The sequence below is a fragment of the Drosophila kikkawai genome, chromosome X (genome assembly GCF_030179895.1).
Source record: "Drosophila kikkawai strain 14028-0561.14 chromosome X, DkikHiC1v2, whole genome shotgun sequence".
NCBI lineage: Eukaryota > Metazoa > Arthropoda > Insecta > Diptera > Drosophilidae > Drosophila > Drosophila kikkawai.
In genome coordinates, this window is record NC_091733.1 from 28,757,763 (window position 1) to 29,619,686 (window position 861,924).

Below are 861,924 nucleotides of genomic sequence, written 5' to 3' on the forward strand. Positions count from 1 at the left end.
ACGGATAGCGGGCGGCCGGATAACGGCGCCAGATGGGAACACTCCCGGAGTCCGGAATCCGGAGCCACCCGAGGCCGCGGCCGAGCGCCGAAACGAAGGGCCGCCACGGCCACTGAAACTGCCGAAATATCCGCCAACATTCAGAGGCAGAGGTAACTTTTTCGAATAAAACCAAAGAAATTTGTTTGTTTTGATTCAGTCGTTGCGGGTTTTTTAAGGCGAACACACAGCCCTGGAAGAGAGAGAAGCCGAAAATCGAGAGTTCAAATTCGTGAAACCAAATTCCGGCAAAGCTGAAAGACGTTTTTCTTTTTTTTGAAAATGAAAAATAAATATTTCAAGAAAAAAATACTGCAAAAATAAATAAAGAATAACACGAGCCAAACACCCAAATGTGCTAAAAAAAACTTTTCTGAACTAAAAACAATACACAAAAAATTCGAAAAAAATAAAACCAAACATTTTTTTCAACATTTTTGTTTCTGTGCTGTGTGACCGATAATTAAAAAAAAAAACAAATTGCCGGAACGCCAAGAATTTATTCAGGTAAATAAAGTCTTTGTTTTACGCATTTTTAGCTTAAAAAAATATTTAAGAAAATGAAAAGAAAAGCAGGGGTAGGAAAACTTGGGAAATTGTTGCCGGAATCCAAACTGACAGCCAAACAATGGCAAATATTTATCGCTGGGCCCTCGGCGGCATAAACAAAAGCAAGTTTCCCCGAAAATTCCTTATGTGAAAATGAAATCAAACACAATGTTTTCCCTTTTTATATTTTCTGGCCGGCAAATAAATCTCCAGCCATTTATCACGAGTGTCCTGCAGGTCCTGCAAATCAGATGGAATTAATGCCATAGATTATGATAAAATCTCTGCACACAATAGTTTTAGTTTTAGCGCTTTTTCTACAACTTTTTGGCCCAACAAATTGATTTTCAAATTGTTTGTCTTAAAATATTGAAATATTTTTAGCAGTTTCATAGTTTCAGTGAGTTTTATCCATCATTCCAGGGTCAAAGTTTTTGCAAAAACAGCTTAAAGTTGTATAAAATGGGGAAAAAAAAGAAACTATAAAAGTGAAAAACACAAAAATTGATATGAAAAAAGCATAAAGACTAGAAAACTTTGACTTGGAAACTTGTCAGGCAGTAAACTTGCTCTCTGCCTTGACTTTACTTAGAGTTTTGAGTCTTGAGTCCTTCGGCAACAGGAAGTCTTCTCATAAGACAAGAAAAGACTCGGCAAAGATAAGAAGCAGACAGGACACAGTGAAGGCACAGAAAATATTTTATAAAATAAAATAAACAAACAAGGTCTCAATATTTCAAATAAAAAACGAAATTGCAAAGTCAAATATTTATGTTTTTTTCAAGTGGAAAAAGAAGTGTTTAAGAAAAACTATTAAACTATTAAATTTATAAAGAAACTTTCAATTTAAAATGTGTTTTTAATTATTCAATATATATTTTTTAATGATTCTTTATCCAAATATTTAAATAAATAAAAAAATTCTTAATTTAAATAATTTAATAAATTAGTTTAAATCCAAGTGCTGCTAGTGCCCCCAACATTTATTGCTTATGACACTCTCAAGACTTCTTTGTTGCTTTGGCAACTGTCGAAATTGCTTGGCTAGCCTGACCAGCGCTTTTCCGAATTTTCCTCAGCCATTTTCCCCACTTTTCCGTCGGACAACTGGCAATTATCAGAGACGCAGCAGACTCCTCGCTGGAGTCAGAAACCTATTAAAATTATATTTAATGCACTTAGCCGGGGAAATGCGATTAGTCAGGGGGTTCAGGAAAAGCTAGGGGGTGGAGGGGAAACTTGGAAAATTGGCAAATTGCTCTGCACTGACAATGAATTCATTTGACTTGCCAGCTAAATTCTGCTGGCACAGCTTTCGATTGCCATTACCAATTCGCACTTTGGTGCATCCACTCATTGGTTTAAATGAAAAGAGCTGGCTTTTAGTTGAAAAATAAAATAAATTAAATATTAATAAATTAAACTTAATTAAGCATCAGAGAACGTTTTTGGGAAATTTGTATTTATAAATTAAATTAATTAATGCCTATAAACTGCAATGAAAATAATAAAATATGTGAAATTATGGATTTAAATTAGTAAACATTTTTTGTTTGGTTTCATAACTAGTGTTTTTGATTGCTTAAAAATTTGTAAAAAACCCTAAATTTAAAATTAAATTTTAAACGAGACATTATATTAGAGTTTAAAGGTAACTTTCATTAAATTTATTAAATTAAATTAAATTAAATTTATTTAAGAAAAACACTCTTTGAATATGAACATATTTAAATATATTAAAAACAGATTTTTTCTAGAAATTTCAAAGATTTATTTAAGAATTAATAAAAATTATTTTAATGGAAATATGTTATGAAAAAAATTGGCCTACTTTAGTTTAGATATTTTTTAAAATATTAGTATTATTTATAGTTTTTGTCTTTAAAAAATATCTAAAATAAAGTTGGCCAATTTTATTTATTAAAATAATTTTTCTTTATTATTTAATAAATTATGAATATTTTAAAGAATATATGAATTAATTATAATAAATTTGTATAATATTTAATATTATAATATAAATTTAATAAATTTAAAAATTATTTCTAATGTTTTTTAAAGCATAAATAATGTTTAAAGTTTAATTTAAATAATTTATAAATAAAAATCGACTCACTTACCAAAAGAAATTACAAAAAATCGCTTATTAGAAATTTTTAAAAATACATCATCACTTTAAATATTTTACAAAAGAATTTTTTGTAATAACATAACCAATTTAGTAATAACATAAGTAAATACAAACAATTTTACATTGAATTTAAATTTAAATCAATTTTTTTAATCACAAAAATTGCACTCCAACTGCCTCTGAACACACAACCAATAATATTCACAATTTGAAACCCTAAAGCCCTGGGCTTAAAATTAATTTAAAAAAATATTTTAATGGCGTATTTGTCCAAGGCAAATGCTGTCATCGGGCAGGGTCCCTGTCCCTGTCCCTGTCTCCTTTGTTAATTATATATTTAAGAAGCATGAGCATTTTTTCCACATAATTAAGCCGACATAAAATCGATTTCCACTGATGCTGCAACCGAAAAGCGGGGCTTATCAGCCGCTGACACACCGCATACGGTGTGGCCTCTCTCTGGATAAATATATAAATATAAAAATATATATGTATATATACTGTATATGACATGGAAAACCTTTTGAGTCTTGACCTGCGGACAAAACAAAGTCCAAGTGCGGTTTGTTACAAAGGAAACAACACAAAAAAACACAAAAAGGAGAGAACAAATCGGGCCAAAGTGCAATGTCGGGAAACCCTTTTTCTGGCCCGGACACCGGACACCGGCTTCATGCGAAAATTATTGAAAGAAAAACATTAAGAGACCTCTGTGCGGTCGGTCAGTTGGCTTATTTGCCATTTGCCGTTGGCCACTTTCTTTTTTTTCTGGATTTTTTTTTGTATGGTATTTTTTTTTGCTACCAAAATTTGTACCCAGTCGAGCGGCAAACAAACAAAGCTCCCTGTGATCCCTTGGCTTTTGCCTGGCTTTTCCCGCCGACTTCTCCCTCCACTTAATGGCACCTGTGGCTCCCTGCTAATCATGATTTTAATGACTCCTTGCTCCGGTTGTTTATGAATGCCGGTGAAAGGTTTATCAAGCATCGCTGACCCTGAAAAAATAACAAAAAAAAAAAAAAAAATTACAAGAAAAAAAAAGGTTACAATTAATTTTTTAAATGCTTTACAGCCTAAAGTTTGTCTTTGCCTTGGCCTTTCCTTGGTTTTCCTTGACTTTTCACAGATTGAGTGTTTTGGGAAGAGTTTTTTGTAGGGGAGGATTTTCAGGGGGATTTCCCTTAAGAGTTATTTCACTATTATCTGGAAGTTAATCTCTCTCTGTGAGGTTTTTTTTAAAAGCCTTGAGGAATTTATTAGTGCTTAAGTAATTAGTTTAAATGAGTTTTGCGATTTAACAAGAATATAAATTAGTTGATTTAATATATGGCTTATTTTTTAAACATTTAACCAAGTTGCAAAAAGAAGTCCTTGAAGTTTGATTTAAACTTTTAAGTAAACAAGATTCCTGTTTGCACAACAGATGGACAGCTGAAAGTATTTAAAAATTTCCCTTTTTTATGTCAACTACTACTAATTTATTCAATTTAAAAAAGACAAACCCACAACAAAAACTCAATCAAAATCAAGTTTGTGATCTCATTACCAATCAATGTCCCTGGTAACACTAGACCCTTTGGCCGGGGCCTGGCCTTTGGGTAATATAATCGCCCAAATTTAATTCCTCAACAAACACCGAACCGAAAGGCAATATGTAATTTCAATAATTTATTTTGCCATGGGTATAGTTTCCTTTCTTCTTTTTTTTTTTTCGGGGGTAGTATGCCTGTGCCTGTGCCTGTGCCATGGTATTTTTATGGGCAGGAAGAAGAGAGCCTGTGGGCCCAGTCAATATTGGCACAACACGTTGTTTGCCTACACACAACCACACACACAGGCACACGCAGGACTATGCAAACGAGGCCTGGCCAAAGATGAAATATGTTAAACCGACAACATATTGAATTTGGATTTAGTGTCGCCAAAAAACTGAGCAGAGCGCGTGCTGAAATTCTGGGTAAACACACAACAACTACAAGGATGCTGTCATAGAAAGGCTCTAGGTTCTGGGATTCTGGATTCCAGAAACCTTCCAGGTTCATTGACATCTTCAAGTTGTGAGGGTGAGTAGATGTGCTTCTTAAAAAAATAAATACCAGGAAATAAGGCAAGCTAATTATAACGCTTAGGAGCCCATGAAAGGCTCTAGGAGTACTTTTTTGATAGATTTCTATAGGAATTTAAATTATAAAACAATTTATTTTGTTAATATTCATTTAATTTCTTAGTAAATCATTAAATATTTGAAACATTTTCTTCTTGAAAGCTTGAAAACCTTAAACATATTATCCTTAAAGATATCCCAGTGTAACAATTATTGCACGGCTCACCAAAGGCCAATGAAAAGAAAACATCTCAGCCCAAGTGAAAAACTGGCTCGCTTTCACCGCATTTCCTTTTGATGAAACAATGCCCAGGAAAGCGCGGCAAAAGGAGAAGGGATTCCGGTACAGGAAGCCCCGAGATCCCAGGGTCCTTTGGGTCCAAAGCATCCTGCATCCTGTGCCGTGTGGTTACGCTGCTGGCTTCGGTGGCAACAGGTTGGAACTCTGATGGAAAAGCATTGCGGTTTTTTCCTATAAGGAAAACAAAAGAAAATTCAGGCAAAAAAAAAGAAGTATAAACTGAGTTGAGAATTTAACATAACAAAAGGTTTATTTCAAGTTAAAAGCTATTTTTATATTAAAAAAGAATTGTAAATATTTTTAAAAAGCTTTTAAATTTCTCAAATATTTTTAAAAAGCTTTTAAATATCTCAAAAAATGAAATTTAAATGAATTTCTTTTCAATTTCATGCAATTTCTTGCTAATTTTCTTATTTGTATACAATTTCAGGCCAATTTAAATCACCAAAAGCCAACAAAAACCTACAAAAACCAAGTCTTAAGGTAAGTAAACACAGATTTACATATGAATTTTACAAAAGTAAATTAAATTTGGTATTCATTAGAGCATTTCAATGTTCATCTTTGAGATTTGCTGCCAGTTACACAGGTTTGCCAATTATAAAACTGATGCCTGTCAGGAAATTGAATTTGAATTAATTTAATGAGTGCAGACATGTGGAAAATGCAATGACATAGCTGAGCAAATGCACTCGTAAGTAACTCCTAGGCTCACAATAATTATTAAAAGATTTAACATTGAACATTGAAACATTGAATATACATTTTCTTCATTTATGGACTCCCTGGCGTATACTTGATTTATGGTTATAAACATGGGGGTGGGGGCGTTGTTTATATGCACTTTGGGGGGACTATATTTCATATTTTGTTGGAGGCATCTAATTAGCACATCATTAGGAGCTGAAATTTTCACATTTAAAAGGTACTTTTAGGCGAATCTTTTGCATCTTTTGGCACTGAATAACCGCATTACGCATACGCACGGTGTGCCCATGACGAGGAGAAATTAATTGAATCAGCAATCGAATTAATCAATGTGCACAGAAAAGATAAAACAAGAAGCGAACAGAGAAGAGAAATTAATGGGGAATTTTTTCGTGTGTTCACCGCAAAAAATCAGAAAAATCCGAAAAAAAGGTGTTTGTGGCTTGGCCAGTGTAGTGCCAATCCATCACTTTTATTTAATCATTTACTTAATCAAATTACTGATTATGCGTGGTCGGGCAAAGGCCACGCACAACGGTATAATAAAGTGATTTTTGCTAGGTTTTCACTAGGGTTTTTTTCCAACATTTTCCAAACAAAAATTTGTTTATTTTTAGTTTATTTTTCTTTTAAGTTTAGTAATAATGATAATGCTAATTCAGGTTTAATTCACATAACCCTACACACAGACTCTTGAATATATATAAATATGGCCTTGGGTTACAAACGATTTGTAACTTTCAAGGATATTTTGTAAGCTGACCCTTTTCTTTGGCAGCTTCCTTTATTTTCTTGTTATTTTTTTGAACCCATTTCCAGTTTGATTATGATGTTTTGCAGCTTGTAATCGTTTATATAAAATAATCATAATAATAATAATAAAAAGGGACACATGTGTGTAAAAGCGAACGCAATCAATCGCATTTCCCCGATTACTTTGTTGTTGCTGCCAATAAATTTCTGTCAGCGTAAAATGCGTATTAATTGCCATAGTTTATGGTTACCCATAACCCATGTCGCATTTAACTCCCTCTGAATTCCACAATTTTGACATGAATGCAGTTGGCTGCTAACCTAACCCTTCCAAGTGTTATTACTCCCCTCCATGTTTTGATGGCGAACGTCAACAGTCTGTGATTTATTGATGTTTTGTCTGATTTATGCGGTGGCTATATGCCCAGTCCCCCCCGCTCGGTCGTGGTGTTTACCCATAAATTTCATAGCGCTGCTGCTTCTTCTCTCCCGGGGAGTTTATCAGCCCTGTACTAAGGTCCTGTTGACACTGAGTAGTCCTTGTTCGGAGGCGACATTAATTGAATGTGCCAGGGGATTTGTGGCAAGTCGAGCTATTTAGACATTACTGTCCACAGGGAGCACTACTTTCGAGCTAGAGATGGGTTTTGTTTATCGAAAATTAACTGAATATATCAAAATTAATTTATTTTGAGCTGGGAAAGTGATTTTAAATATGTTTACAATGCTATAAAGACACTATAAGCATAGTTATTCTAAATTTAAAGGGTTCATATATTTCCGATGAGCATTATTTTTAATAATATTGGTCTTTGTCTATCGAATTTATCGAAAATAAACCCCATTTATCAAACTTAATTCATTTTGAGTTGTTAAACTGCTAGGAAAGTGAATTTAACCAGGTTTACAATACCATAAAAATACTTTAAGCATAGTTATTATACACATACAGGGGTTTATTTTTAATAAATTTACATATTGCCTATCGAATTAATCGATTTAATTCATTTAATGTTATTAAACCGCCCGAGAACTTAATTAAAATCTTCAAATGCATATTTTCTAGTTACCAAAACATCCTTGGCCCACAGGCAAAAACCATTATTTATGCAATGTTTTTTGTTGTCGATATTTTCGATAACACTTGCTTTTTCCAATAAACATACCTCCCTAACCCCCAGATGGGGGATAAAAAGGCAGCTCTAAAGCTGTTAACATAAACAATATCCAGTGGAGATTGCTGACTGGGCCACAAAAACCGCCAGCTACCAAACTACCAACTGATGGCGTCTCGCTAGGTTTTCCTCTGGCACACATGGCGTATGTGTAACATTTTGGCTTGGCTTGCTTGTTTTTTACCCCCCCCCCCTTTTTTTTTGATTCAGTAACTCGAATTGGGGATGCCCTTTGCCCAGTTTTAGTTTTATTTTTATATACAGAGATGCCTTGAAGGCTTGTTGGGAGTTTCTAAATTTCTACATTCCAGTTTTTTTGGGGTTTCATTTTCCCTTAAAGTATATTTTCCCTGCCACATATGCCCCCACTTGGCTTCCTCTATCCTTTTGGCAGCTGGCTCGTAATGAATGCTCATTAAAAACTGTCACGCCGCGGGGAAAAAAAGGACTAAATGGGAGGCAAGGCGTCAAAATGAGAACACCTCGGTGACCTTGGGTGTGGGCGTGGGTGTGGTGTGTCCCAGCAACATTGATTTTCCCCAGCAGCAGCAGCATCAGCATCAGGCAGGTATTAATGCTGGACCGAATCTGTTGCGTTCCCTTGCACCAATTTTGAATTTCCTTGAATAAAAGTTGCAGCCGCTTTATCAGACTTATTAATTTGGCCATAAAGCTGGTTGCTGGTTGCTGGTTGTAACTAAAATGCACGCATAAAAACTTTGAGCGGCCAAATAGACGGATGGGCAGTAGTAGTAACTTTGCCCTTTTGCTAAAACTTTGAGGCGAGTCTGGACCGAGTTTGATTAAGACTTAGTTGCTCTACTACATCATCATCATCATCATGATGATGATGCCCCCAGTTATGGCATGAAGCTGACGGAGATGTAGCCATTAAATTGTAAGATTCAGCAAGGCTTTCCGAAGGAGTTGCAGCTGAGTAAGAAGTTGGGAAGCCACCACCAAGTGGAGTTTGCCAAAGTTTAAGATACTTTGATATTGATATATTCAGGTGTTTTGGTTAGGATTTTCTAGGAATTTTAGGGAGGACACACCAGTCTTTCCCAGAACAGCGACTTAATTTCCCTTGATATTTATTTTCTTGTTTTTCTTGATTTCTTTTTTTACGCGGAATGTCATTAAAAAAAGCAACCGCAAGGCATTACGATAGTGAAATGCTGATGCGCTCGTATAGATACAGATACAGATTCCTATATAGATATAGGAACGGGCCAATAACCATTACCCGGCAAGCATAAACTGAGCATAAAGTGTAACTTAAGTAAACACAGTACAAAATACAGTACAAAATACAGAAAAAATACATACAGAAGCAGCAACCGCAACCGCCACTCCAGACAATGTATTAATTTCGGGGTAGAAGCTGGGGGAAAAGTGGCAAGTTTTATGAGGGGAAAGCCTCAATTATTTGCTTGAGGTTTTTGGGGTGGGGGAAAAACCAAGGAAACTGCCACGAAAAACAGGCAACTTCAACTGGCGGCACACACACACCCTCTGACAATTATGTGCGCCAATTAGTTGCCACCAAAAAAAAAAGAAAAAAGAAAAAAATTGTTTTTTATATGTGTTTGTACACTTGCCACAATTATTTGGCTCACACACAGCACAGGGCAAAATAATAAAAGCTTTGGGGAAATAAATGAAGTATAAGAAAGTCTTCAGAAATAGATTTATATTTAGTTTTCATACAAAATAAAATTTTTAAAATTATTTTTTGGGTGAAAAGATGCTGTTTGTATCTAATGTTCTTTCTGAAAATGTAGTTTTTTAGTTTATATAATTTTGAAAAATATTTAAATAAATTAAATAAAGATTTTTAAGTATTTAAAAGCTGTAGAATCCTATTTATCATAAAAAATTAACTGATAAAAATTATTTTTTGAAGTTTTATAAGCTTTTCGTATCTGTAAAATAACATTTTTCTTTAAAAACTTACAGTTTTTATATTTAAAATTATTTATTAAAACATTTAAATAAATTTAATCTTAATTCTTAAATATTTAAAAGCTGCAGAAACCTATTTCTGCTGTCACAGAATATTGAAATTTATCTTTACTCTTCATAGAAAAATTATGTTTTCGGTGGATAGATGCTTTTTGTATGTAGTGTACTTTCTAACCATATATTTTTTATATTTTATATAATTTTTAAAAATATTTAAATAAGTTTTTAAAGCTGTAGAACCCTATTTCTGATGTCACAAAGTAAAGCGATAAGAAAAACATTAAATTGAGGAAAATTGAGGCTGGAAATTGATGGGGGGCCCGTTTGTTGTTCTCCATTTTCTCCTCTCTTTCCTCCCCCTTCTCTCTTACCCCTCTCCCCCCCTGTTGGCTGGATGTTACGACCTCTTCATTGGCATATGCAGGCATTATAAAAAGTTGATGTGCGGGTTTTATGAAAGGCAAAACTGAATTTGCATATGAGCTTGGCAAACACTGGGCTAAAATGGAAGCCGTATGATATAACGCCGCCATTGTCACAGAATGTTCCCCCCCACTATATATAGATATATACACATGGTACATATATATATATATGTAACCCAGTGTAATATGGCTGGGCTGTGATTTGGCCTTGTTAACGCTGCTGCCAGCTCCAATTTGGCCCTCGGTTCGCTGTTTATTATTGTTGCCAGCAATGTGTAATTGGGCAAGAGGAGTGCTAGTACCTGTGACAGGTGGCGGAAGCTGATGCCCAAAAAAATGTCAGGTGTAATTGGAGCTGCAGAGCTGCGCTCGAGACGTAAATACGTCTCCAGTGTCCACTCTGAAGACGTAAATAACTTATTTAGTTTATTTTGTGTGTACGAACAATTAAATCTTAATTAAATAATTAAAATTTCTAGGTAAATGTGAACTTAAATTTATAGTATTCGGTAAAGTTTTAAGGGTTTGTTTTTTATAGAAACTGGGGAAAGAAGTGCTTTTGCTTGGGGTTTTTCGAGAATATTTGAAAAATCTTTTAAAAAAAATATGAAAATATATAAAAAAATATATATAAAATGAGAAAATTAAACAAAAAATTAAGTACAATATAAAAAACATAGATTTTTTATTTGTTTTTTATATAAAATATAGAAAAAGTTGCTTTTGTTTTGGTAAATTTCTGGAATAAATCAAAAATCTTTTTAAAAAAATATTTAAAGTGTCTAAAATGTATAATAAAATTAAACAAAAAATAAACTACAAAATACGTAACATAAATTAATTCAAATCAATAAGAAACTCTGGAGTTTTTAAAAGTATCTTCAGTTTCCCTTAAGAAAATTTGATAATTCCAGAAAGATATAACTCATTTTCGCTGCAAATGCTTCAACTTACTTTTGATAGGTGTTGCCTTTTCGCCTCAAGTTAATGTCTGAGCCTTGTTAAAGTTTATTTGTTCCCGTATTTGACCGTCTGCGTGCGACTTTCTTACTTTTTGCCACCTTTTTAGGGGCTCCCCCCTCCAAATATCACTCATACGCAGCGTGGTCGCGCTGTCAGCCCTCGTGCTGGGATAATATATTTTTTGAGAATTTATTGCGCTCTCTCTGGTCTCTGCAACAGTTTGCCATTTCAGCTGGCATTATGTATATATATTATATATATATATATATTTCGACTGCAACAACATTTACTTGAAGTGGCAACACGCGCCGCAGGATTTTGCTTAGTGGAAAAGCGAGTGGAAAAGGCCATTGGCCATACTCGTAAATATGAAAATTTTCTGGCGAATTATACGTTTTTATTATCGCTCAACAAAAGCGACCTGAGATTTGCATTCAAGTGAGCTACTTCGGTATCCTCCAAGTTGTGGCATAAAAATTAATGAACTTCAAAAGATTGCCAACATAGAGGGGTGCCTTTTTACTTATTTTTTTACTTTTACTTCCACCAGAAGGGACAGCAATCACAGTTCGCCGCCAGATGAGCTCTCTGGAATTACGTTAATACAAGTCGGAATAAAACATTTACTGGGGGCGGAGAGAGTGACTAGCTTTTGGGGGTTAAAACAATTGAGAGGAAAACGGTACTTGTTTCGGGGAGAAACAGTTGCAGTTTCCCAGGGCAAAGCAGCTGGAAAAGCGTTGCTAAATGAGCGTGTTGCCCGCGGAAAATCTTGCAACTTGCAACAACGCACGAGAGCAATTCCGGCTGATTGCCAGCAAAGATACGAGAGTCCTAGTTGCTTCACGTCCTTGAGGGCGGCGCTGAAAGGTATGCAGCACACACAGTTTTCCCCAGATTGTTGCAGAGTTTTTCCCAGGCGCCAGGGAAATGTCTGCTTTATGTGCATTTCCCGTTTAACACAGAAGCCAAGTGGAATTGTTAGCAGTATAGAGTCTTAAGGATGCCCAAAAAATCTATGAAACTGACACTAAAAAGGTTACAAATTGATGGGGAATATTTAGAGGATCTGTCAGGCTTATAGTTTGTCTTGTTGCATTTTTATTTGACTTGGCAAAGCTGCTGTTTATTTTTAAGAGAGGATTTTTACAGAAAAATAACAAAGTGTATTTTTTATATATTTTTAGATATTAAATTTGGCTAAGAAAGAGTTTTTTGCTAAATGAAATATTATTTAAATATTTTATTAAATAATTTAAATTAATATCTAGAGTCTTACTTTATTTTTTGATATTTTAAAACCCTAGATCTCTTTAGCCGTAAGATGTATGAAATAATTTCAAAAATAAGCCTTAAAGAACAACCTAAGCTGCTTTTCACCGAATTTAAAGGTTATTTTCTTATGAAAAATATGAAATAAATGTAAGCAATGTAAATAATCCGATTGCTTTTAAAGTCAAATACTAATATCTTTATATATATTTCATTTCTGCCACAAATTTAGCTTTGGCCAAAAAAAATTATGCAAAAATGCGAAACGATAGAAGGTTGTCTGAAGTGAATAATAAAATAAAATCGAAGGGCTCTTTTCGTTAATTTCCCTTATTTTGCCATTAGATTCTCATCTCGGCGTAGCAGGCTAAGCAGATTGCACTTGAAATCAATTTCATTTAGACGGCAAGATAGTAGCACACACTATAGGTACAGGTCCTTAATGTCCTCCAAGCGAATCGAACGAAATAAATATGTAAATTCGAGAGTGTGTCTCTCCGGCAACCGATATCGAATCGGATATATACACATATATATATATATTGATATGAGTATGTGGGAGAGAGGTATGAAACAAGTGGTGCGTAAAACTGATGACTAGACACGTTGACAATCGAGTATATGGCAACGACAACGTCGACGACGACAAGTTGGGCCATTAAAATGCCCAAAATAGGGAGGAGACTACAGAGGCTAGAGGCTAGAGGCTAGGGAATAAGGTAAGGGTACTTGGGTGGAGGTTCTGGGGAAAATGCAAAAAACAAAGGCAACTCTGCCATTGAATGCTTAATAATATTGAAAAGCAGACAGGGAGAGGCATTTGGCTTTAGTTAAAAAGTTCTTCCACCAAAGATTATATATTATGATATATTTTCTTAGATATTTTCTTAGATATTTTCTTAGATATTTTCTTAGATATTTTATTAGATATTTTCTTAGATATTTTATTAGATATTTTATTAGATATTTTCTTAGATATTTTCTTAGATATTTTCTTAGATATTTTATTAGATATTTTATTAGATATTTTATTAGATATTTTCTTAGATATTTTCTTAGATATTTTATTGTCCCATTGTCACCCTAAAAATAATGCCCCGCCAAAGGCAAAAACTATATATAATAATGTATATATATATTCTCATACATAAATTTATGTGCCCAATGTAGTTTAGGGTGGCGAAGGCGTGGCCACGCCCTTGCACTGACCAAAACAGCTGCTGGCACGCCCAGCAACTTAATCAAAGGCCAAAAAAACCAACAAACTGCAAGGGAAAAAGGGAAAGGAAAAGGGGGGAAAAGAGGGAAAAGGGGGAAAAGTGGGAAAAGGGGATAAAGAAAACTTGCTAAAGAAAACGGGGCAAGTTAACACCTTAAAGACCGCCGCACCGCCGCACCCCCTGAAGACCCACTTGGCCCTCTCATTTATCAAGTGGCGAACAAACAGACACGCGCCCATTGTTATTATTGGCATTATTGCGGGACAAGCGGACAAGCGGACAAGCGGACGGACCGCATCCACCAGATACAAATTGCTCAATTCAAAAATGTGTGTAATTTCTTGTGCCCCGCCCCGCCATTAGTGTGGCACCTACGATTGCGTGACCAAAAAATTAAGGCAAATAAATAATGTAATCAGCAATGAAAGCGAAATGAAAAGAATCAAACAGGACAATATTGCACACGATCTGAGGGAACTAACTATGCACCTGGAAAAATGAGAAGGAATTATATGGTTATGACACTGCATTTTTGCTTTAAATTTATTTATTTATTAACTTTTTTTATTATATTTTTTATCTTTAAGTCTAAATATTTTGTAAACTATAATTTTATAGAGAATTCAATAATATTTGCAAAATAATTATATTTAAAAAATATGAAGTATAATAATAAGTAAGTAATTTTGAAAATAAATGTAATATTTTAAATAATTAAATATAATAATAAATAAAAAAATTAAATTTTGAACATATATTTAATAATATAATTAATTTAATTTAATTTATTATTCATTAAATTTAATAAAAAAAAAGTATATAATTATTAAATTAATTTCAATTTTAATTAAATTAGTTAAAAATTTTTTAAATTTATTATTAACTTAAATTAATTAAAAAATTAAATTTATTTATTTTGAAAATTATTTACTTTAATTAAAAAATAAATTATATTTAAATAATATTAATTAAAAAATAGTTTACTTAAAAAATGTACAGAAATCAAAATAATTATAATGATATATAAAACCATTCATAAATAAAAGCAAAATTGTAGTGTCATACAACCAAAATAATATAATTTTCTTATTGATTTTTATTGCTTAATATATCAAATTTTATTTAAGCATTAAATAATAAATATGTAAAAATAATTTATTTGATCTACAGAAAAGTATTCTATTCTTAAAATAATATTCTTAATAATAATAAAACCTTTTTCAAATTGAAATCTTTAATAAACCAAAGAGTGTAGTGTCATACAACCATAATTATCATACAATCTAATTACTTTAAATATTTTTTAAAAATTAAATATTATTTAAAAATTACCTCACATTGAAATATATTTGTACTTTGGCCTTTGCCTCCACCTTTTTCTAGCCGTGCATATGGCTGGCTGGCTGGAAATTTGAAAGAGATTCGGGCATCATTTATAACGCCTGAGACGGGGCCAAGTGGACATCGGGGGCTCGTCTTTATATGAATAAATTAAATGTATTATTTGTGGAGCTGCTCTGTGCGTTTCCTTGGCTGCCCTGCATAAAACATTAAGCACATTAAGCATCAAACGGGAGCCTCTCCTCTGACCACCAGCTCCGCTCCTGCGCCAATTGAGACATTTAACAAAAAGGTCCGTTTACCTTTTTTTGTGTTGTTGTTTTTTGTTTTTTTTTTTGTATGTGCGGGTGTGCGAGTGTGTGTAATGAATGTATAACACGCTCTGCTCTGCATCTCCATTTAAAGTCCGAACCAAAGACAGTGGCAGCCAAACTAAAAGTCTATTTAATTTGTAAATAGAAAAATATAAAGAAATCTAAAAAAATTTAGAAATTTATTAAAACATGATATATTTCTTAAAAATTTTTATATTATGTATAGCTCTTACTTTTCAATAGTTTTCTAACCACTGTTCCAATATTGTTATATTTTCTTGTGTATTTTTTATGTGGGTTTTTGTTGGTTGCGAAAAGGTTGTTGTGTGCGTTTTAGTGCTCAATTTTCGTCTACGCTGGTCAGCAGGCAGAATGCAGATGGGTGTTTGTGTGCATGTGTGTGTTAAGAGGGATATACTCCCCAGGATATCGGGGGCCAGGATATCCGCAGGCAGCTGCAGAGTTTTGCTTTATTTTATTTATTTTGTATTTTACTCAACGTTTATTTTTTTGCGTACGCTCGTTCGGAGCTCGTTTAGACATCGTTTTGTCATTTCAGAAACGGGGGGGTTAAGGGTGTGGCAGGGTGCCTTAAATGTCAAACCCTTTTCAAAAATAGTCTGGCAAAAAGGCCACAGAATTTCGCTCGTTGTCCAGGACATTGAGGCCTCACAACACGCACCGTAAATTTTCCGCTCGTTTTTCCCTCGTCCCTTTTTCAATGCCAATGCCTCACTCTCTCCCCATTATTTCCTTGCCTCCCCCTTATTGTGCGCCAGCAGACAAATAAAATTGTATTATTAACACATTTGAGACGCCAAAATAATGCTTGGTCAAACGTTGCTAATATGCCAAAGGACTGGACTGGCTGGCCGCTCATGCAAATTGTTTACCGGATTCCCAGACTGACCGATCGAATCGCAGTGCTGCCTGCCCGCCTGTCCATTAGTCCCGAAGACACGCACAGATTTCCTTTTTCGGGCATTTCCCAGCATCTCCCTTTTTTAGCCGGGATTTTCCATGGCTTTTTCTTCGCTTTTCCTCCGCTTTTCTATTTCCTTTTTGGGTCTGTGGAGAAATAGGTATATGTTTGGTTTGTTTTTATTTTTGGCTTTAAATGTTGATTTAAAGTTTATATCAATTTCGATTAGTAAATCAGAATTTGTAATTTTTAAGATTTTAAAAGTAATAGTTGTAAGTTCATTAAAATATTAATATATATTATAATATATTATATATATATATATATATATATATTAATATTTTGTTTTTATAATTTAATATTTTTAACAACTCAGTTAAGCAGTAAATAAATAAATACCTAAAAAATAAAATATAAATAAATAATTAAAAAAATAATAATTAAAAAAAATTAATTAAAAAACATTAATAATTAAAAAAAATTAAAAAAATAATCATTTCAAAAATAATAATAAAAAGCATTAAATAATAAAAAATAATAATTAAAAATATTATAACAAAAAAACAAATTATAATTAAAAAAATAATAATTAAAAACATAATAATTAAAAAATAGTAATTTAAGAAAAGTAAAAATTAAAAATAAATAATAATTTAAAAAATAATAATTAAAAAATTCCAATTTAAAACTAATTATTAAACAATAATAATTAAAAAATAATAATTTTAAAAAATTAATTAAGAACATAATAAATAAATATTTAAAACCAAAAATCACTTGCTTGTCACTATAATTCCCAACTAGTTTTAGCATTTTCCTATTGGTAACCCAGCTGAATGTAGAGGATTTTCTTCGAAAAGTATCCTGAGTTTCTATAACTTTACATGGTTAAATACGAAATCTATTAATGTCTAATTTAATTTATATTTTTTAATTGTTGATTTATATTTATTTAATAGCTAATTTACATATAAAAAAAACTATAGATATTTTTGATAACTCAAATGAGTTAAGCACTCTACGCTTAATCTTTAGATTTCGCATGGTGAATATTAAATAGATAAATGTCGAGCTGAATTCCCAGCAGTGCAACTGGCATCTGGCATCTGGCAACTGACAGTTGTCTTGGCTTGGCTTGGCATGGCTTTCCTTCCCATCTGTCTGTCCATCCGTCTATCCGTCTATGTGTCCCTCCGTCCGGCTGCCAGTTTCAATTTGAAACAATGTCTTACCCCGGGGCCAAGAAAGTGCAATTACTTTCGTGTTGGGGAATCGCTTAGCGAAATCAAACAACGACGACGACGACAACAACGACGGACATTTGGGTCTCGTGCCTCCGATTTCTGGGACAGCAATTAAATGCGGGCCAAAAGGAATAGTTTTCCAAATGAAAAGTCCTGCCGGGGCAACAAAAGGAATGCATTTTCAAGGAGTCGCAGTCACAGTCACTGTCATTGTGAAAAACTCTACTTAAATGTAGTAAAGAGCGCTTAATGCCGGTTATTAGAATGACAATAAAAGGATACTTTGTGGGTCAACATTTCCCCCCGAACTTGACTTGCCCATTGATTGAGTCTCTCTTTGGGGGAAAATTGTGTGTTTGCCAGGAAAATGCAATCAATCTGTCCGCACCACATGGCGTATGAGAGATCTCTGTGTAGCTTTAAAGTTTTATGGAAACTAAACTTTGGGCAAAGTTTTTCTGCCAGCTCTTTTGTTGTTTTTTTTTTTTATTTATTTATTATTTTCTGTTGTATTTTTTGATTAACACTTTTGGGTGCTTGATGGACGGGCGACATGACAGGCAGAGAATAACTATGGGTGGCTGCAAGGTAGCGGAATTTTCCCAGGACCCCAGCTGTCCCCTTTACTCCTTTGTGTTGTTTCTTTTTTGCATGTTCACACATTGACCCTTATTCGGCGAAAAAAGCATAGCAAAGCTCGGACAGGATTTATGGCCATTTGAGCGTTTGAGTGCGGGCCCTGAAAAGGAAAGGCAAGAAAAGCGAGGCTTGTAGCAATTAGCAGGAGAACCCGAAAAATATTTTGTTGACCTTATTTAAAATGTAATGACTGGGTCTCGGGTCAGGGAGCGAGAGTGAGGTTGCCACGATTTATTTGCTCTTAGAGCGCGCCCCAAAATAAATTACAAATCAACCCCAAGGAGCAGGACATTAGTCATCGACCCCAATTCATTGTTCAGGAGGATCCTATGGCTCTGAGGAAAGAGGGGCTTTCAAAATTATGCACAAATTATAGGGACTGATGGGCAGGGGATTCCTGGGATTCTAGGCAGCTTTCAAAGGTCTCAATTCTTTACCAGAGACCCACTGGGCGTATGAGTGATATATTTATGTAGAGGAGGAAATCCAGTTAATAGCAATTGCCAAATAATTTTGTAACTTTTTTCATTGCAGCTACTTGAAGACCAAGAAGTAAGGTAAGTTCTGTCTTTTTTTCTTTTTTTAATAAATTTAATTAAATTGCAACTAGCTGTGACTTTGCTGGACATTATTCAATTGAGATTTGCCATAAAAGATTGATTGCCTTTCGGCTTTGAAATGGAATGGAATTTTCGCGCATATTAAAGTCCAGCCTCGTTATTTATTCATTACATTGCTGTAAATTCAATCGAAAAGCATAAAATGGCAACATTTGTTGGGAGCGTAAAAAAAAAGACTGGAAATTTGATTAAATATTTGAAGATAAAAGGAATGGAAGCGGGTTTTCTAGCAGTATCTGTGGGTTGTGATGAAAATGTTATGTTTAATGTAATACAAAAATAGTAAGAATACTAGAAAATATTATAAAATAAATATTTGATTCTTAATTAATTTTTTAGAATTATTTTCCTACTTATGAAAGTCTTAAAAAATATTTTTAACTAATTTTTTACAATTTATCTGCACACTTTTAGTACATTTAATATAGTAAATGAATTATTTTTAATTTCTACTTGGACTTTTCCTTTAAAAAATAATCTTAAATAATTATTTAATATTTATTTTCATTTTTTTAGTATTATTTAAAATTTTTACTTAGACTTTTTTCTCAAAAAGTAATCTTAATTAATTATTCAATATTTATTTTCATTTGTTTTTAACTTTATTTAAGATGTATAATCCTCTTAATTAATTATTTAATATTTATTTATATTTTTTAAATTTTTTTAAAGATTTATTCTTTCACTTTTTCCTCAAAAAATAATCTTAATGAATTATTCAATATTTATTTTTATTTTTTTTACGTATTATTTTAAATTTCTACTTACTTTTTTCCCTCCAAAAATAATCTTAATTAATTATTCAACATTTTTTCCCATTCTTTAAACTATTTTCCCTCATTTTTCCATCTCTCCAGTCTCATTTTTAGCTCTCTTTAACAATAACAACTCTGAAATAAAATTATAAATATAAAAAATTTATGCTTTAGACATTTCCAACACACTTTTGGATATGCAGATATATACAAATTTCTATATCGCTCCAAAGCGATAATAATAAAACGCGATGATTAAGGCATCTGCTGGTGCGATGACTTTTGGTCAATCGTAAATCCTGCCTTTTGCTGGTCTTTTTAAAAGGCCAAGCCAGTGTGGGTGCGGTGCGGTGGGTGTTGTTTAGTGGGTGCTTACTGTGGTAATGATGGCAACAATGTTGGACAATGAACGAATCGAGACAGCCATCGCATCGTGACCTCTGCTGCTGCTGACGAGTTTTGTTGCCTCTTTTTTTTCGATTTTAAAATGTTGAGCAAACAAGTGGCCAAAAACAAAAGAGGGCCAAAAGCCCAAAAACGCCGAATTTATTTGCAACACGCGCCAGTCTGGCCAAGATCTGTCGCCGCAGATTATCCCGCAAAAAAGCATTTAGTCGAGAAATATATATATATATTTGGGAATATCTGGCAAATATCTAGTGAATATCTGGCGAATATCTGCATATATACACACGTATTTATATGCTATTCGTCACCCAGCTTTGTTGACAGCCATTAAAGAAGCTGTAAAGTGCTAAGAAGCGGCGACAACGAAGGCAGCTCTTGTATGCAATTAGCAAAGGGGGATTATGGGGGATTCCCCCACATTCCAGCCTGGGTTTTCGGTGGTAAGAAGTAGGGTTTGGAGAGAGCGCAAGAAAGTTCTTTTAGCAACAGCAAAAAGTTACTTTGTCAAGGGGATTGATTACGTGGCTTCTTGAGGATGTTGAAGAACCAGGAACTAGTGAGGCCTTCAGGGCTATAAAGGGTTAAGGAAATACCCCACATGTTCTCCATCTTACGATATATATATTCAACTATTATTTACCAGCTTAAAAGTAAGTCTAGGGACTTGTTATGGCACGGTTTCTTCGAAGTAGCCATAGCAATTGCAGCCTCTACTTGGCACTTATGAATTTATTAGGCCATTTTTGGCCAACTGGAAAGCCAGAATCCCTTCTCCCGCGGCAAGTTTGCCATAATTATCAGAGTTTTGCCACAATGAAGCCATAAAGCATAAGCCGGAACATTGTTTCAGAGAGGCCAGGCTTTTGGGGAGAGGCGTGTTAATGTTGCTCGATGATGAATTCCCAGCACGTTTTCTGGTCAGAGGTCAGAGGGGTGGCTAACTAACAACTATTAAGTGAACTTTTTAATGCCCAACTTTTGTGTGTGCTGTAAAATTTAGGCCACGAACTGTGCAGGCATCCATCCATCCGGATGATTGGGCAACTGAACAATGGAACTGCACTAATTGGGGGCCAAAGGAATTTTTGAGTGAAAAGCTGAGAGAAAATGCACTGAAAAGTAAAACACTAGAGATGTTTGTTTGCTAGGTATTATGGGAGATTTTTAACAGATTTATTTCTTGTGTAAAAATCAGACATATCTCTAAATTATCGCTACCTACTTTTCACGTGCCTGGCCAGCATCCCCCCCATATATGCCTGCGATTAATGTTCTGAGGGGGAGAAGGAGGGGGTTAGATAACGGGAAATGGGAAATGGGAAGTGGAGCATCCCCCAAACTACCCTCTCTCTATGATTTATAGCCGTAATTAAAATCTGTAGTTGCCCCCCAAAGTAAGCCCGCTAAGACTTTTGTCAAAAGACATAAAGGCAAGGCCCAGGCCGAAATCCTTTTATGGCGGAATTTAATTAAGGCAAATCTCCCTAAACACACACACACACACACACGCATATCCTTTTGGCCCACATGGATTCCACGGGGGCCAGTGAAAAAAAAAAAAAGCCAAAGAGGAAAAGCGCTGCTAGGCTTTCCATCCAATATTGCCTTATTGTTCCAGCCAGGCAACATGCAACTCGAGGGCTCTGTCCTGGTATCTTTGCCATACAGCCTGCATATTTGTTGAGTGCTCACAGGATACAGCAGGACAGCAGGACAGAAAAAAAGGGAGCGAAAAATCGACCAACAATAACAAATAGGCTGATGACTAGGGACAGGACACCCAAGGCACTGCAAGAAAGAAGTTAAAAGTAAACTGAAAAAATTATAAATAAACCCAAGACTCTTCTAAAAAAACAAAATTTTCCATTAGAAATATACATAATATTTACTTATACCCCAAAAGTACCCCTAAAATTTCCTCTCAGTGCCCAAATATTTTGTGCATTTTTTGCTCGTACAAACGAAAAGCCACTACCAACAATGGCCCTCAAAGAGTTTTCCAGTTAAAACATCTCGAATCCCGACAACAAGTAGGACTCAATGGAGATATCCATCCTGTGCCCCATCATCGTCAATAAATTGCTTGAAACTGAGTGCTGCTTTACTGCACACACTGCGTATGCGTGATATTTACAGTTTGGGTCTCGCCTTGAGGCTCCTTCGTCAAGGTGTAAATCAAATTGCTGAAAATTCATATCAAACTCACACACTTCCGCCATGAAATGCCAGGATGTGTCGTTGTCGTTGTCGTCGTCAGAGACTTGGTATATTTTTAGCACCGTCAGCTAACTAGTTTTGATGTGTTTTTGTGACAGGAAATTTACGTGGGCGGATTGCATGACATTTACACTAACACACACACATATCCCCAGATTGGTTAGGCTATTGTCCAGATTCTGGTTTATGTTTTCGAGATGAACTGCAGTTGAGTTTGAGCTTTCAAGGGAATCAGAAGTGCAATCTAAGAGCTGCCTTGGGAATTGTGTGAAAATTATACATAAATTACACCTGAAAAAGAGGAGAAAGAAAGGGAAAACAAATATTTAAAAGTGAAATGTAAGCATAATATAAATTATTTCGACTGTAAATAATATATATTTTTTATATAGAATTTATTTAATAATAATTAAACTTGAGGAAAAAAGAAAACAAGAAAATAAAATAGTTACTGGTGAAAAGAAATTATTTCAAAATAATATACTTGACTTGAAGAAGCTTTAAAATATTTAATTAAATTTATTTTGGGTATAATTTATATATATTTAAATTAATAAAAATATATTTAATATATAAAATTCAAATATTCGGTGTAAAAAATATAAATTAATTAGTTTCGATGGTTAAGAAATAAAATAATATTAATAAAATATATAAAGGTAAGATATGGTAAGAAGAAATTAATATTTGAGCTTAAAAATTGTTATTAAAATTTATTTGAACCATATTTAATATATTTAAATTAACAAACGCAAATCATAAGCTAACTAGAAACGCGCAAAAAATATACATATATATTATTTACACTTGAAGGATGAAGAAGGAAAGATAAATAAAATTAGTTAAAAATATTATGCTCAACTTAAAGAAGCTTTGAAATATTTTTTAAAATTTAGATTTGCTCGTAAGAAATTAAAACTTTAGCTTAAAAATATTTATTATAATTTATTTAGACTTTATTTAATATCTATAATTTATATAAGCAAAATATATACTTGAAAGGTGAGGAAAAAAAGGAAAATAAAATAGTTATAGGTGAGGAAATATTTCTAAAATATAAAACTCAGCTTAAAGAAGCTTTAAAGTATTTTTTAAAATTTATTTCAACTTTATTTAACTTTAGTTTATATAAATTATCACTTGTCTCATGGCCCGAGCGTGTTTACTAACTTATTTCCACATAAATATGTCCAGAAATAGTGTGTTTATATTTAGCTAGCAGAGATTTATGTCTGCCTGTTGATGTAAATAACCAGCAGCAGTTTCAGATTAATTATGGCCTTAAATTGCCTCAATTGGTCAGAGACTTTCAGCGGAACTTGGCATTTAAGTTCCATTTACTTGGACTTGGTTATTAATAAATTGCATTTAATTGCTGGCAAAGCCAACTAAAAAATAACCAAAGTTAGGGGGCTGACTAACAGGAGGGTTGAAAGAAGGACGAAGGTATCCAGGGGGCACATCTAATTCAATTACCGTTGGCTCGTTCGTCTGCCAAGCGTCTCAATATAAAAACTCAATTTAATGGGTGCCAAGTTTGTTGTGCGTGTGTATAGAGGTGTATATATATATAGCTATACCCTAGAAGGTCAAGGTATATTAGGTTTAGAGAGGCAAGGATTTAATTATCTCAGAATTATTAAAGCTGAAACTTATTTAAAATAAAAATAAAAATGTTTTAAAATTCAGAAAAATCCTAAACCCTCTTGAAATAAGCTTTAATTTACCAGGTATTTCTAGGTCTTAACCTTTATATATATTGTGTCCTTGTGTGTATGTTTCTGTGTGAGAGAGTGTTGGGGTCTTGAGGTCTCTGGGTCTCTTGAAAGCCTGTCAACAACAGCCAACGATGCGAGGCGAACACCACCAACAGCAGCAGCAGCAACAACAATATTTTCTTCTCCTGGAAAAACTCGGAGAATATTGGCTGTGGGAAAAAAAAGAAAGAAAAGTAAGAGGAAAAGCAAGGAAAACCACGAGAGCAGAATCAGCTTAGCCTAAGAGCAGCAGCTGCAACAACATTAGATGCAAGTCACACAGAGAGAAATATACATTAAATTTCTAGCTAACAAATAAGGCAAATTAAGTTGAGAGACAAACAAAGTATTTTATTTTCTTTGAAAATTATATGTATATTTTCCTCAAAAGAGTATATATATATTTATAACAGTGCACAAGGTGCAAGGCAGCAAAAAAATAAAACCACAAAAGGCCAAGAAAGCCTGCAACCGCAGCACAAAAATAGAAGCACTGCAACATCAGGCGCAAAAGGAAAAACAGTCACAATAACAAGGACCAAAACTAGAGAGAGAGAGAGAGAGTGAAAGAGTCCTGCAAAGGAATCACAACCCAAAATAAAATTAAAAATAAAGAAATATTTAAACCAAAGATGTAAAGTAAAATTCTCCACAAAAACTAAATCTAATCTCAAGCTTCTGTGTTGGTTACACCCGGGAAATGTCCAAGGATCTCTAGATTTTTTGGCCTAAACTCACTCTAAATTGGTTAAGTGAACCCGCGGCCAAAAGTCAAATGAGCAAAAGTCCCGAGACGAAGACGAGACTGTGACTTTCAGCTGAGACAAAGACAAAGGCAGCTGGACCAAACGACATTTCCATAGAAATTAACAGTTCATGGACCCACCAGGCTCTTGTATATACACACATACCATATATATACTATATATATTTCTATATATATACTATATATATCTGTATTTGTATAATTATGCCCACTTGGCATCGATGACTGCGATGGCTTCGAGTTGCTTTTGATGGCCTCGATGCCGGCGCTTCAATGAAGTGGAAGTGGCAGTGGCATCATTCGGCGGAATTTGTCACGATTACCAAACTCGATATATGTACTTGACTTCGGGCAGGATTCGGATCAGGACAGTAGCAGGACGAAGGACAAAGGACGAGGGACGAGGAACGAGGGACGAGACTGAGTGAGATTCAGGCGGCGTAATTGATTCACTTGGATTGATTTTGGTCAGCAGCTGGACTGCCGGCTGGTTACTGACTTTTCTCGCTTTTTCTCCACACACACAGACAGCATGTTCGCCCCCCGCTTTTTCCTCGTTTTTCCCCCATTTTTCCCCTGCTTTTCATCGCCTCAGCAACTCATTTCAAATGTCGCCACGTACTTATGCGGCCTGCAACAAATGCTCATTACGGGGCATCAATCGGGTTATATAGATGTGGAAAAATATTCTATATTTTAATTTCTTTTATTAAATATTTAAACAAGAAATTTATTTCCATTTTTAAAGCTTGAAATTTTTAAAATTCCCCTCGAGAAACACTAATTACTTCTAATTACATATTTAAAATTCAGAATATTACCTCGATTCAAATTGTTTAATGCCTTGGATATTAATTATTTTGATGTAATGGCTACTTAGTTTGGCGCCAGGCTCTGTGCCTGTGCATATTATTTTTATTATCTGGCCGTAAACACTCCCCGAGGAGAACTAACTTAAGATTGTGAACCAAATAATTGTCCTCCGGGCTGTGTGTCCTTTTCGCAGGAGGAAAAGTTTCTTAAATTTGGGAAATATTCAAGAATTTGGAAAATATTAAAGGAAAATATTTTTGTGGAAAATAATAAGAAAAATGTAATAATGTAAATATTTAAAAAATTTATACTTTATATTTTAAATATTTGTATTTAATTTTTTTTCGCTATATTTTAACTTTTTTGTATTTTTCTATTATTATTTAAGATAAATTCACTCATTATATCACACAAAGTTATTTTTCTTTAATGTATAAATATTTTTTAATATTTAAAAATATTAATATAATATTATTACAATATATAATATATAATATATATTTTTATTATATATGTTTTACATTTTTTTATATTTAAAAATATTATTATATATTATTATTTAGAACTTATTTAGTTAGTGACCTCTTTTTTAATTTTTGTTTATTTCTAAATATTTTAATAATTGATTTATAATTTTTTTTCAATTTAAATTTGATCAACTTATTATTCCCGAAAGTGTGTTCACAATTCGTCTGCCTTTTGGCCTCCTCCTTCAATTATTATTTCAGGCCTATTCCCGGCCTGTCTTTGGTTTTCGGCTCATATTTATGTGGCCACTGGGAGCTGTTCGGCCGGGTCTTAAGTGATTTTGCTTTCCCGTTACGAGAAGCAGAGGAAACTGTTGCCTTGGTCAGACTTTTGGCCAGCCTTTTCCTTTTTTTTTTGCTGCTCTTTTCGATTATTGTTATTATTATTCTCGTCAGTCTCAGTTGATACTCCCTGCCAGGTACTGTATTTATTATATTTGTGAACGAATACAGTTGAAAACGATGACCAGGACGGGGCTACACGGTGAAAAGGGGAAAAATATATTTACAGAATTTGTATAAATATAATCAATCCCTTAATATGCCTTACAAATGAGTTGGAAAAGGCCTTAAAAATTGAGATTTATTTATATTTTTCACTGAATATTGAAAGCTTTAATATGTAAAGATATTCTAAACAAAATATTAGGTAAAAAATAATTTTTCTAAATTTATTTAATTTTTTTTTATTTTTAAAATTGTTTAAAATATATTTTAATTTTTTTTTTAACTTTTAAATTTTTTTTAAAATTTTTGTTAATATTTTTACATTTTTAAAATATTTTTTTAATTTTTAAAACAATTTTTTTAATATTTTTAATTTTTTTTTTAATTTTATACATTTTTTTTATCAAAAAAAAAAAATTATTTTATTGTTTTTATTTCTTTTTATATATTTTTTAATTTTTCTACTTTTTTTTAAAGTTTTTTGTTTTTAATTTGTTTTTAGCTTTTAAAAGTTGTTATATGAAAATTGTCCTAATAAGGTGCCTGTTTTGAACAGCTGACAATCACAATGACTTTTAAATGGTTCTTCAAGAAATTCATAATATTTTCCCAATGAACATAGAGTCTTGGAAAAATCCTGTATGCCCCAAAGATATAACTTCTCCTGATCCCTGATCCCCTGTGCAGAGCAACATTTAGTTCATTGGACACTCCCCCGACTATCGGCCTGCCATTTTGATTCGTTTCTACTTGGCTGACATCTTTTTCATGTTTACTTTTGACTTAATTAGGGAACCCCCCTGCCTTTCGGTCTGACTCGACACGTGCCCCGGGACTGTGTAGTTCATTTCTCGCCCACAATATTCGTGACAATATTCGAAGGTCTTCCATCGTGCTCTTTGTTCCGCCAAGGATTCTGGGCTCTGGTTTTTCTGCGACTTATGAACTGAACAAGAATAATAAATGAAGCGGGCGACGCGAGTGTTCGACTGTGAAATACGCTTTGGAAAATCCACGCGAACCGGCGGATGTCTGCACTTTTTCGGAAATGGAATTGGAAATGGAAATGGGTGTGTAGATGGAAGTGGAAATGGTGTTCGCCCTTGAACAAAAGCATGTCCATTGAATGGGAGCCCTTGGTATCTGTATCTGCACTGTAATTATGAGGCTCTCGGCTGTGTTTCGGTTTTAATTAAGGATACAGTTTTGGGGAAAATAAGTTCCGGAGGCATGGGTAGTTTTCTTAAGACATATGGACGGAGATCTTAAGGTTGAGCGATTCATTTGTACAAATATAGGCTTGGTTTTAGGTTCAAGTGTATTTTTAGAGGTTGAGTGGTTTTTTTAATATTTCTTTAAATATATTTTCTGAATTGTATAGAGAATATTTTGCGATATTTCATATATTGAAATTTTAGAATTGATCTTATTACCTAAAAAGATTCGATACACCTTTAAAAATATCGATATTATTGAAACAAGCATTCCTTAAATATTATTTCATTTTATTAAATATAAATAAATTATTATAATACTCCATAAATCCAATATAATTCCCTTAAAACTATATAAAACACCGCTTCCCTATTTTTAAAAATTTTAAATGCCAAATTCCCCCCAACAAAAGAGACTCCATCTAACATTTAGTTTGCTCACATAAATCCACAATTTATTTGAATAATATTCAGAGTTAGAATCTGGCATTTTGCATTGACGGAGGGCCACCATATTTAGTCCGTTTATCTCCCCAATGGAATCTTTTTGTTTTGTAAACTTTCTTTCCTTTCGGGGCGACTGCTGTACTCCAATTTGTAAGGGCAATTTATAGTAAAAGTTTCTCCTGCATATCCAACAGCTTGCACTGGATTTAGATGTTTTGTGTCTTTAAGTTGGGCTCTGCCTCTGCCTCTGCCTTCGGGGGGTTTTTCCAGCCCCCACCTCAAACATTTGCCTCCCATAACAATAACAAGGAGACACAGCCTGGAGGAGAGAGCGGGCTAGATAAATATCTTTGCATAATTAAATCCAATTGGGCGCACAACTCGCAGCTTTTGTTTGGGCCAAGTCAATCAAAAGTTGGCCCACAGCTCAGCTGGCCAAGGGGCATCTACACCGAAATAGAGAGAAACAAAAAAAAGCAGCAAAAAAGCATAACAAAAATGGAGTAGATATAGAATAGGAATAGGGAGCTGAGGAGCTGAGGAGGCGCCAACGAAGCAAGACTAATTGGCAGCCTGCTAGAGCGGTTCCTGAGCTAATTAAATCAAATTATATAGATATAGATATATATAGATATAGACTTGCTAGGGACCATATATCTCCACCGAGATCGTAAATCGCTTGGCACTTTGACCGCCCGCAAGGCCCTCAGATATAGTATACACTCACCTCTTTTGAGATACAGATACATATGTATCTTTTGTATCTTTTGTTTATCCCAACTGCGCGTCTCCCAAAATTGATTTACCAATTGGCCATTGACGCAATTCAATTGGTTTAAAATATTTAGGGAAAAGGTAAGACAAGAAAGAGCTAAGTTTAGGGACATTTCTTTATTTTAAAACCAAGAAATAATATTAGAATATTATTTAAATATTATTAAAATATTTTTAAAATATTATGAAAATATTATAAAAATATTCTTAAAATATTATTACAATATTATTACAATATAATTAAAATATTAATAAAATATTAATAAAATATTACTAAAATATTATTAAAATATTATGAAAATATTATGAAAATATTATGAAAATATTATGAAAATATTATGAAAATATTATGAAAATATTATGAAAGTATTATGAAAATATTATGAAAATATTATGAAAATATTATGAAAATATTATGAAAATATTATGAAAATATTATGAAAATATAATGAAAATATTATGAAAATATAATGAAAATATTATGAAAATATTATGAAAATATTATGAAAATATTATGAAAATATTATGAAAATATTATTAACACATTATGAAAATATTATGAAAATATCATTAAAATATTATGAAAATATTATTACAATATTATTACAATATAATTAAAATATTAATAAAATATTACTAAAATATTATTAAAATATTATGAAAATATTATGAAAATATTATGAAAATATTATGAAAATATTATGAAAATATTATGAAAATATTATGAAAATATAATGAAAATATTATGAAAATATTATGAAAATATTATGAAAATATTATGAAAGTATTATGAAAATATTATGAAAATATTATGAAAATATTATGAAAATATTATTAAAATATTATGAAAATATTATGAAAATATTATGAAAATATTATGAAAATATTATGAAAATATAATGAAAATATTATGAAAATATAATGAAAATATAATGAAAATATTATGAAAATATTATGAAAATATTATGCATATTTTTTGAAAATATTATTATAATTGTTCTTAAAATTATTATTAAAATATTATAAAATAGAATCTAAATAGCTGAGAAAATCCAAATGAATTTAATTTAATTTATTTTTTAATGCCATGCAATTGTTTTCGGTGTACTGAACTGAAATTTGCCTTAAAGCGAGCTCAGGGATTTGCTTGTTAAAGAAAATTCTTCACAAAAATGTATGAAAAAATTCCAAAAAATATAAAAAAGAGGTTAAGCCATGCCAGAGGTAAAGCAACTTAAATAATTTCAATTTTAATATATTTCTCATATTTTTCACACACTTTATAAATCATACAAAACACATATATAAATCACTTTGTCATGCATTTCCACATATTTACATTTCATGAAATTTTTTGTTTGCCCCCCCCAACAAATGTCACAATTTTAAACTTTTGTTTCAGTTTAGTTTCTCTATTATTTAACCTAAAAAAATAAAAACTATTTCCATCCAGGGTTTTCAATTACACTTTATGGTAAATATTTGTGGCCTCACAACCAAATTTCACATATTTTACCCCATTCGGTTTTTAGTTATTTATTGATTTTTGACTGCGGTTTTGGGTTTCTTGAGGGAATTATAATTGCTAGGGCTAAAATCGGTTTAATTGAGATGGGAATATAATATATATACTTGCACTGGATATATATATAGATGGCAGATAAAAACGAAATGAATGCCAAACATTCTGCTCGTATCATCATCATCATCTGCTATCAAATGCTTGTCAAATGTGACTGACAGACCGAATGAATGCTTTTTGTTTCGTGGGTTTTTTTCTTTTTTTGTTTTGTTGTTTAGCTTTTTTGTTGGCCGATAATCTTGGCTGCTGTCTGTTGGCTTGATGGACACTATTTGTTATTAAATTTTGTGGCCAGACCCAGCAGAGTGATGTCATTGGGTTTAATTAGGCCAAAAAAGAGAAGGTCAAAAAGGCAAAGGAAGGCTTTCTATTTATTTATTATTAATTTCTAAAAATCTCTGCCTTAGTTTGCGGCTGCCTAATTTTGCGTATAATCAGCCAAGTGGCCCTGCAACTATTTCCAGGACATTAAGTCCTTTCCAGAGGCAGCTCACCGCGCTTTCTCCTTTTATTTAAACTCTCACTCTAACCAGTTGCCAGACATTAGCGGGTTTTTCTCTACATTTTTTGCTATTTTTTCCCATTTTTTTTAGGCAACTGAATTGGTTATAGAACTGGCAAAGTTGTCAGCAGGCTTAGCGGCCACGTTTCATAACAAAAAAAAGTATAGGAAAGCCAGAAAGTTACTGAAACAAGTTTGATGGGGATTATTTCGAGTTTCGGGGTTTTTCCAAAGGCTTTGCCAACTTTCCACTTGTTAGGTATAGATTATGTTAGATTAATTGCTATATTCCAGTCTTATTCTAAAGGATTTCCTCATCATAATATAATTTAAGGGACTTTAACTTTAATTTTTAAAAACATTTTTTTCGGTGAGGCTTTAAATTTTGATGCTTAAACTTGGTGGCACACATGTTTTGTGGCTTGTGCCAGCACAGCACAGCTTGTCTATGCTATTTTCCTAGCCTGTTTTTTCACTGTCTCTCTCTCTGGGTGTGTGTGTGTGTGTGTTTTTCCTGCAACACTTTAGCCACTTTTCAATGGAGGCGGCCCAAAAGATTTAGCCCCGCCTTCGCTCCCTCCCTCTCTCTGTGTCTCTCCAGAGGAAAACTCGTACATTTTCCACAAACATTTGGCAAATTGTTATAGAAAAAGCACCACACACACACTGGGGAATACACACACACTGCCATGTGTGTGTGTGTGAGGATAAATTTGGTTGCGAAACTCGACTACAACATATGTTAACGACGCATTTGCCTGTGGATGTCTAGAGGATGTGCTATACTCCTAGGTCCTACAGCTGGTTTTAGAAAAAAGCAGGGTATAGAAAAGGGGCATTTCAACTACCTAATAAAATATAATATTTAAATATAATTTATATAAATTTGTACATAATTTTTGTAAGACAATCTAATGTTTTTTTCAAGTTCCAAGGCAATGTTTCCCCCTTTTAAAGGGTATTTCTTATTCGATCTTTATTGTTGTTTTACTTATGCATAGCCAGCACGTGCCAGTTGACACACACACACTCTCTCACTACTTAGACTCACTGTAAACTCTTATTACATAAAGAGGAAGCCATGCGAACTTGGCCAAAATTGAAAGGATCTCGAAGGGCTAAACGACTTGATTTTGTGTGAAGTTTCTCGCTCTCGTCTCTCGTTCTCCCTTTCTCTTTCTCTGACCAGCCAATGACAATGGCAATTACTTGCTAAATTACTTTGGGCCTGGCTTAATAAATTTCCAGAGAGATTCTTCGCTGAGTGCATTCCAAGCACAGCTTGAAGGGAGGCTCTTGGGAGGGAGGGCTCATTATGTATTTGCCAGGAATAAACCGCGAAATCTTGGCCAGCACCCGCTGCGATTTTTTCACATTTATATTCTTACACTTTTAGAAAAGTAGAGTAAGAAAAAGAGAAAAAATAACTGGAAGAAGTGGTATTAATGGTGGGTTTAATTCCTGAAAACAATTTTTTTAATTGTAGAAAAATGTATTTTAGGTTTTTTTAAGGAAAATTTTCTTGAATTATAGAAAATTATTTTTAAGTTTATTAGTTGGTTGTATTTATGGTGGCTTAAATTCCTTAAAACAATTTTTTTAATTGTAGAAAAATGTATTTTGGGTTTTTTTTAAGGAAAAAATTATTTTTAAGAGTGTAGTTGGTTGCTTTAATTTGTAAAAACAATTTCTTAATTTTAGAAAAGGTTATTTTAGGTTATTTTTTTTTAGAAGATTTTTCTAAAATATAGAAAATTATTTTTAACAGTGTACTCTTGGTTATAAAGAAGTATAAATCTAGCCAGGAATAAACCTTATTCCCTAAGGCTTTTTTTTTTAAGCATTAAATATTTAAATTTTAGAGCTGAGCTTGGCCCCAAATAAAGATGATTTAAAGTATATAAAAAAAATATTTTAAAATTATAAACTAAATATTTTTTGATATAAATTATAAATTATAAATCTTTTAAATCTTTCATATATATTTTGTGGGAATTTCTTTAGGAGAAATATTAAATATATAAATATTAATATTAAATATTTAATATTATATAGAACTCCTTCCAGCCTCAAATAATCTCTCCAAAAAAACCTATATTTATTATTTATATCCCAATATCCATATACCAAGTTAATGCTCTCTGAGTGGCTACCGATCGATCGATCGATCTGGCCCTCAGTGCGTATACTTGTTTTCTTCACCATTATTTCACACACACACACTCTCACACACAAACGGTGTCATGGTCGCCAGGCATTTGCATATTTTGCTAAGGTAATGGCGGAGCCGAAGGACAACTTTAACTGTAAGCATAATGCCAGCCAAGAGCTTTGCCATGTAAATGCGTGCCATTTGGAATAACGAACTGCATTCCACACGCAATATATTGTATTTATTTTAAATGTAGGAAAAAAAAAAGGAAAATTCACCTGTCGAGGTCGCTGAACCTGCGCCATGGCGTGGTTTTTATTTGAATCAGCATTTTCCACTTCATTTCCGGCGCCAGGAGAAACGGAAGCGGGATGGCAGCCATTTTATGGCTAAGCTGGTGGACTTCCAAATTGAATTTGCTAATAAAAAAAGTGACAGAAGAGGTGGAAGAGGAGGTGGTAGAAGCTGCAGCAGCTGCTTAAATAATACAATTTTATTTAAATGTTTCAACTGCAATGCAGAAAGTAAGCTTTATTTTTCAAGATATATCTCTATGAGATTTTCCCAGCCAGAACTATCTCACTTAGGCCGCCTTTTCTGGCCATATATTACCCATTTCCCTCTCCCGAAATGGCAGTATCTAGTTTCCAAAACATGTAGACACTCTCCGAAATTAATCAGTTAATGCCATATAATCTGCTACATGGCCACTGAAGAATATTTTACACACACACACAGCCAGAGAAAACGTGTCCTTAGGCAGCGAAACCCCGAGGAGGTGGAAATTCCTAGAGAATTTCTGCTGTGAAGTGTGGCGGCGGATGTCATCGTCCCTATAGAGCTGCCACCTCGGAATCGCATGAATTCTCGATTCAGATTGAGATTCCGGCTGTGGCTTTGCTTTCGCCTGTCATGTCGAGGCAGACATCTAATCCTTTTTATGTGCCCCAGACACGCAAGGTACCTCCTTCCCTTTTTCTAGGCCCGAAGTGCTGCTGCTGCCAATTTGTGTGTGGCGGCTTATCACTTATCTAGGCGGCTTTTCCGCGAGAGCACACAGTTTTCCGGGGGGCAGAAAAGGAAAGCGGCGATGCGTGCAGAGTGGCCAGGCTAAAAGTTAGCTTTTTTTTTGGTGGAAAATCCTCCTTAGCCAGAGGCCATTGTTAAGGATGAGATGCCTTTTTATTTTAATTCCCAAATCGAAAAAGTTTTCGCTTTGGGAAAACTCTAAACGCTTTAAGCGACGACGACGACTGGGCACAGGGAAAAGCGTATGTGAACTACTAATTCAACATGTCTGGGAAGTTTCCTATCTCGGAAAAGCCAAGTCTTATCCCCTAAACGATGGCAAATGATTAAGTCTACAAGTTTGGCGTGAAAGGAACTCTCGGGCGAAAGTGACATTATGTGTTTTTTTTTGGTACATTCCTCTACATTTTCATTTATTATTATTTCGGTGAATTAATTATGTGACTTTTTCTTCTCTAGCTTCGGGCTCTGAAATTTATTCATTGCAATGAAAAGCAAAAAAAGAAAAAGAAGAAAAGTTAAAGAGCAGCCGAAGCCAAGGAAAACAAACATTAAAAAAAAAGAAAAGAAAATGAAAGCCAAAAGACAAAAATTCCAGCAGAGGGGAAGAGGGGGAAGCGTAGCCTAAATGGAAAATGGAAAATTACTTAAGCCATTCGAAGGCACACACACACACACACACACACGCACCCTGAGGCCCAGTCCCGCCCCCATTTTCCCACGCTCAAGGGGCATTTCCCATTTCCCATTTCAGTTTTTTTTTTGCTCTTGGTAAAAAGTACAATTAAGTTCATCTACAAAAGCCACCATTGGTGCCCCCTGCTCTTGGCTAGCTTTTCCGCCGACATCGTTCTATTTGATCGACTTTTCTTCTTGTTTTTTTCTAGTTTTTCTGGCTGATGTTTTCCTTTTTTTTTCTGTGTCATTGCTGTGGGCCTTGGGAAAACACTGTAAGTTCTGTAAAACGGCCAAGTGGGCGTGGCCAGAGGGGGGCCATGTGGAAAATGGTGCGAAAATGGCATCCACAAAATGCCTGGCCTGGTGCAGCTCCTCAATGGTGACCTTGCAGCAACCGATTTTTGGAAAAACAAAAGGAAAATCGTAGAAGAAAATGTTTGAAGGGAAAATGGGTTCATTAATTACTTGAAAGCCTCAACACTTTGGGTGTTTTTTGGGAGGAGAACCACTTGAAATGATAGTTTAAGGGGGTTTTCCTACAAAAAAATCTAAGAACTATGAATTTGTAAGGATTTATTGTGGAATTTCCCAGGATTCCCCTCTCTAAAAACCATAGACTCTTCCATCAATTACTCTGTCTTTCGGTGGGAACTCAGGTTTACCCACACTTTATTATTGGAAATTCATTTAGGTTGCCCGCCCGGGGATGTCCTTGGAGCCTGGCCAAAGAAAAAGCAAGACAGGGTGTGGGGTGTGTGTGGGGGTGAGGCGGAAGCCGAGGCATTTTAATGGCAGTTTTAGTTCCACTAATCGCTTTATGATGATGACTTGACTATGCATAAGTGTGGGCGCGTGCAAGAGAGTGTACGTGTGTGCACAGAGAGAAAAGTGGGTGAGCTTAGGAATTTTTAAAGGAATTTCAAGTTAAAAGCCTAACTTGAAATCAATAATTTAGAATATATTTCGACTGCAATATTTTTAAATATTTTTAGAAATATATTTTATGTATTTAAGCAGTTTCTCTCAGTGCTGTGCAGGCCTCTGTTACGTGTGGGTGTTGTGTTCTGCAAAGTGAGATTCGCATCTGCCTTGTCCTAGTTAAAGTTTTCCATCATCGTGGCGAAGGAGAAGCTCACGTAGTAATGGATCAAAGATGGCGGCTAATGTCTCTGCGGGAAAAGTGAGGCAGAAATGGAAAACAGATCAGAAACAGAGACAGAGACAGAAACAGAGAGAGAATCAGAATCAAAGCAAGAGCCTGTGTCAAAAGAAAAGCCTCTTTAATTAGAGTAAGTGAGAGACGAAACACCTAACTTAATTAAAAGGAAAGCCATGGCCAGCTGCCTTCTGTGGAAAGTGGAAAGCCTAATCGCTGTTGGAAATTGAGTTTTTCCCAAACGAGTAGCTACTACTCACCCTAAGACAGAGTCCTGGCAGAGTTTTGGGTTCATTTCAAGGGGATTACACAGACTAGAAAGAGGCAAGGATTGCACCACATTAGCTTGATGAGTGCCTAAAACTAAATTATTATTAAGAGCAGAACATTCTAAAATATGAAGTAGAAATTGCGGTTACCTTGCTCTCGAAATTCAATTGCGGAAATTGCTTTTCCTCTGCGCTTTTCCCCCTCTTTCCCTCTCCCCTCAAAAAAAAAGGTTTATGGTAATTCGCATATATGGATTGCCCTCAAAAATGCAAAACTTGTGAATGCAATTGGCATTTTCCACAAAACAAGCAAGCAAATAAAGTTGGAAATGTACACGGAGAGAAAATTATGACTAGAAAGTGTTCGTTTTTCGATTTAGAATAAAGAAAAAGCTTAGTCTTTAAGGTTTTTTGAGCACTTTAAATTAATGTAGAGTTGGAAAATAATTTTAACAAATAGAAACCTCTAAGGAGTAGTAATTTTTCTCTCTGGAAAAGCTTGGAAAATTATGGCTTGACTCTTATTGATAATTTAAGGCTAATATATATAACGAGAAAATGTTATTTTTCAATTTAGAAAGAAGAAATGGGAAGGAAAATTATGGTTAAAAAATATTTACTATTATTTCAATTTAGAAAAAAGAAAGAGATTAATTTTTTAAGCCCTTAAAATTAATGTAGATTTTTAAAAGAATAGAAAAAAGCCCTTAAAATTAATGTAGATTTTTAAAAGAATAAAAAAAAAGTAAAAAACTCCTAGGAGTACTAATTTTTCTCTCTGGAAAAGCGTGGAAAACGATGGCTTGGCTCTCACTGACAGACAACGTGCGCGGCATGGAGTCGAGTCAAGTGAAATTTCCCAACGGATTTCCCATCGACGAGCGGTAAGAGCTTCAACGAAGGCTAATTAAAAAGAGAGAAGGAGCCAAAGGAGCGCAAGGAGCAGAGCTAACGAGTTATTTCCGCTTTGCTTTCAGCCATTGCAGCTGATGCGCGTTTCCTCTTCCGTTTCATTCCATTTCGCCTGGTTCCATTTCGTTCCGTTCTGTTCCGCTACTGCACTTTGCATGTTTTTCAAAAAAGAAAAACCCCCCGCGACATTCGATTTCGCGTTGATTGACAGCCAACAATCAATGGCAACTTGATTATTCCGTTTGGTTATTTTCTCACCCTCCCGTCGCTTTTCCTGGTACCATTTTCCCCAAACACTTTTAATCCGCTGCAAAATAGCTGGAACTAATTTAATAATTCATTCAATTGTGTTTGAATTGCATTATTGATGAGGTGGGGGAGGTGCTGGAGGGATTTGTAAACTAAAACAAATAAATTTGCAGCGACAGCAATGAACATAAATTAAGTCATTGGAAAACTGCAAATATATATTAAAACTTTACACATTTAAATGATATTTAATTCAAATTCACCTGTAAATACCAGGTGAGAGATAAAAAATAGCAGCTTAATGGGATTTATGTTGGTTTCAAATGCATTTTAATTGCTTTGCCGCCGCCTCAATTGAGCACATTTTGGCACATATTTTGTGATTATTGGTTTACATTTGAGCTGCTAATCCGATTTAGTAACTCTCCCCCCCTCCTCCTGGTTTTACCCGCATTTTCCAGTCACATTTTCTAACTTGGATAACCCACTTAGGGGGCATTAGGCATGTAGAACATGCTGCCAGCGGCGAGAAATATGCCAATGAATGGGTTTTCTTTGCCTTTCAGAGACACACATCCCCTGACCCCTGACCCCTGGACCCATACTTCTTCTTGGGCTTATGTGGGTCACAATGTGACCATGAGGGAAAAAAGTGGAAAATAGGAAAATGGGGAAAATGGCAAGAAAAAAAATATATATGGCAAAAGTTCGAGCGAGTTTTACGAATTGGAAATATGCGCAAAAATAAAACCATTAAAAAGGGGGGCCAGCATAAACATGGCATAAACAGGCTCCTCTGAGATCATTGATGGCCATGGGAGCTTAGCAGAGATAGGATCTTTGGAGAACTCGTCATGGAAGTGATTATAAAGCGGGCCAGCAGTCGTTACAACTTCCCAAAAATATGAGGGCGTCTCGGGGTTAATTCCAAAAACTATAACAATTTTCATCCCCTATCTGTGAGCCATGAAGATGCTTTTTTTAGCTAAAGGAAAATTATATTAAAGGGTTTGGCTATTAGGGAAATTTATGTTAGATATTTATGAGTGTTTTTATATTTTTAAAATGAAAAGTTTTGCTTTTAAAGTAATTAATTAAATAAAATAAAAAATCTATAAAATCTATAAAATCTAGAAAATCTAGAAAATCTAGAAAATCTAAAAAATCTAGAAAATCTAAAAAAAATCTAAAAAAAACCTGGAAAATCTATAAAATATACAAATTATAAAGTACTTTTAACCCTTTTTTTATATAAAAATCTCCCCTAAAAAATATTCAAAATGCTTTTCTTCTCCCCCGAGATTTCCCCCCCACAAAAAAACCGGACAATTAAATTAGCTGAATCATGTATTTTATCAATAATTCAGGCAATCAAGAGAAATACACACAATCTCTTTTTGGAAATCCCCAGGAAACACAAATCAAACAAGGAACGCTCTCGGAATAACTAAAGGGAATCCATAACCGATTTGAATATTGGGAGGCTGGCTGCTGGCTGACAAATAAACAAAACAGTTGTTTGCCTGGGCAAACCTTTTAGCAAATCGAAAATCGAAATCAGAATGGAAAACCGAATGGAAATCGCTCAGAAGGAATATAAAAGTTTGCCCCCTTTTGTTTGATTCCCAAAGCGGAAGCAAAGTTTGGCCATTAGGCAGAGGGAAACTGTTTCCAAATCCAGACTGGTCTTTTACCAATTTACTTTCTGGAAAAAGAACTCAACAATTGCAGTTTAATTTGTGGGAAAACAGGAAAAGAAAATGGAGAAGAGTTTGTATTTTTTTGTAGATTTCTTTCTAAAGAGATAACAGCTTTCTGGAAGTACTTAAAAGTTTGATTTAAATGATTAAAAATTATAAAGAAAAGGGAAATAATAATATTTTCTTTAATTTTCTACTCTTTCCAGCAACTCAGAACCAGCAATGCCGGACTGGCCAGCCTCTCCTGCTAACTGAGGGGCCAGGCAACTCCTGGGGAAAGCTCGCGGAAAACTTGTGCCCTCGCTCTCAACGATGGACAACCTTTCGGTTTCGAGTGGCTTCGCCTCCGATTCGGGAGATTCCAGCTCCCACTCTGGCTATCCCTCTGACATATCCGCCACGGAGGTGCTGTACCAGTGGAGTGCCAATGCCGTGTCCGCCTCTGCAGCGTCTGCAGCCTCTGCAGCCTCGGCTGCTGCCTCCCGCCTCGCCTCGCCCTCAGCCAGCCTGCCGCCGGATCGCAATCCCCCGGGTATACTCCATCTGCTGCATCCCGCCGCTGAAGTGCTGGCCACCAATGAGTCCAGCCGTTTCAGCCTGCTCGACTATGGCATGGGCATGGGCATGACCCTGAACACCAGCGAGGGCTACGATGACTACAGCAACTACCAGCAGTCATCGTCCCCAGGCGGCGGGGGCTGCCGGCAATTGGAGGGAAATATGAGCTATTGGAATCTCACCTGCGACTCCCCGCTGGATTATGCTTTGCCGCTGTACGGCTATTGCATGCCCTTCCTCATGATCATCACCATTATATCGAACACGCTGATTGTGCTGGTGCTGAGCAAGAAGAGCATGGCCACGCCCACCAACTTTGTGCTGATGGGTGAGTTGTTTTCTACCTGTGATTCCATAAATAGAAGCCTTGCAGGTGGCTTACGTGACACATGCAACTTGTATCATTGCCAAATAATCCAAAATAATTCAAGGACAGCCAAGAATACAGACATTTCCTTGACATTCACTGGTGTGGCGGTACTTTCCCCCTTTAATGTTTATTATTTATTTTTATTTGCCGCCACACAAACAATGTTAAATCAGGCAGAACTTTTGCGAGATTTCAGGAAAAACATGTATATATTTTTGAGTATATAGTATCTCACAATCCGCGTAATGCTGAGATATTCTAATAGCCTGTGGGAGGAAGCGAAATTTCCAGCTGATTTATAAAAAAAAAATCCACTGGACGGCTTGGGGTAAATCCCTGGAAAACATTCAATATAAATCCCTTGCAAGCTTCTACTTTAAAATTATTTCACTGTCAATGGGTTAAGTGTGACACACACACACACACCCCTGAGGACAACCTCAGAAATCCTGCCCAGCAACCGGGTGTCAAGCGCAGGCCAAGGCTAATCGCAAATCGGAACGAATGACACAGGACACGGGGTCCTGCAGCAGGCAAACCGCAACAGGGGCAAAGGCAGTGGCAGAAAATGGCTCCAAACCGCTTGAGAGCAGAGGGAATTAGGCACTGCAAGAAAATGGGGGTTAAAATAAGGAAAACTAGAGGGAAAAGTGGGGAATTAATGAGATAATAAATGTATTTTTTAGGGTTTTTAATAAAGGGAAATCTCTTATTTTCTAAGGTTATAATTCCCTATTTTCCCTTCCAACTTTTATTCTTCACTTGTCCTTATTTTTCCCAGTGTAAGCCCCTAACAAAATGTGCAGACAGCAGGACTGTTGGTCCAATGAGTGCACAAAGGTCAGGCCATTGGGGTGCATAGTCAGTCACTTAAACACATTCGCTTGGTTCAAATGTCACTGGGCCACAGGCAGAAGCTGAGGCAGTAAAGGACACCACAGGAACCCGAAAACAAAAGTCGATTAAGGGATAAAACCAAAGGGAAAGTGAGCGAATTAGAGACTTTTCGAGGCCTTAAAAGACAAATGAAAATATATAGAAATTTTGAAATATTTGAGGTTTAATATTTATTAATAGCTTTCCATCACAAATAGACCCCAACCAAAGGTCACCCCAGTTGACCTTATTTCTCTTTCAACAAAAACCCTGAATAATTGATCAGCGGAATCGATTATAAGACCCCGGGAATTGGATTACAAACAGACAGTGGCATCATCGGTGGCAGTGTCCAATCACACAATCAATTTGCATTGGAAAATCGCTGAAAATACCATCATTTGCATTAAACATTACCATAATTTCCAATTTAAACCATATCTATCTCTCTCTCTCTCTATATATATCTCTCTCTTTCTCTCTCTTTCTGTTTGCAGGCATGGCCATATGCGATATGCTGACGGTTATATTTCCGGCCCCTGGCCTCTGGTATATGTACACATTCGGCAATCACTATAAGCCCCTGCATCCGGTCTCCATGTGTCTGGCCTACAGTATTTTCAATGAGGTAAGTCAGCATTACAAAGGATGTTTATACACTGGACAAAATGAGTAGATGGTTTTTGATAAATCTTAAAAAGTGAGCAAAGGTCATAGAAAGCATAAAAGAAAGGTTAGGAGATTTGTATATTTTTATTAATATTTTTATTGTGAAAAAAACTTAAAGTTACTTGGAAAGTTTAAAATTTTATACAAGATATTTCATATAAAAAATATATATATAATATTTAAACTATTTTTTAGAAAGCTAAATTATTAAAAAATATATTTAAATATTTTAAATATTTCTTGGATAGCTTACTTATTATATAAAATATTTAATAAAAAATATCTAATATAAAATAAAAATATTTTAAATGTTTCTTGGATTTTTTTATAATATATCTAATATAAAAAATATATATAAAATATTTCAACTATTATTTAGAAAGCTAAATTATTATATAAAATATTTAAAATATTTTTTTGGTAGCTAAATAATAATTTAAAATATTTCATATAAAATATCTAATTAAATTAGTATATAAAATATTTAGTATAATAAAATCGATATAAAATATTTAAAATATTTTTAAGGAAGCTAAATTATTATATAAAATATCTATATTAAAATATTTAAAATATTTCTTGGATCTAGCTATCCTATATAAAATATCTAATATAAAAAATATATATATAATATTTGAAATGTTTGCAAGGAAGCTAAATTATATTTAAATTATATTAAATAATTTAAAATATTTTTGGTTATATTAAAATTATTATATAAAATATTTAATATAAAAAATCTTTATAAAATATTTAAGAATATTTTTTATGAAGCTAAATTATTATTTAAAATATTCAAATATTTCAATTAAAGATTTCCTTAAGTTTTAAATTGAAACAAGAAAGGAAGCTAACTTCGGCACGCCGAAGTTTGTATACCCTTGCAGATTGGTTTTTATGTTTATATTATAGATTTAAATGCTGAAAACACTTACATTACATTACATCATTACATTTTACCTATACTTATTATGTTTACAGTTTGACAGTTACAGTTTTACATTCCCAGCTTTACATTTTCTCTACATTTACAGATCGTTTATATGGATTTTTATGAAATTTATACCAAAATTCTAGAATAATAAAAAAAGCTTATATCTCAGAGTAGATAAACATACGATGAAAAACAACGAAGCTATAATTTTTTTTCCTATTTATTTCTCGATCGTTCCTATGGCAGCTATATGATGTAGTCGGCCGATTTGCATACATTTTTTACCAAAATTCAGAAATAATATAAAATGGCCATATCTAAAAAATGGAGCAAAAATTTTGAAAAACAGCAAAGTTATAAATTTTTTTCTAGAAATGTATCGTACATTTGTATGGCAGCTATATGATATAGTCGTCCGATCCGGCCCGTTCCGACATATATAGCAGTGAGAGTATATAGAAGACTATATGCAAAGTTTCATTCAGATAGCTTTAAAACTGAGGGACTAGTTTGCGTAGAAACAGACAGACAGACAGACGGACAGACGGACAGACGGACAGACGGACAGACGGACAGACGGACATGGCTAGATCGACTCGGCTGTTGATGCTGATCAAGAATATATATACTTTATAGGGTCGGAAACGTCTCCTTCACTGCGTTGCAAACTTCTGACTGAAATTATAATACCCTGCAAGGGTATAAAAACAGGGCTTCCGTAGCTAATACCTTGAAGACTTTTCCCAATTAAAACTTTGTTTTTTTCCAAGACAACTTCAAATACTTTCAAGAATTCTCAATTATTATTTTAAAAAAATCTCCTTTTCAAGTTAAATTTTTACCAAATTATTTACAAAATTCAACAAAATTTCTTTTGGTTAAATTTTCATTTATATTGCCAACATTGAGGGCTCTTCCTTCGCAGTGTGTGTATGTTTTCTTGCCACAAACTAATTGCCAAGGCTGGCCAAGGCAGTGGGTGGGCCGGCAAACTGTTTATTTTGGCTGCTGGCCACGTTTCCAACCAGCCAAGCAGCTTCCTTTTTGCCCCTCGAAAAAGACACACAACGCTCATTGACCTAAATAAAATGATAAAATGGGAGACGGGGGAAACTGGGAAAAGCAGGAGGAAACTCCGGCCCCCATCTTTCCCCCCATCTTCCCCCCATCTTTCTCTTCCTTTGTCTCCCATGTCTGATGTATGATTCTTTGTTTTGGCTCCCGTCGCGTTATCGTTATCGTTATCGTTATCGCATTTGATGCCACGTTACACTCGCGCTCTCTCAGCACTCTCAGGCTGAGCCCATTTTCCCAGATTTTCCCTTTGTGAGTGTCATTTCTGTCAGCATAATGAAAGAATGGCACTTGCCACTTGCCACCTGCCATCCCATTCGCAGCACTTATTCATTCGAGAGCGTTTTTCCACCATTACCATGCAGAACTCCTACCCGCTTTTCCCCACCCCGCTTTCCCCCTCAACACGTTTGCCTTGATTAATCAACATTTTCAATTTATGGCACTCGAAGGGCGCAGATTTTCTGGGGGTGTTGGAAAAAGCAAAACTGTTTACTCACTTCAACGGGAGCGGGGAGGCATAGTGGGTTTACTCGAGCCATTTTCCCCATGATTTTCCATTAGGAATTGGTTTTTTTTTTAAGCCTAAGGGAAAATGAGCATTCAGAGAAAGGCAATTCCTTGATTTTCCTTTTAAAGTTATAATTAAAAGGAAAATGTATCTAAATTTTCCTACATTTTCCCAGCTAGTTTGCCCCACTGCCTTGGCTGCCATTGCTACGTGCTGTTAGTGGACTCTCTGGGGATTTGTACCAGCTAAATTCCATGCTGGGCCCAGGGTCTTGGGGTTAAGGATTGACTGGGGGGGGGTAGCTGGTTTTGTGATGTGAGGTCCTTTCTGACTATCTCTCTGCGTATGACTGCCATAAAATTCAACTCACATCCTTTTTTGGGCGAAGCGGCGTTTCGGTAATAACCGCCAGGCGGCCATTGCAGCAGCCCCCGCCCCCACGAAACTTGAAGAAGATTTCCTACGTTTCATTTTCGTTTGGAGCTGGAAATTTATATACACTCTCGGCTCTGGCAGCAGCACGTTCCTGGCCTGAGTTGGCAGCGCATAATGGCCATGTTAATGTAACAGGGAGTTGGAGGGGAGTGTGTGAACGGGGGTCTTAACCATTTCATTGTAAAGTATACCAGCATGCAGTGGCCATGTAATTGCAGCAGCCAGCACAGACACATAAACCGGATTAGGCCACAGATTGTGCACACATCCTATACCCATTTCAGGCTCCATTCTGTACGGAGGAGTGCCTCTGCCTGTCTGCCACAGAAGCCGCACTCATTACGGTTCATAAATGGAGCCGACACCTGGCCGGAGGAGCCGGCAAATGGCCAAGTCAAAGGAGGAAAAAGAAAATATGGGTACTTGTTTTTTTTTATTTGGGGAAATTAAATTCAAATTTAATACATTAAAAAATTTTAAAAATATTTTCTAACTTTTATTTAAAAGTTTACAATATATTTTATCAAGTTTGTTACTTTTGCTTTTGTTTAAGCCTTTTTTTTTTGAGTGTGTAAGGCCTGAACTGCCAGGCTAATGCAGTTGAAGACCGCAAATTTGATTTGGCAGACAGGCCAAGGAATGTCGTCTCGGGTTCCTTTGGAGATGGGTTAAAAAATACAGATATATTTTTAATTATTATTTGTTATTTAATATTTATTTAAACATTAAATTCCCTATTGATTCTTTGCAAAATACGTAAACAAAAATATGAGTAGATTATATAAAACCCTAAAATGGTAAAAATATATAAAAACTACCTTGGAACCACAAAAATAAATTCAAATAAAAATGTAAAATATATTCCAAAGACCTTAATGCTTGTCTTTGATACCGAAATATATATATTTTATATTTTAGATGTATATTGTTAACTCAAGCAATGTGTCTCTTAGCTTTTTCACTTACTTTACAACCCCAAAAGTATGCCAAAAGTCACACACAGAATGGCTATCAGCAGCTATGTACATACATACCTCCCAATAATCCCAAAGACAAACCCCCGCTCCAACCACATTCCCCTGAATATATGTAGTATATATATTTGACTAACGATTTGGTTCTCTCTTTTTTTTTTTGCTTGCAGATTATGCCAGCCATGTGCCACACCATCTCCGTTTGGCTAACTCTGGCCCTCGCCGTGCAAAGGTAAATATGCAATTAGGCCAATAAAAGTGAGCCAGGCTCACACGCCTTTACCAGGTATAGCCTTGGTTGCCTGGGTTACCTGGGCTAAGAGGGAGAGAGGTAACTGCCTGACTGACTGACTGACTGACAAAGTGACTTTGCCGACTGACTCGTCGTTGACTTGTCAATGGCGGCAATAAATCAGTTTTTGTGGTAAAAATAAAATGTCAATGCCTTTGGGCTAAGGAGATCTTGGTAGGAGAAAGGGAGAGACAGAGAGAGAGGGAGAGAGAGCAGGCTACAAACAAATGTGCTCACCTTGAAGCAGTCAACGCTGCGTATGAGTGATGCGTATGAGCGATGTGTAGTCACTTCTTCGATCGATTGATAAGACATTCCCAGACCCAGACTCCCAGCCTCCTTAAAACCAAATTGGCCTCGCCACTAAAGCCATAAATAAGAACCACTAATGCACCGAGACAGCCTGTAAATATTTTATGGAACCAAAAAAGGGAAAAACAATAAACTAATTTCAAATAGGCAACATAAATTTCAGGCCAAGCTGAAATTTCTATATATATATATAGACTGAAAGCCACTTGAAAATCGGTTTGGCCAACGCATTGTTCTATTAACTCATGTGTGGGATCATAAATTTTACAGCTTTGCAAATAAATTTCACAAAAAAAAAAAAATACAAGAAATTTTCCATGAGAATAGTCATAAATATTTGCGCCATTATGCGACTTTGGGGTCTCTGGCTTTCAAGTGGTCGGAGGCTGCACCACCAAAATAGCTAAATAATAGGAGAAAAGGGGGTACAGGGTATTCCCCTGGACAAAACCAGGACTCTACCCCCCCCTCTTTCTCTAAAATGCGTTGAAAATTGCCCGAGGACAAATAGCGCGATAAAAACATTCAGCGTTTATTGTTATTATTTTGTTGTTGCTGCTGCCGCCGCCGCTGCTGCTGTTGTCAACTTATTGTATTTCAAGTGTTTTTATGGCCCTTCGTGATGGCGGCAGAGGGGTAGGTGGTGGGTGGTGGGTGTTGGGGGGTCGCATAATGCCTTGAATGAACTGCCTGAGTGAGTGACTGACGACGACGACAACGATGCCTCTCCATAAAAATTTAATAATACAAAAAGTATTATAAACCAACTCAGCATGAATATATATAATATAAAATATATATATAGTATCTGCGTAGGTAAAACTGTTTTTTCCCGGGAGCATTGGCACACTTTTAAAGTGGCTCTGAGGCCCATTCGAGAGGCCACTATAAATATTTAATGGCTTCCTTATTAGTTGTGTGATTGAAATCAGTTTAGGGTTTGGATCCTTTTTGAGAATGGTTAATATTAATAAGGCCGGATATAGTGGGGTTAACCCGAAAAGGGGAGTTGGTTTCACATACAAGTTATATGGAAATTATTTATAAATAAGCTTTAAAAGCAAATATTTGAAAGGGAACTGTATTTTTTTAACTGGGAAATAATTTAATAATTTTATCAAATATAGAAATAAATAAGCTTTAATTTGAATATTTTACAGCGAAACTAACTGAGAAATAATTAATATTAATATTTATTGTCTTTTTATATTATGAAAGGAAATAAATAAGGCTAAAGGGAAATATTTTAGAGAAAAATGTAATTTTTTAAATAATGAAATAATTCATAATTATTTTTTTACGGGGTTGTATTTAAATACAAATAAATTAGGCAAATATCTTAGAAGAAAATGTAATTTTTTAAACAGAGAAATTATTCATAATTAATTTTTCTTTTATTTTTATATTATTTAAAGAAATAAATTAGGCTAAATGCAAATATTTTAGAGGGAAAAAGATTTTTTTTTAAGCTGTAAAATAATTTCAAAATACTTTTCCTTGAAGATTATTCAAATACATTATAAATTATATACAGAAATATATATTTTAAGCTAAAAAAGAATTTATAAATTATGTAACTTAAGGATATACTTGAATAATTTTTTATTATAGTTAAAAAACAATATTTTACAAGCTGAAAATAATTGTTTTTAGCTAAGGAATTCCTCAGTTAGCAGAATAATTCCCTTAAAATTATGGCAAGGGATTAAAACTAAGGTTAAACATAATTTTTAAATAATTTATCATAAAGATATATTCTTATACTTTATTTATTATAGTTAAAGAATATATTTTACAAGCTGAAAATAAGTTTCTCTTGGCTAAAAAATACCTAAAACCATTTTAGAAATTCCTCAGTTAGCAAATTAAACTTCAAGGGATAAATTCTAAAATGAAAAATAATTGTTAACTATAATTTATTAAATATTATACTTCATTTAGTACAGTTTACAAATATATTTTATAAGATTATAATATATTTTATAGCTAAGAAGTGCCTTAAACTTTTTAAAAAGTCCCTCAGTGAGCTAAGTAATTCCCTTAAAAGGATTTCAAGAGACGTTATCTAGTTGAAAAATAGTTTTAATAATTTATCATTAAGATATATTCTAATCCTTGATTTATTATAGTTAAAAACATATTTTACAAGTTGAAAATAATTATTCTTAGCTCAAGTAAAAGTTCCTTGAACCCTTTAAAAAAACCCCCCAAAGTAATTCGCTTAAAATAACTTCTCAAGGGTTGATATTCAACATATTTCTCAGTCCTTGAGAGGGGGATTCCCATCATTAACACAAGTTGACCAACTTTATATCACCCCCAGAAGATGGTAAACCTCTCGAGAGGAATCTCTGCTGATTGATTTATTGTCTCGTTTATTTTCTTTGCTTAAAAGGATAGCAGGGGTTTCCTTTTTCTTTTTGTTTTTTTTTTTTTTTGGTAGAGTATATCCTTTTAGGACAAATTAACTTAATTGTTAAAATGACAATGAAAATGAGAGGCTAAAAAGGGGCGAAATGTTATTCATTTATTAGTATTAATTCCATTTAAGGCCTAAACGCGACTGCTGTTTCTTTCAGCTTTAATGAAAAATCCCCGCTTGACAAAGGTTCAATGAAAGATTGATTGAAAAACATTTTCAAGTGCCAGAATGGCGGTGGGCGTGGCCATAATTATGCGCATAAATTAGGCCATCAGGCGGCGGCGGCGTCAGCATCAAAGGTCGTCGTTCTGATATACTTTTTCTGTTTTTTTTCTGGCCAACTATAAGTCGCCGTCAAAGTTTTGCCTCCTGCCAACCCCCTCCTCGCTTAGGACAGGAAACGAAAGGAATTATTATTATGATTTCGAGAGGGGAAAAAGGAGGTTGAAGGAGGTCGAAGGAGAAGTCGGAGAACCCCTGACAAATTACACAAATTATGAAATTATAAAGCGCCAACTTGATTAGCTTTTTGGCCTTTGATTGCCTGGGCTACGTTCAAGGAATTGGAAATCCTTGAAGAGAGACAAGAGGGGATTTCAAATTAGGATTTAACAAATTCGTTGTCACCACATTTTGCGATCGTAAATTCCCACCTGGGGGGGAAATTGGTTTATCTTCCAGCCATAAAATAAAATTATATTGGGCCAAAGAGAGCTAAGGGAGGCTTAGGGAGGCTGAAAGTCCTGTGACAGGAGGAAAACCCATTACAGATAAAGTCCATTTTGGGGTTTTAATGTGACTTACCTCGAACAGGAAATAAAATAAAATTTAAAATGTGTATATTTGCAGGTACATCTACGTTTGCCATGCCCCCATGGCCAGGACCTGGTGCACAATGCCGCGTGTCAAGCGCTGCACCGCCTACATTGCCCTGCTGGCCTTCCTCCACCAGCTGCCACGCTTCTTCGACAGGACATACATGCCCATGGAGATCGAGTGGAATGGCCAGGAGACGGAGGTCTGCCACCTGGAGACCTCCCTGTGGGTGCACGAATACATTGGCGTGGATCTGTACTACACCAGCTACTATCTGTTCCGCGTTTTGTTTGTTCACCTGCTGCCCTGCATCATCCTGGTGACCCTGAACATCCTGCTGTTTGCAGCCATGCGGCAGGCCCAGGAGCGGCGCAAGCTGCTCTTCCGGGAGAATCGTAAAAAGGAGTGCAAGAAGCTGAGGGAATCCAACTGCACCACCTTGATGCTGATTGTGGTGGTGTCGGTGTTCCTGCTGGCCGAGATACCCATTGCCGTGGTGACTGTAATGCACATTGTGAGCTCGCTGATCATTGAGTTCCTCGACTATGGTTTGGCCAACATTTGCATTTTGCTGACAAACTTCTTTCTGGTGGTCAGCTATCCCATAAACTTTGGTATCTACTGCGGCATGTCGCGCCAGTTTCGCGAGACCTTCAAGGAGATCTTTTTGGGGCGACTGGTGGCCAAGAAGGACAGCTCTACCAAGTATTCGATTGTGAATGGAGCCCGCACCTGCACCAACACCAATGAGACGGTCCTCTAGTAATTGGTGCTGTTGGTGCCGCGGCGTGGCAGCAGTGACCACAGGCGCACCACCTGCACCACCACCACCACCACCACTACTACTATGATGGCTTCTGGTTGTGGCGGGCCGCAGCACCAGCAGCAGCAGCAGCAGCAGCGACGTGTCAGCACCATGGACATAATCGCCGAGGAGAGGAATGTCTAAGGAGGAGACTCTGAAACTCGGGCTGAGCCTTAAGGTTTCAGGAGGTTTTAAGGAGAAGATAATAATATGAAAACTGTCTGAGAAAGGATACTACCCCTAAGGATCTATACGTACACGAAACACAAGTTCTAGCTAGGTGTCTGAGTGTGTTTTTGTTGTGTGTTGATGTCTTCGTCTAACCAAAAACCCGCTATAGACTAAGAGAGATGTTTCGGCAAAGTGATGGGTAAGCGCGTAATTTCAAAACAATAAAAACTAGGCTAGGTACCCCCAAAAATACTTACAGGAATCTTAAGAGTTACGGCTACTTACCCAAAGTAGTCTTTAAGAGTTTAACTAACTAATCGACTTGTAAAATATTTTTGGAGTTTTGTTTAAGTGTAGCTAGCACCTAGGAGAGCCCAGCATTTAAATTCGTAAACCTCTTGAGCCCCAGCGTTTACCGATTTAAATGTGTGAATAAAATCTATATAGAGAGTATATATAAAATATGTCATAAAACGAATTTCAAGTTGATGTCAAGAGTTGTCTATAGTTTTTTTGTTTTTTTTTTTAACTAGTATTAATTGGGATTCAGTGTCTACGAATTAAGATTACCCTTTGCCGTGTTTCCAGTTTAAATGTTTAAGTGTAAAGCAAACTATTTACTATAACTAAGAGCTGTCTCTGTCTGAATGGAATGTGTCAACTATTTATATATATATTACATATATATAATATTATATATATGCATAAACGTAGTGACGACAGCCTCTGCGTTCGGTTTCCGTTTTTGATTTTGTACATATACTTTCGACGGTGCATCCCCCAGTTACGAGCAAATAAATAAACTAATTAAATGTCACATGGCCTGGCTGGCCTCAATTGCGTTTTCTATTTTCTATTTTTGATTTTTTTCTATTTTTTTTCAGATAGTAAAATCAATAATCAGCTAAGCTAAAGGGTAATGTCTGCTCGCAGTAAGTAAGTGAAAAAGGGGGAATCCCACGCAAGCTACTCTTGTAAATACTCTCTCGTTCGCTACAAAGTTAAGAGAAAGGGAGATGAGAGCTACTCTCGTAAGTACTCTCTCATTCGCTACAAAGTTAAGAAAGAGAAAGAGAGAGAGAGAGAGAGAGAGAGCGAGAATAAGAGAGAGATAGAGAGAAGCTATGAGCTCTACATATTCCAGCAAAAACCTTTCTTTTATTATTTTTAAACATCCTCCTTATTTAAACCACTATTCATTCACTAATTATTTGTTTATTATTTATCATTATTATTTTATTATTATTATAATTATTTTTTAGCTTCGATCCCTACGTCTAATACAGGCGACACTGCCTCATCTTCTGCTTCTTCCCTCCAAACACCCCTTCGTGGCATTTGAAGGCCTGCTGAAAGGGCTCAAAATTGGCCACCGCCTCGTTGACCCTGCTGCTATCCGACCCATGATCGTCATTATCCTGCGAGCTGTCCTCGTCCGAGCAGAAGAACTGGGCAAAGTTCAGGAAGAACTGCTGCTGCTGTCTTCGTAAGTCCAACTTCAAACCCGGTTCAATGGAGTTCTCCGAATCCCAGCGGCGATCCCCCTCGGCAGCATCAAAGTAGGCCGAGTAAGCCAGCTCCAAACCATTGGCATCCGCGAATCTCTCCTCCAGCTGCTCAGAGCCAAAGCGAAACCTCAGGCAGGTGGTCTCACTGCGAAAGCGCCTGTTGCCCAGCAGCTTCCTTGCCATGCTCAAGTGCAGCCTGCCCCGACTGTCAACGCTGGCCGCCTCGGGGGTGAAGCCATGCGAGAGCTCGTGGCCCAGGATAAAGCCCAGCGAGCTGTAGGTGAGCAGCTCCGACTGGCCGGGCAGGTAGAGCGGCGGCCCCAACAAGGACAAAGGCACCACCAAAGTGTTGGAGTGCTGCATGTAGAAGGGCGAGCCGAAGCTGCCAAAGCCATGCACCTCTACGGGCAGCGGCTGGCCTCGCTTGCTGATCTTTGGCAGCTGGATATTGGTCAGCCAGGGCAGGATCGTGCCCAGGATACTGTTTGGCTGCTTCTGGCTTGTGGAGTGGCTTAGGGCGGCCAGGAGGTTGCCATAATAATCGGTGGCATTGAGGTTTAGCTGGCTGTAGTGGCGATCGATCCGACGCTCCAGGGAATGGTCCGATTTCTGACGCGGCAGGACACTCAGGCGGAGGGTCATGTGCTCCAGCTTCGAGAGCAGGAACTTGAGGCTGCTATGGCCAAAGTCGTTCCGGTTGGCCCTCAGTTTCTGGCCGAAGCGATGCTTCAGGGTCTGGAAGACGCCCTGCAGCACAGGCTCCTCCGGCAGGCGGGGCTGATCCTTCTCCAGCAGCCACACCGAGGGATGGCTCAGCAGCTGGCGGCTCTGCTCGGCGCACTCGCTGCGGCTCACCTGCCAGGTCTTGGCGCCGGCAAGTCCTCCTCCGGCCAGCCTCAGTCTGATCAGGATGTAGGGTATGAGGAAGACTGGCGTCTCCATTGTTAGCAAAGCTACCATCCGCCGGATGTAGCCGGGACTGGGCGGGGTTTTCCGCCAGGGCAGCATCCAAAAAGAGGGCAGATGCTGCTTGTCAAGGAAGGGGTCGTCATCGTTGTCGTCTTCGTCGTTGTCCTCCAGCATCATGATCATTTCCATTCTGCTCACTTTCCGCCAGAAGGGCTCCTTGGTGGGCCAGGCTCTTGACGGAAGCCACAGCACCTCAAACTGATGCCTTTCCAGGGGCTTCGTGCTGGTCTCATTGCTCTGCCACTCGGAGCTGGAGCGGAGGAGCAACTGCAGCCAGATGTTGTGCATCTTGCCCGGGCCCATCTCCACCAGGACCTTGAGGCGAAAGGCGGCAATCAGGGCCACCGTAAGCTCTTCGTAGCCTAGCGGATGGCGCGTGACCAGCTCCTGGAGGAAGGCCACCACCTGGGGCATGTCCAGGTGACGGCGACAGGAGGCGTAAAAATCACGGGGCAGCTGCAGGAAGCGAGCCTCCTTGCCCGAGCTGCAAAGAGAAAGAAAAGTGTCTTTGAGAAAAAGAAAACCCTGCAATCCTGCACTCACTGAGAGTCTGCTGCCTCCAGCAAACCGGCCAGCCGCTCCTGGTAGTCGTAGTCCAGCTGCTCCAGCTGACTCCTGTAGGGATCCGTCTCGTGGACAGCCGACCAGTTGCCGCAGGCATGGCTATAAAAGTCAAGGCAGGGACTGATGTCCGGGTCCAGGTTCCGCGTGATATGATCGGGCAGTTCAGTCCCCGCCGAGAGTCTGGCGAGGATCAGGAGGATCAGCGGGGGCCAAAGCAGCGAGAAACGCATCACGAGAGTAGCGGCGCTAAACTGAAACTGGCATCGTGTGGGTAATATATAGCTATAGGCCGGGGTTATCTCTACCAAATCGAAGCTGGGAATCGGGTGACGAATCTGATCGGGCCAGAGATTGCAGCGACCTCTCTCTCTACACTACGGAAATAAGGTTTGTGGAACAGTAATTAATATAGAATGGAATTTATTTTCCCAACTCTTAAACTAATATATGCCCCTGGAGTTTCTCTCTATTTTCCATTTTATGTGATTTCACAAAAGTTGTGTTGAGCTGCACACAAAAAACACTTTGCATTTTGCATTTGGAAAACTGCAAAGTTCTTGCACATGGAAAATGAAACTTTTCCGGAGCGGGTGGCACTAGCAAATATGGTTGCGACACTTTTTCCCCCATTCATATTTAATGCACTTTTGGCCAAAAGCGTCAGAACAGCCCACTTTCGGGCCGGTTAAGTGCTCAAATATTTGGTGGAAAATGTGCCTCAGCCTCAGCCACTGCACTTGAGAGTTTTCCTCATCAAAGTCATGGGATTTTCGGTTACCTTGATGAGATGGCAGCCATTTATAACAGTTGAAATAATGCGTGTGTGTGAGGAATTTACAATTTTAAGCCTTTGGCCGGGCACAAGGCTCATTTATTTCACTCAAAATTGATTGACGCCTTTCACAGAAACAGAAAAGAAAGGAAAAACAACATATAAAGAGCCACTAAAGCTAAAGGGGTATATCCTTAAAAAGGATATCATAGTTTTGGCAGGAAAAACATGCTTCAAATTAAAACTGAAGCTTGAAAAAGTATTACCTAATTTATTAAAATAAATAATAATTAATATAATAATAATTTATAATTAATAAATAATGAGTAATAATCTAGTTTTAAATTTTAATGAAAAAATAGAAGAGAAAACCAGTTATATACTACCTTATATTTTATTAATTTACAAAGATTTCTTATTTATTTAAAATATTTCCAGCTCTTCTTATAGCCAGGTTCCACTGTACCATCTACGTGTGTGTATTGGACCGTATACATCAGCAGGGAGACAATGAGAGGGCAGCAGATAATCAATCAGAGAGCTGCTTATTGGCTTTTCAAAATGCGTCTAACAAAATAAATAAAAGTCAAAGCGACAATGTGGCATGTTAGGCCCCACATCAACCTCTGTTTTTGGCCTGAAAATACAACAACAACAAACAACAACAACTACAGAAACAACAACAAGTCAAGTTCAATCTCATTCGAGCCCGAAAAACATCCGAGGCCTGCTCTCTGCTGGTCCACTGGCCTGACCTAATGCCAATTTAATGCTGCGTGTGGCTTATGTCTGTCTATAGTCCTGGTCCTGGTCCTGGCTCCTACCCCCTCCAAGGATATCCCCCTCCTCTACCACATGGCCTGTGCCTTCGTGCGTGTGTGTGTGTTTGTGTGATTGAGTAAGCTCTGGCATCGTATCGATAGACATATACATATATATAATCAAAGGCAATTAGGTTTTTCAGCCAGGATGTTGTTGCCTCAGCTCGCTAATTAATTTTCAATCGAATTTATGCACAGCAGCCAAAGGAGCGGCCATAAACCAGCAACAGCAGCAGCCGCAATAACACACATTGATTAGTGGGCTCAACGGAAGCGGAAATAGAGGGGAAACTCAGCAATTGAAAGAGGGATTATCATGAAAATAAGCAGAAAATGGTAAGAATTGCATACTTTTGGGCATCTGGCAAAATAATGGAGCATCTTTTCGGCATAATTTTAAAATGTAGCACGCAATTGCAATTGGTAAGAATTGCATACTTTTGGGCATCTGGCAAAATAATGGAGCATCTTTTCGGCATAATTTTAAAATGTAGCACGCAATTGCAATTGGTAAGAATTGCATACTTTTGGGCATCTGGCAAAATAATGGAGCATCTTTTCGGCATAATTTCAAAATGTAGCATGCAATTGCAATTGCAATTGTAATTTTTAACCAATCATAGTTAAATGAGCATCACTGGAGCAATGAAGCATCCTATCCTACGATCTTCGGGGAATTAAAGAGTAAAGATGAGTGCAAGCTCCCAACTACCAATTGCAAATACCAACCAAGTTATGCTAGTGGTTTTCTTGGCCAACTTTTCCAAGCAAATTTCTGCAATAATCTTTCTCTTAAATACCCATAGCTTGGTGCTAAATCCAGGAATATTCTTTGTCAAAACCAAACCCGAAACGAGGCCAGGCTTTTAATTTAAATAAATGCGGCTTGTTAATGTTGCTGCTGCTGCTGCTGCCGCTGCTGCCATTTTTACTGAGGCAACAGAGCCACGTTCATTTGTCAGCGGTTTGTCTGAGCATTTTTGGGTTTTCGGGTTTTATGTTTAATTGCGGACAAAATTTGCCATTTGCCATTTGCCATTCGCTTCCAGGCAGTTCGTGTTAGTTTATGTTTATGTTGCCTGCCGCTCATTTTGTAATTTCCTAATTTCGTCATTTCGTTATTTCCCCCGAAGGCCAAGCAAAATTTGGCAAATGACCAGTTTTGTGTTAGTTTTTCCAAGCTTAACAAAGCTGCTTACACAGTTTTATTGAAATACTTACCTGTAATTTTTGAATAATTTTTTAAACAAAACTGAGCAAAAAACTCATTTTCAAAGGTTAATAATTCAGCCAAAAATGCATGAAATTCATTTTGGAAAGCTGTTTTGAGTTGCTTTTTCTAAGCTTAACAAAACTGCATACTACGTTTTCAATGTCATTTTTTCTCAATTTTTAAGAATTTTAATGATGGTACCCCTTACATATTTTTGCAAAATTGGATCGATTTATTTTTACATTTTGACTAATTTTCAAATGTTTATAATTCATCCAAAAATGCATGAAATTCAATTCGGAAAGCGGTTCGTTTTTCTACGCTTAACAAAGCTGCGTACTCAGTTTTACTAAAATGTTTACCTGCAATTTTTAAAGAATTTTTTAAACAATAAGAAGCAAAAAACTAATATTCAAATGTTCATAACTCAGCCAGAAAAGGACCTCATTTTCAAATGGTCATAATTCATCCAAAAACGCATGAAATTCATTTTGAAGAGCTGTTCTAAATTAGTTTTTATAAGCTTAACAAAACTGCGTACTTAATTTAATTTAAATACCTATCAATAATTTTATATAATTTTAGGATCGGCAGAGATGAAGCTGTAGGAGCGAGCAGCTGGCAGGACAGACCTCAACCGGATGGCAGTGGAGGACGGTGATCGGATCTTAGCTCCGGGCTATATGAGACCCTGCAGCAGGCGTAAATAATTAAAATATTTATAAATACAATTTAAATATGTATATGTAATTTAAGGAACACACAAATATTAATAAATATGGAAAGGTTTGTTGAAGTCGGCATTTATTTGGGGGCCTTGGGATTGTTTTGGGGAAAAATCTAACTGTTTTGAAAGCAAAATCAAAATTCTTAAGATTTTATTCTGATTTTTTAACATTTTTTCCAGATTTTTTATAATTTTTCTGAAATTTTAATTTTTTTTTCTAAATTTTTAAAATTTTTCAGAATTTTTAACATTTTTTCCAGATTTTTAAAATTATTTTCAGATTTTTTAGTATTTTTTAGAATTTTTTTAGAATTTTTTAAATTTTTTTAAATATTTTAACTGCCAAATTTGAATTTGAATTTAACTGCCAAATTTGAATTTGAATTCAACGACGATCACTTTCAGTGTGACCAGGTGCAGTTGTAAAATAACACCTAAATTTGAATTCAAAAGGTTTGAGTCTCCGCTTTCTTGCGCCGGCTCCTAAATGGTTTGAAACTTGGACAAAATTTACAATATGGTCACACTGGCACGTTTTTCGTGGCCCAAAGTTTTTATAACAGTTTATACCAGTTTTCAGTTGCTTGCTGCTGGTTTCTGTTCGCCTGTTACCCCAGTTTGGGAAACGGGCAATTTGTATGGAAATTTTTGGAAATTTGGATGGGCTGTTGTAGGGATGTTGTTGTAAAGGGGTTGTTGTTGCAATCAAGTGTTTGTTGCCGGCAGAAAAAAGGTATAAATGCATAAAATGGAATATAACAGTTTATACCAATTATTATTTTTGCCCAAAAGTTTTTATAACAGTTTATACCAGTTTTCAGTTGCTTGCTGCTGGTTTCTGTTCGCCTGTTACCCCAGTTTGGGAAGCGGCCAAATTTTAGGAATTGCATCAGTGATGCTCATCTGCATCAGTGATGCTCATCTGGCTATATATTGCCTTCCAATATTGCAATATATTGCCTCCCAATATTGCAATATATAGCCAGATGAGCATCACTGATGCACATGAGCATCACTGATGTCTTCCAATATGGCAATATATTACCTTCCAATATTGCAATATATAGCCAGATGAGCATCACTGATGCACATGAGCATCACTGATGCCTTCCAATATTGCAATATATTGCCTTCCAATATTGCAATATATAGCCAGATGAGCATCACTGATGCACATGAGCATCACTGATGCCTTCCAATATTGCAATATATTGCCTTCCAATATTGCAATATATAGCCAGATGAGCATCACTGATGCACATGAGCATCACTGATGCCTTCCAATATTGCAATATATTGCCTCCCAATATTGCAATATATAGCCAGATGAGCATCACTGATGCACATGAGCATCACTGATGCATCAGTGATGCTCGATTTTATTGCCTCCCAATATTGCAATATATAGCCAGATGAGCATCACTGATGCACATGAGCATCACTGATGCATCAGTGATGCTCGATTTTATTGCCTCCCAATATTGCAATATATAGCCAGATGAGCATCACTGATGCACATGAGCATCACTGATCGTCGTTGAATTCAAATTCAAATTTGGCAGTTAAATTCAAATTCAAATTTGGCAGTTAAAATATTTAAAAAAATTTAAAAAATTCTAAAAAAAATTCTAAAAAATACTAAAAAATCTGAAAAAAATTTTAAAAATCTGGAAAAAATGTTAAAAATTCAGGAAAAAATCTTAAGAATTTTGATTTTGCTTTCAAAACAGTTAGATTTTTCCCCAAAACAATCCCAAGGCCCCCAAATAAATGCCGACTTCAACAAACCTTTCCATATTGATTCATATTTGTGTGTTCCTTCAATTAAATTTACATATTTAAATTGTATTTATAAATATTTTAATTATTTACGACTGCTGCAGGGTAACTAGACCGGAGCCAAGATCCGATCACCGTCCTCCACTGCCATCGGGTTGAGGTCTGTCATCCCAGCCGTCCTGCTCCGCCGCCGAAATCCCTGTTAAAAAGGATAACCTGACCCTGACCCCCTCTCTGTATTGTATTTGTACTATATAAACGCGCGAATTGTTGTTGTCGTTGTTGATTTCAAACGTTTTTTACATTTTAAAGTGCTCGCTCTTAAGTTATCGATGTTTTTGTACATTAGCTTAAGGTTAACCTAATAAAAAACTAACATAATTCCGCTTTCCGAATGAAAACCAGAGTTTTCCATGCAAATATTCTAGTATCCTTAAAACCTGGCAGGGTATTTTATTTCCAGTCCGAAGCTCATTACGCATTGAAGGAGTCATTTCCGACCCCATAAACCGTATATATTCTTGATCAGCATTAACAGGCGCATCTTTCTGGCCACGTCCGGAAGAAAAAAATTGTTGATCAATTTTTTAAAAATTTTATAAGGGGTACCATCATTAAAATTCTCAAAATTTGATAAAATTTTCAATTTCTAACTAGGTATGCAGATTTGTTAACCTTATAAAAACTAACATAACACCGCTTTCCAAATGCAAATTAAGGCATTTTTGACAGAGTTATGCCTTTTTTAGTTTTTAATTTGCTATTTTTCTCATTTCTATTACAGACTTTCCATCGTCATTGCCATCGCCATCGCTCCTAGGTCATCAGTATCAGTAGACCTGACACCCACCCCGGACAAGAACCAGGGGAAAGGAAGGGATGGGAATGGAGGAACAGGGATCAGGAATCAGGGATAAGGAGAGAGCACCGCCAGTCAGGTCTGCCGGCTACTTTTACAACAGCAACGAACACAACAAGCAACATTTAAAATAAAATACTTTATTTTATACCAACCAAATACTTTATTTTATATCAATAAAAACAATGAAATACATTATAAAAATTGCATACTTTTAGGCATTTTAAATATTATTTGGTAATGTTTGCGGCATCTTTTGGGCTGAATTTAGAAGTCTTTGATACAAAAAATATTAAGTAAGGTATACTTTTGGGCGGGGATGTATAAAAATTGCCCACTTTTAGGCATTTTAAAATATAAGTTGGTCATTTTTGTGGCATCTTTTGCGCTGAATTTTTAAGTCTTTGATAAAAAGTATCATGGCAGTTTCGATCCGGAATGTTAATCTGTTATAAATAGGACTTCCAGTCAGGTCTGCCGGCTACTTTTACAACAACAGCAACAACATCCCTGCAATCCCTGCATTGCTGCAGCCGCCCTGCTCCGCCGTATCCCTGCACTGCATAAAACTAGTTTTCAAAAATACCCTTCTTATTTTAATTGAATCATTTTCAAAAGTATATTCCTTTAAGGCCACTCTCCCCCTTAGTCCATTCCGTAATCAATTTTCCGCTTTTCTAATTTCGCAGCTGTTGATCGCGGCTTTATAAGCCCGATAACTGCCGGTCATCTGTCAGCCTTAAATAGTCTCCGGCCATGACAATCGAGTATTCCGTGTCAGGTAATGACTCTGCACAAGTCAGCTCCCTGCTCCCTGCTCCCTATTGGCCAGGTTCATGTATGGCAGGCCAAGTGGCAAATTATGGGTCACACTTTTCGTAGGGGGTTCATAAATTAAGGACTCCATTCAGGGGGCACACACAGAGAAAGAAAATAATGGGATTTTAATGAATATAAAACAAATAATTAAATGGGGAAAAATAAATGTAAAGCTGAAAAAGAAGCTTACTTTTCTGCCAGTGCTTCTTCTTGCCATTGGGGTGGAATGTCTCCCAATATTGTGGCCAGGACCTGCCTGGTCATTAGCCGGGGCCCAGGACATTCCCAACCATTCACAAAATATATGCATATATGGCATTCCTCACGCAAGCACGAACCCACACAACACCACAAAAGGTGTTTCTAATTTATGAATCAACGCAATTAGCTTTAATAACCCCGCCCCGGACATGTGTGGGGCGTTGACTGGACATTCAGACATTCAGCCATTCAGGCAGTTGGCACTCATTCGCATTCATTAGTTTGAATCGGAATGACAAACGCTTTTAGGCTCAACAGATGCAGATGATTGTCATAAATTTCGGGGCCCAAAAGTATATTATTTACCCAGAACCCAGAAAGCACTTGGACAACAATTAATTAGAGTCTTAGTTCAAGCTGAAAACCAACTTGAAATAATATCCAAATAATTAAATATCGAACAACGAACTCGTTGTGCTCGTTAGCTCTTTTTGGGCCGCAAAAAGTTTTCATTAACCCGGAAGATCTGCTGTGTCTCTCTGTCTGTGTAATCGAAGCCACAGCAAAGCCAGGGCCACAGGCCTCTGGCACAACCATTGACAGAGGAGGCTCTCGACCGCAGCTGGATTTGTTTGATTTGAATTTGGTTTGATTAAGGGCGTCGAGGCGTTTTAATTAAAGCGCCGAGAGGCTGGCTGCCTTTTGCCAAGGCCAAAACACAAACACAAACAAACAACAGCAGCAGCAGCAGCAGCAGCACAACGCAAGCCGGAAAGTTTTGGCCAAGAAAAGGAAAAGTTACGAGCAAAAGCCGGCTTCTCTAGCGACAAGTGCGAGTTGATGGAGATGACTGGGACTGTACTGTTGTTCTTCTTAACAGTAATTTGCCCAGAAAGTTTTCGGTGGCACTGTGGGCCAAGCAACAGAGGTGTTCTTTGGGTTTCTTGCTTTATTATTTATTTTTATTAATTAAAAGGTAAATGTTATAGATTAATTAACAACTAGTAAACATTGTTGAATAATATTTAATAATTAAATAAATTTAATAATATTTCTTGTTAATTTTAAGACCATTTTAGCGACTGCTAGCAGACTTTCCAGCGTTGCGTATGCGTAATATCCGTAATAAAAAAGGTTTTTGCTTTTTTAATAAATTAAAAACAAGAAAACATTATTGAATAATATTTAATAATTAATTTATGTCATTAATTAAATTAAATAATATTTTCTTGTTAATTTTAAGACCACTTTAGCGACTGCTAGCAGACTTTCCAACGTTGCGTATGCGTAATATCATTTTTTTTTTAACTAAATTCTCCGAAAACTTTAAACAGAAAAACATACTTACTTATAAGGAATAAAACACACAATTAACTAATAGAAAATACTTTATTTTCTTTATAATTTTCAACCAAATTCAAACCCCTTTTCCACCCACTGTCCCACGCTGCGTATGCGTAATGTGTGTAATTCAATGAACTTTCTGCTCGAAATGAAAACTAAAACCATATAAAAGACACACGAATATGTGTCTGCCGGGCAACTTGAATATGCAATTTGAGTCAATTTGGGCCTCCATCTATCAATTAATTAGTGCTCTCTCCCTTTGGAAAAGTTAGAACGGCTCGAGGAAAAGTGTATTTCCAAATAATAATGAACTCTCGGCAATTGTAATTTGAGTTGTTATTACTTTGTTGTCGTCGCTGTCGACCTTGTCCTTCTCGTTGTTTGGGCAATGCATGTAAAAAACAAACTGCTAAATTACAGTGGTCATTAGCGGGGATTTTCCTTTTCCCCCGAAAAAAGGACATTGAACACTTAATGATTCCTGGGAATCTAGAATGAAATGGAAGACGGGAGAATGAAGCTCTGCGACTGGCAAAAGTTCAACTCTAAAGTTGAAGGATATCCTTAAATTATTAATAACTCCTTGAGGCTCAATATATTTTTTATGAATTTTTTATTTTTAGATTTCATTTCAAGTTGATTGCACAAATTAGTTTACAAAAAAAAAAAAAGGAGAGCAAGCTGCATTCAGGGCTCTTGATTCTCAGGTTTGTTAGGCCGACCTGGCAGTGGTGGTAGTCCTGCGGGTGGTGGTCCTGCGGGTGGTGGTCCTGCGGGTTCCAGTGTGTGGCAGCTTCTGGCATTCCTCAGGCTTGTCGCCCAACTGGCGTTCACCGCAGCGCCGCTTGTCAGTGCGTCGCCAGTCTGAAAAAGCATTGAAAAAAGAGATTAAAAACCAAGTTAAAAAGTGGCTTAAAAGTAGCAGGAAAAAAGTCTTAAAAGGGGGCTAAAGGGTAGCTTAAATGGTCTTAAAATACTCACTATTCCTGGGTCGGCTGTGGCAGTTCTGGTTGCGCAGCTGACAGTTGTTGGACAGCACCTTGCACTGCTTCTTGTCCCGGCTCCTCACGCAAATGTGCTGCGCCGGCGGCGAACGCTTGCAGACCACCGGCCGGCGAGGACACTGCTGGTAGCAGGGACGCCTATTGGCTGCCCCCACGCCGCGCACATCCTTGCAATCCAAGTCGCGGGTATGCCGCACTCCGGCGGGCTCTTTGCGCCTGTTGGCCAGCATCAAATCGCAAATGTTGTTGAAGCGCTGGCAATCGCCGGCTGGGGTTCGTCCGCAGACCCGTGGACTGTTGCGGGCACAGATCGCCGGCAGGGGACAGATCCTGGGGGCCAGGGTAATAATCGAGCGTTTGGTGGTCGTGGGTCGCGGCGGGGTGGTGGCCGTTACCAGGATGAAGGCCATCAAGAGGGTGGAGAGGCCTTAAAGGGGGGTAAAAAGTTACTACATTTTGTTCTTGAAGGATATTTTCCAATTTTTCTCACCGAAAATCATTTGCAAGCTGCGCATTCTGCTGGTTTTCTGTGGGTTCTTTGGTCTTGGAAGTTGAGGAAGCTTCTGATGATTATTCCGGCCAAGAACTTAACTATTTATACCGGCCATCACCACTGCTGGGACAATTACCTGGAAGCGGAATGCAGATCAAAATATGGTCTGGCACGCTTTCTCAGCGGTTTTTGTTTCATTTCGAAGGCATTGACCTCGGGCTGTAAGAAAACATGAATTAATAATTAATTTTTAGTTAATATTTATTTTGTTTTTATACAAAAATTGGTCATGGGTTTACTGGGAAATCAAAAATAGGCGGTATTGCACGGCGTATGAGTGATTTTTTGGGCAACTAAAATAAATATAATAAATAAATAAATATAATAAATAAGTATAAATAATTAAATAATTAATAATTAAATAATTAAATAAAAGTAAAAGAATAGTTTCCTTAAAAGTATCTATAAGTCTCACAGATAATGTATATTAAAAATTGTATCTCAGCGGTACCACCCTGCGTATGAGTGATTTTCTTAACGAAAACATATATATTTAGATATTTGTTATTTGTTTATAATAAATAAATAAAAATCAATGAAAATTAGTTAATAAATTAAAGTAAAAGTATACTTTCCTTGAAGGTATCTCTATATCTCACAGATAATGTATATTAAAAATTGTATTTCATATAAAAGTAATACTATAAATTATTGAATATATAAAAAATATTTTAAAACATATATCCATAAACTTATCCCCTTAATTAAAGCCTTAATATAAATTTTCAACTAAAACTTGAACACCTTTTGCTTTGAAAAATCATCAAAAGCCTTCATTCATTCACTCATTCACTTCACATTCACTTCCATTCACCTGCCCCCAACAGGTGTTCACCTCAACGAACAAAAAACAGAGAAAATCTAGAAAAGCCAGGAAAAGAAATCTGGGCCAACCCCTCCCGAATCACCTATAAATACCCAACTGGCCGCTCCAAATGGCATCAATCAATCCTCGCCAGAAAATCGAGAAACATGTCCAAGCTCAGCCTGATCCTTCTGCTCGTCGCCGTCCTGGCCATAGCCTCCACCCAAGCCGATGGCGACCGTCGTCCCTGCCCCGGCCGCTGCCAATCGCTGTCCTCCGGCGGCAAGAGCGTGTGCATCCGCAACAAGGCCACCAATACCTGCACCAAGCTGCGTGCCTGCCGCCTCCGCGAGAAGAACTGCCGCCGACGGGACAGTGGCCTGGAGCCGATCCGCGAGACCTGTGTGACCCGTTGCCGCAATATCCTGGGCTCCAGCGGCGTGGGCCAGTGTGCTCCCCGCCTGCGTAAGGGTGTGCTCAATGCTGCCGGCAGCAAGAGGCTGCGCAACTGCCGTAAGCCCTGCCAGGACAGCAAGATAGCCACCTGCTGGAGGAACAAGCAAAATGGCTGCATTCTGCAGACCCGCTGCCAGGCCGAGCAGAGGAACTGCGAGCGTCCCAACAACCAGTGGATGAGGGCCAGCCAGTGGAGCTGCAAGGGCAATGTTGTGGGTGGGGGAGTGCGTCATTGCAACGGGCGCAGCATCATCAAAGACTAAGGAGGAAACAAGGAAGACCACTAAGAACTAGGAAACCTCTTGAGAACTGAGGAAACCTCTTGAGTTCTGGGAAGACCTGGGAATTGAGAAACTGTTTTAAAGACCCTAAGCAACGCCTTTAATATTTTTTTTTTTAACAAAAACTATTTTCTATTGCTTTTTATATTTTCCTGAAAAATAAAGTTAATTTCATACAAATTAAGGCTTTTTTTCAAATTATTTTTATATTTATATATTTATCATTTTTAATTTATATTTTTTTAAAGACCTTAGAGCTTCTAACTTCAGTCTAAAGGAGTTTCTCTTGGAAATTTCGGGGTTTTCTGAGACTTGGAAACTCTTTTAACAACTTTCTATTGATTTTTTATATTTTTCTGAACTAATTTCATTAAAATCAAATCATTTTATAAATTATTTGTATATTTATATATTTATTTTATACTTTTTAACATAGAAATTAGAGGTTTCCCTTTTGAGATCTAGGAATTCCTGTGAATTGTAAACTTTTTCATTTAATTTTTTTTAAGAAAAGTAGTTTCTATTGCTTATTTAATTTTTTCTGAATTAACTTTTTAATTATTTATATATTTAAATATTTATTTTATATTTTTTAGCATAGAAATTAGAGGTATCCTGAGATCTAGAAATTCCTGAGACGTGGAATCCCTTTCAAAAACCCCAAGAAACATATTTTCTTTTTTATTTTTTGTAACAAAACTATTTGCCAAGCCTTGTTTTTTATATTTTCCTTAATAATTAAACTCAATTTCATTTTTATATATTTTTAAAATATTTTCCCCTAGACCTTAGAGCTCTCAACTCTACTCTAAAAAGAGTTTTCCATGGCATTTCCATGACAAACCCTTTAGAAATTACTTATTTGCCTGGGCATTGCGGTAAGTCCCCCTATTTGTGGCCCATATATACACGGAAAATGTATTTTTCCAACCTTTTTCTTTTTATTTTTGTATTTTTAAAAGCAATTTAAACTGACGCTGTCACTAGTAAACACTTCAAATGGAATTAGATATTTGCCCCTGGCCATTATTTAATTTCACGCTCCAAGGGCTTAGCCTAACCCCTTATGTGGCACCGGTAATTCAGTTAAAGGTCCAGCTAGTTGGGCTAATGTTTTCTAATTTCATTATCCTGCGTGACACACGGTGTGTGTGTGTGTGTAAGTGTAAGTATGTGTTGTGCCAGGACAGAATTTGCATTCGGGCACAAAGTGGCGGGTGTAATTTTCATATTTGCACTTTGCCGGGCCGCCATGCTAATAGAACGCCTGGGAGAACCGACAGCTGACGGCCCACGGGTTGGTTACCAAAGGATTCCCCGAGCAGCAGCAGCAGCAGCGCCAACAATTGCAGCAACAGCACAGCAGGCAACATCAGGTGACGGCGGCAACAAAGTAAACTCCCAGAGCAACTCTCAGCTCTTGGCTAAAAGTGCACAGGGAGAAATTACAGAACTTGGCAGGAAGAAAATGTAAAAAAAATACAAAAAACTGGGTCTAAGTTGAAAGTTTGAGTTGCTTTCGAGGCTGAGTTTCAATTTAAACTCTAAGTTTGTTTACTTTTAAACCCTTTTAAAACCTCAAAATAAAATCTTTTAAAATTCTTTATATATAAATTAAATATTTTATTACATTCCCATTATAAAACCCTAAATTTCAGTGCTTAAAAAATAGCATTTTGTGTGGGAAACGCACTGCACTGACACTGCCCTGCCAGGGCATGTCCTTAAGCCTGGCTAGGAAGGGCGGTGGCCTGGCGAGCACAACTTCTCGTGTTTCACTTAACGTAAGCCATGGAAAAGCGAGGAAAAACTCGGTGATACCAGCCAGCTGCTGACACACAATCAGGACTTTTTGGTGCAAGGGTTGAGGTAGAAAGGAGCGCAGGATAAAGCCAGTCAAGTGGCTGACTTTGCATTGGGTTTCCCCCCCAAGGTAAACAATATGGATGATAGGTGCTATTAAATACAGACTTCTTGGCTTATTTTTTGCTTTACTTTAAACTATAATTTAAATCAATTAAAAATGCCAGCAAAAGGCAAACTAATCCTGTTTCGGAAAATACCTGGAATAACTCTGACATTTTCCGCTGGCAAATAATTGATTCGCGCGGCTTTCACTCAATTAAAAGGCTTTTTATTTTCCATTTTCCAAGCGGCAAACTGAGCCGTGAACTTTGCTTAATGCTGCCACTTTTGGTGGCCAGAACAGGGTTATGCTGTCACATGGCCTTATACACATGGTTTACACTGTTAACCCAAAAGCAAAAGGGAGACAGGACACAGGCTTTGCACTGGCAAAAAATACTACTTTAGAGATTTATTTTAAATAATTTGGAATAAGCTGAGTAGTTTACTTATTTTGCTAGGAGTTTGCCTAGAGTTTTCTCTGGAATTTCCTTAGATTTTCCCTAGAATTTCCCTAGATTTTCCCTAGAATTTCCCTAGATTTTCCCAGTGCCCACACATAATTATAAACTGCTCTGTTCAAACGGAAATTGAGGCACTACAAAGCCCACGCCAGGCAGTCCCAAAAAATGTATAAAATAATGTTAGGCCTGGTTATGGCCAGGACCTGCCGGGTCACCTCCGGCTGTTTGGGTCTCTCCGGGTCTCCCTAGTCCTCTCTGAGTGCCGGATAGTGCTCACAATTTAATTTCCTAGCCCAACAAACTGCAGGATGCTGGAAAACTACGTCCGCTTATTGCGCCACGGAAATGAAATTAGATGAGAGTGAAGCTGGGGCTGGGGAAATGCCTCCACGTAATGAGCTGCTGCTTCGTGGAAAAACTGAAAACTGAATTTAATTACTAGCCCAGATCATTAGGCTAATTATTGGTATTTTTTTTAGAGGAACCAAACAACATATTGTTATTTTCCGCAAAATAATAAATACAATTTTAATTTTTTATAATCAAATTGAAGGGCTTGTATTTATTATTTTGACAGCCACTGTTACTGATAGTTCCGCTTAATTGGTTTGGATTTATGGTTGGCATGAAAAATGAATGAAAGAAATTATAAACAATGCCAGAAATTGTATAAACAAAACTCATTTTCATATGCAAAGAGTGTGTCTCCCTTGCCCCCTTTTTTTTTTCAAGGCGTGTGCGTGCATCTGCATAAATTTTAAAAAACTTTTTTACACAATTCCCTGCTTATTTATTTAGTTGTGCTCGTGTTTGTCTTCTCTGTTCCCGTTTCGCAAAACAAAAAAACAAAAAACAAAAAACAAAAAACAAAAACAAAAGCATAGCCGGAGAGGCGAAAACAAAAACATCAAGCCAGCGAACGAGCCGAAAGTAAAACATTTTTGCATAATTTTTTAATTTACTCTTTTTGGCTAAAAATAGAGTGTTAACAAAGGCCGCCACCCCCCGATTGTCTTGGGGCTTTTGAAATCGATGCCAGGCATCGCTTTGTGGTCCCCTCGAATTATCCCAGCTTTTCCCTGCTTTCCCCTGGTCCCTTATCCTGGGGCCTTTTGGTAAGCAAGACAAATGGTTGGCACACGTCCTTTTGGCTGCATTTGCAAGTGGCCGAAAAATGGGAAGTGCAGCCTGAGTTCCGGCAGGATAACAGATGCGGGCTGCTCCTTAGTGGCAAGTCATAAATGTCAGGGGGGCCCCAGACCCGAAAATACTCAAGCGAGTGGCTACGGAAGGCACTGAGAGAAATCTTTGGGAGCTTGGTAAGACCAAGAAATTTGGAAAATTATTTAAACAAATTGAGCTTTACCTTGAAATAGTTTATATAATTTTAAAAATTTTTTATAATTATTTTCAAGTGCATTTCGAAGAATAAAAAGAATTAATAAATGAAAAAAAAATAAATAATAAAAAAATAAACAAAATAAATATTAAAAAAAAAAATTATAAAATAAATAAATAATAAAAACATCTATATATATTTTCTATACCATTAATAAACAATTAATTAATAATAAAAATCATTAACAAATAAAATAAACATTAAATAAAAAAATAAATAATAAAAATATTTATAAAAAGATTCTTTTAATAAACAATTAATTAATAATAAAAGGAATTAATAAATAAAATAAAATAAATAATAAATATAATAAAAAAGCAATAAATATAATAAAAAAAAGAATAAATAAAATAAGTAATAAATAAAATAAATAATAAAAATAGTTATAAAAATATTCTGTACAATTAATAAATATTTATAATAAATAAATTAGGAGTGCAATAAATATGCATTAAGTAAATATTTCTTTTTCAAAGCTGCAAATCACAAATTAATTCAAAAAAAATCATAATAAAAATATTTTTAAGCTTTAATATGTATTTTTATATAATTTAAATATCAATAAATCAGCTTTACTAACATTTTTCATATAATTTACATGACAAAATATTTTTATATATATTATAAATCTAACTTTTCTGCTTTATTTTTTAGAAAATTACTGCTACTGCTACTTATAAAATATATTAAATAATAATAAATATCATTTTAAGTACTTGCAATATTTAATACATTTAATAACATATTTCGCATATTTTTCTCAGTGTCCTTATTCAACTGACAAATAACTCAAAATGTGATTGATGACGGCCCTGACACGCTGACACATATAAATGCCTGCAAATGGAGCACGAGACTCTGCCGCTGACGTGTCACACACACACACATGTCCTGAGTCCGTCCTTATATGTGTACTTAAGAAACCCGGATCCTTAGAGAACCCTCACCCCATCCCCCATCCCCCCCCACAAGCTTTGTTTTTGCAATATTAGGGAGTGCGTGATTTTTGTGGCCGCATCATTACTCAACGTTCTAAGTGCTCTGCCGCCGGGTTTAACCTACGATTATTGCCATTCATTGCCGAGACTAAAGTATGTCAACAAACTTCCCCCCCCCCACACACCAACATTTTCCTCTTGGAAAAAAAAAAATGGAAAAAGACAACTTTGTCAGTTGACGGCGCGGCGGCGGCGGCTACCAAATGAATGCAATTTGTAGTCTAAGAGCATTGGGCCCCGTGTCTCGGGGCTTTCATTTACATTAAGTAATTACCTGGAAAACCCTGGGAAACTGTAGTGAAACGGGGAAAAGTGAGCCTGCGGAGGCAGCTAAATGTTTAGATTTCATTTTTGCCCTGTCCCCGCCTCAGGCTTGCTTAGTCTCTGCGGAATGAGAGTCCCAATCAAGTGAACCTTGGACTTTAAGTGCTGGCATATTACATAAATTTACCTGCAATTGCGGCAAACTTTAATGAAACAAAAACTTGGAGATGTTTGAGAGTTAAAACATATTTTTTGGGAATTTTAAAAAGAAGTTAGAGGTACGAAAAACATGATAAGGTCAAGCAGTCTAAGTTTTCTATTTAAATCCCTAGAATCTTGACTTATTTTATATAAATAATATTCTTAAAATTGTATTTTAACAGTTTAAATATTTAAAATATCACTAATACTATTTTTTATAAATTTATCCAAGAAAAGTTTACTTAAAAAGCTTAAATAAAGCTGCAATTTGTTGGCTCTTAGTTTTTCTGTATTTTATTTATATTTTTACTTAAAATTAATGCCTTGACAAGCTCACAAATGTGAGTGCTGGCCATTAGGTTTCGTTGACTTATGTCTTACCTCTGGATTACGGAATACCCCCTGCCACTGCCACGCCCCCTTCAACTCCCCCTTCAACTCCCACTCCAACTTCCACTCCCTCCTCTTCCATTTCGAGGGCATCTCATCTTCATTCAGCTCAAGTTGTACCCGGTATCCGTTGGCCCAAAACTGTGTGTGTACAAATTGCTGGCAATTTTGAAACATGACCGTAACGCACACACACACACACATGCACACACTTGAACACTACACTGGAAAAACCACCCCAGCAAGTTGTCCCCGAAGCAGTGGCAACACTTCAAAACTGATGACACTGTCAATTTAGATGGCCCAGTTGTCCATGTGTGTGTGTGTGTGTGGGGGTGTGTGTCCCCTCCCCCCTTTTTCGACCAAATGATGAACCTCTCTCTTACCCACCCCCACTGACCCCCCCCCCAGCCAGGGGGCTGTGATGCATTGCAATGACATTTTCATGCTTTATCTGCGGCTGATGGCAGAGGCAGGGGCGTGGTAAATTGGGGTTTTAAAGGGGGGTGAATAAGGGAAAATAAATGTACTATTTAAAATAAAAAATAAGTAATAAAATAAAATACAAAAAAAAAAAATAAATAAATAAAAAATAAGAGAAATAGATAAAATTATTCAAATTAATAAAATTAATAAAATTATTCAAATAATTAAAATAAATATAATAAAGTAAAAAAAAATAAATAAAAATTAAATCTTAAAAAATCCATAACTTATACAAAAATGCATTAATTTTAATTTGGAAAGCTGCTCTTAATTATTTTTTTTAAGCTTAAAAAATCTGCATACTGGAAATTAATTTTAAAAATATTCAAATTTAAGCCAATTTTTCACAATTTTACAAAATTTTCAAAAATTGGCCAAAATTTTATTTTCCTAATTTTTCAAGATTTTAATTTTAATAAATTAAGATTTTAATGGTGAATTGAAATATGTCTCACATTTGGCAATCGCTTCTTTTTTGGCGAATTTAGGCCCTGCAGAAAACCACGAATATTTGCTTTCCAGGACTTGAAATCGATATTTATCGATACAAAAATCAATACATGTAACTCTTGGAATTTAAGGTTATTTTTAAAGGTTTTCCCTTGATTTGTTCTGAATTATTTAGCTTAATATTTATTATTTATCACACATTTACAGGCTCCTTGGCACCCCCTTTGTTCTGCACGTCCCTGTTTCAATACCTACTCCCCCGCCCTCACCACCCACTTCCCTTCCCACCACTCCTGTTGTTGTTCGACATAAAAATGCAGTCAATTCTCTTGACAAATTTTACTTTTATTACACGCTTTGTTTATGTGAATTTGTGTACATGGCATTTGCACATCATCGACGGGACTCGGCGACATTTCCAAATAAAAGTAAAAATACGATTGGCAAGGACATGTTGCTGCTGCTGCAGGATGTTTGCTTCCATCAGCGACATGGAAACTTTGCACATGACTTGGCAATGCTCTAAAGAAGTGCCCTTTATTCGTTGAACTTCCGGCGAGAAGCTTGAGCAAGGAACTCTCTCGCTTAAAGTCAACAACTGCAGCAGAAATTATTACTTGGCCATAAAGTCAATGAAACTTAGTTTTTACTGGGGATCTATCATTGTAGGGACTTGGTTTTCCATTGGAACCAAGGGTAGGGAACTCTCGGATTCACATTTTAAGCTATATATCCGCCTCGAATCAAATCGCATATGATGTTTACAGGGATTGCCTTGTGTCTTTTTGTGGCGCTTACACTTTTTCATGGCATACTTTTATGCGCTGCAGCAAATTGTTTTAGACGCGACGCCGTTTCGTGTCCTTGTAAATCCTTCTGGGTGGGTGTCCTTCGTGTCCCTGTGTGTGTGTGTGAATTAAATTCATTTTGCTAGCAAACTGAAAAGCAATCGATTACGCGCCTTAGACTCTCAGTCGTCACCTGATTAGCATAATTTGATGTGTGAGAGAGAGGACATTTCGGTATTTTCCAGCATTTTCAATCTAGCAAGAAAATTGCTCGATTTTCGGTGGTTGGGGGGACAGAAAATATTTTTGAATCAGCGCGCCGCAGCGCTTTCCTCCTCGCTTTTCATTTTCTTTGTCGCTTTCGTCGTCGGCGACATGTCATCATCAGCGAACGCGACACGCGACAACTTCATTTTGTATTTTTCACCCTCCTCGACACCCCCACCACCCACTCCTCCCCCTCCCCCCCCCTGGCAAGTGACAGTTGAACGGCTGAAATAACTTTAAAAATTGGAAAGGTAAGCCAATGAACTCGAGGCAAACAATGGCTAAAATCCAGGCATTTCGAGGCTGTTAAAAAGACGATTTATTTAGGGGAAATATTTTGATGAAAGATATAAAAAGAGACTCTTTCTGTATTGAAAAACTGTTTATTTTGTTAAAAAAAAAGCAAATATATTGCTATAAAGTATATCAAAATGTTTAAAAGATTCTGGGAAAATTTGTATTACCTTTTATTATTCAAAAGAAATGTTTTAGTTTTTAATATAAACAAAAGTTCAAGGTTTTAGTATAACTTTCTTCATAAAATGAGCTTTTTTGTTTAATAAAAAGTAAGAATAAATGTAAGAACTTTATAGAGAATTACTCAGTAAAGTCAATTTCATAATCTCAACTTTATTTCTACAATTAAAATTATATTTCTTGGGTGTTTAGCTCTTTAGCACACCTTATTTAATCAAAGTATTTAAAATAATTAAACTAATCACAAAGGCCTTCATTAAGACTTCTAAGAAATAACTAAAAACAAACCACCTGCTCTTCTTGAAACTCAACTTTCAAACTTATTTTCTTGTGTTCTTTAGTTTTGTTTATTTTAAAAACAAGAAAACAAACTGCAAAGTAAGCAATGCAATGTTTTGTTTGTATAAATTATATGTTTTTCCAAGCGAATTTAATTGTATTTAAATAAGCTTAAAACAAGAAGGAACAAACCTTGGAGTTTGCAATTGCATTTAGAATTATTTATAAATTAATTTTGCTTAAATGAAAAGGTAAACTAACAGAGATATATGTAAAAAAATATTTAACAAATTAAATTAAAGAAAAAATATAAATATAATAAATATAAGATATATATAATATATATAAAAAATATATATAAAATATATATACAAAAATATAAATATAAAAAATACAATATATATAATCTGTGCTAGTTTTTACAAGGTTAAAAAAACTAAATATTAATTTTAAACCTTTAAGAAATCAAAATTTTAGCATATTTTTTTAAATTTTAACGATTTAATCACTTAAAAAATTATTTTAAAAATTGCTAACATATATTGTCTATTCCAAAATGGCTAAAAAGTCTAGAAAAAAATATGAAAATTCATTTTTTAAAAGGTTACATCATTAAAATTCTTTCAAATAGGCAATAATTTTAATCAAAAATATATTTTTAAGATCAGAAAAGACTCCTTCAAAGCTTCACTAGCTTCTAACTGATAACTAATACCCTGGAAGGGTATTAAGAGGGTATACTATATTTTCACACACACACACCTCCACTCCAATGAACTCCACCTAATATCCAAAGAAAATCAGCTGGCTAGAGTCGGCGGTCGTCGTGGCTCAATTTAAATGTTGATTGATGAACAGGTGACGCCAGGGACAACCCCGAATATTTTAGCTGAACTCCAACATATGGGCGCTGTCTCCAGCTTTTGTCAACACAAAATGCCAACGACCATCTCATCTCTCTCTCTCTCTCAGAAACTGGGAAAACCATTGGGGGAGACTCAGTCGTGACCCTTTAAAACCCATTTAGGACATGCGAACGCCATTAAAGCCGCTCAGGAAGTCGTCGGCGAGCAGGACCATTAAATTTGATATACGACAATAAGCGTGGATAATGCGTTAGAGGAAGAGCTCCGGCCAGGACCATAAATTAATGGCAAGACAGACGCGTAGCCAAAGTTGTCTAAGCCCGAAAGTGAAGCGAAGTGCAGGTAAAGTGCATCCCTTCGAACGTCATGAATAAAAAGCAAAGTCACGCTGAAAGCTACTTGCCATTAAAAAGTGAAACCCCCAGAAGAAGGGGATCAATTTTAAGATTTAAAGATAAATTTTAAGATGAATTTAAAGATTTAAAGATAAATTTTAAGATACATTTTAAGATTTAAAGATAAATTTAATGATAAATTTAAAGATAAATTTAAGGATAGATTTGAAGATAAATGTAAAGATAAATTTAAAGATAAATATTAAAATAAATTTAAAGATACTTTTAGAGATAATTTTTAAGATGAATTTAAAGATAATTTAAGGATACATTTTAAGATAAATTTAAAGATAAATTTAAGATAAATTTTAAAATAATTTTTAAGATAAATTCCAAGATAAATTTTAAGATAAATTTTAAGATAAATTCCAAGATAAATTTTAAGATAAATTTTAAGATAAATTCTAAAATAAATTTTAAGATAAATTTTAAGATAAATTTTAAGATAAATTCCAAGATACATTTTAAGATAAATTTTAAGATAAATTCCAAGATAAATTTTAAGATAAATTCTAAAATAAATGTAGGAATATTTTAAAAACATTTATAAGGCATTTATCAACTAAATATATAAACTTCTTACTCACCTGATTGAAACTCCAACTGCAGATAGACAATACCTTCATTGTCTCTGAATTTTCATTGGACTTTAAGCCGGGCAAAGCCCAGCGATATCTGGCCGGGCCGGCTCAATAATAGAAATAGTCCTGGGCTTAAGCCTTTAAGTTGCCAATTACAATGAAAATTGATTTTATTTCGCCGGCTTCGGTACTTTTCTTCTGCCAGACTTTCCGCAGATTCCTGCTTTCTCATCTCGGTGGATTTCCTTTTATTTTTGGGCATTGTTTTGGTTTTTCGTCTGGAGCTCCTCTCTCTGGGATGGGGGGGGGGGGTTTGGCTTTTATGAAAGACACACACACAGCTGGGCAGTCCGTCCAGTCGCCTTGGCTGGCTTTATTTTATTCCCTCTTCTCGGTTGTCTGCTGGCAAAGTGCCGAATGTACATAATGCCAGTGGATTAGGGCTTAGTTTATCAGCGTTTCCACTGCCAATGTCAAGGTCAAGCTCATAAGCGCGTATGACAACAGCATGGGTTGTGAGTGTGGGTGGGTGGGTGTTGGATGTTGTGCACTGTTGGAAAAATCAGAAAAATATATTTAAATTAAAGTCAAACCTTCCAGTATACTTTTTTAGCTACAAAGCTAAGTTGAAGTCTAGAAAATATATCTAAAAAATTGTTATTACTTAAATGTATTTTATAAAAAATATATTGAAATATATTTAATATATATCAAAATATATATTCCTCATTTTCTTTCAGTGTTTGAAAACATTGGAAATAAATTCAGCATTTGGCCAGCTGTTGAGCCACTTGGTCATCGCCTAGCTGCGGCTATTAACATACAATTATGCCGAACTGCCAATCAAAAGCAGACAGGAGCGGAACGTAGCCGAGTCCTGGTCCCCCTATCTCCTGTATCCTGTTGTCCTTGGGCCATTTATCATGGTAATAGGCCAGAGAGCGCGTGCAGGAATCGCTGTTTTGATTTAACGGCCCCGTTTTGCCGCAATCAAAGTATCGCAGACACACGCACTCCCTCGGACAGTCAGTCGTCTGAGCCGGCAATAAAAAATAAAGAACCCGTCGGGACGGACGCAAAAAAAAAAAAAAAAGAAATCCAAAAAGAACAGCAGGACTCAAGTGTCTGCATCAGCAAACCGAAGGCTGCATATGCTTTAAGGGGCCAATCATTGGGCAATTGAGGCTTTAATTTAAATTAAATTTTAAGTGTTAAATTTATTTTATTTTGTTAAGATATTTTATTTTAGTTTAAGGGGGGAGACTTTTAATTTAAATTTATTAAATAATAAATTAACAAAGGCAATACAATAATACATATTTAAGACAAAAGTACAAAGGACACTGAGTTTGAGGAGAGGAGATGAGAGTTTCTTATCTTTTTGGTTTTTAAAAGCTACTTTGCTTGAATATAAAAATATAAATATATTTTATTGGCTTTAAGAAGATACTTTCTTTGAGAAATATATAAAATATTATCTAAAATGTATAGCATTTAATTTTTAACATTTAAATATTCATTTTCTGGGGGTTAGTATACAAAATATTTGTACTTTGGCTTAGTATTCTTTTAGACAGTTTATAATATTTATATTTTCCTAAAAATATACTCTTAAACCTGCCTTAGTATATATTATAATATTCTCTAATTCATTTTCTAAAAGAAAAATATTTTTAGAGAATTCTCGGCAACTTCTAAATTAATAATAAATAATATTAAACCAATAAACCCCTCTAAATTATAACATATATATTTTCTATATATAAAATATACTCTCAAGGCTGGTTAAATATATATTATAAAATTTATAATAAACAAAAAATATTTCTAGGGAATTTTAGACAAATTCCAAAAAAAATAAGGAATAATATTAAACCACTAAATCCCTTAAAATTATAAATTATATATATTTTCCTTTAAAATATGCTTTTAAAACTGGCTTAATATATATTATAATATTTTCTAAACTTTTTTCTAAAAGAAAAATATTTCTAGGAAATTCCTGACAACTTCCAAACAAATAAAAAACAATATCAAACCAAAAACCCCTAAAAAATGCTCTTAAAAACACCTCAAACTACCTTTCAACCGTCTTACATATTAATTAAAAATTATCTTTAATAATTCATAGTCAAAATGAAAGATATAGAATCTATATTACAGATACCTTGGTGTCTCCCAGGCCACGCCTAGTTCGCTATTCCCCCTGAAATCGTACCATTTACCCCACGGACAAGTGGCGATAAAAGCCCCTGACACGCCGCCTACGTGTCCCTCCTCCACTCAGTCTCTGGCAGATCCGCACAATAAAGTGCTAAGCAGTTTTTTATGATTATGACGAAAGGCTTTTTGTGGTTGCAAAACAAGGAGCGTGTCCTTCGAGCTGTATCTTGGTCTAATACCGCTTCTTCTGAGTAGGTGTTAAGTGTATCTTGTATCTTGTATCTTGTATCTCTGAAATGCAGTTCCTCGGCTATACATTGTATCCGGTTGCCAGCTGCATTTTATGGCTAACACAGGTGTTGGCAACAAGGTAGCCAATGCCAAAAGTGCATCTTGGCATAACAATCGCTTAGTTAACAGTTGAGTGCGTTTTGTGCGGGGAAAACCATTCGAAGGAATGCATATTTTGTTGGAAAATTGATTTCTGGCAACAAAGAAGAATTCCTTAAAGCTTATAGATTTTTTTTAGAATTTTTTAATAATTCTTATAAATTATTATCTCATAGGGGCAATTTTCCTTATAGCTCGTTTTTACTTTCTTCGAAAAGCGCGGGGGAAAATCTCTCCGTTTTTGCGCTCTATTAGCTTCAATTTCCCCCCAGCATTCTCCGCATTTTCCGGCTCGTGTTTGTGTGCGTGTGTGTGCCGTGGCAAATTGAAAACTCTTAATGTAATTTGTGATTTGATCTCGACGGCACATCGTTAGTGAGCGGGGTGGAAGCTGCAAGTTGCCATAACTGATAATTTGATTATTATATGCAGCGGAATGTGCACACATCCTCTTTGCTGTGAGTGTGTGGGTGGGTGTGTGTGGGTGGATTCCAATCATCAGCTTGGATTTCCATTTTTGCTGCTGCCATAGATATCCTTACAGCAATTTCCTTTGCAAGTCGTAGCAGAATTTGTTGGTAAAGTCACTTTCGCTATAGTAATTTCATAAATTGCGTAATTGCATTGCCAGCAGGATAAGAAAATGAGTCGTAGGATGCACTGGGAGTTGAGTAAATATATTATTAACTAGGCATAAAATAATATGGAAATTTAAAAATATTATTAGTATTGTAATTAAATATTTAGGGATTTTTTTTTAATTTTTATAATGATTTTCTTTATAATTTTTGTCCAGATTTCAAGTCAAAGAAGTCGGAAAAGTCTTTGGAAATTAAGAAAAATTATATTTAAAATTATTTTAAACAAGAAAAACAATAAAATATTTTTAATATTTAAGATTTTTTAAGAATTTTTATTCGGATTTTCTTAATTATTTTGTCCTGATTTCAAGTCAAAGGAGTCGCAAAAGTCCTTATAAATTAAGAAAAATAATATTTAAAATTTATATAAAACAAGAAAATCAATAAAATACTTTTAATAAATATATTTGAAGATTTTCAAAGTATTTTTAAACCATTTCCCCCACAATTTCCCTCTCAAAATCATATTTTTCACGTATTTTATTTCTCTCCCTGCAGGTAACTCGATGACTTCCTTCACGTATGTACTTGCCGGCTCTTGTTGCATTTTTCACAAAGCTGGGTCCTTGTATCTCCTCCACAGCCACCTCCACCTCCTCCTCTACAGCCACCTCCTCCTGCAAAATCACAGCCACGCAAAATCAAATCAAACGAATGACTCTGATGAAGTGCCTTTGGCTGAGTTGCATTCGCATTTACAATCGCAATTGCACTCGCATTCGATTACCGCCAGTTCAACTTTTCAGTGTTCGATTGCCCAAAAATAGTAAAAATGGCCAAAACACACACCCACCAACGTATCACACCTGCCGCGGGAAAATCGGGGGGAAAAATGGAAACTCACGTACGCGATTATCATTACAAATGGCTGGTCATGTCCCTGCGAACCTCTGAAGCTCGCTTTCCATAAATGTTGACTCATCAGAAAACTATCCAAGGGGGAGGGGAGGAGAGTGAAAATGAAAATCATAAATTTCCAAATTCGAATTTTCACAAAAGCGGAGACAAAAAAAAGCAGAACGAAATTTATCGCAGAGCAGAGATGGCATCTTGAATCTATTTCTTAGATTATCTCGCTTCTAAAATCTAGTTTTATATTCATTTTAGATATATTTTGAGTGCTTGTATTAATTTTAATTTATGGTTTATGATTTATGATATATATACTAAATAAATTCAACACTTTTTAGGGACTCTTTTGAAGGGTATTATTTTAGTTAGGCATTGAAGCAGGCATTTCCGACCCTATAAATCATATATATTCATGATCAGCATCAACAGACGAGTCTTTCTAGACATTTTGGAAGAAAAAAAAAATTTACAACATTTTTCAAAATTTTATAAGGGGTTACATCATTAAAATTCTTGAAATTTCAACAAAATTTTTAACTTTTTTTAAGGTTAAATTAAGTATGCATGTTTGTTAAGCTAGTAAAAAGTAACCTAAAACCGTTTTCCAAATTAAAATTAAAGCTTTTTTGCCAGAGCTATGATTTATTTTTAGAATTTTATATGTTAATTTTAAATGCTATTTTTTTACAAAATATTTAAAATTTACAAAAACATGTAAAAAAAATTAAATTGAATGAAAACCCAAATTAAATACTTTTTAAAAATTTATTTAATTAATTATTTTTAATTAGCATTTATTTAATTAATTTTGAATAATTTTTCCTTTTATTGTATTTTTAAAATTATCATCCAAATTATGTGTATATATGTTTAAAAAAATATTTAAAATAAAATTCAGTATTTATTTTGCTTTTTGAATTCAAAATAACGAAAAAATTATTATTTAAAATTAATAATAATATTACCAAGTTTTTTTTTTTTTGATTCCCAGCAAATTTCTAAAGCTTTCAAGTCTATTTTAATTGTTCACTTTTTCTCTAAAAGAAAACTAATAATTTCCCCAGGAAAAAACAAAACTTCTGAGAAGCTCCGGTTGCCAGTAGCCACTTGTGGAGCGGTATTACCCAGAACTGGCTTCCAATTAGACTCCTTGAAACGGGAACCTTCCTACCAGATGGGACACAAACTTGTAAAGTGGAGCATAGATGCTGCATTCCGTATGCAGACATGCATTTTCCAGTGTTTTTTTTTTCCTTTAACTACGTGCCACTGAGAATCGAATTTTCCCCGGCACATTGACTGCGCTGTGGCTTTTCTTATCCATTTTCCTTTTGGCATTGACTCGCAGCACGCTTTCGATTCAAATTGAAAAAAAAAGAAAAGGAAAGGAAAGCACACACACACATTTTGTGGGGGGAAAAACAATGGGGTTGCACAGGTGCTTGGCCAGGTGCAGTGGAAAATTGGCAGCGGAAAGCGGAAAATCGAGGTACTCGGACGCAAGTTTATCGCTCAGCCAGCCGCAAAATAAATTGATCAAAAATCACGACAAGAAAAATTGCTAAAAAAGAGAAGAAAAACGTGCCAACGCAGGCGATTTTCACCCCTCAAGGAAAAACCTGAGCTCCTCAGGGGTGTGTGTGTGTGTGTGTGTGTGTGTGTGTGTGGACAGAGCCAATAAAATGCCAATTAAATTGATTTGAAATTCAACAATTTTTAGATTGATTGAGGAAAAGAAGAAGAAGCTAGAGCCGGGATGGGGCCATTAATGAGCTCGAAACACTCGAGAGGCTGCAGTGGATTGATTGATTGACGGATTGATTGCCTGGGCAGACGGCAGGGAGAGCCATTCATTAGCATAAATTACCCGCAGAAACCAATACTGCAGGCTTTAAATGCTCTTTGATTAGGAATTTTCCGGATTTGGAATTAAGGTGACTCTATTTATTATTTTATAATATTTTATTCTGCATTTAAGCTGCCTCTTTATATTATTTTTAATATTTTATACCACAAGTTTCTCATATCCTGGCTTACAACTGGCGGCAAACAAAGCTGGCAATGAGCTTACTGCAAATACAAAGTGATTCTGAATGATTCTGGCAAAAGGAAGACCCCACTATTTAGATTCCTTGTTAGCCAGAATCCTGTTAGCCTGCTTTTCTGCTATCCTGTTGCACTTGGACCACTTTGATTGATGGCACCGGCACTCGAGTGCACACGATAATCATTTATAAGGCGCATAACTGGGCTCGTGCCTGGGTGCTTTGGCCCGTCTGATACAACTAGCATAAAGCAACCACCGCCCGCGGCAGATGGCGTCGTCGCGTCCTGGGTAAAAGGACCAAGCAGGACCAGGCCAAAGACCAGAGAGAGAGACGAATATCAGATTCAGATTCAAATTCAACTTCACTTGGCAGATACGCCGAGGTCGTTGGTATTATGGTTGGACTCCTTGGGGGGAATGGAGCCTTCGGTTTTCGGTCTCCGGTCTCGTCATGTCAGCTGCAGGAGTCTAAGATACACTCGGAGAAATTTTTAGCCACAAATATAACATAACCAGAAAATACTTGAAATATAAACCCATTAAACCTTAACAAATTCTTAGCTATATTTCCCAAAAAACCTGCATTTTCCGTTTGTATCTCAAAGATACTCCTTTTTTATTCCAAGTGCCTTGCATGAAATTTGCATTCAAATCGAGCCCTGGCAAGTGCGTGTATCTGACAGATTCCCAGCTGGCTGACAAGTATTTTGCACACTTCTTTGTCGCTTCGCTTTTTCCCTACCTCTTGACTCCCTCCCTTTGGATGAGAAATGAGACTTTCCCAGCTGCTCTCGCCTGACTTTCCCCCTCAGACTCTCCTCAAAGTGTGCGATTAATTATCTCCCTGCTCCTCAAACGGTTACTCCAACTTCCGACTAATTGGCCAAGTCAGTAGCAAGTTTGTCATCATTTGGGGGGGGAGGGGAATCTCAGGGGAATCTCAGGGGAAGACAGCCGGGAGCACCAACATATGGCCCTGTTCCGGATTTTTCAATTGTTTGATTTACTTAAGACTTGTTAGGTTTTTATTAACAATTTAATTCTGATTTTTAAGCTTTTTCTTGTTTAATTAATTAGTTTAAAAATGTAAGAATTCATTTAAAAATTTAAGAATTACAAATTTAAGAATTCATTTTAAAACAAATAAATTAATTTAAAAATTAAAGATATCAATTTTTGACAGTTTTTACCTCTTAAAAATTTTGAAAAAAATGAATAAGATTTTTTTGGAAAAATAAGATTATAAAAAAAATCATAGCTCTGTCAAAAAATCTTTAATTTTAATTCGGAAAACGGTTTTAGGTTACTTTTTAATAGCTTAACAAACCTGCATACTTAATTTAACCTTTAAAAAAATTTCAAATTTTGTTGAAATTTCAAGAATTTTAATGATGTAACCCCTTATAAAATTTTAAAAAAATTTTGTAAATTTTTTTTTCCCTCCAAAATGTCTAGAAAGAGTCGTTTGTTGATGCTGATCAAGAATATATATGATTTATAGGGTCGGAAATGCCTGCTTCAATGCCTAACTAAAATAATACCCTTCAAAAGAGTCCCTAAAAAGTGTTGAATTTATTTACTATACATCATAAATCATAAACCATAAATTACAATAAATACAAGCACTCAATATATATATAAAATGAATATTAATAATTATTTCATAACACTTTAATTGCTGTTGGAGGCCTGGTCCCCCCATTATCCTGGCTAAACAAAACTTCCAATAAAAATCACGCTGATGCTGCAGCTGCCAATTACGGCGACTGCTTTTCTAATTAGATGCACACAGCACACACACACACTCATAACCAGGGGAAAAGCGGGGAAAACGAGGCATAAACTCAGTCCTAAGCCTGAGGTCTATGGAAAAATCTACATTCAATATCAGAAGAAACCCCTCGAAACTACACTTTAAAATTAAAGTTTTTCCAAAAATTATATGTTTCAGTTTTCAACTTGATTTCCTCTCTATTTTCCTTTGTTAATTACTGCCAATCAGTGGAAAAAATCCATACATAATCAACAAGAAATTATTTGCCAGCAGCAGCAGCTCCCTTGAGTGCAAAAATCGCTCATTGCGAGTTTTCTTTGGCTTTTCTCCGCCTCGATTGCGTTGCGTTGCGATTCGCTGTTTATCGATGAGGTCAAATCTCGTGGCAATATGAGAATGTTTATTTTTAGAAATCGTGTAAACAGCTCTTGCCCTGGAAGTGCCTCCGCACATTGTTTGCCCGACTGATTGCTACCCTCGATGACTTCTTCTTTGTTCCGGCTTATCGAGCAGAGCGTATTTCCCCGAGTGCAATAGAAGGTCTAGGGCTGTGGATTAGCTCTTACACTTGTCATTTCCGGTCCATAGATGATGCTGCTTCGCCTTGTGTGTCCATTTCCGCCGCATGGAAAATCTCTATCGCAGTCCGGAAAAATCTCTATCGCAGTCCGGAAAATCTCTGAATCGCCTGCCTTAAAAATCTTGCATATGCCATTCCATAAGCGAATGGAATCTGTATCTGTTACTATGAATCTGCAACTGAGTCTCAGTGTCAGTGGGGGGTGATTGTGTAAGTGACCTTGGTTGTGGGAGGTGGGAGGGGTTTGGGGTCCACCCAGAGCTCCATTCGGCAAATGAACCATCTTGCCTGAATATGAGTCAATTAATATAACTCAATTTGACGTCGTGTCGGAATGTTTTGTCTTTTGCTCTAAGCGAGCAGAGGGGTAGTTGCGAATTGACAAGGGGGTTGGTTTTAAATATATAATATTTTTCGGTGATTAATAGAAATATAATAGTAAATATATAAAAAAAATAAATGTATAATAATAATAAATATATAATAACTCTAATAATATAAAAACTCTAATAAATAAAAAATATAAATATATAATAAAAATAAGTTTACATACCATCAAATATTGATATTTTCCTCCTTAAGAAATTTATTTTAATATTTTTCTGAAATGAAATAAAACTAAATACCATTTAAAAATGTATTTTAATATATTTTAGAGATACTTTCTGAAAAGAAATAATATCAAATACCATTTAAAAAATGTCTTTTAATATTTTTCTGCTATGAAATGATATCAAATACCCTTTAAAATATTATTAAATATTTTTAAAAAATACTTTCCAATATAATTTGATATCAAATCCAATCCAATTCAATATCCAAAACCCCTTTAAAGTTCCTAAAAAAAAAACTACTTAAAGAAGGGCATTCAAAGTTCACCTTTTGCCCCTCCAAATCCCAAATTGTTTGCGACTGTTTGTGAGTTAGTTTGTTTGTCAGTTTGGCCTGACGTGCGATGTGCCATGTGAATCACGCTGAAATTGCATTTGATTTGGAGGCTCGCATTTGCATTTCGAATTCAGTTTCGGTTTCGGGCGACGATTTATGTGCTTACTTACTCACAGCATTAGCCCCGATGCGATAACAATAGAGATAAACGGCGTTGATAACGGTTCAGTTCCGAAATCGAGTGGCCTGCGGTGGACTAGATTTATCAGTTGAAACCGGGAATTGAAAAGAGTGCAACATAACAATGCCACCAGCATTATGGAGCATTAATACTACAAAGATGGAAACATGAAGGCACCGTGGTTAAAGACACACTGGAGATGATGGTATTTCTGCACCTTTGCTCACCTTTCATAATAGATATATATATATTGTATCTCCAAGGGCCTCTGAGTCATATTGCATGTCACAACCCCCAAACGAGAGTTAGAGCAAGAAAAAAAGGTAACAAGGAAAAGTCACTCTCGCACCAACACGAGCCACATTCAAATTAACTTAATTAAGGCAACAGACAGGTGATGTCTGCAGGTATTTGACGTAAAACTAGGGGTTGTTTTAAATATGTTTAAGATTATAATATAAAAATATAGAATAATATATATAAAAATATATTAAAAATATATTAAAATGTATAAAAATATATTAAAAAATATTAAAAATAAATAAAAATATATTAAAAATATATAGGTATGTACATATATACCTTAGAATTTATTTAATAAATTTAGAATATATTTCTAAATCTAGCAATTATGGCATTTATTTATTATACATTATAAAATATTTAATAAAATTAACATAATTATTCCGTTTAAAAATATGCTTTTAAATAACCATATTTAGTTTTCAATTCAAAAGTGAAAAATCTGATAACAAATGACCCATGACTGGCCCCAATTTTGTGGCTGGCGTAATTTAACTCATTTCACATCCACATATGGCCCCACTGTGCCATGTGTTAAGGCGCTCTCTCTCTCTCGTTCTCTCGCCAGCACCCGCTCTCTGCCGCGCTCTCTCCCAAGGGGGCGGCCTGGGGCTAAGCACAGTGGGGTAAGGCAGGTCAAAAAGTGGAACTAATTTTACGCTAAATAAATTTAAAAAAAAATTAAGAAAATTTCTAAGATTTGGAATTATGGATGATAAAATATAATAGAATTTTTTTAAACAAACAAAAGCTAATAAATTACTATATATATATATATATATCAGTGTTTTTAAAACGAAAAACTAATTCACTTTTATGTTACTAATATTTTTGAATAATTTTTTTAATTAATATTAATCATCATTAAAAAGTTTAATAATAAACCAATTTATTTCTCACTTCTTAATAAAAAAAAATCCCCTCTAAAACTGAGTTCCCTCCCACTGTGCGGCCATAGTTGTTGCTGGCCATCGAGTGTGACGCAGCGATGATGATGGGAGCGTTCTGAGTGGCCGCCAGTTTTTTGCCTCAGTGTCGTTCTGTGCGTGCTGGCGAGCGAGCGCAATGTGAGATTGGGTCAGCGGCTGTCCGTTTTTGCCTGGTTACCTTCTTACCGCCGGACACCCCCCCGAACCCAAACAGTCAGCTGTTTGCACCTGTAGAGCTGCGGCCACACCTGAGCAAGCCAAGATGTCGGGCACCCAGGACCTCGATCGCAAGTATCTGCGCAGCATGCCGGGCCTCTGCAAGCTGGCCTGCCTGGTGAGTGTCTTTCTGATTATTCTTGCTTTGCATTTTCACATTTTCTATATTTTTTACCGGCCACAGCTCTGCAGCTTCATTGGATTCCTGTGCATTGTATGCGGGCCGGTGCGCGTGAGCAACTTCCGCGGCAGCTTCTACTTGGCGGTGGTGTCTCTGGGATTCGTGGCCACCGCCGGCCTGCTGCTGGCCCGGCTCCTGCGTCTCTGGCAGCGCCAGTTTTGCCGCTGCGATCCGACGCTCTGGTCGCTGGCAGTGCATGCCTCACTGGCATTGGCCTACTTCACGGCCTCCGGCCTCGTCCTGTCCCTGGACATTGGAGCCTACACGGCCGCGGCGGTGAGTCATGGGTGGCCTTTGCTAGGGAATGGGTTCTAGGCCTTAGGCATTCCACGTAGTCGGGATTTATGGTATTACCTTCTTGGGGGGATCAATTGTTGAGCAGGGAGATTTATATTGACATTTGAGGCATTTGTTTGGTGAGGTATTTGTTTGGCAAACTCTATTTAGATATATTCTAGAATATTTTTCGGAATTATTGGTTACCAAAAGGGTTTCCTCTTTATTTATTATATATTTTTTTTATTTTTTAAAAGCAAAAAGCCTTTTTTAGATATTTTATATAGTCATATTTAAGACCTTTATTCGCTGCTTATTGCTTACAAAATTAATAAACTTAAGAAAATCCATAAATTAGGGTTTAAACACTAAAATTTATATTGGGAACAAGCACTGCAGGGCTTATTTTATAACTTTGTGTTTTAATAAGTATAAAATATATTTTTAAATATATATATATATATATATTTTCTGATTTAAATTTAAATGATTTATTAAATAGATATAAAAAAATATCATAATATATAATTAATAACTACAAAATACTTTTTTACACTCCCATAATAATTTAAATATTTTCAATTACTTATTTACTTAATAAGTAAAAAATATTTTAAAAAAATATCCAATTAAATATTTTATAAATACCAAACATTTCTCTGTGCACTCCTCATAATAATTAAAATATTTTCAACAAATGTCATCTCTATGCTAAAATATTTATTACTCATTTAAACCATTGCAAAATGATTTTATCTTAACAAATATTTTTGTAGCTGACACACTAAACTTTGAACAGAAGCGACATTTATTATTAATCAAATACATTCCCGCCTGTATTTGTCACATTAAAAGTTGCCAAAATTGAACAAATTTCACACATAAAATGTGCCAAAAAAGGGAGCTCATAAATCTATAGATGCATTTATGAATAAATATACTATATTCAGTGAGGTTTATTATTAAAAGGGGCTTGTAGACTTCAAACGTTTGATAAATATTTAGCTTAGATTGTTTAATTTCGATGGAGAACAACAATTTGAGACTTGTGCTGATGTTTATTGAGCTCAAGTTACGAATTTGCTGCTTACCAGGCTCTGGGGAGTAGGATTCTAGCTAATTCTTTCCGCTCTGAACCTCTTAGATTCCCTCAAATTCCCTCAAATTCCCTCAAATCCCCTCTAATTCTCATTTCTCTTCTCTCTTCTTGGCAGTTCTTTGGGCTGACTGCCTTCAGCATCAATGGCCTGGAGGCCTATGGTAACTACAGACGCAGCCGCCAGCGGGATGTGGCCACCCAGACGATATAGATGCCGATTTTGGCTGCCAGATTTAACCACAGATCGCAGCTTTAAAGCAAAACTAAGTGACTACAAGCAGCTCTCTCAGTATACCAGAGAGAGCGAGAGTAGCTGAGAGAATGCTGGTATCTGAGAGAACGCTGGTATCTGCCAGAACGAGTATCTAAGTATCTGGGAGTTCAATTAACTGAGAGAGAGAGAGAGAGAGTGCTGTTCGTTGGCGTAAATATCAAAGTCTGAAAATGGGAAAATGCATAAATGTGGAAAAGCCTTTCGTTGCTGGACAGTTATGGGATGTATTATCTAATAGTCGCTAGATATAGGTCAAGAAGTGAAGGAGCTACACAGCTGGCAGAGAGCACTGAGAGCAGAGAGAGCAGAGAGAGAGAGAGTAAATGCCAAAGAGATAATTCCCATTGTATTCGGCCTCCATCTCCTCTCCCCCCCGATAACTGGTTAACAAAGCGTGAACACAAACATATATATAGTATAGATATACATCTTTTTTTTTTACTTTGGTTAAGTAACTTTGTAGCTTTAGCTATTTGTCACAAGAAAACTGCGTATTTTCGGCAAGATTTAATTTATCTAATAATTTAGTTTGTACATTGTTAAGTTTATAAATAAAAACACACAAGGTAGTTTTTTTTATATATTTCAAATAAATCGAAAAGATATACAAATGTATGTTTTATGCTTTGTTGGTGGGGGAAGTTTCAGAGACACAAATAAGCTTAATTAATTCGGAACCCTATAAAAATATCTCTAACGCTTTCATTATTTAACTTAAAATCCTGATAGTTTTTATCCTCAAGAAAAATATAACCAGAAAACCCCTTTTGTTTATTATTATTATCAAACAATTTGGCTTAAGCTCTGGGCAATAGTTGCAAACACAAATCTGGCCTGGCATCAACCTCGGAGAGACAGAGCTAACCCTTCCGGCTTCCCTGGGAGATATGGGCACTTTATACTATCCCCTCCTCACCCACCCTTCTCTCACCTTTGTCCGCCTTAAAATTGTGTATAAACAGGCATCCTGGGGAGCATAGGAAAGGCTCCCTTATCTGGTCTCTGTGCTCCCCTGTGTGTTTGTGTTACTGTTTTGGTTTGTAAGCTGTGTTGCCATTGTTGGCTTTTCAAATCTTTTCAACCCACCACCACCCACCACCCACTCACCTTGGGGTTTTTCTCTCACCTTCGACACGGACGGCCTTTTGTTGGTATTTTCTGTGCCAGGCGCCTCATTATTATTACTTTTGTTGCCAGTTTTGATGAAGTTTTCGCCCCGATTCTTGTCTATTTCTGGCACGATTTATTCATACTTTGTTGTCTGTGTGTGTGTGTGTATGTGTTTCCAGGTGTGTGTAAGCAAATTTTCAGCTTTTCCGCCAAGTACATTAAGCGGTGTAATGAAGGGCGCAATATATTCATGGATTTTATGCCCAGGAAACCTGCAAAAGAGAACATAAAAAAAATATTATATTAAAAAATATGAAGATAATGTTGAAAAAATATTATTACAAATTTTAGAAAATTATAGAAACTTAATATTTTATATTTCTAATATTATTTTTATATATTTCCTTCGAATAACTTAATTTAGAGAAGTTTTTCCAGGGAAAAGCAATTATTACCAACGACTTTACGTAGGAGAGTGTACTTGTTACATTATTATTTTTTTCTTTTTTGTACTCGTCCCTTTTGCTAAATGGCCGTTTAATTATTTCTGTGCTGGCAGGCTCTTAGCACTTTTACCCATACATAATGTGCCATAATTGTGCCCCCCTTTCGGCCAAGGTCCTTGGCCAGGCAGGTCACGTAAAGTGAAATTAATTAGTCTTGTTTGCCAGTTAGTCCCCAGCTCGGCGCTCTCCTTCGATCCTTGAGTGATTGAAATGCAATCGTGTGGACCAGGTCCTTATTGAATTTTTCTAAACATTTTCTGGACATTTTCTCAACATTTTTCCTGAACATTTTCCTTTTCGCTCAACTGGACTTCCTGCCAGCAAATGATTTATGTCAGCCGCGGCAGCTGTTGGAAAATGCCAAAAAAAAAAACATGACAAATTTTAAAGAAAACTCCCTAATAAGCTGCTTCACAGTTCAAGGGGGAAAATGGGAATATGGCAAATGGAAAATGTGAAATGAAAATGAAAAAATGCAAAGCCTAAAGAAATAAGAAATTTCCATGGCAAACCAATCATAACTTTTTCCCCGGGCCTCTCTAATTAGCTGTCGACAGATCTGCGATAAAACATCAATGAATAAAGTCCTCAAAGGCCATAATAGCCAACGGGGGCACCCGGTTCTGTGTCCGATTCGGCGGGGGCCAGATGATAGCTTTTAGCCCGAATATAATTTGCAATTAAGTGGGGGAGTGCCTGTGCCAGTGACTGTGCCTGGCTTTCCTGGAGCGGAGGGTATGCGCCGAGCGAAAAGGTGGCCCATCCTTAATTAATGAAATCATTTTCAAATCAAACGCGCATTTAATCAAAGTCAGGCCGCAGTTAGTCGTGCAATTTATCTGGCTTGCTGCAGGCACTGAGAGAAAAATTTCAAAAATAAACGGGTAACATTGTTTTTTGGGACAAATAAAATTCTAAAAAAATAAAATCTAATTTAAAAAAAAAATCTGCATTATTTTATTGAACGTCAAAGATCACTTAAAATATGAGAACATTTTTAAAATTTAAAAAAAGGGAAAAATTTTTTTTTTTTTGGACAAACTAAATTCTAAAAAAATCATTACTCTGCCCAACAGAATGTTTTTTTAATTTTAAATATTTAAAAACAAATCTGGATACTTAATTTAATACCAAAAATCAATTGCAATTTGAGAAACATTTTCCAAAAATAAAACAAAAATGGGTATCATTTTTTTTTTTGGGACAAATAAAATTCTAAAAAAATCATAACTCGGCCAAAAAAAAAAGAATTTAAAATATATAGAAAATAATTATGGATAAATCTAATGAAATATCACGGAAAAGGTCTTTGGGAAATACATTTTTATACCCTTGCAGGGTATTATAATTTCAGTCAGAAGTTTGCAACGCAGTGAAAAAAATCAGATTTTATAATACAAAATAATATTTTTTTAAGTGAAGGAGTCATTTCCGACCCCATAAACCATATATATTCTTGATCAGCATTAAAATGCGAATCGTTTAAGCCATGTTTGAGGGAAATCAAATTTTGAGCCATTTTTGCGGAATGTGATAAGGGGTTACATCATTAAAATTTGCAAAAATGGCGAAAAATTTTGATTTCTTAAAATTTTAAATTTGGTATGCAGTTTTTTTAAATTAATAAAAACTAACACAAAACTGCTTTCCGAATCGAAATTAATGCATTTTTGGCATAGTTATGATATATTTTAATTGTTACTTTGGCTGGCCAAAGTTAGCTTTCTTTCTTGTTTAATCTATTTTTAAATATATTTTTAAAAAGCTAAATTTTTGTAGTTTTAGCGGCTTTTGATTTTATTAAAACATAATATTTTAAATATAAATATTTTAAATATAAATTTTAAATATTAATATAACAACTGATCTTCCTTTGAATAACTTTTTATATACCAGAAAAAACTCCTCTATCTCTATATTATTTTTTTAAATTAAAAAATAAAATCACACACATTATTCGCACCAATTAAATCTACTTTTCTCTCAGTGCCTTTGTTGGCATTCCCATCCAATCCACTTCCACTTCATTCCAATCCATTCAGCCAGCGGTGGCAGTGGTTCCCGGCTCGGTCCCGGTTCCGGACGCGGTTCCCAAAACGTTGCGGTGGCCAAATGACGCGTTGAAATGCGGGCCTACGCCCGCTCCTTAACCCCCTGCTGCCCACTTAACCCACCCTGGGCCCGGACCGCAGCTATGCAAACGTTTCGGGATGCTAATGCGGCCAAAATAAATGATGGCATGAAGGCATCTTTGGCCATTTACTCGGCCGCCTTCATCTTTCATCGGTTGTTGCTGTTATTTTTTTGGGTGTTTTCCCCCTGTTTTTCCCCTTGTTGCTGCTGCCTGGCTTTTACTTTTAATTTTCGGCATCCGCATTTTATCTTCGGAGCCTGTAATTGTCGCACATCCTTTGTCCTTCCCCTTTCCCCCTTGGCGGCTAATTTGGAGCGGAATGGAAAACAATGGGGATGCCAGTTCGCATTTTCTCCATTTTTGTTGCCATTTAAAAATCGAAATTAATTTATTAAGAAAAAGTCTCTAGGCGTCGCAAGTCCTTTCAGCCGTTAAAAAGGAAATAACTGAGGAATTTTCTTTAATAATTCAATAAGTGGTGAGAAATCGAAGAGGGATTTTCTTCAGTTGGGACTTAAATCTTAGGGATTACTGGTTTTATTTAAATATATATTTTTAAATATTTAATTATTTATTAAATATTATAGATCATTTATGGTATTATTTTAATATATATTTTGGATTCCTTTTTATCAGTTGATTTAACTTTGAACAGATGCAACACGCTTGTGTGCACAGATGTTTGAATGTACATTCACACCCATTTATAACAATTAAAATTAAATAAACAAGCTGATTAAAGCCAAATAATGGCTTTTATATTAGATTCGTGGAATAATAAAAAGAGTTTAAAAGCTTAAAAATATTATAACCAAGTGAAAAATAATTAATTTCAATTTTGCTAATAGTATATAAAATCCAGAAATTGCCTTATATATTTTTGGGCAAAAAACTAATTTTTAAAAATTTATAACTACGAGAAAAAAAGCTTTAAATTCAATTCTAATTCCCCGAAGACCGTAACTGGCGAACGAAGATTATATAAAATTTAATATATTTAAAACATCATTTTAAATATATTATATTTTGTTTTATTTAAAATAAGCGCTTACTTTTAGATCCATGCTCCTAAAAATTTAGAAAGTTTTCCTAAATAATGTAGAATATTCATATAAAAATAAAAGAATATAATATATAAATATTAAAAATAAAATTATAATATATATAAATATTTACTAAAAATAAAGAGAAATATTAAAAATGCATAAAAATTACATTACAAGTTACATTTATTTGCTAAAATAAATTCTAATTATTTGAATTTGTTGCCTTGGTTCAATATTAAAATTAATAATTATTAATAATAATTAAAAAAAATCAAAAATATTGATTGAAAATGTCTCTCATCAATTGGCACTGAAGGTCTAGAAATCAAATTCGACGACCAATCAGCTTCCTTCAGAGATTTAATCTTTCCTTTCGTAGTTTTTAGCACACTTATTGCCAAAGAAATGAGACAAAAGCGCGTGGCGAACGGAAATTGAATAATGAAATTTATGTAGAAATATTATTTTAAAGAATTTTTAGGGGGATTCGAACTCGCGTTGCAAAACTCTGTGCCTGACAGACAACTTAACCCACTGAACCACACCCGCCCTCTGTGCGAACTGCTTGTATTCGAGTGTATACACTACCTTATCGACATTAAACGGTTATGGATGCACTGCTTGTACAGTTTTCACAAGAGAACTGCTTTGCCTGCTTGCTATAAATAGTAAATAGCGCCTCCTATATCACGGATTTTGGTTTTGTATAACAATTTTGTATAACAATTTCTGCAAAAAAGAAAGTAAAGAAAAGAAAGTAAATTATTAATGTATAACAATTTCTGTAAAAAAGAAAGTAAAGAAAAGAAAGTACTGTTATATTCATGGCAAAATCCTAACAGGTGGCGTCACGCTCAAGTAAAAATCTGTAAAATCTAAATTCTGTAAAATATAAAATCCTTTAAGGTTTAAAATTTTATAAAAATTACAAAAATAAGCTGAAACATTAAATAAAATATATTAAAAATAAATGTAATAATTAAGGTTTAAAATTCTATACAAATTACAAAAATAAGTTTAAAAAAAATAAATAAAAAATATTAAATTACAAAAATAAGATTAAAACATTAAATAACAAATATTTAATTACAAAAATAAGCTTAAAACCTTACATAAAATATATTAAAAATATTAAATATATATTTTGAAGTGAGTATATTTATTAAAAATATTACGTTTCAGTTTTTTATACAGCTAAAATAAACTTAGGCGTATATATATCTTTAAAATATTCGATTACAGACAATGCACTGGGCTTAGGGCTAGTAAAAAAAAGGTTGTGGCTTTTTTGGTTTGGTTTTTGGGGTGTTTTCCAACTCAGATTTCCTCGCACTTCTTCAGGGCTCCTACTCCTCCTACTCCTCCTCCTCCTCCGCTGCTGCTGCCTCCACCTCCTCCCCCTGTGAGCTCCATCTTGATGTTGAGGTGGGGATTGGGTAGGGTGTGCGGTATCTGGCTGTTGTTGTTGTTGTTGTGCTCCTCATGGAGCTTGAGCATATCACTGGGCATCACATGGGCCTGGGACTGGGCCTGCATTTGAACCTGCACCTGAGCCTGGGCCTGAGCCTGGGCCTGAGCCTGGGCCTGAGCCTGGGCAAAGCTTCGCACCTGCAAAAAGAGACCGCCGTTGTTCAGAAGGCGAGCCTGATGCTCCTGCGCCTTGGCCCTCAAGCAGGCAATGGAGTTGTTCCTGTGACAAATTATATTTTATATTTTATATTTTTACATTTTATTATTTCTCCAACTAAAAACCCACCTAAAAGCATCCGGATCGTGCTCCATGAGTGCAGCAGCCAGGTGATGTGTCACCTGTTGTTGCTGCTGCTGCGTTTGCTGGTGCTGCTGCTGCTGCTGTTGCTGTTGCTGCTGATGTTGCTGTTGGGCGGCTGCAGCTGCTGCCGCTGCCACTGCCGTGTTCATAATCAAATGAAAATCCTTGCTAGAGGCCGCTGCCCCAGCACCCGCTGCATTGGCCGCATCAAGCAGGGGATGATAGCTGGGCGGGGGCGGGCCTCCTCCTCCATAGAGATGCTGCTGCTGCTGCAGTTGCAGTGACTGCTGCTGCTGCGGCGAGGGGGAGCTTAGCTCAATGTGGGGACTACCCGAGCTGCCCGAATTGGTGGTCACGCCAGTGGGCGTTGTGGTGGCTGTGGGCGGGGCCGAGGTCGAGGCCGAGGCGGAGGCGGAGGTGGTGCAGCTGCTGGGCGCTGGACTCACCACGTTCAGGGATTCGGTGGAGGAGCTCAGGGCACGTGAATGGTTTAGAGATCGCGATAGATCCTCGGAATGGGCAGACTTGGAGCCAGCCGAGTCCTCATGGTCGCTAACACCCGAATCGTCCTTGAGCGCCGACTGGGCCTCAATCGATTTGCGGTGCATGCCTGCGGGGGGGTAGGAAAATGTATAATTTAAGGGGAAATTAGTAAAGTTTTTAAGGAAATTTTTAATATTTTAGGGTAAAGAGTTTGCTTGGGAAAATCCTTGAAATCCTCACAATTATAAACGAAAAATCAGGTCAATTATTAACTGTCCAGGGAAGATTATTCCCCCTTCCTCTCTGGTGTTAATCATATCCCACTGCCCCATCAATTGCCAACTAATTTGACATATCGACTTAATTAAAAACTGCCAGGATTAACTATGGCCAAGTCCTTACCCCTCCCCCCCACAGCTAAGGCTACTTGGGAATTTTAAACCAGCAAGGAATTCCGCCAAGCAGAAGCACCCCCTTCAAGGCCACCGCACAATGGGAATAGATAAGCGATAAATGTCAAATAAAACGGGAATTCATTGGGAACTCGACTGCTCAACACCCCAGTCGTGTGCATTTTGCATTTATTAAGCGATTATTAACAAATAAAAGGAAGCCACCACCACGGCACTTGTTCCGTTAATCCGCAAAGTCATTCCCGGGAAATGTGCGCAACATATGACAGGACAGCCCTGGAAAAGCGTCGTTCGACATGCCCGCCAAATATGCTCACAATTTTCCCTTTCCATCCCCCACTTTTCCTATAGAGAATATATCCCTATATCGTTTTATAATCCCCGAACTGGTGTCCTTTGTGTGGCTCGAAATTTAATTATACGCTCCTTCGAAGTTTGCAGATATTTCACACAGAACGGGAAATGGGATAGGAAGATCCTGGCTAGCCTTTGTTGAGTTTTAAATATATACTCTTTAAAATATAATTAAAATTATAATTTAAAATGGAAGAATTCTAGTATTAAAAGATCTCTCGAGAGCTAGTTCTGAATTTTTGTAAACAATTTTAAATTAGAAGTCAAACCTATTTTGAACCTTGCTTATTTCTCTCTAGAGATTTTTCTATTTAATTTTTTAATATTTAATATTTTAATATATTTTGTTCTACCTCATATCTAGAGTATGGATGGTTATAATGGGTTCATAGTTTCGATAGAGTTTCGATATGATTGTTGCATTTACATTTCTGCTCCATACCTAGTAGCCAGGGTGCCACCGCGTCATTGTCCTTGGCCGACTTGAGGATCGTGTCTGGCAGGGGGAGGGAGTGCCGCACCATGGCCCCATAGAGACCATATTCGGCCATTATGGTGCTGCCGCCCCAGACCTTTTCCGTTTTGCGCCACTTGGCCCGGCGATTCTGAAACCAGACCTGAGAGAGAAAATTATTTAAAATTTATTTAGAGATTTAAATAAATATATTATATATTTAAATAAATATATTATATATTTAAATAAATATATTAATTATATTAATGTCTTTGTTCTCATTGTTTCCCTTCAAAATGCTCTGCCATATGGAAGCTGGCCTCCTTGCTGGCCATTGGCCATCAAGTGGAAGCCCTAACCCGTGGAAAATGCTATGCAAATTGCAAATTATTAAATAAAAAACTCATTCAAATTGAAAAAATGTAAATGAAATGTTTTTTAAATGCTAATACTTCGACCCCATAAACCTTTCAAGTGGTCCAGAGACATGGACATGGGACACACACACTCTCGGGCTCAAAAGGGGAGCAAACAGGGGCTTAGAAAAGGGGTTTTAAGAGGGGTTTTAAAATTGGAATTAATTTAAACAAGGAAGAACCTAGCTTTGGGAAGTTGAAGTTTCGAGTTTGCAATCTAAAAATTATAAATAAATAAATAATTAAAAAAAATTAAATAAATAAATTTTAAAAAATAAATTAAATAAATAAAAAAAATAAATAAAATTTTTTTGAAATTTAAATCTTAAAAAAATCATAACTCCGCCAAAAAGGCCTTAATTTCAATTTGGAAAACTGCTCAAAGTTAGTTTTTAGAAGATTAACAAATCTGCATACTTCATTAAAATTCTTAAAAAATTAATTTATTTTTGAAAAATTTAACGATGTAACCCCTTATAAAATTTTCAAAAAATTGAAAAAAAAAATTTTCTTGCTGACATGGCTAGATCGATTCGTCTGTCGATGCTGATAAAGAATATATATGATTTATAGGGTCGGAAATGACTCCATCATTGCTTTGCAGGCTTCTGACTGAAATTATAGGGTATAAAAATATAGATTTGAGAAGGAAAATGGGTGAAAAAGAGGTGATAACAACTGGAAATATAAAAATTTAAAAGAAAAAATAAAATTTAAATAAAAAATAATAAACACAGTTATTTTTATTGATAAGAAATTAATTTAAAAATGTTTCTAATATAAGTAAACATTAAATATAATAAACAGAAATAATAAAAATGTTATAAAAATATATATTTAAAACTGAAATTGAGATCTAATGCTCTATAATTGAAATCCTCAGCAATACCTAAAATATTCCCTCATAAGAAAATACCTAAAATAAATAACAAAATAATATAAAATATGACAAATATTTAATATTTATATTTATAAATATATGAATTATAATTAATATAAACCTTAATACAGAGATGTGACGCCCATGGCTGCCTCCTCCGCACACACACACACACACATAATGGCAAATGATATACATATTCGCATATAAGTGACCAAATTAGATTATCTTCCGAGACATTAAACCGATTCTCCGGCGGCAACGAGGATGATAATATGAAAACATTAAATGTTGATCACAAAAGGCAGCAGCCTGCACGGACGACAACAACAACTGTCACAATAAAAGGATTTGCCACACACACACACGCACACGCACGGCCAAAAAGGATTTACCAAGAGCCACCCCCTCGAAACTCGAAATCAGAAGCCTCAACACCCCCTCGTGCACTGAGAAAGAAGTCATCATTTTTCTGGTCCATCAAATCGTTTAGTTCTGCTATTAGTCATGTGCGCACACAAGGGGGACGAACACGGACACGGGTCCTTTGGCCAGGACACCAGCAAAAGCAACTGAAGTGGCTGCTTTCTCCGGCAGCTTTAGAATGCGAATTCTATAATAAAAAAAAAAAAACCGAAATATGCAAAGCGGCTAAAAGTTGAAAAATCAGAGGGTTAAAAGGGGTGGCGACATTTCTCCTTAAATTCCTCTAAGGATATTGAATTTAAAAGGAGTAAGGCCTTAAATCGCAACAAATCGTGGGCAACTGGGCGTGGCAAGGCAAAAATTATACAAAGACAAAGTGAGTTGTCAGCCGTTCGTGGATGCCCCACCAGGAGAGCCAAGTCATAAATCTGGAAATGCTGCTCTCGCATGAGAAATTGGCAGAGGTAGGTATATATATATGTATATATCACTATATATACATATATTATTTAATATATTTTTGGCAAAAGTCAGCAGGCAGGAAGAGCCACTCAGAGGGCTATGCCTCGTTGCAGCCCAGGAAATTTACAACTTGCTGGGAAAATTTTGGGTTTCTTTTTGTTGGCAAAGTGCCGCCAGTCTGGGTACAGTGCGTGTCGGCAATGACATGTATAGATTATATATATTTTTTTTTAAATATAATATTATTAAAAATATAAAAAAATTTTTAATGAAAATCAGCTTATAATAATCCCTAGCTTAAATATTTTCTAAAAATTTAAATATTTTCTATAAATATTGTATACCTTTTGTCCCGCACTGTCTTAGGTGTGACTCAGCGATTGCTCAGGCGTGGAAAACAAAATCCTGGCCAAGATAAGGTCCTGCCGAGCTGAAATTACCCGCCAATGCCAACTGATGTCAAATTAATTTGCATTTGCCGCCAGGATCCTTGGAAGATGTAAGATGTAAGGTCCTGGCAAAGAGCAACCAGGCAAACACAACCTAGACTACAACCTGGGCTACAACCTGCTCTCATCCTGGCTACAAAATCAAATTAATCCGGTTTGTTATTTCATCATGCAACGTCAACGTCACCATCATCAGCTGCAACAACAGACAAAAGGTAGCAACACACCGGCAACGGCAACAGCAACATTTTGCAATAATAAATAGCAGCACCAGCCGTGGCACACACACACACACACACACAGGGAGATGAGAGAGTTGCCGGGAGCCTCTGCCAAAGGAGCGGAAAATTTCATTAACAAGGCACACAGGCAACAGCAACATTGCAACAACAGTGAGAGAAATTAGGGGTTTAAAGCGAACCTTTGTGGGGAAATTAAAATTAAAAAAATTGTTAAATATTTTTTAAGATTACTTTTAATTACTAATTTAATTTTTTTATGTTTTTGTAATAATAAAAATTAATATAATCAAAGGTTTAGGTATTTTCTTAGCTTTTGATGATTAACATATCAATAAGAATAAATTTTTAAAATTAAGAAGGAGATCTATATGTTGGAAATTAAATTTACAAAATTTTAAAAAATTTTTAAGATAATTTTTAATTATTTATTTAATTTTTTCACATTTTTAAAAATAATATAAAACCAAAATATAATATATTAATAAATTATATAATAATATAAACATTAATTATATGAAAATGTCCCCCACTTTTTCTCCCAGTGCATAGCAGCAACATCAACAGCAACGTCCGCTCAGCCAGCACCGAAAGCTACCTACAGAAAGAGGGGCTTTAGGCTGGGCTCTGATGCTGCCTCTGATAATTTAATCAACTCTCATTGAATTATATCATTTTGCAATTTGGAGACCCCCTCCCTCCCCTTGGCAGAAGCAACATCCACATCCCATCATCCAGAGATTGAATCGTCATTATGATACCAGGAGAACACACAGAAAATTGGTAACCGGAAAAGCGGGACTCTGGGCTTGGGTCTGGGAAATTCGGTAGGGCCTCGCGTCTCGTCCACTTTGAGTGCGGAAATCAAGGTGGGAAATGGCATAAATTGCCAAAACGGAAATTCGCTCCTAACCGAGTTCCGATATGGATCGGAAAATCCACTTTTCCCCCAATTTCCCTGACCTGGGCTATGGTTCCTACAAATATTTCCAATGACTGGGCTTATTTTGGGACGACAAAAGGAAAACAGAAATTGTGGGGTTTTCTGGGGACTTGAGTATATTTTTGGTTAGTTTTTTTTAAGGTTTTCAGGGTTTTATTTTTACTATATTTTATTATTATTTTATATTTTTTATATTTTACTTTTTAAATTTAGGAAGTTCTAGTAAATTCGTTGTTAACTTTCCTTTTTCCCAACAACTTTAATATTCTCTAAAAGTTTTTAAGCTTTTCTTTACCAAATCTAAAACAAAAAAAGTCTTGAATAAATCTAAAGTTAAAATATATAAAATATATCCTTAAATGTGATTTAATTTTCAGCCCAAAATGTGAGTTTAACTTGATCATCCCTCTTTTAGCTGCGGATAATGCCAACTACTTTAATATAGATAACAGCTTGGACAATCTGCCGCTAAATGATTACTTGACCATTCCCATTCCCCCCCATGATTTTCCCATTTCCCCCCCCCCCCACTAGCCCGATTTTCCCATTTCAACTTCGATTCCAATACGCTGCGAATCACGACATCAATTTGCTGATTGAAAATTTATTATTATCCTGGATGCAGGCTGCAGGACAGGATGCCCGGCAAGGGGTGAGTCCAAGGATATTTATGGGCCGAGACCGAAGATGCCAGCAAAGCAGAGGGAGTGGCCAGGCCACGCCCACTTGTCCAGTTGGTGGGAAACGCATTTGATTTATCGAACTATCAACTTGTTGGCCAAACGAAATTGAGCGATGATGAGGTCAAGTCAAGGGATTAGGGGGAAGGGAGGGTACTATTACCTACCAGAAGGTATTATCTATAATTAAATTTTGGGTAAATTAAGCTGTTTTCTTAATAGATTTTAATGTAAAATAAATGTTTTACATTTATTTACTTTTTAGATAATATTTTAAATATATTAAATCCTTTTTTATCTAAAAAAAAATACAAAATACGAAAACAATCTCTTGTAAAGAGTCTGAAAAATTAACAGCTAAAGTTAGTTTATTTTATAAAAATTAAAAAGATATTTTCTTAATAGATTGTAATATTAAATACACTTATTTATATATTTTAAATACCTACAAGAAGGTATTATCTATAAATACTATTTTCTTAATAGCTTTTAATTTTAAAATATTAATAATTAATTTCAGATATTTTTTAGATTATATTTTCAATATTTAAAATCTTTTTTTAACTACAATAATGCTAAATATAACAAAAGTCCCTTTTAACTTTAATAAAAGTATTTAAAAATTTAATTATTATTTATTTAATTTATAAAAGAAGTACAAAACAGAATAAAAAGCTCTTGTAACTTTTAAAAAGTGTTTAAAAGAAATTCCTAAAATTCCTAACAGCTAAAATTTGTGAATTGAATAACAATTAAGAACCTATTTCCTTAATATATTTCAATCTATAATAAATTAAAAAAATATATTATCTAGAAAATATTTTAAATATCAAAAAATCTATATTTAAATTCCAAAAATATAATAAATAAAAATCTCATTTTACAGCTAAAATTTTGTAAATTCAAGCACCCACTTTTCCCACATTTTCTTGACATTTCCCCACTATAAACCCTTTGAATGAGCATTAGCTTCTTCTATTTGCCACACTCACACTCGCCCACTTTCGGGATTGTCAAACCAATTTCCCGGCAGCAGGACCTGGCTGGCCGCATAATTAAAATATTGGTAACCAATCAAAGGTTCTCAATGGACAAGGATTTTGCCATGGGGCAAGGATTTTGGGCTTGGGGGGTTCTCCAGAGTCCGGGACATTGCCGATATCTGTTCACTGGGGCTGCAAAATTGCGCAAATTGCATATGTGGCGGGTCCTTTTCAGGTGACATGTGTGCTCTCCCCACCTGCATTCGATTGCAAGAGGGATTGCAGGTATTGAGGGAGTGAGGAAGTGAGGTATTGAGGGATTTGCTGGCCGGCTTTCCGGCGGCGGCATGCGGCCTTTATTGGTTTACTTCATCAACTCGAACGACTGGGTGGGTGGCCTTTGGGTGTCCTTTGACTGGAGGAAGTCCTGTGGAGTGAAGTCGAGGCGTGTGGAAATTTCATAACGACAGTCCCCGTCCCCCTTCACCCCCGCCCCCGCCCCCGCCCCCGCTCACTTTATATGCAATACTCAATTGACATTCGCGGAATGCGTTTTTTACCAACTTCCCTGAGAGGAGTATTACACTTGCCGAAACAACTTGGCAAAAAAATATATATTTTATATAAAAAAAGGTTTTTTTTTAATATTTTTAAAGGGTTTTTAAAATTTTAGAATTTTATTTTAAATAGTTTTAATTTAAAAAAACCCAAAGCAAATGAAAATATATATTTTATATTATAAAAAATTGTTTTCAAAAATCTTTAAGGGTTTTTTAAATTATAGACTTTAATTTTAAATTTAAATTCGATTTTTAATATATAAAAACCCCCTAAAAGGGTATTTTAAGTCTAGTCTAATTTTTCCGCAATTTTTCCACCAATATCTTCACCCTTTTCAGGCATTTTTCTTTTCATTTTCCGCGCTGGAACTTCAATAACCAACTTTCATATGAGTTTAACGGTCGCCAACATTCTCCTTTTTGTTCCTTTCACAACCCCCCCCCCCCCCCCCCCCCCAAAAAAAAAGGGGGGTGGCGGTGGGGGTTTCATGAAGCTTTTCAGCTTTTTACGGATTAAAAAATGTAAATACAAAATGTTGTTTTGTATGTGTTTCTTCTTTTTTCGAGTATTAATTTACACAAACGGAACTAAAGGCTTGACTTTGGGGGTTGGAATCCGACGAGTCATATTAATGACCTTTACTTGACATTGAGTCTCTGCAGTGCAATTGCCATTTTGCCGTTGAACTATTAATTACGCCCAAACGATGTTTTAAATGCCTCATGATTAATGAGCCGATTTTCTAATTACGTTCGTTCGAACCTCGGAGATCTCAAGGGAGGTGGGCGGTTCTGTGACTCTAAAAACAATTACAAAACATTTAGTGGGTGCATTAAGTAATCCGGGCAGATATTTTTCTATTTCTGTTGATAAAAGCAACATAATTGCCGTAAATTGAGCTGGGGAAGACCCTTAATTACAATCGAATATGCAAGCTTTATGTTTGTTTTCATCAGGATATATTTAATTTTAAAAAATTACAACAAATTATATATAAAAAAGGTATTGCTGGTATAAATAAGGATTTAAAAAAGATAAAGCAAAGCTTTTCCAATATTTTTTCAATATTTAAAAAATGACAAGACTCTTCTGAAAAAAATTCTTATAAATGATTAACCAATACCCTAAATAATCTGAATTTTGGGATACATATTTAAAAACATTTTATACTTTTTATACAATTCTTTCATTTGAAATAAATAAATAACACTTTTCAAAAAATCCCAAAGAAACAACCTTGTAAAAACCCCCCCAAAAGAACCCAAAATCTCAACAAATTTTTGGTTGCAAATTCAAAAAACATGATGTACACCTTTTACCTTGAAATAAAAAAATAATACAAATAAATCCATAGATTTAACCTCGTAAATCACTTTCAAAACAACCCAAAAAATCTCACCCAAGAACTTTGCCATAAAAACGTGCCGCAGCCGCAAGCGAACGTCGTTTCGGGTGGTTTCCCAGTTGAGTAGTTACCCTGATGATCATCGTCGTCATCAGCAAATTGGCAAGTGGCAAGAGCGCGTGTCGTCGCAGCAGGTTGTCTGTGAGAACTGTTGCAATTTGTTTGTTTTCATTTCCACTCTCACACAAAGGGTTTTCCTTCCTTCCTCCACCTCCACCCCCTAAAAAGGGGGGTGGAAAAACCCGCTTCGCTCGTTTGTTTATGATTAACGCGCGCTAATTTCATTCATTTTGCACTCAATGCCTCGGTCTCTGGACTCTCGGGATCTCTGGGGATTACTCTGGGGATTGGATTTACCCCGAGAGCGTTGCCCTGGAGATCGGGCCATCGTATGATGGTCACACGACCGCAAAACCATTAGCAGGACTAACCAATATCCTGCGGCCTGCGCCTAACGGCAGTCGAAGGTGTCGGAATACAAATCCCCTAACCACGGCCAAAGGCCCGAAAAATGATTCGATCATCGTCGCCTCTGTCAAGTCTGCCTGGTGGGGGGGGCGGGGGAACTAATAATCTTATTAGAATTAACGATGGAATTTCCAATTTGCGGCGACAGGCGGCTCCCAGTTCCCAGTTGCCAGCGATTTAATGTTAATAAGGCCCGCGTTCTTCGAGTTCCCGGGTCTCTCGGCTACGCAAAATAGAAATTCCTTGCCGGACGTGCTCGAATGCCAGGCTGCCCTGACACAGATTACGAGTGGGTTAGTTTTGCCCGGGCTTTTCCCATGGAGAGTAGTAGGGGTGGGAGTGCGACTCAGTGGGGGGAGTGGAGCCTTTAAGCGATTTGTTTGACTGTGAAAACGGGGCTCCGAAATGCCAAAACAATGAAGCCAAGGGTTCACAAATCAGGAATGTATTTTGCGTTAAGAAAGAACACTGCTAAAATTCGACAGTTATTGGGGGTTTTTTCATCGATATTTATCGATAATTAGGTGCTTATTATTTTTTAAAAATTGTTTGAAGAAGAGAGAACATTTGTGAAGAGACTAACTTCTATTTATCCAATTCCATTTCTTCAAATTCCTTTAAACAATTACTTAGCAAAGCTATTGGGGTTTTTCCATCGATATTTATCGATAATTACCTGTTTATTGATTTTTAAAAATATTTTTAATAAGAGAAAACATTTGTGAAGAGACTAACTTCTATTTATCCAATTCCGTTTCTTCAAATTTCTTTAAACAATTACTTAGCAAAGCTATTGGGGTTTTTCCATCGATATTTATCTATAATTAGGTGCTTATTATTTTTTAAAAATTGTTTTAAGAAGAGAGAACATTTGTGATGAGACTAACTTCTATTTACCTGATTCTGTTTCTTCAAATTTCCTTAAATTAAATTACTTAGCAAAGCTATTAGGGGTTTTCCATCGATATTTATCGATAATTAGGTGCTTATTAATTTTTTAAAAATTGTTTTAATAAAAGAGAACATTTCCGCAATTTTCCTTAATAAACCCAAACACCGTTCTTCAAATTCCCTGCAAAAATTACCCTTCTAATATCCTGTAAAATCTTTCATCTTTTTTTGTATCGATATATCCCAATTGGACTGGTCAATAAACTCCTTTTATAATGCAAAACAATTTCCGAATGGCTCTCTATTCACATTGGATTAAAATTTGTGTACAATTTGTTGGCAGTCAACAAGTGACAATGGGACGATGGATGCTCAATCATCGCTATGATTGTCGTGATTGTCATTATCGTTGAGCATTTATCGAGGCGCTGAGCTGCGTTCGATGGCCGATTGACCCAAACAATCGAAGACGCAACTGCAGGTGCCTCTGTCGCTGACAGCAGTCGGCGGCGTACCTTGTTGTTGTTGCCGTTGTCATCATCATTTTCATTAATGGTAAACCAATCATTTTTCAATTATATTCGCCGCTGGATACAAATTGTCTGATTTGCGTGTGCCAAACCCAAACTGAGCCAAGCCGAGGAGAGCCAAGAGCAGCCGAGAGCCGAGGCGAAGAGGCCCGAGTTCAGGCCAGGCCAGGCGCCATGTCACGCCTACCTGACACCGCCACAGCCACACACCGCACACTCACTGTGGCAGTAACCACCACAAAAGGTGGTGCAAAGGCATCTCATCAGCTCGTCCTTTAACGACTGGTTTCTCTTTATTAAAGATTACTTATATGTTTACATATTTCTTTAATATTTAAATATATTTATATTTAAATTCCCAAAGCCTTCATAAAGCCTGATTTATTTAATTTAATATATATTTTTTTATAGTGAAAAGTATAGTTTTGTGCAGGGCACATTCCTATTCGACTATGCCCCATCTTTCTACTATATATATATATATATATATTTTTTACATTTATTTTGCATTGCTGCCTCTGCCTGTTTGGGTTTTGCGAGGCGACACAAACCAATTGAAGTGTCAGCCGCAGAAGAAGGCGCCGCGTGGCGCCATGCCACGCCTCCTCCTCGCCCCCCCCAAACAACTGCAACAGTTCAGTTCGTTTGATAAAGTGCACAACTTTTGCGGGTTAAGTCGGTACAAATTGTCTGGATCATGCTGAGCGAGGCCCCCAAACCGGAGAGACCCATTATGCGACCATAATTCGCTGACAATTCCTCAATTACGGCAGGTGGGAAAACAGAGAGAGCGAGATAGTCCACCCCTCGAGGGGCTTTCCAAATCCAACCACTCAACAATGAATGTTTCTAAATCTATAAAATTAATTTTCTCGAAATCTTTGTTGCAGGAAAATCCCTCGAGGGAAAACAGGCGGAAGCTGGGAATTGTAAAATTGTTTCTGAGGGCGGCGGGCACACTTGTTGTTGCAAATTAGCGTGAAACGCGATTTATAATGTCAATTGTTCAGGTTTGGTTTTCATTTATACAAAAAATTCTGTAAAATCCAAGAGATGAAAGTGTGGATTAGTGGGTAGGAAATTGGAAATGGGATGGCCTCAACATCAATCAATGGCAGTCAGGAGGAGGAGGAGGAGCAGAGGAGTGACCATCAATCAAGGAGTCCAAGTCCAGTCGCCCTGAAAACTATTTGCCATTTGCCCTAATTGCTTGAGGCCCGCGCCTAATTTTCCTTGGCCAGGTAACAGCAACCCTTTTTTTGTGTTTTTCCTTTAACCCTTTACACATTTACACATTTACCCGTTGACTCGTTTACCCCTTTTGTTGTCTCTTTTTGGGATAAACAATGAAAGCGTTAAAACTTTTCTTTGCTTTTTTAACAAATGGCAGGAAGGAAGGAAATTAGTTGGCCTGCAACCCAATTTCAGGGTTTGTCTCTGACTTTAATCGCATGAAACGGCAGAAAAATATAGTTAATATATATATATTGCTATATATTGCCCTTGAAAATGTATGTATATTTAAAAATAGTTATTTTTTAGGGTTTTTTTTGGAAAGTAAATTCAACAATACAAGCTTTTTTATAGCTTGTTTTAATTTTAGCTTATTAAAAAATATTTTTTATTAGCTAAACTCTTGAAAAAACATTTCTTAGACACCTTTTATAATATATATTAATTATTAAAATTGTTTTTAAGCCTAATTTTAAGTTTAGCTTATTTTAAAAATATTTTTTATAAGCTTAAATATTAAAAAACATTTCTCAGAACCCTTTTATAATATCTATTAAATTAAAAAAAATTTTAGGCCTAATTATAGTTTTAGCTTATTTATAAAATATTTTTCATCAGCTTAACTATTAAAAAAAACATTTCTTAGACCCTATTTATAATATTTATAATATTTTATAAGCCTTATTTTAATTTTGTCTTATTTATAAAGTTCTTTTTATTAGATAAACTATTAAAAAAACATTTCATAGACACCTTTTATAATATTTATTAATTATTAACATTTTCTTAAAAGCCTAATTTTAGTTTTAGCTTATTTATAAAGTACTTATTATCAGATAAACTATTAAAAAACATTTCTAAGACACCTTTTATATTATTAAATAATTATTAAACATTTTTTTATAAGCCTAAACCCTTACAAAATAATTCCCAGACTCCTTTTATTATAAGCATACCCTTGACTTGTTCAGGTTTTCGGTCTCTCTCAAGTGGCTCATCGGGTAGAAAATTAAGTATAACTCATTATCGCAATCAAGAAATCCTTTTTCAACAGCAGCAACAACATTATTGTTTGCTTTTCCAGATGAAATCGGATTTGTTGTTGCATGCAGCAGTCGCAGCAGCAGCAGCAGCAGCAGCAGCCTGTTGCACACCAATTTTCTACTCAAAACTTATGACAGCCAATTCGAGAGAACGAACGAAAATTATACAGACACTCGATGGCAGGGCCATGTCGGGGGTGCATGACTGTTCAGTTTCTCGATATTAAGTATATATATATATATATATATGGATATATATAGAAGTATACAGCTTGGACTATGTGCAGCAACATCGTCTTCATCCTCGTGCTGTGGCGGGGCTCGTTGAAATCAACATCAAACCTTTAATTTGATGATTCTGCAAATAATTCGGACTCGAAGTTGGAGTTGAATTTGGACTCAGAGTCGTTGACGTTTTTTTTTAACTCTGTCTGTTGACTTTTCCGCGCAGCCGAGGCGTGAAAATATAATAACACCTTTTTAATTATATTTCCCAGAGCCCCCTAGCTCACCATTGTTCGCAGGCAGAGTATAAAAAAAAAGATAAATAATAGTACTAACTGTAGAAGAATAAAAGCGTACAAAAAGTGAAAGGCTTTTGTTGCAAAATTAACCGATATTTTGGCATAGTTTGCGGAATTAGACTGATCACATCTGCCATTAGTGTGACCAGGCCTCGTGACTCACTTTACGCCGTTCCGCCTGAGCTCTCCCACCGCCAACGCCTTTCGGGTTGAATGCACTGCCGAGTGGCCAGAGTTGGCTTATGGATCTGCCAACGTCTATAGCTATTTAGGTATTTATAGAGCGGTTGCGTGTAATTGCGATACGTACGCCTCCGCTGGTATTTATTTATATTTTTTTTATCTTTTTTTCTAGAGTAATGACATTGCGAATTTGGGCAGGCTTTCGCCTAATTTGTATATGATGAGACTTGATTCAATTTATTGTTGTTTAAATTAATTTATAAGGCTTGAATTGGATTATTATATTGTTTTGTTTATTTATTTTAATATTTTTTATATTTAATTGTATTAAATTTAGTTTATAAAGGCTTTATAATGATTAATTTATGTTTATTTAAATATTTTTTATATTTATTTACATTAAATTTAATGTATAAAGTCTTTTTAATAATAAATTTATTTTATTTAAACTTTACTTATGTAAATTTATATATTTTTTATATTATATTTAATTTATAAAGACTCTATACTGCGTGCATTATTTTATTAAGGTATTTCTTATTTATTTAGAATTTAACTTGTCTTGTATTATGTTTAATTTAATTTAGAAAGCCTCTTTAGTGCTCGTTAAATTTTATTTAAATATTTAAAAAAACTTAATTTAAATTCATAAAGCCTAATTTATTTTATTTAATATTTTTCTTATACATTTCTCGTCTCCTCAAAATATTGAAAATTAATTTCCCAAAGATCCTTTCAATCCAATTTCCTTGGCACTGACTCAACCTTCTGAAACACCTTTTACTCACACCTTTTTGAGTCACAAAAAATATTTAATTGAAACCCAATTTGATGTGAAATACATACAAAAATAAACCCGTTTGGGTTTTTGGGATAATTGAAACACTTTTCCACATTAAAACCAAATCAAAACTTGTCTGGCAATTATCCCCAAGCTGTTAGTCCCGATCCAAAAAAAAAAAAGCCAAGGAAAAGGGCAATCTGCTGGGGCTCTCTCAAGCCCCGATCGCTCCGATTGAATGAGGCCTATTATAGCGCTTCGAAAGGCGTAATTATCGCATGACAATCCAAACGGAATGTGTTATACTCGCATTTGTATTTACTCAATAAACATTATCGCCGATCGGCCAGTTGGTCTCAGTCCAATCTTTTTCAGCTCCCACACACCGAACTTGTTATAATGCACAGCGAGAAATATTATATAAATATGGGAAAATATATTTAAAGAGTTTCAGAGCTATACAATATTTTTTAGATATTTTTTTAGATATTTTAAACTTTAAAAAACTTAATTGACAAATATATAATAAATATATTTGAATTAAATTTAATATTTTTCCTCTCTGTGTAACCCAATTGGACTCATTGAAAAATAGAGAGAAAGATTGTGAGAAACACAGTGTTTGTACATTGGAAAATTAGTCATTCTTTGGATTTCCTGTTTGGATATAGAGTTATAGGTGGGAACACATCAACACAGGCCACTTTCACATTCATTCAGCTGGCTTTAAGCTGGCTTCAAAATTATTTCAATTAAACAGCCGTTAATTTGTCAATCATTTTCTTAATTTCGAAAGAAAAATTAACGATTTAAAAAGGCTTGAGTCCAAAAGGTAGTAATATAAATTAAAGGAAAGCTTAAAAACGAATAAAAATAAAAATTTAAGAAATAACAAAGGTTTCTTGAAAGTAAATGTAAGTTGTAAATATAAATTAAAGGATTATATAAAATAAAATAAAAAAATAATTTTAATAGAAAATTATATATTACAAAATATAATGAATAGAAATTTAAGGCCTTAAAAATAGTAGCATTATTTAAATTTAATTTTTAAGGAATAAAGTTATATGAAAATAATTCAAAGGCACAAATACTAATATAAGCTATTTTTTTAATTTTATTTTAAAAACATAAAGAATAATAAATTTAAAATATATTTATATTCATATTGGATTGCCCAATATGTTATTTTTAAATTAAGGAATTTATTAAGACAAGCCTTAATATTTTAAATTTTATTTTATATATTTAATATATTTAAAACACTTTTATATTTGATTATTAAATTCCTAGTGGTAATTATTTGTGAACCAATTCATATTATAATTGGCATTTCCCAATTTTCCTCTGCCTCTATTTTTTTGTTGTTGGAATCGTCGAGTGCCTAACAAGCTACTTTCCCACTTGAAGACACGTACAGCAAAAAGTGGGAGACACTGGTAAAAAAATAAGCCCGAAATCAAGGCCTCCGGATGAGCACTAATAAGTTCGATGATACAAGTATTTTCTAATGGCTGAACTGGCGACTGGTGGAGTGCGACGTGCAGGATGAATCATTACCAGGGGAGGGGAAAAGCCAAAAGACCGGGAAAAAGCGGCCGAGGTCACGTTTTCGCACTGTGGGTGGTGGGCGGCACTGGGAGTTCCACTCGAAATAAACAGCAAACAAAACGCGGCAAATTAATAACAGTAAAGGACGAAGGCCAGGATCCAGAAGCAGCTACAGTTACCCCTCACAGAAAAAAAAAACAAAGTGTAATTGCGACAATGTGGCTGCACTTACACGTGTCATCACAGCAGATCCTGACCATCCTTCCTGTCTGCCAGCAAATTCTTCCCCGAAAACTTGTTACGCACTTGCTGTGTCCTTCCTTCATCCCCCGGAAATGCTGTTGCCTTTCCCAACCCTCCCAAGGGGATTTCCCTGCGGATGATGGGAACTGGTACAGGGACTAAAGGACTCTCTCGGACAAACCACAGCGGCACATTGTTGCCATTGACTTTGGGTTATATCTCTCTCTCCCTTGAACACAATTTATATACATCATGTACACTTATCGGGGCTGGAAATTGTATATTCTACCGGGGATTATGCGGTGCACAAGGTCTTTCTTTTGAAATGTTTGTTGTGGAAATTAGTAATAATTGATTGTTATCTGCCACAAAGATCTGTTAAATAGTTTTTTAATTATAAAGTTGATTTAAACAAAGCGAAAAATGTTGTGGGGGTTGATTAAGCCTATAATTATTAAGTTATTTCTAATTTATTTTGGATAATAATATATTAAAAATTATGTGCGGCAAGGATTTAAAATATTTTAATAATATTTAAGAAATACAATTGTTTTTTATTAATATTTACTTTAATATTTTAATTTAATGTTTAATTTAATATTTATTTTAATATTTTAATTTAATTTAAAAATTTAACGTAATAATTTAATTTTGTAATTTAATTTAATAATTTAATTTAATATTTTAATACTTTTTCACTGAGGAAAAATTTATATAAAGCTATGTTTATTAAAAATTTATAAATTGTTAAGCTTTTATTTTATTTTTTATATTTTTTTTTTTTTTTCAAATTTTCTTAAATTAAATATTAAGTTTTTTGGCCTTTTAAATATTTTTAAGAGCCTCAGGAAACTTTTTTAGTACTATAAAAAATATTCAAATTGGCTCAAATATGTGTGGTAATTATTTATATTTACTTTTTATCGGATAATGTCAAAAATATATAATTTATATATATTTTAAAATATTTATTTTTAATTTATTTTAAAATATATCATTTATAAAACTATATAAAGTACATAATTTATATACATGTTTTTATATTTAAAGCAATTTATTCATAAAAACCTGATTGTTCTTCATTAAAAATAATTAAATACATCTTCATTTTATTTATAAATATTTTTTTAATAATAAATATCATCAATTTCACTTTCTTTTTGGCTTTCCCTAAACTCCCTAATCGCCGAGGCCCCCTCCCCTCGATTGGTAGCTCGCCACCCACTTGCTGGTTCGCGTTTCCGTTGCATTTTCCTGGAAACCTCAAGTGTGGAAAATTAAAAACCACTCATCCAGGGCCCCCCGTCAGCCCCAAGAAAGTAGAAAAAAAACAAGAAACCAAGAAACCAGCGGGCAGAAGAAATACCAGACGATGTCAGGGTTGACATGAGCCCGAAGGTAACACAATACTCCAGGCAGGCAACTACTTAAAATGCAATTATATGCATTATTATTCGGCTGCTGGGCGAGTATTCAGTGTATTCTTATTTTTGTACATGAATACGCGGAACCAGTGGAAAATAAATGGAGGACGACGACGACGACGAGTATTTAAATGCCCACCTCAGCTACTAATTATTACCAGGAAAAACTCTTGAAATTGACGTTTCATTTTGGTTGCGGGGCAACGTCAACACCCCTGGGCTGGGGTTAAGGTCTGTTTTCACTCAAGAAATCCAGAAAAAAAGAGAAGAGAACTCGCGCATCGTGATTATGCACATCGAACCTGAAAAAAAGTCTTCGGCAACAGATTAAGGCACTCCAGAAATTATGAAAAAATAATATTTTTCTTAGAACTGATACCATTTTAAACGAATTGGTACTTGGCCGCAGAGTCAACAAAATGAAGAAGTTTCACGATCAGCGCATGAGAAAAAAAGTAAGGCGAGAATCCCTGCTGAAAGACTGTGAACTGTAGACTCTGTAGACTGGGGCTGTAGAATGAAGAATGAAGAATGAAGAATGAAGAATGGGGTATAAAGACTGGAGAGTGAGTGGGGCAAGGCAGGGGTTAAATGCGAGCTGAGGTAGGTGGCTGTCAGTGCTGTCAAGCCAAGATTCTACATTTTTTAAGACTTTAAAAATATGTAAATAAAATTGGAGTAAATTTTACAAATTTATATATTAAAGTTTATATTTTTTAATTAAAGTTTTTAAAGAAATAATTAATTTAAAAGACAAATAAAGGACTGCTCAAAAGCCCTTCATGTTCAGTTATTAAAAAAATATATATTAAAATAAATAAATTTAAAAAAAATTCTAAAAAAAATATTTTTAAATTTATATTAAGATTTATATTTTTTAGTTTTAAGTTTTTAATATTTAAAATTTATTTTAAAATTTATATTTTTTATTTTTAAGTTTTTAATGAAATATTTAATTAAAAGTACAAATAAAAGAGAAGAATAAATAACTAAAATTCATTTACAAGTCTTCTGGATTTAAAAAATATATATTAAAATAAATAAATTCTAAAAAAAAATATTTTAAAATTTAAATTAAGGTTTACATTTTTTAATTTAAGTTTTTAAAGAAATATTTAATTAAAAGTACCAATAAAAATTAAGTATAAATAACTAAAACTAATTTTAAAGTCTTCTTTCAAAGCCCCTTATGTTCAGTTATTTAAAAAAAATATATAAAAATATATAAATCCTAAAAAAATATATATTTAAAACATGTAAATTAATTCCTGACTATTTTTAGATTTATTTTTTATAACCATCACTGACACACACGATCATCGCCGGCGTTGCAGACGGCATTGCGTCAAGTGGCAGCATCGGCCCGTCGACCTGTCTACGGCAAGTCTGCCGTTGTTGGCCGCCTTTTCTTCTGGCCGTGGCTGGGTTCCCAGGCCCAGCCAACTGCCAATCGGACTGCAGCTACTCCAAGCAACAACACAAGCTGCCCCAATGACGCGGCCACATTCTCTCTCTCGATCCAAACCGAACCGATCGAGCCCCGGCAAGCCAGCTATTTCCATCGAGACATTGTTCACTTGGACGCGTCGACACTCGAGTAAATTAGTTTCGTAGAACTTCCAAAGACGGCCCACACCGAGCCGAACACTGAGAGAAAATTTTGGGGGACTCAAATGGATATTTAAATTATATAAAAAATAGATAGAAAAGTATTATCTTGAAAATTATTGTATTAGCTTATATCTCTGAAGGTAAATTTATTTTTTAGCTAAAATTTTAAATAAAATATTAAATATATATATTTATATTTATTAAATATATTTTAAAAATACTATAAATAATATATTTAATACATAATTTATATTTATTTAATATTTTAATTATAATTTATAATAAAATATTAAATATATATATTTATATTTATTAAATATATTTTAAAAATACTATACAAAATATATTCAATATATATTTACTTTTATGTAAGATATTTAAAATATACTCTTTATAATTTAAGTAAATAAATTTATTTCTCAGTAAAATTTATAGTAAATTTACTGTATTTTACAGTAAAGATACTAAGAATAGGCTTAGTCCTTGATTTCTTTCTTGAATCCTTGCCTCTCTTAGTTTCTTTATCGGAATCTCTATAAATCTATATGTATGTAACCTCCCCCCTCCCCACCAAAAGCAACTCAAGGACCTCTTCGAAGTCAACTCGAAAAAAGCGAATGAATAATTTTCGTCCTGAAATTTTTGTGAGGGGGTTGCAAATTTATTCACACAAACTCACACAGAAAAGGTGTAATTACCCGGGCACAAAACACACTCATACACACACACACACACAGGCACACTAACTAATACCCAGGCAAACACTCATTCACACACACAAGCGAGTGTATATATGCGAAAATTGGCAGCACAAAAAGTTCACCTCAAGTTCTCTCGTCTCTCGAAAAGTTGGGCGGTGGGCGGTTGGCAAAAGGGGTTACAGAGGTGAGGTGTGGGGGCGTGGCAGAGACTGCTACTGGCATGGAAAATTAACAATTTTTCAATTAAAATCAATACGGAGTGTGTACTTGTGTGTAGTCGGTAGTTGCCTTTGCCACACACCAAAAAAAACAAGTTTTTAAGGGGGGTTTTTTGGGTATTTGGTTGCTTTCTTTAGGGGGTTTTTTGGAGGAAATTTCTAGGGGAGATGCTAAAAGGGAAACTGGAAAAGTATGTGTGTGTGTGTCAGGGTAATCTGCATATGTGTGCGAGTGTTTCTCTTGCAGGAAAAATAGCTTAAGTGCCTGAAAATATGCAATGCATTCGACGAACGAACTTTGATAGTGTATGTGTGTGTGTGTCTGTGAGCATTTCACAGTGTTTGTTTATTTGTTTATGTGTGCGTGACTGTGTCTGTGTGTGCGTGTGTTGTTAGTTTTTCGGGCGCCTTTGCTGTCAGCCCAAAAAAAAAAAACACAAAAATCCGAAAATTTCTAAAGCTGGCAAATAGTGCCGTTATTTTCAGTGACACTGGGCACACTGAAAGAAAATTTGGTTTAATATGTTTAGAGTGAAAATAAGCAATTTTTAAAATTTTTTTTATAATATTAAATATTATAAATATTATCTTATTAAATATCTAAGAATTTATTCCAAAATAAACAGTTAATACAAATTTTCTTCTTTTTGGTTTTCGCTTAAAAAATGTCATTATTTGTAAGCCAAAAATTATTTATAATATAACTAAATAAATGTATAATAAAATATTAATAAATATTACTTTAAAAATATCTTTCTAAATCATTATATAACGTATTTAAGTAAGCTAAAAAATAAAGTATTAATTGTTACTTGCTTTTTGCCTTAAAAAATTTAACTTTTCTACCTATTTTTCTTTTCTAAATCATTATATAACGTATTTAAGTAAGCTAAAAAATAAAGTATTAATTGTTACTTGCTTTTTGCCTTAAAAAATAAAACTTTTCTACCTATTTTTCTTTTCTAAATTATTAAATATTAGTTCTTAACCTGTTAAAGTTGTCTTTGTATTTTCAATTTAATTTTTTATAATTTTTAAAAATATATTTTTGTTAATATTCCCTTGGCAGTGCATTGATTGCATTGAGTATTGGTTGGGTCGTGGCTTCTCTTGTACTTGTGCATCGTTTTGCGGTTGTTGTCGGTCTTTCCGAGTATTTTGTGGCCGTCTAACTGTTGAGTCCTTGCCGCACACTAACACACACTAACACTAACACTAACCCACACGCACACCACGCAGGAGAGTGCTGGCAAGGATAGACTCCATTTGTGGGCACCGCAAACAACGTTAAATGCAAATTTACGCTGCTGCCAGGACTCTCTCCCACTCTCCCACTCTCTTGCTCTCTCAGCAGCCTTTGCCCCAAAGGATTTTCCTCCCCCAAACCCCCATTTGGTTTTCCCCAAACTGAGCACACAAAATGGCCGTACTTTGGCGCCATTGCTTCACTTCAGTTGTCCTTCGCCGGGGCTCTACTCCTTGTTGTCCTTGTTGCTGTTGCTGTTGCTGCTGCTGCTGTTGTCCTTGTTGACTATTGCCGTTATTGCCCGAGTTGGACAGAGACGGCAAACGCAGTAGTGGCCAGAATTGAAGTGTTAGTAGTAATGCTACTAATTGGACTCGCTTTTAGCAACCCAATGCAACAGCAACGGCTCCATGTGCCCCCCAAGCAATCCCACAAAGCTCCTTCGAAAGTGGTGCTCTTTCTGTATATATTCATATATATATGTTTATATATATCTATGTGTATGTGTGTATGTGCATATCCTGTAATTGAAAAATTTTACACACTCGAAATTCAATTTCAACTACAGAATGCTGAATGCTGAATGCTGAATGCCGAATGGCAGTTGAATCGTAAGTGGGTGTATGCATGCAGCAGTGGTGGGTTAAGGCCCAGCTTAGTGGGTTAATTGCTAGACTGCCAATATATATATATATATATATATATTTTAATTAGCACAGATTATGGCTAGATATTTTAGAGTTTAAGGTGAAAAAGGATGACTTTGAAGCCTGAGATATTAGGTTTATTTATTAAATATATAAAATATATAGAATATATATATAGATTATAGGGTCTAAAATGACTTCTTCATTGCAAAAGCAGATTTTTACTGAAATTGAAATACCCGGGCAAGGGCATAGAAATGTGTTGGCTTCTCTAGGAAGTCCCTTTCCTGCGGCTTACAAACATATATACACATGTGAACGATTAAGTGCCCGGATCCTTGAAGAGAGCCTGCCATTAGCATACGATTTCGACGACCCACAGCCACAAAGAGAGAGTGAGTACCAAAAAAAAAAAGGCAAATTTGCGAAGAAATCGCGCCATAATTATACAGTTTTCCCCCTTTTTTTGTTTTTGGTGCTAATCAAACACAGACACACACGGGGGCTTTGCCTTTTAAGGGTGGCAATTTGGCTGAAGTTCACTCAACACACACACACACACACATACACACAGCGATTGAGAATGCTGCATCTCGCTCTGCCTCCCTTGGAGGACGAACTTAGAACAATAACGGCCATTAAAATGCTTAATTATAAATTCGCAAACGTTGCTGAAAATTTCTACGTTTTTTTCTCGCACCCCTCTAGCTTTCTCCCTCTCTCTCTCTCTCTCTCTCTCTCTATCTCTCATTTCCTTGCTATAGCCATCTCCCTTGCCCAACAGGAATGTTAAACGTTAAATGATTTTCGCATTTTTGCGTTCGTTTGCAGTCCTTGGATTATACCTATGCCTATATGACACTCTTTTCTCACTTTAATTAAGTAATTAATATAAAAAAATAATTATATATAAAATAATAATAAATTTATAATAAATAAAAATTCAAATTTAGTTTAAAAAGAAAGGTAAAACTTGAAGAAAGCCTGAAGTTTTGTAGAGCAAGGCAAAGCACAATCAGAAATTGTAGTCTTGTTCTCTTGAAGTAAGTTGAGCATTTTTTATTATACCATATATATTTCTGTTTCTAAATTTATTCCACTTTTTCCCCTATTTTTAGAGCTCCTTAAACTCGTTTTTATCAGTGTGACAAGACAACTACCTATAAGCGATTTCCCTTCCAAGTAGAAGGCTGCACTTCACAGAGATTCTCCTCACGAACCGATTGCTTATTATTAAAAAATGCTTTTTGCTGTAGGAGGTGTGAAAAATCAGAGCAGAGACATCCAAACAAAAGGATATCTCCTTATGTTCCTTATTTCTTCTTCTTGAAAGGAAATGCAAATTCCCCTGGCCGAGTTTTTGTTTTGCCAACAGCAAACACCTCCTTCAACGCCGGCGGATGTAATTAGTTTGTTAATTCGTTAAGGAAATAAGGCAAAGCCACACAGACAAAAGATATCCTTTGACAATGGACAATGGACCTGTATTAAATTACCTGGCATATGAAATGGTATGTTATGGTGGTGACTCACCTGTATGCGATCCTCGGGCAGCTCTGTTTTCAGCGAGAGCATCTCGCGGGCATAGACATCGGGATAGTGGGCCTCCTTGAAGGCCTCCTCTAGCTTCTCCAGCTGGTAGCTGGTGAAGATAGTGCGGCTGTGCCGACGCTTCTTCTTTTTCTTTTTGCTATTTGGTCCCACACCGAAGCCGTTCAGTCCCTCCATGCCAAAGTCCTTGGGCGCCAGAGAGCCTTTAAAAGGATATTTCATTATTTTACAACTATTTTTAATTGTATATATTCTGTTTCCTTGAGAATCTATATGTATATTTAGTCTTGTCAAATTAGTTGGCGAGTGTATCCCACGATCGCTGCCGGAAAACCCGCTGCTGAAGTTTCCCCTCTCAGCATGGAAAAACACATGTCGTTGGAGCGCGACTTGAAGTGGTTTTAGCGGCTTGTTATTTTAAATATTTAATAAATGTATCTAGTTTCCCACTTGTCGGGGGCCTCGTCTCCTCGTCTCCTTGTTTCTCTTTTTATTTTTTTCGTTTTTTTTTTGGGGTTGTCACACCGCACATCATCTTTTGTTCCAAGGAAAACCCCACTTGAGAAGGCCGTGAAAAGGCGGGGAAAAGTGAAAGCGTTGAAGGAGTATGGGCAGGGAAACAGAGAAGAAGAGGGAGCTGGGAATGAAGATGAGCATGGAGCAGGAGATGGAGGACTGAGGACTGAGGACTGAGGAGAAGCGAGGATCGAAGGAAGGAGCTGACAGGCGGCGGTAGCAGCGTTGACAGACGCGATTTGAGTTGGAGTTTTTCGACGAGTGGCAGAGGAGTTAATGCACAGGGAAAAATAATATTTATTATTATGAAAAATATATATATTTAAATTAAATAAATTTAAAACTCTTTGAGAAATCTCTCAAGTTACTTTTTAAGTCACCAGACACCCTTCCTTTCCATACACCCTTTCCTTTTCCTTATCTTTATTTATTGTATTTTTTTTTTTTTCTCTACAAATATTTTCTCGCAGTGCAGTCTACACACTTACTAAACGGTCTGATGATGAGGATGAGGCCCCTGATGAGTCTGGAGATGTGTCGAAGTAGGAGTTGGAGTCAAGAGTTGGAATCAAAGCCGGAGAGTAGTTGTAGGATCGAAGCCACTTCTAAGGCCAAATCGCCACTTAGCGGATTGAAGGACCTCAGGACTTTGAGACTTTTTGCCAAACAGCCGTGTGTTTTGGCCAAATCGATGTTGTGGCCTGAAGCACCCGGAAAACAGCAAAACACAAATCGATGATGATGATGATGATGATCGAGTGGTCTGGACCACTCGTTGGGAAAGTGAGGAAAACAAAAACCGAAATAAAACCAAACAAAATACACACATTCAAAACAACAACAATTTGCACTGAAATCCGATATGAAAAATAAAGTAGAAGCCTTGACTCACTGCTCCCCCTTATTTTCCGGCGAAATGTGCGTGAAAAATGCTGTGGAAATGCGTGTAATGAAGGCTGAAAAACTGCATCTTAAATTACCCACCACCACCAACCAGAGGCATGTGAAATGCAGTCGAAGCCAATTCGTCAGCAAATTCAGGAAAATATTTAAGGAAAAATTTAATTGTTCGTTAAATAAGAAAAGGAAATAAGGTTCTTTCAATTAACGTTTTGTGGTGTATATTTCACAAATTGAAAATTGATATTTTAACCATTACCTAATAATGATTTATTGCCCAATTAGGTTGAGTTTCTGGAGTTTACATATTTTGCAGCATAGTTTTAGGCATGGAAATAGGAGATTTCAAATCTCTTTGGGAGATTTAATTTTTAAATTTTTCCAAGAGAAATATTTCAGCTTGCATTCGTCCAAAATCTAATTAACAATTATGTTAATATAAAACAAAGACCGGAATTAGTTAATTCCATGGCGCACAAAAGTAGGCAACGTGGGATCTCTAGCTGGCTTTTAATGAGCTCACACCAACACACACCAACATACACCAACACAGACACACCTATGGCAGCGTGCCAACATGCATACTAACACACACGCACATGCATCACAACATATTAGCAATTAAAATTTTCTTAGTTAATTACTTTAAGCAGACGACGACGAAAGGATGAAGGACGAAAGGATGACGACTACGACGCCGTCAGCTGTGAAAAATGCCAGAGCAAAAAAAAAAAAAAAATGTCGCCAACAAAATGAAAGGCGACAGCACATTCCTCCGTCTCTTTTGCACACATTTCCTTTTGCTTTCTCTACTGCTTTCTCTCTCTCTCTCTCTATCCTTTTCTTTCTCTCATTCCTGGCTCTTTGCACAAAGAAAGTCGCTTCCCGGCAAGTGAATTTTATGAAATTTATGCGCATTTCACTAGAAAATTTAATTAGGAAATCTAATTTGCTCAAAAGCGCATAAAAAATGTTGTCGCTTCTTGGGGAGAGAGAGAGATGGGGAGCTTTTCCCCCCTATCCACTCGCTCCTCTTCATTTTCCACCATCCCATTTTTTCGTATCCGTTCCATTCCCTGACGTTCCTGCAACGCCATTTTTGTTAGCCTGGCCACACTTACACCCGGGGAAAAATATATTTAAAAGCTTTTTCTATTACATTTCAAAGATCAAATCGGAAAATGCTATAAGTTTATTATTTTTTATATAAACTAGAATACTATTAAACAATTATTTATAATTAGTGTATATTTAATCAAGCTCTAATTTTAAATAATCGATTTTTTTTTATAGTTTCTTTTTCTTTTCTTTTCAAATGCATATTTTCCTAATTTTCTATTTTAATAATATTTATTTTATATTTTTAAGAGACCTTTTCTGTTATAGATTTCTTATTTATGTTGCCTTTAATTTAGAGATTAAAAAAAAATATTTTTAAAGTTGTGATATTAAATAAAAGGGTAAAAATAAATAAAAAATAATATAAATTAATAAATAAAATATAATATTTATATTTTATTTAATTTATTAATTTATATCAAATAAATAAAAAATAATATAAATTAATAAATTAAATTTTACATTTTTACCCTTTTATTTAATATCACAATCTTAAAAATAACTTCTAAAATCTCTACAAAAATGAGGACCTTTTCCTCTGTGTGCAACTTTTACTGTTGCCCCGTTTCTACTGCGTTTTCCTCCCGAAAATTCCCCAACTCCCACCACCCCTTCCTTTTTCCCTCCCATCCACATATTTTTCCGGACATTCCCGGCACCCGCTTTTCCCCGCTTTTCACGCCATGCATCAAGTAACCAACAAAATGACTAATTCCTCGCCTCAGTGTGGGTGTGGGTGTGGGTTGGTGTGTGCCTGTGTGCATGTATGTACGCATGTGTGTGTGTCGCATAAACAGTTGCATGGCAAAATACGCTAATAAAGTGGCTGAGTTGCCAGCGCCAAGAGCAGCGCGGCGCAACGTCGACGCTGGCAGAGGCAGAGGCAGAGACAGAGCCGCCGCCACTGAAGGGGATTCACAGTTCCGCAAATTCGCAATTTGCATTTTTGCATTAGCACCAAAGTGGCTGCGTTTTTGTGCGAGTATGTGTGACAGAGTGTGTGTGTGTGCCAGAGTGTGTGTGCCTGGGTGTGGGCGTCTCACCACCCCTCACCTCCTCCCTACCATTGGGGTTTTCTGCTCATTTTTCGCTCGCCTTTTTCGTACTAATTAGAAACGAAATTGAATTATTTGCTTGAGGAATCAAACAGAAACCACAAACGCAAGAAATCGGCAAAGGGGGAAGAGGATATATAAATATATATATATAGCTATATAGCGAGGGGTCCAGTAAATGCTCCAATTAGCAACTTTGCCAGCCATTGAGCTCACTTTCTCGTCGGTTAAAGCCAACAAGGTTAACTTAAAGAGGTCGTTGGGATTATATTTGAAAGGTGGTTTATGGAGTTATTTTGGGGGGTAATTGAGATATATGGGGTTATTGAAAGTTTAGAATATATTTAAGAATAAGATAATACAAATAACAGGTGTTTTAGATAACAGATTATTTTAAAAGATATCTTTCATTTTTGGAATTAATATATTTTAAAAATCTATTTTGTTGATAGAGTTTAGGGTTTTGAGGGAAATATAGATTTTATAGGATATATAGAATAGATTATAATATAAACCAATAGAATATTAAAATATAATATAATAAAATCGCATATTAAAGTAAAGCAGAAATCCTTATCAAGACATTAGGCTTTAGTTTTGAGAAAACTTCTATATAGGAATTTTCCCTAAAGTTTAACTCCAAATAATTTATATTAAAATATATTATATATTTAAATTGATACCTTTACTACCTTCCTTCTTCCCTATTAAATCTCAAAACTGGTTTAACTCTTGGCCAATGCAAATTTTTTGGTGGATCGAGGCGGGTTGTCTGGAATTTATGCAGGAAATTCACTTTGACATTGTCCAGCATTCATCGCCGTCTAATTGCTGCTGTCTGTCTCTTTCTTCAGTGTCTATCTCTCCCTCTCTCTCTCACTATCTCTATCTCTGTCGGTGGAGGATAACCCCTTCGAACGGATGGATCCTTGGCGCGCTCCTTCTTCGTTCCTGTTCCTCGTAATTTGCGCACTCAATGGAAAATTGTTAATTAGATTCCTAGCTTGTCGTGCGACTGACTGCCTTTGCCTTTGCAGCAAAAGCTCCATTGTTGCGGAGGCAGGTGTTTGGTGGGAGGGGGAGGGAGGTAGTCTAACACCTTGAAGTGGCCACCCACCTGGGGTACAACAGCGTTTTAGCCAGCTTTGTGTCAAAGTTGTTTAGCGTGATTGCTGTTGTCACTTTTTTCACAAGGGCTGGGCAACAACTAACTACTAAAAATAGCTAAATTCTGGCTACACTTGTTAATTTAAAATAGTAAAATAAATAAATAAAATAACATAAGTAAATTAAATAGGAAACTAGTGTTAAATTTTAGGAAAATTAATTTCTGGATTAGAAAAATCTTAGAAAAACGAGTTGGCTTTTGATTCGATTTTAACTTGGCATTGCTTATAATTCCCAAGTCCAAAATCTGAACCCTGATATTTAGTATAACTTCTTGTGTTTCGATTAAGCCTTAGACTTAAAATATTTTTCAAAAAACCAAACCAACTAATAACCTGTTTATTTTTATTTAATTTATTTATCTATTTTTTATTTATTTTTTATCAATTTTTTAATTATTTTTTCACACTTTTATTTAATATCATTGCTAAAATTTTGTTTAAACCTTATAAAATATCAGTTTTGTCTAGAAAATAGCCAAGTTAATGACACTGGTTCTTCCCTCCGTTCGCTTTTTGGCCCCACTTCAGGCCACCTTTCCGCTTCACTGGCGCAAGGCGAACTTAGCGAACTTTACTTTAAGTGCAAAGCAGCAGCAACAAACACAACAACAACAAATACAACAACAACACATAAAACAACAATAATGAATAGCAAACAAAAAAAAAAACTAAGAATAGCACAATTTTAGCAATTAACTTTTTGCTCTTTCACTTTTTGTTGCCAGCACATGAAAATTTACAGATTTTTAAAAGAAATTAAAGAAAAAATTAGGAAAAAATATTTAATTGATAGAAATTAATACAAAAAAGAAAGAAATACAAGTGGAAAATAGAGGTAGCTATGAAAATTGAGGCTAGAATTCTCAACTGCAGGGTCAGAGGAGGTCAAGCTAATTTAAATATTAAAATTATAGACTATATTATATATAAATTAAAATAATAATATTATATTAAAAATAATGTAATATAATATTCTATTTTTATTTTATATAAGAAACTACTTTATTATATAATTAAAAATTGATACATTTTAAATTTAAATATTATTTAATTTGTAAATATAGAAAGGAAATTTAAAAATACTTTTCTTTTTTCATAAATATATTGTTTAAATTTAAAGATATTTATTTAAATTCCAATATAAACCTGATATCTCTATTCTGAAGAGACAAACTAATGTTTCCGTGGACAGGTGGCCAGGCTTTAACCCTTTGTTGTCACCCCCGTGCTGTGTGTTAACCCATCTTCGGTTAACATGTTTACGCATTCAGGAAACTGGTGCGACATGAAATGCGATTGGTTTCGCTACACACACACCACATGTGTGTGTGATGATGTGTGGTGTGTACAACTCTTTTTTTATACATCGTTTTCTTTTTTATTATTATTTTGTTTGTCTTTCGTGTTTCAATTAAGGGTTTGAACTGGGGAAAAGGAAAGGGAAGCCTGCCATTCGACATGGCCAGCAAATAAAACTTAGACACGCTCGGAAAGAAAGGATTCTGGTGGCGGGGGGCAGTCGACAACGGAGGGAAAAAAATGCCAATTAAAATCTTGGCCATGACAAGTGCAACACGATGCAGTCCGCCACCCACTTGGCCACCTCCCCCCTTTCAAGGCAAATTGCCCTACTTGTCAGTCTTAGTCTCAGCCAGTCTCTCTCTCTCTCTCTCTCTCTCTTCCATTTGGCTTTTGTGTAATCTTGTCTTGCAATCTGCTCGCAGCAAATGGCTCAAAAGTGGCTCTCCTTCGTACTCTGCTGCTGCTCCTTCATTTTTCCCGGCTTTTCCCGAGACTTTTCCCCAGCGCACTGCAAGAATGCAGGCGCGTCGAGTGGAGGAGGACTCAAGCAGGGCACTTCGCTCATAAAAACAGAATGGAAAGAATGCGCGGCCAAGTGGCCAAGTGGCCAAGTTCGTGTTGCCGGGCCCAGTCGGAGATTAGAGTCTTAGTAGAGGAGCCACTCACAGCACACCAGGAGGAGCAACATCATCAGCAGCAGCAACAGCAACAGCAACAGCAACAGCAACAGCAACAGCAACAGCAACAACAACAACAAGAGTAACAAAAGGGCAATTAAGTAGGCCCAAGATCTCGACAAAAAAAAAGTAAATGAAAGAGTTAAGAGCACTCATTAGATATGCAGGCCACAAGGATGCAACAGCCTTAAGCGAGTTATTTAATATGTTAATATGGGAATATTATATTTTTTAGGGTAATTAAATTAAACAATTTATAATTTTAATCAAATTTATTAAGTATTAAAATTATAAATTGTATAATTTAAATGAAATTATGTGATTATGAAGATATGAAAGGTAAATTAGCTTTAATTACTAATAACTTAAGCATAGTTTGGGAGGGAGAAAGCTCTAGAAATGAAGATAGAAAAATCATTCTGCCTCTTGAAAATATTTGCAAAAATACTTAAACATATAAATTAATAAATACAATTCTTAATAACAAATTTTTATTATAAAAAAATTACGTAAGCTAATAGCAAAGGGCTTTTTCTGATGGGATAAGTTTGTAAGTGTTCAGAAAAGGATATTTATGCATAAAAAAATAAGTATTTATAAATGTATAAATTACCAAATAAATAAATTAATTTATTAATAAATTAATATATGTATAAATGTATAAATATTTCCTTAATAAAGAAGTAAATTAATAAATAAATAAATAAATAACCCATATCATAGATCTATTATAATAAAAGTTAGTAATAATCAGTTTCCACTGCTCAAAAACTAAAATAAGTCTATATTTCGTTACCTCTTAAATTTAATATTTAAGTTCCAAAATAAAATATAGAAACTATAGAAAAAAATAACATAAATATTTAAGAAATTCTTACTTTTCTTCGATTTCCTTTGTTCTTTGGGTTCATCCTCTCAGGTATTCCATCATTTCTGGCTGATGTGCTGACATATGTCGAGGCCTTTATAGCTCGTTCCACTGGCAGACATTTCAATTTATTGGCGCACTCATTGCGACCCCTGCCCTTTGACGTCTTAAACCCTTACCGGGGAACCCCCTTCTCAAAAAACACCTCCTCTGTAGAACTCAAACCAGTTTTTCAGAGCGTTTCTTATTAGACAAGTTTATGTGTGTGTGAGCTTTGCACTTCTTTTGCCTTTTGTTTCTCCTTTTCGTTTTCCTTCATATATATGTGTGTGTGTGTGTGTGAAAAAGGGTTGAGCCACACACACACACACACACATACAAAGGCAGAGACGGCAGGACACGCAGGACATGTGAGGATGTGTGAGGAGAGATGTATGCGCGTGCAAATTGCGTATAAAAGCGTATGTTGAAAATATTTATTGCCCGTTACGAATGCAACAAAATGAAAATGAAAATTTCATTATTTGACTTTTGTCTGTGTTTTTGTGTGTGTTCTTCTTTTTTCTGTCTCTCTCTTTTCCGTTAGCTAAATTGTTTATTGTATTAGCAATTTGGAGAATTTATGTGCGCGACATGTGAAATTTACGCTGGCGAAAACCCTTCTCCGGGCCACGCCCCCTCCGGGACCCTCAGGACTCTGGAAATGAAGCGCTGGAATGCCCATTAATTAGGCCGCAGCGACCTCTGGCGGCCAAAAGGATATTCGCCAGGTTTGGCAAAGGGTTCGCAGGATTTGCATATGTTTAAATATATATTATATATATATATGGCCTACCTTTGGGCTTTGGGAATTAATTGGTTCAAGGTTCAAGTGAACTTACCGGGCAAACAAGTTCCGGCTCCGGCAGCAAAGTTCTTTAGCTGCGGAAATCCTGAAAAAAATAGGAAATAATTAAATTAGGATTTAATAAATGGAGAGAAAATATTAAAAATATAATATATAATATTAAAAATATAATAATTTGAAGCTTAATTAAAGCATTAGTGAATTTTTACAGAGAAATATATTTTATATATTTATTTTTTTATTAAAATTATTGATTATATTTTCTTAAAGTTTGATTTTAAATTTTATTTAATAGAAATTTTTAAGTTTATTTAATTTTAGGTAGATTTTTAAATTTTAGTTAATGTTTTAAATATATTTCAAACATTTTATACAATTTTAAAATATTATTCTTATTTTTATATATTTATATAAAATTTATATATTTAATACCCTTGCCGGGTTGAATTATTTTTTAAGCCATAAACTTGAAAATCAGTGAAGGAGTCATTTCCGACCCTATAAATCATATATATTCTTGATCAGCATAAACAGCTGAGTCGATTAAGCCTTGTCTGAGGAAAAATAAATTTTTTAAATTTTTTTTCAAAATTTTATCGTTAAAAATGTAAGAAAAAAAATCGAAAAAATTAAAATTTTTAGATTTTTAAATTTAATAATCTGATTTTTTAACCTAATAAAAACTAGCACAGAACAGCTTTCCGAATGGAAATTAATGCATTTTTGGCTTAATTATTAAATTTTTAAGATTTAGTATTTCCAAAAAAATGATTCCAAATTTTAAAGTAAAATTAAATCTTAAAAACTGTCAAAAATGTAATATTTCTAAACTTTTAAGCTCGATAAATGTAATAAATAATATAATAAATTTTTTAAACATATTAAGACTATCATATTTGACAACTTAAGACTTGCCAAAAAAATTATCATTTAATAATATTAATTTAAAGTGTTTAAAAAAAATTATAAAAAATATATAACGATTAAAAATATATATTTTAACTGCTGAGGATCCACTGTGCCCCTTGGCATGGATCTTGCTTGGCATTTATTAGCCAGACAAGGGCCTCTGAATTAACCCCACAACGCAATAAATTGAGAAGAAGACGAAGGACGATGCATGCACATGGCTGACACTGAGAGAAAAACATAACAAATAAATTAAAAAAACAAAAATAAATCCTACAAAAAGTCTAAAGAATAATTTTTCGTGAAAATAATTTAAAAAAAAATCAAAACATATTTAAATTAAATTTATAAATATATAAAAATAGCTTATAGATGTTTCCTTAATTTTTAAATATTCATCAATTATGTTTTAACTATATTCTGGGCAAATTTTTCCCTCTTAGTGTACAGCCGACACTCAGAAATGCAAATCGACGACCTCGATGTCAAAATCGAGACTCTCCTTCTCCGGCGAAGCTCTCCTTGCAGTTTCCCCCTAGAGCCCCGCCTTAGCCCCCTGGCCCCCCTCCAACCCCTTGAGCAACGAAAAAAAAAAATAAGAACAACAACAATAAAGGGGAGTGACATATCAAAGCAAAATCAAATTTGACAGACAACCGCGCTAATTTCTGGTCGATGTTTCATTGTTTCAAGGCGTTCGTCTCGTTTGAGCTCGCTTTGTTTTTATTATTATTTTTATTTTATTCTTTTTTTTTTCTTTTGGTTTTTGGGATCGGCAGAGGGTTTTTGGGTTTCGGGGACTGAAACTGCGACTGGCGTTACCCTCAATTGTTTCTCGGTGACGCATTTCGAGAATCGAAGAAACAATAGGGACTCCGACATAATAATAATAATAATATCAATAAAAGTAATGTGAGAGAAGGTCAGCTCAATTAAGACAATGTTGTGATACCCTGGGCTAAGGTTTAATTAATTAATTAATTTATTTATTTCATAGAATTTATTTATAAATTTTTTTCTAATAATTTTTGGAACAGTTAAGGTATAAAGTCAGTTGAAAAATTACCATTTTTTAAGGTCTATATAAATTATAAATTATATAATATAATATTTTAGATAAAATACATTTTTAAAATTATAAAAATCATCTACTATAATATTATTTAGGAAATTTTAACACCAGTTTTAATTATTTATTATATTTTAATGAAATAATAATGAACTAAAAATAATAATAATACATTTAAAATATATTATAAATTCTATCTTGAATAATAGTTAAATAAATATAATAATCCATGTATAGTATACCCTCTCTACCCTCCCCTTAGGGTATTCTACTAACGACCCCCGATAATAATGATGATGATTTCGTACAATCAAACCGCATTTATTAGCTCTCTACCAGGAATTCCGTTCGCTGGCGAAACTTGATATCCAATATATTGCGCAAAAATTTCTCTAAAGAATATGAACAAATAAAAAACAAATCTAAAGAAAAAACACAACAAAACGCAAACAGAAGGGGGAAAAACTGCAAGTGACGAAGTATTTATAAACTGATTAACGCCCGACAATAGCTGATATGGGTCTCGTTTTTTTTCTCCATTTTTTGAACGGAAGGGTTGGGGACTTACGACGAACTTAAAGCGGGAAAAATCCAGCAAATACTTATGGGGTAAGAGGAGGGGAAAACTATTACTGCGGGGGGGACCGGGACCGCACAAGGCGATCGTGAGCAACCGCCGGCGGCCGGCGGTCATGCCAAGTAGCCGCTCCTCCAGTCCCCCTTCGACAACGAGGTACATGAGTACACGTATCTCTGGCGTCGTGAGAGAAAATCAAGTGAATTAATTAATAAAAGAGAGACTTTTGAGCAGTGTAATTTGAGAATTTAATGGGGCCTTACAAAATATATATAATTATTATTTATTTTATTAAAAACCCATTGCAAAAACGGCGCCCAAAGGCAATAAATATATATAATATATATAAAAATAATATAAAAAATAAAAAAATGAATAAAAAAATTAAAAAAAATAAATATATAAACAAAAATATGAAAATTAATAAATATTAAAAAAATAAATACATAAAAAAATAAAACAAAATATAAAACTATAAAAAATAAATAAAAAAAAATTAAAATAAATAAAACAAAAATTAAAATAAATGAAAAAAATAAAAATATAAAAAATAATAAATAAANAAAAAAAAAAAAAAAAAAAAAAAAAAATAAAAAAAAAAAATAAATAAATAAATCAATAAAATATATAAAAATTATAAATAAATGAATAAAAAATATAAAAAAATAAATAAATCAACAAAAAATAATAAATAAATAAATAAAAAATAATAAATCAAGAAAGGCTCTTTCAAAAAACATAAATAAAAACAAATTAAAGTGCTTGATATAAAAGAGAAAGCAAATGAATTTAATAATTATTTAATAATTTTTAAAATTAATAATTTCATTTCTCCATAAATGCAAAATCCTTGCCTTTTCTTGTCCCAAAGTTAAAATCAATGCAAAACTATCAACTTTTTTAGTGTATTCACCGAGTGTCTTCCCCGTTTATGTGTTTTATCGTTTTATACCAAAGTGAATACACTCACTTCTGGACCAGGTGAATCACAATTGTGGCCAGCAATTGAAACAATTTCCAGTCAAAAAAAAAAACTGCTGAGTAGCCGCCACTCCAAATAGCCAGATAGATGGCCGTTCATGAATAATTAGCAGTCGTAGTTTTGTTGATTGTTGCTGTGTGTTGCTGCCGGTGAAAGCCACTGAAAATGTCAGTTTCAAAAATTAAAAATAAAAAAAAATGTATATATATATACAAGTCCAAGCCAAATCCGCTCCAAAATCCCACTTTCGAGCCGCTGAAGAAGCAAAAGCAGCCGCCGAGGTAACTCAAGTGCTAAATCGTGTTTATTTGCGTTATAAAATTAGCGCAGCACAGGGGCGTGCCCTTAAAAGGGGTCTTACTATGGCATATAAGCCCCTTTTTGGAATTTACTTGTGATTTTGTTGGGTTATTTTTATTGTTTTTAGAGCACGAATTGCCCGGCTCTGATTGCCCTGTGACGAGGCACAAAAATCTGGCTTATGAATACATGAATACAAATGGTTGTATATAAACACATATACAGTTTTGCTTGGCTATATGGAATCAATAAAAAATATAAAATATAAAAATATAGAGTAATACGTTTAATTGTGATATTTTATGGTTTAGAAAGTGTTTTTAAATTTTTGGAATTTTAAATGAAAAAAATATTTCGGAAAAAGACTAGAAATTCATCTAGAATTTGGAATTTTTAACTAAAAACCTTTTAAATCATAAAAAAAAGTATTTAAAATATTGGTTTCTCATTTTTACTACACAGATAAATATATAAAATAAATATTTTTAAATTTGAAATAAATATAAACTTGACTTGAAAACAAAAACAAAATTCAAAATAAAGCCTTATTGTTTTTATTATTATATCATAATTTATGTTTGTTATTTCAGTCATTTTTTCATATTTTTTAAAATGAAAATTATTAAATTAATTCATAATTTATTTCTTTACACATTTTTTGTGAATAAATTTCATTTGATTTTCAAAATAATCGCAGCTAATTCCCTTTAAATGCGAAATATTGCTGCTGTGAACCAAAAGCTGCACACTTACACTAAAAAAATGCAGAAAAAAAACAAGAGAAACACTCACACCCCTACACACACACACACACACACACAGCGACACGGACAAATTAACCCCTTGAGTGGCACTCGGCACTTCGTTCGTCAAGTTGCTTTAATTGACTTTTAAATTCGCAAAAAATCAAAGCGAAAAAGTGTGACAAAGTGCCCAAAAAAAACGAACAAAAATTATGCAAAAAAAAAAAAAGCAACAACAACAACAACATAAAAAAGAATGAGGAAAAGTGTGCAGCAGCAACAACCAAGTGAAACAATAACTGCACTCGTTGAACGCCGACGAGAAACATTTTTCACACCTCAGACAATGCCGCGTGGAAAGCGTGAGGTCAAAGGGGTTAAAAGTGGAGAGGCGGCGGCAGGAAGGGGTTTCCACTCAACGATTCCCTCGTATTTCTCACATTTTTTAGTTGCTTCTTTTTTTTTTAAGTCGTTTTTCTAATTTACGTCAAAGCAAAATCAAAGCAAAGTCAAAAGACAGCCGACCCACCGACCGCACACATTGTTGTGTCCGAGGCGAAAACTACAATTAAGAATATTTTTATCAGCCAAGGAGAGAAGATCTCTCTGGGAGACACAAACATATATAATAACCGAGGGGGCCAGGCTATTAGCAAAGTGGCTCAAATATCAAAGGGCGGTTTATAGTTTGAGATACTCTTGGAGGTTTTGGGGAGGGGAGAGAGCTGACAGGCAGCAATTAGCAGTTCCGGCGACACTCGATTGCAACACAGCGGCCATAAAATCGATATTCTAAGCATTAATTGAAGGAGATGTAAGCTAAATAATTGTATAATTAATAAATTAAACAACTTACTAAAAATTTTTGGGGTAGCAATGCTTAAAACTGAAGAGATTTAAAGATGTAAAATATACTAAATAAATATATAATATTAGATAATATTAAATAATATTAAATAACTTGTATTTGTTTACATATTAATTTATAATTAAGGCTTGCTGGTTAATTTATATTTTAATAAATACCTTGGGATATTAATTTTTGTGTGAAATAATATTAGGTAAATGTTAAAAAATATCCATTTGATAAAACTACCAAATAAAATAAATATTTGAGGGTTTAGTTAAAAATAAAAGCTTAAAAAAAAAATACATTTCATGTAAATTTTTTACTAAATTTTGCAAAAATTTGTAACATTTTTTTGGAACAAATTAAAGCCAAAAAAGCTTTAATTTTAATTTGAAAAGCGGTGTTTTGTTAGTTTTTTCTAGATTAACAAATCTACATACTTAATTTCACGTCTAAAAAAATTCAAATTTTGTTTAAATTTGAAAAATTTTAATGATGTAACCCCTTATAAATTTTTGAAACAATTTTTTTTTCCTCCAAAATGTCTAGAAAGACTCGCCTGTTGATGCTGATCAAGAATATATATGATTTATAGGGTCGGAAATGAGTGCTTCAATGGGTTGCAAGATTCTGACTAAAATTAAAAATTATTTAAATTATAAATTATTAAAATGATGCATTTAAAATAACTATTTTACAAAGAAAACTATTTTATTTATAGACTTACAGGGTACAAAGGTATAAAGTAAATATTTCACTTTGGAAAATAAATATAAAATGGTAAATAAAACTGAATTTAAAAGAGACTACTTCAAAATCTCTGGCATAACTAAGCAATATATTGATTTAAAAGATGTAAAATAATTTTAAAAGAATTTTTAAAGGCAGGTATGTATATTTTAATAAATAGATATAGTACAGTATATATATGTATATATCTATATAGTATATATATATTAATATTGGCGCCTTGGCAGAACCTAAATCCTAAATGGTTAATTTTGGTTCTCGATTTATTTGGCAAAATGCGAAATATGCAGAGCCTTTGTTCGCAGCTCGACAAGTGCACAAATACCAAGGCAAAACGGGGTGTGTGTGTGTATCTGGGTGTGCGTGTGTGTGCAAACACATCAAAACGACTGTCACAACAAAGCGACAACGATGCGCAGAGCCAAAGTGAAAATTGTCAATTAAATGTTTTGAGGGAAAACGAAGAAAAAATTGCTTTTCGCTTGTTGTACGATTTTTTTTTTCTCAGCTTTATGTTGGTTTTTCTTTAATTTTTTTTTCGTTTTCTTCATTGTTGTTGGGTAACCAATTTTCCGATTTAGTTTTCCTTTTCATCAGCCAGCGTCTGGTAAAAGATCAAAGGCACTTAATGGCGGCAGCTCCTCTTCGGACTGACTTTTCGGGTGTAAAATTCAGTTTTAGACGGACAGGAAATCCGGCTAAATTGGCGAACCCCCAAGCCACGCAAATTGGTAGAAAATCAACAACTGTAGCCACCCGAAAAAAAACCATGAATATATGTATAAAAAATATTGTATAAAGAGCAGAACGAGTCAACAATATGCAAAATTAAATACGATGACGCGAATGAAAAGCAGAAAGCAAACAGCAACCAAAATAATAATAACAAAAAAAAAACCATAACATAAGCACTAAGAATGTTTTGAGTAGGTAGTTATACATTCGAAGAGAGAGTACCTCTCATGGATTTTATTAAATTAATTAATTTATAAATAATTTGCAGCTAGCTTTATGATTTTTTAATAAGTGATATAATTATTTCTATTTCAAAAGAGTTAGATATATGAACTTTATATTGTTCTCATCTCAAGGAACTCGGCTGCCCGTGGGGCAATTGTCCTGAAATTTGGGACTAAGCTTTGAGAGTCCTTGCCAAGGCCACAGGGAAGAGTTTTTGGGAAATTCAAAGCTTAGAAATCGGTGATACAAACACATTTTGTACGATTTTATATAATTAAATCCTAAAAAATATTATTATTATTATTATACATTAGAATACTTAAAAAAGTAATATAAATATTTCTATTTTAAATTATTAAACTTAATATCTAATGAATATACTCTTTGCATTTAAGGGTAGCATTCTTTCTCACATTTATTAAACACAAATTGCGGTGGAAATGTGCGATAAACGACAAAAAAAAAATATTATAATTAAAGTAAAGGCGAACAAAGTGGAATGAGTGAACCAGCGGAAAAGAAAGCTGTAAAGACTGCAAAAAGAATTCATAAAAAATAATTTACAAAAAAAAATTTTACAAAAAAAGGGTCCGGAAGTGGCGGCATAAACAAATCGAAAAATCAAATGCGGTGAAATTGGCACAGTGAATCAGAGTAGAGGTTTACGCCGATGGTTAAAGGCATCGGCGGCGGCGTAGAGGTCAAAATGACTCGGCGGCGGCGGGGTCGTAGTCAGAAAGAACCGGCGGCGGCGGCGCGTCAAATAAGGCAAAAAGGCCATTTTAATGAGTTATTTATTTTTTTTTAAGTTTTATAAAGAACAATGACACTGAAGGCCGCGCTGAAGCTGCGCCGATGCCGCACCAGCGNCGCGCCGCGGCGCGCCGTTATTTTCATAATTTGGCGGCGGCGCGTCAAATAAGGCAAAAATCGGCGGCGGGGGCGGCGTGGCGCGGCGGCGTATATGTCTAAATCAGAGCAATTGGGGATCGGGGATTTCGAGACTCGACGATACGAGATGACGATGACATTTCAACGCTAATTAAAATAATAATAACAATAATAACAGCTGCCACTTGAATCTGCAAGATTATCAACCGTTCACTGAACTGGGAGAAAAAAAAGAGGTTTAAAAATAAATAATAATATTAAAAATTGTAAAGAAAGCTAAAAATATGAAATAAATTCAAGAACTTTTATTATAAGAAAACAAATTTGTAGGTTTCTGTTGTTTAAATATTATAAAATAAATTATAGTGGAATAAATAAAACCTTATTTCGTTTTTTAATGATTTATTTAGTACATAAAAAGATTTTATAGTTCTTTTTTACATTTTATTTATATTTTCTGCAAATTTTTACATTTTCTATTAATAAATAAACCCTATAATCATTTTGTTTTCATGGTAAGGCTTCAGTTTTTAATACTTTTTATATGATTTATTTTTAGAAAATATAGTTAAAATATTTTCTAGCTGTGTAGCACTCCCCTCTGCATATTATTTAGTGTCCATGCCTTTCTGTTTGCCTGCCTTGGCTGTCATCGCCACAACTTGGGATGATATTGCCACTTGCCCCTGCTCAGCAGCTTTAAAACGAGCGACTCAAGCAACTGCTGAGACTGTGTGGGTTTTTTCTCTGAGTGTGAGTGTATATGTCATTGCCTTGAGCCGATCGCCAGACAAAGCTCCAACACAGTGCTTCGAAACAAGCGGAAAAAATGTACAAAATGTAAACTTTTAGAGCTTGAAAGAGGGTTTTTAAACAAAAGATCACAAGTAGATGTGATCTAGGAACTATGAAATATTAATATTAAATCATTTATAAAGAGAAAGAGGGTTCTTAAACAAAAAATCACAGTATATATGATCTAGAAATATTAAAAAATTAAAATTAAATCATTTATCAAGAGAAGGAGACTTCTTAAACAAAAGCTCACAAGTAGAAATAATCTAGAACTATGAAATATAAATATTAAATTATTTTTCAAGGAGAAAAAGTAAATTAACATATTTAAAAAACATTATTTTTACCCCAAATAGATTTAGAAAAGACTAATAAATCGATTTCATTTACAACAACTGAAATCGAAGTGCAACACTTTGCACATACTCTCTCACACCAACACACACGCCCAGTCAATTGCCATTGCAATTAGCAGCTCAACTTGAGTGGCGAGTGGTGAGCTGGGGAGTTTGGAGAGTTGAAGGAGAGCTGAGGAAATGGGTGTGTGTGTGTGTGTGGCAGTACCGATGCCTTCGAGTGAAGTGCTTTTGGAGGCTGTGGCGGGGCTTTGAGGCCAAAGCTGATTTGCCTGGACGATGGCCCGTTGATTAATTCCTTTTTTATGCTAACTAAGCGGCACTCCAGACACCGCATCGCATTTAATGTCTGTGTATTATGTGTATATATATATATATATCTGTGTAGTTGTATTTGTAAACGCTTTACGTCTGGCAGGTGACAAAACCAGTTGCGATTGCTAATTGCGCTTAAACTTTGATTGTCATTGTGTACAGGGGAAAAAAAGAGAGGAAGTTTTGCATTTAGAATATAATGGCCAATAGATTATTGATTAATAGCAAGAATTTAGATCTTGGGATTACGATTTTAAAGGTACTATTTATTGAAATATATATGCCTTAACAAGGTTCTCTTATTTATTTATCTGCTCAAGTTTTCTTGTTTTTAAATCTAAAGGTATAAATATTATCTAGAAATAAAATAAAATACCAGTTAAGTAAGGAATAATTCTTAAACCCTTTAAAAATATATCGTTTTTAAAGTAGTTTTCGCTAATAAAACATTAATAAAACTATAATTAATACAAACATTTTAAAAACGAATTTTAAATACATTTCTTTTCAGTGATTTTCGAAGTTTTAGTCAATAAAAATCAACCAAAACTTAAGGTTTTTTTGTAATAAATTCTGGTTTTAGGTAATGTTCTAATCAAATAAACAATAATTTATAATTTAACATTTAGCTTAAGCATTTTAATAGTGTTTTTTTTTATGTATTTTATATATTTTGTGGTAATTTGTGGCGACACTTACCCTGAGCATGCAGCAGCGAATGGTGCGGATGATGCGGATGATGATGCTGCAGGGTCGGCGGTGGCGGCACTCCACCTCCTCCAACTCCAGCGACTGGGTGATGCGGATGCGGATGTGGATGCGGATGATGTGGATGCGGATGTGGATGAGGATGCTGGTGATGATGATGGTGGTGCACAGCAGCGGCCAGTTGGTGGGGCATAAAGGCTGCTGCCACTGCTGCATGGGCATTGAAATAGGCCATACGGGAGGCGGCCGCCATGGTCATTTGATGGTGATCCCTGTAGTGGTGTTGTTGTTGTTGTTGATGTTGTTGTTGTTGTTGTTGTTGTTGAAGGTGCTGTTGTGGCTCCATAACAGCTGTTGTTGTACCCGCTATTGTTGCTTCTGTTGCCGGAGTTGCTGATGCTGCTGCTGCTGTTGTTATCTTTGGCGGCGTTGGCGTTTGCCGCTCTTTCACCGTTATTGCTGTTGTTGCTGCTGCTGCTGCTGCTGTTGTTGTTGTAGTTGTTGTTAAATCTGTTGGTGTTTCTGTTGGTGTAACCGTTGGCGCTGTTGTTGCTGTTGTGGTAGCTGCCGCCACAGCCAGGCCAAGCAGCTCCTGAATGGCAAACGGCGAACGTTGCGGCATTTTGTAATTTATTTTTAATTTGTTATTTAATAATTTTTTAAGATTTAATAAGACGACATTTTCCCGCCCCGTATTAACAACAGAACAAAAAAATTAAAGCACTGCCCGGCTCTGTTTTTTTAAAGAGCCTTTTCTTTATTTATATATTTTTTTTTCCTTTTTTTTTGTCAAGCTTGTGGCACGCGCAAAAACACACAACAAATTCGCAATAATTTCCACGTTAAACTGTTGCCTGACTTAATGTGCACCAGGAGTTTTGTCGTCGCAGCAACGAGAAAGCGACGTGATGTTGCTGCTGTTGCTGTTGCTGTTGCTGGTGGTTGGCTTTGGCTTTGGCCCAGGAAAAGCATTCGCAGTACGCAATTCGCATTCGCATTCAGTTAACAAAACGTTGAAACGGTAAAAGCGGCAAGCGGCAAAGCGGCTAAGGCGAGAGCCGCGTTTTTGCGAGGACCTCAAATCATGGCAAACGCAGTAGCAGCAGCAGCAGTAGCAGCAATCGCAGCAAGCATCTGCAGCAGCAGCAGCAGCAGCGCTCGCGACAGTCGCAGTCAGTCCAACGCTGACTGCGCCGTCAACGTCGACTGCTCTGCCCGGCAACGGTAAATATTCAGGGGCGGTCTCGGTCGCACAGCTATCTGGACTGCTCTGGCATCTGTTAGTGCGAGCAGTACGGCTATAGCAGGCACTTCCCCTCGGCAACATGGCGCATGAGCGACGTGAGTCGGTGCCTTGGAGTGAGCAGAGCGACAATAGCTTTCCAGTTGTTAGCTGGTCGCACTGCTTGCACTCCCTTAACGACTTCCAGCGCTTCCAAAGCGCTTCCAGTGGCAAGGCTGGCTATCGTTGTGTGCGTGCCGCAATGCGAGAGTGTGTGCGGCACCCATTTTGTGTGAGTGAGCGAGTGAGAGAGTGTATGGATGGGCAGGGTTGTTTGGTGGCAGGGAGAGAGAGTGAGAGGGAGAGGGAGAGGGAGAGAAAGGCCGGCAGGATCGAAGGATTCGGGGGATTCTCTTTCGTTTCAATGAAGGACGCCAATTTATGGCCCAAAAAACGAGTGCCGCCGATTCGGGTTTTTCGGTTGTAAAAACTACATGCAGTTGTTGCAATTGTTTTTGTTGCTCCTGCTTTTCTGGTCCTGGTCTTGCTCCTGCTGCTGTGACACTTGTCGCCCGCCTAACAATGGCTTCCACACACACAAACACAAACACACACACTCTCAACAAAAAAAGCAGTCTAATTAAAATTTTCGCCAAAAACTTTTACTATTAAAATGCGTAAATTAGCATTTTGCAGGGCGTAGTGTGTGTGTTGTGTAAGTATGTGTGTGTGTGTTTGGAATTTTTGGAAAGCATCATCCTTCCATTCCCTTTGCTGCGCAGTTGGTAAATTTATCGAGCCCTTGGGATTGCTGTGGAGAAGCAAAGGCAGCGGCAAGAGACTTAGATATATGAACTTTATATTGTCCTCATCTCAAGGAACTCGGCTTCCCGTGGGGCAATTGTCCTGAAATTTGGGACTAAGCTTTGAGAGTCCTTGCCGAGGCCACAGGCAAGGGTTTTCGGGGAATTCAAAGCTTAGAAATCGCTGATATGAGGGCATTTTGTAAGACTAATAATAGATTTTATATTACATTATGTAAACTTTCAATTAAAAAGGAGAGGAAGATATATATAATGTAAATTATGTAAGTTAGGACGTGAAAGGCTCAAGGAATATGATATTATAATTGCACCAAGATCAACTTCAATTGTTATGAAATTTGGTATAGGCATTTCAAGGCCTAAACGGATAAAGGATATGAAATATTAGACAAATACACAGAAAATTTAATGTAATTTTTGAAAATCTATATAATAAGGTTGCTTAAAGTTCGTATAAAGAAGAAATAATAATCAGAAACGTTTTCTATATTGTTTTTTAGTAAGTTAAAAGTAATTATAATAACTGTAAAAACTCTAAATTTAAGCACCCTATATAGGTTCATTAATAATTATAACTTAATAGATCCAAAATGCAAAGCTTTCTTTTCTTCTCTTGTGGCTTTTCTCACGCCCCCACCACAGTGAGCTCTCCCTCAAGCGGAGAACCCACGCGGCAATTAAGCAATTTGAGAAGCCACCACTCAAACACACATGGAGGAGAATCGAAGCGAATCGCATTAAAACGGATCGAATTCTTCTGGCTCGGATCCACGCAGTCTGCCAGCGAAGAAAGAGACGACAATAGCAATTTATGAAAGAGACGGGGCGTGCGTAGTTGAGGAATTTCGCGGGGTAATTTGATATTTTATTTCTTTCTTTGAAATACATACAACCTGCTCTCGTTTGAGAAGACAAGATGATTCATTCAGCCTGTTTTTAAAGCGAATTTAGGATTATTACAGGAATTTAGGATTCCTTTTTGATTGTTAATTAACTTGCAATTACAATTACCGAAGAGGGGAAACCTGCTGTCAAAATAAATATTGAATTTCCTCAACAGTTTGATTCGAATGAAATCGGATATCGTTGCTGTTTTCAAGATATTTATTTATTTATTATATATATATTTTTTCGAGAAGAACTAGATTCCACCTGGCAGCCATTGGCTACAGTTCAGTCTTAGTCTCTGTGTTTTTTTTCCCCCCCATTTATTTATTGTGTTCATGTCCTGCGAGTTCCAAGAAGCTTGGACCTTTAAGCTTTTGTTTTGCAAATATTTTGACGTGCAATTCTCACACAGCCCGACCGACCGACTACCTGGGAACATAATACAGGTATATAGTAGTACCCTGTGTATATATATATTCACATTCAGATACCGGGTGCCCCGGCTTGAGTTGCTCTCCACACTTCTGGTAGTTGAATGATTCAATTACCGACTCAAGTGCGAAAGTTGACCAAAAATCGCCTGTCAATTATGTGTCGAGATTTATTTACTTAACTATTATTGTCTTGGGAGAGGGGACAGACAATGCTACAATACACAATCGCCATCACAATTAGACAAACTTAATTATGAACAATTAAAGTTCAGTTACTTTTTGTGTGGGCTTCCCTCACCGATTATTATTATTATTATTATTATTATTTATATTATTTTTGGGCAATACTTGGCTTAAGAGATGAATGATGAGTGACGGGCAAGGCTTGCTTTTGGCTTGCCAAACGAAGATCGCACGAGAAAATCAGTAATAAATAATAATAAATCAAATGGCATAAATAACAACAAAACAGGCAGGCAGCCCGGTTATTGTTGTGTAATTAAGTTGTTTCGCTGTCGGCCCCAAGTGCCCAAGCGGGCACTGAACAAATCTTGTTAAAAATATTATTGTCACACAATTGTTGCCGTGTGATTAGTTGAAACTTTAATTGCGACACAATGGCATAATGGCAGGCGGGCGATAATGGGCTCAAAAAAAATATTAATAAAATAAAGAAACGCAAAGAATGACAAATACTCTAGGTTTTTGGGGGGAAACTAAACTAAACTTCAATGTTTAATAATAAATTTATTATTATTATTATTAATTATGAATTATAAATTAATAGTTTAATTTTACTTAAAGCCAGAGAAAAGAAAACTGAAGAAAAAATCCCTAAAAATCCTTGATCAAGAGACTTGTCTAGATTGACTCGCCTGGTGATAATAATTAATATATATTTTAAAAAGTAAAACACTAAAAACTGCTGATATAACCCACCTTTTAACCTTAAAACTTCATTTAATTATTATTAATTTTATAATATAAAAGGCTAAATTGACTCGCCTGTTGATAATAATTAAAATATATACTTTGGTAAGCATTAAATAAATTAAAAAAAAAAGTAAAACCCTAAAAACCGCTGATGTAACCCATTTTGTAACCTTAAAAGGTAATTTTATTATTATTAATTTTTAATATTACAACAAATTATTAATATAAATCCTAAAAACTAGCAAATATACCTGAAAAATCCACCATTTCCAATTTGAAAGAGTAGCCTAAATTGCATTTACCGTACACAAGTGGCAAAGAAGGGGGGGAATTTTGTATTAGCCGCGAATTATAATCGTCATTATCATATTACTATTACTTACTAATGTTGGTGTTATTGTTATTGTTATTATTATTGTTGTTGCCGCTGCTGGCATTGTCCATTGTCCATTGTTGAGTTTAGTTTTCAATTATTTAATTGTTTATTTCGGCTTGGGTAACGTGAGAAAATTAATTTCTGGCACAGAATTTAATTTCTGTCTTTTGGGGGGAAAACAAAAAAATAAAAAAAATAAAAAAAAAAATACAAACGAAAGCCCACAGATGGCGGCAGTGTGTGGCGCAGCACATTTTATGGCTAATTTCGGTAGAGGCAATCAACACGGAAGGAACGAGTCCTGCGTCCTGCCAATGGTTTGTGTCTCAGCTAAGGCAGGAGCAGAAACAAAGTTAATTAGGGAAAGTTTTTGGCGGAATTTAATTGCCAGGAAAAAGCAGGATATAAAGCAAATTAATAGCTTCTTGTTTTGTTTGTACTTTGTTTTAATTTATTTTATTATTTATTATTATAATTTAGTTTCTTTATCTCTACAAAATTTTAACCCATAAGAACTACTAAAATATTTATTTTATTTTTATTATTTGGGTTATTGTATATTGATTTTTAATTATTTATTTGTTAGTTTTTGAATATTCATGTTTTAGGTTTTTGTATTATTTATTTTGATTTTATTTAAGTTTACCAAATTTTAAATTATTTCATAAAAATAAATATTTTAATATTCTCTCTATTTATTTATTTTTGTTTAACAAATTTTTAATTATTATATTAAAATAAATATTTAAATATTCTCCCAATATTTTCTTGAATTTGTTACGATTTTTTTGTAATAATTATAACCCTTTTTAAATTTAATATAACAATTTTTTTATTATATTATGAAAATAAATATTTTAATATTCTCCCCATTTATCCTTTATTTTGTCACAATTTTTAGATTTTGAAAAAAATATTAGAAGTTCACTTTTAATTTATTTTAAATTGTATTATTACCTTTTATTTAATTTGAATTTATTTATTAATTTAATTTAAAATTTAAATATATGTATTTTTCTCTAATTTATAATATTTTAATTTCTGCTTTTTGAGTTAAAATCCATTGAAAACACCGCTGCTAATCGCATCCTATATACACAGACGATACCCCAGATTAAAGGTTATATATAGGCGTATACCTTTTAATGGGATTATCTGCACTAATTTTCACAAAAGAGAGAAAAAAAAAGGTGCTGCTGCTGGGGCAGCCGTTGAAACAACTCGATCATGGCTTGTATGAGAGCGACGGCAAAAATGATTTATCATTGGAGAACACTCGACAACGAGGATGCTCGCTGACAGGCACTGAGTTGGGTTTTTCAAACTAAAATATACACTGAGTAAAATGGGGGGTTACTATAATATAAAATATATATCAAAAAAATTAAAGGGAACTTTGGTACCTTTTCCAAATTTCAAATATATATTTAAAATAAATTTTTTAAATCATTTAAAACTTGTTTAACTGTTACCCACAAAATTGTTAATTTTATTTCATTTTTTTCCTCAGTGCACACACACTATATCTACCATATCTAGAGATGTGTGAGCTACCGAAGTGGCCAAAGTGTGTGCTCGACAATGACGACGAACCAATTTATGGGACAGGCCTTCGAGTTCGAGGCACTCGACTAAACCGAAAGGCAAACACTATGCCAGCACACACACACACACACACACATCATACACACACTAAACACACACTGTACACACACACACACACAGAACAAGCCCAGAGGGTGGAGAGTGTGATTAGGGGTGGTTGCTGCTGAGCAGCCTCGAAATTAGAAAATAAGCAACAAAAAGATGCAAAGCCAAAACAAATTAGTGGCAACAAAAAAGAAAGAAGGGAAAAAAACTGTTATAATAATAACGAATAAGGACGAGGGGTGCAAATTCCAAAATGGCCGCAACTACAACGAACGGCGAACTCTTGAATTTCCATTGAAGTGTAACAGAAGAAGTGGCCAGCCGCCGAGTTTACAGTGGCGGGGCTCATAAGCACAAGCACAGCTGCAAGCCACCGATGGCCGATGCACTAAAAAAAAATATTAGGGATTTTTTTTAAAGCTAAATAAAAGCTGGAAAATGTTCCTTAAAAATTATTAAAAAGGAAAAAACAAAGGCTAATTAAGGAGCATTTAATTTGTAATTTATGGAGTAAAGTTTTGTGTAATTTAACTATTTATTAATAATTATTATTAACTATTAATTAACAATAACTAATTTAATCGTTTTAAGAATTTATATATTTAATTAAAGTATAAGTAGAATTTATTTAAAATATGAAAAAAGAAATTATAATAAATACATTTATTTAATCAATTATAAAATTGAATTAATTTATTACTTACTTTATTAATTTATTACGATTTTTTCTAACATTTCTTATTATTTTTGTATGACATTTAATACTATAAGCCATAAATTAAAATATTTTAAGAAAGGGAAAAATTATAAAAATTATTTAAAATACTATAAAGTAAATATAAGTGGAAATAAATAAATAAAAATCATTAGAAAACCTTTTAGTTTCAGAATAAACTTTAAAAAAACACAACATATTTTTTTTTTTGTAGTAAATAAAAATTCCAGATTTCAGAGAAAAAATACCATTTCAGCTTAATATAATTCTAAAAATTAATAATTAAATAAATTAATCAATTAATTAATTAATTTAAAATAAATAACTAAATAATTAATAATATTAATGTAAATAAATAAATAAAAATTGTTTAAAAAAAACCATTAAGTTTCACAATGAATTATAAGATAACATAAAATCATTTTCCTCAGTAAATAAAATTCTTAAAATTTTATAAGCTACAAAACTACGTTATTTATAAATTTAAAAAATATTAAAAATAAGAAAAAAGTAAGTTAAATAGTTACATTTTTTTTAAAACCACAAAAAAGGTCTCCAAATTAAAACTTAAACTTATAAAAACACAAAAAATGCTGCATAAAATAAATATAACAAACTTTTAGAGCTACAAAAATCTCCAAAACACCAATTAAAACCTCTATGAAATTCCCTTAAAACAACTCTAAAAACTCCCAATTAAAATTCCCTAAAATTCCCCCGAAAATTCCCCCTAAATTCCCCTTAATTCCCTAATTAACCCTAAATTCCGCTCAGTGTTTATCGCCCTGTTGACGTCTCGCTAATGATGATGGAAGGTCCCGCGCCTCGTTTATGGGTTAATCAAATTGTATGAGCGGGATTTCGGTTATGCAAAGCAGCCAGCCCAGGGGCAAGGGCAAGAGAGTGTTAAATGGGAGAGGGGGAACTGCTGGTAAACTGGTAAATGGGATTTTGGAATGGGAACTGGGAATGACTTCAATTAGACGCCCGAGTTTTTGATGTTTTCAATGGTGGCGGGTACTTGGCAGCCAACCAAAAGGGGCGCAAAAAAAATGGGAGTACCAACACAACCAACACACACAGTGTACTATAATCAAAAATGAAAAAAAAAAAACCAAAAAAAGAAAAACAAAAAAAAAAAAAAAAAGTGAAGCAAAAACATGGCAGCTACAAAAAGGGGGAAGGCAGCCACTTTCAATTGTGGCAAATTGCAGGCGTTTCCGCCGCTGCCATCATTACTTATTATTCGAGTTCGCCCACCTCCCACTCTTCTCCCACCTCTCTCCTCCCTCTCCTCAAACATTTTATTTGTTAATTTTCAAATCAGAGTCGCGTGCAGAAAATATAATAAAAAAAAAGCCAGGAGTCCCGTGACGCAAATTTGATTATTTCGCCTTCAAGCTGTGACCCATGGCGTTCGCAAGAGTTGCCAACGAGAGGTCCTGCCTTTATATATATATATATATTCATATATTTTTTAACATTTTTTGCTGCCTGAGAAATGTCCTTTGTTAGGAGGTTTTTGCTGCTAATGAGCCATTCAAGGGGCCACAGCTCTCTAGGATTTGCATATGAAAAATTATAAAATATTCTGGAAATTGAAGTATTGTGAAGAGATGGTGATGATGGTGATGTTCTGGGTCCAGTAATTGGTTTTTAGGTTCCCTAAACAACATTTTAAATATATTTAAGGCTCTAACAATGTAAAATATAACAAAAATATTTAGAGAAAGTATTTAAAAAACTTCTAAGTTCTTAAAAAGATTAAGAGAAGAAAACTGCTGGTTAGGCAAAAAAAAAACCTACTTTTTCAAAGTAAAATAAGGCTTAAATAAAGTGTTACAGCTCTAAATTGATTTTATTTATTTTAAAAAATGTTTAGAGGACATATATTTTATTAATTAAATAATAAAGAAATTTAATAATAATAAAAAGTATTTTTTTAAATAAATAGATTTTCCAAAATTTAGTTTACAATATTACAAATTAAATTTAAGCCATAAATAAACCAAAATAACTTAACTATATATTTTAGCTATGATTTCTTTACTAGAATTTCCAACAAAAACCTCTATAAAAACTTTAGGCAAAGCTAAATTGTTGTGCCTTCTTAATTAATTTCAACTTTGACCTTTGTTTTGACATCTGCTGAAAAAAAATATAAATAAAAACAAGGCTTTTCTTCAAATAAAAACCTCCTGAAAAAGGAAACCAACTGCATTCTTTGTGCCTGAAAGTGCATGTGGCCAGGCCAGGATTAAAAACCACCCACAAGAAGGCGTTTCAATCAACCTGCCTACACGATTCCTCCTCTTAAAAAAAAAATTCCACAATTTTCGACACGAATTTTGATTAATTTCCTGTTTTTGTGATGCTTTTTTCTGCGTTTTCTCCGTTCTGTGTATTTTTTTTTTTTTTGTTCTCCGTTTGTCGGGAAATATTCATTCACGCAATTCGCAATCAAAGCAAAATCCCCGCCGAACGGAGAGTGAGGGATTACCACTTCGACCCGAATCGGATTTTGTGGCAGAATTCAATGGCAAAAAGGACCTCCTCCTCATAAATTCCAGATTTATGACCATTTTTTCTGGGAATAATCTGAAGGACAATGCAAAACAAGCTGTTGAAAATTGCAAAGTTTGCTGTTTATCATTAAATTATATTAAATTAAAGAATATTACAATTTAAGTGGTTTATTTTTGAGTATTCCTAGTATATTTATTATGCCTTTTAATTTCCTGTAAAATAATTAACATTTTTTCTATTAATTATATTGTTTTGTTTAGAGTAAACATCATTTTTTTTATGGCAAAGACAGTAAAAAGCTGCTCAGTTTCCACTTGCCTGATAATAATCGTGATAATGATGAGGCTGATTTGGCCACAAGTTCGCTGGGTGTGAATTTTCATTACAATTATGGAAAAAAAGTAAAGGAGAGGAAAAGAGAGAACCTAACTTTGGGTAGTCGAAGGTTGTATACCCTTGGTTCGGGTTTCCAAAATGAAATCTATCATAACCAAGCCAAAAAAACATAAATTTCAAATCGTAAAACAGTTCTGTGCTAGTTTTCATTAGGTTAAAAAATCTGCTTACTAAATTAAATACTTTAAAAAATTACAATTTTTACCACTATTTTTTTTAATTTTTGAGAATTTAAACGATATGAAATAATGAAAAATTTTTGAAACAATTTTTTTTCTTTGTAACATGGCTAGATCGACTCGGCTTTTGATGCTGATCAAGAATATATGTGATTTATAGGCTTGGAAATGACTCCTTTACTGATTTTTTTGGGTTCAGACTGAAATTATAATACTATTTAAGGTGTATAAAATTTTAAATATTTCTTCATAATTTTATATGATCATTTTTGGGCTTAAAAATTCAATAACTAAGCCAAAAATGCATTAAATTCAATTTGGAAAGCTGTTCTGAGTTAGTTTTTTTAAGGTTAATAAATCTGCATATAAAGATTACAAATTTGACAAATTTAAAATTTTTTCGATTTTTCTTTACCTCCTTAAACAATAAAATTAAACATAAAATTTAAAAAAAAAAAAATAAAAATTTTAATTTTCTTGCAAACATGTCTAGATCGATTCTGTTTTTAATGCTGATCACGAATATATATGATTTATAGGGTCGGAAATGAGTCCTTCACTGATTTTTTGGGTTCAGACTGAAATTATAATACTATTTAAGGTGTATAAAATTTTAAATATTTATTCATCATTTTATATGATCATTTTTGGGTTTAAAAATTCAATAACTGAGCCAAAAATGCATTAAATTCAATTCGGAAAGCTGTTCTGAGTTAGTTTTTTTATGGTTAATAAATCTGCATATAACATTTACAAATTTAACAAATTTAAAATTTTTCGATTTTTCTTTACCTCCTTAAACAATAAAATTAAACATAAAATTAAAATAAAAATTAAAAATTTTAATTTTCTTGCAAACATGTCTAGATCGATTCTGTTTTTAATGCTGATCAAGAATATATATGATTTATAGGGTCGGAAATGAGTCCTTCACAGATTTTTGGGCTTCGGACTGAAATTATTATACTCCTTGAGGTGTATTAATTTTTAAATATTTATTCATAATTTTATTTGATCATTTTTGGGCTTAAAAATTCAATAACTAAGCCAAAAATGCATTAAATTCAATTTGGAAAGCTGTTCTGAGTTAGTTTTTTTATGGTTAATAAATCTGCATATAAAGATTACAAATTTAACAAATTTAAAATTTTTCGATTTTTCTTTACCTCCTTAAACAATAAAATTAAACATAAAATTAAAATAAAAATTAAAAATTTTAATTTTCTTGCAAACATGTCTAGATCGATTCTGTTTTTAATGCTGATCAAGAATATATATGATTTATAGGGTCGGAAATGAGTCCTTCACAGATTTTTGGGCTTCGGACTGAAATTATTATACTCCTTGAGGTGTATTAATTTTTAAATATTTATTCATAATTTTATTTGATCATTTTTGGGCTTAAAAATTCAATAACTAAGCCAAAAATGCATTAAATTCAATTTGGAAAGCTGTTCTGAGTTAGATCGATTGCAAACATGTCTAGATCGATTCTGTTTTTAATGCTGATCACGAATATATATGATTTATAGGGTCGGAAATGACTTCTTCACGTTTTTTTAAGCTTCTTGACTGAAAGTATAAGACCCTGTAAAATACCCTATAAAAATACAACAAAAGGCAACCTAAGCCGCAGTTGGGCCATGTTTTTCCTCCTCTTCTCCATGGCCTAAACCACGCCATTTTGTGAAACAATGGAAAATGCAGCCAGAAACCGCAGCAATTTGTGGCCTGAACCAAAGCCAACGATATGGGGGATTTGCTACACTGGCCAAAAATGGGGGTACCCAAAATTAATTACAAATTCGTGTTTTAGTGGAAATTAAAATCAAAAACAATAAATTCTAACTTATACACAAAAGAGACTTTAAATCTTAAATAATAATATTTTATGGGAATATAGTTGTATCTTTTTTCGATTATTTTCATAACAATATATAAACGAAATATTAATTTTTAAAATTAACTTTTCCTCAATCAAGAATGTGCCCCTTTGGGTATTGTTTTTTTTTTTTTATAAAAAACCTTGTTTTTTTTCTTAATTTTAATTATCATAAAAAATACCCAATACCCCAATTACCCACACACATTTGTAATATGTGGGAATTTAAGCCTCCACTTTCCCCATGGGAATAATAATAATAATAAAAATGTGTTTAAATTCCTGGTACTTTTTGCTTAGTGTTCAACATACTCCTTTTTCTGCTGCTCCTACTTAGGCCCAAGCGAAATTTTGCAATTTGCGCATAATAATCATGATAATAATAATCGCGGCACATGAAGTATGTGATATATATATACTATATATATTTTTTTCCTACCTCGGGCCAGGGCGTTGGCGCTTGTTGGAGAAATTTCACAGAAAAAAAAAACAAGGAAAAAGAAATATATACGGCGAAAAAAACCGAGTAAATCCGGGAGAGAAATAATTCTAATGGGGGCGTGGCATGTGTGTGGGTTAATTGTGGTGGAAATGCCGGGAAAGGGGAACGGGGAATGGGGTTTTCTCTGCTCTGTTTCCCACTTGTGAGAATTGCGCAATTTTCAATTATTTCTTGGGGCAAAAAAATAATGTGAAGAGGTGGGCGTGTCGTCGTCACTGCAGACTTTTTCGCATAATTATAAGCTGCGATTCTCACTCACAGGCTGCAAATTATAATTAATGTAAGGCATAGTGTGGGGGGAGCTGCATCTGCATCCTTCGTCCTGCCTAGAGTGTGTGTGTGTGGTGTGTGGGTCTAAAATTATGCAATGGTCTGATTATGCAACTGTGAAAAAAAGGAGGAAAAGGGAGGAGCTCAAAGCCCCTGACAGGATGGGGGCTGTGGCCAAGGATAAAACCAGTGAGAGAGAGAGAGAGAGAGACAGATTTTTGCATGACACAGGAATATGCAAGAAGAAGGATATTTTTTTGGTTTTGTCATCAAAAATTCTGCTTGAATTCCACAAAACTAGTTAGTTTTTAGCCTAAGGCTTGGCTTTTGTCTTTGATTTTTTATTAAAAATCTTTGTTATCTCATGTAAAATTAATTAATTTAATGAAATTTACCATTTTTATAATTAAAAGAGTTTTTATTGTATACATTTAAGGCTTAAATAAATATATTTCACCATCAATTAAGATTTAATTATAGATTTTAAGCTTTTATTACAATTTTATAAAATCATAAAATAATATAGTACATTTTTTTAGTCACTAAATAAATATTAAAGCCACTAATATAGTATTAAAATAAGGTTTTTGTATTTGTTGTCATTAAAAATGATTTATTATTACTTATTCTATGTTTTTTTTTTCTAATATTATATCTATAAGTATTTAAGTTTAGCAATAAAAGGCTTCAGAATGTTAATAATATCCCTGAAATCCTTTTTTCTTACTTTTATAATTTTATTATGAATTTATTTATTATTATTTCATTATTTATTAGTTTATTAAAGCACCTTTCAAGCCTTTGTTAAATAAATAAACAACAAATAAATCCTTTTCTCATGCCTAAAAATAAATACTTCCCATAAATCCCACACACAACCTTTTCATGTAAAACTCTTTTATTGTCCAAAGGACGACCTGTTCCCCCCGCATCGAGTGCTCCAATCTCTGCTCACTTTACAGCCTCCATTTATCGGGGGAAATAAATACGAATGCGAATAATAATAATTGCTGGGCTGAGCTGAAGCTGAGCTGCAAACAAAAAGGCGCTAGAAAATTAATTTCCATGCGAAAGATCAAAGAAAGTTTTCAATTGTTGCCATTTGCCCAGCAGCGGAAGTGGGGTGGATTTTTCTATGGGTGAAAAAGATGGGGGGGGGGGGGGGGGGAAGATGGGGAAAATGCAAACTGCTTAATGCGAAATGTAGCAATTATATTCTTGCAGTGCCCCCTCCCTTTCCTCTCTCTTCCCTCCCTCTATCATGCATATTTATTCATTTTAGCTTTCTCCATTTCTCCTCGGCATTATGGCTCAACTCATTTCCTGTGACAATGGCGGACGAGCGAGTGAGTGAGTGAGTGAGCTGCCACGCCCCCACCTAGGGACCCAACGCCCACGGCCCACTTATATGGTACCGTGTACTTAGCATTTCCTCGGTGGGATTTTCTTCTTTTTTTTCCTTGTTGTTTTTCATATGGAAATCAACACACACTTGGACGAGGCGGCGTTGTTGTTGATTTTTAATGAAGTACTTTTTCATTATGTACACTCGCACACACACACAAAACACACACATAGGGACAGGTGTACAGAAAGAAACTAAGGGAAAACTATATAAAATGTTTAAATATTTCACTAAGTATTTTAAATAGATTTTTATAAATAGTTTTTGTATATATTTCCTTAATTTACCTTATAATTCCCAACTGCTTCTAGGCCTTATCTTATTTAGAAATACAGTTAACAACCCTGGCTTTGTGGGAAATATAGGTTTTCAAAATCCTGAGACTCGTTTTTTAAGAAGACCTTTTTAAGACTTTAATAATATAAATATATATAAAGTATATAAAATATTTTCCTAAATTCTATTACAAATTTTAAACTATATGAGAGCCTTTTTTTTAAAGCTTTTTAGTATTTTTAATAGAAATTTGTGTTGTTTTATTTATTGATTTTTATCTAGCTTAACCCTATTTTATTCTCAGTGTATTCATACTTATGTATATGCAAATTTCTTTTCATTTCCGCCATCTGAGTTGCACTTTGTGTTTATGTTTTTATTTTATTTATTTTTTTTTCTTTTCCATCCTTGCCTGCATTTCTCTTAATTTCTATTTTGCTTTTTATTTTTCTATTTTAGTTTGCTGTTTATAACGTCTTTTCATGCAAATGTTTTGCTAGTGTGTGTAGGTGTGGACACTTGGCAAATGTGTGTGGATATGTGTGTGTGTGTTCCAATTGTTGTTAAGTGAAAGAGTGCTATATCTATGTGTCTATATATACATTTAAGATTTCTTATGACCACAGGCAAGTGAGTTTTAAGGAGATTTTTTAAAACATCTTGAAGATTTTTTGATAGAAAATATATAGTTTTCAAAAAACAAAACATTAACCAGTTTAGAAAATATTTTAAATATTTGTAAACCAATTTTTAGCTTGTAATTTTCTTAATAAAATCAAGCCTTAACAGTTTGAAGTTGAATTTTCTTGAATTAATTAATTAAAAATTAAAAAAAAAAATTTCATCAGTGCCTTCAAACTTTTGGGCATTATCCTGTCTGCATATTTGCAGGCTGACTCATCAGCAGTGCGATTCCTGTGATCCTGGCGATCCTTCTGTTTCTTCTTCTGCTCTTTCTTCTTCCTGCGGCTCTTCCTGCTTTGTGCAAAAAAAAAAGGAGAATAAGCAAAAGGAACTCTCTTCGTTTTTGGCATTCTTCTGTCAAAATATTGACACAACAGTTGTCAGGCTGTCAGGTTGCCTTCATCCTTTTAGCAGGACATTCCAGTTTTCGTTGTTCGTTGTCCTGCCTCCAATTACTTGTAATTATATTATTTAGAGAACAAATACGGCCAGGATATGCTGGATATATAAATATATATAATAATAATCGTAATCCTGGCCAAAAACCAAAAACCAGAAAAAGTGGCAAATGTAAATAAGCCGATAGGTGCGAAGGATTAGGGATTAGGCATTGACCTTTTACCCTAAAGCGAAGGTGTGACGGAGGTCCTCAAGTGGCAGAAGAATAACACAAAATCCTGGCTGGCTTAGCAACAGTTGGTCCAGGACAAACAAAGGCCATGACCCTTGAGTTTTTGGGCCAGCTGAACGAGGAGATTTCCCCCGTGGAAATAAAGAAAACTCTTTGGAAAAAAATGTCAGAAAATTATCTCTCATTTATGGTGACTTTCTAGTTGATTTTCCCTAACAGACTTCTTTGGCTGACTAAATTATAGCCCAATTAATTGCATGATTAACGCCAATCGGCCACGAATTACCCTCCTGCAAAAGGGGATCCTCGCCAGCGTTTTCATCCAAGCACTTGAGTTTCTCTGCCCCTTTTTTTTTCCTTCTTAAAACAGGTGGAATATGGCCCGGTGAATGGCTCAGCAACTTTTGCCAACGTTTTCCGGCTCTATATACAATTTTTTCCAACGATTTTCCCAACAAACTGCCAGCGTTTACCCAACTCCGGGCCCAAAACCCAGTCCATTTTCTTGGCTCTCAGGCGTGACTGAAGCGTTTCTTCAGCGGAATGCTAACGAGCGGAGTTCTTAGAGATAGCAAAGGTTTTTTTTTAGGTGTAAAACTTTAATTTTGAAATTTAAAAATCAAGCAATATATTTAAGAAATTTATCAAAAGCTTTTTTAAGGTTTAAACTAAGGGAAAACTATATAAAATATATAAATATATATATATTTTTTTTTGTATAAGTTTCCTTACAATTCCCAACTGCTTCTAGGTTACATTTTGTTTTAAGTTTCCTTACAATTCCCAACTTGTTCTAGGTTACATCTTGCTTAGAGATGTGGTTGTTCTATTTTTACAGCTTTTAATTTCCTATTATATTTTATGATTTTTGTTATTTCATAAAATCAATCAATATGTTTTGCTTTTAACCTGGCCAGCACACGACTATCGCTATCGAGGAGCTCCTCTCTAGGCCAGGTGGCAGGCAGCACCACACATGGGCACTCTCATGGCTCTCCAGGTCTCGGGTTTAATTGGTAAATGGTTCATTTAGCAGTCAGAACCAATTACACACACTCTCGAGAACGGCTCTTTGGCAGCGCTTCTGCTTCGGCTTCGGCTTCTGCTTTTTGCTTCTGCTTTTTGCTGGCTGTAAAAACAATTACAACAGTTTTTCACCTTTTTTAACGAGGTAGCCGACGGCGCGAAAATGCTTTGCCTTCCAAGGGCCTGCCACTTTTTTTTCGTTGGAACCAATTAAATTCTTTTTCTTTGCTCCCATAGAAGTCGGTGGATATGTATAGTAGATCCGCCCTCGCACCTAAAGGTGTGAATTCAAATCGAATTAATTCGGTTTTCCCTGGGTTTTTATTTTCTTTTTTCCATTTTTAAGAGAGAGACAGAGCAATTCGCATACGCCTCTTTGATTGGATAATTGGCGGGGACAGAGCTCTCGGGGAATGAATAATGAATAATGGATAATGAATAACTAGCGGAGGGCAGGTCGGTGTCTAAACTGATCGATTGGGCTTTATTGCTGGCCAATTGCTGCGAGTTAAAATGGAGAAAGGTGGCAATCAGCAAAGGGGGTTTTATAGATTTTTTTAATGATATATTTAAATAATTTATAAAGAGTTTAAATGACTTGAAATAAATTGAATTACAATTAATTTAAATTGGTTAAATATCTTTTAAATGCTGGCTTTAAAATCCAAGTAAAAATCTAAGGAAAACCGGCTTAAAAATAGTTTAAAAATATAGTTTAAATAGTGTAGAAAATACCTAAAAAATATAGTAAAAAAAGAGCAGAAAATAAGATTATTCTCTCAAAGGAAATCAACATATTTTAACATTAATTTGGCTGAGGTTTGCCTTCTTAGTTTTTTTTTTAACATTTTTTGCAGCGCCAGAAGAAGACAAAGACAGAGACAGAGAGACTGAGAGAGATGGGCATTATAAACGGATAAAGTGAAGAAGGATCGTATGTGTGCAGCGAAATATAATAATGAGGACACCCACCAAGACATCAGGACATCCACATCCTCACCTCGTTAGCTAACGATGACGCCGACGCACCTGCATCTACACTAACACCTGCACCTCACCAGCACCTACACCTGCAGCCAGCGAAATGGAGTATTAAAAAATTATGCAAATGAATTCGTGTGTTTGTATTCGCTGTGGAAATTGCGACCGTGTCCGCAGTCCGCAGTCCTCAGTTTTGAGTCCTGAGTCCTGAGTCCTTCAGCGCCACTCCCACCAAATGCGCGAAAATTAAGCGCAGGCAGTGCATTATGAATGTTGTAAATTAATTTCTGACAGAAGAGAGGGTATATGGCAGCAGGGAATATATGAGGTATAATATAGAATATATAGAAATCTAATAAAATATATAGAATTTAAAAAAATCTAATAAAGTCGTCAAAAAGTAGATAAATACAAGGGTTTTTAAAAGGTTTTATTAATGCTTAATAAGGAAAATAAGCAGGACAAACGGAGGATAAGATAGGAACTAAATTATCTCAAGAATTATATAACGAAAAACAAAAATATAGATAAAAAAAATATATAGAAAGAAATATATAGAAAAAAATATAGAAAAAAAATATAGAAAAAAATAGAGAAAAAAAATATATAGAAAAAAATATATAGAAAAATATATATAGAAAAAATATACAGAAAAAAATATATAGAAAAAATATATAGAAAAAAATATATAGAAAAAAATATATTGAAAAATATATATAGAAAAAATATATAGAAAAAAATATATATAAAAAAATATATAGAAAAATATATATAGAAAGAAATATAAAAAAAAAAATATAGAAAAAAAATATATAAAAAAAATATATAAAAAAAATATATAGAAAAAAATATATAGAAAAAAATAGTTAGAATCAAAAAACATAGAAAAAAAATATCCAGTCATAATAACAACTATTTTCTAGCTACTAAAAATAATTAGCACTCAATTAAAAGAAATAAGAAATATTAAAATAATACTTATTTTTAAACTAATAATATTAAAATATCTTAAATATATTTTTAAAGATTTTCTAAAGAATTCTTTAACATAAGAAAACTTCAAATTGTAGAATTAGATTAATTAGATTATCATAAAATTTTAAAATTCATAAAGCTTCTAGGAAAATTTTCTTTAATTAGGTTATGTTTAAATATTTAACTAATAATTATAAACTATATTAAACATATTTTTAAAAGAATTTTAAAGTATTTTTTCATATAGGAAAACCTTAAATTGTAGAATCAGATTATTTAGATGTTATGAAAAACCTTTTAAAATTAATAAAGCTCCCCGGGAAAATTTTCTTTAATTAGTTTATGATTAAATATTTAAACAAGTTTATATTATTGCCTTATAAAGACATTTAAACAGTACAAAATTCATCAAAAAAAACCCAATTAAAATTAATAAATTCAAGAAATTCAAGAATATTTTAAAGGTGACAGGACCCAAGGTATACATAGAGCCTTTCGACGACGGCGACTGCAGTTGGCAATTTTAATCTCGCTTAACGAATTATTAAATCCTCATGAGGACGACGAGTGTGTGTGGTTGGAAATCATATATTCACATTCATGCTTGAATGAGTTTTTTTTTTTTTTGTTTTTTTTTTTTCAGGCACTTGCTTGATCAAAGGACGACACTCTTGAGAAATTATCATAAAAGGATTTGCGGCAACGGCGACTGTGCTCTCTCCATTCCAATTCATACCTCCGCCTTGTGTTTTTTTTTCTCCTCTTTTCTTTTCTCTTTTTTTTTCTTTCTTTTTTTGAATACAGCCCAGCCAGGGCTTTTGTTTTTCATTTGAAAATTGCAAAATTTGAATAATGCGCAAGTGGCGTGAACAGCAGGAAAATCGTATTCAGTTTGAGATTTGGATTCAGGCCTTTGGATTCAGGGATTCAGGGATTCAGAATTCATCCTTGATTGCATAATAGGCATTTGCAGATTGCAATTAGACAATTGTCGAAGGAAGGTGCGCTTGCTTGCTAATGGGTGCCAAAGTCTTAAATGCCAAATGCTAAATGCTAAATAAGTAATCAAGCGATGATGTTGATGATGATTCGGTGCCCTCAAGTGCATTTGGCATTTGCACTTTGAAGTGGTTGAGCACTCGACAAAAACGCTACCCACTCCCTAACCATTTCGGGTATCTAAAAATAAAGGAGAAATAAATAATACAGAAAATCTGGATTAAACGGGACAATCAAGGTAATCCTTCTCCGCCTGATTGTCTCAAAAGAGGCCCCTTTACAGCAGGAATAACTCCAATTTAGGCTTTAAAATTAGACTTAGAAATTCTAAAAAAAATGTATTAGACTTTTTGAGCTTAAAGACTTCTTAAAATAATAGATTTTCATTAAAAGTTTGCTTATAAAATAATTCAATAATAATTTGTACAACATATTGAGTATTCTTCCAATAGAAACTAATATATTTTTCTTTTAAAAAAAGGTTTTTGGTGAATTCTTTGAATTCTTAGTAAGAAATTATGAAATGTTGTTTTTCTAATTTTTGGTAGTTTTTTAATTTAAAATCTTACAAATTTGTTTAAATAAATTGTTGTAGTTCTTTAATAAGAACTTTTTGTATTGTGTTTGAATAAATTTCTTTTATAAATCGTATATAGTTTCAAAAATTTAAAATCATCAATGAATTTTCTGTATTTTTTTATAGATTCCTTTGTTCATAATTCCTTTATTCTTTCATTCATATTATATAATTATATTAAATTCTTTGAATTTAGAACCAATTCTTGACTAATTTTTCTATAAACCCTTATTTTCTTTTAAGAAATATAGCAATTTATATTACCGAAAATATAGTCAAGTTTTTAGTTTGTAAATATAGGACTATAATATTTATTAACATTTTTAGGAAGGCTTAAATTTTATCTTTAGATACTAAAATAAATATTAAATATTTATTAAATCATGAAAATATATTAAACATATGGAATTTGTTAAAGAAAGTCTGCATATTTATATTATTTAAATATATAAATATACATTTTTTTATTTAAAACTATACTATACCTTTTTTTTATAAAATATAGCTTATCTTAACGAAACCAAATAATCTTGAGGAAAAGTAAAATAAAAGAAGCCTTTAAATAACAATAAGTTCTTAATAATTCAGGCCAAAATGATAATTTTTATACATTTTTTAATATAATTATAATTAAATTTTTAGTAAATATAAAAGATTCAAAGATTTTTAAAGGAAAACAAATGAAAATGCAAAGGATAACCACGTGTGCTAATTTATATTTTCTTATAATTTTATATTATATATTATACTTATATTTTATATTATATATTATACTTATATTTTATATGTATTATAAAGATATTTTTTAAGTATACAGTCTTAAATAAACCAACAAACTTTATTAAGTAATCATTTAACTAAAGGTTAAGCCATAATTAAGACTCCTTCCCTAAATAAATCTTTAAAATTCAGGCTACCTTCTGTATCCCCCCTCTAAAGGATAAATCAAAGACCCAAGATTTTATTGCTCAGTTGCAGCAAGGATTTCCAAGGATGCTGGTAGCTAGCATTGGGTTTGGGTATTGGCTAACAGGACGATTGCTGATTGCGAGCCCTGAAAAGTTTGCAAACAAACGCAGCTTTCGAGTGTCAACAGGACAAACAGGAGCTGGGGGTAGGGGGAGCTTTCGGTGCAGGACTCAAAGGGTTGTTGCTTGTTTTACTTCTTCTTTTTTTATACTTTTACTGTGTGAGTTAATGAGTGAATGTGTGTGTGTCTGTGAGTGTGGCCATTGCGCCTGCCCTTTGCCCTGGGCCCACGCTGCGTATGCGTAACCCAGAGGACCATTTCATTTAATTTTCTTTTGCCATTTTATAAAACTCTCCCTTCCAAGATGCCCAGTGATTTGTGGGCAATTTCGTTAAGTTGCATTTAATTTCTGTTCAATTTCCAATCCACTTTGGCACAATCAAAACGATAAATTAAATTAAACGAGAGACGAGCCAAATATGTCAATGGCAGTGGCAGCAGTGACGGCCGGCAGCAACCCTCCTCCGCCAAGTAAGTAGTTGGCCCAAAGTGTGTTTAAGCTAAAAGCTTCACAGTCCCCTTGACAATGGGCCAAGTTGTTTAGCAAAAGGTCTCTGTGTGTGTGTGTTATTCTAGTGCTGGGACCACCACACTGGGAGGAATATTCAAGGGCAATTGGTAAGGAAATAAAGTAGTATATAATACTATATATAATATTATATATAGATATATATGAAATTTATAAAATAAAACATATAGAAACTTTAATAAACCTATGAAAAAACATTACATATTAATTTTAACATATTATTTTCCTCAATTAAAACCTAAAATTCAGCAAATAAATACTAAAAGATATTTTTTAATATTTTGTTTCGGCTTTTAAATTTTACAAAAAATATATATCTTATTCTTTTGATTAAATTCTTAAGTAATTCCTTTTTTTGTTTAATTAAAAAAATCGTATTCCTTTATTAAATTGAATTTATGAATTAAAAAAAATTGCAAACTTAAATCAACTTATGAAAAAACATATAATTATTAATTTTAATATATTATTTTCCTCATTTAAAACCTAAAATCCAACAAATAAATTCTAAAATATATTTTAAAATATTTTTTTAGGCCTTGAAATATTAAAAATAAATATATTAAATTCTTAAGAAAATTCTATTCTTAAAATTCCAGTGTAATTTTCTTGCCAAACCGTTTTCCCTTCGATTTATTTACACTCGTTGCGGTCCAGTCAAACACACAGTCAACAAGTCTGGCCAGAATGTATATCCTTTAGGGAAAAAGGAGGGGAGCTAAAGGCTCAGACTTGTAGAAGATACATTTTTGGGAGATTTCTCTCTAAGAAAGAACGTTTGTGATCAAAGTTTTAGCCATTTGAGTGGTAAACTGTGTGGAATTGAGTACAAAAAACTTATCAATTATAATTGATTCCCAGTTTAGGAGTGTTTAAAGCAAAGAAAAGTATATATTAAAATATATATATAGATATATATAGTATGTATAATTAAAAATACAATTATTCATGAATATATTGTAAATGAAATTTAAAAAATAATTTTAAAATATTTTTAAAATATTTATACTTATTTTCAATCCTGTTTTGGCATTAATTTAATTTAAAATATATTTTTTAATTTAATTCGAAACTATTAAAAATATATTTAAATTAAAAAAATACATTTTAATACTTTTAAATTTAATTAAAAATTTTAAAAACAAATTTTCTTTAATATTTCTTAATTATTTTACAAAAAAAAAAAAATAAAATAAACCCTAAAATATTTTTTTTATTTCCTTTGCACTGTAATTATCCCCCATAAATCTTGACCAAGTACCGCCCCACCCCACAAAAAAAAGGCAAAAGAAAATTGTGTTTTTAGCATATGAAAGGAAAAGAAATTAAAGAAATTGCTTAACGGCAATTTTCAACCTTCGCTGCACAAATGGAAATTTGTAAATGAATTAATTCTGGATTTAAGCCATCCCCCCCTTCTACATACAGGAAATGCCAAGAAATATTTCTTTTCAAAGCAGATTTCTCTTTATGTTTCTTTAGATTTCTTCAATTTCTTAGCTAGAGAAGTTTTCTCAACCCACGCTTTTTTTTTCATTATTAATTTTTTCTTGAATATTTCTTGCTGATGGGGCAGCTGAAACTGTTTTATAATCGAGAATAAATAATGAAATGAAGAAATTAAGCAATTTGCAAGACGATTTCCCAGAAACCGGGGGGCTCAGGGAAATTGTGAATGCAACATCTGTCGGCGTGAGCAAATAAATAGATATAAATGGAAATATATAAATGGAAATAGAAATAAAGAAGCGGCAGCGACAGCGACAGCGGATACTCGAGCGTATCTGATGGATACAGATACAGATATACAGATACAGATGCCGCTCACAATGGTCCGCTTCTTTTATTTTATTTCATTTTTTTTTTTTTATCATCGCACACACATCGGCTGACAAAAGGATGAAGTGCAAACAGTTCACGTCACAAACATGTCAACCAATTCTGACACGTCGCCCCTGAAGTGCCACCGGTCGGGGGGTAGGGGGAGGAGGAGGAAGGTTGCAAGGCCGGGGAAAAACCGCCGGAAAAACTGCCGGGTATACCGGGGGTAACTGCGGCCTGTTATTGGTTTTCTCGCCCTTAAAATTGGGTTTCAGGTGGCGGAAAATTTGGTAACAAGTTGGGTTGATTATTTTATATAATTTTAATTTAATTATTTTGTTTAATTTTAATTTAATTTATTTAATGCTCACTTAAATACTTTGGTAATTAAATAATTGCAGTATTTGTTTTTAATTCAAAAGATTTATAGTAAATTAATGTTTTTAAATAAATAAGAAGTATAAAAAAAATAAGAAGTATAAAAAAATTTTTTTAAAAATATATAAATAAATTTCTTAATTTACCTGTATATTTATACATTTGTTTATTTATTTTTTAAAATATTTATTTAACTAATAAACCATGATTAATCTTATTTTTCTAAGATATTTTACAAATTTAAGCCTCAAAAAATCCCAAATAATATTTTTTATTAGCTCAATATTTCTATTAAAATAATATTTCTAAAATACATTTAATTAAATTAATTTTTTAACCATTTTCCACTCCTTCGAATCCCTACTGTACTTGGTCTTTTAGCCGGAAAATGAAGCCAGAAAAGTAATTCTCGGTGGCAAGTGCAGTGCCAACAGTTGAAGAGTCAACAAAAATGCCAAATGGAAATAGTAATAGAAAATCCGTTTAGTTGCAATTCTTGACGGATTTTTATTTCCCCCGACGACTGTCAGTGGCAGTCGAAGGACTCGGAAAATGCTGCTAGAATTTTCCAGACTCCCGGACTCCTGTAGGAAATTTATTGTTAAGATGATTGCACACAGCACCTGCAACTTGATTCGATTTAATAACTTCTGTCACTCGAAACGTTTTGCCGTTTGCTGAAATTGACATCTTGTGTGTCCCCCTTCAGCCCATTTGGGCCAACTTTTTACCCCTTTTTAGCCAACTGTGTTCACCCCTTTGAAGCTGCCAATATTTGCCATGCAGCAACTTATTTATGTCGTCAAAGATCGAAAGGAAATAGCTTTGCGTCAACTGCAAGTGGAAAATTGCAAATGTCAAGGCGGAAAAATCTGGATTTTTCACAGGGAAAACTATATTATGAAGGTTTGCAAGATAAAAATGGTAAGGTATTTTAAATTTAAAAATATTTTAGTAATTAGTTTACCAATTCATTTATTTAAATATAATTTTACAGTAGAAAAACTCGACTCGAAAAATAAAATAATATGTATTTAAATATTTAAAAAAATATATTAATATATAAAAATACATAAATACTGCATTTCGAATTTAAAAAAAAATCAAAAATAGTACAAAAATCATCTAGAACTTCCCATTTCTTCTTCAAGCTCTCTCTCTTTCTCTCTTTTTGGCTTTATAATTGGTTCCCTCCTTCTTTCCCCGACTTTTCCGGCAATCCATTAACTTTGACCGGGCACAAATTGCGAAATTCCAAATTCGATATCATTCAATTTGGCGAAAAGAAAGCCCAGGAGGAGGAGGAGGAGGCAGAGCCCAGAGGACAACAGTCAATATAATTCCCCATTGCAGTTGTGCGCCATAATGACTTCCTGTGCGCAATGCAATGCAGCAGCAGCAACAAAAAAAAAAGTATATATATATATATATATATATATATAAAGAGTCCTGGCAGCCATTAGCGAAATATGAGAGCACCAACAACAAGGACAAAATTATAGAAAAAAAAGGAGAAGCAGCACCCAAAGCGAATCGCAACGAGTCAAAGGGAAATATGAAGGATACGCCCGCCCGAAGGGTGGTTCCCCGGGTGGTTTGCCATTCCGAATCCGAGTCCGAATTAAGCTGAATAATTTACACAACCCCTTGAAAGTGCACTTAAGAGCAACAATATAATAATAAATAGAAGCGCTGAAAAAAAAATGCTGAAATAATATTTTCCTCTTCGATTCCCCCCACCTTCACGACCATTATATCACAGCGGCATCCTGGGAGTCCTGAAATCCCGGTTTCCTTCTGCCGTTGACTGCCAATAGAAAATTGCGTTCCCCAAATTGACTGACTGACTGATTGACAAATCGACTGACTGTCAAGCGGAGAGATTTTTCTGCACTGAGAAAAGTAGAAACTGAAATATATTTTGGAATAATTAAGTAAAATCTTAAAGAAATCTTGTATTTAAAATTCCTAAAAATTTCTAATCATTTTAAACTTTATATCTTTGATTTCCCAGAAATTTGTTGATTGGTTAGAACTCAATTTTTTGTAACAGTGCTGGTGCAATTGTCTGAATGAGCACTGAATGGATCCTAGTGGGGGGAGGGTATGGCGCCCATTCTGGCCCAGGATTCAGTCAAGTGTATTATCAATTGAAAACTCAACGAACTTGCCAGGTAGCCGGGAATTGGATTGGATTGAAAATGGATTGATTTGGCGAGGTCGGTTAGGGTCCCCAGCATCCAGCTTTAGCTGTATAAGGCGCTATATCCTTTGAAATTGAAGCCTATTTCTCTAAACTAAATGTTTGGTTCATAAAAAATAATTGGAAAAATAATAGTAATATAAATATTATAAATAATATAAATAATATAAATAATATAAATAATATAAATAATATAAATAATATAAATAATATAAATAATATAAATAATATAAATAATATAAATAATATAAATAATATAAATAATATAAATAATATAAATAATATAAATAATATAAATAATATAAATAATATAAATATTAATAATATAAATTATATTATTATTGTTATTATTTTTTATTACATCATAACTCTTAAATAAATAAAAAAAAATATATATCTGAAACTTGAACATTTTTATAATTTAATATATTTATGTCTTAAAAAAAAAATAATAAAAAATAAAATAATATAATCCTTAGAACCCCTGGCTTAATTTTTAAAAATCCATGTTTTATATATAAAAATCATAAAAATTTAATTTATTTAAAAGTCTTTGAGTTAAGGGATATATAAAAAATAAAATATATCGCAGTTATTCCCTGTAAAACATTAATTTTAATATTTACCCATCAAAAACATGCATAATTTTTGACTTGATAATAATCCCCTATATACCTAAATTTTTAAAAATATTTTTTTATCTCTGATAATATCGTTAGGGCATCACATATTTCCCCTTGGCCCGCATCAATTTTCCCATTTTTAGTGCAATTTTTTTCCTTTCCTTCCGCTGCTCTTCGCTAATGACGCTGATGAGTTGACGAGGTAGGTTTTCCAGGATATTAACGACAACGACGATGAGAGGATGGGGGGACAAGGATGGGCACAGGGATAAGGACGACGGTGAGGACGAGCGTTAATGAGGACGATTATAATGTCGCTGATTTTGCGTTCGAAACTAACAGGCAACTGAGGAGGAGGCACAAGACCCCCCTTTTTTTTACCTTTTTCTGAATGGTAATGGCACCCCTTTTTCCACTCTTTGCCCTCTCTGAAGTTTGCTCTATTATTCCGAGTGCTGTTGGCATATTTCTGCTCCAAATGAGGTTGAGTTTTGAGCAAACAATGCCGCACCACCGTGCACCACCTTAACCCCCGGATACCCAATCCCACCAGAAAAAAAAAAAATAATCATAAAAAACAAGATGAACCCAAGGCTTTTCTATTGAATTCAAAAATTTGCTGCGTTGCTATCATCATGACGTTGGATGTTCGTCGATGTTAATGCCGATAACTGATGACTACTTCACTTAATGCAAATTTTCATCCACCCGGAGGCAAAAAAAATGTTAGATTTGATGATCCGCACGGAGAAAAATTATAAAATAAAATAAATAAATAAATAGATAAATAAATAATATATGTAAACTATATAAATAAATAATATATATAAATATAAAATCTAAAAAAATAAGTACTACTATAAAATATATAAAAATGGTCAAATTTTATTGCTTAGCTTAAGTTTTTAAATGGGAAATAATTTTTAAAATTTTCTAAGCTTAGAAAAAAATTATTTTCAATTCAGAAAGTTTTATTATATATTTAATTTAATAATTATTCACATCTTAAATGCTAATTTTACTTTAAAGATCATCTATAAATCCATGTTTATTATTTTTAAGCCTTTTTTTTAAAGGAAGTCATGTAAAAAAATAGTTTAATAAATAATTATTATTTCCCGGTATCTTATTGAAATTTTCTCTAGAATTAATTAATTATTTCTAGCATTTATAAAAATCCCAGATAATTTTTATTTATTTCCTAAATTTTCATCTCAGTGCGAAATAAAAGAAAACCCCCAAAGGGATGGGGTTAGGCTGCAAACGAGGCCATAATACTGCAAATCGTCGTATAATGAATGAGATGCTGCAACTCGTTAGGCCATAAAACATAAAGGTGGCGGTGTGTAGGGGCCGCTGAAGGACTCTCGGCGATATGGCTTACAGGACTCTTGGCTGACGATGATGATTTCACATCTGAAATCTGAGATTAATATGCCATTGTGGGGGGCACAAAAAAAAAAAGTTGCAAAATTCAATTTCCCCCATTTTCGCTAACGATTTGCTATTCGGAAATAAGGATGGGACTGCGACTCCACTAACGAGATTTGCATATGGATTCCAACTTCTCCTGCTCCTCCTGATCCTTCTCACATATTTCACGCATCATAATTCCCCAAACTCAATTCCCCAAACGCCATAATCAACCAACGACAACGACGACAACGACGACGACGACGATGAAGACGAACTCGGGAATTCTTTCCCAAATTAAGAGCGAAAATTTTATAGAAATATATGTGTGGGGGGAAAAACTTTGAAATCAGCAGACCAAATGAAGTGACTGGGGACTCAATATTGGATAAGTTTCGATTCCTCATTACAGGCATTACTCGATAGGTTTGTTGTCGAAATTGAACAGATATTCGTGGAATGAAATTTTATATGTAGGTAATTTTGCTAGAAATTAGTAGTTTTTCTGGTATTTATTACATTAATTTAAGATTTTTAATCATAATTTAATAATTATTTTTAAAGTATAGAAGAAAGTGTTATCGATTTATCGATTTAAATACGAAATAAGTGATCCTCTTAATTAATTTTATTCCAAAAACCACTTTTTATATTGTAAACCTTGTAGTTTAAAAACTCTGATCTTAAATAAAATATATAAATATGGTCTATAGATTATCGATTATATCGATAAGTCACTCTCTTAATATAATTAAATATTAAGAGTTTTATTCCTTGATGTATTTAATTCCTAAAAATACTTTTTATATTGTAAACCTTGTACTTAAAAAGCTCTAATCCTAAATAAAGTGTATAAATATGGTCTATGGGTTATCGATTTTATCGATATTAACGCAAAGTAAGCAATATTTGACGATAAATTTAAATTCCAATTTTTGGTAAATATTTTATAAGCTTCTTCTTCTCTTAAAACCTGAATTCTAAATGATTTCTCATCGGCCAAGACACGAGGCAACCTCTTGCAAGCGATGCATTAAGCCTCCTCCTCCGATTAATTGACTGCACTTAACCGCAATCAGTCTAATTGCAGGCAGTCGTCGCAGGGAAGAATCCTCTCATTAAAAGTCGGCCTGCGATATGCCTCATTAGGACTGTGGGGGGAGGGAAGGGATGTTCGAGTGTCCTGGATGTCCTGTGCTGCATTGCAAATTGAATCGAACGAGTGTTTACCGGTCGAATGGGGATTGGTAGTGGAAACCCTGGATCCTCATAACCGCAATCATCGATGTTAATATCGAAACGGAAAACTGGACAGACCAACAGCCAACCAGGACCCTAACTGGCGCCAAGGTCCAGGTCCTGCTGCTGGACACACTGGTCTGCTATCTCTGTTTAACCAAAGGTGGCGACCTTCTGGTGGTTGTTTCCCACCTGCTGCCACCCCCTCCGTTCCGGGTGTGTGTGTGTGTGGGGTGGGTTTTTCAAGGGGGGAAAAGCATATATAGAGTGGCTGACGAGCAACAACCCCTGGCACTTCTTGCTCTGCTGATGATTTTTGCAATCATCCTTGACAGGAGGTTTCTTTTCGCTTATTTTTTTTTTTTTGCTCCTGCTCGCCCCTCCCAGTTAATTTTGCTCGTTGCCTCTCTTTCGCTCTGGGCAGTGGCCTCTCGCTTGCACTTGCTGTGGTGGCTTGGCTTCATTCATTTTCATTTTATGAATTGCATTTGCGCTCCCGCCCTCGCGCCCTCTCACTCGCACTCGCTGCGACCTGCGCACTCACTCGCCCCTGTCGGTATCACGCTCTCTCTCTCTCACTCTCTCTCCTGTCTTCTCTTTCGGTCTCCTTCTGTCTCTTACTGGTTGAGCAGCTACTTCTCGCTCTTTCTCTTTCTGGAAGCCATTATAAATTTTCATTTCGGTCGAGAGGGGTTGGGAAATTGTTAACGAAGAACGGTTAGCGGTTAACGGTTAACAGTTAGCGTTAAATTTGGCTAAAAATGCTAATTACTTTATTTGCTTAATTTTTAATTAATTAATAATATAATACTAGGCACTACAAAGCTTCTATTATTTTTATCTTTTTTTAATTTTGTTTTTTAAAAAATAGTCTGTATAAAAATAAATAGCTGAGGTTCGGTTTTACCATGTTCTTTTAGAGCTAACGTTGACTTTAAATTAATATAATTTCTTTTATGGCTTGGAATTAATTCCTACTTTGAAATAATTTTGAAAACAAACTAGTAAAAAATATTAAAAATATTTTATTTAATTATTAATATCACCAACATGTCCTTAAGTGTACTAAGGTATAAATATGTATAGAAAATGAATTTAAAATTTCTGGAAACACATAAAGAATTAAGCTTTTAGCATATTAAAAAGTTTTCCTTGTAGATAAATATTTAAATTATTTATTTAAAATTATATTTTGATAAGTAGAACATTTTAAAACATTTCTAGAACACATAAATCTTACTATAAGTTAAAAATAATAAATAACATATAGAGAAATGAAAACAAAGATTAAAAAAAAAATGTAAAAAACACACTAGCAGCCATTAATATTGCATTTTTATATAATTTATTACCTTAAATCATTAATAAATACAATGCATACACATTTCTTTGAAATTTTTTTTAACATTTAAATCTTAAATCTAAAAATTTTGTGATAAAAAAATCAGTTTCTAGCAAAATATACAGCTTCCTTTTCCCCTTAATAACTTCAAAAAATATTACTTGATCCTTGGAAAACTGCAATAATCTGCTGCTGTGGCTGGTTATTATTATGAATACGAGTATCCTTTTGCAACTTAGTCAGTGGAATCGCTTAACGAGGACCATTAAAAGGACACCTCCTTCTGCTCCCCACTCCAGCCTAGTGAAAGCCACCGATTTCTGCCGCCTCATCATTCTGATGCTTGGGGATCTTCTTCTGCTTCTTGCAGCGATTCCACACAAGTGCACAAAAGCCAAAGGACCAAAAGCAGTTATTCATACTCAAGGATATGCCCGGATAAGGATATGCGAATACGGATACGGGACACTTGAAGCATATTAATGCATATGCAAATTACTGAGGCACAAAGGGAGAAACATAAAAAAAAACTGCAGCCTGCAGGTGGTAAATGTGGTGCACGTTCTCCTGTATTTGGGGGGGGGGGCTTCTAGGAGGGGATTTCTAGGGGGGATGGGGACTTATGGATGGGATTTCTGGCTGGTTGGGTGGTTCTTGGTGGCCTGGGGGGCACAACGGCCGCGCTTGGTTGGTTCGTTATTCGGTTACATTGCATTACATTTCATTATGGCAGCAATGGAAACACTATACAGAACGAAAATCTAGCTTTGTTTTAGTAATTTTGAGAATTATTCTTAAAGAATATTTTTAAATAAAAAATATATACATATTTTTACAAACAAGAATATAAAAAGGATAAGGCTAAGGCTTTAGCATTAATATTTTAATGTCACTCAATGAATAAAAAGAAAAGAGCATTTAAACAGTTAAAATAATAAAAACAAATATATAAAAAAAATATAAAAAAATATAAAAAAATATTAAAAAATCTAAAAAAATATAAAAAAATATAAGAAAAAAATAAAATAATATAAAAAAATTTAACAAAATATAAAAAAAAAAAATATAAAAAATTATTAAAAAATATATTAAAAAAATATATAAAAAAAATATATAAAAATATATAAAAACATATAAAAATATATAAAAATATATAAAAATATATAAAAATATATAAAAATATATAAAAATATATAAAAAATATATAAAAATATATAAAAATATATAAAAAAATATAAAAAATATATAAAATAATTTAATAAATTAATTATATTAGTAAATTAATTAATTAAGAATTTTTTATGACACATATTTAAAGGCTGTTCAAACTTTTTACCTCAAATTGAGAATTAAATTGAATTCTTTAGCTACCTCATGACTCTACAGATTTAATAATATCGAAAACAAAATTGTAATCAGTATTTATACACAAATCCCCTACTTATTTTCCTCAGTGCACCCTGTTGGTAAGTCTGAAATTTAATTCCTTCCAGTTTTATGCATATTCACAAGATGACGACGACGGGCGGCAACGCACACTTTTATAAATTAAGGATAACGACGTCGTCCTCGAGTGCGGATTTGTAGTGCGTGTGTGTGTGTGTGGGTGGGTATACATGCTCGTATCATCCTGTAATGAGACGCATTTTTCCATATCCCCGCGGATATTCTTGGCTGCCTTGCACACACACATAATTGTTATATATGCTTGCATTTCTCCTCCAATGGGAATTGAGGATTAAGAAGGACTCGCGTGCAAATTGTTAAAACACCATAAACAATTATTTTGCATAAGGCTTTGAGGTGCAATATGCCTTTGACGAACGGACGGACGGGCGGACGTCCTTCGGGGATAAATGCAAAAGTATATTTTATGGCACGTGTGTTTATGACAAAACTGAAAAGGAGTGCATCTTATTGCACTTTTTGCGACGTTCTTTGCTTGTTTTAATAATTCATTTCATCTGCCCGAAAGGCTTTTGAGGTGAGTTGGAGGGAGGAGTGGAGGACTTGAAAAGGACTCGGGATAAATTATATTAAGCTCAGAAGAGCAAATGCACAAAATAAATATTATATTTGCCATTAAGCATGAGGATATTATATTTTTATAATTATGTTTATTGTCTTTAAATTTGAATTTTGGTTTTATTGCTAAAATTAGTGTTATTTGGCACCCAAATGGAAATGTCTAACTTAAACTTAAAGCTCAGATTAACAACTTCTTTAAGCTACAAATAAAAATAATATTTTGTGCTCATATTTATATAGGTTTCTTCTCTGATTGATCAATAATGATGCTAGAACTAGTTGGGAATTATAGTGTCAAGCTAGTGGAATTTTTTAAAATTATTTATTTATGTATTATTTTTAAAATTATTTATTATTGTATTATTTTTTAAATTATTTTTTCTGAAATATTTTCAAAAATTTGCATTTTTGTATTATTTTCTCTAAATACTTGAAGTAAAAAGTCTTTTACATATTTTTAAAATAAGAAATATTTAATATTTTGCCAGATTTTATTTACTAACAATATAAATACATAAGACAACACTTAAAATATAAAAAAAAATCTTTAACCAGATTGCTAAATATTTCTAAAATAAGTTTAAAATAGACTTTAAACCAGCTTCAAACTCGCTCTCATTGCTTTTTTGAACTTCAAAGTGTGTTGGCCATTTTTTAAAATGGCCTTTTGATATAGCCCTTAGCTCCAAAAGTCAGTCTTCCGCCGAAGGCAGGGGTAAAGTTTCATTTGTCCATCGCATCAGAGCGTGAAGCCTTTCAGACATCTTGATGTCTTTATTTCAACTTTATTTGCATTTTCTTTTCATATTTTTTTGGGGGGCGGCTGCAAGGCGAGCTGCACAATCACAAAGGAGGCAAAGCTTTCCACATTTTGACATTTCACATGGGAGAAGCTCCACTTTGATCTCCACGAATTGGGCGGATACCCAAGCAAAAATCAAAAAAAAAACACAAAGCGAAAAAAAAGAAGAAAAGAAAAGGTAACGAAAGCCATGATGGCCGCCGACGATGGCGAACCGTTTTGCCCGCTCTTGATTTTAATTTGAATCTCAATTTGAATTTCAAAGGGCGAGCAAATGCACAAAAGAGCGAAATCAAACAATAAACTGCACTCGAGCACGAGGCAGGTGGAAGGCGGAAGGTGGCATAAGGTGGCTGGGAAAGTGGGTGGTTTTTTTTTTTTTGCGCACCCAAGTTGGCCATATTTGGACGCCATGCTGGGCGCCTTAATTCGATCAAAAGGAGCTCTCTGGCCTCCTTGCATGCTGCACTTAAGAGTCTACCGTAGATATTCATATATATATAGATATATATATGGATTTTTTGCAAGCAACCCCCCTTCGACTGGCGCTCTTTGGTTCACGCCCCCCGTCGTGTTACCCTTAAGGAGTCCTGTTGAAATTATATTCGCCTTTGCGCTGATAAAGGGTTTCCTAAATGATTTTTAATGAGAGCCAGGGTTGCCGGCACTGTCGCATCTCAAGTGGCACCGCCTCCCGGGTGGCAACCCTGGCACTCCACTTTGTCTCAGTTGCAATTCGAGTGGCTAAAATCGTTATAATCAACTTGGAGGTAGGGTTTTAAGCGGATAGGAATATGTATTAAGCTTCACTAGTCAAAGTTCAATGCAGTTAATCTCTAAAAATTATGTTTTTAAAATTAATTTTATATATAAATATATATAGTTTTGGTCCTAAAAGTTAATAATAATAATAATAAGATAAAATAAGCTTTCAATAAAATATCAAAAAGAACAAAATTACTGAAAAATAAAAAAATAATAATAGTTAAACAAATTTCCACTGGCTTGACACTATAATTCCCAACTAGTTCTAGCATCTTCTGAGTTTTTCAGGTATTTTTCATTGCATAAATTGAATATATTTAGTAACCACTCGAAGTCTTTAATTAAAATATTTAACAATAGGCTAATTTCAATAGATTTTCACCAAAAAGGATCTATGATTGCATTGTAAACTGCAGGGGAATACTAACTACGAAGTCAAAGTTAGCTTTTTTTCTTGTTTCGGTTAGAATGGGTAACCTTTTCGCTGGGAGGCCATTCGATATGCTCCCTTTACCAATTTTCTTTATCATTTTCTCTCTCCGACCCAATCAAACAATCGAAATCAATCATAATTTTCGCTGTTTTCCTTCCACATTGATTACATTTATTCTTCGTTGTACGGATTTTCTCTCGTTTTCTTGTCACTTTCTTGTTTTCCAAGGCCTGGCATGGCACTAATGTCCTTAATCCTTGTCAACGGCAGCTAACAATGGCCCCGAGTCCTGCCTCGTCCTGGGCCGATTGCTCCTTTGGCTGTCTTCGCCTGTCGACTGTCGCCTGTCGGATTTTCATGTTCATTTGTGGTGGGAAAATTGTCATAATCTTTTGACGTGACCCCCACGCCGGCCCAGGTTCGAGAGATTTTCCGGCAGGGGTTTTTCTTTCTCCTTTTTTTTTCTGCCTCAGCGGGTTTTCCACTGGCATTTTCCACTCGCCTTTGATACTCAATAAGAAAGTGTCGTCCTTCGCAGGATTAGTGAGAGAGAAACTCGCTTAATTTACATCCCCGGACCCAAGCAGCCTTCACAAGGCGTATCAACTTACGAATCATTAAAATTTCACGGCTGACTTTTCCGCTTTTCCGCGAGAAAGGCGGGGGGCGGGCGCCAAAGAGCAGGCAGCAATTAGTCAGCAATTCAATGCGAGTGTCGGCGAGGTGCAAGAATAAGGATAATGATAATGATAACGATATCCGACCCATCCTTTGCATTTCCCAGCTGCGGCCAGCACTCCAATTGTCCTGTCATGTGAACTGCAATTGAGTTTTCCCAAAGGACACGGCGAAAAATGGGATTTTTATTGAGCAATTATGGTTTTCTTTGGAATAAATAACTAAGGATTTTTTTATGAAGATTTTTTTGAAGCATTAAATGTTTCTGGTTTTAGTTTTAATTTCAGCTTAAACATAAAGAAAAATGCTTTATAAATTAGTTTTGATTATAAAATTAGTTTGTAGATTCTAGATTTAAGGTTTTAAATCTTTAAACAATTTTTAAATTTAAGAAAAATTCTTTATAAATTTTTTTTGATTCATTAAATTAGTTTTTAAACGTTCTAAATATTTTTATATTAACATAAATGCAAAATAAATTAAAATTTACTTATATTAAAGTCTTTTTACATAATTCAAAAGTACTTAATTTTTAAATTCGATATTTTGTTATATATATGTATATTCTTTGTGCGCATCCTGTATCCTGTGTGTCCAACTCAATTTGTCCTTTGGCAATGTGTGAAAATGGCAAGCCAAGTGTATGGAAATAAATGAGCAAATTGAGACACAAAATTGAGCAACAAAAGGGGAAAGAGGATGCGGAAACGGAAGCGGACAAGAAGGTGCCTCGCCTCGCCTCGTCACCAGCTGGTGTGTGAAAATCCGGAAAAGTGAGTCTTTACGGCTAAGTGAGTGCCAACTCGATTTGCCGCCCAGATGATCATTTATTTGCCCATTTCTCGGACACTTATTGTCAAATTCAAGGGATGTGTGATTGGTTTTGTCTATTCAATTGGTTGAACCACTTCAAAAAAAAAGTAAGTAAAGTGCCAGCAAAAAAGGATCAGTTCTTGGAATCCCAAAGGAAATGAGCAAAAATGCTATTGTAATCGTATTGTAATCGGGTTTTAGAAAATTTAATTCTATTTAAATTAGATAACAGGTTTTTAAAAGTATTAATCTAGGAAAAAAGAGCATAAATTTGATTTGTAAATATTTCTTTAAAAAAAATTAAGGCTATATACCATTATAGAAATTATAAAGAAATTATATAGATCAAGAATATATGATTTATAAGGTCGGAAATGACTCCTTTACTGCATTACTAGATTCTGACTGAAATTATATAACCCCGCAAGGGTATACAAATTCCTTATTATCATAAATTCACTTATTTATATATTCCCTTTCCGTTTTTCTCTTCCCCTTCCAATTGAGTAAACAATAATCGAATTCATTCAGGAGTAATCGTGGTCATAATCGTAATGGTAATCGCAATCATCGCTGCACACTCCGCTGATCAAATCACCTGCGCAATATTTATGCAAATTTCTTTAGATTTATTTATTTGTTAATAGGCATGAAAATATAATGATTGCATAAACGTGGGGAGGCAAAGCTACCCACACGGCCTGGCGGCTTAATTCGAGTGGAAAACGAGGCTGTCCTTTGTGTTTTTTCGGCGTGGTTAGCGGGGGTGTTAAGTTCACTGAGAAGAAACTATTGGGAGTTGACAAATATTTAAGAATTCTAATGCTTGGAAAAATATATGCATAATGATTTTTTAACGGTTTTATTTCTAGGAAAGGTTCTGGTTTTATAAAGAAATATTTTATTGCATACTTTTAGACTTGGTTTTTAGAGGATTTTATTTCTCTGATGATTTTCATTGTTTATTTTAATGTAGAAAAGAACAAATTAGTACCGGTAAATATTTAGGGACTTAAATTCTTTAAAAAATAATAATAAATATCAAGAGTTTAACATTAAAATATTAAATACTTCAATTTAAACCTTTTTGCCAGTGGTCTAGGATTTATTTTCATTACAAGTTATTATTTTGTATAATAAAGCGCCATTTTGCCCTGGTGTTCCCATAGAAGTTCCCCCTTTTTTTAAGGCTAGCTCCATGGGAAATGGTTTAGGGTTGGATTTTTTGAATTGGGAATCGAAATCAGAATGCTGTCAAAACACGCGATAAATGTCACTTGAGATGCGGATGTGCAAGATGGCGGGCATTTGATTTCCATTTTGCTTATTGCGAATCACTTGGCGTAATTAAAACCAACCAGCCAGGACCCTGGACCCTTTGTTCTGGCCCTGGGACGAATGACATTTGCGCCAGCGGAAGCGGCAATTGAATTGGAGCCGAGGCCACAACAAAAAAAAAAAATAAAATAAAGTACATTTCCTTTTTGTGTAATCGAAACCCGATCATGTCATGACACGGGCAATCCTTAATCCTTTCTGCCATTATCCTGGCTGTTTGTCGTTTAGCTCTTCACGCAATTTAATCAACTTGCCGCGGTTTCCTTCCACTTATTTTGTTTTGTGTGGGTATTTATTTATTTTTTTTTTGTGACTGGGGTATTGTGTCCTAGTTGGGCATCACTCCATCCTCCTGGCATCCTGGCTGGTTGCCTGGTATCCATTACCAAATGTTTTGACAGCAATTGTCTAAATAGGCAGCTTTTTCGGTCATCAGTACTCCGGCTTCAGCTTCCTTCTCCTTCTGGGAACTCTTTTTAAAAATCTTAAAAAATAATTCAAAGGTACACCAAGAGTTCTCTAAACCTAATAAATGTATCTATTTAAGGATACTTGTATTTTTCCCCATCAACTTGATACAATTTCCTCCCCCAAATAAACATAATTTCCCAAACTTAATCCCAAATAAATAACAAGAACCAGATTGAATAATTTTTCCAATCAATCAAGTGACAAAGTTCGCAGTTCGTAGAAAATGTAGGAAAATACCCAGGAAAAATACGCAGAGAGAGAAGAAAAACTGATGAAGCAATCAATATCGTTGAGGGGACAGGAAATCCGCTGCCGGCACATCGTTATTATTATTATTATTATTATCATTATTATATGGCCGTTATTGTTGGTAAGTGAAAATGAAAACAATTTGAGGCTCGTTAAAGTTGACACTTTCATTAAGTTGGCGAAATTGGAATCATGTTTTTTTTCTGGCCTTCGAAGGCGTTAATGAAGCACAAAATGAAATTCGACGAGACGTGGAAAATTAGTGACAAATTAAAAGTCCAAAAAGGGGGAGGTTTGTTGTTGCCTCCGGAGCCATCCAAATTGTGTCAAATGTCAAAATAGAAACCCATCCCCCGCCCCCGCCCCCGCTTTGCTCGTCCTTCGTCCTTGCTGTTGTTGGTCCCCTTTTCCCACCTGCTGCGCCTGCCACGGCCAACATCCAATTAAATGGCAAAAGACAGCGGATCAAAGGGGCCACGACGACGGGTAAATAGATGTCAATGATGTCGTCATGCCACCAATTAAACTAATGATAAGCAAAACGAGCATCGGATCGGCATGGAACGCGTCGAAAGTCAAAACATGGGAGGCCCAGAGTCGAAAGCGAAGCTGCACTGGGAGAAAAATAGGGGAAATAGCAAGAGAAACTATATTGAAAATAAAGAGTTTCACAAAAAATGGTGACTTACAATATTACAATTTTTTTAAAACCTTAAAATTTAAATATTTTAATATACAAAATTTAAAATTTACATTTTTTTTTAATTTAAGAAAATGTTACCAAGCTTTTTTAATAATTTGTAATTTTATAAAATTACAATTATAAATATTAAAAAATTCAAGAATATTTTGTCAAGTTTTTAAATAATTTTTAATAATTTTTAATGTTATAAAATTACAATTATAAATATTAAAAAATTTAAGAACATTTTTCAAACTTATTTAATAATTTTAAATAATTTCTAATGCCACACTTTCTAGTAAAATACCTATTTTTTTGCGTGCAGTGTAATTATTCCAACTTTTGTTGGCTCCTGCATATGTGATTGTTAGTCGGAAATGGCAACCAGGGCGATTGAAGGCAACACGGAGGCGACCGAAAATGGCAACTGCCACGCTCGAGAGACGTGAGAAATTGCTTGTTATCAAGTTTATTTCGGTTGGCACGTTGCACATGCCAAAAAGTATGCTACAGATTCGGCTGCGGCTCTATGTGTGCGTGTGTGTGTATGTGTCGCATGCAAAACTGTAACTGTGAGAGATAGAGAGGGAGAGATAGAGTCCTTAAGTGGCATCATTTCGAAATAAAGTTGATTCAATTCAGTTACAGACGAGCTTGCTTGGCAATGTGTGTGCTGTGTGTGTGTAGTGCTGTGTCATCTGTCACGCATCCATCCAATGTTGGCAGTCCTTCGTCAGGCATCAGGATATCAGGTTCACACGCCCCCATACACCCCCCCTTACAAGCAAGTCTCTGAAATTAACCAATTTAAATTCAGCCATGGAATAGATTTACTGTATTAAGTTTAAGTGTGCTTCGGAGGCTACCAAAAGTCCCAAGGGGATTTCAATTCGCACGAAAGTAAACCCAAAAGTAGGCAATGATAACTATAAGTTGGCTTATTGCATCAATTTAGACTTTGCTTCGGACATACATGATATATAAGTAAAATTTCAGCCCCCATTCGGTTTTATGGCCTTCAAATATAAGGAATTGCAAGCGAAAACGTTTTGAAGGATCTCAGGGCCACCAGAGCCACTAAAATATATTAATATTAATTTTTGTATTTAATAATTAATTTATTTATTTATTTATTATATTTATTTATTATGTTTATTTATTATATTTATTTATTATATTTAATTTTTATATTTATTTATTATATTTATTTTTTATATTTATTTATTATATTTATAATATTTATTTATTAATTTTTAATGATAATTTCTTTATTTATTTCTTTAATTTGATTTAAATTTTAAATAGTTGTATTTATTACTTTAATTTAATTTAATTTTTAATATTCTTTTTTGTATTTATTACTTTAATTTGAATTTTCAAATTTATTGTTTTAATATTTAGAAAAAAGCTTTTTTAGAAGAAGCTTTTATATCTCCAAAAAAAAGACCCTTTTAAAAAATATTGCTAATAATAATTAATAACATATATTAACTAATAAATAAATAAATAAACTAATTAGCATAATTTAAAAATCACCAACTTTTCCTCAAGCTTAGCCAAGCTTTTCTTTTTAGCTTTTGGGTGGCCTTCAGTCGGCACACGCACCCCCACAGAATAACCATAAGCTTGCAAGGACTCGTGTCCTTTGCCAGGTGGCGCCATCTATTGCAAGCCAGCTACTTTTGCCATAAAAAAACGTGGGGATGCTATAAACAATATTCGAGGATGTGAGAGGAAGCCTGATGAACTCTCAACTATTTTTTTCTAGCTTTTGATTACAGTTTTATCTTCTTAAAAAAAAAACCTAAAAAACAAAACAAGTTTTGAATAAAATATATATTTTTTTCCAGAACACCATCTGCTAAAAAAGCTAAGGAAAAGTTGTAAACAAAAGCCAACACAAGTGACACAAGCGTCCACTGACATTTCTCTTTCAATGTGTTTTTTATATATATTTTTTTTTTAATTGAAAAATTCTGAAATCACATAATTTGCAGACGCGATGGGGGTTTTTTTTGCGTTAATTAAGAAAATAAACCCAAGCCCAAACCCCTCACAAGCAATTTAAATAGACAGAAGCTGCGTTTACTTTTAATTTGTGTGCCATATTATATGGCTCCTAAATCCCTTAAATGGTCAAAGGGAAAAAGCCACGTCAACAGAAACAGAAAGCAGGCGGCTGGCGGCAGAACTCCCCACGTTTCTGCGCCTTTTTGAAGTTGATGATTCTGTGTCTGATTCAGATTCAGATTCAGATCCTGATTCTGATTCATTTGAATCGCTGATGAAGAGAGAGAAAGAGAGAGAGAGAGAGAGCAGTGCTCATTTAGGCGCAATGTCCACAAAGGACCAAAAGGACGCGGGACCCCTGCCGCTGGCGCGTCTTCCTTTCATTTGGCCACCAACTCGGGGATTAATTTTGAATTATGAACGTTTTTGAATTCCATTTAAATGTTGTTTCTGCTGATATAATTGAAAGAATAAAAACGTAGAAGCCAGCAAAAAAGAAGCGGAATTCGCTTAATACGCCTAAAGCTTAATGAGCTCTCCGGTGAAGGTCTTCCATGTCCACCATTGAAGGATATATATATACATATACATGCTGATTAGGCCGGTGGAGTGGGTGAACAAGTGAGAGGGGGCATAAACACAGCATTAATGCCTTTAAGCCAGCAAGGATTATCTCATCAAAGGAAACAACAACAAACAAAAGCAGACTAAATAATTTAAATTTAATATAAAAAAAGGCAGGAGGGAAAAATATAAATAGAATATGCACAAAATAAGTTTAAATATTCAAATTATATAATTTAAAATTTTTATTAACAAAGCAAGGCTGAAATATTTACTAAGAATTAAAAGATAAAACTAAAACGATGTATACAAAAATAAAAATATATGTATAAACTAAAAAATATATTTAAAAAATATATTGCAAAGGGTTTAGCTTTGTAAAAAATAAAAAAGCAGCATTTTTTAATTTAAACTTTGAAATAAAAAGCTATAAATTGACATATACATTTTTGCTTTTTATTTATTATTATTTTTATTATATTTAAAATTATTTATTTTAATATATATATATATTTTTTTTTATATTATATATATAAATATTTTAAAAATTCTCAAAAAAACAGAACAAGTCAAGTGGCCAACCAGAAAACCAAAAAAACGTGCCAAGAAGTTGACCAATTATATAAACCAATTATTCACTGTTACATATGCACACACCCTCATGCACACAAACACACACACACACACACACACCCCTGCAGAGCACAAAAAAATATAAAAAAATAAAATGAGAAAAAAAATTTAAGAAAAAAAAGTGTAAACGAAAACACGTCAATGCGATAATTATTAATAATTATCCACTCGTCCTTCTTTTGCTTTTTCTACCTTCCCTCCTGTTTCTTAATACACTGAAAAAAAAATTAAGTAAGACATATAAGATATTTAAAATATATAAAATGTAAAAATTTTAGTTAATTATAAATAATTTGATAGAAGTAAAAGCACTTAAAAGATTTTAAGAGGGTTTAGAGGAGATTTAAATTTCCTAAAAATAAATATAAATATAAATTAAACTATATATCAAATTTAAAAATATATTAATTATAAAATTAATTTATTTATTTTAATATTTATATGACTTAATTTAATTTAATTTAAGATTTTAAAATTATTTTAAACCCCAGAAAACCCCCATAACTTTCTTCATGTGTGTGTGCCCTGCCTTGTGTTGTTGTGGCTCCTTCGAGGCCACTTCGTCCTCGTCCATGTCCTCCCTCCTGCTCCTCTCGTCCCCCCCTGGGTGCTGATTTCCCGCTGAGTGGCATTGCAACAAAGGCAAAACCCCCCCCCCCCATGCCTCGCCATCATGTGGCCTGAACTGCTAATGGACGGGCAAAACTAAATTATGGCCAAAATGGTGTTGGCTTTCTGGCTGGCTGCCACTTATGTGCCACTCACACACGCCCCGAAATATACGAATATATATATAAGATACAAACATATATATATATACATATATACCCCATTTTGGAGTCTCGAGTCCCAAAGTCCGGAGTGCGGAGTGCGGAGTACGGAGCGTGTGCATGAAACATGTAATTATGAAATTAACGATTTCCAAGTGGCTCAAAGCGACGTCGACCATTTGGGAGCGTGTCAGAGGAGCGCAGGATAACGGCAGGGGGGCAGGAACACCGAAGGAACAATGGCCATGTGGCAATGGTAAATGGTGGGAGGTTTTTGGTTTGCATTTGGTTGGGTTTTTCGTTGTGGGTACAGTCCAGGCATAACGAACTTGTCCAAGGATCAAGCGTTGATTAGCTGAATTTAGGTGTTATTTAATTTAAAAAAAATATATTTTAAAATCTTAGTTGAGTTTATAAATATAAATTAATTTATATAATTTATAATTAGGGTTTTCAGAAAGTATCTTTTGGTAATTGAAAATCTTTAAAATATTTTATTCAATATATTTTGTTGAAAAATCTTTTCATTTCAAGTTTTAAATTTTTTAAATATTAAAATCTTTTACAAAAATATTGTTAATAAAAAACAAATATTTCCTTATTTTTTTAAATATTTATTTACTGAAATGTAAGTTAACTAATTAATTTAATTTACATAATTTATAAAAGTTTAAACTGATATTTCAATAATTTTTTATAATTTTCTTGGATGAACCTTCTTTTAAAAAACAGAAAAAAAATAAATACAAAATCCTAATGTAGAAATACAATAAATTCTAAATAAATTTAATAAACCTTTATTTAGTGCAAAATTCCACATTCAATCAATTTTTAGGGTCTAATACTTTGTGTTTTTATCTTAAAAATGTTTACAAACTTTGTTGAAAAATGTACTTAAAAATATATACCTGCCTCTTGGTTTACTATAAATTTTCCAATTAGTCAAATGGCAATGCACACCGGCACGGCACCTCCTCCTTGCCGAATCCTTGCTGGCTAAGCAACAACAATGGCAAAATTCCGGCAACGGCTAATATGCGGCCGAAAAGGACAATAAGCTCGTGCAATTCCCCAAGGGAGAAAGCCAAGTGAGCAAAGACAAAAACAAAAATAAAAAGAAACGAAACGAAAATAAAAATGAGAGAAAACCTCGTGCAATCGATGGCAGATGCCATCTGGCGTTTGGGTTAATTAGTTAAGGCCACAATAATAGGCTTTTAGCCTAATGAGTATACGGTATATACTCGAATATATATATCAGGGATCAAAGGATCAATCAACCAATAATCGAAATAAATTCAAAGGAAAGCTCACACCTCAGGAGAACCCCAGGAGAAGCTGAAGTTCCACCAAAATGCATCTCAAGTGGCCGTTGAACATCAAACAAAAAAGGCAGAGCCAGAAATGAATTTTAAAAAATATGTATATATATATATAATATATATATTCATATATATATAAGTAAAAACTCCAAGTATTACAAAGGCTTTTAAGTCCAAGAAGTAGTCTCAGCTTAGAAATACGAATCCAAATAGTAAACCTCCTTCACCATTCGCATATATTCGTGATTTATGCGACGTCTCTTTGAGGCTCAAGTGCAGATTACATTATAAATATGAAATGGGAAATGGGAAATGGGATATAATGTGCGATGCCAGGCTCCTTGAGGACAATGCGAGACGGAAATTCCTTTTGTCGAACATTTTTTTGTGTCCTGACCACTTTGCCCTGGCATCCTGTGTGTGTGTGTGTGTGTGAGTATGGCAGGACCAATTAACTAGGGAGAGTGGGACCAAAAAAAAAATATAAGAAAAAACACCTGGAAAGGTTCATTGGTTTGGTAAGATTTTTGTGTTTTAGGAAATATATAAAAGAAAACACCAGAAAAATTGCAAATTTCAAGTAAAACATGTTCTGGCAATTTTAAAAGGAAATTAATATATTTTTTAACTTATTAAAATAATTATAAAAAATACAGAAAACACTGGAAAATTTTGGAAGGAAGGATTTTCAACTCTTTGTTTAATTTTATATTTTTAAAACGATTTTATTTATTCATTTTTAAATTGTTTAAGCTTTAAATACATATTTTTTAATATATTTTATCTTATATTTCAATTTTTACAGCCTTATATATTTAGTGACTGCATCCCGACAATCACTCAATTAGATTTATTTCATTTTGGATCCCACTCTTAAGACAAATAAAGAGAAAAGCCACTCGAGACGGCGATTGTGGAGATTAAAGCGGATTCTCAAGTCATGCAGATGGGGGGACACACCGACGACACACTCTTTCAAAATTGTCAGTTTTAATGTGTTTCAATAATGTTCTTGTGAAGATGAAAGAGAAGATTTTTTAAAATAAAATAAGAGTTGAAGTATTGAAATATAAAATTTATATAAAACAAAAGGCAGGTACCAAAAAGGGTTTTTTAGAAAGAAGGTGGAAGCAATCACAAAGCCTAATATAGACATTTATAAATATTTATTATACAATCTAAATGAATAAATTGTTAAAATATATATTTATCTCAGATTTTTTAGTATTTCTATAAGCAACAAATTATTAATAATTAAATTTCCAACAAATTCTTTGATTTTAATATTTAAAAAAGGCTCTTAAAAGCCTAATGAAAATTCTACAATACAGTTTAACAAGTTTAAACTAATTTAACAAAATCATAAATTAAGTAATTATATTAAAAATCAATTTTCTTAATTTTTCCTGTGTAGTTTTAGTCAGTTTAAATGCTAATTACTTAAAAATAAAGCCAAAAGTGTGGCTAAGACAACAAAAAATAGTATGCAATTGTGGAAAGCCTAATAAGTAGGTGGCTTGATGGGTGGCTTAATGGGTGGCTTAATGGGTGGCTTGATGGGTGCCCCAATGGGTGGCTCAATGGGTGGCTCAATGGATAGTTTTTGGTTTGATTTCGAGAGGGGCTTTTGGGTGCTTCTTTGGATTGACTAATTGCTAACCAGGCAGTTAATTGAAATGGCATATTGATTATGCAATTGTTATGCAATGCGACTAATTAATGTTTGCAAGTGCAGCTCAGAGAGAGAGTGTGAGAAGGCAACAAGGACACACAGAGGGACAGTGGGGTAGAGCGAGCTAATCGATAAGAGTGAGACGGGCATAGAGCCGAGGGAAAGAGAGAGGGCGAGAGCGAGGCTTAATTAACATGACCAACTTTGCCCTGAACAATGCTCGCAATTTGGGGCCAAACGTGGAAAGCGGCAAGCGGAAATGGCGGAAAAGTGGGGGGGAGAGTGCCTGGAAAAACTTAACTTTCAGAGAGAAAAGAAAGGCCCCAAGAGAGCTAGGGATAGAGGGAGAGCAAAGGACAGAGAGAGTGACTTCCATTTCCAACCTGTGCGTTCCATCTTTTAAAAGTTTAATTAGTTAAGAACAATTTGCGGTGTTTCTGGTAAGTTAAGTTTTTCAACTTTATTTTTGAGTCTTTAATTTTGGGAGAAGAATTTAAAATATATTAGAAATCTAAAAAATCTAATTTACTTGGAACTTTTTCAATTAAAGTTTAAATTTATAAAAATTTATAGTAAGAATTTATTTAACAAAAGCTATAATTAGTTAAAATATAACAAAAAAATAGAACAGTATTTTTTGGCAACTAAATTATTATTAAAAATTAATTTATTATTATTCCACATTCTAAATAAATAGGTATATTTAATTAATAATAAAATAAAAACTTAAAAACATTTTAAATATATTTTTTTTGATCTTATTGAAAACATTTTGGCGGGAAATCTTTCAGTTTCCAAAGGATTTCTTTTGTGTGAAACTTTCAAACTCCTTTCCCCAGCCTAAATTTTTTTATTCACCCACTAAATAAACATTAAAAACCAAAAAAAATATATATAAATTAACTTAATCACACAAAAAAAACAAAAAAAAAAAAAACAGCCCGCAAACACACACACTCATACACACACACACACACATATGGGACATGGAGCAGCTTGGAGTTGCAAAACAAACTGAAATCGAAAAACCGAAAATCTCGATGCGAAATGCAAACGGCGTTTAATTAACACACACACACACGCACAACCAGCCAGCTCTCACGCATAGTGTTTACACTGTCCGTGAGCCGACTTCCAGTGCAAAAAGAGAAAGTGCTATGGGCCGGCAGTGAGAGCAAGTGAAATGGCCTGAACGTTACCCCTCTCCATTGGAAGTTCGAACAGTGCGAGCAAGACAACTGCATGGGCCTTCTACGCCTTGCCATCCCCCTTGCGCTCACAAAGATGGCGCTGCGGCCGCTGCTACAGCGACGCGGGCAGAATTTTTGTTGCTACAACAGCGTGTGTGGGAGCTAACTGCGACGCCGGCAGCGACGCAACTGTCAACGCCAACGCCAACGCCGACGCTGACGCGACGCTTTTGCTGGCGTGCAGTTCGCTTTTCAATTTCAGTTAGTTTTCGAACGCCGCAGCGTTCGGTTAAAAAATTGGTTAAAAAATTGCTAGAACCCAGAGAAACTCACGCACGAAACCATATTTAATAACAATAGTAGTAACAAGTAGTAACAACAACAACAAAAACACGCATCAAAATCAAAGAGCCAAAATAGCTAAAAGCCCACTCCCCCCCACAAAAAGTGCGTGAAGAAGTGAACACGTTTTTTTCCAGTGTGCCGTTCGCGAGTATCTATGCGTATATATATGGGTGTGTGTGTGTGTACTATAGCTGCTGCCAGTGCACTGCCGCTGCCATTTGCTGCCTTGCAATGAAAGTGCAATAAGTTAACTTTTGGAAGTTGGAAAGAAAAGCGGCCACGAACACTGGAAGAACCACATTATCGACCTTTACAGTGACCGAAGAAAGCCGTCGGCAAAAAATAAAAAGGAAATGCAGGCCACCAAAATGCGAACGCCCTTCGCCATCCAGGAAATCCTTGGCCTGGGCGCCTACCAGCAGCAAAGTGGGGCCAGTGGCAATGCCACGCCCTCGGAGGCGCCACCCTCACCGGCAGCCACCCCACCACCGCCGGCGAGTACGCCCCTCCAGCTAAATTCCACGATCGCCGCCGCTGCAGCCGTTGCCGCCGGACAGCAACAGCAGAGGGAGCAGCGGGAACGGGAACGTGAGCAATTGGAAGGCCTGCGGGATTCGCGATCCTTGTCGCCCGATGTGACCAGACTATCGGCCGCAGCAGCTGCTGCGGCTGCAGCAGCCGCCCACTGCCAGCTGCCCGTTTTCAATCCGGCCAACTTTTATGCCGCCGCCGGCTATGCGGCCGCCGCGGATCCGGGCAATGCTGCTGCCGCCCATCATCATCACATGACCACCCTGGCGGCGGCGGCCTATCTGAGGGGCTTCCTGCCGCCCGGCTTTAGCACGCCGCACGAGTTCCGGGGACACTTTCAGCAGCACTTTGGCGCCCAGTTTGCAGGTGAGTCCATAAAGAGTCTTAGATTAAAACGTTTTTCAAAAAAAGGGAATCACTTTTGGGAAAGGATTGGTTTAAAAATCAGTTGCTAAACCTTAAATCTGTTGGAATTGTTTTCAAAATATGAGTTTTGAGGTATTTACTAAAAAAAAAAAACGGATAAAAACTCCATCGCTAGCTCTTGATTTCAATTGTTGGTTTTTAAATAAATAAATAAAAAATATGTATATATTTCCAAAGGGGATAATTAGCTTTTCTGAAATTTTAATGCAAGTTATTTTTCAGAATTGTTTAAATATAGATTTTTAAAGAACTTTAAAACTAATTTTGAAATATAAATAAAGTAAAAAATATGTTTTATAAAATATTTAACTTTACTAAGTATGAAAAAATTTAAAAACAACAAGATTAACAAGATTTTAAAATCAAAATATGTAAAAAAAATTTCAAACTAATTTATAAAGAATTTTTAAAACTAATTTTTAAAGAATTTTAAAAACTTATTTAACAATATAAATAAACTAAAAATATATTATATAATATTTAACTTTACTAAAAGTATGTAAATAATTTAAAACCAAGTCTGTGCAATTTTTAAGAGATATTTTAAAAGCCTGAAAATATTGTTTTCGGGATACCTTATAAATATATATTTTAATAGATTTATCAAATGACATTTATATATTAAAAAATATAGATAATAATGGTTAAATTATATTAAATTTGTATTTTAAATATATCTTATATATCTTATATCATAAATCTTATATAAAACCTTAAGAGATAAAAAATATATAAGGAAATATTGAACTTTTCAATGAGCTTTCCAATGAATTATTCCAATTCTAATTCCCATTTTAAATTTAACTAGATTGTTCTACATTGTTTTTTAGAATCCTTTACTTATTCCTTCATATAAACCTAGAATTCAGTCCTTAGTTCCCTCAACTGTCATTGTCTTTTATACAAAATCGGTGGCTTTTTGAAAGCACATTCCTTGTGCACCTTGCAAGTGAGTTGCTTCGAATGAGGCATCACAAAGGAAAAATATAAAAACAGGAGGCTAATTACCACCGAGAGGGGGAAGAACGGTCTACAGGACCAGGACCCTCTCTCTCTCTCTGTGGCATCTGCATATGAACGGGTGCAGCCAAGTGGCAACCGCATCTGTCTCCGTATTCTCCGCATAAATTCATATACCGTATTCTATACTATATACAGTGATGCCTTAGCAGCCAGCTTCCCTGTGTCCTGTGTCCTGTGTCCTGTGCCTGGTCCTGTGCCCACCCGTAGGCGCTGCTAATAAGCTCAAAGGGGTTGAGTTGAGCAATTGAGTTGCGTCCTCTCATCGGAGTTAAAACAATGAAACGACACGATTAAGCACACGGCTTAAGGGAGGGTTGGCGGGTCCGAGCTTATTAATAAAACCAGTACACAGGCAGAAATTAAGTCTCAAAAAACTAATATTTATTTGGTAAAGAATTTTCTTACTAGAACTTCTAGTTTTTCAATTTTAAAGCCTTAAAAAATATATTCTCTAAGATTTTTTAGTATACATTTCTTTAAAAATCCAAAAATATATAATACCACTTGATTTTATTCGCTCAGTGAGCTTTCAGACAAAAGCAGGAGGATGAGCAGGAATCGGGAGGCGGCGGCAGCCATCCTGTCAGCAAAGTGTGAAATCTCACACACACTTCACTCGGGACACGATTTCAGAGTCGATGTGTGTGTGTGTGTGTGTATCGCTAATTAAGCGAATAATTTTCAGTGAAATTAGCAAACTCCACTTAGCACGAGCATCCATTATAACAACAAAAAAAATATGATAGCCAGTGGAGCTTCAGGGAAAGATATTAAAAGCTACAGAAAAGATGTTTCATTAAAACCTATATTAACCTTATTTATTTATAATAAAATTATATGTTAAGAAATTTAAATTAAAGAAAATAGCTGAAAATTTTAAAAATTAAAATATTTAATAATTTTAAGAAATGTAATTAGAGAAAATTTCGAACAATTTTCTTTAATTTACATTTCTTAAAACTATTCAATTATATTAAATATAAAATTTCCTAAATTTCCCGAAATTAACAAAAAAATATTATAGTAATAATAGACTCTTTCCCCTTCATTTTTCTTTATTTCCACTAAAATATATCTTCAAAAAATCCTATTAATTTGTCAAAAGCATGAGCCCCCTTTTTAGCCACATTTCCTAAGCCACATCTTAAGTTGTTTACTTTGTGGCAATATTATTCTAAAAGTGTTATTCTCACACATGTCGTCGTCGTCGTTGTCGTTGTCTCCTTCACCTTCCTTAGATCTCAATTTCCCAGTTAAAATAGCCACGCCCCCACACACAGCATATTTTCACCTGAATTGCCCATCTCTTTTCCGCACATTTTCTCCACACACAAAGATACAATTGTATCCGAGAGTTACACGCACTTAATTTGTTAAATTTTCACACTTTACATCTGTTTATTTGTCGTCATTCCCGTTGTGTGGTTTTGGTTCTTCGTTTCGTTTCGGTTCGGTTTCTTGGTTTGTCATTCAGTCATTCCGCCATTGTCATTGTCACTGTTGACCTTTCCGGGAGCTGTTGCCAGCCACTTGGTCTTTATCTAGTCTGTACACAGCGAGAAATGTGGTGAAAAGGCATGGAAATTTTAAACAAAAAATAAATAAAAAATATTTTAGATATTTATAAAATATTTTACATTAAATATTATAAATTTTATGGGTTACAATTCTTAATCTCCAGACTTTTAAATATATTTTCCTTGATTTTTTTGGATTTTTAGGACTTTATCAGCTAGAAATGTGGGGAAAGTCATGGAACTTTTATACAAAAAATAAATAAAAAATACTTTATATATTTTATAAAATATTTTACATTAAATATTATACATTTTATGGTATAAAATTCTGCATCTCTAAACTTTTAAATATATTTTCCTAGATTTTTCTCAGGACTTTTCTCTCCCTGCACACTTGTGCATCTTTTGCTACTCTTATTCCAAAGAGCGTGTTCTTGTTAGTCATGCCCATGACCAGGTCCAGGTCCAGGACCAGGACCCTGCTTATCCGTGGTCTATTTGCCGAAGGTCCGTTCGCACTTTGTTTGCACAACAACAGCAGGAGTAGCAAGGAGTAGCAAGGAGCAGCAGCCCGGGGCTCTTAGGGGCAGCTCCTGTGAGCTGTAAAAAAGGCAACAAATGGCGCAGCGTGTCCTTTTTTTTTTTTTTTTTTTGTGCTCCTTGGATGATCCTGGGATCTCAGGGACACGGGGCGTTAGTTTTCGTGGCAAATTGTGTACAAAATAAATCGACTCGAGTGGTTAACCGCAGCTGGGACAGGAGCAGCAGCATCCTTTCAATTTTCCTTTCCTTTTCTCCAGGAAAATTGCTACTTTCCTGCTGCTGCTGTTGCTGCTGCTGCACGTTGTTAGCCTTAATTTGAGTGGCCATTGAGGAGAGCGTCATCCTTGTTGCCTCCTTTCACCTCGGCTCTAATAAATATTTACCCGAGACTCTCTTCAGATCCTTGGCGTATGTTGTGTCCTTTTGTCCCGTATCGCTGTCTTCGGTGTAAAATGCCCGCCAAACTATTTTGCTTTCTTTTCTTTTCTTTCTTTTTTTATACTCTCTATTTTTTTGTTATTATTTTTCTTTACACATCTGGGACCTCTGGATGAGTCGTGTTCTTGTGAGCCATTTCGTTGTCAGCGCCTCTTTTTTTTTTCTTGGCCATTGTGTTAGTCATGGTTAGAGTCCCCGTCCCCTGTGCTCTGCCAAGTGGATTTTGTCTTAATGGCAAATAATTGCAGACAAATTGGTTTCCCTAATTGGGTTTCCCTTCAGAAAAAAGTAGGAGATGATTACCGCGGATGAGCCATGAATGTGTGAAAAAGTATTTAGTCTCTTTTAGAATTGATTCAGAATTTTTTGGAATTAAAGTAAATCGTTTAGGGTATTTAAAATCGAATTATTCGGGTTTTTTTTTAGATACTTGGAAAAGACATTTAATTTGTAGAAATTTGTTCATAGAAAAATAAATATATTTATTTATTTATTTTTAAATTTTTGTAAAAAAAAAAAAAAAAAAAATATTATAAAATATCCGTATAAATTCTTTAAAAAATATGACAAATTAGGTTTAAGCTCATTTAAATAATTGGAAAAGACATTTAATTTGTAAATCTTTTCAAAATTTATTTTTTTATTTTATTATTATTATCTTCTATAAAAATTCCTGCATTAATTCTTTAAAATATAAATATATAATAAAAAATGTTTCAAATTAGGTTTAAGCTCATTTAAATTATAAATAAATAAACTAGGATATTTTTAAGTATAAAAATTAATTATTTCCCTTACAAATCTTTCTCTCTAAAATTTTCCCTTGTCGCGCGTGTCCTTTTTCAATTGAAAATCAATCGCACCAATTTCAACAAGCCCTCCTCCAATAATTACCACAAAAAAGGGAATAAAACGGAATAAAGAAAACCTCAAAAAATAGCAACCAAGGCGATAATAATCTCAAGAGTTCCTCCTAAGAAGAAAAAAATGAAGCAAGGACCCGAGATATTTTTGCGATATTATTGTGTGGCAGCCAGGACGCACTTCCGATACAAATCCTTGCACATTTCCTGCCCACCAAAAAAACCGCCATGAAATTCGATAGTTCTTTGCACATTTTTCAACCAAACAAAAAGAAAAAAAGAGAAAAACTGGAGGGAAAAGACCGAAAAAACCGAAAAAACTGGTAATTGCTATATCAAGTGTTAATTATGTGACAATGAGTCGGTCAAAAGTACATTAAAAAAAAAAGAAAAGAGATGAAAATGAAAATGAAACGGAGAAGGAAGCTATTATTTTCCATATAATTTTTTAATTAGAAAACTACAAGTTTGGGTTTCAACGAAATGAAATAAAAAGAAGACTAAAAACGAAACGAAAACAAATATAGACGAATGGGATAGATGATGATGATGATGATACTTGTGGTGGTTTTTCCCAAAATATAAGCAACTTCCAGCGAAGTGCAACCGAACTGCAAGTGGCCCCGCTGGATAAACACAGAGAGAGCCCCGAAAAAAAAAAAAAAAAAAACAAAAAATTGATGACAACAAGTGGCAGGCATTGAAAGGAGTCCGGAGTAGGAGTTTTGGACCTCCATCTCCTTGCCAGCTGCATGATCAGCCAAATGCATCTCAACCTCATCTCTTCTCAACCACTTCAGGCAGCTCTGGGCTCTGCAGCAGTTGCAATCGTCGGTCGTCATTTTCCTAGGAAGCACTCGAAGGCGGCGTGTAAACACAACACAACTTGCGCACAGATTTTTCCAGCCAGAGAGTTCGAGTCCGAATCCGAGTTCGAGTTCGAGGCGGCGGACTAGTCACTGTCCTCTCCTCCAGATGATGATGGAGCTGGGAAGGAAGATTGGAGCTAAGCCATAAAACCTACAAGGCTAGTCAGCGCATCAGGCGCAGCCCTTGGCCCGTTAAGTGGCTTTGTTCGCCAGTTTAACTTTAAAAATCCTCCTTAGCCCCCACCGGTGTCCCCTTCCTAGTTTCGAGCATTTTCTGCATGATTTTGCAGTTAAGCCCCCTCTCTCTCTCTCTGAGGGCAAACAGCATTCAGCATTTGGGGCCAAGTGGCATTCGGGAAAAATTGCATTCGGACTGCAGACGAAAACATGATGGACAACTTTTTATACTTGGCAGTCAGAGGAAATCCAAAAATCCATACAGAAAATGAAAGAGTAGGGCCAATAATAAGGATGGTCCTGAGAATGGGAAACTGATTCATTAGAATGTTTGCCATGGGAAAGTATTTGATGAATGCGAGGGGAAAATAAAGAAATCGAATAGGTTGTACTTATCTTTATCGGATATTTACAAAAAATCCGGCTCGAAGTACCAAACTTCGTATTCCCATCTACTCAGCGTTTAAAAATTACTAAATTTCGCTTTGATACCCCCCATCTTTAATTGCCAATTACCCTCAGCTAACAGTTTAGACCATTTAAAGTCACAAAAAAAATATATAGAGTCCTGGGTCTCTAGGACTAGGCACTCAAAATACGCAAATACGCACTTGCGGCATTTTTACAGGACGTTGTGTGTGCAACGCAAATTGAATATTAAACGTGTTAATCCATTTTATTACCCAGCCAGGCATAGCCGGGAAGGTCCTTGGTGCTTGGTCCTTGTTTTATTTGCCGATCTTAACCAAAGCGAGGGTGTTCGTTCCGTTGCGTTGCGTGTGTGTGTGTTTTGTTGCCTTTAAAAGGCGTTTGACTTTTTATTAATTTCCCTGTTGACAGCAATTTGCAACGCTACACGAATTTGTTACCACCAAAAACATACTACATATATATACATACATGTGTGTGTTTGAGGGGGATGGGATTGGTTGTTTCGGTTCGGTTTGGTTTCCTTCTGGATGGGGTGGGTGTCTGTCCTGTTCCTTCCAAAGTTTTCGGCCCGAAAAACTTCCGCATGTGTTGATGGGTTAATAAATATTTGAGCACACCCTTTAACACCCTTTTACTGTGTGTGTGTGTGTATTTTTATATTTACCGCTATTTCCGCACAGCATTTACAGTGTTGTAAAACGTTGCCAGCTGCCGAAATGGACAGACCACAAAAGGGTTGGTTTCCTCGGTCGTTTGGCTCGTTTTTCGACTGTTTTCCTGTGTTCCCTTTTGCCGGTTACGAGTTTAGTTGCCCATTTAAATGGGAACAACGTTCCAGCCATCTCCTAAAGGCTAACGGCGCCCCCCCACCTAGCGCCCCGGTCTTGTCCTGTTTTATGGCCAAATGAATTTTACAAAAGTGAAACATACAATTTGGCTTGGCTTTCTGATTCTGCAAACTTGTTTTCTCTATAGTAACTTTTTCAAAAAAACAAAACAAACATGGGGAAAATGGCCTGGGAGTTACGTTTATTGGTATTGATTACTTTGATACCAAATTCCTACTTCTTTTTATTAATTTTCTATTACAAATTTCCATTGAAAATATAATTTAAATTAAGTTTATCTTAAACACAAAATCTATAGAGTTAAATAGCTTAATTTCCGCAACCATCAACTAGTTAGTCTGCTGTTATGTTCCTCAGACTATATGCTATATGCTGCCTGAATTTCATTAGCTAATAGCCAGCATCTCTAGTCTAGAGCCACGCCCACTTTGTCGACAACAACAGAGGCCAACTGAACGCGAAATAATGTCTAATTATAAAGGAAAGCCAGGAGGAGAAGGAGGCCCGAGGAAAAGCGTTTTTGTGCGCAGCAGCGTTGGCAGAGGAGGAAATCACTAGGAAAAGCGGGGGAAAAGCACCTGCCTCAAGTGTCGGGCGTATAAATAAATTAAAAGCGGAAGAATGCAAAGCGAGACGACGACGACGAAGACGAGGAGAAGCTCTTTTCGAGAGGGAAAAACTGCAAAAGGAAAGGAAAAATCGCACTAACTACCCAATTATTTCATTCAGGCTTCACTGCGCTCTCCGGCAAGCTTTCAAACACACACACACACAGCTAAGAAACAACAACAAAACGGTATTTAGGGGGGAGAGGGGAAAAAGGCAGAAGAAAATCAGCTTGAAAATCGAAATACAATACACAACAACAATGCGTCAAGTGGTTGAATGGTGTGGGGGTAAAATGTAGGGAAATTCGTTGTTGTCGTCGTCGTCGCCGTCGTTGTCGGGGGTTTTCAAGGCGAGTAAGCAAATTTAAGCACAGTACAGAAAATCAATGGCTGCAAAGCAAAAAAAAAAAAAAAAAGAGAGGAAAAACAAAAAAGAAGCAACGGCGAAATTGGAAAATAAGCGTAACACAAAACCGTAACCGGGGAAAAGCCCGCGGCTCCACAACACCCATCCAAAGACCCCCCTTTTTTTCCACCAGTCGCAGCAGCGCTTTTCCTTTTCAATTGTCATCGCTTGATTGTTGCTTTTGAAAAGTCTGCCTGAGTTGTATGTTAATTTTTGGGATAAGCTAGGATAATATCTATATTATAATAAATTGGGGTTTATTTTTAAAAGAAATTTGAAAGTTGAAACATAGAAAGATAGATTGTAACTAAATATACATCAACTTTAAGCCTATTCTAATTTAAATATTAATTTATAATGAAAGAATACCTGGCCTTTTCAAGATTGTACCTTAAAATATTTGTTTTGGCAAATAAAAAAAAAATTTTTTAAATAAAATAAATCATTTTAGAAACTTACTTAACTGAGAAACAAAGATACAGCTGGTAAAAACCTATTTAATTTAATTTTTTTGTAAAAATATAATTAAAAAATTTAAAAGGGAAAAGTCTTCATTTTTGGAAACTAAATATAAACAAAATTTTATCAAAATGCAGATAGAAAAATATTTATAAAGCAAAAATAAATTATAAAAAATACATTTAATTGCAAATAGCCAAAGTAAAACATTTAAAATTCTCAATTCTGCTTATTTTGCACGATGATAAATTAATTTAAATATACAATTTATATATTTAATAATTTTTTAAAATAAAAACAAATATTTACAGTTTGTAAATAAACGTATTATAGCATTTTTTTGTAGTTTAAATATTAACTATAAAATTTATTAATAAAAATCTCCTATAATAATTGATTTATTCTTAAAATTCTTTTTTGGTTTTTGAATTGAAAACTTTCATTTGTCTGTCTGTCCCACTCCCAAACCCGCACACACACACACACACACGCACCATCCGCCATCTTGGAAAAACAACGCCTTTTCGTATTTATTACAAGGGAAACGGGGGAAAACGGGGAAAGGCAATAGCAATAGCAATACCAACGGAGCGCAAATCGAGTTAACGAGCTAACTGCGGGACGTCCACTCGCCCGCACTTAACACCACCCACCCATCCACCTCCTAGCCACCCACTGGTGGAAACCCCACCGTAAAATTTTTGGTGTCTTTCAACCACCCAGGAAAATTGGGAGACACACAAGACCGAAAAAGCAACCCCAAAAACAAAAGGCAACAACGTGCGCGCTCCGTTGTGTAACAACTAACAAGTTGGGCCAAAAAGGGGCGCCCCATCAGAAAACCACCCACTGAACCACCCACTGAGAACAGACTTGCCTTGCCCTGCCTTGCCTCCCCTCTCTTTGCCTTGCCATTTTTCTTTCGCCACTTTGCTTCTTCAACTTATTTACGTCTCCATTACAAATAATTGCGCGTCATATTGGCTCAGCTCTATACTTAGCTCTCGTCTTTCTGCGCCGAGCCAACCCCCAAGAAGCCCCATATAACCACCCCTTCTTTGGCGCGAATAAATACGCTTTTCATTTCGGGACCACCCAAAAAAAAAGGAGAAAAAAAACAGACAAAACGAGGGGAAAAAAATCGAGAAAAACCCACCCAACGGTTGTCCCCATTTTCCGCCTAGACAACCAGTCCAACCCCACCACCCCCTCTCCGACCCCGTAAGCATCGCCCTGTGTAAGTGTAAGTAGTAAATACGCTTGAGTATTATTAACGTAAATGCAAAATTGCCAATTTCGAGTGTATTTCCTGTCAACAGAAATTTTCTTCTTTTTCCCTCTCGGCGGTGAAAATAAAATTAAAAGCAAGGAGAAGAAAAAAAAAAATGCAAAAAGGGAAGCCAAGAGGAGGGAAATATAAATCGTAGATAAGAGGTGGAAAGGGGGTTGAGGGGTGGCGAATGGTTGCCTAAGGGGGCGTCAGTTTCCGTTTGCTTCATCTGCTCCTTGGTGGCACCCGCGTGGCCCATCTACTAAATCGTTCGACTACGCAATGGATTGCACTCGAAAAAAAAATAAATAGAAAAAAAAATAAGGATAAATATAGGAAAAATTAAGGAAAAAAGCCTTTGAACTATGCTGGAAATATATAACTCTTATGCCACTAAATGTGTTGCATACCTAAAAGGGCAAGGACTTGTCAACAAATAAAAAATAAGAAAGGAAATTCATTAAGAAGAATAAATTTTAAAAAAGAAGTAGCTGAAAAATGATTTAGAAAACTAAAAAAAAGGAGTAGCAGGAATTATATTTAAAAAATTAAAAAAAGGAGCAGAAAATTTATTTGGAAAATTAATTTTAAAAAAGGAGTAGAAGGAAATGTATCTAGAAAAATTATTTAACAAAAAAAATAATTAGCAGGGAATTATTTAGGAAATTAGAAAAATAAAAAAAAACGGAGTAGAAGAAAATGTATTTAGGCAAATAAAATAAAAAAAAAATTAGTAGAAGGAAATTTATATAGAAAAAAAATTAGAAAAAAAGTAGTGGCAGGAAATGTATTTAGAAAAATAAATAAAAAAGGAGTATCAGAAAATTTGTTTAAAAAAAATAATACATTAAAAAAGGGGCAGGAAATTTATTTAGAATAAAAAAAAATAAAAAAAGGAGCTGCAAATTTATTCAGAAAAATAAATAAAAAAAATGGAAGTTGAAGGAAATTTATTTAGAAAAAAAAAAAATATAAAAAAGGAGTAACAGGAAATGTATTTAGAAAAATAATTTATAAAAAAATGAGTGGCAGAAAATTTATTTAGAAATATAAATAAAAATATGGGAAATTGATTTAGAAAAATAATCAAAAATATTAAGTTTACTTATTTATATTGTAAACAGTTAAATTTCTAAATTTCCAACAGTGTAATCGCAATGGGAAGGAGGCCCAAGACGAGGCATAGATCCAGCTCCTGTGCCCGTGGAGTACTTTACTCCTGTTGCCAAATGCCCAAATGGTGGTGGTGCCTGGCAATGGCGGTGGTTGGTTGGTTGGCTTTTATTAATATGTCTGGCAATTTCAATTTGACTTTATTGGTAATTTTACATTTCGTCTGTGGACGTTGGCGGGGGGTCCTAGTCATTGGTCCTTGGTCCCTTTTTTTTATGGGTTGGGTTAAGAGTTCCAAGTCCTGCTACTTGGATGGCTGCCATTTATCCAGGACGAGTTGTGTGCAGGAAGTTGGAATCATAAATTTAACTCACTCAATGGGAATATATATGTATGTAACTAGGAAAATTCAAAGGAGTGGCAGGCAAAAATTAAAACAATAAATAGTATATGGAGTAATGTGGCCAAGTTTTAGGGAGTATCCTGAGAAAGGGGAATACTTAAAGTCAATAAATAGGATGTACTATGTTTTAATTTATTAACAATCTTAGTTTTTTAACCAAATCCCATTGGTTTTCGTTCCCTCCAATTATTGGCAATTAAATTCTCCTGACAGGTTACAAATGGCAATAATCTAACCCACAACAAATTGGCATATTATCGTGACCGCTTCGTTGGGCAGTTAATGAAATTCATGGAACAAAAGCCATTCGATCAAAATATTGCTTAATTGAACAATTAATCGAGCCACAATGGCAGGCAGGCCAATGTCCAAGGATCTCCCTCCCAGGACCATTACACACAAAGGACTCTGGGCCCAAGGCTCGTATACATTTCACCCCGCAAAAACCCTCCCCCCCCCGACAGAAAGAAAGAACTCTACTCTACACCGGAGTGTACATATCAAATTAATTTAGGCGGAAAACGAGAGGAAAACTCAGCGAAATGGGAATGAAAATGGATGAGGATGAAAATGATGGCAAAATGCGGCCCGAGAGGAGAGAGGTGGAGGCTTCTCTCCTCTGCACAAAATATCGCATGACGGAAAATCAAGCAACTCATGCCCCGATAGACTTACCCGAGCAGCAAATTAAATTAGTTGACGAACCGAACAGAACTCAGAACTGAACTCAACTCGAGGCTGGACTCAGACACGAGAGCAAAACACTGAGAGAAATTCTTTTAAGTCATTAAATGATGTTTCAAATGAAAGATTTTTCTATTTAGAGGCTGTTTATCCATCTTATTTTTTAATATATAGTACAAAATATATATCTCTTTAATATAATATAATATATTACTAATAATATATATTTATATGTTTTTTTATTTATTTTTAAATTTATTTCTCGGTTAAACACAACTTTCTCCTTTATAATTTCAAAGTTTCAAGTATTAAGGCTTTAATTTGCTCTTTGAAAAAATACTCTTAGGTTTTTTTGTAAGTGTAGACGACATCGATAGCTGGCCAAAGTGGCTGACCACTCAACCAGTCCCCCGCTTCAATCACCGTTCTCCGATATACATTTATATATATAAATATATATATACCCTATGTGGCAATATAATGGCTATTTATAAGTGTGCGAATGCTTTTAAAGCAGTTTTGCGAGGCTCTGACTCTGGTTGAGTCAATCTATACATGTCTATATGTATATATATATATAGTCTGGTATAGCCAGGGTCGGGGGTAGTGGTCAGCTGTCGTTCGCTGACCAGCTAATTGTTAATTGATGTGTGTCTAATTATGCCGCCAAAGTAGCCAGGCAATAAAAGCAACGCTCAAACGAGCACTGCTCGAGCTATTTACATCTACATACATATATATATATTTTCTATATATAAAGAACTGAATAGGATGCGTAGGGCCAAATTAGTTTGCTATGGCATGTGCCTAATTTATTGGAAAGTTGACCAGAGTTTCATTTGATGATGATGATGGTGGGTGAGGGAGTGAATGACTCTAAGTGGTCAGTCATCTAATAATGAGGCTTTAAAAAATATTTCAAAAATCTAAAGCTATTATATTTTGTTTAAAATTGGTAGTTTTATAAATTTTACAACCTATAAAACAATTTTAGTTAGATTTTAACTAATATAATCATAAGCATCCTAAAGCAATTGGCTGCTGAATTCGTACTTGGGAATTTTAAGGGTTTATTTTGAGTTCTTTTATCAAGACAATAAGGAGGCTTTAAAAAATATTTAAAAATGTATAAAATATTATTTTTTGATTTAAATTTGTAGTGGGAATATTAATATAACAACCTATAAAACAATTTTAGTTAGATTTTAACTAATATAATCATTAGCATCCTAAAGCAATTGTCTGCTGAATTCGTACTTGGGAATTTTAAGGGTTTATTTTGAGTTCTTTTCTTATTAAGACAATGATGGGGCTTAAAAAAAATATTAAGAATTTCATAAGCTAATATATTTTGTTTTAAATTTGTAGTTATACATATAAATATTAAAAGTAATCAATTTTAGTTAGTTTTTGCTTAATATAATCATTAGCATCTTAAAGTAGAGTTGTCTGCTGAATTCCTACTTGGGAATTTTAAGGGTTTATTTAGAGTTCTCCTAAAACCCTATTATATTCTTTTAACTAAGACAATGTAATCGGATCTTGGACTAATAGATACATATTGGTCAAATTAGGTGGGCGGAAACCAGCCACAAATCGAACGAGGGGAATTATCGTTATTATCCTTAAGGATCGGCACTCACAATAGAACGCCCTTTGCCAACACGCCTAAACCGATTCCCGTTTAATTTGAGACCGAAAAAAGGGCTAAACCACTTAACACCCTAACACCCTAATTGTCAAAACAAAGCCTGCACACGAAACTCCGACATTCGTCCTTTTTGCCTTCTTTCTACAAGGAGCTCCTGGGTCCAAAAGGAAAACATTTGTTTGTTGACTGAGCGTGTATGTGTGTGCTTGTGTGTGTTGCTATTTTCTCAATTTTCTGGGAAGGTGCAAGCATGGAAACATGAAAACATGGGTTAACCCTTCGCTGACATTTGAATAAGAATCCCGGCAACTTGTCAAAATCTGCGCGACATTCAATTGAATGGGCTCGAAGGATGGAACATGGTACATGGAACAATTTTCCAGCTGCCGGCTTTATCGTGTGCGAAAAATCAACTTTTTATGCTGATGCCTGATGGTGGTGGCAGGAGCTCGAATATCTCCTCTGTCCGGGCCATTGTCTGGCATTTAAAGGAAATAGGATTGAGACAGGGATTAGGTTCAGGATTTGAGAAAGGATCTTGGGGGGGGGGGTACAACACACATCCTACGACATGTGTTCAGCGAGCGCCAGAAATTCTAAAAGAAAGAGGCGCCCACAAAAAAAGGGTCAAAAATGTTTTTTAAAATGGTCTAATTTTTAAGGCTAATATTGATATATTTATGTTAGTAATAAATATATTTTAAAGTAACTTTTAAGTAGTTTAATTATTTTAAAACCTTGCCAAATATTTAGTAAACAACCAGAAGTTTCTAATAAAAACTTAAAACCCCTCTAAAATACTCCCTACTACGTCTCTGCCCAGCCACGCATCCATTCTAATTTGATTCCCCTTTTTTTCCCCCCCGCAGAACAAGCGGCCGCACGTGGTCAGGAGTACGCCAGCAGCCTGGCCAATGCCAGTGGCGATGAGCAATCACCCAGCAAGAATAGCAACTCATCAGGCAATGGCTCCGGATCGGGCACTGGAGGATCGGGAGGATCTGGAGCCAACCAGGTGGCTAGCAATGGCTTGAGTCACCTGGGCTCACCTACGACGAGTAATGGCGGTGGCGCTGGCAGTTCTGGAGCTGCTGGTTCCGGCTCTGGTTCGGGGCCAGCTAACAGTGCCTCGGTTTCGGGTGGCAGCAGCTCCTCCACCTCGGGTGCTGGCAGCGGCAGCGGCAGCTCGGCCAATCGCTCTTCGCCCGCCGGTCCTCATCATTCGGCCGCTTTGGCCGCCCATCAACATGCAGCAGCTGCCGCGGCCGCTGCCCATCATCATGCCGCTGCTGCGGCTGCCGCCCACCATGCCCATCATGCCCATGCCCAGGCTCATGCCCATGCACATGCTCATGTGCATGCCCATGCCGCCCATGCTGCCCATGCCCATGTCCATCATGCTGAGGCGGCAGCTTTCCTTGGCGCCGCCGGCGGTGCTGGTGGCAATCCCAGTGGCCTGCTGGGTGCCCATGCAGGCGATGTCCTTGTGGGTCCCGGAGGAACGGGTCCCGGGGGCAAGAAGAAGAATAAGCGGAGGCATGGAAGGACGATCTTCACCAGCAGTCAGCTGGAGGAGCTGGAGAAGGCCTTCAAGGAGGCCCACTATCCGGATGTGAGCGCCAGGGAGCTGTTGTCGATGAAGACGGGACTGGCCGAGGATCGAATTCAGGTAATTATAAAAAAGCAAATATAAACAGACATTTAAAGGTGAAGGATTCAAGCTAGAAAATATCCTTAAAGATGGTTTTTAGGGAGCTGCATCACTGATTGTTTTAGAATTTCCAAACCCCAAAGAGCTCCTTTTAGTCCTTGATCTAGACATCTGTGTAAATCAAGTTCTCCATTTTGGAATGCGACTTTGGGGTTCATTTTATTTATGGAGGAAACTGGGGGGTTTCCATCACGTAGCAATGCAGAATCGGAGCAAAAGGATGCGCAGGTCTCCTTTTAGACTTTCTGCCATTTTATGGCTTTATTTTTTATGGCCGCACTCTCGTAAAGATTGCAATCAAAGGCAAAGTCGTCTTCGATTCGAGGGGAGTCTGCGACTTTCCTTCTTTTTCTTCTTCCGAGTCCTTATAAAGGCATCCCCCCCGCCCCCCATGGGGAGTAAAAATGGCTTTGCTGTTGTTTAAGCCCTGGCAAGTGTTGCCACACGTAATGAGGCCTCCGCTGATTACATAATTACGAGTGCACACAATCGCAGTTGCAACGTCCAAGTAGCGAAACAAAAACGGAAACAGAAGTAAGAAAACGTGGCAAGCGGCACTCGCCGACACTCCAAAAAATACAAAAACAAAAAAAAAATACTCAAAAAACAAAAAAAAACGAGGGCATAAGACGAGAGTCAGACGAGGTGTGGAGCCACAAAATTGCAAATTAAACTTTTCAAACAGCTCGTTGCGATGAAAGCCATCGCTTCTGAAGGCGTTAATAAGGGTCATAGTGAAGTCTTAACATAATATCATCTACTTCAGGGACTTTTTTATAAGCTTTAATATGGGATGGTATGAGAAAAATAGAATATAAGAATATAGTAATATTATATTACTCATAAAAAGACAATGTTTTGAGTTGATATCAAAAGTGCTATAAATTAGAACAATTTAAAAACAATAAATAGTTTTTAGACCTATCGATAACATGCAGAAATCGATTAAAGAATATTCAAAATATCAGTATTCAATTAATAAACATTTTTATGAGGAACTTATTTATTTTTCAAAAATTAAATAAATATATTCGAAATGTATAACAAATTATAACAATTTTTGAAAAACACATATAATCTATGTCCACTCTAATCTTATTTATTTATTTCTTACCAATATATTTAACCATTTTTTAGATTAGAGTATTAAAAATATCTACTGATAATAATTTTTATGAATAATTTACCATTTTTTTAAATTATATAAGTATATTCGAAATGTATAACAAATTATAACGATTTGGGAAAAAAATATATAATCGACCTAACAAAATTTTGTTTACCCATTTCCTTGATAAGAATTTATAAAAATTCATAGAAACAAAATATTTCAAGACAAATTTTAATCAGTTTTTGGAATTTTAGACATAAAAATACTAAAATCCTTTTGAAATCGAACTTTTTTAAGGTTTAAGGAAAATAAAGTCATTGTACTTACATTATTTGCTTCAAAATGATTATCTGTAAATATAAATATAATCAATGGTATAATTCATAAATAATATAGTATTTAATTTCAATAAACAATTATAATAACTATAATTATCATTAAGAGACAGTTAATTTTATAATTGTCATGATAAAGGCAATTATAGGGCTTGAAATCGACCATTTTGCAGGTGGTTTCCCCCCCTTTTCTTATTTATTTTCAATTTGTGACTCCCGTTATTCCATTAACCACTTGAAAAGCCACAAGATGCCGCCATGTTAAAGGCACGTGAGTGTGTGTGTGTGTGTGTGAGTGCATATGAATCATTTTCTGAGTGCATCCTGGCTATTTGTGTGTGTCTCTGCCTGCATCCCTGTGTGTGCTTGTGTGTGTGTGTGTGCGAAAATCAAATTAACAAGCACAATTGGCTGAAACAACAACAACAAAAGCAACAAGAAGAGAGGAAAAAGAGGAGAGAGCTGCAAGTAAATATAAAACGCACGCAAATAACTCAAAACACGCACACTCACACACATGCAAATACACTTCAATTAAGTGCAAATATGGCGCACAGCTTGAAAAAAGCCGCTCGGGAATCGGAACAGAGAGAGAGAGGAGGTGGGACAGGAGGAGGCGAGAAAGAGCCAAAGAGGGGAGGTGAAGAAGAGGGGTAGAGGCAATCATTAGCAGGCACTACAAGGATGGGAAGCCGAAAAAGGAAACGGGAAGTGGGCTGAGCAGCAGCAGCCATGCAAATGCAAAAACAACGGCAAATCGAAGCCACCATTAAAAGTTCTCTCGCTCTCTCCCCCTCCTTGCAGTCTTCTTGGGTTTTTATGTTTTTTTGCCTGTCGTTTTTAATTGCATTCCATTTTGCGTGCCTTTTCCATATTGTGTGTGTGTGTGTGTGCTTTTTTTTTTGCATTTCTTCCCTTTTATTCTTTTTAATTTTTTGTCTTTTTTTTTGCACGTTGAAAAAAAGAAAAAGAAACATGGCCAAACATGTTTCGCTTTCTCTCTCGCACACTTGCCACTGGAAAAAAGCTTTGCTTTCGTTCCTTCTCCCTTGCACTTGCTGACTTTTTGGAGCGGCTTTTTGGATATTGGAAGTTGCCAAAAATGTAGCCACTGTCAAAAGTCAACGACCAGGCGACAAAAGCGTCACAATCGAAACAAGCTAAATATAAACTAATTATTATTATTATTACATTTTACTTGGAATACATTTTTAACTTCTTCTTAATTTTTTTAAAATTTAAATTGTATTTCTGGTAATGCAATTTTCCCTTACTTCTACTTGATTTGAAATTTTTGTCGCCTTAGCTTAAAGGTGTGACAAGGACGAAACTAGGAGCTGCATTTATTTTTTGGTCTTTCCCCCCATTTTTGCAATTGGGTTGCCCCTTCTTTCTCCTTTCTATACTTCGGCTTCCTCTTTTGTGTGTTTTTTTTTTTTTTTACCTCACGCTGCTAATTTACCCACGAAAAAAGGGAAAAACAAAGTGAATACCATTTGATACAATCGCGTAGCGAAAAACAATGAAAAGTGTGCTTTTCGTAAAATGCATAAAATGCAAAAGAGCAAAGAAATTGCACTCCACCGCATGTTCAAATTGTGTGAATTTACCTAAAAATTGCAGGGAAATTGCCACTTTCAACCAAAGTTCTCAACTTTCAAAGCACAAAAGAAACTGTCAAAGGAAATCGCTGCACTTGCACCACACATCAAAGGACGAGGAAGAGAGAGAGCGAAGCAGAGTTGCATTTGTATTTTTTGTGTTTTTTTACATATTCTCGAGAGACTTGAGTATCCTTGAACAGAAATCTCGAGATTTTAAAACTCCCAATTAAAAGGAAACAAAGGAGGATCAATTATTTCTAGCAAATCCATTCGATAGATTCCGGTTATCCTTGAGTTTTCAAATTAAAAACCCGTTAAAATAAATAGCAAAATGCATATTGATTTAGTTATTTTCAAAAGCATTAAAATAAAATGTAATAGCTAAATGTAACACTAAAAAAATTGCAACTGAAATTGCAAATTACAAATTGCTTGCGCCATTCTGCATGTAATTTTTTTGTATTTTTTTTTCTATTTTTGCATAATTTTGTTGCTCCTTGTTTGTAACGCTTGCATTAATTATACACTTCTGCTGTTTCTTTTCTCCTGCGCTTTTAATGAGCTGTTAATATCAACGCACACACATACACACACACACACACAAAGAGCGAGGGAAAAATGAAATTAAAAATGATTATGCATAATTATGTAATTAACATTTAAACAAAAGAGGTTATGGCTGGCAACAAAAGCGTTTAACAAATTGCTATTTGCATTTTTATCCCTCTGGCTTTCCTTTTCCGCGTTATTATTTATATTTTTTTCTTTGTTTTAAAGCTTAAAAATATAAGCAAGTTTTTTTACATAGAACTTCGGTCTTTGTAATATAAAATTTTATTAGAATTTCTTTTTTTTTTTTAAATAATAACTTTTAAATTTAATAAATATTTTGAAAATTGATAAATAAATAATTTATTATTTTTCTAACAAATAAATAGCCTATATACAGCCTTAATTTATTTTAAAATTAAATTTAGGCTCTTCGTAAATTAAAAAAAAAAAAGAAAGAAAGAAATTAACCCTCAAAATCAGCATTCAAAAGGAAGACATTTAAATAATTTATAACATTTTTTTTTTAATTGAAGGCAAAAGCCAAGAAATTAATAATTAATTTTTCTAACAAATATTTATTATATATAGACCCTTAATTTTTTTTTAAATTAAATGTAAGCTCTTTATAAATAAAAACAAAATAATAATAATAAAGAAATTCTCCGTCAAAAGCAGCATTTAAAAAACAGAAATTAATGTAATATACAAATACTTTATATACTTTACAAATTAGGTTGCTAATTCTTTTAACTAAACTCAAAAGAAATATTTTTTAAAATATAATATATAAAAATGCATCAACATTCACTTAACCCCACACAAAGTATGTTACAAAAAAAAAAATATTTAAATAATGTGCCAATTTCATAAATAGCAGCACACGGTCGCCAGGCTAGGCGCATTTTAAAAAGTCATTAATCAGCGCATTAGCAACACTGATTGAGTTTGTCCGCCCAAAACACACCCCACCCCATACACTGTACACCACCCACCCACCCCCTTTCGCTGAGCATTAGAGGTATATATTTGTGGAAGGAAGCGGCGGGCAGGAGGGGTGTTAAGTGTTGTCAACTCAAGCAGATTTAATTTGCCATGTTTTCACTTTGCTTTTTTCGTGCTCGCCTCGGCCGCCGCCGCCGCCGCCGCTCAAGTGCAACAATAAACAAGGCAAACAACTGTAAATGCAAATGTTGACATCACACCAAGGAATAAAATTTAAGAATACTACAAAATAAAAAAAATACAAAAAAATATAGACAGCAGAGGCCGGGGCCGCGTGGCAAAAAAGGGACTCTTTCTCTTGCTGGTGATGGTCCTTGGAGAATTGCGGCACATGCAGCAGCAGCAGCAGCAGCAACCCTGGGAAAAGTTGAACTTTTCACAACAGAAGATTAAGTTGTCCCCGGGGAAAAACAGGGCGGCCCACAAAACTTGTCTGCGAAAATTGAAAATTGACCGTTTAATGTCGGAGCGTCGAGCGTCGGCTGGCAGCATTTTTCCCTTAATGTTAATGTTAATGTTGTTACTAATAAGTACTTGAGTTTGAATTGCAATTTTTATCCAGGGGATGCGTGACAAGTGTTGTCTGTCTGTCTGTCTGTTGTGAGAATTGAAAAGCGGAAAAAGGGGGAAACCCCCCGTTAATTTAATTAGTTTTGGGTGCTGTGTGCCTTGGTAATCGTTATTGTCCTGGAACAATCACGCTTAATCCCTGAAAAATATATACATCAATGGGTCTTGCCACTTAATTTCTTAATTAATTTCTGTTTAAGTTGTAGGAAAACCAATTTATCAGCATCATGAGCTTGATTTCATAACATGAACTTTATAACTCGGTTTCTACGATCGATTTGTAATAGGGAAAATGACTTAAAGACTTTGTTATTTGTAAGCGAAATTATGTAATATAATTACTTTATAATTAATTTTGATATTTAACAAGAAATAAGATAGGAGGGAAGTCATAGGTCAACCAAAAATATTAACAAGTCCCCCTCACTTTAGTTGAACAAACTTTTAGCCCAAGGACTTTTCCCCAGGTCCTGCAACCCTTCCCTAAAATCCATTTTGGATGCCCTTTTAATTGCATATTGAGTTGCACAGCAAAGATAATTAGAACCAAAATAATTAATTAATAACTTAAGAACAATATTTTGTAGAAATATTTATAAACCCAACTAATTGTGGCTCTTTCTGTTGTGACCTTTGCAGGTTTGGTACCAAAACCGACGGGCCAAGTGGCGCAAGACGGAAAAGTGCTGGGGCCACAGCACCAAGATGGCCGAATATGGCCTGTATGGGGCCATGGTGAGGCACTCGCTGCCACTGCCAGAGACCATCATAAAGTCGGCCAAGGAGGATGAATCGGTGGCACCCTGGCTGCTGGGTATGCACAAAAAGTCCCTGGAGGCGGCCGAGCTGCTCAAGAGCGACGAGAGCGATAGGGAGACGCCTACGTCAGATGATACCAATACCAGCTACTCGGCGGGCAGCACCCACAACTCGCCCATCTCCAGCTTCTCGATCTCGCGTCTCCTCTTCGATGCCCCGCCGCCGGCCTCGGGGAAGGGGCCCCATCACCACCATCATCATCATCACCATCACAAGCACAGCCATGCTCATGCCCATGCCCAGGCCCAGGCTCAGGCTCATGCCCACATAGCCGCCGCCGCAGCAGCCGCCCATCATCACCAGCAGCAGCAGCACTTGCATCAGGCCGGAGGAGGAGCTGATGGCTCCGCCTTGCAGCATCTTGGCCAGCAGGGACAGGGTCAGGGTCAGCAACAGCAGCAGCAGCAGCAAGGATCTGGATCCGCGGGACCGCAGCCACACCATCCGTACAACCAGCAGCAGCATCTGCATCATCTGCAGCAACTGCAGCAGGCCCAGCAGCAGCAGGCGGCGGCGGCAGCGGCGCAGCAAGCGGCGCAACAGCAGGCTCAGCAACAGGCTCAGCAACAGGCACAGCAGCAGCAACAGCAGCAGCAACACCATCATCACCATCATCACCATGCGGCTGCACTGCAGCATATGCATCATCATGGTGCTGCCGCTGGGTATGCCGAGGCAGCAGTGGCTGCTGCTGCAGCAGCTGCTGCAGTGGCGGCCGCAGCAAATGCACGCAACGCGGCAGCCGCAGCAGCAGCAGCGGCTGCTGTATCGGTGACCATAGCCGAATCGGAGCCAGATGAGGAGCAGGATGACCTAGAGGATATGGAGCTGGACAAGGATGGTGATGGGGACCTAGAGGAAGTCGATGGGAACAACGAGGCCGATCCCGATCCGGATGCGGATGGCGAGGGGGATATAGATATATGCGATGATCACGACGATGAGGTGCGGCTCCAGGAGCAGCTGCTGCTCAAGGTGAAGCAGGAGCAGGCCAACAACAGTGGGCCCAGATGAAATATGTACATCGATGTGTTGTTCTAAGGACAACGAAGCAACTAGAAAACAAATATATAAAACAACACGGCGATGGGAACTTTGAGGGGAGGTAGGGAAGAGTCAGGCTTGGGAGATTTCAAAACTCCTTTGAAATTATTTAGAAGATTTGTCCTACAATTGATTTTAAATAGTTTTTGAGTACAATCTTTGTTCAAGCAATTTTGTAAACTCTGTAATATTTTTTATATTTTTTTCAGTTTTGATTTCGTCTTGGGAGATTTTAAATCTTCTTTTTTAAGGACTTTTAGATCCGTAGATATGTTTAAAGCTTTAAAGAAAGATTTTAAATATTTACTGAGCTGGTTTCTCTTTTTTTTAACCTCTTTTAATCCCTGTAATATTATTTTAAACCTGAATCAATCTGGATTTCGTGTAAATTTTGTGTTTGTAAAGGCAAATCTTCAATCTCCAAGCGGACTCTCCCCTGAATCAATAGGTTTAGTCTCCCGAATAGCTACTCGTTCCTCGTCTTACAATGCAATGAACATTTTCTAAGCATAAAATTAATTAAAATAAATTAATTAATAACAGCAAATTCATAAAAAAAGAAAAAGGAAGGAAAACCAAGCAAACGAAACAATTTTTTTCATACACCTAAGGCGCACACACACCCACACATATAATTAATTAAAATAATTACATTAATCTATATATTATATTCTATAGTATATTCTAAATATTGTCTCATATATAATTTTTTTTTTGTCGTCAACGTAATGTAAATATTTAATTATTTATAAATAGCACAACACAGACACGAAATAATAGAGTTTAAGCAAGAAAAATTTTTTAAATATATATGCTAAATGTGATTTAATTTAAATGTCATTTCTCTGAACGAAGGCTTTTTATCATTTAAGGCTCCAATTTTTTTTTTGCCTAAATTAATTAAGATTTTTTTTTTTTTTTTTTGCTGTAAAAATGTACATACCAAAAAGCAAAAAAAAACCCTGTTTAATCGCAATCAATCAATCAACGCAATCAAATATTGAAAGTAAAAGAAAATATATATTTAAATCCTGAAAAAAACACAAAAGGAAATCCCTCAACTCCACTGCCCTCTGCTGCTACTTTTTCCTCTATTTTTCCTTTTCTTTTTTTGTCAAGCATAATTCACAGATTTATAAATAAAAAGTAACTGCAAATTGTGTAATTAAACAAAATACAAAACGAAAAACAAAACAAAACAAAACAAATCCACATACAATACAAAACATACTTATATATGAAAGTTAGATGAAATAAAATGGATGATATTAAAAAAAAAAATTAAATGGTTTTTCTTACTATTTTTGTATTTGTGTTCATTTTCTGTATAAATCATTTTCCAGAAATCAAAACAAACAACGCCTGAAATTTGCAATCCACAAATGTGGATTGTATCCAGGATCTGCACCACGTGAGAGAGCAGTTCCAATTAGAGAGAGCAAAGCAAATGACAATTAGAATAGCGGTGCAGAAAACAACAAAAAAAAGAACAAAAACATAATAAAATAAACTAAATACTATGCAAAAGCAATGGATTATTATTACTCACCTGTTGTTTGTAGCGTTTAAACGTAAATATTCTACTCCTTTTTATTTTTCACACAAAAAAAAATACAAAAAACAAAAAAGAATAATTACAAATAATAAAAAACACTGGCACTTTATCTTTTTGCCCGTTTTCTTCTTCTTCTTCTTCTCTTTTCTCCGCTTCGCTCTAACCGATCGAAGCAAGAAGAAGGGGCACCAAAGCAAGGCGAAAACTAACGGGACTTGCTGAAAGGACTGCCAACAAAAAAACAACTAAAAAACGCTACGCGACGCAGCCCGGGCGTAGATTTCTCAGATTTTCACTCACATTTTCATTTCTTAACACGGGGACGATGATTTTCCACGATTTTCTGCTCTTTCACGAGCGTTTTTTGCCCTCGTTTTTTCGGCTTTGCTTTTGCCGATCAAAGCAAGAAGAAGACGAAAGCAAGGCGAAAACTAACGCATGCATGCTTTCAGCAAGTCATGCATGTCCTGCTTCATTCGCACTTGCATTTGCACAGCAAAAAAAACTAGAAAAAAACACAGCCCGGGCGTAGTTTTTTCAAGTTTTCATTTAGATTTTCATTTCTCAACACGGGACGAATGTTTTTCCACTTTTTGCCGCACTTTTCCGAGCGTTTTTCCACGTTTTTAAACCGTTTTCATTGGAGCACGCGTTTTTTCAACCGAACAATTTTTTACCGAAAAAGAATGTGAAAGGGAATGGCAAGGACGACGGAAAGCTGGAGGCTGAAAGAGAGCGATCCTCTCTTCCACTCTCTCACTCTCTGAACTTACGATCCGCTTTGTTTACATTTTTTGTTAACGCTTAGTTCGAATTGGAATAGACCCAAAATTAAATTCATGCTTTAATAATAAATATAGATTTATGTACATATATATTTATAAATTATATAATTAAATTTAGATTACTTTAGATATTTCGAATCTAATAATTTTTTTTAATGGTTAACAGCTGGAAAAGTCGGTAAAGGACTCATTTCCGACCCTATAAATCATAAATATTTAAAATTCAATACACCTTAAGGAGTATTATAATTTCAGTCCGAAGCCTAAAAATCAGTGAATGACTCATTTTCGACCCTATAAATCATATATATTCTTGATCAGCATTAAAATTCGAGTCGATTTAGCCAGGTTTGCAAGAAAATTAAAAAATTTTAATTTTTTGTTTAATTTTGTGTTTAATTTTGTTGTTTAAGGAGGTAAAAAAAATTGCAAAAATTTAAATTTGTTAAATTAGTAAACTTTATATGCAGATTTATTAAACTTATAAAAACTAAGTTAGAACAGGTTTCGAAATTGAAATTAATGATTTTTTGGCTTAGTTATGATATTTGGAAATCCTCGTTTAGAAAAAAATAATAAATAAAAATGCAAATTAAGGTTTTTATAATGTCTAAATTATTTGTAGGTCTTTTTGTTAGAGTATGAAGCCCAAAAAAAATGATTGGCTTATATAAAATAGGCTTCAAATTGTTTTAAAAATCATAAAAAACTTTAAAATAAAATATTTGAAAAACATAAAATCCAAAATAAACTTTTTACTTAATATTTTACAATTCCAAATGGCTCCATCTTTCGGTAAAACAACTTTACATAAACATGTAAATGTTTGTAAATACGTTTCTACTGTAAATTTTACACACACAAATATAACAGATTTTCTACCTTTAAAGTTTTTTATTCCAAAAAAAGAAGGCGCTAGCGGGTAAAAACTATTTATAGAAACTCCACGGGTTGCCAAAGCAGTTTCTGGCTGGACAAAGCAGTTCTGCCGGCAGGGTGACCAAGGAAAAAAATATCAAAAAATATCGCGATTTTGATTTGGGCGCAAATTTCAAATTTCAATTCCAATTTAAGAATTATATTTATATATCCGGGATATTGACATTCTCCACCTCCGGGAGCGACGACTGCAGGCCGGTGTACAGGTCGTAGCTGCCATCCGGATTCCGGATGAACATGGTCAGTCCGTAGGCCGGCACCACCAACAAGACCTCCTGGAGCACCGGGCTCACCTGAGCACTTTCCCAGGTATTCACCACCTCAGGTTCCGATTCTATCTCAATCTCGAGCCCCGGATACTGGCCCGGCGGCGTAACTACAGCCTCCACGAACAGCGGCTGACCCATGGGATCTTCCAAGGGATCCCAAATCGGAGATCCCGGCATGGGGATCTGATCGTAAAATTCATTAAGTAATGCAGATCCAGGTAGTTGGATCTCCGGGCTGTGGAGTTCGCGGTTCAATTGTCTGAAATTCAATTAAAGAAATTTAAAAAATAATTCATTAAAAGTAATACATTAAAAATTTGAAAATTAAGTAATTGAAAATTAAGTCATTGAAAAACTATAAATTGATAAATAATAAATGAAAAATGAAAAATTAATTAATTGAAAATTATTAAATTGAAAATAAATAATTTGAAAACTTAATAATTTGAAAAATTAATAATTTAAAAAATTAATAATTTGAAAAATTAATAATTTGAAAAATTAATAATTTGAAATATTAATAATTTGAAAAATTAATAATTTGAAAAATAATAAATTGATAAATAAATGAAAAATTATAAAATTAAAAATTAATAAATTGATAAATTATTAAATGAAAAATTATTAAATTGAAAATTAATAAATTGATAAATAATAAATTAAAAATTATTAAATGAAAAATTATTAAATTGAAAATTAATAAATTGATAAATAATAAATTAAAAATTATTTAAATAAAATAAATTGAAAATTAATAAATTGATAAATAATAAATTAAAAATTATTAAATTAAAAATTAATAAATTGAAAAATAATAAATTGAAAAATAACTCACATGTCAGAAAAACAACCAATAGAAAGTTGTGGGTGGGTGGGTTCATCCCACCTAGCCGGAGAAGGGTGCCGTCCAGCTGGTGCAGGGTGCTGGTGCTTAGCCGGCGAAGTTGGCTTGGCTGGCGAGGAAGCCCTGCCTGGGGACGAAGCCTTGCCCGGCGAAGAAGGCTTGCCCGGCGAGGTCTGCTGCACTGGGGCCGTCTTTTTGGTCATGGTTGTTCCATCCACCGGCTTGAGCAGAGTGCTCATGTTGCCGATCATGTCGTCAAAGTGCGGCTTGTGTTCCTTCACCTCCTTGAGCTTCCGATCAATCGGTTTCGCGGCCTTGGGGCGTGCTGGCCGCATCTTGGTGACCAGGCCAGACGACGATGCCACCGATTTCTGCTCTTTCTTCTGTTTCTTGTTGTCCTTGTTATTAACCATTGTAGGAAAAACCAAAAATTCAAAACGAAACAACAAGAAAATGAATATAGAAACTGCACACAGCAACTTGACTTTTGCTCGGCTCCGTTTTCACACCGCAAATGTGGCCAAAACCTAAAAGGGTTTTCCTATGTCAATTCTGTCGTCGCCTACTTGTTACTACGTAATTTTATATCTAAAAACACATCGTATGTCTCATTTTAACTAAAATTATTTAAATTAAACAAAAATGTCTTGATATTCATGGAAATTCCTTAATTAAAAAAAATATATAAACTTTTTTAAACATAAATTTCCTTAATATCCTTAAAATCTTAAAATTATTTAGAATTCTCTACCAAAAACTTGAACAAAATTGAAATAATTTATAAATAAATAAATTTATAAATAAATTAAGAAGAAATAAATTTATAAATAAATAAATTTAAAAATAAATAAATTTAAAAATAAATAAATTTATAAATAATTAAATAAATTTATAAATAAATAAATTTAAAAAAAAAAATAAATAAATGTATATTTAAGTAGATTAAAAAAAAAATTATAAATAAATAAGTAAATTTAAAAATAAGTAAATACAATTATAAAATAAATAAATTTATTAATAAATAAAATTATTAATAAATAAATTTATATTTAACTATTTAAATTAAAGAAAAATTAATTAATTTCCATAGAAAATTTCTTAATTAAAAAAAAAATATTTTTTTTTAAAACAGAGATTTAGAGATTTCAATAAAATTGCATATTTATACAAAATTTCTTCATTATTTCTAAAAAAAAAAAACACTTGATTCATAATTTATAAATAAAATAAATATATTTATTGTGATACATATGTAAAATACTTGTTCTAAAAATGTTTCGAGATTCGTTAAATTCGTAAATTACAACATTGAATGTGTATTTTTGCTTGGTTTTTTCTCATGTTTCTTTTTGGAACTCCTAAAAAAAGACGCTATAAAATCGTTTACTTTGATCTTAGGCTAAATTTTTGGTGGAATCATCGGGTTAAGAGTAAAATATATATATGTATGCATGCTTGGCAAAGTGTAATTAAGGTTCCTATGCCTTTAAGGACATCCGAAATGGACAGAGATGGAGACTAGCGAGCTGAGGCTAGCGGCTCCGCTCTGTTCGGTGCTTGGACCGCTCGATCGCTTTCAGTTTCTGGCAAAGATCGTCTTGCAGTGGGCAATGAGGGAGGAGAGCATGAAGATCTCCTCGGTTAGGTTGGTCATGTGCTGGGGCGTGGCAATCAGCGTGGGCGCAAATACAGTGGCCAGGTTGTGCTCGTTCATCTTGTTCACGGCATAGTGAGAGGCCACTCTGTGTAAGATTTTTTTGGGGCTTCAAATGGGCAAGTTGCAAGGAAAAAGGAAGTTACAATCCACTCACCGCTTCAGGTGCTCCAGCATGTATTGCAGGCAGGTGTAGTGGGCCGGGGGCAGGTGACGCACTGCCTCCGTCATCAGCTGGAGCTGCTCCGCCTGCTTGCCGTTGCCTGAAATGCATCAATTTTAAGTAATTTAAGTTGAAAATTAATAAATTGAAAATTTATAAATTAAATAATAAATAAAATAAATTGAAAATTAATGAATTAGAAAATAATTACATTAAAAATTAATAAATTTAAAATTAATTAATTAGAAAATTAAGAAATTGAAAAATAAAATATTAAAAATTAATAAATTGAAAAATAATAATTTAAAAATTAAATCATTAAAAAATTGAAAATTAAAAATTAAGAAATTGAAAAAAAAAAATATTAAAAATTAATAAATTGAAAAATAATAAATTAAATAATTAATACATTAAAAAATTCAAATATTGAAAATTAATAATTTGAAAAATAATTAATAAAAAATTAATACATTAAAAAATTAATAAAATGAAAAATAACTTATTAAAAATTAAAAAATTCAAAATTAATTAATTGAAAATTAGTAATTTAAAAATTATTAAATTCAAAAATTAATATAATTATAAATAATAAAATTTTAAAAATTAAGAAATTGAAAATTTATAAATTTATAAATAATAAATTATATAAAAATTAAATAGATAACAAGTAAAATGAAAAGGAGCCCAAAAAAAACACTTACGTCCTGCGGCCATAAAGCTGGGATACGCCTGGAACGTGATGAGCGGCACTGGAAGCAGCCGCAAATACAACTTCAGCGTCCCAGCTATCACGTTCACATTCCCATACGTCGTCTCCGACATATCCGTCTTCTCCCCATCCCGATCCAAGGCCAGCTTCAAGGCCTCAATCTCATCCGCAAAGCCGGACACCCGATAGATGCCCTCCTGCAGCATACCCCTGGCCTCCACCTCCTCCACGCAGCGACGCACCACAAAGGGTATGAGATGATGCGGCTCCAGCTGCACCATAGTGGTTAGATCAGTGCCAAAGACACCGCGTATGCGCTTCAGATCTGGGACACACTTGGGCGGCACCAGTTCCGAGCATTTGGTGTGCGCCACAAAGCCACAGGCCTCGCACTTGACACCCTGGGCGGTGAAGCCCCACAGGAAGTTGGCGCAAAATTCACACCAATTGAGACCCTTGAAGGTGTGCACCTGGTGGGGGATATAACATGGATATAACCTAGGGTTTTCCCCACAACCAAATCCTACCTTGAAATGATGCAGCTTCTCGTAAACCAAAGGCATGGGATCCAAAGCTGGTAGAGGTGTCTCCTCCTCCAACTTGGGCTTTGCCTCCGCCTCAACTCCCTTGGACTTGGTAGCAGCTTCCAAGGATCCAGGATTAGCAGCAGCAGCCCCCTTGCCTCCCATTTCATTGGACAAAGCCCTCAGCTTGCGTCCATTCAAGGTCATGTAGGGTGACTGCTGGTAACAATTCCTTGTCTGCTGATTGATCTGCTGGATAATGGGACTCGCATGGAGCTGCATATGAAAGTTAATCAGACCATCGGCCACCATATCATGGACCGTATCGAAGCGCTTGTCCTGGCCAAGCAGATAGTGACCCACGCCCGGTTTGTGCAGAATCTTGTAGTTCTTGGGCGTCTTATTGTAGCGCAGACTCAATGTGTAGTAGCCATCGGATTGGGGACTAAGCCGCACCAGGTAGCTGCCATCGCGGGCATTGGCCAGCAGCTGTTCGGCCTCCAGGTGACCCATCAAGCCATGATATTCGGAGCCATACAAACGTCCAGCCGCATTGTTGGCCTCCACAGCTGCCGCAGTGCTCTTGGCCGGCGGCAGGGGCAGGGTACGCTGGCAGCGCAGGGGACAGGGAGCTGGGGCCTCCAGCTGCAGCTTGTACACTGAGGGAGGGGGGGGGGGGGTTTAATAGGATGCTCCTCCTCCTTTGACTCATCTTTGACTCACATTCCGGCTTCCACACCTTCTGCACGGGTGAACTTGGCTCTGGGGCACCGCCTTCTCCCCCGGCTGCACTCCCGGCGCCCGCCACCGTGTTCCTGGGCATGCTCCTCGGCTGGAACTTCAATTTGCGGCTGCCAAAACCGGTTAACAATGTGAAGTTAATACATAAAATTAAACAAACAAAAAATTCAATTGCAAATTGCAAAGCTTTTGTTTTGGAACTGGCGGCGTTGCCACTGTGTTAAAGTTAATCGATAGGAAGGCAATCGATAATCAAACGAATCGAATTAAATTTATCAAATTTAAAATTTGAAAAATATGTAAATTTTAATAAATTTAGGTAAAATTATTTATTAAATTTAAATTTAAAAATATATTATAATTTAGATTAATTTAAGATTATATTAATTATCAAATTTAAATTTAGGAAAATAAAGTTTATTAAATATTAAATTAAAATAAGATTAATTATCAAATTTAAATTTTAAAAAAATGTATATTTCATCTTAAATTTAAATATTAATATTATTAAATTCAGATATTATTGTTAACTATTATTTTAAAACTTTAAAGTGAATTTTAGACAAATAAATTATATTTAACATTGTGATTTTTTAATATTTTTTATATTTATATATTTTATATTTAATCAAAATTTTATTAAAATTATTAAAATATTTTTACAAATGCCTTAAATCCTGAATTCTTTTAAATCTAATTCATTAAAACTTGACAGTACATTTTTATTTTTTTTTCCAAAATATTGTTTTAAATTATTTTTTATACATTGTTAATTTAACACTATTTTTTATGTTATTTGTTTAATTAATGATTTTGGCTCTGCGCCAGCAGGAACGTGCGATTTTGCGTATTAAACCATCCTTGTTAGCCGACTGCCAGCCTTCATCCTCACCACTGGTGGTGGTGGGGTCATCCTCGTCAATGGTGGGCACTATAGGCGGTGTCGATAGCTAACCAGCAAGATCAGTGGAGGAATCCAATTTATGAATGAATCTTCACTTGTTTTTGTTTACAATACCTTCAGTCTTCCTATTTCAGGCGCTTCTTCGGACACCTCCAAGGCAATGTCCATGTCGCCGTATCGGCGACGATTGTTCGGAGCAGGTCTGGTCGCTCCCAGACAGTTGGAGTCAAGTTTCCAGCGCCGCTGCTGACCACCTCCACTCGCTCTCTGCAGAATCTGTGCCTCCCGCAGACCCATATTCTCGCGCAACAGGCTCGACACCTGCCGCTTGTAGGCGGCAATCATCAGGCGCAGCTTCTGCACCTCGGCCATTAGCTCGGCATTTAGCACTTTGTACGACTCCTTGTTGCTCGACATTATATTATATTTTCGGTTGTTTTTATATCTCTGCGATATTACGATCTAAGCTTATTTGAATTTGGTACACAAGTGAGACCGTGGTCTGGCAATAAAATCATATTGTTTGGGGGAAATCCCTAAAAGTGGGTTGAAATACTAGATTAGTAGGGCAGTAAGCGGGGGAGGAAAAATACTGAAATACTGAAAATCATAGAATATATATAATTTTTTAATTTTAAGAAAATTTAAGTGGGATAAGAATATATAAAAAAAATTATATGTATATATATATTTGTAAATAAATATAAAAAAAATATTTTTATAAATAAAAACATATAAAAAAATATTTATATAAATAAAACAATATAAAAAAATGGTTATATAAATATAGAAATATAAAAAAATATTCATATAAATAAAAACATATAAAAACAATATTTATATATTAAAAAATATTAAAAAAAAAAATATTTATATAATGAAAAATATTTAAAAAAGAATATTTATATAAGAATATAAGAATATTTATATAATAAAAACATACAAAAATATTTATAAATAAAAAAAAAATTTTTAATTTATATAAATAAAAAAATTATAAAAAAAATATTTAAATAAATAAAAACATATAAAAAAATATGTATAAATAAAAAAATATAAATATATAAAAAATATTTATATAAATAAAAATAATAAAAAAATTATTTATATAAATAAAAATAAAAAAAAATATTTTAAAAAAAGTCTAAAAAAAGTATTTAAAAAAATAAATATAATCATTTATAATTTAAGTTGAAATTAATAAGAAAATTCAAATCTTGCAAATATTATATATAACTATAAAATATAAATTTGAGGAATAAAATCTTAATTAGGTAAAAAAAAAATTTAATTTACAATTAATTAACCCATTTAGTATTCTAAAAACTGGAGCTAAATTTAAATAAAAAAACAACAGTGTCTTAGGTTTCAATTGGTTTAATAGATTTAAGTACGTTTCTTTTGTAAAAAGACCTACACATTCGCTTGTTTTTTTATTTTCTTTTTTAATTATTTATTAAATACAAATATTAAATTATTAAAAAAAAAAAAAGAATTAAAACATGTAAAACTTCAAAATGCGCCTTTTTAAATTCAGATATACGACGACACACACGCCTCGTATATCAAGGATATATATATATAGTATACAGTTTAGAAATACTTTTCATGTTCCACTGAAATATATGAAATATATATATATATATAGATATATGATATTGGTACAAAAGAACGACCGAACTAAGCGGCATTTTAATTACTGATTACTTTCAATCTTAATTTTTACCTATTTTTTTTCTCGCTTTTTGCTTTAGAATAATACGCATTTCAACAGACGCCTCAGCTTTGATTAGTGATTAATCAGGAATCTTAAAGTGGGAAGTGGGAATAGCAGTTTGCTCCAATAATCCTTGCTTCGATGTGTGTCCTGGTTGGGAATCATGGAGTTTTCTTCTTTATTTTTGTGGAACTTTTGGCGGAATGAACGGCTCAGCTGGCTTGGCAGGTTGGTCGGAGTGTGTGTGTGTTTAGTGTGTGTGTTTAGTGTGTGGTGTATCCTGATGCTGATGGTTATAAGAGGAAGCGCAGCATCTGAACTTAACCGCTCATTACCATGCGCACAAATTCCTCATAGTTAATGTTGCCCTGCTGATCCTCCATATTGGCCAGCAGCTGCTCCACCTCCTCATCGGTCAGCTTCTCGCCCAGCGTGGTGAGCAGATGGCGCAGCTCAGCAGAGGATATATAACCACTGGCATCCTTGTCAAAGTGACGCAGTCCCTCGATAAAATCATCGGCCGTATCACCTGAACGGGCCTTGGAAATAGCCTGATAAATGGGCAGGAAGACCTCAAAGGAGATCCGCTCATCGGGCTTCAGCTGGTGGGTGCATTTCTTCACATCCGACTCGGTGGGGTTTTGGCCCAAGGCCCTCAGACATTCACCCACCTGGCTTAGTTGGATTTTGCCATCGCCACGATTGTCAAAGAGATTGAAGGCCTCCTGGAATTCTGTGGGGGAAACAAAGGGAAGAAGAAAAGCATTGTTATAGGGTATAAATAATTACATATTTAACTCCTAAACCCTGATGTTTAGATCACCTTCCAGGGTGGTAAAGTTATGCTTCACATGTGCCGTGTAATAATACATTTTGAACCGCTCTGATGACCGCCTTTCCAGCTACTGACTGCCTTTGGGCCACTCGGAGAGCTAGTGCCTGGCTTGGACTGGCCAGCCTGCCTGCCTGCCTGCCTCCCCCTTGCTCCTTGGTCATGCTATACCCTCACTTTACACCAGAGAAGTGCTACTCAGCCAACTCCCCTAAAGCTTACTCTTGTTTATAAACAAAAACGATTCGATTCGATTTCGAGGGGAAAACCTTGTTTGTTTTAAGTCCAGTTGCAGTTTTTTGTGCAATAATAAGAAAAATGAGAGCCCTTTTCTTCGATTTCCAGTGATTTCTAAAGCCAGTTGCCTTTAAACAAGTGAAGAAACAAGTTGTGGGCAGATTTTATAGATTTTTTGGATGTAAAACGAATTAAACTGTTTTTTAAAGTTCAAAATAAAGCTTGATAAAGTGTTTTTAGTGAAATTTTAAATATTAAAGAGCTTACAATAGGTAAGTTTTTTGTTTTTTATAAACTTTTGTAAATAGTTTACTTTGGGAGTTTGTTTTTTAAAAGGATTTTAGCTTGTTTTATAAATTAAAAAGGTTCGTTCATATTTAAAAACTATTAAATCATTTTATAAAGTTTGAATATTGCTTAAATAAAATTTTATAAATATAAAAGTAGTTTTAAAAAAGCAAATATAATGGTAAATATTTTAGAAATATTATAAATTTTTTTTATATTGTCTAAAAAATCGTATAAATATATAAAGATTTTTTAAAAGTAAAAATAAAAATGTATGTTTTTAGAGGATATATAAAAACATTAAAACATTAATAATTAGTTAATTATTAGCAAAATTTAATGTTAAATATTTTGGAAATATTATAATATTTTTTTATTAAGTTCAAATATTGCTTTACAAATTTTATAAATATTAAAAGAGTTTTTAAATAAAAATCACTAAGAGTTCTTCGTGGTTTTTAGGGATATATTATCTTTTTTTTTATATTATATCATTTTATAAAGTTTAAATATTGTTAAAAAAAAATCGTATAAATATTAAATTAGTTATTAAATTCTTCTTTTTTTTTTGGGGATATAATATAATTATTTTTGGGACATTAAATCATTTTATAAATTTTAAATACTACTTAAAATATCGTACAAATATAAAAAAGAGCTTTTTTGGATATTTAATCATTTTATAAAATTTAAATTCTCCTTAAAAAAAATCGTATAAATATAAAAAGAGTTTTTAAAGAAGAAACCCTTAAAATTTTATATGTTTTTTAAGGATATATAAACCCCTGAAAGCTTATAAAATTTTCAATATTTTTATAGTCTAAATAACAAGAGTGTGTGACATTCGATGACCTGTACACATATTAAAACATTTTTTATTTGTATTTTTTGTTTTTTTGTTTTTGTTATCATGCTACAGCGGCGCCGCATACTACATCCTAAAATGGCAATAAAAACAAACGATTCCAGCACATTTTTGTCCATTTAAGGCGATGACAAAACAGCGCGACGAATGGCAAGAAAAGCTAAAAACTTAAAGATTGCAATGCAATGGAGACCAGGTAAGTACGAAATACATAAATACAATATACATATAAATACAATATATATATAATATATATGTACCTGATCGAATGACGTCAGAAATTATCAGAAAACTCAACACTCTCTTTGGCTCTGATTAAGTTATCACAGGGGGGAATTAAGTAAAGATTGCGATTGAAATCGTTTGAAAAGGCAGGGAATTTGACATTAGAATTAAAAACAAAGTGCTAAGCAGCCTGAATTTGACCCACAACATGCCATAAATGGAAGCTTGACTTTTGGCTTTTTGGGTTTTTCATTTTAAAGCTGGTTTTTTGGGTGATTTTTGCCACTGCAATTGCAGTTTTATTTGAAACGAGCTGCCGGCGTGTCGAACAAACGTGTTGATTATCCCCCTTTCTTTATCAATATCTTATCGCTACGACTTCCTGCGGTTTTTTTAAACAATTTTACCCTTTTTTTTCAAGGGTATTTTGATGTGAGTGAGGGGTTTATGAGGTTAATAAGTCAAAAATCCTTTGAAAGGAGGATTTAAAAATAAAAGAAATATAGAAAATAAATAGAATAAAAAAATATAAAAAATTTATAAAATAAAAAACCAGGGGAACTATGGCAACAAGTAACTTTATCTCTGAAGTTTTTAAATATTTACAGACTTCCCTTTAAGAGAGCGTTTTACAAGAGCATCGAAAACCCAAAACCAATTACTTTTTTGAATAACTGTTAGGGCATCCCATGGCCTCGACTTGCCGGGATGCCTTGGAAATGAATGCCAGTTGCTGGTTGCCTCTCTTCGGTGAGTCACACAACGATCAGCGTATTCGTATGGCTGCTTTCCAGCGTATTTGTTTTATCAATGATTCATACACACATCATATATATACATATATATATATATATATATATATATATATATGCCGCCTATAAAGATGTGTTACACATACTTTCGTGTCATCGCTTTCACACTCTCCGCATTCCAATGCATAGCCGGGGGGAGGGGGGAGAAAGAGAAAGATGACGAGGGCATTGCAATTTATTCCGTTATGTTGGCACTTTGCAACTTTTTGGGTCTATTTCCAATTCCAAACCAACACCCACACACACACACTCACCAGCCAACTGATCCTCGGTGTAAGCTGCCTGCAACGAAAAAAAAAAAACAAGAAAAACAAAGAAAAAACATGAGTGTCCGTTTTCAGGCGGCGAAAGTCACACACTGCCGTTGGCCTCAATAAACAATAAATAGTAAACGGAGGCCGACCCACTCACCATATCGATTGGTTTTTAGCTGGATGGGGGGAAAGAATAACACAAAAAACACGGGTTTAATTTCACGAAGCAAACGCAAGCAAATTTTTATGCGACAAATAGTGTGGCCAGATGAGAATTTAGCTCTTGCCCAGAAAAAAAACCCAAAAAGTTAACATAATCTGGTCACACTTCTTTAGATTAGTTTGTTAGCTAACAGGGCTGGCAATTTAGCTATTTTCACATTAGGTCTAGCTTTTCAAATAGACGAAAATGTAGAATACTTTGTTAATCAACTAATATAATCAAATTTTAATCAAATTTGGTGTTATTTTATGTTTTTACAATTTTTAGAATAATATAGCATAACATTTTTCGAACACTTGAATCCTTTATGTTTAACGTTTAGCTTTTTTTATGATCCAAACAGCAAAACGAGTTCGACGTACAATGAAAATAGGGCTCGTGCTGCAGAAATATCGGATAAGTATTAAAAAAAAATATTATTTTGTATTTTTAAAAACCATTAAATTTTTATGGTATTTGTAGCATTTTATAATTTTCAGTTTTTTTATAAGCCGGAGAGCAAAACAACTTGGATCCACAAGGAAAATGGAGCTAATGCTGCAAAAATATCGTATAAGTATTAAAAAAAAATGTATATTATTTGCTATATGTATTAAAAATAATTATTATACGCTATTTTGACCTACAATTAAAATTGTTTAAGTTATTAGTAGCTTCTCTTTGATATTTACCATTTTTTTATGATTCAAAATAAATGTGGTATTTTTATCTATCAGTACATATATGTATTGTTTTTTATATTATATTATATATTATATGTATTTATATATATATTGACATTAAAAATATGACTAGTGTTGCAAAATATCGGATAAGTATTAAAAATCAGATGTGGTTCCAGTATCGGGTTAGGTTCAAATACCAAGTGTGGATTTTTTAGAACGAAATTTCAACTTTTTGAGATTTTTTAGGAGGAGAGCCTGTAAATAATCAAAGGAAAACATTCGCAACTTTGTTGCGGGCGATAAAAAGCCATCATTATCGAATAAAAAACACAAAAAACCATCAAATCAGTGATAAATCATTTCCATTGCGCACACACTCAAATAATTGAAACAACAACAAATGAAAATGTGATGTTAAGTGAGTAAAATCTATTCAATTTTATAGCTTTTTCTGCTAGATCTAGCAGTAAAATTGCTAAAACGGTAACACTGATTAACAAAGACATTAAAAAAATCGAAAAAATTGCGAATTCGCGGAGGAAGATGAGCGAAGAAGCAGAAGCAATAATAGAAATAACTAAAAAAACGCGAAAACCATAATAATAATAACAAAAGAAGTGTGCACAATTGTAAGATCTCCCAATTTCGGTTGCTCCCCCCGCGTGCCTCGTGTGTGTGTTTGTACGAGTGCTTGCGTGTGTGAGTGCTCGTGAAGTGCGAATAAAGTGAAAGAAAGAGCAAAGCAAAGCAAAAAGGCAGAAGAGCGGCGCCAGCCAAAAATATAAACAATTAACGATTTTTTGTTCAATGTTTTTGCAAGGGGATTAAATACAAACGTAAGAACATTTTCGAAACGGTTCCAGGTTTCCCCCTTTTTTTTTTTTTTTTGTAAGGCTCAGGCTCCACTTCTCGCGCGTGTGTCCGTGTGTGAGTGGGTGAGATGAAACAAGAGAGAGATATAAAGGAGAGAGCGAGAAGGGGAGACCAGTTTCCAGCTGCCTTTGTGTGTGGATTTTATTTTATTTTATGTTTTTTTTTCGTTTTGTTCTGTGATGTGATTTCTGAACTGCGGTTATTCGCTGAAAACATTATTCGGAATCGGCGGCATCCCAACCCTTGTTTTGTTATCCCTTTTTTTTGAAGTGTGTGCGTGCGTGTGTGTTTTCAACCCCCAAAAACCCCCCGGCGAAAATCACTGAGTAATAAACCACCCACAAAACACCGCCCACAACCGCCACCCCTCTCCGCCCCACCCTACAACCCCCCCGAAAATTATTTTGCCCAACTGAAAATTTTCTTCCAAGGTGATGATGTGCTCTTCGTCTTCCTTGCCTTCTTCTCCGTTTTGCCTCTTCCAGGAGGAGCAGCGCACACGAAAAAAGGGAAAACGAACACGAGCAAGCGAGAGAGCAGTTCGAAAACTGTCGAAATAAAACGGCTTCTCCCCCACCTTCGCCTCCTTCTCCTTTCGACCCACCTGCACCCCTCTCTTTCCCCCTCGCAGCTCTAGCTCCATCGCATGACGACGCTCTCAACCACTGGGGCTCGCCCCATCTCGGTCGCTCGCTCTGGCCCCATCTCACTCGCGCTGCCGCTGGTCGCCTGTCTTTCAGTGTGTTCCTTTTGTGCCTATTTCCGCTGCCGCTTGTTAGGTCAGCTCTTTTCATCTCCCTCTGCCCCCTGCCCCTTGCCCCATTAAGTTTTTTTGGGCTCCAAGTTCTGGCAGTCCTTAAAATACGATGGCGGTCGCAAGAATAGCCCCAATTGTAACATATTCTATTACTCGAAAAATGAAAATAGTTCTTGAAAATAAATTGTTTCTATTTTTCCCTTAAAACTTAAAATAAAGTTAATCTATAGGATTAACTTCACTTATAAATGTTCTAAACTTTAGGGACAAATTGCTTGACCTCAGCTGTAAATACTTTTTATTTTTTGTTTTGTGCCTGCCGCTATGTGTGTGTGTGTGAATCAAACTGTGGAACTTGTGTGTGTGAGCTAGGGCAGAAAGGCAATGGCAAAGGAAAACAAAAAGGGAGTAGGACAAGACCCAAAGAAAAGGAACAATTTTTATATTTCTCGCACTACAAATCCAATTAACTTTTGAAAATTGCGCGCTCTTGCGTGCGTTTACCAACACTGCTAGCCGAATGCAACCCTGTTCGCTCACACAAAGCCAGACCCAGGGAGACAAAAACTCACACACACACACACATGTTCATAGAATTTTTTTTTGTTATTATTGAACAGAAGAAAGAACAGCGCAAAAAAAAGAGCTTGACGAAGCGAGCTTGTGTGAGTGTGAAAAACGGCAACAACAAAAGTGTGGAAAAACGCGAGGGAAAGCGCGCTACCCCTCTCTCTCTCTCTCTCTCCTTCTCCGTCTCTTTTGCACAAAGCAAAGCAAAGCCGAAAAAAAATTACTCGCGGGGGAGCAAAATCGGCAGAGGAAGAACAAGCAGAAGCCGAAGAAGAAGAAGAAGCAGAGCAGAAACAGTGAAGGAGAGGAAGAAGAAGCAGCGCAGCCGCCGCTAATTGTCGCGTCGTTCGTTGTTGTTGCTGCGTCGCAAAAAAAAAAAGGGAAAAGGAATAAAATAAATTAACCATCCAAAAATTATTCGGATATTTGTAAGAATTTGTAAATAAGTAAAACTGGCTGAACCAGGAGCGCCAGCCAATAAAAAAGATAAATAAAATCCCAAAACTCATCGAAATGAGCGAGCAAAAAGGAAAACTATTATAAACGCACACCAAAAAGGTCAAAAATGTGAGCGAAGAGTGAGTGAGAGAGAGAGCGGCAAGGAGAAGGAGACGGCTAACGCGCCTCCCCCCGAAAAAAACGAAAGAAAAATGGAGCAAAAGTGAAAAACTTGTGTGAGTGTGTGTGTGTGGGGGGGAAAAGCTAAAATTAATTTTTGTTTTTATTTCCAACTAGTTCGTGTGAGTGTATGTGTGTGTGAGATCTCCTGAATAGGTTTCTGTGTGTGTGTGATTTCGTAAAACGCATTTAAATTTGTTAATAAAAAAAAACGTGTGTATTTATCTTACAGTTAGAACCAATTGCACAAAATATATACCTATATATATATATATATATATAGACAAATGAAGCAACAAAGCGGAGAGACGGAGGACAATTGAGAGCGAATCAATAAATAATAACAAAAAGCGAGAAGAAAACGGAGAAGTCAGCAGCGCCTTCACATGTATTAGTTCGTGTGTGTGTGCGCGCGTGTGTGAGTCCGCGAATGAGTGTGTGTGTGCCTGTGAAACAAACAATATTTCCTTTCAAGACAACAACAACAAAAAATGAGGAAATCAAGTAAGGAATTAATAATAATAACAACAACAACATCAGCAGTAGCAGGAGAAGAAGCAGTACCACCACAAACACAAACAACAACAGCAGCAGCGGCAGCGTCGTCGTCCAGCGACGTCAGCGTCGCCGCATGGAAATCGCAAAAAACCGCATGACAAGAAAATGGAAAATTTTTGTTCAGCCAAAAAAACCAAATGTGAACGCAAAGCAAAAGGCAAAACCAGGGAGAGAAAAACAAAACAAAATCGAAGGAAACAACGTGCATGTGTTTGAGTGCTACAAAGTTCAAGAAGGAGAAACAACAAAAAGAAGTTTTTAATTCAGATAAATAATAAGACAAAAGGAAAGGAAAAAGCCGGAGAGAAGCGAAAGAGCAAGAGAGATTGCAGAAGAAGCAGCAGCAGCAACAAGAAGCAACATAAAAAAGAAAATCGAGAAATTAAATACTAAACAAGCAAAGCGGCACAAACACAAACAACAAAATAATATTAAGTAAATGAGGAGAAAAGCAGGAAGAGAAAGAAGCAGCCGGTAAAATTTAAAAAAAAAACGCTCTAACAAAAAACAAAGCCGCTTAAATAAAACTAAAATTTAAAATCAATGAAAAAACAGCGCAAAAAAATGTAAGCAAAACATATTTTAAAATTTAGGCTACAAAAAAATATTTAAAAATACAATTACTTAGTAAAGTCAATATAAAGGTTATTAAAAATTGCTTTTATTCAAGATTTACCCCATCATCTTTAAAAACATTTAAAACATTAATTTTTTGTTTACTTTAAGTGTAAAAATCCATGAAAATTTGAATATCTTAGTTTGTTTTTTATAATTATTTTTCTAAAAAATAATAAGACAATAAGACTACAAGCCAATAAGAATTAATTTCCTAGAGAAATCTCTTATTAAAAAATAAATATCTATATTTATTAACATTATTATATTATTATTAATTTCAGATAAATCCGTGCAATACAAACTAATTAAGCTCTGCCGGTGTCCAGTTAGGAAACACCATACATAACATCGTTGCAGTTGTGGTTGCAGAGTTCCAGAACCTAAAAAAAAGGTGCTAATTGTAATATGTATTATTTACTAAAGTTAATTTATTAATAAAAAATATTTTTAAGAAGGTTTTTTAAAGATTTTTATTTGAAAAATGTAAAAAATAAAATAAATTGGGGTTTAATTTAGAAGATTTTTATTTAAAAAATATTTTTAAAAAAATATTCTAGGGTTTAATTTTGTAGATTTTTACTAGAAAAATATAAAAAAATATATTAAATTAATTTTGTGTTTATTAGATTTTTTTACTTAAAAAATATAACAACAAAAATGTGTAGAATTTTTTTTATTTAAAAAATATAACTAAAATTTTTAGATTTTTTTTGTCCATGAAATAAATCTAAATAAAATTATATATTTTTTTTAAAATGATTTTAAACCAAAAGTTTGTTTAAATATTTGTTTATTTTATATTTATTGAAAACATTTCAAATCAAGTTAATAAATCTTAATTTTTTTTGCATTAATAATTTTTAATTTTTGAAAAAGATTTAAAATCATTTTAAAAAGTGCCCAAAAGTATGCCATAAAATATAAAAAAAAAACCCTCAAGAGATTTTAAAGCCAAACATTACCCGTTAAACTTATTCCCCCCATTTTTTTCTTTTACAGAATCGCAACTACATAAAATATATATAATAATATATTAATTATTATATCGCTGCCATGGCCAGCAGCGCGACAAATGTCGACGGCGGCGGCAGCGCAACGTCGGCGGCGCTGCCCTCGTTATTTTCGAGCTCTGCTAGCGTTGCTGCCGCCGTTGGCGCCGCTGCCGGCGTTAAGGATATGGACGGACTGATTGCCATTAACGATAGCGCCCTATCGCAACAGATCGAATTTATACTGCAAGATGCTCCCATGGAGCAGGACGACGATCCGCATCAGCATCAGCATACGCACCATCATCAAACGCACTCTCATCCCCAACATCATCTTCAGCATCATCACAATCCTCACCAGCAGCAGCATACGCATCATCATCTCAAGCTAGAGAGCAGCAGCAGCAGCAACAGCAACAACCACCCACCGACAGTAGCAGCAGCTTCCGCAGCAGCAGCCACTGTGAACACAACAAACAACAGCGCTTCCTTCAATAACAACAACAACAACAACAATAGCAGCAGCAATGGCAGCAGCAGCAACAGCAATCACTTGGATAGCCAACTGGTCCTCCAACAGCAGCAGCAGCAGCATCATCTCCTCAATGGTCGCCGCATCATCATTCAAACCACCAGCAGTGGCAGCAACAACACTACAGTTTTGGCCGCCAGCGACATTAAAGAGGAGGAGGAGGAGGAAGAGGATCCCGAGTTAAACGATGAAAACCTGCAGGACATTGAGGAAGAGGCCCAGGCAGCAGAGGCTGATGAAGAGCCGGAATCAACGGCCCATCATCATCATCTGTCGTCGTCGCGGGTTAAGCTGGAGCTGGAAGAGGATGAGGAGATGCCCGATGAAGATGATGAAGAGGAGGAGGATGAGGATGAAGATGAGCATGCCCATGGCCAGTTGGAATACCAAATCAGCACAAGTAGTGCGGGGACAGCAACAGCAGGAGGAGGAGGAGGAGGAGCAGCAGCAGCAGGAGGAGCAGCTGGTGGCCAGCAGTTGGTACAATTGCCAGCCGGCAGTATAGTGAGCACCACCCACCGTTTGGCTGTGCCCGTTACCGAGGCAGCCCTTGTCCAGCTTCAAAGGCGACCTGTGTATATAAGCAATGCGGTGGGTGGTTTGACAGCTGGAACAACATATGTACGTATGCCGGCAACAGCGGTGATCAGTAGGAGTCCCATGACGGTGCTGAATGTGGTGCAGCAGGCGATGCCGGCCACTCAATTGATATTGCAGACACAGGCGCCAGTGCAGCAGCAGCAACAGACGCAGTCTACGGAACAGCAATTGGCCTTGGCCTTGGCCCAGCAGCAGCAGCAACAGCAGCAGCAACAAAACCATCCAGTGAAACCTCCAGCAGCAGCAGCCTCATCATCCAGCTCTTCCTCTAGCAATAACAACAACAACAACAACAGTAGTTCCAACAACACCAACAACAACAACAGTAACTCCAACAACACCAACAACATCAACATCAACAACACCAACACCAACACTAGCAACAGCAACACCAACAGCAACACCAACAACACCAGCAACACCAACACCAACACCACACCAACAACACCAACAAACACCAACAACACCAGTTACCAGTGCGTGGAATGTGTTGAAAAATTTGATTCAAAGGAACTTTTCGACATTCATCGCAGTGGCCATGCCAACAATATGAAATGCGCCATCTGCAACATGGTTCTCAAGTCTCTGAAGAATTATGAGAAGCACTGCCTACGCTGTAAGCCCTACGAGTGCCAGATTTGTGGTCGTGTTGTACGCTTTCGTCCAAATTTCATTAAACATATGAGGGTACATACGGGTCAACAATCGGAGCGACACAAATACAAATGCGAGGTGTGCCACAAGGAGTTTATGAGCTTCGAATACTTCAAGGTGCACAAGAAAATTCACAATGAGAATGTGAATTTAACCTGCGAGATATGCGGCAAGGTGTTTAGTGCTTTGGCCTCGCTGCGTGGCCATTCAAAATTGCATTCGGGCGTTAAATTGCACAAGTAAGTTAAGGCAAAAGCCACATTATCTTCAATTACTTGATTTTTGTACTTTTTCCAGATGCGATGTCTGCGGCAAGGGCTTTGGGCAGCGTTATAACCTCAAGATTCATGCCAGAACGCATACGGGTGACTTTCCCTTTGAGTGCAAAATCTGCAAGAAGAAATTGCATACACAATCCTCGCTACAGACGCACATGCAGGTCCATTTAAGGGATCAGCCAGGGGCAGCGGTGGCATCCTCAAAGGCGGCTTCAAACAGTAGTAATTCAAGCAACAGCAGCAATTCCAGCAGCAGCAATTCGAGCAGCAACAGTGGAACGGCAGCAGCGGCAGCCACAACAACGACAATCGTAAAGCTAGAACCGCCTCATGAGCTAGATCGTCCCGGCACCAGCAACCAAATGCAACAGCAGCAACAGCTGCAACATCAAATGGAGCTGGATGAACACTCGGGTTTAAGCGGGGACGAGGAGGATGTCTTGGGGGGCGGCAATGTAATGGTTAACTCCTCCTCCTCGCATATTGTGAATGCAACCACCAATCGCTTGACCACCGGTGAGGATTCATCCAATGAATCCTCGAATGCCCCGCACTCGCACTCCTCCTCAAACTCGCCAGCCACGCAGCAGCCACAGCAGCAGCAGCAGCAGCATCAGCAATATCTTGTGACGGCGCCCACCAGAACGATTGTGATTAAGAACTATATGCAACAGGGCAACCAGCAGCAGCAACAGCAGCAACATACCTCCGATACAACGCCCGTGCTGCATGCCCAGGTCATCCAAAGCGGTGCAGGCACCAGCAACGGCAGCAACATTATCTCCTCCTCCTCCTCAAGCAACAAAAATCTCAGCAATGGCTCTCAATTGATACGAAAGACGCCTATTATACATTCAACAACCAACAACAACAACAACAACAATAGCAACAGCACTAGCAGCAGCAGTGGCGTGGCCTTGACCAGTGTAGTTCAGCAAACAGGAGGTGAGTTTTATTTACATTTTTTAAGAATTTTGTATATTTTTTATATATTTTATATATTTTAAATGGTTTTTTTTTGTTTGTTTCTAGTGGTTTCGCCTGTACAATCGCCTACAGTTTTGGTATCAAAGGCCACCGGTGTGCCATTGTCCATAGCCTCATCGGCAGCAGCGGCAGCAGCTTTAGGTGGCTCCACAATCATAAGAAGTACTAGGAATCATCATCAGCAGCAGCAGCAGCAACAGCAGCAGCAGCAGCAACGACAGCAGCAACAGCAGCAGCAGCAGCAACAGCAGCAGCAGCAGCAACAACAAAGAGTAACCCAGCAGCGTAATAACCACCGAAATCACCACCGACGTCGTCATCTGGCGGATATGGATGATGATGAAGATGAGGAAGAAGATCAGCAAAGGCAGCAAGTTTTGCAACAGCAACAACAACAACAGCAGCAACATCATCATCACCACAATCATCATCATCATAATCATCACAATCATCACTTTGATGATGATGATGACGATGAGAAATCATCACCGTCCCTGGCCACAGCAGCCATTATAAAAGTTGAACCAAATCTTTACTCCTCCGGTTCCGGTGACAATTCCAATGATATGTTCATCAAAGAGGAGGTCATGTTTGAGGATTCAGCAGCACCGCATTCCCCACAATCACCACCCAGTTCAAAATTTCGTATATCAAATTTTGATAGCGATCTGGTGGATCATCATGTGGATTTGAATCATTCGCTGCCGCCATATGGTAATCTCTTTGAGCCGCATTCAATACCGGATAGCATACCCGTACAATTGTATCCGGATGATGATGATGATTTTCGTTTGGATCATAGTTCGTTGGGTGGATTGCATAATACCACCTCATCGTCGACCACGGATGGGGATTTCATAAAAAAGGAATGGGTCTATGGCAGCGGCACCAGTTCCTATGCCATGAATGGTAAATTTGATGATGACAGCGATGCGCTATGCGATGCGGCCAATTTTATATATAATTGAGTGATGGAAGAGGAGGAGAAAGAGGAGGAGGAGGAGGAGAAGGGAGAGCATCATCAGGAGCTAAAGCAGAGTGGATCATGGCAGCCATGTAGAAGGATGGCACCCCAAGTTCATAGCGTATATATATATTATATAACACACACACACACACACGTACACACATACACCTTTCACCACAAAACATAAACACCTTTAATTCCTTGCAATATTTATGGTTATTTCCTAGTAATTTCTTCCTAAAAACTTTATATTTAAGTACAAAATTAAACATATTTCTATTCTATTTTAATTTTTAGTTATTTTTGTTTTAATATTAAGCCTAAAAGTGTTTGAAAACCTTAAAAAGTAACTTGATTTACTTGAATTTTACTTAAAATTGTTGAAATTTCTACAAGAAAAAGTATAATTATTTTGAAATAACCATAAATAGTTTGAGGATTGAGTTGTAACCAAGGAATATATATATATATAGTACATACTTATCCCACATATATAGATAATTTACTATCTCTCTCTCTCTCTCTCTCTCTCTCTCTCTGTCTCTGTCTGTGTTGCGCTCGTGATTGATCTTTATAAGGTGATCTTAAGTCTAAATCAATGTGTAAAATATATATAATTTTTCAAATTTTCCAATTCGCTTCTGTTGAAACTTTTTCTCCCAGTGTGTAACCTTCTTTTCTACCATAATTGTTGTAGTTGTGTGTGTCTCTCTGTCTCTGTTGCTCTCGTGAGATCTCTTTCTCTCGCTCTCTCTCACACACTCTTTCTCTCTTTTTGTGTCTATCTCACTCTGATCTATTTCACTTTTCCACCCCTTTTTTTTTGAGTGTAAAAAGAAGCAAATCAAACACCCAGCTCCCCCCAAGCTCTAAAAATCTCACAAAATCTTTTTTGAAGAAAAAGAGAAAAAATTACCTTGTATAACTCTTGATGTGAAACACGAATTGTTTAATTTTTTAAGAACTTTATTATTTTAATTATTATTTTTATTATTATAATGTATTACATATCATTTATATGTATATTATATATTTATATATATATATATATATCAACCCAGACACCTTTCTGTATGGCGCTCAGCACATTGTAACGAGTAACGAGTAACGAGACGAACGAGAAACCACTAAAGAACCCCCTAATTTTAGTTGTGTTGCATTTTGATCTCTTTGAACTAATAATCGATTTCAAATTCGATTTCGATTTCGGCTTTAAATTCAGTTCCTGTAACGTTGAGAAAATTGTATTATACATTTAATAGATATATATATTATACGGACTATAGTAATGTGTGTGTTATACCAATGTGCTGTCTCTATATGGAAAGATCTCGCGCCCACCATAATATATCTCGATGTATGTCCTGAAACCTACGCATCCTTCAGTATTGGCTCCGAAATCGAATCCAAAAAAAGAAAAAATAAGTAAAAAACAAATGAAAACGAAACGTTCAAATCCGGAGATGCTTCAATTTTTCTTATCTTCGAGCTTAACCTTGGTCTTTAACCGTTTGTTTTCACTTAACCACCAGTTAACCCTTAACCGTGACCCCGTTTTCACTTACCTAAAAAGCAGTATTTGTATTTTTTTTTGTCAAAGATCCTTAACTTTAATTTGATTTTTATTTGTATTATTTGTAAAACCATATTTAGTTAGTAGTTACTCGATGATATAACAGCTTCTCGACCGTATAACAGTTTCTAATGTGCAATCTCCCACTTGACCTTGACCTCTCACCACGTCTGGACTCTGAATTTTTTGTGGTTTCCTTAATTAGTTGCTAAGTTTCCCAACAAAAAACAAACACGAAACACAATGTTTATGATTTGCATTAAAATTTAGATATATCTATATGCATATATATGTATAGATAATCTGTAGCTAAGCATAAGCCTAATTTCTGTGTAGACTCTAAGCATGCTTTAGCTTTAGCTTTACCCACTAACATACGAAACTGCATAAGCATACGAAGTATATAATATATATAGAATACAGTATATATATTATATATAGCCGCTGTACAATTACTTGATCTTTAAGCATTAACTTTTAATCATTTTTTAATTTGCATTTACATCCAAATCTTTTGTGTATTCATGAGTTTGCAGAATGCAAAGATTAAAAACTATATAAAAAAAACAAAAAAATAATATAAAATATTATCCATCTGGTATGGGAATCGTTTGAAGGACGAAGAAGGAGTAGAAGAGAATTTTAGCAGGAAGAAAAAATAAATCCATAATGACAACAAAACTTCTATCAAAAGCATTTAATGTTAACAGCATCGTAATAAATCTATATAAATTAATTAATTAAATATATATATATATATAAAGAATATATAATTATTATGTGTATAACAAAAAATGAAAGAAAAGAAAAAAACACAAGTTAGCCAAGAATTGTAAAACGTAGTTGAAAGATTTAATAGTTTTTTTTTTGTGTTTATATTTTTTGATTTAACCATTTTTTGTTGTAAATTTATTTTGCTTTTTTTGCTTCAAAAAGAGAGTTCTTTTTTTATGAATAATATATAATTCTAATTGTTGTTGCTTGCCATTTTGTTTGTTACTAAAAAAAAAAGAAATAACTATAACAAGAGCCGTTAATCATAAAACACACTCACACACACACTCAGACACATGGAAAAGCTCAAAGGAAAAACACGCGCAAAAGAGAAAAATGTTTTTATTTACAAGAAAAAAACAAAGAAAATAAAAGAATCATTTACGGATTTGTCTTCCGCACGAGTTGAAGGAGTTCGATAACGAACGATGTACAAAATCGATAACCAGCGATTACCGATTACAAGCCCGATAACCTTTTGATCACTACATTCAGTACCCCCTCCCCCCTTTAAGTTTTGAGCAGGAAAAAAAAAACAGGTGGCAAGAGACACACTACTCTTTTCAAGGTCATCCCACACACACACACTGAGAGAAATCCAAAAGTGAAATCATTACAAAAAAATATACAACTTTTTTTCAGTTAAGAAATACCAAGAAAACCTAAAAGAACTTTTTTGACTAAAACTAAAAAAATAAAACTTGAAAAAAAAACGTGAATTTTTGTACATTTGCAAAATGAAAATATTGTAAGATTTAAAACAAATCCAAAAACAAATACTATTTTATATACCAAACAACAAAAAAAGGAGAAAATCAAGAAATGTTTAACAACAAAAACCCAACAACTTTGTAACACAACAACCAACAACCAACAACAACAACCAACAACAAAGCTAAATTTTTAGAAATTTAAACTCAACGACTGCGCACACAACAACAACAAATTTTTTGTATTATATTGAAGGAAAAAAACAAAAAGAAAACTTAAATAAGATGGAGAATAAAAAAAGGAGAGACGCGATATGGGGAAACTGGAGAAGAAAGCTAAAGTGAAATATTTTTTTAAGTGTAAACCAAGGCCGTTCAAAGGCTTGGATGGCCAAATTTTCTGCAATAAAAAAAGTAAATTTAATAAAACAAAAAAAAAATATTGTAAACTTTATAGGCATATATACACACACACACACACACACAAACAACTTGAAAGAATATTAAAAAAAGGAGAAGAAAGTGAAAGAAAGTAAAGCAAAAAAACAGTCCAAAACAAACACCACATTCTTTTCTTCACATTGAAAATTAAACACTTGAAAGCTCAGTTTAGTCTGTTTTTTCCTTGTTTTTTTTATTTTTTTAATATGTTTTATAAATATAGTATATATATTAATTTTTTTTGTTACATAAATGTACCTTAAAAATGTCTAAGAAACAAATTTAAAACTAATTTCTATGTGTCTCCCCCCCTTGTGTGTATGTAAACCTTTTTGCAAATCTAAATTTAACAACAAAAATTAAGTAAAAACAAACCATACATAATCATCTAAACGCGAAGAAGAAAGCAAATAAATTATAAGCATTAAATTAAAAAGAAAATAATTATTTTTAAAGGAGAAAAGAAAAAAAAATCGATTTGTTATGCACAAAAAAAAAAGAAAAGCCAATTTTTTTAAGTTACGAATTTGTTAAAGAATCTAAAAAAGAGAAAGAAAACGAAAATTAAGGTAAAAAGTAAAAATTTTATGCAAAAAAACACGACTTTTTAAAGCATTTTCGAGAAATATTAAGGAAACAAAAAGAGAAAAAGTAAACCGAAACCGAGAAACCGAACAATTTCAATCTGAACAACATAAAGCCCACGAAAGTATATATATATATATATAAATAAATAAATAAATAAATAAAATAAAATAAACACAAATAAATATATTTAAATAAATTATCTATAACAGAAAAGAAAAAACGGTAAAGTAAATTAAACAAATCGTATTTATACACTATGAATGTCTAGTCGTATTTTCAGTATTATGTAATCCCCTACCCCCCCCTAAAAAACAAAACAAAAAAACTATAGAAAGCTAAGCTAAATGAATGTGAAAAACAAATTTTTGAAAATGCAAAAAAACAATTAAAATATAAACCAGAAATTATGTGTGTAGCGTGTACAATAAAACAAAAACAAAACAAAACAGATTATGGTAAACAATTTTTAGAAGCATTTTTAACACATAAAAAAACCAAACTAAACGTTTACATAAAAAATAAAAAAAATATATATAAGAGAAGAAAATGAGAAGAGAAGGAAGTTTAAGCGCAAAAATTAAACGAAATGTGTCTGTTTTTAGTGTTTAGATTGAATGTAAGCGAAAACCACAATAAAAACAACAAGAAAAAAAAACATAAGAATTCATATATATATATATATACATAAATCATTACAACAAATTAACTAAATCAATGTGTGTGGCAGAGATTTTTGGGGGAAACTGTTGAAATATATTTTTTGTTTATATATATATATATATATATATTTATGATTTTTTTATGTTTTTTTTAAATGTTTTTTTTTTGGTGACATGACATAATGCCCCTGGACAAGTCGAGTTTACAATCATTTTTAAATATTTAATAATTTAATAATAAAAAATATATAAAGTTTACAACTGGTTTTGACTTTTTAAGGGGAAAACCCATAATTTTCCCTCAAGTCCGGGGGTTCTATGTCATCTCCCCGCACTTTGTATGTATTTTGAATATATATCTATATATTTTTTTATTACTTTTAAGTTTGTGTATAAATAAAAAAAACAACAAAAAAAGAAAATAATGTCGTACATAATAAAATTTTAAATTTTAAACGATTTAATCTTAGTACACTTAATTTAATTAACCATTTTAATTTCTCATTTAAATAGTAAACATTTAATGGATCTTTTACTTTATAATTTAACACACACACACGAAATACACACCAACAAAACAAATGAAAAATATATATATTTTTGTCAGAGTAAAACTTTTGTTTTATTAAACGAATTTCGATCATTTTATTTTCAGATTTTGTTGACTTTTTAAAACCCCAAATGGGTGGTTGGTTCATATCAGATAAAGTATACAAACTATCTGTATAAAATATCTATATGCTAATATATAGAATTGTAAAAAAAACAAAAAAAAAAAATCGGAATTTATCGAGAAAAAATCGAGAAAAATCGAGATCAATGAATTGGCGCAATTTGCTCAACATATTAAACAAAGTTACATAAAACATCTTGCAAAAAAATGAGAAAATATAAAAAGAGAAAATCATATTAAGGTTACTTTCCCTGTTTTCCCACCCCCCACACCCTTCTTTTCCTTTTCGTTTTCAATTAATAGTGGAAATTTTAAAGAATTTAGTTTAACTAATAAAAAAACAAAAAACAAAAACGAAGTAGTAAAAGCAAAGCCAATAAAAAAAAACTACTCGAAATATGAAAGATAAAAAATAACAAACACATATATTCAAATTCATGATAATAACAGGGAAGTGGAAGAAAAACGGAAAAACTTGAATGGAAATCTGATGAAAAGGAAACGCATTAAACCGAAAAGAAACCAAAAACAATCTAGTTTTTATTGTAATTCCGTGTCTGTGTGTGTATTTCAGTAATTAATGTAAAGAAAAACAACAAAGAATAAATAAAAACAAATCACAAAAAGTAAAAAAAAAAACACAAAAACCTAACAATAAAATCAACAAGATCCACACAAAAAAAAAATGGACTAAAATCCGAACAAAAAAATTGTAAAAACTAAATGAAACCCTACAAAAAAAAAAAAAAAACACTGAACATAAAAAATGAAAACCAAAAACATAAAGAAACTAGCGAAATAAATAAAATAAAAAATATTTGAAAATAAACCAAAAAAAGCCAAGACTTTTCTTTGAATCAAGAATCAACAGGGGTACTAAAAAATTTCCCTTTTTTTAAGTAATATTTATATTTTAAAGTGTAATTTTTAAATTTTTGCTAGAAGAAATCATTTCCGACCCTATAAATCATATATATTCTTGTTCAGCATCAACACGCGAGTCGATTTAGCCATGTCCGAAGAAAAAAAAATATTTTAAAATTTTTTCAAAATTTTATGAGGGGTTACATCATCAAAATTTGTGAAAAATTTTAATTTTTAAAAATTTTAAATGAAGTATGCAGCTGTATTAACCTTAGAAAAACTGACTCGGAACTGCTTTCCAAATTGAATTTAATGCTTTTTTAGCCGAGTTATGATATTTCCAAGTTATACTTTTCCCAAAAATTATCACCTAAGATTATGGATAAATATTTAACTTTTAAGTGCTTTATATTTTCACTCCGAAGCTCCCAAACCAGTGAACTAGTCATTTCCGACCCCATAAACTCGGCTGTTGATGCTGATCAAGAATATATATACTTTATAGGGTCGGAGAGGTCTCCTTCACTGCGTTGCAAACTTCTGACTGAAATTATAATACCCTGCAAGGGTATAAAAATGGCATAACTCTGTCAAAAATGCCTTAATTTTCATTCGGAAAGCGGTGTTATGTTAGTTTTTATAAGGTTAACAAATCTGCATACCTAGTTAGAAATTGAAAATTTTATCAAATTTTGCGAATTTTAATGATGGTACCCCTTATAAAATTTTGAAAAAACTGATCAAAATTTTTTTTCTTCCGGACTTGGCCAGAAAGATGCGCCTGTTAATGCTGATCAAGAATATATATGGTTTATGGGGTCGGAAATGACTCCTTCAATGCGTAATGAGCTTCGGACTGGAAATAAAATACCCTGCAAGGGTAAAAATATTTTTTGACTTACTTATCATTCTTTTACCAAACTGTAAGGGCATACAAGCTTCGGCTTAGTTTCATTTTTTCTCTTGTTTTGATTTTCGATATATTTTTTGCTATATTTTATACCATTTCCCAGCCATTTTCTTAATAAAACAAACAACCTTGTTAATTATTTTTGTCATATTTAATGTTTATTAATTAATTCGCTTCTCATATATATTTATATATTTATAGTATACATAATGGATAGTTTAAAAAAAAAAACTGTTTCGTTAACAACTAAATTAAACTTTCTTTCGTTTTCAGATATCTTCGATTTCTTCATATATTAAATATATATATTTATTCATTTACCTCATTTATTGTTAAATTTTGTGCAAAAATTCGTGGAAACCAAAAAAAAATAAGTTCATTTGGAAGTGTGAGATTTTTATTTTTTTTTTTTTAAATTTAAATCAAAAATTTTCCTTTATTTCAGTGAAATTTTCGCCTAAGCTAACTAACTAAATCTAGTTAAATGTTGTGTTTGTGTGTGTGCTGATTTGATATTTATATATGTGTGAGTGTGTGTGTTGTTGTGAGAGTGAAAAGTTGTCTAGTTATAACTAAGATTTTGTCAAGGGAAAAGGTTTCAAAGGGAAGGCTGTACAGCGGGCGGTGGGTTGTAGGCGCCGCAGTGCACAGCCCCCCCTCTCCCCACTTCTGCTCTCCCTCTCTATCTCTTTCTATATATATCTCGTATTCTTATTGTTCCAACACCAAGCGATTGCACAAAAAACCCGTTGTTGCTTACAACAAATTAAAAAATAAAGTAAAAAAAAAAATCCAATTTAAACTAGGTTTTCTTATGCAAAAAATTAAACAGAAATTGTCAATTTGCAAAAAAATAATGATAAATCCGAAAACAAAAGCTCAAATTCGAATCCAGAAGTTAATTTTTCGACTTAATTACAAAGATCTTAAACATAATACATGTTTGATTTGTTCATTTTTTATAGATCAGTACATTGGTGGTCTACGCCTTAAGTTTTTAATGTTTAATGCTTACAAAATAGTTTATATATATATATATTCAAGTTAATATTTAATATTCTCGCTTCATTTTTTGTTCTTTCACCACAATTTAACGTGTCTTCTGATTTGTTTGTTCCTTTTCAATAAGATTATAAACTTATGTATACATAATTAAGATTTTGACTTCAGTGTTTATAAACAGCTTTAGTTTACATGATTGTTTTGTTTGATAGCTTAGGCCTAAGTTAGTTTCTTAATTAATTCGAATGTTTTTTTGCCTCTCTCTTTACAATGATTTGTAATAAATATTTATAGATATGTTATGTTATAAAGTAAATATTCCAAAAAGGTATTTCTTTTTCTTGTTTTCGTTTTGTTAAGGAAAAAATAAATGCAAAGGTTTGCTAAAACATAATTCATTATTAGTTATTGCTCAAAGCAGCTTCTATATATTTATATATATATAGTTTTGTAAATCTAATTATTAACTTTTTTGACTAATACAAAAAAAAATTAAAACGAAAAGTTCAAGATTTAACTAGAAAAACTAAAAGTTTAAGGTTCAAGTGTGTTTGTTGGTGTGTTGTTGGTGAAGGCTAAGGTTTTTCTTTTGCACAGCAAAGTAAGTAAGTGAGTGAGTTTAGCTTACAGACTAATAACTATTTTGTAAATTGCCTTAAAAGTTAAAGCTCAGAAAAAACTATACATTTTAATCTCCAAAAATTCCTTTCCGCGGCAGTTTTAGTTTTCAAAAAACTTCAAAGTCACATTGTGTTTGATTTTATATATTCCCTAATCCTTGATCCTTGATCCTTAATCATTATTATCTCTGCCTGCCCCCCGCTAATTGTGCACGGGCATGGGCAGTTGACCCAGCAAATTGTTGGCAAACTGCGAGTTGGTGAACTTAAAGTGCCGCTTGTCGTAGAACTTGAGCAGGGCCGGCGAGAAGGGATGGTTGTTCTTCAAATGCAGATAGTGTACCTCCGGTTCGCAGGTGGTGTGGCCGCACTCCTCGCATACATACATCTATAATAAAATAAATATTTATTAATTAAATATATTTATTAATTAAATTTTAATTCATTTTAATTTTAATTGTTATTTAAATTTTAATTAATTAAATTTTAATTGTGATTAAATTTTAATTCATTTTAATTGTGATTACATTTTAATTCATTTTAATTGATTATTTATATATTTTTGATTTTATTTAAATTTGAATTAATTTTAATTTTTATTAAATTTTTAATTAATTTTAATTTTAATTAATTAATTTTATTTCAATTTTGATTTTAATCAATTTTAATTTTAATTTAATTTTAATCAACTTTAATTTTAATTTTAATTCAATTTTAATTTTAATTAATAATTAAAGCTTTCTCCCAATGCTCACCTTGGCCCTGCGCTCCTTGTACGCATACTGATGCTGCACACTGTGCACCTTCTGGCAATGCGACTCCAGGGAGCAACGCTGCGTGAAGCTCTTCTCACACAGATTACACTTGTAGGGCCGCACGCCCGTATGGGTGCGCGTATGCCGTTTGAGGTCAAAGGTGTCATTGAAGCCCTTGCCGCAGAAGGTGCACAGGTAACGCTTGATATCCGAATGGCATTTCATGTGCCTGTTGAGTAGCCTCTGCAGCGAGAAGGTCTTCATGCACACACGGCAGACGAACTTGTTGTTGCCATTCGACTCATCGGCGGCCCCCGAGTTCGAGGAGCCCAAACACAGAGCCTCGGCAGAGCCATGACTGCTGGCATTGCTGCTGGCGCTGCTGTTGCTGTGATGCTGATGATGGTGATGATGATGCTGCTGCTGCAGGGATTGCTGCTGCTGCTGCTGCAAAGATTGCTGCTGCTGCTGCTGGAGGGTTTGCTGCTGCTGCTGCTGCGGTGAATGTTGCTGCGAATGTTGTTGCTGCTGCTGCTGTTGCTGAGAGTGGTGGCCATGCTTGCTGAGATCATCAATGCAATCTATGTTGCGTATACGGTGATGGCCACCATGGGCATTCTCCACGGCCAAAGGATTCTTGATGCCATGTCCGCCGTTCACAAATTCCAGCTGCAAATCCGGCGGCAGTCCCAACTGTTGAGTAAAATATAAATATGAAAAAGAATTAATTGATGGTTTAAAAAGTAGTTTAAACACATTTTAGACAAAACAACATGCAAAATTCAAACTACTACGACAAGCAGGGGGACAAAACACACAGGCAACATTGCTGGTAGACGTTACAAAACGAGCTGAAAGACTTGAGTCGCCGGGTGAACAGTTTTTGAAGGGTTTTCCCTGCTATAAACTCCCAAAATCTTGCCATGTTCTTGGCAAATCTAATTTCTGGGAGTTTTGTAGCTTCAAGGGGGTGGAGTATGGTATTTATTTTTTTATAAAATGAATTAATTTATTTTTATATTTAATTGTTTTCGTGTTTTTTCAATATATTTTTATTTTTTATTTATTTTTTTATTTTTATTTTTTTTCGTAATTTTTCATTATAAAAGGTATTTATTTTGTTGTGGTATTTTTAATATTTTTTATTTTTAACATTTTTTATATTAAATGGTATTCAATTTTTTTCCTTAAATTAAAATTTTTTCATTTGATTATTATTATAATTTTTGTTTTGTTTTTTTTTTTTATATTTTTTATTGTTTAACTGTTTTTTATTTTTTTTATTGACTTAATTTTTTTCCTTAAATCACAATTTTTCATTTGATTATTATTATAATCTTTTATTTTTTATTTATATTTTTTTTTTCGTAATTTTGTATTATAAAAGGTAAAAGTTACCTTTCTTTTATTTTTTTTTTAGTAATTTATTATTATTTTTATTTTTTTGTAATTTTTTAATTTAAAAGGTATTTAATTTGTCTTGTTTTATTACTATGCTTTTTTCCTATTTTTTTTTATAATAAAAAGTAATTTTTTTTTAACTTTATTTTAATTTTTTGTAAGTTTTTATTTATTTTTATATTATTATAATTTAATTATAATTTCGGAATTTTTTATTAAGCTTTATTTTTTGTAATTTTTAAATATTTAATATATTTAATTTTTTTAATAATTTGTATTTTTTATTAATATTTTTTTTAATTCTTATTAAAAATTAATATTTTTTATATTTTATTAAATTTTTTTTTTTATTTTGTAATTTTTGTTGTATTTTTTATTTATTTTTTTGTTCTAATTTTTAATTATAAAAGATATTTCATTTTTTGTCGCAATATTTTCGCATTTTTTATTAAAAAAATCTATTTAGTTTTTGTGTTATTATTTTATTAATTTTTGAAAATGAACCCTACCTCCCCCTAACCAAGAAAAACCTTCAAAAACTGCACCCTTTTCGAGACTCTTTCCCACTTACGCGCCGCTGCAAAACCTTGCATTCATTCAACACCGAAACCGTGGGCGATGGCGCCATCAGACCCGCTGCTGTGGCCGCCGACGCCGTTGCCAAGGATCTCAACGTTGTCCGATGCACGGTCTTAGTGGCCGGCACTTCCGGCGAGGGCTTCAATGTGGATATCATGGTGATAATGGTGGAGCCATAGGCCACAGCCTTGGCCCGGCCACCGCGCATCTTTCTGCCGCCCTTCTCACGCGTTTCTGTTGTTGTTGTTGGTGGTGGCTTCAGTTTTGTATATGTGGTGGTTAGGGGTGCAGGTGACAATGCCTCCATCTTGGTCGGCAACTCCTCCTCGGCTGCTATTCCAGTGACTATAAACTCTTCGATGAGAGGCTCATCGGGGGGCTTCACCTCCTCCGAATTCACCTGAGACTCTACCTCGGGTTTGACCACCAGACAATCCACGGAAACCATTTCCACAACCTCTGTGTATGTGGTGGTGGTGGTCATCAAGGTTATTTGCTTGTGCTGATCCTGAAACTGTTGCTGTTGCTCTGACTGTTGCTGTTCTTTTTGCTGTTGCTGCTGTTCTTCTTGCTGCTGTGTTTGCTTAGAGATCGAGTGTGACTTTGTGGTAGTACTTACGCTTTGAATGAGTGGCTTGGTGTCCAGCAAAGCGGCTGCTGCTGCTGCTGCTGCATTAGCATCTAGCAATGGTGCAGCACTACTATTGCTGCTGCCGCCGCCTGCGGCACTGCTATTACTGCTATTGTTAGAGCCGCCAGTGCTGCTGCTGCTGCTCATGGGTCGCTGCAAATGAGCTGCTGCTGCAGCAGCAGCGGCCGCAGCAGCAGCAGCCGCCGCAGCTGCTGCCGTTGGCGAAGGCAACGACATGTTGCTATTGTCATGATGGCCATGATGAAGCGAGTGATGTTGCTGCTGCTGTTGCTGTTGCTGGTGATGAAAGTGATGCTGCTGCTGCTGCTGATGTTGCTGATGTTGCTGCTGCTGCTGGGCATACAAATTGTGCTGTTGCTGATAGGCATGATGCGACTGTTGCTGGTTCAAGAGCTGCTGCTGCTGTTGCTGCTGCGTAATCAGGTTAGACTGCTGCTGATAGCCACCATGTTGCGGCTGCTGCTGCATCATCAGATTGCGTGTGGCATGCTGATACGACGGCGGTGGCTGCTGTTGCTGCACATTATGTTGCTGATGCTGGACATGTGGCTGCTGCACATGTTGCTGCTGCTGCTGTACATGCTGCTGCTGTTGCTGCTGATTGCTGCTATTCCTGGCCAAATTATGCGTCAACTGCGTCAGCAGATTCTCATGCAAGGCATCCAGCTGGGCGGCAGGACCACCGCTACCACCGCTACCGCCATGCTGCTCCACGGGCGTCACCGACACCGAGTCCGGCGTTAGCGAGGGCGTCGATACCAGCTCAAAGTCACCCTGCCTGGGACTCGTCGACACCTCCTCGTCATCCACACAGCTGCGCTGCAGAAAGGAGCTCAGATCCACTGCATCCGACAGCTGCTCCAGCAGATGATCCGTCTGTGAGCTGAGCATCAAAGTGGCCGTAAATTGTAAAGGATCCACTGCACCATTTGGACACTGACCCGAACTGGCCAGATCCGACATAATGGCATCCTCATAGGCGGTGGCATTGAAGGGACCACTGCTGCCCATGGTGGCCTGTATGATGTTCTGGGCAAAGCTACCAATATCTATTTTTGCCTCATCATATTCAATATCAGGTTCATCCTTAAGGATGATGCCATAAGCTGAGGGATTGCCACCGTAAAAGGGATGACCCATCATGGATGTGGGTGTGTTGTTTCCATTATTGTTATTATTATTGTTGTTGTTGTTGTTGTGATGGTGCAGATGATGATGATGAAGATTATGGAATTTGGAATTGGACTCGTTATAGTTAGAAACACTGGCAAAGTTCAAAAGATTATTACCATCAAGATTGCCGGGGGGATTATTACCACCACCAGCAGCGCAGTTGATGTAGCCATTGCCTCCGCCTCCGCCTCCACCACCACCTGCTCCTCCGCCTCCACCACCACCTGCGCCTCCACTAGAGCCACCTCCTCCTCCGGAACCCGCCGACATAATATAAGCAGCCGCTGCCGCGTTTTGAATCGAGAGAAAATTTCCCGGATTCCCGTTGAAATGATGATGATTCCCACCCTGTCCGGTGTTATTGCTGGCCGTGCTCTGTTGACCGCTCTTAAGGCTCTCGTAAAACGGTGGCAATGCACCAGTGGGCGGTGAATTGGGTCCGTAATTGCCGCGTCCGTCACGACCGCCGCCCATGCCACCGCCTCCAGGACCAAAGCCCCCTCCTCCGCCGCCGCCGCTGCCGCTGCCTGCACCTGGTGATCCTGCACCGGCACCCTGATTGCCACCCGCACCGCCTTGGCCGGAACTAGAGCTGCTTTGGCTGCCAAAACCCGAGGATTGAAAGCCCTGATTGGTGGAACTGCTGCTATTGCGTCCGTGTCCTGCTGCAGCTGCCAAAATGCCAGGCAAAGAGCGCACCAGGCGCGGATTTAGCCGCTGCGACTGTGCCAAAAGGACGCGAGCAGCCAAGATAGTGCTACGTCTGCGTGCCTCACGCACTTGACGCGCACGCTCCAGTCGCCGGGCGTTGAGCTCCTCGTCCGAATCGTAGGAAGGCGAACGTCGCTTGGGTACGTGATAATCAATGGGTTCCTGCTGCTCCGGCCCAAGCTGATCGAGCGGCGGCAGGAGGAAGGAACCGCGTGGCTGACTCTGCTGCTGCTGCTGCTGTTGGGCTTGCGGCGCTCGCTGGATAACCGAACAGCGAACAGCCGGCGCTGGATCACGTGGTGGCGGCGGACTGGGACGCTTCTCTGCCGGTGGCGGTGTGCTACGCAGGCGCAACGATAAGGGTTTATCCACCGGCAGTGGTGGCTTCTCGTCCACGATTAGCTTGCAGCCGCCATCCGAATCCGTGTCGGAATCGGAAGCGCAACAGTTGGAATCCAAGCGAGAAGCAGGCGAGGATCGGCGGTGGGTGGTGATGAGGGGGGAAACTCCAGGTGAAATGGGCTCTTTGGGGTATTCCTTGCGTTGGGCTTGTGTTAAGACCACGCCGGAATTGTAGAAACGAGGACGCGGCGCCTCTACGCCCACATCCACTTCGTCGTCCTCGTCCTCCTCCTCTTCGTCTTCTTCAATTTCTACCGCCTTCTCTTGCTCTGCTTCTGCCTGCTTCGCAACTGCTGCTGCCTCTTCTTCTTCCGCCCTATCTTCCTCGTCCTCTTTGTGCGCCTGCTTTGGTATGCTACTCGCCGTTGTTGTTGCTATCGCTGTTGCTTTTACGGCGCTTTCTTGGCAGTCTTTTGTGGCTAAAACGGAGGTGGTGGCTTTTACAGACGGGCTATTACTGCGAATATTGCTAATATTATTAACAATATTCTCGGTGGTGGTGGTGGTAGTGGTGGTGGTGTTGTTGCTGAGGCGCTGCAACAATTCGGCAGCAAAGTTTTCTGCAAGAAAAAGAGGAAAGAGAAAATCGAAATTAATCAAATGCAAATACTCACATATCCCAACAGGGTATAAGGAAAATAAGATAAGGAAATACAACTTGAATTTATTAAACTATTAAAACTAAGAGAACTTTCGAGAAGAGAGACTAATAAAGTTTTTATAAATTTTAATTGTCCGCTCGCTTTGCCGTTCGCTTGATAACTGTAAACTGCCGAATTTCGAAAGATCTGCGTTTCTGTACGTGTGTGTGTGTGTGTGTGTGTGTGTGTGTCTAAAGCTTCGAATGTCCGAATAACTGTACCCAAAGCCCAAAAGAGCTGCCATCCCGCTTGAAAACCAATAGGGCCAGAGGTGAACAGGAGCTGGAATAGACAAGATCGAGGAGCAGAAAACCTAGTGAAAAACTATAAACTAGTGCAAATTAAATCATTTAAATATAAACGACAACTTTGGGAAAGTGTTTCTAATGAAAAAATCAAGTGCAAACAGAGAAATAAGTGGAATCAGTGGAATTAAAAGCCAAGAAAATATTATTCTTCTGTTCCCTTTTGCACGTGTTCGTTGGCTTGAACTAGAAGAAAGAAGGAGCTGAAGGAGACGAGATCGAAGAGCAGAAAAAACTGCGCAAAATCACAAAAAAAGTGCAAAATAAATCATTTAAATATAAACGACAACTTTGGGAAAGTGTTTCTTATGAAAAAATCAAGTGCATTCAGTGAAATTAAAGGAATCAGTGGAATCAAAAGCCAAACATATATTTTCTCCTGTTCCCTTTTGCACTTGTTCGTTGGCTTCCTAACGCCGAAGCGTCCTCTTGAGTGTGGGAGAGAGATGGAACTAGAAGAAAACAGGAGCTGGAGGAGGTAAGATCGAAGAGAGGAAAAAACTGTGAAAACCCATAAAAAAAAGTCCAAATTAAATCATTTAAATGTAAATGACAACTTTGGGAAATCGCTACCTATGAAAAAATCAAGTGCAATCAGTAAAATTAAAGGAATCACTGGAATCAAAAGCCAAGCAAATATTTTCTCCTGTTCTCTTTGTCCTTGTTCTTTGGCTTTGTAGTGCCGAAAGCGCCCCCTTGTGTGTGGGCGTTGAAATGTAATTTAAAGTTTTATTTTGTTTTGTTTTTCAGATTTGATTTAATGGCCATTAAATTGCCATTTTGCCAATTGCAAGTGCAAGTGCGAGGTGCCCCCAAAGACAAAACTGGCAAAGACAAGGTAAGCCACTAAAAGCAGTCTTGGCTTTAAATCAAAACAAGTGCAGTAAATAAAACGGCAACAGCAACAGCAACAACGACAACTGCAACAGCTGCGCTTGTAACTTGTTATTGTTGTTGTCGTTTCCGATCAAGATCAAGGCTTTTTGTTAGGTGTGTATGTATGTGTGTTTGTTTACCAGCGTGGGTGAGCTTGTTGTTGCTATTAGATTTCTTGTCTTTTAAAAGCCCTTCGTACGTGTGTGTGTGTGTGTTTGTGTGAGAGAGAAGAGTGGAGAGGGTAATTGCATAGGTGTGCAATTACGAATGCCAAGCACGCATGTGCCATCTCGCTCTGTTGGTCATGGCCAAGCTGCAGTCGCTGCGCAGTCGCTGTCGCATAAATTCTAACTGTCAACAAACACACATGCACTTGCTGTTGTCGAGTTAACAGCTGTTGACTTAACAGCCTTGGATCTTAACATTTGCGTAATTTAATTTAAATAATATTTATATTTATTTAACATAAAAATCTTATAAAAGAAAATGTAAATAAAATTTTATTAAATTTTTTTCATACAAAAAATCACTCTAGTCAAGTTCACCTGTAAATTCGAATATAATTGATTGTTTACTTTGCCGATTTAACGCATATTTCCCCCTTTGAATTCGCCTCCAAAACGACTGTAAACTGCCTGGCATGCCATTTACTTATTAATGGGTTAATAGCGACAAGCCACGCCCACATGCCAAAGGCAAAAATTACATTGCAAGAAAAAACTCAAGCTTAAATATTTGTAAAAAAAAACTGTGTAGCTATGCGCACGCTTTTTACACGCCCAAGTCGATTCTACATTCGTTCTACATGTTACAAAGCCTGCACTTGTGTATTGCCATAGTTGTAATTTATTTTATTGTGTTAAGGTCAAGGCGAGTTGTAAAATGTTTATAATTACACCAACACACACACACACACTCACTCGCTCGCTCGCCAAACATGTTTGAGCTTAAGTTTTGCTTGTTTTGTTGTGCTCAAGCTTGAAAATGAAATGCGAAAAAGGCATGTGTATTTCTTTATTTATTTTTTTTGTGTTGCTGCCATGAGGAAATGAATTTCAATTGAAGTTGTACAATAAAAAAAATCCAGCAAAAAACACAAACATTGACCTCGAGCTAACAGCAATTAAAACAAAAGGTAAAGCGAGAAATAACAACAACAGCTTTGTTTTTTACCGCTGGCAATTAGAATTTTTCTAGCTAAGCTGTAAGGGCAATTTACTAATTACACCGAATCTCAACCATCTCTATCTCACTCTCTTTTATTCTCTATCTCTATCTCTTTCTCAGGGTTCAATGGACGGTTTATCCTTTACCGTAAATTGATTAACATACATACTGATGCGGCTGAACCTTAAAATTTATGCCCTCCCCCCCCAAAAGCACATTGAAATCGGCGGCTTCCACCGATTTCGTCTAGCGCGAAATGCGTCGTAAAAACGCACAGAAAAATATACATACTATATACGACGAGTACATCTAAAAAAAAAGAGCACATAGCATCAGTAAAAAAGTCAAAGCAAAGCGGAGGAAAAGTACTTGTACAAATAAAACGAAATCACTTTGATCACTGAACGAAAATTTGTGAATATAAGGGAGCAATTATCCAAGCAGTGTTTTAAAGTAGTGCGTGTGTGTGTTTTTTTAGTGAATAAATAATGTAAATAAGTATTATTATTTCATTTTTTTTATTTTTATTTTTTTTTTTTAAGTGAATTAATAATATGAATAAATATTATTATTTGTTTTTTTTATTTTTTCTTTTTTTTTCTTAAGTGAATAAATAATATAATAAATATTATTTCATTTTTTTTTATTTTTTTTTTAAGTGAGGAAATAATAATACAAAATAAAATGAAGCTAATAAAGTTTGCGTAAAAAGTGTGTGTAAAAAGTGTGTGTAAAAAGTGTGTAAAAATTAAATAAAATTAAACAAGACAATTAAACAAGACAATTAAACAAAATTAAACAAGAATGAATAAAGATGATAAGTTGTACCTTAATCATGGTATGTATAATAATAAATTTTATTTTATTTAAATTTATATTTGATGCCAATATTTGGGTTCATCTTTGTATCTAATATTTTAAAAAATATTAAAACTTTAAAATATAATTAGGTATCAATAAAATATATATTCCCATTTTGAAAATTATGAATATTATGTAATTTCTCTCTGTGCATTCTACTATACTAGATGTATGTAAATTGTGCATGACAAAGCCAACAAAGCGAAGCTACCAACCGATCCGTTGAAGTTTGTCGTCTAGAATTCGTAATATATTTTTTATTTTTTCGCGCCCTCTGTGTACATATGGATTTTTTTTTTATTTTTTTTTATTTTTTACGGGCTTGCCGGTTAATCGGGTAGATGAACCCCAAGTTGTTTTGTTATTTATTTGATGGGATTTTCCAAAAACAATTACAAATTTAAAGAGTCCCTTTTAATACTACCATAAAAATATGTCTTTAGAAAACTTCAAATTATTTAAAAAAATTAAAAGAATATAAAAGTGTTTTAAGAAGTTGTCTTCAAGCTTATTTCCCTTCCTTTCCTATTTTTTTGTTGTATTTTGTGGCAATGCGGGTGTCACCTGAGTAAAAGCGTGTTTGTGTTGATATGGATTGTAAATTATTGCTACGCCCACGAGCCTCAAGTGGGTATAAGGTATAAGGTATAGGGTGCCCCTTACCTATCCCCTGTGTCCCCCTTACTTAACCCTTTTTGCCATGGGCGTTTAACTTGTTGTTTATGGAAAACTACACATAAAGGCAAGAGGGCAAAAGGCAAAAAGCAAAAACAAAACGATAACAAATGGAATACAAATAAAATTCATTAAACTAAAAACTTGACTTTTACACAAGAGAAAATGTGTGTGATGATGATTTTTAAACTCCACAAATTTTAATTAATTTTATGTTTCATTAATTATTAAATATAAAATAAACAATTTAAATATTAAATTAAATACAAAATATATTCCTGAAAAATCTAGAAATTTCTAAACGCCGACTTGAATTATTCTCAGTTTTAATTTTAATTTTTTAAAATTTTTAATTTTAATTTTAATTTTTGTTTATAATAGTTTTCTCTTTTTTCTGTAACTATTTTCCTATTTGTTAGTCATTTTTCCACCTATTTTTTTTGTTTTGTACTCAGAAATGGAGAACTTTAGTCAAATTCCAAACGCATTCTGAGCTTATCGCATATTGAATTCCTGGCATGCACGACGTTGATGACGGCACCTCCCCCTTTTGAGCCAACCTTCTCCTTCTTGGTCTTGTGCTTCTTCGGGGCTGGCTTGTTGTCGTTTGTTTCTCTGTCTCTCTACATTTTGTTTAATTTTTTTTTTGTTGCCAGTTCTCTGTGTGTTTGTGTCTAATTGCAAATGCCAAACACGTTGACAGAGGCGGCAGCGTTTTTCCAAGTTCCAAGCAGCTCTGCCCATATACAAGCACTAGGCTATAGCTATATATATTCAGATATATATATATATATATATATATATGTATATAGGGTTAGCTAAACAATGGACAAGATCCAGAGTCAGAGCCAGACCCAACCCAAAAGTGTTTAGATCGTAGGGCGAGTTGTCATTATCATCAATGATATAATCGCCTGCAGATCATATTAACCTCAATATCAATAACTTGTCTTAGAAATAGACATGCAACAGGTGCTGTTCTCTTGATTGGCTATTGTTTAAAAATTAAGTAATGTCAGCAAATACATAGTTAAATAGTTGATTGAATTAGCCAGATAGGCGACATTGGCAAATGGTTACAAGATCTAACGAAGATTGAGTTTGTTCAACTCTATTTAATAGAATATTAAATATTATATTAAAAAATAATTTAATAATATTTTTTATTAGATTTTTAAATTATATTTTTTAAAGTATTATATTATTTTATTAAATTTTTTAAAATATTATATTATTTTATTATATTTTTTAAAATATTATATTATTTTATTATATTTTTTAAAATATTATATTATTTAATTATATTTTTTAAAATATATTATTTTATTATATTTTTTTAAATATATTATTTTATTATAGTTTTTAAAATATATTACTTTATTATATTTTTTAAAATATTTTAATAATATTTTTTAAATTCAGAACAAGTTTTTTTAAATAAATGTTGTATACAAATATTTAATATATATAATTATAAAATAAAATTATTATTTTAGTTTATCCCTGAACTTTTTGACCCACTTTAAAGCCGCCACCCACTAAAGTTTTTTTTTCTTTTGCAAAAAATAAAAACAAATAATACTATTATTTTGAAAATACAACAAAACACAACAAAAAACGATTGCAAATGTCGAACGGAATTTAATAGAGCATGAAACACAAACTATAAATACACACACACATACACATAAAAAAACGTTGACAAATCTAACATTTGCCGGGAAAATGAGATGGAAATTGTATGCAAGAAATGTGGCTGAGTGTCATCGATTAGCCGACAGGCAGCCAATCAATTTCCTCACTCGCTGACAACTGCCACAAGATCCTTTTCGTCCTGAAATAAAAACAAATTCACAAATTCTAAAAAAAAAAGCGAAATAAATATATACAAAGCCGGAACAAAGACTGCAAATAGAAGGAACACCTTTGCCGATAGCAGATGCAGACCCAGAAGAAACCCTTGTCAAAGGATGAAAAAAAAAAAGAAAACGGCAGGAAGCATCCTGTCCCGCGATCTCCTGCCAAATTGATGAATGCATCCGTTTGAAGGCAGTAGGAAGGAAGTGGCGAGCTTCTAACAGGTGCTTTTTACCTTTCCCCCTGAACCAAAACCGTAGTTAACCCTTTTCTTTCCTGTTTTGTTGCTGACCAAATGACCTAATGTGCGATCCTTGCCTCTCCCTTACAAATTATGTAGTGTAGTGTAAAAGCTTAAACAAGGGATCGCGAAACCCTTGTTTTTTTTTTTTGTTTTTTTAAATGGATCCTTGTAGCATTTAGCAATTCTAATGCCAACAGGCTTAAGCCCAGGGACCAAGTGTTGTGCCAGCCCATTTGCAACACGATCCGATCGGATCGGATACTGTTTTTTTTTATATTTTTTCTTCTTTTCGAAACCCTCGGGACAGTCTATAAATTTATGGCCCAAGTCCCGGACTGCCTTAAATGAATTTGTCTCTAACGCCCAATTTGACTTTCGGTTATTCGTATTTTTTTCTTTTTATTTTTTTTATATTTTTTATTGGGTTTCTTCCGCTTCTTGGCTTCAGCTGCTGCCGTTGATAGTTCGATTTCTAAGGGTATTCCCGATCCTGGGACCAGTTCCAAGGTCTTTATTAGGGCCCTTCCGTCTCGGGTTACCTACTCATTTCGCTGGCCGCAACTTAAAATGCATTAAGTGCCGTCCAATTAAGTTTTATCGATCCTCGAAAATCTGCCCATCTTGATTGCCGCTTTGTTATACATATAAATACATATATATCCTATATGCGCCCGGGGTCCATCCATATATATTTTAAGTATATGAATTATGAATTGCCGACGCGTTAACAAAATAATTTCGTTTAACTTAATTACATTTTTTGGTGTGGGGTTCTTTTCTTTATGGAGTTTTTGTTTCAGTTTTCTGAAGCTTTAATTTATATTTATATTTTTTTTTTTAGGTTTTTTGTTCAAGTCTTTGGTTTTTAAGCTCAAAAGTTTTTATTCTAGAGTCCTTTAAATTGTTTTTGGGTTTTCATATTTTTTTTAGCTCTTTTTTTATTATACATTTTAGTTATATTTTAGTTATTTTTTAGTTATATTTTAATTATATTTTAGTTATATGTTAGTTATATTTTAGTTATATTTTAGTTATATTTCAGTTATATTTTAGTTATATTTTAGTTATAATTTTGGCAATATTTTTTATAGATTTTTTTTAGTACTTATTTTCCTGCTGGCTGCTTCATTTTCAAGGTCAAAACTGCAACGAATTATGGTCGCTGCTGCTAAATGTTGCTTAAGCATTTAGTGTTTTTAGTGTGTGAGATATCGCTGTTCGTCATCATCAACTTAACGTTAAAGTTAACGTTGGCAACCACTCAGGGCCTTCGACTTGAAGCGTCTTAAATTGCAAACCGCATGGATATATGCTTTGTCCGGTATGTGCGAATGCGCTTAGGCACGACAGTAACATTGTTTTACACCGTCAAAATATAGATATAACATTATTAGAAAATATAATTTTAAAAAAAGGCTAGAAATGAAATGAAATGTAAGATTTTTTGGCTTAGGTTCTTGTTTTATTTTAGGGTTTTTATATTATAATTTATAATTTTTGAGGAGTTTTTTTTTTTTCCTGTGCATCATACACAGTTACAAACAAATGCTGCTAGCCTGACATGTGCTACGTTTTGTGCAGCTGCTAATTACAGTTGCTTTTATTTATTCGCTGCGGATTGTTGCTTGTTCTAATGCAGCTTTTATGTGTATTTTCAATTCGCCTGTTAGCCTGGCCGACTGACTGACTGACTTTTTTTTTGGTATTAATGTCAATGTTAACCTTGCTCTCTTTTATTTGTGTGTGTGTGTGTTTTTTTTTTGCATTGCAATTTGTGCTAGTGCTGTTATGTTGCCGACAACTTAGACTTGATCTAAATGTTGACATTGACAAATATATTTATTATAAGCTGGTTGTAATACATGTATTAAATTTTTAAAAAAATTATTAAAGCTTAGAAAAACTTCACAAAACAAAAGGAATGCACACGGTTGTCTCTTCTTTTGTCTGTTTCTATGAGGCAAAGTTTTAACGCAATTGCGTTAAATGATTTGTAAGCCAAAGTGGCAACAAATAAACATAAAAAAGAAAACAAAAAACAAATGGAGGAGGCTGCACCCTCCTGTGTTTTTGTTGTCGCTGTAAAATGTTAATGAGACAGGCACGAACTGTGAACGGAAAATCGCTCTTTTCGGTTCTATATGCACATTATATATACATTTACAAAGTTGAGAAATATATGCGATAAAACAGTTGAAGAAAAAATATAAAAAAATTGCATATAAAAAATATTTATACTTTTAAAAACCTATTAAATAAATTGTTATTATTTAAAGTCTCTAGAAATTTAATTAAAATTGCAGAATATCCCAAAGGATAAATAATTTATTTTCTTGATATTAATATTATTTCTTTTAATTTTTTTGAACTTAAGAATATAAACTTTAAAAAAGGCTTTTAAATATTTATGAAAAATAATTTTATTTATTATTTTATTATTTATTTTTTGGGCTTAGTATTATTTCTTTTAATTTTGTTTAAACTTAATAATATAACCCTTGGAAAAATCTTTTAAAATTTATGAAAACTAAAATTATTTATAATTTTATTATATATTTTTTTCTGGTTGCAAAGAGCATAAGTCATTCATATGTGTGTGTCTATATTGGTTGTAACAATTAGCACCATGCACATTGGACAGCCTTCGATGCTGCTGTTAGTCATTCCATTTAAACCGTCAGTCAGTCAGTCAGTCAGTCAGTCACACACTCATTTAGTCATTCACTCATTTGTTCAATTCCCTATCCAACTGCAATTGTATGGTTTTAGTTTTAGTTGCTATTTAGCATGCTTCTTTGTGCAACTCGCAGGTGAGACACGAAATTTAGGTCAACGCATATATAATATATTCATTCTAAAAAAATAAAGCTTCTCGTGTGTGTGTCAATATTTATTTATTTGTGTTGGTCAGTTCCAAAAGCAATAGCAAAAGCAAAAACAATTGCAAAAAAAAACAAAGCAGCGAAAATCATTTAGTTGACAAACTCATTTGCGCTGCTTTGGAGATAATGACCGCAGCGCGAAAACAAAAAAACGTATCGGAAATTCATAAAAAAAAGTCAGTGAAACATATATACATATGTCCATATCTGTAAAGGAACTAGTTCTTGGCAGCCTTTGCCTTACACGAAAACGAAGCCTTCAAAATAAAAAACAGGTGGCTTTATAAATTAATTACATGCACTTGTTAATGAGACAAGTGATGAACCTTTTAAGAAACTAGTTTTTAAGAGGGAGATTCACCTTACTTTATATTTAGCTTAATTAGGCGTTCGGATATTTATAAAGTTTATGTGTATATTTTTTTTTTATTAAGTTTAAAGGCCAAAAAAAGCAATAAAAATAAATGTCCTTAAGTTATTATAGTTTAAATGGTATTATAATTGAGCTAATAAATTTTATAATTGTATTAATTGTTTATTTAGGTTAGGCAAATTCAATCTAATTTTTAATGAAATTTTATAAAGATTTTTATATTTTAATATTTAAAAATATTATTTTTCTTTTTTTTTTTTAAGTGTGTTTGATATCTCTAGGGTTTATTTTATATTTAGTTATAGCTTTAATTAATTGTGTTCTTTATAATATTTTATTTATATATTTATATATTTTTTTTTATTTATATTTATATATTTTTTATTTATATTTATATTTTTTTATTTATATTTATATTTATATTTTTTTATTTATATTTATATTTTTTTATTTATATTTATATTTTTTTTATTTATATTTATATTTTTTTATTTATATTTATATTTTTTTTATTTATATTTATATTTTTTTATTTATATTTATATTTTTTTTATTTATATTTATATATTTTTTATTTATAGCTCTTAATTAATTATGTTCTTCCTTAAATTGTTAAATAAATTTAAGCTGATTTTTTGTGTAAACTAAAATATTCCAAGGTTTCTGTTATAATTTAAAGCTTTTTCCCCGATTTCTTACGAGCTTCTTCCCAATTTTTTTCCCCAACCTTATCTGGTTGACCTTCGCTTACCGTTATATAGCAGCGATTACAACATATATGTATAGTATCATCATCATTTTTTTTTTTTTAGCAAAAGCAACTAAACAAAAAGATGGACAAAAAAATCAATAATAATGATGAGCTTGCTTCACTCTTGCTCTCAATATTTATTGCCAAATGCGAGCGAGAAGAAAAAAAAGCGAAAATCCAACCAAGAGAGCTTGTTTTAACTGTAAACATTTAATAAAAAAAAAAGAAAACAACAACACTGTTTTCCACAGGAGATGAAGAGGAGGCTGGGAAGAGCAGTTGTTGGTGACCCACATTTGCATACGAAACGAAACTGAAACAAGCTAAAAAAGGGGAGATGAAAACGAAAAAAAAAACAACAACAATACTACCAAGAGATTATGTTAAGCAAACACCCACTTACAACATGCTAAATCCCCACCCCATCTTTTGGTGATTTTTTTTGTTACAAATATGAAATTATGTGTATAAAATTTATTTCGGTTGAAAAAAAAAAAAATGAAATGAAATGAGCCAAAACCGCACAGTTTGCCGTCTGTCTGCCTGGCTGTAAATGCTGCTCTGTTCATTATGACGTAACTTGGCTGCTGCTGAGCTGCTGCGCTGCGCTGCTGCGGCTGTGATTACGGACCCGGTGTTAATACAGTTAAAGCGGCCTAACCTTGAAAACCGGTAGATTTTTTTCTTCGTTTTTTTTTGTTTTTTTTTTTTTTTTTTTATTATTATTTTTTTTTTTACTCAATTTCATGTGTGTCCCACTGCTGTGTGTTTGTGTGTGCATATCATTTATTACTTGGCTTTTATTTATAGTTTGTTGTTGTTGCTGTTGCTGTTCTGTTTGCTGTTTGATTATTATTATTATTATTATTATCATCATTATTTGCCCCTTGGGCGCGTTTTTGTGTGTATGTTGGTAATTTCACTTGCAGTCAACAAAGCCAAACAAAAGACTTAGGCAACGAACTTGATATTGATATTGAAATATTTGACATTTGTCAATAAATACAGGGCGAAGCAAGTGAGCCAACTTGTGTGTGATTTTCATGGGAAATAAAAAATTATAAAAAATATAAAAATTAAAAAATATAAAAAATATAAAAATAAAAAAATATAAAAATAAAAAATATATAAAAATAAAAAAAATATAAAAATAAAAAAATATAAAAAAAAATTATAAAAATGAAAAAAATATATAAATAAATAAATATAAATAAATATAAATAAATATAAATAAATATAAATAAATATAAATAAATATAAATAAATATAAATAAATATAAATAAATATAAATAAATATAAATAAATATAAATAAATATAAATATAAATCTTTAATATTATTTATTTTAAAGAAAAGGGTTCTAGCTAACTCTAATTATAATTTGATTTAAAAGAATAAGGCTTTCTTTACTCTTTTTTAGCTTATAATTTTTTAAAGAATTTATTAAAATAATAATAATAATTTAATTACAAACATTTTCCTGCTCAACCTTAATATTTTCTTATTTTTATTTTTAAAAATATTTAATTTAAAATAAAACCAAACTTTTTCCTTCCTATTTAACCCCAATAAACCGTTTAAAAATGCGAACTCCAGAAAGTGACAACACATTATATTTCTTTTCTTTTTCAACACACAAAATATAAAATTTTATGCAAATCTCTTTTCACAAAAAAAATTTCACAAATCCATAGGTTTTTAAGCACATAATTGACCAATGTGGAAACAGATATATGGCGGGGAATATAATGGTTTGGCTATTTCGATGATATTGGTAAATTGCACAATTTTCTTTTTTTTTTTTTCTTCGAATAAGACAAAAGTGTGTGTCTTTTGTCTTTTGGCGCTGATGAAATTTCTTTTAAACGAAATTCGAAACAGCGATAAAAATTTCACATATCTCTCTTTCTCTCTCTCTCTCTGGAGAAGAGTTGCCAAAAAAGAAGCTATATATAAGCACATGCTATATAATATACAAGTCGCAACGATATATACTCGATCGGTTTGTCAATGGCTGCGTTTGTCAAGTCGAAAACCAGTTCAGAGAGGTGCAGCCTCAGCCCCAGCTTTAGCCTCAGCCTCCAATGCAATGCAATGTGCTTAACGCATATGGTATATATCGGGGGGCGGCATCGGAGCATCGGGGGCTGTATCGGCATCAGCATCGGCTATATAGTACGAGTTGTCAATGCTTTAGTTAGTCGTGCGAGAAAAAGAGAGACAATCGCAGCTAAATGCAGTTTCATGCAGTCATTCATTCATTCATTTAGTCAGTCACAAGTCAACCCTGACCTGAAAAGACTTACTATATGTACGTGTATCGTATGTATGGATGCATATCTACACAATATATATGTACCTATAAACATATCTAGAGATATTTATATAGGCATGCCGCCGACTGACTGACTGACTGCCTGCCTGCCTGCATGTTTGTTTTGTTTGGATTTTGGCTTTTGCTTGTTGTTGAGAGATGCCTCTCTTCAATTTTTTTTTTGGCGCCCTGCAAATGCATTTTTATTGACGTCATAATATCTGTATTTGAATCTGTTAAATTTTTTTTTTATATGACAATTTTTAGAAAGCAAAGTAAAACATTTTTAAGTTATTCAGAAACTATGATATGATAGAGTAAAGCTTTGGCTCTTCCTTTGGTTTTTCTAATTATATTTTATTTATTTTTAATTATTAAAAACAGTCAAAAAATTCTTAAAAAACTATTAAAATATCCTTCTAAAACTAACTCAAAAACCAACATCATAAACACCCCCAAAAATCACATTAAAAAAAAACTACATTCTCTTTGACTTTAAACTAATTTCAAAAATTTCTATTAATTTAAATTACTTCTATAAATTCCTCTGTAAACACCTTGCATAATTTCCATTTAATACCCACTTAATATTTTCCTCTAATAAGCCGTTGGAATTTAATATTTAAATAAATTAAACTAAGGGCGGAAATTAATTAGCATACAATCAATAACTAAATCATGCTGATTGCCGCTTAAACTAAACACTTTGAAAGTCATTAATAAATATATATAAAACAGTTAAATTATGATTTAATACGATTTATATATAATTAGTGTGGAATATTGAAATCTATCGAATTACACCCTCATATTTTTCTTTATTGATTTTATTTTTTGCACATGTTTATTTTTGGTTAGAGCAAGAAAAAAAAAAGCAACAACAACCGTTTTTTCTGCCTTTCGTCCAAAACGTGTTTTTTCTGATCTTCTGCCTGCCAAAAAATGCAAATATTTCACAAAAAAATACTAACTGTTTTTTTTTTTTCAACAAAAATGAAAACGAGTTCTATATAATTCTGGCTGGCTGCTTTGATTACAAATGTTATAAAGAAACGTGTTTAAAAAAGCAAAAAATTAAATATTAGCAATACAAAAATCAAAATTTTAAAAATACACAAAACGAAACAAGTTTCCATACCTTAATAATATTAATTTGAAAAATTAAAAAAAATTCGCAAGCAATTCGCAAAGTTATTGACACTTTGGCAAAAAAGAGATAGAGAGAGAAAACAATTGAGAATTGAGAACAAAAGCATATACAAGAATTGAGAATATATTTTATACAATACATTTTTTTCCTTTTCTTTTTTTCTTTTTTTATATTTTTTTTTTGTTTTATTTATTTTTTGTTTTTGATATATATATATATTTACTTTGGAGAGCCAACTGTTGATTGGATTTATTTATGGATTTTGCGTGGGCTTAAGTTATGAATTTTGTGGAATAAATATAATTAAATTATTGATTTGCTTATTTTGTTTTTATATGGAAAAATTTGAAATGTATATGTATAACTGATTTACAATTTTTATTTGTTTAATTTGTGGTATTTATCAAGCCTTTTTAATGTTTAATTTTTGCCTTTAGACCTGATTTTATTTAAATAAATTGCTTATATAATTTTGTTATAGTTACACAGATTGTTTTATATTTATATATATATATATTTTAGTTTTAAAAATCATTTTAGTTAATTTTTCAAATTTTTTTAAATTTTAATTTGTAAATATATCTATTTTATAAAGACTAGTAGTATATTTTTATATTATATACATATTTTTAAGCCTTTGTTTTAAGTGTTATTTAATTTTAAATATTTATTTTTGCTTTTGTTCTGTTTTTTTTTTTATTGTTTTATTTTTCCTACCATATATTGTTTTCATTTTCTCTATCCTCTATATCTTCTCTCGATCTTATCATTTTTGTATCCATATCAAAAGGTAATTCAATTAGGAAATTATTGCAGCAAAAAAAGAAAAGAATAGAAAAATAATGCATTTTCATGGCAGTGCTAACAAAGGGAGAAGAAGAAGAGACAAAGAAAACACACACACACACCCATACACACCTTACGCACCATCATCATGATCATGATCACCATCACCATGATCGTCTTGATCATTGATGATCATTCATTGCTTCTTGGGTTCTTTCTTCTCTTTGGTTCCGCTTCTCCCACTGCTGCTTCTTCTTCTTCTACTTCTGCTCCTGCCGCTGCTTCAACTGCATACCACCAACAAGAAGCAGCAGTGAAAAGCAGACGAAAAAAAAACTCACTCGCTTCCTTTTTTTTTTTTTTTTTTTATTATTTTTCAAATGTATTCTACGTTCTTTTCGCTGCTTCTCTTTTTCGCTGCTCTTCTTCTGCTGCCGCCGCCGCTTCCTCCTGCTCCTCCTCTTCCTACTTCTGTTCTTCTTCTTCTTGTTCTCCTCCTCGGTTGGCAGCACTTGAGACCTGTTTTTCAGTCTCTGTCTCCGCCTCTCCGTCGGCGTCTCCTCCCTCTAACCCTCCGCTGGCTTCCTTTGTGCTGTGTATTCTTGCTTGCTGTTGATTCACTGCACAAATAAATCTCAGCTTTAAATGTTATCAAGGTGTGCAGTGTGTGTGTGTGTGCAGGATTCTCTTTTTGCCCTTTTTTTGTATTTTCTTTATTTTCTGTATTTTGCTTTCCTCTTTTTTTTTCCTTCTCTGATTGTCAAATATCGTTTTTGGTTGTGAGATTAAAAAGGAACCCTTGGCACAGGTAGACCCCCTCACACATCTACACACACTTGCACACACCTACACACCTTAACACAACCAAGTGCATTGTTTTATCAGTGGCCCAGGCAGGTAAAACTAATGCCAAAAAAAAAAAACAATATACAGGAGAACGAACAAGGAGAGAACATATAAGAAAACGAAGTAAAAAGGGAAAAGGGAAAAACAAACGAAGCAAATTTTTACTGCCTATTGGAAATGCTATGTGTAATCAAATGACTTAGGCAGCGAACTTGATAGCTTTTCTATAGGAGATTTATATAGGAGATTTTTTAGGGATGAATGTATTTTGTTAAGAAAATGTTATATACTGATTTTAAGTAAGTAAAACCTTATTTAAAACCTATAATTTTATGCAATTGGTTTTTTAAACAGATTTTCTTATTTTAATATTATTTTAGGTCATTTGTTTACTTAACTTGTGAATTTTACAACTTTAAACTTTTAGAAATCGTAATTTCTTGTATTTATTAAATTAAATATTTAAAATCTAAAGAATTTATATATTTTTACCACTTAAAATATTTGAAATAATACTAATATTGATATTAAATAATACTTTACATTTTTGAAATAGTTTATTTTTTATATTATTATTATTTTATTTCATTTTATTTACTACATTTTACCTCTGAGAAGCTTAATTTTAAAAAAATATATAAATTGTTCCTAGGGTAATCAAAGAACTTTCATTTATATCCACAAATTTAAATACCAAATAAGTTCTCCTGACATTTTTATGAAGATGTTCCCCCCTCAGCTAAGTAATAAATATATATGCATCCTCTACAATCTTAGATAATACCACAAAAGTCAACGAAAATGTAGGCCTGACTTGATCATTCGATTCATTTACATAGGCTCAATCCAAGCTGAAGATTTTAGATACCAACTCCCAATTAGCTGGCGATGTTCTTGATCGTCAGACTGCGATCTCGGGCAAGGCTTAATTGAATAAACAATAGAACTGCCAGAGAGAGAGAGAGAGATTCGATTTCCATAGAAAATCCCAGCAGCACAGCACTTACTTGCCCTATGAAGTAATAGTAATAGTTTTTCGGTTTTTGTTTTCCCCTGTCCCGTGGTCTTTCTCTTTTATTTTATTTATTTATTTTTTTTTTTTTTTTTTTTGCATTTACCTCATTTAACCACTTGACTTTTGCTTTTGAGCGACCGTCGACGCGACGGTAAGTGTTGTTTACCGAGGGTTCGCTGAACTCCTCCCGATCCCAGTCCCAGTCCCAGTCCCGGTCCGTATCCGTATCTCTGTCTCCGGAGTAGAAAAAGGGTCGCAATCTTCAGAGAGGGAACCTTTCGCTGACTTCCGCTCGAGGATTGCAACATCTGCGTGTAAGCTGCGTGCAATTGAACTTTTGCTTGTCTTCTAACAGCTGCAGAATTTGCATGGATCGCTCTCCTTTTTCTTCCTTTTCCATTTCGCTTGGCATTATTTTTTTATTTTGGCAATTTCTTTATCGTTGATCGGTCGATCAATGAATTTCCTTTCGGTTATTTATTGACTTTTACTAGCGGCCAAAAGGAGAGAAAAGAAAGAAAGATCGCTGATGGGAGATAGAGAAAAATGTAACAGGAAGTTATGCTCATAACTTTTATATACATTTCCAGCTGTGGAGAGGAGGTGCCTAGAAACTAGGAGGAGGAATTCTTGCCCATATTTAGTATGTATTGTATATGTATGATTTTCTCGGGCATCGTTTTTGCCATCTTTTTGGCGAATGTGTGGTTCTGTGCCTCCATCCTCCAAGGCCCTTCAGAGAGCGTATTTTATATATATATATTTTTTTTTTAGCCAAGTTTTGTGTTCTTTTCAGCCTTTCTGTTCTTCTGGGCGTTCTTCTGGTGGTTCTCTTCTCCGCTTCTTTTTTTTCGTCTCCATTTGACTGGTTCTACAAGTTTTATTATGGCCAGTTGCCTTGACTTTGCTTAGGCCAAATGGCAGACGACGTGCCTACAATGCACTCCACCCAGCGTCCTCATCCTGCTCCTCTCCTCCTGCTCTGAACTTGGCTCTCCTCGTGATCATCATCATCATCATCATCATCATCGTGATCTTAGTCATTGTGTGTAGTTAAGTTCAGCGCTAGTCTAGGCTGCAAAAAGTTCTCTTTCTGCTCCACACTCTTTTCGCTGCTTTGGTGGGGCCTGGGCTTTGGCTTCATCTTCTTGCAAACTTGTACTTTTGCTTGGTTCTGGTTTTGTTGTTTTGCTTGGCTCTTAGTACCTTGTACTTTGCTAGTTATATAATTTTTTTTTTTCTTTCGTTCAAGCTTGTGTTCTCTGTGTGTGTGTGTGTGTGTGAGTGTTCGCTCAAGTGTGTGAAGTTCTTGGCCATGGGCATAGCCAGCAGAAGGTAGGGGGTAAAAAAAAAAAACCCGAGAACCGTACGCGGTAATTGAACAAAGAGTAAGCTGGTTGTGTGACCAGATGTATTTTTAAAGCAGAGCAATGGGTGATTAGAGGGAGGAAAAGTGGGGGAGGGGAGAAAATAAACCAACTAACATATTTTATTAAGAACATAAAAGAAAAGTTATAGAAATCTTTGAATTCTTTGTAAAATAGTAATAACAAGGCTCAATATAGTGTGACCAAATGTGATTAATTTGAATCCTAATTTAGCACATTACACAAAATAACCCTTTCCCATTAAGAAGCTTCCTCCCTGGATCATAAATCATCAACTTTTTGCAATCTTCTCATTTCATAAGGCAGCAAAAGCGATTTCCCTTCAAATAGCTTCCATTACAATATCCGCAGAAATCATAAAAATTATACAGCGGAAGCATTCATAATACATTTTTAAGTGGGATAGGCAATAGACCAGAAGGAGGATAGAGAATGATGAGGAACCAAGAACGCAACGTGTTATTTAATTTAATAAATGTATATAACACTTTTTTGCTCCATGAACAACAGCAAAATATTTATACATAAGCTATAACCATGAAAAATAATGCCCATGTAAGGTAAGGTAAGAAAAGGGGGGAAGGCAAAATTATGAGGCTGCGTGTGAGACGATTCTGTTGAAGTGAAGCCCCAGCCAGGCTATGGTTAAAAATAAATACAGATATAATTAAGGCCAGACAAAGGGCAGTTAAAAGCTTAGAAACAAAAGATTTGAGAAAAAAACAGAGCTCAAAAAACACAAAAAGAGATGGAAGTAAAGCCAAAACGAAACTCACTTTCAAATAAAATCGAAAATACCTTAATTAATAAACAACCGAATCGAAGAAAGTTCTTTGCCTAATCATTTATGAAAATTAAAACCTTTAACCTAAGCCAAGCTCTGGGGGGATGCCGACTAAATCGAAAATCGAAATGACTTAATAAGCTGAGATTATATAACGCCAACAGACGAAACAGAACAGAACAGAAAATGGGGAGAACTCTGGCCTGGGCTTTTAGCCAAAAAAAAAAACGAAATAAAAACGCTTACGAAATTCAATGAAAGTGATTGATGTTGAAGTAAGCCCAGCTCCGCATAGAGAATGGAAGATAGACAGGGCAGATACAGATACATGTACAGATACAGATACAAATAACGAAGCAAAGATACAGATACTGGAAGCCTAGCGAATCGTCATGGTGTGGGCGAAATATACAAATAAATAAGAATAAAATACAAGAACAGTAAAAAAAAAATAACAAAAGCCAAAAGTGAAGCTTGAAATGATTTCCAAGCTGGGCATTTTGTATTCTAGTATATTTTTCTGCCAAAAAAAAAGTATAATAATAAACTGACTGACACATTTGTAGCAATTATTTATCTAAATAAATTAGAATTCCCTCTGTTGTTTGCCACTCTTGTTTTTTTTTTTTTTGAGAAAGAATTGTGAGAGGGATTTTAAGAAGGAATTTATATTGCTTGAAGTTATTGTAACTAAAATAATATTTTAAATTTAATTTCAAACTTTATAAAGTAGAAAATCTTGCAGTAGAAAATGTGATTTAGAATACAATCAAAATCACAGATAATGTTTTTAAATAATTGTTATTAAATTATTAAAATTATAAAATTGTCGGGAAAGTTTTTTATAGAAACAATTGAAAGTCTTAAGAACTCTATAAACTTGATTCAGTATTGATTTTTTTTTAATTCTGTAGACCATTTCAATAAAGTTTAATGCAAAATATTTACTATAAGAACCTGCTACTATATTATTTTTATTACCCCATATTTATTTTATTTTTAAAATTTTTCCCTAAACTTATTCTTCTCTCAGTTCTCTTCAAGTCTTGAATTTTGTTAGTATTTTCAAAGAAAGTTTTATTTTTTAAGAACCCGAAACTTACCATTTTGAACTTGGCCTGTTGAACGCTCCACTTCCAATTCCGCGGGACTTTGATTTAGATTTAGATTTTGATTCTGATTGAGTTGGTTTTGATTGGAGTTTTGATGATGTCCCAGATCGAGGCTGTTGCGCGATTGTCCAAAATAGTGGCGACGATGATGGAATCGCTTACGCGTGAGGCTCAGCGGCTGTTGGTCATGATCCTGGGCCTGGCCTTGGCCTTGCGGCTCCGGAGGTTGCCCGGTGGGCGGCGGTGAGGGTGTGGGGGTGGGCGAAGGGCCGGCACCGCTACCACTACCACCATTATTTGGGCTCAAGGGCGGCACCAGACACCGCTCGTCATCCTGGCTCTTGTGCTGTAGCAAATTCTGTGATTCCAGCAAACGCTGCTGCTGCTGGTGCAATCGATTTTTGATCAGGAATATCTTCGGCATGTTGAGCGATTAACGATGAACGATTAGCGATATACGATAAATGATTGGCGCAACGCGACGGCGACGACTACGACGGAGACGGCGACCACGACACGCGACGGACTTGCTGCTGGCGAGCTAGTTATTTGTTTTATTTTTGATTTTTTTTTTTTTTTGGGTGGACGAGGGACAGTCACCAAGTGTCCCGAAATAAACAAAACACTAATCCAATTGTGTGTGTATGTTTGTTTGCCGCTCGTCCACTTTATATTTATATGTATTTAATTTATATATTAAAAAAAAAAAAAATAACCAATTTTTATTTGGTTTTTTTCGTGTCATGGAGAGCTAGAAGCTCAAATCGCCTTCTGCTTGGCCCTCTTCATGTCTTTTCTTAGATCGTATCCTTGTGACTTGGAAAATTATCCTTGTGTGTATGTTTTTTTTTCTAGTTCCTAAAATATTTGAATTCGTTTTTCAAACACTTTGAAAAAATTGTACTTGAAAAAAAATTTAGATGTTTTGATTTGTTTTATTTGTATTTTTAGCAGTTTTGTTCTTTGTCACTTGAAAAAAATTGTATTTTCTGTTTGGTTTTCACACACAACACTCTGATGTATTTATAATATATACGTTTCCGATATCTCACAGTACTCGTTAATATTTCATGTTTTATAATGTGCTTGGTGTTTATATTTTGAGGAATTTATATTTTATTGATTTTTGGTTTGGTTGTTGCTGTGTTTTTTTTTTTTTTTGTTTTGGGATTTCGCCCAGGTGAGTTGAAGCGAAAACACGTGCATTCACAACGCCGGCTCGCCACTTACTGTATTCGAGCGGTCCGCACGGCGGAGCAGTTAGGCCAAAGTCAGGCAGGCGGCCGATCGATCTCGCCGCTACAACAAACTCAGTTAGACGGCGCTCTGAATTCGCTGCAAAACACCGTAAGCCGAGAGAGAGAGAGCAGCTTCGCTTTCGGCGAACATCCCGATCGCCAGCCGAAGTCGAAAAGGTGAGGCTCTCGGGCTAACGCGCACCTGTGAGAGGAGAGTGAGAGTGTTTTTGTGTGTTTCATTTCGCTCACATAACGTTTCTCATGCAGTTTTTCGCCGTTGTGTTGCTCTCTCTGGCACTCTCTCTACCTGTCTCTGTCAGAGTCAAGGTAATGATCACAACGATGATCACGATGATCGCTGTTGCTGTTGCTGTTGCTGTTGCTGCTTCTGCTGGTGCTTCGTTTGTTCTTTGCTTTGGCCATTTGCCGGTTGAGATGGTCTTGCTCCCTTCTCCTTCCAATCTACCAACTTCCATCGCCTGTGTCGCGCTCTTTGGAGCTGTACTTGTTGTACTTAGAGTTGTTTTTGTATATATATTTATTTATTTTTTATTTCTTAGCTCCTTTTGACTGCTGGAATTATGATATAGCGGGTTTAGATGTGATGAATTCATGTCCTTTGGGGTTTGAAAAATATTTCTGAGTATTTATATGAACATTTTCCAGCATAATTTATTTATTTATTAAAATCAAGTGTGGAGTTAGTTTGTGTCTTAAGTCATTTGATTTAATATTGCTTTCATTTTCGTTATTTTTCGCAATAACAAAATCGCAACACGTTTTGCTATATCTTTTGCATGTCAAAGATAAAGGGGAAAATCATATCTTAGAATAATAATAATAAAATAAATAATATTTTGTTTACAAATTCGATTTCCTTGCAAGTTTGTGTCCTAAGTCTTTTGATTGTAAAATTTAAAAAATTAATAAACTAAAAGGATTTGGCTTAAGAACACACAAATATCCTTCGCATAGACCTTTTTAGTATCTCAGCTTAAGTTTGTGTCCTAAGTCTTTTGATTTTGATTTTTTTTTCGCTTTCAAATTGAGAATAACGAAAGAAAAAACACAGCCAAAAAGGAGGTAACAGAAAAGGAGGTAAAATTCCAATAGTTTTGTTGTTTTCCGCGGCCCTTTAAGAATTTCATCATCATTAAAGGTGTGCCTCTGTGTGTGTGTGTGTGTTTGGTAAAGGAAAGAGAGTCGAGTCGAGTCGCGGTAAATACAATAAGAAGAAATAACAAGCCGAAGAAGCGACTGCGGCAAGTAAAATGAAAAAAAAAAGTACCCATATAAGCGAAATTAAACGGCAAAATAGTTGGCAACGCAGGCATTTCTCGCTCTCAGGTGAGTCCCGGGACCTACCTTCCCTCACCTCTCTTTACCTGTCCAGATCACGATGATGATCATCACTTAGAATGCGCTTAGAATGGCAAATAAGACTGAGAGAGAGAGAGAGAGCCCAGAGAGATTTGTTCTGCCCATGAGAGCCAGAGAGGGAGAAAGGAAGATAAGCAGGCTCTGTCTCTCTCTAGCACGCACAGGTGCGATGCCAACGGATAACTAACGTTATTTCACACACAAACACACGGCGTCACAAGTGATGTAAGCGACGGCGAATTCAGCGCGTCGAATTCAAGCAGCGCCCACCTGTGTTCCACACACACATACATGCCGATCACTCTCACGCACGCTCTTCTGCGGCGACGTAACAAATTTACAGCTAACTTTGTGCTGGTGTGCGGCGAGAGAGCGAAAAACGACAGAGATAGAACGAGAGTGAGAGGGAGAGCGCCTGAGCCGAAGTTGAAAACGAAGATCAAGTCGCAGCCGAAGGTAAAAACGAAGATCGTTTCTAAGAACACTCAAAAAATCAGTGCAAATTTTTCAACATTTATTAAAAAGGGATTATAATTTAAAAAAATATACAATTTATTTATTTTCTCTGTATTTTATAATTATTTCTATTAAATAAATAAATATGTAGGATTGTAATTTATTATTAATTATTTATTTATTATAAAAAACTTAAATTTTTAGTTATATAGTGATTAAAATGGCATTTCTCCGAGTGCACCAGTGATCGTGAGAGAATAAGAGAGTTAGATTGTGAGAGCCAGAGAGCGGCACCTTAAAAACCTGTTGTTAACTTTGGCTTTGACTGTGACTTTGCCGTTGAGACAGCGGCAATGTTAATGTCGTGACGTTGGCGTTAGCAGCGCCGCCGCGGCGCTGGCAGAAGTATCTTCTGTTTCTTCTGCTACTGCTTCTTCTTCTTCTTTTTCTTCTGATTTTGCTTCTTCAGTGGAGCCTGCCGAAGAACATCTACAATGGTGATGTTGTTGTTGTTATTCTGTAGCTGTAGCGTTGTTCCTGCGCCAACTTCACTCTCACTCGAAATTCCGCTCGCTGGCCAAAATGCAAGTGTTCTGGCCCAGAACCCAAACATATAGACATATGTATATACATATATAATATAGATAATACATGGATAAGGGAGTTTAATTTAATTTAAGATTTTATTTAAGATTTTTGAAATTTATTTGGTACTATTTTAATAACAAGTTCGTGTCCTAAGTCTTTTGATTTTATGGATTCTTTTTAATTTTTGGGAAAATTATTTTAATAAAGGAAAATATAAAGTAAAAATGTATATAAAATAATAAAGTTATATTAAAGATTCTAATTTTATTTAAAAGTATAATTTTAATTTTTTTTTTTAATTTTATTTGGTATTAAAACTATTAACATTTTTATTATATTTTGTATATTTTTTGATTTTGTTTTATAACATATAAAAAAAAGTAATATAAATATGTAAAAGAAATATAAATACACTTTAAAAAAATAAATAAATGAACAAACTTTTATATATTTAGTGAATAAATGTAATTATATTATAGTTTATAATTTCTTTTAATCAATATGTTATCATCCTTTGCTTTGCTTTCACTTTTAATTGACAGGAAACATAAATAAAATGTATATAAATACAATATTTATATAAAGTATAAAATTTGAATTTTATAAAAGTAATTTTTAAGTACACTTGGAAATATTGAAATATTTATTAAATTTTTTTAGGTTGCTAGTATATATTCTTTAGGCTTATAGAACCTATATTTTATTTCTAATCCTATCTTTCCTCTATCTATTTTTCCTATTTCTAATTTTAATCAAAATTTTTCTATATTTTTTTTTCCTATTTTTAATAACAATTTACATTTTTACAACCATATTAAGGAATTTTTTTTTCTTACCCCCCAAAGCTGCACTTTTCATTTACTCAGTCTAACGTAATAAATAAATCGAATCTGACTTGTAATTATATTCTCATATTATATATACATATATATAAGCCCTTTGTAAAGCGGCGGCAGATAGTTGATCAAGATTTCCCGACCAAAAGCGAATCTCAGGTTCTTGATCGCGAAACCAACAGAGACTCGAGCTGGTTATAGCTGCTGTTGTCATTGTTGTTGTTGTTGCTGGCCCCAGACCTTGGCCACCAAAGGTATAGACCAAGACAAAGACCAACACCACTGAGGAATCAGTTCTATATATATTAATATATATAGATGTGTGCAGAAACTGCACATGGTGAGTGAGTGTGTTCACTGGGCTGTAAATGCCTTGACTTTGGCTGGGGGGGCCTGGACTATAAGGGATGCGAGGGAGGCAGTAGAAGTAGAGGAGGGCTCCACACACAGCCAGCAGAATTTTCTCGTTCTTAGCGTCTGCTCTGCTCCTCTTCTTCGCCTGTTTTCCCTCATTTCCCACCCCCTTTTTGCGCTGCCTGGGTAATTGTTGTGTTTAAGAATGTGTTCCTTTGGGCCTCACTGCGCTTGCATTGCTAGCTTCTTCGTTCTCTTAAGCTTTCACATAGAAAAAATTTTTTTTATTCATTTATTTTTATATGAAATATATTTATTTTAAATGTTAATAAATTAAAATAATTTATTAAAATAAAATATTATTATTATATATAAACAAATATTTAAATAGAACCCCCCTACTATTAATTTTTGTGTGCACATAATTTTTTTATTGCTCTTTTTATGCTTTTGTTTTTATCTTTATTTGTTCAATTGTCGCTAAAATAATGCTTCAAGTGAAGTTAAAGAAGTAGAATATATCCATAGTGGTAGGAAGAGGCAGAAGATGAGGAACTTCATGATCGTAATGATGTTGATGATAATGATGATTGAAAGAGCGGCTGGGAATACCTGTTTTACCTGTTTGTATACCTACTAACGTACTAACACTGTTATAGCGGATTCAACGCGCACCGCACACGCCTGACAACAACAACAACAATTACAATAACAACTATAACAACAATACTGTTGATAATAAAGAAATACAACAACAAACAGCAATTGAAGACGCAACCAAAGGCAAAAAGGAAGCTCTAAGAAGAAGGCAAAGGCAAACCAAAGAAGCGTAGGATCCACAAGAGGAAGAGGTGTAGAAGCCGAAGAAGAAGAGATCCCAACGCCCAAAAAAAGCCCCTAAAAAAAATTACAAATAAAACTAAAAAACCAGGGATCCTAAAGGTTGAATTCAATAGGGAATTTCCTTGAATACCCTATCTAAAATATATACACTACTGGCCGAAATAATAAGTACATGCGTATGTGGTTTGTTTCAAGTCCTATAAAATTTGTTTGATAAACTTAAGGAAAAAACCCAATTTATTTTTAGTTTCCGTACTTATTCCAGATAATAAAAATAACTGCCTAAAGGATTTTACATTTCAAATTTAGAGACAGGGGTCAATTTTATCCAAAAAGCATGAAAATGGGCTGGCCGAAATAATAAGTACACCCATTCTTCTAAGTCTAGAACTCGGAAAGTATTAGATATTTTTCACTTTTTTCTTCTTATAAGTAAACTTAGATTAGTATCCAATGAAACCACACTCGTTTGGGGTAACTTTCGCTATTATTTTTGGCATTCTAGCAAGAAGTCTGTTGCAAGTCACTACTAGAAACTCAGACCATATTTCTTCAGCAAATCTTCACAAATCTTCAAAATTTTTAAATGTATTGGTTACAATACGACGTTTTAAGTTTCCCCATAAATTTTCGATTAGGTATGAGTTTGGAAACTGACTTTTCCAACCCATGACGGTTACTTTTTTGTCCCTAAACCAGGCCATGAAAACTTTTGAGGTATACTTTGGATCGTAATCCCGTTGAAAAATCTATCGGAAGGGCATGTTTCCCTAAGCATATGGTTAGAAGATGCCAGTTAAAAAAGTTTTATTTTCGAATTCGGTCGTAATACCATTTATGAGATGTATTTGCACAACGCCATGCCAGGAAAAACAGCCCCTGACCTTTATGCATCTGTCTCTGGGCTTAACTTTTTTTTTCGCGTTTCAAAGCTGAATTTTTTGAGTTTGGTTTGACGTACAAACTGTCTAGAATCGTTTTCAAAAAAAAATTATTTTTGTTTCATTGCCCAAAGTATTTTGTTTCCACCTCCGGTTCAGACCATACCAAAAAAATGTTGCAAAGCTTTTGCTTCATCTGAAAAAATTTTCCTTGAAGTAATAGAACATTTTGGGGTATACGTCCTTGTAATCCTGTCTCATGCAGTCTACGACAAACTGTTCGAGCTCAAATTTAAATGTCAATTTCGCTGGAAATGGCCTTGGATGACCAACAGGTCCTTTTTGGCAAGAGAGAGGTAACTGTTATGAGCTGGTCAAGTCAGTCTCCTGTCATAAACCTAAACGAAACATTGTGGGGAAACTTAAAACGTCGAATTGTAACCGAAACATTTTAAAATGTTGAAGATTTGTGAAGATTTGCTGAAGAAACCTGGTCTCAGTTTCTAGTATTGACTTGCCACAGACTTCCTGCTAGAATGCCAAAAATAATAGCGAACGTTACCTTAAACGAGTGTGGTTTTATTGGATACTAATCTAAGTTTACTTATAAGTAGAAAGAAGTGAAAAATATTTAATACGTTCCGAGTTCTAGACTTAGAAGAATGGGTGTACTTATTATTTTGGCCAACCCATTTTCATGCTTTTTGGATAAAATTGACCCCTGTCTCTAAATTTGAAATGTAAAATCCTTTAGACAGTTATTTTTATTATCTGGAATAAGTACGGAAACTAAAAATAAAGTGGGTTTTTTCCTTAAGTTTATCAAACAAATTTTATAGGACTTGAAACAAACCACATACGCATGTACTTATTATTTCGGCCAGTAGTGTAGTTGAGACCTTAAAAATGGTATAATTATATATATATATATTTAAAATATTTGTAATAATAAATATATACATTATTTAAGGCATTTTTAATAGTAAATATATATATTTTTTAAATATTATTAATATATATAAAAAAATAATTCCATAAAGGGTGCAAAAAAATTCCCCTTTGCCGGCAAAATTCGAGCCTCCTCCTTAGAGTCCTCTTTCCTCATTCTGGTCCATGTCTTCGTCCTTCTGCCACATCTTTCACAACTCTTCTCTCATCACTCTTTGCTCGCCAGCTTCTTTGGGCTGGATGGGATGGTCATAATGATGATGATCATCATCATCTTGGGCCTGGACTTTGGTTACATCTCTGCAGACTCAACTCAACTTGCGCGCCTCCTTTTGTGCCGTTTTATTAACGCTTCACTTTTTTTTTAGAAATTTTTTTTTTGCGTCGTTTTGACCACGTTCCTTACTGACGCCAGGAATTTTGCTCTTCTTGGCCTAAACCGATGTCTATTTCTGGCCAAGACGACGAGAGAGAGAGCGAAAAAGAGTGACGAGGCGGGCGGGGCTTGATCGCTTGTGTTGTTGGGGGTCACTGGGAGACGGCGGCTAATTTATGTTGAAAATGCAAAAAATTGAAAATATGCAACGGCGATCAAAGTGGAAAGGAAGAAAAGTGGGCATGATGAAACGGGGAAAATCCTGAAAAAGGGGGAAGAGGAGCTCCTCCGATGGGAGAATTTTTTTTTCTTAAAAAAATATAAATTATTATAATAATAATAAATAAGTAATAAATGATAAAAAAAATAATAATAAATAGGTAATAAATGATAAAAAAAATTATAATAAATAAGTAATAAATAATATAAAATTAAAATAATAATAAATATATCCACAATTATGTAAATATTAGTATAGTAATAGAAAATAATTATTATAAAAAATATAAATTAAAGTTATATTTACTTTTACTAAAAATAAATCAATAAACTAAATCAAATGATAATCTATATACCATATATCACCTATATTATCATATACAACTATTACAAAATTTTCCAACTCACCTTCCTCCAAGTTGAACTTGATAGTTTTCGCAGTTTTCCTTGATGGTTCAAGTTGAAGTCAAACAAAACGGCGGCGGCGCCAGAAAATAAAGACAATAAAGCGTAATGCAAAGACTACTACTACTACGTTAAAGTTAAGTTAAGAAATTATTATTGTCATCACCCTTCTTGATATGTATATATATTAAATGTACAACCATGTGCACACACACAACCAAAAACAACAACAAAAACTTAATTAAAATTGTATGCAAGGTCGAAATTAGTTGCCAACGTGGCCCTCAAGCCAACAACAGAGCTCGGCTCTGGAAAAAATTACTTTATTCATAATTCATTTAAGAGAGCGCACGCATATTTTGCCCCTTAAAAAGCAGATTCGCCCCACCTCCCCCAACCCCACATGCACACTGAAGCGTCATGCGCACGTTTTTTGACTAATTTTCAAAAGAGCAGAAAAAAAAACACCCAAGAAACCTGATTGCAATAATAATGAGATTGTTTCAGAATGAGATATACTATATATATATGTACTATATATATTTACGTTTGTACATTGGGCTTATTGTGTCTATAAAATTAACAAATCTTCGCTTACATGCACTTATCTTCAATCTGCATTTTGTCTGTTTAATTTAAAAAGAAATATAACCACTTCTATTTCCATTAAGTCTTCAATTTATATTGGTTTTAAATAAATGATTGCAAGATAAATGAACTTATCAATTTCTTAAATTTAATTTTGTGGACTTTACCAGATTAATAAGACGATTTTTAAAAACGGAAAATGAAAAGAATTAAGTACTGGATATATGTTGGTATGTTATTTTTTAGCTTTATATATTTGTTTTCTGGCGTTCTTGTTCGCTCGAGTCTTGAATAAATATTGATTGTAAATAAAGTATAGAAAATTTATATCTTGATTTATTTTTGTTGATTTTTCTTCTAATATAGATTAATAAACTGATTTTTTTTTTTAACAAAAAACAAAAGAAGATTGTAAGTAAAAAAAAAAAATTACATTTATCGATTTTAAAGCAATTAAAAAAAAAATAAAATAATAACAATATAATTTTAAAATAATAATAATATAATTTAAAAATAATAATAATATAATTTAGAATAATAATAATATAATTTTAAAATACTAATTAAATAATTTTAAAATAATTTTAAAATAATAAAATAATTTTAAAATAATTATAAAATAATAAAATAATTTTAAAATAATTATAAAATAATAAAATAATTTTAAAATAATAATAAAATAAGAATAATAATAAATTTACTTAACATAAAAAAAACTATCTAAAGACTTCAAATATATTTTTTAGAATTTTCTAAAGTTTCCCCATGACTCCAAATAAAAAGACTTAGGACACAAACTTGGCAATATTCTTGCCAAACGAATGACTTAGGCAACGAACTGGCACTGCCAAGAAAATCAAATTGAAATGCAAATACATAAAATAGATGTACTATCTGCTCACTTGTCTCAATCAATTCCTGTGAACTGTTATAGCCTTTTTTTTTTTTTGTTTTGTGTCACCACCGCCCCTAAACAAAAACCGCAAAAACTACAATAGATTACCCGTCACACGAGCGTCTTTCGGGGGGCGTGGCATTGCAAAACCCGGCAGCTCAGCTCGGGATTAGTTTGCCCTTCCTTTTTTTTTTTTCTTTCTCGGTTTTTCTCTTGTGTTATTTTGTTCACCCAGCATGGGGCATCCCTCGGCAGTTATACAATATGATATATAGTACTCATCGAAGATGAAGCTGCCTGCTGATGATGATGAAGACACAATCCCAGACAACAAGTGCAAGTGACAACAACAAAAGTAACGACTGCAATTGTCGGCTTCAATCCAAAACAAAACCCAAAGGTAGACGCAGACAGATACAAAATACACAAAATACCGAAACAAAAGCAGCAACAACAATGGTGACAAGTGCTCGCAAATTGTTGCCTGCACACACACACACACACACAGCAGGCAGCAACCACAATGGATTAACCATTAAACTTAAAATTCAAATTCAAGTTCATGATGAATGTATCACGTGCAAAGAGCCGGAGCCGCCGACGAAGCCCAGGTTTTTCTTGCCTTTGGAGTCTGGTTTATATATATTTCGGGTATTTTTTTTTTTGTGACTCCGCCGTTTGGCGGTTTACGTTTTTTTTTTTCTGCTTCTCCAATGTCTGTACTTTTTGTGGCTGTTTTTTTTATTTATTTATTTTTTTTTGTGGGTTTCGCAGTCGAACACGATGGAGCGCAAGTACAACAATAACAGCACAAGTAACAGCAACAACGAGAACAAGCTGGCTTTGTACCTTGTGGTAATAAGTGCCTGGATTTTTTTTTTTGTTGCTTGTCTTGCTTTTTGGTCATAACCAAGGTGCTCTACAGTCTTGGGGTGTTTGGGTTCTTATTCAGGAAATTAATGTACATAATTAATATATATATATATATATATATATAAATATTTAGGGAAAGAATTTTCTAGTAGATTTAAAATATTTTTTAATTTGGGATACTTAAAAAATTAATCATAAAAATAATTAATAATAATAATAAAAATAATTAATAATTAATAATAAAAATATTAATAATAAAAAATATTAATAATAATAATATTAATAATAAAAATATTAATAATACAAATATTAATAATAAAAATATTTATAATAAAAATATTAATTATAAAAATAATAAATAATTTATATATATATTTTTTTTAATAATTTATATATATATATATTTTTTTAAAATAATTTATATATATTTTTTTTTTTAATAATTTATATATATTTTTTTTTAATAATTTATATATATATTTTTTTTAATAATTTTTATATATTTTTTTAAAATAATTTATATATATATATTTTTAATAATTTTTTTTTCATAATTTTTTTTTTCATAATTTTTTTTTTCATAATTATTATTTTTATTATATATTTTAAATTAGTATTCTTTTTTAATAATTTTTATATATTTTTTTTAAATAATTTATATATATATTTTTTTTAATAATTGTTTTTTCATAATTTTTTTTTNATAATTATTATTTTTATTATATATTTTAAATTAATATTCTTAGCCTGCAGGTAATTTCGTTAGTTGCCATGGCCGAACTTTTTGCACCTTTGATTTTTCCGCTCTGTGAGCCGGCATGGGGCGGGTTTTTGGGTGTCTGCACGTACTGGCAAAACTAAAAAAAAAGAAGAAAAAATATATAAAAAACCGAGACTTAGACTTAGAAACACACACACACACACACTGACAGAGACAGAAAGCCGTGCAAATACAGGTACGAGTACAACAAGAAGCAACTTGACTTGGCGCGTTGTTTATTTTTACCTTTATCATTTTTTTGTCTATACATATATTAAATTTTTTGTTTTAAAGCTCTTTTTTTATGCTTTTTTTTTTTGTTAACTATTTACCGCCTGTGAGCATGTTTTTTGTTGCTGCCATTGCCGTAGTGTCTGCCTGTTTTTCTTTTCTGTTTTCTTCTTGGGAACATTGTCTGATGGAGTTGTTGCCGCTTTACATCATACTTCTGGTTGGACAACAAACATTTCCCACTCTCTTTCTTAACCTTTTATTTCTTTCTTATGTAACTCTCGTGGTCGTTGTAGTTGCCAGCAATTATGCAATGATCAGGTAGCACTTCCAGAATATTTACCTCGCCACCACCCAGTATGGTATTTTTTGTTGTTTTGTATATATTTTTTTTTGGCGGTCAGCCTCAAGGTGATCCGAAATTAAAATTGACTTTGGGGAGCATTACAAGAGCTATTCGGTTTACCAATCGAAATCAAAGTGAAACGATAGCAATTTGGATAATTGAAATCGGTCTTCCATTATCTAGTTGTGAGTTGATTTGACTTTGCTTTTAATTGTGCCATGCGACCGTTAATTTGACTAATCGCAAATTTCCTGACCAAGAGCTTCCTGTCTTGGCTGTGCGGCCTGTGCCTGCTGGCTGCTGTTGGTGGTATTCTCCGATTGGTAACAGAAATGAACAGGTTAACGATTAAAGAACTTTTATTTAGTCTCCTAGGCTACGATTTTAGTGAATGAAATTAAAACTGGAATTAGTTGGTGAGTTGAAAAGTCGAATATAAAAGATAGGTTTCGTATTATGTAGAAAAATGCTAAAGAGACAATTAAAATTTAAGGCAAAAGCAGTGATATATGTTTGTTATCGATTTAGAGTTGATAATTTTTAAAATTTTCAAGTTAAATCAAAGATTTACAATGTATAAGGTATTTTATAATTAAATTAATTTAAATTAAGTTATATAAACAACCCTTTTATTTCAGAATTTGAGAAATAACAAGAGTTTACTTGTTCGATACACAAATTCGATGTTTATCGATAATAAAAAATATTTATTTAGAGATTTTAATTCAAATCTGCCTTTAAATGTAAAATTCATCAATACAAAGTTATTAAAGTAACCTAATTATTTTTAACAATTTAATTTTTTTTTTTAGCAATTTTTTTAACTATTTTTTTTTTGTTACAATTAAATTTTTTTTTTTAACAATTTATTTTTTTTTAAACAATTTATTTTTTTCAATGAATTTCGTATATTAAGAACTACACTGAAAGGCATTCCTGGAATGCAACTAATGTTTGTCCAACTTAGAATAGAATCAAAAGCTGAAAGAGCCCACAGAACCGCTCACACACAATGGGCTCAGTTTAGCTAAGCCCATGGATGCCCTCCCGCCTCACCGTCAGCCTCCAGTATTATGACACACCCTAACACCTTGAGTCAACATCGATGTCATGCGACATTTAATAGGGCTAATACGCCATAATCATGCTGTTGTAATAAGAGAGACGTCAACACGCCGCACCGCAGGGAACTTGATTGATAAAAAAAAAAGGAAAAAAAAAAAACAAATTCAAGCCAGAGAAATGGTTTGAAATAGTAGAAACCTGGGGGATGGGTTAACCGATATATATATATACACGATATAGTATAAGTATACTATGAATACTGAGAAGAGTCAACTGCAGTTTAGCATATCAATGCCCAGCTATCGATGATAAATGCGTTCGTGTTCGTCTTTAGCATTGCATTGAAAGCTCAGACTCCAGAGCAGAGACCCCTTTTTTTTTATATATATATATTTTTTTTTGGACTAAGCTCACGCAATACAAACAAACAAACGAATCCGAAACCCAATGAATGTTAATGCTAATTTACTGGACAAGCTCCACTCACTCGCCAACGAGTTAGGTTACTACTATTTTTTTTTTCTTTTGGGGTAAAAGAAAGGTTTTGAGTCGTCAATGAATGGATGGTCTGGCTGGCTGCTGCTTGGCCCAAAGGAATAAATAGAAATGTTTAAAAAACGCCCCATCTTTGGTATCTCTCTCTTTTTGTGGGAGGAGGACTGGCCATCAAAAGTGGATTTGTTTAATTCTTGTTTTGTAAGTCGTTGTCACAGCTCAAGGCTTCGATTTGTTCTTTGGCGGGGAATGTACGACTAGGGAAGGGCTTGAGATAGAAAAAAAGAGTAGATAAAAGGGATATATATAGGAAAATGTAAATGTAATAAATTTGGAATATGTAAATTAATAATTAATAAACAATTAAAAATACTAGAAGCCCCTAACAAAACTAGGAATATAATAATCTCTAGAAACTTTATTAAAAATAAATATATATTTATAAAATATACAATAAATATAAACAGAAAATAAATATAAACATAGAAAATAAATATAAAAACATATAAATAAAAATCTAAAATAAAAACTATATTTTCAAATATTTTATTAATGTAAAAAAAAAATCCTAATATGAAATTATTTTTTGTAGAAATAAATAGTTATAATAAAAGTAAAGTAAAATTAGGCAAATAGATAAAATAAATATAAATAAAATGATATACCAAGTAATTTATTGAAGCCAAATTTTAAAATCATATTTCCACAAAAAAAAAAAAAAAAAAAAAAAAAATATTAAATATTAATTATTAAACGTAGAATTTTTTTTTATTTTAATATTAAAATAAAAATGAATATGGTAAATATTTAAAATACATAAAAAATGAATTACAAAGTTATTTCCGTTATTAAAACCTTTTGTTTATAATCATATTTCCATTAAAAACAAAAAAGTAAATATTGAAAATCGCTTTAACCTTAAAACTTCTTCCTTTAAATTCTAATTTTTCTTAAAAAATAAGTTTTTAAGTAAAAAAAAAATCCTCATAATAAAAGAAAAACTCCCCTCCAATTGTAGGGTGCTCGAAAAGTACCGTTTCCCTTCGCCAAAGCAGAAGCCGTCATCGTTGATACATAAACCACCAAATATCACATCTAAAATGTATAAATGCACTCCCAAAACAAATACCGCCTTGATGATAATAAAGGCCCATGATGACGATGATGTCGCTGGGAATGTGGATGAGGAGCTCCCGCTTGACATATCCCATAAATTTATGCTAAAATTTAAATTTCCTTTCAAGTAGTTGGAGAGATAGATGTAGAACGAATGGTGTCGCGGTGACAAAATGCCACATAAATATTACACGAAGGCAAGCTCTGATAAGCGAATGTTGCTCTTATTAAAAACTAAAAAAGAAAGAAAGAAAAAAAAAAAAAAAACCAAAAATAAATAAAGGAAAATGCTGAACAAAGCGAACCGATGGCCGATGGCCGAAAATGGAAATGAGTACGAACAAAGCGCACTAAAAGTGTATCGGGGAATAAAAGAAAGAAAGAACTTCCGAAAAGAGGCGGCTGGGTCATAAAATTGGGAAGTCGGTGGGAAGGGATTTGTTGTGGAAGTTCTTTTAAGTATTTTCTTCACCTGATCTGAGAAGTTTTCCTTTTGCCATTAGAGGGAATCCAATTCAGGAAAATCTGTTGATTTACTTGGTGTATTGAAGCTTGACAAAGGCTCTTGCAAAATTTTTAAAACAGATTTTGAAATATACAAGTTTATATATATTTTATTTAATTTTAAAGTATTTTTTTTATATATATTTTATTTAATTTTAAAGTATTTTTTTTAAATATATTTTAATTAATTTTAAAATATTTTTTAAAATATATATTTTATTTAATTTTATATATTTAATTGAAAGAATAATTAAGTTTAATTAAATATTTAATTGCATAAATTACTATTTAGTATTTGAAATATATTTTATATTATTCGCTTAAGAAATATTTTTATTATTAGTATTAATACAAGTATAAAAAAAATACATTAATTGCATTTACACTTTATATACTTAATGTTATTACATATATTAAACCCCAAAAATTATAAAACTAAATAAAAACCCCACAGATTTGAGATCCAAAGATAATGTAATCCCAGCCTTATCCAATTTTTTAACAAACCATTGACTCCAAAAAGGCAATCATTCCACTCGTTTTTTTTCTGTATTTGTTTTTATGTTTTTCTTTATTTAGTGTTCAGTTTTCAGTCTCTGGTGTTCCGCAGAACGGTCAGCTAATCGGATTTCCCAATGTAATTTCTGCTTTTGCGATTGTTGTTCTCTAGATTCTGTGTTTTTTCTTTCTATTTCTTTCTTTTTTTGTTCGTTTTGCCGGCTTCCTCTTCGGTTAAGCTTACACTTTGTCGCTATTTTGTAGTTCTTAACGCCTTGGGGGCAACAGTAGCGCAAATAGCAACAATAATAATAGCATTAACATCGGCATTAGCATTGGGCCCGCGCTTGTCATGGGCACAGAATCGCAGACGGGCGATAGAAGTACACAGGAAAAAAATAGGATAATTATTAGAGTGTTTTTAGAATTTAATTTGAATTTTTAGAAACAGAAATTTGGTTCCAAAATAATATGTAAGATTTAATTTTTATATATTTTTAAAAAATAAAATATTCACATTGCATTGTTCGCTGCAATATTTAAAAATTATTTTTATAATAATATAAAATTAATTATAAATACAATATTAGTCAAAGAACAAATTTTGTATTATTATTTTTGTATTTTTTTGTATATATAATTTTTTTTTGTGTATAATCTCGGCTAGAGAGACAAGTGTAATGGACACGCTCGGTTCCCATCCACATCACGATGAACTTGAAGTTTCGCACTCGCTTGATTGAGCTGTTCTTCATCTCTTGCACTCTGTGCTGGTCAGCTGGCATGGCTCAGCAGATCGCTCAGATTGCGCAGATCGCACAGATCGGTCTAGCTGTACTTTATATATAACGATTCGACCATGGGAACTGGCCGATCTTCATCATCGCCATAGCCATACCCCCCAAACCCCAACTCTAACCCCAACCCCATCAACTTCTCCTTCTACATATAAAACATCATCTTCCTCATCATCCGCAGCATTTGCTGGCAATGTGACAGACAGCATCCATTACCCTAACGATAATTGGCCAGGCTATATGATTCCCAGAGAGTCCATCAAACGGATTATATTCTGACAAACAATCAAAACTAGAAGATATTATTATATATATTATATCATGGCTCAGGCTTCGTTGTCTTAATAATAACCATGTGTTTATCAGCTAAAAATATTTACAAAAAATTAAAGTAATCAGAATTTTTTGTTGAATCTAACTTCTACCAAGAAACAGTATTATATTTTATTATATTTTGTCTGTAAATAATTATATTAACCTTTTTTAAGTTCAAATAAACGATTATTTTAGGTTTTTTTTTATAAATGTTATTTTTTTCATTATTATTTTTTTTTTTTTTTATTTTTTTTATTATTTTTAAATAAAGTTTATAAAATTCTCCTAAGTAGAAAGTTCTTAAAAATTATTAAAAATATTTAATTTATTTATATATTTATATTTATTATATTTATAAATATTTATAAAATAATTCACCTGAAACAAATGAGAAATAAAAGAAAAATATTAATAATATTTATAAATTCCATTGTCTTAATATAAATTCTTACTTGAATTTAGATTTTCATAATTATAATAAAATTTTAATATTTATTTTTTGTTTATATTTAAGTTTTTCAATAATTTTGGAATTATAAATTTAAATAAATTAATTTAAAGCTGTATAAATTATTTGATCTATCAAAGAGTATTCGCAGCGCTTTACTCCCTTTAGTAACTAATTTTTCTCGCTCTGCTCATTGTTGTGTTGCACTGTGACAGTGACGTAATCCCAGAGGCAACCACAAAAAAAAAAAAAAAAAAAAGAGCAAGTACAGTACTGAGCATTGTCGAGTTTTTTTTTTTTTTTTTTATTTTACGTTTTGTGTGTTAAGTTTCTTATTCTTTGGCTAGAGTTTTGTCTTCTCTTTATTTTATTTTATTTTATTTTATTTATTTATTTTTTTTTTTTTTTTAAATTTCGGTTTGTGTTTTGTTGACTCGGGCGACTCGGACAAATGACTTCCGTTGTGGCTCTGGCTATGCTCTCATAATAAATCCGAGATAAAGTAAAGCCTCGGGAGACACACACTGCGTATGCGCAATAAAACGAAATATATATATAAACCGATTTTTGGTTGTATATAAATTGATATCTTGGTTGACTTTTTCTTTTTCCAAATTCGATTTTAAGGCTTTCCCATCGTTTGGCTGCACCTGTTCTAACACCTTTTCTTGTTGTTTGTCTTTTGCCGTAAAGATAAATCCCAGAATGATTTCCTAAGGATCGAAAATTTGTATTCTCTCTTTGTTTTTTATGATTTTCGGACGGGATATCATTCTAGCGGTTCCCTAATGTCACTTTGATGAGTTCTCTTCATATTATTTTCTTTTATTGATTTATGTAGATTCGGAGTTTGTTGTGTGTGTGTGATAGCTTCCCAAGCTGTCGTCGCGTCTCATTAGACTGTGATTTAAGCCTATTTAAGCCACTTTAAGTCCACTCAGCACTTTGGACTATAAAACCGAAATAATAATAATACTGGCTACTCCGTTCGTTTTCATTGAAAAGTTTTCACTTCCTCGAATGGTAAATGGTTGGGTTTAAAGGCTTATTTGATTGATTTCCGTTGAAATGATGAGAGAAAACATGTGTGTGAGAAAATCAGATTATATAGAGTTTTGGAAAAGCTATAGAAAATATAGGTTAAGAGAGTTTAAAATTATAATTATTCCAGTTAAAATTGAAATATTTTATTAAATTTATTATTTTATTTGTAAATAAATATTATACATTTTCTTATATTATTAAATGTTTTTTACTTTTTAGAAATTCCTTTTATAATATCTTTTCTTTTCTTGATTCATCAACAGGTCACTGCTTAAATTAATATATTAGCTATTAAATGTTATCTATCATTGACGAAGCTGACGATGTTGGGGCGTGATGAGAAAAATACTGGTAAGTCTTCACGGTTTTCTATTTGATATACAAACCAAGATTAGTTGGTTCGTCATTAAAAAAAATGAAGAAGAAAATAATATAAAGAAGCCCCCTTGGCTGATGTACGGCAATAAATGTCCCGAAGCAATGAAACATGTTTAATGAATGAGCTGCATGAGAAGTGCACTGGGAGAAAAATTGTACAAATACTGTGTGGCTAAAGAAAAGAAAGGAATCTCTACTAGAATATATTTTTTAAGAATTTATAATTTTGTTTTGAGCTTTTTAAAAGGGATTTAGTTGGGAAATAAATTTTTGACATATTTAAAAAAAATATATATAATATTTTTTTTGAATTATTTAAAGTAATTTAATAATAAAAAATATGAGTTGAATATTTAAGCTTTTTATTGTGAATTTAAAAACATTTTTTATACATTTTAGGCTTTATAAAATTGCATATTTTTTTTGAACAGTTCTACAGTTTTTTTTTTACCTAGGAATGAATTTTTTAAAGCTTAATCTGCAGCTTAAATCTAGGAAAAATCACCAAATGCTGGGCAATAATTCAAAGATGCTTAAATAGTTTAAATATTCTCCTTAATTACATTTTAGAATATATAAAAAACTTGATTTCTTCTGAGATACCTACTAGTATTATTAGCTTAAAGCCCTTAAAGCTGTGGCATATATTTTTCTCCAGTGTATTCTTACTTTTTGTGGGTGGGGGGCGCTATGTAGTGTGTGTGTGTGTATCAGTCTGTCTGTCTGGTTGTGTGTTTTTCCCCATATCCCTAGGGCTTCTGCAGGTGCACTTGTTGTGATAAGACTGCGTACCCCAGCTTGGCCTGGGTACGGTTGGCTTATTGCCGTTCTGATTGTTGTATAATTCTCTTTATACAGTCCAGCGGCCTGTCCATCAAACGGCACCGTCACCGGCAATTAGATGAATTGCTACCATTGCGGAAAGTGGTCAAACTTAGACTCCGACTTCGACTCCGGCTCGGACTTGGACTCGGACTCCGAACTCTGTCAAAGTCGAAACTTGGCGCGAGTGTGTGGAATCAGTATTATTGCTTTGGCTTACATAAAAGGCCATAAATTAGTCACTTAACCGCTTCAAGAGAGCTGCTCCTGTTTGATATAAGTATGGCCAGAAATGGCATTTGGCCGAATGCCAATACAGTTCTGGCCATCCAGCCATCCAGCCAGCCAGCCAACTATTCTGGCCAATCTAGCAATTCTTTAACAACAATTCAACAATCTATCACTGCCACTCAAAATGCTTTCTATCGTCAAGTCTCTAATGATCTCTGTAGCGCGTTTGCTCTAATTGACTGACAGCCGCCGCCGCCGCCGCAGCAGCTGAAGAGAGATGAAGAGAGAGGTCTGTATAGGCATCGATAGACAGACAGAGAGGTAGCTATCGGGAGTGATCAGACGCATTTCCACGGGATCGTTTGCAATTTCTGCAAACAATTAGTCCAAAGATCGTTTTTGGTTTTGCCAGCAATTAGTCTGTTATGTTTGGAAACGAAACTAATCGAAACTAAAAAAGAATCGAAACACTAAACCCCCCCACCCACTATTAGGGATGTGAGTGTGATTGATTGATTAATCGATAACGAGGGGAATGGGGGGAAATTAGAAACAATAAAGTTTAGTTAAAGATGGGCAATAAAATAACAATTATAAGGTTTTTCGATAAGAGCAATATATTAATTTATCGATTAATCGATTTTTTTTCAAGTGAGAGGATTTTAGTTTTAAAAGTTTATATTATAAACTACTAAGTAGCAATGAAACTACTTTAAAAGATATAATAAAATATCGATAACTTTTTAAACCATATCTCGATAAGATTATTTATCGATTATGAGCTTATCTTACACTCCTTATATTTATTCCTATATTTTTTCTCAAAATATCACAAGAGAGAGTGTGTTCTATTTTGCACCCTTCTCCATTCTTTGCCCCTTTCTTTTTCTGTATTTTATAAAGACCAACTGAACAATACAAATTATCTAAGTGGCTGTCTGATGATATAGTTTCTTGATCTATTTATAGACAAATACTTCAGCGCCTAAGGCTGCTCTATTTATAGCGTCATTAGTTGATTCCTAAACAACACACAGAATTGAGCAGTTTTTTCATACATTCCTATGCGTATATATAATTTAAAAATGTTGTATTTTTTTCCTCGCAAACAAATTATTGTTATTTTGATGTCTGCATTCATTCACAAAACGAAAAAATGAAGAGAATATTCGCTTAGGAGCCGCGGCGGCAAATGATTAACTCGAACGATGCGGATTTTTTGGTTCGATTTTAAGCAGCTTAAATGACCAAAAGAAGAAAAAGAATTGGCACTTAAAATAATATTAATGAGCTACACCACAAAGCATCAGAAATATGCTTGTATAACTTTTCCCTATTTTTATGACTGTGAAACACGTTTCAGGAAAAAATAGTCTTATAATTTTTTGATAAAATTTAAACATATTAAAACCTGAATCAAGTTCATTATGTTTATGACGGCAGTTTAATGCCTTTGCATTCGGAAAATTTATTCTAAAAACAATCAAGATGATGATTTGATTGATTTGTGATTAAACCAAAAATTTTGAAATAAAAATGTGCATAATTTATAAGCAGATTCCAGAGAAATGCTTTAGAAATTTAAAGCCATAAAAATAATTTAAGGTTTTTTCTATATATTTGTTCTATTATTTGAGATTTTTTAAAGATATAAATTAGAATTAAGGAAGGTAAAATATTAATTATTATTTTAAACATTAAGATTTTGGTTTAGGTTACACAAAATATATTTTATAGATTGTAGATTGAGTTATTTGGCTTTTAATATTTAATTAAAAATTGTATTTAGTCTTTAAAAAATAAAAAAAAAATATTTTAAAATTTTTTTTTAAATATTAAAAGTTATTAATATGCTTTAGACAATTTTATACCCTTTTATATACACTTGACTTTTATTTTTATATATATTTTCATTGATTTCTCTTCTAACTTCTCACTTAAAAAAAATCGTAGGTAATTTTCTCGAGTCCAGCTAACCGAAACTTTTCAACAGATTATATATATTTTATTCATTGTCTTTTATTTTTTTCTTGGCTGGCCTGCAGATTTTTGCAGTTCATTGGACTGAGTCAAAAATCCAAGTGGCCAGCAGTGTCTGTCTGCTGACTAAGTGAATGAGTCGTGGTTGCTGTTATTATTATGATTTTTTTTTTCTTCTTCGACCTCAGCGGCGCATCAGCAGCGAGAAGAAAGAAATGTGGCCCGAACGAGGCAGAAAAAAAAAAGTAAAAAACAAGGAAAAAAAAAGACAAGACGAAAAACTTAACTTATAAGAGATAAATTAGCGCGATTTCCGAGATGCTTGACTTGGCTCGCACGCAACAACAACAAAGCCAAGTTGAAAGTCATAATGACTAATGATTTAAATGTGGCCAGAAATTGTTAAACTTGCTGATTAAAAAATATATATACCTACATATATGTAGTTTTGATATCTCTCTCGCTGTGCGAATATATCAATTTGAGAGACTGGCATTTATTTTAATTCGATTTTGATTGCGAAATTCCGCCTCAATTAAGGCGTTAATCAAAATGTGAAGCATATTTTATGGCAAGCGTTAAACAGTTAACTAGCCAAAGTATGCAAATCATTTGATTGCAATTTAAATCATTCGCTAATTAAATACGTAGCTACCACATAATGGGTGTTAGCGATTTCCTAGGCAATAATAATGCTTAGGCGTGTTCTTGCCAATTTTGAGGGAAGGTAATTTATTTTTGCAAACAATAATTGAATAATTATGTTGGTAACAAAATGAAAATTTGACATAAATTAGCTAAGAATATAAATAAATATTATTATGTCTAAGAAAAACTTAAAGAATTAGCTTAAATATTTTTTATAGTATTAAATAAAAAAGAAAACCAAAATTATAAAAATTAACATTAATTATTTATAAATAAAATTAACAAATAAATAATTGAAGTCTATAGTTAAAATAGTTTTTTAAGGTTTTAGAATAATAAAGAAAATTAAATTATTTTTTTTATCATTAAAATCTATACCTAAAATTAATTTTAAACTAAAATAATAAATAAATAAAATAATAAATAAATGGATTTATAAAATAATTAATATATAAATTAATAAAATAATAAATAAATAAATAATAAATAAATAATAAATTAATTAATTAATAAAGAAAACAATAAAAAACAATAATATATAAAATAATAAATAATAATATAATAAAAAATAAAATTAAAATAAATAAAAGTAAACATTTTTAAGATCATCTAATCCACATATAACTTTTTTATTACTAAAATCCAATACTAAATCATTAAAATCAGGCTTAATTATTTTCTGTTTAATTTGAAGCTTGTTAATTTTCAAACAACTTTGAATTTTGGTTGCTTTAATTGGAAATAAAAAGCAAATAGGAAAGAAAACCTTCCTGTGGCCATTTCCGATGGCAATTTAAATAGAGCTCGAAACACTTTAGAATCCAAAAGAGATTTGACTTTGGCTTGATCTCGTTAGATGATATTCAATTTTAATTTCAGTTTCGGTTCAGATTCGTTTTCGTGCGGGACGTGAGAGGAAACTGAAACCGTAACGAGGCACGCACAAAAAACGGCAACTCCAAGACAAATTGTAGGCTCAACTACATTTATTTTCGGCAGTTTTTTTTTGTTGCTAGTTGGAGCAGCTTAGAAAATAATGAAGCAAACGATTGTCGGCCTTTTTGGCCTTGGCCTTGACGTCGGTTATTGGCAGCCATAAACTAAAAATTAAGCGAAACGTTGAGGTAAAAAAAAAAAAGCCACACATCTCTGCAAATTGCGTAAAGAGGGTTTTAATTGCCCCCCTCCTCCGTCCTAGGGGGGGTGGAAGTTAAACAAAGTTTAATAAAATTCGGTAAAAAGATACATAATAAAGTGTGTGAGACACTCATATCCATATGCATATATGAATATAGATTTGTATAGACAGCCAAAAATGTATTCATTCGGCGGATGTACCTGTTTTGCTGCAGGAAATTCACACGTGAAATGTTTAATTAATGAAATGAACAAGAATCAATATCGACAAAGAAAATAAACATAAAAAAAGAAGTAGCAATCATAGTCTGGGGTTAATATACTTATATCTAACGGTAACTTGCTTGTTCTTCTTTTTAATATTATTATTTGATTTTTTGTTCAATAGATTTTCAAACTGTTACTTGACTTTAAGCTGATTTTATTGATTCATCATTGTTTGTAAGCGAATCAAAAAACAAAATAATATATCAAGAAGCGGTAAATTTAAGTTATTTACTTAACGGTGCTGGGTTTATGGCAATGTCAAGGCAATTAAAACAATTCGATTGGCAAAAATCTCAACAACATTCCACTGTGAGAGAGGGCAATGAACAAAGATGTAAGCCAATTTCGTGATTTGTCATTTGTAATTTCCCAAAAATGTGAAAAAGGTTTTTGTGGAGCAAAAGAGGCAAGGAAATATATATTTATTAAGGCAAATTTAGATTTTAAAAGGTTTTAAAATTGTTTAAAAATAAAAGTTAAATGTTTATTATTTATTTTTGAAATTATTTTTCATATAAATTCTATCATAAATCCATTAAAAATTTTTTTTTAAGCTTATAAAATACTTAAATTTTTAAATAAAATATATATTGTTGTAATTAATTTGTACATTTTTAAATATTAAATTTTAAAATATTAATTTTTTAATATTAATCAGTTATGTTATATTAATATATTATTATTATATTTTATTTAACAGTTATGTTATATTAATATATTATTATTATATTTTATTTAACAGTTAAAGTAATTAAATATTTAAGTACTATATTTGAAATTAATTTTAAGAATTTTGTATATAGCAATTTCTAGACTGTTGTGATTCTATTTTCCTGTAATTATCCTACAAAATCAAGTTCGTTGCCTAAGTCTTTTGATTTTCCTTCCTTTTTTTCCTTAATATTTTTCAAAATTAAAACTAATTGTAAATTAATAATAATTAACATAAACAAAAGACCCCAGTAAACTTCTCTTTCCTTATTTTTCTCTATCTTTTCCTGTGATTTCCACCACAAAGTAACCGCAACAAAAAAAAAAAACCAAGTAAATAAAAATATATAGAAGAGAATGATGATTTGTGCGAGTTGAAACAGAAAACTTTTGCCAGATGGTCGGGACTTTAATTAGATAGCGTAAGAATGAGCCGTGTTTAGGTGTCTTTCCATATGTACCCCCAGTGAGTGTGTGTGTGTGTGTGTGTGTTATATAAACTACCGCACAACATGCGAAATTCTCACGCAACAGAGCAAGACGCAACCAAAGTGGGGAAGAAGGTGGTGGCAAGGCAGCGATGTGGCAGGGAGACAAATGATAAACGAGTGGAAGAGAAGGTGATGCAAATGGAGATTTAGAAAGAGATGGAGAGGGGGAGATGAAGTGGCAGCAAGCAATTCTGGCCAATAAATTTCAATGTCACTTACACTTGATTTATAAACAAACTGCAAATTGGCCAGAGATGAGGAAACTGTAAACTAAGCAAAAAAGAACTCCAGAAAAAACAAGGGAGAAATAAGAGAAATGGAGAAAATGAGGAAAAGAAGGAGAGTAGAGTTAATCTAATTACTTCCTCATTGATTTCAAGTGCATTTGAGCGTGCTGAAAATTAATCTGGCATCAGGTCTTGATCTTAGAAAAGAAAAAGTGTTGGGAAAAGATAAAGGAAAAGCGGGAGAACCATTAGGCATTAAATTGAAAAATTAGGCATTAAATTGAAAAAAATTTTATAAAAAAAATCTAAATAATAATATTTAAAAAAAAAATCTAAATAATAATATTTAAAAAAAAAATCTAAATAATAATATTTAAAAAAAAAATCTAAATAATAATATTTAAAAAAAATAAAATTTTACTTATTATAATCATTAATTTTATTATTAAAATTTCTTTACAAATATTTTACATCCAATCAAAATAAATTTTTAATTAAATTTAAGAGACTTTTAACTTTTTAAACAATTATTTAACAGCAACTATTATTTTCCCTAAAATAAACCTATAAAAAAAATCTTGAAATTATTTAAATAAATACCTTGAATATATTTTAAGCACCATATATATTTTGTGATATTTTATTCATATCTTATCTCAATTATTTTAATCCTAATACTCAACAAAATATTTCCAATTTCCACACAAAAATATTTGTCAAATAGCCCCAAGAATTGCATTATGATCCTTAATGGGCTAAATGAAATGGCTTTTCTTTGTTTCTCTTTCCCAGTTCGATGTGTTGCTAGTTTTTCCTCCGGTAACGATGCAAAACAAAAAAACAAAACGTTAAGGCTTGTAGCATTTTAATGGAGCAACATTTTGTGGCCAAAAATGGACATGTAGTTGTTGTTGTTGCCTTCTTCTTAGACAAAAAAGCACTTGTTGCCAACTCGTGTTGCTTAGGATACAGCGAATCCTATTGCTATTCCTATACCAATTCCGATTTTGATTCTGATTCTGAGTCCGATTCCGATTCCTCTGTGCCACAATGAGCTTTCATTGTAATAAAAAAAAACAACAGCTAAACAATGGCAGGTTTTTTTTTTAAGTACGTTGTTGTATATGTATTTTTGTTCTTGCCCCTGACTCTGTGGCATGATAATGATGTTTCACCTAATGTGGCAAGTGCAAAAAAGTGGAACAGGTGCGGCCAAATTAAAAGCAATAAAATTCTATCTTATATCTTTTATTTTTTTTTTTATTTTTTTTAATTTTAAATATTTATATATTATTAATTATATAAATATATAAATTATTTACAATTATTTTCTAAGTAAAAAATAAATATTTATGTTAAAAGAATTCTGTTTTTTTTTTTTTTTTTTTATAATAATTTTATATAAATTTTTCTTTCATATAATTTTATTAAAATTTTTTTTTTTATTATATTATATTAACATTTATATATTTACATTTTTTTTTTATATTATATTTACATTTTTTTTATATTATATTATATTTACATTTTTTTTATTTTATATTATTATATTTTTTTATAAAAATATATTTTATTGTATATTAATTTTATACATAAAAAAAAATATTTTAATATAAATGTTTTTTTGTTTTCATATTCTATTTTTAAACACTATTATGTCTTCCACAACTGTACATATTCCATAGGAATAACAACAACAACAATGAGATTCACACGAACTTCAACACTTGAAGCTGCAAGAACAACAATCATGGTAACCAAAGTGTTTGCCTTTGTTGCTTCTGTTTTATTTTTGTACTTTTTTTCTGATTTTGTTGCAAATCACAATGAAAAAAAAAATCTATTTCCATTTCAATACAAAACGAAAAATTTGTATTTTGTTTTTATGTTTCTTGTTCTTCTTTTTTTTCTGTATTTATTTATGTTTTTTTTTTTCTGCTTTTGTTCATTGTTTGTTCTTGTCACGCTGCTCTGCACAAGTTGAGGGGAGGAGGGAGTGTGCTTTTTTTTTTTTTTTTGGTGGAAGCTTTGGGTGTTTGTTAGAATTCGCAATCATAGAATCATAGAAGTTGTACTAAGTACACATACACAATGAATTCGGTGTTCTGGTCAGTTGATGTATAATTTGGTATTTAAATTCTTTTGTGCCTTTCCAAAAAAACCACCGCCCACCAGTGCCTACTTTATCGCATTCTCATTCTCCATTTTTTTTTTCTCTCTTCTTGAATACAATTTTAACTCTTTTTTTAACCGTACTAAATTACTAATATTTTAGTGAGTTTGTTGGGGGAATTAATCTATTTATTTAAGAAGTTATTGAGCATTGTTAATTTAGTACATTTTAATTATTTATTAATTAAAAGAGTTTTTTTAATTGATTAAAACTATTATTTAAGGTTTCATTGTTTTCTATAATTTTATAAATATATAAGATAATAATAGTAAGTTAGTTACTAAAAAGTATTCAAGCTCGTTGCCCAAGTCTTTCGTTTGCCAGTCTAAAAGAAAAAATAAACAAACAACAAACAATTCGGTTCACTTCAGTTCATTTCATTCCATTTCGTTCGACTACAGTTAGCCAAGTTAACGCCTGCCCCTCTGTCCGGTTGCTGGTCAAGTACAAGTTCTAATGAAATTTGTCAATAAAAATTCGCAGAATTCCAAAATAAGAGAAGCGAAAAAAAAACACACACACACACACTTGGGGATCATAAAAATAAAACAAGTCAAACAAGCCAAAGCTTTTGTTGTTGTTACCTGCGAGAAGTATGAATCAAATTTACTTTTTTACCGTTTCAAGCGAAAGGAGAAGATGCCAAATATGTACGTATATATATTATATATATATATGTGTATATAAACATTCAAATTTGTTAAGTCAACAAATGAAAAAAAAATAAATAAAGAACACGTAAGAACAGCACTTGAAGAAAATCAAGCTTATGGAATACTTTTACGAATTTTTTTTACAATTAACTTTTTTTTAATTAAATATACAATTTATAGATAAATAATATTAAATGTATAAAAATATATTAAATTTTTAAAACTATATTTTATAATTAAGAATTAAATTCAGAATTTTTAAAACTATGTTTAACAATTAAGAATTAAATTTAGAATTTTTAAAACTATATTTAAGAAATTTATAATTAAATTTAGAGTTTTTAAAATTATATTTAACAATTAAGAATTAAATTAAGCAATTTTCAGCACTTTTTTTCACTTTAAAATTAGTTTAATATTAATTTTAATTTAATCTAAGTCCTTTTATATTTCAGTGCATAAGTGAGAGCCTTAAAAGTACCCATATTAATACATATGTACTGTAAATATTATATAGAAATACTACATATGTATGTACATAAGTGGAACAGTCGAGAGTTCGCTTCAGTTCAGTTTGCAGATTCGTTCAGTTATTGTCATTGCTAAAGAATCCGGGATAGTATTTATATATATATATATATATCCATATGTATACCCAATAACTCCCCGTATCTTGAGATATATATATATTGGTGAAACTGGTTAGACATGCCCAGATGTTAACTGCAGGCGTGCTATATATTTTCTGAAGCTGATTTTTGGTCTCTCCCAGGACAAGGTCATTGTAATAAAATTGGGTTAAAAGTCGATTAATCAGACAGTTGTATGAACAGAACCAGAAAGGGTTATATTATGGGAGATTTATATGAAATTAAAATATATTTAATTCTTAGTCAAACATGTTGTTTTAATAATTAAATTAAGAATTTTTATTCTTAAGAATTTATATTTATTTATTTTATTTTTAAGAATTTTTATTTCTAAGAATTTTTATTTCTAAGAATTTTTATTTTTAACAATTTTTATTTTTAAGAATCTTTACTTTCAAGAATTTTTATTTTTAAGAATTTGTATTTTTAAGAATTTTTATTTTTAAGAATTTTTATTATTAAGAATTTTTATTTTTCAGAATTTTTATTTTTAAGAATTTGTATTTTTAAGAATTTGTATTTTTAAGAATTTGTATTTTTAAGAATTTGTATTTTTAAGAATTTGTATTTTTAAGAATTTGTATTTTTAAGAAAATGGTTATTTTTAAGAATTTTTATTTTTAAGAATTTTTCTTTTTAAGAATTTTTCTTTTTAAGAATTTTTCTTTTTAAGAATTTTTCTTTTTAAGAATTTTTCTTTTTAAGAATTTTTCTTTTTAAGAATTTTTATTATTAAGAATTTTTATTTTTAAGAATTTTTATTTTCAAGAATTTTTATTTTTAAGAATTTTTATTTACAAAATTTTTTATTTTTAAGAATTCCTACTAAGATTCATTTAATAAACATTTTTTCTGTGTCATCATATCTACATTTATCAATAAAATTCTTGTCCCATTACGATGCCAGATAATTGAGCTTATTAGTAAGTAGTTGTAGTAGTAGTAAGATGTGTAACACAAGCCCAGCCTATAAAGTGAGTTGCCTTAAATTAGATATGCACTTAATGCGATGAAAACATTAAGAATGCAACACAGTCGGCTCCCACGACATTGGATATAGCTATATATACACCAATATATATATATATAGATATATATATGGACTATATAGAGTGGAGTGTGCATGAAGTGTTGGGAGAACACCCCACTTGGGATGAATGCAGCTCAGAAGGTGGCACAACACCACTAACGAAAAAAAAACTAAAAAAATACTACAAAAAAAAAAAAGGGGAAAAGAGGGAGGGAGGGGTACAATTGCTCACCCACCGACGCCACCGCAATGAACTCATGGAATAATTATCCTATGAATGAGCAGTTTGCATGATCATTGCCAAAGCTTCCGCTTTTGTTTTTGTTTTAGGTTTTTATTTATTGTTGTTGTTGTGTCCTCGGTTCTCTGTGTTTTTGTTATTCTTGTTGTCTGTTCCTCTTTGCAATTACCGCATGAAAATGTTGCATTTAAGAGGCATTTTCGAGGCATTTTTCCTATGTCATAGACACGATCCCCAAGCGATCCCAGCCAGGCAAAGTTACTCACAGAATATTCCAACTAATTCAGTAAGTTTTCCCATCATACGATAGTGCCAGAAGGTATATATATATAAATAATACAGGTGGGGTTAACACAAGAGAACTTTATAAAGATTTTAAAAGAATTTTACTAAATTATTTATTTATTTTTAAGAAAAGGTTTTTGAGGATTTGTGAGGTGAAAATGTATATTTAATATTATCTTAAGCTTTATTAATTAATAATAATTTTAGAAAATAAGTTAAATGAATTTTGAATAGCAAGAAAAAGCTTTTAGAATGATTTTTTAATCAACTTTATAGTTATTAATTAAATTAAATTACAAAAATAACTTGAATAATAATTTTTAAAATTTACCTTGCCATATTATAACAACCCCAACTGTATGTATACATCATCCATAGAGAGAGAATTTGCCTTTTATGAATTCCGCTCAGAAGAAGAAGTACGACTAAGTGATGCGCATATAAATGTCGAGCACTCCACTCTGAAGTCTGGCTTGTCTGGTGTTTGGGTAACGAGTGGTACATTCCTCTTTTCTTTCTGCAATAAAACTATGCAAAATTATGTGTAGCATTCCCTCCTAGAATTCTCCCATCATCATCATCATCATCATCTCTGGGCTCCCGAAAACTTGCACAAATTTTCCAAACTCAAACCCCAACCCTAAAAAACGATACAAATAAAAGACCAAAGGCCTGATGAGAGACTCAGACATCTAAATATATTTATACAGGGGGGGGAAATACTATATATATATAGGCAGCCAATTATTATGCTGCATAGAAAGCAGCTGAAAGGATCAGTCGTCTAGGAAAAAATAAACCCTGGCTAATCATAAATGCCAAAAGCATAATCAAGGAAAACCAGCAGAAGCTGGGATGTTTTAATGCATATTTTATAGAGTATATATAACTTTTATTTATATTTTATAAAAATTACTAGGAATGTTTATTTTAATATTACTTATTAATATATTATTTTCTTTTTAATTAATTTATTTCTTATTTAAATAAAAAAAGGCGGAAGCTAACTTCGGCACGCCGAGTTTATTTATTATTTTATTAATTTTTTTAAAAAATTTTATAATATAATATTTTATAAAATTGTATATAATATATATTTAGAGCATTTATCCAAGAGTCAAAGCTTGCTTTGGTATTTAATTTTAAATATTTTTTAACAAGTACTCTGAAAATGATTTTCATTATGGTTCTTAAATATATATTTATATAACCATTTATTTCCCATTTAAATTGAAATCATTAAAGTGTAAACTAAGTTCTTAAATCCTGACAAAATTCACTGATCAACTCTTTATTTTGTGTCATATTTCACAACCAACATTTTAATTGGCTTCCTATGGTTTTTTTCAAGTTTTTTCCCCTGCTTCTTTTTTTTTTTTGTTTAAATTTGTGGCTTACTTTTGCGGGGTTTTTGGTTTCCATATGATTCAGTGGTTTAAGGAGGCGGAGAAGGAGGAGTAGGATTATCGTGTGTGGATGTGGGTCTGTCTGTATCGAAATTCGGGACTCGGGACTGGGGACTCTCGGAACCGTTGTCAGAATCGCCTGGCAATATGCATAAATTTCCGGTAAAAAATAATTGAGGCTTCGAGGTGAACAAAGAAAAGCGTTTGTCATTTGATTAATGAGCAACACCCTTGATCTCTTTGTTTTATTTAAGCTTTTAAAATATTGCCCACAGATTGTGCCATTTTTTTTGTAAAGGAAAATAAATTTTAAATTGTTTTATATATATAAAAAAAAACTAATTTGTATGTTTTCAAGTAAAAAATGTATATTAAATATTCGTATATAAAAGTATTTTCATAATTTCCCCACCAACTGTTATCCTTTCTTGCCAATAGTTAAGGATTAAAAGTCTGGCTTGCATAAAAATAAACCACAAAAGTAGGCGTAGTCATGGGCGTGTCCAGCTTGTCTGCTCAATCGCCCGCAATTAATTTGCGGTCACTGTGAGTCAGGTTAAATTGAATACGAATAAGGTAAAAACTATAATAATTTAATACAAAAGTGCAAATAATTTGGAGCACACTGCTATTTTGGGATTTTGAGGGAAAATGGGAGGGGTTCCGAATAAAATTTGGAAATTTTTCGATTTTTTTTACATTTTATTGTATTACTTCTTTTTTTTTTGTATTATTCTTTTTTTTGTACTATTCTTTTTTTTATTATTCTTTTTTGTATTATATCTTATTTCTTATATTTATTTTTATATATTTTTTCTTTTATATTATATATATTTTTTTTATATATAGATATATTTTTTTTATATATATATTTTTTATATATATATTTTTTTTTTAAATTATTTATTTTTTTTTTTTTTATTATTATATCTTATCGAATTTTTTTTTTTTTTGTTGTACACTTCTTTGCAATTTTTCGGTGCGGCTTTCTGCCGTATTTTTGTGTGCCTTTTTGTCGCATGGGCGTTGTCACAATTTGTCGAAAGTCGGTTCAATGAATCTCTCTCTTGGCCAGGTTTAATATTGTCTCGACCTTGAAATGATTGGCTCCATCTCTTTCCAGCTTTCGGTTGTTGCAGCTGTTGCTGACTTTCATTTGTCAGACCGTTTTCAATTTGTATTTGCCGCAATTTACTTTATTTGGCTTACGTGTGGTTTGTTAACAACAAAAACAAAAGGCAGCAGCAAACCGAAATCCCATAGTCTTCGTCATCGTCTCTCTCTCTCCTCGTATCAACGTCATCTTCCAACGAATGCACATCCTCATCCTTCAACCTCACCCTTTCATGCTCATCTTCAAGTCAAGATTTACGATTTATTACGACTTTTAATACTCTTTTTTTATTGAAAAAAAAAAAAAAAAAAAAAATTATAATTTCAAAATTATCAAAAAAAAAAAAAAAATAAATAAAAAATAATAATAATTTTAATAATTTTGATATTTAAATTAAAAAAAAAATAATTTTAATAAGAAAAAAAATGTTAATAAAATAACATAATTTTAATATTTATTTTTTTAAATAAATATAAAATTACTTTTTTTAATTACTAAATAAATAAATAATAAAATAATTGAAAAGTTATATTAAAAAATTAAAAATTAAATTTTATATATTATATTATTATATCAAATATTATTTATAATTATCAAACAAATTATTTCAATAATTTAGATTTTAAAATAATCAGAGAATAACAATAAAAAATTTCCTAATAAATATTTGAATATTTCTTTTATAAATAGAAGCATGCAAATATTTTGTACATTTATTTTATCACGATTCTACCAGAGTATTTAGGGTTCCCCTTTACCAATACACAATTGCAGCCCCCATAAAATTATCCTCTTCACAAAAAAAGTTAAGGAAAAATTGCCCAAAAATGCTTTGCGTTTTAATTTGAAAGCTGCGCGCGCGCAAGCACACACACAAAAATTGTAACAATCAGCGCCACAACAGAAAAAAAATGTATAAAAGAAAACCAACTAAAATAAGGATAAAAGGAATAAAATAAAGTACTGAAAAAAGCGGAGCAAAGTGCAGATATAATGCCGAAAGAGGAGGAAAATGTGCAGACAACAATTTGCGGCAAGAGCGAGCACAGCTGCCTGCCTCCAGTGACTCTTATGTTGCACCTTGCAACTGCAACCGATGTTGCAGGCGAACAACGCCCCACAAACAATCACTTACAAGCTGCTAAATTGCATAATCACCCAAAAAAGGAATCAACGGCCGCAAGGAGTTGAAATGGCAATGCACTGAGATAAATGGGGATTGTTTTTATATCGGGGGAGATTTTAAAAAAAGAATTTAAAAAAAGAGTTTAAGAAGTGACTTTAGTCAGTTGATTTCAAGGAATGGGTTTTTTCAAACCCTTTGAAATCATATTTATTCGTGATCAGCATCTACAGCCGAGTTGATCCAGATATACATATATTCCAAAGCTAGTTTCATTCTTGTTTAATGTATTTCCTTTTTTTGTGGGGAGATTTTTGGAATCCGAAATAGTAATTTCCCATTTAATTGGTATTTCGAATTTTAATTAAATTTTATTAAAGTTTTGCTTTCGATCTTTAAATATATATATTTTTTAAATATTTAAAAAAATTAATTATAAAAATATAATAATATAATTTCCCGATTTACCAAAATTTCACAGAATTTTTGGCATATTTTTATCCTTTATTTTTCCAAGTGTAAAAGAGGAGTCCACAATGTTCTGGGGTTGGGATGCATTTGCCGGAATAATTGTTGCCATTATTTGCTCAAGGAATGACACACACACACACAACACACACTCTGGACAGGCAGAAGCTAAAGCTAAAGCTAAGGCTATAGCCGAAGCTGAAGCTGAAGCAGATGCAGATGCAGGAGCAGCTGCTGCTGCTCCGATTACCCACAGATAAGATATCATAAAGCAGCAACTGCGACTCCCCTTGCTGAATTTGCACTGATTATCTCCGGGGCGCACTTGAGCGCAATTTGCAAAGCAAACAAAGGCCAAACGGAGTCAGAATCTCTCTGTTTTTTATTTCTTCTCTCGTTTTTTTTTTTTCCGCCACAAATGAAATGCAATCAAAATGCCGCCGCATATCGCCTCCTCTTCGCTCTGTGCTTTTGTTTTGCGGCTGCTCTTTAATTTATTTACACTGGCCAAAATGCCACACCCCATTAACATTAGCCCCGGACATAAGTGCATCTTCGAGAGAGAGAGAGAGAGAGAGAGAGAGCACCCTGTAAATAAATGTGGGGTGTATTCGTTATTATTATTTTGTAGCAAGGTACTCATTTCTCTTAATTATTTATTATAAATAAATAATAATTTATAATTTATAAATAAATAATTTATTATAAAAAATTATAATAAAATTAAAATAGTTTACACCACGTAAAAAATAAAATAAAATAAAAATAAAATACAATAAAAATAAAATACAATAAAAATAAAATACAATAAAAATAAAATACAATAAAAATAAAATACAATAAAAATAAAATAAAATAAAAATAAAATACAATAAAAATAAAATACAATAAAAATAAAATACAANAAAAAAAATAATAATAAAAAAAAAGTAAAAATAAATTAAAATAAAATACAAAAATAATTTTAAAACATCAGAAAAAAGAAAAAAAATAATAATAAACCAAAATAATTCAATTTATATTATAATTTTAAAGTATTAATATTAAATAAATCAATTTCAGGGTTCAAATTGGGCATAAAATTTGAACGAACATTTTAAATGAAAGGTAATACAGTCTAGCAATTTTTAATAATACAAATTGTTTGATATAAGTTCAATACTATAATTAATATTTTATTAAAAATACCTTCATTTAATTATTATTATTATTTCTGTTATATTAAAATTTTTTTGATATATTTATTTTTAGGTAATTTGACCTCGTAATTATTTTCTTTGAAAAGCATTAAATTTGATTTATTTAAATTTATTGTATTTATAAAATAATTTGACCAAATTTATATATTCTCTTTATTTTTATTTATTTCTATAAATTTAATTTTTTATTTGTAATTGTAATTATTACATATATTCATTTTTATATATTTACCTTAATATATAAATTTACAAAAATTTTAAATCTAGTTATTTCTATTAAAAATATATTTAAGACTCTGTTCTGCAAGAATTAAATATATTTTTATTTTATTTATGATTCTTTTGATATTGTACAAATTACAGTTTTTTAACCCCTTTAATTGTTATAAAAATCAAGGATATCATTCTCTTCGAATTATTTCTGCCAAACTGCAGCTGTTGCAGGTCCACATTAGGACGAAAGCCTTTTATTAAATGTATGTTTGATCAACTTGCGGCGTAAAATCATTTTGTGAGATTGTTTTTTTTTTTGTACCTTAATGTTTCTTTATACTTTATACTTGATCCTTTTTTTTTTTATTTATTGCTGGCTGTCGCAGGTTTCCCACTCTCCTGTGTGTGTTTTTTTTTTTTTTGTTATTTTCTGGCCAAATGGCATGAAAGCGAAAATTTGATTGCAGACTGCGAAACAGATTGCAGGCACTAAAACTCGCCAGGAGGAGCCAGAAGCTGCCACTCCTGGCAGCTGGATGAGGCTAAAGATTGAAGATGGTGGGGCTGGGGATGGATGAAGATTGGGGGGTGGTGGGGGAAAGACGACTTTAAGCCATATCGACGACAAATGACGACGACACTCCAGCTGAAGTTAACGGTGCCGCAGCCAAAGCCAAACTATAAAATCATTTAAAATGCATAAAAACTAATTTCGCTGATTAATTGCCTCCATGCTTCTGGTGGTGGTGGTGCGAGATGATGCCGCCTGTCGCTCTTGGCTTTTGATGGAACTGGTCCTGCCTCCTCCTCCCCCTTCCAAAGTCTTTGATTTTATTTTCTCCCATTTAATATCCTCTGTCTAATGGCTGTCCATAAATTGGCCACAGATCTCGCGCTCATCTCGGCCATGTTCAATATTTTATGGGGTTTGCTTAACAAAAGCCAAATGAGGCTTAAATCGAATCAGATTTGGCTTAGCTATTGATTTTCCATTAGCTTTCATGCTTTTTCATTTGATTTATTATTTGTTATCGGAGCCAAAACCAATTTTTATACTTGTTTTGATTAAATTCAATGGCAATAATAATAGTAATGGCTCAATAAAATGTTTTTAAAGTTTCTTAAATTTTTTTATTAAGTGCTTTGAGCTGGTAACTAATTTTGGTAATTATATTTAAGGTTTTTTAAAGATCATTTTATTTATGTTTGATTTATTTTTATTTTTATTTTATTTTATTTTTATATAATAAAAATACAACTGTCATTTTTTAAGCTATTAAATAATGTTGGTTATATTTTAAACTTTAAAGGGAATTTTAAATATTTTCAATATATTTTTATGCTATTTAAAATTAAATTTATAAATTTATAATATATAATTTTTTTTTAACTTTAACTTGGTTTTTTAATGAAAATTTAGTTTATTTTCGATTTATTTTAAATAGTTAAAATTTAAAATTTTAAATTATTATTAATTAAAATTAAATATTATTGAAGAACCTATAAAATGATAATTTATTTTTTTTTTTAACTAAAATTAAAGGTTTTTTAAGAGAATTTCAATTATTACATTTTTTTTAACTAATTAAAATTAAGAATATTTTTTTAAAATCTCTAAAATAATTTTAGTTATTTTCCAAGTAGAAATTCTTTCTTTAAATTACATTTTTACAACAAAAAATACCTTTAAGCTTTAGTTTCCAGCTTTTTCCTTACCAATAATTAATTATTTAAATTAGTTCTGCCTAAATTATTGTTCATAAATTGTTTTCTTCTTGGAATTTCCATTGTGATTATAGTGCATCCCAAAAGGCACCCTAATAAATTGTTAGCAGCGTTTTTTTGCGCTATCTCCAGCATCCCAAGCACACTTCCATTCCAGCCGAGATCTGGTTGCCTCATATGCGATGCAAATCGAGTTGATTGAAAATTAATGTAAACATGGATGGACACTCGGCTGCTACTGGCGCAAACGTTTGATATTCCATTAAAAAATAAATAACAAATACGCCCGGGGGGATGGCGGGGGAAATACAATATACATATATTTAAATATGTATATTTTTTCGGTAGTCATTTTGATTTTCAAATAACAAACTTTTGTCAAACGCTTCAGACTCTTCTGATGAGACAAATACGCTTTTAAATACTTTCGATGTCTTGAATGTGTTGATAACACCTCCACCGAAATGTCGGCGCTTTGTCCCCATAATATTAACCTATCAACGAGACAAAGGAAAACTCACCAACTAACTAACGGCTATTCTTTTGTCTTCTCTCCCGTATTAATTTCCCATTTTCATTTTTCTTTTGGCCTAATGAGCCCGAAACGATTTTCGTTAGCGGAGTTAAGGTTTTATTCGAGACAAGCGAAACACGTTAAGATGGTTGAATAATGGATTAAATTAATTTTTAGGAAAATACAGATGCTCCTTAAGTTGGACTTGAAAATATTTATATTTCTGGGGAAAATATAAAACTATGATTTTTAAAGAATTAAGTTAATGTTTTATATATAATATTCTTTAAAGTATAAGCTTCTTTAAATAAAAAAGCAAAATTAATAAAAAGTTCTTACAAAATTAAAACTTACATAAAAAAAAATTAAATATAATAAAATATTTAAATAATTGTTTATTTTTACTTTATTTTATTTTCCAAATTTGTATTATTTTTTATTTGATTTTATCACCTTGATTTAGCATTAGCATTTCACTATTTAAACCCTTGCATTTTTTTGTGTAATTAAAGTATCATTCACACCGCGTGTTCGCACAATCTAACGGTATTTTGCTAAAATAATAATAATGGTAAAAAAGAAACCAGAAAAACACAAACAAAAAGGAAAAACAAAACATAGAACCACAATATCAACAAAACGTAATAAAAAAAGTTGTCGTTCTTTGCTTCCGCTGAGTTTGACCAACTACAAAAAAAAAGCACCAGCAGAGGCGACTCCCCTTCAATGAGTCAACATTAGCCGAAAAAAGCACAACAACAATAATAAAAAAAAGAGAAAAACCAAGAAAAACAACAACAAATAATTCTTTAACCCTTTCTACCAGAAGATTCCAAGTACTACAACTTTTGCTGGCGAATGAAACACTGGGAGAAAAAATAATTGCATTAACAAATTTATCAATCAAAAGATTTAAAAGCTTATTTTTTTTTTATTTTTATAAATTTTTTTTATAAGAAAGAAAGAATTTTATTCTAAAAAAGAAAAAAAAAGACATGTTTTATTTAATTACTTTCCACATTTTATGCCTAAATAGTTAAAAATTTACAAAAGTTAATTAAAAATTTACAAAACTTTTAGTTTTTTTTTAAATAATATATTCAGATTTCTCTTAACCTTATAAAAATTAACACAAAACTATTTTCCGATTTGAGATTAATGTTTTTTTATGACTTGTTTATGATTGATTTTTATTTCGGACCTTTGTTTATGATATTGAAAATGATAGTTTTGCGGATTTCAAGCGGACGTTTTGTCCGATTCAGGCTCATAAACGATAATAAAGTTAATCTGTAATGGGTTTTTGTTGCAGAAAGTGCCATAATTTTTGGAATTCGAATAAGATTTCGCTTGGGGACCTTTAACGACATCTTTATCGGGTATAATCATGAGAATTCGCGATACTCGTCCGCTGTTCATCCGTTTTTGCGTCCGTTTTTGAGCATTTATTGAAACTAATGCGGGAAGTTCGATTCTTTATCCGTATCTAATATTTTTAGCGAAGTTATATAAACTTTTGCTACCCGAAATAAGGTTCTTTTTTTCATATATCTTTTTTCTTTAGTATATATATTTTATCCCCCCAACTCTTACCCTTCTGCTCTCCCCCCCTGCTCACTCATTCCGTTTCCATTTGCTTCGTCGACCTGTCCACGGTTGACAATTCTTTTAGTCTTTGACCTTTTCGGTGGTGGGCATAATTGTGTGTGCCTCTGTCTGGGACAATTAACATGAACTTTTAGCTTTGCTTAATTACTCCACGTTGCTGGATGTCGTTGTTCTAAAAGTGACGCAAAAAAAAGAAAAAAGCCGAAAAAACAGAGGTTAATTACATTTTGAAGAGCACAGCAAAAGCAAATTGAAATGTTGCTGCTGTTGTTGTTTTGGTTTTTTGTTAATGGCATAAGACATAAGACGGTGGAAAAACAATAACAATAACAGGAGAGGAGAGTAGAGGAGTAGCAACAACAATAAACAATGCAAGAAGCAAGAAATCAGTGTGACAATTATGTAAATGGACGGCACTTGGAGCTGTGTGAACTTCTTTTAGTTGCTAAAAGCTTTGGATAAGTGAATTTGTTGTTTTATGTGTTGTTGCTTTTTGTTTTTGTCATAATTTGTTGTTGCTGAAGGTCACACGAAAAAGTTACCGTTAAGTGCTTTGGGTCGAATGCATCAAGTTTGTGTCGTAAGTCATTTGTTTGTCACCGAAGCAACGATTAGCAAAGGTTGTCAAGGCAACACAAAAGAAATTGATAAGCTTTTTGAAAGATATTTATTATTTATTACGTATTTAGTTTATCAGCTTAAATTTGTGCTTAATTTTTGTTGGGCTTATTTATTTATTTGTTATTTTATTTATGAATTGGTCACAGCTTTAATATATTTAAAAAATAAAACAAAAGGCATTTCTTTTATGCAAATTTATTTTTTATAACAAAAGAATTATTATAAGGGGATTTTTTATAAATATTTTTATTATGATTTTATTTTATTATAACTTTAATTTTTATTAATATCTTTTAAAGTTAAACACCTAAACTAATTTCCAAATATTAAAGAAGAGGTTAACAGTTGTCTGTGACAATGGAATTAATTTATTGGGAATTATGTAGATTATGAATTGATTTATTATGATTTTTATGAAAAGTAAAGCCCCCTAACTAAGTTTAATATATTAAAGAAAAGGTTTAAACAAAGACAAATATTAGCATTTTTGTTTCTTGGGAATTTAAAGGGTTTTTTATACAAACACAAAATTTATTTAATACTAATTTATTGCTTTTAAAATATTTATATATTAAAAAAAAAATAATATTTAAATGTTTGTAATAAAAAACCAAAATTAAGTTTACAGTCTTTAGTTTTTCCTCGAAAAAAATGCTTTCCTATTTAAATTAAAGCACATTTAAAGCACTTAAAGTAAGCCTTCCCCCTTGCTAACTTGCCATTGGAATGACCCTCACCCAAATAGCTAACCACTCAGCCCTGGGGCACGCAAACTCTAATTAAACAAGAAAGGAAGCTAACTTCGGCACGCCGAAGTTTGTATACCCTTGCAGATATTATTTCATTGCATTTTACCTATACTTACTATGTTGAGAGTTTGACAGTTACAGTTTTACATTCCCAGTTTTATATTTTCCCTATACCTACCGATCGGTTTATATGGCAGCTATATGATATAGTTGTCCGATTTTCATAAAATTTATACCAAAATTCTGAACTAATAAAATAAGCTTATATCTCAGAGTAGATAAAAATAGTTTGAAAAACAACGAAGTTATAATTTTTTTTCTATTAATTTCCTGATCGTTCCTATGGCAGCTACATGATATAGTCGTCCGATTTTCATAAAATTTTTACCAAAATTCAAAAATAATATAAAATGGTCATATGTAAAAAATAGTGCACATATGTTGAAAAACAGCTAAGTTATAATTTTTTTTCTAAAAATTTATCGAACATTTGTATGGCAGCTATATGATATAGTCGTCCGATCCGGCCCGTTCCGACATATATAGCAGTGAGAGCATATAGAAGACTATATGCAAAGTTTCATTCAGATAGCTTTTAAACTGAGGGACTAGTTTGCGTAGAAACAGACAGACAGACAGACGGACAGACGGACAGACGGACAGACGGACAGACGGACAGACGGACATGGCTAGATCGACTCGGCTGTTGATGCTGATCAAGAATATATATACTTTATAGGGTCGGAAACGTCTCCTTCACTGCGTTGCAAACTTCTGACTGAAATTATAATACCCTGCAAGGGTATAAAAATATATAATAAAAAAAAATAGAGACAATATAAAGTAAAGTAGCAAAAGCAACTGAGCGTAAGCCTACATTTTTTTTTATTTTGCCTTTTTTCCTATATATACTATATACATACATATATATTTATTAATATGCGGCTGCCTGGGAAGCACGAGAATTTCGCATAAAATTATTCACCTGAGGAAGAACAACTTCAATACGAAGTTAATGCGCTCATAGAGGAGAGTCTCCTCCAAGCCTCACACAAAAAATGAAAAAAATGAAGGTATAGATATAAAAAAGCGACTTTGTGGGAATAACAGCAAAGGTAGTAAGCCACAAGAACTTGAAAGGCGGAAGAACGACGGAAGCCGGCGACAAAAAATGAATAAATATAGATGCACTGAGAAAAAATTAAATGGGAGAAATTTAGAGATGGAAATTTGTTTTATTTGAATTTATTTTATAAAAACAAAAATTTAAGAAACCTAAAAAAAATTTATACATTTTTGAAAACAGAAATAAACCTTTATTAAAAGTTACAAAAATTCGATAAAAAAATAAATATAAATAACAATTTAAAGCATTTTTTTTAAGGCTTATGAAAATTTATAAATATATTTTTATACATTTCTTTAACACTTTTAAATACTGAAAAAAAAAACAAGAATTAATAAATTAAATAAGTAAAAACAAGAGCCAGAAATTTATTGAATTTTAATTTATTTAACCATCAAAACTTCATGGTTTCTTTTACCCTTTAAAAAATCATAATAATCTGTTTCATTATCTAATATACGTTATATTTTCTCCCAGTGCATTTTGCTACTAAGCCCCTGAACAACAGTAGACAGTCTGCGTAATAAAGAGGAACAAACAAGCAGCTCAAGAATTATGAACTCCCATCGACTTGGGCGATAAAAAAATCTCTCATCATCGAACTTCCGAACTTTCGACAGGTCTTGGTCGGGTTTTTATTTATTTTTTATTATCATTTTGTTCTTCTTCTCAAATTTATGAATGGTTAAAAACTAAGAACTTAAAATTATGGGCATGCCAAGAGGGCTTAAAGTCCCCGCCGATCTTTATCGGGGCCACAAATCAGCAACTAAACGATCGAAACGGATAAGAAAGAGATCGGAAATCGGTGAGGGAATGGGAAAATTAAGGGGAATCCCACACAGACACCTTGCGTAGGATAAGGTTTTTGTCATCGTTTTGTTTGGCTTTTGAAGAGGCACACGCCCATGGAAGGATTTTGGGAACTTGGACTTAGGAGTCTAAGAACGTTATTGGTCTCTTAACAGATCAGCATAATTTGTTGTCGTTTATTTTTTGTATTTGTGTGTGTGTGGGGGCTACTTCCTGTGGGTAGTAAAAAAAGAAATAAATATACACAAAAATCAGAGTCTAAGAAGTGAATGAATTCTCAGCGAGTTGAATTCCCTAGAGAATTCTCTGGGGATTTTGAAAGATAAGTAAGTTGGAAATTGGAAATAATAACATTAATCAGAAAGATTTATAACTTATACAGTTTTGTTAAAGAATTAAATACAGGAATTTTTTTTAAATATTTTTAATTTATATTTTAAAACAGGTTAAAATTTGTTTTAAAATATTTAAATTAGAAAATACTATTTTATTTATTTATTTTCTTGAATTATTTTTAAATATACTTTTGTGTGCCCAAAATGTTGAATTTAAATAAATGAAATATTATAAAAAAAAATAAATAGTTAAATAACTAAGTTAAATTTTAATATTTACAATTTTCTTAAAATATTAATCAGTAATAATAATAATAATATAATAAATATTTAATCATAAGGAAAAAATACACAATAAATATTAATAAATATTTATTTAATTAAAAATTTTTATAATTTAATTAAATTAATTATTATAATTGTACCATTAAAATTTTAAATTTTTTTTTATAAATTTTAAGAAAGCCCTACTTAAAATTAATTTCTTGGGATTTAAGTTTAAAGTATTTTAAATAAATATACTAAATACACCACAAAAATTTGTATATTTATATTATATTAACAGTTACCCAAATTCTATGAGTCCAAACCCAAATTTTTTTTGTATTTATGTTTAAAACCGCATTTGCTCTTAATCTATAATAATCATAATTTTCGCATATGTTCAAGTTGAACAAATCAGGCCACTATCTTTGGCCTAAGCCGCCTTCTTTCTTGCCAAATGAAATTACCAACGCCATGGCCCCAAAGGCCATAAAACGATTTAATAGCAAAATAGTTTACATCATTCCATATATACTGCTATTTTTTTTTTTTTATGGCTGGCAGACACAGACGGATGCGAGAATCGTGTCTGGGGATTTCAGCAAAGGATGTTTAGCATTGGTAAATGTGCGTTTATAAATTTAAAAACCTATAATAAAGCCATTTGCTGTGGTCAGCACTCGAGAGGGTGAAGGGGGGAACCCCCCCGGTCTTTTGGCCAACATCGTTACGCATGCGTCAAAAGAGAGCAAAAACGAAAAACGAGCCAGGAGAAGGCCAAGGCGAAGGCCCAGACGAAGGAAGCACCGCAAACAGAACAGACAGCAAAGTGAGCAAAACAGACACGGACACTGAAAAAATGGACAGAATTGGACAGGGGGGACAGAGGGGACAGAGGGGACGGGGGGGACGGGGGGACAGGCGACAAGTGCCTTGGCAACAACAAATGGCCAAGGAAAATAGTTCCTCAAAGGAAACATTTGCTCACAACACTGACTTTTTGAGTATACTTTGATGCTGAAAATATAAAGGAAAAAATAAATATATTGAAAAAAGTATATATATATTTGTTTTTAATTTGATTTAAATAATTTTATACAATATATAAATTAAGAAATATTTTTACCATATATAAATAAGGAAATATTTTTTTACAATATATAAATTAAGAAATATTTTTTATAAGATATAAATTAGGAAATATTTTTTACAATATATAAATTGAGAAATATTTTTTTACGATATAGAAATTAAGAATTTTTTTTTACAATATATAAATTAAAAAATATTTTTTGCAATTTAAAAATTAAGAAATATTTTTAACAATATATAAATTGAGAAATTTTTTATACAATATATAAATTAAGAAATATTTTATACAATATATAAATTAAGAAATATTTTTTACAATATACAAATTAAAAAATATTTTGAACAATATATAAATTAAAAAATATTCTTTAAAATACATAAATTAAGAAGTATTTTTGTACAATATATAAATTAAGAAATTTTTTTTATAATACAATATATAAATTAAGAAATTTTTTTTATAATATATAAATTAAGAAATATATTTTTTAAATATATTAATGAAAAAATATTTTAAGCAAAATATAATTTAAGAAATATTTTTTACAATATATAAATTAAGAAATATTTTGTATACTAAATAAATTAAGAAATATTTATTTTTTAAGCAATTTTCGCGAGGTATTTGCTGTTTCGGTTAGCCTGCAGCACACACTCCTTTGTAAATCTCGATTGCACACACACTCTTCCTGCATATATGCATAAATACATACATACATACATACATACATATATAAATATATACATATATATATATATATATAGACAACGACGGCAACAACATGTCACACTGATTATTGTGTTCAATTTTAATTTGTGCAACATTTTGTGTTGCTTGCAGCACGATGCTATTGCTGTTGTTGCACTCGTTTTATTTGATGGCCCCCAATGTCTTTTCTTTGCCTCTTGCTTACTTTTTTCTTGTTGTATTTTTTTATTTTTGTTGGCCTGCAGCTGACAATTGCCAGAAGGAGAGGTAGACTACGAATCGGGACCAGATCGGAGCTGCAGTTAAAACAGATTTTTACTCCAGACCAGATATCTAACTTTCTTTTAACCGTTTGAACAATGTCAAGAACTTTGCCACTTGTTTTTTGTTTCATTTTATATAAACACACATTTTTTGTTGCCTTTGTTGGTACGAAAATCGATTTGCAATTGGCGCGCCATTTATCGGCAAGATTAATTTCAAGTTTCAAGTTTTTAATGCCATCGCGCGACACCCACCGATAATCGCTTAAATGAATCGATCAAACGAATTGAATCGCATCGGATTGATGGATTGAATCGCATGCAAAATGCGGTGTAGTACTTGTCCATTGTTTTGTTGTTGTTGTTGTTGTGTGTGTGTGTAAGTGTGTGATCTCTGGCTTTGTTGTGCGGCACTGCCGCTGATATTTTCTCACAATTAAGCGGGCCAAACGAGCGCGCAGGCGAACCGGCCATCAGCCATCGGTAATCAGCATCAAGTGGAATTGGACACTGGCACAGACAACAGTGGACAGTGGGTGCAAAAAATTAAGCAATAATAAAATATAATAAGATAAAAATAGAGAATTGTTGAGGTATTTTAAGAAAATAAATTTAAAAAAATATATTAAAATATTAAATACCTAAAAATAATTTTCAAAAATTAAATTTTTATAGAAATATATTCATTATTGCCCAAATAGTTTTTTTAATTAACAAAAATAATTAATTTTCTTGCTAAAATGTTAAAAAATAAGAAAAAAATAAATAAAAAGAAATATTCAAGGCAAAAATTTAGTATAATGTCAATAAAATGTTTATTTTTTATATTTCTAAATTTTTTAAATAATATTATTACATTGTTTATTAATTATTTTATTTATTGTCTATTTCTAAAATTATTAATTACTCATTAATTGCCCAGTTTAATATTATTATATTATTTATTAAATATAATTTTTATTCTTATATTTTATATATATTTTTTATTTTTATTATAATTTCTATTCTTATATTATATATATATTTTTTTAATTTTTATTATAATTTCTCCTAAGTAATTTCTAGTCTAAGTATTTTCTTTACTCCCCCATAAATCCGAAAATCCAGTCGTACTTTTTCCCATGCCACGGCCCAGAATCTCGCAAAGGCGTATCAAATACATCGCACATGTCATTATTATTGTTTTATTTAATTTTTTTTTGTATTTTTTTATACTTGGTGGTGCAGCTGCTGCCTCAGAGCCACCAAAATGGCAATCGGCAGTCAAGTCAAGTTAAGTCGGACTCAAGTTGATCTCAAGATCGGAGACGGTGACAGGGGGGGGGGCCTCGGCGGGGCGAAGAATGACCAAAGTGATTTTTAATTGTCAGCCTCAAGTGCTGTTCGAATGTGTGAACTTAATAAATCTTTGTGGAAACGACTATTCCGCTTTGATTTCTCTGGTTTCTGTCTCCTTCTCTCGGTCTCTCTTTCTCTGTCTCTTTTTTTTTTATATAACTCTCTATATGTGGAGAAAATCGTAATTATATTTTTTATTTTGGTATAAATAATTATAAATTGCGTGGGCTTTAATAAATTAATTAAATATATATTTTATTTTTAATATTTATATATATTTATATATGTTAATTATTTTTTATATTTATTAGATCAGTATTAAAAATGTATACAAACAAAAAAATAAAAATAAAAAATTAACCCTAAAAAAATTAATAATAAATAATAGAAATTTCTCCTTGTATTTATAAATATTTTATTTTTAATAACTATTTTAATTTAATTTTAGATCAATAAATTAAATTAAAATTTTAATTAAATACATTAAATTAAATTCGTAATAAATACTAGAAAATTTTTTCAGTGCTAAACAATTTACAATTGTTTAAGATTTTATATATTTATTAGATCAGTATTAAAAATTAACAACAAATTAATAATAAATAATAAAAATGAAATATAAAATTATAAAAATTAATGATAAATAATTTAAATAAAAAATAAAATTATAAAAATTAATGATAAATAATGAAAATAAAAAATAAAATTATAAAAAATAAAATTATACAAAATAAAAAATAAAATTATAAAAAATAAAATTATAAAAAATAAAATTATAAACAATAAAATTTTAAAAAATAAAATTATGAAAAATAAAATTATGAAAAATAAAATTATGAAAAATAAAATTATAAAAAATAAAATTATAAAAAATAAAATTATAAAAATTTATAATAATTAATATAAATTTCTCCCTGTGCCAAACAATTGACAATTGTTGGGGTTATTTCGCTTAATGCCTTAATTGAAACGCGACAACAAAACCGAGAAATGATTATGCATATCAATTATGCTCTCCACGATGCGGGGGCGTTGCCGCCTGTTCCGAGTTGGCTTTCGGATGATGGATGATATTAAATTGTGGGGATAACTGCGATCGGTGGATCGGTGGATCGCCCTTGGCAATCAATTGGTCAAACAGGTGCTCGAGCTCCACTCGACGACTCCCGCTGAGATCTCAATTCAATTCAACTCGACTCGACTTGACTTGACTTGGGTCTTGATTGAAATGGTTCCTTTTCGTCCGGAATGGATTTTGATTGACGGACTGGCAATTAGCCATGAAATACACTTTAAATGGGCAAAAAGACAACATAAATTGGCTTTTATCCTTAGAGTATTTTATTTTAAATAAGAATTTTTATATATTTCATATTCTTTGTTTAGTTCTCCTGTCTTTCTATAGTGAATTCCTTCAGAAATCTCCATCTCCTTAGCTCCAGATGTGTCTCTCTCCCCTTTGGAGCCACTAAATCTCTCAGAAATTGACTCAATAGCCTGGGGAATTTATTGAATCCACATCCATTGGCGACAAAGTTGCCTTCTTATGCTTATAATTTGTGAATCTGAATCCAAATCGGAGCAGCAGCGGTCCGGGCATATAAACAATGAGTTAATTATGGCAGATTTGCAAATAAATTAGTGAATTATTGAGCAGAGAGTTCTTTTCAAGAATTTATGGTGTGCAAATGGAGTCTCTCGGTGAGATTCCATTCGCTTATCTTTCAGCTTTTTTTGGTTTCTGTTTCTTTTTTCCTTTAGAAAATTTTCGTTGGAGGTTCGTTCTCTGTGTGCTCCTTGATTTCTTCGACTAATAGAATCATTTGGCAAAGTTGCTAGCCCGGTTGTGCAGCATTTTGACTAATTAACTGCAAAGTTTTATTGCAACCAACATCGAGAGAGAGAGAGAGAGGCAGGGAGAAGCGTTGGAAAAAGCTGCAGATGCAAGTTCTTTGGCGAGTCTTTGCACTTGGCACTGGAAAATATTAATTAATGCCAACAAATTTTTGTATATAATTAATGGGATTTTTTATTTAGAGAATTTTAAAGGTTTACAAAATTATTATTTATAGTTTTAAGGTTTTATTTATTATTGAAAATTATTTATAATTATTAATACATTTTTTAAAGAATTTTAAAGGTTGAAAAAATTGTTTCTTATAGTTTGGAATCTCTTATTTATTGTTAAATATTTATAATAATATTTTTGCATTTAACACTAGAAAATTTGATTATTTAATTAAAGGAATTTCATTTAGGGAATATTTTTTTGGGGTTATTTGAAAGTTTAAGAAATTATTAAATAAATGTTTCATTTTTTATTTTAAATTTCCTTTTAATTTAATTTATATAAAATATTTAATTGTCTATAAATTATAAATTTCCCTGAATTGTAAATTATATTTAATGACTTTTAATTCCTCTTAATTCTTTAATGCTTTAAACGTGTAAAAACTTTAGTAAAAAACAACAAATACCATTAAAAATGTGTTAACTTGCTTTAAATAATACTTAATTAACATTTATAAATATTTTCCTATACCAACTTATTAATTTTTAGTTACCCTTGTTATATTTATGCAAATTTAATTGGATGAAATTCTTAATCGAATAGCAAAAGAATTTTTTTCCGCGTGTTTTCGCCTGTGGCCCGTCTAGCATTTCCTGTCCATAATGTAGAGGCTTCTCTTGGCTTGGTTTTCCTACCCAAGATCTTCCAGATGCTGAACATATATATATATATACATATATTTATTTATTTTTTTTCCTTGGCGACGACAATCATAATCGGCATTGACAAACGCACAGTGCGTATACTTATCGAGGCAGTCGTACGAGTGCTTTTCCTGGGCATTTTCCAACTGGTATTACAGGGGCAGCAGCAGGAGGAGTAGGAGGAGGATGGCTTTCAAAACATTCTCAAAAGGTGTCAAGATTATGTGCATAAATAATGAGATTTTCAGACAGCACTGAGTGGGCTAATTAATTGATTTGGCCAAAGGTTAACGCTGGACAAATATGACAAGGAAATTGGGAATATACTTCTTGATTGTTTACATTTTTTGAATAACAAAGTGGCGACAAAGTGGGCTTGATTGTAAATGAGAACATTTTGCGAAATTTAGGAAAGTAACTGAAAAATAAACAATAAAATTTTTAAGATTTTTTTAAATTTATAAATGATAAGAAAATTAATTTAAAAAACATAGGTGGGAGGTCATTCTGGTCTTTAAATAATATTTATCAATTAAAATATATTTAAACTAATTTATTACTAAAAAAAATTATATACAATTCTTATGTTTATTATATTTTAATTTGTATTATTAATATTTAAATTATCTTTTTATTAATTAAAAAAGAAAATTATAGAAAAGACACTAACTTAAAAATAAAAGTTAAATAGAAATTAATATATTTTAAAGATATTTAAATTTATATTTGTAGTGAGGAATTCATTTTGAATGTTTATAATACAATTTGTTTACTTAAATACATTTATTTCTAACCAATCAAACAACAATTCTTAATGTTTATTTTAATTTTAAAAATTTATAAATTAAAGAATTTTTTTTTTTAATAAATTAAATAACATTTTTTTTTATAGAATGTAGAAACTTTATTTAAATTATAATGTTTTTTTAATTTATAATTTTTTTTATAAATAAAAAATATTTTTAGAAATAATAAATATTTTTATAAATAATAAAATTTTTAGAGATAATAAATATTTTGATCAATAATAAATATTTTGACAAATAATAAATATTTTTATAATTTTTTTTTTTAATTAAATAAATTCCACAAAATATTACATATCCTTAACTAAAATAATTAAGAATTATTTTTAAATTTTCAAACATAAAAAAAAAATCCACATCAAATAACAAAAAGAAACTTGAGACGTGTTTAATTACTGGTTCTGTTTGGTCAAGTCTGTGCTCATTATTCTCAATAAATTGGAGTGAAAAAATGTAGCAAATTCCTGTTTCGAATTCTCCGCTTCCGTGTCCGTAATGGAAAATCGCCATTTTTCAGCAGCTCCAACAAGCTGCAATGAAATGTATATCAATTAGCGTGAAAATATGGTAAATATTTGGATCGATTAGGGGAGAAGCTTGCTGTGAGATGATAAAACTTGTTATATCTAAGAGTTGAATCTAAGCTAAAAGGGGTTCCTGTTCCAAAGAAATGCAAATGAAAAAAAAGAAGATTTAGCTTAAGCTCAGATATAAGCAGAATTTAATATGATTTGATTATCTATTATTTATTTATATTATTTATCTAAAATTTTGACTAATTTCCCAATTTTCCTGTTGCAAATTTGACCATAAAATTGATGGCATTAACATGGTGAAAATCCTTGACAAACAACAACATGAGACACACAATAAGCTAAGCAACAATTGCAAATTGTCGGCGGCATGTTATCAGAGAAAAGCTTTGAGAAAAATGGTGAAAAATGGCAGGGAAATGGCCAAGGAGAGGGGAGAGTGTCCGTGTGTGTGTGTGTGTGTTTACTGACGATAAAGCCAAAGTGTTTACGAGCTGTTTAGTGTTTGATGATCGTCGAGGAAAAAGTTCTGGAAAATAAAATAAAACTTAGTCCCATAGCCATACCCATTTCCATTTCTCTCCTTCACCCGCTGCTGCATTTTCCGCCATCCGACGATCTGGAAAAACTTGTAACCTTGCAGCCTTGTCATTGTCATCATGCAGACAGCACAAGCACAAGAGCCGGGGATCTGAAAGGACGGAGGAGGAAGCTGGAGCTGGGAGCCGCCGCCTGGTCCAAAGCCATAGGTTGGCAGGCGGATCGTGCAAATCTTGTTAGCATTTTTCAGCCATTTCCTCTTTACATACAAAGCCCCCCCAGAAGAGTGAGGGGAGAAAAACAAATATATATATATTTATATACACTAGCTTAGAGAAAAAGCAAAATAGATGTAAGAATGTTTGAGTTTTCAAATGTCTAAAGACCTATAAAGTACCTTTGGTTTTGTTTAAGTTTACAAAAAATAAAAAATAAATACAAATAAATTTAAAAATAATTTAAATACAATTTATATACGTTTAAATATTATTTAAATATTTAAAAAACTAGCAGAACCCATGAACAAATATATATTTTTATATTATTTTTATTATATAAAATATTATTAATTTTGTAGGCTTTTAAATTATTTGAATAATTTAAATAAAAGGTTTAAAAATATTTTATTAATATTTATTTGCCTTATATTATTTTAAGAATATTTTTCATTTCGAAATATTTTTTAGCAATTTCTATAAAGGCTTTTAAAATACATTTTAAAATTAAAAAAAAAAAACGTTTTAAAATATTTAACTTTTTTTTTATTATATTTTATTATTTAAAACTTACTATATACCCTTTATAACTAATAATGCTGGGTAAAAAAAAATATGTTTAAAAGAAAAGCAAACACACAAAAAAAAAAAAAAAAATGATGTTCGATATCAATTTCGCGTGGACACATGCCAAGAGACACGCAACGCCACCAAACACGCGCACCACATTTTTCGTTTTTCCCCCTCGTTTTCCCCGCCATCCTTAAGCCCCGTTTTTCCTCATCTCTCGGGTAATTGAAAATCAAGAGACAGGGAGTCAAAAAAAGAAAAGAAAATAAAAATAGTCCGATGCCGTTTGCCTCTACTGCCCTCCATTGGAAAATGTTGCAGATGCCATGGGAGGAAGGAGCTTTGCAATGGGAATGGAGGGTGATTACGTCTGGCATAAAAATAAATTTTAAATAAACTAAAAAGTATTTATTTCAAATCAAAATTAAAAAATTAAATAATTTAAAAATTATATCTCTTGATTTTGGATTCATAAAATTTGGAATAAACAAGTGCATTTTTTAAAAATAAAATTGTAATATTTCAAAACTTAAATATTTTTTTATTTTAAAATTTTGGATGTTTGTTTACTTTTAAAATTTTTAAACTTTATTAGATTTTTTTGTTTTAAATTATAAAGTATACTTTTTAATTCATTTATGTTAGATTTTCTTTGGAATCATAAATATATCATAAATTTATCATATAAAATCATATAAAATTTTAAATTTAAAATATTATTTTTTTTTTTTATTTTTAATATATTTTTTTTTTTATTTTTAATATATATTTTTTTTTAAATTTATTATTTATTATTTTTTTTTTATTTTCTATTTTTTATTTACTTATTTTTTATTTATTTATTTTTTATTATATATATATATATATTTTTTTTTGTTTTTTATATAGTTTTTATTTATTTTGTTTTTTTTTTCGAGTGCCTCTTACCTGGGCGTTTTCAAGCTCTCGAAAGTCGAGCAGGCAGCAGGAATTAGAATTAGCCCCCGTCTCCGGCTAAATACATGCGAGATTTGTGCGTGTTATAGGCGGCAACAACAGTTTCTGGTCGCCCCCTCTCGAAAAAAGCCAAGAGACTGGAAACATAAATGCGAAAATTAAACGCAAAACGCAAAAGCTTGTGATCCTAGTTGCCTGCCCGCGGTTGTGGGCGTGGATTGAGCGAGTGGGCTTAATGCAGCAATATATATATATACATATATATATAGCTAGAGTATCTGTCCAACAGTTGTTTGCCTTCTTGTAAATGACCGTTTAATGGAATTGTCATAAAATTCGATTACTAAAGACCGATTCTGGCGTATGATTTGCGTTTAGTTTTAGCCAAGAGTCTGCAAGAGGATTGCATTTCGTGTGGGCTTTTGTTGGTTTTTTATTTTATTTTGTTGTTTAATCTGATGGTTTCCGTCTCGCCGGCAGCTTGATGGCTTCAGATCACCTGAAAGGAGCCTGAAGGAGGAGGAGATTCTCCCATTAATAGATCTAGTTGCAGCCTCCATTTTCCTTTAGAGTTCTGGTCGAAAATTTAATGGCTTTTTCATAGCCTAAGAAATGTTTTACTTTAAACGGTTGTCTAAATTTCTTAACTCTTTTTAATTAGTAAATATTTAATTAAAACAGAGTCAAGTACTTGATCTCATTTTCCTACACAATTTTATTAGAGCTTAACTAGCAAATGTTTTGGCACGGGACTTGTGCCGTTAAGCTTTTGCCACTAATCATCTTTTCAAGCATTTCACCCGCTTTTGGAGCTATAATTTTTAGGATCCTCCTTCTGCTAGTATATTTTTTTTTAATGTATTTCCAACGATAATCCATAATTCGCGGATTGGAAAATGTCTGCATACGAAATATGGAGCGACACGCCCCTTTTTTTTATGTGCAGACAAAGGAATAATCAAGAGCGTTCCAATTTTCAAGTAAAAAAAACTGAAAAAATAGACTAAAAAAACAAAATTGATGCTGTGGAGGAGCCTGCTAATAAAGTGCTCAAAGTCCAAGAGAAGAGTACAAATTTGGTTGTGATGTCCAGGTGTGCGTGCGTGCAGCATATGCATAAAACATTAACCCATAATGCCATGGAACCCAGAGTCCAGACTTGGGGCACCACTCGGCACAGTCCAGAACCCAGACTCACCAGACTCTTCAGACTCTTGATTCTAGATTCTAGCATCCCCCCCCTTTGGGTCCGTGATGATGAGAGTGCGGCAAAGCCGGGCATTTTTGCTTTTATCTCGGGCTCTCTGATATCTGTGGCTAATGCATAAAATCTTATAATTTGCGCACGTGTTAATCAGACATTATGATGCACACACAACACACTTGGCGCACAGCACAGCTGCAACACTCCAAACTGTTTAAAACTGTGGCTGGAACACACTCGGAGAAATTTGGGGTTACAAGGGAGATTTATGTAAACTTTTTATAGAAGATTAAAGCATTCAAAGAATACAGATAATACTCAGATAATCTAATAATTAAAAATTAAATAATAATAGTAATTGTAAAAAATATGAATATTTTATATTAAATATTAAATTTTAATAGTAAAAACATTTGATAAAAAAAAAAGCATAGTAAAAACATATTATGGGCTTAGGTACCAATTAAATATATTTGTAAAATACATCGATAATTACAAAATATTATAAAAATATCGATGTATTGATGTTTCTATCGATTTTTATCGATTTCTCTCAATTTCTATAGATTTCTATTGAATTTTCTTATGTTGACCAATATATAAATCGATATTTTGAAGTTTCTGTTTCAAATATCGTTGAAAATAAATATATAAAATATTGATAACCTTTTTATATTTTTATATTAATAAAGGAAGTTTTAAAATATCACAATTTTTATCGATATTTAATCGTTGTATTGAAAATTTGATCAATTGGATTTAAGATATATTTTAGATATACCCAAAGATATTCCTCAGTGGTTTTCTTAGCTTAGGAAAAAAAAAAAGAGATCCCGACCAGGCCAGGTAATGCTGGGAGAAGAGAACCCGACTGCTGGTGCTGGCCATGACCAAGTCGGCAAACTAACAATTTTAGGCTAATGATGTGCTCATATTTAAGTTAGTTGAAACGCTTTTAGTGCAAGGCATAACTCAAGTTGAGCACACAGTCGAGAGATCACACGGGAGACGACGACGACGAGCAGGCCAGGTGCCGCTTTGCAACGATAGAAACAGAGAAACGGAGAACCGGAGTATCAGAGAATCGGAGAATCAGAGACTTGGAGACACAGCAGAGACAGACACACTGAGACGGGACCGCATGCTGTTGCATTTAATGATTGCACGCCTTGACTTTGGCAATAAAACAAATTTGTGGCCATAATTTTCGAAATTCAAATAACAAATGCTGAGGCAGCCGCTGCCGGACTTGGTTTTTCAGCTGAGTCCCCAAGCTCTCTGCTGCCTCTCCTCGCATTTAAAGTTGCCACACGGTGACAGCGGCGATTCCTCCTGGGGATGTACTACTATATACATATTGAGGCGAGAGATCCGTTATCAGATATCGACAAAGAAAGCCGATAAATATCACAAGAGAAATATATAATACATTTTGAAAGTTTACTGAATTATTAATATTTTTACATAAATATTTTGGATTATTTTTAATTTTATTATTATTATTTTAAATGTAATAAAAATTATGCATTATTTATTTATCGATATTTCTGGTATATTTCCTTTTTTTTTATTAATTATTTATAAAAAATTAATAAATAAATTTAATTTAATTTTAATATACTTATGGATGTGTACTTTAATGTATTTAAAATTATAATAAATTAATTTATTTAAAATTAATTAAAGTGAAAAAGAAGACGTAGACGAAGATACTTATAGAAATTGTTATCTAAATTTCTTGGTATCGATATTTATCGATATAAATCTTAACTTGCTCTAGAAGTATATATTGATACTTAAAAAAATTGTTATCTTTATTTCTTATATATCGATATATATAAACTTGCTCAATGAAATATAAAAACCCTTTTCTTCATTCCCAAAGATTTCTTTTTATTTTTAAATTACATTTTTTTAAATTACTTGTAGAATACTTCGTTATATTAATAATTTTGTTAGGAATACAATTTATTTTTCTCATAAATATTTATAAAATAACGATATTAATGCCATCACTATCATTGCCCCAACTTGTTTGCATTGAAAATTTATTGTTACGCAGCCACGAGCGGAACTTGGGGCGGTGCGGCAAGGCGGGGCAAGGCGAATGCTTGTCCAACGATTTATGGCATTGCTGCAATTGTTGCCAACTGTAAATGCTGCGGCAAACAAGTCAATTGAATTTATTTCGTTTATAAATTGCCAGCAGCAGCAGCCGCAGCAGCACACTCGGAATCGGAATCTCCTCCAGCTGGCTGCATAAGTAGATGATATTCTCCTTCTCCCGCGGCGTAGTGTCAATTGGCCAGCAGCGGGAAGGAGTTCTTCCCAAATACCAAATCCAAATCCGAATCCCAATCCGAGTCCCGGGACCCGGATACCTCCCATCCCAAACCCCATACCGAATCCCCATCTAGAGGAGTCCCAATGCCAATGCCAATGGCAATGCCAAGCCCGAAGACTACCGATTGGAGACAAATCACTGCTCGATTTGACAACGTTCCAACGTTCACCCGAGATAAACAGCCAACGGCCAGGGGAAATCTCTAGAGATGACATCTCAGGCCCGGCATTATGCAGCAATAATCGCCATCTGGCAAACAAAAAATGAACAATTCGGCACGCGACTATATATATTGTTTGTCCTTATAAAGATTTTGATAAAGTTGGAGTCTGTTGCATAAATATTTAAATATAATTAAATATATTTAATTTAATATTTTAATATAAATATACAAAATATATAACAAGTTCTAAAAAATAAATCTAAAAATATTCTATAAATATTTCTATAAATAATTAAATGTTTATAAAATTTATAAAATTAAAAAAAAAAAAATTATTAAATCTTTAAATTTTAATATTAAAAAAATTCAAATGTTTAATAAATATTTTAATGCATACAAATAATCGTTTTATTCTTATATTAAAATTTAGAAATGTTACAAATTTATTTAAAATTTAAATTATGTTTAAAATAATATTTTAATATATTTTAAAATAAATTTTGATATATATTAAATTTTATAAATTAATTGATGTTGATTGATGTTGCTTTTTTATATATATTAAAGGGAAAATATTTATTTATATTTATTTACGCAAACATAGACGTAAATTTAAATAAGATAAAATAATAATTACATTATTGTATGTGTTAAAAATAGTAACAATAAGAGCTCTTGATTGCATCTGATATTAGTTAACTAAATTAAATAAGTTAGTTATCTAAACTTGTATGTTTCTATGTATATGTTTGTTTTATTAAATAATATTTAAAAATATAAATATGTTTTATAAATATTTCTATAGATATTTCTATAAATATTCTTTGAATATTCTATAAATATTTCCATAAAATACTTTTATAAATATTTCCATAAAATACTTTTATAAATATTTCTAAAAATATTCTATAAATATTTCATAAAATATTTGTTTTAATATTTCTTTAGATATTTCTATTAGACTCTCTAGTGATTTCTGGTACCACCTGATGAGCACTACACCTGCTCGAAATTATTTAAAATAATTCTGCTCACGCACTCGATTAAATTTATCGTCAATTATCGAAATAATTGCTGGCTCACGATTCCCAAATTTCGTGTCACAGCCACCCAAAGGCACACGCTGCCATCTCGGAGTCACAGGCATTGGCTTGCGAATTCTATGAGGGGTGAGGAAGGGAGGGGAGAGGACGGGAGTGGAGTGGAGGCTTTCTGAATGGGTTGGTTGGTAGGAAACTCGGTCCGAAACCGGGGGCTGGCTGGGCTGGGATGGCGATGATGTTGCCGCTGCCGCTGCAGCTGCACTTCTGTGATTTACAATTTTTTCCGTTTGCTTATTTTCTGTCCAGCCAGCGCCAACTGTCTATTTGTTTTTTCTTCTCGTAACTTTTTTTTTTGTATTTTCTGCTGCCATGAGAAGAAGCAAATTTGCATACGATCTACGGACTTCCTTTCACAATAACCATTCAGGCAGGCTATATAAAGTCTCTCTCTTTAAATACTTTCGAAATGCGAGCAAGAAAATATCAATATAAATACAATGTGATTTATTGTCAAGAGCAACAGAGAGAGAGACAAATGCTAGAGAGAGAGAGAGGGAGAGGAAGCAAAGAGAAGGCAGAAAAGGCCGTTTCCTTGCTGTCCAAACAAAAGACTTAGGCAACGAACTTGCTTTCACAAGCTCTCCCAAGAGCTAGCGCCTCTTAACAAATTATTGATTTATTGCCCAAAACACACACACACACACATACACACAACCTCATGCTTGACAAAAGAATGGTAGGATCATAAACTATATATTTTTATATAGAGTTATAAATATCAGTATAGCCCCGCCGATTGATGGCATTGTAAAATATATTTTTTAAGTGCCTCACAATTAGTCAGGTATGAAAACATCCCAAACGTAAAAAAGCCATAAGAAGCTGTTCCTTTTTTGTTTTTTTAAACCGAAAGAGTTAATAAAATTCTTAGCAGGGCCATAGATCACGTGGGGTCGTCATTCTTCAACACTGATCGAAAAATGGTTTATAAGCTTAAATTGTTTTTTATAATCTTCAGAGGGTGGGTGGTCCTTTGGTTGAGTATTTTAAAATTTAAACTGAATATATAAATTAAAATTTAAATTCAAATTGAATATTTAATTTAATATTTAAGTTATTATTTTTATCACAAAAAACTGTTTGCTTAATATTTGTTTTTTTTTTTTTTAGTAAAAGAATTATTATTATTGTTATTTAATTTTAAATTTTAATTTTTTATATTAAAAATACTTAAGTTATTTAATATACAAAAGTTTAAATAAAAAATAATAATAGTAATAACTCTTAAATAAACAAAGCAAATTTTAGGCATAAAATTAGAAAGCAAATGGATGATATAATTTAATTTATAATTAAGCTCTTATACCACGTTTTTTATTTTAAATTTAAACTTAATATTTAAATTTAAATTGTCTTTGTTTATAAAATAAATTTTATTATTATTTTATGTCATTATTTACATTTTTAAATATTATTTAAAATAAGTATATAAAAAAGCAAATGTATAATATAATATATTTTACATTTTATAAATTATATATTTCTTATTTATTTAATTTTTATTTCTTATTTATTTATTATCGATTTTTAATTTTTTTATTATATATTTATTATATTATTATTATTTATTTATTTATTATAAGTTTAAACTTCCCTTAATATTTTACTAATTTTTATTATTGTTATATTTTCATTATAAAAAATTATATATTAAAAAATATTGTTCCCTGTTTCCCTAGTTTTTTTATTTATTATTATTTAACTTTGTTTAACCTTTCCCTTATTACGCTTCAAACCCAAAAAAAAAGTCCCCCAGCCAAGTTCTTTGACCTTCCCAATCCCAGAAGAAGTGACAAATAAATAATAAATGAATCAAATCAAGACCAAGTCAAGGGGGGAGGTGAGAATGCTCGGAGCTAGTTATGTAATGTCGATGCTGGGAGCACACTTTAAGCGGCTTTATGATGTGTTAAAACTGTTGCACCAACACAGCCGACGCAATGACAAGCCGCAACTAAAAAAAAATTTATATATGTGAAAAAATGAAAAAGAAAAACCAGAGATAAAGAAGGATGACGACGGCGACGATGACTGGCCAACGTCAGCGGTCAGCGTCATCGTCAGCGTCATCCTCAACGGCATTGTCGTTGTCATTGTCGTCATTGTGGAAATGCGGGTTTCGCTTTGGCAGCGATCAAGTGTTCAAGTCCATGGGCAATGTTGGGTTCTACACGAATCAAAAATAAGGAAAAAAAATAAACATAATAATAAATATAAAATTTACAAATAATAATCAACAATTTAAGGCTTTACAAAATATATACAGCATTTAATTTTAACCTTTAAAGTATTCCCATAATATAAAAGATTTTTATTATATTTATATATTAAATATAAATCATTTTCTTTAAGTGCCTTTCTCAAATCAAGTTCAAGCAAACAGCTCCAGCTTCTTCACTTCGGTCTTCATCTTTCGCCGATAATTGATCATCATCAGTCGGTTTTAATTGATCGCCTTTTGCCTTACCCTGCCGCGCCTTGCATTACATTGTATTACATTTAGTTTGATCGGTGGATCTCGGTATCTCGGGATCGGTGAATCGATTGTAATCAATCACTTTCGTGGAATTGTGCCTGTTGAATGAACTATGCTATAAGGCCGTTCTGTTCTGTTCTGTTCTGTTCCGTCGGTGGCCCAATAATCCCGACCCATAAAGTTGTCTCACATCAGTGGCGGGGCTTTAGGGAATATATATATATTATTTAAGATATTTTATTTATTAGATTTAAAGCTTAAATAAATTTAAAAATTAAATGAAATTAAGGGACACCTTTTTCATAAGTTAGTAGTTACATTTTTACTTATTTATTTATATTTTATTTATTGAAAGGATAAATTATACTACAAATGCTTTTGTATTTAAAGAGTTAAATTAAATAAAATTATTAGAAACCATTTCCAGGAGTTAATTTTACTTTTAAATATTTTTGATAGCTTTTAGATATTTTAGAAGTACATTTTTTATGATTGTTTTAGACTTAAGGGGGGATATACATGTAAACCAAAATTTTTTGGGCAATTTTTTTTTTTTTGTTTAAAAAATAGTTTATTATTTAAAGAATATAGTGTGTAAGTTTCATTATCGAATTCCAACTCTAAGTGCCTCAAATCAAGTATGCACGCAAGGTTCACAAGTGTAAACGTGGGCACATCAAAAATTTTAAACGTCTTTTTCTCAGCTTCTAATTTTTGCATTTCTACCTATGCTATGGACACGATTCACAAAAAACTATGTAACATATCGGAGTGAATCAAAAATTATTAAGATCAGCATGAAATTATCTTCTATTTGAACCTACATGGTTGTTATAAAACTGAGTATTACTATTTTTTAAGAGGGTGGGAAGTGAAAACTGATCACCTGAAAATAACATTTTTTCCTTCAAATCAAAATTTATTTTTTTTGTCTTGATTTCTTTTTGGTTTTTTAGGTTCAAATAGAAGATAAAGGTGTAGTGAATACAAAAAAATTTAGTTTACGGATTTCGGACAGGAATTACGAGCTCTATCGTGTCCATAGCACGGCAACTCAAAGCTCGAGGCGCTACGGCATATGTTCCATAAGTCCGCCATTTTGTAAAATACTGTTTATAGCTAATTTTTTTTATCATCTCTGATTCTACTTTTAACTGTATTCAAAGTTTCACGACGATTGCTTGACTATTTCTTATAAAAAAAAATTCACGAAAAATGACCAAATTTTGACCGCTTACATGTATATCCCCCCTTAATAAAAATAATATTAATTAATATTAATTAATAAAAAAAATAAATAATAAAAAAAAATAAATAATAAAAAAAAATAAATAATAAAAAAAATAAATAATAAAAAAAAAATAATAATTAAAAAATATATAATAATTAAAAAATAAATAAAAAAAAAAATAAATAATAAAAAAAAAAAATTATAAAAAAATAAATAATACAAAAAATAAATAATAATAAAAAATAAATAATAAAATAAAATGCTTCAAAATAGTGAAAATTTAAACAAATAAATTCATCAAGAAATAGTAATTTAATCTTCCTTTGCTTTTAATTTTAAAAGGAAATTAAATAATAATAAATGTTTATTTTATTTATTTTTATATTCTATATTTTTAGGTATTATTTTTGTTTCCTAATTTATTTTATTATTATTTTCCTTAAGGTTTCTTATTTATTTTATTTTATTTATTTATTTTTTTTTAAATTTTTTTTTTTTAATTTTTTTAAATTATTTTCAAACCCTTTACAACCCCCCTTCCCAAAGACGCCACTGATCCAGCTGCAGCTCTAGTTTTTCGCCCAGCTTCTCTCCTCAACGCGACTTTGGCTTTGACTTTGGCATTTTCCTTCCAATCATCAGCCACAATTGCGTACGTGAGCTGCAAGCCAAAACGCAAGGCGATCTCAAAGGCGATCCTATTTTATTCGATCCCAGTTGCAGTTGCAGGTTGCCACATGCTGCGTCAATAAGTCACTCGTTGGCATTTGTGAAATGCATTAGATCAGCAAACATATCGTTAAAAAAAAAAGGAAAATAAAAAGAAAAACTCGATCGATCGATGGATCGACGCACAAATTCCTATGCAAATTGCTCAAAGAATTTCCATTGATCTTTAGCGCCTCGAAAAGGAGAAGCTTCCTCTGATCAAAAGTAGAGAGATTAATGGCCAGGTCAAGGTCTTGTCCTATATTTGGTTTTAAAGGAATTATTTTCTTCAAGTAAAGTTTCTATAGGATCCCATTAATAATCTTTAGAAAATTCATTCTATCCTATTATAACACAAAAATGCACTGTAATTAGCAGCGGTATTTTCTGTGTATTTTCGTATACAGATTGCCTTTGGCTTTGACTTCGATTTGGAGTTGGATTTGCATTCAGATCGGATTCCTCCATTAGAGCGGCTGTCAATTAGAGCCAGATGTCCGCGATGTCAGCCAGATGCTTTAACCCGAGCGGAATGCACTCCATCTTGCCCGCTGCTCTCTCTCCTTTCATTCCTTTTCCTGAAATCCTGAATGTCTAATTAGCATTCGGCATAGTTTACCCCCAAGGCCACACATTTGCCTCTTTCACTTTGCGCCGCCCCCTAAAAGAACTGAAAACTAACTAAGGAGGATCGATATTTGAGGTAGGGATGTAAGCGAAAAAATATCGATATTTATCGCTTTTATTTACAAGTAAAATATAAACAATAAAAATGTCAATATTGATGGAGATATTAAAAAGTAGAAGTCCCAACTAAGGATCAATATTGAGGTAGGGATGTAAGCGAAAAAATATCGATATTTTTCGATAAAATATAAACAATAAAAATATGGAAATTGATATTAAAATTTTGCAAACACAAAACCAATTTGTGATAGTCATAGAAAACAACTAATTTATAAAAAAAATATATATATAGTAAAATATAAATTATGGCCAATCGATTATCGTTTTTGGATGTACGATATATTTTTTATGTCCCTTCTCTAAATGAAACTGCAAATCGACCGAATCAAACAGGAACTGGAGCAATAAACAAAGACATCAATGGCCCTGGGGCTCAGGCTACATACAGGTAGCATATATCCAGCATATATACACACACCTATATATATCTGCTCGATTCCTCTTCGATCGGGCTTTTCCAAATTAGATGCAGTCCCATAAATAATAAATCGACGGCCAATGCAAAGTAGAAGAGCAAATACTTGCCAAGGCGACAAATGCTTAAAGCAAAAGAGAGCCTTTTACTAGATGGTGGAGAGAAGGAGAAGGTGTACCTGGAGCAAAAGAGATAGACATAGAGATAGGAGAGGGGTGATAGCGGTGGTGGTGTAGAGATCTCCATGGCACACGTTTGCCCAGAGACCCAGAGCAATCAATAATCCAAAGCCTGGAAGCCAGAGGAGAATGTGGGGATCAAACTTAGATTGCAATGAATTCGCACCGCAAGGAGATCAGAGAGAGAGAGAGAAAGAAAGAGGGAGAGGGACAGAGTGAGATGCAGATAGGGAGACACAGGACACACAAGAGGTGACAATGGCAGAGAAGAAGGGAGGGGATCCACAGAACCTGTTCACCCAACGGGCCTCACATTAGGCGGCAGTTGAGAAGAAGTAAGGCAGATTCTTTGCCGTCTTTTTTTTCAGCTTTGGTATCCTTTGGCTTCGGAAGCTGTAGAATGATGTTTAGGAAAGAGATTACAACTTGGGAAATACCCTGGAAAAATGTAGATATTTTAAAGATATTTTAAAGATATTTTTAAGATATTTTAAAAATATTTTAAAGATATTTTAAAGAATGTTAAATATATTTTAAAGAATGTTAAAGATATTTTAAAGATATTTTAGCATAAAGATTACTGAAAAATTCTATAAAAAATTTAATATTTTTTAACTTATATTCCTGTGATTTTATTATTCATATTCATTAAGCTTTCAACCCTTTCTACATAGAAAAATATATTATATTTAGTAATCAGTATTTTTAAGTTTATTTTCTATACATTACCTTTTTTATTTTTAAACATTTATACAAAAAAATAATTTAGAGGTTAAAATAGAGTTTTAAAATGTTTTTTTGGTGTATAAAATATTTTATAAGCCAAAACTAAAAAAAAAAAATCCACGGTTTAGATTTACTTTATTTTCTATTAATTCTTTATTTTATTTGTTAAATTTTTTTAAATAAAAATATTATTTAGGCTTTTTAATAGCTCTTAATTTTATTTAATTTTTTTTTTAATTTTCATTTTATAAAAAATATTCTTCGATTTAAAATTTTAAAATTTAAACACAGTTCGATTGATCTCCAGCATAAAATGCATATAATTTAAAAGTCACTATACTATTAGCTTATTTATTCCCATATAATTGTAGAAAAGAAAATGGCTTGTGGTCCAACCTCTCGTTTTCCATATGGTTTTATCCGATCTTATCGATCCTCTAGTTCGTCCCCCAGTGGGTATACCCCATTATTGCCCAGTTATTTCGATCTTGCTGATTATAAAAATAGCAAACGAGTCACGGCCAGATCGACAAGCAGCGCCAGTTCAAGGAGACACCACAACAAACACACAAAGAAAACACACTCTGAAGAATTGACCAATGGAAGAATCGAAGCAGGAGAAGAACGACGTAGGTATCGTCTTTCTTCTGCTGTAGCAGATTCCTGTTTGCTCTCTCTCGCTCCCGCTCTCTCTCTCTGTCTATCTCTCTCACCTCCTCTCGGGACTTTTTCGGCATTAGAAGAGCCTCACATCCTCCGAAGAATCTGCTGCTGCTGCTGCTGCTGCAAAGAAGGAGAAAAATTATTATAATAAAAATAATAGCAAACCGGAATTTCCTGATCCTGTTTGTCTGCCTATCAGGCAACCACACGAAGCCACCAACCGACTAACCAAACAACCAACTGTGATTCCTTTTCGCATGTAAAGTTCGCTTGCCGCAGATGTTTTCCACTCCCGATTCTCTGTTGGGTTTCCTATGTAAGGCATTGGGTTTGGGATGTGATTTTGTTGGGACCAAGAGAACTGGGCCCCAAGGATTCACATTCACCCTTTTGTCAGCATTTCGCTTTCGTTAGGTTTAGACTTGATTTTTAAGATTACTTTTTAAATAGTTATTAATTTAATTGGAAAATATAATATATATTATAATATATATAATGTATAATTTTTATATATAAATTATAATATTATTTTGTTTTATTTTTTTATATTAGGAAATTGCATAAAAATATTATTTATTTATGAATTCAGAAATTATATAAAAATATACTTTTTTTTTATTTAGAAATTAGAGCGTAATTTTAATTATATTTATTCTTTTAATTTTTTCATGATCATAAAAATAAACTATAATTATTTTTTTTAATATATTTAGATTTTATTATTTTTTTATTAAGAAATTCTTTAAAAATATTATTTCTTTTTTATTCAGAGATTATATTAAAATATTGTTTTATTTTTTATTAAGAAATTATATAAAAAAAATATATTTTTTTTTTATTCAGAAATTATATAAAAAATATTATTTTTTTTTATTCAGAAATTATTCTAAAAATATTATTAATTTTTTTTATTCATAAATTAGAGTATAATTTAAATTGCGCAAAATTTAAATATATTTTTTCTTTTAATTTTTAATTTTGTTTTGTTATTAAAACAAGTATAAAGTTTATTAACTTTAAATTAAATAAAAAATTAAATTAAATTTATATATCAACTTTTCTTAATAATAAATTATAAATAAATAGCTAATTTTTCTAACGTTTCTTAGTTATAACATATATGAAAATATATCAAATATGTTCAATATTAACATTTAACATTTAAAATAATGCAAAATTATTTTTTCTTACCTTTCAACCCATAAAAAAATTTATAAAAAAATCCTTAAAGCTGTATGAAAACCAGTTTATAAAATGTTTATTACAATTTTGATTGATTTCCTCAACTCGAACCGAGACTGTTACATTGTATAGCACGTTTAATGCCTTATACTTTTCCCATTTACATGCTGATTTAATGGATATATAATGGGTTAATCTAATCCCACATGGACATCGTTTAGTATATGATAATGAATGTGTTAAGAGTATATAAATGTGCATAGCTATTTAAAGCGAAGCTCACACACAGCTGTTGCCTGTTGCATTTTGATTGCTTTTTTTATATTTTTTTGCATTCTATGGCTAGAAGATACTACCATTTGGCTCTCGATCCTCGAAACTGGCTTAAAAACTTGCACTGGACAGCATTATTTATGAGTAGATCCACAGTGCTGGCAATTAATACGATTATCGGCCGGATTAATTGGCAATGCCAGTGCAATTAATACCCGGTCGAAGTTGCACTACGTCCAACTTGTATAGTATATATCTATATTCTTTCTTTCAAAATCGTGTCACAGAGATGGCGGGTATTTATTATAAAATTATTATAAACCAAATGTACCAAAGGCCGTTAGTGAGGATTGGATTCCATAGAAGATGCTTAGGAATTTTTATGAGCTTGAATTATTTTAGATATTTATTTAAGACAATAAATAAAGAACAAGGTTTTCTTTAGATTATTAAATATTATTCCTATAAAATTCTTTCTACAGGAAATACTTATTTTTTAAGCTTTTTAACAACCCTCTTTGTTTGCCAAGTAAAGTAAATATAAAAGTTAAATAAATATAAAACATAAATAAATATTACAAAATTCCATAAATATTTATATAACTGTTCTTCAAACGAAAACGAAGGCGGGGACAATGAAAAAAACAACAAAAGACCAAAAATAAACAAATAAAAGCTCGTGCAAAATAATGAGAATTAAATTTCAATCAAGTTTTTCAACTCTCTCATAATTGTTTGCCTTCCCCTGATAAGACAAGGCGTCTCCAGAGAACCTGGGAGAAACCTGGCAAAAATTCAGATCCAGACAGATTTTATGGCCAAAATAAATGACGAACAGCAAAGGGTAAAAAAAAAAAAAATCGGCAAACGAAAGGAGAGCCTGGCTAATAAAAAGCCATTAAAGCCAGGTTCAGGCAGGTCATGTGAGTCAGTTTCGCTTTGTTTTCGAGAATTCCTGAGGGGAGGTTCCTCCGCCTTCACCATAAATCAGTGAAATTAGAAAACTGATGGAAAAAAAAATATATATATATATATATTTTTCTATAAGCAAGGAAGCTTTGGTTAATTTTTCAGAATTTTTCCTCGACTTTAGCTGGCCTTTTTTGTGTTCTCACCGTAATTCGCTTCTTGGAAAGCAACTGTATTTGAAAAGGAAAAGGGAGAAACCAGTTTCAGTTTTGTTCTTCTTGCCTTTTGCTTACTTTAACTTTTTCCTTTTTTTCTTTTTGGTAATTTCGCCTTCAGGTTGATTTTGTTTGAGGATTTACAAAGATTTTTAATGCAAAATGGGGAATTTTTGAATTGCTAAATAAAATTATACTAAACGTATACGTAATATGTATATTAAGTATACGCCTAGAGATTTAATAATTTATTTTAGTAGTTATAATTAAAATTATCAATTATATTTTAATATATTTTTTTTTAATGAATAATTTTTATTTAGATATTTAATTGTGCTAACCGAAGTATAAAAAGTATAATAAGAATAGAAGAAAATCTAAAAAACAAAACATTTCTTATTAAAAAAAATCCCTTTTTATATATTTATTAATCAATAATATATATATTAATTAAGCAATAATAATATATATTATAATCTAATATTTTTTAATAGAAGTTAAAAATGATTAAATTTCTAAAAAAAAATGAAAAATTATAATTTATTTTATTTTCATAGAAATATATTTATTGAAATTTAATTATTCCAAAAATAATATTCAATTACTATTAAATTTTAATTCATTAAATAAAAAATTTTTTTAATTATTAATTCAAAAAATCTCCAAATTCTTCATGCAATTTTTCGTGGAACTTTTTCTGTTTTTTTTCGCTCTTAAGAATTTTTGTTAATTTTTTTCTTCGCATCATCATGACATCATTCAATGCAAATTCCAGCAAAAAAGACAAAGACACTTGAGAGAACAATGAAATAACAATGAAGGAGTCTGGCTAAGGGGACAAAAGTCGGGAAAATTGTGCCTCTTCTGCGAGGGGGAAAAAGAGAGAAAAATGCGTCGCGCGTCAAGACGAGAATAAAAATCATAATATTTGCATAACAAATTGGGTCAAATGAGCGAATAACAAACGCACACGTAATGCTAAACAAATCAAAACACCAGTCTATATATATATATAAGTATATAGCTGGATATAGAAATGAATATGTGTATGAAGATATTGATAGATTTGTATGCAGATATATGACTCCTCCTTCCATGTGTATGCTAATCGAATGAGCGTGTCCATATGGAAATGAATGAACGACAACGGGCGAAAACAAACTGTAAACGTTGTACAATAATCGAGGGGAGGAATCAGGCTTATATATACCTATATATATATATTTTAAGAGAGGCAGAGCGAGCGAGACAATGCACAATTGCCCATTAGCATAATGATGCCATAAAGTGCGATCGATTGGATGGCTTTTTTGAGCTTCGCTAAAGGGGGCTTGCTATGTAGTTAGTGGCCCAAAAGAATGTGGCGTATGTTGTGGCCAAAAAAACAAAACAAAAATCAGTGTTCTATAAAGACACCTCACCTCATCAAGGTGGAGTCTTCCCCTGTTCATCCTCCATAAAAATTCCTTATGTGGTATTCACGCACAGTTGCGTGCAAAATAATAGCAAACTTAAAAGAAACCTGACATTTTTGTGTGAATATTTAGGAGATTTTATTAAAAATTAAATTAGAAATAGCTTAGAAATATTTAAAACATTTTCTTTTTAAATAAAAACAAATTTATTTACCAAAAACTTGGGCGGAAAACAAGCTTTGCTCTTTAATATATTTTTTCTTGCAAAATCTAAGATAATATTTAAGAGATTACATTAAAAAATAAATTAGAAATAGCTTAAAAATATTAAAATACAAATTTTGTTAATAAAAACTTAATTTATTTGGCAAAAACTTACACAGAAAATAAACGTAGCTCTTTAATATATTTTTCTTAACAAAATCTAAGGTAATATTTAAGATATTATATTAAAAAATAAATTAAAAATAGTTTAAAATTTTTTTAAAAATTAAGAATTCAATTATTCAGCCAAACCTTAGGCAGAATCCTTTTCCTAGCAAAATTTAAGATAATATTTAAGAGATTATATTAAAATATAAATTTAAAAAAGTTTTAAAATTGTTTAAAAATTAAAAATAAAGCTTTGCTCTTTAAAATCTTTTTCCTTTCCTTTTCCAAAGTTTAAGAATCATCTGTAAATTCTTCATAAAAAATATATAAATATACATATTTTTATATATTTATATATATACATCTGTTTGTCTAAAGATTTATATATATATTTATTCCTCTACGCATCGTTTCGTTTTATGACAATTAACACCGCTCAAGAAGGCAACACAAACTGGCCAAATAGCGACATCGTCGTCGTCGTCTGGTTGTCTTGGCTTTATGGCCAAGTTAACACAACGAGGCAAAAGGCTGGAACGGTAGGGCAGGGAGCGGGGGGTAATGTTTGTGCAAATATGGCACAATAAAGCGCAGGGTACTACTTCCTAGTTCATTAAGTAGGGTTCTCTTTCTATACTCACAGTACTGTTAAAAAAAAAAAAACAATGCTTGAATATCCGCAATTATATTTTATGGAAAATGTCCATTTAAAATTAGATATATATCTTGTAGTTGTAATTGAAAAATAAATATTATTTGTATTTAATTTTAAATGTTAAGTAAGATGAATTAGTAATAAGGATATATTTATAAATATATTTTATTTTGAATGTTAATTAAGATTTATTAATAATTAAGATATATATTTTTGAATTCATTTTCATTTTGTTTAAAATATATTTTTTAAATATTTTAATATAAATAATTGCAAATAATTACATTTTTATATATAAAAATGATTTACATTTTCTTTAAATTTGTAAGAAATGTAGCTTGTTAAACTATTATCACAGTCTGCCCTCTTTAATCCTAATATAAACTATTATTGCATAAATTTTATATTTATTCATTGCATTTTTTTCTCCCAGTTCTCGCCTTATTTTGTCTGTCAGTCAATTTCCAAGATCAGATCCGCATGCAGACATCGATTGTCGTAGTTAAACTGTTAACATCTCGCAGATAGGTGTGTCGCTTTTTTTTCTTAGATTTTTCCTCTGTTGCGTGTCTGTTATCGCTGGCAACAAAGTGGCTGGCAACATGTTGCCAATTGCATGTGGCATGTTGCCAACTGTCAATATGTAAGGCATTAGACAGTTGCAGCCAAAAAAATAGCAATTGAGTGGGATTTAAAATATAAAGTAAAGTAAATATTTTAATATTTAAAGTTTTATTTAAAATTTTATTAATTAATTTTTATAATTTTTTATTAATTTTATTATTTTATTAATTTTAATAGTTTTAATAGTTTTTATAATTTTTTATTAATTTTATTATTTTATTGATTTTAATAGTTTTAATAATTTTATTGATTTAATTAATTTATTTAATTTAATTAATTTTAATTATTTTATTAATTTTATTTATTTTATTAATTTGATTATATTTATTTATTTTATTAATTTTATTAATTTAATAAATTTAATTAATTTTAATTATTTTAGTAATTTTATTATTTATAAATCCAAATTTGACAAAATTTTAAGCATTTAATTTTCCATCTTAAGATCATAAATATTCCTTTAAAAAATTTTAAACGATTTTTCGAAAGTAGAAATAAAAGTAAAAGGAAGAAATTGCTATTAAAAACTCTTTTAGATTTCTAAAATCAACCCAGGCTGTATGTATATATATGTTATAGGTTGCTATCTGAGTGGATCTTAGGATCGGGATCTCGAGACTAGAATAGAGTGGCGCGTGTCTTGGCCGGTTGGACTTGACTCAATTCGTCATTTAAATGACGGAACCGAACCCCCTGCCATCCCCCATTGTGTAACGCCCCTGGGGGCAATGGCAGCACTTAGCGCAACATCAACTCAAATTGCAGAAGCTAAAAAAAAATATATAAGAAAATAAATATTAAAAAAAAAGAACACAGAAGCAATGGAAGCAGGCGAAACCGGAGCTGCTCGATCAACCAAACTCCCGGGGAACGTGCCGGGCCAAATTAATTGCTTCGTTAGATCGAAGAGGATCTAGAAGAACCGCTTTGCTTTGGCCAATTTTTTCTCGTATTTCTCCCACTTCCGTTGGCGGAAAAAGGGGGGTTTCCAGGCACTGCCGCAGCCCAACAACGATTGACAAATTTCCAAATGCCATTAAGCAGGCGTTGCATGCAGCCAGCCCGCAAAAAAAAAAAATAAATAAATAAGAAAAACCCCAAGCCAAGAGCACCAAAAGACACAGAGAGCACCAAAGCACCGAGCAGGATGGAAATAGATGCAGAGGAAGATGGCTAATGGATGACAAAACAGGTGGCCAACAACTGCAGCAACGCCAATAACAACAGCAGCGACAACCAATCTGGACCGCGAACTGTGTTCAGACACTTGAAAAAAATGCATATAAATTTTAAAAAGCTTGGGGAAAAATCTAGGAATGAAATAACTTTTAAGAAATAAATTTATTAACCAAAGTTTAATAATAAATTAATTATAACAATTTAATATAAATATTTTATTTTTTTGTTGCTTGTAAATTTATTTAACTTATATTTTACGCTTAAATTACATTCCATATTTAATATTTATCTAATTTAATAATATAATATTTTTTTAATAATCTATACTATTTTACGCTCAGTGTACGCGCTGTCAATGCCGGTGCAACACGCCCCGCTGGCGTTTGCAATTACCGTGTGGATGCCACCACAGGCATTAAATCACATTGCTGAAATATTTCATCTGTTTGCAAATTTTCGACAATCAACTTAATCGGAAATGCTCCGTTTTTTATAACTTTATCATCGGGTTTCGGGGGACTCCTCTGCCTGTCTGCCTGTCTGCCTGCCTGGCCTCGAGGCGAGATTCAGGTTGATGTTGCAGGTGGCAGGTGGCAGGCGGTGATAAGAATCTTGTACCGGCAATCTCTTCTGGGCATCTATGAATGTTTTCTGTTTCCCGCCGCTCCTTGCTACCATTTTTTTTACCATTTTCTATTTAGTTTTTTTTTTTAGATTTTTTTTCTCTTTTTTTTGTTGCCATTTTCAGCCATGTTTGCTGCCATTTGTTGCTTAATTAATGCTGCAGGTGGCGCTGCTAACGAGATGAGTGCCACGCCCATATAAAGATAAAATATAGATATACCGTATTGATATATCATATTCCGGGCGAATCAAATTAAATAAATCATTTTTCAAATGAAATTCTGTTAAAAGAAAAGCCAGGCTGAGCATGAATAATTTTTAATTATTTTTTGTAATAAGAAATATGACTGCAAGAAAAAAGGAAATTGCTTTAAGACTTTTTTATAATTTTAATTTCCATTTCAAATCTTGTGATTTTATAAATTAAATTAAATTAAATTAAAAATGTAATTTAATTAAAAATTTAATTTAACAATTTAATTTAATTAAAAATTTAATTTAATTTAAAATTTAATAATTAATAAGTTAATTTAATTTATTTATTTATTTAAAATCAAGATTTAATTTAATTACAAATTTATTTTAATTAAACATTTATTTTAATTAAAAATTTAATTTAATTAAATATTTAATTTAATTAATAATTTAATTTAATTAAAAATTTCGTTTAATTAAATATTTCATTTAGTTAAAAATTTTATTTAATTAAACATTTTATTTAACTAAAAATTTTATTTAATTCAAAATTTAATAAAAAATTTAATGTAACTTAAATTAAATTTAACGATTTAAGGCTTTTTACAAAACATAAATAAATATGTGGTTATAAGAATGTTTTTCAAAAAAATTGCAGCAGAAATGTCAGAAAAGGCAGAAGCACGGGGATTCGCATCGACTGGGCCCCTTCCTCGGCAAAAGTATAGTGTAGGACGGATCGTCGGGTTTTTATAACCTCCACAGGATACCTATTATCATGTTGAAAAAGGTTCTCCCTGAGGCATTCATTCATTAGATCATCCGGTATTTTGGTGTGAAATGTTATGCAATATATATTGGCTTCATTCACCAAAATCGTCTCGTTCCTATTGCCATCCATACAAATGAACGTATTGCTATCCTTAAAGATCAAATTGCGGCATTTCTGAAGCGGCGATTTCTTGTGCAACACCAAAATACTATCCTGAGAAATTGGCAAGTACAAGGCGTACGGTTCCCCGGCTTCGATCAGTCTGTCATGGTATTTGCTAATGGCCATCGCAGGATAGGTGCCCATGCACCATCTTTGATAGATTTTTGCCTCTAACAAAATATATTCGCAAGTTAAGGGGACAATTCGGTAGCCCAGTGTTATATTTTTTCCACCGCAGGACACTACCATGGAGAGTACGAGGAGAGGAAGGAGTATTTCAAGTCTCAAATTCATTTCCTAGTTGGATTATTGTCTCAAAAACTCAACTAACAGCTGGCTCACAGATTGCCACTCCCCAAAAAAAAGCTATAGAAAATATATAAAAAAATATATTTTTGGAGTTTCATAAACATCACCCAAAGTCCAGTCACCTTCACGCACTTTGCATAAGACACAAAGGCAGCCAAAAATAGATTGCAAAAATATATGAAAACAATACAAAAATATTGAAATATCTCAACGCTAAACCGCAATTTTCTATGACAAAAAAAAATCAAACAAAAACTCTGTTGAACATAGAGAGAGGGGCCCTTTTTGGTATGATATAATCCCGAAAAGCTGCTAACAAATCTTAATGCTGTTTAAAAATAAATAGCAATTGTTCAAATCGAAATAAACAAAAATTGGTAGGAGATGCAATGCCGATTACGAGGGTTAAATATCGTGTCGAATCGATTTGGATAGCCCTACAGGTGTATCTCCATGTTGTTTATTGTGTTTTTTTTTTTTTGTTTTTTTTGTGACAAATGTCAACGAACAGCGAAACGAACCAAACAAAAGGTTCGATCAAGATTTCAAATTGTCTATTGTTGCCGCAAATCGCCCGCCGATGGTGACAATGGGCCAGAAGTAGCATCCAAGTAGCCAAAAAAAATATATAAAAAGGTGTTGCTGCTGCCGCTGGAACGGTACTTTCGTGGCCATTCTCGGTCTTCCAAGTCTTCCAAAGTCTTGAGTCTTCAGTCTCAAGTCCCATTCTTTTCTTTTACTCTCGCTCGTGTTCCATTAATAGTCAAAGTTCATGTGTCAGGGCGATGGAAATCGAAATCGATTGGCGGTCAAAGAGTGAACCTGCTGCCTACAGGGAAACCTAGCTAAAGGTAACACCATATTTTATATGGTAAAGGTTTTGGGTTAGGGTTGTTGTATCCTGAAGATGAAAATATGGAAAATGATATTATATTGAAAATAGCTTCTACTTTGATATATCAAAATAAAAAAATATCGAAAAATATCGGTTTGAATGTTAAATTATCGATATATCTTCTAAAACTATACGAATAATTTGAAACTATTTATTAATTTATTTATTTTTATTTATATATTTATTATTTTTAGTTATTTGTTTAATATTTTTATTTATTTATTCAATATTTTTAGGGGTAAATAATATAGTATTATTAATTTTTATGTTTTACATAATAGAATTCACAATAAAAATTTGATTTTCGTTTAAGATCTATATTTAAATTGTTTAAACTGTACAGAAATATTTTTTAATATTTAAAAAACCCTCTCCTATAGTCACGCTTCACTGTCAATTTATTTATCTCAATATGAGAGCTCTTTTGGGGACTTTTTAAACAAACTTTATTTATGTTTTTCTTCACGCTCGACCGTTAAGTTAACTGCACATTCGCTTTGTTTGGCTTATTGGCCGCTTATTGTTTTAACTCCATGATCTCTGATCTCTCGCGGGCCCTCTGACATGATTTGTTTTCCTTTCAAAGAGTGAAGAATGTTTTAATTATTGGGCGAGAAAGAGAGAAAGAGAGGGTCTCGCAGGTCAAGTAAGCCCAACTAATCGATTGATTAATGTCACCCTCTCTCGCTCTCTAAATTTAGATATCTACATATGCCCCCTGGGTCAGTCGTGCCGCGATTTGCCACGCCCAGCAAGAGGTGTTGCCCCAAGTGAATAACTAATATTCCATTAAATACCCTAATGACTGTCACTAAATAGACATTGATAGGCGTAGCCCGGCGACAGCCAAAAGAATGCCACTGTAAATGCCGCAGGCGACACGAAGATGCGGCACGTGTGGGAATATTCAATAATGAATTCTTCAAAAATAAAAAAAATCTCAGAAGGTGTATAACAGAGAAATGAATATATTAGGGGGAAGAGAATTTTCTGGGGTTTTTAAGTAATATTTAAAAAAGAAAAGAAGCACTTGCTTTTTAGGCAGCTTAATTTAATTTCAATTTAGACTATAAATCTTGTTAAAAACAAAAAGAACACTGAATTCTCCCAGAGAAACCAGAAGCCAAGACAAGACAGAAATTTTTCACTTACGGCAGACCGAAGGCATTAGGGAAATCAAATGGTTAAAAGACAAATAATGAGCCCCAACCACATTCCAAATCATTTACTAGGCTCATTCTAGCAAGTCCAAGCTGATTCTCCTACAGAGTCTCCTTCAGATTCTCCTATAGATTCTCCTATAGATTCTACTATAAATTCTCCTATAGATTCTCCTTCAGTAGCCAAGTTGCTCCATCGTTCGGTCAATGTTTTCCCAAAGCCCCCGGAGATGATGTCCGTCTTTGGTGGCTACCCATGCCCCCCCCCTCTGCTCGATTCTGTTCTGAAAAAGTCCATAGATGGCTTAGATGTTGTGCTGCTCCCCTCTTGCACAGGTGTGCTGCTAAAATAGTTGACTAATTAATTTATAATGCAATTTCAATGCACCAATCGAAGAAAGAGAGAGAGAAAGATAGAAAGACGCAGGATGATCGCTACCATTTGCAACATGGAAACCGTTTTAATACACACCACAACTGGCACCAGGCTAAAACCAATGCCAGCAGCCGCCTAATCATTGTTTATGACATGGTTAAGCCACTGGTCAAGCCAATGGAATGGCACACAGAACAAAATGTATAAATTTAATATTCAAAAAAAAAATAATAAGAATAAATTTAAAGGTTTTTTAAACATTAGAAGCCATAAAACAATATTTTAAATATATATTTTTGACTTACAATGTCTTTAAATCAGAGAGTAAAAAGAAAAAACTAATTAATATTTAAAAAAAGTTTTAATTTAAGTTCCTTAAAATGTATTTTAAATATTTAAAATTTATTTATTAAACCCATTTCCCTCAAAAATTGAATAAGAATATTTTACATACATAATTTTGACTTAAAGAACTAAAAATAAATTTAAAAGTAGCAATTAAAATAGCTAAAATTATCAAAAAAAAATATTTAAATTTAATTTATCATACTTATTTCTTTATAAAAAAATATTTCTAAAATATTTCTAAATTCTTTTCGGTGTCTTAAAGACTTGGTCAGGTCTTTCCGTTCTTTCTCCTCCGAATCTCAGGTTGTGTGGTCCCCTTCTCCTACCACTTTCCCCCTTTCCTTTAAGCCTCCGCCTCCTGTTTATTTTCTTTTTTTTTTTTTAGCAAGGGAAATTTATGCAAATGGCCAAACAGATCTTGCCAAAGCCTTTTTGCGCAATTATCCCCCCAGACAAGACCTCACCTGCTGCTGCTGTCTTTGGCATTTGATTGAACTCAAGTGTGCCAGATGCGTAATGAGTTGATGAGGCAAGGGATCCGGATCCCCATTGGTTTAGGGTACAGGAAGGGGAAGGGGGGGGCTAAGGCGCTAAGGCGCAAAACACGTGACAACAACTGAAAAATCAATTGGAAATTCCTATGAGTACGAGAAGGAAAAATTAAAAACAAACAACAACCAGCAGCAGCAGCAGCAAGTAGAAGAAAAACCACTTGCGTGGGGGTGAAATTATTCGTGTTCTTTTTTTTCTCGCACAGTGGGTTTATAGATTAAAAAAAAATATATAATTAATTACTTTAAAATCGAGTTATATAAATAATTGTCTATCCTTTTCTTAAAAATTTTCTATGAATTTAATGAATATCAGTTTTTTCTCATCTTTTTTCTATGCATTTTATGAATATCACAATTCTTTTGTTAGAACTTGTTGGGAATTCTAGTGTCAAGACCAGAAAAAAGGTTTTAGAATCAAATAAATACATTAAATAAATTAAAATATTAAAAAAAAACGAAATAATACACAATATTTTATAACCAAAACCATTATTAATTTAATAAAATTATTTACCTGTACACCTAATATTTTGTACCACTGTACCGGCCAACGGCATTTGTGCAACACACAAGAACTGTTGCTGAAACCTCCGATTTCAGATTTCAGATTTTCCGATCTCTGATTCTCCTTAACCCCGGGCCAATGCCCAAAATGCAAATCGATGCTTGGGGAGTTGCTCGATATATCTCTCGATTCCAATTTCAATTCCGAGTCCGATTCTGTTTCTGATCTACGATTTGCGTTGACAATTTGGTCGATGGTCGCCGCCAAGGCTTTTCCTAGCATTCGGCAACAACCGCTAGGAACCGAGTTCGAGTCCGAACCCGAATGAATGGGCACCGGCGAGATATGTGGATATCGCGAATCGCAAATCGCGAATTAGGTTTTGCAATGTGGATGGAAATGAACCGAATACGCACGCCAGGCAGCCGCAGGTGACCGCTTTGAATCCACCATCTGCAACGTGATGTGGCGAAATGCGAGTGAAAAATGAAGAGATTGTGCCCAAAAGCAGGTCATGAAAATTGCAAGAAAATTTAACTTGAAAGTTTTTGATATTTTGGGATTAAAAGGAGGTTTTAATTTAATTAATTTAATTTACTAAACTCATGAATGAGTCATAATTGAAAGAATTGTGATTGAATAATGGCACAAGAGGGTCACAAAAATTGTAAGGAAAATATATACGTTTATAAGGTTTATGAAAAAAATTTTATTTTAATGTAATAAAGTCTAAATATAAATTAAATTAAATTAATAATTTATTTTTACACCTTTGTTCGAACTTTTTATAAATTAAAATAATTTTAAATAGTTAATTTTTTAAGTAAATTCTTAAAACAAAAATATGAAAGCATTGCCTGTATTATAAAAAAATATAAATTAATATAAATTAAATTAAGTTAAATTAATTTAAATTTTTAAAATTACTTTTACACCTTTGAACTTATTAAAATGTTTTTAACTAGTCAAATTTTTAAGTAATTACTTAAAACAAAAATAAAGGAAATTTCCTGCATCCAAAAAATAAAAAAAAAACATGGAAACTAATCTCTCTGATCTTTAACAACTACTTAAATGTTAATAAATATCCAGAAAAATACCTGAGAAGCGGAAGAGGGAACCTCCCTGATTTTTTTGAAAGAAAACAAACAATGCTTTTTAATACATATTAATTTTGCTCCGTCATAAGGTAAATAAGTGAGGCCAGCCAGGCCAGTTCAGTGAATACATAAAAATATTATATATATTGTTTTTTCCAACCATAATTTCTGCCCAACATCATCTCATGAGCTTCTCATCCAATCGATTAATCTTTATGGGAGGACATTAAAATTTACGATTGCTCCTCTCCTCGAGAAGGATACGGAGCAGACAGAGAATCAAGAGAGGAGGTGGAGGATGATGATAAAGGTGCCTCGTTGGGATCCTTAAAGATTGAGCTCCACTGTCGCCATAAGTGTAGTGGACAATGGCCCGTTTGGTGCTAACAACCTGGTCCAATCTATGGGCATGATGGGTCATTTCATTCTGAATCAAGCACTCGTTCATCAGGTCATCCGGCAGCTGGATGTGAAATGGAAAGCAAAACATATTTGCCTGATCCAGGGACACTGTCTCATTGCGATTGGTGTCCAAACAGTGGAAAGTATTGCTGTTCTTAAACTCCAAAGTGTAGCAATCCTGGAGCGGTGATTTCTTCTGCACCACCAAGACATTCTCCAGGGAAATGGACACGTACATGGAGTACGGTTCGCCGACCTTAACCAATGTATCCCGGTATTTGGTAAAAGCCACCAAAGGATACCTTCCCTGGCATGTCCTCTCATAGATCTGGTTACCTTTCAACAAGAACTCGCAACGCTTGGGCACCACATTTCTTGGCTGAAAGACATTTGCCTGTTTAATGCCAGAGACCAACAGCAGGATTAACAAAGGCCAAAATTTCATTATTAAAATGAATTTTATATATTTATTTTTTTTTTTTTTAATTTATATTGAGTATGGATTTTGGTTCAAAAATAAAATTTAAGGCGTGTGGGTCATAGCTAACTGGGGCTGGGGTTTTTTCTACAGAATTATTATAAAGGATTTTCCATTTATGATTACTATAGTATACTATATACCCCTAAGAACCCCAAAACTCTACCCTATATACCTTTCATAGTTTATTTTTAACACTACCACTCATAACACTCATAGAACTCTACCAAATTGGCATTATTCATTCCGCCCTGTCGTTGATTTGCTGCCAATTTAATTGATTCAATTACGGATCGACATTATTTCAATTAGGCATTATTTCACAGAGAGATTGGATGGAGAGGAGGGGAGACAGAGGGGTGAATCCTACATGACAAGTTGAGGCCGAAGCTATCATCGATAATTATGATGAGTGTGTGAGTCCGTCCAACAATCGATCGATGGTCGGATTCTGATTTGCCTGCATAGCTCTCTCGGTGATTAATGCAACGGCAAACTGTTCGGTTCGCCACTGATTGAGTGATTGACGGATTGGCTCTGGATTGCCGGAAGAAAACACTCGTCTAAAGATTGTTCAGATTGCATAATCCGTTTGAATGCAAACATTGTGGGTCTCATTTTGATTGATTTAAAAAATCGAGTTAATTGAAAAGTAACAGAATTGTATGAGACTTTTATGGGTATTATTAATATTATTATTATAATTAATATGATATTTATATGAAAATGTTATATTTTTTTAATTAAATAAATTATTTATTATTTAATTGAAAAAAAAAAAATTTTAGCTCAAACTTTTTAAATTAAAGAAAAATACAACTTTTGCCATTAAATAAATATTATTAGAAATTATTAGAATATTTTAGAAATTATTTTCTCATTCAAAAATTTAATTTTAAAATTATTTTGATGACTTATATTATAATATTAATATTTATTTATACTTATTTATGAATATTTTTAATTTATAAATAAATTTAAAAATATTTATATAACTAAAAAAATATATAAAATAAATATAAATAAAAAAAAAAAAAAATACATTGCTTAGAATACTTTATAAAATATTTTTTATTCTGCCATTTAATTTTAAATATTTTAAATGACCTAAATTATAATTATAATATATATTTATATTTATATATATGATTTTATATTGTATTATAAAGATGTGTCATAAAAGAAAGGCTTTAAAATAAATAATTGTAAATTAAATTTGTTAAAATATTTTACAAAATATTTATTAAGAGCTCAATTTAATTTTTAAATACTTCAAAGGCAAAGGACTTTGAAGTTAAAAATAAATAAAATAAATCATATAAACAACTAAAAAAATATTTAAAAATTAAATTGAGCTCTTAATAAATTCTCAAAATTCCTAATAAATAGCTGTAAAATTTAGTAATGCAATATTATTAAAACATATAATATTTATAATATTTATTATATAATTGTTAAAAATAGTTTTTAAAATATTTCAACACAATAATCTTTCTATAGATATATATACAAATAATAAAATAATGATAATAAATAGTTTATATTGACCATTAAGAATTTTTATTATCAAACTTTTTCTTGATTTTGAATTAAATTAAATTTAAATTTAATTTTGAATTACATTAAATTTTGAATTAATTTCATTTTTCAATTAAATTAAATTTTAATTAAATTATTCATAGATATCAGAAACTTGAATATTAAATTCCTACTTAAAAATCCTTCATACTTGACTTTTATAATTTATAATTATTATAATAATTATTTATAATTTTTTTAAAATAATTTCCTTAAGCTTTAGTTTCTCTTTTCTTAGTAGAAACTTCTTCATTTTTTCCCCCATTTCTCGTGATGATTTATCAGGCAAATCAATTTAATTCTCGCCTTTTCGTGGACCCCCTGCTGGGCGCGCACTCTCGAAGAATCCATTTAATTAGCCAAGATCTTGGGTCTTGTGTCTTTTGGGTTGGAATTGGATGGCATTTAATTTAATATTGTATTTATCAAATGGCAAGCTGATTTAACGGCATTCTCTGTGCTGGTTTTTGTATATTCTTTATTTTTTTTCGGTTTGTTTACTTTTCTGTGTGTTGTGTGTTTTGGGTTTTTGATGGAAATATGCATGAGTTTATTGATTTTGTCATTAATGGGATTTCCTTTCAGACCCAGCAGGTGGCAATTGTCATGCTCGGCCAGTGTTGTCAACATTTACTTATATTTATGGTCTGAGAGGAGAGGGGGGTTCTTCTGATCGCTGGCAAGTTTTTTTTTTTTTTTTTTTGAAAATTATATACACATATGATCGGAAGTTGGCACTCCATTTGCGGCAAGTGTTGCTGTTCTCCATATTAATAAAGTTTATAAAAAATATAAACAATAGTCGGAGAGTCGCGTGTGGTTCTATACTTCCGTTGCCTCTTCCCAATCCCCTTTTCCCTTTATTTCGGAATTGTGTCAGGGAGAATCGGGGGAAGAATCCAAAATATAGAATCGAAATCGGAAGCATTCAGTATGCGCACATTGTGCCAGATATTTCCACAATTCTACAGGGTATCAGGAGTAGGATCTTTATAAGTCTTTAATTTCCAAGAATCCACAGCACTTGGTGGCTGAAATGATAGCTTTAATCCCTCGCTGGATCGACACCTGTTATGCAAATATATACAGCCAAATATGTCACTTAGTCTGAAGTCTTAAAGTCTTAAGCTTAGCATGAGCTTAGAGATAAGTTTGTGACATGATCGGCACGGAAATAAAGCCATGAAAAGGTGCTTGATTTAAAGCCCGATCAAAAAATGATTAAATGACAAGAAAAATAAGTATTAAAAAATTTTAAATTATTTTTAAAGAAAATCAAATTACTTAAAAGAAATTAAAACTATTTTAAAAAATTAAAATTAAAATTAATTTAAAAAAAAACAAAAAAATTATTAAAAAAAAATTATTAAAAAAAATTAAAATTATTTTAAAAACAAATTAATATTATTTAAAAAGAATTATAATTATTTAAATGGTAAATATTTAAAAGAAAAAATACTAGATAATTTTATATATAATTATATAAAATAAGATTAATAAAAAATTTTAATGTAAAATATATATTTTGTTCAGAAATATTTTTATTAATACTTATAAAAATTATTAAATAAATTTTTAATTTAATTTGATATTTGAAATATTAAATATTACTAAATAAACATATGCTTTCACATTTCTTGAAGATTTTTAAATAAAAAAATTTAAAATTTCACTTAAAAAAAATTAAATAATTACTGGGTATCATTACAGTCTTTTTATCTTATGCTTTTTTACTTGTTTTCCTCGAGTGCATATAAATTTTTTGCAGTTTTCTTCCATAGTTATAATCGATTCGGTGGTTTATGGTTTATTGCACTTGATATATTGCCCTTTGTTTCGGGTGATTTTCTTTTTTTTTTATAATTTTTATTTTTTAGTGGAAGCCTTTTTTTTTGCGACCATATTTAAGGTTGATGGATAAATAAATGCTTTAATGGCGACCTTCCAATTGCCAATGGAATGAAGTTCGTTGGCCACTTTGGCTGCCGGCGATTTGTTAATATTTTTTTTCGTGTGTGTGTTAATTTTTTTGTAAGCTTTTTGGTTTAGCTCAAGTTAAGTGTTGATTTTTTTTTAGTCGATCGGTTGATTGGTTGGAAACCGTTAAACTTTTGCCCCGCGCCGCGACACCTGACACTTGACACATGTCACCTGACACAGGCGACGACAGCGGCGGCAGATACACTAGGAGAAAAAAAAAATAGAGGAAGAAAGAAATATGCCCTGGGCATTGGGCTTTGGGGATTTGGATTTTTGGTATTTGGGATTTGGGATTTGGGGATTCTTGCTTCATTAATCGCTCGCAATTAAGCGCCACTTTATTTCCAAATTCACACTTTGTGGCCGGGCTTTTGTTGCTTCTTTATTTTGTATTTTTTTTTATACATCTTTTTTTTTTTGCCTTGATTTTGTGTTTACTTTCGCAGCCTTTCTTAATTTTTTTTTTCTACGCTTTTCTTGGTTTTTGGTTTCGAATGCATTCAATCAGCGCACTTGATTGATGTCTCCACTGAGAGCTGGTGTTTGTTTTTGTTTGCACGGCACGTGTCGCGGGGTTTCACATTCCACAAAAAAAAAAAACAACTGTTAACGGATATGGAAAACGTATTCAGCAGTCAACCCGAGATTAATTGGCCCTAAGGCCTACTGGACAAGAGAGCGAGACAGAGATGAGGCCCAGAAAGAGCTTTAGAAAAATTGGATCACATTTTCTGGGTTTTACATTGAATTAAAAGTGCATTTATCAATGGGATTTTGGGGTTTTTTTTTTGGAAATTTTCAACTGGATTTTAGATTATTCATAGGGAAAACTATAGATTTTGTTATGATTTTTATTAATCCAGGGGAAACTTTGGATTTTATTTATGAATGCATAAGAAAAAGTGGCTTTAAAATTAATTTAAATTGGTAAATGGAAAGGAAAACTAAGAATATTAAATTTAATTAAATAAGAAATTCATTAAAATATATATAATAATTTATATTAGATATATTATTGATTTATTTTATTTTTATATTTTTTTTTAACTTTTTTTTTTATTTAATAGAAAACAATGGATTTTTTTACTCTAAGAGTGAAGGGAACTGGTTTAAAAATTTATTTAAATTGTTAAAAGGGAAGAAAAATTAAGAAAAGAAAATGAAATGAATGAAAATATTTTTATCTACAATTTCCTAATTTACAATTTATATTTATTTCTGAAATTTCCTAACTTACAATTTATATTCCCAATTTCCTTATTCATAATTTAATATCCCTTAAAAAAAAATACCCAAGAAACCTAGTAACGTAAGACAAGATCTTGGCCACGTTACGTCATAATAAACACCTCTACTTAAAGCCTCGCCATATATTACAGCCTTTTAAAAGTTTATCAAGTCTTATTAATTCGGGGAAAAGTAGCATTAAAAGTAAAACCCACTCGTCTTGGGCGCAACTTAATTGAGAGAATCATTTTCAATTGCCGGAAGACGGACACAGCTGACTGAGTTAAGAGCACCTGTAGAGTAGGATATAAGCGATATATATATTTCTATATATATTTATTTATCTCTCATGTGTGTGTCTGTGTGCAGTTTAATCTGGTTCTGCGCACTGAGCGCATTAATTATGCGTTCCAAAGCGATGATGTCTGGAATATATATATAGTATACTGAAGAAGACATATAGAAGGCAGGCAATGCCTTTTTGGTTTACTGCGCTCGCCGTATGAAATTCTCGGCACGAGTTGGTTAATTAATTTAATTAATGTTTTACCAAAGCGACGCCGTCGCTGGGCGCTTGCTCTGTGAGCTGCGAAGCGTCGACTTTGACGCTCTAACCATTTTTCCAGAGCATTTTCCCTCCTTCCCCCCCGTATTTCTATTCTAACGGTAGCACGTATATTAAGACCGAAAAAAAATCAACTTATATGCCACACAACTTTAAGATGTAGATATACCCAAGACAGAAAGCCCTCTTTATGATCTTTTTTCATCAAAAATTATTTAAATTTCGTTTCATTTCGTTTTCAATAAGCAGCAGCGCTCTTGGTTCGTCTGCCTTGATTTTTATTTTCAATTAGAGCCAGGTTTTTATATCAGGCAAAAGGCCATAAAGTTCCTTATCACCGCCACCGCCGCCGTGCATTTCTAATGAGAATTTATGGAACCCACCTCCACCACGGCGGCTGCCTGAGTTTTTCGTTGATTTTTTGATTTTTGGTCTTGAATTTTCAATCAATTTTGGATTTTTAGGCATTTTCCTAGGCATTTAAAACTTGTTCCCCTGATTCTTATCGAAGAAAGTTGCTTTTTGACCACAAAAAATATTCCCACTCGTAAAAATTGCAATTTGTTTGTTTCGATTTAGAAAAAAACGGATTTATAAACCATTAAATTTATAAGGCATCTTCTGATATTGGGGATCTAAATTCTTTAGAGAATTGGTAGATCAGATGTTTTTCTTACATTTTTTTGGGAGAAAGAAATTCAAGCATCATATGAATACATTTTGAATATATTTCCTGCTTGTTTTTTCTTTTCATTTTGACCAAAAAAAATGCATTAATTGTTAATAATTTAATGGAAAAACTGCAAGGGTAGACATAAGCGTGCCAAAGTTAGCTTCTTTCCATACACTCTCTGTGGTTGTTGTTGCTGTTTTTGTAGTTGCTGGCCGCTCCTGCTTCTAGTTCTTCCGCTTTTATTGATTTATGCGAATGCGGCGACCATCAAAGTGAAAAAAAAAAACAAAATGCAAGGCTTCGACGACTGCAACTACAAAGGCAGCAGCAGCAACAAATGCAACTGCGAATGCAACAGCCACAGCGATTACAATTTAAGGCCAGCGACCGTGGGTTGTGCGACTCAGAGGGAAATAAAAAATAAAAAATTACAATCGATAGCCAGAAAATAAGGCAATAAAATTAAAATTTTATCAAATGAATATTTAGAATTATAAAAATATTTTAAAATATTTTTAATCAATAGTCTTAACAACTACATATAGTATTTTACCTATTTTTATGACCTCAACTGTGGCTGGTCAGACTGCAATTGTAGATGATAAATTTAAGTTAGATTTTTCGCGTAATTATAGCATAAAAATGCCTTTTGGGTACTCACTCTATACTATCCGTGGCGTATACGTAATATTCATTGAGGAGAGATATATAGAGAGAGTGGGACGACATTGAGCAAGTGGGAGCACTTACGATAAAAAACAAAGAAAAAAAAACATAAAAAAACCAAAAATAAAACCAAGAAGAACAAAAATAGGAAGCGGCTTCAGAAAAATTAAAATATTCACCGCTACAGAGCATTGACACTGTGAACATAATTATCATTATCATTATCAGGAGCTTGGAGCTGGAATGGAGCTAAAAAAAATATATATATAAATATTAGATATAGACACACATCGGCGAGCGACTATTGACAGGCGCAGCTAACAAGAGCTTTTTGCCAGAATATTTATCTTTCAAGCATCATAAATCATATGGAAGCCAACGAAAAAGAACCGAGTGAAGCAAATGGAAAATTTTAAAAATGTTTAAAATTAAATTTACCTTAGAAATATTACTATAAATATTAAAAAAAAAAATATTAGAAAAATTTTGGATATTTTAATTTAATTTAATTTTGGGAATTTTATTTTAATTTAATTTATAAAAAATAATTTGGAAGTTTTGATATAATTTAATTTATTAAAAATAATTTGGAAATTTTAATTTAATTTATTAAAAATATTTTGGATATTTTAATTTAATTTAATTTATAAAAAATAATTTGGAAATTTTAATTTAATTTAATTTATAAAAAATACTTTCGAAATTTTAATTTAATTTAATTTATTTAAAATAATTTGAAAATTTTAATTACCCCTTAAAAATATAAGTTTAGTTTTATTTTTAAACTAAATGTCAAAGTAAATGCTTTACTTTTCTTTAAATAATTTTTTTAAATACATTTTACTTAAAAAAAAATATTTTAAATGTCCCCCAAGTCAAACACACTTCTTTCTTTTTTTTACAGGGTATGAAAAACCCCAAGCTTAAATTATATAATATTCCTCTAAGTAACTATTACAGGCAAGGGCAGAGCACTTGCCATGCTCATCGCCTCGCAACTATATAACTCTAAGCTTGGAAGTTAGTTTTACTATACTTTAATATACCCTACTATATATATCTATATATATCCATATATATATACGTTCATATATGTATATGCCAGTAATTACACCCATAGAACGGAGTGCTGCTCCTCATCATCTTTGCGTTTTTTGACTGATTAAGAAAATGAAAATGCAGCCAAGCGTTGGAAAATGTTGCTGATAAACAAAAGAAAAAAAAAAAATAAATAAATAAATACACAAAAAACATTGCAAAAAGAGCAACAAGATATTTAAGTGAGTCACAAATGATATAATTTATTTTATATAATTTAATAAACAATATCAATAAAGTCCCAACATTTTAATTTATTTTTTCTGTTGCAATATGATTATGATAAATATTCCCTTAATTTTTAATAATACTTAACTTAAACTTTTTAAAAAATATATTAATTATTAATATCATTTTGAATCCTGTTTATCAATTATTTCTCTTACCTTTCGTTCTCACATGTCCATTACTCATTCATTGTAAATTGTTCTATTGCCTCATAATTTGTGGCAACAAAAGACTTGGTCAAAGTCAAAGCCAATGGGAATTGTTTCCCCTCCGCTCCGATCTCTGAAAACTCTATCTACCATATAGCATTTGTGTATATATATATACGACTGTCGTCTAATCATAATTCAGGGGCTTATCGCAATGCTGGGCATCTCCAGTTTCGTTTCGTTTCGTTTCGTTGGGATTTGGATTGGAATTGCTATGGGATTGTGATGATCACTGAGATGATGATGATGATGCTCCTGCTGTGGAGCATTACAGTTAGGGTAAAGTATTTAATTTCAGTTGATTATTTTTGTTATATTTTTCAACTATTTTATAAATAGAAATTTAATATCTATAAATTTCATTTAAGATATAAGCTTGAAAAAATAACAAAATAGGTAAATAAATAAAGACAAATATATAATTTATTAATTTTAAATATTTTCTAAATTATCAACAAAGAAAATATGTATTTATTCAAGAGAAATCTGTGAGAAAATTTCAAATAAGGCAAATAAATAAACAAAAAAATATATGGATTAATGATTTAAGATATATTTAAAATGATCAATACGACGGGGATTTTTTTCAATATTTTTAAAATTATCAACGGGCTTGATTAATTATTTTAAATATTTTTTATTAATTTTAAATATTTTTAAAATTATCAACAAGACTGGGTTAATTATTTTAAATATTTTTTAATATTTTTAATTTGTATTTAATTATTTTATTTGTATTTTTAAAACCAGCATTAAAAGTTAGCTAATAATTTTAAATATTTTTCAAATTATCAATAAGCGAGGTTAATATATTTTTAATAATTATAAAAGGGCTTTGTTAAACAAATTTAAATGTAGTATAAAATATAACTATTAAGTATTACTATTTTAACCTCTGCTGTTTTGCTTCAACTTGAAGCCTCCTTAGCTGTTTGTTGTTTTTGTTGTGTTGCCTGTCGTCGACCGTAAACTTGCGACAAAATGTCGCGTGCTCTAAACTGCAGTTATGTAACTTTACTATGCCTGACAACTCGCTGGCAACTCGCTCATAAAATCGCCAGCTTTATCGCAATAAAGCGCCGCCCCACCCCACTCGAAGCCAAGCCAAGCCAAGTTCAATGTTCAGCATTTAGTGTACATATATCGAGTGTGCCTTGATTCTCCTTCGATCCTCCAGGCGATCGTTAATTCTTGATTGACAAATTATTGGCCAAATTGTTTACTCATTGCACCAGCTTCCGCCTTGGACAATTATGTGAGGGAGCAGCTTTGGCACTTACACTTTGGAATAAGATTGTTGGGGTTTTTTTAGGTGAAAAATAAGAGGAAGAAGGGAGAGGGAAATAAATAAAAAATATATTATATATAATAAGTAAAGATGTAAATAATATATAAAATAATTATTGAATATGAATTAAAGAAGAAAATATAAACAAATGTCTAACATTTTGAAAGAGTAAATATTAATTAATAATATAAAATGAATATAAGCAATAAATAATATATACAAATATTAAAATAAAAAGGGAATTATCTATAAAATAACAATATATAACATATAATTAATAAATATAAAATAAAGAAGAAAATAAAAAAAATATAAATAAATGCCTAAAAATGTTAAAAGAACTTGTAAATAAATAATTAATAATATAAATTAATAATATAAACAATAAATGGTATATAAAAATATTTATATAATACTTTAATAATATTAATATTTAATTTATTTTTTTTATTTTAAACATAATTCAACTTTTACTTATTTTTTTCATAATTTCTGAATATATAGAACATTTTTTTCCTAGATTATAATATTTTTTATAAATTTCTATAAAAATTTTTATTAATTATAAGCAAGATAATTTGATATTTAAAATTATTTTTAAAATTTAAACCATATTTTCTTATATTTGTTTATGTTTATTAATATTTACATTTTTTTTTTGTTTGCTATAAACGTTTCATTTCTTTTAATTTCTAACCCCTTTACAGTTCCATTTTTCAAAATGTCAGCTACAAATATATATACATTTTCTCGCAGTGCCTTTCGCTGGTGGAGAGTGCAAGCAATTAAAAACAATTTCCCCCGCGTGAAGTGTGCGCCGCCGCACAACAAAATGATTGAAAAGCGACGACACCTGATAATAAACGTTGCCACATGCTAAACTCAAATTCAGGCCAAAAGAAGATCGGTGGCTTTGGGGGCATCCGGGTTGGGAATGAGGGGAAGAGGGGGAAACTATGTATCTCCGAGAGTGACAGGCTGGCGTGGGTGTTAAATTACAGAGACCGGGGGCGCTGCCTCCAAACTGCAGAGCAATCTCCGCCTCTGACAGACAACTCCTGGACGGGATCCAAATTCAGGTTCGGCTTCGTCCAGGCCCGCGTCAATGTCATCCGCATTACGCCCGCGGGTTGTTAACGAAACAACAACAAAAAATTCAACAAAAAACAGCAAAAAATGTAACAATAAAAGCAACAAAAAAAGCTTAAAGAAATACAGGAAAAAAATACAAGGAAAAAGCCCGAGTCTCAGAGTCTCTATGGCTGATCCATTCCATTGGCTCTAGTCATTTGTTTAGATTGATGTTCGATGTCGTTGGCAATGTTCCACAAGTTGCTCCTGTTCAAACAATAAAGGAATTTCCAATGCAGTTGAGACTAGGCCATATCCTTTAATATTTCGAAATATATTTATTATTTATTAGTTAATTTTTATTGGGAAGAAAAAGTGGCTGAAAATGAAGCTAATGAAAGCTTGTTTATAATCTCAAGAAAAATATTGTTTTTTAAGCGAAGACTTTATTAAATAAGCATCTTTTCCTTATTTATTTATTAAGTATATTATTTTGTATTATATTTTTTAAATTTATTTATATTTTCATGTTTTTTTTTTAAATTTGTAAAAATTATAGGAATTATTTTAGATTTTCTAAGGGTATTTTTGGATTTTTTAAAAATGGTTAATATAACATATTTCATAATTTATTATATATATTTTTTTATATTATATTATTTTAATTATTTAATTTTTTATTTCTTTTTTTTTTAATTTGTACAAATAATTGAATTTTTTTTTTGATTTTCTAGGAGTATTTATTTATTTTTTTTTTAATGAATATATTTATTTTTTTTTATTTGTAGAAATTATGGCAATTATTTTAGATTTTCTATAAAAATTTTTGTATATTTTATATAAAAATAAATATTTTTTTAATATATACTCTATATTTTTATACCCTTGCAGGGTATTATAATTTCAGTCAGAAGTTTGCAACGCAGTGAAGGAGACGTTTCCGACCCTATAAAGTATATATATTCTTGATCAGCATCAACAGCCGAGTCGATCTAGCCATGTCCGTCTGTCCGTCTGTCCGTCTGTCCGTCTGTCCGTCTGTCCATCTGTCCGTCTGTCTGTTTCTACGCAAACTAGTCCCTCAGTTTTAAAGCTATCTGAATGAAACTTTGCATATAGTCTTCTATATGTTCTCACTGCTATATATGTCGGAACGGGCCGGATCGGACGACTATATCATATAGCTGCCATACAAATGTTCGATATATTTTTAGAAAAAAAATTATAACTTTGCTGTTTTTCAACATTTTTGCACCATTTTTTAGATATGGCCACTCTATATTATTTAAGAATTTTGGTAAAAATTTTATGAAAATCGGACGACTATATCTTATAGCTGCCATAGGAACGATCGGGAAATTAATCGAAAAAAAATATAACTTCGTTGTTTTTCAACGTATTTTCATCTACTTTAAGTTATAAGCTTTTTTTATTATTCTAGAATTTTGGTATAAATTTTATAAAAATCGGACAACTATATCATATAGCTGCCATAGAAGCGATCGGCAAATGTATAAAATATGTAAAGCTGGGAATGTAAAACTGTAACTGTCAAACTGTAAACATAATAAGTATAGGTAAAATGTAATGAAACTCTGTTTTGTGAGTGTTTTCAGCATTTAAATCTATAATATAAACATCGAAACCAATCTGCAAGGGTATAAAAACTTCGGCGTGCCGAAGTTAGCTTCCTTTCTTGTTATTCTTTTTTTGTATATATATTTTTTTTTTCTCTACCAATGTTTAACGCAAAGTCTTGAACCAAAGCCAGGGTATTCACTTGAGCTAATAATTGTTATTTGCCGCAATTGTGGGCCGCAGTGGGCGTGGCCATGGTGGTGGCTGCAGCTGCAGTAGTTTGCAGTTGCAATTCCATTCGAGTTTGTTTTTTTTTCTTTTATTTTTTCTCTCTCCTTGGCTTTGACACTTGGCGGTTAATTGCATGGAGCTTGGCCGCGCATCGCTTTGAATTCGTCTCGTCTCACGTGGCGTATACGTAATGTGGGGAATTTGGTGGCCTGGTGGCATCGCATCTCCATAGAGACGATCATTAAGGCCCGGGCCACATAATTTGACCAAAAGCAGAGCCCGAGTTAAAGCCAAAGAGTCAAACTGCAAACTGAAACTCGAACTGGCGACAAACTCAAACTGAAACTCGAAAGTCAAAGTCAATAAAAATTCTAGAGTCGGCAAAGATGAGAGACAGCCAGCGAATAAATGCAGGCAAACTTCTGCTTCTTCGATCGCCAACGATTGGCTAAATTAGTTGTCATGGGAATTTATTGTGCTCGAGTGTGAGACGGCGACGGCGATGGCTACGGCAACTAAGTAAGGCCGCAGGCTTCAGGAGTCGGAAAGACCGGGGAATCGAGGCGAGTGTAACCCTAATGTGCCCACATGCATCCATCCCAAAGATCATGCGCATGATTAGCTGGCAAAAATAAGAAGAGAACAAAAAATACATAAAAAAGAAACACTGAAAACTAAAAAAACAGAGACTCTCTTATAAACTAAAGGCCAAGTTGGGATATTAAAAGAATATATATTTTATATAAAATAATGTAAAGTACAAAAATATACAGTAAAATTCATTAAATATTTATCGAATTCCCTAATTTAATATATTATTTATAAATTACAAATTGTAAATAACATTTTGGAGATTTATTTATTATTTTAAAAAATCATATTAAAATATAAAAAAATATTTAAATTAAATTCAGTATGCAGAAATATTAAGCCTTTAAAAACGAACTAAGAACAGCTTTTCGAGTTGAATTTAATACATTTTTGGTTTATTTAAGAATTTTTCAAGTTTTCATTTTTACCCAAAATTCACCACCTTTTCAAAAATTAAAATTTTCTAAAATTAAAAAAAAATTAAATTAAAAATAACCCTAAACTTGTTTAAAGTCTTAGATAAATATTTAAATTAACTTAATAAATATTAAAATTGTATTAACCTTATAAAAACTAACTTAGAACAGTTTTTCGAGTTAATTTTAATGCATTTTTGGCTAAGCTATGATTATTTTTTTTTTAATTTAATTTTTCCACAAAAATTATTTTGATTAAAAACACCAAAAATGTTCCTTTAAATGAAAACAAAAAAAATTTTTTTAAGTTTCTTGCTCATCTCTAAAATCCACACAAGTGTCCAAGTGAATGTGTGGCCGTCCAAGCGCAAATTGTTAAGGCTGCCAATTTGTATTAAAGTTGAATTATGCAAATAATGCAACACAGACGCGACTCGCCGATGAACTCGCAACTCCCAGTCAATTTCAGGCGCGCTTTTTCCCTCGCTTCAACTCCTAACTGTCAACTGTCACACTCGCACACACACACACATGAAATACTACAAAATTCAGACAAAAAAAAATTAAATAAAAAAAGAAAAAGAGTTGAGAGAGCAGAAAAACATCCAAGGAGTCTGCGAAATTTGTTTAGTGGCAAACATCATTTGTCTCAGGGCATATCTCTTCTGGCAGCCTCCGTCTTAATCTACTGTTGTCGTCGCCGGCGTCGTAATCTATTATTAAAATGCCATTAGAGCGGTGCCAGTCCCCCCGACACCCTGTCCCAGGCACCCTGCTCACCTGGGAAACCTCTTCACCTGGCCATAGAGCCATCCATTCGGATCTCCAGGTGCCAGCTGTCGTTTGTCTCTTCGACCAACGGCAAATGTAATTATCGATGAAAACATATTCGAATCGATACAATACTCTCTGTCACTGAGGGGGTATTTATATTTAAACAGGGATTTTAGACATGGAAAATATATGAAAATCATTTAGAAAAACTATAATAAATATAAAATATATATAAAAAAGGTAATTCAAGGTATTTTTATTATTATTTGAAATTTATGTAAAACAAAATTGTGAAGAAATATTTTATATCATTTTTAGTTAATTAATAATTTTCGATAATTAATTTATATTTGTTTTACCTAATTAATTTTTTTACTTAAATTTTAATTATTTATAAATATTTTAAACATTTAAAAATATTTATTTTGAGTCCATATTAAATGTACTTAAAACGAAATGAAGATGAAATATTTTAATAATTTATTTTTCATTTTTATTTAATTTTAATAATAACTTTTTAATTTTTAATTATTATTTAATTAATATTTCTGCTATTTTTTCTTACTTGTTAATAAATAATTTAATTTAAAAATAAATCCCACATATTTTTTAGGGTAACTTAAACCTTGGTTTTTTTTGGTAAATTTATTTTTGTCTTAATTTTTTAATGTTTTTTTTTTAGCCTTTCCTAAATGTTGTCAAATTTGGCGCGAGCAAATCGCACGCGTGTCCTCGGGGCGAAAGCGCGTGGACTGTTTGGTTTTCTGTCTTTGGTTATTGGTCTTTAGTCTTTAAAGGTTTTCTTTTTTCTTTTAGGTTTTTTGTACATTTTTTAATTTTTTTTTTTTTTGTGGTGTGGAAATTAATTGGAGGGTCGTCGCTGGTGGGGACCTTTTGCATAATCAAGTGTCAGAAATAGGTAAGAGCTTAGCCCATTAACTGCAATTAAGAGCCCAGCATTTCGGAGGGGGCTGCGGCAATTAACCGTTCATTAGCTTAAGTTTTGGCAAATATTTTAACTTGAGGCTTTCAACTCTTTTTTAGAGTGACGACTATAGTGCCCTAGGGACAAATATGTGTGTTTAAGCGTTCAAAAAAAATTAAATAAACTATCGGCTAGCGCCGTTATATAAAATTAAATGCGGCCGCCTCTGGCCTTTCACCCCAGCTTCTGTGAAAATTAACTCGGGTCGGTGAGATGGGTAAAAAAAACTTAGTTTACAACAAAAAATTAGAGAATTTAGAGAATGATGTCATCTGAAGGGGGATGCAGTTTAATATCGGAAAACGATCAATAAATATGAAATCTATATACATTTTCTTAGATTTAAAATTATTTCCAAAATTTTATTACAATTTAATAATTATGAAAGCTTTTTAAACAATAAATATAATTATTATATAAATATAATAAATNTAACTCTTTTAAAATAATAATAATTATAAAAAATAATTATGTTATAAATATATACCATAATTATAATAAATAACTACAAAAATATAATATTATACAATATAATATAAAATAAATCTAAATATTATAATAGAAATAAAAATAATATTTATAATTTTTATTCCAATATTATTATTATACAATTAATATTAATTATATTATAAAGCTACCAAAACAGCTTTTTCTTATTTTCTCTTCATATTTATCAAGCTGATAAATTTATAAATAATTAAACTAAGATATTAATTATTTATACAAAATTATAGTTTGACCTGTATTCATTTTTTTCTTCAAACAATTAAATTGCTTTCTCCAACCAATCTTTACTTGGCATATTTTATTAATTTATAATTATTCTTGGTAAAAAATCAAGTTAAAAAACATTTTCTATTAATTTCTGGAATCAAATTCGAATTCTTAGAGTAATATTTCTCGATTTAGAATCACTTCATTTCAATATAGCATCGAAAATTGAATGTGTTTAATTGATTGCTCATCGCTGTTCAGTCATTAAAAGCGCATTAATTTGGCATGAAAATCGGGAACAAATCGCCATCTCTGACTCTCTGGCCCCAATAGCTCTAAAAGATGTTTAAACAAAAGAGCCACAGCGAAGACAATGCTCAATCGATCGTTAAAAAATAGTAATAGAAAATAGAAACGATCGCGTTCCAATCATTTTCATTGTTTCTTAAACATACCGAATTAGTTTAATAATTTATTTGTTTTCTTTTCATTCAAATTTAATGGCATTCGCGCAGAGAGTCTATGTCGGAGAGGTGCCAAAAGAGATGGTGATACAGCATTAAATAAATTTAAACAAATTTGTCATTTCATCGGGGAGTTATTTGGATTTTTTAGATATTTTAGAAATTTAAATTTTAGTTTTATTGAGACTTTAACATTTAAATTTTATTTTTATTAAGACTTTTAAATATATTTAAGTGAATATATAAATATTATCATGCAATTTTATATTATATGGAATTTCTTTATTTTTTTAAAGTAAAACTTAAAAAAAAAAACTATGAAAAATTAATAATAATAATATTAATTTTTTTTTTTTTTGAATAATACATTTTTAATAATAAATATTTTAACTTTTTATTAAATATATTTTTTATATTTAATATATATTTTTTATATTTAATTTCAATTTCGTTTCCTATAAAACTAAATTAATAAAAAAAATATAAAAAATAAGAATTTATATATATTATATATATTATTTAATATTTAATTTCAATTTCACTTCCTAAATAATTAAATTAATAAAAAAAATATATAAAAAAAAAGAATTTAAACCTTAATAAACTCCCCTTTACACTGCCACTCCAAGGGCCTTAAACTATATACATTTTCAAAGATTTTCCTATGGCTTCTAGTCCCGCATATCTGGCGGATCTTCTGGCCTGGCTGGAATGCCTAATTGGCATGCGTAAGGCGGCCAATTTGGAGTCGCCACCATTGGAGTCCGATTCTGAATCTGAATCTGAATCTGAATCCCAGGTCCCCGTCGACGCCTGTCAGCCAAAGGAATTTTGTGGGCCCAAATTGGTGGCTATTGTTGTTGCTGGCACTGTTGCTGCTATTTGTTGTTAATACTGTTGTTGTTGTTGTTGCTGCTGCTGCTGGCTGACCCACTTTGGCGCCAAGGCAGAGGCGCTTTTGGCTAAAATCCAAAAACAGTCAGCGAACGAGACAGGCGAACAACGTTCAGCAAATTGCCGTTGAAATGCACAGCACTCTCCCTCCCAAATTGTTTTAATTTTTTTTTTATTTTCTTGTATTTTTTTATTTATTTAGTTTTATTATTTTTACCTTTGCCGGCCAGCTTCTTTCCTTTGTTTATTGTTTATTCTGTGCGGCTGTCCATCGATCCTGATGCCCGGCTGACAAATTTTTAATGCATTTAATATGCCAAAGACAGGGGCGCCGTAAAAGGGGTTAGGAAAATAAGTAAAGGATAAACAGAGAAAATATTAAAAATTAGTTGATTATTATTTATTCGTTTTTATTTATTTTTATTTAATAGTTTAAATTAAAAACAAAATAAATATATATATATATATATATATTTTTTAAATATAAATAAAAATAAATAAAATTAAACATGCAAATAAACAAAGCAAAAAATTAAAATTAAAAATTAAACAAATCAAAAATTAAGAAAAAATACTCAACAAATATAAAATATATAATAATAAATATAAATAATAATATTAAAAATTAAAAAAATAAGGAATAATCCTTTAAAAACTCGTACCTTTTTAAACTAAATTTCTTTAAATTAAAAAACTATACTCTTTGATAAAAACTCTAAAAAAAAACCCTAAAAACCCCCAAAATCACCACCATTGTGCCTGCTTTCCCTTATAAGTCCCTGTTTTATTACTTATACCATTTATAAATGTATATATATATATATAGTAATATAGTAGTATATATATATATACTATATACCCCTCATCTCAAGACTAAATCACGCAAGTCTACCGTTTTTGCCTGACCAAAAATGGACACAACTTGTACGTATTAAAATGTTTCGATTTTCTTTCTTTATTTTCATCGGTTTCTTTTCATTTTTCGCATTCAATTTTTTGCTGTATTTCTTTTGTTAAGCCGTTTTCTTATTTTTTTCTTATTTTTTATTGTTGTTGTCACCGAGTTCAACTTATAATTGATTGATTTATTGTTTTATTGTTTGCAAAATAAGTCATCTCGGCGAGGGCAAAAGAATTTAGCGCTGTGGCGCTCCATAAAATCGACATTAAATAAATATCAACGCAAAAACCACCCAAAACAAAAAACGTACAACGAAGGTTTTACCACTAAAAAGTGAAATAAAAAGGAAAACAGAAAAGAGAACTGATAAAATAAGGGTATAAATGACAAAGAAAAGTCGGTATAACCAAAAAAAAAAAAGACAAGACTTTGTAGTTGCTTTAAGAATTTTTATTTAAATAATTTAAAGAAGCCAAGTTTGATTTTAAAAAATTTACAATACAAGAATTTAAGTATTTAATGTATAAAAAGATTTTTAAATATTAAATTTTAAATATTATTAAATAAAATAAATGTACATAAATATAAATATTTAAAATATTATTATAAATATTTATACATAAAAATAAATATTTTAAATATTATTTTATATTGTTAATATCTACACTAATATACATTTTTATAATATTTATTATATTTTAAATATATTTAATTCCATAAAAAAATTATAATGTATCGAAATCAGCTTTGTTTTTTAATTTTATTTTTTAATATATTTAATATTCCAAAGAAATATTTAGTATTAAAATTTCAAAAGTAAAAAGAATTCCCCAAGTCTTAAAATTGCTCATTTCCTTGCCAAAAACAAATCCTTTAAATTCCATTAGCTGTGTATTTAGCTATTTAGTATTTAGGTTAAAAGATCTCTTAACATTTACCTCGATTAAATACAAATCGCTTGGCAACAAGTTCCGTTTAACAACTAATTAGTCGCAGCATCCGATAAGGAGTCACTTGACACATTTACCTTCGGCTTTCCTCGCCTTTTTCCCTGACGGGTGGAAATTTTCTCCGTTAATTGTGGGCAAACAGCTTGGATTTGTTCCGTCGTCGTCGCCAGCTGCCTGTTCTTCCGATTGATAAAGGAAAAAAGAAAATCCAAAGAGCCAAGCAGAGATGATGAATCCCATTGGATCCGCATTTAGCGATTTAACATGGCATGGATCAAACAGTTAATGCATTTAACGACGATTGATTAGCCAACCGCCGCGGCGTCGTCGCATAAATAAATAATTGCACAAAAATGCAAACAATTTGTATGTATATTTGCCATTTTTCTTTATTTTTTTTCCCCCCTCGATGAAATCGATTTTGCATCGCCGGCAAACCCATGGCCGGAACCGAGCTCATAATCATGCAAATGTAAATGTGTCGCCAAATGAGATGCGGCGGATGCTGGGACTCTCAGCCAGCAGCAGATCCGTAATCTTTGCAGCGCCGATCGCCGTCGATCAATGTCAATTTTATGTAATGCCGAGCTAAATGTTTAAGTTTTGCTGCACAGAAAATAAAAATCAAAATCAAAGAAACCTATAAATCAAATAAAATACCTAATAATAAAATAAAAATAGAATAAAAGGAATTTTAAACTCAAATTTAATAATTTAAATAATATTTATGAATTGATTTTAGGATATATTATATAAAATATCTATTTATATATCTTTTTCTTTTAGGAAAGGAAAAGGAAAACATCAAGAAAACAGCAAAGAAAAGTTTTTAAATTTTTTTTTTATTTTTTAATTTAAATAATAATTAAAATAAACAAAACTACATTTTTAAACATGGTTTTTTTCACCCAAAAATTAAAAAATATATATATTTTAAAATTTTAAGCTAATTTTAAATTAATATAAACTTATACATTTACAAATATTAATAAAAAAAATTATTTAATTAATTAATTAAATTATTAATTATTATAATTTAAAAAATATATGAAATATAAATAATAATATATATAAAAATATATATAAATAAATTTAACAAATTTTTGTTGCTTAATTAAAAACTTTTCATCAACCAAAAATTCAAGATTAATTAATTTAATTTATATTACAAATTTTAAGCTCATTTAAAATGAATGAAAAACTTATAAATTTACAAATTTAATTTAGAAAATTAATTAAACAAATTAAATCAATTAAAATTAATTATATTAAATAAATTAAAATAATTAAATAAGTTAATTAAATTATTAATTAAAAATATATATAAATATAAACTAAAAAAAAATGTTTTTAAATTAAACAACTTTTCCGCTTTTACCTAAAAACTTGTAATAAATTCAATTAAATTTGTTCACTGTGCACCCCTAGGCTGGCACTTTAATTTGCAGATAATTTCAGGCTAATTTCTAGCTACTTAAGATAATTTAACACCAACCGACAGAGTAGAGACCGACCTTTAAGCCGCCTCCTTGCCGCCCCTCGGCATCCTCTCATTTATTACGCGGAAACGGAAGTTGATGCGGCAACAGAGTTGTAAAATCAAATAAAAAAAAAAAAAAGAAATGAAAAACATTTATAATTATCAAAACAACTGTCACAGCTGGGCGATGCAAATCAATGAGCCAGCCGGTTCCTCTACCTCCAGCCAGCCCCAAACGATATTAGTTCATATTTTGCAGTGTTGAGCTTGTGTAAACAAGTATTTTAATAACTCAATCAAAATAAATTAGCCAACAAAAAAGAAGAAGAGCAGCCTGGCTGCCCAAGGGGGCGTGGCTAACTGTTGAGCAGTTGAGTTAGTGTTTTTAACGTTAGTTAGTTTAGTTGTCGTCGTCGCAGCAGCAGCAGAAGGCCCACTTGACCGACTGTCAAACGCATGCCAACAACAGTTTAGCGGCGACAATTAGCCACGCACTCTTGGCCAAAGCGCCACAGAAGGCCAAAACCGAAGACCGTGTAGAGAGGGAAAGATGTCCAGAGACTTGTGAGACGCAGTCAGGAGACATTGGGACATCGGGACATTCAATTTGAGCAACCAGTTGCCACTGAGATGGAGTCCAGGGGTAGAGTTGCACTGGCAAAAAGGATAGGAATTTATTAATTATTTGTTAAAAAATTAAAGAAATAATTAAAATAATTTCTAAGATCAATTTAAGATATTTAAAAAGTCATAAATGTAGTAAAACTTTACAAATTTTCATAAAAAATTATACAACAAAATATTTAAGCTATTGAAAATGCATAGGAATTTTAACTATTAAATACTTAAATAATTTAAGTAATAATTAAAATAATTTCTAAGAACAATTTAAGATGTAAAGATGTAAGAAATGTAGTAAAACTTTACAAATTATTATACAACATTTAGAAACAAATATTTAAATTATTGATAACGCTTAGGAATTTATTTATTATTTGTTAAAAAATTAAGGTAATAATTAAAGAAATTTTCAAGAACATTTTTAGATATTTTAAAAGTCAGATATGTTATAAAACTTAAAAAAATATCATAAAAAATTATAAACAATTTTCAAAAATTTTAACAAATTTTTAACTACAAAAAATTTTATATTTTTAAGTTAGTAAAATATTTTTATATTAAATATGGAAAAATATTTAAACTAAAAAAAAATTATGAAAATATATTAAACTTATAATTTTATTATATAAAATATGTAAAAATATTTGAACTAAATAGGAATTTTTAAATAAATTATGGAAATTTATTAAACTTTTGAATTATAAAATAATAATTTTTAGACAAGATCATAAAATTTATTAAATTAAAATGAACTTTTTATTGTTATTTATATTTTAGTAATATTATTTTAAATTTACAACTTTACTACAAATTTTTATACCCTTGCAGGGTATTATAATTTCAGTCAGAAGTTTGCAACGCAGTGAAGGAGACGTTTCCGACCCTATAAAGTATATATATTCTTGATCAGCATCAACAGCCGAGTCGTTCTAGCCATGTCCGTCTGTCCGTCTGTCCGTCTGTCCATCTGTCCGTCTGTCCGTCTGTCCGTCTGTCCGTCTGTCCGTCTGTCTGTTTCTACGCAAACTAGTCCCTCAGTTTTAAAGCTATCTGAATGAAACTTTGCATATAGTCTTCTATATACTCTCACTGCTATATATGTCGGAACGGGCCGGATCGGACGACTATATCATATAGCTCCCATACAAATGTTCGATAAATTTTTAGAAAAAAAATTATAACTTGGCTGTTTTTCAATATTTTTGCATCATTTTTGAGACATAGCCATTTTATATTATTCCAAAATTTTGGTAAAAATTTTATGAAAATCGGACGACTATATCTTATAGCTGCCATAGGAACGATCGGCAAATGAATAGGAAAATAATTATAACTTCGCTGTTTTTCAAAATATTCTTATCTACTTTTAGATATAAGCTTCTATTATTATTTCAGAATTTTGGTAAAAATTTTATGAAAATGGGACAACTATATCATATAGCTGCCATATAAACGATCGGTAAATGTAGAGAAAATGTAAAGCTGGGAATGTAAAACTGTAACTGTCAAACTGTAAACATAATGAGTATAGGTAAAATGTAATGAAATAATATCTGCAAGGGTATACAAACTTCGGCGTGTCGAAGTTAGCTTCCTTTCTTGTTAATTTTGTAATATCACTAAAGTAACCCAACTTTTGGCACACTGTACTAAAAATCTGTAAACATCTGGCTAAAAATTGTTCTTAATCAAGCGTTAATTTGCTGGCCAACAACGGCACAGCTTCAGAAAAGTGAATATCTTGTAAACGGAACGGATTGGTTAGGATTGGTTGGGATTGGATCGAATCGGTTGGGATTGGATGGAATCAGTTGGAATTGGAACCTCACCAAGCTGAGCCAAGATAAGTTAGAATGAGATTAGTCAAGTTGCAATTAGACCGATCCTTTTATAGGCACGATTACCTTTACGATTATTACACATGCTCAACAACAGCATCAAGCCAAGGCAGAGATCTATCTATCCATAGGTTCAATAACCTAATCAAGCCACTGATAGATTCACGTTCTTTAAATAAATACAGAAATTCAGCAAGAGAGAGAGATAACAATGAAATCAAATTTTGTATGCAATGACATATTTGTTGTTGCTGTTGCTGCCAGCAGCTTCCTATTTGCAAAACAGATCGATAGAAATATAAATAAAAAACAAGAAAGGAAGCTAACTTCGGCACGCCGAAGTTTGTATACCCTTGCAGATTGGTTTTGATGTTTATTTTATAGATTTAAATGCTGAAAACACTCACAAAACAGAGTTTCATTACATTTTACCTATACTTATTATGTTTACAGTTTGACAGTTACAGTTTTACATTCTCAGCTTTATATATTTTATACATTTACCGATCGCTTCTATGGCAGCTATAAGATATAGTTGTCCGATTTTTATGAAATTTATACCAAAATTCTAGAATAATAAAAAAAACGTATATCTCAGAGTAAATAAAAATGCGTTGAAAAACAACGAAGCTATAATTTTATTTCTATTAATTTCTCGATCGTTCCTATGGCAGCTATATCATATAGTCGTCCGATTTTCATAAAATTTTTACCAAAATTCTGGAATAATATAAAATGGCTATATCTCAAAAATGATGCAAAAATATTGAAAAACAGCCAAGTTATACTTTTTTTTCTAAAAATTTATCAAACATTTGTATGGCAGCTATATGATATAGTCGTCCGATCCGGCCCGTTCCGACATATATAGCAGTGAGAGCATATAGAAGACTATATGCAAAGTTTCATTCAGATAGCTTTAAAACTGAGGGACTAGTTTGCGTAGAAACAGACAGACAGACAGACGGACAGACGGACAGACAGACAGACGGACAGACGGACAGACAGACAGACGGACAGACGGACATGGCTAGATCGACTCGGCTGTTGATGCTGATCAAGAATATATATACTTTATAGGGTCGGAAACGTCTCCTTCACTGCGTTGCAAACTTCTGACTGAAATTATAATACCCTGCAAGGGTATAAAAAAGAAGGCATTTAGTAAGAACGAGATGGATAGATGCCACTTTAAACTAAAGACAAAACTATCGGTAAAATATAATAAAAATTTATGGCAGGCCATTGTTCAATTTTATTGTTATTATTTCGTCTCGTTTCGTTTCGTGTCGTTTTGGTTAGCTTCTTTTTTTTCAGTTTTTGTTTAGACATCAGTCCCAGCGTTTAGACAATAAAAATTTCAGGACTATTGTCTGGGCCATCTAAATCAATACACAAAAGATGCGAATTTTTGTGTTTGGCTTTTGGCCAGAACTCTCTTAACAATTAAAACCGTTAACAAAATAGTTGATCAAACAATGGATTGTTTCTTTAGATTTTCTTTTTATGAGGGGGGTGTTGCAAAAAAAAAAAATAAAATATATTTGCAACTCTTTTGAGAAAGTATTTTTCTCCTCAATGAAATCTTAAACCTATAATATATATATACATTTCTTTCTCGTAATCTGAATAAATCGTCATGTGTTTTAATGTTCTGTCCCATTAACTTTGCATAATTCCGAAATGCCATCAAAATGCTTTAATTTATTTAACATCTTCGTGGACAACACAAGAGATTCAACATCATCATCATCAACATCATTGTGTTGACAATCTCTTTTTCCTTTTTTTCGCTTTATATATTATTTATGACGTTTTTTTTTTTTTGCCAAAATGTAAAGCGTGAAGTTTTATCAATTCCAGCAGACACCTGGCTACCTGGCCGAAAGATAAATGAATTCAAAATCGATTGGAAATATTGATCAATAGAATTGGCAGCGAATCAAGGCGAAAGGTTTAGCCCAAGCGATGATAACAATCGAAAGAAAGAACCACTAAACATCATCATTAGCATCGTTGCCCTGTTGTCCGCTTCAGATCGAGTGTGAATTATATTAGAAGAGATCTCGGCCTCGCCAAAAAGAATGTTAACGAGGGTGAAGTCTGGGTCCAGAGGGGAAGTCAGTCAGTTGAGTCAGAAATCAGTTGCTGGTATATAAATATTTTAAATTTATTTTATATTATTTTTAAATTTTTTTACTTTATAAAATATATATATATAATTCTCTAAAGTTTTTATATTCATTTTTAGACATTTTTATTTATAATGAGGAATATTTTAAATATTTAATTATATTTATTATAGCTTAATAACTAATTAATTAACAATTTATTTTCACTGCTAAAGCTTAAAGTTTGTTTATTACTTTATAGAATTTTTATTTAAAAGCAAAAATATCAGGAATATTTTAAAATTTAAATTATATTTATTATATCATAAAAACTAATTTAATTTACAATTTAAATATCATTGCTAAAGCTTAAAGTTTGTTTCTTCATTTATAGAAATTTTTATTTACTGCCAAATATTTCAGGAATATTGTATATAATTTTTACATTTTTAACTATTCAAAATATATGCAGATTATTGACTATAATTTGTAAATTAATTTATAGACATTTTTATTTATATCCCAAAATATCAGGAATATATTAAATATTAAAATAGATTTATTATAGCTTGGGAAATAATTAATTAACTATTTATTTATCATTTCTAAAAAAAAAAACATAACAATTAATAAAAGTTAAACTTTATTTTTAACTATTTTCTTTCAGCCCTTTAAAGATATTTCCTTTGGAGAAAAAAAAGGAACATAATCAATAAAAATGGAAACTACATACGGAAATAATAAAATTCAAACCGGAAAAGAACAGGTGAGTTTCAATTTTGATTTCCCAGCGACAAGCGACGACTTTCCGTCATTAACCTTTCACTCGCCGATATAATAAACCGAAATTATCAGCCATAAATATCAATGAGCCAAAAGGCTAATGTCAAAAATCGACCAAAAATCGTGAGAAATGTATGAATCGAAAGAGAATTACGAGTGCAAACAGGAAAAGCCCTACTCTAAGCTGAATATATATCTCTCTTCTTGGGAAAATATATATATATATATAGTATTTCGATTGAGAAAAATTTACATAAAAGAATGGATAGAATGGAGGCGATATCAATGCAACTTTGATTAAGTTGTTAGGCAGCAGCATCTCTGAAATGCTGGAAAATCTCAGGGAAAGGTGTGAAATATTACAGCTTTTTATCCTCAACAGCGGGAAATGTTTTGATTTCGAACAAAACAAACGCCACAGGGGCAAGTCGGGCCCCCCCTTTCAAAAATATTCAAATTATTTTGAAATACGAGTCTGTATTTATTAGCGATTAGTATGGAGACCCCTTTTGAGATTATAGGAGGTTTTTTCAGAATTTACTGTGAACTTATGCAAATCGAAAATCGATCGTTGCGTTGTGGAAAGTGTCAAAAAGAACTCGAACTCGAACTAGCTCTGTGGCTCTATTGAAAACTGATATCTTTATCGGTTCAAGCTCCTCCTTCCCCTCGATATTCTTGTTAGCAACGTTCTTCAATTTATTTGGTCAGTGGAAGGTGTGAAAAGCAACAAGAGATTCTTGGAGGGAACCCAAGATCTTCGATCTCCGATCTCCGATCACAGGTGATCGCCGGCTTGGCGCACGCTAAAGTTCAACACTCGTGTGGGTCACCCTTCGCCTTTTTTTTTTTTGGTCAATTGAAATGCAAATGCCGTTGAAATATTTAAATACAAAATGACAAATCGATGAATTATGAATCGGAATCTTGCGAGTCGCACTGTTGGAATTCAAGTTTAAGAAATCAAAAAACAAGAAAAGAACAAATGAAATGAAACATTTTCCTTACATCGAAGGCACACAAAAAATGTTATTGCTGAAAAATGAATGAATAGCAAAGGGGGTTTCTATAAATGTAATACCCTAAATGGAGTCTAAGATGAATATAATTTAATATTTGTTTAAATTCATTTATATATAATATATTTAAGGAGAAAAGTGGAAGAATGTTAGCTCAAAAATAACTTAAATAATTGAATAAAAAAAAAATAATAAAATAATAATAACAAAAAAAATAATAATAAAATAAATAAAATTAATATATCATTTAAAAAAAATTTATATAATTTAATAAAATATTATAAAAATAATCTTAAATTTTTAAAAATATTATAAAAAACATTTAGATAGTTTTTAGAATATTTTATTAAATTATTTAACATTTTTTGGGTTAATACTTCTTCATTTTCCTCTTTAAATATACCCTTCTTTCTATAGAGTATCACACCATCTCATTCTTTTCCCATATAAATTTCAAGAAAACCCTTCTACTTCTATTTTAATATGAATTAATATGTTTCGAATGGGTTTTGGGGCCCTTGAAGCATCAGAGAGCTAGGCAGAAGAGAAAGGAGCCTCTTTATATTTTGTTTGAAACTAAGAAATTGTGAATAAAAAAATATAACAATCAACTAGTTTAATATTCTATGGAGTTCTTATGTAATAATTCCCTTCACTAAGGGGACTTTATTTAAAAGAAAACTAAACAAAGTTAAATAAAATGTAATAATACTGCCTACTTCAATAATTAGTTCACCAATAATTTATTCACCGATAATTAATTCACCAATAATTACACCTACAAGTATTTTCAATTTTGCCAATTAAATTTCACTTATCTTTTATAATTTTTAAACGAAGCACAGAAATAATAAATTTACCAAATAATTCACCAATAAATTATAAATTTTTCGACTAACGAAAAAGGTTCACCAATGAATTTCTTGTAATATATTCACAGAAATATTAAGTAATGAATATTCTTACATTTATTTTACAAATCAACAATGAAAAGCGACTTTATTTTATATTTTATTTAATATTTATTTAATTTTGAACAATGTATTGTTGAACGAATTAAAAAAATAATAAATTCACCAATAAATTCAAAAATAAATTCACCAATGAATTCAACAATGTATTCAACAATGAATTCAACAAATTTATCGATTTAATTTTACAATTTCACCCATAAAGGGCAATACATTTTTAATGAAAAAGCTTTTAAAAAAATATATAAAATACCTATATATACAAAAAAGTCAGATTTAATCATTTATTTAGTGTTTATATTATTATTATATTTTTTTATGTGTGGCACGACAGAAACATGGTTTATGGCAACCGTGGAAAATCATGCCTTGGCCAAATGCGAACGAGGCACGTTGTGCTGCATGTGGCAAATGGCAGGTGGCAAGTAGCAAATGGGGAGGAGAAAAAAGAAGCTAAAGTCAGGGTCTTTCGTGTAGTCACTCAGCCAGCAGCCGTGCGGCAAATGAAAATATTTATATACAGACTCGCACATTGATTCCTCCTTGGCGAGGTAACGGTAAGTGCACTCTATGCAAACATTGCCGATACTCGTCGGAGTCCGAGTCCAAGTCTAAGTATGAATATGAGTACTCACTCGCATCTCCCCTTCTTCGGGAAGATTAACTCTTCTACGCAGGCAAATCCCAGGTTCTTTATCCTTATTATTTTTTCTTGACTCCACACACGTGGCGTATGCGTAATCCGGCGTTAATTTTAATTAGGCCTCCAAGTGAAAGAGGATAAAAGAGGAATTAGGTAGAAGCAAAAGGGGGAGGGAGTGGTGGGGAGGTGGGGAGGTGAGAGAGCTTAATTAATTTATTACTGCTACTGAAAATGTTGTTGAAGATATTGTTAATGTTTGAGGCTTATAAGCAGCTATGTTGCTAGTAACTCTTAGGTATTGCTGCCCTAGATTTGGAGTTTTTTATGGAATTATTTATAAATATTTATTATTATTTATTTTTTTTTGTAATTTACCTATAAATGTGGTTAAAAATATATACATAACTGTGGAAACTAGCTAAAAGTATTATTGAAAATATAGTCATAAACTTAGGAGGAAGATATATAAATTTACCCAAAATATTTGGCTTAAAATATAATAATTTAATACTTGTATATTATTCTTATTTTTATTTATTTATCAAATATTTATTTTTACAAATCAAAAATAAATCTAAATTAAATACTAATAATTGTCTAAGTATTTTTATATTTCTTTTATTTAAAAGAACTCAGTAAACTAAAATCATTTGTACAGGTATTTTCTTATTTATTGTTTATATTTTTCTTAAATTTCATTGTTTTCCTGTTACTTTTTATAACTGATACTATTTTTTACATCGCAATCACTCCTAAATATAAAAAATTAATCTAAATTAATTTCCTAATAATTCTTTAGGTATTAAAATATTTTAAAACATATTTTTTATTAATTTTTTGATAAACTAAAATTAATTTTTTACATTCTCCCTATTTAAAGTTGAATTTTTCCCTAGTTTTCCTTAGTTTTCCTTACTTTTTCCCTGCCAAGTGATCATATCTCTTATTTGTTTATTCAATTCTCACATCTTTTTTTGTGGCTTTATTTCCTGTGATTTTTGTTGCCTTTCGATCACCTGTTTGATAAGCCATTAAATGCTGGCCAAAGAACAACCTTCGCCAGGTCCAGGAGAAGTCTAAGCCAGTTGCACGTTGCACGTTGCCTGATAATCTATCGTCGTCTATCAGCATGCATCATCATGTTGCAACTGGCAAGTGCAACAGCAACTGTTTTTTTTGGGGAAAAATGTTGCAAATGCTGTTTGCAAAGCCTTCTTTTGCGTTATAGTTCTAAGCATCGTCTGCAGTCTGCTGCAGCTGCATGGAAGCTTGGAGATTTCCCGCCAGGTTTTCCTTGCCGGGCTCACCGGCAATCATTCACTTTTAGCCAAAGCATAATAACAATATTTCAACTAGTCGCAGTCTCCTGGCACGCGATCCATCTTGACTGGATTCTATATGGATCTCTCTCTCTCTCTCTCTCTCTCTCGCCTGGGTGGGGACGCAGGAGGAGGCATATCGCATTATTTCCACGACGAGCGCTCGATGGCGCATAGAATTTCGATTTAATCGCGTTCGCTGCTGCTGCTGCCGCTGCTGTTGATCTGATCTAAGTTGCATTTAATAATCGTCGTCGTCGTCTCCGTCGTCATCGTCATCGTTGTCTGCGGCAGCAACAAGTTTACTTGTCACCAGTGATGAGCGGCAGAGATTGGGCGAAGAAGGATAGAGATTTTAGCGGGGAAAAGGATAAGAATTAGAGAATTGAGTGGGTTCTTTTAATGGGATTAAAAATAATTCAAATTAAATTGAAGTTAATTACAATAAAATTAAAAAATTATAAAAATTAAATTTAAAAATAATTAAAATTAAATTAAAAATATTTAAAATTAAAATTAAAAATCATTAAAATCAAATTAAAAATATTTTAAATTAAATTTAAAAATAATTAACATAAGATTTGAAAATAATTAAAATTAAATTAAAAATAATTAAAATTAAATTTAAAAATAATTAAAAATAATTATAATTAAAATTAAATTTAAAAATAATTCAAATTAAATTAAAAATAATTAAAATTCAATTTGCAAATTATTAAAACTTAATTAAAAATAATTAAAGTTAAATTTAAAAAATGTATAGATAAATAAATAAATCTGAGAAATAAATTTATATAAATAAAAATATTAAAAAAATATATATATTAAAAAAAATATTTTAAAATTTAAAAAAATATAAATTTTATAAAATAAGTTCAGATAGATCTGTTTAGAAAAAGGATAAACAAGCAGCACTTGACAGACACAACAGGCAAAACAGGCTGCAGATGCTGTTGCCGCTGCTGCTGCCGCTGCTGCTGCCGCTGCTGCTGCTGATGTTGCAGATGTTGCAGATGCTGCTGCTGCCGCTGCTGTTGCTGTTGCTGTTGCTATTGCCGCTGTCAACGTCAAAGTCATGGCATTTGTTGCTGTTGCTTTGGCTGTGCCTGTTGGTGTGTTGCGCCTACATTCATATTTCAGCAATTAAAAATCTAATTGACAAATACTTGAGAGACAACGTGAAGTCAGCCTAGAGAGACAGAGAGAGAGAGAGAGATAGAGAGGGAGACTGGACGAGTTTGAGTTCACAGTTGTTGCAGCTGCTCCACATGCAACATTCATTGCACTCCCTGCCACAACACCAACTCATTCCCAACCTCTTCTGAACAAGTTTTAATAACTTCATCCAGTTAAAGCCAATCCAGATATGATTTTTTTCGATTTTTTTGATTACTTTTCATTAGGAACATTACCTTAAAAATTATTTCTAGTAAACAAATAATATTTAATAATATTTTCTGTTATTTTCTTTATGAATTTGTCATTTGTTTGTGGAGCTGGCCAGGTACAGTTGAGCTTGGGGCTTAACGGCCGGCTGACTACCATGATTGACCACCACAGAGCGTGCGTCTGATCTTGACCAAGATATATATGTATATGAATGGTAAAGGTTATGCAGGGAGTGGGTTAATGGGTGGGGTTCGATGGGCACGCGACCAAGACGGCCAGCAGCAGCACCAGCAGCACGTGGTTCACTGAAAGGGGGAGGGTTTACCCCACCCACGGATTGCACATATAAATATTTTGTTTCTAATGTTTTTGTTACGGCTATTCAGACTGCGACTGCACTTTAATTATGCCAGGCTAACCACAAACTTGTCATTAGCCAAGAAAGTGGGTCTTCCTCCGCCCTACGCATTTTACAGAGAGCAAAAAACTGTTTAATTTAGTCGTATATAAATAGGAAATTTATTTGTAATTTGTTAATTATTATTTATATTATTCTAAACAATTAATAAATACCACAAAAACGGTTAGATAAGCTAAGACCGTGTTTAAATTATTAAAAAATATATTTATTTTATTTTTTATATTTATTTAAAAATTAATTAAATGCAAAAACAATTTGAAATAAGTGTAGATTACGCTTAAATATTGAGTAGAAATTTTTTTAATTAAATTTTACAAAATATTTTTATATTATATTTATTATTTATATTTATTTTTATAATGAAAAATAAATAATTAAAAAAAAAATTGCCTCAATATTAAAATATAATATATATAATATTATAATTAATTAATATATTTATAATTTTATATTCAATTGTAAAAATATAAATTTATATTATTTTATTAATAAATATATTATATTATAGTATATATTTTTAATTAAATAATAAAAATACTAAACCAATATTTTATATTTTAAAAGAAATAATAAAGTGATAAAAAATATTTAAAAATTAATTTAATTATGATAAACTGCTTTAATTAAATAAAAAAGTAAACAAATAAGACAATAAATTTGCTATAATTAAAAAATAAATAAATTAATAATTAATAAAATACAATATAAATAAATTAGACGATAAATTAGCTATAATATAATATAAAATTATTGATAATAATAATTTAAAATATTGATATAAAGACTTTTAAGCATAAATATTATAACAAAATAATTATATTCTTATTCCCACAATATTTATATATTTTATAATTTATATTTACTATTTATAAACACCCTCACCTTTTTCTCCAGTGCCCCTTAATATTTCCTCCTCCCCCCTTAATTTCGAGGAAAATCAACAGCTTAATTAACCAATAAAGCCATGCAAATGCTTTCAGCACCTGAACTTCCTAGAATCACCACCTGCTTAACCCCTCAAAAATAAATTTAAAAAATAAAGGGCTTCGGCTTGGAAGAAATTGCTCAGCCATGTAATGGCTCTCTCCGGGAAGGTAGAAAGATTTCCATAATTTAATTTCAGTTTATCTTTTTCTGTTTCTTTTTTTTCGTAATTTTTGGTCAGAGGGTGCAAGCAATTCTTTTCTACTCACTGAGCTCATTAAGATAAGAGGAAATGTCTGGAGATAAAAATAAAATCCAGAGTAAAAGTGAAAGTGGACCAAGGGCTACAAAAGGACCTTGATTGAAATTTAATTTTGTTCTGTTTTTGGCAAGGATAAGGAGAAAAGTGTCCTCTGTCAGGGCTGCTGCTACCTGCAGATGATTTTGTTTTGGGTTTTTACCTGGATTTTTTGAAGAGGCGTGAATGGGAAATGGAGAAGAGATCCTTTTGACAAGGACTGCTCCTTTTAGTCGTGAGAACAGGATGTGTATTCAAAGACTGTATGTGTGTATTTTGTTGAGGCATCATTTTTCCCCCCAACCACCGAGTATCACACACCTGCACGCGCTCTGGCTTTTCCGATTTTCCAACTCCCCATATGCATATTACTCATACTTATGGCTAACCATCACCATCTCATATGCATATGAGCCGCCGCTGGGACGCATGTAACCGTGAAAACCCATTTTTCTTGTTCATTGACCAAAAAAAACAAAAAACAACAACATAAAACTGGGAAAAGAAGAAACAAAAACCGAAGAAAAATAAACATTTTGCCAATGAGTTGTGGCCACAAAGTGCAGCCTGGACTGGGTCCGAGACTTGCTCTCAGACATTTGGCTCTTTCACTTGGCCACTTGACTCCCAAAACCCTGGCACTGGAAATAACAAGGATTAAAGTTGTGTTAGATCACTAAAAAGTTGTTTTAATAAATGCTCATTATTTTTAATACTTATAAAAATATTTAAGAAATTAATTAGGGGTTTAAAAATAGATAGTTTATAGAGAGAAAGACTTTAAAATGATATAACAGTAAAAGTGCCATATCGAAACTATCGTTTAGTTTAATATATCGAAATTTTAACTATAAAGAAATATAAAGTTTATCTTTGACATATCGATTTTATCGAATATTCTTTTAATTCCTTTGATTTTTTTTAATACATTTTTAATAAACTTTTCTTAATTCTTAAAATAATAGTTCTAAACATAGTTCTTTTCTTATAAATTTCTTTTAAATTATTAAATTAAAAATTTAATCTTTATCGAATTTAACAAATATCGATTTTATCGCAAACTGTCTTTTGTCCAGAGTATCTATATAAATATATATCTCTTTCTAGAGTTTCTTCAGTATCTAAATACTACTTCAAATACTTCCCAATTTTGTTGTAATTTTTCTCAGTGCCTTCCTTCACCTCCCCCGCCCCGCCTCTTTAGTCTGGAGTTTATTTTGTCTGTGATTAACGTTGACGTTCGGTCTCTGCTCAAAACCGAAGCTTCACCTTTTCTCCCCACCAACTCTACGGTTCAGTCAGTCACGAGTTATGACCAACTTGTTGATATTGTTGCCTTTTAGATATATATGTATATATACACCGATATACATGTATATATACGCGTGCTGTCGGCTCAATGACAAGAAAATGACACGAAAGCAATAATCGCAATTCTTAAAGGAGTCACAAAGAAGTCAGGAATACACTATTTATGGATGAGAAATATAGCAATATTATTTTTACTCAAAGGATATTTAACAAAAAAAAGTAACACAGCGAAACCTTTACATTGCTTATTATTCTTATCCACATATAATTTATCATTTTTATAGACTTAAACAAATTTTTGTTTTTTTTTAAATTTAATTAAATTTAAAAATTTCAAATTTTCATAAATCAAAAAATTGTTTTTTTTTTTAATTTTAAAAATTTTAAAAAATATAATTAATAGCCACATATAATTAATCATTTTTATATAAATTAAAAATAAATTTTAAACAAAAAAAAATTTATTTAATTTGTTTATTTTTTTAAATCAAAAAATATATTTTTTTTAATTTTAAAAATCAAGAAAATTATGATTAATATACATATACTTAATTATATTTTTCTTGATTTTTTTGGGTGTATTTTAAAGATTTAATATGCTATTAAATTAAATATATATTTTTAAAATTTAAATGAAATTTATTAAAATTATTCCCTCTACAAATTACTAAATAGAAAATATGTATAAATTAATTCTTATAAAAATTTCTTTATAATATAATTTATATAAATTTATACATATTTTTCCCAGTGTAGCCAAACTTTACCTCTTTTTTCAATAGACCCAAGTTAGTGTATAATCTTGGGCTGACATCAAACGGTAATCATAGTTTAGTTGGCAAACAAACAGGTGCCCTAATGTCAATAATGTTGGCTCTGCTGCTGCTGCTGCTGTTGCCAATGTTGCAGAGGTTGATGTTTTTGCTGCTGCTGCTGCGGTTCGTTGTTGCTGGTTGCTAGTTGCTAGTTGCTGTTCGTTGGGCTTAACTCGGTTTGGTTGTCACAACATGTTGACAAATTGCTTACACATTTTGGCCACATTTCGTTTGGGCCATCGAGAGTTGTTTGCCAATGTTTTTTACTAGTCTTTTTTTTTGTCATTGTTTTCTTGGCTACTGAAGCATGCGCCATGATCCAATGTTGACAACATTCAGTGTCTGGGGAAAGGGTAGCAATAACGAAGAGAGCCTAGGTATTTTACTCTTAAATGTTGGTTAAGTAAATAAATAATACAACATTTTGAAGGAAATATGGTAAATAAAAACATAAATATAAATGTAAATAAAAAATAAAGAATAATAAATAATAAAATAAATAAAAAAATAAAAATAAATAAATAAACTAAAAATAAATAAATATATTTAAAGTTTTTTTTTTAAATATATTTCCTTAAGTAATATAATAAATAAACTAAAGGAATACTAAAATGATTAATTTACTACCCAGAATAATTTTTTTTGAAAATAATTTAAAATCAAAGATTTTTTTTATTCTGTTATTTATACATAAATAAAATTTATCAAAAATATTTTCAAGATTTTTTAACCTTTTCTTCTGAATTCTAGAATTTATATAAATAATTATAATAATAAATTAGTAATAATAATTATAAAATAATAATTTATATATAAAATAATTATTTAAAAAAAATGGAATATAATTTTTAAACTTAATTTTCTTTAATGCTAAAATTATTGTTATTAATTAAAGGTATTTTCTGAATAATAACTACTTTTTTTTATAATTATATAAAAAATATCCTAAAATTGATGTATTACAATTATGTATTCCTATTATTATTATTATTTAATTATTTCAATTCTTCTTAAGGGTATTAAAATCTTCGATATTATATTTTTTATTCCAAATTTCCCTAGAGAGTTTGGAGACTTTGGGTTTTAGGGATAAGGAAAGAGATTGGCGATTGGTATTGGGTTTGTTTTTTTGGCTTTTCAAGTTGCCAACTTGGCCAGCAATATGAAGAATTGACAATGTCCGCCTTTAAGCTTCTGTTTGTCAAAGTTTTTCTTCTTCGTTTTCTTGTGATTTTTTTTTTCTTGTATTTTTCTTTGTTGTATTTTTTGTTTTTTTTTCTTCAGTTTGGACCAAAAAATCGTGATCTTCTGTGTGATCGTGATTTGTCGATTTGTGCGACTGTCATTATTGCGGTTGTCTTCTGCCTCAGCTTCTGTTTTATCAAATCATTTTCGTTAATTGTCAGATCTTTCATTCTTTGGTCAATATCCCATTGACCACACACACAACAGACAACAGACAACAAAGGAAAAACAACTGAGGAAAATATGTGGAAAAATGATCCAACACGAGAAAAATTCTCACACAAAAAAACACTCACAAAATCGGATTAAATAAATATTTGCAACAAATGTTTATCCTAAGGGAGATGGCAAAAAATCTGAGCAAGAGAAAACGTATTAAATTTCATATTGGAAACAGCACCTGTGTGGCTTTCCCACGGATTTGGTGGAAAATTCTGTGAGGGTGTGCTATACCGATCGTGGAAATGCGAATCAAATTGTGTTGATCGATATGTGAGATTTGTATACTAGACTCGAAAGGTACATGTTGTTCCATTATTTTGCATCCTGCACAGAGGGAGCAGGTAGCATCCGTTAAATATTCATTCTCGCACCGTTTCTATAATGGAGCACAACTGTGGACATCAAAATAGCAACGGAATATGCAAATTTAATTCTAGGTTCTTTATTTGTATAATTTTTTATAATATTTTAGGGTTAATTAAAAGTATAAATTATTAAATATGTCTAAATGTTTAATTTCAGACGAATTAATTTCGTATTAAAAATTAAGTTTAAATTTCAAACATATATTTAATATTTATTTTAAGCAAATTTCCTTAAATATTGTTTTTATAAAATATATTAAAATCATATTTGGGCACTTAAAAATCCCTTTAAATATTAAAATATATTAGCAAGCTGCTACTATTATTTTGCCTATATCTGTATATATCCTAACCCTGTTAGATTTGATCTACCTGTGACAGATCGTGAGGATCGCGGCACAACAGATGATCAAGGGTGCGCCGCAGAAGGGTTGTTGACGATGTCGGATATATGTATGTATATATATTTATATATATATCCGCGGATTCCCATGCCTGACGATGAAGAGGAAGCTCCCCCTAATTTCTAGAATTTTTAGAGAGCATAACGGGCCCTGGGAAACCTGAAAAGGTTAAGGTGGAGCCGGGGGCGGGAATAGAATTTTATATTCATACAATTTTTGGGTTAGAAAATAGCTCAAATTGTTGTTCTTTTCATGGTTTAACTTCCGCAAAATGAGAGGGAAGCCTGGGAAGCGGAAATCCTAGAAAATAATAGAATAAATACGAAGAAAGAAGATAAATTTGAGAGTAAATGTAAGCTAAGAAATATAAAAGAACTCGTAGAGTAATTATATTTCAAGTGAAGTGGTTTTTAATTGTGTTTTTAAAATAAATAATTAGAGAAATTAAGGATTTAACTATTTAAAAATACGATATTTAAAATTTTAAAATTATAAAATTATTTATTTAATAAATAAAAATATTTAAATAATTAAAGAACGTGCCCCTTAGGTATTCTGGCCTCTTAAGACATTAAAAGCGTTTTAAATATTATTTTTATGAGTAAAAAACTTAAATTAAATTAAAGAAAACCTAAAAAAACAAATCTCCTAAAAGAAGTCACGAGTTTTTTATAGTTTTCCTGATATTCAAGATAAATAAAATTAAAAACAAAATATTTACAATTAAAAAACAAAATATAATTAAATTAAAAATCAAATAAAACAAAAAAAAAATAAAATAAAAAAAAATAATAAAATAAAATAAAAAAAAAATTTAAAAAATATTAAAAAATAAAGAAATAAAATGAAATAAATAATTCCTACTAAATCCGTGAAGTTTGTTCTCATTTTAAATGTATAAAAAAAAGCACAAATCAAAAGCCAAAAAGAAATGTTTAGATTGTTTTCTTATTTATTTTCTTATTTCTTTTATTTTAAAAGCTGATCCCGCCTAGGCTTTGTTTTCCATTATTTTTTGTTGTGTCTATTTTTTGAGGGCGACCTTGCTTACCTTTCCTCACCTTTGGATTCATTTTTGATGGCAGAGTGCCGGCCATGGCCAAGTTGACATTTCCCCCAATTAGAAAACCATAAAAATCAGAGGGAACCAACAATGGATTTCGGATGGATTTGGAATTGCATTCATTAAAATCCAATAAAATGAAATAAACCCATTGGCTTTCTATAGAAAATCCTAATTGGGCAACAAAACCAAATGCGGACAATTAAAAAATGAAATGAAATGAAACGAAACAAAAGCCGGCCAGGCGAAATGAAAAGAATAATGAAACGAGTTTCGAAAAGACAGAAAAACAACAAACAAAAAGAATAAAAAAAAGACAATAATATAAATAAAAAAATATATACGCATATATTTTGTCAAGTTCTTTGATGCAACCAGGGGTCCCCCAGTAGGGACCCATAAAAAAACCACAGAGAGCTCTACGATTCTGGTTGAAGAACTGGTGAAAAGCCATAAAGTAGACGAATCTGATGAATCTGCATTATCAATTTACATATTCTTGACAGGGAAACCCTCTTAGTTTCGAATTAATTCTAATGGAAATTCTACAGAGCGGGAAAATCAATTTACAAATTAAACAAACTCAAAGGCAGTCACATTTCAACTTTATTTTTTCCAATTTAAAGAAAATTTATGAGGAAAAAATAAAAAAAAAAATATATATATAGTTGAAAAACTCAAGCGAAATGCAAAATTCGTTTTGGTCTTTGGGTAATTGAGCCTGAGAACCCAGCCGAAACCAAAGCAATGCCAAGTGGAGTCCAAAACTCACGTCAAATGCCGTTGCACTAAAGTCCGAATATAAGTATATGAGATAAATCAATTGGCGGCGGACCCTCGGGCTCGGTCTTTGCCTCTTTTTTTTGGGGTATCAAGTGTATGGTTTCCTTGGATTTTTCTTTTATTTTTGATTTATGCATTGGGTGACTTGCAAATGCTCTCGATTTAATGCAAAAAAACAAAGGAAAAAAAGCCTTTACCTTAAATATTTAAATTTAGAATTGAAATATTATAAATATATAAATTATATATCTAATTTCAATTTTTATTTATAATTTTTTTTTAATTTAAATTTAAATTTTTATTTATAAGTTTTTTTTTAATTTTAATTTCAATTTTTATTTATAATTTTTTAAAATTTAAATTCTAATTTTTATTTACAATTTCTTTAAATTTTTTAAAATTTTTTTTTTTTAAATTTTAATTTAAAATTTTTATTTATAATTTTTAAAAATTTAAATTAAATTTTAATTTATATAATTTAATTATATATATTTAAATATTTATGTTAATATTTATGCAGATTTGTTAATAGAAAAAATCCGAACAGAAAACATGGCCAAATTTAATTAAATCCCTTTTTTCCAATTAAAAATTTAAATTATTCTCCTCCTTTAAATATTATATATTATTTGTTAAATATATTAAATATTATCTGAATGAACTAATTTGTATATAATTTATTAAAATTTAAATAAATATCTTTTTGCGAATTAAAAATTATAATATTATTATTTATTAAATATTTTAAATGTTATCTAAATGAACTTTTTGATACTTGTAAAATATAAAACTAATTTTTATATAATTAAAAATTTAATTAAATCTTGACAAAGTTTTTTAAAGACTCCTATAAACTTTTGCGTACAAAGTGAAACAACTTTTACATAGTCACCAGAACGATTTCTTTTCCTACAATTTTTCTTACAATTTCCCTCGTTCGATTTTCCTCAATCTGATCTTAGGGTGACGGGCGAGGGGAGGTGGATAAAAGATGCACATATTTAAGCGCAAATACGACAGTTATTATTGTTGGCTAAGGCAATTGCAGAGAATGCAATCAATTAATTGACAAACTGCGATGATCATCGATGGGGAGAAAAAAATGGTTACAGAAAAAAAAAGAAGGCAGCAACGAGGAGACGATCAACTTTTTATTGGCTTTCGGTTCTTGGCTTGAGGAGTTCCCCACCCCTACCTCCCTCCCCTTTGGTTACCCGATACTTCTATATCTGTTGGTTGGCTTTGTCTCACTTCGACCACGTCGTAATTGAAAAATAAAAGAAAATGTGCGAAAAATCGCTAAAGCCAATGCATTTACGTTTTTCTTTACTGCTTTTATTTTCTTTTTTTTCTATATATATTTTTTTTCTTTATTTTTTTTCTTTATTTTTCTCCCTGGGAGCAAAGCGTGCGAACAATTTGCTGTCCATTCGATCCGCCTTTTCCTTAAGGCAGCCAAAAAAAAAAGAGGGGGTTCTTAAGGGGGGCTTTCTTTTCTTTTTTTTTTTTTTGTTGGGGTCTACAATTTCGCATTTGCATTCGTAATTTGTATGCGTGCAACGGGCTGCGGGCTGCAAAAAAAAACTACGCTAAAAAACGCTGGAAAACTTGAGGAAAATTATACAAAAAAAAAACCTCAAAGAACGTTGCTCAGTGAAGCTTTTGGCGCCTTTCGACTTGGACATGGACATGGACACATCGCCACCTGAGAAACCCAAGGCCCCTTCCCCTTACCCTTCCCCTTTCCCATCACCTTCCCTGGCTAGCTAAAATTTTCCTTATTAAATAACGGTCGCACACAATCGATCGTTTGCCAAAATGTAAAACGCTCCCATGACTGTGAGAAAATGTGGAAAATTAAGGGGAAATTTGTGAACCAAAGAAAAGATAATAAACTTAATATAGGGGATTTTAAAATATATTATTAGTTATTATATTTTATTTATTATGTTTTTATTATTCTTCAATATATTTTATTATTAATTATTTTACTTTATGATTAATTATTATTCATTATAATATTTTATTATTAATTAAAAATTATTAAAAATTGTATTATTAGGCATTGGAAATCTAAGAATTTTGTATATTAAATTTAGTATTTAAATAATAGAAACAAAATATTAAATATTAAAAAAATTACCTAACGTAGTATAATTGATATATTTTACTAATACAAGCAAGGTAAATTCAAAAATAATTTGTTTATTATTTTTTTGATCTATATATTTTTTATATATTTTATATTTTTTTATATATTTTATTTTTATTTATATATTTTATATATTTTTATATATTTTATTTAGTTTTTTATATACTTGATAATGTATTAAATAAAAAATAAAGGTTAATCAGATAATTTCTGAAGTTTAAGGCTCTACAGATATTTTTATAGAATTTTAATTGTATTAAAAATATCAATTTACACTTTAAAAATTATTAATTAATGTATCAAGCAATTAAATATTAAGTCTAAAGCTACTTAAAGAAGGTAGTTTAAAAACCTAATATAAAATATGTAAAATATTAAAAAGAAAACAAATTAATTTAACATTTTTATTGTTGCTAAAGAGCCTTTTCTAGACTTGAGTTACTCCATAAGAATATGTGAAAATATATTAGCATGGGAAATCTACCCAGAAAAACACTGAGCAAGAGAAAGAGGAAAGCCTTCTCGGGCAGGGAGTGAGGAATACGATCCATGGGATCGTATCGATCACGAAGCCACCACTTTTTTTTTGTTGGTCCAGTGCCAATGGCTGAGGAGTCAACGGCAGACAGACGTCACCAGGTGAATTCGCGGCGCCTATTTTTCCCCTGTAATTCCCTCAGCTTTTCCCCATTGATTTTCCACTCCCAATCGACCACCCGCCGCCGTCTATAGTATGTGTGTGTGTGTGTGTGTATAAGTGTGTGTGCGAGTCTAGGTAACAGTAATTTGGTGTCTTACTTGTTCTTGCGCGCCGGCAATCACACCTATGGGAATGCCTCTTACACATGTCCGATGCCAGCGATGACGATGCTCATGATCACCTGGCCACATGCTCATCATCATCGGGACACTGGGACACGAAGACACACTGGGATTGTGGACTTGGTTGGGTCTCGGGATTCCAGCATGCACTTTGGACAACATATTAGAGATCCCGAAGTCCTCGGTCCGTCGCATCATTAAAAATTTATCAGTTGATTGGAAAATTATAATTCTTTGCCTTTACGCTTTAGCACAGCGCCATGATTTCTGTCCAAGTCCATCTCTCAGTCTCTAAAAGCACTGAGAAAAATTATAGGTATAATATATAACATGGGAAATATAAAAAAAATATATATATAACTTATAAATAATAAAAATAATATAAATAATATAAATAATATAAATAATATAAATAATATAAATAATATAAATAATATAAATAATATAAATAATATAAATAATATAAATAATATAAATAATATAAATAATATTAATAATAAAAATAGAAAAAATATGTAATAGAAAAATGTAAATATAAATATAAACATTAAATTAAAATATACATAAAAAATAAATATATTAAAATTAAATTAAGAAAAAAAATATATATAAATAACAATAATAATAATAAAAAAAAATTGTTTAATATAATATTGACAAAAAATAACCAAAGAAAAATTAATGAAATATTAAAAAATACAATAATTAAGAAAATTCAACAAATTAAATGTATAAATACAAAATATTTTTATTTTTCTTAGCTCCTTAAAAAATTCTTTATCGTGTTAAGGTTCTACAAATCTATTTAGCTCCCCCAATTAATTGCAGTGTACCTGCTGTTGTGTCATAGACCCCCCCGCCCCCTTCCAGCAGCTGCGTCTGCGTGTTGCTTCTATTTCTTATGGTCACATTTAATAACCGACCGACCGAACGACTGACTGTCCAAATGGGTGACTGACTGACTCACAGCGGCCAGTTGATCTGATCTGCGATGCTCTGATGGATGCACTGCAGCAATCCAGGACTGGACTAGGCACTAGTTCCCCCCTACCTACTCCACCTCCTCCTCCTCCTCAATGTTCCATTGCTGCGAAACGCTTTCTTTGCTTTTTGCTTTCTGATCGGCAGCTTATATCTTTGGGGAGTAAGGAAGGTATATTGGATGGCAGGTATATATGTTTATATATATATTTTAAATATTATTAAAATATATATTTAAGTATTTTTTATAAAGCTTTGTTTTTTAAAGAATTTTTAAGCTTTGTTATTTGGCCTTTTAAGATACTCCTCTTTACTTTAGGTTTAATATGGCCTTAAATTCCTTTATTTAATTTTTTTTTAATTTATTTAATTAGCTTATATATATTTTACAGGGTATCCTAGCTAACCATCATTTGTTCTTATTTTCCCTGGTATTATTTTTTATGCGCTCGCTTCTCCACTTAGTTCCAGATGCGGAAATAAATGCACTTGAATTCCTCGACTTGTTACATAAATCGTAATTTTCTATAGACTTGTTCTATATCTAATGTATATTGCATTTTTCGCTACTCGTTTTCTTTCAGTTCTGATTCGAACATCATATTTTTTTTCTCCTTATTATTATTATTATTTTATGATCGCTTATCTGCAAAGCAGACTCTCCTCCAGCTACTGATTTTTGCCAACAAAGTTTTGACTTGCAGCGTAATTCTTCTTATTCTCGCGCACTTGAACTTCCTGGATGACCAGAGAAGAGCTTGGAGCTCCCAGACCCGGGGTAAGATCAGCAGATCATGTGAACTTTTATGGCCATCATCGGTCATCACATCGTCTTGGATGTAATTAGGCATCTTAGCGGTACAGTTCGTCGAGGTTCCCACCGCCCAGCCATAATTCATTTTTTCTTTCTATGTTTTTTTGTTTTGTATTTCTTTTAGCCAATGCAAAATAGTAAGACACAAAAAAAAAAAAACATTAAAAAATATATGTATATAGAGAAGATTATTATGGTAATTTCTATTCTGATAGGAATTTTTGGTAGTTATTTGTCCTGAAAGAAAAATTACTGGATTTACTTCTTATATATAGCCACACTTTAGGCCAGTCTTTACTTAATATTTACCCAACGTGACCCCATTCTTGGGATTGGTATCCTATCTTCAGCTCACATGCTTAAGCCTTTTCTCAGAGACCTGCGAAATTCCACATGTGACAATTCAGCATTCGACGGATGGCCAAGATGATGGCCTAAGCTCCAAATGGAATGGCCAAGAAGCTTGGCTAAAAGCCTGTCAATCGCTGTCGTGGAAAGGTGTACACAGTAAAATAATTTATATTTTTACTTTATATTTTTAAAAATATATATATAAAATGATGGCTTACAAAGCTTACATTTTCAGTAGAATTTTTTGTGAGAAGGCTTTATTTTTATTAAAATTTAACTAGTTAAAAATGAAGCAATATTATTTTTATTAGTGATATTCACATCTTTCGTAGACAAAAATGCCCTAAGTAGAGTCCCAAAACTCTGGCCAAGCAATTAGCAAGCCAAGGCCCAGAAGAAAGATCACCGCAGAGACCTCAGTTTTGGGGCAACAATTGCAATTGCCCAGGAAAAAAAACACAAAAAACAAAAAAGAAGCTATGAAGAGAGAAGCCAAGAAGCCAAGAAGCTATGAAGAATGAAGAAGAAACCAAGAGGGGCGAGGTGAGGCGAGGGAGTACTACTCTATACTGACAGAGAGGAAGACAGACAGAAGCGGGACTTATCAGAGACAGAGACTGAAAACTGCGACTGCGAGTTGGAGAAAAGCAATTCTGCGGCTGACGGTTTTTCGTAGAAAATTACAACTTGCGGGTAAACAAAGTCAACTGGCGGCACCAGCTCGCGGCAAATATGGGGGAAGCAGGGCCTGACCAAAAGAATTGGCGATGAAGCCACACGCCAAAGCCCAGCCCCAGTTCTAGTCCCAAGTCCCAGGTCCCACCAGTCCCCAGTTCCCCAGCCTCTTTGCCTCCTCTTCAGCCTTCAGTTCTATCTCTTTTCGCTGCCGGACTTCATGTGGAGTTGTGGATGTGTTTTCTGGGGGATTTTCAATGTGGATTGTGGATGTGGGTGCGCAATTATGCCGCCAGAAAACCATAAATTTTCTTATCAGCACAAGAAGTAAATGCCAGGAGCGGATTTCAAAAGGAGAACGGGTGAAGAAAGTGTTGTTTTTACTATTTTATATACTTAAAAGTTTAAAAAAAAATATATGATTTACTTATTTATAATTTATTTATTTAATAAAAAAATAAATTAATATAGACAATATATCGATATTTTCTATATGATTTATTTATTTAATAAAAAAATATATATTATAAATAAATAAATAAAATTTTTAAATATTGATAAAGGTTGAAAATTTTAAAATATTTAGTAAAATCGATTTCAGCCAAAGGAAAAATCCTGTATATCGATATTAATATTGATTGGGAATGTTGATAGATAAATAAATCGCATTCAAATCATTTCAAAAATATCGTCAACTTATTTTTTAGAAATTTATAAATATTAAAAAAGGTTTGCAAATTTTGAAAATTACATAAAATCGGTTTTAAGGAAAAAAATCAAGTATATCGATATTAATATCGATTGGGAATTTTTATCGATAAATAAATCGCATTTAAATCATTTCAAAAATATTGTCAAATTATTTTTTACAAATTTTTAAATATAGAAAAAGGTTAGCAAATTTTTAAAATATGCATAAAATTGATTGTAACGTTAAGATATAAATATTATCGAAACACAATCGATTTATATTTATCAAATAATATATAATATAGTAACCATAAATCAAAGTTGGCTACTTAAAATATCCCAGTCCCCAACTAAAAATCCACTCCGAAACAATATTCGAATCAAATCGAGAGCCAAACAAAGAGATCAACATGGATCAGGATACGGGCTTTGATGCCCTGCATCCCAGGGACTATCTGATGGATCGCGAGTCGGACCTGCTGGCCGATCTGCCCGACTTCCACAAGATGAAGCTGGCGGATGTCGATGTGATTGAGCGCAGTGCGGCCAAGTGCCAGCCCCGTGTGCCCACCGAGGTGAAGGTGTACAAGTGGAAGGATCCGAATGCCGAAAAGGAGACCGACCCCTGCGGGGAAGAGTCGGAGGAGCTGGAGATACACAACCTGATCGAGGAGGGTGCCTCCACCAACGAGGAGGCGCCCGAGATACGCATCATCATGGGTCTGGACCAGCTCCTCAAGCGCATCGAGATCATGCAGTGCGACATTCGTTTGCGTCAGCAACTGGAGGGCACCATCGAGTCGCAGACGGAGGATCAGGCCACCATGCAACAGGAGCAGGCGGATATGGACAAGTGTCATGGATTTCCCCGTCACCTGGCCGAAATCCGGCAATTGCAGCGAGCCCAGAATCAATTGCAGTGCCAGGTCACAGAGCTCTTGTGCCGCTACGCCAATCTTAGGACCCAGAAACGTTCCCTGGCCCACCAATGGAATCTTGTGCTCCAAAAGACCGCAAAAATAAGAGAATTTAGTCGCGAATACCAAAGGTGGATGCAGGACACCTCCCAAGAGATCTCCTTGTGCCGCAAACGTTCCCGTGAAATCCAAAGCCGCAAGCTGACGAAGCATCGAGCCAACGAGGTGACCGAGACGAACATCTGGAGCTCCTTCCGCTACAGCCAGCGATATTTACTCCGGAAGCTGGTGACCCGTCACATGAAGGACCTTCGCGACGAGATCCAAGACCTGAGGCGTTATAGCGAAGAGCTGACCACCGAAATCGACAAGCGGGTGGTGTGGATCACCAAGAAGGCCACCAAGTTAGGGCGCTTGTCCAGGATATCGGATGAACCTCTAGCTAACGATGTTTCCATTGACATGATTCCATCCCTCATCAAGCTGGGTTCCAAGCACAAAGGTCGTCGCACTTCTAAAAAAACTCAATCGTAGTGAAAATCTACGAAAATTTAAGCTTACTTATTTCAGTTTTATGTTTAGAATATCAAAATCCTAAAAAGCGAACAGTTGAATGAAAATTTAATACATTTTTGGCCAAGTTATGTTAGCTTCACTCTTAAAAAATCACCTTCCTAAAAACCAAAGCCGCCCCTGAACTTGAAACTACAAAAAAAAAAGGAAATAGTGTGGAAATTGTGGGAGGATAACGATGGAAATGGGGGGTAAGAAAAAGCGAAATAAGCCACCAGCACATGGGCAGTACATCATTTTGGACTTTATCAGCTGCAGCGGCAACAGCAGCAGCAACAGGCAGCCGAGCAGAGCGCGTGGGCAGCCATGGCAGAGTTGGAATTCCATTCCGGAGCCGATGCCGCCAACGCTTACCCAGCAGCAACATCACTTGAAGCAGCAGCAGCAACATGAGCAACTTTAGCAGGCAGCAATTGCAACTTAATTGAGGCTTGTCTATGCAGTCTTGGCCAAAAGTAACTGCGGTTGCTCCTCAGTCTGCTAGTGTGTGTGTGTGTGTGCTGCAACTTGATGCCTCGCTGCCCCAGTGCCTTGATGCTCCACAGACGACCAGACAGCGGCAACAATAACAAAAAAGAGCGACAAGCAGCAGCAACCTCAGCCGCATAATAACGTACTGAGGGCGTTGAGGCAGCAACATGCAACCAAGGCAGGCAGCAGGCAGCAAAGGGAAGAGAGGGCTTCATCAGCTAAGGGGATATGCACTTGAAAAAAAATTAAGAGTTAGTTTTTGGAAATTTCATAATATTCAATTTTTTTTTTTAATATTTTCACAGCTTTAAATTTTGTTAAAACAATTAAAAAAAAGTCTTCAAAATTTCCCAAATTGATTTTTGAATTCCACAACATAAGGAAATATTTTTTTTATTACTTGAAATATTTTAAATAATTAAAAAAAAGATTTGTTGATTTTATTATTTTATTTTTTTTACAAAAAAAAAATAAATTTGGTTAAGTTTTAAATATTTCAAGTAATTTAAAATAGATTTTTTGATAAAAATATTTATTTTATATTAAACAAAAATAATATAAAAATTCAGCAAATCTCTTTTTTAATTACTTAAAATATTTTAAGCTTAAAAAAAATTAATTTTTTCTGTAAAATAATTTTTTGCAATCTAAATAAATAAAATAAATAAATAAAATATATTTTTGTATACAACACAAAATATAAAAAACTTTTATATTCCTTTATTTTACCCCAAAAATTAAGTTTGTTTTTTGCTTAAAAGAAAAAATAAATGCACATTATTTATTATTTATTTTTTATTATTTAACAATTGTCTAGTGTTATATAGTGCTATTTTTTTAAGTGCAGCTTACAGAATGATCTAGCGAAGCCCATCATCGTGGCCACCGCCAACTACCGACAACGAAAAACCGAGCGAAAACCACTCCCCTCGGGCCATGGACAATTTAAGCTCATTCACTTGCCGCTGATTGCTGCTGGCAGTTGTTGCTGTTGCTGCTGCTGCTGCTGTTGTTGCTGCTGCAGTGGCTGCTGCGGATGGTGGCTCTGACTCTGCTGGTTTTTGGGCTTGTTGTCTAGCAAATTCACAAGTTCAAGACCAAGAGCAAGGCAATGTTTACAGGGTCTGGTTCAGTGGCGTATACTTAAGGGGGGGCCCTTAAAAAAAGATTTTATATTTAAATATTTAACTAAAATATTTCTGCGTTTAAAAGGGAATTTTAACAAGAAAATTTTAGTAAAAAAGAAAGGTTTCACATAAATTTTTTAAATTAATAAAAGTATCTTTTTAAAATTTATATAAAAATATATAAAAATATATAAAAGTATATAAAAATATATAAAAATATTTAAAAAAATATAAAAATATATAAAAATATATAAAAATGTATAAAAATATATAAAAATATATAAAAATGTATAAAAATATATAAAAGTATATAAAAGTATATAAAAATATATAAAAGTAATAAAAATATATAAAAATATATAAAATTATATAAAAATATATAAAAATATATAAAAATGTATAAAAAGGTATACAAATATATACAAGTATATAAAAATATATAATAAAAATATATATATATAATATAAAATGAATTAAATACTTATAAAATATTTGTTTTATAAATCAGAAAGACCTAAATTATGAGCATTTCTTAAATTGATATTTATATTTTATCAACATAACTTTTGTGGGAAAATTATGATCATATTTTAAGCATAACTCGACCAAAAAGGCATTAATTTCAAATCGGAAAACAGCTCTGTGCTAGTTTTTCTAAAGTTAATAAGTCTGCATACTTCATTGAAAATTTTTAAAAATTAAACTTTTTCACAAATTTTGATGATGTAACCCCTTATAAAATTTTGAAAAAATTTAAAAATATTTTTTTTTCTCCGGACATGGCTAAAACGATTCGGCTGATGATGCTGATCAAGAATATATATACTTTATGGGGTCGGAAATGAATTCTTAAATATATAATAAATATATTGAATATATAATACCCTAAAAAAAAACTTAAAATTATAAAAAAAATATGTTTTAAACAAAACCAAATATTTAAAAAATGTTTTAAAACATACATATTGAAATGTAATATTATTATACATTTTTTTAATATTTTAATATTATAATTATTATATTTTATTTCATTTTCAACACCTTAACTCCATTACCCCCTTATTGTCTAACTCCGCCCCTGTCCCTGATTCCGTGTTGCATGTTGCCGCTGTGGTTGTGCCGGCGAAATACATGCAACCAAATTGCATGCAATGCACAATGCACTTATCTAAGATGTGGCAGTGGGTGCTGTCTGCCCAAGACACAAGACTCCAAACGAGGAGGGGGTTGGGGCGGGGCGAAGCGTGGCAATTGCCATTGCAATTTGCATTTTGCATCTCGCGCATTTCGCACCGGGCGTTGTCAAATGGCCATCCTCGGCAAATGGCAAATGGGGAATGGCTTTTTAATGGCCACAATGTGGGTTAAGTCCAGCTCGGGAACAGCTCTAATAGATCAGCAGGAGTGGAGGTTCTCCACCCACCCAAGAAAGAGAGGGAGAACACAATAATCCATTGGATTGAATACATCCAGAATGCACGGAACCAAAAGTTATTGTATTTATTTTAGAAATTATTTATTGAATATATTATATTTATTTTAAAAATTATTTATTGGATTTATTATATTTATTTTAGAAATTTTAAGATAAATAAAGTATATATTTATATTTAAATTTCTATTTATTATTGATAAAACAGGTAAAAAAAAATATAATAAATTATATTTAAATTTTCAATTATATATTTTATTTATTTATAAAATAAATTTTAATATAAGAACATTATAAATTATATATTTATATTTATTATTGATGAAACAAGTCCAAAAAAATTTTAATAAAATATTCAAATATTATAAATTATACATTAAATATATATTATAAATTATAAAAATGTAAATTATACTTTATATATATTTATAACATAAATTTTAAGATTAGAATAATATATATTATATATTTATTGAAAGAAATTAGAAAAAATCGCGTAGGAAAAATCTTAAAAATTATAAAAAATAACTCAAAACAGGTTTTTTAGACATATAAATCAAGCTATATTATTATATATATGTAGGTTATATATTTTTAGTTATATATCTCAAAAACTATAATTAGATTTTATATTTAAACCACTCCCCCCTTTCTCTCCGTGTAAGACCAAACACGAAAACATCAAAGGCCCCCAGAAGGCTCTCAGTTCGAGTTAATAGTCTTGAGGGTGGGCAGGCCTAGGCTCATTTGCGATTTGCCAGCCAGAAAACTGCCAACTTGCATGTCAATAGAACATCAGTCTTATTTTTTGTTTATACTTTTTTTTTTTTTTTGCTTTGGTTTTGTATGGGAACTGGAAACATAACTGAAAGTGTGTTTAAATTGAATTCTTTACTTGAAAAAAAATATTTTAAATAAAAACAAACTTGCTTACCAAAATTGGCAACTTGAATATTTCCCTTTCGATGCATCCATCAGCATTCCTTTGTCTTGATTTTGATTTGGGCTCTCCTCGCCTATGATTTATTATGGTTACATCTAATTAAAACGGTTCTGCAGTGCAATGATGATGGCCAAAGGCAGCAAACATGGCCCGACGTAATGAAGCTAAATGTTCCGCACTACGGTCAATTGGTATTGACCATAAGACAAGCCAAGGCGATGGCCATGGCACCGAGAACTGAGAACTGAGAACCGAGAATGGAGAACTGAGAATGGAGAGAGCTGAGAATATAGAATGGAGAAATGAGAACCAAGAACCAAGAGATGCTGTGCGTGGTGATGAGACCAAAAACCAAGACTAGGAATTTAACAAAGTTGCTGCAGAGTAAAAAAAATATATATTTATATAAATAAATAATAATTAAATATATTATTTATTATATATACTTGGGAAAATGTTCTTAAATATATAATAAACAGCTGGAAAGCAAGAGTTCCTTGAAGATTCAAATACAAAATAAAAATATATACGCAATATAAAATAATATAAATATAAATATAATATTTAAATTATAATAAATAATATAAAAATAATATTTAAATTTAAAAAATACTCAAGAAATTAATAAATTAACAGAAAAACCATATACAAAATATATAATAATACAATTAATGTATATTTTATATATATTTTTTTTTGTTATATTTTTTTATATTTAATTATTTTTATATTTTGTTATCTAATTTTTATATTTTTTATATTTTTTATATTTTTTATATTTTTTTTATATTTTTTATATTTTTTATATTTTTTATATTTTTTATATTTTTTATATTTTTTATATTTTTTTATATATTTTTTTATATATTTTTTATATTTTTTATAGTTTTATATATTTTATATTTAAAATTTTTACATGATGATAATTGAAAAAACCTAAAATTATAAAGAAAAAAAATCTAAGAAATACAAAACAGAGTTCTATAGTTCCCTAAAAGTTTTTGTTAATATATATACAGCTAATATTTGTTTACCTTTAAAATTTATTAACAAAACAAAGTAAACAATAGCTCAAATCCTAATCGTAATGATTTTTTTCTGCGTGCCACATGGACATGGCCTGGACATTACGAATGGCAATGGCAATATAGCAATGGCGATGGCTCTTACCTCGTTTTCAGCTGATGATGGAGAAGAAGTCAATTAAGCCAAACGCTAAAAGGCCACGAAAGATAAATGACAAATGACGTGTCTTAAACTGTGCTCGGTAACCATCTTTAAGCAAAGAGCACACACACACATATATGTGTGTATCCCAGGCCAAGAATTGCACATCCCAATCCATGTCCATGTCTCATCTCAGGCACTGTGGCCACTGTGTGTAATTTCCAGCAAAGAAATATCGCAGAGCAAGTGCAAATGCAATTAGTCGCGAGCTTTATTTGTTTAGACGAATGCCGACTCGCGCACTGACATACACGATCAGCGTCGTCGTCGTTCATGATCATGATCATGATCATGCCAGATCCTCATTCCCCATTCCCCATCGCAGACCGACTCCCGATCTTCACCTTCCAGGAACTTGTCGACGAGTCGGCGGAACAGGAGCAACATTTAGATGGTTGCCTTTATAATTGCCCCAATGATTTTGCGCTGTATTTGGCCAGCTCAGCCCATTAAGATGGTTGAGATGCCGCACACCGCACACCGCCCTTCTCCTCCGCCTTCGAGTTCTGCTCCCCTCCCCCTGGAGCTCTGGGAAACTTTAAAACCCCATTGAAATCGGTTAGCCATTAATTAAAAATGGTTTATTTATTTATCTGGAAAGGAGAAGGTTTTTTTTTAAATCAATATTCAATTTATATATTTCTATATATTTTTATTATTTTTGCATGATGAGAAAATATATAAAAATACCTTGAGATAGTCCTAGTTACTATATAAAACGCCTTGATGGCCTACTATATATTTTTATGCCTGCCAGTTTATGTTCTTTAAATCATTATTATATTTTTCTTTTTGTTGACAGCCCAAAAATATGCACAATATCATGAAACCAGTCTCAGAAACGATCTGTGAGAGCACTAAACCAGTTTTCCGAAGCTTAACAAAACTGTTTACTCAGTTTTACCTTAATACTTACCCAAAATTTAAAAAAAAAATTTTAAAGAAAAATTGAGGAAAAAACATTTTTGAAAACTCATAACTCAGCCAATTCAATTCGGAAAGCTGTTCTGAATTAGGATTTCTACGCTTAACAAAACTACATACTACGTTTAGGCTTCTTTTCAATTTCACTTTTTTCCAATTTTTACATTTTTAATGATGGTACCCCTTACATATTTTTGAAAAATTGGTGCGATTTATATATTAACATTTTTGAAAATTCATAACTCGGCCAAAAACGCATGAAATTCAATGCGGAAAGCTGTTCTGGATTGGGATTTCTACGCTCAACAAAACGGCATACTCAGTTTTGCCTTAATATTTACCCAAAATTTTTAAACAAATTTTATTTGGGGGAAAAAAATGGGTGCGATTTATTGTGATAATTTTTGGGGGGAAATAAACATTTTTGAAAATTCATAACTCGGCCAAAAACGCATGAGTTTTGCTTACAAACTTATCTATAATTTTGAATAATTTTTTAAATAAAAATTGGCAGGAAACCAATTTTTCAAAATCTTATAGCTCAGCCAAAAATGCATGAAATTAAATTTGGAAATTCGTTTTAAGTTAGTTTTTATAAGCTTAACAAAACTGCGTAATTAATTTAATTCAAATACCTACCAATAGTTTTATATAATTTTAGGATCGGCAGAGGTGAAGCTGGAGGAGCAAGCAGCTGGGATGACAGACCTCAACCCGATGGCAGTGGAGGACGGTGATCGGATCTTGGCTCCGGGCTAGTTATCCTGCAGCAGTCGTAAATAATTAAAACATTTATAAATCCAATTTAAATATGTTTACATTTACATATTTAAATTGGATTTATAAATGTTTTAATTATTTACGACTGCTGCAGGATAACTGAAGGAACACACTAATATGTATCAATATGGAAAGGTTTGTTGAAGGCAGAATTTATTTGGGGGCCTTGGGATTGTTTAAGAAAAAAATCTAACTGTTTTGAAAGCAAAATCAAAATTTTTTAATGTTTTTCTGAATTTTTAAAAATTTTTTCGGACTTTTTATAATTTTTCTAATGATTTAAATTTTTTTTCTAAATTTTTAATATTTTTCTGAATTTTTAGAATTTTTTCCGCAGCAGCCGTAGCACCCGCCGCAGCCGCTGTAGCAGCCGCCGTAGCAGCAGCCGCAGCAGCCGTAGCAGCAGCCGTAGCAGCTGCCGCAGCCGCTGTAGCAGCCGTAGCAGCCGCCGCAGCCGCCGCAGCAGCCGTAGCAGCCGCCGAAGCCGCCGTAGCAGCTACCGCAGCCGCCCCAGCAGCCGCCGCAGCAGCCGTAGCAGCCGGCGCAGCCGCCGCAGCCGCCGTAGCAGCAGTAGCAGCCGCCGCAGCCGCTGTGGCAGCCGCCGAAGCCGCCGCAGCAGCCACCGCAGCAGCTGTAGCAGCCGCCGCAGCCGCCGCAGCAGCCGTAGCAGCCGCCGCAGCCGCCGTAGCAGCAGCCGCAGCCGCTGCAGCAGTAGCAGCCGCCGCAGCCGCAGTAGCAGCCGCCGCAGCCGTAGCACCCGCCGCAGCCGCTGTAGCAGCCGCCGTAGCAGCAGCCGCAGCAGCCGTAGCAGCAGCCGTAGCAGCTGCCGCAGCCGCTGTAGCAGCCGTAGCAGCCGTAGCACCCGCCGCAGCAGCCGTAGCAGCCGCCGAAGCCGCCGTAGCAGCTACCGCAGCCGCCCCAGCAGCCGCCCCAGCCGCCGCAGCCGCCGTAGCAGCAGTAGCAGCCGCCGCAGCCGCTGTGGCAGCCGCCGCAGCCGCCGTAGCAGCTCCCGCAGCCGCTGTAGCAGCCGCCGCAGCCGCCGCAGCAGCCGTAGCAGCCGCCGCAGCCGCCGTAGCAGCAGCCGCAGCCGCTGCAGCAGTAGCAGCCGCCGCAGCCGCTGTAGCAGCCGCCGCAGCCGTAGCAGCCGCTGTAGCAGCCGTAGCAGCCGCCGTAGCAGCAGCCGCAGCAGCCGTAGCAGCCGCCGCAGCAGCCGTAGCAGCCGGCGCAGCCGCCGCAGCCGCCGTAGCAGCAGTAGCAGCCGCCGCAGCCGCTGTGGCAGCCGCCGAAGCCGCCGTAGCAGCTACCGCAGCCGCTGCAGCAGTAGCAGCCGCCGAAGCAGCCGCCGCAGCCGCCGGAGCAGCCGCCGCAGCCGTAGCAGCCGCCAAAGCCGCCGTAGCAGCAGTAGCAGCCGCCGTAGCAGCCGCCGCAGCCGCTGTAGCAGCCGCCGCAGCCGTAGCAGCCGCCAAAGCCGCCGTAGCAGCCGCTGTGGCAGCCGCCGAAGCCGCCGTAGCAGCTACCGCAGCCGCTGCAGCAGCCGTAGCAGCCGTAGCAGCACCCATCTATACAATAAATAAATAAATAAATACAAATAATTGGAATACTTGTAATCATTATATTTGTTTAATTTTTATAAATAAAATTGTACAAAAATCGTTAAAAAATAAAAATAATTTTGCTTATTTATAATTTACAGTAAGGGTGGCTAGGATCCCTCGGCAAAGCCATTGCTGGCAGCTTGCTACTGGCAGCCGCCGTAGCCGCAGCCGCTGCAGCAGCCGTAGCAGCCGCCCCAGCAGCCGCCGCAGCCGCCGTAGCAGCCGTAGCAGCCGCCGCAGCAGCCGCAGCCGCTGTAGCAGCCGCCGCAGCCGCTGTAGCAGCCGCCGCAGCCGCTGTAGCAGCCGTAGCAGCCGCTGTAGCAGCCGTAGCAGCCGCCGCAGCAGCCGAAGCAGCTGCCGCAGCAGCCGTAGCAGCCGTAGCAGCTGCGGTAGCAGCCGCCGCAGCCGCCGCAGCCGCCGTAGCAGCTGCCGCAGCCGCCGTAGCAGCCGTAGCAGCCGCCGCAGCCGCCGTAGCAGCTGCCGCAGCCGCCGTAGCAGCCGTAGCAGCCGCCGCAGCCGCTGTAGCAGCCGTAGCAGCCGCCGCAGCCACCGTAGCAGCCGTAGCAGCCGTAGCAGCCGTAGCAGCCGCCGCAGCCGCCGTAGCAGCTGCCGCAGCCGCTGCAGCAGCCGCTGTAGCAGCCGTAGCAGCCGCCGCAGCCGCCGTAGCAGCTGCCGCAGCCCCCGCAGCCGCTGTAGCAGCTGCCGCAGCCGCTGTAGCAGCCGGAGCAGGCGCCGCAGCAGCCGTAGCAGCCGCCGCAGCCGCAGCAGCAGCCGCCGCAGCCGCTGTAGCAGCCGTAGCAGCCGCCGCAGCCGCCGTAGCAGCTACCGCAGCCGCTGTAGCAGCCGTAGCAGGCGCCGCAGCAGCCGTAGCAGGCGCCGCAGCAGCCGTAGCAGGCGCCGCAGCAGCCGTAGCAGGCGCCGCAGCAGCCGTAGCAGCCGCCGCAGCCGCTGTAGCAGACGTAGCAGCCGCCATAGCAGCCGTAGCAGCCGCCGTAGCAGCTGCCGCAGCCACCGCAGCCGCCGCAGCAGCCGTAGCAGCCGCCGCAGCAGCCGTAGCAGCCGCCGCAGCCGACGTAGCAGCTGCCGCAGCCGCCGTAGCAGCTACCGCAGCCGCTGTAGCAGCCGTAGCCGCCGCCGCAGCAGCCGTAGCAGCCGTAGCAGCCGTCGCAGCCGCTGCAGCAGCCGTAGCAGCCGTCGCAGCCGCTGCAGCAGCCGCCGCAGCAGCCGTAGCAGCCGTAGCTGGCAGCTTGCCACAGGTGGCCAGCTCCGCCGCCGCCGCGGTCGTTGTTGCTCATCCGCTGGCTGGAGGTGGCGTAATCTGCGCAGGCTGGAGGCTACGGCTGGCGCCACTGCCACTGGTGGCCAGCTCCGCCGCAGCCGCCGCGGTCGTTGTTGCTGCTCCGCGGGCTGCAGATGGCGTATTCTCCGTAGCGGAGCAGGCTGGAGGCGGCGGCTGGCGAGGATCCCTCGGAGAAGCACCTGCTGGCAGCTTGCCACTGGTGGCCAGCTCCGCCGCCGCCGCCGCCGCCGCGGTCGTTGTTGCTGCTCCGCGGGCTGCAGATGGCGTATTCTCCGTAGCGGAGCAGGCTGGATGCGGCGGCTGGCGAGGATCCTTCGGAGAAGCGCCTGCTGGCAGCTTGCCACTGGTGGCCAGCTCCGCTGCCGCCGCGGTCGTTGTTGCTGCTCCGCCGGCTAGAGGTGGCGTATTCTCCGTAGCGGAGCATGCTGTAGGCGGCGGCTGGCGAGGATCCCTCGGAGAAGCGCCTGCTGGCAGCCTGCCACTGGTGGCCAGCTCCGCCGCAGCCGCCGCGGTCGTTGTTGCTGCTCCGCCGGCTGCAGATGGCGTATTCTCCGTAGCGCAGCAGGCTGGAGGCGGCGGCTGGCGAGGATCCCTCGGAGAAGCGCCTGCTGGCAGCTTGCCACAGGTGGCCAGCTCCGCCGCCGCCGCCGCGGTCGTTGTTGCTGCTCCGCCGGCTGGAGGTGGCGTATTCTCCGTAGCGGAGCAGGCTGGAGGTGGCGTAATCTGCGCAGGCTGGAGGCGGCGGCTGGCGAGGATCCCTCGGAGAAGCGCCTGCTGGCAGGCTGCCACTGGTGGCCAGCTCCGCCGCCGCCGCCGCGGTCGTTGCTGCTGCTCCGCCGGCTGCAGATTGGCGTATTCTCCGTAGCGGAGCAGGCTGGAGGCGGCGGCTGGCGAGGATCCCTCGGAGAAGCTACTGCTGGCAGCTTGCTCCTGGAGCCGGCGGCTGGCGAGGATCCCTCGGAGAAGCCACTACTCCGCTGACTAATCGTGGATGGATATCGATAAAATGCACTTAACCTACAGACATACATTCATATACAAATACAATAAACATAATACACAATCGTTTACGGGTAATAGCTAATAGGCATAATCATAATCTTAATCTTAATAATAATAATAATAGTAATAGTAATCGTCATAATAAAAGAAACAAATGTACAAATCTAAACAGAACTACAAAGCCAAGGGTACAGTAGGTAGACAACAGGTACAGGGGATATACATAGATACACCTGAAGCTTAAGTTGGTTTGGTCTAATTTGGCGGCACTTTTACATTAAATTTACATTTAAGCAGGCTAGCTGGCCAAAAGCTATAGCTCTATTATGGCAAAAAGGCACATAAATAATGGCACACAGGCCAAAAAAAAACAGGAAGCCCTCCGCCGTTTCTTCTTCGTTTTGTTTTTGTAGACAAATCACAATCTAGCACATCACAGGCAGATTTTACGTACAGTGTAAAAAGTAACTACTACATTTTAGGTGCTACAGCATATAGTCCTGGGCAGAGAGGATATATTGTTACAGCATCCTCAGATTCCCGTCTCAGCAATGCCCTCGTCATCTGTAAAAATGTTTAAAAAACGAATTAGTAAATATTTTTCATTTCATTTTTACATAAATAAATTTACTACAATTTACAAACAAAAAATCATAACACTAAAAAAACTAATATATTCAAAAATTCGCTTTTCTTCTTTTGATGTCGAATGTTTGTAGCTTTTTTTAATGCCTTTTACCTTGGTGGTGCTGGTGTTTTGGGTTTTATTGTGTCATTTGTTAGTTACTTTTTGCCGTTTTGTGCGGTTTGTTAATATCGTGTTTGTTTTTTAGTCGTGGAGAAAAAAGCGAAATATATTTAAGGCAAAATTATAAAAAAAAATAACTATATATCAGGCAATGCTGGTTGGTTGTTTGTTGTTGTACTGTTGGTAAGTTGTTTGAGTAGTGTTGTACTGTTGTTGTAGTGTTGTTGTACTTTTGTACTGTTGTTGTATTGTATTGTACTGTTTTTGTAATGTTGTTGTATTGTATTGTTGTTGTATTGTATTGTTGTTGTATTGTATTGTTGTTGTATTGTATTGTTGTTGTATTGTATTGTTGTTGTATTGTATTGTTGTTGTATTGTATTGTTGTTGTATTGTATTGTTGTTGTATTGTATTGTTGTTGTATTGTATTGTGGTTGTGTTTTCTGTACGTTGTGTGGTTGTTGTTGTTTTGTATTTTGCTGTGTTCTTGTGTTGTTTTTGTTGTGGGTACAAACCTAATATAAATTAAAGACGACTTTAGCTATCTCAATACCACCAGCCATCGCCATCCTCATCCTCAGCGCCAGCAACAGCCCCATCCTTGGCCAGCTGCTGCTCATCATCATCATCGTCGTCTGTTTCGCTGTCTGAATGAGATTTGCTCGAGACTTTGCAGATTCTCTCCTGGTCTAGCTTGGGATGCTCTAACGATTCCTGCAGGATTGCATGCTCCTGATGGCTGCCGCTGCTGTTACTACTGCTGCTGCTGCTGGTGTTACAGCTGGCCGATGACAAGGTGGCCGTTGTCTCATTGTTCAGTGGCTGCTGGTCATCGTCATCGTTTTCATCTTCATCCTCTTCATCCTCGTCCTCATCAATAGCTTGCTGCTTGAGGCAGTTGCTTTCGTTGGGAATTTCGTGAGATTTACGCTTTTCGTTAGCCTCCGCCGGCAGCTGTTGCTCCGTATCCTTGTCGGTGGCAACCATGAGATCCGGTTCCAGTTCCTCGGCCTTGGCCAGGGAGGCACGTATGGGCAGGGTACCCATTTTCGTTTGTGGCTGTTGTAGCTGGCCATTAGGGCGTTCTAAGTAAATTTTAGTCACTTTTTTGTGTGTGTTTTTTTTTACGATTTTTTGTTGCAGTAGTTTGTTTTTTTTTTGGTAATTTTTGTTTTTTTTTGCAGTAGAAAAAGCAGTTGTGGAATATGGAATGTAATATGTGTAAATTGTTAGGCATTTTGTGTGATTTACAATTGTGTTTTAAGTGTGTGGGTTTGTTGTGTGAAAAGAAAGAAGAAAATCAATTATTTAAAAATATTATTTGGTTAGTTACGAATTTCAAAAATAAATCAAATAAAAAAGGAAAACCTTTTGAGGAAACCGCCACAGCCATCAAAGAGGATAAAGCACCATTATTAAAAATTATATTACAGCCCAAAAGGTCCAGTTTTTTATAGAAATAATAAATTTAGAAATTGAAATTAAAAAGTTGCCAACAAATAAAAATTAATAAAACACTTTAACCAAATCAAGAGAGGAAGGGGAGGAGGGATAAAAACAAAAAGATCTTTTACTATAAAACTCACCTTCATAGCCATCGTTGGCATGCAGCTCCAGGGAATCGGCCAGCAGATGCTCCTTGCCCTCCAGCACTGCCAGCAAACACTGATGGATGCACACATACTGCTGCTCCGTCTGCACCATGACCACGCGCTCTAAAAAATTGAGGAGTATAAGGGGTGAGGTTACTCCATCATCCATCCATTCACTTACCCTTTCGCATGGCAAACACTATACCAAATATGTCCACATAGTCGGACTTGTGTATGTGCTGCAGTATCCGGTCGAGGGCTATAAAGGTGCCCGACCTGCCCACACCAGCGCTGCAATGGACAATAATGGGACGCGAATCGGTGCCGACAACATCGCGAAAGGCGCGCACAAATCGCACCAGCGACTGCGGCGGCTCTGGCACCCCAAAGTCCGGCCAGGTGGTGAAGTGAAAATGCCGCATTATCCGGGATTCGCAGTTCTGCATATAAAAAATGCATTTCTTATTCATTTCCCGCACCAATTCTCATCTTACACTTACCCGTGAAACCATAAACTCCGAGATGCTCCAGTCATGGAAATGCGTATCCACAATCAACTGCACCTTGATGTCGCCATAAAACATGGCCACCCGATCCACCGGCCAGTATTGGTCACACTTTTCGCGTCCCTTTTCAAAGCAACGCGTCAGCATGACAATGGCCCTGGAATTGCTCTCCCAGCACATCCGCCAGAACTCCTCCCGCGTGGAATGCAACGGCCCCTGGGTGACAATAAACTCACGCGGTGAATTATGACCCGGCATATAGTTGGCATTGATGTAATCGGAGCCATCGTCATCGTCCACCGGCTGGAGCTTGAAGCGTGAGTGATCGTAGGGCAGGATGTTGGTGAAACGATTCTTGGGACGATTGCAAGGCAAATTGGCAAAGCTGCAGGGCTGATCGCGACCCACATGCTTCAGGTCATCAAATTCCTCGCTGAATCGAAAGTCCGAGTCGGCGGACATGAGACGATAATGCTCGGCAAAATCCTTAACATGCACAGGACGATTTGGTATAACATAACCCTCGGGCAGGGCAGCCAGCTCATCCTGCATCCTGGCTAGTTTGCTGGCTCTACGGATTAGCTGGCAGCGATGCTGGCAGTAAACCACCAATAGCACCACGGCCACCAGCAGCACCGCCGACATGGTCAAAGCCACAATCATGGTGTCGCTACGCTCTGTGGTTATTGGTGCACTGTACGCCGTATCCGTGAACTTGTCCTCGTCGGTGAAGGCGCGCACCTTGATCCTGTATGTGGTGCCGGAACGCAGCGGCCCGTTGCAGTAGCCCGTCGAATGGGAGTCACAGTTGGCCGAACCAATGGTAAAGTGCTCCGCCTCCAGCAGATTACTGCTGCTGCTCCCTCGCCGACTCCCATTTGAGCTTAGGAAGGGATTGTATGGCTCAATGGCCTGGTAGGGCAGCCACACCGTATATGCCTGGACATCCTGCCAGCTGGGCATCTCCAGGCCGGAGGCATTCTTGCCCACATCCTCCGCCACAATGATGGTGTAGTAACGCACCATGCCGTGGGCATTGGAGAAGTAACCCTGCCGGAAGCTAATCTCAATGGTGCTGCTACTACGACTCACCTCGAGGGGTGTGACACTTGCCTCTGGAATGGGCGGTGCCAATATGGGCATCCTTAGGTCATGCTCCCGCTCGGCCCCATAGCCTAGAGCTGATTTGGCCTGTATCCGGAAAATGTAGCGATTACCTGGAACCAAATCATCAATCCTGCCCTGCGTGGCATTCGCTGGGAACTCATAGTTGGTCACATCCATGCCCGCATCCTCCGCATTCTGACACGTAATCCTGTAGTAATCAATGGGGCCATGCTGCTCTCCCGGCTCCAGAATCCACTCGAAGGTCACCTCACCCGGCTGGATATCGCTGGGCTGGAAGAACTCCACCTTGCCGGGCAGGGCGGCCAGGGTTTGGTAGCTGGCCGAGATGGGGGCACTGCTGCGCATCAGCGTGCTGCTGCCGGAAATGTCCGAACCGGCTCGCACCACCACGGTGAATGTGTAATTGTGATACGGCCGCAGTCCCTGCAGCGTAATCTCCGTCCTCTTGGTCACATTCTGCAGCAGCTGGGGCTCCTCCGCGTCCGCACTGAGGTACTGCAGCTCAAAGTCAGTGTACTCACCGATGGGTGCCGTCCAACGCAGGCTTATCTCACGCGCCGCCAGCTGGCTGGCCACCAAATCCGAAATGGGTAGCGGATGCAGGCGATATAGACGCTGCACTGGCAAACTGGCCACTCCACCGCTCACCGTCCACACGGTCACGTTGTAGAGCTTGCCGGGCGTCAACCCGTTGAAGCTTAGCTTGCGCTCCGTGTCATTGGCCAGCTTCTCCTTGTCCTTGATCTTGGGATCGCCCATGGAGAAGCGATAGATGTCGAAGCGTGTGCTAGCCGCCGGCGTGGGTGTGTAGCTCAAGGTGATCGTCTCGTCCTGGCCCAGCTCATGGCCGGCATTGGCAATGAAGACGTCCGACTGTATGAGCGGCATGGTGCGGGTGAAGAGGTGGGTGATGCCGGAGCGAATGCCATTGGAGCTGGCCTGGACCTCGAAGCCGTACTGACGGCCCGGCGAGAGGTCCTCGATGGGGACACGCACGCTGGGGGAAGTTACTGCAAAAATATAAAATGAAATGAAAAATTAATTCTTATAAAATAATTAAATATTTTAGTTTAATAATTCTATTTTAGTAGTTTAGTTAAAAAATAATTAAAATAAAATATACACACAAATTTTAAAAATAAATAATAAAATACATAATTATAATAAAATATAAAGCAAATAATTTAAAAAAATATATAACAAAAAAAAAATTTATAAGAAAACATAAATAAATAAAATATTATTAATTTTTTTATATATAAATTAATTATAGGAAAATAAAAAATAAATTTATTAAATAAAAAATAATTATAAAATTATAATTAATTATAGGAAAATAAAAAATAAATTTATTAAATAAAAAATAATTATAAAAATATTTTTTTATAATTATAAAATAAATAAATAATATTGTAAATATTTATTTATTTTATACTTTCTTATAATTAATTTCTTTTAAATTTTATTTTAATTTTTTATACTATATTAAATAAATAATAAAAATATTTACTTCGCTAATCTCTATATATATCTCTCTCTTTCTACTCACCATCCTCCAGCTGGGTTACATTCTTGAATTCCACATTTTCCGCCTCGTCTGTGGGCCACCATTTGAGGCTGTAAAAATCTATGTGACCATCGGGACGTGGCCACTCCAGCGTGAGATTACGCGAATCCACCAGCGGCACCACATTCGAGACTGGTTGCGGCGGCATCGTTACATTCAGCTCCACGGGATGCGGACTCTCCACACCAAAGCTGACCGTGTTCACCTGGACCAGGTAGCGTTCGCCATAATGCATATCCTCAATCCGGGCCTCGTTCTTATGCAGGCCAGCGATGCGCTGCCAGGGTGAGGCATCCGTACGATACCGGACCACGTACTCGCTGAAATCACTGCCCTCCGGCGGCTGCCAGTGGAGCACCACCAGGTTGGTGTGCACCGTTTGCAGGGTGAGATTCTGTGGGGGTTTGGGAACTGCAAAAAAAAAAACAAAAAAGTGTAAAGAAATTATGTAAATAATACAAATTAAAATAAATTAATATTGAAATTTATTTAAATAAAAGGAATAAAATAATAAATCATAAAATTAATAATCAAGTAGTGAAGAAATATTATCACACTATTTAAACTGGTTTGAGCAGCCCACTCATTAGAAGCTTTATGGCTGCTTAGAGCCATTCAGTGGCTATTCAACAGGATTGCGGCATATATTAACCCCTCAGATAATATTCTGGCATTGCAACAAAGTATTTTAAAGTCAAAACCAGTCCGTTTTCTATGCTCAAACGCGTGCGGATAATAATAAACATTAATATTCTCTATAATAAAATTCTCTACAGATTTATGTGTAAAAATAACCAAGGGAGCTAATGCTTTAAATTGAATTGTAAAAATTAAATAAATAAAAAAATAATAAATAAAAAAAATATATAAAAAAATATATATAAAAAAAAATATATATAAAAAATATATAAAAAAAATTTAAAAAAAATATATATATATAAAAACTTATTATATTATTATTTTAAAATATTTAAAAAATAGGCCCTAGTTTTTTAAATATTTTAAAATTAGTCTTTACAATAATTAGTCTTTAAAATTAAAAAAAACCCTAAAAAACTTTAAAAATGAACTCGAAAATACTGTAACTATTTTTAAAAATTTTGTTTTATATTTTACAAGTGCTTAAATATTGCAAAAAAAAATTATTTAAAAGCTTAAAAGCTTGCTTATTAAATTTAAACAAAAATATTCCCTATGAAAACCCTATTTAATTATTAAATAAATTTTTTTAAAACAATAAAAAAACTGAAATTCAACTCACAGACTGCCTGGAAGTAGGTATGAGGCTCGCTCCTGATCCCATGGCTAATGGCATGCACCTTCACCGTGTAACCGGAACCAGCATGCAGATAGTTAATCGTTAGCTGCGTCTCATTGGTGGCTATCGTTCGCTCCTCGCGTGTCCCATTCCGCTGGTAATGAACCTCGTAGCGATCCTGACGCGAATTCACATCACTTCGCCAGCTGAGCATTAGACCCTGATCGATGCTACGCAGCTCCTGGATGAGAGGCGCCGCCGGACGGGTATAGCGGGTTATGTAGCTGGCATTGGAGGCCACCTCCATGGATAGGGCCTGGACGCCAATCAAATAGCGACGTCCCGGCAGCAGTGAGTCCAGCGTGTATTCGGTGAGATTCGTGCGGATCTGTGTCTCTGAGGCGGCAGGAAATGTGGGTGGCACTTCGCTCACATTGGTCTGCTCATGGTAGCTGTAAGATTCACCCCAAATATCTTACATCTATTGATTTTTAAATATAGTATTTAAATTTGTTTACCTTATTCGATAGGCATCCTGTCGCCCCGTCTCTGCCGGCTCCCAGGATATGTGCAGGACATTGCTGTGATCATCTAGAAATCCACCCAGACTCCGCACCGGACGCGGTCGCAGCGTCACAAAGCCGCTGGTGGGCCACGAGTTTACATTGTCCGCTATGGTCTTCACCACCACCTCGTAGGTGCGACCCGCCTCCAGGACATCCGGATAATCAAAGTAAACCGAATCGCCCTCGTTGCGCGGCACATTGAAGATCCTTCGCGAGGTGGAGAGCATCACCTGGTAGCCATCGAATTCGCTGTACGTTGTCGGTGGCCTCCATTGCACTCGAAAGGAGTTGGCCGTGGTGTAGGCCTCATCGAAGGTCACATTGAGGACGCGCTCTGGTACGGTTAAATACCTTGCCGTTGTGGGCACCGATGATGTCTCATCCTCGGATACGGTTTGCACCGAAATATTGTACTCTCTGCCCGGAACTAGACCCTTGAAGGCCGCCTGAGCGGGTCCCGGTGGCTCACCCTCTTGCTCCACATACAGCACACTCTGGATGGCATCGTCGGGCGTTATGGACACCTTGTAGTGGGTGTAGATCCCGGCGGGAAACGGTGGCTGCCACAGCACCAGCAGGGTTGTCTCGTTGCGGAACCAAACGATGAACTTGCCGGGCGTATTGGGCTCTGTGTGGCGTGGTTTTGAGAGGAGAGGAGATGAGGCAATGAGAGGATGCAATGAGAGTTGGAATAATGCAAACTAAACTATAAACATCTAGGATCTAGGATCTAAAGGGTATGGGTCAATGGCAAGCTGGTGTTAGTTGGGAGTTTGAGATGGGCTTGGGTAAGGGTTAGACTAGGACTACGTTTTCGGGGATACATTTTAAGCAGCATTTTACAAGTACAAAACAATGAAAAGCAAATAAAGACACGGCACACTCCACACACAGTGGCCACCAAATCCGGAGCCAATCTACGGGGAAACCAATCTACGCTTCTTTTTTTATATAATTATTAAATTTTCAAATTAAAATCTTGCCAAATTTGAGCGCCACTGCATAAAAGCGTTAATATATTCAACTGGAATGTCAATAATTTATTAACAAAAAAAAAAAAACAAACATTAAGCTAGGAAAGCTGATTCAAAAGGTTCAAAAGGAGACTTAATTCAAGGAGCTGCTGGATTAATATATTCAAAAAGTGGGTTAGGTTTGGGTTCGGTTACCTTCAAGGTGCTCTTTTTCAGTATTTTCTCATTCCGCCGCCTCGAGATTATTTTTAAGAAATTGTGAAGAGTTAAATATGGTTAGTTTTTTGGGGGGTTTTTGTTCCCATCACCGGATTACACACACACCCACACGGACTTAGAAGTTGCACCGGCGATTCGGACCGCGCGTTCCTTGCCGCTGACCCGACTTACTTGTGGTGAAATTGCGACTGGTATAGGCCACCGACTCCTTGCCCTGGTAGATTGAATATGCCTGCACCTGGTAAGTGCCGCCGGGTGTCAGCTCCTTGGCCGATACCTGCGTCTCGTTGCCCAGCAGCGAGTAGCTGCGCTCGAAGGGCAAATCCGTGAGGCCTAGGACACGGATACGAAAACCAGAGTATCTACCAGTTCCAGGAGGTCGCCACGTTATGAAGGCGCTTTTGCTGGATCTCAGCTGGACGCTCAGGTTAGCTGGAGGATCGGGAGCTGATTTGGGAGAAGAAAAAAAACACTCATTAGTACTTATTTCCTAGGTAATTGTAAGCTTCATTTAATTTAATTTATTTAAATTTTATTATCAACTCACCTGTTGTTATATTCACCGTCCAGGTAAGCAGCTCCTGATGTGTGGAATTCGTGTAGTACAGCCAAAAATTGTACTCTGTGCCCGGCAGTGCCCTCGAGAACTTAATGTCCTTGCCAATCTCACTAGCCGGTATCGTAGTGTTTGGCTCGGGGAAGCCAAAGGGTGGACTGTAATCGATCCTGTAGAAGGCATTGTCATTGCTGCTGGCATTGGGAACGTTGATCACCAAGTCTGCTGCATTTGTGAGCTGAAAATATGATGTAAAAATATATAAATAAAGGAATATAATATAAAATGTTAAAAATTTAAAAAATATAAATATATAAAATGTATAAAATATGAAAATATGAAAATATGAAAATATGAAAATATGAAAATATGAAAATATGAAAATATAAAAATATGAAAATATAAAAATATGAAAATATGAAAATATGAAAATATACAAATATGAAGAAAATATATATAAAAATATCAAAAAAGAATAAAAAAAAATATAAAAATAGTTTAAAAATATATGAATATAAAAATAAATTAATTTAAAAAATATATATAGATAGAGATATAAATAAATTTAATTTTAAATATATATATAAATGTAAAAAATTTATAAATATAAAAATACACAATATATTCCATTACTATTATAACAAGAAAACCTCAAACTAAATAAACAAATCAATGGAAACTTTGCTAACTGCGGCTTTAGGTGTCTTTCTATAATTAGCCACTCAAAAACACAAAATAAATTAATTAAGACTGGGCAAATATATCACAACTTAACCGCAAAAATTAGCTGGGTTTTTTTTTATAATTTATTTTCTGTGAAACACTCGTAAAAGTCACAAGGTAAGTTGGAGTCGAAACGTAAGTTTCTAAATATAACTATCATTATCATTAGAGTTATTTATATATATTTTGTTATATCTAGTGCAATCTGTTTTTGTAGTAAAAAATCTAGTTATGATTCATTTAGCTTACAAAGAGCTCATTCCAGAGCAGCTTAATATAATAATCCATAATTATGCAGTTTACAAATGCAATTAGAATGCCAAATGAATAATTTTAGATAATAATGAAAGCAAATATCAATTTGCTAAGGCAATTTGTTAAATATTATTTGTTATTATTCCTTCCCAGAGAGACTTTCCCCCGTAAACCAGTTTAACCATGAATCCTCAAGGGTATTTCAATCCGCATTTAATTGAAGGCTCTCCTTAGATCCGCCGTATTTACCTCCCAGCTGACCTACATTCCTCCGTTTCATCATCAACCCCATTAATCATGCAGATAACAAAGCCGTGCACTTGCCTACTACATATACTATATATAGTATGTGCAGATAAGAGAGCTTGAATCTCTCAGCGATCATGACTATAGCAGGTATAGTATGCAGTGTGATTCACAGTTGAAGGGTTCCGTATGCATCTCGTGCTGGCATTATACTAAATATTATTTTATATTAAATTATGTAAAACCCAACAGAGAGAGCGCGTCCCCGACCTCGACGCATCAGTTATCGTTTGCCAAGCGGCCTTCGGAATGACCATCTACTATATACATATATGTATATATATAAAATGACCATCTATGGATTACAATGGTTATTTTTCACACATATATGTAGGAACAAATAGCTTGGAACCATCTCTCTGGGTATCATTTTCGTTGTATACAAATCGAAATTCCTTTGGAGAATCGTTCGTATTTCCTGTCTGGCGGTTTTCATCTGGCTTAAATTGCAAATATGCCCAACATAAATATATAAACAAGGCTTCTGGGTTGCAAAGGCTCGAAAGGTATGCGTAAATAGGGATATCACATGGAATAAACAAAGATGAGAGGACTTTAGTCATATGTTTACTGATTGAAAAGTTTATTTTAACTTGAATTTATTTACTTATTTATTTAATCTAGGGATATGGATATTATTTATATTAGAAATGTAACTAACTAAATTCCAAAAAAAACCTTTTAAAATGGTTTAACTATCAGTACACCCGAATACATTTCCATTATTCAAGTAGCAACCCTAAATAATTAACCAAAAATAAAAAACTATATCTATGTGTGCAAAATTCTAATCAACAAATCCCGATCTATTTGTTTTATTGTTTTCTGCTCGGCAACTTGTTAATTTTCTACTGATGTAGCTTCATATTAAAATTCACATTAAAATGTTTTAAATATATCGACGCATTTTCGCGAAAGTATCGTATGTCGTAAAATCCAATTTTACAGGAGAAGCTTTTTTGTGCTTTAATCTCTTAGGAAGCACTATAGAAAAGACAAAATTGAAACTTAATTTTTATCGGAACTATAGGGGTTTCAGTTATAATATTTCACAGGGTAGTGAGACATTAGGTGCCCAACAATTTTGCATTAAAATCTCAATTTCGAAAAAAAGCGACATACGATACTTTCGCGAAAATGCGTCGATATGTATATGCGAATGATAATGACGCTAATCACGTTTTGATCGTTATTCGGATATTAAGCTAAATGCTGACGTCATTGGCCGCATTACGGATATGGGGGATATCGCATTTCAAACGCTTAAAATATATATATATATATATATATTATACAGACAAGCAAAGATTTTAATGAAATTTCCAATTGCAATAGAGAAGAAATGTTGGGTTTCCGGAAAATGGCAATTGAATGGGTGAGTGTGCTGAACGACAAAACTATGAATGGGAAAAAGCAAGCATTTTCCACGCGATTGAAAAAAAACACTCATTAAAGCACTGGAAAAAATAAACTAATAAAAAAAACAAGAACAGAGGCTAATTTGGGGAAGCAATTTGCTATAGGATGATAGGAATTAATAGGAAATTAATCAATAATAATAAAAAATAATTTTATAATAATTTTTAGGAAAAAAAAATCATAACTCGACCAAAAATTCTTTAATTACAATTCGGAAAGTTAGTTAGGTTAGTTTTAGTTTTAAAAATGTTAATAAAAATCTGTATATTACATTTAATATTATTTTTTGGCAATTTATAAAATTTTTAAAAAGTGGTAACATTTTTTTATAATTTTTGGGATAAAATCAAAATTAAAAAAATCCATAACTCAGCCAAAAAATCATCAAATTCAATTCGGAAAGCTTTTTTATGTTAGTTTTAATTAGGCTAATAAATCTGTATACCGAATTTTAAAATTAAAGAAATGAAAATTTTTGGCAATTTTTTACGATTTTAATGATGTAATAACCCCTTATAAAATTTCGAAAAAATCAAAAACAAAAATTTTTTTTGGGACATGGCTAAAACGATTCGCCTGTTCATGCTGATCAAGAATATATATGATTTATAGGGTCGGAAATGACTTCTTCACTGATTTTTTGCAAGCTTTTGACCTCAAATTCTAATAAAAAAAAAACACACACTTGTATAATAATTTATAAAACATATTGTAGAATTGGAAATAATATGCAATAAACAGTTCCAAAATAAATACATATAAAAGTTCAACAATAAATACACCAATATTATTTCCTGTGCACTTTTTACTGTAGGAGGAAAATCAAATTTTCCTACGCTTCAAGTGAATGCAATTTGAATATGATTTCTTAATTTTGGTTTGCAGTTGTTGCCATTATTACCTACTATATTTTTTTTTACTATTATTGCTTTTTGCATGTCACATGCAATCTGAGTAATAACAACAATAAATTGCATGTGAAAACGGAAGTTAAATGGGTTTTTAGGCAAATTAAGTCAAAATCGGATAGGCCTTCCCCGTATTTTGCATCTTTGATGTGACGCCCACAGATTAGCACCTCCGATTACGCCCCTTCCTGCCCCTCGTTTTTTGTTTAATAATTCTTTTTTGTCCTTCGGCGTTTTGTGTGCATATTAATTTGCGAAATGAATGTGACCTTTAAGCCTAAATGGTCGTACACTAATGATCATAATTAGGATAAAGAGCTTGTATATTCTGTGAGATGATAATAAATAACAAGCTGCCACAGTAGGAAACCGAAGAGTAATCGTTGTTTAATAAACTCTCAACGTAGTTACTTAAAAATATATATATATAATCAGGTATTTATTTAAACTTTTTGTTTAAAAGCAACAAAAGACGGCACAAGAAAAGAGCGTTTCCTTTTTGATAAACAACAAAGCACAGACAACAATAAAGACAGCTAATAAAAAATTAAACTGCAAGAGGAAAATGGTTTATAAAGCCTTAAATTTAAATTTAAAATTTAAATTTAAAAATTTAATTTAAAAATTTAATTCAAAATTTTATTTTAAAATTTTAAAATTTAATTAAAAATTAAAAATTTTATTTTAAAATTTAAATTTCTACATTTAATTAAATATGTTATTAAATTGTTTTTAGTTACCATATTTTACCTCTTTCAACTGCAATAACTAATTATATAGTTTAAACTAAACGTTTGCTAAATACTTCCTTCGATACATCGATTAGTGGTGCAATCGATTATTCCGATTATTTGCACATACTAACAATTTGTTTAATCGTACAGTTACTTTACTTACATTTTGGGTTAAGCCACTTTGATTGACAATTTAACTTTTATTTTGTTATCTCTCTATGTTTTGTTTTACTTCCATTTATTTTTGTTTTGTCTCTGCCGTTGCCTTTCACTTTTTTCAATGGAAGAGATATTTTTTGGGAAAGTTTCAAAATTAAAAAAAAAAAAAAAAATGCGACCGGTGCAAATATTTAGTATCAAAAGAAGTTCTAAGTTGGTAATATTCCACCAAACGGTAAGGAAACTATTTATTATGATCATCATTATTGCAAAATTAAATAGTATTATAATAGTTGGGCTAAGTGAATCGAAAACATGAAGCCAGTGCGAAAATATCACATAAATCGATATCAAAAAGCAGTTGGGGGTAAACAAAAAAATAAAATAAATAAAATTAAGTAAATAAACGCAAATTGAAATGGCAAACGTGGAATGCGTGAGATCGAATTTAAGGGGCACATGAGGGGAAGTTGCTTGTGATTTTACATATATATATATATTTTTTTCTTGATATGTGTGATTTTTTTAAAACGCTGTAGGTTGTTGGCTAATTATTTTTATGGCCCACAGTCAGTGCGTGCAAGGGAGATGGCTGACACACAGCACAAAACGAAAAAAAAAAAAAAAACACAAATCCAAATCAAAAATCAAAAACCAAAAACCTGTTAGGCCAGCGCAGTCGTCAGCTTCTCTTGAATTTTGCTTTATTTTTTGTCGTGTGTATATTTTTTTGTCATATTTTTTTTTTTGTTGCGTTCAATAAACAAATTACCATCCCCATCCCCTGCCCCCCTGTGCCACCAGCAGCAATTTAAAGTTATATCGCCTAAGCCGGTGCAACTAAAGCAAGTATTTTACGTTTTAACGCTTTTTGTTCAGGTCGAGTTGGCCCAGTTTTTTGTGTTGGCCCCGCAATTAATATCAATTAATTAGTAGTTGCTTTGTCAGAACACAGCGAGAGAGAGAGCAAGAATTTGGTACAACGATTAACGGCAGCAGAACAAAATAATGAGAGATCAGCAGAAAATTGGTCACATGTCATGGATGTTGGATATATAGCATGTGTAAACACATCAAGAGTTCAGCAAAACAGGTGAACTTTTTTACAATTAATCAGAAGATTTTTTAAAAAATATATAAACCCAAATGCATTGGCCTAAATTTAAACTGAATGAAATAGAGCATGAATTAAAATTATTCTAAACAACAATTAAGGCTTGGGCATTAGCAAAAAAGTAGCATAATTACAACAACTATCAATAACTCCCCAATAAATAGACCAACAGGTGCACTAGCAATAAGAACAATAATGATAAATAAAATAAAACAATCGTTTTTACCAGTAATTGCTCTAATAATTTCTCCAATAAATATAATTTAAAATTTATGAAAAAAAAAATATATTAAAAAATATGAAAATTCAACAATACATGTACCAATAAACTACTAATATATTAAATATAAATATATATAATAATATATATTTATAATATAAAATTTATATTTAATACATGTCATTAATAAAAACAAAAAATCAAAACAGAAAAATCAAATGGAGCTGTATACATATATAACAAGCTCTAATTAAAAACGATGCTTTAGTAAAACGAGACTCATATATTAGCTATTCAAATTGGGAAATGAAGCCATAAATCGTCTGTACATTCTACATATATATATATGTATATCTATCTAAAGAAGTCACCATATAATTCGTTTAATTACTAAACAAATCCAGAGCTCAGGCACCTCTCGTTGTAGTGCCACCAGACGTGGAGCACAGTGCAGACCAGAGATCACACCAGACCAGCAGCATGTGATATCTATTCTTGGAACTCTGTACTTCAATTGATGAGCCATATACTCAAGAGCAAATAGAGATTAACAAGCCATAAATGAATACAGAATGGTGTGTGTATATATATATGTAAGTATATATCTTTTGCGATTCTCCAGACCGATTCTCTATTTGAGTTGTCACTTGGCACGGCGAATATAATTCACGGCTAAAAATGGGTTTCGCTTCCTGCTTTATTTACTCGCATTTATTTTTGTTTAAAGAGTGTTGACTGTAAAGAGGAGAAAGCTAAGCTAAAGCAACTCCAGATGCTTTTTGAAAATAAATAAATAAATAAGCCTGATTTACAAGCAAAAATGTCTTGGTTTTTTATTTATTTCTGGTAGGTAATAACATCCAGTTATGTGAAATTCTAGCATTCCAATGGAAATGGAGCACTGCAAAGTCCAAAGTCAACTCCACCCGCATGCCAATTAGAAGTAAATATCTCCATTTTTAACCCCCTGTTGCCTGTCTGCCATATAAACAATGGAAAGAGTTAAGGCAAAAGAAAGGCAAACACACTGACGAGAAAAAAGAAGGTGCCAACACATAAAGCAGACCAACAGACGTACAGCAAATCGCACTAAAAAAAAAAAGAAAGAAAGAAAAAAAACACAAAACACAAGAGTTGGAGAAACACAGCCCACAAGCAATACCAGCCCACACCGAATAGGAAAATAAAATTCCAATTAATGGAGCCTCCAAAGAGCTGCTTCTTTCAATGCCAGCCAAAGTTAATTTTATATAGTTTCTACAAATTATAAACAAAATGGGAAACCCAAATGCAGTTTGTATTCCTTTTCAGAGGGTGGCTTGTCCAATTTCCCTCAACACATCCCAAACACTTGACACAGTTTGGGGAGCCCAAATTAGGGGAAGAGCCAGAGGGCAACATCATCATCATCCCGAAAGGGAGAGTGTGCCATGGTGCTGCTTAATTGCCGGCACTGTGTTTGATCTCTCCTCAATTCTAATTGAATTTCTCGAGATAGCTGTCTTCTAAACCCACCGAAAAGCAGTTAGTAATGGATTTTGTTAGAAAAACAGTGAAATATCAGGGTTAACATTAGTTAAACATTAGTTATAAAACCAATTAATAACTTTGTGATGGTGGAAAATGCTTTGCTAAAAATAATAATGTAATAACTGAAATTGTTGAACTATATTTCTGGGTAAAGCCAAGTCTGACAGCAGGGGATTTCCCTTTCTTCCTATCTCATTTAAAGATCTTTACTTTTCAGATACCCTCCTCACTTGGGGTATTGTGAACTATACTCTCACATTTTTTGTGGTTACGCTCTCATCTTTCACCCGCAAAGCTTAAAACAAAATAATAAAAAAAAAAGCTGCCTGATGTCATCGCCTTCGCTCTTCTTCGTTGGCATTTTTAATTTTATTGTTCTTTTTTTTTTTTTTTGGGAACGCTTAGTAATACGAATACTTTTGGCCAAGTTTGGGCGATAAGCCAGCACGTAATGACCTGCGATCCGCAATCGCGAGAACGGCCAGATAAAATTAAAGCCAAAGTCAAGGCAGCAAGATACACGTGAGCCCAAACAAAAAACCAAAAACAATAAAAAGAAGAAAAAGGTATCCAAGAATTCAAGAAATTTCAGTCGCACACAAAAAGTGATTAAAAAAAGTAAACAAAGGGGTTAGGGGGGCTTGGAAACCAACTAGGACAGAAATCAAGAAGCCGCTAAGTGAGTGACAAATTGCACAGAAAACAAAAACTTATTTTAAATTAAATATCAAATATTTTTAATTTTGTATTATTGCCCTTTAAAATTTCAATATTTTTTTCTATTTAGGGAAAGACCTTATGTATACCTTCTTTGTTGCGGTATTTCAAGCTAATTATTTAAGATTTCATAAAAATATAAATTCAACAATAAACTTCATGGATATTATTTATTATATAAATATAATAAAAATTGTATCAATAATTATTATATTTTTTTAAACCATTTTAAAAATAAGCCTGCTGCTAAAATTCACATTTAACACGAGATTTGTTCTGAACTTTGTTGTTGTTTTTTAACAATTTAAATGTCCATTGTTTTGCTAATTTTTTTGTTAATACCAACTCGATAATACAAATTCGATTGAAAAGAATATTAAACAGTTTTTTTGTACGTGTGTGCGAGGAAGTTCCGATGACAGCGGAGACATCAGAACCCAACCTTGAGTTTTACTTGCGTTCGCTTTTTAACTTTTTTTTTATTTAACTTTTTACTTGTTGATTGGGTTTTTTTATATATATACATATTGTTTTTGTTTTTATTATCTTTCGCTTGTGCTCAACAATGCGACACACAATGCAAAACGAAACGAAACGAGTTTTGTAATCGAAACAAAAACAACGACTAAAAGTCGATAAATCAAGGAGGAATATCTTGTAAATAGGTCCAACAAAGCACACTTAAAAACTTACAAATATAAAAGGGTTTCGTCATCTATAATAAAAGTGACAGACAAGTGAGTTCCTTTCATTTCTTGAGGTCTTTAAAGGGAATCACAAAACAGCCAGGCCCTTTTTTTTAGATTTTTTTAAGTAATTAAGTTAATTAACGTTGACTATAGAACAGACTATGGATATATTTTTAGGCTAAAATATGGTCTCAGTTCTATACTATATCTATTTAGCATCTGGATTTTGCCAGATTTCTGAGCTATAATAAATAAGAATAGCCAGAAACTAAATAAAACCGGTCAAGCAAGTTAGTAAAACGCAGTTAAAAAAAAATAATAGTAATATTAAGAGGAATTTTCTGACACCAACAATGGAAAATAGCTTAAATGTAATTTTGGGAAAACCCACAACTTGAAGTCCAGAGGTCAAAGCAGATAAAGCTATAAAATGAAATTATATTCCCAGAACTGATCAGGTGATGTTAAGAAAATTATGATTAAAAATAAACATTAATTTTTGTTATATGCTTTATGAACTTATTTTTGAATAAAATTAATAAATATTAATATTTCTTTTTCCATAAACTAGCTCTCCTCCTCAATGATTTTTACTCATCATAATTGCTCTCTTTTTTTTAATATTTTTATAGAAATCGTATATTTTATGTTTTATTGTTTCAACTCACCTGTGACAAGAATATTGTCAGAATACCAACAACAAGCCACAATTGTTGGTGTTGCTGATGTCGCTGGTGTTGGTGTTGTTGTAATCGCCGCCTCTTTCGTCCATGTGTTTGTTTTTGTTTCAGTATTGGTGATTGCCGTTGCTTTTGCCTTTGCCTTTGGTTTTGTTTTTGCGTGGCACTGTCCATTTTTCAAGTACAGTAAAACTCGATGATCGCCGAAGGTTTCGCAGATGTTGTGGGATTTTTCGTGGCTTTTGCGTTTTATTTTTAATTGTTATAACATGGTCATTTGTCTCTGCATTTTCTTTGTGTGTATACATGTATGTGCATGCACTGTTTTCGTATATGCTTATTACATATACTACAATATCACTCGATCAGTCATTACTTAATTAATATTGCACTTGTTTACGGGTGGTGTTAGCTCTCTATAACGGGAAATTGGGTAGAGATGGCAGAATGAGTGAGTGGAAGAAAGATACAGATTAGGCGGCTTGTTGTAATTGTTTTTTAATTCCATTTTCATTTACGACCGCCGGCTCCGCCGATTGCATGAAAAAACTGCTTTATGGTCAAACAAATCTATAACGGCACACACACATTTACAACTAGTAGTAGTAGTAAAAGAAGAAGAAGAAGCACAAGCGAAAGCGCTGCCGCTCTGATGCAGGTGGAAAATAAATGAGACAAGACCAAACCCGCGCGGAGCCTCTGCCGATGGTCGGCGTCGTCGTTGACGTCGCTGCTTCTGTGCAATCTTTCTTCAAGAAGAGGAAGCGAAAGAGAGAGAGGCATGAGAGATATGAACCACGCACAAGTGCAGGTCGGTTCATGCACACACACATGCTAGCTGTAACGGCGCTTTGCTACACGCACAGTGGTCTACCAATAAAAGGAACCCTAACAAGAGAATATAATACTTACAAATTAATGGTGTATAGTTATTTAAGTAAAACGAATCAAATGAACTCAAAAAATATATAAAAAAAAAAAAATAAATAAATTGGCAAACACAGATTTTTCAACTTAACTTTTTTCAGTTGTCCCATCGAGTCACCACTGTGGAATTACAGCTCGCTACCGCTGTTTTTGTTGCCGCATTACGAAATATCCAGCAATTACCAGACAATTGTTGTTGCCGCCTGTAGTGTTTTTGCACTTATTTTGCACAACCACTATTCGCGCGCCTGCGTGTGTGTGTGAAAAAAACCGAAATAAGTAAATGACAATAGCGGGAGGTTAATGGTGATTGCATTAAATGCTAATTGCACACGCATTTACTTTACTCCATCTCCATCACCACCGCCCTTTTAACCGCTCATCGGCTCTTCTCCTATTCCGCCCTTCTTCTTTTCCTCTCTCCCACACACACAAACACAAATTCCGAACACACACACTGGCCCACACAAGAGACAAAACTAAATGCGGCGGCGCACCAGCGTCGACAGCGACAACAAATTCACTTGACTGTTGCTCTTTTTGGTCCTCTTCTCTTATGCTGCTGCTTCTCGTTCTTCTTGCCGTCTCCTCCTTGTTCTTGTTTTTGTTGCACCTATTAAACAAACTAGTCACGTTTCATTTAAAATGGCTTTAGTACAGAAAACAAAGAAGTAAATGAAAGAATTTACAACAAAACCCGAATTTTGTAGCGCTGCGTCGGCGCTGTAAGTACTCAACAAAAGAAAAAAACTCACACAAACACACACAGCGAAAAAAAAATGGGACAAAAATCACACACCTAAAATACGGTAACCGTTATATGTCCGCATGTCTTGATGTTTGATTGAGTTTTGCGATTTGCCTCTCGATTCAGCCGAAAAAAGTTAAAACTTGTTGCTGTCCGATAAAAACAGCAACAAAAAGCGGCGACGTCGACAGAGGCTGTGGCAGTTGCAGCAACTGCACTTTATTTCACCGAAATTGGCGCCCTAGCACATTTACAAGTTCATTTTATTAAACATTGAATAAATCGGAATGCGCGTCAATTGCACTAGCCAAAACAGAGGGGAAAAGTGTCGTTACATTGCGGGCGCTGTTGGTTGATGCGGCGTTCGATGCGAGAGTAAAAAAAAAAAAAAGAATAACCAGCGGCGCGACTCGCTTTTATCAATCAAATTTTACGGAGGTGTAGAGCTGGGAAACTATCGATGGTACTATCGAGGTATCGACTTTTTCCTTTTTTTGAGCCACCATCGATAGTTTTTTATCACTATCGATAGTACGGGACTATTTTTATATCTCTGCTTTGTTGCTGAAATTTAGTAAGAAAAATGCAAACAAATATATATATATATGTATATATATATTTTTTTTTTATAATAAAGATGTATTCTAAATTAACTTAAATTGGAGTTGGTGGTGAAAAATATTAACTGAATCTCAAAAGAAAGGGTGCGTCTACGCCACGTCTTCAGAGTCTAAGCGTATGTTTAGCAATGGTAATACAATTTTATTTGTGCAAAGTTGCTTGGATAGAATATTTATGTTAATTACTTAGTCAAAACATATTGAATAGTATTATAATTCTATTTGAAATTGCTATAACTTTAATTTGCAAAAAGAATCGTAAAAAAACGATACTATCGATAGTATCGAATTTTCGTTTTCAAAACATCGAAAATATCGAATGGTGTCACTATCGATAGTTTCCCAGCTCTACGGAGGTGAAAACAAACTGTAGTCGAGTGTGACAGTGCGCCAGGGTTTCGTAAATATCTTGTAATTTCAGCCGAAGAGAGGGTTTTTTTCCGACACGGCAGCTGGTCACACTTAAATAAACTAAAAAGTATTCAAACTAAAACGAAAGGTGGAAAACTTGGTTGTTTGGCTTGCTTACATTGCCATCTATCGATTGTTTGAATATCGATAAATTAAACTAAAAAAAATCTATACAATTAAGCAAGAAATACATCTAAATTATAATATCCTAAAGGGTATAAAATCAGGACCGATATTATAGAGAAATACTCTGGAAAAATTGTAAAAATAGTAAAATCCCTGTTGTATATAGCTATAGAATAGCTACAAAATGTTATGTAGCAGCAATAAAAATATCTCAAACTTGGAATAAAATATCTAAATTGGCAGCACTGGTAAGGTGTCAACACCGAATGCCGAAAATCTGAATCTGCGTAGCACAAAAGATACTCGAGTCAAAACCGCAAGTGAGAAGTGAATTTAAAGTGTAGAAAGACCAGTGAACGAGCAAAATCGAAAGGTAAAGTTGTAAACTAATTAAAAGACTAGGAAAAAGAATATTTGGAGCAAATCAAGCCCAAACAAACACATGACAACAAGTTGTGCCGCGAAGAGAATGTATCTGTGGATGTGCTTGTGCCTGCTGGGAGTGTGTGTGCGTGCGCTACGGTTTTAACAACAATTTGGACTTGTTGTTGACCTTCGCTAATCGAAAAAACACTACGTATCTGTATCTGTATCTATCAGTTGAAGACCCAACGCTTGAACTCTTCCAATGTCAAGACGAAAATACCTGGCAATTGTGCGGAAGTGCGATAAAAAAAAAGAAGAGGAAAATAAAAGAAGTGACACACACACACATATCCATTTTACTCGTCTTTTTGCGCGCGCTTTCTCTGCAAAACAACAACAATGCAACATTGTAATCTATTACTTAACAATACTACGCTCTGCTCTCCCTCTCGCTGTGCCGCTCTTCCGCTCTCTCGAATATACATTCGTATTTTTTTGTAGGTTTTACTTTCTTTTTTCTTACCTTTTCGGGGCAACCGGCTGTTGTTGTTGCTTTATAGTATTACGCTTAGTGTCAGTGTGTGTGTGTGTGTGGATGGATTGTATTACCGTTATTCCGGTCCGGCAACCTGTTTTCGTCGTTTTCACACATTCTTATGAGAATTCCAATCAGAGTCTTTCACTTTCCTTAACAAAAACAACTTTTCATGCCTAGATCTGCCTCGGCTCTGCCTCTCCACCGCCCCCTTTATCTGTTGCTCGCTCTCCCACGCAAAGTTCTCTTTCGCACAAGTACAGTTTGTTATTTTGCAAGAAGGAAAATAAGAAGAAGGCGCTTACACCAGCAGGCGGAGCGACCTAGTTTGATTTTGGGTTGCTTTTTTTTTTTGTTGTTCGGCACGTACGCCAAAACATGTTGTGCCTGGATTTTTTGGGTTTTTTTCGGCCACTTTCGCTCCACTGGAGAAGAAGAAGAGGTGCACGGGGTGGCCACAAATAATAAAGCGGGCGTGGGTGCTGCAATATTAAATTCTATAATTAGCCGTGAAAAGCCACAATGCCCCTTGAGTAGCTGCGTTCGCTCGCTTTATCGCAGCTGCACGTTTTCTGCGCTTCTTTTATCAACGCAACAGCAACAGAAGCGCGAGCAAACAAAGAATATCAACAACAAAAGAGCCATTTGCATTCATTCGCATTCGCCTTTCATTGTTGCTGTTCCTGTCGATTTTGTTGTTGTCAGGTGGCAACCCTGCCGGCCTGAATGTTATGCAAATGTTCTCTCCTTTTCGCCCATTTACATTGACTGCCTCTCTATCCTGTTCTCACGCGCTCGCTCTCTCTCTCTCTCTCTCTCTTCGCACTCTATCTGTATCTGTTGTAAAGTACTTTGTGTGAGTGTATTTTTTTCACAACCGGAATTTTTCGCTGTTGCTTTTGCTGCGCGCATTCGATGGCGGTGGAGCAAGCGGGATGGCACGAGCACAGAGAGAGCGAGAGAACGCGCTCAGCTGCTCGCCGCGTTATCATTGCATTCGCTTTGTACCATTTTCGTACATGCGTCGATTTTCGTCAGTTTCGTCAATTCGCCTTTGTGTTTCTTGCGTGCAGACGTTTTTCCTCGAGCTCGTAGCTTTCCCAATTCAAAAAAGAAAATAAACTGAAAGAAGCGTTGCTTAAATATATTGAATACATTTTAAATCGAAACGAACGGTGTGCGTGTTTAAAAAGGTAATGTTTCAATGATTTCGTGGCAGCTGTGTTGATCGAATAAACAACAAGCCAGACAACGTTAGAAAGGCATTAGTTTTTAGCCGCATTTTCATCTCCGAAAGTTAAGCAATCCACAGATACAGCCGGTGCATTAATTCACACACAGTCGCAAAATACATTCAGGCAATGGCACTTTCAACTTGAAAAAATCAGTGTCCCCAAAAAACCGAAAAAAAATCGGCGAGGCGTACAGCAAAAATAAAGTAAAATCAAGCAATAACAACAAAAGTAACAACGCACCTGGAAGAAGAAGAAGCAGAAGCGACACAAACTGAAGCCGTTTCAAAAGTCACGTCACTCGCTGGCGCTCTCTTTTTCCACCCATGCACATTGTTTTTGTTGTTTCTGGGAGTCGAAGTAAATGCAACGAGAGCGCGCGCTTTTACGTGTAGTTGTGTCCCTTTTTCGCGTCCCCAAAAAAACACAAACAACAAAAAAGTTGCACTCGCCTTGCGTATGTGTGTGTGTGCTTGTGAGGCTCGCGCGTGGCTTAGCTGGCTATCTCGCTCACTCCCTCCCATTCATCTCGCTCGCTCTGTTGTTTTTGTTTTTTGTTTTTTTACTTGCTTGTATTTAAAACATGTTTTGAATTAAAACTGCCCTGGAAATAATATACACCACTTGCTGCTGCTCGCGGCGTGCCTGATAAGATATTTTAGGCATTTCAGCGGTTAATGTGGCGAAAATTCAAAAACTCGTTATCGCTGTTGTGGCTTTTTTACCCCTTTTTGTTCTTAGTTTCCTGAATAAATGTTCAAAATGTTTAGTTATTTAGAAAAATGTAAATTATAAAAATCATTTTAGTGGCTTGCTTTTTTTCTGTTGTAATAGCAGTGCAGAAAACAGGCACTTGGCAACACTGGACAAACTAAATCAGCTGTGTAGCCGGCGAAAATTTACACTCTTCTTGCAGCCATCTTGAAAAAATGTGTAATTTTACATTATAAATTATAAATTTATAACATTTTAGTGCTAATAATTTATAAAAAGTGATAGCTTTACTGTTATTGGCAATAACCACTTGTATATCCGACGCTTACCAACACTGCCTTCATATACAGCTGTCCCTACTAACTCGAATATTTTTGTTTATCTTTTTTTTCCAGCAGGGACGCCGCCGCCATTACCAAATGCAGCCAATTACAGTGAATCCCGGGCAATGGAAGTTGGCAATGCAGTCGCTCAGTACAACAAACAGAATAATGGCCGCGCACAAATAACATTAGCACAAAAAAAAAAGTAGCCACAGTGAAACACCGTCACCACCACAACCACAGCACCAAAATACACACAAAACACTCGAAAATAAAATACAACAAATCAGTTCAGTCACTCGCTTTTAGTTCCAACCACAAAAACCAAACCCAAAAAAAGTGAGAAAATATTCAACAAAACAATAAGCAACAAAAACGCTAAAACAAAAAACATTTCAACTAAAACAGTAGACAGACATATTCAAGTTCCATCATGTTCAACTTCCACAAACCGCGCGTCTATCGCTCCACCGACGGCTGCTGCATTTGCCGGGCCAAATCAAGCAGCTCCCGCTTCACAGCCTCGCGAAAGTACGAGAAGGAGTCGATGCAGTGCTTCAATCTTCATGAGCCGCGCAACGGCGAGATCTGCAATGCCTGTGTGCTCCTGGTCAAGCGCTACAAGCGTCTGCCGGTGGGCAGCAAACGTCACTGGGGTCATGTGAGTATACAAGTTGATACAAACTTAAAAATTCTTGACTAATTACCTTGCTTATTGCTCTTACCAGGTTGTGGATGCCCGTGCCGGGCCTGGAACCAAGTCGCTGGCCAAGCAGAAGAAGCGCGACAATGCCGAGGCAGCGGCAGCAGCGGCTGCTGCAGAGGTTAAGAGCGTGAATAGCTCATTTCTGCCGGAGAAGTTTGCTAAAATCTTCAAGAAGAAAAGCAAGGGCAAAATCACAGCAGCAGCAGCAGCAGCACCAGTTACCAGTGCTATCAACCGACCCAGCAGCACTTCACCCACCTCTGAGCACAATCCTAGCGATTCCAATGAGAGCTACGACGATGACATGCAGCTAACAAGAGGCGGAGGCGAAGGCGGTTCGTATCAAACGCGCAAGCGTACGGCAGCCGCTGCCTTGGCCATGGATGTTGTTAAACGTCCCAAGCTCACGGGCAGCAAGCGACGCCGCCAATTGCCACCGAAAAAGGATCGTCGGGCCGTTGATAATGTGCCCTTTTTCGAGGAGAACGATCTAGTGCGCTTGGAGGTCTGCTGCGGTGTTGTCTTTCAGAGCCTGTCCCTTGGCAGCTGTTGCTACATCATTGATCCGGAGCTGTATAAGCCCTGCGAGAAGCATCAACGTTTACGGCAGCAGCAACATCAGCTGCAGGTGCAGCATCAACAGGAGATGCAGCAGGAGAAGGAGAAGGAAAAGCTGGCCACTAACCCACCCACTCAAGTTCAAAGCCAGGCGGCCAAAATGGGGCCGCTGAAGAAGCACCATCTGTTCTTTAAGCGACAATCGGAGTCATTCCCACAAGGGGATGTTGTCCATAGAATAAGTCCAATTCCATTGAGCAAGACTGAAGCAAACAGCAGCCACCATACAACACAGAAGCCACAACAACATTCCAATTTGTCGCTGATCCTCAAGCCCACAGTAGCTGCCTCTTCCTCACTGCCAACAGCGGCAGGAGTGGTATCTGTGGGCGCTGCCTCGCCCTCATTTTCCTCATCCTCGTCCAACTGTTCCACCTCATCCTCGGTGGCCACCAAGTTCAATGACAACTCCTCGGACTCGGGTTTCGATGAGCATGTGCTGGAGCGCAAGTCTGTCAGTCCACCAACGGTGAGTTTATAGTTTATAGTTTTTGGTTTTTAAAAAGAAACTTACCTTTCGGTTTTTTCTCCAGCAGGATGAATGGAAGTTAAGAGGCACTGCAGCGGGCGGCATGCAGTTGATCCTAGCCAGCGGCCTGCCCATTACTGGACAGTCGCAAAATCTGGTGCTGGCGGGTAATGAGTTTACGGCCAGGATTGTGCAGCAGCGACAGCAGGAAACAGCAGCAGCTGGAACAGCGCCTCCACTCAAAATCAATGTGGTGCCCGGTGGCGGATCTCAGGGTAATAGCAATAAATTGCGTGCAATATTCAATAGCGCCAACAACAGCAGCAGCATTCAGCATGAGAACGGTGTGACCACCATACTGCCGGCCTCATCGCTGGCGGCCAGCAATCAAACGGCGGCAATGAATGCCATAGCGCCCAGTACGGTGACCATAACGCCCTCGTCTGTGGTGGGCAAGAAGGTAACGGCTGTGGCCAATCCCAAGTTTATATTGCTCAAGCCGGCCAAATTTGTGGGCCAAACAGTGCCACCTCCTCCGCCAGAAGCCAAAATTGTTTAAAGAGAGAGAGAGGGAAATGAAAACGAAAGAGAGGGAAAGAGAAGCCTAGCGTCTCGCAAGGAGCAGGTTCATAGGGTATTCCAAAACCACCTGCTTAAATTGTTGATTATGTACACACACACCCCTCTTAAATTTTTTTTAGATTATTTACTATTTTGTTTAATTTTTTTATTTGATAAATCTCTGCTCCCTTATGTATTTATTCTAAGTTTCTAAAATTGTACATAAAATTACCTTTTAATTCATTTTTTTACACATTTACACTCTCCTACAAAATATTACTTTTGTATGAATACTCAGCCGTAGCAGCTCTCCATATCATGTTAGCAATATATATACGTACATACATATATATATTTAATTTTAAATTTTGAGAAAAATCGAAAACCGAAAACCTTACCCTAGACATTAGTTTATGTACATACGATTTAAGCCAGCCTAACGACTTGTTTTTGTCCAGCAGCACTCTTATCTATATATATATATCTCGTCTATATATACCCCACATCCTCTGCGATTCTCGAGCAGGCTAAACACAAAACGGAAGACGGAGAAAAGCATTTTGAAAGCGATCAATCGCTGTAGTTGGACGTGTAGAGTAGTGCAGTGCCCTAGTAGTCTGTAGTTAAAACACACACACACGCTCGATCTTGAACACACGCTTGATCCTGCACACACACGCTTGATCCTGCACTCCACACCGATATCGATCCACGGATCACAGCCAGGCGTTGGAGTGGAAGGAGGCCAGCGATGGAACCACCCGGTAAACACACAAAGTATAGCCTTAGGAGAATGCCTAAAAAGCAAACAAAGCAAAAAACAAAAAAAAACCCATTAAGTGTGTGTTGAAAGAGCAATGTTTTTTAAATTTAAATAAAAGTCAACTTTTTGAAAATAAACTAAAGATGTCTTTTGAATTTATGGGTTGGAAATTATACTGTTATTTAGCTGGGAAATAACTTTTAAAAACGGAAATACATATAAACATTTTTTTGAATTTTTTTGTAGGAAATATTTAAGGAATTATAGTGAAACTTTGCAGATAATTAAAAAAGAAATCGGAAATAATAATACAAATATTTTATAAACCATATTTTACAAAATGGCGGACCTTTGGAATAACTATGCCGCAGCACATTCTAAAGTTTTTAATAAATTATTTATTTTTTTTATATTTTTAATCATTCTAAAATTTTTTAAATTTAAAAAATGTTTATATAATAATTTTAGGGAAAATCAAAATTTAAAAAATGTATAACTAAGCAAAAATGAATTAATTAATTAAACTAATTATTAATTTAATTTAATTAATTTCAATTGGGAAAACTGTTTTGGGTTAGTTTTTATAAAGTTAATAAATCTGCATCTTCATTTAAAATTTAAAAAAATTTAATTTTTATAAAATTTTGAAATACTTTAAACTTAAAATTTCGATAAATTGATAATTTTAAAGAAAAAGTTAATTTAAATTTAGAAAAAAATTTTACATTTTTTTTTCGAAATGTTAAGTTTAAAAATAATATAACTTCGCCAAAAAATCGATAATTTTAAATCGGAAAACAGTTTTATGTTAGTTTTTATTAGATTAACAAATCTGCATACCGAAATAATTATTAAAAATTTTTTTTATTTTTTTCAATTTTTGAAAAATTTAATGATGTAACCCCTTATCAAATTTCGAAAAAATTTGTACAAATTTTTTTTTCTAGGGACATGGCTGAAACGATTTGGCTGGTGAGGCTGATCAAGAATATATATGGTTTATAGGGTCGGAAATGAATTCTTCCGACTGAAATTTAAATTTTAAAAATTAAAAAAAATGTTAATATTATTTTGTATGACACTTTTCAAGAAAAGTAAAACTTGAAAGAAAATATCAAAGCTCGACGAAAAAGGAATTAATTTTAATTTTTTTGTTTTGTTTATGTTTTATAAATTTACAAACTAATTTAAATATTTTTAAGAACTTTTTTTTAACAAATTAAAATTTTTAGATTTTTTACTAGCTTCTAACTGAAATTGTAGTAACCTTAAAGGGGTATTAAAATTTAAATATTTATCCATAATTTAATATAATTTAAAAAAAAAAATTAATATAATTTTTCAAAACCCAAAATCAAGACTACTTGACTTTTAAAAACTGGTATTTAATATATGTACCTCTCGCTCTCTTGCAACGAAAACTTTTCTGTTAATTTACAAATACTAAATATTTATTATGATTTGTGCCTTGATGGAAAATTCGTCGTTGGAAATCCGTAAAAATCACAATGTATGTACAAAAGGCTAAATTATTTGGCAAGTGGATATATGCACATATATTTTGTGCTTTACAGGCTGTAGTAGAACTCGCGGGCGTCCAGATACAGGGCTATGCCCACCCAGACTAGGGTGTTCCAGGTGGCCTCCAGCAGGAGCATAAAGTGCGTGTTCATCGGTCCGATTCGCCAGTGCCAAGGGAGCATTTTGTGCATCACCGAATGGCCGACATACATCACAATGGCATTCATGCCGCATTCGGTAAAGGGATAACCCGACCAGCTCCACCTCTCCCTGACGTCTATAAAGTAATAGAGCAGCGAGAGGATCACCAGGGCCAGGCTGGCGGTGACGCAGACAAAGGACAGCGACCAGAGATTCTTGTTCACCGGTATGGCGCCGCCCTCACGTGAGAAACCGCACAGAGCGCCGCCGATGAGGCCCAGCAGGATGGCCAGGACCAGCCAGCGACGAATGCGTGACTGCCAGGTGGAATGCACCAGCAGTGTCAGGCCGGCAAAGCCACCCAGCAGCACCTGCACCACGCTCAGGATGCAGCCTGTCAAGGAAAGAGATTAAATTTCGAAAAAGTCTTTCCCTAAAACTCCAGAAAACTCACCGAAAATACCCTCCGGATCGAAGGCCGTGGAGTCGTAGACATACTTGGCCGTCGGATGCTGATAGATGTGCGCCTGTCCCAGCACCTGGAGATCCACATAGCCCGCAGCTCCTCCAATGCACTGGGGATTTGCATTGTAATCGTGCTTGCCGCCGGGTCCCAGATATCCCCGCGGACAGCCAGGCACGCGTAGGCCAAAGGTCAGCCCCAAATAAGTGGCCACTAGGGCCAGCAGCACGGCCAGCTCACCGCTAAACAGGCAGACATCATGCACGGCCCGTTGCCAGGAGCTTTGCGGACTTATAGGCTCCCGGCGGCTGCACAGCGTGTGCAAGATGCCAACGACCAGGAATGCCACGCCAAAGCGTTGCAGTACGCCCATGAGACGCAGTTGCTCCAGATTCGTGCCACTCATCGAGTTGAGGCAGATGCCAATGGCAAAAAGCTTGATTGAGCGCCACAAGATGCGCAGGCAAATCCTGGACTTGCTGCTGCCGCGCGAGAGCTGAGACTTTACGGAAAGCGGAATGCAGACGCCCATGATCCAGAGGAAGGACGGAAAGACCAGGTCGGCCAGGTGAAGGCCATTCCAGGCAGCATGCTCGATCCAGGTGTAGCCGCCGCCGCCGCTATTCACAAAGATCATCAGGACAATGGAAAGGCTGTGCGAGAAAAGAAAGTAGAAGTATTTTAAACAAGTCTAAAAGAAGTCTAAAGACCAGGCTTACCCCCGAAAGGTGTCCAGGCTGCGCAGGCGCTTCCTTTGCGTTGCCTTGGCAGCAGCTGCTCCAATGCTGTCGGCGGCAGCGTCGGCCTCATCGTAGCGATAACACCGCCAGGCGCAGCTAGCCAGCTTCAGCAAGATTAGCAAAGCGGCAACCAGAACGAAGACGGCCAGGAATGCTGCGGGGGGGATAAGTGATAAGAACGTATCTGGAGTGGCCAGCAATTGGAGCTCTCACCGTAATTGATGGGCACTCCCGGTTTGTCCACGGCAAAGGCGCAGGTACCATTGGCATCCAGGGTCAAGTTGTAGACTCCAAACTCCTGCAGGTCAGTGCGACGCAGCCAGCAAAGCGAGGAGCTGCCAAAGTAACCATAATCATAACCAGAACGAGAACGCAGAACGGAGAAATCGATTAAACTTGAGAGGAACTTGTATAATTGCCTAGTTAAGCTGTTTTCGCTTAAACTAGTTGGCATACAGTGGGTATTGCCTAAGTGTGACACGCAATGTAAGAGTTTAATAGAGAGGAAACTAAGTAATCGATCTTGGGAAACTTCAATTAATACAAGCTAATTTTAATTAAAATATGTATATATCAACAGGTGTTTAGCTTAATCGAATGGCCACTGTGCCAAGCACAGTGGTGTCTACCTACACATTGTCGTAGGCATAGTGACCCTGATCGTGTTCGAATATTTTGAAATTTAGCGCATATGCAGAGCTCAAACGTAACGGTTCGTCGTCGTCTGCGGGCAGAGCTTTCACTTTGGTGTATGGGCACTGCAAACGAAACGGAATTTAATACAGAAAATGACATAAAATCGAATTAAAGCTAATTGGAGTGAAATTGAAAGCGAAACCGATTGCGCATCGCATCACGCCTGTAACAATTGATTACCGTATAGCACTCGTCGGACAGTGTGTACAGGTATGTGCGCTCCGGGAAGTGCGACGCCAAGTACAGGTAGGCCTCGTCCACGGACAGGGCTCGCATATCTAGATTCCGCCACTGCGGCTCTGTGTATTCCACGAATAGCGACATTTTTTTAAATTACATTTGCACAAAAACAAAAAAACATAAAACAAATGCAACTGCAAACTTGCAATAACTTGCATTAACTTGCACTCTTTACACACACACACAACGCTCGGGGGGAAAACTCTATGCCCGCACACACACGCACACGGCGAGCGACTAACTAAGCTGAATTCGCCATCGACATTATGGTTAGCACAAGCTCGGAGCTCTAAATAACAAAACAATTTCGAGTGCGCAATAAAAACACAAAATCGCAAGTGGCACTAACAACAACAAAAAAACACTAAAAGCAACAGCAGCAACAACAAATAACAAACCGATGGGGGCGCGGCCAGTGTTGCAAAATGAGCAAAGCAGGGCAAGGGCTGCCAGACTGTTGGCATTACAATTAGTTTTTTAAGTAATTTATTATTTAAATAAAATATTTAAATTTTAAAAACGTATAAACCCTTGCTTTATATTGTATTTAATTAATTTTGTTATTATTTAATTAATCTTAATTTTAGGGGGCGTTTCACCACTTGCCTCGGTCTGGCAACGCCGTCAGCTGATTCGCTGCCAAAAAAAAAGAAAAGAAAAGAAATTGTTGCTTTTCTCTGATGTCGTCGTCCCAGGAATCCTAAGAACTCCACATCCCGGAACCGCATCCACATCCGCTTCACACCAGGACCAAGGATGACCGGCAGGCAGGAGAGCCGCCGCCTGTGCGCCGTCACCTTCTTTGCCAAACTGCATCCGGGTGACGTCTGCGGCAGCAATGGCCTGCCCCTCACGCCCAACTCCATTGCAATCCTGGGCCGGGCCCAGAAGCTCAAGGAGCTGCAGGACGAGCATTTGTGTCAGTATCTGGATGTGATACGGGGCAAGCATGGTCGGTTTTTGGCAGGAGAGATCACCCAAGGAATCGCCTTTAAATCACCTGAAATCACTTCTTTTCCAGAACGCACCATTGTGGTCTCCGAGTATCTGGGTCTCTCGCTCGAGGACTATGCCAAGCGCAATCCACCCCTGTCGCTGGCCCAGATCCTGCGGATCTTTTACCAGGTGGCCTGCGGTATAAACGTGCTCAGTCAACATCATCTGGTGGCCCACAATCTAGAGCCCAAGCATGTTCTCATCTCCGACGATGGCCGGCGCATCAAGCTCTTCAACTATGGGCTGCATCACATGACCAAGGGCGGCTGCTATGTACCCTTTCCCATTGGCAATATACGGTATATGTCACCGGAGCGGCTCCTCGGTCTCAATGGGAATGTCAAGAGCGATGTGTGGGCTCTGGCCATGCTGGTGGTGGAACTAGTGCTCCAAATTGAACTCTGGCCCAAACTGAAACTCTCGAATGTGATTCGAAAGATCTTAGCCTTTGGCCGGAGCAATGGGGTGCTGGAGAAGATTGCCCGAGAGCATCAGTGCTATGAACGTTATGTTTCCATGGACAAGGATCTGCGGCAGTTGCTGGAAAGCTGCCTGCAGGTGCTGCCCAAGAAGAGACCGCTGCCACAGGAGCTGCTAAAGCAGCCCATCTTTGAGAGCGTTTTGGCAGAGTTGAAGAAGGAAAGGGATCAGGAGATCCAGGAGAACCAGGAGCATGTGCCTCTCCTGCTGCGCTGCCCCTTGTCCCAAATCTATCATTTGTGGCAGCTGGCCGGCGGTGATGTCCAGGCGGAGCTCAAAAAGGAGGGCCTTATACGCAGCGAGGCTCCTATCTTGGGTCTGCCCCAGATCGTGCGTTTGAGTGGGGCTAGCGTGTGTCCGGGTCGCAGCCAGGCCCAACTCATGGACGATCGTGTGGTGCCGCTGAGGCTGAAGGCTTTGCTCCAGCGACTAAGTCGCCTGCCGGCTGATGTCTACTTTCCGCTGCTCCATTCCCCACGATTTCCTGCCCACTTTGCCCGCGAGCTGCAGGCCTTGCCGTTGGTGATCCGGGAGAAGGACATTGAGTATCAGTTTCAAAGGGTTCGCCTTTTCACACGCCTCCTGCAGGGTTATCCTCACACGGCGGAGCAGCTGCGTCGCGAGGCTTCCGTGGATGTTCCCCCACTGCTGCGTGGCCCCATTTGGGCTGCTCTGCTGGATGTGGTGCCCAATGGTAGTTATTGCAAAATAGACAAATTCACGGCCACCAGCACTGATCGCCAGATCGAGGTGGATATACCGCGTTGCCATCAGTATGATGAGCTGCTGTCCTCGCCGGATGGGCATCGCAAGCTGCGACGGCTGCTCAAGGCCTGGGTCACCGCCCATCCGCAGTATGTGTACTGGCAGGGATTGGACTCGCTGACGGCGCCGTTTCTCTATCTCAACTTTAACCATGAGGGTGAGTTGAAGCCTAATCCTTTGAAGAATCCTTTAAGTAATCCTAAACCTCCCTTAGAGTTGGCCTTTCTTAGCCTTTTCAAGTTTATACCCAAGTATCTGCAGTGGTTCTTTCTCAAGGACAATTCGGCGGTGATCAAGGAGTATCTAAGCAAGTTCTCCCAGCTGACGGCCTTCCATGAGCCTCTTCTGGCCCAGCACTTGGCCAGCATTAGCTTTATACCAGAGCTCTTTGCCATACCCTGGTTTCTGACCATGTTCTCGCGTGAGTTTTAGCTTTTCTTTTCATAATTTTAGTGGGTTTATAGCTTTGGCTTTTAGATGTTTTTCCCCTGCACAAGATTTTGCATTTGTGGGACAAACTCATGCTGGGCGACAGTTCGTATCCTTTGTTCATTGGCATTGCCATTCTCCGCCAGCTGCGCAGCACTTTGCTCTCCTCGGGCTTCAACGAGTGCATATTGCTCTTTTCCGATCTGCCAGACATTGTGATGGAGGGCTGTGTCTTGGAGTCCCAGAAGATGTACGAGGTGACACCCAAAAGCATAACGCATCGTCAGCATGCCCTGCATCAACAGCAGCCTCACTCGCTGGTGCGGTTTTTCTCTCCCTTAAAAATTTTAACAAATAAGAAAAGAGCTTAAATTTCCTCCCAGGACATTGGCGTAACGGAGGTGGAACTGAAGCATTTGCAGCTGGAGCAGTGTCCTCGTATTAGCGCCAAGGATGTGCAGGCTTTGCTTCTGTATTCCCCCTCAGAGCTGGCTCTTGTGGATCTACGCAGCGTGGTGGAGTATGGACGTGTTTATGTCCCACACAGCATCAATATACCCTTTGCCACCGTTCAGCTGGGTGACCAGCGGCTGGAGGCTTTGCCAGTGGCCAATGTGGAGACGCAGCTACGCGGAAGGATTGTGGTCTGCGTGAGCAATATACATCAGCATTCCGTGGAGGTGATTGAAACTCATTCTTTAGTGAACTTTATATTAATTTTCCCCTTTGATTCACAGTTTTCGCACTTTCTGGTGGCCTGCGGCATCCAGCGCACCTGCATCCTGCACAAGGGATTCAATGTCCTGCACTCCATTGAGCCAAATATACTCATCTCGAATTGAGGGTCTCCTCGTTGCTTCTGCTTCGTGTTTTTTTAGCCTAAGCTCAATGTGTACATTTCTTATCTTTTATATTATCTTTATATATAATATATATATAAAATATATACATTTGCAGAATATATATAGAGGATTCTTCACGGGGGGTTTCCCTTTAATATAAACTAGTTTTCTTGTTTTTCTCTCGACATTTTCCTTATGTCTTGATTCTTTTTCTCATAATGGTTTTATTAAAAAAAAAAAAATAAAAACACTTAAGCTAGAATTGCTTAACATAAATACATATATATATACCGAATTTAATAGCAATTTTTATGTGTATTACTTTATGTTTTAATATTTACTTGTAATTGTAGGTTGTTTTTCTTTTGAAATTTTTTGCTTTTACATTAAAAAATTATTTAGATTCGATTCAAGTTACTCTTCTAAGCATGTATATGCATGTCTATGCATGTTTATATAAGTATATATAAAGATGGGTAACGGGGAAGAGTACATAAAACTGAAATATTGCTGGTCCAAACTGAACCAGCAGCTTGCTCACTCAATAATATTCATTCATTTCATTTTAATGCATGCTAGGCAATTTTGTACACAAAAAATAGAAAGAAAATACAAGTTTTAAAAAAAAAGAAACTTCAATTATAGAGAAATCTTGGAATATTTTGTGTGGGACTGCAGTGTGTGATGCTACTTTGGCTATGGCTTTAGGGCTAATCAGGATTGTGTTTTTATGTTTTTTTTTTTTTTTTTTAATTTTTCTTTAAGCTTAGAGAGACCTTCTTTCCTTTGCTCCTTTCCTTCACTTTCCTTTCTTTCTAACCTACTCTACTTAGTGGGTATGAAGCGCGCCTTGACTGCCTGACCCATTGGCAAATGCAGATGCTGTTGCTGCTGTTGTTGTTGTTGCTGCTGCTGCTGCTGCTGCTGCTGCATGTGCTGGTTAATCTGCTGCTGAATGGACAGGCCGCTGGCACTGCTGATATGCTGGCTGTGTAGCGGCTCATTGATCTCAATTTTGATGGCCGTGGCGGCCAAAGCCGCCTTGTTCTTGTTCTTCGGCGGGCGTCCTCCTAAAGAATAAAGCAAATTTAATAAATGAAAAGGAAAATTGCTTACAAACTTACGCTGCCCCGTCGTATGCTGCAGCGATAACGGCTGTCCAATCATTGCCAGCGGCTGCTGCTGCCCCGACTGCATATGTCCCGTCTTTTTGGAACGCTTCGGCGGCGGCAGTTCATGATGCGAATGGCTGGTTAACAGATGCTTGGACAGATGCTGGCGTACGGCAAAGGATTCGGCACAATTGGCCACCGGGCAGGAGAGATAACGGCCCTCGACATGCCGCTGCACATGCTTCTTGAGCAGCGATTCCTGATTGAAGCTGCTCGGGCAAATGTCGCACTTGAACTTGAACTCATCGTGCATCTTGAGGTGCTGATCCAGATGCGCCTGCTGCAGGAACTTCTCATCGCATTTGCCGCACTCGTACGGAAAGGCCAAACCGTGCGTCTTCATGTGCGTATGCAGCTGTGATTGCAGCTTAAAGTTCTTCTCCGGACAGCGGGGACAGTAGTAGCCGGTGACACCGGCATGCGCCTGCAAATGCTGATTGAGTGAGGTCACCTGTGTGAACTTTTTGTTGCAAACATTGCAGCAATATTGCTGCACCTTGTGGTGCGACTTCATGTGATTGTTTAGATTCGTCACCTGTAAAAGATTAGGTTTTGGGCTTTGGGTTTAAAGGAGATGAGGAAGCTATCTCCTCACCTGGGCGAAACTGCGACCACACTCGGGTTCATTGCAGACAAACGGACGCTCGCCGGTGTGCAGGCGCCGATGATTGTTCAGGTTGGTGATCTGGGTGAAGGTCTTGCCGCAGTCCACGCACTGGTACGGACGATCGTTTGTGTGGATGCGCTCGTGGTTCCGCAGATTGGCCGCCTGCGTGAAGCCTGGGAACAACACGGAGAGAGGGAGAAGAAGTCTTTATTATATCCGAAAGATACATGTGTATCTGAAAGATACATGTTTATCCGAAGGATAACCCACCTTTGTGGCAGTAGGTGCACACAAACTTACGCTCCGCGGAGTGATTCCGTATGTGCGTCATGAGCGAGGATTTGCGCGAGAAAGTCTTGTTGCATAGTGGGCAGGAGCCCTCCTCGTTGAATATCAGATCCACCTGCAAAGAGAGTAGAAGAAGGAGCATTAGTAGAGGTGTAGAGAAGGGATGGGTAAGACTTTCAACAGGGAAAAAACGGACAGAAAGCTGAAACATAGATTTATTTTATTTATATTTCCTTTGTTTATTATATTTATTTAATTTATTTAATATTTTTAATTTATTGAATTTAATTAATTTTTTAAATTTTTTTCATTTATTTAATTTTTTAAATTTTTTAAATTTATTGAATTTATATTATTTAATTTAATTAATTTATTTCATATATTTAATTTACTTAATTAATTAAATTTACTCAATTTATTTTTACTTATTTTATTTTTTTTATTTTAATTTATTTCTTATATTTAATTTATATTTTTCTATTTATTTATTTATTTTTATTTCAAATATTAATTTTTTTAATAAAGAAACATGAATGGGGTCTAATATTAAATGTCGAGTCCACAAAAAACTCTGTTTTTTTATTATTATTATTTAAAAATTAAGCAGGAATTACTAGTATTATCTTCTCAATAAAAATAAGCTTTCTTCTCTTTTAATTCAAGAAATCCAAGGGAATTTTTGACATTAGATTTTTGAACCTCACAGAAATACTCCCACAGTTTACAATGACTTAAAACCGGATACTCCTTCAAGCTTTATTTATCCCAATTCTATATGGAAGATTCTCTGAAGAAAGAGCGGAAAATAGCCAAACTAAGAATCCCGGGGTGCACTACTCACGCTCAACAATCTGGCGGCCAAGAGAACGGATTGCAAATTCCCGTGCGAATTCAGTTTGTTTATTGCGCGTATGCCGCCCCGTCTTTACCGAATTAAATACTAAATATTTTTAAAATATTTCAAATTATTATTATGATTTTTTTCGCTTGCTTTTTTTGCGTGCCACGCACACCAACACACCGAAAGAGTCAGCGGAAAATGAATTTTTTCCGCTTTACACAGCGCACAAAAAGCGCTGCTCTGCGCAACGCCAGCTACGACGTTGACGTCGACGTAGCCCGAGCAGAGCAGATATTAATGGAAAAAGAAGAACAAAATATATACGTATATATGTATTTATATATATATATATATATATAAAATATAAAGGAAAACAAGAAAGTGAGCAGCAACAATAGCAGCTAGTCGAATGTCAAATACCCTACTTTTAAATTGAAACTTAAAAGCTTTTTCAAATAATATAAATAAGTACATATAATAAAAAAAATAAATAAATAATAAAAAAATATACAAAATACGCTATAAATTATAACTTTATATAAGATTTATAATTTATTTTAAATAAAGTAATATAGCTACTATTTTCGGCTTATTTTTGTATATTATTGAAAAACTGAATATAATTATATTTTAATAATATATTTAACACCTTAAATTAATAATTGAAATATTTAAATAAAAATAAAGTTCTAAGCTATGTTTAGAACTAGATATTATAGGGCATTCTCCCTAGTCGACCTGCTTCGTTCTTAATTTTATTTATTTGTCTTCTTTTTCTTTTTGTTTTTTTTTTAATTTTTTTTTTTTTTTTTTGCAGTTCTCTGTTGCATGATGGAAAAAGAAGAAGAAAGGCAACAAGAACATGCAAAGAAACGGGCGAAATAAGAAGTGAGTGAAGAAGAAGAAGCAGAAGAAGAAGAGGCTATGAATGTGCAGGCAAACGTATGTAAGCCGCTGTGTATTTATGTATATTCTTGCTTTGTGAGTGTGGGAGTTGTGAGAAAAGGAAAAAAAAACAGCACAACAATAATAAACAAGTGCAGCAAAAGTAGAAAGAAAAAGAAAAGAAGAAGGAGAAGCCAAAGGAGCAAGAGTGCCCTCTCCCCTCCACAGAGCCACTACCAGAGGGGTGTGCATTACAGTGGGCGGGAGGGAGATAGCACCCCTAGAAATCTAATCAGAATAAAAAGGGGGAAAGGTTAGATCCAGGATTTGTTGTGATATATGTAATTTTTAAATACATATAATTTTAGTAATTAAATTAATTTACAAATGTTAACAAATATTTTCAACAATTTAGAAATTATTTGGTAATACGAAATTAATATATACAAAAAATGTAGGAACTTGTTGCATTAGGATAATATAAAAAATAAACAGAAAAATATATCTTTTTTAAATTTAATATTTTCTGTATTAGAGCTTTTTATGTCCACGTATGTATGTATGTATATTAGTAACTACCTTTTGTTTAAATTAGGTCATTGCGCTGTCATTTGAATAAATGCCAATTAGCTTTTTATACATATGTACATATATTGTATGTATGTACATACCTAATGCATTTATAAAGTAATTACAGTTTGGCCTATTTTAACCCAACCCCCCCTGATGTTATCAAGGATTTAAGAAATATTATAATCACCTGACCCCCCTCATCTACCTGTTCCCCTGCATATCCAACACTGTCTACAGGGAAGACGAAAGGGACTGAAACTGAAACGGGATTGGAAACTTACATCTTCGGAATCGTCCTGCGATTGTAGATTCTCGGAAGAACTCGATGATTGCATTTGCTGCTGTTGCTGCTGCTGCTGCGCCTGCTGATGCTGCAATTGCAGCACGGCAGCAGCGGCGGCGGCGTTGGCGGCATTACCGCCGCCACCGTTCGTCAGCTGGGTGACGGCGTCGCTGTCGCTGGAGGATGCCGTTGACGTCGAGGATGCAGCAGCAGCGGCTGCTGCTGCAGCGGCAGCAGCTGCGGCAGCCGAGGCGGCAACAGCGGCCGCTGCGGGCGTTGACGTCGCTGCCGCTGCCGCCGCAGCCGATTGATGGAAGTTGGAATTATTTGTCAACTGTTCCGAGCAGCGGACGCACGTGGGTATGCTGTAGCCGGGCACCTGGAAGAGCTGCAAGAGAGAAAGAAATGATCAAATCACAGGCAACAATTAGTTGGAAAGTCTGGTTGGATAGTTGGATGGACAGAAATGCAGAATGTAATAACAATAATGCTTTTTATTTATTGTGTCAGCCCAACCTTATTCACCCATCATCTACCCCCCTCTCCCCGCACTCCTGTCTCTCGAACTAGAAATAACAACCGAGAAGATAAACACACACACGCATGCACAAAAAATATAAAAAAAAGAACAGAGAAAAGAAAATAACAACAACATACATTCATAGCAAGTTGTTGTTGTTTTCATTTCGTGTTATTTTTTTTTTCTCTTCGTACAGCGTTTTGTTATTCTTTCGCTTTTTGTTTTGTTTTGCCGCCGCACTGCCAGCGCTCACAGCAGAGGCGTCCGCCAAAGGGGACGGTCGATATTTGAGGAATTCAGAAATCAAAACAGAATTATTTTATTTAAAGGAAAACTTTAGAAATTAAAAGGCACTATTTAATTGTATCAACTCCTTTGTCTTTTGAGTGCAACCCCTTTAAAACGAAAGCTCTACGACGTCACTGTCGCCTGGCTGCCTTGGCGCAATTTCTGTCATTTTGTTTTATTATGTATTTCTTTTCGTGCGGTTGATGTTGGTTGGGGAGGGGGGGCGCAGAGAAGGAGGGGGCAGAAGAAGAAGAAGAAGGGGAACTGTTGAAAAGGAGTCAAAGTGAAAAGCAAGCGGCGTAAGCAAAATGTAAAAATAATATTTTTTCAAGTTGTCGGCTTGAACAACTTTTTGGGCTGAGTTGGCTAAAAATAAAAATTGTTCAGCAATAGTTTGGGGTCGCATATGTGTATTTGTTTGTGTGTTGTTTTCGTCTCTGTGCCTCACTCTCCCTCTCTAGTTCTCTCTCTCTCTCTTTTTGAATGTGTGTGTGTGTGTGTGTATGCGAGCCGAACTTTTGCTTTTGCCTGGGAGTGAGAAAAAGAAGGCAATGCGCGCGCTTTTCAACCCCCACCCCACGTCCTTTTCCCACTCCCACTCCCCCCGTTCATCCATCTCACATCCTCTCATCGTCCCTCCCGTTTCAACAATAACAGTTGGAAAGCAGAATCCCTGGCAAAATTCAATTGTTTAAAAAAATCAATAGAAATAACAAAATACACACCACTGACAGTTTTGTTGCATACATGTGTGTATATCGTTTTTTTTTTCTTGTATTGTTGTTGTTTTGTTCTTACCGTTGCCGTTTGGAAGCATAATCTACAGATGGTGTCCATAATGTTGAAGAGAGAGTAAGAAGAATTGGTAGCAGTGGCGGCAGCGGGCGGGAGCAGGACAACGTGCGTTGCACGTCTGCAGTTCCTCTTATTGTTGTCTTGCAGTTGTTGTTGCTACTATTGCGGTTGTTTCTGTTGCTGTTGTCCTTCTCGCTCGCGAAGGAAGCGGCGACAGCGGTAAACTTTACCGGTGGTTATCCATTTACGCCTCCTTAGCTTTTTTTTTTCCTTATTTATAATTGTTGTTTTTATTATTTCGTTCTGTTCTATCTGTTCGGGTCTTTAGTTTTCATAAAATGATTTTACTTTTTTATGGCATTTTTTTTTCTTTGCCTAAGCACTTCGGCGCAAAAAAAAAAATTATAAATTTGATTTATACAATATTTTCGTTGTACACACACACAGGCATATGCATGCACGCACACACACACACAGCGGCCACTTCTTCTTGTTGTTGTTGTTGCTGTCACTTCTCTTCACCGTTGTTTATGTTTGCCTTGCACTTGCACATGCGGTGCTGTTGTTGTTGCTGCGCCGTTCTTTTTTTTGCAGCTTAATTCCTTGCCTTTTTGGCGTAGTTACACGTAAAAAAAAAACAACCAAACGCGCTGGAATCTTTTTCGTATTTTTTTTCTTCATTTACAATTCACGACGAAGTTGTGTCCGAACGTTTTTGGGGCCCGATGTTATTGTTGCGCTGCGTTCGAGTGTGTGTGTGTGTGTTGGGAAAAAACGAATATGAGGTTGTTGGATACCGTAACAGTAGCGGTGCTACTCCCACACATTGGTTAAGCGTATGCTCGCCTGCGCTATAGCCATCCCTCTTATTGAATTGAGTGGCAGCATTGCCCAACACTAGTCAGCGAGTGCGCAACAGCTGGGCGCGTTATTTGAATTTTCAAAAAGAAATTGAATTTAAAAATAAACTTTCAATTTTAACATTATTTTGTTGGGATAAATATACGTAACCGTTTACTATTGAGTACAAAAGCATACAAAAAACATAAATAAACAAGAATTTACATGAGTTAACATTACATACTTTACAAAATGGCATTAAAAACCACAAAACAAGGCAAAAACAATTAAATAAGGCTTACAATTTTCCATTTAAAAGGCTTAAATCATTAAATACAATAGACAAATGTCCAAAAGAACAAATTAAAGACCAGGAAAGCCAGTGGAAAAACGAATCTAGCCCGACTATCGATCCACATGGCGATTTCCTGCGGCGTCAATGTGGTCCAGCCACTCAGATCGATCTCCTCAGCCGCCGTGTCAGCCGGATGATTGTTGTTGTTGGTGGTGGTGGTGGCACATCCCTGCGATGTGGTCGATGCGGTACTAAGGGTTCCAACCGATCTGGCCGCACCCATTGGCCCAAAGGCGCTCTCCACAAAGGTGACATCCAGCTTTTGATGGCCGGATCTCGGATTTTGCTGCTGCTGCTGCTGGCCCAGAACTTGACCTTCTTTGATTGTGGTAATGGGCAGGTTGACGGTCAAATAATTGTTAAATCCTGGCCCACCGCCCAGCGAGGCGTTATCCCCGGTCCTGTGGAGGGCCATACCCGAAAAGGAGCGGGATCTGGCATGACTACTGCGGCGCCTCAGCAGATTTGGCGACAACGTGGACTTGAGGATATGCTTGCTATTAAGCTTCTTCACGGGCACACTGTTCTTTCGCCGCCAAATTGTATTGACAAAGGCAAATTCCACCATGCTGCCAAAGATGAAGATGGTGCAGCCCAGGAACCATACCTCCGACACCTTGATATAGCTCACCTTGGGCAGGGTTTTGCCCTGGGCCGAGGCCAAGGTGATAAAGGTCAGCAAAGTGCTGGTGCCCAGCGTGATTCTTGGCGGCGCCTGATCCGCCTGCAGCCAAAAGGAGACCCATGATATGGCCACAATCAGCATGGAGGGCAGAAAGTAGTCCATCAAATAGAAACCCACCACACGGGTGAGGTGTACGGTGAAGCTTAAAGAGCTGTAATTCCCGGCAAAGGCTCCATGCCGCAAATCACTGAGATCCGCATTAATTACGGTCTCATTGGACCAGGAGCTCTGCAGCACAAACTCGGTAAGATGGAGGGCAGGATCGTATGTAATCGGTCGCTTTTGTTCCCAGTGTAGCACCAGCTCCGATGTGTTGTACATCCAGCTCTCCAGCACCGTGGAGCAATGCTGCTCGTCAAAGGGGAACTTTTTGAGATTTAGCCAGCAATATAGAGTGGCCTTGATGCGGTTTGAGACGATGACAGTGCCGTCGGGGGAAATGGAGGTGAGGATGTCCTTTTCGGTAAGGCCTGCAAATGAAGTAAACCGGTTAATTGCCACATTTTTACACAGATTTTAAGACATCGTCAAATACTCACCCAAAATGCTGGAGTCCCTTTCATTGGCCAGGAATATGTGAGGCATCCAAAGGGAGTCCCGCAGCTGCTGTTCACCCAGAATGGGCTGCTTTCTCTTGGGGCTCACGCCTCGAAAATTCAGACGGGGATCCAAATAGCGCATCTGCAGGAGGGCATAGATCTTGAATTGCAGATCGTGGGCCTCTAGATTCTGCATAAAATAGATGTATGCCCGCATATAGACATCGACGGGCAGGCGCTGGCCGCTTTCCGAGAAGGTTACCGGGCGCTCCAAGCGATCGTAGCGGCAGCCATGGGTTAATTTATCAAGTAACTGCGTCTGCGACAAACTGTCGCCATCGGCCAGCGTTGGACAGTCCTCGTCCATGGCATGCACCGTTAGGGCAACGCAATTGAGCAGGATTTTAATAACCAGCGACCAGTCCATGGCCAATTGAATAAATTAAGTCTAAAAAAAGGGAAAAAGAGAAAAATAAAACCACGCGTATAAATTGTAACGGTTAAAGCAAGATGGCGATCCAGTGTTGGCCAACGTTTAAAAGCTTTACAGTCTGTTAACTTTAGCAGGGTAATGTAAGGTGACAGAACTGTGTAAATATCGCACGAAAATCGAAATATTTAAATCTAAAAAAATTCTGTTTAAACAAATTACAATATATAATACAAATAAAAACGTAATTAATTAATTATTTATTAATTTCTCATGGAAATTAGTTAAAAATTAGGGAAATTCTTGAAGCTTCTGCGCTTAACAGCACACAGCTTGCTTTACCTAACAGCCTGCTGTTAGTGGTTTCAAAAGGCGCCTAAAATTCAAATCAACAAAATAAATGCAAATATTTCTAAAATACTCTCAAGAAAATATGCATAAGATTGTGATAATAATCAAAACATATAATATTAACATTTAACTCAATTTATTATAATAATTTAGTTTACATGCTCCCAACAGCCCACTGTAAGACTAACAGTTGACTGTTAACTAGGCGCGCAAATTGAAATATTTAAAAAATTCCATAAAAAAAAACACCACCCATAATTAACATCTTTACACATTTAAGTTTTTATTGATTTTATTTTACTGCTGCACTTGTCATAAATATACAATTGGGGTATATTTCAACATTTACAAAGTTATGCAAGTTTTTTGTTTTTATTTTAATTTTCTTTTTTTTTTTTTGGTTTTGTTGTAGTTTTCTTTTGTAGTTCAAACATTTATTTAAATTTATGAATTCGAATTCATTGATAATATGTATGCATAGTTTTATTCCTCACTTCTTCGATTTTACGCTTATTATAATTACAAAAAAAAAAAAAAAAAACAATTACCTAGATTTAATATATATATATATATATTTTATATATATTCATGTGTGTTGCATATTTATGTCGTATTTTAGTACATATTTTGTAATTTTACTAAGCTTGATTTACGTATAAAATGTGTCTTGATTATGGTAAATGGGTATTGTGGATTATGTAGTTGCGTTTCTCGGACTCTGCTTACATACATTTAAAAAAGAATTTCACTATTTTTGTTTTGTTTTGCTTTGTTTCATATATTTGTTTATCTTTTGTTTTTATTCGTACACGTAGAAAGTGGAATTTCGAATATATCGAAGAGGGGAGAACACCTGTCTTTGAAAAGGGCAATGAGAGGCGGAAGCTGAGGTTAAACACAAATGTGGATTGTTTTTAGTACAAGATAATGGTTTAAAATATAAAATAGAAAGAAAATAAAAACATATAAAAAAGTTTTTAATTTATGGCACAATTTATTTATTATTTTCTTTAAATAATTATTTAATTTGCTTAATTAAACAAAAGAATAATTTATTATAAATATTATAAATAATAAATTATTATTTTATTTAATATCAATAATAATTAAAAGAAGGTCATTAAGTGTAAAGTACACAAGGAACTCCTTCATTATTAGCTATTTTCCCTTTTTTAATTAAAAAATAATATGTTAATCTTAATTAAATTTTAAAAAAATGTATTTTTATTTATTTTCCTTTTTTTTTTAATAATAAATATAAAATAATAATAATAATATATAAAAAATAATAATTTAAATAATAAAAAAAATAATGAAAAATAATACAAAAAGAATAAAAAAATAATATAAAAATATTATACAAAAATAAAATAAATAAATTTTTGGTTACGTTTTTTTTATTATTTTTTTTATTAAAAAAAAAGGAAATATTTTTCTTATTATTTAAAAAAAAAATAAAAATTATTAAGAAATTTAATTCAAAATGAAATGTTATTAAATTAGGCAATTAAATTATAATTATATATAATTATTACACTTTTTTTATAAATAAATAAAATGATCAAATTGTTGTATTATTTTTTATTCTTTTTTTGTTTTATTATTTTTCATTAATTTTATTATTATTATTATTATTTTTTATTATTTAAAAGAAAATAATAAAAATTATTATGAAATTGTTCGTAAATTTTATTACTTTTTTTATTTATTATTTTGTTTTTAAACTGAACTTCCTCTCTCTTTGCCCTTTTCTTGCCTGCTTTCCCTGCTGTTTTTTGTATTTTTTTTTTTAGGTTTTATTTTTTTTAATTGTTAATGTTTTTGTTCTCTGCTGCTTTCTGTACCTTCAACTACATTGACTAGTTGCTTACACTTCTGATTTGCTTAGGAGCTATGGAAATGTATCTTCGCCTCGGCTACAACATATATATATATATATATATATATATGTATGTATATATATATAAGCTACAATATATATTATGTACAGTGATAGTTCGACTTGGGCTACAATCTCTTTGGCTGGTCCAACGGGACGCCTTAAGTTTTTCTTTTCAATTACAAACACACTTATTAGACACACTCCTTTAAACACACTCCTTTAAACACACTCCCTCCTCACAAACACACTTACTTATCCCCAAAAAAAAAAAAACAACAACACACCCATTTAGACACACTAAAAAAAAATACATTACTTTACACACTAATTTCCGATTCGATCTAGGGTTTTAGGACTATGTCTAAGGCTAATCGCTAACTAATACTGCTCCCGCTGTGGAGATTCTGTGATTCTGTGATCCTTGTGTGCCTGTGCCCCGCCTTAGATGCGATCCTTCTCCGCATGCGTCTCCTGCAGCTCCAGTTCCGTTTCCTCGGCGAGTGTATAAACACCGGAGGCGGCGGCATTAGTGCCACCCGTGGGCGTGGTCAGGACATCGAGAAGGGGACTGCTTAGCGAGGAGTAACCCAGGCCAGAGTCGCTGCCATGGGCAATGCAACTGTTGCTGGGAGTGGTCACCACCATATCGCCAGGAGCAAGTATAGCCGACGAGGAGGAGGAAGAGGAGGCGACGGCGGGCGTATAGGCGGGGGCTGGGGTCAGGCGGGCACCATTCGGATCCATGGTCAAAATGGGCACCAGCTCGTGGTTGACATAGTCTTTCATTACCAGCGATGTGGGGGTGTCTGTGGGATTACAAAAATAAATCAATTAAAGATTAAAAAAACACTTGAAAAGCTTTCACTTACCTGTCACCAGGGTCTCTTCGGTGGGGTTGCGCTGGTAAAGATGCCCTCGCTTCTCGTAGTGTCAGGATGCCGGCACATAATACTGGCCACCCTCCTCGTGCGCCACATCCATCATGGAACTGCCAGGACCACCAGGACCACCTCCTACTCCACCACTGCCAGCGGCTACCGAATTGGCGGCACTCGTCTTCTTGAACTCTACAACAATGCGTATCCGGTGGACAATCTCCTCGTGTATAACATTGAAGCACATGGCCGTCAGCGTCATCCCAGACATTATGTAAACGGAACAGAACCAGGTGGTGGCATTCGATTCCCTACGCAGTCCCGGCAGCATATCACCAAACCCAATGGTCGACAGGCTCATAAAACAAAAGTAGATGCCATCCAGAATGGGCCAGTTCTCCAGGCGATATAGAACCGCGGCTCCAAACACTATATAGATGATCATCATGGAGAAGCAGAGCAGGATGGGCGCCAGGATACTCAAGCCATGCATCGATCCCCTGGACTCGCTGGCACTCAGCGAATCAATGTCACCCAATCCACCACCACCCACCGTTGCCGCCGATGGTGGATCACCGCCGCCAGCCTCCTTTTCGGGCGTGGCATGGTACACATCCCGGACATAGTAGGGCTCCTGCATCACCGCCTGCTGCTTCCTCAGCTCCTCCTGCTGCCGCTTCCGTCGCATTCGGCGCTCCTTCTCCGCCATCCGCTTCTCGTCGTAGCAACAGTAGCCACAGTTGGAGCACAGGCAGCAGCACAGCGCCTTGGAGAAGACCTCGCGAGCCACACGGGCCAGAATGCTGCCCGTGCTGCTCAGGTAGACGAGGGTCAGTGGTATGCCAAAGAAGGCATAGGCAAGGGTGACAATCCGGCCGAGAGTAGTCCGGGGTGCAATGTTTCCATAGCCTAAAAGAGGGGGGAGGAAACAAAGAAAGAGAAGGGGTTAATAAATGGAAAGAAAACCAGGTGATATTATTTTTTAGAATTTTAAGAAATTATTTAGTTACTTTTAGTGTAAGTAACTATGTAATAGCACATATTTAATAGCACGCATTTTATTATATATAATTAATAGTCACAAATATGTATAAACACACACATGTACTCGTCTTCATTCCAGCAATGCTAGAACCAGTTGGGAATTATATGTGCACACGTGTGAGATTTTTCGGCACCACATATTTGGGGGGGTGGAATTCGCTATGGTTTTATGAAAAATTTACCAGCAAAAACAATTTTTCTTAAATTATATTTTTCTTAAATATAAATAAAATATATTTCACTTAAGTATAAAAATATATATTTTACTTAAATATAGAAAAATATATTTTTGAACGAATATGAGATATTTCTCATAAATGTATTTTCTCATAAATATATATTTTCTTATATTTATTATTATTTTGTTTATTTAATTTTAATTATTTTTTTTTATTAATTTATTATAACTTTCACATTGCATTTACCCTGAATGTTTCTACTTAATATTTTTATATTAAAATATATACCCCCCCATTAAGATTTATATTTTATTTCCTTTCTTTTTTTCTCCTTCTTTTTTTTTTGGTTTTCCCACATTAATTTGGCAAAAGTCAATTTGTGCGTTTTCCCCGAGAGAGGCCGACTTATTGACATTACCCAAATGAGCCGTAACTTCACATATAATCCCCATTTCCCTTTTACCCCCACCCCACACACACACACACTCCGCCCATGTTGTAAAGGCCACTAAAAATAATTAAGCTGGCAGAGGCAATAAAAATGCTTAACAAGCTTAAGGCCGGAAATTCCCTAAGGAAGGTAAAAAAAATATACAAAAAAAAAAAGGAAAATAAAAATAAAAATGTGGGCGGGCATTGGGAACAATTGAGCAGGTGGGCGTGACCCACACACACGCACACACACATGATGGCTGGCAGGTGTGTCATGCATAAATTTGAAAATTTCTTAATTTTATTGTTTTCTTTTTGCTCTGACGGCGGTTTTGCAATATATAAACATATATATATATTTTTTTTATTTGTGCGTGGGCGTGGTTTATTGGTTCTCCTATTTCTGTTTCTTTTTTCTCCCCCCTCCCTCCCCTTTAGCTTTTTTTATTGAACACAAATGTTGCCTGTAAGTGAGTCATTTGAGATTGAGGTGGCTGGGAGGAAGTCGCAGGAGCAAATGAATCGAATCAATATGGGGATATCACATGTGGCAGGGCTCAAGTGCCTCCGGCTCCTGTCATTTTCACAAAAGTGGGGAAAGTACCGAGGAGTACGAGGGAAAGTGCACAGGAAGAAATTTTATAAACTAGAAATTCTAGGGTTTTGAGATTCCTTAAAAAATTCAAAACATCCGAAATTTCGAGGAGTTTGAACCCCTTAAAAAGGTGTTTAATTAAATTAAATTAAATTATTTTTAATTATTTTGAATTTTTTAAAATAATTTTAAATTATTTGAACCTATTTGAAATTATTTGAAATTATTTTGAAATTATTTGAAATTATTTTGAAATTATTTGAAATTATTTTAAGTTACTTGAAATTATTTGAAATATTTTAAAATTATTTGAAATTTTTTGAAATTATTTAAAATTTTTTGAAATTATTTGAAATTTTTGAAAATTATTTGAAATTATTTTAAATTATTAGAAATTATTTGAAATTATTTGAAATTATTTGAAATTATTTGAAATTATTTGAAATTATTTGAAATTATTTAAAATTATTTGAAATTATTTGAACTTTTATTAAAAATTATTTGAAATTATTTATAATTATTTAAAATTATTTTAAGTTATTTGAAATTATTTGAAATTGTTTAAAATTATTTGAAATTATATGAAATTTTTTTAAATTATTTTAAGTTATTTGAAATTATTTGAAATTATTTACAATTATTTTAAATTTTTTGAAATTATTTGAAATTATTTAAAATTATTATAAAAATATTATAAATTGTTTTAAATTATTTTAAATTATTTTAAGAACTTTCAACTTCGTGTCTTTTGAATTTACTAACACATTTATTCTCAGTGCTTTTGAAAATGTACACTTGGCTTAGAAGCTGCAACAGTGAAGCTGAAACAGGAAGCGGATTTCGGGGACAACCTTGGCAACCATGTAATTGCGTTGACAGCAAATTTAAATGAAATCCATCCCCCGCCCCCGGCCGACAGCCGAAATGTCAATGTGTCACAAAGCAGACGACAGCTCAGCACACCCCCTACTCCTTTCTTCCCAAAAAAAAAAATATATATATATCCTATATGTCGATTCTATGCCCCCCGGAACAGTGGTTCCATTGTCAGGCATAAATCAATCCTGGCCAAGATTTTCGCCAGCATTTTCCTGATTTATTTGCACCACTGTGCTCCCCCCACTCCCCCCTCTCCAAAAGGGGGCGTGGCAAGGAGGGGGGGGCCCTTGCAAATCCCACAACCCATGGCTAATAATATTGCCATTGACCCGACTCGAGGGGGCTGTAAAACTCAGCTGGCGCGCTGTCAATTTGCCGGGATATCGGGGCTACTCAGAAGGAACTCGCAAGGATAACGAGGCCGGGAAACGCGGGAAAGGGAGCAGGGGGATGGGGATTGAAGGCAGGCATCTACATATTTTATTGAAAGATATTGAAAGATTTCAATATTGAGAAGACCCCAAAGCAGAAGGGCACAGGCACACACACACATGGGCGCTAAATGGTTGGAACTTTGGAGGTTTCAAGAGCTGAAAAAAAGGCTTTTGGTAATTGAAATATATAAGGGTTTGATGTTATTTTTAATATTAAGAAAAGAGCAGGATATTTTTTCAAGGTAAATAATTTAATAAATTAATTTTAGCCTCCAAAAGAAATATTTATTTCAAGAAATTAAAGAAAATGAAAGATAAATTTGATTTTTTGTTAAGACTTTCCATCCAGAAATATTATTTTAAATATTTTAGAAGTAGCTTTATTTAAATTATAATATTTTATAATTTAAAAGTTAATATATTAATTGACAACTTTACTATTTCTATAAATTTACCCCCCAAAAAAGGATTTTAAAAACTAAACAAATGCTTTTTAAATTTCTTTTATTTATAACTACCATCTCTAGGTATTCCGATAACCCAAGAGCATTAAGAAAATCAACTCAAACACATTTAACCATTACAATTCCGATCACAAAAGTCGATTATTCTGCTTGCCATTACAACTTCAATTACCGACTGCCCTAGAGGTCTGCCTTTCTCAACGATATAGATATATATCGCTCTCTATCGAAATGCAAATAAATCGTGGCATTATTTGGGGATGGGGCTAAGCCGATAGGCAAGTGAATTATTTATCGAATATGCGTGCGGGCAAGTAAATACAATTACCCTCTCGCAACTTGAACCACACGCTCGCGCCATAAACAACTAGGCCTAATCTGCCTTCGACTCCGTTTATCCCTGGCTCATTGAGGTCCATTTATATATACATACAATATATATACATATATATATCGATGGTCCACACATAACACAAAATGGCGGGGCATAAAACCGAATCGCTGGGCCCCCAAAGATGCGCAATTGATGATAGTGACTACAGGACTACAAGGACCAGGGACCAGGGACTCTGCTGCAAATGGAACTCAGTTTTCTCCCTCTTCGGTTGTGTGTGTGAAAATGGAAAATGAAATTTAAAATTATTTTGCAACTAAATTACTTGTCTTATTGCTGTCCAGGGGATTGGCCCGATCCCGATCCGGGCTCTCCTATTTATTGTGCCCAGCGACAGGCCCAAGGAACTCGTGGAAGGAAGGAGCCTGGCCGCCTATAAATTCGCATTTATGCCCAAGACAACTCACGCCACAGCCAAAGGGGGGTATATATCTCAACTTGGCGATACCCTGGGGCTAACAATAATATATTACTTTTGATGCTTAAAAGTATTTTTAAATATTTTTTAAAGATATTTTCAGATATTTTCTGACATATTTATTTCAGAAATAAAATTTTACATGTTATTCACGAAATTTATATTTATATAAAATATATTTTTAAATATTTTGTGACATATTTATTTAAGGAAATATGTTTAAAATTTATATTTATTTAATATATATTTTTTGATATATTTTCTGATATATTTACTTAAGAAAATATATATAAAATTTTATTGAGAAAATTAATATTTATTTAAAATATATTTTTAAATATTTTCTGGCATTTATATTTATTTAAAATATATTTTAAAATATTTTCTGACATTTTTTTTAAGAAAAGAAATTTAAAAATTAATTGAGGAAATTTATATTTATTTAAAATATTTTTTTTTTAGATATTTGTTGATATATTTACTTAAGAAAAGATATTTAAAATTTTGAAATTTTTGTTTATATTTTTTGAGATATTTTAATTTGTTGTATATTAAGTTTTAAGCGTAAAGTTACTTAGATTTTTTATTTATAAAATATCACCCTTAATTTTAAAACAAATTGTGTAGAGCAAAATATTTTTTAAAAATTGTTTTGGTGATAGAAATTACATTTACTAAAAACAGATTTTTAAGTTCTCTTAAAAAAGTGCCTGAAAATATCTAAGGAGGTATTTTTTAAGGGTTTTTTGGGCGTCAAAAACGATTTTTTTATGTGAAAAAATAAGTTGATATTTTATAATACAGATTGAATTTTTTTTAGATATTAAAGAACCTCAAAAAACTCTAAATAGGTGAATTTTTTAAGGTACTTTAATATTTTTGTAATATTTACCAAATTTCTTCCTTAAAATTTCACTATAAAAATTTATTATATATTTGTGGAAAATTAAGTAGAATTTTTATAATATTGAATTACAGATTTAGTTTTTCGTAATATTAAAAAATAATATTAAAAAATTCTAAATAGGTGAAAAATGAAAAAAAAAGTAGAAATAAGTACATTTTTTCTTAAAAATTTTTTGTAATATTTAACTAATTTCTTTCTTAAAATTTCTATTAAAAAAACGTTCACTATAAAAAAATATATTATTTATTTGGTAAAATAAGCAACTAAATTTTTTTTTAATATTAAAAAACCTTATAAAATTCACCTATTTACATTTCGTAATATTTACCTATTTTCTTTCTTAAAAATTTCTATAAAAACTCAACTATTTACTTTAATTTTAATTAAACAAAACACCCTGCAAGAGCACCAACTACTTTAGAGGGTAACCTGGACATGGAGCAGGGAGCTGGTAGCTTGGAACCACTGCATCCGAGTATATTCAAGTGGCTTAGGTCCTTCTCTGGCCAGAAGCACGGACCAATAATCATAATCATATTGTTTGGGATGCCCGGCCAAGAACAATGAAGACCTGCTCTCTCGCCTTCCTGGCCAAAAATACAACACAACCCACAAAAACAATAATAATAATAATAATAATAATAATAAGCAAGGACAAGGACGAGGATGAGGACGAGGACGAGGCGTGGGTGGCGGCAGGATGTCATGTTAATACAAATGTCCTAGCAGTCTGCTGACTAACGCAATTGCAAACTGCCCCGCCCCCATTTGGCTCCCATTTTTATGCATTTGCAAAGCAACAACAAAGACCAGAAGGACATGGAAATGGTAATGATGGGTGGGTGTCCCTTTCCTGGTCCTATATATTTGCTTTCTGGCCTTTTTTTTGGGCATGAACTGCCAAGATCAGCAGAAAATTTTTGCAAATTTTATTTTATAGCATTTTCACAAGTGGAAAGTCGTGTCGATGTAAGCCACACACACACAGAGACACAAATATGTATACAGATACAGATAGGTTTGGGTTCATATAAATTCCTAGAAGTAAACACAGGAGAAAAAAAACCACTTGAAATATTATAATAAATATTTTTGTATTGAATTTAGGCCTTAAATGGGGCTTAATTATTGAGAAATAATTTCTGTTATATTTTTTTAAATATATTTTTAAGCATTTTCTGTGTTATGTGCTTAAGAAATGGTCTTGAGTTAATTTTAATGGCTGCAAAATAGTTTTTCTAACAATATATTTAATAGTGAAAAACTTGGAAATATATAAATTAAGAGATGAAAAAAAGGTTTAATAACTTCTAAAATAATTTTAAATAATTTTTAATGATTAATTTACAAACAAAACAAGAAATTGTGTGTTTATTGAGGAACTTAAAAGCCTTAAAAATTATTAAAAACCCTATAAAATATTAAAAGCCTTATAAATTATTAAAAGCCTTAAAAATTATTAAAAGCCTTAAAAACTATTTAAATCCTTATAAATGATTAAAGTCCTTATAGATTATTTAAATTCTTAAAATTATTAAAAGCCTTAAAAATGATCAAAAAGCTTATAAAATTATTAAAATCCTTATAAACTATTAAAATCCCAATAAATTATTTTAATCCTTATAAACTATTAAGACATTTTTCGCTGATTTGTGTAAGCAAATATATTGCAGAATATATTTTTATTGTGAAAAACTTTGAAAATATATAAAAAAAAATAAACAAGAAAATTCTTAAATAATATTTTAAGAATTTTAAAATATTTTTTCTTGATGAAACTCTCTAAATTTTGAATTAAAAGTCTTAAAAAATATTTTAATTTATTACAAAGCTCTTTTAACCCCTTTAAAAATATCAATATGAACAATTTTTTAAAATATAAACAAAAATATAAACAAAAAAAATAAAGTTGATTGATAGAAAACAAGTTTAATTTTAAATTGAATTCCTAGAAACTAAGTTTTTAATTAAAATAAATAATACAAACACTTTTTAAAAATCTTAAAATATTTTAAAACAATTTTCTTTAAATAAAAAATACTACACACTTATTTCTTAAAGTGTACCCCTGCACTTGTGTGCGTGTGAGTGCTGATTTGCGTGTATTTGTGCCTTGGCCATTCGGGCTAAGCAAATAGCTTCGTTTGTTGTTTTGCTCTATCAATATTTGACTTTCGGCTTGCTTTTTTGTCTCTTTTTTTTTATTTTTATTTTTTTTTTTTTTAGGGTGAGCCTACGAAATTACCGTCCAAATATACAGGCGGCCGTGTGAGAGGGGAGGAAAAACGCACACGGCAGCGGCATTCGTCGTTGAAATTTTCCTGGGAACTGACAACTGGCAACAAAGCTCAGAAAATCGAGAAAAGGTATGGTGGCTGGGGGGAAAAGCCTGGATGGATGTGTGTTGAATGTTTGGGCTTAAAAGTTTTCCCTCCACAAACCAATATTTAAAATTGGGCAGGACATTTCCTGGGGAGAAGCTCCATAGCCTGCTCCTCAAGGGGTCGGCATCCCTGCTGACAAATGCCAATTGAGAAATCCTCGACAGAGTCAGCAATCGCAGACTTATCGAATTAATTTGTATTTTTTTTTTTGGGTAATTGAAAGGGCCAAGGCTCGAAAATCGATGACAGGGATTTGGGGTCATCGAAATCTAGGCGATATTGAAAATATAACGATTTTAAATTGGGTTTTTAAAAGGCCTAAGCTATAATTTATTAGTTTTTCAAAACTTTAGGGTTTTGGGTTCGATATAAATCGATAAATAATCGTTATGTGCCAGGAATAACTCCAAAAGTTTACTAAAAAAAGAAAATAAATTACAGTGAGCCTAAAAATTATTTGTTAGCCTTGTAACTCTTTTCATATTTAAAACTTTGTTTAGATTTTAGTGGATCCTTGTTAGTCAATCGATAAATAATCGTTTTATACCAGCTAAAGGAGGAGCTTCCCATATTAGACTTTCTCTTTTGTTAAAACTTTGGATTTTTCTAGATTGTCTTTCATAGTTTAGTAGTTTATTTAAAGACACTTGTTAGCCAATCGATAAATAATCGTTTTATGCCATCGATAACACTTTAGCTACCCGTAAAGCAGCTCGAATTACACCCTGTGCGTTATGCAAACCTGCATCCTGCATATGGCCATGGTAACCTCATCATCCCCATCATCATCATCGTCGTTATCATCCTCGGCATCACCAACAAGAGCCCCACATTTAGCACCCGGTTTTTGCACACAATTTTAGACCCCGTTTAGCTGGCAGTTTTACTCAGTTTTTCGTGCTTTTTAGCCACCTCAGCCTCCGCCCCCCTGCCCCTCTCCTCATCAGTTGCCATCAACAACAGCAGTGGGTCCAGGCCCAAAATGCACTCATGCGATGGTGTCAAAAGGTGTACGGGTCATGCTCATGGCCTTTACCCGTTCTCACCTTTACATGCACTGAGAAAAACCAGGGAGTAAGTCTTTGAAACTTGACTTTAAATATTTAAATAAATAAAAGATCTAAGAAAAGTTTCAAATTAATAACTTTAAATGTTAAATTGTTTAATTTTAAAGACTTTTTATAGATATTTTCCATCTAAAAATAAAGCTCTCATTAACTGGTTAATTTTAAATTGATTTATATTTAAATTTACATTTAAAAATATTCATAAAAAATGTTGTGAAAGCTTTTCAAGGCAAATAAAGTTATAAAACATTAAGTTTTAAGAAAGGAAAAATCTCTAAAAAATCGAATAAATGTATATTTCATTTATTCGATTTTAGAGATTTTTTTCTTCTCAAAAAAGTGCAGTTTTATAAATTAAAACCTTAAAACCTCCCCCCATTTTGTTGAGTGTACCCTCCCTTTTAGGCTGCTATTGCCTTTGGTATACTGCAAACAAGAGCGCACTCATTCGCCATTCAAGTAAAACAAATTTCCGTTGCTGGAACATCAAATTTATGGCCCACAGCCAAGCCAGCCATAGCAGGGCCATTGTTTCTATGTTTTTTTTTTGTATATGGGTGTGTGTGTGTGTGTGTGTTGGTGTCCCTTTTACCCACTACCCCAGGATAGCTATGATGCTATAGAGATGGCAGAAGGAGAAGAAGTAAAAGAAGGCCACTGGGCACTTACCAATTGTGGTCAAAACGGTCAGCGAATACAAAAACGCTTTGGCAAAATTCCATTCGTGCGGCGGACCACCGCCCACGGTTACGCCTCCAACGCCACCGGCGCGATGATGATGATAGTGTGTGTGAAGGAGCACGGCTTCAGTGGCCGGATTGTTGTTGTTGCTGCTGCTACCAGAGGCGGAGGATGAGGGGGCATTGCTGTTGGCATTGGCCACATCGTCGTGCGATAATTGCAGCATAACATCCTCGTTCAGTCTCTTGATTAATTGGTCTTGAAACTTGGCTATTTCAAGTGCGGCTAATCTGTAGGATAGAAGAGGGAGAAGAATAGGGGGAGGGGTAGAGTTAGAGAAAGAAAGATAGACAAAGAAAGTTATAACATGAAGTAGGCATGAAATCAAGTATACGCCCCGTTTATTAAGCATACGCCCTGTGTGCTTGGGCTATTTGACTTATAGACTAAGTATTAGAGCATTTCTTGAGGTAAAAAATACTAAAATAATAAAATTTTTAATTGGAGGGATAAACAATTCTAAAAATAGAGCATTAAACATAATTTTAATTTAATTTTCAAACTGAAAATGTGATGAGATGGTTTCTAGATAAAGCTCTTTATATTTACTAAAGAATTTTGTGTAATAAGATTTAAATTAAATTGATTCAGAATTTAACTAATTAAACATTTAAATATATTTTAATTTACCAACATTTTAAATTAAATTTAAAATATTTTTTTTTCTTACTTTGTCCAATTCTCCTTGTACAGAATATTGAGCGATACAGTTATGTCCCAGATATTCTCAATGGTCCGCTGACGCACATCATAAGTGTCCGGCGAGAGGGCAAACTGTGGCATTCCGCCAGAGTCCAGATCGGCATCTTCTACGCCATAGACAAAGTCACCGCCAAAGGGTCCACCAACACCACCTCCAACACCAACACCACTTGCTGTTCCGGTGCCCGAGATCATTCCCTGGGCGGCCACAGCGGCGGTTATCGTATCGTTGTCCCCATGATGTCCCGTTGACTGGTGCGGCGTCCTCTGTTGCTGCTGCTGCTGGTGCAGGTTGTGCTGCTGCTGCTGCTGCTGTTGCTGTTGCTGATAGATGCTGTTCCCTGTATTGGCCATATTACGCTTGGTGCTGGCCAGTGTGTGCTGCTGATGCAGCAAAGCCGAGTCCTCGTTTTCAATGGTCAGGAAGATGAAGGAGCCTGCGACAAGAGCCAAAACGAAGCAGAGTTACACAGCGAGAAAAAATATATACATATTAAAAGCAAGGAAAATATTTATTTTAAATTAAAAGGTATATTTGTGTGTAGAAATTTTCTAATATTTAAATTTAAAATTTGATTTAAATTTTAAATGCTTTAAATTTGTTTGTAATTTTTCTCTCTGTTTATCCTTGCTGTTCCTGTTTCCCCCTTATGCAAAATATGAACTCTACCGTTATTTCATTTGCTTGTTGGCAAGAAAGGATGCTGCTGCAAGCAGGTTCTCAGTGGCTTAGAGCCAGGGGAAACTGCAGCAGGAAGATAGCCTAGGACCGAGCATAAAGCATCTTGAAGGTGTTGCAATCGCTCTCCCTGCCAGCTTAAGGGCTTCCTGCTTTTTGGGGAACACCTTGTTGAAAGGGCCAAGGAGCACATACTCCTTTCTAACCAAGTCCTTGACGATTTTGAGGAATTTAAACTGGCAAAAATATGTACAAAAAATGTATTCCAAGTCAACTTGACATATAAATATTTTTATTTTCATTTTTTTTTGGACAACAAAAATTTATAAAAAATTAAATTTTATCTAAAGTTGAGTGGGAATTTAATTATTTGCTATTTTTTTTAGCTTGCTATTAAAATAAATTAAAAACTGAGCTTTTAAGGTTATTTCTTTCTTTTTCTTTAAAAATATTCTTGGAAAAATTGTATAAAAATTTATTTCTATTAAAATTTGAGTGAAAAAGTATTTATTTTGTATTTTTACATTTATTTTTAACACCTTTCTATTAAAATAAATTAAAAACCTCACTTTATAAGCTTATTTTAATTTATAAAAAAAATTTTTCTTTTTTTCCTTAAAAATTTTTTTAAAAAAGTTTATTAATTTGATAAATAAATCCTTTTAAAGCCACTACAAAAATTCTTTAAAATTCTTTTAACCTAAAAAAAGATTTTAAAAATTACTACTTTTAATTTTAAGAATTTTCCGCCTTAAAAATGTATTAAAAAAATACTTTTTCCAAGCTAAATAAAGTCTTAAATGAATACCCTGTCATGTCAAGTATTTTTCCCTTTTATGTCCTTCCATTCATGTCCTTTTATTCAAGTTTCTAGCTTCGGGACCTTTTTCCCACTTACACTTTTCCCCCAAATCGATACAAAGTCCTTCCGCCATCCGTGTTGATTCCTGTCACTCATTTAATGTTAATGCTCCGCCAACTAATACACACATGTCACACATTTTGTCAAGTTTTTGAAAAGTTTTTTTCGCCAGCCTTCGGACAAAGTTGCCATTTATTTATTTATTTTTGTTGTTGTTTTCTTGCCAGTTGGCTGAGAATGATGTTGAGCGTATGCGAAATGATGAGTTGATGTCCTCGCCGAAAGCCAACACATGTCAAAGTTAAAAATAATACAGGACCATGTCGCAGGGCATGCCAAGATGATGGCCTCCAGGACACAAAGCTGAAGGCCTGACATATCCGCTTGGCACTGTTCATGCTCTGCTTTTCGTCCCGGAAAAAAAAGATTTATTGATGGAGGGGAAGGAAATGTGTTGGTGTTAATAGTGGGTTTGTTTAACTATTTATTTCTGAGTAGCTTTTGCCTTGTTTTTTTTTGGGTTTTATTGATTTAAATATTGTAATTTTAAAACTTTGGATTTTTGCTACTTTTAGTGTTTTGGTATATATTTATTTTATATATTTATTATATTATATTATATATTATATTTTATATTTTATATTTATATATTTATGTTAAGGGACACTTGATTGTTTTTAATTCCTCCCCGCAGACTTGGCTGAGATTCATCGCTAATTAATTCCTTCGATTGTAGAGATTTTTGTTGTTTTTGCATGATTATAATATGAGCTTCCACATTTTCAGCGAAATTATGCATTTTCGCGGGGTCATCCAGATGGACACGTCACAGGTAGGCACGAGGAGAGGGAGAGAGGCGCGCACCAGAGGGGCCTATAATTATAGGTAGCTAGAGGGAGAGAGGTTGATCGAGTGAGCTAGAGTTAAGCGACACACACACGCACTAGCGTCCGAAAGCGTAGGTGAGAGCAGAGATAAGAGCAGAGCCCAGAGCAGAAGCCCAGAGCAGAGCCCAGAGCAGAGATGAGAGCAGAGCAGAGAGCGAAGCTTATAAGCGAGCTGATAATTTCTGAGCAACGAACACACACATAAACACACACTGCTTGTACGAGAGCGCGCACACTGAGCGCTGAGCTAAGCTTATCAGCTCTGCTCTGAGCTCTGCTCTCAGCTCTACTCACAGCTACGCTTGCATCTCTGCTCTCACCTACGCTTTCAGACGCTAGTGCGTGTGTGTGTCGCTTAACTCTAGCTCACTCGATCAACCTCTCTCTCTCGATCAAGTACCTATTAATACAATTGCCTCTGCCGCCGCACCTTCAGTTAGTGCGCGCCTCTCCCTCCCCTCGTGTCTACCTCTGACGTGTACCATCTCGCGAAAAAGTGCCGATTCACTGGAAAAGTGCAAATTCTTTTAACAATTATGCAATTATGAATCTGAATAAAGCCTGCGGAGTAACGATGAAGGGTAACTGAGCGCGTGCTTCTCCCCTCGTGCCTACCAATTGCGTGTGCCTCTCAAGCCATCTAAAAGACCCCTGGAATAGTACCGCTTCACTGGAAAACTGCAAATTCTTTTAACACTCGTGCAAAATAGCCCACAAATCATTGCAAGCGAATGAAATAATCATTGATGAATCTGAACCAAGCCAGCGGACAAAAGATAAAGGGTATCAGAGGGCGCCTTCCTCCCCTCGAGTTCACCTGTCACGTGTGCAATGCCAGCGTCGTATGAATGGCCGCTGAAAAGTACTAATTCGATGAAATTGTGACAGTTTTAATAATAATTGTGCAAAACCACCAAGAATACATGGAATCGAAGGCCCAAAAAAGGGCAAAAACAACAAAAATCTCTGCAATCGAAGGAATTAAATACCGTTGAAGCGTTGCCAAGCCTGCGGGAAGAAAATGAAGATAACCAAATGTGCTCTAACTGCAGGTAAGTCGAACCAAAACTATTATCCTATTATATGTACCTATTATACAAACATAAAGCAACGGATCGGGTTTAGAAAACGTAGTGCTAAGCTTCGTTTTGGTTATTACAGGGTATATTTTAATAAATATATGGTTTTACATTTTGAAGAAATATTTTTTTTTTCAAATTTGAAGTTATCTAGTTTTTCGTTGCCTACTTTTTACGGCGTTAATGGGGCTTTGTCTCTTACACTTAATTTTTTATATATATATTTTTTTTATTATTAAATATCTTCTTCAATTTAATTTAATATCATTTTTTTTATGTTATTCTTAACTAACCTTAACCTTTACACGATATATTTTTGTTGTTCTAAGAACCTTTTCTCAACTTGTAACTTTCATCAGAGCGTAAAAGCGTTCTTGAATGGGTTGAGGAAAGCTTTTACAACAACAACAAAATGAATACATATAAAATAAAGCAAAAAGTGTGCATGTGCGTGTGTGTAAAAGTCATCTGTCATGCGTATGCGTGTTTATGGTGTGACGTCATGGGGACTCACGCACCGCCTAGCGAAAGTTAAATAATTGTTTGTGTCATTTTGATGATTTCCTCCTAACAAGGGACAACTTTTTCGACCAGCTGTTGTCGCACACGCACACATGCCAGCGAATTTTTCGATTTGTTTAAAGTATTTCACAAAAAACGCACACACACACATGTGTGTGTTGCTGCTGCTGCTGCGGTGTTGCTGTTGCTGGTAATGTTGCTGCCACTGCTGCTACTGCTGTTGCTGCTGTGTCTCCCAGCCAGCGCTGCTTGTCAAAGCAGCCGTCGCCGCCAGAGAATCGGAGGAGTTGGAGGAAAAACGAGGAATGGAAAAGGATTTCCGGTTAGGGATACGGAAAACGGATACGGATATGGATACAAAGAGTTCGCGTCAATGGTTGCTTTTGGTTTTCTAATAATTTTTATAATATTTAACAGTGATTTTAATGAATTTTAATTTGTAAATTAATTTATTAATCATTTTTCGATTCAGATTTTAGTTAAAAATTTTTAAACAAAAATTAATTAAAAAAAAAAAATGAAAATTTTTATATTTAAATATTAAAAAAAGAAAACCTTAATTCTGAAAATTTCTATATTTATTTTAAAATTCTCTAAATTAATTTAAATATGTAAATTAAAATTTTTTTAATTAAAAAAAAATTAAAAATGATAAATAAAAATTAATTTTGAATAAAAATTAAAATTTTTATATTTAAATAAAAATGAACCCTTAATTTTCATCATTTCTACATTTAATTTAAAATTTTAACAGTTAATTTTTAATTAATTTAATTAATTTAATTTTCATCATTTCTACATTTAATTTAAAATTTTAACAGTTAATTTTTAATAGTAAATTAATCTTTAAAGATTTAACTAAAAATTTTTAAAGAAAAATTAAAATTCTTAAATAAAAATTTAAATACAATTAAAAAAATAAATAACTAAAACCATTGTAATTTTCTGACGCTCACTGTACCCTAGATAACACACACACTTTGACAGGAGATCGGCGGTGTGTGGCAGGGTAAAACATAAGTTTTTGGCGCTGCGGCCGCCATTTTGACGTTTGTTTTTGGCATCGAGTGGGAGGGGGGGTTTCTTCTTTTTTTTGGGGGGAGGTGTGGGGGGCAACGAATGATTAATTAAATTTATCACGTTGTCGTGCGGCGGCGGTGGCGGCTTTGGCTGCGTTCCACCCAGTTCCTGTTGTTGGTTAATTTAAACGTCGAACTCTGTGACAAGATACATTAAGCATCCTTGTATCGTCCGTGTCCCAAACAGTAAGCGTATCGACTAGTGTAAACGTATACCATACACAGGAAATAATTTTTATAATTAAAGCCAACCATTTAATTTAAGATACTTGACATTTATGGGATATTTTTGAGTTTATAAATATTTCTAATAAAGATTTCTTTATGTTTAAAATTTAATTATTTAATTTTCTTAAAGTCAAAACCCTTAATATCCATCCAGTGTATCCCCTTATCCGTATCTGTAAATGTATCTGTATCTGTGTCTGACACGCGTGCCGCAAAAAAGAGCAAACGAAACGAAGCGAAGCGAACGCGTGGCCGAAAGAAGATGCCGCGTTAATTAGGGAGGCCGCAGCAATGAGATGGCATCCACAGACATTGGATACAAATGATATGTGAGTGCCTGTCACGCACAGTACTGTCAATTTACCTATTTATGTCTATATATATGTACCAAGATGTATGGTGTATATATATAGATGTAATTATGGACCTGCAACTGGCGGAAATTGTAGCTATTTTGGCAGTACTCAACGCAAAACCCTTTAGGCCCTCAAAGGGCGGAAGCCTACTAATGGCTGAGGAGGGTCCTAAGGCTGTTGTCAGAAATTAAAGACTTGTTCTTGTGCCTGTCTTTAATTATTTAAAGTTTGGGATTCTTTTTTATTTCAAAAATATCAAAGGGATAAAGGATAAGCATACTAATTATTACTTGATTTTTGTGATAATTATTTGGTATTCGATATTTTCGATAGCCGATATATTCTAAATCTAAAGCCTTATAGTTTATATATTTTTTTATTTGAAAACCTGAAACATTTTTAGCCAAAAATAATTGAAAAGTCATCGATTTTTCCCCCAAAAAAACAACTTGTTTACAGGACCGGTATATTCATATGCTCTCGATAAATAATTTTTATATTTTCAATAACTTTTTAAACAGATTTTCATGCCGAAAAAAAAGTTAAGTTAAGAACAGCAGCAGTGTTAACTTTTAACAGATTTATTCTCCCAAAACATCACTTTGTTATACAAGTAAATGTTCAAAATAAATAAAAAAAATCGATAATTTTCCATAATTTCGATATTTGTAACCGATTTCAAGCCTTAAAACAAAAACTCACCTAGCAATGTGTAAGCCAAGAGCAGCATACATATCCCCAAATTGGTGAGCAGGGCCGACCACACCGTCTGGGAGGTGCCCTTGCGCTTCTTTTTGGTGCCCTCCTTGGTGCCATATCCTGGCGGGGTTTTACCCTCGCTGCCGGAGGAGGAGGAGCTGCTGCCCCCAGAGCCAGAGCCACCTCCCCCGAAGCAAGAGCACCAACCGTTTCGCTTACGTTGCCGCTGCTGTTGCTGCTGTTGATGCTGTTGCTGCTGCTGCTGCTGATGCTGCTGTTGCAGCTGGTGTTGCACCTGTGCCTGCGCCTGAATGGATGCTGCCTGCGGATGGGCCGGCGGCAGTGGTTCCTTACGGTTCGGCGGCGTACTGCTGCTGCTGCTGCTCAACAGCTGCAGCGGCAGCAGCTTGGCATTGCTCTTGAGCGTTCCACAATTGCTGCCGGAATTGTTGTTGCTGCTGCTGTTGTTGCCGCCGCCAATGCCAACGCCGGCGGTGCTGTTGCTGCTGCTGCTGCTGCTATTGTTGCTGCAACTGCCGCTGGCCAGGGGTGGTGGCAGTGGCATCGGTAGGGGCAGGGTCAGGGGGAGTTGTTGCTGGAGGGATTGCAGGTTCGGGGGCGGGGCCATCAAGTCACTCACATAGCCCGAGGCGGTGGGATATTTTAAGATACCCGGCGGCGCCAGCGAGGGTTGTGCCAACGAAACCACAACCTGCAGAAATAATAAATAAATAATAAAAAAATAATTTAATATTTAAATAAAATAATATATAAGAATTTAATATTTAATATATATTTTAAATATTATTATTATTTATTTAAAATATTATTTAAATACTTATTTATTTTAAATGATCTATTATGATTTATTTATTTAAAATATTAAAAAAAATTGTTTATTTAAATCTTATTTAAATATTTATTTTTTTCAAAAAATATTTAAATACATTTTTCTTTAATTTTGTATTTTAATATTTATTAATTTAAAAAATATTTAAATATTTATTTATTATAATTATAATTTTATTTTAAATGTAATATAAATTTTTATTTATTTAAAATATTTTTTTACTATTTATTTATTTAAAATAATATTTAAAATTTTTAGTTTAATATTTATTTCTTTAAAATAATATTTAAAATTAAATTTAAATATTTATTTATTTAAAATAATATTTGCAGTTATTATTTGCACCCACCTGACCGCCTGGTGCTCCACCGCCTTGATTGGCCGCCACCTCAATGTCCTCCAGCGTGGGCATGGGCAGCAGGGGCGTGGTCTTGAAGGTCGTTGTCGTCGCTGTCGGCGGTCCTGGCAGCAGGAGTGGTGCTAGCTGGGCGGGCGGCATGCTGGGCAGGATGCCAATGGACACATAGCTCCCGGCAGTGTTGCCGGTTCCGGAGGTGGGCACACCTCCGATGACGCCGCCACCGCCGTAGTGCATTCCCGTCGTTGTTGTGCTCCCTGTTAGTCCTACTGATCCCGTTCCGGATCCGGGACAGGATGTGGGCGTGGCTGTGGCCATGGCCATGGCATGGCTGGTCAGCTGCGAGGGCGGCGGCGGCGGTGGTTGCGCCCCAGTTTGCATTGACATCGGTTGATCCGGATTCATCTTGCATTTGGTCGCTGTTTCGCCGCGCTTTCCTGCTTCCACAGATCGGTGAGTGGATTAATCAATCAATCAATCGATCAATTCAATAATTAATCAATTAATCGATCAATGAATAATTAGTTAATAGATTGTTTTAGCAATCTTTCTATCACTCGGGCTGGAAATGAGAAGAAAAGAGAGAGAATTTATTATAAATTATTATAAACTAAACATTAAGCTTGAACTTGATTTTTTTAAAATGTATTTGTATTAATAATTCGTATTAAATTTATTTAATATTTTAATGGTCGTCTTGAAAAATGTTTTTTTAATTTTTAAAATTATTAAATTTTTAACAAGTTGAACTATTTTTCTTTTTGAATTTTATGAAGGTATGTCATATTTTAATCTTTTTTTTATAAATAATTCATATTAAATTTATCTAATATTTTAAATTCTGTCTTGGAAAATGTTTTTTAATCTTTAAAAATATTTAGGACATCTTTTAAGAAGTCATTATATTTTTTTTTTGTATAAAAACTAAACTTTTTCTTTGAACTTTTTGGCCTTACATTTATTTTTATGTTGTTTTTAATTCAAAAATTGTTTTAAATATTAAGTAAAAAAAAATTAAATATTCTATGGACATTATTTTAAGGGACAGTATTTTTTTATTTAAATTTAATTTATAACAAAAGACTCCTCAAGTAGCTTGAACTTAATTTCCATAAAATAAAAATAATAATTTAATCATAAAATTATATTTAAAATATATTAATTTTATTATTAAATTATTATTTTATATTTTAAATATATATTATTTAACTATACAATTGTATTTTGTATCAACAACTCTCTCTCTCTCTTTTACCTTTATATTATACTCCTCTTTCCCTATATTGCCTTCCCAATATTTATTGTTTAAACCCAAGCCACTTGGCTACATCTCATCTCATTCGGTATTCATTGACTTAATTTTCTGCCAAAATAGGCAAATAGATAGGATATAAACCGATTTGGTATTCCGCCTCGATGGCCAAAGGCAATCGCTTATAATTCCAGGGAGATGGAGGTGGAGATGGAGGGAGGGAGATGGTGACTGAGGGGAGGAAGGAATAGGGATGGCAAATCCGCAAGTGCCGCAGAAGCGGCTGAAACTCATTTGGAGTTTGAATTGCGAGCGGCCAAGGAGTTCCGTTCGCTCTGGCCTCTTGCTCAGGTAAAGTGGTTGAGTGCGGCTCATCAAAGCATTAATTAACAGGCACTAAAACACACACACCAACACACCAACACACACGTAGCCACACTCAAACTGGCACAGACATGACTCTGGTCTGGTAATCAGAATGCCGAAGACATTCCCATTAATTTGCCCAATTGAATGCTTTTCATTAAGTTGCAATTACTCGAAATTAATCGCTTTTGCCAAAATGCCAAAAACTGACTGGGGTCTGGTGTGTGTGTGTGTCTGTCTAAGCCTCTTAGGCCCATTCCCCTCCTACACCCTATTTTCTCATCAACTTTGTCATCGTCGATTGAAGTTCGGTTTCGCTTTGATTGAAATCCAAGGAAGCATGGAATTTGTTTAGTTTTCATTTCGATTTTCACCCCCCCAACAATTAGGGTCTCACTCAGGTGAAAAACTGAAGCTTTCTAAATTAGTGGCCTTGAAGTTTGGAGACTTTTAGAGAAGGGAATTTTTTGGAGCGGAAGAAAAGCCAGGGGAAAAGGGTGGAAAATTATGGGAAAGGAAATTGAGCAGGGTTTCTTTGTAATTTTTAGATTTTTTTTAGGTTCTTAAATAAAAAAGGTGGCACGAAAATAAATAATTGTTAATTAGTTTTCTTAATTTATAAATTTAAATTATTGCAGATTTTGCTAGCTAAAAGAAAAAGCAAAATAGCTTCCAGAAAATAATTTTAAATTTCGAAAAATTAATCAAAGGTGGTTAAAAATTTAAACAATTGTTAAATATTTTTTTAAATTAAATTAAAATTATTATAGATTTTTTAATCAAAAAGACTAGACTCCAAAAAATAATTTAAAATCTCAAAAAATCATCAAAAAATATAAATAATTATTAATCATTTTCTTAATTTATAAATTTAAATTATTACAAATATTTTTAATTTAAAAAAGACTGTCCTATATTCCAGAAAATATTTTGAAATCCTCAAAAATCATTCAAAGGTGGTAAAAAATATTATTAATTGTTAATTTATAAATTTAAATTATTACAAATTTTTTCAAGATCAAAAAGACTTTAAAATTACCATAATCGAAAATCGACATAAATCAACCTGAGTTCTCCAATAAAATCCCCAAGATCGTATGCTAAAAGAAAAACAAAATACACAGAAAATAGAAAATAAAAAAAAAACGACTCCGCCAGAAGGCGGCAAACATTCAAAGGTGTGGCAATTAAGGACGCGCTCTCTCGCCAGGACACAAGGACACGCCTAGTGTGTCGTGCACTGCATATTTTAAGGCTTGTTGCTCTGTGTAGCCTGGCTTGCCCTTGGCTTTTCCTTCCCCCCCACGGCAGAAGGCGGTCAAAAGGCCGTCAAGTGGCGCTTAGAAAAGCGCTTGGGAAAAACAAAAGCAAAAAAAAAAAAAACAAAGGCGGAAAATTCAGTTCAAGTGCAATTGAAGCAATGCCATCCAATGTGTTGCGCATTTCGGATGCACGGCGTCGGGCAATGGACACCTCTTCTTCGGACAGGTGAATCTCGGACGAGGGCAAACTTTGGCAGGAAAACAAAAACAAAAACAGGACAAAACCAAAACCAAAACAGAATTGGAAGACAGCAAACAGCAAAGGCACAAAGGGCGTGAATCAAACCGCAATTGTCCAAGGTGGGAATAGCTGTGCATATAGGGTCAGGAATACAATTGCAATCAAGGTGAATCGTTGGGGAATCAAAAGCAAGAAATTCTGGCAATTTTGTTGAAAATAAAGGGTATTTCTTAGAGAAAAGAAGGGAGAGGTTTAAGAGTTAGGTGAAATTTTATTTTATTTAAAAGTATTTGGTTACCTGACGAAAGGTTTTGGTAGCTAAAATAATATTTTTAAATATTTTAAATAATATTTTTGATATTTTTGATATTTTAAATAATATTTCAAAATTTTAAATAATAAAATAATATTTGAAAAATATTATTTAAACTATTTTCGGTATTTAAAATAATATTTTAAAATATTTGAAAATATTTTTTTGTTATTTATTTTTATAAAATATTATTTAATTTACCAAAAATAGTATTAAAAATTTATTTTATTTTATTATTAAATACTTTAAAATATTATTTTAGACACCGAGACTCATCTAGCTCTCAAACCTCAACTTTTTAAATATTTTAGAATAATTTTAAAAATCTTAAAAATATTTCCATAATTATGCTATCAAATTCAGCATCTTAGGTTTACAATTTTTATTTTTATTTTATTTTTTATTGCATAATTTACATTTTAAAAAGTTTAAAAAAATCTTAAAGATATCTGTAGCTCATTAGTGTATTGATTTTTTTCATTATATTTGTCAACTCCCTTTTACCCATTCCTACCTTCTCTTATTTATCACAAAAAAACTTTACAATTTTAATCAATTTACTAATTAATTGGTTTATACTTAACTTTAATGAAACAATTAAATTTAAATGGGCTTTTGAACCTTTTTCGCACTATTTTTAATCGATTGCAAACACAGCAGCAGCAGGAGGAGCCGCATCAGACAATTTTTGCGACTTCAATTCCATTACGCATGATTTGCGATGCAGCCAGCAGCTGAAACATGGTGTGCGGAAAATCCCCGCTTTTCCGCCCATAAAACCTAGAGACAGAAATATGGAGACAGAAAGAGATAGAAAGAGAGAGAGAGAGTGAGGGAGCGGGAGCGGGAGCAAGAGATCGCTGAAGGTTGCGGAAAATCGGGGGGATTAAGAATCATTTCCTGGTGCAGGCAGTTTTCCAGCCTGAACATTAAATGCTCGCTCAAATGAGATGAAAACGGGGCCGGGCTTCTGACCAGCACCAAAATCACTAGCCAGGCGAAGCTGACCACAAAAAAGTGCTGGGGGTTTTGAGTGGATGAACACAAAAAAAAAAAAAGAAAAAAAGTGATTGGAAGAGGGGATTCGAATGAGAGATACCTGTACTGATTAAAATGTTTACTTAAATTCTCTCTACAAAAAGACACCTTTTAAAAATTGTTAAAACCAGTTGGGAATTATATTTTAAAGTACCTTGCCCTAAATTCCTGGAAACCTTTTCGTTATTCTTGATAATGTTCTAAACTTAAAAAAGGGAATTACATGAATTTAAATAGAAAAGAAAAAATTTTAATTTAAGAAAAATATAAAAATAAACCCTTAACCCTTACAAATGAGTACTTAATTGTAGAATATATTTCTATATTTCGCTTGATTTTTCTAGCTTTATTATTCATATTATATTATATTTTAAGTCAAAAGTATGTGAAGGAGTCATTTCCGACCCTTTAAATCATATATATTCTTGATCAGGACAAAAAGCAGAGTCGATCTAGCCATGTTTAGAAGAAAATAATTTTTTTATTTTTTATTTTTATTTTTGAGGTCTTAAATGGTTTGTTTGTCAAAGAAAAAATTGACAAAAATTTTAATATTTTAAAATGTGAAATTTAGTATGCAGTTTCGTTACCCTAGAAAAAACTAGCACAGAAAAGCTTTTCGAATTGAATTTGATGCTTTTTTGGCTTAGATATGATTTTTTTTATAAAAAAAATTACTATTTAAAATATATAAAAATATTCATTTAAAGAGGGTGAATATTTTAGACCTTCTTAAGAGGTTTTATGATTTTAGTCAGCGAAGGAGTCGTTTCCGACCCCATAAATCATATATATTCTTGATCAGGACAAAAAGCGGAGTTGATCTAGCCATGTTTTGCAGAAATTAAAAAAAAAATGTTTTTTTTTTCATTTTTGAGGTTCTAAATTGTTAAAATTGTCAAATAAAAATTGGCAAAATTTTCAATTTCTTAAAAGGTGAAATTTAGTATGCAGTTTCGTTACCCCAGAAGAAACTAGCACAGAAAAGCTTTCCGAATTGAATTCGATGCCTTTTTGGCTTAGTTATGATGAATTTTTGATTGAATGACAGTTCCTATGGCAAACTGTAAGGGTATACAAATTTCGGCTTCCCGAAGTTAGTTTTCTTTCTTGCTATGTATTATTTTGTTATTGTGCATCCGACTTAATATAATTATTCCTTATTATATTATAATATTATTATATAATATTACCTCTGCCACAAATATACCCTTTTTGAAAATCTATTAATGGGTATTAAAGTCCCGCCCCGACTTTCGGGCCCAATATTTCAAACACGCGTCGAACGCATTTCCCGGGGCGGAAAACGGTTACAGCGGAAATGCAACTTTGCCCGTTGTTCGAGCGTAACTGTTGTTTATGTTTGTCCGCACACACACACACACACACATGCACATACACATACACATAAGCTTGCAATTACACACACTAACGCACACTGTGGCCTCAGTAATCAACAAGAGAGTGAGCGAGAAGGTAATAAGAGAGAGAGAGAGGGATAGCGAGCGGCGAGACCCGCATAAATTGCTTTTTTTTCGGCCAACACTTTTTTTTTGCCGTGTTCCATTTCATCGGGGCTCTGGTTTTTCGGCTACACTGTGAGAAATGCATACAGGAAAGATATAGATGGCGGGGGAAAAACGGGAGATTTATTCTAAATTTAACAATATATTTTTAGAAAATGAAGAAAATCAGAAAAAGTTGTTAAATTATTAAAGAATGTCTCAGAAAATGTATACTTCCTAAAAAATCAAATATACATTATGGGAAATTTGTTATACGATGTGGAAAATCAAGTATACGTTTAAAAAAATCAAGTATACGTAATGGAAAATTATTTATAAATTTAAAAAAATTAAGGAAATGTTTTGAAAAGTTTTATATATGTTCTACAAAAATAGGAATACGTTCTAAAAATCAAATATACTTGGTGAAACTTTTGAAAAATAAAGTATACGTTCGAAAAACTAGGATATTTATTCTTAAAATTACGTATACGTACTGGAAAACTATTTATAAATTTAAAAAAATCTAGTAATCGTTCTGAAAAATAATATATATGTATATATATTCCTTAAAATCAAAAATAAATAAATAAACCCTTTGAAAAATAAAGTATACGTCCAAAAAACGTGGATATTGATTTTTAAAATTTCGTATACGTAATATTTAATATTTTATATTTAATATAGAAAAAAATAATCAAGAGTTTAAGAAACTCAAATATATTTCAAGGTGCAGAATACCCAGCATCCTTGGTATATCACTGCTTTATTTTCTTCTTGTCTTTTTTTTGGGGAATTCCTTAGGCTGCTACACCGTATCTACAGTGTCCTTCTAATGTCCTGTTTCTTATTTCCTTGTCACTTCTTGCCAGTGTTTTCTTGTTTTTTTTTTGTCGTTCGCTCACTCCTTCCTGCCATTTCAGGCATTCATTTTCTCGCCGTGCGTTGACAAAAGTCTCACGCAGTAAATTGAGATGGATGGCCAAGGCGCATCAAGGGGAGATATGGTGGGAAAAGGGGGTGAAGGGGAGAGATTTGGGGGAAAAGAGGGGTGAACGGAAGAGATTTGGAGAAAAAAAAGGGGGGATAGTGAAGAAGGAACTGAGGAAAACTGAGGGATCTGGCCGACTGAGCCAATAAGCTGGGCAGAGCAGCATCTTGGATGGAATGGGAAAACTGATTCGTTCAGTCAGACCCACTCAATCCTCATTCTCATTCTCATTCTCTTCTTTTTTTTTTATTATTTTTCCTTTTCTTTAATTGGTTTGTCTCTGCTTCTAGGAGATACAAGAAATCCTGTTTGGATCTTGATTTATATATGCTATATATTTTTAAATTAAATAAGTTGAATAGGTTTAAGGTTTTCAAGCTTAGGCTTAGGAAATATTTAGGCTTAGATAGTTAAGTTAAATAAATGAATTATAAAAATAATTTTCAATAGTAAAATATATAAATAATTAATATGGTTTTGCTACAAGGAGATTGAAGAAATTATTTTTAGATCTTAATTTATATAATATAGATTTTTATATTCAATATATTTTAGATAAATTAAGCTGAAATTTAATTTAAGCTTAAAAATATATAAAAAATAATATTTAATAATAATAATAATTTTTTTGTATTAAATATTAATATTAATATTATTTTTTTATTATTATTATGTTTTTATATACAATATATATTTAAGATAAATTAAGCTAAACTTGAAGTTAGCTCAGTTAGCTCAATAGTTGAAAATACATATAAATATAAAATAGGCATAAAAAATTAAATATTATTTATTTTATGCTAAAAATAGAATATTTTAATAAATATAAATATTATTCTGGGAGATTAAATATTTATATTTAAGGCAGCTCCGTTTCCAAAGCTTAAACCATACATAATAATAGTTAAAAACACAAATAAATAAAAAAATATACATAAAATAAATAATATTCAACTAAAAAGTAAATTCATATTCATGAAGCATTTTAATTTATGGAAAACATATTCCTTTTAATTAATTTCGAAAAATTAACTACCCCTTTTAATGGTTCATAAAATGAAAATATCAATTGATATTTGTGAAGCTCAACTGGTTAATAATATCCCTCCCCCCATTTACCCTCAAATCCCCAGCAGCTGTGGCAAATAATAAATAATTAAATTGAAGTGATTCCCAAACTGAATCCCCTTGAATCCTTTTTGGCGACACATTTACTGATTCACCGGCTTCTGTTTGCCTCATTATCGGCTTTGTGCCACAAACACAATGGCTGGCATTTGACTCGCTTTAAATATATATAAAAAATGTATATATAATATATATTTAATGTTTCTTTCGCTGGCTCTGTGGGTTATTTCAATTAATTTTATATTCAGCATTTTTCTGCCGCTCATTTTTATGCTGATTATTTGAGGCTCGAAAATTTGCAGGCGTCATTAAATGGCATTTTTATTGGCCTTGCAAATGTTTCGCTTCCTCATCTTTATTCTTCTCGCTGCTCTTTTTAATGCATTAATTGTGCTATCTTTTTTTTCGTTTTATATATTTGTTTTTTTTCTGTTTTTTTGGGCTGGGAGTATCATTTGTTATATGCCCCTGTTTTATGAGCGGGGTGACGGCGGGTGATTATTTTCGTACAAAAAGGTGAAGTTGGGGGTGTGTCTTTCAGTTTCTTGCGGACCGCTCGCGGCATTAAAATCGTATAAATGCTACGCGTCGTTAACTCGCCAAAAGCGGCAGCAAAAAAGCACACAAAAAAGACAAAAAGTTAAAAGAAGATGCAAAGAAAGGGAGTGTTTCGACTATTAGATACCTTGGAAAAGCGAGACATTTATGGCTAAATTATGGGGATATTTTTTTAAAATATTTTATTTGCACAAAATTATAGTTAATCGATTAGACAAAAGTTTTTACATGGCTGCTATCGATATAAAATCGATATATAATATTTTAGAAATGGAGAAATATTTTTATATTATTTTTATATTGAATTTTATTTATTTTATATTAGAATAATTGTGTTATTAATATTATATTTATTTTTATAAAAATTTGTGGTTATGGAAAAATCAAAAATTAAAAAAAAAGATAATTTTTTTTTTTTTTTTTTAATAATTTTTATAGGAATTTTTAAAGAAAAATCTAAAATGTCAGAAACAGCAATATTAATCTTAAAATAATATAAATATTTCATTTAAATATTCACAAACTAATATAAAAAATATTCAAAAAATGATTTGAATTTTTTATTTTATTGATATTTTATAAAAAAAAAAAAATAAATAAATATATATATTTTTAAAAAGCCATATCCTTAATATTTTTCCCATTTCTGAAATAATTTTAAATAAATTTGTTATTGCTTGAATTAACAATTCATTAAATAATATTAATTAAATATTATTATTAAGATCCTAAAATAACCTTTCTTAGATATTTTTTAAATTATTAGATATTTTAAAAATTATTCTTCCATCTACAAAAAATATGTTTACTCCTCTTTTAAAACCCCGAGATATCCTTTAGTCCAACATCCCTTTGTCTCCTTGCCCTGCTGATTTCGGTTTGTTTTAGTGTATAGAATTGTGCTTTCTTCAGGAAACGAGTGGCAAGTGGCAAGTGGCAAGTGGCAAGTGGCAAGTGGCGAGTGGCAAGACTGAGGGGTGCCAACTGTGGGGCAAGGACGTGTGGGTGGGGTGGCCTGTCCTCCGAAAGAAGAGGTAAGCATCAGACGCTGCCGGGCGACGAAAATATTTGCTTAATGAAATTGTATGCGCGCGAGAATTTTTGTGTGAATAAAATTAATTTCAAACATGGTAGAAGCCCGTGGGCGGCAAAAACGGAAAAGGAAAGGAGAGAGAGAGCGGTGGTTGTTGGGGCTTTTCCGGGCAACAGAGTTTTCCGTTTTCCGAGGGGGGGTGTCAACGAGTTTATTCCTGGAGATTAAGATGCCTGGCTTATGAAATGAAATGTGTGTATGTGTGTCTGAGTCTGAGTCTGTTGTCTTTTGGCTTTGACTTTAGCTTTTATGGCCGCATTGTCGGTTTTATGTGCTCTATATATTTGCCATTTCGGAGCGTTTGTTTTAGCATTAGATTTGTTATTAGCCCCGAACTGGAGATCTGCTGACAAAAGGAGACTGGAATGGAGTGGAGTGGAGTGGAGTGTGTTCCCGTTTATCGACTGAGTTATTGAATGCCGGATGTTAAATCTCAATGTCTCCCTCGACTTCTCTCTCTCTCTCTCTCTCTCTCTTATTGATATTTATGATGCATATTCGTTTATGAATTGTGATTATTGCCCCATCACGGGAATTTATGGTGTTTGCCTTTCAAGATATTGGCTTTGCGTGTTCGACAACGCGAATTATTATCACTTTGGCAAACATTGTTTTTGGGGGAAGTTATCAAGGAGAAATGGGTTTAGTTTTTTAGGATTTTATATAGTAAATATAAAAGGAAATTTACATAAAGTAAAGCATAATAAAAAGCATTAAAAATTATATAAATAATATAAACAAATATCTTATTTATATATTAACTAAATTTTTAAAAGAGAACTGTATTAAAAATTATGATTAATACAGATTTAAATCGAGAGAATATGTTTGATTTTTTAAAGTCAAATGTATTGTTTTTCTTAATAAATAAAAATATTTTATAATAAATAAATTCTAAAAATTATAAAATAACTAAATTTTTAAAAGAGAATTCCTTAAAAAAATAATTATAAATAATTTTTTAATAGGAGACAGAGAGTAAAATAGAATATGGTCGATATTTTAAAGTAATTATTTATTATTTTCGATAAAAATAATTTCTAAATATAGACATAAAAATAAACCACTCAAATTATATACAAAATATTGTTCAGTTTTGATTTATAAAATACGAATAAATATAAAATTAGACGTTAATGTATAAATACCAAAGGAAACACATTTTTAAAATATAATAAATAATATATTTATTATTTTAATATTAATTTTTAGTCATTTAACTTTTCTTTTATTATTAAATTATTTAAATTTTTATTTAATTAACACAGTTAATTTATTAGAAATAGTTCTTTTAAATCAACAATATATTTAGATTTATAAAAATATATAATTTAATAATAATAAATATATTATTAAAAAATTTAATATTATAAAATTATTAAATTCAAAACCAAATTTTAAATTGTAATATTTATTTATAATCAATTTATAAATTATTAAAATATTAAATTCACATCAAAATTAAAAATTCCAATATATTTTTTTGTGAAACTATATTATACCCCCAATTTTGCTGAGTGTAACCAAGGCCCAGGTCAGTCCATTCATCATTTGTTCCTCTCCTTTTTTTTGGCATTGGCTTGGACTTTGATTTTAAATTGGTTTACGTGCAAATCGCAAATAGTTTTAGCAAATTAATTGCTCTGGTATCCAACGAAAAAAAAAAAAAATCCTTTTGAAACGGAATCAGCTTCCGTTTTTCGGGACTTTTGTTATTTGCCATTTGCTCGCCCCCCCCACCTCCCTCTCCTACCCCTTTAGCAGCCATTTTCCAGGCATTATTTCCCTACCACTCCCCCTCCTAACCCCTTTTTCACCTGCGGCACTGCGGCCACAACAATCGAACACATCCAACACAGATTGCCAGCACTAAATAAGCAATTGTTGCTGAAGCTGAATGTTGTTGCAGCTGTCGTTGTTGCGGTTCTACTAGCTCGAGGGGGCGGAGGACTAAGGGGAGTGGGTGGGTGGGTGGTAAGGTACGGGAAAATCGTAGTGGTGGAGGTGGAAAATCGGTTACCGATTTAGTGGAAGGGAGCAAAAGTGTTGCCATGGGGCTAGTTTATTATTATTTACTCTGATTTGGCTTTGTTGCGAAAGTAAACCATTGCCAACAACCCATTGTGTTGATTTTCATCGGGAAATCGACCAAGGTTTTCCACACGGTACTGGGGGACAGGTAATTACAAACCATTTTGATGGAAAGTGAATAAACTATTGAAGAAGAAAGGAAACTAACTTTGGCACGCCGAAGTTTGTATACCCTTTCAGTTTGTAATTGGATCATAAATATCCGATTATCCCAATAAAAAAAAAGAAAATATTTAATTTTGTGCCTTTTCCAATTGAAACTCAGCCACAATTAAAAATGTAAATAAAACGGATCGTAGAAATTGAACAACTAACTTTGGATTGGAAGTGGATGCCATTTCTTTCTTGGCCTTTCCAATATCGACCACAAGCTCAAAGAGAGTGTGCACGCTCTCTCTCTCTGTCTCTCTCTCTCTCCGCTCACAGCTTCCCGTTTATTTCGTCATCCTTCAGCATCTTTTCATTTCGCTCTCCCACTCGCATTGATCGGTCGAAAAACATTTGGCTCCTGTGCCGTTTTTTTTTTGTTTTTTGTTTCGTGTTTGATTTTCATCGGGAAATAGACCAAGATTTTCCACACGGTACTGGGGGACAGGTAATTACAAACCATTTTGATGGAATGTGAATAAACTATTGAAGAAGAAAGAAAACTAACTTTGGCACCGTTATTCGGCACACGCAGCAAAGCAAAGGATATTTGTGTATGTGTTACGGCCTCACACATATTCAAATATCATTTGCTCTGCTCTCTCTCTCTTTCTCTCGCTTTCAATTCTTTACTATCGCCTCGGCTTTTTCTTGTTATCCTTTGTGTTTCTGATTCTTGCGCTTGCAACAAAATGTAAAAGCATACGAAGGGAGCTCTCTCTCTTACAGAAGAGAAAGTAGAATACGATCCACATTCTGTTTCTGGGTTCTTTGCTTTGATTTCCTGGCTGTAGACTAAAACTGCAACTAAATTTGAGAATGATTTGATAGATTATTTCAGATAATTTATAATCTTAATCTGTGTCTAAAAATTTACTTTAAATATTTATTAGATTTTTCTCAGATCTTGGTTGTTTTTTATATTTATAAATTTAAAGGAAATCAGTAGTTAGTATTTTTTAAACATTTTACAGATGTTAATACCTTAAAAATCTCTTAATTTCTTTTTTATTAATAATTTATTTAATTAAAATCTTCAAGACTCACTATCTGACTACCTTAACTCTTGAGATTTTTAAACTGAAATGGCAAAATTCCAACAGAATTCCAGAAAAACTTTTACTCAAAGGTGGGCTCTACGATACACACATTACAACTCTCTTCCATCAGATGTATTTTTCCTTCTCTTTTTGAGTGCTAAATGCAGCTGTGTAAATGCCGGAAGTAAAAATTACTTTTTAAATTAGTTACACACAGACACACATGTACATGTGCCTGTGGATAAGCCTTTGGGCCCAGAATGTGCTTGTGCTCAAGTGTTGCAAAGCGGCAAAAGTTTGCCACTAACTGAGTCTGTCTGCATTTCCACTTTTCCTTTATTTCTTCTACACAATTTGTTTCTGTCCCCCCCCCGTTTCCCTCTTTCTCTTTTCGAAAAAAAACCTGGAAAAACCCACATGTGTGTTGCACTTACATGAAGGCCAAATTGAAAGTGAGCATGCCACTAAAGTTGCAAAAACCAAAAAGAAAAAAAATAAGAGAAACAAAAAAAAAGGTTAGACAAATGTGTTTATAATTGTATTTGGGCCTCTGTTCTTAGTTTTTGGCAAATAAAAATCTGTGGCAAGTTAGAGTCCTGCACAAGTTGGGATTTAACCTTCGAGAACCTGCAAAAGTCTGCCAAAAGTTGTAGCCATTTGTTTGTGTCTGTTGTTTTTTTTTAGTTAAGACTTGAGGGAAGTGGATTAAGTTTGCAAGTTGGAACTCAATTAATTTTGCATTCAAATTGGTAACTACTTCAAGTGGCAGTAAATAGTAAAGGTTGTAGTCAAAAGATAATTAGTAATTTTAAGACTTTTCAAGAAATTTGACTTAAAATGTTGGTTAAAATATCTCAAAAAATATTTCCTCTCGTAAAATTTTTAAAGCTAAAACTTACCAAAACTCTTAAAATTCCAATTGAAATTGTTAAAGCCATAAACTGATTTGCCTTTTGGCCCTGACCATCGATTTTAATTGTTAATTATCGTTTTTGGGGTGGCAAGTTAATTCCGCCATTAGCATTTGTGTAACTATGATTAGCTGCGGATGGCTCACATCCTTTGCTTCTTCCCTCCCTTTAACCTTCATTTTCCTAAAGTTTTTCTCTATTTCCCCCAGTATTTCCCCCTGAACTACCTCGCTTTTCGCAGTCTTCCCCTCTGGGCTTCTGTCTACCATTTGGCTACTTAATTACAAACCAAAAGTGTTGCAAATGTCGCTGGCCCCTGCGCGAACTACCCACTTCCCCTACTCCCCCATTTCCGCTCCATGCTTCTTCCGGTTCCAAAAGTGGAAGCAACCCCACCCCCATATCTGTCCATATCCGGTCTGAGAGTCTCCGGCCAGGCCACAATTATTTCCGTTTTAATGTTCGCTCTTTTCTCTCTGGCTCTATGTCGACCCCTGGACGCTACTGTTTTCGCTACACGGGCAGAAAAAAGGTTATGAATAAATATATAAAAATGTATTTAAATTATAAATTTCAAATAGGAATTTTAAGCATATTTTTTCAAAGAAAATATATAATATAATATAAATTAATATAAAGCATTACAATTTATTATTAACTAATTCATATTTTTTATATAAATATTAAATTTTTTTTTTTCTAAAATAGTGTCAAGTATATTTGTGTATATTTTATAAAATATTTTAAAATTATATAAATCTATGTGATTTTGGTCAGTGTATTTTTCGAGCGATTTCCTTGGCCTCTACTCTTTTTCGTTGCTTGTTTTTTTTTTGTGTTCTGGCTTTGCATTAGTGGGCGTGGGCTGATGCTTTTAGCGTTTTAATTAAATTTGATGTTGATTGAACTTATGACTGCCGCGAAAGAGTTTCCACAAGTTTTTCTTTTATTTCTTTTTTGTATTTTTTCGGGGAAATCAGCCACTGATGCTGCTGCGGCCGCTTCATTAAACCGAAAAGCATACTTTGCGGTGGCTGCATGGCATAGCTATTAGTGGTCTCTCCACCTCTTTCCCCCTTCTTTAACCCCTCTGTTTCCCCCAATTTTCCCCACCTCTTTTTCTTTTCTTTTCTTAATTTTTAAACAAATTTTTTTTGGTTGTTTTTCCCCGCTTTCCGACTCAACGTTTATCTTGAGTTTAATAAGCGCCGCAAAGTATGCAACGAAATTTGAATTTCATTTGCAATGCGATTCAAAAGTTTTGCTCGGCAAACCGACTCCTTCTACGCTGGGGAAATGTGGTTGAGCCCAGCCTCCAAAAGTTGAGATTTATGTGAACAGGAGGACCACAGGTAAGACAGTCACGAAGGATATGCAGGATTATTTGGTTCAGCAACAGCTACAGAGCTACAGAGACAGACGAACGAGCACAAACATGCCACAGAAATGAGAATTGAAAAATGTCTACAGCACAAAAATCTCATCTGCAGCAGAAAGGATTGAGTGTCGTTTTGAGTTATGGACTGTAAAGTGTCCTGTATTGAAAGGAGAACATAATTTTTTAAGCAAGTATTTATGCTAAATATTATATTTTATTTATTTAGATTTTTAAGTGGGGTATAAGTTGATGTTTTTAGAAAGAATTAGGGGAATTTTTTAAATAACCAGAAATTAAAAATTAAAATACTTTTTTTTTTTTCGAAATTATAATAAATGTAAATTTTTCTGTATTAATTACTTTAATTTTTAAGAAGTAAGTTTGTTTGATATTAAATATAAAATAATAGTTTAGAATTTATAATAAATTATTTATATTTAGATGTATTTAATTTATATATAAAGTATTGAAAATTTTTTTTAATTACCAAAAGGCTTTTAAAAAAATTTGCTTAATTTAAGGATGAATTATTATATTTTATATTTATATATATTATATTATTTTTATATTTTATTTATTTCTTATATGTATAATAATGACAAACAACCAATTTTTTTTATTTAAATAATGTAAACATTTTTAAAATTAATTTACTTATTATTCAACTTCAACTTTAATAAGCTTTACTTAAGCTTTTAATATTATTTTTCAAATTAATCTGTATAATCAAATTTCAAAATATTTAAATATTAAATATTTAGCTCAAACAATCAATATATTTTATTTAAAAATACTTCAAAAATACCTTTTATATCTTTGTATTCTCCCCCTGCTTCCCTCTCAACCCTTTATGCTACCCATAATTTTTTTTCTCGCTGATTACATGTCTGAGCATATGCTAGTATGTCCCGCAGGATCATCATGGGTATCCTTAAAAGCGACTGGCAGCGCCCATCTTACGTGTCAGTGAAGCCACGAAACACCGTCAATATATACATATATACGTGTCTGTGTGTGTGTTGCACTCTTCCTTGGACTTCTTCTGGTCGGATGCTGTTCTTTTTAATTTCCAAATGCTCTCTGCCGCAGTTGAGGGAAAGTGGGAAAAGTCCCTGATGCTGCAGTTTCGCACAACGTCTGTTTCATGGGGTGTTCCCCAACCCCATTTCTTCTTTTTTTTTCTGTGTGTCAAGCCATTGGAATTAGTGGAGCAGCTAGTGGCCCCCAAAAACCTGAACCGTAGCGTGTTGCGAATTCCAGACAACTTGGGTTCAAGCTTTCAGGACTCGGCTTTTCGGGCTCTCAAACTCTCGAGATCTCAGCACTCAGTCAGCAGGTTCGTGTCCTGCCGAGGCTCTAATGAATTTGCATTTTTTATAAATCCCCATTGATGTGCTCCAGTTCTGGTCCGAGGCGTGGCCAGGCGATTGCACTTTTCAACTACTAATACCCAGTGGCTTTTTTGGGGGGTATTTTTATGGGGTATATTGGGGAAAATATTTTTTTTAATATTTTAAATTTAAGTTTACATATTTGGAATATATTAACTAATTATTTAATATATTTGAAATTATAATTTCATGTTTAAATTGTATATGTATTAATTTACTTATAAATTACAAAACAAGTCTTATTAAATAAATTTAAATTATTATATTTATAGCTAATTTTTTTAAAGTTAAATTATTAAAATTATTAAATTTTTTAATATTTTCTAAATAATTTAAAGAGGTATTTTAAATTTAATAATTTTAATATTTTAAAAATGTAATAAAAAGAAATAGCTTTAACTAGAAATAATTTTTTTTTTACTAAATTATTGTAGCTATTAAATTTTTAAATATCTTATAAATTATTTAGAGAGCAATTAAAAAATTTAAAAAATTTTAATAATTTTATAAAAAGAATTAGCTATAACTATAAATATTTTTAAAATTTTTAAATTATTGTAACTATTAAATTTTTAAATATTTAAAGAGGTATTTCTAATTGGTAACCAAATATTTTTCTTGCTGCCCGGATTTTTGCCAGCTTGTTGCATTTGCCCCGTGTGCGGCGCGGGGGGTGCATGGCATATGAACACGCCTAGTCAGGGTATTAAGAGTGTGTTCAAATCCCCCTTCCCATCAAAAAAAAAAAAAAAAACAACTCTACACTCCACTCGAAAAACCGGAACACATCCTATGTACGCACTGACTGGACACTGAGTGCAGTTGAATGTTGGGACAAGCTGGGAAATGGTGAATTTTGTGCTCAATCAAATCAAAGTCAGCCACACCTTGCAGACGGCAGAGGGTTCACTGAGAGAAAAAAGGGTAGAGTTTATAAAAAAAAATTGCTTGGACATTTTTGGGCTATAATAAACTGCTTGATAAATTTTTTATATCAAAATTTTAGGAAATATCAAAGACTTATAACTCTTAAAATAATGCTTTAAAAATTATTTAAAAAGTTTTTTATATTTTCAGTATTATAATTAATATAAATATATCTATTTTTTAATTTTAAATAAATTAATATATTTAAATTCAAATCATAATAATTTTTCCGAATAAAATAAAATAAAATATATCGTTTTTTTAAATTTTAAATATAACAACTGAATTAATACATTTTTTTCCTTATATAAAAAAAATATATATAATTATGTTTAAATTTTAAATATAAAAATTTATTAAAATTAAATTGAAAATAATTCTCTAGACTTTTGGCTCAGTGCACAATCAAGGCGTCCAGGTGGTGTCCGAAAACACTGCATGCCTAATAAATTATGGCCCCTAAAATGGCCAACCGAGTGAATGAGTCGAATGACTCATGAATACTACTGCTGGCTCGCTAGCCTTGATTTGTTTGTACCCGATGGCAGGTCCTGATTATGTTCACAGTTAATTGGATGCACTGCCCAGCTCAGCTCAGCTCCTTCCTCGATTTCCATTTCTTGGTTTTTTTCTTTTTTCTTTTTTTGCTTTTGGCTTTTAGTCATGGGTCATCGGGCATCGATGGGTATTTCCCCAAGGGCGTCATTAGCCAAACCCCCAGAAGTCTTAAACTCAAATTAAAAAGGGTAGCCGCTGGCCTTTCTTTTTTTTTTTTTTGGATTTTGCCAAGTTAAAGCTTTAGGCCTGGCTTCTTAGCCTGATGGCATTAACTACAAGTCGTTATTATTGTCTAGGGTTTTCCTTGCGGCAAAGAGCTTGCCTCTGTCTAGAATTCCAATTTGTATTTGGATTTCGGATGGGCGTTAATACGACGCACTGGCCACGATGACGATGACGATGACGACAATGTTGATTTTGTGAAGGGACTGGGGAGCAACTCACTCATGTGTGATTGCTAGTCAGTGTGTTTGTGCAGGGAAAACCATTTCCTTGAGTTTTCCGCACAGCAAGGTTAAGGGGCTTAGGAGTGTTGGATTTTTAAGAATTTAATTTTTAAATTGTTTTTATTTTTAATGTCTTTTTTGATATTTTAACAATTGAATAAAATGTTTAGATTTTTTACAAATATATTTATATGCTTAAAAAAATCAATCGGGTGTTTAAAACTATTAAAAAGGTTACCAAAATTATTCTTTAAAAGAATTTTAAATAATTTTAAATTTCAAATAATTTTATTGCATACTTTTAGACACATATTTATGGGTTTTTAAAATCGTAGGATTTTTTAAAGCCCCCCTTAATATACATATATATTTATATTTTTAGCTTAATTATTTTCTGTAAATTTTGTAAACAAAATAAAATATTTAAAAAAAAGCAAACACTATTCCTCAGACAGCAGAAACCGAGTTTCTATTCGGCGGAAGCGGAACTGTGCCCACGGAATACACACACGTGTGAGCCTCTCTGTGTAAATGTTTTGTAACCCCAGTATGTAGATATAGCCACATGCTACATGTATATATATATATATATAGATGTTTTCTGGCCGGAACGGGGGAATCTCTCGCTGCCTGTTTCTCTGATTGTGTGCGACATGAACCACAGGGGAAATTAAAGATACATTAAATGCCCGCAGGCAAACCGAGCGGCATTCTGTCGCCCAGCCACGCCCTTCTACTTATCCTGAATATCCTACTTCAGCCGGAATCCAACACATTCTCCCACTCCACTTGGTGCTTGCTTTCAAGTCTTATGGGCAATTTGCTGTCTTCTCCCGGACCGGCATTTATTGCCCCGGCATTGTGTCCGGCTAGGAAATTCCACTAATTAAATTATCGACAAGTTTTGTCGCATAAAAACAAACTGTTGCCCCGCTCTGCCAAATAACAAGAGTAAAATATATATATATATATGTATATATATATTGTATATATATACTAGTAGAAACAAAGTAAAAAAAAATAAAGGAAACTAAGCAGAAATAAAAGCCAGTGGCGGGGGGGCAAGTTTAATCAAAGTTTGCCTGCTCGATTTTAATGAGGAACTTTTGCACATAAATAGAACTTAATTTTCTATTACTGAAAGCACCGTCACTTTGCCCACTTCCCTCACTTCATTCCCTCTCAAGTAAAGAAAAAAAAAAAAAAAAACAGCAACAACAACAAAAGCCCGCTGTCATACCGGTTTTTTGTGGGGTGGCGGCGGCTCGGCTCAAGTGCCCCCAAGGTCTGGCCCCCCCAAAAATTGTGTCGCCAACGCCGAGAAAATATTGCTCGCCAAAACTTTTATGTTTTAATATTTAATTAAAATTTTGTGTAACGTTTTGTTAATGAATTCCTATTTGACGCGCCCGTTGCACGTGTCGCGTCCCAGCCGCAGGCACTCTCTCACTCTCTCTCTCTCTCTTAGTTTAAGACCAATATCGAGCAAGTCCCCAAGTCCAGGTCTAGGTCCAAGCCCAAGTCCATCCGGTTCCATTGACCTTACCCCCCATTCATTCCGCCCAACCGAAATTCCATCACCTAAGCAAACGGTGGAAAGGTCGTTCGTTGCCACTCATTGTGTTTGCCTTGGTGATGGGACCAGTGTTTGAAAGGGAATTTATACAAATTAATGCCATTGTTTAGCATTACTTTAAATATTAGGTTATTCATTTTTTCCTTTTCAAAAATTATCTTTAATTAAAAAGTTTGAAAGTTGAAAGTTTTTTAAAATTAATTTTTATAGATACTTACCAGCACTTATGGCCCAGCTTAGTGTTGAAAATGTATTTATGAAGCAACAATACCAGTGTTGGTCAAGACGTTTAAGCTGAAATTAAAAATTAAGGATACAATTTTAAAAGGGATAGATATATTTTTAGGGAATCGAAAAATATTTCAAATTAATATTTTAAAGTTTTTTTTTAAGGATAACAGAGTGTTGGTTAATGTCTTAAACTATAATAAAAAAAAATAAATAATATCAAATATAAAAAAAAAGAATAATTAAAAATTGAAAAAAACAATAATTAAAAATAAAATTAAAAAAATTAAATAATTAAAAAAAATTAAAAGTAAAATAAAAAAATTTTAGTTTAAGAGTATTAGTTATTGCGGAAATTATAAGAAATTAGTGCTGGTTAGCAGTTTAAAATACAATAAATTATAAACCAATTTTAAATGTCTAATAAAATTATTAAATATGAAATGTAAACCGTGAAAAATGTGCTCAAATAATAAAAAAGCCGAAGTTAAACAATAATAATTTTAAATTAATTAAATATAAATATAATAATAAATTAAATTTTCAGCAAAAATCTTCAAATTTCTTAACCATCTCTAGACTTTGATTCCCATTTTCTATAAACTCTCTCTTTTTCTTGTGTAAATGGCAAATTTATGAAATGATTTTAATTAGCTCAACCCAAAAGAACACTAAAATATATATAAATTTATATGCACAAATATATATATGTACATATTTTTTGGGGGAACCCAAGGGTCTCCAATGTTTGACCATGTTTATACCATTTTAATTTGGGCCTACAGAAAAGTTTCGGTTTCGACAGGAAATCTGCCATTGGAAGGCATCAAACAACAAACACAACATGGGGAGAAATAAAAAAAAAATTAAGGGAGAAAAAAAAAAAGGGAAAACGAAGGGAAAAGCGAAGGAAAAGCGTTGGGAAAACGTAGAAAACATAATAAAATCAACTGAAAAGTTTCATTGTGGCGAGCTGTAAAGCTGCAAAATGAGTGAGTGGGCTGGGAAAATTCGGCAGAAAACTGGGTATATGTGGTGGCTCCAGTGGGAGGTGTAGTAGCATGGGGGGCGTGGCACATGCCAGCGTAATGAGCAATTATAACAACGGCAAAACAGCAACAACTAGAACAGCACAAAAAAGTTATGACTGCGCGACGCTTGTCAAAAAGGTTTGCTGGAAAAGCCCCCAACCAGCACCGAAAATCTGTAAAAGTTTTCCCCCCCCCCCTCTCTCTACACCCTTGCCCCCCCCCCCCATTTTCCGCTGTTGTTTGCAATATTAACTGCGCCCGGCGGAGGATCATTAACTATGGATATGTTCTGCGGGATGTCCAACAAATTGAGTTGTAAACTTTTTCGCCCGATTTTTCGCAGCGAGCAGCTTGCTGTCGTGCATGATATATGAGGTTGTTAGTTCTAATAAATTGCAACGCTTTTCCTTAGGGTGGAAAATATATATTGTTACCTAGGAATATAATATATATAATTTCTAATAATTTTAATAAATTTTAAGGATTTTAATAAATTTTAAGGATTTTAGTAGTTTATAAGGATTTTAATAGTTTTTAAGGCTTTTAATAATTTATAAGGTTTTTAATAATTTTTAAGGATTTTAATAATTTTTAAGGTTTTTAATAATTTTTAAGGATTTTAATAATTTATAAGGATTTTAATAGTGTCTAAGAATTTTAATAATTTTAAGGGTTTTAATAGTTTTTAAGGATTTTAATAGTTTTTAAGGATTTTAATAATTTATAAGGATTTTAATAATTTTTAAGGCTTTTAATAGTTTTTAAGGATTTTAATAATTTATAAGGACTTTAATAATTTTTAAGGTTTTTAATAATTTTTAAGGCTTTTAATAATTTATAAGGATTTTAATAGTGTCTAAGAATTTTAATAATTTTAAGGGTTTTAATAGTTTCTAAGAATTTTAATAATTTTAAGGGTTTTAATAGTTTTTAAGAATTTTAATAGTTATTAAGGATTTTAATAAATTTTAAGGGTTTTAATAATTTCTAAGGATTTTAAATTTAATAAATTAGTGAAATATTAATTATCAAATATATTTTATTTTTGAAATATAAACCTAGAAACTGTAGAACATTTTAAAAAAATATAATAAAAAAATATAAAGTGATATATATTATATATATATGTATATAGTATAGTTACTATGTAATATATCTAAGAAATAGGGATTCCCTTTCCTTTTTTTTTAGATATATTACATGTTCTCTAATAATTCTAAAAATATATCTAAAAAAATATCTAAAAAAAATTTGTATTTATAAGTATCCTTTCAATAAGTATCCTTTCAATCTATTTCCCAACTTATAAAGCTACAAATAATGAATAATAAAGACCAGACTTTTAACAAGTTTAACGCGTTGCGCAAAAGTTTGAAAATTAGTTAGCGCAATGCAGGGCTTTCGTTTTGTTTCACCTTCTGAAGTTTTTAATCAAGCGATGTAAAGTTTTGCTAAATTTTACCTGTCAGAAGTCAGACAGAGATAGACACACCCAAAGAGAGAGAGAGAGAGAGAGAGAGAGAGAGAGAGAGAGAGGGGATGAGAGTCCATCAGTTTTGGGATAGTTTCACAGCTGTCAGCTACTGACCTGCCAGGCATTATAAGCAGAGAGTCGCCGAGTCGTTCATTTTGATATCGGGCGAGTGGGTTTATCCCCCCAGAGAGCTTTGGACAGCAGTTGAGCACATTAAAAAGTTAGCACATTTTCCTGCCATAAAAATGAAAGTGAAATGTGGGAAAAACCACAAAAAACCACAAAAAAAAAGAACCCTGGGCCACCGCCACCACTCTGGAAAATTCAACTCGGCTGAACTCGATGTTTCTACTTCGGCTAATTGCAACTAAAAAGTTGCTCATTAAGCTGGTCTCGCCTGGATAAAAGCCCCACAATTTCCACCCACCAACCCCAACCCCCCTCCTTTTGCTCCCAGACTGGTGCTAAATACAATCAAATTAGTTGTTTCCGCTTTGAAATTATGCTACTTCCGGTCCGACAAAATGCTTCCACGTGTGCCAGCTCTGCCCTTTTCTTTCTCTTTTTTTTTATTGTATTTTATTTTCTAGCATTTTGTGCCCAGCCTTCCGGTGGGGGGTGGCTCTTGGGCGGATGGGAGACGTCAGCGAATTGTCAATGATTTTCACCCGGGGAATACCCTTAAAAAAAGAAGGAAAAACTCAGAGGCAGTGAGTGCCTTTGATCCGGAATGTCGTCGTTGGAGTAATCTCGAAGGAATAAAACAAAACAGCAGGGATAACAGGGATCAAAATTAGGTCAAGAGGGCTTAAAACATTTTTTTAAATATTTATACTATTTTAATATATATTTTATTATGCGTTTTTGATTGAGTCTGTAATGTTAAATGTTATTTTTATTTATTTATATTTTTATTTTTAAATATTAAGCATTATTGGCAAAAACTTTTATTTGTTATTTGCAATATAAATACATAAATTTATAAATTTTTGATTGCTTTTACGGAAAAACCCTTAAAAATGTTTATTATGATTTATGATTTTATTTATTTATTTATTTTAAAATTTTAAAAGTGTTTAAAAAACAATTCTGACTAAATTATAATGCCTTTTGAAAGGTATAAATCTACTTAAATGCCTTAAAAATATTTGGTAAAACCCTAGAAATTTATTTAATAATTTCAAAGAAAGTTTTGATATTTTACAACATTTTATTATTAATTGTGCTTAAACTGTTCCTCTGGTTGTGACCAAAAACTGAAACCAAACCCTTCGGTTGACCCCAAAAAGTGTGCTACATTAAAATCACATGAATCCACAGATGATAGTAACTGCACACACACCACAACACATACACACACCACACACACTTGTCTGACCAACGATTTGTAAACGAATTTGGTCCGCACTTTTGGGTCTCTGCATTTTTTATTTTTATTTATATTTTTTGTTTTTATTTTCACAGATTTCCAGGTGGGCATATTTTGCATACATATGCATGCTCCACTCTCTCTCTCCTTTTTTTTTTTTTTTGGTTATCTTTCAGGCAGGCAAATGGGTGGAAAATTGGGTGTGAGATGGCTAAAGACGAACCTGAACACGTTCCTGTTGTTCTACACACACACATTGTGGCATTTGGGGATTTATTTGCATTTTACTTTTGCCGCCCTGCAAATAGTTTGCCGCAATCTGTGCGAACTTCTTGCCACTCTCTCTCTGGGTTTTCACCGGGAAATTTATGAACTTTTCCATATAGATATTTTAATATATATCATTTTTTTTTTCATATTTTTGTCATATTTTTTGTTGCTTTTCAGCATTTTTTTGCCCTAAGTAAATAGACATTTTTACACTATTTTTACACTATGAACACAGTTTTTGGCATATTACGGAGTCTGATTTTATTTTCTCTTTGCTTGTCGCTTGCAAATTTGTTTGTGATTCTTTTTTCTCTTATTTTTTGTTCTTTATTTTTTTTACCGCATTTTTTTCCTTATTTGTCTCTCTAATTTTTTGCTGTTGACGTTTGCATAATTTTATTTGTTAACTTTTGTGAATAGCTGCTCCCTGAGAGGGTCAGGCTGTTCTATTATTTTGAATATTATTTTTTTATTTTTATAGAAATTTGTTAAATTATTTAAAATATTAAAAAAGTTTTTTTATAATTTAATAAGAACTCTAAATAAATTTAATTCATATTAAATAATTAATATTTGATCAAGAAATACACTTAAAAATATTTTACATAGTTTTTAATCTTTAATCTAGTTTAAAATTTATTTCAAATATTATTAAAAATTATTTATAAATATATTTGTATATAAAATATACTGAATTAAGTACCCGTTAAAGTTGCTCCTTGTATTTCCAACATAAATCATATTTGTCGTCAATTATTTATAATTAATTATATAAACAAAAATGTTTTCTTAATAAAAAAAAAAACATATAATTAATGCTGTGACAAGTTAGAAATCGATTATACAAATATCAGCCTTTATATTCGCTATTATATTTATGTGCATTTATGTTTGCATTTCGGTTTTACCTGCCACATCCTGTCAAATGAATGTAGTACGAGTAAATGCCCCTGTTGATATATTCATGAGTATTTTTGGTCTTTTGCAATGCGATTTGACAGTCTCAGTGTCAGTGTGTGTGTGCTTTGATGAGTGGCAGGTGGAATGCTTTATATAATAAGGCGTGGTCGCTATTTGCGGCTGACCACCGGCGAAACGATAATGAAATGTGATTTCGGACTAAACATATTTAATTTGGGTTTTCGGTTCATGTAAATTTCAACAATGCAATTGGTTAATCAAATTGAAAGCGACGGATTGCCATGGGTGTCATTAATAATGGATAGATAATAGTCATTGATCAAATTAAAAATATAAATATTTAAAAATAAAAAAGGAAAAGAAAAAATATATATTTTTAAAATTGAGTTAAATTTTACTCTGTTTATAATTATAAAGAAATTTGTATAAATTTATACTTTTTAATTAATTATAATTATTAAAAACTTTCACAAGGGTCATAAATACTTAACATTTTGAGGAATACAATTTTGTAGCATACTTTTAGACTTTATTTAAATGGATTTTAAATCAAGAGCAATTTTTGTGACACTTTTGAGTACAAATTAAATGTTATTCCTTTTTATAAAAACTTCCACTTTGTTAAAACAGAGTAATAAAATTTTGTAGCACACTTTTAGGCAGCAATTAAATTGATTTCAAAGCGATTTCTACATACAAATGAAACCGACTCAATCACTCAAGATGAATTCTCTAAAAAAACCCTAAATGAACACCCGGGTATTCAATAGTAAACCCCCCCCTTCCCCCCTCTTGTGCTTTATCATCGTTAGCATTATTCAGATGCCGTTATCCAACACTGCAAAATATTTATTTTAATAAATTAAATGCAGTTTGGCGCATACAAACGAGCGCATCAACATGCATATTTCATATATCAAAATGGATAAGCCGGGGCAGTGCATATATATACATCACATATATATATATATATATATATATATATAAAGTCTGCATGATGTATATAAACATTTTTATAAAGTGGAGTGCGCCCGAGTACGGCCCGGCCCTCATGCATATAGAAATGATATGGAAAAAGGCGAAACATAAATTACTTTTATATTTTGTCGCTATTTTTATATTGCCAACACTTGTGCGGAAATTGCGCGATGAAACGACGCTGCCCAGGAGCGGAATAAAATGGAAATGGGCGGGCGTGGGTCTCGCTGGATTTTCCCCATTCGCGCAACAAGAAAATTGCCAGCCCCACTGCGGTGCAGTTTTGTAGCCAACGGTAATGCGCGCGGCTTCCTCTACCTATTTTTTTTTTTTTTTTGTGTTTTTCCTTTCTGTTATCCCTTCCCCACCACCACCCACCAGTACAACGCCTCATGACTGTAGAATAAATAGAGCTACATGTGGCTGTGGATGTGGCGATATTTTCGCGAGATATGCAGCAGCGAATGCGCCATATTTCAGCTTAAAACAACACCGAGAAACAAAGTACAATGAGAGATTTTTGGGAAACGGATAGGGAAATACCTCTTTTTTTTAGATTTTTTAGATTTAAATTTTAATAAAAAAAATAAATGTACCTATTTGTACAATTTTTTAGATTTAAATTTAAATAAAAACAAAAATTTATTAATTTATATATTATATTTATTTATACATTACATTTATTTATATACAGAAATTAATAGGTCTTTTTAAAATCCTTAAAAAATGTGCCTTAAATTATATTGCAAAAATTTGGCTAATTCAATAAATTTAATTTACAAAGAATTTTCATTAAAAACCTATTATATTAAATTTAAAAATATATAAAAAATAATGTTTTATTTAAAACTTTTAAAAACTAAAGATATATATTTAATAAATATATTTTTTTAAGAAAATAACAACAATAATCTGCAAGTTATGAAAATAAAATAAATATAAAAATATAAAATAAATAATAAAAGTAAATAAATAAAATATATAAATAATAAAATAAATTAATAATAAAAGGTTCTTTAAAAGTTTAAAAAGGTTATTAGCAAGACACATAAAAAATTTAAGAAAAAATTAATAGAATTATGTTTCTTGTGCAAAACTAAAAATTGCTGCTGAAAGTTAATATTTTTTGCTTCTATTTAAGTTACTTTTTTTGTTTCCTCTTTAATTCCCTTTTTCTGTTTCTTTTTTTGTTTTTAATTTTTGTTGGTTTTTTTTTGGTTTCCTTTTTGCTTACTTTTATTTTCCTTCATTTTCCTTGGTCTGTTTTAGACATTAAATTTATTTTACGTTGATTCCCACTTTTGACAAATACCTCACATGAAAATAGAAATATAAATAGAAATATAACTGCGGAAAGGGAGAGCTAGCTCTCTGGGAATTGGGAAATGGTCAAGAGGAAATCCTGGCCATGATTTAGATGGTTAATTTTGGCCAAAAGGGCCAAAGGCAAAACTGTAACTAAAACTACAAGCCAAACAAAAGGGAGAACGAAGATAAAGGCAACATTTTAAGGTGATAAATTATAATATATGTTTATTAAATGAGACACAAAACTGTCTTATGTTGTAAAGGAAACAATAAAGTAAGTGCGTGCCTAAAGAAAGACTTAAATTAAATAATTTATAAGCTTAGAAAATTAAATTAAATAATTTATAAGCTTAGGAAATATGAGAATTAAATTAAATAATATGCGAATTTATCAAGTAAATACTAATTCAATTGTAAACTAACTAATTGTTTGTTTTATTTTATTTACAGCTTTAATAATTGTTAATTTTTCCTTAAAAAAAACCTGATGAATCCGCTTTAAAATAACATTGTATACGAATTACAGCAAAACAATATTCCCAGCCAATTTTTTACCTGGCAAAAAAATTGTATAAAGGTAAGTCGAAAAAAATTGAATTAAATTGAAATGGAAAACAATTTTCAAATGAAACTCTGCCTTTGATGCCCAGGGTCTTCTTTTAAACAAAAAATAAATACAGAAGCCCAGAAATACCCTGGAAAAAGTAGAATTTTCAGGCTTAGAGGGGTTTTTAAAAATTATTAAATGTTTCAAAAATGTTTTAAAAAAGTTTTTACAAAGCTGAAAATTATATTGAAATGAATAATTAATTATTATAATTATTATATATTTTATATAAACTAAAAAATATATAGAATATATAGGATTTATTAAGATTTTAAAATTTTACCTTAATTTTTGACGAATTATAAGGGTTTTTTTAAGAGATAGTTTCCGATATATAAACTCATTTTTAACAAAAATAAGTAATTTATAATTTTCCAGAACACTTTTAATTTCCGAAAAAGTTTAAATGTAAAATTCTAAAAAAATAGAGAAATATTTTGCATATATATATTTCACATATTCTATATTTATATAAATACTTATTTTAGTTTTATGAATATAGGTTAATTAATAAATAAATATTAAAAAATATTTTGTAAAACCAAATTCAACATAGGATAAACCCTGTGATCTACAGAGGCTCTTGGGTATATATAAAAAAAAAAAAACAAAATAAACAAATAATTTTGGGCTTCCACACACGACGATATACGGCGACAGTCGCTGTCATTTGTACACATTTTTTACCCCAGCGCTATGCTATATATATATACATATATATACATGTTCTTGGCATATCGGGCGAGGCACATTTAGCATTCCTAGCAGGCAAATGAACTCACTTGAATAATCGCCACTCTGGGAGTTATCGCACTTTAAATACGTTGGCGAATTTTAATGAAAACGTCCTTTCAACGCTGGATAAATTATTCAAAAGTTTGCCTCAGCGCAAGATTTTTACCGTCCTTGTTTTCTTCTTCTTGTTTTTGTTTTTTACCATTTACCATTTTCCATTTTATTATATTTGTTGTTGTTGTTGTTGTTGTTGCTTAATGTTGCCTGTTGTTCTTGTCGCAGAGCATTTTCGCATTTTATTTGTGTTGTGTGCCGGTCCATTCTTATTTTTTTTTTTTCGCCTTTCCGAGTCGCCTTTATATATATATATTTTTTTTTATATATATTTTTTGCATTGTTTGGGCAGACATTTCAGTTGCAGGCAACTCTCTGGACAGGATCTCACCTTTTCCGTCCTTTGCTTATTTTCTATTTTTCAACGGCCGCTTTTCAAGCGGCAAACTCCAGGATGAGATTCATTCACTGATTTTCTCACCTGCCTCCTGACGCCTTCTCTTTCGCTATCACTATAGCTTTCTCTCTTTCTCTCCCTTTTTTTTTTAAGGATTTCTTAGTTTGACAGTTTTTTGTTCTAGATTGCCGGTTTAAGTTCAAGTTAATGGCATTCATGACAATTTTCTATGGGATTTGATTTATATATTTACTTTAAGCTTTATTCAAAAGGTTTTTAAAATTAAAATCTTTACATATTAAAAACAATACTGAAATCTCCAGCTGAGAGCAATGTGACAGGACAAACACTAGGATTTTGGCAGCTCACAGAAGCCAAAACCAAGCTGAAATGTCCAGCCTCTACAGACAGTCCTTTACCAAGTTCATGTGGTTAGCATCCTGCTGACTTTGAACAGAGCTGAGTCTCTAAGAATTTAAATAAGAAATAAAATAATTAAATATAAAAAAAACTAAAAGCCAAAGCTATAAAGAAAAGCAATCACAAAATCAAACTAAGAAGAAATAATAAGAAATATGTAGCCCCTTTCTTCTGGATAGATTTAAAAATCATAAAAATTACATTACAAAATCTAATAAAATTAAGTTTTGTAATGGAAATGGCTAGAAATATCTCTTAAGTGATATTTTCCTATAAGGAAAACTATCTCATCTCTGCGAGCTCACACTCGCATTTCCCGGCCAACAAATTGCCGGGTGGAACTTTTCCTTGGCATTTTCCTCGAGTGAGAAGTCGGGGAAAACAGGGAAATGAAGCAAAGGAGGTGAAGGAGGTAAAGAAGTCTTCCATACATTGGAATATTTTTGATTAAGCATTCCCCAGATACGAATTAAATCAATAACTTTTGGCTGGCCAGCAAAAAAATATAAAAGAAATTGAATTTAAAAGTTGAAGGCCATAAAACAAGGGCACAAACTTTGTGGTTGATGATGGACTGTAGGTTACCTTTTAGTCAAGATAATTGAATTTAAAATATTTTTTATATAATTAAAATAGGTTTTTTAGGGTATTTCAAAGCCCTGTTTACCCCGAAATTCGTAGTCACCTGTCGGCCATAAAAAAAGGTTTGTTACTGGCCCCCCTTCCCCCCTCCTTCAATAAGCGTAATGAAACGTAATTTGAATGGCTCTTAAGTGGCTTTCGGGTCAGGTGAGTCGCCTCGAGTCCTGCGAGTGTGGATGAGGATGTGCGAGCTGGGCAAATCGTGTGAGAATCGAGCTGCCCGCTGACCAAAATTAACTGCGCCACCACATCCTGCCATTTCCATCCTCTTCCTCAGCAGGATGCTGGGATCCAGCGATCCTGCGGGGGAAAAAGCAGTGAGGAGAAGGCCAAGTCGTGTCCGATTTATGGCCCGGATAATGCAGGCGACTTACGGGCGTAAAAATTATGCAGCCACTGCATTAAAAAGCGCTGAAAGTGTTGCACGACAAATGGCCCGGGAGCGGGCCAGGACCCCGGGGCATTAAACGCCGAACAGATGGCATCAATTTGTACCGAAAAAATCGAGCTGAGAAAGGAAGGGAAGGGGAATCTCTCTGTGAAGTGAAGAAAAGCCACAGCGAAGGCTTTAAGTGCCACAAGGACACGCATTTAGCTGATTAAGCGGTGGCCGTTTCAAGGAAGGTCCTGCGGGGCTTACAGCCAACATAAAATGGTCATAGACAGGGGCTGTAAATACTTACAGTATTTGGAAAGATCTAACATATATACATATTTTTATTGTTCTTAAAAACTGTATTAGAAAATACTTTAATTACTCGGCATTGTAGCTCAAGTATTTTTCCATTAAGGAACCGAGTCCTTGGCTTTACTCGGTCACATCCATTCCTCTTCATTCTGAACTTAAACACTCACTTGACACTCGAATAGAAATGGCCGAAAGGCGACTCTTCCTCGCCTGGACAAGGATGCGGATGCGGATGCCGACCAGGATATGGAGCAGGATGGGAATCCTGGACCCTTGCCGGCCATGTCGTAATGTAATGTAATGCGCGTGCTGCCGCCAGAAATAAAGAAAATGAGGCGTCACTCGTAACGGGGTCGCTGAGGGGTCAAAGTTGAGCTGGAGTCAAAAGGACGAGGGGCAAGGGGCGACAGGATGTTGGCAACAAAAGCCAAAAGTGCCACCGCGTGGAGAGCAGAAATAAAAAGAAAAAACACAAACGAAACAAGCTGAACCCAGAAACGGGGAGTCCAGAATCCGGAATCCCACAATCGAAAAACGAACTCGAGACCAATGAGAGTTTTCCCCGCACTTTTCCCAACACACACACACACACATACACACACACATATGTGTAAGTGCAGTGGCGAGTGCACTTTGGGCCCGCGTATGTCCTCAACACGTTCAATATTTTATGGTGTCGCTTACAGGCAGACAGAGCCAAGCAAATAAAGTAGTATTTTGTAAAAAAAAAATAAGAAAATTAAAAAGAGCGAACAAATTGGACATGGGACATACAAATCTTAACAGTTTAGAGTAATATATGTTTATATTAAATAAATATTATATTTTTTAGTCTTCATTTTTTTACTTTTCTTAAATCTAGGGAGTTTTTTCGTTCAGTTTCTTTCTTAATATAAAGACGAAGAGCATTAGTTTTGCTGGTAAATTTTTCATGGCAAATTTGCCAAAAATCTCACATATAATTCCCAACTGGTTTTAGCATACCTGGAATGAAATAAAGGTTACCAACCAGAAGTACAGACAGTGTTTATGTTTCTTGTGTTTGTTGCCTCCCTTTGCAAATATTCCATCAAAAATTATATATTTTTAAAGTCATTTTAGGTAACATTTTTTACAAGTGTAATAATCTATATACTTTATTTATTTTGAAAACTACCAGCATTTTGAAGAGCAGCCAGAAAAAACGGAGTACTTGCATATTGGTAACTGAAAGGCCTGAGCCTGAGTCTGGCCTTCGGTCAATTGAAATGGTTCAAAGGCCTGCGGTGGTCTTTTACCCCTCGCACCCCGCATTATCCTTCTTTGCTCCTCCAATACATTCTTCCTTTTTTTTCTGCCTCTCTCCCCCTTTTTTTTTTATCGAAGCGCCCATATAAATTTCACTCTGGCAAATGGTTTTTATTGGCAGCCGAAGCTACTGAGCCCGGGCTCAAAAAGGTTAAATTTGGAAAATTGGTACGTGATTGGATTCAAAGCGCAAAATAAGTGCGTCAGTTGGTATTCGGTTTTTGGGTATTCGTCTTCTCCTTCTTTTTTTTTTCACTTATGGGAATGAAAACATACTTTTTCTTTTTTGGTTTTTCCTTATTTTTATATTTTTCTTTTTCTTTTTTTTTTGGCACGCCACTCGCCACGATTTGTAATAAGAATGTGTTTTTTATTTTGTGGTCGAGTTCTGTGAAAAATTGGAACTTTTGCCAAGCCACCATGATGATGATGATGATGATGATGGCAGGGTTCCAATGCGCATACATATGGCGTTGGCGTCTGTGTGTGTGTGTGTGTTGTGACCCCCCCCTCAATACATAAGTTGAAGTATTTGTGGTCTTGTGTTTGATTGCCGTCCATAAAACGGTCATTTGTTTGCCGGCCAGTTTTGGTAACTGAACTGAGTTGAGAGCCAAATCGAACTGAGCTCAGCTCCAACGGTCAGCTAATAACTGGACATTGCTTTTTTTTCGCTCCCCTCCCCCCGCCTCTCTTTCTCTTTATATAGTGCACAACGTGGCGTATGGGTAATATTTGCAGGGTCCAACACGACGTATGGGTAATATTTGTATACAATATTGTGGGTATACGGGAGTGAGTATGCAGCAACAGATGGGAGTGGGAAATATAGCGAGGGTATATCGAAAGCAAGAATTTTGATATCGATATCGATAACAATAACATATAGATAATATCATTAACTGTGATGTTTTAAATTAAAGAAAAATTGTCTGTTTAATTGATTTTTATTTATTTTTATATAATTTTTTAAATATATCGAGAATTTATCGAACAGAAAAAATGCATTATCGATATCATGGCACATTTTGTGATGTTTTTAAAATATAATAAAAATATTATCTAAAATGGTTTTTATTACAATTTTTTTTTTGATATATCGATAATATATCGAACAAAAATAAATGCAATATCGATATCATGGCATATTTTGTGAGGTTTCAAATTATAATAACAACTTTCTGTTAAATAATTTTTTATTTAAAATTATTTTTTACTCAATATATCGATAAAATATAGAACAGGAAAATATTTACTTTGATGAATTGAATAAAATATTGAATTAAATATTAATTATTATATTAATTAAATTATTTTTGTGAGTTTGTGACACTGAAAAATCTACTTTCCGGTGGAACTTTAATAAAATTAGGCGCTTATTTCACTCTTTAATAAATAAAATATATATATTTATCTTTTTTCACGTATTAAATCAAAACATTTTTATACAACATTAATTATTTAATCATTTTCATATTTTAATTTTCATAAAAGCTTTGAATTTTTTAATTTTTCTTATAAATTATGTTCATTTTCATAAGATTAAATTATAATCTTATGTATAAATATAAATAAAAAATAAATTATAATCTTATGTATTATAACAAAAATTCATTTTCCTTAGAGCCATAAAAATATATAAAATACGATTATATACGATTTCACCTGAACTCTCTAGTTTCCAGCCAAAGCCAGGCCAAAAGCTTCATAAAAACGCAATCAAATTGCTAAAAAATATTTGCCAAACAAAATGCGAGGCACTAGCAGTCCATCAATCGGGGGATAAACTGAAAATCCTCTCGGAAAATGGCCATGGCTATTAAAGCTTTATGTATATATACATACTATATATATATAGATATACATATATATTTAGGGAATACTAGGCACTGAACTGAACCGATAATCGGACTTATGCTGGGGCTTTGGCTGTCGCTGTTTGTTCAGAATTGATAAACACACAGAAATAAAAATATATGCAAAAGTAAGAGTACAGTCAATATGTATATATGTATTTTATAAAATACGACAAACAATTTTATTGTTTTTAATTAAAAAGTCATCACAATATTTTGTTGACAATTTACAGATTTATCTGTCAGAAAATACGCTGCTTTCCATTTTGTAACTGCTCTTGTCATAATTAATTGGCATTTATTATGCGCAAAAAAAAAAAAAAAACAGAGAAAAAAGTGTGGAGAAAAACCAACATAAATCCAGAAGGAAAACCGGAAATTTGGTGAGGCCTGAATTATGGCCAGATCGACATCTGTATATCCACAGAGCCGGCTGATGGCTTTTAATCACTTAATTGCAGCTAATTAGAACCGCAAATTCAATGAGTCTGACAATATGGGTTTGAATTGGGGGCTTGAATTGAGGTCTGAATGGGTCTCTGAATTAGGTTTTAGCTTTGGTTTTCAAATCAATTCGAGCGCATTTTAATCAAGCACCTGCCACCGGAATGATCTCTACACACTCGTGTCGCTATTTTTTTTGCCCCTCGATTCATATTCTCAAGTGCTTAGAGCCAGCCACTTCCCGGGGCACATCATTAAATCACCGCAAAAGTTCAGAAATGCATTTCATTTGAAAATCATGACCCCAGCCAGGCAGGACTCACTCACTCTCTCTCTTCCTCTTGTCGTGTTCGACATTACAAATTACAAGCTTGCCGGCTGTCAGGATAAATTGTAGAAGGAGGAGAAGGTGAGTTGAGTTACAGTAAACTTCAGGAGAAGCATGACTTTGACACTCAACGGGGAAGGTGCTCTGGAAATTATTGATTTACTGGGGATTAAGAAATACATTTTTTAGAAAAAATATGACTCCTATTCGGGCTTGAAATCTAGTATGAAATATAATATAAAACAAGTCGAAAAGGGTTTTAAAATTCTAGGAAATATTTAAGTAAAGGAAAAATTAAAGGTCTTCAAAAAGATTTTCTAGATTTCGCAGTAAAAAATGTTTGTAAATTTATTTCATAATTTTTTTTTGATATTAATAATATATTAATTCTCTGCATCTAAAATATCAAATAAATACTTGCTTAAAAAATTTAAAAAAGCTTTACAATTTAGGTTTCTTTTTTTAATAAATATAAAAATAATTTTTAAAAAATATGCCAGCTATTATAGCTTATATTTTAATATAAAAAAAATTTTTAAGGATTTTTAGAGTTTTTTAAAATAATTTTAAAAATTTTAAAACAGACAAACAAAATATTTCCAAGTAAAATGAAAATTTTGCCACAATTTTACAATATTTTCCTTATATTTTTCTCACATTTTAAATCCATTTATTTGTATTTTTTTCATTGAATTTATCAAAAGAAATATTTTGTTACAACAACAAAAGAAAAGTGTGCAAAAATTCCAGCATTCCCTGGAACGCACCTGGACAACGGGGTAGATGAAAAACCGTAGAAGTAACTCGCCATTGAGTGGGGGTTGCCAGCTTGTGGGCGGATTAGGGGCGTGGTTCCCTAGTCCATTCTACAGTGGAGAGGGTGGGTGCTCTAGCCTCAACGATTGCAATCTGCGGCGCTTCAACAACGCTTAATGTTGCCTACAATCCACAATGTCAGCCATTTATCATTCGCCAGAGCTCAGCTCAGCCCAGTTTGCTGGCCAACTGACTCACTGAATGTCTGAATGACTGACTGACTCGCTGAACAACTGACGGATGGATGAAGAGAAGGAGAATGGGGGGTCAGGCAGAAGGCCAGGCCAAAATTGGCGTTATGAACTCTCCTGGTGAATAAGTGAGTGGAGTCAAGCGGCGGGCTTTTTTATGGAGGAGGTTTTTACCAAGATCCTTAAAAAAAATTTAAATATTAATAAATAAATAAATACAATAAATAAATTAAATTAAAATAAATAAAATTAATATAGAAAATAATAAATAAAAGAAATTATGACACAAATATGAAAATTATATTAAAAATATAATAATCCTGAATATATCCTTTGAAATAAAGTAAAAATGGAGGATGGGAATCAAAATTCTTATATAATATTTTATACATTTTATAAAAATAATAATTAAAAAAAAAAAAATATAATAAAATATATAATAAATAAAATTAAATTAATATTAAATTCTATAAATATATAATCTTTAATTATTAAAAATAAAAATAAAAATAAAAAAATAATGCATAAAACCAAATTAAATTAATATTAAGTTCTATAAATAATTGTTCCTATAAATTCTTATTTTAAACATCGAAAAAAATAAAAAATTTTAAGCATCGAAAACTAACTTAATAAAATATAAAACTAATATAATTTCATATAAAATAAATTATAAAATTCATATTATTCATATAAATTCATAAAAAATAATTAAAATATTATTTCCATAATTTTAGTATATATATTTAAAGCAAAACCCCAAAATAACCACGACTTACCCTTTTTTTTATTACCAAAGTCTGTCTGCTTATTTATCTGATGATTTCTGTAACGATAAAAAGATAAACGTAAATGTGCTTAGTAAATATGTAAAGTGTGAAATAAAATATTTTCCTCTAAGAACAATTAAGAACCCACTTTCTCCTTCATTCTTCTCTATTTTGTTTTGTGGTTTTCTCATTTTCCTCCCCCTTTTTTTTTTGGTAATTTTCCTTTTCTTAAAATGAAAGAAACATTTTCCTTTTTGTATATCCAACATTTGCTTTGTCTTTGCCTTAGTTGTGTTAATTCTCTTTTTGAGCTCTTAATGAATTTTACGCTTTTCTCTTTAATTGCAAACGATTGAAGGGGTTTTTTTTTATATTTTAGGAGAGATGTAGCGCTTTCTGCGGCGAATTAAATTTTGTTTTCGATGATGCTGCTGCAGCAGCCATTCGCCATTCGCTGATTAATTTAAGCGCTCTAGTAATGCATAAATTAATGTTAAATAACGGCTGGCCCCAGCAGCTGCCACTGTTCACACACTGAGAGAAAAGTGCTGGGGAAGGGGGCTAACGAAGGGGGATTGAGCGGAACAGAGGCACAAATTGCAAACCGAATCAGATCGAATCAATATGCTTGTAAATTATCCAAAAGGACCCCTCGTTGCGGAGGAGCACCTAAAACTTTTTACACTTGAAAAAGGGGTTGGAATCTAATTATTAAAAGGTTTTTGTTGCATGGGGAAATTTTTAATAATTAAAAAAAAAAAGAAGAAGAGGGATATTTAGATACTAAAACGAATTTTTAGGCAAAAGTTGTTGAAAAAAAATTCATTTTTTATTTGTAAAAATATAAATATGAGCCATTAATCGATATTCTGTTTTACAAAAATATTAAAAATTTGTTATTAATTTTTTACATAATATTAGATATTTATTTTTAAGTTTATAATATTTAAATATATATAAATAAGAATTTTATTTTGTTTTTTTTTTTTTATTTATAAAGAGCTATTAATTTATTGAAATTAAATGCTAGTAATAAAAATAATATTAATAAATATGTTAAAAAAACAATACAAAAAACTATGGAAGATATTTTTCCATTAAATAGATTTTTAAATAGTTTTTTTTATTAATAAAATTACAATTTAAAAATGTTTATGATTTATATATGCTTTTTAGGGTGATAATTCTATTTATCACATTTTACTTTTCGTTTTCGTGCTTAGTTTTAATTTAAATTAAATTAAATAATATTTATAATAATAAATTCCTTTATTTTTTATAAGTTTTAACCTTAAAAAGTATTAGTTTTTTATTTTAAATTGACTTTTATTGATTATTTTAGTTGAAATATGTCTAAAAAATTGTTTCGCCGATTTTATTATATTTTCAAACTCATTTTCTGGCAGTGCAACATCAATTATAATTTGCTGGACGCTGTGCCAGCCTGCTTTTTTTGCACTTCATATGCTTCAGGGGTCAATTTGGTGGATGCAGAGTCAGCCGGCCATTCAGGCGTTCCCTCATTTACCCATTTACACAGGGACCTTGCTGCTGCTGCTGCTGCTGCTGCTGGAAAATGCATTTTCCGTGCTGTTCTACGCATTTAATCACTCGTCAGCCGACCGTACATCCAACCATCTGACAATTTGACATTGTTTTTGGCAGGAAATCTCTCTGTACCTTTTCTCCCTGTCTCCCTTTCGCCCTGTTGCTCCCCTTTTCTCACCACATTATCCCTTTTTGGTCCTCGGGGAATAGTAATTGAATTTGCAAAAGGAAATCGGTTGAAATTAATGCCTTGTTTTTGAGGATGCACACACAACACAATCTGGCAAAAGGATCCTCTGTGCGGTCAACTTGAAGTTTTCATCTTTGTTGCGGCCAGTTTGCACTTTGCACTGCTATGCAGGCATCAGCTTAGGATGCCTTTTGTGGCTGTTAGTCTGCTAATTAACTGCAAATTGCTTTTACCTGCCACCTTTTCTAGGTAAAGGATTCCAAAAAGCCACTTGGCCTTCCCCCTTGCAAAGTGAAGTGTTCAATTTCATTTGAACTCTCTCGTTTACGGGTTGCCCCTGACAATTTCAAATTAAAATCAAATTTTGTGGGTTACAACCGATTTTTATATCCGATTTTGTGGTCGCCAAAAGGCAGTTACAAACAAAAAAAAAATTGGAAAATGTCCTGTGATTGCCTGTTGCTGATGATGATGATGTTGCTGGTTGGTTAGGCTTTAACAATTAAATCTAATGATATGTGATTGCGCTGTTGTTTTTCAGCCTGTTTCACTTAGTTTTAATTGTTATCGAAAACCGAAGGATATCGGATGTGGCCATATCCATTGTACTCGTGTGTTCGTTTTCGTTATTATCCTTTTTTTCCTGGGCTTTATAAAGGATATTGGCAGGTGGGGTTGCAGGTTTGCTATGTTCTATGTGGGTTTTGTTGTCTAGTTTTATTTTTTTTGAGGGAGTTACAAATGTGGCAGATGTTTGCCAGTCTTGCAGTTTCATTGGCATTGTTTTTCCTTTTTATTTTTTGCTTTTTTCTTTTCTACTTTTAAGTTTTCTGACTCTGCAAGCTTAGTATAAGTACTTTGTGGCTTTAGTTACACTGTTCTTGTTCTTCTTGGTTGTTTTAAATTATTAGATATATTATTTAGGTTTTAAATATTTAATTATTGAAATATTTAATTATTATATATTTTTTTTAAATATAGTAATGTATTTTAAAGCTAAATTTCTATTTTCTGGCAATTCTCAGTTTGCATGTACATATTTTAAAGTTATATTTACCTTTATTATCATTTATTATTATTATTTATTGAGCTAATTTTAATTTTTTGGCAATTATCAGTTATTTTTATATTTATTTTATATATTTTTCAATTACATTTGCCTTTTTTACTATTTATTATTATTATTTTTTAAGCTAACTTTAATTTTCTGGCAATTATAAGCTTTATTTTATATTTTTTTAAATATAATTTCTTTTTTAAAATTATGTTTATCTTACTTATTATTTTTTTGAAATATTTTTTAAGCTTTAATTTTATGGCAATTAATGGATTTATTTTATATTTTTAAAATTATTTTTTACATTATTTACTATTTATTATTATTTTTTTTGAGCTAATTTTAATTTTCTGGCAATTATACGTTTTATTTTTTTATATTTTAAAATTATATTTACAATATTTTACTATTTATTTTTAATATTTTCTAAGCTATATTTAATATTCTGGTTATTATTGGATTTATTTTATATATTTTTCAAGTATATTTTCCTTTATTATTATGTAAAATTATTTATTTTTAGTTATTTTAATTATTCATTAATCTAAATTTAATATTCTGCTAATTATTAATTTTATTCTCTATAATTAACAATTTATTTTTACCTTAATTATGTTCCTACAACAAATACCTTGAATATATTTCATCAGCAAGTACAATTTTACAAAAGCTTCTTTCAACTTTACCATTTTTCAATTCTAAAAATAAATTCTTTCTTTTATTGTCATGTTTTCCCCATGGTTGCTGCTAATTAATTCCAAAAGCCTTACCTACATTTTCCCTTTAATATAATTGATGTTGATGATTTCTGGGAAATTTCTTTTTTGCTATATTTATTTCAAAATGGCCAAAATGGGTTTTTGCCAGCAAAATTTATGTATTTTTTGTGCTGCTAATGATTGGGCCAAGGCTTTACTTGGTCTTTGGCAGTTAATGCTATTTAATTAATAACAAGAGCAAGTTGTGTGCTTTGTTTTTGCCACTCAGTCAATATTTTTTGTTTGAAATTGTAATTTCATTTTGCAAGTACCATTAAAGACTTAAAAGATTAAACAAATAAATTAAATAATCCTGAATGGCAGGGAGTGGAATGTGAAATGTGAATGTGAAATGTGAAATGTGAAATGTGAATGCGAATGGGAATGTGAATGCGAGTGGTATTTGAAAAGGGAGTACGTGCACTTACATAACTCAAATAGAAATGGAAATGGAAATCCAAAACTCGACCCAAACTCGAAAGCTGAGAAATTTGCATACAAAAGTATCTGATGCTAGAGGGAAATTCTTTGACTTTGGCATCCTCTTTTGCCAATGCAATGCATGCCAAGCAGAAAAGCGACATCATTCCTATATATATTCCTTCTCTTTTATTACTATATTTTCTTTTTTTTTTTTTTTTGTTCCTAAGGAGGGCAACTCAACACTTTTCAACCCCCCTTGCTGCACATAACAATTGCAGCTGGCAAAAGATGAAGGCGAGTCTGGAATACTATTAAATACACAAGGGAAGCTACTTTTAACCCAAATCTGCGGGCATAAAAGCTAGCCAAGGGTTAAGGCAAGAGGCGGGTGACTGGAGACTGCAGACTGGAGACTGGGAATTTGTTGGCCCAAAGGAGCCAGAGAAATCGGTGGTACCAGCGGCACACAGGCCACATATGAGCACAAATAATGCAGCCATGGCGGCCACGTGGAGCCTTGCCAAAGGGGCAATCCTGGGTTAACTTTGGGGTTGCAACAGCAGCTCCATTGATGGGGGAAAGGGTTAAGGGGGGTAGGATGTCGAAGGGTTAAGGGAGAACAGCTTACTGCCAGCCCAGCTCGTCTGACAGTGGCAGCCTGGCGGGCGTCGTCTAAGCTCCACATTGATACGAACCTTGGACTCACTTTTGTTCGATAGTAACCTTAGAATCAACACTAATGGGTTAATTTTTTTATATTTAAAAAATTTATAAACTTGGTTTTATGGTTGGTTTTAAAAAGTAAACCCTTTGCAAGGTTTGTATGTGAATTTTGAATATTTTTGGTGAGAAATTTGACACAGAAAACCAAGAGATTGATTTTTGTTTTGTTTTTTCTATTAATCTTTATCAAAATTTATATGAAATATTTATAATAATGAGCATATTTAAAAGTTTTATGTTTTTAAGAATTTAAAAACTTAGTTTTTTGACTCTTTAAGTCTGTCTGAATAATCTAAATATAAGAAATATAATTAAAGGCTAATTTTCTGTTGGAATTTACACTTTCATTGACCTCTAAAGATTGAAATAAAGCTTAAAAAATCCTACTTTAATTTGTTAAAATTTATATAAATTTTGTATAATTTTATAAAATTATTTTATACATAAAATTTAAAACCAACAACTTTTTTTAATATTAATTTCTTTAAAATCTTTAAAAATCTCTATAAATCTTTATAAAAAAATACTTTTACATCTTTTTAAATTTTAAAAATTTTTAAAATTAATAGTTTAAATTTTCCTATTGTTTATATACTATTTTGTGCCACTGTTCAACATACCAACTGGCTTTTGAGGCACTTTGGCAGTTGCCTGGCGGCATTTGCCACGGATTCGCATTCGCATTCGCATTCAGCTGCAGCTTCAGTTGCAGATTGCATATTGCAGATTGCAGATTGCTCGTGTTGCTGCGTCGTGATTAAGCCGCAATTTTTATACAATATTTGCATGTGTGTGTGTGAGCCAAAAAGGAGATGGAAGAGAAGAGATGAAAAGAAAGGGGGTCCTGGGTGTCCTGGGTGTTGGCCACATAATGACATTCGCTCTTCGCCAGTCGTCGTCGTATAATACAGATATTACAATATGCGGATTATTAGGCATTATGCACATCCCCCCTTTTGGGAGCTACGCCCCTGTCGTTTCACGCTCCGTCTGCCTGTTATTGTGTGCTAACAATTTCTATTCATAAAACCTCGTGGTGTGTGTGTCTGTGTGTGTGTGTGTTAGCCAGCATGCAAATTTATTGTGTACTTTTGCCGCCAAGTTGCGGCATGGCAAACCCCTGCCAACCGAAACTAAAGTGAGCTTTTGATTTCGGATTTGCATTTGTGGAGGGAAGGGTAGCCTCTGATCGTGATTGGTGGTGAAGGAGGGGGAGTAGGTGGGGGTTTGGTTCCTAGGATTTGGGTGCCGAGGTCTGTCAGTGTGTCATTAGCATCGCATTTTGTCGCTTAAACGGGCTTTGGCTATAAGAGAGAGCCAAAGCTTTGGGACACTAATGCCGCAATAATTTCTAAAAAAAAGGTAGTTATATTTTTAAGGATTTAAAAGATTAAAAAAACAGAAAAGACGAGGAGTTATTGCTTACTAGAAATGTTACAAAACAAATAGGTAATTAATATATTTGTAGAGTTAGAAAATGTATTACTTTTGGTAGTTTTTCAGAGCATTTTTTATAAATAAAATAAATAATATTAAAAATTTTAATAATAAAAAAAATATATAGAAATATTATAGAATTCTTATAAAAATACTAATAATATAATATTAAAATATAATATTTTTCAAAATTTAAAAAAAACTATAAATTTATATTTATTTTATATATTTATTTTATATGTTAATTTTATATGTTTATTTTAATGTTTTTTGAAATATTTATAAAATATATATAGAAATAGATTTATTTATTTTTATTTTATATATTTATTTTACATATTTATTTAATATATTTATTCATTTTAAATATTTATATTTATTAATTCATTATCCCAAATAATTCTTCAAAAAAATTCGAATAAATTCTTGAATTGTTTTACTGAAAACTTCCTTTTCCTTTTTTGTGCCTTTTCCAGAGGGAAAACAGCATTCTTAAGCTCATTTTTCATTTTGTCCAACCGTCTAATACCCCATCCTTAAGCTAATGATTGGCTGATGCCACGCCCAACTTCCTTTGTTTTCTTTTTTTTTTTGGTTTATTTTCATTTAATTTATTTTTGGAGGCCACGCTGCGTATACGCAATGCGAGAAGGCACTCACTTTGTTTCAATATGCATGAGGCCCTCGCATTCGCATCCTTTTCTCTCCATTCTTTTTCTCTTTTCTCGCTTTGCCCGCATTAAAAAAAAATAGGAGGGGAATCACACATACACACACACACACGCACACACACACACATGAGCTGCTTGCACAGTCTGGGGCTCAAAGTCACTTAACCAAATAAATTTTTGCAAAGAAAAAAAAATCTGGAAAAAAATCCAGGGCGGCTGTGTGGGCGTGGCTGGTGGTGCTGCTGCTGTTGCTCAAGTATTTATTTTGCTTGAGTGCGCTACAGTTTTTAAGTTTGTTTGCACTGAAAACTCAAGGCACAACTTGCAAATATTCATTACAAACAAACAAACAAGCGCCGGGACGACGGGGCGAGGGGCTCCAGAAGGAAGTAGTCTCGCCTCGCATTCTCTCTCGACAGCGCGAACTTAATGTGATTAAAATTGTATGGCTGTCGTTGGCTGTTTGCCTTGGTAAGGGAAAAAGCACAGGACGCACAGCTACTCCTTGTCTTCCTGCTCCTCCTGCTCCTCCTTTTCCCCCCAACTTCTCATGCCCCCTCTCAGTTCTTGGAATGTTTTAAAGATCTATGGGTAGCACTTCCAACCCAAAAGTCTTGCCACTCCTCTGTGATATTTGCGCCAGAAGGTATGCAACAATTTAAGGCCAGCTGAGAGCTCAGGTATTACAAAAGATATTCTCTTTGTCTATGGGGATCTGAAGAGGAATTTCTGCTTGATTTAAAATAATTTAAAATTAAAAATTGAGTTAAACATGAAGAAGAATTGTTGGTTAATTTAAATCAAATAAAATATAGGGCTATTTAAAAATGGAAAAGGTTAATAAATCTGCATACTTATTTTTATATTTATTTTGAATATTTATTTCATAATTTTAAATGATAATGTGTGCATACTTGATTTAAAAATGTTAAAAATTAAAATTTCAAGTTTTGATAATTTAAAAAATAAAAAATAAAAAATTGGGCAATTAATAAACCTTAAAAATATCAAAAATCGGAAAAATAAAGAAATATTTATAAATAATATTAATATTTATTAGTATTCAATATTAAATGGAAAACAAAATATATAAAATAAAACTAAATAAAATATATAAGAAATATTAAATATATAAAATTTATAAAATATATAAAATAAAAAACAATAAATAAATATATAAAATACATAGAAAATACACTAGTAATGTCTCTTTATATCCCCTAAATCTCTGCAAAAAACCATTACTTTCCCTTAAAAAAATTCCCAAGCTTGGAGACAAACTTCACACTGTTTCAACTAAGTACATGGAAAAACTTAACAATCACCCTAATAGTCTGGCTAGAAGATTAGCCACCGCTGAACACAGAACACGAGTCAGGAGAAGACTTAAACGTCACCACCCTCAAGACCTCCCCGACAGGATCTTGACATAAAATATCAGACAAAACATGAAAATCATTTCAAATTATGTAAACATAACTTAACTTAATACTCCTCCATAACAAAGCATTGTAAACATAGAATTAACTTCCAATTAGGTTTAGTTGCCAAATATCTAGGTAACAGTGCACTAGTCAAATAAAATTTCATTATTTTTTTTTTTTTTTTCCAAAAAAAATAAATATAACTATCCATAAAACGGAACATTTTCGAGCGAATTAAAAATCGTAAAGACCCTCAGTTTAATGCCAACACCTTTTTCCCCAGACACAAACTGTCCGATTTTAACCGTCTGGCGTTAAAAACAAAGGTAAATCGTTAAAAGCAAGCACGTGCAATAAAAACAAAGTGTGACCCAAGCTTCCAGCTTGGAAAATAGTGACCCCTCCCTGCCCCCGCCCCATCAGCATCATCATCCTCGGCACTCACATTCTCAAAAACACTCAAAACACTCACTCAAAACACTCACACACTCGCACACACTCACAATGGGGGGGCCCCACATTTTCTTAAAGCGTGAAATTTATTTGGCCCCGCCTCTGATTTTATATACACCGATCCCCCGCCCTTAATGGATGCTTTAATAAAATTTTAAAGCATTTCAAATTTAGTGTTGAGTTTTAGTGTTTGTCATTAGTGTTTTGGCAGGCGTTAAATATTTAATGGCCGAGACAGCGACGATGAGGACGAGGACCAGAACGCTGCCTTTGCTTTGGCAACAAAGTGTTTGTGTTGTGTGGATAATTAATATGGCAGGATGGCTGGCTGAAAGTTCTGGCTTTCTGTATACAATATATACATATATATTTGGTGGTTACTTGCCCTCGGAATGTTTACATTCGCCGAAAGCTTTCGCCAACTTTTCCAGCAAAAGTTACTCGATGGCCAATTATTGGTTGATAGGGTTTTGAGTGGCACAGAAGAAGTATGCTATACACTCCTGCCCACAATTATACGACACCCCGAAAACTTTAGTTTCGACCCTCGTAGGAAAGTCGGGAAGCATATTACAACAAATTCAAGTATGCAGAATTAAAGCTTAATGAATTCTGCTTAAAATATGATTTTTTTATCTCTGATTGGACCACCCGTTTTTAAATAGCGTTAAAAAAAGCAGAAAAGCCCGATTTTTGCCATGCCTGAAACTGTATCATAGCTATACGACACATGTCAATTTTAACGGCTAGAGGTAATTATTTGGATTCAAATAATTTTTTTTATGTTTCTGGTAACATTTTAATGATTTGGAAATAAAATGCCAAGTGGATGTTTGTTATCCGACGAAAAAAAGGGAAGAATAAGGGCTTACAACGATGCTGGCTTTAATGTAAGCGAAATATCGCAGAAAATGTATCAAATACGTTGTTTTATCCCAAGTTTTTTTTAAATTCGGATTAATATGGAGTGAAGCAAAGCTCTGGAAGGATCCCAAGTTGCCCGACCGCCATGAACGTCGCATAATTCTTAGATTTAGCTATTCGATTGCTTGGAGCGCCACACTTGCCGCTAGTTGCAGTCAGCCTGTGTCACGAATGACTGTCTGGCGGACACTGAAATCATCGTAGTACATAGTCAGAGTAGTCTTAAAGACGGCTCCATTCTTAAAAATGAGCTACAAAACAGAACAACTTAAATTTTTAGGAAAAAGTCTTGGAGACACTGGCCTCAGTATGACATTTTAACTTATTTTTGATTATACAGTTTTTTTTCAATATTTTTTAGGTAGATAATTTTTTCTGACGAAAAAAATGTTTATCTTGACGGCCCAGATTGGTTTTGACACTATTGGACAGATTTACATGAGGTTAAACTTATTTTTTCAAAACGCTGTTTTGGGGGAGCCTTTCATGCGTCTTAAGCGCTTGATCTGTGCTTCCCAGATCCAAGATGAATAGTGGAGAATACAAAAAAGTATTTCATGATCGTCTTCTAACATTTTTGGAACAACATATGGAAAAATATCATGTTTTTATGCAGGATTCACCAAGTTAGAGAGACCCAGCGCTTCATAAATAATCACAATATAAGAGTTTTGGGTTGGCCACCGTGCTCCCCTGGCTTGAATTTAATTTAAAACATTTAGTTTACTTAAGTCAGGCGAGCTTAGGCCAATAACAAGAAATTTTAGAGTGTCAAGACCCTTAAAAGTGATATTTTGGGTCAAAAGTTTCCATTACACCAATATTTACCAAAAAAGTTTGTTAATTCAATGCCTAAGAGACTTTTTGAGGTTGCCAAGGCTTAAAGTGGCTCTATTAATCATTAAACAATTTTTTATATACCATTAAAATTATAAAATATTAAGTAAATCGAAAAAATTGACATGTGTCGTATAGCTATGATACAGTTTCAGGCATGGCAAAAATCGGGCTTTTCTGCTTTTTTTAACGCTATTTAAAAACGGGTGGTCCAATCAGAGATAAAAAAATCATATTTTAAGCATAATTCATTAAGCTTTAATTCAGCATACTTGAATTTGTTGTAATATGCTTCCCGACATTCCTACGAGGGTCGAAACTAAAGTTTTCGGGGTGTCGTATAATTGTGGGCAGGAGTGTATATACTAGTTGCCATAAAATCGTAATGGATAATGGAAGAAAATTAGCCAATAATAATGTACAAGATGCTGTTGTATATTACCTTAAGTTTTTAAGGATTATAATAATACTTTATTTTGTTTTCTAAATATTTTATTTTATAAATATTAAAACCTTTACCTTGTCAAATCTTTAACTAAGCTTAATAGTTAATGAAAGAAAACTCTAAAATCTAATAAATAATATTTTAAAATATAAACTAATTAGCTTTTTATTAAGTATATAGTAAGCCTTACTTTGTTGTATATTTCTTATTTCTTTAGGTATATAATATAAACAGGTGAACTTTGTTTTTTAAAGTTTATAAATATTAAAACCTTTACTTTCTTAAATCTTCATCTAACTCTAGGGGTTTGGGTATAAAAGGAAGCTCTAAAATCTAATGAATAATACCTTTAAATTTAAGCTAAATTACCTATATAATAAACCTTAATTTTAAGCATATTTTTTCGTAGATCAAATTTAAGCTTCAGGTGAAAATTACCCTAAAAAGTAATGCCTTTTCAATGGCAGAGTTAGGATTAGGTGAAGGCTTTATTTTAATAGCTTATTTTAACTTTAATTTGTTTAATATATAAATAAATATATAAAATTGATGAATATATTTCCTTTTTAATGCCAAAGAGTTCTTTAAACAATATTAATTTATAGATTTTTCTACTTTAAAATTCATTATTCCCTGCTTTACTTTCTATTTCAATTTGTCTTGTGTTTTTTTATATAGAAATCACAGCAACAAATCCTAATCCAGAACAGCAGTTGCCGCTGATTTGCACTTAACCCACACAGCGAGTAGAAAAAATGAAGGCTGGGGCTCTTCTTTCTTTTCTTTTCTGTAAATCGTTCTTAAATTAAAATAAATTCGCTAAGGGATTTGCGCTAATTCACACGTGGGAGTTGGGCAATTTGTTTGCCTATTGGAAATGTGAGGGTATTCTTTGTGAAGGCCAGATGAAATTCTATAGTCGACAATTAGTTATCATTTGTTGAGGAATTTAATTTTTTATTATAAATAAATAAATTAATAAAATAAATATATTAAATAAATAAAATTTTTAAGATTTAGTGAATTAAATCAATAAAATTCTAAAGAATTTTTGTCATATTTAATGATAAGTAAAATTTCGATAAACGAATTTATAGAATTAATATATATCGGTATAAAAATGTTCGATGTTTAATTTATCGGAATTAAAATATTAACATCGAAAATTTTAATTCCGCTAAATTAGAGATTCTACAAATTTTATAAATATTTTTTTAATATTTTAAATATTATAAAATATTTAATTTAATATTTTAAATATAAATATTTTATTAATATTTTATTTTATTAATATATATTTTATTTTAAATATTATAAAATATTTAATTTAATATTTTAAATATAATAAAATATTTAATAAGATAATCAGATAATGGTAATTATGAATAATAGTTAAAAATTAAAAAAAATAACGATTTTAATAATTATTTAAAAATATATTCGATGTTAAAATGTTAATTCCGATACCTAAAGGATTCTTTAAATTTTCTAAATATTTTTTAATTTTTTAATTATTTAAAATATTAATATTATATTATTTAAATATTTTTAAATATTTAAAAATATAATCAAATATTTGTGGATTAATAGTTCTCAATAAATATATAAAAACTAGCTTAAATATAATAAAATATATTTTATTTTTAAAATTTTTTGTATTTTTAAATATATTTTACCATACTCAAAGCTTTTCCCTTTGTATATAGTTTATCATCAATAATTGTTTTTTAGAAAAATCAAGTAAATTATTAAACATAACCTCTATATCCCCACTATACCCTCGATAAGTACTTTGTCTAACAACAGCTGCTGTCACTTGTTCTCTTCGTGGCCAAAACTTAATTTTCCAAGCAACTTCATCGCCTAAGAAGCGACATTTTTCAATGTTCACCCCCCCCTGATTTCCACCGCTCTTCCTTGGCTTTTCTTCGCTTTCCCTTGGAGCACTGATTAGCATTTGAAATACGTGTGTTGTTGTTCTTATTTTTTGGGGGGGGGGGGACTGGGCTTGCCTTTGTTGTTTGTGAAGCCTCTCTCTCTGCTGGTGGTGGTTCTTCGGGGGGGGGAGACCCACTAATTAGAATAAATCTAAATTGCCCGTTCTGTGGCAGTCAACGTAATGACTTTTATGCGCATGCTTAAGCTCGCAATTATCCACAGCAGCCAAAGATTAAATCGCGACAACAACACAAAAGGCAGTGGCGATGGGAAATGGTAAGGAAAAACCGGGGCAACAAAAAAAAAAAAAAAAGGAAAAGAAAATGCGAAACAGGCCAAACAACATGCCAAAAAGAAATCCCTTTTATTGATACGCTTTCTTTATTTTTAGGCAGGCAGCAAAAGTGGCTCTGCCGGAAAAAGGCTTAAAAACCGCAAAAATTACAAAGCACTCAATATGCCTTGGAAAGGGTTGCAAAAAGCGGCAGCTGTGGTGGCTTAAGTGAGGCATAAGAAAATAATTAAAAACCCAGCAGAGGAAGCTGCGGAAAAGCCATTTTCCCCGCCACATAGTCGAATGATAAATGCCCTGCGATTAAGGGGGATCTTAGGTTTTGTTTTTGGGGAAATTCTTGGGAATAGTTTAAGCCAAGTTAAGTGGAAGTTTAGGCAAAAGGGAAAAGGTTAAGCTAGTTAAGTGACATTTAAGGTTAATTATAAGACGATTATTTGCTTTAAAAAATATTTTAAAAATAATTAACGAGTCTTTTAAGAAGAAAACAGTTAAAAAAGTAATTAAAATTGTAAATTAATTTAATTTAATTTAAAAAAAAGAAGCTATAACTACTGAAATAATTTAAAATATTAATTTACTATAAAACTAAGCTAGTAATATTATTTTAAACTACCGAAAGATGCCATAAATATCTTTTAAAACCCGCCTTTACTTTAAATTAAATCTTAGAAATTTTAAAATATATATATATATAAATTCAAAAAGTATTATACAACGCCCCAAAAAAAAGGTCAGCTGGAAAATGTAAAAGAAAAAAAAATTACACACAAAAACCAATGCGACCTCATTCCTAAAAAAATAACGTATACGCCACGTACGCAAAGGCGGCACCAAAGGAAGAACGTGTTTCACTGAGCTGTCGAGTTCCAGGACTTGGACTCAGTCTCGAGTTCGGATTCGGCGGGTCCTTTGTGTGCGCTTTTCCTTGGCATAAAGCGGAAAATCGCTGGTAAAGGGTATGCAAGGCGGTATGTCAGTGGCAAACAAGAGCCAAATGTTTGTCAGTCAAAACCACAAAAAAAAAGGAGAAATTTAGAAAAAAAAATACAAATAAAAGGGCTGCGAAAATAAAATGCGAAATGTGAAATATGAAAAGGCAAACGCTAGCGCCAAAAGTGAAATGTCAAGCGAAAGGAAAGGCAAAAGGCCTCAAAAAGAAGACAAAACATACCCCAAAAGATTTTCAAAGTCACTCGGAAAATCATAAATTTTCACACACAGAAGGAGCAAAAAAAAAAAGAATAAGAAAACAAAGGGAAAAGCACAACAAAGGGCAGCTCTCGGACTCTCGGCAGCCATAAGTGGACCGCAGAGCGGAAGCCTCCAGTCAAATCATTTTTCCACTGCATTAGACGAGGTCCATCTAGCCAAGAAGTTGGCCTTACAATTGCCATACTTATTCTTTCCGTGGATTAGCTACATATGCTTGGCCACCAAAACGATGCCTGGAGACACTTGGAGAAAATTTTGAGGGTTTTTTTTTTAAGAATTTGTGATTTTAGTACCTTGGAAAAGGGGTATTTAAAGGGAGTTTTAATATTAATTAAATATATAATTTATGTTTTATGGTATACAAATATTTTAAACAATTTAAAATTATGTTAAATTAAATAAAAAATAATATTACTAATAAACAAATAATAAAAATAATAAATGAAAAATTTGAAAAAAAAATATTATAATTTTAAATAAAAAAAGTAAAATTATAATAAAAAAATAAAAACACCATTTTATTTATTTAATAAATAATAAAAATTATAAATAAAAATTCCAAAAAATAAATAATTTAAATTATAAATTAAAAATATTATAAAACAAATAATACAAATTATAAACAAGAATACTAATAAAAAAAATAACATAGTAAATAATAAATAAAAAAAAAAAAAAAATATATATATAAAAAAATAATAATCAAGCAATTTCTTTGTAAAACCCCTTATTATATATTTCTCAAAATATTTTCCAAAATATATTTACAAAAAGTATTAAAAATTATCTTAGTTTTTGCTAGATTTCTTACTCTATTTTATATTTTATGCTTTCCTTTAATAAAAGCCCCCAAAGTTATATTTCTTAAACATGTTTCCCCCTGTGTATTTGTCCATATTATTGGACTGACACTTTCCCCCAGAAATCAAACCAAAACCGAAACCGTAACCGAAACTGAAACCCAACCGAACCGAAAGAGTCTCTGACCCACAATGAACGGATGACAATGAACGCGATACACGACACCAGGGCAGCCCATGGCGATGATGAGGCCACTGGAGATGCCTATCGTCCTTTGTCTCGCATTTGTGTGTCGAAAATCTCGACAGGCGGCCATTTCGAAGGAAAAACTAAGTCAAGCCACTTGTCCATCTGTCCACCAAGAGTGAGAACAAGAGAGTTGGGAAAAAGGAAAACGGAAACGAAAAAAAAATGGGCAAACGAAATCATGTTAGGAAAATGAAAATGCCTTTTCCTCATCAAGAGCCGCCACTTCAGCTGGTTAAAGTTGCAGCCTCTTCCCCACTCATCCATTGTCCTGGCAAAAGTGGCAACTGAAATGGTCTACTTGTCCCGAATTTTCCAAGCGGAGCTCATCATCTTGTGAAAACTACAACGGGTTTTTCCTTAAGTGAAAGCGACTTAGCAGTGGCTTAAATCAAATCAAATGTGAACAAACAAATCTTAAGAATATTATTTTCCTGAGAAAAGTGTGTGTTTTTGGGAAAAGGGGATTTTATTTTTATTTTTAGAAAATTTATTTTAAGAGCTTTAATTTTTTTTGAAAGGAGAAAAGTGTGTGTTTTAAAGAGAGAAAAAACTATTGAAAGGCTTAAGAAGCAAATATGGTTTTTTAAATAATATTTAAATTTTAAAAACTTGGTTTTTCTTCAACTTTTCATAAATAGTTTCCTAAACTAAGGGTTAGGCATGCTATTTTATTTATTTTTTTATTTTTAGAAATTTAGTTTTAAGGGTTTTTTAACTTTGAAAGGAGAAGTGTGTGTTCTTAAAGAGAGAAAAAACTATTAGAAGGTTACAAACAACATACAAAATTATTTAAAATGTATTACAAATTAAAAAAAACAAGTACTTCCTTAATTTTTTATTAATATTTTCCTAATTTAAGAGCTTAGCTTGATTTTTTACTCCTTATTTTATTTTTAGAAATTCTTTTTAAGGGTTTAATCTATTTTGAAAGAAGAATTATGTTTTAAAAATATAGAAATAATATTTAAAAAATATTTAAAATTAATAAACCTAGCATTTCCTTAATTTTTCATCAATATTCACCCAATTTAAGAGCTCAGGCTGCTTTAACCACCTCAAAGGACTCGAAATTTCAGCACAGCTTCCCCTCCTTTCAAATAAGACAAAGGATCTTTATCAGCGTGCGAAATGGTCATTACTGGATTTTTCATTCAACAAATTCTTGGATTTATTGGGTGGGTTGGCTTTTCCATGGGAGGAGGGACTCCTTTTGGGTGGTGGTTCCCTGGACACTCTGGCTGCTGTGCGTGGTTGCAGTTGTTGAGACCGACCACAAATATTGCCAGCCGCAATGCCAGCGAGCGCAAATAAGTGATGCATTTTACATGACGAATGCGAGAGCTCACTGCCCGGACCGGACTCTTTCAAAAACAAGGACACCCCAGCGGTGGGGGGGGTATCCTTTTTTGGGATTTCAGGGGTGTCCAGCGACAATCTGTCTATGTGCAAGACATGCTCTCTCTCTTCCGCCATGTGCGGGTCGAAAAGCAGGAAAATTATTTGCTATAACGTAATTAACATGATTTATAGACGAGCACACAACAAACAGCCAAAGGCGAACCGGCAGGATACGCTCTTCACTCGAGTGTCGGTGGCCTACACAGGGCAAAGCAAGGTGGCATGTCTTATTTATTATATTTTATATATTTTATATATTTTTAATTTTAATTTAAATTTAGAATTAGGGAATTTTTTGAGGGAAAAGTCAGGTTTAAAAACGTTTTTATCTTAGGGAAACGAAAGAATAAATATTTAAATATTTAAAATTGAATATAAATATTATTTATATAATAATAAATATATATTTTAATATTTAAAAATCTTATATTTATCTCAAATTTAACCAAAACTGTAATATAATTAATTTCTCTAATTTTAAGCGATTTATAAAACCCTACATAGCTTTTCCTGGCACATAAAGTCAACCTAAAATACCCTTAGATATCTCTTAAAACCACCCATTTTCTCAGTATAACTCTTTTCTCCCAGTGTATGTGACCAGAATGGTGTGTGACCATCTCTGTTTGAGTATCTCTGTGCGCTGTGTTTGTGCAATCGTCTGTCATGGCAACGACAACTCCAATTGACAGCTGAGCTGCAGCGTTTGATGGCCAACTCAGCTCTCCTCTCTCTGCTCGGAAAATGTTATTGCTCTGCGGGTGTGTGTGTGTGCCTGTAATTGATTAATTTATATAGTGCGAAGTGGGCGTGGCCGTAGGGTGGGGGCACCGATTCTGTTTCTGATTCAGATTCAGATTCTGTCTGCCATTTGCCAACAAACGGCCAACGACCAACGACCAACATCGACCAACTTTTGATGGAACGATTTAATATGAAGCGAATATTTGTCCAAGCTAAAGATAAAGATATATATATATATATATATGTGAGGAAAGATAAGATGCTGAGTGGATATTGATGCGGAAAAGTTCAAGAAAGTTGGGGGGAGGGGAAAGGCAGGAAAACTGTGCAAATGATGGTTATTAGATAAAGGGAAAGTCAAGTTAAATAAGACAAAGGGAAATGTGACTGGGATTAGTAAAGGGAAAGAGGGGGAATTAGTTGACTATGAAATACCCTATACTTGAGACTTTATGAGTTGTAGAAAAATGGGTTTAAGAATATTTTGTTGATATTTAAGGGGAAAAAACCTGAAAAAAAGTAAATTAAAATACAAAAATACTTAGAATTTAAAGAGTTATTCAAAAGTATAAAAAAAAACCTTTGTAAGTATTAAATAAAATTTAAATAATTTAGAATTGGTATTTTAAAAAATATTATGTAGATATTTAAAGAAAAAGAAGCCTGAAAATAAAGTAAATTAAAATCCTAAAAAGCTTAAAATTTAAATAGTTACTCAAACATTTATAAAAAACCTTTGCAGATTTAAATTTAAAATATAAATTATTAGTTTTGATTTAAAAAAATATTTATTTAAAAATATTTGTGCTGATATTTAAAAAAATAAATTCTATAAAAATGTAAATTAAAATTCTAAAATGCTTAGAATTTGAAAAATTACTCAAAAAAAATTATAGTATATTTAAATTAAAATAATAAATAATTTAAAAATTAATTTAATAATTTTGGGTTCTTAAAAAAAATGTATTCCAAAATATTTTGTTGGTATTTACAGAAATAAATCCTCAAAAAATGTAAATTAAAATCTAAAAAGTCTTAAACTTAAAAAAAAATTACTCAAAAATATATATAAAAAACCTTATCAAGTTGTAATGTAAATTAAATAAAATTTAAATTCTTAGAATTACCCAAAACCCCAATCAAAATCCCTCACAAAACATTTCAAGTCAAACGAATGGCAACAATTTTCACTCACAAAAAGCCAGGCTCATAAACAATGCTCACAACATGAGGCATATTGACAGTTACCCCGGGGTATGAAATGAATTTTAATTTAATTTTATTCGAGTACATTTCTGTGTAATCAAACTGAATATTGAATACTCCTCTGCAAATGGCTGCAAACTTTTTCCCCGATTGACGTAATTGTGCGATGGCGATTGCGATTGCAACGAGATTGTCGGATGGCAACAACCCACCTTTTGATGTTTTCATTTGGCGCCACTATTACGCTTTTGCAAAATTACGAATTACGTATTTGCGGAACGTATGGCAGAGTAAATACACGGTTTCACAGGTGTACACACGTGTGCTTGTGGCGCCATGTGTGCTTGCAATTCATTAAACATCCAACGAGTTCAATAAACATGCCATTTAATATGGCCAAGTCCCAGGCAACTGTATTTATATGGCAGCTACAGTAAATATTCCCCCCTACCAACTGGTGTTTTTCTTTTTTTGTTTTTGCGCAAACAATTTTTGGCATTTCAAATGGATATTAATTGAGGTACTGACACCGCCTTGGCTTGGTACCTTTTTTTATATTAATAATTTTTAATTAAAAATGTGAGTTCTTTTGGGTGTCATAAAGACACGACTTTGTGCTTAATCAAGCACAGAGTGAGTGGGGGGGTTTTTTTTTTGGCAGAAGGAAAGAGCAGCTGTTTTTTATGGATTTTAATCTGGTTTATTGTAGAATTTAATATTTTTAAATATTTTTATAATAATTTTAGGAATATTTATTATATTTTAAAAGGTTTTGCAAGGTTTTTAGAATTTTTAAGGGATTTTTTTTAAATATATTGTTATATTCTTAAAGATTTTTTAATATAATTTAACGTAAAAAACAGGCCATAGGGATTATTTAAAATTATCATATAAAATTAAGGATTAATATATAAATTAAATTCATTATTCAGATTTATTATTTATTATTAATAAAAAAATTAAAATATTTTTAATCATTTAAATAAATAAGTATATATATTTTTTTAAATATAAAAAAATTATAAATGTAAATATCAATAAAAAAATAAATATAACAAAAATAAAAGTTAATAAATAAATAATTCATTTAAATCACTTGCTTGACACTATAATTCTCAACTAGTTTTAGCATTTTCTGAGTGGTAACCCAGCTGAATGTTGAGGTCGAGTCAAGGCAGTGTGTTTGTGTGTTAGTGTTGTAGTGATTACTCTCTCCTTAAATAGCTATTACTTATGGTTTTGTTATGTTTCAGTTTACTTCCTCTCTTTTATTGAGAGAGAGAGAGAGAGAGATGGAGAAAACGAACATATATCACCTGAGAGAGTTTAAGAGACGAGAAATATCAAGGATACTGATCAATCAAAGGAGAAACTTTGACAAATGTGAGTACACAAAATATATATATATTTTCTAGCTTAAGGTTCTTGTTCATTTTAACATTAAAAAATGTTAAATGAGAAACTTTTATTGGTTACCAAGGGAATACTATTTTAAATGGTAAAGTTTGAAGACAAGTCTAGTTTCGGTTAATGATTTTTAAACCCTTTCTCTTTAATGTTTTCAAAAATTGTTAGTTTTTATTTTCATTTGACCAAAATTGATCAATTCTTCAAGCTCAAATTCCCACCCAAAATCTTGCCAATTTAGCACTCGTTTGTCTATCATTTAGACCCTAAAAACCGAAACCCTCAACCCTGAACCCAGGAACCCTGAAGCCTAAGCCCAGCCTCCTCTGGCTGTTGGCCATCATCATGTCAACATGTCTGAATATATCTCACTTGGCCTGCCTCCGCCATTGTGTCCACCATTTTCCGACCTGTTTTTCTTTTTCTTTTTTTTCTTTTTTTTGCATTTTTATTTTCCGAAACTAGTGCCTGCCTAGTTAATTGTTTAACTTTGGCTACCAACAACTGAAACTTGCCTCTGACTCTGGCTTTTTCTTGCTTCATTCTGTGTCCTCCCTCTCCCTTTCATCCATTTTTATAGTTTTTCCTCTTTCTGCTTTTGTTTTTATGTTTTTATTTTTTGGTTTTTTTGCAAACCACTGCAATTAATTTCGAAACAAAATTTTGTTGTTGTTGCTGCTGCCGGCGGCTATTTGTTTTCTTGCTTTTTTTTTTTGTTGATATTCTTTGTTTTTTTTTACTTTGCTTTGCTTTGCTCTGCTTTTCTTTGTTTTGGTTTTTTTTTTTTATATTTTTCTCTATTTTTTTTTGTTGTTTTTTACGCTTCTGCTTGGCTTGGCCCAATTTGAAAGCAATTTTTTTTCAATATGACACCCCCGAGCGTCATGTGATGCGAAAACTAAAAACTAATGCCGAAGCATTCTATATGCAACTCCTGTGCACATACTTTTTAGCACGGACTGTGCGAGCACAGTTGCTGCTGGTGACACACTAAGCGAAAAATGGGTTGAATTTAGTTAGTTAATTTTTTGAATTTGTTTAAAAAATGTAAGACTTTTTATTTAAATTTAATTAAGTTATATGAGTTCCATTTTTTAATAACATATTTTGGCTTTTTTTACAATTTTTACATTGAAATAATAATTGTAAAATGTTTAAAGGATACATTTTGGGAAAAGTAAAAGTTAAAAATATTAAAACTTGTCTAAAAAGGCATAATTTTAATTAGGCATTTTTAAAATTAGTTTCTGTGTTAAGTTTTACAAGGTTAATAAACATTATACTTTGTTTAAAATTTGAATAAATATAATTTGTATTATTATCTGTAAAAAAGTATTAATTTTATTTCGAAAAGCGGTTTTATGTTACTTTTTATTAGATTTAAAAGTCAGCATATTTAATTTAATGCCGAAAAAAAATTTAAATTTAAAATCAAATTTTAAAAATTGTAATGATAAAATTTAGAAAAAATAGATACAACTTAAACATTTTCTTTTTCTAAACCATTTTCATAATAATTTTCCCCAAGTGTAGAGCTGTTATTGCTGGTCTTTTCTGGTGTTGTTGTCGCTGCACAAATTGCTTAAGCCACATTGTGGCGCTCCAAGGTGCGGGCGGGGGAAAATTCAAAGGGCTGGAGGGAAGGAGGGGTGGTGGGGGGGTGGAAAATGGCTAAGGGAAAGTTGCTTGGCGCTGGGCGCCCTGCGGTATGCTAAGATTTATAGTCTGCAACTGCTGCAGTCTAACGGAAAGAGAGAGAGTTGATGTTGCTGTTGATGTCGATGCTGCTTTCAGAACCTCCTCCGGCTCCTGATTCAGCTCCTCCTCCTCCTCCCCTTTAGCTGCCCCAGAGTTGTTGTCGTTAGCAAAACAATTTTGGAAAAGTTTTTGAGTCATGTGTGGGACCCGGGCTCTCTCCATAAAATTAAAATTATCCACGTGCTTGCGAGTTAGTTGTAAGAGATTCCCCAAGAGAATTGCCAATCTCAGAACGAGTTTTCCTTTCTATTTAAGTTGATTTTTGCTATTTTGATTTCATTTTTTTCTGCCTTTTTTAGTACGTTTTTACTCTCTATTTTACTCCTCTGTTGACTCCTTTTTTACTCCTTTGTTTACTCCTTTGTTTACCCCTTTTTTCCTTAATTTTTTACTCAATTTCTACTCCCTTTCTTACTCCCTTTTTTACTTAATTTTTTACTCCCATTTTTACTCTCATTTTTACTCCTTTTTTTTTCAATATTTTCCTTACTATTTACCACTTTTTTTTCTTCCTTTTTTCCTCTCCATTGTTGTGTCACATTAATTAAATATAATTCAATTAGTTTTGCGTGTGTGTCGACAATCTGCTGCCTTTTTTTTTTATGGTTTTTTGTTTTTTGCTGGCTGTAAATGTTAATTTAATTGCAACTTTGTCACTCGGACATTGGTCCGGCGGCGCCAACACGCTTTTTAATCAATTATTTAACCTACTCTCGCACTAATGGAAATCGGTTGGCCACTTTTTTTTATTGTTAAAAACTGATTTTTAAGGTTTTCTCAAGTGTATTTGCGGCCTGTTGGGGGAAATTGTTTGAAAGTGTTTAATGAAAGAAATGAAACAACTGCATATAAGTTTATAAATTTCCATATTTGTATAATTTTATGAATTTTTAAGAATTTATTTAAATTAAAACAACTTTTAGGAGTCTCGAATAATATTAAAATATTTTGTAACTAATAAATAATTAAATAAAAAATTTTTAAGAGATTTTCTTACAATTCTTTAGCTGGGAAAGTCTTGTAATTTCGTTTCTATAATTTGTTGTCCCTCTTTTGGCTTTTGTTGCCAACATCCTGTCGCTTCCTTGAGCCTCGCCCCTTTGACTCCAGCTCAACTTTGACCCCCCTCAGCGACCCCGTTACGAGTGACGCCTCATTTTCTTTATTTCTGGCGGCAGCACGCGCATTACATTACATTAAGACATGGCCGGCAAGGGTCCAGGATTCCCATCCTGCTCCATATCCTGGTCGGCATCCGCATCCGCATCCTTGTCCAGGCGAGGAAGAGTCGCCTTTCGGCCATTTCTATTCGAGTGTCAAGTGAGTGTTTGAGTTCAGAATGAAGAGGAATGGATGTGCCCGACTAAGGCTAAGGACTCGGTTCCTTAATGGAAAAATACTTGAGCTACAATGCCGAGTAATTAAAGTATTTCCTAATACAGTTTTTTGAGAATATATTTAGTATAAAATATATTTTTTTTAGGAATTTTTCCAAATACTGTAAGTATTTACAGCCCCCGTCTATGACCATTTTATGTTGGCTGTAAGCCCCGCAGAACCTTCCTTGAAACGGCCACCGCTTAATCAGCTAAATGCGTGTCCTTGTGGCACTTAAAGCCTTTGCTGTGGCTTTTCTTCACTTCACAGAGAGATTCCCCTTCCCTTCCTTTCTCAGCTCGATTTTTTCGGTACAAATTGATGCCATCTGTTCGGCGTTTAATGCCTCGGGGTCCTGGCCCGCTCCCGGGCCATTTGTCGTGCAACACTTTCAGCGCTTTTTAATGCAGTGGCTGCATAATTTTTACGCCCGTAAGTCGCCTGCATTATCCGGGCCATAAATCGGACACGACTTGGCCTTCTCCTCACTGCTTTTTCCCCGCAGGATCGCTGGATCCCAGCGTCCTGCTGAGGAAGAGGATGGAAATGGCAGCCTGTGTGGTGGCGCAGTTAATTTTGGTCAGCGGGCAGCTCGATTCTCACACGATTTGCCCAGCTCGCACATCCTCATCCACACTCGCAGGACTCGAGGCGACTCACCTGACCCGAAAGCCACTTAAGAGCCATTCAAATTACGTTTCATTACGCTTATTGAAGGGGGGCAAGGGGGGGCAGTAACAAACCTTTTTTTATGGCCGACAGGTGACTACGAATTTCGGGGGTAAACTGGGCTTTGAAATACCCTAAAAAACCTATTTTAATAATATTAAATATCTAAGGTTACCAGTTTATATAATTACTTGTTCTTTAGGAAATTTATTTATTTTAAATATAAATTTTTTTGGCTTTAGGTAACCTATAGTCCATCATCAACCACAAAGTTTGTGCCTTTGTTTTATGGCCTTCAACTTTTAAATTCAATTTCTTTTATATTTTTTGCTGGGCAGCCAAAAGTTATTGATTTAATTCGTATCTGGGGAATGCTTAATCAAAAATATTCCAATGTATGGAAGACTTCTTTACCTCCTTCACCTCCTTTGCTCTCATTTCCCTGTTTTCCCCGACTTCTCACTCGAGCAAAATGCCAAGGAAAAGTTCCACCCGGCAATTTGTTGGCCGGGAAATGCGAGTGTGAGCTCGTTAGGGGCATCTCCACTGAGATGAGATAGTTTTCCTTTTAGGAAAATATCACTTAAGAGATATTTCTAACTAAAAACCTGTGTAAGCCTTTGTTAATTAATTTATAAACCTTAAAATCCCTAAAATACACCAGATAAAAATATAAAAAAAAAGACAGACTAAGCTGCTAAAGTAACCCATAAAAGTCCCCAGACACCGGAGTAAAACTTAACAATAAAGCGGATATACACATCCGTGGACCAATTAGCCATGAAAAAATATAGTTTATAACGTTTAACAACAATAATAACAACCTTAACAACAGCTGCAGCGCCAGGAGCCGCAATTTAAAACTATTTAAACCTGATCAATGGGCCGCCCATCAATCTCAGGCCCATACTTTGTTCGAAAACTTCTCCTCGGGCGGCAACTTGCTGCCATCGATATGCAAAAAAAAAAAAAGAAAAAAAAAGTATAAGGAGGTGGAAATGCAGTCAGGAAAAGTGGCAGCGGAAAAGCGTCAGGAGCAGAGGGAATGCTGCTCATTTTGAAGTGTAACCAGAGTATTAAGATAGGCTTTTTCTTTCTCCTCCTGCCAAGGCTAAAATGCATTAATCTTGGCCCACCGAAAGAGTGGGGAGTCTGGGGGAGTGGCAGCGGCAAAGGACAAAGGACGATATCGATGTGAGGGACTTAATGTCGATGTCGCTGCTGTCGCGGATATTGCAATTTGATGGGGACGCCATCCAGGCAAGAAAACACTTTAAAAAATATATTTAAAACAAAATAAATAATATTTTGGAAAAATAATTAAGTTGAAAATGAAATTTAGATTTTTGTTTAAATATTTATTTGTTTTAAATAAAATAATTTAGTAAGCCTACAAAAATGTAAACAATTTTATGGTGAAATCAATTCAGGGACAATTCGGATCAATTCTTAAATAAATTTTTTAAAATAATTTTTAACTTTATAAGCTTAATCTATAAAAAATTAAGCCTAATGAAGTCTTTATACATTTTTAAACCAAATTAAAAGAAGGCAAAGTCTATTTAAAATTTCTACATTTTATTTTAAAAATAAAGAAAGTCTAGAAAATTTAGAATTTAAGTTTGAAATGAATTTAAAATTTTTCTTAAATGAAATTTTTAAACTTAACTAATTGAAATTTAAACAGTTTTCAATTCTTATATATTTAAAAAATATAATTAATTCATGAAAAGCCTTATTGAAATTTTTAAAATTTTAATTGTTAAACAATTTATATTTTATCTATTTTTAAATATTTAAATATTATTTTTAGTCATATTAAAACATTTAAAAATTTAATTTTTAAACAATTTCAGTCTCTGAATAAGCTTTAAATTTTTAAAAATTTTAATATTTATTTTAGCCTTATTAAAAAAAATTAAAAATTAATTTATTAAAACATATTTAACACTGAAAAATTCTTCCTATTTTTAAATATTTTCTTTAAGGCTTTTAAATATTTAATATTTATTTAAAAAAGACTCCAATTTGTTATTCCAAAAATTCGAAAAACACAAACTTTTTGCTTTTGAGTCTGTATAAAAATTCTCTCAGTGCATTTCGGGAGCTCGCTACTGTTGCAGGAACCGCAGGAACAGCTTCTTGCTCGGCAGCAACAGGAGGCTTGTGGCAAAGGAGGCAGTAGTAGAGGTCGTAGGAGCGGTCAGAGGAGGAGGGCCTGAAGAAGGCTTCAGAGGAGTCAGAGGAGTCAGAGGGAGGCGGACTTGAAGGAGGCGTGGCTGAAGCTCAAGCTATGTAAACAAAACCCCACGCACTTCAACGTTAAAGTTAACTCATTCTTCTTTTGCATCTTTTGCGGCTCTTCAACAGGAGGAGGGTGGTTGTGGGGTGGCGGTGGCTGAGTGGTTACACCCCCTCACCCACACCCATCGAACCCCCCCCTAGAACCACTAGAACCCACCATTGTGCAAATAGTTGGAGCGCAACGCTGATGCCTCAAGATAAATGCGCAACAAATGCAGTTTGTTGAAGTCAATTATTGTTTAAGTAGCTTAATTCGTAACTCACGGATCCGTTACGGCACGGCGTCTAATTGAATTACGTTTACGTTGGGCTCTTTCGACGGAGGAGGTTAACTTTTGCCTAAGCTGGATCGAAATGCAAATTTTAACTTTAACTTAATTAAAGGAAAAGTTTTCAATTTTAGCAGGAAATTAATATGAAAATGGGTTTTCAAATGAATCCTTAAGAATGCTTTTATTTTTGTTATTTAAATTTAGAAATTAGGAAAATTCATTTTCTTATTATTTCATAATTTTTAAATATTTTTAAATTATTATTTTATATTTTTTCCTATGATTTCTCTGTGATTTATCTTGAAGAAAATGAACTTCTATTTTTTTTCTTAGTTAACCTATTTTTTAATATTTTAAAATGATAATTTTTTATATATTTCTTATAAATCCTTAAGAATTTTATATTTAAATTAGGGTAAAGGATAGAAAATAATATTTTTCTTGGTTAATTTATTTTTCAATATTTTTAAATTTATTCTATATATATTTCTAATAAATCCTTAACATTTTTTATTATTTAATTTAAATTAAGAAATTAGAATAATGTATTATCTTATTATTTTATCATATTTAAATATTTTTAAATTATTATTCTATATATATTTTATTGATTTCTCTATGATTTTAATTCATTTCTAAATTATATATAGTATTTTTTATGATTTCTTTAGGATTAATCGATGGTTCCCTCATTGATTATTCCTTTCTGTCTCGCTCTTGATGAATCCCAAAGAAAATATATAAGAAAACCCCACAGAAATTATTTTTAAATTTTCAGAATGGCCTCACCCCATTTTTTTTTCAGTGAAAACTCTACCAAACTGTGCTTAAGCTTTTTCCCATTCTCCGTAAATCGCAGCTTACCTGAGAAGAGCGCTGGAAAGTTGGCTAAAAATATTTGATTTTCTCGGCCTTTGTTTGGTCATTCCGTGGCACAAATCTCTCACTCTCTCTCTCTCTATTTTTCTCTCTTTTTTTCTCTTGAGAAACTTCAAAAGCAGAGAAAATGCACTTTAAGTAAAAGTACTTTGTCAGTCATCTTATAGCAGACCCAGACTCAGTCTCTACCGCACTCGTGATCTCGGTTCTTGGTTAGTTTTTCTTGGCTAAAAGCAACTTGAAAAAGAAAAAAAAAAACTGGCAAAACTACTTAAGACTTGGCTCACACATCGGTCTATATATATTTATATATATATATATATTTAAGGGGACTAAAGTTGGGCTGCTTTAAGTTGGCCAGCTTATTAGCGAATCTGAATGAAAGCGTCCAAGAATCATCGATAAAGCCAACGAATTAATTCAAATCTCTTTCCTGGCCAGCATAAATTACTAAAGGGCCCGCATATGAGAGGCAATAAATCTATTTATTTATATAGATCTCGTTTACCTGGTCAGCCTGGCAGGGGGTTCACCCACCACCCCCTAAGGTCCAGATATTGTCTGTCTGCCTGCCTGCCTGCCTGACTTCGATGAAATATTACACTTTATGTGGCGTGCATTTCATTTGCTCATAATAAAGCCACAAAAAAAATATAGAGGAGTAGAAAATGTAGCTCCATATATAATAAATATGTGATATAAAATTGTGATATACATTTTACTTGAATGCTGGTGATGAGAACGGGAGAGTCTATTAGCAAAAGGTTTGAAAGCTTTGAAAAAAATAATACAAATAAATTTAAAATATTTTAAATATATAAATAAATTCATAAATATGTATAATAAATTTAAAATATTTTAAATATATAAATAAATTAATAAATATGTATAATAAATATTTAAAAAAGTTTTTTTTTATATAATATAAACTTTTTGTTTATATAAAGTTAAAGTAATTTTTGTATTCTAGCTTTTAAATGTTTTTAAAAAGTCTTAAAATAGAAATTTTAAAACCCTTGAAATTCCCTTTATTTTATAATATTTTCATTTATTAATTGTTTTAATTCTCTGTATAGTATAATTATTAGTTCCGTTCTCATCTCTAATTGGCAAAACTCACCTGAGGGGTGGCAAATATGCACATATACTACTTGTATTTATAGAAAAGTTATGCACATACATATGGCAGGTAGTTTGGTTCAGTTATATTTCAATTCAGATTTACTTCTATAATTCATCAAGTCGGCTGCCCCCTCCTTCCCCCCTTTCTCTCCTTTAGGCCCTGGCTTTTTCTTAGCTTTTTTGTTATCTTTTTTTCTCCTTTTTTTTTGTATTTGTTTGGCTGTGTTTGGTTTGAATTATTGATAGGGCTAAAAGTATTTCCGTGTATGGGTGTGTGTGAGTGTGTGTGCGGGATGTCTTGCATAATTCATTATGTATGAGTGTGCTACACACACACACCCACACACCCACATTTAGGCATATTCCGGAAGCCCCGAAAAAAATGCGAAAACATAATAAATTCGTGCTCAATTTTCGTTAGTGGATTATGCCATATAACACACTTTAGCTGCACAGTTTTTAGCATAATAAAGCAGTCGACTGGAAAAAGGATGAGGGGGGTTCCCCGGGAGATATTCTTTTCCTTTTTTTTTTTTGTTTTTTCTCTCTCTCTCTGTGTGTATGTGTGTATGTGTGTGCATCATCGTAGATAAAATTGACGCTGAAATGTTTCGCTGTTTCGCTGTGCATGTTTTTCGAGATAAGCATATATATTCGGTCACTTGCATATGTATAAAGCGGAATATATATACATATATATTGTAACCGATTCCAATGGGAATTCAGAGTGGCGCAGATGGGCTAATATGATATATATCCGCATTGGAATCCTCGGAGCATTTGCCAGTCGCGTTGATAGATGTTTTTGGCAGCGAAACAAAAATTCATGAGAATAAAGTATATGAGAGTGGTGTTTCCTTTGAGAATTTGGGTATTTGGAGGGGCAGATCACTAAGAATAGGGTTTTTATATGAAATTTATGTATTCTTTGTTGTAAAAGGGTTTTTAAATATTTTTCAAAATATTTTTTGAATATTTTTAAAGTATTTTTAAAAGATTTTCAAAGGGTTTCCCTGTTTTTCAAATTATAAATATTTGTAAAAGTTGTTTTTAAATATTTTTCACCAAGAATTTAATGAATTTATATATAGATATTTTATTTTGTTGTAAAAGGTTTTTTTTTAAATATTTAAAAAATATTTTTTAAGGGCTTCTCTGTATTTTATATATTAATATTTGTAAAAGGAAACTTTTGTTAATATTTTCAACCAAGAATTTAATGCATTTGTACAACAAAAAGTATTTCTTATACATTTTTACAACTTTTAAATTTAACTAAAAATAAAATATATTTTTTAATTCATCACCAAGATCATTTAAAACATGAAAACTTGCTTAATATTTGACCTATTTCATGCCGAAAACCCATTACCATTTTTGCCGCTTGTCCAACAACTGTCACCAGCAGTGATAATCGTGACCACAATCCTTGGGGCGGCCAAAATACCGATTCCATCTTGGATCTTGTTCAAAAAGGGGGAGGGGGGGGGAGAGGGGCTGGAAAAGGGACAGCCCGCTGGGCCATAAATCCTAATTGGCTCAAGTGGCTCGACGGGCCTGCAATTTGGATGCCTTTGCCCACAGCTCGCTGTTCGCTGTTCGCATTTCGTTGCACAAAGAAAGTTGTTTACGCAAAAATGTAGCACGGCCAGGAGAAAAGGAAGCTAAATGCACTGGGAAAAATATTACAGAATTTTTTCTTAATTTTAAAATACAAAACTATGGCTTTTAAGAGGTGAAAGTGATGAGAAATACATAAAAAGTAAGATGAACTTGGCCTTTAAATTGTTTATATATTTTTTTAAGCTATAAATTCTTTATTTAATAATTTAAAAACATTTTTTAGAATTATTATTATAACATATTTTCATTAAAAAGTAAATATTTTGGATATTTTTCCTTTGAAAAATTTACTTTATACACTTTTAATTCTACCAAAACATATGTTAAAGTACGAACTCTTCAATATTTATTGTATTTTAGTTACGTAGGGGTAATAGGGGTACTATTTTTCTCTCAGTGCCTCCAAAAGGCATTGTTAACCGAGACTGGAGATGTCGGACGCAAATCCAAATCAAAAGCAAATCTTGTTACGACAAATTTCAGCTACTGTGCGACCAAGTAGAACAAAGGCCATCGTCAGCGATGTTGTCGAGACGAAGGACGAGACTTGGGTCGGGAAAAGGGGCTGGGAGGGGGGCTGGGGGGTGGTAGACCCGGTGCAATGTCTCGGTGCACAAAAAGAAATGCGCCTGGATAAACACAATGCCCCCAAAGGGGGTCACTAATTTACTTAAAGGCAGCCGCCGCACCGAAACTGCAAACAAATGACATTTAAAGTGCAGCGAAAAGTCGCTAACTAGCACGGCCAAGCCCAGGCGGGACGGGGAAAAGGGGAAAGGGGTGTTGTCCGGGGGACGGACGATGGTCGCCAGGACTCGGCCAGGACACGACCAGAAAATGAAATGCAAATACTATTTACAAAAGCCAGAAATAAGTGCCGAACAATGCAGTGGCATTCACGCAACTGGGCGAACCCCTTAAGGGACAAACACTGCGGAAAATTTCAAGGAGGTTTTTAGGAAAATATTTTAAATATTTTTTTAATGTTTTATAAATATTATTTGCTATTTTATTTTAATGCAAATGTATTTTTAATATTTTTTTTATATATTTTATGAAGTTAAAAGGTATTTCAATTAACAAAAAAATTTCTTTTATTCATATTAAATAAATAATTAATTTTAAAACTAAATAAATCATTATTAAAAAATTATATATGTATTTTAAATATTTTTAAAATATTAGTTAGTATTTATTTTAACAGGAATGTGTATTTAATATTTTTTTTTGTTTATTTTATGAATTAAAAAGTGTTTTTTATTTACAAAAAGTAAAGTAAAAGTAAAGAAATTATTTTAATTTTTTTTAAATTTTATTTACTGGTTCTCTCAGTGCATTTAGCAGGAGCTAGCGACCAGCAAAAGCCACTAACAAAATTTGCTTTGTTGCCGCCTGTCGCTTGTCGAGTGTTTTTGGCCGCTGCCATTGCCGTCCCTGCTGTTGACGCAAAGTCTTTTGGCCCCAGAAAAACAAAAAACAACAAAAAATAGGAAAAACACAAAAACTCGCAATCAAATGCCCATCCTGCCACCCAGAGAGTCTGGCGAGTAGTGAAGTTTCCTCAGTATTCCTCAGTTTTCTCAGCTTTTTCCCCACAAAGGCTGCCTGGCCACAAAATGCGTGCATTCAACTGCATGAGTTTTTCCTTCTTTCTGTTTTCTTGAAGGAAAACCCCTGAGTTTCCCCATGGTTCTCGTGTTGCCTGTGGCCTTGATGCTTGTTTTGGCCATGTTCATGGCTCTCGCCAATGAAAATTCCATGGCAATTGAGTCAATTTCCGTGAATGCGATTTGGGGAAATCGCTGTCAGTTGACTTTCCTCAGCGGGTGGCGGGTTGCGGGTGGCGAGGCATTAAGCTGCTGCTAACTAATCAAAAAGAAATCACAAAAATATCAGAAATGTAAACTGATTTTGTATTGAATCACATTTCGTTCTCCCAAAAAATCCAATTGCCTTGCGCCCAACTATGTTTTACCCACCAAAATTTGAGCCATAAAAGAAAAAAGGAAAGTTTACAAATATATAAAAAAAGAGGGAAGGAAACGGAGAAAACCAGGCGGAGAACATGTATGTGTTTGGCATTTAATATCCTTTAGCGTTGATGGCGTTTTTATTTCTTCATCTTTACCAGCGCTCTTTTATTCGACTTGTTTTTTTTTTTAGTATTTTTCTAATACCCTGTTTTGGGTTTGATGGGGGTATATTGGGTTTTTGAGCTACTAATTGTAAATTAAATTTGTATTTTTAAAGGAATATTAATTTTTTAAAATATATTTTTTTGAATGGAATTTAAAGAATTTTACTTTTAAAAGTTATTATTAATTTTCAGCTTAAAAAAATGTACTTAAATTTAATCACTATACATTTTTTATATTTATTTTTATAAATATTTATTAAAAAAAAAAAAATACACTATCAGGCCTGTTCTAGTTTCCACTTCCGCAAAATTTATTCGGATTCGGATTTCCCTGACCTGTTCTAGTGTTCACTTCCGAAAAATTTTTACGGATTCGTATTTCCCTCTGTTAAGTCTCTGTTAATTTGCAGACGAAACGCACGGAAACTTTCCGTGTGCCATTTGGCCGGCGGATTCAAATCCGCAAAATCAGAAATTAATTATTTTAAAATACAATGCGATTATGTATATTACAAATGTTAATTGTAATATATTCCTAGAGGTTTTGGGAACATTATTGCATAATTGAATTAGCTAATACTAAAGTACTTGATTTATAAATAATTATTTTGTGGGTGCACCTTAAAATCAGTTCGATTCTAACCTTCAACATTATTGCAAATCCGCTGCCGCTGTGTCGTATTTGAGAGGGACCATTTAAGGGTTGTCAGCGTTTCAAAAAAAAAACGACATATATTTAAGATTAATTTCGAACAATTACTTTTTATGTTGTTTTACAATTAAAATATCTGCTATTAGGTAAAGTATAAGAAAAAGTGTTTTTCTTTAAAATACCAGCCAATTCAATCCACAAACTGAACTAAATTTTATGCGAAGGGAATTTTTTCTAAACCCTCGGCAACTCTACTTTCGAGCATTTTGCCACCAGAACAGCTGATTGCAATTACAAATATTTCAAAATGTTTATTTCCTGTCTTAATGCTTATTCCTTAGATTTTATTATTTAAATTAGTGCTTCATTACTATCTATGAGTTGGAGACTACAGCGGGCCAAAATTTTATCAGCCCCTTTTAGCAAATCTTAGACAAGGGAATCTCCTTTTGTTGAAAGCGACCAGCTGATTTTGTTTGGGAATTTAAGGGAAATTTAAAAAATTTCCTTAAATCACCAAGGGAAATTCGCTTATGTTAAAGGGAAATCCGCAAATGTTATCAAATTCACTTCCGAGTGGAAACTAGAACAGGCCTGATACTTTTTTAAGCTTCAAAGCTAGATTTTTGATATATAATATATAAATAAAATATAAAATAAAAATAAATATTTTTTAAATAAATAAAATTAAATATTTATTAATTGTTGTATTATTTTATTAATTTATTTTATTTAATAAACACTTATTTAATGTATAAAAATAAATATTTACTTAATAAATATTTATTAAAACAAAAAATTTAATTTTCCAAATAATCTTTATACATCTTCCTAAAATTCCCGGGTATCTAATAATCGTATTACCCATTTCCTAACATACTTCCTTGCTTTTTTTATAACCTTGTCTTTTTTTTTTTCATGTTTTTTCTTCCTTCTGCCAAGAGGGTGATTTTTTATATTGTCGCTTCAACTTTTTAATGATCTCTCAAATTGCTTATTTCCTACACGATGCTGGCTGGCAGCAATTACGTCAAAGCATGTGTCAGTCCCTGTCTTTGTGTGCGTGTGTGTAAAAGTGGCTCCCACACACACACACACACACAAACACACATGCCAGTACAATGATGAAGTTTCCCTTGGCACTTCCGCCGTTGCCGCCATCGCCTTTGCTTATTTATATTGACATGTGCAGGAAGATTTTCTAGTGTTGCTCCCAAAAAAAAAGGAAGAAAAATCCTATATGCACTCGAGCGGGTGCCAGGGAGAGCTGTCCCCTCCTCAGTGCGTCGTCGTTTGTCAAAAGCCAGCAAAACTGTTGACATAACAATGATTATACGCCTCATTAGTCACATTCCTCACATTGTATGGAAATGGCAAGAGACTCGAGGAGGAGACTCGTCGGGATAATAAGCCAGAATACAGAATACAGAATGGGGTCAGGATGGGAAAATATAAGCCAGTAGAAGTTGCAAAACGTGTCCACAGTCAAATCAGCCAAAGAGGCAGGAGAGTGTGCAATGCGGAAATGCAGCTTTGAAAAGCTGGAAAAGCTCAGGGAAAAGCAGAAGAAACTGCTTGGAGAATAACTGCAATTATACAATTATTTTTCTATATTTAAGGAGATATTTTGTTTGAGAATTAAGAAAAGGTTTTCTCGATAAAAACAATTTCTTAGGGTACAATTTTTCCATTTTCCTAATTTGATATTTATTTTCCTCATTGATTGATTACATCTAATTGCTCTTAATTTTCTAATAAAATTTTCATAAAAACCATGGAAAATTTGCTTTGAAGTTTGTGGTGTCAAAAACCTCCCAAGTGTGCACATATAATTCCCAACTGGTTCTAACAATTCTGGAAGGAAGTGAGAAATGCCGGTTTTGGGTTTAATAATTGTGATAAAAAATATGTGATATTGAATATGTGCTATAAAATATGTAATATTACTTAGTAACTTACCCTAAAAGTAAGTAAATTTGTTAATAAAGTTATATATTCTTGATCTGTCTGAAAAAAAGTATTCCGAAGGCATAGAAACTTGTGCTTATGGAACTTAGCTGCTTTCTTTACTTTTCAAGTAAAAAATTCTTGGCTTGTGCTGTCTACATATTTATAAAACTAATGAGCTGTTCATTCGTTGATAAGAAAGAGTGAAAATTTATGAAAATTCCACATCGGCAGTGGTTTCTTGTTTATATATATATACATATATACTCTGGCCGGGTGTTATTTTTAAAGCAATTTGGCTGTCATCTGATAGCGCAACTTGATTTGTTACTTGGATATCTTTTCAAAGGAGGCGTGGCAGGAGGCTATTGACAAAGACGGCGGAAAGTGAGTGGGCAGGGGCAATTTTCTGCGCTTGAATTCATTTAATAATGTGCGATACCCATAAAAAGCAGTTGCCAAAATGATTGTGGGTGGGTGGTGGGTTGGGTTGAGTTTTTGGGAAAACCCAAGAAAACGCAGGAAAATTGAGGCTGAGACAAAAGGCCAAGACAAAGGGAAAACCTTAAGGGAAGGTGTGCCACGTGTGTGTGTGTGTGTGTGTGTGTGCGGGGTTTTCTTTGTCTGCGTGTGTTGCCATTGAAACATATTATGCTCGTAAAAATTGAATTTTAGTGGCGCATATACGTATACGTATACGTAGAGGGTGTGCATTTGTGTGTTTTTGGGCATATACTCGCTTACTTTATTGTTGTTGAGTGTGCCTGTGTGTGTGCGTGTGTGGGGAGGTGTGCGTGTGTGTAAAATTTAATAATAACGACCCTCTTAAACCAACAGCCCTCCGCCGTCTTCAGTGAACCTGCTCTATCCGCACATATCTCTCTTCTCATTTTCCCGCTCTTACTTCTTCCCCTCATTACGCTTTCTTAAATTATGCACTGAGAAAAAATATATATAATATTAAAATATATTTATTAGATTTTTAAATATTTAAAACTTGTCAAAATGCTTATATGGCTTTAAAAATTAATTTATCTAAGAAAACCCTTTTTAATAATTTTTAAACTGCTTACAAAGTCAAATTTGTTCTCAAATTTAAAAAGTATGCTTAATTTAAATTTCTAAATAATTTTTTAACCATGTCTCTTCTATAAAGTAATGCAAAAACCTTTTTAAAATAAGCTTTTCTTGCTTTAAAATATTTTCTAAGCATATTTAAACGTAGAACTTTTCAGAAACTAGTTAATCCAAGAAAACCCATATTCAAAAATTCTGAAATAATTTTTAAACTTTTTTATTAAGTCAAATTTGTACTGAAAATTAAAAAAAATGTTAAAAGTAGGCTTATAAATTACTTATTAAATAATTTCTTTACTCTAAAGTGCACAAAAACCTTTTTAAAAATACCCTTTCCTGTTTCTAAACATATTTGATTTACTTCAAACTTTTTTACAAGTGTCTCTTAAATTTTTCCTCAGTGTATGCAGCTCTAAGTATGTGTGTGTTTGTGCGTTCTTTCTCTCCTTTGCGTTGACATTTAATGTAATAATTTTTACGATGATGCTCGACGGCATTAAAACGAGATTAAACACAAACAAACGAGAGACATAGTGGTCGCCATATAAGGGGCCAAAAGGGGGGCGTGGCTACGCCGTTGTGCCTTGGCAATATTCCGTTTGATACACTTGACAATAAAAAAGAAAGAAAGGAAAAATGAACACAAAAAAAAATAAAGGGAAGAACGAACGCAAAAAGATTAAGAGGAAGCGGCGCAAAGAAAATGATGCATGGCCCCCTTGATGTTGTTGTTGTTGTTGGTTGTTTGAGCCGCCATAAAAGATGATGTAGCACATAATTACACACAGGGCCATCTATTTACATGTGTATGTGTGTGTATGTGTGTGCGTGTGTAAGTAGGTAATACCCATTGAGATGATCTGCGGATAAGTTGCTGTCGCCGCCGCTCCTCGAGATTCATTGAGTGGGGAATTATGCTTGGCTCGTTAAGTGATCAAGTGCGAAAGCGAATCAAAATGCCCAAGTGCCTATATAAATAACCCCTAGCCCCCAGTCTGGGGCAATTGTTCGCATTTATTGTGGCCTAGCCAATTCCTATATCTGTTTTGATGGCTGTTGTTGGCCATTGTTGAAATCGTTGTTGAAATAAGAAGGATGGCAAACAACGGGCAAAAAGATGGTAGATGAAATGTTAGTTATTATTATTATTTAATTGCTTAAGAATGATGATTAGCTAACGATTTTGGGGGGAATTTGAAGAAGTATGTACATGTTTTTAAACTGTTGTTGAAACGTTGTTGAACTGTTGTTGAGCTAAAATATATTTTAAAGGCTGTTCTTAATATGTACATTTCTTAACTCCTTACTTATTATTATTATTTAAATGCTTAAGAATGATAAAAGCCAACGAAATATTTGGGTGAAGAAGTATGCAAATGTTTTTAAACTGTTGTTGAATCTTTGTTGAACTGAGGGAATTATTGTAAAATTGTTGGTGATTAAAAAAAAAAAATAAATTAAAGGCTGTTCTTATTATTTCCTAATTTTTAACTTAATTAATTTAATTATTTTTTGTATTGTGGATGATTATTATATGATGAAAGTTCCGAATGGTGGCTAAATTGTTGTTGAATCATTTTTAAATTGTTGAAGGATTTTTATAGATTTATTGAAGATTTTAAATATATTTTAAAAAAACTTAAAATAAAATTTAAACAGGAAATTGAAGCTAAACCCACCCAAAAAAGATCTTGAGCTTCTCAACAAATATACGTAATTATTGTTAAACATTTCTCTTATTATTTATAGAATTTTCCTAGCCTCTACTTAAGCTTTAAATAAACGTTTTCCTCGAGTGCGGTGCAATTACAGAGACCACGAAACCGAAAACCTCTTCTAAGGCCCTTGTGCCATCATTGGGTTAGTGGTTGCGAGACGGGCCTTGTACTATATCGCATTTCCATTGCCATCTTCCCATTTATCAATTACATCTTCATAAGAGATAATTCCCTCCGCAAAGTTGCCCTTCCACTTGAGTTCATTTCAAAAGGAAGCAATTCCCAGGCCTAAAATCATTTCAAGAAGCCCTGGGGTTGCCTCTATACCATATCGAATATCGTTTCCTTTTTTGATTTTATTATTATTTTGTATTTTCTTTGCGTTAATTCTATTCCACTTTTTTTCTATTTCGGTGCCGAGTTTCCTTTAACGATTATTTATGCATGTAATGCTGAAAAGTTTGGCTTTTTTCGGCGGTTGAAGAGGTGGAAAAGTAGGAAATAGAGGGAAAGGCCCAGCTCTATTTTGTGGGCAAAGTTAACCAAATAAACTTATTTGTCGTCGCTCTCTGTGTGTGCGTAATTTGCTTGACTTGCTACGCTTATTGTTGTTACGAGTAGTTTATTTATTCTTCAGCGGCAGACAATGCGATGTCTCTGGGTTTTGTCTGTTCCTGAAGCGCTGTTTCATGCATGAGCGGCCAGGAAAAACCCAGCCACCCTGCCACCAACCCCACGAAAAGCTGAAATCCGAATGAAAATGAAACTGAGGAATTGACTTGGAAATGCTTCGAGTTTGCTTTTCGCGTTTCGCGTCCTGTGAAAGGCTGTAAAAAGGGATAAAATCATAAGCCCAAATTTATCGCACTCCACAGTCAAGGCAAATTGTGTGCCGCCTATATATCCTTTTCTTTCTTATTTTCTTTTTGGGGTGTGTGTAATGGATCAAGTTTATTTATAAGTCGTTGCTCCTTGGGCCTCGGCTTTGGCTTGGGCTCTGGCGCAACATGAAAGCAAACAATATTACGCATACGCAGCGTCGACATGATGAAGTGTTATTTAAATATAAATATATTATCTATCGATAAGCAGGGGGTAGGTTAGCTGGGGAAAATAGAATGAAAAGCATTTTGCCGCAGCGAATCTGCAAATTTGATGGCCATTAGGGGGGTTTGGTGTTTTTTTTTTTATGGAGGCCGGAAGTAAAGGGCTAATAAAGTGATTTTGCCACCAATGGGGGCATTCATTCATTCCTTTCATTCATTCTGATTGAATTAGGAATGTTTCTACATAGTCTTTATCTAAAGGAATCGAGTATTTAGGTTTTTCTTTCAATTGTTTACTGGACTTGCCATCAATTTTGGTCAATTTCTGTGGGTATTTGCTTTAAACTGATTAGGGAATTATATAAAAAGAAGTTCTTTGTGGAAATTGAAAAGTGTTGGCAGTATAAAAATAGGTAAAAGAAAGACTTAAAATTAACTTTTGAGTACAGAAAGTATTAAAAATGTATTTAAAAACTTTCTAAAAGACTAATTAATAATAATATATTGTTTAAAAATATAAATTTAACTAGAAAAACCTTTTAAAATGTATTTAAAAATAGTTTTAAGTCATGAAAATATTTTAAGTATTATTAAAAGTCTTTATACTATTCCCCAAGAGTCTTAATAACTGTCTGAAAATATAAATTCAACTATAAAAACCCTTAAACATTTATATCTAAATAGTTTACAATTATAAAAAAAATATTTAAACAATTTGTAAAGTCCAAGTAATAGGAAAACAATTTTTTAAAATATAAATACAATTGGAAAAACCTAAAAAAAATACATTTTAAAAGAGTTTTTAGTCGTGAAAATATTTCAAGTATTATTAAAAGTCTTTAAACATTTCCCAAAGAGTCTACCTAGACACTTAAAAATCTATTTAAACCATTTTTAGAGTCCAAGAAATAATAATAACTTCTCTTAAAATATAAATTAAATTATAAAAACCTTTAAAAATTTATTTAAAATTAATTTTTAGTCACAGAAATATTTCAAGTACTTTCAAAACCCCTCAAACATTCCCCCAATAGCCTTTCCTGTGACCCATAAACTCCCACAAACTAAATGCTAAATGGCTTCATTGAATTTCCTGGACACTTGTGTCTTGTCTCTCCTCCTGCTGCTGACATATTGTTACGGCTTAATGAAATATGACCGATAAATCGGCCAACAATTTATCCGATATGCAATTTTAGTTTACATTCGCAATTTAGCATTCCGTTTTCGGTATGATCTCTCTGCACCTGGCAATAATTGCGTTAATTTAGTGCAATTGTTGGCATTGTTGGGGAGATACAGATACAGATAATACAGGATATACGGGGATACGGTTCGAGTGTATGCAAATTGCCTTACGAAATTCAATTATTGATCCGGCCGGTACTACGCAGGGCCAACAAATTTTACGGAATTACAAAAAAGGACAGACAGAATCCATTTGCAAACGAGAAACCCAGGTCCAGACAGGTTTTTGCCCAGTGCAGCGGCATAAAAAACAAAAATTCCTTTGGCCTTTTTCCCCCTAGCCTTATGGTTTCTTCTGTACTTTTTGTCTGCTTTTTTTTTTTTTTTTAGGTCCTTCCCTTGCCCATGCCCTTGCGTGGCCATAGAAAGGAACGCCAGCAATGAGAAGCTTGCTAAGAAAATATTTTGAAATGGAAAGTTTTTCCTCATGCAGGGCTCTTCTCTGAGTATGTGTGGGTGTGTGTGTGTGTGTGTGTGTGTGTCTGTGCCGGAGATATGAGAAAATGAAAACATATTTGCCTGTGCGAGGGCTGTTTGTTTAGTTTTTAAAACCCTTTTTAGAGAGAAACTGGGGTATATGGAGTTGGGAGAAACTTATTCAAACAGCTGCGTATTTTTGGTAAGTGAATGTTTTAAAATTTTATTTTTAAATAAATTTAAGCAAGCTTTTTTAAGGAAAATTCAATGGTTTAGGTTGCTGTAGATATTTTTAGGGATTTTAACGGGTATATATGTATAATTATTCCAAACATTTTTTAAATTTGAATTTAATTCAGTGAATATTTATTTTATTTTAAAGACTTAAAATATTTAAGCCTGATTTCGGGCACTTTTTTAGGGTTTTTAATCTTCCTAGTGACTCCTAAATTATAAATTTAGCTTATATTAATTATGTTTTTAAGATTTACAATACTTTAGCCTAATTTTTGGCACTTTTTTAGTGTTTTTAATCTTTCTAGCTATTTTTAAAGAATAAATTCAGAAAATCTTTATTTTGTTTTTGAGATTCAAACATTTTAGTTTAATTTTTGTCACTCTTTTGGGGTTTTTATTATTCCTAGTGACTCTTTAATTATAAATGAAAAATATAAAATTAATATGTATTTTGTTGTTTTCTTATTTAAAATATTTTTGACTGACTTAAACACTTTTTTAGGGTTTTAAAATATTTTAAAATATTTTAGCCAATTTTTGACGTCCTAGTGACTCCTAAATTAGAAATTCAGTGAATATTTATTTTGTTTTCAAGAATTAAAATATTTTAGCCTTATTTTTTACAATTTTAAAGGGTTTTAAAATATTTTTAAATATTTTTGACACGTTTTAGGGGTTTTTTGTGACTTCCAAATTACAAGCATTTATTCTTCTTTAAAATATAAACCAAAACTGGCACCCTTTAAATGGAAATTCTTGGGTATTCAATAGTCTTTACCCTCAAAGTTACACCTTGCATTTGGCCTAGGCCCCACCTTATCCTTGTCCCTTTTTTTTTTGCCTCTGTGCTATGATAAGAATCTGAAAACTTTCACGCTGGGGGAGGGAGGAAGAAAGAAAGAGAGACCGAACCAACGTGTCGTATGCGCAATGTCCTGGCCAAAGTTTCACCGATCTATGGATTTTTGGATGCCGCCAGGATGCGACATGTTGTTGCACTCGAAGCAAAAGTCTTAACAAAGTCAATATTGAACCTTAGCCAACACAACTGCCAACTGCCAACAAAATGCAAATAAGTTTTCAAGAAATCGTAAAGCTTAATTGAAGCCCATAGAAAATCGGTGAAAAATGAAATGAAACCCCAAAAAGTCAGAAATTCATATCAATTTCAAGCTTATAAATGGAAAATTATTAAAGGAAATGGAAAAAGGAGTTTAAAATTAATTGAATTTTAGAGGGAAATATGAAATTGAATGGCAATTTGTATAGAAACTGATACAATATATAATTTTGTATTATGATTTGCATTCAAATGTGCCATTGTTAAAGGCTTGAATATATATTTAAAAAGGAAAAAGAAACAACTCTTAGATTAGTTTTTTCTCTCCAATAGATTATTATTTTTTTTTGTGCTAGAAATAGCCCCGTACATATTTAATATATATACTGCGTATATAGTGTATGGATTCCCTGGCTTCGTTTCGCTTTTCGTGTTCGTTGAAATGCAAATTAAAATATTTATGCAAATGCGTGAGGCGCGGCGAACACAATAAATTTATGCCAACAAACGAGAGACCAGGAGACCGAAAACAGAAATCAAATGAAGCAAAAAAAGGAAACCCCATAGAGAAAGAAATAAGAAAAACTCCTAAGAGGAAAAACAATTACCTGTTACATATTATCTAAGCCAGAGAGCTAAGCTACCACCACCTCGTCTCCTGTCATAAATGTTAACGTCTGTCACCATAATTCAGCGAATCTAAGTCAATTTTTCTTCAGAAAATTTGTTTTGTAAAATATGTTAAAATAAGAATTAGAATTCCTAGATTCTTGGCCTTGGATTCTCACTGTTTAAGCTTAGTTTTCCGCTGTACGCATTACGCATACGCCTCGTTGGCCGGGCCACTTAAAAGCATTTAGCAATTAGCTCACCTTTGGGACAGTCGACACCTTTTGAACACCTGCAAGAATTTAATTAATGCAGCTAACAGAGTAGCTAGTACCTTCCTCTTTACTCCTCCTGAACCCAAAAGCCTTTTGCAAATTAAAAAGCAGGAAATTAGTAAGCAACTAAAGTGGGTTAAGGCTGCAGCTGCCTCAATACGAGTTCTTAAAAATTCCTATAAACGATTTTAGATACGAATTTTTAGCTCTTAAATTAAATTCCTGGCAAAGGAAAGCCCAACATCTCTCGAAATAAAAATATCATTCAGCCAAACAGAAATATTTCCACAAAAATCTATTTTTATTGAAAACTAGAAATGCAATATTGTGGGAAAATTCATAAAAATATGAATAAGAGTTTTTGGTTTTTGTGGTAAATCAAACATTCTTGAAATTACTTTATTCAAAACCAAAAAAAGCTCACTTTTAATTAAGAAAAAACTGTGTGTAAATTAGCCCAAAAGTCTGTGTTTAATTGAAAAGAATTACAGCTTTTTACCCCATTCTTAATATTTCGGACACCTTTTTGAGAGAGAAAATCCCCTCAGCCAAATTGCAGGCTTGCCAACAAGCTGGATTCTGTGCCTGTGTCTGTGTCTGTAGGTGTCTCAGAAATCCTTTAGGATCCGCTTAACAGCAATTATCTTCATTACGCGAGGCGCTCACGAAAAGTATGCAGAGGCCAAAAGCAAAATCTGACAATTAGGAGGAGTCCTTCCTTGCCTGGCATTCAGCCTTAAGTTGGAATACAGAAAAAAAAGAAACACCTTTAACCTTTTGCCAGGGCTTCGCATATAAATACAACGTTGATGGATGTGTTTTGAGTGCGGGGAGCCTGCCTTGGGTGGGGAGTGGCTTCCTGTTTTTCGGGCTTCTTTTGAGTCGACTTGTCGCCGCTTTCTGTTGTTATTCAGGTGGCCTGAAATGGTATGGGCGGCGGTGTTCTAAACGATTTATAAAAGCCAAAGGAGGGAGGCAGGATGAGAAAGAGGAGGAGGAGAAGCGGGAGGAGCAGAAACCAGGACCCACGACCAACAGTAGCGGGTGAATGGCACAAAAAGTGTTGCAAGCAATTTGCGCAATGGCAAAGCGAGCAGAGAGCGTCGTTGCCTTGCCAAAATCCTCTTCAGTAACCTTTCAACCTCGCTTACACCCCCTCCCTCCCCACCCCAATGAGAGTACAAAAGCAGGTAAGCTACCTGTGTGTGTGCCCCCTCCCAAAACCCCTTTTCATCTCGAAAAACTCGCAACATTATTGAGTGCGTGCGTGGGCCGAAAAACTTGCTGCCATTTTGCACGTAACTGACATCAGCGCGCTTATAAATCAACTTGCAAATGTCCCAGTGTCTGTATGGAGAGTTGGTTAGAGAGTTTTTAATACCCTACACTAAGGGGAAATAAGGGGTAAGATGAGTATTTTAATTAAGGGAAAATGAGGCAAGGAAATGCTTGTACTTTTAAGCTAATTTTTGAGAGGTTTGGGAAAAGAAATCTTTGAAAGTTTTTTTTAGTTGCCTTAAAATATTTCTCTAGATTTTATTTCTTATAAAATTATCTCTATAGTTTTATATCTTATATATCTACAAAGTCTATTTACTTTTATTTTTAATATTTCCCTTAATTTTCCTAGGTATTTCTTAGTCGTTTTACCCCAAAAAACCTTCCTTGTTCCCCTCTTGTTGTATTTTTTAAAGGCCAAATCCCAGTTAGCATTTTGGAGTTCATGATTTTGGTTACTCTCAGAGGGAAAGGGAATCGGGAATCGGGAAGATGAGGAGAGCAGTCAGACGAACTCATATGATTAGATTAATGCGTTGTCTAATGGCCTCAGCCTGGGCCTCATCTTGGGCCTCCTCACTCGACATTCATTTCACACATTGTGCGTGTCGTCGTAATATCATTTTTATAAACATCTTGTTAACCCGCAGGGTTCCAACAACATTTCTTTTTTTTACATTTTTTTGTACACTTTTTTGTTGTATATTTATGTTGTATTTATATATTTTTTTGTTGAGGCAAAAAAAGGGAAGTCGCAGGCCATAACTCAGGGCTGGAAATATGATTTGCGGGTCAAGAGGGTATGCCATGAGTGATTATCCGGGTTTTTGGAGAATGGATTATGGGCAATTTCGGAGTCACTCTGGAAAAGTCAGAAGCCGAGAAAACCGGAGTTTGGGGTTGCCTTTTCGTGGTAATCGCTTGGGTCAGGCGAAAATTGAGGGGTTAAGTTGGGCAAAAAAGGGAGGTCTAAGGGTAAAATTCAGGGTTTATGATAATATTAAGTCCTTGGAAATATATTTTATTAACCAAAAATATTGAATAAATTTTTAATAACAAAATTTGGCAGTCAATTAAAATCTGTTTTAAGTTTTTAATTAATTTTTTGAAATTTATATTCCAGCATTTATGTTTACAACTTTATATTTTGGCTATGTATATGTTTATTCAATTTTATTTTGTTGCAAAAAGATTGGCCCTTTAAACTTTGAAGCCACGAAACAATTTTGTGTTTAAAAATATATAAATACAAAATGTAATTAAAACAAAATGAACAAACTAATCAACAAATTGTTTTTGTTGTTTGACAAACTATGCCATGTTTTGTTTTTATTATTGCAAGTGAAAGCAAAACATAAGAGAATGCTGCAAAAAATATCAAATTAATTGAAATATTTTATTTAACTGAATTTTTGTTGCTATTGAATTTTAATTACTATAATTAAAACTTGTTATTAAATTAAGTAAATTATTATTCTTTTTATATTAAAATTGACTTATTTTTAATATAGAAACGAATTTTCTTGTTGGTTTTCTTAAGAAAATATCAGAGAATTCTTATTAAAATAATATTTTGAAAATATATATATTAAAAAAAAAATAAGTAATATATCACTAAATAATTTATAAATATAGGTAGTTGCTAAAAACCAAATTTTATATATAAATATATATATTGATACAAAAATAAAGTAAAACTATTAACATTTTATTGTTTTTATTAAAAGAAAATATGAAATAAAATATATTTAAAATAAATAAATAATACCTAAATATATTTTTAAAATATTAATAAAACTGTTAACTATTAGCCTGATAAATAAATATGTTTTTATATATTTATCGCTTTGGTAAAAACTCAAAATAAAACTATTAACATTCAATCAAGTATATATTTCATGTCAAAAGCAAATTCCGAAGACTATATAAACGTTATTAAAACATAAATACTTGCTTCTACTTGCTTATTAAAAAAACTACCCCCTAGAATATACAATCGTGGACATAAGTATTTTGACACAGCTTATAGCTATATTCCAGCGCGTGTATCTTGGTACTCGTAAAATGTACGGGATCCATTTAACTTTCCAGTAAGAGATTCTATTTAAAACTTTAAGAGAGCAAAATATGACATTGATAAGTAAATTAACTTCTTTGCTATGTCACGTGATCTGAGAGATCATGCATTTTTGGGTGGACAAAAATATTTTGACATTGCATTCAATTAGCTCTCATTTGTTTCGTGCACATTAAAGGCAGTTTATTGTTATTTATAACTCCAGCTTATAAATCTTTTAGCAGCTTTAATACATTTTTTGTCAATTATCCTATTTTCTGTACCGTTATTTAATGAAAATATGGGTAAAACACGGGAGCTAAGCCAAATCCAGCGAAACGAAATAGTAATTAAGTACCAAGCAGGTATTTCGGTCCAGAACCTCAGCATATTTTATAAAGTACCCCGACAAACCATTGACTACCAAATTAACAAACATAAACTGACAATTTCGACGGATAATTTAGTCAGAAATGGGCGACCACGCAAGACTACGCCTAGACAAGATCGTCTAATCCTTTCAAAATTTAAAGATAATGTCCTTATTATACCAAAAGCCGCTTCAATGGAAGTTCAAAATGATTATGATTTTTAAATTAGTAGAAAAACAGTTGAAAGAAGACTTTAAAAGGCTAACTTTGCTACTTTGTGGCCCGTCAGATACCTTTCATTTCACATACAAAAGAGTTGAAACGATTTGCCTTTGCCAAATCATTTGTTAACAGCCTCAATCGTTTTGGGAACAAATTTTGTGGACCGATGAGAGTCCTTTTGAGTACCATGGTTAAAAAAAAGAAATTTACTGCAGATTACCAAAAAATATTCGCAAGAAAGTGCGGCCTAATCGGCTAATCGTTTTAACTCATTTTTAGGTGAAATGAAAGGTATCTGACGGGCCACAAAGTAGCAAAGTTAGCCTCTTTAAATAATATTTCAACCGTTTTTTTACTAATTAAAATATCATAATCGTTTTTAACTTCCATTGAAACTTCGTTTGGTTTAATAAGGACATGTTCTTTAAATGTTGCAAAGATTAGACGTTCTTGTCTAGGCGTAGTTTTGCATGGTCGTCCTTTTCTGACTAAATTATTCGTCGAATTTGTCAGTTTATGTTTGTTAATTTGGTAGTCAATGGTTTGTCGGGGTACTTTATAAAATATGCTGAGGTTCTGGACCGAAATACCTGCTTGGTACTTAATTACTATTTCGTTTCGCTGGATTTGGCTTAGCTGCCGTGGTTTACCCATATTTTCATTAAATAACGGTACAGAAATTAGGAAAATTTACAAAAAATATATTAAAGCTGCTAAAAAATGTATGAGCTGGAGTTATAAATAATAATAAGCTGTATTTTATGCGCACGAAACAAATGAGAGCTAATTGAATGCAATGTCAAAATATTTTTGTCCACCCAAAAATGCATGATCTCTCACATCACGGGACATAGCAAAGAAGTTAATTTACTTATCAGTGTCATCTTTTGCTCTTTTAAAGATGTAAATATAATCTCTTACTGGAAAGTGAAGTGGATCCAGTAACTTTTACGAGTACAAAGAGACACGCGCTGGAATATAGCCATAATCTGTGTCAAAATACTTATGTCCACGATTGTATACACATATTTGTAGTAAATATTAATTTCGATATTGCCGCCGGCGACAGTGTTGCACAACGCCAGCTAAACGCAGTGTCTGTCAAAATGTTGCCCAAATTGGCTGACTTTTGACATTCTGACCTGGACACGTAACGCGTGTCGCCTCCCTGCCGCTTTTCCCGGCTTTCCCAGCTTTTCCCCTTACCTTTTTCCTCCCCCCTTCGGCAAATGGGAGTGAGTGTGTGTCACTTTCTGTAGTTTCGGGCAGAGAGCGTGTGATTTATGATTCTTGGGCTCCTGCTCTTAGTGTCTGTGTTGGTAAATTACTTTCGCACACACACACACACGCAAGCAGGGGTCTTTTTTTTTGTTTTTTTGTTAAGAATTCAATCGGTGGAAAAACTTTAAGCGATTTTCGCATTTAAACAATATGTGCGGAAAATAGAGAGGCTTAATCTTTGAACTCAAATTCAGGCTGGAAAAAGGAGCCTTGTTGCTCTTTCCAGCCACTTTCAACGGTTTTGACCTTCAAGGGGAAGCCTGTCATATAATTTATAAAGAATATATATATTTATATATACTGTATATATATAATCTCTATATATATTTTTATATGTTCCCTTTTCTGTTTTATGCCAGCCCGCTGTTCGTGGGTCATTTAAATGCTACATTATGTTGAATATTCAATTTAATGTGTCTTATAAATCATGTAGGTCCTTGAGGTCCTCGAGTCCTTTCGCTGTGTGTGTGTGTGTGTGTGTGAGTGGAGGGTGTGGAGAGGGGGGGTTGAGATTTGACTCTGTTTTGTCACACTTTCCGGAATGTTGCCAACTCCTAACTGAAGTTATTTAAATTTCCCACGATCCTTTCTATAAGTTTACCCCATTTAAGTCCTGATTTACATCTACTTGATTGGGGTAATTAAGGGATTATTAAATTGTAGAAATATATTTGTTTTTTAAATTATTGAATTAAAAAATATACAAGACAAATTACAAAGAATTTTCAGCTCTTTGCCATGTTGTCTGCCTTTAGATGCCTTTAAATACATTTAGAAAATACTTTAAAATATTTAAAAAAATATTAAAAATATTAAAATATTTTTAAAAATATTAGAAAACATTTAGAAAATACAATTATACATATAGCTGCACCTACACTAACCTACACACACTTTAAAAATTGTCATCTCTTTGTTGTTATTCAATTGCCTTTCAAAAAGCCTTTAAATAAATTTAAAAAATATTTAAAAATCTTAAAAAATTTGTTTAAATCTTTAAAAATATTTAGAAATTATAATTATATATAAAGCTACACCTTCACCAACCTACACACACCTTAAGCACCCATACCCACATATAATAATCGTTAAGCCAAGTGTATATGTTCAAATTTTGTTGATTAGCACCGGAAATAATTTTTAAAAAAATATTCCCCTTGACCATAAACAATTACAAATACAAGCACATACCTTTACACATTCACACCTTCATATATACACACTTACACACACTCATAAGCACACACACACACACACAGAACAATAAAGCAGCCACAAAAACAAACAATTTCCTTGTTTACTAACCGTTTTTTGGCCTTGATTGGTTTCCTGTTCGCTTCTGGTGATTATCTCTCTGCTTTTCAGATTTCTTATACTTTCAGCTCTTTATTTATTTCTTATTTTATTTTATTTTGTTTTTTTTTTACACACTTTATTTTCATTTGTTGCTCATTTGTTGCATTCACTTGTTATTTGAATTTTTCTTAAACACCAACTTTCACTTAAGAGTGTTGTGCCGGTTTAACAAAAACAAACAAAAAAAAAAACAGAGAACAACAAATACGGGAAAATGGGAAAACGGTAAAAGGAAAACGTTGGTAAAAGGAAAATCGCGATCAGCGAACTTTGAAGTAAAAACTTTTGGTTTAACTTTGCACTTTTCCGTTAAATGACTGTAATTATGGGCACGCGATCACTGGCAGGACCTCTCTGGGGTCACAACACACGTCGTCGCGAATGGTCGTGGTCTCTCGTCCTTCGTCCTTGGTCTCGGCACACACACACACACACACACACACTGTGTGTGAGTTGACTTAGGCCAAAATCGTAGCTCTCAGTTTGTCCACCACGAGCCGGCTGACAACAAACGGCGGCAGAGTTCAACGTGAGACTGAAATGCCGCACGGGGAACGAACCACCGATGTTCGTCAGTCGTCGTCGTTGTCGGCAAGTGGTGGGTTTTCACTCAAGAATTTTCCCCACCCAACAACACCCACTGTGGTGAACAGAGAGAGAGAGAGCCAACGACCTTGGCTCGCTCTTTGCCAGCTGTTGATTTTTCTCTTTCGCTTCAGCCTCTAATCGCTTATGGCCATCGAAGCGGCCATAATTGCCAAGGGGTAAGGGTGGGGGAGGGGTTGAAGTTTAAGGGAGAGGGGAGTCTATAACCTGGCTGGCATTTTCAGGCTCGAAACCAGACAAGGACTCCATTGCAGCAGCGGAAATGAGACTACCGTTGACGTGGATTAGCCAAAGGCTTTGAAACGTCGGCGCCGTTAAGCGGAAAATGCAGTTTTCCCCCTAAAGAATGGTCATTCTCAGAGTTGTTTTTGATGAGAAAATATTTGGAAAATATTTGGAAAATATTGAGAGAGCAAAGTTTTCTTTTATAATAATTATATTTTGAATAGGAGAGGCTTTTTAGGGGCTTGGTATTAATTTTTGTTAATTCTGAAAAAAGAAAACTTGATGAATTTATTAATAAATTTAGTTTCTTGAAGTGTGGTATTTTCCAAAATGTTTAGAAATAATCTTTATATATATATATATATTATTTTTAAACATTTTTTTATTGTTATAAATATTTTTTAAATTAAAATTAAAACCAAATTCTCCCTAAAAACCCCATAAATTCTTACATTTAAATGGAAATTAAGAAAACTAGGCTATGGAAAAACCATTGTCATTCCACTTTTTCTTGTATTTCTTTCCCAAAAACCAGCACACACACGCACACACCTAATCCCTTGTAGATCCCAATGATTAATTGTTGTTGCGTCTCTGAACATCTAAAATAATTACAATTTATTCTTTAATGAGCGAATCCATCGAAGCGAAAATTGCCATTCCACTTAGATACAAGTTTTCCTAATTTAATTGGCAAAACTTAAAGCGGAATATATACCGGGGCATCCGGCAATTTAGATGTGTCGCAGATACAGATACTTTTGTATCTGTTGCATCTGGGTCCAAAAGTTGAGACAAGAAATTATGCTAATTGGCCGAAACACACGCATACACAACTTTTGACAGCCAACAACTACTACTGACACGACACTTTAGAGCCTGAAACCCCGTTGCCATCCGGTCCAGCCTTGGATCCTTGGATCCTTGGTCTTCAATCTTGAATCCTTCAGCCCGAAGCCTTGGAGGAATCCTTGGAAGGTGGCAAAGTGGGCAAGTCATGTGTAATACATCACTTGATTAGGCATTAAATAAATGCTCTGACAAGTTTACACTCAATTACATGAAGTTGAGAGGGGGGCGGGGAAAATGGCAAATGGCAAATGGAAAATGGAAAATGCCAACTGTGAACTTTGGGGTAGCTGTTGGCTGTTGGCTGTTGGCTCCCAATTACTGAACTGTGAGAATTTAATTGCCAGCGAGTAAATGTCAGTAGTATCCATATAAAAATAAGATTAACTTGAAGATAATTCAATGGGAAGTTGGTTAAGTGTTCTCAAATTGTTTAAAAATATTTTTTAAATATTAAAATGGATTTTAAGTGATAAAATATTTAGAGAAAGGCAGTTGCTAATTTTAGGTATTTAAAAATATTAAAATATAAATAAAATAAATTATAAATATTAATATTAGATCAACTTGAAGATAATTCCATTAAAAGTCGGTTTTTTCAGAGACTGAAAAGTTCTTGAAATGCTTAAAAAATATTAAAAAAATATATTGAAATGGTTTTTAAGGTATAAAATATTAAGAGAAAGGCAGTTCTTTATTTTGGGTATTAAAAAAAATATTAATATATAAATAAAATACGTAATAAATAATAATATAAACAGATTAACTTGAAGTTAATTCAATTTTAAGTTGGTTTTTTAGAGATAAAAGTATTCTCCAATTGTTAAAAAATATTTTTAATATATTTAAAATGGATTTTAAGTGATAAAAAATTTAGAGGAAGGCAGGTGTTTATTTTGGCTATTAAAAATATTAAAAAATAAATAAATTTAATAATAAATAATAATATAATTAAATAAACTTGAAGATAATTCAACTGAAAGTCTGTTTTTCAGGGACTTAAATGTTTCTAAAATGCTTACAAATATGTAAATAAATATTAAAATGGTTTTTAAATGATAAAATATTTAAAGCAAGCTAGTAATAATATATATTCCCCTGGAAAATCAATTAAATGTTTTCCTGGCCTTTGCCTTGAAGGCTTTTATTATTTTTTAAAGGGGTTGCCTAGCAATTGAATGTTTCCTCTATTTTTTTTGACTCTATTTTTTTCTCTATTTATTTTCTATTTTTTCCCCTATTTATTTTCTATTTTTCCAATGTTTTTCTTTGGTTTTCCTTTGCCATCGCCATATACATGGGGTTTTTCCCCCCCTATTTTTCTCTCCATTTTCCCTGGGCATCATCATCATCATCATCCTGGCTGGCAGGCTTAATTGAGAAAGGAGATTTGATTAATTTGCATGCCATAAACAATTTGCAATTTGTTTATGCTCTCAAAGTGCACAAGAGGCAGCGAGCGGGGGCGGTGGCATCGCAATTAAAGCAAAGCCTCTGCCAAGCTAAGCAACTTTTTCCAACAGCAGCAGCATCAGCTAGGATTTTCCATTTTCCAAGGCGGCGGCAGGCATCCTCTGAATGTGAAAAGAAATGTCACCAAGGCAAGGTAAGCAGATTAAGGCCTTCTTTGACTTGCCAATGCAATTCAAGTCTCCTTTTCGCCTCCTTTCGGCATGCAAATGATGATGGCTCAGCCCCGAGAGCTCAGGATGCAGTCGAGCGATGACGCGTCGGTGGAGGCAAAGCGGTGGAAAATCGAGGAAAAGCAACGACAACTACGGTGGTGGCGGTGGAATGCTGAATGCTGAATGTGTTTGCAAATATTTACTCAATGTATTCATGTGCAAACAATTACGCGTTCATTTGTGCGACTTTCGAGTGGCGAACAACAATGACGTTGTAGATGAAGATGACTCGGCGTGTGACAATGGCTGCCGAAATGAGAGTCCTTTTCGGATGGTTCTACCTCCTTCTGGCTTATTCACCCCTTTGTCACCTCCACCTTTGTTTCGTTTTGCCTACTCACATATGCATAATATCCTTGACCTGTTTGCCCTGCTTGCGCTTTTGTGCGTGTGCTCTCCCCCCCCCCCCCTCGCCGCTGAAGGACTCTCGCTCGTTCGCTCACTCACTTCGGCAGGACGAGGACTTGGAACTCCTCTTGGCCATTTGATATGCAAAAATAATCCCGCCAGCTAATGGCCGAACTAAAAAAAATAGAAACACACACATGCATTTGTCATTCTCTTTGGAGAAACGAAGAAACTGGTTAACAAGCTGCAGTTGGTTTTTTAGTTATTTGTTTTTTAACAAATTAAAAAAAAATTACAAAATTTAAAAGTATATATTAAATATCGAAATAGGGAAATTCAGGAATTAAGTATAAACTTTTTGGAGTTGAAAAAATTAGAAAAAAGATTTAATTTGAAAATAATATATTTAAAATTATAAAAAATAAATATAACATATAAATGGTAAAAAAATATATATAGAAAATAATATAAAATATAAATGGTAAAAAAAAACATATACAAACATTTTAAAAAAATATTTAAAATATTCAATTAGAAAATAATATATTTAAAATTATAGTAAAATAAATATAAAATATAAATGGTTAAAAAATATATACAAATATATAGAAATTAATTTTAAATCCATAGAAAATGTAGTTTTAAAGTCCTTAATTAAGGATATTATGAAGCTTTAGGGCCCTTTCTAGGATTTATAAATATTAGATTTATCTTTTAAATTAAGAAAACTCTCATTGGAACGTCTTAAAATTCTAGAATTCATAAAGGACTTGGTTCTAACATTTTTTTAGTTAAATTGTATTGCTTAATTAACCTGGACTGGTAAATATTTATCCCTTTAATATTATTTTATCATTTTATAAAATATATTCTAAGTTTACCTAATGAAAATCTTGATTACTTACCTTTTCGCCAGAGTTACACCTTGCTCTTTACCAGTCTGACCCCTTATTAAATAATATTGTTAAAAAATAATACAAACTTAATATTAACATAACCTTGATTCCATTTTGGATCTGCTCAAGTGACTTCCCATAGTCTTAGAGATTCCTTATCCAAATCGGACTCATCTCCGCTCGTTTCATTTGTCTCGATTTGTGTGTGTGTGAATTTAACGCTCTGTTGTTGTGCGTTTGACCGAAACAATGAAACGGAGAGTCCCTGCCATTTTTCCTGCCATTTTTGCCTCGCCCCCACTCCACTCCTCCCAAAGTTTTCCATCTGTCTTGGCCCTCCTCCAGAAGTTTTCCCTCTTCCCTTTTCCCCGTTCACTTGCATATCGAGTTGCTGCTGCTGCTGCTTTTCCCAGCTCCCATTTCCTTTAATCGTCTGTCCAAGTGTCAGTCCGTTTTGTTTGATTGATTTTTACACCCTTGGCCGATGGCCTCAAACGTGGGAAAATTCAATTTGGGAAATGGAGAGAAAACACCAAGCATTTTTCCCCAAATGGTAAGCTAAGGTTTGGTCTTGAAGGGAATTATAATAGTATTTATATATATTTTGTATAGTTTCCGGTTAGTTTTTTCTTTATTTTTTAATAAATTTAAATAATTAAAATGAATTAATTAAGAAAGCTTAAAGTTTTCTTTATTTTTTTTAAGAAACCTTCTCAAGTATGTTGGAAAATTCCTTAGAAATTTTGCAACCAGATGACGTCTGTCTTTCTGTGGCTCGGCTGTGCGTCAGAAACAGTTCGTTAAGTTTACTTGATTTGCCTAGTAATAAATTTTGCCCTTAGAATCAGCAAACCACGCCCCCCTCCGCCTACCGCCCACCGCCAACAAAGTCGTTGTTATGTCATCGACACGCTGAGGTGAAAGACAAACAACTTTATGCCAAGTTTGTTAACAAAGTGAGCCGGCGACCTCAACGAGGGGATTGCAGAAGACAGGGGGGAGGCTTGTGGCAGGTGCCCAAGATGGGTACAGTGGGTAATGGAAATAGTTGGGAAATTAATAAAAATAAATTAAATTAATAACAAAAAGTATTTGTTGAATTTTATGAGCTCAAAATTTAGTTTTTATTCAATTTATTTAGTTCATTATTTTTGTAGAATTTTTTTAAGGTAGTAAAGAGTGTAATTAAAGACAGTAATGAAAATAGTTTAAAAATTAATAAAATCAAACTAAAAAAAAATGTAGATATTTATCTACTACATTTTTTGAGCTTAAAATGTAGCCTATATAATTTATTTATTTTTTAAAGATTTTTTAAGGGTAAATTTAAGACAGTTGCAGAGAATAATCCAAATAGCTTAAAAAACAATCCAAAAAAATTAATAAAATTAATAATTTAAGAGCTTAAAATGTAACTCGTATATTTTTTATATATTTACTTATTTTAAATTTATTTTTTGGGCTTAAAGACAGTTTTTCAAATTTGTATTATTTTTAATTTACAGAAACTTCTTTTCTATAGATTTATTTTTCACTTAGATAATATATTTAATTCTTGAAATAAATTTTTAATAATATTTTCTTTCAAATAAATTCCTTCAAAATTACTTTAAAGCATTAAGTTTGTTTGTACCCTCCTCTGTTTGCAGAGTTTACTGTAGTCTTTTCAAAGTTTTTAGTTTTAATATTAAATTAAAGTTACCTTTCTTTTATATATGAAGTTTTCCCTTAAAAACAATAAAGTTTAGCTTTAAAATAAATTCTATAAAATGTAATTGAAGGCCTGGCTCAATTTTGTAACCTCCTCTGTATGTAGTATTCACTGTACTTGGCTACAAAGAGGTACTACTTTTAGAGTTACTCTTCTTCTATAGATTTATTTTACTTTTAAATCACTTTTAATACAATTTTCTTAAAAAAAAATACCTTATAAATTACTTAAAATCTTGAAATCCTCTTTAAGGAGAGTTCACTGTACTTGACTGCAGAAATATGCTCTCAGTGTCTTGGTTTGGCGCCCCCCTTTCCGTCTGCGTCTCTTTCACTTGACGAGACAATTGACTGGAAAATGTTGTTAATGAACTTTGTGCGACATTTTGATTAGCTGTCAGGTGGGGCGAGGTGGTCACCTCCCACCTCCCCCCCCCCCCCCCTCTCCTTGATTTTCCACCTGTTTTTGGCCATTGCTCTTCTGTCTTGTTTGTGTCGTGTTGCAAACAAAGGTCAACAAGAGCCACAGATGCCAAATGATGGATGTCAAAGTTGCTTTTGGTAACACTTGACATAGATTTCCCCAGGACCCCCTCCCTTAGAACCTCCTCCTCTCCCCTAGATACGGAAAGGAGCAAGGAGCAAGGAAGAAATGTAGAACTGGAGCACAGAAGAGAAGCGGAGACAGCCTGAGATTCCAATTCCGGGGGCTTGACAATGCCATTTTGTCACCCCTGTGATAGAACACAGCGAAAATAACAGTAACTGCGAACAGAAAACTAAAAAAAAAAGACTAAAAAACTAAAAAAAAGTTACTTTCTGCGGAAAAGTTGTAAACTTAATTTATAGTTTTTAAGCAGCCACCTCCGTCACCCCCCTCAAGTTTTCCAGTTAGAAAAATTCCCCTGTGCTAGGTGGGTGGTTGGTTGGGGGTGGGGGTTTGGAAAATGTTCACATTTCATTCTCGCCTCGTCGCCAGGAATTTCCAAATGAAATATTTGACTTTTAGTCTAAAAAGTCAGCAGAAAAGTTGGGCAAACAGACTGTGCGACCAAAGTGCCCCAGCATTTAAATGTGCATTAAGTTCAAACGGGGAGAAGCTCGCTTTAAATGTTTTGGAGCATCTCCATTTAATGAGGGCTCCGGCTTACGGCTCCCCTTCGAGTGGAAATGGAAGTGGAATTGGATAGAGGATAGATGATATGTGGCCAGGGCTAAGGATGTGAATGTGAATGTGGAGCGGCTGCAAGTGGATGTGGTCCATCAACAAATGGGATGCGAGTCCTGCAATTATGCCAGCCATCGATGCCAGAGCTCCTGACAGCCAGTCAACATTTTTGGGTGCACTGTAAGGAATTTCTTTTGAGTGTTTTTTCCCAGTTTTTAATTGTTAAAAATAAATTAAAGACAGATTTAAGCTTTATTTGAAGGAAAATAATAATTATAAATATAAGAAAGCAATTTTTCTTTACTTGTATAGTTTTCATAATATAATTTTTGTTTTCTGTGTACTCAAGGAAATCATGTCCGAGGCAAATCATTTTCCTTGCTGCTGCCAAGAGTACAATACACACACACATACACTCGTGCATAGCTAGTGTGTGGCCCGCAGGCACAACCTTCAAGCTATCTCCCTCTCTCCCATTTAGTTGGCATAACCTTTTAGGGGAGGACGGGGGCGGGGGGCAGCTCTCTGCCCTCTGTATTTGGTCCCTCGGGGGCCCAGGACAATGGGTGTCTTCAGCTTGGCCAGTGGTTGTCCAGAAATAGTGAGCCTGTTTTCCCAAACATCCGCCCATTCCCACATTTGACTGCAGCGAAAAGGTAGAGCTGAAACGATGAGATATTTGTGGGTTTAAGACTAGGGGATACCCTGTAAAGGGAAGTAAAACAGGATAATTAATAATCTCTTAAAAAAAAAATATATAAATATTTCTATATTTATAGGAATAATCGCTTTAAAATTAAGAAAATATTTCTGCTTTGCTTGGCGCAAAAAATCCCACAAGTGTGCACTTATAATTCCCAACTGGTTTTAACATTTTCGGAATGAAGTCACGGCCGCCGGCCTTAGGTTTACACAGTGGTGTGTAAATGTGCGTGTACTTAGGCTTGTGTTATTATTTATTTATTATTATTTTATAAAAAATTATATTTAAAAATATAAAAAATTTTAAGTAACTATTAAAAAGTGATTTAAAATATTAAAAAATAAAATTTAATGGTGTTATATTAAAAAATCATATTAAAAAATATTAAATATTTTAATTAAATATTTAGAAATTATTAAAATTAAATATTAAAAATATAAAAAATAAATATTTAAACATTTTAAATATTTATATTAAAAATTAAAAAAATTTTGAATTAAATATTGAAAATATTTATATTAAAAATTAAAAAAATGGTTATTTTCATAAATCATATATAAACATATAAAATATAAAATGTTTATATTAAAAACTTTCAAAAATTTCAAATTAAATATTCAAAATATTAAAAAATAAAATAAAAAAGTGGCATTAAATCAAATTGAAACCAAAACCGTAAGCCCCACGGCAACCCAAGGCTATAATGGGTAAAAAACAGACACAGAATTGAAACAAAAACTTTTGACAGGCGGCATGGCCAGGCACGACTTGCCTTGATGGCTCCCACTCACTTGGCCAACATACACGTTTCGGCCTTCGTGTTAACACGTTCCGGTTGTGTTTTTTTCTTTTTTTTTCGAAAGGATTTAGCCAGAGTCCAGAGTTGTACCTAGCCGCTGCGTAATTATACAGTTTTTAGAACGCAATTGAATGGTTATATCCATTGAATTTTCCAATTCAATTGGCCCCCAGCGGTTGCCAGATATTCTTACCGGGGGGCTGGAGGGATGGTATGACGCCTAAATGACTTGAGTGTTTGTCCATTGGCCGGTGAATGTCTTCCCAGGCGCACATTCAAGTCCAATTTAGCCTTTATGTGTGTCCTCATCGTTGTGTCGTTGGCTTTTTGCCCCACCCAAGGGATGTATCTCGATGTATCTCGATTTTTGGACGCACGCACACGTATCGTAAGCTAAACTCTAGGACTCGCAGAGTCCTGGAACTCTCACACAAAAATTGACGGACATTGGACAGCCAAAGGATTTGCTAAATAGAGGGAATGAGAATTTCAAATCCTTGCGCCGACTTTACTGATTTTTCTGTTGCTTTCCTTTTGTATTTTTCTTTATTTTCTTTTTTCTCTTTTTGCATTTTCCTGCTGCTTCCCTCAATGAAAATGCCAACATGTGAGGCCAGAAAAAAAAAAAGAAAAGATGAGCAGATGGGAAATGGAAAATGGCTGGTTGGGTGTTATGCTCAGAGATACAAATGCATCGTAAACATGTCGTCGCGTTATATTGGGATCTCAAGTAGCCCACAGCCCCCGGCAGTTGCCATTGTCTACTCCCGGCAATGTCCTCGTCCTCCTTCCTTTTTTCTCCATTTTATTTGCTCCGTTTTCCGTATCCCCGTATCTTTGGTTTGGTTTTCTCTACCTCTTTGGCTACTTAAGAGTAGGAAAATGTCCAGAGATTTTCCACGACTTTATACTATTTTTACCTGGCTTTTAGAGTTCTTTTTTTATTTTTATATATATTTTTGGGTTGCCAGGAAAATATTTTAAGTGGATTTTTAGGATTTTCTGATTTAATTTATGATTTAAGATTTAATTTAAAAGTTTTTGTTATGAAAAAAGAGCAGGTTAGTTTCTTCTGCTTTTTAACTAAAAGAATATATTTTTAAATATTTTTTAACACCTGAATCTTAATTTTATTTGTAAAAGCAAAGCCTTAAAAATACAGAAATTATTGGATTTTGTAATTAAAATTAAATTAAAATTAAATTAAATACCTTTACTATTTATTTATATATTTTTTCGTATAATTTCCCCAACAGCAAAGTCTTAAAAATACAGAAATTAAAGGATTTTGTATTTAAACTCCTTTTCTTTTATTTTTATTTAGCATTTTTAAGATTTAAGATTTTTTGTTATGAAAAAAGATCTGATTAGTTTCTAATTATTATTATTATTTTTTAAATATTTTTTAAAACCTGAATCTATATTTTATTTATCAAAAGCAAAGCCTTAAAAATACAAAAATAAACATATTTCCCAATTAAAAACCTTATTATTTATTTAAATATTTCCGTAAACCTTAACTATTTCTTTACTAATTTCCCGATAATCTTTCACACTTTTTAGATGACATGGAAAATCACTTAAAAGGTCTCCTGCCTTTGATCGTGTAACTGATTTGATATGAATCCTGGTGTCCTTGCCACTGACTGCCAGGACATAAAAACATAAAGGACAACAATTTATGGCACATTTGCAGCTTCAGCTGTTTGGCCGCGCCAAAGGAAAAGCGATGTCTGTTGGGGCCATAAAAACAACGGCTATGCCCCAGAAAAAAACAACAAAAAAAACAAGAAAATCGAGAAAAACCAGAAGGAAAAACCCTGGGAAAAAGGGGCAATAAAGTTGGCAAAGCGAAATCAATAATGCGAGCCCCGGTCATAAACCGCGCGAGAGGCCAAAATTTTGTGCCAAGGTGCCAAAGTGAGTCCGAAAAACTTATTAAATATTATTATTAATATTATTATAATTTGCATAATATTAAAAAATATTGAAAAATACAAAAAGCCAAGCCAAAGCAAGCCTTGTTAGGGGTTTCGAAAAATGCCAAAATAAATTCAAAGCTAAATTTGCAAGCTAATTAAAATCATAACCAAAAAGAGATAGATAGATTTTTGATATAGAAAAATATAGAGAGAAAATATAGAATTATAGAAAAATATATGTAGAAAAACCCATAGATTCAACCAAGTTTTAAACAATTTAAACCTTGGCTTTATCGATTTGTGAGAGACCAAAACAATGTGCAATCGAGAAATGTTTGAGTGGTGACCGTTAGCCCCGGTATTTGAATGTTTTGGCCATCATTAGCATTTCATCTTATTTCCCTCAGGTGCGCGGCCGTGCGTTCTGCATTTTCCACCAAACCGAAAATGGCAACAACGACAATGTGCCAGTGCCAGACATTTTCCGCATTCGCATTTGGTGCGGGAAAACGGCCGGGGCATTTTCCAACTGCATTCCAACTGTCCGTCCGTGCGTGTCTGACTGGAAAAAAAAAGAATAAGCGGACCTTACGTGCCCATGATGATGTACTGGAAAAAATTAATTCATTTGGAAACTATAAATTATTAGAAAAAATTAATTACTTTTGTGTGGAAACTAAAAAATTTATTAATTTTATTAAATATAAATTAAATAAATTAAATGTTTAATTTAATTTTTTAAGCATTTTAGAGAGTTTATTTTTTTATTTATCAAAAATTAGCAAAAATATATTTTTAAAAAATTTTAAATGCAGAAATTTTATTGAAATAGTTTACTGAATAATAATTTGAGTACTTAGAAAAGCTTTATAACCATTTTTAATGGTTTATTTTGTGCTAAAAATCTATTAAAAATTTGCCAAAAATTTAATTTTTAAAAATTTGAAATGCAGATTTATTACATAATTAAAATTAAAGCCTTTTCGTTGGAGCTATGATATTTTTAAAAATTATTATTTAAATTAATGGATAATTATTTAAATTTTTTAAACCCCTTTAAATAATATTTTTTAAACATTTTTAATGTTTTTTAATTATTTATTAATATTTTTTAATATTTTTAAATAGTTTTAAATATTTTTTTATATTTTTTAATATGTTTAAATATTGTTAAAAACTTTTAAATACTTTTAAATACTTTTAAATACTTTTAAATACTTTTAAATATTTTTAAATACTTTTTAATATTTTTAAATCCTTTTAAATATTTTTAAATAACTTTAAATATTTTTAAATAACTTTAAATATTTTTGGAATATTTTTTAATATTTTTGAATATTTTTGAATATTTTGGAATATTTTTTAATTTTAATTAATATCTTATTTTATCTTAATTTATAACTTGGCTTTATTTCATGTGCAATTATTGCTTTTCTTTCAGCGTGTGTCCATCCCAAAGGCCATGACTATAACTATGGGTATGACGATGAGAGCAGCGATGCTCTCTCCCTTTCTGGCAGTGCCTCCCCCTCCACCTCCCCCCACTCTCTGTCTCTTTCCTACTCCCCCATGCTGTTGATGGCGTATTAATGACCGGAATGTGGAATGTAACAGAAAATTTCTACCCACTCTCTCTCTCTCTCTGGCTTTCTCTATAGTTTTTTCTGTATATTTCTGTAGGTGAAAGGAGCAGGGAACAGAAGCTGGAGATGATGATGGCAATGGAGGGTTGGATGCACTGCAGCATCCATGGTCATGCTGCCGGAATGCATAATTGAAATACGAATCGAGCGAATGCCCCGACAAGCAGATAAGAAAATGACAGCGTCTCCCTAACCTCCGGTTCAAATGCAGGCAAGTGAAAAAAACTAAGGAATATATATATACATATATACTTTTATATAGGGTAGATTCCCCCAAGACCTTTCAGCATTAGCCAAAGTGATTATCGGTAGTCGTAAAGTAGCAAAAAAGTTTTTCGAATTAACAAGAAAGTTTCTACTGCAGCAGCCAAAGCATAAAACCAGGTTTATTTATAAACATAATTGTTGGGTCATTACCATAAGTGCTGCTAATCTTTAACTAAATAAATAATATAGGAAAATTGCAGGGAAAGTGTAAGGGAAAGTGTTGGGGAAAGTGTTAGGGAAAATGTTTAAGAAATTATTTTACAAATTGTTAAAGAAATTGTTTTAGAAATTGTTAGAGAAATTTGGTTTTAGGATAGAAGTAAGTCAAGTTAATTGTTTATTTAAATTCATTTTCTTATTTAAATAAATAATATGGGGAAAATTGTAGGGAAAATGTTTGTGTGTTTTTGTTTAAAAAATTGTTAAGGAAATTGATGGAGAAAGTGGGTCTTAAAAGACAGGGTAAGTCAAGTTAATTGTTTATTTATATTTAGACATTTTTTTAAACTAAATAAATAATACAGGAAACAAGGGAAAGTTAGGGAAAGTGTTAAGGAAATGGTTATAGAAATTGTTAAAGAATTTGTTTCAAAAATTGTTTGAGAAATTGTTCAAGAAATTGTTTCAGAAATTGTTTCAGAAATTGTTAGGGAAATTAAAAATTATTAAAACATTTCTTTGATTAACATTTATCCACTAAAATATTGTCAATCTCTGCATTTACTTTATACAATAATAATCTTTAGTATATTTATTTATTTATATAATTTTTTTAGCTTACAATTTATATTTTATTGTCTTAATATTTACATTTCTAAACCCAATTGCTGCTGCCATTTGTTCAGCTCATAAATCTGCAAAACTTTTGTGATATTTCCCCTAAAACGAACCTTAACTAGGACCAGGACCTTGCCTTACTTTACCCATGATTAGTTTATATCAATAATGCTCACTTGGCTGCCATTTTGTTGGTCTGTCAGTCGTCATTCAGTCAGTTTCTCAGTTCTTTAGTTCTTCAGACTTTCAGCTCATCGAGAGACTAAGCATATTACTCATACGCCGCGTGTGCGGCAATGGCGATCTCAGCCGCAACAGCTGCCATTCAAGGCATGTATGCATATGTATGTGTGTGTGTGAGGGTGTGTATGAGTGTTTGCTCACTGATGTATATGTTTATATAATTCCCACTTACCGCCACTGCTACACAAGTTTATTGTTGTTCCTTCAGCTTGTTTCTGGCTCTTGCTACTACACAGCCCTTACGCCTTGGAGTGCCTCTGCTTTCCCATTTCCCAATGCCATTTCCCAATGCCCCCCTTAAGCCACCTTGTTGCCTGTATTTCTTGGCAATGTTTGGCTTTCATGGGACACACACAGGGAACAAAATATTATTATTTTTATTTATTTTAAACTAAATTTCTAGATAAATAAATATTGTGGGGAAAAATGGTAATATTTTTGTAGAAAGTTTTTGGTACTAGGTTCCCTAATTTCTTTTTTCAGTGCATTTTTGGCTTGGTGCCCCCACCAAAAGCGGGGCAAACAAAACCCGAAACGCTGGCAAAATGAAAATTATGCTCTCTTTGGCATTAAGTTTATGAATAACGAGCATATGTAAGTCGGACTCTCTGCTGTGTGTGTGTGTGTGTGTGTGTGTGTGCCCTTCAGTGAGGCTTAGTGGAATTTATTTTGTGCCATAACTACACCTACACCTACACACACACACTCCCCTTACGTCGTTTTACTGTCTGCCGATCAAAAGGTGTTAAATTCTGTTGTTACTAAGCGCACAAAGAACCACAAAGACATGCACCTGGAATGGTTAAATGGAGTGGCGATGTTTGCATAAATAAATGGGCATATTAAAGAGTGAAAAGTGATTGTTTTGGCACAAACAGATACCCTGTAGAGTTTTGAATTAATTTTTAAAAAATTTTTACATGTCAAATAAGTTAAACTTTGGCCTAAGCTTTATTTTTTTAATTTTAAATTAAGCTAAAAAATACGTTTTATTAGAGTTTTATATGTGGTTTTATTTATTATTTGAATTAAAACTTAATTGACAAATTTTTCAAAATTATATTCAACTTAAAAAAATTATTAATTTTATTTTTAAAATTATAATAAATAAATAAAATTAATAAATAATTTTTTAAAGTCAATAAATAACCCTAAAAAATTATTTATTTAATTTTTAAAATAATAATAAATATATCAAAAATAATAAATATTTTTTTATCCATATATAACTTAAAAAAATGATTTATTTAAATTTTCAAATAAAAATAAATAAATAAAAATAATGAATAATTTCTTTAAGTCAATAAATAACTTTAAAATTTATTTATTTAATTTTTCAACTAATAGTAAATAAACAAAAAAATAATACATCATTTTTTAAAGTCCATACATAACTTAAAAAATTATTTATTTAATTTTTAACTAAAAGAAATAAATAAAATCACAAATAAACATCTAATAAAATGAATTTTTATTTATATGGACTTTAAAAAATTATTTTTTAAATTTTTAATTAAAAAAATAAATAAAACTAAATTAAATTAGAATTTTTTTTGCTTATTTTTTCTTTGAAAATTTTTATATAAATTTCCTTTGGCTAAAAGTAACCGTCTGCTGCCTGCTAGTATTTTTATTTTGGGATCAACAACTATTCTCTTAGCTTTTTCAATTTACTTTACCTTAAGAGTACACTTACCTAATATTTTGATTTACTTTATTTACTATTTTTATTTATTTTCATTTATTTATTTCACCTAATTTATCCCTTCCTTTGGTTTTCCCTTTAATTTTGAAGCTGCAGCTGTCGTCTTGCAATTGTTTGACTCAATATTTCAGCTGCTTGGCAGCTTTATTTTAAATAAATAAAGTCAGCTTTGGTAGGGGTGTTTAGGGTGTTTTGGGTGTACAAGGGTGTGCGGGTGTGCGGATGTGCGGATGTGCGGCTGTGTGTGTTTTGTGCCTCAAGTTACAAATAAAACGCAACCGAAATGAGCTTAAGAGCTTATGGAACGCTAAACAAACAGTGCAGCATACAAAGCCGCGATGCCACACACACACACACACACACACATCTTAACACACTCCAATACAGCCTCAGACACACACACACACTCTTACACACTCTTACACTTCAGCGGCTTACAGCTGACTGACTTGGTGGTGCGGGATCCTTAGTCTTTAGTCGCTGCTTCCCGGCACTGAGAACAAAAAGTAATTAATTATTATTAATATTAATATTAAGATTTTTACAGTTCATAAATTATTAAAAAATATTTTTCAAGGCCAAAAATGAAGCCATGAAATTCCAATAAAATCTTAAAAAATCATACAAATATTTTTACAGTCCGAAAAACATAAAATAATAGTTTTTAAAGTAAAAAACGATGTCATAAAAAACAAAATGAAATTATGAAAAATCATATAAATATTTTTACAGTTTAAAAAACATAAAAGTATATTTTTTAAGGTGAAAAATTAAGCCATAAAATATTAAATAAAATCTTTAAAAATCATATAAATATTTTTAAAGTCCAGAGATCATAAAATAATATTTTTTATGGCCAAAAATGAGGCCAAGAAATACCAATTAAAATTATAAAAAATCATAGAAATATTTTTACAGTCTAAATAACATTAAAAAATATTTTTTTTTAATTACAAATTATTTAATGAAACACCAAATAAAATCCTAAAAAATCATATTAATATTTTTACAGTTCAGAAAACATAAAATAATTTTTTTTAAGGCCAAAAATGAAGCCAAGAAATTCCAATTAAAATCTTAAAAAATTAAAGAAAACCTAGGAAGCCCAAAAAAGAGATTTATGGATCACAAAAAAAACTCGAAAGATCTTTAGAAGATCTAAAAACCCTTGTGTAAGCTTACTAATCTATTTTTTACAGCAGGGCAATTTTAAAAAATTAATATTCCAATAGGAAAAATTGATTTGGCCAGCAGCATCAGCAAATTGGCAAACCATTTTGATGATTTATTCCCAACAGTGTGGCTCTCGGTCTCAGCCTTGCCTTGGCTAGCTTGAAAGGGAATCGCTTTTGCCTTTTATGACTAAGTCAAATATGAAAGTAAGTTGCCAACAGCTCGCTGACTGAATGCCACGCCCTCCTCCTCGGTCTCCTCCTCCTCCTCGGTGAGATCCTTGGGATCCTTTGGAGCAAAAGGAGGCTTCCCCCCAGAGGGCAGAGAACAGGACAATTTGATTTATTGCCACTTAAAAGGCAACATTCAGTTTTCTTTCTCCTGTTCTCATTTTTTTCTCTTCTCTCTTTTTTTTTTGTTATTTTTGGGGGCCGGGGAAAATAAATAACACGTTTACACATCCAAATGAAGCAGCCGCAGAGGGTTGGGGGGGGGGAGGGTTAAATTGGGGCAGCCCCAAGTTCCAAAAGTTGTTGAGAGTCAGAATGGCGACGAGATTGTTAATAAGAATGCATATATTATGCCAACACCGACGCGTCACATGTGTGCGTCAAGGGGGAGGGATGGGGAGGGGTGGTTGGATGCCTTCTAAGGACCCACGCTTAACCCCCTATTGCCAGTGGGTATAATTAATCGCTCGCCCTTCTGACGCTGACGTAAACCTTCATTTTTTGGGTCTCTCGGGAAGTTGAGGAGAGGGAATCGATCACCGGAAATGCTGCCAAACAATCGATAGTCAAGAGCATAGAATTTAAATATCGATTTTTCATTGTTTATTTAATTTATTTTCATTTTAAATTAATTTTAAATTAATTAAGAACATAAAAAATACTAAAAAACAAAGAAATTTATTAAGGTTGGTAATTGTTGATGTAAGAAAATAATTAGCAATATATTTATCGCAATATATATCGATATTTTATATAAAGATTTACTTATAAATATAAGAAATAATTTTAATAAATATTTATATATTGATATATAATATCTACCTTAAGCTTAAAGTCATTCATAATTATCCCCCTTTCTTTTTTTTTGAAAGCCTAAATCATCGTCCAAACTAGACGATAGTCGATAGCAGACTATTTAAATATCGATTGGTCATCGTTTAATTAATTTATTTTGATTTTTAGTTATTCTAAAAACTCCCTAAAATATATTAAATAAATAGTAATCGATATTATATATAAATATCAACTAAATAAATATCATAAATAATATTAATAAATATATTTCTATATAGTTATAAATATCTCCCTTAAGCTCAAAGTCATTCATAATATCCCTCTTATATTTTTGTTTCGAAAGCCTTAAATCATCGTCAAATCTAGATACTGGCGATCAATGCTTGCCGCTTCATTGTAAAGCTCTTTTCATTTCTGATTATTTATTCATCCTATACGGGATTATATATGTAGAAAAATATATATACAACGAAATTTATTCAATGCAAAAACATTTTCCATTTCGCCCCGTCCATTTATATATGCTTATAATTTGCCATAAATTATTTTTATATGTTTCGGTTTAAACTAGAACACCAGAGAGGGGAAGGTGCAAAAAAAACATGGCACATAATTTTCGTACGCTTTAAAAACGCATTAAACTGCAATGGCAGCGAAAAAGAGAACATAAACGCGGACATAAACACGGTCGGAACAAACATGGCGAACCGGAAACGGAAACACCGCCAACCAACCAAGCAACCATCTTCCTCTGCCTGCCCGCGCCTTCGTGCTCATCACCCAGCAGGCTTGATTTCATTTGCGGAACACAAACACATGGATACATTCTGTTAACGTGGCCGAAATTGACCAAAATTTATGACCGCTGACCAATTTTTAAATAGCCAAACGCGCACCTGGGTCACACCTGCGCATAATGCGGTTAGTACAGAGCAATTGTTTAGGATTTTTCAAGGGGTAGCATCGGGGATTTGTGTGAATTGTTGGGGTGTAAAGTAATAATAACAAAATATATTGGGTAATTTCTAGAGCAAAACTAGTGGTCTAGAAATTCTCATACGTGTGCACTTATAATTCCCAAGTGGTTTTAACATTGCTGGAAGGAATTAGGGGTGCCGGTGTTAGGTTTATGGAGTAACGAGTACGTGTGTGTGGGTGTCAGGTTTGGGGAAATATATATGTGTGCTATTGAATACGTGCGTAAAGTAACTTAATATTTTTTTAAATTTAATATATAAGAAAAATTGCCCAAAATTGCTCAACAAATATTTTTCAGAGCTGTTAATATTTTTTAAAAGGTGCTGAAAATATCAAAAAATTATTTTACTAAAAACGGAAAATCTAACAAAAAACAAGTCATAATTTTAATAATTGCTAAAATAATGTATTTAATTCTTAAATTCAAATTTAAATTAAATTTTAAATTTGTTTAATTTAATGATAAAATTTAATTTCAATTATTGCCTAAATAATTTATTTAAAATTTTTTTTTTTAATTAAATGAGTATAATAATACATTTAAAAATTGCTTAAAATTATTATAAAGCTTTTTTTTATTAAAAAAAAAAACAACAAATTAAAAAATAGGCATAAATATAAAGATAATTTTTAAATAAAGTGTTTATTTTATTAAAAAAAAATAAACATTAGAAGTTTTAAAATTATAAAAATAAATTTATTTAAATTTTATAAAAATCCTACAATTAATTGTAAATTTAATCTTTTAAAAGCTAACTTTATGAAATTTTTCCTACAATTTTAATGAGTATTTTCTGGTCGTTATTTAAAGCCAAGAAAAACGTATAAAAACGCTGTTCGGAAAGAATTTTAATTAAAAAACATAAACTTCATTTGCTGTATGGCAGAGATTTGTTGCTGTGCGTGTTGATTTACTTGTGCCACGCCCCCCCATAAATACCTGCCACGCCTTCCCCCCACTCTTATTTGATTTTTATTATTTGCCATAGAATTTTAATTGAATTAGCCATTTAGCGTTCTTGGCTAATTTGCATGTTGTGTGTGTGGCCGAAAAACATTTGATGATGCAGCAGTGTGCAAATACATTTTTGGCGCATTTTTATGCACTTGCAGCTTAGTTTTTAGTTTAGTTTTTCGGGGTTAATGTTGCAATTAAATGAGTGCCGAGAACCGCAGGCCAAACAAAATAATTGGAAATGCTATATATGTATATATATGTGTGTGGGTGTGGGTGTGGGGGAGGGGGAGGGGAAAACCTACCCCAAAATCGAAACTACAAAAGCTGGCAGCACTTCAGTCTCTCTCCTTTTTTTATCGCATAATTATCAAGGCTGCCGCAGGGGCATCTCATTAAAATGCAGACAAATCAAATTTTCATTTGCAGCTTTTCCCCCCCGTTTTGCCTTTTGCAATTTTTCTCGCATTTTACCTCCCCCCCCCCTGCATTTTCATGTGCATTTTCCTACCCTAGAGGCGAAAGCGAAAAAAAAGGCCCCGCAAAAGTTACACATTTAACGAAATTATAATTTGTGCATGGAGTTGGTTTTAATTACACATTTCCTATCGCATCCGTTGCCCCGGCAAATTGATTCCTTTTGATTGCCCAAATCCCCAAGGGAAATGGCACACCCACACACACACACACAACAACAAAAAAACTGCAAAAAAAAGGGCACCGATCAGAGCCTCGAACCAAATCAAATTGAACTGAGCTGAATAACATTTATTTCCACCAGTCACAATGCTCTCCAAAAAACATTTTCAATATGGCCCTGGACAATAACAACAAAAACAACAACAGAAAAAAAAGAGAAGAAGGCACGGGCCAAAACAAAGTAATAACCAAAATGTTAGGGTCTCAAAAAAAAGGGAAAAGAAAATCATAGAAAAACGAAGAGTTTTGGGTTGAACAGAGGTAATACTCTAAGCATTTGGGGAATATTTGGGGAGATATATATTTATATATTTATTGTATTGCCTTTAAAAATTTATACATATATTTTTTAAAATTTATTTTGTACTAAATTTTTAGCTTAAATCATTTTTAAAGCTTTGATTTTAATTTATTTAAAGCTTAAACAATTAATACGAATTTTTGGGAATTTTTAAGGTAATTAAAATAATTAAAATAAATAAAATAATAAATTCAAATTAACCACTTGCTTGACACTATAATTCCCAACTAGTTTTAGCATTTTCTAAGTGGTAACCCAGCTGAAAGTGGAGGTCGAGTGGTAGAGTTAGTGTGCTGGTGTGGTGATGTTGTGGTGTGTTAGTGCTTAGTCCCTCCTAAAAGTGCTACTATTTGTTGTGCTTACGTGTACCTTCTTTGTATTGCAGCTCAGTGCCACGGATTAATTTCCTATTCGAGAGAGAAATAGAGCAAGCGAGCAGATATCACCGAAGACACTTTGAAATCAAAGAGAAACCAAGGATGCTGATCAACCCCAGGAGGATCCACGACAAATGTGAGTACACCAAATATTTATTTTCTTTTTTAGCATAAAGATTTCCTTAATTCTAGTATTAAGTGTAAATGGGAAATTACTTTTGGGGTAACTTATAACACTAATTTTAGCAATACAAAATATGAAAAAATTGAAGACAAGGCAAGCAGTTTCAAGTAAATTTCATTACTTAAATTAAATATATTTGTTTACCAATTTAAAACATTAAAAATGAAGCTAATTTTATTAGAAAAATCAGGAGCTGAATTATTTAATTAGGAAAACTAGCTTCTGAATGAAGTTAGGCTAATTTTTTTTATTGAATTTCGCGCTTTTTGTTAAATATTTTAGCTATAAGCTGATTTTTCTATTGAAATTCCCGCTTAATGTTAAATTATCAAGTTAAAGTCTTATAATTAATTTCCATATAGTTATTATTTCCAAATCTCCAAATTTTATGAATTTTTTTTATTATTTTTCCTGCCAAAGCCAAAGAGTGTTTTATACATTTACCAGCTGTTAGGGTAAAAAAACAAATGTAAAAAGCAAATATAAAAAATTCATAAAAGGGTTCGATATACGACCTGTTTTTCTTGCTGTTTATGAAGTGGAACTGCAAACTCAAACTCCATTTGCTTGGCCTCTGCTGTTCAGACAAATGTTTTCCCCCCAGTTTTCCCATACTTTTCACATCGAAGAGAGAGAGAGAAAAAAAAACAACGATTTTCCCCAGATGGGCAGCTGCCCCGCGGCCTTGTTTACCTGCCGCCTTATTAAATCAAATAAAAGGAGTTCCTTTGAATATTAAATAAGAAGCAAAGGTAAAGGTCAACCTTCGGCATATTACAAATTAAATAACAATAAGTCGGTTTCACATATTTTAACGAACATTAAATTTTTCCTCTAAATGAATATGGATTTTTACATTTTTTGTAATATTTGGAAGCTTATAAAATAAAATATTTAGTTTTTATACAGAATGCTAGGCATTAAGGCCTGCAGATTTATATATCTCAAATTTTCTTGGAGTTATTTTATATTATTTTTAATATTTGTAAATTTTAAAATATTTAAAATTTACTTGGCTTTATTTAAATTAATTTTTTAAGACTTTAAATATTTTATATATATTTTGTAAGACTTTTAAATCCGCTTATCTAATTTTTATACTTAATAAATTTTAATTTTAAAATATAATTTAATTATAATAATTTTTCTGAGATTTCCTGGAATATTATTAATATTTGAAGGCTTAATTTGTATTTTAATTATTTAATAATTACCTGGCCTTCTTAGGGGTATTTTTACTTAAAAAAACAAACCAAAAATCGTTCTTTCTTCTTTTTTAAAAATAAAAAAACTCGCTATTCTACTCTATTTCCTTTTCGAATATTATTTTCCTTTATAAAATATATGAATAAGAATATATATATATATAAATTCTCAATTTCCTTTAAAATTTGTAAATTTTTGTACATTTTCTTTAAAGTAATAATTTCTTGGACATCTTCTTGTTTTTTTTTCCCCTACAAATGTTGCTGCTTTTCATTTTTTTTTTTGCTTGCTTGCTCCTTGGAATGGCACTGCATTCCACAATAGTTAGAGAGCCATTTCCTAAGGCTGGAAGGCAATTAATCTGGGCAACAGCTGGTTGGGCTGTAATTACTTTTGTAGTCGCACCTGGCGGAGTGGGTGAGGAGTCGGGGCCGTCAACACTTTGTTTTTGCTTCAGTGAGCTGAAAAATTATGCCAAGCCAAGCCAAGAGCCCCCCTATACCTGGGCCTAATGACAAAAAAGTAATGGGAAAAGGCAGGTTTTATTTATCTATTTTTTTTTTAATTTTTAAATTTATATAAAATATAAATTAATATATAGATATTCAAGGCACAATAATATAGTATTTTACCTGCAATTTTAACTGAAAATTCATAGAAATATTCCACTTATTCAAGGGAAAATATATTTTAAAAATCATAAAAATAATTATTTCACTACCTTTCCTCTACAAAACCCTTGTTCCTGGACCAAGGTACTACTACTCCTCCTGACGAAAGCCTTGATTTGTGATGTTCATTATTCGGCAATGAACTCGAAGGCGTCTCGGCCATCGCTCACAAAATGCTGGGCAGTCTGGGATTGAGTGTTCTTTTTTTTTTGTTGTTGTGAAAAATCCAGGTGGAATTTCTCTCCCCCCTTGGGGATGGGGGTAAGCTGATGAACTCTGGAAAACTAATTAAAACACGTGGCAGCACACACACACACTGTCCGAGAATTGCACATGAATAAATGAGAAGCTGAGGCGAAAATAAAGCAAAAACCCCAAAAGCCAGCAACCGGCGACAATGACCTCCGCCAGACCCACACAACACACACAGGAAGAGAGAGTGTAAACTATTCGAGAGAGTGTGTGTTTTTGGGTCTAGAGTTGGAAATTCATAGCAAACCAATTAGAAAATATTAGAAACCCGAAACCAGAAACCCGAAACCCAGCAGGGATGAATTTATTATTCATTTTGGCTCTTGGGCAACTTGAAGTTATTTCTTTGTGGTCATTTGGCTAATTATCCAATATTTATTGCTGTAAATTTGAACAGGGGTTTGAGATTTTAACAAAGGCTATAAAAAACTTAATTAGTTAATAAATAATACTAAAAAAATAATAAAAACTTTGGAAATGTGAAAAATAAGACAGAGACCTTTTAAGGAAGTATAATTTTGATTTTTAAAGAATATTTTTTCTATATTTTTATTATTTAAAATATTACTAATAATATTTCTAAAAACCTTAAAAAGTTGTTTGCTTTTTTAAGGGCCTTTTTATATAGTAAAAAAACCGTAGTTATTTTTTTAGAAACTATTTCTTCTATATTTTTGTTGTTCACAAAATTACAAATACTATTTCTCACTCAACTTTTATTTAAACAATTTAAAATTAGTTATTATCATATATTTGTTTTATTAAAATTAAATAATAACAATTGTTTTCTATAAAAAACGCTATAGTTAAATAATTAAGCCCCTTAAAATGTGCAAAATTGGGCTATAAAATTGTATATCAAAATTAAAACCACTTTACTATGAATTTCAAAATCCTCAAAAATTGGTTTGACATTTAAAAACCTTTAAAAACTCCTAGGGATTTTTTAAGAATACGTTTTTCTTTAATTTTATTAACTAAACAAATTATAAAAAACATTTCTAAAAACCTTTAAAATGTTTCTCCTTTTTTTAGATACCTTTTCAGAAGGTTTAAAAAACCCTAGTAATTTTTGAAGAACACTTTTTTCAATATTTTTGTTGCTTAAAAAATTACAAATAATATTTTGCATCATTAAAATTTTTTATGCAGATTATGCAGATTTATTAACTGTAAAAAATCTTGCACAGAACAGTTTTCCGATTTAAAATTAATGCTCTTTCGGTCAAGTTATGATATTTTTAATTTAAAAAAAAATCAAGAAGTTTTTAAATATACAAAATCCGATTTTATAATACAAAATAATATTTTTCTAAGTGAAGGAATAATTTCCGACCCCATAAACCATATATATTCTTGATCAGCATTAAAATTCGAATCGTTTAAGCCATGTTTGGAGGAAATCAAATTTTGAGCCATTTTTGTGAAATTTGATAAGGGGTTACATCATTAAAATTCGCAAAAACTGACCAACATTTTTTTTTCTAACTAAGTATGCAGATTTGTTAACCTCATAAAAACTAACACAGAACAGTTTTTCGATTTAAAATTAATCCCTCGGAGAAGCCGTTGCTTAAATTCCTACCTATAATTAAAAAAAAAAAATTAACAAAAAATAGTATGTGCACCGCGAAAGTATGCAATTAAAAATGTTCTGCCCTTAAAATGCTGCATCTTTTGGGCTGAATTGCCTTTCTACCCAAATAATGGTGCATCTTTTGGGCTGAATTAATTAGCAACAAGCGAAAGTGCCAATACAAAGCATACTTTTACGCTGAAATTATACTGGGAACAGTTCACCTTCGCGCTGATGCTTTACTATGTTCGTCAGTTACGATTTTCTGGAAATTAAAGAGCAAAGATTGTCTTGCCTGTAATCAGATTTTATAATACAAAATAATATTTTTCTAAGTGAAGGAACCATTACCGACCCCATAAACCATATATATTCTTGATCAGCATTGAAATACGAATCGTTTAAGCCATGTTTTGGAGGAAATCAAATTTTGAGCCATTTTTGCGAAATGTGATAAGGGGTTACATCATTAAAATTAGCAAAAATGGCCCAAAATTTTGATTTCTTAAAATTTTAAATTTGGTTTGCAGTTTTTTTAAATTAATAAAAACTAACACAAAACTGCTTTCCGAATCGAAATTAATGCATTTTTGGCTTAGTTATGATATATTTTAATTGTTACCTGCAAGGGTATACAAACTTAGCTTTCTTTCTTGTTTTTTATTTGATTTATAATTCCTTTTTTCAATCACTGATAAAAATAAATAGCAAAAAACATAAAAATATTGATAAAAATGTAAAAATAAAAAGCAAAAAACATAAAAATAATCAGAAAAACATAAAAATTAATAATAATAAATAATATTAAACTAACATTACCCCATAACTAACCCTTTAAGTCACTACCCTAAGTTCCTAAAACGCTCAGCCTGCGTGGCTCTTCCTCATGTGAGGCCTCCTCGATTGCCAGTAATTAATACGCCTCTTTGTCACCGGCTTGTATTTCCTGTTTACCTTCTTTTTTTTTCAGTCTTGAATGGAGTTTCAATTTACTTGTCCCGCTGCCAACAGATTGATGGAGTCTGTGGGGCTGTGGATGACGTGGAACTGATGATGTGCTTGGGTGAGATGTCCTCCGAAAGGTCCTCTACTGCTCCTCCAGCTCCTGCTCCTCCCACTTCCATTCCCACTCCTGCTCCTGCTCCTGACAAATGACGTCTGCTTTGTCCTGCTCGCTGTAAATGCCGGAAATGCAAAGTGCAAAGCGGAAGTTGCTCATGTCACGCCGCAATGACGCTAAAATCGAGCGGAAAAATGGCGGACAAAACTGAGTTTCCGCTTCAAGCATTCGCTTATATAGATGTGGCATGTGGCATGTGCATTCCCTCTCTCTCTACCACTCCCCCCATTTATGTGTCAATTAAAACTAAGGCCGCGACAAATATCCTGCCCCCGAAGCCCGGGTTCCGCAAAAAGCTGGAAGCTGCAAGCCAAACAAATAAAATTACAAAATATCGCACATAAAAGCGTCAAACAAAAACAGTTTTGCAGTTCGCACAGCTCCCCCCGCACACTAACCAACCGAAAACCAGACCAATTCGAGAAATGTAACCAACTTGCTCCCGCTTCCCAGTTTTATATAGTGAGACGGGAATGGTGTTGGCATCGCGCCGGAAATACTCTTTAAATGTATGGAAAACTTGGGAGATGGGGTGAGTGGATATTAGGAGTTTTTCTTAAATATATATTTCTTTCTAAAAAATTTAAAGAGATTTATAAATATATATTATTATAATTTATTATAAAATTTGAAAGTATTTCTTATAGTTTGAATTTTTAAATTGAATTTTTTATATATTTTTTTAGAATATTTTATAAAATATATATAAAATATATAATATATTATAATTATTTTTTATAGTTTGAATTTTTCAATTTAACATTTTCTATTTTCATTTATAAATAATATAAATATAAATTTAAATTAAATTAAAAATGACTATTAAATTATTAAATTAAAAAATTACATATATGAATTCCCAATTTCCTTTAAAATCTGAAAATATTTCTCATAGTTTTAATTTGTGTATTAATAATTTTCCATGTTTTTTTAGAATTTTATATTGCCTTTTAAAAATATAATTTAAATAATAAATATATAAATTCCTAATTTCCTTTTTATACGTATTTTTTATAGTTTACATTTTTAATAAAATTTTTTAGAATATTATATTCTTTTCTAAAAAATATAAATTAAATAATAAATATATAAACCCTCAATTTCTTTTAAAATTTGGAAGTATTTCTTATAGCTTGAATTTTTAAATTGAATATTTTATATTTAAAGAATTAAATATATAAATTCTCAAATTCCCTTAATTTATATTTTAATATTAAATATTTTTCTCTTTTAAGAATAATATATTCCTTTCGAAAATAAATAAATACATGTATAAATTCCCAATTTTCTTAAAAATTAAAAAATTCTTCTATAGTTTTCCTTTCCTTTAGACTATTATTTTTGTATAAAACATAAATTGTTTCCTAGCTCGCAGCTGATTCTCCTTTTTTTTGAGCAATTCTTTGCTTCTCTTTTCCTTTTGAAATGCCTTCGAAATCCTTCAATTTTTAATGCACTTTTTACTTTCTTTTTTCGATCTTCGACCTGCTGCACTTTTGCCGAAACCTTTTTGGCACTGAGAGCATTCAACAAGCCGCACTTCTGGGTTTGCTTCTTCAATAACCGCCTTTTATTTTCGTTTTCCCTTTTAGCCAAGCCGCCCCCCGAAAAAAAAACTCCCAATCGCAATCCCTAACACCATGTCCTGGCGGAGAAGCCCCTGCGCCCCTCTTGACCACAGCGACCAGTGCGACCACGATGCGCGGTGCATTAAAACGGAAGCGGAAACTAAAAGCAGTTATATTCTGTGCACTTACATGCGAGAGAAGCAGTCAGCCAGCCGTTTCACCTGGTTATGGAAGGGTATATCTGGTTTATAAGGTGAGTGAAATCAATGATAATAATAATAGGAAAATTATATATATTTATTTATATTTTAATTCAATTTTAAATTAATTTTTAAATATACATTTTTCAAATATTTTTTCTAGATTGATTAATATGAAATATATAACAGTTATAACAGTTAGTTGTTAGTTAAAAGCAAATTTATTATAAGAAAATTATATATATATTCATTTATATTTTATTATAAATTTAAATTAATTTTTAAATATATATTTTCTGGATTGCTTAATATAAAATATATAACAGTTATAACAGTTGATTGTTAGTTAAAAACAAAATTATTATAGGAAAATTATATATTTTAATTTATATTATATAAAATTTTAAATTATTATTTTTTATATAAATTAAATATATATTTTCGGAATTGATTAATATGAAATATATAACAGTTATAACAGTTAGTTGTTGGTTAAAAAAGCAAAGTTTCGTTTTCAAATAACATTGTTTTCTTGTTGTCCAGTTTTATAAAAAATAAATAAAATTATAAACAATTTAATTGAATATTTCCAAGTATAAAATATGGTAAATTATTTCTATTTATATTATATATTATATTTTTGATATTAATATTTCCCAATTAATTTAATAATTTCTTAATTTTTATTTATGGCTTATCTTTTAAATCAATTATTTAATTAATCATTACACGGTATTCCGAAGTCGTAACCCTCAACCTGATGGTACTTTCCCATTTTTTGTTGCACTTTATATCAGAGATTTTCTTTGGCTATTGATGGGTGCAACATTTTTGGCTGGACCAAAGCGTTTAGTACGTTTTTTTTTTTTGTTTTTTTGTATTTTTCTTATACCTTTTTGTTAAGGGACAGTTTTGTTTGCTCTGCCTTGACTTGATGCGTGTGTATATGTGGCTTGTTTTAGATTTTCCCGTTGTTATGCTTTTTCCCCTTGGTCGAATTTTTGTTTGTTTTGCAATTTGTGCAACTAAAAAGCATTCACTTTTGAACTTTATCAGTGGGAGAGGTGGCGCTGAAAGGGGGGAACTCCCTCAGCGCTGCCTTCAGCGAGTGTTTTTTTTTTTTAGAAATTCGTTTATTTGTTGTAGAAAGAAAGAGAGAGGAGAGTCAAGGAATCTATACTTTTTTTAATTAAGTTACATTGTTTTCTTTCAATTTTAAATTACATATTAACAGGAAGAGGTCAGCTGACGTATAAAATATATAATTAAATGTATTAAAATTATTAGTTAACAAATAATTATAAAATCTAAAAAATATATTTGTTTTTAACGATTTAAAATTATTAAAGTGGTTACTTTTGAAGTAAAATTAAGTAAAGAGAAACAAAAAAAAAAGAAGGCACACAGAGCCAGGAGGCTGTGAGAAATCCTTTCGTGACGCAGGAGGAGGAGGGTTCTGGGGCGGAATTAAATATGCGACTCATGTAGACGCTTTACCCGGTTTGCTGTTGTTTTTGTTTCGTTTTTTTTTTTTTTATTGCCAGTATTTATTTATTTTATGTGCGCGACTGTGCGTGCATTTGCTGGACAGAAGGGGACTCCCCAAAATTAAAAAAAAAGGGTGAACAAAAACTGAATTAAATGCGTATTGCATACATTTCTGGGTCATTTAGGAGGATCCCCAGAGAAAACATTGGCCACCGGAAAGGGATACGATTCGGACCTGACCTTAGGAAGGACCATTGCGTAGCAGGATGCCTTCTGCTTTACATTCTTTTCTGTCTTTTTTCGTTTTGGGAATATCCCCATAAATCAAAGGAGCATTCTGAGACGGCTTACGATTCCAAAACAGCTGAAAAACCGGTTAAAGTAATTTTAAAATTTACGCAAATTTTTATATACGCTTAATTTTATATATTTTTTCGATTTTGTTTCAGTCAAGTTAAAGATTTTCGAAATTTTAATTTTTTCTCAAAATTTTGACTTTTTTTTTTAAATTTAATTACAGCAAACTGCCAGCAGTGGCTCCTCCGAGGGATCCTCGCCAGCTGCCGGCTCCAGCTGAGCAGGGATACGGCGGAGCAGGATTTCGGCGGCGGAGCAGGGCGGCTGCAGCAGAGCAGGGATACGGCGGAGCAGGGATTTCGGCGGCGGAGCAGGGCGGCTGGGATGACAGACCTCAACCCGATGGCAGTGGAGGAGGGTGATCGGATCTTGGCTCCGGGCTAGTTACACTTTAAATATGTAAATGTAATTGAAGGAACACACAAATATGAATCAATAAAAGAACGTGAAATCCATGTGAAAGGTTTGTTGAAGTCGGCATTTATCTGGGGGCCTTGGATAGTTTTTCTGAATTTTTAAAATTTTTTTTCAGATTTTTTAGAATTTTTTAGAATTTTTTTAGAATTTAAAAATTGTTTTAAATATTTTAACTGCCAAATTTGAATTTGAATTTAACGACGATCAGTTTCAGTGTGCCCAGGTGCAGTTGTAAAATAACATCTAAATTTGGATTCAAAAGGTTTGAGTCTCCGCTTTCTTGCGCCGGCTCCAAAATGGTTTGAAACTTGGACTTTTTATAACAGTTTATACCAGTTTTCAGTTGCTTGCTGCTGGTTTCTGTTCGCCTGTTACCCCAATTTGGGAAACGGGCAATTTGCATGGAAATTTTTGGAAATTTGGATGGGCTGCTGTAGGGATGTTGTTGTAAAGGGGTTGTTGTTGCCATCAAGTGGTTGTTGCCGGCAGAAAAAAGGTATAAATGCATAAAATGGAATATAACAGTTTATACCAATTATTATTTTTGCCCAAAAGTTTTTATAACAGTTTATACCAGTTTTCAGTTGCTTGCTGCTGGTTTCTGTTCGCCTGTTACCCCAGTTTGGGAAGCGGCCAAATTTTAGGAATTGCATCAGTGATGCTCATCTGCATCAGTGATGCTCATCTGGCTATATTTCAGTATTGGGTGTGCGAAAAATCGGGCTTTATATCAGTGATGCTCATGTGCATCAGTGATGCTCATCTGGCTATATATTGCGATATTGGGAGGCAATATATGGCAATATTGGGAGGCATCAGTGATGCTCATGTGCATCAGTGATGCTCATCTGGCTATATATTGCGATATTGGGAGGCAATATATTGCAATATTGGGAGGCATCAGTGATGCTCATGTGCATCAGTGATGCTCATCTGGCTATATATTGCAATATTGGGAGGCAATATATTGCAATATTAAGAGGCATCAGTGATGCTCATTTGCATCAGTGATGCTCATCTGGCTATATATTGCAATATTGGGAGGCAATATATAGCCAGATGAGCATCACTGATGCACATGAGCATCACTGATGCCTCCCAATATTGCAATATATTGCCTCCCAATATTGCAATATATAGCCAGATGAGCATCACTGATGCACATGAGCATCACTGATGCCTCCCAATATTGCAATATATTGCCTCCCAATATTGCAATATATAGCCAGATGAGCATCACTGATGCACATGAGCATCACTGATGCCTCTTAATATTGCAATATATTGCCTCCCAATATTGCAATATATAGCCAGATGAGCATCACTGATGCACATGAGCATCACTGATATAAAGCCCGATTTTTCGCACACCCAATACTGAAATATAGCCAGATGAGCATCACTGATGCAGATGAGCATCACTGATGCAATTCCTAAAATTTGGCCGCTTCCCAAACTGGGGTAACAGGCGAACAGAAACCAGCAGCAAGCAACTGAAAACTGGTATAAACTGTTATAAAAACTTTTGGGCAAAAATAATAATTGGTATAAACTGTTATATTCCATTTTATGCATTTATACCTTTTTTCTGCCGGCAACAACCACTTGATGGCAACAACAACCCCTTTACAACAACATCCCTACAGCAGCCCATCCAAATTTCCAAAAATTTCCATGCAAATTGCCCGTTTCCCAAATTGGGGTAACAGGCGAACAGAAATCAGCAGCAAGCAACTGAAAACTGGTATAAACTGTTATAAAAAGTCCAAGTTTCAAACCATTTTGGAGCCGGCGCAAGAAAGCGGAGACTCAAACCTTTTGAATCCAAATTTAGATGTTATTTTACAACTGCACCTGGGCACACTGAAACTGATCGTCGTTAAATTCAAATTCAAATTTGGCAGTTAAAATATTTAAAACAATTTTTAAATTCTAAAAAAATTCTAAAAAATTCTAAAAAATCTGAAAAAAATTCAGAAAAACTATCCAAGGCCCCCAAATAAATGCCGACTTCAACAAACCTTTCACATGGATTTCACGTTCTTTTATTGATTCATATTTGTGTGTTCCTTCAATTACATTTACATATTTAAATTGTAACTACCCCGGAGCCAAGATCCGATCACCCTCCTCCACTGCCATCGGGTTGAGGTCTGTCATCCCAGCAGCCCTGCTCCGCCGCCGAAATCCCTGCTCCGCCGTATCCCTGCTCTGCTGCAGCCGCCCTGCTCCGCCGCCGAAATCCCTGCTCCGCCGCCGAAATCCCTGCTCCGCCGTATCCCTGTTTTGCTGCAGCCGCCCTGCTCCGCCGCCAAAATCCCTGCTCCGCCGAAATCCCTGCTCCGCCGCAGCCCTGCTCCGCCGCAGCAACCGCAGCAGCCGTAGCCGCCGTTGCAGCCGTAGTCGCCGCTGCAGCCGTAGTCGCCGCCGCAGCCATAGCCGCCGCCGCAGCCGCCGCAGCAGCCCTGCTCCGCCGCCGCCCTGCTCCTGCTCCTGCTCCTGCAGCAGCCCTGATCCGCCGCCGAATCCCTGCTCCGCCGCCGAAATCCTGCTCCGCCGTATCCCTGCTCAGCTGGAGCCGGCGTCTGGCAAGGATCCCTTGGAGAAGCTACTGCTGGCAGCAGGCTGGAGCCGGCGGCTGGCGTGGATCCCTCGGAGAAGCTACTGCTGGCAGTTTGCTGTAATTAAATTTAAAAAAAAGGTCAACATTTTGAGGAAAAATTCAAATTTCGAAAATCTTTAACAGAACAGCTTTCCGAATTGAATTCCATGCGAGTTATGAATTTTCAAAAATGTTTATTTCCCCCAAAAATTATCACTTTAAATCGCACCCATTTTTTTTCCCGCAATATTACTTTAAATATTTTTTTTAAATGTTGGGTAAGTATTAAGGCAAAACTGCAGTTTTACTAAGCTTAACCCTTTAACCCTTATCCCTTTAACCCAATTCTTATCGCAATCAATAAAAATATTAGAAACTACTTTAATTTAATAATTGTTTTGCTGTTGCCGATCTTTTTCGTATCGAGGGATGACACATTTACAGTTTTGATTGGTTTTATCGTTAATCGATTGTTATAGATTGTTATATAAAGTATAGAATATGTATATATGTATACATATATGGATCCGCCGCCGCGCTGATTGCCCCTGGTTAACGTCTGCGTCGACTGGCGGATCTCCGCTGATCATTAAAAACCTCAACCGTAGCCAGGTTGTTTCCAAAGTAATTGTAGAAACGCTGCTCTGACAGGATGTATTGCAAAGCCCTGGTGCGCCTCAGAATCTTGAAGGTGAGCATCACGGCAAGCCCCAATTGAGCGAAATAGCAGAGATCCTGGTGCAAAAACATTGTCAGTCTGGGATAAGACTTCAGACATCTTACTCCCAGGGTAGTGTTGATCATGGTACGCCGGATGACATCTAAGAGCACATGAAACTGCTCCCAAAGGATGGCGACCAGCACCTGGGAGGCAATATATATGCAAACAAGTTCCAGGAGTAAACGCCACAGCTTCTGTATCGGCGGATATCTCATGATCCGCACATGGTGCATTACAATGACCGTGGAAAGCACAAATAGAGCGGCCGGTAAATCGGGTACATACTTCAGGGGCATCACATTGATGCCGGCCAAGTAGAGACCCAAGGATCCAATGCAGCCAGCCACCAGCTCCGTCACATCGTAGGTTCCGCGGACAATCAGCATCTTGTCTTTGTTTGTTTATGTTCTATAAATATATTTCTGGTTTTTATATATATAAACCTGAACTTGACTTGGATGTTTGTGTTACCTGTAGAATGGTTGGTTGGGTACTGATGGGGTAACGTTTCAGGTTGCCAAGTTTCAAGTTGCGATTGACACTAAACTCCTAGCTCCTGAGTTCAGGTTAGAAAAACTAACTCGGAGCAGATTTCTGAATCGAATTTCAGGCACTTTTGGCTTCCTTTCTTGTTCTTAATTTGCAGTGTTTCCGAGGGGCCAAAGTTTTTATTATTCTAATTTTTTTTTAAGCTTCCCGCGACCCTGGAAACTTAACCGCAAACTATTTAAGGTAAATGCGATAACAATACATATTTATGCAGAGAAATAAAAATAAACCCCGAAGGCAAACAACCGGGAAAACAAGTTGAAGAACAAAATCAACAACAAATTGAAGAATGCTAAATGCAAATAAAGAACACAAATAAAAATAAAATAAGAAACACACGCAGGCGAAAAGGAAGCGGGGGAAAAAGTATATACGGAAAAGAGCAAACTTGTCGTGGGTTAATGAAGCCCACGGGGCGGGGGGTTGGTTTCTGCACAGGTGTGGCACGCGTGGGGTTGGCCACTCAGGTGTGAAATTTTATTGAGTTGAAATACGAAATATATGCAAATTGCGAAATAATTTAATGACGCGTTTAATTGGGTTTTTAGCGAGGAAGCAAGAGCGAGAGCGAGAGCGTTTTCAAGAAAACGCTCGGCAAGAGCTCGAGAAGTTTTCCCCTTCCCCTTCCTCATCATCATCATCATCCTTCGAGAAGGATTGTTTGGGGCTGATTGGAAAAGTTTCTTTTTTTTTTCGTTCTCTCTCTCCGCCGAATCAATTGAAATTGAGCGCTAATAAGAATTTGATGTGCGGAGGGAGTGGCTGTAGCTGTGATTTTGTAAAAAAGCCAGTCAAAGTTTTATCATTATCATGGCTACGTGAAAATCTTCAGAAATGGCAGCACAGGTAAGGAGCAGTTCTTAAAAAGAGATATACAATTGCCAGAAATTCATTTCACATTTCATTTGCCTAAGAGGTACACACAGGTAGAGAAAATTTCCAAGTTCTGAGAGATTTTTCAATGAAAATAAATATTTAAAATAAAATTTGAATTATATTTTAACTCCCAAACCCAAGAATTAAAATTAAAATTGTTTATTTAATATAAAAACCCTTCCTAAACTAATATAATTATATAAATTAAGTACTATTTCCTGTGCATTTTAATTAAAACTAAGTGAGGCATCGTTTTTCATTAACTTAAAACGGCCACTAAGTACAGTTGCTGCCAAAAGTTACTGCCATATTCATAAGTTAAACCAAAAAAAAAAATGAGACAGGGAAAACCGCAGTATAAACCAACTTTTTCCGCTTTCAGTAAGCAGCAGCAGCTGCTCTTTTTTTTCTTTTCTTTGAGGTTCAAGGTGTGGCAGGTGACAGACTCATCAGCGGAGCAACAGCCGAGGAGCAGCAGCCAACCCCATACATGTTGCTCCACTCGCCATTGAACCAAAGTTACACTTTTCGTTGACGATTTTTTATTTGTCAACGCCAAGGTACAGTGATGTCTGCGTAAAATAAATAAAACACTAGCAAACTAAATACTACATAAAAAAATATAAAATGCCCGTTTAGGTTTTCGTAAAAGTCTCAAGATCAAGCTTAAAAAAGTTAAATATAAATAAGCCTTTTAAATATTTAAAAAAATATATTTTTTATATAAATTTGATAAGGGGTTACATCATTAAAATTTTTGATTTTGATAAAAAGTATGAAGTATGCAGATTTATTAACTGTAGAAAATCTTGCACAGAACAGTTTTCCGATTTAAAATTAATGCTCTTTTGGCCAAGTTATGATATTTTTAATTTTAAAAAAATCAAGAAGTTTTTTAATATAAAAAATCAGATTTTATATTATAATACAAAATAATATTTTTTCAAGTGAAGGAGTCATTTCCGACCCCATAAACCGTATATATTCTTGATCAGCACTAAAATACGAATCGTTTAAGCCATGTTTGGAGGAAATCAAATTTTGAGCCATTTTTGAGAAATTTGATAAGGGGTTACATCATTAAAATTCTCAAAAATTGACCAAAATTTTTTTTTCTAACTAAGTATGCAGATTTGTTAACATCATAAAAACTAACACAGAACAGTTTTCCGATTTAAAATTAATGCATTTTTGGCAGAGTTATGATATTTTTTAATATAAAAAATCCGATTTTATATTACAAAATAATATTTTTCTAAGTGAAGGAGTCATTTCCGACCCCATAAACCATATATATTCTTGATCAGCATTAAAATACGAATCGTTTAAGCCATGTTTGGAGGAAATCAAATTTTGAGCCATTTTTTCAAAATGTGATAAGGGGTTACATCATTAAAATTAGCAAAAATGGCCAAAAATTTTGATTTCTTAAAATTTTAAATTTGGTATGCAGTTTTTTTAAATTAATAAAAACTAACACAAAACTGCTTTCCGAATCGAAATTAATGCATTTTTGGCTTAGTTATAATATATTTTAATATTTTTAATTGGGTATACAAACTTTGGCTGGCCAAAGTTAGCTTTCTTTCTTGTTTTAAGTACTTTTTATATATTTTTTAAAACTACTTCTTATATATTTTTAATATTTGTATATATTTAAAATAAGGACTTTTATAAATATTTTTAAGAAATCTTTCTTTTATTCTTTTTTTTTTTTTGTTAATGTTAAAAATAAATTTATATATATTTTTAAAATAAATTTATATATATTTTTATAAATAAATAAAGTATATTTAAGATTTTTTATATAAATAAATAAAATATATTTCATATTTTTATTATAATAAAATATATTTAAAAAGAATATAAGAAATATTTTCTTAAAATATTTAAAAAAGTACTTTTCTTAAATATAAAAATTTTTTAAATATATAAAAAGTATGTGTAAAATATATATACAAAAATATATTTAAATATATTTCAAAAATAAATAAAATATATGTTTAAAAATATATATTTAACTATCTAAATAATGTAATATTTATATTTCACTTACCTTCACTGCTTCCTAGGCCAGCAGCTTGTGGCTTTATGTTCCTCGGTGGTAGAGGGGAGGGAGAAGGAGGAGGCGGTCTAACTGGCAGGTGGTTTAGACACTCGCATCCCCAGCTGAGCCACATCAATCGCCTGGGCAGCCCTGACAAGGCCAAGAAGTTGTCTTCGGGAGTCGAAGAAGTGGCACTGCCAGTGGCGAAGGCGAAATGTTGGGGTTTTTTCTGGCGCTGCTGCCGTTCGTTCGTTTGGTTTTCTTTTTTTTTTTATGACGCGCAGGCACGGCCATTATAAATTATTATTCATGAGCGGATGCGGATATTGAAAAGTTTCACTTTGTTCCACACCTCTCGCTCCCTCCATTGGCCACCAGCAGCAGTTCAGCAGTTCTGTCTTCATTTCAATTTTAACATCGTCGTCGCCTTGTCTTGTTGTTGTCTCGTACCCTGGAAATATTATTATTATTTTGGAAATATTATATTTGGAAATAGTTTCTTTAAACTTTCTTTAAAAAATGTAATAAATAATTATGAATATAGTTCTAATATCGATAACGTAAGAAATACCTCAAAACAAATTTAAGGGGTTATCCGGGTTTAGAACCACAAAAAAAGGCCCATTTTCCAGAATTTTTTTTTAAAGATCCTATGACAATTTTGCAAATTTCATTTATTCTACATTAATACATAAGGTTTGAACTAAATTCTGTAAAATTTTGAACAAGAAATATTTACAAATGAGCCGTTGAGGAAGGGTTGAACTTAACCCTAAAAAAAATTATGTCCTTGCGGTAGGCAGGATTTCTTCGTCAATTTTGATCAGAAATCAAAAAACCAAACTTTTTCTGTTAGCTTATGTGTCTGGCTTGTCTTTGAACGAAGGATTTTTTAAAAAATTAAAAATTGAATTTTTGGGAGCGTTTTTGATGAAAAATGTCACTTTTTACGTCAATTTTGGCCATATTTTGGGTTATAAAATCGGTTCTAATTGAAGATATAAAAAATCCTTCGTTCAGAGACAAGAAAAACATGTCTAGAAGAAGTGTGGAAAATCTGAAGTCGATCGGTCCTGTAGTTTTCGAGAAATCTTGACTACCGACTTCAAGAAAGTGGTTTTGAGAAAAACGCGTTTAAAGTTTTAATTTCCAGTTGTGACTCATACGACGCGCTGGGCTTCAAATTTCCCCCATTTCTACAGGTTTGCTTCGATCGACTTGAAATTTTCGGACAACATTCCTGACACTTTGTACTATTATATAAAAAAGTTTGAAAAAAAAGCATTTTTTGAAATTTCAAAACCCGGATAACCCCTTAAATAAAATATAAGGCCTTATTTTTGATTAAAAGTATAATATAAATATTTATAAATAATATAAAAATATATTTTTTTAAGCATAATAATACAACATTTACGATAAAAAACTCTGTAATACATATATAAAATATGTAAATTAACTATAAAGCCTTATTTTTAATCGAAAAAATATATAAAAACAAATATATAAAAATATAAAAATATATTTAGTAGTACGTGTATGATTAAAACCCCTTGTAACTGTAAAAATGTAAATAAAATATGAAACCTTATTTAAAATAAAAACCTTACCCCGTTTTTTTCTAATTTCCCAATTTAAATCCTTTAGGAAAATCCTTTTTCGATCCTTTTTCTAGGGTATTTGAATCTTAGCTCGGCTTGTTCTTGTTTTTTTTTCTGGTCTTCTACATTTCAGTTTTCCCCGTCAGTTTTCCTTCATCTCTTTCCCGGTTGTTTTTCATTTTTTGTTTTTTTTTTTTGTGTTTGGCTCTGCGCGTGTTATTTGGAAATTAGATTTGTGCACGTTTCTTGTTTTGTATTTCCGTTTATCGGCATTTTTCCAGCTTCATCTTGGTCTGCCTCTGCTTTTCTTATATATATTCCTTTTTTTTTTGGGTTATATTTGTGGGCCAGGCTCCTTTTTTTAGTTGTTGTCTATGTGTAGCTGTCGCTCTTTCTTTTCCACACAAAGATTTGTTGTTGTTCGCAGAGTCTTTGATTCCGCTGCTGCTTTTCCGAAGGAAAATCGAGGCCAAAAAGCTGGCGTTGCAGGTTGTGTCAGGGGGCAGTTATGATCCAATATTCGTGGCTATAATTGAATTAGATGAGAGGCAAATAACAATGGCAGTGCTGGCAGCTACATTCAAATTGGAAGGCTGACAGGGCAGGACATTCAGACGTGGCAAAGAAATATAAGTTTTAAGGTATATTTTCAGAACTTGAAGATCAAGGAACCTAAAATATATTTTAGGTAATTTTTAAAATATTTTTCAAACAGTTTTCTTGGAGTTTTAGGGTTTCTACTTATTGTTTACTTGGAAAACTCTGCACTGTCTAACTTACATCTCACTTCGCTGCTCCACAAAATCCCCAAAAAGGAATCAATCTCACCACCAGGAATCCAAAATCCAAGCCCACAATTCCGTTTGTGTGAGCGAGGCTTCTGCCATGTTGTTTCGCATCCACCAGCTTGCATTTCAATTTCAGTTTTGAATTGGGCTTAGCGTCAAGTTATTGTCATAGACCTGAATGCATTCCATGTCCACATATGCAACGGGCTCTGGCTCTGGATTTCTTATTTATTCAAGACGAGGCTCAGCCCCTCGGATGAGCCACTGTCCTGCATCTCGTAAATGTATCTTGTATCTCGTATCTTGTATCTGTATCTCTCTGGCATATCTCTGTGTGTCCGTGTCTATTATCTGTATCCGCATTCTCGTCTGCCTGGGGATTTCCCCCTTTTAAAATTGATATTCCATTGACGTTTTTGGCGGCCTCAGTTTCAGTTTCAGTTTCAGTCTCCGTTACAGTTACAGTTCTCGAGTAGCCCCTGGGCTGAATTCAACTTATTTATGTGCTCGTTTACAACTTTTGCAGCTATATATATATATTATATATATATAGATAGACCGCATTGATTGAAACAAACTTTCGCTTTGTAGCGGCGGAATCGCACAGTTTGATTAGCCTCATTGAGTGACGTGCGAACTTTTTAATCAAACTTCGTGGGGTTGTCAGGGCAGGAACTGAGGCAATTAAGACATTTTCCACCCTCACTACTTTGGCTTGGCTTCGCTTTTCCCTTTTCTATTATCTATATTCTATGCTTTACTATTTTCTGTCTTTTATTTTCAATCTTCTACTTTCAGTCTGCTATTTTCTGTATTTTATTTTCTGTGTTTTACATTCTCAATTCCCTGTTTACCAGCCTTTTTGAACCTGATCTAATTTAAATGAGAGCTCAGCGCTTAGCATGGAGCGCATTAAATCTCATACGGCAAACCGGATATGGGCTTTTTTTATGGCAGTCAAGGCACCCCAAACCCTGGAAAAAAATACACTGAGAAAATACTACGGAAAACAGCTAAAAAAAAAATAATTCTGGCAAGTTTATAAGAGGCTACAAAGAACTTTTCCATAAAAAAATATATATAGTTATATTAAAATATATACTAAAATCCAAAAAAAAAGTTTTGAATCATTAAAAATTAAATTAAAAATTTAAATTTAAAATATAATAATTTATATTTCATAATTTATAATTTTATAATATATTTCTTTTTAAAAGAAACAAACAGAAACTAAATATAAATGCTTTTAAAATTAATTCAAATAATAAACAATTGAAAAATAATAAAAAACTAGATTTTATAATAAAAATAATATTAAAAAAAATAAAACTAAAATAAAAATTGACCTATACTAATTTTAAAATATTTTTATTTTTCAAGAAACAAACAGAAATTAAATATAAATGATTTTACAAATTAATTAAAATAATTAGTTTGTAAAACACCAAAAAAAAATGTATTCTAAAATAAAAACAATATTAAAAAAATCATTTTAAAATAAATAATAAAATATACCAATTTTATAATGTTTTTATTTTTAAGAGAAACAATTAAAAAGTTCAAATAAAAGCTTTTAAAAATTAATGTAAATAATAAATAAGTAAAAAACAAAAGAAATATATAGGAAAGTCTTTAAAAAAAATGTATAAAAATAAATATATAAACAAAAATCCTTTAAAATATATAAATTAATATAAAAATGCCTTATATTTCTCTCAGTGCACTTTGGGTTACTGCTTTTTCGCTGGGCGAAAAACAACATTGAAATGGCAAAAGCACCGCAAAAGCGAACTGCAAAATTGAAATATTTTGATGTGGCCCCGAGACCGAGACCTAATGTGGATCCACCAGATCCAAACGGCCACTACATCATACCCCCCCTCCCCCTCCCCCTCCCACCCTTACAACCCTCCTGCTGTGTCGTCCTGCAAACCCTGAAAACCCTCACGCACACATTCGTGTTGAATTATAATAAACCAGAAATGAGGCTCTGCAAATGCCGGAAATCGCTAGTGGGGGCCCCCGAAAATCCTAGACGGACTCGGGATTCGAAGAGCCGTGTACCCAAACCCGGACCCGGGGCACGTAAAATATACGGGCTCACGTACGGCGAGGTAGGTGGATCCTGGGAGCCCCCAAACTTGTATTAATATCCATTAGATTTATGTTTGGCAAATGTAACCACAGAAATTACACTTTAAAGTCAGTTTTGCCTCGAACGGCAAATGGCCGGCAATTTTTCGTCGATATCGAAATGGGCAAAACCCAAACCCACCACCACCACCGCCCCCTGCCGGTTGCAAGGTCGTCTATATTGGGGTAGGTTTATGGGTGGGTGGTGATGCCTTTTTTGGGTACACCTCCTGCTACCCACATTAGATATTGCCAGAGAGTTGTTTTAATAGCCCGGGTCGGGCTCATAATTAAACTCGGCGGGTGTCCGTTCAGCCAAACCCCTTTTGCGAGGCCATTTCCTTGGGCTTGGGCTTGGGCATTGGGCACGACACGTACTCGGCACATACATTACCCCGGCATCTCTCTCTCCCCCTCTCCTGCTCTGGGCCACATGGACCTTAACACTTTGGTGCCACATTAAAGCTGCAAATTGTTAAACGTGGCCGGGACCCTCACACTCACACCTCAGTAGGAGGAGGACGAGGCCAGGTGACCGACTGGCGACTTATTACCCAAGTTCATTAGCATTTCGAGACCTGGGCGCCACATCGAATGTCAGACAGTTGACACTTGACACGGCAGTTGGGTGGCAATGGGCGGAGGCAGGCAGCAGCAGAGGGGTGGGAAAAATGTCAAGAAGAAAATTATCATCGACTTTTTATGGACCAAAATGTCGTGGAATTTCCTGGGCTTTTCTTTTAGTTTAAGTTTATATTTTCAGCCACGTTAAATTGAGATTTTGGGTGGCAAGAAATCAGATAAAATTTATAAACAAAAGAAAAGTTAAGATATAAGAAAAGGCAAATAAAAATATTTAAAGATAGATTTAAGCCTAAAAAACACAATAAAATATGTAAAATTATGAATTATAAATTATAAATTTAAAAATTATAAAACAAAAAATTATAAAAATATTTAATTTAGAAAACTCTTTCTAAAATAAATACAAAAAATGCAAATAAACATAAACAAACATAAAAAACAATTATAAAATCAGCAAAAGGTTCTCAAAAAAAAAAAGTCACCTAAAAGTCAAAGGTAAAACCTTTTTGATTGAAATATAGATTTTTCTGATGTTAACCTTGGCATTCCAATTGCTGGCTTTGCCTTGGCTTTAGTTGCTTTTTTTTTAGGAATTTTTGAGCCAAGGAAATACCTGGCCCAAAGAACTTGGAATCGCATTCCTGTACGCTTTAAGCGCTGGCAACTTTTCCGCAAGTTTTCCGCATTTTCATGGCAGTCAATTTGCTAAATCAAGAATGCGACAGCAGCAAAGGGCGGTAGGGAGGGGGGGTGGTAAAGGAAAAGCGGGAAAATAAATATGCCAGCCTTCAGCTTTCAGCTTTTCCTGGCCTCAGCTTGAAGATGGAAATGGAAACAGAACGGAACCCGATGCGCCCTGAATTTTTACTGGAAGCTGTTACCAGTTCCAGTTCCTCTTTCCCCTCTTTCCCCTCTCTCCTTTTCAGTTTTCCCTTTTTTTTTTTCCTATATATTTTATGTATTTCACTTATTGATGAGTGGAAATGCTGTTGACATTATTTGTGTGGTGGCCGCCGCCAGTTGGTCGCCCAATGCAATGCAAATTTGTTGACACAAACTCAAGCTGCTGCTGCAGTATATCCCCCTGTATATATATGTATGTGATATATATACCCTTACTGTATATATATAGGTATAAGGGAAGGGGGTACAAAACCCCTTGCCAATCGCTGGCCCCTGAGAATCAAAGTCTCGATTCTCATAAAAATGATTCATGATATCGCATTATTTCCGTATCATTTGAAATTTCCAGTTTCCTGCTTATTTTCACCAGCAGCATACACATATATATATATACATTTATATATATATATAGAGAAAGAGAGAGAGAGAGGAAGAAGCAGTGCTAGACAAAGGCAGAACTGTTGCAATTACTATCTATCTGGGATTTTATAACTTTTGTGCTCTTCCTGCTAGCAGCTCTGCCTTACCTTCTTCGTCTTCTTTGGCTTCTGCTGCTGATTACAGCCAAGTTACACACACACAGGCACACACACACACAGGCATAGAGACAGAGACAGTCACAGATACAGATACAGATACAGATACAGTGGTAGTTATAGATGCAGATACATAGATACTTTCAGGGGGGAACTTTGAAATTTATTTAAAAGAAAATCGTTTACTTTAAAATCTTGATTTTTTTACTTACTAAATATTTAATAAATAAATATTTAATAAATATTTACTAAATATTTTGTAAACATTTTAATTTAAAAATAAACAAAAATAAATTAATAAATATTTAATATTTAAAAAGAATCTTTAACTTTAAATGCTTGATTTTTATATAGATTACCTTTAAATATTTTGTTAAGATTTTAATTTAATAATGAAAAATTAAAGAAAATAATATATCTTGTACTAATTATTAAATATTAAATTGAAATTAATTAATTAAAAATTAAAAAAGTATTTTAAAAATGTTGAAATTTATTTAAAACGTAAAATGTACTTTAAATTCTTAATATTTTGTTAAAATTTTAATTAAATAATAAAAAAATTAAATTAAATAATATGTTATAATAATAATTAAATATTTGAAACTTAAATAAATTATTTTTAAAAATTTTAAATAAAAAAGTATATATTTTATATTAATTATTACTCACCCTCTTACGCCGCCTCTGCCTGTAAGGAGTCAGTGAGCCACAGAGTTACACAGGCGTTGCCATTGTCATCATCAAGGTCCTGCTGATGCCCTGCTTCTACTCCTTCTCCTCTCCCAATGTCCTTGTCCTTATCCTTTGTTCTGTAGACCCGCCATCCATGGATACTCACACTCACACTCAACACTTTTTCTTGTAGTTTTTGATGAACATTTAATTGAATTCTCTCTCCGACTATATCGCGCTTTGTCCTCGCATTGATGTTTCCGTGTTTCTGGTGCAAGGATATGTGTGTATCTGCACCTCCATTATGTCGCCAACATATACAGTGTGTGTGTGTGTGTGTGGCATCTAATTAAAATTGCAATCGGAATTCTCGCAGCTCAGCGACAGCGACAAAAAGCAAATTTATCCATAAGCCAGCGGCAAGCTACTTTGCCATAGCAGATATATCCCTGTTAAAGCTGAGACGACTTATCGGATGTCTGTGGAAAAAAAAAAAAAAAGAAGAACGTTATACTGAGGGGAAGGAGTTATCCCTGCAGCTGGGTGAAAGTTATCCATTTGCCCAGCTAAGCCATTCATTTGGAATGGTCTATCAAAGGCTTTAGGTGTGGGATTTTCATTAGAAGGGCTTGCGGGGTATTGCAATTGGTAATTTGAAAAGGGTTTTACATATGAAAATATTTTTTAAATATTTATTTTGTATATTTAAGTTCATTAAATATTTTATTATAATTAGTATTTAAAAAAAAGTACATTAAACATTTTTTTGTAAAGGGTGGAAAGGGTTTTACGTATGGAAATATTTTTAAAATATTTTTTTAATATTTTAAAAATATTTTTAAATATTTGTTTTATATATTTATGTTTATTATATATTTTTTAGAATTATTATTTGAATAAAGTTTCATAAAAACAGGTCTATGTAATTTTATAATGTTTAACTATTCGAAATAGAATTTATTTTTGTAAATAAAAACGGTTTTACCTATGAATATATTTCTTAAATATTTTTAAAATATTTTCTAAATATTTATTTAATATATTTAAGTTCATTAAATATTTTATTATAATTAGTATTTAAAAAAAGTACATTAAATATTTTTTTGTATAGGGTGGAAAGGGTTTTACGTATGGAAATATTTTTAAAATATTTTTTAAATACTTATTTTATATATTTATGTTTCTTATATATTTTATTATAATTAATATTTCATAAAAACGGGCCTATGTAATTTTATTATGTTAATTCTTTAAAACAGAATTTATTTTTGTAAAAAAAAGGGTTTTACCTATGAATATATTTTTAAAATATTTTATTTAATATTTTTAAAATATTTTTTTTATATATTTATATTTATTAAATATTTTTGTATAATAAGTGTTTAAAAAAATGTGCATTACATATTTTTTTGTAAAGGTGGAAGGTTTTACCTATGAATATATTTTTTAAATATGATTAAAATATTTTTTAAATATTTATTTGATATATTTATGTTTATTAAATATTTTATTATAATTATTATTTGAATAAAGTTTCATAAAAACACATCTTTGTAATGTTAATTAATTTTAAATATTTACAAATGAATTTATTTTGTAGAGAAAGGGTTACAATTTCCAGCCTGAATCAATGTGTAGTTAATGTGTTACTTACCCAGGACCTATTCCTCTTCCCGCCGCCTGTCTCCTGGGCTAATTGAACCAGTTCCTCGCTGTGGGGGGGACTGCATTTACCGAGAGGAGGAGTCACCTCTATAGACCTCCTTCCCTACAAAGAAATTAACCGGAGGACATCAACGCCAAGAAAAACAAAAACAAGGACTCTGAAGACTCCAAAGACTGCGACTCCGACGGAGACGACGGCAATATCAAACAGTAAATAGATAAAAACAACATGACTTAATGAGTGGTATTTATTTTTATGCTAATTACTTTCGAATAAGCAAAAGGGGAAGGCCAGGCCGGGGGCGTGGGGCGTGGGGTAGTTATAACCTTAACGAGGGCGGCAATAATTGTTAGGGGGTCTCCTTGGGGCTACCGCTTTTGCTGCAATGCAATGTTTGCATAAAGTAAATGCCATTATACAAGCAAGTTGCGCTGTAAATTCACTTCAAATGTACAAAAGCACTCGCCCTGAAAGCCGTAAAGTATGCGATATGACAGCGCAGAAAGGATGCGAGCCGGGGAATCCTTGGCGGGTGTGATAAAGCACCAACACACCAGACTCACTGTGTTGCATTTCTTGTATATTTTTTATTTTAATTTAATTTGTGAATGTTTTTTATTTGAATTAAAGTTTGGAGAAAAGTAAAAGGGAATTTGAAAAAGGAATTTCTAAAAGTTTGAGGTCCTGTGACTCAGAAACTTCTACTAAAATGTATCTAAAACTCTATTAGAACCTTCCTTTCTTTATAAATATTTATAATTAAGTTAAATATGTATTCACCACCAAAACATCTACTTTTATTTAATTTGTTTCAAATTGTGATTCCCATTATCAGCTTATTTTCAATAAAATCAAATTATGCCTTACATTATGTACTTAAATTAATTACTTGGCCGTCATAAATGAACTTATTTCATCATTTTTTTGTTCAATTATAACGACAGACTCTTGTTTTTTTGGTTTGAAACTCAGTCAGCTGTAAAATGAATTAACCATTGGCTTATGATTTCTGTAATTAAATCAATATGTTTATCCTCTCAACAAAAAAATTAAATGTAATCCGTAATGATTTAACTAATGGTTAAAGTGTGGCATTATTTAATAAAACATAAGCTTTAAATTTAATACAAAATTAAATGATTTTTTATAATTATCACAAAAATAGGAAATATGAAAAATACTTGGGACTCTTAAAATTAACAAAATTATAAGAAAACTTATTANAATAAATATAGAAAATTAAGAAAATTAAAGATAAACCTTTAAAAATAATAAAAAAAAATTAAATAAATAAAGAAAATAAAGAAAATTAAAAGAAACCCATAAAAAAAATAAATATTAAAAAAAATATATATATTTAAAAAAATTTATATATTAAAATAAATATAGAAAATTAAGGAAACTTAAAAAAATAAAAATACAAGAAATATAGAAAATTAAGAAATTAAGAAATTCAAAGTTAAACCTCTTTAAAAAAAAATATTTAAATTAATTTTAAAAAATCCAAAATATTCACAAAGTAATTACAAATACTTCCAGCTTTATCCCACTCTACCTAACACTTAAACTATAACTGATTCTTTCGCTTCCTGCCCGGCCTCACCGCATACAGGTCATCGGAGAGCAGTCTGCCCGCCCTCGTGGCCGCCAGGAGCCTTCGCTCATGGACCTTCCTGTGCTTGGTCAGATGATCCGATCGGGCAAAGCACTTGGAGCAGTAATCACACTTGTAGGGCTTCACCCCGGAGTGGGAACGTCGGTGCCGGGCCAGCTCATCGGAGCGGGAAAACCGCCAGCTGCAGTCCGGCCAGCTGCAGGGATAGGGCTTCTCGCCCAGATGCCGGCGCAGATGGGCCTTGAGGTGGGCGGGCTTGGCATAGATCTTTTCACAGTCGCCAAAGGTGCACAGGTAACCCCTTTCACCGGCGGCATTCAGACCCAGTTGGGGGGCAGCACTGGCAGACGACTCCTCTGGCGGTGATAATGGTGGCGGTGGTGGCCCTGCCAGTCTGAGATTACTATTACTCTCCTCCAGGAAATCCACACAGTTATCCGTGCACAAGGGCGTTCGTTCGGGCAAAAAGTCCACCAGTTCGGGTATCTCCACATAGTTGTCCAGCAGCCGCTGTTCCCAGTCACTCAGATCCGGCGGACACACCGAAGACAAGTCATTGAAGTCTATAAACAAGGAGTGATCCATCTCCTCCGCCAGAACATCACTGCCATTAGTATTATTATTGTTGTTATTATTGTTGCTGTTCAGGGTGATGATGCCATAGTAGTCCGACTCCTCCAGGTGATGGCAATCGGGCACAAAACTGGCATCCGGATAGGTGCACTCGAAACCGCAGCCACTGGGATCGTCGTCTGGCAGCCCGGCCAGTATGGCCAGCGGCTCCTGCTCATCGTCCAGATCGCTGTAGAGCTGCTGGAAGCCGCCGGTTGCAAAGAAGTCCATGATGCAAATGATCCGAGTCCGGGCGAGTGTCCAAATATTTATAATATTCCCGGACAACAGCGATATCTGTGGAGTAGAGACACGATCCAAACAATCACTCGATTCCACTGATTCGAGGCGAGAATCGGATGGGCTCCTTGGGGAATAATTAGCCGTGGCTTATCTAAACCGCTGCCGGCTTCATTAGTCCGTTGGAGATACGTCAGTCCGGCCTGGTCTCCGCCAGATGTTGCCATTGATCCGAGAGCAGCGGCAACACATGTGCGAGGTCTTTTTCGGCGAACGATCCGAATCGGTGTCTCCGAGTGGCACGGCTCCAGATGGAGCCAAGGGTTAAGCCCGGCTGCGGCGGCACCTTGCTCTCGCTTCTCTGTTTTTGTTTTGCTCGCCGGACAATCAACACAGATTTGTTGTTAATTAATGACGAACTAGAGATGCCCAGGGGATATATGCACCAATATATGTGTATATATATCCGATGTTTTCTGTGTCAAGTGAGCCGCAGATAGTACGGCTGCTGGCGGGGGAATTCATTTCAGAGTCCAGCCATTAGCAAGTATTTCTCTATCTGCATGGCAACGAAAGCATTAGCCTATCGCTGGGTAATTATTATTAATAAATATTATTGTTTATGCAGTAATCAGAGTTTTTTTTTCGTGGGATTTATAAGAGGAAGAGTTTAATTTATGGAGATGAAATTGAAGTAAAATGATGAAATATATATTTTTTTAAATTAAATAAATTCATGTAAGTTATAAATTTAAATTTAAATACATATATGAGATGTACTAAAATTTAATAAAATTATGTTTAATTAATAACAAGAAGGAAAGCTAACTTTGGCCAGCCAAAGTTTGTATACCCTTGCAGGTAACAGTTAAAATATATCATAACTAAGCCAAAAATGCATTAGTTTCGATTTGGAAAACAGTTTTGTGTTAGTTTTTATTAATTTAAAAAAACTGCAAACCAAATTTAAAATTTTAAGAAATCAAAATTTTTGGCCATTTTTGCAAATTTTAATGATGTAACCCCTTATCAAATTTCGCAAAAATGGCCAAAAAATCGATTTCTTCCGGACATGTCTAGAAAGATTCGCATGTTAATGCTGATCAAGAATATATATAGTTTATGGGGTCGGAAATGATTCCTTGACTAAGAAAAATATTATTTTGTATTTTAAAATCTGATTTTTATACCCTTGCAGGGTATTATAATTTCAGTCAGAAGTTTGCAACGCAGTGAAGGAGACGTTTCCGACCCTATAAAGTATATATATTCTTGATCAGCATCAACAGCCGAGTCGATCTAGCCATGTCCGTCTGTCCGTCTGTCCGTCTGTCCGTCTGTCCGTCTGTCCGTCTGTCTGTCTGTCTGTTTCTACGCAAACTAGTCCCTCAGTTTTAAAGCTATCTGAATGAAACTTTGCATATAGTCTTCTATATACTCTCACTGCTATATATGTCGGAACGGGCCGGATCGGACGACTATATCATATAGCTGCCATACAAATGTACGATACATTTCTAGAAAAAAATTTATAACTTTGCTGTTTTTCAAAAATTTTGCTCCATTTTTTAGATATGGCCATTTTATATTATTTCTGAATTTTGGTAAAAAATTTATGCAAATCGGCCGACTACATCATATAGCTGCCATAGGAACGATCGAGAAATAAATAGGAAAAAAATTATAGCTTCGTTGTTTTTCATCGTATGTTTATCTACTCTGAGATATAAGCTTTTTTTATTATTCTAGAATTTTGGTATAAATTTCATAAAAATCCGACAACTATATCATACAGCTGCCATATAAACGATCTGTAAATGTAGAGAAAATGTAAAGCTGGGAATGTAAAACTGTAACTGTCAAACTGTAAACATAATAAGTATAGGTAAAATGTAATGAAACTCTGTTTTTGTAAGTGTTTTCAGCATTTAAATCTATAATATAAACATAAAAACCAATCTGCAAGGGTATACAAACTTCGGCGTGCCGAAGTTAGCTTCCTTTCTTGTTTATATTAAAAAATATCATAACTCGGCCAAAAATGCATTAATTTTAAATCGGAAAACTGTTCTGTGTTAGTTTTTATGAGGCTAACAAATCTGCATACTTAGTTGGAAAAATTAATTTTGGTCAAAAATTGAGAATTTTAATGATCAAATTATCAAATTATCAAATTTTCGAAAAATGGCTCAAAATTTGATTTCCCTCAAACATGGCTTAAACGATTCTCCTTTCAATGCTGATCAAGAATATATATGGTTTATGGGGTCGGAAATGACTCCTTCACTTAAAAAAATATTATTTTGCATTATAAAATCGGATTTTGTATATTTAAAAACTTCTTGATTTTTTTAAATTAAAAATATCATAACTCGGCCAAAAGAGCATTAATTTTAAATCGGAAAACTGTTCTGTGCAAGATTTTCTACAGTTAATAAATCTACATACTTAATTTAAAAATTTTCAAAATTCAATTTTTTATCAAAATCAAAAATTTTAATGATGATCAAAATTTATGGCCATTTTTGCTAATTTTAATGATGTTACCCCTTATCAAGTTTCGCAAAAATGGCCAAAAAATCGATTTCTTCCTGACATGTCTAGAAAGATTCCCCTGTTGATGCTGATCAAGAATATATATACTTTATAGGGTCCGAAACGTCTCTGACTGAAATTATAATACCCTGCAAGGGTATAAAAAGGCTTATTTTTGGATAAAGTATTAGTATTTATATGGAAATAAGTTTTAAATAGTGAAATAAATCAAAAAATCCCTTGTTGCCTTAGGATATTAATTAAATAAATAAAAAAAATATTAAATAAATAAAAAAAAGTTAATAAATTAATAAAAAAAAATTATTAAATAAATATAACAAATATTTCCAGACTTGTATTCTTTTTATATAAATGTAATTATAATTTTTTATGCAATAATAAGAGCTTTTTTTGTGGAATTTTTAAGAGAAAGAGTTTAATTTTAAAAAATTAAATTAAAATAAGCTGAAATATATTTTAAAACAAATATTTTCATACTAGTTTCTCACTTGTATATTTTTTGTATATTTTTTCAGTTTATCTTTTCCCCTTTCTCTAGCTGTCTGTACCATTTTATAACACTTTCTTACCCCCCTCCTTGATCCTTACTCCTTGGTCTATGTCTCTGTTCCGGCAGCCCTTTTTTGGCTGGCAGCCCTTTGGAAATTAACATAAATTTAACGTGCGGCTGGCGTTTAAATTTACTTTCGCCTAATGAAATAATCAGCAGCTGTAAATCCTTATGGGCTGTAATGCCTCTGCCCCTCCCCTTTCCCTGAGTTCTTTGGCGGCCTACGCGTTTTACGCTAATTGATATTGCAAAAATCAAAGGCTGCGCGCGAGCATTAAAAGGATTTAGAGGGGGGATATCAACTGGTCGGGGCTTGCGGCGGGCTCCTGAATTTTGAACTCTGACTCTCTGGGAGCTCTCTGAATCTGGCAATTTGTAATTACGAGTATTGCGACTCTGATTTCTCTACATAAATAAACATATATACGGAGCCAAGCAGCAACAGCAACAGCAACTTTGTGGAGTGGAGTGGCTCGGATAACATAAATTAGTATGCTGCCTGCAGGCAGCTATGGTATTTCGTCTCGTCCAGTTACTTACAGATCCTCTAACAAATATAAGCATGCACTCAAAGGAATTTTGAGGGAATTAAATAAATATTTAAAATTTATTTAATATATATTTTATAAGTAACATTGAGAAGAAGCAGAAGTTAACTAATAAATTAGGGGAATTCAAAGGTTTATAATTCATACAAACATTCGGCGTTCATCTATTTTGATTTTTTAAGTTTTTAAATATTTTTAAATATTTAAAAACATTGTAAAAATTTCTTTTACAGAGTTTGACTATTTTCCTTAATAATTTATAATTTTTTAATATTAAAAAAAATATTATAAAGAATTTTATGATTTATTTTTAGTTATAAATTTATATATTTTAACTCTTTATATTTTCAAGACAGTTTGAAATTATCGTAGAATTTTTATCGATACATTTTTTTTGGAAAATTAAAGTTTAAAAATATCATAACTAAGTTAAAAAATTTTTACATTTAATTGGGAATATTCTTTTAAGCCAGTTTTTAATTAAATAAAAAAATTATAAATCTCCATATTGTTTTTAATAATTTATTAAACATTTATGAATTTTTGTAAATTTAAAATTTGAAATCTACCTAAAAATCACTACTCCCCGAGGATATACAAATATAAATAAATATAATATAATAAAAATAAAATTTAAAAAAATAGTAAAAATCACTTACCCTTCATTAGATTTTCCCTCGGTGTAAAAGGAATGTGTAGGCCACATCTATCTATGCATCAAGTCTGCAAATACATTTGCCTCTTCAAATTCGTGTTTGTGGATGTGTGTGTCTCCGTGCTCACCGCAAGTGTCATAACGGAAATTATGCATACAATTTTACTGTAAATTGCACTTGGCAAAATGTTCGTCACCTCCAACGACACAAGCCCCAAAAGCAAAGCAAAACAAAACAAAACACCATCCTTTAAGTCCTATAAATTCCAGTATGAATTCCATCACTTAAAATGAACATTTTGCAAAGTATTTACGAGAGGCAAAGCCGAAGATTTAATGCCCAAAAACCGGACGAGGAGGAGGATATGTCCTGTCGTCCTGGCAGCAGTCAAATGAGCCAAGCGGCTGTCCGGATAAATGCGGTATTATTTAGAAAGGGTTCCCAGTCCCCTGGTTGGAGTCCGAGTTTGAGTTTGAGTTTGAGTCCGAGTCGTAGTCCTCGTTATCCTTATCAATCGCAGCTGAGCTGCTTGTTTTCATTGGATTATACAAGTTTTCCCAGCACTCGAGCTCTCCGAGTTACGAGCTTCCAGCTTCTGGGTTCGAGTTTCGAGGAAAGAAAAGAGCTCCGTGTTAGGCGGCTTACTGTTGTGGCAAATTAAATCGGCATGCCATGTAGCTGTATCTGTATCTTTCAATGTATCTGTATCTGTAGATATATCTTTAGCTGTATTTGTATCTGTATCTTTGGCTGTACATGTGGCTGTAGCTGCATTTGCATCTCAACTTTTGCACTGGAAAATAAAATAAAAAAATAAAGAAAAAATATAAAAATTAATAAATAATAAATAATATAGAAAACAAAAAAAAAATAATAATAAAAAACAAAAAATAATATAAAAAAATAATAAATATTAAAATAATATAAAAAAATTAAATCTGGCATAAGATAAGATCTAATAAATATTATTTAAAATTACAAGAAACACTATAAATTCAACTAAAACTCTAATTAAAATCCTATCAGCCCTAAAACTCTATTTAAAATATTTTTAAAAATATTATAATTATATTATTATATATTATTAATATTTTATTACATTATTTTAATTATTTATATAATTTTATTTATTTATATAATTTTATTTATTTAAAATATTCATATTTCATTATATTATTTTATTTATTTATATTATTAATATTTTATTATATTTTTATATATTCCCTTAGTTTTCATTCCACACTTTTTCCAGTGTCTTTCCCATCGACAAGCTTGTATAATGTGATTACAGGCATTTATTGCAGCCACTTGAACTCACGATATCGAACTGTCATGTGAATTTCTATGCTGACCACATGCCAATTTTATAATCCCCATGATTACTATCGATTTCTGTTGCTTCCAGCAATTTTTGTCGCTCAAGAAAAGCGGATTTAGTCAACTTGTAGTCTTAGTTTTTTTTTTTTATCTTTGAAGCTCTTATTGATGTCATGCCTAAGGCAAAAAATTATGACATTTAACTGTGATTGCAGGCGACTTAATGGGGTTTATAAAAATAAACTAATAAATTAAAATAAAATGAAATGAATAAGGATGTTTTCCATGGGCAAAATAATATAAATAAAATATATAAAAATTAATTAATTAAAAATAAATAAATAAAATAGATAAAAATTAAAAAAAATTAATGTCTTAGCTTAAAAAATTACTTCAAATGGATTTTAATTGGCGAAATAAATAAATAAAATTTATTAAATTATTAAGGATGATTTTTTTTTTTGGCAAAATAAATTAATAAAATATTTTAAATTTTTTTATATTAGGAAAGAGGTTTTCCATTGGCAAAATAAATAAATAAAATATACACAATTTAAATAAAAGAAATGTTTTAGTTTAAAAAATACTAAACATTGATTTCAATTAATAAAATAAATAAATAAAATTAATAAAGATGTTTTTCATTAGTGAAAAAAATATATAAAATATTTAAAAATTAAACAAGAGAAATAATTCAGTTTAAATAAAATTCTCAAAATTGGTATACTTAATTTTATATATTTTACTTAGATTATTGTACTTTTTTTTCAGAGAAAATTTAGTTATTCAAATTTGTAAATCATAAAAACTATTTTTAGTTGCTGTAAACTGTTCCTCCTTCTTCGTTTATCCTAAACCTAAATAAAGTTTTTAATATCTAAACCCATTTTAAGGAAATTAAAAAACTAAAAGCCCCTTGTTTTGACCATACTCTTCAGTGGCAAAGCATAACAAAATTCCCGGAATTTAATTGTGGAAATTACAACAGTTTTTGGCCCAAGGTCCAACATTGTCCCACTCAGAGCCTTGGCATTCCCAATTAATTACACAATTTAGCCCAGAAGCGCAGCAAACTTGGCCGCCGTGGCCAACTTTCTGCGAAAACGGGTGCTCTGTGTGTGTGGCTCCTTGAAGGACAGAACGTCGAGAAAAGTGGGAGGTGGCTGCAGTGCAGCTCAAAGTCAGTCTCCGTTGCAACAGGTCAAAAGTTTCTGGCTAAGAAGTCGATTTTGGTTGCTGGAAAAGTTTTAATAAACTCCCCGCCAAAGACAATATTTTGTGTGTGAGGAGCGAGGAGGAGACTAACCGAGACAATAATTTGATTTTGAGGCCAGGACCCAAGCCTGAAAGCAATTTGTTATGTCCACAGGACTTGCAGCAGCAGGACGAGCAGCAGGAGTTTTTGGGGTGGAAAAATAGCAGGTAAGAGCACACATATGACACACTCGGCCACCGTTACCGAGATTAAGTGGGATGCAAACGTAATCCAAGGACAAGTGAGTTAACCGGTTTGACCCAATTTAATTAGACGCACGGCCAGTATTAGTATTCGTATTAGTGTTATGTAGTACAAGCCCTAGTATTTGTCCTGTCCTCGCCACTAAAATTGAGCCGCCGGCCAGCCAGGATCTATGCCAAAAGCTGAGCTAATGCCAATGCCAGGACATTGTATTGCCAGCCTCAAAAGCTGCCTTACACAGGGGCAAAAAATTATTATAAAAATGGGTAATGGGTGAAATAAATTCTAGATATTTCTGGGGAATTTTTATGTTGGTTTCTAAAATATAAATTTAAATTGCAATTAAATTTTTCTTAACTAACAAATTAAGTTTATTATAATTTAAATATTTACTAATATTTATTTATTTATTTAAATTATTTTAATAATAATTAATGGAGGAAAGAAATTCTAGATATTTTTAGAAATATAATATTGCATTTTTAACTATAAATTATACTTATAAAAAACTTATTTATTTTCTTAAATAATTAAAAAAATAATTAATGGAAGAAATAAATCCCTGATATTTTTTGGAAATATTTAGTTGCTGTCTGAAATATAAATTAAAATTATAATAAACCTAAGAGACTCTTTTATTATTTATAAAAACTGTTTTAATAATAAATAAGTGAAGAAATAAATCCAAGATATATTCAAGAATATTAAATTGCTTTTTAAAATATAAATTAAAATTTTATTAAGCTTATTTTGATAGTAAAAAGAGTTTATTTATTTCTTTAAATTATATTAATATTAATTAAAGTGGGAAAACATCCTAAATAAATCTACAAATATTTATTTCCTTTCTAAAATATAAATGAAAATGAAATAAAATTTAATTTATTCATTAAGACAGTTTATTTTCCCTATTAACCCCACCCCTTTTAATATTTTCTCCCAGTGCACGTGTACTAGTAAGCTGGCTTAACACACCAGCCTGCAGACGGGGCAACGAGGCATGGGGAATGGGGAAATCCAAAGGACTTGACACCGGAATACATCCCAACAGAACGACATTCCAGGAAACAGGAGGAGGAGCAGCTGGGAGGAGGGACACACGACATTATTGTAGCCAAAGACAGCGCCTGATCGCAGGAGCCAACAATTAGTGTTGACAGACATTGCACTATGCCAAAGCCCTCGAGGGAATTCGAAGGCTTGTCCTACACACACACGTAGTGTGTGTGTGTGTGTGTGTGTGTGTATATGGGTGTGTCTACACACGCCCTAACCATGTACTCGCATATAATTTGAGTTTTCTCCGTGTCGTGTCAAACTAGCTGGGAAATTTATGTTTAGTGGAAAGTGCTTACAGATGGCCACAATGCAAGCAGCGGGGGCTTTCCCTAATAGCCCCAACGCCCCTGCCTCTGGTATAACAGTTGGTATTACACCGGCAGTATGACAGCTGGTTTTGGCGAATGATAAAGGACATTTTAATTAATTTTGTTTTGTCATTGAATTGATGAAATGTGGATTGGTGGATTTATTTCTCATTTATTCGTCAGTTTAAGGATTACTTTTTTAATTTTAAAAATGAATTAAAAATATTTATAATATTTATTTATTTATTTAAATTGATTTAAATTTAATTGTAGAAAGGTAGAGCTTGGGTCTAGAATATTCCAATTAAATTAAAAAAAAAATGGATTAAGTTATTATTCACTTTAAAGCTTATTTTTTTTTATATAAAAGCGTGATTTTTAATTTAAAAACAATATATAAATACAAATAATATAAATAAAAAATAAAATAGAGTAAAAAACGTACTTAAAATGTCTAAATTTAATGGTACAAAAGCTTAAATTGAATTAATTTCAAGATTTTATAAGCTTCCCTTTGACTTAAGATTAATTTTCACCTCTTTAAGCTTTTATTTTAATACATTTTTAACTACTTAAATAAGTCTGAGTGCGGTTTTAATATAAATAAATAAATATAAGTTAAATTATGCACTTAAAATGTTTAAATTTATTTAACTTTTATGTTTTCTAAGCTTCCCTTTAATTTAAGATTATTTTTCACCTCTTTAAGCTTTTACAAGTCGCTTGGCAATAATCAAAATCGAATCTAAATTGGTTTGCTTAAACCCACTTTTAAACGCTTTGCCAAAATATCTAGCAACAACACCTTGGCTATTCCAATTTAATCTCTCGATGCAATTTCGTGCCATTTTCTGGACTGCCTTTCAGTTATAATTAGGTTTGAGGGTGGAGAGAGGGAGCTCTGGCCAGGCATTATTAACCTGAAGCCTCCGAAGGGGAGCAGCTACTATGGAATATGCTAAGCAATTTGGGGTTAGCTTAGGATGCAGCAGCAGCAGCAGCAGCAGCAGGACCAAGAGCAGCTGCTGCATGTCGAGGACCTCCCTGAGGGGGGAGAATGTGGAAAATGGTCAACTCTCCCTTCATTACCGAAGGGTCTGCGAGTGCGCCTAATGATGGCGCGCTACGCTCAACAAACATGGTCAGCCAAAAGGGCAATGGGCAAGGAGCTAATAATCCTTGGATGCACACACACACACACACACACACACACACTCGAGCGTTGTGTGCGGTGTATGTTAATGAAGTGCTTGTGGCCAGGGCTTCCTTCCTCCATGCAAACCGCTGCCAGCCAAGATTTGTTGCCTACTTTGGCCAAAGAGAGCTGCCTCGATTTACAATTGAATGGAATAATACTCAAAAATGGTCAAGAACAAAGGCCAAAAACACAACAGGGGAGGAGGCGGGGGGCGTGACCTTACACAAAACTGGATTTATTTAGTTTATTTGCAGCATATCAGCAGCCATAACTGTCAAGTGAATGTAACTCCCTCTACCCAGCTATTCTTTTTTTTTTTTGTTTGTTTGTTTTTGTTTACCCAGGAAGCATGACACAAAGTGGGGTTAAAATGGGGGTAAGCGGGGGTGTGGGTTGCCTCATATATGAAGGGGTGCAAGATCTAGAGCGGCCATCATCATCAATCATTTTGATTTGCGCTAAAAACTATGCTATGCTTTGTTACTACAATGCTGCATTGCATAATACAACAACAACTCAACAACGTCAACAACAACTACACTGAAAGGAATTTTTTATATGATTTAAAAATATATTTTCTAAGAGTGTTTAGAGGTTTATGTAATTGGTTTATTGAAATATAAAAAGTTTCATTGGTAAACTATTAGGGTTTAATGTTTTTTGTTATTATTTATTAATAAATTTATTTTATAATAATTTTTGAAATTTATAAGAGTTTATTTTCGTTCATTGATGAACTTTTATAAGGGAATTTATCGCCTTGCTGTTGTGTTGATGAATCCATGTTTACTTTTTGATGTTTTTTTATTGGTGTAGTGAAATATAATTAATTTTTTAAGTAAACTGTAAGTTTTTAATGGTTTTTGTTGTGATACATGAATAAATTTTATTATTTTAGATTTATTAAATTTATAAAAATGTAATTTAACTTTCATTGATAAATTTATATTAGAGAATTTATCTTTTAGCTGTTGTGTTGGTAAATTTTAGCATACTATTTGATCACTTTTAATGGTGATTTAATTTTAAATACATTTTTAATCTTCAATTCATAAGTGTATTTATTTTAGTAGTTATTAATTTAAATTCAAATTTTAATGTAAAATTAAATTAAAAATATATTGCTGATTTGTTGTAGTTTCATTTTTGAACTGTTTTGCTTATAATAAATTTGTGTTAGTAAAACTCTAGCTTTATCAATAAACTCCTAAAAAACATGACTTGAAATACCTACATTTTCTTGCCGTGTAGGCTCTCACACACAGCAAAGACGATAAACTACAGTAGCAACAACAAGAAGGGCAATTGCCAGACAGAATGACAACAACAATTCATGTCGACAAGTTGCGCTGGCATTTCACTCTTTTTGCAGCTATTTTTCGGTGTTTCTTTTTTCGTTACTCACTTGGGAGTACTTGTTGTTGTTTTTTTTTTCTTTTTTTGCATAATATATATATTTTTTGGAAAAGACAGGGTCTGAGGAACAGGACGAGGCGGTACTCTATGCATGCATTAGGCAAACATTAATGGAGAAGAAGTATTTTTAGTGCTCGCTCGTAAAGCTGCTTGTCAAATATTTTGTGCTGCATTTTAAACATATCGCTTTTTGGGTGTCCTCACCAGGCTGTGAGCCATCCCTCAGTTGGGGAATATATATATATGTATATATGAGGGAGACATAATGAAATTTTAATTAAGCTCAAGCAGCAAGCAGAATTAAAAGACGAAATGTGCGCCTTTTAATTCAATTTATAATTACACTCAGCAGTAGCGGCTGTGCTGCCTTCAACGGTGTCTTCTTCAGCTTTCCCACTGGTTTCCCACTGGTTTCCCTGAGCTTTTCCCTGAGTTTCCCCCTGTTCGGTAGCATTCGCATCGCTGCGAATCAATTAAAAAGACATTTGCGAAAATGTTGCCAAGGCAAATTGAAACTGAAACGACAACACGAATGCTTAAATGAGCGAATAAACGAAGATGAGTCTGAGACGAGTGCCAGGGATGCGAATGAATGCATAAATGAATGCCACATTGCACGAATGAATGATGATTGTCCCGATGATGATGATGATGATGGCGGTACAAGTGTGAATCCGACTCAAGACGCTGATGTCCTCCACACTCCCCGCCCTGCTACCCTTCCCAACCCGTAACGTCTGCGTCGTTAATGTAATTCAATAACCCGCATCTGGCCAGAGTCGCGTTGATTGTTACAGCATGCAGCGCCAGGGCGCCTTGGAATATATTCCATTAATAATTGCCAGTGCCAAAATATGCGAGAAGCATTGAGAGTGAAAGAAAAAAGTGCAGTTTCAGGGGGAATCTTTCAGTAAGAAAAAATTGTTGTACATTTTTAATAATTTTACAAAAATGCTAGATATTTGTTTGCTGTGTCTTCAAGTTTTAATATTTTTCAATGCTAATATAAGTGATATTTGGAACCCAATAAAAATGTTTAACTTTAAAAATAAATATTTTGTGTACTCACATTTATCGAGGTTTCTCCTAGGGTTGATCCTCCTTAATCTCCTTGATTTCTCTCTGATCTCAGAATCTCGCTGGTGATATCTGCTCGCTTGCTCTATTTCTTTCTTGAACAGGAAATAAATCCGTAGCACTGAGCTGCAATAAAAAGAAGATACACGTAAGCACAACAAGTATTAGATCTTTTAGAAGGGAGTAATCACTACCACATTTACACACTAATACACCACCACACTAGCTCTACCACTCGACCTCAACCACTTGAGAATTATAGTGTCCAGCGATGGATTTTTTTATTTATTTCATTTTTTTTAATAATTGTATTTAATTAATTTTTTTTATATATTTATTTATAGCTTAAAAATTGTAGCAAATCGATAAAAGCTTTAAAATATTGCTTAATATATTTATTATAATTTTATTATTAATATATTTACTATTAACATTGAAGAATATATTTATTTACCAAGAAAAACAGTTTCTTTAATGACAAAATCTATAAATAAAGTCCACTTGATCCTAGAGATGGTTATTTAATAGTTCTTGGCAATGCTGAATTCTTTCTATTTTTTTATTATTTTTTTTTTTTAATTCCTTCACATTGTCGCATAACTGGTGCCTTGCAGCCTGCAGCTGCTCTCCATCCATTCATACATACATATGTGCCATTTATGAACATAATCCCCATGTGACATCCACTTTGCCATGGCTTCCGTTTCCCTTCAGCTCGAGAATACCCTTGGCAAACAAACATAAATCAAAAACTCAACGTAAAACCTTCAAAAACGTTCAATATAAGAGAGAGAAGAGAATGCCTTGGGATTGTGAAATTCCGCAAAACCATTTCTCATTTTCTCGATGCTCAAAAGCGAAGCTGGGATTCCCCTTGCACTAATCTCATGCAGCTACAGCTGTCTCCTACCCTCCTCCTCCCCCCCCTAAACTTTCTAATAATTTCTATTTGAAAGCCCCGGCCAAAAGTTGTGCGTGGTGTGCAAAACTGTCATAATTCATAAGTCGCCAAAAACCAAACCAAACCGAGCTGAAACTGAAACTGAAACTGAAACTGAGACGGAGGAGACTTGGAGCTCTCTTCCCCCCCTGGCTGTCTGTGTATAATTACATGGTTCAACTGTCACGGCGGAAAACAAATAAATGAGTTTCGTTTCAGCTAAAAACTTTGCCCTCAGACTGGGTTTTCGGTCATTGAGCCAAAGAAATGCATTCGCATTTAAGAAGAAAAATCTGACCCACACTCATCAATCAATATCAATCCATGTAAATTTTCTAAAAAGCAAATCAATATAAATGCCAGGACACCTGGCTGGAAAAATTAATTCAGATTGCGATTCCTTTGAATTATACGCATCAGCAAACTATGATTTCTCATGAAATATTAATGCCGGCATGCGACATTTGATATTTGGGGATGTGAGCTTTTGTTTTTGCTTTCAAACCAACACTATCCTGGGAGAGAGAGAGAGAGAAGGAAAGAGAGAGCCAGCCATGACCAACTTCGTTATCATTGTCAACATGCCATTGAGTCTCCCGCTTCGACGACGAGTCCTGTGAGTCCCAAGGACCCAGATTCGATGCTTGATGCTCGTCGCAGTCCTTCGCTTTCGCCTTCGCATAATCAGAGCAATTTCAAAGTTGCGTCTGTCAGAAAGGCACAAAATGTGGCATCCCAAACCAACTAGGCATTGCCTTGTGTCAGGATGCCCCACCCATTTACCACCCATTTTCACGACCCACTTTCACCACCCACTCTTTCCCATCTCTCTCTCTCTCTCTCTCTGCCACTCTCTGCCTTTTTTTCGGTGGCTTTTTTGTTGGCACTTCCTTTTTGACACCGGCGTTCCGCTACGTTTCACGGCTGCCATTTCACCTGGCTACACCTGGACTCCGCCCCCTTCGTCCTTTTTGGCCATGTCTATCAATGCCGAAGCGATTGTCCTGGCTGCCGGCTTGTCAGCCGGAAAATGTGAATTTATCACACGAGCACGTACGCATATTCCGCGTTCGCGTTCACGTCCAGGTTCAGGTCCTTCCTCTCCTCGGGATGAGTGGGTGTCCAGGATTAGTTAATATTCACATTTGAATATGACCAGCGAGCAAGCAGGTTAGCCGGGTCATTCCCGGGTGGCTTATCTGGACTGAAGCACGCGGAACTCCAACGAATTCCGTTGAATTCCCTTGAATTCCCTTGAATTCCGGCCAGGACCCTAGCTATCTGCGCTTCTCAAACAGGGAAAATCACAGGAGCAACGGCGACAGAATGTCTTAATTGCATCCTGCTGCCTGGCAAATTCACTTCTGCCACTTTCTGCCACAATTAAGAGCCAATTTCTGTGCGAGACATGGCCCAAAGGGGGTTTTTCTAATCAGCGCGACAGGCGGTTGTCGCGGTTGTTGGCCGCCTTTTTGCATCCTTTTCGCATCCTTTTTGCATCCTTTTTTGGCATCTCTCCTTTTGTTTCCGCCAGAGAAAAGCTCAGGCCGGAGAAGATACCCTCTACTTGGCTGCCTTATCAAATTTATTGAAACATATTCAAGAGAAACAAGAAAATCACTTTTAAAAGTTTAGTTATGCCTGATTTTTTCTAGCTGATCAGCAGGGTATCACTGTCCTTGGCCAGGTAATTCAGATTCGGAGAACATTCGGGTGAACTGCGATAGCGTAAGGGATAGGAACCGGTGGCACTGGTGGGACTGAACAGTGCCTGCTGCTGCTCTCTTCCCACCTGCATTTGCCTTGGAAATATTTGGCATTGATCCGGCGATGGCAATGGCACCCAGATGTGACGACGCGTCTGCAGGACATCCTGGCCATGCATCCTGTTGGCCCGGCATATCAGACCAATGCTGGTGTTGTACTTAAGGGCCAGTCGGGCCATGGTGTCCTCGGTGGAGATCGGATGCCGCAGCCAGCCCACCGATCCGCTCAGATGCAGACCACACACATTGGGTCCGCTGGACAGCTGCTGTCCGTCGTCACTCATGGTCTACCCAGAGCCAAAGATTTTTTTTGGAAAGTTTTGGTATAAGAAAATATATACACAGGTATGACATTGAGGGGAAAGTTTACTATATATTTTAAAAATATTTATATAGCAGAATGCTTACTATATATTAAAAAAAATTTATATGCAGAGGAAACTTTTAAAAATTAATTATTTAAGGTCTTTAATTTAGATTTGTTTTAATTAGTGTGTAAAATATATTTCCACTTTTAGTTTACAAACAGTAAATCAAAGCAAAGAACCCAAAAATGGCCAATCCACAAATGTGGATCGTATTCTACTTTCTCTTCTGTAAGAGAGAGCTCCCTTCGTTTGCTTTTACATGTTGTTGCAAGCGCAAGAATCAGAAACACAAAGCATAACGAGAGACAGAGACAGAGAGAGAAAGAGTAGAGCAAATGATATTTGAATATGTGTGAGGCCGTAACACATGCACAAATATCCTTTGCTTTGCTGCGTGTGCCGAATAACGGTGCATCAGAAACTATGCAAAGGCAAAGACGGAGAGCGAAACCAAATAAAAAACGAAATACTATACGAAAAAAGAAATGTATGACTGCACTCACTCTGTTTTTCCGAACGTTTTTCAACGATTTTCCTGCGTTTTCACAGGAGCCGCGTGTTTTTCGACCGATCAATGCGAGTTGAGCGAAATGAAAAGAGAATGGCGGAATTGTGAAGGATGGCGAAATAAACGAGAAGCTGTGAGCGAAGAGAGAGAGAGAGAGTTGACACTCTCTTTGAGCTTGTGGTCGATATTGGAAAGGCCAAGGAAGAAATGGCATCCACTTCCAAACAGAAGTTAGTTGTTCAATTTCTACGATCCGCTTTATTTACATTTTTAATGGTGACTAAGTTCCGATTTCCTTTCGTGTTAAATATATATGTATATATAGCGTGAAGTTAAAATATATATTAAAAAAAATATATATATATATATTCAATTTCCCGCCAGAATTTCTCAGCAACAAGACTTGTATTAAAGGCTTACCCATTATATTCTCCTGCTTCGTTGGTTTCGTCTTCGGTTTTTTTTTTTATTGAAGATTCAGTTTCGGATACGGGCCCATTTGCAGCTCCTTTGATGCCGATCATCTGTGTCATCCCAATGCGTCTGTCTGCGGGCGTCCGATTCGCGGTTTATGCAAATTACTTGGCATACATTTCCCAGCGTCGTAATCAACTCAGTGCACGGTGCGTATACGTAATCAACTCAGGCACAGCATCGCCGTGGAGAGCGTGTGTGAGCGCATAATACGGCCATAGCTGGCATCCTTTGCCATCCTCCGTCCGGGTCAGCCGCAAAGGTGTCGTCATCCCTGCTGAATCTGCGGAGAGTCCTCCGCGGTGCTGTTTTTATATTTCGGCTCTAGGGCCTTAAGCCGCCGCCTGCTTATAATCCGCCACTCGTTTCCGCCGGAATAATGCGGAGTTTATGCTGAAACCAAAAAAAAAATAAACCCAGAGTAATTTACGGATTAGTCAAGGACTTGTTTAATGTGCTCAACGATTGTCAATTAAGTAGAGTTAAATATATTAAATGAGTTCATATTTGTTATAATTTGTAGGATTTTTGTTGATAAATAAAATATTTATATGGTGCAACATAAATATATTAATTATTTAAACTTAAAATAAATGCAAATAGTAAAAAATTTATAGTATTAGTAAAATTTTATAGGATTTTTGTTGATAAATAAATGATTTATATATTTTTTTCTGAATATTTTTAAAGTAAATAAATAAACTTATTAATTTTTTATGCGCAAAATAAATTAGTTTTTTTTTGGATGCCCAAAATAAATTAGTTTATATTTGGATTTTTTTTAAACAAATTTTTGTTGATAAAATTATTATTTTTTTAGTAAATTCAATATGTATATATTTTTTCTGTACTTTTTTTAAACAATTTTTTTATTTCTAATATTTTACAGATTTTTTGTTATTAAATAAAAAATTTATATTTATTTTTTGCTACCTTCTTTTCCCCATTTTCCTTACTGCCCCACTGAACCTGTTCACTTCCGTTTCCAATTGGATTTGTTTACTTAGCCTGCCTTAGAGGGAGGCCCAATTCGATTTGCCGGAGCAACGAGGCACAACCCCTTGTATTATATTATTACAGCCAGAGACTGAGTTACCCCAACGCAGATATTCGTTTGCCTGCCAACGGCTTCATTTGCCAGTCATAAAATATGCGAAATTGATATGAATGACAGACAGAGATGGAACTGGGGAGCTAGGAGCTGGGCGGGAATAGGGAAAGGGAAAGGCAAAGGATTCGCCAGGGTATCGGATTGCTTCTCTGGTGCGGGGTAATCTAGTGTGAAGTCATTTGGCTGTGTGAATTTAATATGGGATTAAACGATGAGGGGGATATTCAAATATATTTATATGTTTTAGAACTCTTTTTGTTTTGGCATAAATAAATAAATAAATAAATGTCAAATAAACACATAAAAGATTCAACAGATTAAGTGATTATTTGAGTTCTTTTAAAGACATAAACAAATATAATAAAAAAAAAAAATATTAATATATAAAAAATGCTTAGTCAAGTTTTACTTTCTTTAATAAATATTTTTAATTTACATTTAGAAATAGAAACCAATACAAAAAACCCAAAAAAAACATCGGCCAGGACATCAATCAAATGGCCGCATGTCCTTTGGCCATTTAATTTCGCATTTGTGCCATTTATTTTACGGCCAAAATGGCACATTTTCTGGGCCTAATTAGGTCGGAAATGCGTTGGCCACTTGTCCTCGTCATGGTTTTGGGCCAGGCGGACCATCAACACGGGGCATTTGTAAATAAACAATGATTTATATGAAATTGTTTTACAAAACACATAACGTTTTAATGAAAACATTAAATGAGTATTTATGGGGATTTTAGATGTTTCAAGGACTTTATTTAATTAAGCAAAGATCCGGCTTGACTTGTGTTTTTTATTGAAATATGTTCTCTTATTTTATTATTGAATCAAGGGGTTTTTCTAGAATGTTTTCAAGTATTTCTAATTAATTTTTATTGAATTTTTAGCTAAGAACTTTTGTTTAGGCAAGGAAAATAATACTAATAATATTTATAATAATGCTGATAATTATGTTTATAAATTTATTTGTGGTTCAGCTAATATTTATTTACATTTCTCTCTGCTTACCTTTAAACTTGGCCATTTAATCTCTGACTCGTTATCTATTAAGCTTTTCAATTTTGACCCGCCAGATTTCAGGTGTGCTCAACACCAAAGACCTGGTTAAACATCCGCAACCTCCAGGCACCTCCTCTCACATCCTCCTCCTCCTACCTCTCCTCCTTCTCCTCCTCCTACTGCTTCTCCTCCTCCTACTGCTTCTCCTCCTCCTCCTCCTCTCTCATCCCCCATCTCACAAGGGCGATGATGTCTCCATCATCCGTTGGCCAAAAAGGAAGCGTTCCAGCAAGTTTAAGCAGCTTAAGTTTCATTGCAACAATAATTTGCGTGCGAGAGTTCGGGAGATAGTAGCTGCCATTCGGTAGATGCACAGGTGTTTTTAACTCCCCAAAAGCACTGCAAGAATTTTTATTTTTTTTCTTTAAGCTAAAAAATAAATAAATAATTTGTGTACTCACGTTTGTAGAGGTTCCTCCTGGTCAACCGATCAGTATCCTTGATTTGTCTTTGATCTCAGAATCTTTCCGGTGATATCTACTCCTTTTCTGTATCTCCCTTTTAAATGGGAAATAAGCCAGTAGCACTATGATACACGTAAACACAACAAGTAGTAGCTCTTTTAGGAGAGAGTAACCACTACCACACTTACACATTAACACACAAACACACTAGCTCTTCCACTCGACCTCAGCATTCAGATGGGTTACCATTCAGAAAATGCTAGAACCAGTTGGGAATTATAGTGTACAGCGATGGTTTTTTTATTAATCGTTTTTAATTTATTTTTTTTTTATTCAATATTTTTATTTAATTTTTTATTTAATTTATTTAATTTTTTATTTAATATTTTATTTAATTTTTTATTTAATTTTTTTATTTAATTAATTTTTTGTATATATTTTTTTTTAATAATTTATATTTTATTCATTTTTATCAATTATTTTATTCCTTAAAAATATCATAACTAAGCCAAAACTGCATTAATATTAATTCTGAAAGCAGTTCTGTGCTAGTTTTTAATAGGTTAATTAATCTGCATAATATATTTAAAAATTTTAAAAATTAAAATTAAGACCTATTTTTGAGAATTTTAATGATGTAACCCGTTATGGAATTTTGAAAAAATTGATAAAATTTTTTTTTCTTTCCAAAATGTCCAGAAAGATTCTCCTGTTGATGCTGATCAAGAATATATATGATTTATAGGGTCGGAAATGATTCCTTCACAGCGTTTCTGCCTTTAGACAGAAATTATAATATATAAAAATATTAATTTTTTTAAATTTAAAGGTAATATTTTTTGAATTTTCTACAATTTAGCCTGAGAAATTAATAGAATATTCGTTCTTTTATTTAATATATGTATATTATACAAATTTAAAAAATATCTATAAAATTCTCCTAGAGTAAATACAAATTTTTGCCAGTGCTTTTTGGCCACAAAATGTTCGCCACTCCTGTAATAAGCAGGGGGCGCACAAGGACTTCCCGAAGAGATATGGGTGGCGGGTGGCTGGTGGCTGGTGGGTGGGGGGAGGGCAATGTTACCAAGTGTGGGTTCTCCTCTGGCCAAAGTTGGCCAGAATGTTAACTTGTCTGCACGTTTCGTTTTGTCGCCAGTGAAGCGACTAGATAGGGCGGGACATGTAATTGGGTTTTCACCTGATTCAACATGCGCCAAAATGTCAAAGTGCACCGCAAGTTTCCTCCGTCTATTTCCAGTTGCAGCTTCTCTGTTCTGCTCCTGATTCCGTTTTTGGATTTGGATTCGGATATGCTTCTCTATATGTACACCCTTAGCCTCCCATCTATCTCCCCCTTTACGATAGTGACAGTGAAAACAGGCAACGCAGCATAAAGCCAAGAAATAGTTGGGGGAACTCGTTTAAAACAGTCAAAATTTAGGGTAAATTTATTAATTAATAAAATATTATTAATACAATTATTGTTAATAAAATTATTGTTAATAAAATATTATTTAATAAAATATTATTAATAAAATATTATCAATAAAATTATTGTTAATAAAATATTAACAATAAAATATTATTAATAAAATATTATTAATAAAATATTATCAATAAAATTATTGTTAATAAAATATTATTTAATAAAATATTAACAATAAAATATTATTAATAAATTACTATTAATTAGAGTAAATTTATTAATTAATAAAATATTATTAATAAAATAATACAAATAAATTACTTAATTTTATTTCGAATTATTTTATGTATTAATAATATATTGTTAATAACATTTTATTAATAAAATATTATTTAAAAAAATATTATTAATAAAATATTAACAATAAAATATTATTAATAAAATATTAACAATAAAATATTATTAATAAAATATTAACAATAAAATATTATTAATAAATTACAGTTAAATATAAAATTACTGTTAAATTACTGGTAAATTGATTAATTAATAAAATATTTATAATAAAATATTATTTACTAAAATATCACTCATAAAATTCTTAACAAAATATTATTAATAAATTATTATTAATTTTATTAAATTTATTAATTTATTTCTGGCAAAGAATTTTACTATAAAAATAGAGGAACCACTGTAGGCCAGGAAATCCGGCTTGGCTCTGTTCAGGTGCAAATCCCAAAACCGTCGCGGATTGAATGTTTCGTTTCGCTTGCATTATTTTCGATGCAACATATATCGATGCACAGACATATGTACAGACATACATTTATGCAAATGCAAATGCACAAACATAAACATATCTGTATCCACTAAATATCCCAGCTGAATGGCGGCTGTAATCGCTTTGCTGGCATTGCCACTGCAACTGGGCATTATGGATGCAACAATGCGCTAATTAGGCGTCGATTTCTAAATACCGGCGCTAATGCAAAATGCTAAATGCTAAATGCTAATGCCACTGCCGGGATGTCGGCATATTGGCTTAGGTATTTTGGTGGGAATACAACCGGATGGGAATAGCACCAACAGCAGCAGCAGTAGCAGTAGTAGTGATGTCAGAAAATGCCACAGAAAATGTTACTACAAGTCCAAGAAATTATTATATAAATCTAAATTAAAATTTCAATATATTTTACTTATTTTAAAAATTAAATAAAATATCAAACCTATATAATATCATTTGGAATATCCATAAAGACTCATCTCTGCTCTTTTTGGGTCTTAAAAAAGATTCATTCATTCATTCAATTCATTCGATTCGATTCCCCCGGTGGGCTACATATTTCGTACTAATTAAATGTCATAATTCTGGCGTTTTGTAAACGGCTTAGGGCCATTGTTTGTAGTTCGTTTGTCGTAGTTTTGGGCCCATGCAAGGTAATAGATTTTGCCCAGTTACCCGTTAGCAGCTAAGCCAGCTCTAAATATGGCTTAAATGCGGCCAATTCACTCTGGCATATCAAAATCAAAAACAGAACTGTGTGTGTTCTGTTCTTTTGTTCTTTGATTTTTGGTAAAGTTACTGAAGAACTGAAAGAGATTTCTAGATGTCCTGCAACTTGAGTTCCGAATCGATTTGTGGAGAGGCCAACTCAAGTGGCTGAAAATTTCGTTTGGGACGTGTCTAGAGATACCAAAACTAAACCAAAGCCAAGGCTTTTGCTTTTGCTTTTTGCACTTGGAAAAAAAATGGGTTTATACAGGGGAAAATTTAAGGGAATTTGGGAACTGAATAGAAACAAAATAATAATTATTTTTTTTAATTTTTACCAGTAAACTTGGCTTAAACAAAATGTTTATTGTTGTAACAAGAAAATATTATGTGTTAAAAAATATTTAAGTAATATAAAATAAGCATATTTATTTATTTTTTAATATTAATATTATTAATTTATAAAAAACAAAAATTTAAATGACTTAAATAAATATTATTTAATGTTTTCATCTTTTTTCAATATTTGTTAGCTGACAGAATTCTCAAAAAATAATATTAAAATAAATTTAAATATTATTAAAATTATATTTATATAATAAAAATTATATTTATATTTTTTTAAATTATATTTTTATTTAAAATTTATATAAATAATACAAAATATATTATAAATATTATTAAAATACTATAAAATAAATATAAATATTATTTAAATAATATTTCCCATATATTTTGTATTATTTATATATATTTTTTTATTTTAAATATATTTTTTATTTATATTTTATATAATATTTATCTCTTAAATATTATTTCTTCATCTGTCCCTGTGCTTTTGACAAATAAGCAATTTACAAATCATTTTTATATCTCGATTTTTTCAAGGACTTCTACCACTTGCATCTATTTAGCTTCAACACTTGGTTCAGCACTTTTTGTTTTCCTTGTTTCACTTATACACGATTTAGTGGGAATATTTCTTTTATGTTTCGGCCAGCAGCAAAACCCCAAAACCCAAAAATAACACAAAAAACTACAAAAAATAAAAGGAAAAGAACTCAACCGACGACCCAAATTCGAAACGCAGGAGAATATGTCTGACATTCTCTACATTTACATATATACTATATATATTCTACATATATTCTATATATATTATATATAAATTCGATATATATTCTATATATATATAAAATATATATAGATATATGTCTTTTTTTTTGCCCAAAAATTGGTTCGGGGATAACAATGTGGAGAGCGGCCAATGGTCAATTGCCCTAACGATTCTGTCCATAAAAAAGAAACTATTTTGGTTCAAAAAATGTACAAAAAACTATTTCTTATCTTTAAAGCCACAAAACTACAAAGTTTGCTTGCCTAAAAATGTATAAAAAATATTTAAAATATATTTCAAGTGTTTTTTAAAGGTTAAAAAATCAGAAAAGGCACTTCATAATTATTATTTTTAATTATTATTATTATTATTTTTAAAAAATATATTATTTATTATTATTTTGTGTATAAATGTTACCAAAACTATATTTATAATTTTCTTTTACTTTAAATATCTCCTACCAAAACATCTCTAAGAATTCCCTTTAACAAATCTCCAGTTACCAAAACCGTTTACCTTGGGGCAACCACAAATCCCTGACCTTTGTTGGTTAACTGTTCTGGCAAAAGGCAAACAGTTTGGCACTGCGTGGCTATAATTTGACCAGACATCAAATTTGGTTAATGGCCAAGGCGGCCCAGGGATCAAAGGATATCGCGAGGTCAAAGGGTGTGTGTGTGTGTGTGTGTGTGTGTGGGGCCAACCGCAGTTTACAGATGGCAGTTTACACAATTCGCAGTTTGCAGGCGTTTGTCTAAGCGGAAACAAAGGCTACCCGCGTGGCAGTGGCAGGTGCAACTGACAGATGTCACGTAACTGAACTGCATTTTCACCTGGACACATGGACTGAGAATAGAAAGCTGTGTGTCTCGGAATTAGGTTTAATATTAAATAAAAATATTTAATTTAAATTTATGTAATTGTATATAATTTTATTTAATTTATTTAAATTTATTTTCATATTTAAAAAAGAAGGAGCTATTTAAATATTTTTTAATTATTTTTCTACGCTTTTCCCCCAAACAAAATTTGATTAGCAACTCTCTCTCTCTCTCACTATATATATTTACCTCCCCCCCCCCCCACATCAATGTAAAAGGTTACAAACTGGTCTTAAATGTTATTACAAATAGTTGCAGATAGCAAACTGAAAAATGGCATAATGCTATGCATTTTCCAGGAATTTTTAATGCTTTCCCCGACATTTTCCCTCTCTATTTTTTTTCTCCCTCAATAAAATGTGTGCAAATCTCGTTAGTGAAATGATAGTCAACCACAGATGCAAACATAGTGTGTATATATATGGGTGTGTATGATGGCTGTGCTGTGCCAGCAACACCGGAAGTGCACTTATGGCGCGCACTTCTATTTCCGCTGCTGTTTCAGTTTGCCATTTCGCCGTTTTGGCGATAAAGATTGATGGCAGCCGGAGGTTCGGCATCAGGACCACCCCTAGGAATCAGCACCACCCTAATTGCCCATAATTTGGCTTCAATCGATAGCTAAACAATGGAATATTAACCGATTTGGTGGCATGTTTTAGAGCTTTGGTTTAGAGATGTTTTTTAATAAATTAGTTAAATGATTTTTTAGCAATTTAATAATTTAACAAAATTTAAAATATATAAAAATAAAATTTAAAATATTTTAAAAATATTTCTAAAATATTTATTAAATATTTCTAAAATATTTTCAAATAAATTTATAATAAATTAAAACCAAAAATTAAAATAAATTTTAAGTAAATTCAAAATAAATTCAAAATAAATTTAAAATAAATTTTAATAAATATAAAATATATTTAAAATAAATTTAAAATAATTGCATTTATTTTGTGATAATAACTATATTTTAAAAATACATATATAATTTAATATGCTATATTTATAAAATAAATATAATAAAATTATTTTTAAAATATTTTTTTTAATAATTTAATATTTTAAAAATATATTTAATATTGATATTAATTTTACAAATATTTATTTTAGGGTATTATTTTATATAAATATTATGTATTATTTTATTTATTTTTATAATTTTCCATAAATGATAAATAATTAATTGAATATATTATGTGATAATAAAAAATCTAACAAACTAAAAATAATAATAATAACTAAATAACTATTAAATATTCCCTGATTTTTCAGAGTCTGGGCACATATAACATATATTCAATAATATAACCAAAAACTTTGATTGATTGCCAGCGAGTGCAAATTGAATAAGTGTATTAGGCTATTGATTGATTGTACGGCAAAATAATCCCCAAGGTTCTAAATATCACAAATCCCAAGGACTAAAATTAGTGTAAAATTTAAAATAAAATCAAAACACAGATTTATTTGTAAAGCCACCAAAAATACTCAGTAAATACTCACCAAATACTCAGCAAGTCAACTCCAACTATTATGATCTCAGACTCGAAAGGCGGGAGGGGTAAACCCTCAACCGATTGGCTTTGCTCGATTAAGATTCCCGTGGAGTTTTCCCGGGCAATTCAATTGATGGATTGATAAACCAAGCGACTGGCAGTTGGCCATCCAAGCCATCAAGCGGAGCGGAGTTTGTCATTCAGTTTTTTCCATTGAATGCCGACACGTTGCCAACACATTTGCCAAAGCTCGATGGGTGGAAAACTCAAGTGGGTGGCGGGCGGGAAAATGGGGTCGATTTTAAGGGGGGGATGCATTGGCACGTGTCTAGCGATGTGTCGCTATGTGATTTGAAAATATTTGCCAGTGCCGAGGCGAAAATTGTAAATAATAATAAACGGTTTATAGGCGCTCGGCGTTGACAACGATATCTCCGATGATGGCAACAATGAGGAGAACTCAGCTCACACACACATGGAAACCCCACACCCCACACACCCTATACACACACCCTCCGTTGAAGGGAAAAAGAGGAAACGGAGAACAACAAAAGCTAAAGCCGCACATAGTAGTAGTTGTTGCTGCCTTAAGTAATCCGATTTAAAATGCACCAAATACATAATACACCCGCACAATCGCATTCGCATACGATCACGTCGACTTTCAGCTTGGCTCCTTATTTTTTTCCCAGTCTCCCAGTTTCCCAGTCTCCCAGCCATTATATTGCAGGGTCCTTTCTTCGCGCTTATCCCCCCGTCAGCCTTCAGTTTTCAGGCTCTCGCATTTGTTCTCAGTGTGTTGGCGTTCGGATAACGTCAAACTACATATCGTACTTATAGTATATAGCCGGGCTTTTGCCACTCCTTATCCCCCGCCCACCTACAATACCCACAATATCCAAGGTTTACACTGAAGAAAATATATGGGGAGCTTTATCAAAAATTTATAAATACAAAATACAAACGGATGCAAGTATTTAAATTAATAAACAAATAATAAATAGTAATAAATAGTAATAAATAATAAAATAAATAAATAATAAATAAAATAAAATAAGAAATAATAAAGAAATCATTAATAAAAAATTATTAAAATAATTAAACAAATTTTAAAATAATTTAAAAATTTTTAAAATAATTAAAAAATCTTTAAAATAATTAAAAAATCATTAAAATAATTTAAAAAATGATTAAAAGAATTATGCAAATAATTTAAAAATTATTAAAATAATTTAAAAATGATTAAAATAATAAAAAAAATATTAAAATAATTAAAAAAAATGATTAAAATAATTAAAAAATTATTAAAATAATTAAAACATTACTTATTATTTTATAAAATGTATTTAAATTTTTTTTTCATCTTCGTATAAATTGTATTATTTAAATAAATTTAAATCTGATAAATGCCAACCTAAATATATATTTAAATGAAAAAAAGAAGGTCTAAGATTAAAAAACTATTAAATAATTATTTGAAATATGTTTAAAATATTTTTAAAATCTATTTAATATATTAAAATATTTATTTATTATATTTTTGTTTCATATTTCACAAAAATTATTTTCAGAAATATATATCCCCAGTTTTTCTCAGTGTCCCCTCGCCCACCGTGCAGCACCTCCTTTTGAAGGCAATGTGGGTTTTGTATTTTGCGCATTACTTGCTTATTTTTTACGGTCCCTGCGTGCATGTGTGTGAGTAGGAGTATCTGCGTGTGTTGCCAGTATTCTACATGTGTGTGTGTGTGTGTGCGACTATCTGCATAAGTGTGTGTGTGTGTGTGTGCGATGGGGACTGTGAGTAATATTACTCTGTTGTCGTCGGCAACGTCAGCAAAGTTGTCGCCCTCAAATTCAATCTGCATTTTATTCCATTTTATTTTACTTTCCCAACGCCCAACTTTAAATATATCTAACTACACGACGAGGTCGGGGGGAGGAGGGAGGGGTGGTCGAAGGCAGCCGCAAAAAATAAAAAGTAAAATGCGAAAGGAAGACTCCTGTGTGGGTGAGTAATCTACGGTAATCTGGCAAAAACAGCAACAAAGTGAATAAAGTGATGACAAAAGTAAACGAAACAAGACAGAAAATACAAAATACAAGAGTCAAAAACTAAAAATAAGTGAAAAACTAACAAAAAGTTGTGTCAAAAAAAGAGGTTTAATGATTTCCAGTTCATGTAAACTAAATAAAAATATATTTCAGCCATGAAATCATTATGAGAAATAAAATAAGGCAAACAGTGCGTATGAGTAATGTGATTAATATTAATTTATAGGTATTAATTTTTACTTTAAGAAATATAATGTATACAAAATATAATTTATTTAAAAAAACAACTTTAAACTCAAAGTAAAAGCCTTTTTAATCAATATAAAAACATAAATATTTCAGCAAAGACAACATGGCGTATGAGTAATAACCTTATTAATGCTAGAGTTTTTTTGTTTCCTTGATGTTTCTGCTTTAGAATTCAACTTAAAATAAATCGAAATAAATCTTAAACCTACACTTTTGTTTTTGTAAAGTTACCCAAATAAAAACCTTAATAAAACACATGCAAAAACCTTTCTAAATCATTTCCCCCAGGAAAGAAATTACAATTATTATAAATGCAAATATTGTTGAAAATCAACTTTTAGCCATGTTTACACTTAATTCATATTTAAGGTTTTTAGAGCTTAGGCCCAGAGATTTCCGCCCAAAATACACCCTCCCCCCCCCCCCCCCCCCCCCCAAAGGCGGCATCTGCATTCCCCTCCCCCGCAAAAATATATTTGCATACACAAATTTTACGACCAAAAAACTTTGCCCATTTTGCTGGCCAACAACAAAAAAAAAAAAAAAATAGATATATATGTGGCTACTACATTCCGGGCGCTGTTTGTTTATTTGTCAATGCATTACGGGATTTCATTAGCATACCATATTTGCCGGCAGTTCAATGGAATGGAAATGGTAGCGAATGAAAAATGAAGCCAAGTGTTGACACAGGCGCAGCCTTGAAGGGGGGAGGTTAGAGAGGGAGAGGGGGAGGGTGGGGGCTGTAGGCATTGAGAAGTCGAGGGGGAAGGCGGCACGTGCTAGGGCTGGCCAGGGAATATGAATTACATTTTCTAGATATTTGTATATTATAATATAATTTTTTAACCCATAATTAAAATTTTTATAAATTTTTGTATATCAATAAAATCGATAATATATAATTATTTTTGCCTTGTAAAAGATTTCTGTTTAATTTGTTGTTGGTAAGTATCGTTGCCAGATTTTATATATATTTTTCTTTATCTGTCAGTCATTTTATTATATCGATAAAATCGATAATATTTATTATTATTATTATTTTCACTGTAAAAAATATTTTTGTTAATTTTTTTGGTATATATTTTACAGATTTCACTCAATAAAATTAATATACAATTTACAGCAACCTTTTGACTTTACATTATAAATCGATATATTTTGTTCCCCATTTCGATACTTTCGATATCATCCCTAGGACAATGCACACTCTGTTGCGGGGGCGTATTTTATCAGCATATTAACGATTATTTTCGACATTGCATATGAATACATAAATAAACAAAAATACGCCATCAACAAATAAATGCATGTACAAATAAAGCACATGTGTGTGTGTGTGTGTGGGTTAGGACACGGGTACATGTATGTGTGTGTCTGCGTGGCAATAATAACAATAACAATGTAAAATCGCTTAGATTTCAACCGCAAAATGTAACCGCTGTTGAGCGGAAAGGAGAAAGAGATAGAGATAGAGATGGAGAGAGAGAGAGAGAGGAAGAGGGAGAGAAAAACAAGAGAAAGGCGGAGACAGAGAGAAGTGCAATCCACAGGAATAAAGGAGTGGAGGAATCCTTGGGTGAAAAAACTTATTCGAAATGCCTTTGGGCACGTACAATCCATTCATTCAGCAAATACCAATAATAGACACGTACGGCCAGAGGGAAAGAGACAGCTGGCTGCTGTCCGAAAGAGATAGAATGCAATGCGGTGTACTATGTATTTGTACGTGTATGTGTGTGTGTGAGTGTGTGTGTGGCAGAGAAATGAAGGCATTTGAAAATGGCACAAAACACAAAAGTCAATGAATAAGCAGCAGTGCAAGTAAAGCAAATTTGCTAAAGACAATGGGACTTTCCAAGAGGAACAAAAGAGCGGTGAAGGAAAACGACACTGAGAGGAAAAGGTAGTGATTTTAAAATTGAATTTTAAATTAAATAAGATTAAATTAAATTTAATATTTATAAATAATAAACATAAAATTAAAATAAATTGAAAAAAAAAAGAAATAAATTAAAATAATTAATTAAATTAATTGTAAAAATATGTATAATTAAATTTAATTTAATTAATAAATAATAAACATTAAATAAAAATATATTGAAAAATTTAATGGAATTGAATTAAATTAAATTAAATTAATTTTTTAGTTAATTATTTTAATTTAATTTAATTAAGTTTTTGTCAATTTATTTTGATTTTATGTTTATTATTTATTAATTAATTAAATTATAATTAAATTATATAAAAATTATTTAAAATTAAAATAAATTAAAACTAAATTTTAAAATATTAAAAAAAAGTACAGAAAACGCTTTTAATTAATATACAAAAAAATATTTTTTAATTAAATTTCTTGCCTACTGTTAGGCACCATTTCCTGGTAGAGTTTTGGTTTTTTTTTGTTTTTTGAGAAGTGCAAACAGAACCTAGAAAGGATGGGGTAGCCTGTGTAAGGATGCGACACACATGGCATAAGAAAACAATATGGCAAAACAATTTAGATAAGTTCAAACAACTGCCGTTCGTTCGCCGCCGGAAAAACGCCTTGGAATGAAAATGTTTTTCTTGGCTTTGGAATGCCGCAGGCCCTCAAGGGGGAAAACTCACTATGGAGGTGGAACTTACAGCAAAGTGAGTCCCTCTCCATGTTATAATAATAGTTCCTCCTCCTCCTCCTACAACTTTCATCTTTTCCGCCGTGTGCCGCGATCGTTAATCACCGCCATTCGTGGGGGTTAAGTTAAGCAATCCGGCGGCGGCAGGGGCAGGGGGTGGGGGTTAAGGCAGGAAGTGCGTGCCATCCTGAAGATCTCATCGCCCGCGTCATCGTCCTGCCCTCTGGGTCCTCTTCTGTGTGTGTGTGTCTGTGTGTGTATTTGTCATGACAGTGCAGTTCCCTCAACTTAAGTTGCTATGGAATTTTCATTTTCCTCGACCGAAAATATTTATGGCGGAGAGAGAGAGGAAGTGCAGGGGGAAGCGCTGACAGACAAGCCCCAAGTAATTTGACCAAGTTCAAAGTAATGTTTTGAGTGCCGGCAATAAAAAATGAAATATTGAGATTAAGCTGGATTGGCAAATGCAAAACGACGCAGAGAATGCCCTGTAAGAGGGCAGGTTTTAACATATTTTTATGAATTTTTTAGACTGGAAAAAGGCACTTTTAGGTCTTGCTTTAATTTTTAGCATGGGCAAAGGGTAGGGAATAATTTGCTAAATTTTTGGTTACTTAAATTATGTTATTTTAAAGTTTAAAATTTATTAAAAATTATTATAAAATGTAAAATAAATTAATAAAATTCTACAAAGAATCGATAACCAAATACCAAACTGTCCCAAAGTATATTTTCAATCTATAATTTATATAAACATTAAATAGAAAAAAATAAAATAAAAATAAAATAAAAATATAAATATAAATATAAAAAATATATATTAAAAAAAAAATATTACAAAAATATTTAAAATATATATACAAAAAATTAAAAAAATATATATAAAAATATATATAAAAATATATATAAAAAAATATATAAAAAAATATATATAAAAATATTAAAAAAATATTTAAAAAAATATATATATATTTATAAAATAAAATTTTTAGCTAATTTTACAATATTTAAGAAATTATGTATTTATAAAAATATTTTTTATGATAATAAAAACAAATACTTATTTTATAACCTGCTTCTTTTTTGCTTTCTGTTTCTTTTTAGTTTGACAAAACATTAAAATTAAAGTTAAAAAATATTTTTAAACTATAGTAAAATGTTTCTTAAGTATAGAAAATTATCCCTCTCTTGCCAGGCTTTCCTTTGTCTCCCAAGTTTTCTTATTTTTTATATGATTTCCCAGCTAGCTTTTTTACGGGTTTATCTAGACCCATAAAAATCCAAGCTTTTCTCCTCTCAAATACTTTTGTTTACGACCTAATTGAGTAATATGACCCAGACGCTTATGTCTTTAGTTTTTTTGACAATTTCCCCAAAATTTTACAGGGTATGCAGTCAAGGAATAGGAAGCCAAAGCCAGGACCAAAGCCGGGCAAACTGCATTCACTCCTTAATGTGGCCCAGCAGCTTGTCAAGTCTTTGTTTTTCTTGTTGCCCTTTTGTTGTCAGCTTAAGCTGATAGTACCACCCCCACCACACCCTTGGCACCCCTTGGCCACCAGTGCACCCCCCTTGTCGTCGTCGCCGCCTCACTAAACCCATTAAAACGTCATAATCAACATAATCATAAAGATAATGCATAACAGAACACAGAGGGGAGAATTTGTACACTGGTCAGCCATATTTTCTTTTTCTTTCTCCTTTCTTTGTGCTCCTTCATATCTCCCACTTCTGGCGCCATTTTCCCCTGTCTTTCGCTCATTATTATTTCGCCTATCCTGGCCACAAAAGGCGACTAAAGCCTGACCTTTGCTTAATTATGGTAATTAGCACACAAAAAAAAAACAGAAAAAAAATAAAGAAAATAAGAAAAACCAAGTCGCGCCAAAGAGGCGAAACCAAACGGATTGGAACGAAACGGAAAGAAACGGAAGGGGAATGGAGAAAAGAAGAGGAACGAAAGAGACGCTAAGCATGCAAAATTGCTGGCCAAGCACATTGAGAGAAAATATGGGTAGATTATAGATATCTAAAAATTTCTGTTATAATTTAAAAAATATTTATAAAAATGTAAAAAATATTTATAAAAATGTTTGTTTTGTATTTAAAATTTAATATATTTATTTAATCTAATATATTTTAGTTTTTAATCATAAATATTAAAATTTAATATATTGATAAATATATATGAAAACTATTTTTGTTAAGCATATTTTCTTTTTTTTTTTTTAATATTATAATTTTTCTTTCAGTGCATGATCAAGAGCTCTCCTTGTGATTTTAATAATTTCTATTAATAATTTTTTAATTTTTTATTATACATTTTAAATTAATAAAAGTACAATTAGTATAAATATTTACAAATTAAATTTAATCTAAATTTTTTATTAGATTTTTTTGCTTCAATTATTTTTATACTAATATTAAAAATTAATATATTAATAAATATATATACTTTCTTTCCCTTTTTTTTTAATTCCCCCTCTTATTTTTCTTTCAGTGCATCATCAAGAGAGCTGGCCGCAGCAGCTGCAGCTCCCTGGACGCGCACTTGGACAAGGATGTGAATGTGAATGCGGATGATGACGTTGACAACGACAAGGATGAACCAAAGCTGCTGCCCTGATATAAATATTAAAACATAGAAGAAAATAAAAAGGAGAAAAAGAGAATACAGGATAGACAAAAAATACTAAATGAGCAGCAGCCAAAAGCTGAAAGCCGAAAAAAAAAGTGAATTGCTTCCGCATTTTCGTTCGCTTTAAACGTTGCTCAAGTGGCGCCCCCAAGAGCATGCAATAATATTATGCAATATTTGTTACACTTTGTCCTGTTTTCTACAGTTTTATATATATATACTTTTTTTTGCGTTTAATTTGCGCATTTCATTTAATTTGCCGTGAATTTGCGGACCATTCATTTAGGGTTTTGTGCAGGAAGAGGAGCCACCAAGTAGAGGGTTAAGGCTATAGGGAAAGAGGGTTAAGGCTGTACAGAGCGAGAGTGAGAGAGGGGGGAGGGAGGGGCTTAAAGGGGCTTCCCGTCCCGGCTAAGTGGGGACAACTTCCGGTGCTGTCAAGTTGAGGTGCGCCCTTTTGTTGCGCAAATTATTACAGTCTGCAGTCGCAGTTCGCATTTCGTTTGTTTTATTTTTCTTTCTTTCTTTATTATTTTCATTTTATATAGTTTTTTTTTCTGTTTCAGCACTGCAGTTTTGCCTTAAAAATTCTGCTGCATTTTTTTCAGGGACAAACTTTTTAGCAAATTTGCTCAGCAAAAGAGAAAAGATAATTGAAACGCTAAAAAGCTAGAGTTTCTTTTCTTTAAAAAAGAAAATTAAATATAAAATAAATAAAAAAATATATTAAATATATAAATAAATTTAAATAAATATTATATAAATTAAATATTAAATTATATATTAAATATATAAGATTAAAGATATACAAATACTAAAATGAAATACTTAAAAAATATCTTAAAATTATAATAAAACTAAAATAAGTAAAGAAATTAACTTCGGTAAACCGAAGTTTGTCTACCCTTGCATTAATATTTTTATAAAGTATATTTTTATTTTTGGGAAAATCTAAAAATTTAAAACATAATTTTAATTTGGAAAACTGTTCTCTGACAGTTTAAATTAGCTTAAAAAATAAGAAAATTAAGTTTAAAAAGTGTTAAAAATAAAAAATTTTAACATTTTAAAATTTTTGATAAATTTTTTGTTACAAATTAAAATATAAAAAATTCATAACTCTGTCAAAAAAGCCTTAATTTTAATTCCGAAAACGGTTTTATGTTAGTTTTTCCTAGCTTAATAAATCTGCATACTTAATTTAACGTCTTAAGCAAATTTAAATTTTGTTAAAATTTTGAGACAATTTTAACTATGTAACCCCTTAAAAAATTTAAAAAAAAATCTCAAAAAATTAGATTCTCTCCAAACATGGCTAAAACGATTCGCCTGTTGATGCTGATCAAGAATATATATAATTTATAGGGTCGGAAATGACTTCTTGACTGACTACCAAGCTTCTGATTAAAATTATAACCGAAAATATAGTAAACTTCTGATGTATAGTATGTTTTTTTCAGATCTTACCTTGTTTTTTTTTTGTCTTGTCGCTGAACTCGCCGCAAAGGTCAACTGTCTGCCCCAGTGGCCAGTGGCATCAATCGAGTATCAAGCCCCAGGATCGACTCCTTTGGCCTCATTAAAGCGCTTGCCCTCGCCGCACACTCGAACGCTCACACACATGGACACAAAAAAAAAGGACCAACACACACACACACAAAAAAAAAAAAACAGAAAAAGGACGAGGGGCAGTCAGTAATGTGTAATTTATTGCTCTGCTCAAATTGAAACTAAGCGCCATTAAAAAACAATAAACTAAACATATAATAAATTCAGACCGAACAAGCGCACACTTATGTATGTACTCTCTGTGAGTGTATGTGTGTGTGAGTGTGGCATGTCTGCAACCAAAAAAAAAAAAAAAAAAGTAAACATATACAAACATACCTACACATGTACATGGACATTGTACAACAAAAAAGGCAAAATAACTGCACAAAATAAATTGACCAAATCTGTTGGATAAAAGGATTTGAAAGCAATTAATTGCCAGCGCATAGAAAACATCAACACACACACACAAACACTCACACACACACTCTTGCCTGCACACACACAACAATTGCTGGAAAATCCACAGAACAAGAAAACAAAATAAGCAACAAAGACAAAACCAAATTGCAGTTGCCAAATTACCAAAAGAAACAGCAAAAGCTCAAAAATAAAAATCTAAAAAAAATATAAAAAAAAAACCTTAAAAAAATCTAAAAAAAATAAAATCCACAAAAAAATGGAAACAAAAAACAGATATTGAAAATCTCCATTATATAATATCAAATAAGAAAACATAAACCAAAATTCTGGTTACATGTTTTCATCTTCATCATTGAAATTTTCCTCGGGTTTTCCTTCTTCAGTTTCGGCCAATATAGCCAGGTGGCACAGACATCTCTCCAGGTAAAAGGGATGGGTGAATGTGAGCTTCACCAGGTCCTCGAAGCTGACAATCTCTTGGTCTCTCTCGAAATTGGGATTCTAAATATATATAAATATATAAAAAATATATATAAATATATAAAATATATATATAAATATATAAAATATATATATAAATATAAAAAATATATATATAAATATATAAAATATATATATAAATATATAAAATATATAAATAAATATATAAAAAAAATATATAAAAATACTCACATCATCAAACTCTTCATGCTGGCTTTTATCTTTAATAATATTTTCCTTGTTTCTCATATTCTTAACTTCCTTTTTAGCCTTCTTGTGATATTTATCCATAACCCGCTGCCGCTTCTCCTCGAAATCCGCTATATCCTGCATATCCTGCACAGTCCAGTGCTCATCGAAATTCTCCTCCTCCTCCTCTTCCTGCTCGGCCTTTAGCTTCTGGTAACAGCAAAGACCAGGTGCCAGGACAGCAATGGTTCTCTTGAGAATCTCCGGTGGGATCTTGGTAATTTCCAACATCTCCTCAAAGGTCAAAAGCCTTTCCTTCTGCAAGTCGCGCATAACGCGCTCATAGTGTTTCTGCAAATCCTTGTCATCCATTTTATTAGCTATAGTTTTTGTTTCTCTTTGAATTTAAATGAAACAAATTTTTTTTTAAGATATTTACTCGGGGTTTGATGTTTTTGATGCGACAGCTGAAGCTATACTGATACTCTGTGAGTAAAATATGTTTGAACCTGACAGTTTTAAAAACATATGGGTCAAGGATAGAGGAGATCTACGAATTTAGTTTACAGTTTCTGAGAATCGTAGCCTAGTTCTCTTGGGTTTATAATTATAATTAAATATTAAAATTATTATTATTATTAATTATAAAGTATATAATATATAGTTTCAGTCGTGTTTAAATATTTTAAAATGTTTTCTATACATTTTAAATAGTTTTAATATTTTTAAAATATATAAAAAAGTATATTAAACAATTTAAAATGTCTTTAAACTCTTTTAAATAGTTTTAAAATATATTTTAAATTGTTTTCTTGATATTTTAAATATTTCTCATATCAAAAATTCTTTAAAATACTTTAACATGTGCTTAAAATATTTAAAAATTATATAGAAATATTTTAGATAATTGTTTTAATATTTCTAAAATATTTTTAAATGTGTTCAAATATTATAAATATCTTCTAAATATATTTAAAAATGTTTTCTTAATATTTTAAATAATTTAAATGCTTTCAAAATACTTTAAATATTAAATGGGTTCTAAATATTTTAAATACTTTCATAAATTGTTTTCTTAATATTTTAAATAATTTAAATGCTTTTCGAATATTTTAAATTGTTTTCTAAATATTTTAAAGCGCCTCTTATATTTTTTTAATATATTAACACGAGTTCTAAATATTTAAAAATGAGTTGTAAATATTTTAAATATTTTCTAAGTATTTAAAAATGTGTTATAAATATTTCAAATATTTTTTAAATATTTTAAAATGCGTTATAAATATTTTAAATTTTTTCTAAATATTTCTAATACTTTCAAAATTTTCAACATTGTTTTAAATTTCCATTTTTAGGCAAAAAAAAAACTCCAAGAAAACACGAAAACAAGCTAAAACATTTAAAACCATGGCTAATTTTAATTGAAATTTTACCTAAATTTATATTTTAAAGTGTATTTAATATTATTGTAATTATAAAGAGGATAACAGAACAAGTTTTAGTTTAATCCCTGACCCTTTTGTGGCCCCGGTGAATGTGTGTCAGTGGTTTCTTGTAGTTGAGCAGACGCCACTTGGTGGATCGCTTGCGACCGATCATCTTCAGGGCCTTGGCCAGTTGCTGTTCGTCGAGACCAGTCTTCTTCACCAGCTCCTCCATGCGTTGGAACTTGACCTTCTGGTAGCTGCGAATTACCGTCCTAAAGACATCGTTCAGTTCCACCTGCGAGTACTGATTATATTATTATCTCTAAAAATATTTAAATATTTATAAAACTAACTAACCGGTTTCGGATTGCTGGACATTGGCTGTCTTAACTCCTCTAAATCGTAGGCCTGTAAATAAAACATGCTGATACGCCACTTTCGGCGCTTGATCTTTCCAATCCGCTTTAGGACCTTGCGGATGCTCCTCTTCGACAGCTTTGTGCGCTTCCTTAGATCCTTTAGAGTCCTGTATTTGCGACCATCGAATGCGCAGCGAATGATACTTTCACGGTTTCTGCGGGGTGAGGAGGTCTAAGGAAAAGAAATATTCTTTATTTAATTTATAGGATTTTAAATAAATTTAAGTTACAATCATTTATTTTATCTGCAGAAAAATTAACTATTATTTACTTACCTTTTCTTCAGTCTCCTTGGGATCTGGAATATCCTTTTTGGGCAGGTTGTTCTTTTCAGTATCCTCTTCACAATTCTCCAAAGAATTCTCCAAGCAATTCTCCATACAATTCTCTTCACAATTCTCTTCACAATTTCCTTTAGAATTTTCTGTAATATCTTTAGTAAAATTCTGTGCAATATTCTCTGTAATATTTTCTGTAATATCCTTTATATCTTCGTTAATGTTCTCTGTGACATCATCTGTATTTTTCTCCGCAAAATTTTCAGTAATGTCCTCTGTAACATCCTTTTTAATATTCTTTATTATATCTTCTGCAATATTCTCTGTGATATCATCTGAAATATCCTCTGCAATTTTCTCTGTAATTTTCTCTACAATTTTACCAGTAATATCCTCCGTAATATCATTTGTAATATCCTCTGTAATACCCTTTGTTACATCTTTTGCAATATTCTCTGTGATATCATCTGGAATATTCTCTGTAATATCCTCTGTTATATTTTCGGTAATTTTCTCTGTGATATCCTCTGTAATATCCTCTGAAATTTCCTCTGTTATATCTTCTGTAATACCCTTTGTTATATTTTCTATAATATTTTCTGTGATATCATCTGAAATATCCTCTGTAATTTTCTCTGCAATTTTTCCAGTAATATCCTCTGTAATATCATCTGTAATATTCTCGGTAATTTTCTCTGCAATATTCTCTGCAATATTCTCTGCAATATCCTCTGGAATATTCTCCGGAATATCATATGGAATATCATCTAAAATACCCTTTAAAATATCCTTAGTAATTTTCTCTGCAATATTCTCTGTAATATCCACTCCAGTATCCTCCGCAGAGTCCTCTATATATTCCTCTTCAGAATCCTCCGTAGCATACTCTACATAATCCTCTTCAGAATCCTTTTCAGAATCCTCTTCAGAATCCTTTTCAGAATTCTCTTCAGAATCCTCTTCAGAATCCTTTTCAGAATCCTTTTCAGAATTCTCTTCAGAATCCTTTTCAGAATTCTCTTCAGAATCCTCTTCAGAATCCTTTTCAGAATCCTCTTCAGAATCTTGAAAATTGTCTTCACAATCTTCGTCTTCATCTGAGTCTTCCTTTACTGAAGGTGCCTGAAAATATGTTATATATATATATATATAATATAAAGGGAAATCATAAATTGCAATTATGTCATCATATTTCCAAAAAAAAAAAAAACATCACTCACGCTTGGCATTTTCAAAACCCATGCAGGAACGTAACATATAATTTTTTCTTTTGGCTTCGCTTCCATTTCGTCGTTACCCTCGATCGGAGCTTCCTCATTCTCGTAAATTTTTATTAGTTTACAAGGCCGCTCCTCCGACTCCGAATCGGTGGAGCTTTCGGATAATATCGGTGGCGGGAATTTCCAGCTTTTCTCTAGTTTATTCTTTGTACTTGTCGGTCTTTCGTTAAGTTCTTCTGAAAAGTTTTCTGATAAGTCTGGTAGAGAATCGTCATCCTCATCAGATGATGAATGCGATAGTGTGGATTCCTGATCCTGATTTAATAGCGATGGATAGCTACTCCAAAATGGGGCATATGAAGAATCGGCAGGCTGTGGGGATCCTGAAGAATCGGTTAGCTGAGGAAGTCCTGAAGCATCGAAACGAGATGAGTCTTCTGAAACATCTGTTTCTTCCGAAGCAAACAAAGATCCCGAAGCAAGCGAGGCCTTCAAACCGTATGGGTCATCTTCATCCTCGTCATCATCTTCATCCTCGTCATCTGCCGTATCTCCGGAATCCTGGGAATCTGCAGAGTCCCCGGAATCTTCCTCGAACTTGGCATTCTTGAAATACTCCGCATAATCGACATCTTGGTCATCGGCGGCATCCTCGCCATCTTCGGAATCCTCTTCTTCTTCGGGAACCTTCACATCCATGGAGATGTCAGGGATATTCTCGATATTATTGGTTTCCTCGTTAATCCTTTCAAACTTGGTTCTTTTTGGGTAGCCGACAGCCCCGTCATTCTCAGCGTATCTGGTTTTATGGACAACCTGGGCTTCCTCGCCCACTCCGAATCTATTACCTCTCTTGAGGATACGAGGGAATTCCCCGTCGTGCACGTCAGCCCTGGAAGCCGCAAATTCACTGGCATCCTCCATATTCTTGGCAATCCTGGACCCCTTTACATACCAGCGAATATATTGATTCTCCGAGAAAGTGACTCTGTTAGCAGCCTTGGCTTCCTTGACATCCTCAAATTCCTCGTCTTCCTCGATATCCTGTTCCTCCATTAAATCCTGGGTATCCTTAGCATCCACAGGATTCCCGTCATCCGCGGCAATTGGGGTATCCGAGGTATCCGAGGAATCCGAGGTATCCGAGGAATCCGAGCTGTCGGAAGTATTCGAGGAATCCATGGACGATGAAGACGATGTGGACGATGAAGACGATGAGGACGATGTGGCCGTGGGCGACAAGGACGACGATCGGTATGGAGATACTGGCCTATCCTCGAGACGTGTAATCGCACCACTGAAAAACTGTAAGATATAACTAATTAATTGATATCCAATGCATATCTCCAAGGGAAGTACTGGAGTCAGTAGGGGAATCGGGCGGCCTTGCCATTTTGAATTGCGTCTTCTTAGCAATCGATTCTTCGGTCTCACCGGAAGACTCAAATATTTATTAGCTTCTTCCTTGGCTTCGGAGTCCTTTCCCTTTATCTGAGGGATTGGAATTTTGGCCGTAGGAGTTTCATGCCTGCCCCAACAGCGTAGCATCAAGGCGTATACCTTGGCAATGGAGGAGGTTTTGATACATTTGACCCGGACAACTGCCTTTGGTATTTTATATGGTGGTGGTAGAGGAGGTGGTGTTGGTGCTGTTGGTGTGATTGTTTCCGTTGGTATTGTATTCTTTATCGATGATAAAAATGTAATCGAAGGCAATGGTGTTGTTTGTGTTGAAGGCCTAGTTTTTGTTGGTGAAGGCATTGAGTCCCTCATCGGTGATAAAAATGTAATGGATGGTAACGAGGATAATCTTGGCGATAAAAATGTAATTGAAGGCAATGATGATGTTGGTGTTGGTGTTTTTGGTATTGTTGGTGTTGGTGTTGTATCCCTCATGGGGGATAGAAATGTAATAGAGGGCAATGGTGATGTCAGTGTTGGTGTTTTTGGTGTTGTGTCCTTCACTGGTGATAAAAATGTTGTTGGTGTTGTTGGCCAAGTTGTTATTGGTGATGATGGTCTTGGTGTTTTAGGTATTGTTGTTATTGTTGGATCACTCATGGGGGATAGAAATGTAATGGAGGGCAATGGTGATGTCAGTGTTGGTGTTTTTGGTGTTGTGTCCTTCACTGGTGATAAAAATGTTGTTGGTGTTGTTGGCCAAGTTGTTATTGGTGATGATGGTCTTGGTGTTTTAGGTATTGTTGTTATTGTTGGGTCACTCATGGGGGATAGAAATGTAATGGAGGGCAATGGTGATGTCAGTGTTGGTGTTTTTGGAGTTGTGTCCTTCACTGGTGATAAAAATGTAATAGAAGGCATTGGGGTTTTTGGTGTTGTTGGCCAAGTTGTTAGTGGTGATGATGGTGTTGGTGTTTTAGGTATTGTTATTGTTGGGTCACTCATGGGGGATAGAAATGTAATGGAGGGCAATGGTGATGTCAGTGTTGGTGTTTTTGGAGTTGTGTTCTTCACTGGTGATAAAAATGTAATAGAAGGCAATGGGGTTTTTGGTGTTGTTGGCCAAGTTGTTATTGGTGATGATGGTCTTGGTGTTTTAGGTATTGTTGTTATTGTTGGGTCACTCATGGGGGATAAAAATGTAATAGAAGGTAATGGTGATGTCAGTGTTGGTGTTTTTGGAGTTGTGTCCTTCACTGGTGATAAAAATGTAATAGAAGGCAATGGGGTTTTTGGTGTTGTTGGCCAAGTTGTTATTGGTGATGATGGTCTTGGTGTTTTAGGTATTGTTGTTATTGTTGGGTCACTCATGGGGGAAAGAAATGTAATGGAGGGCAATGGTGATGTCAGTGTTGGTGTTTTTGGAGTTGTGTTCTTCACTGGTGATAAAAATGTAATAGAAGGCAATGGGGTTTTTGGTGTTGTTGGCCAAGTTGTTAGTGGTGATGATGGTGTTGGTGTTTTAGGTATTGTTGTTATTGTTGGGTCACTCATGGGGGATAGAAATGTAATGGAGGGCAATGGTGATGTCAGTGTTGGTGTTTTTGGTGTTGTTGGTGTTGTATCCCTCACTGGTGATAAAAATGTAATAGAGGGCAATGGGGTTTTACTGGACACAATCTGTTCTTTGGCTTTCTTCCGCTTTTTCTCTTCTTTTTTCCCCTTGACTACTGGTTGCTGATCATTATTTGGAATACTTGCAGCTTCGCAATCTGCTGTCTCTGAAACGGATACATCGGTTGGCTGGGTAGTAATCTCCATGGGCTGGAATTCTTGGGCTGAGGAGATCTCCTCTTTGTTTTCCAAGGACGGGAGGCTTAGGTTCTTAGACTGGCATTGCAATTCCTGCAAAGATAAAAACAAATTTTATATATATGTATTTTTATCGGATTAATTTGGGCTTTGATTTATCTCTTAAAGTGCAAAGAAAATTATTTAAAATTTTCTAATGACTTCCGCTTACGTTTAAATCCATTTGTGTGTCCTCTGTGTCCATAGGACTCTCAATCAGCTGATGGTCAGAAATCTCAGGCAGGAAACTTATTAATGGACTATCCGCAGGATTTTTCCCAGGACTTTTCGGTTCGTTGCTCTCCAAAATATCAAATTTGGTTCCCAACTCTAAGTCAACGGTGGTGGTGCCAGTGTCTGTGGGCTCCACCTCTGCCTGGCACAAACATAATATGAGTTAGGTAAGAGAAGGGCAGGTCGGTCTGCAGCAGAACTCACCTGGGGCCGTGCATATGTCTCCTCATAAACATCAACATTGTCCGCGTGGTCACCAATGAACTCAAAGAGGATGTTATCCATCACGGGGATCACAAATACGCGTTAAAATTATTTAATAAATATTTAAAATCTTTTTTTTATGTTTACAAATTTTCTTTATTTACGTTTTTCGACTTAAAAGGCAAGGCCCACTTGTGGTTGGTAAAAAATACCAAATTCAATAAATAAAATGAAATAATAAATATAAATAAATTTATAATAAAATAAAATCGAATAAAAACGTGTACAAAACTCACCTGATTTCTAAGAGGGATTATAATAATAATAATCATACGCTTTGGCGAAAATCCAGATCAAAACTGGTGCTTCGTCCGCTTGAAATTCTCCTGGCTTGGCTTGAGTCGACCAAGAACTATCCATTCCCTGAGGATTTGCTTTCAAACGCCCTATAATTCCTTGATAATTATATGAATTATCCCTATTCACTCACAAAATCTTTAGCAAAAGAAAAATTGTATTGTTTGCGACGTTTTTTAGAGACGGCACTTGTCACAGTTTAAGGAATGCTTTTTCGTTGTTTTTGCGATGATTTTTACAGAAACTTTCTAGGGTTGTAGGGGAGTCTTAGCCACCCTAGATTTTCTATGAATATTTATAACGTTTCGTTTATTTGGTTTATAATTTATTTCATTTATCAGATTTTAAGAAAGTATTTATTTATTTAATATAATTTTCGGGTAAATAATGCACTAAGGTTAATCTATATACATGCTGCATTATTTTGATCGGTGGGGCCCACTGGCCTTCATACGCACCGTTGCACACATTGGCATTTGTTTGCTCCTTGTGCTGGCTGGGTCCCTGCATCCTGCTGGGTTGTCCTCAGCATCGTTGCTCTCTCCTTGTGTTGCTTTAGCAGCTCTTGTGGTTTATTATAACTGCATATATCATGCAAATATTCTCGAGCGAAGGCCAACCGAAAATCCCAAACACAAACACAAACATAGCGAGAGGTCCTTGTATCAGAGAATGTTTGGTTTTTGGGTGGTGCGGCGGCTGCTGATCCTGCTACTCCTGCTGCTGCTGCCCTTTTTTTGAGTGCTGCTGGGAAAACTGGGGGAAAACTGCAGGCGGCAGTGACAGGTCCTTGCCGAAATTCGGTTTTTCCATGCTTTTCCCTCAGCTCGTTTACGTTTAGGTTCACGTTTACAAGAATTATTTTATAAATTTTCATAGTTTTCACTTTGATTAAAAGTGCGGTCATGGCTTCTGTGGCCAGGATTTGTTCCTAGCCAGCAGCAGCAGCAGCAGCTCCATTACCATATACCAAAAGGGAAAATGGTAAATGGAAAATGGAATGCCTGGCCGCAAAAGTGCACGCAACGGAAATCTAGTCAAGTCTTTTGGGACAGCATCTTAAGCCAAAAATATACTTTTATGCTTGGCACGATTTCAAGTGGCTTGTATATATATTTCTAGGAATTATTGCAGGATTAGAAAATTTGAAAAGGTGGAAATCTTAAAAAAAAAAATATATATTAAAATACCCAAAAGAGTGTTTACTTTTGCAGTGTAGTGTCCTTGGGATTAGTTGTAAGTATTCATTGCATTATTGGCATTAATTGCTCAGCCAGCAAGAACCGCACTCTACAATCTCTCATTTTTGTTTCAATATTTGACAAATGCATTTATAATTGCATTGCCGCAGTTTTGGTATTCGATATGCCAGCGTCATTGTCTTCCAAACAATTTGTAATTGGTAATTTATGGCACAAGTATATATAAATATATATATATATCCTTGTTGTTGACCCAAGTCTTGAGGTTGCCCTAAAATTATCAATTGTCATTTGAAGTTTTGTTGTTTTGTATAAATGTTGCCCACAAATAAAATGTATAAAAATTCCTAAATATTAAAGCTTTACCTGGAGATTATATTATAATTTAAAATAATTTTTTTTAAGGTTAAATAATATAAGAAATTAATTCCTTAACCTCTAAAAGTTAAGAAAAATAATAAAGAATATAATACCAAATATTTAAAAAATGTAAATAAATAATAAAAGGCTTTTGTTTAACATTTAAAATGAATAACTAAAAAAATTTAGGTATTTTTATAATTTAAAAAAATATTAAAAGCTTTTTTTATTAAATAATAATATTAAATAACGGAATTTTTTGGGATAAATAAATAAGAAATTAATTTCTCAGCCTAAAGAAGCTTCAAAAAAATAAAAAATAAAATTTATTAAAACATTGTTAAAGATTTTTAATAAAAAAAAATATTGTTTATGCGTTTTTATGGTAAACAAAAATAATTATGTAATTTTTTTATATATATTTATTTGATTTTTATATCTTTAGTTAAGCTCAATTCATATTTTTATTTAAATAAATATTAATAATTTATTTATTTATAATTTTTGTATTATTTATATATTTTTAAAATTATTTCTTATATTATTTAGTGATTAGCTTAGCTGCTTAGCTTTGTGGCAACGCTAAATATAATAAATACATATATTTTTTTAATTGCCCAAACTTGTCATTTGCCGTCGTCTGCCATTTAATTTCACTAATTAATTTGTTTTTCCCCAAAAAAACACACACACACAGAGAGAAAAGGGGCAAGGCAAAGACACGCGGCAGCTGCCGCAAAAGCCAAAAACAACAATTAAACATAAATCTTATAAATTTCCGTAGCCAAAACTTCCTGCCAAGGCTTTTTGTCTCTCGCTCTCTCTCTCTCCTCGTCGTCTCCGTCCCCTTTCTCCATGGATGAGATTTCTCGCCGTGCCACCGAACATATTTCATTTCGGCTGCAACTTTACCAAGGGACACGCCCACCACGCATGGACCCCGCCCCCCTCCACCCACTTTTCCCCCTTTTTCGGGGCTAAGGAAAAAAACTTTTGGCCCCAAAAATGGAGAAGAAGACGTGTGGAAGCAGCAGCAGCAGCAGCGCATTGTTTGTTGTCTAACAGTCTATGACTATTTAAGACAACCCCCGAAATAGCACACGCACATGCAAGAGCACATAGTTGGGGGCAAGAAAATAGGAATTTAAAATAGAAATTTTAATGTGGCTCAAAAAATAAATATATGAAATTAAATAAATATATTTTTTTGATTAAAAGAAATTCAGAAATTCTACGAAATTCGAATTTTAAGATTTTAAGACAATACAAATAAATATATGGGAAAATGAATTATTAAAAAATATTTAAAATTTATTTTATTTAAATATAAATATTAGTTTTAATATTAATATAATTTTATGATATTTATTTCTCTAGATTTCTTACTTAAACAATGCTATTTTATTTGTTATTAAAATTAATAAAAATAAATAAAAAATCATAAATAAATTTCGAAAGAAAAATATATTTAAAATAAAGAAATAAATACTACAAAATTAAATTTTAAGGGTTTAAGAAAATAAAAATAAATATATACGAAAAATAATTTTTGAAAATATTTAAAAGTCAAATAAAAACTGTTTAAGCTCTGTTTAATAAGATTTTAACTCATAAATTGTTTAAAAATAATTTTAAAAAATGTATAACATATATTTACATATATTTTATATATTTTTATATATTTTATATATTTAAATATATTTTTTATATTTATATATACTTATTCATATTTATTTAATTTCCAAATAATATTCAATAATATTAAAAACAAAATCAGAAACCTCAAAATCTCAACCTGAGTTGTAAATCCTTTTAGACCCACGTCCACAGACCTACATGTAATTTAATTTTACTATTTTAGTTTCACTGCCGTTGGTTTTCAGTTTACAGTTACTACCTTTTGTTGGTGGAAAAGTGCAACAAGGCTACACACACACACACACACACACACACACACACACACACACACACATGCACACACCTAGAACACAGACAGACACACATCGAAGGACCACAGAAAACATTTGTTACAATTTCCCACGTAAATACTTCCTGCCAAGAGCGCTCTCCGCACACACGCACACACTCGCACATATGCAAAAGCACAATTATAATTGTCATAACACAAAAGCAGCTGAAAATTTAGTGCCAAGTGCGAAAAGTTCCACCAAACTGGATGGATGGCAAGACAGAGGGGGAGAAAACTGAGGGGTAACAGTAGGTGGAAAAGAGTACCAGGAGAAAATTTTACACTCCTAGCCATGGACGAGGGTGGTCAGATGAGTTCGAAAAATGGTTACAAATATTTTCAAAATATTTTTATGAATTATATAAAAGGCGAATAATTAAGGATCTAAATATATAATATTAAAAAACAAGCCAAGTTCGGCAAGCCGAAGTTTATATACCCTTGCAGCTAGCTTTCCCGCAGTTAGCTTTGTTTTAAGCCAAGTTTTCTAAACCCGACCGCTGCTAAGGCAGCTTTATGTATATAGAATAATGGTTTTGGCTTGGACTTACCTGCAGTAAAGAATACTTTGTTGCTTTTCATCTTTACTCTGCAGAGTTGGTTGAGATTGATTACTTCGATTGCAGATATTTTTGTTGTTTTTGCATCAATATAATATGAACTTGCACTTTTTCCGGTGAAGCGAGTCAGCCAGGTGGCTTGGGATGAACACGTCACAGAAAAACACGGGGGGAGGTCGCGCACTGACTGAGGCTGCGGCGGCAGAAGGGCCTCTTTTTATAGGTAGCTAGAGAGAGAGAGAGAGATAGAGAGAGGTTAATCGAGAGAGATAGAGAGAGGTTAATCGCGAAAGAAAGAGATAGAGAGAGGTTGATCGAGAGAGAGAGAGAGAGGTTGATCGAGAGAGATAGAGAGAGGTTGATCGAAAGAGAGAGATAGAGAGGGGTTGATTGATCGAGAGAGAGAGAGGAAAAGAGAGGTTGATTGATCAAGAGAGAGAGAGAGAGAGAGAGAAAGAAAGAGAGAGGTAGATTGAGTAAGGAAGAGGTAGACTTACAGCTAGTTAGTTAGAGTTAGTGGGAGAGAGAGAGAGAGCGCGGCAGAGATAGTGTCAAAGTTAGAGAGAGAGGACTAGCCATTTAAATATTGCTCTCTCTCTCTCTCACTCTCCATCTAGCTCTCCGCTCTCTCTCTACCCCTCCCTCACTCAATCCACTTCTCTCTCTCTCTCTTTCGCTCAACCTCTCTCTGTCCCGATAAACCTCTCTTTTTAGCTAGCTGACTATAAATAGAGTTTGAAAAATGGCAGAAATATTTTAAAAATATTTTTATAAATTATATTAACGATTCTTCAGCTTTTCCTAAATTTTTCCAGCTGCCTTCGCTCTTGCATTTTCTATCCCTTTTTGCCCCGCCTCTCTTTCTATCCCTTTCTCTCTGGCAATGACACGTTGATAAATGACATTTGCGGCGTCAATGTGAATTTTATAAATTCTCGCAACTTTCACGCCCGCTGAGAGCTACTACCACTACTACTTCTTCGTTTTTTTTGGAAAAGCTTTGGAAAAACTGGCCAAAACAAAGCGCTGACGCCAGCAAAGGCAGACACAAACAAAAAAAAAAAAAAAAAAACTTGGAAGGGAGTTGGGTAATTTTTTTGGGTGGGCGGATCCGTCGCCTTGGTAGTTGCATATTTTTTATGACATTTTTGCGGCTTATCAACGTCATGGCAAACACATGCACTTGAGCCCATCCACGTTACTTTTGCCACTAACCAATTTCACACACCCCCCTGCCCCCCCCTTTCGGGGACCGGCTTTTCCTACCACCCCTTCCCCCTCCCCCTTGTCACATTATTTACATTGTCAACAAGCTGTCGCTGGGTTTTTCACAGCTCTGCCGCCGCCGGTTCTTCATTTTCATTATGCTGATTTTCGCCAGGCTGTTGATTTTCCCCCCTTGATTTCAATTTTTATTATACTTTGTATAATTTTTAATTTTTACTTATTTTTACCCCTAGTGAAAGTTTAATTTCTAAGGGAGAGTGTCTGTATGCTGTAAACTTTATCCTTAAAAGCGAGCAACAGTTACAGATCGCTTTGAAAATCTTTGGAAAATCACTGGGAAAAACTTGGGAGAGATTGAAAAAATCTAAAAAAGTAAAAAAATATAGGATATAATTCCTATTTGACTAGAAAATATATTTAAAATATAGGAAATTAAAATAATTAAGCTCAATGAGTCCATAAAAAGGGGTCTAAAAACCCTAAAAAAAATTCTAAAAAATCTAAGCCAAAGCCAACTCCTTATCAAATCGGCTTAAAACTTGGCCAAAAACTTAAACTGAAAGCCCCAAGCTCAACTCGAGCGAACTGAACTTGAGTCCTGGGCGTTACCGGGGTCCAGAGATAAAGTCAAATACTTGACAAGTCACAGGTAACAAGTACGAACTTATGAAGCCATCAAGTGTGTAGCTGTGGGTGTGCCAGTGTGTGTGTGCCAGCGCTGCAAAGTTTTCAAATTATTTTTGGTTACATAATTGGAATTGATAACTTTGGCAGAGAACTCTCATTCGGTACATGCACACTGGCACACCTACACCCAGGCGCACACACAACCTGCACTTGTATTTGTCAATAACAAGCAATTTAACAATTTTCCCACACACACACACACACAGAGACACGCTGGAAAAATCGAAAAACTCTTGTAAAGTTATCATTCAAACTTGAAAATCAATAAAACTTTTGATACAATTGCAGGGACAGTGATGAGAAAAAGTGAAATCAAAATATTTTATATATTTTAAATAAAGTTAAAATCAATTTAAAATAAATAAAACAAAAAAATTAAGATCAATTTAAAATAAATAAAAAATAAATTTAACCTAATTTTAAAATAATTTTAAAATAAATTTCAAACAAATTTAAAATAAATTTAAAATAAATTTAAAATAAATTTAAAATAAATTTAAAATAAATTTAAAATAAATTTAAAATAAATTTAAAATAAATTTAAAATAAATTTTAATAAATTACAAAAAAAATAAAAATAAATTTAAAATATTTTTAAAATTTATAAAAAAATTTTTTTAAATAATTTTAAAATAAATATAAAGTACATTTAAAATTAATTTAAAATAATTTTAAAATAAATAAATTTTAAATAAATTTTAAATAAATATTAAATAAATTTTAAATAAATTTTAAATAAATTTTAAATAAATTGTAAATAAATTTTAAATAAATTTTAAATAAATTTTAAATAAATTTTAAATAAATTTTAAATAAATTTTAAATCAATTTCAAATAAAAATATAAAAACTAAATTAAAATATAGCAATATTATGTCTGCAATTTAGCCCAATTTGGCAACACCTCTAACAAGTCTAAAAAAAATACATAAAAAAAGGAGAAAGCAACAGAGACAGAGAAGGAAGTAGGGCCAACATACACGTGATATCACCTCTCTCCTGTCCTGTGACACATATTTCCCTTTGTGGCTTAACAACGTACATTTTTTGTACCCCGCAAAAGTCGAGGCAACTTCCTTTTTTTTTGTGTGTGTGGAGTTCTTTGCTTCATTCTTTACTTTATTTTATTTTATTTTACTTTATTTTACTTTACTTTCATTTTTTTTTTTAATTTTGCGACTTTCAGGCAACCCGCACAATCAGTTTTCGCTATCTGCCGTCGTCGCTGCTGCTGCTCAAGAAAGTTAATTAAGAAAGTTTGATTTCTTATGGCTAAATAACGCTCCAAAGTTTCACTGACTGACAAATATCGAGCAATAATCAAATAAAAAAAAAATACATGTTATAAAAAAGAAGAAGGAAAGAAATATGAAATTCCTTTCCCGCAAAATATTTCCCTTTTCTGGCTTTTCCTTTTCTCGATTTCTTTTTTTTGTTGCGATTGATAAGCAAGTTAAAAGGGGGTTGGGGGGACGGGTAATAAAAAGTTTTTGGCCCAAGCCCTTTGTCTGCCTTGGTTACAAACAAATCAACAAATATTTGTTTCTTCTCCGTGCCCTATTCCCTCTTGATTTCTACGATATAACCAAGGGCATCGGCCCTGTGACTTTGAGGATGTTGCAGTGCCCCATTTAAATGATTTTCCTCACAGTTTTTCCAGGCGTTGCCAAAGGAACTAGATTATTAAACAATTTTCTATATATATATTTATTTTCTATATTTAATTTATATTTTTCCTGCTTGAATATATATTTAAATAATATTTTTATTTAATTAAAGTAAATGTAATATATTTAAATAAATATTTAAGCAGAAAAAAACAGAAATTAAATATTAAATAAATTTATACTTAAATTTAAAAATTAAATTTTCACTCTAAAATTAATGAAAATTATATATAATATTTTTATAAGCAAAATCAAAACAATTTCATTATTTAAAAAAATTATTCATGGCCAGAAATTGCTTAAATATATTAACAAAATTCTAGAAAGAGCATTTTCTCACTCAACATATGTTTTCCTTGCCTACTTTTCATGCATTTTATTTTACAATTACAATATTTATTAAGTGTAAAGGCCAAAAAGCAAAGAAGCCTTCGGCTTTATGAGCTGTTAAGTGGCCGGCAAACGGAATGGCAATGAAATTGGCCCGATTTTGGTCTGGAAAAGGCCATAAAGAAATGACTTATGAGCTGTTAACTGGACCCGAAAAACCAACTCCATGAATTACGGCAATTTTCTGGGTTATTGATATAGCCCCCAGTTAGGTTTTCACTCTGCCCACTCACCCACTCATCTCTTGCCCCCCGGGGTTATTCCCCCCTGCTAATTGGCCACGTTCAGTGCCCCTCTGAATGTTGCAAGCAAAATGCAGAAGCAAACCCGCTGGCATTCATGTCACATGCCACGGAAGTTGGCCAAGAGAGAGCCAAAGAGAGAGAAAGAGAGTTGGGCCGAAAGAATATTAAAGAAGCTGCCACTGCGAGCTAAACAACTTAATGACTTCCTGCTAGTTAGGCCTCCATGTACAGCCGCAGAGCAGCAGCAACAGAAAAAGGACAACCAAAAAAATTTATACACTTGTAAAAAATTGTTTTACATTTTTCTAATTTTTTTAAGAATAATTTAAGTTACTTTTAGGGTAAGTAACAATGTAATACAAAAGCACATATCTAATAGTCACCACTGTTAAAACCAGTTGGGAACTATAAGTGCACATATGTGAATGCACTACGAATTTTTGGGTAAAATCGCCAAGGTTTTTATGAAAAATTAATGAAAACGAAGCCAATTCAAAATATTAACCGTGAAAAAAATAAAAATATAAATAAATAAATATAAAATGAACAATGCAAATAATTAAAAATATTATATAAAAATAGTAAAAATAATAATGGTAAAAACAAACCCTAAAAAACACTTTAAAGGGTTTTTAAAAAATATAAAAGAAATACAAGAATATAAAAACATCAAATTTCTAACAGTGCATAACAACAAGCGAACAACGCACTCGAAACTGTCGTCAACAACAACAAGGACGAGGGCGAGGACGAGAACGAGGACAACAACTAAAGACATCTGTGCGAATGGATGTTTCCTTGGGGCTTCCATGGCCGCCAACGACCACAGAGAGCGGCCATTACCAAGTGGACAAAATGGAAAGAGGAGGTAGAGGGGTAAAGCACTGAAAAAAATATATATTCGAAATTTTAAAATAAACTAAATAAATTAAATTAATTTTTTATAAATAATAAAGAATAACATATATCAAAAATCGTATTAAACTTAAGAAAAAACATAATATAAAGCTAAGATAATTAATATTAATAAATACACAGCTAAAAAAAAAATTATATTGTTAAAAAAAAACAATATACATTTACAATTTTAGGGTTATTAATTTCTCTATTTAGTTTTCCACTTGTTTAAAAATATATTTATAAAATATTCTCTATTATTTAATATATTCCTGTTATTATTATTTGTTTTGGTTTTTTATTAATTTTTTTCAAGTGCAAAAAAGTTGTTGGTAACGGCTCAAAATTTATGTCGCACTTGCGACGCTTTATCTCTGCAGAGAGCGAGACAAAGAGAGAGTACATAAATTTTTAATGCAAATTTCCTTTCTATAATTGTTCATACTTGGACACATTTGCATTTATTAAGCCCAAGCCTAAGAAGCAGCCCCAGCCAGCGGGCCACTTAGTTTGCGTTTATTGTACACTTTTTTTATGGGGTTTTTCCTCCTCCTCCCCCACCCCCCCGAAACACGCCCCGGCTGCTGCTGCTGCTCCTCCTCTTTTTTTTCTGTGGGTGGAAGATATTGCTATTTTGTTAAATTATGTTGAGCATTTTTATGGCAAGATTTGTTTTTTATGGCATCGAGAGTTGCTCTTCTTGACTGTCGCTTTTCTTTCTGCGTTTTTTTTTTCGTTTTTTGTTATTCTTAGTGCTTATTTTTATCGTATTGCTGAGGCCTGTGGGTATTTGGGTGGATTATGAAGAAGGTTTTGCAAGGAGCAGGAACTAGAACTAAAAATATATATTTAATTTATAGGTATATAAATTTTATTTTAATTTTTCGGATATTTATTAACAACATTTTAATATTTTATTAAAATTTTACCTTTTTAAAATTAATAAAATAAATTTATTATGGTTTTAAAATATATTTAATATTTTTTTAAAATTATTATTCGCAATTCATTTATTTATTTTTTTTTATTTTATTACATTTTTTCAATTTATTTTAATTAATTAATTTATTTTTATTTTTATAAAAATATTTTTTAAAGGTTTTATAACTACTTATTAACAGCATTTTAATATTTTATTAAACTTTAACTTTTTAAAATTAATATAATAAATTTATTATGGTTTAAAAAAAATATTTAACATTTTTTCTTTGACTTTTTCTAATTATTATTTGCAAATAATTTTTTTATTAATTTTTTTAAATTATTTTTACTTCCATTTCCCTTACAAACTCCTCAAAACTCACCAAGTGAACCTCGCTGCTTTGCATTTGTCACACACACACACAAATACACACCATAAGATGCCCAAAAAACAGCGAGAACACTTGGTTGTCTCTGTTTTGGCGGCATTTCATTTAATAAAATAAAATGAAACGCAAACGACAGACATCTGGTGAAGGCCAAAAAGAGGCAGGGGGGAAGGCGAGGGGTGGGCGAGTGTTGACTGAACACACAAAAAATGTTGGCTATACATATCTCTAACCAATTTGTCGTTTATAAATATACAAAGAAAAAATCTTCAAGAAATTAAAATAATAATAAATAGTACAACAAAATTGTGGTAAATAAATTAATGAATTTTTTAAGACACCAAAGTCATATATAAAGTATTAGGAAAAAAACAATGATTCTTTAACACCAACAATTCATCAAGAAGAAAATTAAACAAATTTCATTACAAATTCGAATTCCAAATTCGCTTTTAAATTCCACAATAAATATTAATAAATTCACCATAAGTTCACCAATAGGTTCACCAATAAATTCACCAATAAATTCTCCAATAAATTCATCAATAAATTCACCCATAAATTCTCCAATAAATTCATCAATAAATTCACCCATAAATTCCGCAATACCAGAACTAACAAAGGTTTTTCAAGCAATAAACAAAAATCTCCCAGAAAGTAAACTCTACTTAAATCCATATTTTTCCTATTAAATTACATAACCCCTTTTCTTTCTGTGTACGCCAACAACAAGTACCGACAATTCCATTGCGGAAATGACACTGAAGTGATGAACCAAATCAGCAGCACTTTTCTGTTATTAGAAGCTGTAAAAAAACAAACAGCCCTCCCAAAAAAAAGGGGGAAGGCTGAGGGCGTGACAGCTCGAATAGGCACCAACAATTGCCAATAGCTGGGAAAACAAGAAGGAAAGGAAAGGGCAGGAAAAGCAAAAGGGAAAGCTGAAAGGAAAGCTGAGAAAAGGCAAGGGAATAAGGCGAAGACAATAAGAAAACCCGATGACAGGGCAGCATTTGGCAGGCGCAACATGTGATGGACACCAAACAAACTGAACTCAATATAAATATATATATATATAGTATATATCCACATCGATATCTGTTATGCTGACAGGTCCCGGCGTCAAATTATCAAACTGTCAAACCGAAAACCCAACTGAAACTGCAGCCAATTTGAATTAATTAAATTGCTCCGCAAACATATTTGATGTAATTAGCCCAACAAATTACTCCGCTGGCCCATAAATAATCAATCGATTCAACACAGTGACGGCAGAAAATATCTCCCCGTGCACAGTATATATTTTCTAAAATACAAAAATAACTAAACAAATAAATACCAATTTGGTTTTTGGAGTTTCGGGAAAGCAACATAAATTAAGTGAGGGCTGCCTTCGAAAACGGAACATGATTTGTGGCTACACAAAGTTGCATGCAACTTGCCCAGCCCCGGCATGCTTCTTCTTCCTAGTTTTATAATATCGGGCAACATATGTTGGCAATAACGTGCACCACGGGCCCATCCATTTGGCCGGGTTGGGTCAGCCTTGAACCACATCGTCGCATCCCAAGCCATACCAAGCCGCCGCCCCCTATTATTGCATAAAGTTTTACTTTTATCATGGCCAACAAGGCGGTTGCATTGCACACATCAAGAAATTTTAAACAACATATGGACAAAGGCAGAAATATGCAAGGGATTAGTTGTTATATAATATTTGTCCCTTTTGAAAAATGGTTAGTATTTAAAATGAAAGATAAATGGTTTCCATTCATCAAAATATATAAAGCTTAACTTAGCTTTAATCATTCACCAATTAATTTATTACTAAAAATTCAACAAAAAATTGTTCTTTATAAAATATCATAAATAAACTTTTAAAAGAATTACCAAATAAGAGTTCAACAACAAATTTTTGTCAATAAAAATAAATTCACCAAAAAAATTCATTTCTAAAAATTCACCAATGAAAATACATCAATAAAAGTTCACCAACAACTGCCTCCTATAAAACTTCAAGAAGAAATTCAATCGAGAATTTATTTAAATATTTTATAATATTTAATCATTTTAAATTTAACGATAAAAATTCCCCAATAAAAATGTACCTATAAAAATGTACCTATAAAAATTCACCAATAAAAATTTACACCATAGAAAGTTCACCAACAAGCCCATAAATCGGTTAAGAAATGCTTTTATAGATTTCAAAATAAAATTAAATTTTTAAAGTTTGTATAAAATACTTAAAATATTTTCATCAGTGTACTTAGCCAGCTCTCTTGAAGAAAAAATAAGAACAAGCTTCAAAGAAGCAGCGTAAACTTCTTAACCAAAAAGTACTGCAACACAAAAAGCAACACACACCAACACCAACACACACACTTACACATTCAATGCGGATACGGATATGGACACGGATATGGATACGGATGCGGATATGTTGGTGTGTGGGTGTGTGTTGGTGTGTGCAAATGCGGAGCAACGAAACTTACACCATTTGCGCAGCTTGTGGCTTGTTTTCCGGGCCACCTTTTGCCACGTTCCTCAAACTTTTTCGGCCCACCGTCTTCTTTTCCTCAAAACTTTGGCGCCGTCCAGTGTGGCCAGAGCTTAAGTTTTTTTTACGGTGCTTGTGTGACCATATAAAGCGATTACCGAACTCTGATCTGTAAAGCGAAAACCGTAAAAAGCAGTTGCCAATCTACTGGAAGTAAATAAATTGGCCAGCTTTCCAGTGGCCTAACAAGCCAGTAATCACAGGCTTTGGTTATCTATACTGAAAGAAATTCTATGGGAAGTTTTAAGTAATTTACAAAAATATTTTTAAAATAAAAATATTTAATTTACGAGTTTTTAAAGGATTTTAAAAGCAGAAAAATAATTATTTTAACATAAATCTATATAAAACTTTTTTTTAATGATTTTAAATTATATTAAATTATATAAATAATTTTTATATAAATCTAAAACCTCTTTTTTTAATATATAAAAAATGTATAGAAATGTAATAAAGCTTTAACTCTCTCTCTCTTTTAGTATAAATAAATAAACTAAAGTTTATTGACCTCTGTTTTTATTTTCATCTCGGTTTAGTAGCCAGTCCCCTATTTCTTTTGCCTGGCAGCTCTTGTCACGCAGCTTTCGGTGGCTTATAACCCACTGATTCTGTTGCAGCCACTGGCTCTGTATTTTTCTTTTCCCCCCCTCCTCCTCCAACACAATCGGCGGGATCAAGCTCCTTCACAGCGGGCAGTCTCCTAAGCTCCAGGAACTTCCTCTTATTCCTCCCTTTTATTTTGTTTCTCGCTGAGCGCCACAAAGAAAAACTTTACACAAAGATTATTTAGTTACCAGCTTCGGCTCTGTGTGTTGTAGGAAATAAAAAAAATATATAAATAAAAATAATAATGCCACTGAGCAAGTTTCAGCTGGGAGCCCTTTGGTTTGTCACGATCTTTGTCCTGTTAATCATCAGGGGACATTAGGTAATTCTTGATTTATTTCTAATTTGACAGGATTTCCTTGTCCTTTTATTAATTTAATTGTTTTAAGATTAATCTATATTTTATTTCAGTTTATTTAAAAATAGGATTCCCCAATTCAATATCACATGAAGGGAAGCCAGTTTAAGTCAGAAAAAAACCAAAAACCCTGAGAAACAAAGACCCATATGCATGCCTGATGTGAAATCTGCTTATTGCCGCTAACCCGCTTCAATTTCTAGTCTCACTTCCAGTCCAACTGCATGGCCATTGTTAAAGCCAACTGCCGGACAATTGAGTTCTCTTTGCATCTATCGCTTTCTGCTGCCAAAGTTGTCTTGGTAATGACATCGAAGGAAGGTATACCCTTTCAAGGAGTCCACTAAATGAGTGAACTATGTTCTAAATAACAAATTATTTGTGTTTAAGAAAAATTTATATATTTTATATTAATTTAAATGAAATTAAAATATTTTTTTTTAAATAATAATAATTTATTTTGACATATTTATGGCTAGATAAAAACTCATAAAAATGTTTAACTGAAATTCAAAGAAATTCAAAGACATTCACTTCATGCCAAAGATGTTAAAACCAATTGGGAATTTTATAAGTGCACTTGTGTGAGATTTTTTAAGTCACACATTTTAGGGCGTATTTCATGGTCTTAAATTAAATAAAATTAAATTAAAATTAATTATTATGCTCTAAAATCTTGGAAACCTTTTCTTAATCCTATAAATATTTTTTTCTTTTTAGGGTTATTTTTTTTTTTAAATATAAATAAATATTTTTATGGGTCTAGGATTTTTAATATTTAATTTTACAAAATAATTCTAATCCCCTTGCCCGTAAGAGTATTTAAGGCTCTTCCTTTAAAGTTATCAGCTGCTTTTTTTGTTTTACTTTCCTTTCTTTTTTCTTTTTCTTTTTTTCCATCTCTTCCTTTGTTTTCTGCCCTTTCAGCTTTCTTTCGCACGATTTGTTTTGCTGCTGATTCTGCTGCTTTGACGCTTTGCCCTCTCAATTGGTTGCAAGTGCAAAATTTTGATTTGCAATTGTTAGACACTCCACTCTTAATAATGATTTATAATTTATTTTTTTATACTTTTTAAATATACAAATATTAAGAAATTTGGGAAAGGGATTTAAAATTAAGAAGTTAAAAAATTTCGGGAATTTATGAGGATTTTTAAAAGGAAAATATTCTAAATAAAATAAAAGTGCATTAGAAATATAAGAAATATTAACATATTAAAAGTATTTCTATATTTAATAAACAAAAATTTATAAAATAAATTTATATATTTTATTTTCTAAAACATTCAGTAATATAAACATATTTTCTTTAAATAAATACATTTAGACTTCATAAATAAAATAATCAATTTAATTATTTAAAACCAGATTTTGTCTTCTAAAAATAATTATCCCAGCTCCCTCTTCAGTAGCCTTTGCTTATTATTTCTATTGTTGGCCCGGCTTCCTCTCCCTTATTGTATTTCCTAAATTATATTTCCCAGATCTCTGGTGTTGTTGTTGTTTTTTGTTTTTCATCCTTGTATTATTTTTCTTAGATTGTTGACAACACTGCTTGGAGGGTGCAGCCAGCCGCTCCCAAAAGGGTTGCCAGATTGCCTGTGACTTTTGCTTGGCGACGCGGGGATTCCCCCAAACTCCTGCTGCTCCTGCTGCTGCTGCCTGCCTGGCCATGCACAATGCATACAAATTGCATTACAATCAGCCAGGGCAAACATGGAAATATATTTAAGGAAGAGAAATGCTTGAAATCGTTAAAAGAAACGAACAAAGCATGGCAAATATTTATTTACAAATATTTTTGCTCTAAGCCCAAACAACACGGAGAAGGGAGAAGCTCTCTCTCTCTCTCTCTGAAATGGAGAAGGGAAAGTGGAAATGGTAGTGAAAAGCGAACGGACGACAAATGCAAAAATTTCTAAATGTAATTTGGAAAATTGCAAAAAACCAAAATGGGCGGCGGCGGCAGTGGCAGTCGCACGTCACGTCCTTGGTCTGCCACTCCCCCGGATGGAGGAGTATCCACATTAATTGGCAGCTCCCTGTCGCCCGAGGACGTTGGCAAAATGTATCTTTGTATCTCTGGTTGTATCTCTGGAGAGAGGAAAGATGAAAGCCAAACATCGGTACTCTGGACATGAAGTTACTAGCACAGCTAAGGACACAAAACTAGATATATCTAGTTTAGGGAAATAATATAAAATTATAAAAAATATATAAAGTACATATAGAATTAATAAATGTATCTTTAAGTAAAAATATGGGATATTATTAAAAATATTAAAGTTAAAAGTGCTTAAAATCAGAAAACTATTTATTTCAATTGATAAATTTATTAATAAACTTTGGGAAACAAAAGAATAATAATAATTTTACATGAAAAAATTTTAAAAAAATATAAAAAAATATTTAAAACAATTTTTTATATATATTAAATATATAAAACATATATACAAAAATTTTAAAATATGTAAAATATATAAAAAGAAATATAAACAAATTTAAAAAATATAAAACAATATAACAAAATACAAGAAAATATTCAAAAATAATATAAAAATATATAAAAAGTAAAAAAAAATTTAAAAATATATAAAAAACATAAAAAATATATATATATATAAAAAAATATATAAAAATATAAAATAATATATAAAAATATAAAATAATATATAAAAATATAAAATAATATATTAAAAATATATAAAAACTTTAAAATATTTTTACTAATACTAATAATAATAATAATAATAAAAAAAAGGGTATTTATTAAAGATATTGACATTAAAGTGGCTTACTATACGAAAACTATCAACTTAAATCAATTAAAAGTGTAAAAAATATTTATTTAATATATGAATATATATTTAAAAATATTTACTTTTAATATACAAATTTAAATATTTAATTATAATAATATATAACATAGCAATAACTTATATAAATAATAAATAACTTGATCTCTTTTGAATTTATGTCAAATAAAATAACCATAAAATCCCCATTAATTTGCCCTTAGCTGTTTATAGATATATATATATCTGTATTTTTAATTTGTGTCGTCTTGGTTGACAAGAAAGGAAATACTTTATTGTTTGCATTTATAATTCATACGATATATCTTCTTGGCCTGATCCTGCGACAGTGCCGCGCGCGGCCTTCCTTTTGAGGCGCTTGTCATTTTATTTCATTACATTTCATTGTTGTCCCTTTTTTGGCTTTTGTGCTTTTCTCAAATATTTACATGTACCTTTTTTTTTTTTTTCTTATTTTTCCTTTCTTCGTTGGCTCCTCCGCTCATTTCTTCATCTCAAAATGTATTTTTTTTTACCATTTTTGCCCCACAGGAGAAAAAAATATCCTGCTGCGTCAGTGTGCTGCCTGCTGGGCTGTAATGGCATTTATTAATTGCTATGTAAATAACTTGAAGTCAATTTTAATGGGAATTGTGTTGGCGCAATCCAAACGAGGCAATTTGCAGCCTCATTTGAATGCCAACTCAGCTGGCCTTCAAGATATTTTAATTCTTAAGGAAAAGTCATTGACTTGTGAGGTATTAAGTGGAGGCTTTAGTTTTAAAATATTTCCAAATTGTTAAAAAATCTTAAAAACTTGTAGAAAATACCTTTTTCATTTCCCTTTTCTTTACATATTTTTTTAAGTTAAAGAAACTTTCTTTTAGTATTGCAATTGCACAATTAATAAACCCATAATTCAACAGCTCCGTGCCTATAATTCTCGATTCCCAAGCCTCAATGCCCATTTAGGCCAGCAGAGTTTTCTCCTTTCTCTTTTTTTTTTTTGGCAAGAAAACTAAGCCAAAAATAAACCAAAACTGAACCGAAACGTAGCATGTGCTCCTTGTATGAATGAGTATTTCAGTTATTTCAACTGAAGGCCAACATAATGCACACAGAAAATGCCAGCATTTAAATGTCCTAGCCTTCTTGTTGTCTCGCCAAATCTTCCACTGCCTCTGTCTCAGTGATTCTGCCATTTTGGTGGACACTTTTGTGAGGCAGTAGCTGGCTTGTAAATCTCTTTTTAATTGCATTTAACCGCAAACAAATTCCGGGCAGCACAACTCCCTCAATTTTATACCGAACTTCAGCTGCAACTCCGCCAGGCCACAAAAAACCGCACGTGAACTAAAATGCTGGCCAGGACAGAGGGCAGAGGAAAGTTAAAAACAGGGCGCACACAGACACACACACACAAATTGTTTAAACATATTACCAACCCAAATACAATCCAAATCGAAAAGGCGACCAACCAGCCTGGCACAGAGTCACCTCCCCATCCACAGTCACAGTCACAGTCACAGTCAATTATACAAATTGCATTTGTGTTGCTCTCTTGCAGGACATTTGCATACCATTCCCAGGCCCCTAGCCTAAGCCACCTCAATCCTCCACACTCCCACTTACCCACCCACACAGCCGCCACCTTTTAGCCCAGTTTCTGTATTGGATTTAGCCACACGTCGTGTGTGGCCCACGAAAAAGTCAACCAAATCTGTAGCCCCCATCCACAAATGCATATGCACAAACACCTTGATGCTGAGCCGATTTTGTGGGAATTTTAGAAAATGGGTAGAAAAAATTAAGTCTCTCTCCTTGTAATTTATTTATAAATAATTACCAGGAAATAAAAAAAATAAAATAGACAGAAATTTAAGCAATCCCTGATCGTTATGTCATTAGATTTGTTAACCTCACCACATTAGGAAGGAACTCCCAGTAAACCAGTTCAACTCTAGCTGCCTCACAGCAAACATCAAATAGGAGACAAGTTTTTATTCTAAAAAGTATACACTTTTATATTAAACACTAGAAAACTAAAATGGAACCCTGTTCTTCGACAAATTCGGACATCAAACTAAAAGATCCATATTATATTAGGTATTATGAGTTCATTTTGAATTGTTTAAGGGGTGAGAAGTTTAAGACCTTCGACGAGTTAATCGCTAGAGCAGATATTAGACCAAAGGATTTGCAAAAGATCATTGATAGTATGGCCCAAGACCTATACCTATATCCAGGAATACCCGAAGGAGAGGATGGCATCTTGGAGCCTAGTGATTTGACAGAAGAAGAGGGAATAGGGATAGCACAGGAAAATCAAAATGAAAATGAACACAAGGAACAGAAAGATCAGGAAGATAATCAGAATGAACATAATGAGCATAAGGAACAGGAGGAACAGGAAGATCAGAAAGATAATAAGAGTGAACAAAATGAACATAAGGAACAGGAAGATCAGGAAGATAATAAGAATGAACTCAAGGAACAGGAAGATCAGGAAGATAATAAGATTGAACAAAATGAACATAAAGAACAGGAAGATCAGAAAGATAATAAGAATGAACTCAAGGAACAGGAAGATCAGGAAGATAATAAGATTGAACAAAATGAACATAAAGAACAGGAAGATCAGGAAGATAAGAAAAATGAACATAAGGAACAAAACGATTATAATGAGAATGAACAGAGGAAACAGGAAGACCTAAATGTAAATGAACAAAGGAAACAGGAAGATCCAAATATGAATAAACAGAGGGAACAAGGGAAAGATTACAATGAGAATGAGCAAGAAGATACTACTGACAGGAATGAACAAGGGGAACAAGAATATCATAATAAGAATATGCAAAAGGAATTTGAATATCAAAATGAGAAAGAAAATGACTTAGAAGATATTGTGGATATAGAAAATTTAATAGACTTGGGACTTTTATTGGAAGAATCGGGAGATAAAGAAGATAAAGCAGACAAAGAAGATAGAGAAGATAAAGTAAATAAAGCAGACAAAGAAGATAAAGAAAAAGAAGATGAAGCAAACAAAGAAAACAAAGAAGATAGAGAATATAAAGAAAAAGAAGATGAAGCAAACAAAGAAAACAAAGAAGACAGAGGAGACAAATGCGATATAGGAGGCAAAGGAAATACAGACAACATCATAGATGACAAAGGAAATATACATATGGAAAAGGAAATTGAACATCAAAATGAAAATGAAAATGACGTAGAAAATATTTTAGACATTGAAAATATAAAAGACTTGGGACATCTAGAAGAATTTGAAGAATCAGGAGATAGGGAAGATAAAGCAGACAAAGAAGAAAAAGAATACATAGGAGACATAGGTGATACAGGTGATACAGGAGACAAAAGAAACAAAATCGTGGAAGACATAGGACACAATGGAATCAGAGGAGAGAGAGGAGACGAAAAGGACTATGAAACCAAAGAAAACTCAGAAAATAAAGTATGGAGAAGCGAACCAGTAGAAGTTACATATACAAAAGACACAGATCTAGACAAGCTAATGACTGAAGAAAGGAAGAAAGAAGATGCAAGAATTTTTGCAGAAGTAGTCAGAACATTTCCGGAACTATATGACAGGGAGACTTTAAAAATTTACGGTGTAAGTACAAAAATCAATTAAATAAATTATTTATAATAATAAAATACAAAATTAATAATAATTTATTTACCCAGTTATGTGATCCGATCGTGACCTTTGATGACCTGGTTAGACGCACTGGCTACAATCCTTTGTACCTTAAAAGATGTCTCTACAATCTGGCCATGATGCCACGCCGGTATGGCTAGCTCGAAAAACCCAATCATATTAGCCATTATTTATACCTTTGGATACTCCTTTTTTTTTGGTCATAATATTTCTTTATTTTATAGTATAAATTTATAACATAATCCCTTTTGTAAAATTCCTTTGGCAAAATCTAAATTCCAAATTAATAACAAAATTCCCATTAAAAAATAGAACAAAATGCTGTATTATATTTATTTTTTTACCTAAACTCGAACTTAAATCTACTCAAGTGTCGTTGGCCATAAAATAAAAGTCTACTTAAAGGTTACGGGTGGTGGCCCATCAGCAGTTAACCCCAAAGACAGCGGTGTGCTTTGTGCCACAGCCATTATACGATATATATATACTATATATACACTACCCATACTCTTTCCTTTTAGTTTTATCTTAGACATTTTTCTATTTTTTTTTTTTTTTGTTCCTTGTCTTTTGTTGGCCTGCCCAGTTCATCTTTTAATTAATTCACAAGCAGCGTAAAAGTTTTGTAGCCACTTTGGGCCTAGACCGCCAGCAGTTCTGTCCTCTGCTGCCGCCGCCGCCTACCGTTTTTCCTACCATTTTCCTTTGCTTTTCCATAACAAAAAAAAAAGAAGCTATATATATATATAAAAATCCAGCGGGAAGGGCAGGAAGCACTTGCAACTATGGCGAGAACACAACGCAAGAAAACTTTTCTTATACAAAATTATGGAAAACTTTTATTTCCATGCATAACACACATACGCCCCGTTGGCCCTGCCGGTATCTCTGTATGTGTGTGTGCAAGTGTGTGTGCGTGTTTATTGCTTTACTTTTTGCACTCTTAAATAAAACTTGCATGCATGAGTGTGCGTGGGTGTTATATTGTGTGTGTGTGTGTGTGTGTGTGTGCACATTTATTTATTTAGTTTCGCTGCCTCTTGGCGCAAGTTTTTTATTTTATTTATACATATATATATATGGCGATTTTTTACTTCCCTTTTTTTTTTCTTTGGGCGCAAAATTGGCACATCAAAAAGCGTAAAATTTAAGCTCACTCGCTGCTGCAAGTGTAAACAGCTCAGCAAAAAAAAATTGGTTGAAGCTGTCATATCAGCAATCGGCCATGGTTGCCATTTATGGGGGCTTCCGTAGAGCTGGCAATCACATCAAAAGTTCAACAATTGTATCGATTTTTCGATTGCAACAGTCGAGGGTCTCGAACAAATCGTAAGCCATTGAAAAGGATATCGAAAGTCGATTGGGAATGATCGCTTTTCATTGTCTATTTTTAGTATGAATTTATGCAGTCTCTGACGATTAAAAATCGATAATACATTTGATATTATTTTTGTTACCAAGAGATATTTTTTATCGATTGCCTAAAGATCTTTGTAAAACTTGTATAATAAATACTAATGATATTATGAAATTATTCTCAGATATAAATTATCGATTTTTTCGATAGTAACATTTATCGGCTTTTAAATTTAAAAAAAAACTAATTTAATTTTTAAATTAAAATTAATTAAATGAGTTTATTTTTATTAATTTTAATTCATTATAAAATTTATTAAAAATAGTTAAAGGTGATTGGATTTTAATTTATTATGGACCTTTACTTATTCGATAGTTTTCGATTTATTATCTAACATTGTGTAAAATATAAAGGCCCTAGTTCTTCTTACTTTCTTTACTTTCCAAACCCCAAGATTTATAAATTTTTAACTTTTATTCTGCGGTTATAAAACCCGAACAACTTGCCTTTATGGCTGGCAAATAAAACTCTGGCAAAAAAGTTAACAGAGAGCAGGAGGGACTGAGAATGTAAAGACTAAGAAATTATGGGAGCCAACCAAGAAGAAGATGGCCATGTCATCATCTTCATGGCGAGTTTTGGAACGTGCCAATGAGCTGTTCGGGCCATTTTGCTTTTTATGCGACTGCTAATGACACAATTTGGTGACACAAAGAGTCTGCGAGGGGGATGTGGGTGGGTGGGTGGGTGGTGGTGGGGGGTGCTGGTAGATATAGGGACATGTGACACGCACGCAAAACAATTAACTGTTAACACTCACTCGCACACACACACACACAAACATACACGAACTTTTTACGTTTACGCTAATCCGCGATGACCGTTTCACTTCACTTCATTTCGCTTGTTGCGTTTTTATTATAACACAGGGCGAAAATGTGAAGAAAATGGAGAAGAAAATTTGTAGAAATATATTTTAAGTATGAAACCAATATATATATAAGAAAATATATATATATATAAAAATATATATATACAAAACAAAATTAATATAAAACAAATAATAGAAAACAAATAATAGAAAAAAAAATACATAACAAATAATTCAAAAAAATTTTTCATAAAAATAACATATAAAAAAAATATATAAAAAAAAAAATTTAAAAAAAATATTAAAAAAAAAATATTTAAAAAAATATATTAAAAAATATATATATTAAAAAAAATATATAAACAAAAATATATAACAAATAATATAAAAAAAATATGGCAAAACTTTATTTAAACAATTTTAAATTTTGAAAATTGTATGAAAAGTTTGGGATTAAAACTTTTGGCTTTTATTTTAAATGTTTTTAGATATCTTAAAATCATTAAAAATCATTCAAGATCCTTAAAAATATTTTTTAAATATTTTTTAAGTCTCTTTCCAAATAGTTTTGAGTGCAATTTGTTGACAATTACTCTGGGCTGCGCACATTTAGTGTTGCAGTTGAGTTTTCCCAGTAATCGTTCCAAGCTAACCAATGACCCATCACTCTCTACCACTCTCCCACTCACCCATTCTCTCTCTCTCTCTCACACCCACTCTCTTCCTCGCTCACTCACACTCTTGGCCTAGCGTCCAAGTATGTTGCTTCCGTTTCCGTCGCCGTTGCCATTACACTGTGAAGAAGTGCTGGCCAAGGGGACAGTGTGTCTCTCTATGTGTGTGTGGGGGTGGTGTTTCGGTGGCATTGTTGTCGCAAAGTGCTGACACACACACACACACACATACACATGCATCATTGGCCATTATCGCGTGCGCCTTAAAAGCACAAAACAAGAGCAACGAGACACCGACACAGAGAAAGGGAGAGAGAGTGGGGAGGCAGAGAGAGAGAGTGGGCAAAAGAAAGTTGTCTAAAAGCCAAGTCACCAGCGACAAGGACAATGAAATGCCACTGCCAATAAATAGTGAAAAACAACAACAACAACAACAACAATAGCAACAAATAACGGTAAGCAGAGAAAGAAATCCTCGCAGCATCGACATTTCCTTTGACTCCGCTTGCTTTATCGCAACAATTGGCAATTGGATTTGCTTTTGTTTGGGGCCACGGGGCGTATGCGTAATGTATTTTGTATCTCCTTCGCAGTCATCGTCGCGACAATCGCAATTTAGTGAGGCTTTTATTGCCACAGTCGGTTACCCCTCCCTCTCTTTCCCCTCTCTCTCTCTCTCTCAGCGTAACGGTAACGCTTCTCTATAGCCTTTTTCCCCCAAGCCCAGGCATAATGGAAATTACTTGATTATCGTTTACACGTCGCCAATCGCTCAGCGCGAATCTCAAATGAATGAAAGCGGCTAATAGACCACACACACACACACACACACAGGGACACACACAAAGGGACACACATTTAACTAAAGGACCCACAGGACAATAGGGAAATCCAAAGGCTGGACATCCGTGAATCTTATTGAGTTGTTTGTTGCAAGATATTCCACATCCCTGGATGTGGTTGAGGGTTTAGTTAACAGCTTATTTACCCTACTATTTATATTTAGATATTTCCAAAATATTTATATTTATATTTTCTTGCTTTTTTTTTTAATATTTGCATTTTTACATATATTTATTTTGTTTTTTTTTATACATTTTATTTTCAGAGTTTTGTGTGCCTGTATTTAAATTTTAAGGTAATTTTTTATTTAAATATTTTGGAAGATTTTATTTTCTTGCTTAGAAAATATTTTAATAATTAGCATAGGTTCATTTAATATTTTATATTTAACGCTTTTATATTTTTATTTTTATTTTGTTTTTTTTTATATTTTATACATTATTTCAGAGTATTGTGTTTTTTTTTTTAATTTTTAAGGTAATTTTTTTGAAGTGTTTATATTTTAATAATTAACATACATTTCTTAAATAATTTAAATTTATTTCTTTTATATATATTTTTTTTGTTCTTTTATATTTTATGAATTATTTCAGAGTTTTGTGTTTTTTTTTTTTTAGATTTCTAGTTCCCTTTTTAGGCATTTTTTTTTTAGTTTTTTATTTAATATTTAAATCATATTTTATATACAAATTATACCTATATGAAAAAATATATTAATTTAATAAAATTAAGAATTTGTTGTGTAAATTTTTAGATTTTTAGGTTCTTGGTTAAGCTTTCGTTTCCTTTACATTACATTATTTCAATAATTAGTCATCGTTTTTATATTATGAAAACCATTTTAATGTCTTTTTTATATATACAAATATTTCTTTATATTAAAAACAATATTTATTTAACAAATTTCAGAATTTTTAGAGTCGTTTTTAGACTTTAAGGTAATTATTTAATTATTTAATTTAATTATTTATTATTTATTTAAATATTAATTAAACTAAGTTATTTAGAAGACTTTTCTTGCTATAAGCTTATCCCCCATTTAATTTATATATTTATTTATTTATTAATTAATTAATCTCCCATTTATCATTTTTAATAAAATAAATCACATTTATTCATAATTAAAATTCCCATTCTTAAATTTTTTACCTAACTTTCTATAACTTTTAAAAATCCAACTACCCGGTAAAGTTGTAAGGGCATTAACCAACGTATTCAATTCGGTATTTATGCGCCATTTACAGGTCCTCCTTTAGCATTGTGTGTGTAACTTTATTGCCTTTTGGAAAAAAAAAAAGGAAACGAGAATCATTTACTACTTGCTCGTTAATTTCTTAAGCGATTTTGGGGCATTTTTTCCTAGGCATTCTGTAATTAAATTTGTTGCTCGACCCAAAAAATAAATAAAATAAAAAAAAGTAAAGCGAAATAAAACATTGGCCGGGATTTTTCCCCCCAATTTCTATGCTCAAGTCAAGCACTCTGCCAGCTGATTTGGAAAATTCATGAAGGAAATTGGGGGAAATGGGTAAACGAGGCAACTGGGACTTGGTCAAGCTGCCACAGTGCATTCAGAGCTCTCTGCTCGCATTTTCCCATCTCACATTTTGGGGTTTCAGTTTTCAGTTGTGTTTTTTTTTTTTCGGCCAAAGGGAAAGCGACAGGTCGAAAGTAGGTGAAAATGTCAATGGTAGCCGGCAGTTGTTGTTTTTGTTGCCATTGTTGGCTCATTGGGTTCGGCTTTGGTTTCGGCTTCGGCTTTTGGATTTTGATGAAAAGGGGGGAAATCCCCAACTTCCTTAAAGTTCCTTAGTTTTCACGAAAAAGTGGTGAGTTTGCGCAGAGCAATCATGTCTATGGTGAGTTTTTTCGGCCTTCAATTTAAGAGAGTATATTAAGAGAGCGTCTTAAGAGAGCGGCGGTAAGTAAAGTTTATTAAAACTGCAGTTTTTGTCATTTTAAAGTGATAATTATTGGCTTAAAGGGGTTATAGATGACATAATCAGTGTCTAAAATTGGGAATTAAATGTATATGAGAGAAATGGCTTTTATTTAAAGATTTTTTTAATATGATTTTATATTTATTTTGGTTGTGTTTAGTGATCTTTTATTTTAATAAAAATAATATATATATTAAAATAAAATAAAACTAGTAAAAACAATAATTATAAAATATAAAAAAAATAATAAATAATAAGAAAAATAAAATAAGAATTGTAAAATAATAATAATAATAATAAAAAATTATGCTTATTCAGGAATATTAAATATATAGAAATAATAATATATAATATAATTAATAAAATTAATAATTATATTAAAATATAATAAATATAATAAAAAATAACTAAAAACAGTCCCTAAAAATAATAATAAAAATAGTAAAAATAAAAATAATAATAAAATAAAAAAAACATATATATATATTAATTATAAAAAAGATCTGCTTCTTTAGGAATATTTTAAATAAAATATTAAATATTTAATATAATATAAAAAATAAAATATATAAAAAATAAAATATAAAACATTATATAAATTTAAATATATATATTTATAAATAATAATAATCATTAAAAAATATTTTTGGTCCCCTTTATAAGAAGTTCCCTAAGTATGTCAATGTTTTTCTTTTTTGCCGATTATTTGGTGGTCGGTCATACTTGCGTTTCTTTACGCTTTGTAGCCCACGGCTGGGACTCGTTAGTCCGGCAGTTCTCTGGTAAAATTGGATAAAGGGAATGGGACCTTTCTGGGCCTCGGTCTGGGCGTGGGCGGCGGCACACACGCACTTGGGCGCGCCTAGAAGTATGCTCTGACAACTTTGAAGTGCTCTTGCTCTTGCGGCCGTCGTCATCGTCGTGGCAGTAGTCGCGATGTCGCGTCGCTTTGACTTGTCAAACAAAAATAATGCCATTTGCCAGTTGCAAGAGTGCTCAGAGTACTGCGACACCCCTCCGCACCTAGCCGCCACAACAGCCAGGCAGCAGCAGCAGCAGCAGCAGCAACATCTGCAACAGCAACAGCAGCAGCAGTGGCAACATCGACAGCAGCAGCAACACGAATCCGTTTTAATGAAGACCCCCCCCCCCTCACTCCTCGGCTCTTGCAAAAGTTAGCAAAGTTGGCAGACAGTTTAAGTGGAAGGCCAACACTTAATATCGGTTAAAGCTAAATTACTGCCTTAATTGCAAATCAAATTTGAAAAAGACATCAACCTAAAGTGCGCACACAGGCGGAAGCTAAAAAACTATCTGTGGTGGGTACTTCAGGAGGGAAATTGTGGGAAATCAAAGTGGCAAGGAGATATGCTTTGTGATATAAAATTATTAATTATATATAATTGGGAATTTTAAAAATATATATAAAACAAATATAAAATACAAAAAAATATAAAATACAAAAAAAATATAAAATAATATAATAATTATGAAAAGGAATATAACATAAAAAATTTATATATATGAAACCATTATATGAAAGAATATATTTAAATATAATATATTTTAAATATTTTTAAATTTTTAAAAAATATTTTTGCAATTTTAAAAAATAAATATATCAAACTAAATAAATATATATACCATTAAATATATTAAATTAAATGCATTTGTCCATTAAGGTGTTTCAAAAATTACTGTAGATTTTAAATCACCGTAAAAGGCGTCTAAAAGTATGCAATAAAATTCAGAAATTCAAAACTAAGTTTGAAAAATTGTAATTATTTTTTTTGAATTTAAAAAATAAATGATAAAGTTTTAATTTGACTATTGTACTGTTGCCTTACTTCTTAGTAACTTAACGGAAATAAAAAAAAAAAAAATAAATAAATAATAATTAAATTAAATTAATTAAAAAATAATAATTAAATAAATAAAGGTTTAAAAAAAAGTCTAGTGGTTTTTAAAGCTCCTACGATGTGTTATAATATATATAATATTTATTAATATTAAATATCATTTTATTTTTCGAAAGAATCTCAAGATTCTTGAATATTTCCAAAACCTCTCCGTAGGTTCTACCCATAACCCAGCTACAAATTCCGCTTGAAGACATATTTTCCGCTCAATTTTAATCGGTTGCCGCGCCGCGTGTGTGTGTGCGTGTGTGTGCGGGAAAACTCTTTAATGTAATTGAAATGTCATGAATGAAGTGACAAGAACACACCAGCGGCAGCCGGAAGTAGCAGCTAACGTGGATGTTGCATGTGTTGTGTGGCTGCCAGGCAATGTTGCTGTTGGGCAAAGCGTTGGCGTTTCTACGTGCAGCGAAAATAAGAGCAGCGGTGGGGAAAATAGGGAGAAAACAGGGAGAAAACTAGAGGAAAATCTAGGGAATACAGAGAAAAACTAGGAAAACTAGAAAAGCAAGGCATACTAGAAAATCTGTGGAAACTAAACACGCGCCTTTGGCGCTAAGTAGCCCCGCCTGCCATTTCTAGCAGCCGAAAAAATGTCCTGTCAATGGCAGCCACAGGGCAAGTGAAAAACCAGAAAAAGAAAATAAGAAAAAGCCCTAGGAAAATGCTTTATAAGCCAAAGCCTAACTACATGTAATTATTTTGTTTAAGTAAATTGTTTTTAATAAATATTAACAACACTTTTGTCTTAAGTTTCGAGTTGCTAAATAATATCATTAATATTTGGCAGGCTCATTATGAAAGTGGAGTCTTCATTGCATTCTCCGGCAGCTGTCAAAGGCAAAAATAGCTCACAAGTTTGGACTTCATTTTGCAATCCACAAGAACTTCATTTGCGAGTGTGGCAGGAGGAGGAGGAGGAGGTGGAGGCATCAGCTTCGGCTTCAGCTTCAGTGCATGAATGTCAGGCACAACCACACACACACACACACCTAGCAGCTAGGTGAGCTGTCAGCTCATTTTGCCAAAGGATGCCAGCACACCAAGGATGCGAAGGATGCCAGAACGCTGAATGCATACGAGATGTGCTGCTGCTGCTGCTGCTCCTCCTGCTGCTCTCGGCAGATGCCTGCTTTAATCATAATATTAATAATATTAAAAGGTAAATATCAAATGCAACTGCATCTGGCACTGATCTATAGCCACTCATTCTCAGCTCCTGGCTGAGCTCCCTCTCTCTCTCTCTCTCTCTCTCGAATGTCAAAGAAGGATGAGTGCAAAAAACATGCAGGATATGCTGGATATGCAAATGTGCCAGCACCGAAAACTGGGACAATAGCCTAAGAATTACCACAAGAAAAAGTTAAGCACATAAAAAAAAAAATAATAAAAATATTTTAAAATAATTAAAAATAAACAAAAAAGTAAAAAAAATTTAAAAAAAAATACAATAAAATAAACAAAATTACTAAACAATAATAAAAACTGATACAAAATAATGCAAAGTAAAAAAAAACAAAACAAAATAATATAAATTAATAAAATAATTCTAATAAAACAATTAATTAAATTTAATAATTAAATAAATAAAAAAAACAATACAAAAACATAATACAAAATAATAAAATATATTAAAATATATTAAAAAATAAAAAAAAGTAATAAAATATAATTATAAAAAAATAATATAAATTAAAAAAAAATAATACAAATTAAAATATTATTCAAAAATATTCAAAAATAGTAAAAATGTTTAAAAAATAAATAAAAATAGATTTGGAATGTTCATTATAAATAATAAAATTTATTTATTAAACTTAGATCCCTTTTTAAATTCCCTTAAGGCTTAAATTTGGTATTAATCATTAACTTAAATTTTTAAATAATTTTTCTCACTCGTAAAAACCTTTTATAAGTTAAATTTAAACTCAAGAACCAAGAACCCTTTGTGATTTCAACAACAATTAATTGATTTGGCTCATTTCCAGGCCACCAGAAGCTGTTGATCTTGGACTGGGCTCAACCCATTTCAACCATTATTGTTTACTATTTGCCGCTGTAATTATCAGACATTATAGTATATATAGGAGACTCTCTCAAGTATTTGCCAAGCATAATTTCCCCGTTTATCAATAATAAACCTTGGGTTCAGGTTATCTTTAAATTAAAACTACTTAAAAATTATTTTTAAAATATATAAAAACCCTTTAAGTACAGACTTAATGTCCTAACTTTTCTACTATTTCCCATCTTATCTTAAAATAAAATTTGTTATATTTTTTAGACCACTGTTCCTGGGCCATAATTCAAGTGAGTTTGCTTAATTGAATTCAGGAAATAACTCGCGCTGCACACAGACGGGAAACTCACTGGAAAATTGAGTAATGCAAACGTGTCATTAAGCACTTAAAGGCACTCGAAGTGGGGCTTTTCCGAGGTCCTTTCCCAGAAGAGAGAGTGAGTGTGTGTGGTGTGGGGCTTAGTGCGGTCTCGGCGGTTTTGCTGCCAACGAAAACCGCCAAAGCACAAACTTTCAATCATGAGCATTCAACATGAAATGCCCAACGAAAACAATTAAGCATGATTACAGCAACAACAATACAATGCCAGCCAGCAATTAGATGTTTATGTAAATTATATACAAGAGGCACACAGAGGGAAGGGAAGGGAGGGAGGGAGGGAGGTAGGGGGAGGGAGAGACAAGGACAAGAACAGGAACAGGAACAGGAACAAGGACAGTGACAGCGACAGAGACGGCGACACATTTGCATAAGTTGAGGGGGAAAGGGAAAATTCTGAGGGGTTGGGGGGTAGGAAAATCCATTGGCAATCGCTGGCCCAGTAATTAGTGGCAATTACAACAACAGGCGGCAGGCATGGGTTAAGCCAAAGCCAAGTTAGAAGCACTGGAGATACCCTTTAAATTAAGAAAAATATAAATAACCAAAAAAAAAAATAAAAAATAAATAATATATAAATAAAACAATTATAAAAAAAAATATATATAAAAAAATTATAAAAAAAAAATTATAAAAAAAATATTATTAAAAAAAATATTATAAAAAAAAATATTATAAAAAAAATATTATAAAAAAAATATTATAAAGAAAATATTATAAAAAAAATATTATAAAAAAAATATTATAAAAAAATATTATAAAAAAAAATATTATAAAAAAAATATTATAAAAAAAATATTATAAAAATATTATAAAAAAATTAAAAAAAAAATATTATAAAAAAAATTATTAAAAAAATGTATAGAAACACAAATATATAAAAAATATATAAATAAAAAAAATATATTAAAATTCACATGACGTATACTTAATAATATATTCAACAAGCTGGAACTACAAAAATCAAGTATACGCCATGTTGACGGGCAAAATCTTTTTGCTTACCAGATTAAAATTAATTTAAATTATTATTTTAAAAAAATAAAAAATTTAAAGAAGAAGAATTAAAGAATTATTAAATAAAAATAAGAGAAAATTAAATAATAAAAAATATTATATATACATATAATTAAAATAACTAAAATTATTATTAAAAAAATAAACTAAGAAATGTAAGGAATTTTTAAATAAAAAAGGGAAAATTCACAAAAAAATAAAATTAAATAAATATTTAATAACTAACAAAAGAGTTCACCCTTTGATACCCTGCAGTGCTTATAAAAAAAAAGGTAATAGAACAACATTTGTGGCTGCGGACTCATCAAATAGATGAGCGCAAATAGCAATAAATTTCACACCAAAGCATTGGACATTAACTAATTAATTGTGTCGAGGCAGCCGCAAAAACAACAAAGTCGAAATGAATGCGAATTAAATGGGGGAGACATGGACAGGACACAGCACACAGGACACGGAAAACAGGAAAAGCAGCCACAAAATTTCCCGCCAATTGCCCAAAGATACAAATTCGTTAAATACATACAAATATATACAAATATATATATATTTATAAAACCCAACTAAAGTCCAAGATCTTGGGAGGCCTCAATCTCGGACGTGGGGTAAATATTGTCGATGGCATTTCACTTCAAAAGGGATAATTAATTTTATAGTTGATTAATTTGCACTTCATTTCCCGCCCAAAAAGATGATGAGCCAAAAGCTATTTGCCATTCATCCAACCATCCATCTATCCTTTTTACTTAACTTGGCTTTTTTGTTGGACTTTTCCTTACCATTCTCCCTTGTTCTCCTTGTTTTTCTGTTGCCGTCCGAATGTCCTTTTTCGGTTAGTTTGCTCGCAAACGCAATATATTTCTGCTCAAAAGTTTCGACTTTTGCTGCCAAATTAGTTCTGAAGGCATTTCTCCGTCTGTTTCTCGACAGGAGCTGGAGCTAAAAATTTTGTGTGAATGAAGGACAGCTGTGGGGATGGATATGGATGTGGATGCCTTTGGGGCAGGATAACTGTAGATATTTTAAGCAATTAAATTCGTTATCTGCCTTTTGTTTTTTGGATTTTTATTTTACTTGAAATAAAATAAGAAAATTTATTTCAAAGGATATTTATGGCTTAAAAATATTTTAAACATTTTTAAAGTGAAATTATAAAGCTAAAAGCACTTACAAATTAATAAAAATACTATTAAATTTTTTATTTTACTAAAAATAATATAGGAAAATTTAATTTAAAGGATATTTTTAGCTTAAATACATTTTAAATATTTTTTAAGAGGAAATATAAAGCTAAAAACACTCACAAATTCATTAAAATAGTATTAATTTCTAGAAAAAAAAATATGAAAATTTATTTTAAAGTTTTTTTGTAGCTTTAATATATTGTAGATATTTTTTAAGACAAAATATAGAGCTAAAATCACCCACAAATTGATCAAAATATAATAATATTATTTATTTTACTTGAAATAAAATAAGAAAATGTATTTCAAAGCATAAACGTTGCTTAACTATATTTTAAATATATTTAAAAAGAAAATATAGAGCCAAAATCCCACACAAATTGATGAAATAAAAACCCTTTAAGAGTAATTATTTAAAAAAAGAAGTCCTTGTCAATAAATACCCAAAATTAATACCACAAAATCCCAACAATTAAGAATCGCATAAATTGTTTTTTGGGCCAAAAAACACCTTGGCGGTAATTCATTCGATAAACCCCAAGCAGTCCAAAACGATAATCGATTGGTATCCTTGAGGTAATCAATTAGCCAATACGGCAATAGGGCCAGCCTTCCAGCTCTCAGCTCCTTTCGTGTGAAGAGTTGCTCTTGGCCACATTTAACTTTTGCCAATTGATTTCCTTTTATTTCTTTCTTTTTTTTTTTTGTCATTTATTGATGGCGCCCCCGGAGTTATATGGGCCCAAGAAATTGTCAACAGCAAAGGCATTGGAGAGCAGGTAATAAAAATGTCGGAAAATATGCATTTTATGTATTTCATTTTGGCCAACACAGAGAGAGGCTGAAGTCGGTTTTGTGGCAATTAAGATATGAGATACAGTGGCCACAGAAACACCAGCAGCAGGACCAGCAGCAGCCAGATCCTCCGATGCTTTACGGTTATGGCCGGCAGCTTCTGTATTCCGGCATTGTACTCTTATTTCATGCATAAGTGCAGCAAAGGGGATTTTTGCAATTTTAATTTGTTCAAAGTGCACAAACACACACACATATGCACAACACACACACACACACCCGTTCGACCCATAAACAAGAAAAGAACATGCTGGACACGCTTCATCAGTCAGTTAGTCCAAGGCAAACACACAGGGTGCACTGAGAGGAAAATGTTGAGACTTTAAATGGGATGAAATCATATATTTTATTATATTTTTTATATTTTATATATTTTATATATTTTATATATTTTATATATTTTATATATTTTATATATTTTATATATTTTATATATTTTATATATTTTATATATTTTATATATTTTATATATTTTATATATTTTATAAATATTTATTTTAATTTTTTTTTTCTTATCCAAAAATCCACATTTATAAATTTTAATTAATAATAAAAAATTTAATAAAATCCTTGAATTAATTTCCTAATGTAACCCTCTTTTTCCTCCGTGTAAAACTGCAAAACTTCTGATTTTTCGAAAATGTATCCAGTGTCATTCTGTCTTTCTCCTGATGTGCCCCCCCTACAAAACCAATCTTCAAACCCTTCCCCCGTTGTGCGTGAGCAAACATTTTTCAGCCTAATTGTTGGCATTATGCTCAGCCATCATTGTCATTTTATATATATGTATATATCCCTCGAAGTCTGCCAAGATAGATAGGATGTGGAAGTGGAAGTGGAAGCTGGGAGATATAAACTTTAATGACGAATGCCTAATGTGCGAGGGCCATAAAAAGTGTCGCGTCTGCAGCGCCCATCAAAAGTCATTTCCAAAAAAAAAAATGGAAGTAAAGGAAAGCAGCAGTCAGAAAATAATGACGGGCAGCAGTGGGTTAAGAGGGAGGGGGGCTACGAGGTAACAGCTTTTGAGTGATGCAAACTTTTCGGCAATTATGTGACAGAGCAGGCTTAACCCGTTGAGGATTCGCTGGGAAGGTGATTTGGGATTTAAAAGCTATAGAATATATATAATAATGTATTGGAATTATCAGGGATACAGCTAGAAATTTATGATCTTAAAATAATAATGAATATATATTATTATATATTTTTAGTTAAAGGTAACTTTTTAAGACCTCTTTAAAATAATAAATAATTTCCAAGCTTTTTATTAAATTATATATATAATAAAATAAATCATAAATATATATACAATATTTATTTTATTTATATATAAATATATATTTATATTACATATATTTTTTTAATATGCTTTTTCGTCATTTTTGAATATTCTACAATATTTTTCAATATGTTTTTAATATGTTTTCAATATTTTTCAATATTTTTCAATATTTTTTAATATTTTTCAATATGTTTTCAATATTTTTCAATATTTTTTAATATGTTTTCAATATTTTTCAAAATGTTTTCAATATTTTCCCATATTTTTCAATACTCTGCAATATTTTTCAACATTTTTCAATATTTTTCAATATTTTTCTATATTTTTCAATATTTTTCTATATTTTCCATATTTTCCATATTTTCCATATTTTTCAATATTTTTCAATATTTTTCAATATTTTCGATATTTTTCTATATTTTCTATAAATTTTTCTATACATTCTCTAAATTGTTCTATATTTTCCTATAATTTCCAATATTTTCCCTTGCTTTCCTCTCAACATTTCCCTTTTATAACTTAATAATCATTTGAAACATCCATCGGAAAACTACGACCACTTGAAAATATGATTTCCCCATAAAAACTTGTAAATTTCAACCCAGTCACAACCCCTTTTTCTTGAGTACAGGTGACCCAACCGAGTTCATTCAGTCTGTCAGTTGGTCAGTCAATCATTTTGGAACAGATAGAGTGAGATAGAGAGAGAGAGAGAAAGAAAGAGAGAGAGATAGAGAGAGAGCTGGGAAGAAGGCGCTTTGTATCATTAGCAGCATCTGAGACTCTAAAAACCGAAAGGAGCGAAGGAAGCAGAACCAAAACCGAGACCAAAGTGTGAGCTAAAAGGTCAATTTTCTTGCTGATTTCTCTTTGCGTTTTCAGAGTTGGCCTGGCTAAAATTTATGAGAAGCCAGAGGAGCATACAGGGGCACAGGCACACTAAAACATGGTGACACACACTCGCACGTAGGACACACTAGGAGGACTCCAAGGACTCGAAGGACTCGGGGACTCGAGACTCGGGGACAACAAAGCGCCATTATTTTTGCGTTCGATCAAACAAAAGTCCCAAAGATTTATGCCAGCTCCAGGAGTGGGTCTGTATGTGAGTATGCGTTAGTGTGTGTGTGTGTGTGTGTGTGTGCTTTTAGCCTAAAAGCAGGCTACACATGTTAGAGGCCAGCACACACACACACACACAGGACCTGCCCAGCAAACAGACCAAGCCTGAGAGTGAGAGAGAGACAGAGGTGCGTCCCTCCATTCATTCATTCATTCATTCATTCATTCATTCATTTGATGCTGCTGTCGTCGCCATCGTCCTCATCGTCCTCGCTGTCCTCGTGACAATGAATTTATGCACATGTATGCAGGCCTCTGTGTGTCCTGTAAATTTGCTTGTTTTTCACAGGCGTATGCGAGAGTGAGCCAGACAAGACAGAAATCAAAAGAACATTGGCCACAGGCGCCCGTCCGTCGTCCCTTCCTGTTCCCCCACAGGACACATTTTGTGCGATAATTATCGATGTCCTACCCGTCAAAGACAAGCGGAGAATGAAGCCTAAAATGATGACACCCCCCAATTTCTGCTGTCTCCCTTGCGGAAATGTGCAATGTGTACTGCAAGCTGGGAGAAATCATTGCCCTGAAACTGAGATTGCCCAGCATCCTTAGGGAGGAGGAGAATTTTGGGAAAAGGCATTTAATGGACACCAGAGTATGCGGCAGTCACAAGTCTCTTGCTTCTTTTCTGGTTCAAAAAGGGAGGGCTTTTGGGCACTCATAACGCTCGGCAACGGTGCGTATACGTAACGCCAGACATTGCAGTTACTAAGAAAAGCACTTTGAATAATCATAATTGGGAGTATTTAGGGAGGTTTGAAAGGATATTTACGAGTATTGGGAGTATGAGAAGTGTAAAGAGTATTAGGAATATTCGGATTATTTATATTATTAAGATTTAAGCATTAAATAAGATCATTGGCGGCTAGAGCATAAGTACTGCAACTTAAAGCAACTAAAATTAAGGCTTAAAGACACTCTAAACCCAAATGAAATGAAATACAATCATTAATTCCGTTCTGGCCAGTGGCAAAAAGTCCGTCCGGCTAAGCCTTAACCCCCCCTCCAAGGCGAGGGAAAACTTCCAACTCGCCGCACTATATTACCCCTCCCTCCCCCCCAACGGCAGTCCAGGCAACTTGTGTAGTTTCGTTTTGTCCAAGGACACAAGGGGGGGTGGCAAGGACCAAGGGAAAATTACCAGGCAGCGGGGAGCCTGTTAAAACATTAAATGAGCAACTCATTTACAAACTCAAACAGCGCTCATAAATTCAACTAAATATCATGAACACAATGTAAATTTAAAGTTCAAATCGCATTAATCATTTTTCGCCAAAGGAAAGGGGGCGGTTTTCCCTCCCCCAAGAAAATTCCCTTCTTGGAGACAACTTTTCGGCGACGCTTCCCCCACTGAGTTGAGGATGAGGCCATGGATTTGATTATGCCACCGGCTGCATTCAATTATGGCTTCCTAAGTATCCTTCTACGAATTTATGGCCAAAAGATGCACTCGAAATTTGTACAAGTTCATTTTTTTTAACGATTTTGGTTCGGGAAATGCTTGCTTTTTGGATAATTAGGGCCTTGGAATTTTTGGATAATTATAGGAATTTTTTAAGAGGCTTTGAAGGTCGAATTTTTAAAAGGCTTGAATATATAAATTTCTTACATGAATTTTGTCTTTATTAATTTTTCTTGATAATATTTATTAATATTTTTTTTAAAAAGCTTAATAAGCTAATTTATTAACTTAAAATATATTTTTTTGAAATCGTTAAACTCTAGCTATATTTATTTTATGACAAAATATATTTCATATTTTTATTATAATTATTTTTCTTTTAATAATTATTAAACTATTTTAATTTTAGTTTAATTTAATTTATTTTAATTATTTAATTTAATTTAATTAATTATTTCACTTTTTTAATTAAGTATTTAATTATTTGTATTTTAGTTTTTTCTTTTAATTATTTTTCATTTAGAAATTATTTAATTCTTTTTCTTTTAGTTTTTTTTTATATCTTTTCTTTTTTAATTATTGTTTAAGTATTTATTTAATAATTTTTCTTTTAATTATTTTTTGGTTTTAGTTGTTTTAAATTATTTTCCTTTAAGTAATTATTTTATTATTTTTCTTTTAAATATTTTTAATTTAGAAATTATTTAATTATATTTATTTTAGTTTTAATTTAATTATTTCTCTTTAAATTAATATTTTTAGTATTATTTAAATATTTTTCTTTCAATTATTTTCCCTTTAATTAAAATTAACCTTCACATCAAGTCATAACTACCTCTTAAAAATGCCCAATTAAAGGGTATCAAGCTGCAGAAAGTCGCCGGTGTTTTTTTTTTTCGCTGGCAAAAGTAAAACTCTACTGAAGTTTATTTCGGTTAGTCTTTGGACTTAGCAGTTGAAAGCAAAGTCTGCAATTCAAGTTGCATTAATCATCAACGTGTTTCAACCGCACTGGCAAACACACACACACACACACAGCCCACACACATACATTTCCATCCTTTCGAACTTGGACTTTTATTGACTGCACCTGTGTGTGTATATGTGTGTACATATGTGTGGTGTGGTGTATGTCTAACGCGCTTCTAATAGACTGCATTCCACCGAGTTCGCCCGGCTGGCTCTTTGGTTTGTCGGTCTGGTTTGGTTTCAGGTTTCAGGTTCTCGGGTTCTCGGGTTCTCGGGTTCTGGGGTCTCGTTTCGTTTTTGGTCCTGTGACCGTTTATAAATTATCAGGCAACAGCAACTGACTTTTGTATGGTCACTGCGGCCAGCGCCCATCCTTCCAGCGAAGCCCCCATCGCCCCCCCCCCCCCCTAGGTGCCCCTCTTTCGCCACAGCAGCTCATAAATGAAACCACAAAGTCACTTTAAGTGCATGCCACATAAATTCAACTCAAACACGAAAGTCAGTACACCGGAAAAGTCAAATATCGAGTGGTGGAGAGGCAAATAGAAAAATTTGCGGTATTTTCGATATATTTTATGATTGATTTTTATGGTAAAAATCAAAGATTATTGTATTTTTTATAAGTGTATGTTATCAATTATTTTTACAATAAATAATATCAATGATCAATAAAATATAATAATTTTAAAAATTAATAATAGCTTAATATGAATTTTGTAAAATTTTTAATTTTTTTTTTATAATCGAAAAAATCGATAAAATAGCTATTGATTATATCGATAAGACCTAAAAGAGTCACAAAAATCATATTGAATATTTAAAAGAAATTAAAATAATTATATTAAATTAAAGGAAACTCAAATATGATTTAATTCCTTAAATCATACAACTTGAACATTTTTTTCAACTATTATTATTATTTTATAATTAATTATTTATATAAAATAACCATAAATATAATCTGATATATATTTATTTTGTGTTTGTTTATATTTATAATATTAATAATAATTTTATAATCAATGGTTTCCATTTGTTATCAATTTTAAAAATTATTCATTCTTATTCAGGTAATTTTTATTTCAATTTAATTTAATTTTAAATTTTTCTCAGCTATATTTAAATTAAAATAAATGAAAAATAATCACATTAAAATTTATGGAAACCCATATTTAATTTAATTCCCTTAAATTATTCAACTAAATATTTATTTATTCATATTAGCTTAGATTTATTTCCCTGAAACCGTAATAAAATAAAAAAAAAACACAATACCGTGAAGCCAACACCCGTGTCTATTCATTAGTTCCGCTCTTTCTGTTTCGTTGGCAAAACTTTAATTTCATTTGGCCAATTTCAATTTCGACCAAAGCTTCTAATGAAGTGCAAATTACACAAAGCCAAATTGCTTTAATAAAAATGCTAAACAAAAATGGCACAAAACTAGCAAGAGGCAGGTCAAAAAATAGAAAGAAAAAAAGAAAACAAAAATTGCAAACAAGGAAAATAAAAATAAAAATCAACTTTTCATGCATATTCCGCCTGCGTTTTTCCAACTCTTTTCCCTTTTTTTTCTTTTGCTATTTTTTTGCGCCTGTTTTCTGTTCTTTTGTTACAACAAACTCAAACACATTTTCACTTTGCTTTGAGGGCTCCTTTCCCCGTTCCCCCCTCGCCCCCTTGCCCCTTATTTATATGTGTGTAAAGGGTGTGTGCGGAATGCAAATTTTCCATGTGAGTTTACACTGACATGCGTAAAAGTTATTGTTTCAAATTCTCTGCACTTTCTATTGGAGTTTGGGATGAATATCATCCCAGAACCGAGGGGGGTTAAAAAAAAACTAGCTCCCTTCGTAAATGGGCATAAAACGGACACAAAACGAAGGTAAAATATATTTTGAAAAATGGTTTTTAAACGCCGAGTGCATAAAAAATAAGGCAGGCACTGTAAGCAAGCAAATAGCAAATAGGGAAATACCCTGGAAAGCATCTAATAAAGTTAGAGAAAAAATATACTGGCTTAAAATATTGTTTTATATTTTTAGTTGAGATTTTTACACAAGAATATTATTTAAAAACATTTAAAAATAAAATAAAAATATTTTAAAAATTAAAAATAAATAAAAACCAATAAAAAATAATAATTAAATGTCTATAAAATACCCTGGAAAACATCAAACAGAGTTGTAGAAAAAATATACTGGCTTTAAATATATTATTTATATTTAAGAAGAGATTTTTATACAAGAATAATATTTTAAAATATCTAAAAAATAAATCTTAAAGCCTTAAATATTTTTTTGAAATATTTTCTTTGATAGAATCGATTCCTAACCCTTTCCTTCCTTTAAAAAAAAATTTTTAAGAAAAATAATAATGGCTTAAATATTTTCAAAATATCTAAAACATATTTAAAAATATTTAAAAATATTTAAAAATATCTAAAAAATATTTCTAAATATTTTTTCAAATATTTTCTTTGATAAAACCGATTACTAACCCTTTTTTTCCTTTTAGGAAATGTAAAGAAATAAAATTCTGGCTTAAAATATTTTATTTATATTTTTAGATGAGATTTTAACACAGGAAAAATATTTTAAAATATCTAAAAAAAAAAGGTATATCTTAATCCCAAAAATATTTTTTCAAAGATTTTCTTTGATAGAACCGATTCCTAACCCTCCTTCTTTCCCATTAAACTCCCTCATCATGGCGAATGCAACACAAAACCAAATCATTGAAGCTTTAGTGGCTTCTTTTTTTCCTCCCCCCCCTCTGGCTAACAAAATGTGTTGAAAAAATTCGACAGAAAAATTCTAACACAAGGCCAGAAAAACTCTTTGAGGTGAGAGAGAGTGTGTGTGTGTGGGTGTGTGTGTGTGTGCCCCGCCCACTTACATCCCCGCATCCGTTTGGCGGGTATGCGAGTGTGAATTGTAAAACAAACGAAAGATGAAACTACACAACTGAAAGCGGCCCGAAAATTGCTGCCCTTTGTGCCCACCAAAGGGGAGGTTGGGGGGAGGTGCTGCTAAAACCCGAATCAGAGAACGGAACTAACCCAGAGAAAAAAAAAGGAGGATGAAGCAAGGGGAACCCCGAAAAGTGCCCAGCAAATGGATGAAATGTTAAAGGAAATGCCCACCGAGGGCAATGAAAAATTTGATTTTATAACAGGAATTTTGATTGGTTGCACTTGCTGCACATTGCACTTGGCCCCCAGACAAAGGGTTAATTCTTATGTTTGTTTTCGTTTTTGGGTTGAGGCTGGGGTGCTGAAAACTAGGACAAACAATTGTTTTAGTAGGTATATAAAATTATTAACTTTTACCTTAAAAAAATCTTTTATTTAATAAATTTTTTTAAGGTTGCTTTTATATTTTAAATAATTGTTAACATTTAGTTAATTTAAATTATATACTTTTAGCTTAAAAATCCCTTAATTTAACCTTTTTTTTTAGGTTGATTTGAATTTTTAATATTTTTTTATATTTATTTGGTTTCAATTTAGTACTTTTACCCTATAAATTCTTTCATTTTATCTATTTTTTGAGGTTCTTTTTATATTTTAAATACACGTTTATATTATTTGATTTATTATGCTAATTTTTCTATCAAAAAGAGACTTGAATTTATGTTTATTTAATTAATATTTGACCACAAACATATTTCACAAAGCTTTAGTTTTTTTTTAAAGGCAAAAATGACAATTTTAAAGTCACTAAAAAGGCCGATACAATTATTTAAAAATATAATTCTATAAATAAAAGCAGAAATCTCTAAAAAATATATATATTTCAGCTAAAATCTGAATACATTTATTTTATAAATATTTTAATATACAAAAATGACAATTTTAAAGTCACTAAAAAAGCAGAAAATAATATTTAAAAATATATTTCTATAAATAAATATAGAAATCTCTCAAAAAATATATATTTCAACTAAAATCTTAATAAATTTCAAGAATTTAAGGCCTGAATATAGTATATACATATTCTTAATAAATTTTCCATGGAATTAAGGCCAGTTTAAGAGCCCTTTCGGGGGGATGTAAGCATTGAAGCGTCAGCTGTTGATGCTACCAATTAAGCGGGGCACTTTAAATTTTAATTAGCTTCGGAAGAGGGGCACTTAATTAATTACTAAAAGAAAAACCAAACACGTACGCACAAGCACACACAGGCTCGTACACGCAACTAAAACTTGACGAGGTCGTCGTCACCCACCCCCACCCCCTGTGAACCTCTAACTAAATGAATTATAATGCGCGGTCATAAATAATAATAAATATGAATTGAGTGCGCCTGGCCTGGCAAATAAACATGCATTAATATGCGGCCAAGGATATATATATATATATATAAATAAAACAAGAAAAAAAAACAAACAAACACAAACACACTTGCTCTGGATAATTAACGACACTTGCTACTCGCGTCTGCAGGCAAAAACATTTGATAAATGGCCAAAAACAAGGCTTTGGTGGTGGAGCAGCTGCCGCCTGTCAGTTAAATTTAAAGTTTACCCAGTTACAGTTATGACGTAAGACCAAGAAACTGTTCCTTCTATTTGCCTACTACTATTTCCCATTTTGGCAGATAGATAGATACGAGGAGTATTCATAAAATTTGCATGGTCGGGGCAGTGGGAGCAACACCTCAACTCAACTCAACTCAAACTCAACTCAAAACTCAAGTTGTGCAAACAAGAAGGGTCGCAAGCAGCCCAAGCTGGCAAATGACAGCCAGATAGACAACAGGGTGGGTATTAGTACACTGAAAGAAATTCTTTGTATAAGGAAGTTAAAGGTAGTTTAGTATTTTGTTTAGAAATGTGTTTTTCATATCTTAAACATCACATTTCTTACTCAATTTATAACCCCCATTTTGTTCCAGTGCCTTACATTGGCAAAAGGATTGAGAGCCAAGGTCCTAAGCCAGGATGAATTGAGCGTAGCAGCAGCACAGCAAGCCATAAAAAGGCGAGCTGCAACCGATGAAACCAAATCAGAAGCCGGAGCCAAAGAAGAAAACCAGCTATGTAGCTGTAGTATATCCCAAGCAGATGGGCTTCCGGTGCCAGAAACCAGGATACCCAGCAATCCTTAGACCACCCGCTACCCATCTCGACACCTACACCTCGTCCCCCCCCCACCCCTTCTTCCCCTGGCTGACCGAAGGGTTGAAGCAGACAGACAGACAGACAGACAGACACCGAGTTCAGTGTTTAATTAATGTACGGATTTTGGGTTTCCTTTTGTGCAATCAGAGTGCAAATCAACTGTCAATAAGGCATTGAACACACACACACACACATACAGACAACACACTTGAATACTCAATGTGCAGCGAACTATATACATACATTTACGTATATTTCTCATCATTTTTTTTTTTCTTAGCTTTATTTTTATTTATATGCTTTTTTTCCTGCTCTTTTTGGTTAGCTGCAATTTGTGAGCTTGTCAAATAAATTGGTAATTCAAGCTTTACACACACAGCAATTACGCTTGACGAACGTAAACGGGGTTTACGTAACGTAAGCCAAGCCAACTGTGGCTTTAAGTCATATTAAGTATGCGCAACGTTGCTTATATGGAGGGAATTTAAAGTTTGGCGAGGGAGATTTATAATATTTACAATACATTTTATCATTTTAAAATAAATTAGTAATATTATTCTTATTTTTAATATAATAAAAAAAATTTTTATATTTTTTTATATATAAATATATTATTTATTCATAAAAAAAGATGTCTGAACTTATTTTAAATTAAATTAATTATTTCTCAGGCTTTTGTTAAAAAATTTTAAAATATTTCCAGTTATTTTTTTAAATAAAAACGTTTAATTTATTTTGTTAATTTATGAAAATACAATTAAGCAGAATTTAAACTAGTTTAAGTTCGTTATTACATTTATATACATTTATTTTTAAATATAGGTTTAATTATTAATTTATTTTTTTATATATAAATTTTAAATAGTTATTTTTCAAGTCTTAAATATATATTATATAAATGAATAGATTTTCTTTAATTTTTATTTAAGATAAATGAATCAAGAACTACAAAATAAATTTTAAAATGTATATTTAAATGTATAAAATTATAATAAAAACATAAATTTTCAAAAATTCAGTTGTACAAATTTTTTTTCAGCTTAATACCTTAGTTTTAAAGATATTTCTTTAATTTAATAACTTAAAATTCTCCTTGTAATTTCCTTAATATTTCTCTACCTGAAATATTACAAAAATTTCATGGTTTTTTTTCTGCCGACTGCATGTGGCTTTTAAAATATCATCAATTCGCGGATCTGCAGGACAAAGTTTCCGCCAGTTGTCGCGCCTCTGACAAGGTTAAGTGTCCTTTGAGGCACAAACAAAGCGCCTGCCGCGTCCTGCCTTTTGTTGTCAGCTGAGCACAACAACAGCCCACAAGATGGCTGCCACACACCCAGACACACACATACACACACACAACCAGTGAAAAGACTAAACTGTCGCCGCTTTGAAGTTGTTTTTCTGTTGTCGCAGTTTTAAGTCCGCCGTTTATACCCTGGAATACTGGAATTTTATACGAGAAGTATTATTTTTTTATGTTTATAAATTATAAAGAATTTAAGAAACATTTTTAAGAATTTGTATTTACAAAGAAAATAATATTATTGATTTATTAAAGGAAAAATAATTATAAAAATATTAATAAATATTGACAAAAAAAATAGAAAATGTTTAATAAGATTTATGTTAAAAAATTTAAATAGAAAATATATAAACAAATATTTAATTAATATTTAATATTTTTTAAAATAATATTTTAAATGCATAAATTAATATAAAAATAACATAATTAAATAAAACATAAAATAAATAAATAAAAATTTGTAAATAAATTTTTAATATGATTTAAGTTCAAAAAGTATTATAAATTATGTTAAATTAAATTTTCTTCAATAAAACAGGGTATTTCCGGCTCATTCCTCCCCATTTCTAGTCGCTTTCGCTTGTTTTTTATGATTATTGTGCTTGTTTTTCTTTCGCTTTTTTTTTATTCTCGTTTTATGTGTCAAGTTTGCCTGTTGCGCTTCCTGGCCGCCTTTTGTCCTGTGTCCTCAGGAAACAAAACAACAAATAATAGCAACAACAACAACAACGACAAAATAAAAACCATTGCCTCGCCTTAATTAAAAAGTTAAATTTCGTGTTCCCCTGCCCATGGTTAGGTGGCAGTAAGAAAACTTGGACCAAAAACAAACTGTGTGTCCTGCTAGAGAAGGACATTTAAACAAGGCCCCAGCCCATGTCCTTGTGACAGGCTCAGACTGGCCGGCTTTCAGTTCAACAATCCCGCCAGCTCAGTGGCCTGTAAAAGAAAGGACATCCTAATGGGAATTGTCTTGGGTAAAATACTCATTAAAAAATGTGTATTACATATTTATTGATTTTATTTGGATTTTAACTTATATTTATTTAGAAAGACAAATTTTCTATATTTTTTAAAACCTTTAAAAAGAATTCTATATTTTTAAAGCCTTAAAAGTTTGCTTTAAATATTTAATGCTTTTAAATTTAAAGCCTCTTTTCTAAATTTTAAATTTCAAATACTTTAAATAAACTTTGTGCTTTCAAAAACTGTTTAAACTTTCATAAAACCTCTCTATAAATTCTCTTTGAAACCAACTTATTAGACATTAAAGCAAAAAAAATTAAATTAACCCAGCTCTTGAGAGATTTAATTTAATTAAAAATAATAACCAAAAGTTTAAACTTATACAAAGTGCACAATTTTTTATCAAAAATATCAGATAAAAGGGAATCGGATAATCAGTCTCTGTTTATTTTGTTTTATATAATATTTTATACGAAATTGGGGAAAATGAAAAAGCAGCGACATGGACATGGATTTGTCCTCTAATTGGCATTAGTCGAAACATTCTGTCAAGCTGAGAGTGAAGCTAAAATAAAATTAACACTGAAATTATTTTAGTGCGTCAACTTTAAGCCGCTTAGCTGTCATTTGCCGTTTGCCCGCAAAACATGGCTGCACTCAGGCTAAAAGCCATTAACCTCTGAAAGCTAGTCAGAACAGAAAAAAAGTATAACAAAAAAATAGAAACAAAATATAAAAAGAATATAAAGTACAACAAAAATACGAGAATAAAATTAAATCGTTGCAAAAAGTTTTATTGAATGGAAATCAACGAAGCTGATCGATCAGTGGGTGGCTTAAGAAATATATAAAGAAATTAGTTAGGAGGGGACAATAAATTTATTTTACACTGAAATCATATATTTAAAAATATTTTTTTAATAAAAAAATAAAAAAATAAAGCAATATAAGGCTTGCAAATAATTTAATTTATAAAAATAAAAGCGCTCAAGAGTAAAATAATAGAAAAAAAGTAGATATAGAAATTATTTAGGAGTATAAATATTATTGTTTACATTGAAATAATATTTTAAAATATTTTTTTAATTCAAAAAATAAAAAAATAAAGCCATTTAAGGCTCACAAATAATTTAAATTCTCAAAAAAAAAGCGCTGAAGAACTTTCTATACAAAATAAAAATAGAAATAATTTTTTTACATTTAAATAATATAATTTTAAGTATTTTTTAATTAAAAACAAAATAAATAAAATCCTAAAAAGCTAACAAATAATTTTCAAACAGCTAAGAGCTCAAGAGCTCTGTGGATATGAATAAAAATTACTTAAAAAGTTTTTAATAATTTTATAAACCCAAATAATAAATATTTAAATATTTATTTACCCCTAGCAACCTAAAAAACATTTAAAATATCACTTTAAAAAAGGTCAAGTTAATAAATTTGAAGCACCACCTCTACCCGCAGTAACCAGTAGCTATTCCCCATCACCCTCGACATATGCCAGGCTCAGAGGCTTTTAAAAACTCATCACATAGCGGGGGGGAGTTTAACCCCCATATATACCCTATACATATATACATATACTATATATCTACCAAACTGGGATGATGAGCTCGGAAAGACTTGTGCAAATTAAACGCTTAACTAACCATTAAACAAAGTTTTGCTTGTAGCTCTGCGGTTGTTATTCTTCTGCCTCTTCTACTTTTTGGCTTCGTTGTGGGTTAAGTCATGGATTGAGGGGGTTAAGGCAGAAGAGAGGGCTTGTTTTTGGCTTTGCTTGTTATTTTTAATTAAGCAAATTTTCGGCACAAAAACATAAGAAAACACCAAACAAACACACAAAAAAAAAAGCCCAAGAGTCGAGAAAGGTTGGGCGTGTGTGAGTATGTAAAGGGGTTAAGGGGGGGTTTATATTGGGTTAAGTAGGGTTTTTGCCACAACACATTGTTAATTGAAAATATTTAATGGCATAGAAACAAACAAAGAATTAAAAAATAACAAAAGGTCAGCGAGAAAGCGCAGATAGAGGCTCTGAAAAGTAGGCAACGAAAATTAGACAACCTAAAACGTATATTTTATTTATACATTTTTAGCAATTTTTTTACCATTTATTTTTGGCAGAATTATATTAAGAACTTGCACATTTCCAGCAAAGCGACACGATTTATCCTTATTTGTTAAGATGAACACGTCACAGGTAGACACGATGAGACGCGCACTGACTGAGGCTGCGGCGCGCCGCGGCGGCAGAGGGGCCTATGATTATACATATGTAGGTAGCTAGAGAGAGAAAGGTTGATGGACAGGGAGAGATGTTGATGATAAAAACGAAGCTGAGAGCAGAGCTGAGAGCAAAGCTTAAATCAGAGGTGATATTTAATAATGAAACGATTTTTAAGAAGTTGATGTTGATGATGACAACTAGATAATTATATTTATACATTTTTAACCATCTTTCGAAATGTATACCCAAATTTCTATATAAATATAACCTGTAATAACCAAAACGAAGCTTAGCTCCAATTAGAGGTTACCAAGGATTACCACTAAAACCCATAAATATAACCCCTCATATATTGTAAATAATGTTGTAATCAATGTAATCAATTAAATAAAGCAGCTATCTGTTCCCCCATTTCATTTTCATTTATATTTTGCACTACGTTTTCTAGACCCAATCTGCTGCTAAGACACCTTTATATTTGTATAATAGATATAATAGGATATAATAGTTTTGGTTTGGACTTACCCGCAGTTGAAGGAGACTTGGTTATCTTCATTTCATATTCATTTCCTGGTTATATTTTATTCCTTTGATTGCAGAGGTTTTTGTTGTTGTTGCACTATTATAATATAAACTTGCTCATTTCCAGATCGAGATTCATCGCTCTTTACCTCCTTCGATTCCATATATTCTTAGTTCTTTTGCACAATTATTATTAAAACAGGTACAATTTCATCGAATTAGTACTTTTCCGCGGCCATCCATCCGGCATGTTTACGCGACAGGTGAACTCGAGGGGAGGCGTGCCCACGGATACCCTTCATCTTTAGTCCGCAGGCTTGGTTTAGATTCATCAATGATTATTTCCCTCGCTTGCAATGATTTTCGGCTATTTTGCACAATTCTTATAAGAACTTGACTTATTCAGCGAAACGGCACTTTTCCAGGGGTCTTATAGATGACTTAACAGGCATACGCAATTGGTAGATACGAGGGGGGGGAGGCGCGCCATTCATCTTTAGTCCGCAGGCTTGGTTTATATTCATCAATGATTAATTCCTTCGCTTGCAATGGTTTTTGGTTATTTTGCACGATTCTTAAAAGAACGGCACATTTCCAACGAAGCGACACTTTTCCGGGGTCATCCAGAGAGGTTGGGATGCGTACGTGACAGGCGAACTCGTGGGGAGGCGAGCCCTTAGATGCCCTTCATCTTTAGTCTGCAAGCTTATTTCAGACTCATCGGTAATTAATTCCTTCGCTTGCAATGATTTTTGGCTGTTATGCATTATTGTTAAAAGAATTTGCACTTTTCCAGTGACTCCGCACTTTTTCGCGAGATGGTACACGTCAGAGGTAGACACGCGGAGAGGGGGAGAGGCGCGCACTAACTGAAGCTGCGGCGGCAGAGGCATCTGTATTAATAGGTAGCCAGAGAAAGCTTGATCGAGAGGGAGAGGTTGATCGAGTGAGCTAGAGTTAAGCGACACACACACGCACTAGCGTCTGAAAGCGTAGGTGAGAGCAGAGATGCAAGCAGAGATGCAAGCAGAGATGCAAGCAGAGCTGAGAGCAGAGCTGAGAGCAGAGCTGATAAGCTTAGCTCAGCTCTCAGTGTGCGCGCTCTCGTTCAAGCGTACGTACAAGTTGCTCAGAAATTATCAGTTCGCTTATAAGCTTCGCTCTCTGCTCTGCTCTCATTTCTGTTCTGAGCTCTGCTCTGGGCTTCTGCTCTGAGCTCTGCTCTGGGCTCTGCTCTTATCTCTGCTCTCACCTACGCTTTCAGACGCTAGTGTGTGTGTGTGCGTGGCCTAACTCTAACTCACGAGATCAACCTCTCTCTCTCCCTCTTGATAAACCTCTCCCCCTCTGGCTACCTATGAATAGAGGGCCCTCTCCCTCTCTCCTCGTATCCACCTGTGACGTGTACCAACCGAACCCTTTAGCGAATAGCAAACTCCAATGATTTAACAGTTTGCTAGTTTTTTAATTATATATTTATATGTACATATACATGTGTATATCCTTGTGCATTTGTTTAACTATGTAGTTTAAGCAGGTTGTTTATCTAGTTGTACATTTATTTGGCCAACTGCCTTCAACCGCAAAATGTTTTCTACCGCCTCCGCCAACGACCATTTTTACTTTCGTTTTTATTTAACCTTTTTCTTTTGGTTACAACAAGCTACCTATCTTGCTCGCACTTGATTCTGCTATCTCTCTCTGACATGGGCCATTTACGTAAAATTTTACGAGGCCTTTTGTTTGAATTTTCCTGCAGTTTTATGGCCACCAAACTGAAGTTGAAGTGATAAAGGAAGCATAATAAATCTAAAAAATACAAAAAAGAGCTTAAAAAAATACAAATAAATTTATTTTTAATATAAACAATATATATTATAGTTTAAAATCATTTAATTTGTACTTTAAAGCAAATTGAAAGAGAAATATGCTTGCATTTTCTGTGCCTTGTTTTCCTTTATCTCCCTGTTTGGTGTTTAATTTTTGGTATTCCCTTTAACTGTATGAATCCGAATCTGAATCCGAAAATTGTTTTTATTTGCAACAACTTTTTTGTACAACTGTCGCCTGGCTGTGTTGCACTTTTTTGTTTTTGTTTTTTGCATTGCGACAAAAAATTGCCATGATACTTTATAATGTTATTCTGTTGCTGCTGTTCCAATTGTTGTTGTCGTTGTCGTTGTTATGGCATTATCCGACTTTCGCTTTGTCATGAGTGCTTAATTTTTTGTTGTTGTATTTTTTATTTTTTGGTTGCCAGTTTATTTTGCTTTTGTTTTCTGGATTCTGGATTCTTTGAGGCCCGATTTCGTTTCGGTTTTGTGCCACTGCAAATGTTTTTGCATAGTTGAAACACTTGTTTTTTTGTAGGGTATATGCACCAAGTGATATTCTGGGTTTAACAGGTTCATTTGTTAAGGAATTTTCTTATTAAAAAATTAAATTTTAGAGTTGTTTTACTTTGCTTGGTTTTTTAAATAAATTTTGTGGCCATTATTCTTGATTTTAGGTATATACAAATATTCTTTTATGTGTATAAACTTGATATAACATAAACAAAAATTATCTGAAAATATTTGAATACACAAAAAGCTAAAAATAAACTAATTCATTACTTTAATTTTATTTAGAAATATAATAAAATAAATTTTAAAAATAATAATTTCAATTCATTTCATTTTAATATTTATTACTATTATTTTTATTTATATTAAATATAATAAAATTTATACATTTTTTTATAATATTTGACATTCTCAACTATTATTCAATATTAAAATAAAAATATTTTTCTGTGTAAAAATACCCTTTAAATTTATTTATTTATTATTTTTCATATTTTGTTATACCTGAAACCAAAATTAACCGTACAATTGTAATAAAAAAATATCCAAAAATTTACTAATTCATAATTTGATTTATTTAATTTATATTAATATTAAATTATATTATTTAAATTAATATTATATATAATAAAATAATGTTTAAAATTCTGAATTATTTTTAAATAATTAAAAAATATATTTTTCCGTATAAAAATGCGCCTTAAATTTATTTATTTATTATTTTCAATATTTTTATATACAAAAACATTCTCAATTATTATTCAATCTTAAAATAATATTTTTTTATATTAAAATCAGCTTTTATAAAATTTTTTTTATTATTTTTTAAGCTATTCTCTTATTCTAAATCCTTTTTAACCCCTAAATCTAGGGCAATCACCATTCTCTCTGCCTGAATTCGGTGGCATTTTCTTGTAATTTTTTTTATTGGTTTTCAGAGAGGGTGACAAAAAAGGCAGCACCTACATATCTGTAAATAAATGCATGCATTTCGCTGAGCGTCCCCAAAAGAATGTCAATCGACAATCGGAGAGAGGACATCTCCGCACAGAAAAAAGAGGCAGCTGCCCATACGATTTTTATATGCCATTTTCAATAAACAGGCCACGCTCTTCGAGATATGCTATATATATATATCTATATATATTTTATATATATTTTTTATATTTTATACCAAGTTTGTTTGTTGGTTTTGTATATTCTTTTTTTTAGCTTTTGTCGTCCTGCGGCAAGCGGCATTCAAAAACAATCAAATATGGAAATTTCTCGGACCCGAATCGGTATACAGTATCCCCAGTATCTCCAGTATCCACTAGCCAGTGTTCAGTGTTCAGTGCCGCACATAATGCACATATGTGTCCACAACGTTGTTGTCCTTGTCGCTGCCACATCCGTCGTCTGCCTGTGCCATGTTTACCCCCACTCTCCCCCTTTTTTGGTTGCATATTTCTGGGCAAATACCAAAATGGAGGGGGCGCAAGGATAGGGAAAGGATGCCACACACACACACACACACACACACACACAGATAACTATTTTCGATTGCGCATTTCAGTGCGTTGAGGCGGAAATATTTCAATTGTGTAGCTGACTTGTAATTTTTCATGCACTCTCTATGGTAAAAATGGCAGCGAAATCAGCTGTTACACTTTCATAATATTTCCCCCATTTTCTATGGTTTTTTTCTCTTTTTTTTTTGTTTTCTTTCTATTCTTCCCTTGGTGATGGCTGAATAATACGATAAAAGAAGCTCATCCAGAGCTAAAAAAAATATATTAAATAGAAGAGGGAGTGAGTAGAAGTGAATTTCCCAAGAGTTTATAAATAAAACTTGAAACTTAACTGTTTAAAACAATTTTTTTTTAAGAAAGAAAACATTTTTAGTTGTTGAATAATATTTTTAATAAATAATAATATATATATTGTATTAAAATATTAATAATAAAAATGATTATAATACATTTTAAGTCTTATTTATACGTTAAAGATTTACCTAGATAGAAATCCGAGTTAAAAATAATCTTAATTTAACTTTTAAAATATTTTATCTCAACCCAAAAGAGTAGTATATATTTTTAAAATTTATTTAACTTTTTCTAGAAATAAAAAATTACAATTTTTTAACTTCCAAAGGAGTAGGATATATTTTAAATATATATTTAAATTTTTTCAGAAATAAAAACTACCAAAAGAGTAGTAAATATTTTAAAAACACATTTAAATATTTTTTAGAAATAAAAAATTGAAATTTTTTAACTTCCAAAAAAGTAAGATATATTTTAAAAATATATTTAAATATATAAAAATATATTTAACAATAATATATATTTTAAACAATTTATTTAACTTTTTCTAGAAATAAAATATTAAAAATTTTCCACTTCCAAGAGAGTGAAATATATTTTAAACATAAATTTTAATTTTTCTATAAATAAAAATAATTTTATTTGATTTTTTATATATTTTAAACATACAAATTTAACATTTTCCAGAACATATTCCACCTAATCTTTGATCTTCCATATATGTTTGCCCACTTACCTCACATTTAATAACGAGTTTTAGCCAGTTGAGCTTGTTAGTTGGGTAAAAAGTGTTCTCAATTTCTTAGCAACGAATGCCAGGGCTTAGCCCATGAGAGTCACCAATGCGTTTATGGCCCCTGCGTTTTCTAACTGTGTGGGGAAAAATAGAAAATGCAGTAAACCGCAAATGTTTGTTACTCCATTACGCTTGTTACTGTGTGTGGCTTTCGGTATCTGGTAGCTCTCTCTGTGTATGTGTGTGTGTGTTTACTGGCTTTCCCTTTTTCCACACACACACACATAGACATTTTCCAACCATTTTCCCATACTCCAAAAATGTGGGTTTTGCTGAAAACAAATTTATTGCCAGCATTTGAAAAAAGATTTTCACTTGTATTTTAGCATTCGGCATAGGTGGCCGACTTCTGGTCTAAATTAGGGATGACAGGGATAATCGATACTCTGTAAAGGGTATATCGATAAATATATATATATATATTGTTTATATTTTCTTTATGAAATATTTTTAAAATTTAATTTAAATTAAAGGTTATGCTTTTATTGAAAAACAATATAAAATATTATTAAGTAGGAATTCTGGTCTAAATTAGAGATGACAGAGATATCGATACTATCAAAGGGTATATACAGTTTATATTTTCTTGTTTCTAAAAATTTAATAATTTAATTGAAAGCTTTTTCAAAAGCATCTCTTTCTTAAATCAAACATTTCACTTATCATATAAAAGCCTATCGATTAATTCGATATATTGTAATTACCGCTGCCTCATATCGAATGCATCACTAATTCAATGCTCCCAACCAATTATACCCGCGGAGAGAGAGAGAGAGAGGATACGTAGGACGTCCAAGGATTCCGTTGCCGATTTCCCCCCACTGGCCACGCCGGCACCTTCAATTATCGGCTTAGTCGGATCTCTGTAGTCGCAGGCCATTGCTGCAGCTGTTCGATTGCATTTTAGCCAGGAAACCAGAGCGATGCGGGGGGGTGGATGCTGGGGGAAAACCCCGGGAAAACACGGTGGGGATAACAGGGTAAAAGGCTAACAGTGGACCTGGTTTTGGGACTTGGCTCGCATTCAATTAGGTATCGGTTAGCCCCGGATTCACACAGGCAACTGGAGAATGGAGAGATTGCAGAGATATCGGATTTGCAGATGCCCAGAGATAGAGGCCAGGACTATTGTCAACACTTCAATTATCGGAACAACAGGCGGTGGCTATCTTAAATCTGAATACCAGTATTTCCCTTCTTTTCAAGTCAATTACCTTTTAGTTGTTTGCACTTTTTACTATTTTTAAGGTACTAGTTAGGGTATAAGAAAGAGGGTTAGTTTGTGGGAAAAATATTTAAAAAAATTTTAAAATATAAATATTTAATTTAATAATTTAAAATATTAAAATAAAGAAATGGAAATAAAGGGAATAATATAAATAAGTGAAAATATATATATTTATCTGATAACAAAAATTTAAATTAAAAATTTAAATATAAAAAAAAAATAGTAAAAAAATAAAATACAAGAAAATATAAAAATATATTAAAATAAAATATATATACAAAATAAAATATATAAAAAATAAAATATATAAAAAATAAAATATATAAAAAATAAAATATATATAAAAAATAAAATATATAAAAAATAAAATATATAAAAAATAAAATATATAAAAAATAAAATATATAAAAAAAAAATATGTACAAAATAAAAATAAATTATATTTAAAAAATAAGCAGCCTCTGCTTTGCTGTTTTTTTTTTTAGTAAAATAAAATCGAATCTACATTTTTCAACCGCAAATCAAAAAATAATTTCATTTGTTAAATACATAATTTAATGAAATTTTCTTTTTAATATAATTTATTATAAATTATTTCTACAAAATGCTAAAAATATATATAATTTATACAAAAAAAAACAGAGGGTACTTTGTAGTTTTACAAGCCTTTCAATAGTTATTCCTTCCTCGTTTCCTCCTTTGGTGTCCTTATTTTTTTGTCGTTGTTGTTGTTGTATATTTTTTATTCTTGTTCCGTTTCTCAGCAATGTCCCTCCCGCTGGACTGCTAACTGAACTGGACTATATTCTCAACCGGATTTAACCGATATATACACTCCCTGTGCCCACTTCAGGGAAATGCCAACCAAATTAATATGCTTTAGTGCGTTATTCATACGCCCCGTGGGACTTGGCCAAATAGTAGCAAACATCCTTATGTGTGTGTGTGTTTGTTTGTGTGTGTATTGTGTATTGTGTATTTGATTTGATGCGTTTAGTACTTAGGACAACAATTACGTTTAGGTTAACTAGCATAAATCTATAATCATCACATTATGGCACAATGTATGTTTTGTAATATGTTATATGTATGTATATATAGTGTTTGGAGAGAGATGTACATAAAGATATTGATTTATACAGTGGAAAAAGAAAAACAGCTTTTATATCTTTAAGAAATCTTTCAAAAGCTTGACTTGGTGTTTTTTTAAAGAGAATATAAATATTTTATAGAATGTTTTACACGAAAATTAAGGTTTACAAAGACAAGACTCAACTTGATAATTTTAGCTTTGACAATTAAAGTCAAGATTGAACTTGATCATTTTTGCTTTGACAGTTAAAGTCAAGATTGAACGTGATCATTTTTGCTTTGACAGTTAAAGTCAAGTCTTAACTTGATAATTTTTGCTTTGACAATTAAAGTCAAGATTGAACTTGATCATTTTTGCTTTGACAGTTAAAATCAAGATTGAACGTGATCATTTTTGCTTTGACAGTTAAAGTCAAGCCTTAACTTGATAATTTTTTCTTTTACAGTTAAAGTCAAGTCTTAACTTGATAATTTTTGCTTTGACAGTTAAAGTCAAGTCACAACTTGATAGTTTTTACTTTAAAAGTTAGCTTTTTAAGATGATTTTTTTTTGTATTTTAAAATTAAATATTTTACAGACCAAAGTCAAGCTTTATTTTAAATATTAAATATTTTTAAGAATATTTTCATGCTGATTTTCTTTTCTACTTTAAAGTAATAATCACTTTCACGCCTTTATTTCTGGCTTATCCTTTTTGTGTTGCCACCTTTTAAGTTTTTCCTTGGAATTTTCCTAGTTTCCCTAGTTTCTGGTGACCTTTTTTCCACACACATTCTCTCCCTTTGGAAAATATATATATATAAATCCACATAAATCACGCTATCAGGCGACCCGTAGCCATGGATTTATTATTATTACGACTTCGACGGCTTCCAGCTCCTCCGTAATGACTACCACCATGATCATGGCCATTGATGTGGCTCAGCGTGGTGGTCGTGTGCGGCACATAGAGACTCGTATTGTTTCTGGCATGCCGACGCCTATAGCGATACCCGGTGATCAGTTCCCTCACCGTCTTCCGATATTTGTCCGACAAAACGCAATATAAGAAAAAATTTGAGGCCGCATTGAGGGCGGCCAGCAGATTGAAGACATTTCCGGCCACCAGTTGGGTGCCCACCTGGATTTCCATATAGGTGCTCAGTATCAGGTAAATGGCCCATGGGAGTTGGCAAACAATGAACATGAGGACCACCGCAATTAGGGTGATGGTGACGCGATTCTCCTGGGAGACACTGCCCTTAATGCCAGAGCTTGATTTGCGCTGTGAGAGAGAAGGGAGAGGGGGATGGGAATTATTTAATAATTAATTGGTTAATTTTAATTTTTAAATTTATAAATGATTTTTTTATTTTCCTCTACTACTATCTACTATCGATAATTTCTGAAATCTGATTTTCTGAAATCTGACTATCGATTTTTAAATTTAAAATTGATTTAGATTTTGTACCACAAATAATTTATACTATCAATATTTCCTGAGATCAACATTTTTAACTATCGATTTTTTTACCCAAATTTTATAGTCCAAAAATGTTTTTTTTGTTTAATTTTTTTTTTAATTTATAATATATATAAATTTAATCATAATATCATGATATCAATCATTTTGGATATCGATATCGATTTTTTGTCGATTAAAAATCTAAAACCCTAGCCCAAAAACCCATAATTAATCGATTTTTAATCGATTTTTACCAGTTTTAGGTCTATTTAATTTTCAAAACTCACTTTTGTTCGCCTTATACTGCTGGCATTTGTCAAATCCCCTCGCAGGCTTTTCGAACGATGAACCAAAAGGATCAAAAAGCTATTAAAAGTGACCAGCAGAAGCAAAGGCAGCACCACAAAGACCAGCAGGGTGAATACATTCCAGATATTAGCATATAGTTCATTCATTCCAAGTTCCGATGGACCATGGTTGTAGAGAGTCATCTGTAAAATATTCCAAAAATATTAAAAATTAAATGAAAACTATATTTTCAAATTAAAGAACTTAACACAAAGCTCACAGATTAATTTAATTCGCTAAACATTTCTGAACTTCTTCCCCTCTTGCGAAATTCAAAGCACCAGATATGAGTTAAAGTTATCGTTGCAAATATATCTCCGCGAATTGCTCATGTTTTCATCCTCCCTACCCCAAAGGAGTTCTGAAGGATTTCCCCCCTAGAATATTTGCAGTCTTACATTTTGACAGTATTCCGTTACATTAAATGCGAATGCATCCGTGATGTTGTGGTGGTCCGTGCTCCGTTTGCTACGTAACAACTGTAGCAAACTCTCGGTGGTGACCTGTACCAGCTCCTGTTTCTGTCCAATTTTCCCCCCATTTTCCAGCTCTCGTTCTTGGTCCTGAAGCGTTTTCCTCAGAGTTGGCGGCGTCACAAATCCAGATGACTGCCAGTGTCGGCGAAGACGTGGAATGTTCACTGGGGAGATACGAAAAAATAAACCAAAATAACATGTTTGCAGACAGTTACACTAGGAGAAATTTTAATGGCATGTTATTTGATATTTAATATTATTATTTTATATTTTTTGTTGATTTTTTTCTGTGTGATCCTGTCAAAATTTACGTTTTTTTCTGGGTTTTTATATTAATAAAAAATTATATGTTAATGAAACAACCTTTATTTTTTATTTTAAAAATATTTAAAGTGAAGGAAATTTTATATTTTTGAATAAAAAAAATATTAGACTTTATTTTATATTTTATTATATTTTTTTTAAATATTTAAAGTGATGGAAATTGTATATTTATGTATACAAAAAATCTAGATCGTTTTTAACTCTATATAAAAACATTTTAAACTCTATAAGAAAATTACTACAGATTTTATTTTATACTTTAAAAATATTTAATATTTTAAAGTGATGGAAATTTTATATTTATGTATACCAAAAATCTAGATCGTTTTTAACTCTATATAAAAACATTTTAAACTCTATAAGAAAATTACTACAGATTTTATTTTATACTTTAAAAATATTTAATATTTTAAAGTGATGGAAATTTTATATTTTTAAATAAAAAAAACTACTAGACTTTATTTTGTATTTTAAAAAATAGAATACAGACTTTATTTTATACTGTACAAATATTTAAAGTGATGGAAATTGTAAATTTTCAATTAAAAAAAATCCTACATTTTACTTAATATTTTATTTAATTTTTTTAAATATTTAAAGTAATGGAAATTGTATATATTTGTATAAAAAAAAAATCTTTTAAAAGTAAAGAAAAATTATTTTATTCTCTGAAGCGTTTTAAAATTTCTTTCCAAATATTTCCTTTACACTTTTTGCCCAAAAGTAGGCTATGATTTTTTAGCTTGGTCTTTGAAAAACTCACCTGGTTCTCCATCACCGCTGCCACTGCCAAAGTCGAACAGCAGTCTCGAGCTTTTGGCGGTCGACGACTCCTGGGTGAAGAAGTTCTGTTCCAGCTCCTTCTCCTTCCAAATGGTCGGCGGCGTAACCATTGGGGGCGTGGACAGGGCCGGCGTGACGGACGTTGATGGGGGCATGGGCGAGACATTGGCCAGCGTTTGGTTGCAGTTCTGGTAGGCGCCATCAATCAGCTTCCAGTCGACCTTAATTGTGTGCTCGAATGCCGTTGAGAGTGTGGAGAGCAAACAGAACAGGGACACGGCTAACAAAAAAAATATATATATTTGAAATTTAAAAGGTTTTCTTAAACAGATATATAAGTTTTTTTATTTATTATCAAAGATTTTTAATATTTACTTTATCTATCATTTATTTCTTAAAATATTCTTATATCCTCTTTACTTTTTTTATTGGCATTCCACCCACAGTCAGGCATTGACAGTGAATAATTCCATTACTCAGTTGCGTGTGCAAATCCCCCTTGAGGGCCACCCACTATCCACCCACTACTCACCTGCTATCACCTTCTTGGCCAGCGACTCGGTGCAGAATGTTTGTCTCTTGAGCGGATAGCGTATCGCTATGAATCGCTCGATGGTGAAGCACACGGCTATGTAAATCGAGATGTAACCTGTCCGGAGAAACAGAGAAAAAGCAATTGAGACAACTGGGAGGTGGCACAGGTAGAGGCAGAGGCAGGTGAAGCAATCCAGGTGCAATCAGTGGTTTTGCACTTGGAAAAATATGTAGAATATTGTCTTTGAATTTGTTACAGAAATGGAATCGCAGTAATTAAAATATTTATATAATTTTTAATTTATTTCCAACTAATATTTACATTTTTTTAAAATGAAAATATTTAATAAAGAAGGAATTTATATATTATTTAATATAAAACCTAATAAATAATTGTTAAAACAAAATGTAATATATTATATTATAAACAAATCTATTTCAATAAAATCTTTTACAAAAATTTTAATTTTTATAATAAATTATATAAAAATTTAAATTTAAATTTTTTTGTATTTCAATTTTTAAAACTTTTGGCTTGAGGGAAATATTAAATATATTTTTTCTATTTTGAAACCTCTTAAATTTTAATAATATTTTAATTTATAGGAAATAAAAAGTTCTTAATAATATTTTATATATAAAAAATATTTTAATAAAAAAAATAAATACAATTAAAAATGATTATTCAAATAAATAAACTCTTTAAACTTGTAACTTAATAAAAAAGGAACTAAAAAAATATTTTCAAATATTTTAAAACAAAAAACTAAATAAATTATATATAATTATAAACTCTTTAAGCTTGTAACTTAAAAAAAATTACTATTCTAACTAAAAAATCAATTTAAATATTAATTTAAAATTAAATAAAAAAAAACGAGTCCAAATGTCTAAGAAAATCTTAGCATTTTCAATTTGAAATGCAATAATTTTATTTTTTTTATTTATTATTATTTTCATTTATTATTTTTTATTGTATTATTCTTTTTTTTAAGATTAAATTTTTTTAGACTTCTTCTTATAAATTAAACTTAAAAAAATATATTCTAACCATTTTTGTAAAGAAAAACCCTTTCCTTTTTGGTTCAAAACATCCAACATCCCTTTTCCACTCAAAAATAATGCTTTTTAATGATTTATATATCTATTTTTTATATGTGTGCACACTGGGATTATAAAAAACCCCCCCGAACTGCTCTATTAATCCCCTTCCCCCCTTCGGTCCCCCATCTGGGCTGTCAATTTATTCAAAACGCTGCGCACTCTAAACGATTGACGTCCGTGTGCTCCGCTGATGAGCCGCGGCGGTGCTGCGGAAAAGCGGGATGAAATCAAGGGGAAACAGAACCGGAAAATAGAGAGGAGGGTGGTGGAAGTGGAAGTGGAAGTGGAAAATGGGGGCTAGCACTAGAGTATCGTATGGCAGTGAGCCTCAGCTGACCGCTGGCATTTTCACAGAAAGCGCTGCTAACTATACCTCGTAAATTGGCAGAGCTCAATGAAATTGATGCACAGCAGCAACAGCAGCAGCAGCAACAGCAGCAGCAGCAACAGCAGCAGCAGCAACAGCAGCAGCAGCATCAGTCGCCGCAGGTGCAATTCCAATTGATGGGCCCATCCCGGAATTCAGGGGGTTTGCCTGGGTAACCCGGGGAATTTATGGAATCCACACACCCAGCCCACTGCCCTTGATGTTGCCCTCCTCCTAGTTTCCACTCTTCTGGCTGCCTTTTGCCCCCATAAAACCATTTTTTATTTCAAGGCAAATAATGGATTTTTAGAATTATTTTTAAAGGGTTTATTTATAGTAAATAAATTAGCAGATATTGATTTTTTCTGCCGATTAAATGTATTTGTTCTTATAAATGGAATTTATGAAAACAGAATCTAAGTAAATTATTTAATTTTTATTATTTGTTATTTAGGTCATTTTTTTCTTGATAAAATAAAAACCTAAAATTACAAAATATAGAATTTTAGAAAATTTTAGAAATTTTGGAAAACTGTAAAAATTAAAGAAAATTATAGAACATTTTAGAAAATGTTAGAACTTTTGAAAAAAAAAACTTTAGAAAACTGTAGAAAACTTAAAAAAATAGTTTAGAATATTTTTTAAAAAATTTAGAAAATTTTAGAACAATTCAGAAAATTTTAGAAAACCTTAGAAAAAAGTTTCGAACATTTTATAAAACTTTAGGAAATGTTGGAAAATTTTAGAAAACCTTAGAAATTTTTAGAACATTTGAGAAAACTTTAGAATAAAAGTTTAGAACATTTTAAAAAATTTTAGAAAATTCTAGGAAGTGTTGGAAAATTTTAGAAAACCTTAGAAAATTCTAGGAAGTCTTGGAAAATTTTAGAAAACCTTAGACAATTTTAGAACATTTTAGAAAACTTTAGAATAAAAGTTTAGAACATTTAATAAAATGTATAAATATTTAAAAATTTATCTTGCTTATAAATTAAGTTGAGATTTTTATTTAAAAAAAAATATATATTCCTTTCCCTGCCAAATGTTGTTTCCATTTGATTTCTAAAAAATAAAAAAAAATTAACTAAATAATTCCTGCCTAAGTTTTTCTTTTCAATAAATTTATATTTTTCTAATATTTTTCTTTTTCCTCTAAATAAACCTATATTCCTTTTTGTTAGTCTTCTTAATTTTAGTTAAAATTTACTTTAATTTGTATACCTTTTTCTATACATTTCCCCAACAACTACTCACCTGAACTGTCGCAGAGCCAAACAAAGATCCCGTAGAGCTGCCAGTAGATCTCGCAATGGTACTTCACATAGTCGTAGTGCTGCAGGGAAAGGATCAGCTGGAAGGTGAGGTAGGCAATGTCCGTGATGGCCAACGCCGTGAGATATATGTTTGTGGTGCACCGCATGCGTTTCCTGAAAATTTTTGGCCATTTGCGTTTATTGTCTTTCGAGGACTCTATGTTTTTTTTTTTGTTTTGTTTTTTGGAAGTCAATTCACATTTGAAAATCAGGCCAAACCATTTTTGGTGGACAATGCGAAATGCTGCTCGCCAAGTGCAACACCAATTGAAATAGCAAATTGCCCGAAAGCTATCTAAAGGAGGGGTTGTGGGGGAGGGGGGTTGGAATTTCCCTGGGGCAGGGCATTTTCCGAAAATGCGCACAAATGTCGGCACAGTCATAAAGCCAAAAGATGAACAATAAAAACTAACTGTTAACATTTTGTTTTGTCTCTCAAAAGCGCCCGCAGTGCTGATAGTTTAATTTTCTTGTATTTTTAACAGAAAAAAAATTATGAATAAAAAATATAAATAAAAAAAATATCTATGAAAAAACTGCAAACAAATTTTAAATTAAAAAAACATCAACCTGGTGTTTAATTACAGTCAACTGTTAGAGTGGCAAGGTAAGTGTGCTCATTTCTTTAGCAACAAAGGAAATGTGATATGTTAATAATTTGTTTAATTAGAAAGGCCCTTTAAATATTGAAAGAATATATTTAAAATTTAAAAAATATATAAATCTTTTTTTTAAGTATAATAAAATAACACAACTAAAGTATTTATTAAGTCATACAGAAAATATTTATAAATGTATTTTTTTTTTAAGAAAAACTAATTTCAAATTAAAAAAATTAATTAAAAATTTAAAAATTAAAATGATAATAAACATTAATAATTCTCATAATAATTATTATTTTAATTTATTATTATTTAAGTTTTAAGTAATTTATTTAGTTTATGTATTGTTTTTAAAAAGCTGCCATGTTTTTAATTTTGCTTAAAATATTTATTTAATTTTCTTATTAAGTATATTTTTATTATTTAAAGTTTTTAAATTAATTTTGAATTTTTTATTAAGTATATTTATTATTTTAAGTATTATTTTTAGGTATATATATTTTTTTAGTTTTTACATTTTTATTTAATTTTTGTATTAAGTATATTTTAATTATTTAAAGAGTTTTTTAATTAATTTTGAATTTTTTATTAAGTCTATTTATTAGTATTAGTAATTTTAGTTATAAATATTTTTAGTTATTTATTAGTTTATTTATTTATTATTTTCATTGTTTAATATTTTCATTATTTAATATTTTCATTATTTATTATTTTGTTTATTTATTTATTATTTTATTCATTTATTATTTTAATTATTTATTATTTTGTTTATTTATTATTTTATTCATTTATTATTTTATTTATTTATTTTTGATTTTGTATATTGACTTATCTGATTTACTTATTTATTAATTTTATCACTATATAATGATTATTTGTATTTCATTTAGGTTTTAGTATAATTTTTTATTATTTTACCTATTTTTAAATATTATTAATTGATTTTCTTCTTCTACTATATCCTAAATTTGACCTTCTTTACCCATAGAGTATTTATATTCCCCATACTTTTGTTCAGAGCACTTGTATCTGCTGCATATTTTCTCAAAAATACATAAAAAACACACAAACTGTTGTTGTAATTTTTGTTGTTGTAATTTTCATTGTTGTAACTGTTGTTGTTGTAATTTTCATTGGTTTTTTTCACAATTTGCTTATCTGTAAAACAACAACAAATGCAACGCTTTTTGCATTTGGCACATAAAATGACTCTTATTGTTTTCACTTATTGTTGTTGCTGTGCATGTTACGTTTGTTGTTATTGTTGTTGTTGATGTTGCTGTTATTGTTATTGTTGGTGTTATTGTTGTTGGCGGTGTGGAAATGATTTTAAAGTGCAGCGGCGGTGGCAACAATTAAATGCCGTGTTTAATGCGCTGCGTACCTGCTTCATTCGCCGGCTTCATTTTCGTATTCCAATTTTTGTTGCACAGCGAAAAAATGGGTGTTAAATGAGGTAAATATATAAAATTATGAACAGCGAAAATTTTGGATATTTTTAAGCAGAAGAAAATCATTTTCCTAGTGGCTATAATTGAGAAAAAGTTTTTATGTTTATCCATAAAATATTTGTTTAGATTTTAAAATTATTCATAATTTTTTAAATACAATAATAATAAAGTAAATAATTTTATAAATTTATGAATCAAATATTTGCTGAGTTTTTAAAATTAGTAATAATTTTTGTAAATATAATAGTAATAAAGTAAATATTTATTAATTATTATTTTTTATTTATCTATATTTTTTAATTTATTTTTTAGTATTATTATTTTTTATTTATTTATATTTTTAAATTTATTTTTCTAGTATTATTATTTTTAATAAAATTTTTTTTTATCATGTTTTTATTATTTGTAATATTATTTTTCATATATTATATATATTTATTTTTATTTTTATATTATTTTTTATTATTTTTAATATTATTTTAATTTTGCAATATAATTTTTAATATTATTTTTTTTATAATTATTTTTTTATCATTATTTTTTTTGTATTCTTTTTTATTATTTATTAATTTTTAGTACAGTTTATAACAGTTTTCAAAATTTTTAAAATTCCATAATCAATATTTCCCCTATAATTTTTTCTCTCCGTGCGCAGAATGCATAAAATAACAGCGCCTAAAGGCCACGCCCACTCCATTGGCGATTCGCTTGGGCCATAATCCAACGGCAACAATAACAACATACACACACACACCCGCAGAACGGGGGCAAGGACACGGGGAAGAGGCCAGCGGAGCAGCAAAAGGGGTGAGGGGTTGAGGGGTAAGGGTAAGGGTAAGGACATGTGGGGGATACAAGTGCACTTACCGCGTCAAAACATAAATGCTCACTGAATTTCCCAATAGTCCAATAACAAAAACGCACGGCACCAAAATGCGTTGAACAACATGCCGCACTTCCGCCGTTTCCGCTTCCGAAAACATTTCGCCAACAGTCTCGTTTCCATCGGAGGACTGCGACGACGTAGAGGACATTGTCGGCGTGTGTGTGTTTGGGTTTTTCTTTTTTGGTATCCTTTTTGAATCCTGGACTCCGCCTCTACTACGAGTCCTTGTTGTTAGCCGGCTATCCTGGCCACTTGAGTTGTTCGAAGCGGGTATCGGTTGCGTATCGTCCAACCGATTTCGATTCTCCACCCCGATTCCGATTCCAATTCCAATTCCAATTCCGATTGCACTTTTGCCGGCAGCCGCAGATACACCCGCCCACTCTGTCACGCCCCCTGGAAAAATTTGGGAAAAGAAAGAAGGTTTAGAAAGGGTTTTAGATTGGAATTTTTTGCGACTTGAAACTGGGACTTAAAATTTTGAGGTGAAATTTAATTCGATTTAAGTCCAAACTCCCTCAAAATTCTGTTTTCGTAATAAATAAATTTAAAGAAATAATTTTAAATAATTTATGTTAAATATATATAGATTTTAAGTTAATATATTTCTAGTTAAAAATCCAATGAAATATATTTTTATAACAATCTAATTAAAAAAAAATATTGAAAAGAATATTCTAAGGTTTATAGTTGAAAAAATAATATTTAAAAAATACAAGATTGTTAATTTAAAATTATAGAAAATTAGAAAAATAAAATTATTAAAAATTTTAAGTTTTAAAATGTATAAATAAAGATTAAATAGAATTTTTTAATATAAAATTTATATCTTTGAGAACAAATATATTTTTTAAAATGCAAAGAAAATTTTTAAAAATTTAAAATTGATATTTAAAATTAAAGAAAATATTTTAAATAATATTTTTAAAAATTTTTTAAATGAAAATGTATAAATAATTTTTAAATATATAATTTTTTCATACAAAAGTGTTTTTTTTTTTTGAGAACAAACATATTTTTGAAATGCGAAGAAAAATTTTAAAAATTTAAAATTTAAAGAAAATTAGAAAAATAATGTTTCTAAAAATTTTAAATATAAAAATATAATAATCATAATTAAATATAATTTCTTCATGTAAAAATTAGATCTTTAATATGCAAAGAATTCCCTTTTAATAAATCTTAAAATATTTTTAAAATTAAAAATGCACAAATTTCCTCATAAAAAATATATATATTTGTTATCTAAGGTTTATAAATGTAAAAATAATATTTTTTAAATGTATAATTGTTAATTTAAAATTATAGAAAATTATACAAATAATATTATTACAAATTTTAAGTATCAAAATTTATAAATACAAATTAAATACAATTTTTGTATATAAAAGTTAATAAATAAAAATATTAATATATTTTTAAAATGCAAAGAAATAACTTTCAACAAAACCCTAAAGTACTTTTCTTTCCTTTTTTCAAGAACTTTATGCTTACATTCTTCAATTCCAAATATTTACCCATTAAAATGCACAAAATTTGCTGTTCAAAAAACCCCCAAAAAATACAAAAAAAAAACTAAATCAAGGATAAACAAAAGGAAGAGATATAATTTCTCTCGCTAATCATTCCAAGGCAGGCAGCCGCCTTTGTCTTTGTCTGTGTCTTTGCTTTTGGCCATTTTCCTCGACATCGACAGGCACCAAATGATTTATGGCTGCCTGGGATTGGCATTGATATTGGCCAAACAATCGGACAGATACAGATGGGATACATACATATATATATATATATATATAAACAAGGGATATACCACCAAAAGAAGCTCTTCTTCTGCTCGAAGCTGTTTTGTTGCAGATTTTCTATCCTCGCTGAACTTTTGCCCGCATTGAAAGTTCACTTATTTATTTGGTTTTCAATTTCGGGTTTTTCTTTTTTTTTATATATTTTTTTTTCTTTTGTTTTAGCTTTTTCCGTCCAGTGTCCCTACGATTTTCTCTCCCACACCGAGCAGACAAATTGCGCGTAAAATAAAACTGAAATTGCAATTGCAGCGAAGAGAGGGCCAGCAGAAAAATCGAGGAAATAGACAAAAGTCGAGGCTAGGAATTGGAAAGCGTTTTAAAAACAATAAAAGTGGCAAATTCACAGTCAAGTCCTATGCCCTGGCCCTCGTTCTCTGCTTTCCCCAAAAAATTCGCAAATATTGCATGTACGTGCAGTGGAAAACTAAAAACAACAACAAAAAAAAGAGAATATAGGAAAAACGATATTCGTTGCATTAAGCGAACTAGGAAAACCCAAACAGAAAAGTTGGAAAATACTAAAATGTTTGTGTTTTTCGGCCACATCTGATGACATTCGAGGAGAGGGCCAAAAAAACAAAACAAAAAAATAAAAGAAAAACAGAAAAGTGCACAGGAAAATCTATAAGGAAATTCGGTTTCTTTTTGTACATTTTTAAGATCATTTTTTAGAGAATGTAACTAGTTTGTATTTAGCGTAAACTGAGCTTTGAAGGCTTTTAAAATATTATTTTTAATATAAAAACAAATGCATGGATTTTTAAATTCTTTTAAAATACAAAAAGGGTTTTATTTTTAAGTCAAAGAAATTAATTGCTTAAAAATATTTAAATGATATTTTTTAACAGTAAAATTTCAAGGTTTTTGGTAATTTTATAGATTTTATTTTATAGAAACAACCTAAAAATGACCTTAGAAAAAATTATTTAGTACAAAAAAAATATATATATTAAATTTTTAATTAATTTTTTTTTATTTTTTTAATTTTTTAAAATATATTAAAAAATTAAGGCACCCAAAAAAATATTCTTAGCATTTTTTTATTAAAAAAAATTTAAGACCAAATTTCTTACAATTTTATAAAATGATTAAAAATAAAATAATTCCCTTACATTTTTTTAAATTTATATAATCAATTTTTGTTATAACAAAAATATCGTTCTAAATAAAAATATGATTTCATGATTTTCTTAACAAATATATTTAGTATATATACATTTATTTTTAAGAATTAATTAGGCAAAATTCGTATAAAAATAAATACATAATAATATTTAAAAAAAAAAATAATTCCATAAAATTTTGTATTAACCAAAATTCAGCAAAAAGATAATACAATATAATTTATAAAATATTCCAGTATTCTCCTACCATTAAAAAATATTTTAAATATTAATATATATTTTAATTAATTTATTTTATTTTAATATTTGAATAAATATTTTTCAACAGTGCCGCTCAGCGGTCGCCTTTAAATAAAACCCAGGCCACTGGCAAAGCCTTTTGCCCCCTCTCCCTCTCACCTTAGTTATCAATGAATGAATATGGAAATGGATGAATGAATGCTGGAATGAATGGGGCATGAATGAGTGAATGCCTGACTCGCTGGGCTGACTGAATAATTGAGCGAATGAGTGAATGAGGGAGGATGAGCTTGGAATATGGATGAAATGCCGCGGAGTAAAACGAGGCTCATTGCAGCCACTCTTCTTTATATTTTATTTTTTTTTACTCTTCTTCTTCTTAGTGGGATTTTACTTAGTTGTAGATGTTGTTGTTGTAGTTGTTGTGGTTTTTTGTTGTTGTTGTTTTTGTTGTTGTTGTTTTTGTTGCTGTTGCTGTGGCAAGCCGCAAGCAGACAAAGCCTTTTTGTTGACGCTTTTTGTCCTTTTTTTACGGTTTCTATACACACATTTCTATTTTTTTTTAAAGAAATTTTTTTTTAGTGCCCAAAAATTTTAACAAAATATTTTATAGAGTATTTTTAATGTACTTACAATTTTAAATTATAAAAAAATATATAACAGGTTTGGTGTATATTTAAAAAATAAAATATTACGTATACGTAATGTTGTTATTATTGTTTTATAATTACTCAGATATAAATAGTAAATAAATTAATAAATTAAATCATTTTTTTAATAATAAAATTTATTGTATTTTTGGTATATTTTATATTAGAAAATATTTAAAATTAACTTGTATACTTTATATGTATTGAAAAATAATCTAAATTTTAACATTGCGTACACATAAAATTTGTTTAAGCTTTGTAATAAATTAAGCAAAAAAAATAGTATTTTTTTATATAAATATTTCTTGTATTTAAGGTACATTTTTTATTAAAAAAATATAAGAAAATACCTACCTTACGTATACGTTATATTCATTTTAAAATAATAAGAATCTAAAAATTGCGTATACGTAAAATTATTTTAAACTTTTTACATAAAATTATAGAAATAACTTAAAATAATATTTTTTATATGCAAAATACATACAAGTAATTTTAAAAATATTTATTAACTAATATTTCTCTTACAACAACAAAAAAGGTAAAATTCAAAGTAAAACAAAGTTGAACCCTTCATTAAATCGTTTTTTAAATATTTAAAATCTAAACTTAAATATTTATAACAATTTTCTACAATGTTAAGAGTTTTTTAAATAAATAAATATTTAAAATAAATATGTATTAAAATGTACAATTGTTTAAAATTTGATTCATTTATATTTAAAATTGATTAAAATTATAAACAATTTAAAAAGTTTCTCAAATATTAGTTTTCCTTTTTCTAGGATATTTAATGAACCTGTTAGGCTTTACTCCTGGGAAATACCCCCGTTTCCATCTCTTTCGCTCGCTGTCACACAACAAAAGATGCCTAAATTAGCACACACACACACACACACACACACTCACACACTCACACACACATGTGTGTGCGTGGTTGACAGTTAAGTGCGAAAAAAGCAAAGAAGAATTCTCAGGATTTTCCACTGCCTTCGGTTTCCTCTATTCTTTTTTTTCCTGACGTTGCTCGCGTTCTACTTTTTTTTTTTTTTTGCCTGAATTTTAGTTTGGCCAGATGCAACAGAAATTCTTATATACACCTCCACCTGCCTCCCCTCCCCCTTTTGCATAATTAGTGAGTGGCTCAGTGGGTACAGCAACAACAACAACAACAATAATAATAATAATAACAAGGATAATAATACAACGGACAGAAGAAGCTGGCAGAAAGAAGCCTGGGCTTGGGCAAGTCAAGTGGCTGTGTGCCATTTTCTCAGCACCTGCGAAATAAAAATATATAAAAATAAAAAAATAAAAACAACAAAAAATGTGCCTTGCTCCTAATTGGCAAAAACTCAACTACAAAGAAAATGTGGAAAATGTTGGGGCTTTAAAGAGTAGCAGCGTTGGAAAAGCCTGCGGCCGCGTTTTCTCCTGATTAGGATAAGTTGCATTTAAGCAACATTTAAAATTAACTTTAAATTGAAAAGTTGTCTCAAAAGCATAAAGAGAGAAAGAAGGCCATAGGGCAAATGACAAAAAGGGACAGCAAAAATTGTTGGGGACTTTATTTTGTTTAGCACTGTCAGAAAATATATATTTTTAGTGATTAAAAATATATATAAAAAATATATATAAAAAATAATATTTAAAAATATCAAAATCAAAATAATATACAAAAAAACTAAATAAAAAGGTAATTATAATAAGTAAAAGGATTTAATATATATTTTTAATATTTAAAAATCAAAATTAAATTGTTAAAAATAATATAAGAAAATTGTATCAATTTTTAAGGTTTTAAGAAAAGTTTAAATTAATTAAATTGTTTTTTATTTAATAATATAATATATAAAGATATTTAAGGTATATTTTTAGTGACTGAAAAATCATGAAATATAATAAAAAAAAATATATAAAAACATCATCATCAGAAAAAATATAAATAAAAATAAATTAAAAGGTTATTATTATATATAAACGGATTTAATATATATTTTTATCGATTAAAAATCTAAATAAATATTTTAAAAATAATATAAAAAGCTTAAAATAGCTCTTAAGATCTCAAGAAGATTTTCCTGCATTTTGTGGCCAAGTCTTAAATGAATTAAAATGTTTATTGAATATTTTTAAGTATTTTTGAAAAGATTTTTAATACCTATAAAATAGTTTTATATGTTTTTTATAATTAATATTAAAAACAAAGCATTTTCATCATCTGTATTATATATTTTTTCTCCCCACATAAATCCACGGGGGCCAAGTCAACGCTCTTTATTTTTTTCTTTTGGAGTTTTGTTTATCGTTTGGCCGTCTTTGCTGGCAACCCCTTGACTTCTGCACCCCTCAACCTCCTGACCCTTCACTACCCTTTTGCATTTTGTTTACAGTGAACCAGCAGCGGCAACAAGATAAAGTCAAATAGTTACAACAGCATCATGACAGGACGGCCTCAGTCACTCAGTCACTAGTCCTCCGCTTTTCCTTGCAGTTTCTACAGAGACAGGCAGCCAGCCAGCCAGACATAAGGGAAAAAGGTAAAAGCCAGACAGTCCGCCAGTCAGTGAGTCAGTCAGTCAGTCATTCAGTCCTTCAGTCTCTCACTCACTCACTCATTCCATCAGGTTAAACCTGGGTCCGAGCTTCAGAGTCAGCGTCCAAGGCATCCAGGACAGCAAGTCAGCCTTTGTGGCAAAGCAAACAGGAGCGTTGAGCTTGGCAAAAGGTGGCCAGACGGTGAGTAAAAGGGAAAAAGGTGCTTGGGAGTTACGCTTTTAGTTCAAACTACAACAACAAGTGCTCTAAACTATACTACACCGACTTTGTGGCATTGAGAACGTAGTCTAAACCAACAAAAAACACAACAACAAAAAAAAAACAGAGTTAAGAAATCCCACAAAAAACCTTTTGTTTTACAGATACCCTGTAGTCGAGTTAATATAATACCTAAAATAAATAGAATTTCAAGAAATTATATATAATATTAATTATTATTAAATTAATAAAACAAATTAAATATTTTTTTAGTATTTTCTTAACCTGCGGTTTAATTTAACAGGAGGTTTATTTCATTGAACACTATTCTGAGCAGTCATAAAAAATTTAATTTTCAATAAAATGTAAAAATAATTCTTGAAAAAACATTTTTTTTTTTTTTTAATGGCCAATAAATAATTTTATAAAATAAATAAATCAATTTCCCGGTATTTTTTTAGCCTGAGGTTAAATTTAACAGGAGGTTCTTTTCATTAAAAACTAATCCCGGAGTAGTCTTACTAAATTAAGATTTTTTAAATTAGTTTTTTCCAAGAATAAAATGAGTTTCAAAATTAAACCTGAGTTTATTTATATTTAACCTGAGGTTAAAAACTACAGAACGTTAATTTTCTACACTAATTGCTACTCTTAAAGATACCTCAAAAATTCAATAAATTTTCTTCCTTTCCTTTTTACCTTTTAAATTATTTAACCCCACAAAAAATGAACTTTAATCATGGCTTAACCCCAGGTTAAGTTTAACAGTTAGTCCATCAGTTTTTCGAACTAAGCCGCATACCCCTTAAAAAACTGGAGGAAAAAATATTGCAAGTACAGTTTCCCTCAGGTATTTTTGCATTTGATTTTCAAGTTCTGTCTCGTCGTGGACTGTGGACTCTTGTGGTGAGCCGGGGGGGAGGGGGGAAAGGAGGTGGGTGGAAAAAGCAAGGATGGATTGGGAAGCGGATGCCAGTTGTCCGAACTCTGAGGCCAAGGTGCAGTATTGCCTTGACAGCCCATCAACTTGCATTTCCCGCTCCTCCCCGGCAGCACCTCTGTGCAACCCCATATCACTGTATTTTTTGTTTTTTTTTTACCCCCTCAACCTCTACTGCTCCCCTCGCCACCCGCTGTCTTCTCTAGTTTGATGATGCCTTGGCTTGGCACACAAAATTGCATTTCGCTCAAGGTGTGACCAGGTCCGAGTGCAATGCGAAGTCCCCTGCCAAGCATTTATAAATCGTGTGACAAGCATGCTTGCACTGGGAGAAAAAATTGATTAAAATAAGCAATTTTTTAATATATTTTGATTATAATATATTTTTTTTTATTAAGAATATAATTTATAAATCCTGAAAAAGGGAAAAATTCTTTGAAATTAAATATAAATTTTTTAACTAAAAATAAATTTGAAAAGGTTCTTCTGAGTTTTATTTTTATTTTTATGTACAAGTTTTTTATATTAAATTGAATTAAAATATATTCTGCTTATATTATTAGCATTGTTAAAACTCTTAAAAAAGTGTCCAGAATAAAACTACACAATTTTACATTATTTAAAAACATATTTCGAATAAATTTTGAAACTTAAAATAAATCATAGCATACTTTTAGACTCCATTTTAAAGAGTTCTAAAAACTCTAGGAAAATTTTGAACAATCTAGCATATTATTTTCTTTAAAAAACTTTTCTTACGATTTTTTAAATATATTAAATTTGCCATACTTAAATTTAATTATAATATATATATTTTTTTATATAAATTTAAATTCAATTTAAAGTTTATTATTCTTAAAAAAATGTTTTTCATTGGTTTTCATGCTCTTCAAAATGAAATTACAAATTTATTTGTAAGCATTAAAAATCGCTTAACATGTATTATTTAAATTTTTTTTAATTAAATTACAAAATTACAATATTTTTCCACCGTGTAAAGTGTATAAAGAGTGATGAGATTCTGCGGGAAAGACCAACGTCCATTGCCATAAAACTTAAACAAGTTATTTATGCACACGCGTTGCGTGCTTGAAGCTCGTTTTCAATTGCAGCTGCTGGGAAATGTTTAAGGGAGGTGGTTGGCGTTGGTGGGCTGGAAAAACTGACGGGGGGGGGGCAAAAAGGGAGAGACTGCAATAAAAGGGGCCGCCGCCGCCGCTGCAAGGTGCATGAAAAGTGGGTGGAAAAGCGGCAAACTGCATGGGGCCTTAAGTTATCAACATGGAATGCAATTTTCCAAACTGTCTATTTTCTATGCAAATTCGCTTGCATTTCACAACGCGCTGCGCTTTGCGCTTTTCCTCTATATCTTTCCCATCCCCGCCCACGCCCAGCCCCACATGATTTTTTTTAACAAATGCTAGCATAAATTTAGCAGTAAATAATTGGGAATTTTTTAGTTTAAAAATTAAATATGTATATCAATATTTTGACTTGATTTTTCGAATTTAAAAAAATAAAATAATAAAATATAATTACTAATATAATTATTTAATTTTTAAAATTAAATTTTTATGGTCAAAAACATTTGGAAAATATTTTTTTAAATGACATATAATTCTTGGGTGTTTATTTTTTATAATTGAATTAAAATAAACCTTGATATTTATTTATTCGATTTTTTTTAAGAAGAAAATGTTCCCTAAAATAAAACATTCTTAAAAATTTAACACTTAAATAATCAATATACTTTAAAAATAAATTTCAATTCATTTTAATAACCTTTAATTATATCTTAAACAAAACTAAACAACAATAAAGCTTAAGAAAATTTATATTTTATACATTAATTTCTTAAAAATCATAAAAAAAAGAGTAAAAAAAAATTAATAAACTTTAAATAATATTTTAAACAATTTTAAACAACAATAAACCATATAATTTGTTAGAAAACTTAAAATTTTATACATTATCTTTTTGAATATCCTTAAAAACGGGTAAAAAAATTGTAATAACCTTTAAATAATATTTAAAAAAAATTAAACATAAAAAATTTATATTAATTACTAGAAAAATTAAAATTTTCTACATTAACTATTTAAAAATCATAAAGAAAATGGGATAAAATCTCTATCAAACCTATTATTTTGACCTTTGCTGTATTGGGGGGGCTTTGGGGGATTCACGGGGTGCAGGCAGGCCATATCAGCCATATCAGAGGGCCGAGTGCGAAGAAGAAGAAGTAGTGAAAATAAAAAAATAAAGTTAAAAATAGTAAAAAAAAAAAATGAACGTAAAGAAGAAAAAGCGTCGCACAAACATGCAAATGAAATGTGTTGCATAGTTTAGGGCGCACGGGCACACACACACACACTTATCAACAGCATCCTGGTCGTCTGTGTGTGTGTGTGTGTGTGCCATATTAACTTGATATATATTTAGCTAGCAAATATAATGCTTACGACACATTTTTTTGTGTATTTTTATTGCCTGCAAGATGCGACAGAAAATACCTAAAAGGTAATTGGAAAACGTAAATATATACATATATACGTAACAATAATATTTCATTACCTTTGAAGTATTTGCATTTCTAGTTTAGTTTTCCCTAATTTTTCCCCAATTTTCCCTTGAATTTCCTTCCTCTTAAAGCCCCATTCACTGGGCTAATCAGTGAGCTCTCTTGGCGGCCAGTCTCTGTGTCTCTGTTGTGATGTTGCCTCATTGATGGATGCCAAAAGGCACTTGTAGCCCCTAACCCCTAACCCCTAACCCTTTGGGCTGTATTAGCACTAGCACCCCCTCCCCGCCCCCCTTTTTCCGGTAGCTGCCACAAAATCAAGCCACATTGATGGGGAAAACGCGTCAACGGCATTGAAAAACCAAATGAGCGGCGCTTTTGAGCGTTGCTCTTTCGATTAACGCGAGGTTTCGAGGTTTTTCGGGGCTGTGTGTGGGTGGTCCAAGGTCGCTGCTTGGGGACTAAGGGGGGGGTGGCTTCACGCTACACTCGACGATCTGTTCGATTGATGGAGGGTCGAAGTTGAAAGCCGCTGAACTGAACGAATAACAAGCCCCTCTAGTCAAGCCAGGGAGGCGTGACAACGCGTGACTCACGCTAGTTTTGGGCTATACACTCGAAAAAAATATCGGGAAAAATGGAAAATTTAATTGACTTGAAATTTGATAAGTAAAATTAGATTAAATTAATATTTTATTTTATTTTCTATATTATATTTATATTATTTTTATTCATATTTTATTATTTATTTTATATTTTAATTACTTTTTTTTTACTTCTCTCACTTTCCCCTTTATTTTTTCATTAAACCAAAATCCCAGTTTTTGAGTATTGTTGATGCTCGGTTTACTTTTGCCATGATTTTCCGCTCGATAAATGCCAAACGTTTTTTTTGCCAGTGTGATTTTGGCTCAATTACACCGTCGAGATAAGGATTGAAGGTGTTAGGTTGGCTGCCAACACGCTCGCATCAAGCTTAGAATGGGAGCAGGAAGAGAGAGGCAGGGGAGAGCAGGAAGAGAGAGGCAGGGGAGAGCAGGAAGAGAGAGGCAAGGGGGAGCAGAGAGAGAGAGAGGCAAGGGGAAGCTGGAGAGCAGGATCTGGAGCAGAAGTAGCTGCGAATCCCTTCTGACATTGACAAATAGTGTGCGAACTACAATGCAGGCGTGCACACACACGCACAAACATGCACGCGCACGCAAGCCGTGGCAAAATGTGTTGCATACTTGCGGGCGCAAATTATTGCCAGCAGGCAGCTGCAGCTGAGACTTCTCTTCCCCTCCCCTCCTCATTGCAGCTGCTGCAGCTCCTGTTTCTGCTACTGCTCCCTCTCCTTATCCCCTCCTGCTCACTCTCCTGCTCCCACTCCTGTTGCTGTTCCCGCTCCTCGCCAGTTTGCTAATTAACAAAGCACTTTACAGCTGTCCGTAGCGTTAGAGGGGTTGTGCACCGAGAGAAACAAATTTTAATTGGTAATTTTAATTCTCATAAAATATATTTAGAGAAATATTTATCAAATATTTTGTTTCCCAAAATTGTAAGCTTATTTAAAAGCATTTAAAATGTTATTAAAATTATGAAATAATAATAATAAATTCAGTTAAAATTGGATTTTTGGGAGAGAAAATGTTTAAATGGTTAATTCTTATAAAAAAAAAATTATAGAAAAATATTTTGTTATATAGTTCTGATATTTTCCAAAATTATTAGACATTTTAAAACCCTGAAAAATGTGTTAAAAAGTATAAAATAAGCTAACAAATTCACAAAAAATATAAATTTTAAGGATTTCTTTTATAGATAGTTTATTACATTTAAAATCTTTTCATCTAAAAATTATTAAAAAATATTAAAATTTTTCAATAATATATTTTCCAAGCTCACTTTTAATTCTGATAATGTTAAACCATAAATTTTTTCTAATCTCCAACCAATTTTTTGATATATTTTCTTCAGTGTAGCCACGCCTTTCACCTTGCATCTTCCACCTGGCCCCAAAAACAACAGAGGAGCAGACAAAGCCTTTAGGACCATCATCACAGTGCGAGAGCTTAGCCCATTTCTTGGCGCCTGGGCTCCCCCCGCCCCCCTCATTTATGCCCGACCCCTCCTTTGCATTAATTAAATTTTATAACGCCGCCGCTGCAGCTGGTTGTGTTTGGTGTGTGTGTGTGTGTGTGTGTGTGTGTGTGTGTGTGTGTGTGTGTGTGTGTGTGTGTGGAGGGGGTGTGGGTATGGGTGTGTGAGGAAACACGTGACGCAGCAGAAGGCGTTGCATAATTTGACGGGGCCTTTGGCAACGGCGACAACGTTTAGAATTTGTCACCAAGTGTTCCGCTGCGACTTCGGTGGGGTACATTTAAATATATACATATATTTATAAATATATTTAACTATTATATAATTTTTAATATATTTATTTGATTTAAATTTGACTTTTAGGGTTTTTTAAATGGTTAATAAACATTTTTTTATAGTTTAATTTGTTTTTATATTAAAACAAAATAATTTGGAATAATTTTTTAAGGAAAATATATCCTTAGGCATTTTTTTTCTATACCTTAGAATCTTTAAATATTTTTTTTATGATTTTTTTAAGGGAATTAATTTTTTAAATTACTGATTTAGAGGTTTTTTATTTAAAAGAAAAGCTTTTTAATTTATTTAATTTATTTAGATACTAAAAAAAAAATTTTTTTTTTTATTTTTTTAAGAAAATATAGCCTTAAACGATTTCTTTTTTAATCTAATTTAATTTTTAATGATTTTTAATACAAATTAATCTTTCTATTATTTTTGTTTTTATAAAAAAATAAAAAAATATATATATATATATCCTCCTTATATTTACCTCTAATTCTCCTTAATTTTATTTAATTTTTTATTATTTTTGTACTAAATAATGTTTTCAAATCAATTTAAAACCCACTAAAGACCCCCAATAATAAACATTTAATTTAAATACCAAGCCAAAGGCTATTTTACAACAAAAACTAAGCACTTGCAAATTTAAAAAAATATATACTTATATATACATCCATTAATAATAACACTAATTAGCTCAAAAGACTTTTGTGGGTTCAAGTTCAATGAAGACGTTTTAACCAGACATTTGCCGCAGGCATTTCAACTCAAGTAAGAAATCTTCACAAAGAAAAATTAATTCTGCAAGTTTTCAGACACATTTGGGCAATTAAAAGGATATAAATTTCACAAAGAAAACAACAAAAGGCGGTCTTCAAATGTGTTTACAATAACTAACTGCCTGCAAAACTTTTCTTATAACTTTTAAGATTAGTTTTTGGGTTTTAATTGCGGTTAAATTATATTACTTTCCCTTTTTAATTAAATCATTTTTCCTCATTTAAGTTAAAAAAAAATGAAAGTTAATTCGATTATTCAGCGGCTAACCAAGCATTTATTTATTTACCATTATCATTATCATCGTTATTTTACGTTCGTCCCTCACTTTTATTCGCTGTCAATTAATTGAGCCCAAGGACTCGGGGCGTTTTGTGTGTCTCCTTGAAAGAAATTAAAAACACGACGACGACGTGGGGGGAGAGTGGAAAACGGAAGCAGATGCCGTGCAATTGGAATGAAAATTTAACAATTTTGCAACTCTAATCTGCGCGGCAATAAAATGAAAATGCTGCAAAAGGAGGAAAACTTTGCCACGCGAACGTACGATGGCGTCAAGAGGAAGTGTATGCTAAGGGATACGACTGGCAAGTACCCATTATTAAATATTAAATATTATTATTAGAAATATTTATTTAATTAAGGTATTTATTAAATTTTTGTATTTATTTATTGATTTATTTATATTTTAATTAATTAATTTACTTTTTTGTTTAATTTTTTTGTATTTGTTTATTTATTTATTTTTTTGTATTTATTTTTTCTATTTTTTAATTTATATGTATTTATTTATATTTTTTTTTGTAGTTTTGTATTTATTCATTGATTTATTTATTNTTTAATTTATGTATTTATTTATTTATTTTTTATTTTTGAATTTATTTATTTTTTATTCTTGTATTTTTTAATTTATTAAGTTTTTATTTAGGTATTTATTTTTATAATTTTTAATACGTTTTTAAAATTCGTTATATTTTTTTAAAATTTCTTATAATTTTATTTTTATAATTTTTTATAATTTTTTATTATTTGTTTTATAATTTTTTATAATTTTTTTATAATTTTTTTATAATTTTTTATACCTTTTTAAAATTTGTTATAATTTTTTAAGAATTTTTATAATTTCTTCATAATATTTTAAGAATTTTTATAAGATTTTATTTTTTATTTTATTTTTTTTCTTTATTTATTCATTCATTTTTTAAATCCCTTATTTATTTATTTAATTTTTATATATATTTTATTTTTACCTGTTTTACCTGAACCCCAATCTACCCTTCTTCACAACATACCCCTCAAAGATGGCCAAAAAAAATCCGTGGAAAAGCGTCACGAAGATGCGCAGACAGCAAAAGCGGAAAGTGTTTATATATAAGTATATATGAGTGCAAGTGTAAGAGTCTTCGTGTGTGTGTGTGTGTGCGCTGACTGTTATTGTTGTTAGCCTCCATTGTTGCTAACTGGCGCTGCTGCGTTTATTTAGAAAGTTATTTCTCTCGCTCAGCGAAGGCAACAAAAAGTAACTAAAAATAAGCTCAGCCAAAATAAAAACATTGTTGCACATGCTCCACTCAGCCGGCAGCACCCAAAAATAAAAAAAATGTAAAAAAAACGGCACCCAAAAAAAAAATAAATATAAAACAAAAACTAAAACAAGCTGGCAACAATGTTGGCTGTTATTCAAGCTGAAAGCAGTGCGAAAAAGGGGCGTGTGGCGAGTGTGGGAAAATATGGGAGGCAGTGGGCGGGGGGTGGTTGGCCGAATTTTGGGGGAATCCCCCAAGTTAAATCCACGCCTCATTAGCTCAAGGGATTGCCATGGATATGCTAAAAGGTTTTTATTATTATTTTATACACTAGCTATGCCTTTCTCTTTCTGGCTGATAATTATTTATGGAATTTATTTCATTTATTTTTACTTTTTTGAAATTTTAAGTTAGTTGGTTTTTAAAAATCATGAAATAAATATAAATTAAAACTAAAAAACGGCAATAAATCATAGAAAATTGTGGGTTTATTTTAAATGCTTATTTAAACCTTAGATAAATTTAGAAATTAAATTAAATTACAATAATTGTAATACCTAAACTAATTAAATGTTTTTATTTTTTCTTATTTAATTAGAAATTTTAATTCAATTTAAATTAAATAACTCCAAAATGTCAACAGGAATTATTATTATTGAAAATATTTTGATTTAAAATAAATTAAATTTTCTAATTAAAAATTAAATTAATTTAGGTGATTACAATTATTGAAAAATGATTAATTATTATTTTTTAATTTTTCCAGTAAAAAAAACTTATTTTAAATAATAATAATAAATTATTAATAAATTATTAAATTAAAATAATCAATTCATAATTAATAAATTATTAAAATTAAAATTAAAATATTTTTCGATTTTATAATTTCTTTCCTAAATTAAAAACCTGCCATAAGTTCACTATAAAATCAATAAAATAATATTTAAAATTCATTTTTTTAAATTTAAAAATTTATCGTTTATATATTCCTTAATTTCTTTCCCCCATAAATTATTATCAATAATTTTCCAATTCATAAATTCCTTAAAATATATATATTTCTTCTTTTCCAATATTTAAATTTCCAGGTAAACAATGAATTTGTGGAAAATATATATACCATCATTGTCACTGCTGTTCACCTGATGTTTTCCTCAACTCTTGTTTATTTCTACATTATTTTCTAGGATTTGCTCTCTGTTGCCATAGCTGCTGGCCATTATTATTATTATTATTTAGCCATCATTTGGCTGGCAGTCAATTGGGCATTTTTTGTTTATAAACAATACATATAAACGGGGGCACAGCGAAATGAACCAAAACATTTTACCCATGTAGCTCATAAAAATGGCCAAGGAGAAACAGCAGCAGCAGCAGCAGACGAAAGAAATAATAAACACGAATTGCAAATATTTGTAAGCTTTCATCGAAAAATATACACACTATATATGTATATGTAGAGAGAAAAGGTGTTGATGGAGGCAAACAGAATTAAAAATTGTTTTTACTGGCCTGTATTTTTAGCGTTAAAAATTCACCAAGGTATTATTCGATTTTTATGAAATTTAATCCAATTAAAAACAAGTAATAAAAACGATACTGAGTTCGTTCGACAATTAATTGCAGACTTGAAACCCATTTTGTACAACATTTTCGTATGGGTTTAATCATTTTTTTTTCACCCCCCTCGTACCTCCGTTTGTTTTATTATGCGTAAGAGATTATAATGGCATTAATTACGTATACGCACAGGTGGACACCGAGTAGAACACTCAACGCTGGCCACTTAATTAGTGTATGTGTGTGTTTGCTTGTGTTTAAATGTCTGATGGCATTTGGCAAACATTTTCTTTGTTTGTTTGCTTACTTTTTTATATGCTTTACTTTACTTTTTCCCTCTTGGAACAGCGAGTACTCCTCTAATGTTGCTAAGCGATTTTATGACATACAGATGTTGTTTTTTTAATGTTGCTATAATTAAATTTAGCATTAAATTGGTTTTTATAGTTTTTTAAAGCAAACAAGGCTTTTTTTAGGAAGAACTAATGCAAAAATATAGAAAATTCTTTTAAAAAGTATATTTTTTAAGTGTTTTTTTTTTTATTAAATTCTTAAAAAAAAAATATTTTGAATGTTTAATGTTATTATTATTTTAAATTTCAAAATTAACAAGTTTGTTAAAAATATAAAACCGTAAAATATATATTTTTTTTAATTTTTATTTATCAGTTTCTAAGCTATAAATAAATTTTAAATATAAATGAAAATTAGGAGAAAAATTCCAAACTTTAAAAACCCTATAATATGTTTTCTTAAATTATTATTTATCAGTTTTATTGCTTTAAAAAAATGTTAAAAATAAAAATAAGTAAAGCAAAACAAAGCACTAATTAATAAAATAAAAATAAAAATATTTATTAAATTCCAAAATATAACAAGTTAATTTTAAAAATATAAAAACCCTAAAATATATTTTTTTTAATTTTTATTACTCAGTTTCATGGCTATAAATAAATTTTATATTATATAATATGTATAATAAATATTAATTTAAAAAATATATATAATTTTTATTAAATTCCAAAACCTCACAAGTTTCATTAAAAAGTATAAAAACCCTAAAAAGAGTATACCCTTTGTATAAACAAAACATTTACCTTTCGTAATTTCGGTTGTGTGGTTGTTTAAAACATTTGCCCCCCCGGCAAAAGAGTTTTGATATTTTTGTCAGCCTGACATTTAAATTTGCATAATTAATCAATTAATGCTGCGTTTTAGTATCTCCCATTTACGGCAAAAGAGTGAAATGCGGGGAAATGCGTCTGCGTCACGTGCATAAATTTGGCTCATGTGCTTTTCGTTTTCATTTCTGATTTCAATTTTTAAGCCGCGCACGTGCCTCTACATGGCTATGCCCGATATCTGATCTGAATGCATATATATATACTTTTATAGATATATATACTGTATATACAGGCAGAGAAAAAGTTGACTTTTTTTTTATATTTATTATTTTATTTCATATTTATTTAAAATTATTATTCAAAGGGGAATCTAAAATTAATTTTAATAAAAAATATCGAAATTTAGGAGCCTATTTTTTTAATAAAAATAAGTTTATATTTTTAACTTGCAGAGGAAAAAATTATATATTAATAAAAGCATGTTTTTTGTCTTTAATAAATATTTAAAAAAAAATGTAAAATATATAAAAATATATAAAATAAATATCTAAAATTTATTTTAAGTTAAACATTTTTTAAACTATTTTCTAAATATAAATAAATAAATATTTTTAGCTTGCAGAAAGATAAAAAATATATATTGATAAAAGTATGTTTTTTTTACTTTAATAATTATTAAAAAAATATATAAAATTAGTTAAAATATAAAAAAATAAGTTTTTAAAATTAATTTTAATTTAAACATTTTTTTAACTATTTTCTTAATATTAATAAACCAATATTTTTAACTTGCAGAAAGAAATATAAATATTATTGCAAGTATGTTTGTTTTTAATCTTTAATAAATATTTAAAAATAATTTTAAAATTTAGTTTAAATATATATAATACTCTTTTAATTTAAAAATTGTTTAAACTATTTTTTAAAATTAGAAATCTTAAGATCTCTAGAAATAAATTTCCCCGCTACAATATACTTTCATTACTAATTTTTTTCAGTGTAAAACATGGACCAACATGGACATCCTTGTATATGTAGAGTGATATTTGCACTGGGCACACACACACACTAACACACACACACTCTACACTACACTGCACTAGCTCATACTGAGGGAGGATACGTGGCGGTTAACATTTAATTTGATATTCGCTTTGTTTGGCCAGCGAGCGACATGGACATGTCAATTATTTAATGTTTAACGTTTAGTGCTTTATTGCATTTCAATTTTCCATTTTTCCCATTTTTGGCATTTAACTGTATGCGTTTTTATCGCTGCCCATTCGATATTCACGCAAATTACGTGACGAGCATGGCCAAAAGAGCTTCTAGCATTAAATTGGCATCTAAAATGTGTAATGTTGCGTTTGCAAACAGAGAGAGACATAGCGAATTGATGCGTTTCGATTTTTTAATGCTTTTTGATGTTGCTAAATGCTAAAATACTCTTCAAGATCAAGACACACACACAAGAAACACTGTCCTTTTGAAGCCAAAAATATTTATAAATATATTAAAATGATTATTAAAAGGAATAATACTTAATTTAATAATAATATAATAATAATTATTTTATTTCATGTGTAAAAATTAATAATAAAATGGATTTTAATGGATTTGATTAATAATTAATTGATTATTTATGAGTAAAAGTAATAAATAAAAATAAATAATCATTTTATGAAATATAAACTATTTGAAGTACTTGAATTAAATATATAAAATATTTATAAAAATCGTACATTTAAATTTTTAATTATAAAATTTCCGAAAAATCATTTAAAAATATTTAAAAAATTTATAAAACCTATCATGTTCTTGAATTAATTATATAAAATATTTATAAAAATCTTATAATTAAATTTTTAATTACAAAATTTAAGAAAAATCAAAATAATTTTATAAAATTAATAAAACCTTAGATAATAATTCTAAAATTGCTTAAATTTTTATTATATTTTATTTATTATATTTTTTGTTTTTCTTAAATGTTTGTAATTAATTTTTAAAGCTTTTTACCTTCACGAATACTCATTAAAAAATTATAGGCAATTAATACAAAACAAAAAACAATAAATATAGCAAGAGTTTTATGAGCCCATGTTGTTTATTGAACGAATTCATTGTTTATTGACTGTATAATCCATCTATATATAATCCTTTCTAGCACCTAACTACGTATTTAGAAAATATAATAAATATATATTTAAGGTTTTAGGTATTTGAAAAATTAAATAAAATATTTTTTGTAGCCACTTTTTGTATTTACCTGTTGAAATTGTATTTGGTTGAGTCATTTTCTAATGGTAATCCCCTCTAGGATTTTCTTTGCCTCTCGATTATGAGCTATTGGGTGATATATATATATATATATATATATATATATATATTTTTGTATATATATAAATATTCAGGCGACATTGAGCTGTCAAAAGTTTTGGTTTTTGGGTACTTCCTCGCCTTTTTTGTGGTGTTTATTTTGGTTGAGAGGGGTTTGTCATTAGACGGCTGCTAATGGAAGCCTCTTTCTACCCCAAAAAAATACAAAAAACAACAAAAAATCCTACTCTAGTTTTTCCATACACACACACACACCCCTTTTGTTTCCATTTGGCTGTCATTTTTCCACCTGCCAGGCTGAATGCATTTGATTTGATATTTTCTGTCATATATTCTCGTGCGTCGTTGGTAGCTGGTTTTGTCACTCGGCCTGTTGTTCTTTCGAATCATTAGTTTGTATCTGTGTATCTCTCTAGATGTATCTGCATCTGTATTTGTATCTTTTTGTCACGTTCGCCTCTCGATTTTCGTGATTTGGTTTTCATTTCTTAGGCTCTCTGTTATTTTCGGCATCTATTTTCGTATGCGAGCACAACAAATTAAATAAATAATATTGTCATTCACTCAATTGCAGTTTAGTCCACCTCTCGTTTTCGTTTCTCTAGAATTTTGTATTTTGTTTTGCATTTTTTTTTTGCCTGAGTTTCTTTCCATAGCATTTAATCCACTTTTTATGGCTTTATTCACATGTGGCCCAAATGTTTCTATTTTTTTGATGTGGTTGAAAAATTGTCAGGCATTTATTTTCTTTTTATAAATAATAATAATAATAATAATAGTAATAATAATAAGGCCAAATATTACAAACTCAAAAATATTTGTTCTATAATTTCTATGAATTTAAGGAACCATAAAATAAAGGATAATTTATCTATTTTTTTTTTAATTTTCATTTATAATTGGCTTAGTTTGGTTTTTAGTTTCTTTTTAGTACCTTTTTAGTTTCTTTTTAGTTCCTTATTAGTTCCTTTATTATAAAGACAAACTACACTTGTTTTGTAGGTAAATTTTTCATAAAAACCAAAGCGAATTTGCCTTAAAAGTTTCACCGCAAAAAATGCCACACAAATGCACTTATAATTCCTAACTGGTTCTAACATTTCAGGCATGAAGTCACGGTGACCGACCATAGGTTAAAAAAAATTGTCTTTTTAACAACTAAGAAAATCTTTATAAATATTAGTTTATTACAATAATTACAATATATTTATTGCTAAACAAAAAAGAAAGCATATTATTGTTTTTAGTTCTAAGAATAATATTTTTTAATGATACCTAAAAAAACCCTATAATTTCCATTTCAAAATTCAATTTAAAATGTATATTAAAACCCCAAATATATCTTTGATCATTATAAACATAATTTTCAGTGATGAAAATGTTTATTCCTAGATGGATTTTCCACCGAAATTAAAAATCCATATAAAATTTATGGCATTATTTTTTTTCCACTCAAATTTGAGAGAATTTTGACCTCGAAAAAAACAAAAAAAAAAACAATTGCAGGCGTTTAAATGCCAAAATGCAAATACAAATGTTTCATGATTTTCAGCATTTCAGTATCTCTCTCACTATTATAATTATTATTATTTTTCAACCCCCCCGTCCCCCCTCCCCACCACTTTTCGCCACATGCAATTCAATTTTAATTTCAATTTTCTGGCTGCCTCATTTGATTTAAATGTTCGCCTTCTGCCGCGGGAATGCAAATGCATTTCCACTTGAATTCAGTGATCTTATCTCAAATTTGCTCAAGATATCCAGCCGCATTCCTTTGGGGTTTCAAGAAAGACCAAAGCAAATTCAGAGGAAAAGTATTTCAAATGTTCGGCGAATTTGGTGACGTGCGGCGAAAACCAAAATAAATATATATATATATATATACTATATATAAAATTCTATTTTAATTCAAGGTCGCGTCATCAGTTTCTTGAGTAGGAAAACTATAGTTCGATCTGAGACGAGCGGGGAAAATTATAAAAAATGGAAAATAAACAAAGGAAAGTGGAGGGTAATCGAGGTAATAAGTATTTATGTTGCATTTGAATTTTTAAATATTTTTTATAAATAATTTAAAACAATATATCCACAAGAATGTGTTTTTTTTTTTTGTTTTCTTTCTGCAACCATTTTTTTATTTTGTTTTTAAGCTTAATTTTATTTATAATAAAAATTTTATTTATAATAATTTTATTTATAATAAAAATTTTATTTATAATAATTTTATTTATAATAAATAATAAATTTTTTCTTGAATTTATAAAAATTTATTTACTTTAAAAATGTTGCGAAAAAAAATTATATTTGAAAAAAAAAGTTTTTAATAACAATTTTTTTTTTTTTAGTATGTATAAAAAATTTAGAAAAAGTTAAATTCAAAAAAAATTACTATTACATTTTTTTAAATTACACTAAAATGATTTCTTAAATTTAAAAAAAAAATAGTTACTTTTTAAAAATTAAAAAAAAACATATTTAAAAATATATATATTTAAAAAAAATGACTATCATCTTAAAAAAAAATTATTCTACAAATATTGTTTTACATTCCAAGAATCACCACGTTCTTCCGACTTTTTAGAATAAAAAAAAGAAGATCCCCCACACCAAAAGGCGCGAATAGATCCCCTTTCAAGCTTCAAGTGAAGAAAACGAAGAAAAAAATAAAATTTTAACAGACAGACAGACTGAAGACGACCCCGGCAAGCGTTAGATTGCTCAATTATTCAATTGAGGACTTGGAGACGGGGAGCCAGCAATTTTGATTATATTTATTAGATGCGGGATTAGCTTCTTGGGCTTTGCCTTTGGCTGCGGCCAATTGGCGTTGAGTATACGCCATGTGTGCCAACATCACATGTGGCCGGCCGGCCGCCGCCGCCTCTGGAGATGGAATTTAAATGTTAAATTTATAAATTTAAAATTTAAAAGTGGAATTTAAATTGAAATTGTAATGTGTTGATTGCTGGTCAATATTTTGTATAGCTTTTTGGTAAGATTCTCTCCATTCCCAGTTCACCTTACCCTAAACCGCCGCCGCCGCCGCCGTCTATGCAAATGTAGCGGAAATACTGAACAAAAAATGCCACTCGACTTGGCCCTGGATCATCTTGCTATATACCTGTCTATATAGAAACGTACGTACGTACGTACGTGCATATATATTGCCGAGACGCTGCTCCTGAATGATCTCTCAAGATACAAATTTCAGCTCAAGTGTGTCACTTGAAGAGCGTAGAAAAAAAACAATACAATTGATTTTTGAGTGTATTTGATCAGCTCTCAGCGGGAGTCTTTTGCATCACGAGGGGTAAACATAATAAATAAATAAATATAAATAAATAAAGAACATGATTTTGAGTTTTTAGGGTTTATTTAAATCATTTGTAAGGCAAATAATAATTTATTTAAGGTTTAATAAAATATAAAACAATGTAAAAAAATATTTAAAAAATATAAAATATATAAAAAAAAATATAAAAAAAATATTTTTATAATTTTATAATATAAAAAAATATAAAAAAAATAAAAACATATAAAAAATATAAAAAAATATAAAAAAAATATATAAAAAAATATACAAAAAATATAAAAATATATAAAAAATATAAAAATATATAAAAAAATATACAAAAAATATAAAAAAATAAAACCTAATCCGAAAGAAGAGGTGCTCTAATTTAATTTATTTTTTAATTAAATACAATATTTTATAGTTTATTTTATTATCTCTAAGTTAAAGATACAATTTTAAAATGCTTAAGAAAATGTTTAAAATGTAAATTATGATTTAAATAAATAAACTAGGGAATGTTTTAAATTCTAAAAAATATTACTTTAATTAAAATAAATTAATTAAATATTATTTTAATTAAATTAAATTAATTAATATTATTTTTATTAAATTAATGTTAAAGAATGTTTTTAAAATATCTGAAAAATAAATTCCAAAATATTTTAATTTATTTATTTTTCAGATAATTTAAAAATATTCTTTACATTCATTTAAATAAAATAATAATATTAATATTTAATAAAATAAAATGTACATATAAATTGAAAAAAATTATACAAATATTTTAAAAACCACATAATAATTTTGTCTAACAAAATTAAAAATATATTAAAAAAAAAACAGCCAAATACCTATTTTATTTGAAAATACATAAGAACCTATTCAAAATCTTAAACAAACAATTATTTTATTAAATAAAAATAAATAAAGTATATTCAAAACACAAACCTGAAATATTCTCCTCGTTCTGCTGTATGTTTTTGTTTTAGTTGATTTTCCGTTTTCTTGCTAATTATATATGTATATATTTTCGTTCAGACCAGGATATCCATAAATTATAATCCTCCTTTGACCGTTGAATATGAATTATTTTTTATATTTATATATTTTTATGAGTTTTAATAGAAAAATTTGCCATATTTATGCCAGTTTATTTCCTTCTGTTTCCTTTTTTATGCTCTATCACAATTGTCAATAATTTAAAACCAACTGAGAAATAAGCAAAGAAAATGCCATTTTCAGAACAAAAAAAAACAATTCAAATGACAGAAAATAAAAGAAAAACTTAAAAAGCAAAAGAGAAATGCTCTCATGAATTTTCCTGTGTGGCCAAGTATGTCCCAAAATGAAAACAAAAACTAAAATAAAATACAAACAACAGGAAAAAATAAAGAAAATATTTTAAAATGTGGAAAATTGTTTGCCAGTTGCCGTTAAGCTTTTCTAATAAAAATATTGACAAATAAATTAAAATAATAAATAATAATATATTAAATAAATTTAAAAAAAAACCAATTTGATTATAAAATATATTTTTTATTTAATTTTGTTTTAAATTCACAATTAAATTTATATTCCCATTTATTTGCCAAGCTTTATTCTCAGTTTTGAATTGTTTATTTTATTATTTTATAGATTTAATTTAATTTTTATGGTAATTTTCCTTTAAAACATTTATTTTCTCACTAAATTCCAAGTCTAATAGATATATTTAAGGCATATATTTCATATATTTCTTTTTCACTTCACAAAAAAAATATAAAAAAATATTTATATATATTATTTTTTAAATTTATATTTAATTACAAAACACATACACACACACTCTCGATAAATAAATAAATAAATCCCGAATGCACGTGAAGATCGGTTCGGTTCGTTTTGGATCGGTTTGGTTCGAAATATTGGGCGAAGATCAACGCCAGAGCATCGCGAGGAGACTGAAGCCACGATGGGATACGCGGCGGTACAGCGGATCGTCGGATATATGCTATATATATACATACACACACACACATATCGGGTACTACCACGGTCGCCATTTAACCGAATGATAAATGGATGGGGGCTCTGGGCATATCTCTGCCGATCAGCTCGATTAGCGCGGACGAGTACAAGGGGAGACCTCTTACAGGTGGCTGTGGGAGAGCTTTCAGTACACAGAAAACAAAAATGTTGCAAAGTTTTTAATTAAAGTTTAGGTGAAGTAGAAGAAGTAGGCTGAAGAAAGAGATGAAATATTATTTCAATATCTTAACTTAACATTTTTCTAGATTTTTTTTTTTTTTAATTTAAATTTGTTTTTATTTAAATTTTTTTCTAAGTATTTTAAGAAAACATAATTTGAAGAAGCTTTGTATTTTAGCTTCTAAGCTTTTGACAGTCGACACAGCTTTCGACATGGTTTTTCTAGGCGTAAAATAAAATGTAGAAATATAATAAAATAAAAATAAATATAGTTTTATTAATTTTAATTTAAATAAATTCCATATTTTTCTCTTAGATATTTTTCAAATTTTATTTATTTAACAAAAATTTCTTTTATATTTGTTTTATTTTTTTAAATAAATAAAAACTGAAATATGTCTAAAAAAATATATAATTTACAAAAAGCCATAATAAATTTGATGTATTTTTATTTTGTATATTTTTTTGTTTGAGACTTGACTAAAAAAAAAGCTTTTACTTTCGCCAAATTTAAGCTAAGGATATTACTACTTTAGGGTGGTCCTGGAACTTGTTATTAAACGGCAGCTAGAGCTTTTTCCTTTAGACCCTTTAGCTCCTTGTCTCAGTTAAATCAAGTCAAAAAGAGGGAGAAAGCGAGGTAAATTTGTAAAAAGAAAGAGAAAGAGTAGTCTAAAATCTACAAAGGATTTTTGTAACATATAAATAAAGTCAGCTTAAATCTTAATTTAAAAAAAAAAGAATATTTTATAAAATTTACAAAAAAATTTTGCAGAATTTAATCCAAGCCTGCTTAAATATTAATTTAAAAATAAAAAGAAAATAGTGTAAAATTTCCATTCGATTTTATCAGAATATAAGTCAAGTCTGCTTAAATCTTAATTTTAAAAAGAAAAAATTAGAAAGGAATTCAAAAGATTTTTGAATTTTAAAAATAAACAAGAAAACACACTTTTTTGTTTTATTTTAGTTGAATAAATAACTCAAATATTAATTTAAAAAATAAATAAATAGAAAATAGTGGAAAATATTCCAACCAATTTTTAAATCTTAAAAATAAACAAGAAAACACACTTGCCTGGTTAATTTTTCTAGGTATTTTATTTTTAGTATATTTTCAACAATTTACACCTGGCTTTATCCATTATTGAACACGCTCGTAATATAATATCCAATGCAGTTTCCCCAGTGAGTTATGTGGTTGTGGCTACACTACAAATATGGGTGTGCTCCTCCGTTTAGCTAAGCTTTTTTGGGTTGACTACGTGGGGGGGTACATACTCCTCTTTATCATCCAATATCTGGTGTTCTCATCCTTTTCAAACATTCGGCTTAATAGCTAGAGATTTCGCTTGTGTCTAAGTCTGTCCTGTCTTTCGGTTAGAGTTGCCTTTTGTTTAGGTTTTGTGGGTGTTGATGTTGTGGGTTGTTTTTTGTGTGTGTGAATTCGTTAGGTGCTTAGTGATTGACACCCTTGCGCTCTTGGATGTGATCCAAATTGTAGGAGATGGTGCCACGCAGCTTGCTCTCCAGGCAATTGGAGTAGACATCCGTCCAGAGATGGCTAACACCCAGCTCGGCATCGGTTTTGGAAAAGGCAGTGGCCTCATCAATCTCCTTGCGCACTTTCAAGTCAATGGCCTACAAAAAATATAATAATAATTATTAATAATTATTATTTATATTTTAAAATTTTTAAATATTTTTTAAACCCACCTTGACCTCATCGGCGGACAGCAGACCCAGCTCAATGCACAGCTCCTTGAAGGAGGTAATGGGGTCACGCTTTTGGCGCACTTCCTGAATCTCCTCGCGGGTGCGGTAGGACGTACCAGGATCCGACATCGAGTGACCAGAATAACGGTATGTATTAGTTTCCATTACCAAAGGACCCACAGTATTCACATAGTTAATGGCAAACTCGGTGGCGCTGCGCACGGCCAGCACATCCATGCCATCCACCCAGATGCCAGGCAAAGCATCGCCGCGTGTATAGTAATCCGTGTTGCAGGAGGCACGCTCCGTGCTAGTGCCCATGGCTGTCATTAAAAAAGTATTTAAATTATTTCAAAAAAATCTATAAAATATTCAAAAAACACCAACCATAATTGTTATTCTCGCAGACAAAGATCACTGGCAGCTTCCACAGATAGGCCATGTTGTAGGCCTCAAACACTTGTCCTTGATTGGCGGCACCATCACCATACAAAGCCAGGCACATGCCACCATTGCCCTTGTATTTGCAGGCCAGAGCAACGCCAGTGCCCAGGGGCACTTGGGCACCAACGATGCCATTGCCGCCATAGAAATTCGGTGAATACATGTGCATGGAGCCACCTTTGCCGCGGGCACAGCCACCCTGGACACCGGTCAGTTCGGCCAGCACACCACTGGGTGAGACACCCATCAGGTAGGTCCAGCCATGGACACGGTAGGCCGAAATAATATTATCCACATCCCGCATGGCCGCCTTCATGCCAACGGCACAGGCCTCTTGGCCAGAGTACAGATGACAGAAGCCACGGATGATCTTCTCCTTGTACAGATTACCGGCAGCCGTTTCCAGTCGCCGGATCGTTTGCATCTGTGTGTAGTAACGGAGGGCCTCATCCTTGGTCAGTTTCACTTCCTCGGCGGGTCCTTCGTCCAGGCGATGCAGCTTGAAGGGCTGAAAAAGGGAGGGGGAGAGAGGGTTTAAAAATAAATTTAAAAAATATTAAAAAAAAATAAAAATCAATGAAACAGCTGATCATCCCATAGATCCCATATAATTCCCTTAGAAACAGCTGATTTATGTTCAGGCTTTGATTTATAACTGTATTTATAGCGTGAGAATTAAGGTAAACAGAGAGACGGACAGAAAGACAGACAGAAAGACAGACAGATAGAGAGAGAGAGAGTGAGAGAGAGACATTGGGAAAATCACCGATCGCCTTTGCTGATAACGACTTTCATGCTTTTTTTATTTTTGTGCGTGAACAGTCACGCGGCGGCCACGCAAAAAACAAAAAAGACAGATGTGATGATGCGTGACCTTGTCATTTCAAAATTAACTTGACCGGCTAAAATGCAACCCTGTGCACCGTGCTCGCACAAACACGCACACACACACAGGCACGCAAAAGTTAACAGTTGCTAGCGCATTATGTAATCCTTTCTGGTATTTTTCTGCATAGATAATAGATAATATTTACAATTTACTTACCCGATTCACTTTAACGGTGGCTTCCGTGGCATAATTGTTGGTTTTCGTAACGCCAGCCTGTGCTGCATTCTGGAATAAACCGAAAAACGACGATGAATATCTGCAATGTTGCATTCCATAGCTGTTGTTGTTGTTCTTTCCGCTGGCGATGTTGTTGTTATGGCTGCGCTATTTGTTTTGATTGTATTAAGTCGTTGTTGTTGTTGGTTGGTTGGGTTCGTGCGTGTGTTTTGTTGTTGTTGTTAAATTAGTGACAACAATTAAAAATGTTAGTGGGTGAGATTTGTTACTGGATTACGTACTTTTTGCAGTTGCTTAACAATAATTGGCAATTCGCTAACGCGTGACAGGGTGCGCAACATTTTGTTCGCTGAAAATCGAGGGTTATATCGAGGGGGAGCTAAATCGGACTATAGATATTTAATATATCTTGGCTTAAATAATCGCTTGCTGGAGCTGCCACACGCTATACTGCTGTCTCGGTCGCACCGCCGGGCGTCGTTGCAAGTTAAACAATTTAAAAAAAAAAGCAGCAAGTTTATGAACTTCTATATTGCACAACTATGATGTGACCGTGGTGGTGTGAGTGGGAAAATACCAGCAGTATGGTCATAAGAAATATACTAAAACGGTTTACAGATTGATAATTTAAGTGTTTATTTTATTATATTTAAGTTTTTAATTATAAAAACTGTATAACAATATTAAAACCTAGCTGGTAATGTTAATCCCTTTATTTTTTGTATTAACTTATAAAAATTCTTTTAATAATTAGTATATTTCTGTATACATTTAACAGCACTACATTTTCTATCGATCTTTTTTTTATCGTTTCCTTTAATCGATTTTTAAAAAGTTTTCAGTTTTAAGAGTTTTTTAATTAGTTAATTTTTATTTAAAACTAATACAGCTTAAAACATTTAATTATAATTTTACTTTACTTTACTTACTTTTCTCTGCCTGAAAGTTCCAGTCTCCCGCCCAACCGAAACGCAGCCCCGCTTTCAAAGAAGTACTTTTTATTTCACATTGAAGATCTCATTTTGGTTTTGTTTTGTTTTTGTTTTTTTTTTTATTTGTATTTTTATTATTTTTTTTGTTTTTGGTTTTTTGCATTCTCATTTCTTACTCGTATTGTTACTTGAAATTGCCACCATAATAGCTCCACAATTTTTATTTTATCGCTTCAACCACCTCACAATAATTCACTAATCTCTTACAAAAAACTTAAGTAATGTTGATTAAAAAAAAAAAAAACTAGGTAAACAACGAGTAACGAGTAAATTAGAGTTAGACAAAGTAGAATAGACAAATAAATCCAAGTAAACAGTTTATAAACTAAGTTTTAAGCTAGTTTTTCTTTTGTATTATTATTATTTTTCTTGGTTTCTCATTGGAAATGGCAGCTAAAAGATTTGAGTTTTAAAAGTTATTAGCAAAAAAAAAAAAAATAAATGAAGAAATGAATCTGAAAACTTAAATCTTGGGGGAAAAAAATCTCAAGAGCTTTCTCTTTACTCTTCTGTATCGCTCTCTCTTTTTGTCCTGTCTTTCGGTTTTCTGGTTTTCTTTTGTTTTTTGTTTTCTGTTACATCAAAAATTGGTTTTGCACACAAATATTTTGCATTGTGACAAAAAATTATGCTCTTTTTTGTATTGTATACATTTGCATGTATATATACATATACATATACACACATGTATATATATATTTGTATATAAACACTTGTCAAAAGTCCTCATGTGTGTGTTTTTCTTTGTCTTTGCCGTTAGAAATTCGCCTGCCTTTGCTTCTCAAGACCAAAAAAAAAATGTTTTCTTGTGTCTTTTTGTCGTTTTTTCTTAATTTTTTTTTCTTTATCATAAGTGAGTGGGAGTGAGGGGGTGTTTGTGTGTGTGTGTGTGAAAGAGAGGTTCGTATCTTACCGTTAGCATAAATAGTTTTGTGTCTACGCAAAAAACGTGCTGAGCAATAATCTAAAACGCAATAGCCAAAGAGAGAGAGAGAGAGGTGCAGTTTGTGTGTGTGTGTGTGTACGTGAAAAATAACGGTAAATGTTAGTACTTGTGTGTTTTTGTTGTGGTAGTGTAATGTTGGTTGTTCTTGTTGTTTTAGGAAATTACGTATTAAGCTTTTTTTTAGTAGATTTTACTTAGTTTTTTTTTTTGTTTTTGCTTAATTTACACCAATGTTTACTTTATTTGTATTTCTTGCATGAATATATATATATTTATTTATATATTTTTTTTTGTTTTATTTGGTTTCTTGGTTTCTGTTCATTTTTTTGCATTTCTCTTTTGAAAATCTTGTATTTTTTACGTTTTCCCTTCTGTATTTTCTTTTGTTTTTCATAACATAAATCCGATTCGAAGAAACACATAGCACACATTTATTATATAAACGACAAGATGATAATAATATATTTTGTTTGCATTGGATTGTTGTTGTTGTTGTTCTTTTGCTATTTTTCCCCATTTTTTCTCCAACTTTCTTTCACTTTCTTTACTGCTTGCAGTTTCTACAAAAAATTTCTTGTTGCATACTTTGCTGCTGTGGATGGACAATACATATACACATACACACAAAACATATACTGTTTGCTGTTGTTGTTGTAATTTGTTGTAATACTTTTCTGTTATTATTATTGTTGTTGTTGCAAGAAAATGTGAGAAAAGGAAGGTGGTAAAAATCCATGTCCAGCACACACACCGATTTTTGTGTTTCCTCGTAAGCAATGAATAATACATTATTTAAGTACACAGAGAGAAACCAGATGAAACATGTTTGAAATTTTTTTAAACAGAAAAACCAATTTTATGAATTGTAATTCTTCAAAAACGAATTTTTAAGGAAAATTTCTCTAATGGATATGGAAAATTACCACTTAAATAAAAAAAAAAACGAATCAAGATTTTTCTGCATGTACCCATATTAGAAGAGCATGTGTGTGTGTATTTGTGTGTGTATGCAAATTTCACATTATACTATTTTTTCGTTTTCTGCTTGAGAGAAAGGGAGAGAGAGCCCAAGTTCAATACACATAAATAATCCATCCAACAGAAAAATATGTGAGTTGTCCTTACAATTTTTTTTACTTTTATAATTTTTTTTTTTTTGTTTCTCTCTTTTTTTCTTTTGCTTTTCTTTACGTTGCTCGTTCGGTTGTAGTGGTGGTTGTTGCCTGTGCTATGTGTCCATGTAAGTGTGTGTCTGTGTGTTTTGTGGTTCTTGCCTCTGCTAAGCTCCAAATTGAAATTTAAAAAAACTGAAAATCCAAAAAATAAAATAAAATAAAATAAAAAATACAATTCATTTTCATTTCTAGTTAACAATTGTTTAATTACGCTTTTTGTTGTTGTTAAAGTCTAACCAAGCGCCAGCACATTGATACATTTGTAGGTCCCGAGACAAAATTAAATAAACAATGCAAATTCTAAGGAAAATATCAAGTGTTTCTGGTGTGTGTGTGTGTGTGTGTGAGTGCAAGCAGGATGGGGGAATGATGATGATCGTCGTTGCTAGGGTATAGCTTCTTTTAATCGCTTGTTGTTTTCAGTGTATGCAGCGCGTTTCTATGATTTCTTGATTTCGTTTTCTGTTTAACAAGATTCCAGGGAGTACCCTCAAAAAGTTACAAAAGGGGTATTCCCCTCCCTGTATGTGGGTGTGTGTGTGAGGAGCGCATTCTTAGACATCATCTTGTTTGGCCAAAGGCGGTGGTGATAACCACGACGATTGGTTGTGTTGTTGTTGTTGTTCTTCAACCTCCGCACGGCGACAACTGCTGCAACTGGTTGCATCGCTATCCTCCACAATGGTGCCGCCATCATCCTCCTCCTCCTCATCCTCCTCGTCGTCATCGTCCTGATCCTCCTGATCATTGTTTAATACCATATCATCCTGTGTATCTTCTGGCTTTTTGTGTTGTTCCAGATGATCTTGCTGCTCTTCTTGTGGCGTATCGGTCATCATTTCCGCATCCTGTAACTGTTGTTGTTGTTGATTTTGTTGGTTGTTGAATTGCCTCTGCTGTTGTTGTTGTTGAGGCAACATTGATGCAACTGCATGCTGTTCCTCTCTATGTTCGACGTGTTCATGTTCATGTTCTTCGTGTTGTTGTTGTTGTTGTTGTTGCTGCTGTTGCAACAGCAGCCTCCTCACCACCACTTCATCCGACTCGACAATACTTTAACCGCTCTTAAACAATAAAATGGCCACCTGGCCCAAATAGAAGTAAATAAAATGGCGCGTCTCGTGTGTCACATAGGATCCAAAGTTGCGACCAACAATGCAATGCCATGTGGGATTGTATTTTTTGTCAAATTCCTTCTTGATATAGGCGGCAATGTCCTGGAAAATAAAAGAAAATTTAAAGTTAAGAAAAGAGTTTAATTGTTTTAAATGGAAAATATTTATAAATAATTCGATAATTTAAATTTTAAAAATATATAAAACAAGAAAATTGGTTCGATATATCATAGATTTTCCTATCGATATACAACCCTAAATAACTTAATAATTCAATTTTCGATATCTAGAATATTTTTTCGATATATCATAGATTTTCCTATCGATATACAAACCCTACATAGCACTAGATTCTGTTATCTTTCTGTGTAAATTAATTTATCAACTTAAAACAAAAAACTCCCACCCTTTTTTTTGGCCCTGTGCAACTGCCAATTGTCAAACAAGTTAACGCCACATTCCATAAAGCTGTCAAAAAATGCAATGGCCAAGAATAACAACAACAAATAAGTGAACTGAAACCGAGTGGGTGGGTGGTAGGCAGGTGGGTTTGGGGGAAAACGAGTCAAAGCGGGCGAAAACAAATGCTTAAGTGGCTGCTAACTGTTTCGAAATTAGCGCCAAAGCGGCGAGCGGCAAACTCAATAAAATGGCAAAACGAAAAACCCATTTCCCCAGTCGTCGTCGTAGTCGCCGTCTTCGTTTTATTTCCCATACCCCCCTAAGAGGTCTCGGGTCTCACTCTTTCTCTCTGTCACTAGGGTAACCCAAATTGTGACCTCAAAAACAGAGGCAGGCAGTGGCAGGCGGCAGGCGGCAGGCGGCAGGCAAAAGTGGAGAAAGGAAATTCCATACGAGGTGATTCGTGGGTGGGTGAAAAGTTTTTCCGTGCTAATGAGTTAGTTATGATTGTTGCGGTGTTGCTATTGTTCTTGTTCTTCTTGTTCCTCTTGTTGTTGTTTCACGGCTAGTATGTTTCGCATTAAGCAATTTGATGGAAATTAAAGGCCGGCTTTTTGAGGCAAAGCTAATTATGTATGTTTGCATCCCACAAAAACCCTTCACCAACCCCTAACCCCCAAACCGCCAAGCCACAAGACTTTTAAAGGCAGGGGAGAGGAAAATGGCTAGAAAGATGGCTTAAAAAGGGTAAGAGAGGTTAAAAGCAAAGCTAAAGAGAGGCTAAAAAGTCTGAAAAGGGTTACAAATAGAAAAAAAAAGAAAGACAGTGAAAAGAGGGTGGTGGTGACAAGCAAGTAAGTAGTGTATAGAAACCATTGCAGTTTTAGTTGGGTGTGTGGCAAATGTCAAAGGTCATTGTCAGCCGTTTTTGGCGGCTAAGTCCAGGGTTACGCAAACACACACACACACGCAGCAGCAGCCGCCGCAGCAGCACCAACAACACAAATAACCCGCATAGATATTATAAAAATACTATGGAGGTCACACAAATACAAGAGAGCTGTTTTATATAGCCTACTTTAAAGGGTACTAAAATTTCCTTTAAATCATTTAAGTTTCCTTTTTCCTAATTAAAACATTTAAAATTAATAACAACAGATGACTTACATACTACTTTCATCCAATTATTGCAGCCCCCAAAACTACGTTCTTCTTTTTAGCTACAAAAAAAAGGCACAAAAGTTAAAGCAATCTGAAAGTTTTTACTTTTGCCATACTTTTGGGGCGCCACACTTTGGCTTGATTTCATTTAGTCAACGAAAAGGGGCGTGGGTTTAACCCCTACCCAAAACCCAACCCTGTGCCACCACCCCCTTGCTTATTGCAAGGCGAATGCGTGCAAAGTCATAAACTTAACCCGGTAACCTCAAAAAAAAAAAAATAAAAACAAACAGGACAAAACATAAAGAACAAAAGAAGAAAAATAATAAAAAAAAAAAAAAAAAACTAAAAATAATAATAAAAGAAAAACAATATAAAGCTGATTTAGTTGAGTGCCATTATCCAATTCCTTCTTTTTTGGCTATTCTTTAGTTGTAAAGTTGTTGTCATCAGTTCCGCATTATACAGTAAGGCCTTGATAAATTAAACATTTATTTTTTAAGCTATTTATAATATATTTTTTTTCTAATAATTAAGGTTTTTTTTTTTTTGTGATTTTATAGCAATATTTTAAACAAGTATAAACTTGTTTCCAAGCTAAACAACCTTAAGCAGTTTGTTGCTGAATTCGTACTTGAGAATTATAAGTTTAAATACTGCAAAATGTAAGCCTATTCCCTAAGCAAGTAAATAACCTTTTGAAACTAGACTTTTGCCTTATAAATATTAATTTTGGTTTAAAAAAAAACCTAAAAATTCTATGAAAATCTTAAAAAAAAAACCATTTCCCAAGAGAAAATTATAAGGTTCACCTTAAGGTATGAAAACTGTAGTGGAATCCTTTAGCGATCGTTGCTATTAAGTCATTCCAGCTGTTCTCTATTTCTTTCTTTGGTTTTTTTTTTGTTTCTTTCACATATTTTTGGGGCCTATTGCGTGTATATTTTCGTGTCGTGTCAGACGACAATATAAAGTTGATTGTTTTATATTCAATTTTGGTTTGGTATGGGATGCAACCACCCCTCCCTAGCAATGCCATGGAATTTTGTTTTGGCAACGCCAAAAACAAAAAAAAAATGTTATATATATATATATAGAAAATGAACATTCCAACACACACCCACAAAGGGGGTTAAAGAAGGTGAGTTTTGGGTTGGTTACCATCGAGTGAGTGACTTGGAGTGGTGTTGTGTTGTGCCACTAAGGAACACATAAATATACACACACAACAACCAAACACACACACACACACACACAACACATGTAAGCGTAATGAAACCGACATTGCAATTTTCGGTCATATAAATTGCGAGAGGGTTAAAGGCAGAGGAGAGGGAACCAACAACGGACGGAGAGTGACACATTTTGGCAGGACTAACTGATTGCTTCCTTTGAAAATAATGAAGGAACTCCTTCATTTTTGATTGACATAAAGGGGATTCCTTCTTATATTTATTTAGAAAGGAAATAAGGTATTTCAATGAGGAAAACAAGATTGGGTCTTTAATATTTTAACACCTTTTTTTTAGGTAAATATTCATTTTGCATTTTGTTTGAGATTTAAAAGTAAATAGATTTTACTTTAAAATAAATGCATCCCTTTTTCTCTTGCAAAACCCCAAGTAAAACTTAAAGAAGAGACTGTGCCTGCTGGTAATTCATGCACGGCACACCACCGCAGGATAATTCCCTGTCCATTTAGACCGCAACAACACCTGGAAAATATCCCCAAGGCCTCTGTGAGAGAGAGAGAGAGCCCCAATAAATATGCTTGGCCATGTTTGAAGGAGTGGCGACGAAAAGCTGGTAAAAAAAACTCGAAATGGAAATGGGGGAAAGAAAAATCCGCAATGAATGTGTGTCAACTGCGACTCGATGCCATGCCATGCCCCCCATCTCTATTTACATACAAAATATTCGTTGGCTGCCCGCATATATTGATTAAACATTTTTTTTTTTTTTTTTGGGGCCACGCAAAAAATCACAAACAAAACCCATTAAAAAAATGATAATAAAAAACAAAATGACAATAAAAAAAATAACAACAAAAATGACAAAAATAAAACAAATAATAAAAAAAAAATCAACTGGCAACTATTTGAATGTGAAAATGTGTGTTTTATTTATTTTAACAGGGTTTTGCAAAAAAAAAATCCAATAAAAAAACATTAAACTAATTAAATTTATTTTTAAAAACTTAAGTCGAAATAATGGAATTGGAAATGGAAATTTATTTTTCGTTCCTTCCTCTTTTTTTTTGGCCCTCTTGTTGGCTTATTTAGGGCTTTGCCTTTAAATCGCGGCTCACACACACACACACACACACACACACACCTGGAGGGTGTACAGATACAAATACATAGACGTAACCGGGGAGGAGGCAACATAATGCCTATGGATACGATTTAAGCTGCTTGAAAGGTTGCGCGCCTCTAAAAATATATACACAAGGTATATACCTTCAACAAAAAGCACAGTGGGGGCCAGGGGCTTAACCCTTGTCTGTCCCGCGGGGGTGAGAGTAGCCGAGTAGCCTCCTCCCCTACCTAACAGCAAGTAAACCCCAGAGTTCACTCTGCGAGTTGTATTAGTTGCGTATCTAATGGATACCAAAAATTGTTTTTCCCCCTCCCCGCATTTTGCAACGATTTTGTGATTGGATTCAAAAATCCACAAAAACGGTGATCAACAAAAAATGCATTTAAATATATTTTAGTTCAATATATTTTTCAGTTTATTTACCTAACATTTAGTTTATTACAATTTTAGAAATATTTAAAATTTTCCTAAATAGTTTCTTTAATTCTAAAATTACTAATAAATTTTAATGTAATTTAGAAATTAAATTTATCAAAAAATGCAAATTAAACATAATTAAAACATTTTTGAATTATATTGCAAATTCAATATATTTAAAACATTTTTGAATATTTTGCAAATATTACAATTTAAAAACAAATTTAAAAACAGTTTAAAAAAAATTTAAAAATCTTTAAACCTATTAATTTGACCCCAAGTGTGTCAGCTAGCTTGAATTTTAAAAGCTCCAAAAAATATAGTAGCAAAGAGGTTAAATATCAACCAACATTTACCCCTTTTAGCAGGTCAAGTGTTATTGATTCAAAATAAACTTGCAAAATTTCATTTGTATTTTGCCTTTTTTTTTTTTTTTTGTTTTTTTTTTGTTATTGTTTCTAATCAATTATATTCAATGCCCCGCAGCAGCAGCATCGTCGCATAAAGGTTAAAGGTCTTGCCATATTTTCCCAATTTTCCCCTACTGCTTTCACTTTCTGTTTTTATCATTTTCCATTAGTCGTCGGTGGCAATTTTTCAATTTTCATCTAAGCAATTAAATTTGTGTCTAACAACAACAACAAAAAATCCATATTTAATTACCTAAAAAACAAAGTATACGAACGCACCCACACACACAGAGAGAAATAATGGCAAACTTATTATTATGCAATAAGCAGTGGCGCAGAAGAAGGGAGCTGAGAGGGGGGAGGAATAAAGACAAAAGGCAATCAATCGTGCGATTGTATGTGTGTGTGTGTGTGTGTGTGTGTGTGGAGAATATATTTTATTTATAGCAACAAGAGGTAGGCTCGACATGGGGTTCAGGTGTCTCTCTCTGTATGGGTGTATTATTCTGCCCCCCACACCCCAACACCTTTCTAACCACCTTCTCTCTCTCTCCCCCCTCTTGCCACAATGACAGCATCCGTGGAGAGAGAGTGCAAATAAAAACAAAAAGTGTGGCATACTTTCAGGACGTGGTCCTGGAGAATACAGTGAGGATTTTAAATCTCAAGAAAAAGGGGAGAATCTCTTTAATTAATAATTTATTTAAATGTTGTTAAAGTGACTAAAATATTGTTTGTTTCTTTGATATTTTTTCTTTATTTAAATCTCCAAAATTAAGGAGATTTTAAATTACAAAATTAAGATTTTAAATCAAGATTTTAAAAGAGATTTTAAAACTCCAAAATTAAGGAGATTTTTTTATTTAATACTTTCTTATATTTAAATATATATTAAAGTGACTAAAATATATTTTTTCTTTGATTTTTTTTTCTTTATTTATCTCTTTCTTTCTTTTCTTCCTTTTAATTTTGTATATAGTATAATTATCTTTGCTTATTGATGATATTCACTGTTTACGCATTTCGCTTTTACTGCTCAATTAGCAGACTCTCTTTCCCACCTCCTCCTCCCTCTGGCCTTTTATCCACTTCCGCTGTGATTTCAAGTTTACTTTGCTCCGCTTTCAAGGGCTTTCTCCCTGCATCTGTATATGTGGGTGTGTGTGTGTGTCCCAGTGTGTTGTCTTCTGCCATTGGCATTGACAAAGGCCCCCGCTTATAGTTGATGGCCATCCCCCCATAGCTTTTCCGCCGGCTTTTCCTTCAGCTTTTTCCTACCGCCCCCCACACATTTTTACTGACCTTAGTCAGGGTCCTTCTAACTGCTCTTACTTTGACCATCAGCATACTTTTCATTTGCAAATCAGTCTAAATTTTAGTATTTTAGTTTAGTTTTTAATTTATAACAATATATATATTCCTAAAATTTCCTTTTAAAGTAGCTAAAACTTTAGCTCTTTGTTATCTAGTGTAGTGTGTTTTCTTGACAGTTTTTCCCTTCAATTGCAAATCCCCCCCTAATACATATATTGATTATTCAATTTCTTGGACTTTGTTGACATTGCTGGGCTGATTTTGTTTTTGTTTTTTTGTTTTTTTCTTCCCTTTGCATTCGCAGCCGACTAAATCAAGAGCTTATTAGTTGTTGTTTACCCCTCCATCCGACTGTTAATGATGGTCAGTAGTCGGTCGTTCCCTTGTCAGCCTCCAAATTTGAGGGAAATTGGCTTCAAGTCAGGTAGCTACTTTCACAGCAGGTTAGGTTAATGACGGGAAATTGCCTTGGATCTTTTTGAAAAACTCAATTTCAATTGTTTAAAATAAATATACAACTGAATTCTTGATACCTCAATAGCTTAATTAACTTTTATTTGATTTTTAAACCGATTTTAGCTTGAAAAAAACATTTATAATCAAGATACATTCATTGAAAGCTTAATTAAAATGAAAATTCCAACTTTTCCAACGTTTTCTCCGAATCAAAAGTTAATAAAAAAAAGAGAGAGAATCGGGGAAAAAGTAAAAGCACAGAGAGAAGAACCTTTAGAGATATGGCCTTTAGAGATGCAAAATGCAGCTGCAGGATAAGGCCAAAGGTCAGGGAGTAATAAAATTACAAACAACAAAAAAAAAAAGAAATTCCCGGAAAATGCTGGGGAAATATTGCAGATTGTTTGTGAAAAGAGTTGCGCGCTGCCGCTAGCGAAGGGAGGATATAGGATGGCACTCAAAACTGCGTCGCAGTTCCCAACTGCTAGTGGGTGGGTGGAATCGTGGCTAAAACCGCAAAATTGTGAAATTGCCAAACGCAGTTCAAAACCACAATTTTTGCTGGCAAAATGGGCAGCAGCGATTCTTGGCCATAGGTTTTTCAGCCTTTCCGAGATGCAACAACGTTTCAGCGTCATCTGTGTGTGTGTGTGTGTGTAAATCCCATTTAGTTACGCTAGCACTGCATTCCCCCCCACTTCCAATTATTTTTCTCTTAGCAAAAAGGTGCATTATTTCAAGTTGTTTATTATTCTCGGTTGTCTACAATTTTCAATATATTTTTGTCATGTAAAATAATATCTCTCAGCCTTGAGAAGCCTTTTATTTCAGGTTGATTAGAGAGATACTTGTGCATAGTAAGGTATGCACAATATATACATTTAGATTCTTGGAAATTCAGTTTGTTTAGAGGCTTTTCCTCTTGGAAAATCTAATGGCCGGACATTTATTCCATGAAGCATGAACACAACACCTGTTGTTGTTGTTGTTGTGCCAGCCCCTCACAGACTTGTTCAGTATTGTTAAAGCTATTCCTCATTTTTCAGTACATTCTTTTATATATTTTATATGATTTAAAATAATTTTAAATTAATTTTTAGGTTTTAATTCAAAGTTTTTCTACATTTCAAAACCCCTGTTTTATATATTTTGTTAAATGTTTTATTTAATATTTTTTAATGAATTTTAATTAAATATTTAACTCTTTCCTCCACTTACCTTCTCAATGTTGTACTTCTCGAGTGCCTGTGTCGCGCAGTCAACGGCATCCTGCTGCATCTCCTCGCTCATGTCAGCATTCTTGATTACTGCCTTGCGATCAGACATTTTAGCTGATTTGTGTTTGATCCGTTTATATCAAAATATAAATATACACTGGAGAGATGTGTGTGTCGTATTGAAAGCTTGGAGACCCTGTGTACGCACCTCACCACCAAGTGTTAACTGCAAAGAGAGTGGAGAGAAGAGAAAAAGGGAATTGGATGAGCATCACCAACTGCGGGAGAGGTGAGCGCATCCGAGAAATGTTATTAGCGTTTTCTTCAATTAAAGAGCGGGTTTTCAATCAAGTTAACACGCACACACACACACACACATAGCCGTTCGTTCAGCCGCCCACATGCGGACATAACGCAGGCGCATTGCATACTTTTTCGGGCCAGTTGCTGCAACATCAACATCAGCAGCAGCGGCAGCAGCAGCAGCTGCCTGGCAATTTAATTATAGAACACAAGCAGCAGCAATATTACAAATCAAATATCAGAGCCACAGAATGACATATTAATGCACACACACACACAGACACACAAACGCATGCATATATGTAATTAGCCGGGAAGGAGCAGAAGCGAGATGGCAGCTGCAGTGCAACATGGCCTTGAGCAGATGCGATTGTTCTCTCGCTCTCGCCCACTTACTTCCCACTCTCCCACACACAACACACGCACACACTGACACATGTACGGCCATGACAGAGGCTGCGAAGCAACAGCGAAACAACAACTAATTCAAATTCAAGGCTCTCTCTCTCTTCCTTGCTGCAATTGCTCTCTTCTTGTATTTTTCGTAGCATACTTTTGCGAGCATTGCTATGTGGCATTGCTTATTAGTTGCGAACAACGAAAGCAGGGAGAAAGGGGGAGGGGAGAGGGAGGATCAGATCAGAACAAACGCCAAAGCAAACACGGGCTAAATACCAAAACGCAAACCACACAGTGGGCCAAGGAAAGATAGGGAGGAGAAAGGTGGGGAAGGGGGAGGGACTAGCTCACTAAGTGCGCTTGGCATTTTGCAATTGCAACCTCAAAATCAAAGGGCGAAATTGTGGGCGGAAGGGCGGACGCCCTAAAGGGGCATAAAGCAGCACAGCAGCAACCGCAACCAAAATTTAGTTGCTACGACTACTCAACCTCTAGTCCCCCCCTTTTCATTCAGCCCCCCACCCATTTAGTGGCTAAAACCAAAGCGACCAGAAAGCCGGAGATAAAGCACTAGGGCAGAGAAATTGTAAATCCTCACGAGCAAAAAATAATTACTGCAAATATGCAAGCTCCAACCAGTTTCAACTTGCATGCGCATTCCCTTTCGGGTAAACTAATTTGCCAAGTACAGTCGAGCCTTGAAAGGTGAGATCAAAATTGTCACTAAGCTAGAAGAGCAGGACAAATATTGAGATTTCTCTTATAACTGATAAGAATCAATCAATTTAAGATCATTTTCATCATTTTTCTGTTATTTTTAAAATTGATAACTACATGTCCCCCTTATTTACCTTTTTTTTCACAACTTCTTGGATGACAACTTCCTTGGATTATACCAATTTCCGCGACTCCTTTCAGAAACAGAAGCAAAACGGTAAACAGGAAAGCAGCAAAGTTAATATCCGAACGAACTGCTCCCCTCCCTTTCCTTGCAATTTACGTTAATTTATCAATATCAAAAGTTGGAGCTACTGAATCTGGACGCAGTTTATCTGCAACTGAAATTAGTTCCGGCTCTTTTTCTTGTGTATTTTGTTTTCGCCCCGGTTCGTGTATTTGACGTTTGACAGTAAAGTGCAAGGCAGAACAGACAAATCATAACGGGAACAGGCAACGGCAACTGTCTAACGAGGCGGAGAGGAGAGCTGAATACAGTTGACAGGTGGCCAAATGCAATGGAGTGGGTGAGAGAGAGATGGCTATGCTGCTGCTGCTTCTGCTTCTGATGATGCTTTTTCATCCTCTTCTTCTGATGAAGTCAATTAGAAACTGCATATTGACAGTTAAGCAGGCGATAGAACGAAGGGGTTGGAGGGGGCCAGGAACTATGTTTATGATAAAAGAGGAGCGCAAAACTCTTGTTCTTTCGCAGTGAAAATGAAATTATAAATGACGGGCTGACAGCGCAAAGAGATGGAGAGTGAGAGACTGAGAGAGATGCAGAGTGGACCTGCCTCCACCTGCAAGTATGCAATGCTCTTTGCACACACACACACACGCAGGGTAATTGAATTTCCCCATGTCCATGTGCGCGCGTGTGTCAGTCTGTGTGTGTGTGTGCAATTGGAAACCCGCGATTTTTCCCCCTGCAACGATGCTCGCCTAATTTTGACCAGCTTTTCCCCCCACACAACCCCCTTCTATCCGCCGCGGGCACTCCATTCATTAGCACTCTGCCAAACTTGACAGATGAGCCTTTTTTCGGGGCACCGTCTCTAATTTTGCATTTTCGAAAGTTCCCGAGAACTTGAAGCGGAAATTGCTGACCAAATATGCCGAAATGCCGAAACATTCATGATTATACCTGGTGACATGACGTCAACCCGAAAACTTGATTTCTACGCCTCCGGCTTCACAAAAAAAAAAAATTTATACACATACAAAAAATCAGAAAATAGCTTCACCATTATTTATGCAGATTCCGGTCGCCGATATGTGGGAACTTTCGCATAATTAAAATTGCACAACTTGCATTCACAGTACATTCACACACGTTTTTTTTTTTTTGTTCTTTCTTTCATCCATTATTCTATGCAGTTTAACTTACCTCTAATTTCCGTTCATTGCGCGGGAAGTTTACACACTTTTCGTTTACGATTTTTTCCCGTTTCGTGTTCAGAGTTCAACAGCTGTCACCAAAATGTCTAATAAAATATCTCAAACTTCAAAATGCAAATATGACGAGCGAAAAAAATATGTAAAAAAAAAACTGCAAATGTATTAGCGGCTTCTGTGTGTGGGAGTGTGTTGGTGTCTCCTTTTATATTCTTCCATTCCTCTTTTTCTTTTCTTCTTTTTTTTTTGTTGGTAGCAATCTTGCACGCAATACAAATTTAGCACGCCGCGGCTTTTTGCATTTTTTTAGAACAGAACTTTGGGGGGGGAGAACGAAACGTGAAAAAAAATGTATGATTCGTTTGGCGAATTTGGGGAAATTCGGAAACCGGAGCGATGCGAAAAAATTCCCATATATGTTTCTTGTACGTGGTACTGTGTGTGTGGGAGTGCTGTGTTTACCGCTAAGCGTACTCGTCGTGTTCGCCTGGATGGGACTGGAATTGATTTGTGTAGCACGTCGGCCTGACTGGGTAACTGGGCGCTTTGGTTGGTTTTGGTAAACTGTCCGACGGATTCGATCGAAGGCGACAGTCGCCGACAAGCCAGTCGCACGCGGCGCTGATTGGCTGGCTCCGGGCGGCGTCTGGCAGGCCGCGTCTGGCGGGCGGCGTCTGGCAGCTGCGTTGTGCGGCCGCCAGCTATCGGTTTGCCGATTGCTGTGGAATTCCGGACACCGGGTGGCCGGGACTAAATTGTAGCCTACGAAAACCGATCCTTAGGGCAAGGCACTGATAATTGTTTATTAATTTTCAAGAAAATTAATATTTTTCTGACAATTAACCCCATTTGATGACCACTTTTACCTATTCGATAGCAAGTTTTTGGGATCGAGCATCTCTGATGCCGGGGAAATCGGCAGAGTTGCTTGCGATAAAGACAGCTGGGCGGAAAGTAAAATTATTAAATAAAATGTTTAAACATTAACAAAATTAAGAATGCTTAATAGAAGCAATTTTGAATAGTACAAATTGACTTCAGTAACCCTTTTACATTTAATTAGAAATTTATTTTTGAAAAACTATCGAACACTTTCCGTCTCAAAGATATGACACGCGAAACTATAAACAAGTTCCACTTATTTTTTTGGTAAATTTAAAACTTATAAATATTACATAACTTATAAATAATACATATTTAAAAGTATTTTATTTATTTATTTTGTTATGAAAATATCGGCAAAGTATATTACCAATTTAGGCATTTTCATAGTATCAGCTATTTTATAAGTTATGCATATTTGGTATTTATTTGTATGAAAAATATTTCAAAATGTGTATTATAACAGAAATTAAATTATTGCCTCATAAAGTGTGTATTTTTTTTTAAGATTTAACTAATATTTTTAATTGAGTAATACAATTATTCAATTTTTTCAAAGGGAATACCCTCATTATTTATCGATTAGCCACCGAAAGCCTTGGCTTTAGTATTTTTTCTGTACTGCTCAAAACGGTATTTTCCTTCTACTTTCAAAACGGTCGCACGCTTGCTTTCTATTTGATTTCTCGTCTTATTTTTTTCCAACGATTTTTGTTAACAATTTACCGTGCATTTTGTTGTCTGTGTGTGAATGTGAACGCGCTCGACAGAAACAATCTATGTCAAAAGCGAAATTCCCCGAATCGCAACGAAAATGCTGACAAACAACGAATCATCAAGGTGAAACTGCGCGCCCCACAGCTGGCATTGACTCTTTACTCTTCTATCTCCGTGTACCTCGGCTCTCTCTCTGCTGCAAGCCCATGTTCCCGCCCCCCCAGGAAGACAGCTTTCGGATTCACAACAACATTTGATTTTGGAAAAAGGCAGCAGGAAAATTTTGGCGGCGATTTTACAAAATACAAAATACTAAACATAAGCAACAGCAGCAGCAACAACAACAAGAGGAACGGCGCTAGATGGAGCACGCACACACACAGAGTAGGCGAACGTAAATACGTTGGAAACACACGCACACAAACACAGTATTGTATAGTGAAGAGTGCTGTGTGTGTGTATAGTCATCTCACTTTAACAGCCACGGCAAAGGCAGCGCATTGGCTGACAGAGCGAGACGGCTAGACGCGCGCCTGTTGTACGCTTTTCCCTCTTGTATATTTTGTATTTTTTTTTTCGTGTTGATGTACGTGTGCGAGAGTGCCAAATGTCATCGGAAATTACAACACTGCGAGACGTTTAGAAGGCAGCAGCACCAGCAGCAACAACAACTGGAAACGGGCTGTGGAAGAGGAAGAGCAGCCGAAACTGAACAACAAGAAGAAGAAGCTGCAGCAGCAGCAAAAACATAAACAAAAACACAACACAAATTAAGACAATGTTGCCAGCAAAAGGCGGCAGTAGCAACCAGACCCAGATCCAGACCACTACCAACACCAATAGATGCCTCATCAAGTCGGCCATTGAACGAACGGTGGTGCGTTTAAAGGAAACAACGGCACCTAACGGCGGCGAGCAGGATGTGACCCGTGTGGAATACGATATTATTAACTACTATGCGGATGCCGCAACGCCCCGCATTGCTACCGTTAGTCCCCACCATCATCATCAGCAGCAACAACAGCAGCAGCAGCAGCAGCCATTGTCATCGTCCTCCACTTCCCATAGCAGCAGCAACGGTGAATGCCATCCAGCACTGGATGCCAGCAGTGTTGTTGTTGTTGCGCCGGCGAGAAACACTACGCCGCCTCGAAGCATGGAAATGGACGTGGAAGCGGCGGAAGCACCAGCGAGGCCTTTGAACCAAAAGAAACGGGAGCCGGAACAACCTCGATCTCGGGGCGGTGGCGCCGTACAATCCCGTCTACGCCGGCATCCACGATCACAGCAGCATACCGAGTCTAGCACCGGCAGATCCAATTCAAATTCACCAACCAGCCCCGCTTCCAATCCCTCGCCCTGCTCCACATTGGGTGTTAATATGCGCGTAACGGGACAGTGCAGCCAAGGGGGCAGGAAGTACATGGAAGATCAATTCTCCGTTGCCTATCAAGAATCACCGCTTACACACGAGCTGGAATACGCGTTCTTTGGCATTTACGACGGCCACGGTGGCCCCGAGGCGGCCCTATTTGCCAAGGAGCACCTAATGCTGGAGATTGTCAAGCAGAAGCTGTTCTGGTCGGATCATGACGAGGATGTGCTGCGAGCTATACGCGAAGGATATATTGCCACACATTTCGCCATGTGGCGAGAACAAGGTGAGCTCCTCCTTAGCCTTCAATATTGTATAAATAAATTAATTATAAATAATTGGATATAGTAAAATAATAACACCCAGAGTCTGGAGGTTCAGTAAAATACTAAAAATACAAAACTGATTCATTGAAACCCCCTCTGAGAGGCAAAACAAGTATAAATAGGACGCGTTTTCAACATTTTCCATTGAAAATTCACCATTTTGTATTTGTATTTTTCCCCCACGTTAAATTTTAAACAGTTCAAATGTCCGTTAGCGATGTGCTGCCGCTGCACCTTGTAGTCAGTCACGCACGACTTTTGATTTAGGCGCCCCATCGGAAGTGCACAGACCTACACTTGCTGATTTGCCAAACCTGGTAAATCCCCCGTTATAGAGCCCCCCCACCAACAAAAAAAAAAAAAAAATTAAAGTGACCCCATAAAAGCAGCAGCCATCACTCTCCCACCTCTAGTCAATTATGCAACCGTGTGCGCTGTGGCGCGCGGTGACTCAACCATCGCTCAACCGCTCATCTCTATTGTCTGCCCACTCTCGCACACACACACACATACAGCGGCGGTTATCGCTGGGCGAGTGGAATATTCCATGGGCTTGCCATATGGCTGTACTCCCGTTAAAGGCTGTACTCTGGCAACCCCGCTGCGGTCTCTAGCCATGCGTTAGAGCAGGACCACCATATAGAATGGTGGCGCGAACTCATGAAGGCGTTTCGAAACGACAGAGAGAGAATGGGAGGCACTGAAGAGGAGAGAAAATAAATGTGTGCCCATTTCCTCTTTGCCATGACTAAATACAACAAAAAAACGAAGAAAGAAACACCAGAAATTCAAGGGATGCCAGATACATGTAAATAGACATGCCCATGCATGTGTGTGCGTGTGAGAAATATCAATATTTAAACATGTTTTGATATTTTTTGTTGCTGTTTTCTCTTGAAGATAATGCCTGACCATTTTGTAGCGCCAAAATACCGAAAGTTTTATTGATTTAAAAAAACTAGCAGGAAAATGTTATTTCATAATATGATGAAATTATTATTTTATTTCACTGTAGGAAATTTATTTTTTATATTATTATAATTTTTAAAAATATTACTTTAAAAACAAATTTATAGATATATTTTTTTAAACTTAAAACAAAATAAATTAATTAATTTTAAATATTTTTAGATTTAAAATCTAAAAATATATAGATTTAAAATCTAAAAATATACCCTTTTTGCCAAATTTTTTGTTATAAACTAAAAAATTTACACATTTTTTAATGGATTTCTTGCTGAAATTATAGAATTATTTTTAATTTAATTTATTTTTAGATAAAATCTAAAAAAATACATCTAATTTCCACCTCAAAACCCCCAAAACTCATAATAACCTTTAATTTTTAAATTTTCTTTTAGAAAAATGGCCCCGCACTGCCAATGGACACCTGAGCACCGCTGGCACCACCGCCACAGTGGCCTTTATGCGTCGCGAAAAGATTTATATAGGCCATGTCGGCGACTCTGGCATCGTCCTGGGCTACCAGAACAAGGGTGAACGCAACTGGCGGGCCCGTCAATTGACCACGGATCATAAACCGGAATCGATGGCGGAAAAGATGCGCATCCAGCGTTCCGGTGGCAATGTGGCCATTAAATCCGGTGTACCCCGTGTGGTATGGAATCGACCCAGAGATCCAATGCATCGTGGACCGATCCGTCGCCGAACCGTGGTCGATGATATACCCTTTTTGGCGGTGGCTCGATCCTTGGGCGATCTCTGGAGCTATAATTCCCGCTGCAAAGAGTTTGTGGTCAGTCCGGATCCCGATGTTAAGGTGGTCAAAATAGATCCCAATACATTTAGGTGAGTTTTTCCCTTTAAATTTCATACAGAATTAATTATATATTTATATATTTAATTTTTAACCTGCAGATGCCTTATCTTTGGCACCGACGGCCTGTGGAATGTGGTTACCGCCCAGGAGGCGGTGGACAGTGTACGCAAAGAGCATCTTATTGGCGAGATACTCAACGAGCAGGACGTTATGAATCCCAGCAAGGCTTTGGTGGATCAGGCTCTCAAGACCTGGGCCTCAAAGAAGATGCGGGCGGACAATACGTCCGTGGTAACTGTGATACTAACACCGGCGGCGGCGGCGGCTACAGCCTCCTCTCATCAATCCCAGACAGCAGCAGCAGCAGCTCAGTCTGCTTTAGCCCGTGATCCCGACATGGATGTTGAGCTGCTGCTAGAGGTGGAGGAGTGTGAGGATGATGAGGATGATGTAGATGCACCTGTGGATATCGAAAACAATTGTCCGCATCTGAGTGTCATTGAGGAGGATGAATATGTCCTGGATACGCCATACAGTGCCTTGGCCAAGCGTCATTTGCCACCGGAAGCCTATCGTGACTTTGATTACTTTGCCTTGGATGAGGATACACCCGATGAGGATGAGGATGAGCCCGAGGAGGACGATGAGGAGGAGCAGAAGCAACCTTTGGAGGTGAATCATAAACTAGAACAAAGCTTGTTTAGGCGCAAATCCACGTGGAATGGTGAAACTGAACTGGAACCCGATCCTGAACCCGATGAGGAGAGACCAGTATTGGATATGTGCGCCATATATGCCAACTCCATAGCATCAGTGCCGCCAGCAGCAGCAACGAATCCAGCAGCAAATAACGATTTGGAGCAGCATCTGGAGAGTAGCTATAGCTTTGCCGAATCCTATAATACCCTGCTAAATGAACAGGAGGAGCTGGAGGCGGCACGTTCTCGTTCAGCGGCAGCCGAGGCGGCGGCGGGAGCAGCTGCATCCAGCCCATCTTCTGTACATTCCCCATCCGTTGTGGTGGATCGCAGCATGCAGGAGATAATCCAGGAGCAGCAGCACTATCAACAGCAGGAGGGTTACTCTCTTACCCAGCTGGAAACGAGACGCGAACAGATGCAGCAGGAACGGGAACAGGAGAGTCAGCCTCAGGTGGCGGCGGCGGAGGCATGGCAACAGCCTGCAGAGCTGCTTGAACTAGATGCCTTGCTGCAGCAGGAGCGTGCTGAAGAGGAGCAAGTGGCTCTAGAGCAGCAGCAGCAACAGGAGCAACAGCAACAGCAGCAGCAACAGCAGCAGCAACAACAGGAGCAACAGCAGCAGCAGCAACAAGAGCAACAGCAACAGGATCAACAGCAACAGCAGCAACAGGAGCAGCAACAACATCAACATCACCAGGAACAGCTCCAAATGGAGGTGGCCAGCAGCAGTTCAGGTCAACAGGACTTTGGTTACACGTCTAACCATTGGGCTACAACCCAGCACCAAGGACTCCATGTGGATAAAGTCACGGACAGCATAGAGATGGATGTGGATCAGGAGCAGCTGCAGGACAATGAAGTCAGTTCCACATTGCCGGCAACACCAACGCGGCAAATGGAACAAATAGATGCAGCAGCAGCAACACCCGAACCGGAGCAAGCAAAGATCCAAGAAGTGACACAAGGCCTGGCTGCTGTCCTAGAAACTGTGGCTGAAATACGCAAAGAAGATGCCCATGCTGTGCACTACATCTTTGAACAGATTCAGAAGCTGCAAGAACAGGTTGAAATCTCACCGGTTGTGGCCAATCCTGGTGTCGGGGAAGCCCTCGAGCCACGAATCCGTCAAATGCGACGGTATCGCAATGTGCCCAATGAGAATCATCAGCACATGCAGACGCGTCGCCGTCAGATCTTTAAGCATGGCAAACCCAAATCCTTTATCAATGCCAGTGCCGCCGCCATTGTGGCCTATAGTGATAGCAGTAGTAGCAGTGGAGGAGTAGGAGGAGTTGGAGGAGGAGCTAGTGGTTCCACTAATACCATAGATCGTGTGGGTGGCGGAGGAGTAGGACCAGTTCAGCCTTCATCGGCCGTGGCAGTCACACCTGCAAATCGTCGTCGTACTGCCAGTTCCACGGCTGCCAGTTCCACGGGCATGACCACCCGACGCAGCCACAGTCACAGCTTGAGTGCCAGCGCCGCCAGCGTTAGCAAGCGTCAGCTGCGTAGCAGTCTTTGCAATCTGGCTTTGGGCCATGACATAACCAAGCGTACGCTGCGGACCAGAAATGTCCCAGGAACACCGCCAGCTGTTGTTGTGGGTCCAAGTGGAGTCAATGCCGCAGCCAGCACAACGCGTGTTAACTCTAATCCCGACAGCAGCAGGAGCAGCAGCAGCAGCGGAAGCAACACCACCTCCAATTCGAGACGCCTGAAACGAGTTCACAACGATCGAGAGCAGAGACGCAGCTTGCGTAGGAGCAACTTAAGTGCACCTGGTGTTGCCACGCGCCTTCAAGCCTGCAATGGAGGAGCCATTTCGGCCAGGCCACCACCCTCGCCCAAGAAGCTAAATGCCTCAGTGCCCACGCTGGCCATAGGTACCCGAGCATACACGGCGGCACTGGCGGCGGCAGCAGATCATCTCAACAAGCGGTGGTCTCTAAGAAGCAGCAGCAGTAATGGCAGTGGCGGTGGAAGCATGATGACGGCCATCAGTTGTTACAGTGCACGCAGTCGAGCAGCGGCGGCAGCAGCAGCAGCAGTAGCAGCAGCAGGAGGAGGAGCAGGAGCCGCAGCAGGAGCAGGATTAACAGAAGCAGGCATTGGAGGTGGCGCTGGATTGCTAGCAAGTGGAGCCACGCGACGCCGCTAAAAAAACAAACCCTAAAGTAATTTAAAAATTAAAAAAATAATAAAAATGAGCGAGCAACTTGCAAGTACAAATCCCAAGCAACGGAAAATCTATAAAAATTGAAATGTAAAAGAAAAATCCATTGACAGACTTTGTCGTTTAATCGTAACAAAAAAAAAAAAAAAAAAGAAAATTTTTTGTATGTGCACAACACAGACACAAATATGAGATGAGATGATATATCGTTGTAAATGTAAATATATATATATATATATATATATATATATATATATATATTTATAACAAAGCATTAATAATAAAATAAATTCATAGCTCTAAGATCGTGAAGAATATATATTATATATATATAATATAGAGAGATATTAAGATGTAATGTAGATATACATATATTTTTGGTAATGTCATTTTATTTTGTCTTTTATAAGTTAAAATTTTGTGTTTTTTTTCTATTACAGACTAAGCTTAACTCTTAAATTTAAGTTAAAGTTTAACAAAAGAGAGATGCTAATATGTTTAAACTCCTTTATACAAATATTATGTATTATGTCCACTTTTCTTTGTGCGTCTATTTATTTGATGTCATTAAGCGCTCTCGCATTATCCAATTAAATACATATGATATTTTTCCATAATTACTTGGTGATGTTTTATTGAAAACTCACGGGATACGAGGGAGGAGGGGTTTTAGTTAATTTAATATTTTTTCTAAAATAAAAGCCTAAAATAAATAAATATTGTGTAGAAAAATATATTATATTACAATATTTATTTAAATAATATTTAATTAAATATTGAAATATGTTTTTTATATTATAATAATAATGTAATATAACATAGAGAATTCTCCAAAAATATAACAAAATATTTTAAATTTCATATTACTTTCAATTACAATTTTTAATCGTTCCTAGATAGCTATATTATTTTTTTTATATTATTATTATATTATTATTTTTTACAATTATTTAAATTCTATATATTTTTTTGCCAGTGTGACAGTGTTGACCTACAAGCTTGATTCTGAGAAAAAGAAGCTAAAAGTTAAAAAAAATATATGGATAAAAAATAAACTAAACCCAAATACGAGATTTATTCCGTACAAATTTCCGCAAATTTAAAAAAAAAAAAAAATAATTTAATAAATTTAATAAACAAAAAAAATCGCTAGATTTAGCTTAAAAGACAACACTAGCAACAAAACTGATGTTGGCTAGGAAAATCGATTGTCTGTTGTACATTATAACAATCGATAGTCATATGCCGGTCAGAGTCAAATAATTAATATACCGCTAGTGACATCTACTGTGTTTTTTACGCATTTAAAATGTTTTAAAAATATTTATATTTTAACTAAAATCATTTCGGTATGACTCTTTTTTATAACAGCGATAGTTTAGAGAAAAATATCGATGTATCGCCTTTCTAATAAAAACTAGAATCGGTGGCAACATCGACGGTCTTGCATCTCCTTCGTTCGGAAATTGTCGTTTTTAAAGCGCAGAAAAGTGTTTGCTAAATAAAACTGAACATGTAAAGTCTTTAGCCGATTCGTGCGGTGGATCGGTCATAAAGATTCGAGTTCTCGAAGTTTGTAAACGGCAGTAAAAGGTGTGAATTACATTTTGTTAGAGTGCGTCTGTGTGTGAATGTGTGTGTGAGTGCCGTTTTTTTTGTGTTTTTTTTCCTTCTAATGCATTTCTCGTCTTTATACGAAGTTTTTATAAATAAGAGGCTGCCTCTCTGAAGAGGCAAGTTCAAGTTTAGTGGCACTTTAACTTCAATGGCCTGGCAATTGCCTCAATTCAGTTCAATTTCTGCCGTTTTATTTACACTTCACATGTGCGTGCGCTCCTTGATAAGAATGTTTGTGCGTGTGTGTGTGTGTGGGTCTGCGACTGCAACAAAAATAAGAAAATAAACCGAAAGGAGAAGGAGAGAGAACAGCAACAACAAGAAACATGATGAGTCTGCCGCCATTGAACAAATATTTATTATTAATAATCATATTTCCACCGACTTGAGGCCGGGCCAAGAGTCAAAAGCAATAGCAATAGCGATAAAAAAAAATAAAGACTGAAACCAACAACGCCAAGTTGAAGAATTTCTGCTGCCTCGAATTACGGCAACCTGAAGTTATAAAAAAAAGAGGAGTGAGAGGAGTGGGGGGTAGGGTATCCAATGCACCCACCGCCCCCCCTGGCCCATACTTAGTGGTTATTCTTGTTAGTTGCTGTCGCCGTTTGCTTTTGTTTTAAGCTTTTCTGTTCGCTGGCAAACTCGTTTTGCTTGACTTTGATAAAACTACTTCGTACAATAAAAATAATAATAAAAACACAAGAGGAAGACAGAGAGTCTCGTAAAAAAAAGGTAGAAAAATTGAAAAATCAGCAGAAAGCAAAAGAAACCAGCTTGCCGTTGCATTTTGAATTTCTTCAACAAAATAAATATAATCAAATAATGTCAGAAGAAAAGAAAAGGAAAGAAAGTAAGGAAGTAAGCCAACTATCGTTATCTCTATTCCTCCTTCTTGTTTACTTCTTGGACTACTACGCTACAACTGCCCATTTACTCCTCCTTCTCCTTCTACGGCCTCTGAGCTCCATTCTCGATTCGGCTAATCGGAGTCAAAGGAAAGCCGAAAGATGGAGCACCCTACTTGTCAACAGTGGGGCTAATTGTTTGTTGTTGAAGTTAAATGTTGAGTATCCATATCCCATAACAAAGCTGGGCTTTCCGAGTTTTTAAGCCTCTTGTTTTTATTAAAGACCATAAATATTTAAACTGCTATATTAGATTTATAATAATCAGTCTTATGCAAGGTATCAACAAGTCGTGTTGCTCCCGAGCCTCTCTTTTACAGAGCACAAGATAGCTCTCTTGGATATCCTGGGATGAAAGTTCTCTCTCTCTCTCTCTGTTATGGGACAATCGATAATCATGCCACTCGATATTAGCCGTGTTTGCCTGTGCCGCTTTTAGAACCAGGATAAACGTTTATAGCGTAATATATATATTTTGATATGAGTTACTAAACAATGTGTTTTTTTTTTAATGATAATGCAGGGATTATGGGCTGACATGTCCCTTCTCACAGGAGAAGGTAATTTTTGTTTAGCCATGTTTCGTACCTATTCACCAGAGTCAACCACCTTTTCCCTGACAATTTCCACCAGTTGTTGCAACCTTCTCCGTGGCAAGCAGGAAAGAAAATCAAACTTTCGATATATCGATATCTAGAGTGTTGTTTTTTGACAGCTCTAACGGCACATTCAGCATTTCGAATTTCAAACGTCGCGGAGAAAGTCGGAAGTCGTGTGCCGTCGCATCCGTGTTTCCGAAAAATCGCCGGGTCAGGAAGTATCCGCGGATATTTCGAGGATATATATTCCCGAGTGCAGAAAACACGGAGAACCGTCGCTAATATAATGATATTTTAATAAATATCTTTATTTTTTTTGGCTAACATCAGACGGTCAGAATTGTGTGGTGGAGAGGAGAGGGAGGACGAAGCAGGACGTGGAGGAGGCGGTTGTTCGCGAATCGGAACGAGTCGGAAACGAAACGAAACGGTAAATGAAACAACGCCCTGAACTCGCGATTGGAGGTTCTATATCGTCCTGCATCAATATATATATATAAATAAATCTCTCGATCGGCGGTGTGAATGAAATAGACAGGAAAACAAGTGCCCAAGATAGCGCCCCCCCTTCCACTTGCCAGAAATAGCTGCAAGTTTTTCCCAACAAATTTCGCACATTTCTCTTATCCTTTTTTTTTTTTTGCGGAATCAAAACAAACCGCAGGCGAGCTTTACATGTGTGTTGTGTGTGTACGATAGTGTGTAATTGAGTGCGATTGATTGTGTCATTTCTCCTTTTCTTTGTTCAACCCAAGAGCAGTGCAGTTTTTTGCAATTCAGAATTTTTCTTAGTCTTGTGCTTTTTTTTTTTTTTGGGTGTGTGAAAAGTGAAAGTGAAAATTTAGAGCAGCGGACAGGACGCGCTAAAAGGAAAAGAGAGAGAGAGAGAGAGAGACAGTGGAGAGAGCATGCGTTGTTGTTGCTTTTGCAACAGGACTCTCCCCCGCACACTGCTTGCTGCTCTCTCTTTGACTCTCTCCTAACGGTGCTCTCTGGGTCTTGTTCTTGCAGCCTTGCCGTGTCTCTATCTCTCTCGGGCAACAGCAGCAGCAGCAGCAGCATCAGCGGCGGCGGCGGCGGCGTTTTGTGACGTCAAAAGCAGCGACGTCCTTCGCTGGCAGACACACACACAGACACACACACGCAGACGCACCACGCACACCGACAGACACAATATCCCACACAGAAACGCCCCCACCCGAAAAAAAAGAACCGAAAAGTATAAGAGGAAGGGAGCAGGGGAGGAGAGCGATTTATATTCCTTTGTGGCCGCGAGTGTGCATGTGTGTGTGCAACTACAACTGCAACAAATACAACAAATCCAACAACAACAACATCGGCAAAAGCAACAAAAATGGAACAACCAAGTATTCTCGTCAAAATCCTGCACTCGATTCCGCACGTGAATTACACATTCCGTCGGGTTAACGACACCTTCAATCCGGACAGCGATGTTTACCTCGAGGTGAGTAGTACTGCTTTTAAGCCCGATAACGGTAAATAGTAAACGGTTAATGGATAATAACACTGGGATTTTAGTTAACGGGAAACTAGATAACTATTTTGGGGCTAAGGGAATGCATTTAATGAGGGAGGTAAGGGATATATAAACCTAACAGATTCAGATAACTAAGCTATGTAGAGCCATTAAACTATTTAAAATATTTAAAGCAGATGCCTTGCTTTTACAAGAAAGCTTTAAAAAAAATCCTGAAATATTTGTAATAAATTATAAATGAATTATAAATATAATATATGATATTATATGGGCTTAGCTCAACTTGGTAACAATATTTAAGCAATCCATGTAGCCAAGAACAGTATAAATAAAACAATATATTTTACATAACGGGACAAATCGGAGAAAGTATCAAGCTTTATAAAAAATAATCAAACATAGATAATACTCCTCAAGGAAAAATATTTAGAGAAAGGAGAACCATCCTTAAAGAACTAATTTAAGAACCTTTAATTAACCATCTTCATAATAGAACTTTAAAATATAAAAAAAAAACCTTAGTTTAATAAACCCCAACTTTGTAAGGGGAATCCCCGAAGGCACCACCTTTACCAGACACTTTGCCTCCCAGCAATTATAATATCTTATCCATAGAGTGCCCTACTCTATATAGTATATATTTTATAGGGTACTTGTGCATAATGGGCATAATATGTAGCGCCTCCTCTGTGCCTCCTTATTTAGTTTTTTTTTTTTTTTTGTCAGTTATTCCAAGTGCCACTTGAGCAGAACTCTTGAGCCTCAAGCACTTGAGATTCGAGTTTTCAGTCTTTAGTTTTGAGTTTTGAGTTCCATCTATTTGGGAATTTCGGTATGTCGTGTGTTTGTGTCTTTTGTTTCGGCTTGCTTTTCTTTTTATTTTTCCTTTCTATTCATTTCTTTATCTGCTTTTTTTTTGTGTTTTTCTTTTACCTGCAATTGCATAAAAGGAAGACAAAGGGCCAACAAAAAAAAGGGAGCGTGGAAAAAACGCGTGGATAAATTTCAATTTCCATCGCTGCTGCTTGCTTGCTGCCTCATCCTCATCCTCTTCCCGTTTCGCTTCCACTCTGTTCCGCTTTGGCCATGTGCAGCCTCTCGTCTGATATCCTGCTCTCTCTTGCTCTCACATTTGCAGCTGTTCCAATTTCGTTTTGTTCCCGCCATGTGCGCTACATGTGACGCCTCTGGGCCTCTAAAGAGGGGGAGAGTGAGCACGAGAGGGGATATTGTGGAGAGGGGGCGGCGGCAGCTGCACACTTCCGGCTTCCTTTTTCGGCTCTTTTCCCTTGTTATTCTACCTTCCTCCTGCTATGTTTCCCATTCGCTTTGTTTCGCCCCTGACCAGCGATCATGTTCTTATCTCTCTCACATCTTTACCGCTATTATTTTTGAGCAGAGAGTGGGTGGGGGGGAGGAGCAAAAGGACGACGCCCTTTTAACCGGCTTGTGTTTACCTCACTCCTCCCAATCAACATATGCAAATTGTGGGTTTTTACATCCTTCTTCCTTCAGAAATCATTGCTAAAATCCCAACGGGAAAATTTGATTAAAATTAGCAGACTTTTTCTCCTCTCTTGTATATTATTCTATCTTCCTTTTTGCCCATTTTCCATCATTTCCTTGATGCTGTGTGGAAAATGCCGGCTTCCAGTTTGTATGTGTGTGTGTGTGTGTGCGAAAATTCAGGTCAGCTGGCGCAGAGCTACGGCTTCGGGTTTTTCTTTTTTTTTTTTTTTGGGCTGATTTTGTGTGTGTTTTCCGCCGATGCGTTGCCTTCGTTGTTGTTGTTGTTCTTGCTGTTGTTGCATTTGTAGACGTGGACGTGGATGTAGGTCAGGCTGCAGCACCAAAGCTTCGGGAAAAAGGAATAGGGGGAGGGAGGAGGGAGGAGGGGTCTCGGGTCTCCTGGTTTTCGGGGCGTAGTTTTTACGCGCGTCAGCAAAAGTCAAAAGCCGTGCACTTTTAGAAAAGAAAATTAGTCGGGAAATTCCCAGAAACTTGTTTATTATAAATTAGAGATTTTTATTAAGGTTTTTCTTTAGAAATGTATATATTTAAATATATTTTAAAATCCTGAATAAATAATTTGGAACTAGAAAGATACCATAACTTCTCTGACTGTCTTGATTTTATAATTCTCAAGTAACAAAATTACACTATAATTCTCAAGTCACAGAATCCCTGGTTAAGCCACTATAATTCTCAAGTCACAGAATGCTGTGCAAGGTCAGTAATAAATATTGAAAATGGGTTTTAGAATAAACAATATTAAAAAATTATAAGAAAAAGGTCAGGAAATACGGGAAGTATATTAATTAATTAAATTAATAATAAAATATCTTCAGATTTAGTTTCAAAGATACTTTTGATTTTTCTTAATATTTTAAAGAACTTCTACACATTTTCTTCAAGTGTTAAATTCTGGCTAATTGATGGCAAAGAAGGGCTTTGGCTTTGGGTCGCCGGGTTTTTAGTTTTTTTTTTTAGCTTCAGCTGTCTAAGCAAAAGGAGGACACCCTTACATCACTTTTTGGATTACGCTTCGGAATGCGATAAACACTAGAGCCAATTGTTTAGAGGCAGAGGGGTCCTTCAGCTTCTATCAGCCATCTAACTATCCTCTGGGGGAATCCTCCAATCCCGTGTTATTCTCAGCTCTCGGGCTTGGCTTTCATTGCATTGATTACAGCGCGGCGCTTGACGCTCGATGACGCTGCTGGGCTGGTGACGATGACTATGATCAATTCAACCTTCAGCTCATGGCGGATGTGGAGGAGAGCAGACAGGCACAACCCCATCTCTATCTATATGTATAAATATATATATACTCGTGCGGGTGCCCTGGGATTGGGAAGATGCAGTAGAAGGGGTGTTGTATATAGGGTAAGAGGAGGGACCCGCATTGGGCAGATGAAACCATAGATTGGTCTAAAATTAAACGCAGTTCTGGGACTTGAAAATCCAAAAAATAATGAGACTTGAGCACAAGCTATTATAGGGTTTTTTTCAATACAAATTTGAATTTTACAATAAATCGACTTTCGACTTGTAGAAAAGCCAAGATAAGTTTTTGTAAAAATGCATGCAATCTCTCAACTTTTTCATTTGCCAAATGATATGCCCGGCTTTCTCAATCTTTTCCTGCATTACTGTATTCATGGCAAAACCCCCCTATCATCCCCAGCTTCTCCAGTTCGGTTGGGGCTTACTTCCACAGATTGCTCTATATTTAGCCAGCATTTTATGCAGATTGCATACAGACATACAAACGGGGGTGTACATATATATACATATATATATATGCATTTCGAGTATCTCGAGCGGATTGTGTCAACCTTTTGTGACTGCTGCGTCAACGCTTTCACGGCATAGGGACATCAGGCAGCAGGCACAACACAACTCTCTCGAAAGGCGCTTGGGTTGTGGGTTATGTTATGCCAACTGCAATCTGTCTGTGATTGGGTCATTCCCTGTCTCCGTCTCCGTCACCCGTCACCCGTCATCTGTTGTTGGAATAATACAAAAATGTAGGAAAAACAGGACCAGATTCCTTCTATACCCATTCCCAGACCCATTTCGATTGTTATTCCCAGACAGCTGCCCTCACATTTGCCAGATGTGTGTGTCTGTGTATGCCCACTTACAGATTGTTTTGTATCTCTGTATCTTTCGGGATGTTGGTTTCCCCATCATAAAGTCGCACACTGCACTTGGGAACGTCCGGAATGGAATGAGTGTGTGTGGTGTGGTGTGTGTTGTGTGTGTTGTCCTGCCCCCCTCTCTCTCTGTGTTTATTTGTCTGCGCTTTGATTCCGCCTTTGTTTACCCCTCGAAGAAGCTCCAAAGAAGATGTGCTGACCAAAGAGTTCCATTCGAGAAAGAGTCGAAATAATCGAGGGACCACCCAGCGAGCCATCGAAATCGAAAATGAATTCTGAATATAAATGGGAAGAGTAAGTAGACCACGCTTTTTTTTTTGTATTTTTGTTTGGTTATAAAACGAAATGCGGTTGAGTGGTAAATGTATATAAGGGAACTATTCATATCGTAAAAAGTCATCATCTGTGGGTAGAAAGGGTTATAAACTACAATAAATATTCAGGGGGGGAAGGTAAGAAAGTAGGAAGTGTATTCTTTTTGTCTGTAAAATCTGTAAAAATTACAAAAAAAAAATATAATACTTTTTAACCAAGGAAATTATTACAGTAATTCTTTCAACAAAAAAAAAAACTTTTCAAGCTGATGTAAATTTTTAATTTTTAAAATTTTACTAAAAATATTTAAATATCACAAATTTTATAGATTTAAATTTTTAAATCTAAATTATTTATATTATAACAAAATATAAATCTAAATTATTTATTTTTATATTATAAAATTTATAAAATTAAATTATTTAATTTTTTTTTTATTTTTAATTTTTAATTTATATTATAAATAATTAATAATAAATAAATCTAAATTATTTATATTATAATAAAATATAAATCTAAATTTATATTATAAAATTTAATTTAATTTCATTTAATTTTTTATTATTTTTTTTATTAATTTTTTATTTTTTTTAAATTTATATTATAAATAATTAATAATAAATAAATCAAAATTATTTATAAATATATAAATTATAAATATTACAAATTANAAATATTACAAATTATTTATAAATCAAAATCTAAAAGCAAAAAACAAATCTTCTAAATAATAGATCTAAATTTCAATAAATTTTCTAGTTAACCAAAATGACTTTATCTCATCCTCCAACTATTGATTACAAACTTACATTCCAAGCTGAAGCCGTCAGAGATATATCTAAACAAGTAATGACACCATAATTGGGCATTTCGTGATCCGTTTTAAGCATTTATAATTTGTTTAGCCCAAAAGTCTTAGAGTGTGTAGAGGAGTAAGTTCAAGTTCAAAAACAAAAGCTAATTTCGGATGTTTTCAGATTTTTTTTTGGTTTAGTTTTTCAGCGTTGTGGTTTTATTTTTATTTTATAGGTAGATATACACAAAAATGTACTCAATTCCACGGGGTTTCTCTCTGTTTCTCCCCCTCTCAGCGTCTTTTGTTTTGTGGTTTATTTGGATTCTGGTTGGGGATTCTCCTTCCCTATGGGTTATATTATGGTGTGAAAGTTTTGCGTGGGCCACAGCCAGTTTCAGCTTTCAATGAATATTAGCCAGAAAGTGGATTCTCATTCAGTTTTGATCCGAGTTAATGATCCCAAACTCTCAGCAGCAGCAGGCAATTGTAATTGGATTTTTCAGTCGCGAGTCAAAGTCTTTGTTGGAGTTCTCCAATTGCAGTGATCGTTGTCTTGGCTCCACATTGGAAATTCATCAGGGAACAATGCTACTCTGGATTAGCATATGAAATTATGCCACGTCAATATCACGCCCCTTTTTCTACTTCCTCTGATTCTATGGATTCATTGAATGTATATGTATATGTATATACATATATATTTTTTTATATATTTTTTTTTATTTTTAAGGGGAGACTAGGGCTGAACTCCACACGATTCTTGGCTCGGGGTTTTTATGTTTGGTCTGTGTCGGTTTGGTTTCCTGTGTCTACTCTTGGAAAAAATTTTTTTAAAATAAAAAATTTTAAAAAAATATTAAGATTATATAAGAAATTTTACTTGATTGAATTTATAGAAATTAAAAATTTTTTAAATATATTTTCGACATAATCAAGGCTTCTTTTGTTGATAATTAGTATAAAAATTAATACTTGGGAATTTTCGTATAAATATATATAGTTGTTAGTTGAAATTTAAGACTTTTTTTTTCAAATATTTAAGAAATATATAAGAAATTGTATTTAATTTAATTCATATAAATTAAAAACTTAAAAATATATTTTTAAATACATTTATTTTCGACCTAAGCTACAATTTCTTGATAATTAGTTATAGAATTAATACTTGGGAATTTTAGCAGAAATATATTCTAGATTTGACTTGATTATAAAAAACAAGGGAATTAAAAAGAATGACTTTTGAAATTAATAGTAATTTGTTTATATATACAATTAAAAAAAATACTTCCCTTTGAATCCTAAAGAAACTTTAAAATTAAAATTTGTCCTTATCTAAAGAAACCCCCAAGGTAACCTTGACTCTCCACGGATCGTTCGTTCGTCCCCACAATCTTTTGGATGTTTTTTTTTTTGTTTTTGCCCTTATTGCCCTTTCTTATCGCCATAAAGATTGGGTGTGGAACTATGGAACTGCACTTGGAATATGGGATATAGGCTTTAGGGAGGCGTGGTATAAGGGGGATAGAGGGGAATATACATACTGAGAAGACCCGTGGCGAAGTGACAAAAGCGGAAACGACGGCTCTATCTATCTGTTGTGTCTGTTCCCCCAACCAAAATCGCCTCATATTTATGCATTTATTACGAGTGTGTAAGTAACTGTTGTCGGGGATCAGAGACAGGAAGTTGGGGAGAGTTGGAAAAACTGGTTTTCCATCAATAAGCATTCTAGAGAGAGACCTGGAGGGAAACTGTGCAAGAGCGGAAACTAGTCTTGTCTGCCCACGCAAAAAAACAAAAGAGAAAAGTCGATCAGAGGAAGGAAAATCTATTAAAAATTAATAACTTGGGCTAGCCAGCAGCTTTAAATATTTTTAAAATATTGTTCATGTATTTTATGACACATTAAAAATAATTTTAAAATATTTAAAATAATTTTAAAATATTTAAAATAATTTCAAAATATTTAAAAATATTTAAAATAATTTCAAAATATTTAAAGCTTATTTATAATTAAAATAAACATTTTGATTCATCATAAATTGTATTCCTTTTTTTTTTTCTTAAAATCATTTAAAAATTAATAACTTGGTAAATAAAGCAGCTTTAAAGATTTTTAAGATATTTAAAATATTTTAAAGAAATGTAAGGACATATTTCAAAATATGAAAAATAATTTTTAAAAATATTTAAAGCTGCATTTTATAAAAAATAAACCTAATTGTTTTTATTTTTCCTAAAAATATTCTTATCTATTTATTTTTGGTATTTACTTAATTTCATAAATTTGTGTGTTCAGCTGGTTATGATTTCCCAGAAAATGTTGTAATAATAATAAATACTCCTTTTGCCATGCGGGAATATTTTTTTTTTTACAGATATGAAAATGGTATTTACCAAACGAGCTTACTGAGTCATGTTAACTGAATCATAAAGCTCTCTAAAAATATTTAAAATTATTATAATTAAAAATTATTAATATTAAAAATTATTAATATTAAAAATTATTATTATTAAAAATTATTATTATTAAAAATTATTATTATTAAAAAATATTATTATTAAAAATTATTATTATCAAAAATTATTATTATTAAAAATTATTATTATTAAAAATTATTATTATTACAAATTATTATTATTACAAATTATTATTATTAAACATTATTCAAAATATTTAAAATATCTTTAAAATATGGCTTATAAACTTAAAATTTCTGTTTAAAATTAATTATTAAATATTTTAAGAAAGAGTTTCTTGAACATTTTTATTGATAAGCCTTTCCTTGAGTTCCCCAGAATTTTCTTAATATTTTTTTTCCAACTTCCTCTTAAAGTTAAAGCCTTGCTTAAAGTTTATATTGAATCTCTCATTGATTTGCTCTGGTTCTTCCTGGTGTTAATTGTAGCCTCTGTTTGCATTCCGTTTTTATTTGCACATGCAACACATACATATATAGTATATATATATATATATATATTTGTCTATATCATGGGGAATCTCTTGTGATATACATAGTTTCCAATTAGCCCCTTCTCCTGTTACCACCTCTTTCGTGGCAATTTTCACACTTTCCATGGAGACACACCGCACACACACACACACACACACTATCGGGGCCGGGGGGTAAAGGGAAATTCTCAATTAAATGGAGGATGCCAAAAAGGGAAGGGGGGCGGGGGCGGTGGATGTGGGTTTACTTGAACAGCTTCAAGGTTATTTGTTGTTGTTGTTGGCAATTTGCTTTGATTTAATTCAATTTGAACGGCATCGGAGGCAGCGCGCGTAATTTTTGCCATTTTTAGCGCCGCATTTCCCCCAAAAGGGGGTTGAAAGTTGACTAAAGAGGGGGGTTTCAACTATGGCGGGTTGCTGTGTGTGTGTGTGTGTGTGTGTGTGTGTGTGTGTGTGTGTGTGCTTGCTAGAAACATTTTCGCTTCATTTTGCAGATTGCATGGCCCAGAAGGACGACGGAAAAACTAAAGGCGCGCTCTTTAGGTTTTTTTTCCCCCACAGAGAGAGAAAACTAGAGTGATTGTTTGATTTTAATAATTATTGCTAATTAAATTACTTGAAAAATTATGGATAATATTATTTTAAATTGTTTCTATACACATAAATATTTTAAATGCAAGTTTTTCTTTAATAACTTTCATAATTTTATTTTGTTTTTGTTCTAAAGATTAAAAAAGAAAGTAAATTTTAAAAAGTATTGTTTCTGAGAGCAGAAATTGTTTTAATTTCTCTTTAAAATCCGTTTAAAAAAGACAATAACTCGGCTCTATATGAGCTATCTCACTCTCGCTCTTCCTCTCTCTCTCTTGCCGTGTCTTTCTTTTATCTTAAAAACTCTCTCGTTCGCTACGAAACGCCGAAAAAGCTCTTTACGAATATCAAGCGCTCCCCAGAGAGCCAAAACTGTTCTTATTTTTAAAGTAAAAGTCCTTGCAATACTTCAACAAGTCTTGTACCATTCTAATTACTATTTTATATAAATTAAGAGGATTATTTCCTAGCCTCACAAACACTTGAAACCAAACTACTTTTCTTTTTAAAAGTGTAACACAAAAAAAATAGAAAAAGGTGGCTCTATAAGGTGGGGGGCGCTGTTGTTGGGGCCATTTCTCAAGTGTCATTCAACTGCGAGGACACGCAAAGTGCCGAGGCACAAACAACAACAACAACAACAACAACAACAGCTACTGTAACTAGTTTTAATGATTATTTACATGGAACAAGTGCAATAAATAATAAATACGAGTCGAGTAGGAAGGCAAAGGCACCTCCGGATGAGGAGGTCTATTCACCAGAGGATGTGCCATGGAAGGCACAACTTGCTCTGAACATATACATACGTATCCATGTGATGGTGTGTCCGGTGTCGATTCCAATTCCGATTCCGATTGAACGCTGATTGACAGCAGGGAATTGGTGCAAATTGCCTCGAACTAGTTCAATTATGGGTGTTATCTGTGATGGTTACATTGATTATTGAGTTACACCTTTCGAGTAGAGTAGAGAAAACGAGTCATGAAGGGTTTGTAAATGTTCTAGAGGTAAATAAATAAATTCTTTAAAAAAATCAAGAACTCAAGGACTCATTTCAAGCAGTTTCTTCTTTCAAAAACTTGATGGAAATATTGAATATCTGCTTTGAATGGGTTTTGTGCACTTCGCTCTCTCTTTCTCTCTTTAATTTTGATCGCTTGTGCTCTCTCTCTCTCTCTTCTCTTTGATTTTAATTCGGTTTAGCTCTTCTCTCTCTTTAATCTTTATCGCTTTTGCTCCACTTGAAAACCACACTGAAGTATCCACATTTTTAGCCCCCCCTGAAATCCCAAAAACCGAATCAAAATCAGAAACCGAAACTGGGAACTCGACTCGACTTGTCTCAACTCGAATCGACTTGTCTCAACTCGACTGGAATGGACGTCTCAAGTGGCTCGTCGTCGTAGCTGCTGCTTCTGACTCATTTGCCATTCATTAGAATTAAGTGTGTGTGTGTGTGTTTGTGTGTGTGGTGTTCCAATGGCCATCGTACTATCCCTGGCATCCAATGGTATCCAATATCCTGGCCTGGTAATTCGACACTCCACACTTGCTGGCTGCTTTTTTTTTTAATGACAGGCAATGAAATTACCGTCAAGCCAAGTTATTTTTTTTGGTGTCCTGTGCTACTCCTACTCTACTCCTCTGGCCAATTCAATTCAATTTTGTACGCTGGACAAAAAAGAAATTAACTTTGCAAAGGACACTCAACTGGGAAGCCAACTAACAACAAATTGCAATGCCAGTGGCAGTGGCAGTGCCACACCAACAAAGGCGCATCGAGTTGCAACTTATTCAATTAAAAGTTTTGTCGAATGTCCCAGGACAAGGAGAGAGCTTTGATGCCATGAAGGAGTACATATATCCCAGTGTAACTGATTTTATAGAAATATTTTTAGTTTTTGATTAACATTTTTCACATAATAATAAAGGGGAAACAGGGTAATTGTACAAGGATTTCCTGCAATTTGGTTATTGGTTTCCTTATTTTTTGATTGTTTGTTAACTATATTGCAAGTAATTTAATTAAAAATAGCTTCGGTCTCTCTCTTTCTCAATGTCAATTTCAATTAAATTTATTGGTTTATTGAAAATTTAAATAAAACAATTACTGAGTGCAATGATTGTAGTATTTACTAGCTGAATTTTGATTGATATTTACTAGGAAGGTGTTTGTATATTTTATTTTAAGGAATTGTTTATATTTCTTGGATTAATTAAATAATAATAATAGTTTTAATATAAAAATAATATTTCTGAGGGTTTCTTAAATAAGTTCTAGGGATTTTCTTTGACAATCAAATATTTAAAAATTAAAATATTTAAGAATTATAATAAAATTGTTTTAAAATTAACTAAAAATATTAAAAAATTAAAATATAAATATAAAAATATTAAAAGATTAAAATATAAAAATATTAAAAAATTAAAATATAAATATAAAAATTTAAATATAAAAATAAAAATATCTAAAATTAAAATATAAAAATAAAAATGTTTTAAAATTAACTAAAAATATTTAAATAATTAAAATAAAATAGAAATATATAAAAATATTTAAAAATTGAAATAAAAATATTTTAAAATAACTTAAAATATTAAAAGATTTAAAATGAAAATATTAAAAAATTAAAATATAAAAATAAAAATAAAAATATTTAAAATAATATATATTCAAAAATTTAAATAAAAATATTTTAAAATTAGCTAAAAATATTTTATAATTTAAAATATAAATATATTTAAAAATTAAAATATAAAAATAAAAATATTTAAAAACTAAAAAAAAAAATTTTTTTTTTAATTAAAATATATAAATAAAAATATTGAAAAATTAAAATATATAAATAAAAATATTGAAAAATTAAAATATATAAATAAAAATATTGAAAAAATTAAATTAAAATATTTAAAAATTAAAATAAAAATAAATAAAATGTATCCTTTAATTTTTGGTAATATTTAAACTCTTTTAAAAATCCTTCAATCTTGCTTCTCTTACAGAGCCTTGGCATCCTGGCCTCCATTCCCGCCGGCCTGCTCATCGTCTCCCTGCTGGGCCTGCTCCTCTATTTGCTGACCCGCTGCTGTGATCGCCGCCAGAGGAAGCCCAGTGCCCAGCGTTGCCAGAGCTGTTCGCTGGTCATCATCACCCTGATGACCTGTGCGGCCATTGGATTAGGTGAGTGTGGTGGTGTCCCTCCTTCCTCCTGTTACCCAGAATTCTCCAACTAGCAAAAGGTGGCGGCATAGGATTAGGGCGTTGAACTGCAATGGATCGAAGAAGTGGAAGTGCAGTGGCTGTGCCAAAGCACGTACAAGTCCCTTTTTTTTCGTGGATAAAGTTGTGCATCGCGTGTTGGCGGTTTGCTGGTCGACGGCAATTGGCAATTAGCCAGACTGCCACTGCGACTTATCGGCTGGTCACGTATGTAAACTCACCACCAGCCAAGAAGTGGAGCCAAAAGTTTGGAGGTTTGGTGTGCGTCATCTCGACATGGAATTGAAAGTGGAAGCGACGGCAACGATGAAATAATAATTTAATTAGCCGCGTACAGAGAGGGCTTAATTGAATCAGAAAATAACGAAAAATAACGAAATGTGTGTCGCATTACATCACTGACCTGCCGCAAATGATCTCCAACCCCCGCCCCTTATGATCTCTCATACACAACTCTTTTGATCTCCGCCCGATGTTCATCTTACTAAATGCCCTGATCTTGCTCTATATATTTGCAGGGTTGTATGGCAACGATGACTTTCACAATGGCCTGTTGCAGGCCTTTGGATCTGGAAAGAATGTTGAGGTTCTGGTGCTTACCCTGAAACGACAGGTGAGTTATTAGATTGGGAGATTATTAAGGGAAATGGGAAATCAATTTTAAAAATTAGTTATATACAACGAAACTATTTATTATATTTATTTTAAGGCTAATATTATAGTAATATTAAATATAATAAATAATTATTGAGGGATTTAAGAGAATATTATAAAAATAAAGCTTGCAGGGGGGTTTTTTTTTTTTAATTTTTATTAAATTTTTGATAATTTTTTAAATAAAAAAAGAAGGTTACTATTTTTGTGGGACAAATTTAAATAAAAAAATCATAACTCTTTTAAAAAAGCATTAATTTTTATTCGAAAAGCAGTGGATTTAGTTTTTCTTAGGTTAACAAATCTGCATACTAAATTTTAAATTTTTTAAAAATCTCAATTTTTACTTAATGTTTTTTTGATAATTTTTAATTTAATTTACCCTTGTAAAATTTGAAAAAAAAAATTAAAAATTATTTTAGAAATTATTTTATTATAGAACGATTCGCCTGTTGATGCTGATCAAGAATATATATGATTTATAACGTCGGAAATGTCTGCTTCACGAAATAAAATCGTAAATTCCCTCAAGAAGAGTGAAAATATTTGAATTTTAAAATTAAAATTGATCCTTATTTCTTTATAAAAATGTATACTTTTTTAAATATTATTTTTCCAACTCAAATAAGGCCTTAAACTCTAGCTTAAACTGAAATATAAACCCCTTCTTAAAGTTATTTAGCTTTTATATTTCCATTCTTCCTTCTTGTTAGTTAGTTTTGCCTAATCAAAGGCTCAAGTTTTGTTCATTTTATTTAACAGTTTCAATGCCATATAGTTGGTTTGATATTTGGCTTTAAAATATATACATATATAATAATTGATTTGCCAAAATTGCTAATTTGATTTGCAAATTTTTGATCAGTCTCCATCCGTTTTAGGAAATCTATTTGTGTGTGTCTCTAAATAAATTATGAAATATACTGATGTTATGAACATATACATACATACCTATAGCCATTTCTGTGGGAAGTCTGAAGTGGAATCTTTAACTGAGCTTAGTTACCGCTTAGTTACTCGCTGGTTTTGCCTCTAGTTCTTGGCTTTCATAAACTTGTGCAATATTCCCCATTCAAACCATTTGGCCGCTCCATGTCCCAGGTCCACCGTTTCGCTCGTTTCGCTCCTTCTGTTCATTATAATCAACCTAAAAGCTGGCTGCTGCTGCTGTGTTGACAGTTACGTGGCGGCAGTTCACGTGGGAGGATGGGGTACAAGGATGAAGGAGACTCCTGGCCAAAGCTTTTGCTATTCATAAACTTTGTCAGCACACACAGAGGAGACACAGAGGAGACACGGAGACACAGGGACACAGGAAGAGAGAGAGAAAGAAAGGCAAAGACAGGAGCAAAGAGCCGATAAGGCAAAAGGTTAAGGGAGGCAGCATCAAAGGTAGACGACGACGACGACGACGGCCAGGACGAGGGCCAAACAGATGGCTGGCATTGCTCTCGACTCTTGAGTAAAACGCTATTAATTATCCCCCGCTCACAAAGGAGGGGCTTCTTCTTCCTTCGAACGAAACGAAACGAAACGAAGGGGGCGTGGCAGACGTTGTGCGTGGCATCCCTTGAACCCGTGAAGCAACCCCCCCCACCCAACCAAAAAAAAAAACCAAGAAACGAAGCCTGACCCAACCCCAGACCAAGTGCGGAAGCAAAAGTATTACGATAGAAACTATTTTTCCTTTTCCTTTTACCTTTTGCCTTTGTTCCAGACTGTAACGTGGTGGGTGGCTACCACCCACACTCCAAGCCCATTTTTGGTCATTAACTTTTGAACTGCTTTCACCTTTTTGGGGGGGTCTGCACTCTACTACAGTTGCACAGGGAAAAATTAATGTTTTTGGTGTAAACAAATAAAAGTTAAATGTTGTAATTTTAGATACTTGCTTTAACCCCATCCACCAAGTTACTAGACTAACCTTTTAACTAGGTGATTCTACAATGTTTTAACAATGTTTATGATTAGCTTTTATTTTTAGTAACAAAAACTAGCCTTTGATAATTGAATATTTGTCTGCTTACTTATTAATTATTCAACAATTACACCAATACACCAATATACTTCATATACTTCATATTGGTGTATTGGTGAATTACTGGAATTTTCAAAACATAAGTCTAAATAACAAAAAATAATTTAGTTTAGCTTACTTGCAGATTTTGTACCTATTTGGTGTAGTGGTGAATTGTTGAATTGTTGAAAAAAATATTTTTTTCCACTAAATAATAACTTTTTTGCATTTTATTTATTGGTGAATTCGAATATTGTTGAAAAAAGTAATGGAATATTGTTTTAAAAAATTATAGAATATTGTTGAAAAAAAAAGGATTTTTTAAACCAAATAATAAATAATAATAATTTTTCTGCCTGTTTATATATATATTTTCCAGACGGAGAGCATTAAGCATGATTTGGAGACACGGATGAACGGTCACCATGTGGACCAGCAGGTGGAGAAGCCACAATATAACCAGACGGTGGTTATGCTACTCATTGAGACATCGCGCCTGGTCACGGAGAACACCTCACGGGCGGTGGCCTCCCTGGATAGCATGGTTCACTATTTTATGAAGGCCAAGGGCACTGAGAATGACACCTCGCTGATGGGATTGCTTCAGGTGAGAGAGAGAGAGAGATTCTAGAGATTCTCTAAGTACCGATACTATAATATCTTCGTTTTAAGCTTGGTGAATTCTATGAATCCATTCGTTGGCCCGCCACCTTGGCCTTTCTTACCATGCTCTTGCTGCTGTGCACTGTCCTGGTGATTGGCGTGGCCAGAAGATCGCGCTGCACTTTGATCTTCTTTAGCGTTTCGGGTCTGTTTTGCATCATCATTTGCTGGCTGCTGACTGGCATTTATTTGGCATCCAGCGTGGCTGCCGGTGATTTTTGTATGCGACCGCATGACTACATGTGCCGTCAAGTGGGCATGGTGAGTGGTTAATGCTTCTCCGAGTCCTTCTCCTGCTCCTCCGCTCCTCCTCCTGCTCCTCCTCCGCTCCTCCCCCTCCTGCTCCTCCGCTCCTCCCCATCCTGCTCCTTCTCCTGCTCCTCCTGCTCCCCCTCCTCCTCCTGCTCCACCTCCTCCTCCTCTTCCTCCTCGTCCTGCATCTCTTCCTCCTCCTGCTCCTCCTCCTCCTCCTCCTCCTCCTCAAGTTTTTACTATAATAAAATTTGTATAATTCACAGCGAAGTCCCTATGTGGATTTCCTCAACTGCGGCACGCCGCGCAATCGTTTTATTTTACGCCTAAACGAGTCCCGGGATCTGGTGGATCGGGCTAGGGAAAGTGTAGAGCAAATGACCCGGTAAGTGTGATGAAAAATACCAAGATTATGCATTAAATTCTAGAGAAAACTAACCCATTTATCATTTGATTTCTATATGTACTTCTTTGCTTTGCAGTTTGAGCCAGGAAACTTATCCGCACATCGACATTCAGCGGACTTTGAACGCCATGGATAATGATTTGCAGCAGACGCTACGCAATCTGACGACATTATCGGCCACACTGGATGGCCGGGCCATTGATAGGCATTACGAGGAGGCATTGCGTGGCCTTTGTGGTGGCGGTCTGCTGGGTCTCAGCCTGATGATGGTGGCGGGTTTGCTGACATCCTTCCTGCTCACAATTCTGGTGTATGCCGATTCACATGCCTGGATTTACCTGAGCAAGAGGTAAGGATATTCATTTTCATGTTTAACTTGATTAAAACCTTGTTTTCTTTCTTGGGTTTCATTCTAGACCCCCACTGGATGCAGATAAATCCGAGACGGCACCGCTTTTCCCCGCCTCGAATGCACCAAGTGCCAGCATTTCGCCCACGGCACCCATGAGCACGGGTACAATCAATCGTACGCTTTTGCATCATCAACAGGCAGCGGGCGGTGTTGGAGGCAGCGGAGGCGGAGGAGGATCAGGCACATTGCCGGGTTCTGGAAGTGGAGGAGTCGGCGGCGGAGGCGCCAATGGACATCATAATGGCATTGGAGCTTATCGCAATGGAACCGCCGGGCTGAGACAAGGGTTGGTGGCATCACCTTCATCTCAATCAAGCCACAACACCACCACCACCTCATCCACAGCTACTTACAACCACCTCAATCAACAACTGCACGGCATCGGTTACAACAGTCACCTGCCACCACCACCACAACAACAACACCTGTACAGCAACAACCACCACTACAACAATCACAGCAACAACCACTACAACAGCAACAACACACAGCAATATAGAACTAACTACGCGGCAGGTGCGGCGGTGGGTGGTGGCCAGCGATCGCCATCGCCGCCGCCCGGCTACGATTTGGTGCATGGCACAAGGCATGAACTTTGATTTCAATTTGATTTGTATATTTCCCCCGTTTACCTTTACCTTTACCTTTACCCTGCCCTTACCTCCCTATAATCCTGCTACACCTGCGAGTCCGCTGCTGTTGAGTTTTGGGTATACTTTCTATGATTTTATAGTCTTTTTTTGGGGTTTTACGTCTTGACAATGTTTATGATCAGCTTTTAGTTCTAGTGACAAAAACAAGACTTAGATTAGCTTTTAGTTTTCTGTTTACCCATTGGAGTATATTGGTGTATTGGAGAATTATTGAACTAATAAGTTGTTAGGCTTAAAAATAAATGACTCGAATTGGCAAACAATGAAAAAAGGGAACTTAAATTGTGGATTTTTGACTTCTTACATGTATTGGTGAATTGGTGAATTGAGAATTGTTAACAAAATATATATTTTTTTACATTAAATAAAATATTTGCATTAACACAAAAATAGTTATAGACTCTTATTATTTACTTTAAATAATATAGAAAGAAAGAAAGGTGTTTTTTTTATATATATTAATATATATTTCGAGTTTGTTTTTAAACTTAAGAAATTCATATTCTTCTGAAATTCTCTTTCTCCTAACTGTATTAAAACACAAAACTTAAGTAGCGGGCTCCTTGTCTCTATATTTTTTTATGATTGAGGCTTCTTTGTTCAACGTTGTTGTTCTGGTTTTAGTTAAACTTTTCTTTTGATTACGCATATATATTTATATATATATATTTGTCGTTTGTCGTTGCTCCTTCCACCTGCATGAGAAGACACACACATGACAGCACACACTTACAATTACACACAACGACAGCCTCGACCCTGACCCAGACCCAGACCCCCACCAAAAACTTGAACTAAAACTTAAAACATACTTTATGCACCTTACTAATACCCCCACCCTCCATGCAGATGATAAAGACGAAGAGATAATAACTTAATTATTAAGTTAACTAATATTTAAACTAAAATTTACTAGAAAATGATAGATAGAAATTGAGTTTAGGGATATCAAGTGGTGTTTTCTTAAAGTTTAGGTTAGGAAATATAGAAAAAATTGATTAAATGATGATATATTTTAAATTCTTTTTGAAATAATAAAATATTATTAATAAAAATATAATATAAATAATATATATAAATATAATATTATTAATATAATATTATTAATAAAAAAATAAGACTATTAATATAATATTATTGATTAAAATATATTATTATTAAAATAATAATATATAAATTCAATTCAATCACATTTTTCTTATATTTTTCTATAATGTTCGTAAAAAATTTAATTATTATTTTTGATTTTATTTATTTTTTGTTAAAAAAAAATATTTTAAATTTTAAATGTATTATTAATTTTTTTTTATCAAAAATAATTTTTTTTATTATTTAATTTTTTGTTTTACTAAAAATAATTTATATTTTAAGTTATGATTTTTTTAATCATAAATTCATTTTATTTTAAATACATTTTTTTAAAGTATTTTTTATTTTTTTAAATAAATAAAATACAACAAATTAAATAAATTAATAAAATAATAAAAAAATTAAATAAATAAATAAAATAATTAAAAAAAATTAAATAAATTAAGAAAATAATATAATAATAACAAAAATTAAATAAATTAATAAAATAATACTAAATAAAATAACAAAAACCATTTAATAAATAAATAAATTAATAAAAAAAAATTTTAAAAAATAAAAAAAAAATGTAATAAATAAATAATAATAAATAAATATATAATTAATTAAATGAAATAAATAAATATTAAAATTTCCATTCTACTTGGGCTTAGTTTAGCTCCATAAACTTAAAAAAAAAAACCCCCACAGATCCAGGCAGTTTCCCAAGCCAAAAGTATGTAGTTTAGCTCGCCCTTTAGAGACAGGCGCTAACCCCACACTTCACCCTACTTTATTTATCCCTAAACTAAACTACTTTTTGCTGTTTTCTTGCAGATCCGGTCACCATACCCTGGGCAGACTGCCCTCCCATCACCAGCAATCGGCTTCCTATTTGCCGGGACCCAACAATGGAAAATATGCGACGCTCAGCAAGCAGTGTAAGACGCTTGAGTCGAACGACTTTTACTGAGATTCGCTTGCCTGCAGCTCCCATGCAGGCAGTAGCAGCAACACAGCACAGCAGCAGCAGCAGCAGCAGTTGCACCTCCAGCAGCAGCAGCAGCAGCAGCATAACAGCAGTCTTATCAATCAGAATCAAAGCACTTTAAAGAACATCTTTGCATCGGCCACACTGCCCCGCTCAACGGGTAGCTCCATACGGTCGGTGCTCTCGGCCCAGACTTCCAATGCCGGCATTTGTCGCTCCACAGGCAATGGCCTCGATGGTGGTGATTTTGTGGATGATCGTGATCCCCGGGATGTGACCAACAACAGTTTCAATCGCTTTGATCCCAAATACATAAGCATTGGCCCCAAGGCGGTGCGTGGCCAGAATAATAATTTGAATATCATCTCCGCTGCTAGTAGTGGTGGTGGTTCCACGGTCAACAAATGTGCCACACTGCGTCATGTGGGTCGTTATGGTGGCTCTTTGAAGGGTGTGGCTGCTGTGAGTGCTGGACAAATGCCAGCGGCAATACATTCACCGAATTTGAGGAGTGCCAAGACGCCTTCAATAGCCACTGTTTCAAAGGATTACTGCCAGCAGCCGGACTGCATACCCCAGGAGTTCCTTATACAACAGCAGCAGCAACAGTTGCAACAGCAGCAGCAGCAGCAACAACAACAGTTGCAGCTTCAACAACAGCAACTGCAACAGCAACTCCAGCAGCAACAGCAGCTGCAACTCCAGCAACAGCAACAACAGCAAATGGTGCCACCTGCTCCACCCCAGCCAGCGCCACCGCCGCCACCAAAACCAAAGATAGTGAATACATTTACAGAGATACCCGGCACCACGGGCGTGGGCAGTTCATATGCCAAGGAGCAGCAGCAGCAGCAGCAATTATTGGCACTGCAGCAGCAGCAACAGCAGCAGTTAGTGGCCCTGCAGCAGCAGAGGGAAAGGGAGAGAGAGAGGGAAAGGGAGAGGGAAAGGGAAAGGGAGAGGGAAAGGGAAAGGGAAAGAGAAAGGGAGAGAGAAAGGGAAAGAGAAAGAGAGCGAGAGCATCCACCCACCACCCACATATTGCCACCCTCGGCTGTCTATAGCATTGAAAGCAGCGATCCTGTCCTGCCCACAGCAGCTCCACGCGTGCAACAACGTTCCCTGAATCCCGCCTCTATAGTAAATCAACCTTTGCCCGAAATACCCACGAATCAGAACTCCAAGATCTCGGCACAGCCGCTGTGTGCCGCCAGTCTGGGTCAATATCGTTCACTGCAGCGACCCCAAACGCAAAAGTTGCAGACTATAGCAGTGTCGCAGCAGCAACAGCAGCAGCAGCAGCAGCCACCCACTTTGCCGCCCAAAAACAGGCACAAAAATAGTAATCGTGGGGGAGATAGCAGCAATGCCAATCATATGCAGACTTTGCCGCCAAAGTCGATTAATTTGAGGCAGCAGCAGCAGCAGCAGCAGCAACAAGAAAGGGAAAGAGAGAGACCAAGAAGAGCAGAGACCCTGGACAATGCCCGCAGCTATATCGAGCAGCAGCAGCAGCAGTATCCCAGCCAGCTGATAACCAGCAGCATGAAGAAGCAGCACTCCTATGACAGCAGCTATCATCAGCAACAGCAGCAGCAGCAGCAACAGCAAGCGGCAGCACAACAGCAGGCCTTTTATCAAAGGCAGCACAACAACAATTTCTCCGCCAAGCAGCAGCAACAGTTGCTAATAGAACAGCAGCAGCAGCAGCAGCAGCAACAGCAGCAACAGCAGGCTCTTTTCTATAGATCCCTAAAGCGTAGCAGCGAACGTGGTGCTGTTACAGCTGTTACAAGCAACCATAGCGATCTTTATTCTGTGACGGAATTGTAGGAATGCGCCTGCTGCGGCGGCGGTGTGGATGTGGTGCGTCGCGGCGCCTCATCCACAACGCTGCATGCAGCGGCGGCGGCCACACAGACAACACAAACACAACAAAATCAGACACAGACTTCGGGACAGGCGCCCATACCCCTGCCGCCCAAGAAGCATCGTCAAAGGGAGAGGGAAAGAGAGCAAAGAGAGAGGGAGCAGCAGCAGCAGCAACAGCAGCAGCAGCAGCAGGCCACCTGCAATGCCAATCTGTGCGAAGAGCATGAATATGATGAGTACTATCCCCAGGCCTTTGAGCTGCAAGGAGGCACAGGATCTGCAGCAGCAGCAGCAGCTACTGCCAGCTCCAAGCATGGCAAGGCACAGAGTCAGCAAAGAGCGGCCACCTTTGATGTGGCCGATGCCCGTGACTATGAGCTAAAGCGTTTGGGCAATCGCCGATCCCAGCAGCAGGCGGCGCCTAGCAAAAGAAATGGTGGAAATGGAGGAGGAGGTGATCATCATCGCAGTCATGATCGCGAGCGTTCCCGTAGTGATCATCGCATAGCCAGCTATGCCTGCGAGGATATCAACTCTACGGCTTTGTGCAGTGCCGGCTCCATGAGCTCCATGTTGCAGCCAGCGAATGGAACAGGTCACAACAGGAGCAGCAGCAGCCAACAGCGAGAGCATCATACGCGAGAGCAACAGCAGCAGCAGCAACAGCAACAACAGCGGGATCGCCGCGAGAAGACCTTCAAGGTATGATTTTTAGAGACGTCATAAGAATTGTCCAATCCGCGCCAGGATAGCAGCAGCAGCAACAGCAGGAATGGCAGCTCCAGGCGGCGGACGCGTTGAGGGGAAAATGGGAAGCGAACGTGGCGGATTCTATAGCGGATATATATAGAGAAGGTGGAGTAGGATGAAAGGATAACCACAATCGAAACTGAAACCAACGAGGAGGCCCCTGCCTGTTTTTTATATGTTTAGCTTAAGTCGCGTGTACTCTATGTCTCTCTCTCTCTCTCTCTATCTTCACCCTGTCTCTGTCACACAACTGCAAACGAACACGCACACAAAACAAGGAAACGAAACACACATGCGTATATATATAAATTATATACAAAAAATATTGTAAAAAAAACACACACAAGTCGACCTCTCCCTGATTGATTCAAACTGCTAAAATGCTGCTAAAAAATGCTTAGAAAAAATGAAGAGAAAGCTGTTAATGCCAGAGGGGCAGTGGTTAAAATAACAGTACTTGAGCTGTTAGATAACAGAGCCTTGAAATTCTCAACTTTACAGTTGGTTTACTTTCTCAAATAATTGAAATTTTCTTGAATTTTAACAAGAAAAAATTTAGAAAAATCTTGAAAATTTCAAAATTTATACTAGAAATATTTTACAAAATTTATAAAATGTTTTAGAATTTACAACTTTTTAATTAATTTAAAATTTGTTTAATTTCCTTAAACAAAAATTTAGAAAAATCTTTAAAATTGCAATATTTTTAATATAAAAATTATACGAAATTTGTTTACATATTTTAAAACAATATTATTATATTTACAAATTCTTTAACAAAAACTGTGCATTAGAATTCTCAATTTTATAGTTTCGAAATTTTATTTCCTTCAACAAAAAATTTAGAAAAATCTTTAAAATTGCAATATTTTTAATATAAAAATTATACAATTCTTTTTACATATTTTAAATTAATATTAATATTTAAAACATTTTTTTTAGATATTTTCAAATATCAAAACATTATTTTGACCACTGCCCCTGTTGGTGTGCACAGCAATTATATATACACACACATCATACATCAAAACCTACATCAGTTCTCTGCTCTGTGTTGTTGCCTATTGTTATATATATATATTAGTATTTAGTAAACCTAACGAATAATTTCTTTGTGACCACTAAATATATTCAAACGTGTATATTTTTAAAGCCTAAGTTTAAGTGAGATTTAGTTTGTAAGCGCCAAAAGCCTATTTATTTACGACAGATTGTAAGCGAGACCCCCCCTCCCCCCTTAGCCACTGAACCCCACCAAGTCCCAGAAAAATATCATCCAAATATATGGGGAAAAGCGGAGGAAAAATTCAGGAAAAATTCAAGAAAAATTAACTTTAAATTTTAAAGAAATTAAAGAAAAAAGATCTTGGTAAAGCCCTTGAATTTTATTGTTTTTAATTAGTATAAATATATATTTTTTAAATAAAATTAATTGCAATATTTTTACAGGGTTTTTTCTATGGATCCTACTTCCGCTATTCCAACAAATTTTTTTTTTTTTTATAAATTGTTCATAAGAAGCGTGTGTGTGTTTTTTAAAATTTTATTTATTGTCCACTCTTTTTTTTTATATTTGTTTTGGAATTTCTGCATAAGCGAAAAATAAATTAATATTTGTATTGTTTTGAGAATCCGTTGCGAGAACCAACAACAACAACAACAACCACAGCGACACGTACGTAAAATTTTTGTGACGTCAGAAATCTAAAAAAAAAACAACAAACAACAACAAACAAACTAAGAAACTAAACAACAGCAAAAACAACAAAACAAACAAAAAGCACAACAAAACAAAAACAAAGAAACATAAACAAAAAGAAAGAAAAAAACACCAAAATACAAACGATGTTGAAGAAAGGAGAAAAAAAAGAGAAAAAGTCAAACAGAAAACATTTCACAAAATAAAAAACAAAAAAAATAAATGGAAAAAAGTTTTACATTTTAACAAAAAGAGAAAGACAAGAAAGTGAACAAGTTCTTAACTCAAGCAATACATATAACGAAAAAAAAAGGAAAATTAAATAGAAAATAGCAAAAAGAAAGGAAAACGAAAAAAGAAAGCCATACAAAAGTTGTTCAACTATTAAAAAAAAAACAAAAACCCAAGAAAATTCAGCTAACGAAAATAAAAATAAAGCAAGCAAACATATATACATAAACATTAAAACATTAAATACATAAAATACATACTTATTATAGAGCAAGCATTAAGGAATATTAATTAATTAATTAATCGACAACAACAACAACAACAAACAATGTTCAGGTCAATAACTGCATTTAAAGGGAGAAAACAAGAAAACATAAAATGAAAATGAGAAAAGAAGAAAAAAAACGAAGACATTAAATTAAACAAAAGAATGCTCTTTTATATACAACTATATATACAAGCGAATATATATAAATATAAATATATATTTAACGAATTGCAATTACCCGAAAAAACGAAGAAAAAACAATTACCACACACATACAGACAGGCCATCAAAACACACACACAAAATAATATTAAAAAAAACGCAAACCCACAAAACACACAACAAAAAACATTTGATAGAAACTAACATAATTATACACAAGAAAAAAACACTCACAACATGCGAGCAATTGTGGGCAAAATAATTGTAGTGCCATTAGAATTTCGATAAAAAAAAGAAAAACAAAAAAATTATAATAAAATAAAATGTAAATTAAACTGAATTTTATTTATTTTTTTAATCAATTGCAAAAAAAAAAGAGAATTGGTTTTATTGGAAAAATATCTTTGCTTATCGATTTAAACATAATTATTTTGATTTTAACAACGATAAACAAAATATATACATTTTTATCGATATTTAAAATTGATGTTTGCTTAAAAAACTTATAATTTTGTTGAAATATTTTTAAAAATTAAAAAATTATAATTCTTAAAATTCGATTCTCTTAAAATCTCTTGTAAAGATATTTTGCATTGATTTTAAATCGATTTTTTCAACAATAACTTTGATTGTTTTCCAATTATTGCCAGAGAATTCTTTTTTATTTAGAGTCAAATGGGCTTATATAATTTTTTTTTATGAAATACTTTTAAAAAAATTTTAATTAAGATTCTTAAAATTCGTTTCTTTACAATTTTTTTTTTTAATATATTTTTTATCGATTTATTATCGACATTTTCAACTAAAACTTTGATTGTTTTCCAAAGAACTCTTTTTTTAATCTAGATTAAAATGGGTTTAAATTACTTTTTTTTTGCCCTTGTACAGCTTCTAATCAAATTTCAAGAATTAATTACAAGGCAACACTATTATTTTGAACGCAACTGTGGACAAACTTAGCGAATTGAAATGCAAAAAACAAGGGTTAAAAATACAAAAAGGCAACACTTAAAGATATGTAAATTATTCTCTCTGCTGTGCAGATGCAAATAAAATGAGGAATAAACAAATAAACATTTTTGAGTCGCACACAACAAACAGGACACCCACACACACACACACACACACACAACACACACACAACGACCCGAGTATCTTTCGCTCTCTATCTCTCTATCTCTAACTGCATCTAACAATGTATCTTTGACGCTCTGAAACACATTCCAAAAACCAAAAAAATGAAATAAAAAAATCAAATCAAAAATCTAAAAAAAAAAGAAAGAAAGTAAAAAAAGAGCCCACCACCAGCCAATTGTTTCCACTGTAGCTTGCACAGTAACTTCGCTCAAAGAGGAACTCCCTCTCTCCCCCTCTCTCTCTATTAGCAAAAGTTAACATAACACTCGAGGGCGCGTTATTAGCATACACTCTAAGAAATCAAAGGATAACTGCTCCTGTCCTGTATATATACATATACGATCTGCATTAAATCTAAACACTATATATGAGTATGCCTGTGTGTGTGTGTGTGTGTTGGTGAGGTGTGAGTGTGTTAATTTTAAATATTTTTTTTTTCGAAATTTTGAAAAGCGAAAGAAATGTTTGAAAACGTTTTTGTAGCCTGTAGTGTAGCCAGTAGTTGAGTCTAAGCGATAAGGCCAAAATAGATTTTAAACAAAGCCACGAAAAAAAATTAAAAAAATAAATTAAAAAATAAAAAAACAAAAAATTAAGTGAAAAGAAAGTGAAGAAGAATACCAAATAATTGCAGAAGACAGGATGAGCAGGCAGGTATTTACTTATAGCATTTAAATTCTAAAGCAAGAAAACAAAACAAAAAAATTATTAAATAATAAATAAATAATAAACAAAATAACTAACATTAAATCAAACACAATTAAAACACAAAACGTATGTAATACATAAAAAATAAAAACAAAAGAAGACAGTAAGTGTTTCCACGTTTTAGCCATTTGAAAGAAAAACAAAAGAAAACCGGGAAACCAGCGCACTTTTTCTTACTTTAAAACTGAAGCAAAGCCATCTAATTAAAATGATATTAACAAATATATAGTATATATAAAGAATTTTTTATTTAAAAAAATAAAGAAACGAAAGAAAGCAAGTTGTAAGTTTTATGGGGCATTTTCCGTTTACCGTTTTCCGTTTTTTTTTGGTTTTGAAGACTTTCTTCGCTCGAAAAACTTGACAGCGGCGGCGATTTTTTAGCAAAAAGTTTCAGCCGACAAAATGTTATATAAATTAAATGTTACGTAATCAAAACAGAAAACAGAAAACAGAAAAAATGGAAAAAATAATTATATAACAGTTGTGAACAAATTATATTTACATAGCGTATAAATAAATTGCATAACAATTGATTAAAATATAATAAAAAAGTGTGTTTTATTTGCTTTAAAAAATAAAAATAATAATAATAAAAAAACAATTGAAAAAATTAATTAATTATTATATTTAAAAAAGACAAGAAAAGGGTGATTTATATATTTTATATATTATAATATTATTATTATTATTTTATTTTAATTAATTAATTTTCTAATTGTTTTTTTTATTGATTTGTTTAGCCATTATAGAATTTTTAAATTAAAATAAGCTATCCCTTATTTTCAAAAAATTAATTTCCTGTTTTATTTTTTTCTATTTACGTTATTTATTTATTTTTATTTTTTTATTTTACAATCTTAATCTTAATAAATACTTTGTTTAAATCTTTAAAAATATTTAATAAATATTAACAGGGGTTTTTAATTTTTTTTATTTATTTTTTAATAAAAAGAAAATTAATTTTACTTTTTTATTAATATTAATATTTAAAGGGGTTTTTAATTTTTTATTTATTTTTTAATAATAATAAATTTTTTATAAATTTTTTTTTAAATATCTTTAATTTTTTTTTACTTATAAAAATAATTATAAAAAATAAAGATATATATATATTTTTTTAATTATAAAAGAAATTTTATTTTTAATATTTATATATATGTTAATGATTAAAAAATAAATGTAATAATTTGAAAATTTTCCGCCTTTTATCGATAACATAACCGATAACGATACCCTTAAACAGTGCTGCCCATGTCTCGCAAATTACCCCAAAATCCGTTTCCGGCAAATCTCTGGTATTTTTGCCGACCGGAACTCTGGTTACACTGCGACAAACAAATAAGTTAATTAATTCTTTAGCAGCTGCTTAAATTATTCAAATGCATCCACCGGAAGCAACAACAACCATGATGTACGATGTAAGCAGGTTCCAGACCCTCTTCGTTGTCGAAGATGCCAACAAAAAGGCGGAGGATGAGGATGAGGATGGACTTGACCAAGAGGAGGAGATGGAAGACCTGATCTGTCATGTGTCGCAGGAGATGTACGATGAGGAATTGGCTTTGGAGCGGGAGGAACAGGAGTTTGAAGAGCGAAATCTGGGGAATCTAGAGTGGCCAAAGGGTGAGTTTAAATATTATTAAAAAATTTTAAAATAATTTAATTTTAATTTTAAATTAATTTTTATTTAATTCTAATCCTTAGCCCTTCAATCCTTTGCCTGCCTTAGATGCCCAGAAAGCTTCTCCAGCCGTAAGGAACTCGCCGCCCATCGACGACAACTACATCATGGTCAGACTTCGGCGAGAAAACCTCCCACCGTACTTACCTGCGAGATTTGCGGCAAGCTCTTCCATAGAAACAATGCCCTGATGAATCACATGAATTCCCACACGGATCAAAGGAACTATCCGTGTCCCCAGTGCCCGGCTCGCTTTGTCCAGAGCTGCAATCGGGATCGCCATGTCCGGGACACACATCTCAAGGAGTATCTGTATCCATGCACCGAGGTGGGTTGCCATCGACGCTATCAGCAGCGTCGGGAACGGGATCAGCATGTGAAGACGGTGCACCGGCAGGAGAGGGATTTGGTGTGCAGCCAGTGTCAGGCCACATTCAGTCATCCGGTGAACTACAAGAAGCATCTGGCCTCGCATAACTCAGTCAAGTCGTTTAGTTGTCACATTTGCAAGAAGCTCTTTGGACGCCAGGAGAACCGGGATGTCCATCTATTCGTCCACAGCCTGTGCAAGGCCTATGTCTGCTGTGTCTGTGGGGCAGACTATATGCGTCGCCAGCAGTTGATTCGTCACAGTGCAGCCAGTGGTCATGTGAATGAGAAGATAGTGCGACAGAAACCACAATTTAGTGCGGCTTTTTCACAAAAATCCAAAGGGAAAGAGGTTCAAACAGAGGGAGAGAAGGTGGATCTATTGGGAAATGGGAGTTTTCCCGGTGAAGAAGACTTAAAGGAGTTGAAGGAGGAGGAGGAGGAGCTCCTGGAAGAGTTTATTTGATACAAATTTAAGATAATATAAAGAGAATGAAGACTAGTTCTGTGATTTTAAAATGAAAACGATTAAGATAAGGATTCTGAAATGAAAAAAAGCTCTTGAATTTGAATTATTCAGTTAAAAAATGTAAATCTAAATGAAATTATGGAATATTTTTTACCAATAAAAAAAAATAAAACTAAATCAAAACCTTCTATTCTTATTGAATATTTTTTAAGATTAAGAAAAATCTGAATTCTGCATAAAATGAGTTCATTTATTTAATTTAAGAAAATCTAAAAAAAATATATACTTTTATTTTTATAAAAAAAATAATTTTTAAAATTAAAGCCCCTTTTTATTTTTATTAAATATTTTTAAAGATTAAAACAATATATTTTATCTTTATTAAAATTAAAAAAAAAAACAAGAAATAAAGCTAACTTTGGCCAGCCAAAGTTTGTATACCCTTGCAGGTAATAATTAAAATATATCATAACTAAGCCAAAAATGCATTAATTTCGATTCGGAAAGCAGTTTTGTGTTAGTTTTTATGAGGTTAACAAATCTGCATACTTAGTTGGAAAAATAAATTTTGGTCAATTTTTGAGAATTTTAATGATGTAACTTATCAAATTTTAAAAAAATGGCTCAAAATTTGATTTCCTCCAAACATGGCTTAAACGATTCTCCTTTCAATGCTGATCTAGAATATATATGGTTTATGGGGTCGGAAATGATTCCTTCACTTAGAAAAATATTATTTTGTATTATAAAATCTGATTTTGTATATTAAAAAACTTCTTGATTTTTTTTTAAATTAAAAATATCATAACTCGGCCAAAAGAACATTAATTTTAAATCGGGAAACTGTTCTGTGCAAGATTTTTTACAGTTAATAAATCTGCGTACTTCATTTAAAAATTTTGAAAATTCAATTTTTTATCAAAATCAAAAATTTTAATGATGTACCCCCTTATCAAATTTCGCAAAAATGGCAAAAAAATCTATTTCTTCCTGACATATCTAGAAAGATTCCCCTGTTGATGCTGATCAAGAATATATATACTTTATAGGGTCGGAAAGGTCTCCTTCACTGCGTTGCAAATTTCTGACTGAAATTATAATACCCTGCAAGGGTATAAAAAAAATTTTAATAAACCCGTGGGCGCCATGGTAATTTTCTGGCAAATTCAATTACTAGAATATAAAAAAAAAATCCTTGAAATTTAAATAAATTAATAAATTAATTAAATAAATAAATAAAATATTAAAAAAATATCCTTAAAATATAAATAAATTAATAAAATAGTTAAATAAATAAATTAAATATATAAAAATATAAAATACATTGTTTTCTAGCAAAGACAATAAACAAAATATCCTTAAACAATAAATTATTTAAATAAATAAATAAATAATTAAAGTACATTGTTTGGCATGACAGTTTTCTGGCAAATGCAATAAATAAAATATTAAAAAAAAAAATCCTTAAAAAATAAATTATGTAATTATATAAAAATATAAAGTACATTCTTTGACATAACAATTTTTTAGCAATATATTTTGTATATATATAACCAAAAGTCCGTATATAATTAATAAATGAGACAATTTTTTTAGCAAATTAAATAAATAATATACTTACAAAAAAAATCTTTAAAAAATAAATAAATTAATTTTCTTAAAATAAAACTTAAACCCTTTTCAATATATTGTAATTTTAAAACACAAATATATAAAATACAAAATCAAAATAAATATAAATTTAATTTTCAAACGAGTTCTCCAATTGATTTCCCATTCATAATCTCCAACCGAGCGCCACCGCTAAGCTCATTTAACTAAAATGCGATAAATGAATGAAAATAAACAATAACAACAAATAAAAAATAGCAACAATTATTACCGCATGCAAAACATGAAGCAGAAGCAGCGAATGAAAAGCAAAAAAAAAAAAAAGAAAACAAGCAAAAGGCAAATGAAAAGTGAATGTCGCTGCTGCTGCTGCACTTTAATAAAAAAACTAAAAAAAAAAATCTAAAAAAAAGTAAAGTAAAATGAAATGAAATGTGTGGTGGTCTCACCTGCCTCCCCTTTCCGCCGGAACCCTTGGAGTGGGTTCAAAATTAACAAAAAATCAGGCGTTAAACTCATAAATAACAAACACCAAAGGGGCGGAGGGGGGTTTAACAACAATAAAACGTTAAAATGAAATTATTTAACACCTTTTTTATGGCTCATTTCGCTGTTAATGTGTGAGCAAATTTTTAAGCCCTGCCCCTGTAAACCTCTCTGGCTTAAAAAATTCGCACATAATTCCCACATTGATCGATCCCGCTCTTTAAACTTATCGATAACCAATGGTCAGCCATAAAGCTGTCATAAGCTAATCCCCCCTTAACCTTTTTTTTTCCTCTCTTTTTTCATATTTTTTTGGGTATATTGTTCCACCTGTCACATTTCAAACCTTTGTTAAATGGCAAACGAAAATTATCTAATTTATCGTTGTTGTTGTTGTTGTTGTTTGCCTTTCGATTGTTGTGCCTGAATGAACTTGTCGACACAGTTAAGATTCCAAGAAAGAAAGAAGATTGCCCCTAGGCGGGTTTAGCTTATGTAAGCTATGTTTTGACCCTGCCCAAATAACAAAATAGTTGGGGGATTACCTCAAGTCCGGTAGTATTCAGAGTCTGATTGGAATTTTACCCAACAAAACCCCAAGCAGGGTGTAATGGGATGGGTTAAGTGGATTGGATTTTTGGGATATCTTAGTTATCAGAGACTAGAGAGACTTGGGTTTTGGTATGCAATTCTTTATTTATGTTATCTTTCTTTGTATTGAATTAAATTTAAATGTATTTGTAAATTAAAACAATTCTAAAGGTGATATAATAGCACCTATAAATATGATTTTTAATAACTCGGGAACCTTGATTACCAGAGACTGGGGTTTTGGTATGCGGTTATTTATTTACATTTATTGAAAATCTAAAACTATTCTAAGAGAATTACAAACCATAGACCATAAGATATCTTAGCTTACCTATAAGATCTCTAAAGACTGTATTACCAGAGGCCTGTTTTTCAAGATCTAAAATAATATTTGTATTACCAATCTATATACCAAAAAGTAAAGCAGAATATCAAGCCCTTCTTTAAGAACTTTATATCTATAAAAATCTATAAAAATCGAAAAAAATATCTTTAAAAATATCTATAAAAATATCTATTAAAATATCTATCTTTATAAAAACCTTTCTTACCTATCTAACCTACCTCTACTTATCTATAGATCCATAAACCCATCATAGAACCCAAATAACTCAGTCTTGGGTCTCAGTTAGGGCGTTGTCTTTGCATCTTTAGTTGTGCCAGGTCTCGCTTCTCTTATTCATTTCGCTTTTTTTTTTATGATATCAAGACATTTCGTGCCTATACAAAGGCATAAATAATTCCCATAATAATAAAATACAACAAACAAGACAAAGGTTAGTGGAAAACCCAGTCAGTGTATAAGATTTCTTTTCTATACACCCATCTGGGCTTTAGGTCACGTCTCGCTGGGCGAATTCTGGTCGCTTCCGCAACGGATGTAAAGATTCAAACGAACGTGGGAGTCAAGGCCTAGGTCAAGTTACAGATCAGATCTCTGAGAGAGAAAAATAAATATATAAAAAATATATAAAATATATACTATATAATTTAATCCCATCCGAGATGAAGCCTATCAAGCTGTCCCATCCTTTCACTTTCGTTACGTTGCGCTGCCTCTTGTTTTCTTTGATGTAGGTCAGCGACTTAAGGATCAAATGCCCAAATAAACTGGTTGAGATTGCATAACGGAGATTGGAATGGGATTTGGGGGAATGGAAATGGAAATGGCTACGGGAATTGGATAAAGTTGGGCGGCCGCTTTTTGGAATTGGACTCGGGATGATGGGTTTGGCGTGATGATTAATATGGTGGCAGAGGGAGATGATGATGATGACGATGGTGAGTGCGTTGACCATCCATCATCAAATCCGGTGACCGGTGACCAGTGAATGGTGCAATTGGAATGGCATGAAAGATGATGATGGAGGCTATGCAGATTGGTTGTTTAAGGTGGCATTTTTGCCTGATATTCAGTGGGTTTTATTATTGGGTTTCTGGTTCAATGAGTCGATGTTTGGGGGAGCATACTAATGAGGGTTCTTCACACACACACTTTTCTTAAGCTTAAGACTTTGAAGTGAGAGTTTTATTTCTATTCAAACTAGAAGCTAATGTGATTCCTATGATGATCTTCTGCGATTTTTTTTAGCTCATTTTTGTATGATATTATAATCCTATAACTATCTTCTAGGGTTTTTTAGGGTTCCTTATTAAGATTATATCAAATTAAATTAAACTTTCTAAACCAATTATCTTAAAATGAACGATCCTATGAATTATTATACCATAAAATGATATCTATAATTATCTTTAAGGGTTTTCTAAGCTAATTATTCTACATTATAACGATCCTATATAGTATCTTATCAAGTTTAATTAACCTTTTTAAATCAATTAACCCACAAACTAATAATCCTACAAATTATAAAACAAAAACTCCTCTTTATTATGCAATTTTTCTTATTTTCCTGATTATCAATCTCCTTTAATAACCCAACCCCTCCCCTCCCCAGATCTGGTTAAAGCCTTAATCCAACCGGATTTCGCTTGATCGTTTGATTCACTTGCTGTTTTGATCAATTACCATGCCGGCGGCGTAGGTTCCACCACTCCCACTGCCATTCCCTAGTTCACTTACTTTTGATATAGTTTCTCGCATCAAATGCGAATCACAAATTTCAAGCGAAATTTCCAAAATCGAACATATATCCGTGTGTAATCACAAAAATCAGAGAGAGAGAGAAAACTGGCAAAATCAAGCTACGTGTTGGGAATTTCCAAAAATCTGGAATATGTCCAGTGGCAGAGAAAATAAATGAGTAGATGAGAAAGTTTTGGTTTAATTTTTGAAAAACAAAAGGTTTGGAAAGGTTTTTGGTGTTGTTTTTTTATATATTTTACTTTTTATATATTTTTCTTTTTACTTTTTATATATTTTTATATTTCTTTTATATATTTACATATTTTTTAATATATTTTCTAATTTAATTTTATATAATTTTTACATTTATATATGTTTTTAAAAATGTGTATATATATATTTTTTAAATTATATATTTTCTACATTTTTATAAATTTTTTCAACATTTAAAAAAATTTTTTTTATATATTTATATATATTTTTTATATATTTATATTTTTTTAAATATATTTTTATATTTTTTTTATAAATTTATATATTTTTTTTTATTTATATATTTATGTTATATATTTAAATATTATTTTATATATATTAATATTTTTTTTAATATTTTTAAATATTATTTTATATAGATATATCTTTTTTTTATATATTTATATTTTTTTATATTTTTATATATATTTTTTATATTTATATATATATTTTTATATTTTATTATTTGATATTCGCAGCTTCTTTAGTCTGAAAAAATATCCTTCACTCTCTCTCTCTCTCTCTTTTAACCCTTTTACACCCTATTTTTTATATTTTTTATATAATTTATATATCATTTATTGTTCAATCTTGCCTAAAATTAAAAAAAATATATAGATACTTCGGAAAAAAGTACAGAATTACAGAGGTTTGTCGAGCTTAAAAAACTAATTCAATAATTTAATGATAGCCATGCGAGGACGTGGCCGGTGGGCCATAGCTGCTGGCTGGCGGCAGATACGTGGCCTCTGGCTCAAATATGGGCGTGGCCGAGTCTCCAGAGTGTCCAGGTGGACCATATAGCTGCGCCGGCGCCTGGTAGTCATAGCCCGGCGACGAGGGAGCCTGCAGGTATGGCGATGTGGGCGTGGCATAATCATAACCGGAAATAGAGTTCGTCACCGGACCGGAGGAGCCACTACTCTCATGCTTGGCACCCAGAAAGGCGCTGGGCTTGAAGGGTGCCTTCGATAGCTCCAGTTCCGAATGGGTGACGCCGCCATTGCCAGCGCCCAGGACATCCGTATGCAGAGCCTGCGGCTTGCTGGCCGTGTAGCTAAAATGTCCCAGTCCCTTGTGACCCAGCGCATAGATGGGCGTCTCACGCTCTGGTTCCCTTTCCAGCTTGTGCTCCTGCTCTAGGACCTGCTCTTGGAGCGACTCCTGCTGATGATGATCATAGCCGGGTATCAGTGGTACGCCATAGCTGCTCAGAGGTGTGCCCTTGCCAAAGGGTGTGGCGGGGGCATCGTAGGTGTAGCCAGAGTGCTCCTCTGCCGGCTGGGGCAGCGGATGCTGGGCAAACACTGGGCCACCATGGCCTCCTCCTGCACCTCCTCCGCCGCCTGAGGAGTGTCCCAGTCCCAGTCCCAAGGCCTGACTCAGTCCATGCTCTAGGGCATGCTCCAAGCCATGATCCACATGACTGGCAGGTCCATGACTGCTGCTAGTGCTGATCGGATGATGTCCATAGCCGTGTCCAAAGCCGTGACTGTAGCCGTGAGTGGGGGCGGGTCCATGGGAGCTGTAACCGTGGCTGGGCCTGTGCAGGGATCCGCCAGAGAACTCGGGCGAGGCCACCAAATAAGTGCTGGTCTTGTGGCCGCCGCCGCCGCCGCCGCCCAGGAGATTCAGATAGGCGGATGAGCCTGGTCCACCAGCACTGCTCGCTGGAGCTGGATACTTGTAGCCCAAGCCATGCGAAGATCCATGACTATAGCTGTGACTCAGGCCGTGACTTGGGCCATGACTTAGACTGTGACTTCCGATGTGACTTCCGCTATGACCATGGTAGCCATGTCCGGAGCCAGAACCACTGCTCGTCGTCTGCACTATGTATGTCTCGATCTTGGGACTTGGGACATAGTGCTGGTGGTGATGGGGCCTGCCATGACCAGCTGGGGAAGCCAAGCCATAGCCGTAGCCATGATGACCATAATGATGGCCACCATTTCCGCTTTCGCTCTCCAAGTGTCCAAAGTCCGTGGTATAGCTGTGATAGCCACCGCCTCCTCCTCCATGGTAGCTCAGCTGGTGACCTTCATAGGCGGGTGGCAAGTACTTGTGGGAGGGTCCATGGTAGCTAGAGAAGCTCAATCCTGCATCTCTCTTGGGTTTGCCAGAGGAAGAAGAAGGTGAAGAGGAGGCAGCGGGTGGAGAAGAAGAAGCGGGAGCAGCAGAGGGAGAAGCAGCAGCAGAAGAGCCAGAAGAAGCAACTTCTGAGGCCAAGCCAAGGCTCAGCAGAGCCAGGGCTAACGGTACTCCAAAAAATCTCATGCTCCACACAGATCTGGCACACACACACACAAGCACAGTCAGAAAGTACACGTAAAAAAAAAATGAGCAAAGAAATATGTAAAGAATATCCTCGTTAGTTGTTCGTATTTGTTTTTTTTTTATGGAAAAATAGCTAAGCGACGCGCCTCGTTTCGCAGCCGTCGACGCAGTGTTGACGACCTCCGACGGTGTTAACCCTTTTATACATTTTCCATAACTCCCCAAACTACCAAACTCCACTCGAAAACTTTACAAAAAAAAAAAGAAGAAAAAAAAAAAAAATAAAGACAGAAAAAAATGAAACAAAAATGTAAAACAAAATCAACCCAGTGGAGGCCTCTGCCTTTGCCCCAGCAGCGACGCCGGCGTATCACGCTCACTCTCTCACGCACACCTGTCACCCACCTACAGAGAGAGAGAGTGAGAGAGAGAGGGGGGCCACGGTTTTTGGTTTTCGCCGCTTTGTGTGTCTCTGCCAGCGACAACAGCGCAGCCGCGCAGCCTTTTACTCTTTCACTCTCACTCTCGTTTGAAGACAGTGGAGCAAATTGTAAGGTAGATGGAATTATATTTATGATCTTGCAGGGTTTTTTTAAATTTAAACAATTATTATTCCAAATTTTAAATGGGGTTGCATTTGTTAAAATTGTCAAAAAGTTATCAAATTTAAAGAACTCTCCAAAATTAATAACAAAAATTTCACCATAGTTTTAATGATTTCTTTCCACTGTGCAAATGTTTGCCAACTTTTGACAGTGCCGCCGCCTCAAGTTCAAGTGACACTTTTGCATATCACATGTCGGCCCAACCACGCCCCCTTCGCCCTCCCCCTATCCCCCAGTCTGTGTTTTGTGTTGTTGCCTTTTGTTTGCTCTCCCTTTATGCCCGTTCTTCGCACAAGTCATGTGGGCTTATGCGTAAATTGCATTTAATTCAGAGCAGCACTCGTTGTGCCCCCCCCCCTCTCCCTTGCTTTTTCACCTCTTCTTTCGCTTCCTCACCTTTTCCTCTTGTTCCTTCTTTGCGCTGCTTTGTAATTGTTGCTATTTTCTCAGCTGCGCAAATTGTTGTAATTCGAAAAGAGATTTGTTTTGGGGGATTTTAATTTGGGTTTTTGCTCTGCTCGTTGATTTGGCAATAGCTCTTTTTTTTCTGCCATTTAACCCCTTCTTTTGCCTTGGGGTCAGGGTTAACCCTAGGCTGGGTCTGAGTTTTGCAACCAAGAAGAAGGAGCTGCCAAGTACCCTTCTTTTTTCTCTTCTTCCACCTTTCTTTTAGCAATCTCTCATACGTCATCAGAGTTCTGATAACGGCTTGCCCCACATGGGGTTCTTAAATTCCCATAGAAAGACGATGGATCTCTGAAATTACTGAAGCTAGAGTTACCAATTTTGGTATACACATTTGTAAGCTTACATATTTTATTATAATTTATTTCTGATATTAAAAGTTTTAAGAGATCCATAATACAATATTAACACTTAAAACTTGAGGGATCTCTGAAATCATAGGAGCTAGAGTTACTCATTTTGGTATACAAACTTGTATGATTTATTTATGTGAGCTCACAGAAGATACAACTGGATTCTTTATAAACCACCGATTCTTTAGACCTAATATTATTCCCAAAATTCTATTAAACCCAAAACAACAGTAAATAGATCTGCTTTTCTGCTCGAACTATTTAAAATTTAATTTTGTAAAGTTAAAGTTTGAAAAGTTTGTAGAGAACAATGTAGCTGCACAAAAAATCGCTTCTAAAAAATATATATAAATTATAAATAGTCTCTCCAGAGACGTTTTACGGCTTTCTATGTCCCAAACATTCGATTGTAGTACTGCCAGGCACGGCGTTGGCGTCCGGGGGACTCTTCGCTGTCAGGACATGGTGTGCCCTCACTCTTATTATCCATCTGCTGAACCCGGTTTTGGGCTTCCTGTGCTGCTCTAGCTGCAATTTCGGCTGCCTTCTTGGTCTTCTCGCGATCCTGTAACACCTCGTTGAGTATAGTCATTAACTTATTGACTCTTTTCTGGGCAGCCTCCATTACAATGCAACCACTCATCACAGATTTTTCCCATACCTCCAGGACCTGCTCCATGGTGTTTAGTTTTTCTTTAGCTGTTTTTAGAGCATCGCTTAGGGTCTTGAGCTGCCGTTTTGACTGACTGAGAGCCTTGTTGGCCAACTGATCGTTCTCCTCGTAGGTGGTTAACTTCTGGACTTCCGGTGCCAACAAAGCCCGGGCATTACAAACCTCAGCCTCGAGCTGTTCGAGGAGTTGACCCTTGCCAAAGAGCACCGCATCGGCGGCATTGGCAGCAGCCGTGGCTTTGTCAGCATATTCACATTTGATTTTATCGGCGGCTGCTTTTACCGCAGGTGCCATATCATCATTGGCCTTTTTGGCTTCCTTGGCTGCTTGAATGGCAATGCCAGAGCTGTGTTGTTTGGCATTTTCAGGATTACCCTGCAGCTTATTGGAACGCTCAATCTGGGACCAAGGATTGGAGTTGCCTTCGTTACGGCCACAGCCTCCAGGGGAACCACCAACGCGATCGGGATTTTCTTTGCCGCAGGCTCCAGAGCCAACACCACCACCACCACCACCACCACGGTTCTTGTCTCTGCCACAACCGCTTCTGGCTTCGCCTTCGCCTTCGCCGGATCCTTTACCACAACCATCACCATTGCCGTTGCCATTTTTATTGCAAATTTCATGACCATTTCCATTAGAGTTTCCTTCGCCATTACTTTCGTCTCCGTCGCCTTCACCATTGTTGGCCACATCAAAGGACTGCATGCGCCGGCGGGGCCTATTACGGCGATAGTATTGGCCATCGCTGGTGGCCAAAAGGGCAGTTATCAAAACCAGATAAAGGAAATTCATTTTCTTTTTTTTATTTAAAATGAAAGCTTATAGTTTTAGGTTTCGTAGCCAACAGGGGGATATAAAATCGACTGAGAAAACTGGCTTTAGATCTTGATGTGCTCAATGACAAGTTCAGGTCAAGGATTACTTGATAGAAAACATTTTAAATGAGGCTAAAATAAGTTTTCTACTTATTTTGTTTAGATCAAAGTAGGGCTGGTGCCTAGTTTGGGTAAAATGTCAAAGTGGTTAGTACTGTTAGAGCTCAGTCTCAGTCAGTCTCTCGCCGTATTCCTTTCGAAGATGTTCAAGTCAAAAATATATTTCCTAATTTTGTTCCTACTCGGCCTTATGCCCAGTTTGGAAAGTTATAATTATTATTTCATCGAACCGTATGAACGTAACTATAATCCCAATTATAACGAAGATGCTGGTGGACTGAGATCGCGTTATGGTAGAAGTGATGGAGTTACCTGTGGTGAATCCAACAAGTCCGATTGCGGCAGCGCTTTGGGCAGTGCCGGCAGTGATCCCAAGAAAATAGCCTATGGCATTGCCCAAAAGGCCGCTTTGGATGCCAAGGCTGCTAATGATGCTCAAATGGGTGCCGCCGAAGCGGCATCACATCAGGTGAGAGCCGAATTGGCCTACAAGGCACAGCAATCGGCCAAGGCCGCAGAGGCAGCTTTGGCTGGCAAACAGCAGGTCCTGGATCAGTTGCGTTTGGAGCTGGTAGATGCGGAAACAGCTTTGGCATCCATCCAGGCAGCTGTACCGAAATTCGGTGACAATGCTGAGCTTATGAAAAGTATCATGGAAAAGGCCGAAAAGCAGTTGGCTTTCACCAGGAAAGTCATCGAAGTGGCCACTAATCATTTGGCCAATGATCAGACTGTGGCCAAGGGAGCACAGCAGGAGGTGGTGGAGAAGGCGGCCATTTTGAATGCAGCCAAGCAGCGGGTGGAACTTATCAATAATCGTTTGGCCGAGGCCACCAAGGATCTGGAGGCCACCAAGGCGGCGGCATATAAGGCCTCCTGCGCAGCAGTCGAGGCCAAGCAGAAGGCACAGCGTTCACGTCGCGATTCCTGGATGTACGAGGAGGATGTGTGGCGTTAAAGAGGGGGGAGCAAAAGGCTTTCCCCTTCAATCGTTCTATATATATACATATATATTTTATGTGTTTGTTTCAAATTAAAGTTTCAATTAAAGAAGGCAGCAAGCTCTTCATGAAATGTATGTAATATTTTTTATTTTCTGCCACCATGAAGCTCTTGGAAGTTGATGTAATAACCAGACAATTGCCGCTCTAGACTGAAACTCAGACTCAGACCACCTTAGTTGCGCAATTTTGTTGGCCAAGGTCACACCTGGCATGTCGATCGAGTTATAATTTCACCGATTTGCGACTTGTGCGAGACTCACAGACGCGACGCCCGTAATTGAGGCATTTGAAAGTGGCTGAAAATTGCCAGAGATGGAGATCCGATCCACGATCCGCCCATGGTAAAAGTTGGCCTTCAAAAACAAAAATGCCGCTAAGCGCCGCCCTGTGCCGAGTGGGCGAGTCATCATCATCATGATTAACATCATTATCATGGTCGTTGTTACATGGTCTCAGGGAATCTGAGCTGGGACTGGGACTTGAACCTGCTCCCAGACCCCCAGAGAGCGGTGTTATGTGCATGAGCGTATGGGTGTGTGTGTGTGTGTGTGTATGGGAAGACCTTTCCAATTGGACATAATAAAGATCAGAAAATATCAAGAATTTGAATATTAAATGTGTTTTTTTAATAAAAAATTTTGCTTTATTTATAAATAGATTTTTTGTAAGGTAAAAAACGTATATTTAAGTAACAGAAAACAATATTACACATCAAGAAATTGTTGTTAATCGAAAAAAAAAGTATTTTTACATTTTAATTTAATATTTAATATTTATAATATATAAAAAAAGTATATAATATAATATTAAAATAAAATAAAAAAATAAAAATAACATAATAATAATAATATAATAAAAGAATGTAAAATAATAATAAAATAATATTAAATTAGTAATAAAATATATAAAATAATAATAATATAACAAAATATTATAATAATATAATTAAGTATAATAATAATATAATAAAATACAATATAATATTATATTTCAAGTCTTAACTTCTCACTAGATTGTACAAATTACTGGGCGATAAATAGACATAACCTCCTCCTGCTGCTCCCCTGGAGAGCTCTGATCCCTCCGCGACTGGCTTGTAGGGATGAGCATGGAAAGGTGGCTCCTCCAGCTGTTGCTGTTGCTGATGCTGCTGTTGATTTCCCTGAGCCGGCGGCACCACCTGGTTCTCCTCCTCCTCATCCGTGTAGCCAGCAAAGGGTGAGGGTCGAAAGGGCAGGCTAAAGTGTCCAGTTTGGGGAGGAGGTGCCGCCAAAGGATGGACCTGTAATTGCGGGGTGAATAAGCCCAACAGGACAGGCGGCTGCTGATATTGCTGGGAAGGATATTGTTGCTGCTGCAGGAAGGGATTCTGTTGCTGTTGCTGGAAGGAACTCTGCTGCGGCTGCTGCTGTTGCTGGAGGAGATTCTGTTGCTGCTGCTGTTGCTGGTAAGGATTCTGTTGCTGCTGCTGTTGCTGGTAGGGATTCTGTTGCTGTTGCTGCTCATAAGGATTCTGTTGCTGCTGCTGGTAGGGATTCTGATGTTGCTGCTGTTGCTCATAAGGATTCTGCTGCTGCTGCTGTTGATCCTGTGCCACCGGCGGAAAGGTTTGCGGTCCCGTATATCCCGGACTAAGTTGTGAAGCCCCCGGCAAGCTGGGCAACCTGGCCACTGTGGGCAGGATCAGGGGTCGCCAGGGCATCGAGTATAGCCAGGAGTTGTGATAGCTAATCCCTGGATGCTGCTGCTGCTGGGCCTTCATCGTTGTCAAGCCACTGACCAGGATGAGGACATAATATCTAAATTGCATAAGGCCGAACATGCTGCTCCAGATGGATGCTCTCCGGCAAGTGCTGCCATTGGCCTCGACACCATCACCATATATATCAAGTCCAACGGTGTCATCCGATATCCCTGGTTCCGCTGTAACTGATATGGCCAACTTCCTCCAACAGAGTCTTTCTCTTGGTTGCGCAATCGGAGCTTCCTCTGCTTTGACTATACTTTTAAATCCAGTTTTCCCTGATATTTTATTCAATTTAAAATCGAAAATGTAGCTTTTAAATTATTATAAAAATATTTATATATATTTTTTGGTATAATTGAAATTATGTATTTAATTTTCTTTTATTTTTATTTGGTGATTAAATGATTTTTTTCGATGTTGCAATGTCGGCAAAGTCGTGTGCCTTTTAAAGCGTTCAACAATCCATGTAACCGAGCCGAAGTTGTAGCCACAAGAGTGGGGGGGAGTGTGTCTCCATCATCATCACCCAACTCTCGCCCTTCGAACGCAACATTTTCCACTTGAGGAAATTCCCAGACTACCTACCTGTCCGAACCAAGGCGAGAGGGTAAGCCAGTTTTCCCTGGGAGATTAGGCATTTTATTATATTATTAAAAATATTACAAATATTATTAAAAATATTATTTAAAATATTAATAAATATATTATTAAAAAAATAATTAAAAATACTATTACAAAATATTATTAAAAATATTATTAAAAATATTCTTTAATATTATAAAGAGCTTATAAAAATCAAGCTGTATTACTTTTCAATAATTTTTTAAATATCTTTTAAAATCTATAAAAAATACATATAAATTAAAGAATATTTTTCTAAAATAAATACTACTTGTTAATGTTTTGTTGTTTAATATTTTCCATTTTAATATATCAAACTAAGTATATAAAATATTTTAAATTAAACTTATACTCTCTATAACAAATCTCCAAATAAAATTAACCAGGAAATCCAATCGCTGAAAAAACAAAACCAAACCAATTTAACTAAAACAAATAGGCCTCAAGTATATATATCATTAACTTAACTATATCAATTTAATGTTAAAAACTTAATTAAAGCCTAGGCTAAAATAATGCTCAAATATTTGCCCGTTAAATTGCTTTGCATAGACCTTAAAAACTTACGATTTAAATGCAGGCACCACAATCATCAAAATCAGATATTACAGGGCCCGGCTAAGAGAGAGAGAGACTTCCGTGCCAAAAAAATGAAAGTGGCAGTAGCAGCAGCCACCAATCAGGCACACAAAACAGCTGCCCTCAGACAAAATGGACAGCTTTGGCGTCAAGGCGTTGGGCTTGATCAGCGGCAGGGCAACATTTCAATTCCGATGACTCGCGACTTGATCGCAAAAAACGGAGCCATGAACATGACGGATAATGGTGCCAAAAAGTCGGCCTGCCAAATGCAATATTTATTTTTGTTTTTAGCCATGGGCTTCCTGCTGTCGCTTGGCAGCTGCAATGAAAGTTGCAACAAGCCCTCTGGCCAGATGCCAAATGCATATTATCGTGTGGGAGTTGCTATTGTTTTTTATTTTGTTTTTGTAATATTTTTTAATGCTTCTTGAATGGTTTGCTTATTTGTTTTACCTTCACTCCAAAAGGAACTTGAATGGAACTCAAATGGAACTTGAATGAAACTCCAATGAAACTCCAATGAAACTCCAAAGAAACTCCAATGAAACTCCAAGGAAACTCCAATGAAACTCCAATGAAACTCCAATGAAACTCCAATGAAACTCCAGTGAAACTCCAAATGGAACTCTACTGAAACTCCTAAGAAACTCCAAAGAAACTCCAATGAAACTCCAATGAAACTCCAAAGAAACTCCAATGAAACTCCAATGAAACTCCAGTGAAACTCCAAATGGAACTCTACTGAAACTCCTAAGAAACTCCAAAGAAACTCCAATGAAACTCCAATGAAACTCCAATAAAACTCCAATGAAACTCCAATGAAACTCCAATGAAACTCCAATGAAACTCCAATGAAACTCCAATGAAACTCCAATGAAACTCCAATGAAACTCCAATGAAACTCCAATGAAACTCCAATGAAACTTCGAAGAAACTCCAACAAAACTCCAAAGAAAGCTCCAATCAAACTTTAATCAACCTCCAATAAAACTCTAACAAAACTCCAATGAAACTCCATTGAAACTAGCTTAAATCTCTTTAAAATCTCTTTGGTTTCCCTCTTTACTGTTCAGCGGAAGCCGTAGCCAGAACTCCATTCAGATGTTGTCTTTAATTTGGGCCTCTAATCGCTTCTCAAGTATGAGAAAATTACAAACAAATTCTCGCAATTATCCAACGAAAATCAGCGTAATCAAATTAGCCATGCTCTTAAATAAATTAAATTAACCCAAGGTTGTTTATGCGGCTTCCCGTTTTTATATGACATCATTTGTTTTGTTTTTTTGTGGCTTAATTGTTAAAAATAAGCATAGTTTGTCTTGGTTTAGTTTAAATAACAATAGGCGGGTCTTGGGCCGTGACTTTGTCTAACATTTATTAATATTTAAACCATGGGAGAAATACTTTTAAGTCTCTTTGTTAATTTATAATTAATTTTATATGGGTTTATTTTACTTTTTGAGGTATTCTTAGACTTTGTTTTAAATTTAGAACATTTTTAAGACATTTTTAGGCTTTGTTTTCTATTCACAAAATTAATTAAATATTTAATAATTATTTTAAAGGTATTTTTAGAATTTATTTTGTATAAAGACATTTTAAAATAAAATGTTTAATATTTATTTAGGCTTGTTTTTGTACTACGCAAATATTTAATATTTGTTTAAATGTATTTTTAGGTTTTGTTTTGTATTAAAAAATATTTCTTAAATATTATTAATAAGGTAGTAATCATTATAACAAACCCATTTTATTAAAATAAAGTAAACAAATTTCTTAAGTCATTTTATATTCACCAAATTATATTTTATTAAATATATAAAAGTATAAAAAAAAATGTTGTCTGTACAATATTTAGCTTCAAAATTTCACTTCAAACTAAAGGCTTTTCCTGAAAAATGCCAATGCTGAAATTTATATATTTTAAAGATTTTTTTCTTTGAGTTTTTTCCTTTTTAGATTCTTTTTTATAGATTTTTCCTCACTCTCAACTTGAGATCTTATGGCGGATGAGGGAGCTTCAAGGAGAATCCAGGGGAAAGGGGGGATATTTAGTAGTAAGGAGCCTGGAACTCCCTGCTGGGATGGTTGATTCCATTTTGGGAGGCAGGAGAGGAGGAAAGGGAAGAAGGAGAGGAGGAGTGAGAGCCAGGAGAAGAGGAAAGCGAACCAGGAGAAGAGGAGAGCGAACCAGGAGAGGAGGAATGAGAGCCAGGCGAAGACTGTGCATAGGCACTCACTGAGTACTGACGATTTCCACCCAATGGGGAGTACGAGGAGGAGGAGGAGGAGGGTCCACCTGGCTGCGGCCACTCCCTGTGGGTGCTGTGTGTCGAGGGCAGCTGATAGGAATGCGATTGCATTTGCAAAAAGTCCTTGCCGGAAGAGGAGGAGGCAGCTCCTCCGCCCAACTGCTCCTCATGACGCTGATTAATCGGCGAGGCAAAGGTATGCTTGCGATAGGCCGACGGCAAACCTTGGCTCAGCAGGCGACTGTCTTGGGCATCCAGGCCTATGAAACGATCATGCTCCGCATCACTGGACAGCGTATAAGAGGGCACGAGCTTAACATCCCCGCCTGGCTTGGCAAAGGTCTTCTGGCTGCTGGCATGCGCCTCAGCCGTGGGCAGCTTCTCCAGTTCGTGCTCGCGAATGGGATGCCACAGGCTGTCACTAAACTGGTGTTGATTTTGGTAGGATCCAGGCCAGGCTTCACTATGCTCACGATGGGAGTTCCAGTTTTCTGAGGCTCCTAGGCCACCTTGACTTCCTGCCTGGCGATGGCTGGTGGCTGGTCCACGCTCTGAGTTATAGGACTCTGAGTTTCCTAGCTGCTGCCAGGATTCACCACGTTGAGGGGTGTGCTCATTGTGGCCACGATTGGAGTTCCAGGAGTCTCCTGGCTGCTGTCCACGATTAGAGTTCCAGGAATCTCCTGGCTGCTGACCACGATTGGAGTTCCAGGAGTCTGCTGGCTGCTGTCCATGATTGGAGTTCCAGGAGTCTCCCGGCTGCTGACCACGATTGGAGTTCCAGGAGTCTCCTGGCTGCTGACCACGATTAAAGTTCCAGGAGTCGGCTCCTCCTTCAAGACCTCCCTGATTTCCTTGCTGCCAGGATTCAACCCGCTGCTGCAAGTATTCATTTTGCTGCTGGTGAGCACCTTGTCCACGGTTGGAGTTCCAGGATTCGGAACCTATTGGGCCTCCAAGACCTCCTAGGCCTCCTGGACCTCCATGACCTCCTAGGCCTCCTGGACCTTGCTGGTGATGATTCTGCTGCTGGCCAAGATCCTGTTGCTGCTGCTGCTGGTCATTGTGGTGATACTGCTGCTGCTGGTGACCCTCCTGATGATGGCCTACAGAATGGTGAGGCTGAGATTGCTGGTGACCTTGGCTCTGGTGAAGAGAACCCTCTGGATGTGGCTGATAGCCAGAGATCTGGTTGAGGTGATGGTGTCCTTGAAGGTGTGGCTGGGGGTAAGCCAGACCCTGCTGCTGGTGTTGCTGCTGCTGGTTACCCTGGTGATCCTGCTGCTGCTGCTGCTGTGAGAAGGCAGACTGCCAGGAGTTTTCCTCCTGCTGCTCCTGATGCCGCTGTCCCTCATAGTATTCCTTGTTAAAAGGACCATTAAAGTCCTGCGGATGATGCTGCGTCTCCTCTGCTGGCAAATACTTGTGGGCAGGACCATTATAGCGATAGCCATTCCGATTATTATTGCCCAACTGCTGGGAACCACCACCAGTCACCACCACGGCCTGAATGGAGGACAAGCCCAGCAAACTGGCCAAGAGGAAAATCTAAAAAAATCAAATAATTAATAAAAAATAAATAATGAACCCAGAAAAGCTGGTATCCCTTACCTGGACACCTCTGTGCTTCATCTTTTGGCTGATTGTGTGCGCTGAGTGCTGAATGAGCAGTGGCTGGCTTCGGGCCGAAACAAATACGTTTTATAGCCGCCACCTGCACCACCAACCCATCTATATATGATCTTGAATAATCTGTGGGTCTGTGCGTGAGCGTTGCTTGAATTTGAGCCACAAAAAAATATAATACACAAAATAGACCACTAGCAAATCGTTCGAGTCTCACGTAATTTACATCAGATTCTTCTAGTCATATCTTTACCTCTTTGTTTGGGTTTTTATTATTAATTATAAATAATATCTGGCAGCAGAACTAAGCTTTAAAAAGTTTCTTACATTTTTGGGTTTTTTCTTTGGCGGCACTTTTACTTTGACTTACACAATTCCCCGAGGCTGAATCTCTGCTTCGAGTGGGCGGCGTTGGGTGCCTCATAATTGAACGCCAAAAATATTTAATTATATCACGTACATATATTTTATACATATAATACATTTATGTACAAAAAAAATCACAATGAAAGCGAAGCTTGAAGCAAAACAAAAAGTGAAAATTAACAAAAAAATGAATCATAAAGCATGGGCAGCACTTTGCTGACTTGGTATTTTCGCGGTTTTGCCGATATTTTGAATATTTATATTTTATTTTAAGCTATCGATATCGATTTTTAATTATTTTTGTTTTTATTAAATTATTGAAACAATTTTAATAATATTTTTAAATTCATTTACATTTTATTTATTTTTAAATAATTTTTTAAATAACAGAAATAATTTCTTACTCATTTTAGATATTTTTTTAAATATTTAAATATTTTCCTACCTTTCTTAAATATTATTTTAAATATTTTCTTGCCTTTTTACTCGTCACTAAAATTATAAATAATTTCTTAGCTACTTTCGGTAATTTTTTGAATAATTTATATATATTCTTACCTCTTTTAAATAATTTGTTTAATACTTAAATATTTTTTTACCTCTTTTAAATATTTTTTTAAATAACTTCAATATTTTCTTTCTCATTTTAGATAATTTTTTAAATATCTAAATATTTTCCTACATTTTTAAAATAATATTTTAAATATTTTCTTGTCTTTTTTACTCGTTACTAAAATTATAAATAATTTCTTAGCTACTTTTTGAATAATTTAAATATATTCTTACCTCTTTTAAATAATTTGTTTAATACTTAAATATTTTTTTACCTCTTTTAAATAATTTTTTAAATAACTGAAATAATTTCACACTCAGTTTAGATAATTTTTTAAATATTTAAATATTTTCCTACATTTTTAAAATAATATTTTAAATATTTTCTTGTCTTTTTTACTCGTTACTAAAATTCTAAATAATATCTTACCCGCTTTAGATAATTTTGAAAATAATTTAAATATATTCTTACCCGTTTTAGATAATTTTTAAAATAATTTTTGAAATTCCTTACCTTTTATAAGTAATTTTTTAAATAACTTTAATATTTTCTTACCTTTTTTTACTCTTTTCTAAATTCAATTAAAAATTATTTTAATTAATATCTGTACTTCTTTTATATTTCATTTATTTATTCGCTTTTTTTTCTACATACACAATAAATAATCGCACTTAGACTTAGTTACTAGCAACACAACAACATAAAAAAAAAAAAATGTAATAACAATAACAATAGCATGTACAATCGAACCAAGCACGAAACTCTGGCCTAAAATCAGCTACAAGGAGGGGGAGGGGGTTAATTAGGGTTAATTAATGTAATTAGTTGGCTTTAATTAGAGGCTACTACTTGGGCGGCGGCCTCAGGGCCAGACTGGCCTCCAGATCCTTGACTTCCGAGGCTCTAAGCTGCTTCTTGATGGCCTCCTGCCGGGGATGGGCACCATTGCCACGCTTGCCCCGCTTGCCCGGTGGGGAGGCCACACCCACACTCACACCCTGACCCTGACCCTGACCCACACCCCTCGAACCACCCTTGTACGTGTGCTGGTAGCCATAACCCTCGGGATTATTATTGAACTTGGGACTGTAGCTATCGTAATCCAGACTCTGATGCTTCACCGGATGCTGGGCATGGATGTGGGAGTGACTGGAGTGCTGCTGGCTGTGACCATGATGACCTTGGGCCTGGGCCAGGGCATGGGCATTGGCCAGACGCAGGCCCGAGGTGTCCAGCCAAGAGTCATGGTCATGCGAGTGTTCGTGCTCCTCCAGGGGTTCCTTCTTCACCACATGATAATGATGATAGGGCTGCTGCTGCTGAGCATGATGATGATGGTGATGATGCTGCTGCTGCTGGTGCTGATAGTTATCCTCGTTCTCCATTTCTGTGGCTTCCGGTTCTGCAAAATAACCCGAATAACCCTTGTAATCCTGATGCAGATGCTCTCCTGATGTGGCCTTTAGCTTGTGGCGTTGATACTCATGCAAAGCCGCCGCCGCTGCTGCTGCCTCTTTGCTCTTGTAGGGCAAGGAGTTGATGTCATGATAAATCTCCGAATTGAAATACAACTTGTGCGGAGACTTGCCCCTCTCCAAATCCTCTCGAGAGGAGTCACGTTCACGTTCAACCCTCTCGGGAGTGGGCACCACATGCGATAGATCAAACTCTTCGATGTTTTTCAAGGCGGCGCCATGATCAAAATGCTCGGCACTCTTGAGGGGCAGGGTATAGGGCTTCGATACCGTCTTTACAGTGGCCGTTTGTAGAGGAGCCCGCGTCTTGATCTTGTATATAAACTCCACATTGGGTGATAGCTCATCTACAGGAAGATCGGGTGCCTGGTAGGCAGTCTCTGTCTCGGATTGAAAGTGCTGTTGCTGGGTGAGGAGTGCTGGCTTCTGACTGGAACTTCTCACCTTGCCTTGGTACACCTGATGATGATGGATCTGCTGCTGCTGCTTGGCCTGCTGCTGCTGCTGCTGCTGCTGTGGCACTGCAGACACTGTATACTTGGGTCGCATAGTGCTGCTGCTATACCGCTTATCCTCCAAGGATGATGAGCTCCCCACTTGGGTTTTATAGTAGCTTTTGGTTACGGTGGAGGCCTGAGGCAGTGGCGGTGGCCCCGGTGTCACTGGCTCTTGAGGTGTGCTTAGAATTTTACCCTCCGCCTCCAGCTCTTTCATGTACTTGATCACAGACTTTTCAATCTGTTTCATTATCTCGGATTTGGGTATCTCCGTGGAGGCGGATACCCTTACCTTTTCCTCAGCCTCGGCTTCGAGATTTCTATAAGGATACTGGTTATAGCTGGCGCTGCTATGGTATTTGGGTCTATAGTGTCGTTCGATCTCCTCCTGAACGGGCAAGTGTCCTCGGTGGAGAGGCTCTGCTTCGGTTGAGGAGGAAGAGGAGCCCTCGTATATGTCGTAGCTTCTGGTCACAGGTTCTTTTTCGTAGACAGGAGCAGGTGCCAAGGCAGGAGGAGAACCATTTAAGGAGGAGGAACCCAAGGAGGAGGCGCCCAAGGAAGAGGAGCCCAAGGAGGAGGAGCCCAGTGAGGATGAGCCCAAGGAAGTGGCACCCAAGGAGGAGGAAGCTGTGGCGGAAGAGCTGAGAAGAAGAAGTTGCTGCTGCTGCTGTTGCTGTTGCTGCTGTAGATGTTGCCGCTGGTGTAGATGCTGCTGATGTTGCTGCTGCTGCTGTTGCTGCTTTTGCTGCTGCTGCAACTCCTTTCGTACCTCCAATTCCAATTGCTGCTCTCTTTCCCTTTCTCTTTCCCTTTCCCTCTGATCCATGTAGCTCCTTTGTGTGGAGGAGGAGGAGGTTATGGGCACCTGGCTGGCTGCCTTGAGATGGATCTGCACTGGTGGCTGATTGTAGGCCAACTTAATGGCATTGGCCACATATTCAGCCGCCGATTGAGAGTCCTCCAGGTGGACAGAGGCACCTGAACCTTGTCCCGAAGCCGCTGTGGTGGTGCTTAGCAAGAGTTTGGGGTGTGATTCTTGCTCGGGTCGCACCAGGTTGAGCTCCACATGGCCGTAGTTGTAATCTGGGAAAGGGGTTTTAAAAAAATTAATATGGTTTTAAGGAAGTTTAAGAAATTTTTTATATATTTTTTTTAAGTAGAAAAAGAGTATGGTTTATTTTTTTAAATTATAGAATTAAATCAGCCTTGTTTACTTTATATTTATGACTATATTTGCATACTTTTGGGCTTTATTATTTATTATTATTTTATTTATTATAATTTTTTCTATTTGCTTAATTTATATTATATATTTATTTATATATTTTTTTTGAATATAACTCACCTTTACTAGGCCCCTCTTTCGTTCTACTATGTATCACCGATCCTCGCCTGGGATAGCTTCTCTCATCTGAACCCCTGCGACTGGCCGCCAAAGCCAGCTGGTCGGGCACTGACTTGTCACCAGTGTCCTCCAGCGAGGTGAGACCAGCACCAGAACCTCCTGATGATCCTGACAAGCCAGAGCGACGTCGATTGTGACCCGAGGTGCCAGAGGTCACGGAAACGGCAGTGCACATCGAGGAGATCTTAGAAAAAGTGTTAAAAATTATTAAGTATTATTTGGAAAATGTATAAAAAATATATAAACATTTAAAAATATATATAAAAATATTAAAAATGAAAATTAAGCGGATATTAGAAAAACTTCTAACTTGGTATCCACTTCCAATGTCATTTGTTTGTTGACCTTTCCAATATCGTCCACAAGCCCAAAGAGAGTGTCAAATCTCTCTCTCTCTCTCTCTTCGCTCACATCTTCCCGTGTATTTCGCTATCCTTCATAATTCCGCTATGCTCTTTTCATTTCGCTCTCCCACACACATTGATCGGTCGAAAAACACGTGACTCCCACGAAAACGTGGGAAAAACGAGGAAAACAGTGCGGAAAAACGGGAAAAAGTCGTCCAATAGAAAAACTAACCCTCCGGAGGGATAGGAAACTGTTTTCTGCGCGAAAATCCGATTGAAAAACCGGGAAAATCTACGCTCGGACCTGCGTAGTCTTGACTGCCGGTTATTAGTATGCAAGTGTAAGTGAAATAGGATGAGTGAGCATGTGTTAGTGCTTTTTTTGTGTATAAATTAAATAAAAAACAAAACATAAATGATATTTTGACTACGAAGTACAGATTGCAAAATACAAAGTGAGTACCGAATCATACATTGCATATTCCTACAGCATTTAGTATATTTTTTGTTTGTCCCTCTGTTTTTATTCCTATTTGCATTTCATATATGTGTGTACGGCTCACACATATACATACATACATATATCATTTGCTCTGCTCTCTCCTTCGCTTTCTTTGCTTCGCTTTCTGTGTTCTACCGCCTTGTGGGTTTCTTGTTAGGCTTCGTGTTTCTGATTCTTGGAAACCTCTCTCTCTCGCAGAAGGTAGAGCGTAGAATACGATCCACATTTGTGGACTGGACATTTTTGGTGTCCTTTGGTTTGATTTCTTGGCTGTAAACTAAAACTGGACATATTTTTTCACAAATAAATTAACACAAATCTAAATTAAAAGTTTTAAGTAATTAATTTAAACAATTTTAAATATTAAATATTAAATTAAGAAGTGATATATATATTATAATATATCATGGGGGCGTGGCCTGTCAATCGATGCTAAGTGCCGCCTGGCTCCTTGGCCTGGTCTTTGCCTGTTATATATATATATATATATATATATATATTTCTTTTTTTTGTTGTTGTTCGCTTGAGGCCCACTTGGCAATTAAACTAATTAAACTTGGCCAATTCACTTTCGCTTCGGGGAGGCAAGGGGACTCTTGATTAATGTGGAGGCTGGGCGGAGGAGGGGCGTGCATCCATCCATCCACTGGAAAAACAGACAGCTCAATTTCTATATGATTGAGTCCGGCGCTCAGTTGGCCAAGTTCAATGGCCAAGTTCGTTGGCCAAAGAGGGAGGGCAATGAAACATCAGCATGAAAAATACTTGAGGCACGCAATTGTTGGCCATTACTGTTGTTGCCACTGCCAAATGGATCACGTTTAAAGCAACGATTAGCCAAGCCTCAAAAGACGAGTATGGGGATTCCCCCTTGAGATGATTTCCATGGATATGTATTCTTTGGTTTACAAAGGCCAGGGGTGTGGGGTTCTTATAAGTATACTTTTTGTGGCTATTTATTAATAATAAAAAAACTTGTTGTATTACTTATAAACTTTTTAATCTAGAAAAACAATAAAATAAAAATCTGATTTGTAGAAAATAAATCTAATAATTGCCTGAATATTCATAAAATGCGTATAAAAATGTTGTTAGGTATTTAGGTTATTTATTAAATTTTTAATTGTTAAAAAAAAACTTTTTAACTTAATTATAAAGTTTATAAAAAAGGAAACAAACAAATAACGATTTAAAACAAATTAAAAATTAAATCTGAAAAAACTAAAAAATAATTTTCTGAATTAAAAAACTATCTATAAAAAGTTAAATTTTAAAATAATATTTTAGAAATTTTTTAGACATTTTTTTAGGGTTTTTAAAGGCATTTTTAAAGACATTTTTAATGGTTTTTTATTGGTATTTATTTTTTGAGAAAAATTGTAAACGTTTCAATAGTATATTTATATAAAATATATTTTTTAAAATTTAAAACCAATTTTAAACCAAGAAAAATGTTCTGTAATATTTTAAACATTTTAAAAACAAATTTTGAAATTAAAAAACGTTTTTAAATCACCAAAAAATATATCCGAAATTATCCTAAATTCTTTTTGCTCTAAAGTCCGCACACTTTTAGTACACTTTCTTTTTTAAAATTAGAACAAAAAACTATAATTTTTTTCACTTCATAAGAACCACAATAAAAAAAAAATAAAGATAATCCAAGGGCAGCGGTAATCCTTCCTCCTTTAAAAATACTCACAACCAAGAGCAGCAGGCAGAGCCAAGGGAGTCCCGTAACTGATCGATAGAGCTGCAGGTGGTGGTGGTGGCTGGGCAGGTGGCGGTGCTGCCTCCTCCTGGAGGATGGAGGATCATGATGATGATAGGTTGGCGGCGCGTCGGACATGGTGGCGCGACAGAGACTCGACTCGGTTTGTTGGCGGCCAGCTGGCGAGGTGCGGCTTTTATAATGATGCGGATCGTTGCAGCGGAAAATTTATGCGAATGTGCAGAGCCAAAGAAAAGCAAGAAAAGTGCACAGCCACAGAGAGAGAGAGAGGAAGAGAGAGAGAACAGTAGAGAGAAAGAGAGCGGGGTGAGGGAGAAGAAAAACGCTTCACTTTCGATGACAATTCGAATCGTAATCGACGCACAACACGGCGTATGCGTGATAAGTTCGCCCATTATGAGCCACCGAGACGTACATACAACTGGTTTCTTTGGCTTCAGTTTCGGTTTGCCAGGCTGCCACTTTGATGGCCAATTAAGCCATAAGCCGCAGGTAAAGCCAAGACAATCCCAAACACAAACACAGTTCAATGAAATGAAATGTTTGCCGGATCCACACACAGCGAGCGAGGCCAAGGAGGTAACACGATCGTAATACCCGTAATTGACTTGTAAAATCCTTGCCACCAAAAGGCATTTATTGGGCTAAACGACAGGTGATAGAGCAGTCCCCTTCTGACTAAGCCACTGGGAGTGGAGTAGACTTGGGGAATGCGGCTAATAATTGTGGAAGCGGAAAAATGCATGACCCCCAGGGAGTTTATGTAATTTTTTATTTGGTTGATTTTTATGGAGTTTGAATATACAAATTGTTATGATTTTGCAAATATATTTCAAGTGGGTGAAGCCATAAATATTTGTGTGGCATAAAAATATAAACTTATTATGGCATTCCTTTCGAGTTTTTTTGAAGAAAAAATATTTTTAATATTTATTTTAGCTTAGTTTTTATTTATTGGAAGTTTTTTGGAATAAAAGAAAAGTTAAATCGGTTTTATTTTAATTTATAAAATATTTTAAATATTAATTTCATATATTTTATATTATTTTTTTATTTTATAAACATTTTAAAAATTATTTTTATGTATTTTATANTATTTATTATTTTATAAAATATTTTAAACATTAATTTTAATTAATTTAATTAGAAAAATAAGAAATTAAATAATAATAATAATAATCATTTGTAATTGTTTAAATTCCTTAATAGAATCTTGGGGTTTTTGTCTTTAAATTTAAACTAATATAAATAAAAAATTAAATTATTTTCTGCTATATTTTTTATATATTTTCAAATAAACTAAGTGTATGGTATTTTATGCATATATATTTATTATTATTATATTATTTAGAAATAATCCTATTATAAGTCAATGCATTCATGAAAGCAGGCAGCTTTAATTGATTAACATTTGTGACATAAAATAAACACATTAAAAATAAATAAAAAGACTTAAATATTTATTTAAATTCAATGCAAATCTCGATTAATCAGACTTGGTATTTTTCGGGGCATTTTCCACAACATAAAAAATAAAAATAATGAAGTAAATGGAAACCAAAAGTAGCTTCAAGATGGAATCAGTGGTTTTTGGCTCTCCTCTCCCAGTTGGCGGTTGGCTTCATGGTCACTGACTCAGTGCATAGTAATTAACAAGGAGCCAAGCATGGCCAAAAAATAAAATAAAATACAAATAAAACAACAACAACTAAAGTAAAAATAAAATAATAAATAAAAAATAATTCAAGATAATGTAATTTGCCGAGAGCCAAAAGAGATTTATGATGAAGCTGGTTGGAGTTTCTCTGATTTTAATTTCGATTTACGCAGAACCCCTAAAGGTGGGCGGTGGGCCAGCACAGATTATGGGGATTAAAGCATTTTTTTGGCTTATAGGTTGGGCGTATTCCCGTTGATTGGTTCGACTTGGCGTATACGTGATTGAATGGCCCACAGGGCGTATGATTTATATTTTAATATTCAGCAAGAGAAGCAAAGAAATGAAACTGAAACTGAAACTGAAACCAAAACACTTGCCACACTTAACAGCCAAAGCTAACGATAATGGCCGTAATAATAAAAGCAAAACAATTTTTGCAGCAGCAGCAAAAAGCTGGCAAAAGCGTTTCGGCCCCTCAGCATGTGTGAAGATCAACAACCTTGCCAACATTTCGAATGCGATATAGCCAAGTAGCGGCCTGCCAGTTACAGCGATTGCAATCCATGGCCCGTTAGGTGGCCAAAAAAAAGACGTAAAAATCTGTAAAAAACGGTAAGAGACTTCAACAGATCCAGCTGCCAGCCAGAGGAGCTCACACAGCTCGAGGAGTTGGAGTAGCAGCTGCTGCCGGGAGTAGCTACAGCAGAAGTCGTATGATACAGTGGTGCTATGGATTTTATTTCGGGTAAAAATGTTGATTAGATTCTGGGTTAATTAAAATTATTAATTTAAAATTTATTAAAATTTAAGGATGATTTTTAAGACTTAATTAGACTGAATTAAAAGGCAAAGTATATTCAAATATATTTTTAAAACCATAATAATAATATTAAAAATAGATTAAAATAGAGTATAATATTAAAAATTTAATATACTCTTATTAAAATAAATATAAGAATGATAAAAATGATAAAAATCCCAATTTAACTTTATTTTTTGTTGAATATTGAAATTAAATTTAAAAATAAGTAAAAAAAAAATGGGAAATTTATAATCAATAATAACTTAATATAACTAAAGAACACATAAAAAGCATAAATAGTATTAAAAACTATATAATAATATTATATTTTTATATTATGTTAAAATTAATTACATTAATGTTAAATTATAGTCCAAGTTCCCATTTGAAAATACCCTAAAATTCAATTATTATCTACCTTAAACCCACTTAACTCTAATCTTATAAAGCTTATATTTTATTCCAAAATTTTCCCCACTTTTCTCTGACTTTCTCCCACTGTAACATCAGTTGTAAAATGTTACGACTCGTCTCTTTGGCCCAGACTGCTGCTCTCCTTCCCTCAACGGCTTATTAATTTGTTGCTTCTCTCAGTGTTTTATGGTTCCATTGTTGGGGGCGAGATCATCGTTTAGATCATAATAAGGCCGGGACTTCAAACGGAACGGAAGTCAAATAATGAGATTCCGGACGGGGAAGAAGCCACACCAAAAACTTGGCAGGGTTTCTGTACAAAAAAACCGAGCAAAAACCGTGACAACAATGACAAGCAATTGCCGGACTTTCGATTATATATATGTATGTATATCTTTTCCCTTTAAAAAACAAGTGATATTTGGAACCCCGAGAGAGTGAAAGAGATCTCTGCGTAGATTGGAGGATCAAATAGCAACTAAAAACCACGGAAGTCTCTGTGGAAAGTGGAGACAGGCGCTGCCGCATTTCAAAATTATAGAAATTGGCACAACATTTACCAGACATTATTGCGGCAGGCTGATTATATGCTAATTGTTGGCCGCAGTAATGCCAGTATCTCAGTATGGCACCGAGTCTATCTATCTGGCATTTATTTTTTACGTAAAAAGTGGCATGTGGCAAGGAAGAGACTGCCGTCTTGCCATGTGAAAGCAAACTGCTGAGCTTTGGATTGCATTAGATCAATGGATTAGTTTTATTTAGTTGGATTAATAATATAATATTTAAAGTGGCAATATATATTTTTGTATATTTTATGAAAATATTAAATATAATTTTTTAAATAATAGTTAACGTTAAATTTCTTTGAAATAAATTATATAAAGGTAGCAATAGATCTTTTTCCATATTTATATTTAAAAAAATTAAGCGTTATAAATTTTTAAATAATTATTAAATATTATATTTTAAAAAATTAAGCATTATATATTTTTAAAGAATTTTTTAACAATAAATTTCTTTGTAAAATATAATTTTAAGGAAGCCTTAGATATTTTCCCATATATAGTATCAAAAATAAAACATGAACAATTATGTAACATTATATTATAAAATTTTGAACATTATAATTTTTTAAATAATTATTTAACATTAAATCTCTTTGTAAAATATAATTTAAAGGAAGCCTTGGATATTTTCCTATATATATTATAAAAAATTAAGCATTATACATTTTTAAACAATTTTTAAACATTAAATTTCCTCGAAATATATAATATAAAAATCAAAAGATCATCTTCCATAAATATTAACTACTTTAAAATTAAACATATAAATTTCAAACAAATTATTTAACATTAAATTTCTTCATAATAAACCGGCGGCAGCCCTGTGGGTCCATTTAAAGATGGTTTTGGCTCACATTGATACACCTGAGATCCCCCAGAACGCTTGAAATAAAACGCTGGCATGATCAATGGATCATCCGGATAATTGCCATTCAAAATCATTTGATTCAAAGCCAATTTGCAGTGCAGCACAAAAAGGGCAGTGGCACACAGGGCCACCAGGACGCTCGACGAGCACATCTCCAAGTTGACCGTATAAAAGTGTATATAGATGCCGGTCAGGTGCAGGATACCCAGAATTGAGGCATATACCGCTTCGTGTTTCATTTGCGGCTCCCCCAACAAAAAAGAAGCAATCACCGATGTCAGACATATAAGACTAAGGACATTATAGAAACCACAAAGCACCAGGATATTTGAATGTTGATGATCCTGGCAGCAGCGCCACACGAGGGGCCAGCAGCAGGCCAGAGTGAACAGCAATTCCAAGATCTTGAACACCAGCCACACTTGCTTTTTCAGCATTTTGGTTTGGATAATGTGTAGAAATTTGTTAAGTTTTATAAAAAATAAACTAAAAAAGGGACTTAGATATGGAAACAGAGACTAGTTATGGCAGAAACAGGCTGTCTAGGGGTTTAGAAAGCTGACAAAAAAGGCTATTCCTACTAGAGAAGGGAAGAAATGTAAAATTTAAGGGTAAAAATATATAGAATTAATGCTTAAATATGCGTAATTCAATTTAAAATCGATAAATATGAAAGTTTTTCCTGCCCTAATGGTCATACGAAGGTCTTAAAACTTTCAATTTTTACCTAAGTCAAAGACTTATCCAACAAAAGCTAAGTTTTTCCTCTATTAAAAGCAAATTTCCTCTTTGATTTTCCCCTCCAGCTGTGGCGTGTCAATCTTCAATTCAAACCTTTTGCTTACCTAAAAAATATTTCTGTTACTCTCAAGTTATGCTGGAAAATCAATAATATTTTTATTATATTTTTTTATGGGCTTCGTGCGTGACTTCCTTGAGTTGCCCAATAAAGAAAAGCACATTTTAATTTTAATATTAGTATTGTTTTTTTTTTTCATTTCATTTAATTGCATAAAAATACAGGTATAATGAGTAAGTTCAAGAAGCACATTTTTAATTACGGACTAAATATTGCACACATTGGATCAGCAGCACATTGTTTGGGTTAAACAATTATACAAAATAACACAAACAAACAAATAAAAACACGTACAAAATAAATGAAAAGCGAATGGAACCCTGTCCGAGCGTAGAAAAATGCAGAAAAACTATGCCTAAATTGTGGCATACTCTCGGGCTTTTCCCCCAAATGATTTCTCCCTAAGAGTATGCCTCGGACAGGCTTTTGAATGTGAGTGGAGGCTGGCTTTCAGCCAGGGAATAAATACTAATGGACGGGTTTTCAGGCACAAGAAGCAACCACAATTGTGTTAACAATAAGAGTTAGTCCAGGAATGGCATTCGCTTTGAAGACCACTGAGCTCAGGTATGGATTTTACTTTGTTTTCTAGAGATTTTGGGAATTTTAAAAATACATTTGGAGATTTAAAATCGCTTTAAAAAGGTGTCTAAAGGTATGCAACATTTTTTGTAATTTTTTTTTCTATGAAATCCTTCAAAGTTAAACAATTTTCAAAAGGAAAAAAGTAAAATGGAAATTTCATGAAGAAAATATGGATTTTTACCAGAACTAGCGAATTGAAACCGGATTGAAACGTGTCTAAAAGTATGCTATAGTTTTTTTTTGTAATTTTTAAAATATTAAATCCTTCTTTCCTTCTTTTTCTCTATGAAATCCTTCAAATTTACACAACTTCCAAACAGGAAAAAATTCACATTTCTTTCTAAATTTTTTCAAAAACTCAATAATCCATCCCTTAACTCAGTGTACCCTCTAGTCAGTCACCATTCCCTCATCTCCTTTAGAGGATCAGCCCTCCAGCAGCTGCGTCGTCTTATACTCCACAGCCGAACCCATTTCAGCGCCCAGCTTCTCCCTCACATACTCCCTGATCTGCTGCAGTCTCTTGTCCCCGGGATGCATTGCATCCGCCATCGCTGCTGGCGCTGGTGCAGGTGCTGGTGCTGGTCCTGGCTCTGCCTTGGCTGCCCTCTTACCCTGACGCATCTTCAGACCATGGCTATGCGAGTGGGCATGATAGTTAAAGGGACGCTCTCCCTCTGGCGGCGGTGGCGGCTCCAGGTCAGCTCCTGCCTCATGGGGCTCCTGTTCCGGCTCTGGCAAGTGCTGATGGTGATGATGCTGCTGCTGCTGCTGCTGTTGCTGCTGCTGCTGCTGATGGTATGGATAGGGGTTAAAGATGACCTTGGTGTGCGTGGGCCTGGGATTGTTCTCTGTGATGGGCAGACTGTGCTCTGGCTCGGGTTCCTGCTCAGGAGCCGATGGTGCCTCCGATTCTGGGACATAGATTGGCTGCTGCTGCTGCTGCTGCTGTTGATGCTGATGCTGATGGTGATGCTCTTCCGGCTCTGGCTGGGCCATGGCTATCAGGTAGAGTTGCGGCTGCTGCTGCAGATGCGATTGGGGCTGGGCATAGTAGAACTGTGTGGGCTGCTGGTACTCCATGGGAGCATAGTACTGCTGCTGAGGTTCATAGTGATGCTGTTGTGGCTGGTGGAGATGCAGCTGGAGTTGCTGCTGATGCTGCTGTTGCTGATGCTGCTGTTGATGGTGTCTTCCCTTGTAGCTCTGGTAGACATCATCTATCGGGGCATATTGCACTGGCGCAGGCGTGGGCGCCAACTGGTGGGCATAGCTGACATCCTGATGGTAGCTAGCCGGCTCTGGCTGTCCATATTGCTGGGGTTCTGGCACATGCTGTGGCTGCTGATGCTGCTGTTGCTGCTGCTGCTCTGCCTCCTGCAGCAGACTCAAATACTGAGCTGCCCGTATTTCCAAATACTGCTGAAGTAAAGTCTGCAAATGGGCGGCATATTTGGCGGGTCCTGGTATTCTCAATACAATCACTGGCTCCTGATAGCCACCACCCGACGGCTGATGGTGTCCTTGTCCTTGTACCTCGGCCTCATCTTGAGGCAAATCTATTTGCGGCTGCTCTGGAGCTGTGTGCTGTGGCTCATAGCTGGTTTGTGGCTTCAGTTCGTAGGAGTAGGAAGGCTCTATGGTCACGCTGGTCACTTCGTGCTCATGATGATGATGATGTTGTTGATGCTGGGGCTGCTGTGGCAACTCTTCCTGCTGGGGCTCCGCCTGCTCCTCGGGCAGGGGCGTGGGGTGGGCAAAGCCCGAGGGTATATCGTGCTGGGAGTAAGGATAAAACATGAACTTGGGCGGCGTATAATCATAGCCAGGATGCGAGTAGCCATAACTGTGGGGGAAGTCACAAATTGAAGGTTAATATTTGGGTCTTTCTCAGCTTTTCTTTACTCACCCCAAATCCCCTTCAATGGTCCTCTTGCTGTTCTTGCTGCCACCGCTGCTGGTGGAGTTGTCTCGCTCCACCTTGATCTTGATCTTGTCGCCATGCAGCTTGAACTGCTTGTCCAGTTCTTTGATAAACTCCAGATCATCGGCGGGCAGATTGCCAAAGGATTCGCTCAAGGCTGGAGCGGGAACAGGAGCAGAGGACTTTTTGCTGCTCCTGTTGCCTGTGGTCTTGACAATCTTGACACGCGGCTTGCTGGGCTTGGTGGTGGATGGAGAGCTGCTAATGCTACTGCTGCTGCTACTGATGCTGCTGGTTGAGAGTGGCGTCTTGGTGGGTCGCTTCTTCAGCGTGGTCACCTTCTTGGGAAAGCCACTGCCCTTGGAGCCGCTAGTCTCTGATGTGCTCAAGCCGCTGGCCAGGCACAGCAGAGCACTCAGGGTGCCCTGTAAAAGGGAAATTAGTTATTCATTAAATTGTATTTTTATTATTTATTAAATTATTATTATTTATTTATAGTATGTAAAATATGGCGCAGGGAATAAAGAAAATAATTAAATTAATATTAATAATATTAAATTAATATTGAAAAAATTAAATAATCAAATTAATAGTATTTTCCTTTAATAATATCAATAATTTTCTAATTTAATTACACCAAGGCAAGAAAATTTAATTAAAAAAAAAAAGTTTCTAGTGAAATGTTTGCTAGTCAAATGTTACTAAATAAATCTAAAAAAAAGTTTAGCAACATATCTTAGAGCTTTTCTGGTTTTAGTGTTTAAAAAATACAATTTTCCTATAAAAACTCCAATAAAAAATATTTAAAAAATACAATAAAAAAAGTTTATAGTGAAATGTTGTTAGACAAATGTTGCTAAATAAATCAAGAATAATGTTTGGCAACATATTTTAAAGCTGGCAACATATTTTAAATATATGTGCCTGCTTTTATTATTTTATAACCACAATTTTGCCATAAAAACTCCCAATAAAAATATAAAAAAAATACATAAACAATGAAAAAGCAACAAGTTCTGAACTCTGTGAACTCAATTTGCCTTTTGGTTGGACCATCAAGTTCATAGCTGCAATTTACCAAATCTCTTTTATTTATTTTTTCCTTTTGATATTTTAGCTTGGATTGTGCAAATCGTAGAGGCTTTTGTTTTGGCCCGATCTTTGTTCGGGCCTTTTGTTCAAGGTGAGAGGCAAAGACAAAATAAAGACTACAATAACAGCAACAAAAATTACAAATAACAAATGACAAACTGCACACACAAAGGCTGCTGTTGTTTGGTCTCGATTTCGCTCTCAATATCGATCGTAAACCAATCGATATTCGAACACACGAAGAAGAGGTTTCACATTTGACATTTCATCAAGCCAAGCCAAGTTGCTCTGCCATCTGTTTATATTTCTTCTTCTGCTGCTTTTGTTGTGTTGTAATTGAATCTTGCTGCGGTCGCGTTCGTGTCTTAAGTCTTTCGTTTGCCGCGTTTTGGAGTTTGTGTCTTGAGTCTTTCGATGGCAACAGATAAGCTAATAATGCGTCAAATCGGTGACGATTAACTGGGTGATAATTATTAGAGGGGCTGCAGGTTACTACAACTACTGATAATTCATTTAAGAACTAAACTAAAATTAAATTCAAAATAATATTAAAAATATAAAAATATATTCAAAAAAATTAAATAAATAAAATAAATTAAATTAGAATTATTTGTATAATAATTAATAATTAATAATTATACAATATAAAAAATAAAATAGAGGTAAAAATAAGAAATTAAAAAAAAAAATGGGTTTGTAAATAAGGAAATAAATAAGTAAATAAATAAATAAATAAGTTAAAATAAATAAATAGAAAAAAATGAGCTATTACATAAATAAAAATCTAAGAAAGTAAATTTAAAAATAAATAAAAAAAACAAATAAAGAATTTTTTATTTATATATTTTTTTAAATAAATACCATAATATTTAAATACAATTTCACCTAAATCAATGCATTTATAAACTTTTAAATGTCACTTTAGTAGTTATAAATTTCGCAATAATTAATCAAAAATCTAAAAAACGAATTTTCAATTAAAGTTTAATTATTTATATTTGTTTAACCATAAAAAAATAACTAAAGAATTAAATTAATTAATTTATAAATAAATTTCGCCCTAAATCTAAATTAAAAACAATTTTCTATTAAAATGTACTTATCTGTTTACTTTTTGTAATATTATTATATATTTTTTACTTGTTTATTTTTTGTTATCCCTATCATCTGCTTTGAAAATATATTGCAAGAGACAGCACTTTAATTATTGCAAAAGTAATTTGCATTAATTGATGCAATCGAAAGCATTCCACGCCTCTCTCCCAGCCATGTTTTCCAGTTGGCCAGCAATAAAAAATTCGCCTATCTGGCTGGATAGTTGCTTTTAATTGCATTTTGTCACTCAATTATCCAGGCGAGAGTGTGTGTGTGTGTGTTGTGTGTGTGTTACCCGAAACTGGGACAGTGTGTCAAGTCAAGTCGAGTCATTTTAATAGCTGCTGCCGCCTGGGTTGCTTATGTAGCAGTTTTTATTTGGGCCGTTAAGCAGGAAGACTTTTTCGGCAAACAACATTCAACCAACAAAAGGCTTACATTTCAGTGAATTTAATAGTGTTTTTTTGTTGTTGTTATTTTGTGTAAAATCTTAGCATTTGCTGGCTTTACATAAGCGACAAACCGTTGGATCTGTCTTTTTCGCATTGATTTATCTCTCCGCTGCTCTAACTATTTTCTGTAATAACTTAATTTAATTGCCAACGGGTTTGCCTTTCTCTTTTTTTGCAAAAGAATTTGCTGTGAAAAAAAGACTTTTTAGTGGGTGATACTTTCTCGGAAAAATCTGGTGAGGGGAAAACAAACAGAGGGAAATCACAGGGGAAAATCACGGCTAACGATCGTCACGCAACGCGTGCAAATTAGTCGGACTCGGTTTTGCGTTGCGTTTTTGTTTTGTTTTCTTTTTCAGTTTTTTTTTTTTGGTTATTGTTTCCCTCGTTTTGCTTTTAATGTTGCATCATCTGCAGCAGCAGCAGCAGCAGCCACATCAAAGCCAAGCACAACAATAAAATGTAAATTAGACAACTACAGATTATCCTGCCTGCCAGTGAACCCCTCCTCAAGCCTCCTCAAGCCCCCTCCACCACCTCCGCCTCCTGCTTATGGCGAGTGTAATAACTTTATGTAACCACATGAGCGGCGACCACAAAACGAGTTCTTCTGGCGTCGCTCGAGTTTTTTTTCAGCACTGCCATGAAAAGCAGGGGGAATTTTCTTTGAATAATTCATAAAGAATAAATGTAAAAAAATATAAATATGTATAAAAAATATAACAAATATATAAATAAATATACAAATAATATAAATAAATATAAATATATGTAAATTAAATATAAATAAATGGAAATAAATGTAAATAATATTTTTAAAAATATTTAAAATATACAAAAAAAAATAATAATAAAAAAATATAAATAAATGTAAAATATATAAAAAATATAAATATATATAAATAAATGTAAATTAAATAAAAGATCATAAATAAATGTATAATTAGCCAGGTCTGAAGACCTTTAAGAAATTTAATTAAAGTTTTTATTTTATTTTTAGTTAAACATTTTTTAGGGTGGCATTTATGATTTTATATTTCTTTAAAATCCTTCAAATATTTAAAATTAAACCTTAAAAATAGTTGAAATATTTTTAAAATTATTCATTTTATATTTAGAAACTTGATTTTAAATTCTATTTAGTTTTAAAAATTTTCAAGGGAATATTTTATGATTTTATATCCCATTAGAATCCTTGAAATAGTAAAATATATCAGTAAAAATAATTAAAATAATTTATAATTTATTAATTGTATTTTAGAAATATTTAAAAAAATTTTTAGAAAGCTTAGTAAAGCTTGAAAAAAATCTAAAATATTTACTGGATTCTATAAAGACGACTTTTTTCATTATTTTTTTATGTATATTATATGTTGTATATTTTATTATATTTATTTATAAAACTTAATTAATGTTTATTACATTTCTAGACAATCTCTTTTATTTTTAACAATTAAGAAAATTTTAAGATATGTTTTTTAAGTACTCAAAGATTCATTAAAATGTTTTTATATATTTATTTTTATTTTTACTTTAATCATTTGTTTATTTATTATTTTATTTTCTTTAATTATTTCTGTTATTTATTATTTATTTATTTATTATTATTATTTATTTTCTTTAATTATTTCGGTTATTTATTATTATTATTGTTTATTTTTTTTTATATATTTATGTATTAAGATATTTAGGCATTTTTTTATTTTTTAATATCATAATGCATTTTTTAATTTATTAAAATTACTCCAAATGGTTATGTTAGTTATTATTATTATTAATTAAACGCTTAAAAAATCTTCTTCTAGCTTTATAGAAGTTATTGTTATTATAAATATTTTTTCTTGACTTTTTTTTAAGGTTTTTCCTGATGTTTCGCACTAAATTTAAATGCCATTTTTGTTGAACAATTTACCACAAAAATTAAGCTAATTAAGTGTGAAAATGAAGCTTAAAATACACAAGGCTATTGCTTGGCAAAAACAATTAACTGATTGTCTACATTTTTAAACTATTTCCTTGATCTTTAAATATTTTTCAAGCTCATCTTGAATTATTATAAATAAACTAACCCCTATTAAATAGGCTATTAACGGCTCCTTCACTCTCTCAGTGTAGGCAATTTGCGTAAACGGATTGCTTGGTGGCTGGTGGCTGGTGGCTGGGACTTGGACCACGTTTGGGGGGTACTCAAGCCCGTCCAATTAGCGGGCGATAAGCGACTGACTGACCCAGCGGCACCCTCGGCACCATGATTGATGGACACGATGAAGGCAGATACGGATGTGGACATGGTCTTAGGGACAAGGGCAGTGTCAAAGCTATGGCAGGCGAAGCGAATAGGTCAAGATTGTATCTGGTATCTTGTATCTGTTAGATACTATCCACGGGAAGTTCATTGCATCCCCAGGTTGAGTGAACTGCAGCCACTTTCCCAGGTAACCAAGCCGGCTCTGCAACTGCGCCACCTGAATGCAAATCAATTTGTCAGCCGCCTAGCAACTTGTTTCCTTTTTTTTTCAGCTAGTTTTTGTTGTTTTTTTTTTTGCACTAAAAAAATTGCACAATTCGATGGGGGTGCGTCTGATCCCCGACTGATTTCCGGGTCCCAGATTATTGTGCAATCTCCCAGCCTCCTCCAGTTTACAGCCTCCCAGCAACCAGCTACCAGCTACCATTACTTACCAGTATCAAAGCCAGTCTCATGGTCGTTGCCGCAGGTTCTCACACAGTTTGTGTAACTTAATTTATTATTATTTATTACTTGGCTTGCACTTTAGTTCCGTTTAGTCTTGTTTTTTGTTTTTATTATTATTTTGGCACAACAAAAAAAGTATGGGTAAGGGGCCGCTTTTGTGGGGATTTCATATATATATATTATAGATTTATATATTTTTTTTTGTATAAGGAATTTCTCGTGGGGAATGCGATGCCAGCGTTCAAAAGTCGCGCCTCTTACTGCGGATGGCGCTGGCGATGATCACGGTTTTTATATGGCAGCCACAACAGCAGCCACAACGGCAGCAAACCACTTCGTCTTCGGGTTGCATCAAGAGCTGGATTCGCACTCGGATTCGGATCGCTGTGGGAATTATACACAGTGAAAAACAGAATCTATAAAACCAGAAAAAAGGTTTACATTTTGTGGGTGATATTAAAAAATATTTGAAAATATTGTAATTATTGGAAATATTAAAAAATTTTTGAAATGTTGAAAAAATTGAAAATATTGAAAATATTGAAAAATATTGGAAATATTGGAAAATATTGAAAATATTGAAAATATTTTAAAAAATTGAAAATTGAAAATTTTGGAAAATATTGAAAATATTGTAATTATTGAAAATATTGAAAATATTAAAAATATTATAAATATTGAAAATATTATATATATGGAAAATAATGAAAATATTGGACAAATATTGAAAGTATTTAACAATATTAAAAATATGGAAAGTATTGAAAATATTGAAAAATATTGAAAAATATTGAAAAATATTGAAAAATATTGAAAAATATTGAAAAATATTGAAAAATATTGAAAAATATTGAAAATATTTTTCTGGCAGTGCAAAATAATGTTTAGTTTTGAACTGCTGTCTTTGGAGCAAAGCCGAAGTCGAAGGTGGATCGTGGACTGTGGCCAGGTGAAGATCAGGGGGAATCGGAGATCGGAAAAAGCAGAAGCGGATAGTTCAGCGCCAATGACACCGCACGTAGTAACTCCGGCGGCACAGCTGTGTGTGTGTGTTCCAGCCGGAGTGTCTGAAGGTGTAGGTTGCCTGGGATTGCCCCAAAACTGTAAAGAAAAGTGCTTTAGATACCGAGACAGAGAGATGCAGATGCAGATCCCAGAGATACGGAGGAGACTCGCTGCGGAACTGGAGGGTGAAAATGGGTGGCCTAACGTTACCTGACTTCTTAAGACCAAAAAGACAACCCTCTCCCCTTTGGCAATTGCTTTCGCTGCTTTTATCTCTTACCAATAAGCTCAACTCTATTGTATTTAAATTGTGTGTATTTCTTGGCATTTTACACGATTTTCAGTAGTTGTAAAACAAATGTTATATGTGCGTTTTTTTTATCTGAATTGGTTTTGCGGGAATATATATATATAAATATTTATAGCTATTTAATCTGAAAATATGAAAATATATATGTAAAGGCAAGCTTGTGGCGTTTTTATTTTCATAATACATTTAATGCTTGACGAAGTGGAAAATGGAGAGGGTGTTGTTATAGTTTATGATGGATATTATTGTTAAATGTTTGATATTTTTTTAATGGTAGAAAATTTGGGAGTTTAACAGGATTTTGGTTTGGTAATAGAGAAATTTATATATATTTTATATATTTTATATATTTTAAATTTATTTTTTATTATTAAATTTATATATCTTTTATATATTTTATAGGTTTTATGTATTTTATATATTTTATGTATTTTATATATTTTATATATTTAATATATTTTATATATTTTATGTATTTTATGTATTTTATATATTTTATATTTTTTATATATTTTATATTTTTTATATATTTTATATATTTTATATTTTTTTGTATTTACTATTTTTTATTATTTATAATTCCTTAAATGCTCAAATTCCATCTGAAGCTAAGTTGCCTTTAAAAACAACCTGCTGTCTTTATATTCTTTTATTTTATTTAAATTTTTAAGTCCCTTTCAATTTGTATTTTTAAGGATAAACCTGTTCTTTTAATAATTCCCTATATCTTTATTTTTTTTAATATAAAATCATAACTGCTGCCATACATTTCCCAGCCTGAGAATCGTGGGCCTAGTGACCTTGCCTCGCCATGGGAGAGCTGCCTTTCACAAAAGGCTTAAACCAATATATATTTACGATATATGTATATATAGCTGTTCGATCCCAGACCTTTCGAATTTCTTTGACTAAGCTTTTGTCTCCACTTTTCCAGTTCAAGTTCAAAGTCATAAAACAGAAGATGAACACAACGACAGAAAAATATACAAAAAATTGGCGCAACTTTTGCTGCCTTTCATTTTGAGTGAATACTTTATTATTATTATTATTATTTTGTGGTTGTATTTGATTATTGTTGCTGCTGCTGCTGCTGCTTGGTGTGTGTTACAAATGAAAATTTGCATAAAAACAATTGCATTGAGAGGGGAGAAAGGAGAGTGCCGGCGAGTAGTGGCAATTTAATTGGCGCATTAACTTGTCTTCGCCTGGGCTTGGCCCGAAACCTATGTGGCTTTTTTTTGGATTTTCTGGGGATTGGGATTGGGTTTTGGGTTTGGGATTTGGTTTGGCGAAAAGTGAAATGGCATAACAAGAGTGGCTTTTTTGGGGGTCTCTTTGGTGTTAGATTTGGGCTTGGGTTGGCTTGGGTTGGCTTGGTTTGGTTGCTTCGTTGTTTTCGCCTCATGATGATGTTGAGGGTTTTGTAATGCCTTGAGCTTTGTCCCACAAAAAAGGCGTCAAGATAACGATAAAAAGCTAAAGATAACTGAACAGAAAAAAAAATTAAATAAAGAAATAAAGAAATATATAAAAGACATTCGTAATCACGTGGCAACTGCACTGTCGAAAGTGTCTCTGTGTCTGTCTCTGCCAAGCCCAGGGTCATCGACAATCTCTAGGAAACTTTAACTGAAAAGTTGTATTTTAATTAAAAAAAAAAAATTGTTTAAAAATTTCTTCTCCTTATAAAGTGCTTGGTAAGGGATTTTTATATTTTTATTTATAATTTTCTTTTAATAAAAAAGGGAAGAATTATTAATACAAATATTTAAAAATGTTTAAATATATATAGAAGCATTTTTTAGCTTTTCTTTAATCTCTCCATATCATTATAATTTTAATCATCATTTTTTAACTTTTTATTTTCACTTCTAAAATTTTCCTTGACCAAATCTTCTCCATTCTACCCATTCTCAATTCAGCTTTTTCACTTTTTCCTAGACTTTATCGATAAGCGAAAAAAAAGCAATTGAAATGTTGGTCAGCTCCATCGATTCCTCTTAAAAAAAAAAATAGTAAAAAAAAGAAATACAACAAAGACCGAGGCGAATCGCTGCGTGGCTAAGCAAACATTGCACAATCCGCCAACTTGGGGCTTTGGCTTTAACTTCAGTGTTGGCTTTAGCCTCAACCTTAGAGCGATTTCAACTAGCCGTGCGGCTCATTGTCCGCGCGATGCAACAATGTCACTTAGTCAGCGGCTTTATGCGCCGCTTATTTATTTATTTATTATTTATTATTTACGAGTGTGTATTATTCCCCCTGCGGATTGAACAGAAGAAGATCGTCAGATCGAGAAGGCTGACCGTGGGCAGTTACAAAAGGTGGAACGATGATGGCCCTTTATTGAATTCCCTATTCAAAGGTAGAGTTACGAGCGGGCCTACGACTTACGGGGGTTTTCAGACACAAACTAGAGCGGGATTTGAACCGGCTAGAAGGTCACTGGCCCTGGTAACAGAGGGAACAGAGAGTCTTAAGTTAACTAAATGAAATAAAAAATAAATAAATAATAAGAATACTTTACTAGTCAGAAGGGAATTCTTTTTTATATTTATAAAATATTTTAATATATTTAAAATATATTTTTATATATTTATAATATTTTTTTATGTAGGTAATTATAATATATTTATTTATTTATAAGCTGGAAAAGCATTTAAGGAATCCTTTCCGACCCTATAAATCATATATATTATTGATCAGCATAAACAACCGAGTTTATCTAGACATGTTTTGAAGAAAAAAAAATTTTTAATTTTTTCAAAATTTTAAAAGGGGTTGCATCGTTGAAATTCTCAAAAATTGATAAAAATGTTTAATTTTTTAAATTTATAAAATTAAACTGCAGATTTATTAACTATCTAAAAACTAAGGCAAAACTGCTTTCCGAATTAAATTTAATGCATTTTTGGTTGAGTTAGAGATTTTTTAAATTTGGATTTTTTTCCAGAAATTTAAAAAAAAAATTCAAAAATTAAAACATTTTATGAACAAATTTAAAACAAATTAGCAAATAAAAGTTTTTTTATTATAAATGTATTGTGTTCTTATTTTTTTAATTATTTAATGTATTATTTAAATTTATTTAATTTTTATTGAAATTAATTTAATTTATTATTTAAATTTAGTATTTAAATTTATTTTATTTTATGTTGTAAATATCTAAATTTATTTAATTTATTATTTAATTTTTTTTTAATTTTAATTTATTTTTTAAATATATTTTATTTTATTTTTTAAATATATTTTATTATATATTTTAAATATATTTTATTTTATATTTTAAATGTATGTTATTTTATATTTAAAATATATTTTATTTTATATTTTAAATATATTTTATTTTATATTTTAAATATATTTTATTTTATAATTTAAATATATTTTATTTTATTACACCCAATACCGTACTTATTTTCCTAAGTGCATCATCTCCGGAACCAAAAACGGCGGCCAGGAAATATGTCTGACTCTTGCACCCTTAAAGCCAGGGCAGGGCAGGGCATTGCAGGGCATGGCTTGTCATCATCAACATCTACATCACTTCCACCAGCGGCATCTCCTGTCGCCATCTCCGTCTCCATCTACATCTTTAGCTCCGCTTCCCCCTGCCTGGCGTCTGGCATATTTAATGGATGACAAACAATGCGGCAATTTTGGCCTGCCCCCCTTTTTTCGCCTGCCCCTGCGGGTGAATCTTGGCATTTATTGCTGCCACCGCCAGTGGCAGCTTCATTAACAGCCATGAGATGGCCGAAACGGCAAACACACAACAAATATCAGCATCAGCTGCATCTCTGCAGAGCATCGCGGCATCGCAGCATCACAGCATCAAAGCATCGTGTGGCATCTTCGCTTCCTACTTGCATAAATCTGCGCGACGACTGGTTGGATTTTTGAGGAGCCCCAGTGCGACGGCACAGTGCCACACAAATCATAACCCCATCATTTTGTGGCCACTCCGTGTGGCGTCGCACCTTAATTGTTTGGCTTTATGGAAGGTGATTACGTGATCAAAGAGCTGGAGGAGATGGAGGAGCAGGAGGAGCAGGAGGAGCAGGAGGAGATGGAGGAGATGGAGGAGGTGAAGGAGGTGAAGGAAATGGAGGAGATGGAGAAGCTGGAGGAGATGGTGGAGCTGAGGGAGCTGTAGGAGCTAGAGGAGCTAGAGGAGCTAGAGGAGCTAGAGGAGCTAGAGGAGTCCCCGGAGAGGCAGAATGAGAGATGTGCCAGGCGTTTAGCTCATTGTAAAAGTCACATATTGCACATCTGATTCGATTGGCTTTAGGCTTTTTGGCTTCAGGCTTTTGGCCTGGCTTTAAACGGGAATCTAAAGACGAGTCTCTGGTCAGGTTATGTGATCATTTGATACCCGAGATCTCTCCACCAAAAAGCAGGTGGAAAATAAAATGAAAACATCTTCTCCTTTCGCTGCAATAAATATTCGTATTTTTTATTTTTAATATATTATTTTAGTTGTTAAAAAAATAATAATTATAAAATTTTTAAACTAAAAACCCCTTGAAATCCATTTACTCCTTTGATTTCCCCTGCAGGGATTTCTTGACAATTCTCCTCGTGGAATCCCTTTTGTACAGCCTGAGATGCTGTGGCGCCGCATAGGCCAAAGTCTGACGTTGAACAGGATTGAACTCTGCTCCTCCTACTCCTCCTCCTGCTCGCCTGGAGCCCTGCTCTCGGATCAGGCGCAGCACCTCCCAGCTGGGTATATACGAGTCCAGCAGCGACTTGGAGTTGCGTCCCGCAAACAGATCCGGCGTGGGATCCGGCTGGGAGGGTCGGAAGGGCTTGGAACCATAGCCGGCGCCAGGTGGGGGTCTCCTGGTGGTGGTGATGCTCACAAAGCTGGGTGGATAGGGCAAAGGGATCCTGGGTCCATTGGCATAATGACGGGGGGCATAGGCAAACTGCTTGGACTGAGGTGGTGGCACAAAGGAAGCAGCCACTAGCTTGGGGGGTCTAGATGGTAAATGTCCAGATGCCTGTCCTGGTGACTGTCCCTGGGTGAATCCATAAACAAAAGGCGGCCTGCCATTGGGCGGTGCCAGGGGTCTGGGCACGGGCAGGGGCAAAGCATTACTGGCCACATATTGGACACCATTGAGACCCAGTTCCAGGTCAAAGGGCACTATGGGCTTTAGGAAACGTGTGGCAGCGGTGGTTGGGGTTGTGGGAGTGGGCGTGGCTGCCGTGGGTCCGCTGGGAAATTTAAAAATAGAGAGGAAAATTATTAGGAAATTAAAAAGCAAAGAAAATAAGAAGCTCTTAAGTCTAATTCCCATAATTACCCAACAATCCTTAAGCTCCATTTGTCGGAAGCCCAATTGTAAGTGAAATGCCTGACACTTCAACACTTTTTCGGTGAAAGAGTTAACCTAACTGTTAACTTAAGTAGCTTAACTCTTAACTTATGTCTTAAGTTAACTTGAGGAAATTGCCTGAATTGTCTTGACTTGGGTTTTAACCACCATTTAGGCCACAAATCGCTGCTTATTTTCATTTCTCTTACCAATTTCCAATTCGCCAGCCTCAATTTGCACATCAATCAATCAATCAACAGAGCTACTAACGAGCCCTCAATCAGTGGCTTTTATTTAGTATTTTCTATATATATTTTTTTTGGTGACTAACTGAACTTTATGGTGGTGAGTGATTATAGGTTTTTAGTTACTTTGGCTTAATTTGTGCTTAAAAAAATTTAGTTTTTAGCTTAAAATTGTTAAGAAAAAGTTTTATTTTAATAAAATATATATAAAAATATTATTGAATTCATATTCTGTGTAAAAAAAAACCTTTTAAAAATATTATTTATTTAATAAAACAAAAAACAAATTAAAGTAAACGAAATATATTTATAAATTGTCTAAATATATATATTTAAATGAAAAAAAAAAACCCTTTTAAAAGTATTATTTAATTAATAATTCCAAAATAAATTAAGGTAATGTCATATTAAATAGGTTTTTTAAGTTTAAACAATTTATTTACTTTTAAAATCTCAATTCTTTTTATTTTTAAGCTAAGTTTGTGTTTTAAGTTCTTCTATTTTTTAAGCCAAGTTTGTGCCTTAAGTCTTTCGTTTTTCTTAAATTTTTTCTTTTTAAAAACTTTTAATCTTTTAGCTTTTTTCCTCTTAAATAATTGTTAATAAATTTTCAACTTTTTAAGCCCACATGCTTTAAGCTTAAAAATTAACTTTCTAAAAAAGTCTTTAACCCGCCAAGTTTTATTACCAACTAGAGCTTGCTTTTGGGCCAAAGCTCACAAGCTCTAGCACAGCGAGTTTTCCAGCCTTGACTTGGCTTTAAAAAGCTTTACTTTTCAAATAAAAAATATATATATATATATACTCACACATAGAGCACACCTGGCAGGTGGGAGGGAAATGCATAGCCGGCGCTCAGTTGCTGATGCTGTTGCTGCAGCTGACGCAGCTCCTCCAGTTGCTGCAGCCTCTGCAGCTCCCTTTCCCGTTCCCTTTCCCTATGGGCAGCATCCTGCAGATAGCTGGGCGGCAGACTGGCCGCCACATCGGGTCGCCATTCGTAGTGATTGGGCAGCAGAGGCGGTCGATTGAGGTCCAAGTGCTGATGCTGCTCCTGTTCACGCTCCAGATCCTCGAGGCGTAGAGGCAGGGGTGAGGTGTCGTCATCGTTGTAGCCGGGTGGAGAGAGCACAGCCTGGGCGGTGGTTAAGATGGTCAGGAGGAGAAAGAGCAGGTGGTGGGGTAACTGCAGGGGAGAGGGAGATGAAGTTTTATTTTTATTTTATTTTATTTTATTTAAATTTAGTTTATTTTTATTATTATTATTATTATTTATTATTTTATTTTATTTTATTTTTTTTAATTTATTTTATTTTTTATTTTTTTATTATTATTTTTTTTTTATTTTATTTTATTTTTTTTTAAATTTATTTATTTTTATTTTTTTTCTTTTTATTTTTTTTACTTTCTTTTATTTTATTTTATTTTAATATTATTTATTTTATTTATTTATTGTTTTTTTTTAATGATGGATTTTATTAAATATTTTTTTAATTATATTTAAAATCTTAGAAATATTAAGAAAATATTATGAAAATATTTAGTAAAAAGTAAGAAAATCTTATAAATTATATAATATATATAAACACAAATTAAAATAATTTTAAAATATTTAAATATATATTTTAATAAATAAAACAAGCCTTGCTTATACCTTTAAACTTCTATTATTTTAACCTTCTTTGCAATTTAAACTCGTTTTATATCATCACTAAAAAATCATAAAATCATAAATTCCAGCATTAAAAATTCTATAGGTCAAAGTTTTAAATTGTTAAAAATTTGTTATGCAAAAAATTTGCATAGGAAAAAGTAAGAAGCTGAAAAAAAAAACCTCTAAGCCGCACAGACAAAGCCTTTTGTATTAGTTTTTGATTATTGTAAATATTACAAAAAAAAACTACAAAGAAACTATAATAATTTTCAGGCAATCCTCTTTATTCCAAGCCGACCTTGACACGTCTCTCCTTTTTCTCTTCATTTTCTTTAAGTGTATTGCAAGTTTGGCTCTTTGAATTAGTCGCCACTTTTTGTGTTGTAAACTAAATTTGTTTGGTGTTTTGTTTTATTTTGTGTTTGGTGAAAGGCTTGGTTTTTGGCGCCTTTCGCTGCCACGCCCCCTTAAGCGCCTATTGATGCGTTTAATTGAGTTTTGACCAGTTTTAATTTCGGCTCAAAACCAAGAAATGGCAAAAGGGCGGGGCGAAGTGCTTCCCCGTTTTGTGTTTTTTATACATTTTTGTTGGTCAGGTGGAAAGATTCAACGGATTAACGAATTAACCAAGATAAATTCAGTGTGAAATTTTGTGCAGGCCAAGCCCAAGGCATCTTTTTTATTAGATTAAAAAGTAAAGTTAAGTAAAACCAGAAGAAGAAGTTCATACAAATCCACCTGCCGGCGAAGGCCGCCCACCAAAATGATAAGCCTTTCTAAAAAAAAAAAAAAAACTTTGAGAAAACCAACCAAAAGAGGCTTAAAGCTTATGGCCATTTGTCACGCGATGGCCAAGAGGAGGCTGGAGGCGGCAGAAGCATTCCAAGCGATGTTGCAACCTTACTGCGAAAAAATAACTGCAAAACTAGTTCCCAAAAGCCAAGTCACATGCGTGCCCCAGATTTTGGTTTGCCTCCTCCGAAAGAAATCATTTTTCGGTTTTCAGTTTTCAGTTTTCAGTTTTCGGCTAATGATCCCAACCAGGTCAAATGACATAAGACCCATAAGATGGATGCAAATGCAGTTTGATTGATGGCCAGCCGGCGCTAATGGAGTGCGCAGCGTTAACACGCGTAATTTGCGGCCCCCAAAAAAAAAATAACAAAACAAACAGCGACCACACAAAGTGTTAAAAACGGATGAAAAACCAATACAGCAAATAAGTATAAATACAAAAAAAGATGGACAAAAAACTATGTTGAAAATAAATGTTGACAAAAAAAAGCACAAAACAAAAGACTCAAGACACAAACTTGCCACAGGGACAGAGCATGAACTTCGATTAGATGAAGCTTAGATGATGGTCTTTTAAGTTTAACTGGGTTCTAGGGCAATGTCAGACTACATAGGATAAGCGATATATATAGAATATATATATAAATAATAAGTAGTTTAAGATTTTTAAAGCAAAATAAATAATTAACTTAAGGGATGAGCGTCAAAGTTAAGGGTTTTTATAAAAACTATACAAGTTTAAATTACATAAACGTATTTTAAAATTAAATTTAAATTTATATACAAAATATTTCTTAATAATATATATATATATTTTTTTAATATTTAAATACAATATAAATATATATTTTTTGTAATTTATTTTTTATATAAATTTGCAAAGTTCTTCAGACTCAAGACGGCTTTCATTTTATAAACCTATTTAAATTTATATAAAAACAAGAAAGGAAGCTAACTTCGGCACGCCGAAGTTTGTATACCCTTGCAGATTGGTTTTGATGTTTATTTTATAGATTTAAATGCTGAAAACACTCACAAAACAGAGTTTCATTACATTTTACCTATACTTATTATGTTTACAGTTTGACAGTTACAGTTTTACATTCTCAGCTTTATATATTTTATACATTTACCGATCGCTTCTATGGCAGCTATAAGATATAGTTGTCCGATTTTTATGAAATTTATACCAAAATTCTAGAATAATAAAAAAAACGTATATCTCAGAGTAAATAAAAATGCGTTGAAAAACAACGAAGCTATAATTTTATTTCTATTAATTTCTCGATCGTTCCTATGGCAGCTATATCATATAGTCGTCCGATTTTCATAAAATTTTTACCAAAATTCTGGAATAATATAAAATGGCTATATCTCAAAAATGATGCAAAAATATTGAAAAACAGCCAAGTTATACTTTTTTTTCTAAAAATTTATCAAACATTTGTATGGCAGCTATATGATATAGTCGTCCGATCCGGCCCGTTCCGACATATATAGCAGTGAGAGCATATAGAAGACTATATGCAAAGTTTCATTCAGATAGCTTTAAAACTGAGGGACTAGTTTGCGTAGAAACAGACAGACAGACAGACGGACAGACGGACAGACAGACAGACGGACAGACGGACAGACAGACAGACGGACAGACGGACATGGCTAGATCGACTCGGCTGTTGATGCTGATCAAGAATATATATACTTTATAGGGTCGGAAACGTCTCCTTCACTGCGTTGCAAACTTCTGACTGAAATTATAATACCCTGCAAGGGTATAAATATATGTTTTTTTTTAAATATATGTTTTTAAAATATTTATATACATTTTTTTGTATATTTATATTTTTAAAAATATATAAAAAAAAATATAATAACATTTAAATAAAATAAAAATATTACAACAAAAAATGTAAAAAAAAAGACATTTTATTTATATATATTTTGTAATAATTATAATTTCTAAGTATTATATTTTGAAAAAGTTGTTTATAAGGATTAAAGACACAAACTAACTTAAATCTAAAAAAAATATTTGTGTAATTAATAAACCTTAGATTTAATGTTAGATTTTATGCATATATTTACCCCTCTCTCTTGAGTCTTAAAAAAGCATAAAATATAAATCCGTTTTCAGCTAAAAAATTCCTGAAAGGAAAGTAAAACCCCTGCCTGCTGCTGGAACTCGCCTATTTTTATCCGATTTATCCGGCTTCCGCGCCCAACTTTCCCCCTTTTGTATGGCACAATAATACCCTTGAATGGCCACAGATAGTGGCCGCGGTGACATATCGCATCATCAATCAATCGTTGGACCATGAAATTGTCTCATTAGAGATACTTTGTTTTTCACTTTTCGTTGATTTTTTTTTTTTACGAACAACTCAATCGGACATTCTCTGGTGGGATTGCCAATTCTCCACGTGTGAGCTGAGCTCTTTTGGGTTTATGTAATCAATATACTTGATAAATATTTGTAATAATAATAATACAAAATAATATTAATAATAAAAATTAATAATAATAAAAATAAAAATAAAATAAAATAAAATAATATATAATATAATAAATAAAAATAACAAATAATAATAATAATAAATATAAAAATAAAAAAAAATTATATATAAAATAATAAATAAATATAACCAAAAAATAAAAAAAAATAAAATAAAAGAGAATACATATATCAAATAATAAATAAAAATAATAAATAATAAAAATAAAAATAAAATAAAATAATATGTAAAATAATAGATTAAAATTATAAAAATAAAAAATATATATAAAGAATAATAAATTAAAAAGAATATAACAAATAATAAATAAAAATAATAAATAAAAATTAGAAAAATAAAAAAATATATATAATAAATATAGATTTATATATAGATTTATTATTATTTTTATTATTTCCTATATATTTCTTTTTGACAAGGTAATATCTAGTTAAATCTTTTAATTAGTTAATTTTTATTCTTATTTTTATTTATTTTTTACATATTTTCTTTTATACATATTTTTAAATTTTATTAAGTTTAAGTTACTTTTGGCCATCATTTTAAAATTTTCAGTTTTTAATTGTTTATAATATATAATAAATAAAAGTAAAAATTATATTTTACTATACTAATAGTAATAGTAGTAGGTAGTAGCTATAAGAGATTTAATATATAATATTATATAATATACCATATTATACTTTAATTTAATTTATTATCCTGGAGCATCAAGAGTTTACACTTAGAATTGTAGCACTAGTCACAATATATATTATGGTTATTTATTATTGTTTATATTTTTTAACTATATTTCCTCTATCTTCAATTCGATCTTGATTAAAAGTTCTATTACTCTTGTGATCTCCACTTAAGATTCCTTTCCTTTCCGGGTCAGTTACATATACGCACCATGATTACAGTATCCCGTTTATGGTCTCCTCCGTTTATATTGATGATGATGATGATTGAGGCAACCTGCCGAGGTGATGATGATGATGATGAGCCTGCTCGAATAGCCCAAGATGATTACTCCTGCGAGAGCAAACCAGCACAAAACAACATTCACCAAAAACACACTCAGAGTTGGATGATATTTAAGCACCAAAACAAAAAAAAATAGCCACTAAACTGAGACCGAAATTTAAAGCCAAAATAATTTAAACCAAAAAACTAAAACGAAAAACTAACGAAAAATAAAATAAAAAACACGGAACGAACCGAGCGGACAACGAGTTGTGTGGCGACTGCAATGGCGCGAAGCTCTGACACGGCGTTTTATAGTTGGAAGCCACATGGGCGACGACTCGGCGTTCTCTTGGAACTCGAATGGACGGGCATTCATTTTCATTTTATTTTTTTGGCCAAAAGAAATGCCCAACCGAGATGCAGATGATGATGCGAAGTAGAAGGATTGGACAAAGGCGGACGCGGATTTTGTGGATTGGCTCCGTTTTAAAGCTGCTGGCAATTAATTGAAAAAAAAGGAAAGTAAAGCCAAGTCATAGCCAAAGCCCAGCTCAAACACACAAATTGAAATCATTTTAAATCATTTCAAACTCAATCAGGCAACAACAAACGAGCACCGCCCCGGCTAATTTACGCGCTTTAAAGCGTTATAACAGCGTCCGGACAAGTGGTCTTGTATGTAATAGACTTCGGACTTGGACTTGGAGCATCGATAACCGCTCATTTCCGCAGCAAGTGCGCTCAATCCCCATTCATCGCCACATCTCCATCTCCATCTCCATTCAAATCCCATTACTAGGGATTCACCGCCATGGGGCGTCCTCCGCCCATCCAACATCATTTGCCCCGGTGGATACATCATCGTCATCGCTGTGTAGCCACAGGTTTTAACGTGGTATAGTGCATCGACGACATGTGGAACGCGCTGGCGTTTGGAGTGATTGAAAGTGAATCGAGGCACTTTTCGGTGCGATGTGTGTGGAATGCCCCACGAATGGTGCTCGTGGTTGCCCTCAAGAGCGGGTTTAACTCTTTTTGCAGAGGTTTTGCTTAGGGTTTTTATTGAATTTAATCAATTTAATTGTTTAATGTTATATTATTATTATTATAAATTAATTATAATTTTAAATTAATTAATTACTTTTAAAGAAATTCAAAGAATATTTATAAGAATATTTTTTAAAGCAGAAAACTATTTAATTTATATTTTATATATTTATTTTTTTATATAAAAATATATTTAAAGTGTTTTTTTCTTAGATATATAATTATTATTTTTATTTTATAATTTATTTCTAAAAAAAAAATTTAAAAGAAAATATTTACCTATATTATTTAAGGCCAAAAACTATATAATTTATATTTTGTTAACTTTTTTTTTTATAAAAATATATTAAACAATTATTACTTATTATTTTAAAAATATTAAACTAATTTATTACTATAGAAAAATTTATAAAAATATTATTTAGAGCAGAAAACTGTACAAATAATATTTTATTAATATTTTTTTTAATAAAAATATATCACTTTTTATATCTTAAATTTTTTTTTAAATATGTCGGAGATAACCGTTATTTAATTTAACCGTAGTCGAGCAGCGAGTTCTGTTCGCCTGCGCAGTCAAATCGAATCTGTCATCACGCCACTTTTCCTGTGGCCCTTTCACCTTTTCTTACTTTTCACTCAGATGTCATTCCTAGACAATCTCAAGCTGTCTCTCTCATTCTCTCCTATTGTTGCGACAGACGAACAGACCTCACTCAGTAACACTCCTGTTACCGACTCAACTGTCATTGCGCCTGCGCGCCAGCGACACCTACAGGCTACCAATACCTGAGCATGCCGAATAGTTCTGTTGCCATAGCAACAAGCTTTCCAAATTTGCACTTAGCAACCAACTCGCCGACACGGCCATCCTGACAATTCACGCGTCCTCGCCTCGCGGGCATTCTGATAAAGTGATTTTCGGTCGATATTAAATTCAGTGGCGCATCGAAGGCTTGCGCAGCCGCGTGGTGCGAGACACCGGAGTCGTGATAGGCAGTCAAATGCACTGGTCGCGTGTTGAGCCGGACGGTTGCAAGTGTCATCAGTGTCGGCCAGAAAATTTGGGGAAGAATGGAAGACAACAACAACAGCACACTGGCGGAACTGCGGCTGAAGTGCGGAGAGCTGGAGTGACGCACTTCAGGCGTGATAACGGTGGTCACATTGCATCTGTGTGCACGAGATGGGTATCAGCGGCTGCGAGCGGCAGCATCAGCTGCATGTAGAAGCGAGTTGATTTGTGTGATTCAACAGTGACAGTATCGGGTGAGCCCTTTCCGATTATTCTTTGATTTGGGAGCTGAATTGGCTAAAAGATGGGAATAGAGATGTGTTTGATTGCAGTGTTGTTTGCACATCTGCCTTCCCATTGGCGAGCCCTGTGCTACGATAGGTTGTGCTTAGACTATCGGAAGCAATATTCGAAAATGGTTTCGGACAGTGGCCTTTGCCGCTTATGTCAGACCCTGTGAAGGAAAAATGTTTCTGTTGAAAAATAATTAATTTAAAAAATTACGAGTTGCCGTCTGTTTGGTCTGCCGTGCCGTTTGGTTTGAAGAGTGCATCTTCTACCTTCAACATGCAATTGTTAAGGCGTTTGGAATTTATCATGATTATTTGCGATAGTTTACATAGATGCATGTTAATCATGGCAAACTCGGAAGAAAAGGCTTTCCGAAGGCTGAAGGTTGTATTAAATGTGTTGACTGTACCAGAGTTGCCATTTAACGTTACCAAATGTGGGTTTCTTGAACCTACTACGCAGTATCTGAGCTATGAGGTGTGCGGTGGAGAAATCAGACCCAATTCCTAGAAAATCCTTACGTTAAAGGTCCGTCCTTTTAATCGGTGCAATTAAGAGACCGTCGTAAGACCATTTATTGAATTGGTGCCTTATTTTCAAAAACGTGCGCCTCGATTTTCTCAGATCATGAGACAGATTCTTCGGCTTCAAGTATCTTTAAGTGAAATGACGATATTCAGAAATTGGAACGAACGTTTTTAATATTATTACAAATGAGCCTGTAATCGTTATTTGTGGGTTCGAAACATCATGTCAAATAAGCTTTACTTTTATTTCTTCTCGCCACTTCATTCTCTTCTCGTACCAAATCTGTATCTTCTTTCTCTGCTCGTACCACAACTCTTACTCAACATCTCTTCATCAATTTATACAGGCTCTTGCTGCACACTTTGCAACGCTCACACGCACCTCTTGCGTCACGGTCTCTCTGGACCCTCACAGCCTTATAAATGATTCCACCAACGAGTGCCTCAGTCGGCGATCTCTCGCTTACACTTCTAGTGTCTTCAAATGTTAGTTTGGCAGGATAACCTTTCGAAACCATAGAGTACAAGCTCTTTTTGTATTTCAAAAGGCTCCGCTTCACATATTCTGACCATAGGAATAAAGTAGGCCCTGTTTCATGTGATCCGACACGGCCTTCCTGACAAATCACACGTCCTCGTGTGTTAACTTTAAATCACAGTATTCTAAAATTTCAGTACTCGTTACATTTTATTGTTAACAAACATTTCATTAATTTTCTAAACATGAGTATTGAGGCATTTAGACAAAATAAGCATCTTGGTTTCATGATAACATAACAAATTACATCTTCATTTTAATCATAATTTACAATTCAGACTTCTCTAATTACATAGCTTTATCAACTGGTGTATTTCCTTTTACACCCACATACTGACCCCCGCCATAACAATTCCTTCTGTTATGGTGCGGTCTCCACTGACCCCCGCCATAACAATTCCTTCTGTTATGGTGCGGTCTCCACTGACCCCCGCCATAACAATTCCTTCTGTTATGGTGCGGTCTTTATATCCCCTCTTGGGATTCCAAGGCATCAACCGTGCCATCCATATCATCATTCCCCACATGGGAATCAGACGCATCTCCACTTGAGTCGTCTAAATCTTTAATCAACTTTAATCTTTAATCAATCAACGTCATTGCTTATTTTGTCTATTTGGCTATGCCCTCAAAAACTCATGCGCATACTTATAAAAGTTCGCTTACTTGACAGATATCTCAAAACATATCAGCCACCATCAAGCTTTTCTATAAACTCTGTTTGGTGCCGATCTTCATTTTCATTTTCCATCTTCATTTCTTTCTCCTTTCTCTCTCATTCTTAACATATTTTCCATTTTCATTTTTCATTTTAAATTAATCTTGCCTTATCAAAACTAGAGCTTTTCCGAACCAGCATAACGTAGCTTTAAATTTCTCTTTCTTTATACTTTTCTCTGTGTCATGTGGTGGTATCAAGCCCAAAGGGTGGGTCCGATTGGCATCTCTTAAGGGCTTGCATTGGTTGCACTACTAACTGTGCAGTTCGCCGCAAGTTGCACCCCGCCAAGAGCATCTTCCCATCACCTCTGCGGTCCTGGTATCCAGCCAGATGACTACTTTACAACTTTACACATGATACAATTTTCAACAATCTTTAAACTTAGTCATTTCCAACAATTCTGATAAATATTGCTGAGTCTATTTTTTCCAACCCAAACACATAACGGATTTATAACCTTGATTAATAACTATCCAACAAAATTTAATGGACACTACTGGCAGATAACATTGCCTCACACCTCTCTGTATTCTTTAAAATCCCTCTTCGTAACTCAAGTTGATTTCAATTATTTTTAGTTGTTTATAAACTATACCAATAAATCCTGAATCCTGAAGTTGATCAGTCGGTCATTTGAGATTTCATTCTAAGTTCAGACGTTTTTCTGTCAATTTATTTTTATTTATCGGAGTTAAATCAGTCATGTGAATTCTGGACACAAAAAGAATTCCACAATTGCCTTGCGCTTTCTCTTCCTCTACTCTATGATGCTCTTCAGTTAATTTTTTTTTAGAAATGATTACATCTGCAATAAGTATAGACTACAAACTCTCATCTGAGCAAACAATGCCAAAAATGTCAGAATAATTGCACGCCAACCAATATTTCCAATTCATACAAAGGCTACTTGGACTCCACAAGACACATAGTTCTACCAATATATCCACCAACATAAGGGTCTCCATTAATTAGGTGTATTAGCATTGGACCATATCCACAAGAGCTTATATCTGTTTCAAATTTGATCAGATGTTTCGAACCAACAAATAACGATTACAGGCTCATTTGTAATAATATTAAAAACGTTCGTTCCAATTTCTGAATATCGTCATTTCACTTAAAGATACTTGAAGCCGAAGAATCTGTCTCATGATCTGAGAAAATCGAGGCGCACGTTTTTGAAGATAAGACGCCAATTCAATAAATGGTCTTACGACGGTCACTTAATTGCACCGATTAAAAGGACGGACCTTTAACGTAAGGATTTTCTAGGAATTGGGTCTGATTTCTCCACCGCACACCTCATAGCTCAGATACTGCGTAGTAGGTTCAAGAAACCCACATTTGGTAACGTTAAATGGCAACTCTGGTACAGTCAACACATTTAATAAAACCTTCAGCCTTCGGAAAGCCTTTTCTTCCGAGTTTGCCATGATTAACACGTCATCTATGTAAACTATCGCAAATAATCATGATAAATTCCAAACGCCTTAACAATTGCATGTTGAAGGTAGAAGATGCACTCTTCAAACCAAACGGCACGGCAGACCAAACAGACGGCAACTCGTAATTTTTTTAAATTAATTATTTTTCAACAGAAACATTTTTCCTTCACAGGGTCTGACATAAGCGGCAAAGGCCACTGTCCGAAACCATTTTCGAATATTGCTTCCGATAGTCTAAGCACAACCTATCGTAGCACAGGGCTCGCCAATGGGAAGGCAGATGTGCAAACAACACTGCAATCAAACACATCTCTATTCCCATCTTTTAGCCAATTCAGCTCCCAAATCAAAGAATAATTGGAAAGGGCTCACCCGATACTGTCACTGTTGAATCACACAAATCAACTCGCTTCTACATGCAGCTGATGCTGCCGCTCGCAGCCGCTGATACCCATCTCGTGCACACAGATGCAATGTGACCACCGTTATCACGCCTGAAGTGCGTCACTCCAGCTCTCCGCACTTCAGCCGCAGTTCCGCCAGTGTGCTGTTGTTGTTGTCTTCCATTCTTCCCCAAATTTTCTGGCCGACACTGATGACACTTGCAACCGTCCGGCTCAACACGCGACCAGTGCATTTGACTGCCTATCACGACTCCGGTGTCTCGCACCACGCGGCTGCGCAAGCCTTCGATGCGCCACTGAATTTAATATCGACCGAAAATCACTTTATCAGAATGCCCGCGAGGCTATGGTGAATCCCACTTCTGATGTCGGAGATAACCGTTATTTAATTTAACCGTAGTCGAGCAGCGAGTTCTGTTCGCCTGCGCAGTCAAATCGAATCTGTCATCACGCCACTTTTCCTGTGGCCCTTTCACCTTTTCTTACTTTTCACTCAGATGTCATTCCTAGACAATCTCAAGCTGTCTCTCTCATTCTCTCCTATTGTTGCGACAGACGAACAGACCTCACTCAGTAACACTCCTGTTACCGACTCAACTGTCATTGCGCCTGCGCGCCAGCGACACCTACAGGCTACCAATACCTGAGCATGCCGAATAGTTCTGTTGCCATAGCAACAAGCTTTCCAAATTTGCACTTAGCAACCAACTCGCCGACAAATATAATTAAAGATAACCTCGCTAAAAACTATATAAAAACTATAATTATTATAAATAAATAAAATAGAATTTCAAATTTTATAAGAGAAATTCAATTTTTATTAAATACGAATATAGAAAATCTTCCCAGAATATATAAATAAATTTCATAGAGCATACAAAAACTCAACTGTCTCGGCTTCGTCCAAGATCAAAGGGCTTTTGGGCATTTGCTCCACTTAACTGCGGCAAGTGAAAGATGCTTGGGGCTGGGCCCCCTCCCTTTACTTGCCCCCTTCCCCATGGATATCCCCTCCCAAAGTAAAGGTAATGAAAGCTTCCAAACCGATTTTCAAAAGCCAGTTAATGCCAAATGAATTTGTCAAATTGTGACAATTAGGCAGAGGCAAAGATTCGAAGAAGATGATGCAATTGTGGCAGCCAAGGTTGGAGCCCATTTCATGGATCTTGGCCAGGCAGACACTCTTGTTTTGGGCGTGAAATGCTTGCTTTTCAGACACTTTCACGCAAATAAACGAAAGAGAAACAAGTCAAAAATAAAGCACAACAATGGCTCTGCATTCTGTGAGGCGACCTTGTTGGGCTAGGCTTGGTCTGAGGTGTGTGTTTGTTTACCCACTAGACCCGCTCCTCCTCCTCCTCCCCCCTGTGCAAATAAACAGCCTAGATTCGGTAACGGTTTGTCTCTGGCCTCCATTTGGGTTTTATTTTCGGTCAGGTTGGGTCATCCCACAAGGCATATGCTATATGTGATGTGTGTCTCCCAAATGAAAACGAAAGGTGGAAGTCCGCCAGGTGACTCAGCTCTTTGATGGGGGAGTATGTTGGTGGCGAGTTATGTAAATTAAAGCGAAAGCAAATGGGTTTATGTTTTTGTTTAAGAATAAGTACTTGGGGAAGGGAGTAGGTCTCTCCATTATGTTAATAATTGACCCTGAGAAGGAGTACTTATGATCATAGCTTGGTGGCTATTCAAGCACTTTTTCCCCCTTTAATAAATACAAATAATCATCTTTACAATACATTTTATTCAAAATAACAAAAAAAAAAAAAGAGGTTAACAACATTATTTCTAACAATTAAGTCTCAACTTTAGCTCCCTAGGACCTGGCCCTCAGATACAAATGCGGTCCATTGTTGATGGCATCGTGGCCCAAGCCCATGGAGCTACCCGGCAGATACTCATTCAGATTGAGCGAAAAGGCTGGCGGAAAGTGCTTATCCTTGGCCTCCCTATTGATTCGATAGTTACTCCGAAAGGCGGGACTCAGGGCGGGACTCAGGGCTGTGGCATAACCCTGAATGGCACCATAATTCGGCGGCAGAGCACTCAGCACAGCAGCTGTCCGGCCGCCAAAGTCTGGCTGTCCGCCGGCCGAGAGATTTGGATTTCCCGAACCAGTTGCTGCTGCTGCAGCAGCAGAAAGATACGGCGATATGGGCACTATAATGGGTCTGGTGGGGATCAGCTGTAGATACTGCACGGCATTGCCACTGCCATCTTGAAGGGTTTGGGCGGGCAGATACTGCATCAGCATGGGTGTGGAGGGTAGACTGGCCACACTCGGTGTTCCGGGAGTTTGCATGGGCGTGAAATTGGTCTCCATTTCGGGCATTTTGTAGGAGGGCTTGAAGGAGCCAACAGCATCCTGCTGCAGTTGGTTCTGGGCGTTCATGTCATAGCCACTGCTGGCATAGGCACTCAGCGAGTTCAGGTGAGCCTCCTGTTGCAGCTGTTGTTGCTGCTGCTGCTGCTGCTGCTGTTGCTGTTGCTGTTGCTGCTGTTGCTGCTGCACCTGCTGCTGTTGCACACTATTCGGTGACTTGGCCCCCTTGCTGGCTATCTCTGGACTGGAAACAGGACTGGCCAGGATATGAGGCATGACCAGCAGCAGCAGGAGGTGATGACAGTGTAGGTAGGGCTGGCACAGCATCTGAAGGGGAAGTGTGATATAAAAATATATTTTTTAAAAGAGAAAGAAAGTATTTATAAAATATATTTTTTTTAAAGAATTTTTTTAGGTACTTTTTCAGAGTTTGGAATTTTTTTATATTTTAAAAAATAATATTTGGCTTCAAAAATTTTATTATTATTATTAGTCTTTAAAAATTGTATAAAATGATTTTAATAATTTATTTCAATAATATATTTCAACTCCTAAATAATTTTTATTTCCAGTATAAATATTTTCTTTTTGTAGGTTTTGAATATAAATTAATATATGAAAAATCTTAATTTAAAATATATATTTCATGAAAAAGATATACTTCGAATTTATATTATTTTTTAACATTATTTTTTAGCTACTTTTTAAAAGTTTGAAATTTTTAAACATTTTAAAAATTCTTTTAAAATTATTATTTGTCTTTACAAATTTTATAAATTATTTTAAAATGAAGTTTATTACATTATTTTTTAATATTTAACATTTTTATATGTTTTTAAACAATATTTTAAATGCTTTTTAAAATTCTAAATTTTGTAGAGATTTTTGTAAGCTCTAAAAAAAAGTTTAAAATTTTATTGAAACTTTTAAGCATTATATATTTAATGTAAAGAACTAAATCCTTTCTTTTTGTAGATTTATCTTTCTTCAAATAATTTTTAAGTGTTCGTTTAGAAATATTCCTCAAGTCCCAAGGCTTATCCTTTGATAAATTGAAGCTGCACGCACTATAAAAAAATAAAGCCACAAGATTCACCTTGCTAAATTATTTTTCTGATTTTTTATTTTGGTTGCACTTTTTTTTTTTATTAAAAAAAACCACTTGCACTTTTCCTGGCGAGCGACGCGCTTTGATTAACACACCAAACGTTGCGTACTTGGCTTTTATATCGGTCTTCGGCTTTTCAGCTTCTCTGCTTTTCGGCTTTTCAGCTTTTCATGGTTTTCTGCTTTGGTACAGCCTTTTGGCAAAAACAGCGGCAATTTCCCGCTACGAAAATTGCAGTTTCAGCTGCAGCCTCTCCACAAGACACGCGACTTGGCTTGACTTGCCATTGGACATTGGCAATTCTCTGGAAGCCAAACGGCTGCATTGTTTTGTTGCATGTTTTTGGCCAACGATTCAAGTTCAAGTTTAGCTTCAAAAACAACGCAGATTTTGGTTGCGTTTATTTCGATTCGCTTGGGTTCCGTCTTCCGAATTGGTTCCGAACGGAAGGCGTGGCACAATTAGCCGGATCACTTTTTGTATCTTGTCCTCTTCCGCATTGCCACATGTTGCCAGGTTTGCCAGGTTTGCCATGTTGCCAGGCTGTCAGACTGCCTGGTGTGTGCCATGCTTTCGGCCATTATTTGCTGGCCATGTGATACGGTTAAACAAGTTTCCATTTCTTTTGCACGAGGGAATTGCCAGCTTCCAGTTGGCCTTATGGGTTCATTGCGATGAGTGGACAATGGGGCTTGGGTTGTAGGAGATTTCAGTTGGGAATTTTGGGAATATATCAAGAAATATCTAAGGTAGAATCAAGTTATATCTCAAGCTGACTTCAAATAAAATAGCAACATTTTCTTAGTTTTCTTAATAATTGTTTGAGTATTACAGAATTTTCTGAATAAAGGCTTTTACCAGTATTTCCTTTTATCTTTTCTTAATTTAAACTTAATCTACTTTTAATTTTTAAACGCTTTATCAATGCCTTTGCCCCACTGTGCCACTTTAAGGTGAGTGAATAAAAACGCTTTTAGCATTACTTAACCCATAAATTTTGCTATTGACTCGTGAGTTATGGTAAATGTAAGTGGATTTAGTATCAGGATTAGTGCTGTCGGTTTAATGTTTTTAAATTTTCTTGTATTTATAAAGAATTAATAATACTAAAAAAGAAAACAAAGTCAAAGCCACAACGAATTATATTTCATTATTCAAATTATTAGTTGAATATATATAAATTTACATAGATATTTATATATGAGTGTACAATGTATTCACAATTTCGGAGACATTACAAATGTGTGTGTGTGTGTTTAGGACCGAAAGGAATTTAAATTGTACAATTTTGTGGTTTCAATGTGTATATATAAATGTATATATATAAATATATAATCATTATATATATATGTTATTTCTTCTTTATTCCTTAGTATTCAATGACATGGCTAGGACAGCCAATATCAACATGAGGGCCACCAAGAGGATCGGTCTGGAGAGGGTCGGGCGTGGTGGAAACTTGTTGGGTGGATACTCTCCTCCACAGAGCATTATAACCTTTTCCTTATTGACTGGCGAACGACACAGGGGGCAGTGCAGACGTTCGGGAGCCGAAGTGATCCAGCGGCGCAGACATGGCCAGCAAAAGAGGTGGCCGCAACAGGTCACCACCGGATACCTGACGGAATCCAGGCAAATGCTGCATTCGGCAAAGAATTCCACCTCATCGGCCATGGTTAAGTCACCTTCTTCACTTCACAAGAATTTGTTCTTATTTTTTTTCTGCTGGACGATGGTCAAGTAACTACAGGTGAGCTGTGACCTTGCTAATTGTACTCACCTTATCTGAATCTCCCACTAAATACGACTGATTGAACATTTAGTCGTAAGCAGACTGACAACCTTGTTCAATTTTGACACTGACCCTAAGGGGAGCCTACTGCGATGCAGTTATTTATTTTAATAAAATAAGAAGGAAAGTTAATTTCCGGAAACCAAAGTAGGCCAAAAATGGTTTAATTAAAATTGAAAAACATTTAAAAACATTTTTAAAATATTTAAAAACATTAACAAACATTAAACAACATTTATAAACATTTGTGAATATTTCAAAACATTTAAAAACATTTAAAATCCTTTAAAAATATTTAAAAACATTTAAAAATATTTAAAACATTTTAAAAACATTTAAAAACATTTTAAAAACATTTAAAAACATTTAAAAACCTTTAAAAATATTTAAAAACATTTTAAAACATTTCAAAACATTTAAAAACCTTTAAAAATATTTAAAAACATTTTAAAAACATTTAAAAATCGTTTAAAAACCCTTAAAAACATTTAAAAACATTTTAAAAACATTTAAAAACATTTAAAAAAACATTTAAAAACATTCTGCATTTACGAATCCATTTTAAAAACATTTAAAAATCATTTAAAAACATTTTAAAACATTTTAAAAACATTTAAAAACATTTTAAAAACATTTAAAAACAGGTAAAAACGTTTTAAAAACATTTAAAAATATTTAAGAAATATTTAAAACCATTTAAAAAAATTTACTTATTTTCCTCATAAATTAAAAGAAGGGTTTAATATTTTGTGACAAATTAAAGTCTAAAAAAAGCATAACTCTGTTAAAAAATCAGTAATTTTAATTCGGAAAGCAGAGAAATGCTAGATTTTATTAGTTCAACAAATCTGCATACTTAATTTAACGACTAAAATAAATTTAAATTTTGTTAACATTTTGACCATTTCAACGATATAACCCCTTAAAAAATTAAAACAAAAATGTAAATTTTTTTTTCTTGGGGACAAGGTTAAATTCGATTCAGCTGTTGATGCTGATCAAGAATATATATGATTTATGGGGTCGGAAATGGCTTTTTCACTGCTTAGACAAGCTTCTGACTAAAATTATAATAATTAAAAAATAACAATATATGTATATTTTAGGTATTAATCATAATTAATAATTTTCTTGCCGTGCACTTGTCGCAGTCACTGTACCCGTCACAGTTGAAGTCACAGTCCTCCACCAATTATCCATCAGTCAAGTGTTCAAGTCAAACTGGCTCCAAAGTCAAGGCCTTGTTTTTCCTCATTTCCATTGGGCTCATTACGTGGCGGCGGCAAGTGGAAATGGAAAATGCGCTCAAAGTTGTCTGCTTACTTTCATTTTTCTTTGGCCGCTGAGCTTTTCCGTTAAAGCACTCCCCAGATCTGGCCAAAAAAGCTAAGCCATGATCAGAAAATGGGGAGAAAAGCTTTATAGTTTGTATTTTAAGTAAGATAGTTATTAAAAAACAATTAAATAATAGAAATAAAAATTTTATTAAATTTTAAATATATTTTAAAATATTTCGTAGTATTTTTTTAGCCCTTAACTTTTTTATTAATATTTTTTAATCATTTATATATTTATAATGGAAAGAAAAAATATTATTAAATAAGTAAATAAATAATAATTAATTAATTAATATTTAATAAATATTAATAAATAGGTAAATATTATAATTCATATTTTTTTCTTTCCTTTAAATATATATAATTATATTTTGTTTTTTTATTACCATTTAATATAATATTTTGAACTTTATAAATATTTCAAATTATTTTTTACAGTTTTTAAATATTTTTTATAAAATGTTTAAACTTTAAACATATTTTTTATTATTTTCTTTACCATGTTTTTATTTATTAACATTTATTTTGTGTGTTTATTATTATTTAATATTATTTTCTTAACCTTTTATATATTTAAAATTATTTTTTCCAACTTATAAATATTTTTTATAAAATTTTTAAACTTTAAACATATTTTTAATATTTTCTGTGCATTGAATTTATTTATTAACATTTATTTGTACGTTTATTACTATTTAATAATATTTCCCTAACCTCTTATATATTTAAAAATTATTTTTTACAGCTTATAAATATTTACTTAAATTTTTCTATACTCTAAACATATTTTTTAATATTTTCTTTCCCTTGTATTTATTTATTTTATTTTTATTGAATTATTTTCATATTAATTGACCGCCTTAAAGCGATCCCTCAACTTACTCAAGCAACTCAATTGCCGTGACACCGCCTTTTGCTGAGCTGCAAATGATCCCCTAATACCCAGACTTGTGCTATCCGTCTCCAAAACATCCCAATCCGGGCCACTGTCAGCAAGTCATAAATCTTCCGGCTCTCTCTCCGACTGAACTTGATACATCAAAATGTTGGTCAAATTAAATTTTCTTGCGCTCACGGTCTCTCCTCGGTCTCCTCGGTCTCCTCGGTGGATGGATTTTCCCTGGGAGCAGCTGCCAAGTAATTCGTCAAGCTGCTTTGTCCTACTCCTCCTCCACCAGCGGCTGTTCCTTTAGCTTTATCTCGTCTCTGGGTGAGCATTGTGCTTTCAGCTCCGAGCTCCCCAGCATCCCAGACTCCTGTTCCTGCCCCACCAAAAACCCAGCGACGCTGCCTTTCATGTCAACTGCATTTTTCTTTTGCTGTGTTGCCTTGCTGTGTTGTGCTTGTTGTGTGCGCTTTTTCACTGCTTTAAACCACTTAATGGGTTTTTTTTTTTCTTTTTTTTTTATATGCGGACCTGGCTTAGACGCAGTGGCCGGAGGGTGGAGGGGAGAGACCCATTCATGCTGCAGCTTTCTTGTAGCTTCATTCAAAAAGACTTGCAATTCATCAAATCTCGTTAGCCTCGGCTTTTATAGAAAATCTGCAGCTGCTTTTGCTGGAGTCTGGCTGCCTTTCAGCTGCCACGCCCATGGACACCGAGAGGGCGTTTCAGAGCTCCCGAAAATCCTGCATTCAGCAGCCAGCATCCTGGATTCGCATTTCCATTCACCCCCCCACCTTTTCTAGTAGTTATTGAAAAAGTCTTTAAGGCAACTTTTGCTGCGCTCTTGGGGCGCTTAACTTTAAGAGGTTTCACCCACCTGAGCACCTCCAGGGGTGTGTGTGCCTCCTTTGAGCTAATGAAAAGTGTGTGTGTAAGTGGGTGTTCCTCTGATGGAGTGGCAGGGAATCCCGGCAACTGCAACAGGCAAGGGAGAGAGGCGCCTAAACGAAACTAAACCAAAGCCCCGGCCAAAGGAACTACAATAAACGAGGAGGCCAATGCATTTTTAATGCCAACATCCAAAGGACTCACCTTGAGGGGGAGCAGGAAAAGGTACTAGAGGGGGTAGTGGAGGAGGAACAGGATGAGGAACAGGAGGAGGAACAGTAGGAGGAGCAGGTGGAGGAGCAGGAGGAGGAGCAGGAGGAGGAACAGGACGAGGAACAGCGGGAGGAGCAGGAGGAGCAACATGGGGTGGAACAGGGGGCGGAACAGGAGGAGGAGCAGGAGTTTCAGGTGGTGCTT

At 33.6% G+C, this 861,924-nt stretch overlaps 47 protein-coding genes and 4 long non-coding RNA genes across 78 annotated transcripts; 17 read left to right on the top strand and 34 right to left on the bottom strand.

The window, feature by feature from the left end:
- The first annotated feature begins 214 nt into the window (after nt 1-214).
- Nucleotides 215-51,033, top strand: SPR (Sex peptide receptor). The gene is made up of 7 exons (XM_017168665.3): nt 215-546; nt 5,555-5,607; nt 18,597-18,619; nt 39,243-39,922; nt 41,338-41,468; nt 45,608-45,669; nt 49,313-51,033. Exons 4-7 carry the CDS (start codon nt 39,349-39,351, stop codon nt 50,040-50,042), a joined length of 1,497 nt encoding a protein of 498 aa, XP_017024154.1. The 5' UTR covers nt 215-546; nt 5,555-5,607; nt 18,597-18,619; nt 39,243-39,348; the 3' UTR covers nt 50,043-51,033.
- A 421-nt stretch (nt 51,034-51,454) lies between these two features.
- On the bottom strand, nt 51,455-53,547 carry frma (fra mauro). Its single transcript, XM_017168661.2, has 2 exons — nt 53,276-53,547; nt 51,455-53,216 (listed from the first exon to the last, which is right to left on the bottom strand). Exons 1-2 carry the CDS (start codon nt 53,524-53,526, stop codon nt 51,533-51,535), a joined length of 1,935 nt encoding a protein of 644 aa, XP_017024150.1. The 5' UTR covers nt 53,527-53,547; the 3' UTR covers nt 51,455-51,532.
- Nucleotides 53,548-62,512: 8,965 nt separating this feature from the next.
- Nucleotides 62,513-63,396, bottom strand: LOC108075986 (uncharacterized). The gene is made up of 3 exons (XM_017168638.2): nt 63,329-63,396; nt 62,816-63,265; nt 62,513-62,698 (listed from the first exon to the last, which is right to left on the bottom strand). The coding sequence occupies exons 1-3, from the start codon at nt 63,351-63,353 to the stop codon at nt 62,547-62,549; spliced, it is 627 nt and encodes a 208-aa protein (XP_017024127.1). The 5' UTR covers nt 63,354-63,396; the 3' UTR covers nt 62,513-62,546.
- A 947-nt stretch (nt 63,397-64,343) lies between these two features.
- On the top strand, nt 64,344-65,026 carry LOC108075984 (uncharacterized). Its single transcript, XM_017168637.2, has one exon. The coding sequence runs from the start codon at nt 64,364-64,366 to the stop codon at nt 64,913-64,915; it is 552 nt and encodes a 183-aa protein (XP_017024126.1). The 5' UTR covers nt 64,344-64,363; the 3' UTR covers nt 64,916-65,026.
- Nucleotides 65,027-86,002: 20,976 nt separating this feature from the next.
- On the top strand, nt 86,003-88,524 carry LOC108076007 (uncharacterized). The gene is made up of 3 exons (XM_017168662.3): nt 86,003-86,225; nt 86,292-86,564; nt 87,779-88,524. Exons 1-3 carry the CDS (start codon nt 86,154-86,156, stop codon nt 87,872-87,874), a joined length of 441 nt encoding a protein of 146 aa, XP_017024151.1. The 5' UTR covers nt 86,003-86,153; the 3' UTR covers nt 87,875-88,524.
- A 5,526-nt stretch (nt 88,525-94,050) lies between these two features.
- Vsx2 (Visual system homeobox 2) lies at nt 94,051-137,780 on the bottom strand. The gene is made up of 6 exons (XM_017168636.3): nt 137,147-137,780; nt 126,985-127,035; nt 118,480-118,700; nt 96,197-96,371; nt 94,490-95,114; nt 94,051-94,423 (listed from the first exon to the last, which is right to left on the bottom strand). The coding sequence occupies exons 1-6, from the start codon at nt 137,775-137,777 to the stop codon at nt 94,051-94,053; spliced, it is 2,076 nt and encodes a 691-aa protein (XP_017024125.2). The 5' UTR covers nt 137,778-137,780.
- A 47,013-nt stretch (nt 137,781-184,793) lies between these two features.
- Vsx1 (Visual system homeobox 1) lies at nt 184,794-208,640 on the top strand. The gene is made up of 3 exons (XM_070288197.1): nt 184,794-185,746; nt 199,980-200,779; nt 206,635-208,640. Exons 1-3 carry the CDS (start codon nt 185,203-185,205, stop codon nt 207,826-207,828), a joined length of 2,538 nt encoding a protein of 845 aa, XP_070144298.1. The 5' UTR covers nt 184,794-185,202; the 3' UTR covers nt 207,829-208,640.
- A 2,456-nt stretch (nt 208,641-211,096) lies between these two features.
- Nucleotides 211,097-212,813, bottom strand: LOC108076033 (uncharacterized). Its single transcript, XM_017168693.3, has 2 exons — nt 212,242-212,813; nt 211,097-211,665 (listed from the first exon to the last, which is right to left on the bottom strand). The coding sequence occupies exons 1-2, from the start codon at nt 212,661-212,663 to the stop codon at nt 211,281-211,283; spliced, it is 807 nt and encodes a 268-aa protein (XP_017024182.1). The 5' UTR covers nt 212,664-212,813; the 3' UTR covers nt 211,097-211,280.
- A 648-nt stretch (nt 212,814-213,461) lies between these two features.
- On the bottom strand, nt 213,462-216,240 carry RhoGAP5A (Rho GTPase activating protein at 5A). The gene is made up of 5 exons (XM_017168850.3): nt 216,024-216,240; nt 215,304-215,959; nt 214,769-215,246; nt 214,062-214,167; nt 213,462-213,992 (listed from the first exon to the last, which is right to left on the bottom strand). The coding sequence occupies exons 1-5, from the start codon at nt 216,121-216,123 to the stop codon at nt 213,827-213,829; spliced, it is 1,506 nt and encodes a 501-aa protein (XP_017024339.1). The 5' UTR covers nt 216,124-216,240; the 3' UTR covers nt 213,462-213,826.
- Nucleotides 216,241-216,742: 502 nt separating this feature from the next.
- On the bottom strand, nt 216,743-218,812 carry LOC108076035 (shugoshin-like). The gene is made up of 3 exons (XM_017168695.3): nt 218,672-218,812; nt 217,060-217,481; nt 216,743-216,991 (listed from the first exon to the last, which is right to left on the bottom strand). The coding sequence occupies exons 2-3, from the start codon at nt 217,360-217,362 to the stop codon at nt 216,842-216,844; spliced, it is 453 nt and encodes a 150-aa protein (XP_017024184.1). The 5' UTR covers nt 217,363-217,481; nt 218,672-218,812; the 3' UTR covers nt 216,743-216,841.
- Nucleotides 218,307-222,465, bottom strand: Mlc-c (Myosin light chain cytoplasmic). 2 transcript variants are annotated; one of them, XM_017168831.3, is made up of 3 exons: nt 222,333-222,465; nt 222,176-222,203; nt 218,307-219,395 (listed from the first exon to the last, which is right to left on the bottom strand). In XM_017168831.3, exons 1-3 carry the CDS (start codon nt 222,333-222,335, stop codon nt 218,983-218,985), a joined length of 444 nt encoding a protein of 147 aa, XP_017024320.1. In that variant the 5' UTR covers nt 222,336-222,465; the 3' UTR covers nt 218,307-218,982. The 2 variants fall into 2 exon arrangements, with proteins under 2 accessions (XP_017024320.1, XP_017024319.1); XM_017168830.3 differs by lacking the exons at nt 222,176-222,203; nt 222,333-222,465 and adding an exon at nt 219,486-219,602.
- On the top strand, nt 219,874-222,897 carry LOC138929120 (uncharacterized). The gene is made up of 3 exons (XR_011445560.1): nt 219,874-220,003; nt 220,939-221,080; nt 222,742-222,897. It is a non-coding gene; the product is annotated as an uncharacterized lncRNA (long non-coding RNA).
- A 439-nt stretch (nt 222,898-223,336) lies between these two features.
- On the top strand, nt 223,337-236,242 carry LOC108076067 (uncharacterized). 8 transcript variants are annotated; one of them, XM_070287795.1, is made up of 6 exons: nt 223,337-223,481; nt 226,114-227,005; nt 227,339-227,448; nt 228,057-230,071; nt 230,130-231,055; nt 231,143-236,242. In XM_070287795.1, exons 4-6 carry the CDS (start codon nt 228,111-228,113, stop codon nt 232,063-232,065), a joined length of 3,810 nt encoding a protein of 1,269 aa, XP_070143896.1. In that variant the 5' UTR covers nt 223,337-223,481; nt 226,114-227,005; nt 227,339-227,448; nt 228,057-228,110; the 3' UTR covers nt 232,066-236,242. The 8 variants fall into 8 exon arrangements, with proteins under 8 accessions (XP_070143896.1, XP_070143901.1, XP_070143894.1 ...); XM_070287800.1 differs by having other exon boundaries at nt 223,370-223,481; nt 226,422-227,005; XM_070287793.1 differs by lacking the exon at nt 223,337-223,481 and adding an exon at nt 223,556-223,692.
- A 3,217-nt stretch (nt 236,243-239,459) lies between these two features.
- Nucleotides 239,460-267,792, bottom strand: ovo (transcriptional regulator ovo). 3 transcript variants are annotated; one of them, XM_017168726.3, is made up of 5 exons: nt 266,570-267,792; nt 245,555-247,111; nt 243,606-245,371; nt 241,634-242,326; nt 239,465-241,266 (listed from the first exon to the last, which is right to left on the bottom strand). In XM_017168726.3, the coding sequence occupies exons 1-5, from the start codon at nt 267,000-267,002 to the stop codon at nt 241,081-241,083; spliced, it is 4,635 nt and encodes a 1,544-aa protein (XP_017024215.1). In that variant the 5' UTR covers nt 267,003-267,792; the 3' UTR covers nt 239,465-241,080. The 3 variants fall into 3 exon arrangements, with proteins under 3 accessions (XP_017024216.1, XP_017024212.1, XP_017024215.1); XM_017168727.3 differs by having other exon boundaries at nt 239,460-241,266; nt 244,233-247,111; XM_017168723.3 differs by having other exon boundaries at nt 239,463-241,266; nt 243,606-247,111.
- On the top strand, nt 247,468-402,222 carry LOC138929244 (mRNA decay activator protein ZFP36L3-like). Its single transcript, XM_070288579.1, has 6 exons — nt 247,468-247,975; nt 248,248-248,335; nt 285,341-285,428; nt 372,458-372,556; nt 400,526-400,779; nt 400,968-402,222. Exons 5-6 carry the CDS (start codon nt 400,772-400,774, stop codon nt 402,220-402,222), a joined length of 1,263 nt encoding a protein of 420 aa, XP_070144680.1. The 5' UTR covers nt 247,468-247,975; nt 248,248-248,335; nt 285,341-285,428; nt 372,458-372,556; nt 400,526-400,771.
- Nucleotides 345,832-346,717, bottom strand: LOC108076034 (uncharacterized). The gene has a single exon (XM_017168694.3). It carries the CDS (start codon nt 346,624-346,626, stop codon nt 346,006-346,008), a length of 621 nt encoding a protein of 206 aa, XP_017024183.1. The 5' UTR covers nt 346,627-346,717; the 3' UTR covers nt 345,832-346,005.
- LOC138929117 (uncharacterized) lies at nt 363,498-365,986 on the bottom strand. 2 transcript variants are annotated; one of them, XR_011445555.1, is made up of 3 exons: nt 365,729-365,986; nt 364,107-364,177; nt 363,498-363,957 (listed from the first exon to the last, which is right to left on the bottom strand). It is a non-coding gene; the product is annotated as an uncharacterized lncRNA (long non-coding RNA). The 2 variants fall into 2 exon arrangements; XR_011445554.1 differs by having other exon boundaries at nt 363,506-364,032.
- Nucleotides 383,837-389,674, bottom strand: LOC138929154 (uncharacterized). Its single transcript, XR_011445597.1, has 3 exons — nt 389,573-389,674; nt 388,716-389,039; nt 383,837-384,219 (listed from the first exon to the last, which is right to left on the bottom strand). It is a non-coding gene; the product is annotated as an uncharacterized lncRNA (long non-coding RNA).
- Nucleotides 392,574-393,811, top strand: LOC108076031 (uncharacterized). Its single transcript, XM_017168691.3, has one exon. The coding sequence runs from the start codon at nt 392,661-392,663 to the stop codon at nt 393,699-393,701; it is 1,041 nt and encodes a 346-aa protein (XP_017024180.1). The 5' UTR covers nt 392,574-392,660; the 3' UTR covers nt 393,702-393,811.
- A 102-nt stretch (nt 402,223-402,324) lies between the features above and the next one.
- LOC121502144 (keratin-associated protein 5-3-like) lies at nt 402,325-403,534 on the bottom strand. The gene is made up of 2 exons (XM_070288580.1): nt 403,066-403,534; nt 402,325-402,665 (listed from the first exon to the last, which is right to left on the bottom strand). The coding sequence occupies exons 1-2, from the start codon at nt 403,532-403,534 to the stop codon at nt 402,325-402,327; spliced, it is 810 nt and encodes a 269-aa protein (XP_070144681.1).
- A 1,037-nt stretch (nt 403,535-404,571) lies between these two features.
- On the bottom strand, nt 404,572-426,854 carry Ptp4E (Protein tyrosine phosphatase 4E). 6 transcript variants are annotated; one of them, XM_070288172.1, is made up of 12 exons: nt 426,832-426,854; nt 423,099-423,526; nt 413,648-413,894; nt 413,272-413,547; nt 411,860-412,535; nt 411,345-411,793; nt 410,066-410,494; nt 407,383-409,526; nt 407,064-407,322; nt 406,877-407,005; nt 405,806-406,393; nt 404,572-405,105 (listed from the first exon to the last, which is right to left on the bottom strand). In XM_070288172.1, exons 2-11 carry the CDS (start codon nt 423,282-423,284, stop codon nt 405,837-405,839), a joined length of 5,352 nt encoding a protein of 1,783 aa, XP_070144273.1. In that variant the 5' UTR covers nt 423,285-423,526; nt 426,832-426,854; the 3' UTR covers nt 404,572-405,105; nt 405,806-405,836. The 6 variants fall into 6 exon arrangements, with proteins under 6 accessions (XP_070144273.1, XP_017024236.1, XP_070144274.1 ...); XM_017168747.3 differs by lacking the exon at nt 426,832-426,854 and adding an exon at nt 425,121-425,224; XM_070288173.1 differs by lacking the exon at nt 426,832-426,854 and adding an exon at nt 424,837-425,204 and having other exon boundaries at nt 405,806-406,375.
- On the top strand, nt 426,185-431,658 carry LOC108076052 (uncharacterized). 4 transcript variants are annotated; one of them, XM_017168731.3, is made up of 4 exons: nt 426,185-426,315; nt 429,185-429,773; nt 429,841-430,905; nt 430,970-431,658. In XM_017168731.3, exons 2-4 carry the CDS (start codon nt 429,546-429,548, stop codon nt 431,462-431,464), a joined length of 1,788 nt encoding a protein of 595 aa, XP_017024220.1. In that variant the 5' UTR covers nt 426,185-426,315; nt 429,185-429,545; the 3' UTR covers nt 431,465-431,658. The 4 variants fall into 4 exon arrangements, with proteins under 4 accessions (XP_017024220.1, XP_070144275.1, XP_017024222.1 ...); XM_070288174.1 differs by lacking the exon at nt 426,185-426,315 and adding an exon at nt 427,886-428,036 and having other exon boundaries at nt 430,973-431,658; XM_017168733.3 differs by lacking the exon at nt 426,185-426,315 and adding an exon at nt 427,887-428,036.
- A 252-nt stretch (nt 431,659-431,910) lies between these two features.
- On the bottom strand, nt 431,911-436,393 carry Hgsnat (Heparan-alpha-glucosaminide N-acetyltransferase). Its single transcript, XM_017168738.3, has 7 exons — nt 435,971-436,393; nt 435,728-435,852; nt 435,308-435,429; nt 435,074-435,248; nt 434,346-435,007; nt 433,628-434,285; nt 431,911-432,263 (listed from the first exon to the last, which is right to left on the bottom strand). Exons 1-6 carry the CDS (start codon nt 436,112-436,114, stop codon nt 433,798-433,800), a joined length of 1,716 nt encoding a protein of 571 aa, XP_017024227.1. The 5' UTR covers nt 436,115-436,393; the 3' UTR covers nt 431,911-432,263; nt 433,628-433,797.
- Nucleotides 436,394-436,638: 245 nt separating this feature from the next.
- LOC108076051 (TBC domain-containing protein kinase-like protein) lies at nt 436,639-439,661 on the top strand. The gene is made up of 6 exons (XM_017168730.3): nt 436,639-436,982; nt 437,052-438,428; nt 438,486-438,692; nt 438,749-439,020; nt 439,084-439,380; nt 439,438-439,661. Exons 1-6 carry the CDS (start codon nt 436,787-436,789, stop codon nt 439,540-439,542), a joined length of 2,454 nt encoding a protein of 817 aa, XP_017024219.1. The 5' UTR covers nt 436,639-436,786; the 3' UTR covers nt 439,543-439,661.
- A 539-nt stretch (nt 439,662-440,200) lies between these two features.
- On the bottom strand, nt 440,201-446,547 carry LOC108076054 (zinc finger protein 567). Of its 2 annotated transcripts, XM_017168739.3 has the most exons (6): nt 445,798-446,547; nt 444,190-444,579; nt 441,592-441,724; nt 441,310-441,494; nt 440,667-441,249; nt 440,201-440,612 (listed from the first exon to the last, which is right to left on the bottom strand). In XM_017168739.3, exons 1-6 carry the CDS (start codon nt 445,834-445,836, stop codon nt 440,368-440,370), a joined length of 1,575 nt encoding a protein of 524 aa, XP_017024228.1. In that variant the 5' UTR covers nt 445,837-446,547; the 3' UTR covers nt 440,201-440,367. The 2 variants fall into 2 exon arrangements, with proteins under 2 accessions (XP_017024228.1, XP_017024229.1); XM_017168740.3 differs by lacking the exons at nt 444,190-444,579; nt 445,798-446,547 and adding an exon at nt 442,451-442,601.
- A 313-nt stretch (nt 446,548-446,860) lies between these two features.
- Nucleotides 446,861-448,725, bottom strand: LOC108076113 (pH-sensitive chloride channel 2). Its single transcript, XM_017168839.3, has 2 exons — nt 448,214-448,725; nt 446,861-448,144 (listed from the first exon to the last, which is right to left on the bottom strand). Exons 1-2 carry the CDS (start codon nt 448,638-448,640, stop codon nt 446,964-446,966), a joined length of 1,608 nt encoding a protein of 535 aa, XP_017024328.1. The 5' UTR covers nt 448,641-448,725; the 3' UTR covers nt 446,861-446,963.
- A 2,819-nt stretch (nt 448,726-451,544) lies between these two features.
- Nucleotides 451,545-556,664, bottom strand: LOC108076115 (uncharacterized). Its single transcript, XM_017168843.3, has 9 exons — nt 556,097-556,664; nt 507,026-507,072; nt 490,421-490,496; nt 469,982-470,552; nt 468,786-469,494; nt 462,360-462,828; nt 461,618-461,919; nt 451,746-452,660; nt 451,545-451,682 (listed from the first exon to the last, which is right to left on the bottom strand). The coding sequence occupies exons 4-8, from the start codon at nt 470,393-470,395 to the stop codon at nt 451,807-451,809; spliced, it is 2,748 nt and encodes a 915-aa protein (XP_017024332.1). The 5' UTR covers nt 470,396-470,552; nt 490,421-490,496; nt 507,026-507,072; nt 556,097-556,664; the 3' UTR covers nt 451,545-451,682; nt 451,746-451,806.
- LOC138929245 (uncharacterized) lies at nt 526,941-637,131 on the top strand. The gene is made up of 8 exons (XM_070288581.1): nt 526,941-527,132; nt 566,700-567,056; nt 568,500-568,665; nt 568,739-568,912; nt 577,210-577,337; nt 582,061-582,742; nt 583,803-584,031; nt 637,006-637,131. The coding sequence occupies exons 6-8, from the start codon at nt 582,684-582,686 to the stop codon at nt 637,129-637,131; spliced, it is 414 nt and encodes a 137-aa protein (XP_070144682.1). The 5' UTR covers nt 526,941-527,132; nt 566,700-567,056; nt 568,500-568,665; nt 568,739-568,912; nt 577,210-577,337; nt 582,061-582,683.
- Nucleotides 588,310-696,525, bottom strand: LOC138929065 (uncharacterized). 2 transcript variants are annotated; one of them, XM_070287898.1, is made up of 8 exons: nt 695,674-696,525; nt 651,260-651,495; nt 620,536-620,982; nt 616,526-616,659; nt 608,703-609,492; nt 601,911-602,024; nt 600,254-600,735; nt 599,461-599,735 (listed from the first exon to the last, which is right to left on the bottom strand). In XM_070287898.1, exons 3-5 carry the CDS (start codon nt 620,646-620,648, stop codon nt 609,422-609,424), a joined length of 318 nt encoding a protein of 105 aa, XP_070143999.1. In that variant the 5' UTR covers nt 620,649-620,982; nt 651,260-651,495; nt 695,674-696,525; the 3' UTR covers nt 599,461-599,735; nt 600,254-600,735; nt 601,911-602,024; nt 608,703-609,421. The 2 variants fall into 2 exon arrangements, with proteins under 2 accessions (XP_070144000.1, XP_070143999.1); XM_070287899.1 differs by lacking the exons at nt 599,461-599,735; nt 600,254-600,735; nt 601,911-602,024 and adding an exon at nt 588,310-588,918.
- On the bottom strand, nt 589,204-590,053 carry LOC108076032 (uncharacterized). 2 transcript variants are annotated; one of them, XM_070287896.1, is made up of 2 exons: nt 590,035-590,053; nt 589,204-589,985 (listed from the first exon to the last, which is right to left on the bottom strand). In XM_070287896.1, the coding sequence occupies exon 2, from the start codon at nt 589,947-589,949 to the stop codon at nt 589,395-589,397; it is 555 nt and encodes a 184-aa protein (XP_070143997.1). In that variant the 5' UTR covers nt 589,950-589,985; nt 590,035-590,053; the 3' UTR covers nt 589,204-589,394. The 2 variants fall into 2 exon arrangements, with proteins under 2 accessions (XP_070143997.1, XP_070143998.1); XM_070287897.1 differs by having other exon boundaries at nt 589,204-589,971; nt 590,035-590,049.
- Klf15 (Kruppel-like factor 15) lies at nt 603,419-604,389 on the bottom strand. Its single transcript, XM_017168635.3, has one exon. The coding sequence runs from the start codon at nt 604,378-604,380 to the stop codon at nt 603,490-603,492; it is 891 nt and encodes a 296-aa protein (XP_017024124.1). The 5' UTR covers nt 604,381-604,389; the 3' UTR covers nt 603,419-603,489.
- LOC108076042 (uncharacterized) lies at nt 619,038-619,598 on the bottom strand. Its single transcript, XM_017168701.2, has one exon. It carries the CDS (start codon nt 619,521-619,523, stop codon nt 619,125-619,127), a length of 399 nt encoding a protein of 132 aa, XP_017024190.1. The 5' UTR covers nt 619,524-619,598; the 3' UTR covers nt 619,038-619,124.
- LOC108075981 (uncharacterized) lies at nt 639,417-640,341 on the bottom strand. Its single transcript, XM_017168633.3, has 3 exons — nt 640,226-640,341; nt 639,790-640,166; nt 639,417-639,618 (listed from the first exon to the last, which is right to left on the bottom strand). Exons 2-3 carry the CDS (start codon nt 640,156-640,158, stop codon nt 639,448-639,450), a joined length of 540 nt encoding a protein of 179 aa, XP_017024122.1. The 5' UTR covers nt 640,159-640,166; nt 640,226-640,341; the 3' UTR covers nt 639,417-639,447.
- Nucleotides 641,244-648,119, bottom strand: LOC108075980 (uncharacterized). 4 transcript variants are annotated; one of them, XM_070288358.1, is made up of 9 exons: nt 647,117-648,119; nt 646,821-647,011; nt 646,555-646,758; nt 644,490-646,436; nt 644,086-644,435; nt 643,131-644,022; nt 641,908-643,032; nt 641,571-641,804; nt 641,244-641,517 (listed from the first exon to the last, which is right to left on the bottom strand). In XM_070288358.1, exons 2-9 carry the CDS (start codon nt 646,899-646,901, stop codon nt 641,290-641,292), a joined length of 5,061 nt encoding a protein of 1,686 aa, XP_070144459.1. In that variant the 5' UTR covers nt 646,902-647,011; nt 647,117-648,119; the 3' UTR covers nt 641,244-641,289. The 4 variants fall into 4 exon arrangements, with proteins under 4 accessions (XP_070144459.1, XP_070144457.1, XP_017024121.2 ...); XM_070288356.1 differs by having other exon boundaries at nt 643,131-644,435; nt 647,117-648,118; XM_017168632.2 differs by having other exon boundaries at nt 641,244-641,508; nt 643,131-644,435; nt 647,117-648,117.
- Nucleotides 665,948-668,017, top strand: LOC108075978 (uncharacterized). Its single transcript, XM_017168630.3, has 2 exons — nt 665,948-667,640; nt 667,715-668,017. Exons 1-2 carry the CDS (start codon nt 666,057-666,059, stop codon nt 667,826-667,828), a joined length of 1,698 nt encoding a protein of 565 aa, XP_017024119.1. The 5' UTR covers nt 665,948-666,056; the 3' UTR covers nt 667,829-668,017.
- A 5,966-nt stretch (nt 696,526-702,491) lies between the features above and the next one.
- Proc-R (Proctolin receptor) lies at nt 702,492-737,516 on the bottom strand. The gene is made up of 9 exons (XM_017168629.3): nt 737,407-737,516; nt 736,538-736,798; nt 712,551-712,965; nt 709,572-709,744; nt 706,845-706,961; nt 706,293-706,592; nt 705,128-705,369; nt 704,669-704,872; nt 702,492-704,201 (listed from the first exon to the last, which is right to left on the bottom strand). Exons 3-9 carry the CDS (start codon nt 712,715-712,717, stop codon nt 703,752-703,754), a joined length of 1,653 nt encoding a protein of 550 aa, XP_017024118.1. The 5' UTR covers nt 712,718-712,965; nt 736,538-736,798; nt 737,407-737,516; the 3' UTR covers nt 702,492-703,751.
- On the top strand, nt 718,820-735,174 carry LOC138929262 (uncharacterized). The gene is made up of 4 exons (XR_011445675.1): nt 718,820-718,925; nt 719,013-719,124; nt 734,208-734,314; nt 734,876-735,174. It is a non-coding gene; the product is annotated as an uncharacterized lncRNA (long non-coding RNA).
- A 1,342-nt stretch (nt 737,517-738,858) lies between the features above and the next one.
- Pdha (Pyruvate dehydrogenase E1 alpha subunit) lies at nt 738,859-741,555 on the bottom strand. Of its 2 annotated transcripts, none has more exons than XM_017168823.2 (5): nt 741,284-741,555; nt 740,982-741,149; nt 739,880-740,444; nt 739,493-739,815; nt 738,859-739,417 (listed from the first exon to the last, which is right to left on the bottom strand). In XM_017168823.2, the coding sequence occupies exons 1-5, from the start codon at nt 741,341-741,343 to the stop codon at nt 739,235-739,237; spliced, it is 1,299 nt and encodes a 432-aa protein (XP_017024312.1). In that variant the 5' UTR covers nt 741,344-741,555; the 3' UTR covers nt 738,859-739,234. The 2 variants fall into 2 exon arrangements, with proteins under 2 accessions (XP_017024312.1, XP_017024313.1); XM_017168824.2 differs by having other exon boundaries at nt 740,982-741,050; nt 741,284-741,553.
- A 2,739-nt stretch (nt 741,556-744,294) lies between these two features.
- ctp (cut up) lies at nt 744,295-756,360 on the bottom strand. The gene is given in 3 exon segments (XM_017168743.3): nt 744,295-745,332; nt 752,928-753,152; nt 756,206-756,360. Coding segments are annotated over 2 exon segments (771 nt in total). The 5' UTR covers nt 753,036-753,152; nt 756,206-756,360; the 3' UTR covers nt 744,295-744,669.
- A 936-nt stretch (nt 756,361-757,296) lies between these two features.
- Nucleotides 757,297-763,799, top strand: Pp2C1 (protein phosphatase 2C). Its single transcript, XM_017168774.3, has 3 exons — nt 757,297-759,003; nt 760,405-760,852; nt 760,922-763,799. The coding sequence occupies exons 1-3, from the start codon at nt 758,121-758,123 to the stop codon at nt 763,680-763,682; spliced, it is 4,092 nt and encodes a 1,363-aa protein (XP_017024263.1). The 5' UTR covers nt 757,297-758,120; the 3' UTR covers nt 763,683-763,799.
- A 1,329-nt stretch (nt 763,800-765,128) lies between these two features.
- On the top strand, nt 765,129-794,081 carry LOC108076055 (uncharacterized). Its single transcript, XM_070287827.1, is given in 10 exon segments — nt 765,129-765,290; nt 767,833-768,286; nt 779,646-779,823; nt 780,381-780,475; nt 782,913-783,140; nt 783,206-783,457; nt 783,715-783,833; nt 783,931-784,203; nt 784,271-784,852; nt 786,825-794,081. Coding segments are annotated over 9 exon segments (4,572 nt in total). The 5' UTR covers nt 765,129-765,290; nt 767,833-768,175; the 3' UTR covers nt 789,559-794,081.
- Nucleotides 794,082-795,124: 1,043 nt separating this feature from the next.
- LOC108076010 (zinc finger protein 322) lies at nt 795,125-796,465 on the top strand. Its single transcript, XM_017168666.3, has 2 exons — nt 795,125-795,431; nt 795,513-796,465. The coding sequence occupies exons 1-2, from the start codon at nt 795,188-795,190 to the stop codon at nt 796,322-796,324; spliced, it is 1,056 nt and encodes a 351-aa protein (XP_017024155.1). The 5' UTR covers nt 795,125-795,187; the 3' UTR covers nt 796,325-796,465.
- A 5,486-nt stretch (nt 796,466-801,951) lies between these two features.
- On the bottom strand, nt 801,952-803,799 carry LOC108076017 (secreted protein C). Its single transcript, XM_017168673.3, has one exon. It carries the CDS (start codon nt 803,625-803,627, stop codon nt 802,032-802,034), a length of 1,596 nt encoding a protein of 531 aa, XP_017024162.1. The 5' UTR covers nt 803,628-803,799; the 3' UTR covers nt 801,952-802,031.
- A 1,579-nt stretch (nt 803,800-805,378) lies between these two features.
- On the bottom strand, nt 805,379-806,597 carry LOC108075976 (uncharacterized). The gene has a single exon (XM_041775085.2). The coding sequence runs from the start codon at nt 806,516-806,518 to the stop codon at nt 805,439-805,441; it is 1,080 nt and encodes a 359-aa protein (XP_041631019.1). The 5' UTR covers nt 806,519-806,597; the 3' UTR covers nt 805,379-805,438.
- Nucleotides 806,598-806,760: 163 nt separating this feature from the next.
- Nucleotides 806,761-807,739, top strand: LOC108076030 (tol-Pal system protein TolA-like). The gene has a single exon (XM_017168689.3). It carries the CDS (start codon nt 806,804-806,806, stop codon nt 807,617-807,619), a length of 816 nt encoding a protein of 271 aa, XP_017024178.1. The 5' UTR covers nt 806,761-806,803; the 3' UTR covers nt 807,620-807,739.
- Nucleotides 807,740-808,662: 923 nt separating this feature from the next.
- Nucleotides 808,663-809,498, bottom strand: LOC108075975 (uncharacterized). The gene is made up of 2 exons (XM_017168627.2): nt 809,130-809,498; nt 808,663-809,003 (listed from the first exon to the last, which is right to left on the bottom strand). The coding sequence occupies exons 1-2, from the start codon at nt 809,485-809,487 to the stop codon at nt 808,663-808,665; spliced, it is 699 nt and encodes a 232-aa protein (XP_017024116.1). The 5' UTR covers nt 809,488-809,498.
- A 2,923-nt stretch (nt 809,499-812,421) lies between these two features.
- Nucleotides 812,422-814,551, bottom strand: LOC108076014 (G-box-binding factor). Its single transcript, XM_017168671.3, has 2 exons — nt 814,479-814,551; nt 812,422-814,415 (listed from the first exon to the last, which is right to left on the bottom strand). Exons 1-2 carry the CDS (start codon nt 814,497-814,499, stop codon nt 812,667-812,669), a joined length of 1,770 nt encoding a protein of 589 aa, XP_017024160.2. The 5' UTR covers nt 814,500-814,551; the 3' UTR covers nt 812,422-812,666.
- Nucleotides 814,552-816,204: 1,653 nt separating this feature from the next.
- Nucleotides 816,205-821,507, bottom strand: LOC108075974 (alpha-protein kinase 1). Its single transcript, XM_070288305.1, has 3 exons — nt 821,344-821,507; nt 818,733-818,976; nt 816,205-818,470 (listed from the first exon to the last, which is right to left on the bottom strand). The coding sequence occupies exons 1-3, from the start codon at nt 821,488-821,490 to the stop codon at nt 816,258-816,260; spliced, it is 2,604 nt and encodes an 867-aa protein (XP_070144406.1). The 5' UTR covers nt 821,491-821,507; the 3' UTR covers nt 816,205-816,257.
- A 5,996-nt stretch (nt 821,508-827,503) lies between these two features.
- LOC108075973 (putative mediator of RNA polymerase II transcription subunit 12) lies at nt 827,504-834,490 on the bottom strand. Its single transcript, XM_041775081.2, has 3 exons — nt 834,376-834,490; nt 829,040-829,479; nt 827,504-828,976 (listed from the first exon to the last, which is right to left on the bottom strand). The coding sequence occupies exons 1-3, from the start codon at nt 834,394-834,396 to the stop codon at nt 827,557-827,559; spliced, it is 1,881 nt and encodes a 626-aa protein (XP_041631015.1). The 5' UTR covers nt 834,397-834,490; the 3' UTR covers nt 827,504-827,556.
- A 5,748-nt stretch (nt 834,491-840,238) lies between these two features.
- On the bottom strand, nt 840,239-847,212 carry LOC108076036 (uncharacterized). The gene is made up of 3 exons (XM_017168696.2): nt 847,126-847,212; nt 842,082-842,458; nt 840,239-840,926 (listed from the first exon to the last, which is right to left on the bottom strand). Exons 1-3 carry the CDS (start codon nt 847,126-847,128, stop codon nt 840,239-840,241), a joined length of 1,068 nt encoding a protein of 355 aa, XP_017024185.1. The 5' UTR covers nt 847,129-847,212.
- Nucleotides 847,213-854,989: 7,777 nt separating this feature from the next.
- On the bottom strand, nt 854,990-857,358 carry LOC108080019 (PAN2-PAN3 deadenylation complex subunit pan3). 2 transcript variants are annotated; one of them, XM_070288405.1, is made up of 2 exons: nt 856,593-857,358; nt 854,990-855,823 (listed from the first exon to the last, which is right to left on the bottom strand). In XM_070288405.1, the coding sequence occupies exon 2, from the start codon at nt 855,821-855,823 to the stop codon at nt 854,990-854,992; it is 834 nt and encodes a 277-aa protein (XP_070144506.1). In that variant the 5' UTR covers nt 856,593-857,358. The 2 variants fall into 2 exon arrangements, with proteins under 2 accessions (XP_070144506.1, XP_070144507.1); XM_070288406.1 differs by lacking the exon at nt 856,593-857,358 and adding an exon at nt 856,565-856,587.
- Between the last annotated feature and the right edge of the window lie 4,566 nt (nt 857,359-861,924).

Excerpts from the sequence above, each read along its gene's own strand:
- LOC108076034 (XM_017168694.3), bottom strand. The coding sequence starts at position 346,626 with ATGAAATTTTGGCCTTTGTTAATCCTGCTGTTGGTCTCTGGCATTAAA.
- Pp2C1 (XM_017168774.3), top strand. The coding sequence starts at position 758,121 with ATGTTGCCAGCAAAAGGCGGCAGTAGCAACCAGACCCAGATCCAGACC. Across the intron at positions 759,004-760,404 it reads CGCCATGTGGCGAGAACAAG|AAAAATGGCCCCGCACTGCC; the intron begins GTGAGCTCCTCC and ends ATTTTCTTTTAG. Across the intron at positions 760,853-760,921 it reads ATAGATCCCAATACATTTAG|ATGCCTTATCTTTGGCACCG; the intron begins GTGAGTTTTTCC and ends TTTAACCTGCAG.
- LOC108076014 (XM_017168671.3), bottom strand. The coding sequence starts at position 814,499 with ATGAAGCACAGAGGTGTCCAG. Across the intron at positions 814,416-814,478 it reads TGAAGCACAGAGGTGTCCAG|ATTTTCCTCTTGGCCAGTTT; the intron begins GTAAGGGATACC and ends TGATTTTTTTAG.
- LOC108076030 (XM_017168689.3), top strand. The coding sequence starts at position 806,804 with ATGTTCAAGTCAAAAATATATTTCCTAATTTTGTTCCTACTCGGCCTT.
- LOC108076010 (XM_017168666.3), top strand. The coding sequence starts at position 795,188 with ATGCATCCACCGGAAGCAACAACAACCATGATGTACGATGTAAGCAGG. Across the intron at positions 795,432-795,512 it reads GAATCTAGAGTGGCCAAAGG|CCCTTCAATCCTTTGCCTGC; the intron begins GTGAGTTTAAAT and ends TCTAATCCTTAG.
- LOC138929065 (XM_070287899.1), bottom strand. The coding sequence starts at position 620,648 with ATGACACAGATGATCGGCATCAAAGGAGCTGCAAATGGGCCCGTATCC. Across the intron at positions 616,660-620,535 it reads GAAGCAGGAGAATATAATGG|CTCAGTGCTACGGATTTATT; the intron begins GTAAGCCTTTAA and ends TTTTTATTGCAG. Across the intron at positions 609,493-616,525 it reads TAGGAGAAACCTCGATAAAT|TGCAAAAGTTGAGATGCAAA; the intron begins GTGAGTACACAA and ends TTTATTTTCCAG.
- LOC108076032 (XM_070287896.1), bottom strand. The coding sequence starts at position 589,949 with ATGCTGATTGTCCGCGGAACCTACGATGTGACGGAGCTGGTGGCTGGC.
- LOC108076035 (XM_017168695.3), bottom strand. The coding sequence starts at position 217,362 with ATGTCGAGCAACAAGGAGTCGTACAAAGTGCTAAATGCCGAGCTAATG. Across the intron at positions 216,992-217,059 it reads CTGAAATAGGAAGACTGAAG|CTATCGACACCGCCTATAGT; the intron begins GTATTGTAAACA and ends CTTGCTGGTTAG.
- LOC108076007 (XM_017168662.3), top strand. The coding sequence starts at position 86,154 with ATGTCGGGCACCCAGGACCTCGATCGCAAGTATCTGCGCAGCATGCCG. Across the intron at positions 86,226-86,291 it reads TCTGCAAGCTGGCCTGCCTG|CTCTGCAGCTTCATTGGATT; the intron begins GTGAGTGTCTTT and ends TACCGGCCACAG. Across the intron at positions 86,565-87,778 it reads GAGCCTACACGGCCGCGGCG|TTCTTTGGGCTGACTGCCTT; the intron begins GTGAGTCATGGG and ends TCTTCTTGGCAG.
- Proc-R (XM_017168629.3), bottom strand. The coding sequence starts at position 712,717 with ATGTCCTCTACGTCGTCGCAGTCCTCCGATGGAAACGAGACTGTTGGC. Across the intron at positions 706,593-706,844 it reads GGCCAAGAAGGTGATAGCAG|CCGTGTCCCTGTTCTGTTTG; the intron begins GTGAGTAGTGGG and ends TTTTTTTGTTAG. Across the intron at positions 704,873-705,127 it reads TAACGGAATACTGTCAAAAT|ATGACTCTCTACAACCATGG; the intron begins GTAAGACTGCAA and ends AATATTTTACAG.
- LOC108076051 (XM_017168730.3), top strand. The coding sequence starts at position 436,787 with ATGACCGGCAGGCAGGAGAGCCGCCGCCTGTGCGCCGTCACCTTCTTT. Across the intron at positions 436,983-437,051 it reads TGTGATACGGGGCAAGCATG|AACGCACCATTGTGGTCTCC; the intron begins GTCGGTTTTTGG and ends CTTCTTTTCCAG. Across the intron at positions 438,693-438,748 it reads GTTTCTGACCATGTTCTCGC|ATGTTTTTCCCCTGCACAAG; the intron begins GTGAGTTTTAGC and ends TTTGGCTTTTAG.
- LOC108080019 (XM_070288405.1), bottom strand. The coding sequence starts at position 855,823 with ATGCTGTGCCAGCCCTACCTACACTGTCATCACCTCCTGCTGCTGCTG.
- LOC108076031 (XM_017168691.3), top strand. The coding sequence starts at position 392,661 with ATGGATCAGGATACGGGCTTTGATGCCCTGCATCCCAGGGACTATCTG.
- Ptp4E (XM_070288172.1), bottom strand. The coding sequence starts at position 423,284 with ATGGACAGTGCCACGCAAAAACAAAACCAAAGGCAAAGGCAAAAGCAA. Across the intron at positions 412,536-413,271 it reads CAGTCGCAATTTCACCACAA|AGCCCAATACGCCCGGCAAG; the intron begins GTAAGTCGGGTC and ends CACGCCACACAG. Across the intron at positions 407,323-407,382 it reads CGGAGTTTATGGTTTCACGG|AACTGCGAATCCCGGATAAT; the intron begins GTAAGTGTAAGA and ends TTTTATATGCAG.
- Vsx2 (XM_017168636.3), bottom strand. The coding sequence starts at position 137,777 with ATGCCGCAACGTTCGCCGTTTGCCATTCAGGAGCTGCTTGGCCTGGCT. Across the intron at positions 118,701-126,984 it reads AGCCGGAACTTGTTTGCCCG|GCTCTCTGGCGCCCAAGGAC; the intron begins GTAAGTTCACTT and ends ATCCTTTTAAAG. Across the intron at positions 96,372-118,479 it reads TGCCCGAGGATCGCATACAG|GTCTGGTTTCAGAATCGCCG; the intron begins GTGAGTCACCAC and ends TTTCTCTCTCAG.
- Vsx1 (XM_070288197.1), top strand. The coding sequence starts at position 185,203 with ATGCAGGCCACCAAAATGCGAACGCCCTTCGCCATCCAGGAAATCCTT. Across the intron at positions 185,747-199,979 it reads CTTTGGCGCCCAGTTTGCAG|AACAAGCGGCCGCACGTGGT; the intron begins GTGAGTCCATAA and ends TCCCCCCCGCAG. Across the intron at positions 200,780-206,634 it reads TGGCCGAGGATCGAATTCAG|GTTTGGTACCAAAACCGACG; the intron begins GTAATTATAAAA and ends TGACCTTTGCAG.
- LOC108075986 (XM_017168638.2), bottom strand. The coding sequence starts at position 63,353 with ATGCGCAGCTTGCAAATGATTTTCG. Across the intron at positions 63,266-63,328 it reads CAGCTTGCAAATGATTTTCG|GCCTCTCCACCCTCTTGATG; the intron begins GTGAGAAAAATT and ends CCCCCCTTTAAG. Across the intron at positions 62,699-62,815 it reads CCACAGCCGACCCAGGAATA|ACTGGCGACGCACTGACAAG; the intron begins GTGAGTATTTTA and ends ATGCTTTTTCAG.
- LOC108076067 (XM_070287795.1), top strand. The coding sequence starts at position 228,111 with ATGGCCAGCAGCGCGACAAATGTCGACGGCGGCGGCAGCGCAACGTCG. Across the intron at positions 230,072-230,129 it reads TCGGGCGTTAAATTGCACAA|ATGCGATGTCTGCGGCAAGG; the intron begins GTAAGTTAAGGC and ends TACTTTTTCCAG. Across the intron at positions 231,056-231,142 it reads TGTAGTTCAGCAAACAGGAG|TGGTTTCGCCTGTACAATCG; the intron begins GTGAGTTTTATT and ends GTTTGTTTCTAG.
- Pdha (XM_017168823.2), bottom strand. The coding sequence starts at position 741,343 with ATGTTGCGCACCCTGTCACGCGTTAGCGAATTGCCAATTATTGTTAAG. Across the intron at positions 739,816-739,879 it reads CTGCGAGAATAACAATTATG|CCATGGGCACTAGCACGGAG; the intron begins GTTGGTGTTTTT and ends TTTTAATGACAG. Across the intron at positions 739,418-739,492 it reads TGTCCGCCGATGAGGTCAAG|GCCATTGACTTGAAAGTGCG; the intron begins GTGGGTTTAAAA and ends TATTTTTTGTAG.
- frma (XM_017168661.2), bottom strand. The coding sequence starts at position 53,526 with ATGCGTTTCTCGCTGCTTTGGCCCCCGCTGATCCTCCTGATCCTCGCC. Across the intron at positions 53,217-53,275 it reads CTGGAGGCAGCAGACTCTCA|CTCGGGCAAGGAGGCTCGCT; the intron begins GTGAGTGCAGGA and ends TTCTCTTTGCAG.
- LOC108075976 (XM_041775085.2), bottom strand. The coding sequence starts at position 806,518 with ATGAATTTCCTTTATCTGGTTTTGATAACTGCCCTTTTGGCCACCAGC.
- LOC108076052 (XM_017168731.3), top strand. The coding sequence starts at position 429,546 with ATGTTCAACTTCCACAAACCGCGCGTCTATCGCTCCACCGACGGCTGC. Across the intron at positions 429,774-429,840 it reads GCAAACGTCACTGGGGTCAT|GTTGTGGATGCCCGTGCCGG; the intron begins GTGAGTATACAA and ends TGCTCTTACCAG. Across the intron at positions 430,906-430,969 it reads AGTCTGTCAGTCCACCAACG|CAGGATGAATGGAAGTTAAG; the intron begins GTGAGTTTATAG and ends TTTTTTCTCCAG.
- LOC108075981 (XM_017168633.3), bottom strand. The coding sequence starts at position 640,158 with ATGGATGACAAGGATTTGCAGAAACACTATGAGCGCGTTATGCGCGAC. Across the intron at positions 639,619-639,789 it reads AGCATGAAGAGTTTGATGAT|AATCCCAATTTCGAGAGAGA; the intron begins GTGAGTATTTTT and ends ATATATATTTAG.
- LOC108076042 (XM_017168701.2), bottom strand. The coding sequence starts at position 619,523 with ATGAGTGACGACGGACAGCAGCTGTCCAGCGGACCCAATGTGTGTGGT.
- Klf15 (XM_017168635.3), bottom strand. The coding sequence starts at position 604,380 with ATGGACTTCTTTGCAACCGGCGGCTTCCAGCAGCTCTACAGCGATCTG.
- SPR (XM_017168665.3), top strand. The coding sequence starts at position 39,349 with ATGGACAACCTTTCGGTTTCGAGTGGCTTCGCCTCCGATTCGGGAGAT. Across the intron at positions 39,923-41,337 it reads CACCAACTTTGTGCTGATGG|GCATGGCCATATGCGATATG; the intron begins GTGAGTTGTTTT and ends TTCTGTTTGCAG. Across the intron at positions 45,670-49,312 it reads CTGGCCCTCGCCGTGCAAAG|GTACATCTACGTTTGCCATG; the intron begins GTAAATATGCAA and ends GTATATTTGCAG.
- ovo (XM_017168723.3), bottom strand. The coding sequence starts at position 267,002 with ATGCCGAAGATATTCCTGATCAAAAATCGATTGCACCAGCAGCAGCAG. Across the intron at positions 242,327-243,605 it reads GCAAGGTTTTGCAGCGGCGC|TTGGGACTGCCGCCGGATTT; the intron begins GTAAGTGGGAAA and ends TTTACTCAACAG. Across the intron at positions 241,267-241,633 it reads ACAAGGAGCGCAGGGCCAAG|ATGTATGTATGCGAGGAGTG; the intron begins GTGAGCATTGGG and ends ATTTTATTATAG.
- LOC108076113 (XM_017168839.3), bottom strand. The coding sequence starts at position 448,640 with ATGGACTGGTCGCTGGTTATTAAAATCCTGCTCAATTGCGTTGCCCTA. Across the intron at positions 448,145-448,213 it reads AAGGGACTCCAGCATTTTGG|GCCTTACCGAAAAGGACATC; the intron begins GTGAGTATTTGA and ends CTTCATTTGCAG.
- LOC108075974 (XM_070288305.1), bottom strand. The coding sequence starts at position 821,490 with ATGTCCGACGCGCCGCCAACCTATCATCATCATGATCCTCCATCCTCC. Across the intron at positions 818,977-821,343 it reads TCTGCCTGCTGCTCTTGGTT|ATCTCCTCGATGTGCACTGC; the intron begins GTGAGTATTTTT and ends ACTTTTTCTAAG. Across the intron at positions 818,471-818,732 it reads GAAAGAGGGGCCTAGTAAAG|ATTACAACTACGGCCATGTG; the intron begins GTGAGTTATATT and ends CCCCTTTCCCAG.
- LOC138929245 (XM_070288581.1), top strand. The coding sequence starts at position 582,684 with ATGGTGTTGGCATCGCGCCGGAAATACTCTTTAAATGTATGGAAAACT. Across the intron at positions 582,743-583,802 it reads TGGAAAACTTGGGAGATGGG|CCAAGCCGCCCCCCGAAAAA; the intron begins GTGAGTGGATAT and ends TTTCCCTTTTAG. Across the intron at positions 584,032-637,005 it reads GGGTATATCTGGTTTATAAG|TGCATCATCAAGAGAGCTGG; the intron begins GTGAGTGAAATC and ends TTTTTCTTTCAG.
- RhoGAP5A (XM_017168850.3), bottom strand. The coding sequence starts at position 216,123 with ATGCCCAGGAACACGGTGGCGGGCGCCGGGAGTGCAGCCGGGGGAGAA. Across the intron at positions 214,168-214,768 it reads CAGCTTTATGGCCGCAGGAC|GCAACGGCAAGCAGGCGGAG; the intron begins GTAAGTGTTTTT and ends GATGCATTTCAG. Across the intron at positions 213,993-214,061 it reads ATGCTGGAGCACCTGAAGCG|AGTGGCCTCTCACTATGCCG; the intron begins GTGAGTGGATTG and ends AATCTTACACAG.
- Hgsnat (XM_017168738.3), bottom strand. The coding sequence starts at position 436,114 with ATGTCGCTATTCGTGGAATACACAGAGCCGCAGTGGCGGAATCTAGAT. Across the intron at positions 435,249-435,307 it reads GGGAGTGCCCATCAATTACG|CATTCCTGGCCGTCTTCGTT; the intron begins GTGAGAGCTCCA and ends TCCCCCCCGCAG. Across the intron at positions 435,008-435,073 it reads AGCCTGGACACCTTTCGGGG|CCTTTCCATTGTCCTGATGA; the intron begins GTAAGCCTGGTC and ends TTTCTCGCACAG.
- LOC108076033 (XM_017168693.3), bottom strand. The coding sequence starts at position 212,663 with ATGGTTAATAACAAGGACAACAAGAAACAGAAGAAAGAGCAGAAATCG. Across the intron at positions 211,666-212,241 it reads ATTGGTTGTTTTTCTGACAT|ACAATTGAACCGCGAACTCC; the intron begins GTGAGTTATTTT and ends ATTGAATTTCAG.
- LOC108075980 (XM_070288356.1), bottom strand. The coding sequence starts at position 646,901 with ATGGATAACATCCTCTTTGAGTTCATTGGTGACCACGCGGACAATGTT. Across the intron at positions 644,436-644,489 it reads CGATTCCCCTACTGACTCCA|TTTTTCAGTGGTGCGATTAC; the intron begins GTACTTCCCTTG and ends TATATCTTACAG. Across the intron at positions 641,805-641,907 it reads CCAAGGAGACTGAAGAAAAG|ACCTCCTCACCCCGCAGAAA; the intron begins GTAAGTAAATAA and ends TCTTTTCCTTAG.
- LOC108075978 (XM_017168630.3), top strand. The coding sequence starts at position 666,057 with ATGGAACCCTGTTCTTCGACAAATTCGGACATCAAACTAAAAGATCCA. Across the intron at positions 667,641-667,714 it reads AGACTTTAAAAATTTACGGT|TTATGTGATCCGATCGTGAC; the intron begins GTAAGTACAAAA and ends TTATTTACCCAG.
- LOC121502144 (XM_070288580.1), bottom strand. The coding sequence starts at position 403,534 with ATGAGCAACAACGACCGCGGCGGCGGCGGAGCTGGCCACCTGTGGCAA. Across the intron at positions 402,666-403,065 it reads CGGCTGCTACAGCGGCTGCG|CTGCTACGGCGGCTGCGGCG; the intron begins GTAGCTGCTACG and ends CGGCTGCGGCAG.
- LOC108076036 (XM_017168696.2), bottom strand. Across the intron at positions 840,927-842,081 it reads CTGCCAGGTGTGCTCTATGT|CGGACCCACGGCAGCCACGC; the intron begins GTGAGTATATAT and ends TAAATTTCCCAG.
- LOC108076115 (XM_017168843.3), bottom strand. The coding sequence starts at position 470,395 with ATGAATCCGGATCAACCGATGTCAATGCAAACTGGGGCGCAACCACCG. Across the intron at positions 462,829-468,785 it reads CTTGGCTTACACATTGCTAG|GCTCCTTCATCTTCCTGACC; the intron begins GTGAGTTTTTGT and ends CTCTTGTCGCAG. Across the intron at positions 452,661-461,617 it reads GACCGTTTTGACCACAATTG|GCTATGGAAACATTGCACCC; the intron begins GTAAGTGCCCAG and ends CCCCTCTTTTAG.
- LOC108076054 (XM_017168739.3), bottom strand. The coding sequence starts at position 445,836 with ATGGACACCATCTGTAGATTATGCTTCCAAACGGCAACG. Across the intron at positions 441,495-441,591 it reads GTGCACCTACTGCCACAAAG|GCTTCACGCAGGCGGCCAAT; the intron begins GTGGGTTATCCT and ends TGTTGTTCCCAG. Across the intron at positions 440,613-440,666 it reads GCAGCATACGACGGGGCAGC|GAGGACGCCCGCCGAAGAAC; the intron begins GTAAGTTTGTAA and ends TTTATTCTTTAG.
- Mlc-c (XM_017168830.3), bottom strand. The coding sequence starts at position 219,534 with ATGTATTATTACACGGCACATGTGAAGCATAACTTTACCACCCTGGAA. Across the intron at positions 219,396-219,485 it reads TAACTTTACCACCCTGGAAG|AATTCCAGGAGGCCTTCAAT; the intron begins GTGATCTAAACA and ends TTTCCCCCACAG.
- LOC108075973 (XM_041775081.2), bottom strand. The coding sequence starts at position 834,396 with ATGAGACTGGCTTTGATACTG. Across the intron at positions 829,480-834,375 it reads TGAGACTGGCTTTGATACTG|GGCACCCTGAGTGCTCTGCT; the intron begins GTAAGTAATGGT and ends TCCCTTTTACAG. Across the intron at positions 828,977-829,039 it reads ACCATTGAAGGGGATTTGGG|TTATGGCTACTCGCATCCTG; the intron begins GTGAGTAAAGAA and ends CTTCCCCCACAG.
- LOC108075975 (XM_017168627.2), bottom strand. The coding sequence starts at position 809,487 with ATGTTCGGCCTTATGCAATTTAGATATTATGTCCTCATCCTGGTCAGT. Across the intron at positions 809,004-809,129 it reads TCCCTACCAGCAACAGCAGC|CCCAGCAATATCAGCAGCCG; the intron begins AGCAACAGAATC and ends AACAATATCCTT.
- LOC108076017 (XM_017168673.3), bottom strand. The coding sequence starts at position 803,627 with ATGAGATTTTTTGGAGTACCGTTAGCCCTGGCTCTGCTGAGCCTTGGC.
- LOC108075984 (XM_017168637.2), top strand. The coding sequence starts at position 64,364 with ATGTCCAAGCTCAGCCTGATCCTTCTGCTCGTCGCCGTCCTGGCCATA.